The sequence below is a fragment of the Pteronotus mesoamericanus genome, unplaced genomic scaffold (genome assembly GCF_021234165.1).
Source record: "Pteronotus mesoamericanus isolate MK-2021 breed Mesoamerican mustached bat unplaced genomic scaffold, CSHL_Meso_final scaffold_85, whole genome shotgun sequence".
NCBI classification, from domain to species: domain Eukaryota; kingdom Metazoa; phylum Chordata; class Mammalia; order Chiroptera; family Mormoopidae; genus Pteronotus; species Pteronotus mesoamericanus.
In genome coordinates, this window is record NW_026555329.1 from 21774538 (window position 1) to 22870000 (window position 1095463).

General features: G+C 39.1%; 3 protein-coding genes and 3 pseudogenes across 4 annotated transcripts; 1 reads left to right on the forward strand and 5 right to left on the reverse strand.

Annotated features, from left to right (window-relative positions):
- Window positions 1-4130: 4130 nt before the first annotated feature.
- On the reverse strand, window positions 4131-5793 carry LOC129063516 (60 kDa heat shock protein, mitochondrial-like; annotated as a pseudogene).
- Window positions 5794-321756: 315963 nt separating this feature from the next.
- On the forward strand, window positions 321757-322593 carry LOC129063143 (magnesium transporter NIPA2-like; annotated as a pseudogene).
- A 2077-nt stretch (window positions 322594-324670) lies between these two features.
- LOC129063068 (60S ribosomal protein L10a-like) lies at window positions 324671-325306 on the reverse strand (annotated as a pseudogene).
- A 65196-nt stretch (window positions 325307-390502) lies between these two features.
- Window positions 390503-394593, reverse strand: FZD1 (frizzled class receptor 1). The gene has a single exon (XM_054564055.1). The coding sequence runs from the start codon at window positions 394149-394151 to the stop codon at window positions 392208-392210; it is 1944 nt and encodes a 647-aa protein (XP_054420030.1). The 5' UTR covers window positions 394152-394593; the 3' UTR covers window positions 390503-392207.
- Window positions 394594-435722: 41129 nt separating this feature from the next.
- CDK14 (cyclin dependent kinase 14) lies at window positions 435723-973104 on the reverse strand. 2 transcript variants are annotated; one of them, XM_054564177.1, is made up of 15 exons: window positions 972831-973104; window positions 966071-966102; window positions 844892-845137; window positions 834298-834392; window positions 805016-805095; window positions 748446-748540; window positions 714942-715004; window positions 700111-700234; window positions 663645-663765; window positions 641713-641806; window positions 583713-583776; window positions 561336-561384; window positions 526766-526905; window positions 520387-520530; window positions 435723-439058 (listed from the first exon to the last, which is right to left on the reverse strand). In XM_054564177.1, the coding sequence occupies exons 1-14, from the start codon at window positions 972919-972921 to the stop codon at window positions 520415-520417; spliced, it is 1410 nt and encodes a 469-aa protein (XP_054420152.1). In that variant the 5' UTR covers window positions 972922-973104; the 3' UTR covers window positions 435723-439058; window positions 520387-520414. The 2 variants fall into 2 exon arrangements, with proteins under 2 accessions (XP_054420152.1, XP_054420153.1); XM_054564178.1 differs by lacking the exons at window positions 966071-966102; window positions 972831-973104 and adding an exon at window positions 864859-864948.
- A 40263-nt stretch (window positions 973105-1013367) lies between these two features.
- PTTG1IP2 (PTTG1IP family member 2) lies at window positions 1013368-1065143 on the reverse strand. The gene is made up of 5 exons (XM_054564192.1): window positions 1064993-1065143; window positions 1062873-1062919; window positions 1058128-1058221; window positions 1056768-1056861; window positions 1013368-1013515 (listed from the first exon to the last, which is right to left on the reverse strand). Exons 1-5 carry the CDS (start codon window positions 1065141-1065143, stop codon window positions 1013368-1013370), a joined length of 534 nt encoding a protein of 177 aa, XP_054420167.1.
- Between the last annotated feature and the right edge of the window lie 30320 nt (window positions 1065144-1095463).

Genomic DNA, 1095463 nt, shown 5'->3' on the forward strand with positions numbered 1-1095463 from the left:
TTTGGTTAATTTTTATGATGGGAAAAAAAGACACAAGTTGAATAACAAAGAGAAGCTTGTATTTGAATTTAGCTCCAGGGAGTTAATAGTAATCCCCCAAGTGCCTTCCTGGATAGCAGTGCTAAATTCTGTAGTGTTTTCCAGCTTCTCCCGCCTCCATTTCCCTCCTTTGGGGTCATGAGTGATTAATTTTATTCACTTAATCTTAAACTGATATTTTTACAGTAAAATTTTTCAAACATTTAGAGACAGATTTCATTTTAATGGTTTAAATTTGAGGAGTTTTTCAGTGCTTTGCTGGGTTGCTGTTCTGAGTGCTGAGATGGAAGAGGGAACTTAAAGAATGATTTATAAAGCAGGTAATATATGTGACATTCCTATTGCTTACTAAAGTCTGCAAGAGGAAAATTGATCTTGCTTTTTTTTTCCTTAAAAAAGTTCCCAAACCATTACTCAAATAAAACTTCTAACCCAACACCCCAGATTGTAATGTATTAATGATATAGGCCTACATAATTTAATGCTGTATTTAAAAATAAATATAAGAAAACACTTTAAATGATTTACAGTACAATAAAATTTGGTTATATTTATGTATTGATAATATATCTTATTAATATGTTTTTTGCATTTATGACATGCCATTAACTTTGACTAACATGAAAGCAACCTTTGGTTACTTAAAAGAGCTTTTGTAGTGAGGTAAGTTGTATTGGTTAATGTCAGTGGGACTTATGCAAATTTCATGGGCCTAATATAAGTTTTGTGAGTCTTACGATTTTCTAAAAAGAGAGAAAGGAGCTTTGAGTTACAAGCCATTATTTGTGAGATACAGCAGCTCCGTTTTTCTGGGTAGAGGAAACTGCTCACAGATGCTTTTGCTAGGCACAGCTTGGTCTCAGCTGCTCTACCCTGGCAGGCTAAGGTTATTTTTGTGATTCTCCAACTTCTCCTTTCTGCCCATCAGATATAAATGTATATGTATTTAAGTGTCATTTGTTAATGATTAGAGAGGCAACAACCTGACATAGACTAGAAAGTCCATATGTAAGGCTTAGACACACTTCCTTTAATAAAGATTTTTCATTCATTCATTCATTCATTCATTCATTCATTCCTCCAGCAAATATTTGTTAAGCAATCACTATGTATCAGGTACTGTTCTAGGTGCTGAGATTTCAATAGTGGACAAAACATGTCACTATCTTGCTCCATAGGCTCAAGCTTACATTCTAGTGGGTAGATATAGACAATAAACAAAAGAATAAATAAGACATTTAATATGCAGATGGTGATAAATGCTATGGAGAAAAACAAAGCAGGAAAGGAGTAGAGAGAGTTCCAAGATGAAGGAGGGGATTCAAATTTAAATACAATGGTCAGAGAAGACCTCACTGAGAAAACAGACAAATGAAGTTAAGGAGTGAGCCATGTAAACCTACCTGGGGGAAGAGTTTTCTAGGTGAAGGAAACAGCAGTGCCACGGCCCCCAGGTAGGAGAGTGTTGGATGTGTTAACTGAACAGCAAGGAGCAAGGCAGGAGCAGTAATGGAGAGGAACACAGAAGCCGAGGTCAGAGAGTTAATGGGGTCAGATCAGGTAGGGCTTTGTGGGTCATCGTAAGGACTTTGTATTTGCTCTGGGGGAGGAGGAGAGCCACTGGAGAGTTTTGAGAAGAGAAATAACACTAGGGCTTCTTGATTAAAATGGGAAGCAAGGTCATCAGCTGAGAAAGAGGATAAAGGAGAGGGTACTGGAAGAGATTATGATGCAGTAGCCTGGAAGGGTGGGACAATGATTTGCTTAGGGAAATATAGTGTGATTACCAGGCAGCATAGAAGGCCCACCTGGGGTTACTGGTCATGAATTTAAAGTGAGATCAGTCAGCCACATGGAGCAGGCAGAATAAGATTTAATGAGGGTTGAGGTTTTGCCAAGTGACTAAGAGAAGAAAGGGTGGAGAAAGGGAGCTGAGGGCCTCACAAGGGAGAGATTTAGTGATTGACTCTGGAATTTAGGCTGGGTAAGGAGAGAAGTGAGTACACAAGGGGCAGGGACAGTGAAAGTGTGGCAGGCTCCGTGGACTGAAGGCGTCATGCGGCAGGATTGTTGGCTATGGGACAGTGAGCTTGAATCATGCCATTCTTTCTAGACTTTTTTGTTCCCCAGTATTTGAGCTTCTAGAACACTAGCAGAGGATATACACAATGGCTGATTTAGAAGTTTAGGTACTCAGTTTATAGATTGAATTAAGAAAATAAGAATTTTCTTATTACAACCTAGCAGAAGTACAACCTAGCAGAATTCAGCTTCCCAAGATTATTTGCTTTATCTTAACTAAAAAACAAACAAACAAAAACTAAACAAAAAACAAAAGCAGGACTGAGGTCAAGGGGACAAAATATCCCCCGTTCGGTTGGAAATAGTCAATGAACATGTGAAAATCACATTATGTTTTCCAGTGTCCCAGGCATTGGATGTGTAGTAGGAAAACGCTGTGGATGACAGCACAGTACTGGTCACAGTAAAACAAATACACAAGATTAACCAGTGATACTTGCCATTGGAATACACATCTCATTTACAAAGTCATGCTGTTTCTCTGTTGCTTTTGAAGAGAGACTATTAGATTCTAAGCACATAAAACTTGAAAGAAGTGTAACCATAAATTATTTAGTGCTTTTTCTTAAATACAGATTAAAATGCCAGCATTTGGAATTTCATAACTTACAAATGGTAGTTAAGCTGCTTGAGTCAAAATCGCATCAGAATGTGTAAGGACCCCTTAAGTTAAATTGGAAGGAGAATTTGAAAACATCTGCTTTTATTCCTCCCCCATAAGCCTTTTTAGGTAGATAATGTAAAACAACAAAAAAAAATGACACTCAAGCTCTGCAGGTGGTTGAATATCAAGGATAATTAGCTATTCCATTATCTTCAAAAAAAATTGAGTGACTTAAATACAAACAGTTTTTAAAAGGGCAAGGCCATAAAAATATAAATTGTTTTATAGTTTTCAAATTTCAAACAGAATCTTTTTTGTTTTGCTATAGGATGAAAGTAGTTAGAAACATATAGATATTTTAAACTAAGAATGTGAGAAAATAAAATAAACTGGCTTAAACAACTTCTGTAAAATCTGCATAGTTTCACACTGAGTACAGATTTTTCCATTTTTCTATGGCTTAATTGAGAAATTAAACAAGGACACATTTCAGGAATCTTTATGGCCTGTTGCTTCGCCACAATGCAGCGTCAAGTATTACCATCAGTACTGTAACTATATTATTTTTTAAGATAAATTAAGGTCATATAAAAACACATTTGTTTGGATTTTCTCAATATTACAAATCACAGTGTTCTGGTCCCCTGACTCCTTGTTCAAACGCTGGAGGAATTTACATGATTTTCATTCTTTATATATGAATCTTTGGGGCTAGAGCTTTATCAACTTAAGAAGGCGAGATTCTTTATAAAGAGCTGAAGTAGCTAACCTGTTAGTTTCAACCTAGTAGTTGAAAATATTTCTGTAAGCAAAAGCCATAAAGAAGATTTGTTGCTAAAAAGCCAATTTTAGCTACATTTTGTAAGGGACACACTAACCTAATCAACCACTTGCATATAAGCCCCCTCGATATGTAAAAGCCCCAAAGATTTCTTAACCGTTGAACAAATTTTTATTACACAAATGTCACATAACTGGATATTTCTCTACTTTGTATACAATTATTCTTATACTCCACAGAAAGGCTGCTTAACTTCTCATCGGGTGATGGCAAACACTAAAATCCTGATTTTCACAGAATAGTAGTAAAAATGTCTCAGTGATTTAAATTGAAAACAGTACACTGGTTCATGGCTATTGCACTTAATTATCAGGAATGTACAAATGTATTTTTACTCAAAAATACAAAATAAGTTATCTGTAACCATGGACAATGACAGTGGTAAACCACTGTATGTTGTCAACGGAAACGAGTAACTGATGGTTATAGTGATTTCCTTAAACATCAGCCAGCCTTTTCTTCCATCCTCTCCTTCTGCTGACTTCTCTGAAGTTATAGGTGAGGAGCACTGCCTTGAGCTTCCTCTCACAGTCCTCACTAATATGGGAAAGCACTATTCCAGGGTTAGAACATGCCACCTCCCACACCCGCTCCCATCCCAGGGCCTTTCTCTTCTTTAGGAATTTCTGTGACTACAGCTTCTGCTGTTGGTAACAGAGAGGCCACTCCAGCAGCTCTTACAGCCTTAGTTGGATCAATGATTCCTTTTTCCACCATATTCACAGAATCTCCAAGCATAGTGTCATAACCAACTTCTGAGGAACTTTGCATAATTTTCTCAACTATCAACAAATCCTCAACACTTGCATTCTTAGCAATGGTGATTGCAGGAATTTTGAGTGCTTTAAAATAATTTTTATACCCATTTTTTGATCTTCCTTAGCTGGAGTTAGTGAGTCCAAGGCTGGAAGGCACCGAAGCAGGACACAACCCCCTCCCAGAGCAGTGCCCTCTCAACAGCAGCTTGTGTAGCATTGAGGGCATCGGTTGCTCTATCCTCCTTTTCATTCACTTTGACATCACTTGTCCCATCAACATTCAGCACAGCTACTCCTTCTGGGAGTTTTGCCAGATGTTCATTTAGTTTTTCCTTTTCATATTGACTAGTTGTGATATCTAAGTGCTATATGATTTCTTAAATGGATTTTCAATTTGAGTCTTGTCGCCTTTTTCTTCCAAGAACACGGCACCATCTTTGGTCACAGTGACATCTACAACTTCTAAGTCATGAGGGTGAACATCTTCAGGATTTAGAGTCAATCTGTCACCAGTAGCAGTGGCCGTGTCTTTAAGCTGGTTCTTTCTAATGTTACCAAAACCTGGAGCTTTGACTGCTACAACATGAAGACCAACTGTTAGTCCATTCAGAACAAGTGTACTTAGAACTTCTCCATCAACATCTTCAACAATTATGACCAAGGGCTTATGGTGACAACTGGCAATTTCAAGAACAGGTACAATGGACTGAACACTAGAAATTTTCTTTTTGCTCAGTAGAACATCGGCATCTTGGAATTCACATTTCTGACCTTTTGGTATATTACTGAAGTATGGGGAAGTATAATCTTGATCAAACCTCATGCCTTCAACATTTCTAATTCATCATTTAGTGTTTTTCCATCCTTTACTGTAATGACACCCTGTTTTTAAACTATTTTTTTAATCACATTGGAAGTAATATTGCCTATTTCATTGTCTCCATTTGCAGAAATTGTAGCAACTTGACCTATGTCTTCGGGGCTTGTCACAGGTTTGGACTGCTTTTTAAGTACAGAAATTATAGCAGCAACAGCTAATACCACACATCTTCTGATTTTCACTGAATTAGCACCTTTGCTAATCTTCTTAGAGCCCTCCTGGACCATAGAGGCCAGCACAACGGCAGTGGTGGTGCCATCCCAGCTCTTCATTTGTATTACTGGCAACATCTTGGACAAGTTTAGTGCCAGTGCTTTTATATTTATCTTTTAAGTCAATAGACTTTACAATGATCACATCTTTTGTTTCTTTGGGACTTTCCCAGCTCTGTTCAATCATCACTTTTCTTCCCTTTGGACCCATAGTAATAGCTACAGTGCTGGCTAAAAAGAAGGTCTAGACCTAGAAGCATTGAGGCTCAGGTGACTGCACCAAATTTTACATCTTTGGCATAAGCCTGAGTGAGATGAAGAGCCAGTGCCCTGGACACTGGTGTCATCCAGTGAAGAACTTCATGTAATCAAAGCATTTCTGTGGGGTAGCAGCAGGGCATGTGAGCGTGAGGCAGGCTGTCATTGGTGGGAGAGGGCCAAGGGTTTTCAATTAATATGAAATAAAAAAGTTGGATGAAAGATAATCTTAAATTTATAGTAATAAAACTTACAGAGGTGGTGAAGGTGCATGACATAACAATTAGTTAAATCAGTTACTGACCATTTGACACTGTTAGAGTTGGTTGAGGCCTGCAAAAGTAGATCTAAAGGAGTTCATAATCTCATCTCAAGGGGCTTATAATTTCTTGTAGGAGTTAAGACTAATATATAAAAGTTAGCAAAATACAACATGTGATGAATGATCTTAGGGAAGGGGCAGTATTAATGATTTTACTTTTAAAAAACATTTTTCTCCCAGGAGAATTAATTACTTTTGCACCTGGCACACTCTTAACTGCCTTAGTAAATGTTTATCAATTTCTTGGGCTGCCTAGAATCTGAGTTATCATCCTGGATTTGGAGAATTCTTATCATATGAGTTTTGGTAGGAGGAAGACCAAAAAAGCCAGATAGTCACTTCACTGCTAGGGTGTAGTCACATGACTAAGGCTCAACAGTTGATTTTAAAAATACAACAGCTTTATTGAGCTATAATTCACATGCCATTCAAATCACCCAGTTCAAATGTACAATTCAGTTTTTCTTAGTGTATTTACAGTTGTATAACAATCAACTTTAAAACATTCTCATCACCGAAAAAGGAAACCTCATGCTCATTGGCAGCCACTCCCCATATCCCCTAATCTCCTCAACCCTAGCAACGCTAATCTACTTCTAATCTTTGTGAATTTTCCTATTCTGGGCATTTAATTTAAATGGAATCATATAATAATTCTTTCAAAATTGCCTTCTTTCACTTTGCATAGTGCTTTCAAGGTTCATCTCTATTGTAGCATGCATCAGAACTTTATTCCTTTATATTGCTGAGTAATATTCTATTGTATGGATATACCATATTTTATATATCTCTTCATCAGTTGATGGACATTTGGGCTATTTCCAATGTTTAGTTATTACAACTAATGCTGATATGAACATTCGTGTACCAGTTTTCCTGTGGACATATGTTTTAATTTCTCTTGGTTATATAGTGAGTAGTAGAATTGCTGGGTCATGTGATAACTAAGTTTAACATTTTTAGGAGTGGGTCTCTCCTAAACAGCAGATACAGGTAAAAGTAGATTTATAGTTCATATGAAAAATAATACAATAATTAATTAAAAATTTTGTGTTTTGTATACTCACAACTGTAAACCTACTTTTGTCCCATCCTGTATTATTTCCAAAGTGGCTGCACCATTTTACATTTTACCATTCATGTATGACAGTTCCAACTTCTTCATATCTTTGCCAACACTTGTTATTATCTGTGTTTTTGAGTATAGCCATCCTAATAGGTGTAAAGTGATATCTCATTGTGGTTTTGATTTGCATTTTCATGATGGCTTATGATACTGAATATCTTTTCATGTTTTATTTGAATATTTTTATGTTTTCTTTGGGAATATGTCTATTTAAATCTTTTGCCCCTCCTTTTTTTTTAACTTGGGTTATTTGCCTTTTTATTATTGAGCTGTAAGTGTTCTTCATATATTCTAGCTACAAGTCCCTAATCAGATCTGTGATTTGCAAAAATTTTATCCTATGAGTTTTCATTTGCCTAATGATGCCCTTTAAAGCATTAAAATCTTTTAATCTTTTTGAAGTCTAATATATCTAATTTTTTTTGTCATATCTGAGAAATCGTTGTCTGATTCAAAGTCATGAAAGTTTCCTTCTATGTTTTCTTCTAAGAGTCTTACAGTTTTAGCTCTTACATTTAGGTATTTGATACATATTGAGTTAATTTTTGTATATTATGTGGGGTGGGGTTCCAACTTTATTCTTTTGCATGTTGATCTCCAGTTGCCCCTCCCAGCACCATTTGTTGAAAGCTTTTTATTTCTACATTAAATTGTCTTGGCACCTTTGCCAAAAATCAATTGACTGTAAATGTGAGGATTTATTTCTTGACTCTCAATTCTATTCCATTGATCTGTATGTCTATCCTTATGCCATTACCGTAACTGTCTTAATTACTGTAGCTTTGAAGTAAACTTTGAAATTGAGAAGTGTAAGTCCTTCAATGTTGTTCTTCTTTTTCTAATTTTGTTTTGGCTATTCTGGGTTCTTTTAGTTTCCATATGAATTTTAGTATAAGCTTGTAAATTTCTGCACAAAGGCCAGCCAGGATTTAGTTAGAGATTTTGTTGAATCTGTAGATCACCGTGGGTACTAAAGCCATCTTAACAATATCAAGTGTTCCAATCCATGACCATTGACGTAGTTCCATTTATTTAGGTCTTTAATTACTTTTAACAATATTTTGTAGTTTTTAGAGTAAAAGTTTTGCATTCTGTTTTAAAAATTTATTCAATATTTTATTTTATTTTTTGCTAATACTATATATGGAGTTTTTTCCTTAATTTAATTTTTGGTTTGCTCATTACTACTCCATAGAAATACAATTGAGTTCTGCATATTTATCTTGCATTATGCAACCTTACTAAACTTGCTTATTAGTTCTAACAATTTTTTTAGTGGATACCTTTGGATTTTCTATACAAGATTATGACATTTGCAAATAGAAATATTAATAGTTTTACTTTTTACTATCTAATCTGATGCTTTTTATTTAATTTTGTTCTCTTACTGCCATGGCCAGAACCTCCAGTACGATGCTGAATAGAAATAGTGAGAATCAACATCCTTGTCTTGTTCCTGATTATAGGGGTAAAAACCTTTTAATCATTCACCATTAAGTTGAACTCATCAAATTTAGGATGCAAATAAGTAGGGATCACTAGAGAACCCATTCTAACACTTCCTCTTCCCCTTTCCTGCTTTATTTTTTGCATTTATCACATTAGGATGTACTGTATGTTTTTAAGTATTTGTTTTATAGTCTGTCCCCACCTCCTCCTGACCTCCCCTCTGCTCCTCTCCCCCCACATTATGTAAGTGCCATTAGGGCAAGCACTTTTGTTTGTTTTAGTCACTGTTCCATCCATGCCTAGAATTCTACTGGGCACATAGTAGTACTCAATACATATTTGTTGATTAAAAGAATGATACCATAGTGTGTTTTCAGTTGCTGGTTTGCAAACTTTTTGTAAAGGGAGGCATAGTTTTGGATTTTTAAAAATCTTTGTTTTATCTATACCAACTAGCATTATGTATCAAATATAGTAAGGCTCAGTAAATATTTGTGAAATAGATTCAAATATTATACTGAAGACGAAAGTCTTCATTGAAATGAGAGTTGAGCTAGGGCTGAAGAATGGGTAAGAATGATATGGACAGAAGCAGGGAAATACTAGCGGTATGAAATGTAAATTTTAGTACCTTTAAAAAAATCAAGTATGCAAGAATTATTCTCTCACAGTTTTGGGGGCCAAAACCTTGAAATAAAGTTGTTGGGGGGCCATGTTCCCTTCAAAACTTGTAGGGGAGAATCCTTCCCAGCCCTCTCTAACTTCTTGTAACCTCAGGAATTCTTTGGTTTGCAGCTCTGGTGCTTTGTCTCTGATTCCATTGTCGCTTGATATTCTCCCTGTGTGTCTATGTCTTCACATGCCATTTTCCTCTTCCTATAAGAACACCAACCATCTTGGATTTGGGCTCATCTTAAAGACCTTAAATTAACTTTATTACATTTGCAAAGACCATATTTCCAAATAAGGTCATACATACAGGTACCAGGGGTTAGGACTTCAGTGTATCTGTTTGGAGGACACAATTCAACCCATAACACACCATGGCATTTATGTTTAATGTGGTCCATTTCTACTTTTCTAGTCTCATCACTTGCTTGTGACTCCCTGTTCTCACGCTTCAGCTCTGCTGAACCACTTGCTGTCATCCAGTCTAGAATGCTCCAGTCTGATAGGTTAACACCATGTGATACTTCACAACTCAGTTCAAGTGTCACTTTCTTTGGGAAGGCTTCTTTGAGTCCAAGTCAGGTTAAGAGCCTCTCTTTTAGGCTCATTGTAATATTTATCCTGCTCTGCTGTAATTATTGGTTTACCTGCCTTTTTCTTCCACTAACTCTGAAGTTGTTGAAGGCATAGACTTTGTGTCCTGTTTACCATTGTATTTTCCTTGCTAAGCACAGTGCTTAGCATTTGGTAGACATCCAGTAAATGCTTACTATTGAATATGAAGAATATTATGAAGGAAATTTGATAGAACCTAGAAACCAATAGGATTAATGGAAGAAGAAGAATTAAAGGATTACTTTAGAACTTTGAGTATGAGTAGAAGGCCAAGAGAGGTATATGTGAATAGAAAGGGTGAAATTCAAAGGGGAGATGGTTTGGGGGAGAATGTTATACTTCTAATTATGGAACAAATATGTGGTAGAGGGGGAAACTCTTTGAGGACAAGGTCTGTGCCTTATCTTTGTGTTCCTAGTACTTAGTATTTTGCCTGGCATAAAAGAGGCAATCAATTCATATTCACTATATAAATTGTAAAGTGAATGTTTCCAGTCTCTGTGATAGGGGAGGGGGTTTCTACTGACCAAATACAGAAGTTGTGGGCAATAACTGGATTGAGGGCTGGGAAGATGAAGCCTTCAGCTCTGGGTATGTTGATTTGAAAGTTAGGAAAGAATGATTATGGGTGAAATTCCCAGTAAACAAATCTATGGAGCCATGAGAGCTCAAAGCTATGGACTTGAAAGGCACAGGTATCTATTTCGAAGCTATTAATACAGAGATGATAATTAAAGACATGGAATTAGATGAGGCTTTATAGGGATGGTATATAGAGTAAAAGGTTGGAGAACAGATTTCAGAGCCTTGGGAAAACACACATTTGCCTACTAGGAGGTGCAAGTTAGGCCAGAGAAGGAGGTGAAGAAGGAGCAGGTGTTCTGTAACAGAATACCTGGATAGGATAGTGTCACAGACCCCCAAGGGAGAAAATAAATTCAAAAACAGTAGGTCATTAACTGTGCCAAATGTTGAAAAAAGACCAAGAATAGTGAGGACTAAGAAAAGTTAATCAGTGGTAGCTTTAGATTTAGTCATTTGTGACTTTCAAGAGAAATATTTCAGTGGAGTGTTGGCAGTTAAACCTAATCTCAGATGTTTAAAAAGGGATTGGTGACAATTTGGTGACAGTAAGAGAGGTGGTGTTGTGTAAACAATATAATTAAATTTGGCAAGAAGAGGAGAGAAACTGAAGGGTAGTTTTGGAAGTTGAGCAGGATCATCAAAGACTTACTACTGTGCTTTTGGAATGAGAGGCATTTTTGACAAATTCAATGTTCTATAGCTTGTATGTGTGGCTCCCAACTCAGGCTAGAGTGAATTACAAAGGCAGAGAAATCATACAGCTGTTGGCTCAATAAACCCGAAAGGTATCCTCCTGGGTACTAGTGCTTGGTTCTGCAGCCAACACTGGAAAAGAGAAATGGGATGGAAGGGATATGAGGAGTGTTTACAGTGAAACAAGTTATTAGGTCAGGGAGCACAGTCTTAGCATGTTGGAAGAGGAGGGACTGAACGAACCTCTCTGTTTATAGATGAGACAGCTGAGGTGCAGAAAGAAACCTGGGACTTCTGAGTATTAATGAAACAATATCTGAATTTTTTGATAGGGCAATGGATTTGTTTTCTCTTCTCCTCAGACTGAGTGGAATTCCATGGCACCATTGCTGCTTCCTAAGAGGGATTGTAGGCAAGCTGAGAATTGCGGCCTGCCCTTTTACCGCGGATGTTGCTGATCAGGGTCTAGCATTAGCCTCTCTGGGGAAAGAGTCTCCTCCTCAGAAAACTCCTAGAACCGCTTTGGCTGTGCTTTGCAAATCGGGATGGGGAAATGGAAACCCACGTGGTTGCCCCCCCAGGGTCATCATTAACCAAACCGGCTGGCGGAGAAGCCTGTGGCTATGGAAACCAACCCTAGGAGGAAAGATGGGTTATAAAAATAAGCCTCTTTTCTTTTCAACTTGATTTACTGGAATGACACCTTGGCTCTTTGAATTGGATCTTGCAGAAATATCAGACTGGATTATTTAATCTACTTAGTCAATACCTTATCATCATTTTCTTAAATGTGCCCTCCTATGGGGCCCTTTTGGTTCTGTTGAAGACAATGATCAATGCTGCATTTTCCTATACACACGGGTTTTCATATTATGAACCTATGATATTCTTTGCTTTTCACATGTGGAAACTCAGATTTCTGAGATGGAGAAGAACAGTCTGGTGCTGGACATACCTTTGTGGCAGGGACTCAGAATGATGAAAGGAATAGAGCTGGGAGTTTGATGTATTGGTATCCACTTACATGCATATAACAGTTTTCTTCCCCAGTATGTTTTTTCTTCTTCATTGAGGTTTGGAGGAGATATGTATGTTCTATATATTTGTACATGTTACACACATATACACACACATACGCACAGATGCCAGAATTCCTTAATCACATTTGGAAACTCCGTATTCAAAGATAGCATACTAAGGTTAAATGGCAGGGGGAGAGTATGTGTGACAGATACATAGAAGAGTTTATTAAAAAATTATTTGGGTTATTCAAGTTATTGTCCTCTAACCTTATCTTTTGCCTCCAACACTGTTGTTCAGTTTTTACATCATTATTCCAGAGCACTGAAAAGCCTGAGGCAGCCTATTTAGAAACCTCTAACATATTAAATTGAATAGCAGGTAAATAATTTCAATCATGTGTAGCCAATAACAACCTTCCAGAAACTGGCAGAATTTCAAAACCTTTGAAGCTTTCTTCTCCAACTACAAAATCCTATGGGATGTTAAAACCAATTGAGAAAACATCTCAAGGCCTTTCAAATTATTAATCTAGGCATAGTGTTATGTTTCAGTTATGGATGGAGAATTTGTCTTCACTTCTTGTTCTAAACTGAGACTGCGCCTGCAGCTAAACAGAAACTGCCTTGCACAGGATGTTGAGAGACAGGAGAGACCTAAGATAAAAAAAAAGAAAGGAGATTAGAGCAAAGGGCACCAATAAGAGACCTACAGAAACTACACTGGGAAAATCAACAATGGCCATACATGCAAAAGATTCGCAGTGTATTAAAGAGGTCACACCCTGCTGTAGAGCAAGACTTCTGCTAAACTGTTTTAAAAAGAGGCACTTTTCTATTTTTAAAAATAACTTCAAAGAAGGACCGTGGCCTCCATTGGTAACCCATTAAATTATTTAATAACTTTCTGCCAAGATTTAGTTTCATCTGTTCTGTTATAGCCAAGTCAAACTGGTTAGGAGTTTAGATGAACTAACCTGACACACACCCGTGGGGTGTAGACATTCTTATCTGTGAGGATTACAGTTAGGTGTTTATTTTTAGGAGGGCGTAATTTCTTTATCTTTAATTTTTATACTCCTTAATCATCTTGATTGCTTTCCTTAAACCCTTGGAAGTTTCCTGAATACTGAAAATATGAGCTTGGTTCTTGTCTATGATTATCTCAGGGTCATACCTCTCATTTTGGACACTGTAGGAAATGTGAAAGCATTAAGGTAGTGTTCAACTTTTTTCCCTTGCAAGTTATGTGATCGTGATGTTCACATGTGTAACATAATATTAAAATTGACATTTCTGCCAAGACCCAAATATACAATTAATGCCGCATTCTAAGGGAATTCCTATGCAGAATTTCCAAAGAAGTAGACTGAGAACTGGTTAAATGATTCTTAACTCTCTTGTCCACATAAAGGTCATATAAAGATTGAAAGAGTGGAGGTAATTTCTGGCTTTGTAAGGATTTCTTCGGAGAGAATTGTGCTGAGTCCCATTTCCAAGGAAGTGATTTGGGAGGGTGCTTTCTTCATCTACGTCAAGAGAAAGGAGATTTTACAGATGTCACGAAGAACTTGATGTGTGTCCCCTGTGGTTAAGGGAACATAATGGACCAGCGTCTGATGATAACAAGGTAAATCTAAAAGACAGAGACCAGCCTCCTAGATGCTCTGACCACAGGAGTGTAGAAGAGGTGGCTGTGTTGGTTGACCTTTTTTCCCAGTGTATGTTAGGCAAAGAATACGGAGAGAATTTGCTATGCACGAGATGTGGATTATGCAGGAGAAAACTGGCCTGGAGTTTGGGCCTCAAACTGTAATCAAGGTCTATTTCTCCGTACTGCATCTCTTAGTATAGCTTTTTGTATATTCAATCCAAACAGACAAGCCCTCTTTTTTACAAGATGGCTGTCAGGAGTTCCTGGAAGCTAATCCTTCCAGTTTCAAAACCAGTGAAATAGAGCAAGAGTCTTTCTCTCATTATTCTTGCACAAGGCCTAAAATGTGCTTTTGTTGGACTGGTTTACGTCACCTACTCGGCCCTGAACATTGGCCAGGTTGACTTAGGACTGAGTTTTGTACTTCACCAATGAAGCTGGGGAAGGGTGTCTTACCCAGCACACCAGACCAAGAGTGGGGAAGGGGTAGATCTGCAAATTAATATCACATTCATGCCAGGGAACGGTGGTACAGATTTCAGGTAGCTATGAATGTTCTACACACCTAGCATTTTTGTTATGCTAGGTTTTGTTATGCTAGCTGTTATGCCTCTTCCTTCTTCTGTGTGTGTGTGTGTGTGTGTGTGTGTGTGTGCGTGTGCGCGCGCGCACATGTGTGTATAGCGAAAAAAGAAAGGATTAAGGTCTGTGGTGGGCAGTGAAATCTTTTCAAAGATTAAACGTGAGGCTAGCTCTAGAAAAAGTGAGATGTGAATGTTTCTGTTGAGAATTTGGAGCATTTATTGGACTTTTGGGAGGCTAAGAAGTTAAGGAAATGATGGCTCTGTACTTGGAAGACCTACAGCAAGACTTTAAATCTTTGTGAATGAGATGAATGTACTTAAGGCTCACACTGTCTCCAACATTTTCATGTTAAAAAACAGCTCACAAAGATAGTGCTTGATATGTGCTATATCCTTGAGCAAAAATGGTTCTCCATATAAACTAAATCCTTTAATAGTATTTTTTTATATTATTTCCTTTCATAGTAGGAACATAATTTTCTACTGTATATATTGATGGGGTTATTTATCTCTCTCATTAGACTGTAAATTCCATAAGAGCAAGAGATATGATGTCCACTCGGCTCACCATTGGTCATCAGCATTTTGCAGAGAGCCTGGCACCTAGTTCAGTAAATATTTACTGGATGAATGATTGAATAAAGGTTGTCCTCTTAAACCCACAGCATGACTTGGAAAAGAAGCACGTGTTTCTATGGGGGAAGAGGGCCTCCTTGCCTCACCAGCCAGTTTGCCTGCCAGCTGACCTTCAAATCTGATGTGGGTCAGGCTGTGCTGTCATTCAAAGTATTTACATAATTCTGTGTCAGGAGTCTGCCTTCAAGATATGGTACATGGAATAAAGAATACTGCCTGGTGTGTGATAAATATTTGCAAATGAGAGACATTCTAAAGGAGGGAGAGTTATTTATAAGATTAATTATCTGGATCCTTTGGGCAGTCACAGACAAAGGTTACATTTACATATTATGTACATTTTTATGTTTTGATTTAAAAACACTCACTTTATATCATTAGTATGATACCATAAACTTTCTCCCTCATGTAGCATTATATTCATAATCATCACTTAATGGCTATATCGTATTTCCGTGAGTAGATTTTCTATAAGACAATTAATCACACTTCTATTGGAACACTTAGTTGTTTCTAATTTTCCCAATGTTGTAAATAATATAGGGAGCAACAGCTCTGGACATATAGCTTTTACCATCCCTTGGATATTTTTTTGGGAAGGTTTCCCTGGGGTATTATTCCAGGCTGCTGGCTGAGGAAATGAGGAGTTAAACTAATGTGACATGCGGTGTGTTCCAGATAGTTGTTCAGTCTGTACTCTGTCCATTAAGGGTCCTGCTGCAGGTGAGGTCCCAGAGCAGGAAGCCCTCTGGTATCAAGCCCCAGCCTGGGCACCTTCTCCAAAGCAATGAAGAATCTTTGCCATTATCAGGAAAGGAAATTATAGAGTCTGAGTTGTCTATTTTTTTTTTCATTTTTATTAACATGTTTATTATGTGAGTTGTGCTTTTTAATATAAACATTATTTTTAGAACAATTTAAGATTTATAGGAAAATTACAAAGATACCACGGAAAGTTTCCACGTATCCCACACCCAGTTTGCATGATAATTAACATCTTACATTAGTATGGTACATTTGTTATGACTAATGAACCAATGTTGATATATTATTGTTCGATTTGTTTACTTTTATTTGTTTTTAAAAATTAAAATTATCAGGCTTTTAGGTCAATAAAGCAACTTTCAAATAATCCTAAAGTTAAAAAAAATGAAAAGAGAAAAGAAAAAAAGGAAGAACGTGTTTACAGTCACAGATGCTTCCTGAGAAGACCAGGAAAGAGGTCCTTCTTGCCCTTATTTATACTTAAAAAAAAAAATCAATATATAGGATAATATACAGGGTGGGGGAAAAGTAGGTTTACAGTTATGAGTATGTGAAACACAGAGTTTATTCTTTTATTATTATTTATATTGCTGAGAACTGACTAATGTGTTTTCCAAAATATTATTGTTCTTTTCTTCTTGTATTTTTTGTTCTAAGTCTTAACTAGTAAATTAATTTTTACTTTAAAATATTTAAAAATCACTTGTTTTGGTCTTCCCTCCCCCCGTTATAATTTTTAGAAGTAATGCCAAACTGACTTGCAGTCCTTCTTGGGTTGTCCTTTTCTACCTCGTAACTAGTTTTCTAATCACCACCCCCGGGAGCAATCTACTGGCTGAGGGACACTGTTTAGGATTGCGGTCCTAAAAATGCTGAGATGAAGGTTGCCTTTCTCACTTTTACTTTCTACTTTCACTTTTACTGTTTTTCTCCTTTGGTTTCTTTCAGTTCCCAGGAGTGGTCTGTAGTCTCTGTGATGGCCCCTAATGATCCTAGACGCCAGGTATTCATGGTCTTGTGTCATTGTCTCCCCTTAAGTAACTTGCTTCTAACTGAGAGGATTCGGCAATGTTCGTGAGATGTCATTTCTGTGATTATGTTAGAAAAGACTGAACTCTTGAATTTTCCTCTACCATCGGTTACATTCTCAGCCTTTTTTATTTTATGAAAGGCATACCTGGCACTCAGCTGATAAGCCTCAAAGACCAGGAAGTGTGTAGTCCCTCTTGCCCATACAATCCCACCCCTCCATCCATACAATCAAGCACCACCGAGCCTATTACTGGTGATTCTTTCTCCAAAATGTGCCTTAAATCTGTTTACCTTTTTCTGTTGACACCATGCTGGCCGAATTTGCCTCATTTCTCACTTGGAATTTCTACCACGGATTTTTGTAGCAGGCAGAGTAATGCTTCCCCTCCTTTTCCCACTAAAGGTGTGCATACTTTAGTCCTCGGAATCTGTGAATATGTTACGTTACATGTCAAAATGGACTTTGCCAATGTGATTCAGGGCATGGACCTTCAAATGTTGAGATTATCCTGGATTATCTGTGTGGGCCCAATTTAATCACATGGGTCCTTAAGAGCAAAGACTATTTTGTGACTGAGTCAGAGAGATGAAATGGCCTCTGGAAGCTAGGAACAGCCTGAGTTTATAGCCAGCAAGATTGTATTTATTTATTTTTAGAGAGAGGGGAAGGGAGGGAGAAAGAGAGGGAGAGAAACATCAGTGTGAGAGAGAAGCATCCATTGGTTGCCTCTCCAACATGCCCTGACCGGTGGCCGAACCCACAACCCAGGCATGTGCCCTGACCAGGAACTGAACCAGCAACCTTTTGCTTTGTGGGACAATCCCCAACCAACAGAGCCACACTGGTCAGGATTATAGCCAGCAAGAAAACAGAAACCTCAGCTCTGCAACCATAGGTAACTGAATTCTTCCAACAACCAGAATGAACAAGAAATTGATTCTCCCCTTGAGCTGCCAGAAAAGAATGCAGCCCTGCTGATTTTAGCTCAGTGAGACCTCTGTGAGATAGCACAGAGCTATGTGGTAATAAATTTGTATCATTTCAGCCACTAAGTTTGTGGTAATTTATTATAACAGCAATTAAAAACTAATACAGGTTCTTACTTTCTTTCTTAAGTATTCTCTTGGCTCTCCAAAGGGTTCTTCACAGGATAGCAAGAATGACCTTTTAAAGAAATTCTATCAGGTCATTTTCTGGTTTAAATTCCTTTCCAATACACTGAGGGTGAAACCCAAGCTCTTTTTCTGAGGCCCAGAGCCCTGCATGATCGGGCCCTGCCAGTCTCTCCAGTTCCTTCTGAAGTCACTCCTCTTCCACCTCATCGGCCTTTCCATTCTCTCAGCTTGTTAGGAAGTTTCGCACCCTGGGGTTTTCACACATGCGGGCTGGTATTTTGCTAGGAATGAGTTGCTCTACTCTTCACATGCAGTCCCCTCTCATTCTTTGAATATCATCTTAAATGACAGTAATTATATGAATATCTTGTAAATTGTATTAGTATTGTTTAAGATACTGTGATATCTTGATATTTTATGATATTAGAGAGGCCTTTTCTCCCTATCCTATCTAAATAAACTCTTCTTGTCATTATTTTAAATTAAAACACTTATTTTCTTTATAGCACTTTTATCAACTTAGAATCATATATTTGTTGATTTGTTGCTTATTTAATGTCTGTCTTCCCAACTAAAACTCTAGACTCTGGAGAACAGTTATGATGTTTATCCTTCTATCTGCAATACCCAGTGTACTGCCTGACATATCATAATGTTCAATAAATAGTTTTTCTAGGGAATGAACGCATACTTCTTCCATGGGATGTTCATAAGCATTTTTCCAGGGAAACAATTTTTTGGTGAAGTAAGTTTTGGAAATTTGAAATTAAAGTTAAACAGATTTCTTTCCTGCAGGACTTTTCTGAGCTTTAATTTGGTAACATTATCCAGAACTAATGGATCATGAGTCTGTAAGTGGGACTATTGCTTGTAGCTTTTCTCCGGCTTATTTGACTTGGAACAACTCCTCCTCCTCATCCTCCTTCTTCTTCCCAGTCCTCACCTGAAGACATTTTTTCATTGCTCTTTAGAGAGAGAGAAACATGAATTGGTTGTCTCCTCTATGCACCCAGATTGAGGATCGTCCATGTCCCAATTGGGAATTGACCGTGCAATGTAGGCATGTGCCCTGACCAGGAATCGAACACACGATGCTTTGGTTATGGGTCTATACTCCAACCAATTGAACCACACCAGCCAGGGCTGGAACTTCTTTTTTGAGGACAGTATCTCTTAGGACTGGTGTTCTGTGATAAGTAATTTGGTGAATACCAATGTAGTTCAAGGCCTTCAACTTTTCCAGATAGGGAAACTGTGACCCAGGAAAATTCACTGACTTGTCTAGGGTTATACTCTGCATTTTTATAACCATCAGGTCTTTGATGAAAGTCTGCACATTTAAGAATCTCTATAGCATCTTTAAATGATTAGCCAAACCAATAGGGAAAGTTGTGTTTACAATAACATTATAGATGAGAGTTTAGAGAAAACGATATCAAGGAATTTGGACTTCTTTGGAAATTGCCATTTTTTTGATAAAAATACCACAACAGAGACAAAGTTATTCAGACCCTACAATTTAAAAATGCTACTACCTCCTCCCCTCTTCATCCATGCCCAGATCAAAACAAAAATTCATATAATTTAGTTTGCTCCAGCTGCCTGGGATAGAAAGGAATCAGGCAAGAAGCATAAAGGAAAGTCTGGGTTTTATTTACTTACCTGATTGCTATGTTTTTGCGGAATTTTTGTGTGGGAATTGAGAGTGTCTGAGAGTAGGATCCATATGTTTATTCTCAACATAGGGAATCAGTTGAGTGTATGATTAAGTGTCTGGCTTTGGAATCCTATAGATGTGGGCTAGAGACCTTCCCCCATCCCTTACCACCTGTGTGACATTTAGCCTCTCTAAGCCTCTTTTTTCTCATGTGCAAACAGGAGTACAGGCATATCTTGGAGATACTGCGGGTTCAGTTCCAGACCATCGTAATAAAGCAATTTTCACAATAGGGCAACTTGTAATGTTTTTGCTGGTGGAGGGCCTTTCCTCTAACACCTGTGAAGTGCAGTAAAGTGAATTACAATAAAAGGAGAAGTGCCTGTAATATTAATCACATCTCATAGGTTGTGGAGATGGGATGATGCATTCAAAGAGCTCAGCACATTGCCTGGCACCAGCAGACACTTGTGTTAGTCACAATTTTTAGGAGAAAGGAGTTTAGGTGTGCCATTGATGAGTATTTGAGAGATTGATGAAAATGCTGAGATAAGTTTCAAGGTTGTTCAATGATATCTATTGATGACCTAGGATCTCCTTGTTGACTTTGTAAACCATGTCCCTACCCGCGTTTTAAAAATTACCAAATAAGGAATAAAGAGAGTCCACATATAATAATTTTCATGTAATTCACTTCTTGATCACTTAGGATTTCGCTCGCAGATCTGTAGTAAGATTGTCTGACCTGATGCAGCATAAACACACACTGGCCATATTTTAATGACAAGTAGCACAGTTAACACTGTGTATTACTAAGGGGTTTACATGGTAGGCTTGGCAAAATAGCCATTAGTTTTCTCTTTTAAGGATTGTTTTTCAGCATTATTAGGGTAGGGCTAGAGTACTTTTACCAGAGCTAGAATAGCTCTGTAGTTCTTTCCCTGGCTTTGTGGAGTCTTGTTCTGCGCATCTATTACCTAAGATCTAGACAAAGACTCAAGGAATCCCCTGTACAGATTCCTGGACTCCAATTTACTCCTTTTAGCACTTTTCTCAACTTGAAATTATGTTTTGTACAAACAAATTACACAGCCTCTTTCTCTCCGGTACCATGCCCCATGAATTCTAGCTGCCTCAGTGGCTCTGAATTCTGATGGTTCCTCAGCACCCTACACTGGGATCTGTAAAGTACTTCAAGGCTCACTTTTTTTCTCCTCCTCTCAGGGATCAGATTTTGCCTGTTGTCTAACATCTGGAAACAGTTATTTCATATGTCTTGTCAATTTTTATAGTTGTTTAAGAGGAAAGTTTCTCTGTTGTGGCCAGAAGTGGAAGTCCTTTCCCACTTTTAGTCCTCATTACTTTCCCATAGAGCCTTGAAGAATCCCCCCTCTCAATACTGTAGTGGTGAGGGATTTACTCTCACTTCATACACTCTTGCCAAGTTTCTTTTGTGACTGAGGGTCTGAGTAGGACAGATGGTGGGTGTAGACTAGAGAATCAGTCTATTATCAGAGAACAGAACAAAATTAACTCATCAGTAACTGAAACAGTACTTGCAGCTTTGTGCTTCATATATTTGATTCTAGACCATACAGGTGCTAGGTTGGTATGAGACTTATTGGGGAAATCACTTCATATATTACATAAATATCTAACATACTCCTGAAATAATATAATATTGATGATCAACTGTAATTTAAAAAAATAAAAGTTAAAGAAAAGATTCTGGACCATACAAATGATAGCATGATGGGTTCATTTCTGAACTCATTTCTAATCTATCTTGATTTTAAACAACGTATTTGTTGATTACATTGATTATAATTGAAATAATTGGAATCTATGTTCATTTCCATGTTTGTAAGCTAGAAAGACCAGAAAAGGATGTGGCTTTTCTATGTGCAAAGAATCTTTCCAGACACAAGTCATGCAAGGAACTGTATTTTCTTTAGTCTTCATAAGTACATTAAGATGAAACAAACTCATAATTGATTACTATGACAATTTCTTCAACATCGTTTGAGGTGAGCAGTAATCACATATTGATATCTTTTATAAATGTTGGAAAGAATGGGCTCTTTCTTCCTACAATATGAGTAGGTGAAGAAAAATGCAATAAAATATGATTTAAGAGGTTCAGAGGCTTTTGGTCATCTTTTTGTTTAATATACCTATAAAATTAAGTATAAAAATTGAAAAAATTTAAAGAAAAATAATTAGTTATTTTTTCTTGGTGGGTGGTTGGGACCCACCGGTGAGAATACATTCATTAGTAAGTTTTTGCTACAAAGTATATTTGCTGGCATCAGTAAAAAATGTTTATCTGCTTGCAAATGATATTGTCTGTATCATGAGTAACCATGAGGGGAACATAAAAGGAAAATCCTCAAATTTAAATTTTTACATTTCTTGCAGCTTCATGTTTCAAGTGTCTAATGCCTATTAATTCAGATGCCATGATTTTTTTTCTTCTCCATGATCATTTTGACTTGGTAACTTTGGAAAAGCATTTGAAAGAACATAAAACATCTTTGTTTTATGACTGGTCTGTGGATTAGTGACTCTAGCCTTCTTTAGAACCTTGAACTTTGAGAATTTCCTATCCATTTGTAACTTCAAATTATCCTTAAAAAACAAACTTCTTTGATATTTCCTTTTCATTTTTTTGAGTGTGTAACTTTATTACGCTAATTGTCTATATAATAATATTGTACAGTCATCTTATAAAGAAATGGAGTTATTTATATTATCCTGCTTTTACAGAGGAGAAGTCAGAGGTATGGAGAATTTTGTGATTTGCCCAGTGTCCCTTATGGACAACTAAATGTCATGGTGATGGTACTCTTCTGTATCTTGACTCTGGTGCTAGATACACAAGCCTACATGGGTCATAAAATTCCATAGAACTAAATACATACATGGCTATGCACACATACACATAAAACTGGTGAAATTGTAATCACAGAGTGGATTGCATCAATGTTAATTTCTTCCTTGTGACACAATACTGTATAGTTTTGTACCCAGTTAGGGGAAACTGGTTAAGGGGTACTGGGATGACTCTGAATTTTTTCTCACAACTGTGGGAATCTGCAATTATCTCAAAGTAAAATGTTAAAAAAAAGACCTGGGACTAAAGATTAGTATCTTGTAGGATGACCATTGGTTGAATACGTGCAGGGGACTTAAATGTGATTCCAACCCTGTCCTCAGTGTAGACTAATTCCTTATGTGGGCCTCATTTTCCTTATTTGTAAAATGTTAGGGTAGAATACATCAGCTCTCAGGCCCTTCCAGCTCCGAATTTTTTTTTTTAAGGATTTTATTTATTTTATTATTTAGAGAGGGTAAAGGAGAGAGAAAGAGAAGGAGAGAAACATCAATGTGTGATTGCTTCTCGAGCGCCCTCCACTGAAGATGTGGCCCGCAACCCAGGCATGTGCCCTGACAGGGAATTGAACCAGTGACCCTTTGGTTCACAGGTCAGCACTCAATCTACTGAGCCACACCAGCCAGGGCAACAGCTCAGAAATTTTAGAGTTATTTGATTCCCTTTGGTGTTTCTGCCAGAGTGCATTGCTTCCTTTAGCTTTCTTTCTGGGTATACCTAGATTATATTTGATTTGCGTTTCTCCGCTTCTGCTTGTGCCCTGATGCATAATATTTTGCCTTTAAGTGCTTCTAAAGATAAAGAAAAAAAAAAGAATCACCTAGAATACATTAACTCTGTAATTTAGAAATACTATGCTTGACTTTCTCTTTGTCCTTTTAATATTTTATTATTGTATTATATGGTACTTTTATTTAAATTTGCCTATGCTTATGTAGTTCCACTAAAGTGTAGAAAAAGCCATTACTGTATTTTCAAATAAGGTAGCCTTCAAGTCCCCAAATACTCACCATTGTGTGGCTTTATTACTAATCACATATGTGATCTTGGATCTCATACTAGCCTTATTATAATGTAATGAGGGAGGGTTATCAATAACTTAGGTCTTCACAAAGATATGGTGATAAAACAGAAAACTAAATAATAGTTATTCCCATGATTGTTTTACACTTCTGAATGTAAGGACATTAAAGTTAAAGCATTGCAAGATAAAATATGTGTTTCAAGTTTTAAAAATAATTTTAATATAGAATTTCAAAATAGTGGAAAAATGCAAAGACTATTGGACTTTTCAAGGGTTATGAAATGCATACCAAAGTTTGGACTTTTGGGATCCCACTTCTGAACTTTTCCATGACTGATAAGTCTATAATTTGCTATTAAAATGTTGTGATTTTAGTTTCAGACAGTCGAGCTATAAATTGCTGAGCTCTGGGATAAAAGGCCAATTATATTAGAACAAATGTCTATTGTTTTATTCCAGGAGGGGGAAAATTCACTCTACTACTTACTTATAGTGATTATTTCAAATTTTCCTCTAGAAGAAAAAGCCCATGCCACATTTGTGGCAATGGCTAAGTGACCGCAGGAATGACGAATTCAGGGATGATTTAGTGCAGACCATCACGTAGGCTTCCCGGCATGTGCATTTTAAACAGTACTGTGTTTTCTCCAGGTTTGCCAAAGTGTAATCTGTGAGCAATTGAGGCAAAATCAAAATCAGAATCCTGGGAGAGTAATATTATTTTGGAATTGTCAAGCAAAAGACCATGGTTTGGGTTGTTACGTCTGGAACCAAAATGTCACATGTGGCATACATCATTTGAAGTTTATTATTTTAACCTTAGACCTCCTTGTTGAAAATGTATGCTATTCAGTGCCTTGCATCCCAGGATAAGCATTTCTATTCCATCATACATGAGTCTGTGCCAGCTGCATGGTGAGCATGGTGAAACCATAGTTCGGGTGGCTGGAAGGCCCCCTGCATGGTTTCACTCTTTTGCTGGAACTGCCAAACCCAATAGGTTTGGGGGCGGGGGACTCAAAAATTAAGGCATGGCACCAGGTAATTGAAACCATTCCCTACACATCTGGAAAAAAATCCAATCTAGTCACACTCTCTGCTGAAAAAGGAGCCATCCCATGCTATAGTCTGGAGTTGCCAGGGGAATGGTGTCATTTTATGTTTACAGAAGTATTTAGCATTTTCATGGACAGATTAAAAAGCTTGTGGTTACAAAGTGTGAAATTCTTACTAAAATTTTTCATGAAGTCAACAGAACACATATCTAGTGATTGTTCCAAGGCCTTCTTTCATTCCATTTGTACATTATAGCAACGGTCCTACTGATCTGCTCTATTCTCTGTAACAAACCAACCTATCCTACTTTCCCATTTGTTGGTTGACTTGTCCTAGCCAGGAAAATTTTAATTATTTGTCATTCAAGGTAAGTTCACCCTGAGTGTTATGGCCTCCTTCATGCTGGCATGAGGCAAATTGTCCTCTGGGATGAAGATGCAGTGAACTTGGGCTGGCTATGGCACCAGTAGAGGAAATAGGGTGATGACAGTGGCTGTGTATTTTTACTTTTAAATCTAAACAAAGATTTTTAGATTGAGAATTTGAGATTATTCCTTGTGTACAATTTGGACCTTCCACATGTAAGTCAACATTTACGTGTCAGAAATGAATTTATATGTCTCCCAAAGTTGCATGTTACTTTCAGTGATAATTATAATGCAACATTCTATTATTTCTGAGCTGCTTTTATTATCATATTTATTCTCGCAGTGTTAGCTTATGGGGCACATGAGTTTTTCTTCATTATTTTCTTCACTTTGAAAATGAGGATCCTGAGGCTCGGAGATGTTAATGGTTTGCCTGAGGTCAGCAGAATAGGACTAGCTCTCAGAAAGGTGTTCTGACGCCAAGTCCTGAGTTCTTTCCATTAGCATGTGGTGCTTATGTTTCTTATGTCTTCTTCTCACCGAGGAAAATTTTATTCTGGACAAGGTTTCAAACTAGTCTTGATGGAGGACATTCAAATGCTGTTCATGCAGAGCTGACAGTGTGGAAATGTGACTCAATCAGACAGCCTTGGTTATTTTGGAATCCTGGGACTGACAAAGAAAAGTGTGAAATGGGCCCTGGCTGGGTGGCTCAGTTGGTTGGACAGTTGCCCTGTACACCTAAGTGTCATCGGTTCAATTGCCAGTCAGGGCACATACCTAGGTTGTAGGCTCGATCGCTGGTCAGGGCATGTATGGGAAGCAAATGGTCTATGTTTCTCTCTCACATTGATGTAGCTCTCTCTCTATCTCTCTTTCTCCCCGCACTTTCTAGCTCTCTAAAATCAATATGGGGTAGCCAAAGAACTGGGGGTGCATGATCCATGGACATGACAATGGTGTGGGGATTGCCTGAGGGAATGAGAAGTGCTGGGTGAGGGGTAGCAAAGGGGGGAAAATCGGGACAACTATAATAGCATAATCAATAAAATACAATTAAAAAAGAGGATGTGAAAAAAATAAAATCAATGAATGTGTCCGCAGGCAAGGGTTAAAAAAAAAAAGGAAAGAAAAGTAAAGTATAAAATGGCTTTATTCTTCTTGTCGAAGTAAAGTAGTTTCCTAGTTCCTCTGTTATAGTACATATTTCTGTCTATAATATAGGTAGTTATTTACACATATATCTCTAAATTGCAAATATAAACTCCCATTATGCAGTTACCATTATTTTCATCTTTGTATGCTCCACTGTACCATGTGCAATATTTTACATGAAATAAATGGTCAATGAATGTTTATTGAATGGCATTAAAGATGATGTAGCAGAGTTTGAAGGGTCCAAATGTACTTCTGTGCACCATCTATATCAGTGTTGCCCAATAGAACTTTCTGCAGTGATGGAGATACTTCATATTTGGGCTGTCCAACACAATAACCCCTAGTGGCTAGTGTGACTGGGGAATGGAATTTTCAGTTTTATGTAATTTAAAGTGATTTAAATGTAAATAGCTGCATGTGGCTGATGGCTACCATATTAGCACAGCTCTAAATTTTCATATATTTGTACTTGGTCAGATCCCTGGAATCTGTTTGTATTTAGTTCCTTCCATACGCTGATGGTTCTCACTGTGTTTTTGATAAGGTTGCAGAGCCAGCCTTGGGCAAGATGGTGAAGAGCTGGGTGGAGACTTTTTCTTGAACACAAGGTAGATTGCCCTTGTTGCTCCTCAAGTCCCTGAGGAGGAGCTGGTGTCTGTCCCTGGGTGCTTTTCTGGAAAGCATGAGAGACTTGGCCCTTGGAGTTGAGAAAGATTGGGAGGTGCTCTGCAAGGTGACACAGTGGGGACTTCTCACTTCTCTGGACTCAGTGATATTTAGTCTGGCCTGTAGGAAAGAAAACATCTATTGTTTCCTAATAAAAGCAAATCTCCAGTCAAAAGAAAGAGGAGGGCAGGCAGTTAACATTTGTTAAACAGATTTTCTCCTACACTGTCTGGGTGGTGTTGCACTTGGAGGAAGAATCTTTAGATTCTGCCTTTCTCTGTAACAAATAAGGTTGTATATATCACCCCTAGCTACTGAGTTATGCATTTCTTCTAACTGTAATACTTCTAAATTCTTACTCTGAGGTTGTCAGCTTGGAATTAATAAAAAAAATTCCTCTCTCTCCTCCTTTACCTGCCTCACCCCCTTCCCCTCCCCAGATAGCAGTAGCAGAAACTGCCCAGGAAGAGAGAAATGCTGTTCATGCCGGGTGGACCCCTTTGATCTCAGTGGCTTCTAAGAACCCCATTCCTCATACTGTGGCTTCTGCTAACAGCTCTGGAGGAGGCAAAAGGTTAAACAGGCAGAGAGGCAGGAGTGAAATGGCAGCCAAATGGGAGAGCCCAAGTGGGCCCTTGAATAGATGACTATGTGTTGTTAAGTGATTCCGGCACAAGTTCTTTCTTGGGATGTAAACAGGGTTATAAAGGCAGATTGCTACTATTAGAAGTAAAACAAATATGTGGGAAACAAACGTGTGCAGTTAGCTTCAAAAACTGTGAATGAATATTGAATTTCAGAATTAAAACTTTGGAGCTAAGGATTGACATCATTATTTGCAACAGGACTCACTCAAGAGTATCTGTCGTGATTCAAAGGGCAGGATCTGCCCTAAGGCCGACAAAATAGTAGATGTTAATATTCTTTATTGTATATGAAACTGACTCTCAGAAATGTGTTCTTCCTCTTTACAAAATATGTTTAGATTAACGTTTTAACTTTTTATCCTTTTCTGATAGCAATGGGAGGAAAGAACGATCTGCCTCTTTAGGCAAAACACGAAAGCAAAGCACAGAGAGAGAAGTGAAATAGCGAAGCTCACAGAGCAGTCATGTCTATCTGCACTGGCATTTGAGCAGGGAACTTCAAACCAGGTCTGCCAAACAGCCCTTTCTCCCCAGGAGCAGAAGGGCAGCTCCAAATCCCTTAGCCCACGTAAGGGAACTTGTGTATGTAGAGAACATAAATACATGAGCGAAGGAGGAGAAGAAACCTCAGGCCAGCAAAGCCCTTAGTACAAAGACCAATGACCTATGACTTTGGTTCTGATTCTCTGAACTGATTTTATTAAAAAATAGACTTTTGTTTTGAAATAATTTAAAATGTATTGAAAAGTTGCAAAGATAATATGGGTAGTTACCTCATAATCTTTATCCGGTTTCCCCTAATATTAACATTTTACATTATATTTCTTAAATTTTGTGGTAATTTTATATGCATGAGAGCCCCTTAAAAAGAACCTTGTCTATTAAGGGGTTTGTTTCTATCACTTTCCTATAACATTTTCCAAAAGTGAAGTGCTAAGATGGAATAACTTACATATCTGATTAGGATTCAATGGCTGCACACTGACAATTTCTATTTTAAAGTCACTGGAGAGTTTTAACCACACCTATCATTGCTGGAGAAAGGGGAAGGAAGAAGATTATTAGATAGTGGACAAGAGAAATGACTTTTGAACTTTTGAATAAGGGACAGCCTTTTTAGATGGCTATCAGGCTGGAAGGTGCTATTTCCTCTCAGGAACCATTGAGTCTTTATGGCAATATTGAGATGATGGAGAATTTTGGAAACAAAGCATTTTATAGACTAAACATTGAAAGAGATCTTCATTTTCCAAAATTCTTGGATTTGCTCACTAGTAAATGGAATCAAAATGAATTAGGACTACAGAAATTTGGTGGATAATGACACTTGATTTTAAAGCTGGAACTTTGAGCAATGGCAGGCTGAGTGACTTGCAGATTGGTGGAGGCTCGCAAGTACTTGGCCCCCAGAGATCCTGTGCCATCGGGGTGTGCCGCTGACCATGAGCAGTGGGGAGGGACCCAGCCAGGCTTCTTCAGTCATTCAGTAAGAAGCAATGGACACTTGAGACTGGACTAATACTGCAGTTACACTTACTTATTTTTTGAGTTTGTTAAATTTGCATTTATGTTTAAGGTTACTGTAGAAGAAACCTTATGAAATTTTCAGTAATTGACCATTATTGTTCCACAAAAATGTCACTTTATATCATTCAACCTAATAATTGGTAAACTAAGTGTGGCTAATTCCAAAGACGTTCACTTGCTGTTGTTGTTATTTTAATTTGGAAGTAAAGAACACTATTTGAACTAGGAGCACCCAACTGACATTTGCTATATAAATATCTGGAGTGGGCAGACAGATCAGCAGACCCTTTGACAAAATACGCTCTTCCAGTGTGCCAGATACTGCACGTTTTCATTCTTATCATGTATATTTTCTTCCCAGGATGAAATTAGTTCTGCGTATTTAGATTTGTGAATTTTACAGATTTATTAGCACTCACCATTTTTCCCTCTAGGGATCTAAGCAAGTATATCTGAAAATAATGGTTTATCATTATGTTTAGTTTTTAACCATAAGGTGGCATCATATCACATTTTATGCCAAGAAAGCAGACTACTTTTCTGTTTGCTAAAGTGACTAGTGCTCTGCATATGTCTCTAAGTTGTGGGTATAACCTATTATTGAACTTTGAAGTTTATAAGCAAATATCAGAAGCTGGTATCTTCATATAGGGGCTTAATTTTTTTTCTTATATTTGATATTTTTATAATATGGCTGAGAAGTTAGTAATAGAATAAACAATTATTATATCAACTAATACTATGTTTTACCTCATTAAAATGTGTAAGGCTGTTTCTTGCATACATAGAAGCTTCTCAAAAATATTCATTGCATGATTAGATTAAATTATTCCTTTAATAGCCCTTTCCCTCAGGAATTCATTTTCTCATTTGTCAAGTTGAATTTACAGCACACTTTTATTGCTCTGACCCATTTCTTACCAGAATGAGCAGCTTATTTTCCTGAAGAAGTTAAACCCAACCAAACACATTTAATTTCCCTACTACTCTGTAAAATACTTTTTTTTTTTGGGTAACACACCACTTTTTTTTTGCTAATTAGAAATGTCCAGGACTTGCAAATTACATAAATGTGCTGGCTTACTTTCTCTAGTTGATTGAAAATTATGGTTTAGTTTTGAAAAGATGAATAAAAATTTTGCTTCATTTTTCTCTGTAGAGAAACATTTTGTGCCTTTGTAGAAAGCATTGTAAACGCTTCCCATATAAAACCTCCATTTCTGCAGATGAAGTGGTTTTGTTCTTGGAACTCTGTTTATAGTTTTGTGGGAAGTTGGTGCCACTTGGCCTGCAGGGAACACTCCCACGAGGTGTGTTACAGAGCACCTTAGAAGTCTAATTAGGAATTTGGAGGTTGCGATAACAGGACTTTGGTCTCAACATTTCCCTATTGTGGACCACTTGGAGTCTTTAATTCTCGTAGTGACTGGGTATGATGCCAAGTAACAGACTGAAGAGTGAAAAATTGTTAACCATTAAAAAAACACTCTATATTGCATAATCAGCTAGAATGATGTTTCTATTAAGTTGATTTCATGAATTGAGGTTTGACTGTAACCTACATATTAAATCTCCTCCCCTTGTGCCCAGTATTGGTGGAACTCTGCTTTAAAAATGACCAAATTATATTTCTCTCTGCTATCAATAATGTAGGTATTTATCCTTCATATTCTCCTCTCAGAGCTAAAGTGAAGAGTCAAGGTGAAATACAGTGAAAAGTCAAAGTGAAACAGTCAGGGTGGTATGAAATAAAGAGGTATTCCAAGAAAGAAGGTTAAAGAAGGCATGTATGAAAAGATGGTGTCAGTTTAAGCTAAAGGATGAGTCAGAGGCAGCTCTGTAAATTTGGCCATGATTTGAGTGGGTAGAAGATAGGATGGTGGCTTTGGAGAACATTCCAGAAAGTAACTAGCCTATCTCTTTTGGGTAAGGGCTGAGCATACAATGAAGAGAAGAAATAGAAGAAAGGCCAGTGTGGCTGGAGCATGGGACCAGGAGAGGGTGCTGGGAGCGGGGTAAAGTGGATTGGAAAAGTGGGCTCGCACTATGGTCAAGACTTTGGATCTTTTAAATGCCAACGTGAAGCAAGTGAAGAGAAATTAGGGAAATTACTTGATCTTATTTACATTAAAAAATCACTCTGATTTATCAACAGTGAAATAGATAAATTAGTTGTGACATTCATTCAATGAAATGTTATATAGCAAAGAGAATGAACAATTTGTTGCTCTACACAATAGCAGGAAACAACATGCCAACTTAAATGTAATGTTGAGTGAAAAAAGCCAAGTGTAAAAATGAACACATTGTATGAGTCCATTAATGTGATGATTCTATTTCTTGACCAGGGCACTGGTTACGAGAGTGTGTTCAGTTTGTAAAAATTCATCAAGTTGTACATTCAAGATTTGTGTACTTATATGTATATATGTTAAACTTAAATAAAAAGTTTTAAAAAAGATCACTGAGGCTGCAGAAGGGAGGGTAAATTATAGAAGGGAGCGGAAGCAAGGGGGACCAGTTAGGAGGCTGTTGAAACTTTCCGAATGAAAGATGCTGGCTTCCACTGGGGTGGTGGTGGAAATGGGGAGACGTGGGTAGGTTCTAGATCTGATTTGTACCTCATACAGTTTTAAGTTTTATATGGGATCATATGGAATTGTTGATATTTGACCACTTTTGGCCTTCAAAAATAACAATTTCATATGATTTAACCTGCTAGGAATGGGCTGTAATGGCATCCTTGACTCATTCTTATTTGTCAATTAAGAATGTTAACTCTTGGTTTTATATATCTTTTCTTTGTGATATTATGAATAAAAACTCTGGGTTGTATATAAGAGCAGATCCTGAATTTTAGTGATTTCCTTCTATTTGAATAACTGTTATTACTTTCTCTATGACAAGTTATGTTATAGTTTTTTTTTCTATTTTACCTATGCTAGGATTCATGTATCAAAACTAGGAGTTCTTAATGTAACTGATAATTTAACTAACATACTAGTTTTATGTCCTACTTTGTTGTAAAGATTATGAAAACAAATAAAAACCTGTTTGTTTTCAAAGTTAGGCTTTAAGTGTTTGTGCTATCATATAAAGTAAGCATTTGGATGTTAAACACCAGTTTTCTCAGCTTCCTTCTCCCTCCTACCCCCCAGAACTAGGGTAGTTTTTCCATCTGTTTAGGAAGCCTTGTGTGGGTTGTCAGATTTCTGAAGAGGAGCATGGGATCAAGAGGCCCCTGACTGGTACAGTGGGGGATCTTTAAGTTGTGAGCACTGAGGTGTCTTAGCTGGGCTGCTGAGCTGCACAAAGAAGGCTGCACAGTGAATTCTGACCCTGTAGCCCTTTCTATTGTAACTGAATCTTCTGATTCATATTCATCAAATTGACATGTGATAGTCTAAGGAGAAAACAACCTTGAAAATGGTCTATTGAAAGTAATTTACTCTCTCATTTATCACATTCTCAAATGGTGTACATTTGAGCAAAGCAGTGGGAGTATAATACCCATATGCTGAAAGTTTAGAGGGCCTAGGGAAAGGTATTTTAATTTTATTCTTTTTTCTCAACATATATATTTTTCATACAAACATATATAAAGTAAAAGTGGAAGAGGCAGATGATATTTTATATATATATACATTAAATATATATTATATATTATATGTATATATATATATAATTTTACCAGCATTGAACTCATTTCCTTATATCAGAAGAGCATGCTTCCTGGTTAGTATTAGATTTTCAGAATGTATAGATGGAAAACAGTTAACAGAAATCACACCAACAGATTTATTTTGCATTGTGCTTCACTGACTACAGAAGTCATCTAAAAGGTCCCCCCCCCCCCGGGGCCAGTACAAGGGCAGCCTCCAAAGACGGCTGGGGTGGATGGGGGAAACAATCTGCAAATGTTTGCTTGAAAAATGCCCTTTCCTGCCTAGTTATAGAATGAAATCGATACTGACCTCCAGGTTTGTTGACCTGTTCGTGAGATGGAAACTAAAATGTGAAAAAAAAAATGAAAGTTTTCCTTGATGATAGATTTTTCCTTCTTTCAGTTGCAGCTCGTGTGAACAATCTAATGACTAGAAAGATCTTCAGACCTCTATGTAGTGCTGAAGAATGTCACGTTGAGAAAGGGCAAGCTTGCCCTATCATTGTATCTTAATCTTCTTAGATTTTCTACAAAGAAATCATATTAATCAAATCTCTTTTCTGCTACAAGAAAGGTGCAGCCTGACTAATGCCTGACTCTGGGTGAAATTGGATATGGAAGAAAATTCTGATTTGAAATAATACCAGACTTTGCATAATCCTGGGTTGCTTGAGTTCTTACTCAGGACTGTAGTTTTCGGCTTAGGTTCTGTGAACTCCCAGAGCGCTGCCAGTGAGCCCAAGAGGTACTACACACTTTTTAGAGGCAAAACAAAGCAAAGCAAAGCAAAACAAAACAAAAACAAGCCCTCCAAACAAAAAAACAGAATAAAACTAAAACAAAACACCAATTTAAATGTATTTAACATAAAAAGAAGTATTTGCTTTAAAAATGCCTAGGGGTAGGTTTTATGTATGTATCTTCCAATCATATAAAGAGCAACAATTGTATGTTGTAAGCCCAGTAAGGCCAAAACTGCTATTCATCTGGTTCATAAATTTTGCTGGCTATCTGATTTCTTAAAAAAACTTAGAGTCTATTTATTTAAAATATGGTTGTCTTTTCAAAGTGCTTTTTGGGAAGCTATCTACTTATTTCAACAATTCATATATTAAAGTATTTTTGGAACCCCTTGCAACTTTTTTTTTGTAGTCTGTAAGTGTATCTCTTTAAATATCTTTTGTGGGGCGAGAGTGAACTTTTGGAAAAGTATGAAGTTGTTAAGAATAGCGAGCCCAGTTATAATCCATGCATATATGGTCAATGGATTTAGACAAGGGTGATAAGACTACACAATAGGGAAAGGATAGTTCTTCAATAAATGGTGTCAGGAAAACCATATATTCATGTGCAAAATAATAAAATTGGATCCTTATTTTACACAATACACACAAATTAACTCAACATGGATTAAAGACTCAAATGTAACACTGAAAACTGTAAAACTCCCAGAAGAAAGCATGGGGGAAAGGCTTCTTGACATTGGCCTTGGCAATGATTTCTTGGCATCACACCAACAGCACAAGCAACAAAAGCAAAAATAAAGTGGGACTACATCAAACTGAAAAGGTTCCACACAGCAAAGGAAACAAGGAACAATGCAAAAAGATAACCTTTTGAATGGGAGACAATATTTGCAAACCATCTATCTGATAGAGGTTAACATCTAAAAACTTAAAGAAACTCATACAACTTCAAGTAACCCATTCAAAAATTGGGCATAGGAACTGAATAGAGATTTTTTCCAAATAAGATACACAAATAGCCAACAGGTACATGAAAAAGAATACATTGTTAATCATTAGGGAAATGCAAATCAAAACCACAATGAAATATCACCTCATACTTGTTAGGATGGCTATCATCAAAAAGACAAGAGATGAGCGTTGGTGAGGATGTGAAGAGAACCCTTATACATTGCTGGTGGGAATGGAAATTGGTGGAACCACTATGGAAAATAATATGGATGCACCTCCAAAAAATTAAAAGTAGAACTACCATATTACCCAGCAATTCTACTTTTGGGTATATATCTAAATGAATCGAAATCAGGATCTTGAAGTGATGTCTGCACCCCCATGTTCACTGCAGCATTACTCACAGTAGCCAAGACATGGAAGCAGCTTGAATGGTCATTGATGAGTGAAGATGTGAATACACACACACGCTCACTCACACACAGTATTATTCAGCCACGAGAGAGAAGGAAATCTGTCATTTACCATAACATGGATAAACCTGGATAACATTGTGCTAAGTGAAGTAAGCTAGACATGGATAACTACTACAGAATGCCACTTATATGAGGAATCTAAAATGGTCATACTCACAGAAGCATTTAACTGTAGTGTCTCCTTAGTCTCCTCCAAGCTAGGAAGTTCCTCATACTTTTTTTTTTTTTTAGTTTTGGCCTTTCATGATCATGACACTTTTAAAGTATTTTAAAGTATTAACCAATTAGTTCATTGAATGTCTTTCAATGTGGGTTTGTCTAATATTTCTGCATAATTCAATTCAGGCTTTTCTTTTTTTTTTTTCTTTGCCAAAATACCATAAATGTGATGTATTCTCCTTTGGGCATTGTATCAGAGGCACATACTTTTTATTTGTTCATTACCAGTGATGTTAACTTTTATTATTTGATTAACGTGGTATCTGCCAGGTTTCTCTATTGCAAGTATAGTATTTTTGCCTTCGACATTTGAAAATGTAGTTAAAAAAATGTACTGAACAAGAGTAACTATATAAAGTCATTCAAGACAGTGTTGCAGGACCACTTACTGGATGTAGAGTTTTATTTGTTAAAAAAGCCTCATTCATTGGCTGTCAGATGACATTTTGAGACAATATCAATTTCTTGTTTCCCTTTATAATTTTGGCCTGAATTTTAGCATCTACTGATTCTTACCTGAAAATGGTTATAATGGTGGTATTTGCTGTGGAGTGATTTTTTGTTTTCATCATTGCTTCTCTAATTATTATAGGAATTCCCCTGCCAGGAAGAACTGTCATTATTTATGCCAGTAGAAACTGCATGCATCTTTATTTTATTCTATAGATTATAGCCTATTACTATAATTATTTATTTTGTTGCTCAGATATGCCCCAAGTCGACCATTGGGAGACCTTTTAAGTTCAGAGACACATTCTTAACCACTGCATCAAACTCCTTCTCTCTAGTTGTATACTTTTATTTCAGCAAGTTGCCATGCAATCCTGCTTTACTAGGTTCTCATTCACATAGGTAATAGGTGGTTTATCTTGGCTTCTGAATTGGACACTATGTCTTTCTTAAAAAAAAAAAGAAACAGTTCCTAATCTGTTGTACCCCAGGTTCATTTGCCACTCTCTCGCACTTTTTGCTGCATGCGCCTCACATATGGACGTTTTTCAGCTCCAAAGACTATGTGATAAATATCCTATACAGGCAGTAGGGATTCAGCTGTTTTCAGTGTATTGGAGAGAAAAAAGTAGAATAACACCTATTATCTGATGTCAGCTAACCTGCTATCCAGTGAGGGAGACCAAACATATAGAATTATGATATAGTAGTAGTGGGACATGATAAGTATTTGAACAAAATGTTATGGAAACACAAAGAAGGATGAATTTTATTTCAACTTAGGGGAGGGGTAGAGTGATGGAGAGGGATAGGTCAGGGAAGGGGGGCATGTGAGATCTTTCTTCTTTGAGGTTTACCAAACAAAAAGAACAAAGATATGAATGTTAATCTGAAGATGTCTGCCAGATGACTCATTTCTTTTGCCAATTGGTCTATATCGTCATTCTTTAAAAACTAGGTTTCCTTTTAGTTTCAAAAGTCCTGAAAACCAAAGGTCAGAGGGGTTTATATTTTTACACTGAATTGCTGAGACATGGGCCTCGAGGCGACTTGGCGGTAATAGCCCAGGAGTGTAATGAGAATGGGCTAAGTGTATATCACTTTGCACTGCACTGTCGTCCAATCATGAGAATGGTGAATCAGAGCCAGCCTGGCTTGGGAATGTCTTATATAATCCCCTGTTGGCTTTGCTTTTCATTCCTCTTGGCAAAAGTAGATCTAACTCCTCGTGTTATCTAACTGGGTTCAGAAAGAGCTCCTGTCACGATGTCCCCTTAGGAGTTATCTAAGCAGGAAAAAGGATGATGAATTCCAGGACAGTGATTGCATTTTTGAGCAATAAGCAAATATCAAGAGACAGTATTTGGAAGGTGGTGCTTGTCCTAGTGGGGGCTCTCACTGAGCTCCATGAAAATAGTCACTCTTTTTTGAAGTGGCTTTTCTCTTTTCGCTTGCAATGAGATGGTGGCTGCCACCCCCTTTTCGCTGCTGCTTTTGGTACCCAAGGCATTTGTAGCTTCTGAGCACTAGGAACGAAACTATTTGGCTCCTAGAGGTTCTCTGCTACAGTTTTTGAGGCCTTGACATTCTTCAGGCCTGAGGCCTGCCAGAGAGGAGGGCACGGAACAGTCCAGATGAATGAATACTCATGTGAGCTTCAGAAAGGGAAAACTGCCGATCCCAATCCGGTGGAGATTAAAACAGAAAATTCTGTGTGCTGTTGTGCATATAGCACCACTGAGAACTTTTCTCGATATGGGTATAAGTTTCCTTGTTTATAACTGAATGAAAAGTGATAACTAATGCCTGTGAATATTAGGAAAAGGATTGGTTCTGAAAAACTCCTGAAACATTCTTATCTATTACTAAGTGATTTGAATGCTGCTGGCACCTAGAGATAAAGTAATTGTCCCCTCATATATATGAGGAACATAAACACCCAGAAATATGCATATGAGTATATAATGATCTTTCTATGTATAATTTATGTTCACAGGTATAATTTATGCTCCATTAAAGAGTGTTTGTTTGGCTTATTTCTGATTTGATATGTGTGAAAATTCTTAAAAATATTTTTCAGATGATTTATTTTCATCCTCTACTATTTGTCCTCTTCATCTTATTGTAGTCAATAAACACAGAGAATTAAATATATACTTGATTTGTGGAACAAAATAAATCAAAGACAGAAGTTCTCTCAAATTTTCCATCAAGTAATTTAAAAATCATTATTGATTTAAGTCCTGAGTTCAAGTTCTTTTGTTATACATATATGGATATATGTGTACATACATACACATAAAAATACACACTAATTCAAAAGATGAGATGGAAATGAGCCTACAAGAAAATAACAACTCAGAAGTAATAACATGATGACCATCAAAAATAGTGTTGCATCTGTGGAGTAGCTTTACATTTTATTTGTAACACAGTTAACCATCTTTGGGAAGCCCTTTTTACTTGGGAGATATATCAAGAGCAAGAGATTGCTTGACTCTTAGTTCCTTAGAGAATTGGAGTGTTTGGCCAGAGTTATGGAAAAGGGATTGTGTCACAAGTGAAGTTATGGTTTCAGGACTGCTTCCAAATAGTCTTGCTTTGGTTATAGGGCAAAGAGCTGAGGATTCTTGAAGCAGTCTTTTTGGTCAAACAGTTTAATAGGCAGTGGGTCTGGTGCCAGTGATTCCATTTCTAAAGGATTTTCCTTTGAAGTGTTTGTTCCTCAATATGTTTTTTCAGGCCAAACATATGCCTGTGATTTGAAATCAGCTTAAGAATTTTCTTTCACACTTTAGTGTTCATGTTCAGTTTGCTGGCATTAAAAGATGCAAAATAAACTTGTCTGGCTTCTCAAATCCCTAAATAATTTTGCCACTAAAGGTAATTCTCAGGAGTAGAGTTTAGTTATCTCTCACTCTAGGTAAGCCCTCAAAAGTTATTTGTTTCAATAAACTTATTTCTGAAAAAGGGTTAGAAGAAAATGTGCTCAAACTTCCATATACCTTGCATCTTCTCTTCTAGAGTTTCTTAGAAAATTATTTTTTAACCACTGTCTTAGTAGTTTTAAAGTTTTTATTCTGCCAGGGATATAGGTATTATTCTTGACAGCATTATGTCAGGCTTTTGGCTTGAAACTGCTTATTGGATTAGTTCCCCTTGAAAATTCATTGAACATGTGGGAACAAAAGATTGAAAACATCGAAATCTACATGTTTCCTGCGTTGTCCTGGAGAGATGAGACCAGTGTTTGATAAGACATTGTGCTCAGAGTGGGTAAATTGTCTACAGTTCTGTTGGTTTTGTGAATGGTTATTGGGGTTCAAATTTTGGAGGCCAAAGTGGGAACGTTAGCTCATTGGAATAACTCTGATGGGATCTCTTGGGTAGGAAACGGGACGGGGGGAGGGCAGGGTATGTGCTACACCTTTGGCTTCAAAAGTAGGACTTAGGTTTTCTCTTCTAGGAAACTAGTTTTCAGATCCTTAAGGACCAATTCTGACCAGTAGAGACCTTTCTGAAGCCCTTCTCTCTTAACAACTAAGTATGGAATAGCCTTTAATTTAGTTACACATTGCAATGGACTGAATGCTTGTGTCTCCCTAGAATTCAAATGTTGAAGCCCTAATCCTCAATGATGTTATTTGGAGGTGGGGCTTTGGTATGTAATTAGGTCCTGGGGGTAAAGCCCAATGATAGGATCAGTGCCTTTTAAAGAAGAGAAGGCAGAGAGATGCTCTCCCTCCATCATGTGAGGGTTCAGCATGAAGACAGCCATTTGCAAACCAGGAAACCAGAAAACGAAGCTGTTGGCACCTTGATCTTCAATTTCCTAGCCTCCAGAACCATAAGAAATAAGTATTAACTTTTACGTCACCTAGTCTATGGTATTTTGTTACAGCAACCTGAACTAAGACACACAAATTTCAGGCGAATTCAATCCTCAAATAACAAAAACACGAATCAGTCAGAGTTTACAGATAAAAAGAAGGTTATGCGTTTTTGGGGTAATACATATCTTAAAATCCAGGCTTTGCTGTTGTAATCAATGCTCTTTCTTAGATTAAGGGGACTTCTTAGAACACCCCCTGTCCGGGCCCTCTTTCTAAACTCACCTAAATGAGGTTATTCTGATGCCTTGTGGATTCTATGTCAGGTGACACCTTGTTTCTTTCCTGCCATGAAATCACTATTGGTCTTGTGAGTGGTCATTTTGCTCCATTGGCTAGAGGTTGGAGAAAGAGGCCAAAGTAGGAGCAGGTAATTCTCATCCAGGAGACTGACTTATCTTGAGAAATCTACCAGTGGATCCTCCTTATTCTGGATGAGCTCATTGGTATATGAAACCAAAATGACAGAAGGACTATTATGGATTCTCCTAGTTCATTAGTCCTGTTGGCTCAAGTTAGTATCTCTGTCCACTCCTCTAAGCTCAAACTTTGGAAGGCCAGGACTCTCAGAGTTACTGCATTCATGATGGGTACTTTTAAACATACTGCACATGTGTACACATATGACATATTAGGTCATAGAGCTGATATTTCAGAAAAAAATTGGATTTGTTTTCTCCATTTTTGTCTTTTTTGATTTCATATTATCTCAACTTTCTTTTCAGCTAAATCAGACCTCCATTATACCTAACTTTCTTTAAAAGACAACCAGTTGTCCTGATTGTCAAATTTTGTGTAGAGAAGTTGTCTTCATTTATGACATTCACTCATCCAATCCACATTTTTGGTAGCTTCTATGTGCCAAGCTTTGTGGAAAGAGGTACTGAGATAATGATAGATACGTTATGGATTTTGCCCTCAGCTCATAATTTAAGGAGGGGACATGGAATATTAATAATTAACTCTAACATAAAATATAAAATGATATATTATTGGCACAAATAAAGTGCTATAGGACACTGAGAAACTTTTTTCTGCTAGGATAATGGGACTGGGCAAGACTACCCAAAGGAGACAACATACAAAACATATGTAGACTATGGAATGTTGCTGCAGTAATTATAGTCCCAGCTTTGAAAGATTGAGGGTAGTCCAATCATGCTGACCTATCCTGGTGAGCATATTTTTGTTCTCTATCTACTAATTGCAACATTAGAGTCATAATGTGACATCATAATATAATAGTAATGGAAATATTGATTGTGGGGAGGTCTAAGAGGGCTAAATAGTAATAGAAAAAATGCAATAAAAATTTAAAAAATAAAAAAAGAAATATTGTATTATGTCATTGTATTGTATTGTATTGTATTGTATTGTATTGCATCACATCCTAAGAAAAAAAGAGACAGGAAAGTAGATGTTAATTGAGGTTTAGAAATATGACCACTAAACAAATTAAACTAAAAGTTTTCTTTCTCTATTGATGTCCACCTCTTTACAGTACAGATTTCAAAGGAAACTAATTATAGTTTTGTATTTGGAATGAAAAAGTTTTAAGAAAGATGGAGATCAGAGAGGAAAGAAAGAAGAAGAAAAAAGAGGACATTTTAGTTCCAGAAGCTCCACATAGTACATATGACAGCTTGAGGGAGCTGTCAGGAAAGGAGAACAGGGGAATTTCCTGTAGTATTTGAGTAACCAACTCAGTGGTTTTTATTTAGGATTGGATGTTTATTTGGGATGGCTCAGAGGGGCTATTGGACATTGTAGGGAGGAAGCTCTCAAGTCATTCTCTGGTGTGTCCATGGGTGGTAAAGTGCTCAGGAAAAAAATGCACATATTTTTATTGGAAGATAACTTATTAAAAAGCACTTTCATACAAAAAAATACCTTTTCCCAATTTTAGAGTTGAAGCCTGGGATAGAACTTTAGAAGGTCCTGACATGAAAATTTGTGAAAAGGAAATTTACTTGACTCCAAAAGAATGCAATATCTTATCCTTGATATAATTTAAAAGGATGAGTTCATGTAGTCCAAGGAAACAATTTCTCCAATCTCAGGGGAACAGAATAAGGTAGTGCTCAAATAACATCACAATTACCCCCTTGTCTTAAAGCACTAGCTCACTCCCTGCTCCGTGCTTTTTTGTCTCAGTGCCTGCAGAGCTGGGAGAAAAAAATAAACCTGTTCAAGTATGCCAAGGGCCGGTGCCTTCAGAACCCTTCTGAAAGCCCACTAGTTCGATGAATCACTAAATGTCTCTCCACTCAGTCTGCTTACTGCTACATTGCCCTGGATCATATCCACATTCCTACCTTTGACTCTAAGCCGAAGTTAGGACTTGCTTGTTCCTCTTGGCACATTTTCATATCGTGAGCACATTTTGTGATATGTTCATCTGCACGGCTATCTAAATAAGAGCAGACTTATGGGGAGTGTGGCTGAGAGTTCACTTAAGATCCTTCACAGGCTCTTGCCTGCCTCTTCCAGATTGGCAGCCACAAATGAGGTTAGTCAGACTGTAATAAACATGGAGTAGTCTGGTCATACATTACACCTGGGAGTGTTGAGTCCTGCTCTGAATCGAATGCCTGGTACTGTTTTGGTGACTTGGGCTTTGAGCTGTGTTGACTTGTCAGAGGAACAAGTCAACAAATCTTAGCTAAATTGTTTGTGGTATATTATTAGGAATGTTAGATAAGGAGTTCCATGTAACTCCTATCATTGTGCATACTTGGATTGAAAATAAGCCAGTCTCTCAACAGTTGGGAAAGAAAGCCTTAGAACTGGCCCTTTGAACACCAAGAGAAATGAAAATGATATGTGGAGGCACTTTGAAGAGGACCTCTGTATCCCCTGACTTGCTAATGTAAAAAATATGAAGGATCTAGATGTTTGCTATGGAAATACAATTGGGAACTAAACTACCACTTCTAATAGCTGAAGATCTTTCTGCTGTTTCCCAGATGCTTACCTAAGTAATTGAGATTGTAACTGCTTAATTTGATGTGTTACTTTGTAAGCCATTACAGAACCTGTGGCATTCCCAGTCTGCAATCAACAGCAATATTAAGAAAGGACAAAAAACAATTAATTGTTAGCATTGATAAACATTTACTTAATGCCCATGAAAAAGCAAATGCTTGCATAGACAGGATTCATTATCAGATTTTAGAGGGCAAATCTCCAGAGAACCACATGTCAGTTATAAATTAAACTTAGAAGGTTTTCCAAGGACTAGTCATATATTATATATCTTGCATAAAAGCAATGGTGATTTCATCGGAACTATTGGAAAACATAAATGATGTGTTCTAAGTAATCTTTTGAAAAAAGATGTATTTATTTATTTATTTTTAGAGAGAGGGGAAGGGAGGGAGAAAGAGAGGGAGAGAAACATCAATGTGTGTTTGCCTCTTGCATGCCCCCAGCTGGGGACCTGGCCCGCAACCCAGGCATGTGCCCTGACTGGGAATCGAACCAGTGACCTTTTGGTTTGCAGGCTGGTGCTCAATTCACTGAGCCTCGCCAGCCAGGGCTATCTTAATCCTTAATTAATAATGAAAGAGTAACAGTCAAATGATTTTGCTCTTATTTAACTGTTATGAGATAGCTAGTTAATTGCAACTTACAAACAGAGATAGAATTTCTGGATAAATTATGTAGGGCATTGAAATGTGGCTTCATTATTTAATGCTGGGTCACTGTTACACTTTGTCAGCAGCAGAGGTACGCTCTGGGTTTCCAAGGAAGAGAAAACATATCCATTAGGCAGTGCCACTTTGGATGGAGGGTTTTTTTTTGTTATTTGTTTTTTGTTTTTACAAATTCTATTCTTAAGTTTTCAAGTGATGGCTGAGGTGTCTACTTATGTAGTAAGGATTAGTTGCTTGGCTTCATGGAAATGGGATTTGATTATCAAGTATATCCTTATGGTTTATAATTTTATTCTACAAAAGAAAGAGATGGATAGGCAGCTTGTGCATTTCATTTGATATGCAATTTCCCTTTGGAGTTAGTTCTAGTCATAGGAGAGAGTAACTTCAGTTTAGTTGTAAAAAGCAAATGGCCTTCTTTCAAGTAACTAGATAATTAGCAATAGCTGGATAACCCAAAGGACTGTTCATTTTTATATTTTGCTTCTTTATGAGAATTTGGACACCTCTAGGTTGAATCTTGTAATAAGACATTCCTACCATGTTTCTAAGTCAAGCCTCATCAGAAGTTAGGAGCACATGATACTATTTGGAAGTAGTTTTACCTTCTCAGCAAGATGACCGTGGGGACATTAATGGGACTTTGGACTTAACTCAAAGTGTTTCTCCTCTCCCTACTCCTAGAGAATCTATTTTGCAATCAAATACATGATATAAAACCACCCTGGCTAGGTGGCTTAAATGGTTAGAGCATTGTCCCATACACCAAAAGGTTGCAGGTTCTATACCCAGCCAGGGCATGTATGGGAGGCAACCAATTGATGTCTCTTTCTCTCTTTTTCCCATCCTCTTTAAAAATCAATAAACATATCTTTGGGTGAGAATAAAAAAGCATATATATGCTATATAATTCATCACTATCATAACCTCAGAACATTGGAATGAGTTGTCAAGGGAGGTTGTGGGGAAATTCAAGAGCTTGGACAACTTTTGGTCCTAGATGACTTAGATGTTCAGTTGCTTAAAAGCAGATGACCCCTAGAGATTCTTTCTTGTGCTACAATGTTAACATTATACATGAAGCTGTTATTCAGAGATAAGAAAAGTTAACATAATTAACTAAAATACGATTTTATTGCTCAATAACACTCAGGTTCTCCCTAGCCCTATAATGTTTTATCCACTTTCCTGATTATTTTGTTTCTGGATTGTGTTAAGCAGAACTGCTATTCTCATTGCTGAATTCCCTTCCGGTACCCTGGTTTCAGGCAATGACATACACCAGAGCATTCTATCTAATATATATATTTTTTTAAACACAACTTTTTGGAAGTGTAGTTCAGAGTGGGAAGGGAAGTAATAAAAAATGTAAGTTTTTCTAATTGAAAATGTAATGCATTTTTATTATGTAGACTTCAAAAAAAATAAAAAAGTATGAATAAGAAAATTCTCACTTCTAAGACTTATGTGTAACTAGATTTCTGTTAGACAAAATTATTTGAAATATATGGACAATCTCTCAGCTCAAATTATGAATGTTGCATTCCCGTATATATTTTAACATGGATATGACCATGCCAATTTAGTGGCCATTGGGACATACTTTTTCCTCTTCTAACACTAGGTCACCCGCCTTTCTGTTATCTTCTTCCTTTACTTTCTACTTAAAGTCACAGACTTAATTATTGCAATTATCCCTTCCCAAGCCTGCTCCTGTCTGGCATGGCAAGTAGGGACTGTTAGCTAGTGCATTGGGGCTGAGTCTGTGGAAGCAGAATTGGTGGGGTGGAGAGGCATCTGACTTTATAAAAAATATGATGATCACATGGGCCATGAGGAATCTAGATTTCCTAAAGCAACTGGTATGTAGTTTTCCAGTTGATGCAGAGACACTCATGCCATAGGATATAGTATATGGTGGCGCATCCTTTTTAATATAAATCACATCCTGTCACTCCTCTGCTGAAAAGTCCTCTTAATTGCATTCAGGTAAAATGCAGCCTCCTTATCATGGTCAACAGGCTTGCATTCTCTGACCTCTGCCCTGGTGCTTAACCTTACCTACTTCCCTTTCCTCACTATGCTGTAGGTACTAACCCTCACAGAGTCTTCGCACTGGTCATTTCCTTTAGCTGAAATGGTGTTCCTCAGCTCCTTAAGTGGAAAATTTCTTTTCTTTATTCTTTTCTTTTTTTTTTTTGTAAAGAGTTAGCTTAAGCACTAAATACCATTCCAGAGAGGATCTGCCTGACTGCCTATGTGTAGTTAGATTCCCTCTACCCTGTGTACTTCTTTGCCGCAGCATCTGTTGATTTCCTTCATAAACTGTCTCAAGGTATGCAATTATTCATGTGTCTACTTGTACTTTGTTTCACCCATTAGCTGTTATCTTCATGAGGTTGAGGTCCTTGCCTATGTTGTTCAGAATGCAACGGTAGAGTCCGATATAGTGACTGGTGCATAGTAGGTATTCAAAATATTTGTTGAATAAATGACTGAATCTGTTAGGGTTGCTGTCTTGAGGAGGAGGTTGTATTAAGTGACATCTGCTGTCGTATTTCTACTCTAAGACTCTGAATATATGCAGTGGCTATGCTTGTCCTAAGTTGCTTGTCCTAGGCAGAAAAGTAGTAAACTCCAGGAAGAACTAGGCAAGTTCTTCCACATGGGTGAATTTGTGATGTCATAGGGCCCCCTTGCTCCTGGAGCTGTGGGATAAGTAATATGTGATCATGTTCCATTTACTGTGATTCTTTGCTATGTAGGTGTTGACTCCTTTCCCCGGCTCCTTGTTTTGACTCTACCTAATGCTACAATAAAGGATTTTTAGCAGGCCCAAGATAAAAACAATACATTAACTAAAGTGATGTTCTTTTTCTTAAATTTTAAATTTGACAAATAACAGTTTTCTGATTGTCGCTGATCATCACTGTCAGCACTAAATTAGCTGTGTGTTACAGTTGCTCAGGCAAGTTGTTCCATTGATTTTAGCTGGCTTTCCTGCTACAGAAGATATACATCATCACTGAGAAAGACAGTGTTTCTTTTATGAGTCCTCCTTTTTATCAGCCTCAGGCTATGAGATGTGGACAGAGACGTGCTCTTCAGCAGAGATGTTTTCCTCCTGTTGTGCCTCAATTTTTCACCCCTCACCAGCCATGTCATTCTCATCAAGCACAGACACTTTGGGATAAGCTCCCACATATATATAATGTGGTACCTGACTCTTACTTTGATGATTCAATCTGCTTGCTTTTTTTTTTTTATAACCTAAGACTCCATATAACTCATGAGAGCTGGGTAGTTGTTTTAATATCCATGGAAACATGTAGTTTGCTAATTACAGGGCATTCTTTTAAATTTTTTTTAAAGAATAATATTACTTGCAGGAGTCATTTATGATGACTAATTTAAAACACACATGTATTCACCCAGGACAGATTTAGATACTATTGAAATCTGGTTAGTATTAGGTGTGATACTTATTAATCAGGTTGAGCGAATGAAAGAAAATGAAGGAAACTTTTTGAGGGGCACAAAAATAGTGTGCCTTATGCATTTGGATAAGTGAAAGTCAACACTGGTTTAAAATTAGGCAAACTACTTAATTTATTTCTGGGTTCCTGGCTCGCCAGTCCCCTCGCTATGTTGATCTGGTATTTGAAGGTAAATGATCCTGACACTTCTGGAAAAGGATGTCTTGCTTATATTGTGCAGTGTGCGCCAGGGCCTTCCCACCTTACTCTAGCAAGGGGAGCGCTCCCTCTGGTTCCTTCCTTCTGCTGAGGGGAGCTTTAGACTAGAGGGGTTGAAAATATGATCAGCTCAGAACTGGAAAAGCTCTATGATTTTTAGATTACCCTTAATTATTAAATAAGCATAAAGCTAAATTCCATATTTGAAGAAAGTACTTTTATCCCATACACTGAGCTCCAAATATAGGAGAAACAAACTTAAAAGGAAATCATAACTTTTGCTTGAAAGCAATCCATATGGATCTGCTTGTGAACCCATTGAAACCGTGAATCTCATTTCTGAAAGGGGACTATCCCTTTCACATGTCATTCAGGATGGGATTGCCTATCAGCTCTTACATGTGCACTTGCTCATGTTTCTGATACTAATTGTACTCGCAATTCATCAAATAACCTTAAAAAACCTTCCCAACGGAAATTCCCTCTTTGTGATTGCTTTCCTTCTTTAATAGGTGATGTAATTCTGAGGAAAGATCTGTAGGGAAGATCTACAGAGAGATGTCCATGCATGATCCTCGCAATTGTGTGAGAGGGAATGAAGACCATAAGGCCTTGTCCTTCGAAAATAAGGGGAAATAATCCTGCACTGTGGTTCTCTCCTCGAAGGTGCTTGGCTGTACTGAAACTACAGCAAGTCAGCTGGGTTTGCAGCCAGTACTTATTCGAGTCCTGACTGTGCGGTTGACCAGCTCTGTGACTTGGGTCAAATCGCCAAGTTGTCCTAAGTGTCAGTGTCATTACTGTTAATATATATATATTTTTTACTATTAACCATCTCATAGTTGTGAAAATTAGATGACACCATGCATAAAAGGGAGATGCAAATAAAGTGATTATTATTATTACTACAAGCTCTTTATAACTTTAGTTGATTTTTTACTTTAAGTTCAATGTTGTTGGATATTTGTTGTCTTCCCTTATTTTCCTAGTGGTAGCAGAAATAGTGAACGGATAAGCAGGACTTCAATTACAGTCTTTTCTTGGGACTAACCCAAACCTAAATCCCTGCTATATATCTCTACACTACAGGCATTAGAAAAGATAGAAAAAATGCTATCAGTAAACTGCAGTGTCCCTGGCATGCATAACCCTTGGTCTGCCAAATCTGGACTTAGGACTCTGAATAGCATTTCTTTTAGACTTAAAGAATGGATGATTCTAAAAGAAAAAATAGAATCCTTTCAGTTGGAGCCTATGTGATGAATGATTTTATTTTATTATTTTCTTTTTCAAGTTATTTCTAAAAAGAAGCAAGTGGTACTTAATAAAGCTTCCCACTTTTGCTCAATAAAAGCTACAGGTCCAGTCTGTAACTATAATCTTTAATTGATGGATGCTTGGTTTCCATCTATCAGTAGCTTGTCTAAGGGAAATTATATTTAGGAACAATTATCTAAGAGACATGCTCTCTGCCTACCCACTTCGGTATTTTATCTTTAGATTCAGTTAGATGACTAAAGGCATATGCTACTTTAGCTTCTAAAGAAGGAATGCCCTTCCCTGAACAGTACTAATACATTATGTCCTCAGCTACTTTTTTAAGTTGCTGCAAGAAAAAGCATATGAAATCAGCTTTTTATTTTAGTTAAAATGCTCTTGAGGACATTGTTCAGGTTAGTGTCCCCAGTATGGTCTAAAGTCACACATAAGAGATTTCAAAATCCCAAGAAAAGCTTTGCCTTCCCCAAGGTACCCTTTTCAATAATGAGACCTATGTAATTGCTTGGTGTGCTTGCTTGTCATTCCAGCTTCTGGGAAGCTTGGAGCCAAATTTGAAGCTCAATTATGGCATTAATATTTACTTTAATAGCTAGCTTATTTACATATTTTTAACCTTGCTCGATTGTTGCTCATATCTTTTGTTGTAAGTGATATCAAATGATTTTTATAAAGAAGCATGATAGAAAGAGAAAAAGAAGAGTAGCTATTAATAATGATAGGATTTATAGAAGAAGAGGAAAAGGAAAAAACTATTATCATCATTATTATAGAAGGAGGCTATAATTATTAATGCAGGAAAATAAGCTAATAGTTATTTTTACTTGTATTAAGATACTTTTTTAACAGTATGAAACATTTTAGCCCTGGCTGGGTGGCTCAGTTTGTTGGAATGCCCTCCTAGACACCAAAAGTTTGCAGGTTTGATTCCTGTTTGGGGCACACACCTAGGTTGTGGGTTCCATCATTGGTTGGGGTATTTACAGAGGCAACTTGATTGATGTTTCTCTCTTACATCTATGTTTCTCTCTCTCTCTCTTTCTTCTTCTTTCTCTAAAATCAGTAAATATATTCTTGGGTAAAAATTAAAAAATATGTTAATCGTCAGAGAAATACAAAGAAAAATATAACATGCACCAATGTGCCTGCTACCCAAATTTCATAAATATTAGTATTTGGCATATTTTCTTCAGCTAAAGCATTTTTAAGTAATAAAATTTACAGATAGAACCAAAACTCCTCTTTCAGCCTTCCTATTCCTTCCATTTCCTTTTCTATCTGGACATCTGTACATTACTGCATGCATCCATCTGCAATTCATTTTTTTTCTTCCAGCAAAATTTTTTATTTTTATCTGTGTAAATCAATTTAATTTGTGCTAATTGCTAAATTCCCTTGTATGATCACACCACAATGCATTTCTTTCCTTTACTGAGGACATTTAGGGTTTTTTCAATTTTCCTTCTATGGCAAACAATACTGCCTTGCTCATTCTTCTTCTGGTACACAAAGGAGAAAGTTTCTCTAGGGTGTTGTGCCTAGGAGATAAATTGCTGGATCATTTGTATTGGCGTTTTGGTGTTCTCAGGGTATAGTCCCAGCAGGGGAATCGCTGGATCAAAAGGCAGTTCCATTTTCAGCTTTCTGAGGAAATTCCAATACAAAAGAACCTATGCACCCCAATGTTCATAGCAGCACAATTTACAATAGCCAAGTGTTGGAAGCAACCTAAATGCCCATCAGTAGATGACTGGATCAAAAAATTATGGTACATATACACAATGGAATACTATGCAGCAGAAAGAAAAAAAGAAGTACTAAACTTTGCGACAGCATGGATGGAACTGGAGAGCATCATGCTAAGCGAAATAAGCCAGGGGGCGAAAGACAAATACCATATGATCTCACCTATAAGCGGAACCTAACCAACAATGCAAAGAAGCAAGGAAAATATGACCAGCAACAATGAAAGGAAAAGAAATCAACAGAGACAAGAGGGAAGGAGGGTCAGGGAAAGGGAAGGGAAGGGGAAAGTCAAGGAACATATAGCAAGGACTCATGGACAAAACCAAAGGGGAAGAGCTGAGGGAGGGAAGGTGGGAGGGGGCAAGGGAAAGAGGTGGGGGGAAGGCAGAGACAAATGTATTTAAAAAGTAAATAAATTAATTAAAAAAAAGAAAGAAAATAAAAAAAATTGCTGGATTATGATCAATTGATTAATTGGTCTTCATCAATTAATTGATTTATTCAGCAAATAATCCAGCACCTATAATGTCCCACATATTACTCAAGGCAATTGAAGATGAAAATTTGAATAAGACAGTCAAAATTCTTGTTTTCACGAAGCTTATATTCTGAGGGTGAAGTGGTAGAAAAGATAGACAATAAATACAAGTAAACAAAATACAAGTATGCGAGACAGTGGCAAATGCTCTGGAGAAGAACAAGCAAAGCAAGTGATAGGAAATATATATGTGAAGAGGTTTGCAACTTTATATAAGATGGCAAAGATTATCTCATTATGGTTTTAATTTTTCTTGGGAAATGCCCTGTCTAGTTTCAGGGACAGTAGCCCCACCAACAGGCGAGAGTGTCCCAAGGCTAGAAATAATCAAGGAGGGCTTGGGAAAACAGGTCACTGAGAGACAAAACCTGTCTGTCCCCCAGGTAGGGGCTGTGCCCCTGCCCCCCTCACATCACCCTGCTTGGCCCTGTGATGGTCAGTTAGGCAAAGATGGGTAAGAGTCCTCATGAGGAAGGACAGCCTAAGATGGACACAGCTGGTATGGGCAGCAGACAAGGACTTGGGAGACATGGAGAAAGTGCAAAAAGACCTGTACCCCTCAGCTCAGCTTAGACATGGCTGGGATCCTCATTCTATCTAAAAGAAGTCTCCCGATCTCTTTGTGGCTCTGCCCCACCCTCCTGGCTCAGGTTTGAAACAATACTAAAGGCAGGTACAGCCTGAAACCTGATCGGGCAGTTCCAGGGGGAACTCAGGCCTAGAAGTTAATTTCTTGAAGCATGCTTTGTTCCTCCTTCAAAAGCTATGATAACCAGCTCATACTGGGAAGGAGATTTACATTATTTACAGACCCTGACCTGAAGCAGAACTCTTGTGTTGCTCCAATTGTTATCTATGATCTCTATTTGTTTTCTGTAAACATAGCCTTTTGACACTGATTGATGAGTTTTGCATCCATACCCCTGTGCATATGGTTCTCAATAAAAGCCTTTGGACATGGGGGCTTGGGCCTTCTCCACTAGAGGGAAGAGTCATGTCTCCTCTCCTGGCAAACAGAGAAGTGTTTGCGACAACTTGTGTTTATTCCTCCCATCAGTGACAACCCCGGGACATGCTCTGTGGGACTCAGAGCCCCGCTCCCTCCGTAGCTGGCTCCAGAGAGTGACTCTCAAACCCAGGGGCACCCCACGCGACGCTCCCCATGACAAATTTTCATATCTCATATTATGAGTGATGAAGAGCATCTTTTCATATGTTTAAAACTGTTCATATTTTATGTATCCTTTAAAAATTCCTGTATTACCCATTGTTGATATAAAACCTTTACATTTAAAGGGTCCTTAAATATATACAAACTAAAACTAGGCATAAACTTATGTTTAGCCCTTACAGCTTACAGTTTTTATCAAAACAAATATACCAATTACCTACAGTCCTCTCCTCTGCAAAACCAAACAACTTTAAATTAACGTAAGTAATTTAATGTGGTACACAGTGTTAGTGACTATGGCATAGGTTGTCTTGGATTTGGTCTGCCTTTCCCACTGGGTGCCATGAGGCAATGCAATTCTCTCACCACTCTTCTTTCCGAAGCACTGAAACACCTTTATTCCTCCAGCATACTGTGACGTTGTCTGGCCCACCTTGGTGCAAAAGCTTCATTTACTTGTGAAGTCTCCCTCTGTTCATTGCCAATTAGCTGGAGACAAAGTAGAACTACTTGGCACCAGTGTGATTGCAAACACAGAGACAAACAGGGTCTGTGGGGCTGGCATTTGGTTTTCAGGTGGTCACCCAGATAATTCAGAATATGCTTACTTTATATTACCCATTAAATAAATACCCCAAATTGATAAATTATCCATAATACATGCCAACTGAGAATATACAGATTTCCCCAAATGGGTCAGCCAACTCCAGTTGAAAGACTCTGCCCTAATATAGAACACTAGCATGAAATACACTGTTTTTTAAAAAAATTATATTGAATTGATTGTGCTATTACAGTTGCCCTGATTTTTCCCCCTTTGCCCCCCTCCACCCAGTAGCCCCCACTCACTCAGGCAATCCACACATGCTTGTTCATGTCCATGGGTCTTGCGTATAAGTTCTTTGGCTACTCCATTTCCTATACTGTACTTTATTTTACATCCCCATGGCTATTCTGTAACTACCTATTTGTACTTCTTAATCCCCTCACCTCTTCACCCATTCCCCCCCCCCATCTGTCAACCATCAAAACTCTCTCTGTATCCATGATCCTGTCTCTGTTCTTGTTTGCTTAGTTTCTTTTTTAGATTCAGTTGTTGATAGATAGTATTTATTGCCATTGTTCATAGTTTTGATATTTTTTTTAAGTGAGTCCCTTTAACATTTCATATAATAATGGTCTGGTGATGAGGAACTTTAGTTTTTTCTTGTCTGGGAAGCTCTTTATCTGCCCTTCAATTCTAAATGACAGCTTTGCTGGGTAGAATACTCTTGGCTGTAGGTCCTTGCTTTCCATGGCTTTGAATATTTCTTGTCAATCCCTTCTAGCCTGCAAAGTTTCTTCTGAGAAATTAGGTGACAGTCTAATGGGAACTCCCCGGTAGGTAACTAACCACTTTTCTCTTGCTGCTTTTAAGATTCTCTCTTTATCTTTAACCTTTGCATTTTAATTACAATGTGTCTTGGAATGGGCCTCTTTGCATCCATCTTGTTTGGACACCTTTGTGTTTCCTGGGCTTGCATGTCTATTTCCTTCACCAAATTGGGGAAGTTTTCTTTCATTATTTTTTCAAATAGATTTTCAGTTTTTTTGCTCTTTTTCTTCTCCTTCTGGCACCCCTATGATGTGAATTTTGTAATGCTTGAAGTTGTCCCAGAGACTACTTTTACTATCCTCGTTTTTTTGGATTCTTCTTTCTTCTTGCTGTTCTGATTGCTTGTTTTTTTCTTCCTTATGTTCCAAATCATTGATTTAGTTCTCAGCTTTATTCACTCCCCATTGAATGTTTGTTGTTGTTATTGTTGTTTCCCTGTAAATTGTTCTTTATTTCAACTAGTGAATTCTTCATTTCTGACTGGATCTTTTTTATGCTGTTGGGGTCCTCACTAAGTTCTGTGAGCATACTTATAACCAGTGTCTTGAACTCTGCATCTGAAAGAATGCTTATCTCACTTTTGTTTAGTTCTTTTTTTTTTAAAGGTTTTATTTATTTATTTTCAGAGAGAGGAGAAAGGAGAGAGAATGAGAGGGAGAGAAACATTAGTTGGTTGCCTTTTGCATGCCCCCAACCGGAGAACTGGCCTGCAACCCGGGCATGTGTCCTGACAGGGAAACAACCGGCGACCTTTTGGTTCACAGGCTGGCACTCAATCCACTGAACCACACCAGCCAGGGCTGTTTAGTTCTTTTTCTAGAGTTTTGATCTGTTCTTTCATTTGGGCCATATTTCTTTGTCTCCTCATTTTGGCAGCCTCCCTGTGTTTGTTTCTATGTATTAGGTAGAGCTTCTTTGACTCCCTATTGTGGTAGCATGGCTCAATGTAGTAGGTGTCCTGTCAGGTTCAGTGGTGCATCCTCCCCTATCTACTAAGCTGGGTACTCAAGGTGAGCTCTTTTTGTGGGCTGAGTAATTGAGCCTTGATTTCTGTTGGCAGGTGGAGAGGGATTTACCCAGACCAGTCAGCTGCAAGGATTGGCTGTGACCACTGACCACCAACTTCTGCCCTCCATGGAGAATCAGCTGTGCATGGGCAGGGTGGTGGTGCTCTGACATGGTCTGTAGCTGTCCCCTGGAGTTTCCTGGGTAGTTCAGGCCAAGGTCATCCCCTACCTGTGTTTTGCCTGGGGCAACCCTGCTTGGGCTATGAAGCAACCTGAAACGGCTGCTACTTATGCTGGGCTTGGAGATTCTCAGGCAAAGCCAAGATGTGAATCTAGGCTGGCTGCTGCTAGTGCTGGACCTGGGGCTACTTAGCAAGAGGTATGGGGGCTAGGGGCTCACTGAGGCTGACTGCTGCTTGTTTGAGAGGAATTAGGAAATTGTGAAGCATGAGTGAAGACCAGTCATTCATATGGAAAAGTCTCTGTTAACAGTTTGGGTGGGCCTGTTAAGTTGGTGGGATGGAGTCTCAGGGGATCTCCAGGGTAGGACAAACAGTGTTAGCCAGGTTAATGGAGTCTCATATATAGCACCCACCTGCTGGCTCTGTGGCTCTGTGGTGGGGAGTATTCAGAAAAGGGACAATGGCCTCTGCCCACCTTTCTGTCTGGGTGAAATCTGTACCCCAGCTCTCACCTTGATGCCAGACATTTCAGTTCCTCCCTGTGTGCCACTGGTGCCTTTCAAGCTGCTACCCTGGTGCGGGAGCTCAGAGGGAGTGAGTCTGAGTAAGTCCATGTGTGGGTTTTTTAAGAACTGCTTGGGATTCCAGAGTTTCTTCCACTGATTCAGGAACCCCTGGTTTTTGCTGTCAGAAGTTGCGAGGGCTTATTTCCCTGGCACTGGAACCCAGGGCTTGGGGTCCTGGTGTGAAGCTGGGACACCTCGCTCCCAAGATATCCCTCCTGAATTTTTATACACCATACATGGATGTGGGGCCAGCTCTGGATGGATGTGGTTTCTTTAATTCTGTAGTTGTCATACTTCAATTCAATTTCTGATGGTTCTTAATAATTGATGTTTTATAATTTAGTTGTAATTTTCATGCAGTTGTGCAAGGAGGCAGACCAAATTTACCTGTGCTGCCATCTTGACTAGAAGTCCTGATTTTTTTTTTTTTTTTTTTTTAGGGTATATAAGCCACACGTACAGAAGTTGGCAAAAGTAGGTTTACTGTTGTAATACAAGTTAACAATACAATAATTAATAAATAACAATAAAGGAATAAATTCCATCTTTCATATACCCACAACTGTAAACCTACTTTTGCCAACACCTGTATTAGAAATCTTTGGAGTCTTTTCCCTTGGTTTGTCTAGTTTGGAATTGTACCCTGGGCGGAGCTCAGAATGGGCTCCCCTTTGTTATAGAGGAGACCAGGCAAAATTTGCTGTGCCGTTTTTCATTTTATGATACGTTCCTCATTCCTAGACTTTCTCGTGTTTCCCTTCCCTCCAGGGTCCAGATGTGTAACAATGGTCTGTTTCATTTTATTTTATTTATGTTCATGAGGTGAAACTCTCATAACTGTTTGTGCTTTTGTCATGTAGTTGACATATTCGGTGGAGAGATGACTCAAGACCTCTAATTTCTTTTATTCTTGGTTGCTGGTAGATTTGGGTGTGGATTCCTAGGGGTGAAGGGCTAATGCAACTGCCCATCTGAACGTGAATCAAATTTTGTTTCATTATTCACAACTTGAGGCATCAAATATTCTTTTTGCTAAGTCAGGTTCATTTATATAGACACTGAGAGCAGACTTTATAGTATTACATATTAATAGCGTTGATAGAAGTGGCTTTATTGAGGATTTCTTACTTGCCTGTTAAATGATACTGCAACCTAAAATTAGCGCAGTTAGGGAATTTTGTTCGAATAAAGATGAGAAATTTTACATTGAATGTGCGTGTGGGCTCATGCACATGAGCATGTGTTTGGCTGAATCATAGGAAGTTGCAGGTTTTATAGGTCAAAAACAGACAAACATAAGCAATATTGTATGGTTCATATACATATTTATATATATTTCATATTTCAGAAGCCTCACCAAAACAGTAATAAAGATTGTAATGTCTAATTTTCTTTGCTTAAAAAAAACAAGATTTTCTTTACATAATATATTCTAATCTTGGGGGTTGAGGTAGGCAAAACACAGCAATCAGAATGTCCTATCTTATGGAAAACCTGGAATGCCTTTGTTCTTCATGTAGCTAAACTCTTTCAGGGCCCAGGGCTAATTTACCCATTAAGGGGGCAGTCACCATTCCAGCCCATAATGAGGGTACTTTCCTCTGCATAGCCTTTTTCCTTTGCTACATTATATCAGTGAATATTTCTGTATAACCTTCTTCCTAAATAAGTTGTTAACTCCTTGGGAACAGACACCATGCCTTGACTCTCTGTCCACACAGTAGTTGTTGATTTGTCCAAGTATTTGAATTGAAGAGCATTCTGAACAGGTTTTAATAATTTAAGATGGTGGAATAACAAGGAAATACTTTCAGAGGACTAGGAATGTTGCATCTTGGGAAATCAATCAAAGATCGACCTGCTTTCAAGGAATTTACAGTCTCCTTTGGGAGACAATACAGAAACTCATGAAGGGTTTAGTGAGGCAAAATCATGTGTTTTAGATTCTCTCAGCTGCTCTATTCCAAGTGGAATGGTAAAAGGACCCTCAGTCCACCAGGCTGGGTCTGTGTTGGCTAAACTGAACACAGGGATTTTCACCTATGATTTAATATGGCAATGATATACATTTAGTTGATAAGTAATTAAAGTCATTCAGTAATCTGGTTTGTAAAATTATATTGATAATAGGGTGGCATTTTCCTCAAAGGGCTAATAAGTGTACAAATAGGTTTTTAATATGTCCTAATGTTCACCAACACCATCTTCAATAAAAATGCCCCCTTATCTCAAAAGTCAATGACAATTTTTATTACAGCTCAGACAAGACCTTCAGGTAATTAATGACAGCACTTCAGGCAACGATTTTTGCCTTTTGTCTTTTCTATTTTTGTAAGAGAAGTCAGTGCCCTAAAGGAGAAACAAAATAATGGTTCACAATCAATGCTCATGGACGAGACAAGTAATCTGAACTTAACCAAAAAGTCAATATTTAGCCGTGCCTTATCAGTGTGGAAATGTCAAGCATAGGAAGAGACACAGACAAATTTCCCACTGATTTCTCATCCTGATGCTCTGGTAGTCAAAGCTGTGTGGCAGAGTTTCAGCATCAGATAAGACAAAATGGCTTTTGGGGGGAAAAAGAAAGACAACAAATGACAACACTTGCAGCTGCCAAGACCACAGTTTATGAAAGGCAAATAGATGCAGGAGATATGTTCTAATCTTTCTGAGCACGTTCCCGTGGTCACCTTCCCTCCTGTGCGGTGCTAGCACTTGATTATTACTCACAGCAGGAAGCCTTTGAGAGACAGCAACTTGCTGAGGAAAGTCATAATTTGTGGCCACCCAAGGCAATTGACACAAACTGTTCGCATCCTGAATTTGCCGTGGCTGGGAGTAGTAGACACATCAAGCATGAGTAGGTGGCCCATGGGTCTGAAAACAGGAGTTCCACATGGACCTCCCTGAGACTATGGCCAGTTAATGCATAGAACAGAGGTTTCTGTTGTTTAGGAACTTCAGAACCCTTTCAGAATTCCATCTCACTCCATGGGACTCCACCCACGTCATTGCTGTTGAAAGTTGTATTTTGTGGAAAAAACCAAGGTTACACTGAAAAAACCTGTAATGACACTCATGTGTAATGAGATGGTTGGACTGTCATCACTGAGACATTTGGTTATACAACAAAGAAAATAGTGTAAGAAAGAAAGATGGTGACTTAAATGCTCTATATGCATTTTTACTAACAGACTTTTAAGGGAATTGTGGGTGGGCTTGGCATTTCATGGAACATGGAGAGCTGGAAATTGCTGATAGTGATAACATTGTTCCATCTAGGAATCCACCTGGAAGGGACCCGTGTGAACTAGATTCACAGAACAATGAGGCTTAAGCGTTGGACAAGGCAGAGGGACCAACCATTGCAAACTAACTGCTCATACAATACGGTGCTTGTTAAAAGTACAGATTCCCATTACGTTCCCCTGAAGATTCTGATTCAGGGAGAGTGTAGTGGGACCTGGGAACCAGTGTTTTTAAAAAAAGTGCAGGAAGATTTTATCATTAGATTTGGAAACATTGCTCTGCAGCATCCTCCAAAATGCAGGTTACAGAGAAGGTATTCTTAAGGCAATGAACGAATGAAAGAAAGAAACTTAGTGAGTATGCCAGAAAGGCAGGCTCAGACACTAATTTTGCTGCATGCTTGGTGGGCTGGGGCTCCTGGCCTCGCACAGCTAACTCCCCATCACGAGAGGAATGACCTTCAGCTGATAGAGGTTAGGGTATTGAATGGCACATGAAATAATGCTCCTCCCCCTTGTCCTTTGTTGGGCTGTCATAGTGACATATACACACAAAAAAAACTAGGTTCTAAAAAAGGAATGAATGAAGGCTAAGTGTTATAAACAGAAATAAAGTTTTTTGAATCTCCATTAGGAAGAATTCTTTTTTGTGAGCATTTCCTGCCATAGTAGGTCCAACCCGGCATAAACCACCCTCACCCTTTAACCTGTCCATAAAAGCACAAAGGAGAAGGGGTGCTGAGAACAGTATTCCAATATTCATGTAGATACTGCAGCTAATAATTTCTGTACTAACCCAAAGCAACCTAGCTCTCTCCCTATTCTGAAGGGGTATGTGTGCTATGGTCTCCAGGGGAATCATTTTGTAAGCTCCATGGCTAATAGGGAGGATCTCCCTTCACACAATTTATAACACTTGTTACAGTAAAAGCCCCAGAGATACAGGAGCTGAGGGAATGGACTGGAAGTGAGAGAAGGAAGGTGAGACCTGTGCTTTTAATCCACCGTAAGGTTCTCTGGCGCATGGCAGGTTATGGGTCTGGACTAAAAAAGATCCAATTGTCCCTTTTGTTCAATTTCTATGGCTCCTGTCATCATTATAGGGCTAATTTAGGGTCATCTGATTTTTGCTGGGGAGAGGATAGACAACACAGGACAAAAGGAGCCCCAGAGCGAATTTGTTGAAACTTGTCATAGTCTATCTTTGTGACTTCCTGGAGGATTTAGTGAGTATTGTTGGGAGAAAAGGCAACAAGGCAGAAATAAGGAAGCTTACAGGGTGGTCCCGTAGTTGTTCTTAAACTTTGCTATATATTAGATCACCTGGGCAAGTTTAAAAAATTCAAGTACCAGGCCTTTTCCCATACCAATTCAGTCTCTGGGGATGTAACCCAAGCCTTACTTAAAAAAATTTTTTTTTTTTCCTAGATAATTCCAATGTGCAGCCCAATCTGAGAGCTTGTGATTTCTGGACTGATTGTATATTATAGATCTTTTCCAGTTATATGTTATTTCCTCTGCCTGGAACAGCCCTTCATCCCTTCTTTTGGGGAAGACCTGCTCATTTGTTTTAATTTTTATTTTTTAAAAATATTTTATTTATTTATTTTTAGAGAGAGGGGAAGGGAGGGAGAAAGAGAGGGGGAGAAACATCAATGTACGAGAGAAACATTGATTGGTTGCCCCTTGCACGCCCCAGCTGGGGACCTTACCTGCAACCCAGGCATGTGCCCTGACTGGGCATCAAACCGTCAACCTTTTGGTTTCTGGATGATGCCCAACCCACTGAGGCACACTAATCAGGGCAAGACCTGCTCATTTAAAAAAGTTTGCGAAGAATATACATTCCGTTGACAGAGTTTATTCATTCTTTACTCAATGAATATTTACTGAAATGCTTCCCCCCTCCATAGCAATAGCACTCAGCGATGACAATACATTTTGATTATTTTAATTATTACTTATTATTGTTTTTCCTCTGCAGATGGAGTTCCTTGAAGCCAGGGACTATGCCTCCATGAAACAGAGGATGAAATGAGAAATGAAGGGAGATTCTTCCTCCTTTCCCTTTATCTTCCCTGACAATCTTAAGCTTGTCTTAAGGGGATCTTGCCTGGAAGCTTCTCTCTCTCTGTGAGCTTCAGACGCAGGTCACTTCCAAAGTGGCACAGCTGAGTAAAGGAAAGGTCCTCAAGCCTCTGGACTTCATACTGTTTTCCTTGAAAACTCCTTACTTTCTTGGGCATACATATAGTGAGTTAATTGGTATTTTAGAGAATTCTTACCTGAAAGAAGTGATCTTAGTTTGGGTTTTTTCCCCACATCAGATCCTGAGACAGGGATTTGGGGGTAGGTAGTTTACTTTGGAAGTGGTTCCAGGAAGCACATTGAGAGAGCAGGGCTATGAGACAGAGATGGGAGGAAAGTAAACAGTTATTTCAGGAGCGGGTCCCTGTGGGCACCTGGGACTCAATCCTGTCAGCACGCCCTAAAGCTGTGTAGCTCCAGCAAGGGGCAAGGAAGCTGGGGCGTTTATCCACAGTCCTGTGCAGTTCATGGGTGCAGTTTAGCCCCGGCCGAATGAACTCCCCACTACTTCTGGCTTTCCCTGGGAGTGGGAAGAGCATGCTCCTCAGGCAGAGGAGGTTCCTAGGCAAAGAGACACAGATGCTTGCAGGGGGAACCCATTGGTTCATGAAGGGAACTGTCCACTAATGATGCAGGCAGCCAAGGCTTTGAAATGGGTTGAGAGGATGTCAGTGGGGCACCAACTGTCTGTTGCTGAAGATGTAGTTTTCAGTTTTGAGGAGTCTGGACTTAAGTTCTCTGAATTTATAAATCACTCTGTTAGGTGCCATAAAAACAGATCTTTAGTGCTTTGGGCTTTTTGTTGCTAATTCCTGCTTATCCTCTAAATTCCCATCTTAGAGCCATCCTGCCAGATCTTTATTTTTATAATACTACAGCAGCTGTTCTTGGATGACCCTTATCGTCATCTCCTGCTGGTCTGTTAGTGTACCTGAAAGTATGCTCTATCTTTCTTTCCCCTGCCCAAATCTCCCAATAAGCCATATCAGAACACAGGGACAATTTAGCTCCATCTTTTGCATCCTTGCCCCTACCCCAAGGTACTTATTTTCTATCTGTGGCTCAGGGGAGGGCGGGTGTTTGAACATGGCCATGAGGCTATATGGTGGCTTTCCTTGAGGTCCAGCCATGTTCTGGGTATGTTATAATTATGGTGAGCAGGGCATGTCTGAAACCTTTTTGTGAAAGGGCTGAAGAGCATGCTGGGAGGTTATTATAAGGGTTGAGGAAGCCAAGGGTGATGGCTTGCTCTAGTAAAAAGCCTCAGTCATCAGAGGAGAGAGGCCATTCTGAGAATGGTGTGGTGTCTATGACTCAAATTTGTTACTAGCCCTGGCCACCCTTTAGATCATGTCTCAGTCCTTCAGAGGCTGTGGGTGAAAGCTATAAATGAAAATGAAAAGAGTTGTTTTGCTAAAACTCTGTTGGACACTGGAGTAAACTTGTTGGACAACAAGATTACTTAGGGACCTCTCTAACAGAAGGTAATGTAATCGGGGGTGGGGGGATGTGGGGGGGGGGGAGAGAGAGAGAGAGAGCGAGAGAGAGAGAGAGAGTGTTTCTCTTCCAGCTCCAACAGAGTCCATGGAGGGCTTGGAAAAATACAAGAGGAATTAGAAGCCTTGTGGTATCTGAAAAGGCTTGCTCCTTACCACAGGCGAGATGTCCCCAGGGATTTACTAGAGCTGTCTGGGCAGTCCTTGATTGATGGGTGTGTCCTGAGAGGTGAGGGGGAAGCTATGCAACCTGGGTTAGCTGATAAATGCCACCTCATTTGTTGCCATAGCCCTGTGAAGATGGAGCAAATTCTAGTTGTAGGAGAAACATTGTGCTTGATACTGGTAAATTCATTTCTTTCCACAATCAAATTTAGGATAGTTATATACTACCTGGTCCATAGTTGGAGCTCAATAATTTCCATTGAATGAAATAACTTTACTCACATTTGACAAACATCAAGAATGAGCAAGAATTGGAGAACTGATTCATGGTGAATTCCAAATCCCCTGAGGGCAAGAAAGGCATTGATAATTTATTTGATATGTCATACATAAATAAATGCATGTGATAAGAAAACATTGTAGATATCTAAATGATTTTATCACTATGAAAACTTCAGGGAAATCAAATGACTGCTGAAAAGTGCTTTAACCAATTATTCTTAGTTTTGCATCATTTGCTAGCAGTGTCTCTTAGGCAAACTAGCCGCTCTGAGCCTTGATTATTCCATGACATTGAGACAATGTTACCTACCTGCTGATGCTCTTGAGAGAACTGAAGAAGATAACTTACATGAAGTACTTAGCACAGTACCTGGGCTATGGCAAGCATTTAATAATTTAATAACAACAATAGGTTATCTCAAATATTATAATGATAGCAATAATAACATAGGTAATCTATGACTATGTTAAATAAGATCTGTCTAGGAAATTGCGTCACTTTGTTTTTTGTTTTTTCATTGGGTTTCTAAGAATAAGCCTTTAATGTAACTTTCAAAACTTTTTTTAAAAAAAATACCTTTGATATAGACTCTTGTAAAAAGCTTCAGTATGTTTAGATATATTTTCTATGTCCAGTAGTTTTGTCTTATCTATTTTTGACTCCCTTAAGGAGATCGACAGATGAGTGAGGCCTCAGTTCCCCTTCTCTCATTCCCCCTTCTCTCAATTGGGATGTCTTTTCTGCTCTTTGGTATCATCTTTTGCTAGTTTGTGTCTCTTTCAGCTAAACCAGTACCTCCAACTAGGGCCTACTGTGTACTTCTCTTGGTGTCTCTTGTAAGCTGCTTGAAGAACTTACTGGAGCTGTGTGAAAGTGCATGTTTTCTAGAAGACAGAACTATTTTTAGCTTGAAGGTAGAGCTGTGTTTTTCCTTCTTGGCAAACTCCTTTTCTTTTGATGAAAGCCAAAACTTGAAGCTAGTGGTGACAGGTCAGGGTTCTAATTGCTGTGCTGTTAGAAATAAGGAGAGATGTTTATTGTTAATCAAGTAAAGGGCAAACCAAATTTCATCGGTGTAGTAAGATGAGCCCACTCAGTGCACTGGTCTTATAAAATGCTTTTCTAGCGAGCCTGGGAAAACTTGTGAAGTGGTAATAATAAAAACAGCATATGGTCTTTGCAGGAACTTTGTCATACATGAGCAATGTGCTGTGGGTGTGGTAATGAACATCAGGTGTATTTGGCGCAAGACTTCTAAACTTGGAGAAGAGGCATTTTTCTTTTCTTTTTTTTGCACATATTGGAATGTGTTTTTACATTTCTGGTATTTAAAAAAATAACTTAAGAACGACGTTATTTTTTTATTCCTTATTTGGAAGCTATACTGGTCAGCATAAGAAAATACTTAACTTAGATCTTCAAAGGAATGCTGTGGAGGTTTGGAAAGCATTTGGTTTGGCTTGAAGCGAGTTTGGCTAGTGAAGTGACAGGCACACAAGAAAGAACAACAGGTGAAAAAATGTGGAGTTTCTTTCATCTTTCAAAGGATTTTCTTGATGAATTGAAACAGCCATGAAAATAAGCACTGGCCTTCGTGCCCAGTGGCCTACAAGTGCTTAGCGTGGGCCAAATCAGAATCAGGCAGGGGCCTAATGGAAATCAGGCAGCAAGCCTAGGCCTAATTAAATGTGTGCTGCCTGCCCCTACTTTTAAAAAATTCCCTTTGGCTCATTTTTTAACAAAAAATCTGGTTTTGTGGTAGAGAGATATTTGTCTTCTTTGACTCAGATAGAGTTAGTAATGACTAGCAAAGACAAACAGTGGCATTACTTATTCAGTAGAACCAATGAAAATTTTGGTTGGCTAAATAGATTTTCTTTCTGGCCTATTTCTTTTTAAAACTGCTTCTAAAAACTAATATATTTCTGGACTAAGGTAAATAATATCTCTTGAAGTGGTTGAATGCAAGTCAGAGACAAAAGTTTTCATTTTGTTTGGGAAAAATATTGCATTTGATTATAACCATGCTTTAGAATAGCTTTTAAAGATGTTGAATGAAGGAGGGGTGGGGGTATGAGTAAAAGAAGGTGAAGGAATTAGCTGAAGAACATACATGCATAGCCCATGGACACAGACAACAGTGTGGTGAAGGTCAGGGGAGGGGAGCGGGGGCTGGGTGGGGGTGGACAAAAGTGGGAAAAATGGGGGACATCTGTAATAGTGTCAACAATAAAAAAATTTTAAAAATGTTGAATGAGCTTCAGCAGTTTCCCAAACTGCTTTAAAGGAGTCTTTGGGATCTGAGTCATGAATAATTTTCTGGTTAAGATCACAAGATAGATGTCTTCATAGAGTTCTGCACAACTTTAAAACATGTTTGAATAATGTGAAATTGATATAAGATTAGGACATTTTCTCCAATGTCCTAGTTTATAGAGCGGGTACAGAGGCCCTGGGACTGGATCACAGACTCCTAGGCCCTTAATTGGGAACTTCTTTTCTGCCAGTACCTCCCATGAAGAAGTTGCTGCTTAGTTTATTATTTGAATACAAATAAAACTTTCATGTAACTCAGGGAGATAACATAATTTATTACAGCACATTTATGAAGTCCTAGGAGATGCCTGAATTATAATAATTGGTGAGTCTGTTTTGTGTCTTTCTCCAAAGCCTCTGCTTAGGGAGCGACTTTTGAAGTCAATGACAATGCCAGATTCGGAACAATTCTAGAGGCATCTGTGAGGGGAGCAGCATGGACGAGAATCAGATCTGCAGACGGTAGGACATTACATATATGTATGTAAAATGACAACAAAGCAGTTGAATCCTGTGACAGTTCACTTCTTTTTAAGAGAAATATAAATGGCAGGTTTGCCCTCATGGGTTAGCTACCATTAAAGGATAGTCATAAACAACAACAACAACAACAACAACAACAAACCCTGCAGATTTTAAGAAGGCTGGTACCCTGTTTTCCTTTTGAAATGATTAATGAAAAGCTGCACCAAAAAAACTCTGTGGATTTGAGGGTTTTGGAATAAGCAACAGGCAGGAACAGAAGCCCACGTGCTCTGTCTTTACTGGCTTTAATTGTTTTGGTTTCAAGCTTAGCAGCAACATGTTCCTGCCAAACGAATGTCCATGTGCATGGGATATTTTCTGCTTTGCTTCACTCAGGCGTTTGAAGAAAGGCCCTGGTTTGTATCAGTCAGACATCATTTTAGTGTAAGAGAAAACATGCCCCTTGAAACAATGAAGGTATCGTAACTTATCATTAAAGTGATGCATAGGTTGCAATGGCTCTTTAGTATAGGGTTTTAGAAATTAATTACTGGGATAGGTCACAAATGCTTTGCTGTTTTCTAATGATTAAAAACTGCAATTCAGCAATTAGATGGTGAAAAGTTTGTCAGGGCAATACATTTATTATTCCTCATTTTAGAAAAGAGTCAGCAAACTCTTTTTGTAAAGAGCCAGCTAGTAAATATTTTAGGCTTTGTGCCTTTATAGTGTGAAGGCAGCCATAGACAATAAGTAAATGAATGAGCATGTCTGTGTCCCAACAAAACTTCATGTATTCTGTATTATATTGGATAAAATTGTAGCATGTCTTAATACCTTATTCTTCCTTTGACTTTTTTAACCTTTGAAAAATGGAAAAAGAAAAATTTCTAACTCTGGGTTGTATAAAAACAAGCAACAAGCCCGCTTTGGCCTATGGGCTGTAGTTAGCTGATTCCTGCTTTAGAAGAGAAGACCCTGTTATTATTTGCACTAAGCATTACTTTAAAGAGTAGTGCATTTTTTCAACTCATAATTATTTTATAATTTTGTTTCAATGTTTTTTTGGATGATTATTATTTTTAAAATACATTGTTTGGGCTGATTGAGGACTGCAGTCTGAGGGCGAGCTGAGCAGCACAAGGTTTGACAAATTCAATTCCAACTGTGCTCCTCTCGTTATGTTCCACTTCCGTTCATCAGTAAAAGGACCTTGTGCCATTGCTTCACTTGTGGCAGTGAATAAATCTGTATAATTTTACAAAAGACTAACTGCGTGGCTTCTTTTGCTGCCTGAAGACTTGAGTGTTGAACTCCTCTTTATAAAAGTTTCCATGACAATCTGGCTTGAGAGAATGACAAGTTTGCCCTCATGGGGAATTTCTCATTAAGGAAGCCTTTCTTTGACCAGGAAGCTTTATGGGGGCTTAATAGTGGGTCAAACAGAAAGGACCAAATAGGACCCTTTCATAAACCATACCTTACATCCACTCTGGCCTGAAAGAGAGCTTGTTCCCTCCTGTGTGTGGTGATGGGGTGATGTTCAGAAGCTGAGAGGTTAGAGAGGACCACCATGCTACCCTGGGGTGCTTGCTTCCTAGTGGTAACCAAGAGACCCAGACACAAGCATGTGCTATTAATATACAGGCTAAGCCAAGAATTATTGGCTCCTAGCTTTCTCTATTGAAAAGCAGTATGTGGAATGGAGAAGCAAGTGGGCTATGAGATTGACTATCTAAGTCTTTATCCCAGTTCAGGCATTTACTAGCTGTGTGATGTTCACCTCTCTGTGCCTCAGTTTCTTCCCCTGAAAAAAGGGCATGATAATAATATCTCATAGGGTTGTGGGGATTATAATTAAGTAAATTAAAAAAATATATATATATAATGCATTTTTAAACAGCACCTGGCACATGGTAGTGAATAATAAATGATAGCTGTTGTGGTGATTTTCCTTTTTATCTTTGAAAGCAATGCAGACTTTTTTTTTTTTAATGGGAGTTTCCTTCCCTCAGTTATAATCACTCGACAATATCCTTTAGCCTCTTATTTTTCTTTCTCATTCATATCGCTCCTTCATTCTACTCATTTACACCTTTCAGCCACCTCAGTTACTCTGTCCTAATGCCCATATTGGATTTTGGCCTTTCTCTTCCCACCCACTGCACATGGTTATAAAGTCAGTAATCTCCTGGGCCTGAACTGAGAAACACTTGGCTCATACGTAAGAGGGAAGCATAGTTCATCAGGTGTAACCTAATGTATTGCCATGTAGTTGTGGCACAGCCTTGTCTGGATTTAGTTGGAAGTCTACAGGCTTTTAGGGGAGGTTTATAGTAAGCTGCTAAATGTGTGCCCGGAGTTGAGAAGTTGAAGGCGTGGAGCCCGAAGTTAGGAAACTGGTAGTGTTCTGAACTTGGGTTTTATGTCTCATCATTCTTCCATAGGGTCCCCAGAGACCTAGTAGAATGTTTTGCATTCTAAGGACCTTCAATAAATACTTTGTGCTTGACTATATTTATTGGGTTTGGGTTCACTTTCCTATCAGCTGCTTTCTGTGTTGGCAGGAGAAGAAGCCTTAACTGTTACAGTTCACCATTTTAATTCTGGCTTAAGCTTTGCTATCTTTCCTCTTAGACCTGTTCTACCTGTGCTCTGGAGCAGAGCATGTGTGACAGTTGAAGGAGGCTCTTATTCTGGTTAATTACTGTTCTGGATTTTTTTGTTCCTGTATTCTTGGATTAAAAATGATATGCTATTTTTTTGGACTACTTGATATACAGAAAGTAGGATTTTTTTTTTCCTAGAGTGGATGCAATATACAGGTTATGGACAAAAGCAATCCTGAAACATTTCAATATGCTTGCATAGAAAAGGCCATGTTGTATTAGGGTTACATGGGTTCTTCTCTTTTGAAAGACTCAAAAAGCATTTCTCAGTTCTATAAGAAAAAAACATCAGCATTAAATACCTGCTTATTCCTTAAAAAACACAACACAGGCCTAGTTCCCCTCCCATCGCCTCCTTCTCCCCACCTGTATTTCTTTACTCCCTAGGTATCTCATCCATATGAGACACTCTCCTTGACTTCAAAGGTACTTTGTATATTCAAGAAATACCCAGAGAGTAGCAGGGAATGAGACTCTGCCCCAAATATACTTTTATTTGATTGAAACCATTCATCTGAATGACATTCACTATTGTGTTAATCGCTTATGCTGTAGGCTCACATAGAGTTTACATTCATTTATTGCTGCTTCTTCCTCCAGCATACCAGGTTCCTACTGTGTGCAAAGGGCAAATCCAGGCCACATATTTGGACAACAAGGCATGCAAATGTCTGTTTCTGTCATTCAATTCAAAGGTAAAATATTCTCTGCAACATTTTTAGTGTAGATTTTCTGGAGTACAGCAGTGGTGTTCATGATGATTCTGTTTATTTTTTGTAAGGAAAAGAAAAAGAAAAAAGGTAGCATTTTTAGTGCTTAATGCATGCTAAGCATTTTACAAAGAGTAAAGTGGGAATTGAATTTGTCAAACCTTGTGCCTCTCAGCTCACCCTCAGACTGCAGTCCTCAATCAGCCCAAACAATGTATTTTAAAAATAATAATCATCAAAAAACAGTAATCATTGGAATAAAATTGTAAACTAATTATGAGTTGAAAAAATGCACTACTCTTTAAAGTAATGCTCGGACATCTTAGTGTAACAGGGTCTTCTCTTTTAAAGCAGGAATCAGCAAACTACAGCCCGTAGGCCAAAGCGGGCTTGTTGCTTGTTTTTATACAACCCAGAGTTAGAAATTTTTCTTTTTCCATTTTTCAAAGGTTAAAAAAGTCAAAGGAAGAATAAGATATTAAGACATGCTACAATTTTATCCGATATAATACAGAATACATGAAGTTTTGTTGGGACACAGACATGCTCATTCATTTACTTATTGTCTATGGCTGCCTTCACACTATAAAGGCACAAAGCCTAAAATATTTACTAGCTGGCTCTTTACAAAAAAGAAGAAAAGTAGCATTTTTAGTGCTTACTACTGCTAGGATCTCTACAAAAGGTTATGATCGTTGAATCTTTGCATTAACCCTTCAGCATAAGTACTATTATTATTCCTCACTATTAGTGAGAAAAACTGAGGTTTGGAGATTAAGTCACGTGCCTAACGTCACACAGCGGGCAGGCTATAGAAAGCTGGGATTCGTAACCAGGTCTGTCTCTGTTCACTAACCCAAACTGCCTCCCTTCAAGCAGAGATGGTCTTTGTTAACCAGCTGGCAGAAAATGCTCACTTGGGATATAGAAAAGTGTCCTCCAAATGTATTTAACTTAAAATTGTTACAGAAATAGGTGGAAAAATATGTTGCTTTCCCAGAAAAAAAGTACAATTACATGATTGCAATTGATTACATGATTAAACTACAATTAGACGATTAAAATAAACTGTGTATATAGGTATCTATAATCAGAGAATTAGACATTTAAAATGATTATTCCACAAAATGAATCAAATCTGCAATCTTTGTTAGAGTAAGGTATAATTTAATAAGTACAATATAGACTGAAAAAATAAACAGCTGCCTGTTTGGTTCTAAGTATAACAGTGATGATCATATTTTAGAATATTTTTTTAATTATAGAAAAATTGCCAACAGAGGAATAAGAACTCAGACGTTCTTGCAGATGCTTAAGAGCAACCATAAGTTCTTGCTGCAAAGCAGAGACAAAGCAGTCCTCATTTTTGTGCCAGATTTCCCTTTTGGCTCAGATGACCAGGTCTACAAAAGAGAAAATGGGGAGATTTGCTATTCTAAAAAGGTTTCCTAATATACTTGGGGGAAAACTTGTAAAAGACATGTGAATTCTTCTAAAATAGGTTATCTGTGGGTTGTCTATCTTATTACTGCACAAAATTCTTTCACTTTTCTCAGGCTTGGTTTCTATTTTTGTCTCCAAATGGTAACAACTACTCTATCTAGGTTCTTGAGAAGGTCAAATGATATGCAAAAGTACTTTGGAATGGTTAAAGTGTTATTCATGAAAGAGTAAGTACATGCAGACAATATTTTTTCAAGAATTTCCAATATACTTTCCCCTGTAGCAATACAGTTTCTCTCCCTGTCTCCTTCCCCCCACGTTGCCCCAGGGAAGAGCAGGGAGAATGTCACCTGGGGAAAGGGAGAACAAGAAAGGGAGCTACGTTCCGTCAGTCAAAAGGGAGAAGTTGAAGACACTTCACATCTAGGAGGCAGAGGAAGAAGAGAGGAAGGAAGGAAGGGAGAGAAAGAGGGAGGGGTAAAGAACAAGAACTCAGCACTGTGTACTGACTCCATGCATGAAAACTCCCATAGGCTGAATAGAAACATCCCGGAAGTTCTTAGGAGGACTTGGAATTCCCTTCTCTTGAGAGAATGGAATCTTCCTAGAGAAGTTCAGAGGCCAGCATGACCTTCCATGATGTACAAAGAGTAGAGCAGGATTGTGAGGGAAGAGTCTACCTAGGTGGTCCTGAGCTCGTATTTCTAGTGGTTCAGAGCCTGTGAAAGGTATGTACAGGATTCAGAAGTCCTTATGAACCAAAGGGAGAAGGTCCAAACATTTGAGAGAACTGGCAGACTAGAATAGGTCCAAAACTCTACACTCATTAGATGAATATCAGAAAGTCAGATAATACCAACGATTGGTGAGGACATTGGGAAACCCTCTTGTACAGTTAGTGGAAGTCTAAACTGGTACAACTATTCTGGAGAGTTATCTGGCAGTGCCTAGTGAGATCTGGTCATATACCTAAGATTCCACTCCTGTGTATACGCACTAGAGCCACTCTCACACAGGGCTATAAGGGAACAAGTATGAGTGTATTTGCTGATGCTCTATATGAGAAGGCAGCAAGTTGGAGAGGACTGAGGTGTCTATTCCTAGGAGAATGAATTTGTCACTTATGGGACAGACATATGTAGTAGAATTATTTGCACTGCTTAGAATTAATTATCTAGATGCACACAGAACAACATGGATAGATCTTAAGAATATATGTTGAATGTAAAAATAAAATGTTTTACAGCAAAATTACATGTGTATAAAATAAAAACATATGGCAACACAAATAACTTTACACATTTCTCAAAGATAAGAAACATACCTAAATACATTTATGTTTTATAACCATTAGCGTGGATGCCTCTAGCAAAAAGGACAATGAAAGTTAGGATGAGAAGTTAAGGGGAAAGCAATAAAATTAATAAACAAGCCCTGGCTGGCGTGGCTCAGTGGATTGAGTGCTGGCCTGCAAACCAAAGGGTTGCTAGTTCAATTCCCAATCAGGACATATGACTGGGTTGTGGGCCAGGTCCCCAATAGGGGATGCTCAAGAGGCAACCACATGCTGATGTTTCTCTCCCTCTCTTTCTCCCTCCCTTCCCCTCTAAAAATAAATAAAATCTTTAACCAAAAAAATTAATAAAACATAATATAGGTCTTGTGAGGTTTGATGATAGTGTAACATGAGTAAGATATGTGATTAATTCCACTCTGAACCTTAGGTTAAGAAGAGGCTGCAGTTAGTATTTCTGAATCATGGTGAACACATTTGGTGGTGGTATATCATGATGAATCTCTTCAGGAGAGGTGGTCCTGCAGGGAGTGACCCGCCTCTATGAGTAAGCTGCTAACCCATCTCACATAAACAGATGATTTTAGGACTAGGATGAAGTTTAGAAGACTGCTTGTTATTTAGTTTTCTGATGCCCTGGAAGATGAAACATTTACCCCTTGAGATTAATTTTTCACTGACTGATCAAACTCAATGTACTGTTTATGTTCTCTATAACAGGAATTTTAAAGTACATAAATTTTTAAGCAAGAGTCTGATATCCAAAAAGATACATTACTTTCATCTAAAATAATTTGAAGTTCAACCAAGTGAAATACAGCTACTATTTAAGTTCCTTATTTATAAAATATGGATCCAGTTAATCAGATTTATGGTGTGAAGTCAGAACTCTCTCTGATGACTAGAGAACGCAGTCCACTGTTCTTAAAATATTGCCCTCTGTGGTCTTCATTTTTTACTAGCTGCGTGTTGGCTATCAGATTACCTTTCTAGATCTCAGTTTCCTCATCTGGAAAATGATTGGGCTAGTTCATTGCTCCCTAAAAGTGCTATGATTTCACAAAAACAAAACCAAAAAAGATAATTAAAATTCTACTGCATAGGAAGCCATCCCGCTGTATTACTAATCACCTATCAAGGGTTGCCTTAGGGCCAGGAGAAGATGACAAGTACTAATTTGAAAGGTAAGGGTGAGTCAAATTCTGTATTTACACTGTTATCTCTGAGTCATGCAGTGTTTTTCAGAATCAGGCATTTCTAAAATTCTAGTGAATTATTCTTAAGAATAGAATTGTATGCTGGTGCCTCAGTATAATCTCATTATCAGAGCCCATGATTCTAGATGGTATTAGAAGTACAATTATCACTACAAGTTTCTTTGGGTACTTCCAGTATAAAAATAATTTGGATGATGTGCAGGATGGTTCTGTAGTATGATAATAATAATAGTAATAATAATACTTAATACTTTATAACATTTGCACAGACACTATGCTAAGTACTTTCAAATATTAATTCAGTTCATTTTCACAAGAACTCTGTGAGGTAGGTACTTTTATAATATCCTTTTACGGAGGAAGAAAATGAGGCATGGAGAAGTTAAGTAAATTGCCTAGTTTCACAGCTAGAAAGTGGGAGAGATGAAATTTGAACCCAGACGGTTTAACCCAAAAGTCCATGCTTTTGACCAGAGGCTTACTCTCTCTCTAATATTCAGTATAGTGAAGTTTCAGTTTACACCAAATTTTAATATTATGCTAGAGGTTTTTTAAGACTGTATGTTTTAAATAGTGTTTCCATTACTCCACCAAGAGTCAATTTTTGGAGAAAGATAATCAGAAGAAAAACCACTGACTTGCCCCCTTTACTCTGATTCTTCCATCAGTGCTGCCTCTTACAATAGTGTGTCTAATATTTATTTAGTTCCTCCTCTGTACCACACCATGTTCTTTGTGTTTATTACCTTGTTTATTCCTCATGATCCTTGTGAGGTTTGCGTGATTATTAGCCCCATCAAACTGAAGCTTACTGGGGTTATGTTGTTCGCATGTGTCATATATCTAACGAGTACCCAAAGGAGCAGCCTCTGGCACCAGTGCAAAGCCCCTTGCAGGATTGCTTTTAAGGATGCTTAACATTCATGGGCTTGGGTTTCTTCATTCCTAAAGTAAGACAGTGGCTCAGATGTCTTCTAATGTAATAGCCAGTGTTAATTCTTTATAATAATCAGTCTGTTATTCATAACGGTCTTGGTTCTCCACTTAGTACTGGCTAAATAAAGCAGAATTTCAAACCAGGCTCAAAAGTTTTGTCTCTTGTCGGCTTTGGCAAATCACAAATCTTGAACATATTCAGCAACAAAACAAAATAATAGAAAACTGTATTTTTATTCCTTTTCTCAGAAACAATTTAAAATCAAGCATTGTTATTATTTATACTATGAAGGCTTTCATTAATAAAGCATTTTTTTACATAGTAAAATTTTCTTTAAAAATGATAGTATTTTACATTAGGGGAGGAATTTTTGTGTTAAACCAGATGAAGTTCTGCTGGTATTCACATCTTTAAAAAATATCTTTCAAAAGTTGGCCCTGAGTTTGTAAAGCCCTTGAAGCAAACTATCTCAGTAAAAACTAGCAGCGGAGAGACTGAGGTAGAAAAGGGGGCGTGACAAATTGCCTGGGAACATTTCTTTATCCTTGAAAAGAAGTGGAAGAGTGGGGTGAGGAAGTGGGGCTGTGTGACCTTGTGATGCCTTGTTTATATTTCCTTATCATGAATCTTCTTGCTAAAAGTAAAGTGTTGGTAAAGTGGCTTTAGTCTGCCAGAGAGGCTCTTGGCCTTGGTCCAAACCTCACTGAAATATTATCAGAAATACATTCTTTACCATGTATAGCACTTGCACGTTCTTCTAATGAGGTCCACACATGGTAGCCAATTAGGCAGGACGCTCCAGAGCCTTGGTCAGGGGAGAGCACGCCCTCTCTCTATCTGCCGTGTAGGGGTTATCCACCAAATGTGGCTTTGGGTGGCATGTCCAAGGGACTGAGGCCCAACTTGTTTTGTGGGAGAGAAATTAGCATTACGTATTTATGAGCCTCAAAAAAAAAAATCTTCTAATTTTTGGATTCTTATTTGAGGAAAAAGAAAGAGAATTGAAGCTTGTTTTACTCTGGGACAAAACTATCATCTATTTCAAATTATGATCTAAATTACTTAAAAATATCCTCCCTACCATGTGGCACTTCATGGTAAGGTATTTCAAGTACTTTCCATCTGGGTTCCTTCCTTCTGGAAGGCCAGGCCTTTCAGGATGGCACAACTCTCAAGGAGCAGGGTTTACAGTTTACTTCATGTCATCCAAACCCTGGCCCAGGTTGGAGGTAGGTGGCCCCCACTGGAATCACTAAATTCCTTCTGATTCACAGAGTTCTATGGGATCCACTCCAGAGGGGCCCCCAGAAGTAATACACGTTTGTGTGTTATTCTCTGACAGAATTACTCTGCTGTCCTACCTGCCTTTTGGTTTAGTTGTGAAAAAACATGGAGCTCACCCATGATGGGCCAATTTCTATTCTTTCTTCTTGGTCACAACTTAGCAGTTCACTTAAATTTTTCTCCATCTAAGATGTCTCAATTCTTTATGGAAAAGAACAAGATATGAAGAGTTAAGTCCCACCCCTGTTTTTCTTCCTTTGATTTTTAGGTCGAATGTTTCCTTTTCTTCTCTCACTGAATAAAAATTATATTTCCTTTTGCCTTCTTCTAAAGTCTTGAGAAAATCATTAAGCACAATCTGTTTTCCTTTCTCTGGCCTGTATGTGAATATATTATGTGCTACTACAGTAATGGCTTCCTCCTTAGTTCTATCCAGCAGAGCCAGCCCTTGGCTTACACCCTGGGCAGGGCTATTAGACCAGCTTTCTGGTGTTTGAAGTTGGCTGGGCCTGGTCAGTGGGTGAACCCAGAGACAAGAAGGCAGGATATTAGGTGGGTTTAACTGACTCAATTAATTGTATGTATTAGAAAGCTTTGCTCAATAACTTTTCCTAGTACAATCCTTATTATTTGAATTTGAAGATCTGCTTCAATAAAAGTCATTTTGTTGTCAGTATTAAAGTTTTCTGCATAAAAATATGGCCCAATGATGGCCATTGACAGTTTAGTAAGATTCAGATTGCATACAAAGCATCTGAAAGACGTAACATTCTTAGACATTCAATAAACATCTCCCAATCCTGGCACAAAATATCAGCAAACTCCAGATTCACATTTTGCTTTTAGTAGATGCTTTGATGTACAGACACATTAAAATTACATAGGAAATATAAATATCCAAAGTAAAAGGCATGTGACAGAGACTATTTTACCTGTCCAAGAATATTTTATACTTTGATGGTAAGAAGATGTGGCAGTCTGGCACATTTGGCATTCCAGAAGGGAAAGCAAGCCAGACAGCCCTTAAGGAAAGAAACATCGAATAGAATCGTCTCCAATGACTAATGAATGCGGTTAATACAGTGTATCAGGAAACAGAATGCTCTCGTTTCTTTTTCTGGGAGTACAAAGTTTGTAGAAATCTAAGGTCCTTTGTAAAAATATTTCTGTATTTATGGGTTATTCTCCCTAATGGCTAGTCTCTCAAAAGACAAACATAGTTGGAGTCCCAGAATTTGGATTTAGTCTCAGAGTTTCTCTAAATACCACTTGTGTGATGTTTCTTTAACATGGAGATTAAATGCAAACCTGAAATTAGCTTCCTTGAAACATTCCCTTTGAACTTTGCTTTTCTGCTACCAAGGAGATGATCTTTTGAACGAACGCCATGCCACACTGACAGCGCACTCGGAGCTTGGATATGGGCCAGCCTTGCTTTGCCATTTTCCTTATTTAGCTTGCTCAATATTATTGGCAGGTTGCTTCCACCAAAACCCCTATTTTCTAAGGGATTTTTGACAACTTCAAATAGGCTCAATATCTTTCATGGGAAGTTCTGCTAGCTAAGCAGAAAGACTGAAGTGCCAATTATAGCAGCAGCAGAAGCAGAGTTGCTTTTGTTTTATTGGGAATATCAGGGAATCCTGTGCAGGCAACAGATAGAGTCTATAATGTCACTTTAAAATACAAATGAGAAATGGTTGAAATTACATTGTATTCCTTTTCTGAATGATCTTGGAGAACCTTTTTAGATAAATTCAAAATTCTCTAATTACTTTTACATCTTGGTGATCGTCATCACCATCCTCCCTTGAAAAAGGAAAATTTAGTTTTATGATGAGGATGGCTCTTCCTCTATTTTGGCAATATGTGAAAGTGATTGAGTCTATACTGTTTTTTTCTTAACTTTGGAGAACTCAGACTAATTGATGTGATAGCCCTTTAAGTTAAACTAGCTATTTGATGCATTCTCTAAACTGTAAAGCCTGAAAAATCTGCAGCTCTTAACTTGTCATTTTGGTAGCATCATTCACTGATGAATAAAGAATTATTTGCTAATGAGAAACATTGGCTCTTGTGTGTGTCTGTGTTTAATGCAGGAAATTATTTTTAAAAACAGCCTGGCAGAGGTTGGGCACACCACTGACTAGACAGATAGTAAATGTCCTTCCATTCACATCTCACAAATGCATTTTACGATGCCTGGCTGTGTAAGGAAAGCTTCACGAATTTAATAAGGGCCTTTATACAACATTTTTGCATGTTACATGTAGTATGAGTAGTCCTCTTTTAAAGAAAATGCAGCACACAATGCTCTAAGGCTGATAAAAAAGCAGGGAAATACTTTATTTTATTTACTCTTCGTCCTCAAAATTAAAGTCCCATTCATTAAACTGCGAGGAGTGAAAATACTGTCTAGCCTCATTAGGCAATGAAGAAGGTCCAAGCCACAAAGACAGAAGCAGTGGGTGTAAAGTTGGGGATTATGGGAAATTCTATGATTCAGGAAGGAAAATGGGTAGCCAATAGTAAACAAAATATGCTCGGTTTTCTGCTGTGTAGGGGACACGCACTGTGATGCAGCGATGGGAATCATCATTTAGCGTTCAGTTGTTCCATTTCAATGATCAGCATTTTAATGGCCTTAGACAAAAAAATTGTTAGGCTGGCATAGTTTTATATTTCTCCCACTTGTCATTATTTGTAATAGAGAACAATGGGCAATTAGAAAATAATTTTAGAGATCGCTTTATTAAAAATTAATTTTTCCATAAAGTGAGATACACATGCACAGGCTTTGGAAATACCCATTTAAGTATCTGATTTTATTTGAATTCATGTACTATGTTCTGTGGTTTAGAAATTTTTTATATTTTATTAATTTACTTGATTAAATGCTTAATCAGTGTCAAAAGACTGACCGAGCATTTAAAGATTGGGCAAAATAAACAACAATAATGGTAACAGCAAGTCCTCATTGGCAAAGATGTAATTTCAAGATTTGTGGGCAGCTGTCTTCCAAGTCATTGTTTTATACTGATCTCCTCATTGGTAGCTATCATTTGTTAAGTGTTTGCTAGGTCTAGATGTACTAGAAACATTATTTTATTAAAGCCTTAAAACTGGCAGAGGCTCCCAGAACTTAGGCCAAATATCAGAGGTCACACAGTGAGTAAGAGGAGGAGCTGCGTTTGCGTCCAGGTCTGCCCGGCTGTGTTCTGTGCATGCCGCCATTGTAGTATTCCCTGGCTAGCAATTTTCATTGCAGGCTTATTATTTTTTTTTTTTTTAAATTTTCTACTGCTTTTCCTTATAAGGCCTTTGCTACAGGATAGGTACTGATACTAAAACAAACAATGCATTTCCTTCTTGCCTATCTTGGCTATGTCAGATAGGACCAACTCTTCCTGGTGTCCCTACGGAGGCAGTCATAATGAGAAGTCTGCCTAAAAGCTCTCAGGTATATTCTTAGCGTCTGCCTTCTGCCTTGGTGACAGTGACCAGAATCAATGCCTACGAGAGGGACTCTGGCCAGAATAGACATGTGGAGCCTTCCATTCCATGCTCTTTTCCTTGCTAGTCAGCACAGTCTTTTCTGAGGTCTGGAGACGCTAGACCGATCTTGTTTAGCTGACACCCAGAGCATTCCAGAGGAAGGAGTGAGCAGGCGCTCCAATTTCACAGTGGGATGGGGAAGGAGGGAATTCCTGCTCTGCCCTTGAGCCATGGGACTGACACAAACTGTAAGGACTGTCCGTAGGGAAAAAGAACATAAAAAACTCTTCGTTAGTTCTGCTGCTTGCTGGAAGTGTACCCCCTCAACCACTTTTTTTGTTTTATAAAGAGACATTAAATAGGGGTAGAAAAGTTTGTAAAAAACACTTTTGACAATGTGGCTAGCATATGCTTTTGGAATATGGAGAAATCTTGCATAACAAAGTTAATTTTTATGGCACAGTGAGTTTTCTATTGGTTTAGATAGAAGCATTCTGACAGTGGGTATCAGCAAAACGGAAATGCTTCATGCAATACATTAGCGCTAGTGCTTGACATATTCCCTCCCCCCATCCTTTCCTTTCTTCCCTCCCTCCTTTAAAAAATGAGCATCTAGTATATATGAGTCTATGCTGGTCACTGGGGATGTAAAGACAGATCATTTATGGATCTTACCCCCCTGAGTAATATAGTATATTACTATAACATATGTAAATAATGTACCATAATTAATGTAATATGGGAAATGGAACATAGAGTAAGTGCAGTAAGATGCTGGAAGAGTCTCACTTTTATTTATGTATTTCTATAACGGACAGTTAAGGACATGGAGACCAGGCATTGGGCCAGGGTTGGGTTACAGCTGTAGTTGCCCTCAGAGAGTTTAAAGGTCAGTGGCGCACACAGACCTATAATCAGGCATTGATGACGAGGAATGGCCAACGCTAAATCCCATTCTTTCAACAAGTAATTTTCGTTGCCTACGAAATGCTGAGCATTACTTAAGAGAGGTTGAGATGAATTCATGGACAAGGTCTCCTTTGAGCTGGATCTGGAAGGGCGGGTTTGAACACAGGTGAGATTTTAGGGGGAAAAGATTAATAGTAATCATAATAATAGCTAATCTTATGCAGTGCCAAGTACTGTTCTAAATGCTTGGCACATCCTTTCTTAAGTGGTCCTCCTAACATCCCTGTAATTTGGATACTGTTGTCATTTCACACATGAGGAAATTGAGGCAGAGAGATGACTTGCTCAAAACCACACAGCTAGTAAGAGGTCAGTCTGGATCTCAAACTTAGGCAGTCCAGCTTGCTATATAGAAATTTGCTATAAACAAAGTCGAGGAAGGGAAATCTCATGAGGTGGAAAATTGCAAGGCGCTCAGGTTGACCTGAGATTAAGGTTGGTGTGGAGGAAAGTGTGGGAAGTAAATTGGCAAGGTAATTGGGAGCATTTTATAAAAGGCCCAGAGTCCGGTTGTGAGTGTGAATATCCTTTTGCAGATAAAGAGGGGCCACTGAAGGTTTGTGAGCAGGGAGTGCTGTGATCTGAGCTGTGCTTCAGAAGATCCAGCCTGAACCACTGTGTGAAATGAGGGGCAACAGGCAGGAAGAGAAGTTAGGGACTGATTGTGGTGATGGGAAGGAAGGAGGCTCAGTAACAGTAATGAGAGAGTTATCAACAGGGGTAGGGGTTACAAGGCCTGGGAACTTACTAGAACTGCGAGGTGTCATGTTAACCTTTGGCCTATGACAGGCAGTGTTCGTGAAGGGTTAAATGAATATGCCTGCAATGGAAATTTCTTGGGCATTAACATTTTCCACTTTTCTTCAGTTGTATCAAATGCCCTTGTAATGGGAGAAAAAGAACAAACATCAAAAGTACCTTTTAACTTCACAATTCTTTCTAAATTTCTTTAAACTTATAGGCTATACTGCTGATTTGCAGACTTCAAAGTACATGGAAGGATCGGGGTCAGATTGAAAAATTATTTCTTACAGTTTGATAAAATATGCATGTGAATCCTATGACCTGCCAGTGAAATTATTTATGTGTTAATGTAACTTTGTAACACTAATTGCACTGTTTAGCGGCCCTTTTTTCTCCCCCACATAGCTTTTTCACTGTTAGTTCCAATTTTTGCTTATTACTTATGCTGTACTGTACAGATTTCATGTGTTGTTTATGGATTAAAAATCAAGTGTGTTTTTTTTTTAATTATAACAAGAACACTAACTAGAGTGTGTTCCTATGGGCAGTGGTTGGGAGTTTTGTATTCAATTTGTTGTGAGTTTTTAAATGTTTTACTTTTTATTACTTAATGAGAGCATCATCTTAGTATATTTGTGATAATTTTTCTCAGAAATAACACTTTATCATTTTTCAATTCTTTTTCAAATGGGAGTTGCTCTTCTCCTTTGCACAGAGTGGAGGGAGGAAACCAAGACAGAAAATTGAGAATTGAGGCTTTTCCACATAAATTCACTAAGTTTTCCTGATTTTTATGTATTTGTGGGACTCCCATTAATAATAGTATCAGAATATGTATGCTTTTGCAGATTAAAGTTTTTGTTTTGTAGATTCAATTTTTGTTGGAATTGATGGAAATATACCTTTTGATGGTACTGAACATTGTTCTACAGTTTTTGTCCGTTCTTTGCAGTTTTGCTGTTAGATTTAAATGTTAACTCTTGGTTATGTGATGTCTACACGATTATTTATAATAGTCTCTGTGACTTTTTCAGAGGTTTGAGGCAGTATTGTGGAATGGCTAAGAGAATAGGCTTTGGGTTTTACTATCGTTTCTCAAACTTATGTGTGTGTATGAATCACTGGAGGATCTTTTAAAAGTGCAAAGCATGATCAATGAGTCTGAGGACTAAAATTTTGCATTTCTAATAGGTTAGTCTGTGGACTACACTTTGAGGAGATTCCAGTCCATATGTATATTACTTCCCAATTGTATGACTTTCAGCAAGTCACTTAATTGCTTTTTAGTTCATTTCCCTCATTTAACACATACCATCGGGAGGCTGTTAGGATTAAGTGAGATAATGTATGCAAAGAGTCTGGCATGTGGAAAGTATATAAATATAAATGGTAGCTGCTGATACTTACTATTGCCTTTATAGATAGAATGTCATTTTAAGAGCCTGCTGGGAAGTCAAAATTGTTGTATGGTGACTAAGTCTGGTTTTGGAGCAGAAGTCCTTGGTTGAACTTCTGTCTCTTCATCTAGTTCTGTGGTATCACAGGTCATTTCTTCTCATTTTCATGGGTTTTATTTGTAAAATAAGAGAGGGTTGAGTTAGAGATTTATGAGGTTTCTTTCAATTTGAACCTGTGACTCTATAACCATTCAGTGAACTATACTATTCTGATTTTCAAAATGTTGACACACAATAGAATGAGTTGTGGTTGTGTTTGCATTTGTTTCTTCATTCAACTTAAATTTGATTTGAATGGCCCCTAATAATTCCTCTTCTTGCCCCTCATATATTGGCTATTGTTTGGAAAGGGTTCTGGAGCTCTGCTGGGGCTGTGAATTGAAGCTATAGGTAGATATGATGTATCCAAAGAAAGCTCAATCAGGATATCAGAGAAAACGGTGTAGCTGAAGAAAAAAATTGCCTTTGGCTGTTTTGTAAATTATTGTCTCTTAACCACTATGATACCTTATAAAATCATTCAGAATACTCCCCTGGCTGCTTGGGTAACTGTCCAGAGATTGCCTCTGAATTTCAATCTTAGAGAAAAGGCACCCCCCAAATATTCTAATCTGAACTACCAGTGCATTTTGGAAATTACCTTAGGTTATTTTTAATGTTCCAAAGGTATCGAGTGTAATTGGTATCACCAAAGGGAAAAGATCTTTATTAAAAAAATAAATTGCTGGTGGGCGGTAGGCAGAGACAAATGTATTTGAAAAAATAAATTAAAATTAAAAGAAAAGAAAAAAATAAATTGCTACATGGACAGGCATTTGGGAAAACATCTATTATACAAGATTTGGCAGTCATCGAAATTTTCTTTAGCTTCATTATTAACTATAGGGTTTAAATGTGACTTTGTAGTAATGAATAAATAGAAATTTGAAAATAAGAGATAAGAAAATTGATTTTTTTTTTAATGTGGAAAAATTTCTGTCCATTTCCAAAAAGATTTTGAAGTAGCTGGAAGCTTTGTTAAAAATGCAGTATTGACAAAGAAATGGTGAGTGGGCTCCTTGCACACGCTGCCAACCAGGGTGCACGTCTGTGCAGCCTCTCGGGGGAGCACCTTGTCAGTATTTCTTGAGACTCTTAAAAATATTAATATTCTTTGACCCACTAATTCTACTTTTATGGTTCTGTCATAGTAATTAATGTAAAATGAGAATACAGATATTTTGAGGATTTTAATCCTATTTCTTACAACAGTAATATATTAGACTGTAAGTTCCACAGAAGTAGTGGTTATGCTTATTTGTGCTCATTGTTACATCATTAGTACCCAGTACCATTGGCACATACTAGGCATTTAGTAACTACTTACCACATAGAAGAACCTAATGCTCCGCATTGGGAAAAGGGTTAAATAAAAGATGGTGTATTACATATGATGGAATATATGCAGTCATTAAAAATATGCTTATGGGGAGTTTTAATAACATGAAATACTTATTAAAAAACAAGATAAAACACTATATGTACTTATTTAAAAAGAGGATAAAACACTGTATATACAGTATGACATAAACTATGTAAAATACATCTGTATAAAATTGAGACTGGACAAAAAGTCATAAAATGTCAAGTGATCATGTCTGAATAGTGGTTTGATAGGTGCCATGTTTATTTCTCAAAATTTCTCCAATGTACATGTTATTTTATAATAAAAATTACTTTTCTTTAAAGTGCACCATTTTCCTCAAGCTATTGAGAAGACTAAATATTTTTTTCTAAGTCTAAACAAGAAGGATCTTTTTCTCTTGACTATTTGTTGAGTTCTTTGTTTTCTCTGCTTTAAAATGAGTTGAAGAGAACTAAAACCATAAATTCACCTGAAGACTTGCACACAAATGTTCAAAATAGTATTATTTATTGAGTTGTATACAAGTATTCACAGTACCATTATTGTTAATAAAGACTTGCATGTGAATGTTCATAGCAGTATTATTCATAATAGCCCCAAAGTGGAAACAGCCCAAGTATTTATCAGTCAGTAAATGCATTAAACAAAATGTGGCCTATCTGTAAAATGGAATACTCTGCAGAAATAAAAAGAAAAGAGGTACTGATACATGTTACAACATAGATGAACCCCAAAAACATTACACTGAGTGAAAGAAGTCAGAGGCATAAGACAACATATTACACGATTTCACTTACATGAAATATCCAGAAAAGACAAGTCTTTGGGGGCAGAAAGTCGATTAGTGTTTGCCAGAGCCTGGGAATGGGAATGGGAATGGGAAGTAACCAAAAATGAATATGAGGGATTTCACTGAAGTGACGGAAATGTTCTAAAACTGAGTAATTGTGATGGTCACGCAACTTGGCAAACTTACTAAAAAATCATTCAGATGTACACTTAAAATAGGTGAATTTTATGATGTATAGTTTAATGCTGCTTTAAAAAACCATAAGGGCATTACATCAGGAAAAATCCACATAGTGTGAGAATGTAAAAGTAATATATAAAAAGACTATATACAAAAAGCAGGTGTTGTATGTGTGACAGCAAAACCATATATTTTCTTGTTTTATAATGAGAAAACTTGCTTTTTCCTTTAGATACATTACACAATTCTTTAAGAAAAAAATAAAACTAAGATAGTTCCAAATGTAACTTGTTACAGAACAATGGTTTGAGGTTTCATTTAATGTGAAATTCCTGTGTTGCCACCGGTGTGCTGTGAATTTCAGTCTGTAATTATGACCCCTGTTGTAAGTTTTCTGCTCTGGTTCAAACGCAGCCCTGGGTTCATGCTGGGGAAGGAGCTTCCTTTGATTAAGATTGCGTTCCCCAGCGCTCCCCAGCCTGTGAGACTCTGCCAATGGAGAGTTCCCCTTGGAAAGTCGTTTGCGTCAAGCCTGAAAATTCTATGCTTGATAGTTCTTTAGTTCAATGTACAATGAAGTTAGTAGTTAAAAAAAAAAGCCCTTTGAGTTAGCTTGTTTATCGATAGGACAAGTCATCCTGGCCTCTGCTGGTGAAACTGAGAAAAGGACCAACAGCCGAGGGCCATGGCAGGGCAGATGGCATGCACACACCAGACCAGCCCCTCTTCCTCGGAGGCACTGCGGGAGGCTGGAGTTACCCAAAGAGGAGGCCTGCCCCCGCCGCCCCCCACCTATGGCTTCCCAGTTACAATTTGCCCAACTATTGGATTTCCTCTGCTCTACAAACATTGGCTTTTCCCCCACTGTGGCTTTGAGTGCGGCACTGTAGTGTAATAGGAGACCCCAAACTGAACAGCAGAGATTGATTTTGCTGTTGTTGCAAAAGGACGGGAGGTAAGTGATCCCCTAATTCCTGGACCCCTTAATGAGTTGGCATCTCAACTTTCTGGAGGGTGTCAACTGCCACCTGGAAAACACAGAATAAAGGGAGGACTTGCCTTTCATTGACCAGTTAGCTGTTATTTTAAACCAAAGTTTATTCTTACTGTAGGCTTGTGTTCCTAATTATAGAGGCCAATTTCCTTACCTCAACCTCACGTGAGAGCAATGCAGGCCAGGAGAGATCTAGACCCAGACACACAGCGAATGTCAGACAGGCTGGTGGAGTAGATCTGCAGAGAGACCTTCAGATTTCTCAGTTTAGTTCTGAGAGATTTTTGTTTTGGAATGGGTGGGCGGAGTCACTTCTCCTGGTCATCAATGTCATGACTGTACAATAAGGGCACGATTTTCTTTCTCCTGCTCTCTAGTGTTTGTGACGACTTCTGACAGCTGTCATTCTGTGCCTGAGGACTTTCTTCGTCTAGAACCAAGGATGAAAAGTTAGAGAAATCAACATGTTTCCCCACCCCACTGTGCCAGCCTTCTAATAATGACTCTCAGGAGTTACATGTAAATTCCATAATTTAGAAGCATACATTTTACCCCATTTTCAGTTTCCCCAAAGGATTAAATTTCAGCTGGTTGCTCTCCATGGTAGCTGGTTTAATAGCACCCCTTATGTGGGCTGGTTTTCCTCCCTGTGTTACTTTCCACATCTCTACCTGCATTCCCCATACCAAATACACTGCTAGCACTAAAAGCCTTTTCTCAGGACCTGCTTCTGGGAGAACCTAAATTAAGACACCCTAAAATTACTTTGAAGGATGCAATTGGGTGGGGGACAAAATTGGAGCTCTGAGTTCTCCAGAGAACTGCCATCATTCTGCATGGGGTAGGACCTATTATATTCTAAGAATCTGAGTTTAATTAAATTATGAATTATAGTTCTTTTGTGGCCTGGTTAGATACCCAACTACCACATATAAAATATTTTTATGGAAAATATGTTCCAAATATCTTACTTCCAGGTTAATCTAATGCCAATACTTAGCTACCTGTTTTATTTCAATAATGTTTTTGGAAAAATATTTACTTTTTCAAAAGCATCAGAATTAATGTAGATTATGGACAATACTAGAAATCAGTCATATTGAAACAGGTAAAAAAATTAAATAAAATTATTGCTTTCACGAAAATGCAAAAAAGAAAAAAAGGAGTAATGTGCCAATTTCCAGATTAACTGGAACAGAACTCTCATTAGAATTTCCAGATAGTTTCTGCTCTTCTCATATTTTAGTTCTTCATTCCACAATCACTTATTGAGAGCCCACTATCAACCATGTACTACCTGAGTTCTGTGAGCCTAACAATGAAAGACATAGTCCCTGCCATTATGAACCCATGGTCTGGCAGGAAAGCTGGCAAGTGGGCATTTATAACAATTAGAGTGGGGTAAGTACTGGAGCAGAGAGAAGCACAGATGCCCCAGGAATGTAGCAAGGCTTTGTGTCCCAGAGAAGGTGACGTTGGAGCTAAGGCCTAGGGCCAGGGGAATTATCCAGGCAAGGGTGTTCTGACTAAGGTGTGCAAAGACACGGAGGTGGGAGACAACGCAGACATTTAATCACCTCCCATCAGCTGTACCCCCTTCTTTCACTGCAAAACTAAACCTTCCACATTTTAGAATAGCACACAGACAGCTAGAGACCATGGGTCCCAGTCTAGGGTTAGGACTAGTTCTGGTTTATGAGGTATGAGCAGCAATGTGGATTGCCAGTCTCTTTCTGGAATTGAGATAAGAGAGAAACATCTGTCTGCTATGAATCACTGTGTTTTTGTTTGTTTGTTTTATGGTGGCTTAACTGTAACTAATGTGGTAAGTTCAAGGAAGTATGGCTGGAGTGCAGTGTGAGAGGAGAGTGGTGATGTATGCGTGGCTACAGCAATGAAACCGGGGCCAGATCACGAAAGGTCCTGCGTGGCACGCTAGGCCACTTGGATTGTAACCCAGAAGCCAGTGGGAACCCTCTGAAAAGCCTTGATCTTGCTTGAGCTCTCAGCTGACTGTGATTTTTTGTTTTCTGAGATAAGGATTACAAAGGATTGACAAATCTTGGATAGGTTTTTAGTGCTGCTTGCCTTGCTGTTTTAAGTTTGGTCTCCCTCAGAACCCCTCTGGTTGCTTTGGTTGTTTGGTGGCCTATGAGGAGCACGTCGTTTTCTGAAGTGAGAATATTGGAAAAGGTAAGAAAGGAGGGGGAATGGGGAGACCAGCTGCGATGGCTCTTGAGTAACTTCCCTTCTGTTGCTAACATTTTCCTCTGAGTGTTTCCAACTTCCAAAAAGTCCCAATGCTAGCAACTCGGCCCAGTGTTTGGGGAAGATGGGAACATGCGTGTTGTGCTGGACTAGTCTAATTTAACCCTGTGTGGGAAAGGGCCAGCAACCGCTTGAGGCCTCGGGCACTTCCTCACTGTTCCTGCTCTGTCAGGGTTTCCCAGGGCTCCATGGAGTTTCAGTGGCTACTGCCACCGCAAATGGACCATATCATATTTCCTTTGTCAATCCAAACTGGAGATGCTCCGAAGGTACTTCATTTTTTTTAAAAAAGCCAAGGAAAAAACAAATACTCTCTCTCTCTCCCGGCAGCCCTGCCCCTGAACCTAGGAATAGGTGAACTTAGAAGGCATGTATTTCTTATCTTAAAATAATTAAAATATTTTTACACAGATGTTTTGGCTGGCACAATTTTAAATCACCATGCCTCAGCTAAAGGAAAAGTGTAATTGTTTGTACTTCAGCGCGGTCGATCTGGTCAGGCCTGGAGGGGCTCAGTGCTGTGAGTGGAGTGAACCCTCCAGAAAGCTGAAGCTGGGGGAAGTCACCATTAATGCTCCTTTTGCTTAGGGTTGTCCCTTATCAGAGTTGACCAATAGAGGGACTTGAATGTCCCACCAGGAAATAATGTAAAAATCAGTAAAAGCTGAGTCACATTTCAGTGTCCTAAGTTTCAGGAATGGTGGACTTTGAACATGTTAAAAAAATACAAATATTGTATTTTTAATTTTCATAAAATATACACAACATAAAATTTGCCATCCTAATTATGTTTAAGTGTATAGTTGAATAGTATTAAGGAAATTCATGTTGTTGTGTAACCAATCCAATCTCATCTTGCAAAACCAGAACTCTATGTCCATTAAACAACAATCCCCCATGAAATAATAATAATCATGATAACCATACATGTGTGTACATATGTAATTTTTTTAACCTGAAATATTTTTTCTACCTCCTCATGGCTAACTCATTTTTCAAGCCTTAATTTAGATGTCCCTTTTCCCAGAAAGGCCCTCATTACTCTTTGGTTATATTGGATTATCATGGTATGTTTAATTTAGACTATATGTTCCTTACTGGCTGGCTAGTGGTTGGTCTTATTTACTGTTGTCTCCTCACAGCTTAGTATAGTGCCTGGATAATTAGGTGCTCTACAAGTATTTGCAGGATTGGAAACCATCTTTAACATGACTAAAACTAACCTAGATCAAAGTGAAACCAGTTGGGATGCAATTCAGATGGGCCACCTGTGCATGCAAGCTGTGCTACTGATGTCTGAATGAACTCCCCAAACCTTTTCTGGTCTGCTAATACCTGGGGTGGAGAGGAAGCACCAGCAAAATACAGACTTCTGAGAACAACCCTGCTTCTGGGACAGGAATTGTAGGAACACCCACACTTGTGGGGGAAGGAAAATAGAATTGGGATTAGGAGGCCTGGGGCCTTGTCTTCTCTACTGATTATTTTTATATCTTAGACAAGTCATACAGTCTCTCTGAATGAAAGTTTCCTCATTTATAAAATGGAGATAAAACAAAATCTGCCTACCCTCTGTCCTACAGCTCTTATGAAGGTATGAACAAAGTTTATGAATTACAATATACTGTATAAGCATTAATTATGAGAACTATAATTTTATAGTGAGAGTTGTTAGTTAGGGAGAGGCAAGCGAGTTCCCTGTGGCAGACTCAAGAAGCCCCACGGTTAAGTTCTCAGAATTTTTCATGGGGCCTGAGTTGGGGCTTTAGAACCCGATTCCCTCAAAGAGAATGGTCAGCTTCCTTTTTCTAGACCTTATTGCCTAGCCTTCGGGGAGGGAGCAGTAAAGGCCAAGTATTTAGACACAATTAAAAAAAAAAAAAGGTTCCTATGGAGAATCAAGATTTAGGGAAAGTAAGACTGGGAGCGAGGAGAAAAATCCTGAAGTGAGGGCTAGGGACATGTCTCAGACTATTTTCCATGCAAATAGAACCCAGGCATGTTTGCTTCTTAGTGTCTTGCTCTAACCGAGTCCCTGTTTAAAGTATAGTTGTAACTTGAGACAGTTTCAAAAAGTCTGAAAAGAGAAGTAAAAAATTTTTTAAAAAAAGCACAAAACAGTTTGGCTTTTCTGCAGTTTCCAGACTGCTTCTCCCTTGTTACGAGAGCTATCCACTTAAGGGGTACCATGAAGTGGCTCTAACTTTAAATTTAGACTTGCAAAAGTTAAAAGCTGTGCAACCTGATCTGAATAGAAATGTGGTCACAAAGCGTAAAGGAAGTCAATGAAAACAGGATTTTAATATTTTAGAAGCCATTTCCTCTGCTGCATTGGAAATTCAAATAGAACAGCACGGGGGCACGGGAAGCCTCCCAGGATGGAGAAGCGAAACAGATACGCCTGCATTCACTGTCCGTCATAAATAAAGGGTCGTTAATAAACAGATCAAATGTGGAAAACCCTCCTTTTCCATTTGAATCTCAAGGAATAAAAAGCAAACTTGCTCAAGAATGCAGGTGAAGTTTTGAAATTGGGCAATTTTGGCCTAGCTATTGTGCTGTTAAATGTTTATATATTAAAGCATATTCTTGGAAGATGTCTGGAAGCCTTTGGTAATTTCAAATCACTTTCCCGTCCACATCTGTTTCCCATTATAAATCTCCTCAGATTTAATTACTTTTTTCCTATTGCTCACTTTCTCATTGAAAAACACTTAATATATTTATTTAATTGTACTTCCTCCATCCTTCCTTGCCACCTTCTTTTAGATGTGTAGGAAACATGGCTACTACTCAGAAACCCCCAAATGCAAAGGAGTGATTTTTAACGCTAAAAGATCAGTAAAATCACTTTTCCTTTGATTCAGAAAATAGGGCTGTCAGTTTGGTAGGTGAAAATGTACACTTGAAATCTGACAAAATGCCAACGTATGACATCAAATCGTAGCCCAGGAACACTCCCGCCGCGTGGACCCTCCAGTGACATGTTAGGAATGTGTTTGCTGGGGAAGCATTCCACCCAACACGGATCCCTCACGTTGATTAATTACCTGATGTGTCTGCTTTGTGCTTTGAACTTGAAAAGCCCAGTGTAAATACAAAGTATATCATGATGGAGATGGCGCTGAGGATGCTAATGACAGGATGATAGATAAGAACCTTAGCAAAATGTGACTTTAAGCACTTTACCAGAATTCAGTATTTTTTTCCTTCTTTTGACACAAGGAAATAGTGTTTGAATCCGCACAGGAATTCACTAGATTTGCTTCCAGGATGGCATATTGTTCTACTCCCATTCATAATGATTTTCAGCTTTTCACACACAGTGTACAAGTTTTTGTTTCCCAGCACTACATCTGTTTCTCCATCTCCTCAGCTGCCATTAACAACTAGAGAAAAGAATCTATAAAATGAGGTAGCCTATAGTTGTCTTTAAACAGAATTAATTGGCCACACCTTAAAAGTTCCTTCTGTTGACTATATTGTGCAACCAAATGCTTTGTCCCTCTCCCTCAGCCTCCTAATCAATTTGGGGCCTAAGGCTGGTATAATCCATTGTTGACAGATATGTTTAATGAGCCTGGCTTTGAGCATTCAAAGCTGAGGGACTGTGGATTAGGTTTTATCTAATTTCACATCTTGATGAATAATCTGGGAGGAGGCTTCAACATGCTAATGGAACGTGTGAAAGAAGATGCGAGACATTGTGAAGAGAGAGGGTGGTTTGAAAGACCTGTGTGGGGCGCAGAGGCATAGGTGGGGAGGCCTTGGTGAGCTGGCCTGTGGGCACTGCTCTGCAGAGAGGCTGCGTGGAGGGCGGGAGCCCAGGGAGCTGGGGTGCAGGACCCTTTCCTGGGGTTGCCGCGAGGGTTCTGAAGGGCCACAGCTGCATAGCTGCCTGACACAGAGCTATATTGCAATGTGTTACTCTTCATGCCAAATTTAGGGAAATAATCAGAAACATAGCTTTTCCACATGAAGGAGGGAACCAGAATGTAGCGCTGCTCAAATTGACCTGGAGGCAGCACTTCCTCAAACGGTGGGCTGCTGGGAAGTGTTTCAGGAACAGGCTTCTCTGTCCACACACTGGAAACCCCTTGCTCTGGACGCCTGAGAATCCTAACTTGTTCTCTCTGGTTCATGAACCCATTTTTATGGAATTAGTAGAGGGTGTAAGCCTGTAAGTGCCTCAAGGCTATGAAATCAAAATGCTAAGGACTACCAATTACAGTCAGGCAACTAGGCTTTAAGCTGTAGCCCATCAAAAATTTCCTTTATTTGCTTCCGGACGTTCTCTGTGTTTTTCTTCTGGCTCCTGTCGGTAGAATACCCCTGACTACTTCAGGGTTAGCACTGCTCAATTCCAATAGATTTTTTTGCTCAAGTAAACTCTTAACAATTTTAATATGCCTCAGTTTATCTTTTAACACCCACAAGATGTGAGTTTCCCTATTGCCTTGATTTGTTTGAGGAGGACTGGTGGGTTCATATGAAGGGAAATGGGACTTGATCGCACATGGGGAGGGCTCATCTATCCTGTCGTTTGCCTGTTGCTTCCAAGAGGTGACTTCCAAAAAATGAATAAAGTATAATTTTAGAGCAGAAAAAGAAGGTAGAGGTGGAGTCAGAGTTCTTTTATAAATAGGGAATGAGAGATTTGATTTTGATCGAAGTGACTGGGATCCAAGTGAGTGGAGCTAGAACATGAATGGGCCAGGAGGCCCAGGCTAGCTTCCCTCCCATGCGTGGAACCCCTGAGCTGCCCAATACTTAACGAGATTGTAGAGCAAGTAGAAATCTGATCGAGATGTCCTAGGAAGAGTCACTAGGTAGCATATGGCTTTTGATTTATTGGCCATCAGTTTAGGGGTTTTGAAGATTTAGGAATAGTTTTATTATAAAGAAATGCCCCAGAGGTGAAGAACAAGTTACCTTTTGAGAACTTTGTGTATGTGAAAAGTTTCCCCTGGAATTCTCAGAGGTTCAGAAGATATGAGCAAACCTATGAGCGTGGGGAAAGATTTAGAGAAGGAACATTTTCACTGTTATCCCATGATTCTATTCTTATAAAGTATTTCATAATTACCTGCCAATGTCAAAGCCAGTATTTTTGGTTGGTGAATACAGAAACTTTCATAAAATTTGTAAAGATGAAAATAACAAGCAAACTATACTTACCAATGAAACGATTTTGTTGTAAGCTTTTAACACATTGGTTAACAATCTCTGTGCTTAGTCATCAAAATTATTTGAAGAGCCTTTTGTGTCACAATTAGCCACTTCAGAGCAAATTGGAAGATGGGGCGGGGGCTGTTAGAAGCAGTAAGAGGGAAAGTATAATAGAAGTAGACATTTTCATTTTAGTGTTTTTAAAATTTTATTTCAGTTTTAGCACAGCTTTTACTGTGTATCTGGCAGATTAACATACTCTTGCTGCTACTTACTCATAATAATATTTATCTGTGAGAAAAAGTGGTTGTAGAATTTAATTTGTCTGAGTTGTTTTTATATCTTGGAATGAAAAGTATTGAACAAGTATTAATATAAGCATAATTATTTTTGTTATCCTTCATTTAGATTCCTAACTTCAAAGGGCATTGATGAAGGAGGGGTTCCTAACACTTAGGAGTTCATGACAGGCCTCTGAAGTGCAACTTTTGATAGACCCTAAGTAGGAAAAACATTCCTTGCCCAGGAAAATAGATTTGACCTTTAAAAATTTTTTATTTTCTATTAAAATAATGCTAGGACATGGCCTTTTATTCTTAAAATATAGCTCTAATTATATGAGTTTTGTAAGTTTGAAAGCACATGACCAAGATTGGGTGGAATGCATAGGGTGGAAGGAAAAGGCCTGCCTAAAAAAGAAAGTGAAATTGTGGAAAGGGAAGAAAAGGGAAAATAAAATCAAAGGAGGGGTAAAAATGTCAATGGGAAAATAGGAGAGCCCCAATCTTCTTGAATATTTTATAGCCAGCTTTAGAGTAAGCTTGATCACCCAAAGGACACACCACAGGGATTATTGTTCAAAAATGAACAACAGATGTTGGATGTCAACAGATAATATCCCAGTGGTAGGGTGAAAGCAAGTAAAGCACATTGTCAGGTGGTCTGTGATGCTTTGGGTAAATCTTTGATGAAGAATAAGTTTCTTTTGCAGCTATCTGAGAGTCATTGGAGCAACACATTTTTTTTCTAGTTAACAGGCTTATAAGAGGAAAATTAATTAGGCAACAGTCACTTATAGAACATCTATATGTCACTATGCTTTGACATAAACCTTTCCCTGAGGGGGATTATAACCAAGAATGATTATTAGATTAACAAGTGTCTTTGAATGAATTGGCTTAGGTGGGAGGAATCATTGGAGCTTCATGAAAAACATCTCCCCTGGCCTAAAGTAGCTGAATTTTACTTTCTGGTGACTCTTTATACCATCACTGTGTTTTATAGTGTTCATCTGAACTTTAGAGCATGTAATTGTTTTCTTGCTCATTATCTGTCTCATCCACCAAAATATAAACTCCATGAAATTAGGGATGACCTTTGTTTTCTTCACAATAGTATATCCAGTGCCAAATTAGTGCTTGGCACATAGTTGGAACTTCAAAATGCATCCAGTGATATTTCAGATACAATATTTAATTTTAGAACTTGAATGAAGAATAAATAGATTAACTCACTATGATAAAGAGAGAATGTAGAAGTCAGGGAGAAGAGAAGACAGAAGAGAGAGACAATTCTAATTTGCATTATCCTTCATCTTTCTTGATTTATGGATTGAGAAAGTACCAGCTCTGGGCAGCTGAGTGCAGACTGCCTCTGCTCAACTTAGATGTCTTTGAGAAACCTGCACAGAAGAGCAAGACAGGCTGAAAGTGCTATCTTTATTTCAGGTGAGGCCACCAGATATATCCATCAGCTCAAAAAGAGGATGGTGAGGTCTAAGCCAGGGATGTCTACCTTTTTGAGAAAAAGAGCTGCTTTAAATCTCTCCCGAGTCTTGAGTTCACTGAGATGTGAGGGACGAAGGCATCACTCTGGTAGGGTAGGTGGCAGGGCCAGTCGGCACTGGAGAGTTTGTGAATTGGTTTCAAGTTTAATTCTAAATCCAAGTATTGAGGTTGTGAAGGCCACAGTGCTTTAGCATTGACAATTCATTGGGACATGAGTGTAGCCTATGTTTTTCATGTAGGCAAACCTATTCCATTTCAAGAAACACCCCTTAAACTAAGAGTCTGCCTAGTTTGGTGTTCAAAATATATTTTTTTCCACATGATAATGATGAAAGTTATTCTTCTAATGCCTTTATTTGGAAGAGGTACACGAAGGAACCAAAGATCTGAAAAGGGGATCAGCAGACAAGGCATTTGGAGTTGGGAGTTCCTGGCAAAGTGAAAAGGCAATTACAGAGGAAGGAGAGCAGCAGCTATAGTAATAGTGTTTTCACTCTGTGTTCCAGAAGGGAGATGGGTGGTGAGAAGACAAGAGGGCCTGGAGAGCCAGTAATCAGCTAGGGGATGTCTTACAATGTCTTATATTCGTCCTTTACAAGCCCTTCTAAGGAGCTGCTGCTTTACTCTGCCATCAAAAAAGCATGAGTTTGAGTTCTTTTCTTAGCTTTCATAGGGATGTGATAAGAATTTAATAGTGATAATCCATGTGATGAGCACTTAACAGAGTATTGGGAACATAGCAAATTTTTAAAAAATATGAAGGGAGACCAAGGAAAAACCAGAATTATCTTTGGAAGGCAGGCCTCTTGTAGTACAAGTCTCCCTTGCTAGGTAAGTGTTCTAGCAACCCATCTGTATCAGTGTACCAGCTGGCGTTGTTGTGAGAGGCTGCGTTCGGCTTTAGTGAATTTTTTTTGAAGACTCTTTCAATGCGTTTGCCCATTTCATGACGGGTGATTTACAAGTGTCCCTGCTCACACCAGCCTGAGTGTTCAGCAATTTTGACCAAAAATGGCATGACTCCCATGTCCCACCTGATCTCACCCCAAGCAACATATTTTTTAAAAAATTTCCCTAGATGAAAAAGTCCTCAAAGGAAAATGTTTTGCCTATGTGAAAGAGGTGAAACAAAAAATGGCAGAAGCACTAAAAGGCATCAAAATCGATGAGTTAACAAACTGTTTTGAGCAGTGGAAAAAACATCTCAATAGATGTTTTGAATCAAATGGAGAGTCCTTTGAAGGTGACTGAAGTTTAAACATGTAAGAATCAGTACATATTTTTTAAATAAATAAATTCTATTTTGGGGGGTTCCCTCCTCATACTACTATTATTAATGCTGTTATTAGTAAGTAGTCTCATTAGCACTAAACCACCACTACCAACCCCAAAGCAGGACCCATCACTTGGCTTGGGAGCAAGATGAGAAGCAGGACCTAAGTGCTGGGGGACAGAGGCGTCCCAGGAAGCTCTGGTATTTGCAGCAGAGGGGAAAATGCAACCCCAGGTTTCAAACAGAGAGGGAAAGGGAGCCCTGCAGCTGCTCAGCTGAGGGTGTGGGTAAATTGGACTTAAGTTATTCAGGGAGGAAGAAAAGAAGAAAAAAGTTGATTCTATAGGAAAGTCACTGGAAAGATAAAAGTAACTAGAATGATAGAAATATTTTGAAAAATCAATGTATTCATTTATATTGCCAGTTTACAAACAGAATCTGTGTGTCAAACCATTTTATGTTATGACTGTGACCCTCCCTTTGAGATGAAGACACCACTGCCAGTTCTGGAAGGGCCAGCATACCTTGGATTTGAATTAAATGTATAAATCTCTTTCTTCAGTCTGGATTAACTAGTTTTTAAAGTAGCTTCTTTGCCTTGCAGTTTTAAAAATAGCACAGAGATATTAGTAACGGACAATAATATGTAATTATGTTACTTTCTTAATTTGATTGAAGAACAGGGCCAGTGGAGAAGATAATGAGTCTTCCATCAACGCAGAGGTGGTTAAGGCAGGCTGGAACTGGGTGTATGTCTGTGGTCCCGGAATTCCAATAAATCATTCACTCACTTATCAAATATGGGGTGCGCTCTGGGAAATGCAGCTAAGAAGGAGTCTCTAAACCCCTGCCTGTAAAGAGTTTACAGTCTGGTGAGTAATGAAGCATATAAAAACAATTACAATATGATCTAGGAAATGGAGGCTCAAATAACACGCTATGGGAACCCAGAAAAAAATGCCTAGCCCGCATCGTGTGGTCACTGAAGACTTCCAGAGGAAGAACGAAGGCCAAATCACCTGAACAGGAGTTTTTGGGGTAGATTTAGAAGTTGAGGGTTGGAGGGGTGAGCGGAGGATTTTTTAGGGTAGAAAGCTATCTATAGAGAGCATATTAATCTTTTGAGATCAAGTAGTTCAGTGTGGCTGGAGGATAGGCTACTTATGGGGAAATCGAAGAAGATGTGGCTAGACAGGGGCTAGACCAGGAGTGGATTGCCTCAGAACAGGTTTGGATTTGTCCTGTAGGTGGGGAAGCAGTTTGACCAGATGGTGTTTTAGAAAGATACCCTGGCACTGATGTGGAGACTAGCTTGAAGGGTGTTGAGGCTGAAGACAGAGACTCATGTTAGGAGGCTACTTCGTGGTTACTGCTGTGACTAGTAAGTAGTCTCATTAGTGCTAAACCACCACTACCAGCCCCAAAGCAGGACCCATCACTTGGCTTAGGAGCAAGATAAGAAGCATGACTTCGGTGCTGGGAGACAGGAGTCCCAGAAGCTATGGTATTTGCAGACTTCATGGTGTAGGTGGGGATTCACAGACCTTAAACTGAGGCCGTGGTAGTGGGAATGGAGAGGAGGGGGAGGGAGAGAGCTTGGGATGCATGTGGCTAGTGACGGAGGGTGATGGGGACGGGAAAGGGAATCTTAGATTGTGTTCTGCATTCTCTTAGTGCAGATGTCTCATTAGGTAGATGGGAATGCCAATCACCAATTTAGAGGATACAGGGCAGGTAGGAATGGGGGGACCTTCTTCGAAATATTCTCTGAATAAAGGTCAATAAAAGAATTTTGGTTAAAATGCTTGCCCTGTGCTTCACAATTTCCCAACTCCCAGGCTTTGTGCTATTTTCGTCACTGGGAACGTCCCCTGCCTGCCTTCCTGCTCCCCGCCCGCCCGCCGGCGATTCTGTAAGTTCAGAGCTCTGTATTCTTCTAGGTCTGACAAAATTTCCAAAATTTTCAGACAGCCTTCTCAGATTCTCCACAAGCCAAAGGTAAATCTATATTGCTAGATTACAAACAGATCTGTTCAGTGGTTGATTCATGTAGTTCTTTTCTTCTGAGAAGTAGCAGAGGATCATTTTAAGAATGTGAGTTGTGGAGCCATACTGGGTGGGGTTCACTTTGCCTCAATCACATCTGAGTTGTGTGATCTGACCACTCTTGCTTCCATTTTCTCATCAGTAAAGAGAAGCTGGTATAAGCACCTACCTTCCAAACTTATTTGTGTATTAAATGAGTTCACTCAGATAGAGCAATTTGAATAATGCCAGGCATATAGTAAGTGCTCAATAAATGTTGGCTGTTTCTGTCATCTTTCTTCTGGTACTAGACCCTTTCCATATTGTATTGCAGTATACTTATGTAAATGTCCCTGATGAGATGGTGATCTTCTTGAGGGTAGGCATCATCTCTTGAATTCCTTTCAGTACCAACCATAAGGCCTTACACAAAAAATATTTATTGATCTAGTGATCTATTCTGTACTGTTGTTTCTGAACACAGAGTTTTCTTGTTTAGGACATGCCATACATTTCAGCCTTTTTTCCCCCAGGGGGTTGAAGCATAAACTTAGAGTTTTAAAGAATTTGAGAATTTATAGTTGATGGTTAAGACATGTTATCATTCGTATTTATGGTTTCCTTGTTTCTGAATATTTGGTCAGGAATGCAACTGCCAATTATCTAATTTTTCTAGTGGGAAACATTATCATCTTTTTGACTTGGTTTCCAGGAACGGTAAAAATTTAGCACTATTTGCGCTTTTCCCAAAAACAAATATACCTTATCTCAGACCTCTTAATGTTTTAGTTTTTCTCCCTACCTCACCGACAGTAGGCCAAGAGAGGGACTTGCTATACAATTGTCCGCCCACACAGTAATTGTGTGGTCTAATAATTCTAGACCATATTTTCCCAATTTGATAGTAAGTATATGTATATCTGAGTTTGTATATGCAGCCTGTAATTTTCTTCTTTTGTAGTGTTCTTATCTGGCTTCAGTAGCAGGGTAAGGCTAGTCTCAAAAGATGAGTTTGGGAGCATTTCTTCCTTTTTAATTTCTTGGAAGAGTTTGAGAAGGCTTGTTAGCAATTCTTTCAATGTTTGATAGAGTTTACCAGTGAAGCCATCTGGTCCTGAACTTTTATTTTTTGGGAAAATTTTCATTATGGATGCAATTGCCTTGTTCATTATTGGTCTGTTCAGGCTTTCTATTACTTCATGATTCGGTCTTGATAAGTCGTATGTTTCTAGGAGTTTATTTTTTCTAAGTTGTCTAATTTGCTGGTAGATAATTTTTTATAGTAGTTTCTTATGCTCCTTTGCATTTCTGTGGTATCAGATGTAATATTTCCTCTTTTTTAAATAATTTTATTAATTTGAGTCAACTCTTTTTTTAGTTTAGCTATAAGTTTGTCAATTTTATTTCTTCAGAAAACCAACTTAGTTTTATTAATCTTTTCTATTAACTTTCTAATTTTATTTGTTTTTGCTCTAATCTTTATTTTCTTTCTTCTGCTAACTCTGGGCTCAGTTTGTTCTTTTTTTCTAGTTCTTTGAGGTATAAGTTTAGGTTGTTTATTTGATATTTTTAAAAAATAAATATGTTTTTTGTGGGTAGGGATAAACTTCCCTCTTAGAACTGCTTTGCAGCATCCCATAAGTTTTTGTATGTTGTGTTTCCATTTCCATTTGTCTGGAGATTATTTTTTTATTTCCTTTTGATTTTTTCTTTTACCTATTTATTGTTCAGAAGTGTGTTAATATCCACATATTTGTGAAATTTTAAAAATTTCCTTCTTTTATTGATTTCTAGTTCCACACTATTGTGGTCAGCAAAGATACTTGATATTATTTTAATCTTCTTAAATTTATAAAAACATGTTTTATGATCAAACATGTGATCTGTCCTGGAGAATGTTCCATATGTGCTTGAGAATAATGTGTATTTTTCTGCTATTGGAAGGAATGTTGTAAAGGTGTCTGTTTGGTCCATTTGATCTAAAGTGTAGTTCAAATCTATTATTTCTTTATTGATTTTTTTGTCTGGATGATCTGGCTATCCATTATTGAGAATGAGGTTCTGAAGTCCCCTACTGTTATTGCATTCTGTTTATTCTTGCCTCAGATCTCTTAATAATTATTATTTAATATATTTAACTGCTCCACTATTGGGTGTGTTTATATTTTAAATTGTTATATTCTTTTAATAAATTGAGCCTTCATTATTATATAATGGCTTTCTTTGTTTCTTATTACAGCTTTTGACTTACAGTCTGTTTTGGTTTATAAAAGCAAAGCTACCCCAGCTCTCTTTTGGTTTCATTTGCATGGAATATCTTTTTCCATTCACTGACTTATCGCCTATGAGTATCATTAAAGCTTAAGTGGGTCTCTTGTAAGCAGCATATAGTTGGGTCTCCTTCTCCTTCTCCTTCTCTTTCTTCTTCTTCTTCTTCTTCTTCTAAAAAATCATTTAGTTGCTCTATGTCTTTTAATTGAAGAATTTAACCATTTACATTTAGGATAATAATTGCTAGGCAAGGATTTATTATCACCATTTCATTAATTGCTTTTTGACTGTTTTGTAGTTACTTTCTTCCTCTCTTGTTTTACTGGGTGAATTGATGTTTTTCTTTTTTTTTTTTGTAGTGGTATTCTTTGCTGATTTTCTTTTTATAACTTGTGTTTTGATTATATTTATTTACTTTCTGATTAACATGAGGCTTTCATAATACATTATATAGTTATAACAGACTATTTAAGCTGATAACAACTTCAATTGCATAAAAAGTTCACTCTTCCATTTTATGTTGTTGAGTTTATATCTTTTTACATTGTCTATCATCAATAAGATATTGTAGCTATAGTTATTTTATCACTTTTATCTTTTAACGTATATGCAAGAGTTCAAAGTGATTTATATACTACCATTGCAGTATTAGAGTATTTTGAGTTTGACTAAATATTTACTTTTACCAGTGAATTTTATACTTTCATGTTTTCATCTTAGCAATTATAGCTTCCTTTTTTTTTCAGCATGAAGAAGTCCCTTTAGCATTTCTTGTAAATTAGGCCAAGTGGTGAAAAATTCCCTCAGCTTTTGTTTGTTTTGGAAACTTTTTACCTCTTCTTTATTTCTGAAGGACAACTTGGCCATGTAAAGTATTCCTGGTTTACAGTGTTTTTTTTTTTTGAACACTTTGAATATATTATTCCATTCCTTTCTTGTTGCAATATTTCTGCTGAGAAATCTGCTGGTAGCCTTATTGGGGTTCCCTTGTATGTGATGAATCTTTTTTCTCTTGTTGCTTTCAATAGTCACTCTTTTTGATTTTTGAGAGTTTGATTATACTGTACCTCAGTGAAAACTTTTGGTTTTAATCTGTTTAGGGATCTTTGAACTTAATGTACCTGGATGACCCTGAATGTTTCTAACTGCTTTGCCATTTTAGGTTTTCAGGTATGCTTTTCTGAGTTTTTCTAGCTTCTCCTCTGTTCTGTTGTATCAGCCACCAAAGTGTGCCAGCTAACTATGGTCTCAGACCTCCATCCAGAACCCTGATTGTATGCCTAGTTATATTATCACAAGAATCCAGGAGGCTGAATATGGTTGTAGAGGGACAGAATTCCTCTGAGGGTCCCAGGAAGACCACCCAGCAGCAGGGGAAACTGAGGCTGAACTCTATATACATCAAACTTTGAAGAACATGAGGACACATGGGACCCGCAGAAAAGTGGGATTCCTAAGTTGGAGCTGCATAGTGAATTTTTTAGCTGTGGTTAGCGTCCCTAGATTTCAGGGAGCTTCCTTTCCATGATCTCATCTTTTACAGGAGGCAGTGTCTTTGGAGATAAACCTCTGAAGGTGGGGCTGAGGCAATGATCACAGGCGTCCAGTGTTAGCCATTATTCCCTGATGCTCTGTGCATTCTTCAGAAACTCTTCTTTATACTTTCTAAAGCTGCCAGGTTTGCCTGTGAGTTGGAAAATATTTTCTACCTATTCTTGAAAGAAATATGTAGGAAGGGAGGGTAAATAGATTCTAACCCTGGATTTATTTGTAAAATACATGAACCTCAGTCTGATGACCTGATAGGTTTTTGTTTTGTTTTGTTTTGTTTTTGGATGACCTTTCTCTTTAGCTTGGTCCTTGATTATCTGGTGGGGGGGGGGGGCGGATAGTTGAGGTCACCAAATAAATGACTTTCAGGTAAATGAATTATGTCTCTGGAACTGCTATAAAAGTGATTTTTGCCAGTATTCTAAGAATATACATCAAGTCATTACGCTTTTATTTTAAGGATATCTTGTTCTTAAAAAATATATATTATTTAACACTGTCAACAACTTTATTTTCCTCCACTTTTTAAGGAGTTTTTAACAATAGAGGTTAGTGACACTGATATAGTTTTAAAAACTTTAAAATGTAGCTCATTAGAGCATGTAGCTTAATTATATTTATCTTAATAAAATGTATTGTTTAAATTTACTCTTCTTCCTGTCCCTTTTTCCTTATTCCTTCTCCTTCCATTTCCCTTCTGTTAGCACTTAGTCTCATTAGACTCAACTCCTTCCCTCCTTTCTTCTCTTCATCCAGTATTTAGTTAGCACTTACTACATTCTAGGTACTCCTTGCAGTAACTTACCCGTTAGCAGGGAGGGCAAAATGTACACAAGTTCCATAATGAGATGCAGTATGTGTTTAAATGTCACCAGAGTCACCAATGGTGTTACACCTTTATGAAGGAGAGATTATTCCTGGTTGAACAATGAAAATAGAGATTGTCTTGTAGACCAACTTTCTTAAAAACACAGTTGGGAAATATTAGAATGACCATGAACTAAGTTGGAGAGGTAGGATGGAGAGTCTTAAAGGTCAGAATGAAGGCTGGATACCATCAGCACATCCATTCTGTGCTTAGGATGAGCCTAATATTGTGTAGGGAGATGGTTAGCACTGGGAATGAGGAGCCGTTGTGTTAGCTGGATCTGAGTGGGGAAGGGGCAGAGTCTGGACTGAGGCCTCAGCAGAGCAGCAGCTGCTCTCGCTTTCTACCAGTCAGCCCCTAACTACAGGACCCAATAGGCAGCACAGATACAATTGGTTAAGGCCCTCACCAACAGCGGGAAGAAGACCTTTACGGGGCAGGAGGCCAGAAGAGAGATTCAGGTGGGTTCAGATAAGCTCGGAAGCCAGGCATGTCTTTATATTTTTTGGCTTTCCTTCCATTTCTTCCCTCAGTGTTCACTGTCAATTTTGTTTCTTTCCTGCTCTTTCTCTCATCTTTTTCTCCACTCTTCTTGCTTTTGCTTTTTCCATGTTATTTGGCCCTGCCCCCTTTCCTCTTCAGACACACTCTTCCCCAACAGGCAAGGCCTTTGTCCTTCCTGGCATCATCATCCCTTTGACCAGCTCTATCCTGGGTACTTTTATTTCTTTTCCTATGGTCCCTGGAATGGGGAAGCATTTCCCATTATTAGGCGGATATATGCCTGCAGTTTTGAAAACTCGTCTAAGCTACCTTCCTCTCTGTCCCAAATCCTGCTCTAAAATTTCTGTTGACAGCTTTGGCCTCCTTCTTTACTTTAGTGGCTGATATTAGCTTTCAGGCTTAGTTAATAAATGCATTGTATAAATTGTGATAGGTTCTTGGAGTGTACCCAATTGTTTCACTAAGTTGTTCTTGCTGTTCTCCACTTAACAATATATGCAACAAGTGACAATACCAGCTTGATTAACTCCAAAGCAATGGCTCTCTTTTGGATGATTTTGTCTACTAGGAAACATTTAACACTATCTGGAGACATTTTTGGTTGTTACAGTTGGGTAGGGGGAGGCATGCTGGCATCTAATGGATAGAGGTCAAGGATTCTATAAAACATCCTACAATGCACAGTACATTCCCCACCCCCACCAAAATTATTCAGCTCGATATGCTGAAAATTACTGAGATTAAGAAACCCTGATCCAAAGGTATTTATCTGGGAGCTTACAGCTAGGTCAAAAATGTAGAAAATAACAGGGTTAATCAAAACCAAATTAAATTGCAATCAATTAGGAAAAACAGTGGGGACATCATGAGATGGCAAATAGTAAATGTGCTACCTTAATAACAACAAAATTAACTCTTTGTGCTCTACCTGCCTGCTGGTTTTTACTTATAAAAATTATATTCATTAGCTCTCCCCACCCATCCCCCCAATCCTGTGGAAGATATTTTGAATATAAAGAAACTGAGGATAGAGAATAAGTTGACTCTCCTTAGGATTTTTATCATAGACAAAAAACACAGGGCTGTTCATACAGTTTAACTGGAGCTATCATGGCAGAAAATAAGGGCAGGAACCAAAGCTGCTGTCACAAAGAAAGGACTCTCCCAGTTCTCTATTTGGTATTTAAAAATAGGAGAGAAAACGGCATAGCTTGAATCTGAGCTAATGCTTGCTGCTTTGTGAATGCTCTTACAGTCATCGCCTTCGAAACAAATTGGCCCTCATCTACAAAGGTTTCTTTTTTTACTCTCACAAACTCATTTTTAATGGCTGTGTGGCATCAGCCGTGCCCCTGAGCGGTAATGAAGCACTCTGCAAGTCACCACACGCGAGGCAGAAATGAATCTCACGGAGAGGAAAACGCTGGAACGTTAATAGGTTTTAATCCAAGGTAAGCAAACCTATTGAGGCACTACCATGTGCTTTTAAAATCTAAATGTCATAAAATTTTCAGCAGTTTTCTCTTGCCTGAAAGTAAGTTTTGGTCCAGAGACAACCAAGCTGGGGTCAGAAAGGAAAAATCTCAAATGCACATAGCTGCTCAGTAGCGCACCTTGAGGAGTTTACAAGCACCATCCAGGCAAAACAAAGAAATAATTGATGGAGCACAAGGAAAACTGGCTTCGAAAGGCAGGCATCTGAAAAGCCTGTAAGTGCAGCAGACATCTTGCAATATATTTGATCCTATCTTCAATATCTTGGGTGGAGAAGGGGTGTTGAAATCTGAGAGTCTCTGTTATACGGGTTTTCCCCTCAGGTTTTTATTTAAGTGGAAAAGCAGTATTTGTACATTGCACTTTATTGCACCGATACTAGCTGATTTACAGAGTGAGACTTAATTGCTAAACATCTGATTTTAAACTTCATTTTGCACAGTACCTCGGCAGCTTTTCGTAGATGCTTACCCGTTCAGAAAACAGCAATTTCTGAATAGTAAAGTAAGACAAATTTGTTTCACACTGGTGAGACTTTCTGCAGATATAGGAGTCTGGAGACATATTCTGAATTTTCTTCCTCTAGCTGGTGGGTGACCATGAACTACAGAGATAGACTCGGGGGGGCTTCACCTTCAGGCCCTTTGGAGGCCATGGGTTCTGACTCCACCTTCATCATGCTTCTCGGTGCTTGATGTGTTAATTGCTGTAGTCACTATGGGGATGTTCCTCTTCTCACTCTGGAATGAAAAATGTGTACCCAGTATACCACAACAGACTCAGTTAAGCTAAATTAGAGAATGTTGAAGATTTGCAAAAGAAATTTAAACATTTAGCCATATTTTTAAGTTTGTATTTAGACATTTTTGCAAAGCTTCCTACGCACAAAGCATGGTTCAAAAAGCTATTACTTTAGTTAATTCTTATAAAACTTCATGTAAGTACTGTTATCATACCTGTTTTAAATGAGGAAACTGAGGCACAGAGAGGTTAAGTAATTTGCCCAAGGTTACACAGCTTATTGGAGGCATAAGCAGAATTTGAATCCAGACTGTCTCTGGAGCCTTTGTGTGCTCCAAACCATTCTACTTCACTGCTTCTCAGAGCAAGTAGCATGGATATTTAATGGTGGATTGTAGTAATTTTAGAGCTCCTCTCTTGCATTTTCTAATTATTAATAATTTGAAGCTACTCACAGAGAGAGCCCAATGGGTCACAAAAGTGTTGGCCCCACTCAAGTGTCCTCTATGACTCCCTACAGATGTCCCCTTCTTCCTATTTTGCAGCCTTCATATAATTTATCTGTTGGTCCTACCAATATTTTGTGGAAACCAAAGCTACAAATGAGTCTTGGACCATGCCAGAAGTTCTGCTCTCCTGAGTCATAGTTGGGAGAGTCAAGATAGAGAACAAAACACAGTTCAATGTGTCCTTCCTAAGGCCTACCGTATTATATGAACTGGGGGCGGTGGCCAGCACGCCCAATGAATGAGTCCTGACTTCTGACTTTGGGAAGCAGATGGAACAGAAGGAGGAAGATAATAATGCAGAAGGTCAAGGACAATGCTTCTCATACTTTAATGTGCTTGTGAATATCCCAGAGATCCTGTTAAAATGCAGATTCCTTTTTGTAGATCTAGGTGTGTCTAGAAATTCTGAATTTCTATTAAACGCGCAGGGGTATCCAACCTTTTGGCATCTCTGGGCAATGATGGAAGAAGAAAAATTGTCTTGCACCACACATTAAATACACAGACACTAATGAAACTGATGAGGAAAAAAAAGGTCTATGAACAATTTTCATGATATTTGTCACCACAGATAAGCAAAAAAGTCCTTGCATGTGGCCTGCGGGCCACAGGTTGAACACCCGTGATAGGGAGTGCTGATGCTACCGATCCATGGACCATATCTTGAGGCAAGAATCTAGAATTAACTAGTATATCACCATCACCTGAAAGCCTGTTAGGAATGCAGATGCTTAGTTTCTATTCCAGGCCCACTGAATCAGAATCCATGTTTTGACAAAATCTCCAGGTGATTTACATGTACTTTGTTTGAGAAACAGTTGTCTAGTGTATTCTTCAAACAGTGAAGATGGATATAAATCATTAAGCACCCTTTCCAATGAATTGTTTATGGTGGGAAGGAAGGCAGAGATAATATAAAGTTCTCATTAGAAGTTCCATTCAAGTATTTCAAATATATCTCTTTTCTTTGTGATCATGTCAGTGCCGCATTCAAAGCTTGTTTGCAAAAGTTTGTAAAATCTTTAACTTAATAGGAATTATTCAACTTACGTTGTTTCCCCATTAGGATCAAGCTGTAACTCAAGCACTTGAACATTTAGAATTTAGAAGAATGTTGGGAGGAGTCTTTTCCACCAACATCTCCATTTCTGATGGCAGAGTCCTAAGCTCTGAGCGTCCTGCAGAATACGCTGTGGCGCTGTCAGCCTGTATCAGGATGGCTGCCTCGTTGCCTCATCCAGAGATGCCAGCAAGCTTGCACCCAACACCAACCCCTCTTGTCTCAGCTCCCAAGCCCCTCTGGGGGCAGAGGATGCCCCAGGTGGCAGCTGCCTTGGGGCAGGTTTGGGAAGGGCATCCTGAGGCTCGCCGGAGGCTGGGGAACAGTGGGGAATGAGAACCCCTCCCAGGGAGGTGGAAAGGTGGTAGGAGATGGGGCCATGCCAAGGCTTTGGGTCCCCAAAACATACTTCCTTGTCCCATTAAACTTCACTTACAAAACACAAATCTCAAAGATTAAATCATTGTAAGAATTTTACAGCAGTGACTGCAGAGCATTAAACCCAAAGTACATGACCTTCTGAGCCTGGATGGGGTCGTGTGACCCTGCACTGGCTGAACGCCTGCGACACAGGCCCTGACTCTGTAAATTGCCTGGTATTTTTGTGTTTGGGGAATTTACTCAGACTTGCTTGTGTTGGGTCTATCCAAAAGTCTACATAAATGTTTATGCTAATCAGATAGTCTAATGCAGTGGTTCTCGAAGTGGAGGCCTGGTTCAGCAGCATCTGCATCACATAAGAACGTGTTAAAATGCATATTCTCAGGCCTTGCTTCAGAATAAGGGAAGGGAATTTCCGGGGCGAGGAGCAGCATCCTGTGTGTTTAACAAACCCCCCTGGTTTAACAAGTTTGATCTAATGGTTCTGATCTAATAGTTCTGAAGCTTTCTGCTGAGGAAGAAGTTATTTTAATCATAAATTATTGTTGCAGAATTCTCAACAGTTATTTAGAGGTGGTGGTGGAAATGAATTGTAGGTCACATGGGTATTCCACACTCTTGCATATTTTTTTCCAGTAGTAAATCTGTCACAGTGGCTGAGAGTTGCCAGGCTCCTACTATTTGTCTGAAGGTGCACCTTGAGTTGCCGGGTTTCTAAAAGCCATTTGGAGGTGGCAGGAAAGCCCATGTATTGAAGTAAATCAGAGTATGGGTAAGAATGACAGAGAACCTTTAGAATGGTGGTTTTGTGTTTGGTTCAGCTCCAGAGAGACATCATTTCGAATCCCAGTTCTCCCTCTAATCAACTGGCAAGACCTCAAAACAAGATCTCATTTCTTTGAGCCCAGGTATCGTCAGCTATAAAATGGAGATAATAGTGATACCTACTTTCTTGTGAAGTTTGACTGAGTTAATGAGTAGAAGAACTTATTGTCGTGCCTGACGTATAGTTAGCACTCAACAGATGGTCAACAGATGTTAGCTGTTATTCAGGGACTAAAACAATTGTGTACCGATGTAATCATATACTATAGTTACATATTTATTAATTTGGTAGTGATGATTATTTGATATAAATTGAAACATCCTATTCCCATAAAGGTCTATGGAGTATATATCCATGTGTGACTCATAACAATTCTGTTGTTAGGCTCTCTTTTCCTTCATAGTTTCCAGGAATCCACCTGGCCCACTGGAGGGTTCAGGCTTCTTCTTTCCCGAAGGACTAGCAGCTCCATTCTTTCCCAGCATTAGCTTGCTTTTGTGCTGAGCATATGTAATTGAAATTTCACAAGCTTTCTTCTCCTTAGCACCCATATATTTTCTAAATCAATGATTTACAAAGTTAAAAGGATTCCCTTAAGTAAATATTTGCTAGGCAGGTCCATCTTGCCCTGCTTTCTGAGCAGGGCAAAGCCTGCCTTTAAGCCTGGTGTTGAGGAGGATGGTGGTATATTGATTTGCTGCCTGCTCCTTGCTCCAGCATCACATCAGTTACAGGGAGAGTGGAATTATCCCTGCTCAGATTTATGTGGGCCTTTCTTTGTGTTTGGGTCTGAAAACCAACTCCAGGCTAATTGTATCCTTCTTATTGAATAATAAATGAAGATCAAGGTCTGTTCGGCTCTGAATACAAGCCAACTTGAGCGTGAGTTAAATTTCAAGGCAAACAGGCTTTTTCTGCAAATAAACACTGATTTTTAGATTAGTTAAAAACCAAACAAAAAAAGCAACAAAAAAATAACCTGAACCCCAAATGATTCAATAGTAAAAGCTTATTCTCTTGAGGGACTTTGAGTCCCAGCTGGCATGCATCTGGATGCCTTTAGTGCTGCAGGACTTTTAATGCTAAGGGCTGAGAACGGTACACCCAGCTCTCCCTGCTATCGATTTCCCTCACACTGACTTAGTTGGGGGAGGGGGCTCTCAGCATCTCGCTGCTACTACTGGCAGCTGAGCCTTGACCCCAGAGGGCTTTTTTTAATGAAAACTTGGGGTTTAGCCTGTGAGAAAGCAGCCTCAGGAGCTGAAGTTGTAGACACCCCAACAGAAAAACCATGAAGACAAGAGACATGTACTGGGTCCAACCAGGGGATGGGATGATGATATGAAATCTCCACTCAAGTATTTGTTTTAAAGGGAAGACAGAGCAGCAGCCCTCAAATGACTGTTGAAAGTTAACAGAAGCTCTTGCCCCTGGAAGACAAAGTGCTTACATGAAATATGTAAAAATGTTGCACTGGGAGAGGGAATCAGATGATAGGGGAGCCACATATTAGAATTTTGGAGAAGATTGTCTGACTGTGTATTAGAGTCTGGTTACAGACAGCAATGGCCTTTGGGGAGAATGAAACAGGAACATTTATTAAAAATAAACTTCGTTTTAGAACAATTTTGCCTTTACAGAAAAATTGTGATGATAGTACAGAGAGTTCCCCTCTGTCCTACATCCAGTTTCCCCTATTAGTAACATCTTATATTACTTTGGTACATTTGTTACAATTAATAAACTAATATTGAAAAATTAATTTTAGGTGAAATCCATACTTTATTGAGATTTCCTCCCTCCCCTCCCCTCCCTCCCTCCCTCCCTCCTTCCTTCCTTCCTTCCTCCCTTCCTTCCTTCCTTCCTTCCTTCCTTCCTTCCTTCCTTCCTTCCTTCCTTCCTTCCTTCCCTCCTTCCTTCCTAATGTCCTTTTTCTGTTCTTAGATCTCCTAAGACTCCTCTAGGCTATGATTAGTTTCCCAAACTTTCCAAACTTTCCTTGTTTTTGATGACATTGGCAATTTTGAGGAGCACTGGTCAGGTATTTAACCAAATGCCCCTCAGTTGGGAACATGAGATTTGTCATGTGCTTTTCTTATGATTAGAATGGGGTTATGTGTTTCAGGGAGGAAGGCCATAGAGGGGAAGTGCCATTTTCGTCACATCATTTCAAGGGTCTTTGCTGTTCACATGACTTGTCCCTGTTGATGTAACAGGAGCATTTTGTTTTTTAATGGAAGACATTGAAATGGAGCAGGTATCAAGTGTGGGAATTAAGATTTTACCCTCTGGCCTTAGCTGGTGTGGCTCAGTAGACTGAGCGCCAGCCTGAGAACCAAAGGGCTGCCAGCTGGATTCCCAGTCAGGGCACACGCCTGGGTTGCAGGCCAGGTCCCCAGCAGGGGGTGCATGAGATGCAACCACACATCGATGTTTCTCTCCCTCTCTTTCTCTTTTCCCGTCTCTAAAAATAAATAAATAAAATATTAAAAACATTTTTTACCCTCTGAATGTGGTATATTTCAGTGGAAAGTAAAAGAGACATATTAACAAGCCATCAATACTAACGGACCACATCAACACTCACCTAATAATGATTTTACAAAGGAAATATATGTTAATCTTGGTTCCCCCCAAAAATGGTAAACACAAGTGAATGAGGGAAAGAATGAAACACATTTGGCTCCAGTTTTGGTTGCAGACTAAAAGGGTTCCAGTTTCTCAAACTGGTTTTTGCTGAGAGAGCCTGAAAAAATAACTGAATCTTGTGTGCGAGCAGCTCTTGAAACTGTGAGTCAGGAACTGAGACTCTACCATTCTAAAATAAATAATTAAATCATAAGAGAGACTTAGGAGTTTCTAAGATAAGTTCTGATTATTCCAGGGTATATTATCTTCAGGAACTAGCTGGACAGTGAGTGGTCTCTTCGTGGCTTACCTGGCCAGCAGGGTATTGATTTTTTAAAATACAAATTACAATAAAAAATGTTTGCACTTTTGGTATTTAAGTTCTCCGCCTTGTCTGTGTCAAGGAATTTGTACAGTTTGTAAAGATGAACACGGTCAGGCCCCTGTGCTTCAGAAACTATGTCTTTGGTTAACTTAGCGAGGCTAGACAATGCCTGTCGTGGCTGGGGCTGCAAAGTCAGCCACTTGAGTGACTGGAGTGAAAACAGCATGAAGGTCTAAAATGCATTCCTGTTGATGGCAGTGGACAAGCTTTCAGGTTGTTGAAGGTCACAGATAGGCATCTTCTGTTTGGATTGCTTGGGGGGATGATCTGGAAGGACGTGAATTAGTCTTCTAGGGCTGCCATAACAAAGAACCACAGACTGGGTGGCTTAAACAACAGAGATTTATTTTCTCACAGCCCTGGAGACTAAAAGTCTGAGATCGAGGTTTCATCAGGGTAGTTTCTGCTCAGGCCTCTCTCCTTGGCTGGCAGATGGCCGTCTTCTCCCTCTGTCTTCACATGGTCTTTCCTCTGTGCCTGTCTGTGTTCTAATCTCCTCTTTTTGTAAGGAGCCCAGTCATATTGGATCACGGCCCACCCTAATGACCTCATTCAGCTTTAATTACCTCTTTAAATAAAGGCCCTATTTCCAAATACAGCCACATTCTGAGGGACTGGGGTTAGGGCTTCAACACAAATTTTAGAGAGACACAATTCAGCCCACGGAAGGGTAAAGGGTTTGAGAAAGTGCATGCATCCTATACTCTGGCCTGGGTTTCCAGAAGTCTGAATGACTGACATTTGATGCCTTCTTATGGCTGGGCTGTTTGAGGGGATTATAACAATGCAGGAAAATGTGAGAGGGAGCACTTCACGTGGGGAGAAAACGCACTGTGTAATATGGCTTTGTCGGCAGCCCATTTCCGGAAGTCACCTGTGGTGTTTGCACAGCTATTCTGTCATTGTCCACATCGTCAGCCTGAAGGCTGATTTCCTGGTGAATTTGCACCTAATTCCCTTTGCACCTGCCTTATAAGTGATAGTTTTATTCCTGCACTTTAAAAAATGCAATAGCCAGAATGCTGATTTATTAATTTACAGTGAGAAATGTAATCATCTGGTGGACTGGATACCCCAGCTCCTTGGCCAGCATGCGCTCTCCCTGCAGGCAAGTCTGAGTGGGGAGCCGCATTATCATCAGAGGGCAGCTTGGGGAGCATGGAATCAGGCCAGGAGAGGCAGTCAGGAGATTGGCGTTCCTGTGCTTTTTCTTTTTTAGGCCAAGCAGCACAGAGCAGCACAGACTCGCTGCGTGAGGCTGCCTGCCTCCACCCTTGCTATTCCTTCTGCCTTTCCCTTGTCCCCTCTGGTGAACTCCTCATCAAGCGGGACCCAGCTCAATCACCTCCTCCTCTGAAAAGCCTTAATTTCCCCAGGCAGAGGGGATGCCTTTTCTTCCTTACCCCTGTAGCACTTTATGCCAAGTGTGTATTTTGCAGCCTCTGCGGTGGTTATTTATTTACTCACATGTCTCCTCACTGAGCTTTGAGAAGCTGGAGTGAAGGGGCTTTTTATTGTGCATGGTAAGTGGTCGGTGTTCAATGAATACTCCACTGATTAATAGAAGTAGTAATTATTATAATTTATGTTATTCAGGGGGGTTTATTTCTTTGCTTTATAATTTTAAAACGCTTTCCAATAAGTTCTTCATAAATCATCATCTTTACGCTAATAGCTGTGATGTGACACAGGCAGATGAAAACATGCTTAGAGGTTAATTGATTTATCTAACCCAATAAATACACTTTCCACTAAGCCTATTTGTCGTTGGGGTTGAATCTTGTCTCCCTTCTGCCTTCCCCATCCTTGCCCAAGGGGCAAGGATGCTCATGCTCAGGCCTTCCTCCTGCTTCCTTAGTTTGCTTCTTCCTCTTCCCCCAAAATTCCAGGGCCTTCTGAATGCATGGTGCTCTCCTTCTGAGGGGACCTTCCCGCCCTGTCGTACTGGGCAGAGCTCTGTACTCCAAAAGCCTCCGCTCCCCTCTCCAGGGCATGTACCCCCTCCTCACACAGCCCCCTCCAGTTTCCGGTCAAACTCTCATTCCCTCAGAAATCTAGTCTTAAGAAGAAAGCAATGTGATTAAATTTAATTTACACTAAGATGCTAATAACCTCCTAGGGGTATTTGCATTTTAAGATTTTAAGAGTGAATTCCTTACAGCACAGTAGTTCTGGAAGCTCGCTACATTTTGCCATGTTTCTTTCTCTCTCTTTCTCTTTCACTCCCCGCCAACATGCACACATGCACACACACACACACACTCATTTATATATATTTATATATATAAATAACATGAGTATATATACAGACACATATCTGTATATATACTTGTGTGTATGTGTGTGTTTAATTGTATTAATTATATTTCGTGAAATTTCCTGGACCTTTAGAAGCTATTTATTTCTTTATTTTTAAAAGAAATTTCTATACCTTGCCATCCAGATGCTACTACGAATGAGCTCTTCAGATGATCCACAACTAGTCATTATAACATTTGGGGAGACACAGCACTTCATGGATGAGTCATTAGTTCTGGGCCCAGAGAACAAATAGGAAGGACCTTTTCATATCTTATAATTAAATACATTCTGCAGCTTGAAGATAAACATGCTGATCTGACAGCGAGTTAAGAAGGTTTATCAGCATTTGTGCACCTGCAGCGTTGCACTAAAAGACATGACTTCATTAAAACTCACTGTGCTTGTGAGAAAAATGAGGAATGGCCGTAGGTGTGAAAAAGGAAGACACTACTAGATGGCAGTTTTAAGCTCATCTTTGAAGGGACGAACTCATTCTATCCGACATGTCCAGCTGTGCAAAAAGCAGCACTGAGTGAGCTGCAGTTAGCTGTACTAATACATAGGATTGGAACAGACGCCGGGCAACATATAAATGATGCGAATGCTTAATATACTTGAACACTATGAATGCTGCACAGAGGGGGAATGAGAGCCCCAGAAGTGACAGAAGATATTTTGCTAACTGTCATGAAAGGAGATTGTATTTTCAGGACCTTCTAGGAACATTTCTCTTGCCAGAGACTGCCTTTTGAGGCCAATAAGATGAAAAAACAATCCAAAACACCAATCTCTCAAAAAACTCCCCAGGGAGATAACAAGGGTTGCCACAGTTACCATTGTTCTTGCATAAAATCTCAGAAGGAGGAAACTCTGTGTGCGTGTGTGTGCATGTCTGTGTGTGTCGGGGGGGAGTTCACCTGCAGTGACATCTCAGACTACAGAAGACGCAGGTAGGGGGGTTGGGGGAATGGGTTCAAGGAAGCATCAGCAGTGAGAGACTGAGAGTTGAGGCAACAGGGACCTAAGGCTTAGGTTAGAAGACCCAGTCATGAAAGGTACTGGAAAGTGGATTGAAGGAAGCAGAATTCAGGTTCTAGAAGTCTGGCAATAATAGAAAGGTCCAAGAGCAAGGTGGACCTTAACTTTGTGCCTACCTCATCTGTGCACGTGTTTGTTGGTGAGAAGGGATTCTTTACGTGCTCCCTGCCCTTGGTGGGAGCTGTGGGTAGTCTGAGCTGAGCCCCTTCATGGAGCAGATGGAAGGGAGAGCGCAGTGGATGGAACCCAGTGAGTCCCAAACACCTGTAGACTCATCCCCCAGCCCCCGCCACTTCCACAGAAAGAAGAATCAAGGATTCCCTACCATCTCCTTTTTTATTTCCCTAAGACCTAAAAAATTAGTTATCTTCGAAACTTTTTTGAGTAGTTTAGAATAAATATAAGTTGATTGCTCTACTAGTCCTAGGAGCTGAATATTGCTGTCCGCGTTTCAGGACCTTAACTAATTGAATCTCTTTGAGAGGTGGTCTGAAACAACACTCTTCCACATTTCATTTGCACAGTAGAAAACCTTTAATGCAGCATATATAAATGACCCAAGAAGAGCGTGAATGCTTCTGAAAATTTCACTGCAGCCTATAATTGCACTTTTCCTTATTTTAGTCATGTTTTACAAAACTTACATAATCTCTTTGTCCTTCTTGGCAGAATGTATGGCAAGAGCTAAAACAGTCTGTTTTTAAAGAAACTTTACGTAGATAAAATGTGAGTGTGAGATAGAGTCAGAGATAAAGTAAAAGATGCAACTCCCTGTTGCAAATAATCCCGGTAGTCTTTTTAGAAGTATGGGTAAATTCTCTTGAGTAGCATCATATATGCATAGTTGATATCTCTAGATAAACCATAAATTCCTTAAAGAATGTTATTTGCTTCTTTTATATCCCATATCAACCTAACATGATACTCAGCATGGCATAAAATTGTGAAACACACATAACCAGCATGATACTTTCTCTAAATCACACCACACTTCGTCAGCTCCCTTGGCAATATATTAAGCTTATCCATTTCACGCATCCCAGGCTACATAGCTCAGGCTTTATTGGCATGTTGGTCAATAAGTTACTGAAGTTTATCTTTATTTAATGAATCATCAGCAAGGGAGATTATAGAGACAAGTGTTCAATTTTCAGAAATCTCTTGCCCAATCTATCTCTCTTCCTTCTGTCTTCCTAATTATTGATTTAACTTACGGGCTCCTCCTCCCAATTCTTCAGCCAGCTCCCTTGGGAGTTTAGCCTTTTAAGAATGTTCTCATTAGAGTCAATAATTCACCATGGCATATTATAGAGTGCCCTGAATATCTATAAAGCTGTTCTTTCATGTTTACATCCTGGGGTGCTCAAATAATTAATTTGACTAGCTATGAAGAACAATACCTTCCATTGTGAATGCTATTAATGCACTACCCACAGAGGCACATGTATAGACGTGGCTGGGAGACAAGCCCTGCAGAAGAGGTTCTCAAGGGGATTTTAACGTTGGAGTCAGGTAGTTCTGTTCTTGGACCTATTTGGAAATGAGAAGTGTAATAGTAATTTGGAATTAGTCAAATTGGCCTAAATACTTTCTGTGGGTGTTTTTTCTTTCTTACGTGAATTAAGAGGAAAAGAACTCTTGAAATAGTTTAGTAGGTGTCTTAAAAAGGCTTGCTTGAAATAAAGCACTCATTCCAAATGCACAATACTGAGACCCAGAAGAAATCCCAGTGTTCTGTCTCTCATAGTGACTCAGAACTGATCCAGTTTTAAAATAGGTATTTGTATGAAAATTCAAGGTTTTTAATTAATTTATATTAATGAAGACTATCCATATCCCAATTTGGCTACCTAAAAAAAGTAATAACAATATGCACATTAACATTTTAACTATTGCTAAGTGAAAAACCAGATTCCAATTTAGTTTGTAGCAAATCAGTAATAATTAAGATTTAATTTAGATAAATAAAAAAGTATCTTTTAAACTTATGTGGTATAATTAAGAGTCGGGGCTCCCAGATTCAAGTTCCAGTTCTGCCAATAACCATTGTAACTAGGTGGCTTTGAGTCAGTCACTTAAGGTAACCTAGCCTTAGTTTCCTCAGGTCTTTAAAGCGGAGATTAGCCCTTTCCTGTGTTAGTATTCTGTATTTATATTTATGATCATCACTTAGACCTCCAATGAATGAATCACTCAGTTGGAATAGAAAGATTCAATAGTCATCATTTTCTTTTTTTGAATAAATCCTTAAGGCAGGAGATATTTATGGAACCAACAGATGAATGAGTTATTGTCAAAATATGTATATTCCCTTACATTAGACAGTTCCCAGGCTGAAATTTTTGCTGTATTGGAAACTTGCATAGGAAACCCAAGACAGAATGTAGATCTATTCATTTCTAGGTCACAGAGTAAAACTTCTATTGGAAAGGTGGGAGAAATTATTTTCTATATTTTCTAGCTTTATTGAGATATAGTTGACATATAACATTGTATAAATTTATAGTATATAAGCTATTGATTTGATGCACTTAAATATTGCAAAATGATTATCACCATAGCATTAATTAATACCCCATCACCTCACATAACTACCCTTTCTTTTTTGTGGTAAGAACATTTAAGATTTACTTTCGTAGCAACTTTCAAGTATACAATACAGTGTTATTAACTATAATCACCATGCTGTACATTATATCCCCAGAATTTATTCATCTTATAAGTGAAAGTTTGTACCCTTTGACCAGCACCTCCCCATTTCCCCCACCCTCAGCGTTGGGTAACCGCTTTTCTACTCTCATGAGTTGATTTTTTTAGATTTCACATACAATTGATATTATACAGTATTTGTCTTTGATTTATTTCAGTTAGCATAATGCTCTTAAGTTTCATACATGTTGTCACAAATGACAGGAATAACAGGATTTCCTTCTTTCTCGTGGCTGAGTATTATTTCATCATATATATATATCTCCATATATATATCTCTCCATCTCTCTATCTATATCTCTATCTATATCTATATTTATATATCTCCATCTTTATCCACTCATCCATCGATGGTCATGTAGGTTTTTTACACTTTGGCTAGTGTGAAACATTTTGCCGTGAACGTGGCAGTGCAGATCTTTTAGAGATCTTATTTTCATTTCCTTTCGAAATATACTTAGAAGAAGGGTTGATGGATTAGATAATAGTTCTATTTTTAATTTTTTGAGAGGAATCTCAGTAGTGGCTCTGCCAATTTGCATTCTCACCAGCAGTTCACAAGAGTTCATGGGAGCTGTTCTTAAGTCAAAAGAGCAGACCTGGAATCACAGGAGCCACAGACTTCAGCAACACACGGCAGCAGGGCAGGCAGTAAGCTGGGGGACAAAAAAGTGTCGTCCCAGAAACCAGAGGCACCAAAGTACCCTACACCTAACTAGCTGAGGACACCTCCGCGAGGTACCTCAAACCACGCCCATTTGCTATCCTTCGATGCCATCTTGATTGAAAGCAAAGATCTAAACAAAGTGAGAAATCTGAGACTGAGCTTTTTTTCTTCTGGAGAAACTAAGTGCTACTTCAACCAAATTGGGCATGCATTTATTTTTCTTTTTTTTTTTAATCACCCAGCAGGTGGCAAAGACAAAATAAAAGAGGTTGCATTTCTAAATTTTGTGCACATCCAAGCATATTAAGTTTTTGTCCATGGTATACACAGTTGCCTACTGTGGCACAATATGTCATGTAATAACTGTATGTTATAGACTAAAACAGTCCTCCAAATTTAACACTGGAATCTTAAGAGAAGAAACACGGTATTTCTCACAGGTTTTATCAGATTTGTCACTCAAAGTCCTTTTTCTCCAGGCACATCAATCTGGGGACTATTCCTGAGAACCCAATTGGCACAACTTTTTTGGAGTTAATAAAATTCTGTTCCCACTGGTTTCCATTGCTGTTTTGTGCACAATTCCCCACTGGGTCTTTGATGAATTTCTACTCCTTGGGGGCCCCGATTGTTTTGTGAGTATGCTGAGGATCCACACGTCTTGTCACAGGGAGGGAGATGATTTCTTCTGATAACGTTCCCCTGGCACCTGAGGAGCTTATCACAGTCCTTTATTTGACTGTCTCTGTTATGTTGGCAAGAGTCCACAGCACAGGGAGAGAAAAGATTGTGATTTACAAGGAACATTTTATTCCCTCTTGGGAAAAGTGAACATGACTCAATGTCAGGATGGGAAATTCTTCATATAGATAAAGAGAATAAACATCCGCCTACCCCTTTCAATAGTTAAAGCACGTTTAGTGGCCCTTCTGTATTGTTTTCGTGCGGCACTGAATTTTAGAAGATTTGATTTCTTGAAACCAGATCTGCCCAGCCTTCTTTTTTTCTTTTTAGTATTGTTTTGTATTGGTTTCAGGTAGGCAGCATAGGGATCAGTGCCCCAGTTTGTTTTGTTTAGAGATACTGTTTTTTCCCCCCAGAAGACCTATGTGGTGGGGAAGGCCAGAATGGTGAGGTCTGGTTGTACATTGGTAGTAGGAAGAGTTCTGAAATAAAGGTCTTGACTTGGGGTGCAAGCTTAACTTTCTCCCTGTTGAGAAGCTTAAAGGGAGATAACAGGATGTTAAATATTGAGATCAGGTAAGGTGCCTGGATTTATTAATATGTTAATAATTTATTAATTTATTAATATATTATCAGGTAAGGTGCCTGGATTTATTAATTTATTAATATATTATCAACCTGTTGGATGGGAACCTTGTTATTAAATAGGCACAAAAACCATATCCTGATCTGGAAGGTGATGGTATGGTGCTGGGAGGGATTGGGGCAAATCCAATATTCTTTTTATTTCTGCCTTGTCATTCTTCATCTGAAAATCTTAATTCTTTAATAGAATTGTAAATCTAGAGGGTAGGGAATGTATTTTACTTTTTAAAATGATTTTTAATTCCTTTTTTTTATTCTTAAGAATATTAAGCTTGACACTGGGTATGTGCTCAATAACATTGTAGATGCTCCATAAATTTTATATATATATATATTATATATATTATATATATATAGAATTGACTGGTTTGTGGCTTAAAAGTAGAGACTCATTGACTTTGATTCAGCAGTTCGTATGCTCTCTAAGGACACCTATACATGCACCAAATTAGGGGCAGTAGCATATTTTGCCTTAACTTCTCTTCTGTAATGAAAGCACATGTTTCCCAATGACCAAGCTAGAGAAAATTTGTTTGTTCCTTGTTTTCTCTAGACTCTAATTTATGCTTAAGTCCAGAGTGAAGGATGCTTCATTTTGTCGACTGCTACTTGTTTCCAGAATTCTTTTCCATATCTACCTTCCTTTGTTATTGAATTCCTAATATTTTTTGCAGGGTCCGTGCCATCCCAGAGTATATATTATAACCCCTGACTCTATTATGCTTAGATGTGGCCATATTAGCTCTGGCCAATGGAATGTACCCAGATGTGCAATTTTTAGCCATTATCCTTAATGGGAGGGGGAAAAACCTTACTGCCTTTATTTCCTCCTTTTGCTGCCTAGAATGTGGATGTAATGGGTGGAGCTCCAGCAACTGTCATGGGTCATGATCTTGGGAATGGAAGCCATGCATACAGAACAACAAAGTAGAGGAGGCTGTACACCCTGGCACCATGGAGCTCCTGTATCATCTTTAGATCACCCACCTATGGACTTTTATATGACAGAGAAATAAATAAACATATCATTTAATCCCATGTTTTAAATTTTAATCTTAGTTATAACCCAATTGTAACTGATATGGTACTTTGAGCCAGCTGCCTTTATTCAGTTATCAGTCACAATCCTATTGTATAAAATAAGACATGCTTTCTTTATATAACATGTAAGTTCTGAAGCCATGTTTTTGATAAATTTGAAGATATTAAAATATAATAATAGAGGTTTCAGTCTTTAAAGGTTTTATTTTTATTTGTTTTTGGAGAAAGGGGAAGGGAGAAAGAGAGAGAGAAACATCCATTGATTGCCTCTCATACATGCCCCAACCAGGGACCCAGGCACGTGCCCTCACGGGAAATTGAACCAGTGACCTTTTGCTTTGCAGACGATGCCCAACCAACTGAGTCACACCTGTCTGGGCAGGTGTTTTTGCTTTTAAGAAACCAAATTGCAGATTCTTTTATAAAGGATTTCCATGATTTTGTTGTTTTTACAGAAAGTTTTTATAACTCTAAATCTTGGAACATAAAAACAAAAAAGGAGAACACCAGTGGAACTACTGGTATGAGTAAAGGCTATAGTTTCATTAATAGTATTATTCCAATGTTCTTTTCTTAGTTTTGATAATTGTATTATTATTATGGAAAATATTAACAATAAGAAAGATAGTTAATGGTCATATAGAGCCCTGGCTGGTGTGGCTCAGTGGATTGAACACCAACCTACGAACCAAAGGGGCGCCAGTTCAATTCCCAGTCAGGGCAAATGCCTGGGTTGCAGGCCACGCCCCCAGTAGGGGGTGTGCAAGAGGCAAGCACACATTGATGTTTCTCTCCCTCTCTTCCCTTCTCTCTAAAAATAAATAAGTTAAATCTTAAAAAAAAAAAAGCCATATAGAAACTCAATACTATCCCATTTTTTTGGTGGTAAAAATATAATAACATCAGTTTATCATTTAAACAATTTTTAAGAGGACAGTTCTGTGGCATTAAGCACACTCATATCACTCTGCAGCCATCACCCTCATCCATCTCCAGAACTTTTTTTATCTTCCCAAATTGAAACTCTGTGCTGATTAAACACTAACTCCCCATTCCCTACCTTTCCTCAGCCCCTGGCAACTGCATTTCTACTTTTCATATCTATGACTTTAACTCATCTTGATACCTCATATAAGTAGAAACATAGAGTATTTGTGACTGGCTTACTTCATGTAGCATAATGTCTTTAAGATTCATCCACATTGTAGCACATATCAAATTTTGTTCCCCCCAAGGCAGAATAATAATCCATTGTTTTCATGTTTTGGGGAAAGTTGTGATCAAATTGTATATAATTACATAAAAACACATGCTATTTTTCACATACCAGAATCTTTCCCCAGATTGTTGTGTCAGCCATTTCCCATATTTTATTTTTTTTTATTTAGATCATTTCCCATTTCTCATTCTATAACAAACACCATGTAGAACATTTTTGCACTTAATAATTTTGGGTCCATTCTGGATTATTTGTCAACTCTTTGTTTCACATTCTTTACCCATTTATCTCTTGAGGGTCTTAGTATTTTTCTTCCTAATCTATGGAATAAACATATAAACACTTTAATATAACAAAACAGATTTTCTTCACCTGTGCTTACATAATTGTAGATACACTTGCATTCTGAACCAAAAAGACAATTATAATAAATTTGATTCCTTTATCATCTCAATGGAAAAGTATTTTGGGCTTATGTGTGCAGGATAAACCCTATCAGTAAGTGGACTGAGTTTTTTACTTAGAAACAAGTAGTTGATAATATTGAGCATTACAACTTCAGTGTTTTAGAAAATTTGTGTACATTATCTGACCATATTACCCATTATAATCACCCTTCTTAGCCAAGACCAATTTCTTTTATCAAGGCCAAGTTTTAGGGAAAGTTAGAAATGGAAGCTGTCACTCTCTGGAGGCAGTTGTTTTGAAATCTTAAGTATTACTGCATTTCAAAATGATGCTATTTTTGGTTAAAAAGAGACACCTAAAAGGGAGAGAAAAAAAGGATAAAAATTTTGCTGTTGAGTCTTTGAAACTGAGTTTCTATTGATTTCTTTTTTTAAATTAGTGTGCACAACAAATAAAACAAGGCATTTTTGAGTGGAATTGGATTTTGCAAAGGCAATGAAGTATTCAAGAGTTAAGGCAACTGTTAGACATTTCTACAGACGGATGCCAAGGAGGATGATTGTGGAACTAATAATCTACATGTGAGGGTAGAAGGAAGAGGGACTACTTGGAGGCTTCTTGGGAAGAGCAGGTTGCAACTGCAGGTCCAGTTGAGCGCATCCAGAGGGGACTCTGACTTCTGCCACTCAAAGACGCTTATCTCGATGAGACACTTCATTTCATCATAGTGGTTTTTTAATTGTGTTTATGTATTCAAGCTTTAATTGTGTGTACTGCTTTAAGAATCTTTTATTGATATAATGTGTATTATTTTTTTCTCTCCTTTTCAAAGTAAAAATTTCTAGGGAGAATTCCCCACCCCCCCCATCTTAAAATTTTAATCCTAGATAAGCCCCTGGAATAATATCTGAATTTAAGTATGCCATTTTGGAATTTCAGAAATGTGTTATAAACAATCATAAAATATAGTAATAAAGTTGATGAATGTATAATGAACAGTTTTGTAAACTGAGGACACTAGTGGTAGTTTAGAAGAGACACATGAAGAAAAATTTCTTTAATGCAATAGACTTTTCAGCAAAAGAGTTTTAGGACACAAGAGGTGGCTATCAACCTAAAATATTATTAATAAAGCCCCTTTAGAAGTAGATGAGTTAGCTAGATGTTTCAGCAAATCCTTTATATAACATAGTTAGAAATTAGAAATTTTCAAAATATATTGAGGTGACTTTCCCAGAAATATGTATGTGTTCATTTATCTCTTAAAAGAACACATAAAACTATTACTTAAGGCTAATTTCAGAAATATAGAATAAAGTTACCTAAAATGATAAAGAATATATTTTTAAAACTTAGAATTCCTTGAGTAAATATAATTCATAATAATTCAGTTCTTAACACATTCTTTGGGCATTTATTAAATAAAATTTATTGAACTTCTCTATGTGACATTTAATGCTGTGCATAAGGAACACTAACTAGTGGGGGAAACAGACACTAGCAGAGATATTTAAAAATAATATGGTAAATGCAATTCATTCATTCATTCATTCATTCTGTACTGCCTGTGGTGGGTCGTAGATGCAGATGTTAGAAACAAAACAAAACAAAACCCGTGCCTGAATCTGTTCCTCATGGAGCTTAGAGTGTGATAAGAGAGGCACTAAACAAATAAACATGTAGTTAAGAACTGTGATCATTTTTATGAATGAACACCGCTGGTACTATGAGTGAGATTAGGAGAATCTAAGTGAGACTGGGGACAAGAAAAGCCTTCCTGTGAAAATGATGTATCGGCGGAAGCCTGACAGATGAGTTGGATTTTGACACACAGAGTCAGGGGACAAATGTCTAGGCAAAGGGAGCAGCTCGTCCCTTAGACCCTAGGCAAGAATGAGCTTGTCTGGTTTGAGAGTCCTGAAGCCAGAGCTTGGTGAGTGGGGGTGAGCATAATAGGAACTGAGGCTGGAGAGCGGGGCAGGCCCAGAGCGTTCAGAACATGGGAGGCCTTATTGTTGTCAGTGTAGAAGAGTATCGTCAGCATAGATCATACTTATAAGACTTATAAATACGACTTAAAAAATTTCTTCTGGCTGCTACTGAGCAGAAGAGGGGCCAATGGAATTGGGAAGATCAATGGAAAGAGTGCCACAGGGGTCAGGTGGGGATGGCACTCAAACTAGGTAAGAGCAGAAAGACCGGATGGAATAGAGATGTGTTTTAGAGCTCGAACTGACAGCACTAGGTAGTGGGGTGGAGTGAGGGCAGGGGTGTCAGGTGTCAGGAATAACACGGTGATGGACACATGCGTAGGGCATTTTTGGACCACAGATGACATATACCCAACCCAGTCTGATCTGGAGCAGAGAGAGGCTCAGAAAGAACTTGCCTGAGTTCAGACTTAGAGAACCAAAGTAAGACAGGCAGGGAGAGGAGGTGATATTGAGGCGGTAAAGATTCCAGCAAGAAGGGGACCCGGGCGAAGGCAGGGAGCAGGGGAGCGTTTGTGTGGGGGAGAGGGGGGGTGTGAGTGTGCCGTAAGCGGTGTGGCTTTGTTGAATTATACACTGTGAAACAGGGAGAAGTGTGAAGTGAGTCAAGAGGGTGGGCCAAAGACAGATCTCATAGGGCCTCACAGGACACTTCAGGAACTTATGTGTTATGGGAAGGCACTGAATAGTTTTAAGCAGGAGAGTGACATCCAATTTGTAACTCAGAGAGAATGGTAGCCATTTCAGAGGAGGTTACAGTAACTGGGCTTGAACTGAGGGAATGACACCAAAGGTGGCCTGGAGCAGATGCTCAAAAAATATGAAGATAAAAGGTAAAATTGGCAGACTTTGGTGACTCATCGGATATGGCAGATGGGAAAGAAAAAGGAGTCAAAGCTGAAGTTTCTAGCTTGACATGCTGGCTGGAGGACGCAGGTCTGGGAGCAGGCTTTGGGTGTGTGCGTGGGGTAAGGAGCATGACGAGTTCAGTATCTGTGTCCAGGAAAGTGCTGCAAACCACACTGGATGCAAAAGGTCGGGAAGCAACCAGGCAGTCCTTAAGTATCTGATTTGTGCAAGGTACTGTGAGTACTGAGAGCAGGATGAGTAGGAATTTCAAATCTCATTTACAGATGAAGCATCGAGGTGCATATAGACTTAGACTCTCTACGTTGAAGGTCACTATATTCATAAAGGAGTAGAAGTAAAGGTCACTGAGCTTACGAAGGAGACTGTGGTGAGGGAGAAGTTAAAATGCACACGTGAACACAACATAATAGGATTAAATCTAAGTTATGTGGTTATAACAATGGGTGGTGAAGATATGCAAAAGCATAAGAACAGAGTGAATGGGAACACTGGGGAATCCCTATGGGAAGTGTGGTTGCACTGCTTTAGGGACATTGCAAACAGCGAAGGTGGGGTTTCTTGCTTACATGTCAGGGCTACATTGGGTTTTAATTCCCTTCAGATATGTTATATCCATGAAGATGAGTGAACAAAATTGGGGGGGTTGTTGGTTATTTTTAGTCCTTTTGTATATGTTCCAGGCAAATAGTTCATTGTGCATTTTCATTTGGGAGAAAACCCCATTCCTTTAGTATGCCCACTCTGATTCTTTTAACAGTTTCCGTCATTCTTAGGAGGCTAACTTTCTTTTTTTTTTTTTTAATGGAAACTGATCAGAATATGGCTACTTAGGAGAAAGCACAGCAGAGTTGAGCAATACAGTTTCCTGGGCTGAAAAAATTCATATAGTCAGTAATGTTAAAGCTTAGCAGTAATTTGTACACAATGGCTCAACACCAATGGCTATGGGAAATGTTCCTGCAAAACTACTCTTTTGATGGCACCTAACCCAAAAAATGAGGAGAGAGCCAACCTACTGGACCAGCATTTATACCAAATCCCACCAGTAGATTCACTGCAGTTGACAGTAGCCTGAAGTCCTCAAATGCCAAAGATCTTGTGAGATGGTATATCTTGGCACCATAAGGCCATTCAGCATCCAAACTAAGGATTTTAACGCTTCATTTTCAACATACTTTATCAGTTCTGGAATGATTGGTTGCCAGAATACTGGTAATCCTGGCTTTTAAACACCAAGAGTTTAATTTAGGCAAGAATCTTTTGTAAGCTTTCAATTCTGACCTTAAATAAATCTGTTCCATCCTATACATTCAATAGAGATAGAGGAAAACTAAAGGCTAAAATGAAGACAAAATGTCCTCTAGGGCTAAGCCTACCTGCTTACTTCCATGTGTTAAATTAATCTCATGAATTTGCTGTTTTTATAGGTAAAAATAGTTTGAATGTCAGCATTTTTATCTGGTTCAACCAAATAGTACTGAAGTCATTGCAGAAAACCAGCAGCCTGCACTTTTCTTAAGAGCTTCACAAAAAGCTCTTCCTAACTTCCTTTGGCAGTCCCTTCTATTGTCTTGGAATTTGTTCATTCAGGAAATTCTTACTATTGACCTAAATCCCTCTTGAATTAATTAAAGCCATTTTACTTCTCTTGTCCAGAAAGAGAATTGAAAAGGACAGCTTGTCATTGCTTATTTGAACCCCCTTCATCATTTTGCAGACTGTAATGAAGTGACCAGTCAGTCTTCTTTCTCCAACTTAAATAAAGTTACACTAGTTTTCCCTCAAGGACCTATTCCATTTCAATTTTTGCATACTGTTAGCAAGGAGAGACCAGGTACATGAACTTGGACAAGCATTTAATGTTTTTAGGACCCAGCTTCTTTGTTTGCAAAATGAGAATTTGGAAAAAAAATCAAATTTTTTCCAACTGCTCTGAAAATCTTTCATAAAGGATTCTCGGAAGGGGCAAGGTTTTGTGTGTGTGGGTGAGTGAGAGAAGGCTGAGTTCTGGTCTACTCTGTACTTAAAAATACTTAAAATTTTAAGTTTTAATTAAATGTATTGGGGTAACATTGGTTAATAACATTACATAAATTTCAGTTGAATAATACAACATCTGTATACTCCACTGTGTGCTCACCAGGCAATTTTTTAACTTACACATGCTAAGGTCTCCTTTTGTTTCCTATCCCTCTCCCTTCTCACCTTCACTTGAATACACACATACACAATCACACACACACACACAAATACAGATCAATCTGTTATACATTGCATTAAAAATCTTAAACTATCAAGCAAAATCCAAGAGCATATTTAAAGAATAATATACTATGATCATTTTAAATATAAAAAATCGTCTACGTATAATTCATTAATATAGTATTGTTAACCCAAAAATAAAAAGCCAAAGTGAGAGGAAACAAGCATTTATTTGAGCTCCAAGAATTGTAATTCAAGGGCATAGATTCAGGCAGAAACTCAAATTATGCCCAAATTACAGGGTAAAGGCAATGAGTTTTTATGAGAAAGAAAGGAAATGATTACATAAATAGAGGAAAGAAATTTCAATTGGTGCTAACAAATTGAATTATTCTTTAGCAGTACATGGCTGATTACTGATCCTATCTTCAGAAAGAGTGTCCATAATCAATAGCCTTGTGGTCATGAGGTCATTAGAAACCATTGTTAGTTACAGAAACAATTGTTTGTGAGACAATGTTGGTTTGGCCCAGTTCAAAGGTCATTTGGCCCAGTTCAAATGTTCCAAAAGTTCAAGCAGTGAGACACATACACAGTTCCTCTGGAATGGCTGGGTGTCCTGGCTACATTTTAAAATGGCTACACTTTTGTCAACTTTTCACTGTATGATGTCTCTTGATGAAAGGGAAAACTCTTACGATAATCTCCAAAGATGCCAAAACTGAATTGAATAATTTTAATATTCATTCTGAATTTTAAAAAAATCTCAATTAAATAGTACTAGATAGACATTTACTTAGCCTGATATATATTTATATATCTCAACCAAGAAGCCTGCCATATGGCTAATGAGGAATTCCTAGATGCAATCCCAATAAAGTCTAACAAAGAAAAAATGTCTGATTTTACTCGTATTATCTAACATAGTTCTGGAAGTACTTGCTGACAATTCTGAAGTAACAGACTGGGGGACTTGAGCGGCATGGCAATTCATGGCAAAGGATACTTGTAATACAAAAGAAGACGACTTATGCTCTCAGTTCTCTGTGGTACACTTCTGTGCCATGACACTGGCTTATTAGAGGGGCGGTTGTACTCAGTGGAGGCCTTCTGGAAAGCTTGGTTGTGTTAAACCTCTACAGGCCTGGCCCATGTGGAATTGAGTGCAAGAGACTAATGTGTTTTTAAGTTCCATTCTCTTAGAACTTAGAAAAATGTGCATGATTCCTTGTTCTTGGAGGTTGTGATTTAAGTCTGGGTTAATGGGGGAAGGTGAAGCCGTGAGTATATTTTTAAATTTCCCCAACTATTTCTTATGAGTTTCCTACTCTTTGACAAGTGAAACTCATGAGAGGAAATTATTCCCCTCATCCATTTGACAAGTACTTCTTACTTACAGTCTTCAAAGACATTGTCATGACTTCCTTTATAACTTTGCTGTTGAGGAGTTACCATTTTCCTTTCCCTGTGCTCCAGATCCATTATTACCAAATATCTTGTAGACATTCTGGTTTGAATATATTGTAATCACTTAAAATGTACAAAATTCAAATCATCATGTAAAGGATAGTTAACGTGAGTTTTCTATGAGCACAATTAGGATTCCATGCTGTTTTAGTTATTTATTACTTTAAAAAATTCCTCCGATACTTAGTTTAAAACACAGTTTTGGAGGGTTAGGAATCTGGATGTAACTTAGTTATGTGCCTCAAGGTATCCCACAAGCTGCAAAGTGTTGACTGGAGCTCAGATCTCATCTGAAGGCTTGACTGGAGGAAGTTCTGCCTGCAAGTTCACTCATGCAGTTGTTGGCAGAATTATGATCCTCATGGATTGTAGGACTTAGAATTCCCCAGTCCTTTGCCACGTGGGCCTCTCCATAAGGCAGTTTGCAATATTGTAGCTTGCATTCTCCAGAATAAATAAGAGAGTAAGAAAGGGTATGAGATGGAAGCCACAGTATTTTTGTTACCTAATATCGGAAGAATTTATATCCTATCACTTCAGCTTATTCTATTGGTTAGAAGTGAATCACTGAGGTCCCACTCACCCTTAAGGGAGGGGATTACACAGGACATTGATACTGGGGGGTAGGGATCATTGAGGGACCATTTTAGGGGCTGCCCACCACAGATGCTGAGTATCCAGGTGAACTGGTGACAGCATGATTTGGAGTCCAAGTGGATGGACTGAGCTGGACAATTCAAGGTTCTGGGCCATTGGTTAGAACAAGGTCAGAAGTAGAAGCTCGTGGTCAAGTGTGGCAGAAGCTGAAATTTAGGATTCAAAGCCGCTATGAGAAAATAGGTAGGTGTGGAGTTCATACCACCATCCTGAGAATCATGACTTAGGCAAGCAAAACCATACACAGCACAGTTGGGGTCTGACTTTGATTCCAGGACACTTAGGACCAGATCATGAGCCTGTGGGCCAAGAGATACAAGCAGTTCTGATGGCAAATTCTGCAGGTGCTAGTGATTATCACTGAGAGCCTCATTCCTCACAGGAGGGATCTTTCAGAGCTTCTATATTTATCATCTTTCCTCTTGAACTAAGTCTTCCTTCTTGGTCTCCCCAACTCTGTCAGCGGAATCCTAATTTTCCTATGGCTTCCTTCCAAACTCTTTGGTTTCTTTCTTTCTCTTTCCCCTATCTAATTAATTTTAAATAATTGTTCAGTGGGAAAAAAAAAATGAAAGGAGCAGCCAGTAATCTGTGAAACACAGTCAAGTTATACAATCATTCATTCAATTTACATTAGTTGTGCACCTGTGCTCAATGTCAGCTTGGACACGTGCTGTCTAATAGGGTAGCCAATGGTAGCGATTGAGATTTGAAATGTGGATAATATGATCAAGGAACTAAAATTTTAAGTATTTTAAATTTAAACAGAAGCAGTGTAACATTTTTTTGTTGTTGTTTAACACAATTTATTATTTTGGCTTTACATTTCACTTTAGCCATTGAAAATTCAGCCTCCATACTGAGATATAATGTAAGTGTAAAACATACCCTGGGTTTTGAAGACCTGGCATGAGAAAATACTTCATTAATAATTTTTATACTGATTATATGTTGAAATGGTACATGTTTTGGATATATTGGATTAAATAAAATGTGTTATTAGGATTGATTTTGCCTGTTTCTTTTTGCTTTTTCAATATGGCCACTAGAAAAATTTAGATTACATATGTGGCTTGTATTATATTTCTGTTGGACAGGGCTGGGTTGGGACTACATAACTTCTTCTGTTGTCATCTTTCATTAAAATTCTTGGATAATAATCAGTCCTTACAGTTTTTCCTCTAAAAATGTTTTTATAACCTTTCCCACCCCATATATGTTGTGTTTCCTGGACCATTGATCTAAATTATCTCCAAGATGAAGAAACTTGTAGAACACTGAAAATAATTTGTAAATAAAAATCTTTGTTTTAGATTTCTGTACACTTCTCTAGAAACTCTGAATTCCCAGCTGGATACCAACAGGAATTTGGAGTAATATTGAGAAATTTTATGTTCTTTGTCACAATGTATAAATTGCATTTGACACTTTCTTCTTAAATTGTCAGCAGATTCAAGAACCATGTGCCTGAAATTTGAACAAATTACCGGTAGATGGTAGCCTTGCAACTTGGCAGCAGCTAGGACTTCTGGTCTATTTTCTCTTTTCTAGGACCATAAATTCCGTGCTACCAAATACAGAATAACTATATGTTAAATAGTTACAAAATTAAATGCACTCTGCTCTCAGATATGAATATTGCAAATGCCTTTCAGGTACCCACTGTGGAATCTGTGGCTTATAAAAGCATACATGCCAAGTAGCCCCACTCTTCTGCTTTGGCCCCCCGCAGGCTCTCCATGAGAAGGTTCTTGCTGAGCACCTTGCACATATAGTTTCTGGTCCCGGGTAGTTGACTCTGTCAGTTCTGTGTAAGGTCCCTTCACCTCTTATCACGGTAGGTACCATGACAGGTTTTCTGGATTTCAATCTATCATCCATTTACCATCTGTCCTCTATGGGAGCATGTGGAATCTTCTGGGTTGTCTACCTCAGAGATAGGGAGGTGGTTCTTTCCTTTGGCCAGGCTCCTTCACTCTCTTTAAAGACACCACTATGCCTGTATGTCCCATGTTGGCATGGGAAACCCTGTGCAGGGATTCCCCCAGGGAACCAGACAGGAAGCAGGGCAGGCACACCTCTCTTTCAGCCTCTCCTCCCAACTTATCTCATATCCCTTCCCCACCAGCCTTCAGGTCAAACGGTGGAGAAGGGACACTAAGACTCATGCGTCCCACCTCCTCTTGCCTCTCTTGATTGACTCCCTATAACTCTCCCTCAACCCCAAATCACTCTCCTTGCCCTCTTCCTCTGACTGCATGGTCAGGGCTTCTGTTTCCTGCCATGTTCACCCTGGATTTTATTTTCTTCCTGTCATGTGATCCTCCTTCACAACCCCAGCATCATACCTGAGCCCTAAGAGATTGTAGGAAGATCAACTTACACCTAGGAGTAGCTAATGCAGTAAAGACTTTTTAAAATAACTATACATGAAACAAATGTATTTTTTAATTTGTAAAATGTCACCGAACATATTTGGGGAGAAGAAGAGGTAAGAATTTATATCCAAAGCAAGATTAAAGAGACATATGATAACATACAAAAATCGCTTCCCTTAGTCAGTAGTATGTTCTAGCCTCTCCACTGCATGAGGTCACAGCTTGCCCAAAATATCAAAACTGTTCTGTCCAGTGTAGAAAACTAGATATTCAGCTTGTCTAAATGAGCTGTCTCTATCCCCAACATAGCCTCTGCTTTTCCGAACTTAAAACCAAAATCACAGGCCAAATATATATCTACCTCTCCCTTATTCTTTGTTCTCAGAACTGTCCATTTCTAATGAAAAGGACTCTGGACAGGGATGAGATGCACATGACAGCTCATGATCTGGGCCATGCTCTCCTCTGTTAGATCTTATTCTCTCTGATTCCAGTTTATGAACATATGTGAGCATGTCTGTCTGAATATGACAAAAATCTTTTAGCAAAAAAAGTTAATTTTATCCCATAGCATCTACTAACGATGTCAGGGAATTTTTTTTTTTTTGAAAATCATTCTTGTGTCTTATTCAAATTTGTTTTAATTGAACAATTGTTTTTGTATGGTTAAAATCAGCCCAATACCAATATCATAGATTGAAACGAAGCAATAAAGAATTAGCAGTCAGTATCTAGAATCTGGTATAATGGAAAGTGCTCCTGACTGGAAATCAGGAACAACAACAACAACAACAACAACAACAAATGACAGCTCAGCCATCGTTCCATATGCATCGTTGAGTAGCCCCTTTCGTTTTGCCTCACCCTAAATTCCTTGTGCTATAAAACAGGGAGTTACAGTCCCTTTTTTTCTTAAGTCTTCACTTTGATAACAATTTGTGATTCTAATATCTAGAGGGGGAGAGTGGCCACATAGACTGAGAAAACAGACAAGGAAACATTTTAAGAAGCTACCCCCACTTCTAACTATGCCCTTATATGTTTCCTGCCAAACCAACAAGGGATATAGACTCTCTGTTAAAGTTACCAGGACAAAGGATTAAAGGAAGAAAAAAGGATCCAGATGTTTCCATTTGGGGTAATTGAATTTTCAGACACATCTAATTCAGATGAGCTGTATCCATGGACAATTGAGCCAAAGACATAAAAGTGAATCTTACACTTCAACTGGGTTTTTGTGATACCATTTCCCATTCAGCACTCTAATCAATATTATACCTTCACAAGTCTGTGATGACATGATAGGAGTCAAGAGGAAGAACACCCTTAATCAAAAAGCAAATTAAAACCTCCAGGCCCCCAGTGGTTTCACAGCAGAATTTATTGCATGCCCACTGAGTACAGAGAACTGTTTTAAGTGCTATGATGAAGGGGTACGAAAGTAAGAATAATGGTGCTCCAGAAAGCTCTCAGTTTAGTTGGAGAAAATATGACACAATAAAAAACACTTTATGACCTTTAAAAAACCCTCATACAAATGGTAAGTGTTTTATCTGCACATGGATGTTTTCTTTAATCCTTCCAGGTTAGGCTGTCATATACATTTAATTAATTAAACCAAGAAAGAGGGGCCCAAATTTATATCCTCCTTGAAAAATTTGATCTTCACCTACCAAATCTTTTAATTTTTGTGGTAGACTTCCAGCTAAGGAAATAAATGAGAAACAAGAGCCATAAATGGATAGGGTGAGCATTTAATTTATTCTCCAAAACTCTGAGAAGAGAAAAGGGGGGACATTTAAGAATTACACAAGTAGAACAGGCATAAACTGGGAGGTTTGGGGTGAAATGGTATAAAGATGCTTCTCAACTTACAATGGGGTTATGTCCCAATAAACCCACACTAAGTTGAAAATATCATTCAGTGGAAAATGCATTTAATACACCTAACTTATCAAACATCATAGCTTAGGCTAAACCTACTTTAAATGTGCTCAGAACACTTACATTGGCCTATAGTGGGCAATTACTCTTGAGTTTCATCTCAAGAGTAATTGCCCTTCTCTTCTTCTCACCAGAAGGAGACCCAGATGGACATTTTGCAGACATTATGGGATGCAAAAACACAACATCCAAATGTTGGCAACACCATCCACTGTAGAGTTGTATGCTTGGCAGGGACCAACTGCTTTCTGGAGTCACAGGACACCACATAGCATTGGCTGGAGAGAAGATCAAAGTTCAAAATTTGAAGTATGGTTTTCTGCTAGATGTATATCCCTTTTGCACCACTGTAAAGTTGAAAAATTGTAATTTGAATTATAAATTGGGGACCATCTGTATATGGGTGATCTTGTGATAAAGAAAACAGGTATGTCTCAGGGGTTGACATGATTACAATTAACTTTACCTTACATCAGAATTTTGAAGCAAGAAGTACAATAGAGCCTCGTAGTCTGTCTGGCTGAATGTCCAGTCAAGTCTCTCCTCAAGCCTGAAAAATTCAAAGTGACCTCTGTTACTTACTTTCTCCCCTGTTCATTGCTTAAAGAAGCCTTTATTCTTTATTGAGCACCTGCTTTGAAAGCATGGAGTGAATACTTAACTTGTTAAGGAGTTGGTCATCTCAAGAGTTGGTTGCTGGCTTGGACAAATAAGACTCGAGTGTGATTTAAAATACTTAGATGTGTCACCAGGCACTATGGAATAAATTGCTGAATAAGTTATACAGACAATGAGTTGAAAGTTAAGCAGTAGGAGAGATCATGTAGGATGGGGAAGGAGATAAAGCTTTTATTTGGGTCTTGAGGGATAAAAGAGAAATTATAACTTATAGTGTGAGTGACATATTGTGCTTTTCATTTTATTTCCCAATCAGCAAATGACAAACTATTAAATATAGAAACTGATAACCAATAACATAACAAAAAACCTTCCAACTTGTGTGGCAAAGTATCACTGGTTCTACTATATACAGGGTCTTATAAATCATTGAGAAGAATAAACATTCCTGTAGAAAAATGAACTGAGGATATGAAAGGTCAATTAATAAAGAAAGACATGTGAATAACCATTATACATTTGAATATTTATTCACTTATTAGTATAAAAAAGTGAAAAAAAAACTTGACAAAATTGTAGGAATAGGTAGAGGGAATGATCACTTTAGGACTGTTGGTAGGAGGGGGTACATTGGGCATTTCATCTTCCCTGTCAATATGCTTCCCTTTTTCCAGAATCAGGTTGTGTGATTTCAGCCATATCATTTTTAGAAGTCCATTCTAAGGAGATCCTCAGATAACTGCACAAAGGCATGCAAGGATGTTCAACATGGTGCCATTTATATTAACACAAAAAATTAAAACCAAGCAGTAAATACAATTAGATTTTCATAATTTTAGTAACTATAGTGGTAGCTGATAGTGTTTTGGGGAGTTTGTTTTTTTTAATAATTTATATTATATTTTTGAATATTACCCAGTGAGTCTGTGTTGTCTTTATAAATGTTATACTATTAAAACAATGAAAAGTACTTTGAGAAAAAATGTTTTGCTAATTTGATAAACAATGTCCACATAATAGATACATAAACACATTTCCAAGGTTGTTCCTTATAGAGATTCTCAATACAAACTACTGGTGTTCCCCTAAGGCATGATTTAGTGCAAAAAATTCTGAAAAGGTCCATGTCTCTGCATGTCTAACTTGATCCAAGGACCTATTTTGAATGTCTAGATGTGGCATTTAAGCCATTTCATCCAAATATGGTTTTTCTAACTGAACTTTTGAAAAAAAAAACAAACACTACTGTTAATTTGAGATTATTTAGGTTGGGGCAAAAATAGGTTTACAGTAGTATGTGAAACAGAGTTTATTTCTGTATTATTACGTATTAATTATTGTATTATTTTCCATACAAACAATAGTAAACTTGTATTTTACCCCACCCTGTATTTTATGTCAACTTCCTGGAGTACATCTATGTAGCTGGTTTTCCATGAAGTGTCTTAGACATCAATTCTAAGGATAGGATTAGTATCCTTTTGTTGAAGCTAAGGAACCTATTAATGTTAGGAAACTATGCTAAGATAGAAGACCATCCTTCCTCCTCTCTTAAGAGTCCTTAGCAAGAATGAGTTTTTCTGAAGAGAAGAATCTTAAATCCTCTTCAGGGTACAATCAGGGTTCTACTGTTTCACTTATGTAGCATGATCAAACTAGTTTTGGCTCAAAAGTTTCTAAGGCTCTTATAAACAGAGGCTCATTTTGGCCAGACCATCGTAAACTCTCTGAAATGAATGCCTCCAGATGCACAGTGCTAATTCTTTATTTATCCTCCCAAACACACTATATGTCAAGGTAGCTAAATGAGGAAATGTGTTGTATGGTGTAGTTGTTGTAAAGCAGAAGAAAAAATCTTTCCAAAATAACTGCATTTTAGAATAATCAATTTGTAGTCCTACTTTCTGGCTATAAATACCTACAGGAAAAAGTTATGTGCTAAACTCATACTTAATTTAAGATAGTGAAATATATTATTTGTATAAAAAAAGTCTTGTCTATTGTAGCTGGAGTTACAATCTAGTTGGGCCAAGTAAAGTTGTACAAATAGAGTAAGTCAAGTCATACAAAATAGGGCTATGAAAAAAATCAAGACCTAAGTTATGTAGTACATTAGAACTTTAGAAAAATTACAAATGACAATGAGTTTGAGAAAACACACACACACACACACCCCGCCCCCCCCAAACTCCCAAATTCTGCATCTACTCAAAATCTACAGAAAAAAGAATCTCTGAGAATCTCTGGGTGGCTACACTTGAGAATGTGTATTTTCAAAGCACCACAGGCAACTCTAATGGGCAGCCAGGTTATGAACCACTTCTCCGAGGGGCAAGCCATCTGGCCCCACTTAGTGCTGCTGGCAAATGAAAGGTGGGCCTTCCATTGCAGGACTTACAAACTAATAAGCAGTTAAAATAGTATTGGGTTTGGAACCAACTAACTCTTGGAGCAAACTGCCCAAAAGACCTCCAAGGTTGAGGCCAGTCATTTTTGTTTTTTTGGTAAAGAATTTTTTCCTGGAAAATTTCTTGCTCTTTTTTTTTATTACAAAAGTAGCTTGTTTACTATAGAAATTTTGAAAATAAATTATAAAAGAGCACAGAGCACATAGTATGATCACCTGTAATTCTATCAATCAGATATAATCACAATATTTTCTATATCCTGTAAGATTCATTTTCTATATAAGTAGAAATATGTTGTACATAGATTTTGTAACATGCTTTTTAAAATTAGCAATGTAACAGGCCCATTTTATTAATATTCTTCTATGAAATGGTGTTCAATGGCTACAGAAAATTTTATCTCATGTTATTGCTTTTCTATTTTGAGGAAAGTTACTGATTTTCCATTTTGGGAAATGTTAGCTTTTCAATTACGATTCATAAATAATCTTGAAATGATCCTGCTTAAACATAAATCTCTATGCATTCTGAATATTTCCTTAGGATTCCTATATGCAGGATTATTGGGTTAAAAATGACTATTCATAAGGAATTTCATACATATTATGGACTACCCTTAGGAAAAGGTATACTAATTTTACATTTTGACCAGAATTTGCAATTCTTGAATCATTACCAAAATTGAATATTTAACTGTCTTTACCTTATCATGTTTTTTATTTATTTCTTAATCAGGGGGTTTGCCTTTTCCTGTAGATGCAAACTCTGTGTTTCAGGTGGTGTAGTTTAGAGAACACTTTTCCTACTTTATTTACTCAGTTTTTTTCTTATGGTGTTTTTAGATGTATAAAAGTTGATAACTACTTTTTGAGAATAATTCCTAATTCAAATATGTACCTACAAAACAGCCAACATTGGAAAGATCATCTATATGGCAAGAATGAAGCAGTCTTGTCTTATATTGAACTATTCCAATCTCAAAGCTTAGTGATCTCCCTTGCCTAATAATAACTAGTTTAGGAAAAGGTCACTTAATCATGATATAAATTTGTCAATGTTTTACATTTCAGGAGGTACTTAGATTTTAAACCTTGCCTCTAGTTAAGCACTGTGTTTTGTTAAAGAAATTTTAGGCATTGAGGAATAGGATGAAACAGGTAAAATCAGTTCTGCAACTATTTATTGAACACATAATATGAAAGTTACTGAATTAATCAAGCATCAGTTACCTATGTATAAGGACATCTGTGTGAACATGCTACATTGAAAATAATTTTAAAATAACTTTAAAAAATATATCGATGACATGTATACCTTATTTTATTTATTTAATAGTAGGAGTTTAAAACAAGATTTTGATCCTGTAAAGCTAAGACTTAGGGATCAAATAACTGCCTCAGATTCTTTAGCGGTTGTTTAGTGTGATTGATTTTTAAAATATAGAATGATCCACTACAAATTCAGTGCTTAGTGAAGGAATTGGTATTTTTAAAAAGTTTCTGAACATTAAGAAAAGACATAGATGCCAAACACAGTTAAAAGAAATAAGCCAGAGAATTTTCCAAAATCTAACTGAAGCGTGGGTGTGGTTGAGTATGAATGTAGCTGCAGATTTAATGGAATTCTTGTTTTTTTTTATTTTCTATGTTTCAGAGACTGCATATTTGTTTGTGCTATTTTATTACTGCATGAGGATTTTATTTCATGTGGTTAGAGCCTGTTTTTCTTTTCTCAATTTCTATGCTGAAAATCTTCACATGTAATCAAAGTTACACATACAAACACACAAACATACACATGTACATATACTTTATTTTAGTTTGGCCTTTTAGTCAGTATGGCTTGATTTATACTTGGGTTCCATAGCTAATGTTTCCTGCATGCTAAACAAATTTGCTAAACACAGAAATCTGAAGTTACAGATTTGCTTCCCTCCACCGAGGGCACCATGGAATGTATATATTCATTTCACTGCTTGTCTCTTTCTCTGAACTCCTGGCTTTTATTTTAAGTCACTTGTCTTTGTCAGAGGACTCAAAGACCTGACCAAGAAGTTGGAAATCAAAATATGTAGAAGCTGAAATGAGAATTTGGAGAGAAAGGAAAAATAAACAAGACAAAATTGAATACTATAGAAAACCCACTTTGTCTTAGGAAGACCATGGAGGAGGAGGGGCCCTAGAATGCAGAGGAATAATCAGAAGATGAAGGTGTCAAGGACAATATCTACCTTTCCACAGGCATTCACAGAGCATGGCTACTGAAGAGCATGACTTTGACATTTAAGCACAGACACTGAGATGGCTTCTTGGAGGTTTGGGTAGGAATTGGGCAAAGCACCCTGCATTATTGGAAGATATTCATTTATAGAAATTGGACCTGAGAGCGGAACAAGGCAAAGAATGAAAGTTGAGAGAGAGACAGGGAGAGAGGGAGAAAAATAGAGATAGAGAAAGAGATAGAGAGAGAGATGATAGAGACAGAGAGATACAGAGAGAGAGGGGCAGAGGGAGAGAAAGAATATTGGAAATGCCATTACATCCAGCCAAGATTAATGAGTGTTATGGGTGATTTGATTTCCCGATATAGACCCCCCCCTAAAAAAAAGTGTAGGTACATGATTTAGTAGATAAAAGAAAGTCAGAGTCAAATATATACCTGTGGATTATTTGGTAATCATATTCATTGTTTTTTTGTTATGTTTTTAACCAAAAATCCCCTTAATGCTCCCTTACAAACACCCTTCATGTCCTCACCCTTTTTGTTTGTATGTGCTTGGGTAAGCACATAGCTGCATAGACTGGAATCCACTAAAAATCCATGACCACAGTGTAGAAGGGGCATTTCATCCTCACTGTCAATACTCTCTTTCCAAAATCAAGAAGTACGAGTTCGTCCCCCAATTTTGCTCTTAATTTTTAAGGTTGTTTAACATATTCTGGGACTCTTGCATTTCAATATCAATTTTAGGATCAGACACCATTTGGGATTTTGATTGGGATTATATGAAACCTGCAGGTCAGTTTGGAGAATATTGCCATTTTTACAATATTAAGACTTCTAATCCATGAATTTGAGTTGTCTGTTTATTTAGTTGTTCTTTCATTTCTTTTGACAAAATTTTAGAATTTCCAAACTAAGTTTTACACTTTTTTTGTTATATTTATTCCTAAATATTTAATCTTTTTTATATTATTGTAAATGGAATTGTTTGTTTCTTTAGTTTTATTTTTGATGTTCATTGCAAGTAAATAAAAATACTAATGTTTTTGTATATTGATCTTATATCCTGCAACATGGCTGAACTTGTTCATTGGTTCCAGTAGCTTTTTTTTTAAAAATGGTTTCCTTAGGACTCTATATGCAAGATTGTGTCATCTGCAAATATAGTTTTACTTCTTGCTTTTCAGTCTGTATCCTTTATTCCATTTTTCTTTCCTAATTTCCCTGGCTAGTATCTCCAGTACAATGCTGAAGTGGTAAGAGTAGATATTCTTGTTTTGTTCTGGATCTAAACATTTAAGTTTGATCAAATTCTAGTTCTTTGTTCTTTCAGGTGATCCAACCACACTTCATAAAATGCTTATTTGAGCCAGAAGCAGTGATAATCTACAATAGATAAAGGGTTCTTACCCTGAGAGCTAGAACCAGAATCCTCAGTACCAATGGTTGAACACAGCACCATTAATGTATCAATTTACATTCTCAGGCCTTAGTCACAAGAGTACAGGCTACAATAGGTACTAGATGGTTATATTCTGTTGATGGAAGTCAAAGAGTGTCTCTAGAACATTTGAACCAGTGCACATACCTTTATTTTCACTGATGTTATCAATTTTCAGTAATTTCACTAATGAAGACCCATTTATAACATTTATTATACTAATTAGCTAGAATTGGGGTTGGTTAGGAATAATGGCAGCTGAAGCACTTGTGGTAGTGGCATCTGGAGAGTAGATATTCTAATATAATGTTGTCCAAACACCCTGAAAATTTTAATTCTGAATTAGGACAATTAACTGTCCCGAGAGTATAGCTTAAATTAATGTATGAGTGAGTGTAGGCATGATTTAGAGGGGCTGACATAGAACCCCTGATTCCTTATTAAAGATGCTTCACTGTGGAACTTCTCATTTCATTAAATTATGCCATCCATTCATGTGCTTAAGCCAAAACTCTAGGTGTTAGCCTTGATTTTTGGATTTATCACTCTTTATATCCTATTCAATAGCAAGGCATTCTTAGTGTACTTCTAATTTATAGCTTAGAGCCATCATCTTCTCTTCTCTGCTGTGACCACCTTAGTCTAAAACAACAGATTTATGTCTATTAAAAAAATAATGAAGTGGAGAATCAAGATGGTGGAGGAGTGACTGGAAGTCACATTGACCTCCTCCCAGGACGAATCTGGAATTACAACTAAATTGTGGGGAAATCACCTGGAACAAACAACTGAACAATAGTGAGAGAGGAGCCTTATAACCTCAGACAGAGAGACAGAATCAGCTTTAGCACAACCTAACTGGTAAGGGGTGCTGTAGAGACTTGAGAAGGTGGGTGGGGCACCCATGGGCAGCAGCACCAGAAGGATATTAAAATGATCAGTTAGAGCCCTCTGATAAGAGTGGGGTCTAAACCATAAGCGGGGATCTCCAGCCTACAGCAACAGAGCCCAAAAAATACACAGATATCAGCCAGCTGCAAAAAGTGGCAGGGTTGGTCTCTGCCAGAGACAGGTGGCTGGAGATGCAAAGAGCCATTTAAAAGGCAATGTATAAATTTTTATTTGCAGCCATTTACCCTGGGCTTTGGCAAAGTGGGGGGCAGAGTGGGCTAGAGATGCCTGAGGAGAGATGGGGAAGGATGCTTTGGGGACAGAACTTAGAGAAGTAGCCAGCAGGATCCTGGTACTGACACATCACTCATGTGACAGCAGCCATCTTGCTCAGGCAGACCTTTCCCCTGAGTGGCAGCAGTGGGAGAGGACACAATAACCCCGCCCCCAGGAAGGACTCAACCCTGGCATGGTAGTGCTAAAGCCTAATGGCTGAGTACAGAGTGGCAGCCACAGATAGTAGATCCCTGGCTAAAGGGGGTGCAGAGTGGTCTAGAGACACTTGAGAAAAGACTGGAAATGGAGGCTTTGGGGAGAGAATGGAGAGTAGCTGGCAGAATCCTGGTGCTGCCTCCTCCCCCATATGGCAGCAGCCATCTGGCTCAGGCAGACCACTCCCTTGAGTGGCAGCAGCATGAGAGGACCCAATAACCTAGTCCCTGGGAGGCACTATGCCCCATCCTGCGGTATCTAGGCCAGCTGGCTAAATGCAGAGTGACTAGATTAACAGTTTAGGGAGACAGCCGCAGACAGTAGTTTCCTGGAAGTCTCGAACACACTGTCTAAGGTCACACAGAGTCAACATCTGACATCATCAGAGGCAGATCCAGAAAGAAAAAAACAGTGGTCTCCTACCATAGAAGTTCACACCACAAAATCAGGAAATCAAGACAGATCAACTTAAGAAGCAGAAGTAAGAAAGAAGAGTCTCACAAATAATGGGAAGACAAAGAAACACCCCCCAGTCAAAGGGAAAGGAGGAATCCCTACAAAGAGAACAAAATGAAATAGAGGCAAGTAAACAATCAGATATTGAGTTCAAAACAATGGTTATAAGGAAGCTCAGTGAACTCAGTGAGCTCAGAGAGAATTACAAAAAACTACAGGGAAACTACAAGGAACTTACTGCAAACTATATCATCATGAAAAAGGACATAGAAGCTATCAATAACACACAAGAGGAAATGAAGAATACTATTTCTGAATTGAAGAACACAGCAGAAGGAATCAAAAGCAGGCTAGAAGAACCAGAGGAACAAATCAGCAAGCCAGAGGACAAGGTAGTAAAAAAGCTCCCAGAAAGAGCAAAAAATGAAAAAGACTCAAAAAGAATGAAGAAGCATTGAGGGAAATGCAGGACAACCTGAAATGTAATAATATCCATATAATAGGAACATGCATGAATGACCCATGGACACGGACAACAGAGTGGGAATTGACTGCGGGAGAGGGGGCAGGGGATGGCATGGATGGAGGAAGGCAAAAGAGGAAAAGTTGAGACAACTGTAATAGAATAAATGCGATTAAAAAATAAAAAATAAAAAAAATAATGAAGTGATGTGGCATGGAGTTGAATACTGGCTCCTAGTGGTCACTGCTCATCTTCTTTGAATGTCTGAGCTGGCCCCCTAACAGGTGTTCTGGCTTTTCCACCAGACATCCCTTCTTCCCACCCCACCTGACTCTGCTTTTAGAAAAACAGCAGAGGGATCTTTTAAAAATATAAATTAGATTATGTCACTTCCCTTATTGAAACCATCCAATGACTTCCAATTATGCTTTGGATGAATTCCAGACTCCTTATTCTGGAATGATATCTCTGTGGTTGAGCTCCAGATGAATTCTTGTCCTCGTTTCAAAGAACTTCCACCCTGCCTACCATGTTCCAGCCCCGCTAGCCAGCCTTTTGGTTCCTGAAAATGACAAACTCCCTCTTGCCTCGGGGCCTGTGCACTGGCTGTCTGGCTCCCTGCTCTGTCTAGACAGCTCTTCCCCTGGTCTTAGCACAGCTGTTCTTGTCACTCAGATTGCTGCCTAAATGTTAATTTTTTAGAGGAGCCTCCTGACCATGCATTCAGATTTGCATCCACCCTGTCATGCTCTCCTACATCTGCCTATTTGTCTGCACTACACATTTAGATGCGTATGTCACCTTCTCCTGGCCATGATGTAAGTCCTGTTGACAGCAGAAATCTTGTTTATGTTGTTCACCTTTGTATCTCTATCATGGAGAGTGGTGCCTGGTACCTAGAGGTGTTCAAATGTTTTTTGAATAAATGGAGATGTGGAAATTTCAGAACAGAGTTTGATATTTTGACAAAAGGGCCATCAAAATTATTCTGCTTGGCTGGAATTTTTGGTATCAAATACTGTTTAAATAAACAAATTATAATTAGGGGGCTCAATGCTCCTGTGGGCATAGGAATTAATTGTATGGTATTTGTTGTAGAAGATACAATCAGGATTCACTTTAAAAATGTTGTGTGCATTATTTGTTTAATTTCTGCATCGCTAAATGATTTACATCCTAATTGTCCTGGGTAGTCCTGGAACTTGTCTATTTAGCTTTCCTGCAGTGTCTGATCCATTAATTAAACACCTTCTGCACATAAAGCTCTTGGCCAGGATTTTAACAGAATAGAAATCCCTTGTGATACTCTTAGTAAAGAAACTTGTGTTCCTGATTTTTAAAAAAAGAAAAAAAGTCACATTGTCTTAGACAAGAAGTCTCAGGTGCTAGACTCTTTCCCCATCTTCTTTGCTTCCTTGTCAAATATCAGTTGACTACATATGTGAGGATTTATTTTTGGGTCCCTCTTTTATCTTAAATATTATTTATTTGAATTTTCTTTTTCTTAGACTAGTAAGGGTTTGTCAATTCTCTTTATCTTTTCAAAAGACCAACCTTAGTTAGACTGATTTTTTTTTCCTATACTTTTTCTGGTCTCTATGTCATTTATTTCTGCTCTGATCTTTGTTATTTCCTTCCTTCTGCTAACTTTGGCCTTAGTTTGTTTTTCTTTTTCTTGTTCCTGGAGGAGTAAGCTTAGGTTGTTTATTTGAGATATTTTTTGTTTCTTAATGTAGACCTTTATTACTATAGACTTTCCACTTAGAAGTGCTTTTGCTGCATCCCATAAATTTTTGATATGTTTTATTTCCATTTTTGTTTGTTTTCAAGATCTTTTTTATTTCTTCTTTGATCAGTTGGTTGTTTAGGAGCATGTTGTTTAATTTCCATATATTTGTAAATTTTCCTGCTTTCTTACTGTTACTGATTTTTAATTTCATACCATTGTGGATATAAAAAAATTTGGTATCTTTTTTGACACCAAATAAATTAAACTTAATTTTCTTAAATTTGCTAAGACTATTGTGACCTAACATATGATCTGACTTGGAGAATGTCCCATGTGCACTTGAGAAGAATGTGTATTCTGTGATTCTTGGATGAAATGATCTGTATTTTTCTATTAGGTACATTTGGTCTAAAGTATAGTTCAAGTCCAATGTTTCCTCACCGATAATCTGTCTGGATGATCAGATCACTTTCATTGTTGAAAGTGGGGTATTGAAGTCTTCTACTATAATTGAATTGTTGTCTATTTCTCTCTTCAGATTTATTAGTATTTGCTTAATATAGTTAGGTGTTCCAATGTTGGGTACATACATAGTTATAATTGTTATATTCTTTTGATGAACTGGGCTCTTTATCATTATATAGGACTTCCTTTGCTTCTTGTTACAGTTTTTGATTTCAAGTATTTTTGTCTGATGTAAATATAGCTACTACTTTTCTCTTTCGGTTTTTATTTGCATAAAAATATCTTTTTTCAGTCCTTAACTTTTAGCCTATGTGTGTTCTTAAAGCTGAAGTGAATCTCTTGCAGGCTTCATATAGTTGGATTTTTTTGTTAATCCATTCAGCTACTGTCAGCCTTTCAAATGGAGAATTTACTGTATTCACATTTAAATAATTACTGGTAGGTAAAGACTTGCTAATGCCATCTTATTGTTTTGTGGCTGCTTTATAGTCCTCTGATCCTTTTCTTTTTTAGTGTCTTCCTTTGTGCATTGATGACTTTATTTCTTTTTTTATGTTTATTGATTTTAGAGGATAAGGGAGAGAGAGAGAGAGAGAAACATCGATTGGTTGCCTCCCATACCACCCTTACCAGGGGAATCAAACCTGCAACCTAGGCAGGTGCCCTGATTGGGAATTGAACTGCAAAATTTTGGTGTACAGGGTGATGCTCCAACCAACTGAGCCCCATCAGCCAGGGTGTAAATCGATGATTTTCCATAGTGGTATGCTTTGATTCAATTCTGTTTATCACTTGTGTATCTACTGTGGGTTTTTGCTTTATGATTATCATGAGGCTTACATAAAACATCTTATAAATATAACTGAGTTTTTAAAGCTGACATCAGCATTTTAGGCTGATAACTTTGCATACAAAGAACTCTTCCAATTTCCCCCCCTCCCCACTCTGCCAGAGAAGTTATATTCTCTAACAGTAAGAGTCGGAGAGGGTGAGATGGAAGATATAAAAGTTGGGGATGCTGGAGTAGATAAACCTGTGTCCCTCCCAGGAACAGGACACTAATCAAAGCAAAGTTTTCTGCAAGAGCAAGAGGCTTTGGGTCCTATTGGTCTCACCTGGAACTCTGGGGGCAGGCAGCCTTGCCAATGTTCCTCTTGGCATATGGGCAGAAGAACTGATGGCACTAGCACCTGTGAAGGGCGTTAGAGCAGGCAGAAAAGCTGCTTGGAGCTCCTATCTTTCCTGAAGCCTTATAAGGTGCTACCCTTCCCTTTACTCTTGATCTTCCCTGAGCCCACAAGAAGGAGAGGGAAGATCTGGATGGGGGTGAAAAGATGATAATTCTGGGGCTTACAATGAGAAGGCTTCAGAGGGCACAACTGTATAGACCAGGCAGTTTTCCCAGGTTTGCAGCATCTCTTTCACATACATAAGAAAGGTGGTGAAGGAGATAGAGCCAAAGGCACCTAGGAACGATGGGTGGGTCCCACCTGGAGTAGGGGGCCTGTAGGGGGTTGAGACCACAGAGGCTAACCTGAGTCACTTCTTGCCCAAAAGATTCATCATGGCAGTTGCTCATACCATTGGGGATTTAAAGTCAGCACCAGGAAGGGAGTGAAAGAACTTGGAGAGGGAGAAAATACCTGAATGGGCTGTGTTTTAAACTTGTAATTAAAATTTCCCAGTGGAGTGAGGAAATCTCAACTGGAAATGAGAGCTCTGAATTTAAAATCAAAATGGTTAGACTGGGTTCAGATAGGGTGACTTTGCCTTAGGATGTGGGAATTTGCTACAACCAAAAAAATCTTGGGCAAACCTGGATGACTGGTCATCCTAGTTGCAGATATAAGGAAATGAAATTTTTGCATGCTCACATTTGTGACTATGAAATTCATACTCATTGACATTTAAACAGGCCAATCCTGAACTCTCCATTCTGGAGGATTCCCACATGCACACTGGAGTGGACCACAATGCCACCATCGAATCTGTTTTTTAAAAAGGCCTTATTGTTCCAGCAGCTGGGAGTGCTGTTGGCGGACAGCCTCAGCTCTCAGTCCCTATAGGGTTTGCCTCAGCAGTGAAGCCAACTCACCCCTTTCTGTGGCTGCCCGCAACCAGTGACTGACTGATCCACACAGGAGTATAAAAGCTGGCCATCCCCTCCCAGCTCAGGACACAGTGAAGGCCCTTCGAGCTCTCTGACTCTCCGATGTGTAGGCTGCGACTGTTGCTGCACTGCAGCCCACCTTCTCCCTCTGCCCAACCGTGCTTCCTTCCTTTCCCTTCCCCAGGTGTTAATGCCAAGGGCATTCACTAATAAACATCGTGCATATTAAGCTCTGTCTCAGAGGTTGCTTCCTGGGGAATCCAACCTCAACCCAAACCAATGCCATTCTTTCAAATTGCTTTCAGTCTGTTGCCTGAGACCACCCCACAAAGACATGTAAGTCACAGGAAACTCACTGGCTGAGCCTGAGGAAACTGGTTTGCCTTAAGGGCTGTCTAAGGGACTATCTTCTTTTATTCTTCAAGGCTTTAAAAAATATTATTGAACTTATTGGTGTGACATTGGTTGACAAACAGGTTTCAAGTGCACAGTTCTATAATACATCATCTGTATATTGTGTGTTCACCATCCAAAGCAAAGTCTCCTTCTGTCACCATTTATGCCCCCTAAAACATCTTTTACCTACCCCCACCCCCTTTTCCTCTGGCAATCACCAAACTGTTGTCTGTGTCTGGGGTGTTGTCTTTTCTTTCTTTCTTTCTTTCTTTCTTTCTTTCTTTCTTTCTTTCTTTCTTTCTTTCTTTCTTTCTTTCTTTCTTTCTTTCTTTCTTTCTTCCTTCCTTCCTTCCTTCCTTCCTTTCTTTCTTCCTTTCTTCCTTCCTTTCTTCCTTCCTTCCTTCCTTCCTTCCTTTCTTTCTTTCCTTTTTTTTTGGCTTAATCCTGTCACATCTTCTTTTTCTTTTTTTTAAGTTTTATTTTTAATTGTGGTAAAACGCATTTAATATAAAATTTATCATCTTAATTATTTTGTAAGCGTATAACTCCGTACTGTTATGTACATTCACATTGTTATGTAACCAATGCCCAGAACTCTTTTTATCTGCAGTTGAAGGTAGTATAAACAACCTCTGGGACAACTTTGAGAGGTCCAACATTTGCATCATAGAGGTGCCAGAAGGAGAAGAGAAAGAGCAAGAAATTGGAAATCTATTTGAAAAAATAATGAAAGAAAACTTCCCTAATTTGGTGAAGGAAATAGGCATACAAGTCCATGAAACACAGAGAGTCCCAATCAAATTGGATCCAAAGAAGCACACACCAAGACACATCATAATTAAAATTCCAAGGATTAAAGATGAGAGAATCATAAAATCAGCAAAAGAAAAGCAGAGAGTTACCTACAAAGGAGCTTCCATAAGACTGTCAACTGATTTCTCAAAAGAAACTTTGCAGGCAAGAAGGGACTGGTAAGAAGTATTCAAAATGATGAAAAGCAAGGACCTACAACTAAGATTGCTCTATCCAGCAAAGCTATAATTTACAATGGAAGGACAGATAAAGTCCTTCCAGACAAAGCTAAAGGTAAAGCTAAAGGAGTTCATCATCACCAAACCATTATTACATGAAATGTTAAAAGGACTTATTTAAGAAAAAGAAGTTCATAACTATGAACATTAAAATGACAACAAACTTACAACTATCAACAACTGAACCTAAAAAATAAAAAATAAAAAACAAAAACAAACTAAGCAAACAGCCAAAGCTGGAACAGAATCAAGGGTATGGGGATTTTTTAGAGGATTATGAGCTGGGAGGGGAAAAGGGGAGAAAGCGCGAAATGGTGTAGGGGTTGGGAAGCATAATTGGTAGGAACAGAGTGGACAGGGGGATGCTGAGAACAGCATGAGAGGGGGAGAAGCCAGGGAGCTTACCTATATGGGACGTGAACTTCCATGACAGGGATGTGAACTAAGGAGGGGATTGCTGGAGTGGAGGAGGGGGTGCCAGGCAGAGGGGGGCAAAGGGAAGAACATTGGGAAAACTGCAACAGCATAATCAATGAAATATAGTTTTATAAAAAGCCATTCCCTATTCTCTGATCCTCCCACACGCTCTCAGTCACCATGTACTTTCTGTGTCTATAAATTTGACTATTCTAGGTATCTCATAATACCTAGACTTATACAACATTTATATTTTTGTGACTGGCTTATTTCATTTAGTATAATGTCCTCTAGCTTCATCCATGTTGTGGCATGTACCAGAATTTTCTTTTTTAAGGTTGAATAATATTGTATAGATACAACACATTTAGTTTATCCATTCATCTATTGATGGGCACTTGGGTGGTTTCCACCTTTTAGCATTTTGAATAATGCTGCTATGAACATAAGTGTGTGATTATTTCTCTTTTTATTGAATTTATTGGAGGTGATATTGGTTAATAAATTATATAGGTTTTAGATGTATAGGTCTATAATATATCATCTGTATGTTGTATTGTGCATTCACTCTCCAGAGCCAAGTCTCCAGCACCATTTATCCCCTCTCTTTCCTCTCCTACCTTCCCCTACCCCTCTCTCCCTCTGGTAATCACCATGCTGTTTTCTTTGCCTGAGGGTTTTTTTGTTCTGTTAATCCCTTCAACTTTTTCACCCAGACCCACAACACCCCTCCCCTCTGATAACTGTCATGCTGTTCTCTGTATCTATGAGTCTGTTTCTACTTTGTTTATTAGTTAGAAAATCCAGTCCTGTTTCCGGTCATCCCTGCTTCAGCCTTGATTGCACTTCTGTGCTGAACCCCAGGTCCCTTTTAGAACAACCAAATAACTAGAATAACTAGACCACTAGACCCTCGAATAACTTTGGTGCTCTTTTTAGAAAAACTCAGAGAAAACAGGTATGCACTCAGTGCGAGGCAGAGGAGAGCCAGGTTTTCCTGGGCTTCCATGTTTCACGTGAACAAGGGAGACTGGCAGCTTGTCAAGAGCCCGGGGGCTGTTCCTGTCCACTCTGTTGCTGAGTTAATAGTGAGCAGCCCTCCACAGCCACCTATGCAGTTGCCCCAGCTTCCTTCCTGGGTGCCATCCATCTCTGACGGAGGCTGAGTTTGGGAGCCTTTCCTACCTTAATGGCTGAGGGCGAGTCTGGAGATTAGAAGGAGAAAGTCTGCAGAATACATAGTGATTTAAGAAACTCCAAGCCAGGTCTATGGGATAGAGAGCTGGGGCCGGTGGGAGGAGGAGGCTAAACTGAGGGGCACAGTTTTCTTCTGTTTCCTCGAAGACCCTCTGCAGTGCTTCAGACTCTGCCCTGCTCTGAGGATCTGCCAAGGCCGACCCCTGCCCTTTGCAGATCTCCTTTATTTTCATTCCTTTTTTTTTTTTCCAAAATGGCCTTGTTCTGGATTAATGAAGATATGCTGGACAGCTTTCTATCTCTGCCTGGAATTACGCTTTCATAATAATACTACCCTAAATTTTAATCAAAAAAGTGGAGAGGAAATGAAAAAAAATTACAAAGAAAAAGGAAACCACCATAAACAAGAGACAGAGTTAGAGGCAGAAGGAAGTACAGGGAGAGACACCTGGTTAAAAATGGTAGCATTTAATCAGGGTTTAGACAGGAAGTGGGTGAGGCAATTCCAGAATGACAGAAACCAAACTGAACCCTTTGCCAAGGTTTTCAAATACTCCAGTGGGCTTTAAAAACCATTTCCCCCTCTGCCCTTAAGTTTTTGTCCAGGCCTAGAAGTGAAAGTGAAATAATCGGAAGAGAAATGCAGGCTCAACTGACTTTTTTTGAAAGGGAAAACAGGCCACAAGTTTCATAAGAAATCCTCTTGGTGAGTGTTTGGCCTTTGAGAACAAGACTGGCTACGTAATTTGCGTAGGTTACTCTAAAATAAAAATGTGGGTTCCCTTGTAGAAACTATCAAAAATTTCAAGATGACAGGAGAGCATGACACCAAATGTGGGCCTTTCTGAGCCTGGGGTCCCTGGCGGACTGCACAGGGCGCCCTTGCAGTAGCTGTCCCTGTATAGGAGTCTCTGAAGGTTTTCACTCTTTTCATTTTCTGACTTAAGGCTTCTTCTGCCACTTTAAAAGCATCAGGAATATGATGATTGTGTGTCTGTGTGTGTGTGTATGTATTCTAATACTATTTTTAGGCACTTAATTTGATTTTTAAAATGGCTCTTTAAAACTTCAAACCTTTCCAAAACGCAATTGCTGATGTCAGTACTACTCTTAGCTCTCCATCTGAGCAAGAGGGACTGCTGTCCAGGGCCCTACACTGTAGAGAACTCAGCTCTGACTCTTTTCCAGGTCAACTGAAATCTGAGGGGCCAAGAAGACAGGCCCTCCCAGGCAAATGCCCAAGTAGCTAAGGCTCCAGAATTCCTTGCCCAGGTGGCTCTGACCCGCTACCAGGGATGGACAGGCGCCTTCCCCAGGTACTTGCTTCCGGGGTGGACTTCACTACCAATTAAAGACACCCCATGGCCTAAGATTTGGTGAAACTGTTTGTGGGGGAAGGGCACTAGTGACAGAGCTTGGTCACTGGTGAGTCCGGTACATTCCCCCGGCCCTGCTGTTTGGATGAGGCTGTTTGCTGTGCCAGAGGGAGGAGCTGGAGGGAGGAGTAGCTGGGGGCTGGTGCTCGCCCCAGACTGCCAGTTCCACGCAAGAGTTCCAAGGAGTCTGGGGATTTAAATTATACGCTGGCTTTTCAGGCCATTATTGACGGTACGAGTATATTTGTCATGGTAGAATCAAACATTTTATTTAAGTTTCTAGTTTGATTTACAATTTATGAAGCTTTAGATTTTGAGTATATGGGTTTCCATTTCTTTTCTTGCCATGGGTTCTGCAACATTAGGAACAGATCTGGATGGTGGGGAGCAGAGAACGTGTATATTTCCATAATAAAGTTGAACACTAGCTTCCTTATAAACCATTTTATAGGTCAATTACTCTAACTTTGTGTGCGAGTGTGTGTATACTATTTATACATTTTGACAAAGTTTTTATTTTGATTAGTGGAATACAGGAGCTTTTGGAGATGCAATTATCAATTATATAAGTATATTTCTGATCCAAAAGTTTCTTAATTTAGTAAAAATATTATTTTTTTACACACTGTACTTCACTAAAATTTGTATTCACTTACCAAAAAACAAATAATTTTATCTTTAATGCTGAAATTTTTACCTGTCTCTAATAATATTAACAATAATATCAGATATTTCTCTTTGACAGATTATCTGAAAGAAGTATTTTAATTCATGAACTGAATAAAGAAAAAGAACCTTTCTTGGAACTAACTGATTTTCTCGTTGCTGTATCCAGGACACTGTACCAAGTTGGCCTCCTTCAACTGTTTATGCAGTTCTTCTGCCAATGGGGCCAACACATGAACAGTGATTGCTTCTCTTTCATATGTCCAAAAGGAAGCTTGGAATTCAAATGGTGTTGGGTGAAGTTACTGAAGAAGAACAATCATTTGAGGTAAGTGAAAGGTCATGCATCGTGGATGATGTGTAAATGCACTTTCTGCAGACACACATGTTCAACAGTCACTTTTGGATGTAGGTCTTAAAGTAACTTCTAAGTTTTGGAATAGATGACAGTGCTTCATCAGAAGATTCAGGTCCTCTAGTTTTCATGTGGTCAGTGGTATCACTTAGCCCTGATGGTTGAAGGCCCACTAGGTTGATCAACTTTCTTTGCAAGTTCCACACTCACCAACAACTTGGTTGTGAAATTGAAATTCAGAATTTAGTGTTTTGCTAAACATGTGCTTTTTGGTTTTTTGAGTTTCTTGTTCCTGAAAGAGTTTATGGCAAATAAAAACAGCATCACCAAGTAATAATTGCTACTGATATATGCATATAAACCATACAATAAATAATGAGACTGTGTAATGAGTATATTCAGGCCACTCTCTATAAACTCTACGAAAGATGGCCCAGCCTCTGGCTCCCATTCGTATTTTCCACCAAACTAACGAAGACCCACATTTCTACTGATCTTGCCAGCTGATGGTTAGTGGAGTCATGCCTTTGGAAGGGTGTGGGTGTGGTAAGACCTCACAGTTGGCTGGCCCAACAATGGCCAGTAGGGGCAGTGGTGTCGAGTCTTTCTCCCAACATCACCCGAATGGTAAGAAATTAGCTTCCTGAGCTCTCTTGCCTGAGGGCACTGCTTTTACCAGCAGTGCCATATCTACTGTCTTGGAAAAGGAGGTGCTTGTTATGCTCAGTCTGGAAAAAATAGGGAGAAGAGAAATGGATTTTTGTTGGGCATCTTTTAGATTTGATCACATGTTAAAAAGTAAAAAGAAGAAACTGTTGATTTCACATAAAACTCTCACACTACTAGGCAGGACCATGTCAGAAGCTGAAAATACAAAGTAGGGATCTGCCAATGCAGCCACAGAAATAATTCTTCCTTAAAAAATTAAACATCTGAGGGAAATGTGAGACCATTTGGGACACTGAGACAATAGGTGTAAACTGGGATTGTACCACTTTGGGTCCCCATAGTCACAGGAAAATAAAGAAGCTTCATTTTCTTTGCCCCCTTGGGAATGGTGTTTGTCATTTTGCTACCTGGTATATGGGTGTACCTGAGTTTTCTAAAGGTGTGGTTTCCTATATAAGCCCAGGATGCCTCCTTGCTATCTGTGGCTGTGAGACCATTTGTCTATCTTTTCACTGTTGAAAGTAATTTAAAAGCTGCCTGATTGACTGAGCTGTCTTGGCCATTAGTTAAACAATAGAGCTGAACAGGCCAGGGGACAAAAGACTCAGCACATGGTATGTACTTGATAAATATTTCAATAAGAGAATCTATTGTTGGAGATGTTACTGAAAGCCACCAACTTTAGGCTCTTTACCTTGTAACAGCGCTCATTTCAAAAGTAGCTTCTGTGCCCTGGCTGAGTGGTTCAGTTGGTTGGAGCATCATCTGGTACAGCAAAAGGCTGGGAGTTTGATTCCTGGTCAGGGCACATACCTAGGTTGCAGGTTCTATCCCCTGTTGGAGTACATATGGGAGGCAGCTGACTGATGTTTCTCTCTCACAGCAATGTTTCTGTTTTTCTCTTTCTCTTTCCCTCCCTTCCTCTCTCTCTGGAATCAGTGAACATATCCCTGTGTGAGGATTTTTAAAAAAGGCGGCTTCCATGATCATGTGTGTATGACTCATATGAACATATAGATATTTAATGGATGTCTAAATAAAGAATCAAAAAGTAATATCCCTCTGATATTTTCAGTGCCCAGCTGTATGATCATCTAGACACTATGCTGTACACCGGAAACTAATACAAAATAATATTGAATGTAAAGTGTAATTGAAAAAATTTTTTAAATTTTTAAAAACTCAAGAAATGTCAGTAGTTTCTTGAAAGTCATTATAAGACAGTTTCTTGAAAGTCATTATAAGATGACCTTACCTCATTCAAAATGTCAATAAACAACTGCCCTTTTAAGGCATCAGAATCACAATATCTTGCAAGGAGGTTTACTGCAAAAAAAAAGTGAGAGAGACTCCTTTTCTCTGAATCACTGGCAAATTCGGGGTGAAGACCTGCCTGTCACATTCTACTGCTTCTGGAATGCTGACTGCAGTTTTTGCCTCTGCTCGACATGTCAAGCTAAGTAGCTAAATGCTGATATTCAATATTATTTGATCTCCTAATCAGATGCCCATTCAATAGCAGTCACTGCTGAATTTTGCAGACTTGCAGAAATTAAAATTCTGGTTGCTTATGTTATTCTTAGTTTGCTGCTTTGGTTCCAGGCTTTAAGCTGATTTCCCCCCCTCCCCCTAGGCTTTTAATTAAGCAGATTAACAAGAATGTGATGAGACAGTGATTAACATTAGGATTAGTGTTATGTTCTCTCATCACCACATCCTGCTTCAAAATCTTTTTTATTTTTATTTCCTCAGCACTGAGGAGAGCTGATATTATCATATATATTTAGTCTATCCCAAGAATGTTATAAGGAGACCAGATATATTTTCTCAAAGAGCATAGAGACCTGCATTAGACACAAGGAGAATTTTCTTGTTAGTCCCTAAGAGTTAGTGATGGTGTTATGTGTTCTGGAATTGAGTCACTTAATCTCTGACATAACATAACTTGTGTTGCTACAAAAATGATACAGATAGCATAGGCTTTGCCATGTTAGCATAGGCTTTACCAAGGCCTGTTCTGTGGGATATGAGTTGGTCCATGAAAGGAGGGTTCTGTGGCCAAGGCCCTTCCACTGTGCTTTCTTCTTAGAGGTTCCCAACATGTGTTAACATGATGAAGACTTTGATTGGTCCTGTGATGAAGAAACCATTTAAATTTCTTTAACCTGGAGTTTTTTAAAGCCTTCTAGAGTTTATCATGAAACTCTCACTCTGTGTGACTTCCCATGGAAACACTGTAGTGGTATATCATCATTTCTTGAAGTCTGTTTTTCTTTTTCCATTCATTGGGCTAATGACTTATAGTCATTACAGGCTCCAGTCCTAAGACATTATTTCCTATTTGTTTTATCTACACTAAATCTAGATTTTTTTTTTTTTTTGGTTCTTTTCTGCCAACAGACTGTGATAACCCCTCCAAATGCTCCTAGTATCATGTGATCTTATAAAATCAGTGACTCTCACTCTAGAGCTCACGGATGTCTGTTACCTAATCTCATTTCTTACCTTTCCTTGCTTCTTGACTTTCAAAGCTTTATTATCTTCTATCCCGTAGCAGAACCATTGCAATTTAGCTGGCATTTAGTCAGTTTTTTTTTCATTACCATTTCTCTTACTGCTAAATATCACTTTGCTCTCAGATTTGATCAGTACAATAAACACTGGTCTATTTTATTTGTGTCTGTCATTCTGATAAAACAAAAACATTCCAGAATGTGGATATAATCTCTTAACAGACCAATATTGACCTTATTCACATTCCCCCCCACCTCACCCCAAATAGTAGCTATTCTAACTTTTTTTCCCCCTAAAGTGCAAACTTCAGTGCCTACTGCAAGTGCAGAATCCAGGCCAGCATCCTCAGTGGGCCACCTTTGTAGGAGTGAAAATCTGGATTCAGTTAATTTACTTAAGAAAATGCAAGTGCCTTCCACATGTTAGGCATTGGGTTACAACTGGGCATTGGGGTGCAGTGACAAAAAGAATGGTACAGGCTTTCATGAAACATAGATGAGGGTGTTGTGAATGACTTCTATTATAGCATGTAACATAGTTCTTTTAAAAATGTTGTGTTGATCAAATTTAGTGGTTCTGACTGTAGGTTGGTCAGTTCTCCTTTTGAGTAGCTGATGGAGTTCGCAAATCCAAGGATTTTCCTTATGGAATGCTCACATTTCTGGTGTCTGTGTGATAGGGGAACTCAAGAGCTAAAGATTTTAGCCTTAGTTGATAGGCTTAAGTGATTGAAACTTCAACTTAAGAGTTAAATATTTTAGCCTTAGTTGATAGACTTTAGTGACTAAGCCACGTGGAAAACTGTTATTCCAGGAAATGGAATGCCTGACCACGTGACTCCAGGAGGTCGACAAGCAATTCAGCCTTTGAAACCCAGAGGGTTTGCAAGCCTTGGAGACAGTATCTGAGCTTTTGTGTTCCAGGGAGGGAATGCATGTGATGCAGATAAAGAATTGTTGACCAACAGATACAGAGGTACTAGGAAAATCACCACTGGACTGCAACTCTTTTCCAATTAATGTTTTAAAAAAACTCTTATCTACCCTTCTGTCCAATTAACCTTTTCCTAAACCTCTTACCCACCCTTCTCCTTGTAAAAAGGTCAGCTTAAAAAGAGATGTTAAGATGGTTTTTGAGGGTACATAGCCCACCATCCTCTCAGATCACTGGCCATCTGAATAAAGCTCCCATAAAGATTCAGTCCTTGTCTCTACTTATTGGTTCTGGTAGTGACAGGCAGCATGAAACACCAACCTTTCTGATTTCATATGCACCAGTCCTAGTCACCCAAGGGCCAGCCACCAGAGAACTCAAAATAGTTCCTAAACCCTGGGCCCTGTGAAATTACTCAAATCAGCCAATGCACAGGGAACTTGCTAAATCTGGTTAACCCCACCCTGTTTGTCATAGGTAAACTGCCCCAGCCCTGGGTGTAGCCCTCTGTGTGGCCTGGCTTGGCAGCCTTCTCTGGTTTGGCAAGTAACGAAAAGTTCCGCTTTTCATCTATCTAAGCGACAGTGTGTTGTGTCCTACCATCAAAGAACCTTTAAATCCAATAAAACATAGCTGGAAGCAAAACTTTGGTTTTTCTTTCTTATTGTTATGAAAATTTCAAAGGACTTAGAGGTACTAATTGGTGGTGAAAAAGGGGTGGGATGAGGATTTTAAGGGAAGAATTCCTTTTTAAAAAAATTAAGTTTAGTAACTTAATTCCACCACCAAGGACTTTAGCAGATTAATCTGCCCCATATAATCACTGATTTATTACAAGCTTGTTAACTACTTGCTGTCACCCTTGTGTTATAATACTCCAGGAGGTATGCAAGAATAGAAAATGTGTATTTTCCTTTGATAAACCAACAGACTAATTAAGAAGACATGGTATGTACCTAAAATGATTATACAAAATCAAATGTGTAGCAATATAACTAAATCGTCTCCAAGTCCAGAAAAATGACAAAAATAATAAAGAATCAGAGAAATAAATTTGTTTGCAGTTTTCAGTGACAGCTAACTTTAAAATCATTTTTAACTTTCCTAGTTATTTTGCCGGAGAAATGTTTGTGTTGTTGTTCATTTCCTCAGTTCATTTTTCCCAGCTCTGAAACCCTTCCTCTGAGGAAGACAGGACCTGGCTTTTTCTAGTCCTGCTATGAAAAGCTTAGATACTTTGGAGTCATTGTGGGTTTTGACTTGAAACAGGTAAAAAGTTATCTTAAGGGATGGATTTTGGAGCCCTATGCTTGCAGTTCAGATCAGATGAAGCTATTTATTTTAAAACTTGGGTGTGTTTCAAAAAGGAAAGTAGTTTCAGCTCAAATCCATTTGCAATGCCAGCCTTCTTAGCTGGGGGTCCTGGTTGGGGAACTGAATGCTTAGCTAATTTATTTTTGATGAGCAGGCTTCTGTGTGTTATAAATAATGGTTGACAGGCCTGAAAGTTGGGGTGGTCTAGAAGGCATTTGGTGTTGATCCATGATCTTCAAGGGAACCCACACTTTTCCGGGAGGAGAAGCAGGAAGCTGTAGTTGATCAAGCCTCTGCCCTTTCTCTAGACTCACTACCCAGGGACTTCCACTTAGTCTTCCTATTAATACTTCCTTTTTGAATGTCTACCCTGTGTAAAGGACTATAGTGGCTTCTGCAGGGAATGTCCAGCCTGCCACATGCATGAACTCTATGAGGCATGAACTCTGCTCAAGGCAGCATGTGGGTATGGCCATAAAAGGGCCCTGAAGGGTCATGTGCATGGAGTGAAGAGGAGTCTCTTCAAACTGGGTGGATCAAGGAGAGCTTTACGGAGAGTAACACTTGAGCTGGTACTTGGAGAACAGGTTTGGTTTGGCAGCGAGAGAAGGGATCAGCAAACTACAGCCTGTAGGCCAAATCCATCCTCCCTCCCTGTTTTAGAAATGAAGTTGTATTGGAGCTCAGCCGCGCCCGCTCATTGATGTATTGTCTGTGGCTGTGTTCATGCAAAAACGGCAGAGCTGAGTAATTGTGACAGAGACTGTATAGCCCTCAAAGCTTAAAAAATTTCCTATCTGGCTCTACAGAAAAAGTTTGTGACCCTGGTTTAAAGTCAGTTGCTTGAGAGACTTAATATATGGCTTTGATATTTAGATTTGATGTAAGCCAAAATCTAAGACTTCATTCAGCAGACATTCTGGCAACAGTAAGACTCTGAGCCTTGGCAATATTGGAGTGTTCATAATGGTACTGCACTTCAGGACAGGGAGTGTGGTAGGTGGGCTGCACGGGAGAGGTGCTACAGACAGGAAGAAAAATTCTGAAATTCGTTCTGTCACTAAGTGAAATATAATGAATCTGGATCTGGAAGACAGCTGTGATGAGAGGGAGAGGAGGCAAAAGACGTTGTGAGTAAAGCTCTGGGAGGGCGGACCAAAGGGAAGACAGAATTGAGGGTGGCTCGAGGGTCTTGAGCCCGGATACCTGAGTATGTCAATGATCCCTTCTCTGAAAATACATCCACTTGAACAGGATAAATTGAACACTCCTCCCACCCAGCCCTAATTAGGAGGAAGAATAAAGCTGAAGTAGCCCCATCCCACTAGGGTAGGGTAGGGTAGCTGGTATTGGAAGGAGAGGTGGTTATAAGCTATTATTACAGAGGAAGTAAGACCAAAGCCTTGCTTAGGGAAAAATATCTGTCACTAGATAGAAAATCAGCCTATGCTGTCTCCGAGAAAAGAAAATACTGCAGGAGCTGGAGGGGTACTTGTATTGTAGGCTACCTTTCAGGACTGCCAGATAAAGTGCCCAGTTAAACTGGAATCTCAGATCAACAAGACATACTAATATGTCCAAAATATTATATGAGACATATTTTTACTAAAAATTGTTTGTTCTTGAACTGAAATTCAAATTTAACTGGATAACAATTTTAAATCAACAGTGAATAATTTTTTTAGTGTATGTCCTAGTTATGGGATATATTTATACCAGAAAATTATCTGCTGCTTATCTAAAATTCAAATGTACTTGGGCTTTTTTTTTTTTTTTTTTTTTTTAATCTGACATCCCTACTTGTAAGGTAAGCAGACAAATCTTTCACTTCATGGGGGACTGAACAAAAATGGAGGCACCTGTATTTGCTTCATATCATAGGAGTAGAGCCGACCTCCTCAGCCCCTCTGGAGCCCACAGCTGAGCAGAGGGTAGCTCAGTGAACAGTAGGCCTGACTATGAGGCACCGTTTCAGACTGCAAACATAGGAAGGACCAAGGGCCATGAGGGGTGACGTTTCCAGTGGGGGTAGTTTGGGCATCTAACGGAGGGACTTGAACGAAAGGATGTGCGGAGTAAAGAGGGTCTGGATTAGAAAGCGGGTGTGAGTTCAGGGCAGGGATAGATTCCTTAGAGGAGCCCTCTTTCAAAGACTTAATTCTCGAAGGAATTTTCTTGGGGCAGAACACTTCTATAACACTGGCTTCTAAATCTTTGACATGTTGGCTTAGTGAAGGGGTTGGCATTATTCACCCTGGTTGTCTTACACAGCTGTGTATCGATCGGTTCATTTTATGTGTCAACCTGGCCAGGCCACGGCACCCAGTTGTTTGGTCAGACAGCAGTCTAGATGTTGTAGATTTTGGACTTGCCAGCCCCCATAATAACGTGAGCCAATTCCTCAAAATAAACCACCCCCTTTCCTTTCCTCCCCCATGTCACTCTCTCTGTCTGCATGTTTCTCTCTGGTGTGATTTTCCACATTAGCCACTTTCCATTTGTTTGATCCTCTCTTGGCCACAAGAGTTACAGCCCTGTTATGCAGCAAGAGGTCTGGCTTCCCAGCTACCTTAAAATAATGATGTTTCATGGTGACAAATATAGGTATAGTTAACAATGAGAGTAAAATGCTGAGCAGGCAGGAGCGCGACCCGGTCAGATTTCTCTGCCTGGCAAAAACAGAGAGAGGCCTGAGCATCTCCAAAGGAAGGAATATGTGTCTGGGGGTGGCTGCTGATGTTTTATCCTTAATCTAGTTTCTGTGAACCTCAAGAGTAAGTTTGTAAAGGAAAAACAATAGTTATTCTTAATTTACAAAGGTTTTGTCATTGCCCTAAGAAACTTTGAAAATGTTAGCAGATTTTAAAATCTGCTTTTACTTTTGCTAGTTTTCTTTGACAAAAAAATTAAGAACAAAAATAAGACAATTTGAATTAATGAAGGCATATGATTCTCTTTGTGCCTTAATGGCTGACATTTCTACACTGTGTCAGAAAAAGCCCAACTAGAGTTTTAAAAAAAGAGAGAAGGAAAGAAAAAAAAGGAAGGAAGGAAGGAAGGAAGGAAGGAAGGGAGAAATGACTTTTCTAGAGCCCTTTCCCTCTCTACCACTAAGAGGAGAAAAGAAAACTAATATCCAAGAAACCTTCTAACCAAACGCTGTTTGCACACACGTGTGCACGTGTGTTTTGTACATGCATGTGTGCCTCCCCCGGGCGCAGACGGCTACTCCAGGAGCAGCACCTGTGGACGTGTGTGTCTGAAAGCTGGCTTGGCTGTGCACATGGAAAGAAGAAAACAAGAGAGTGAGGTAGAAGCCACACAAGCTGAAATCAAAAGCAACTGTTTTACCATGAGGAAATCAGGCAGACCTTGCTTTGTGCACACGCCACTCTTTCTTTGCCGCCCAGACTGATCTTTGAAATAAAATAAAGAAGCGTGGCAAACTAACTGAAACATAGGTAGAAATAATATATTTGGGTTTCAGAAAGGGAAAAAAAAATAACTTGGCATGGCTTGAAAGGCACCCATTTCATAACAACACATGTGCAAAGAATTACAATAATTGCAGTGCACACATCGGTAACAGACAGAGTGAACAATGAATATTAAAAACACATTCCTAGAGCTGGCTCCGCGGCTTGGCAGCCATGCACAGCGTGGAGACCTGCGCGGGAGTCAGAGGGAGGCTCTCGCTTCCAGAGCTGTCAGGGCTTGGCAGGAGGAGAAAAAGAGGAGGGAGGAAGGTGGCAGTGACTGTCCCCAGCACTGTGACGCCTGTCTTCCACGGCAGAGCCCTAGGATAGCTTCAGGAGGGTTTCATAGAGGAAGTCTCCCTCAGCCCTTTGAGGCTCCGGTTCAGAGCTGAATTTGAGCCAGATCGAGAAGGGGGAGGGATGGGGATAGAAAAACAAAGTAAAGAACAAACAGGCGGAAGGTAACGCTGGGAACACCCAGACAGTGGGCCGAACAGCGTTCCAGTCTTCCGCTTAAGGCCCGCCTATAGCGTGACCCAGCAAGGTGGACCTCACCACTGCACAGGCGAAACTGGGAAGTGTTTATCCTCCGTGGCCTCAACGTATTGATCTGCCTTTTCCCTTCAATATTTGCTGTGCGGTGCCATTAAAGTCTGCAGGGGGATGGATTCTCCTGGTAGTATGGTCCAGAGCCTTCAAAGGCACTTTAACCAAACATCCAAGGTACACAATGATCTTTTCACTGTGAATCCCTTCCATTGTCAGTAAAGACAAAGGTCCTTCTCTTAAGTACAGCTTTGGCTTTGAATGCTCAGATTTTACCTCTTGCCATTGGCAAGGAATTGGTTCACACACTGAGAGTTGAGGCCTGAGGATTCTTAAGCTATGGCCCTGGACATCCAAGCGGCTAGTGAGGCAGAATTCAGGGAGACTCATAAACTTGGATGGGAAGAAACTGACATTTTTTATATTTGCTCATCTCTGAAATACAACATTCCTTTAATTATAAATGTAGGAAACAAACAACAATAGTATCAACAGTATTAGTAATAATTATGCTTTTGTTACCAGTAAAAATCATGGAATTTTCATGTCATTTCACTGTTGTTTCAGATAAACCCAATTTATTATTTATATTATATAATATTTATGCTCATCGCTACTTGGAATTATGATTATTGTTAGACCTGCTACAAGGTCTTGTTATTTTATGCATTAGTGAAGAAGCATGTAGCATAATAAAATACTTTGATAACTGTATTTCAACATATTGGTTTCCCTTGACATAGTATGTATTATGTTTTATTCTTTTCCAAACAGACCCCATGGCTGCACGGCCTGTAGATTCTGTGGCGCAGATTCTGTGGCGCGCACCACACTCCACAGTCACTAGAGCCACGAGGAGCCGGGCCCTCCCCACAGTGAATCCCATACTTGGCTGGACTCACGTGTCTCTCCACATGCGGAGAGAAGGGAAAGGCAAACATGTCTCCAGACACAACACTGAGGATTTAACAAAGGAACTTCTTGCTTGTCCACTCTTCAGATATGCTCAACAAATGTTAGCATTTGCAAGGCAAAAATTTGCATTTTCTCTTCAATGATTTCTGGCAGAGTTCCAAAAAGATTTCATTAAAAAGAAAAGAAAAGAAAAGAAACCCTTCAAACAACTTCCCCAGTTTCACCAGATGCTGGCTGAGAGGGTTTGTCATTGAATCACGGTTGATAAGGTAGAGAAAGGCTGATGACGAACTAACTGCAGTTGCCAGTTTCTACCCCAAGGATGGAAGGACAGAGAACAGCTATGAGTAGTGGTGAAGACAACATAGCAGTGACATCTCTTAAATCAAGGTGTCAGCTAAGAGAACTGACGACACCCATAAATATCACAGAGGCAACTTGAAAGTGCTTTTATTTCTACTTGTCTTCATGCTAAAAGAGAGGAATAGTTCACAATTGGAAGCAATGATTCATTTGATTTAGGAAAACCTGAAATCCCGTTGAACTCTTGGAGCAGTGCAGAACCTAGAAGGGGTGCTGGGAGAAACCACTTTCAAAAATATGAACCTTGTCCTGACCAGTGTGGCTCAGCTGGTTGGCGCATCATCCCGTAACCGAAGGGTTGCAGGTTTGGTTCCTCATTGGGGCACACACATAGGTTGCAGGTTCAGTCCCAGGTCCAGGCACATGTAGTCTCCGGTCGGGGTGCATATGGGAGGCAACTTATCAATGTTTCTCTCTCACAAAGATGTTTCTCTCCCTTCTTCTCTCTCTAAAAAGTGATGAAAAATAGGTCATTGGGTGAGGATTAAAAAAAATGTACATCAACCTTAACTTCTGGTTTACAAGAGCCAAAAACATTGTTGTGAAGGAAGATGTGTAAAATATTAGAAATCTTTATAGAGACCTTTTTTTTTTTAAACTCAGAGAGAAATAGTGAGATGATATAAGGAGACAGATAAATAGATAGAGGGATAGATACATAATTTGGTGAGTTGTAGATCTATTATATACCAGACACTATAATAGCTTTTAAAATATATTCTTCTATTTCATTTAATCATTTTAGCATTTCTATGAAATATTATTAGCCCAAGTTTTTCAGGTGGGGGAAAGCTTAGAAAATGAACTAACTTGACTAAGGTCACAGGGCTAGCCAGTGGGATTTAAACTCAGGTTTGTCTGACCCCCCAAAGCCACTATTCCATTATTTCAAGTGGTTCCAATTATTTAAAAAAAAAAATCACTGTGACTGAATCTTTAAAACCCAAGAAGTTGTTATAAAGGTGGAAGGATCAAATTTCAAGTTAGGAACATAAATGGCAATATGATAACAGATTACATATTGGTAAAAGAAGCTTTATGATATCAAACAAAATTGTTTCTCAGGCTTGTCCACCTATTTTAATCTTTAACTTAAATAAATATCAAAGGAGGTACCTGGAAATAGGAACTCCTCAATGATTTCACTTGCCAGCAGAGTAGTGCCCTTGTAGCTATCGTCAGAATTGTCAGAATGTGGACCTGTCATCCCCTTTCCCTGTTCATAGGAAATAGGAGAACATGCCTGGTGCACGAGACTGCATTTCATCGTGTTAAAAATGTGCTCCTGTGCCAATTGCCCTCTCTCACCTACGGGATCTGCAGAGCACAGGGGCTAGAGTTAAGACCATGATCACAGCTATCAAAAATCAGGAATAAGGTAACAAAATCTCAAGATCATGACAGAATATCCAGCAGGGAGGTACTGCTCTTCATCATCTATTTGCCTCCTCCCATTTTAAGTAAAGCCATAACGAGAGCGTGCATGTATTTTAGTCCTCTTAAAATAATTTCTTTCCAAATCACCGCGAGATATTGTAGCCTATGAGCTACAGACATTAAATGGTCCTTCGGGATGATCTCCAAGGCCTGTCCAGCCCGAACTCTCTCTGATTTCAGGAAGTTAACAATTGCTAAGATAGAAAAGCCTGCAAGAGGGTCTTCAGAAGGTCTTGTAGACATCAGAACTTAAAGGGTCCTTGACTTGAGCTCTTTCATGCTGCAGGAGTTATTCATTCAATATGACTAAGTGGGGCAAGTTAGAAGATTTCAAAGGCTAAGTAAATAACCTATGATCAGAAAATTCAATTTGTTCGTGAGGTGGAGAAAGGCATCCTGCCATTAAGTAGTCAGATGGAAAGCATGCAAACCGCAGTTTGTGGAAGAGAAAAGAACATTAAAAGAGCTTGCCCAAAAGCACAGGCGAGTTCAGGAAACGTACTCAGCAACATCAACATGTCTATTGTAAATGTGGAAAGTGGAAGCCACAGTACTGATTGAAATTCCAAACTGCGAAATAACCAGAGACATGGCTTGCAGGCCGATCCCTCCAACGGTGACCACTGGGGAACCTATGAGATTCGCTCATGAGATGGGTTTGGAAAGAAGACTCTGTTCAAATGTTCTGCGGAACAGGCACAGCCAGGAGACAAATGCCAGTGATAGGCAGCAGTGGCAGAAGGCACAGTTTGACAGGGCCACCTCTCACTGCTTGGCAAAAAGTTAAAACCTCTTTTGGGAATAGCAAAAAAACCCAAAAACCCCTCTTGATAAAGCACACAGTTATTGCTGCAAAGGATCTCAGACAATTGCTGTAAGTGGGGTGGTAGCAAAAATTATATTTGCATTAAGAATCACCTGTATATCTAGAAATGGATATTACCTAGTGCTGAACCTGGCTGCTTTCTACTGCCCCATTATTCTAGTGCACCCTCTTTCGCACATCAAGAAACCTATGATGTGTAAAATCAGACCCTGTGATGCTGATATAGCTGCAGATTTGGTGTCTGTTGTGATATTAAGGTAGTGCTTGTTATTAGGGCCACTGCTAGCCCACTTGGCACTTTGGAACAAATTTGAAAAAGAACTCCCCTCTTCCAGGTGTATGCAGCTCCATGCCAGAGCATATGGCTGGGTAGCAGAATGTGGGCTGGGTTTCAGTCCCACTCTCTCTTGGCTGGATGCCCTTGTGCAGCCCAGGGACAACATTCTCCCAGCTTCTAGAGGGTGGGTCCTGCTAGGCATTAGGTTTCATTACATATCAGATGCTGTATGTGCCTGGCTCTATTCTCTGTCACCCTGGAGGTCTCTGGTAGTGCCAGTGTTCAGCTTTCTGTATAAGCTAAGACTTCTTACCTTAAGCTCTGGTTTCTTTCTGCCTGAGCACACTTTCTAGCTTTCGGAGCATGCTGGACGAGACAAGAATTAATGTCCAGACAGTCTTCAGGTAAAAATGGTGGAATGGAAGTGGTGGGTACATTCCCAGCCCCTTTGTGCCAGGTGGTATGTACAGAGTCTCGTGGAGTTCTCAGCAAGATGGGCCCTAGTTGCCCAGAGTGGCCTCCTGCTCATCAACTTACACTTTGGTGACTTTCTGACCTTCTTTGTTTCATTTCCTCACTCCTTCTCATATTTCCTGGGATCACCTTCCAAATCCTCATGCCCAAATCCTTGTTTCTGAGCCTGCTTTTGGGGGAACCCAAATGAAGACTCTGGGCTTTCTTACTATAATTCTAACTCTTGGCTCCATGCAACTGCCAATGTTTGGAGCTTTAAATCTGATTTGACCAGCATGTGATATTCTTTATGAATGGGAGTACTCTTTCCCAAATCAGATAACATTAAAAAAGGAACAAACCACATCATAAAGAGAGAAAGAAGTAAAATGGTCACCCAGAGAACTTACAATGAGAAAAGATTTCTACAACTGTCTTAAACAAAATGTACTTCAAGGAAAAACAACCGCATGCCCTTGGGGTCAGCAGAGACAGGGAGCGGGGAGAAAGTGGAATGACTGTGCTTACAAGTATCTATGCAGTGGAGCACGGGCTTCAGATTTAGTGCAATCATCTTAGTTGTGAGCTTAGGAAGACTGAGTGAGTCAAGGGGCAAGAGCCCAGTTCCTTGACCCTCATTGCAGAAGCTGGCAGAAGATGGCCAGAAAAAGAAGCCAATGGGTGTGGGGAAAGACAGCACGTGGAGCAGGTGCTACTCACCCATCCCTCAAGTTTTGACATTAGTTCCAAAGTTTGGGGACTCAATTACAGCATTTATGGAGCTGTTGCTGTACTGATCAATTGGTATATGCTGGACATAGCCTCATGGGGGACCAAGAGGGAACTGGACACAAACTATGTCCATGAGGATCCCACAGTCTAGTAGAGGGTATAAGACATCCCAAGCCATTTGACAAAATAACCATTCACAAAAATAACTGCCTGCTATACTCTAAGAATCTTAAGAGCAAGACTGTATTTTCTACATCTTTAAATGGCCTGCAAGATAGTGCCTTGATTACAGCAGGTGCTCGTAGATGGATGGTGTTTGAATAACCCAAGACAGAATCTCATTCTATAACACAAAGTTGCATGAAAAAGCAGAGAAAGCGGAAACCCATTTTGCCTGGGGATTATGGGAAGGCTTAAAGCTGATTGACAGTTCCAAAGTAAAACATGCCCAAGAAAAAAGAACTCTGTCGAATTTTCCTTTGCTTGTCAGCCGAGATCTGGGCCCAAGTTGGGAGGTATATTCATTCTTCCATTATTTCTTGGTGTCTCATGGATACCTATTCAACTTTGGCCTTTAATATTTTTTTTAAGTGGTTAGCTGTCAAAACATCCAAAGTCAGAAGCTTTTCTTCTCTTAATATCAATGGAAGGATATTATTTCACTGCTTTCACTACAGCTAAAAGGCCATTGTTAGTTTATTCTTCATTGTTGCTCAGAGATATACTTACAGACATGAGGATACATTTGAAGACAGGAAACAAACAGATGAGAAAATGCACCCTATACAGGGAAGCCAAGCGTCCCAAAGAAAAATCCAGAAGCTGCCACGCAATTTGTGTTTTAACTTGTGATCCTTCCTGCTCCCAGCTTGTAGCCCCCTAACCCCTTCATACCCTCTCTCACTTTTCCTCTACCAGGAATTACAACAGTGCCCTCAGTAGATGCTTTGTCGATGACAGGGGAACAGCGAGGGGCTTATGTGGAGGATCTTTACTCAGGGAAGCCCTTTGACAGGCAGAGGTCCCTGCAGATCCAGCAGGATCAGCCTCTGTCAGGTGACTAGGCTACCTTTTCATTAATTGGTAAACAACACAACATTGTCATTTCTGAGGTTCAACACATGGTTGAATAGCAGTGTTTGTACATGGTTCTAGCTAATAGTCTTGTAGGACAACTGTCCCAACAACAAAGGCATTAAAAGTAAATAGATCTTGAGGTTTTTCTTTTCTGATTTCAACTCTGGCATTGAAATTTTTCCATGTAGCAGAGATAGGCTGCATGAGAATTCTTACTAAGTCTAACGAGGTCACCACAGGAAGAGTAGATGTGAATCTCAGCCCATGAACAGAGATGGGCAGGAAACGTCAGAGGATGTGCCTATTCTTAGATCAATCTAATGGTCATGCATCTCTGCATGCTTCCTGGTGGTACTGCCAGAAAGCTGATCCCAGTTCCTGTCCCTCTGGGATTAGCCAACATCTCTGTCTCCTGTTCTCTTACTTCTGGATGTGGAGAAATTCTTTTATTGTGGTCTCTTCTTCTGTCTCCACCCACAACTCCCTTCTCTTCCCTGTACCTCTTACTTATCGCTTTCTAAACATTTAGGCTTTTGGAAAGCAAAAGCCAGAAAGCCTTGGAGACTTGCTACTTTAACATGAACTTCCACCAGGGGCCAGGTAAAGCAGAGCCCACTTAAATGGGAGGAAAAAGCAGAGAAAAAAAAGTAATAAATAATCACAAAATATTTAGTTACAAGGAAAAGTTATGGTAGAGTAGTTAGGAGTAGAAATGTAGTCAGAACATCATCTCCTTAATGATTTTACCCAGGTCAGACTTTAAGTCTCTTGAAGCCTTCGAGTACTTTAAGACCCAACCAAAGAAAAAGGTCCGGCAATCCTTTGCCCAGGTGCTCAGTCTCAAGGGAAGTAACTTAGCTAAGGCCAGGATGCTTAGCTTCAGGAAGGATGCAAGGCTGGTGTGGGCTTGTGAGATGTATTTGGGTTGGCTCTTACCTTGTCTGAGCTGGTTCATGACAAACAATCCCAATAAAAGCACAGGAATCATTACCAGACATTCAGGATCAGAGCAGGACAGGCCAAAGGAACTTCGTTTCTGAGCCCTAAGGTATGTCTTCCTCTTTGCGTTTCTTTTGACTCTTAGAACCACTGAAAATTTTTGTCTCAAGGCTGCTTCAGGCTCTTTGAGGCCCCACTAAACATGTTTATGTTTGTGTTTAGATATATCTATATTTTTTACTTGACTTTCTATTTGCCCAGTTCCCCAGGTGATGGATTCGGCTGTTTTAATAGCTACCTTCAGAAGCCTTGGCTTTTCCATGCACCACTCACAGCAAAATATTTCAAGCCTGAGTCAGACAGCCACTGCCTTTGCGGAGGGCGCCGTGACACAGACTTGTCTTCATTGGTGTTCTCTCCTGTGTGCGATCCTGCCAAGGAAGCTCTAAAGTGATGAGGTGGAGAATCAGGCATGCACTGAAAGTTGGAGTTTCAGCCAAGTGTTCTGACAGTCGGTACAAAGGTGCACTTGGGATGCTACGGAGAAGACAGTGAGTGACAGAAACGAGAGGCTTCACTGACATACCACTGCTTGGAGTCTTCTGTTAAACGATGTTGTTTTCTGACAACTTTGAAAAATAGATACAAGGGCCACACAAGAGGCATGTGTAACAATGAGAAAACTTTTGTGCCAGATAAGAAATGAGATATGGTAAAAATGGACTAAAGTATCCTGTGGAGTTAGGAAGCAATAAAATGTTTATGGATAAATCTTCATTTGAGGCCGAGAGTTGGAATGCCAAGAAAAAAACAAACCAAACCTGTGGCTCACTCAGTTGGGACATGTTCTTCCCTTAGTTTTTCAGTGTGTAAGAGGGGGTGAGGAGTTTCCTGGCTCTTTGTGATGAAAAAGCTACAGAGGGAAAGGAAGGAGGCAGGCCTAGGCTTGTTGGGGCTGAGCTGTGAGCAGATGAAAAACTAAAACAACAGTTGCAATGATGAAATGCTTCTAAACGGCCTCCAAAGGACTTGGAATGCGGCCCTGTATGCACTATCTGACCATTTAATCTCTCTGAGTGAAAGAAGAACCTAACATGAATTTTCATCTTCCCTTCTGTGCAAAAGGTGGTAGAGGTTGAAAGACGGCAGTGAATGGTACCTTCACCCCATGAGTATGGAACTGAAAGGTGTTGAAAATGAGATGAAAATCTTTTTTTTCTGGTCATCTGTTCATTAGCACAGTTATACAATTGTCGACCTTGAGGTCAGAAGATTTAGCAAGCTTTTCTGCTCACAGAAAAAGAAAAGTTATTTGGGCGGGGGGAGGTGGAATTTAGCCTTTTGTTTTATTTTTCCAAGAGCTCTTAGGCAAATAATTTTTCATGGCCCTCAGAGTTCTGGGTTATATTAGAAAACCTGCGCTCACTTGCTGACCAAAGATGGTGTGGTCCTGCATCTCGGTTCTCCTCACTGGCCACCTCAGGAGGATGTCATTCCTAGGACAGCCTCACAGCGGAAGGGTTTGAGGGGCCCTTCCCTGGGCTTGGGAGGGGACTATGAGGCCTGAGACCCACAACCCAGAACAGAACACAGGGCACTGCTTCAGGCCTGGTCTTTCACCCCTAGAGTTCGGACAGCCTGACAGGCCGAAATTTTCCTGGAGAACATCAGCTTCAGATACTGATGAGACATCAAGGGAATGAAGTTGCTTATTATGGAAAGAGCATGACCTATGAAGAAAGGAAATGAATAACCGTAAAAGGGATATTTTTATAAGTGATATAAAACTAGATAGTCGGGGGAGGCATTATTTCCTCTTGTGTAAATGTGACAACTGGGAACATGAATCAGAGTTCTGGCTGGACTACAAGTGTATGCCTCAGACATGGCCATAGAAGGGTCAGTCGACCCCTCGTGTTCATGGCTAACCTCTTCCCCCACCCTTCATTTGGAGCCCTGGCACCTCAGGGGACAGTGTGGCAGCATGGGAAGAGCTGGAATTTTGTAACCGGGGCATATAGACGAAATACTCAGTGTTTCATCACTAAGTAGTTTCGTTCCCTTGGACAAATTGCTTAACCTTGCCTGAACCCCAATTACCTTATCAATGAAATGAGGGTACTCACGCTGGCCCTGTACCAAAGGTTGCTCCGAGTATCCACTACCTTAGGGAACTGAAGAGTGCTGTATGCAGCGTGAGTTCGAAAAAATCGAGCTGTAAGGTTGTCATTCTGTAGAACACTGCCTCCTGCATAGAGAATCCGATTAACGATAAAATGTAGAAGGCTAAGTGATGACACTTATAAGAGCTGTTGAAAGTGTCTGTGGGCTTCTACTTTTTGAGAGGCATTCTTATGAACATAGATGCTTTTAGCTTTCTTGATGCGACGCCATGTTGCCCAGTGCTGCCAATTTTCCCTATAAGAGTTTCCAGACCCTCTTCTTTTTTCCAATGTGCTTTGTTTTTTTTTTAAATTGAGATATAATTGACATATATTAATTTCAGGTGTACAGCATAATTATTCAATGTGTGTTATATTGTAAAATGATCACCACAATAAATCTAGTTAACATCCATCACCACATATAGTCACAAATATTTTTCTGTGATGAGAACTTTGAAGATCTACTCTTCCAGCAACTTTCAAATATACAAGATATTATTATTAACTTCAGATTCTCCTCTTTATGCATCACTCGGTGCCCATTTCCCATGAAAGAAAGTAAGGGTTTTTGTTTTGTTTTTTACGTAATTACCAGTGTCCCTTAATCTTCCCAACAATTAAGATTTTATAATTCCTTTCATCAAAGGTATGTTTTTAGGACCATGCAGGAAAAAGTGGTTGTTTCCCATTAAGAACTGGAAAATTTTCATAAATTCAAATTCAGATTTCAGACTCCATAGGTCAATATCATTGAAACAAAGAGGCCGAAGGGAAAGCACCGCCTCACCCGGGAACCGTTTCGTCTCCCACTGAAGGCGGTGAGGGGAGTTCTCCCCACTGCCCTGTCTCACCACCTCAGGTTAACGTGCCTTTGCCCTGGGCCAGATTTGGGGCAGGATTGGGGGATGGAGTAGATGCCAGAAGAAACATACATTTTATTTAACATTCACACAAATCTCTTCTTCAACTTTTATTGCAGGCCTAGGAGCTACTTAGGCGGGAGGAAATTTTGAATGAACTCAGCATTTAGTGACCGAGTGGAGACATTAAAAGCTATTCAGCCTCTCTGGCTACAGAGATAAGTACAAAGGGTAACTGGCATTAAGTCGGTAGTAATAGCAGCAATAGGTTCTGACCATGATTTGAATCTCCCGATAACTGATTCTGGGGAGGCTGGAATATTTATCAAGCCATTAGGGGAAGCTGTTTCTTGCTGATAAGGGGCCTACAACTGATGGGGTTCACCTGAAGATGAGGACGAGGCTGGGCTGGATTTATAGCCATTTGTAGCAAGAGCAAAAAAGCGTTCCCCTTAAGAACAGCATGAGACATTCATCAGCAAAATTATCAATCCGTCCCCTGGGGCCAGCCTGTGGAATCTTCACAAAACAGAGTGGTTAACGCCCTAATGTTTGGGGTGTTTGGCAACCCCACTCAGACTTGGCCAGCAAGTCAGAATTTCACTGATTGGGGGACAGAAGAAATATGGGTGGGATACATGAGATGGAAGAGTTATTGATCTGTGAATCTCAGTTTTCAGAAAACTCTCACACTGAATGATAAGGTGCCAGATATGTGATTACCCCCAGCTTTAAAAAAATGAAATCACCAATTTTACACAACTCCAGGGACTTCTTCTGGTTTATTACTGCAGTGGGAGAAGTTGCAGTATAGGTAATATTGAAATTAAACACAAACCACAATAAAGGAGTCACCTGCACTTTATTTTCCACTGCTGTGACCCTTTGCAGCCATGGGTCACCTCAGTGCCAGCTTTTACATTTTGAAAAAATTGCCTATCTCACACTTAAAATTTATGACTCTAGTGACTTTTGAAATGTGAACCTGTGTTTCCAGATTAAGTATATTTTTAAAAAATAAACTCTAGGATGAGAGGCAGGTATGTTGACCCATTGTGGCTGTTGGGGGGCTTCTTCCGCAAACCATGGAGCCGTGTCCCTTAATGTCTTCAGTGGAACCCCCTTCCTAGCTCCCTTTAGTTGATTTTTCAAAAGCATATAGACTTGCTTTTAATTAACAACACAAAATCGTCTTATATCTAGATCAAACTATTTGCTGCCCAACATTTACCTACATTTGCTTATGAGAAATGATATTTATGGAGAATTGCCTGGAGGATATGTAGTTATTTTATTCTCCTTGATAGCCAAGATTTTAATCTCAGGATCAAACAGGATCATTAGAGAAATGGCTATTTGCACCTTCCTGGATTTCCCCTGCCCTTAAAGAACCATTTTGAGAATTTGGATTCGTATTATAGCCTTGGCCCGCTTGGAAGAGTTCTCTAACAAATAGCCCTGTGGTAGAAGAAGGCATCGGTTTTCTCCCACCCTCCTCTCTGTCCCACCCAAACCCCTGCTCCAGGGAAGGAGGGCTCAGCTTTCCCAGATGGGCAAAGTGTGCGTGTGTGCCTGCTTGTGTGCATGTATGTGTGTCCCGGGCCCCTCACACTTTCTCCTTTCATGAGCGCCTGTGGCTTATCTGGCTTCTTCATGGCTTGGGTTATGAAGACGGACAGCCACCCTGGGGTAACCGCCTATTACTGTCACAGGTGTCTCTTCCATTTCTTTTTGCTCTTCCCACGGGCAGTGTAATGTGGCTACTAGGGACCTAAACTCTGAAGCCACGCAACCTGGGCTTGAATTCTGTTCCATCAGCTGTGGCTTAACCAAATATTAGGCTATTAGGAATAATAGTAGGAATAATCCGATACGCAGTTGCCACTCCTAGAGCAATTTTCTCTCCTCTCTTATTGTGAATGTTACTCAGGTGCCTTTCATGTCTTCAAAATGTTGGAGGGGTTCATGACAAAAGTACTTTAAGTTCAAACCCCAGTTCTTGCGCCTCTGCCACCGCCTTGGCTGCCCGTGAACAAAGGACCACGGGTTGGGATGAGGAACCTGCCTCTGACGAGCTGCTGCTGCGTGGACAGCCTGAACCCCCTCTTTGGAGGCTCCACTCCCAGTGCCCGCAGGGTGGCTGTGCTCAGAAGGTATGGGCTTTGCTTCAGAAGCAGCAGGAACACAAGAGAAAAACTATTCTTCCTTCCCAATGTGCCGTGCTCCTGACCAGTTCAGTGTCTTCTAGAGCAGAAATTTCAGACACTAGATTCTCAGTTTGGGGTTTGCTTGAGGTGTAGCTCTTGCGTTGGTGCTAAACAGATAAAATATTAAGCACCAGTGTGCTCCCCAAATCATTAGCAGCGAGTCCGCAGGTAATTAATTCAGCCCTAGGCGATTTTGGGGCCTGTTGTTTTTATTTCCCACCCACAGCACACAATTTTCAGTAATGAACTCTCTCTGTACAAGATGAGAGACATACACCGTGTCCCCAGAAGGCTTGGAATGTCTCATTTCTGCCAGAAACTCTGGCCCTGAGGGCTCCAAACTCTGTCAGGAGCAGAGAGGAAGAAAAGACAATCCCATAGCTATATAGCTTTACTGACTGGCTGGATGAGAAAACTATTTCGTAAATCAGATTACTGATTTGAAACAATTGGAGGATTTACAAAATCTATAAAAAGAAACCAAAGTTAAATGATACATCTTTTTCTTTTTTTCATAATTATTTTAAATTACTTCATTAGTTGACCAACGTTATCTTTAATTCTTACACTAGCCCTGGGAGGCTGGTGGCTTTGACTCCCACCGTTTCTGATCTCCAGATGGAGAAACGAAGTCTCAGGAGAAGTTAAGTGTGTTTCCAGGGGACTCCTGATAAGTGAGTGCAGATAGAATTTGAAGGTGGTCACAGCTGCTGGTCTGGTAATGAAACTTCCATCATTCTCGTAGTCTAACCTTAATAGTCCCCTGAGAAAAGATTAAGTAGGGAATAGCAATTCACTTTACACAGGGCAGTCCAAATATTTTTAGCAGAAGGGAGACGCACATTTCCAATTTAGACAAGGTATCAGCTAGATGGATAAATTATGTAGCCCAAAGTGCATTGCTGAGTTGCAAGACTTTGGAATGGAGTAAATTCCATTCATTAAACTGTCAAAGGAACTTTGTTTCATGTACATCTGTAATCACCAGTGTGTGTGCGGGAGGGTGTTGTAATATCAGAATTTTGCTGATTGCCCTTTGGAATATAAATATCAACAGTTTAAATACAAGGTATTATGTGAAACTTGTTTCTCTGTACTAGACTCATGAAGTCAGCTACTAGTTATTTCCTGCCTGGCCTTTACAAAGGCTGTATTGATTTTTTTTATTTCAATGTTCTGAATCATGGTGAGGGTTGTAGTAATTGTATTTAAGGAATTATCTTCATATATACAAAACAGTAAGTTAGCGTGGAGTGAACCTGGCTAGTTGATCTTTAAATCCAGAAGAATACTGAAAAACCAAACCAAACCAAAACAAAACAAAACAAAAAAAATGAGCCCTAGCTGGTGTGGCTCAGTGGCTTGAGTGCCGGCCTGTGAACTGAAAGGTTGCCAGTTCGATTCCCCATCAGGGCACAGGCCTGAGTTGTAGGCCAGGTCCCCACTTGGGTATGTGCGTGAGGCAACCAATTGATGTTCCTTTCATATATCAATGTTTCTCTCCTTCTCTTTCTACCCTCACCTTCCCCTCTCTCTGAAAATGAATAAATAAGATATATAAAAAAAGAAATAGAATGAGGGGTGAGAATGGGGAGAAAAAACTCTTTACTCTCAATATACTCAAATTAAGGTCCGTAAGTTTCCCTAAGAATTTCATGACGTCTCACATCTCCGATGCCTTCTCGTGAGCCGATCACTGTAGCCCCAGAACCTGGTGCTCTGATTGGTTGGGATTAGGTCACATGACCTCTATGGACTTGGGCTGTTTTACTACTTTGGATGGAGCGGCGAGGAAAGTGGGTGCTCAAAACAGAATGAGACGCTGATAAAGAAACGAGGGCAAATGGATGCCAGAGGGCCAAAACCCTGTCATTAGTGGTAGTAATAAAGGAAAGAATATACTGATACAAACATTTTTCAATAGCATTAAAAATAAAATAGCACCCCAATGAATATTAGTCCTCTGTGTTCAAGACCTCCATGTATCTTCTTGTATCACATACATACTTCAGAGAAGACATATCAGCTGGAGACCATCACATATAATTGTGGTGGAAGACCTAGTGTTTTTAGAAGTTGCTACCAACTGGTGCAGAGGGCATTGCACTGCACGTTTAGATGCGCTTCTTTACTCTTAACTTTCCTGCCTTGAGCCGGGGTATTTGCAGCGAGAAAAAGACCGGGAGCGGATTCAGGGAGTCGCGCGGTAGCGCTTGGGCTGGGGCCTGATCACCGTCCCCTCTGGCGCCCTTGGAGGACATTGAGGGAGCCGCCTGAGTGGGCCACCGTCCCTGGGTGCCTGTCTTAGCTGGATGTGTGCCCGGACGGTGGGACAGTAGTAACACCAACATGAACGGGCGGACTGACTCTGAACACGGAGGCGGGAGTTGAGCACTGCCAAACGGAGGGAGAAGTGGACTTCGGATTTAGTTTTTCAGCCTTGTGACCAGGGGTGGCCGGTCTAGCAGGAACCAGCATGGGTTTTGCAGCCTTGGTGCATCTGCGTTTGCTTTTTCCTCTGCCTGTTTCCCACACCCTTTTCTGTGTTTGGTACGTACTCATTCTTCAGACCTCAACTTTTCAGCGTTTGCTGATCCTCCCACTCTGCCCCATTTACATAATGTTCTGTGTATTTCCTTTGCAGGACTTTCTTCCGTTTGAGATTACGGGGTTTATTTATTTGTCTATTGCTTGTATCTTGCCGTAACAATAAGGGTATGCTCCTCCAATTCAAAGGCCTTTCCTATAGTATTTAATTCTGAATCCTCAGCATCTAGGATAGTGCCTGACACACACACAGAGGATCTACAAATAGTTGTTGAATAAAGTTTGGGACACAAAAAGAACAAACTGTGCTGGAGATAAAGCAGCCGACTTTGCCAAATAAACTGGACAATATGAATGATTACTACTTCTGACAGGAGTTATCGCCTTTTTGTGTGCAATGGACCCTTCTGGCAGCCTGATTAAACCGACTAACCCCTTCTAAGAATATTTTTTAACACGTCACAAAATACATAGGGTTTGCAGTTGAAATCAATTATTTAGGAGCAGAGTTACAAAAATATTTAAAAATTTATGAAATAGTAACGTGTGCTTTTTTATTAAGGTAGAAAATAATAAACTTAGTGGTAGATCACATAACTAACAGGATTTCAAAGTAATGATGGGAATGAATATTTGAGATATTTATAGCACGTATAATGTGTTATGGAAATATGTGTGATTTCAACCATATCAGTGACAAAGTCACAGGTATGCTAATAACACTGTAGCTGTTGACTGTTGTCATAATTGAAGGAAATGCTGAATTTCATTAGAAGTTAATGAAAATGATGTAATTTTTTTCCCCATCTAGTTTATGGATCTCCTAAATTCTATTTATAGACTTCCTAGGGGAACTGTGGACAAAAAGGTACAAACTTCTAGTTATAAAATAAATAAGTTATGTGAATATAATATACAGAATAGTAATTATAATTAATAATTTTGTGTTGTAGATTTAAAAGTTTTTAAGAGTGTAGATCTTAAAAGTTCTCATCACAAGAAAAAATTACAGTTATGCATGGTGATGAATGTTAACTAGACTTACTATGGTGGTCATTTCACCATACACACAAATATATCATTATGTTGTATAACCGAAACTAATACAATGTTATGTGTCAATATGTCAGTTAAAAAAAAAAAAAAAAGAAAAAGAACTCCTGGTCTAAGGACTTTATCATTCTATAAATGTGGCAAGATTAAGAATTAATATTAAAGCAATAGGTAGTTATTACTATCTCTTCTCTTTAATCTCCTGTTTGTGAGAATATTATACACACACACACTTTTTCTAACCATTAGCAAACTGTATATAGCTTATCCATAGAAATTGTTTAGTTCCTATTTAAACAAACCTGTACTCATGTACTCATGGAGTACTGACTTAAAGGCCTCCTTAAGCGCTGCTGGGGAAAATAACCTGCCCCGGGGACCCCACACTATTGCTGTTACTGTGCTTGTTCTGAGATTGGAGGAGTGAAAGAACAAAAATTTATAGAACAGATGCTCCTACAGGGATAAACAGTTCAGCTCAGGTGGGCCAAGACCCTTAATATGTGCAGAGAAGAGTTTAGGACATGAGGCAGTTATCGTCTATAACATGCTCATACATCACATCTTCCTTTTGCATGAGAAAAGAATCCATTTAATGTGAGTTTTCTCTTTTCTGGTAAATAAAATATAAATCCCAGTGGCTGCGATGAAATGCATTTACCTTCCTGACGTTATGTTTTACGATAATTTCTTTATGTCTATCTCTGTAACTTGTACTAAATTTTACAGGGGAAAAGATTCACTCTTATTGCTAGTTTGGAAAGTTGTCAAGGGCTGAGCATCACAGATTTTATTCTCACTCTTGATCAGAAAAACGTCATCCAACATAGGAAGGGCCCGAAGGAGAAACAAGAACTCAGAAGACCTGCAGAAAACCGCCTGTGATGCTCCTCAGGAAGATGAGCTTCTGTGAGCGAGTGCATCCATCTCAACTGGGTCTTAAGGAGCTATTTAAGAATTTCCTTTCCACTCTGACTCCAGGAGAAACTGAGATCCTCATGCAAATTTTTTCTTGATTCTTCTTGGGTATCATTAAGAATTTAACAACATGGTTATAACTTCAATACTTTTCACCCATTGTGAAGTATAGTCATTTTAATTTGAGTTTCTCAGGTTTTGTTTTTTTTTTAACAATACCTATTCCACCAAGGGCCAGAATTTTCTAATTCATTTTAAAATCAGTTATTATATAGTAGGTTTTGTCACAGTAAGACATAATCCCAAAATCTCTGTATCTTCAACCAAGAAAAGTTTATCTCACACATTTTTTCTGTCATCCAATATAGGGGTTTCTGCTCATCACAGTCACATGGCACCCAACCTGACGATGGATTCATCTTGGCATGTTTCCATGATTGTCATGCTAAAGGGAAGGGAATATGGCAATAATGAATGGGCCCATAGAACCACTCGTCTCTTCTTCTCGTGTTTTATTTTATAAAGAAACTATCATAGCTACATCTAACTTTAAAGAGTAGGGGAAGTGCAAGTTGACCACATGTCTGGGAGGAGGAGAGCTTGACATGTTTATGAAAGGCCTTATGACTACCATAGCCCACCTTCTGGTCACCATGTGTTCCGTTTACTTCCTGTGATGCAGGGAGACAACCCAAAAGTCCCATTCACTGAGAACATCAAGCTCAGAGCTTAGGATCTCTCAGGGATGTTCAGTAGTCTCTGTGACATGTTTGGGTGCGGCTCTTATTCAGCTGGGGATCTGTGAATTGAAAGATGTGTTATATTCCTTCTATGTACTCTCTACATAAACTTCAATAAATATTAACATCTAGAAAGGAAAGTATAGGGTACACATAAGAATTCTAAATCTCTGTGGGCAAAAGTGGCAGGAGACTCTTCCCCTGACTGTAGGTGGAGGATGTTCTTTCGTTAGATTCTGCTCTTGTTTCTCCCTCTGTGGTGCTCCCTCTTCCCCATTATCTTCTTGGTTACATCTGAAGTGAGCATCAGAGATTAAGCCTTCCTTGGGCACCAGCAGCTTGTTCGGCCTTCCTGTCCTCTTCTCTTCTTTATCTTCCTCCTTTACTAAGTTGTCTGTCATCCAGCTTTCCATTCTCCCACACAAATGTTCTTTTTGTTCTGACTGATTTTCCTCTTAAGTAGGTTCCTTTTTAAATTTGTTGGTTATTTTGGACTCAGATTGAGTACCTTAAGTGCAGCAGCTCCTAAGGCAGAGAAAGATGACATAGTTTCTCCCTACTGGGTCATTGGTGAAGAAGCAGGCAGGCTGCAAGCATCCTCACGATCAACTGGAGGAAGCCTCCCTAGTCTCCTAAGACTCTCCCTAGCTCAGGCTTAGGGAAGCCACAGCCTGCCTGTTCAGTCAGCTCCCTTAGCCTCGCAGAGAGAGAGGAAGAACCAGACGTTTACAGAAGACCACACCTGATCTTCCTCTCTGGGGTCCAGATATGTTTCTAAGCCAAGTTCTTCCAGGATCCACTGCTCTGGGGCAGGTGGGAGAGTGATCTTCAATCACTTGTGCTGCCTGCAGGCGAAAATTCTAAGAAGATTCCCACAAAGCCTGAAGCTCTCTTGCCCATGGACTACAGCAGGCTTTTCCCCGAGGAGAAGGATGAAGAAATGAGAAATGAGGTGGGTATAGCTTTCCATAAATCCCTAAAAAATCTTGATGTATTTTAGGAAATAACCCGAAATGGCAAAATATAATTTCTGTAATGGTTGTGCTTGCGGTGATAAAAGATCAATGTTTCATGACCACCGGAGCAGTATCACATTTAAAAAAAAATTAATATGAAACACTATCTGTTTTGTATTATCTTGTTCTGAAACTTTTTATACAGTTTTTTTTTCTTGGTCCCAAGGTAGGCAACAATATCAGTTCCTGGCTTGATGACATCTCTTTAGCACATTATTAATTATGAAAAGATAATTCAGCAGGTGGTTGCTGAAAATACAGAAATCATGTAAAGTGTCATATCATTTTAGCCATGAGTGAGTAGTCAGATTAAAGCTTTTATCCGTATTGTAGTAGAGGTCCGGGAAACACTCTTAAGCCCTACAATGAATAAACTGTCCTTGAACTCAAATATCAATAAAATATTTTTCATTTTAAAAATGCACTGAAAACATGAGTAGTTGAAAACAACAGAGAACTTTTTCAATATAATTCTATTTATGATGTATGCAAGTAGAATGACAGATCATTATATATTAACAACTTCAAAAGTTACTGATGAAGCCATTGGATTTAGTAAACAATTTGGTCTTTAAATATTTTAGAAATAATTTTTAAGTATGTACAGTATCTTGGCTCTTCAAAAAATAGTTTCTAGTTAGAAACCATTGGAGGGAACCTTATATCTTGTTTTTGAAAAAAATTCTTAATTTTAATTTGTAGGTAGTAGAATCTATTTTTAAACAATTAATAGATTCAAATCCTCCAAAGTTTTCTTTACAACAATATAACATTCTATAAAAATCTTGGTTAGTTCATGAGTTAAATTTATAAACACATTTTTAAAAAATCACAAGTTGTTGCTGTGTTGTCAACACGCAAGTCTTTAATTGTTGCAAAACCTAACTTCATCTTACAACCATTGCAGAACGTCTTTAGAGAACTGGAAAGAACCCAAAATAATGAGACTAAGGCGCAGCTCTCCAGGCATATAAAATACTTGCTCAGCTGTCTACACCTTTAGTTAACCTGATATTTAATTGTGCAAGGGGCATCCTTTTGTGGAATTTCAGTGTTAGATTTATAGGAGCAGGGTCTAGGTCACCAGGTATGCTATGGCCTGAAAAGAGCTTGTTTCTTTCCTTCGTGTCTCTTATGAGTCGTGAGAAACATGTAACAAAAACACCAGTACAGTGCCAACTAGGTAGTTTATGAATTACCTAACATATGCAGATGCAGTAGAAGTGTTTAGAAAAAAAGTCATAATATATTTTCTCATAGTAATTGTAATAAAAACACCATGCATAAAGCCATAAAATAATTAAGGTAGTGCTTGCTTGCTAGGCTCTCTGGAGATGTTTCTATGTTTTTTCACTGTTCAGTCATCTGTGATTGATTGATTGATTGATTGATCGAGTGATTTGGCAACACCACTTTTGATTCTCTGCATGCTTATGTTTTAGGACACAGGGCCAGAGTACCAACTGCTGACTTGGTAGGCTCATTGTTTCTTTTCTCTTTCTGGTTCTAGCAGGGACAGAATGGAATAGAGTCACTGCATTCATAGCAAACACTCTCTAAGCACCTTTCATATGCTTGACCTCTGGCTTGCTGCTTTGGATGAGAGAAGGATAAAGCGTGGTCCTTGTGCTCAGGGAGCTTGCAGCCAAGGGACGGGGCCAATACCTAAACCTTGGGCTAGGAAGATAGGGCCTGGTCATTTTGCTCTTGAAAAGCTCTAGAGTTGAATGTGGTTCATGCCAAAATTTAATAATCCTGATTTCAGGATGAGTTTATAAACTTCACAAAGTTTTACCTTACTGATAACTCTTCTGGTATGCAACGTTGGCTTTGAGATCATTTCTTTGTTTAGATGCTTGAAAGTTCCTTCACTTCCTTCCCATAAAAGAAAATAAAAATTTTCAGCTTTAAAATGACATGATATAATCTCTCCCTTTTATAGGCTTGTAATTCCTCATTGCATAAAACAAACAATTTGAGTATTTCTACTAAGAAAAAAATGCTTAGAGCACTCATTTCTATTGGTCTCATTCAACTAGTTCTTAAAGAGACAATGGAGACATTGCATTATGTGGAATGGGAAGCTCAAACAGTAAGGAGTTTATTCTTGCAACTTTGGTCCTCATGATTTTCTCAGGAATCTTTAAGAATATATCATGGCCTTAACAACTTGGGCAATGTGCTCTGAAAAAAATTACTGTAGATGCTTCTTCTTGACTGAATTATCCAAACACTACAAAGAGAGTACAAATTCCATTTTTTACTCACTGCCATAGATGGGCAGTGTTGTAAATACATACATATTTTGCCCTAACATCTAGGGCTTCGATCAGTCGTTCTCAGCCCTGGCTTAAACCAGCGTCTGGGGCAGGTAGAGGGGCAAGACACCGGCGTTTGATTCTGATGTGCAGCCAGGTTGAAACCCATAGTCTTAGGCCACCTGAATGGGACACTATTTTGTGAGTGCCATTGACTGTAATCAAAGTAGGAAGCCCGGCGATGCTATGGAATTTCTTGGTTTTCTTTGTGATAGCTTTTCAATGGCTTACTCTCTTGCAGTGTTACTTCATTTAGCAGAAGACTTTGTCTTCTTGAATGTGTAGGCTGAGAAGGATAATCTACATCTTGAGCTGTGGTAAGCATATAAAATGATTTGCAGGTGCTATGAAGCAGAAACTCCCTGGAACTGCTGATTGTTGAGTCAACAGAGACTTCTGCTTGCATTTTATAACTGGTTTTGATGGTAAAGGGGCTTTTCCTTTTGTCAAAATAATGATCAAAATTTCATTATTCATCTGCTTTTATTATGGGTTTAGTTATGTCTTGTAAAAACATATGTTGGAATCTTAACCTTAGAATGACCTTATTTGGAGATAGGGTCTTTTGAGAGGTAATCATATTAAAATGAGGTGTAGAATGTACCCCAGAAACAGAAGTTTATTTGGCATGCACATGTAAATGCAGAGGAACAATGAGAGAAATTACTGTTGAATTAGTTTATCACATTGACAAGGGCCTTAAATACCAGTCAGAGGATTTTTGTTTCCAAACTGGCATTAAGCAGGGAGATGACGGTTCTAGAGTGAGGGCGTTTGAAGGGGCACCTCTACCAGCATTTATGGGATGGATTAGCCTTGGGAAAGACTGAAAGCAGAGACTTAGTTGAGAGGCGATTGCAATAACCCAGGCAAGTGGCGGTGGGGGTGATGACAGAGGGGATAGAAAGGATGAGGCAGGTTTAAGAGGCGTTACCACAAAGGAAGAAAGACATGCAGGAACTCCAGGCATGTGGCAGAAAGATGTGGAAATGTTTTAGGCATGTGGGGTTTTCTTGCCAGTTACATCGTACCTCTATGTGCATGGGCATAAATAAGACTGATCTGCAGAAGCTCTGCAGTTAGATAAGAATCAGGATTCTAACCCACCAGGATCCATGTGGGAACCCCCACAAGGGTTCTTGTAACCTGGAACACTCAGGATATGTGACAAAGGACATGGCAGTGTGACACCAGTCACACAGCTGTGGTTAACACATCTATATCATGGGCCATGTAGACACATGAGCAAGAGCATCGAGAATATTTCGGTTCTACCCAAAGGCATCTGCTACATTGCATTATGTTGCATAAACCCCTAATGTAGTCGAATCATCTGACGCATGCCTGAAGTATAACCTAAGTTATTTTCCTTCTACACAAAGCAGCTATTTGTTAGTTTTCACACTTCAATCATCTTTTTACTACTTTCTCCTGCAGCCAAAAATAAACCCCCAGCAAAGCAGGGAAACTCCCTTTGGAAGTACAGAAAAGTCACAAATCCCTGGAAGACGGGAGTTCCCTCAGCCACAGCGCTTGACGGCTGCCTAATCTGCTTAGGCAGCTCAGCACTCACAGGTAAGTTAGATATGACAGTGCCAACTGGGTGGATTATAATGTTCAAATTCAGGTCACTCTTTCACTTGTAATTCTTTGTGAATATGGACAAGTCTGGAGCCACAGAAGCAGGGTAATTCTCCACCTCGGGCTCTGCAGGCGGAGCCAGCTCTGCAGCTGCCTGGCTCCCTCCTCTAGGTATTGGACACCATTCTCCATGGCCGTAGTCCTGTCCTGAGGATGGAGTAGTTTTTCGCCTGTTGCTAGAACAGTCTAAGTGTATTAGGGAATGCTGTATTAGGGAGCCTGTATTAGGGGATGCTGGGGGCTGTGAGCTGCTCTTCCTTATTTACACACACACACGCGCGCGCGCGCACACACACACACGTGACAGTGCCAGTTGGATGGACTACAATATATACTCATATATTTTATTGTTGTCACTGTTACAGCTGTCCCCTCTTTCTCCCCACCTTTGGCCCCTGCACCCACCCCTCCCCTCTCCTGCCCTGGGCCATCACATCGTTGTCTGTGTCTGAGTTACCATCCCTGAGGGGAGGGCAGCAGCTCCCTCTAGGTGCCCTGGAAGGCAGCCCTCAGTCCGAGTTGCTAACAGAGCTGAACTCTGTATCTGATCAGTAACTTCTCAGCAAATGCCTAAGAACAGGACTTGAGCTTATTCCCGCTGCCACTTTCATAACCTAAAACACACACTGCTGAAGCATTTGTAAATAAAAGCTCTTTGCATAAAGGATTAAGGCTTTCATGATCATGAAGAAGATGATATCTATTCTCTCCTGTTTCTCAGAGGCCCAATCAAGGGTAGTCTCGAAGTAGAGTTCAGTAAATAGCTGAAGATGTGAGTACAGTGAGCCAGGCCTATACATTTCCCCTGGTAATGTTCCCCTGGTAGTGAACAACAGAGTCTCCCTCTGGTAACCTCGGGAGGTGCAAAATTCCCCATGTACTATTGCTGTATGGACAGAGAGGATGGACAGATGGAGAGGCAAGAGAACTATTGGGAAAGTAGTGTGTGTGTGTGTGTGTGTGTGTGTGTGTGTTTGGGTGTGTGTGCACATGCGTGCGCATGTGTGTGTGTGAGAAAGAGAGAGCAAGAGAGAGAGAAATCAGACAGAGGAAAACAGAAGTAACATAGAAGGATTCCTTTTGGCTTTGCAGTTTTTGGTTCCAACAATTTGTGGATTTTTTTTTTAACTCTGACCTTGTGACCTTGTATTCCAAAATGTACTCTTATATCCTTATAGTAATTTCTCCCTTTTTTGTTTAGACTAGTTCAAGTAGGTTTTAGTTGTTTACTGTCCAAGGGTCTTAACAAATTATGGGTGTTTCTTATGGTGGACCAAGCTAATTTTCACAAAAATACAATTATAGCAGTCTTCTTCCAATTCTCAGAAAAAAAATGTAAGTTAATGAATGATTTCATGTTTTGCTCTCATAAATTATTTCTCAAATCATTGGCACTTGTGATGTCTTGCCTGGTTGTGAACACTAGCAGATGACAAAATGAACAAACCTAGAAATGTTAATATGAAAATGGAGAAAGAGACCCTTGTGTTTAGTGCACAGCTTGTTTTGCTAGACAGATGGTAATAATAATTTTGTATTGTGTATATGTACTTATACACATATATGTTTATGTGTTTGAATAAAGTGCATATCTATAGTTACCTTTTCTGCTAGTAGAACAGATCCTAGTTTATACATTAGAATAAAGCAGATCAATAGGGGTTTTGGCGCCTGCACAAATTTGGGAACCAAACCTACGATTAACCTAAACCTCCCATTTTCTTCATTCGCACCTTCCCCAGGCACTGCAGAGCCATATGGGGCCTAATCTGCCTCTCCCACCATGGTTTTCTCCTGCCGGCCCAGTTTCTAGTCTTTCACAACGGGAGCATCCTCTAGCCCTGCACGCGCCTGGGGCTTCTGTTGTGGACAGCACAGAGGCCGGAGCCTCGGTGCATATTTAATTGGGAGAGGAGCTATCCCTCCCAGCGCTGTTGTGGGGCTGGGGTGAGGGCTGGAGGCCAGACCATGAGAGCTGCAGTGTGGACTTCTTAGCAGTGTGCTCAACCCTGGGTCAGTCCCTATGGAGAGCACCTACTCATTAGATGGCTTCTTTGTCTGGCTTGAAGATTTCCAGTATTTTTTAAGTTAGACCTGTAAATGAGGTTTGGAGACCTTTATTAAATATAACAAAACTTTTCACATCAATTAAACAGAGGGTTCACTTGTTAGATGCTTTTCCTAAAATATTTATTAAACCTCTCATAAATGGTGTTCTGAAAATAAAAGAATTTTTATGTTTGTAGGCTTCAGGACTAAGTTGATTTTTTTTTTTTTTTGTTGCTGTTCATGTGTTTTAATCAAGAGCTAAATGCTAATTATTGAATCTCCCTTTCATGAAGATCTCTGTTACTCATGTAGATAACTGGCAAGTTCAATATTAATGAAGCTTAGTTTTCCATAAATAAGGAAATCTGGCATTTATAACTCTATTTGCTAAAATTTCAAAGGAATCAGTTTTCCCTTGGGAAGGTCATTTATTTATTCATTCTAATTTGGCATTTAAAACACTGATGATTATTGGCTCTTCCACATAGTTCTTGTGGTTTAGAAAAACACATTGCTTCAAATGAAGTCCCTCTTTTTTATTTGGTATTTTTAGATAGATAAAGCTTTGTCTTTTTTTTTTTAAGTTTCTATTTATTTATTTTTAGAGAGAAGGGAAGGGAGGGAGAGACAGAGATATTGATGTGTAAGAGAAACAGTTACCAGTTGCCTCTCCTATGTGCCCCGAGTGGGACCCAACCAACAACCCAGGCAGGTGCCCTGACCAAGAATCAAACTGGTGACCTTTGCATTTGCGTGGACAATGCCCAACCCGCTGAGTCACACTGGTCAGGGCAATCTTTGCCTTTAAAACTACTTTAATATACTGGGTTAGCAAAAAGTCCGTATGGTTTTTTTCCATAAAATAAAAGACATTTTTCATTTTCAAAAATAACTTCATTGATTTGGATATTTTGAGTATGTCAGCTATCTCTCATGTGGTATACTGTTGATTGTTTTCAATTAATGTCTCATTTTGATTGCTATCAGCTTCAACTGGTCTACCAGACCATGGGGCATCGTCCGGCAAGAAATCTCCAGCACAAAACTTCACAAATCACTTTTGATACATCAGATCAGTTACAGCACCTTCTCCATACACTGCTCAAATCTTTTTTCTTTTTTTTGCATTTCAGTTGTGTTTCTACCTTTCTTGAAATAATAAAGCATAATATGCCAAAACTGTTGCTTAATTTCTTCCATCTTCAATATTAAAATGGCTACACAAAATTCACCAATTTTGATGTTTTTTGAATGCATGCTGATATGACAGCTGTCACAATACAGTCTAACAAAATTGTTTTGAATGAAGTTAAAGACAACTAAACACTCCTAGAGCCATCTTATGGAAAAAAACCAAACAAACTTTTTGGCCAACCCCAATAGTTCTCTGCTGCACCAATATAGTTTAGAAGTTTACATTTTTAGAGCTAATATGTTAGACACACATGAAACATTTCAATAAGCTCTTTCTATTAAATGTTAATTTCTAGATATTAATTACAGTGTATATTATTTTATAGTATTTGATATGACATGCTTTTGTTTTTTCCTCTCTGACTCACCACACTTTCACCTCTAATTCTTCAGGGCCTTTCTGCTGGTGAACCTGCTCTTCTCTCTAGAAGCTCTCTCAAGTCCAAAAGCTCTCATTGGTGACGGGAGGATGAGGGACAAAAATAGAGTTAATGGGCACCATTCAGGAGGTCATTTTTAAATAGCCATGCCTGGACCAGCCTCAGATATATGATTCACTTGGTCTGGGTGATACCCAGCATGTATATTTTTAAAAAAGCTTTCCAGGAGATTCTTTTATACTTTTGGTTTAGAATCACTGCTTTAGTACCTGCCTCTGTCCTTGGTATATCCATCTGGTATCTTTTTTCCTCCAATTTCTACAATTACTATTTATAGAACTCCATACTCAGGCGTTATATAATTTGTATTCACTATCTCTTAATTGCAATCTACTTTGTCACTGCATTCATGTTAATTTTCCAAAAAATTTTTATTTTATTCTGATTGCAAAGTGGTATCTGTCATAAAAATTTCAAAAACCAGAAGTATAAATACGATACATAAAGTGGAAGTTACTACTTATAATCATATCCCCAGATCTAAGCAGATCTAATTGGGAAAACAGAAACCTCTACGGCTATTTAAAACACACAGAAGTTAATGGTGGTACTCCTTACAGCAGCAATAAAAGAGGATGAGGAGTTTGCCAGCACTCAGTGAGGCACCTCAGTGATTGGTGACATTAGGAAGCTGTTAAGGTCCCAAACTATGAGAGAAAGGGAAAAGCAGCATCACCAGAACTCAGGGGCAAGAGTCACCTAGGGGAAGGAAAGAAAAGATGCTAAAGCAGTGATACAATTGTTGTTGGAGGAGTCTAAGGAAAAGAAATAGGGTAGGAATACTCTAGCTTTCTTTTCTACCCGCTCTTTAGCCTTACATGCCAAATTCAGCTACTGGGAATAGCTCCACTATGACGCAGAGCAGGAAAAGGCAAAATAGAGATCTGAGAGCAAATAGGCATTGCCACTGTTTACAGTTTGATGTAAGATCAATTATTTCAGAGTTGGCTCTGATTACATGGCTACCACATTAATACTTGGCCTTGGGCTTTGAATTAATGCCCATGTAAAACAAAATTCCTAGACCCTCCATATTGGAAAATATGATTTTTTCCAAACATTGTAATTTTTTCTCATCTTCTTAAATATGTACCATGTTTTATCCATGGCATTTTCTCTCTCAAAAAGGCCTCCTTGTCCCTGTCTCATTTACCTTACATTTTCTTTTAGACTAATTTAAAATCTTGTCTTGCTCATGAAGTCTTTTCTGAACACCAGAGTTCATGCTGAATACTTCTTTCATAGAGCTCTATTTATTTCTGGTCTCAGTCATTTGGCATATTGCAAAATCTATTTTACCCTATTATTTGGGTTTTTAGATATCTGTCTTATTTTCCAACTAGATTTTAATGCCCTAGAAGTCAAGGAATGTCCATATAGCTTTTTGTGTTCCCAGAACATAGTTCAGTGTCCATAACATAGTGGATATTCAGTGTGTTTACATTGTAGTCAGTGCTCCTGTTCTGACTGAAAGCTGTGATCAGAAGAATGTTTGGAACTATTTGCTTTACAAGGAGATAAAAATGGTTATTTTATATCTTTTAATAAAATTGGAATACAGAAATATCCATATGGAAATTATAAACTTAAATCAATTTTGGGGAGATATGTTAATCACAGATAACATCAATATAAAGCTGTGACCCAACCTTTCCTAAAGTTGACTCTAGGAGAAATCTACACTATCAATACTTTTCCTTTCTGTAACTATCAATACAGCTACCATACAGAGGAAAGAAAAATAAACAAAATAAAATAATTTTCTATTTGTTCTCCAAATCTTTTTAATGTGATGTTCAGAATACAATAAAAAGCTTAACAAGATATATGATGAGGAAATTGTGACCAAAAATCAAGAGAAAACAGCCAATTGAAGCAAATACAAAGATGACTAAGTTTTAAGAATTAGTCAACAAGGACTTAAAATTTTTATAAATATATTAAAGAATTCGCATGGAATATAAACATCAAGGATGATAGGAATATAAACATAAATGATGAATTTCATTGAGTATGCTAATAGCAATTTGGACACTACATAAGAAAAATTAGTAAGCTTTAAGACAGATCAGTAATAATTACTCAAACTGAAACAGAGAGTAACAAGATTTAATAAAAGAAGAAAACATCAGTAACTCGTGAGAAAATATCAAGCAGTCTCATATATATATATATATATAACTATATATATAACTATATATATAACTATAACTATAAATATATATAACTATAAATATATATATATATAAAACTGGAGTCCTGAAAGGTGAGGAAAGAATGGGACAGAAATATATTTGAATAAATACTTGCTGAAAATTTTCCAAATAAGTAAATATCATAGTCTGGGTGGTTTAAACAATAGGAATTTATTTCTAACAGTTCTGGAGGTTGGGAAGTCCAAGATCAAGGTGCTGACCAATTCAGTTTCTGGTGAAACTCTCTTCCCGGCTTGCAGACCACTGCCTTCACATTTCACCCTCACATGACCTTTCCCCAGTTAGTGCATGCAGAGAACGTTCTTGTTCTTCCTTTTCTTGTAAGGGCACCAGTTCTGTCAGATTCAGAGCTTACCCTTATGAACTTGTTTAGCCTTAATTACCCCCTTAACACTCTGTCTCTTAATAATATCACATGAGGTGTCAGAGATTCAACACATAATTTTGGGAGACACAATTTCAGTCCATAGCAGGTATATTCAGCCAATGGAATACCACTAACAATAAAAAGGAAAGAATTACTGACTTTCATAGACATAATGAATGAAAAAAGCCAGATAATAAGAAGTAAATACTTTTTATTCTATTTAGATAATTACAGAAATTAAAGAATGGTTATCTGAGAGGGGATGTGGCTAACTGGGAAGGGGGCATAGGGAATTTTGATGTGATGTTGGCAATGCTATGTCTTGATTGGGATGATATTTACAAGGGGTTGTATTTGTCAAAATACATTGATTATAGAATTAAGATCTGTGTATGTTATTGCCTGCAAGCTATATCATGAAGAAAGGACAACTAAAGACGAAAACCCTATTAAGTTGTATCTTAACAAAGAAAGGCAGCCTTTCTTGGTGAAGGTAATCTCTCCTGGTTGTTTCAATGTACTTCTAGGTCAGGGAGCACTATTCTGTAGAAAGTTTTCCATTTTAAATGTTCTTACAAATGAAGAAGGCGTTAGGGGATTTCAGATCAACACATTTATTCTCTGCGTTCAAATAATAGACTCTCCAATTCACAGATGCAAATGAGAAGAAGGAACTTGTTCCAGATCACATTACTAACCAATTAATTATGGAATGGGAACCATATTACTAAGCCTTCAAGTTTACACTATTTGATATTAAAGAAAAAAAAAAGTACAACACACCAAGTAGGTGTAAAGGAGTTCAGGTTGTTAGTGTTTTTGGTCTCCCCGGATGTAATCCTCAACCCACGTTTGCGTTGTGAGGAGCAGTTTAGGAGCAGGCAGATTTTTGGTGGTGCTGAAAAAGGCTTGTGCTGACCACACAGAGGCAGGGAATGTGCTCCCAGCAGGAAGCGTCTCCAGCCTGTAGCACACCTCTCGGTCCTGTAACTCTGCCCAGCTATTTCCCTGAGACTTTCAAGTCTTTCCTTCCAGGGATGGGTTTTTCAAGCTTAACCTCTGCGGAACTGGGTCCACCATTGGTATTTTCCTGTCTAAGGCATTCTCAGTGGATGTTTTACCACACATCTTTGAGTTCTCCGGGGGCAGGAATCACGGCTCACACATCTAACACGATAGTGGGGGCTAAATGTTTGTGGAATCACTGTAAGTATTTAACAACAAAGAGGAAGCTATCCACATTTCCATGAGCAACAGCTTGCAGTGTTACTTACGCAAGCACTTTGACGCAGCTTCATGAACTGCAGAATTAAATCTGCAACCACAAAAGAAAGAAGCTGATTTCTTACGGCCCTTCTGTAACTTCAGAAAGGTTTTGGGAAGTCTCTAAATTGAATTTAACTGTTGAGCACAGGCTGAACTTAAAACCCTCATCTGTTTTAAGTCATCCCCTACCTCCCGTACCCTGTAGGCTCATACAAGGGTCTGAATCCTAAGTGCTTTGGCTAAGGACATGTGCCCTGTGTAAAAGGCCAAGGAACCCAAGGGGCTGAGATTACATTACTGCCGGCATCACCACATTCCTTCTGTTTGAGTTCACTCCCATGAAAACCACTAAGTGGTTGTAGAATGTCCCGCTCGGAGCACTGGGGTCCCATCAGGCCGCAAAGGTGGGCAGGAAGACGACAGCCCCGCAAAGGACAGTGGAGTTATTCAGGAAGATGGCAAGAAAAACAGATTATTTTGCAACAAAAGGATGCCAAAAATTTCCTGCTTCAAAATAAGGGTGTAATTGGCTTCTACCTTGAAGCCAAACACCATGTAATTAATTTTATTGTGTCCTGGCACCGGCCGTGCCAATTATCTCATTGATGCTCAGTGAACCTTTCTGAATACAAGGGAAGTACATTTATTAATCAGGATCACTGCTGTAACATGCCACTGATATTTGGGGGGATGCTTGAGACAAGGAGAGTCCAATGAGGATGAGGAGGGAAGGGGTGGTGGACACAGAAGGCTCAGGGGCCAGATGCAGCACATCACTTCTGCCCACGTTATATTGGCCATAATTTAGTTATATGGTTTCAGCCAAGGTCATTGGAAGCTGGAAAATGCAGCCTAGGTTTAGGCCTAGAAGGAAAAAGAAAAGAGGTTTCATGAACATATAGCATTGTTTCTGCCACAGTGTGTAACTGTAGGTGGCAACAACATAAAATCTATCCTTTCAGAGATATTTAAATATCTACTGAAAAGTGGGGAACAGTATATTCCATTCTAATCTTCCCAGGTAGTGTTGGTGCTGTTTCTGGGGATGTTAATTGCAGACAGAGGCCCAGTCACCCCTGAACCATCTTTATGACCAACGACTATTCCTGAACTTACAATTCGATGATTAGCATTGATTATATAATGGTCACACACAACAGATTTTTGCTGCAGTACTAAAATCATACCTATATTGAGGGGTATTCAAAGCCTTTAGAGGACATAAGACTCTATTATAGGACTTCTAAATTGTTGTTTTATTCCTCTGCTTTCTAATATTATACCACCGAGCAGAGTTATTAGGCAATATCCCATTGTAAGTAAAATAGAAGATGGAAAAAATCAGTCAGAAAAGAATGCCTTCGAATCTCCATGTCACTAGTTAGATGGTAACAGTTCCAAAACTAAGTCAGAAGCACGCGTTAGTAGTGAGGCCCTAAAAGAGATGATAGGAGCCTGAGAGGAGAGCAGGTCCAGATCCGGCACTGTGGGAAGGGAAGGAAGACATGGCTGGGAGCCCTTAGCAGCAAGGAGGGAGCTTGAGGGTGTAGGGGTCCCTGCAAAAGTTGGAAGTCGGGAGGAAATTCCAGAAGCAGAGTTGATAGGTGCTGTTTCTGTTTTCTCGGGGCATGTACCATACACATTTCCAACTGGACGCACTTCCCTTATTCTCAACTCAATGTCTGGATTAAGGATTGGTGAACTCCTTAACATCCTTTCCTCAACTGGGTTCTCATGAATGATCAGGTGGCATCTGTTTTAGGCACTCTTTTAGGCCATACCTCACTCAAACCATATTCAAGTTTCTTTTGTTTTGTTGTTGTTTGTTTTTTAGGTTTTTTAATTGAAGATCTGACATTGAGCTGGTGAATTAGAATAGTTACTCTGGTGATAACTAAAAATCCAGGCCATAATCTTTTCCTGCCATAGCTGTCACTCCCAGAAAAGTCACAATGTCATTTCCTAATGAGATACAGCATTCTCTTCCTAGGGCATTTTAAGTTCTTACCGCTCTCAACATGCTCTGCATGTTGTAGTATGGCAATGATTGAATAACTGCGCAGGGTCCTGGCCTGCACATTCCCATGTGGTTAATTGCAACAGCATGTGGCAGAAGTCCTAACTGAAGATGTAATCTGATGCCAGTAATCTGTGATGGTGTCAGGTGCATTAAATGCTCCAGATAGTTGAAACTTTCCTCCCCCACCTCATTGGGAGTTTGGAAACTTGCCCAATAGTTTTTGAGGGCAGGGAAAAGTTTGCCATTCATGGCAGTAGGAGGAAGAGAAGGATGGAAGGAAAGGCGTCTAGAAACCCTACACGTGGGGGTGATGAGGATAGAGGTGTGACTGGGAGGAGGGAGCCAGGAAATGGCAGGCCTCTCAGGAGGAGAGAGGAGAGAGACTTTGTGGATAAAGGGCTAAGTGTGTTTCATTCACTCGAAATAAATGCAATAAATCAAAAACTCATCCCATTAATGTGAGGCCCCAAGTCAGAAAAGTGATTCTCTATCAGATAGTTTAGGTTAGAAAAAAAAAAAAGGATATCATCATTACCAGTGGACAACTGATTGTAAGTTCTCCCAGACTCAGTTTTCTCATACGCAAATTGGAAACACTAAGAGCATCTACCTAATAAACGTGTGAAATTTCTAAGAGATGATGCAGGCAAAGTACCTGGCATGGAACCTGTCATAGAGTGAGAGTCCAATACAGTTGAGTGAGGGAGATGACGCTGATGAAGCTGATAGAAGACATCAAGAGGATGCCAAAAGAATCAAGCCAATGAATCTTATTTCAAACCAAGGACATGCACTTAAATAAACATTTAATCAAATTTAAAAATTACTGGGACATTTCCAGCCCTACAAGAGAGCTATATGGTAGCTCCAGGTTTATTTGCAGATTTTCCACCTCCCTTTCATTTCCTCAGTTCCCAGATACATGGACAAAGGAGGAGGTAAAAGCTCCAAGAAATGCCAGTGCCTGCATATTTGAGATATATAGTTACAGTGTTGGAGGAAACATCAAGAATTCATCTTTTATGGAAAATCATATTTAAATAGCCATGACAGGTGAATGTCTATTGTGTTTTTAAAGACTTTTAAAGGTGTGGCTTTTCTTAATAGTTGGGTTTAGGCTCTAATTATGTAGATGTTTAACTTAAACAGCATTTCAATCTGGTTCTGATCTCCTGGCAATGTACAACAGCTGGAGTTCTATAAAATAACCCATGACCCATCGGGTTGGAAGATAGGAATAACATCCATACTATAACCTAGCTGTGCTAAACCAGGCTTAATACAGATTCCTAAAGGTGAGCTTAAGGTCAGGTGTCATCTGCCTTCAATCAGGGATGTTTGTGGGGAAAATGAGAAGCATATCATGCTGCAATGCAGTCCAGATGTCTGAAGAACCTCCAGGGAAGAGAATCAAGAGGCAATAATGCAAAGCAGGTGGAGTTCAAGGTGACGCATGTGGGCAGCTCTGGATCGGCCCATTCTGACATCAAAATAGCCAAAAAAAAAAAAGAGTAGAAGTCCCATAGTGGAGGTTCAGTTTGGGCAGTCCCTGTGGGGACTCTTTTGGGCAACATGCTTTGATTCATGGCAGAGCTGACTGCGAATACAGCTCTGATGGGGGCCTACTGGGGTTTCCACCATCTCCTCCAGGGCCCTCTTTTGCAGGCTTCATCAGCGCTGCGCATCTTCACTAGTCTCTCCCTCGGGCCCCTCCCACCTCTTAAATGGAGGAGAACAAATCTGTACTCTGAGCTGTAATTAGAATCTGACTCATGACGCACACAACCCAAGGATGTCTCTTCAGGTGTTATATGTCGCATGTCATATAACATATGATTCCTGCTAATTCATCTGAGCACAACCCTCCCCCTAAACAAACAGATAAACAAGTAAAACAAGAGCATGCTTTTTCTGCCTCATATGCATCACACGTTCCAACAAGTGGGTCTTCCCATTTAATTAGTTGAATCTCCCATTCTTTATATTTTAGTTGCATAGCTTGTTTGGGGTCCCTAAGCATATAACGTGTGCCTGGCTAGGGAAAGAGACCATATGTCTTTTATTTTTATTCCTCCATCGTTTTAAACAGTGCTAACACCATAGGTGAATGGCAAATGCTTTTTGGGCACATGAATGAATGAGGCATGAACAAAAAGCATCCATCATTTTGCTTACACTGATTTTTATTTCAGATCCCGGACCAGGGGCTTTAATTCACCAATATGCTTACACACAGCTGGATGCAATACCTTTAGTTTTTCTGGTACCATCTGCCAGCTAAGTCATCCCCTAAAGGCCAAGAAACACAGAACAAAAGGAGCATTGGAAAAAGAGGAAGGAGGTGTGGAAAGTGGACAGGAAGAGGTGTTTAATGGAAATGGTGTACATTAGCAAATGTCACAGAGATTTATTTCTTTTTCTATGGGGATTTACTCTAGTGACCAAATTCCGCTTTCAGGAGTTTTTCCAAAAGGCACTTGAAGCATTTATCATTTGCTATGGGGACTTGCTCTGTTGGCAAAACTTTCCTTCTCAGATTTTGGATTCAGGTTTTAGACTTGAAATATTAAGAGGAGCAGCACCTTGACACTGTTGGGAGAAATAAAGGAGAAGGCGCAGGGTTGGGGAGGGAGTTGTCAGAATAATTTCTCTGGGTGTCATTCTCAAAAGCATAACATTTCTCCCACTCCTCACTCTTGGAGCAAACACTTCAAAGAAATGTAAGGAGTGAGGGCCTCAGCCTGTCTGTGTGGCGGGGAAACGTGAGCATTTGAGTTTTTGGCACGTGTGTGGGGCCCATGTTGAGACCAGTGTGCAGACAGCAGGTCCTGTGTGTTCTGAGGGAGCATCCTCATAGCTGAGGCTTGAGGGCCGCCAACCAGTCGGGAAGCCCAGGGAGGAGCTATACTAAGAAGAGGTAATAAATTTCCACCAACTGATTCCAGGACACCACTGCTTTCCCAGTCAAAGATGTAAATTTTGTTCAAAATATGTTTTTGAAGACAAGACGGGTTTCAAGAGGGAAGTCTTTAAAATTATTTTTTGGTCAGGTTTCTATTTATTTTACAAGTAACTATGCCATAAGGGTGCTTTTATGACACTTTTGTTTGGGTACCATAAATAAAATATAGGAAAGAAATTATCATTAACCTTAAGTTAGTGGAAAATCAAGGAACAGAAAGGGGAGTCACTGGTAAATGACTCTCCAGGGTCATTTCCATTTACCAAATTAAAGTCAGTGAGTCAGTAAATAAGTATTTATAGAGATTTGACAGAAATATGAATTCTATTATTCAATAAAAAACACATTTTAGATAGGGTACTGCTAGCTGCTATAATGGACAAGTACCCCAATTTCATTGGCTTTCACAAGAAATTTTTTTTAAAGGTTTTATTTATTTATTTTTAGAGATGGGGGAAGGGAGGGAGAAAGGGAGGGAGAGAAACAGCGTTGTGTGAGAGAAATGCTTGCCTCTTGCACGCCCCCAACTGGGGACATAGCCTGCAACCCAGGCACATGCTCTGACTGGGAATGGAACCGGTGACCTTTCAGTTCACAGGCCAGCTCTCAATCCACTGAGCCACACCAGCTAGGATGAGTCTTCTTCCTTTTTTTTTTTTTTTTGCTCCTCTAATAGTCCATTGTGGACAGTGCTGGTTAACAAAGCAGAGGGGTGGAGGCACAAGTGCTCTGTTGTTTTTCAGGGACCCAGGCTCAGCAGCTCTACCAGCTCCTTCAGGGGCCTTCCAAGGACACTCAGGGAGCAACACAAGCCAGAGGATGGGGAGAGACCAGAGAAGGCACATCTGCTTCCAACACAGAACTCTTCTGCTGCTGAGTGCTTATCACAGGGCCCCAACCGAAAGGGCATTGGCTGAAAACGCATTTCCAGGTCCGGCGGCCACCACCTGGTGAAAACCCTCTACTGTGGAGTGGGAGAGCTTGAACCCATTGGGAGACAGTTAGGCAATTCTTCTAGAAGAATTAGGAAATGTATTGAAATGGAAGTAGCAATGAAATCAAGTTTATAAAGCCACATTAGACTTCTGGTTCTGCCACCCACCAGCTGGATAACTTAGTTTCTTGGATCTACACTTTCCTCAACTATAAAGTCACGGACACAATCACAGCTCCCAGGATTGCACCAAGGACTAAATATAACATTCAATGAGATGTCTTCGTAAACAAGAAAGGCCTATTTAGTGCCCTTGCAGCCATGGATAAGAGGGGATTTTTTAAAATTGGATTTACTACAAATTATTGAAGGCTTACTATTCAAGTTGATGGCAAATTAATGACTGAACACAAATACTGGTACTTAAGCTTATATTTTTAATTATTACGTGAGGAAAGGGTAGTACATTTTCAAAAGTATAATTTAAAAAATTGGGCCTGCGGTCATAGAAAGCAAGCTTTTCTAACTGCAGCTGTGACACCGGCCAGCTGACTGACCACAGTCTGGTCACTTTATCTGCCTGGGCTCCAGTTTCCTCAGAGGCAAAAAGGGTGGGGTTAGCTAAATGGTCCTTTCCTGATTGTGAATGAGACATGCTGAAGAGAAAACTCATCTAAATGACTAATCCACATTACTAGATTATGATCATGAGGAGATCAATGGAGAAATAAGACCCAATTTATATAAATTTATGGGTAACATTTTCACAAATTGAGAGAAAAACCAATTTATTTTCTAGCCTTTTAATGTAACAACCTAATTACTGCATTTAAACAGGTCAAGTATTTCAATGTTTAATCTTATCATTTGTCCCCACATTTTCTGTCTGGACTTGCTTTTACACTTTTCTTCTTGAGCTAATATGGTGGCAACTAGTGTGTAAAATACAGGTGTGACTTGGTAGGACATGATTTCAATACAAGTGTGCATGAAACTTACACAAAAAAATTATCCTTCATAAGTCAGATATAATGATTTAAAAGAAAGATTGAGACCAGAAAGAGATCTTATGTGACTGAACTGATTGATGTTGATTACCAGAGGGAAAGGGGTGGGGGAGGGAGGAGAGAGCATGGGGGATAAATGGTGGTGGAAGGAGACTTGACTTTGGGTGGTGAACACTCAGTACAATATACAGATGATGCATTATAGAATTGCATATCTGAAACTTATGTAATTTTATTAACCACTGTCACCCTGATAAATTTAATAAAAATTACCAAAAATAAGAAATGACCATTCACACATGTTTAATTTCTTTTCTACACACTGATGCAAAGCTTTGGGTTGCGAGGTTAAGTAACACCCAAGGCAGATCCCTGATACTAGGAGACACTAAATAAATAGTTGATGAGGACAGTGAATGTGTCAGCAGTTAAGTTATTAGTGATACTTTAACTTAGTTCCTGCTTTTCAAATCTGTCAACCATGACCATCTAATGACTTAAAACATATTTTATTCATTACCGTGCATAATCATTTTTATTAAACTAGCAGTATAGCCTCAGCTTAGTCTGACAGTTTCTCTGACCCTCAGTTTCTTGATCTGTAAAATGGTGATTTTTAAAAAAATTTTGGAGTCATTGTTCAATTGTACAAATTAGAGATGGTGCTTGTAAAATGGCTGGTACAGGGTCTGATACATGGAAGGGGATCAATAAATGGCAGCTATTAGCTTTACCTTTATGATATAATCAATGATCACCTACCTTGTGCTTTCCATGCTATACTAAATAATGAAGTTTAAAAAAGAAGTTAAGAAATTTGTAAAGATGCACAGACTAGCTGGAGAGACAGGGCAGGCTAATAAATATACAAGCTGGCATTTTCCAAGTGCCAAATCACTGTTAGTGGTGATACCATCATTGTAGAGACAGCTGATGTGACTAGCAGATGTTTCATAATGTATACAGCATACTTAAATAACAGCCATTACCCACATTTTTATTTCTAGGGTGGTTCTTTTATTTGCAGAAAGTTTTGTTGGTGCTTTGTGATATGTACTATGGTGATAACAGGGGACCAGTCAATTATTGTCCATTTTACAGAGTGAGACCTGAGATGACAAGAGTCCAAGCTTTTGTTAAGTCACACACGAGGGGCTTTGCAGAGGGAAGATCAGGATGCAGACGTGCTGATACCTATGCTTGTGTTCATCTCTCTATGTCCCATTAGAGTTCAGAAGACTAAGATTATAAACCAAGTCTTATTTTTCTGTCTTTTAAAATTAATCACATTTATTCTAAAAAGATTGATGGCTCAGACAAACCTTGGAAACTGCCTCTGCCTTTCATCTCCTTGAAATCCTGCCAGCGAAAGCCTCCAGCATGCTCAACTCTAGTTTACCTCTGCGAAAGTTTCTTCCTCCCTGGATGACGGCAATGAGAATCATCACTTGTTAACACACAGAGGACTCCAGAAATTTCTGCACTTCAAAGTGAATCCTTTATTCACCTGAGTGCTTAACTGTGTCAACGAGCTCTCATTATCAGGTTTAATTGAATAATTCAACAAGGAAATGTGCCCTGTGCACACATTATATAGAGGTGTTTGCCAGAGTTGCCTTGGCTTGTGGAGAGAACCACCCTCCGATGGTCTGAGTTACTTAGAAGGCCATCACAGATGTCAGGATAGGATGGAGAAGAGACATACCCATGGTAATATGTAAATAACAAAATTCATCACTGGTTTATTCTCCTATCACACTGATAAGATGTTGCCCTTGGGCTGGAGGTGTATAAGTGAACACCTGGTCATGAGGAAGTTGTACTTATTCTCCCACTGGGTGGTATGTTATTCTCAGCCAACATAAAACCTGTCAAGAGAGGTTGTGCTCTAAGGTGAAATAGGAAGCCCTGCATGTGTCAGGACCTTGCTGGGTTCCTGACCTGGTAGTACAAGCCAGATGTATTTCTACTGAATTCGCTCTAGTGTGGTTACAAAAACTATACAGTACAAGCTACTTTCTTTGCCAATTCATATGGAGTCTTGGTTAAACCAGACAATCAGGTATATAATTTGAATTAAACTTATTATGTACCAGGTAAAATATAGAGTATGCAAGAATAATTTACTACAGTACTGCTTTATTAGTCAACTTTTTGGTGCAAGAATGACATATAACAAACAATCCCCCCCAAGTCTCACTTGACTTATAACAACAAGCATTGGTTTCTTGCTCATGGGTCTGTGGATAGGGTGCAGCTCAGCTGGACTTGGTGGGGCTGGGTTTGACTGGATTTGGCACCAGGCTGTAGGCTGGATTCAGGTCTGTTCTTATGTCTTCTCATTCTGGGACTCAGAATGAAGACACTGTGGCTCTGTGGAACAATATCACTTTGTGGTAGAGGGCAAGAATGCAAGGTGGCAAACCAAACAATACATACGCATTTAAAGTGTGGTTGAATGTAGTGCACATTATATCTTCTCACATTTCATTGGCCAAAGAAGTCACCTGGCCAGGTTCCAAGCTAGTGACATTGGGAAGTGTCTCTGTTAAAAATATGTCTGGGCTGATGAGGGAAGAAATAATGGTAATGAAACAGTATAATTTACCACAGCTGATTATTGTAAGCTGCTAAATGAAGTTCACACCAATTGGAACTCAAGGGAATTTTAATCAATCAGAATTAATTGGGTATTTTTAAAAATATTAAGTCAAGCTATTTTTTAATTACCTTTAAGTCATTATGCCATGTGATTTCCCTTCCACCTAATCAATGGGTTTCAGTGGTTTAGGACCAGAATATGTGTCGTTATTCAGCCTCAAGTTAGGCTTTTTGAGTTTCTAGTAAGACAATACTTTTGAAGGTCGAGATTTTGTGGGAAAGAAAACAGATTTCCAAATTCTGATTTCACGTATCAGAAACAGAATTCAGGAATCAGAATAATTGTTTTTATTATAAGATACAATTAGAAAGAGCTCACTGTAAGACATAAAGGAAGTTCCTAACTGCCTTAGAGGAAGTGACACACTCTGGGTCTTATAGACGGGAGGAGATCAAAGAAGAAGGGCCAACCGTCACACAGGTAGGGTCTGGCACCTCCTGGGTAGAGGGTCAGAATGAGCATTTTCAGATATGCAGGGAAATTTTGAAAATAGTTAAGCTTGCCCCTGACGCACAACAGTATTATTTTAAAACCTTTTGAGAAGCTTCATGTTCAGCCTAATTCTAGAGCAACTTGTTTCAAAGGTAGGTCAGTCTATCAGTCAGGATTATCAAGAGAAACAAATCAGTAAAATAAATTGTGTGTGTGTGTGTGTGCATGCACACGCACGCATGCGCATGTGTGTGTATTAACAGATTTAGTTAAAAGGACTGGTTTATGTGATTTGGGTGACTGGCAAGCCCAAAACCTATAGGACAGATTGGAATGCTCAAAATCCTCAGGTAGGAGCTGATGCTGCAGTCTTGAGGCAGATTTTTTTTCTTTCTCAGGAAAATCTCAGTGTTGGTTTTAAAGTCTTTCAGTTTATCAGATGAGGCCCATCCACATTATGAAGGATAATTCCCTTTACTTAAAGTCAAGGGATTGTAGATGTTAACCACATCTACAAAATACCTTCACAGTAACGCCAAGATTAGTGTTAGATTGAATAACTTGGTACTGTTGCCTTGCCAATTTGACACATAAAACTAACCATCACAGTTTGCAACAGCGAAGGAAAATTTTTAATGTCTAGGCAGGGATTCCTAACACTACCACTTTCACATGCTCTGTATTTGGTGTGTAAAGAATCCAGAAATTCCTGTGTGGCTCACAGAAAGATGAGAGATAGATAGATAGATAGATAGATAGATAGATAGATAGATAGATAGATAGAAAGAATAGGAGAGAACATGACAAGGACAGAATATTTTGAATCTGGAAATGTAAGGAGTCAGCTTTCAAAGACTGCTTGTCTATGTTTAACTCTGGGGTCTCTCTAGCACCTGAGATGCCTCTATTGCCACCGTAGTCTTGGAAGCAAGGAGAGACTCCTCTTCTCCTGGTGGAGAAGCAAAACCTTTGTAAAAATGAGACTAATCTTTGGTCAAAGAAAACACTTCTGAATTCTAGACTTTACATTTTAGGCAAATGGACACTATTATTAGCAAGTGTTTTGAGCCACATGCATTTGGCCTACCATTCTGGGCTAGGTTGGATCACAAGTGAACCTCAAAGCTTCCTTTCATCTAAATTAATTATTAATCCTTTTTTTTTCCTAAGGATCCTGCCTTGGCCTGGTGCTATATCCTACTACTCTGACTGAAAAAGAGACATAGAAGCAGATGTTCTCATTAGGTCTGGATCAGAGCTAGTTTAAACATATATTTCATGCTTTCTTTCCCCAGCTTCTTACCTTGGTGGCCACTGGGACTTGAAGCCCTATCCTAATCACATAATTATAGCAGAAGAATGAAAGAGAAGAGATTGTATCAAGAACAAGAGGACTATTCTATTAGATAAAAGACGAAGACATGAAGTCCCATTTAAACCCTCTGAGCATCATGGCTCACCTGAACACCTTTGCACTTGCTCATCTTTCTTAGGAGTAGTGTGGACAATAGAAAAAGAAAGACTTGAGCTTTCCTAGAGGTTCAAGTGTGTGATCAGGACCACATTAATTCTATCTCTGGACTATCAGGCATCTGCAGGGTCAAGATGTTTTAGGGTGAGTTTTGTTGATGAATCAACCAACGAAACTCACCTTAAAACAAAATTGAATAAAAATTTCAATTTTGAACTTTCTTCTATGAGTAGTTGATCAATTATATGCTTTAATATATGGTGTTTTTTATTTTGCTTGGATTTTATAGTCAAGGAGATATAATTAATATGGAATATTGTCTGTAATTTTATTTGTTAACACTAATAAGTACTGACACCATAATCACAATTTTTGTATCTGACACATATTGAAGTGATTGCACCATGTGATTTTAGCATATACCACATTTAACATTGATTATATAAGTTTGTGAATATAATTTTGAAATGAGTAGGCATTGTTTCCATCAGTTTCACTAATAAAATTATTATCAGTATTTAAAGAAAATAATGTAGAAATGTATGCATATATTTGTATGTATTTATATATATAAATGTGTATGTATATAGAGAGTCAAACATCATTGTATATAGAATTGATGGAGAAAGGCATTAAAAGAATGAAAAGAACATTTCAAGTTGATTTTTTTTAAAAAGCAAACTATGACTAAAATATAATAGCTATAGAGATTTTATACTTAATTAAAAAATTGAAACATACAGCAAAAATTAGCAGAACTTGGTGGACTAGATGTCATCAAAATGAAAAAAAAATTGTGTTTCAAAAGACACTCTCAAGGAAGTGAAAAGACAATGCACATAGTGGTAGAAAATATTTGCAAATTGTATGTCTGATAAGGGACTGGTATCCAGAATATACAAATATCTCTAAAATTTCAACAATAAAAAAAGACAAATAACCTAATTTAGAAAACAGGCAAATTATTTGAGTAGCCATTTCTCCAAAGATATACAAATGGTCAATAAACCACATGAAAAGTTGATCCATATTATTAGTCTTCAGGAAAATATAAATTAAAACCACAATGAGATACCACTTTTTACCCACTAGAATGGGTATAATAAAAAATACAGAAAATAACAATTGTTGCTGAGGATGTAAAGAAGTTGGAATGCTCACTTATTGTTGATGGGAAGGTAAAATGGTGCAGTCACTTTGGCAAACAGTTTGGTACCTTCCTCAAAATGTTAAACGGAGCTACCATGTGACCCAGTAATTCCACTCTTAAATGTATACTCAAAAAGAATGAAAACACATATCCATATCAAAACAAACACATGAAGATTCATAAAAGCTTATTCATAATAGCCAAAAAGTAGGAACAACACAAATGTCCATCAACTGATGAATGCAATATATCCATACAACAAAATATTATTTGGCGATAAAAAAGAATGAAGTACCAATACATGCTACAAGGTAGATGAACTTTGGAAACATGCTGGGTGAAAGAAACCAGACACAAAACTCTATATGACTTCACTTATAAAAATAGAGGGTTAATCAGTGATTGCCAGAGTCTGGGGAGAGGGGAGGGAATAGGCAGTTACTACTAATGGGCATGGTATTTCTTTTTGGATGAAATTACTCAGGAATTAGAATTGTGCAACTGTCTAAATATTCTAAAACTCTCTGAATGAGAATTATATGCAAAAATACCCCCAAAACCAAAAAACAAACAAGTAGAACTATAAGGATAAATTGACAAACACAGAATTCTAAAGGGAAACTCTATCTCCCTTTCTAGCAGTCAAGCAGACAAATAATAAGAAAGAAGAGAATTGCAATGGTATAATTAATAAGCTTAAGCTGGTTTATTTCTATTTAAATTTGTGCCCCTCAAAACAGAAAATATGCATTATTTTAAAACACATACAGAATCACTCACAATGACTTACTAATACAAGATGAACCATGTGCTAGTATAAATAAGAAATACAAATTCTAATAGTTTTTCATATATAGCCAAATTCACTGAAGAAAATATAATAAAATTAGAAGTTAACTAATTAATTGGTATGCAAGAAAGTTTTTTGTACCCTGGAAAAACACTTCTACATAACTTTTGGATTTTTGGAAATAAAAATTAAGGCTACAAAATATTTTGTAACTGAACAGTAGCAAAAATATTTTATATAAAATTTTATGGTATGTAGTCAAAAAGAGAGTCAAAGGAAAATTCAGTCTTGAATATGATTTTATTTTAGGATATAAGAAATAATAAAAAGAAGTTGGCTAAGTTTTAAACTTAAAACAAGAAAAGAGAAGGAAGAAGTTAACGAAGGTAAGAAAAGATGTTACAGAAACAGAAAGCAAATACACAATAAAAATAATTACAAAAATAAAACCTTATTATTTGAAAATACTCACAGACAAACACCAAAAGATAGACATTTACAGGTAACAAAGAAAAAAAGATACCCCCCAAATAGCAAGATTAGGGACAAAATGGAACCGTTTATGGGGGAATAAAGTATTATAAAAAGGAACACCAATAAATGTAAATATCAAATGAAATGGACATTTTTTAGGTATGTAAATTACTAAAATTAGTACAGTAGGATACTTGAATACCAAGATCAGAAATCAAAATGATAGTTATCAATTTGTCTCTACTAGGGTGACTGCTGTCAACTCTTCAAACAATAGGTACGGTTGATTCTCATTATTTGTGATAGTTAACGCATGATAAAGTCACGGCTATCACCGAGTTAGTGAATACTGAATCATTGCTCCCAGGGAAAATGCAGGGTTAGTTCTGTGACTCCTTGGCCACAGTATTTTCATCAACTGATCAATATATAACTTTGTTTTATGTATGTTTCTTTTTAAAGATACTTTAATATACAGTGTGTTGTTGATGCATTAACATTGAATTCATGGCTAACAGCACAAACACTTATGCCTGAAGAAAAGTTACTTAACACACAGATTTCCTCCATGAGGCACAACATATCTTCTTGTCCTTAGGAACACGAGACAACATGACATTATTATGCATGAGGGCTATTTTAAACTGCATAATCACCGACGAAAAGCACACAAATGCAAAAAACACAGTATTTGAGTAGAACACACACAGGCACAAAAGACATTTGATCACAGTATGAGAGCTGAAACAGGACAGAGCATACTCCTGTTTGAGCTCAGCTAGGAATGAGCATGTAGGCTGGTTCAATTTTTCACCTCTCATTGTTTATTTGCAAATGACCGCAAGAATGCTGCAAGTATTGATTTTGAGGTTAAAAATCAATGTTAGCTAGTAGGCAAATTGACAAAAACAGAATGCATGAATAATGGCATCAACTATCATTTCTAATGTATCAAGTTGCTCTAAACATAAGAAAAATATGAGAAATTATGTCACTCAGCTTAAGCCTGGTGCCAAATTAAGCTGAGGACCATACAAGGAACAAAAATTATTGGCACATTTTGTTATAAACAAAAATCCAAAATATTACATAAAACATTAACAAATTGAATCCAGCTGGAGATTAAAAGAACAAAATATTAGGAATATGCTCATCTGAGGAATTCAAGGAGAGTTCAAAACTAGAAAATATATTGGTTAACGAACTAACAGGGGAATTAAGAAAACAATCTCATTGACAATTGTTTCAAAAGGAATAAAATACCCTGGAATAAACCTAACCAAGGATGTAAATGACCTATATTCAGAATATTATAAGATACTGAAGAAAGAAACTGAAGAAGATACAAATAAGTGGAAGTACGTACTATGTTCATGGATAGGATGAGTTAACATTAAAATGTCCATACTACCCAAAGTAATCTATAGATTCAATGCAATTCCTGTCAAGATTCTAATGACGTATTGCACAGAAAAAGAACAAATATTTCAAAAATTTCTATGGAACCACAGAAGGCCCCGCATAGCAACAGCAATTCTGAGAAAGAAAAAGTTGGAGGAATCACACTACCTAATATGAAATGATATTATAAGGCCATAATCATTAAAACAGCATTGTACTGTCATACAAACAGACACATAGATCAATGGAACAGAATAGCCCAGAAATAAACCCACACCTTTATAGACAATTAATATTCAAAAGAGTAAGCAAGCACATACAATGGGCTGAAGATAGTTTATTCAATAAATGGTGTTGCGAAAATTGGACAGATACATGCAGAAAAATGAAACTAGACCACCTTTTTACACCACAAACAAGAATAAAATCAAAATGGATCAAAGACTTAAATGTTAGACCCAAAACCATAAAAATCCTAGAAGAAAGCAAAATCTTAGACATTGCTCATACCAATTATTTTATCGGATATATCTCCTCAGACAAGAGAAACTAAAAAAATAAAATGGGATTACATCAAACTAAAAAGTTTTTGTACAGCAAAGGAAAAAACAACAAAATAAAAAGACAACCCAAAACATCAAAATAAAAAGATATGAGAGAACATATCCGCCGATACACCTGATAAAGAGATAATATCCAAAATCTGTAAAGAATGTACAAAACTCAACACCAGAAAGACAAACAACCCAATTAAAAAATGGGCAAAAAACCTTCCTAGACACTTCTCCAAAGAGGACATACAGATGGCCAACAGATATATGAAAAGATGCTCAACGTCACTAATCATCAGAGAAATGAAAACTAAAGACCCAATGAGATGTCACCTCACACCTGTCAGAATGGCTATCATCAATAATCAACAAACAAGTGGTGGTGAGGATATGGAGAAAGGGGGACCCTTTTGTACTGTTGGTAGAAATGCAGATTAGTGCAGCCACTGTGGAAAGCAGTATGGAAATACCTCAAAAAATTAAAAATGGATCTGCCTTTTGACCCAGTGAGCCCACTTCTGGGAATATATCTGAAGGATTCTAAAACACTAATTCAAAAGAACATAAGCACCCCTATGTTTATTGCAGCATTATTTACAATTGCCAAGACATGGCAACATGTGTCCAACTGTCCATCAGTAAATGAGTGGATAAAACAACTATGGGCTATTTACACAATGGAATACTACTTGGCTGTAAAAAAGAAAATTTTACCCTTTGAAATAGCATGAATGGGCCTGGAGAGCATTATGCTAAGTGAATTAAGCCAGTCAGAGAAAGACAAATACCATATGATTTCGCTTATATGTGGAATCTAATAAACAAACTGAACGAGCAAAATGGAGAACAGGATAGCAGCTAAGGGGGTGGGAAGTTAGAGGGTGGAGGGATTGAGCAAAAAGGAGAAAGGACTCATGGACAAGGACAACAGTGTGGTGATTGCTGGTGGGAAGCAGGTACAAATGGACTAAATGGTAATGAGAAAAAAATACAATAAAGATTAAATCAAAAAGAAAAAATACACTGGTATATTAATCAACACTTTATTTTTTTTAAATTTTTATTTATTTATTTATTTATTTTAATTAATTAATTTACTTTTTTAAATACATTTGTCTCTGCCTTCCCCCCACCTCTTTCCCTTGCCCCCTCCCACCTTCCCTCCCTCAGCTCTTCCCCTTTGGTTTTGTCCATGAGTCCTTGCTATATGTTCCTTGACTTTCCCCTTCCCTTCACTTTCCCTGCCCCCCCTTCCCTCTTGTCTCTGTTGATTTCTTTTCCTTTCAGTGTTGCTGAAATGGTAATGAGAAAAAAATACAATAAAGATTAAATCAAAAAGAAAAAATACACTGGTATATTAATCAACACTTTAATGGAATAAAATAGTATTAACTCAATAGATGTAGAAAAAGTATTTGATGACATTTAACATTCAATTATGGTTAAAAATTTCTTACAAATTTTTAGCAAACCAAGACTTGCTCTTATGCTTGGCCAATAGCCTGAGAACGAAGTCAACACAGTATAACAAAGCAAAGAGACTTTCATAAAAGCAGAGCTGGAGCTTGACATGCTGTACCTGCAGCCACTTGATCTTGGGATTTCCTGGTATGTAAAATAATATAGTCTTGTATTATTTCAGCTAATTTTAGTAATGTGTTTCAGTTTCTTCCTGACTAATATGAAAAAGCAAGACCTCAAACAGTCAATAATATCAGATGATATTATCACCCACCTAAAAAGAAAAGAAAAAAATGGATCTCATAACTATTGGAACAAATAAATTTAAATAAAGGACCAGACATAGGATGAAAGAAGCCAGCTATAAAAGAATTCATAATACATTAGTTCCTTTATACGAAATTCAAAACCAGGCAAAATTATTACATCTCATTCAAAATAAGAATATATTATACAATGCACCTAGGAGCAAACCTATAAGAAATGTTATAGACACCTTTGGAAACAATAAGACTTTTTATTAAATTAAGATATATACTATGTTCATGGATGAGGAAACTCCCTGTAGTTCAATTGCTCAGTCATGCCTGCAGAAACTGAGCTGCATTGTAAACGACCCTGCTTTCGTCCACCACACATGTGAAGCTTTGAGATGGATGAGAGATTAGTGCCAGCTGTGAGCCTCAGAAGAGTTCAGGCTGTTGAAAACTTCAGGTAATTGGAAGGTTTGGAAGAAGAGCAGGAAATATATGGGTATTATGTGGCATTCTATTTGAGTAGAAATAAAGGGAAATTGAAATTTTTGGCTAGTGTAAGTGTTACGGTGATGTGTAATTTCCATCTTACTCCATCTATAAAAATGGATCAAAATGTAGTTCAGAAAGAAGAAATAGCTCTAATTTTGGCATCTTTCAAAGATATGACAAAATCCATATTGTGCTAGATATCAAGGTACAATATAAAACTCTAGAAATTAAAACAGTGTGGAACTGTTACAGGGGTAGACACATTAACCAATGAAATAGAATGCAGTTAAGAAACAGACTCATGAAATAAAAGCAAAAAAAACCCCCAAACCAAAAAACCTCAAACACTTGCTTTATCTCTAAATTCTAGTTTTAGAACAATAGATTTAACAGAAGGAAAAATATACTGAATAATACTCAGTCATTAATGTTCAATTGGTAGAAAATAATTATTATTGTCCCTGAACACTATTTTTTATATTCCAATTATTTTTATTGTTTTATGTTACTTAAAAATGAAAGACAAAAATAAGTCATATGATTTCTAAGAAAGATAATAAAAGTCAATCTTATTTCAAAAACTGCCTGTGGTAGAAACCATAAACCAGGAAGAGCAAATACTAATGGGTTGAGTATTAAAGGGCTGTGGGTCTGTAGGGGATGAAACACCAACATCAGCCCGTAGAGAGGGCCCTCTGATTTTGCTACTGACTTTGTCATCTGCCACCATACTGGCAATCAGAGAGGAGCCTGCACTGGCCTCCTGGCTGGATTCTGCCCCCGCTGCCTATTTGAATTCCCCACTCTGCAGGGAATCATTAGAAACAAGAATTCACAAAATTCATTGAGTCTAATACATATGGGGAACTAGGATATGTCTGAGGAAATGTTTCTGACTGTGAAACTCTGCAGTATAATGAAAAGGGATAAAGACAGGCGAAAAAAAATTGCAGTTGGGTTGCTCTTCCTCCAGCAGTGTAAGTCAGAAGTATCTTCTGGAATTTGGAGAAAGACAGATCACTTATGTCTGGATTTTCAGGGCCCCGTCTTTGGGAGGAAGTCAGATTTGTCTCTCTAGGTAGCCCTGAGACATTACAAATTGGCATTTTTGTCCTCCCCCGAATTTAATATGCAATGTCATGTTACTGTCATAAAAATAGATCTCAATTACAGTTAAGACACATAAGTGCGGTCAAAGAGGAAAGCATACTTCACACACAAAAATGGGAAAAGTCCATCGTTTAGCTAAGTGCTGTGGAAAACGAGAAAAGGCAGCATGGTGGGTAAGGGACTTGGAGAAAAATGAGGTCCTAATTCTCTGAGCAGGGCTTAGAAATTGTCAGGGATCATATAGAACTGATTTTTTTTTCTGAGAAACGGAAAGTGTTTACAAACATAGATTAATTTTTATGTTCTTCTTGTATTTTTTACTTTAGAATTTTTTTTTACCTTGCCCATCAAGTAGCACCTTATATTACAGAAAATAATGGAAAGGGTGCTGCCACTTCCCCTGTTCTCTGATGTTTGATGGGGCACAATGATTCTCAAGTTTAATTCTTTCATAAAGATGATCCATATTTGGTACTAAGCTCAGAAATAAAAGAACAAAAGAAACCTTCCTTCCTTTTGCCAGTTAAGTCGATTCTTTATGATTTGATTTGTATTTTATGACTTGAGGTTTTCGTTACCAAATTTACAATGACTTTGAGATGATAAAAGTTTCCTGATATTAGAATAAAGACAAGGCTCCAGAGAGAAAAATGTATTTGGATGTTTTATTTCCATAAAATTTTTTATCCTTGAAACTAATCTAATGTAAAACTGGATTTCCAACAATGTGAAACAAAGCAAGCACTGCTGACAGTCTTAAAGAGCCCCACGTTGTCAAAGAAGGGAAATTCCTTTCTTTTCCCCAGAGGATCAATCATCCTGAAATGCCTGTTCCAAATACTGGTAGCAGTGAAATAATCCATTACCTGAAAGAGTGCTTTTTAATGCTTGGGCTTACTTTCTCCCTGAAGCCTGAGTTATCTAACTGTAAATCATATCAAGGAGAAATCAGGTCAGTAGCTAAATATTCTGATTGAAAATTTTTTCAAAAGCCTGTATTATATGATAATTTTGTTGAAATTTGCCTGTTATATGCATGCAGTATTTTGCTACTTTTAAATAATGTGTATTTCCTTTTCTTTGTCTGCTTGTTTCAGTGATTTTATGCTTTAAAAACTCGTAACTGAAGAAATAATTCTGTCCAAAACCACATGTCCAATAAATAAGTGCTTATAATAGCACATCCTACCCCACCCACCTCTCCCACAGTCAATTCCCACTCTGTTGTCCATGTCCATGGATCATTCATACATGTTCTTTGTTTAGTCCCTTCTCTTCCTTTTCACTATTGTCCTCCTTCCTCATCCCCTCTGGTCACTTTCAGTCTGCTCCATGTTTCTCTGCCTGTGGTTTATTTTGTTCATTAGTTTAATTTGTTGAATAGATTCCACTTATAGGTGAGATCATATAGTATTTGTCTTTCACTGACTGGCTTCTTTCGCTTAGCATAATATTCTCCAGTTCTATCCATGTTGTTGCAAAAGATAGGAGTTTCTTCTTTCTTTTTTTAAAAATGCAGATTGATTTTATTTGTTTATTTTTTAAATGTCAAGATCCATTATAAAATATTAAAAACTTTAAATCCATTATGAAATCTCAGCAATTAAAGCAACATGACACCAGCACAGAAATAATAAAGTAGATCAATGAAATAAAATGAGCATTCTAGAAAGAAAACGTATATATCTAACAATATATGATTAAATTGATATTTCAAGTCAATGGGGAAAATAAGGCTTTTTCAAAAATAAGGTGCATGGACCCCGATTACTTGAAATAAAACATATATACAGCCCTATTTCACACATTATTACAAAAAAATTACAGGTGAGTTAAAAATCAATATGTAAAAATCTAAGGAGTTTTTGGAGAAAATATAAAATAATATTTTTCTTACCTTGAAGTAACATATTCAAACCCAGAAGCCATAAAGTAAAATATTGACAATATGACTATATTAAACATTTTAGACTACACAGTATATACATATAAAAAAGTTAAAGGACAAGTAATAGAACAGAAAGTATTGGCAACACATCTGAAAAAGGGTTAATTTTTTTGTTGTTTTGTTTTTAGGGAAAAAATTCTACAAATATTTAATCAAAAAATGGATAAAGAATACCAAAAAGTCATTTAAAGCTTTTTAAAAATAATAGAAATAGGCAAGAAATATACAAAAACAGGTTTAGTTTCAACAAATAATAAAGGAACAATTAAAATAACACACCATTGTCGCAATCAGATTAATAAATATTAAAAATACTGGTAGTATCAAGTATTGGTAACTGTGAAAGGAACTGGGTATTCATAGACTTTTTCTCTTCATCTTCTTAAAGCAGTCCCTTTAGCAATGCTGGTTTGGTGGAGGTGTATTCTTTTAGCCTTCTCTTGTCTGGGAAACTTCTTATTTTGCTTTCCATTTTAATGGAGAGCCTTGCTGGATAGAGCAGTCTCAGTTGCAGGCCTTTGATTTTCATGACTTGGAATATTTCTTGCCATTCCTTTCTGGCTTGTAGTGTTTGTGTTGAGAAGTCAGTTGCTAGCTGTACCAGGGCTCCCTTATATGATACTACCTCTTTGTCTGTTGCTGACTTTAGGATTCTCTGTTTGCCTTTGATGTTTGCCATTTTAATGATGATGTGTCTTGGAGTGGGCCTCATTAGGTTCCACTTGAATGGGACCCTCTGTGCTTCCTGGACTTGGGTGACTTTTTCTCTCTTCCAATGAGGGAAGTTTTCCATCATTACTTTTTCAGACAGGTTCTCTATTCCTTCCTCCTCTTCTTCTCCATCTGGTATCCCTATTATATGGATTATTACATTTCAGGTTGTCCTGCATTTCCCTAAATGCTGCTTCATTCCTTTAGAGTCTTTTTCATTTTCTTGCTCTTTCTGGGAACTTTTTTCTACCTTATCCTCCAGCTCACTGATTTGATCTTCTGCTTCATCTAGCCTGCTTTTGATTCCTTCTGCTGTGTTCTTCAGTTCAGAAATTGTATTTTTCATTTCCTCTTGCTTCTTATTAGTTTCATAGAGAATTTCTATGTCTTTTTTCATGCTGATATAGTTTGCAGTAAGTTCCTTGCAGTTTCCCTGTAGTTTTCAATAATTCTCACTCAGGTCACTGAACTCATTGAGATTCCTTAGACCTGTTGTTTGGAACTCAGTATCTGATAGTTTACTTTCATTTAGTTCTCTTTCTGGGGATTTTTCCTTTCCCTTCAACTGGGGGATATTTCTTTGTCTTTCCATTATTTGTGAGGCTCTTCTTTGCTTCTTCTTAAATTGATCTGTCTTGATTTTCTGACATTGTGATATGAACTTCTATGATAAGAGCCTGCTGTTTTGTTTTTTTTTCTGGATCCTTCTTTTTGGATCTGCCTCTGATGATGTCAGATGTTGACCCTGTTTGACCTTAGGCAGTCTGTTCGAGACTTCCAGGAATCTACAGTTTGTGCCTGTCTCCCTCAGCTGTTAATCTAGTCACTCTGCACTCCTCAGGCTGGCTTAGACACCACAGGCAGGGCTATTGGGTCCTCTCATGCTGCTTCCGCTCAGGGGAGTGGTCTGCCTGAGCCAGATGGCTGCTGCCATATGGGGGAGGAGTCAGCACCAGGATCCCGCTGGCTACTCTCTTCGTTCTCTCCCCAAAACCTCCGTCTCCAGTCTCTACTCAAGTGTCTCCACTCTGTGTCCCCTTTAGCCAGGGATCTACTATCTGTGGCTGCCACTCTGTACTCAGCCATGAGGCATAACACTACCAGGTGAGAACTGAGTCCTTCCTGGGGGCAGGGCTATTGGGTCCTCTCACGCTGATGCTGCTCAGGGGAATGGTATGCATGAGCAAAATGGCTGCTGCCCTGTGGGGGATGAGTCAGCACCAGGTTCCTGCTGGCTACTCTCTCAGTTCCCCAAAACTTCCTTCCCCAGTCTCTCCTCCAGGGTCTCTAGCCCACTCTGCCCCCGCCTTTGTCAGAGACCAAGGTAAGTGGCTGCAAATAAAAATTTATGCATTGGCCCTTTAAATGGCTCTTTGCATCTCCAGCCTCTTGTCTCTGGCAGAGAGCAACCCTGCCACTTTTCGCAGCTGGTTGTTAACTGTGTACTTTTGGGATCTGGTTCTGTAGGCTGGAGATCCCCGCTTATGGTCTAGACCCCGTTCTTCTCAGAGTAATCCAACTGGTTGTTTCAATATCCTTCTGGTGCTGCCACCTATGGGTGCCCTGCCTGCCTCTTCAAGTTTCCACCACACTCCTTATCAGTTAGGTTGTGCTAAAGCTGATTATTCTGTCTGCCTGAGGTAATAAGGCTCCTCTCTTACTATTCTTCAGTTGTTTGTTCCAGATGATTTCTCCGCAATTTAGTTGCAATTCCAGATGGGACCTGGGAGGAGATCAGTGTGACTTCCACTCACTCCTCCACCATCTTGATTCCACCTGGGGAATTTTCTAAGTGCACTTATGAAGAATGTGTTCCACTCTTATTGGGGGGAATGTTCTGTATATGTCTGTTAGATCCAGTTGACTTAAGATATTGTTCCAGCCCGCTATTTCCTTGTTAATCTTCTGTCTAGTTGTTTTGTCTATTATTGAAAGTGAGGTATGTAAGTCTTCGGCTATTAGTATAGAACTTTATTTCTTCCTTCAGTCCTATCAGTTTTTACTTCACATGTCTTGGGCTCTCTTGCTAGGTGTGCATATGTGCATAATTTTTATATCTTCTTGATATATTTTCAATCTGTGTCTTTGGATCTAAAGTGAGTCTCTTATAATCAGTGTATGGTTAGATCATTTTTTAAAAAGTCATTCTGCCAATCTATTGGATGGAGAATTTTTAAATTGGAGCATTTAATCCATTTACCTTTAAGGTAATCAGTTCTTTGGAATAAAGTCCTCTTTGTTCCCACAAGCACTAGGAATCCACACCAGTTTGTGGGCTTCTGTCCTCAAGAGACTGAATTTGTTCCAGGGGGTATGGGGTGGGGGAAACATAAGTAAGACAGCACAAAGCTCTCTTACTTGGTTTCAGTTACCCCTTTCTTGATTAGGCATTTATTTGGCTGATATAAGTGTTTGATTATTTTCTGTCGTTCCAAAAATTTAATTCTGATAGTTCTAGCCAGCTCTTTCAGGGTTTCTGTTGAGGGATGGGCCCTTAGAGTTTCCTACTGACATCTCTTCATTCTCTTAAAATATCATTTCCAATTATATCTTGTCTTAACCTTAATTTAGTCAATGGCTGTCACATTTGTGGACATTTATGATGCTTTATTTTGGGGGCTATTATAAATAACACTCCAGTGAACACTTTTATAATCAGGATTTATATAGATAATTTCCTTAGGCTAATTCCTATATAAGAGATGCTGCATTTTAGGAATAAAAGGATAAAAATTTAAACTTATATTAGATAGATGACAATTAACATTAACAAAGAGGAAAGAAATCCCAGAGTCCTGATACTATATCAGGAGTCAAATTTTACACCTGTTAGGGTTTTATGATGAGGCACTTGAATGAATTAATATTTATTTAGTTGAAACTTGTTTGACTCTTTCCCTAAAATAGGCAGTTTTCAAATGTGAGTTAGTGGGCCTGAGTCAGGCCTTCAGAGCTCTAGTGTAAGTGGAAAAGATACACTAACCACCAAAGGCCGTGTAGTGCACTAAAGAAAAGACAGGGTATACAATCCAATCCCTTTGACCTGGGGGCTATTTCCATTAACTCAAGATAATTTCGAATTAAAGGAGATTCCCAGACATACAGAGGCAAGTGGCTGGTATAACCTGGTTCATACATCTGCAGAGCACCAACAGCATGAGCTATTAAAAAAACTAAAGTATCATAAATCTTAAGATAAACTGTGTCTATAAACAATTATACCTCTGAATAATTTGCAAGAAGTAATATAGTATGTATAGTAGACCCATTGTAGGTATTCAAGAAATCCTTCTTTCTCTTCTCCTTTGCGTTTCTCCAACCTCTCCTTCCTATTGGCAAGGACAAGCTCCATACCTAATGCTATATACAAAGCAAAGCCATTTTTGTCACTCATATATTACTTTATAATTAGTAACTGTAGTCATATAGTGTCTATCACTTTTTATTATATTGCAGCCATTTGTATTTTATGCCTCTCTTTGTCCTCATCTGATAAAATCCAACATAAACATAGTTTTGATGATTGGAAGGCTCTTTTCTACTGCTGACTGTGCTTGAATTTTGACAATCAAGATCCATCAGTTTTTTACATTTTCTTATTTTAACATGATATGATTTATCTTTTAATTGATTTCAATAAGATGGGGGAATATTGTTAATAGAAAGTCAAAGTGGAAGAGAAGGGTATTTCTTTAAAGTGGGACTTGGGATTTCACATCTACTTCTAGTCAAAATTCACTTGAAACCAACAGCATATGGGAGAGTCAGGTATGCTGGACGAATGTTACCCCAGAGGGACTTTAGCTATTTGTGACATAGAAACCTTTGGTAAACCTGCAAAAGTCTTCCTTCTCCAGGATGGGGTACGGTGCTGCTTCAACTCCAAAATGCTATGGTCCAAAGTGTTTCAAGACCAGTTTTCAAATTACAGAGAAAGGTTATAATATGAGTTTTGGGTTTCTGTCTTTAATCGGGACTGTAAAGCATTCATCTTTTCCATTAATTTCTTGTTTTCCTTGACTAATATAGAGACAAATTCTGAGGTAGATATAGGAAATGATTACCAGTTTAGTTAAATTCTGATAGCACTTGTTTGAATTCTTCTCTCTGCTTCTCTTAACTTGCACTTTGAACATGAGTGTCAAGATCTTTTTTCCCCCCCATGGGTACTCTGTGTGAGAACGAGTGGCTGTGTCTCCCAAGAGAAGGAAGCCAAACAGCCAGCACTCTATGCTTATTTATTCATTCATTCATTATTTATGAACTGCCCTGTATACACCAGGAAGTGGGCTACACAGTGATGGAAGACGTGTGTTGCTTTCAATGAGTGGATGTCATATCAGAAATTCAGGGTCAGCTGTTGTTTCTGCCAGAGACCATGGAAATATCCAAGGTTATGCTTAACCTTACAAGCTGTTACAAGTCAACTGAATAAAACTAAAAATGCACAAATCTTTAATTCATTCAGATTGTGCCCTGCATGACTGTTAAAACTTGTTTTAATTTTCACTTTTCACCCAGTTATTTGGAAAATAGTTTTACTTGAGCTTCAGTCTAAAACGTGGAAGCAGAGTGGTTTAGATGTGCAGATTGAATGTAAAAGCATCTTATTCATGTGTAAAAATCTCTCTTCTGTCGATCCTGTGTTCCAGCAAATACTTACTCAATGAAATATGTACTTACTGATAATTTTTTGGATAACAATGTAGAAAGGCTTACAGTTTCTTCCCTTTATTCTCCAATTTTTGGCAGGGGTACCAAAATGTTCGAGGAGGATTTGTAGAATCCCAGTTCAACCAGAAAAAGGAAGTGTTACAAGGCCTCCCAGGAAAGGGTGTTCTTGCTGATCCAGGAAACTTCAAAATTTGGCTCTTTGCATTTGTACCAACACATTACAGAGATTTTTGGAATCAAGTCGCTAAAAACCTTGGGTGGCTCATTCATCTTCAATAATAACATTAAGATTTACTGAATGGGCTACAGCCAGAAGTGGCGGGAAGAAGTTGCCCACAATTCTGCTCAGCATTTTTGGAACGGATAAAGTGTCAAATTAGAAAAATTGCTGGTTATGAAGTTTCAGCATGCTTTTCCTCCACAAATATAGTCCGGTGTGACATTTTATATAAATTGCATTTCAGAAAATAAGAAAATGGCATCTTTTATCTCTAACTAGGTTCTGGAATTAATTTGCTCTTTTTTACTTGCATCACTATATTTGTCCTCCAATGGCATATGTTTCATCAGGGCAACCATGTGGAAAACTCAGACACAAAGAAGTATTTGTTTTTTGCAAGAGCAGTGAATAGGGCATTAATGTAATTTTGATGCCAGATAAAGTACTTTGTTATAGCAGAGAGCATAATAATAAAGAGACCTATAGAGGACCTGGGTTTGTTGGCCTTTGTATTTCTTCAATGGTAAAGTGGTAAAGTTGGTTTAACTATTTCAAGCAGCTGAGTGAAGTGTTATTCTTATTATTTCCCCCTTCTGAATGGGGTAGCTTAGAGTAATTTACAGAAAGTTTTAAGTTTTTACTTCAGAAAGTTTAAGTTTCAGCAGACTTGGTCCAATAGGGTAACAATAATAGCATGCGGTTTTGTTGTTGTTTTTTTAAGTCTTGAATGGTTTTTAAGTGCAGGATAGATGCACCCCACAAGGAAGGTCATCAGCCTTGGGGGTATAGCATAAATATTTTGAACAATTTATAGCAATTCGAAAGAGAATTTACACCGAGAAATGGGGATTTATGTGGAGACTTACAGGAAAATAAAGATGAAGATTGTAACAATACTTTAATAGGAATATATTAGATTAAAAGATCTAATCCACACACATTTCAGGATTATAAGAAAATAACAATGGTGGCGAGTAAAGATAAATGGATGAAAAATCAGGAGACTGGACTCTATGACCAATTCAGCAGCTGAGCCCAGCTAGAACAAGTAACAATGGTGGGGATAATGATGCTTGCTCAAGTTATTTCACATGGCTGTTGTGAGATGAACAGTCATTGTACTAGGTAATAATAAAGTTTTTTGAAAATTAGAAATCACTCATCAGTTGTTATTTCAGAGCACGATTAACAATCAGAGATGGACAGATCTTGCCCAAACTAAAAAATAATGCCCCCATAGTACATAGGATTTGGCATTCCACTAAATGTAAGCGGTACCACCTACTAAATCTAGGCTTGTTTCCTGTGGTATCTTGGGTTTCCATATTAAGCTTCAGCTTTAATGTATCCTTTTAAGCAGTTTATGACATAACTCCAGTGTAGGTCCCTGGCAAGGATTATTGAGAGTTATTGATGGGCGGCTCAAAATATAAACTAGATGAAATCTGCACATTCCTCTGTACTCTCTTTGTGAACTCAGCTTCAGGGAAATGTGGGGATGTTTTAGTAAGATCTTCACTAACAAGCTGCTTTCTGAGAGTTGACTGGCTATATGCTACACAGAATCAGGCCCCTGGCTAACACAGACCTAAGTGGAGGGATACACAAAGGAATGAGTTAAATAGAACTATTTTTTAATACAATACTACTTTCTAAGATATTTTAACAAAAAGCCTTTATGGATCAAGACAGAGTAATCACCAATCAACCAACAATGGATTAATCAAAATGTTGCCAGGTTGAGACCCTGGCAAAACTTCATTATAAAATTATTAATTTACAATTAGCATATTAAATTTCATTTGTGTTCAAAGAGTTTGTCGTCTGTTAAATATAATGACATGAAATCTTAATTTCACTATGAATTTCCTTAAACTTCTACCTAGCTTCTGCTGACTTATCCTAAGTCCTAAATAGTGGAATTCAAAGCTCTCTTCATAATCTGCTAAACCTCAGAGTATTAGAAATTTAATTAATCATCATTTTTTATTCTTCCAAAATTTGATTCCATTATTTCCTCTTTTAAAAAGAGAATTACTTAACAACAAAGAGAAAATCCGTTTTGACAATACTTTAGTCTAACAGGAAGCTCTGTAAATATCCAAAGAAACCTCACTCCTCACATATTGCCAAATTTTTTGGCAGACCCAAGATATTGAGATAGTCAGATCTGATTAGTTTTCCCATTCTTTGACATTCAGCACTCCCTCTGTCATAAACAAAATGTAACACAAATTTAAAAATTAAAAATAATTTTACAAGGCAGGAAAACAGAAATAATGAGTCACCAGTTAGAGCTGGAAAAACTTAGTTGTTTATCCTGCTGAAACTTCTGTAACTTTTTATTTTTCTTGAATGGTTAGGCAGGAACAATAGATTGAAAGACCAGTATGAGTCAAGATTCTGGGTTCTATTTTTATTTCCGTATTCTTGCATCTAGTTGAATTTCCCCGTCAACCAAATACTGAAATGTTGCATGTATTGTTGGGCAAATGTTTATATAGGCTTAAGATTCTTGGATTAAAGGTGCTATAAAGGAAAAGAATATTATTGTTATTACTCATGAGAAATAGTTTTAGTGCTGACTTTGGCAGGGTCTGGCTACCTTCATGTTGGATAGCAAAGAAAAGTCAACACACATTCATCAAGCACATTTCTCTGTACTAGTTTCTGACAGCATAAGAGCTATCTGATTGGAAATTAAGAAGACTTCCTTTAGAAATGGATAATTGAGCATAAACAATCTTTCTCATGAAAGAGTGGCACCAGTACATATTCAATAAAGACTTGTTGATTGATCCTCCCCTTCAACCACCATTATATCTGGTAGTTTTATCTTCTATGTAGCCCACCTGAAGCAAGTGGAATAGATTATCCAGGAAGAGCCATTAGAAATATTATTATTTCTCTTTTCTGAGATTCATGTTTGCTTCCAGAGAAACTTACAGGGAATGGTCATGGATCAGCAAGCTACTTGTTTCACAGCATTCTCACAGAGATGAGGTGCAAGGGTGGGTTATCAATTATTAAGTTTAAATTTTATCATCCAAATATTCAATTAGGATTCCTTTCAACTATCAGTTAACAGGAAACCTCTATTAAACAGTTTAAAATAATTTATTATTTCCCAGAGACACAGTTCCTGAGAGCTCTGCCTCTACCTCCTTAGCTCTGCAATGCTTACATGTGGGATTCATTCTCAGATGGACATGGAGGTGGCTGCAGCAGTTTTGGGAATCAGATGCAAACATAACTATGTCCACAGGAAGCAAAGGAACCACACCTTCCTGCGATTTTTTTTTAGGAGCAAGGAAATATTTCCCAGAAACCCCAGCTCCTCCTAGTAGACCTTCCCTCATAGAATCAGGTCACATGTCTTTCCTAAACCACCCACATACTGGCAAGGTGAATGGGATTACATGGTTGGTAGACTAATCAGATAGGGAAGAATTTATATTGGGAGACTGCCACCATGATACCTTTACCTGAGGAATATTTAGTTCAAATTTCTATAACATAAAGCTCCTTAAATACATATTTCATAATTTATCAATCCAGAATATACTCTGACTGTTGTTGAATATATTGCAGTTGCTATTTTTTTAAAAACCAAGATGTTAAAAGCATCTAGTATTAGGGGTTTCTCTTCATAGAACCTGTGTTTTATGGATTCTGTAAGAATGAAACTGAAGGACAGAACCGAAAAGCTACAAAAGGTCATAGCCTTGCATACATTCACTATAGGCTCTGAGACTTCTCAGTCAGTGCCAAAGTAAAGCCGAGGACAAGAAGGGTTGGGGAAATGATTATCCCTGTTTTAGCTAGGCCTTTCACCTCTCTATGCCAAAAGCATTTTTAATCCATCCAATTAATTATGCTATAGTAATGAAGCCAGCACTGTCCAGGGACCTGCGGAACACCCAGCTTTGCTATAGGCAGATGTCATCTTTCATGACCTTCTGTTTAGGTAGCAGGAAGGTCTGGGCTGGGGTCTTTAATGCCTTTTTAACTCTAAGAATATATGATAATGTTCTTTAATTTCTGCTCTCTCTTTTTGGAAAGATGTGCTAATAAGGAAATAAGTTGCTTTGAAGCATATAAACAAGAGAGATCAAACCCACCTGAACAGGACTGGGCCTGGTCATCTCTGGAATAAGTGAGTACAACCTCTCTGAATGAACTCATGACTGAAAGCATTGCTATTTATAAGACCTGGAAGAGATGCAGTGTCTGGATCTCAAACACATTTATTGGTATGTATGTGAGAGAGGAACAGAGGAAAAGACCATTTTTAAAATGGAAAAACATAAATAAGATAATATAGAAAACTGCATTTTTCAATTATTTTTTAGTTTATTTGCTCATTTGATCTTCAAATCAACCTGGTGATGAGGAAAATATATATATTCTTAAGGCCCTCATATACCTCAGATAAGAAATATAAGACTCAGGGAACCAGAGCTATAAAGTAATACTGGCAAAGCCAGCAACAGAATTGGCTCTTTTCAATAAAAAGCATCTTTGTGGGATTCTACCTATTTATTTAAACTATTGAGATGCTCATGTTTGTAAGATGCATTTAAGCTCTAGAAACTGTTAAACAGCTTCTAATAAAGTTTTGGTTGGTTAGGATTCTTAGTTACTCATTCAATACATATTTATTGGGACATTAATTATGTCTCCACATTGAAGCATGTTAATTCATATCTCCTGGATCTTCCCTCTATTCTGAAAAGGCTTCTGGTTGTCGGAGATATTCTGATGATAAGTTTAACTCTCTTCTTGGGATTTAGAGTTAAATGATTACTCTAACCTTTCTACTCTGTACCTTTAAAACAGGAAATAGAATGACTGAAGAGCTCAGACGAAGGCATTTGCCCCATTCCATACTTAATGCCTTCTTGGCAGGATACCCAGTGGAGCTTTTCACAAAACTACCTGTGTAGTCAGAGACAGAAACAGTTTATGTTGCTCCAAGGTCTTCCAAGTTGCTACAGCTATTTAGCTATAAAACTTCCAGGGCAGATGAACACTGCTTTTTCTAGTTACCTTAAATGTCACTATTCTTAATCTTTTAATGTGTTAGTTTGGCTAAGCAAATTCACCAATTTGTTCCATTGTTATGAATCCATGCTCATGCCAGGCACTTTGGTAGCAAAGGACCTTTTAAGAACAGTGATTTAACCCCTCTTGGTCCAAGAAAAAAATGCCCTGGTGGAGGATGGAAACAAGTCCTGGCAGGTAATAGTAAAACCAGTGTTTTCTCCACAGACCATGATGATACTTGTAATTAGTGTCACCTAAATCAAAATGATTAAAGAAAACTCATGTCATTCCAGATGCTCAGTATACACTTCCTCACTGTAAACTAAAGTGACCATTAAGCATCTGAAATGCCTATAATTTGAACCACAGCTGCAAGAAAAGTCACTCAGTTGTGAATTTGTTAGACCATATGTTATTGTACCAGCGTGGGTTTTCTTTCTCAAGGCCCCTATTGCACCCATTGGGATAATTTTTAAAAGAATGACATTAACTTGTGTTCATAGCTACTCCATGAGTAAGAAGGAGCAAGTTAAATAGGAAAAAAAAGTTGGCAAATAACAGCTTTTAAAGATCGAATTAGTCCCATGTTTCAGGTTTGAGCTGTTCAAAGAGTATACTGTTTATCATAACTATATCTCTCACCCCCCATCCCAATATACACACATACACCACATCAATAGCATCAAATGTGGAGAGCTTGTAATAAATGATTTTAGGATAATTTGAAAACCACTATTTAAAAGACAGTTTTCATATCTTCCCACAAATGGAGCTATTTTCCAAGTAAACAGATATATTTAACTATGACCTGGTTTTTCTCAAGTGCCCAAGCCTCTCTTTCAATAGAGAAACAGACAAATGGTGGTCAAACAACCAAAGAAATAAGGGAGACAGGACATCTGGATAATCCACAAAGAGAGTAATTGCTCTTTGGATTACCAAATTGGATTGCACTTTTGACTAGCTTTAACATGCTAAAGAAACTCATGGGTCTTTCTGGTGAATCACTGAGAACTAGCACAGAAGTTTTTTACATAGATGCAGCAATTGTTTTAAAAGCTTAGAAATTAAACTGCCTCTTGGACAGGTCATCAAGAAGGAAACATCTTCCTAACCAGCTAGATCTATTATATAAAAAAGGAAATTTGAACTACAACAAATTCAAAATAAGTTTAAATTTTATAAATTCAAGAATACTATGATTTTTTATCTTAGAAAGTAGTTTCTATCAATCAGATAATATATCTTTTATATCCATTCAGTCTGGGATAATGATGGAGGAACCTGGCACTGGCTATTGAGTATTTATTCCTCATAGAAAATGACTCTCCATTTGGTATTTTGGAAAAATGTATGTCACTTATTATATCTTTCTAAGCCTCTCTTCCAACATTTTCACAATTTCTAAGACATAGTCCAATACTCTATAATGCTATTCTTGGAGACCAGAGGCCAATTTCCATGGAGACAAAACTGCGGACTTCTCCTTGACTAAACTTTCTAAAGCTGAGTCCCATATCAAATACTTATTATTATCAGTTAAGAAACTTCTGAAAAAAACACCAGTTCTTGAGCCCAGCATCAGAGACAATTAAAATGAGAGTCTTTGAGCATGTAACATCGGTACTTTTTAAAAGCTTCCCAAGTAATTGTAATGTGCAGACAGGGTTGAGGACCTCTGATTGGGTCTAACCCATTACTTTACAAATAAGAATATGATGGGAGTTCAGAGAGGTTAAGTGTTTTGTTCCAGGTAACATAGCCTAGTTAATGTCAGAGTTAGAATTAACATATATGTCTGTCTGCCTATGGGCAGCCAAGATTTTATGTCATGTACAATGTCACCTTGCTCATTTAACTTTATTATCATTTCTTCTAGGTATAGTTTACATACAATTTTAATATATAGTTTGATGAGTTTTTAAAAAATTTTATTATTGGTTGATTGGCGGTGGTGGAGAGAAAGAGAGAGAGTAACATCAGTTTGTTTTTCTACTTAATTATTCATTTATTGGTTAATTCTCTTATGTGCCCTGACTGGGGATTGAACCCTCAACCTTGGAATACTGGGACAATGCTCTAACAACTGAGTTACCCAGCCAGAGATGGATGAGTTTTGTTTTATGGTATATAACCATGTAACTACTTCCCCAACCAATATACAGAACCCCCAAAAGTTTCCTCATGCATCTTTATAGTCAATCCCACTCTACCTCCTGCCCCAAACAACCATTAACCTGATCTCTATTCCTACTGCTTAGTTTCATTTGTTCTTTATCTTCATATAAATGGGAAAAAGAATACCTCAGTATGTAATCTTTGTCTAGCTTTTTTTCCCCCCTCAGCAAAATGTTTCTGAGATTCTTCTGTGTTGTTGCTTGTAAGAGTAGTTCTTCCTTTTTCTTATTAAATAATATTCCACTGTATGTGTATACAAAACTGTATAAATACCCATTTATATGTTGATAGATAGTCAACATGTTTTAGTTTAGGGTTATTATGAATAAAACTGCTATGACTATTCATGTAAAAGTCTTTCTGTGGACATATATTCTTTTTTCTGGGTAAATGCAGAAAAGGAGATTTGCTGAGTCACATGGTAAGTTTATATTTAACTACATTAAAAAAAAAACACCTGTTTTCTAAAGTGATGGTACCATTTTATACTCCCACCAGAATCTATGAGACTTCCGGTGGCTGCACATTCTCACCAATATTTAGTATTAGTTTTCTACTGGACTACCACAAATTTAGAGGTTAAAACAATGCAAATGTATTGTCTACTAGTGGTATAAGCCTGGACTCTGACATGGATCTCACTGCTGGAATCTCATTCCTCCTCACTGGAGTTTCTTTCTCTGTGTTCTTCCTGGTGTCATGAACTCAAGCTTCTCAGGCTTTGCAGACTCCAAAGGGAAAGGGGGTCTGGATATGCATTAAAGAGATAGAAAGTGCCTTGATTCAATTTCCCTACCAGCAGGAATTGCTGCCGATTTCCTCTGGCCCTAAGAAGTAAGCTTATTCATCAAAGCAGCATTCAGTTTCACTCACCACACCCCCTCCTTCTGCCCCCACCCCAAAACCTCACAGTCTAGTCTCTTAGAAAGAAAGTGTATTTCATGGGAAAACCATAATGTTGACATCATCATGCTAAGGAGCATCTGGCCCCCTGCATTATGAGAATCACAACTTGAGTGTGAATGACTCCACTTACTGTGAATGGCTCCATCTGCAACAGGTGGCTCTAACCCCAATTAGTTTTTTCTCTCATGAAGGGAATAGACAAGCATGCATATGTTAGGTCTCAGTCCATTTTACAACAATAGCTGCCATATATTGATATATAATTCACTTTGCACACATAATCCTATGTAATCCTCACAGTGACCCAGCATGGTTCATATTATTAAACATTTCACAAAGAAACTGAGGCTCAGGGAGTTAGAAAATTGCCCAAGCTCTCATAGATGGTGAACAATAGAGCTGGCATTTGAGCCCAGATCTATCTGTCTCTAAAGTTTATGATTTTATCACTGTATTGTGCTACCTCTAAGCATGAGGTGAGCAGAGATGAAACCAAAGGAAATATCACAGGATTTTGGAGTTTTAAACTAGATGCCCATGTGCTTATCAGCTTGTTAGAGCAAAAACTAAAGCAGATTTTAAAAAATCTTTCCCTCCCTTTTCCCCTTTCACCTTCCTCCCTCCCTCACCCCTTCATTCTTCCCTCCTTCCCTCTTTTCCTTTCTTTCTTTCCTCCCTTTCTTCCTTCCTCTCTTTCTTTCTTTCATTATGAAACACCAATAGTAATCACAGAAGAATCAGAAATAATAGGCTATAAAACTGCTTCGACCCGATGTCTGAGTAAAAAGCCATGAGAATATTCTATTGTTTTATGATCCCATTTAGAGTGAACATTATATTTATGGCTTTTTCCCTGAATACACATTAAGGTAATATTGAACTTTTGGTAAAAATTATACCATACATCTGTGCTGACAGCTTGTTTCCTGAACACAAATCTTTATCTACTACTTTCAGCTTTCAATATTTTCTCCAAACTAGTAAGTTAGGACATTAAAGGTCCAGGAAAGAAACGTAAAACAGATGGGACTAGATTTTTGTGGGAGTTACAGCCATATTGAATTTAATGGAAACCTAGCTAGAGGGAGACCCAAGAGGAAAACCCATTAAGCATGCATAAAGAATCTCAAGAGTGTACAACATCTGGCTTACAACTGTAGGTTGTCCTTGAAGTCGGGGGTTCTTTAAGATGGAGTAAGAGATCGGTCATAAGCCCTTCCTATAATATGGGGCAAATATTTTCAGCCATTGAACAGTACTAATATCTTGTGAGTCTAGTGTTTATTCTTTTCACTTCCCATCTTGGGCAAGTGAAAAGTTTGGGGTTCTGACCAAAGGTGAGTTTCCAAGATCTGTGGCTTAAGCACTGGTGGTGTTGTGACTATAGTCTTGGAGCAAAAGGGAAGTAAATTTGGAGGGCTGGACTGGATTGGTCTCAGGGAACCAGAGCCCACTAAAATCTGAAGAATCAACAAGAGGCTTGGCCAAAGAGGAGTTTGTTGATTCAAGAAGCTGAACATGGAGTCAACGTTTTGAAGACAGAGGGGCTCTTTTTTTGTAGGGCCTGCCGATAGGCAAGAAGAAAGCTACAGGGAGAGTCTGCAGTTCAGCACAGGGCGACACCAGCAACAGCGCGCATCCTTAGACAACATAACCAGTGAACACTTTTCTTTCCTGTTTATTAAGCCTCTCTGTCTCACCTGGACTATTGTCATTGATATATAAATATCCTCCGGCCTCTCCTGTTTAAAAATAGGTTAAAAAGCCCGTTCTGTGTTGCTTTTCTTTCATCTTCCAACACTCCCTTTTCTCTTCACAATGAAATTTGTCAAAACTCTATATCCACTTTCTCCACTTCCTCACATTCCACTAAGTCTTCTAAAGATCCGTTTCATTTTGGCCTTTGTTCCTTCAGCTAACAAAATGGCTCTTCCTAGAGTTACCCATGACTATACTGCTAAATCCAGCAAATAATTTCCAGTTCTTGTCTTATTCACAGCTAAGCAGCATTAACCCTGTCCCGCTGCCATCCATCACCCCCTCCATCTTGAAACACCTTCTTCCCTTGGCTTCTGTTCCCCTCCTCCCCTCTCCCATACTTCATGTGTCCTTCTAACTCTCTGACTGCTCTTAGCCTCTTTGCCTAACTACTAAATGTTAGAATTTGCTAGAGCTCAGATCCAGGGCCTCTTTTTTCACTTTGTTCCCTCTTACTAGGCCGTCTCATCTATTCCCATGACCTGAATTACCAGCGCTGATGGCAGACCTCTCCTCGGCCCTCTGCCTGTATCTGACTGCTTATGCTGCATCTTCTCTTGGGCACAAGGACCCTGTCCGACTCCATTTGTGGAAGCCTGAAGTCATCCTCTTCTCTTTCACATGCAGTTTTCTCCAATGTCATCTCTTAGTGAATGGCATTACTATTCACCCAGTTGCTGAAAAGTTACATAGAATTCATTCTTGGACCTTTCTTCCTCTTCACACTACATGCCCAATTCATTAGCAAATAATACAGATTTTTATGCCTTAAATGTGGCCTAAGTCCTTTCATTTCCATTCTTCTTTATCTACACAGTTAACATCACAATCCAAATGACTGTGATTTCTCATCCTGGATCACTGCAATAGCATTCCAGCCTCGCTTTTACTAATCACCCCGTTAAGTCTATGTGTTTTCTCAAAAACAAAATCTGATCATATTCCTACTTTCCTACTTTCATGCATGGTAGAAGACATTCAAAGGTGCTTCCTTTGCCTTTGGGTTAAAAAGCAACATCCTTAAAACACCCTATGAAGCCGTGCATACTCTGGCCTCTACCTACCCTTTCTCTATCCTAACGCTACTCTTCCCTCTGTACTCTAGTCTTCAGCACATGGCATTCTTTTAATTTCTGAATCCCCCCATGTTCTCTCATCTCCAAGACTGGACACATTTATTTTCCCTTGTCTTGGAACATTCTTCAGTCACTCTCCACTTGTCCACAGCAGACTCTTGAGAAGGCCAGTATACCCTTGCGCTTTGTGCTTTGAAGAACTAAAATGCTGGCCCACTCCCTGAGCTAAGTCTACTGTGCTGAGTGAACCACAAGCAGACACACATGCCTTTAATAACTCTGAGGCCATTTTCATTCCTCAGATAAGTTACCAAACCAAACTTTAAAAAAACAAAGCAACCCAAAACAATAAAACTTCCTAGGATTTTCATTAAAATCTCTATATTTCACAGACTATTGCAGATTAATATTGAAACTGTGTCATTCTTAACTAGATAACTAGGAAGTTTCAAATAAGAACTGGTTGCTCAAAGGTATGAAACAATTCTATATTCCATAACAACATTTACAATAAGTGTTATTGTTATTGCTTTTCCTTAGCATGCACTTTAAAATGATACTGACCAGAAGTAGGGAAAACAAAACTCTCAGCCTCTGGTCCTCTTGATTCCTGACAAGTTGAAATAATAGTCTTGGTCCTAACAAAAGGCTTGAAGCAGGCAAGAAGAGTGAGTTAATGAGATCCCTGTAATCTGATCCATAGCAGTCATGGACAGCTGTTCTCAGAGCCCTAATGAACCCTCCACCTTTACAAATCACGAACTGGCAGAATCTGACCCTAGTGGGTGCAGGCAAGTCCTGACACTGTGGAAATGGCTTTGCTGGTGTAAATAACAGGCGTCTGTTATCATGAGATTACCTGTCTGCAAAATGCCCATTTATCTTCATTACTTTGCTTTTGGGGGGAGGAAGAAGGGGGTGAGTGTTAGCATGTAAGATGGTGGCATTAGGAGAGGAGAAAGTCATCTCTTACAAAAGGTGATACCTACTTTAACTAAGTCGGTTTTTTCAATGGCCAAATGGAGTCCATAATGCTGATTCTTAGTGCTGAGCTCCCTTTAGTACTATGAGCAAGTTTCTAGCAAAATAATGCAAAGAAGAATTCATACCTGGGATTACAATGTCATAATTTGTTTAAGAGGATAATATGGCAGTTTTCATCTGGTAGTTTCAATCTAGTAATTTTCTTTCATCCATCCATCCATCCATTCATCCATACATCCATCCATCAATCTATCCACCAAATATCCAAGTAACTACAGTCTGTACTATGTGAGGCATGGGCTATGAGTGCTGAATAAAACAGATGCTATAGCTACCCTGATGGAGGTTTCAGTCAATGGGGCCGACAGATAACAAAATAAATAATCAAATAAACATGAGATTTAAAATGTGATACATGCTACAAAGTGGAAGAAAAAGTTACGATGGGAGAGAATAACAGGAAGAACCTACTTCAGAGAGAGAGATGGTTTTTAAACTGGCAGAGAAGAATCAAATGAAGCCCATCATGAACAGAAGGAGATGCAATGGGGATAAGGTGATCAATTTCATTTTTTAACCTTGATTTTAACATGAAATTTAAATAGGAAGTGAAATACAATTATGAAATACTCTTTTAATAAAAATCAAACAATCAAAATGTATACAGAAGAAAATGACTGCTTTTTGCCTTTCCCTCAATAAATTACCATTCTCTGGAAGGAAGGGTAGTTAACCAGTTGGGTGTGTTTGAATAAAATTCTTACCTGATCATTTTCCATGTGTGGAAGAATACAAACTTTAAGTCTCTTCCTTTGGAAAGAATGAGCAGGCTGACCCTGAACTAACAAAGGCAGCATAGTACTAATGTCAGAACATCTTTGCAGTATCTTAATATGCTTCCAATTGCATGATAATTTTCATCTGTGAATAATCAAGGGACATAAAGTTCTGTACAATCTACATTCTGATAACCACATTTCCAGATCTTTCAGAAACTTACTTGAAATAAAGTTTATAACTCTTATCTTTCTGACAATCACTAGAGCTAGTAAAAATTGTTTTACTACTTGTTTTGGCAGCTCAAATATCAGTTCTGGGTCATTTAAGTTGCCTTTGCTTTTGCTCACATCTGATTGATTTTGCAATAGTGGTGAATACAGAAATAAAAAAAGCCCCCAAAGTGAACATACAAGGCATATCACATTACTAAATGATAACAAACAGATGACATTCAGAATATCTAATCGATAGCACTCTGTATTTCACTAGATCAAAAATACACTTCAAAACAGCCTGGATTCATTTTAAAAGTATAGTAAAAAAAAAAAAGTCAATTACAGGCTCATGATATATCCCTTAAGGAGAAATAAATCCGAATTTCTAAAATAGAGAATGCTGAGCTAGCTCAGTTGCATGAGAAGTATCTCAGGACCAAGCGTTATTTATTCCCTCACACAGGGTGCTACATGCAGTAAACCTGAATTACGAGGCGCCCTGGGTCTCAGGGGAAACCCAACCACAGGGAAAGGAAAGTCATGGTCCAGAGACATATGTCCTTGGGCCCCCAAGAAAAAGTACCCAAAATGTTTCACTAATTTTAATGAAAGGATTGGGAAATAAAGCACATATGTAGAAAAGTGATAACATGTAAAGTAATAAGGAAAGTGTCCCCTCTGTGACTATGAACCAGATCAAGAAACCAACCATTTCCAATACTCTAGAAACTCCCATGGGTTCCTTCTCAGACTCAATCCCTTTCATCCCCTGAAAGGTTACACTTTCCTGATTTTTTTTGGTTGTCACCCCTTCGTTTTTCTTAATATCTTTGCCACCTAATTACATGTCTCTAAACACTAGAGGGTGATAATGCCTGTTTTGGAGTCTTATATAAATGGACTCATACTGTACATGTTCTTTTGTATCTGGCTTCTATCATTTGACACCATGAAGTTGTACATGGCTGAGATTCATTTATTTTCATGGCTGTATGATATTCCATTATATGCTATACTTCAGTTTCTTTATCCTTTCTGCTGTTAATGGGGATGTAGGTTGTTTGTGCATTTTGGAGATAACATTGCTATGGACAGTCTTATACATGTTTCCTGGTGCACCTATGCAAAAGCGTGTATATATACTTAGGGGTGGGATTGCTGCATCATGGGTTAGACATACATTTAATGTAACTAGATAATGTCAAATGAATTGCATCAATTTGCCAATTTGATGAGAGTACAATGTTAAGTTTAACTTCTACTCTTTTTCTTAGGAATTATATGTAATTTTAGTTAAGTCTGGTTTTTAGAACTAAAACAAACCAATAGAAAAAGAGAAAAGAAAAATATACATGTTTTATTGATACCAGAGTAAACATTAGATTAAATAAGGTGGTAGCAATCAGTGTATTTCTCTTTCAACTGAACCCATTATTCCGACCCTATAATTTGGGGATAAATCAAGAATAGAAATAGTATGCCTGACACCTTATAATTTGTGCTTATCTTAGAAAATGTAGTTAAATTGATGATTAAAATAAATAAATAAATGGTCTTCCAAGACAAGTGTTAGATGCGATCTCCTCATTTATGTGGATTAGTTTAACTCTTTATTGTTTTCCATTGATTTAGTTCTGTGATGATTCCACACTGTTTTAACCAATTGAGTTTTATTGTTGTCTTGCTATCTAGTAGGGCATGATGTTTATCATAGGTTCTTCTAAAATTAGAAACATTTTCCCTTCCTGGACAATACTGTACTTTAGTTCTTTTTAAAAACGTAATGAGGTAGAAATTATGCAACATTAAGACACAGACAGTGATCAGAGACTTTCCGCTTTCCGTTTATGTTTCATCGAATGGAATGCCAGATGATTCTCCCATTTTACCACTTCTGCCTCCAGCTCGCTGCTGAGCGTGAGATTCATTTACAGTCTGAGTCTTGCTAGTCTGAGCTCTGGAGCTGGCATTGCTCTCCTATGATGGGAGGTTCACACTTTCAGCCAAGTTTCTGCAAGAAAGGCTTTGTTGTTGAACCACAGAGAGTTTTCTCATCTATGGACATTGCATATATCTTCATTTACTCAAAAATTCTTGTTTCCAAATATGTCTTGAAAATTTCTTGTAGGTATGTTCTTAGTTAGTTTGCATTTTTTGATGATATGTAAGCAAGATCTTTTCTTCTGTTACATATTTATTATTTCTACTCTATAGGAAGGTTATTGATTTTTATTGCATCAATCTTTTGGAAGGGAGTTCATTGAAGGAAAACATACTTCTATAGACTGAACCTTTGTGTCCTCCCCCAAATTCATATGTTGAAACCTAGTCCCCAGAGAGATGGTATTTGGAGGTGGGACGTTTGGGAGGTGATTAGGTCACCTTTGAGAATGGTGCCCAGAGAGTTACGTTGTCCCCTCTGCCATGTGAGGACACAGTGAAAAGATGGTTGTTAGGAACCAGAAAGCAGGCTCTCTTTGGCCATGAAGTCTGCTGGTGCCTTGATTGTGGACTTGCCACCCTCCAGACTAGCAGAACTAAATGCTGCTGATAAGCTCCCTAGTTTATGGTATTTTGTTATAGCAGCCCAAATGGACTAAAACACCCCCCCCCCCACACACACACACATATATATATATATATATATATATATATATATATATATATATATATATAAATGCTTAAAACATAAGTGTATAGATCTGTACATTTTTGCAAACTCAACTTACCCCTTTAATCAATACCTAGATCAGAGACAGAAGCCTGTGTTTTGTCACTTACACCCCTAAAAGTAACCACTGTCCTGACTTCTTACATCATAAAATAACTTGTCCTGTTTAGAACTTAAATAAATGGACTCATTCAGTATTTTGTATTTGCCATTTTGCGTTCAACATGGTGTTGGAGATTCATTTATGTTGTTGCAAGTAGCCGTTGAACTAACTGCTGAATAGTAGTCTCTTTTGTGAATTTACCTTAATTTGTTCACTTTGCTGTTGATAGGCATTTGAGTAGTCTACAGTTGAGACTATTTTAAATAGTGCTATTATGAACATTTTTGTACATGTGAACATATGTAGACATTTCTGTTGGGCATATTCCTAGGCATGAAATGTTTGGGTCATGTGGTGTACATATATTCAGTATCACATTGGTAACTACTGCCAAACAGATTTCCAAAATGGTTGAGCCAATTGACATTCCCACCAGCAGTATGTATGTATCGACTTTTTTTTCTAAATCCTCACCTGAGGACATGTTCATTGATTTCAGAGAGAGAGAAAGGGAAACAGAGAGAGGGAGAGAGAAACATCAGTGTGAGACAGAAACATTGATCGGTTGCCTCCTGTACGGGCCCTGATCGAGGATCGAACCTGCGATCTACGTATGTGCCCTGACTGGGAATCAAACCCACAGCCTTTTGGTATATGAGATGATGTTCCAACCAACTGACCCACTGGCCAAGGCTGTGTATTGACTTTTAATTCCGATAGTACATGGATCACATCAAAAACACCAGCTCTTGTTAGTCTAATTAGGGCACTGCTGGAAGCACTCATGGGTGCTGGGTTTCGGTGGTATGGCTCTCCTCTCATATCCCAGGAAGTTGGGCAGCGCTCTGCTCGCTTTCCAAGAATCCAGCATTTCCCCCATTGATACATCTGGGGAAAAAAGTAGTCAGTGACTCCCTGGGGAAGCATTCTGTTCTCATAGTTAAAATCTACTGTCCTAATCGTGTCCCTCTCCTGCATATCCCTCTTATACTGTTTCAGTGTTTTGAACAAAAGCTGGTCTGTATCCAAACACTATTATGAAAATCTTTACAAATCTAGCAGAATTTGGGCAAAATTCTTCCAAATCTCTAGTAATCACAGTAAGGCAACATGCCTATGGTTCTTCACTTGATTTTCAATAGCTCTTCTGCATCTCTCGGGTTAGTATTAGAAATTTTTCTTTTTAAAGTAACAGTATCTTTGTTAAGGAAAGCTTTTCATTAAAGGCACACAGTTATTAAAGACTTTTGAAGGAATAATGGCTGATGGAATGAAGCTATGCATAAAAACCCTATACATTTTCTTTATATAAAGGATTTCTCTCTTCAGTTTCCAAACTATGCATTTATATTGCCTTTATGAACAAGTGCCATTAAGTTGGTTTCTACCTGCAGTACCATTGAAAATAAACCATTGTAGTGTTTCTATGGTGAAATCATTAGAATCCTATTCATTTCTAAGTCTTACATTATTTGTCACATTTTCAAGCTCCCAGAGAGGTACTCAAAACCTATTTTTATGTGAACATACTCTATTACTCTCCCTTTGTCATAGATTTTATTCCTTACTGTGATGTTTCTGTTTCTTTTCAGGGAAACTCAATATAGGGAACCCAAATGTGTGAGTCCTATTATAGACTACATTACCCAGTTGCAACTATGCCTTGCTTTTCTTATCTGTAAAATAAAGGAAAACAAAGACAGACTCTTGTACTAAGAGATTTAAATATCTGTTCCATCATCTTGTGATCTTGGATTTCCTCTCAACTAAGTTTCCAGGCAAGAGGCAGATAAGCCAATCAAACACATGGTGAATATTAGAATCCAAGAGCTGAATGATGATAAAGAGAGGAGTCAGCCTATTTGAGTCATACAGGGCTGTCTCATGAAGCTGATAGATCACAGAATAATCAATAGAAGTAACCACAGGGAAAGACAGTGGAAATGGACATTGTCTTAACATTCTGCATTCTGCCCAAGGTTCACACATAGCTTTTCCTATAAGCAGTCAGTCATTGTGACATTTGAGAGACATGTTGTTGGCATTTGGGCCATGATAAAAATCAGGCACTTTGATTGTTGGTTGGCCAAATAAAATTGCAATACTCTGCAGTGATTTTATTCCAAGCCTGTTCACATGGGACAGATGTTAGCCTTATCCTCTTGAGCAGCACAAACATAGGGGAGCCAGGCAGCATCTGAAATCTCACACAATGCTTGGCACATAGTGGAAACTCAACAAAAATTTATTGAATGAACGACACAGTGAGTTTTGTTCTCCCTGAAAGATTTTCTAGTCCTCAGTTTGCTCTTGAAGGATTGACCTCTTGCATGGGGATAGGAAGCTGAATTCAGAGTTCTCTGAGAACTTTCCACTCTACTCCCCTAAGTGTTCAGTGCAAGACAGAAACCCTCAACTCCCTTTTTGTCCAGATGGGATCAGTGCCAGTAGGATCCCATCAGGCTGGTCTGATGGAGAGAGCTCTGTTCAGAGCTGTAGGAATTCCAGTCAGGGAAGTGGGTCAAACTCAGAGTTGGGGAAGAGGGAGCCTGTGGATTACTTTATAGTAACCCAGAAAGAGTAATCAGAATAGATGCCCCAAACCCAAGGTCAAGAGAGAATGTGGGAGGTCAAGGAAAAGATCAAGAAAAGACAGGAGTCAGGAAACCAGAGTCAGGACAGGGGAATAGCTTGGTGAGTAAGTGGAGGTCATGTACCATTACCTAGGCTCTTTGTTTGCTGTGTGCAGTGTGGTGTGGGAGGGACTTCCAGTCCTGGAGGCTAAAGACAGGGCAGTCAGGTGACATGTCCTGAGACCCTGTATATTCAGCACCTTGTTCTTGGTAACTTGAATGGTGATCCTGGGCTCTGTCTATAGCTTCACTGGCATGGATGTGGTGGGCTTCTAGGTCTAGGACCAAGACATGGAAAACAACTTGCTGCTCATTTGTTTATGAAGGTTGAGGGGAAAGCACATGGGGTGAGTGTAAGTGAAGAGAAGAGTGAAATGAGCTATTGGTGCTTAAGATGACTCAGTTTAATAACAAAACAGATCTTTTGCGCTAAGCTTCAAAAATAAACATTTTAAAAAATTTCTCAAGAGGAAAAGACAATGGAAACAACATATCCAGTGGTTTTCCTAAATTAATTCACTACTTGGAAACCAGTGACTCTGTGTCTGATTAACTCTTCTGACTAATTCTCTATGGCTCAATTTCTTCCATGCATATCTGCCCATCAAGATGCTATGAAGCCCAACTGGAATATAACGTAACATAACATAACATCACAACATAACATAACAAACATAACATAACATAACATAACATAATCAAATTGGGGGGAGAATTCCAATTACTATTTAGTGGAAGTGCTAATTAGAAAATAATCAAGAACGTTCATAAGGAATCATCTGGTGGAAAAAGGAAAATCCCTCAAGAATTAGCAAGAAATAAGCTGTTCTTTCATCTTTTTGTGGAGAAAAATCCTGTCATGTAACATCCAAGGACTGAAGTGAAGGCATTCTATCCTCTTGGGCGCTTTGGGTTCTCTCCCTTCAGCCCAGTGCTGGGGTCGCACTCCCAGCACTGACAGTATCTCTAGCACCTCCAGGTGGCACCCTCCTTGGGGACCCTGAAATTTTGTGAGCCATATGGTAGGACTCAGTATCTGTTTACCAGATCTCTCTAGGGGTAGAATAGCTTCCAATTTCCATCTTCCCTCTTGATCCTCATGGCACCAGAGCCAAGCAAGTAAATGAAACTGCCTAACTATGTTTGACTCTGAAGTTCTCTATATTTCTTTAAATGTATGAACAGAATGAGAAACTCCACTTGTTTAATTAACACCCTCGACTACATTGTGCCTTGTTAATTTCCCAGTTCATAATGTTACACCTGGCAGACATGCTTTTTTTCCTAGACCTGTTCTTTTTCTTCTTTTCTTTGTGTAAAGGGTATGTACTGGCTTTGTGAAATCCCTGTAGCAAGTTGTGAATGATGTATGAAGTGAAAAGTCTTTACTCGGGGCACAGTAGGAAGACAGAAAGTGCTGTGCAGTCACTGCTGGGCTGAGTTTTTGACTGCGTGCCGGAGTCAGACATCCCGCATTCATCCTATACTGCCTCGAAATCCCGGGAGCTCTTGACCAAGTAGCAAGGGGTACAGTCCTACAGAAAGAGAGATGAATTTATTGACCTCCAAAAGTCCTTCTTGGCACTGTGTTTCTGCATTCACTACAGGTAGGGTTTTTTTCCCCCCTGTAATTTTAACAAAGGAACAAGAATAGGAATCCAAAGTCTGGGTCCAGAGTGTAGAAAATTAACCCATTCTCTGGCCTATGATTATGGAAAGATGGGGAGGAAGTCGGTAGTTGACAATGCTCTCCAGCAGCTTGAGAGAGAATATTGCTATGCCCTGAGGAGCCAGAAAGAGAGCTAGCCTTGTGATTTATGCAATAATTTTCTTTCAAGGAATCAGAGCTCTTTGAGAATTGTCACAGTTTTCCTGTGAGTTGAGTGTCACACTGGTGCATGATCTCAAATTCTCCCATGTTTCAAAACTAGATGCCTAACATCCAACGCATATGTAATCAATTTGACATTATTCAGTGTTGATTTATGGATTCATGGACTCATGGATTCATGGATTAGCCGTGGTTCAGGTGCAGCCGGGGTACGGAGCACACACACATAGGAAGGGGGAGCTGAATAATTAGGTACTGGCTAATTATTGCTAATTGAAATTTCCTTGGAAACAAGCAGAGGGGGTGAACAGAGCAGCTTTGGTTGCAAGGAATGGAAGCAGGAAAAACAATCTCCTACTCAGCCTGCTACTTATTTCTTTTGCCCAACAGGAAGCCCAGAAACTCCAAGTGTTGACTCTCTTTTGGGTGGGGGTAGGAGAAGAACTAAGAACTATTTCTGAAGTGTTAAGCAATCTTCATGGGTGATCACGTTGTAGATTGTGCTGCTCCTTCATGACATTTACGGTGATGCTGAATAATTGACCAATAACTTGTTTCATTTTTATGCCTGGTGTTTTTTGTTTTCTGTGACTACTTTCCCACTCCTACCCCAGACTCACATACCCAGTTCAAGAAGAGTTGACTATTGACCTCTCTTGTCTTATTGGGAACAATTGTTATCCAAGCTGATACACCAAAATTCCAACAGAATCACTGACTTTCCAAATTTCCCAGACTCCTCAGTCCTAGGATTGACTCCTCAATCATCTGTGACTAGGTTTTAGACATTCCATTGAAAGTCAGACTATCTTTAGGCACATTACTGAAGAAAGAGCAAACCCATGGCCTGCTATAGCCTTGCCTTCTGCTTGAATTACCACATCCTGTGCCCTCATTCACAACATGGAGTGTAGTACCCAGGGGAGACCCATGAGGAAGCAAGAGGACCTACATAAAGCTAGATCAAGAAACAACGTGTCCTTTAATCCTGAAGAGTAGAAAGCAGAGGCATAACAATGGTTTTCAAGGATAAGGAATAATATTCCAGAGACTATGAGAAGAAGCTGTGTTGAAATCATTCTGGAAAGATTTGTGTAAGAGTCAGTATAAATCATTTGCTCTTACCAGTGCTTGCTTTTGATATGGAGAAGTTTCATTTTTATTCCTCGGACCAGTTATTTCGGGGCACTTAAAATAGAAAATTCTCAAAAGGAGAATACATGGTAGAATAGTAGGGATGGAATCTTTTGAGGACTGTGAGGAATAATACTGCTCCTTGTTGGTTGTGGGTTAGCACAGAGAACAGATATTACTTATAGCTCCAAATGTGACTCTATTTTGGGGAAATAGGTACTCTATTCATGTGTGATTTTCTGGGTTGGGTATAATGATATTATGACATTTCAGGATCTCATCTTATAATTTTTCTTGCCCTGGGCATTTTGCCCATGTCTCCTTTGCAAATGAAACTCGATGCCTGCAGGCTTCTTGCCTATGTGTCTGTATTTCTATTTCATTTTTTTTCTTCTATTTCTCTTGATGGCTATTAGGTGCTCATTTATCCATCCACTGTCTACCAACATTCTGGCCATCAAATTCATAAACCAGAATGGTGACACAAGTAGGGGTGGCAGTAGAGGGATCTGGCATTTAAGTTAAAACAATCCATTTTATCACCAAGGGGAAGAGCCAACCTTAGGTCTCCTGTATGCCTAGGAATATATTTTCCTACTGAGACTTTTCTCTTATTTTAAGTAGCCTGAAAATAACTGGTGCAAGGAATATAATGAAACGTCTCTGCAGCAAAAGCAAGAACCTTAAACAAACCCTGAGACACTTTGGTATTTGTCTGAACTCAAAATTCAGCAGGGTTCTATCACTCAGCATGTCATGAAGATCTGAACTGGATTTAACAACAACAGCAACAAAAAGTGACTTTGGGCTCTGTTCCATTAGGAACATATTAAACTGTTGAGATACAACATATTCTTCTTTCTTGTGGTAAAGATCAAACAGAATCCCAAATGCAAATTTACCCCATCTCTTCCCCAATAGATCATTTCCAACAATGAAACAAACGCCAGAGGAAGCAGGTGAAAGCACCCCAGCATTAGGAGGAGGCCCTTCTTGATGGTGGGCGTAGGCCTGCCATAAATGCCACTGCTTGGGCTCCTCAGTGGCAGCACAGGCAAAAAATTTCGTATTTTAATTTCCAGCATCATTCTCAAAACATTCAACGGAGAACCCGGATCCTCAAATAGCGCTCCTTGACAACCTGTTCCCACCCTCAGCAGCGAGAGATTGCGCCAGTCCGTGACACCGGGGATGGCAGAGTGCTCCTCCGAGCTTCGCACCAGCCCTCAGTGATTTCTTACAGATATTTACTTTCACACATGGCATATAGAACATTAAAAGGGTTTTGAAAAATCCCTCAGTTTTTTAACTTCTGAAGGATTATTAACTTCAAAGTCTGAAGAAATGTCGCCCTTCTATCTTTGGAAATGCCAGGAGCCTTTGCATATCCCTACCACAGTCCCAAGCAACCCCCAGCAGAGAAGAACGATTACTGCCTCGGTGGCGAGAGGATGGCTTTTGATCTCTTAACATATTGGAAATTACTTAAAGGTAAGCCATCTGCTAGCTGAGGAACAAAAACAGATTACATCACACCCTGCTAGAAAGATTGTGTTAAATCCTGTATATCAAGGCTTTTAATAATTCTATATTAAGTCAGCTAATAGGATTAGGTACACATTTTCTTTAGGCTTATTTCCTCAACTATTAAAGAAAAAACTTTTTGTGTGTGTTTGACAATCTGCAAAATTCAAGAGTATTCCACTGTGCATAAAAAGGGTTCTTTCAAGAGGAAGCATTGCTTCAGATCACCACTGCTCTCCAAAGAGATGTACCGTGGAAGTGCCTTTCCAGAGCGGCTTGTAGGGGGAGGGGAAACCGGTGCACTTCTGTTATCGCTAATATGATTTATTGCCTGTGAGTTGCAAACCTGCTCCCAAGAGCTTCATGCTTTCATTGTTCTTCTCCAACCGGTCAGAGGTGGGATCCAGGCAGGTGGGGGAAGTGAGAATGCCTCATCCCCTCAAAAGTTGCATTTAATGGTAACCATGGTGACGGTTCTCCATGAAGTAGACGTGGTGCCAGTATTGGGGAGTGATAAAGGAATAAATCTGATTAATAAGAGCTTAAAACGTCTGCAAGACCAGAGAGTCCCAGCCTTGAGAAAGCTTTCATCCTAAAATTACACCATGCCCAAACTACGTGGACCGTCCTCCCTGTCTGTGGTCAACTCCAGGTCATGGGAATATTAGAATTTACTCACTTGATTACATAAAGGGAATAAAAAGGAGGGGTTCTTTGCCTCTTCTTTCACTAATTTGTTTACTGTTATTCTACAATTGTTATTCTACAATTCCAGAGCATTAAATACACACATGATAGAAATTAACCTCCACTCATTGCTTCTCAGTCTTTTATAAGAGGTTCATTTACTCATTCTAAGATACTGACTATTGAATAAAGTTTTAGCAATAATAGCAACACTTTTATGTATCAATGGTCCTGAGATAAAATAATTCATATCCTGGTGACAAGAGAGGTTTACAATAATCATTGAGCCAAATAAAATGCAAGATGCAATGTATTTAGAAACCAACACTGTGTTCCATGATAAAGGCACTTGAAAAGTTTGTTGAATTGTATCTCCAAGAGATTACTAGAAATGAGTGCCATGGTTTTGCCTTAATCATTGAATAATACAGAATAAAGTGAACTTAATTTTGCTATTGTACAAATTAGAAAAGAAACCATAAAATCGGTACCCAAACATGTAGTTGTTACATGTTACATCTCGATGCAAATGGTCCAAGCTTTCTTTGTATGCTTCTTACAAACATAAAAGCAATTAATAATAAATCTGATGTCCACCATATATTGTTACTTTATTTGTTAGCACTGTAAAATCACTGCTAACAAATAAAGTAACTTAATATATGCCTCTAAAAATCATAGCATTTTTAAAAAATTAAATCATAGTTGACACACAATATTATATTAGTTTCAGGTGTACACCATAGTGATTTGACAATAAAATGATCACCACACCAATTCTAGTAACCTTCAGTCATTGTACAGTCATGATTATCTTACTGCATTTTTGAGGGATGGATATTATCGTTTTCTGTTCACAGAGTAAAACTGAAGTTCAAGCAGTTTAAAAGCACCTGAGGCAAGTAGAAGAGCGTGGATTCACACTAGTGTTTGACACCGAAGTCTGTGTCATTTTTGTCACAGCTGGCCGCCCCCAGAGTGGGGGCCGAGAGCTCAGGTATAGTCTTGCTCTTCACTCAGTGGCTTGGCTCAGCTCACTTTTTGTCAAATCGTTGAATTAATGGAGAAGATAATGTCATTTCCTATAAGGTGCCAGGATTCAGGCAGGGGATCTCACATTTTGCCCCTTCGGGCCAGCCCCTACCATGCTTCGCCAGGACAGTGACGGTCCTTTCATGGGCTTTATTGAGGCAGCCTACATAAAAGACTGGAAGCTTTTCCTCAAGACACAGAATGGCACTAGCCATCAACTTGAAGTTCTCAACTTCATATTTTTCTCCGTCATTTAAAAAAATGATCAGCTTACTTGTTTGAAAGAAAACCCCAATGTAGGACAAAACATTGGTCCAAATGAAAAGTAAAACTCAGGAATCATGACCTGCAAACTATTGAAAAAGGAAAACCTATATATAATATAATAATGCAATCATATTTTCTGCTCATTGAATTATTCCTAGGGTCCCAAGGAAGAAAGAATTAGATACATAATTAGATATTTACTAAAATTCTATCTTTTGAATACATATGTTAGCTTTTGTATTAAAGTAGTGCTAGTTGTTATAATAAACAGCCCCCCAAATTTTAGTGTCTAAACTTTATTTCTTGCTCATATAATAGTACAAGGAGGAATTCCTGGCAGTAGCCTTCAATGTAGTCTTTCAAGATCACAGATTCTCTCTTATGTTATGGCTCTGCTATCTGGAACATGTGGCTTCAGGATCACTAGGCTCATCTGCAATAAAATGGAGAAAAGGAAAAAAGCATAGAGAAAAGGTCACGGGAACTTCCCGTCAAGATGGCAGTGTAGGCAGACAAGCCTCGCCTCTTTGCATGATGATTTAAAATTACAGCTAAAATATAGAACAACCATCACTCGGAACCATCAGATATCAGGTTGAGTGGAAGTCTGACAACTGTGCAATTAAAGAAACCACATCCATCCAGACTGGTAACAGGGGCGCAGACACAGAACAGGCTGGTCCCACACCCATCTGTGGTGGATAAAAATTCGGGAGGGATATCTCAGGAGTGAGGAGTCGCACCCCCACACCAGGCCCTCCAGCTCACAGTTCCTGTGCCGGGAAGATAAGTCCCCACAACTTCTGGCTGCAAAAACCAGCCAGGATTGAGGCAATAGAAGAAATTTCTGGAGACCCAGGCAGTTCCTCTTCAAGAACCCACTCCCTCTGAGCTCCAGCTTGAAAGGGTAGCAGCTTGAAAGGCACCAGCGGCATGTAGGGAGAAACTGAAGCGTCTGGCATCAAGGCGAGCAGAGGCCTTTGTCCCTTTTCTAAACCCTCCCCCCACAGAGCCACACAGCCGGAAAGCTGGTGTCATATCTGCAACTCCATCAACCTCGCTAACACTGTTTGACCAGCCTTGGAGATCCCCAGAGACTCCGCCCACCCAACTTATGGCCCACCCACGCTGCTTTTCCATATGAATGGCTTGTCTTGGCTCATGCTTCACAGCTTCCTAAATCCCATCAAACAGGCAACAGCTGGCCTCCGTGAGCCCCAGGCCCAGCACCAGCAACAGCCACCCTAGATTCACAGCTTGGCTTCCACTGGAAATCTCCGAGCCCAGCACAAGTAGCAGCCATCTCAGATTGCTCTATAGCTCAGGGAGGGTTCCCTGGGCAAAACACAGGTGGGGGCTGACCTTGCACTGCACCACCCAGGAAACACCAGGGCCAGCACACCCATGGACAGCTACAGACCACATCGTAGTACCACCACCCTGCCCCTGTGCAGCTGATTCTCCGTGGAGGGCAGAGGTCGGTGGTCAGTGGTCACAGCCAGAACTTGCAGGTGACTGGCCTGGATAAATCCCTCCCATTCCTCTGCCAACAACAACCAGGCTCAACTACAAGCGGAGGGTATACTCAACCCACACACAGGGTGCACCTCGAGTACTCAGCCTGGAGGATAGGGGAGGCTGTGCCACTGGACCCTAGGACACCTACTACATGAGGCAGCACTACCAAGACACGGAGTCAAAGCAGCTCTACCTAATACATAGAAACAAACACAGGGAGGCTGCCAAAGTGAGCAGGCAAAGGAACATGGCCCAAGTGAAAGGACAGATCAAAACTCCAGAAAAAGAGCTAAGTGAAATGGCGATGAGTGATCTATCAGACGCAGAGTTCAAAACCCTGGTTATAAGGATGCTTAAGGAACTTAGTGAGGACCTCAACAACATAAAAATGATCCAGCCATGAAACAAAGGATACACTGAGTGAAATGAAGAACAATTTACAAGGAAACAACAGTAGAGTGGATGAAGCTGAGAATCAAATCAATGAGTTGGAACATAAGGCAGGGAAAAAACAACCATTCAGTACAGAAAGAAGAAAAAAGAATCCCCCCCAAAAATGAGGACAGTATAAGCAGCCTCTGGGATAACTTCACGAGGTCCAACACTTGCCTCATAGGGGTGCCAGAAGGAGGAGAGAAAGAGCAAGACATTGGAACTCTGCTTGGATAAACAGTGGTTATCAAAATAATATAAGAGAAGATTGCCTTCTTTGTGAGTGTGCATTATTATTATCACTGATCTAGGCAGTAAAATGTAGAGAAAAGAGCTTGAGCTTTAGAATGAGACACTTCCTGGGCCACAGCCTGGCTCAGCAACTTATAAACTATATGTCCTTTGGCAAGATCCTTGACTTATCTGAACCTGTCTCCTTATGTGGAAAATAGAAATAATTATTCTACGTCCCAAGATCATCATGACGATTAAGTAAAGTGCTGGCATATACATTTAGTCCCAGCAGGTAAGTACATTTGAATCTACCAGTGGGACAGCTGCCTGAATGGGTTCTCCTGAAAGGAGAGCCTAAGGCAAAGGCTTTAGCACTGTTACTTTCCCAGCTCCTGGGGAGCTGAAGAGAGGGGCAGGGAGTGAGGCAGGGAAGGAGGGAGAGCATACATAATCAACAGAGCTGCCACTAAGTTAGCCTTTTTTAAAAAAAATTATCTTTTACTGCTTATGCTATTACAGCTGTCCTCATTTTTCTCCCTTTGCCGCACTCCACACAGCACCCCCCACTCACAAAGGCAATGCCCCCACCATTGTTCATGTCCATGGGTCATGTCTATTAGTGCTTTGGCTACTCCATCTCCTATGCTGTACTTTACATCCCCATGGCTATTCTGTAACTACCTGTTTGTATTTCTTAATCCCCTTGCCTCTTCATCCATTTTCTCCACCCACATCCCATCTGGCAAGCATCAAAATGCCCTCTTTATCCGTGATTCTGTATCTTTTCTTGTTTGCTGAGTTCCTTTTTTAGATTCGGTTGCTGCTAGATATGTATTTTTGCCATTTTATTGTTCATAGTTTTGATCCTCTTTCTCGTAAGTCCCTTTAACGTTTCATATAATAGTGGTTTGGTGATGATGAACTCCTTCAGTTTTTCCTTGCCCACAAAGCTCTTTATCTGCCCTTCGATTCTCAATGATAGCTTTGCTGGGTAGAGCAATCTTGGCTGTAGGTCCCTGCTTTCCATGACTTTGAATATTTCTTGCCAGTCCCTTCAGGCCTGCAGAGCTTCTTCTGAGATAGCAGCTGGCGGTCTCATGGGACTTCCCTGTAGGTAACTAATTTCTTTTCTCTTGCTGCTTTTAAGATTCCCCCCTTATCTTTAACCTTTGCATTTTAATTATGATGTGTCTTGGAGTGGGCCTGTTTGCATCCATCTTGTTCGGGCCTCTCTCTGCTTCCTGGACTTGCATGTCTATTTCCTTCACCAAATTAGGGAAGCTTTCTTTCACCGTTTATCCACAGAGTTCCAATGTCTTGCTCTTTCTCTCCTCCTTCTGGCACCCCTATGAGGCAAGTGTTGGACCTCGTGAAGTTATCCCAGAGGCTGCTTATACTGTCCTCATTTTTGGGGGGGATTCTTTTTTCTTCTTTCTGTACTGAATGGTTGTTTTTTCCCTGCCTTATGTTCCAACTCATTGATTTGATTCTCAGCTTCATCCACTCTACTGTTGTTTCCTTGTAAATTGTTCTTCATTTCACTCAGTGTATCCTTTGTTTCATGGCTGGATCATTTTTATGTTGTTGAGGTCCTCACTAAGTTCCTTAAGCATCCTTATAACCAGGGTTTTGAACTCTGCGTCTGATAGATCACTCATCGCCATTTCACTTAGCTCTTTTTCTGGAGTTTTGATCTGTCCTTTCACTTGGGCCATGTTCCTTTGCCTGCTCACTTTGGCAGCCTCCCTGTGTTTGTTTCTATGTATTAGGTAGAGCTGCTTTGACTCCGTGTCTTGGTAGTGCTGCCTCATGTAGTAGGTGTACTGTAGGGTCCAGTGGCACAGCCTCCCCTATCCTCCAGGCTGAGTACTCGAGGTGCACCCTGTGTGTGGGTTGAGTATACCCTCCGCTTGTAGTTGAGCCTGGTTGTTGTTGGCAGAGGAATGGGAGGGATTTATCCAGGCCAGTCACCTGCAAGTTCTGGCTGTGACCACTGACCACCGACCTCTGCCCTCCACGGAGAATCAGCTGCACAGGGGCAGGGTGGTGGTACTACGATGTGGTCTGTAGCTGTCCGTGGGTGTGCTGGCCCTGGTGTTTCCTGGGTGGTGCAGTGCAAGGTCAGCCCCCACCTGTGTTTTGCCCAGGGAACCCTCCCTGAGCTATAGAGCAATCTGAGATGGCTGCTACTTGTGCTGGGCTCGGAGATTTCCAGTGGAAGCCAAGCTGTGAATCTAGGGTGGCTGTTGCTGGTGCTGGGCCTGGGGCTCACGGAGGCCAGCTGTTGCCTGTTTGATGGGATTTAGGAAGCTGTGAAGCATGAGCCAAGACAAGCCATTCATATGGAAAAGCAGCGTGGGTGGGCCATAAGTTGGGTGGGCGGAGTCTCTGGGGATCTCCAAGGCTGGTCAAACAGTGTTAGCGAGGTTGATGGAGTTGCAGATATGACACCAGCTTTCCGGCTGTGTGGCTCTGTGGGGGGAGGGTTTAGAAAAGGGACAAAGGCCTCTGCTCGCCTTGATGCCAGACGCTTCAGTTTCTCCCTACATGCCGCTGGTGCCTTTCAAGCTGCTACCCTTTCAAGCTGGAGCTCAGAGGGAGTGGGTTCTTGAAGAGGAACTGCCTGGGTCTCCAGAAATTTCTTCTATTGCCTCAATCCTGGCTGGTTTTTGCAGCCAGAAGTTGTGGGGACTTATCTTCCCGGCACAGGAACTGTGAGCTGGAGGGCCTGGTGTGGGGGTGCAACTCCTCACTCCCGAGATATCCCTCCCGAATTTTTATCCACCACAGATGGGTGTGGGACCAGCCTGTTCTGTGTCTGCGCCCCTGTTACCAGTCTGGATGGATGTGGTTTCTTTAATTGCACAGTTGTCAGACTTCCACTCAACCTGATATCTGATGGTTCCGAGTGATGGTTGTTCTATATTTTAGCTGTGATTTGATATGGTTTTTGGAATAGGTAAGCCATGTCTGCCTATGTTGCCTTTTGATCAAAAAGTCTAACGTTGTGCTCCTGATACAGGACATCTTCTTCCCTGGCTGTCTTCTATAACAGCAGCTCTCGCTCCATGTAGTAATCAGAGTTGATTACAGTGGCTTATACAATGACTCCCCTCTTTTCCTGCTGATCCACTAGCATGAAGAATCCACAGTACAGTAGTTAAGGATTCAAGTTCAGTGGAACCCTTTCTGTATATCTGGTAGAAGTGCTCCTCCTCCTTCAGCACTGCAAAGAGGAAACATAGACTTTACATTTGTGTGGACAGAAAGTACAAATTTCACGAGTGAGTTGCTGTCCCTACAATGTGAATGTAAGCTGCCTTAGGCCATTCCTCCTTATGGGCATTGAGAAGGCCCTTTTAATCCACTCGCAGTAAAGATAACACATCTTGCATAGCAGGTGAGATTTGGGTTACTAGTTAAATACATCACATATCATATCCCTCAGGAATTTTTAGAGTCAGACATGTAAATTGAACCAGAAATATGATGGAGATCAATCACAACTGTGTCCTTAAAATCTGATAGTGGCACCAAGCTCTGCAATTCCTGCTGGAATGCAGTATTGCTTCTGATTTAGTCTTGGCCATGGACAGAGTAGTCTGTTTCAGAAGCCTTTACTTAGACCTTCCTACTATAATAGCCCTTTCAGTACAGATCTGGGAACCAGTGTGAGGGTTTTATCAGCTCAAAAATATATTTATACCAAAGATAACATGCAGAATGTGACAAATAACCTCAAGATGGGCCTGAGAATACATTGGACCCACTGTCAGACAACCTAGGTCTAAAACTCCATTATCACAGTGCTCAGATGAGCTTCCACTCTAACTGGAGCACCTTGATGGTACTTAAGGACCCTTGGTATTATTTCATCCAAGACTCTTTCTAAAAGACTTTAAAAGGCCTGGGATTTTCCTATTCCAACAATATATAGCTAAACTAATAAAGGGCCATAGGTATATTTAGGTGAAGAATCAGAAGAATATTTCCTTAATATACTTGTGGTGACATCAAAGGGTCCTTCCTCAAGGGATCCTGGCTTCACAATCAGTCACTGAACCCATTTAGATCTGAAAACCTGGTGATGAGCTGTGATTTTCTACCATGGTAGTTGGCGTTACTCTTCCTTTCACTAAGCTTCAAGGCACATCTGAACAGACTATTAGGGCTGGCCCCAGGGGTTCTTTGTAGGATGTTAAATCCCAATCAGGGATGGGTGCCCAATGTCAGTAAATTTTCCTCTATCCAATTTCATATTCTGACCTCCTCACTTTAGTTCAAGACCCTCAAGCTCCATTGTCACACATATGACCTCTGTTCTCACCAGGTCATATTAGAAAATTTCTGCGATTCTTTTGGTAAGCTACTCTAGGAGCAGTACTTGAATTGGGCTGAAAATTCACCTTGGTCAATCGTTTAGAGGCAATGACGGATGCTGGGTCCTATCTCAAGGAGAAAAATTACCATTTTATGAGGGACCTGCCTTAGAGAAAGTCCCTGAACTGTCTCCAGGCAGGTAGCCACTTCAGTCCTCTAAGGGTCCTGGAAGGTTTAGTAGGAGCTCAAGATTCTCAGTCTGGTCCATCTAGATATTCCCATCTACTCTTTTTCTGCCAAGGTCTTGATTTTAACATAGATTTGTTGAAGCTGCATATTTACTCTCCTTTGTGGTTCTGCCACCTTTACAATTAGATTTTCAGCATGGTCTTCCCAGTGTCTAGGGGATGATGATTTTCAGTGAAGCTGCTATAGAGGTTTCTGGCTTTAAAAGTTTAGCTTGCGTTTACAGTTGGCTTCTCTGAGTCTTTCATTTTCTGAGGTTTCCAGGGCAATTGACAGCAATCATTTCTATATCCCAATTTCTATTCTTATCGTTTTGGTCATGCCTTTAACCATCATGGCTCCACAGTTAACACCTATATCTCAGACAAATTACACACAGGTTAAAGCCTTAGTTATTACAATGCCACTACATGCCAGGAGTTATCATCACCATAGCTTCTGCCAGCAAGAAGTTCTTTCCAACACAGACACAAAATACCCGCCCCCCCCACCCCCTGCAGAAGAGCTTTCTGGAGCCACACTGGTATCAGTTGTCTTAACCTTGATTCTCCAGAAAGCAGACCTTGAACCAAAGTCTTCCATCCTACTACATTATTAGAGAGTATAATCCGGAATGAGAAATATGAAGAGTGAGGCAGATAAGGATGGAGGAAAATATAAGAACACTGATCAAGCTGGTAGTGCCTAAGTTCAAGTTATTGCTTGATTTTGCAATACCATCCTCTGAGAAGACATAACTGCTTCTCATGACAGTCTCTCTAGATGGAGAAAGAAAAAAATAAAACAATTCATGGGCTTCTGTCACTCACTGGTCAAATTTTCATTCCATGTGGGTGCTAACACCATTGAATTTCCAGATTATTTTTGCATAGGTGCCTAGCAGGTCCTGTGGCATTTAAACTTTTGTGTTAATATTGAGACCCTTTGAGAGAAGGTGAAAAGTCAGGGCATAGAGCACACCACTGTCAGAGTGAGTGTGGGTGAATTTTATTAGAAACCATATAGAACTAGTCACCACAGCAGTGGCTAGAGTTAGAGACAAGGAGGACAGAAAGTGTTAGAAAGGTGCACGTCAGGTGTCTGATACAATGGTATCTACAGCTTCATGAGGTAAGAAATCACTTAGCATTACAGAAATACTCTGTGTTTTCATATCACCTCAAACAAACAAATAACATAGTTAAAAAAAAAAGTAACTGAAAGTTTAAAGTCCTGTGTGGTCACTCACTTTTCCCTCCAAAAAGAATCTGGTTAGGGGGTATGTTGTAGTGATATCTTACTTTATTTTCATGTGAGAGCAGTAACTGTTAGTCATATTATATATAATAAAACTAAAGCTCAGAGAGGCTCTGCATTACACAGTTAATATAACAAGTAAGTAGCACACCTGCAGTCATAATCGAATTTATTTACCCATACAGTGTTTTTTTCCATGCACCACATAGCTGCTTCACCTTTTCTTTCCCTCTAGAAATTCTCATAGCTTTTACCTCTGTAAGCATGAGGCTGTATGACATTCATATGTTGAAATGAGCCTAGGAGCCAGAGAGCTAAGATAATTTGGACTTTCAAACACTTTCTGTGGGGTTCTGCCTTAACTTTTATCTTCCTAGTGTGTCTTTGCTCATTGTTTTCAAGGTAGAAGAGACTTGAGTGCGGAAGTAACACAGGAGAATGATTTAGACATCAATCACATCCTATTCCGCGATCCATGTTCAGCTCTTCCCTTCCAAGCGCTTGAGATGTCACTCCAAGTCTTCTTCAAGAAGGGACCACGCCATCTCTCCCTCTATTTTCCTCAACCTCTAGGTAGCTACCCAGACATAGCAACTGCTTATAACTTTGTGGAAGGAACATATAAAAAGTCCCTTTTTAAGCCCATGAACCAGCAATTCCTTTCCCTGCCTTAGGGGTGAGGCTAGCTTTTCAGACCATATATTTTATAATATGTTCCTTGCTAGATGAAGTGATTTTCGAATGAATGGAGTCTCCTCAGACATTAGGAAGACAATTAGGAAGGACTATGTACAAGAAGATGATTATAAAAGTGGGTTTCAGGACACCTCAAGACTCCTTTTAAAATTTGGAGTCCACATATGATGGTACTACCCAGCTAAGGAATAGAAAGATTCAACTGTCTTTTTTTCTAATGTCCCTAACAGTTTCGTGGCAGCACTAAAAGTGACCTCTGAAGAGAACGTGTAATTCCCCTTTGGGCTTGGGAACGTGAGACAAGCATCTTGGGCCAGCTCTTTCTGGGGTAACTTGTACCACTTCCATGACATCCATCTCCTCAGTGGTTAATGAAGCCCAGCAGTTGCCCTCCCCTTGCCTCCTGCCTCTACTGCAGTGACCAGTGCCAAGCAGGTGAAAACAGGAGTCTTGACTTGTTCCTAAGGGTTGAGTCATTATGGTTTCCCCAGAACCTCTGCTCTGTTGTTGTTTCCATTTTCTTGGTAGTTATTTTCCAAGGCTTCCCATCAGCAAAGGAGAACACTCAAAATGGGGGTGGGGGGCAATCTAATTTTCCTAATTTCTTCTTAGTCTTTGAAACTTTCCACACCAGTTCCAACCCAATGCAAACATCAGTTCCAACCCAATGCAAGGTGTACTGGAACAGGCTGGGGGTGAAAGTGATGGGATCTGGACCTGACTGCCTGGGTTCAAGCTCAGTTTCTGCCGCTGACTGGTTGCGCGATGCTGCCCTCATTACCGAACCCCTCCACGCTGTTATATCCTGACCTACAACATGCAGTTAGAAGCATGAATAAATAGATGAACACAGGTTAAAATGTTGACCTCATGTGAAAAGAGAGGTCAACACTTCTTTAAGACCTTTAGGTACTGTTTAGCACAAATCCCAGGGGGGATTTAACTGAATATTCCTTTCTTCATATTTTCACAAAGAATCAGTCCTTCCTTTGGGTAAGTACCAGACTCCAGCTCAGATACCTTACTCAGATTGTCTCACCGTCTCTCCACTTAGAATTGGCACTGTGTGCAATCCAATCACACTGTAGGCTCTCACAACAGTGTGAATTATTTTCAAAGGAAAAAGAGGCAAGAGGACCATGGCTCAGCAGAGTAGTCTTTACTAATAGTCCTTAGTAGGGCCAACTATTTCTAAAGCAGCCTGTGTAAAAGACTTCACCTTTTGAACCCACCAAACCATATCTTTCTTTGGGTCACATCTCTCCTGTTGTCAACATGTATGACCACTGAATCAGATTCATGACAATCTGGTTTGCCTAAAACATATGCAAGTATAAATTTATACATAAACACTCAACTAAAATGCTTCTAGATATGTATATACATGTGTGTCACATATGCATATATAATATATATGCATTTTTATGTAGAGAGAGGCTTGGTCTTATATTTTACTTGTAGCCAGTTCTTATCTACTTTTTGGTCTTGTAATTAAATGATTAACTGTCATTTCTGATAATTACACATTACAACAAAATGGTAAGCTAGGCATTAACTCACCTGAGAAATATGTTCTATTTTAGAGCCAGCACAACAGAGTAGCCAAAGTCCGGAGCATTAGTGCTTGGCGCATGGCTTGGTTAGCATCCTTGCAGACAGATGACACACTACTCCACTCCCCAGTTACTGCACCAGAAATGGAAAAGGCCCCACAATCAACCCGAGTCACCAGGGCACAGTAGCGCCCTCTGGAATGTCATCACCACTCTGCTAGCTTCACTTATAAGTAGTTCAGGAAATGCCAATTTCTGTACCACTCTTGAGAACTGGGGGTGGGGGCGCATGCATTTGCCCAGTCTTCCACATACATCAAAAAGGATTCTTTATGTATCTTAAATCCTGTATGTAGATTATTAAGCTTGCCAGGCTTCAATTAGAGGAAGGAAAAATGCTTGTCTTAACTGCACATCCTACACTAAACTTAAAGATACTTCATGAATCTCAGCTTTGGAATGTGAGAAGTTCAGGGCTGCACTCCCATATAGCTCCCAAGAGGAGAGGAAATGAGGAGACTTGAAGTGGCAACAACACTCTACCCCACCCTACATGGCCAGTTCTTTCTTTGCCACGTGCTGCCCTAGCCGTCCCTGCATCTGTGGCTGCTCAGGGCTGGATGCCTTCAGCGCGGACAGGAGAAGGTTTAGAAGGACTGAAAACATCACAGCAAGCCCATGCTGCAATTGGCCAGCTGGAAGACAGAGAAATTTTCACATTGCGTATTTTAATGTGTAAGGTCATACAAAACCTGTAGAAAATTATAACATCTGACAGGTGGATGATCATCATACCATTACTTGTTGTTGCCGCTGCTGATGAATAACAACACAATAATAATAGCTCTCCTTATTTGGGCCTTTATTTCCACTACAATGTTATAGTTATTGTGGTTTGACTTTAAGTCACATACTCTTAAGGGCTACACTATGTTGTCCATGTAACCTAATCATGTGTTGGCGTATTAAATCTCTTACTGGTTATCTACAAGATCTTGATGAAAAGGTACACAGGACACTTAAGTTTCGATAACATTTGGCAGGAGTTTTAGTAAAGGGGATCAGGTGACATTATTGAGACAACTCAATGGGTTTAGATGGGTCTGACACTGATTGGATGCTACCATAAGGTTACTATTGGTCATTCAGGGGTAAATCACAAGGGAGTACCCAAGAAATAGGATGTAAAGATGGAAAATCTCCAGAGACAAAAATCACCTGGGTTGCAACTTTGTCTTCTACAAGTATTGGGGTTCAGTTTGAAGACTCAGCCCAAGGCTGGCTGGAAAGGAGAAGGGCACTGAGATAATAAATCTGTCTATAAATTCTAGTAGTTTGGGTAATAGCAGAGAGGACTGTTTTATAAAACAGTTACTAAATTAAGGAAAATATTCTAAGGGTACAAAATATCCTTTAAGGGGATCTGCAAAGTTGGTGTCACAGAGAGCCATAGTTATGGGGAACTTGTGTTATATCTCTGTTGTAGTTAGGCTGGAAAAAATGATTGAGGGAAAACTTGGGAGAAGTTTTGAAGATGAAGAATTCTTAAACATGGGTTTTATTCTCTAAAAACCATTATGTTTTCTACATTATTGTTTCTACTCAGAATCAAAATGACTGTGGGTGCCCTGCTTCCATAATCCTGGGACCTTGGCTATGACCACCGCACCAGCTGACAGGAGTTGAAGCGTCAAACATGGCTGGCCACAGGCTGGTTGCCAATTAAATACTGTAAAACTCAGGGTCTTTGCACTTCCCTGCCAACAATAATAGAACCCAGACCACAAAGATGTCTGTCTTTCTCTGGTGTAAAATTGGAATTTTGGAGGAAAGATCTCTTTCATCTGCCTCTCTGGAAAGATATCAGAAATATGGCTGTGGTGGAAATAGGTAAGAAACGGAGCAGAGGTGTTGGGGTCTGGAGAATGCATGGAAATTCCTACTTGACTTGTTGTCTACAGACAAAGGCAATTTGGTTTGAGACAACCAGGATTTTAAAACTACATTTCTGGAGCCAAAGCATGTCACATATCACATATGAAATCACAAGATTGGATTTCTCTCTCTCTCTCTCTCTCTCTCTCATACTTGTGTTACGCAAACAATATAGCTAGAGCTCTTGTTTTTCAACAAGCAATTCCCACCAACGTTCAGAAAAATATTTAAAGCTGACCAGTTGGACAAGGAAAAAGGAAAAGGGGAAATTGATGACGGTTTAGAGAAATGTAAAGGGAGACAACCATAGTCCACAGTCTAGAGCCCCAGGTTAATGGACTCATTAGGTCCAACCTCTTTTGAATCAAGTCAGACCAAGAGACTACTCAGTTGCTTTATTTTCAGTTTAAATCCAAAGAAATGAAGCCAGGTATTTGAAAATCCTTTTTTTAAGCACTGATTTTTAATGTCCAGCTGACATTTTTATTGTGATATCACATTCCATGCTTCAAAATGGCTTTGGGAAATGGTTTTGCCTACTTGGTAGATTGCCAATTTGGGGCAGAGCCAAAGGACGGTGGCCACTGTGTTTCCCTTTAATTCTATCCAGCACCAAAGATATCATATGGAGGCAGTTATTTAATATGATTCTAGTCCCAACCATGGTGCAAGATTTTCCTCAGCAGGTTCAAGTGTAAAGGTCATAGGGTAAATCACTAGGAGTCCTGGGCTCATCGCTTTTTCCAGATGGATCTTAGTTTCCATAAAATGAGACAGGATTAGCTTCCCTGCAGTCCCTTTATAACTCTGATTTTCTAACCCAGGTAATATTTTTTTTAAACATAAATTGCTTAAAAATTATTGTAGTATATTCCCTTAAAACACTATCACACCATTTCTTAAGACACTCAAAACATAGTGTTCTATTAGTTTCTGCCAGGTGAAAAGACAGGTGAGCCTAACCACAGAACCCCATTTCCAAGAGTGAAAATGAGAATCAGAAAATCTTTCCATGTGACAGAAAAATCAGAGAAAGAAACAAGACCAAAGTGCTAAGTAACTCAGTGTTAGTCCCAGGCAAATCCCAACTTGGGAAAGTCTGTCTTTGGCTTCTACTCCAGTCCCACTTCCTGATTGTTCTTTGTTTCTACAAAAAGGTTATTGTTCTCTGTTATAGTAGTGATTTTAGGAAAAACAACAACAAACACCTCCCAGGATCATTGTATTCAAGTAGGCTCTAGAAAGTGGAAAAATCTTCCTACTTTAAAGGTGGAATCTGAGGAAAGGAAGGTCCTTTGAGCAGAGAGTCTGGCCTACTAGCAACTGCATAGTCTACCACACTCTGCCCTCATGTCTCGATTTGTCTTCATGAAAAAATTTTAAAGACATTGATTAGAAAGAAACAAAATGCACAACTCTCCCTTCCCTGCCTGTAACAGTCTCCTGAGTTGGAAACTCCCTTTTTTCAGAAACTACCATGATAAGGAAATGCGTACAATGGTCAGGCTTCTCTAGCTCCTCACAGGCTTTGTGAAATCCTCTCACGGTTTTTGGATTCTCTTTAACTTACTGCTTCTACAAGGAAATGCTATGCCCAAGGGTTACTCAAGATACATCTGACCAGTATAAATATTAATCTACCTCTTTTAAAATTGGTTTTTAGAGAGAAGAAGGGAGAGAGAGGGAAAGAAACATTGTTCCACTTATTTATGCATCCACTGGTTGCTTCTTGTATGTGCCCTGACCAGGGATCAAACCTGCAACCTTGGCATATTGGGACAATACTCTAACCAACCGAGCTACCTGACCAGAAGTTTCATTAATCTACTTCTAACTGCCTTTTCTGTTTATAGGGAGCATCAAAGCTCCAAGAAATAAACTACAAATAGCTCCACAATAGTAGCAGGATGGCACTTCAAAAGAAGGCATTAAAGAAAGCTCACTAACAGTGATAATTTTTCCTAATGGTTCTGGGAGGATAATTAAGTTGTTTATCACCTTTGATGCTTATAACTCTAACACAGGTGTTCCCTGGAAACCAATTAAAAATACTTACAGCTGATAAAGAGTATCTCTTAGCTCAACAAATTTACTTATAATTCCAATCCCATTTGGAAAAGAATCTTGTCAGGTCTTTTGACACCAAAAGGCAACTTTCACACTCATTTACACTCAGTGATAAGGTACACAGGGTATTTGCTCGGCCTCCCTTGATCTCATCAGTAGTGTCCTCCAGGAAGCTTTCCTTGCCTATTGAATGAAAAATTTGGTTTCAAAGTATCAAACGTACTCAGTAGTTCGGGATTTCCTTTGAAAGGAAATGGACTAGGATCTCTCAGATGATACCTTTGCCTAATTGTCAGGAAATAGTGATGCCTTGAATCTCTTGCCCTCAGCTTGTAACTTGCAGTGAAGATCAAGTTGATGGTTTTTAGTTTCTTCAAAGACTCACAGAAGAAGGAAAGTGATCCTTGTGAAAATCCCAGGTGGTAACAGGTGTTTTATGTGGCAAACTCATGAAGGTGAGCTGTCAACTAATAGTTTGGTCAAGACCTACTCATTTCCTTATGTACTGAGTTGGTACCGCAAGACCCCAGCCCTGGCCCCATCTCTATCTATTGACTATTATGCTAGAATCTGTCTATGTCAGGCCTTTTCAACATGGCTGAAAGTTCATTGACAAAGTTCCTGATTCTTGTGTCTGAAGGCTCGTGAGTTCTCTTGTGAGAATGTTTGCTTGCTGATTGATGGATTGGTTTTTGCTTCTTTCATCTGCCTCAGCCTCATTCTGATCTACTCCTTCATGCCTTTAGAATTATGCTAATTCTCAGGTTACTTTATTTCTCATTAGTTATTACCTCTTTAGCTGGGGCAAAAAGTATGACTTTGGATCCAGGCACTCCTTGCTCTGCCATTAAGTAGCTAAGTGGCATCGGTTGTTTCCTTCTTTTCTCTGTATGCTTATTTCCTCATTTCCTTATTCGGAGGGAGAGAATTAGACCAGGTGATGTATGAAGGACTTTTCAGCCCTAAAATTTATAGGATGTTTTTGGCAGATGGCTGATTTTCACATGAAACATTATTCCTTACTACACTCTTTCAAACTAGTTATTTTGTAATCAGTTTCTCATTTAGCCCCCCCTTTTTTTTCTTTTATCTTCACCCAAGGACATGCTTATTGGTTTTAGAGAGAGGGGAAGGGAGGGAGGAAGAGAGGAAAAGAAACACTGATATGAGAGAGAAACGTCAATTGGTTGCCTCTTGCACTCACACTTGACCAGGGACTAAACTGCAACCTAGGCATGTGCCCTGACTGGGAATCAAACCCGTGACCTTTCGGGGCATGGGACAATGTTCCAACCAACTGCGCCACACCGGCCAGGGCTCATTTAATCTTTTTGAATGTATAGTATGCAATTAAGAAACTGATTCCTGGGCAGTTTGCTGCAGTTGAGAGAATAAAGAAGAGAATGGCATGAGATAAAGCTGGAAAGAGAGCTTGGAATAGTCACTTTGACTGTTAATGTGGAAAACAGATTAGGAGTTCTGAGTCAGTGAATTTAGCTCCTTTGATTTAAGAGGTGACTGCAGTGATCCAGAAAGAGGTAATAATACTCCTTTGTAGTAGGTGACGATGGAGATAAAGAGAAATGAATTTTTTAAAAGCTATTGGGTAGTGAACACACAGTGCCAACCATATTATAGAATTGTTCACTTGAAAGCTATATAATTTTATTAACCAATGTTACTCTAATACATTTATTAAAAATTGTTTAAAACATAAATAAAGGAATGTAATAGAAAGCATCTGAAGGGAGGAGAACTGTTTTATACAGTGGGTGGTCTAGAATGACCTTTGGCATATGGTCTCCAGGTTTGGCAAATAAAGATACAGGCGATGCCCAGTTAAATCTGAACTTCAGATAAAGAACAAATACCTTTCAGTATAAGAATGTATCCCATGCAATATTTGGGACATATTTGTACTAAAACCTTATTTGTTGTTTATCCTGTATTTAATTTGGCACAGCCCCTCCGGTGAGATGACATTTTTGATGTTTCATGTCAGTGGGAACCCTCTAATTAAAGGGACTTAATTGGATATAAAGGAGAGAAGGGAGGCTGCACCTGAGACTGGAATAAAGCACCTGAGAAATATGAGGGATGGGATGCAGAGCCCAGGTGGACGGGTCTACTGTAGAAAAGAGAAGGAAGGGGGCAGCATGTGGATGGGCAGTGGTTTGTACGCATGGTATGGGTGAAGGGTCCTGCACAATACCTTTGATGTTTGTCAGTAGGTTGGAAAAACAGGGGAGGAAAGGGAGAGGTGTGTGGATAGCAGGATGGGTTAAAGGTTGAAGAGAATGGAGATATGTAAAAAGGAGGAGCATGAGTTGGCCTGACAGGTTGAGGGCTCTAAGGTCATGAATGAACTTGATTATTCATAGTCTCCATGACCATTACTGAACAACCCACCCATGGCCCTTGTACTGACAGGGCTTGCTAAATACTTACTCCTAGGTCTTTGCCTTGGGGGCCCATGAAGCATTTTAGCTATTTTCCTTTCGTTGGAAAGATTGCTGCCACTGTAGAAGCTACTTTAATAGCCCTATTTAGGAAAGGAGATGAATCTGAAGATAACATCAAAAGAGCCATTAATGAAGCATCTAATTTCAACACAAACACCATCTACACAGCCTGAAGTAAACTGGAGATTTGGCAATTAACCCACTAATTTGAACAATATCGACAGTCAGTCTGCATAGATAACACAGAACTCGACTTTTTGGTTTTTGTTTTTTGTCTCTGTGGTGTTTAAGTTTCTGCCTTTTCCACATTCCTTCAGTGAGGCATCTTTCCTTGTTTTAGTTGCACGTATTGCATTTAAAAAAGAAGCATATCATGTTAAACAAGTTAAAACATATTTCATTCATTAACACTTGACATTTCATAATCATATTAGTTCATTCTTAACAAGCACAATAATTGCTTTGCATTATTTTATTTACATGCAGAACGTTTTTGTGACGTGTGTCTTCATGTTTCATCAACATGGGCTAAGCGCAGAGCTCCTTTCCAGGTGAGAGCATGCACTGTTCCCCTTGGGTTTGTACAGCGAGGGTGCAGGAGATCACTGTGCGGCAGGAGAGGTGCAAATGTTCCCCAGTCATGAAAAGGTGTATTTGGGGCGGGAGAGTGCACTGCAAAGGGCTCCTCTCTACCCTCTCTCAGGGTGGGGGCAGCACTGAGAACTTTCAAAGGCATCCTTTTAGCACTGTCTCAGGGTGAATTTAAATAGAAGAGGTTATCTGTGAAAAACCTGTAATCAGTGACTCAGAACCCAAAAAGCGGGGGGGGGCAGGGATGGGGAAATTTGATATTTAACTATTTTCTATTTGGCCTTTTTGGCTTCCTTGGATCCTGTCCTCTGGGGACCTTCCCCTGTATTACATGGTGTAGAACAAGGTTTTCATTCATTGTCTGTAACCATCTCATAAAAAATGCAGCTGTAGGCAAAAATAAGTCTTTTGGAGTTTGTTGAGGGCGTGGGGGAGCAGAGGGAAATTTCTTCCTGGCCATGTGTTGTCTCTTACACGTGAGAGAGAAAGCCTGGTTCTGAGCCAGGCTTCTGGAATTTTCTATGCAAAATCAATATGGTCGATCAAAATCCTATCAAGAATTGCTACCTGTTGTGATTGGGGTCGTTGCATCTTTTAGAGTTAAAGAACTCAGATATGAAAGAGCTAAATAGTTAACCTTGCCCAGTGGTCTTGAGACATTATATTGGCCATGCGGTAGAACAAAGTGTCAAAGTTATGCACATCATAACTTTTTAAAGATTATCCTTATATTAATGTCACTTTCTCTCCCTTGCATTCTGATGTATTTTCTTGACTGGGAGACAAAGTGAATGTGCCACTTCCTATAGCCTGTATATATATCTGCAAGCAATATCCACCATTAACGATATGGGGGAATAAAGGCTGAGAATGACGACCACCATTAACAGAAGCCTGCCTCGCTGTCCCCAGGCCCACGAGTAGGGGTCTAGGCTGTGCTGTGCTGGTGTTAGCCACTCCCGTTCTGCTTGGGGGTCTGACACCAGGGATCTAACAGGCAGCCCGTGGTTTTTTACTTTTATCAGAGTAGTGGGTAGTAGCTGAAGCCACCTACCATAGAACCTCTGACTTCCAGCCATTGGACAAGAAAAAGGATCACACTGTTTTTTGGGGAATTGCAAACCAATATCCAAACCCTGTCTTTAGGAGAGGGTCCCACTAGTTATCACCACCTTCCATAAATCACAGGAGTCAGGCCAATTTTGTTGTGTACCACCTCTTTTGTTTGCACAAACAAATGAAGTGGAAAATGGTCCAATTATTCAATGTTCATTAACGTATATGAGGAACTTGGAAAATTAAAACCACAGCCCACATAGTCCCCTTTAAGCAAGCTTGCTGGCCCTAGTACACAGGTGAGAACTTTATTGCTCCATTTTATTTTACAGTTGCAAAGAGCATATCAGAGATAGAAAATTCAGCTTCTGTTTTCTTAGCAAAAATTCCAATTCTGTCCCCTGACAAATAGATCTGTTAATGTTCCACTTCTGATTCAGGGGCAATTTAAAATAAAATTAAACAAACACAACACAGGCACATACTGAAAACAAACAAATAAAAAGCTTGTCTTTATTCTACATATCAGATGAAATCAATACATCTTCCTTTTAACACACTTCACTTTATAGTTTCTAAACCTTCAATTTTGTTTTACAATTCAAGAGCAAGATGTTGGATTGAAAATTTGTTTGAGAATATTAACAGCTGAATAAATAGAGGTTACTCACTGGGAAAAAAAAAGATTTCCCCTTTTGAGAGAACCCATTAGGCTTGGCATTGTACATTCAATTATTAACAGTTCTTTCTGGCTCCATGCAGTAAATCAATTTCCAAATCATGATGGTGACTCTGCATCATAGCAGGACATCTCTTCTCTGTTCATCTACAACATGTTAAATACATTTAGAGCTTACAAACTAAAGCCAGTATAGTATGTCACATATATTTGGTCAATAATCAAAATAATGCACTATATTTAAACCATGCCTTAAAGTTTACAAAGCACTTTATCTGTGTTATCTTCTTTGAACATTACAAAAGACCATCAAAAAAAGAAATTGCTAAACAAATTATGTGAGATCCATACAGTGCAATATTTTGCATCCATTAAAACAAGATGAGTGTGAAGTGAAATGATCTCATATTGTTAGTAAAAGAAGTTGCAGAATAACATGTACACACCATTCCGTTTTTATTGAAGAGTCATAGGATATGAATGTTACATATACATGTAAATATATATACAATGTATTTGTATGAATCTATAGAAATATACTCCAAGTTCTGGGATGGTCTTGAAGGGGCAGAGAAGGGACATTACTACTACTTCTTTCCATAGGTACTTTCAAAAGTACAGTTAGGTTATGGATGATATAACTGTTTCATGATTTTCTGCATTTTTCCAAAGAAAACTTTCAAAAATCTTGTCTTCATTTTGAGGATGAAAAAGCAAAGCTCAGAGAGTTTCACTGACTTTTGCAAAATCATGCAGCTTATCCCTAAAAGCCAGGGCCCTCCTTCTCCAGCACCTGCTTTGGCTACCGTATCCCCAGAATGGAGCATTTGAACTGTAGACAAGGCTGGGGGAGACTCACAAGCATCACTGTCTGCCCCAAGGTGTGCTATCACCTTAAGGCTCTAGAGCAGCTGATGTTTTAGCCTAGTTAGCATATAAACCTATAAAAGTTACTAAATGCCTGTATTTGTATCTTCTCTTTCTGGAAAGAAGGCAGACTAGCTAACAGTGTCTGGATGGAATCCCGGAAGTCTGTGTCCCTTTCTGAGTCGTAGCTGTTGGGTGAGCCACTGAACACTGTATCTCAGTTTCTTCACCTGTGAAAATACTAGGCTGACCTACTTTCTCGGGATAGCTGGGTGGGCTGCTCCATGATTTAAAACTGCTTTGGAAATACAAAGCTCCATTGAAGTTGTTTGTCAAGAGTTCCTCCTGGCTTACACCTTCCTTCCTTCTCATGCCCTCCTCTGCCATAGGAGCCCTGACAACTTGGTATTTTTCTCTCTGATCTAAAAGTCTACAAAATTCAGCAGTAATTTTCAAATTGGAAAGATGTCTTTTGGTATTTGGTTTAAATGAGAATGGAGTCACTGTTTCTTCTAAACCTGAATGACAAGTGTGTGTGTGTGTGTGTGTGTATGTGTGTGTGTGTGTGTGTGTGTCTGTGTGTGTGTGTGTGTTAAGACAATCAGGCCTGGACGCAGCTCCGGATGTGAGCACCAGGTAAACACTTCCCAGCTTTCTCTGGCACAGAGAGGCTTAATGTCACCTGGACAGCAAGAGTTAGTGGTATAGTCTTTAGGATGAAGGGAACTACTGTTCTCTCTTCTTCCTCCCATCATTCACTTTTCCTGCCTGTGCCATGGTTGTTCTCTCTGCTGCGCTGGAGGGGAAGTAGAGGCAATGTACCAATTAAGCACTGTGGAAATAAAGAGGAAAAAAAGATCAGGAAAAGTAAGCCAAGAGTTTGCCTGAGCTCTTCTCACCAACTGAAACATTGTTGAGTGAAAAGAAAAGCCTGCATCGAGGGCGGAGTTCCTCCTCCTCCTACCCCACCTCAGACCACCCCGGGCTGAGGGCTGCTGAGGAGGGGAGGTGGGAGGCCACCCTGCAGGCCCACGCCCATGGGACACTGCAGCGCAGGTGTGACGTAGTTTGGGGGAGCGCTAGCCTTCTGTGTTGCAGCTGGGACTCTCTTCCGTTTCTCTCTCTTCTTTCATATTTGAGTATTTCCAAAATTTTCTCAATGTTGATTTGAGTTTTTGGTTAGTAAAAATGCCTTTCTCTATGTCTATTACCCTTTTCTTGGACCAAAAACATCTTGTAATTCTCTCAATACCGACAGCAGTGCTTTGTGAATAGCAGGCAATTCAGAATGACTAATAAAAATACTTCTAGATGCTGTCCAGGGGGTGTCAACTGCTCCGTGACTCTGGGATCGCATCTCCAGACTCCTGCCAGCTTACTCTGGTATTGGGAATGTATATTTTTTTTTTGTTTAGGTGCCTTTCTTTGGTTAGTGATCATCCTCAAGGACACTTGTGAAGACCCCACAAAATCTATTCTAGGCAAAAAAGAATTAATCCTTCTTCCTCTGTGACATGCTCTTAAATTCATTTACATTGTGTTTTCTTAGATTTTTTTTTTTTTTTGAGAAAGAAAGGAACCTTCATGGTGTTCTAGCCCAGTTACTGATGGGCTTCCAAAGTCTCTCCCTAGTCTCCTCCTGAGGTGGGCTCCTGGTATGTGGCCAATGTCCTTTAGGGACAGAGCTCCTGAGGTGGCCCGTGCCCTTATTGAACAGCTCTGTCTGAAAGAAAGGTCGCTACCACCGTGAGTGGAAATATGTCCACCATCTAATTCTGTCTTGTGTGAGAATACACCTAACCTTCCCTAAGACAACTCTCAAGTGTCTCCTCTACTTCATAAGCCACCCCACATCTCTCCTCCTAGCTAAACAGTCTTGCTTGCTCCCAGCAAACAGCTGCCTGGCTGCCCTAGGTGTCATATCTTGTGGGACAGAGATGAATTTTTTTTGATTCATCAGGCCCTTTTGTGGAAGAAATGTGAGCATTCTACACCTTCTCTCCTTTGCACTTGAGGAGTCCATGCCCAGTACTTCTGCTGAGGACGGGCACCGAGGACGTGTGCCCCGGCAGGGACCCCTTCTTTCCCACCATCCAAGAGTGCCCTGGGAGGCAGGCCAGTGCTCACTCCACTCCTGCTTCCTGTCTGAGGCAGGAGCAAGAGTGAGGCTTGGCCTGATGGCTGACAATAATAACACTAGTGCCCGGCATCTTCCTTCACCACAGCCACTACCCTAGGCGCTCATCGTTCTAAGTACAGGGAGAGGCGTGGTTTTCTCTAATGTAAGACCTAAGTTTAATTTAGCTGGTAAGAATGATTACAAGTCATCTGCTTCTTTCTGGGTCTGGTGCACATCAAGGAGAGGGATCATCATGTTCTTTACCCATGGAGATGCTCATAAAGACGGCGGAGGAAACAAAGCAGGGCTGCATAAAGCCAGGCTGATGGAGCTTTGGGTTCTCATTTTATTTTAAAGTGAGTCGTAGAACTATGGCCTATGGAGATTACAGCACTTAACATATCACCAACTCCAGTCCTGAACCAATGAAGAATAAATAAATAGGTAGTATGTTCTCTTTGGGCTCATGCAGCAAATATTTTGGTTTAGGATGATTTGTGTGGGACTACACTAGGCATATCCAAGTATACTTTGTGTGAACTATCCAGTAATCTTTGATCCTGGAGGAAACATGTTGAGAATTATCTAGGGCTGGAGCTACCTAGAGCAGGAAATTAGAGTGCTGGCCTGTAATATTTAGTCAATCTGATTCCCCCAATGCCTTCTCTTCAGCCTCTTAGGTTGGGCCACTCTCTGCGTCCCAGCTGTGCTCCTTGGCAGCAAAGCCAGGTAAGTGAATTGTGAAGTTTCCACCTTTCCCATTCTGAATTATTTGCATAAATTGGGTCTCCACCTGTAACAACTAATGCCAACAAATGACCTCCAACATACACACACAACAAATAAAACTCAAACATGGAGTATAGGGTCTTTTTCCTTTTGTACTTTTTCCTTTTTCCTCCCCTCTCTGCCTCCCTCCCTCCCTCCGTCCCTTTCTTCATTCCTTCCTCAAATGTTTTATGAATGCCTACTTTGTGCCAGGCACTGTGCTGGGCACTGGGGATACACAGTGGAGATGGGGTGAAGAATCAGCTATGAACAGCCAGTGTGCTGGCTGCCGGAGCAGAGGGCGCTATGGCACACTGGGGAGAGGGCTGGGGTGATGAGGGTGGGGTGGACAGCATTGGGGTAGACCTGACCCTTCAACTGAATCTTGAAAGATGAAAAGGAGTCAACCTGATAATTAAAGTAAAGGAGGGCACAAGGGCAGAGGGGGCAGCCATGCAAAGGCACTGCCAGGGAGGCAGGAGGAACATCAGGAAAGAGGGCAGGCACAGGAAAATGAGGAAGAAGAGATGACGATTAACAGTGTTAAATGGCACAAGATCAGGTAAGAGCAGGACTGAAAAGCATTCCCTGGTGACTAGCAGACCCCGAGGTTCCTGTCCCTGAACACAAACCTATGGCAGTTAGAGCATCAATTGCATTGAATTGCATAGAGTTGGGGGAGATCTTGATGACCCTCAAATCCAGTTCTTCCTAATGTGAAAACCTTTCTATGACCTTCATATCGGAGCTTTCAGTCTTAGTGTCATCACTTTCAGAGTCATGAAGTCCCAGCAAACCCCTTCTTGCATGCCCCCAACTGGGGATCTGGCCCACAACCCAGGCATGTGCCCCCACCGGGAATTGAACAGGCAACCTTTTGGTTCGCAGGCTGATGCTCAATCTGCTAAGCCACATGAGCCAGGGCAAAACAGCTACCATTTATTGAACCCCTAATTATGTACCAGATACTGGGAGAGTGTCAGGGGTTTTATGCATATTTTTCATTCAGTCATCTTAGAAACCCTATTAAGGTACACGTACAGATACAGCTCTTTCTTTTAACAAACCACAAAACCTTATTCAGCTAACTTATGCACAAACACAATTTATTGGAAGAACACGGGATAGCTCATAGAACTAAAGAAGAAGCTGAACAACCAGGTCCCAAGAAGGACAACACAGCAACCTGGTGGCTCAGAAAATGCAGGCAGCAAGAACTAAAGGACAGCCGTTTTCATGGTTTCATCCTTAGAAGAAATCAGCTCCGTTTTCTCTTCTTTTTTAAAAATTATTTATTTATTTATAAAGTTTATTTTTCAATTATAGTTGACATAATCCAGTCATTCTCAATCCTGGAGTCACTGTACTTGGGATTAAAAATCCACAGAGGCAAAGTTGGATTGTCCCATTGTAGGCAGGCCACCTGGATTGACACCCACTTACCCTGTGGGAAATCAAGGTTTCCTAACGCAGCGAGAGAGAACACTGAGCGGACCTGAAGAAGAGCTGTCCGCCAGCACAGCTGATGTTTCCCTGTGTGCAGATCAGGAAGCTGCAACTTAGAAGCCAAGCAACTCTCCCAAAGTAACACAGACAATGCACGGCAAGACCATGTTCAACCTATACCTTCTGACTTCAAAGTCTGGGTGCCTTTTGTTCCTCTTCATTGCCCGCTTGCCTGAACTGCACATGGATATTGCATTTGGAGTCAAGCCATATCTGGTAGGCTGAAACATTGCTGTTAGTCCCAGAGCTGGGTCAGTCTCCTCAGTTCCTATCCCGATTTCTAGGGAATATCTCCAGAAATAGCTTCCTGTTCCTTTACAGGAGCCTATCTTGCTGTGAGGAAACAACCATGCTCTGCTTTCCTAGTGGGAGACAAGAGAATATTAAACCACAGCCTGTCTCTCCAATGTCTACCCGTTAATTCTGTTTTGCCCTGAGAGCAACACACAATACTCCCTTCTCACATGCTGACCTTCCCAGTATTTTAAAAGAGCTATTGTCCCATCCAGACCCTCTCTTTACAAAGCCGAATATCCTTGTGCCCTTAATGATTCCTCATACTGCTATCCCATGTGACCACATGGGGATAATTTCCACATGTCGGCTAATTCTCCAAGACTTACATCAGATGAGAAACTGGCCCTGTATAAAAAGAAACCATTTCCCCTTGCTTTCTTTTTCTGATCCATTAGATTTCATATAAACCCCTCTGATGACTACCTGCTGTTTTCAAACTCAGCTGCAACCCAATATGACTCACTAGGTAAAATTCTCTTTCTTTAGTCTTTGTTTATTGTTTCCCACAACCCATGGCCCCCCAAAACACCCTTCAGGAGCCATAGCCAATGGGCAATATATGTTCACAAAAAATGCCAAGTTTTGGTTTCTTGCCATGTTTTAGTTTATATATAATCATATGACTTTTTTAAATCAAGGCTTTTTTGTTCAATGTAAATAATTTTAAGTTTAAAGAGCTATAATCATATCCTCCAAAGAAAATATCATGAAAGGTGGTTGAAAGTGGTGTATGCCAGACCCTCCCCCTACAATCTCTTTAATTGTTCTTTCCATTTTTTTAAAAAAATAAGAAAGTAGAGATTTGAAAACTGGTTTGAGGTTTTGAGCATTTGCAGGGAATTTCCTCACAAAAACATTAGTTGTCCTGTGTCTGAAACAAAGTGTCTGATTATATAAACAGTCGTGGAACCTCAAAGTTTGATTTGGAAGAAACAGAAAAGAAGGAGAATTGCGAACATAGGGAATGAAGTTGAGGATTTTTCTGGTCAGAATCATAGCTCTGGGCAACTCTTGAACACTGGAGCTGGCACATTATAAAATTAAGTAAATACTGGAAGAGTTAGACTGAGTGAATCTACGTCCTAGGCTCAGCATGTGATCAGCCACAGTCCAATATTCCCATCCTCCTGCTCTTCAGAGCATGAATCAAAATCAACCACTTACAATCTGCATGTTATGGAAAATGAACTGAACTCAAACAGTGGAGTTTATTGCCTGGGCTCTGCCATCAACGAACAATATATCTTTGAACAAATTACTACATGATTTTGAAAGCCCCTGCCATAAAACAATTGGTCAGTGACCAACACTCCAAGGAGATCATCTTTAAGGCTTAGTTTGTGATTAAGAGGAAAGAGCAGTTTCTATTACCATATTGTGTTGTTTCTCTGAAATGGAGAAAAAGAGTCTCTCCCAGATCTCCGCTTAATGGACTTAATACATGCAGGCTGAAGAATGAATTGCCAAATGGAGCCGGTGGCTTCATCAGATTTATGAAATAGAGAACTTCAGAAATGGAAGGCTCACTAGAAGTCACTTGGTGCAAACCTCTGCCTAATGCAAAAATGCCTCCCCAAGACCACTGAGCAGTGGTGTCTGAGATGGTGGCTACCTCAGCACATGGGGGTGGGGCTCCTGCCACGTTCCAAAGCAGCTTATTCTATTCTGAGACGGTTCTAAATGTTATACCCTTCCTATATGGAACTGAAACTCACTACTTGTTGGTCTAGTGTATACCTTCTAGAACTACAGAGAATAATACTTACAACATCCCTAAACTTTCCAATTTCTTTCAACTGTTCTTCACAGCACATAATTCCCAGACCCTTTACTTTGTTGGTCCCTCTTTGAGTGCACACCCCATTTTGCTGCAATCCTTTGTGCATAATTTGAATATAATCCTTCCCTTGGGTGTACATTGCAGATGTGTGGAAGCCTAGACCATAAACTTTAGGAGTGCCAGAGCAGTATTTGTTTCAGCAGCAACTAGTAATGCCTGAAATGTTGTAGATTCTCAAAAAATATTTTCTAAATGAAAACGACTCTGACTTTTTCTTTAGTTGCTGGGGGTATAAGTCCAAGGAATGTCAAAAGAGCAGCTCCTCCTAATAGATTGGAAACCTGGTCTTTTGTGTTTTAACTTGAATAAAGGGAATAGTTCTTTCTCTTGTTGGAAGAGCCATATTAGAATTACTGGGAGGCTGGAAGGCTGGTAACTTATGCTTTAAAACGTTAAACTATGTGAAAACATCATTGCCAGAGAATAATTCAGACATTGGACAACTTTGGCTCAACATATGTTGTATTGATGTTTTTCAGTGTGTCTTTGTGATTCATACAACTTTCTAGGATCTTTTGACTAATAAAAGAAAAATTCATAAGTCAACAAAAGAGGAACTGTGGAATTTTGCCTTACTTCATATGTAATCACCTGAAATCTGCAGAAGACCACCTCTGGCCCCTGGCTTCAGAGCTGAAGTGGATAACTCACTAATTATTTTGCCATGTACTCCTTTCAGTGACATTGGGATGAGTGTGTGTTTGGGGGCCTCCAAAGGAGGAGTGAAACACAGCTGTTGAATTATTTGTGTTCACCTGAAAAGCACAGAAAACAACATATGATTTCACTGTGCCATTTCCAGCCCCTATGAGCAGACTCTGGCTCGTCCTTGACCAGCAAGGGATCCAGGTCTTGCTCTACCACACCCAAATATCAATAGGATTTCTGACTTAACTCTCTGAGAAGTGCTGTCCATCGGCGGGAACTTCACTTTGAGGGCATGAAAACAATCTACTAATGGGATTTATTATCCCTCTTACCATTTCCAGCTTTAGTGGAATAAACTTAATGTCAACATATTTTCTGGTGGTGCTGTCTCACACTGGGCGCTGTGTGTGCATGTAGACATGTGCACTTTGTCACATTTCGTACTTTTGCAAATAGCCAGGAGACGGCAAAAGTCATGGCCAGTCAGTCCTCCAGTTCCTGGCAAGAAACAAACTGAAGGAAATCAACTTTAAAAGCTTTTTTGGCCCCTCACATTATTATTAAGCTAAACTTAACAAAGATATGAGAGGCAAAAGGAAGCAGTATACTTTCCAAAGAAACTAGCCTAAAACTGTTTAGAGACATGGTATCTACTATTTCCATTAAAAAAAAAAAAAAAGGAGTTCTCAATACCTTCTCTTCCAAAGATTTAAAATAACCCTTAAAGCCAATATAATTACAGCACTTATTTCCAGTCAACATCTTTTTTGTTAGCCTTCTCTAACCTCAGTCTTATATATTTCCCACCACTGGAAAACACCTCATTTAAACTAAAACCAAACCAAAACCAAAACCAACAAAAAACCCTTTAAAACAGAAAAGCAAAGACTCACAATCTTATATGGTTCTAATTCTTAGAAAAGATCGACAGTCTGATTGTTACAGAAAAATATAAATTAAATGACTAACAACAAAATCTGTTCTTTACTCAGTAACCCTGGGCTGGCCTTTCCCGAAGATGCCTTCTGTTGTTGACACAGGGAAGCAATTCCTATTGGGGGACAGGATTCTGTCTGTAAAGAAATGATTGTAATTCAAAGAGAAGATGAAATGTTCGCCAACAAGCTTTCCATTTTTCTTAAATTCCCTCGACCAAAACCTCACTAGACCCCACTTCTCCAACTCCTGCAGAGGGATTTCACTAAGTGCTTGGGCTCTCTTCCCTTCGGGTCCTGCTACTCCTATTGCTGCTGGTTGGAATTCTCCGAGTGTCGAGTGTCGTTAGTCTGACTCACTCTAGGGACTGACAAAAGGGGCCTCCACATTGTGATGTTCAAGGCTTCTGTTCAAGAAGATCAGACACTATAACCACAAGTGGTTAAATAAGGTTCAGGGTAAAAGACAAAATAATTCTGGGGAAAACTCCCAGGTTTTACTGAGGACTTTTTGATTTTAGTTTTCCTTTTTGCTTTTATTCAAATAAAAGGTTTAGTGTAAGGTGTTTATATGTGGCTTCTTGACCTTCCAAGTGATTATTGAAAAGTATGTAGTGGGAAGACATTAAGCCCAAACTTTCTCTCTCTACAGCATCAGATCATTGCAATTTTTTGGTGCACAGAGGACAAGGCAGAGAGAAAAACACTCCATTGTAATGTTATTTGCTTGTTTATAGGTCTGTCTCTACTACTCAGCTGGAAGCTTTATCAAAGGCAAGTACTGTGCCCTTTGCATCTTTTTATCCCCAAAGACTTGTTTAATGCCTGGTACAAAGCCAATAAATATTTGTTGAATTAATCTATGAAGGTAAATTGAAAGTATGCCATTAGTGTTTAATTGTTATTACTGGCAAGACCTTCTGTAGGCAAGTAACGGGCCCACGATGGCTCTGGTAACCACAGGGCCTTTTGAGGCCCAACGTTAAGCCCTTTTTCATTTGCCTTGCCAAGCATGGAGCCTAAGAAGGCCTCAGTTTGATTTCCATATTTGGATCATGCTGCGTGCAGACCCCAATTCTATAATCTATTCCTTTGTGAGGCTGTTGGCATCTCTGGAGTCAGGAAGTAACATCTGCTTCAGTGAGCTGATTACCAATGAGAAAAAAAGAGGTAAAGGCCAGCTTTAGGTGGGGTCTGGCTTAGCTTCAAAGCAGGCATATGGCTTGTATCTTAATGAGAGAGTTTACATATTCAGGGAAGATACATTTGAAGGGCAAATTAACTGGTTCGAGACTGAGTGCATAAATAAAATGTTACTGATTGGACTTCTTTAAGTCAATGGCACGTTGTCTTGTAAAAACCCTGAGATCTAGGTTCCTACTGCAGCGCTGTTGTTGGGGTTTTGGTTGTTGAATTCTAGATTATACAGTGATGCCTCTTGTGATCTACCTTTGCTAGATGCCTCTGCACCAAATCCTGCTCCACAAAATAGAATGTTAATCTCTTTAAAACACTATTTTCATTTGCTCAAATACCTTCAAGCTTTCCCTCTAACCCTGGAAGTTAAGTATTTCAATGAGGGTCAGGTCTTAATCCACATTTTCATTCTACCTCACAACAGAGTTTCAATCCAAATCTCCATCCCACCAGCCTGGTGCACTGACCTACATGTAGTCTCCTGTCTCCTTTCTGCTGTGTCTGTCATATTTGCCTACAAATTTCTACTGACATTGCTTCATTTTTCCAATTTATACCCATCCTTCCAGGTTCAATTCCAGCTTCATACACCAAGTCTTCTGTCCTCATTCTAGTCCTCGACAACACTTTGTTCTCTGAGCAGTTATAGAACTATTGGACACTGGGAAGGGACTAATGTGTATCTGTATTTTTAAATATCCTTTGATCCAAACATTATTTGTGGGACAAAAGCATAAGTTCTTTAGAAATCTCTATGTCAGCTTACACGCTGTTCAACATGGAGACATCCTGTGATGCAGAGAACAGAGACTCAATCTAATGAGATAAAACCAGTGTGGCAGGATGGGTGTTCTATCCACTTCATCTCGTTTGTCCCTTCCCATCATTGTTTCTTTCCATCATAACAACACATTAGAGTTATGATGTGAGGAGTGAGTGCTATCGGCCAGAGAGAGGTTTTAGTGGTAAGAGGACTCTGCTCTTAAGAGTGGAAAGATATAGGTGGATTTGGATTTGAGTGATGACAGCTTGAAGTGGGACTTTTTGGTTTGAGTATTAAGAATGGTGGTAGAATGAAGCTGAGCTCCCCAAGAAGAAATGGGTAGAGAAGAACGGAAGAGGGAATCCCAAGGGAGAGGCACCCAGGCAAGGCAGGGCAACACAGCTGGAGGGGACTTGAGGAGGAGAACAACAATGACAAAAATTTGCCACATCCTTAGGGCTCTGTATAGATTTCTGAGCAGCTATAAGACCAAGTTATTTCTGGTGGTGGCCTGCTCATGTACCCATTTTCAGGATGCAAAGAATAACAGCAGGAGTACTCCACCCTGTAAGGAACCAGATCTGGGGGCCCTGTCAAAGAAACTCCTTATGGAAATATGAAGAGGAGGAGTGGGTGGTGGTAGAGACTAATATGACATCAAGGGAATGTCTAGATGATTGGTTCATAGAGCTGCAAAAGAAGGGAAGACTATTTCTCTAATGGCAGCTACATTTATTTTAATGGAAATGCCTAGGAAAAAAATAACCTCTGAAGTATTAGACTTAAACCTAAAGTCTAACCCTTGCCACTTATTCCATGAGTATTCTTGGCACTTATACGTAAGGGTTTGTTTTTTAGAACATGTTTTAAATACATTTTTGATGGCCACCCATTCTAAAAATTACTTTTCAGACTAATGTTTCATGGGAGAAAAATCCTTACTAAGGATAAATATGATGCATTTTGAGATTTCTAATCCAGTATTGTCTTTTTAATTTAAAAAATGCTGGCCAACACTTACTACACTGACTTCACAACCTATTAATGAGAAAACTATGTTAGAGCAATCAGGCATGGCTGATTTCTAAGACCAGAAGACAGATGCTGAGAGAAACTCAGCAAACCTAACTCTAAGTATTTTCTGAAGGATCACCAGGGGTATATTGGTGGGAGATTTTTAAAGGCTTCTCATGAGTTTTAAACCGTATACTTTATTGTTTTGACCCTGCAGGTGCAGGCCAACTCCTTAAGAAACCACACAAGGATAGAGGGACTACTTAGAGACAGGGGCATAATCTAGAATTTGAGAGTCTGCATCCCATTCCACAGTGGTCTTTGGAAGAAGAACAGACATTCAAAGCAGACCAAAGCTCACTCTCTGACCCTGAGACCATGTCTTCATGGTAGACTTCCATAAAGAAAGGGCACAATAAAATTTTCATCACACATTTTGAGATTGGTAAATTCTAGAATAGTGGCTTTCAATTTTAAAAGGTACTTTTCCTTTTTTATTTTTTTAAAGATTTTATTTATTTATTTTTAGACAGAGGGGAAGGGAGGGAGAAAGAGAGGGAGAGAAACATCAGTGTGTGTTTGCTTCTTGCATGTCCACTACTGGGGACCTGGTCTGCAAGCCAGGCATGTGCATTGACTGGGAATTGAACCAGTGGCCCTTTGGTTCACAGGCCAGTGCTCAATCCACTGAGCCACACCAGCCAAGGCAGGTACTTTTCCTTTTGATAAACACATGCCACATTTCTAATCATAACCTCAGATTCCAATCTTAGATCTTTCTCTCATCTACCACTCCATTGGTGGTTACCTGTTCTAGAAGATGAATATAAAAGGAAATGAGCATTTGTTAAAAACCATTAAGCTTCAAGTGCATAGTATAATTTAGCTCATTTAAATTGTGTGGCCATTTATGAAATAGGTAGATGAAGAAACTGGATCTCTATGAGGTTAGGTTTATCAGAGTCCCAGAACTAGCACATTCAAGACCCAGGATTTCATCCTACATCTGGATGATTCAGAAGTCTACATTCTTTCCATGCCTTCAGAATAGGTCACAGACAGAAGTCAGGCCTCTCAGGTCTTGGTAAAATAGACACTAATCTGAGTACAAGTGTTAGCTCTTCCGAAACTCCTGGTGATATTGGTCAAACTCTTGGAGTCTCAGCTTCTCCAGTTCTAGAATGGGGACCATGCCCCCCTCACAACAGGACCATTATGAACACCAAATCAGGTAATTCATATGAATTATAAGCTACAGACTGTTTTATTAATGTGAGATACCACTTAATGCTTTGGCTTCCTGTAACAGGTGATGGCTTTTATAAATTACCTGGCTCAATAAATTTACCTTTTCATTCTCCTTCTTTAAATTGTTATGTGAGAAATCCACTCTGTAGCAACCCAGTAAAAACATGCAGATAAGTGTGAGACTGGCAAGATCCAGGGCAAATATGTCAGGTGTACCAGGAGGACAGGGTACAGAGCTTGAAAGTTCCATGTTTGCTGATGTATTTCTCTGCCTTGGAGTCCTGTCTATAGATCACATGAGTGGCATCCAATGGTGAAGGTTTAAATTCAGGTTGCTTAGCAGTAATTTTAGAAAGGACCTCTTAGCCTTTGGAGAATTAATGGGACACTGGCTCAAGTAGCATTTCCACCTCTGTCTGTCCTGGAAACCAGAGATATGCAGGAGCTGAGGATGGGTCAAGGGGGTAGGAAACATGAAGTTCCTATTCAAATTAACTTTCCCTACCCAGTATCAGTAGGTGTTGTCATCTTCTTCAAATGCTCTTCCAGTACTCCAGGTGCCTCAATTCCACTTCACTACCAGAATATACTATAGTTTAATACAGATATCAGAAGTAGACCCTCCTGGTTGCCTGGAAGTCAGAGGACCATAGGAATGAAGACTTGCTCTTTCAAATCCTCTTTCTTATCCAGCATTTCTGCCACAGCTGCTGCATTTCCAACCCAATCACTTACAAGTCACAGTCCCCTCTCCTGTCACTTCTTCTCAAATACATTTCATATGCATCTTCTTTTACTTATGCAACTTTGTCCCTCAATTCATAGAGAAGGTCTGTTTGAGTATTGCTGAGGAGAATTCCCAGCCCAAGCTCATAGGAACAGGGCAGAAGAACTCTTGTTCAAGTCACTGCCAAGGGCCAACTTCAGGGTAGGACAGAGAGAACATTTTCTTGGTGTCAGAAAATCTGAGTCCTTTGCCACTGAAAAGATCATGGGCAGGAGTAGGAAGATCTTGATGTATCTCTCAGCATTGTGAGGATCAAGTGAGATATCAAAAGTAAACATGACCTGTAAATTATAAAATGCTTCACAAATGCGAGAGAGTTTTTGTGTCAGAGGCTGGAGAGCCCAAGACTCACCTCTTCTCTTTTCTATGTTCTCACTGATAGAGAATAGGTATAAAGATAACAAGCCAAAGGGAACCAGGTATGGCCTTTGCAACCAGCAAACACCCAACATTCCTCAAAAGTCAGGGGTTGGTAATATCTGGATTAGAGAATACATCTTGGCCTGGAGACCAACATGGAATCTTTCTAACACACTCCTGAAAACAAGTCATAGGATTTACCTGATTGACTCAGTCTGTGCAGCAGGCTCCAAATCCACTTTTCCAAACAGCTGTGGACCTGGGAGCAGAAAGAAGCTCTTGCGCTGCAGTATGGAGAGACTCTGCCCACTGCTAAAACCATGGCTCCTGAGTGACATGGGCTTTAGCCAATCAGCTTATTCTTCCTCCAATGGGCAGGAGAGTATTAGCTAAGTGAAGAAAAGTCTCCAACAATCCTCAAGGGATAAGAGGGCAGAATTTCAATGGAAATACAGTTCTCCTTTTTTCAAAATTTCCTATAGGGACCAAAGACATAACAACTCATATTTCCACATACAAAGCAAAAAGACTCATAATTAATTTATATAACTGAGTTCTCTGTTGCATCCTGGTTTTTCAATTACCCTCCTTAGATTTAGTTTATTGTGATTAGCTGGGAACTGCATTGTATGTAAAAGTGCAAGTTCAGGATCAAGGGTGATAAAGATCAAGAAGCCCCAAATGGGTGGTTTAAAGGAAAGTGAAGAAGCATTAGGTCCATTTAATGAGTTACACTTACCCAGTTATCCACTCACAGTAACAAAATACACTTAGAGCTATTAAAAAGTCTTATTCTTAAAATTCATGTAGGAAAAATAATTTTATGACCTTAAATTTAACAGCCACCTGCCCCCCCCCCCATGTCCCATTAAAACAATGTTTTTATAACACAAGTTTCTCAGGGAGACAATAATCATACATTATAGAAAGCAAACCATATTTTATTCATCACATATCTACTATGTATCTGGCATATGATAGATGTCATGAGGGATTCAGAATTGAACAAGACATGATTTATGCTCTCTAAATAGTTAATATAAGAGACAATGGAAGGCCAAAAATAAAATAACATGAGCTAAATGTATAGAGCTATAACTCGAGTTGGAATGGAGTAAATTCTCAGAGTGGGGCGCATGGATATATTAACTAATGGACTGCTTACTAGTTTGAGGATGGGGAGGACTTTGTAATGGTCAGAGAGACTCACAAAGGACTTCAGGGAGGAGGTAGCATTTGAGCTCAGTCTTTGAAAGGTGGGTATTATTTAGATGTATAAAGAGGATAGATAAAAAATGATAAGCAAAGGGAGTAATGAGAGAAAGGCACTGGAGGGGGCACAAACCACAAAGAGAGAGTAGCTCCCATTGACTAGATTGTGTGGTTCACCAAGAAAAGCATGACAAATAGGAAATTCAATAGACCACATAGAAGAGAACTCTTCATGCCAGGTAAGGGACCTTGGACTCTGCTCTCCATGGCAGTGTGGCTTTGTAACAAAGCCTGGGGCAAATTGTAGGATGTCTTGCCTGTTTGGTATGTATAAACCTTGGCTTTCCCCTCAGAGGACTGAAGGTGGAGGGAGGCTATTCGGGAGGCTGTCCTAATTGTCCAGGAAGGAGTTGTGTTTGCCTGAGCTAGGATGGAAACTCTGAGAACATCAAGGAGAGAATGAATGAAAAATGTAGGTGTTGCTCAGAAAGAACTGATGGGACTTGATACACTTGTCAGCCCTGTGAGTCATGACCCATTTACTTTAACAGAGATTTCCCTCAGCCATGTAAGTTATAAATCTTTTTTTGTTAAGATTTTATTTATTTATTTTTAGACAGAAGATAAGGGAGGGAGAAAAAGAGGAAGAGAAACATCAATGTGTGGTTGCCTTTCGCATGCCCACTACTGGGGACCTGGCCTACGAGCCAGGCATGTGCCCTGACTGGGAATTGAACCAGCAACCCTTTGGTTTGCAGGCCAGTGCTCAATCCACTGAACCACACCAGCCAGGGCAAACTCTTTTTTTTTTTTAATTTAAAAAAAAAGTTTTAAACTTTATTCAAGGATATATTTACTGATTTTAGAGAGAGAGGAAGAGAAAAAGGCGAAAGGGGGGTGGAGAGAGAGAGAGAGAGAGAGAGAGAGAGACATAGATGTGAGAGAAACATCAATCGGTTGTCTCCTGTATGTGCCCCTCAAAGGGGGAGTGAATCTGCAACCCAGGTATATGCCCTGATGGGGGAATCATCCTGCAACCTTTTGGTGCATGGGATGATGTTCGATCAACTAAACCACCCAGCCAGGGCATAAACCCTTTTTTAAATCAAGAATAAGTATTAAAATTATTCAGGCAAATACAAGTTGGCTTTAACCCACTAATTTTCAAGGATGGCTTGTTGTGCCTGCAGCCCCATCTGCAGATCCAGGCAACATGTTTGGAGCCTGATAGTTTCAAATCTGGCTCTCACCCCAGCTTTCCCTTGGTACAGAGGGTTCCATAGCTACAAACTAGTTTGAAAATCATGAACTAATCCAAACTTTATAGAAGAAGGAAGTGAAAGACACCACAACTTCTGGACTACAGGTCAGATCACAAAAGAAGGAGATAATAAAACCCCTTTCAATATGCTAAATTTTCCATTTCTCTTTCAATCTTGGGACCCCTGCTTCGTTTTATTATCCTGTTTTTCATCTTGATACAATAATAACATCAGAGCTGGTTATAGATTAATCAGTATTCAGATGTGGAAAAATCAGTCATTTGCAAAAAGAATGCCAGCATCCTGATAGAGAGCCACGGAGCCAGTACTGTGGAGAAGAAGCAGAGATTCTTGCCTGGGTGTTTGCTATCTTGTTTAATTTGTGTGCAGTACCTTTTTACTCAAACAGCTAGTATTTCATTTACAACTCACATTATAGAGTCCAGTAATTATGAGTTTCTGTTTATGGCTAGAAATTTTTTTAAACAAAATAATTATTATTCAATAATCCTCATTGGAAGTTGTTGGAACAATCAAAACATAATTTAGAAATTCAAAAATGGGTCTGAAGGGTCAAAAAGAGAAGAGATAAGTAAACTGTATTATCCTTTAAAAAAAATCTTTCACCCAAGGATATGTTTATTGATTTTAGAGACAGAGGAAGAGGAGTGGGGGGGGGCGGGGGGGGAGAGAGAGAGAGAGAGAAACAGTGATGTGAAACAGAAACATAGATTGGTTGCCTCCCATACATGCCATGACCAGGGATCAAACCTGCAACCTATGTACCTGCCCTGACCTGGGACTGAACCCACAACCTTCTCGTGTATGGGATGATGCTCCAACCAACTGAGCCACCTGTCCAGGGCAAAACTTATTATCTTTTTAATAAACTCATACTCCCTAAAGAAATCTGAAAAATGCTAATACTATTACATAAGCAATTAAATTTATAAAGAGGATTAATGGAATGAAGCTTTGGCAAAATTTAGTTGAGTTCTTCTGGTATGCCTCATGTTCTGTGATGACTCTTGTGTGCTTTCTTCCCCTCTCCAAACACTGCACTAGGGTTTCTTAAACTCTAGTGGGATCACAGATCAGCAGGGTATCATGTCAAAATACAGATTCTCATTCAGTAGGTCTGCACGAGGCTGGTGATTCAGATAATGCTGCTGGACCCAGCACTGCACTTGGAGTAGCAAGCGTGTACATACTTTTCTGCTCTGACCCCATGGAACCTGGCCACCTTCCCAGGATTTCTACAACCACAATGCAATTTTTTCTTGGTGTTTCCTGAAATTCTAGGGCATAGTGAGTATTGTCGAAGGGATAGGGTGGGGCCCAGAAATAGACTGAACAAGTAGGGCTGGATAATGAACCACTCTGCTATAGCAGTCCTATTTTTTATGGGTTTAACATCCAGACTGTTGTTTGATGAAAGAATTTCAATGCTTAAGAAGAAAAATGAATCTGGAAATGATGGCTCTAGACTTTCCATCTTCTCTTCAAGGAAAGCTAATACTTGCTGATAACTTACAGGCCTATGCAAAGGGATTGATCAAAGTCAGACATCTGAGAAGTGTGGAGAACATAGGATGAGATCCCAGAGCTACCTCCTTTTACCTAAGCCTGGGTTCTTCCACAGCACCATACTTCCTTCCTGTCCTGCTTCTATGCTGTGTCTTAGCCTCAAGGGGTCTAGTTCTGCTTTCTCTGGTGAGGGCTAAATATGAGAAACTGTTCAGCATTGGCTGATGAACTCCGTAAACAAACAGTGGGGATGAAACTTCAACACAAATATCAGTTGTATTTTACATATAAACAATGAAAAGTTGGAAAGTAAAAATTTTAAAATATATACCCTTTACAATAGTTCTAAAAGTTGAAATACTTAATTATAAGTCTACCAATTATAACTATGTAACAACTATAACTAACATATTTAGTCATCATATATTCAACTATAAGATGCTAACAAAAGAAATCAAAGGAGAGCCGAATAAATGAAAAGACATACTCTGTTCATGGTTTAGAAGACTCAGCATAGTAAAGATGTCAATTCTCCCAAAGTGAGCTGTAGATTTAAGCATTATCAATTAAAATCCCAGCAGAATTTTTTGTATAGGTTATACATGCTATATAGCTATGCGCAAGCTGATTCTAAAATTTATATGGAAGATAAAAGGAATTAGAAGAGCTAAAATAATTTTGAAAAATGAGAATAAAGTTGGAACTCTTGGGTAAAGCCACAGTAATCAAAACAGTTTGGAATTGGCGAGGAGATAGACACATGGATCAATGGAATAAAATAGAGTCCAGAAATAGATGTATGCAAATATGGCTATTTCATCTCTGACAAAAGCAATTGCCAAAAGTGATTCCAAGGAGAAAGGATAGTCTTTTCAACAAATGGTTTTGGAACTGGCCTTTCATATGTAAAAACATGAACTTGACCTAAACCTCACACGTTATGCAAATATTAACTAAAAGTGGATTATAGATCAAAATGTGAATCATAAATATACAAAACTTTAAGAAGAAAATATAAGAGCAAATCTTCATGACCTGGAGTTAGATGATGAGTTCTTAGAAATCACAACAAAAATTACCATTCATAAAATAAAAATTTAATAAATTAGTCTTTATCAAAATTAAGGACTTTTGTTGTGTCAAAGACACTGTCAAAAGAAGAAAAGATTTGGAAAAAAACTGAAAATTATAAATCTGACAAAGGACCCATATCCAACATATATAAAAAAACCCTCAAAACTCAAAAAGACAACAACAAAAAAATCAAATTAAAAATGAGTAAAAGACTTGAACTGCTGTTTCACCAAAGCGTAAATAAAAATGATAAATGGGCACATAAAGAGATGTTCAGTATTGTTATCCATTAGGGAAATGCAAATTTAAACCATGACTCATACTGTTGCATATCTATTAGATGGAGAAAATATGCATACTGATGACACCCAAGTGCTGACAAGAGTATGGAGCAACTGGGATTCTCATACGTTGCTGGTGGGAATACAAAATGATACAACCACTCTGGGTAGTGTTTTGGCAGTTTCTTATAAAGTTAACATATGACCCAGCTCTTTTACTCTTGGGTGCTTATCCTAGAGAATAAAAACTTGTGTCCAAAAAAAAGTCTGCATGCAAAAACTCATAGCAGCTTTACTAGTAATGGCCAAGGCCTGAAAACCACCCAAATGTTCTGTCTTTCAGCAGATGGATGCTTAAGCAAAGAGTGATAAATTCATACAATGAAATGTTATTCAGCAATAAAAAGGAATACACTATTGATACATGTAAGAAATTGGATAAACCTCAAAAACAGCATGCTTAGAAGAAGAAATTATCTCAAAAGGTTACATACTGTATGATTTCACTTATGTGGCATTTTAAAAAAAACAAAACAACAGTGATGGGGAACAGATCTGTGGTTAAGAGTAGGGGAAAGTGTTACAATAAAGGGCTAGCATGGGAAGCTGGCAGGATAGGGTGGAACCCCTCTCTTCTGTATGCTGTTTACGGTGTTGGTTACATAAATCTATACATATGTAAAATTCATAGAACTGTACACCAAAAGGAAAGAAAGCCAAATTTCCTATATTGTAATTTCAAAAATAATACTAATAAAAAAGACACAGTAATGTAAAACTACATTTTAAAAACTTTCTTGTTTTGGTGAGAATATTTTCAGAGGTAGTTCTGCTCAAAATATTTTTTTTGAAAATATGAAAACATAGGAGAAATTGTAAATTTTATGTTTAGTGGGATTTTTATCTTCTAATTGTACAGGAAATGGATCTAGAGAATTCTTCTGTGGGAAACACAATAGATAGAAAAAATAAGAGTCCAAGAGGTCTCAGATGACCCTAAACTTTCTTTAGTTGGTTTGTGAGTACAAATGAGTGTTGTAACATTCAGAGTTTCAAGTGTAAAGGGGCTGAAAGACTTGCTTGTGTTAGTGGCTGTTCATCTAGACCAATAGTGAACAAAATGTGTTACTCTTTAATGACTAGAAACTTTGTGAATGAACAAAAGATGAAGACATTCTAATTTTCAATTACTTATTATAATATTATATCTTTTTTTCATTAGTCTCATTGTTAGTGAACCAAAGTGGGATTCAGCAGCCTGCCACCCACAATAGGCAAATTCCAGAGGCAGAGGTTGTTGAGAAAGGAAAGAGGTCTTTATTCAAATGTTCAATAATCTGGGAGGATGAGGAACTCCCTGTCTCCAGGCTCATGAAGCTCTTCTCTTCCGTAAAACACAGGCAAAATCCAGCCATCCCCGGCAAGACCAAAACCAAAGGCAGTGTCCAGAATTCCCACTCCATCTTTAAAGTTCAGTCCTTTGGAGCCCAAGGAGGCTAAGCAGGTGGCTGTCTGGCTGAGTCTCCCTTCTGTATGCTGTGTGTGTTGCTGGCTCTGCCACTGGCCACATGGCTTTCAGGGCCAGAAGGCACGAGCCAATACATTTGCAAGGTGGACAAAGAGTGCTGTCCCTTCCTTCCCCTGGGTTTATATCAGTTTTCCCATGTGGGTCAGACCAGGTGCTTTACTCAGCCTAAACTTCTTTGCTCTCTGGGTGGGTCTACCTCCCCCTCAATCCCTTCTTTTCCCCAGGCTAGACTGACAGGTTTCTCTTGTACAGCACCTCCCTCTGCTACCATTCTGACTTCTATGGTGCCTGTGCCTGCCTTTCTCTGGTCCCAGTCCCAGTCAGGGACTGGAAGGGGGTAGGAGGGCTTTTCCTCAATCCAAGAGTCTCAATAACCTTGTAGTGTTCAGTGCAATGTTTCCTCCTGCTGCCATCTTGCCCGGGGATACAGGGGGTCTACTGCCAGGAGCAGGATGTGCCTCTCTGAGGCAGAGTTCACGGGCCCTAGCTTGGTTACCTGGGCACAGTCTTGCTCAGTGCCTCAGGCAGTTCCCCATCTCTTCTTGCAGACTCTCCTAGTCCCCATGGCTCTGGCCAGGCTTCTGATATCATTATCTCTCAAGACTATTAAGTCGGTATAGGGAAACAAAAATTACTACCACTTCGTGGCAAGACTTAATAAAAAGTAATGTATTTAAAAACTAAAATTAGGTTGTCAATTCATTTCATTTCTCTGGTACCAGGAAACTCGGGATGAGGAGGTTTGGCAATTTAATACCACTGTTCCCTAGTGTGAGTTTCAGAATTGCAGGCATAACAAACTTCTAGATCAGGTATCAGCAAACTATGATCCATGGCCCACAAGCTGTTTTTTTAAAATATATTTTTAAGGGTTAAAAAAAAAGAATATGTGACAGAGACAATATATATTCCAGAAAGTCTAAAATATTTATTGTTTTTTCTTTATTGAAAAAGAATATTGATTCCTGCTACATTCCTGATTTGAACAAAATAAAACAAAAATCTCAACAAGTAGAACTAGATGGGAACTTCCTCAACCTTATACTATGTGTCTACAAAGAACCTATAATTAACATCATACCTAGTGGTGAAAATCTGAAACTTTTTCTTCCAAGATTAGAAAAAGGGCTTGGATGTCCATTTTATTTCTATTCAGCACTGTAACAGAAGTCCCTGTAGTTTAATAAGGCATGGAAAAATTAAAGGCAGCCCGATCAGAAAGAAAGAAGTAAAACTGTCTTTATTCACAAATGACTTTATAACCTAAATAGGAAATCTTGTGGAGTCTGCTGAAAAACTACAATAAATGAGTTTGGCACAGTTCCAAGATATAATATATAAGCATTAATTGTATGTTAATGTATTAGCACCAAATAATAGGACCTTTACGTTTAACATTTTCAATAACATCAAAATGTGAAATACTTAGGGATCAAGCTCACAAAACACAAAATATGGTGGAAATAAATTGAAGAAGACTTAAATAAATGAAGAAATATACTGTGTTCATTAATTGTAAGAATGAATTTTGTTAAAATGTCAATTTTACCTAGATTTGTGTATAGATTCAATGTAATACAAATTGAAATTCAGCAGGATCTTTTAGACAACCTGAGAAGCTAATTATAAATTCATATGGAAATACAAAGGGCCTAGAATAAGACAAAACATCTTTTTAAAAGGACAATATTGGATGAATTATACTACCTGTTAGTGATTTTTAAAAAACAACAACCTAAAAAATGCCTATGAAAATAAACTAGGGGAGGTACTGACGTTCATTGCACTTTGCAATTGTGAGGATAGACCAAAATGTTTTTCAGCTCTGATATTGCATTTTAAGACACATACTGCAAAATAAAGATGGGTGAAAAGTCTAAATAGCATACTATTTTAGAAACTGTTGAAATAACTGGTAGTATTTAATCTAGAAGAGCAAAGGGTTTCTGAAGGCGATCCAGCGGCTATATTGAGAAATATAATGGGCTATCATAATATTATTCTGTGTAGCTTCAGAAGAAAGAGATTGAAAATATGAAGCAGAGACAGACAAGGGACCACTTGCTAAAATGGAATGGGCTGCTTTGTGAGGTGGTGAGTTCTCCATAGGTGGAGAAATTCAAGCAGACGCTGGAAGCCATTTGTCATGAAACAAATCAGTATTTCTCCAAGTGTGGTCTGAGGTTCACTTGCACAGGGAAGTTGTTAAAAGTTTAGGTTCTTGAGTCACATCCCAGACCATAAATTTGCATCTCTGTGGATAGGACCTGAGAATTTGCACTTTAACAATGTGTGCAGGTGATGTTTATGTTCGTTAAATTTGGAAATCACTGGTTGAGATGACTGACAGAGATCCTTTTAAATTAAAAAAATCTCTGATTTTCCTTCTTTTCCCAAAGGTTTCTTATCATTCATTCTGTTGGGTCAATATGAGAGTGTTTCCATAATACAATTAATTCTGCATCCCAAACAGCTCCATGGAAAATGGACCTTTGGAAAATGTTGAATAGTGGGATGGCTCGATGTGTTGTCATGCATGTGATTACTATCTTGATGGAGCATCACGCCCGCAGACTGATTGTTATTGCCACTTCAATGTCAGGATTTCAGCAATGGGTGGAACCAACTGTAGCCTGACATCCAGAAAGAAACACCGAAAGAGTGGCCTTACCACGGGGTACGTTATGGCCGTGACATACACTACCTTGGACTGTTGACCCATCTTATTGTCCAAGTCACAACTCTTGACTGAAAAATTCTTCAAAGGACATCCCTAAATATAGTTCATGAACTTGAGATTACATCCATAAAAAGAGTAACATTTTTACTTTCAAGTTAAAAGAAGAAACAAAGAATTACCACCTGAAATCTAAATATAATTTCATGGCAGGAGGACACATACCATTCAGATGAATTGTGTACACAATTACACTCCCTATAAACATCATTTAAGTCATCTCTATACTCACAGCATTCCTAGCTATTTGAGTACAACGACCACAGAGAGGATGGGAGCTCTAAAAAAAAAATAGGAAGCTACTTTGTCACTCAACTCAATTTTATATGCAGTTTAATAAATAGATACGTGTACACTTACCATTGTTGGATCTCTGGATGCACTGGTTCTTTTTATCATCATGATATGGTCTTCTTTATTTCTTGTAGTAATCTGCCTTGAAATCAACTTTGTTAAATATTAATATGGCTATCTCACCTTTCTTACAATATGTGTACATAATGTATCTTTTTTCCATCTTTTAACTTTCAATGTGTGTCTTTGTATTGAAAGTATCTCTCCTGTAAACAGCATACAGTTGTTTTTTCCCCCAATCTGACAACCTCTGTCTCTTAATTGGAGTGTTTAATCAATTCACATTTCATTTAATTATTGATATCGTTGGGTTTAAGTCTACCATCTTTCTATTTATTTTTACTTACTCCCACTCTTATTTTATTTCTCCTTTCCTGTGGTTTTGTGTGTGTGTGTGTGTGTGTGGTAATCAAGAAAAATTTAATATTTTATTCCACTATCTCCTCTCTTGGTTTTTAATCTATACCTCTTTATGTCTACAATATGCATGCATAACGTACCACAGTCTATGTTGAATTCATATTCTAATATTGGGTTGGCCAAAATATTCATTTGTTTTTTTCCATAAGATGGCTCTAGTAATGCTAGGTTGTCTTTAACTTCATTCAAAACAATTTTGTTAGATTCTATTGTGACAGCTGTCATATCAGTGTGCATTTTGAAGAAAAACATCAAAATTGGTGAAAATTTGTACAGCCATCTTAATATTGCAGAGGGAAGAAAATATACATTTTCAGCATATTATGCTTTATTATCTCAAGAAAAGTAAAACACAGATGAAACACAAAAAAAGATGTGTAGTGTATGGGGAAGGTGCTATAACTGATCCAACAGGTCAAAAGTGGTTTGTGAAGTTTCGTGCTGGAGATTTCTCACTGGACAATGCTCCTCAGTTGAGTATACCAGCTGAAGGTGATAGTGATCAAATTGAGACATCAACTGAGAACAACCAACATTATACCACATGGGAGATAGATAACACATTCAAAAAATCTAAATCAAGCATTGAAAATAATTTGCACCAGGTTGGTTATGTTAATTGCTTTGATGTTAGGATTCCACATAAGTTAAGCAAAAAACCCTTCTTGACTGTATTTACATATGCGATTCTCTACTTAAATGTAATGAAAACATTTTTAAAACAAATTGTGATGGGCAATGAGAAGTGAATACTTTACAGTAATGTGGAACAGAAGAGATCGTGGGACAAATGAAATAAACCACCACCAACCATGCCAAAGGCTGGTCTTCATCCAAAGAAGGTGATGTTATATATGTGGTGGGATTGGAAGGGAGTCCTGTATTATGAGCTCCTTCCAGAAACCAAACAATTAATTCCAACAAGTACTGCTCCCAATTAGACCAAGTGAAAGCAGCACTTGACAAAAAGTGTCCAGAATTAATCAACAGAAAACACATAATCTTCCATCAGTATCACACAAGACCATGTTTCTTTGATGACCAGGCAAAAACTGTTACAATTTGGCTGGGAAGTTCTGGTTCATCCACTGTATTCATCAGACATTGCACCTGCAGATTTCCATTTATTTTAGTCTTTACAAACTCTCTTAGTGGAAAAAATTTTCAATTCCCTGAAAGACTGCAAAAGGCACCTGGAACAGTTCTTTGCTCAAAAAGATAAAAAGTTTTGGAAAGATTGAATTATGAAGTTGCCTGAAATATGGCAGAAGGTAGTGGAACAAAATAGTGAATATGTTGTTCAATAAAATTATTGGTGAAAATGAAAAATGTGTCTTTTTTTTCTTTAAAAGTGAGCAAAATTTTTGGCTAACCCAATACTTCATGGATAATTTAAGTACCTTGCAAAAGTACAATTCCATTTATATTCTGGCTCTTTTTTTTCAGTTATTTTTGTCATATGTTTTACCACGACATATGTTATAACTCTCCACAATAAATTGTTTGTTGTAACTATCAGTTGACTTATAAAGAGGTTTTTAAAGGAAAAGTAGTATTTTATAATTACCCACATATTAACCATTACTAATACTCCTCCTTTATTCCCATGGACATGGATTTCCAACCTTGTATCATGTTCCCTTTGAAGAACTTCAGCATTTTTAGATTTTAAAATTAAAAAATATTTTTAGACATTCAGAACCTTTAACACTGTTTGTAGTCAGTTCTGCTGGTACAAGTGTTCTCAGCTTTTATCTGACTAAAAATGTCTGTATTTCATTTAAATTTTTAAAGGTATTCCTTAGGTATAAAATTCTAGATGATGAGTTTGAAAAGATGTCATTCCATTGTGTTCTGGCTTCCATTGCTTCTAAAGTCAGTGGATACTGTAATCATTGTCCCCTATATTTAAAGTATTTTTTTCTGGCTGTCTTAACACATTTTCCTTTATCACTGGTTTTCGGCTGTCTGTCTATGATGTTCCTAAATGGGGTTATCTTAATATTTATCCTGTTGGGGTTCTTAAGATTTACCTACTGGAGTTTATTCAACATCCTTGATCCACTGGATGCTGGGTATATTTTTAAATTAACTTTAAAAATATTGCACCCTTATTTCTTAAACTATTTTTTCATCTTCTATCCTTTCTCTCTTCCCCTTCTGGAAATCAATTTACACCTATATGAGGTCACCTGATACTGACCCACATATCACTGAGACTGTTCATTTTTGTCCCACTTTTTTTCTCTCTGCATTTCAGTTTGGATGATTTTTATTGATCTGCCTTTAAGTTGCCTGATTTTTGTTTTGTTTTGTTTTCTGTTTATGCTGTTAATTCCATTTAATTATTTTTTAAAATGTCAGACTATGTATTTTTCAGTTCAGAATTTACACTCCATTCCTTTTCAATCTTTAAATATTTTTTGAAATTCCTATCTTAAATTCCAATATTTAGGTCACTTGCCAGTCTGTTTGTACTCCAAGTTTTTCTTGATTGTGCATCACAATAAACATTTCTTTGTATGTCTAGTAATTTTTAATTATTGAAACGACAATTGTAGAGACTCTGTCTTCTGTGATCTTATTCTGAAGAGTGTCAAATTTGTTTAAGCAAGCAGTCAAATTACTAACAGATCACCTTTCACTTCTGGAGGCTTGGTTTTATGCTTTACTGGACCTATTTTCATTTTCTCTTAGTTTCAGTGTGAACTCATTAGTTCTGTTACATGGTGTTTCCTCTTAAGGACTCTCTGCTGTTTCAATGGAAATCCCAAAGAGTTCATCAAACTCTTCTACCTTGTCAGAACTTCAACTACACAGCTTCCTCTGGGCTTCCAACTGTTGCAATCTTTCCTCACCTCTTTCAGCTGGTCTGGATGTCACTTTCTCCTTGGGATATTTGGAATTCCACTCATGCTTGTATTGCTCAGAAGTCAATTAAGGATTTGAAGGGAGCTCATATGCAGAATTTACCCTCTTTGTCACCATGGCTTCCTTCTTTTTGGGATCCCCACCCTCAGTTACCAGCCATTCTGTCTATTCCACTCTGGGTTCCCTGTCCTTTCACACCAAAGACTGTGTGAGGTGTTTTCTTCTCCTTCTCCTTCTTCGCCTTCTTCTTCTAGCACCCCATGTAGCACACAGCGTGTGGTTCTCCTCTGGGGACAAACTCCCTTCTTTCATGGGTCATATGCTTCCCTGTTTCTACCTACTCTGGTCACTGTCTAGTGCCTTCAAACAAGGTGATAAATATGTAATAGTGCAATAAAAGGTGTTCTTCCCTTGCAGGAACTGGGACCCTAATATGCACTTTTGGTATTAATTATCTTAATTCCTTCACAGTGTCTTTTTCTAAGAACCATTTTCTGCCCCTGGTTCAGGGATGACCAGATAATGGTGTATGAAACTGTTCCAAAATCCTTATAACTGTCAAATCAATTATTTAGTGCTATAAATTGCCAGTCCAATTATAGGTTTATCGCTTTGTTTTCTCTTTTATTAATTTATTTTTTAAATTTTATTTATAAACCATATTTATTCTATTACAATTGTCTCAATTTTTCCCGCTTTGCCCTCCTCCACCCATCCCACCCCGCCCACCTCTCCCACAGTCAATTCCCACTCTGTTGTCCATGTCCATGGGTCATTCATACATGTTCTTTGTTTAGTCCCTTCTCCTTCTTTCCACCATTGCCCTCCTTCCACCTTCTCTCTGGTCACTTTCAGTCTGCCCCATGTTTCCATGCCTGAGGTTTATTTTGCTCCTTAGTTTATTTTGGTGAATAGATTCCACTTATACGTGAGATCATATGGTATTTGTCTTTCACCGACTGGCTTATTTCACTTAGCATAATGTTCTCCATTCCATTCATGTGGTCACAAAAGGTAGGAGTCCCTTCTTTCTTTCTTTTCTTTTTTTATATGCAGATTGATTTTATTTATTTATTTTTTAAGTGTCAAAATCCATTATAAAATATTTAAAATTTAAATACATTATGAAGTCTCAGCAATTAAAACAACATGACACCAGCACAGAAATAATCAAGTAGGTCAATGAAATAAAATGAGCATTCTGGAAATAAATGTATATATCTGCCTAACAATGTAATATATGATTAAATTGATATTTCAAATCAATGGGGAAAATAAGGCTTATTAAAAAAGGTGAAAGACTTATACGACCTGAAGAGAAACCAGAGTATGGGCTTATTAAAAAATAAGGTGTGTGGGCCCCGATTACTTGAAATAAAACAAATATAGAGCCCTATTTCACACATTATCAAAAAAAATCCAGTTGAGTTAAAAATCATATGTAAAATCTAAGGAGTTTTTGGAGAAAATACAAAATAATATTTTCTTACCCTGAAGTAACATAGTCAAACCCAGAAGCTATAAAACAAAATAGTGACAATATTACTATATTAAACATTTAAGACTATACAGTAATATACATATAAAAAAAGTTAAAGGACAAGTAATAGAATACAAAAGTATTTGCAACACATCTAAAAAAGGGTTAATAGTTCTTTGGGTTTTTGTTTTTAGGGAAAAAATTCTACAAACATTTAATCAAAAAATGGATAAAGAATACCAAAAAGTCAGTTAAAGCTTTTTAAAAATAATAGACATAGGCAAAAAGTATACAAATAAGGTCTAGTTTCACCAAATAATAAAGTAACAATTAAAAATAGCACATCATTGTCACAATCAGATTAGTAAGTATTAAAAATATTGGTAATATCAAGTGTTGGTGACTGTGAAAGGAACTGGGTATTCCTAGACTCTTTTTCTTCATCTTCTAAAAGCAGACCCTTTAGCATATCTTGCCAAGTTGGTTTGGCAGAAGTGTATTCTTTTAGCCTTCTTTTGTCTGGGAAACTTCTTATTTTGCTTTCCGTTTTAATTGAAGCCTTGTTGGGTAGAACAGTGTTGGTTGTAGGCCTTTGCTTTTCATTACTTGGAATATTTCTTGCCATTCCCTTCTGGCTTGTAGTGCTTCTGTTGAGAAGTCAGCTGCTAGCTGTACTAGGGCTCCCTTATATGATACTAGTTCTTTCTCTGTTGCTGCCTTTAGGATTCTGTTTGTCTTTGATGTTTGCCATTTTAATGATGATGTGTCTTGGAGTGGGCCTCATTGGGTTCCACTTAAATGGGACCCTCTGAGCTTCCTGGACTTCTGAGACTTTCTCTCCTCCAATTAGGGAAGTTTTCCATCATTACTTTTTCAAACAGGTTCTCTATTTTTCCTCCTCTTCTTCTCTGTCTGGTACCCTTATATGGATATTATTACATTTCAGGTTGTCCTGCATTTTCCTCAAAGCCTCATTCCTCTGCTTCCTCTAGCCTGCTTTTGATTCCTTCTACTGTGTTCTTCAATTCAGAAGTTGTATTCTTCATTTCCTCTTGTCTCTTATTGATAGTTTCTATGTCCTTTTTCGTGCTGATATAGTTTGCAGTAAGTTCCTTGTAGCTTCCCTGTAGTGTTTTGTAATTCTCTCTAAGCTGACTGAGCTCATTGAGCTTCCTTAGAACCATTGTTTTGAACTCAATATCTGATAGTTTATTTGCATCTATATCATTTAGTTCTCTTTGTGGGGATTCCTCCTTTCCCTTCAACTGGGGGATGTTTCTTTGTCTTCCCATTATTTGTGAGACTCTTTTTTTGTTTGTTTGTTTGTTTCTGCTTTTTAAGTTGATCTGTCTTGATTTCCTGACTTTGTGGTGTGAACTTCTATGGTAGGAGACCACTGTTTTTTTCTTTCTGGATCTGCCTCTGTTGATGTCAGATGTTGACCCTGTGTGACCTTAGGCAGTCTGTTTGAGACTTCCAGGAGTCTACTCTTTGTGGCTGTCTCCTTCAGCTGTTAATCTTGTCACTCTGCGCTCAGCAGGCTGGCTTAGATACCACAGGTGGGGCAGAGTCCCTCCTGGGGGCGGGGTTATTGGGTCATCTCATACTGTTGCTGCTCAGGGGGGTGGTCTGCCTGAGCCAGAGGGCTGCTGCCATATGGGGGAGGAGTCAGCACCTGGATCCTGCTGGCCACTCTCTCCGTTCTCTCCCCAAAGCCTCCATCTCCAATCTCTCCTCAAGCGTCTCCTGATCACTCTGCATGCCACCTCCCCCACTTAGCCAGGGATCTACTACCTGTGGTTGCCACTCTACACTCAGCACTCAGGCTTTAGCACTACTGGGCCAGGACTGAGTCCCTCCTGGGGGCGGGGCTATTGTGTCCTCTCAAGCAATAGCTGCTCAGGGGAGTGGTCTGCCTGAGCAAAATGGCTGCTGCACTCTGGGAGATGAGTCAGCACCAAGATCCTGCTGGCTACTCTCTCAGTTTTGTCCCCAAAGCCTCTTTCCCCAGTCTCTCCTCAGGCATCTCCAGCCCACTCTGCTCCCACCTCTGCTGAGGCCAGGAGTAAGTGGCTGCAAATAAATATTTATACATTGGCCCTTTAAATGGTTCTTTGTGTCTCCAGCCACCTGTCTCTGGTAGAGAGCAACCCTGCAACTTTTCTCAGCTGGCTGTTTTCTGTGTACCTTTTGGGCTCTGGTGTGGCAGACTGGAGATTCCCCACTTATGGTTTAGACCCCGCTCTTCTCAGGGGGATCCAACTGGCCATTTCAATATCCTTCTGGTGCTGCTGCCTGAGGGTGCCCCACCCACCTTCTCAGGTCTGTACCGTACTCCTTACCAGTTAGATTGCGCTGAAGTCCATTCTTCTGTCTCTGAGGTTACAAGGCTCCTCTCTTCGCTATTGTTCAGTTGTTTGTTCTAAGTGATTTCTCCATAATTTAGTTGAAATTCCAGATTGGTCCTGGGAGGAGGTCAGTGTGATTTCCACTCACTGATCCACCATCTTGATTCTCCCGTTTTCTCTCTTTGTTTTAAAGGAATATGTTGTTTAACTAAACTCAGATTGTGTGTCCAGAGTTCCCACAAACCCAGTGCAACTGTCTTTAGCCACAATGGCTCCTTCTTAGTATAATTTACCACTGAATTTTTTTCAAGAATGTTCTCCAGGTTCTTCCTCTACCTCTTTTTCTTTCCTATTAAGATAGATTTTCAGATTTACTGTGTAGGTTAGGAACCTGTTTTATTCAGAATATGCAGGTTCGTCATTGCTGTCACTTCCTGGTGAATTGGGCTTCAACACTGAATCACGACTGTCTTTATTCAAAATGTCTTTATTCAATAATGTTTTACTGCCTAAATAATGATTCTCCAGCCATATTAATGTTTTCCTGTTTTATATTTTCCCATGTCTTTTAATCTTTAAGCATCATCATGTTTTAAGTCTGTCTCTTGAAAATAGCACATACATGAATTATGTTTCTTAAAAACTGATCTCTACCATTGAACAAACCATTTTAAAATGTCTACATTTACTGAGAGTACTAATATATCTGGATTTTCTACAATATTTTGTGTTTTTATTTCTATTTGTTATGGTTTCTTTTTTTTTCTCTCCTGAGATCACTCTTGTATTTTTTGATCCTTTCTTTTATATGCACTTGTTTAGAAATTATATATCTTCATTTTTCTATTCTTTGAGCATTACTCTTAAACTTTAAAAGAGTGAAAGTCCTGCTTAAAGTATAAAATGAACCCATTCCTCTTACTTCTGAATAATACAAAGAACTTAGAGTTATAATTTCAGCCTCTCCCACTCCTTTTGCCAATGCCTAGCATTTTTGTTTCTTGTTATTTGAACAATTGCCTAATTAATCTTGTTTTAAAAAATAAAAAAACAATGCTTCTTTAGATTTACAAACATGTTTATTGTGTTTTTCCCCCTCATGATCCTTCCTTGCTTTTTTACTTTGGGCTTAAAATTCCTGTTTCCTGAGGTATATTCATTACCAGCTATTTTGGTAGGGGTCTAAAGTTGGTGAACTCTCAATCTTTGTTTCTCTGAAAATGCCTTCTTTATTTCACCCCACAATTGAATAATAATAATCAAGCTTCATATATTATTCCAAGTATTTATTTATTTTCCTTCAGCATTTTGAAGGCATTCTGTTATCCTTTGGCATCTATTTTTGCTACTGGGGATCTGCTGTTAGTTTAATTTTTGCAAATCCTGTTAGATAACTGCATATAATTTTCAAAAGTGTTCATACTTCTTTGTTCCACACATCTCTAAAACAGTGTTTTTTAGTATATATTTTTTGGGGGGGAGGTTTACAGAGTTCTGGAAGAGTCTCATGGCAGATGTCACCCTCACATTCCCCTTTATACAAAATCAGGAGGTTCAAAGACCCCTTGAAGTCTATCTTTGAATCCTGCTGTGAATCTGCTTAGAACCTGCCCTCAAACAAAAAGAATACTCAATAAATATATGTTTGTTAAACTAATTAATTAATAGATGTAAGTCTGGATGGAGGTCTGGATGAGTGAAGCAATGAATCCTGGGTAATCCTGGGCAGATACTATTATTTCAGACATTCTTGTCTGTTACTCTTGCTAACATTACTGAGAAGAGATTATTTCTTAGACTGTTAATGTAAATGTTATTTGAACAAAAACTGAACAAAGTCACTTCTTCAAAGTACATTTCTATTTTAAAGTGAATTTGACCATTATTAATAATACACTATAAAAAAGATAGCAAATGTTTGCTTTTTAAAAAAGCTTCCAAAGCATTTGACTTATTCTTTTAATTCATTTGATCATCAGATACACCTAGTGAGTTAAGAATAGTTGCCTTGACTTTTTTCAGCTGAGAAAACCAAAGCCCTGAGAGTATTTGAGCGATTTGCTTCAAGTTACACATCCAGATACCTGGACCCCACTCAGATTTTTACTCTGTGCTCTCTGAATTCTCCTTGGCTTCTCTTCACTGCTCATCTATCCTTCCACTTGCCTCAGAGGGCCAGGCACCAGTGCTAAATACATGCCCACCCCAGCAAGGGCAGCCAGATAAAGAGGGAGGGCATGTCCAAGCCTCCAGAATGAATTTCAGACCTCAGTGGCCCTTGAGCATGCACCACGTGGACGGAAGCAAAAATGGAGAAAGGCCTGGGTTGATTTCCTAGGACCATGATATGTTACAGAAGAAGACAGAGTGGATGATAAACAACCAAGGAGACCTCTCCTACCCACTAAATGACCTTGAATGTGATCGCTTCCTCCGTCAGTCTGCTTCCTCTGACTCCATCCTTTCCTATCAAGATCATGTTGCTGGAGTCCTTTCTATTAGGCTTACTGTTTATGCTTCTTCCTTACCCTGCACTGCCCTTTTACATTTAGCATGTACCAGTTAAAATTCTTCAAAACCTTCATCCTAACTTTCAACTAGTGCTGGTTGGAGTGCAAACTGGTACAACTGTTCAAGGAAACTGGCAGTATCTACTAAAACTAAAGATACACATACCCTACAACCCAGCAATTCTACTCCTACATCCTCTAGACCTAAGTGAAATGTGTGCATCTGTTTACCGGGAGATGTTCACAGTATATACAGCAGCTTTAATCATAATATCCTCAAACTAGAAACTATCCAAACACTTATTAACAGTAGAATGATAAATTTTGTAATGTAGTCACACAATGGGATACCATACAGCAATGAGGGCTAACAAATTATAACGATGTAGATGAATTTTACAAACATGGCATGAAATGAAGGCAGCCAGGCACAAAGGGACACACACTGTGTGATTTCATTTAAATTTAGTATAAAACAGGTATAACTGATCTCTGTTGACAGAAGTCAGGACGAGAGCTTCCCTTGGAGGGAGTAGAAATTAGAAGGGGGACAAAGGAGGCTCTGGGGCCTTGGTAGTGCCCCGTTTCTCATTTTGGGTGCTGGTTGCCTATTCATCTGTAAACTGTATAGTTATGATATGTATACCTTTATATACGTAAATTATATATTTAATACATTAAAATAGTTATCATCACCCACACTGGACAATTTGAACTCCCATATGCAAGACTTAGATTTACCATACAAATGTGCATACAATTCTTGTGCTTATTACCCATCCATTATGGATGAATTTGAAGGCCCTAATCTACTGTCTTAAGAAAATAATCAAAGTGAATCACCAGAGCTGTAACTTTAACTTGTTCATTTCATGAGATAGTGTATCAGTGGCCTCCCACCACACCACACCGAGATCAGTAAAGGAATTATGTAAATACAATAACCAGCGCTGGTGAAACAGCAATTATATATCTTAGCAGCTGTGTGCTTCTGTTCATGTTAGATAATTAGCCAGAAAATTGTTTGCATAATTATTTAACTCTGAAGGCTTATCCAAAAGTCATTAAACTGTTTAAAGTGGTAGAGATCACAGTTGGTGCTGCTTCAGCACACATAACAAAACCCAAATGGCCTCAGAATTCCATGGATTTCTTCTGTGTAACCAATCATTGCAGCTGGCAGGTCTGAGCTAGCTTTTGCTTTTTAAGTTTTATTATTTTCTCTCTAAAGGACATGTGCGTCGACTCTTTTAAAATGATATACAACCAAAATGAGTTCTTGGGGCTGCCACTGCTATTTCTGATTAGATGAAAGCATACATGAATCATTGCCTTGGTTATTAAATCCATGTGCTTCATTCTCTGTTTATGAATAGGAAACATTGAGAAAGAGAAATCAGGAGAGGTTGCAAAGGGAAGCAAAAATAAAGAAGGGAAAGGGAAAAACGACCTTGGAGATTGGTTTGAAAGTACTTCTGATTCACCAAAAGTATAGCTAATGTTATATTTTGGTAGCATTTCTGTATACTATTAATGTCATAATAACAATATATTTGATAATAAGAAGCTTCAATAGGAAATATTTTCTATTCCCTCTTTTGGGAGTGGGGTTAGCCAAAGAATTTCATTCTGTGTACCTGGCAAGATATTGAACTGAGTGTGAGTCATTGAGGGATGCCTGTTGCCTTGTTATAGCACCGTGGGCTTGGGGTACAAATATTTGAATTCAAGTCCTGACGAGTTCCTTTCATAATGTGTAACTTCTCAAAGCCTCAGTCCTTGCTTCTAAAATGGGAGCACTGCAGAAAGTTAGAGTGGTGCTTAGAGTTCAGATTAGAATCAAACTCCATATGCTCACATCTCAGCTCTGCCCTTACTAGCTCTATGACCTTGGGCTCATCAACCATTTAACCTTCTGCACTTCTGGCTAATTTTACAAGCCCTGTCTCATCGGATGCTTGAGGATTAGATAAGTTAATGCGTGTAAGGGAACTATTTAGAACTGCCAAACACAGAATAAACATACTATAAGAGAATTCTATTGTTATTTTTACTTTAACTGTTGTTTGAGAGAATAAAATAACATCGTGTACATGAAAGTGCTACTAAAGTTGTAAATCCTAGAAAAGATGATTCCTATAATCCTGTCATTTCCTAAGGATACCCCATTCATAGTTCTCCAGGGAACAAGTTAGAAGAAATTCTAAGTCAAAATTTACTAAGCACAAGTTCAGGTTAGTGCTCCCTAGGGAAGGAAACCCAATTGCATATGGGCCATCGGTTAGTTCTGTCCCCTCAGAGAGCCCACTGCAGACACGGCTTGTCTGGAAGATAGCGACTGAATGCTCAAGTAGAGGAAAAGGACAAAAGATGGGCAACTGTTGCTCAGGCAACGGTGTCTGCCATTTTTTAAACACCCCTTGGGAGTCACTGTTAATGGGTACGGGTTTTCTTTCAGGGGCAATATATATGTTCTAAAATTGATTGTGGTGATGGTTGCACAACTCTGTGAATCTACTAATACCCTCAAATGGTACACTTTACATGGGCAAATAGTATGGTTGTGAGAACTAAATCTCAATAAAACCATTATTTGAAAAAGCAAACAACTTCTTGTATTTCAATTTGTATCATGGGCTGAAAGAGAGAGGGAGAGAGAAAGAGAGAGACAGAGAGATTGAGAGAAGAGGGAAAAGAAAAGGCATTTGGATTCTTCTAGAGCAGAGTGTGGCTACCGGCACTGGGACTGAGCTCAGCAGTTCTGACACGGGCCACTAAGTGACTGTGGCAGGTACTGCAGACAATAGCAGCCTAAAATCCCACTGGACCCTGGGAAGACAGAAAAGAATGCCAATTCTTTCTTTTTAAATCCCCCTCTCATTTGTTTCCATACAAGAAAGCAGAATTTGAAAAGCAAAGGCCAACCCTAAGAGTGAATTCTGTCAGACACAATGGTGGGCTCTTTTAGCAGGTGGGAATAGGAGGGGAAGGCAAAGGTGTGAGTACCCACAGGACTGCGGCAGGAAGATGCGCAAAAGGGGCAACGATTGTCTACAGTGCTTAACACACAGCTGCCAAGCTGTTGGCATTGTATAGGGTCTTCTGAGGAACAAAGAGACTGAGCTTTCACATGGTAGTGGGTGGCTTTCTCCTTGGCCTGATGGCCCAGCAACTGGTCGTCACTCTAGTCTACCAGGTCAGCCAGGGCTCAGAGCCCAGGGCCCTGCCAGATGCGAGAGTTAACAATTTCCAATGTAAACAGTAAGAAGCCATCATAAAGAGATCCACAGACATGAAAATACTAGAGCTCTGCAAAAATCCTCCAAAATAAACCACCAGACTGCAGTCTCAGGGATGGAAGGCTCTCTGGAGACCGGCAGGCAGGGGGCCAGTTTGTCCCAACGCCAGTTTGGGGGACAGATTGAAAGAGTTCTCTCCCAAGGGGAGTGGAAGGAAGTGTGAAAGACAGAGTGAGCTTTGGAGACACCCAGAGCGAACAAGTCTGGTCTTCAGGCATCTGGGCTCCGTCATGGGGCTGCCTTGTATGTCTTAAAGTGCACCTTTCCTATACATGGCTTTCTGGGGAGATGGACTTTAAATAGTAAACCTTTGTTAGTTTTAACCAAAGGTAACAAAGAAGGAGCAAGTTCTAAAGTATTTTAAAAGATAAACCTAATAGAACCTAATAGATAAAAGTTTTTGGAGAAGCACAATGTTTAAGTAGTCTCAAAGTATTTATCTCCCTACCAGATTTTTATTAATTACAAAGAGAAAGATAACATCGAAGTTAGGATGGTGTAATAGGACTAATCAACATCAGGTGCTTCCTCATGTGATACCTTGAGAAAGAGCCCACATGTCTTGCATGATATTTATGCCAAATTTGCATAACTTGAAAATGGCTATGAGGAAACATCAGACAAATCCAAATTAAGGGGCATTCTAAAAAATCAATGGCCAATACTCTTCAAAAATGCCAAGGTCTTAAAAGACCAAGAAAGACAGAGGAAGAGTTCAAGATTAAAAGAGGCTAAAGAGACCAAACACAATGTCTGATCCTGGGTTGGATCCTTTTGTCATAAAGTCTATTGTCAAGACAATGAGAAAATTTGAGTAAGGACTGAAGATTAATAATAGTGTCATAGCCATGTTAATTTAGTGATTATAATAATTTTATTGTGTTTATGTAAAAAAATGCCTTTGTTTTTAGGAAATACACTGAAATAGTTAGGGGCAAAGAGGCATCATATCTGCAACTTGTTCTCAGGTGGTTTTAGAAAATAGTAACTATAATAGTTGTATATAATCAGAGAAAATAGTTAAAGCAACTGTGCTGCAATGTTAACATTTGAGGAATTTACATGAAGAGCATATAAGATTCTTTTGTACCGTTATTGCAACTCCTTTGTAAGTTTGAAATTTTTTTTTAAAAAACGGTTTTTTAAAAAACATTAAATTTCCCTGGAGGAAAAATAAAACAAAACCTCCAAAAGGTGGGTGCAGATGTGGGTGGACCCTCTTTATGGAGGTTCCACATACTGCATCGTATTCCTGGCAGAGCCTTGGAATTCCAGAGAAGCCTCCTTCAGGAGTTCTGCGCTGTGGGTTGCTAAACTCATCTCTTCCCCAAGCTGTTTCATGGTTAGGAGAATGTGAAACATGCCCCTAAAACTCAACATTTGGAAATAATATCTAATGTGATAGAGAGGCTGGGCACCCTGTCCAGGGAAATTATTTCCTATCCTCCTCCCGTGTGAGGCATCTAAGGACTGTTGTTTGGGGTTATTAATGAGATGCAGATGAAAACTTAAATTACAATATGTAGGCTCTTGAAATGTTTTCTTAGTATATCTCAGCTACCTCCTCCTTCTTGTCCAATTTTCTTTTTATCTGTTTTATGTTTATCAGTTCATTAGCTGCTATCCCCAAGACACTGTAAGAAGAACATTAGGACTTTGTAATTCATCGTTTGCCAAATGCTTTTAGGAACTTCACTATAACGTTGTGCCCTCCCAACTGTGTCCGCCCCCTGCAAGCTGGTGAAAGGAATGAAAAGGAAAGGAAGGGAAGAGATTTAACAAGTGATTTACAGCAACATCTCATTTAATCCTCACACAATCTTGGAAGGTAAGTGGAAACATCCATTGACAGATGGAAACCGGTTCAGAGAGGTTAAGAAGAGGCTAAAACCACACAAATCATAAAGAATAGAGAGCTGAGATTCATTGGCCAGATTTGTTTAACTCTGGGGCCTACACTGCTTGCACTTTACATTTAATACTAATGAAATCTGATTTGTTCATTTCTCTTTAAAAATAGCACTTTCTAAGTGTGGGACAATTATATTTTTAAAAAAACCAACTTAGAAAACATGGAAAACCATAGTAAAAAAAAATTCATTCATCCTACCACCCACAGTTAACCTGCATGGTTTGGAAGTCAAGCCTAATTAAAAATAGCACCACATTTATCATTATTAACGATCCAAATCTGATATTGGGTATCTTTGCTCTTTTAAGTAAATCCAATCTCTTACAGATAAATCAAAAACACAGAGTAGAGGCCATTCACGAGCTCCATTCCTGGGAAATCTGAGCAGCTCCCCCCAGGGGAAGGCTCTTTGAGAACGGAGAATGGCCGGGGGTCCACACACTCTTAGGTACAGAGGAAACTGGCCTGCAATGTTTGCAAATATTGCATAGCTTGGCACCTCTGAATTCCCCATGGGATGCCAGCTTAGCCTCCCTCAGTGCTCACAGACCAGAATGTGATACCCAGGAGGGGGCGTTGGGCTTGACCAGGCCGGCAAAACCCAGCCCCCTTAGGTGTTTCTGCACGCTGTTCACTAGCCACCCAAGGGGGATATTTTTTTAGCATCAATGAAACTGTTGCCTCTGGTTTTGTGCTTCCACCTCTCATCCCCCCTTTCTCCCCAGCCCACATCACCATCATCATCATCATCATCATCATCATCATTCATTGCCTTTATTAAGGGCCCACCTGTGGGCCTTTGGGTGTTTTTGTACAACAGTGGACGGGCGCCACTCCTCCTCTAATGTCATAGGAAAGTGCACCTCACTCTTCTCAGCTCCCAAGTGTCTTCACCACTGGCTTTACTCACACACACACATACACACACACACACACGCACACACACACATGCACACACGCACACACATGCTCACACAGCACTTACAAGTCAGTATTTTCAGCCAAGGGGTAGAGAGCTAGTTAATGTGCAAATGTGACTAGGGATTGGGAGCACATTAAAGCCCTTTCAGTCCATATTCTCCTGCCAATTCCTTGGGATTGGGGGATTCAGAAACAGGTATTTGGACTGTGTTTATGCCTGGGGAGGGGTGGCTTTGGAAGGGGGAAGGCTGAGACAAAGATCGCAACCAGGAGCAGGCCTGGAAGACACTGCTCCGAGGGGACCTGGGGAGGGGAGCATCTTCAAGGTCATGTGTCTTTTCCCCAGAGCCAGCCTGCTGCTGCTTTCCAAATATTTGTAGTAGGATGCAGAGAGTCATCCCCAAAATTGAGCTCAAATAGAAAAAGTATCGGAAATAAGTCAATGTGGGTGACAGCATTCCTTGAGGCAAAATCTCCCACACCAGATGGGAGAATATGGGCGCTCATTAGCCAAGCCTACACGGTTCTCAAGACTGCATGGAATCAAGGGTCGGCTGCAGCTGTGGAAGGTCCGTTCTCAAGGTCTGGGCCCAGGGGTTCGTCCGCACTTCCCAGTCTACTTGGAGACAGCCACGGAGGCAGCACCGTCCAACCGGGCGCCCCCTGCTGACTGGACTTCACACTCCCAACACCATGCACTCAGAGTTTTCCAGGACTTAGAAAAATTAAGAAAACTGATGAGGAAAAAATAACTTTCCCCTTGTAAGAAAAAAGATTTGCTGTTGAACTGCTCTTAGGGTGTTGGGAATCTCATAATTAATTTCCTGCGGCAAAGCCTTGAGTCCCACTGCTTTTATTTCTAACTCAGCCACCTTCATCTGGGTGGATAGCAATGCCATCTTAACCCTGATTTCCTAGTGGCATTTTTCTTGTACTTGTTCTTGTGTGAAATGACAGTATTCTTTTCCGCTGGGTTTCCAAGAAGCCGGAAATACTGCCGTCTGACTTTTTGAACTAATGAGTTCACTCTTGGGGCAGCAGAAATAAAGACTGGTGCTTGGGACCTTTTGGCTCACTTCGGAAGGTGGTTGTTTATGAGAGCGCAGTCAGCGATGATCAGAGCAAGACAGCAGAGAGTTATAAAAAGAACTATGTATTGTTATTTGGGGTGAAGCAATGGGATAATCCTATTGAGGAGTCCCTAAACAACATTATTAAAGCTTCGAATGTACAAAGATACTTAAATGAGCTGATGTTTTAAAGTCCAGGGAATACCAAACACAAACTAATACGGGAAAGTGTGTGAATGAGGAGGTGCTCTATTTGCCTTGCAGAAATGACTTTCAAGATCCCCAAGATGGGGAGAGTGGGAATTGCTCTTTTTAAGACTTTTGAAATTTTCATCTTGCCATTCTTGTAAAAGGAAAGCAACTCTGTCCTTGAGAGAACTTGTAAGACAGCCTTCTCCTTAAAAAAAAAAAAAACAACAAAAACTCAAAAAACAGATTAAGTGCCACAAAACTTTGAAAGAACTAAGATCAACTTGGTGTTTGACAAAGCTAATATAAGAATGGTAATCAATCCCATGGCGATGAAAATTTTAAATTTAAAATAAGCTTCAACAAAGCCTTTGAACCTTCAAACACTCTATCCTTAAGAAATTAATGGGTCCCTGAAGAAGTCACATGTCCTTTTCTGTTTCTGTAATATATACTTCAATTACATTAATCAACAATGCAGCAAAATAACTGACACCAACCAACTTCCAAACCGAATGCTCCTTTTCTTCAACAGAGACTTAGCACTGAAAGATAGCTCGCTGAGGTTTATATGAGCATGAATAAATATTTGGTGAAGCTGGATTGTCCCATCCTGTTGTCACCCTTTGCTCACCCCAGAATGGTTTCCCATCCTTTTCTTCCTTCTGCTGTCATTGCTGTTGACTGTGATAAACTGTCTTGCTAAAGGATATATTACTTTAAACTGTCCTTCTGCAGTGTCCAGGAAGATGCTGAAACACCCTTCAGGTGGGTCTCTCTTTAGAGTTCACTGGGATTTGTAAGACATTTTGTGTTTCCCCATTGAAAACTCAGCTGAGTTTTCTCTGGTTCCCTGTGCTCTCCTCGGCTCCAGACAAAACAAGACAAAACAAAAGAAAATCAGGTTTTGTGACATTCATCTTTTTAGATGTGATTTTCTTTTAAATTGGATTTTGCTTTTGTTGTACATACCCTCAAGTCTATCCCAAAGACAGTTTTGGTTTCACTTAACTTTTCTCAGGAAAAGTAACTCCAAGGGCCTTGTTTTTCCATTTGGGTTCTCTCTCTCTCTCAAAAATAAAAAAACTTTAAAAATATAAAGCTCCAAATATGAATTTTTCTAGTGTAGTATTATACATACACACACGTGCATACCCAGAACTTTGATTTTCTATTTGGGTATTTCCCTGTCTATTTGGGAGTGATCGCTATCTGTCCAGTGGGCGATCCCTTTTTTTTTTTTTTTTTTGCTAATGGCTTATAAGAGGACACTCCTGACACGCCGAGCGCCGCTGCGATGGCCAGCCTCGCTGTGGGGCTCTTTCAGCCCCTGGCAGACATTTCCACATGCCATCTCCTCTCCACAAGGCATAGCTACTAAGTCCATTTCACAAAGGCCCTTGCTTTACCCACTATCTTAGGAAACAGTCTGATAAATTTACACTTCCTAAGATGAGTTACCTCTTTCAGGGACTTTTAAATTTTAATGGGGAACTTCCTGAAGAGAAAAAACCAAATTATTATTGTTTCTAAGGGGGAATTACCTGCACAGGGCAGTGTAAGAGATTTTTCATAGGTTGTAGAATAAGGTAGACTTTTAAGTCATATCAACTCAACAGCTTCAACCCATACATTTACAAGGCTTATTCTTTGTAAAAATAATTATGGACTATCAACTATTTCAGAAGTTCCATTACTTATAGTTCAATATACTGCAGGAGAATTCCATGTAATGAGAGACATGTCCCATGGCTGACACTTCTCTGGATACTCACCTCGTTTTCAGATCCGCTAGTCACCAAAATAGAAATCAGGACATTTGGTACCTACCACACAAGCAGTTCATCTGGACACATGGATTTTTCACATGGGCATTTCAATCACATAGCTAAGATGTAGAAATTCACGATTCAGTTGACCAGGCTGACAACCACCTCCAGTCTTACCTAGTGGAATCAAGAGACTTGAATTCCTTTCCTCTAGCTCCTGGGAAAAGAGGCTTTATATGCTCTTTTCTTCCATGACTTGAATATCACTTTTGTTGGTGCATACACGTGTTTTGGTTACTTTCTTCTACAGGCATTCCTTGTTTTACTGCACTTCACTTGATTGCACTTCACAAATGTTGTGTTCATTTGTTTATTATTCTTACAAATTGAAGGCACAACTCTCCACCAGCAAAAAGACTATGACTCGCTTTATTGTGATACTTGAGTGCCATAGACTGGTACTAGTCCCACAGTATTTCCGAGGTATGCCTGCATTTAATGAGTGGTGATATATGTAAACAGACCAAGCTGGATGAGACTATCTGCCCACAGAATCACACCCAAAGAGAAACTGTTTGGGACCAGATCTTCACTAGAATTTGAAACTAAAATTCAATAAAAGGACTCTACGAACAGAAGTAGGTTCAGACCATGCCCAGAATTTGCACATCAAGGAAGGAAGTGCTGCACATTCAGCTTCTCAACTTGGCCACAAGCAAAGCTCAATCTTCCACAGTCTCTGGGAAAATGAGATGTTACATGTTCTTAGCAGGAGCTGACAATTAAGCCAAGCGAACAATCATGCGAGGCAGGGGAGTCGGGGTTCACGCTGCTTAGCCACAGGCCTCAGGTGTTCTGTGAGCGTGAGGCCTGGGGCCAGATGCTTTCAACCACCCAAGAAGCCGGGAATCCTGAAATCTACACCCCTATGGCATGTTATTCTGTTTATTATCACGGAGTCTGCCCTGTTCCTTCCAACTATTTCCTTTGGCACGATAAGGATTTTGTGAGGTGCCAGGGGAGATATAATTTATTAGAATCAAGTAATGATTTGTAATATTTAAACTATTCCATTAAACCAGGAAGCGGGTCAGAAACTAACCTTTAAATACAGCCAAGGGAGAAAGTCAGCCCAGCAGCTTAAAATATATATCTTTTACAGGAAACATGGAGCATATAATTAGCTGTAATTTCTGTAACTACTGTCAGGAAGCTCTAGTTTTTGGCTGATAGGCAGTGTTATCTCCTGATGGCCTGGGAAATCAAATCCTGGGGTTACATTCCTGGCTCCCACATGGACCCTCGTGGGTGGCTTTGGGGAGAAAATGGTCAGAGGAGCAAAGAAAAGGAATGGGCAGGATGGGGCTGGGAGCTGAGGAAGTTACAGGGAGGGATCTGGGGGAAGCATCTTTGATTCTTGTGTAAGGAGACTCTGGATGCGAATTACATTTCAACATATTCTGATTACTAGTGTGACCACTTCCTCAAGGCATTTTCAAGGTTTAATATATTGGGCAAAAGCTGGACTCCTTGGCTCCTGCTGGTAGTTGTGGAGGAAGTTAAATGTGCTACTGTTAGAGGATCACTTTTATTTGTGGCTGTTTCAACAAACACAGATTTTTAATTTTTTTTATTATTATAACTTTTTTCATTGGGCAACTCTCAGTCTCGTAGAGGCATTAAAAATTAGTAAAGGTGGACATGCTTTGAAACATTTGATCTTTTCTCAAGGAAGCTGAACAGAGGGGAGGGGAGTCCCTCAGGAAGCCTTGCTGTGTGGACGCACATACACCAACAATGAGATTTTCTTCAGTACCTCCTATGGCCTTGAATTCTCCCCTCTAGTTAGGCACCAAAGGGGTGAAAATCCAGCTCTCCTTTCTGACATTTGATCTGAAACTACCAGTCTCAGGGGAGGCCAGGGAGGCTCAGATGGGGAGCAATAGAGCAAAAACAGCAACTTGGCTGTAAATAAATCTAATTTCTGTCCATTGCAACCAGGGCTGGTTTGGTTTGCTGGGAAATGAGTGCTCTTACTTTTGTTTTTCTTCAGACTGTCAAATCCTGCCTCACCTTGCCCTCTGAACTACATAACCAGCCAATTATCCAACAAAGAGTTGCACTAACAGAAATGTACCCTGTCCTTAACAAGATAGACAGTAATTGGCATTTTAAAAAAATTATGTCTCCCAGTTATTTATCAGGATTCTGCAGTGTATTAACCTCTTTCCTAATTATTTATAAAAAAAATTCTGCAGCCTATTTGGGAAAGAAGAGATATGATTTTAAAGGATTTAATCTGTAAAAATACTGTAATCTTGGCCTAGCACCAGAAAAGCCCAAATACCATTTCTCTCTTCTGCTTCCTGGAATGAGTTGTCTTTGATGAGGATCACGTTCACATGTGTATTATACTGATATCCCCCAGATAACCCATCTTGAATTACAAACTCGGGCATCTTACAAACTGAGGAGGAGAGGATAAAGCAGGAAGGTGAACAAACACTCATTAGAGAAGAAATGGAAAAGCAAGGGAGCATCTTTGCAGGGACCTCCATTGCCAGTATTTACCCGGCATTCACAGTATACACATAATTGCCTCCCAGCCCTGCCTTGGTCAGATAAACCTGCTCACTGCCTAATAGAAACAGCCCGAGACCATTTCTCGGAAGGCTCCCATCTCTTCCACAGCAGCTGCTCATCTCTAATGTAACGGTTCTGTGCTGTCTTCCGGAGCGGAGCCGCATTGTCCCAGCTATGAATAAATCATTAACCCTATTTTATTAATAAGGCGAAGCTAACAATACTCCTAACCTAGCCCTGCTCTTCCTTCCAGCAGGGCTTCAGAAACAAGAGCCACAGATCTTCCTGCGGGGAGAAAGGCTGTAAGCCTGAGGGATGCGCAGGCGGGACCGCGGGCGCGAGGCGCCAGCCAGGCGTGGGCAGAGGAGACTGCGACGTAGCTCCGAAGCCTCCGAGGTGCGCAGCCGATGAGCGTCTGTTCTCCAGGGAGGCAGCTTCCCTGGGAGGGCGCTGCTTCCGTGGGACCACGGAGAGGCGGCGCGGCGCTGCGCAGCGCCTCGCAGGGAGGGTGTGGGTAGGAAGGAGCGGAGAAACAGCTTACCTTGGTCTCATTTTTAAAATAAAGAAATGACAGGTTTTAGCCCTGGCTGGGTGACTCAGTTGGCTGGAGCGTTCTCTCATACACCAAAAGGTTGCAGGTTAGATTCCCAGTCAAAGTGCATACCTAGGTTGCCGGTTCAATTCCCCAGTGGGGCGCATTTGGGAGGCAACTGACGGGAGGCAACCGATGGATGTTTCTCTTTCATATCCCCCACCCCCCGCCCCATCTCTCTCGCTCTCTCAAATCAATAAACATACTCGGGGGGGGGGTGATTTCTTACAAAAAGGAAAAAGTTTTTAAAAAATTGTTCCTTAAGAAATAATATTTTTATGTTGTCTCACCTCTTGTAAGATCTCAAATTGCACCTCCCTCCTTGGAAAGAGGTGGAAACATAAATTTTATTTTAAGAAACTTTATTATACTTCCTATATCAGTTCTGTTATACTATTGGCTGAGTCATCAGTTCTGTTATACTATTGCCTGAGATATTTCTTATTGTACTGGAGGCAAATGAGAGAAACCCAACTTACATAAATTTAAACAGCCAAAAAAAAAGAGGCGGGGAGTAGTTGTTCACTCTACTAAAGAATACTTAAAGAGGGGGGACGGACTTTAGGCATGGGTGGAATACAGGAGTTCAAAGAATGAATCATGCTGTTCTGTTTCTCTACTGGTTCATTTTCAGGGAGACTTTTTCCCACGGGGACTCCCAAAGGGAGGCTGTTGAGGTTTCAGACACCCCGCTGTCCTCTGGAATACCTGAAGAAAGGACTTGACATTCCCATAGGAACTCTGATGAGGAAAGTCTCGAGCATCTCTGACCTACTCTTCTCTGAGTCTCGCCACTGAACAAATGGTAGCCAGCATCCACCAGGGCTCCACCAGAAACCTCAGAGCCTTTCTTGGTTCCTCCCTTTCCTTTACCCTCTGCTCAAATCCACCAGCAAGTCCTATAAGCTCTATCTGCAAAATGTATTCCACCCACTTGTCACCACCACCCTCGTCTGAGCCACCAGCACCTCTTGCCTGGACCACGGAAAGAGTCACCAGGGAGTGGCTTGTTTCCCTACCAACGGTCTTGCTCTCCCCAAATCATTTTTCCATGCTTAGCTATAGAGATCATTTTCAAATGATCATAAGTGGGACTGAGTCTTTATCTGCTTAAAATCTTTTAAATGTATTTTCTCACTGTTCTAAAGGCTGAAATTCTAAAATCAAGGTGTTGGCAGAGCTGGTTCCTTCTGGAAACCCTGAAGGAGTATCTATTTCATCTCTTTCTCCTTGCTTCTGGAGGAGGCTAGTAATCCCTGGTGCCCTTGGCTTGTCGCCCCATGACTCCAGTCTCTGCCTCCTTCATCCTATGGTGTGTCTCTGGGTCCAGATCTCCCTCTTATAAGGATACCAGCCATTGGGTTAGGTACCACCTTAAGCCAGCATGACCTCAACTTGATTACACTTACAAAAACTTGCCTATTTTCAAATAAGATCACAATCACAGGTACGAGGCGATAAGACCTGAATATCTCTTTTAAGGAGACACAATTCAACTCAATACACTATACCTCTGGCCTTCCCAAAATTCACATGGGCAAAATACATTCACTTCCTCCCCAAATCTGTAAAAGTCTCAACCCATTCCGAGATCAACTCAAGACTAGAATTTCATCTGAATATTAAGCCCTAATCTTACTCCTACATCATCTAAGTCAGCTATAGGTGAGACTCTGAGCAGGATTCATACCAGAGAAAAATTCTTCTCCCTCTGCGGACCTGCGAAACTTAGAAAACAAACTATCTTTCCAAAATACAATGGTGGGGCAGGCAGGTGAGAGCCATTTCCACTCTAAAAGTGGAAATTGGGAAGAAAATGGGGGTTGCAGGTCCCAAACAAGCCTGAGACCCAGCTCAGCAAATTCCATTAGGTTTCAAGGGCCCAGAATAGCCCTCTGTGGCTCTATGCTCTGTCTGCTGGGCCAGCTGGCAGAGGGACCCCACCCCTCAGGAAATTGTAGGAGGGCCTGTCTCCCTTGGACATGGGACCAAAGGGAGGGTAGCATGCATTGAAAGGATAAAATGGAAAGTATATGAAAATAAAACTCCTCATTTTTATATGTTGCTGAAGATGAAACCTGAGGAGGGTCCCTTGGACTGGCTTTAGCCACATCTGCAGCTGCAAACAGTCTGGCAGCCCCTGAGCTGCCCTTGAGGCTCGGAGAAGGGAAGGGAGGAGACAGTCGTGCAGCTGGTAAATTGTTTATGCTGGAGGTTAGGGGACAAGCGGGGTGACTTCATGGGTTTGCAACCTGTACAAGGCCCCACATTTAGAAGGGCCCCAGAGTTGGTTTAAAGCTCTTCTATCACCATCTTGAAATTCTTAATATTAGAATAAGGAACTCCACATTTTAAATTTACACTGGCCCCCATAAATAATGTAGCTAGTCCTGAGGGTAATCACTACCCTACACTGACTCACTCATGACAACTGTTTTTAGGCATAAGGAGAAAAAAAAAACAAACCCTGGAATTGGTACCAAATCATTGACATGGTTATTTTTGCAATGTGGGATTGAGGCCATTTGTAGTTTCCTTTTTGGTCTTTTTGCTCATATATATTTTCTAATTTTCTATAAAGAATATATATTACCGATCTAGGGAAAATATTTTTAAAATAAGCTTTGTAAATGATAGATAAAATGAATTTCTCATAAAGTATCTTTTCCATCTTGAACTTGACCAGATGAGTCCTATAGGCTTTATTTTGCATGTAGAGGTTACTGGGAAGGAGTCACCTATGGGGAGGAAGCTGTGTCAGACAGGAAAGCCCCCCTTGAAGGCAGCCGATGAATGGAGGGTCATGAAAGGTGGTACCTACGAGATCCCCCAGCTGTCTCCACAGAGACTTCCCTGAAGAAAGGAGAGAGAAACATACCGCCAACTCTCAGACCCATTCTTTTATGAAGACCTAACTACCGATTTGTTTCTGTCCCTGTTGTCCACATGTTATAGGAAAAACCCATACAGCTCTGCCCATGGGCAATGCTGCACGTTTATGAGTCCAACCTCAGCTGGGCCCAGTGCTTGTCAGCAAACCATGTCCCTTTACTTGGAACCGTTTCCCATTTTCCACAGCAGATGCCAAACTTAACTCTGCCCTTCTCAACCCTGAGTAAACAATCATTCTCCTAACTACCTCAAGAAAATGAAGGGCATTCAGTCAGAACTTGCACAGCCTCTCTTTCCAGCTTTTCTTTAAAATGTCTCCCTCACCTCTGACTTCCACCCTTTAACTTCCAAATGAATAACGTCCTGTTTCTCTTTTCGTATGATAGCATAATGCCGTCCTCCCCGGAGTACATCTCCAGGCTGAGAAACACAAGGTCATCGTCATCCAATTCTTTGTCATGCAATACGTATTTCAGGATTTAAAAAAAAAATCCCTATTCATGTATGGTATAATTTTCTGTACTTTGGGAATATCTATGCTTATATGGTAGTTAACATGCTTTAATCTATGAATGAATGAGCTCTTTTTGTCTGTCTAAGCTCAAAGCTTGCCTTCTCTCTCTTTTTGTCACGGGTATTACCTATGGTAGCCAGTATCCGAAGGTGGTCCCCAGAAAACTGCACCTCTCAGAGTACATGGCTTTGGGTAGGCCCCGTCTTTTGAATTTGGGCTGGCCCTGTGACTCACTTTACCCAACAGAATACAATGAGAGTGACATTGTGCACATAGGCAGTCTACACTTTGAAAGAAATTCCAAGTGGATGAAATTGTAAAATGTATCTTTACTTAAGCAGTTTGAATTTCTTTTGGGAAGTTCCTTCCTAATCTTTTAAGGCGTAGCCCTGGGCTGCCATTCAACATTGCCTATGATCTTAAAAGTTTAACAGTTGTATTTTGCCTGACATTTTTGTAGACCTCATTTATATTTAAACTACTTCAATATGGATATAGTAGTTACGGTCAAAAACACAGACTGTCTTTTAAAATTAATGTGTTTTGATTGCTGTGAATGCCCTGTCTGGTACTAAGGTAATTCATAAATGACATGAGACCATTCTTCCAGGGTTTCAGGCTGTTCTATAAGTATATTATTTCTAGCAATGTTTTGCAAGCTTTTGAAAGTAGTAGTCTACAATGCATGCCAGGGGGAAATGCCAATTTGACGGATTGAAAAGAAAAATATAACAAACCGCCATATTTGTTAGCATTTTGAAGTACCAAAATCTTTGTGAAATTGCAGACACCATCCATTTCCTCGGGCCTGCATGTTTCCAAGTAGCAACATTACAAATCAGAATTCATAGGCCTGGAGAAATATTTCCAAAGAAGGCCTCGTGAGTCCCCAGGGAGGCTCTCATGTCCACTCGAGTGGGTGCTCCCTCTTCTCTGCTGTCTTTCTCCAGGAATCTGATGGAACCGCCATAACCTCCTGGAGCAGATGTTTTCCCCTCAGCTGAGGCACCGGAACCGTCCACATGCCAAACTGTTCAGTGCTCTGTTTCATTTCACATCCTGTTAGGTAAACATAGCTGTGCTCCTTGGACAAAATTTTTGTAAGGTTTTCCTAAAACAGATCTTTCAGATTTACTCACTGCTCCACTGCTTACCACAGGACGCACATATAAACTCACTGGGCTCTGAGAGGACTCATCTTCATGGACATGGAATGACAGACACAGTTCTGTTCTCAAAGCTACTCTCCATCCCTAGAACCCCAAAGTTTTAGGATTAGATCACACTTTCTGAGCTTTGTCTCCCCTTTACAAGAGGCTTTTTTTTTCTTCTGGTAGGATCTTTTAGCCAGCCTGCTCCACCAACTCAGAAATATGTAGCCAGTCTAAATTGTAATCATGTTCCAACTGAGGTTCAAAGTGGGTTCCCCACCACAAAGATGCAGTATATAATCGCATGAGACTCCGAAGACTGGAAATGTAGGAATGGTTCACTACATTCCCTGCATGGGGAATGCAAAGAAAATGGAAGTGAGAGACCAGAAACTAGGTGTATTCCAAACTCACTGACTCACTTGCTGGATAACTCAGGTAAGTCAGCAAACTTCTCTCAGCCTCAGTTTCTAGATTTCTGTGATGTCAACCCATAATTCCGCCCGATGACCAAGCAAACATGATTTTCCTTTTTTACATGCTGAGAACACCCATCCCAGAGAGGAATGTATATGTGGATGAAGTCATAACAGGCTCCCTCTTCACTAAACATAACACATGGCGTGGTGATGCAGGGGGGAACAGGTGGACAGCCTAGTCCTCAGAAGGTGGGCATGGAAACTGTGAAACATGGAAAGTAGGCCTGGAAAATGCAAGGGCAAGACAAAAAACCTTGACTTTCTTTTCTGAAGTAAGATGTAGAAGAAAAAGATGAGAAAGAGACATTCAAATGAGACAAAGATAATTGCTCAGGAGCTTTCTAGTGGACTAAGATAGGATAGTCTTTTCAGGATTAAAATGAAGGAAAATGATTCTCTTGGATCCGAACTGAAGGTATCTTCTCAAGACTAAGGAGAAGCCCCACCTGTGTCCCTGAAGCTAGAAGGGCTCCATATAATAAAATAGCAGCTAGCATATGGAGCACCTACTTGCCAGACATTGAGCTAAGCATTTTATGTATATTAATACATTCAATCATAACATCAACCCCATGACATATTACTGCTGTCATCCCATTTTAAAGGTAAGAAAACTGAAACATAAAGAAGTTAAGCAAGTTACCAAGGATCCATAGCTTGTAAGTTGTAGAAACAGGATTGGAATTTAGGCAATTGGGACAAGAGCACTTAAATCACGTGGCACCAGGGTTTCTCCAGCTTCGTGCTAGTGACACTTTCACTGGATAGCTCTTTGTTGTGGAAGATTGACCTGTGCATTGTAGGATGTTTAGCAGCATCTTTTACCTCTACACACTAGACGCCAGTAGCAACCCCCGCAGTTGAGACAATCAAAAATGTGTCCAGACATTTTCAAAAGTCTCCCTTGTTGAGAACCATCATTTAGTACTGACAATCCTCACAGCCTGACTCTGTCATAGCTCTGACCACAGTTCCTGTCACCAGATTCCTTGAGGTTATAAATAGATTGGTGTAGGCATTAAGCAAGTTAATATGTTATAATGCTCAGGAAAGTTTCATGCACATAGCAAGCACTAATAATATAAGTACTAGCTATTATTGGTCCAGCCATCAGCCATGGCTAGCAGTAGGGGCTTTGTAAACAGTCAAAACATGAGTCTTGTCCAAGCAGAAATGTAAATCATCAGGAAAAAAAAATTTCTTTTAGTGAGTTTTTATTAAAAAGTCATTCTGAGTATGTGATAACTTTCCCATTCTTGCAATTAAGGCTTTTGATTTGAATCTTGGGTATCCCCTGCCTTGATGTAATCAAGCCACTGGGCTCATTGAGGAACGTATCTCATGTCAAACAGGCAACGGGTGAGGAAGAGAAAGGGCAGGCTTGCACAGGGGCAAAAAAGGAGGCCAGGTTGATGCGTGAAGAGGCGAAACAGTAAAGGGAATCATCATATTTTGTTGCCCTATTGCTCATAATGAGTCTACAAGTAGGTGGCCGTCTTTAGCTGGTGACTGAACAGGAAACCAGAAGTAAGTGAGGCTGGAGTATTAACACACCTACGTAAAGTAAGCACTGGGGCTCATTCCAGAAACAGGCACAAAGGGCTTTCAAGACACCCAGTGACTCTGAGACACGAAGGCACCCCCGAGATGGCTTGTGAACTGTTAGGTAAAGTCCACCCTAAGCCTTCACCACTAAAACTAAGACTGACAGACAGGGATCAATGAAGTCAGCTACTTGAAAGCAAAAAAACATTTAAAAAATTTAGGGAACATGAGAATACAGGACATGTGAAAGGATTTTGCCATTTTCATTAAAAGCATTGTGTCAGCTTGGTAATGTTTATAGACACAGGAAAGCCACAGAGCTGTGAAGAAATCTATTCACTGCAGTGAAACGGCCACTTTTCTATACACCCATTTAACTTTTCTAAGTCTCAGTCTCTTTACCTGAAACCACAGCCATGTCATACAATACCTGGTTTTACCTTTTTCACATATAATATTTAATTTAGTTCTCTTTATACTTTGAGAGATGGGTACTATTGTCCTTAATTGAGGCTCTGAGAGGGTAAGTTCCTTATTCAAAATCCCATAAACTGCCCTGGGTATGCCAGGCTGTTTCCTTCTGCATATGAAACAAGACAGAATGAGAGACAGGGAAATTATTCTTCTGGGATGCAGTTCAAAAAGGACCATCAACCTAGGGAGAAGAGCCAAAACGGGCTGTGGGGTTATTTTAGAACAGGACACGGGTTCTCAATTCGGGGGGAAAAGTGAATTTTTAAAAGCTGTGTAGCCTATCTTGAGGCACATTTTTTTTGGATTTGCAAACATTTTAAAAATTTGCTTTTACATGAAAAGCCAAGTTTAAACTCTTTGCAGAGCACACTGTTGGTTCCCTGAGTTATGGAAGGGTCTGTGCTTAGTCTATGGGCTCCATAAATATTAATGAAGGCCCAGATAACAGATGACAGCGGCTGGGGTTCTGGGCTAGTTCTCATGCCTTATGTTTCCACCCAGGAGGGTTGGCTATGATTTCACATTGAAAGAACTGAGCTTCACAATACAATATATAAGTCTCAGTGATGTATGTCTTCCTGCTACTGAACAATGAACTCTATGCAAACTCCTAGCTAAACACACACGCATGCACACATGCACATTGAAATCAGTAAAAACCAAACTTGTTGAATTTATGCAACTGTTTATTTTGTGTCTGAATTTCATTTTTGCCCCTGGGACTACATTTTTGCATTAATCTGATTATTTTATTGATGTCTAAAAAGTCTAGATTTGGTGCTTTCTGGGAAAAGTAGCTACTGTCCCTAATTTTCTCCACCCTGCCCCAAAGTGTCCCATACTTTTTTTGTCTCAGTGACTCCTTCACCTCCCCCCATCCACATAGTTCACCTCTTAGTTCACCTGTCTTCTGTTTATTCACCAGACTACGGATGTGCTTTTGGCAACGGTCCTCTGTGTCTGCATGTGCCTTCCCGGCAGGTCCGAATACATATGCTGCTACTGCTGGTTAAAGGCTGGGGCGCCATTTTCAGACTGAATGGAAATGAGTTGCCCCAGGCTTCTGTCTTGCATTCACATTGCATTGTCCATAGGAATCATCTAGCTGTTTGGGAATGTAAACAACAAAGCAAATCCAACATATCGTATGCCTGTCTATGAACTATCCTAGTCACTGTGCCCACACAGCATAATTAGCTTGGAGTCACAAAATTATACTGAAAATTATGAAGATACTTAAAACAATGACCATTCACAATTTTACTTTTAACAGGAAATAATAACTAATATCCAGGAACTGTAAAAGACAATTAATTTGGCAAAATAATTATCTGACTATAACATGCCTTTTCCTTCTCGAAGCATCTTTGCATTGTATTTAGATATTTTTTTCCTGTACCTTGGAAAGGCAGGCAATAAATATCTAAATATTCTTTTTTAAACAATGATATATACATGATACTTCTCATTAATGACTTTCTACAAGAAAATATGAGAACATGTTTCAAACACTCTTAATCTTCAAATCAACAAGTCTACTTCAAGAAATTTACCCTTAACATGCTATAAATCTGTGCAAATAAATGTGTTCAAAGTGTTTTATAATAATGAAGAAAGAAACTGTACAACTAACACTAAGAAGCCATTTGAGAGAATGGTGTAGAACATAGTTATGGGCATAGAAATTTGGGCATAATGTGTTGCTAAGAGAAAAAAAGAGGTTTTTAAAAGAAAATGTGTATTTCTGTTTGTGCATGCACATACACAGGAAAAAAATACCCAGAGAGATATTTATCAAAGTATTCAAAGGGTTATCACTATGTGTTAAGATTAAAGATTATTTTTACTTACTTCTTTATACCTCTTTTTATGGTATAAGCTGCTTTGCAAGAGAATAAAAGTAAAACTAGTTAAATTTGGGAGGGCGAACACATAACAATGGGGGATGTGCAAATATTAAGGCCAAATTGAAATATGTTAAAACCAACCATGAGAATCTATATACCACAGAATCTCAGAGGCCCGGTGTAGTGATTAAAAATCCCCTCTGTGCTTACCCAAGCCCACCAGCTCGGCAGGCATTAGGGGAAATCATGACTGGAGAAGGGACTTGGAGCTTTTTCAATGGTGTCACTCCACACACAGGCTTGTCTCATTAGTGATTTAATATTTGCCACCTCCCCCTGCCTTCCCTAATACTCATGGGTAGGCTGCTGGTGACTGATGGTCTCTACTGCCAGAAAGATGAGCCGAGCTGTCAGGGGAGTGGAGGTGAAGATGAAGAGGGGTGTGTTCCTCCAGGCCGATGAAATCCGGGAGAGCGTGCCCACGCACCACGTGCCTACCGCATCCAGACATGCATTCACTCATTAGGACACAACCAGGTGAAACGTTCAAGGCAGCCATTTAGCCTTCCACTGCAAAGAACAAAACAGGCACAGAAAGTAAAACCAACCTTTACTTTTTTCTCTCTTTCTTTGGCTCTTTTTTTTCTTTTCTCTCTCTCTTTCTCTCTGGCAAATTTCAAACATTTCTTATAACCTGCCATATGGGCCAAGCTGTCCCTGGAGAGAGATGCTAAGCCTTTCTGAGTGGCATGTGGTCATATTTAAATATGAAAGCTCCCCTTTCCCCTGCATCCTGGTTCCAGAAATGGAGTAAGTCCACTTTGCACATTCTTGGCCACAGGCATGACCAGCATCCAGTTCGTGCCTCCCAACACGTCTGCAAGCATCTCCAACCTGATTGCTCCCTCATTTCTTATCTCTCTTGGGCTCAGACACTCCACCAGGCATGTGATGGGCCAGTTAAAGCTGCAAGCCAAGGAGAGACAGAGCATGTAGATTTTATTAAAAGGACACATGACTCCATTGAAGAGGAAATGTTGTCATCCTGGTCAGGCCTGGATCCAATCTGTGTTGGAGAACATGAAAGGACCCCTGGCTACAACAAGGAATCACCACATGCTCATATAACCTAGTCAGGTACACGGCTATTTCTTGCCATTTTCTTTTTTCTTGTATGAAGGTTGCCATCATTTCACACACATTTGGCATTGATAAAGGTAGTCCTGTTACTACCTGTCTCAGAGGGATAAAGGAGCAAGGAGTTTATAATTGGGTTTCGATAACTTTGAAGTTACTTCTGCAAACCTCTCTCCACCCTCACTCTATCCTCTTTATGTGACACTTTTCTCTTTAAATATAAATATTATGTTTTTCTCTGTGACACACAAACATACAAAGTCTGGACAAATAGCCAAGGGGCTGAGACCTCTGCTCCATTTTTGAGTGCTGAAAACAGAATTAGGAAACTCAAACTGTGACCCAAAGCAATTTGGAGGTGAGCCATCACCAGGTTATGAGATGCAGGTGAAGCAACAACCCACTCAACGTGTTAGAAACCAGGAGTCGGGGACAGACCCTGCAGCCCCAAGTCGGGAATCCCACTACTCACTGATCCCAGGAAGCCCAGCCCCCTCGCCTCCACACCCAGGCGGTGATGGCCTGTGAATGGAGACAACGAAAACCTGGCTCGCAGTGCCATTGTTTATTGCTGCTGTTGCTTATATGTTTTCAACAACAAGCTACAAATGAGGTTATTTCGTGAAAGGTTCATTTCCCTCTCTGTGTTGTTGTCATGACACTCAGTGGAGAAAAGGAAACAGTTGGAGACGCAGTAACTACATATGCTGTTGGATTTTACAGATTGTCTCCCTCCTGCCAGAAGGGAATTCTGTGACTTTCACCTCTCAGGTATGTTACAATGTGTTTGAGAAATACAAAGCGGATAGAACAAACAGTGTTCACCATCCAACTAATAGACTAACGGAGCACTAGTAGTTGGCAATGACATTCACAGATGTAAACCTGCAGTGCGGAGCCAACACAGAAACAGAGAGATTAGTTCCATTTCAGTTACAATAACAACAGGCACCGGGCCCACGCGTTTGTATCTTAGTGGTGGCAGGGGACGGATCGCAAAGCAAGTCTAGAGTCAGTGATCAGACAGGAATGAAGCCCTCCTCCCAAAAATCAAAATGAAATAATTGCCAGTGGCGGCTTGCCCTAGGTTCTAAGACTTAAGAGGCAAATATTATTATTATTTATTTATTTTTTTTGCAAACGGAGCCACGAGGAAGCAAAATGAAAATAAATTGCTCCAATTCTAGGCTTTCTTTGTGCCTGGGTGCTGGCTCTATTTTACACAATCCTCAGAAGAGTGGATGGTTCAAAAACAAAACAAAATTGAACGTGTTAAAGGGCCATATTTTTATTGCCCCGAATAAAACAAGCCAGGTCTCCCAAACAGGTGTCCAGAGTGTAATAAAGGCCTTGAGACTCCACCTTGTAACATTTCTAGTATTTCCTCTCTACAGTTAAGTCAAAACACAAAGACCCCAAGTTGCAATAGAATTTTCTAAATTAACACTACACCCAAAAAATAGAAATCAAAATTGAAAACTTTAAAAAAAATGAATATGTATTTAGCTTTTATGCCAGCCTGAAAACAAGCGACCCTGAAGAGGTCTGTTCACTTGGAGTTGATGTGATAGTTTGAAATCCACCTCTTCCTACCTCTGCCAAGTTAACCCCACCCGTCCCTTCCACTCCCACTCATGGGCCCTTTATAATTTCCTTCCTCCTTTACACCCAGATGCCGAAGTGAAGTGTGAAAAACTGTTTAAGTACTCTTAACTTACTTGGAAAGGAAACTATCTGGCCATTTTTTATATTCTATGATATTAAAGTAATTCATCAGAGTTTGTGTTAATGACAGTAAATCTCTCCTGCTGACAAGCTGTGGTCAATTATCCTTTCTACAGCCTTTTAAAGTCGAAGCACTAGGAAGTGCGTCAGCGTTGGAAACTTGTGGCTTGCTAATTCAAATGAAACAGTCAACCAACTGGAGAAGCTCTTTCAAGGCTTCAGCACCGTGCTCCTCCCACAATCGGCTCTCCTGGGGCCTGCAAACGCTGGGGCCCTTCCGCTGGAATTTACATGAGCTCCATGAATGGAGGAAATAGTTTAAATAAAATGGTGTGTTATTTATCCCTATAATGAGTAGTTTGACGGGGACAATTAGGAAGGAAATTCTACAAGCCTGAACTCCAGTTACTTATTACTGCCACTGAAAGTCAATTAAAGTATCTAGGTAATTACAGGGATTGGGATCATCTGTCATCTGGCAAATCATATGAGAGGGAAGAGGCACTCAGTTTGTTTTGAAGGTGTGTGATCTCATCTTCGTTGTGCTGGTTGACTTTTGTACAAGGGAGTGTGTGAGGGAGCTTGCCCCACACCGCGGAAGACCTGTTCACCCGGGAGTGCAACAGAAATGTTTGCTGGATTTCCATCCAACCTCAGCTGCTCGGCAAGGAGCAAGAGTCGGCCAGGTGGTGGGTGAGGAGGGGCCTGCCCTGCCAGATCCATCCCCCAGGACATCTCTCCTCAACTCCAGAGCAGCGGCACCTTGCTCCTCCTTGGCTCCTGCTATGCCAAGACCTGTTCCCTTGCCTACTTCACAGTGCTCTCTACCACTCTCCAGCACCTTCCTCAGGCATCTTGGTCACCTCACTGTCTCACAGATGTTCTCACCACAATTTAAACCACTGCTGTGTTTTTTTTCATCCTGTTACTTCAGATGTATCATGTCCCTCTCTTCTGCCAAGCCAAACCCTCTTCACCCTTCAAGGCCCAGCCAGAGTCCTGACTCCTCCTTCATGTGGAATCCAACACGAGACTGCTCCTCTGTGACTTGCCTGTGAAGTCCCATGTTTACTGCACAGTGGTCCTCAGACTGTGAATACCTAGCAGGGGCTACAGCTTAAGTGGGGACTTTGCATCTGGGAAGCGATAGCCTCCTGATCTTTGGTTTCTGTGGTTGCTGTAGTTTAGGCTCAGGTTTGGTGAAATGTCTTCATCAGGCCTAGCTGGCATTCCTTTAACTGTCCACTCCTTCATTTATTCCTCAGCATGTTTTGAATGGCTTCTTAGAGCAGGACACGAGACCTATGGCCTCTACATTTGAATTCAGTGCTTCCTCTCCTACCACGTCGCCTCGATGGGAAACTGCATTAGCTCACACCGCCCTGCACAAATTGAGGAGTCTCTCAACACTCATCATTCCTTCTTTGGCTCATGTTGCAGGGAAATAGTCATAAAAACACACACAAAATTAAAAATGAGCTCTTTCCCCCATGGTTCCACATGGCTCTCCTCAGAGCACTCTCAGTCCAAATGAGAAGACAAAGAGAGGAAAATATTTTCAAATGATCTCCAAATGACTTGTTTTACATAAGGTTCAAGTTTAGTTCAAGGGATGGGCAAAACTTGGGTCAGCCAGCTATGTTAGGGTCAGCCAGCCATGTTTGGGTTGAAGCAAGAACACTTGCTGTTCTTCACATCCCAAGACAGATATTGGAATTTTAACTTTCCTTCTTGCAGCCTCTTTATATTCTGAAAGTTCATTTCATCTTAGAGTGAGGCTTCCCTGAGGACCTATTATCTCATTCTCCCTTTTCATGGCATGTCCATTTGTAGCTCCTGTTCCGCACCTGTGGTGTTTAGATTTCATTTTTCCACTTGCATTTGCCACCAACATATTGTTTGTGTAAAAATGAACATGCTGCATGTGTCCAAGGAAACTGATCAGGAAGAAACAGGAAGTCTGACTGATGGGAAAATCCACCAAATGTTTTCATGAAAGCTTCTCACTGTTTTCTGAAGGAAATATTGCCTGTAAGAACGCATTGAACATAGAATATTCTCAGGCATCAAACATACAGGCAAGACTGACAATTTCAACAACATCAGATCAGATCAAAAGGTGCTTGAAACCCTTCAATGGCTCAAGCTCTCTTACCACAGTCAGCACATTGCATTGAATCTTGTGCCTGTATTGTAACACCCACACGACCAACAATTAGAGGTGCGTTCTGTGATGGTTCTTTACTGTCTCCTGGTTGGGGTTTTCAGGCCTAAGCATCTAAAATCAGACCTCACTGGACCCACCACATTATACGCACACATACGCAAAGTCAGACCACTTTTTAAGTCATCAGATTGCAAGGCTACATGCTTGATGAGACTCCTTCTCCTTTAAACTGAGCTTCACGGCCAATGATACATTAATTTCGACCACAAAAAATACATTTCCTGACATCTGTTATTACATGGCCCAGAACTAGGTGCCACTAGAACACAATGTCCTCCTCACAGTAGCAGCAAAGATGGTCAGGGGTCATCCTGGGCACTTCCCCGTGGAGAGGAGCCCAGCTGAGCCCAGGCCGTGCCTGCTTTCCCCTGGATGTTGGTGAAGGCAGTGGATGAGGGTGCTGTGGTAGCCCCTGAGGCCTGAATGGAGATGCAAAAGTCTGAGATTAGAAGACTGAATCATACTCTCTCTAATACCAATAGTTCCTCCCCCTCTGTTAACGGTGCGACTCACAGGAACTTTTCCAGAAGCAAATGCTATAGCCAGAAGCGTGGGTTATATGGCTTTTATGCTAGTCTTGGATTCTCTAGGAGCTCCAGTATTTTTATTGGGGAAAATTACATTTTGAAACGAAACCAACAAAAATAAGGTTTTCTATTCTAACACTTAACCAGAATAGGGTCCATGAGAGCAGGTCAAGGTGGTCCTGCGAATCCTGAAGAATGGTTGTAGTAGACTGGATCACTCTCAATGGGTGCTGGCGAGGCTGCCAAATTTGCTGCTTCTGCGTTTGGACCCGTCGTCCTCGGCCTCCATTAGGAGCTCTCATTGCCCTTGTTAAGATCTACAGTTACAGCCATTCATGCTCCAAATGAAGAGGACATAGAGGCATTAAATGAAATGTCTTGCAAGCGAGGTGATCCACATTTCGTGATTTTCTGCAATACTTGTGGTCATTGCAGGCCTGATATTAATCTTTTGTTAGGCCTCACAATGAAAACAAACGTTCTTGTTGCATAACCATCTGCTCCATAAGTGGAGTGCTTTTAGCTGGCTCTGTGAAAGGCCTGGGCATTACTTTAAAGAACTTCCTGCTGGAAAGCCTCAGCTGAGACACCCGTTGGCTTGGATGCTGCTGCTAATCCTCATAGCCTGTGTAAGCACACAGATTAATTATCCAAACAGGCCCTGGACATATTGAACTCATATATAGAAACACCAATGGATTATGTATTCTTTATAGTGTCAGTTTTAATTTGCTCTTCTTCTTAAGAAGGTGCAAGATGTACCTTTTGATGACATCATTGATACTTGGAGTGGCTTCCTTAAAATTAGGTGGGGGTGTCATAATAGCATGCCTTTAAAGATATTCATATAGTCTGACAAAACTGCCCATGTCTTTTTGATAAGCAGAAAAGACGATGGATGTGACTCTCTAACAGCCTTAATTTTGCTAACACGGTCAAACCTCGGTTCTTGAACATCTTGGTTCTCGAACAATTCGGTTCACAACCAAGTTGTTCATGGAAAAAAGGTCTCAGTTGTCTAACAAAACTTTGGGTCTCGATTCTCTACATGAAAGCTCTCTCATGATGACATCTGCATGATCAGTCACTTGTCTCTCAGGCAACAAACCAAGGAGATTTGGTTTTGCAACAAATTGCTTCTTGAACATTTTTCTGGAACAAATAAAGTTCAAGAACCGAAGTTCCACTGTACTCTTAACAGCAAAGATAAAGTTTAACCTGGGAAATTGAACAACTAACTAATGAAAGTATCTCCCAAAGAAATGAAGATCTGACAGGTTTTTTGAGAAATGAATTCATGGTAATTAAAACATGCTGTAATTCTGCTGCAAAATGAGTTTCAATTTCAGAATGTGTCTAAAAATGACATTGTCCTCTTAAATGACATTCTCTAGAAAATCTTTTTGAAGATTTCACTCATTTGGATCCAGAAAAGTTAATTTTCTTATATTTAAATTATAGCAGTTAACTAAAATGACCTATGTGGTGCTTTCTATTTTTATTAACATTGCATTATTGTATGCATATCTTAAGTCTTCATGCCTCCATGAAGAACGAATGTATCAATGCCAGTTTTCACATGTAAAAATTATATGTCCAATTTCTTTATTTTCAAAAATAAAAACATGTCTCCGCACCACAGTATTGGTCAAACAACCCACTAGTCAAATAAAGGTAGAATTTTTTTTTCAAACTATTGTTGCAAATTTTTGTTTGTTAGAGGAAATTAATTTTAGAGGATTTTTGAAAATACCCTGAAATGATGTGGAGCCAGGTCTGGTAGATAAAGTGGGTTATTAACTTTGTAATAACATTTTTGGTGATTTGTAACTAATGAAGAGACCAGTTTTCCTTTTGGCTCAGAGATGACTCTACCAATGAGCAATTCTGAGAATGTTTGGAGAAGGGGCAGTACCAGAAGAAGACATGGGACGTGTGGCCTCACGCGTGACTGCCTTGAGCGACTCTCATGTGAAGATCAAGATTATAAGATGTTTACTTGCATTAGTTCAGGAACAGGGTGGGATAGGTCATGTTTTAAGTGCCTGAGTATCAAAGGTGAGAAGATTTATTTCCTTAAGAAATAATATTGCAAACAATATTAGAGTGAAATTATTGTAAGATCACATATTAGAGAATCTTAAGTACTTTTTATTTTCTAGGTTAAAGAAAAGAAAACCCACACACCCAACATTCCTCTCTATGCCCGAGAGATTAATTTCTCACCACATTGGGTGATATTAGCAAAGTCATTCTGTGGTTAATCAAAAATTTTAACGCAAAGGATATATGATATGGGAACACTGGTATATACGTGCCGTCATTAACTAAGAAGTGTTTTCTTTATGCATAAGTAACAGTAGTAACTGAGCAGTTCATTAAAAATAAGGGGGAAAAAAAGCCTGGAAACTTGGCAAAGTCTTTGACTTAAAAATGCTGATGTTAGTTACATTGGTATTAGTGCATTTATCTGTTAAGATACATCAAAAGAAAATCTGTCTGAATCTATCTGTTTTATAAGTTTATTGATGGTAAAATGGACCTAAAATAAGCTGAATATATCTAATTGTACAATTTAATAACTTTTGTCATATGTAAATATCCATAAAACTAACAGTACAATGAACACATTCGTCACCTTAAAAAGTTTCCTCATGCCCTTTCTAACTCCTCCCTCACAAGACAACCAGCAATTTGCTTTCTATCACTACACATTCTCACACTATAAGATTTCATGTAAATGGACTCATAGAATCTACTCTCTTTTGTTTTGCTTCTTTTACTCAGCATAACTATTTTGAAATTCATCCATGTTGTGTATATCAATATTTTCTTTCTTTTCATTACAGATAATCCTATTTATTCCAGATATTCCGATTATTTATTTAATTTATTTTTTTAAATGGTAACAGTATGTCTCATTAAGCTGTACCTTAGTACAGGCGCTGGGGCTTGCCCATGCTCTTGATGTACAAAGCCCAGTTCTTTTTGAGCAATGACACCAGGAAATTGACAGCTAAGTGGATGCTGTAGACACGCTCATCATCTGTCATCTTCATGTGGCCAACAGCCACTGCCAGACACAACATCTTCTTCCCCTGGAATTTGATTGTGGATTTCACTCCGTCAACTTTGCCACCACATTCTTACTCTGAGACAGCAAAAGGGAACTTGCCAGCCTTACGCAGGCCTGGGCCCAGGATTCATGGGATCTGCTTGATCAGAGATTATGAAGCCAAAAAAGGCATATTTCTTGGCCAGTTTCTTGACCAGTTTCTTATTCTTGTCGAGTTTCTTCAACACCTTGATGTCCATGGTGGGCAGTAGTGGGTATTCACAGCCAGGGCCTTGTCCCAGTGCTGCTGGTTCCCCAGAACACAGATGGAGAGCTTGGGGCGGGGAGTGGATTTAAGCCTGACAGTTCCTGAGAGCATTTGTCCTGATGGTCACAGTTCTCCAAGCTGATCTGTAGCTCCACTGTCTCCAAAAACTTTCAGTGCTTGTGCTGGTTCCCGTGCAGGACTTCCTGCCACCTTGTAGAGGGTGTCATGAGAGACTTTGCTGCTCATGATGCCATGTGCCACAAAAAACGGTTATTTAATTTCATTATACAGACATACCACAATTCCTTATTCATTCATCAGTTGATGGCCGCTTGAGATGTTTCCAGTTTTTTATTATTATTCATGAAGCTGTTATGAACATTTATGTACAAATATTTCTATAAACATACATGTTTTCTTTTCTCTCTTGGGCTATACATAGATAGGTTGTATTTAACTTTTTAAAAAACTGCTAGTTTTCCAAAGAAGTTGTACCATTTTACATTCCCATAAGTGATATATGAGATTTCTGGTTCCTTCATCTCCTTGCCAACACTTGCTACAGTCAACTTTTTTCAATTTTAACCATTCTAATGGGTATAAAGTGGTATCTCATTGTGGTTTTAATTTGCATTTCCTTAATGGTTAATAATGGTGAGCATCTTTTCATGTTTTATTTGGCATCCATATTTCTTTAGTGATGTGCCTGCTCAAATCCTACCAATTTTTATTAAGTTATACAATGTCTGTCCACAAGGTAACCAGCTATGCAATATGAAAAATGGAGACATTTATTGAAGAAGATACAAGATACAAGAAACACTGTTCATAAAACAATGACACCTCAGTTCCTTTCAAAGTAGGCACCTTGAGACCTCACTCAGTTCTCCCAGTGACTCATCCACTGTTCAAAACACTGCAAAATCCTTTGTTGGAATAGCCATCAGCTGCCTTATTGAATTTTCTTGAATCTCATGGGCAGTCTTTCAAAGGTGATTTTAGTTTTGGGAATGGTCAAAAAATTCAGGGTGCCTAATATGGACTTTAGGGGGGCTGAGTCACTGGGCGATTTGATGTTTTACCAAAAAACTCTGCATGAGATGTGATGCATGAGTGGATGTGCTGCTGTGATGAAGCTGCCAATCACCAGTTGCTCATAGCTACAGCTGTTTGGTTGTACTGCATTACTTGGCTGACAAAGAACACTGAGGTAGTGCTCCTTATTAATTGTCCTGGAGGGGTGTACTCATTATGGACAACACCTTCCCAATGAAAAAACACAATTGACATGATCTTGACCTTGCTGCGACTTTGCCGTGCTTCTTTGGGTGTGGCGAACCAGGTGACTTCCACTGGGATGACTAGGCCTTCATTTCCAGATCACAGCTGTAGACCCATAATTCATCGCTAGTAATAAGCCTCTTGAGGAAATCTGCTTCATTGGTAGTGGTTTGAATCAAAACATTAGTAACTGCAACATGATGTTCCTTCTGCTTTGGTAGCTGAAGCTGTGGAATTAATTTTGCCACAACATGTTTCATGCCAAGATCCTGCATCAAAATCTCCGACACAATAGTTTTTGGAATCCACAGATCAGCTTCCAGTTCTTGCATTGTCAGTCAGCGGTCTTTGCTGATTGCGGCCCATACACATTCGACATTCTCCGATGTTCTGCTTGTTGCAGGTCTTCCAGAATGTGGATCTCTTTCAACAGATTCTTGACCACCTTTAAAGCATTTATGTCACACTTTTATTTGCACTGCACTCATTGCATCATCCCTGAAACATTCTGAATCATCTGAATAGTTTTCATGGGGGAATGTTCAAGCTTAATGCAAAATTTGATGCAGATTTGTTGCTCTACTCACACGCTCAGTCATTTTGAATGTGACAGCCACCTAGTACACATGCTCACCCAACAGCGTCTACCACCACCAATGACTAATACAGTGAAGCTATCATTGTTTACACATGTACATTCCAGTCCACTCTCCTTGGCTGCCAGGTTACATCGATGTCACACAAACCGTTTGTGCTATATTAACAATAGCTGGGCTTTTTCTGGACTGGAGAGTGGACTAGAATGTGCATGTGTGAACAATGATGACTTCACTGTACTAGTCAGTGGGGTGGTAGATGCCGCTGAGTGAGCATGTGTACTGTGTGGCTGTCCCATTCAAAATGACTGAGAAAATAAAGCAATGAATCTGCAGCAAATTTTGTGTTAAGCTTGAACATTCCTCCACAGAAACTATTTGGATGATTCAGAAGGCCACAGCTATGGGCAGCTGATAACTGGCAGCTTCATCATGACAATGTGCCTACTCATGAATCATGTCTGGTGCAGAGTTTTTTGGTGAAACATCAAGGCACCCAGGTGACTCAGCCCCCCTATAGCCCAGATTTGGTGCCCTGACACTTCTGCCTCTTCCCAAAACTAAAATCACCTTTGAAAGGGAAGAGATTTCAGAGTGGCGATGAGATTCAGTAAAATACAAGGGAGCAACTGATTGTAATTGGGAGAACTGTGTGAGGTCCCAAGGTGCCTACTCGGAAAGGGACTAAAGCGTCATTGTTCTATGTACAATGTTTCTTGTATCTTGTATCTTCTTCAGTAAATGTCCCTATTTTCCATATTACATGGTGGGATACATTCTGGACAGACCTCATATGCAGAAAATCCTACAAAATCTCTAACTTAGTATAGGAAGGATGGGTGATTTATTAAGTTATATTGGAATAATTGGTTAATAAGGAAGAAGTACAAATAGCTCCTTATCTCAAACTATATGCAAAAAGCAATTTCAAATAGAGTAACATTTAAAGAAGAAAAGCACATTTCTAAACCTTTAGGAAAAATATAGTTTTTTATGACCATGGGATAGGGAATGACTTCTTAAATAAGACACAAAAACTGTAAACAATAACAATAATTTTTTTAAAAAACTGACAAATGTGACTAGATTAAAATAAAAATCTTTTGTATGACAAAATACACCACAAATTAAATAAAAATATAAGCCACAGATTTACACAGTTACATGCAACACATACATTTGCACCAAATATATTTTAAAAATGCCTATATATCAATTTAAAAAGACAAATGACTCAATAGAAAATGAACAAAGGATATAAATTTGCATTCAGAGAAGAATAAAAATGTTCAGTTAGTATCTTAAAAGATGCCCAATCTCAATTGTAATTATAAAAAATCAAATTAAAATAATAGCATCATACTTCTCAGCTATCAAATCAGCAAAAATTCAAGAGCTTAATCAGCCTAGTGTACTTGACCTGTCACCTCTAGGAATTTAAGTCCACATGTTACAAAGAGAAAATATCATTTTTGCCAACATAGTGCAAAACAGTAATATAAATATTCCACAACTGGACACATTGAGATAGTCTACTGTAGGTGAAAGAACAGTCTGTCGTTCATTGAGCAAGAGCTTTTGGTACCTCTGTTTTTCGACTTATAAATTCATTCACTGATTTCTAAAGAAGATACACAGGTTTCTATCCCCTTAATTCTGGGTCTTCATTCTCCTCAGTTTTTTGTAAATTCTCCCATTGATTCCTCTAGAAAGCAAAGCAAGCAAGCAAACCACATACCTCCTTCATATGTTTCATTTCCCCAGTCTCTAGTAAGTTGTACATTTTACTATGGATAGCATTTATTAAGCATGAATATATGGGTTCTCCCGTACATAAATTGAGATGCTCTGCTTTTTACCCTCATGTTTGATGTAATAACCCTGCCAGACACATGGCAAACAAAAGTACACTTTGGGCCCTGGCCAGTGTGGCTCAGTTGGTGGGAGCGTCCTCCTGTAGCCTAGAGGTTGTGAGTTTGGTTCTCAGTCCAGTCATATGTTTGGGTTGCGGGTCTGATCCCCAGTCTGGGCAAGTACAGGGGCAGGGGTTGATGCTTCTCTCTCGTATCTATGTTTCTCTCTCTTTCCCTCTCCCTTGTGCTGTGTAATTCCCACTTGATCTCTCTCCTGATAGCTTAAGGTTTCTCTAACCTTCTTCCCAACTCCTGTTTCCCCTGATCTCCATCTCTGGTATCAATATGTATGACCCAAGGACAATCCTTCTCCCTTCATCCTTTCCAATCTCTCATCCCTCCTTAAGTCTATTCTCCACTTCCTGGCCTCTTCAGACACAGATGGAGACAACTTCCCCTTCAGTGAGAGGCATAGAACATTGGACAAGAGACAATGTAGTGCAGTAGTTTTAAGGCACAGACGTGGCTCTATCACTATGTGTCATTGGACAAACCTTAAGCATTTTGTGCTTCAGTTTTCTCATCTGAAAATAAGAATAAGAGCAGTACCTACTTCATAGGATTGTGGCAAGAATCAAATGAGTTAATGTATGCGAAATCCTTAGAATGATATCTGGCACCTGGTGCTATTTTTTTGTTCTTTCTCAAGTGCCTTCAGAACCCTCGTTTTAGGATGACTCAATCAACAAATGCAGGTGAGGAGAGAAGATGGCGGAGGAGTGAATGGGAGTCACGCTGACCTCCTCCCAAGACCAAACTGGAATTGCGACTAAATAGTGGAGTAATCACCTGGAAAACAATGGAACGATAGTGGGAGAGGAGCCTTGGTGCTGCGGAGAGCGGATTCGACTCTCACACATCCCAATGGGTGAGAAGTGCGGTGGAGGCTCGAGAGGGTGGGCTGGGTGCACTGGCACCAGAGGGACATTGAAACAGCCAGTTAGCTTCCCCCGAGAAGAACGGGGTCTGAACCACAAACAGGGACCCCAAAACTACAGCAGCTAAAACCAAGAAAATACAGATAAAACGCAACCCTGAAAAGCTTAGGGGCACTCTCTGCCAGAGACAGGTGGCTGGGGATGCAAAGAGACATTTAAAGGGCCAATGCAAAAATTGCAGTGGCAGCCACCCTCCTTGATCTCTGGGTAGAGGCGACAGCAGGGTGGGCTGCTGCCTGGGAAAAGACTGGTGATGAAAACTTTGTGAAGAGAACTGAGATGGCGGCCCGTGGAGCCCCGGAGATAACGCACCTCCCACTCTGCAGCTACCATCTCGCTCAGGCATAAGGGAATCAATTAACCTGCCTTTTGTGCGCTCTGCACACAGCTTGTACACGTGTGAGCTGCGGGGCTGAGTGCAGACTGGCTGGGAGAGCCTTGAGGAGAGACTGGAGATGGAGGCATTGGGGAAAGAACGGGAGGAGGAACCGGGGAGCCCCGACTCCCTCCCCGTTCAGTAGTCTCCATTGTGGGCTGGAAAGGCGCGCCCCCAAAGAGGCAGAAGAGGGGCGCGCAGGAACCAGACTGCCTGTGATTGAAATGCAGGCCGCACAGGTGGTGGATCCTTGGCCGAAGGGGTCACAGAACTGCCCAGAGACCCCTGAGGAGAGACTAGAAACTGAGGCATTGGGGAAAGAACGGGAGGAGGAACCGGGGAGTCCCGACTCCTTCTCCTTGCCGTAGTCTCCATTGCGCGGGAAGAGGCGACACCCCCAAAGAGCCAAAAGCCGAAAAGCACACATAGACACCCCAAAAACACCCAGTGCAGGCGTGCACACTTGGGCCGAGTGACCGGCGAGGGTTGGCGAGCGTGTGTGTGACCCGCGCGGGCTGGTGAAAGCTTGCACCAGCCCTCAAGGCCTCCCACAGATTGGCACCAATAAGGCCTGCGAGGGAGTGCACAGAGCAGCAAAGGCAGGCGTCAATTGACCTGCCCGCCGCGATTGCGGAGCGGCCTACAAAATTAGTAGAGCTGCCCAGAATCCCTGGAGGAGAGACCGGAGACAGGATAAACTGGAGAGTCCTGGAGCTGACTTCCTCCCATTTCCGTAGTCCCCATTTGGCGAGGGCAAGCAACGCACCCAAAGAGCCAAAAGCGGGGAAAACACACAATAGAAGTCCCTAAACTGACCAGAACCGGGGAGCTTGCCGGCCAGGGAGGCCAGATGAGTACTCGAGGTCGCGAATAAGCCCCCTGGTCTGGGGCAAGCACATGCAAGCCCAGGCAGGCGGGGGATCCTGCTGCGCCGGCAGCGCGCTCAAGGAGCCAACGTGAGAGTGCAGAGCGATCCCAAAAAATAGCCCAGCCCTGACCGAAGGGGTCACAGAGCTGCCCCAAGCAGGAGTCAGACAGTAGACTCCTGGAAGGCTCAAACAAACAACCCAAGGTCCTATAGGGTCAACAACTGACATCATCAGAGGCAGGCCCAGAAAGAAAAGTAAAGGACAAAAATACTTAACAGACTCTCGCAAAAATGGGAAGAAAAAGAAGTTCCCCCCAAATGAGTGGAAAAGGGGACTCCCCACAGAGAGAGCTAAATGAAATAGAGGCAAGGGAACTACCTGATACTGAAATCAAAACAATGGTTCTAAGGAAGCTCAATGAGCTCAGCCAGCTCAAAGAGAACTATGAGAAACTGCAGAGAAACTATCAGGATCTTACAGCAAACTATATCAGCCTGGAAAAGGACATAGAAACTATCAAGAAGACACAAGAGGATATGAAGAATACCATTTCTGAATTGAAGAACACAGTAGAAGGAATCCAAAGCAGGCTGGATGAAGCTAAGGATTGAATCAGTGAGATGGAGGATAAGGTAGAAAGAAGCTCCCAGAAAGAACAAGAAATGGGAAAATGACTCAAAAAGAATGAAGAGGCATTTAGGGAAATGCAGGACAACCTGAAACATAATAATATCCGTATAATAGGGATACCGGAAGGAGAAGAAGAGGAGCAAGGGACAGAGGACCTCCTTGAAAAAGTAATGATGGAAAATTTCCCTAATTTGAGGAGAGAAAGGCTCTCATGGATCCAGGAGGCACAGAGGACCTCACTCAAGAGGGACTCAAAGAGGTCCACTCCAAGACACATCATCATTAAAATGGCAAATGTCAAAGACAAAGAGAGAATCCTCAAGGCAGCAAGGGAGAAGGAGAAAGTAACATACAAGGGGGCCCCGATACGGCTAGGAGCTGGCTTCTCAACAGAAACACTACAAGCCAGAAGAGAATGGCAACAAATATTCCAAGTCATGAAAAGCAAGGGCCTACAGCCAAGGCTGCTCTACCCAGCTAGGCTCTCCATTAAAATAGAAGGGGAAATACGGAGTTTCCCAGACAAAAGAAGACTAAAAGAATACATCTCTACCAAACCAGCACTCCAAGATATGCTAAGGGGACTGGTTTAAGCAGATGAAGGAAAAGAATGAGAGAGAGAGGAACACAGGTACAAAGAGAAAAGATGAGTAAGTTTCTATCAGTAATATCTCTCAATGTGAAGGGACTAAATGTCCCAATCAAAAGACACAGGGTAGCTGATGGATAAGAAAACATGACCCACACATATGCTGTCTACAAGAGACCCACCTCAGAGCAAGAGACCTACACAGATTGAAAGTAAAGGGATGGGAAAAATATTCCAAGCAAATGGGCATGAGAAAAAAGCCGGGGTTGCCATACTTGTATCAGACAAAGTAGATTTCAAAACAAAGGCCATAAAGAGAGACCCAGAGGGGCACTTTATCATACTTAAAGGAAGAATCTATCAGGAAGACATCAACATTGTAAACTTATATGCTCCCAATATAGGAGCCCCCAAGTTTATAAAGAAATTGTTGGATGACTTCAAAAAAGATATAGACAGCAACACACTGATAGTAGGGGATTTCCACACCCCACTGTCAAAAATGGACAGATCTTCCAAACAAAACATTAATAAACATATCGTGGCGCTGAATGACACACTGAATCAAAGAGACTTAACTGACATATATAGAACCTTACATCCCAAAGAAGAAAAATACACATTCTTTTCAAATGCTCATGGCAGTTTTTCAAAGATAGACCACATGATAGGACACAAAGCAAACCTCAGCAAATTCAGGAAAATTGAAATAATACCAAACTTTTTCTTGGACCACAAGGCCTTGAAACTCGAAATCAACCTCAAAGAGAAACTTCAAAAACTTGCAAACTCGTGGAGACTGAACAGTAGACTATTAAACAATGAATGGGTCAATAATGAGATAAGAGAAGAAATCAAAAAATTTCAGGAAACAAATGAAAATGAACAGACAACAGTCCAAAACCTATGGGACACAGCAAAGGCGGTCCTGAGAGGGAAGTTCATAGCATTACATGCTTCCCTAAAAAAGATAGAAACATTTCAAATAAAATACCTAACACTGCAACTTCAAGAACTGGAGAAACAACAACAAATAAATCCCAGAGCAAGTAGAAGGAAGGAAATAGTCAAGATGAGAGCAGAACTGAATGACATAGAGACAAAAAGAACAATTCAGAGGATCAACCAATCCAGAAGCTGGTTCTTTGAAAAGATAAATAAAATTGACAAGCCTTTAAACAGACTCATCAAGAAAAAAAGGGAGAGGACCCAAATTAATAATATCAGAAATGAAAGAGGAGAGATAACAACTGATACCACAGAAATACAAAGGATCGTCAGGAACTACTATGGACAATTATATGCCAAGAAATTTGAAAATCTTGATGAAATGGACAAATTTTTAGAAAAGCATAATCTTCCAACACTAAAGGAGGAAGAAACAGAAAGCTTGAACAGACCAATAACAGCTGGGGAAATTGAAGCAGTCATCAAGAAACTCCCGGCACACAAAAGCCCAGGGCCAGACGGTTTCACAGGAGAATTTTACAAAACGTTTAAGGAAGAGCTAACCCCTGTCCTTTTCAAACTATTCCAAAAAATCCAAGAGGAGGGAAGACTCCCAGACTCTTTCTATGAGGCCAGCATCACCCTGATCCCAAAACCAGATAAAGACCCTACAAAGAAAGAAAACTACAGGCCAATTTCACTGATGAACATAGATGCTAAAATCCTCAACAAAATATTGGCAAACCGCATCCAGCAATACATTCAAAAGATTATCCACCATGATCAAGTGGGATTCATCCCAGGCATGCAGGGATGGTTCAATATACGCAAATCAGTAAACGTGATACATCACATAAATAAAAGAAAAGACAAAAACCACATGATCATCTTGATAGATGCAGAAAAAGCATTTGATAAAGTACAGCACCCATTTATGGTCAAAACACTCAGCAAAATGGGAATAAATGGGGCATTCCTCAATGCAATAAAGGCCATATATGAAAAACCTACAGCCAATATCATACTCAATGGGCAAAAACTGAAAGCTTTCCCACTAAGATCGGGAACACGGCAAGGATGTCCGCTCTCACCACTTCTTTTCAACATCATATTGGAAGTCCTAGCCACAGTGGTCAGACAAGAGAAAGAGATAAAAGGCATCCAAATAGGAAAGGAGGAAGTAAAGCTATCGTTGTTTGCAGATGACATGATAGTGTACATAGAGAACCCTGTAGACTCTACCAAAAAACTCCTCAACCTAATAAGTGAATTTGGCAAAACAGCAGGATACAAAGTCAACATTCAGAAATCAAAGGCATTTTTGTACACCAGCAATGCAATAGAAGAAGAAGAAATCAGAAAAAAAATACCATTCGATATAGCAAGAAGAAAAATAAAGTACCTAGGCATAAATTTAACCAAAGATGTAAAAGACCTGTACACAGAAAACTATACAACATTGAAAAAAGAAATTAAGGAAGACACAAATAAATGGAAGCATATACCGTGCTCATGGATTGGAAGAATTAATATCCTCAAAATGTCCATACTACCCAAAGCAATTTATAGATTCAACGCAATCCCTATTAAGATACCAATGACATATTTCACAGAAATAGAACAGACATTTCAAAAATGTATATGGAACCATAAATGACCCCGAATAGCCTCAGCAATTTTGAGAAAGAAACACAAAGTAGGAGGGATCACAATACCGGACATCAAACTCTACTACAAAGCCACTATACTCAAAACAATCTGGTACTGGCACAAGAACAGGCCCATAGACCAGTGGAACAGAATAGAAATCCCAGAAATAAGCCCAGGTCTCTGTGGGCATCTAATATTTGACAAAGGGGGCAGAAGCATAAAATGGAGCAATAATAGCCTCTTCAACAAATGGTGTTGGGAGAGCTGGATGGCTACATGCAAAAAATTGAAATTGGATCATCAGCTGACACCATACACAAAAATAAACTCAAGATGGATAAAAGACTTAAATATAAGTTGCAACACCATCAAAGTCCTAGAGGAGAACATCAGCAGGAAACTCTCAGATATCCAATGCAGCAATTTTTTCACTGATATGTCTCCTAAAGCAAGGGACATAAAGGAAAGAATAAACAAGTGGGACCTCATCAAAATAAGAAGCTTCTGCACGACAAAAGAAAACATCAGCAAAATGAAAAGGGAGCCAACCATATGGGAAAATATATTCGCTAATGATACATCAGATAGAGGTTTGATCTCTAAGATATATAAAGAACTCACTCGACTCCACTCCAAGAAGACAAATGATCCAATCCAAAAATGGGCAAAGGACCTGGGCAGACGCTTTTCCAAGCAGGAGATACTGAGGGCCCAGAGGCATTTGAAAGGATGCTCAGCATCACTAGCCATCAGAGAAATGCAGATTAAAACCACCATGAGGTACCACCTCACACTGGTCAGAATGGCCATCATAAACAGATCAACAAACAACAGGTGCTGGCGAAGCTGTGGAGAAAAGGGAACCCTAGTACACTGTTGGTGGGAATGCAGACTGGTGCAGCCACTGTGGAAAGCAGTGTGGAATTTCCTCAGAAAGCTGAAAATGGAACTGCCTTTTGATCCAGAGATTCCCCTGCTGGGACTATACCCTAAGGACACCAAAATGCTGATACAAAAGAACCTATGCACCCCAATGTTCATAGCAGCACAATTTACAATAGCCAAGTGTTGGAAGCAACCTAAATGCCCATCAGTAGATGATTGGATCAAAAAATAATGGTACATATACACAATGGGATACTATGCAGCAGAAAGAAAAAAAGAACTACTAAACTTTGCAACAGCATTGATGGAACTGGAGAGCATCATGCTAAGCGAAATAAGCCAGGGGACGAAAGACAAATACCATATGATCTCACCTATAAGAGGAACCTAACCAACAATACAAAGATGCAAGGAAAATAAGACCAGCAACACTGAAAGGAAAAGAAATCAACAGAGACAAGAGGGAAGGAGGGAGGGGTGGCAGGGAAAAGGAAGGGAAGGGGAAAGTCAAGGAACATATAGCAAGGACTCATGGACAAAACCAAAGGGGAAGAGCTGAGGGAGGGAAGGAGGAAGGGGGCACGGGAAAGTGGTAGGAGGTAGGTAGAGACAAATGTATTTGAAAAAATAAATTAAAATAAAATTTAAAAAAAAAACCCAAAAAACAAATGCATAGTGAGTGCCTACTCTCTGCCAGTCATTGGAACAAATTGCTCAAACTTTTGCAAAGTCCTTCCACCACTTTACATTACTGAAACCTGGCCTTCACTGACATCAGGCCCCTTAAAACCTTCTGCAGCAGGAGTTTCACCTCCTAAGTTAATGGTAACAATTAGCAGTGTTTGTGGCTGCCTCCAGACCCTTGCATTCCCCTGTCTCCCACAAACTCCCTTGTCTGAGGATATGTTATTTCTAAATGGTGACATCTTCCCTTCATTTTCACAGGAGCTACCAACTCCCAGAATAGTGCCCTTGTTCGTAGGGGATGCCATTGCCAAGATGCTCAGGCTCTCCCCATTTCCCATTGTGTCAGTGGTCTTAATGCATTTTTTTAAATCCTCACCTAAGTACATGTTTTTTTCCCTTGGATTTAGAAAGAGAGGAAGGGAGAGAGGAATGGAGAGAGAGATGCGTTGATGCAGCAGAGAAACATCAGTCGGTTGCCTCCCCTACACTTCCTGACTGGGCATCAAACCCATAACCTAGGTAAGTGCCCTGACCGGGAATCAAACCTGCAACCTTCCGGTTAAGGGATGACACCCAACTAGGTGAACCATTCTGGCCAGGGCTTAATGCATTTATGGTGATGATCTTTCTGACACCCTGACCTCACAGTTCTTTAATTTTTTTTGAGAAAAATGACTTCTACCTCACTCCACTTTAAATGAAGCTATACTCTAGACCATATCACATGATCATTTGAAACTTCCACTCCTGATTTCTAAAATTCTGAAAACTATCCTTCTGATGGTAGCCTGTTGTCCATCCAAACTGCATCACTTAGGATTGGATCTTCTGCTTGTGACAGAAATGCTAAACTAACAACGACTTAATCAAGATAGATGTTAATTTCTCTTGCCTGTCAATGAAGTCTGAAGGTAGGTAACCCAAGAACCCCTTTGCATACATCTTATTTTGTCAGAATTTAGCCATAAGGCAAGGGAATTTGGGGAATGTAGCATTTTTCTCCCAGTAGTCCCAATCCCTGGTTAGGACTGGAAGTTCTGTTACTAAGAACAAAGTGGAAAATGGATAATGGAGAGGCACCCAGCAGCCTTTCCAACACACATTCATCCATCCCGACTTTTGGATGTTTTGTTGATTCTAATTATACCAAATTCCCACAGTTCTGCCATCTATCATCTCCCTGCTGGCTTCGTTTCGCCCCTACCCAGCCCTGTAGGGTCAAAACCATGACAAGCAAAATCAAAATGCAAATAAAAAATAGGGAACAAATACTCATAGTTTAAAATGTTAATCACTTTGTTCATGTTTTTATTCATTTAAACCTCATACTAAGCTTTTTTGTGGAATATAAACAGCCTTAGAAACACTAAGAAAAAGGTCGATAGCCTAACAGAAAAATGGACAAAGGCTATGGATAGGCCACAGAAAATGAAATGCAAATGGCACCTAAAAATAATGAAATGATTCTCAGCCTCACTCACAGTTAGAGAAATACAAGTTATAACCATCCTGAAAATCCATTTTTCACATATGGGTTTGGTAAAAATTAAAAATTATGATAGCAAACTTGGTTGGCAAGGCTATGGAGAAGCAAACACCACTGTGCATTGCTGATAAAAAATATAAATTGGCACAAACCCTATAGAAGCAATTTGGCAACATCCATATTGTCAAGTGGAAATTCTGAGAGTTCATGCTTCAGATACACCTAGGCAGATGTGATATGATATAGCTATAAGGTTTTTCATTGCAGCATTGTTTGTACAAACCAAAATTTTGAAATACTGTAAATGTCAACCAATAGAGAACTAATAAAATGAGTTAGGGTATACCCACATAATGGAATACTATGGCCCTGTTAAAAGAACAAAGAAATTCTTGCCACCATAATCTGGAAAACTCTCCAAAATGTAATATTAAACTTAAAAAAATAATGTACTCAGGTAATGTGTAAAATATTCTACCTTTAGAGGAAGAAAAAGAAATATGTTTGCTGCATATGCATGGAAAATTTGTGGAAGAATACAGAAGAAACTAACAGCAATGGTTAACTAAGGATGGAGTACAGGGTTAGGAAGAGATTTTCCACTAGATATCTTTTTATAAATCTTAATTTTTAAAGCATAGAAATAATTTTGCTACTCAAAATAAATTCAAGAAACCAATAATAAATTTAGTTTATCAAGAGCAATAACTAAAGAAGACAGTAATACCTACATCAAACAATCATGAAGATGAGACGATCTACCTCATTCTGGTTATGTGACCCCCGATATGTCACTTACCCTCAGTAAGCTGTCATTTCCACATCTGTAAAATGGGGTTTTATTTTTTCACCTCAAACATGTGTTGTAGAAACTAAATAAAATAATGCATGTACTATTCCTGGGCAGCAATTAATGAATATAATTCCCTTTCTATACTCCCCCTTTAGGGAGTATAGAAAGAGTTCTTAAACTCTTTGAAAAAACTATGATATATTATTTACTGTGTATTAGAAACCGATTTATTACTTAGTACAAGATTTAAATCAAAATATGAGCAAAGAATTCATAGACTGTTGAAATTTTGGCACTAGAAAGGTTTTCAGGGTTTATAACATCCACCTCTCTTTTCCCGACAGAGGGAGGCAGGCCCAGGGTGCTGATGAGATGCGCCCAGCATCACTCACCAAGATAAGGAGAGGCGGGATGGAGACCAGCCCAGCCCTTAACCCGCATCTTAATTCTTGCCGATCATTACTTAATTGAAGGGTGGTCTACAAACAACTTTTTCAGAGTCAAAATCACCATGTGCATTGAAAAAGAACTGTTTTAAAAGAGACACATAGCAATTTTCTCACATAATTATTACTAATTACATCTCCTAAAAGTGTTAGCACACAATCTTCCAGCCAATAAAATTGAATTCTTTATAGGTGGCTATTAAAATATCTGAAAGTAAATGTTAGGGGTAGATTTATAACATTGTTGAGTTTTTTAATAAAAAGAGGGAAATATTTCTATATTTGGCTATGTGAAAATTAAAATTTCAGACTGGCAGAAGAAGACATAAATAAGAATTTTTCAAAATGAGACAATTTAGGGAAAAATGGCAGACTATACAACAGGGAGTAGATTGACACACTTAACATAGAACAGGCTGTTACATATCACCAGGGAAAACATGAAGACCCCAGTAGGAGCAGGCAAAGGGTATATACGAGCTTGTCTCAGATAAAGGAACACATATAACCATTAAGCAGAAGGAAAGAGTCTCAACCCACTCGTATTTAAAGAATCACATTTTAAAACAACGAGATCTACAGTTACCTCAGAGATCACCAAAGATTAAAAAAAGGAATAACATCCCATGCTTTGGATCCAGTGTGGGAAAAGGGACCTTTTCATACATGCTGTTGCTGTGAGCCTAGTATTGACATAACATTCCCGGAGGGCAATTTGGCAATTTCTATGAAATTTCTGTGAAAAATGCTATGAAATTGTTGACCCAAAAATGCCATTGCCATGAACTTATCTTATAAAAATACACTTACCCAAGTGCCTAAAGATATTTTTACAAAGACATACATTGCAGGCTGGGTTATAATACCAAAACTAGGAAGCCAACAAAACATCTACTCATCGATGAATGGTCTAAAAATAAACAGAAGAACGATGCGTTCACATGACACGCTCTGCTGTTTTAAAAGAATGAAGTTGCTCTAAATGTACTAACTGGAAAAGTGCCAGTGAAACATTAAATGAAAAAGCAAGTTGCAAAGCAATATATACAGAATGATCCTATTTCGTAGAAGTGGGGGAGGGGTCAATAGGTGGTTGACTGTACGTAGTTTACTCAGAATCCTTCGTTCAAAGCGACGGAACTGAGCAGAACTAGCGTTAAACCGAATGAGATGGTTTGGCTCACGTCACTGGGAGCCCACGAGTGGAGCTGGCTGAAGAGTTAGCTAGACCGGGGCTCAGGCAATGTCCTCAGAGTGTCTCCCCACTGCTTCTGCCTCTCTCTGTGTTTTGTCCTCATTATTTATTTCATTCCAGACAACCTCCTCCCTCATGGAGCCCCAAAATAGAGCCACTGTTAAGCTAACTTTACATCTTCCTAATGAAATGACCTGCAAGTGCAAAATATAGAATTTCCTGCTGGCTCTGGCAGGAACCCCAGGCAGGACTCTGAAAGAACGATTCCGACCCAGTGAGGGATCAAATCCTCCTAGAAGCAGTGACTGGGGCCCCGACAGCGGCCAAAGCCAGGGCTAGAGCTCATTCTCAGTGGCAGGCGAGGCTCCAGATTCCATCCCTGGGAGCAGTGGGGCCACAGGCTGGGGCTGATGGTTCCCCAACAAAGGAATTCTGGTAAACGACCTGTCTACTCCACCCTGCACATCTTTAGTCACAATTACTTAAGAGAGTGCACTGCTATTGTAATTGAAAAATGCAAGGGTTAAGATTGCAGAAAATGGGATTAAAAAAAAAAAAAAAGAACAGCAAATTGGGAATCCTGCATCACTCCTGATGTTATTTTGTATAACGACTGAGTCTAAAACACAAAATGAACAAGCAGAATAGAAACAGACTCATGAGTAAAGAGAACACTTTGGCAGTTGCTAAATGAGAGAAAGGTTGGGGGATTGGATGAAAAAGGTGAATGGATTAAGTACCAATTTTTTGTTACATAATAGTCATGGGGATGTAAAGTACAGCAGAGAGAATATAGTCAATAATATTCTAATAACTACATGTGGTGTCAGATGGGTGCGAGATTTATTGGGACGAACACTTAATAAGTTATGTAATGTCCAGTCACTAGAGTGTACACTTGAAACTAATATAATAATGTCTGTCAGCTCTAATTGAAAAATAAAAATTATTAAAAATGAAAAAATAAAGCTGGGTTTTAAAAATATTTTAAAAGATAAATTCATGGCAATAGCATTTCTGGGTCTGGGGGCTCAGGCAGTGTCTTCAGAGGGTGCCCCTTCGAGATTTAAAAGAACAAAGAACACACACACACACACACACACACACATTTTTCCATTATTTGGTCAAATTGTGACCTAGTTCTTTCTTGGCAACAAATTGGTTAATTTCTTCTGGAAAGATACCAGGAGAGGAATTCTTATTGAAGAAGCTAATTTCCACCTTTTTTTGTGAGCAGAGACTCGGATTTGGTGACACAGGTGAAGAGAGGGTAGAGGCCTGGGGTAAGAGCTGAGGTGGTTCTGCTGAGCGTGTCCTGGAGCCCCCCTCAGGGTAGGAGGCTGGGGGGCAGGGCCAGCCCCACGCTCCGCGGCAGCCCCCAAGGCCTCTGACAGCTTCTGAACAGGCTGTAAACATCCCCAGGATAGATTTTTCTCTCTAGAGAGCAGGCAGCGCACTGGCTGTCACACTTGCAGCTGACTGCCTTCTTTTTCCCGTATAGGCATGTCAAAGGGAAACAGGAATGCAAGACCTAACAGTTAAACTCATTAGTTTGGATTCCACAAATCCAGCATTTGAGATAATCAGATAGGAGCTATAATGAAGTTCCTGTATTTCTTACCTCTCAATAAAAGATTTATTTTGCAAATGACAGGGTAAATAAGATTGCAGAGGAATGGGGAAAGCATCCATCAACAGGTAATCAGCAGATAAACCAATGACTAATTATAAATCACTGCTGTCTATTCCATCAAGTATTTTTTAAAAATACTCTTCTACTGGACACATTGTAGCCTGGTTTCTAGTTATTCTATATGTCCTCAAATGTAATTAAACAAGGTATAATTCAGAATATTTTGCTCGTCAGGTTACTGGAGAGTACTTATTATAGGGCAGAGAAGACTAGTTTTCTAATGTGGTATCTGGCATAGCTATAGTGATGGAAACTTGTGAGTCAGGCAGGTCTAGTTCAAGCTCAGGTCCTATCATTTAATGCTACCTTGGGCGAATTGCTTGCCCTTCTGAGCTTTTTTTCTCATCTGTTTAATGGGATAACGGTACCCACCTTATGGAAGTGCTGTGAGGAATGAGAAACTTAGCACATAGTAATTTGTCAACAAATATTAGCTTTTAATCTTTTTAGCCACATACTGTGGTTTTAATGTTCTTGACTCTCCTAGGTCCCCAGGACATTTTCTTTTTAAAAGTTTGGTCGAATGAGAAAAGAGTAGAGTTGGTCCTAAATGCACTTCAGCCAAGCGCTCAACTGGATACTCCTTTGTTTGGTATAATAGGTCATGCAGTATCTCAGGGGGAAAAAAATGTCTATCACTCAGTTCACTGATTTTGCAGGATCTGTGGATTTTTAAGAAACCAACCATCCCTACTATCTTTCCATTAACAAACAAACAAACAAAACTCTTTCCTTTCATAGAGTTAGGCAGTATTTTGATCTATTCAACCTTGGAGGAGTCCACCAACAAGATTATTCCATTTCAGCAATATCCTAGTGTATGGCACACACAAGCAGTGTTTACCCGCAAGGCTATAAAGTACTAATATCAAGAATGTAAAAATATAAAAGACTCTACAAATCGATCAGAAATGCCAAACAACCCAACAGAAAAATGTACCTAGGGTATTCGCTGCCAAGTCACAAAAGAAATCCAAAAGGTCAGGAATGTATAAAAAGAACCTGAGCCTCATCAGGAATCAGGGAAATTCAAATAAAAGCAATAGTGGCTCACCATCTTTTACTATCAAATCTGCAAAACTTAAAAAGACTGCTAACTCTCTAATGTTAAGAACTTCAAGAAATGGATATTCTCCTAAATGAATTATGTTTATTTTCTATTGTTCCAATAGCAAATTGCCAAAAACTTAGTTGCCTAAAGCAACACCAATTTATTATCTTATAGTTCTGTAGTTCAAAAGTCCAACATGGGTCACACTTGGATAAGACCAAGGAGTTGGATTGGGCTGCATGCCTCTATGGGGTTTCCCTGGAGGAAACCCATTTCTTTGCCTGTTCCAGCTTCTAGAGGGCAGCAGCATACCTGGCATCCTTCATCCATCTTTAAAGCCAACAGTGTTGCAACTCTTTGATCATTCACTTGTAGTCACATCTCCCTCTCTGACCACAGCTAGGAAAGATTCTCTGATTTTAAGATTCTCTGATTTTAAGGATTCATGTGATTAGATTGGGCCCAATCAAATAATCCAGGACAATCTCACCATTTCAAGGTTCTTAACCTTAGTCACATTTACGAAGTCCCTTTTGCCAAGTAAGGTAACATATTCACAGACTTAGGACGTGGTCATCTTGGGAGGAAGCATATGCTGCCTCACAGAAATGGGATAATACAGTCTATTTAGAGGGCAGGTTGGCAGTACATGCGTACCCATTGTCATTGGAGTATCTATCCTACAGAAACACTTGCACATTTGTATAAAAATGTATGTCCAAGGATGTTTGTTGCCACATCGTTTGTGAAAGAAGAGATAAAAAAAAATTAAATACCCTGCACAAAGTTTATTTAGGTAAATTATGGAATGTCCATATTGTGTTACTAGGTAGCAGTTTAAATTACAGGGAGATCTCCATGTGCTGATATAAAAGGATCCCCAGAACATATGGTCATATGGTTACATGAAAAAGGGAAGGGAAAAAAAATGTCTGCAGGGATTCCCACCAAATACTTGCAGAATACTTGAGTATTTCATTATACTTTGAGAAGTATAATGAAATTGAAAGTGGGGGTAGAGGGGATATTCATTTTTTCCCCCTAGACAGATAGATGATAGAGATAGAGAGATACAGATATCTATATATGTCTGTAAACATGTAATGTTTGAATTTTCACAGGAGTATATTCAAATAGTTACATAATACCTTTAAAATATTAAATTTCTTAGGAAACACAGTACAGTGAGTTCTATGTCATGAGCACAGCTATGTGACTTGGGCTACTCTATCTCTTAGTCTGTAAATGCAAGGGAATGGATGAAAGGACTCGAAATTCCAACTCTAGATTTTTACGAGTAGGTGTAGCAGAGAAAATTTTAACCCAGTCTGGAAATATTTTGGTCATCTGTGAAAAGAAAAATAGTACTTTCTATATTGATTTTTAATATCACACCCTAAATTTTCTGGAATGGTCATGAGTTTAAACAAAATTTTTGATCCTGTAAATATATTAGTACTTGTCAAATTGTTTGACTCAATTTGGATTTAGAAAACATTATCTCCACAGGCATTCTAATACACTGCTGGGTGGGAATGTAAATCTCTCCATCTTTTCTGAAAAGCAAATCTCCACAGGCGGAAGCTTTAAAGCAATTTTAATCTTTAACTGTTTAACCTAGTAACCCCACACCTATAACTTTATTCTAAAAAAAAAAATCAAAGCAATCTAAATGTTCAAAAAGTAGGGAAGTGACTCAATAAATTAGGCTGTTTGTTTAGGGGACATTATTATACAACCATTGGAAATATCTCAAAGGAATGTTAATACACATGAAAATTTACAATCAAATATTGAGTTAAAAAATACTTAGAGAGCTATGTATATATTTTCTGTCCTCTATATAAGTTTTATGCATATGAACCTAAAATAAAGATTAGAAAAGAATGTACCAAAATGTTAATGATGGTTAACTCTAGGTTGTGATATTTACAATACTTTCAGGGAATTTTCAATTTAGAGTCACTTTTGTAATCATAAAATAAAATTTTAAATGATCTCTGTACTTAAAAATTATAGTAAGCTCTTCAAATAAAAATATCACTGAGTCTATAAAGACATCACCAATTCTCTAACATTTGGAAAATCATCTCTTTTTCTTTTTTCCTTCTGCTTGCTTTGGGTTTATTCTTGATTTTTTAGTTGGTAAAGGTGGAAGGCAAATTTTTGATTTGAGATCTTTCTTTTAAAATATAGGTCTTTACCCCTGGCTGGTGTGGCTCAGTGGATTGAGCGCAAGCCTGTGAATCAAAGAGTCACTGGTTCGATTCCCAGTCTAGGGAACATGCTTGGGTTGCAGGCCAGGTTCCCAATAGGGGGTACATGAAAGGCAACTACACATTGATGTTTCTTGCCCTCTCTTTCTCCCTTCATTACCCTCTCTAATATAAATAAATTCTTTTCTATTTAAAAAAGTCATCTTTAAAAAAATAAAATAAAATGTAGGTCTTTATTCATTAGATTCCACATATAAGTGAGATCATATGGTATTTGTATTTTTCTGACTGGCTTATTTTGCTTAGCATAATAATCTTCAGGTCCATCCATGCTGTTGCAAAACACTAGGGGGGGTTGGATGAAAGAAGGTGAAGGGATTAAAAAAATATGTGTATATAAATATATATCACATAAAAAATAAAATATAAATTTCCTTCTAAGCACTAATTTAGCTGCATCCAAATATTTTGATATGATGTATACTTTATCAAAGTACTTTCTACTTCCTCTTGTGATTTCTTCTTTGATCCACTGGTTATTTAGGAGTTTTCTTTTTTTTAAATTTCCATATAATTGTGAATTTTTCAAAGTTCTTTCTATTATAAAAGTATTTAATTTACCCTGACTATTGTGGCTCAGTGGGTTGGCCATTGTCTTGAGGACCAAAAAATCAACAGTTCGATTCCCAGTTAGGGCACATGCCTGTGCTGCAGGCCAGGTCCTCAGTTGGTGGCACACAAGAGCCAATGCTTTCTCTCACATATTGATATTCCTCTCTCTCTTTCTCCTTTGTTTCCCTTCTCTCTAAAAATAAATAAATAAATAAATAAATAGTCTTTGAAAAATTTTTATTTTAATTCCATTGTAGTCAGAGAACATACTTTGTATGTTTTCAGTCCTCTTAATATAGAGACTTGTTTTATGGCTAGCATATGGTTTAACCTGGAGACTGTTTCATGTGAATATGAGAAGAATGTGTATTTTGCTATTGTTGATTGGAGTGTCCTGTAGATATCTGTTTGGTCTAATGGGTTTACAGTGTTAACCATTACATAGCAAAATCGAGTCTTCCATTTACATATTGATAGTCTGCCTATTCTATTCATTTTTGGGAGTGAGATATTGAAGTTCCCACTGTGATTGCTGAATTGTTTATTTCTCCTGTCAGTTTTGCCAGTTTCTGCTTTATGTACATTTGGGCTCTGTTATCAGATGCATATATGTTTATAATTGCTATGTTGTCCTCATAGACTGACCATAAATTGACCCATTTATCATTATAAGATGATCTTTTTTTATCTCTAATAACAAATTTTGTCCTAAAGTCCATTTTTTTCTAATATTAGTATAGCCACTGCTCCTCTCTATTAGTTATTCTTTGCATGGTCTATTTTTTCTGTCCTTTTCTCTTTCAACCTATTTGTATCTTTGAATATAAAGTGTCTTTTGTAACCAGCAAGGAGTTGGAGCATTTTTTACATCTTCTGTGTCAATCTCTGGATTTTAATTGGAGTGTTTAATCCATTTACATTTAATGTAATTACTGACAAAGTGGGATTTACAGCTACCATTTTATATTTGTTTTTTGTGTCTTATCTTTTTTTATTTTTTGATTCATTTATTACTGCCTTATTTGTGTTTAATAGCTATTTCCTTGTATACCACTGTTGTTTATTTTACTATGCTTAGGGAGTTATTTTTTTAGTGATTGTCCTGGAGATTACAATTAGCATCTTAATTTTAAAATAACCTAGTTTAGGGTAATGCCAACTTAATTATAATTGCATACAAAAATTTTGCTTCAACACAGCTCCATTTCAGCTATCACTCTTTCCTGTGGAAGAAGAGCTGTTGAAGGTAATGTTCACTGTCTCACTTCTACTAGTGAGCACTGGTTATGTTTCACCGTAACTGATGAGCATGTCCAAAAGAATTTCTAATTTCCAGTTAGGCATGAAATGAAGAGATTGAGTAAGCAGTCTGGCTATTTAAGCAAGGAACACAGAAGCTCCATCCTACACGGAAGTTTGCGAAGGAAGTATCCCCATTCACAGGGCTTTCATTGGTAGCTCATAGAGTGATTTTATGTGAAACTTAAAAAAAGACAAAATGTAAAACTGTTTCCCACAGTTTTTTAAACAAGGTAGAATGCATTTTCAGACCCAAAAGGCTATGGGGAGATTTCTTGGAAAGTTTAAACAAAGGTGGGAATTTCAACTTGTTTATGAGATTCTTTAAGCGCTGACTTTAATGTGGCAGCAACAGGCTCACTCTTGCTAGTTATGAGCATGTTGTAACCCCCAAGACCAAGAGTGGTAAACAAGCATTCCAGGATATGCAAAATGAAAAAGTATATGTGCAATTTGTGTGTCACAGACACAATTATTCTTCAGGTTTTATCATCAGGAAATCAGAAAGGTAGATCATGCTCTATACACACATTTACACACACAAATTTATACAATGTATAATGCATCACTGTACGGCATTTATATTTGGCCATGACTGAAATAAAATATATGGTTGACATAGAGTAGTTTCTGCATTGTCTTCTAAACCATGTATTTCATTTTGATTCAAAATAGCTTAGTGTTGGCTTTAGGCATATCTGAACTTGAGTCATGGTGCTGCTACCTACTCCCAGTATGATTTGGTGCTTCATCTCTTAATCTTTTAATCTCCATGTGCGTCAGTTTCCTCAAGTGAAAGATAGACTTAAATTTGGTACGCACCTCAAAGAGCAATTGAGATAAGAAATCAATGTGATTAGCTGTTGCTAATAATGTAGGTATTAATAACAACAACTATATTTGCATACTTGTTACATGCAAACCAATGTGCTAGGGCCTGAAGGCAAATCATAGATGGCATTTATTGAATCCATTCAATTCAAATATTCTTCAAGATAAGTGTGAGAAATGAGGAATAATGACACAGAGAATGCTAATGCAGATCAAAACAAATCACACTGGAACTTTTAGGGGAATTAGAGGCAATAGGATAAAAGTAGAAATAGAATTGGAGTTGGAATATGTCTATTTACCAGTTTTCAACATACTAAGGAAAATAAAATAACTTCAATGTATTTATACTTTCTTTAATACCCTAAGGAAAGTCTATTAGTATTGATTGGAATTTGAGGTCAATAATAGATTACCTTCATTTTTTTCACAACAAAAGTTTCTTTAAAATTATACCTAAAAATATTTGTAAGGTGAACTGTTCTAAATGGTTCTGAATGAGCCCTGTACTTTCTAGTCATTGCAAGTTTTTCATTTCACTCCCTACTTAAAATGATTTCCCATTTCTTCTCTGTCAATTCAAATCCTATCCAATCACTTTTTTCTTTTTTAATTTTTTTCTTTTTTTAAATTTTATTTTTAAATCATGTTTATTCTATTACAATTGTCTCAATTTTTCCCCCTTTGACCTCCTCCACCCATCCCACCCTGCCTACCTCTCCCACAGTCAATTCCCACTCTGTTGTCCATGTCCATGGGTCATTCATACATGTTCTTTATTTAGTTCCTTCTCCTTCTTTCCACCATTGCCCTCCCTCTCCATCCCCTCTGGTCACTTTCAGTCTGCTCCATGTTTCCTTGCCTGAGGTTTATTTTGCGTGTTAGTTTATTTTGTTGAACAGATTCCACTTATAGGTGAGATCATATGGTATTTGTCTTTCACCAACTGGCTTATTTCACTTAGCATAATATTCTCCAATTCCATCCATGTTTTCACAAAAGGTAGGAGTTCTTTCTCTCTTTTTTTTAAATGCAGATTGATTTTATTTATTTATTTTTTTAAGTGTCAAAATCCATTATAAAATATTAAAAAATTTAAATCCATTATAAAGTCTCAGTAATCATGACACCTGCACAGAAATAATCAAGTAGATCAATGAAATAAAATGAGAATTCTAGAAACAAATGTATATATCTGCCTAACAATGTAATATGTGATTAAATTGATACTTCACATCAATGGGGAAAATAAGGCTTATTCAACATATAAGGTGCATGGATCAATATTACTTGAAATAAAAACAAATTTAGAGCCCTATTTCACACATTATACAACAAATATTCAGGTGAGTTAAAAATCAATATGTAAAATCTAAGGAGTTTTTGGAGAAAATACAAAATATTATTTTTCTTACCCTGAAGTAACATATTCAAACCCAGAAGCTATAAAGCAAAATATTGACAATATGACTATATTAAACATTTAAGACTACATAGTAATATTCATGTAAAAAAGATTAAAGAACAAGTAATAGACTAGGAAAGCATTTGCAATACATCTATAAAAGGGTTAATAGTTTGTTTGTTTTTAGGGAAAAAATTCTACAAACATTTAATCAAAAAATGGATAAAGAATGCCAAAAAGTCATTTACAGCTTCTTAAAAAATAATAGAACTAGGCAAGAAATATACAAAAACAGTTTTAGTTTCAACAAGTAATAAAGTAACAACTATAATAACATATCATTGTCATAATTAGATTAATAAGTATTACAAATATTGGTAATATCAAGTATTGGTGACTGAGGAAGGAACTGGGTATTCATAGACTCTTTTTCTTCATCTTCTTAAAGCAATCCATTTAGCATATTTTGCAATGCTGGTTTGGTGTAGGTGTATTCTTTTAGCCTTTTGTCTAAGAAGCTCCTCCTTACTTTGTGTTCCATTTTAATGGAGAGCCTTACTGGGTAGAGCAGTCTTGGTTGCAGTCCTTTCCTTTTCATGACTTGGAATATTTCTTGCCATTCCCTTCTGGCTTGTAGTGTTTCTGTTGAGAAATCAGCTGATAGCTGTATCAGGGATCCTTTATATGTTACTACCTCTTTCTCTCTTGCTGCCTTTAGGATTCTCTCTTTGTCTTTGATATTTGCCATTTTAATTATGATGTATCTTGGAGTGGGACTCATTGGGTTCCTCTTAAATGGGACACTCTGTGCTTCCTGGGCTTGTGTGACTTTTTATCTCCTCCAATTATGGAAGTTTTCCATCATTACTTTTTCAAACAGGTTCTCTATCCCTTCTTCCTCTTCTCCTCCTTCTGGTATCCCTATTATATGAATATTATTATGTTTCAGGTTGTCCTGCATTTCCCTAAATGCCTCTTCATTCTTTTTTAGTCTGTTTTCATTTTCTTGCTCTTTCTGGGAGCTTTTTACCTTTTCCTCCAGCTGGCTGATTCGATCCTCTGCTTCATCTAGCCTGCTTTTGATTCCTTCTACTGTGTTCTTCAATTCAGAAATTTTAGTCTTCATTTCCTTTTGCCTCTTATTGATAGTTTCTACGTCTTTTTCCATGCTGATGTAGTTCGCAGTAAATTCCTTGTAGTTTCCCTGTAGTGTTTTGTAATTCTCTCTGAGCTTACTAAGTTCATTGAGCTTCCTCAGAATGGTTGTTTGGAACTCAATATCTGATCATTTACTTGCCTCTATTTCATTTATTTCTCTTTGTAGGGATTCCTCCTTTCCCTTCGACTAGGGGGTGTTTCTTGTCTTCCCATTATTTGTGAGACTCTTCTTTTTTTACTTCTGCTTCTTAAATTGATCTGTCCTGATTTTCTGACTCTGTGGTGTGAACTTCTATGGTAGGAGACAGCTAGGTTTTTTTTCTTTCTGGATCTGCCTCTGATGATGTTAGATGTTGACTCTGTCTGACCTTAGGCAGTATGTTTGACACTTCCAGGAATCTATTGTCTGTGGCTGTCTCCTTCAGCTGTTAATCTAGTCACTGTGCGCTCAGCAGGCTGGCTTAGAGACACCATAGGTCAGGGCAGAGTCCCTCTTGGGGGCAGGGTAATTGGGTCCTTTCTTATGCTGTTGCCACTCAGGGGAGTGGTCTGCCTGAGATAGATGGCTGCTGCCATATGGGGGAGGAGTCAGTACTGGGATCCCACCAGCTACTCTCTCCATTCTCTTCCCAAAGCATCTGTCTCCAGACTCTCCTCAAGAGTCTCTAAATCACTCTGTGGACCTTTTAGCCAGGGATCTACTAACTGTGGCTGCCACTCTGTACTCAGCCATCAGGTTTTAGCACTACTGGGCCTAGGCAGAGCCTCCAGGGGGTGGGGCTATTGGGTTCTCTCAGGTTGTTCCTGCTCAGGGGAGTGATCTGCCTGAGCAAGATGGCTGCTTCCAACTTGGGGATGAGTCAGCATCAGGATCCCATCAGCCACTCTCTCAGTTCTCTCCCCAAAGTCTACCCCCCAGTCTCTCCTCAGGCATCTCTAGCTCACTCTGCCCCCGCCTTGCTGGAGACCAGGGTAAGTGGCTGCAAATAAAAATGTATGCATTATCGCTTTAAACAGCTCTTTGCATCTCCAGCCACCTATCTGTGGCAGAAAGCACAGCCTATCTGCTTTTCTCAGCTGGCTGTTTTCTGTGTACTTTTTGGGCTCTGGTGCTATAGGCTGGAAATCCCCGCTTATGGTTTTGACCCCTCTCATCTCCAGGGGGATCCAACTGGCCGTTTCAATATCCTTCTGGCACTGTCACCTGTGGGTGCCCTGCCCGCCTTCTCGAGTCTTTACCGCACGCCTTACCAGTTAGATTGTGCTAAAGCTGATTCTTCTGTCCATCTGAGGTTATAAGGCTCCTCTCTCGCTGTTGTTCAGTTGTGCATTCCAGGCGATTTTTTCCATAATTTAGTTGTAATTCCATTTTGGTCCTGGGATGAAGTCAGTGTGACTTCAACTCACTCCTCTGCACTCTTGGTTCTCCCTATCCAAATCCTATCCAATCTTTCAAGCTCACCTCTAACACCACTTCTCTGACCTTTCTCTAAGGTCATTCCAGTCCTCATGTGAATTACTTTGTCCATTCATGTGAATTACTATAGGATCTGCATTTACTTATAAAGAAATTCGACAAGCAAGTGTTTACCAATTATAATGAGACAGCCTGGAATTGGTGCTGGAGACACAGAAATGAGCAGACATTCCTTATCTTCCTCTTAGAGGATGTAGAGTCCAGTGGCAGGAAACAGACATACTAAAAAGTCATTATTTCAAGAAATATTTTTATAAAGTGAAGGGCACATTTATAAAGAAATACTTCCTCAGAAAGAAAACCAATCACCCATTCATTTGTCTTTTTTGATAAATCTGTGTTTTCATCTATAGCATAGTATTCAGCCAAGATTTTAATTCTTTTTCCCAGGAGTGGAAAAGTGGTCATTTCAAAGTAGTTTTTGATTTTCTGTCTCTATAATTAGAGGAAAAATTCAGCTTTATAAGAAGACTTCTCTTTTTATTATAAGAAAGCATTTGAACATGCATTTGATTATGCAAAGATCAAGCCAAAATGCTACTCTGGAATAGGGACACTCAAGGCAGTAAGTCATCAATCTACTTTGCATAAGATGTAAATATTTGACTTTACCATGGAAAGCGCTATATCTTGTATATATTAGCTTTTGCCACAATAATGATACATAACATACAACCTCAAAACGCAGTGGCTGAAAAAAAAATTGTTATAGTGTCACACATATGGGAATTAGCTGGGCTGGTTTTGCTTCACATTGCAGTCTGCAGACCCAGGTCTTCTCAACATGGCTTTCATCTCCTTGGTCTCAATGAGCTATTGAGGACACATTCTTTCAGTGATAACACAGGCACATCAAGGGTCAAGTCCAATGACATAAGCACATTTTAAGCTGACTTTTGCATCACAGCTGCTAACATCTTACTAACCAAAGCAAAAACATGTCGCTAAGCCCTGGACAGTGTGGTTCAGTTGGTTGGAGTATCATCTGTAACCAAAAGGTTGTGGGTTCAATTCCTGGTCTCGGCACATACCTAGGTTGCGGGCAGATCCCGATCCTTGGTCTGGGCACATAGGATCCCTAGTCCGGGTCTGCAAAATCCAGTCCAGGTATGCCAGGAGGCAACCAGTTCATGCTTCTCTCCTGCATCGATGTTTCTCTCTCTCCCTTCCTCTCTCCCTTTCTCTTTCTCTAAAAGCAATGTAAAAAGGTTCTTGGGTGAAGATAAAAAATAAATTAAAACACATGGCTCAACCCGAAGTCAAGAGGCAGGGAAGTATACTCCATCTTTAATAGGACAGAAGGAAAAATTGTAAGGCAAAAGATATGTAGGAAATGAGGAAGAGCTGGGTCCAATAATTCACTCTACCAGACACCTCCATAAAGATATTGATTGAAATGGGTTTGAAAATTGAGAAAAAGACTTAGAGTGTGGAATCCCTCTTCGTGGGTTAGAGAAAGGAGCAATTTGAAAGATGTAGCCCTGGCTGGTGTGGCTCAGTGGATTGAGTGCTGGCCTGCAAACCAAAAGGTTGCTGGTTTGATTCCAGTCAGTGCACATGCCTGGGTTGCAGGCCACGTCACCAGTAGAGGGCACATGAGAGGCAACCACACATTGAAAGATGTAGAAAAAACATGCTTGCAGTAGAACATAAACAATCCTCACAATGTAGGAACAGGTAGGAACCAATGAAACACTGGCTGAGGTTTTCATTATGTCCAGTTTCCTTGGTAGAGTTTGTTAAATGCTCCTGCTAGATGCTGGGTTGGGGAACTTAAGATAGGCCCATGAGCAAAACAAAGTCAGGAACATTGGATAGACAAGCTGTTTTTTGGAATGATTGTAATATTTATCTACAATAAGATGCTTGGTCAAGAAAACAACCAACAATGAGAATGGATCTTAGAAAACATGAGTTTTGCCTCCAGAAGTTTTAAAAATATTCAGGGTGGACAACACTATAGAACACTAGACTTTGTGCTAATAGGGCATGTACAGTCTTCTTTTTGAGATATCACAGTTGCATAATAATTAGGGTTTGCTTAATTCAAGCAGCTTCACTAGTGATGCTATTAATTATAACTCATCTGTTTTATATTAGACCAAGTTTTAGTCACTTCCTGGACCTCTGAGCCCAAACACATCTATTTGGATACAACGGCAACATTTCCCTGTAGGCTTAAGTCACACATCTCATGATCACTTGTATCTCTTATCATTTACTCATTTTCTAAATATGAAACACAAGCTATACACAAGATAAACAGTTATGAAAGACAAAGTTTCTAATTTCAAATTATCAGTCCAAATAACATGAGAACACTATAAGATAAAAGATGCAAAGCCTATAAATGTTTTGAAGAGACAGAGTTACTATCCAATGAAAATCTTGACCTATAAAAGTCTAAAACAAACCTGATCATAGTAACAAATCCCTTAATATTTCCAAATGGACCGTGACAATCAGAAAGTAACTGGCTTAGCATTCAGAATGTTAAGTAAATAAGTCAAGCATATATCATCTAAATGTTGGAATCCATCATAAGACTCCAGATGAAGAATATATCACAGAAACCCAAGACTATATAAAGCTAACCATAAGGTACACAAAAGCTCCATCATCCTTTTAGTTGGCTGAGGGAGGAGACATACAAATTACCAAACAAACACATAAAATGAAAAAATACACTTTAGAAAAACCTAATTACTACAAAGAAATTAAAACAGGATGCTAACGATCAGCATAATGTGGAGAGCTACTTTCTGTCAGGTTATCAGGGAAGGCCTCTCTGAAGAGGCACCCTTTGAATTGTGACCTAATTGGGGTCAATTGTGCAAAGATGGTCTGGGACAAGAGCACTACAAGCAGGGGAAAGAGCAACTGCAAAGGCTCTTAAGTGGGTATGACAGCAAGGAAAATTATTAGCTTTTGACATTTCTTTCTCATACTTCTTGCTTAGATTAATAAAATTAGTTTTTAATTACTCATAATAATGGAGAGAGTCAATGACTCTTTTAGTCCAAGGCTCATTATATTTATTAGTATTTGTTGATTTGTAGTCAATTTTGTAGACACTAGAAAAAGACTATGTTTGACATTTTGGGAATTTAATACTTCTTTTTCTTTTCTTTCTTTCTTTTTTTTTTTTTGGTTAAGAATGAAACAGTAGTAGCATGAGGTGTCAACTCTGAAATAAATGAAGACGCTGTCCAACTGTCCCATCTAGTTTACCCTCTTTCTTCATAGGTTTCTTTTTTTTTCATACTTGGGCTGGACAAAATCATCTCTTCACCCAGAAAAGAACAGTCCCAGCATCAACCTTCCCTCTTTCGCTATTTTTTCTCTAAACTTGCTGTACAGTGCACTTTCCAAAAGACTCCTCAGGACTGGGAGGAAGCAGGTAGTAGAAGAGGAAGATTAAAAGAAAAAATAAGTCTTGGGAAATGCTAACTTATCCCAGTGGTAATGAAACCAGAAAAGTCAGGTTCATTCTACCTGTCACTACCAGAACCGGTAAGTAGAGGCAAGGATTTAATCTTTGTGGGCACTTTATTCAGATGCCAGTGATCTGAGAAGATGAAGGGTAATGTACTCTCAAAAACTGTCTTAGCCTCTCATCTCAAGCTGACTTTTTTATAAGGAGAAGAAAGGGTAGGTAAAGGTTTTGGGGAAAAAGGTTAATCGGATGAAAGTTGCAGTCCTGCAGGTGATTTTTTCCTAGTACTTCTTTATCTGTTGATCATAAACGATTCTGGTGTCACTGATGTTCCCTCCCTGGAAGACAATTGGCTCAGATACCATCTCCATAATTTGCAGACCCCCTGCAGCACAAAGGTTGCTTTGCTTGTCAACCTCCTGGAGTTACGTAGGTCATGCAATCCAGTTCTTGGAACACCAGCTTTACCCATACATTAATCACTTAAGCCCATCAACTATGACAGAAGCTAAAATCTTTAACTCATGAGTTCCCTTATCAGTAAGGATGAATACCATATCTTCTCTTCAATCAGGAGTGGAGGTGTTCATCTGTTTTCTTAATTTTTTTTTATCCATTTTTAGTAGAACATGGTCCACAGCTTGAGTAAATTTTTGCCCTTACCCAGTTGGTTAAAGCTGAAAGATCTGCACTATGGAGCAACAATATATATTGCTTCTAGTGTGAAAGGATTTCCACCTAAAATGGAACTGAGAGATATGAAAGGGAGAATCTCACATAAGAGGCCTCAGGAAAATGCAACATAAGAATCAAGAGACTGATATCCTATAAATACCTGACTTAGAGAAAACCGAAACTTATCTCCTGACCAATGAACATGCACCAAGAATCTCTTTCCCCATCTTCAAGACAATCAACATACTGCTTGGACTCTGGCTGGACTCTTCCTCTCTTTGTCCTTCTTGCTCCCAGGTACAGCCCAGCCCAAGCCTACTAGCCTGTAGCTTGCTAAAATTTGAATTTCCACAGTTGCAATTCTGCTATTCCAAAATAAACTCAATTTCTGGGAACTAGAGCTTGGCTCAATTTACTGCTTTATTTAGGTTAACACTAGATAACTGATTTTAACTGTTTTTGTATCAATAACACAGTACCTTGTACAAAGTAGGCATTCTACAGATATATGTTGAAGTAATGAATGAGTAGTTAAGTGATTCCATGAATCTATAGGTGAGTGAAGAAATACTCAAACAAAACAGAGGACAATAAGAAGTGACCCCAATGTTTTCATTATTGAATATTCAGTTTTACAACCTGAAGGTATGGCCATCCTACTGTCTTATACCAAATTTTCCTGTTCCAATCCATTCTTTTTAAGGCCAACTCCATTAAGATAAAACAGGAAGTTTAAACTAAAACATGTTCAAAGAAAATCCAAAACATTTTCTTTAAATTTTATTTTTCAATTACAGTTAGAAAATTCACAGCACTTAAAAGAAAAGAAAAAAAAATTCTTCCAGCAAACAAATATATTAAGAATGTAATTGGAACAAATTTTATATTGCAGTCTTCTGTTACACTGTAAAATAGTTGCCAACCAGTTACAGAGATTCTGTTGCTGATAAGGCATTGTTGTTGGTAAAATTTATTGACTTTTGCATATGTAAAAAGATAACAGCTTCTAAAAAATGTTATGTACACTTTAAAACTCAGATATTTCCAAACTAAAGTTGGCAAAATGGTAGTCTAAAGGGTTACTCAATTTATAATTTACCATTCTTGTTGATAAATTAATTGTCTACGTAAAGGAAATACATACTCTTAATGTGTTAAATTTTAGTAAGTTTTGAAGAGTTGATTTTACATAAGATTCTCTGGTTACTATTCAATTACATTGGAATTCTATAATCAGTTTCCTCCCAATCTCAAGAAAATTGTTCAATTTTCAGGAATTTTGTGGAAGTGTTGTAAAAACATTCATTATTACAAATAAAAGTATGTAAACTTACAATTAAATTAAAAATAAAACAGAGGTAATAAGTACTCAAAACTCATAATTTCCTAGTGATTTTACTATATCTTACTATTATTCATGTTCTCAAGCTTATTTACATCAATCTATCTGTATGGAGGAAATATATAAAATAATGGGATGCTATTGAGAAGCTTTTCCCAACTTCATGTTCAGTGATGTCACACCGAAATTGGCCATGGTAGGCATATTTATTCCATAAAAATTAGAGAACACTAACATTGGGCCTTGATATATTGCTTTCTTGATTGTCCAAAGAAAGTGATGGAGAAAATAATAATAATAATATTAAATAAACTTAAAAGTGTGTCCAATAAATACATTGGAGAGCACTTGCTGGACATTTATCAGAACAGCACTGTAACTAAAGATTTGAGGCTTTCAGGTGCATTAACTGGAAGCCCTATCACGTGTTAGGGTCCATTCTCTAATGACAAAGATCCTGATGCTGGGATAGAAAACCACCCTTGGTTGAGAGTTTAATATTCTTTGGAGTTTGTCTTCTCCTATAATTAAGTCATAGGCCCTTGGTATATCTCCTTGGGCACAGGAAACAAAGGAAAAAATAAACAATGGGACTACATGAAACTAAAAAACTTTTACATGGCAAAGAAAATCATCAACAAAATGAAAAGGGAACCCACTGAATGGGAGAACATATTTGCTAAAGATACATCTGATAAGGGGTTAATTTCTAAAACATATAAAGAACATATACAACTCAACACCAGGGAGACAACCCAATTAAAAAATGAACAAAGGACCTGCATAGGCACTTTTCCAAAGAGAACATACAGATGGCCCATAGATACATGAAAAAATGCTCAAATCACTAATTATCAGAAAGATGCAAATTAAAACCACAATGAGATATCACCTCACATCTGTCAGAATGGCCATCATTAATAAAGCAACAAACAACAGGTGCTGGCGAAGATGTGGAGAAGGGGAAGCATAGTGTACTGTTGGTGGGAATGCAGTCTACAGCAACAACTGTAGTAAACAGTGTGGAGTTTCCTCAAAAAATTAAACATGGAACTGTCTATCCTATTTATGGGGATATATCCAAAGAAACCTGACTCACTCATTTGAAAGAATATAGCAGCCCTATGTTCATAGCAGTATTTACAATAGCCAAGGTCAGAAACAGCCCAAGTGTCCATCAGTAGATGAGTGGATAAAAAAGCTGTTGTACATTTACACAATGGAATACTACTTGAATATAAAAAAAGAAGAAAATTTTATGGACCTGGAGATTATTATGCTAAGTGAAGTATATCAATAAGAAAAAGATAGATACCATATGATGTCACTTACATGTGGAATCTAGTGAACAAAATAAACTGATAAACAAAATAGAAACAGAGGCATAGATACCTGGAACAGACTGGGAGCTGTCAGAGGGGTGGGGTGTTGGGGGACTGTATAAAAGGAGGTGAAGTGATTAAGCAAAAATCATATATACGAATACATAACACATAGATGCAGACAACTGAGCGGTGATAGCCAGAGGGAAAGGAGGGGGAGGTGGAAGTGGGCAAAGCAGGGATAAATGGGGATGAAAAGAGGCTTTGCTTAGGGTGATGGGCACATGATGCACTGTGCAGATGATGTTTTGTTGAGCTGTACACTCAAAACTTGTATGCTTTTGTGAACCAAGTTCACCCCAATAAATTCAATTTTTTAAAAAGGTCTTAGGCCTGTTCCTCAGTTTTTTATCTTTTCCCACTGCAGGAAATGGGAAGCTTTTAATATGTTGTCAAGGAGACCTCTTGGCTTTCAAACTTGATTTTTAATTGCTGAGTAATCACAAATTAAAAAATATTTTCCCAGAGTTTAAGAATAAAGTTAAGCTTAAGAATAGTCACCACCTAATTCCAAAGTCCTTATAGAATTGATTTGTCCCATACTTCTCAAATGCCTATTCAATATACCAATTAATGCGTTTATTTTCACTAGTATGAGGTCTGCTCAAAAAGTATCCAGCCATGTTATATGAAAAATAAGACACTCATTGAAGAAAATGCAAGATTCAAGAAACATACATAGGACAATGATGCCTCAGTCCCCTTCAAAGTAGGCTCCTTGGGACCTCACACAGTTCTCCCAGTCGCCATCAGCTCTCCCATTGTATTTCCTGAATCTGATCAACAATCTGAAATTTCTTCCCTTTCAAAGGTGATTTTAGTTTTGGGAAGAGGCAGAAGTTGCAGGGCACCAAATCGAAGCGGTAGAGGGGCTGAGTCACCTGGGTGATTTGATGTTTCACCAGAAACTCTGCACAAGATGGGATGCATGAGTGGGGGCATTGTCGTGATGAAGCTGCCAATCACCAGTGGCCCATAGCTGCGGCCCTCTGAATCATCCAAATAATATCCAAGGAGGAATGTTCAAGCTTAACACAAAATCTGATGCAGATTCATTGCTCTACTTGCTCAGTCATTTTGAATTCAATGACCACACAGTACACATGCTCACTCAATGGCCTCTACCACCCCCACTGACTAGTACAGAGAAATTGTCATTGTTCATGCATGTACATTCCAGTCCACTCTCCTTGGCTGCCAGGTTACATCAATGTTGCACAAACCACTCTCATTATTATAACAATGGCTGGACTTCTTCTGGACAGACCTCGTATACCATCCTGATTTACCACCAATAAAAGTTTTAACAGTTGCTTTGCTCCCTGCCACATGCCACCAGTGTTGGTGTCCCTCACTGCCTGTCAGCTGGCAGGTGGTTCTCCAAAATCTCATTTGAGCATCTTTAAATCAACACATGTGGAAAAGAGGGAATGGAGGCAGAAATGGACAGGCAACAAAAAGTTGAGTTCTGGAATACTCTCAAGGAAAGCTTCAAAAAACCATATCAGAAGTTCTGGAACTTGAGTGGCCATTCAGGTTGTCCTGGTTTGGGGCATGATACCCCTGAATTGATCAATCTTTGCAAATGGGAAGGAGGGGGTGATCTTGTGTGATTTTCTTGGCTCTAGGCAATCTTTAACAAGGACTGATGGCTGAGAGCTGCCTTTCTTCAATACTCCCAGTAGTCTCCGAAGGGTGGATCTGGGTGGCAAAGAGCCTCCTAGGTGCCAAGCACTATTCTAGATTCTGGGGCTATGAACAATAAACAAATTAATAAGAAACTATGAATGTCAGAAGGTGATGAGTGTTATAGAGAAAAACAAAGCAGGTCACTCAGCTCCAACCACACAACATCCATGATGTCCTTCCAACCTGTCTGCATGTTTCCATTCCGGGGTCTTTACTCTTCTCTGTCGGGAATGCGCTCCTTCCCACAACTTAGGGCCTCACTCCCTTTAGATCTTGGCTCAAATTTTATCTTCTCAATAAAGCATTGTCTGACCATTCTATAAAAAAGGCAGTGTTTCTCCAATACGCACCCATCCTAGCATTCTTTACCTCCCCTTCCTCACCTGGCAGAGGTTTTTCTCTTCTGAAAAACCTGTACTCTGCTCCCCTAACTACCTACAGCCCTGAGCATCCTTGCTGGGACCTTGGTAAAATACTTCATTTATTTTCCTTTTATTCCCTCAAACAAATCAAACATAGCAGCATCACAAAATGAGAGACCTTACTCTGCTCAGTTCGCCCATCCCCACTCCCACCCCATCCTACCCTGCCCTCACCATTAAACGATAAAGTAATTTTTCTCAACACAGGAAATCAACTGGGAAAGAAACTAATAGGGAACTGATTAAAGCAGATCAGGAGGAAACAATTTTAAACGGCCGCAGAGCAGTGTGCGCACACATGGTGGGTTTCCTGTGAGGCAGCTTTGCTTCCCCCTTCTGCAGGAACCCACTTTCCTTAGCAAAATCCTCCCGGGCTAGGTCAAGCCTTATTTCTGAGTGCCTCTTGACTAAAGCAGGTGTTTGCTTAGTGCTTGCCCCTCCTGTCTCCTTGGCTGGATTCAAATGCTTTCACACTTGAAAAGGATCTCTTTAAATCCCTTTCAATCTGCTTTCCCCCAACAGATTAGTAGTAGCCTGAGCTCAAGCTCTGGGGCGTGGGGTGGTGGAGAAGTTTAAGCACACCCTTACAGTTCGATTCTCAGTGTAAGTTAAAAACAAAGAAAATATTTCAGATGTGAAGAAAAGAGGGATGCTCTCCTTCCTCTGTTGTGCAGTAAGCGTCCATCAGTTTTCTCAGTCAGGGAAACGCAGGCATCTCCAACAGGTAACTATAGCCTGGTCATTTACAAGGGTTAGGTAGTGGATGCCCTTTCTAGCACATCTATTCTCCTTCTATTTCACTTTCCACTTCCTTTTCCCCGCCAGCCCCCTACCAGGCCCATTCCAACCCACCACCCTCCATGCTCCAATTCACAAATTAAAGCGTTTCTGCTGGGAGCTATATATCCCGCCGGATGACAGGGGTTCACTGCAGGAGTTCACGTAGCTGAATGTCCAGATGGTTGTCATAATTCTTCATTTTACTTTGCAGCATGTCTGGCTATCTTTTCTCATTTTATCCATCATCAAAACATTCTGAGTCATCCTCTCCAAAGAATGGAAAGGCAAACCTTCAAGTAAGGTGTTCCAAACCAAAGTTAGGAATTACACTTGAACTCAGAAAGCAAGCTTTCAAAACAAATGTTGACTGAAGTAAGAAGATTAACATGCCTTTAAAATGTTTGCTTTTTCTATATGAATTCTTATTTATTAAAGTTTTTGAGCAGATATTTATTGAACACCTACTATACGCCAGACATTTTTCTCAGCTCTTGGTATATCTCAGTGAAGAAAAAAATGAAGATCTCAACATCATAGCAGCTTACATTTTAGATAAGAATGCTGATAATAAACACAAACATAATAAATAGGTAAATTACATAACTTGCTAGAAAATTTCCATGTGAAACAGGCAGCATTTCCATACAACATAGGGATAAAAAGAGAACAGCAAGAAGGAGGAGAACAGGAGGTGTTGGCCACTAAGGGTTCATTGAGTTTGTGCTTATGAATTTAGAGTAAGAACAATCAGCACAGTTGTGTTGTTCTGGGCCACGATAAGCTACCCAGGTGTAGGTACAGGTTAGATTAGATTTAAGCAACATTGTGGTTTTGCCAAACAAACATGACAGCAAAATAAGGGCAAGGTGAGAGCAATTGAGAGTGATTGTTGTGGATGGAATTCAGCTGGGTAAAGGGGACACAGGGCAGGGACGGAGGAAAGAGATAGGGAAAAGGTGGTAGAATTGGAGATCCAGATGGGTCAAAGGATCTTGGTCAGAATACTAGAATGACCCACCAGGTCAGGGAGATGCTGGCCAGAGTGAGATACATGACATTTAGAGAGTGGGAATGACATGATTTATCAGGTCTGACCTTGGAGTGCGTGACTGTAGAAGATGAGAACAGGGCCACTAGGGAGGTAAGAACCCAAGTCATTGGGAGGATCATTCGTTACATATTGAAATCATCTAGGAATCTAAAGTCCCAAATGACAAGTTAAGGTAGACAAAGTTATGGTACAATGAAATATTATTCAGGTATTAAAACAGAATTTAGGAACAATATCTAAAGACATGAAGAAGTGATGAAAGAATGCTAAGGGGTAAAAAATCCAAGATATATAATTTTACATGTAGTATAATCTTATTACTTATAAATATATCTTTATGCATAAAGAAAAGACTAGAAGAAGACAAAACAAAATGTTCATGGGATTTATCTTTATAGGAAATTTATGCTTTTCTCTTATATATTATGATTTTTCTAAGTTTCCTACAAAAAACCAAAATATTAACAAGAAACAACAGATGAGAGTACACATTATATCAAATGCATTAAATTCCCTAAGAGCATTTTTCAAAATAAAAAAATTAGTCACAGCTCTCAGATTTCCCACTGTCTTCTAGATGATAGTTTTACATAGGTTATGTGAAATATGACACAATTTTGTGACTAAAGTTTGCATTTTTTTCATCTTCAGAGGATTTTTTTACACAATAGATTTTTTTTCAGTCAATTGGGACTCTAGGAATTTGCTTTTCTGTCCAAAAGTTTTATAAATGGACGTCCAAATTGGAAATGATCTTTCCTCCTGGAGAGGACAAATGTCTTTTACAGAAGATATGGGAACACAGTAGCTATATTTCTAAAGCTTTAAGCATCTAGATCTGGCATGGAGAACCAGAGTGGTTATAAGTTAGATTACTTCTGTAGAGCTGCTGACACTCAAAGCTCAGTCAGGAGAACGAGGCTTCTCTTGGGGAGCTGGGGGTTCTTTGTCCCTTAGTAAGGCATATTGCGGCTGGGCATTTTTAAAGTAAATGCAGCTAATTTTAAATTCATTTAAGTCTGGCTTAAAGTAAAAGTAAATACACACACACACTTTTTTTTCTCTCCAGAAACAAATAAATGTCTATTTGTGAACCCAGTGGATGCCGTAGGTTGTTTTACGTTTACTTACAGCTTTCCCCAAAGAATTTTTTCCTGCCCAATTAAGAGAAACTACAGGGGGAAAGAAAAAGGTTTCTTTTGACTCCCAGTAGAATAGCTTTCTACCAGTCCTTGTCTCTAACGCTCTAGGTAGTCTCATGTTAAATATAGTGGAATAGGTTAGGGGAGATATTTAAGAAAAGATTTAGGGTGGAACCATATTACATTTTGGAAAATATTAATCTCATACTGATCCAGCCTGAGAAACAAATCCCATTTACCATTTTAAAGATTTATTTTTATTTTTAATATATAAGTTTAAAGAACAAAACTTTTTATTTTACTTTAAAGGCATTTGCAATACAGTTTACAAAAGGAAACTTAAAAAAGGTGATTGAACTTTAGTCATCAAAAGTTTGTATACTCTTCTCTGCAGAAAAGTCTCTGGGGGTAATTTTGAGAGGGGAAAAATATTTTCTAAAAGCTGAAAAATACCAGTTTTATACATAAAATTTTGTAAGTCTTGAAGGTCTAAAATCACGTTGCTGTTTCCTTGTAAAAGTTTTGGTGCCCTTATCCAAACACCTAGTGGCCACAGCCTGCCCAGGGTAGGCGCTGAGGATGGTCAACTGCAAAAGATCACATTTTGTCATTGTCTCCATCCTAATCACAAAGCCAAGGCAAGAGGGGGGAAAAACCCCCTATTTCTCTACATTCGTTTTGATTTAGATCTTCCATTGAAAAATATAACTGAAGTGTCAAGGCAACTTACAGCCTTTCTCATGATAATTTCACTTTTTTCATTCTACTCTTATGGTGGTATAAGCAGCCTGAAAGAAGGAGTAAAGACCTAAGAGATAATCTGGAGCCCAATAGACTCGGAAGGCATGAGGCTTACCCAAGGTCATTAGACTGAGTAGCAACTCCTAAATGAAGACCCCAGATTGGATTCTCTTGTGTGTGTGGAGCTACAGTATAGATTCTCTCCACCTCACACACGCACGCATGGCTTCAAAATCTTCAAATAGCTCTATATTAAAAATTAAAAGAAACAAAAACTAAAAACGTGGTTCTAGTGACTGGTTCAACCACTTACCTACTATAAACTAGAGTTTCTTCCTATTTCAATATAACATTTCCATTGCATGAGTTCAGACACTTTTTGTTCTGAACAATCCTAAATGTAAAAATGCTTCAAAATCATGTGTTAGGTAGAAAAACTTGTCTTTGGTATATGAACATTGACTTTTTCATTTTCTCCTATGCAAGTTCATGAAATCTTAGTGACCCTAAATGGAATAAGAACTTGGCTGTGCAATACAAACAGCCAAGAAATTCTGGCCTGCATGTTCTAAGATAAATGGAAGTTTGTACAACAAATGCAATTTTGGCAAAAAATATTATTTTTCAATTAAAATAACTATATAATTATATAAAGAAGAATATTTAGGTGGAAACTAAAGTCAATAACAATAATAACAAATATTCACTAAGTGATTATTATGTGCCAGACACTGTGCCTAGTATTTTACACACATTGTCTCATTTAGAGCTTCCAACAATCCATGGGGAAGGCTACTGCTCCTATGCCTATTTTATAGATGGGGGGACTGAAAAACTATGGAACTTGCCAAGTTAACAACCTACCAAGTAGCAGAACTGAGATTGGAACCAGGCAGTCTTAACTAGTCCTTCAACCAGATAGAATAGAACAGTTCTGAGTAATTAGAAAAGTATGCTTTTGTGCGAATTCAGTCCTCAGTAAAATGGGCTGTGTTTAACTGATGGCTGATACTATGATTAACACCATACATGCTCTGGAAATGTTGTTTGTCAAGCATGGAAAAGTAAAATATCTGTGCTTGCTCCTTTGTACTCAAGCCTAATTTTCAAAAATTCCACTAACTTGTTAAGATAGCAATAATGAAAAAATTAATTAAACGATCAAACCATTAGGTTAAGAGTCTACACAAGCATGACCTACCAATTTTCCAAACTGATGGTAGAGATTAACGGGTTGATGGACTTTTAACCATTGCATAAAAACAACCCAACATGCCCTTGTAAATCATTGTTGAACTCATTACTCATTACAGATTGTAGTTCTCATTATCATGCTACATGCAAAATCTTGACAAGATTTGCCTGACATCCAAACCAACTCTTACAACTCAAACAGCGCATTTCTCTTGTGTGTCAGCCCACTGCAGGTGTTTCTCTATCACAATGAATAATTACATCAAACAAAGACAAGAAATATTCTAAAGATGACAAAACCACACATCTGAAATCTGTATTTTCTACCTCTTGGGAAATTAAAATCTACAAGTATACGGGCTTCGGCGCCCATGTCTTGGGGCCGTTCCAGGTTTATAAAGAAAGATCTTTTTGCAAGCCCAAAGATTGCAATAATACAGGAAATTAAACTATATTTATAAACTGGACACCAGCACACCAGCGTGCTTTCTCAGCTCTCTGAATCTTGCAGCAAAAACAAAAACACTAGCAATCAAACACACGAGCAAGAAATGACAAGTGTTTTGACAGCTCTAGAATACTTTGAGGTATTTTTAGCATATTTCTGAGTTGTATTAGCTTAACCTGTAATAGAATATAAATGAGCCCATATGGCCACAGATGTAATTATGTTCCATGGGAGGAATCCCTGTGGTAGGTTGGGGAGGGGGGCCAGGGAGAAGAATACGCGGACGCCATGCCCCCCCACTCCCCCTCACCACGTGTGCCTTCTGCAGGGCATGATTTACACATCATTTGCATTGAGAAGAATACGAAGAAACACAATGCTAACAACACAGTACTGAAAAGGGAAATGGAAAGATTGAGGGTCCCTAGGGGTGCCGCTCTCTGTGACTGACATCCAGTCAGGAGCAGAGGCAGCTTCCCCTCGGGATCACGTGTGATGAAGCGATCTTTGATTATGTGGGCACAGCAATCATAAGGCGTAATTATTATTACTGCAAGAGAATGGGCAACACATCTCTGGGGAGAGCCTCTGTCGCAGACACTTTGCTGGCGCACGCTGGAAGCAAATGCTCTCCCAAGGATCATTTTCATTCCAACCTGATATTTAGCTGAAGCTTCTTTGACTACCAGTCATGAAACATTAAATATAGATTAGAGCCAGAGAGATGTTGAAAGTTGAAATTCACCGGAGGTGCACGCCTGTGTCCTTGAGAAACAACCCCGAATGCTGTCCAGATGTTACAGCAGCAAGGCAGAAGGTCCCAAGCTGCAAGGAGGCCACAACACAGGAGAGAGGGGGATGTTTAGCATTCCATGGGCCTTCTGTTTGGTTTATTTGTACTATATTGATTTAGCAGAGGATCCTAACAGGCTGTACGTGGTAGATGTTGCAAAATGTTCACTATTCCGAAAGAATGAAGAAATGCTTTTGTGCCAGGGAAGGGAGTAATTCAAAGCACGTAATTGATTTTCTACAGTTTCAAATTGTGATAAGACTAAGGCGTAGCAACAGAAACATATGTTAGCAGTTTTGTCTGCGTCTCTCAATGAATCCACAATAAAGAGCACTCCCATAACTCGTGGATGGTTAACTTGCTTTGAACATCTCAGTAGATATTAACAGACACTTGTGCTGGAATTTGGAATAAATTGGCCTGCTCTGGAACAGTTTGCAGAAGGGCAGCTGTGCTGTGCAAACTCATCCTCCAGGTGTGTGATGGGAACACCTCTTCTGTTTCCACAATGAAATTCGAGTGCTATGTTCTCCCTGCTCCCCCAATCCCCCTCCCCGCCACACCCCCTCCCAGCTCACCCACTTTTGCAGACCGAGAATAGATGTAGGCTCTTCTGGTATAAGTTAAAAACATGTAACTTGCATTATTCAGGGAAGATTCTTGCACCCTAGAAATCCCAGTAAACCAGCAATATTATACCAGTCACCTTAGAGGCAGGAAACGGAGTTAGAAGAGATAAGATGTGCAGTGGGTGAATAGGAAGTGAGACTCAGGCAGTCCTTTCAGTGGAGGGCTGACAATCTGGCTTGGGTAACAAAGAATATTTCATTCCCACAGACCTTCAGAAATAGGAGGGACTGGTTAGTTCCTTAGGTCTTTCTGGAAACAGAGTTGAATTAGATGACATGCTGATCCTCCTCATTCTAACTCCAAGATTTTACCTTTCTATCAAACTAGCTCCCAGGATTTCTGACTCTCTCTCCCACCAAAAAAGCAGGGGACCAAAAGCTTTGTCTGAAGTTGCAAGAGTCACTGGAAGTCTCTCCTGATTGTGCTTCAGGGCCTAAGGTGATCATTAACAGTCAGCAAGGCAAGCGCCCCTGGCATTAGACTCTTACTTTTAAACATTCCTCCTCTAGCTCAAGATTCAGGGCCCTCCTGCAATGGCAGTTCTTGAGCTTATACTGATGGTGAAAATAGATTTGTACTGAATAACTTTGAGTAGCTGTGGATGGAGAATAAAGAATGGATAAGAGAGAAGTTAAGGTGGTGGAATCTACTGGACATAGTGGCTTTTAGAATGTGAGGAATGAGGGAAAGGAGAAGTCTAGGATGATCTGCAGGTAGAGTGAGTAAATAATCTCCAGTTCATTTAAACTTCATCTTCAAAGAGATTAGCGGGTTACTCAAACAGCATTTTGTGTTCTTGCGTTCTCAACAACCAGTAAAAAGGAGGCGCATGGAGGAAGGGGTAGGAAAAGGGCACCTGGGCTGGGAGGCTCTGGATTGCGGACAGAGGAGGAAAGGTGTGTATAGTCACCGATAGAGCCTTTTGGGAAGGTAATATGACAAAAAGGATTAAAGTCTTTAAGGTTATACCTTTTGAGCCAACAATTTATATGTATAGGAATCTATCCTAAGGAAATGACCCAAACTGCTTAAACTCTGTGCAAATGCTAACTGCAGCATTATTATAGTGGGAAAAAAACTCTAAATGATCAATAACCAAAATATAGTTATATAATTGTTCTAGAAGTAGTGCTTGATATAGTTACATTAGAGAACAATATATGAAACATAAAAATTGGAAAGGAGGAGACAAAATATTCATTATTCACAAAGGAGATGGATGTCTTTGTGGAAAATCCCAAGAGAATCAACTAAAAAACTACTATAAATAATAAGAAAGTGCAATAAAATGACATTAGAAGATTTGTAAAAAAAAAAAAGTTTCACAGCTTGAGTTAGAAAATAAAATAGAATGAAAAAAAATCTCATTTGCCAGGGGGACATAAAATGATTGAACAAAATAAAAAGATATATTCTTATTGAAAAACATTAAATAGGCTATTTGGGGAAAAATGCTCCAACAGTAGCAAATGTCAATCTTCCCTAAGCCAACCCAGAAATTTTATGAGTTTCTCAAAAAGACACTAGTAGGTTTTTTTGTTGGTGATAGTGGTTTTGGGGTGGTTCATTTTATTTTGCTTTAAAATAGGCAAAATGATTGCAAATTTCATGGGAGGGAGTATGACATTTGGTAATAGTCTGGATGTTTTTTATAAAATTAAAAAGTAATAAACAGAGGCGAATCTTATCTGTCAAAATAGTTCAGTAAATTAAACCCCACACACTGGTAATTAAGAACACCACTGATCAGTGAGAGAGATTGAGAGTCTAGAAATAGAACCAAACCCTGGAATTTAGCTTATTGTAGTAGTCCAGCATTAGTCTGGTCTTACACTGCAAGGAGGTGATGGTCCCTTCAGAAGCGGTCTTACAGTATTTCAAAGTTCAGCAGATTTTCAGTAATTATTTGCCTGTTGGAAATATTATAATTTGGTTCCAGTCTTCACAAAAGTCAAGAGCGGGGAGTATACTGGTTTCAATACCATTGTTTTTGACAGTTGATGAATCTAATATCCGTATGTACTCACCACATTTGTATTTCTGTCTAACCTCAAACCCAGTGAGCAGTGTGTGTGTGTGACATTTTTCCTCAATGCATGCATCTTAGGCGCCCAGAGAAACAAAGCCATTGCATTACCATCTTTAGCAAAGGGTTTGGTAAGTGAGGCATTGAAAACTTCTGGCTGAAATAAGGTTTGAGGATTATTAACGGATTTAATTTCTGCAAGCCAGCCTCATGACACATTACCGTGGCTAGCTAAGCATTAACTGGATTTTCTATCCATTTCCCTTATTGTTGGGCTCAACCTTAACTTGTCAGCTTGGGAAAAATCCCTTAACCCCTGTGAGTCTGTTTCTTCCTCTGTCAAATGAAGGGGTTAAGCGAATTGATCCCTCAGGCCCTGCTCCCTCAAAGCTTCTGTTATTATGGGCACAGCTGCCCTGCCACACTCCCTGCACCAAGCCCCAAGTGAAACAATGGAGAGGTGTGCTTAGCTAAAAACAGTGCACACGTTTTAGGGAAAGTGCTTACCAGTTAAGAACGATGGGATTTCCAAGCTTTTCTGAGCCTGCAATTCTGATTTCTTTTTTTAAAAGAGCATGCATCCCAGTATTTGTAACCACACATAAATTTTACACATTTATTGCTATACATATATGTACATATATATGTATTAAGGTATACTGTAATGCTATAGTATGTCCATTTAAACACATCTAAGAATATAAAACTAAACCACTCTAATATTTTCTTCCCATACCCATGCAAAATGGATCATCTTTTTCTATCCTCTAGAACTACTGGTCTAGAGAAGAGAACTAGTTTGCTCTTCAGTTAGTACATTTAATAAGGAACAAACTGGTGGATGGAACACAGAATGTTTTCTATTAAATGGCAAAAAGAAAAAAATACTGTTTTTCAGCTTGCCAGATGCCACCGATTAATTTGTGGTTGAGAGGCAGCCAAATACAGTTAAAGAAAAAATCCTTAAGTCTAAAATCAGAAAACCACGGCCTGAGTGCCCATCCCCAGAGGCTTCTACCCCATTCTTACATCTTAATTGTTTGTTACTTTGGTTCTTCATGTGTTAGAGTTAATATTACAAGCAATACAGAGCTATTGTGATAGATTACATACATTATATTAGATTATATAAATGGATTATATTATATATATTATTTATATTGCATATTCAAATACAAAGTATAAAAATTATTATTGCCAAATAAAATGCACTGAAAGTATAAGTTTCCATCTGACTTAACCTTCCCAAACTGACCTGATTTACAATTTAATGGAAGAGTACCATGTACTGTACCCTAAGTTAATAAAGCTTCTATTAGGAAAAGGAACAGAGCAATTAAATTGAAACCTGAGAATGATCTTGAGCTTCTCTTTGTAACATGATGAAGTCCCAGCTAGACAATAGGTAGTTGGTAACAGAGCCCTCCTACCCGTTCTATTCACATCCTGCTCTCTCCACCCCTCAACCTCAGCCACTAGCAGCTATCCACGGACTGCTCTCCTTCCTGACAGGATGGGGCCACCCCTTCTTGGGCACTGTCCCATCCTCTGATGACCTCTGTGTCCTATTATCAAATTTGCCTGCCCTGTGGCCCATTCTCCCAGAACTTTGCCATCCCCTCCCCAAGAGAACAGTATGCCTGGGCAAATGATATATAAATGCCTTTTACTGAGAAGGGGTTAATGTAGGACCTCCAGCCCCCAGGCATTTGCATGTCAACAAAGAATAGATACTGAATACACAATGCATTAAATCAAAAGAATAGGGAACTAATTGTTGAATCATAAACAAGCTCCTGGAGGGTGGGGACATGAGAGTGCATTTGACTCTCAGCTCTGCCCTTGCCTCTACTCTAACCAGTTTCCCCAGAACCACTCCCGCCCCCCACCCCCATCCCCCAGACATTAATCTCTTATCCTCTAGCAAAGTTCAAGCCTGGGCGAGTGAGGCAAGGACTGCAGCATTCTAAGCAATTGGCCTTCCCCACAATCAGGTTGGACTCAGCAGGAGCCACTGTTACTGCTTCTCAGACCCAGGGGTGCCCATTACTGGGCTCCTGCATTGTTCCCCAATCTTCCTGGATGCCAATCTCCCTGTCTTCCAACTGATGACCACTTGCTATGTGTCAAGTTTCGTTTTAAATGCTGTACATGTTTTAACTCATGCAATCCATAAAACAACCTCCTGACATTGAAATTATATGTTAGAATGAAAGCCAGCTGAATATCCATCCTGGCTGCAGACACTATTACTATGCCTGTTTTAAAGATGAAAAAATAGCAGTAATATTTTCACCAATATGTCTCCTAGAGCAAGGGACATAAAGGAAAGAATAAACAAATGGGACCTCATCAAAATAAGAAGCTTCTGCATGGCTAAAGAAAACATCAGCAAAATGAAAAGGGGACCAACCGCATGGGAAAATATATTTGCCAATGATACCTTGGACAAGGGTTTGATCTCTAAAACATATAAGGAACTCACATAACACTCCAAGAAGACAAACAATCCAATAAAAAAATGGGCAAAAGACCTGAACAGATACATCTCCAAAGAGGACATAAACAGGGCCCAGAGATATAAGAAAGGATGCTCATCATCACTAGCCATCAGAGAAATGCAAATTAAAACCACAATGAGATACCACTTCACACGGATCAGAATCGCCATCATAAACAAATCAACAAATAACGGGTGCTGGCGAGGCTGTGGAGAAAAGGGAACCCTAGTGCACTGTTGGTGGGAATGCAGACTGGTGCAGCCACTGTGGAAAACAGTTTGGAATTTCCTCAGAAAACTGAAAATGGAACTGCCTTTTGACCCAGTGATTCCACTGCTGGGATTATACCCTAAGAATCCCAAAACAGCAATTCGAAAGAACCTATGCCCCTCAATGTTCATAGCAACACAATTTACAATATCCAAGTGCTGGAAGCAACCTAAGTGCCAATCAGTAAATGAGTGGATCAGAAAACTATGGTACAGTTACACAATGAAATACTACGCAGCAGAAAGAAAGAAAGACCTCCTACCCTTCACGACAGCATGGACAGAACTGGAGAGCATTATGATAAGTGAAATAAGCCAGCAGGTAAAAGACAAATACCATGTGCTCTCACCTATAAGTGGAACCTAATCAACAGAACAAACAAGCAAGAAAAATATAACCAGCAACACTGAAAGAAAAAAGAAACTGACAGTAACAAGAGAAAAGAGGGAAGGGGGTAACAGGGAGAAGAAGGGAAAAGTCAAATCAAGGAACATGTATAAAGGACCCAGTGACAAAGCCAAAGAGGGGAAAAATTGGTGGGGGGAGCAGGGGAAAGTAGTGGTGGGAAAATGGAGACAAATATATTTGAACAATAAAAAAAATTAAAAGAATAAAGATGAAAAAACATTATTTTATTAAACAGGTATTCTTGAGCTTCTACTATATGCCAGGCACTGCTACAGAGATACTCCTGTAGACAAAACAAGAAAATCTGTGCCCTCATAGTTCTTAGATTATTGGAAGGTTAATAAAGAGAATTTTTAGAAAAACTCTTGGCAGAGATCTTAAATCAAATCAAATAGTTAGCTACCCACCTTCTAGGCCTTGCCTTTTGGAGTTATAGCTGTTTCTCAACTTTCGTAGAGCGAGCAGACGTCGAGTCAGTGGACTAGCAGCCCATCTGCTGTGAGATATCACATCAACTCCAGCATTACTGGCACTTGCGTGGGCACTGGGGAGCTGAGTCGCCAAATGTCATCTCTCTCACCAAGGTTGTTGGTTGCTTAAGGAAGTGAGCTGGGATAAGGACAGAAGACTGCATAGTTTGTCTGTAAGAGGGAGAGTTCAACTTCGGATGCTGAAACTTTATAAAAGTTATAAAGTCACTTGGAAAAAAACAAGTCAGTTTGCAATGGAAACTTCAAGCTACATGTTAGAACTCATTCAAGATAAAACCTCAACATAGTTTTGAAAAAAGAAGTCAACTTCTCTTTGTGAATTAGGAACAAAGTAAATGAGGATCTTGATCTCATGGGGACTATATTTGTAAAAAAATTTTCTACCATTAGTATCTTGACAGAACTGATGGATATGGCCAGCTGTGATGAGAGGCATTGTGTTTCTAAACTTGACGCCCAGGATTTTAATATAAAAACATCCCTTTGGGCCTTCAGAGGTTACTATCCCAAAGGGATCACAGGCAGAGAGTAAAATCAAATAACGAAAGTGGGTCATACCACAACTACGGAGACAGCGTGACCATAATAAGCAAGATAGGACCCTTAGGGGTTGCCAGTGAGTGATGAATAATTGAAAGACGTAATAATTTTACAGACGTAATTTTTAAGACTATAGCGTGGGGTCAGGAAGGAGGTTACTAGGGTCAGCATAACAATGCAAATATTATGCTTCTATCTTTGTCTTGTCATTCTTGTGAGACCTCATTCTCCTTACTTCACTTAGATGTGTAAATTTACTTATTTTTCCAATTAAAAAAATATATGCTTAGGCTAAAACATCAAACCTTACTAAACTAAGAGAGTTGAAAGTGACAGTCCTCATGGCGTGAGTATACGTTCCAGTTTGTGCAGGACAGTCTCTTTGCACCTGCTATCTCAGCGTAGCACACACCCATCATCCTGAAGATCATCCCTGATTGGATGACAAATTTCATGTTACCCTATTCATAACCCACACCCTAGACTTAACCATGGTTAACTCTTTCAGTCCATTTTCAAAATTCACCCTCACCCAGTAATTTCAAGAGCCCTGAAAATTGTCTCATGTGTTCAAGAACATGAGCCCCGCACCTATGGCCTGATGCCATCATTTTCTTCCTCCGTGGAGGTGCTCCTGGAGCGTCTGTGAAGGCGCTCCACAGAAGGGTCTGTAACCGCCCTGCTGCCCCCATTGGCACTGGGCCACTTCCCTTTACTGTCAAAGCCAGTCCTTTTCTCCTGCACTGATGATGCCGCAGGGTGACAGCTCTAAACAAACCAGATGCACCCAAAGAGCCGAAGCTGCCAATGAGCCAATGTTCTCTGCTCTACAAAGTCACAATGAACTCTCTAATGATGTAAGGTGCCTCTCTCATGGTGCATTTTGTCAGGGCTACAGTCTTTTACAGCTTTTAATGAAAGTACATTTTTAGTGTTCCTTCTCAGGCTACCTTCTTGGTGGGCTTTAGGTACGATTTCATGGGGATCATCCAAGAGCAGTACTTGTAAACCTCACTCCCGACACTTTGTCACTAATCCTCCATCAAGTTGGGGACATCTGACTCACCCTGAGCTGAGTTGTTTCCCAGGAGGTCCCTCGGTCCTCATGAAGACAAAATTTCACCACTTCTCTAGTTACTCAGGCATGTTTGAATCGTAGTGTAATCTCATTCGCGATTTGCAATAATTTTTTAATCTATTGATATTCGTGGTCTCATTTTTCTTTACCTTTTCCCTAATTTGTTTTCTTCCCTCTTCCACATTTTCTTGACAGTTTTCCAAACCCTGAGGTTTTTTTTTATTATTAATGTAGCATTTGCTCATTTTCTTAATTCTTGTACTCGTTTTTTAACTTATTTTTTATGGTGGTGGACAATAGTTCATGGGGTGTCTTTCTTGTTGAATGGCATCTTTTCAACTATAAATTTGTAGAGAACAGGACCATGTCATATCCAGACTCAATGCCATGTGAATGTGAATCCACACTGATTGCTGTTCTGATTCAGAAAATAAAACTCAGGACTTATAATAAATCCTTCTTATTTTTAACTTTTAGGCAGAACATAAACATAGCTGCCAAGATATTAAAAATATTGAGTGGTTTCAGGAAATATAGATATATTTTCTTTTTCATGGCATCCAATAGCTAACTAAAGAGGAAGAAAGCAGACAGGAAGAGTATTCCTGTCTCTTCGACATCTGCTAACAGAAATCCTACTTTTTAATAGGGCTGCTTATGTGAATGTGTGTTAGGAAGCAAATCATATTTGAAAAACTTCAGTTTTCAGTAGTTTTCCACTTCATATATTTTTCTGTCTTGATGTTCCAGAAGTTTCTCTTGTCAGTTAGCCAGTAGCAGGCTACTGCATCCTGATGATATATTCAAACCTAAGAATTTAGTGTAAGGTCAACAAAAAGGCTCTCTCAGATCTGGAGGGAGCTCACACAGCCTGTCTGCATTCCTGCAGGCAGCAGCTCTGCATTTCGGAAGGCCCTGGCTTGGTTTGCCAAGGGGACAAATTAAGATAATTTTAAGCAGCCTTAGATGGCACTGCAGCATTTTGTATGAAGGAACTGAAAGTCTGTGCTAATTAGGAATATTTATATCACAGGGATGTCTTACAGAGTGGAAATTTTAAAAACCAAATTATACTGAGTTCTCACCACAACACCTTCCTTCGACTTACCGCTGTGGGGCCTCCTCTGGGGTGTGAGTGGCTTCTCCTAAGATCCTTTTACTGCTTCAGGAACCAAACCCCTTGAACAGTGCGGAAGACCCCCAATTGATTCAGCATCGCAGCCTAGGGTTATATGGAAGTTTCAGGGCAACAAATAAAAATAAACCTTGAAGTAATTAAATTCCAAATTACTGTTTTACTTATTGATACATGTTATATTCCATATTTTAGGAGGCTTTACATTTTGCTGGATGTAAGTCCTTGTTTGATTAGTTTATAATAAACCTGAAATGGTGTTATCAGAGAAATCATTTGGTTTTGCTGACTGCCTTAACCATCCCTCAAATCATGTCTGGCTTGCTATTTTGAGATAGCATACCTCCTCTTTTTAGTTACTGATCCAGTGGTGGAACCACATGAAAGAATATAGTGTTCATTCATATTATATAATTGATCTAACGTCGATTTGACACAAATAAAATTTCAGACAGGCAATGTGCTAAGCTATTGAGATACTGAGTGAAGCAGAGATTGTTCTCACAGAACTGTGGCAAGTCCTATGATAATGAATGCGCAGGGTGCCACAGAGTGCAGAGCGGGGACACATCAGTGGGTCTGTGGAAGTCAGGGAGACACAGGGAGAGGATGCATATTAAATGATGACATATTTTTTCACAACTATGTAAAAAATACATAGTTGTATTTTTTGATGGGAGACAGAGGGAGAGAGAAATGTGGTGTTTTAAAATCATAAGTCACGAAAATAACAAAAGTTTCCCAATAAATAATTAAACGGCCTAGATATTTTTCCCCTTTGGCATTAAATACATAATTACATTAAAAAGGCAAATAAATGCACATATTCCACACTGTTCTCCCATACACAGATGACATCAAATAGCAGATATGACATATGACAGAATTAAAAGTGAAGTTGATCATTTTAGTGTGGCAAGATGAAGTTATCTTCTCCTGCAGGAAACAAGATTACATTTATCAGGCACACAAATAATAGCTTCCATTTAGATCAGAAAGTAGAAGCTGAGGAAAACCTGGTTTCCAGAGCAGATGGTGGGCTAAAATCTGAAAAAGGTTTTTTCATCCTGGGGGTCACTTTTAAAGAAGGACAATAACAAAGCCATGTGCATTCAGAGCATGCATTCACGACTTCATTCGCTGGGTGGGAAGTCAGAAGTGATTGAGGAAATCAATTTGACACAACCGGCCTCTGTTGAGTACCCGCTTTGTGCCAGGCGCTGGGAGTGCGAAGATGAAGACACTTCACTCCTGTGAAAGCCATTGCCATCCACTGGGGAAGACTGACTCATAAACAAATCACGATGAGAAATTCTATGCAATGGATGCTTACAAAGTGCTGTGGGAACACAGAGAAAGGAAAATTAATTCTGTCTGGCAGTGTTAAGAACTAATAATGAAAAATAACATGGTAGTTTGAATTTCCTCAGGGGTAAAGGAGGCAGAGCAGAGAGAAAGAGTGCAGATAAGGACTAGCACAGCAGAAGGAAGTTAGAGGCCGAGTTGAGCCATCTACCACCTGGAATAGCCAGTAATGGGAAGGCCCGCAACAAGATTAAGAGTCTCCTTAATATTGCAGGAAACATGTAAAAAATGAATGACTCTAGATGGTAAAGAATTCTAACTTGTTTTTAATAATATGAGCATTATGGATTTCCCAGTTTGTCTCTTTATCTTGGCTCCCGGGAAGCTCAGAGGCAAAATTTTAACCCACCTCTAGTGAGTGTACAAAATTTCATAATATGACCGTTGCATATTACAAATGACCTCACCTGTTTTCTATTCAACCAATACCGTGAGTTCTATGACTCCGTAACAGCAATTTTCAATCGGTGTGCCACAGAAGTTTTAAAACATGCAACACCTGACTATTTAGTCAGGGGCACTGATCTCTTTCCCCTTAGACTGTCAAATAAAAAAAATGACAACAGCCAACACAACAATAGCTGCCTGGTGTGAATAAATCAAAATTATACCTATTTTTTGTGAGATATGCAAAAAATATATTTTTTGGTGTACTACAGAATTTCAGTAATTAGTTTACGTGTGCCATGAGACGAAAAAGATTGAAAATCACTGCTATTTGGTAATATTTCCTATATTCCTACATTTGCTATACTATACATTTTGATCAGCCATGTACATTCTTTTTGTTAATAGTGACATATAAGTAAATAGGTAAGATATACACTAATTTTTGAGTCACTTTCTTTTTACAATTTATTCAGAGGTATGACAACCATCATGTACTTCCTTCTTTTTTTCACCATTGAATTAATTTCAAAATATTGAAAGAAGCAAAATACAAATGAAAACCACAGTGAGATACCATTTTATGCTCATGAAAATGGCTATAAGAAAAAGACAATAACAATTGTTGGAGATGATGTGGAGAAATTGGAACCCTCATGCATTTGTTGGTGGGGCTGAAAAATTGTGTAAATGCTTTGGAAAACAGTTTAGTAGCTTCTCAAAAAAAATAAACATAGAATTGCCACATGACCCAGCAACCACTCTGGAGTGAAAACATATTTTCACCCAAACACTGGTACACAAATGTTCATAGCAGCATTACTCATAATAGTATAAAATGGAGACAACCCAAGTTGAGTAATAGATAAGCAAAATGTGGTAAATCCATACAGTGGCATATTATTCAGCCATAAGAAAGAATGAAATGAATGAACTTAGAAATCATTGCACTAGCTGAAAAAAAGCCAGACACAAAAGCCACAAGTATGATTTCATTTATATGAAGTATCCAGACAGAAAATAGATTAGTATTTGCCAGGGGAGTGGGGGTAGGAAGGCATACAGAGTGTCTGCTTATGGGTCAGAGCTTCTTTTTGACCAGATAAAACATTCTGAAATTAGGTAGTTGTGAGGTTGTATGACTTTGTGAAATTTCAAAAACACGCTGACCTTTCACTTTTTAAAGGGATGAAGTTTATGGTATGTGAATTATATCTCAATTTTTAAAAAGGAAGTTCGAAAAATTAATTGGGACAAGTAGGATGTGTGGGAGATAGATCAATTTTATTTTCCTACAAAGGACTTTGATTATCATTTCAACCATCTTTCCTTAATTCAAGTACTTTCTGTTGTAACTTTCTTTTAAAACGTTATAAAAATTTTGGATTTTTTAGCCTTGAAGTTTATACAATTCGTTATTTGGAAGGACTAACTGCTAAATGACGAAATCTTTTGTTTTCTTTTTAGTCATGGCCTGCATGTTTCTTGCATTTGGTATTCAGACGATGTAACAGTAATTAATTAGATCTGAAGAATGTTTATTTTTGAATTCAGTACCTGTATTTACTTAGACCATAAAAATATTTCAATAACTTAAAAAATTACCAACAGTTGTTCTCCGTATCCCCTAGCTAGACACTCCATGGCATTCATTATACCTGGAGGAGCTATTTCTTCCCAGTGTATTTCCAGCACAAAGAAAGAGGCCGCTTGAAACTTTCCAAGCGCCACTAAGTTCTATGGAATAAAATTACTTCATTCTAAAAAGAAAGGACAGTCCTCTTCTTTGTACTCTGATTATTCTTTCCTATGAAGCAAGTTCTCAACATGCTTAAGACAACATGAGTTTAGATATCTTAGGTTTACGATTTTTTTTTTTCTTTAAATCTTGTAAAATCAGCTGGGATATACTTTAGTCCTGCCTCACATTTTCCAGGAACCTGGATTAATTGATGTGAAGAACGACAATGGTGCTTTGAAGCACCCGGTCCAACAGTGGAAATGATCACATTTCTTAGTTAATGAAGGAACTGCTCTTTCATAGGCTTTGTTTATGGAACTAAGTAGAGTGTTACCTTGATCAGTGAATTGATTCCCTGGGAAGGAAAGGCCTTCTAAGAAGTCAGTTGTATGAAAAACCGAAACAAACAAAATCAGAAAGGATGGGAAACTGAGCCGCCTGAGAAGCCTCCACGCTCAGCTTCCACCCAAGGCTTCCCCACTGAAAGCAAATAGGCCCGCCCTGGGGAGACCAGCGGCTTCTTAAAGTCCCTTCTCTGCCTGCCCATCAAGCCTCCCCCTGCTGTACTGTCCCCCTACTGTGTCACTGTCAGAAGTTACATCTAAGCAAGAGAGAGCCAGATCCTTCTTCTCTACCTACTGTTTAGTGAACTGATTTTACTCTGAATGTCTTCTAAGGGATAACTATAAGTTATACCTCTATTTATACAAAGTTAAGGTAGAAGTGAAAAGAATTTTAGACCTGGACAGACCACTCCGTGGCCTGGGAGAGAGGCTTGTTGGGCACGCCAGGCTGTTACCAATTTAAATCTTCAGGGACAAAGACAGTGCAGGCAGGACACATCTGGTCCACATTGAGTTCTAAAAAGCTAGTTCTTGTAGTTTTCAGGCCCTCAGTTCAGTGAAGTTTGCACAACAAGCCTGTTAGAGGAGGCTTGCTGGTGGGAGGAATGGTGAGGGGCTTGTCTTGAAGTTGTGTTTGCTAAACACTTCACACAAGCTTGGGAAACATCAGCTGTCCCTGTCAAAAGCTGGAGGACAGGCCAGCACTGCCACCCTTGGGCATCAATTTTATCACCAGTTCCATCCGAGATCACCCTGCCCCACCTGGGTCTGCTAGCGTGTTCCTTCTCTAAACTATTTTTCTCTTCCTATCGATCCTGTCCCCATTTCCTTAACTTGACCTAAACCAGAGTTTCGAAGACCATCTCAAGAGCCTCCAGCATCAGAAGCATCAGAATGGGAGTTCCTGAATCTTTCCCCTGGCCCATAAAATCAACGTCTCTGAAAACGATGTCAGAAATCCTCATATTTAATGAGCTCCTTGAATGACTTACATACAATCAATTTTAAGAATTCTGAGTAACCCTTTGCCACCTCCGATAAATACTGTATCTTTTGAGGATCATCTGGTTTTATTTTAGTTACATCGAATGAGGTTTCATTATAACTTGCCCTATCTGAGATCTTTAACATGCCCTACACCTCCTACATTAATTTAACTTGGTCTTAATGAAGCTCTATATTATTAAAATATATCTTTTTTATTTATAGAGCCATTACTGCATTCAGGTGACCTCTGGTCTGTCACCGAATTATTCCTGCTTAGGAAAAAAGCTATAGAAAGTATAAATGATGTAAAATTTTAAAAGAAGATAAATGATAGTAGCATTAAATACTTCATATATGTTAACTCATTACTGATTTCTAGAAATACTACTATATTTCTATGTAATCCCTGCAAATCCATATGGTTACAAATAATGTATACTTGGGGATAGCTATAAAGATTTGAAATCCTTTCTCTTAAATAGTTGCTGAAAAAGGCATATATTTTTCAGACAGATTTATATGCTTATGGGAAGAAAATGTAATTTTAGCTATAATGGTCTACATAGGAAAAAAATCTTGCCATTGGTTTCTAGTGTAGACTAAAAATTTCATTTTAAAGAACATTTTTAAAGATGCATTTGTAATGCTGGAAAATTTTCTTCTCCAAAAGTGTCAACATAATATTTTAAACCAGGGCACATGTATTCATTACCTGAATTTGTATAAAATGCAACTCAGACAATCAGTATTTCTTTTTTTCAAACAAAAAATTTAAATTAAAGATCACAAGAAAAAAAATTTTCTCTATAAACATCATGGTAACTTCATGAAGAATTCAAATCTATAATCACAGCCAGAAACACAGAAAGCATTTACAGAGGTGAGAACTGTGTCCACCGTCTCTCATATCCAGCCCCTCACCAAAGGTCAAAAATGCAATAATTTGACAGATATGTTCCTGAGAAAAACCATGTGGTTATATCACCTTTAGTTAAAAAATAAAAGTTGGGTTGTATGTGCTCACTTGGGAGAAGAGGGTTGACAGTAGTCAATCACCACCTGTTTCTAACCTATTTCTGAGATAGGCACAAAATATGAACCTAGAGAGAGGTGTACTGAAACCACACATTAGCAAATGAGAGTCTATGTATCAAGGAAGAGGAAGAAAGATGGCTTCTGGAATATTAAAAAAATCCAGTAGATTTAGAGGATTAGAACTGATTTGCAGACTGCTTACCAGGAAAGAGGGTAAAGGGAGAGGGAAAATCAATGAGGAATTGACCTTTAATAAAAACATACTTTGAGAGAATGAAATAGAGAACAGAAGAAATTTAGGAAGCCAGTTTTTAAAATAAGGAATTGTAAAGAATAAGAATGTGGTGGGAATACTTCTAAGAAGAAAGATCACCAAACTATATCCAACAGCTAAACAGAGATGTGGCAGGTAGAATAACGGTTCTCCAAAGATGCGCACACTCTAATCCTTGGAACTTCATTCTGTATTGATCTAATCATTTGAATTCTTAAAAGCAGGACACCATTCCCAGCTGGAGAGAATTAGACAGTGAGAGAAAAGACTTGACCCAAAGCTGCTGGCTTTTAAGATGCGGAAGGTGCCATGACATAGGGGACAACCTCTAGAAGCTGGAAAAACCTCCAGAGAGGAACACAGCCCTGCAACACCTTGTTTGTAGCCCAGTGAAACCAATGTTAGACTTCCAACCTATAGGACTGTAAGGCCATAACTGTGTGTTTTTCAGGTATGTAGTAATTTGTTATAGCAGCAATAGAAAATCAATACACCAGACCACGGGAGTGACCGAGGCACCAAATGGCCAGCTGCTCCTCCTATATAAGAAAATAATAAAATGACCCATCAACTGCTTTGAGATAAGGCCTCAACCCTGCTCAACTTCACATGTTAAAACATATTCAGTAAGTTTCAGTAGCATCAAAGGAATATTTTCATAATGCTATTGAATAGGCTCCCTTTGGCAATATAGCCAACAAGGACAAACAAAGGGCTCCTTCAGGTCTTCAATTAGCTATCATTGCAGTGAGGAGCATATTTCTATGAGGAGATGATGATTCCTTTCCTGATCATGAATTGGAGTGGCCTCAAAGGGCTATTGCTATGTTATCCAAGTGCACAACCTTCCAGTTATGTCAGAGTTGTTAGCAGCTGTAAAGTAATTGAATTTGAAGTGGTGTATCCAACATGGGCATGACTGCACAGAAATGCACTCATGCTTTAAAAGCAATATCACTAGTTAGTATACAAAATGTTACTTGTGTTATTTAACCTTTAGGCTGCCCACTAACTTAATCTTTTATCTGAATAAGTCTTGTAAAACATGCTCAGTCTGAAAAGAAGATGCAGGAAAAATACATTAGTTTGCATTATTTCAATTTCTGTCAGCCATAATGGTGAGTAGAAGAAGGAGGAGAAGGGAGAGCAAATTCTGGGAGGTGAGAGAGGAGGGAAGGAGGAGGAAAGAATAGGTGGAAGAGGAACAGGGAAAAGACATGTACAGTGGGGAGAGAAGGACTAAGATTTGTAGATGGCTCTCTAATGCTAAAATATCACTAAATGCTTTATTTCTTTGATCCTCCCAACAGCCAAGTTAGTAAAATATTGTTATTATTACCATTTTAGGTGAATGGATCTGAGGCTAAGAGCTAACTGGGATTCAAGCCAGGTTTCACCAGCCCAATATTCTTTCCAAGATGACATTCAACTTTTCTGTTTCCAGTCCCCTATTATCTTGAAATTGATTTTTTTTCTTTAAAGGAGAATGAGGAAAGAAGGTGATATTTCCAATCCAGGGTTACAGCCCTATTCAAGAGATGTTTCCATTCAGCTACTCTACTCACCTCCATGACGGCTGGCCCTGGGAGAGAATAGTTGACTTTGGTTTTCATTATACCTCTCTCTTTTTTAATCCCTTACAAGACAAGTAATCTCAATGTATCTGCCTTCAAGTCATAAAGACCACCCCCCTCCCCCGTTGCTTCTTTCATCTACCCCAACTCATCCGTGAGCAGGGACAAACAGAGCCTAGGAGAGCTGTGCCACTCTGTGGGAGCTCTCGGTCCGAAGTGTCTGCTTGGGAATTGGCCACATTTGGACCTAGTACATCTTCTTCACCCTCCCACTTCTTAGATTTAACCAGAGTCTTGTAAAAACTGGGAAAATCCTAAGTGTGTTCAAGACAACCCAAGTGCCCTGACAAAGACAGAGGACGGGTGGCCAGGAAAACTGCAGAAAGGCCCCCCTCACCTTGGGCCCCTTCGGGGACTAGGAGTCTTTTTCTAAAAGTTGGCAGAAGTGCAGCCGTCAAAGCTGAGGCGGAGCCTCTCAGGTGTTTCAGTCTCCTCCTTACTTAGCTCAATGTGAATGATAATGAAAACCCCTCACATTTGTACAGAGCTTCACTGTTTCTAAAGGGCTTCTCATCTACTCATCATTAGCGTCTCCCTTAGACTCATGAAATCCTGTGGGTCAGGCTCACCCAAGTACCTTGACCTGCTTTCCCTAGCCAACACTGGGACCCAGGCTTTCCGGCTGCCAAGGCAGAGTAATTCTTCTGCACTGTAACCCCTTCAGTGATGCAGGGCAATGTGTAAAAGAAAATGAAAATATGGACTATGAAGTATAATACCATAATACTAAGACACCTTTAAGAAAATTTTCAGTAAGTTTATTTACAGATTTTTTTTCCACTGAAATTGTGGTATTCTACATCCCTGTCTAGATTTAAATAATAAAAGTACATTTATATTATTAACTGTTAAGGGCTGAATGTTTGTTTTCCCCTCAAATTCATATGTTGAAGTCCTAATCTCCAATGTGATAGTATTTGGAGGTGAGGTCTTGGGGAAATAATGAGGCTTAGACTCAGTCATGAGTATGGGACCCTCAGGAGGGAATCGAAGACCTGTCTCTCTCTCCCTGTCTCTTTCCCCACCCCGACGGGAGCCTACCATGAAAATGTGGCTGCTATAAACCTGGAAGCAGGATTAGAAACTGTCTCTGCTGACACCTTGATCCTGGACTTCCCAGGTGTCTGAACTGTGAGGAATAAATGTCTGCTGTTTAAACTACCCAGTCTATGATACATTGTTATAGCAGCCCAGGGAGAGGGAGATATCGACAGGTCTGCAGTATCATCAGCCATTCATCAATTTAAAATGAAATTTGCAGGTCAAAAGTAAAGCCCATGCTATATGCACAGCAAGTCCATATTTTCCCTCATTTCTATTTTATAAATTTAAGATATTTCATTATTCAAGTATGTGTTTTTCAAAATTTTAAGTATTTCTCTAGAGCAGGGTTTTTCAACGTTGGCTCTTTGGACCAGATAATTCTTTGTTGTCAGGCGCTGTCCTGTGTGTTGTAGCTTCTCTGGTCTCCACTGACTACATGGACCTAGTAGCCCCACCCCTCAGCCATGGTGATCAAAAATTTGTTTGGATATTGCCCAAGGAGAATCACAGTTCTACAGTTTAATGTATAGGTACTCCCTGAAATAATTACATTATCTGTGCATCTTTTTTATTTCTTTACAGTGAGTTTAATTAAAAGATAGCAAGAATAGTGTTTGTTTCAGTTAAGAAGGCAGTGAAATTTTATGTGCATTTCCAAGAAGGATGACAGGAATGGATAGATGAGAAGAATGATAAGAAGGATGAACTTAGTATAGAAAGGGGTGGGCAATTCTGACTGAAGAGTTTGATGCAATAGAAACGTGAAGGCCCTGGAGCCCATGGTCCACATGCTACTTTTGACAATGACCAGTAATCACAGAATTCTACTTACCTACTTCTTTCTTTCCTGTACATAGACTTTTCATTTTGGGAAACGTATGGGTGCTAAACTTAACTCATCTCTGAGAAAAAGTGTACGTTGATAAATAGCCATTTGGAGTAAGTCCTTGCTTGGATTTGTAATCCCATTCTAGTGGGTTGCATTATTATGCAGGAAAATAAATATAAACATATGAAAAACCCTAACAGTTCCTCACAATTTGATAAACTAACATCAATTTAAAAAACCTCTATGCATTCCAAAGGAATACTTTTGAGAGTCTTTTATAAAAATACCTCCTTAACTTGATTTCATAAGTAGCCAGAACAAGGCTCAGATTCATTTACCTACACCCCATTTCTTCAGGAGGAAGAAGGCTCAAGATAGAACGGCCAAGACATCAATGTGGTTTGTTCCATTACACCGTCACGTTCTACTCAGCTTCTGTTGATTGGTTCTGTGAAGATCAGCTACAAAGGGCTGGGTTCATTGGCTTTTTAACTGGTAATGAAAAAGGTTAACACTACAATGAAACACTTTTAATGCTGAACCAGTCACCAGCCTCCAAGTTTTTACTCTTATCTTGGAAGCACAAGTTAATCATTAGGGTGATCCACCATCCCAGTCTGCCCAGGACTTCCCCTGTTTTGCTACGGAATGTTCCACACCCTAAGAAACCCCTTGGCCCCAGGGGCAAATGTGAATAGGGGGTCCCCCTCTGTGAGTTCTGAGTTTTTGACAGAGTATTAATTAAAGTTAACTTTTAAAGAACGTTTTCCAAGAGTTGGAAATAGAAGGTCAAGAATAGTCTCCAAATCTACCTTTTAAAGAAAAAAAAATCCGTGTAACAATAAAGTAGCACTTGGCATTTGGAATAGGCATTTAACTAGCTGGTATGACTTCCAGGTATTTGCTGCTAGTTTGTAAAGATGAGCATTTCCAAGGGCAAGAGAACAATCTGTCTCAGAGCACTTCATTTAAGCAAGGACACACTGCCAACTTGAAAAGAAATAAAGGCCACATTTTCTCTTTGGGGGGATCCTGCAGTTATTCCCCTGCAAATTTAATTCAAACAGGTATTGAGATCTGAAACATGGAGATATCCACAAATTAGAGGATACTTGGTTTTTAAAAAAGAAAAAAAAAAAAAAGAAATCCAGGCCAAAGAGAACTACCTCAAAGCAGCTATAGTGGTTTCTTTTCATATTAATCACTGGATTCCTATGAACATGTTTTGAAAGTCAATACTGTGAATGAAATTTCTTGAGATATTCTTTGCATGAAATGTGCATATTATACATTTTAAAACTTAAAATTGTCTTCAAGTAAGCCAATTTTATTTTAGAAAACAGAATGCATATGTAAAATGTTCAAATCAATGGTATTCCGATACTTTGCTTTTAGAGTTATTAGTTATACAAATATGTCATTCTACTAGTGTATTAATGATCCCTTTAGAAAATGTAGTATTACTTGATTTTATCACCCCAAAATATACCTCTTTAGAATATCACCATCTTTAAATGATTTAGAGAAAATCTCCATTGGAAAATGCTCATTTTTTTTAAGCAATCTAAGAATCTACTTGACATAAAACTGATGATAACCTTTAGGACGTTTATTATATGTGCATTATAGGATGTACTTAATAGATTGTACTTGAGCCTATCTATTACATGAGAAAGATTTCTGTGAGAAGCCCTTTGACTTGGTCTGATATTAGGGTCCCAAACCAACTTGTAAGCAAAAATACCCAAAGGAAGTGTAATTATATTTAAACAGAAACTTGATTTTGTAATGGAACAGAGACACCTGTCACCACAAATCATGATCAACGTTAATAAAATTAGTCTAGAATCTATCTGTCTTCTAATCTCCAGGTTCCAAATAAGCTTGTCACTATAATTGTTATGATTTAACATATCCATTGTCAAAAGGTATGACCAAAGTGAACACAAATATTTAAGCCTCAAAAGCTTAAGAGAATTATGAGTTATTATTGAAGCTCAAGTACTGTTTTTCAAATTCTACTGGTATCTGCCAAAAGTTCAAAATATAGATGTAACTTAGGAGTCACCAAAATAAACTGTACTTTGTTTGGCCCTTCCCTTTTAAGACCCCCATTTCAAATGTAAGGGCTTTAAGATAAAAGCATTGAATTTCAGGCAGTATTGCAATTTCTTTTTAGTAATGTAACTGTAGAGTTCTTATATGTAACCCACATCTTATTTTGGCTCCTACAGGCTAATCTTGCAAGATTTTGAAATTAGTATATTCTGTGAAGTATTCAATAACGATATGACTAGTGTCCACCTCAAGACATAGGTAATGACCACATTTTGATTCTTATCTCTCAGACCCCAGTTACACAGATTATAATCACAAGTGTATCAGAGATACCCAGTGTCATACCACTGGTTTCAATTAACTGCATGTACATTACATAAAATGTGGCCTACAGCCAATAGATGGATTAGAAAGCAATAAAAGCTAGAGTAGCTGAAGTTGAACCCAAACACACACACTAAAAATATGGCATCTTTTAAAAAAATCATAAGTATACCAAGAGTGAAACTTGATATCAGGAAAAGTGATTGGAAGCCATCCAGGTCCTGAAATGGTTTGTGGTTTAGGCAATTTTTTCTCTTAATTGGCCACCATCTCTTCACTGTGGTCTCCTTTCCTAGTTAAATGCTGGACTTCAGAAATGATGCAACTATAGCAGAAGGCTTCAGTGCTCACTAGAGACAAAAGAACCAGGTCTGTAAATTCAGGCTGACAAGTGACTACCCCAGACAAACCGAAAAATCTGGTCCAGCTGTTTTGCTATGTTTGACACTAGCTGGCTTTGAGATTAAAAATATAACTTCCTGCCCCTACAAAGTTTAAGTTAAAAATGGCTGTTTTTTTTTTTTAAGAGCATCAGAAGGCTTTTATACATAGTATCAAATTGAGCATTGAATCAAGCACATCGTGACAGAGAAAATTGACTCCCATTGATAGCTGGTTTAAAAAAATAAACTAAGCAAACCGTATCATCTGAAAATAGGTTTATCATGGAAACAGCATGTTAATGGAACCATATTCCCAGTAGCTTTACAATTTTCCAGGAAAGTCTTACTTTGCCACCAGTATTCAAAGAAACAAAATAATACACTGGCTTTCTATATTCTATATAATTTAAAATTAGTTATTTTCTAAACACAAAGCCTGGTGTCGATTTAAGTATGTATTTTAAAGGTTTTTAAGCCCTGCATTATAAAACCTTTCTGCATCAAATTTATAGTTACATCTCTTTAAGGACACCCACAATAAGAGTGCTTTATATTTATTCCTTGGATAGAGAAGAATAATTTTAAATTTTCCCCCCAGAAAATATCCAATTGAATTGTCTTGTGAGGAGACATGTTTTAATTTGTTTTAAGAATTTCTAGTTTTTGTGTGTGTATATATGATAAAACCTTCTTATATATTTACATTAGGTTAATGTAACAAAGAAAAAAAAATATAAAATTGCATCCTGGTACTTAAAACTGAATGTTGTATTTTCAATTAGATTTACCTTTTGTATTTGCCTTAAAATAATGATGACTTTTAAGACAATTGCCTTATAACCATGAAAGTAACTCTATTGTATCAATGGCCTTCATTTTAGCCCCTTGTCATTTTATCACAAAGTGTCTTCATGGAAAATTTAATAAAGATATTTTTAGACTGTAAAGGAATAAGAGACTTGTTTTTCAAATGTACTTGAGGTTTTCCATCTGGCATTTTCCATTTCTCATAATCTTATTTCTATATTGTAAAGTGTGTAAGTAAACTTTGCATCTCTATTTTATAAAAGGTAATGTGTATATACTTATGTGTATATGTATATATACACTATATATATACACTATATATATTATATATATATATATATTTATATATAAATTCTGACTAAGAGTAGACCAACTAGAGAATGCCTCTGGAAAAGGTTCCTTGAACAATATAAAAATGGAGTCTTCAGAAGCAAACAACAAAACAGCCTTATACATCCAACTGCTGTTTAAAATGCTTATAAACACAGTCAGTTAACCATTTATTTGAATACCTATGAAATGTTTTGAATGTCCAAGATTATGGAAAATATAATACTTCATAAAAATTGTGATAAAGGTGACGGTTGCTGATTTAAAAATAAACCTCCATATTATAAAAAGTCATGTAAATTTACTCCTTGAAAGAAAAAAAGCTTTACTATTAAGAGTTCTCTCTTTAACACTCTTCTTTGAGTAAAGAAATAATTTTTAAACTTCTATTTTATATTGTTACTGTCATGAATGCGTATCTTTTCTGCAGACTTCACAACGTTAATCACAATGCAAAGAGGATAACTGCTTGGAAGAATGGGCGCGAAGGCTTAAAGACAGCCTTTTTCATTGAATTCCTGAATTTATATACTGTGGGACTGGCCACTAGACACTATAAAATATAAAGATTCATAGTTTAGGCAGTTTCAACTCTATTATTTTCAGGCACAAGAACCATATAATTTTGTACAAAACTTTGATATTTTTATTTGCGAAATTAAAAATATGGTATTATATATATATATATAAACTTCTATTCCTCTATAAATATAGATGACTTTGTGATAGTGAACAGAATAAATGCATACCAAAATCAAAGACCATTGTCATTTTAGGGTATGACAGACATAGGTAAATTTAGGTCCTAAGTACCGGCATTTTGATAAACTCTTAAAGTTTACAATACAATCAGGAGGGTTGCTTTTCTCATCTTTTCCACAGAGAACTAAAGTGAATATTTTAAAATGGCTTTGAAAGATTTACATTTGATACATTTCTGTAAATCCAAGAAGGAGTGCACAGGATTTAATGCAGCCGACCTGCAGACAGTCTGAGCATGCATGCCCATATTTTGTTTATTTCAGGAGCTAATCCTTATCAATTATTCCACCTCCTTTACTTCCTTTACCAGGTTGTTAATAATGATGTGGATTATTCCTCCCTCAGACTGTGTTGCTGAGTAAGAATCGTAATAATATGTTGAAAGTACAACTTTTACATTTTAAAGTTTTTGATATATGTCTAATTATTGTTTGACTAAAAAATCAGAAAGTAGCACTGCATTTTGAGGAAGTCCATTACACTGAAATCTCCTTCAAGTTTTCATATTTAGTTTACATCTGCTGTCCCGTTAAGGAGAGTAAAGATCAACGCAAAGATCAACTCCTTGACAAAGCTTTCCAGGTGACCTCAACGTTTCCATTTTACAGAGCGCTAAAAATCTAAACGCGAACTGTCTCCGTCCCAGAGGCAGGTTGCCAGGCATCGGTATACAATTAGAATGAACATTTTATAACCCCCATCTTCAGTCTCTCCCAACCCACACAAAGCTTCATGCCTCTTCCCAAATCTCAGTAACTACATCTTTCCATGACGCTGGCCAAACTCATACCAGGTTTTAGACACTAGAGAATGAAATGAGCTCATCCACCAAAAATTAGACTTTAAAAAGTTTGGCATTGCTTATCCCACTCACCCTCTAACCGACTTAGGTGGAAGGAGGGAGTGTCTGGGCATTGGAGGCCAGTGCGGAGGGAGGGAGTCTGGGACTGCCGGTAACCACAAACCACGGGCCTCCTTGAAGCTAGGAGAAAGGTTCTCGACAGTGAAAAATTCAGCTTCGGGAAGTCAGGGATAAATCTGGCCCTGAACAAGGGCCGACTTGAAAGCTTTAAAGTTCAGGACCTTATGATCTACAAACTCAAACTAAGGAGGGGAGGGGAGGGAGCAGAAAAAAGAGGTGGGAAGTGACCCGAACAGCGCTATCCCAGACGTACCCATCCCAGAGCTGCAGGGAGGGGCGCGCGCGAACCTGCGAGAGCACCCGGCGGGTGCGCTCCGGATTTATCTCGGCGGTACTCCGAAAAGGGAAAGAAGGGAAAGCCTCGACTGGTTAAACCGCCCTAGATAATTCAAATTTAAACCAAAAAGGGAAGGAAAGAAAACGCATGATCAGTCATTTAAATACAAATATACTTACAAAAATCTTACACAGGCTATTTACAATCATAAAAGCGTACAGTGCTGGTACCAGCGAGAGGTCGGTCCATCCCCCCTCAAGAAATTGGGCCCTCGAGTCCGTTTGCCCCCAGGGACGGAAGCTTTTTGCAGGAGCTATGTTGTTAAAAGAAGCCTGCGAAAGTGTCTAGTGAGGAAGCCTGTAGTAGCCAGGCTTGGTCAGAATTCCATGGGGGAAGGTTATGGGGGTGGCTGAGGGCTGGGAATGGGCTGAGCACGCCCCCAGGTCTCAGACGGTGGTCTCCCCCTGTTTGCTGTTGGTGAGTCTGGTGTAGAACTTTCTCCAGGAGTTGAGGGTCTTGCCGGACCAGATCCAGAAGCCGGACGTGATGCCCACGATCAGCGTCATAAGATACTTGATCATGAAGACTGTGAAGTCAGGGCTCATGGGAGGATGCGGCGGGGCCCCTCCACCGGCTTGGAGGTGGGGGCAGGGGATGGCATAGGTCTTGCAGCTCTGGGCCACCCAGCTGCGCTCCCACTGGTCCCGGAAGGCCTGCTCGTAGAAGTAGCAGGCAATGACTATGGTGGCTGGCACCGTGTAAAGCACGCTGAAGACGCCGATGCGCACCATGAGTTTCTCCAGCTTCTCGGTCTTGGTGCCATCGTGTTTCATAATGGTGCGAATGCGGAAGAGCGACACAAAGCCGGCCAGCAGAAAGGATGTGCCGATGAACAGGTACACGAAGAGAGGAGCCAGGACGAAGCCACGCAGCGCGTCCACGTTGTTAAGCCCCACGAAGCACACCCCGCTGAGCACATCGCCATCCACCTGGCCCAGCGCCAGGATGGTGATGGTCTTTATGGCCGGCACGGCCCAGGCGGCCAGGTGAAAATACTGCGAGTTTGCCTCGATGGCTTCGTGGCCCCACTTCATGCCGGCCGCCAGGAACCAGGTAAGGGACAGGATCACCCACCAGATGGAGCTGGCCATGCTGAAGAAGTAAAGCATCATAAAGAGGATGGTGCAGCCCTCTTTCTTGGTGCCCTGCGCCACTGTGCGCGCCCCGTCCTCGGAGAACTTGTCGTTACACACCACCCGGTCCTCCAGCAGGAAGCCAGCGATGTAGGCCACGGCCACGGCGGTGTAGCAGCCCGAGAGGAAGATGATGGGCCGCTCCGGGTAGCTGAAGCGCCGCATGTCCACCAAGTACGTGAGCACCGTGAAAAGCGTGGAGGCGCAGCACAGCACTGACCAGATACCGATCCAGGTGCGCGAGAAGCGCAGCTCCTCGGGCCCAAAGTACATGAGCCCGTACACCTTGGTCGGCTCACACGGCGCCCCGCAGTCCTTCTCCCCCAGGAAGTGGTAATTGAGGTAGGAGGGCACCTTGAGGGCGCGCGGGCATGAGAACTTGCCTCTCTCTGACGCTCCGGCGCCCCCAGGAAAGCCGCCGCCTCGGTGCCCCCCGCCGCCGTGCTGAGGGTTGCTGGTCCAGAATTCCGGCAGCAGAGAGGGGGTCGGGGTGCCCTTGTCCGACGTGTTCTGGCCCACGCACAGCTCGCCGGCTCCGTGCACCGGGAACTTCTCGCACTTGAGCGTGTCGGGCCACTGAAAGCCAAACTTGTTCATGAGCGCCTCGCAGCCCTGGCGCGCGCGCTCGCAGAGGGAGCGGCAGGGCGGCAGAGCCTGCTCCAGCACGGTGCACACCGGCGCGTACATAGAGCACAAGAAGAACTTGAGTTCGGCTGAGCACTGCACCTTTACCAGCGGGTAGAACTGGTGCACCTCGAGGCCCGCATCCTCCTGGTTCGTGTGGCCCAGCAGGTTGGGCATAATGGTCTGGTTGTAAGCGATGTCCGTGCACAGCGGGATAGAGATGGGCTGGCAGTAGCCGTGGTCCGGGATGGAGATGCCCCGCTCGCCGTTGTACTGTTGCCCGCTCTGTTGCTGCTGAGGTGGAGGTGGCGGGGGCTGCTGACCTGGCCCGGGCCCTTGGCCCGCTGCCTGCGCGCCGACCCCAAGCAGCAGCGGAGCCTCCAGTAGCCAAAGCAGCAGCAGTAGCCAGCGCGCCAAGCGCCAGGAGTCAGCTGGGGGGAGGCGGCGGCGGTGGCCAGCGTCCCAACTCCCCTCTGCCACCAGCCCAGCCGGGAGAGCCCCGGCACAAAGTTCCCAGCACCCGCCGGCAGCGGCGGCGGCCCGGGACTTTTTAGGCGCCTCCTCCTCAGCCATACTTTCTCGGCTCCTTTCTTTGCGCCGCTCGGCTGAGGCTGGAGGTGGCGCGGCGGGCGGCGGCTCCCCCTGTAGCCGGGAATATCTCCTCTGCGCCGGTGCCCTCCGTCGAGCCCGTGCCGCGCTCGACCCGCTCCTCCGGCTCCCGCTCCGCGTCCCGCAGCCTCCGCTGCCGCGGAAACTTGCGATTCATGAAGCGCGGGCGGCGGGGATAGCCCGGGTGGCTCGGGCGCGCCGGGGTCGCGTCCCGCCTTCCTGGCCCTCGGCTTGCTGTCTCCCGGCTGGCGGCGCCGCGCTAGTGGCCGCGGCGAGAGAGAGCGCGCAACTCTCGGCAGCCCAGCGGCCTCGGCTCCCCCCTACGCCTCCGCCTCCTTCTCCGCCGCCGCCGCCTGACCATTTGTGTCAATCCCTCAACTCGCTAGCTCTCCGCTCCCTTGCGCGCCCTCGGACCGGTTTCCAGGCGCCCCGCAGTCTGTCTTTCACCAGAAGGGAGGAGCCTTGAAACCGACGCGAAACTGGAGGCTCAGGGACCGTCGCCCAATCGCGGCTCTGGCTTCCCCGCGCAAAAGGGCGCCCGCCGCCGCCAGCGTCCCTGAGCGAAAGTCCGCAGCGGGCGGGAGGAGGAGGAGGCAGGAGGCGGAGGAAGTAGTAGTGGTGGCAGAGGCACTGCTCAGGCACAAAGACTGGGTTTGCTACCAAGCGGGACAGGCTTGGTTGCTTTTGCTTTTGAGGAAGAAAGGGAGAGGACAAGTAGGAGAATGGTCCCATATGCTGCTGGAGATAATGAATAGAAGTCGGCTGACCGCGGGACTTAGCTTTGCTTTGCTTTTATCCATTTTCATGTTTAAAAATCCTGCTTTTTAACGCTGGTTACACAGGGTAAACCGAGCGAGGCGATCAGATGTCTTTGACTTAAGGAGCAAGCGCACGGCTTCTTTTGAGTTTATGTCTGTCGAGGTTTTGTTTAAAATATTACTCTAATAAACCCTAGAGCTCTCAGGCTGGGCTTGGCGGGCTTTGGATGCGCCATTTCCCCCAAGGAGAAGTTCACGGGATGGCTGTAAACTAAAAACAAACAAAAACAAGGACAACAACAAAAACTTTGATGGAATTTTAAAATTCAAGCCAGATGCGCAGTCTGCTACTATTCTCGTCGTCAATTCCTTTTCCTCCTCTTTAATTAAGACAGAAACAGAAGCAAAGGGAAACCACCCATTAAATATTTAGAGAGAAAAACTGAAGAAACCCGCCCCCCCTCCCCAGTCCGGGCCCCCAACAGCCCTGCTACCTAAGACCCCCGAGGTGGCTCCGAGCTGCACTGGCCCGGGGCCTGGGCCCTGGGTAGCTACCAGGAGCTTCCCAAAGCCCAGTACGCCCATGGCTGTAAGGGAACTTCTGGGAGGGTCAGATCTGGGCCGCTTAAGTAAAGAGGCTGGGCTGCAGCGTGGTCTTTCGCCCGTCTGCCGGGCTAAGGATTCCAGTTTAGAAAACAAAACAACGACGTCTGAAAGCTAAAAGCAGACTCTGCATCTTCTTGCTAATTTCAAGCAGCACAATCAATCGCAGCTGGCTTACATTCTTCTTGTTTTCTGTGTAAGATTTTTTTCCCAAATGGTGGTTTAACTACATGACTCAGTTTTATCAATAAAAGTGCCATTGTGTTATTAATTCTGCCTAGGATTTGTTGGCCTATGATTAGACTCTCTCGAGATACTTTTCTACAATTATTTTCTTTCTTCCTTCCTTTTCTTTCTCCTTCCTTCCTTCCTTCCTTCCTTCCTTCCTTCCTTCCTTCCTTCCTTCCTTCCTTCCTTCCTTCCTTCCTTCCTTCCTCCTCAGATGAGGACTTTTTTTGTCATCATTGTTTTCATTGCTTTCTTAGGGAGGGAGAGAGAGAACCATTGATTGGAGAGAAGCATCTATTGATTACCTCCCCTATGTACACCGCTGGGATCAGAGCCCACCACCCAGGCACTTGCCCTGGCTGGGAATCTAACCCACAACCCTTCAGTTACTGGATGATGCTCCAACCAACTGAGCCACACTGGCCAGGGCTAGAATTATTTTCTGTCTTTTTTTTTTTTATCCCTTTATTTGTCTAATAACTTCTTACAAAGCACCTATTATGCTATAAGCAGTGTTAGGTAGAAGAGTACAAAGATAAAACATGGCCCGGCCCTACAGGAAGGCAGAATACTATGGTGGCACAAGCTGGTAGATGAGTTATCTTAAGGCCCAGCTCAAGCTGAAGGATCACAAGGGAACCAGCCAGCCTGTGGAAGGGGTGAGGAGGGTTCTGATGGAGAGGTGGGTGGAAGGGGCAAAAGACAGGAGGAGCTCTGAAATGCTTAAATTGCTCAAAGGTATGGCGGGGGGGCGGGAGTGTGGCTGAGATATTTTGGGGAAAGCAGGAGAAAGTTTTAGTCCATGCTAAAAACGTTTGGGCTTAATTATACAGACAATAGGGAGCTACTAAAGGCCACCTTTCCCCCGTATAAGCAGGGGATGGCTTTACGGTGACTGAAGGAAGAGAACCTGGGGCACATTGTCACTGAAATGCTCTAAGATTAGTCTACACATGAAGGTCACTACTTAAGATGGGTATAATTGTTAAATAGGACAAGTGTCTCAAGGTCTGGGCTGTTCTTACTAAAGGCTATTCTTGCTAAATGTACAATATATCACAGTATTTTACAGATGCAGCTGTAACTGGATGAGCTTGACCGGAACCCAACCATAAGTTTAGCCAACTGTAAAGAGGGAATCAAAATGTAATTGACTAAATAGTGTATATGAGCAACGGCTAAGCCTTCCTTGGGAGAGACAGAGCTTTGGAAGTGAATCTCCTGTCTTCTTTACTTGCTGCAAGTAAATAAAACTATCTAAAGACAACCATATTTCATTCTTGAATAGAATACCCCAAGTGGCAAACACCTTAAGTTCGGCAGCGTTGTTTGTACTACATACTAACAGGGCACTGAATTTCATCACCATGCATGCTGGTGTCTCTAAAGAATATGTACTCATATTTTTATCTGTTAAAACAATATGACACTGTTTTAGAAACATATATTATTGTTCTTTAAATATCCGTGGGTTCAGTAAATTCATAAAATACATATTTGTTTTAAAGTGTTTCTGTTCTGGCCAAGTAGGGTGGTTGGAGTGTCATCTCAGTACACCAAGGTTTTGGGTTCGATTCCTGGTCACATACAGGAGTCGACCAATGGATGCATGAATGAGTGGAACGACAAATAGATGTTTCTTTCTCTCTCCTCTCCTCTCTCTTTCTCTAAAATCAATAAATTTAAAAAATGTTTAAGTGTTTCTGAAGCCCTTTGAGCATTTGTAGTATGTAACTGGTGACTTTATCCTCCCGCATCCTGATTTACAGTCTGCTGGAACCCTTCGATAGCCTTCTTCCCTGATGCTCATTCCTTCGCTAATAGTACCCCGCGCTTAGAAACTTCATCAAGCCATTTTCCTTGTACCATTCCTCTCTTGTGGAGCCTTATCTGCCCTGTGTTCCATTCTCTCAAGGTCATTCTAGGAGACTGGGCCACTATCACTCCAAACCCTTCTTTCCCAACGGGGTATGGCCTAGGGGCTATGGCAGGCCTCTCAGTTATGTTCCTCAGAGTAACTGACGCTCCCCTGCTTCCAAAGTTGTTCTGTTGAAATTCTTGAGCTTATTTTATCTTCCACCCAACAGTAAAGTTTATTAGGGAGAAGCTTAGAAGTACAGTGGTTGGAATTACAAAGAAAGAAAAAGTCATTTTTACCAGATTGTGGAACTGGAAGGAACTAACACCATCATATAGGAACTAGTTAATTTTCTCCAGTTTACAATTAAGAATACAAGGCCCAGAAATGTTAGGGGATATACTACAAGTTAAGTGGCCTCATTTGGCTTGATTTCATTAGATGCTGGTTTTAATCTTTTTTTATGTTTTTTCGAGTAACTGTCCTTTTTGGTTGTTCTTAATTGGTTTTTTGAGGAAGTTTTCAATGGTTTGTGTAAAATTAAAAAATATATATTTCCTGAAAGTTATCTTCCAAAGTTAGATTATTTTAAATGTCAATATAGTATTTTATTGATCAACCCTATATGATAAAGAGGAAGCTATCAAAATCAGGAATGGTTCAGAGTTGTAACTAATAACAATTAGTGTTATGTTTCAGGGAGGTTTGGAAGTAGTGGGTAACAAAAAATTTGAAGAAAAATATGAGCAGCATGTTTTAGTTTAATCTAAAATATATTATTTTTTCAGGATGAGGAAAGGTTTAAGATCCACAGATAAAAATTACTAAATAAGTATGAACTATTATGAACTTCTTCATAAAAATATTTCGGTTAGGTAAAAACTATAAACATAACCCAATTTCTTTTTGATACTGGTTTTTTAAGTATTAGGTTCAGTCAAGGTTTTTTATATCAAGATTTTGTTTTATCAGGCCCTTCTCAAATCTTCTGAAGTTTCTCCAGACTACTTATGTCAGGCTGAATGTCAGTAATGACCAGGGCTAGAAATCCAGTTCCAATTTCATACAGTTGAGTGCACGTGCACACACAAACCATGAAGTGACTGCTCCAAGTTCCCCTGGCAGACCTTGAGTTTGTAGGGAAGTTGTTTGTTGCTAGCTTGTGGGTGGGAGGTTTGAATCATCTTTGTCAAAAAACAGAGTTTATATGTAACGGTGGTTAAGACCCGATTTCTGAGCACCTACCATATGCATGTAGCATTGCTTTTCTTTTTATTATTTTATTTTATTTTTAGGGAAGAAAACCATTACATTTATGGCATCATAAACTTGGTAATAAAAATCATGAAAATTCCCTTTGGAAAAAGTTATCCCCACTCTGCCTCCCAATCTATCCTGCATACCTTTTGACAATTTTGACCTATTTTTCCCCCTAAACATTTACTTATTTATTTATTTGCAGGTTTTGTATTATATTTTTTCCATTGCTGTTTAGTCCCCTTGTACCCCTCTCCCCCCAGCAATCACCACGCTGTTGTCCCTGTCCATAGGCATTGCTTTTCTTAATGTACACTCTATGTACGTACGTTGTGTCACTTCAACTTTACCGCTCTTTGAGGCAGCTGCTAATTATAATGTTCTTTTAATAGATGAAGAATCTGAGACCCATGGCACTTAAATAATTTGTCCAAGGTCCTACAGCCAGTAAGTGTCAGAGTAGGCCTTATGTCTGACCAAAGTCCATAGACTTCCATTGAGTGAACATGTCCACTCCGAAAAATTATAGGAGCAAATGTGGTTTCTGGGTGTAGATCGTGGCAATTCCTCGGTATTTGACAGAGTTTTCTACACTAGGATAGAGACGGTGGGAGTGTCAATGCTGGGACTCACTGATGAGTTAGACAGCACTTTCTGGGTTGTATTCTGTGAAATACAGTAGCTTCCCCTAAGGGTGTTCTGGGAAATAAATTTGTTCAAGTAAGTTTGGAAAAAGGCCGTACTCTTTGTCCTCATTGGAGACTCATGTTAACTTAATAGAATCTCCGAGGAGTAGTAAGGTATCAAGAACTGTTTTGAAATTTTATCTTACCTAGTATTTCCTACTTCTGGAGTATACTTATGTACCTATGCACTTAGAATACACACACATACATTATATAAATAGTATTCTGCTTGACACTCATGTACTCTGGAATATATTGCAGTTTGAGAATTGTTGGACTAGACCTAACATATTTTGAAGTTAAACTATAAGTTTGGACTCCCACTTCTGTATCACTTTTGTGTGTCCAGAATGGAGAGTGAGAACTTGGCTTACTCTGCTTTGAGTTCCTCTCTTTCTAGTGAAGGGCACTATTTGGTTAGGGAGCTGACAGTGATTGAGAAAGCTGACTCTGTGATTCCCTCCCCACTGGGAGGCATCACCTAAGAGCTTATTAGATTGTTTTTGTAGCGATGCTTTAGGTGTAGCTCCATCGAAGCTTTCAGCAGAGGTCTCTACCTTATTTTTTCTTGAATTTCCAACCCAAGAATTTCTACATTAGCTCATTCTTATCTTCTAAAACATCTGTATTCTTTTGCTACAATTCTAAAGCTAGATGTCTTTTCTTTCTTTTTTGTTACACAAATCTATTCTTGACATTGGTGAGAGAGTTCTTGGATTCATTTATACACAGAGCCTCAATTGATAGACTCTCTTTAAAAGGTCCATCTTTTAAAAATATACATTGCTCTCCTTAAAGCAACTTATCAAAAGAGGTTGTAAGTTTGATTATCTTGACTTTTTTCTTGAATCTCATAGGGCACTTCTGGCTGATTCATATTAAGATCCTAAGCAAACTTATCTTTTGAGAGTCAGTCGTAATTTATTAGAATTTACATATTAAACATGATAAGACTCAAAGATTTCATATAGATGGATATGTTAAGTAGGTCTTAATATGAATCATGGATTACTTGTACACAAATCTCAGAAAGTACATTGAAAAAATAGAAGTATGAAAGGAAAAAAATAATACCATCATCACTAAATTATCATCAATAAGGTAGGATAATAATTATCCAAAGTTTTCTTATAATTTAAAGGTTAAACTATAAAAGAAGGTTTTGCTAAAGCAAATGTCAGTGTCTCAAATAGGCCAGAAGTAAAGAACTACCTCATGACTCTGCTTTAATTAGTTTTGTTGTTACTATGCAATTGGAAATAATATATACTATCTGGGAAAACTTTTGCAAAGCAAACAGGCATTTGTATTAGATTTAAAATGTAGTCTTTCTGTGAGGCCCTGGAAAAGAAATATAGATGATCCCTTGTAAATGAAAACCTTATGTTTCATGAACTTAAAGAGGCCCCTCTGATTGGCTAAGATGTGGGGAACTGAGTTTGGAATCATTTTGGTGCAGAAAGAAGCTTTTAGGAGAACAAGTAAAACTTGTACTTCTATAAGTGAGCATTTCTGCTCTACCTTCTGCATGACTTCACATTTCTGTGTGCGTATGTGTGGGTGTGCACTGAGGAAATAATGTTATATACATCTTTTAAAATCAGAGTCTGACCAAGTTGGGGTTTTTTCTTTGTTTCTTGCTTTAACCTGAAGTCCTCGGGCTGAAGGTGACATGGAAGTCAATCCACAGCTTCTAAAGTACGGTACAAATTCTTCCTAAAATAACATCTTTGGAATTAAGATTAAGAACAAATGGAACATGCAACCAGGTAGTCATTTTGGATCTGACAACACTTTTTTGGCCAAGGTATGGAAAAACACCGGGTTATTTATACTTTATTAGACCTCTAAGGCTGAAAAGATCCTAGCACTTGAAAAAAATTTAAAAAGAAAAAATTTCACCCACGGCAGTTGTCATCATACCCGAGTGTGACTTAATCTTCACAACAATACTGATGAAGGCAACAAGATGACAACCCTGTAGTTAAGGTGCAGAAATGGAGGTTTGAGAAGTTGACTTGCTCACACAGCTGGTCAGTTCGGGGGACTAGAATTCAAATGTAGTTACCACATGCCTTAACACAGCAGCACACCAAAGGAAACAAGTTAAATTCTGCAGGTTTTGTAATGTAAAGAAAGTATAAAATTCTGCCTTGCTTTAAGACAGTTACTTGGATGGGTTAGTATAAATGAGATCAAACATCAAAGGGCATTGTCAGATGACCATTTCTTATACTTGCTCACGATAAAAACTGAGATATAGTGATGCATCTTAGATGGAGGAGGTGTTTCTGTAAGGAGACAAAAAAAAAAAAAAAAGACTCAAAGTATAGCTTTCCTGTGATCTGATTCTGTCCAGGGGTAGGCCTTTTGGGGATATATTTGACATTCTTACATTTACCCTGCATCAGAAGAAAGGCCTGATCATGGGCAGAGACTGGGTTAAAGCCGCCATTGTTTCTTCTATTGTGGCCAGTTTTCTTGCTTTCTTGAGTCTCAGTTTCTTCACTTATCAAATTAGTATGATAATCTAATGGGCATTGTTTATGTATCTTGATGACTTTGCTATACTGTAACTCTGATCACAACAAGGAGATACACCTACTTACATTTAAAAGTCAGAATGTTAATCAGTAGGCAAGGGCATTTGATAAAATTGCCTCAACATATTGATTTTAGGAGTCTCTGCAATATTGATCTGATAGGTTGAAGTGCAATTGGGGTCTGTTTAAACCAAGGGCTTTTCTTTTCAGTGTTCATTTCTCCTCAGTTCTCCAAAGAACAGAAGGGAAGCCTCTGTCCCACAGGCTAGTGTGCTTCCCCTCGGGGTCTCGCTGTCTGTGGTGTTTATATGGCATTCTGTTTGCTGCAGGCCCTTCAGATTAACACGTGACTTGGAGCTTAGAAAGGGGAAAGTAAACTTTGCCTTCATTAAAAACTGGTATGTATTTGAAAAATATGCACCTAGATCAAGATTGGATCTGCTGATTTTGATACAGTTAATATTCCTTTTATCTCATCATTAGTCCCAGATCCATGATTTTATAAATGTTCGATATACCTATGGTTATGTAACAACCCCCTCCCCAGATTTAGTGATAAAATAATAGCTATTCTATTATGCTCGGAATTCGCGGATTCGGGAGTTTGGGCAGGGACAGCGGGAATGACCTGAAACTCAGCCGGGCGGATGCCAGCAGCTAGCGGGTGACACGGGCTGTTGAGAGCTGGGACGGTTGGTACTGGAGGATCCACGTCCGAAAAGCCTCCTCCGAGGCAGGAATGGCTGCACTCTCATGGGACTGTCACCCAGAGTTCTTACAAGTGGCCTCTCCAGACAGACTTTGTCCATGGCAGCTCAGTGTTCCAGCAAACAAGGCAGAAAATGCATGTTCTTACGTGACCTCGCTTTGGAAGTCACAGAGTGTTATTTCCAAAATAGTCTACGGTCAAAACAGTCAGGAGCCTGATCAGATTCAAGTGATGAAGACATAAGATGCCACTTCAGCGGGAGCAGCGTCAAAGAATTCTGGCAATTTTTAAAAAAACTGCCACACTAAAATATCTGAATTTACAAAGTGATATTACAGGGTTAAAGATGGCTATAATAATAACATTTACTGAGTGCTTGCTATGTGCTTGTGATTCTCACATTGATTCCATGAGGAATGCTCTATTTTATTTCCATTTCACAGAGAGGAGAGTAAGGCTGAGAGAGAGTGAGAAACTGGCCACACCCAAATGAAGAGGAGAATGGAGATTTGAATTGAATCAAGGTTGCCTGGCTGTAGACTTTAAGAGCTTAACCACTGGGTTATAATTTCTCCTTAGCTAACTACACTAAAGCTGTTTCAGAACTGTTAAGCAAAACTTTAAAGCTATAGGTATTTACCAAATATTTAGAAATATTTTAGATAAAATTGTTACTAAAACAAATTTGGTGGTCTCAGACACACAGCAATTGAACAAAATGTCTCATCTCTACATAGACACCTGTGTGTTGGAAGAGTATTTTCCTAACAGTATTGGACAGGCTTGAACTTGTAGCATTGGAACCTTCCCCAAGAAGAATGAGGTGAGTCATGAGGCTTGAGGGTTACTGTATTGTGAATGCTGGGAAATCAGGCTGTCGCCTTTGACTTAGTTGAATATCATTCGAAAGTTCAGGGATGGTTTTGCAGCCAGAATTGGGCTATTATCAAGACATATTCCAATGCAAATTTGTTTCATCTTTCAGGGCACTTGGAAAGTAGATAGCTAAAGCACAGAAATGCAAAGGTCCTATCTTTTTTAACTCTATTTTCATACATCTGACCAAGTTGTCTAGCAGGTTCTCGTCCTACAAAAAATACAAAATTGCAAAGAGACACACCTCTGTGGTGAATTAAAAACCTGGGTCTTGCTGGTTCCCTGCCTCTCACTACAAGACCTCGGCATGCAGCTAAGGCAGTGTAACCCTTGTGACACCAGCCTGGATCTGCTCAGGGCTTGGGGGCAACCCCAGGACTCTGTGGCTGTAGCACCGTGTGGATACTGAAATTTCACCTCTGCCAGCGCTGTTCCCAGAGAGTTGCAGTAGATAAAAAATGGGACTTCCTCTAGCCCCTCACTTCCAACCACCCCCGGCTACTCTCCCTTCTGCAAGTGGCTGTCACAGCTGCTCTGTCCTCCACACAGGACCACCAGAGGCTGCCAGCATTGTTCCTGCTGCACACCTGCCCTCTCACCAGTCAGGCGGCGACGGGCCACACAGCCCTGTAGGGTCCGTGCGCTGCTTCACAGGGCCCACCATTCGCCTCTCCTGCACTGTACACGTTTAGAGAGTTTTTTTCAATCCATGGTGAGAAAACTATTTCAGCTAGTCTTGGCATCCGAAGGTAAACAGGGAATTTGTACTTCACTCTTTTTGCCATCGGCTAATATAAGATGTTGTCCAAAGGTTGAACAATGTGACCACCAGAGCAATTCAATCGAGGGTTTGTTCTTGAAGCGTTGCTTACAAATTTATAACCCAAACCCATGATGGTCCTTTAACCCTCCTGCCCAGCCATAATGAAGTCTCATTCTTTCCCAGGTACTTTGAAAAGAGCTGTATCAGTCTTGTACTTTCAGTACCGGTTTGGGGCCCCGGGGCTTGGGGAGCCCTGTAATAGAGGACCCATGAGAAGTTCAGATTTTGGTCAACAGCATACCTTAATTCTGATGGACTGGAAGTCTTATTTCCAGACCCATGTCCTTTTCATTAGCCCTGCTAGGAAGCCACTGAGACTCCTGGTGTCCAGTAAGGTCACTGCCAAGTCCCTGGGCGGGGTGTCCAGGGCAGGCTCTTCTCTATTGTTGGTAATAGAGCTAGTTGACACCTCTGATTTATGATTGTTTTTGCCTTCCAGAAATACTCATCTTCTTTATGGAAATAAATTGGCTTCTCTCTTTTTTTTTTAAAAGGTTGATTAAAATTGACGTCACCTACTTTCTCTAGATTTATTAATATGCCATCTGATCTTTGTATCTATAAAACAGACCTATATCAATTCTAGCATAATTTTAAATGGTTTTTAAAGAAGCTCTTGAATTTTAAGAAACTACAAAATCACTTTTTCTAAGACCAGAAGTTGAGCTATTTTGTTTGGAGAAGGAGTACCTATTAGGAGTTGCATATGATGATCTGACCCAGATTTATTAACACTTTAAGGAATAGTTCCAAATACCTATTGTGATAATCATGATGATGTGAGCTGAGCAAATGTGGAGGTCTGTGCTAGGTTAAAGATGACCACAAATTCCTTGTCATTCCTCCCATTAAGAGATGGAGTCTATTTTTCCTCCCTTTGAGTCTGGATTGGCCTCCAGATTTGCTGCGTAACCAGTAGTACAACGAAGAGAAAATGACAGTATGCTAGTTGCAGGCCTAAGCCTTCAAAAGACAGGCGGTTTCTGTTTTTGTGCTCTTGGAAGCCAGCTGCCATGCTATCAAGAAGCTCTGGGACTGCTGAATGAGGAGAGGGGACACAGAAAGGTCCTGGAGGTTGAGGTTCCACCCTGTGCATTCCAGTGCCAGCCATGCTCCCAACTGAGTGTAGCTGCTGAGCGATCTCAGTTTATACTTTGTGAACAGGAGACGTGCCCAGCGGAGCCCAGGCAACCCACAGAATTGTAAGACATAATACATTTTTATTGTTTTAAGTTATTAAGCTTTGGGTGGTTTTTTACATAGTCACTGAAAAGTTCCATGTGAATATTTCTTTTCCATTTCTTTAGGAGGCAGTGAATTTTTTGTTATTCTTGGGATTTTTTTAAAGCATGTTTGTTTTGCTAATACTTTTTAATTGGTTTACTAACAATTAATTACCAAAAATCATGTAGCAAAAAACCAATTTTTTCCTCTCACTCTTTTCTTTGAGTCACTCAGGTTCCAGAGGCAGCCAATGTCCCAGTTCCTTCAATATTTAAATATAGGCACAAAAAGAAATAATGCCCTTTTTTTCCCCGTTTCTCTTCTTTATAGACATGGTTTTACACCTTCCTCTCATCGCTTACTCATATATGTTGGAGCTAGTTCCATACTCAACACACACAAAGCTGCCTCATTCCTCCTTCCCTCCCTCCCCTCCTTCCTTCTTCCCTCTCTCTCTTTCTTTCTTTCTAAATCCTCCCTCAACCTGTACACACCTGGACTGGGGATTGAATCTGCAACCTGGGTATGTGCACTGACTAGGAATTGAACCCACAACCTTTTGGTGTCCGGATAATGCTCCACCCAGCTGAGCCACCTGGCCCAGGCAAAGCTGCCTCATTCTTTTTAATTACTCTAAAGTTTTCTGCTGCATAATGTAACATTTATTTAATCAGTCCTTTATTCATGGGTGTTTGTCTCTAATCATTTATTACAGATAAAGCTGCAATAAATATTCTGTATTTATGTCATTTGTATATGTACAAGAATATATTCTTAGAAATCAAATTATTAGATCAAAGGTTATGCATATTTTCATTCTGATAACTGTTACCAAAGTATTCTCTGTATAAGTTCTATCACTAATAAAAGGTGAGACACATTGTCTAACACAACTAGACCAAATTTCTTAATTACGTCAAAATTTTTGATTTTCTAAGATTTCTGATAACCATAATTTTACCTCTTTCTTTCTCTTTTCTATTTTTTATTTCATTTCTTTCTCTTATCTACTTGTGTTAGCAAGTACTTTTAGAATAATGTTAAATAATACTAGGGATAATTGTCTTATTCTGATCTAATGAGACTGTTTTCCCAGTGATGATAAAGTAAGACATTTGAGATGAGAGACATTTATTCTATTATGTTAAAGAAACGATATCCATCTATTCCTAATATTGAGAGTTGTTGTTAGAGAGGATGTTAAATTTTAGCAACTGTCAAGGTCTGTGGAGTAATTATGTGAATTTTGTTTCCTTTAATCTGTGAATATGGTGAATTTATGGTAATAAATTTCCTGATACTGAGCCTTAGAGTAAGTCCCGTACACTTGGTCATGATATATTAGTCTCTTGATATTTTTCTGCTTCCTATTTGCCAAAAATTTTATTTAGGGCATTGAATTTTTATTTATAAATGAAACCAATCTGATGTTTCAAAGTAAACTTGACAAAGAAAATATTACATCAGACACAAGTGTAATAACAATGTGATGGATAAACCACCAAATGAGAAATTCTAGAACACAGAGAAAATGCTGAGGACCAAATTTTGGAGCATAACTATGTTTTGGGGTAGAAAAAGAAATGAAACTTCACAGAGATGAAAGTCAAATTTTAATGTCACAAAAGCCAGCTAAGACAGTGCCCCATGAAGAATGAAAGGGAAACAGATTAAACCTCGTGGTGGGTAAAGGCAAATATTCCAGTAAAGAGAGAAAGGCTGAGCACACAGCGGGATGTGAATGTCAGGGAGGGATGTTCGTGATGGATGAAGTGAAGTTCTCGAGGAGATGGATGGTAAGGGAGGGGTCTCTAGCAGAAGGAGAAGTTGGATGGATGCCATCTCTTCCCAAGAAAAAGGGCCTGGGGGAGAAACCGTGGGTTGGCAGATAGAAAAACCGAGGAAAAATTTGATCCCGGTTAAGTGGAGGTAGCGGTCTTATGCAGAGGAGGGAAGCCACGATTGCTTGCAATACTGACATGTTTCAAAGGATATCAATAATAAAAATAATAATAAATAAGCAGACTAAGTATAAAAAAATCTTAAATTATAAGTGGTAGATTCACTGTAATTGTTTCAGCAACTGGAAATGGAAAAAAAAAAACCCACTTTTTTTATAGAAGACACTTAATAGGAAAAGTAAAAGTTGTCAGAGTTGACCTCCAGGGGCAAATGACCAGCCCATACATTACTCATCCAAGTGAATTGCCTTTTCATTCCTTCTCTAGTGGAACTAATTTTCCATCACAGTGTCTATAACCAGGGAGAAGGGACACAGCCTGAAACAAGGCTCTTCTTTAGACCACTCGACGGTGGGCAGCCTCTGGTCAAGCAAGCAAGTCCAGTCCCAGGTTTCATAGAAGTGGCCACATGGGAGCTCTTCTCTTTTTGATGACCCTGGAAAGTCAATTTCACGTTCTCTCAAACAGGAGGAGGGAACTGAACCTGGAAATCATTAAATATTCTCAATGTTCTGTTTGCGACTCGAAGGAGGAATCACTGACTTTTCTTTAAATGTCTGGTTTTAGCAATGATATCACCAGAAGCTATTAAACTTAATAGGAGATGAGATAATTTATAGGGTTTATTAACATGTGACACTGGACATACTCTGTTCCTGTAGCTCATTAGCTGGTGGTTTTGGACAAGTTTATTAAACAACGCTGAGCCTCAGTTTTCTCATCTGTAAAATGACTTATAAAAACAGCTTCCCTGATTATCTCATTGGGCAGTTGTGTAAGGATCAAATGAGATAATGAACATATATAACACTTTGAAAACACTCTCTAAACATAAGGTGTATTGCATAACTCACTTGTTAAAAATATCTTTGCTTACTATGAGAACTCATCCCTATCTGCGGGCAAACTGGTAGGAGAATTTCCCTCATCTTCCTTTTCCAAAGTATAAATGAAGAAAGGATTTATCATTCTTTTCTCTTTTTGGGAGGTGTCTTCTTGAACTCCGCATGGAATGGACTGATGATTTTCTTGTTGAAGTCTGAATGGAACGGATTGATTGACTAAAATGGATTGCTGAGTTTCTGAAAGCCCCTTTTGCAGCCACTGCTAGCATACCAGCTAGTCATCATCTGTCTAGACTGCAAGCACAGTTTGAGAAGCCAGGATCATTGGCCAAATGGGAAGTTCTGCCTGGAATAAGATTAAGAGGATCACCACTGACAGAAAAAAGAAAAGGAAAGAAAAGAAAAACCCCTTGGCATGAGAAAGAGAGAAATAGTACATTTTCAAACAAACAGCTACTAAAAACTTGATGGATGCAGAATGTTCTGACTTAAAGATGTGAACTCAGGAACCAGATTGTGTGGATTTGAATCCCAGCTCTGTTCTTTACCAGCTGTGGGAATTTAGGCAAATTGTCCAGCCTCTTTAGTTTTCTTCCCTATGCAATGAGTAATGTAATGGTACCTTCTTCATAGGGTCATTATGAGGTTTCAATGAGTTAATATTTATAAAGCACTTGGAACAGTGCCTGGCACATGGAAATGCTACATAAGTTATCTGGAAGGTATTTAGTGTGTCAGACTCTGGCATTAGACCTCTATACTTGTTTGCTAATTAGAGAAGGCACATACCATTGATTCCACTCTGTGAGGTTTAAAGAGTTTATGAATTTACAGACCTATTGTAAATATTTTCAGAGACATTTCCCATGCTTAGTGTGAAATGAATACACAAACACATTACAGATACTTTCTTTAGGCAACATCAAACCAGGTTACAGATCTAGGATCTCAGATCTTGTGGCAGATTGGGCAACGCAGGTAACCTCTTGACGCCTTAGCTGCTTGCGCTGTAGTAATGCAATAAAAACCGCTGGTTTCACAAGGGCATCATGAAGACGAAAATGAGATAACGTTTGTAAAACTCTCAGTGCTTACTGGGAGAGGCGCCACCTAAACCCAGATTAAAAATATTAACATCATTTCATATCCTAATGGAGACTGGTTTGAATGCCATTATCTTATTAAATGACTAAAGCCGATCTTAGAAATTATAATGGCTGAGGGGTTGGATAGTTAGGAGCATAGCACCAGACAGTTTCCTGTGGGAAAGCTGTTGAGAAGGCGACACCAGACTTTACTGTGTGACAACTCACTAATAGCACTACCTCGGTTCCCCTGGGGCAACTCTAAGAGCAGAGCTCCAGCACTTTGCAAATCTGGCTCTCTCGGGCTTACTCTCTGTGGTTCCCGAACATTACCAAGTACACAGGAATCTGGAGCCAGGAGATTTGGAGCGTGGGTTTCCTACTGGAAATTCATTAACCATATGGGCTTGCAAAGCTTTTGAGAGTGGCTGAAGATTTTTGTGGAACCAATGATACTAATCTTTTGCCTGTTCCAGCTTCATCTGAGATAGACTGCAGGTGGCAAATGCTCGATGAGTAAATTAATAAACTGAGAGATACAGAAAATCTTCCTTTGAAATTCTTTTCCTGGAAAGAATATTCCAAAATCATGGGGCACATGTAATTGCTGATAAGCAAGGTGATTTCAGGTGGTACACAGATGAATATTATATGCATCTATATGCATTTATGTATATGTATATACATGAGGTCTGTCCAGGGATATCCAGCCATGTAATATGAAGAATAGAGACATTTATTGAAGAAGATACAAGATACAAGAAACATTATACATAGGACAATGACACCTCAGTCCCCTTCAAAGTAGGCGCCTTGGTATCTCACACAGTTTTCCCAGTCGCCATCAGCTGCCCCGTAGTATTTTCCCGAATCTCACTGATGGTCTGAAATCTCTTCTCTTTCAAAGGTGATTTTAATTTTGGGAAAAGCGAGAAGTTTCAGGGCACCAAATCTGGGCTGTAGTGGGGCCAAGTCACCTGGTCGATTTGATGTTTCACCATAAAACTCTGCATGAGACATGATGCATGAGCAGTCATGTTGTCTTGATGAAGCTGCCAATCACCAGTTGCCCATAGCTGCAGCCTTTGAATCATCAGAATAGTTTCTGCAGAGAAATGTCAAGCTTAATGCAAAGTTTGATACAGATTCATTACTCTACTGGCTCAGTCCTTTTGAATGCGACTGGCCTCACAGTAGACGTGCTTACTTAATGGCATCTACCACCCTCACTGACTAGTACAGTGAAGTCATCATTGTTCACATGCACATTCCAGCCCACTCTCCTTCCCTGCCAGGTTGCATCAATGTTGTGCAAACCATTCTCATTATATTAACAATGCCTGGACTTTTTCTGGACAGACCTCCTTGTGTGTACACACACACACACACACACACACACACACACACACACGCACACAGATATGTATGCATCTGTATAAAAGTTAAATATTAGGACCTGGAACCTGTGCATTCATGGACATTATTGCTTAGGACAAAAATAAACTTGATGGTTGGAAACGATAGTTGGTAGTAAGAAAAAAATGTTATTTGACTTAAAGAAAAAGATTAGGTAGTTAATAAAAAATAATAATGCAGTTTTTATGGCAAAAATCATGACTAAAGTTAAGGAAACTCCACACCTTAGAAGAAAGATAAGAGAGCCTTTGTTCCTTGGTTTCAAATTTAGATTCCAGGGAAGAATTTAGAGAACAGTGTTGTTGGTTTTTTTTTATATATATCTGGATTGATTGCCACTGTTTGTAAAGCATTTTTATAAGCTTTCACTTATTTTCAGGTCAGTCATAACTATTTCTACTTAATAGATGAGGAAACAGACTAAGTGTCCTTGAAAAGTTGTGCAATAACAAGCTGGCAAGTGAATAAAATTTGCATATGTTGAAATACCGTTTGGGGAAAAGAACCATATGCACAGTGGGTTTTACACAATAGAGAATTATTTACTAAAACTAGGGGTCAGTCTTTTAACTCCTTGGAAGCCCGCAATGCTCATGGTGGTCCTGTTTGTCCAGCATCTTTCATCTACCACAGGCCGAGCGCTGTGTGGGCCGCTGAGGCCTGGAGGGGGATCACTGGGTCTGTTATTTTAGAGGACTAAATCTGGGCCTACATAACACACTGCTAGCCCAATTGGGTCTTCTCTCATATTTTGCTTGAATAGTAGGGTGTTCAAGGTTTTTTTAAAGTGTGTTGTTAGAATCTAAGAATCTGGAGATTTCATATAAAAACCTGGTGCCCAGCTTGGCTTACAAGCATGTGAAGATCTGGCAAGGCCAGGCCTTGGGCTCCTGCTTGGTCAGTCTTTGGTGGGGGCTGGGCCCTCTCCAGGCTGACACAGTCCTTTGCTGGACTCACATCTCCTTCACTGTGGCTCTTTACAAAATTTTATAGGAAGATTTTCTCCCTCTATCAGTTAATTTTTACTCGCTTTTTTATCCACCATCTTTCACTTGAAGAGCCCAAGTGCAGAGCATGATGTGGACAAGTCAGCTTTCACTAGAAAAAGATAAAGTTAGTATTGCAGACATTAGCATAATGTATACAAAACACACGGGTGAAATCAACCATATTTTCATAGAACGGAAGATTAAATATTAAATTAATATATCATATTGCCTGCAAAATATTTTTACTGCTTTGGCTGTTCACAGAAATTTTCCCACATAATTTGCCATTCACACCACAACTTTGAGATATAAACTAGGCAGGAATTATTATCCACATTTTATTAATTAGGAAATTGAGGGCCTAAAGTCGAAAAACATTTCCTAGAAACAGAGCCCGAGGCAGGGGTTTGGGTGCAGGCAACTGCTTTTCAGGGGAACCCTGGGAGGGAAGGAGTGAAGCAGGAAGGGGAAAGGGAGGGATGTGGTCTCTCTTGGAGAAAGTCTGCCCTGGCCCGGGCTGTTGGGGCGGCGGGGGCTGCGGTGGAGGGGGAGGGCGCGGCAGGTTGGGGCGGGACTCTGGAGCATTAACACTTCACAGAATTGCTCCCTCTTGGGGTCAGGATGCCACTCTTTTTTTACCCCGTATCAATCAGTCACTGGGTGTGGCCTCCCCCCACTAACTCCCTTGGTGAGGGGGCTCTTCACTTAGCCCTGGGCAACTTCCCCAGCAGTGGGGGCATCTGTGAGCAGCCAGCACTCAGGGCAGCTGGGGCGCTTCACCGGCCAGGAAACAGACCTGGGAGGGGAGCCACAGTGGCATCTTCCAAAATACAGAACACACACACAGCTCCTCACACTGAGATTCAGCTAATAGCCCTCCCTGCTCAGGCAGCGCCTTCACACACACAAATACACCATACATAGTGGGTTTCAGGAGGTGGAAATTTCAAAAAATGCACCAGAGTTACTTCCAAAACCAGAAGTTCTCAGTCTACATTTTGAGACATTGAGAGGAAATGGTCTCACTTTTATAAAATAAAATCCAGTTTCATAGCTTATCCTGTGAAAATTATCGAAAGAGTTGAAATTTAAAGTCTAAGATTTTACAAATTGATAAAGATATATGTGTATATAAATGTATACAGAATGTATATGTGCATATACTACATACATAAAAAATATATATGGATATGTAGTATATGTATAGAAGTAAATATAGATATATCATTGTTAATGTTTGTCTGGAAAAAGTATCTTCCACAGAAAATGGAAAAAGCTTTGTGTTCAAAGGATTTAGAAAATAAATTCGTCTTCAACAGAGGCTAGCCCCTTGGGATTTGTCATAGGAAGGAAAAAAGAATTTTCAAGAAATATCAGGTTGTCCTCTGGCATATTCCTACTTTGTTGTGAAACAATTTGAGCTCAGAAGCACATTTCATCAAGTATAGAAGTTATAATTTTTTTTCTAAGTGTGGAGAGAAAAATATAAGATGCAGGATTATATTTTAACCTTAAAAATTTAGATAGAGATTTCACAGAATGCTCCTCATTGAAGGATGCTAATTAGGTGTCTGTTCTTCATGATAGGACATTGTCAATATCAGCAATTGTAGCACATTTGGGAGAAAGTAAACGGACAAAAATTCAAGGTAAAATACAGTTGATTTTGTTTTATTTTTTTCCTGATTTCTTTCCATAACACCTTCAAGATACCATCCCAAAGCTATTATCATAACTGAATATTTTACTTAATGGAAAGCACAGGCACCTCAGATCTTCTTTTGCATGACAAATGCTTAATTAGAAAAATAATAGGATGGAAATGAAATTGGTATTTACTATGACTGGAACAGAGGCTTTTCCTGGAGAAGAAAATTCAGTTCTAATTCACCAAAGGCAAAAAAGAAAAAGGAAAAATAAGCAAGCAAGAAAGCAAAGACTCTTACATGATGAATTACTAGAAACAAACCACCAGAGACAAAAGCATATGGCTTGTGCCTATAATTGGGATGGAACTCTCCTCTCTCTCCCCTGCCTCCACCACATACACAGAGCCCAACACAATAACAAAAAAATGTGATATTAAATTTCTTAAATTGAAGAAGTCTTATTTAATTGCTTATAAAAAAAGTCAGGTCCTCTAAATGTTGCATTTACATCAGATTAGATAAAGTGTATACTAAATTAGTGTATTGTCCAATTCTGCACTGTATGAGCAACCTAATTATAGCTGTGAAATAATTCAGTGTGGAACCACATGCTAAAATATGGTAATTGCTATGGTACGGTTTTTGAAGCAGTAGTTGTATTTTCTTGTGTCTTTTTGAGTCAGTGGTGGTGATTTGTTGCCTTTGGCTGATGATTCAGAGGCCATACGGCTCTTCCTTACCACAGCATCTGAGAACTGCATTAGTCCTCCTCTGTAGTTCTTTGTAGATTTTCATTTCTTTAGCAGGAGTACACCTTGTCTTAGAAAAGCAGATAGGGTTTCACACAAGTTGGGTCCCTGTATCCTTCTATCTATCTCAGTCCTGCTCTTCCAAAGTTATCGAAAAATGTGCATGGGATGTACATAGTTTGTTGAAATTCTTCTTTTATTCTGGGGGTGGGTGGGTGAGGATATGGACAAAAAGTCAGCCTTGAGTTATTTGTTCAAATGCTGGGCCATAGAATAGAATAGTATGTGCACGTCACTCTATCACAGCTGATGTCATAGAGTTAATTCCACAGTTGTTTGCTCTGATTTTGTGTTTTCTTGCCTTAAAAGAAGACAATTTTTTTAGAGAAGTTTCAGGCTAACAGTAAAATTGAGGGGGAAATTCAGAGATTTCACATATACCTCCTGCTCCCACTCATGCATAGTCTCCCTTATTATCAGCATGACTCAGCAGAATGGTACATTTTTTTAATGAGGATGAACCTACATTGGACCAAAAGTCCATAGTTTACATTACAGTTCATTCTATGGGTTGGACAAATGTATAATGACTTACATCTATCGCTATAACATTGAAATATTTTTACTGCCCTAAAAAATCCCCTGGGCTCTGCCTATTCATCCCCCCACCCTCCCTGGCAACCACTGATCTTTTTAGTCTCTATAGCTTTGCCTTTTCCAGTTGGAATCATACAGTATGTAGCCTTTTCAGATTGGCTTCTTTTACTTAGTAATATGCATTTAAATTCCTCCATGTATTTTCATGGCTTGGTAGCGCACTCTTTTTGAGTGCTAAATAATGTTTCATTGCCTGGAGGTACCCTAGCTTACTTATCCAATCACCCACTGAAGGACATCTTGGTTGCTTCCAAGTTTGGGCAATTATGAGTAAAACTGCTATAAACATCTGCATGGAGGCTGTATTTACTTTTTGAAATTTTTACTTCTAGATCAAGGACAAATTAAGACCACCAGATGGGAGAAGCTATTCAAATTATCAGCTATGAATTGTGTTGCTTCAAAATGCCACACAGTAGGTCTTCAACCGATAGGAATGACCCAGCTATATGTGTGTTTGCCCAATTCAAGTTGTCACTGTCCCACCAGATTTGACTCAATTAAAAAAAAATCTTTTTTATTGATTTGAGAGAGAAGGGGAGAGAGAGACAGAGATAGAAAAAGAAACATTGATTTGGCACAGTTTTTAACTGGGAAAATTATAAAGAGAGCCCATCCCTGCCTCTAAGGAAATAGGAAAATTGCACAGAATTAATCTCCTGAATTCCACTTCTTTCTCTTCTAGCTAAGGGGTCTGAGGTACGTAATGTTTGACATTTATCACTTAGTGTCAGATTTAAGACAGAGAAAATGCTACTGCATATCAATCAAACATCCTCTGCATTGTGAGAGCCAGGCTGCTGCGATCTCATGCTTGCTCAAAACATCCACCCAGCTTTCATCGCGCCCTTGAGCGAGGAAAGCAGGAGGACTTCAGTGGTCAGGACAACAGGTTTTATTAAATGGGATTAAAACTGGAAACCATTTCAGTTCATTTGTTCTTTCATTCCATATTTATTTAGTTATTCATTTATTTATTATTTGCTAAGTGCCTACCTGCTATACTAGGCTCTGGGAACCAGAAGCAAAATGAGGTGCAGTGGAGGGTGTGGGAGGGTAAGGTGACCCCAGATAGATTTAAAGATACAGGATTAAAAGGACTTGTCCTGACCGGTATGGCTCAGGGGGTTGGGCATCCTCCCGCAAAATGAAAGGTTGCCGGTTCTTCCTGGTCTGGTGCGCACCTGGGCTGTGGGCCAAGTCCCTGGCTGGGGGTGCGCAAGGGGCAACCAATCACTGTTTCTCTTGCACATTGACGTTTCTCTCCCTCTCTTTCTCCCTCCCTTCCTCTCTCTCTAACAATAAATGAAAAATGGATTAAAAAAAGATTAAAAGGCGCCCTGGACCCTGAGCTGTAGGTACAATGCAGGAAGGAGGTGTCCAGTAGATGGAGCTACAAGGAAAAGGCGTGGGACGTCCCTTCCTTTTTGCCCCCATTGTCGGATGTCCAAATTCAGGCCAATGTCACTTCATACCAGGACTACTGACTGCAAAGGACTTCTAACTGATCTCCCTGTCCCCAGTTCTAACTTCTCAAATTCATCCTCCTCATAGTTGCCAGAATGGTCTTTACGAAATGCAAATCAGACCATTTCGCAGCCTGCCTTCACCTGGGGGCCGCGGCCAAGCTTATGGGCAGGGCCTCTGTGATCTGGCCCTGCCTGCCACACTCCATGCTTCGCCCACACGCATGTCCTGGCAAAAGCAACAGAAGAGCCTGGGGATTCCCCCCTTCCACTCAGCCTATGCTTGTGATCCCAGACTTTGCAGTCATGCAGCCCTGGGTTTGACCGCAGGCTCTGCCACTTGCCAGCTCTGTAACCGTGTGAAAGGAATTTTGACTCCTGAGCCTCAGTTTGAAATGTGGGCAGGATACTGGAGTCTGCTTCCTAGGACACTGTTGTGGGAATTAAATTCAATAATGAGTGAATAGTAAGTCCTCCCTTGATGTTGTCAGTGGGGTCTGTAAATTCAGCAAAATGACATATAATGAAACCAATTTTACTGTAGGCTACTAGACCTAAACAGGAGTTAAGTTCCTGTGGTATCTCATCAAGGTTGTAACAAAACAAAGGTGAATGAAACGGCATTATTCGAGAACCTACTGTCTAACACGTGTGAAGTCCCTTGCATACAATAAGTGTTCTATACATTTTACCTATTCCTACTGTCTTTCTTTTTTTTTTTAAGACTTAACTTAAGCTTAATCTTCTCCAGGGACAAGTTTCCCTGTGTGCCTCCAGCTTCACAGGCTGTATTAGACTTTTCTCTCAAGTTATCTTCATTCCCTTGGGTATAGTTTCTGTTGTAGTGTTCTCATCGTTTTGCCTTGCACCCAAATTATTGTTTCAGATTGTAAGCGTCATGAGGGCAGGGACTATTGTCATTGTGACATCCTCAGACTCACAGTGTCTGCCTTGTGACTGGGAAAATTAATTCCATTATATGTCATTTTGTTTAAAGTTGCAGACCCCATTGACGATGTTGCGAGAACCTCCAGTATATTCATTATTGAATTTAATTCCCACAACAGTACCCTGTGAAGCAGATTCAGGTATCCTGCCCATATTCCAAACTGAAGCCCAGAGCTCACAGCTCCTCACGCACTGTCACAGAGCTGGGCAGTGGTGGAGCCTGCAGCCAAAGCCAGAGCCTTGTGACAGCAGAGTCCAGGCGGCGCTCTGTTTGTGCTTGTACACCGAGTGGATGCAGCCCTGAGAAGACAGCTGAGGCCTGAAGGAGGCTGCAAGTGACTTGCATGCAGAGGGATGCTTCTGTAGCCGCAGCCAGGACCCAGGCTGGGAGGTGGGGTCCCGGAGGGCAGGCACCCCAGCATGTGCCCAGGAGATAAGCTGGCAAAATTCATCAAAAGAGGCTCAGGAACCAGAGGCAAGATGGTGAGCCCAAGGCTTCCCGAGACACAGCTGCCTCTGCTCCCTTTGGGGAGGGAGGCTCCTGGGGCTCATCCTGACAGAGCTGGGACCTGGGGCAGGGAGCAGGGCAATTTCTCACAACAAACAGACCCTGAAAACAACAAAGCCCTGGAAAAACATTGGAGCTTTCTTGACTTGATTAACATTTTCTTTTTATAATGAGAAATAGCGAGGAAAGAAAGGATGTCTTCATTTTGGAAAGTGCCACATCAGAGCAAAGGTCATTTCAGTTATGTGTCCTGCATCCTGGCTTTATAGTTCCAGATTTTGACTCGAAGGCAAAAAGGAGGTCTGAGATGGCTGTGGGCCTTTGTCGGTGCCCAGGCTCAGCCCTACGTACTCAGACAGGGCAGCAGGTTGAGAAAAGAAATGTGACATCAGCAGGGACAAGCCTCCCTTTTGCTTATGGGTCACAAAATGTATGTGTGTACTTTATGGGTAGTCCTGATTTGGGTGTCCTTTTCCATGTGACCAAGACTAAACAAAGTCAGACAGACAGAAAGGCAGGAAGTTCTGAGGGCCGTTTCATGGTTATTGTTACTAAGGAAACCAGTTCTTTAGTATTCATGTGTTCAGCACAAGGCCCGGCTGAATCTCTGAGGCTGAGGCGATATCACAGAATGGCATCGGAAAGCAGAAGGGATGAAAACAGCCAAACAGATAAATATGGGAGCTGTTTAAGAATATGTTGGCCATTTGGCCATTGTCTGTGGATTCCAGTGGCTTTAAAAAGGAGATTGTTGTCAACATCAAATAATTTAAAGAGTGATCAGGAGCCTGTTGTCCCGCTGCATTTATACAATCACATCCACACACTATCCACGCATGGGGGAGAAAAGGCTCTCTGGAGTGGATGAAGATCCTTGAAATCTTGGGTCCATTTTGAGAAAATCGTTATTGAGAAAAGAGCCCCTGTAATTTATCTCTATCTGTTGTCCCTATTCCAAAAAGCCTTTCCCTCAGTATCTAAAGACAGAGGTGGCAAATGTATTGTTAAGGACTCCAAAGGCAACGGTTTCCCTAGCAGAGAGTGGAAGCATTTACCATCGTTGCTGAGCATCCGTCCCAAAATACGAGAAGCCGCAATTCCAAAAGGACACCTGCAATCCTGCTGACCAGCCTGCATGGGGGCAGGGCCTCCAGGATAGAGGGAGCGAAGTCAGGGAAAATGGAACCTGAGTTGCTGCCCAGGCTCTGAGTGAAAGAGCAGAGCTGAGGAGGAGCCAGGGAGAGCGCGCCCACCCCACAGCCAGTCGCCCCTAATCATCAGCGTGATGCTCAGGGAGTCCTGCCATTGGGACTGTGGCCAACTAGCAACTCTCCTAATGAGAATCAGGACAAGGGGACAGCTAAGAACTCTTTCCCTCATAGAGAAGTAATATAAACGGAAACTATTTATCAAGTGAAAAACAAGCCTATGCCCCTTCATCTCTCATCTGCATGGCTGAGGGGAAACCGCTGGGGATTCTAGCATCTCGTTTTGGAGATACAAGTATCCACTGACGTAGACCATTGTTCAAATCCCAGTGCATGATCCCATCACTAACATCCTTTCCCGTGTTCAGTCCGCATTAATTCATCCGCACCTGCCTTCAAAGCCCTCTGCTGGACGTGGTCAGAGGTGTAAAAGTGAGTAGGATGCAGCCTCCTAAGTCAAAGAACCCACTATGTCGTTGCTGGTCAACAGAATGAAAAATGTAAATCTGAGTAGATCATATTCTTCACTGACATCCTTAAAAAGTAGTAATGTGGCCCGAATTTCCCTGGACTCTGTCCGAGCCTTGTCCTTCATCGTCATGGGCCCACATGCAGGTCACGCCCCACGTCGGCGTCTCCGGGCCTCCTGCCCCTGCCTCCTCGCGTCAGCGCTCGTCCCTGCCTCCAGAACCACTTCCCTCAGGACGCTTTTCCTGATTCCCAGGCCCCCGGCCCCTCCCCGCTATGGCTTCTCATTGCACCCTCTTTTTCCTTTGCTACAGTAATTGTAGTTTGATTATATATTTATGTGACTGTTTGATATTGTCTGTCATTCCCCCATTAGACCCCAAGTTTAATGGAAGCAGAGGCCAAGGCAGCTTTCCTCATTGCTGAGTCCTAAGTGCCCATCACCAGGCTCTTGGAAAATATTTCTTAAATAAATGAATAAATGTACACAATGAAATAATTTAGAAGATAAAAGAAAAATGATCCTGAAGCAGAGGACTATTAAACAGTGTAGCTGTTCTTCTAAACATTTGCTATATACACAGTGTCCTGTGTATAGAATCCTTATGGAATGTATAAAATGAATGAATAAATAAATGACTTGTGAACTGGATGAAGTCATCTCTCATTTTCTCCTCTGTTTGTTTGCTTACCTGATTTTACTTAAACAGTAATATTCAAAAACCCCCTTTTTTGAGTCTCAGCCTCGTGAAAAGATAGTGAAGAATAAATGATAATCAGTCAAACACCCAGGATCTAGCTGAGTGACATTTCTTTGCCATTTCCATTAAAAATAGATTCTGGCCCGGAAACCTTTGTCGTAAAACACTGGGCATCTTCAGTTTTCTAAGAAAGAACTCCTGGCTGCATTGGCTGTGAACACTGACCTGAGAAGCTTCAGTCCCGTAGATCCACAGAACTGGAGCTACAGTTCATTTACTGGGCGATTAGTTAACTTGTGCATTGAATCACTCAACACACATTTATTGAGCATCTACCAATTCCAGTCACTGAACGATCATATCTGCTATATAACAGGGAAAAAGAAAGTCAAGACCTCTGGCAGTTTACTTGGGACACTGGATCTGCAGAGATGATTCCGTGCTAGCATGAGAGCTGGACGCAGATGCCGTTAGCGTGCAGCACTTTCCTCATCTGTAGCATTTGTCAGGCTGATTTTTACACTTCCTGTGTCTGTGATCTCCATGAAGGTGAGCCTGCTTTTATCTGATCCACCTTTGTACCTCCAACAACTGGCAATATTTCTCTATTGACTAAGTATCGTACTGTAGCTAACATTTATCATATAAGCTAAGTCCTGTGTTTTGCATGTTAATGTGCAGTGGGTGTCATTTAGTCCTCATTTCACCATTATGATGTAATCGTTATGATTATCGCCGTTTTACACACGAGTCCCGCAGTAGTTAAGGAGCTTGACAAGGACACACAGCAAGTGAACTGACAGAGCCAGTATTTGACCTAGGTCTGTCTGATGTATACCCACTATGTGTTCCTGCTTTTCTATTAGGTTGAACCATGTGACATTGTTGATGTTTGGCCCTTTTGACCTATAGAAATAGCAAATGTGTAAGTGTATAAGTAATAATATAAGAACTTATAACCTAATATAAGGAGATGAAATAAAATAAGTGAAATGTTATATGAGGGGGAACCAAAAAAACAAATTATCTTCTGGAGGGTGGGCCTTGTAGTACAGGCTTCCTCCACTAGGTGGGTGTTCTAGGAACCCATCTGTATCAGTGTGCCAGTTGGTGTTGTTGTGAGAGGCTGCGTTCAGTTTCAGTGAATTTTTCTGAAGACTCTTTCAAGATGTTTTGCCCATTTCATGATGGGTGATTTATGAGCATAGCTGCCCACACCTGCTGAGTGTTCAGCAGTTTTTGACCAAAAATGGCATGACCTCTGTGCTCCTACCCTTCCTATTCATCTGACCTCACCCTGAGTGACGTTTTGTTTGTTTCCCCAGATGAAAAAAGTCCTCAAAAGGAATCACTTTGCTGATGTGGAAGAAGTGAAACAAAAAATATCAGAAGCCCTAAAAGGCATCAAAATCAACAAGTTCAAAAACTGTTTTGAGCAGTGGAAAGAATGTCTCCATAGATGTATTGCATCAAGTGGAGAGAACTTTGAAGGTGACTGAAGTTTAAACATGTAAGAATAAATACACAGTTTTTTACAAATAAATTCCATTTTTTCATTTTTTGGGTTTTTTTGGATCCCCCCTCTTACATGGGGCGCTGGGGCAGCAGAGCAGGGCGGGCAGGGGTGGCTCCCCGGGGCGGCTCCCCGGGGCGGCCTGCGGGGGGCCGGGGACCAGCTGGCATTTCAGGTGGAAGAAGAGCAGTGTAGGCACTTACCTACTCCCGCACTCAGTGCGATTTTGCTATGGTCCTACTGTGTGCCAGACCCTGTGCTCACGTAGAGAGGCAGCAGTGCTTGGAGTCACACAGAGAAGACAATCATCTAAAAAAGTGTTAATTGTGTAAAGCACTTAGTGAAGATCTATCAATCAGAGGTTGTCACAGAACAACAAAAAAAATAGAACATTAAAAAAATTAAGACAGTTCAACAAAAGGCCATATTCTGGTTAAGTTCATGATTATAAATTTACACATGTTCTTTGAGATTCTCTGATCAAAACCAGGGCTTGACCATTGAGCTTTCCCTGGGTACAATCAAGGCAATCTGTTAGCCAAGGTACTCTGCATGGTTATGAACAAACTTTTTGGATAGAGGTGACCAGATGTAACAACCTCATCTGTTATCCTGGGAGGCTGAGCGGACAGGAAGTTGTAGAGTTGCTAATTGGTTAACTTTCATCCCAGCATTAGCTTTCTATTGCTGTTGTAATTCCCACAATCTTTGCCAACAAAATTCCTGTAAAACAATGCAGCATCTTAACTTCCTGAAGGTAAATCTAAAAAGTGCCTTTGTGGGAAAGAGTCACCGCTAATGTCCCATTCACCGCAGACAGCAGCAGCAGCTCTGGGAATCCTCTAAAGAAGGAACAATGGAGATTTATGTTGCCATCTGTCTCTGGTAGATTTAAATGTTGATGTCACCCGTAGCTGAAGGGTTTTGGCAGCAATATTGTTGATATCCAGGGAGGAAAGAAGTGACTGAAATGAACAGACTACGAGCTGGAAGTTGAACTGATTCAGTATGATATTTTGTCATCACAGTCTGCTCTCTCTCTCTCTCTCTCCCCCTCTCCTTCTGCCTTCCCTACTGACTTTTTTGTTTCTTTCATTCATCCAATCTGTACTAGTTTAATGATCTCTGAGGTTTACCTTTGCTGCATCTTTATCAAAACTTCCTAGACAACACATGTTCACAGTGAAGAAGAGAAAATGAACAAGGTGGCATGGACCAGTTCCGTGGAACAATGGGAAGAACCTCAGCATTCAAAACAACGCTGACATCATGAAGAAATCTGTTAATGAAAAATCTGTTAATGAAAATTCCCCTTGCTGCTTTCCCCCGAACTTTGGGATTTCAATCATTTTTTTATCTGGTCTCCAAAACAGTAGTCTTTGGATTACTCAAAGAATCTGTCATGTTTTCTGCGCAGTTTATTTTAATATAAATTAAATCTTTATTCACCAAACAAAGAATGTTCACACAAAGTCTACGCCCCATCCTCTGCCCACCCCCGGAGTAACTCACACTCCCCAAGGATGTGAACAATGGGATTTGTGTTTGAGCAAGTTGTTAAAAATAAGCCTTAAGCTTTAGGAATGAATCACATGTGACTTAGTTATTTTTAAAAATAAATAAATAAAGCCTGAGGAGGGGTCGGGGCAGAGGGAGCATAGTTTAAGGGGGAAAGAACAAGCAATTCATTTTCATGAATTGCAAAATGTTGTCTAAATATAGAAAAGAAGCCTCCAGTCAGTCGTGTCTGAGGGTGGAACATCACTCCTTTGCACCCCCCACACACCCGTAAACATACTTTTGTGGGTCAGCCTGCAAAGGCAAATCTCTGCACTGCTAGAATTTCTTTGCTCTTGAAAAATTGATTGCACACTATCCTAGCAATGGCCACAAAACTTGCATTCCACAGAATAAAAAGCCTTGCAGAGGAGAGATTGTGTTGCCTTGAGCGAGGTGGGGTTGAAAACTGGCTTGTCTGTCCCAAAAGTTGTTATTTTAGTCCCCTGTGAGGCATTTAAAGCTAGACAATGGCTTATTTAATGCTTTGGCACAGCAGGATCTCTAAAAATTAGTATTACAAAGCTACTTACCCAGACTAAGTCAAGTCCAAGCATTAGGAAGTCTTAGAGACTGGAAATGGAGAGAATGCTGCTTGTTGGCTACTTGAGGAGGATTCTTTTCCCTTTGAGACAGTGGCTGCCTGGCTTTGGGAAGTAGGAAGCTAATGAGGGACAGAGAACAAAACTCCATTGTATAATACGTGGTTTCCTGCGAGGCAAGTTATCACCTCCAGATTCAAAAGCAACAGAGTAGGCAAAGGATTCCCAAGTGCTTATGGGGGATAATATTCACTTGCAGATAATTTTAAAAACAGAGAACTTAACTCCCAGAATTCCAAGAAAATCACAGTCTTGGATTTTCTCCCAGTCTACAAAACTCTTCCTGATCAGCTGACAGCTGACGAATGCATGCTAAGACAGCGCTTCTATGTTGGTCAACTCCAGAGATACGGTGGTTTTAACACAAGAGTGCAAATGATTTGAAATACATCCCTATCAAGAGGTGGAATCTAATCCCCCTCCCTTAAAGTGTCAGGCTGGCCTTAGTGACTTTCTCCTTTTTTAAAAATTTATTGGGGTGACACTGGTTAACAAAATTATACAGGTTTCAGGTGCACAATTCTACAACACATTCTGCACACTGTATTGTGTGCTCACCACCCTAATCAAGTCTCTGTCCATCACCATTTATCCCTCCATACTCTCCTTCACTTCCCTCCACCCTCACCACCCCCTCCCCCGCCAGGCACTGTTGTCTGGATCCTGAGTTTCTTTCTTTCTTTCCTTCCTTCTTTCCTTCCTTCCTTCCTTCCTTCCTTCCTTCCTTCCTTCCTTCCTTCCTTCCTTCCTTCCTTCCTTCCTTCCCTTCCTTCCCTTCCTTCCCTTCCTTCCTTCCTTCCTTCCTTCCTTCCTTCCTTCCTTCCTTCCTTCCCTTCCTTTCCTTTCCTTTCCTTTCCTTTCCTTTCCTTTCCTTCCTTTCCTTCCTTTCCTTCCTTTCCTTCCTTCCTTCCTTCCTCTCTTTCCTTCCTTCCTCTCTTTCCTTCTTTCTTTCTTTCCTCAATCTCTCTCCCCCCTGAGGCCCCTCCCCCCACAGCTATCAGCCTGCTCTGTATCTCTGGGTCTATGAGTGACTGGTTTCTAATTAAGAGTAAGTAGCAGAAGTGATTCTTAAGGTGCATTCCTTTGGGGCGTGGAAACCACTGCACTGGAGAAGCTACAGTGAGAGGCCACACAGGCAAACAGAAAGACACCTGAAGAGAGACAGCAGTCCTAGCCCCCGCCTTTCAAGCCTTCCCAGGCCACGTGCCACATATCTGAGTAATGAAGCTTTTCAATTGGCCACAGCCCCAGCAACATCTGACTGTAAGAGATCTTGAGTTAAAACTACTCAAACCAGCTGATCCATGATGTTGGATTCACAAAAACCATGAAAGACAACACTAATGAATGCTGTTTGTAGACCACCAATATTGGGGGAGGTTTGTGTCACAACAAGAGGTAACTGGAATTTGGGGGCACCTAGAAGTGAAGCATCGCCATAACAGAACATAAAACTTGTGGCAGTGGTTCAGGGCCTGGCTGGAGGCTGGAGACTGAGAGAGCTTTGAAGAGGCTGTCTGTGCGGGGTTAGAGGGAGTGAGGAAAGGGCATCAGAGGCTGGAAGAAAGGAGGCCGTAGTTACAGAGTGATGGAAAGTGGAGCAATATTTTCACCAATGGTAAAATGAAAAATAGAAAACGTACCTTAGGAACTCATGATCTAGTATAAGTATTAAAGGTGTCACCTGATTCGTCTCGCTGCCCATAGTAAAATATGAGAGCGATGACCTCAAGAAAGAATTGTTAAGTATAAAAGAGCCAGAACTTTTGGAGTACAAAAAATAAAACTATTTCTCAGATTCATCCTCTCCAGATGGATAATGAGGCTAACATTAAAATATGTCATTTCCATCTGAAGATGAAGACACTGGTGTGGCTCTGGGACCCTTTGTTAAGATCTCAGACAGACGTGAGGTGGTACTTCATAGATTCTCTCAGTCAAAAGGTTTTCTAAAGATCTTAAGGGCATGCCTTTCAAATGTCTCCATTATACAGAAATGCTTCTAAGAATCTTAAGGGCCTTTGAAGAAGTCTAAGGAAGAGAAAAACTTACCTCACTGAGATCTGTGGGTGTGGTTTATCTAATGGAGTGAATCCCAGAAAGACTGATGGGAAACACGTAAAGTGTTAAAGAGATTTGTACTAATGAAAGCATTGCCTGCTCAGAGTAAAAGGGACAGGGGAGGTATAGAATAAAAGATGCTTTTGGACTCCCCAAATTCTATGGGAAAGAAGCAGGTTGAGAAAACTACTTAGCTATAAAATGGGGGTACACACGATAGGACAGGAAGGATAATTCAGAGGGAGGAACTAAGAGCTCAGAGAGTAAAGCCAGGAGTCATGGAGAATCATTCCTAGGAAGCGATATTGACCTCCAATCAAGGAGCGATTTGCTCCAGACTGCTGATTACCTGATTGCCACAGGCCACTGAAATATCCGTAGCAGTAACTTATGCTTATACCACACAAGTGTATTGGGTGAAGGGAGCAAAAAACTCATTACTTGAGCTCACAGATCTTCCAGTTAAGAGCAGTACTGAGAAGCTGTCACTGAGGCCCTGCACTTAAGGAGGCTTATCTGCAGCCCCTGGGCCTGGTTTGGATGATGGGATACTGGACATTGAGCCCCAGGTGGATGCCATCTACAGGACATGCTCGGGGGGTTTAGGAGGCTGAGTGTATGCTGCGTGTGGGATCAATATAAATAACTCATGGCTGGAGGGCAGACTGTTCTGGTTTTTAAACATGCCCATAATTCTTTGACATCCTTTCCATCAAAAGGTACAGTCTAATTCTCCTTCTCTTGAATATAGGCTGGCCACAGTGACTCACTTCGAACAAACAAAATGCTAGGTCATAAAAAGCAGTACAGCTTCCACCTGGTTCTTTTGTTCTCTTGGCACATGCACTTTGGAGTCCTTAGCCACCCTATAAAATGCCCAGCTAACCCAAGCATCATGCTTTGGAGACCTCGTGAAGAAACCGTAATAAGTTAGAGGTGCTCTGCTCCAGCTGTTTCAGCCCCCAGCTTTGAGTGTTCCTAACTCTGGCACAGGTATGAGTGAAGAGCTTTGAAGATGACCCCAGGCCCAGCCTGGATAGCTCAGCTAGAGCATCGTCCTGATATGCCAAGGTTGTGGGTTCGATCCCCAGGTAAGGCACAAACAAGAATCAACCAATGAATGCATAAATAAGTGGAACAATAAATTGATGTTCCTTTCTCTCTAAAATCAATCAATAAAAAAATTTGAAAAGATGACTGCAGCTAAGCCACCATCCAACCACAGCCTCATGAGAAATCACAAGCCAGAACCACCAGGCCAAACTTCTCCTGACCAATGAAATTATGAGATAATAAATGATTGTTGTTTTACGATATTAAATTTTTGGAGTTTTTTTATACAGCAATAGGTAACTAGAACAAAGGGACTCCAGCCACATTTTATTCTGTATGACTAGAAATCCTTGCAATTCTTCAGCAAGCAATCCTCGGAGTCTATGCAAACCTGATTGCCAGTGTTGGTTGACATCTCCAGGCCTTGCCCAGGCTCCTTTGTTTATCACTTTTTCTCTCCACTTCCCTGTTTTGTTTTGTTTTTTAAAATGTCCATTTGATTCCATTTAACTTCGTTTGATACTAAGCTTCAAGGCTAGCACCTAATAAATGGGCAGCCTGGCGTTGCTAATCTCTCCTGGGCATTCCAGTCTAGTTCACCCTTGGCTTTCCCCCAAATACTGCCCTGCTCCCCACTTCAGCACACCTGTACCTGACAAAACAGCAAACGGCAGCCCCTTCTCTTCCAATCCCACTCTTCTCTGAACGGAGGGGGATCTGGGAGACGCACACATTCAAGTCCTGTTTCCACCCCACTCGCACAGCTGCCTCTTGTCTATTCCCCAGCATGGGCTTAGAAGGTAGGGTGAGGCTCCGGGCTTCACAATGAGCCCTCAACTCAACCAGCTGCTAGTGGTAGTCAGGACCTCAACCAGTAACCGATGGATGACCTCCATGGAAAGGTGGTAACATTTTAGTTAAGCTTCACCTCTACTCTCAGGTTCTGTTTCCTGGCCCATGAAATGAGATGACCCCAAATACCATGAGTCTGATGATAAACTTATGAATGGACTTGAGCTTGGAATGACATAGGATGAGCAGTAATGGGGATTTTAAATGACATTACAAAGAGCACCATATTGGTTTCCCAATTTTGGTAAAAACTGAAAGCATGTACTCTTACCTGGACATTCGTGACCAGCAGCAGAAAAAAATATTGTCTTCTTCAGCCTACAGTTGGCAGATAATTGACAGAGAGATTGAAGAGTCACTCAGCCTTCTTCCCTGGGGTAGGACTCATTCCTGGGGTCAAGTAAGACAAGCATGTCAGAACACATGTTATAACTCTGGCATCCATATCAGAGGAATATACATTCAATAGTGTACCCACTACTTCACAGAGCATGGGAAAGAATGAGATTTTATTCTGTTGTTTCACTTTGTCAAGACACCGGAAATAACTTGCCAACATGCTCTTCCCTATGGGCTTACCTTTTGCGCCTTGGAAACCCTGGAGCACCTGAATTGTGCTGGACACAGCTATAGAAATCAGGAAGACTAGGTGTCCACTCTTAGGACGCTCAGGTTCCCAGGGGGATCAGACAAGTATGGCCCATGGTGGGAAGGCGGGAGGGAGGGGGTAGTCCTCTGAGGAAGGACTGTGCAGAATTCCCTGGGGGTATTTATTATTTTATAAGGTTAAGAGGCACCTGGAATTATACCACCTAGCCTTGATAGACAGAATTGGGGAACCCTGGTGTTTTTACTACAGAATCTTTAAATTGGGGTGATTTAACATGAGGCAGGTGCCTGCTGTTCCATCCCTCTGTGCATTTGTATTTGCTCAGGAAAGCCTGTCCAGGTCCCCTGAAAAACTCCGTGTGCCCTTCCCTCCTCAGTCACCTCCCTGCCACTCCCATCTCCTGCCCTGGCATCAAAGCAAAATATCATACCTTCTCTGTACTACTTCTGTAACTCTCACAACTTTTGCTGCATTAAAATAATGTCTGTGCCGCTGTCTGCTTCAATTAGATGGAGGGAAGGACAGTGTCTTCCTGGCTCATGTGCCCTCAGTGCCCAGCACAGTGTCTGGTACACGTCAGCATTAAGAAGATGTTTGGTGAAATGAAAAATGGTGAGCAACCTGTGCAAAGTGGTTGTTCCCAAAGTAGAATCCAGATTATGCCATTTCTTTGCATGATACTTTGGAATAAAGGTAAAACTTCTTGGACCCTGGCACTCCACATTCTCCATGGCCCACTTTCATTCCTCACTCTTCCTTCCCACACACCTATGCTGCAGGATAAGCAGAGCCCCTCGAGATTCCCCCAAGCACCCTGCGTTTCTCTCATGTCTTTGTTCGCCCTTTTTCCCAGTGTGACTTTCTGCCCTATGTCAGTTTATGTGTGCTGAAGCGGTAGTCTATTTTTAAAGCTCAGCTCAAGTGTCACCTCCTCCATGAAGCCTTTCCAGTCACTTTCATCTAGAAGAGACACCCTCCTTTTAATGTTTTCTGCCCTTACGCTGTGCTTCGTGGCCCCTGTCACATTACACCTCGTAAGTTCATTTGTTTAACCAACATTTATTGACAACTTACACAGGAACAAGCTCTGTCCTAAGAATTGGATATAGAAAGATAAAAAATATCCAGTACTTGCTCTCAAAGAAGTAGACACAGAAAAAGGCAGTTCTCATAAAAGGTGACAATTGATGTTTTAGGAACTGAGAGTAAAATGATGACTAAGACCAAGAAAAAGTGGTTATTTATGGGGAAAAATGCAATGGTAGAGATGTTCAGAGGTTTTCTTCATGGCACTTACCATGACAAAATTGTGTTCTGTATTTTTAAAATTCTCTCTCTCACTATGAGAGAAGGGTTATTCACCACCATATCTTCAGCACCCAGAATACTCCTGACACATGGTAATCACTCAATAATTATTTGTTGAATAAACTGGAGTAGGACAAGTTTTGATTTTATAGTTAATTCACAATAGAAGTTTATGTCTTGCTGATGTAAAATCCCAAAAGGACCATCTTGACCATCATGTGGCTCCATGCCAAGTAGCAATTCTTCCATACTGCGGTCCTATCTTCTAAAACATGTGACTTCCAATTGGCCATGTTCATCTGCATGAAGATGGAGAAAAAGAAAAATACACAGGAACTGTATACAAAATGCTTTAATGAGTCAGGCCTGCAAGGGGTGTGACCACTTCTGTTGGAATTCCATTGGTCAGTCCTTGGAAGTGGGGCTGTGAAATGTGATCTAGCTGGTCTAGCCCAGGCAAACACTCAGCCAGCCTCTGCCACACTGTGTAAGTGGAAGGAGGGAGTCATGAAGAGAAATATGTCAACTAACCAGAAAAAGGCATCTGGTCAATGAAGGCTTCATGGAGGAGGGTGAGCCAGAGATAAGTCTTAAAGGAGAAATAGATGCAGCTACCTGAGGAGGAGGGAAAAAGAATCCCAGGTAGAGGGAGGAAAAACAGGGGACACAAGCCAGCATTCCTTGAGGCTAGAAGACAGGTGAGAGGTGAGGGGAGGAGAAGACTACAAAGAGGAAGTAAAGGGAGATCATAGGGCATGGGCGGGGTGGCGCTTGATGCCATGCTACAGAGCTTGGGCTCCACTTTGGAGGTCAGGGGGAGCCACTGAAAAGGCTGAAGCAGGAGTGCCCTCAAATGATTTGCAACTTGAACAGAGGCTCCAGGTGTTCAGGTGGAGAGGGCAGAGAAGGGATTTGAGAGGAAGGCAAACAGACTGGTCAGGACACTTCCCTACAGGGTGGTTCATGGTCATGGTTGACCATTGGAATCGCTTGAGGAGATTTAAAAATGTACACACACCTAAGCTGCTACCCGGGAGACTGAGATTCAGTAGGAATATTTAGAAAATTCCCCAGATGATTCAGCCAGGAGTAGGAATCACTGCTTCCCTGAGCTCCTTGAGGACAAGCAGAGATCTCTCTCCTCTGGTTTCTATTTCTCCCGGAGATCCAGGCAGTACCTTGCATACAACTGCATGTTGTAACATATACAATAGTATACATGTAGTATATTCACATTGTTTGCAGGTTTCTGAATCCTTTTTTAGGAAGGTAAACTAAATTCTATTATACTCGTGTTTAATCTGTATTATCCTTTAATAATTGATTCATAAAAAAACCCCATTAAACATCTATGGTGACTTGGTTGCCATTTTTGAATTTGAGGATATAGAGAGTGAAAAAAAGACCTGTGTTACTATTTTCAAAGTGATGAGGGGATGTGAAAGAAGGACACACCATTTTGAGGAAAGTTCTAAAATGTTTCATAACAGAAATAGTTTGAAACAGGGTCCTAAAAGGATTAACAGGAACTTGTCTGCTAGAAAAATGGCAAGAGCATGTCAATCAGAAGGAACAGAATGTGCAAAAGAACAGGGCGCGAGGAGGCCGGGAGTGTGCCATGTCCCGGCATCAGTGTCAAGCTTAGCGTGGTGCATGTGGCGGACGGGCACGTGGCGAGATGAGAGAGAAGCCTGGAAAGAAAGGGGTCAGGAGGCAGTGGTGTGTTGGGAAACTGGCTCTCAAACAAACAAAAAACAAACAAACAAACAAACAAACAAACAAACAGTAAAGACCTACTTTGTAGAGTTTGCCGATTTCTGTGGTGTAAGTATTCTCATCCGATTTCAAGTTATGAATGATTTAAGAACTGCATCACAAAATTCCTAAATTTTTAGCAATTAGTTTTTGTGAACTGGTACCAGCAAGTTCCATTATATGACTGACTGGGGACCACACCCTATAATTCTGAGCAATGGTGCCTGCTTTGGTTCCCTTATTCAAAGGGCCTAGCTCTGATACTCCACTGGCATAGCCTCCCTAAACAACAAGGAATCCACACAGCCATGGCCAACAGGAGTCTACGTCCCCCATCCTTCTCCACATATTCCAGATGTCCAGGACCCTGAATTCTCTGCAAATGGTGTCTTCTCTGAAACTGCCCTCCCTGAGAATGTGTACCTGACCCCCAAGGACGGGCGAAGGAAGGCTGCTTGAGGGGACGGACAGACTGTGGATGTGGGGGCTGGGTGGCTCCTCATACTGAAGAGACATCCCTAGAGGTAGGAGTGGAAAGTGAAGAATAAGGCATAGTATTGAAGTGGGGCAACTTTCTGCACACTGCCATGTTTTGGTGAATCCCGAGGAGTCCAAGACTTCTAAGCGAAACCCTGGTCCTGTAGGTCATTATGAAGACACATTTTTCCAGGTAGGGGAATTAAACATATTTAACATTTTGTTAGTCACATTTGTATTACTAAATATTCAGATATATGGTATGTGAGCCTCGATTTGATTCTTCCCTGGGCCTGGCAAATGGTGGGGCCTCCCTCCCCTTTACCAGGGCTGCATGCTATGCCAAGGTAAGCAAGCTACAGCCCCAGGCAAATTCCTGTCTGCTGCATGTTTTTATATAGGCTGTGAGCTAAGAATAGGTTTTACACTCTTAAATTGTTCTTAAGAATCAAAAGACAAATATTTCATGATATGTGAAAACGATACAAAATTCAAACTTCAGTGCCCATGTGTTGTTTGACTGGAACCCAGCCATGCTCATTCATGTGTGTTGTGCGTGGCAGCTTTGAAACCCCAATAGCAGAGTGAGCAGTTGCGACAGACTGTCCAGCCTGGAAGGCCTAATATACTAACTATTCGGCTCTTCCAGAAGAGGTTTGCCTACCTCCCTGCAGACAGTCAGGAGGAAGGGAAGAGGCTAGCAGTTCCCGTGCAGGCTGTGCAATAGAGTCACCTGTTGAGCTCCCACAATGGACCAAAGCCAGGGCCCCACCCTCAATATTTCTAGAATGAATCTGTCTGGGGTGAGGGTATTTTTAAAACATCATGATTCTAATGAGAGCCAAGGTTGTGAGCCACTAGGCTAATGAAGGATGCATGAGGGTATGGATTCCCCACATATTAGGCACCATAGGTTGCAGGGCTTGTGACTGCTTTCCTCTAGGGTATGAGTGGCTTACAGACTTCCTTTGACGATGCAAGGTACCCAGCTACCTGGTTTGGCTGGAGAAGGAGAGAGGAAAACAGTCATTGATTGCTTCACATTGTATTATGATGCATAAATCTAAGTTTCAATTGAACCTCTCCAAATCCTTGAACCCCTGGTTCAAACACGTGTCCCTCGACGTCCTCAGCATTGTCTGCATCTGTGAGGCCGGCACACCTTGGGCTGTTGTAGCCCAGACCTCTGCCGGGACCCCTGCTGGGTCACTTCTCTGAATACACTCCAACAGGGAACCCTCACCCCATCTCTGCCGAGCGAGCGTGCCCTCCGTAATTATTGGCGGTTTGCAGGGAAGGAGAAAAAAGACAACTCTATCAGAATCCCAATTCTCCACCGGCACAGTCGGCACCGTTGGCGGAGGCTGGCTCCAGGGCTGCGAGGCTGCTCCCCGCTATTATTGTGCCGGGCTGGCTCTCAGCAGGACTCAGCGCAGACAATATAGCACACCGAGAGCGTGGGGGACGGACAGTAAATACGAGGCCTTGGATTTTTTAAATCTTGTCAGTTTTTCCCCTGATTTGTGTCCTTTATCCTAGACCCCTCTGCTGTGTAAGCTCCTCAAAGCTAATGTCCATAACGCCACCACCCACTGGTAGCAGCAGGCTGCTGGGCCACTGTGGGGTTCCCATTGCGGAGATTTACAATCCTGCCATTATCCATTATGAGGCCACGGTACATGTCAGCCTGGCGGCCCGGGGCTGCTCTCACACCTTCCCCTCTGGTCTCTCTTCGCTCAGGGGCCCACGGCGAGTCTCCGAGCGCCCAGCTCCTGCGGCTCTGCGTCAGCAGCACACCCCGCAGCCTCCCGCCTGGCAGAGGGGCCGCGCTGCAAAAGAGGGGGCGGCGGGCCGCTCTGGCCGGGGGGATGGTTGTCCCCTCTACTACCGCATTTAAAGAGTTAAACATTTTTTTTTCCAAAGCTCGTTCTTTGCCCTCTTGTAGATACTAGGCCTCTGCCTTTGTCTTTCTTTTAAGGGCTCCTGGGATAAATCAACCCTGGCACACAGCCAGGCTCTAAAACATGAGCCCACGACTGAGGCTGCCGGATGACCTTGGCGCGGGGTGGTGGGGGGCGTGGGAGGCGCGATGGGGACAGTGGCATGCCCTTTGCTCCCGTGAAACAACTCCGAGGAACAAGTTCTGTTGACACTTTTTTAATTCTAATCAGTTTCCAGGGTCATATTTCTTTCCCATTTAACTAAGGCGTGTGTCTATTATCTCTACCTTAAGTACCATGAAGTCTTCACCGTTTCACGTCTCGGAATCCACAGGTGGTGGCAGGCCTGTGTGACAACACTGCGCCTTGGGCACAGGTGAGCCACCGCTTTAGGGGAGGTGGCAGGGGCAGTCGGGGGCCTGATGCATGAGTCGGCTCTCGTGAGCTTTGCTGGAACGGAACACGCATCAGCTGAGGACGCTTTTGTTGGGTTTTGCGAGATCGGGAGTTTGTGAAGGGCTTGCACGCGACGAAGTCACAGAAGTTCTGGGCGAGGAGCGAGGGGAGGGACGCCTGAGGTAGGTTAGGGTCTGCCCAGGGGAAAGCCAGGATTTCTGGGTCCATTTCTTTTTCTCTCTTTATTGTTGACACTAATACAAATGTCCCTACTCCACCCCCGCTCTTAGCCCACCCTCTGGGTCCTTGTAACAAGAGACTGGAACTTTGATTTTCACCTCCAAGGGTAATTCTTTTTAAACTGGCAAATACCATAGCTATACATTGATGACTGCATCTGACATGAAGTTTATTAGCAATTTATCAATTCATGGGGATTCGTTTGGGTTTATGAAGCTGACAGATCTGACAGGAAGGATGTGATGGGCAGAAGTGACACCAGCTTCCCAAGGCGACACTGTCAACCCCAGTGAGAGCTCCCTGCCCACTCAGGTGCAGGCCCCACTGAACTGGCGCTCAGGTGTGCTCAGCGCGGAGGACAAAATGCTTCTGGCACAATGTCTGTGGGCTGAAGCTTTGATTTGTATTCAGTGGAGAGTAACCTACACACCTCATCTTAGGATATGTGCAAAAAAAAAAAAGAAAGAAAGAAAAAGAAGAAAGAAGAAAGAAAGAGAGAAAGAAAGAAAAAGAAAGAAAGAAAGAAAGAAAAGGAAAAAGAGGTAATAAAAGATAAATAGGGTTGTCATTAAACAAAACCAGATTGGCTCCAGATGGTGCTGATAGAATGCATGGTGAACATCAACAATGAGCTGGGGGAATATCTTGAAGATCTTCCAGCTCACAAGATCTGATTTGCAAGAGCCTCTAGCACTTTACCTAGATTTGGTCTAGCAAATCAAGGACAGGGAGGGTTTCAAAGACTCCTGGAATGTTCCAGCTCACTCCATCCTTCCCACATCCAAGAGCATTGTGTGTTTGGTCTCTTATTTCCCACTTTGAGAATGGTTGTGTCTAAGAGTTTTCAAGACAATATTTCTTTGACAAAGTATATGGTGTTTTGGGTACCCACCAAGAAGCTGTACCAAGACAGTTTACAGAGACTCTGCTATATTTTATTCTGTATCATGTTACAAGAAAACAACAGCAACAGTTGACAAACCATTACATCTTTCATAATACAGACAAATTACAATTGGTAACAAATGCAACATGTATTATTCCATTCTCCTTGCTATGTGTCATTTTGAAGTATAATAGTTTTCTGAATGATGCTAGCACATTTCTTAGGTACCAACCCCATTAGAAAGTACATCTCAGTGTATCATACAGAAAAAAAAATAAAAGAAAAATAAAAAAAAATCCACTCCCACCTAGAGAATGTAGATTTTATATGTGCCTCTAAAATATGCTGCTGTAGGAAGGGAATGAGAATAGAAGATTGTTGATTTTTTTTTTTTGCCTTTTTTCTTTTTGTATGTGTGTGTATATGAAAACTGCAAGGCAGTGACGTATGTGATTTCCCCTGCCTACAAGCCAGTAAGGGAGATGGAAGTTATGCACAATTATGCAGCATATTCCTATGTATAGGGGGCAGGCAATAATCTACCCCGGTATGTACAGCCTAAACTTCCTCTTATATAACAAAGATTACAAAACCAGTAATATTCACAGATGAGTATCTTATATAGACGCATAACCTAGGGTATTGATTACACTGGCCGTCAGGTACACACTGAGGAAAGGACACCCCGAGGCTCGCTTTCTCTGCGAGCCTGGAGGTGCCCCTGGAAACTTTTCTCATCGCTCTTACGAGGTAGAAATAGCTTCTCACCCTTGTATCAGTGGATGGACAGCCACCCCTGTTTTATGCCCCCGTTTCTTCTGAGCACTGCAAACAATTTTTTTCATGTCCTACATATCTTGTGTTTTTAAGTCAACCATACCATTCCTTTAAGAACATGGAAATGAAGTCCCACATTTCCTTTCAGGATACTGTGTGTGCAGTGATGCTGCATTGATACAATCCTCATGCTAATGCATTCTTACTAGTCCAGCTGTTTGAATTCAAACTACTCCTTCATATAAAAATAGTCTCACAAAACATTCCAGTGCTTTCTCAACAGAATAATACATCTGCTAATGAACACATTCTGTCACGATTTTCATGGCTGTCCTCAGCTCCAGAAGGTGGGAAAAGAAGGGGAGGGAGAACGTGATGGCAAGTGGGAGAGGAAAGGAGAGAGACAAGCCAAGCTTTGGATGTTCAGTACTGATGGCAGGGACGGGGAACTGGAAGTTCCTAAGGAGGATCTTCTGAGTGGTTTGTTTCTGTAATAAAACAGGACCCCTCCCCCACTGAGTGCTGTTATGTTTCATTTCCCCAGAGAAGCTGCCTATGACTGGGGCACAGATCTCTGAATGACTCTAACATTCCTAATTGAAGTCTTTTAACACTAAATATTTATTAAATAGCAAGATTGAATCATCAGTTGCTCTTGGTTTAAACTTAGTAAAATACAAAAGTTATGCTCGCTCCCAAATGAATAATTCAAGACAAATCACAGGCAAGCCTGTTTTCAATTGCGTGTAACATTTTCTTCTCCACATTTACTGTAAGAAAATCCTAACTTAAATACATGTTAAATCAAAATACCTCTAAAGACTTCCAATGAGTTGGAATGTATGAAAGGAGAATGGGAAACACTTCCAGGTAGCAAACAGGAAACACTCTAGCTTTGGGTAACTTTTGCTCTCTTTTAACATCCATCAGTAAATAATTCACCACTTAACATGTAGAAGTTTACAAAGAATGCTACTTCTGGATAGGATGGATTGGGACCTTGAATGTATTATATACTCACACCCCACTCCAGGGAAGGTACCTTTTGAATGTTTAGGAATTCTGGGTCCAATTCTTTAGGTTTACTGGGTTCAGCTACAGAAAAGCTCTTCCCTTGGCTGACTCTGAGAAAGCCTTTGTCAAACTGGCTCACAGTTCCTAGACTTGATCCCCCAAAGTGTGATGCGTTTCAAGTTCTTGGTCTCGCCTTCTTTCTGACTAATAGGAACATGTAAAACAATGTACATGTAGTATTTCCGTAGGAATTTGTGTCCTGAGGAGCTGGGTTTCATGCTTTAGATAAATTTCCTCACTACCCCCGTGGCCTCGGTATTGTCTGGGGTTCTGCAGCGAGGCCCGTCCCCTGGGGAGACAGGCTGCATCAGACAGCCTTCCCTCCGGATTGAAGCTCAGCAAATGCCCAGCCCATTTTTCCCTCCATGTCGCATACTTGCCTTCCTCCTCCAAGGTCTCTCAACTCTTTAAACAAGGGAAGCCAGGCCCTTCTTTTTCTCCTTCCCATCTTTAATGCAAGACTCCTGTATTGCTTCTAAAACCTGCATTCAAACAGTCTTTCCAGGAGATGGTTTAAAGTTAGCGTACCCAATGATGGCTTCCAGTCAGCTTGGAATGTTTAAAAAAATGTAATTGAAAGGTGCTTTGGTGTAAATGAGCCAATTTTTAACTCTGGATCACTTTGTAGTTTGCTTTTTAAATGTTAACTGGCAAAGACGGCTTTCCGAGCTTATCCAACGGATCCAATTCTTGTGCACCCAACTTTTAAACATTCTGTTCTCCACTAAGAAAACGCAAAGTGTAAAAGAGTGGATGGAAAAAATAAGATGTTGACAAGACCCAGAAAACATGTAAAAAGTTACCTTGATCTCCAGAGGTTGAAAAGTAAGTAATTTATCCCTGTCTTTGTTCTTAATGCTTGAGAGTTGTTTCTTCACTTCCAACCTACTTGGAAAACAAGTCATGCTACGTGGCTCGAAAATGCTAAGCAGAATCTGATACCCTATATAAATGTGTGGTGTATCCGAGGAAGAAAAAAAACACACTCGCAAATGTTCTCCAAAGGTAGGCGACAAGCGGGGCCCCATGGCCCGCGACCAAGTTGTCAAGTCACTCAGAGAACATGGGTTTGCTTTTTAGCTGAACATTTCCTTCCTAGTGGTTGCGAAATGTGCACTGTTCTCAAGGAAAGCACACATTGTTTTATGCCACCATGTGGCTTTCAAGTACAGATATTACTGAAGAAGTGTGAACTCCAAATGTGTTGTCTTAATGTATTTAAGACATGGTTGGTAAAAGCATAAAACCTTCACGGAGACGCTGTGCTGCAGAGGGAAATCAAACAAAATCATACACAAAAGACTGAAAAATACATGCCATGTGTCAGTAAGCAAAGCTTAATCTTCGCATAGTTCTTGGAAATCACAAGGTATCCAAATGCGTGCAAGGTTTTAAATAAATTGCAGAGAAAACAGGGTCTTGCCAGCTTCAATTTCCTTGTAAGTGAAATCCACCACAGGGAGAGAAAGGAAACTGATCCATGATTCCTTTCCTATTATTGGCCACTTCATTAATGTTTTTCTTTTTTTCTTCCCAGAATGATGACAACTTAATCCTGGAAGGAGGAAAAGAGCAAATTATTATACAGGAAAAAAAAAAAAAAAAGAAAGAAAAAAGAAAGAAAGAAAGAAAGAAATCTTACATCATTCATTTTTCCTAAATTACATGAGACTTCAAGATTGGTCTGGCCAAAAAGAGCCCATCCATTTTCTCCACAGCAATCCCAAGCATGTGTGTCTGAGGCAAAGATGTCTCCTTCACCAAACCAGTTCTTATAATACAATAAACAAATGTTCTGACGGCATTTACTTTCCTTCAAAGAATTTAAATCCATGACTTGAAATGATCTAACCTCCTCTTGGATTAACATAGAGGACTCAGCAAATTTCCTTCCCCAAATCATCAGTGGTAATACTGGTCTTAATTAAGTGCGTATAGCATCATAACAGACCACTAAAGGGACATATTATTGTGTTCATTTTTATGAACAAGAAACAGAAAAATGGATCACATACATGCTTTTTTAAAAAATCCAGCTGTCTATAATTCCTCTATTGTCTATCATCAGACCTAGTTTCAGTAGAAAGAAAATTGGCCAGCAGGACCTGAACTGCCAGCCTCTTGCCAACTTCCTGCAATGACTGTGTTTTCAGTGATGCCTGCTTAAACTCAGTAACTACTTCCACGTGAATGGTTTGAGAAGAGAAAAGGATTGCTTGCTCTGCTCCTGTCCAATTTTCTTTTTGGTCCTTAAGCATATTCACTGAGTCTCTAGGATGGGAATAAAAAAATGTCTTGCCGGGAAAGGTAAAAAAACAAAAGCAAAACGCACTCCTAGGTTCACATCACATAACCCAGGGATGCGATCTATCAGTCCACTGAAGCCCAGAATCAACTCATGATCTGCATTTCGAAGCTTGAGGTCACAAGACTGGATCAAGCCTGCCTGTCCCCTTCTGCAATGGCACACTGCCATCCTGCCGGGCAGAGAAGAAGCCTTGGCCTTCCGTGAAGTCACAGTGCGGTTATCCCTGCTGCCCACGTGGGCTGTGGTGCCGAGGACTACCCCCTGCCTGGCACTCCCTTGACAAGAGAGCAAAAAGCTCCAGGCTCACAGCTGACAGCGGCCCCTGCTCTACCCTCCACTCATTATTCCTACTTACTCTGATGATTTTTTGGAAGCTGAACCTTTCATCCTTTTCTTAAATTGTGCTGAAATTCATATAACAAAATTAACCATTTTAAAGCATATATTTACAATGTTGTGCAACCATCACCTCTATCTTGTTCCAAAACATTCTGTCATCCCCCAAAGAGACCCCCTATCCTTTAAACAGTCACACCTTTTCTCCCTTGACCCCAGCTCCTGAGAACCACTAATCTGCTTTTGTTCTATGTATTTACCTATTCTGGTTATTCCATATAAATGGAATTATACAATATGTAGCCTATTGTGCCTGGTTCTTCCACCTAACATGTTTTTAAAATTTATCTATGTTGTAGCATGTATCGGTACTTCATTCTTTTTTATGATAAATAATACTCCATTTTATGGATAGACCACATATAATTGATCTATGTATGAGCTGGTGCACATCTGGGTTGTTTTCAAATTCTGGCTATTGGGAATAGTGGTGAGATGAATATTCATGTACAAGTATTTATTTGAATACCCGTTTTCAATTCGTTTGGGTAAATAATTCTTAGGAGTGAAACTGTTGGGTCATATGGCAATTCTGTATTTAACTTTTTGAGAAACTGGCAACCTGTTTTCCACAGTGGCTGCACCATTTTATATTCCTATTAGCACTATGCAAATATTCCAATTTCTCCACATCCTTGCCAACTTTTGTTATTCTATTTTCTGCTTGGTTTTGATTATAGACAGACATCCTAGTGGGTGTGAACTACCATCCCACTGTAGTTTTGATTTGCATTTCCCCAATTACTAGTGATGTTGAGCACCTTTTCACATGCTTCTTGGCCACTTGTCTATTTTTGGAGAAATATCTATTCTAGCCCCTTGCTCATTTTTAAATCAGGTTGTTTATCTTCTTGTTGCTGAGTTGTAGGAGTTCTTTACATATTTGTATCTTTTTTTTAATCCTCACCTGAGGGCAGTTTTTCCCCATTTCTTTTAGAGAGAGAGGAAAGGAGAGAGGAAGAAAGAGAAACATTGATGTGAGCAACAGAGAACAATTGACTGGTTGCCTCCTGTATGCACTCACACGGGCCAGTACGGACTCGAACCTGCAATCTAGGTATGTTTCCTGACTGGGAATCAAACCCACAACCTTTTGGTTATGAGCAGCACTCCAACCAACTGAGCCATAGTGGCCGGGGCTATGTATTATATCTTGATTTGGAAATATTTACTGCCTTTCTGTGGATTGCCCATTTCACTATGTTGATCGTGTTCTTTGATGCGCAAAAAAATTTTAATTTGGATGAAGTCCAATTTACCCATTTTTTATTTTATTGCTTGTGGTTTTGGTGTCATATTTGAAAATCCCCTGCCAAATTTATATTTATAAAGATTTACTCCTATGTTTTCTTCTAAGAGTTTAGTACTTAGATGTAGATCTTTAGTTCATCTTGAGTTCATTTTGGTGTGTAGTGTGAGGAAGGGGTAACATTCCATTCTTAAGAGTTCTCTGTCCTCAGTGACTGAGCCAAATGTAAACAAAAGTCCTTTCCTTGAGTTTCTGGGAGAGGTGTGGGGCTGGATGGAGATGCCTGGGGGTAGATGGATACCACACATATGCCCTTTGCCATCACTCAGTTTAAACTCCTCAGTTTTTACCTCAAATACCTGCTACTTGTGGAATACTTCTCTGCGGCTCACTTGGCTGCCTCTCACCCCTGCCAGGCTATGAAGGTAATGCCTTTATCAAACTTCTTCTTAAAAAGTCACTGCCCTAGCAGAAATAATTACATGGAAACTATTGCCTTAGCACCCATCCCACACCTTGCTCCTCCAGGGAAATGAAGAAAAGCTACCTTTTGCTTTGCCTGTTGCTCCCATGTAATCATGCATTCTGATTTAGGCATATGACACTTTTTCTGAGGTCCAGAACATCAAGGTGAGAGACAGCACTTGTCCCTGTGACACTTAACCACACCTGTCTACAGGCATCTTCAGCCAGTCCCCAACCCCACCGCCAACCTTGATATTTTTATTAAGCAGATGACAGAAATGCCCTGTCTGTTCATGTCGCTTAAGACAGAAGCTGAGGTTGAAGATCTTCCAGAATACCTTCCCACCTTGGCCAAACAGGAGTGTGCGTTTGTCCCAACACCTGCTTTGCCTAAGCATGGAGGTCCTACAGCCACATCCAAATGACATAGTTTTTGCCTGGCTCTCCTCCACTCCACCATTTTAATCACCAGAATGCAGACCTGGTCTTCAAGCTGACCTCCTGAACTAGTGACTCCATTTAGTCCCTCTTCAGGTGTGAGGACACTGCCCACGAGGAATCAAGTAAGGGGGCAGGTTGCATCATTGTGTTCTTGATTAAGCTTGGTTTTGTTGACCATCGTGCCCTTAGAGCACAGCCCAGACCCAGCTCAGGCACTTGGTACACACTTGTTGAGTGGATAGAAAGGGAAAAGGTAGGATCTGAAAACCTGGGAGTGCAAGCGGTTCTCAGATGCGGAGTCTCCTGGTGGCACGTTGACTGAGGGCGAACGCTGTGCCTGTGCTCCTGCCGGAGGGGCTCACTGCCGGGGTCAGAGCAGGCCACCCACAACGGACAGGCGGACGAGAAAGGTGGGCTGGATTAACACCTTCCTGTGGGGCAACTTTTTAAAAAATCAAGATATTCTATCTGAAAAGAATGCTTTGCTTTTCAGAATATGTGATTTTCAGGTAACAATAACCTTTGTTGTCACCGCAGTCCATGGCATGTTACTGTCCTGTTGGGTTGATATGAGATCTTTTTTTCCAAGCATTGGTGGTGTTTGTCCTTGCCTCTGTTCTCATTCTTTAAGTGTAATCGCTAGAAGAATCGCATGTACTTAACACAGGGCATAAGCAGAATTGGGTAATAAAGGATAATATACAATAATAGTAATTAGATAAAAAATAATGAACACAGTGATTACGGGTAAGTCCGTTTAGTTAGGTCTGAGGTCAGACATTTACTGAAAGATCCAATAATTAAAGAAAAAAGAAGAGAGGTGCCAACAAGAGCTAGATTCCTTCCCATCTCTGGGAGCTGACTCTCCAGCCCAAATTGTGCCAAGGGCCCTGACTGACACTGGTCACCAGAGGCATGCACTGTCCTTTCTCCCTCCTTGGGCAACATCAGTATCAGTTTCGGTTTTCAAGGACTACATATAAGGTGGGTGAGTTTACTGCTGGAAAAATTCTTTAAAATTGAAACATAATCTTACATGTGATGGGTAGAGATGTAGGTGGGAGGAGAGAGGGTATGTGACGTTCACGGGGAAGCAAAATATAATAGCAATGTAAATCCTTCCCTTACATTTAATAGATTATTCAAATAGACTGTACACACAATACAAATCAACAGTGAATATAAATTATAAGCTCAACTATGTGCATATCAACTCATAGGTATATAAATCATTAGATTAATGGATGCCATTTTTTATCTTGCTTTCTGCTTTTACAGTGTTCTTTCTCTAGAAATGAATGTTTTAAACAAGAAATTGGATTTTATTGATAAAATCCTTATTCAGAAATATCTACATAGAGCTTCTCAGCTATAAATATTAATTAATTGGATAGCTGGTACCCATAATGCAACTTTGTTATGACCCATGTGCCCTATGAACTAGATATTTTTTGGATTCAATTTTCTTAAAACCAACTGTCAGCATCATGTGATGGAGGAGATGAAAAATGAAAATGAGCAGTCCCGCTGTGCAGGTGGGTGACCTGTGGGAGAGAGTCTGCCTGGTAGGATTGTTTCAGGAACCATCAGACACAGACCAATTGATTAGATCATCTCATACCCGCCACCAACTAGGCTCAAGAGACTAATTAGAGAGAGTACTGCCTGCGCAGGCACCCCATTGACACCTAATTTGCTCAGCCAAAGCCTTTGGGGAAAATGTATTATCTCTGCAGCTGCACTTCATGCATTTCTGATTTGAGGCATAAGCAAGGCGTGCTTCATCACTCTTTTGACCAAACTGAATGTAGAGCCCTTAAGTGCTTAAAGCAAGCAAACAGACCCAAATTAAAAATGGGCCAGGCTCTTTCTAATTCCCTCAGTGCTCCCCGTTAAATCTCCTTGTGTACATACACACGCACACCCCTACGCACACGTGAAAGTTTACTCGCCAGTGGGCTGACACTAGCCGAGGGTGTCCAGCTCAGGATGCTTCCGTGGGATCAGATGGTCTCTCTTTCGTTAGCCCATTTCCCCACTCTAAGGTATTGTGTTTGTTTTATTGTTTTTCTTAAACAATTAATTTTTTTTTTTCCTGTTGCATTCCCTCTCCACAAAGTATTGGTTTTTCTACAGGCAGACTCTGGCCCATTTTTTTTTTCTCCCCTCTAAGCCTTCACTGGAGAGAAGTCATTGTTTTGGTTCCAAATTAAAACAACTGTAGGTTTTCCTTTCATCGCCTACATTGTTAACAGGATATTCGCCAGGATGTATGAGGAGCTGCAGGGTAATCCGCTCATTTCTATTTGAGACACTTCTTTGTAAAGATGCCTAACAGAGAGGGTAGAATTACTAAATTTGATGGAAAGAAAGCTACATCACAATAATAAAGACAATATAGAATTATAAAGTAATTAAGTTCTCTTCAAGAAAAACAGTATACATCATTTGACCAAGTTTAGCTTTTATCTGTTTCTAACATAGAATAGAACTAATTCCAACCTTCTTTTCTAATGTAGAATCCAAGTCACTGGTATATCAGGAGGCATTTAAAGGCAGGTATGTAATTAATTACATGCTTTAAAAAAGGAAATAAAGATTAAAAATCCAGAGAGTGTGAAAAAATTAGGGCACCTTTGTGCCAATTCGGTGGTTATAGCAAATGAAGCCCCATGATGCTGGAATAAAAAACAAAAACAAAAATAGCAGTCAGGACCGGTTACAATGATGTGCTAGAGTAGACTTACTGACCCCATGCCTTTCCAATCACATGTTGGAGGAATTACTGTACTCATGTGTCCTGGTAAGTTATAGCTCTGCTTTGTAATTTTCTCATTTACCTTATTCTTAACAATTCAGTGAAGACTTCGGGAGATAATTTTCACTGTCTACTTTTTAAAGCACATTCAAAATTGGCCTAAGTTGGGCATCCAGGTAGTCAGAGGATTCTAGTAGCCATCGGAGTGAAAATTTTTTTGGAGTGAAAGTTTTTTTGAAGGTATATGGAGAGTGATTGATTGCAGGGGAGATGTTTGAAAACAGTCAGAAAATTTTGGCCTTAACTAACACACAGAACCATCTATAGAATTTATTCTGTTTTCATGGAAAACAGAGTTCAGAAAGCTTCTTTTCCCCAAGTACCACATTAATAAGAGTTCACATGAAAAATAAGCAGGAAAAATAAAACCTACCCGGCTGTGCCACTCTGGGTTCAATTTTGCTTAATACACTAAGAAAAATGACCAAACTAATATTTTGTACCTAATTCATCTTCATGCAGAGTTGGCAACTACAGAAAATTAAGTCCACAAATAAGATTGTTAAACACTAAAAGCACCTAGGCAAGTCCAAATCTCTCCAAAGTAAAAAATCCTGTTATACACAAACACACACACATGTGACCTATATTGATGTGTACCTATACAATGCATATACTCAAATGTTATACTATACTATTTATATGCAGGTTGGACTCAAAATGACAAATTTTAAACTTCATATTGATTTCAAAAAACATGGGACAGCTTACTTTCTTCATTTTTTTGATTGAGTTTAATTATGTTATGATTTAGCTAAAATACAGTTTTTCTTTAAGAACACCTGAAATCAGTGTTTTCCAGTTACTTTGACATTGCACTGAAGCTCTTTGGGGGGTGGGAAGAAATGGGATGAAACAGAAGGGAGTAGAAAATTAGTCAAATCTACTTCTGTAACTTATTTCTGATTTATGATAATCATGCTTCTTCCCCACCTAGATGAGAGCACATCTTTGAGACCAGCCAGAGAATATTAATTAAAATGAATGCAGAGATAGGCGGGCTTTTGTTTTAAGCTTAACAGAAGGTCCATCATTCAAAATAGCCTAAATCCTTTAAATTGAAAGCTGTTTGGTAACATCCATATGGATGCACAATGCACTAATTGCAGCGACTTTGCACATTTTAAGCTTCATGCCAAAGTGGTGATCTTAATTAATATTTTTTAGGCAAAGCTATAAGTCTAACATTTCAAAACAAAGCATTTCTCACATGAGGAGACTGACTTAACATATCATTTCAATAATAATCATTATCAATGGACATGAACTGAAATCCCCATTAAAGACCACGCATTATATGATGTGTAATTAGCTGTGGTTGAAAAGAATGCTCTATTTTAATGGCATGACTATTTATTAAATCAAATTTATGTAAATATAAAACACTGGTCATACTTTAGACATAAGTGGACTAAAAGGATTCTGGGAGTATGTCCTATCTCAGAGAGGCCAAAAAAGAAAAAAAAAGCACAGGGAAAGTACTGATCTAGGTCTTGTAAGAACTACCAAAATGCAGTTCATCTTTTTAAAAGATCATATATATGTATATATGTATTCATATATAAAATCATACACACCTAAATATACTGTAAGTTTCGAAATGGCTCATTGAAAGAGTTTTAATGGAACAGTTAAGAATAGAAAAGCCTTCATCAAATGTGGCTTATTCTTTTCAAGGATTTCATATTTGAAGCTTTATTTGTTCAGCATACCTTTACAATTGACTGGCTCCCAAGTGGGAATAAGTTAATTAAATAGGATTCTGACACTTTAACCTTCCTTATATATTACAGTCCTACTAAACTATATTTAAATAAACCAAATACAAAGTCATGTAACCCAGCAGCGTGTGCATTTTAAAAAACTTAAAACACAAATCTCATAAACACTTCTTAAGTATTTAGCAGGCAGAGAAACACAAGGGTTCAGGTCTGACTAATTAAAAGATCTGAGAGATGTGACTTCATTTTTGGGTGGGTTTTTTTTCATATTAATACTTGTGTAGTATTATTAGCTAAAATGTTGAGGTGCAGAAAGCTTTCATGCTAAAGATTTTGAATTAAACATATGTGATGACCTACAATCTGAATCAGTCTCATGAACCATCTTATTCAGCAGAAATTTGCAAAGCTAAAACACTTGTTTCTGTGGTGACCCAAGATTGGTAAACAGAGAATGGTGTCAGCATAAACTAAAAGCCATGTTGGTTCGCAGGAGAGATTTCTTTACAATGTGAAGGTTTGAGCCACCAACCGGCATTAGCCGTGTACAGGGGACCAACACATTTGCATGCAAGCTGAGGAGGTGTATGGAACTGCACATGCTGTCCAATTACCCCACAGGCTTCCTCTGGCACGGTTGGGCCACATGCTCTGTCTTGGAATTAGCTGTTTATTGTACAGTTCTCCAATATCTTGGCACATTTTGCCCTTTCATCCAAAGTTCGACATCCTCAACCCTTCCACCCAGCTTCTTTCACCTGTAAGTTGTGCTAGTATTTTTATTAGTGTTTTTTTTTTTTTTTTAATGGCTTGTGTGAGTACTACGTGCTGGAGACTAAATGCTGGTGTGCCCCTAGATTCATAAATTGAAATCTAATCTGTATTGTGATTGTATTTGGAGGTGGAGCTTTTGGGAGGAAATGAGATCATGAGAGCAGAGGCCACATGAATGGGATTAGTGCCTTTATACAAGAGACCCCAGCAAGAAGGGGAAGAGAGTCCTCACCAGACACAATCTGCCAGTGCCTTGATCTTGGACTTCCAGCCTCCAGACTGTGAGAGAGAAATTCTGCTGTTTACATGCTGCCCAGTCTATAGTATTCTGTTAAAGCAGCATGAACTGACCAAGATGAATACATTTTAATTTGTTTGCCCCTTATTTTATTTTTTCCCATAAGCCATAAATTTCTATTGTGGTATTTTGCTGAACACGGGTAGGAGCACAGATATCATACTATAGCAGAAATGTCTATTCTTGTGGGGCACCTTTTAATACTGTCACATGGTGACACATTGTGGACACTCCCATAGCACATCATTTCCACCAGGACATGTCTGCTGTCAGCCAGGAGGGTCCAGCAAGCCCACGCTGAGGGCAGCCAGCACCAGAGAGACAGCTAAGCTCCCCCCAGCTCTTTTCCATGTAGCTACAATGGGAAGAGTGCCAATGAACAACTCTTGATGAACAATAAATCACCGAGTACTGACTCATGGAAACTAAGACTTTATGTAGATGTAAAGTCATCTGATATGTACTCTCCACAAACTTATGATTGGGTATAATTGGTTAAAGTATTTTGATACTGGTTATTTTACTACAACAAGTTGCTATATTTCAATAATACCCAAGATGAGTTCTAATAGATATAATCAGGGAACATGAATATCATCAGGAGAAATAAATACCAGCACTGCATGCTTATGCAGCATTTTCTCCTATCCAAAGCGCCCTTCCATTTACTCTTTCAGTGACAGTGCCTGAAAAAATAGAACCATGACCTTAAGAAGAGAAGAGGTTTCATAAACCACTTAAAAAAAATGTTCTAATCCTGTCAGTCACTGGTTCAATGTCTTCGGGCACAGTGGCAGCAAGGGGTCCACCGCAGGTCTAACTACCCATGGCACTCGCTGCAGGAACCACGGCCTTTACAGGAACCAAGGTGACTGTCTGTCCTGGTTTTTGGGATGAAGGGGATTTCCAGGATGCAGAATTTTCAGTTTTGAGACTGGGGAAAAACCAGAATGAGTTGGTCACCCTAACAGAAACAAAAGGATTGATATGGTGTAATTTCCAAGTTTATTATAAAAACAGAGCCAGCAAGCTTGGCACTTTACTGCACAAACTAAAACACATTCACATTCCAATCTCAAAATGTGCGTCACCAAAGCATTACAGATGCTGAACACCAAGAATGGCAAAAGATTTGTTGATGAGAAGTGGGAACTGAGCCCGCAGCCTTCTCTCCTCTCAACCCTTTCAAGGGAATTTTCACTTCTGTCCTTGACTCTGTGTTTCAGACTTTCCTCTGCAAGTTTCCCATTGAAACTGTGGTGCATCCTATTCTGCTCTAACAAGGCTGCTGAATTGAAGGCCATCAGCTGCTTTTTCACCACAATTCTCAGTTGTACTGTCAATAAATCCATCGACTTAAATACACCCATGTGGCATGGAGGAGGAGATGGCTAAAGCCACCACCCTCAAGTGACAAGATGTGTAAATACTGCCTGAATCTCTGTGGTAAATGACCCCCCACTCAGTGCGCAGTGGCAGAGCCTATTTCCATGCAGAAAACATTTACTGAGCATCTATTTTTCAGCAAAGCCAGCATTTGGAGTGAAAGGGGAGAATGATACAAGGACTAGTAAAGCAAAATGCCAGTGGTGGTCTGGAGCTGGCTTGAACTGGCTCACAAGTGTCAAATGTTAAAATTTTCAGGAATTTTGCAAGCTGGTTGTTAAACACAGTCACCCTTGAAATTGGCAATGGAAGGAGGGATTACACCATGAGCTACAAGACAAGCATGACCAATTAGGGCTTTTCTGCTTTCTTTCTGGAGAGCTGGCTGTTAAATATTTACCAACACCCCACTGCTGTCCTTAGGAGCTGCAGGAGTTTCGAAGGGGATGCTGGCCGAGAGGGACTATAAGTCGAAATGGAAAATGGAGGGGTCATCCTAGAGGTATCAACACAGTGAGGAAGAACCAGGCATTGAAAGATAAACAAAAGTTTAATGTGTAGAAGGGGAGGAAGAAGGACATCCCCGAATGTCAAGGGTTTGAAGAGAGGTAAATGGCTAATGAATGGGACAGGCACATAATTGGATATTAAGAAACAGAGGCAGAGGAAGCTGAGAGGGTAGGTCCGGGTGGTGGGGCAGAGGGCCTCCTGTGCCCTGATTACCAGTTTGGGCTTTATCTGTGTGTAGCGAGGAGATCTTAGAGGCCGTTGGGCAGGGAGTCCCCAGGTTCTAACCAAGGGCAGCCGCGCACTCTTCATATGGATGAAGGCTCAGCTGCTTCTGTGAAGTGTGCAGGTGAAGAATTAGATAATGCATTCGGTTCTTCAAATAACTATTGCGACTGCTCACAGTGCACCAGGTTTGTAACACTTCATGGTGAAAGGTCTTATTCTGTCTGTGAGAAATGCCCAGCGTGTCATGGACTAAAGATGACAGAGAAACTCAACTTCTTCCCAAGGACTGCATTTTTCAAAATGCAGCCCATGGAAATAGTTTGGACATTTTCATGCACCAGAAAGATTCTTTAGCTAATAAATAGTTTGTTCATGTATGTCTTTATTTTTTTCCTCAATGCATTTAAAAGAGAAGGAAAAAACATGCACTAACTCCTAGCTATAATACTCTGCTGTCCTTTATAACTCAAACATGATTTACTGTTTTTGATTAGCACACAACCTCAGACAGACTTTAAATTGCAGCCTTTGGAGTTATGAAACACTGTCAAATCTTTTAAAAAGCAACTGCAATGAATTAGAAAACGTCATCACTACAGTCTTGTCTTGCTTCACTGTGGTTGCACGATGTGGACTAGGAGTTTCAGCTCATTAAAAATGTGAAGCCTGTAATGTCTGATGAATAAGACATTCACATCACCATAATTGGTTTCCTCCTGGTATAAAACAATTAAAGTGCCAACAGCTCAGCGGTTTAGTGGCAGAGCAAAGAACAGTGGTTGCAGGCCTGAGGTCAAACACTTCCATTGGCAACAGAGCTGGAGAATGCAGCGACAGTAGCCAGCATACACCAGGCTCATGAGATTCAGCAATGTTTCATGCTTTTTTAGTGTCCATTTGTGACAGACTGAAACAAAAGCACCAATGGAGCGAAGTGCATTGAACTCTTATTGTTAGAAGCAATGCAGTAAAAACCCTTTTGCCTGGCCCCAAAGCAGGATCCCACACACACTGTGGTAAGTCAGGAATGTGACATCACCTGTGAATGGGGAGCACATCCCAGAAAGCTCTTATTTCCTCTTTGCACAGATGCTAAAGAACAAAGTCATCTCTTGTCTGGGTTATGTTGTTTGTTTTCCAGTCTGTTGGCATTAAAATTGTACCCTAAGCACCTATCATGTCTCATGATGCTCTGTTAAGTTCTTTTCAAAACTTGTGATTTTGAACACTGGGGTCATTTGGAAGGAAAAAAACAACAAACAGATTTAGTGACTTTGAACACTGGGGTCACTTGTAAGAATGAAAAAAAAAAAAGAACAGATTTAGTGCTTCACGTTATCATGGGGGAAAAAATCACCAGCGTTCCATTTGAAACATAACAATGAAATAAAATGTATATTATATGAAGCATACAAGTGTAAAGCAAATAAACAAAACAAAATAGCCCAATCAGCTCCAATAAGCTGTTTTGGTTTTGTTCCTTTTGCAATTCTTAGATTTAATGGCTCTGCAGGAGATGTTACAAACAATAAGCCAGGGCCTGAGATGCTGAAATGAAAAGGCTCTTTGTTTTCTAATTACTAACCTCCTGAGTTTTAGGGTTAGGGTTTATAACATTCTCATAATCAATTATTGAGCACCTTGGCCCAGTCAGGATATAAAACTCCTCATGCTTGGATTAACGTGGTAAAGTTAAATCTCATGTCTCTCAGTCCTTCCTTATTAGGAAAAATTCTAACAGGTTGATTTTTAGGGACTGACGTATGCCTGGTAGAATGTAAAGGAGAACAGAACAAGTCTTTTTTTAGCTCCACGGGATGTAGTACGGTTAAGACTGTCTGCATACTAGAGATGGGTGATTCAGATAAGATAAGACATATCTGAAGCAGATAGGGTAGAAGGGAATTGCTAAGATTAATGGTGTGAAATCAAGCAAAGAAATATTTAGAGGGACTAAAAAACAAGTAATGGCAAGAAGAGCTTTATGGTAGAACAAGCTCCAAAGAAAACTGTGCAAAAACTACCCAACCTGGAAAATACATGCAATCATGGTCACTGTCTGGAGGTCACTGTTTGGAACACAACATATATATTACAGTAATCCCTCTTGACCATAAGTTCTTTGCACTTGAAATTTGAATACAGTCCCTGACTTTCAAGTCGAAACTGAACTTTGAGTTTTGATCTTTTCCCGGCTAGCACTCTTCGGCACAATTACTCTCTTGTGATGCTGGGCGGTAGTAGTGGCAAGATGATTTTGCCCAAGTGAAGGCCAGTGTCTGTGTTCTAAGCATGTTTATGGTAGGGTAGGCTAGGCTAGGCTGTGATATTCAGCCGGTTAGATATACTAAATGCATTTTCGACTTTTCATATTTTCTACTTACGGTGGGTTGATTAAAATGTAACCCCATCACAAGCCGAGGAGCATCTGTATATGTAGATTTCTCTTTATGCACTAAAGAACGGCTTCCGAATTAACTCAATAAACACTAAGTTACAAAAACAACTTTCATTCACTTCTTCTGACACTTGTTCTGTCTGCTGGGACATATACTGTTGTAAGTACTCGAAATGTTATGGCCCTGTATTTCCCCAACATTTTATTAAAATTTTCAAACATATAGAAAAATGAAAGAATTAATACAGTAAACATGCATATACCCACTACATAGATTCTTCAATTAACATTTTGAAATGTTGGCTTTGTAACATACCTGTTCATCTGCCTTTCCTTCTGTCCATCCATTAATTCATCTTATGTCTTTTGATGCATTTCAAAGTTACAGAAATCAGCATAATTCACCCTTAAACATATGTATCACTAATTAGAGCCTAATGTAGAATCTAATATAGATTTATGTTTCTTAGGTAAATTTTACTTATACTAAAATGCACAAATTTTAAGTGCATCATTTGATGAGTTTTTAATATTATTATATATAACATGTTACATCGCCATGTAATAGGAGAGATGAGTTTTTACTATTTATTTATTTAGAGGGGAAAGGAGGGGAACAGAGAAGTAGAGAAACATCAATGTGAGAGAAACGTCAATCGGTTGCCTCTCACACACATCCCGAGAGGGGACAGAACCTACAATCCAGGCATGTGCCCTGACTGGGAATCAAACATACAATGTTTTGTTTAGGGGATGATGCTCTAACCCATTGAGCCACACCAGGCAGGGATCCCCCCAAATTTATTTAATGCTACTCTTCTTTCCCACTCTCACCAACTCCTCAGTGGGTATAACACTGATAAATACAACTGCCAATTAAAAAAATAACACAGGCCCAGAGCACTCAGATTGTGGTAACTTTTAACCATTTTTGAGTAACTGCTAATTGAGAATCAGAGGAACACCAAGGATTCTCTCCAGAAGACTGTATCCATGTAATTACATGCATATTTTTTTCATACTGTTTCAATTGGTTAACAGACCTTCTCAATTCCATTAACAAACCCATTGGTCCAGGTCAAGAACCTCAGGATTAGCATGTGAGAATGCTGAATCATCAAGCAGTATTTCCACCATCTAGCCATAATTTCAGAACATATTGCAGAGAAAATACCTTCCATGAAAGTCAAGTACTTCAAGGTAGTTCCTTTCAAACGAGCAGCACAGTCTAGGGACACTCCTGTTAAGGAGGGAGGAGGCCTACGTGCTTTCCTATACCACTTCTCAAGGATAAACATTCAACTGACCGGCCAAAACAAAACACAAAACCCCCCAAATCTCATCCAGTCATACGTATCATGTTTCCCTCAGGAGGGGTGGGGCCTGGACCACTCTATTTGATGAAGGGCCTGTCAACAGGAGAAGCATAAATGGACTTTGGGAATCCCTATATAGGGATCTAAGTTGATGATCCTCAGAGCATGAGGAGCTGATTCACAAATTGTTTTTCCCCAAACACAATCCTTCACTCTTCCCTCCTTTATCTTCTCTATTATAGCCATCAGTGATGTACCCACATTGTTGCAGGATGAAAGACAAATGGAACTAATTCCACAGTACCCATTCTTACTAATTACATTAAATATCATTACTAAGCAATTAATTTCATGTGCTTTTTATTGTTGTGAACATAAAAATTGTTATGAGGGCTTTTCATAGTTTTGTCAATGACCCTGAACTCTTATTTTCCCTTTTAAGGTAAAAAGTATGCAATATACAGATCATGTATCATAGTAATGTACATTTGGAACCTATGAACCAATGTTACCTCAAAAATAAAAAAAAAAAGTATCAACCAAGAGTTTGCAATTGTTTTTCACATGGCTGACCCTGTTTACCCTGTTAGAAAAGGTCACAGATAATTCAACTGAGCAGTTGGAGAGGGTTTACTTGGCCTCTGGTGCCCACAGCAAACTTTAAGGCAGGCATTTTATTTTATAGTTGAGAAAGCTGAGGCTATTAGTGAAGTACATCCCATTTCTACTCTCTGGACCAAGCTTTGTTTTCCTTATCATTAATAGTGTTTCTTCCTATCACCAGAAGACCAAGTCATGGTCTTCTGTATCCTCTCTCCACAGACTGATCTGGCTTCTGTGGCCTTATTTTGGTTCTGTCATTTCAGAGTTGCGGTGTACCAGGACTTGGCTTGTAAACTGGGCATTCTAATGATTCTTGCTAATCTTCATCTCCTTGGTTAAATTTGATTTACATGTGTACCCTGTTCATTCCAGGCACACACATTGCTTGTGCCTTCCTTGCTAGGAGACAGCTACACCTGGTTACATTGTGTTTCTCTGTGACCTGGCTCGATAGCACTGAGACCCCAAGGACTGCAAATCTTCAGGAGCCATTTAAGAAGGGAAAAAGAGAATGTGAAGTCAGAGATGAATCATGATTCCTCAGCCTTATTCCAATCAGACAAGGTTGTCATAGCAACCACACTGAACTGTCCCTCTACCTTGTTCCTCCCACTGATCTATCTGCTCGCTGCTTTGGGTGCTGAAGGGAATTTGCACTGAATTGCTGCCATTCTCTGATTCACATAATTTTACTTTTCTATAACTTAATCTTACACCATTTCTTCCCTTGAGCATTAAATAAAGACTAAGAATTCTAAAATCAAAATATACGTTTTTTTGACCCCAGTTTCCATCTGATCAAATGCAACAAGACAATTCCTCATTTGCCCTTCTCGAAGCTTCATGTTTCCTCCCCCCTGATTTGCCCTTCCCTCAACACTTGCACACACATATACACACCCACGGCATCTGGGTGCCAGTTGTTGATATTTTTGAAGGAATATGCGGTCTGCCTGGAAAAATTCCAGCCATTGTTAATATAATGAGAATGGCTTGTGTAACATTGTGTGGACTAGAATGTGCATGTGTGAACTGAACTGGAGAGTCAATTGGAATGCGCATGTGCAAACAATGACGACTTCATTGTATTAGTCAGTGGGGGTGGTAGACGCCATTGAGTGAGTATGTGTACTGTGTGGCCATCGCATTAAAAATGACTGAGCAATTAAAACAATGAATCTGCATCAAATTTTGCATTGTTTGAACATTCATCTGTGGAAACTATTCAGATGATTCAGAAGGCCATAGCTTTAGGCAACTAGTGATTAGCAGCTTCATTGAGACAATGTGCCTGCTCATGCATCACATCTCGTGCAGAGTTTTTTGATGAAACATCAAATCAACCAGTTGACTCAGCCCCCTCAAGTCCAGATTTGGCGCCCTTTGACTTCTGGCTTTTCCCAAAACTAAAACCACCTTTGAAAGGGAAGCAATTTCAGGCCATCAGTGAGGTTCAGGAAAATACGGTGGTTGGGAGAACTGTGTGAAGTCCCTAGGTGCCTACTTTGAAGGGGACTGAGGCATCGTTGTCCTATGCACAGTATCTTGTTTCTTGTATCTTGTATCTTGTTGAATAAATGTCTCTCTTTTTCATATTACATGGCTGGATACCTTCATGAAAGACCTTGTATTCTAAAGAGAAATTTTAAACATACTGACATAAGGATCTTAAGCATCTTGTAGACTTATAATGCTTCTACAATTAAACCAAAGTACAGAAAGTTTAAGGAAAAACTGGACTTGGCATAATGAAATCTAAACTCTTTTCATTTGACATCTCTTCCTTTTCACAGGCTCATTTCTTTAAATTTTAAGCACCAAGGCAACAGGCTGCTCTTTAGAGGTTCTGAGGGACTAGAGGGACAGAAAACCTTGATTGTTTTAGTGGCTTGTGGGGCCTGATGGCCACAGTGTTGCCAAGCCTGGACCTGTAAGTAATGTTCCACAACAAAGAAGCACCAGGCTGAGCAAAGGGCGAAAACAAAATGCAATGCTGACAGAGAGACCAGGCACCAGAGGCACTGCCAGGGACTGAGCACAAAGATGGAGCCAAGCAGCTTCGAGGTGCTTTGTGTGGGCAAACGCGCCACATCTGATGGTGTGCCGAGGAGAAGGAGGACGAGTTCACCTAAGCTACAGGTGGCAACCATCTTCAGATCTAGGAGTGTGGGGCTTGATCCCTAGTTGCATGTGGGACCCAGCTGTCTCACTTTGACGCCATCTTTTCCCTCACTTTCTTTTCTTATTGAAGTCCTCAATCTATGTTCCTTTCCATGCCTGACACCCACATAAGCCTCTGCTTTTGTCCCCAGACTTATTTTCTTCCTTTGGAAACCTTTCTTGAATATCTCTGGGATCAAAGAAAACTAGGAATGACTTTTCACCCTGCCCTAGAAATCTCTAGTGTTTGCTAACATTCCTATGGTGGTCATTAGTACTATTCACTAATTTTCAGCTCTCTGCTCTCTGGACTTTGGGTGGGATGCCCTTCCCAGTCCCCTTGGAAATTAGGCATGCCATTTGACCTGCTCTGACCAATGAGATGTGCACATTCATGGGACTGCTTAAGCGCCAGTACTCATCTTGCGGTGTTCCTTCTCTCTGCCAAGGTGACTGAGGAAGCATGTGTGGAGATGCAGCCTCTGTTAACCTGTGTCACTGCACAGAGTCCCCTAGTGACTCATATTGGACATAAAGTGTTAGCAACCAATAAACATCCATTATATAAAGCCATAGCAAATCCCAGCCCATCCTGAGTGATAAATGTTAACCATGTGTAAGATAAATCACAGGTCCTTGGCCAAAAACTATAGCTTATCTACTCTTGAAAATAATCCTAGTGAGGCAGTTGGTTTTGTCATTCTTTATTGCAATAAGGAAAATGAAGGGTGGAGAGTACACATAAGTAAAGTTCAAGTAATAGTATTCTTTGAAATATAAACATGAAAAGTCAGGTATATCAAAAATAATCTGGAAAGATATATACCAACTGTTAATAGTGGCTACCTTTGGGAAAGAGATCAAGATTTACTGCAGGGTGGGAACTTTAAGGTTTTATTAGTTAATCTCATATGTTATCTGGATACTTTCCAATAAGATGTTAATTATTTGTGTAATTCACACACACAATGTGATGGCTAACTGCTGACTCCATAACTGTGGCTTGGTGAGATGATAATATTTGATAATTGCAATGAAAAACTAGGCCTGTTTGGTGTTTGGCTTAATCAGCATTGTTTAAGCTTTGCTAAATATCTGTTTAAGAGGAAATTGTTCAGAAGAAGGAGAAAATAGTAAAATATGTTTCATGCTGTACACTGCATATCCAAATTCAATTATTTGTGATTTTTTGGTAATGAGGTTTATTCAAGACACTGATGATAAACTAAAATGGTAAAGAGGAAGGAGAGAGAGATGATACCCGGTTAGAAAGTAATTATAAATATCACATGTTGCTTAGTCTCTTTATAACTACAAAAGCAGAAGACAAGTAAAACGAAAGCAAATCAAATCAAATAACTACATATTTTTAGGCACTTGGTAATTACTAAAATAAAGATAAACCTTTCAAATTTAACATGCTTTTATCTTATTCTTTTCTTTACAGAATGAAAACTAGGTTTGAATCTTTTACTTCTAAATTGACCAATAATTATACAACATATTGATAAACAGTTGTTCCACAGTCATACTTTATTTTGAGGTATGATGTAATGTTGGCAATAAGGCAATGAAATTATCTTTTTCATCCAACAACTAATTTCTCTGTAGCCCTATTCTATAATGAGCACCAAGACAAAAGATTTGGATGTGGTGGTTTTTATTTAAAACTTTACAGATTCTGTAATTCTTACTGTAAACATAATAATGCCATGCTTCTTATGATTATCTATCATCTATCTATCATTTATCTTTCCAAGCTATATCTAAGCTACCTATCTATCTATATACACACTGCGCCTTGGTCCTGAGCCTCTAGCTCTTAGCTTATGAGCTCAGAACCCTGGGGAAGAAATTGATGACTAAGTACAGCTAGGGAATTCCACTGATATTGGGATTTGGTTTTGTCTGACATTGCTTTCAGCTGCTTAATTTGGGTGAAATAAACACTAGATTCTTACTACTTCTCTCCTCTCAATTCCATCAAGGGTTAACGCTTGCATCTTGTGACACTCTTCATCATCAGTGATAAAGAGCATGAATTAAAATACATGAAGAACGTGTAAGGGAGACTTCTTAAAATCTTCATTTAATTAGAGGAAACAAAAAATTCTTTAAAAAGTTACAATGGATCACACAGTAAGGGATCTCAGCACTCAGGGGTCACTCAATAGACATTGGCTCCCTTACTTGTCCTCATCTGAAATTATTATAATTCTTGACAAATAAAGATAATATTCATAACGAAAAGGAGAATTATGGGTTAACGGTGAATGGAACATTACTGTATTCAGAAATATTTTTGGAAGAAGATGCTGACCATCTGTCCTAAGAGATTTCCATGTACTCCCTGTGACATTTGCCTCTGCTAAAGTTTGGATTTAAGGCTAACACTGAAGTAGCTATTTATTGATTCTCATGTGTCTTGACTGTAAACTGAGAAAGAGAGGAATGCCTTAACTGTGGCAGGTGGCAAAGAGCTACCAGAGAATTACTTGATGGTACTTAATTCTATATTTTTAATAAAATAGAATAATTTATTACAAGGGCAAAGAGTAATTATTATGTTTAAGTGGATTACAGATAATTTTAAAGAGTTGTGATGATATAGATATAATTGTATACTGTTTTAAATAATTTAACTGTTCTCTATCCCTGTTTTATTTCATCCTGATCCTATTGTCATGCTTTGATTGAGCTAGTATTTCACCTTTAACCTGTTTTTGAAGGTATTTCTATCCTGCAGATTATAGTCTGTTATTTTCACAAGTATTCCCACATATGAAATCTCATGTGCATGTTTTTCCATTCAAGGTTATAGCTAACCCTCCAAGAGAACATTTTAATGATCACAGATTCTATAGGGTTAGCAATAGCCCAGAACTGCTGATATCTAAATTCAAGCTCTTTCTTCTTTTCAGAATCAAGGAAAAACAAACAAAAAAACAGCAAACCACCTTTTGGATTCATTTGATTGCTGAAAGAGAAAGACTATGGTCCAATGTGTCTGTTGAAGAACATTAACCCATACAAATATTTTTTTTTTCCCTCAAAGAGAAAGATTCACTCAAAAGCAGCTTTCCAGACTTCACCTTGGCAGACAAAGCATTGGTAATCTGTACACATACAATGGATGGATATTAGCAGCCATCCCGCCGACCTCGGAGCCTTCTATGCCAGTGTGGAGGCAGCTCCTTCTTTCAAAGGAGCACAATGAGAATGTGGAGAAACCGGTACCGTCCTGCACTGCTGGTGGAATGTAAAATGATGCAGATGCTTTCATGTCCACACTAGCATTATTTGTAGTGGCCAAAAAGAAACAACTCAAAGATCTGTTAGCTGAAGAATGGATAAATAAATGGGTATATCCAAAGAATGGAATATTACTTGGAAAAAGAAAAGAAAGAAATATAATACTGGTGCATGTTATGACGTGGATGAACCTTGGAAACATTATGGTAAGTGGAAGAAGACAGTCACCAATCATACTGGATGATTTCATTTATGTGAAATTCTCAGAAATGGCAAAGTCACAGAAACAAAAATGCAACAGTGGTTGTCCGGGGTTGCGAGGGATGAAGGGAAATGGGACTGGGGAGTGACTGTTAATGGGATTGTGGTTTCTTTTTAGGGTGATGAAAATATTCTAAAAACATTAGATTGTGAGGATGTTTGCACAACTCTATGAATATACTAAAAACAACTGAACTATACACTTTAAGTAAGTGAATTTTATGATGCATGAAATATATTTCAATAAAGTTGTAAAAATTAAAGAATTCTATGTTCTCTCCAGGCATAAAGTCTAAAACCATAATATTGGAAGTAATATGCCCATTTTATGATGATGATAAAAATGAAGATGATTATGACAATGATATATTGGGGCTGTAGGGAAATAAAATATTAAAGGACTATGTACTAATGGAAAGTGGTTGTATTTAGTGAATGAGCTATAAATATATTCTCTTTATATCATGTACTTGTGTTTGAATTTGTGTATTGAACATGTTATTTCTATAATCAGAAAATTTTAAGTATCAGGATTCTAAAAAAATGTTTTAAAAGTAGAAGCTCACGATGGACATCAGTTGGAGCTGGGGAAGGTGGTTGGCACTGAGCTGCAGGATGGGTAGAATTGGATAGAGAAAGGCCAAAGGAAGGGCAACAGCCTTCTAAACAGTTATTTTATTTCAAGCACTATTGCTTATTTTCACTGGGCTCTGAGTGTGGAGATGTATTTCTCTTATTTAGCACTGAGTCCCCAAGGTCTAGTATGCTCCCTGTGACAAAAGAAGGGCCCAATAAACATTAACTGAATCCATAAAAGAATATTTGCTGCTTGAATCCTTTTCCTAAAATACAGATGAGAACTAGGGTTACTACCTGCAACACATGTGTGCTTTCATGGAAATCAGAAACCTCTGTCCCCATTTCTTAGGTTGATGCAGCTCCTCTCTAAGACTTGTGGCTGCGAGAGTCAATCATCTGCTCACCTGTGACCTGTCCCGACCTTGCTGCCTGGCCAACCTCTTTTCTAATAGCCACACCCCCAAATGCATGCAGAATAAAGTCCATGCTCCTGGCGCTGGCACTCAAAGCTCTTCTCAACCTGACCCCCACTTTCCTGTCCTCTCACACCATTTCCAACACGTATTCTGTGCTTAAGCCTTAGTAACACTATGCTTCCACGTATGTGCTGGCTCCCACTACTACCTCCATCCCACCAATCCAATGCTTTAAAGCCAAATAGCTACTACTTACTAACGATGAGCCCTCCACATTGTAACACTGCTCTCAGTGACTGTCCAGGGCCCACCCTCTTGTCCCATTCTGACTCCCCTTCCAACTGACTCTTGATTCCTTCTTCATCTGAAGTTCTAGCTCCGTTTAGGGGATTTAGATCTGAACGTTAGTACTGGGGAGGCACAGTAGTTTTTGGCTCTCAGCTTTCCCCCTCCTTTGGTTTGGTCTTGGCCCCCTCTCGACATCCCTCTGGATAAAATCATCAGCCTGCTCCTCAGGCCTCCTCAGGCGGCCTCAGGAGTCACTTTCTTCTCTGAACTTACCCAGTGCATTGTGCAAACTTCTACAAAGCCTTGATCATATCATATTACGCTGTCTCCTTAAACCATTTCCATTTTTAGACTTTTGGAGCTTCTACTGGAAGGAAGCATATCTTATTCTTAGGTGTTTAGCACTGTGCCTGACATACAGCAGGCGTTCAATGAATTAGTATGCAGAAAAGGAATAAATGAAATGCAAGCACATGTTCTGGCTGTGTAGAAAAAGTGGAACTTCAGGGCAAATTCTAGTAGGGTGAAATCAGAGCATAAAAGGCCTTAACATCCAAACAGAAGAGGATAGACCTGCAGTGGGAAAATAATAAGGGGGTCACTCAGATCTCTGAGAAGGGCAATGAGATGATGTAAAACAGCATTTTGGAAGACTTGTTATGTGTCACCGCTCTGGGCAGAGGGGAACAAGCGAGAGCCTGTGGTCGTAGCAAGCAAGCAGTAAATGTTTGTTGTTTGATAGGCTGAGCCAGAGAAATCTCTTACAGAAACACAGATATGAGGTGAGGGAATGAAGGAGAGCGTGTGCACTCAAGAGACTGTTCAGAGCAAAGATGGGCAGGTCTTGGCAGCTGATAGGCCATGCAGGAGAATGGAGACTCAGAACCAACATCCTCAGAGTGGGACCAAGACGCAGAGAAAAGCCGAGAGGCATAGCTGGCTTGTAAGGGGAGAAGAACCCAGCTGTGACTATACTGAGGCACGGTGGCTGGTCTGTGTGCACACATGTGCTTATGTGACTGTGTAGTGAGGCACGTCTGTGACATAAACCCTGTGCTGTTCCAAGAAGTCCTCCCTCCCACTGTGCGCCACTCCTGCCCCGGCTTTAGTTTTCAGCCAACAAAAACAAAATTACTCATAAAATTAATGGAAACAATCTGCTTTTGAATCATATATCCTGTAGCTTGATTAAATCCCTTACAGTCAACTAAGCATTAGAGGTTTGCAGTGTGAATCTCAGAGCTGATGTTTACTTGTCACATGTAAACAGATCTGCCCTGGAAAGCTGCGATTCAGCTGGGGTAAGGAACACAAGCTTTCCCTCTCTGGGGCAAAATTTATTTCTCAACGCTTTCAAAGATCTATGATTTGGTAAAATGTTAATAAAAATCGAGTCTCTGGATAATCTCTGAATGTAGAGTTAGGTTTTCTAGTACAAATTTTTTTACCCTCACCCGAGGACATTTATTCATTGCTTTTAAAGAGAGAGGAAGGTGTGTGTGTGCATGTGTGTGCATACATGTGTGTGTGTTCATGTGTGTGTGTAAGAGAGAGACAGCGAGAAAAATATCAATTGGCTGATTGGTTACCCAAGCGGGAATTGAACCTGCAACCTTTCAGTGAATGGGATGAGCCTCCAACGAACTGAGCCATACTGGCCAGGGTTCTAATGCCAATTTTTAAACATTTGTATAGGTCTTTTCTTTAAATGTGCTTTTTTTCCCTCTCAAATTGTCCTACAAGGAGACATAGCAGGTGGTACAATTCCCATTTTAAAGATATTTCCTGATATAAACTGGGACATTAAAGAACTATCCAGATGATCTAGTTTGTAAGAGCTGGAGTCAGGTTTCAACTACAAGACAAAGTTCTCTCCATTCTACCAAGCTCCCTTTCCTAAATACCTGAGGGCAAAAGCATCAAAATATTTTTTAGCAATGGAAAAAGTTGAAAGCAATCTGGGCCAGAGGCCATAGATAATGGGACACAAGGAAAATATGCATAGACCTTAACTGGACTCAGTCCTGTAGACTACGGATGGCTAAGGCCACATGAGAGCTTCGTGGCAGATGGTTTGCCTCTGTCTCCAATCCTTCTTCGCTTTCTAGCAAGAATGAAATTTGTTGCCCAAGAACAGAGACCTGAATCTGGTGGATATGAATGAGTAAGCAATAGATGCTTGATCTTCTTTATGGGTAAGATTACCTATGCTCTGCCTGCCAAAAATGATCTTAAGAGAAGCAAGTTCTGTTTTTCTCCATAATCTATTTTCTTATCTACAGTGCACAGCCTCATTCTCACAACCAAGAGTCATTCCCAGGCCAATGACAACAACTTGATTACCAAAGGGACCCTGTCATTGTAGAAGTTACAAATGAACAAAAGAGCAGTTAAACTCACCCATAATTCTACTTGGTCAAGAGAGGAACAGTGTTAATATTTAACTTCCATTTTTCTGTCTTCTTTCTATGCATAGATGATTATATTTCAGTTAGTGAAATGCGGTTGTATTATACATAACTGTTTTGCAACCTGTTTTTTCATTTAGTGATAAGCATAGAGCATATTTCAGTATATCATTAGACATTGCTTTAATGACTATTTAATAGCTGTAGCATAAACTGCATTATTATTTAAATTTTTCATCAAAACAAAAAGTAAACTCCTTGAAGGCAGGAGTTATGTGAATTTGTAACGCATTTAGCATCCCAAGCATCTAGCAAAGCACCTTTCACGATTAATGCTGATGAGGTTTACTCTAGGGGGCACTTGATGGAGTTAATCATATGGTTGTGCTTTGGCAGCTCAGCTGACGAGGACTCTGAAGACTGTGGATCTTATTACACATTTAACCCAACATCCATTAGCTCCTGGTATGTGAGTGCAATAAAAAATTCAAGGCTAGAAAGTTGTATGTTTAATGGCAATGTTGGATGTCATTGATTTTTCAGCTCTGTAGTTCTAACCTCAAATAAGAACACTGAACTCTTGCCCCAGCGTCTTTCATGCTAGGTCAGCAGTTAGAACAGGAATTAATAAAGTTAGAAAGAGTAGTCATGTGCTTACATAAGAAATCCAGTAAGTTCTGTACCCACTGGAGATTAGTGAGGGCCATTGGCTTAGGCTCAACTCCAGAGCTCTGCAGAAGTCCTGTGTCCTGTGTGACCACTGATAGCCTTTGGATAATACAAGTTGTTTGCACAATTGGGAGGAAAGCAATGTTGCCTACCTATCCATTTATAACACTAATGTTAAAAATGACTCTTTCTAAGGTATAAACATTGTGTATATTTACTCAGCATTTCTGGGATTGGAATCCGATCATTTTAATGATCGTCAACATTTTTCGCTTGATTACCTCACAGATTTTTTAGTTAAACTATGTACTCTGTGAATTTTAAGGTTGAAATAGCATACTTTTATTATAAATTTGAATAGTAGCAAAGAGTGTAATGTTTGATTGCTGAAAATATTGACATTTTATTTTACTTTATCTTTTGAATTGTTCTATTACAGTTGTCCCAATTTTCCCCTATTGCTCTCCCCTGCCCCGCCCCCCGCCCCCACTCCCACAGTCAGTCCCCACCCTATTGTCCAAGTCCATGGGTCATTTATACTTTGCATCATTCTTTAAAATGGGCTCAATGGAATGTAAGCATATTTGATCTACCATCCTCCTTTTTAAAAAGTACATGAATAAATTATTCTTTAACAGTGGAATATTTTACATCGTACACTTTTCTCCTTTTACTAATATTTCCACCATAGTTCCCTAATAGAATTTTATCCTAATATAATAGGTTCTTATCCTGGAATGTCTTTATCACTCTGTAATACTTCATAGAATAAATATACATAGGAATTTAAGTTTAATTTTAAAAATTTCCCAAGACAAATTGATCAAAGTGACAAAATATTACAAAATTTAAAGTAATTATTAAACATAAAACTAAACTTCTCTTGAAAATGCTTCTCTTACTGAGGCAGCTAAGGGTGGCCTCTCTTCTTTCCAAGTTAGTTGATCTCTGGAAGACAAGTGTTTATTACTAGAATGAGTCTGGGTGCTTGGATTAGAGCTTTCTGGGCACCTATAAGGGGATATGGGCCTTTGTTAAGTGGAGCTCAAGACAATTCCACATGGTAAGGCCGGGATGGACGCAAAGATGCTTTCTCTGGTAAAAAGTAAGAAGACCCATTGGGAAAGGAGAAGCAGCAGGTGCGGGTTTAGAGGGGTATGTTCAGCCTAGTTTAAAAACTGCAGAAGTGGGATCTAATCTGTGCTTTACAGGCATTCATAATTTGATGGGAGAGACATATAAATGAACAAAAATAAAATTTAATGTGAGTGTAGTGAGTGTAGGTCACAAAGAAAGAACAATGATCAACTCATGGAGAAGTAAAACAAAGGTTCTTAGAAAGGTAAGTCTAGATGAATAAGGAAGGAGGCTTCACCATGCATAGGAGACCAGGCTTAGGGAATGGGAGTGGGAGGTGTGTATAGCACCTTGAGCACCTCCATGGCTGGAGCACTAACTGGGTTTGGAGGAACAGGTGGAGGTTTAGGTGGGAAGATCAATTAGGCCAGATTATGCAAAGCTCAGTATGTTTTTACTCCACCCTCTCATCAGTGGGATCCACTGGAACAGTTTTAAGCAAGGAGCAACGGACCAGATTGGTGTTTTGGAAAGTAAACTGGCTTAGCATTAAGGAAAACTCTTGATGGTAAGGGACAGGGGCAGGAGCAATTAGGGGCAGAGAAACAATTTAGGAAGCAGATGGGGGGTAAAGAGGAGGACCTCAACAAGGCTAGAAGACAATGGAGGCTGTAGAAGAGAAAATGGATTTTGAGACAATATTGGAAGTGACTGACAAGTCTTGGTGACTCACTCAATGTCTGGTTAAGAGACTGGCAAGTCCTGGGGGATGCTTGGGGGGTGCTGGGCCTTCTAGGTTAGGCAACTGTGTTGAAGATGACATAATTAATAGATAGGAAAGGGAATGCAAAATCTTCTACTAATGGTAGCTCTTACTGTCTCATGTTTGTTTGTACACCACCTAACAGATATTACTGAATAAATGAATAAATTTATCGTTGTATTTGACCTCATTGACTCCAAGTTCAATAACAAGATGGTACCTCAAGACAGAATTTAAGTATTGCTTTATGAAAAAATTGGTGGACTGCACATAACTGACCCTTAATAAAACAACAATCTAAAATCTAGTCCAACCATTGAAAATAATACTACACCTTTTTTTAAAAACTAAATATATTTTTAAGGCAAAATATATCATCTAAGCAGAAATGGAATAGTCAAAGATTAAAATTGAGCAGTTTGGCCTAAAATTATTTAGTACATAGCAAGGAGGTTAATTTCATGTGTCATTATGTTTACATGTTAAAAGAGATTGTAAATTGGCATTTTTAAAAAGATTTGTTAAAAAATTTATTCCCTTTGCTCAAAAAAAAAAAAGCACCTTTTAGCTCATATAACAACACTAGATATAGTAGATATGAAGATAAAGCTTGCTGCAGCTGGAAAATTACATTTATAAAAAAGAGCTCTGGAGTTGGATGGTGCTAATGGCTGTATAACATAGTGAATACATCATTGAACTGTCCACTTAAAATTAGTTAAGAAGATAAATATTACGTTACATGTATTTTAGCACAATAAAAAATACTGGGTTGAAAACCCAGAAATTGAAAAACAAGGTTTTATAGGAGTTATTTGGTTGTAATATAATCACTTGAAAAATCATTTTTCCTTTTTAGTTGGTATATTCTTCAATAAACAAATTTGTCAATAATTAAAAAAGAGTACAGAGAGAAAACAAGAAATACAAACTAAAGTTATTGTTAATTAACAAATCAATTTCCATCAAAGTGATGATTTGATTGTATGTCTCCACTTCAAAACTGTCTTCCTGTGTGGACAGTACCAAGGGTCTAGTATTGCTACCTTTAAACAACTCTGAATATCATTTTAATAATAGAAAACCTGCAAATTTAGAATGCACATTATCTATCACACACACACAGACACATATTTCTTTCTACTGTCATCAGAACTAAAGGGTAGATTCTGACACACTTAGTGGAATCTTTCATGATACTGAAACAATAAAATACTCAAAATCAAAAATTTTTCTCTGGCCCTGACTGGTGTGGCTCAATTGCTTGCAGTGACATCCCACAAAGCAAAGTGAAGCCATTTCAATTCCTGGTTAGGACACATGCCTGGGTTGCGAGTTCGGTCCCCAGTGGGGGCGCCTACAGGAGGCACCCAATTGATGATTCTCACATCAATGTTTCTCTTCCTCTCTTTCTCCTTCCCTTCCCCTCTCTCTAAAAATAAAAAATAAAATCTTAAAAAAAATAAATAAAATCTTAATTTTTTTCTATGTGTATAAAACTAATACCTAAGTACATATTGTACAGAGCCTTAAATCCAGTGTTTTGGGGAGCAGGAAGCTGGAATGAGCATTTATCACTATTGTTAGGCCTATGATGGAGTTTGAACTCTGTGAACACACAGGGAACAACTTATCACAGAATCACTATTTGACCTCTGAGGAACAGCTCATGTCATCACAGAGCAAAAGTGCTGGTGAAACATTTCTCTAGATGAAAGACCTCAAGCAGTTAACCTGCTCAGCAGAGGCAATGCAACTAGGCAACAGGATAATGACCTCTATCCAAATGTGGAAGGTACATCAATTTAATACCCTGACAGCTTGACAAAAGATGATGGCAGCTCAGCAGGAAAACATTAGCCATGATAACGCAGGGTACTGTATGTGAAAAGAATGAATTATAAAGCACAATGCTATTTGGGCCGAGTAGGGATTCTTTTTTTTTTCAAACCAACTTTATATGTAGGACAGTAGTCATGCCTAAAGCCTCCTTCCATTCTTTTTCTACCTGAAGAATACCCTGATAAAAGTAAAGAGGCAGTGTGGATGAAAGCGATAACTTAAACACACATCGTTTCCTAACTAACCCAGGAGATGCTGTGCAGGATTTCTTGCAGGCGTGGTACTATTTCCAAGAAGAAAAATCTGGGTGTTGGTGAATGGGTTACTCCATTTGAAAAAGACAGGTAACTCAAATCAGTGTGGACAAAGCCAGGCTTCTTGTGTGTGTTATTTTATTTTGAAAGGGAGAAGGCACACATTGGGATGCTTTGGATTTTCAGCTGTAAAACTTCCCCACTATAAATTCAGTTAAAAAATTAATTTTAGAGCACTAGCATGATCATGCTTGTATGTTTATTCAAGGACCTTTACTCTGGGACAGGGTTTCAGCCTGTGAGGTTTTCTCTACACATGGCAGGCAGCTGTCAGAACCAGTGTGAGGGGTGAAAGGGCAGCCCGGCTGCTCTGTTAAATCACGGGGTTCCATCAACATCTCAGAATTCCTGCCGAGTGGGAGCTGGGAGACCACAGATTAGAGTACACTGGAGTGTGTATATCAGGTCACTCAGTGTCTATCAAAGCGATATCACGCCGGTGAGCTGTACAATAGATTTTACTGTGTTCTGTTCAAAGAAAATGTAAGAGAAATGGACATGTGTGTAGCAGACCACAGCTGAACGTTGAATTCTTCTTGTCTTTAAATGGATGGATTTATTACCCACAAGATGAACGAAGAATAGGCGCACAATCAATAGCTTGGGAAATCATGCGAAGCTGGTGGTTTTCTTCGGTTCTTGGAAATGACTGTTCCGCAGATGCAGGATGAAGCAGAAAGTCCACAGCCCAGCACCGTTAGGGGTTGAAGTCGAGGGCCTATACGATCGAGGGCCGGACTGTGGCTGTGGCCCTGGACCATGAACTTGTTTGATGATCTTGAATGGTCAACTCACCTTGGTTTCATAAAACTTCAGTGTCCTCATTTAAAAATTGGAAATAATAATGTCTTATTATTCCTGATTAATCTACCTCCTCAAATGGGTAAAGAAAAAAATGAACCCCTAAATGAGAAAGGACTTCTAAAAAGCTGAAAAGAATGCAGCATGATGGTATAATGTGTGAAATTTAAGAAATATTTAAGGAATGAAATGTAAATCGTATCAAAGGATATTTGGTCTACCTATAAAAATACAAAATATCTATTGCTTCTACATTTAATTCTTTTTAACAGAGTAAAATATATGTTTCTCAAGGAATCATGTAGTCTTTAATAAGATAAGGGATATAAGGTGACTAGCAACATGCCTGACAAGTATAATTTTGAAAAGGTCAATTTGCTTTATATTTTTTTCTCAATTATAAGTTCTGCAAGGGGCTTCTTGACTGTGATAAGTACTCACCTGAATTTATTAACAATACCTAACATTAGTAAAATGTTGATTATGTGTCAGGTACTGTTCTAACCACTTTACAAAGTTAATTTATCCAATTCACATAACCATATAAAAAGTGGCTGCAGCTGTCAAATTTTAGGTTTGATCACCATCTTACATAAAAAAAAAAATCAGGTTTTGCATTATGATTTCCCTTTGTGTTAAATACATTTTCTAATCTCGTAAAATTTCAGATCATATGAAGTACATACTACTCTTGGCACATTTTTTAAGATGAGAATTTATGCCCCCCAAAGTTGAGAGATTTTTCAAAGCAACCAAGTAGCAGACCCTGGATTCACACACGCGCACACGCACACAGGCAGGCGGGCCCACACCGCGCAGCACTACCTCTCTGTATCAGAGGTCCCAGCCCCACTGTCCAGGAGCCACGTCACGGTGTTCACCTGGCTGCTCTGGAATCCAAAACTGTGACACCAGGTTGAGATCCAGTAAGTCACTTAGAAAATAGCTCAAATACAACATGGTGTTGAGGTTGGGTTCACGCTGGAGCCTTGGCCCTGTCTGCATTGTAACAATCAGCTGGGCAGTTACTGGAAGAGATACCTATGGCCATATGTCTACATTCAACCAGGAGAACTGCACCTTGAAATGTACTTCTAGCATCCGCCACAATGAATGCAGAAAAATTATATAAGGCAAATGCAGGGACCTTTGTTTTTTTCTTTTGTTTTAATTAGAAATATTTTTTATCATTGTTTGGAAATACGTTCTTGAAAAAAAAATCTTTAAAAGACAGTAAAGAAATTCTTAGATTGAATTCCATTTTATCTGTTACTGTTAGTGGGTGACAAAAGAGAGTGTGAAATACAAATAGGCATACATAGAGCTGCGTGTAATGGCTTTGTAGTGTTCCCTTCAATAAATTCAGAGGCTGTCATTGTAGCTAGTGACCTTTTGGGGGTAATTTAAAATAAGAAATCAAGAGACACAGTATAATTTGCCTATACCAAAGACCCAATTATAATTCTCAGCCTCAGCTTTTATGGTTACTTCTCAAAATTCAGCGTAGGTGAGAAGGGCTGAAAAATATTCCTCTTTCCCAGATAACATTCTGAAGTGAAGTAGGGATCTGGGGGCTTCCTTTCCAAGCCCTTGTGAATGGATGCCCTCATTGGTGATTGATTCTTTAATGAGTTTCACCAGCGTCAGGGAGCAGAGGCTGCCAGCACCCTAAACTGTAATAAGCAATCAATTCAGATGCATATTGAGCTGAGTTGTTGGGACAGGTCAGTGAAACCAGTGAGTATACCGTATGAATAACAAAGACTGAAATTCAGATGCATGCACAAACATAGTACCCATACTCAGAGACCTTATAAATAAACAGGGAAAATGTCACTTTACTTGGATGGTAACACCAGCCCTAACTTTCAGCTCTCAGGCTGGATCAGCAACTTACCCCAAAACATAAGGCTCTGTTATTATGATCCTATTCTGGGTTAAATTCATTTCCTAATGTTGCAAAATGGGAACAACTCAACTGCTTTCTACAAAACAACTTCATTTCACAGATTTTGCCATCAGTAGGGCACATATAGGTTGCTGCATTGCTTTAAAAAACTAATTAAGAGGCACTTCAAGTGTAGCCCCTTTGCAAGGCCATCCTATTTATTTATAAATTTGATTAATTCTGAAGCCAGTTGCTCCTCAATAGTGTATTTATGTTCAACTAGGCCAGGCCCGCTGGGATGGTGTTTGGTCTTTCACAGCAGACACACAGAGCCTGTACAGGCAGCAGGCTCAAGCTCCCAAACACACTTCCTTCCCTAAGACTTGACTACATGAATTTGTTAAGACTTTTATGAAACAAATCTATATAGAAATCCAGATATGCATTTCATAAGTTTCTCTGCATGAGGCCTTCTACACATAAGGCTGTCATTTAACATGTTGCCTCCTTATGAGAAAAACAGGCACTTGGCAAATAGTCCATTTGTGATTTGTGGGGCTTGGGAGAGTTAACAGTGAAGGGCACCCACAAATACAAGTGAGGGAAACACTAAAAAGTACTCTTTCACATTCCATTGGTTTGCTCAAAAAGTATGCACTTGCTGACATAATCTATAAACCACAAATTTTCAAGCATGCCGTAATAGAATGAAGTTTAGTATAGTAAAGGCTTAGGTGAGATACAAAAAATTTCATGTTTTTATTTCCCAGTAATGTAGTGACTGACTAACTTTGGTAATGAAAATGCTGTAGAGAGAATTTCAAAAATAAAAATAAAGGCAGAGGCATTTGACATTTAAAACACTAATTTGAAAGAATCTTTGCACCCTTATGTTCATTGCAGGACTATTTACAATAGCAAAGATATGGAAGCAACCCAAGGGTTCATCAATAGACGAGTGGATGAAAAAGTTGGGGTACATATATACAATGGAATATTATTCAGCCATTAAGAAGAATGAAACCTTACCATTTGCAATAGCATGGATGAACTTAAGAGGGCATCATGCTAGTGAAATGAGTCATAGAGAGGAAGACAAACACCACATGATTTCACTTACATGTGGAATCTAAAGAACAACATAAATGAACAAAAAAGAAACAGGCTCATAGACACAGAGAACAGACTGATGGTTTCCAGAGGGGACAGGGATTGGGAGACTGGGTGAAAATAGTGAAGGGATTAAGAAGTAAAGATTTGTGTTACAAACTAAGGTACAGGGATGGAGAGTACAGGAAAGGAGTCAATAATATTGTGATAGCTATGTATGGCGCCAGGTGGGCACCTGAAATGTCGGGGGATCGCTTTGTAAAGTATATGACTGTCCAACTGCCATGCTGTACACCTGAAACTAACACAAAATAATATTGACTGTAATTGAAAAATAAAATAAAAAATAAAATGTTCAAATGCACACCAACACCCTTGCTTCTCCTTTTAGAAAAGGGATATGTGACTTACTTTGGGAACTATTTGAGCCATCCCCAGTGGACGGATAAACATGACAAGCATCTGGGATGTCCAATTTCTCAGTCTTCCCACTCTCTCACTTTACTCTGTGGAATGTGAACAGTATTTATTCCCCTTTGAACTTGTTTTGAGCCAGAACTCACAGATAACCTCACACAGAATATTAGAGTTGAAAGGGTGTCTGGAGACCCAAAACTCTATCCTTATTTTATAGACAGGGAACCAGAGGCCTCTTAGAGATTGTGACATACTCCAGGTCACAGCTAGTTGGTGACAAGGTTAGATTTAGTCCCAAACCCGTGACTTGAGACTCCTAATATGGCACTCATTCACTCTATCACCCTAAAGGTGATGAAACACAGTTAAACGACACCAATTCCTTAGAGTTTCTACGTCAGCACATGATTATTAGATGTACACTGTTGACTGTGAGTCCTCTGAGGTTAGAAGCAATGTGCAGCAATCTAAATGTCACAGGCCTGGAAGTAATCAAAAGGAAGCTGAATGTTAGATACTACTGTGCATAATGCTTGCAACATATCTGTGGTCGGTTGCAATGTATTATTAGAGCTTGGGTTTTTGTTGTGACTGTATGAACCAAGCCGCATAGGGAATGCTGAAGAGTGATCACAAAAATACCTTCCTTCCCTACTGTCCCTCAAGCAGCAGGGATCAAATAACTCTTTCTCAGCTGTCTGTCTTTTAAATAAAAATATCTCCTTCACTCTACATATATCTGTGGTAAGTTGGTGTGTGCTTCCTCTTCTCAGAGATGTTCTATTTTTTAGGCCCCAATCTTGGATCACCCGGGGGACAGTAGGACTAGAAAGGGCCTGATATGGTGTTTTACAAATTTATCTTGTATTTCTTCAGTACATCACAGTTTGTGTTCAATAAAGGCAGGCAGTGTTGAGCCGGCAGGCAGGCAGAAAATGGTCTGCAACTGGATACTGGGCTTGCAGAATCACTGGCCACCGATCTTGACACTTGAAGGGCTTTCTACTCTGAATACAGCACTTTCCATCTGTATTTTGGGCCAACTGCTGTAATGCCAACACTGCAATAATAGTGCATTTTACGCAGCAACCCACCCAAGTCTACATTTGTCTAGAAAACCACGGAGCTAGATGAGACTCGGGGGAGCCATCTTCAGTCCACTCTGCTTCCTAACTGCATACAAAGTCCCCAGTCCCTCTACCCTGACTCTGGCCTGGCCACTTCCTGGCTGGACATGTTTCAGAATCTTACTTCGCCCCGCTAGCCTCATGTGTTAAGTGGGTATAGATAATAATATTCTCTATCTCAGGATTGTTCGGGGGATCGAATGAGTAGGACCTGGCATATAAGCACTATATAAGTACTAGTCACTATAATTTTTATTTTCACTCCTCAAAGTTAAGACTTCCTCATGGTTTTGAAACTCAGCTGACGCAACTACCTTCACATCAGTGTAGGAACATCATGTGGCTATCCCACGACTGATTCAACCACTTGCCTATTATTGGACTTTCAGTGCTCCCAATGTTCTGCTATGCAGATAATGCTGTATGCTGCCTGCCCCTAATAGTATTCTATCCTTATAGCTTCCTTATGAGGTGGATGTTCTTAATATTGTCATTTTCCGAGTGAGGAAACTAAGACTTACACAATAAATATATAATATGATCACACAACTAGGTAAGCATTATATGTAAGATTCAAGCCCATGCTTTGGATCCCAACGCCTTAATCACTTCTCTAAAAATCTCCCTTTCTAAAGTGGTTATAACAACAACTAGGCCATGCACCTAAGTAGCAAGCTCCTTCTATCTAAAATTTTTCTTATATGGGCCACCTCATTCCTCAATAATTCAGAATAACCACAATGTCATTTTCCCTTGGGCCCAAACTCCTCAATTCAAAACCTTTGGCCTATTATTGAAACCCTTGACTAATGAATGCTTACACTGCAAAATCACCAGCAACTTCACAGAACCTTACACTGGCTCCTAAAGGACCCAGGCGCTTCCTTGCACCAATTCATTCCAGGCTGCTTTGACCAGCAAGACACAGAATGCGCATGAACAGCCTGAAGAGGAATTCTGGCTGTTCTTCCATTCTGGCAAGAAGACCTTTCTTGCTGCTTTCATCTGCTGTAGGCTCGTACAACACATTCAACATCTGACTAAATATCTAGTCGGTCAGGAAGGAAGTTCCTGTCCTCAGCAGTGGGAATGAATCACACAGGTGCAATTTTAAAACCATACAAAAAAAAAAAAAAAGGAACATACAGATATGTTTGGTGTTTTGAAGATAGAGATAATACTTGAGGAACAATTATGTAAGCACACTAAATGTACAGTTTGTATTATTGCATACGCACCATTTCCCAGGGAAAGGTGTCTGGAGCGGCTTTGACACCACCACGCACCCAAGCTAAGGCTGTCCTCCCTGACTACCTGTCCCTTCTCTAAGGGGACCTATAACTATAATAAAATGGCTAAAATTTATTGTTCATTTACTATGTGCCTGACATTATTCTAACTACTTTATATGTACTAATTCCATCTAATCCTCACAAGAACCCTATGAGATAGATACAATTTTTATTATTTCTATTATTTCCCCTACTTTATGCACATCGGGCTGGAGCTGGAGAAGGATAAGTAACTTCTTCAGATTGCAGTCAGCAAAGGGCAAGGCCAGGAGCTGACCCTGACAGTCGGGTCCTCGGGCCTTTGCTCTTGGTCACCGCCCTGGGCCTATATGCGCCTTTGATCCGTGACTCCCTTGCCGTCTACCCTCCCAGCCCGGGGGTCCTGGGCCCCTTAGCCGGCTACTGCCTACCCACCCCCTTCCCTTGTGTTTGTACCTGTTTCATGAAGTCTTTCCCCGTGAGTGAAAGGAAAAAAAATCATTTCCCCTAAACACAAAGCTTAAATGATCACCAGCAATACATGGAGAAGAAACGCTTAATATAAAAAATGAAAAAGTTCTCAATAATATAAACAAATATTTCTAGAGATATTGGTGCTTAAAGAGACCATTGCAACTATATATACAAGGGGCAATAAATAAATCTTGGAACTATGGAATTTGAAGTTGGATGTTTTTGCTGGATTGCTTTAAGATACTCTTCTGAAAGAAAGGCCATTTTATTTGAATATATATAATCTAATGTTTCCACATGTTATAAAGTCCTCCGTGGAGGGTTTTCCAATAAGTCTGCCCATGCAAATGCCACTTGCACATCTGTCAAAGAAGGCTGTGACTGTTCTCTTTTCTGTGCCTCTCTTTTACCAGGTTTTAAGAAATAACACACATTCGAGACACCAAGAGAAAAGTTAATCTTTTTAAAGTATCAAGCTTGGAGGGAGCAAAATAGCTAATTTGCTTTCTCAACTTTTGTGGAGATTTTATTACTTTAGTGTTATATAAAAAATGTACTTATATTTCATGTTGACACGCCATTTTATGAACTGCTAATAGAAATTACTGACTCACAAATTGAGGGGAAAAAACTAAGACTAATATTTTATTTATTATGTCCCAGCCATATGCTGAATGCCAAGAGGAATTTAGCAGTGTCTATGGCTTTGTTGTTTTAATATTCAGTTTATTTTGCAATCATATCTTAGATTTTAAAAGTCATTTAACGCTCATTGGTTTTATTAATTAAATACAAGTTGTTGCCTCAAACTGTTTTGAAACCATAAAGGCAAAGGTTTATTAAAAAGAAGGTCATAGTTAAAATAACGAAGTTGATGACCTCATTGTAAAAACATGATTTTGGTACCTTTGCTCCACAGCTGTTTTAGGATTAACCTGCCACAGAAATAGCTTGTGCTGTTACCTAAAATCAGTGAGCATCCAGTCCTCAACATGGTTGATAGGTTCCATGACTTTCAGCATGGCAATGGTATAAAGGAAGCAATTTTACCGTAGGTTAATTGATATAAACAAGAGTTAAGTCAGTGTGACATCTCATCAACATTATAACGAAATGACATTGAACAAAAAACAGTGTTATTCAAAGACCTGCAGCATAAAGTTAATTCTCACTCTGCTCTGGTATTATAGGAAAATGAGCAGTTTTGGGAACCTCACCAGTCAGATTTTTCTTGGGACATACTACTTACACACATACATATAAATTATCCAGAGACCATCTTGATTTATAGAAGAAGTGAAGTCAGTACTTGAGCTTTACCTCCCACTCTAAGAAACATACTTTCTAGCCATCCCCCTGCGCAGCCTGGTCATACTTGCCTGTTTCACCCCTGATTCTGTGCTGGGGCAGGCTCCTTCCTGAATCTTCTGTCCCCCCACCTATTTCTAACCCACAGTGCGCACATTCCTACCGAACTGTCCACATCCAGATCAAATTTCACCTCCACTGAGTCTTCCAAGCCAGAAGCAGTGTCCCCACATTCAAGACACCGACCCTGACTGTCTGCATCTCTTCACATTGTCTTTTCACGGTTGATGTGGTCTCCCCATCTCCCTCTCAACTAGACAGGGAACTCCTGGAGATCAGGACTCTGCAGACAGCTAATAATTTATCTTTTGTATTTTATATAAATTTGTGAGCTGCCATCAATCACACAACAAATAACCTGTGGCATAAATACCTAATGCTTGTGATAGGATTATAAAATAAAAAAGTGTGGACGGGTTACATATGGCCTGTAGGAGCACTTGTATTATTATGTAGTGATATCTTGTACTCTGTCAAACTTGTAGCACCCTTGTACATAAGTGGAGCTGATAAATACATTATAATGAAGGACACTAAAAATAAGGAAATTGCCATATAGAATACAGTAAAAGAAGTTTGAAATAGACAAGGAAAATCTTTAAAAATACATACAGTGTAGAGTGAGCATTTGATCGCCTGTAAACCTGGACAAGTGAAATCAATAGATAACTACAAACTAAATTTTAGCTATAAGGTTCTATCATCTGTTGAAATGAACATTTCTGTATAAGTTATCTATAGGCCACAAGTTGCTTATTTGACTTTATTTCTCCTCCCTGCCATAATCCAATCTTTATATTACTCAGATGGTAGCCGGGGACTTTTCTGCCTTTAAGTCTGGGTAAAGAGGGCAGGGGACGTGCCAATTCCTTGGCCCCCGGAGCCCGCAGTCTCCAAAATTTTTCTAAATTGCAAGGATAGGGGTGCTGCTTATCTCTCAGGTCTCTGGCGCTCCCCCCACCCACTGGGACATGCACACTGACATTCAGTTCGCAGTTAGATGCTCAGTGAAATTGGTTGAAGATCTGGGGAAGGCAGAGCCAAGAGCACGTGGTCTGTCACCGCCTGGATGGCTCCTTTCTCCCCATCATCTTCTGGATTTCCCCCCTCCCCATTCTCTCCATCCTGGATAAAGTGATTCAGACTTTCTAGAGGAGAGCTTGGCACCATCGCACTTTCCCCGCCTAGGTGGATCTCATTTTTAAATGGAATTTCTAATCAATATTTCTCAGACAAATGTAGTGGCCCTTGGGGCTAATTTTGATTCTAGCTGTTCAACATTGTAAAAATGTCGCCCCATTACATGAAAGTATTAAGAAGGCAGTATATGGTCAAAGAGCCGGAAACCGGGGGCAAACTAGGAGCCCACCTGCCCTGCTGCCTCCACCCGCCTTCGCCCCCCATGACTGAAGCTCAGGTGTCCTGTAAACCCCCCCATCGTGGGCAGGTGCTAGACTCCACGATTCAGCTGCATTGGAAACCTCCTATCCTCGGCTGGAACCCCAATTTTGGCCTCATTCTATATCTTCTGGAGTCTTCCTCTTTTTTTTCCCTAGACTCTTGGTTGTGATGCACAACTCAGACTTACGTCCCGCTTTGTCTCCTGGCCTCCCTCCCTGAGACCCGTGGGGCAGTTTCACTTCGCCTTGCTCCCCGCACAGCCTCTACTCACATATGTCCAGACAGCAAGCTTGGGACAGTGCTTTAGAGGATATGGTTCTACTTTAGATTTCAGGTATCACTTTCAAATATCCAAGTGTTCATGATTTGTGTAATGGTAAGCCATTCATCTTTACAGGATGCTCTCTTTTTCACCACTGAGGCATTAGGCAGAATGGAGGGTCAGTGACAATACCTTCGAAAACAACAGCAACCGCGTCACCACGCTGAGCCCCTTGGTTAGCAAAGCAGTCTACGGCCGCAGGGTTGTTAGGTATGAGCCTCAGAAGTACTCCATTCCATACCTTCTAACCACCTTCACTGTTCTTGGCAAACCTGTCCCCACAATTTGTTTTTAGTTAGAAAACACAATATCCCGTAGTCATGACACCAGGCCAGCATTTTCTCTGCTTCCAGTTAAAGGAAATATAAAGATGCCAGAAAATATTGCCCAAGCAGCACTGTTTTTCATTAGAAGGGTAGTTTTAGAGCCTAGTTACTGCGCTATCAACTCTGTATTGTTCTGTTACCATGAAGCACAAGACTGAAATAGGCACTCTTCCTCCTCCTATCTGCAGCATATAATATTTATTGGGTATTAAAGAATGTGTTCACAGATATTAAAACGTTTTCTCCTCCTGAGAAAGGCACATCATTGAAAATGTAATATAATTTCCATTCTCTTTTGCAGCTCTTAAGTTTAAGGATGTAATTTTTCTGAGTTGCTTCAAAAGAGCCAGGACATTAAATACCTGCTCCCCACTTGACCCTATGACCTGACTCTATATATCTAAGCTGGAGAAAGACATCAACGCTTTTCTCATCAGTTTTTTACCTCAGGGCAGAAGGGTCACTCACTCATACACCTGTTTTGGAATGGCCTCTCAACAGTCCTCCTTTTCTACAGCAGTTTGCAATATAATATAACTTATCTTGGAAAGGACACACTACTTTTCATAGAAAACTGCTCAGGAATTAGAGACCATTTCATAGTCTATTATTAAGTTGTGACCAAGTCCACGTCTCCGACGTAACACGTCTCGAAGAGCCATGGCCTAACCAGGTGTCAGAAATGTCTGTGTTTGGAAAACGGCTATCATGAGAGAAAAAGAAAGTTTCTCAGGAGCCGTGGGACTCGTCATGGCCTTGGAGAAGGACAGCAGCATCACTGATGGCAGGTGGCAGAACGGATGCTTCAGCGGCCGTGATGGACTCCAGAGTGACAGCCAGGAGTGTCTAATCCGAGTGCTCACTGTGAGATGGAGCCCTGCAGGGGACTGCTTTCAGATGACAGGGAGAGAAGCTGCCATTTATTGCTTGTTCCTGATGCGACAGGAACCATAGACCCATGTGGCCCACCATCCTATGGGAGCACTGAGCACTTTCCATGCACCAGGTAACTGCTGGTCTAAGTGCCCACAAGGACCATCGCACTCACTCCTCATCACAACGAGCCAGGAAGATGATTACTATCGGTGTGGAGATGAGGAAATGGGGGCTCTGCTCCCAAGGCCACAGAGCTGGACTCTGGAAACAGAATTCTTGACGGCCATGCTACAATGCCTTGATGCCTCTCAGGTAAGGAGGAGGCACCTGACACCTCTCTTCTCTTAGTTAATTCTCGGACAGCTTTGTAAGGTAAGTGTTACTACCCATACTTGGAACTGAAGAAAACAAGCCTCTGAGAGATTTAGGGGCTTGCCCACAGACACCCAATTAGCAGAAACACATTGCTGGGATCTGAGCCCGGGTCTGTGAGAATCTGAAGTACTGTCTGTGTGGCTTCTGCAGGACAAGCCACAGCGAGCCCCTGGCGTGTCATGGATCAAAGCTGATTGTGGCCAGAGTTCAGGTGCTCATATGCCCAAATCTCGGGGGATGTGAAATCATTTTGGTTAGACATTGCCTTTCACACTTACACACATCTCTTCTTCTTACAGAGAAAACATGAAACGTGTGATTCAGCAACTTCTCTGACGAACCTTACCCTCCCCTCCTAATCTGGACCCAAGTTCAAAACTCTCTTTCCACATAGTTCTCTGTTTGAAATGTTTTTGAGCACTTAAGATCCCTAAGTCACAAGGGTAGAAATTAATCACTGGAGATATGTCATGCACAAAATATGGAAATGATAGCTGCTTATAATAAAATGTAGGTTGTCTCATCCAAATGAAGGCCGATCCAAAAATGGCAAGTTAAACGGCTAACATTTCCTTAAGTGCTATTTGCATGTTCTTTACTTTTGTCTCCTGTGTTTGCATGAGTCTGCTCATGCTCCAAGTGCAGAGTATGCCAAGAGGCTCAGTGTTAGTGCTTTCAAACGCACAGAATGTGATGGGAATCTCATTGGAAGCCATATGGTTTTTCACAAATGCTCCAAATGGCCACTACTCAAAGGTACAAGATTTAAAAAACCATCCTGCCACCATTAAAAATATATGAATAAATAAATGACGGCAATGACTTCCTTTTCCCTACTGAATTCATGGACGGGTTGAGGAGTATGAATTGCTTCTGTTCTGTGGCTGATTTTCAGTTCAGATAACTCATCTTTATTCATTTCCTTTCAGTCATGATGAGCCATATTGAGAGCAGCTGTAGGCAAGAGAAAAAAAAAAAAAAAAAGGATCTCCTCACTCCCTCCTTCAAGTTGTTGTCAAACAGCCCTTATAAAAGAATCCATCTGGGATCAGCGCTGTGCTGGGCACCCAAGAAATAATAGAAAACAGGAGAAAAAAAACAGTTTAAGCTGAATATAACAAAGGGATTTAACAATTATCCAACCACATGTTTTGGGGAAAAATCAACCTCAGGATGATTTAATACAAAGTCAGATATACCAGACCTAAAGGAAAATTACATTTCGAATTAAATTCAGAACTAAGACAAAGCGAAGTGTACTTTGAAGGTGATAGGAAACCCCAATAGGCAGGTAACCAGTAACAAGAAGTCTGGTAGCCAGTTCTAGTAAGAGTTACATATAAGTTAGAAGGTGATAAGTGAGTGCCAATAAGCTAAGTCTTAAAATGCAAGAGTGAAAATGATCATGGGAAAACTACTCGCACACAGTGGAATAAAATAAGAGATGATTTACATTAGTGATTGAGTTTTTATATCTGAAAAAGTCTTTCCAGGTTTACACAGCAAATGAATTGGGGATCAAAAAACACTCAGTTTTGTTTTGTCTTTTTAAAATTTTGGATACATGATGGGTATTTTTTGGATCAAGCTTGGTCTGAATTAGGAACTAAATGCTTTTAACATTTTACTTAAAATGATTTCATCTGTTTTATTATATAAACGCAACAGAAATCTTGTTTATGGATCATTCTACTATACTTAATGACACAAAAATGGCTTCAGTTTCAAAGGGGAGACTTGGCAAGTGATTACTGCATAAAATATTGCAGTCTTGTTTATTTTACAGCATTTTTGTTCATGCGTTTTTAATGGTTACATGAACCAAATGCTTAAGCAACTGTGCCGAACATGATATGATGGAGAAATAAAGGTTTGTTAGAAGGCGACTTGGATGACTAACTGCTTTGCAAGTTTCCTTATAACTTACATAGTAAAAGAGAATTCTAAGTAGTGTTTGAAAGTGACCAAGAAAACCTGATGACTAAAGTTCACAGAGAACGTTTTAAAAAGCTAGAAGGAAAAGCCACAAAAAAGAGCCATCATAGAATACACAAAGGGAGCTCAAACTCTCTTGCCTTCAACTGATTAACTACAATTAGCAACAGTTTTTTATTTCCTATCGTGTCTGAACTCTCTGCCATTTGGCACTGCTGGGGCCCCTCTGCTCTGCGACATTTATCCCTCCCTGGAAGCCACAATTCCATCCTCTGTGTGCCTGTGCAACGGCGTCTTCGCAGTCTCCACGGCTGGCTTCTCTTCCTCCCTGCCACACCCGTTCTGCGCTCCCCTCCAGCAGTCCGGGAGCCTAAGCCTTGCTCTCTCAACCCTCGCTTTTCCTGGAGTCCATCCACTTCTGTCTCAACAGGTCGCTCCCACATGGATATGTCCTTCCTCAATCTCCGCCCTGTAACCTACAGTCACCAAGCAGTCTGTGTCCCTCTCCCACAGTGTCACATTCAGTATAGTCAGAGCCACCTCCGCCACTGAGAGGTGCACTCGTCTGGATCGCTGAGGTTTAAAACCTCTGACTCATTTTTCACTCTTTTCCCCTCCTTTGACCGAGACCGCCCATTGGTCCCTGAGTCCTACTGATTTATCAAAGATTTCTCTCTGTATGTTTCCTCTCAGTCACTGAACATAGGTTCTCATCACTTCAAACTTTGTTGCCATAATAATACTAACCACAACTCAGGGATGTCAGTTATTCTGCGCCAAGCACTGCTCGAATTGTTTCATGTTAATTATCTCATTACCCAGGAAGAAACCAAGGAACAGAAAGGAATTTATCATACACCTAAGAGAGCCAGGATTTGAACCAAAGCCATCTAATCCTGGAATTCTTCAGCCCTAGATTGCATTGCTTCCCACACTTCCATCCACACCCTGTGGCCGACTATATCCACTTTATTTTTCTAAACTAGTGCTTTCAGTGTGGCAGTGTATACATGTAACTACAATTATCCTTACCTGTTGGCTTAAAATCTGAGTTAAAATTTCTGAAAATGTATCCTAAATAATTAGTAATGTACAGAAAGATTTACATACAGGAATCTTCACTACAACATGATTTACAATGGTTCAAAATTGTAAACAACTTTAATGTTCAACGGTTGGTTAAATAGAACTGTGGCACATTCATATGAGGGAATACACATCCTTAAGAATGGCATTGCAAAAAAAAAAAAAGAATGACATTGCAGAGGCATATATGATCAAGTGAAAATGATCAAGATTTACTAGATGAGAAATTTATAAAAATAATATTGTGATAACTATGATATACAGCACCAAGTGGGTACTAAAAATACTGGGGGGAACATTTTGTAAAATACGTAATTGTCTAACCACTATGCTGCACACCTGAAACCAATACAATACTGAATGTAAACTGTACTTTAAAAATAAAATTAAAAAATAAGTTATACAGAGTAATATAAAGTATGAATACAATTTTTTTTAAAAAGCAGAAACAATCTCTCAAACCCCTAAATATACAAAATATCAACCAAAATTGTTTTTGTGGTATTAGGACCCTAAGGTACTTATTTTCATGTTTTTCCAATATTTTACTATGAATATATAATACATCGTAATCAGAGCCTCTTCCTATGATAAATGTTATTTTAAAAATAACATTCTAATCCCACTATTTTTATGGTGTCATTTCCCTATTCAATGACAGGATAATAAACGCTTACTGTCTATTATGTTGGGTTGAAAGTCTCTCTGCCTCCAGTTCAGGCCCCTTGGTGTAGGCATCTTGTTGGTTCTTCAGTCCCAACCTTTGCATTTTGCCAGGAGCACGTCTGATCCCGGCCAGACTGGCCCCTTCATTATGCTCCCCTCCCCCACCCCTCCCAGCTCTGCAGCTGGTTGAGGCCCTGCCAGAGCCCCGTTCCATCACTCACTGCTCACGGGCACAGACGCACTGATTTCTCCATTGGATTCTTAGAGGATAACTTGGATTGACTTATAAATGTTTGGAACCTCTTTCTAAGTTTACTGTGTATACTCAACCTGTGGGCTGTGCAGTTCTTACAAAAAGTCACCATAACCATATACAAGCCAGGCAAGGGGTACTAATAATGATTCCCACATTTATGTGCTCTTTTATTATTTACGTGCTGGTCTTAGCTGCTATTTTGTCTCCTACATCACATTTTTCACATTTGGGCTACAGCACTTCCCACTTAAATTAAGCTGACATATTTACATGTATGTCTCTCTTGCTCAATTGTCAGCTCCTTTAGTTCAGCAATAACATTAACTAATTAAGTTTTACAGCCCCAGCACATAGTAGTTAGTAAATATCTGTTGAATGAATTATAGAATTAGAGGAAATGGGTGAACCTGTATCTAAAATAAATATGTTACTGGAGGAAAATCCTGGAAGCAACTTTCACATGACTTATGATTAGAATACAACACCAACACCAGAAATGACTAAAATCTTCAAAAGTGAAACTATTAAAGCTAAAAAATATATATATGTCCTATGTCTACTTAGCTTGACCAGATACCTAAGAGATGAATGAAAGTTAACCTTAAATACAGTATAGGTTTACCCATCCTAATGATTCCTTATATTACAAGGTTGTCCTATCTAGAGATTTAGCGATAAAATGGGTGAGTGGAGGGAGGGAGAAAGAAAAACTGCTGGTTGTGAACATTCCCAAATGGTAATTCCAGTTGCTACTTTTGCCCACTATATTCTAATTACTCTGTAGTTCCTATGTATCTGTGGAGACCAAAAGATCACACCACAATTCACAAGACACAACACTGTATGAATAAGCGGTCTATATGGGAAGCTATAATTTTTCTGTGGTGTTTTGGAGAAGTTGTAACCACACGAGGAAAGTCTGACTGGTTAATATACCCATTGAGCCATTGGTTGCATTTAAGAATACCATAATCCCAAACACACAGGTTTAGTTTTATATAATGTATGGGTATAACTCCAACTGAGTCTGCAAGGATTTTTCCATTTCATGTTGACTTTATTTTCCATTTCTTTAGACTACTTTACGTCTTTGAGTTCTATGGGCCATAACATTACATCATAATTGGGCAAAGTAGGCTCCTCTTTCTACCTTGGTGACCATGAAATGTAGATATTTAGCTACCAGTGGATTCTGCCATCCATCTAAGCATGAACCTGGATCAAAGGGAGAATTCTCCCTGGATGCAGAGAGAAAAGGGAAGCATTTTTCCTCTTCTTCAACTATGGGATAAGGAACATAAGCACCCTTTTGGAACCAAACGGGGAACTCCAAGGAGGAAGCCATTCCAAACCTGTTTTTATCTAGACTGCTGTGAAATCATGGCAAACATTATTTAAAATAGAACTGCTAAGTAATCAGAGAGATAAACATCAGGAAATAAAAGAGGTTTAGTTTTAAAGGAAATCTCATCATCATTCTAGAGTTATGGAAACTCAGGTTCTGCTCCCCACTTCAGAGTCTAAGGATTGATATAGTCCCTCAGGCTTTTAACAGGTGAAGTTGTTTTGCATGAATGACAGTATGATGAGATCTATAGTATCTGGATTTGAATAACAACGAGCCACTTTGAACAGGGCCATTTTGTGTCAAGGGTATGGACTTGGATGAGAATCCTCCCACTGGACCTGTAACTGTTAGCAAATCAGACTTACTTTAGAACTGAGAGTCCGAATGCTCTGTCCCACACTAGCGCACAGTCTGAAGAGGGGGGTATAGACAAGAGGGGGGTGAGAAGACAGCTGAACACTGACCAGAAGCAGATGCAGTAGTCCCCACAAGAGAACTCCAGTTTTAAGAACAAATGATGCCTGCTTCATCAGATATACAATCCTTGGAACAAGGCAGGCATTAAATAGCCAACATTAATGACATCTGTGTCCTTTGGTGACGAGCTCCCCACATAAAATAACAAAATACTTTATGCATTAATGAAGCAAATGATGAAGCAAATAATAAAGAACATGAGTCTTGTGTTTATTATAGGAAAATCTAATTTGGATTCATGGCCTAAAAGACATAGCTAAATCACAAGCTAAATTCTAACACTCTTTAAAGAGTTACAATTGTATTCAGTACACACAGAAACTAGATGATAAAATTTTTATTAATTTTGTCAAGTGGAGGTCCTTTACAGCCTCACGTGGGCTTAGCACATTAACAGTAATTTTAACATGCTTGGAAACAGTTTTCTCAGTAGGATAAACATTCTCCCATGTGTTCCCCTTCAAAACCTTTATGGACTTAGCAAACTACCTTTCGTAGATGGGGGAAAGGCCAAATTCAGCAGGCCGTTTGACTTGACAAAAATCATTATATACTAAAGTTTAAATGTTTAAAAAGTTGAAAAAATTTCCTGGTGGCCCCATGTACCCACAGAGACACAGGTGCGCACCTGTGCGCACACACAACCACACAGAAACATTAGGCTTTTCTAGTTCTTTTAGACCGATATGTAAAAAAAAAATCACCAACTGTCTGAAAAAGAATGTAAATATATTACATTTCCTTGCTACAGAGCAACTGAAGTGAATGACTTCACCTTCATAGATAAATAATTAGTTGGTCTCATATATTTTAATTTAAAAGAAGACTTAGAAAGAGAAACTACATTTTAAAAAATGCTTTGAACACAAAATACCCTCTTATAAAAAAACCAGCAAACAGGAGGTCTTACACCCATGGCATTAAAAGGGTTAAGTGCACCACTAAATATCTCTTCTACTTTCTCCCACCTGGAGGATGTTGTAATTTTTCAGATTTATGAATTGGCCAGGCCAGTCAGCATCTTGAACATGACAGACTTTGTCTAGATCTATCCCTTACCTGCTGGGAAGAGACAATTCCCTTCACGCTTGGAACCCTGAAGCCCTTTAAGCTGCTTGCTCTGTGACCGTGGCAGCTGGGCCTTACACAATCCTTCATCTCCTGCCACCGGGCCTCACTAAATAAAAACTATGGTGCCTTGTTAGCCAACAACTGAGCGTGAAATCACTACATTGCAATCCCCTACTCTCTGAGTCAATCAATTTTTTTTTCCATTATAGATCTGGATGCATTGGGTCAATAAAGAGAGAGGAGGAAAGTGGAGTAGAATAAAACAAATGTATCAGGCCAACCGAAGCACCACCCAAAAGGCATATTTAATTCCATACGGTGAAATTAGTGCATTCATATAAAACAGTTTAGAGCTAGCTAACAAAACCAAGACATGTGCTATTTAATGTCATCATCATGCTTTGAACTTGCACAGGATGCACAATGGAGACAGATACGTGGCCAAGAACAAGCTTTTGTCAGGTCTAAAATTGCTAACAGATTAGAGTGTGTTTGACAAGGCATGGAGATTGAAACATATGTTCTTTTTAAGGAGTATTAACATTTTATGCATTAGCTACAAGCTAACTGAGAGAGCCTGAACTGCTAAAAACTATTAGACTATCATTTGCTGTACGTCGCAGCTCTCCAGGTTTGGGATCCTGTGGGTCCATGCACAGAGGGCAGAGGGTACAAGGAAGGTGGCAGGAAGGGAGTCAAAAAGGAAAGAACACGAAGAAGCAGGTAGTAACATGTGCTGGACATGGGGCTAACTTTGTTCTTAAAGAAGCTCCCAGTGTGGAGGGCTCCTTCAGAAAAGGGAAGGAATATTCTGAAATAAAGCTCTTTTTGACATTTCATCCCTCTGGGTAATATCTCCTATCGTACTCCTTCCCTAGTTGCAGGGCTATTTACTCAGTAACCTGAAATGGCCCTTTCACTTCTATTTTTGAGATGATTCCTTTTCAAGACGACAAAAATCAGAGTGTTAAATGGATATTATTATTAAAAAGGAGCTAGAACTATTGGTCCATGCAGATCGCTCAAAAATCACTCGGCCTCCAATACACAGTAATAATAATCTCCCTAATTGTAAATGTTTCCATATGGCATGTTATGTTTTTATATAAAATTTCAACAACTTTTGCTGTTACAAACAGCAGCTATCGATATATAACTTGTCTCCTGCGATGCCTGGCAGATAGCAAAAATTGAACAGTCATTTGTTGACTTGTATTGATATGAAGGCAATGGAAGACATAAAATAATACTTCTCAGCAAGGAGTCCCCCGCAGTCTTACTGACATGGCCCTCTTCAGTGCTCCCATGGGGCTCCGGGGCCTGCCCGACCGCAGTCCCCACTGTGCGGCATGGCTCACTGCCTGCTGTCTGCCTGCCCCGCAAGACTGCGCTTTCCCTAAAGGTGGCCACGCAGACTTATTTGAATTTGTAGCTTAAACATCCAGAACAGAGAGGTGCTTATAGGGGTCACTCCGTTTTCTGCCCTAAGGCACAAAGTTAATTATTACCTCACAAACGCCATACCCACCCAAGAAGCTACTGTCCTATATGTACTAAAGGAACTAGCAGTGGAACATTTTTATACAAGGAAAATGAAATTATGTGCCCATCGTTATCAGGTTTACAAATTCTTTTAAAATAAATTTTTATTTTGCATTGTACAGCTTTTTATTATTTACATGTTATTCAGAATCCTCAGGTGGTATTGGTTATATATGTACATGTGAATATACATGTATGTATGTGTAGATAGATACAGAAAAATATACATAAACTTTTAACCCTAGTCTTTTTTTAATTCTGAACGGATTCCCTGATAGTGATTTTAATGTTAAACATTCTCATTTTAAGATTAGACATAATTAAAAACACAAGTTGGAAGAATAAAAGCTATGAAGTATTATCCCATCAAAAGAGGAATAATTTCTGAGGTAGTAGTTATCCTGGATAATTTAAGCACCTATCCAAATTTTTATGAACAAAAACGCTGTACACAATATGTACAAATTTAATTGCTATGTCCTGCAAGATACTTGATTGAAAAAGTCCAGTGAAATCGGGGAAATAAAATATTGTATTACTTTTAAAAGATGGAGGTAAAAAAAAAACCCCAAACCTCATTGATATATGTGTGTGTGTGTGTGTGTGTGTGTGTGTGTGTGTGTGTACACATGATCAAAAAAAAATCGGAGGCAGACAGAAGAAGATAAAAAATAAAGGTTGTTCGGCATGGGAAAACAGAAGCTGAGGGTAGCATCTGGAAAAGTTTATAAAATCACAAAGGACACAAGCGGGGTTGTCCATTATACACATTGTCTGAACAGCAAAGCCAGGTAAACCCCTTTGAAGTTTAAAAGGCTCTTTTCGGACACCTGATAGGATGGGTGAGTGTAGATTTACCCAACAGGTGTCTCTTTAAGAGAAAGTGTCTAGTGAGAAATGGGAATAGGCTTAAGATGTTTGGGACATTCAGGGAAGTCAATAACGGAAATGAGGAGCTTTCCGTTGCATCCCCACCTTTTGAACTTCCCCTGCCCTCCCACCCTCCTGGGGAGGGGTGTTGGGGGGCGCTGGCCCAGTGCACGGCTGCCATTCCCCTCCATGAATGCAGAAAATTGAGCCTGGATTATGAATGTTGCATTAGCCACTGATGTTGTCAACACTAGTCACTAATGACCCAATTTGGAAGAAAGAGGGGTAGAGGGGAGAAGCTTCCAGTCAAACAACAGCACTGTCTAAAGATATAAAAAATCTTTTTTGAGGTAATTAAAAAAAATGTTGGCGACTTTAAAGACTGGCTTTCTCAGGTGCAGCGCGGCCTAGAACAGCTTGTAGGCTGCAGATCAATAAATTCCAGTTAACTTTCAAGTCATGTCGGCATGCAGCCCTGGCTGGTTTATTAATTTCAATTTCAGCCCTCTAAAAAGGTATGTCTAAAGAAATAAGCCACGATAGGGATCGCAGTGAGACTGTTCAATCAGAACAGTCTTCGCCTATCTTGACGATCAGCATCAACAGGAAATCTTACAACGCTGAAGAGAATCGGTCATTCCTCCTTCTGTCTCATTCAGTTCACGTTTTTCTTAGGAGACTGGAGTACCATTCCTTTTTGCTTTTACGAGTACTTGATACCTGTGCAGCAAATACCTTTGTCTATGCTCATGAAAGCTTCAGCAATTGGTTAAGGAAGAATTAAAAGAAAGTTAAGAATTAATTAAAAGTTAAGGTAAAAACAAGAGAAGAAAACAGTATCTCAATAGTCAAGTCTCCATGTAGGAAGGGGTGTCTGCGATAGTCTCCCTTCTTTTGTTCCTTGTCCTCATTACATCCCTAGCACTATAGGGACAGAACCTAAAAGTCTGATAGTAAAAATGAAAAGGGAGCAACAGCTTATGTTTCTCCTTTCAATCATCTCCCCCTTGCATGTTTTCTTCTCTTTGATTTTTTACTTTATTTCCTTTAATATGCATTTTTTTTCAATGCCCTCAAATATCTGTCAGTGGATTACCCCTTTCCTGGACTTGCTCTAGGCCTCAGGACATTCTACAATTCTTGCTCCAAAATGGTTAGTATTTTAAGAGACACAAATTAAGCCCTGGCTGGGTAGCTCAGTTGGTTAGAGAATCTCCCGATATGCCAATGCTGCAGGTTTGCTCTCTGGTTAGGGTACATACAAGAATCAACCAATATATATGTCTCTCTCAATCAATCGAACAAACGGTCAATCAATGAAATTTTTAAAAATGCTTAAAAAACACAAACTAACTTTACCATGAGGCTATGCCAAAAATCACTATGATAGTACAGCTGCAGTTCAAACAGTGCACCCTCCAATGCAATGATTTCTGAATTCTCTGTCACTTCCCGCCTGCATTGACAGAAACAAGGGGAAGCTGCCTGACTCTGCGGAGACCGGTCAGGGATGACAGCTGCAGCTGAATTCTATAGCACCTCCAACATTTTTAATCCTGAAAGAAATATTTATAAAATGACGATACTATCTGAATATGACCCATAATAATAGTATCTTAAGAATATGTTGTAAAACATCAGTGCTGATGTAGAAATCTCAGATGGTTTCAGACCCATTGTACCTTCATGAAATTTATATGGAACATGGTCACTTTGTTAATAATTGTGACAGGTATTTTAAGAGCCAACTGAAACAGTATGAGACACCACATTTTCGTGTTGAGAATTTTAGATTAAAGACAGATTTATACATTTTACCTCTGACTGCTTTCAGTTTTAATCAAGGTTCCTGGAGCTTCTCACTAAAAGTGAAATTGTATTTAAATGGGGCCTTTAGGGTGTTGGTGTTACGGATTAATTAACTCAATTTGGACAGGGTTTTGGGGGCTCCGTAGCTCTTGCATTTCTAATTTTATCTCCAGAGGTAGTCAAAGCTCCTCCAGACATGAGCAACTAAATAACTGCATTGGCTTAGACTGGTTACAATTGAAACATCCACAGGGAAGCAGGCCTGTCAGAGCCAGAATCAGACCAGAGACGTTCGCAGCCCGATGACACACCGCCCCCTACACCTCGAGCGCTCAGCTGCGGGAGGCTGGGGGTGTGAACGGACAGCTCCTGTCTCAGTCTCCTTCTCTGCGAAATGGAGATGAGAAAGAACACCAACCCTCGAGGGCTGGTGTGGGGACACAGTGAGGGCATTCGTGTAAAGTGCTCAACGTGATGCCTGGCACACAGTAAGCCTCACAAAGTGAGACGCTGTCACTGTCATTATTATTAACCTGATTATTGTGCTTTATTGTAGAATTCTCTAGAACGACAAGCATAGCAAAAAGATTAAGAAAAAGAGTAGGTGGCACTTGTTTGGACATCATAGTAAATGGTCTTCAGTCAGGTTTTCTTTCCAGACCTCCCCCGGGCACCCATGCACCCGCGCGCACACTCTCCTGTCAGAGACATTACTTTTCCGGTCTAGCTTCAAACACACCCACATACGTAACAGATTTGCACTGTTTAAACTCGATTGACTGAGAACCAGAAGGACTGTGGACTGAAACTAGAAGTATTCGGGAAGAATGGGAAAAGACAAAGCTGGAAGTAAAAAGGAAAGAAAAATCAATCTTTCAGAAGGAACACTAAAAATTGTTAGAGACCGGCAGGAGGTGCATGTAAAAGGTGAAAACAGCAAGGTTAGAAGCCAGAATGCAGTTTTTTAATGACTATCACAGAGATAGAGAACTATTGCAATAGTAAGGTGATAGAAAAGAATAACAAGAATGGAGAAATAAGAGATCTCCACCAAGAGAGTCAAGAAATAAAAGGGAAATCCAAACTTAAACTGGAAATGCTGAATGATCAACAAGGAATGACACTGTGTAACCGGGAGAAAATAAAGGGAAGGTGGAAACAATCTACTGAAAATCTACACAGAAGAGACAAAAGGATGACAGATACCTTAGAAAAAGATTCTTATGAGGAAAAACCTCTAATTCTAGAAAGTGAAGTGAAAGCTGCCGTGAAAATATTTAGAAGAAATAAATAAGCAGGGTTAGATGGGATATGATAGAATTATTTCAAGCCACAGAGACTGACAAGAACATGTCAACAAAAATGGAAAACAAGACAATGGCCTACAGACTGGAAATGTTCAATATACATCCAACCTTCAAGAAAAGAGATGCCAAGGAATGTAGTAACAGTATGACCATTGTTCTAATTTCCCACACAAGGAAAGTGATGCTTAAGGTGATGCAATGAAGACTTCTGCCTTATATAAAGCAAGAAATGCCGGATGTTTAAGCTGGATTCAGAAGAGGAAGAAACACTTGAGATCTAATTGCAAGCATCTGTTGTATGCTGGAGGGCTCCAAAGAATTTCAGAAGATTAGTCTATGTTTCATAGACTACAGTAAAGCCTTTGACTGTGAGGATCATGATAAGCTATGGGTTGCCCTGAAAGAAATGGGCATAACTTAGCACTCGATTGTCCTGATGCATAACCTGTATTGTGGACAGGAAATCACTGTCAAGAGAGAATATGGAGCAACAGAATAGTTGCCTATAGGCAAGGGTGTCAGACAAAGGTGCACTGTTTCTCCCCATTTGTTTAATCTGTAGGCAGAACATATATGAAAAACCAGGCGAGGCTCAAAGGAAGGAGTAAAAATTGGCGGAAGAAATCTTAAGATATGCAGACAGCATTGTCTTACTGGCAGAAAGCAGCAATGATTTGAAGTGACTTTTGATGAAAGTGAAAGAAGAAGATGCCAAAGCAGGGCTGCACTGCAACTCAAAAAGACAAAAATTATGACTAGAGAAGAAATACACAATCTTAACAATGAAGATATTGAAACTGTAAAAGATTTTGCTTACCTTGGTTCAGTCATCAATTCAAATGGAGGCTTGAGCCAAGAAATCAAGTGAAGGCTGAGACTCGGAAGGGCAACAATGGAAAAATTAGGGAAGATCATCAAGGACAAGGATGTGTTACTAGAGAACAAGGATAAGATTATTTATACACTCATATCCCCAATTATGATGTATGGATGTGAAATTTAGACAGTAAAGAAGGCTGAGAGGAAAAAAAATTAATTCATTTGAAATATGGGGTCGGAGGAGAGCTCTACAGATAGTCTGGACCACCAGAAAGGCGAACTAGCAGGTCCTGGCGCAAACTCAGCTTGAAACATCTCTGAAGGCAAAAACGACAAAACTGAAGCTGTCCTACTTTAGGCACATCATGAGAATGCAGGGTTCTTTGGAAAAGACAATAATGCTGGGAAAATAAAAGGGAGAAGGAAAAGAGAAAGACCAAATATGAGATGAACTGACTCCATAAGAGAAGCCACAGGCCTGAGTCTCCAGGAGCTGAGTGGGGCTGCGGAGGACAGGACACTGTGGATGTCACTCATTCACAGGGTCTCCCGGCGTTGGGGCTGACTCAGCAGCACATAACACACAAAGAATGTCTAGATTTTTTGTTTTCCTTTTCAGATAAAGGAAATGGAAAGACAAGTGAGAAAGTTAACATAAAAGAGTTCAAACAAATCTTTCATTTCTCATGAACTTCATGAAATACAGGATCCATTAACAATCATTAAACATTTGTTATGAGCCAAGCAAGCACTGTACTAAATATTTTACATTTATCATCCCATTTAATATTCACAACAAGCTAATAAGATAGGCACTGTTCCTAGTCCTCATTTATAGATGAGGAAACTGGGGCTTAGAAAGGGTCAGACTTGGACAAGGTCACAAAAATAATAAGTATTGAGGTGAAGTATCAAAATGCAGGCTGCTGGTCCAAGCCAAAGATCTTAATCCCTACCCTACAAAGCTTCTGGAGAACTTGCTATACTGAGTGGAATCTACTGCTAAAAGGACTGAAGTTAATGAAATGAGTGACTAATAATAATAAAAGGCTCACTAACATAATGGCCAAATAAAGGAAGCCCATAACTGCTTCACATGTTTTTTGCAAATAGTCACAACAGAACTCAAAACTAAACCAAGGAGCTCAACCTCAGATTTCAGCTTTCAAGACAGTCTGTGTCACTTATATCCCCCAATAATGCCAAGGGCAGAGAAAGCAATTACTAAACCTATTTCAACTTTCCAAAGGAAGTCACATAAAGAGCACTTTCAAAAGAAGTCAGCTTGTTTTTCTCATTTAGTCTTTGTTCTCCTACTATTTATTTCTATTAGAGAGACTGCTTTTCTCCATGGTCCTCAGTTCCAAGGACCTTATTCGGGTGTGTGAGGAGGCTGCCCAGATCCTTCCCACTCATATCACCACTGCTCACTGCTGCTTTTCATTCCTCCCTAAAGAAACGAACAGGAAAAAGTGCAGGGAGGACTCCCTGCCTTCCCTCTTTTTAAAATGTAAGCTGTTTAAAGGCCATTCAGATTTAGTGTTGTCCTGGTTATATGCTAAGTCTCAGAGCTTTTTTTCATGGGATTAAGTAGGGAAACTGCACGTCAACTTCAGAAAGAAAGAAAGAAAGAAAGGAAAAAAAAACCCCAAATAACTGAGGGCTGGATGGTTTCCCAAGCCCTCCCTAGTACAGAAAACCAAAATAATGCTGATCTGGTTCCTGTGGCTACTGTACTTAGCTCTACAAATCCCAGGAAGGGACCTGAGAGATCATGTATTCAAACTTCTGGCCACTGCATCCTTTCTTTAAAAGATATCTTAGGTGGAAACATGAAGTATAAAGCAGATTAAAGTAGAGCTGCTTTGATGGGGAGAGTGATGGGCTTGGAGCCCTGCCCAGCATTGCCTTCCCTTCCCCCGTCTCCCAGGAGAAACCTTGAAAGGGATCTGAAGCGCAGTCACTGGCTTGCAAACTTGTTTTGGCCACAACCGACTATAAAAACACATTTTATTAAGTGACCCAGTACAGGTACACACACACACAGCTGAAACAAAAATTTCTTGAATCAATACTCATTCTTATTACACATATGATCTCTGAGATTTCCCTTTCTCACTTAGTCCATTCCATTTAAGAAACACTATTTCCAATCCACTAGATTGGTATCACTACCCATTAGGGGAGCTGAAAAACCCCACATTCAGTGACTTCACACTCACAACAATTCTACAGAAAAACTTTTGCTAATGTCTCATTCCCTCCCTCTCTAAGGAACTGAAGAGGAAAAAGTGCTGTAAGAAGTGATAAGTAGTACTTCTGTCAAGGTGGAAGCAGAGGTAGGTACGCTTTACCTCCTCACAGAACCGTAAGAAGGACCAACGCACCTCTACCCAATATACAGAAGCAAACACAGGGAGGCTACCAAATTGAGGAGACAAAGAAATATAGCCCAAATGAAAGTACAGGTCAAAATGCCAGAAATAGAACTAAGTGAAATGGAGATAGCCAACCTATCAGATGCAGAGTTCAAAACACTGGTGATAAGGATGCTTAGAGATCTCACTGAGTACAGAAGATGCATAAGGGAAGAAATGAAGGCTACCCTGGGTGAAATAAAGAAAAATCCACAGGAAACCAACAGTGAAGGGAAGGGAGCCATGGCTCAAATCAATGATTTGGAACATAAGGAAGAAATAAACAATCAACCAGTACAGAGTGAAGAACAAGAATTCAAAAAAATGAGGAGAGAATAAAAACACTCTGGGACATCTCCAAACATGCCAACATCCAAATCACAGGGATGCCAGGAGGAGAAGAGGAAGAGCAAGGAATTGAAAACTTATTTGAAAAAATAATGAAAGAAAACTTCCCTAATTCGGTGAGGGAAATAGATATACAAGTCCAGGAAGCACAGAGAGCCCCAAACAAGTTGGACCCAAAAAGGGAAACACTAAGACACATCATAATTTAAATGCCAAAGATTAAAGAGAGAATATTAAAATCAGCAAGAGAGAAGAAGAGAGTTATCTGCAAAGGAGTTCCCATAAGAGTATCATCAGCTGATTTCTCAAAAGAAACCTAAATGCCCATCAGTAGATGATTGGATCAAAAAACTATGGTACATTTACACAATGGAATACTACGCAGCAGAAAGAAAAAAAGAACTACTAAACGTCGCGACAGCATGGATGGAACTCAAGAGCATTATGCTAAGTGAAATAAGCCAGGAGGTGAAAGAAAAACACCATATGATCTCACCTATAAAGTGGAACCTAACCAACAATACAAAGATGCAAGGAAAATAAGACCAGCAACACTGAAAGAAAAAGAAACCAACAGAGACAAGAGGGAAGGGGGGGTGGGGGAAAAGGAAGGGAAGGGGAAAGTCAAGGAACATATAGCAAGGACTCATGGACAAAACCAAAGGGGAAGAGTTGGGGGAGGGAGGGAGGGAGAGAGGGAGGGAAGGAGGGGGTAAGAGAAAGTGGTGGGGGGTAGGCAGAGACAAATATATTTGAAAAAATTAATTAATTAATTAAAAAAAGAGTTTACAGAAAAAAAACTACTAGAACTGATAAGTGGATTCAGTAAAGTAGCAGGATACAAAATAAATATCCAGGAATCAGTTGCATTTTTATACACCAATAATGAGCTAACAGAAGGGGAAAGTAAGAGAATAATGCCATTTCCAATTGATTCAAAAACAATAAAATACCTAGGAATAAATTTAACCAAGGATGTAAAAGACCTGTACTCAGAAATTTATAAGACACTGGAGAAAGAAATTGAAGAAGACACAAATAAGTGGAAGCATATACCATGTTCATGGATAGGAAGAAATAACATCATTAAAATGTTCATTATATCCAAAGCAATCTACAGATTCAAAACAATGCCTATCAAGATACTAATGGTAATAGTCAATTAATATTTGATAAAGGAGGAAAAACACACAATGGGGTAAAGACAGTCTCTTCAATAGATGCTGTTGGGAATACTATGTACATTAAAAAAAGAAACTAGACCACCTTCTTACACTGTATACAAGAATAAACTCAAAATGGATTAATGACTTAAACAGTAGACTCAAAACCAAAAAATCCTAGAAGAAAGTTTAGGCAGTAATATCTTGGACATTTCTTGTGGCAAATATTTTCTTATCTACACCCTTGGGCAAGTGAAACAAAAGAAAAAATAAACAAATGGGACATCAAACTAAAAAGTTTTTGCACAGCAAATAAACCCATCACCAAAATGAAAATATAACCCATTGAATTGGAGAACACGTTTGCCAATGATACATCTGATAATGAATATCCAAAATTTATAAACAACTTATAAAATTCAACACCAAAGAAAACAATCTAATTAAAAATGGGAAGACGACCTGAAGAGACACTTTTCCAAAGAGGATATACAGGTGGCCACAGACATATAAAGAGATGCTCACCATCACTATCAGAGAAAATCATCAAAGAAATACAAATTAAAACTACAATGAGATTTTACCTCACACTGTGTCAGAGTGGGTATCATCAATAAATCAACTAACAATAAGTGCTGGCAAGGATGTGGACAAAAAAAAAAGAAAGAAACTTTGCAGGCAAGAAGGTACTGGCAAGAAGCATTCAACATGATGAAAAGCAAGGACCTACAACCTCGATTACTCTATCCAACAAAGCTATCATTTAGAATGGAAGGGCAGATAAAGTGCTTCCCAGACAAAGTAAAGCTAAAAGAGTTCATCATTACCAAGCCTTATATGAAATGTTAAAGGACTTATTTAAGAAAACTATGAACAGTAAAATGACAACAAACTCACAACTATCAACAACTGAATCTAAAAAAACAAAAACAAACTAAGCAAACAACTAGAAAAGGAACAGAATCATAGAAATGGAGAGCACATGGTGGGTTATCAGTGGGGAGGGGGAAGGTGGAGAATGGGGGAAAAGGTACAGAGATTAAGAAGCACAATTGGTAGGTACAAAATAGACAGGGAGATGTTAAGAATAATATGGGAAATGGAGAAGCCAAAAAACTTACATGCATGACCATGGACATGAACTGGAGGGAAGGGGGTACTGGGTGGAGGGGGGCTAAGGGGAAAGAAATTGGGACAGCTGTTAATAGCATAATCAATAAAATAATACTTAGAAAAAAAAGAAGTGATAAGTAGAGACACCTAAAACTTAGGTGTCAGACTGATTCACTTGATCTAAGAGGGGGAAATTCCCTTTGGAGGGATTTGGGATGCTGACCTAGAGTGATGTCTGGCCTTTTATGACAAATTGTGGGACAAGTCAACTTGGTTCCCACCACATGGACCAGAGAGGCAGGAACGTCAGAATCATAGCAATAAGAAAAGATGGACAAGGAGAGAAAGCCTGTCTGTGCTTAAGTTCCTGCTTCCAGTTTATGCTCAAGGCCTATTTTTATTTTTGTCCTTGGCTTCATAAAATATCCTGTATACTTCTAAGCTCCGACCGATTAAAAACAAAAGAAGGAGAAAGGAAAAGAAATCACGGGACAGCTGTTACAATAAGTTCCAAAATAAATTGTCATTAATATATATAAACTCTATTCAGGTTACAAAGTTATCACCAACATACGGGGGAAAAAACAACCCCCTTTCAAAGAACAATCCAAAAGATATTTCTGGTGGACTTAAGGAAAGTGAAAGGAACAAAAATATATATTTGTGGGAAAACTGCAAATGTCTACTGTTTTTCCACCCTCAGGGTTGTCCACTCATATGTCAATCCAGTGGAAACGACCGAATTTAAAGATTTCATTGATCTTTCTTCACTAACTTAAAAGATCATCTCAAATGCCAACTATTTAAATGTATGTCCCGTTTCACCTTTCATTTTAGCAAGAGGCTATAAAAAATACACCTTAAAAAAGTCTAGCCATGTTAAATCTATAACAAGGCTGCAAACATATGTACTTCTTACACCAAGTCACAAAATGTGTTTTTACAAATTTCTTTCTACAAAAATAAATCAGAGAAAGTAATAAAAAAAGATAAAGCCTTCATACAGAATTGCAGCAATTATATCCCCACAGCTACACTATAACCCAAAACTTTGCATAGGCTTTGATTATTGAACCATGGCTGAAGTGAATAATTTGCTTTTCACTAAGAAAACAAGCACATTCATTCTCACCACAATGGAGAGAGGCAGTTTTAATTAAACCTTATCAAAAGATGAATAAAGAATAAGCTCAATACCCATTCCACAGAACTCTATTTTCGTCTGTTTAGTTTAAGCTTGCCATGTTCATGCAATAATTATCCACTATCCAAGGAATGCTGGAGTTGTGTTAATGTTGGTAAAGATTTAATTAGCTCAATTATCTGGAGAGTATTGAAGTGAGGCTCAGCACAGTACAAATTTCTTCAGGCTTTATACATACCCCTGATCAAAATACATGAAACTGAAATCTAAGTGAACAAAGACTCTTACTTCTACAATTCTACTATTGAAACAGTTCCATACTTCATAATTTTATTACTCCAATGAAAGAAACTCCACAACATAAGTCTTTAGAAGTAGAACTCACAGCTGAAGTCTTATCTTGGTGTGTGTGTGCATGCGCGTGTGGTGTACACAGTGCATATAGTTAACTTCCTGAATCTGTAAATATGTTCTTAGAAAGTTAATTAAATGTGCCTTTTGGATAAATATTAACATCCAAAGTCCAGGCCCTTCTAAATTTTATCTTTTCCATGTAGCCTATATCTAGTACCATTTCCCTGGAAAACGAGGCATTTAATAAGCATTGAAAGCTCAGTAACACACACAACTGTTTCAATCTGTCAGGACACCAGGGACAGACAGTAGGGTTCATTTCAGAAAACAGATTGGCCCCCAGCGGCCTGACCTTCCTGGTGGGAAAGAGAACACAGTGCTGTGCTTGACAAGCTCAGCAACAAAGAGATATATTCAGGTCCCCCCAATTCAGACACGCTTCTCACAGGGAAAAATGCAAAGCAGGAAAGAGAAACACACCATTTCCAGCAAAGCAGAGTTTACTTAGATCAGAGACAAGCAGCTCAACCATGACAAAAAAATAACGCATTTAGGAAAGTAGCAGGCACCGTTTCATCCACTCATTTATCACTTCAGAAAGTTCTTATCTGGCCATTGCCAATGTCTTAGCTTCCAACCTTACCCGTGATCCCCGTCAATGGCATCGGAACATCAGGGGAAAGCCAGAAATATGATTACCATGATAAAAAGTTTTCCGCATTACTCTGCCAAGGAAGAGGGTATAACTTTTCTTACAGAAGCTGGCTCATGCTAATTTCAAAGTAAGCTTTCTCTTTCTTTTTACACATTACAGGTTTTGCCTTTATTTTGAAACTCAGATGGATACTTCCTTGTCTTTTAGACCCATAGACAGACAGATTTTTCATTATTTATTTTTATTTTGAATCTGTATAGGATCCCCCATGAAGATCTCCAAATGAGACAGAAATCCAGGAAAAGGATCAACAATAATAAAAAAAAATTGATAAAGCAAATCCTTTAAAAAAATCTAAAGCTAAGTCAGTTGCTATGTATAAATACATGTATTTTTTTTCTAACCTCCAAAGTCAAGTTTTATTATATGTCCTGCTTGATCAGCTACAAGCAATGTTTAGTTTGTATGTTTTCAATTATATACATAATGTGTTAAGATACCCTATTTCTTTTTGAAGCATAAAACTCCCTCCATGTGAAATATCATAAATTTAAAAGGCACTCACAACTGCCCACATTATCCTCATACACATTATATTTGAAACTGTTTCTGTGTTTTTAGTACATACTTTTCTGAAGTATAAGGATTATGGGTACTTAGGCTCAAACCAACTAGTTAGGTCGAAACAAGTCCTGATTTCTGACGATTCACTATGTAAGTAGGTATTGCAGATCTACATCTTCATTATAAATGTGTAGATTATTAGAAAAGCTTATGACGAATAGCGAACTGTCATTGATTAGAAAAAAAGGCATAGTTTTCAAAATTAGATACAGACCACAAGCATAAGCTCATGTTACCAGATAAAGCCTAAAAGGTTGGTGGTGTGGTCAGAAAACTTGCATTGCTTAGTGATCCAAATAATCTCCCTCCACTTTATCTAGTTTTCAATCTCAAACATTCTGTAAGGAAATAGAGCAAAAATGATCCAAGCCAATCAAAACTTGTTATCTGCCATATTTTTTTGAGCCCTCTTATTTTTGGGGAATTACATTAGGGCCTTCCTGGAGCTGGCAAAGAAGATATTAAGTGTGGGTTGGTTTTTCCTTGTTTTCTAGCCCGCAAACACTTTTATGCTGCGACTCCCTCAGTCTGGCTCAAAAAGACATCCTTGGAACTTCAGAGTATTTTGTGCAAGAACAAAAGGTGCTTGGGTTCAGTTTGCAACACGAGTCATTTTTACCACACAAATTCCCTTCTTTTGTGCTGGCAAAGGGGGTTACTTTGAGCCCTTTGGGTTTAGAAGATCTTCAAACAGACAATAGTGTGCAAACACCCCTCAAGAACATAACTTTACTAGAACAACCTCAAGGCTGAGACCAAGGCTTTGAGAAAGGCCCCTTCAGCAGATTTCCTTCTGCTCTTCACCCTGAACAAAGCCTGCCTGACAATACTGAAATCTCCTTCTTTCTTTGGATTAAACCTCCTTTGCAGGAAAAGTATGCAAATGATATACGTGGCTCCCTCATCGGAGGCTCCTCTCGCCCAGCTATCTTTTCTCTGGCTCTCAGCAGACCTTCCACCAACCGACACAGAGCCCAGCCTCCCAATTCAACATCCTTCACAGCTCTGACAGTCAGCTCCCTGGGCCTAAAAAGGGGGCTCATTTAGTCGTAATTAACTATTCCCCCGCATAATTCCTAAGGTATGGTAATTGTGCTAAAAGCCAACAAGTGAAGCATTCATTCTATTTCTCATTTAAATCTTTTTTCCCCCAGCAGTCTTCCTCCCTCTGCCTTGTTTTCACCTCCCAACAAATACACACTCTTTTCTTTTCTTTTTGATCCTCCCTGGTAACATTTCAAGTCAAGAAACAGAATGAAGGTGGAAATTAGAAACTGTAAGAAAAGAAGGTTCAAAAAGCAAAGCTTATTGAATGGTGAAGTACCACAAAAAGTCACAAAAGAAGTGAAAGAGGAGTAAAAATGAAGCAAATGGTTTTTGCTGACACAAATACAGAAATACAAGTTTATATATTAAAAAATTACTTATGTAAAATGACCACACACTATACTGGTTTCAGGTCTCAAATATATTTGTGAAAACATACAATATAAAATATTTTGCAAATTCATTTTCTTCACATATATCTTCTTTTCAAAATGTATTTTCACCCTGCATTACAAAAATAAAAGCTACAAATACACGGAAATGACTTTTGACTCACCAGCCTCTCTCCCTTATCCTTAAACTGCAGACAAGACAGAGATTAAGGTCCAGGATCTTAATTTCTGACCTCTTGCAAACCTTGCAGGTCCTGGCAGGTGGGTAGCGGGCCACTGAGGGTTCTATTAAGTTCTCGCAGGCAGACTAACTCCTACCAAGATGAGGAGATATTTTGGGGATGAGGTGAAGTAATAAATGGAGAGCCTTACCTTGAAGGCTCTCCAACAGCCATGAGCTGTAGAACTATAGTTACATGGATCAAACTGGGAAACAGTCACGGCTTTCTTGCAATCCCCTCAGCCATCCTCTCAACCCACAAAACAACACTGAGCAGTTAGTCTTGGCATAGGGAAGAAGGTGATGTTCCAAAGAAAAAAAAAAGAAAAAGACTCAAACAGTGGTCTTTGGGAAAAATGTATTGAGATACGCAGTAGAAAAAGGAAGAATCTGGAGTCTCAAATTCTTATTCTGATGTGCTTACTTTAGCTCTTCTATTTGCTTTTGGCTAAATTATGGTTTCATGTTGTTCCTTAATCATTTGGACATTGCTATTTCCAGTGTTAATTTACCAGCATTTTTTAGCACTAAGACAAATACTTCAAATGTTAAGTTATGAAATGCTCTATGGTTGTAAATAAGTTTGTTGGCTTGGTATTTGGTTCTTCATAACATACTACTATCTACAGAGGAAAGTCTGGTAATGAGGCAGCATCAGAAAACTTGGATTCACTCTGGCCAGTGTGGCTCAGTTGGTTGGAGGGTCATCCCCTGCACCAAAAAGCTGGTGGTTCGATTCTCGATCAGGGCACATCCCTGGGTTGGAAGTTCCATCCCTAGTCGGGGTGCATATGGGAGGCAACCAATCGATGTTTCTCTCTCACATTGATGTTTCTCTCTCTCTCCCCTAGCTTCCCCTCTTTCTAAAACCAATAAACATATTAAGAAAAACAAATTCGAACGCATCCAAGGGGAGTCTGAGGTTGGAATTATAGTGAGAAACTACTCTGGCTATAAAACTGTAAAATAACTGAATTTATTAAATGTACAATAAAATTTGTAAAAGCCATTTTTTCTCTGCTAAACCAGGTATAAACCAGTTTCAAGTATTTCCTTTGTCCTTTTTCTTTACATACACATTTTATATGTATAAGCAGAATATTATACTTTTTTCACATTATCACATGTATTTCTCCTTGTTATTTGCTTTATGACTACAACTTTTAGGCTGCATAATATTCTAACTAGTTTGGTATACTTTAATGTACTTAAAAATCCCTTTTAAAAATATTTACATCATCAATTCTAAATAATTTATACTTAATCTGTCTTATGTTAGTTATTTCAACATTTTGTCTTTATCAGCACAGTCATCCAAAAAGTTATTGAGTTACTAAAGATTAGGTGGTTTTAAAAAAATTGGTTAGGCACATTTTAAAATATTCAAATACTTAAAAGTTTATTTGTATTTAGGCAAAATGGGGATAAAAACTGGAGTTAACTCTTATAGATACTTAAAGTACATAAACATCAGTTTGAATGTCTTCATGAAAAAAACTTTTGCACACCTACTGAGTGCTAAGCACATTACAAACAAGACACTGAGGATACTAATCTAGCATTTCTTTCAACTTCAAAAACTGTCTTATATTTTTATCCCTGAAAAATCAGTTATCTCACTTTTTAGTTTTGCATTTCTCCTAAATGTTGTCAATATATCTTAATATGTGAAATTCTACATAATCACAAAAGTTAAATTAAATGAGTCATTATTCATTTTATAAGTAGGTATATGAACAAAGAAAACATACTCTTTTAACTACAATAAATACTTTATGCATAACTTTTCAAGAAACACATTATATGCATGTTGAAAAATGCATACCAGAGGAACCATTTCCAAGATAGATTAAAAAAATTTTAGGGCTGGAGGATGAATATGTTTCAGCTAAAGAGAAGGGTGCTGGTTTCCCTTCTAATATTCTAATATTACGTTAGATACAAGTGTGAGTAAAATTTTACGCATTTTCTTTACTTTCAAGACATGATCTACCATAATCAGAAGTTCCAAAAATAAAAAAATACCGCATCTTCTTTCAAGGTTGTTATATGATCCTTAAAGAGTCTTCCAACTTTACGATGTTTTGATCGCCTGTGTCTGAGCAGGAGGCCATGCATGTTTCCCCATAGGCAATCACATTAAAATTCGACCTCTTTAGCATGTCGTTCTACACCCCACAATGTAGCTTCAGTCGCTTGCTCAGTCCTGTCTTCTCATTTCCCATCCCCGCGCTCTGTCGCTTTACAGATATTCTCTAAGATGCTGCACTTGGTGACATGGCTTCGCTCCCGATGTTGCCTGTGCTTGAAAATACCCCCTTTTTCCTCGTTCATGCCCATGGAAAACTGAATTCCTTCTTTTGAGAAACGTTTTCAAGAATATCTGGCAGAATTAATTTTTACCTCATTTGTCCTTCCACGTAGATTCATGTGAACTTCTGCTGTGGCCTATCCTGAAATGAAATGTTTATATCTGTCTCTCTAAATTGTGTCTTCCAAAAACAAAAAAAACAAAAAACAAACAATCCCCTCCCCAAACAATCCAATTATAGAATGGTTAAAAAAACCCAAACAGATATTTCTTCAAAGAGGACATACAGGTGGTCAATAGACATGTGAAAAGATGTTTAATGTCACTAATCATGGGAGAAATGCAAATTAAAACCACAATGAGATATCACATCATACCTATCAGAATGGCTATCATCAGTAAATAAACAAATAACAAGTGTTGGCAAGGATGTGGAGAAAAGAGGCGCACTGTTGGTGGGAATGCAGACTGGTGCAGCACTGTAGAAAACGTATGGACGTTCATCACAAAGTTAAAATATGAAATTGCCTTATGACACAGCAATCCCACATCTGGGTATAGAGCCAAAGAAAGCAAAGACACTAACTTGAAAGACTATATACACCTTTATGTTTATTGCAGTATTATTTACAATAGCCAAGCTATGGAAGCAACTCAAGTGCACGTCAACTGACAAGTGTGTATAAATATATATATACTGGAACATTATTCAACCATAAAAAAGAACAAAACCTTACCATCTGAGACAACATGGATGAACCTAGAGAGTATTATGCTAAGTAAAATGTCAGTCAGAGAAAGACAAATATTGTATGACTTGACTTATATGTGGAATCTGAAGTACAATATAAACAAGCAAGCAAACAAACAAAACAGATTCACAGATAGAGAAAATAGGCTGAGGGTTGCCACAGAGGTGGGGGGTTGGAGGACAGGGTGAAAAATGTGAAGGGATTGAGAAGTACATATTGGTAGTTACAAAACAGTCATGGGGGTATAAAGTAAAGCATAGAAAATATAGTCAATGATATTGTAATAACTATGCAATGTGCTAGGTAGGTACTTGAAATATGGGGGGAACATTTTGTAAAGCATATGATTGTCTAACCACTATGCTGTATACCTGAAACTAATATAATATTGAATATAAGTTGCAATTGAAAAAAAATTTAAAAGTTAAATAAATTGTGTGAAGCTAGAAACTTTCTCACTATTGCCTAAAACAACACTCATAAAATGGCTACTCAAAAACTACTTGCTGAAAGTACAGTGAGTTTGTTGGATATTCACTAATTCAGTCAACATCTAAAAAATATTTAATGGGCATAAATTATGTTCCATACTAGGATATAGAGATATAATAGTGAAATGAGGGTAAATAAATTCCTGTATTCTGAGATCGGGTTCTGGTAAGGAAGACAGACGCATGACAGGGGACTTCAATACACAGAAGCAGAAGCTCTGGCTTTGTTCCCAACATGTGTAAAATGGCCACATGTCTATTCATGTTCACAAAATATATTTCACACTTTGTCAGATATCTTGCTAAATTCCACCGCTAATCCTGAGTCAGAGGCTGGGACATCTCAGGATTCTTAATTCAGTCACTGTCCTTTCTGTGTGTGACTCCTCTCCTCTATTTCTATCAATTTTCAGCCAGAGCCTTGAGGGTAATTTCTCTGTCTCCATTCTGAAACTGACATCAAGTAGCCTCATCCTCAGTTCAGTAACTCATCTTGAATTTCTTCCATTTGACTGAGAACCTAGCCCAGACTTTCTGTCTCCCTGATTTACTTTCTGGATGTCATGTGGTCTTTAAAACCTCAACTAGTGATCAAGGCCAACATGATCAGTGGTAAGTCATGTGGATATCATGTGATGATTTCCTGACATGATGTGATGAGAAGAGCATTTCATCTTGGTGGTATTCTTCTCCAAAACCCATAACCCCAGTCTTACCAGGAGAAAACATCATAAAGAACATTCTATAAAATATCTGAACAGTACTCTTCAAAAACTTCAAGGTCATGCAGAACAAGGGAAGATTGAGAAAATACCACAGACTGGAAGAGCCTAAGGAGACATTATAATAAATGCAATGTGGTGCCCTGGATGGGGTCCTGGGACAGAAGAAGGACATGAGTGTGAAAATAGGTGAATTACAAATAAGGTTGCAGTTTAATTAATTAATAGTAGGGGACCTACATTAATTTCTTAAGTTGATAAATGTACCATGGTTATAAAGGCTGTGAATACAAGAAGTTGGTGAAGTATATAGCTCTCTACAAATATTTCAAAATAAAGAGTTAAATAACCCACAACCCTAATGTGATTGCTATTCATGCTGAGTAGGAACTGCCAATTTGGAGTCCCAAAATGTACCCAGATTTCCACGAGCTACTGTCCATGGAAAGAGAAAAACCTGGTGGGCAGAGAAAAACCTGGTGGGCAGAGAAAAACCTGAGTCCCTTCTGAAAGAAACAGAATTTACACTAAGTCTGATCAAGACACTGCATTGAAAGTCCTCCTGAGTCCCAAAAAGAAGCTATGAAAATGGCCTGATGATTTAGTGTTTTACAATTAGAGCCTCTCCATGCAAGGTCAAATCTAATGCACATAAAAAAGGAAAAGTTGCAGCCCAAACAACTAATATATAGCAAAAGTCTTTTAAGACTTGGTCAATTAATTATCAAGGGCATAGTAAATGGCATTCTACTGTAATTTTCTGATGGTCTCCATGTGAACAAAAGGAGAGGGATTTTACCCTCTGGTTCCCCAGAAAAAAATTAGATATTCAATCAGATGGATAGAACTGGAATAATTTTATACAGCAAAAAAAAAAAAAAACAAAAAACTTCAGTGAATAGTTATTTATTCATGAAGAAAAAAATCTTACCAACATAAGTAGCATGCTAGAGTTAATGCTTAGCACCAGTAATATAGGGTGGTGGTTCTCACACTTTTTGGTCTTAAGGACCCTTGATAGTTTTAAAAATTATAGAAGATCTCCAAAGACCTTTTGTTTATATGGATTATACCTATTGATATTTACCATATTTGTAATTAAAATCGATAATTTAAAAATATTTAATTCATTTAAAAATAAATCCATTACATGTTAATATAAAAACTTTATTTGAATAAAAAGAACTATATTTTCCAAACACAATTAGTGAGAGGGGTGGCCCTGCCTTATTATGGAAATCTTTTTAATGTCTGGCTGAATAGAGGACAGCTGGATTCCCAGATCTGCTTCTGCATTCAATCAGTTCTATGATATTTTGTTTTGGTTGAAGCAACTCAAGAAAATATGGCCTCTCACAGATATGTAGTAGGAAAATAAAGAAGTATTTTATTAGCCCTTTCAAATAATTGTAGATATATAGTCTTCTTTTATATTACAACAACACTCAACTAGTGGTAGCTTCTTTAGGGTTAGTTGTACTGAGAAATCTGAAACCGTATCAATGAATTCTCGGTGTTCTGTTACTTTAAAACCTATTGGTTAATTTCACAATTTTAGTGAAGTATTTTATTTATGCAATGATTTTCTAAATCATGCATTGGTCATTTGAAAACACTGGTTCAATGAGTTATGTGGATCTTTCGAGTGTTGACACATTTCACTATATAACATCAAAAAATCCCACTTTGCTTATATTACCATCCATCTCACTTGAAAGGTGTTTGGAAAACTGTCAAGCTCATAGTGGCAAATACAGTTTTCTAGTTTCCTCATACTCAAATTTTCTATTGAAAGCTTTAATTTTATCATTGGCAGCAAATACCATGAGCCATTTTCCTCAGGTGACAGGCTCAATTTTTATTATTTTTAAGAAAATGCCTGCCAAATGTACCAGTTTAAATAACCACAATTTCTCTGTCAGTTAGTCATTCTTTCAAGTTGAAAACCATGTTTCAGGAAATAAAACAGCTTGTTCACCTTGCAACTCAAATACCTGCACCTGAGCTTTTTCCGAGGCAGCCTAAGTGATTAGCGGAGATGGCTTATGCAAACTCCCCATTGAATCTCACCAAATACTAAAAAGACAGTTACTCAAAGGGAGAGAGCTAACAAAATTAACACTTTCTACCTCTTCATCAAGAACATTACTACGTGAAACTGGCTTTTAAAAACAATTAGCACTGGGAAGGGGTCAAGGAAACCGTGCCTAGGAATACAGTTTGACGCCACTGCCTTGACTCAAGCTGCGGGCCCGTGGGTTCCCTTACCGAGCTTTTGCACCCTCAGGGCAAATGGCAACACAGCGCAGAGGCAAAGGACATCTAAGTATTACTATGAAAGAGGTTTTGACCCCATGGAGTCTCTGAGAATCTCCAGGGTATATGAGCCACCAACGGAGAACTGATGTAGAGGACAATTATACGGATGTCATTTCTTTGGAACCTAGAAGCCTTAACTAGGGGAACCCACAAATCTGAAGGTGAACAATTTTAACAGCAGGGTCACTCAGTTCATATCGTGGAAATATTCAACCCAGGGAGTGATAAATAGCTAATGCCAATATGTACCAGATACTACTTTAGCGAGCGGAGAGGGGGTTAACTGAGAAGAACGGAAGACTAGAGGAGAGGAAGGCCAGGCTGAGGGCCTGGACCGGAGGAAGCGGCGGGCAGTGCGAGGAGGCACACACGGACACCGCTGTCCACCTCTGGCTCCGACTGCCGGCCTCCTGGGGCTTGCTGCCCATCCTGGGAGGTAGGGACATCTTACTTAAAGCTAGTCTAAAACTGGGAAATCCACTTGGACGCAACTTAGACCTCATTCTCTTATATTTTTTTTCACAATGTTTTCTCTTAAAATAGTTGATTTATTCATTTTTCTAATAAATCTCTCAGTTACTAACAAATTGAGTTACTGTGGAAAAATTAAAAAAAAAATCTTAACTGTAGATGAACCATTTCAAGCAATATTTCATAATTTTTTTTCCAAAGGTCAGCTTTTGGACCACACAATAAAACTCCCAAATGAGGGGATGAGTGGATTCACACTGATGTTTAAGTTTTTAGATCTGACAAAACTGACACAGTACATCTTGACAGCTATATTCAGTAGCTTACTGCTAAGCTTTATATGCTGAATACAGGACAGAATGAATTTTCCACCAGTGTTTTGACTAGGAGGTTTTAAGATTTCTATTCACTTAAGGCAGCAGTCTGAGGCTGCTTGATAAAACAAGCTTTGGCTATTTTATAACTGCCTCATAAACTGTCTCAACGTTTAAGAGAAACTCAGGGCAAAGACATTTTGAAAATGTGTCTTCACCAAAATCTGGATGCTAAGTAAACATCCTTCAGTGCTCAGCCAGAAAGACTCGCAGCTGTGGCATTTGCAGCCCAACAAATGAAGACCTCCAAGTGAGAGATAAATGATATCATAAAAGTTTCTTATCAAAAGAAAAAACATTTTCTGTTGGAATATATGTAGAAAAAGGCTTTACAGTAAAGCCCATTTAACATATTGCAAAAATACTGGAACCTTTACATTTGGAGTTTAGTTTGAGTACATATTAGGCATATTATTTTTTGTTTTGCCACTACATTCTCCTTTTACAAAGTGCAGATCAATTTTTCCTGTTAGGACATCTTTGTAGCTTCCTTTTGTTTGTAAATATGGCTACCATAATTTGCTGAGTTTATGATAAACTATCAAAGTCTAGATGGACTGACAACTAGGAAGTCATGAAATTGGAGATCTTCTCCCCTCTAAAAAAACCAGGTTAAAATTGTAACGTACCAAAATATGATACAGTCATATTCTAAAATATACAAATATATTTTAACATGGGTTAGATCTAAATCTCCCACAGGGTTTGCGTAAGAATCAGGAAGCCCAGGTTTGATTTGTGCAGCCTAGCTAAGCACCCTTTCGTAATTTAGTATGCAACTGAGCTAGTCTTCCACACCAGCAGAGAAAAAGAAAAAAAAAAATCCCTCTTATTTTCTAAAGTTGCCCATCTCCGTTTCTCTTGAATTGCCACATTGCCCAGATAAAACATTTGAGAGTATGTCAGCTTTAATTAATGTAACATGACCTGATCATTTCCACAGTTAAGAATAAAGAAGTTTGCATTCTTTAAATCCAAAGCTCAACCTGGAGATTATGCTAAGTGGCTTCATTCATAGTCCACACTTCTCTGCTCATGTCAGAAGGACAGCATTTGTCCCCTCTAGTGATAAACAAATTATACATGAAATCAATTCCACTTCACAATCATTTTTCCTATTGGGTATTATCTCTCCTTCTCTGCTCCCTCCGGTTAAGCCTGCATCCTGTAACTTGCTAATGAGCTGGGGGCCTTCTGTTCCAGGTGGCACCCCCTGCCTCGAAGTCATGACATTTCCCATTTCGAATGCTGCTGGCATTTTTCGACAGCTCCTGCTAACTAGCCTTTTTGACCTGCACTAAGAGGAACTCATCTGATCGAATCCTCTAACCTGCCAATCATTCCAGCAAATGATCTTCACAGTCACTCCCAAGGCAGGAATGGAAAAAAAAAAAAAAAAGGAAATTCGAGTGAGAGAATGAGGGAGTAGGCAAGCGGCTGCCTCGGCAGCTACCTAATGAGAATACTTTAAGTCTCTGAGGCGGCTGAAACACTGAAAAACTGGTGGGAAAATTAGGACACAACTGAATGCCTGGCTCTGTAATTACTGATTTCTTTCCATCCTGAGATCATTTTGAGAGCAACACCTCTGAGATGTGCCAGTTTCTGAAGAACACAAGAACACCCTACCTGACGTAGAGAAAATAGATTTATTTCTCCTGCCACTATCAGTATGCAATTCTCATAATCCCACTCTGTCAAAAAGCATCCTTTGCAGAATTAATTATGTGCTATAAGCTTGTTAAGTGTGCATTTGTAAACTAGGGGTGATTATCATGTTTGCCACAATGAAGGAAAGGCCTCCTTCCCCCACCCCCAACCTCAGGCGTGTTTTAAATGTTACCATCATTTAGGGGTGTTGATTTTTGCTCATTTACATAAAAACAAACAGGTATGGTAGAACTTGGCATGGGGCTCAAGAAGAATTTAACACTGAAACTATAGGATAATCTGGGCATTGTTAATTAATGGAGGTAAAATATATTTTTTTTCTTCAGATTTTTTTTTTTTTTTGTCTGTGCACAATCAGACCAACTCAATTACCTTAGGAAGAAAGATCTGGTACATGGGTCTTTGACAATGGATCACAATTCTAGGTATCTTAATATAAAGTAGATTTGTTGACCAAGAAATGATACAATATAATTAATCATTACACCATTGTATGTAATAATGTAAAATAAATATTGTACATGATTTAATTGCACATGATAATCACACATCTTTCCTCATTTATAGTAATTAGGCCAGTAGCCCCATTTACAGTAATAATTATATGTAACTGAGGGCCTTTTACTAATTGCATTGAAAATGATAATCCAGAGCAATTAAAAATCCAAGGGCACTGTACATGGTGCAAACTACATTAAAAGAATGGTAATAATTTAAAGGGAAAAAAATTCACCCAAGTATGGAAGTTAACAGTCATAGTATTTGATTTCATGCTGGGCATACATGGTGGTATATATGATGAGTTAAATTTCCATCAATTTCTCCAACGTTTGTATTGTTTTCTGTTTGAGACCTTGTGTATCATTTCCTTAGGTGGAAAAGCAACGCTTTGATTAATCTATGATGTTATTCTAGCAACTCTAGGACTGTTGAAAAATTACTCCATTTGGCTGTGTGAGTGTATAGAGTTTGTGTTTGTGGGTACATATGTGTTATGTGTGTGTTGGTAGAGGAAACAGCTATCCTAAATTCCAAAAGAGACTTGGTAAATTATTTATTTGCACAACTGATTTGATGTTCTTAAAAGCCTTACTGATAGAAGCATCTCCAAGTATTGCAAACATTTTGTTAAAAATACTTGTAATAATTTAGCTAAAATGTTTAATTTTGTTAGACTTGAAATACATTTGGGTTGTGCTTTTCATTATATCTGCTATCTGTCTAGAATTTTAATGTGTCTAAGAACCTGAATCCCTGGCTTTTGTCCCAAAGCTCCAGTGTGTATCGTCCCTGATCCTACTCCCTATTTCTACCCAGACAAAGCTCCCACATGAGGAGTATCTCAGGAGGAGTGATGAGCATCGCAGAACAATGGGAATAGTTTCAAGCTTCTTTTTGCCTTTCCTTCTTGACACTATCATTGAGACATTGTCCTCCATGCATTCAAATGTCATCCCAGACCATCAGCTCACTTCAACTCAAACAGCCTCCTTTTATGCTCAGACATTTCTTAGGGTATCTGCAGACCACAAAGACTGTCTAGTGGGACTCAGCTGCTATCCTGGTATTAATAATACAATACAGTGCACTTAGGGCATAGACGATTCCCTCTGTATCCCAAATGCATAAGAATCAACATTGAATAAAAAAGAAAAATAGAGCACCTGAACTGATTATAACTACCTGTTATAATATATGTGACTGCTAACTTCATCACAGTGTGGCCAAGCATTGTAATAGACATCTTGCTTACTAGCCACGTCACATCCCGTGCCCACCATTTTTATAAGAAAGCTTCGCTCATATTATGCTGCTGGCTAAATAGTCCCTAAGAAATTAATTTGGATTTTAAAAAGACAGAGATACAAGTTGTAGTGCTGTCCCCACCCCCATTTTGAAAGCTCATCTGACTCAGAACACTGAATCACAAAAATATAGCCAATTTTTGAGCATCTTTGGGCTGATGAACCAATTTGTGAAGCATCAAACGTTTCTTCTCTTTTAGCCAGTTTGCTTTTAAAGACTCTCAGAGAAGGGAAAACAGAAAGCAAGGGCAAAAACTATTATTATTCTTAATTAAAAATATCATTCTGAATTCCTAAGAAATACACACTGAACTATTTAAAGGTAATGGAATGTCATGTGAGTTAAAACAATGGTTTAGCAAAACAATGTGTATGTGCACACGTGTGTGTGCATGAGAGAGAATGAATATAATACAGCAAATGTCATAAAATGCAAACATTTGGGGAAAGTGGGTAAAGGGTATCAGGAATTCTTTGTACTACTCTTGCAACTTTTCTGTAAATCAGAAATTGTGTCAACATCAAAAGATGGAATAAATACTTAAAAATGCCCTCTGAATGGAGCACGATACCTATATTCAATTTTAGTTTCATTCTGCTTTGTCACAATCCCAGGACATGATTAAGCAGATTAGATGGCAAAGGCCTTAGAGTCCTTTGTGAACCTCTCCACAGGGCTGGCAGTGGAGGTGCAGAGCACAGCTTCGAGGTGACTTGCGGAAAGGGAGAAGTGGAGAGGCAGAGAAGGGGGCAGGTTGGGGGCGGTGCGGGGGGGAGAAGAGGCAAACTTTGCAGCCTGCTAACTTGCATCAGAGTTTAGGGGCGATAACAGGCTTTCCAGGGTAGAGGGGAAACTAAAGGAAGCGGGTAGAGATGGGGTGGAGAAACCAAACAACATTCCAGCCTCTTTTCTGTCAGAGGTTCATATGCATTATGGGTTTGTGGTTGAAGCACCGTCAATTTCTGAGTCAGACATATTTTTTAATCTGCAGCAATGTAGGGGTAATGACACAAACCAGGGATTCTTTCAGATAAAACCTTTGAGGAACACTAAGGTTTGTTTCCCTCTCTCCCTGTTATTTCCCAACCTAGTCTTTCAACTATGTAAGACAACAGAGAATAAAAATGTAGTTGTTCGATAGGAAAATAAATTTGCAGGATTATGTGGAAAATAATAGTTCTTGCAGGGGGAAAAAAAACTCAGAAGACTTCCTGCTACTGAGAGAAAGCTAGATCCAACCTTTGAATTTCTTAGTGGGATAAATACTAGCAGGTATTATCCCCTTTTGTGTCTACAGTTGAGAAAATGCAACATGGCCTTAAAAAGACCTTTAGACAAAAATATCACACAATGAGGATGTTGTTACTTCATGAACACTGGACTGTCCTTTTCTACTGGTCTGATTTTTTTCCTTGGTAGTAGCTAGGCAAGGTACCTTCAGACTATACTGCTTGCTTCATAGAAGCTTCAGAGACTACTAAGCCTAGAGTCCTCTTTTGAGGGGTTCCTTAGGAAAAGGTCGGCCACCCAGTTCACAGCTCATCTGACTGAATCAGGGCTCTGCACTTGACCCAGGGTGGTCTACAGTCAGCCAGCAGCTTTTGGGGGTGACTCACAAAACAGCCTTGCTTGATGCCTTGCTCTCTCTACTTCAAGATGATGACCACACCAATCAGAACTGCTTTTGAGGACCAACCGAATCTGAGGGAAGGAGCTCAGCAACAGACTGCCCCAGAATAAGAGAGACAAGAGAGGAACCACAATAGGCAGGATTCATGAACAAGCAGAGGAGACAAGTCAGCAGAAGCTATGAGACGAGAAGATGAAAGCAATGTTAGTGGATGCAGCGACAGGAAAATTGAGCTGCATAAAGGATACAACAGGTGGGTGTCTCTCCAGGAACAGGTAGCAGATGTGAGGTGATAGTTGAGCTGGCAGACAAACTAAAGCCTCTGTTGGATTCTGAGGGACATTTAGCTTCTGTGCACCTACGTACACTGTCAACCTGTTCCTCCTTACTTCCCAGAGCAATCTAAACAAAGACCACCATCAACTGAGGAAATGTGACCATGTTTCCTTCTCCTAAAGATCCCCAAACCCCCTCTCTTGTGGTCTGTCCTGTTCCTGTGGCAAAGCCTTTTTTGTCATTCTCAGTCATCTGTCTCTGTTCTTTACACTTTGCTACCTGCCTCTTACCTCATTTGAGAGTTTCTCTTCCTCAGACATTTTGAGCTTCTCTTAAGTGGCTGTCATCTAGAACTGACACATGTTTTTACTGATTGGATCAGTTTGATTTTCCTGATTCCTCCATGAACACGCAGGCAGGAGGATGCTCTTCACCAGTTGTCCACCAGACTGTTCTGTGGTGTTGGGACGGTTCTATATTCACCCTGGCTCATAAGGTGGCTGCTAGCCATGTGTGGCTACCAAACACTTGAAATGTGGTATTGCTACTGAGGAAACAAAACTGTAATTTAACTTACTTTTAATTAATTAAAAATTAAATTTAAAAAGCCATATATGGCTAGTGGTTACCTTATTAGCACAAGTGTACACTACTCTTCCTTAAAAAAAAGGGTTACGGTGGATTTTCCTAGTTTGTCTATATCCAGTCCTGACTCAAATAGTTGATTATTTTACTTTATAAATATACAATTCTCGATATTTACTAAATATTTCATTATATGTAGTTCAGATACCTGTATCAGTATCCTTTGGGGTTCTTTAAAATGCAGTTTCATGGACTGCAGGATCCTGGTTTTTTAAACAACCCCAGGGTTTGGCACCCTAAGGTGTCAAGGCGCAGATCCACTGAACGTTCAGCACCAATGCAGTGTATTCTTTTTGGAGTTTTCTTTTTAAAAAATCTTTACCTTATTTAATTAAAATTCTTAAGCAATTTATGCATTCTACTCTGTGTACCTGGAAGCCTACTTTTAGTTATTTATCGCTTGATGACTAAGTCAAGCCAAGAGAGTCTAACCCTTTTTTTTTTATTGTCATACAATACTTAAATAATGTTGATTAGCAAAGATAAAATTCTATAAAGCAAGGGAAAGGTCACCAAAATATGCATGCAGTTAACTTCTTGCACTTGAACCAAATACAATTTTTTTCATGCACTAGACAGCTGCATATGTATTACAAATGTAATAGTCTGAAGGCCAGCTGATTCATTAAAAAGAGATGAACCAAAATGAGCACATATCATTTCAGAAAAAAATATAAAATGTCTGTTTAAAAGATTAGGAGCCATTCTTATTTCTTGTATTCAGCAAAAAGAGAAGTAGACAGAGTGACCGTGCACTTCCTGTCTGTTTAAAATAACTGGAAAATTAAGCTCACCATAGGGCTGTGTTTGCATATAAGTGATACTAATGGATGTGGTATTCAATATAGCGTCTAGTCTTTTCCCTGGGGAAAATTTCTATGCACATTTAAGGCATAATGTCCCTCAGACATTAAGAGGGTCTTACCCTCCAATGCTGATTAGAAGAGTGGGGACCATCTATGAAAGCTTGACGCCGTTAATATCTTTAGAGGATAACAAAATGTAGGAAGCACAGTACTTTGGCCATTCAGTGGCACCTATCCCATGTTTAACTTGGCTGCATGTAGTTTTTCTTTTTATTTCATTTGGTCACAGGACTCTGAAACTCAAATTGCTTTCTGCTGCAAAGGAAAATGCTTCTCATTATCCAGTTTATGCAAACCCAGCTCTCTTAACTAAATAATGAAGTGACCTTTGTATGCACGTATAGAAACAATTTGGCATTGAGATATCAGGAAAAAATTACGACCTGAAACACTCCTGCCCATCAGTCCTCCCTCATTTCAAAAGCAGAAGTGATACAATGCATTTCCCTCTGTCTTACCTCCCAAGAGAGGTGGTTGAAATGCTAGCCTTAGCCTAGTCATAGCTTATTTGGGCCCCCACCCTCTTCCCCTGCCCTCTCCTTCCCTGTCCTTCTGGGCTTTACAAAGAATTGGGACATCTGAGGAAAATTTAAGATGCCTCATCCTGCTCTAGACAGTTAATTAATTCATCAACAACAAAATTAAAATATAGGAAATTCCATGTTTTTCTCTATGAATACCCTTATTTGTGTAGACTTTTTGCTCTATATGTCTACAGTTTGATACTCAAGTATTGGTTAGAATAAGTTCTACTATACAAGATGCATTAGGACAATATAGAAGCTATATATTTTTATCCCAAAGATGGCTTCATTTGATTAAAATTCAAAATCCACACAGAGGAGAAATTAAAAAGATATCTTTTGCTTCTGACAGAAACCTCTTAGAATCCAGTCTCCTTGAAGCTTTTCTGAGAAAAAACAATTTAGATGTTTTCTCAATATAATGTTGAATTAAGCTGAGGTATTGAGATTTGGAAGAAAACAACAAAAAGCAATAATGACATTAAGCTTTACAAGTTGACGTGAAAAGACAAAACTCATAGAGAAAATATTTGTATCATTATCAAATAATTCTAGAGGAAGAGGTTCCACCATGCAGATAACTTTAAGTTAGTTTTAAAAAGATACTGCAAATACATTTTTAAAAGACTTTCAAATACTAATGACTGCGGTTCTGAGCACCTTTTAAAATCTTTTTTCAATTAATGTTTGAGTCCTTGCAGGCCATGCCTCCGTTCTGTGAGTTTGATCTGATTTTCCGAGAAGCTGACCCGACACACGGTCCAGCGGCTTTACTGGCTGGGCTCAGGCCACAGAGATCTCCAAACCGCAGAGGAGCACGAAGCTGCCTTGCCATTGAAATGCACGCTTGCTTGTGGGCATGTGTGTATGAAAGAACAGCCCAAATGAAGTCCACTTTTTGTTTTGTTCTACTGAATTGGCTGAAGGATTTAGAAAGCCAGGGGGCCTCATTATGGTAATGCAGGTTAAATACTTTAGAAAGCCTATGCTGCCACCCTCGTGAATTAAAACCATTCTCAGAACCAGGCGGTTACTGGTCAGAAACGCAGTCCCACTTGTCCTTTGTCTGACCAATTGAAATTCAGAATGGGAGTACAGATGCCATAGGGCAGTACAGTTGGGCTTCTAGGTGACTTTGTGTCCAGCAGGGACAAGTAACCTGAGGAATGAAGAATCTTACTCATACCAACAAAAGAGGTGGCAAGTTTACTAGTGCTGACTGGCATTTATACATCCCCTTTCACCTGGGAATCTTTTCTCTCCAGCTATTCAAAACTCATCACCATACTTCTGAGAAGCTAACACTGGCCCCCTCACCGAGCACATGCGAAAAGTAAGTCCAGAAATAGCTCACAGTACTGGCATTTCACCCACAAGGCAGGGTGGACAATTTTTCTTTATTATCTTCACCTAAGGATACATTTTTATTGATTTTAGAAAGAGGAGAAGAGAGAAAGAGAGAACACTGATCTGTTGCCTCCCATACCCACCCCAACTGGGGGTTGACTGGGGATCGAACCCACCACCTAAGCATATACCCTGACCAGGGGTTGAACCTGAAACTGTTGGGGTGTACAGGATGACACTCCAACCCACTGAGCTACACGGCCAGGGTAAGGTGGACAATTTAATTTGCTCTCTTTGCCAGGCTGACAAATCAGCCTGTTAAGCTCTCTTCTAAGAGACAGAGGAACAAGGAGGAGCTCCACCACTGCTCTATGCATCCTCCGATTTGCTCACCTGTTGAATTACTGGGCATCCATAGGAGCAAGGAACAAATATGGACTGGCAAAAGAAAGGCTTTCCCCACAAAAAAGGTGCTTCTCTATTTGCTTGAGAGGGTTAAGTGGCATTGAACAAGAAGGTATATGTACAGGGTCCTGCAATTCCAAAATCCCAGACCTCTCCACCCGGCAGTAAAGAGGGACACACAGCCTTTTCAGAAGCTGCTGTCTTAGCTTGTTTCTGTGAAGCGTGTGTGCCGCCCGGGGCAGGCTGCCAGGCCCGGGGAGTGCCTTGCCTAGGCGATGCTGCCTGTCTGCAGAGCGGTAGGGGTCACAGCGCCATATAGGAAAAAGAGAAAAGCTGCCCCTGATAAGGTCTGTGTTTGGGGCCTGGCGGGAATCAGAGATGGGTGAAGTGGTCACGTGGCACTGGAGCAACAGCAGGGAGCACACGTCTTTTCCCAGGGAGGCGGCCACCAGTCAGTCAGATGCACAGAATTCGGGCAGGACTGTGAGCATGGTATTATTGCAGAGTTGCTGACTTTTCAGGAAAAGCCAGAAATCCAGACTTTGTATAAAATCTCCCCATTGTAAAATGAGAGCAACTAATTAAAAAAAAATTGTGTGGGTCAAAGCTTAGATACAGCCCAAGGTTAAGCTTCTGCTCACCTCAATGAAGAATGTGTGAGTAGCTAAAATGACTTGCTTATGACTAAAAGGGTTGCTCCTAACTATACAGATGAAGTAAAATTATGGTTAGAACCTGAAGCGCTGGAAAACATGCAAATGACCAACTGTACTCTGCCTCCATAGAATCTGTGATGAATGCCATAGTGAACACAAGAGACTGATAAGAGGGGGAAAAATGAATCTGAAAAATTTCATTTAAAAGATGTCTTTGACATCTATGCAATATTACTTTCCAAGTAAAGTGGGTCATCTTACCTGTGCTCTCTTGAGAATGCTGTGCTCATCAGTGCTTGCTGTTTGATAGACTTTTGCCATAACTATTGTTTTTCCCAAAGGCCCTCATGCTTTCTCCAGACTCTGGTTGCAATCTTACATTTGGGACGGTAAAAATAGAAGACACTGTGGAGAAAATGAAAAGTTATCATTTACATATTTATTGATGTATTTATAATCTTCTCTTTTTTAAAATGGATACCTGGCCCAGGGAACACTATGGTGTATTTTGGCCTCTGAAAGTCAAGTAATCATAGCCACACACACATGTACACAGATTCATACACACAAATGACAGGACAGTCTGCCTTCCCTGCAGAATCACAGCTCAGGTGATGAAAACAATATACTGCCCTTCTTTCCTCCCTCCTTCTGTCTCTCTCTTTCTTAATCCTCTCCTGAAGATATTTTTTATTATTGATCCTAGAGAGAAAGAAAGGGGTCGGGGGAGGGGCGGGGGGGGAGAGGTATCAGCTGCCTCCTGTTTGCGCTCTGACCGGGGATTGAACCTGTAACTTAGGTATATGCCCTGACCAAGGATTCAAAACTGCAACCTTTTGGTATATGGGCCAGCACTCCAGCCAACTGAGCCACCTGGCCAGGGCTATTTTTTCTTTTCTTTGTGCCATACTTTCATTCAATCATTGAAGAAATATTTATTAAGCCCCACGCTGTTTTAGGACTTCAGAATCCTGTAGTGCATAAGTCAGAATGAAAAGAAATCCCTGTTCTTGTAGATTCCATTTAGGGGAGACAGATGAAGACAATCAAACAAATAGAAAATATCAACTAGTAGTAAATGTCGCGATGAAAAATAAGTCAAGGAAGAGAAACTGGACATGTAGATACATTTGAGCAGAAACCCAACGGTGGGGGGTGGGATGGAGGGCAAGCCACGCCTGTCTAGAGGAACAGGGAGTGCTAATGGAGGAAGACCAAACAGCAGAGCGGACTCCCGGGAAGCAAGAAGAAAAGCAGGCAAAACGGTTATCAGGCTATTGTAAAAATACAGGTGACAAGTGGATAAAAAAGCTGTGGTACATGTATACAATAATGGGGTACATTATACACTGTTAAAATAATGAGAATGGTTTGTGTGACATCGAAGTAACCTGGCAGCCAAGGAGAGCGGACAGGAATGCACATGTGTGAACAGTGACAACTTCACTGTACTAGTCAGTAACGGGCAGTAGACACCGTTGAGTGAGCCTGTGTACTGTGTGGCCGTCATTCCAAATCACTGAGCGAGTAAAGGAATGAATCTGCATCAAATGTTGTATTAAGCTTGAATATTCCTCTGTGGAAACTATTGGGATGACTCAGAGGCTGCAGCTCTGGGCAACTGGTGATGGGCTGTTTCATCACAACAACACGCCCACTCACGCGTCACATGTCGTGCAAAGTTTTTTGGAGAAACATCAAATCACCCAGGTGACTCAGCCCTGCTGCAGCCCAGATTTGGTGCCCTGGGACTTCTGGCTTCTCCCAAAACTAAAGTCACCTTTGAAAGGGAAGAGATTTCAGACAATGAAATTCAGGAAAATATAGTGAGGCAGCTGATGGGGACTGGGAGAACTGTGTGAGGGCCCAAAGGTGCCTACTTTGAAGGGGACTGATAAATCATTGTCCTGTGTACAATGTTTCATGTATCTTGTATCTTCTTCAATAAATGTCTCCATTTTTCATATTACATGGATGGATACCTTCTGTGCAGACCTCCCTTCTGTACAGACCTCATAATTTGAACTTAATACCAACTTGGACTGTGGAAGAAGCAAGTATGAGTGTGACAAAAAAGGTGTCAGAGATAACTTTCACTAACTGGATGAACAGTGTTGCCATTTATTGACAAGAGGAAGACTACAGAAGGAGCAAGTCCGGGGATAAAGATCAGGAGTTCAGTTCTGGTAATACTACTACATTTGAGATGCTTGGTAGATGGTCAAATGGAGAATCTTTGAGTAGTCAGCTGGATATGTGATCTGGAGTCAGGGAAGATGGGATTTGAGACAGAAATTTGGAAGCTGTCAAAGTATAAATGATATTTAAATCACGAGACTGGATGAGATCATCTGAGCTCTAAGGAGTGAATTATAGACAGAAAAATTTGAGGATTAAGCCACAGGGCACTCTAACAGTGAGAGGTCTGGCAGATTAGAAGAAATCCACCAGAACCCGAAAAGCAGAAGCAAAAGGAAAACCATGGGAGAGTCCTGTCCTAGAGTACAAGTGTAGGAATGTTACTAAGAGGAGAGAGTGGACAATTGTGTTAAATTCTGCTGATGGGTCAAGGTGAGGGCTGGGGAAGGCTCAATGGATAGAGACTTTGAACACAGTGGTTTTGGAGTCTTGGGGGCAAAAGCCTGGTTCAAAAGGATTCATGAGGGAATGGAAATCTAGGAATCGGGAGAGAGCAAATATATTTGAATTGGGTGTGCTTGTTTTATTTTTTTAAAAATGACATGGAGCTACCTTAATGGCAGAACATTGATTTAAGATAATATGGAGCACATATTTAGGAATAGGTAGGAAAACCTAAAAATGTTATAGCTGGAAAGGTCCTTAGAGAGCACTTGTTCTCTGAATGAGAAATTGGAAGTGCACGGAGAATAAGATATTTGGCAAAAGTTGCCTGGCTACTGAACGGCAGAGCTGACGCTAGAATCCAGGTGGTCTGATTCCCACTTTTTACACTGCTCCGATTTGTTAGCCTTCTTTTACTGCAGATCTGAGTTTTGTGAATTAACAAATGCATGTAATAAAATCAAGGACTCTATGCTATGAAGTGTATTTTGTTCATTTACTTTGACAAGGGTAGTTCAGCTTCAATAATTTATGTAGCTTGATAGTATACACAGGAGAATGCCCTATGGTGTATTTGGGAAAAGTAATGAATTTCTTCTAAATCAGCCTCCCATTTACTTCCCTGCAGTTAAATCTTTGTGAAAAAGTGGGGCAAGGCGGTTGGGGTTTCAGGACAGAGGGAGAATGACAACGTGCCATCAGAATTAGCCAGCTTTAACCGCGAGATTCCCAGGTAACTGTGCCATTATCCTTGCTTGATAAATTTGTAATTCTTGCCTCACTGGCACGCCAATACATTACTTCTAAATTTTGGCGTTATGTAAACTGTTGAGGTTTTGAAAATTAGTACAATAAAGAAAGGTGTTCTGTTTTCATATGTTTTCCCAAACCAAATAAGAGTCTGGCTTAAGTATACAACTTCAATTTTATATATAATCCATGAAATGATTGCAATATTCTAGGTAACCAAGATTCTGACCATACTTGACACTTTTATCTCAGGGTCTGATACACTAAAGTAGCGAAGGAGGCTTGAGCCCACTTTGAATTTATTTTTATTCCACTCTTCTTCCTTTTTTACTGGTTTCACTTTCTGTTTGCAGAAATGTTTTTTCTTTTTGTGGTCATTCTTTTTAAAAAAAAAGCCATGAGCTGTCTTTAAGAAATGTCAGTGCTCTGGACGGAAATATGTCCTACAAATTCATATGTTGAAGCCTTTACCCCACGACATGATGGGATTTGGGGGCGGGGCTTTGAGTAAGAATTACAGCTTGATGAGGTCATCAGGGTGGGGCTCTCATGAGATTAGTGGTTTTGTAACAAGAGGAAGAAAAAAGGCCAGTCTCTTTCTGCCACGGGAAGATACAAGTGAGGTAGTTGTCCACAGTCCGGGAGGAAATCTCACCAGGAACCCAATTTGCCAGCACTTCGATCTTAGACTTCCCAGACCCTAGAACTGTGAAAAGTGGTTTGTTGTTTAAGCACCACCCCCACTCCCCTCCCACCCCCATTATAGCAGCGTGGGCAGACAATGCAGTGAGGTTCCTGGAGTTGATGAATCTAAACCATGGCATGGTTGCTACAACAATCAGTTTATTGGTTCTGTGACACATCTTTCCAGGGGGACCGCCTACCAGATCTCGTTGAAAAGGAAGCACAGGAAGCACATGAAGGTATTGCCACCTCCAGGGCCATTTGCCAGGTGGTGAACTTCTACAAGACTCCACCCTAATGTAAAACGGAGTGTTGAGAATGTCTAAATATAGTCTGCAGAATATTAACCTTGATAACAGTCACCAAAACTAGTCCTGTCACTAAAAGGACTAGTTTCCAAAGCCTCTGAAGTCTTGGAATTCTTTGTTTTGTAAACATGTTTACAAGGACCACCACGTCGTTCAAAATGGAAATGACTGTAGTATTTAATGCTGGGATTGTCCTTTCTTGAGACTGGATTTATGCTTCATAATGATTATCTACTACGCACAGAAATAGCATTTCTGTAACTCAAAATTTTTACCAGAGGCATTTAGCAGAATCTTGCTTTAAAAATATAATGATTTTTCATCTTTATTCTCCCCCCTTCAAAAGGTTTCCCTGCTCCTGATGTTTAACGTTATGCAAAGACGTGTTTCTGCCAATGAATATCACCTTATGGTTATGCTTCTGCAAATAGCCTGCTGTGAGCTGATAAAGGGATTAATGCAGCCAAAATTCTTAATCTGTGAAATTACAAATTAAATTCTCATATTAAAAATACCACCCTGAGGTATTTTTTGTGGTTTTAATTCCCCTCTGGTGTTCTGCATACATTGTGCTTGTTAATGATGGGGACAAGGCCGTCTCCGCTGGCAGCCTGCTACCGAGTGATAATGTGTAGGCATTTCCTTACTGATGGAAACTGGATTTAACCGCTCGCTGATAAACTAAGTGGCAAGTGGGTAATAAGTCCATATTAACAGAAAAGTACGACTACAAAATTCAGAATTCGTAGACCATCAAAATCCTGGCTTAAACGCAATCATCAAGTCAGATGGGATTGAGATGTTACCAAGGAGGAGTGATATCAAGTTACAAGTTATTCTAAAAGGAAAACAAAACATATGTTTCAGTTTGATGAGCCATAAACTAATAAGCCCATTTGTATCATTTTTTTTTCAGTATAAAAGGATGTGTCACCAAAGCATTATTTTTCCATAGGGATCTTATCTTTATTTTTTTAAAATAGTGAGAGCTGTTGTAATGGTCAGTGGGTAGGCTTTTAGAAAGGAAGTAGGGCTGAATATAAAATATGTTAAAAAAGATTTACAAAGCTTAGGGGGAGTAGTGGATTATATATTCATAGTCACTTCAGGGTAACAAAAAGTAATTCACATTGATTGTAGGATTATAAAAAAAAAAAATTAGGAGAGATACCCAAGAGTAGTTGTTACTTATGACTGAGTTCCAAAATAAAAGGGTTACTATTGTGAAGGAGAATCTGGTACAATGGAGGGAAGTCCAAAGTCCAAAAGATTAAAGAAATAACTGTGTCTGTCCATGGTAAATGATGTATATCAAAGGATTAATAAGCATATTATAAATATCTATGCATATATTTTAATTTTAATTATATTAGATGTTATAAATATCTATGCAATATTTTAATTTTAAGGTAATCAGAATGAGAAGGAGAAGAAACATCTCTAACCAGCCCATGGAAAGAATAGATCACCACTGAACAAAAATGTTCTTACTGAAATAGTGTTTTGCAAAATTTCACAAGAATTCTGTTTCACACTTTGGAAGAAAGATGAGATCCTCCCAGCCATAAATCCTCCCCCAAATATTTAAAATGTAATTGAAAGAGGCTGTGTAAATACGAACGCTTTTGTAAAAACAAAACAAAAACCCACCCAGGAATGTGTTTTGTTTTAAGAGATCTAGAGAAGATCTGTCTGCATGAACACCAAGAGCATTTGTAGTTAAAATGAATTACGTCTTCGTTTCTTACATGTCAATTCAGTGCTTTAGCTAACTGCCAACTTTATTCGTCAGCTCACTGCATAGCAGCCCTTTTTAAGGTTATTGTTAAAACCAAGATGGTCTCTAAGAATCAAACAGAAATGAATCATTTCTCCTCTGTACTCCAGCCAGTTAAAAAGTACTGTATGCATAAATATATAAATCATATTTTCCTTTTCCTTTATGACTGCTCAGATCATTTTTTTGGACACACACATAATCAAATACAAAGACTTGTGGCTGCAAACTGCACAGCGGAGATAGCAAAAAAGGAATCCATTTTCGTCCAGTGTCTGGTAAGCTGGCGTTTGAATGGCAGGATTCCATTAAATGTACACACACACACAACACCTCCCCACCGTGTGTTCTCTCTCTCTCCACACACATACACATAAGTGTACCTATGTACGTATGTATACACGTACACAAACATATATGCAAGCACATAATCTTACACATGCACATGTAAACATCAATCTCTCCACATATATGTTACAAAGAGATGCTAAAATGATGTCCTTGCTTTGACTGGATGGTGTGGATTTGTCCTACTCACTATCGGTCAGTTCCCATAGCCGTGGGGGCAGGTCACTAAAATACTCATGGCTCAAGGCAGCCTGTGCCGATAGTCTGTTCTTTGGGGAACATTGTAGGAGCTTGGAGGCCAGATCCTCTGCATAATTCACATAGCTGAGCCTGAAAATGTAAGCACAAAGGAGAGAAATCAGACCAAACAGGAAAAGTCACTAAATAAGACATAAGTCTCACCCAAATGTTCTGGTCTTATTTATTCCTGACCAAGAAAACAAGTTAAATTACCTACTGAAAATAAACAGAAAGTAAATTCATGTTGGTTCTTAGGGTATATACATTACTCTAAGCTGGCTTTTACTCTTGTACTCTTAGTGTCATTGATTTAAAATATTCCTACTATAAGCAAAAGATTGATACTTTCAGGCTAGAACTAGGTCCAGAGGTAGGAGATTTCAGATGATAATTTATCAAATAGTTGCCAGAATTTGTTCATAGGATCCATGTAGTACATATACATCTGGATACATTTATAGGAAAATTAATATAAAATAACTAGGAGAATTAAAATAAAACTGCTATTAAATTCCTCAGTTACTAAAGTTACTTCTTCTCTAAGAATTCACATTTTCTTACATTGAAGATACAATTATTGGAATAGGTACACTGTCAAATGTCAACAATCAAAATATTAACATGCAGGTTAACAAAGGGAATATGCTTAAACCATATGGGGTTGAATCAATTCAAGATGACCTTTAAAACAACAGTAGATAGAAAATGTGTGTCTCAAGATTACCAAAATAAATAAATAAATAAATAAATAAAAAGGCAGAGAGGTAAAGTCCTCCATGTGGTACAGCTTTCAAATGGGTAGCAGACCACACAGGCCAGCCCAGCCTTGCTTTTTTCATGGAGTCTCTATTCCCCTGCTCAGTGCAATCAAAACCAGACAATTAACATAATAATAAAAGTATTCCTAAAAATGGCTACCGTTTGTGGATAGTTGAATATGTGTCAAGTACCTTCCTAGGTACTTTTTGCACTCTCTCATTTATGATAGTCGAACAAGGTCATTCTGTTCCCATCTAAAAACAGGAACAGGTAAGAGGGAATCAGAGAAGATAATCGGTTGCTCAATTAGCAGGTTGAGTGGATTCACGCCTATCCAAAATTAGAACTCTCAAATGGTAGGGGGATGCAAAGTGCAGCGTAGGGAATGCAGTCAATACTACTGAACCAACTACGTATGGTGCCAGGAGGGTACTAGACTTATCGGGGGCATCACTTCCCAAGTTATGTAAATGTCTAACCACCATGCTATACACCTGAAACTAATATAATACTGAATGCCAACTATAATTTAAAAATAAAACAATTTTAATAAATAAAGTGGTTTGCATTTGCCATGCTCTCAGATTGTTTCTAAAGGTTTTTATCCTGGGATTCCTGTATTTCTGCAATGAGGGGCAGTAAGTACAGACTCAGAGGCAGCCAGACAACTGCAAAGAAAGTTGCACCTGCCAGTGGGTATTTGTTCAAAAGCCCTAAAGCTCCTACACACACAATTAGCCAATAAACAACTTTCTTCAATGACCAACAACTCTTCCCATTCCCTTCTCAAGCAGCTTTTTAGTATTGATTTTAAATTGTTATGGGGGCAGGGAGGATTGAGCATAGGGAAGAGGAAAGGAAGCAATGAACTTCAGTAGAAAAATAAAAAGGGAAAAGAGCAAAGAAAAATATTACTACAAAGATCCAATCTAAGAGGCTTTCTAAGTCTTCACACATGAAGGTCTCAAAGGTGGGCTCAGTGTTCGGCAGCTGCGATGGCTATTTAAAAAAAAACAACACTGAGCAGTGGATTGGTTTTTAATGTCTCTGCCTGGCAAAGAGAACTTTGCCCACAGGAAAAGACGGCATTGCCAAGATTCTCTATAATTTTTTCCCCTTTCTTTTAAGAGGGGCCAGGTCCATCCAAATCGTTCCTTCCTCTTCCGAAGACACCCTCACTATTATAAACTATTCATTAATATTTAAAAAATATCAAATGTAAAGTTTGAGATAGGTAGACTTCATGGTAAAAACTGCACTTATATTGAATGTACAGTTTATATGAAATCATGGCGAAAAACACACTGGTATCCATTTTCTACAGCTTCGAGAGAACAGAACAAGGCCAGACTGAGATGAGATCTGAGTTTTAGTCCTGACTCCGTTACGAGAGGGATGAACTACAAGTGTGCGGCCCCTACAGCTCTAACCAGCCATGAATCATACTTGAAGCCATGGCTTCACTATTTCGAAGAATTATATTTGTAATCATAGCTTTGTTTTTGCAATAGATTGTTGGCCATATTTAAATTTTTAAAAAATTTTTATTTATAGACTTTAGAGAGAGAGAGGAAAGAAGAGCTGGGAGAAGGGGAGAGAGAAACACCAGTTTTATTGTTTCACTTACTTACGCATTCATTCATTGATTCCTATGTGTGCTCTGACTGGGGATCGAACCCGCAGCCTTGGCATATTGGGACAATGCTCCAATCAACTGAGCTACCTGGACAGGGCTGGCCACACTTAAATTATATATATAAATAAATATATAAGGAATTTACTAATATAAGACAATCTCATTTCTCATCTCTCAATCTGACTAAACTTTAATAATGTTGATGAAATAATCAAATGCTTATTTGTGACACTCAGTTTCTATACAAATATGTAAGTTATATATATATATATAAAATTTTAATTTTGAAAAGTTTGCTGTTTCCTCACTTGCATTTCAAGAACCACTTTTATTCCAACTCTCCATATGCATTTTCAACATCAGAGTCTTTGTCATTACCTGAACCACTTTTTGAGTTCATCTAAGAGGTCTGAGATTTGACAATTCCAGGATATCTTATTTGGAAGCTGTATCCCAAGCCATAGGTACACCTTATCAGAATGTTATAATGACTGCGGTTATTGTTTGCAATCTCCCATTGCGATGGTAGATTTTAAAAAATTTTCTTGTCATTCAATCAATTCTTGTTTTATATATTCTAAAACTGAGTAATTAAACGCATAATAATGTAGCACTGTTATCTCCTCCTGGTAAATTATGTCATCAATCCTTTTGTAATGACTTTTTATCTTCAATAAAGCTTTCTGGGCTAAAGTTCATTATTTTCTCATATTAATTTAATGGCCAGTTTCTTTTTAATTCAATATTTACCTGATATACCTTTTGTAACCTTGTTACTTTTAATTTTTCATATCTATAATTTTAAGGTTTCTCTTTCATAAATACTATATAGCTGGCTTTATACTTATTCAATTAAATAATCCCCATATTCTAAAAGAAAATTTTGTTCATTTACATTCTGTGATTATTAATATATTTATATATGTATTCATTTTTTGATGTAATCTTTATTGTATTTTTCCCATTACCATTTAGTCCCCTTATACCCTCCTTCCCCCAGCAAACACCACACTGTTGTCCATGTCCACGTGTCCTTTTTCCTTTTTGCCTAATCCCTCCACCCCATAATCTACGACCCCTCAACTAGTTCTCATCTTGCTCTCCATCTATGAGTCTGTCCCCATTTTTCTTGTTAGTTCAGTATGTTCATTAGATTCCATATATGAGCAAAATCATATGGTATTTGTCTTTCTTTTACTGGCTTATTTCACTTAGCATAATGTTCTCCAGGTCCATCCATACTGTCACAAAGGGTAAGATTTTCTTTTTTATGGCTGAGTAGTATTCCATTATGTAAACATCCCATAGTCGTTTTATCCACTTGTCTATTGATGGACACTTGGGCATTACTGATATATTTAAATTACTGCTACCATCTTACTCTTGCATTCTATTTTGACCTGCTTCCTTTTTCTAATCTTTTTCTGTCTTTTTTGGAATGAATTTTAAAATTCAAGATTTCCATCTTCTGTTTTAGAAGTTATACATTCTATTTCTATGTGTTTAGTAATTACACTCAACTTTTTATTTTTTTGCATTTCAATATTTACTTAGATATTTAAATTCTCACATTTAGTTTTTACAAGCTGATAGACACTAAGAAATTATTTCTCCCCAAGAATTATAATCATACATCCAGACAATATAAATATGTGATTGAATTAACAGCAATACCCAGCACCATTTTACCAATTACATAATAAGACAAATTGTTAAATATTCAAATATAAAATTACACAGTTTAACAGACATATAAAATGCTAGATATATGTTCAGTTCATTAGCAGAAACTAATTTCTTTTTCTGGGGGCATAGTCCATATGTCCTGCACAAGACAAGCAAACTATTTTGTTAAAAATCCTTTAATAGCTCACTCCCACTCTTTTTTTTAAGGCTCTCTCTTTCAAGTTGCACCCAAAGTGCAAACATTAAATCAGTTTTCAGACGTTTTGTCTGGAGACAGTAAAGATATGTGCTTCTGTACAATGTGGATTTTACATGAACTTTTCCACCAGAGGTTTGTGATTTTCAAAATGGAGGTTTTCATAACTGCACAAAATGAGATTTATAGAAAGACATTAAAAAATCATCATAAACTTGGTCAAAAGCCAACAAAATCAGTGGTTACACAAACCTGATGTCTACTGTTTTAAATATGGGAGCTATAAACATAAAATAGCAAGCAAATGGCCATAAAAGCCCCACTATCAATGTTTGAAATGAATGAAGGGATAAACCACAGGCAATCTACACTGGTTTTCATACTTCCTGAGATTTTAATTCTGTAGGATATTAAAAAACATGTCAGTATTGTGCCGGGTATTTCAGCACCCACTCTCTCTAAATTCCTAACATTTTGATAAGATTCTGGCATGGAACTAGATTTGAAGGAGACATAACTCAATACTGCGTGGTTTCAGGAAAGGTCAATTGATAAAAATGATAAGCATGTATTAAATGCTGAACAGCAAGAAATTTTTTGCTAAGTTTCCAACTAGGCTGTTCATAATCCAAACACAGAGGCTGAAATTCTGCCAAGCTTGAGGCCTGATAAAACTGCTTATCGATGCTCCCACGAAAGCTTCGTTAGACTTACCATTCGCCAAGCCTACATTTTGGCTCATAGTGATGATAAATTGGATCCTGTCTGAAGTTCCATTTCCAAGGCAATACTATCTGGCAGCCCAGTTTTATTGACTGCAACGATAATTTCTACGACTACTGGTATCTATGAAGTGCAGCAGGATTTTAGGACAATGCTTCTCCAATACAGAAGGTGCTTGCTTTTAAAAGCTCCACTCTACTTTTGTCTGATGAACTTTGCCCACATGTTCGTATTTTATTCTACCTTCAATTAACGCTAGGGCAACAAGCATTAGTGCTCTCCCAAGACCTACAACACAATGACAACAATACAACAACCAGGTTCTTCAAGAAAAAAGACATAACCAATCAATTGTCTGTCTGGATGGCAGTGCACCATCAGATGGCCAGCCCAGAACCTGACACCTTCTCTCTCTACAAGATCAGCATTGTAAGTTGCTTCACATGGTCTTATATTGTGTTAATGCCACACATTTTAAATGCTGCTATACATTTATTTAAGGTCACACTGGTCGGACTGTCTCACATGATGTCACAAGAGCTGGTTCGTCCATTTGAGCTATACTTGTTTAGTTAAGTAACACTTTATAGGATTATGAGAGAAGTGAAATAGTTGGATACAGAATACAGAAGTAAGTAAAGAATGATGTAGAGAAACTGAAGTCTGCTTCAATATATGACACTGGAAATTAATTCTCAGTGCTTTGAGTATGAGGTTGGGCATAATGGGAAGTGAAATGAACCTCCTGGCAAACAGCAGCGGCTTTTTAATTCAGTAATGAGGAGGTAGAAAGGACGTTCCCTCAGGTTTAGGCCACCTAGGTTACAACTCCTGTAAAACATTTTCCTCATTTTAATTCGGTCCTCTTGTGTCCCCGTTAAGCCCTCTTATGGAGCTCCTTGGTGGAATAGCAACGAATTTCTATCATTTCACCTGTCTGTATAGAAGTTATGCTGTGTTCCTGATAATAATCTCCACTGCCCACCAGAAAATAAGTATGTGAACAAGAACACCACAGAACCACCTAATCTGTGGCTAATGATGTTCTCTTTTGGGGTGAGATGGCTTAGAGCTTTGTTTTTTTTAACCACCAAACATATCAGAAGAAACTTCCACGCCTTTACCTTCACCCTCAGTTCTCCAAGCGAATGGCTCTTTAATTTTTTTTAACATTTAACTTTAACTGTTTAGAGTTGAACTTTATCTTTACCATCCTGCCAAACAATACAAGAACGCTGGAACACTTTGATTCTGATGACATGGGTCCCATCTCTCATGTTGTTATTGTCTAGTATTTTATTTCTATTTTCTATGCTTTCAAGGATGCAGATCAAAGTTATTGTTATTATTATTCAGATTTACCCATGTTTATCATTTATTTAATCACCTTAGTTCTCATGTTTCAGATATTCTTTCTTAGATTATTATTTTTGTATCTGAAATACAAACTTTAAAAGGTCTTTCCATGATGAAAGAACTTGGTGGCAAATTCTGTTTTGTTTTCATATAGGATAATAGTTAGCTGGGAATTAATTCTAGGTTCAAAGCATTTTCTCTTAACTCTGAATATATTATTTCACAGGCTTCTGTTGTCTCTGCCTGATAGCTCTCCTCTTCTTCCTTGGAGGACTGTTACTGCAATGTAAGATATTCTTTTGATTTAACCTGCTTGGTATTCATAGTGTTTCCTGAATTTGAAACTTCGTGTCTTTCACCAATTCAGGAAATAATCTCAGCCATTACTTTTAGACAATTGCTTTTCCCCAATTCTCTCTTTTCTCATTTTATAACACCAGTGTAATGCATCTTATTAAATTTTCCATGTCTTTATTCATTCTTTCATATTTTCCATCTGCCAGTCCCTCTGTTCTCCATTCTAATTATTTCAGAGCCCTCTCCCAGTTCAACTAATTCTCTAAGCAGTCGCATCTAATATGCTGTTTTCACTGTTTATTTTTGTTCTTACAAGTTCTTCTAACAAATTTACATGTTCAAGTTTGATAGCTTCTGGTTCAAGTTCTAAATTTGATCTTTTATTTCTTTATAACATTTTAAATGCAGTTATGCTCTATGTCCCATAATTCCCAACAGCTGAAGTTCTAGGTGAGGGAGGAGTCCAAGTTTGTTGCTCATGCTACCGACTCTCACTCACAATGACTTTTCCTCATTATGTTTTGTAATTCTGAATTGTGAGCTCATGCTTAGCTAATGTGAATCTTTGGGAATCCTGAGGAGCCTGGGTTGAGAATATCTTTCTCCATAGACACTTTCTTCTGCCAGGAGTCCTGGGGCTCTCTCAACCATTGGGCACTCCGAGTTCTTTCTGTTGGCTTCTGAGACCACGGCAGTGACACAGGCTCTAATTTAAACTTGAAGAATTCTCAGGGGAGAAGGTTTCATTTCCACACAGAACCTAGGCCAACACAATCAACTGGCCCTTGCAATCTCCTTTTGTGGAAGCAGGTTTTTGTTTTTCTTTTTTGAGCCAGCCCATTACTGAGCTAAGTGCTTTGAGGGTCTTGACTCTACCTGAGGAATCTTAATTCCTATGTTCCACCTGTGTGAGGCCCAAAGGCTGGTTTCCTGACCTCCACCCCCGTGGTTCCACTTGTTGTAGTATCACCACCACAAGGCAGCTGCAACTTTAGCACTTACTCATTACTCTGGTTTTCTTCATCCTTGGCCCCTGGAGATTTCATTTATCTTCTTCTTGGTTCAGCTATGCATATACATTTGAGCAGATGTGCTTGTGGTACTTTACCCAACATTTGAGGTGATCTTTAGTGGTGGTAGAAGATACCCCACCCCCAACAGGTGTATATTTATAATCTGCACCATCTAATTGTTACTATACAGTAATTTATACTTGTAATTTTTAGATCTTTCCCCTTGGAATAACCACTAAATCAGTGTTGTTCCTTTGCCTTTTGTAAAAGAAAACCACTATTTCTTTTAGGTCACCTCTAGTAAGCTTCGAAAACTAGCTAAATGAAGTTGTTTCAGGCTACTGTTCCTTTTCCACTCAATTTATAGATGACCCTCAAATACATCATCCCAAGTGAAAGGAGCCAAAGCCTACACAATGTATAATTCCATTTATGTGACATTCTGGGAAAGGCAAACTTACAGAAACAGAAAAGCGAGCAGTGGTTCCCCGAGGCTGGGGGTGGGAAGAGTTAACAAAGAGCCCAGAGGGTTTTCTCTGATGGCTCTGCATCTGGATCAAGAAGGCTGGGCATCGGGCCATGTAGAGATGTGAGAGGGCAGGGTCAGGGGGACCTGTCAAGGAGGTTCAGGGGAGGGAGCAGTTTAGAGAGATGGGGTGTGGCAGGTTTTCACACGGAGCATTCCTCCTCTCTGGGCGGGTGGAATGCCGAGCCTCTGGGAGTGGCTACACACGGGTGGGGAGGAGGGACCCTGATGCCTCAAGGGATGTTCTGGCAAATGGACAGTTCCTACTGCCGATGGAGAGGCTGTCCTTTTGATTTCAAGGCTCCAACCCAGGTCACTGAGAGGGGATCTGCCTCACGCTATCAGAACTGTGCCCATCATCTTGGAGGGGTAGTCAGTAAACTGTGATCATGAAGGGTCACATAATCCTGGCAGGGTGTGTGGGACAGGAGACTGTCATATTCATGCCATATTCATTTACTAAAAAGTAAAAAGATGTGTTTGTGGAAACTCTCTGGGAAAAAATCTAAGAAATTTTTAAATTATAAATCTTCATGACAACAAAGAGAAACAATCCCTACTGAATTCAAAGTGTGTGTGAAGAGAATCTTATGAGTAACTTTCAAACAAACGCTTTTAATACAGTTGAAAATAAAGGAACAGTGCTATTCTAACCATAATGAATTTTCATTTTCCTAGTCCTTATCCATGCAACATACACATACACACACTTTACCTGCACATACAAGGGGGGCCTGGAATTATCTTCTGGAGGGCGGACCCCTTGTAGTACAGGCTTCCCCTTCTAGGTGGGTGTTCTAGGATCCCGTCTGTATCAGTGCACCAGCTGGCATTGTTGTGAGAGGCTGCGTTCAGCTTCAGTGAATTTTTTTGAAGACTCTTTCAATGTGTTTGCCCATTTCATGACGGGTGATTTAGAGGCACATCTGCCCACATCATGATGAGTGTTCAGCAGTTTTTGACCAAAAAACAGCATGACTCCCAATCCCCACCTTCCCTATTCTTTTGATCTAACCCCTAGAGATGTTTTTGTTTCCCCAAATAAAAAAAGTCCTCAAATGGAAATGTTTTGCCGATGTGGAAGAGGTTAAACAAAAAATAGCAGAAGCACTAAAAGGCATCAGAATCAGTAGGTTCAAAAACTCTTTTGAGCAGTGGAAAAAAACATTTTAATAGGTGTCTTGCATCAAATGGAGTGTACTTTGAAGGTGACTGAAGTTTAAACATGTACGAAAAAATACACAACTTTCTACCAATAAACTACATTTTTGGGGTTCCCCCTCATATAGATACATACATATATATATGTGTGTGTATGTGAAGATACATAGATACATATGAAAGAAGATAATATGACTAGTGAAAAGCAGCCTTTAAAAGCTCACCCAGATTTCTAAGCCATCCTGAAAACAAAGAGCAAAGCAAACCGAGCATCTTTTGCCAGCCTAAAGAAGATTGTCGAAGTTGAGAAGAGGAAATTAAGAGTGGAGAATAAAAATGATGGTACAAAAAGAGGAAGACCTGTGTCACAGCAAGGCAAAAAGGGCTACTCCCTCCGAGGCACGGCTCCTGGGGCAGTGGGGGACACGGCATTTGTTGACTGACTTGAGTGTTTGGTTGAGGACTGAGGATACGAATTGTTCCACCTGCACAAGTGTTGCCTTACCTGAGAAACATAAATTTAAAAGTAAACAATCATTTTAAGCACACATATCTTAAGGTCATGCTGTTGTCCTTAAAGAACATCTTCAAAGTACATATTCCTCTGCAGAATGGCATTTTCTTCTTCTTCTTTTTTTTTTTGGGGGGGGGGGGGGGGGGGAATGGGAAGAAAATTGGTCTTTGTCTTTTTAAAGTTACTTTATAAACTGGGACTGCATGTATTTTGCTTTTTTTTTTTTTCTTACACTCTTCCAAAAGATTCCCTCTAAAATTGATGATATGTCTGCTTCTGGAACAACTAAGATAAGTTATTTTGTTCCCAAGAGCTGACTTGTAAATATGACTATAAACATCTTCACTGGGATTTTTTAGTGTTTTAGCTCATGAAAGCTGGACGTAAAGCATAGAGATGTGGTAGGTTCAACTTACTTTTTAGAGTATTCAATGGAGATACTAATTTCCATAGAAAAGCTTAAAAGGATATAAAAGGGAACAAAAAAGTTCTAGAATATTCCTCACTTGCATTCTATAATGGGATAGAACTAGATACACCGTGTTCCTGTGTCTGAAGCATAATAGCATGCTTTGTCTCTCAGAGTTGGAATAGACTGACCTGGAGTGAGTGATGTGGAGGGTGTCCTTCTTCATGATTTACTTACGGTCACGCTCTTCACAGAGCCAAAGTCAGGGTGGGAACCTTTCATTAGACAGTGGGCATACTGTCTCTGTGGCAAAGTTGCCAACATGGGCACTGGTCATTGGATTATACAACTGATCTATTGAAAATGATTTGTGAAGAAGTCAACCCACCCATAAAGATGCATCTGTTTCCTCAACTGTACTGCACGGACCTGTCAGACGCTGCACTCTTTCTGTCTGTACATCAAAAGCAAAATGGTCATTTAATCACCTTCTTATCAAAGCTTTTGACATAGAGGGAGGACTGTGGTCATAAAACTGCTCTGATTTTTCAAACAGTGACTTATTTTTACAAAATAGGCTCAAATCTATTCATTTTGCAAAGAGGGGTCAGTTATTGGTCAAGTAAAAGAGGAAGGGAATCCCTGACATCGGAATAAACTCTTGGGGAAAATAAAGACTAACATAAGGAAAGCCTTAGGTCTGTGCAGAGAACTCTATTCACGGCCTGTGCAATGAAATGACAGGCAAGGCTCTTAGTTACATTAACAATGAAAAGACATAGTTCTTTAATGCTGAGACTTTCTTTGTCAATGCAGTGCTGTAAAAAACAAAACAAAACAAAAAAAACCAACTTGAGATTCCTCCCCTCAAGGTAGAGATAATGTTTTTAATAGTTTCCATAAATAGGCTGTATTTTGTTGTGCTTAGAAAACAGTTCAGTTGTCATTCATTTACTCTGGTGAAACTGTTTAATGACACACTTTCCCTGGCAGACAGTCATTCCCATAATGGTCAGCTCACTTGACTGTCACATGAGTATAATGATAATGTCATTTGTAAGGACCTCTACAGTTTACAGAGTGCTTCCACATGTACTATTTTATTTGATCCAGATAATCAAAGGGCCACATTTACAAAATGGGGAGCATCTAGGTTCTGACTCTGAAATTTTAGTGTCCATTACATCCTATGCCAAAGATTTATTGCTAAAGTGTATATATACCAACAACTTGCTAAGTTCTCTCAAACAACAGCAGCAGGCCTCATTGAGCCCTCAACCCGCGCACCTCTTGCTAAGTGGTCCCAGGTCCGGCACTAGAGCAGCCAGCCTAGATTCACATCTTGGCTTCACCTGGGAATTTCCAAACCAAGCACAAGCAGCAGCCATCTCAAACTGCTTTACAGCCCAGGCAGTGTGGCCCTGGGCAAGACACAGGTGGGGGCTGATGTTGGTCTGCACCACCAGGGGAAATCCAGAGTCTGTGCACCCAGTGGACAACTACAGACCACATCAGAGCACCACCACCCTGTCCCTGAACAGCTGATCCTCCAGAGGGCAGAGGGTGGTGGTCAGTGGTCACAGTCAGTCTCTGAAGCTGACTGGCCTGGGTAAATCCCTCCCACTGACCTGCCAACAGCAATCAAGGCTCAACTACAAGAGGAGGGTGTACTCAGCCCACATGAAGGGTGCACCTCGAGTACCCAGCTTGGGTGATTGGGGAGGCTGTGCCACTGGATCCGACAGGACACCTACTACATTGGGCCATGATATCACAATAGGGAGTCATAGCAGCTCTACCTAACACATGGAAACAAACACAGGGAGGCTGCCAAAATGGGGAGACAAAGAAATATGGCCCAAATGAAAGAACAGATCAAACCTCCAGAAAAAGAGCTAAGTGAAATGGCGATAAGCGATCTATCAGATGCAGAGCTCAAAACACTGGTTATAAGGATGCTCAAGGAACTTAGTGAGGACCTCAATGGCATAAAAGAGATCCAGTCAGAAACAAAGGATTCATTAATTGAAATAAAGAACAATTTACAGGGAAACAACAGTAGAGTGGATAAAGCTGAGATTCAAATCAATGATTTGAAACAAAAAGAAGCAAAAACAACCAATCAGAACAACAAGAAGAAAAAAGAATACAGAAGAATGAGGATAGTGTAAGAAGCTTCTGTTATAACTTCAAGTGTTCCAACATTTGCATCACAGGGGTACCAGAAGAGAAAGAACAAGAAATTGGGAATCTATTTGAAAAAACAATGAAAGAAAACTTCCCTAATTTGGTCAAGGAAATACACATGCAAGTCCAGGAAACACAGAGAGTCCCGAACAAGATAGATGCAGAGGCCCACTTCAAGACACATCATAATTAAAATGCCAAAAGTTAAAGAGAGGCTCTTAAAATCAGCAAGAGAAAAGCAGTTGGTTACCTACAGGGGAGTTCCCATAAGACCGTAAGCTGATTTCTCAAAACAAACTTTGCAGGCTAGAAGGGACTGGCAAGAAATATTCAAAGTCACGGAAAGCAAGGACCTACAGCCAAGATTGCACTACCCAGCAAAGATATCATTTAGAATCAAAAGGCAGATAAAGAGCTTTGCAGACAAGAAAAAACTAAAGGAGTTCATCTTTACCAAACCATTATTACATGAAATGTTAAAGGGACTTATTTAAGAAAAAGCAGATCAAAACTATGAACAATGAGATGGCAATAAATACATATCTATCAACAACTGAATCTAAAGAAAAAGCTAAGCGAACAAGAAGAACAGACAGAATCACAGATCCAGAGAGCATTTTGACAGTTGCCAGATTGGAGGGTTGTGTGGGGGAAGGGGTGAAGAGGTCAGGGGATTAAGAAGTACAACTAGGTAGTTACAGAACAGCCATGGGGATGTACAGTACAGTGTAGGAAATGGAGGGGCCGAAGAATTTATACCATGAGCCTTGGACATGAACAATGGTGGGGGGATTCCCTGAGGGAGCGGGGAGTGGGGAGGTCTGTGTGGGCAGGGGGAGGGGGAGGAAAAATTGGGACAAGTGTAACAGCATGATCAATACAATACAATTTAAAAAATAAACTGTATATATACCAAGCTGTATGTCACCCTGGTGGTAAAAGGATTATTGGGCTATTTTGAAATTTTCCATAAGAACACCTTACGTATTTTGGCATTTCTCTCTCCCTTTAATTTTGTACTCCACTGCTGTGGAGAATATTCTTTCTATGTTCTTGTTAACACCCCAACTGCCCTATATTTAAAAAAAACAACAGGGAGCATATAGCATTACCAGAGACAAGACGAAAAGTTCCTGAAGTCCGTCATACTAACCTGCCCAGCTAGGTTAGGTCTCTCTTTCAGATCTAAGGCGCACTCAATACATAGTCGCCCTTGCAGTAAACTCGATCTGGTGGAAAAGTACAGAAAGTGCTAAAGAGTCCTCAGCAGGATGTTTGGAAAACGTTAGCACTGACACTCTTAAGCATATTATAAACTGCCAAAAAGCGGGCCAGTAAAATGAAAACATTAAACTCTTGCTTTGGATTTCAAAGCTCAGCTAGATATTTACCCCAAATTTTCTAGCTTTGATTTTTTTGTTCTTTTTCCTGGAAAAAGAAATGTCATTGCATATGTAAGTTCACCCTGACATCAAAAAAAAGGTGGTCTGGTTTAAAACACATTGGTTAACTTATGAAGTAATTATACTAGCCTTTCCTATGTACTAATATGAATCTGTAGATTTTCATATTTATACTTCATAAATCCGTGGAGGTATTATCATAAAATAATCAAAGCTAATGTAAGTGAACTGCATCTTATATTCTTCTCAACACAAGTCCTTGTGTATATATTTAAACTCATTTTTACTTAATAACCACAAAAGTAGATCACACTTCCACTCAATCTGCTTATGGGGGAGCATCGGTTAACTACTTCACAGCATTGTTTTTACAGAGATTCCACTTCAATGCCCTCTCAAATTCTTCTCCAGTGACTAGCAGCAGTGACTTTTGTGAGTTTTATTTTTTAATAGCTTATATAAAATACTATAACCCATATGCACTTAACCTATAATTCTACATGCTTAAATAATATAATTTAAAGAAAATCACTCTAAGATTTGTTAGAACTTGCCAAACTTTGACTTTTTTTCTCATAAAGGATAGTACAAACCTGTCAGGAATTATACTTGTACCTCAGTTCTGTTTTAGAAAAGATCCTTAGATTTAGCAAAGTAGTGATTATATGGTTCTATAATTTTTGTTCAGTGTTTTGCTTTAATAACATGGTTAACAGCAGAAAAAGCACAAGTAGTTACTTTTGAATCCTCTGACTGAACGGCATGATAGAAGGGGATATAGATATATTTTTTTTGTTGTTAAAAGAAATAACAATAACTAACTCTTCTAATCAGAAAGCTAAAACATATAGAATACTTAAAAGAAAATTCTAAATTCACAAGTCAATGTAGAATATCCTCAAAAGCAAAGGCTATGCAATCAACAGAACTGATTTCCAGCCTGCCAGTTCTCCTGCTTACAGTTACACCCAATCATAAACACTAGACCTTCATAACCACATGATCTTGCCCCATATGGAATTTCATTGTTACCAGAAGGACATCAGGTGACTTATAACCTTTCCAACTTCTGGATATAGATCAGGATAAAATTAATACCCTCTCCCACTTCACAGGACTGCTGTGAAGATTGACCTTTTCTTACTATGACTTGCTTAAATCTTATTATTTCACCTATTTCACAAGTTTTCAAAACATTATTAGGACATCAAGAGTGAAGCAAAGGAAACTGTCAGTGAATGTTCTACCCATGTGGTGGTATTGAAATTCATGCTATTTAGAGAATAAAGATTAGCCAATTTTTCTGAATTCACAGTAGTTGATGACAGCACTATTTCATGTGAAACAGATGACTCTCATTTTTGATGATAAAAGATGAATCAGGAGTTTAAATTCAAATCTTCATTTATCAAAAAAAAAAATGAATGCACATTAAACCTTGGCTATGGCTTATGTTTTACATTAGGAGGGATAGGTTATAAATATTTAGTTCTAATTGCATGGGCGGTGTGCAAAACATTTCACTGTAAAATGCTCCTGAAAAACTTATTGGTGCATCTGCATTACGGTAAATTAAGCTAATGGAAATGGTAACTCACAGCCTTTCGTTCCTCTAAAACCCTAGAGAAGTTACGACCCTGACCACCGAGGCGGGTCTGGGAGGCTGGTGTCTGCCTCCCAGGAATGGTCCCGATGTGCCCTCGACTGTAAACAGTGCTAAAAATAGCTCCTGAAAGGCATCGTTTTGCTGTGATATTATTTTGCCAAAAGAGAAGGGAAAAAAATATCTTTAATCCTGAACAAAACCTCTTCAAAGTTTATGTTCTCAATAAACCTTTCACTGAGAACTGAAAATATAACTTGGTAATGCAATAAATACCCTAACAAATATATCAGATTTTTCACTTAATGCTTTTTACAGGCTTAAACCAAATGGAGTAAAAGGAAATCACCTTTTACAGTCCAGCTCCTACAGGAAGAATGCCTTGCTGTTACGCTTTTTAAAGAAGGCATGGTGAATTTATATCAACTTTGGCGAATCTTGGGGCATGATAAAAGGAAGAAAAATACCAGTGCAGTTAACATTCCATAGAACTCTTTCTTCACATGTTTATTTCCTTAGAGAGTGGACACGATCCAAGATAATAAGAAAAATGTAAAAATCAAAGTATTTTTAAAGTCAAAAGATACAGAATTTAGCATCTTATGATGATAAAGGATAATGTTTCCCTATTCCTTAAAAAAAAATTGTCTCACAAAGCTATGAACTGGTGAGGATGGGAGGAATTCATCAATAACAGTTCTCTCATTTAAACCAATGTGAAAGAAAATTCAGTTAAGTCAGAGCTTATGGCTTATTGAAGTTTAGTTGAAGGCAAATGAGGAATCGATTTGCTGGGAACTAATTTCAGCTTCCTTTTCATATAACATTGCATCTGGGATTTGAAACCATATGAGTTCATTATGATGTAAAGAAGAAATGGCCTGTGTGTTTATGTCTGAAACAAGATGTGGATTAAGACTACTGAATGGTCAGGCATCCTCTATGAGGGTCTGACGCTCTAAGAAGAAAAGTCAAAATAACTTTTAGTGCTTATTGATACTACAGGGAGCCGCCGGCCTGCCTCTGTCCCCCAGTGTCTTCTGGGTTGCACACTGAACCAACTACCTGTTGAACTATCCGATCTCCTCTGATTCTCACAAAAGAAATGGCACACCAGCAAATGACATGCTTGATCTAAATACAACTGTGGGAAGGTACACAATGGAGATGAAGCATTAATACTGGGCTAGAGACCTTTCACATGTTCTCTCTCTTATTCTACATACCCAGCTGTAAGATTATTCTAATTATCCCTTAGTATAGACAGGGGAACTGAGACTCAGCAAGTGAAGGATGGGCATGTTAGGTGTCTCAAATGCTGATGCTGTCTTCTCTATGCCATTCTTTTGAAGACTTTATTTATATCTTACATTTTTCTCACTATAAGAGTAAGACATGATCATTCTAGAGAATTTTAAAAATCTTGAAACATATAAAAGAAAACAAAAACATGTTATAAATCTGTCTGTTATCCTGAGATTATGACTGCTTTTTTTTTTTATCAATTAGATTTACCCTTATGTGTATAGGTCTGAGCACAGACATAAATGTTTTTCTTTGTGATTTTTATCACTATGTACATTTTTTTCTCATGACAAAATTTCCTCTTAAAGCCTGAATTTTATAAGCTCTCTTCAGATTCCTGAAGGTAACACTTACAGCCATTTTGAGGTCATTTTAGCTTTTTGTTTATCCCCTGGTGATCAAAAACAATTTTTACAACCAAAAAAATCAGACATCCATAAATACTGTATTCTGTTGAGGGTGTGTGCTTCCTGCCTCCCACCCCCCAACTTTGAGTATTTACATTGATTCTCACTTTGCCAGTCAATATTCCCTTAGTAGTACAGTTTTACCAAAACTCCTTTCATATGCAAAAACATGACAACAGGCATTTTATATTAGACCGAGTCCTAAGGATGCTCTCAGCTTTGTGACTCTCATACTGTGGATGCCATGATGAAAATTTTTTTTAAATTTTACTCCACAGCTTTCTTAATACACTTGTACTCATAAAGTTGGCTGCACTAAGAACTTCCACTACAAGAGGAGAAAATAAGATTTCAAGGATAGGGAAAACAACAGTGGGTAATTATTGCATATCTGTGAGAACAGCCATCTTGGAAACTCTATGGAAATTTTTGCATTTTATTTCTTTTTTGTTTTTAAAAAAACAAGTATTTATTATTACAGGTCAGAAGTTCTGAGCAGCCTAACTGGGTACTTCTGGCTCAGGGTCTGTCACAAGGTAGCAGTCAAGTTGATGTGAGGCTACAGTCATTTGAATCTTGACTGGGCCCCGTGAATCCCTTCCCATGGTGGCTCACTCACATGGCTGTTGGCAGGAGGCGTTAGTTCCTCACCACCTGCGCTTCTCCATAGGACTATTCATGGGACATGGCAGCTGGCTTCCGAACAGCCAATGATCGGTGGGTGAAGGGTGGGAAGAGTCAGAGCTAAGACAGGAGCCTCAATCTTTTGTAACCTAACTCAGAAGTAACGTGCCATCCCTTCTGCAGTATGCTGTTGGTCACCAAGCCCAGATCTGGTGCAGCGTGGGAGGAACGCCCAAGGGCGAGCAGACAGAAAGATGGGGACCACTGAGCCATGTTGGAGGCTGCTGACCATACTGATGATTATAGAAGATACCTGTTTTTTTAAATTGTGGTAAAATATATATAACCTGATTTTGCCATTTTAACCATTTTTAAGTGTGCAATTCAGTGGCATTAATTATATTCACAATATCATTCAAACATCGCAAATATCTATTTCAAAACCCTTTCATCACCCCAAGCTGAAATTCTATACTAGTTAAACAACATATTTTATTAAAATAATGTGACAATAATATTAAAGATAACTTCTGGAAAGCAGAAAAATAATCACCCAAAATTCTACTACCTTAACTCCACTATTTTCATCTTATATATTACATTTTAGTCACAGTTCACAGATATAATTCTACAGATAATGTTAGTTTGGATATAATTTTTCATTTTCCTTTTTTTCAGAAAACATATGAGGCATTCTTTGTGCGTTCAGAATCTTCATTACACCACCGTAACACTGTCCTTAACATTCCACTGGGTTCGTGAATCACGATTTATTAAACCCTTCTCCATTCCCGTAATCTTGGTGAAGTTAATAATACCAAGTCTTTAAAAAAAAAAAACTAACATGCAGTTAGGTAATGAGAATCTTTGGGCAACTGGAATTATACTCTGTTGATTCACTTCTTGGGGAGAAACACCAAAGAGTGAAGGTACTAGGTCAAAAATATAATACTCCAGGCTTCCTGCTGGAAGACAGATGAAATCCCAGTTATAGTCTAGGAGGCCGCGCCTCACCTGACCTCTGCCTGCGGTCTGCGATCTCCTCGCCTCATCCTCTCCTTACTATTCTCTGACCACTGAGCACCTTCATTCTTCAACACCTAGGTCTAGAGTGCCTACTATGTGACAGACTCTGTCCTAGGTGCAAAGAAATAAGCAAAATGGTCAAAATTCCAACCTCATATGCCTTACAGCTCGCCAATGCTATTCCTTCTTCTCAGACTGTCCTCTCCTATTGTCTTTATGTGTGATCACTCTTTGAGAGTACTTTATTTTATTACTTGTTCATTGTCCTTGGTACTCTAGAAGGGAAGCTCTATGAGAACAAGAACCTCATCTGTGCATTCCCAAGCACCCAGAACATTCAGATGACATTCAATTAAATTTTTTCAATGTGTCACAAATGAATATGTTTATGGCTTATACACATTTCCATGATGTTTTCCACATTGTTTACCAGTTTACAGTGCTCCCAGCAGTAAATAAATGAGCCCATTTTTCTATGACTTCACCAGCTTTGGTGTTTAAGAAGGGGGAGGTTCTGGATGTGGGGGGGTGGTTGCTCATCAAGCATTGTTTAATGGAGAGCAAAGAAACACTGAAGCTATCTTTTGAGTTTTTAAAATATTGCCTTAAAATTTTTTTTAATCTCATTTACTCTTTTTTTCGGGGGGCACCACCATAAATTCTGAATCCAAAGTGAATGCCTTACCTGCCTCACCCTAGTCAGCCTTACTATGTATAAAATGACAAATGAGGCATCTATTTATAGATTTGCTCTTGAGGCTACAATATAATTGAAGACGGGTAAATCAACTTTCTAAAATAAGCTTAACTGTTCCTATCTGAAAAATATGGAAAACTATTGGACAGTTATTTTCAGGATTAAATTAGATAATGCAGACAAAGCATTTGGCATGCTGCCGGCACATCCATGTGCACCATGAACAAATGCAGCTGCTGGTATTAATAATAAACATTACTGCTACTTCTCCATCACTTCTATACATGTAAAAAATTATCCTTATCGTACTAAATGTAGTAAAACAAGTATTTTAAAAGGGGGAGGGAGTTGGGAGTTGGGAGTTGGGTGAAGGGATCAAGAAGTACAAATTGGTAGTTACAAAACAGTCATGGGATGTAAAGTACATCATAGGGAATACAGTCGATAATATTGTAAGAACTATGTATGGTTCCAGGTGGTATTGAAAATATTGGGGAAAATGCTTTGTAAAGTACACGATTGTTTAACCACTATGTTATACCCCTGAAACTAACACAAAAATATATTGGAAAAAAGTGATTAAAAACGACTAGTTTTTTTTTTTTCCAAATCAGAGTATATCCCTGAAAATCCTTTGGTAGAAAACACCTCATTGTGAGATTTATGACAAATGGAAAAAATAGGAGATTTGAGGTCATGAGTAAATTTATACAAAAAAGGTCTCATAAATTTTAAATCTTCATTAAAATAAAACAATGATAGATATACTTCAGGTCCTGCCTCTTAATTCTAAGAATATCTTGTCACTGTGCTTTGGTGTGTCACATACCCAGGCATACCCCTCTCTTTGCCAAGCTCCACTTTACTCCAGCTGTGTTTGCCCTCTTTCTAAATGCCCATTGTCTTCCTCATTTGATGGCTTCACCATGATTGGTTCCTGTTTCCCGGGCCTATCTCAAGTGTCTGGGTTTCCTCTTGCTTAGCAGGCACTGGGGTGCTGAGCTCAAGTCAGATGTATCAAGACAATAGTAAGAAAGCACGCCTTCTACTCAGCCATCCTCATTCCTTCTTGCCTAGCCCCAACCCTCCTGTTCCAATGGTCCCCAAAAGGAGTGACTTGCAAACATCTGACCCAGAGCCCTCAGAGCTGTGGAATATCAAACTGACATCCATGAGCATTCTAAGCACTGCAACCTGTGCTTGGAAGGGATTATTGTAATTTCACATGTAGCTGGGCTAATGCTAAAGATGGTGTGGAGAAAACATTTTTTTTTTGGTCTGTGTTTTAGTTTTGTGGTTCAAGGCCTGGAAAACAGTAATTAATTCTACTCTGTGATGTGATATTTGCTACCAATATGAGAAGCCATCAGAGAAGAGATTTTTAAACTTTTAGGGAAAGAAAGTCAGACATTTTTATCATAAAATATCATTTCCTCCTACATGAGAATGTGTAATATAAGGAGTGATTTTTAGCAACAAATCATCAGGGTGTATTTCAACTCGAAAAGAGAAAAGAACTGGTACCTTGCATTATTCTCCTAGTTCCAAGCCTTTGACCTTTCACCTTCTCTCTCTTGTTACCTGGAAGAACCTGCATGATTGCATCTCTATTAACAAACAGTCCTTCAAAGTGCTTCTGGAGTTTGCAAATGGCATTCCTAACACAGAAATAGTTGCTACATTATGGAGACCTCAGTCTATACCTGCAGATAAGTCACATGCCCATTAACAGAAAGCCACCAGCCTTAGAGTGGCAGGAACCTGGCTCTGCCCATGGGAGCCCAGTCCCACAGCCTGTTCCTAACAAAATTTTGATATTGACAAGAACTTCATGATCCCTCTCTATTTTGCTCTTTTGTGCCCTGTGGCGTAGAAATTCCTGTGCTCTCCCAAGAGGCTGGCCTCTTAAAGGACAATGTGACTACCAATCATCCCTGCTTTCTTTCCTCACCGTCTGGAGGAGGCTGTGGGTTTGGGGGGAATGGGTGCCACAAAGGGTGGTTTGATGGTGAGCATAGAATACTCTGAGGGTGTCTTTACTGAAAGCCAACACAGTCTTTGAGTTACACATTCCTTTATTCTTCCCTTTAACTCCACATCTGGCTCTTTCCAGAAAATGACATCTAACAGAAGGATGCTGATGTATATCCACAGTTTAAAGAAACCCCAAGTTGGCATAATTGCTAGAGCTGTTTATCACCTTGAGCACTAATTCTGTTTCCACAGCTGAAATAAAGATAAATGAATAGCATTAAAAGGCTGCACATTTATTATCTTTTGGAGGTCCAACTACTTATAACTGCTAGGAACATGTAGGGAGGAGTGTTTTCTAGCATGTCTGCAATATGAGGCAGAAGCTGGTGGCATGACACGAACCGTTACCCAAAACCAACAGTATCAGCATAATGCAGAAAATTGAAGATATGCATTTGCAGATCGTGTGCAAAGATATGGAAGCATATTTTAAAAAATGATTACTTGGGGACTTACAAGAACATTTTCAAAAGAATATTGAGGTTGTTTCAGAATGGATGGAACAAAAATAGGATTTCTTTTTAGTTGATGTAAATAGTTATTTCATCTATCTCTGTATCGGGGGAGGAGCACACACCCACTCCAATTTACAAAATATTATCATTTGTATCAAGCTTACATGTAGCTTGACAGATATTAGCCCATTTCCTAAATTTGTTTCTGCATTTAGAAAATAACTATATATAAAGAGGAGTCTGAGCATAGACCAAGAAACAGCCCATGCCCACAGAATCAGAGCTGCTGAAATGCCACGCTTTGAAACTCCATTCTGGATACCCAAGAGGGATATGTTCAATATTCAACAAAATCGAAGAATTTGAAAACTGAAAACCTCTCAGATGTTCTGAGAGAGGAAAAATCTTGGAGCCGAGTCAGAGGATTTGGATATAAGCCTACAGCTATATGAGAAAAAAAAAATAAGCAAGAGAATAAAAACCTGGGCAGCAGGCTTTTAGCTGCTGCAAAATCTAATCTACCTTACAATGTACTTTGTTAAAACATTTGTTATAAAGTGATCGGAAGTCATGCTCTCTTCTGCACTCCGCAATTTGGTAGCCACACGTCCCATGTGACCGTTTGAATTTAAATTAGTAAAAATTAAATATGATAAAAAATTGAGGTCCTCAGTTGCACTAACCTCATTTTAAGTTACCTGGGAGCCACATGTGGCGAGGAGCCGCCATAGCGGGCACAGCAGATACAGGACCTTTCCATCCGTGTGCGGGATCTGCTCAACAGTGCTGCTCTATTATCCTTAAGCGATCTGCTGCAGCTTCTAGAAATTTCTAAAATTTTTAAAAAGACTGTGTAGTTTATACACTGGGAGGATTTGGTTCTCTACATGAAGAGGGGAGATTGGATTGAGAGAATCTGTGAATGTAGCTATAGGGAAGAGAGCTGGGTCAGGGATCACTCCAAAGATATGCTGGCTGGTAAGAAAAGGAGCTTAAAATTAGGATGGATAGAAAATATCCTCATGGAAATGTTTTTCACCCTCTTGGGAAAAATAACAGACATTAGAATTCTTCCCATGAACACAACTAAAAAGTAAGGGATGCGAGATAGCCAGACTCTAAGGCAGGGGAGGAAAGCCTCATTAGACCATTGAATAAAATTAGAACTGTGGGTATAATTTGGCTCAAATTCTAAACTTCAGCCCAGGGTGACAAGAAATGAGAGACAAATGGAAAATCCCACTTGTATTTATCTTTACAGATAAAATGATGTGCTTAGCTCCATTTGGTGGCAAAGGCATGGAGCCTTGTGTAATCCTTAATTAAGTAGCCTCCAAGGTAGCGCAACCAGATCATAAAAATATTCGCCATCCCAGCAGATACCAAAAGTAGCAGAGAGGGGCAGACAATCAAAGCACGAAGCGGCTCAGGTTTTTCTACTGGAGATATGTGACCCATTTTACTAAAGGAAAAAAAAAATCAGTTGCTCATCTCATCTTGTGTGGTGATAAGTAGCTGTCCTCTAACCTTTTTCCCCCAGAACATGCTGCCCCCTGCAGGACACATGAATCTACACACGGTAAAGTTATGCATAAATCTGTGTTTAGCTACATCCAAACAAGTAGGATCAGGAGGAAGGTATGATAGAAAAGAGGGGAGGTGTTTGGTTTTATCTGTTGTCTGAAATGCTTTAGGATCAAGATGAGAAACAATCAACATTTCTATGTCTCTAATAAGTCTTACTTCTTGAGCCGACATACATATGAGAAACCATAAATAGTACTGGAGTCCTACTATGGCATTTTCTGTGAGAAATTTAGCAGTGTGTAGACAGTAATTTTTTTTTAACTAAAGAGAATAAAGTATAGAAGAAAGAGGAAAAAGAATTTGATATGGTTGATATGGTTTGACAGCTTTCACTAATATCTCCAAAGTACATCAGTTTTGATGGAAAACTCAATGTATTAAAACTAGGCTCTGAGTTAGGAAATAAAAGCCAATACACTTAAATGAATACAATATACATGATTTTATCCCTCCTAAGAGTTTAATCTTTTAAACCTTGGCTTCAGTAGAGTGGGCAAAATCTGGCTTCAGAAATGAGAACTACTCTTCATCTTTACTTCAAATCAATTCTTCCACAACAGTCGTGCCATAAACACACACACGCACACATGCACACACACAGCTGGTATGTTTATTGGTTTAGTCACTAAAGGATTTAGCTGGACAAACATCACAAAGATGATGGCTTATTTAACTGAATTTATGATCAAATGTTTTCTCCATTGCAGGAAGAGTGGGAAATCACTTATGGGGAGATTTGAATAATTTAAGGCAAGTTCTCTATTTGGCATTATGTTTGTATATTGAGTCTTGAGGGATTAAATACAACTGAGGACTAGCAGAGAATTCACTTGACATGCAGATACGCAAAGATATGCTGTATAACAATGCAATGAAGGCCAGAATACTGATCCCTTTGTGTTAGTATTTCTATTCATTTATGTCTCATTTGTAGTCTGAGTAATAACATCCACAAACATATATACTCACTGACTGTGAGACTTCAATTGTAAATCACCACTAGATTTTTCTGAAATCCTAAAAATGTCAAAATGGTCTAAAAATGTTCTTTTAGATAAGACAAAAAATTAATTTGGAGGTTGTAGATGTGTGTGTTTAAGGCATTTAAAAATCTTTGTTGTTGTTGTTAAAGACAATGAAAGTCACTCCCATAGATGGATATAATAAGGTAACACGGCATCCGTGCCTCAGGGTGTGAACTTGGCTCGGGGTCTGAAGGAAAGAGCCAGTTACCTTTGGAGTCCCCTCCCCATCCGCTCCCCAGCCATGACAGCTGTACCAAACTGAGGCCAGGCTCCCAGTCTTTATTCTGTGTTCCTAGAGATAAGTCATCTACCCTCCCTATTTAAAAGCTGTAAACACTATGGATAATTACTTTCATTCTCACTACTAAAACCCAGCGGTCAAGTGGACAACCTGGGGCTACACACCTGGTTTAGACTTAGCCCTCAGCTCAGGTATACAGGGCATCATGGAAAAGGTCTCACAGATACTTTGAATTTGGTAATAGTGTTTTTCTATGGGTTTCTTTCATTCTAATTAGAAAAACTGACCAATTAATGTGTTTCAAGACTTAGGATAAATCACAGTTTTACATTAGTTATATACAATGCTATTTGTCAACATACCAGTCTTCGGAAGGAACTGTTAGGGGAAGGGCAATCTTGTTTCTACACAAGAATTATTTTTAAAATGATTTGGTGACCGAGCTGTTTAGTACCTGCTCCTAGAAAGGTGGAAGGAATATTCCAGATGTCTGGGAACCTGTACAGCAGTGGTATTCATGTTCAAGGACAATACCTTATTTGAAATTGGGTGAAATGCTCTGACTGGCAGGGGGTCAAAGTGTCATAAAAAACAGAAAGGGGGAAGCTAACATTAGCTGAAGGTGCCCCATCGTTTACTCCCATACCCTATTCAATATCTGCAAAACCCTACCAAGGGTTTTGAAGACTGAAAAACTAGGGATCAGCCTGGTTAGTGAGCTTCCGGAATATTAGATGATTCAGAAGTGGATCTAGTATGGAAACTTCTCCCCTATGATACCAAAGATTACACTGTTTTCAAGTGTTTTCTTGCCATTTGTGCCAATGACGGGCTTTTGCAGTCTTCTTCTTTTCTACTCTTTGTTGGTTCCTAGCAACAATATTCCTTGACTGTGTATTCCCACCAGGTAGACAGTATGACCACTGTCTACACAGCAGATGTCAGATACACAGGTCAACATGAATAAGTCTATTGACTGTATCTTCACAATGAGTGGAATCTGAGCCTCCAAATGACGAGGGGGCCCCCTTGTCCCTATACGTGATTAGACTCCTTCTCCAATCCTAATTTTCATAATAAGCAATGAAAGTGGGTGACAATGGATACAAAAGATGATGTTGCTAAAATCATGTTTCTTCAGTGACTTCTTATATTAATCTTAATTTTGAGGTTGACAATTCATTAAATTCATAAACATTTTCTTGGCCTGGCTGTTGTGGCTCAGCGGATTGAGTGCCAGCCTACAAACCAACAGGTTGTTGGTTCGATTCCCGGTTAGGGCACACATCTGGGTTTTGGGCCAGGTCCCCGGCTGGGGGCGTGTGAGAAGCAACTGATCGAAGTTTCTCTCTTACACTGATGTTTCTCTCTTTCTCTCTACCTTCCCCTTTCTCTAAAAATAAACATACAAAATCTTTTTAAAAATTTTCTAAATCAAAAGAAAATTATATAAACAAGCGTTGAGGAAAAGGATCTCATATATGGTGTTTCTTATACATAAAGAGCAGTAAAAACTTCTGCATTTCTGTTCATACTTCTCTTTTTAAAATGTGGCAATTTTCAATGTTCTACAGCTGAAGAATTAACATACATACCCACAGAGGCCCATGGGCGAATTATTTAGGAAATGGAGCCCCTCTCAATAGTACCTCATAGGTAGTGAAGAGGGAGCCGAGTCTTTATGATATTTTTTGAGTGGAATTGGGGGAGACCAAGGGGACTGAAAACAACAGCACAGAGGTGAATTCTTAAGGGAGTTCAAAGAGGGGAGAGAGCTGTGTGTTTAACCCCTAGCAGTTCCCAACAGAAAAGAGAAGGAGAGAGAACAGGAGGAGAAAGGAATAGAGACACTTGCAACAAGCAGTGCCCCTCAGGAGGGACCAGGTGGCTTCCAGAGGGGAGGGGGAGGGGAAGGGATGTCTGCTTGATGTTTTTTGATACTTCCACTATTCCCTCTACAGATTTATTACACTTATTTGGTCCTCCAGAGCTATTATCTTCACAGAATGTTTACAAATAAAAGACAGGGGTGAGAAACAAAAACATAAAGTAAGATCTCTGGATACTTCAGTGTAAAATGCAAGGTCTCTTGAGTGTAGACGTCCCAAAGCATCAGACATCCACACGTGTCTGACACTGGTTAAACTAAAGGAATAGTTTACAGGTTGCTCTACAGCTGTGCTGCCCAACGTGGCAGCTAAGCATGTGGCTATTTACATTTAAGTTATTTACATTAACATAAAATTTAAAGCTCAGTTCCCAAGGCACACTTAGCCACAAGTCACGTGCTCAGTAGCCACAGAGGGCTAATGGCTGCTGCAGTGCAGAGAGATTGTCATCAACAAGAAGGTTCTGTTGGACAGCGCTAATCGAGAGGGGACAGAAATGCCAGGACAAACTTTTAGTTCTCTCAGTGACTACCAGCTTTCCTGAGAACAATCTCTTTTTTCTCCAGGCTGAGGGCGGAAGATAGTTTCTCCCTTATGTACAATTGTGAGGGTGTATAACATGAATCAGGCCACATGGAACCATCAGTCTGAGGCCTATCCTTGTCCCCAAATGGGCCAGAGATCAGGCAAAGCAGACGGTGACTGCCGCTGAGGGCTGGGTTTGCTGCTCTGCTCTGCCACCCTCCGTGACTCGTCACTGAATAGGAAACCCCAGCCCCAACACCTGGAAGGCAATGCCCCAAAGATGTCCACTCGCCAGTCCCTGAAGCCTGTGAATTTGTTACCCTTTATGGCAAAGACTTTCAAATGTAATGATGGTTACAGACCTTAAAACAAGAAGATTAACCTGGACTATACTTGTGGGCCTTTAAGGCAGAAAACTCTCGCTGGGGGCAGAAGTGGGAGCGGAAGGGGAAGTGAGGGAGTTGTAGCATGAGAACACCTCCCTGTGCCACTGCTGTTCTGAAGGAGGGGAGGCGTGATAAGGAAGACAGGTGGTCTTCGGGAGCTGGGTGAGGCTCCCAGCTGACACCCAGCAGGGACACGGGGCCTCAGCCTGATGACCACAAGAAACTTAATGCTGCCAACAGCCTGAATGAGCCAGGGAACAGATGCTCCCCTAGAGCCTCTAGACAGAGCCCAGGCCTAACAGCACCTTGACTTGGGCCTTGTGACACTCAGATCACAGACTCCGCCCAGCAGAGTTGTGAGGTAATACCTCTGTGGTGTTTTCCTCAATACATTTAAGGTAACTTGCTATGGCTGTCACAGCATACAAATACACTGTTTTAGATTTTGGAGAAGCAAAAGGGTTTTTTTAGTTCATACTTCCAGAATCTGTTTTGGGGAGCAGTTTGAAGAGGCCTAATTCTATGGGCCTCCTTTCCGGGAACCGTGTAGCCCAGCGGCTCCTGGAAGCTCTGTGCTGCCTCAGAAGCGTGGTTGGGTTTCATTCCTTAATGAGCTGGACACAGGAGGGAGGTATTAGCTGCACCAGGAGTGTACTTTTGGATGAGGAATCCAGCACATAATCTGAAAGGATGAAAAACAATGGCTGCTGCCAACTCCCAGGCCTGGCACGTACTGCCAATTAGTGAGCAAGAGGATGGATATTTTCTATCAGAAACTCGTGCCCGACAGCTAACAAACAGCATGGGGCCTGCCCTTGGCCATCACCAGGGGTTATTAATGACAGTGAATTCCTCGCTTCAAAAAGACAGACATGGACAAGAAAGCTGGCAATGACACAAAATGACAGAGGATGATCTCCTGGGTTCAGCAGAAGCCGTGTGGAATGGGCAACAAATCTCACTCCCAGGGTCTGAGTGGGTGGACGGCAGGCCTGTCGTCAGCGCTGAGATGTCACAAACCCACCTTTGTCCAAACGGTGCGCTACCCAGCAGGGGCCTGGAGAGGCATGAGGGGGTGGGGGTGGGGGTGGCTAGCCCGCTGCAAACACTATTTCCCCAGGACAGAGGAAGTCAAGCTTCTACTCCATCCCCACTGCCCAGATGCCTAAAACTAGACTGGGAATGAATGACGTCGGTTCCCAGAAGAGCTCCCTCTGCCCAAAGTGGTAGTGAAAACCAAATAAAATCAGATATTGATAGGCCCACTCAAACACTGGGGTTCTTAAGTTGGTAATGTTTCTTTCATAAGAGTCACAATGGGGTATAGATTCTGAGTTATAATTTCCAATAACATTGATCATGTAAACTCACTGAGCAAGGTTTTTAATTTCAAGCTATAAAATGTCAATGCATTTCCCCTGACTACCTCCCAAGAGTGTTATAATGATATGAGGATATGACAACATATCTGAAAGCAAATTCTCTATTGCCAAAGGCTGCCCCAATGTTAACAACCATACTATCCCCATCACAGCTATGACTATGGATTGATGAGTGCACGTTAGGCCTCTGACTAGGAACATTTCGTACATTATTGCATTTATGCTTTGCTGCTCTTAGTGATCAGGCCTAGGCTTTTGGCAAACTTGCCAGCTTTCTCTTGCAGAGCTTTCTCTCTCTGCTGCTGACACCTGTCCCCAGCCGACAACTTTGGATAGACTTTATACTGTCTACTTTGAGGCTCTCTGGTTGTGCCACCAGAGCCCAGAAAGTAGCTCCTACTTTAGAACTTCCTCTTTTCCCTTTCAAAAGTCCACTCTGCAATTTTCTAGAACTGTTCTCCATTAGGTGGCAGGGGGTTTAATGGATCTGATAAACATCTCTGAACTGTGACTTCCAAGGAGGCAGTGTGACTTGCTGGTGACAGTGTGAGATCTCCAAACATTACCATGTGTAGATATCCAAGATCAGGACAAGAGACTTGCTTTGATTTGATTGTCTAGGTTTTGAAAACAGTATTTTCATGGGTGTGGTGAGGAACTATACCCTACATAGCCATCTAAGCTGGAATCAGATCCACAGAGCTGGACAGTTGAAACTTGCAACTCCAGCTCATCCTTGAGTTAAGAGAATGGAATTCTAAAATGTCTGCTTAGCATCTGCTTTAGAGCTTGTGACCTGTCCCCCGCCCCCAAATAAAGCCATCCCCCCAAAAGTGCATTGATGATGTAAAGAATAATGTCTTTGAAAATATTGTGAGAAAAATTCCCCAGGCACTAAATAAATTAAAACTTTTACTTTTAAGTCAGTAGAGTTATAACAAAAATGATCAACAATGAAAAAAATGTGAAAGTGGAGAAAGATGATTTGGCTCAACTCAACTGCTCCCCCTAGTGTCAATAACTGTTGTTACCGTCCTCTAACTTAAAAATAACTGGTAAAGAAATTGAAAGCTTTATCTTACTTTGCAAGATACTACTTCACAAAATTTTAGATCAACTTAGAATAAGTTAGAGTAGAAAACAGTGACTTTTGGTTTCTTGGAAAGGCATTGATTTAAATCTTAATGATACGCAATTAAATATGACAAGAAAAATACCATAGAGAACATAAAAGAGTGAAATTTGTTATTCTGCTATACATTATTTTAAATACATTTTGTTTATGTGCATGTGATACAGCTGTCTAGCAAGTCATCTTTAAAATCCGTATTGGAAGTGAATCTGTAAATTAGATAAAATATTTTAATAAAAGTTCAAGAACACAACACGAAGGCTTTGTAGCTCCATCGATACATTCAAATACACATAGGTACATGTTTTCTTCTCTATTTTTGAATCTTCATAAAGGTAGCTTCACTGCAATTTCTCTGGGTTTATTATGCAAAGTTTCAATTTCTTTTTTTATTCTTAGGAGAAACCCAGCTGGATGGACTTAACCAACAGGAAGGATTAGAAGGAGAGCTAGAGCATGTGGGAGGGGCGAGCAGGCCCGGCCTGCGTACACCTCTGCAGGCCCGTGGACCCACCGCTCTGCTCCGTCAGCTACAAGCTGTGTTTTCAGGTCTTGTCTTCTGTGACTTTGGTGCTTTATCCTTAGTTCTCTTTTTGCTACTTTCAAACCTCCAAAAATTGTCCAGCTATTAAAAAGTTCCAAAACAAGCAAATGTGTTCCTGGAATCCTACTCTTAACTTTGCTGGAGAACATATACGAAGGCTTCTTCTAAAGCCAAAATAATAAAAGATCTTTTAAGTGGTTGAAATTCTTGGTTGATTGCACATACATGCCAATGTCAAACAACTATAAATAGAGAGATTTGGAAGAAAAATAGGGAGAGTCTTTATAACTCCAATGAAATAAAATGGAATGTTTTGAAGGCAGTCAGAAAACAGTACACGCATTTATAAAATTAAGATTTGTGTCCCCTCAGGCCCGAATCCCCTCTGAGCAGGGAGAGCCCACCCAGAGCAGGCACTTCCAGTATAAGGGAATAAAACAACTTTCTTTTCTTTATTAATGTATGTTTATTATTCTCAATCCAATAATTAAGATTTCTTCTTTATGGTATCCTTTTGAGTTTAGAGAGCGGGTAAATCTTTTGATATTTTCCTCCCATCAGTGCTTTGTTTGCCCAGAATACCAAAAAATCCTTCAAAGGATAACATTATGCCCAGGGTTACTGGGATAAATGAAGTCAGCAGGGAGTTGCATGGGTGTTACTAGTGCAGATTTGGCCCCCAAATAATCTGGGTCACATGGTATAGCCATTCAAAGAGACTCGAGGATTCATTTCTCAAGAAATTCTTACTCTGTTAGACAGGTTAACATATCCACTAGCTTGAATAACTGAGTTAATATATATTTTAAAAGGTATTGTTACTTAATTTTGAAGTGACTTACTTCTATACATTAACCTATCCATCTTTATTAACCCATCTAAATTGAATTCAAATTACTTCTTGTAAATGAGTTCACTCGATTTTGAGCCTATTATTGCTGTAAAAGAGAATTTACCAATTGCTACAGTTTTATAATTGTGCTATAGACAAGCAAATTAGTTAGCAGTGATTGAGAAAGTCAGCGCTTGCTTAATAGTGTTTAAATGCAGTCGTTCTGAATCTAGGCCTCACTCTGATGTGAGAAATGTTGAAATGTCAAATGATGGTTGCAGGGTCACAAGTCCATTTGGAGGAAGAATCAATAGCTAATTAATGTCTCTGAATTCTTAGTTCTCTCTAAATTGCATGGGGCTTGAATTGGCTAGAGGCTATAGCTTAGCGCTAAGGATTCAGTATGCAACACTGGAATACCAGAAAGTAATGTTTTTATAATATTTTTAGTGATGATTTTATTACTTAATGCTTTCTGAAATAAATCCTTAAGGCAATAAAAATAAGACTTACAGGGACTTACAAATTAGCATGGCTCTAAACAAGTCATGTTTATAATTTAAAAATTTTACCTCAAGCTCAGCTTTTAATATTTTACCTAAAATATTAAAAAGTAATCTAAAGTTGGGGCTCAGTGTATTAAATAACTGAATTAATTCTCAATTTTTAAAAAAGCATATGTGATGGCAGAGATTAAAAGAAAATCATTAACGACACTTCTATTAACTGATTTAAAAACTTTACATAAAAATGTCATACTTCCTTCAGTATTTTAAACTTTATTTTTGATAGAAAAAGTTTACATCCTATGTTCATGGAAAATGCAAATAATAAGGTAATCTCTTAAAGAGATACTGTGTTCTTATTTTGTGAATAATAATATTCCTAGGAATTCTTATTTGCCCTCAAAAGTAGAAGCATATTTACCGCTATCTCGCACCTTTTAAGAAAAATTTAAATATTGAGCACAACGCATATAGTTTTTAAAAATTTCTAAAGCAGCAGTACTAGAGGACTGTCACCCTGATTTTCATCAATTACATTAACTATTTTTGTGCTGACATAAATGATACCTCCCAGAGAAAGCATCAGGTTGTAGAGGGTGAGACCCAAACGAAACAATGCAAAGCTTGAATACTACTTTAATTTTCTTTTTCTCTTCTGAAGACATGAAATAACCTGGTTTCTGCTGGGACAGAGTAACGGAAATGGACAAAAATCTCTTGTCAGAGAGGCATCCCACTAGCCACTGCGCAATGACTGAACAAGAAAGGCCGTTCTCTGGGGCATATATGTCAGTGTGCCTACAGTGGCAAGTGCTGAATACAAGTTGCAACAATGAGAGACTGCAGTGGGCCAAGTGTAAACAGTGAGGGGTCATATCCACAGGAGGACGGTGGCAGAAATATCACAGCATCATCCACAGACCTCCCCCCGTTTTCTGTAGACTATTCTGAGTGGATAAGAATTGCCATATATTTTCCTGGGCAATTTCCAGGCCATTCTAGCTTTGTCCATCTGAAGAAAGGAAAAGCTGTTACCTAAATTGGAGGCAATTCTCCACAAGTGCTCTTAGGTGTAGATGTGCCAGATTTTCCCGTTGCTTTAAAGATCGGGTTAGAGATGCAACTGTCTTAACAAGAATTGTTTCATAAAGTGGTTACCTGGTTAAACAAAACTTTTTGAGCAATTATGAGAGAGGAATGTGTTTGGTCATCTTGTTAAGGTAGGAACTGTATACTGTATACAGTACCTGATGCATGAAAGTACGTTAGCCCACTGATCAGTAAAGTGGTGGTGGGGCCGGGGGAGGGGTCAGTAAAAGGGTGAGGGACACACACAGAATCCTCCCAGCAGAGGGCGTGCCTCCCTAGGTAGTAGGGAGGCTCCAGGTCTTAAGCATGGGCTCTTCAAACGGCAAATGCAAAGCCTTGTTTTGGACAATAATAATTATACTAGAGTGTTTTTCTAAGCATGAATTTAATAAAAATAAACTGCTATATCTTTCAAATAAACAACTTCAGAATTTGATGTATTCATTCCATGAGTTCCTCACAACAAGCTGTGCACTAGATCACCTGACAATATTGATGAAAGACATTTTTATTTAAAAAGGTTGTGTCTTACTACTTATTTTCATAACTCATGGCATCTGTAATTAAAATGTGGTAATAGTAAAAAGTGAAACAATAACACTGGGTTCCCCAGAGACAAAATGTTGTTATGACAAATTATAATATATTTTATTAATGCAGTTCTAGCTACTTTTCTCTAGCATAATGCTTGAAATGTGACACCCACAATAAAATGAATAACTCAGTTACTCTGCTTTCCAACTTTCAGTGATTTACTAACAGGTTGGCTTGCAATAAAAGGCCTCTGTATAACTTGAGAAACCCAGATCTACCGATTTTATCAAATTTCGAAACCAATATTTAAAACTATTTTAACAAGTCAGGGTCAGGTGACAGAAATTAAATAAATGGACTATATATACTTTGAGTGATGTATGTATTTAGTTTCCCAGTAAGGCTTAGGAGAAATATAGGTAAACTAAAAAAATTTGAAAGATCAATTTTTATCTAGCTCAAAAGTTGTCACCAGTTTTATTTAGATTATAAAGTCAATCATTATATTGTACTTACTAAATGCTATTTTGCTGACACTAAAATGTTTCTTGAAATCTAGTTTCAAGAAGATTGACCAAATAATTTTTAGGATGTACAGCTCTGAGGCAATGCCACACTGCTCTGGGCACATGAACTCATATGTGCAACAGTGTCCGCTCAGGCCCAACGCGGAGGCTGGCACCAGTCAGGGCTGCATAACTGGTTAATGGTTAAATGAATGGACGAATGAATAATGGGGTGAGCTAATGAAAAAATCTGATGACAACTTCACAGGAGAGTTTTAAAAATTAGAAGAGCGAGAGAATGAGCACAATCTGTAGGAAGACTTACTTATTCCACGCTTGTCTAAGGTGTTTAGAGCTGTATACGGTGAAGCGTTCTGAAACAGAAAGAAAAATGATAAGTGATCATTGTTTCAAATGTATATATTGTTTAAAAAGTATGTTTAAAAAACTCAACTTTTCAAAAGATGGTGTTCAATTCAGCCACCTTATGCTAGCCATAGAGGGTCTTCACCCCGAAAATTGGAAGACCTTAATATTTTAAACAACAAATCATTGTTTTCTTTTGTCTAAAACGATTTGTTTCATAATCTGGTTTTGTAGTGATTATTTATTAGAATAACTAAGTTTTAATTGGGTTGAAAAAAGAAATGCAAATTCCAAATTTCCAAACTGAAAGTACATTTATAGGAGAATATTGATTAGTCAAGTGAGGCCTGCTGTTTTCTTTATGATCAATACAGTAACACTGGCTTTCTTTTCTTTCTTTTTCTCCTTTTTTTCTTTTTGGTTTCCTGACCAGGGATCAAACCCCATGACCTTGGCACACCAGGAGATGTACCAATCAACTGAGCAACCAGCCTGGGAAGCTGTCCTTTCTTAATCTATGATATTTACACTTGCTCAAAGACAAACTCTCAATGTCCTATAATGTAGGTTTATATTTATCATTGAATAACCTTTATTGTATTTTTAAAATAAAACATAATGCTTATTTTACCAAGTTAAACAACAAAGTAGCATAGAAGAGATATTGATAATCTTTCCTGTTCCCATTGTTCACTCCCGATGATACAGCAACTGTCAATGGCTTCTTGTGTCTCTTTCCACATTATTTCTTATGTGGAATCCATTCATATATACAAATATATACACTATTTTAATTTTTTAGATATATTATACAATAAACCTTCTCCAAAACTCTTTACGCATTTAATAATATATAGAAGATGATCCTTCAAATCAAGAAAATGATGTAACAAGTTTTTTTAAAACTCTATGAATATTACATAGGAGTACCTGAAATAATTTGATCATTCTCGAGCTGATGAAAATCTAGGTGGTTTCCTTTCTCCTTAAAAACAATGCCTTAGTAAATAGCCTTGCACATCTATCTCTGTACACTGATGCTTTCATCTCTTTTGGATGGATACCCCAAATAGTGGAACTGCTTGGCAAATTGTATGCATATTTTATGTTTAAATAGATATTCACAGGTTACTTTTCATTTTCCCACAAGCAATGAAAAAAAGTCTCTTTAATGGTATGCATCCTGGGATGTAAAAATGGTTCAACATATGGAAGTAAAAAATGTAATATATCACATTAATAGAAATAAAAATCACATGATCCTCTCAATGCAGAATAAAATTTGACAAAATTCAATATCTATCCATTCATGATAACTCTCAACAAATTGGATAAAGAAGGAAAGTCCACAATAAACAAATAGTCCTCAACACAATAAAGTCCATGTATGACAAGCTCACAGCTAAAGTTATACTTAATGGTGAAAGGTAGAAAGCTTTTCCTCTGAGATTGGGAAAAACAAGGGCGCTACTCTTACCCCTCCAAGACATAGTACTGGAAGTGTGAGCTCGAGAAATTTGGCAAGAAAACAAACAAACAAACAAACAAACAGCATCTAAAATGGAAAGAAAGAAGTAAAATTGTTTCTGTTTTCAGATGACATGATTTTATATACAGGAAATCTTAAAGACACCACCAAAAAAGTAAGAACTAATAAATTCAGTACAGTTGCAGGACCCAAAATCAATATACAAAAATCAGTTGCATTTCCATATACTGACAACTTAACCAAGAAAGAAATAAAGAAAACAACCCATTTTTAATAGAAAAAAAAAAAAATACCTCAGAATAAATTTAACCATGGAGGTGAAAGATCTGTACAGTGAAATATATAAGACAGTAATGAAAGAAACTTAAGAAGATACAAATAAATGGAAAGATTTTCCATGCTCATAATTGAAAAAAATTAATATTGGTAAAGTGTTCATATTACCAAAAGTCACTTATAGATTTAATGCAATCCCTATCAAGATTCCAGTGGCTTGTTGTTTGTTTGCTTTTTACAGAAACAAAAAAACAAAAATCTTAAAATTTGTATGGAATCAGAAAAGACCCTCAATAGTCAAAGCAATCTTGAGAAAGAAGATCAAAGCTGGAGGTATTATACTTCCTGGTTTCAAATTGTATTACAAAGCTATAGCAATCAAAATGGTATGGTATTAGACACACAGACTAATGAAACAGAATAGAGAGCCCAGAAATAAATTCATGCAGATTAAAGTCACTAATATTTGACAAGAAGCCAAAGTACTCTTTTCAGTCTCTTCAATAAACGGTGCTGGGGAAACTGGATATTCACGGGCAAAAAATTAAAAAATAGACCTGGACACCTATCTTACATTGCCTATAAAAATTAACTCAAAACAAAAGCTAAAGAGTGAAATGTAAGACCTGAAATCATAGTAAAAAACAGGGAATCTTGGCAATGATAATATGGATATGATATACAAAGTACAAGCAACAAAAGCAAAATAAACAAATGGGTCTACAACAAACTAAAAGCTTCTGTACAACAAAAGAAACAATCAACAAAATAAAAGGCAACCTAAAAGGAGAAAGGGAGAAAATATTTGCAAACTTCATACCTGATAAGAGGTTAATCTCAAAATATATAAGAAACTCATATAACTCAATAGCAAACAAATCCCCAAGCAATCCAATTTTAAAAACAGGCAAAGTATCTGAACATTTTTTTCCACGGAAGATATTCAAATAGACAACAAGTACACGAAAAGTGCTCAACATCACTAATCATCATGGAAACGTACACCAAAACCATAATGAGATATCACCTTACTCCTGTTCAAATGATTATTATCAAGGAGACAAAAGATAAGTTCTGACTAGAATGTGGAGTAAACGGAACGCTTGTACACCCTTGGAGGGAATATAGATTAGTTTAGCCACTATGGAAAATGGTGTGGAAGGTCCTTAAAAAAAGTTAAAAATAGCCCTGGCCGGTGTGGCTCAGTAGATTGAGCTCTGGCTTGCGAACTCAAAGGCCGCTGGTTCAATTCCCAGTCAGGGCACATGGCTGGGTTGCAAGCCAGGTGCCAGGTCCCCGGTTGGGGGCGTGCAAGAAGCAACTGATAGATCTATCTCTTGCATAGCGATGTTTCTCTCCCTCTCTTTCTCCTTTTCTTTCCTCCTCTCTAGAAATCAATGAATAAAATCTTTAAAAAATTAAAAATAGAACAACCATATAATCCACTTGTGGGTATATATCTGAAGGAAACAAAATCACTATCCTGAAGAGATTTCTGCATTCCTATGTTCATTGCAGCATTATTTATAATAGCCAAGATATGGAAACAACCTAGGAGCCCACTGATAGATGCATAGATAAAGCAAACGTGGTGTATATATAAAATGGAATATTATTCAGCCACAAAAAAAAGAAAACCCTCCTATTTGCAACAACATAGATGGGCCCTGAGGGCATTATGCCAAGTGATGTCAGTCAGACAGAGGAAGATAAATATGGTATGTGATCTCACTTGCAAGTGAAATCTAAAACAAACAAAACAAAACTAATAACAGAAGCAGAGAACAGATTGATCGTTGCTTGGGGGTGAGTGGGTGAGTGGGAGGGATAGGTGAAAGTAGTCAAAGGATACAAACTTCCAGTTATAACATCAGTAAGTTCTGGAGATGTAATGTACAGTGTGCTGACTGTAGTTAACAGTGCCGCATGGTATATTTGAAAGTTGCTAAGAGATTTTAAAAGTTGCCACCACAACAAAAACAAAAAACAAAAAGAAAGGAAACTATGTAAAATGATGGGTGTGTTAACTGAACTTATTGTGGTTAATCATTTTGTAATATATACATATATAAAATCACTATGTTGTGCACCTTAAACTTACACAATGTTATATGCCAATCATATCTCAATAAAGCTGGGAAAAAAAACATAGCGTTCTAACAAAGTAAAACAAAGAGACATGTAAAGCAACCACTGTGGATGACAAGGAAAGGGGAATTTCAAACAAAAGAGATGACAACAAAATAAAGTTCCCATTGGAAACCTGGTGGGAGTTTCATTAAAATACATTTGTATCTGAAAAGGATAACATAAAATTTTTACTCATAACACTATAGTGTGTTTTTCCATTTAGACAGGATTTGTGTGCACATCCTCCAGTAAAATTAAATGGTTTCTTTTTTCATAGTGACCTCGGGTTTTTTTTTTTGTTGTTGTTGTTTTTAGATATTTTTTATTTATTTCTTAGAAAGAGGGGAAGGGAGGGAGAGAAACATCAATGTGTAATTGCCTCTCGGGCGCCCTCCGCTGAGGACAGGCATGTGCCCTGACTAGGAATTGAACTGGTGACCCTTTGCTTTGCAGGCTGGCACTCAATCCACTGAGCCACACCAGCCAGGGCATTTTTTTAAAGATTTTATTCATTTATTGACCTCATTTTTAAAAAATAATTTATCATTTGATAGGCTTGATATTTATTGGTGCTGTTTGTCAGTGTTGTCTGCTTTTAATTATAAGCTTTTGAAGGAGAGACTAAAAATTATATATTGTTTTTGTTACAATATGATTCATGAAGGATACCATTAGACAAGAGGAACAAAAAATTTAAGAATATACTCAGCTTCCTATCTCTAAACACAGAGTTTATTCAAAGGAATCACTGGAAATACTGTGCACCGATTCATTCATTCCATTACTGTTTATTGAGCCACTACTGTGCTTTCGGTATGCTTCTCGGGGCTGCAAATAGAGAAGGGCACCAGACAGAACACCTTCCTGCCTGCGTTCCGGCAGGGACTGCGGCTGGCTGGCACGGGCCTGCAGGCGGCGGCTGGGCGCAGGGAGCTCAGGAAGGACAAGTGGCAGCTGAGACAGAGACGGGCAGGAGACCAGCCCGCATAGGGCATTTGTGGCCTTTCAATATGATCAAGACTGTTTTTTAAGGATCACTCTGGCTTCTGTTTGAAGAATAAACTACCGGAGGCAAGGCTGGAAGCAGGAAGACCAATGAAAGGTTATTACGACTGTTCAGGAGACAGATGACATGGGCTGTGGCAACAGAGTGAACACAGGGAGAAGGGCTCAGTCTGAAACTCAGGTGGAGCCGGTAAAATTTCTTAGTGAATTGGACATGGGGTGTGACAGCAAAAAGTAGGGTTTAGAATGACTAATAGAACACTTGTTGATCTCCAATTTCCAGATTTCAAGGATTTGGAATTACAAATAGAATCCAAATATTCCCCCTCAGAAAACAGTAATCTCTCTGTGATGACTCCGAAGTTATTTCAAATTTTCATGAAGTCTCAGAATCATCGTGCAAGCAGGGGTAATTGTCAATGTGCTTAATAACCTTCAACGCGCAGGCATTGACCGGTCAGAAACTAGCCACTAGGCTATGATGATGTACATTATTAGCCCAAGGTCAGGCCTGATGACAAATGTCCACTGCTCGAAAGCTATAGGCAAAAGTGCTCCCCAACAATATATTTACTTGTTTCCAAAGAATGTCTAATGTCTGCCTTACTCTAGTAGATTGCACCATATAAGATGCATCATAATTCTGCCAGTTGGTGTAGAGTACCAATTTTCAACCTTTTTCATCTCGTGGCACATAAATTACTAAAATTCTGTGGCACACCCAAAAATATATCTTTCACCGATCTGACAAAAAAAATTTTTTTATTCATTCACATTGGACACCTATTGTTATGTTAGCTGTTGTCATCTTTTTTGATTTGACAATCTAAGGGAAAGGAGGTCAGTGCCCCTGACTAAGTAGTCTGGTATTGCATGTTTTAAAAATTCTTGCAGCACACCGGTTGAAAATCACTGGTGTAGAGCAGAAATGTAAAGGCATAGTCTAGGTTTGAGGATTAACTGACAAAGTAAGGAGAAATGGGAAGAGTAATTCTTTTTATAAAGTTACAGAAAATGATCTAAAACCTGGTATTAAAAAAGCATGATATATTTTAAAATGTCATTGCATCAAATGTCCTCAGAAAACAAATTTGATCTCCTTACCTTTGTACTCCCCACAAAGCAATTTTAATAATTTGCTATGATTTGGGGAGAAACAAGAATTCCATTACAGATAAACTTAATACAATCTTGCATTTACAAGTAAATTAGTATTCTTAGAAATTAATGAAATAAATATTAGTTCCAAGAATTGCTTCTATTTAGAGCTTGACAGGATTTGCTAATAGAAATTTTATCCAAAATACAGTATGTCAATTTTAGCTGTGCATAAAAGAGACAAAATTGATAGTGAAACATGCTATATGAAGGTAGACAAAATAAGGAAGAATGAAGTCTCCCCACCTTTCCCTTGTACTTCACATAAGCTCTTAATTCTTCTCGTGAATGTCACCTGGGCGCCTGCCTGTGTGCCAGGCGCTGCACTGGGCAATGGGCACACAAGAATGAGTAAGTCCTGGGTATACAGCTCAGTAGCACAGAAATATAAGTACAGAATTACAAACACAGGGTCAAAAGTGCTACAGTGTGGATATGGACATATTCCCCTGAGAGCCCAGAGGCATAGCGCTAACTGCACCTATTTCTTTTCCAAATGAAGAAAAATAAACTCAGACACCTGCAACTAGTTGGAGTGATACACAGGACCTGATGTCTTGCATTCAGCAGCATCTTTCAGATCTTACCTGCTGAAGTACACAACTTCAAATGGAGCCATTTCTAACATTTTCTGCATTAAGCATACATTACATTTGCATTGTATTTAAAAAAACTATTTCCATCATAACTAAAAGTAATGTTCCATTACAGTGAAAGCAACATAATTAGCCGTGTAAGTTTTGAAAACAAAAAGGGGTTTACATTAGTGCCCCAAATTAATAACAGCTGTGCCTAATAAAATATTCAACTGCCTATGAGTAAATTTATCACATTATTCGAGTATTGGCCTATGCGTGTTTTACACTGTTCTTCAGTTATATTTACTGTGTCACTTGGTACTTTAATGTCAGCCTTCTCTTTCCAATTATGTTTACACTAGAAGTTTAGAATGTTATGATTTAAAGCATTGGCTACCTCAAAGCATAACTGAGAAGTGCAATTAATTTCAGCCTGCAGGCTGAGTTTACCTTTTCTTCTTGCAGGGACACTGCAGAGGATGATCACACACAGTGGGAGACCAGGGAAGAAATCACTTGCTATGTGACAGGATGAGGATGGATGGGGGAGAGAAGGCTGGGAAGGTTTTCCCTCAGACTGCCAGCTATGCTTGTGCATTGCAATTCATTGAAATTCCACAGGAAAACAACTGAACGATGCTGTAGATTCTAAGTCTCCCAGCTTAAAAGAGCTATACCTGAAATGGCCCGAGGCACTATGAAAGCACACTTGAATTCACATGAAAATAAAACCTAATTTGAAAATTACTCATTTGCTTATTGGAATGGACTATATGGTACAGGAGAATTATTTTGTTAGTCTTCACATTCCCTTTCCATCAATTTTTTTTGGACATTGTAAGACACTGCTGTGTTTTTAACTTCAATAACAAGGAAACAAATAGTTAAATCAACCTGCAAATAAAAAACACGGGTATGTTCAAGGGAGTTGAAAGACTAAGCCAGAATTTGTAAACTAACATTTCCCCCGCCCTCCCATCCCTCCCTCCCTCCCTCCCTCCCTCCCTCCTTCCTTCCTTTTGTGGTGGGGGGGCTGGGAGGGAGGGAGGTGAAGGAGGACTAGTAATAGTGGCAAAATCATCAGAAGTCTCAAACTTTAGCATATCTTTTGCAAATGGATTTAATATCATCCACTTTAATATCATACCATGGAATAAATATAAGTCAATATAAAAATGAATTTGTACAAAACGCCAAAGAAAATATTAGATGTACGAGTTCTGTCCAGAAACAGTCCAACCACTGGTAATATAACAAGAGCAGTTTGTGTGGCATCAGTGTAGCCTGGCAGCCAAGGAGAGTGGACTGGAATGTGCATGCGCTAACAACGATGACTTCATGTCAGTAGGGGTGGTGGATGTTGAGTGTGTGTACTGTGTGGCCCTCACATTCAAAATGACTAAGCGAGTAATGTAACAAATCTGCATTGAATTTTGTGTTACGCTCGAACAGTCCTCTGCAGAAACTATTCGGATGATTCAGAAGGCCGCAGCTATGGGCGACTGGTGATGGGCAGCTTCATCGCTACAACCCGCCCACACGTGCATCACATATTGTGCAGAGTTTTCTGGCAAAACATCAAATTACCCAGGTGACTCAGCTCTCCTACAGCCCATATTTGGCGCCGTGTGACTTCTGGCTTTTCCCAAAACTAAAATCGCCTTTGAGAGCGAAGAAATTTCAGACTATTGATGACACTCAGGAAAATACCAAAAGGTGGCTGATGGCAATTGGGAGAACTGTGTGAGGTCCCAAGGTGCCTACTTTGAAAGGGACATCATTGGTGAGGCATCATTGTCCTATGTACAATGTTTCCTGTATCTTCGATTCTATCTTCTTCAATAAATGTTTCTATTTTTCATATTATGTGGTTGCATACTTTATGGACAGACCTTGTATTTTATAATTAACTCCTCTAAACCAGCGATTTTCAACCAGCGTGCCACAAGGATTTTTAAAACTTGCAATACTTGACTATTTAGTCAGGGATACTGACCTCTTTTCCTTTAGACTGTCAAATTAAAAAATGACAATAGCCAACACAATAATAGCCATGTGGTGTGAATGAATCAAACTTATACCTATTTTTTGTCAGATCAGCAAAAAATACATAATTTTTGGTGTGCCGCAGAATTTTAGTAATCAGCTTATGTGTGCCATGAGATGAAAAAGGTTGAAAATCACTGCTCTACAACATATATTCTACTATTCACAATTAAATTCCTTAGGATTCTTCTGCATTTAAATAATTGCACTTATTCTTTCTCATTGCCCTGTTACAAGCAGTAACAATGTAAGCAAAGAACTGTGGGCATCCTATTACCTGGCCGAGGTGTGGAACCTGAAGCCTTTCTCCAGGGTGCTTCAGCAGAAGAAAAAGGCTTCAGTTCTTTGTAAGGGTGAACCATGAACACAGTCACGAATCACTCTGGCCACATTTCAGACAACCACCCTAGTTAGTGGTTTATGCAGTAGGTAATGTCCCTCAATCCTTTGGGACAGAAGGCATGAGCATTCATTCATTCTCTTATTCATTCTACAAATATTTATCGTGTACCTGCTATTTGCCAGGCACTGTTCTAGGCACTATGGATAGAAGCATGCACAAAACATACATGGTCATAAGTAGCCTACAATAAATCATGGGAACCCATACTAAGGGACCATCAATAAAAGAAAACTATATTTATATTTATAGGCATTCACAAGATGTTATCTTTTAATATTTATTAGGAAAACCAAATCAACAGTATCAGTTGATATTCCCATCAGATACAAGAAAGCTGGATTGAAACCATTATAGTCCTTAGAACCAAAGTAAAGCAGAATTCATGTACAGCAGAAGGTTAACCCCAAATAGAGAAGGCTAAGCTTGTTCAAAAATATGCAGATTTTAGATCTCTCAGCTCCAAAACAGCATAGTGATCCAAACAGGGCATTTCAGAAATGGTACAGTTGCAAATCAGAGCTTTAAAATACTTGATATCCCCAGAACATATGACAGATATGACACAGCTCTAGTGTTATCAGTGAGAGGCTCTGCTGTGACATAGCAACATTGAACAGAACTGCACTGCCCTGTAGCTGTCACCCCGAGTGGCTTCCTCAAATGTCCAACAGCCACCTTCAGCCCTGAAAACGGGAGACTGCAGCGCCCCGCCCCGGCCCAGCTGCAGCAAATTGTTCTTCAATTACCAACGATGTGCACTGTAAAATGAGTCATCTTTGAGCAACTTTGAGAAACATCCTTCTATCTTCATTCAACTCTGACTTGGGACAGCATTTGGTTTTTCTACTATACATACAAATGTGGGTTTGTGAGTGTATATTCTCAGGTGAGGTCTTCAGATTATCCACAGTTTTCTCAATCTAAAAGTTAGGGAATAATTCTCTTTCCAAAGACATTTTTCTCTAGGGAGGTAAAGTTTAATCAGCTAGACACTTATTAAAGTCTAAACTGTACTATTGACAAATGAGAACGAATCTTTACAGGTCCCGGAAAAGAATGGAGAAAGGAGATTTTGTGTCTCACTCTTTGTGCATCCTCAATCACCCCTCCATCCAAATTCTGCAAAGGGGGAAAGAGACCAGATCAGAGACAGCACTCAGAACCTTCTTGGGGGAAGTGTGAGCTAGTCAGGACCCCAGCAATCGGGCACTCTAACCACTTCATGTTACAAGAAAGTAAACTGACGTTAGAAAGGTCGTTGCCTGAGGCCCTGATGAAGGGGCTGAACCGGGACTGTGCCTCCAGTCTACCGTTACCAAAGAGCTGGAACACATAAGGAGCACAAACAAATCAAAGCTGTAACCAGCAACAAAATACTCACTTGCAACTACATGACAGTCTGGAAAAGGCAAAGTATGGAGACAGTAAAAAAATCAGTGGTGGCTAGGGGCTAAGGGAGAGGGAAGGAGCAATAGCTAGAGCACAGAGGATATTTTTAGGGCAGTGAAATTACACGGTGTAATACTATAATGATGAATACGTGTCATCCCATATTTGACCAAGCCCACTGAATGTACAACACCAGTAGTGAACCCTAATGCAAACTATGGGCTCTGAGTTATAATGATGTCAATATAGGTTCATTGGTTATAACAAATGTGCCACTCTGGTGGGGGATGTTGATGTTGGGGGAGCCTGGGCATGTGGGGGGCTAAGGGGCATAGGGGAAATCTCTGTACCTTCTGCTCAGTTTTGCTGTGAACCTAAAACTTCTCTAATAAATAAAGTCTATTAAGAAAAAAAAAAAAGCACACAAACAACACTCTTCTTATTCCCAACACTTTCGACATTCTTCAAGTGTCTCATCCTTTTAAGTCTAGAACAAATCCTTCTCATGTACATAGGACATGCCAGACAAATGTCTTCCAAGTTCTAGTGACTTTAGATAGATTAGTTAACCTTTTTCCCCCCAAAATTTTTCAGTGCCTCAATTTTCCTATATTACATAGAGGGTCATAGCAGTACTTACCTCAAAGAGTTAACTATGAATGTTCAGTAAGAAAATGCATCTCAAGAGCTAGTAAGAGTGCCTGACACATAATAAACAATCAATACCTGTTAGCTATTATTACTACCACAACTGTATTAATAATATGCTTGAAAAACAGAGCATCTGGTACAGTTATGGCAGACATGCGAGATATAAAAAGCATTATTACCCCAGGGAGGGCAAATGCTTAGCTACCCTAAATATCCATCTTGAGGCAACAGTTAAAGAAACAAATAAAAATTACAGACATGCAGATGCTTTCCTAACTCCTTATATGTAATGCTGTGCTTCTAAAGCTCCGGCGGAGAGCGAGGGCTGGCATTCTGAGAGACCATCAACTGCCCTTTTTTACAGTCAAGAGATTATTAATTGGGTTTACAAAGCTGGCTTTAGAGGCAAAAGCATCTGTGTACATACATACTTATGTCCTTTTACAATAATCTCCTTTGCAGACATTATTGGCTGTTAGCTACAAAGGTGTCTGAAAGGGCTGTGTCAAGGACACGTGTAAGGGAAGAAAATTTCATCAGATTTTACAACTGAGCTAATTATTATGAGCCAGTTTATCACCCTATTGGTCTGACTTGAATATGGGGGGGAGGGGCAGCAGTTAAAACATTACTTGCCTCTTAAATAGCAGAAACCAAGATTGTTTTTTTCTTTCACCTATTAGCATAAGAATTATTATTCCACTGTCATGCATTTATCTTGCAGCAGAAGCCCAATGATAATGGCTTAAAAGGGTTTTAAAGTCAACCTCATTTTAAACAGAAATGAATTTGATTCATTTATTTTAGCCTGGAATAGCCAAGAAGCCCCCTAAGTAGAAGACCTCGTATGGGACATTTAAAGATTTCCTCTCTCCCCTTTTCTCACCGTCGCCAGTGGGGTATACTTCTCTCTGCCCCACGGATATTTTGTGTAAATGATGGGATCTTAGTGGTATTGCTACCAGCCAGGGCTTGAAATGTGCCTGTGGTGATGGGCCTGCCCCTTGTCACAAAAGAGCATTTTCTGCATCTGTTGTCCCAAGGACATTTGTGTGGAACGACCTGAACTGAACCTGCAGCTTTGAGGTGAGCCCCAGAGATCAGCCAACCAACTCACCACACAGGCATTAGCAATTCACAGATACTTAGGGGCATGTGGAGCTGGCTTTGTAGTGGTGTGTTATGAGCACTATCATGTAGAATTGACTACTCTGTCTGGTTCTGGCCCAGGGCTACCTTGAACCCTACTGTTGGTTTTTCCTCAATAGCCTTCAGCTTCATCCATCTTTCTGCCTACCTGCCCCAATGAGAACCTCCTGAGATAATGCATGCGAAAGCACTTGGCAAACAGCGAAAAACTGTACAATGCAAATACCATCACCAACCAGCACTTAAATTTGTTGTCATTATTCTGTGTTTTTAAGAATTTCTAAAGGCAAAAAACTTACACAAATTATCAAATTATAAACGCCATGCTTCCAGTGTCCCAGAGACAGAGGAGAGAAAATCCGTCTTTCCTCCTGCTGTTGGTTCACCTGCTCAGTCATAGTGGCATGGAATCACTGCTCTGGAGGGTCAATTGTACAAGGCTTTGAACTTGTGGAGTTCCTCTCCTTCATCGGGGACAGTTTCCTACTTGAGGTACTGTTGTCAAGATCCAACTTGAACAGAGGAATCAAGTTTTCTTGTTTTATATTTAAACGTCCAGTCCCCTGTCCTCCTTCCTGAGATCTTAATTTTTTATAAGTTTTTAGGAAGATATTTAAAAGTTCAGGGTCAGGAGAGAGGAGGGCTTTTTGCAATGCATAGTTTCTAACTATACATTTGCTGGCATGAATTGTGAGCAGTATAAATATAATACATCAGGTTACAAATTAAAGAAAGCAATAAGTGTATGGCTGGTTTATGGTAATGCCAAGGGTAACAACTTAAATGTTCTACTTTTAAGGAGAAGACAATTCTTTCAGTACCTTGAAAATTATCCATGTCTTCATTTAATTCTAATCTCCACCCTTAGACTAAAACTGTAATTCTTTTCTTAGATATGATACTAATCGAATTCCACGAATTGGACAGTATACAAGGACTTTAATCCTCTTTGGCGGGGTGGGGGGAGTAGGATTATTGAAGAGACAGAGGAGTCTTTATTTAGTGATTGGCATTCAATGTGAACTTTGGTGAGATGAACTTTGCATAACTACCAAACTGAATTTTACAAAACTCTAAGAGTAGGAATATGAAACCAGTCTTCCTATGATTTTTGTTGTTGTTGTTCAGGCTGAAATGAGAACTTCACTTCTCCCTGAAAATTTAATCTTACTGCTACATTTTCACTGGCATTTCCTACACACTCAGCTAGTCTCCATCATTACTGATGTCCCCTAGTGAAAATAAATGTAAAATTCTTTACGTAGATACAGAGAAAGTCCATACATAGAGTCTCTGCTTTGCACTGAAATGGATTCCTATAATCCTAAAGATAATTCCACACATAGGTCTATCTTTTGGGGAAGAATTGAATTGTTACACCTGTCCCTGTTATTCATTAGGGACATGTTCCAGGGTCTGGTGAATGCCTGAAATCATGGATAAGTACCAAATCCTCTATATACTGTTTTTTTTCCTATACATGCACACTTTGTCACTTAAAAGAAGCAGTTTCCAGCTTCTCTTTGGCAATTCTTAATTGCCAGAATCACTAGTCTTACACTTTGGGGCCATTATTAAGTAAAATAAGAGTTATTTGTACATAAGCATTGCATTACAGGACAGCTGAGCTGATAAACTACTAAGTGATTAATGGGCAGGGGAAATACACAGTGTGGATACATGGGACAAAGGGATGATTCATAGCCTGGGGAGGACAGCGCAGGACAGAGGGGACAAAGCATGAATTAACCATGCCACACAGAATTGCGCACAATTTAAAACTTATGAATTGTTTATTTCTGGAATTTTCCATTTAATGTTTTTGAGCCTCAGTTGACCACAGGTAACTGAAATGCAAAAAACCAAACTATGAACAAGAAAGGACTGCTGTCTTTTACATTTTTGAGTGACTATCAAGATTTTTGGCCATTTCTTATTTTCCTATTATGGCATTGGTCATATCTATGACTTCCCTCAAATCCTGCGTCAACTATGGACCTATGGGGGGGAGAAATGTCCTGATGTCTACGACATTACTGCTAACTGGAGTGAGAATAATTTCTCCCAAGCCAGGACCTGCCATTATAGACCTTTGTCAACTCAGAGCTGTAGGCAGGGACCCTAATCAAGAGGAGATGAAGCCTCTTCCATCTCCTCAATAGGTCCGTGACTTTTTGTAGCCACGAGGTCCTTTTGAAAACATAAAACATCAATCTCCTCCTCTTCTCAAAAACCCTCCAATGAATCTTTTCACACTTCAAATAAAATCTGAATTCCTCACGTCAGCCTTTCTGGACCAGACCCTCTGAATCTTCTCCTGCTCCCTCTGCGGTCACACTTCTTTGCAGCCTCACTAACGTGCAATTTGTCGCTGTCTCACCCGGCTGGCACACCGGCTCCGAAAGGCAAGGGCTTCTTCTACTCTGTGCACAACGGACCTTCAGCACCTGCGACGCTGCGGCACCCAGTGAGCCGGAAGCACCCCTACGGCTGCCTGAAGCGAGGCCTCCCGGTGTCCCGCTCCCTCCCCAGCCTGCAGCCACCCGTGATCTCCCAGCACAACTGTCCCAATCACAAAGCATGACAGTAATGACACCCTGCCCCTCCTGTCATGTTTACCTTTTTTATTTTTTTACTTCCTCTGCTCTATGAAGTTCACTTATTCCATGCGTATACTAACTACATGGCTTTTTCACAACGCGGCACAGTTGAAGAAGGGTGTGGCTGGTGGGGGCGGGGAGGGCGAAACGTCCTTCCTAAGCTTTGGGTCAAGCAGTCCCACAGGGTTTTTGGCAATAAAATCTGAGCTGAGTCAGATATTTACATAATTTTTGAAGTTCATTTTATAACCATCACATAGTTACACTCTTGTACATTCAGATGTAACCCATGACCATTATAGCTGCTATCAATCAATTTTAAAAAGACATAAAAAATAAAATAAAGACATAAAAATGACTCTTGAGGTAAAGCATAAAGGACAAGTGAGAAAGGATGTACCAGACAGAGAACACTGTGTAAATGGTACAAATTATTATTCTGTACTTAATGCCCTTAACAGCTTAAAAGCACTTTTATATCAATTATTTACCTAGCTCAAATCTTCTTAAAAAGAGTGTAAGTAAATAAAAATCAATAAAGAGAATGTAAAAATAGATGAGATCATTTAATTTCTGTAGGAATTCTGTGAGCTGTGTAGAGCAGATGTGATCCTTCTAGAAGTGTGAGGAAGATGTCTCTGCATGGCCCCAGGTGTCCCCTAACCACAGGTGTGGTCTGAGCCGGGCAACATCATGGCCCAAAGACACCCTGTTCTCACCCTGCCTGCACTGACCATCCCACCCAACGATTTCTGCGGCTTCCGCAGCTTTTCCCACTTTCTCAAACATTAGGGGAAAGCCCAGAGTGAGAGAGAGGCTAAGGGCTCAAATTTCCTCAGGTCTGCAAACCCTGAAACGGGGCATTTTCCACATGAGGTAGGAAGGGCTGCACTTGTGTAACTAAACGTCCCCAGAGGGCATTCTGGAGGCGACAATTTTTCTGAAGCACAGTTTTAAAGGCCTTAAGAAGATGCAGGTAGAGAGTGGGTTCCAGTGTCTACGAGAAGTCACAGACCTTTGTCAAGGCACCACCAGGCAGGGCTGAGAAGAGCCTGCCAGTCCCCCCTCGTGCTTCTCTATCCGCAGTCAGGGGAGCTGCTTAGAGAGAGGTGCAGGCAGCAGTGAGGACTCCAGGTTGGGGATGGAAAGGCCTGGTTTTGATTTTTGGCTCTGCCACATACTGGAGATGTAGCCTTGGGCAAGCCCCACAATCTCTCTGAGCCTCAGTTTCCTAGTCTGTACAATGGGATAATGATATTAGGGCAATACCATTATAAGGACTCAGAGTTATTTTAAATACCAATTGAGATAATGCATTAAATTGCCTTGTAAATAATAAAATACATCATAAAATGTGAGCCCTTATCACCACAGTATTCTACTTCTGAAATAGTTTTCATCTTCCCTCTGGAATTAAGGAGTCTGGATCTACTCAGTTCTGGGGCCTCAGCCAGGCCTGCGAACAGGTAGGCCTTGAGGAGAAGTTTCTCACCTTGTTACAAAGCCTGAGAACAACTAAGTCCACATTTAACTGCTGCCTTCAAGGTCAGTGTGTCTGTGGGCTTAGTTCGGGGCCTAGAAAGTGTAAAATACTACCATTCTGAATTTGCCTCCAATGGCAAATTCTTCTGTTTTTATCTCACTTCATTCATTGTAAGACAGTCTTCTTCATCCAACTTTCCTTAATCAAACAGCCTTTTGTATTAGATAACCTTCTCTTAGGAATAACATAATCACTTTTAAAATGTTCTGTTCTCTTGCTTGATTTGAGAAAATAGAATTATCTAAGTGTAAATTTCATTAGTTTTAATGCCTTCTGATCTAGGAGCATTTTTCCCCCCTGAATTTTCAGTGCCTTTCTTTTTTAAACTCCTGAATAATACTTTTTCATTAAATAGCTGTTGAATGCCCCTTTCTTGAAAGCATTTAAGAAATGATTAAAAGTATCAGACACAAAATCTACATGCTATTTCAACGACAAACTATTTTATACAAAGCGATAGTTGCAGTCTGATGTATTTTACTAAATACAGAGATCAGATCCTCTCTACTTTTCTGATATGTTCTTTATAAACTAATTGTCAATAAAGAACACATAGGGAATATAATCAATAATAATGTAATAACTATGTATGGTACCAGGTGGGTACTGGAAACATCAGGAAGAATACTTTGTAAAGTATATGACTGCCTGACCACTATGCTATACACCTGAAACTAATACAAAGTAATACTGAATGTAAACTGTAATAGAAAAAGAATTTATTTCCTTTATGGCACAACGCAAACACCACTCACTCGTTCCCAGCTCCCAAGTAATGCAGCCCTGGGGTTTTCCTTGACAGCAGGAAATCCCAAAGTTTTCTTCGAATCCTCAACCCCTGACTCTACCTGTCGGGACAACAGCAAATGTCTACCTATGTTCTGCCCTGATCTAGGGTTACTGCAGTGCCACAAAGCTCCAACAAGCCCTCTGACTTTCCATGTAGGAAAGATGTGTTTTGGAAAAAATTAATGTCAAGTCAGTCTTATAAAAATAATTTCAGGCATCGCTTCCCCAGAGGTATGGAAGCCAAGCTGCCTCTATCAGCATAAAGTAGTGATGGACGAAGCAGGCCGGGAAGGAACCCTATGACTCCCACGGGCCAACCCTGACTATTCCAGGAGGAAATTGAGGCACAAAGCATTATGTAAAAGCATCTCATTAATGAGTAACCATGACACAGTGAAAGGAAAATGTCTTAATTTAAAAATGGACTTTTACTTTCTGTTAGAAAATGGGGCTTGGCCTGAGACTAGTCACAGGTGACACAATTACTGGGTGCTAAGAGTACCACAGTGTAACCTACTGCCTACTGGTGACAGCAAGCATCCTGAAGACAGAGACAGAAAGAAGTGCTCCAGTACAAGAGTGGAGAGGGGCGCAGGAAGGGAGGAGAGAGTGGGGGACACCCCTACTTTTGAGACCATAAACCGCAGCACCCAGAAGGTGAAGGAAAAGAAATCAGGTTCAAGGATGGAAGAGACCCATATCCCGTTTCATTTAAGAGAAATTTAAGTGAAAATAACGAGGGACAAGCAGCAGCTCTCAAGTTCATGCTCATTATATGCAGTGCACATACACTTACACACACGCGTGTGCATTATTTACTTGTTTTAAGCAACCGTGCTCTGTCCCAGCTGCCTGGTTGCTGAGGGAATAAGCTGAGGTTAAGGAATTTACCATAAATGTAAGAACAGAAGAAGATATGTACAGGCTAAATACTAATGAATAAAGTACAGTTGTTATCTAATTGTTCTTTTAATATTTTAACAATTCCTACAATATTGCTCCAGTTTTGCTATGCTTTTCCAGGGGGAAATCATGTTAAGTTCCACGCTGAAGCAGAGAAGTTGAGAAGGTAGATGCTGAATCCATGGCACAGCCCCTCACCTCTGCCCTACATTCCTGGCTAGTCTCCTCACTGGTCTCCTGCCTCTGCCCTGCCCCCATTCCAGCACAAGAGCCACGGTGAGCTTACTAAAACGTCACCCAGATCATGCACTGTCTTGGTCAAAACCTTCCAGAGCTTTCTATCTCATTCAGAATAAATGACGAAGACTCCTAGTAGCCCTCAAGACCCTACATGACCTGCCCCAGCCCCTGTTGCCTCTGATTTCATTCTCTACCCTTTTCTTCCCACTTTAGGGCCTTTGTACTGGATCTGTCGGCAAAGCTCTTCCCTCAAATACCTTGATGACTCTTTCATACCCTTTGGTCAAATGTCATCTTTTCAACAGGGTCTTCCTTGCTCACATCCACAATTTAAAACTGCACATCACCCCTTCCCTGGCACTGCCTGAACCCATTTCTCGCTCTGTTCTCCTCCGCAGGCCTCTCCACCACCCAGCACTCTCACTGGTAACACCAGTGAGCCGACTGGTACCACCGCTTTGGACAACTTGCCAGAAGTGTTCAAAATTATAACCGTATATGCTCATTCACTCTTTAACCTTACTTACGGTAATTCATAATAGCAAAACACTAGGAACAACCCCGACCTCCGTAAGCAGGGAGCAGGTGAGATCCCCACGGCAGGAAGCACTGCGGCTGTAAGGGCAGAGGGAAGCCTCACTGGCCTCCTCTAGCAGTGATGTGAAAAGCCCCACGCGATGCCTGAGCAAGAACAGCAAGACCGAGAACTGTGTTTAACATGAGAAACACAAAAATATATACTTATAATTTCTTACACTTACATAAAAAGAAAAACATAAGGAACTAATAAAGTGGGGCCTGTGGTTGGGGCAGTGATTCTGGGGAAGTGGGTAGATGGGAGGCTTTGCACCACACTTCCTTTAACATTGTTTGATATCTTGAATTACTTAAATTTATTACCTACTCAGAAATTAAGCAAAACATGCCTGACCTATCAATCGCACTCCTTGGTATTTACCCAAATGAACGGAAAACTTACGTCCACACAAAAACCTGTGCATGGATGCGTATAGCAGCTTTAGTTATAACTGCCCAAACTTGGAACAATCAGCTTGTCCTTCGGTAGGTGAATGAACACATGAACATCCAGACAATGGAATATTCAGCTTTAAGAAGAAATCAGCTATCAAGCCATGAGGAAACATGAAGGAAACTGAAACGCATATTATTAAGTGAAAGAAGCCAGTCTGGATAGGCAACATCCTGTATGATTCTAATTGTATGACTGTTTGGAACGGGCAAAAGTATGGAGACAGTAAAAAGATCAGTGGCTGTCAGGGGGTAGGGGGAGGGAGGGATACCAAGGTGGAGCATGGAGGATTTTCAGGGCAGGGAAACTACTCTGTGTGATACGGTAATGGTGGATACATGTCATTTTACATTTGCCCAAACCCATAGAATATACAACACCAACAATGCATCTTAATGTAAACCATGGACTTTGGGTGACATTGACATGTCCATGAAGGCCCATCAGTGTGACAAACATACCACTCTGGTGGGGATGCCGATGACGGGGAGGCTGTCTGTGCATGTGGCGGGGCACTGGTGTGTGGGAAATCCCTGCACCTTCCGCTTAATTTCGCTATGAACCAAAACTGTTCCAAAAAAGAGTCTATTAAACAAAGTATGCCCTCATGGCTCAGACTTTTGGTTTTCCCTCAGATTTTGTAAGGCACTCCTTGGGGTTAAAAAAAGAAGGTGGAGAGTCAGGGTAGGACAGTAGGACAGACGGACCCTACCACTAATACTTTCTCCTCTGGGAATGTGCGTCTTCTTCCTCTGGGGTATGAGGTCCAGGCGGCAGAGACTAGAACCCCCAGATGATCTAGTTCCTGGGCTGCATGAAAGGACTCATAGATTGGCTTCCTTTGCCTCAGTCTATTAGCCTGTCTTCCCTTGATGTCTCTCAAGCCAACTCAGGAAGCATTCACCACATCTGTTCTCATCCTCAAGCCCCAGGCTTTGCCCATAAGGTCTTTTCTTGTCTGTCAGCTCCCATGCCTTACACCATCTAAACATGTCATTCTTCTGAATCCCCATTACCAATTATGTATTAGGCATTTGTAGTGACACTTATCCATAACATTAATAATTTAAACACATATTTATGTATGTCTATCAGAAGAATCACAGAACTGATGTCTGTTTTAATCAATATAATTCAGGACAATAAACATTTGTTGAACACCAAAATATGTATTATGCACAGTCTCTGATCTCATGAAGTTCCCAATCTGTTAGCTTATTTTCCACTACATCATATTACTTCCCAGGACACATTTAATAAATGCTTTTGCACGTTGCTAATGAAGATAAATTGTATTTGCACCAAAATAAACAAATTACTCGATGTTTTCTAGTGCAGAAACTTGGCAGAACAAATGGCTACCTCAATTGTTCCTTTCAGCAGATATCTTTACTGATTTAAATTTTTCTCATGTTCTCTTTTGTCTTATTACTTTTTTCAATGTTTTTATCTATTGATTTTGGAAAGAGAAAGTGAAAGAGAGAAGGGGAGGGGGAGAGAGAAAGAGAAACACTGATTTGTTGTTCCTCTTATTTATGCATTCATTGGTTGCTTCTTGTATGTGCCCTGACTGGAGATCGAACCCACGACCTTGGCATATTAGGACGATGCTCTAACCAACTACACGACATGGCCAGGCCCCCCGCTTTTTTTTTTTTTTTCATTTCTTTAGGGCTTAATATTTTAGATACTAACATGCAGTAGCTAACCTTTAAGAGCCACATTTGGAATATTTATAAAGAGCTTTGTTCTCACTCAGACTCCCGAGGGACAACTGGAGCAGTTAGAGGATGATTCTTGCTTGGTTTAAAAAAAAAGAAGGGAAAAATCCATCTAAATCGTTAAGTTGCTATAGTCTTTTAGAACATAGAAGTTATTTAAAAAATTTAGTGAAAGTACAAAGAGTCCTTGGGGCACTGAAGAAAATAAAAGAGTTCTTAGTACACTATACTTTCAGAAGAAAAATATTAAGAATAAAAATAGTTTCCTAACTCAGTCATTCTTTGGGATTGATAATTTATTCCTGATGGTCCCCCAAAAGAAGGGAAGAGGAGAAAACGAATATACTTGGCTCCCATAACAGTAATTATTCATAGCTCTTTTCCCTCATAAAATAATGAACTATTAGTTCTCCCATAAAATCCCTTTCAGTAATTTTATGGTGGGTCTGCATTTTATAATGCATGTTTTGTAACCAAGAACATTTTTTTAAAAAGCGAATCATTTTACAATAATTCATTCTACTGATTTTTATTAAATGTCCAATTTGAAACCTTTCATCCCTCCTCTAAGAGTTAAACAGACCAAGTCTTAGATTCTTCTGTTTAGTTTAATTATTAAAATTGAAAGTTTCTTGACTGCCACCTACTGGTGAGAAAAAAAGTGACAGCTTATTTTTTATAAATTCTGCATTTTTCTCTCAGATTTTCTGGTTTGGGTGTTTAAATATTTTACATTAAAAAAGACTGAAAGCTGTACTATAGGATATTCAGAACATTTCACATGTTTAAACTCAAATAAGCCGACCATAAAATTTCTAGTTTTTAAAAAAGAAATCAAAATGCGATGTTTTCCTTTTTTACAATTTAATACTTTTCTTAGTACTAGAACAAGAAGTCACACATTGTCACACCCCAATTTAAATTTTGTTTTTATAGACATGGATGCTAGTCTAAATGATGATAAAATAAAGGCTTACTTCAAGATTAGCCTGTCAAATCAAATGAAGTACTTCCCTCAGGATGAAAATCTCTCATCATGAGGGATGTCACTTATTTTTATCTTTACAGACAAATAATTTGTGAAAATAAAAGGACAAGTCCACTAGCAGGTGGAATACACAATGGCAAAAGTAACCAGAATTTTTCAAGGTAATATATTAGCTTGAGGGGTAACATTTATATCTTCAGCCTTCGCATATAGGAAGCATGTAGTCATTTGTAATTAACGAAACATACCTGGCTTAAAATGTGGTAAAGAATGAACTCCAGGCCAAGTGTCCTCATTTGGCGTTCCAAGAACCTGGTGGAGAGCAGGAAATTGTGGAAACAGACTTATTATTTCCAAAGCACTCGAAAATCTCCAGTGTAGAAAACAGTACACTGCATATGATGAAACTCTGAATTTTTTTTTTCCATTATCATGTGCCAGGAGTTTTATTTCAGGAAAAAACAAACCCGGCTAACAAGCCACCCAAGATGAATGTCTGTGCTTTAACAAATGCAGCCAAATGAGGTAAGACAAGTTATATCAGCTGCATTTTATCAACTCCAAACTTAATAAGTAAGTTTAGGACCCAAATGATAAGCTTGTCGTCATGGAACTGAATAAGGTATGTCCCTGTCCCTCATGATTCTTTCATGAGCTTTTGTCCTTCACGCCAGTATCGGATGTCTCGTCGTTGAACAGTTCTAAGGATTCTGTCGTTTCTCATGTCACATCCTCCGTCTGAGCATCGTTAAGTTTCCAAGAAGCAGGACAGACAGCTTGGGAGGCTCACATTCTTTACTGCCACATGCTCATTACAGTTACCATCTTTAATTACGGATTTATAGGTTCCTCGTCCCAAAATACTGTTCTCTCTAGGCGTTTTCCTTTCTTTGTCCACACTTCTACCTTCTTTCCCAATGTGCTTTTCTATCACCACAGTGCTCGATCTGGTTCAAGGGATTAAAGGGCAATTCCAGCTTACATATAACTGGGCACATTCCATTTGAATTTCCAACTCCACCATCTATGACTGTTACACTCAATGCCCACAGGAAGTCGCCGAATGAGAACAGTGGGGTTGAATGGTTCAGAGCCCAGTCCCTGGCATCTGTCTTGCACCCCTACTTACTTGTTATGGGACCTTGGGCAAGAAATAACTGCACGGAGCTTCAGCTTCCTCTTTCGTAAACTGGAGGTGAGAACACTATCTGGCATGCAGCAAGTACCATGTCCCTGTTAGGTATTATTCAAAGCACCCATAGAAAATGGGGTCAGGTGAGGGAGGTGCTGGTCACGTGGGAGAAACTCATCTGCCTACTTTTTCCACAGTGATTCCTGGTCAGGGAAGCCAGTGCCATGTGTTCTACCTCCAACTATCGTGAACCAACATGAATAGTTGGAGCCTAGAAAGGACAAGAGATAAAGCCAGAAGCAGAAACCTGCAAAACAAGCAGGTTTTGTGGGAGGAAGTAAGGCATATTCACTTCACCTCTGAGGATCAGCTGGTACTTCCAGGCAATAAGGAAATAGAGAGCTCTGATTATTTATGCGTTTATTTGCTAGGGGGACAGGGATGTCGAGTCAAAGGATGGCACATGTACAGTGAACATGTCTCTCACTGCTTCCCATCTGATGAGTCGGGGTCAAATACACACATTGTGCTCCTCATTGAAACACTGACTCTGAGTTCAGGGGATCTGATAATGCAATCTTTCTTAAAATTGTGATCAGTTAGTTTTGCAAGTACTAATTAATACTAACATTAATAGGCTGATCTACATAAACAAGGTCACGCTACTGATGGGCTGGGTGGGAGTGGGAAGGAAAACAGGCGTGAGGGCTAGGAGAGCCGTAAGACGGGAAAAGAGGCACAGGCATGGCATCTGCCATGAACAAGTGTGACAACAGGTCTCTGGCAAAGGCATTCCCCTCCTTCTTTTCACTAATTCTGACTGCAATTTCAAGAAAGGGAGACAATGAGGTGTGCAGACCAATCAGGGAAGCTCCATGTGGGGCTCACACTGAGTTCCAGCAATGAAGGACAAAGGGGTTCAATGGTATTAAACTTTAGCAACTAAAGAGAGGAACTTTCAGCTCAAAATCACAACCTGATCACAACTAATCCATCAACATGAAACAGACACTTTGAAGGTTTTATAACCAATGACAAGTCCAGCCGCCAGAACCCGAATCTCGTTCTCTCACTGCTAATAGAGGTGCGATCGCTATCCTGACCGTGTGTTTCTACAATGTTTGTATTAGCAAAACTTTTTTATAGGCACTGTCCTCATCCAGATCCAGGGTTCTGTTTCAAAGTGATTATCAAATATTATGGCCATCTCGTAAAATTTATTTGCAAAGAAAAAAATATATGACTTTTTAATGAGTTATTATAGCATTGACTGATGAGATTCCAGACCTCAAATTCTTCTGCTTACATCTCCTGGGCCATCAGCACAGGAAATACAAGCTGGACAGCTAGTGGGCAAAGGAAAAGAAGAATTAAAAGTCAATTCTGCTTCTTATAAAAGCCATTTTGGGAAAGACAATTTGGGTAAAATATATGGTTGGAGATGATAGGGTAGTTGTGCAATAGAGAAAGTGGGGGTGTGTTGTCTCTCTTGTCAGAATTTCATTTTTATTAATCAACAAAGACATTCCACTACCACAATACTTGCAAGTTAGAAAAAAAAGAGGTATTCTCTAAAAGCCAAAAACATTCTATTGCAAAAAAAGTAGTGCAAAAAAAGTTGCATCCAGTGTGCCACCAACATCTAAAATGTGGTTACCACATCTGTTAATGAGCATCTCAGGCCCAGTTTGATCCTTTTTTCAAATCCTCACCCAAGGAAATGTTTTTATTGCCGAGAGAGAGAGAGAGAGAGAGAGAGAGAGAGAGAGAGAGAGAGAAACATCAGTGTGAGAGAGAAACATCAACAGGTTGCCTCTCATACATGCCCCAGATGGGGATTAAACCCGCAACCTGATTGGGAATCGAACCCCCAACCTTTTGGTGTACAGGATGCCCCAACTAACTGAGCCAGCTGGCCAGAGCATGCCTGGTTTAATCTTAAAACAACATGCTTTGATATGCTAATAACTCTTCTACATATTCATTTAAGCACTTCACCATAAACCTGTGCTGTGGCTTACACATCTCCCTGTTCGTTTATTGGTTTATCTCTTCACTGGGCTGACATTTACTGTGTTTGTCCCAGAAGGCAGAGGGCAGGGCCTGGGGCTCTGCCTTGAGGTGCTCCTGCTCTGGTGGGGCAGGTGAGGTTAGGGGAAGGCCGCGATGAGCTGTCCTCAGTAAGTGTTCTCTCGGAGGGAGAGAGAGGTGCACACAAGGTGAGGAGTGCTTGAGTCTACCTGGGGGCGGAGAGAAAAGCTACATGGGAGGGATTGCCTGTTCAGTGGGAGAAAGAACATTAACGTTGGCCAAGTAAAGAAAGGGTGGGAGTGACACGACAATATTCTGATTAAAAGGAAAAAATTATGTCCAAATAATTTCTCCAAGTACCCATGCTGCTCATGCGCCTGTACCTTCTCACTGGTTTCCTCTTCTGGAATGTCCTGCCCCTAATGGGCTGGGTTAACTCCTAGCTCTGATTCTAACTTCAGCTCACAGTTCACCTTTTTCTGAAAGACTTCCTGGATTCTCCGGTCCGAGTTATATGTAGTGATCACTGTGAACTCTGAGGGGTCTTTGCAGACTTTTGTAAGACCTACCCGCTGCCTCACAATTGTTAGCTTACACGTCTGCCGTCTCACTGGACCAAGGGATGCTGAGTGGAGATCATAACGCTTGTCTTTGGATCCCTAGTGCCTACCATGTGCCATGCACTCAGTAAATGTTGGCTAAATGAATGAATGAATGAATGGTGTTTCTGGGTAACAGTGTGAAGGTGTAGATGAAATTATAGGATGGGAGGTTAGGGCCAGAATCAAATCCAAAGAAACTATACTTTATCTGTTTCAGATTTTCCCAAATTACAGATCCCATGACCCATTAGGGATTATAAATTTCATTCAGTGTAAGATCAGCATTTTTCAAAAGAGAAAATACCAGAGGGCAACATACATGGTGAAGATACATGGCGTTTTATAAAACTTCTGTTTCGGTTATATGTGTGCGTATGTGAGTGCGCATTGTGAGTCATGATGTAAAATGCATTTCTTACCATTTAGGAGCCATTCTATAGGGAACAAGAAGTTATTAGCTGAAATCAAGAATGCAGGTGACAAAGCAAGTTTGGGAGCTGAGGGCAATGAGTTTCGTTCTGGGCCTGCTACTTGTCAGGAATGCCTGCAGGTCAAGACAGGGATATGTAAGGGGCAGTCAGAAATACAGTATGGATCTGAAGAGAGGGGTTTAAGATCCAGAAGAACATTTGGTAGTTTTTAGCATATAGAGTATAGAAAGCAAGTGCCAAATTGCAGCAACAAAATGGTCTTACTTCCCTATAGTCACACATATACAGTTCCCAGACAACCGTCTCTGTGAATTCCTGGACTTTTAGTATCTGTTCAGAAAAACAAACTCACCTTATCAGTAAGGGTTGGCACTGCCTGAGCCTGATGAACTAGGATTTAATGCCCTCCAATTTAGTCTCCCAGACTTGTCTATGCGCTGACAGGTATGGCTTAAATCTCACCGGTCATGATGGCCTCTGTGAGGGGCACAGGGAGATGCTAAGAAAAAGGGCCTCTCTGCTAAAACATTTACTTGACAAATTCTGAACTCATAGAGCTCGGAGGTCAAGAACTACTGTTTGTCAGAAATATTTATTTACGCTTCTGATTTTTTAAAATCTTTATTGAGCTTTTTTCCATTACCAGTTAGTCCATTTCTACCCACTGCCCCCCAGCAATCACCACACTGTTGTCCGTGTCCACAAATAATTTTTCCCTTTTGCTCAATCCCTCCACCCCCTATCCCCTCCACAGTAGCTTTTCTGCTCTCTATCTATGAATCTGTCCGCATATTCCTTGTTAGTTAATTTTGTTCATTAGATTCCACATATGAGTGAAATCATGTAGTATTTGTCTCTCTCTGACTAGCTTATTTCACTTAGCATAGTGTTCTCCAGGTCCATCCGTACTGTCACAAAGCGTAAAATATTATTCTTTTTTATGGCCGAGTAGTATGCCACTGTGTAAATGTCCCATAGTTGTTTTATCCACTGATGTACTACTGGACACTTTGGCTGCTTCTAATCTTGGCAATTGTAAATAACGCTGCAATGAAAACCGGGGTGCTTATGTTCTTTGGAATTAGTGGTCTGGGTTCCTTCGGACATATTCCCAGAGGTGGGATTGCTGGGTTTACCCTTCTAAATTATTCCTCGTTCCATTAATTCTCACATTTGCTCTTCTTTGCCTTGGCCCAGGCCCCAGGGACTGCTAAAGTGAGTCCATGAGTTTCCCCTGAGCAATGCCCAAGGTTTAGGCAGAACAAGGGATGCTAATAGTTCTTCCTGGATCAACAGGTCAGAGAGTTTGCAACAGAGGGATTCTGACCAATCAAATACTGACAAAACTGGGTCACCCAAGTACGTCCTGATGAAGCGACATGGAACAAGCTGGGTTCCTTCTTTAGTTTTCCATTTGATAAGATGGGCACTCTACAGGAGTGCAGATGATTCCAGACCAATGTTGTAATGAATCTAAGGAAATGGAGTACAGCCAAATAACTTTTATAATTTCTAAACAGAGTCTCTGAAAGTCCACATATACTGTACATCTCTAAAATAACGATTGCTTCATTTGCTGTATTACTTTAGGTTCTGGAAGATGTTTCTCTGGATCCTCAGTGAGAAGTTCTAAGTGAAACTTGTGATGAGGCTCGGCACAACTCGACTTGGCCATTACTCACTCCGCTCTGGAACAGATGGTCTCAAATTCAAAGATGAGCCAGAGATAAACCAAAACTTCCTAACTCTTATCTGGCTATGTGCTCTTCAGAAAAAAAAGTTATCAAGTGGAGCTGGAATTCAAATCAGGTTGGGCCCTGGCTGGTGTGGCTCAGTGGATGGAGTGCTGGCCTGTGAATCAAAGGGTCGCTGGTTTGATTCCCAGTCAGGGCAAACATGCCTGGGTTGTGGACCAGGTCCCTAGTAGGGGGCGCTCGAGAGGCAACCACACATTGATGTTTCTCTCCCTCTCTTTCTCCCTCCCTTCCCCTCTCTAAAAATAAAATAAATAAAACTTAAAAAAACAAAAACAAAATCAAGTTGGATTGACTGGAAAGACTATTCCCTTAAGAGCTGCCCGGTACGCTCCCCGGAGAAGGAGATGGAGAAACGCCCCTCAGATGGTGTTAAGTGATTCATAGCCTCTGACCAGACTATACAGAGAGGTTTGGGGTATTAGAAACTAGGCTTTTTCATTCTCTCTCTTCCTCCAGTCCAACATGCACATGTACATACACACACACACCCTCTTCAGTGACTTAAGGACATAGAAAAATGTCTTAATTCTCTGGTGACACAAAATAGAAGGAATGTGTAATATTCTGATGGCTGAGTCAGGATTAAAAATAAATATTTAATCAGGTAGGAACAAGTGCCTGAACCTAACACAGGGAAACCTAATACCAATAAACATAAAGTCCAGTACTTAGGTTCTATTAATTAGCTATTCAGGATGGGGAGATCTGGCTGGCAGCAATTTGTGTGAAAAAAGGCTCAGCAGTTTGAGCTGAGTACACATTCTCTGAGACCACCCGGTGGAAATCAAAGGAGATTGGGGTGGGATGACTTTAGGGTGGCCTGTTGTCCCCACCTGCTGGTGTTCATACTCTTCCCCCTGAGTGTAGTTAGGACTAGGGACTAATCAACACAATATGAGAAATGTGACAAGATGTCACTTTTGTGATTATATTGGGTAAGATGGTAACTCCCATTTTGCTGGGAGACTCCCCCTTGTTGGCTTTGAGGAAGCAGGCTGTCATGCAGGAAGGTCACAAGACAAGGGAATGAAGGTGGTCTCAGCCAACAGCCATGAGGCCCTCCATCCAACAACCTACGAGAAAGTGAATGTTGCCAGTGACCAGAGGAGCCTGGAAATGGATCTTTCCCCAGGTGACCCTCATGCAAGAGTGCAGGCCCAGCCGACACCTTGATTACTGCCCTGGAAGGACCCTAGAGCAGATCACCCAGCTAAGCTAGGCCTGGACTCTTGACCCACAGAAATTGTGAGCTGATAAATGTGTGTTGTGTGTAGTACTATGGTTATGCAGCAAGAAACAACAAATACAGATTTAATTACAGAACCGTACCATACACCAGGTGCTGCCTGTAAAAAGGGACAAATATAAACAAGGCAGTCTTCTATAGGGTGTACCCAGAAAGGCCAGGGGATGGTGGACTGGAAATGTGTCCTCTCAATGAGCCTGGGATATCGCCTTGAATAAATCAAGTACTGCAAAGGCAAGGGGGGCTGACTGATGCTGTGCTGAGTCAGATGGAGAACAAGGGCGACGGGTGAAACATTAGTAAACAACAAAGAAGGACATTCTAATGACAAGAGCTGTACAAAAGGGAACAGACAGGCTTGTAAGTTTTAATCAGCGCTAAGGGTTGGGCTGCACCACGTTTTGAATTCAGATATAATAAGAATCAAATTCTGCCTCCATAGACACACAAAGGTCCTATGCGGTACATTTCAGATGTAACACTGCAGCAAACAGTTTGAGCAGTAAGAGGAGGTCATGCATTTACATCTATCTTTGTTTTCCTTTGTTCTAATTAGGATACGTAACAAGAAGTGAGTTGAAAAGGAAAAGGGTATGACTAAATGAAGCGGGGTAGAGAAGGTATGAATGAAAGCTTTCCTTCCCATTTTCTATCTGAAGTAAGTATAAATGTTCACTATTTTGCAGGGAAACAGCACAAACAATGGAAAATATCAAAATATTTTCTAGTAGCAAGATAAACAAAGTATATACATGTATATAGTGTGTGCACACATAAACACACATGTATAGTTCCTCTCTTCCATCATTCCCTAAAGCTTAAGCTAAAGTGCCAGTAGACAAGGGGTTAGACTTCATACTGTTCATGCTGGGCAACAGCCAACAGTGTACAGGCGGATGTAGGATTAGAAAAGCTGCTTTAAAATGCTGATTCGGGGTTATGTTTCACAGGGCAGCCGAACCTGTGAGCTTTACCTAAGAAGCGCCAGGAGGGGGAGCCACTGGACTGAGAAAATGCAAAGCTGCCCTGGCTTCAGAAATCCGCTTGAATGTTCAATCAGCTATTCAACTGAGGTGCTGGATTAAAGAATATGGTGTTTCCAAAATATTGGGCAGAGTTTTCAACATGGAAAAGCTTTAGATGAGGAGTAATCCAACTGAGTAAAGGATAGCTCTTCGAGTTTTATTTTAAGTGAGTTCAATTCACCTGCTAGAGTTAAAGGTTTGGCTTAGTGGTACTTGGATTCACATGGTAATCATCTGGAAAGTATTTTAAAAAACAAAACAAAACAGAACAGTCCTATAGATTAGGAAACACCCCAAAAGTTCTCATTTAATTGGCCAAGCTGCAGCCTAGTTAGGTGGAATTTTCTAAACCTCCCCAGTGATTCTAATGCCAGATAAGGCTGGGACCACTTGCTAGCCCAATGTATCCAGGCAATCTCACAGAGCCTCAGTTAAGTGGTTTATAGATTTTTTAAAAAAGTCTTTGGCCTGGACCCAGGGGGCCACAAGAGATTTTCAGTAGATGAATGAGCAAAACAAACAGTTGTCTATTACAGAAATTAGAAAATGCTCTAATTCCTGGAAAATTCTGCAGCCATTTAAAAAGTTTTCCTCCAACTAAATTTTCATTTCCCCCCCTCTCTTTTCTCCTACTGTTTCTATTCCCTCTTGTCCTAAACCCTAACCCCCTCATCGGTTTCACTCTCAACAGCTTCCCTTCTTTTCACTGAGTGATGCTACCGTGGCTTCAGAGGGTCAGTCTCTAAGTGTGTGCTGTGGGGGCCACGACAATGGAAACACACGTCGTTCGGGGAGCCAGAGGATGGAGGCTGCAGAGGCTGGAAGGGGAGGTGCTGCTGAGCAAACGCAGCAGAACCAGGCTGACTGGCTGAGGCAGCAGCACGAAAGCAGAAAAATAAAGCCAGGGAGAGGGACCTGGTGCACTAGGCACTCGAGCCTTGTTGGTCAAAATGTGGTCCAAACCAGCAGCAACAGCATCAACGAAGAAAGCAGCTCAGCTCCCACCCCTGACGGGAAGAATCAGAACCTAGAATTCAACATGAACCTCAGGTTATGCATAGGCACACAGACGTTTGAGAGGCACTGCTTCAAAAAACTCATTCTAACTGGAATTTTTAACCTAAAAATCACAAGCTGTACAAGGAGGTTAAGGTCACAGGTCCATCTTCATCTTCGTTTGTTCAAATAGCATTTGGAAAGGAGAGGTCGTGGGCAATTTCAGGTTCAGTGGTACAGGCAGCTACTACAGGTGACTGATCGCAGGACTGGCTCAGCAGTCTACCAACCGGAGCTCACCCCCTAGCTCCGGCCTTCCTGTCCTTGCTTCCACGGTCTTACACCCCCCAGGTGTCTCTTACGGCAAAGGGCTTCGGATCATTTCTGGAAACTCGCAGGATATAAATAGTGATAATTTAAAAAACAGTGAGTTCATCCACTGATACTGTTTACTTCAGCTGCAAACTGAATTGGAGGCCAATTAAAATTCTATGACACATATGTGCCATATATGACACATAACACATACCCGAATTGGTTTTTCTATGGATCATGTGCAATTGTGTTGATTATTCGGAGACATGAAACTGCAAAACTATAACTTTTTCCCTAAAAATGTAGTGCTGTAAATATTTTTATGACATTAAAATTTAAAAAGACAAAGCTATTGAACTAATTCATAACACTATGAAACTTCATGTTTTAGAAAACTGTTACCTTCAAAAACATATTAACAGGAATGTATTAGTTCCTTGTGGGTGCTGTAACAAATAACCACAAATTTCGTGGCTTAAAAGAACAGAAATCTCATTCTCTCAAAGAATTTCTGGGGTTAGAAGTTGGAGATCAGTTTCACTGGGTTGAAATCAAGATGTCAGCAGGGTCACCCTCTCTCCCAGGCTCTAGGGGGGAATCCGTTTCTTGCCTCTTCCAGTTTCTGGGGGTAAGAGCATTCCTTGGCTTGTGGCCACATCACTCCAATTTCTGCCTCTGTCTTCAAACTGTCTTTTCCTCATTTGCATCAAATCTCCTGCCTCTCTCTTATAAAGATGCTAATAACTGCATTTGGGGCCCAACTGGATAATCCAGAATTATCTCATTTCAGATCCTTAACCCTACCTGCAAAAAACCCATTTGCAAGTAAGGTAAAATGAGGTCCAGGAGTAAGGGTATATAATATCTTTGGGTGTTCTCTATTCAGCCTACTAAGAGTAAAATTCCCATTTACAACACGTTATTTCTAAATGATACTCACAATGGATTATTTATACATAGAAAACAGGAATTATCTGTATTTATGCGTTTGTTTTTGTTTTAATTTATTTTTTGTTTTTGTTTTTTAGATTCCACATATAAATGAAATAATATGGTATTTGTCTTTCTCTGACTGACTTATTTCACTTAATGTAATACTTCCTAGGTCCATCCATACTATCACAATGGTAAGATTTCCTTTTTTTTTTTTAATGGCTGAGTTATATTCCATTATATTTACATATCACCTCTTTTTTATTCAGTCACCTGTCAATGGACATTTTGGTTGCTTCCACATCTTGGCTACTGTAAATAATGTTGCAATTAGTATTTAGGATTTCTTTGGATGGATACCCAGAAGTGGGATTGCTGGGTCATATGGTAGTTCTATTTTTAATTTTTTGAGGAAACTCCATACTGTTTTCCATAGTGGCTGCACCAATTTGTAATCCCACCTACAGTGCACAAAGGTTCCCGTTTCTCCACATCCTGGCCAGTACTTGTTGTATGTTGATTTTTTTGATGATACCCATTCTGACAGGTGTGAGGTGATATCGCTGTGGTTTTAATTTGCATTTCTCTAATGATTAGTGATATTGGACATCTTTTCATATGTCTATTGTCCACCTCTATGTCCTCTTTGGAGAAGTGTTTATTCAGATTGTCTGCCCATTTTTAATTGAATTGTTTGTCTTTTGGTGTTAAGTTATATGAGTTCTTTATATAATTTAGATATTAACCTGTCTTCAGATGTATCATCGGCAAATATATTCTTCCATTCAGTAGGCTGTCTTTTCATTTTGCTGATGGTTTCCTTCATAGTGCAAAAGCTTTTTAGTTTGAGGCAGTCCTATTGTTAATTTTTCCTTTGTTTCTCTTGACCAAGAAGACATATCATGAAAAAAATATTGCTTAGAGCAATGTCAGAAAGCTTACTCGTCTGTGCTTTCTTCTAGGAGTTTTATAGTTTTGGGTCTTACATTTAAGTTCTTAATCCATTTTGAGCTTATTGTCTTACATGGTATAAAAAGTGGTCTAATTTCATTTTATGCAAGTATCTGGTATCTGTCCATTTTCCCAACACCATTATTGAAGAGACTGTCTTTACCCCACTGTATATTCCTTTCTCCTTTGTCATAGATTAATTGACCACATAGGTGTGGGTTTATTTCTGGGCTCTCTCTTCTGTTCTGTTGACCTATGGAACACAACGTGGATTCACGTCTGGTGCCCTCCCACCCCGTCACTCAGATGCTGGTGCAACATTATTAATAGGACTGTTAATTTGTCTGAGTTGACCCCTAAAGCAAGCTACACATGCAAGGCCAGCAGAGGCCGGAGGCTGAAGCCTGCTGAGCGGTCAGTCAGTCCAACGACCCCCCAGCAGAGTGACTGCGTTCCTCCTCCCAAGCGGGTGCAGCTGTGCTTCTGCTGATCTGCTGGACCTACTCGGATTGGCTTCAAAGTCAAGGAGTGATACTCCTATACTGCTTTTTACTAAGAAAACCAATTTTGTCATTCATTCGTATTTGATCCTGACAGTCATAGAAGTGTTTTTCTTTCTCCCTCAAAACAAAGAGAAAAGAATGAATTTATTATTTTTTCTTTCTGTGGCCCTAGTGCACAGAAGTTTGTTTTAATTAACATAATAAGCCCCCGTGAGCTCACCACCTCAGACAAGAGCTGGGTTACTTAACTTTCAACAACCACCAGTAAGCTCCATCCTGAATCATGTTCATTATTCTTTCCTTTTTATATAATTTGATTGTCCTTGTAAAGATTATAAAATATTTTTATTTTAAATTTTAAATATAAAATATAATGCTGTGGCTCATCCTTTTTTAAAAAAAGATTATAATTATGTATTTTTAAATAGAGAGAAGGGAGGAAGAAAGAGAGGGAGAGAAACATTGATGTGTGGTTGTCTCTAGCACAACCCCAACTGGGGACGTGGCCCACAACCAAGGCACGTGCTCTGACTGGGAATCGAACCGGCGATTCTTTGTTTCGGTACTCAATCCACTGAGCCACACCAGCCAGGGCTAATCTTTTGGGGTTGTTTTCTTTAAAATTTATATTGCTAAGAGTCATCCAAACTCTTTTGTAACTATTATGTGAATGGAATATTATTCACCTACTCTCTTATTGATGGGTATTTGTGTTGCTTATAAGTTTCTGCCCAGAATTCAGGAAGGAAAATTGCATTTTATAAAAAAGGCAACTTGAAAGCTCATCAGCCATCTCATTATCCCTTTACCACCACAAAATTCTGTAATGAAAAAAATAAAATAAAAAGATTGGCTCCTACAATGGGGCTGTGTTCCAACAGTTTGAGAGCTGTTTGGGGCTCACACTATATTTTCCCAAAGAAAAGATTTTGTGCATGGTGGTTAGTCTCCTGAGTGACACACAGAAGGCTGTTAAATTCACAAAAAACCCAGAAAGCACTGCAGAGCCAAACTGCCCTGCACAACAGCACTTCCGGTGAAAGTGCAGCCACCAGAAATCAGAAGACTTTCCATGGAGGCGGCTGGGGAGCAGGGCAGCGCTCCTGTCCCCAACACTCCACACCAGCCCAGAGCAGGAGCAGGCTGGCCTGAGGCTTCCAAGCTCATAGGGAGAGGGAGGCTGGCCAGGGACTGAGGTCAAGGCCCCAGAGGGAGCTGAGACTTGGGAGAAGTGACAAGAGCTCTCATGTAAAGGGTGAGTGGTGGTCAGGAAGTGCATCATTTTCTCCGTCTTTTTGGATTGGTTACCAGGGGTGATGCGACAGCAAGGTGGGGTCCAGAGGCTGCTCCCCGCAGGGGCACAGACTGAGTTTTCTTCCTCCTTTTCACAGCCTTTTCCGTTTTCTTTCACAGAAGCACCTACTTGCACTTAGGATGGGGTACTGGAGAGGCAGAAAAGGGGGCTCCTGGAAGAAGTGGAGCATATAAAAGGGGTGCCCCACCCCTGGGCTGCTGTGTCTGCAGTGGCAGAGCTGGGTGGGGGGAGGGAGAACAGGACAGACAGGGCTGCGCCTATGCTGGGAGTATGTAGGTCAGGGCCTGCCTAGAAAGGAAGTCCATACATTTACCTGTTCTAAAAAAAAAGATGCTGCTATTTTTAGAGCTTTGAATGGGGTATGCAGGAATGTGTGAATTACAACTAAACTTCTGGTAAGTTTACTAGCAGAAAGGCTGTTAAAAAATTTAGGTCAAGAAAGTTGTACAGTATGTGCTACATTAGCAATATTTTATTATAGTTTTTGCAACTTGTATATACTACTCGGATATATACAATTACAATTTTAACATATCTGTATATTACATATTTAATCATAAAAAATACTGTAAGCCTGTTATTGACAAGGTCTCTCTCTGGATGCTAGGATACAGCTATGGAAAAGATAGTCCTTGATGAAGGGACTCTCTTTCAAGATAAGAGACCTTCACGATAAGCTTTAGGTCCCCCCAGAGCCCCACTGTCTGTCCGGAACAGGCTCTCACTCTTCACACAACACTCTTGGCAACTGACACATGATACCACAGCCTCACCTACAAATGGGCTACTTATTTCTAACCAATTCGGTGGGTCAAGAAAGGGTATTTAGAGTACTAATGCTAAAATCTGGTATTTATCATCTAAAATGAGTATATCAGAGTTGAAAGTGAGGGATTCTCTCAGGAAGTATGGCTGCCACTCGGTCCTGACAGCCTTGGATGCTTCTGCGAACCACACACACACGAAGGGAGCTGGAGTTCAGCAGGTCTCTGGGGGGACACCGGACTATGGGCTCCTCATCAGAATCACCATGAATTGGGAGTAACTTTCAACTGCTTTTATTCTTTATTGTAAATGGCAAACTGGTGTTCATTTAGCCTCATCAGCACCGGCTTACATTATTGTGAGCTCTCTAGTTAACTTCACATTATGTATATATTTCTCACATATTTTAATGCATTTCCACATCAGTGGCATATTTGGCCAATTATTTTCCAATAACTAGTAAGTATTAGTTATGCATTGTAGGTTATATATGAATCAGCTGAGAGACTAATGCAAAAGCAGATATATACCTATATCTCCCTCACTCTTTCTGGTTTTTTAACACATTTCTATGGACTGAATATCTTGTGCTACCTCCCTGCTAACTCATTATGTTAAAACCCTAGCCCCCAATATAATGGTATTTGGAGATGGAGTCTTGGGAAGGTAGAACTAGATTACATCAGGAAGGGAGACCCTCATGATGGGGTTAAGATCCTTATTTTAAAAAAAGGAGACACGGAACCTCTCTGAGCACACCCTACCAGCAAAGCCATGTAAAGACACAATCAGGAAAAGGGGCCTCACCTAGAATTTGATCACACTGGCACCCTGATCATGGACTTGCAGCCTCCAGAACTGTGGGAAAAAAATGTCTGTTATATAAGCCACCCAGTCTATGATGTTCTGTTAGAGCGGCCAGTACTGACTGAGACACTATGCACTGTTATCTGTACAGTTAAATAGGAAACGGTGAGGTTGGCAGCCAAGAGACCTTTGCCTGCCTGGCTGTGCCAAGGAAAAGAAGGTGAGAGCCTGTCCTGGGGAGCACCAGGTGAGAAACACATGAACCCTAATTTATCCTGCGTCATGACAGTTGGGACAGAAAGTTTTATAATGTTCAGAGGGGCTGCAGGAAGGGGCCTCACTGAATACGAATATGAAATGTGATTCAATGAATAATAAACCCTAAATAGGGATCTCTGATTTATATGGAGACATACAAATGATGTCTGGAGCAGGCTGAGTGACTGGCAAGGGTCACACAGCCAGTGGTGATGGTGGGTGGAGGGGAGAAAGGGTGGTCTCCGGATTCCAAAGAACTCAGGTTCCTGTTGGGTTGGACAGTAAAAATAGTTTAAACACATATGTTGGCCTTTGACCATGAATTTTATCTTCATGTGAAGGACAAAGTTATGATTAAAAATACTCAAAAAATCGGGGGTTGGGCCAATAGGGAACATCTCTTCCTAGCCTCCATCATACTTCCCATAAGAGCGTCCTGCTTTATTTCTTGAGAAGCGGTTTTCATTCTGGATTATCAATACATCACAGAACATTGTCTGGATGGTTTAGTATTTCCAGTAAAGGATAAAGTTGCTCAAAAGTTAGGGATCTCAACGTTGACACAGCGTGGCCTCCTTACGCAGTTGGAGCTGTTGGCAGCAGCTGCTCTTCCTCTGATCTCTCAAGAAGGCAGCCTCTCATCATTCCCTCTCCACTGCCCCATTCTGCCACGGACCGGCTACCGGGGACAAAGGACAGCCTTACAAGACAGCCTATAAGCAAACAGGAGCAAAGGGCCTGTCCAACCAAGATGCAAAGCCATCGAATGGTCACATTCACTGAAAGGATGGGTAACAGTCCTTTCAAAGAGCTCGCCAAGCTTTTAAGATATTCAGCCACTTCTGTCTTACGGTTTCTTATGATGAAAACAGGCTCCAGAACAACAAGTTGAGGAATGGGGATTAGGGTGGGTAGGCATTTTTGAAAGATACAAAATTAGGACTTGGGCCAATGACACTGCGGCCTAAGAGGCCTGGGGACTCACTCTTTTAGTAGATGTGAAATTAAACTCAAAAGGAGGAGAACGCTCATCGCTGTTCTTATTTTCCTTACATTGCATTAGAGTTAGTGTACAAGCAGTTAGTTCTGAGTCTTACTTATACAAGATTGTCCTCCGAAGATACTTGTATAAGCTACACTGTAATTTATAAACAGAGCCATTGTGTCTTTCTTTCTCCTACTGGCCTTGTCAGCAGCAACTATATGATCAAGTCATGCACAGTCCCTTAAAGGATCAGACTTGAGGCCAAGAACAGTCACCGTAATTCTCAGCATTTTCTCATTCCAAGTATTGTACTACGCTTGCATGCATGCAATTTAATGAGGCTTAATTCATAAATTACTGTCCTCTACTAAATTATTCACTGAGTAAGCCTTAAACCACCTCCTACTTCAAGTGACAAGCTTAGTTTCCCCCAGATGCCTTTGAAAATGTACTCTTCTATTTTTGGTGCTGCTAGATGCTGCTAGAAACCCATCTCTTCCTTAATTAAGCCTCTTGCATCATTGACTTTAGAATTAAGAGATCTGAACAAAGTGGCAGGTACAACTATAGTACAGAACAAGGCAACTGAGTTTTGTTGTAGTGTGTTTTTGGCATAGTGCATCTATAAAGCAGAATTTGATTCTCTTTAGAATATGTGCTATGAAAAGTTCTGTCACTAGATCAGAAATAAACACTTTGAAAATACACAGACCGTCCCACCCTTGACCAAGAAAACCTCGTTTATTTTAGATGATGCCAATGGCAATGCAGGTGAGCCAACAGAACACCTCAAGACATAGATTCCCAGTTCTCAAGTTACTTTAGAACTGTTCAATGTCGTGTGCATTTCAGGCCAGTTCTGAGTGAGGGGAGGGCAGAAAACTCTTGGTTGGATACAAGAAATGTCTATGGTTATAAGCTTCAGAGGAGCATAACAAAGAGTACCTACCTCATTAGACTCTTGGTAAGAAGGTTAAACAAGGTAATACATGTAAAGCACTTAGAATACCACATGACACATCAAAGGCCTCCGTGAACGTTAGCTGCCATCGCTGCCATCAGCACCATCATCACTATCTTTCTGATCACTTCCTTAGCTTCTGTAAGACACACTTTTCTTTTATGGTTATGGGAAAATAACACGTAGGCAACAACATGGTGGAGTTAATGAGATAATGCATAAAAATGCTTAGTATGGCATTTTGTTAGCTAATAGTAGTAAGAATAAAAATAATTTATGTATCTATTTCCTCTTTGTTGGATTCTTCGAGTCAGAAATCTTTGTGTCCTTGTGACAATTTGACAACTCTGAGAAGGCTAGTTTCTAAGCCAAATGATATGAATGTTTTAGAATTTTTCTAATTTATTCTGTATAATCATTAACTCGGTTTATTATCTCATCAATAGTATGAGAGTACTTATTCTACCTTGCCAAGAGTAGGAATTGTCAATTTCAAAAATCTTCCCTGAATTATATACTACATATACAGTCAAAGATACATATTACATATTTTGCTGAAGCTGTGAAAATCAACTTAATGGGTAGGTCACCACCACCACTAACAGGACCAACAAAAATCAAACTTAAATTTCATGTTACTATAATACCGAAAACGGATTTATGAGGTAGCGGAAATAGCAATGCACTTGCTGTAAGAATGGAACATCACATGTACACTGACAAATGAACGAGCCTTGATAAGGACACATATTCCATTGTGTGAGAAGGTGGAGCTGTGCTGGGAAAACGACAGCCTCATGAGGTACAAAATGTCCTCAGTAGGACAAGGAAATCAATAAAAACCACAGTTCACATACTCCCCCCAAATCCCCAGCTGTTAGTACTTTTGAAGGATTCAGTTGTTTCATTAGATGAAAAATGTCTCCATCGAGTGTTTAACATATTGAGGCCCCAAAAGACTTCCTCCTTCCTGCCACATGGCCCTGGTCTTAAACAAGACCGCGGTGAGAGGCTCCGGTAAGGGGACGCAGCTTCTCACTGCGCAGGAAGTGATTCTTCTTGAGAGACTATCGGTCCAGAAAGAGCTGACAAACTTTTTCTAAAAAATATAATGGAAAGAAACTATAGGGGATTCATTCGAGTCACTTCCTTTTCATCTTGAATGTGAATGAAAAAAAAATTGCTAATAAAAACACACATGCCTGTATGTCTTATAATAACACCCAGATGTGCATTTATATAAATTTCAGTGCCATCTCCGGACACCTCTGGTAGCCTAAATAATGGTAACATGTTTGTTTCTGGAGGGAGAAACTTGGTGCTGGGGCAGTGGGGTAAGACACATATTTTTACTCTGTACCATTTTGTACTGTTTGAATTTTAATAAATCAAGCATGTTTTTAATTATTTCTTTAAAACACATGTTAACCATGTAAATAAATAAATATCTAAAATGTACTGGGACATTTGGCAAGATCTGCAGGCATTTCTGGTTGTCACAGTGGGGGCGGGGAGGCACGTAGTGGCTAGAGACCAAGTTTGCCGACAAGCATCCCGCAGTGCACAGGACAGGCCCCTAAGCTCCCAGCTCGCGAGGTCAGTGGCGCTGCTGCTCTAAATCACAGGCCTTTACAAAGAGAACATTAACACACAGAGTATGAATTATACAAACAACAACTACTGACGTTGCCTCTTGGCTTCTCACAGCTCCAGACAGAGTAGATCATCCAAAGAGACAGGAGTGGAGAGGCTGCACACCCCCCAGCCTCACACCCAAGGCGTTTCCTGTCTGGTTGGGGAGAAACAGCTTTCATCAGTGGCCCTTAGCAGGGGAAGCAGTAATAACAGCAAGATCTGGACCCGTCCTGTGGCCTCAGGAAGAGGTGTCCATAAGGCCCGCTCTTCGTGGGCCTACGTGGGTAGGAGCAGGCATTTAGGGGCCCTTTCCGAAAATAAGAACTGCATGTTTAAGCAGTTATTCATGCCTCGACATGAATAACTGAATGCACTGCTTTAGTTATTCATGTTTAAGCAAGTTTGGTTAAAAGTCCATCACACTTTTACCTCTCCAATGTAGCACTAGTGCCTGTATTCAAACTGCTACATCATATAATTCAGTGGCATCATCCAATGGTCTATTCGACATCCACAGGCCTCAGTTACTTTAGGGACAGTATGGTGACCAAAGGAAGAAACTCTTTTACAAAGCACTATTTGCTTAGAGAGCCTCTGGTCCCCCAGAAGATCTCTTGACAAGACAACCCACAAACCTCACGTCAGGAAGTTCTTGAAGAGGTTCCACTGATAGCAACGCAAAGGAGGGACAGCTCTTGCCTCCTTGAAATGCGGTCTATTTAGGTGAATTTAAACTTGTCCCTGCATTGTGCTTTCTCTCTCTCTCTCTTTTTAAATCAGATATCTTGCCCTTGTTCATTTTTGCATTATGGTATACATTCATTAAACTATTTAATGTTTGAGCTGAAAGGGATCTTAAAAATCATCTAACAAAATCCTCACATTTTACAGATAACAAAAGAGTTAACACATATAGGAATTTCTCTGTAGCCAGCATTGCTCTGAGTTACTTCAATTCATTCCTTTATCCTCAAAATCACTTCATGAGGTAGAGATTATTATTGTCACCTCCAGTTTACTGATAAGGAAACTGGACACAGAGAGGTTAATTCCCATGTTGTCGCAGAGAGAATTTTAAGTGACCTTCAGTTAGTTATGCTCTTGTATAAGTGCCTCCCACTGCATGTGGGCCAAAGCTGTGACTTGCTTCAAGTCAATCGTGTATAACAATAGTGATGGGGGAGTCACCCACACGATTGCATTCTATTATGTAAGACTTTATCGTAGCAGACTTAGTGAACTGAAGGAAGATTCTCCCTTGGTCTGTAGGAGCTGAGAGCTAACAGCAAGAAAATGAGGAAATCATTACTATAACCATGAGGAAATAAATTCTGCCAACCACAACACGAGATGAACAGAAGATCCCAAGTTCCAGAAAGGAATGCAGTCCAGCCAATACCTAGACCGTTGCCTTGTGAGACCCTGATCAAAGGACTCAGCTATGCCGTAGCCTGGACTCCTGACCCACACAAACTATAAGGTCATACATGCATGTTTCTCTAAGGCTTTAAGTTTGTGGGAATTGGTAATGCAGCAATGGAAAAATAATAGACCCAAGATCACAAAGCAAGTAAAACGGAAGAGCAGGATTAAAATCCCAGTGCTAAGACTCCACTAACCACAAATACTGAAGTGATAATAATGGTAATCTATGGGTCTTGGAGACGTGGATTATATTACTTCACCTATTTAATTTTTCTTCATTGCATTTTTTTACTCTCTCACATGTTATACACTCATGAACACATGAACACACATACACATTATTTATTTTCTCTCTAACTAGAGCATGGAATCTATGTGGGCAAGATTTCCCAAAACTTTGTTCACCACTGTATTCCCATCACTTAGAACAATGTCTGGCACCACGTAGATGGTAAAATTATTTGTTGAGTGCCGCGAATGAACACAATCACCAAGAAGCTTAAGCGTGGAGACTTGTTCAAAGTCCCTGGATGGTTAGTGGCAAAGCCAGATATGGTTGAGTGTATTACGGATCTTGCTTCCTCACCCCTTCCAATAACTGCACCCTCTGCCATGTGAATGTGTGGCTCTTGTACCAGTTTGGCCAAAGGCATGGCGCTGGATGTGAAAGGGGCAGTTACAGACTTAGAACTTAGGAGGTAACACCTGTTTCCATTCACCCTTCTTGCCATTCTGCAATCGCCAGAGAAAAGCATGCCCTCGTTAGCCCACTGGTCCAAAGAAGAAGAAAATACGTGGAGCAAACCTGGACTTAATCTGTAGGTGATGAGCTGAGTTTTAAGCAGCCAACCCCAACTAACCCATGAGCATCTGAACAAGAATAAATCATTATTTTTAAGCCACTGAATTTTGAAGTGAGGCAGCATTATTAAGGATTTGGAAGAGTTCTTTGCACTTCTAGCCCACCCAAAGTCTTATTAGCATGAAATTTCCCACAATGGCATTATGGGGAAGAAAGCCCTAAGCAGTAAAGGAAGATATGATTAATGCTTTAATAGTCCCTTTGTTGGCTATAGGAAGATTTGTAACCATTACACTAAAAGCAACTTTTAGAATAGGATATATCAAAGATCATAATTTGTTTCTTAACAAAACAAATACATAGATGCTCTCCTGAAATTAAGGCACTACAAAAAAAAAATTATACAGGATTAAAGGGAGAATGGAGGTGTGAATTGGAGGCAGGAGTTCAATAGCTAAGAAAGCCCAAGTCAATGTAGAGCTGACAATGGTTAATCATCTACTTTCAAGATCTGAAAAGACTAAAAGGGGCTTGAAATTTTGTAGCCTGGAACCTCCGGCTACACTTTAAAGTACAGTATTATTGTTCATAATTCAGTCAAAAATTGAAAATAGATCAAAGCTAGGTCTATTTGGTGTAATTTTCCCTGGATAAGGTGTAAAAGGAGCATCAGAGCTTAATACTACAGACATGAAAGAAGAAATGCCACAGAGCTGCTGGCTGGGATGGCACCGTCCATTCACAGCGCTGAGCCAGCCCCCTGGGGCTGATGCTGACAAGGCGAGCAGAAGCCGCTCTCTCTCTGTCAATAAGAATAGCAAAGTTATTCTTACTTACTGAGGACAGTATACGGCAGGCTCTTTCTGCTACAAACTCTCTGTGTATATTATCTTCAATCATCACAATAATTGCAACAGGTTAGGTACTCTTGTGTTGATGAGGCAGACAAGGCTGAGAAAGTGAAGTTTGTTCTATGAACGCAAGGACCTAAGTAAATGAAGAATGAGGAAAAACAATAGAGAGCTCTGACCCCAAAGCCCAGATTCTGTCTGCAACAAATCAACACTCCTGAGGTTTCTGAACAAGGATGGCTTCCTTTCTTTTCCCTTTCTTCTTGCTTCTTTTGCATTAAGGATTTCAGATTTACCCAGTGTGTCTACTCATGAGGAATGTTATGAATTATATCATAAATTCACTCAGAAATACCACTGTCCCTTTGTTTAGGAAACAACGTCACGATTATTTGTCTATTGTTTGCCAGCACAACCTCTGGCTGATGGAGGGACAATCTACTTTGGATGAAATTGGATGAAGCTGGTTAGCAGCACTGTTCTTTAGTTATGGAAATAACCTGGAAGGCTGGCTGGCTCCTGCACCCTGGCGGCCCTGTAATTCAAAATGCTCTGTTATCTCTATGCACAGATTCACCTACTTACAGAACAGGAGTAAGAACAGAATACAGTGGTGCTGGCCCTTCCTAACAGAGTTCTTTGACTGCAGACCCTTTCCAGAAGCTCTGACACTCATACATCAGAAAGCATTCCTCAGCTGCCCTGCTTATGTCGAGCACAAACACCTATTCAGGCAGCTGAAGTAATCGATGACAGCAACACAGCGAGCAAAGGTGCAGAATTCAAGTGACTACCACCAAGCATTCAGCCTGCTGCCCAGCTGAAAGTTCATATGAAAGCTGACCAGGAAATGTCTTGTTTTCAAAGGGCTCTCCTCCTATAAACTTTAAGTTTCACCTGTAAAATTTTTAATGAAAATATTATAATCAAACAGAATAACAATAATAATAATAAACAATATACAAAAGTATTTGATAAAAAGCAAGTCTGTTCGCACAGGCGCAGTCCTGATCCCTGCAGGAAACCTCCATCTGGAAATAGCTCTGTGCCCTGGCTGGGCATCACATTATACCCATCTGTTCAGCAGAACATTCTCTCTTCCTTCCACTAATGGGCACTTAGAGATATTTTACACTTTGCCTTTTTTCTTTTACATATCTTGAAAATCTTTCCATATTGTAGGAAACAGTGGGGAACAATCTCTTTCCAAAAGGTCAATCTCTTTTGAAAAGTAGAATGTATGTCACTAAGAAACATTAACTTCAGAGAAACTAGCCTTGTGTCCTTAAACCATTTTTGTTCATTACAAATGGATTCCAGCAGATAAAGTGAAGAAAGGGAACATCACTGGGCATGCAAGAACCGACAAACAAGAGCTCCACGCGGATTTAGACTGCTTTCTTCCTTGATATAAGGATTTGTTTCTTATTTCCTTTTCCTGTTTTTCTTAATGGGAACAATAGGCATATTGACGTCTGTGGAAGTCTTTTAACAAAGGTCCCTTCTAAGTCACTTTCTGTGCCTCCGTAGACACTCAGTATGTGCATCTGCAGCTACTACAGACAATGCTTTGTTGAGTTCTGTTCCATAGTTTAACAGATGAATAAAAGTCTCTCTCTCTCTCTCTCTCTCTCTCTCTCTCTCACACACACACCCACCCACCCACACACACACACACACCTCTCTCTCTCCCACTTCTGCAGAACTTGGTTTCCAAAACCTTCAAACCTGCCATACACGATGAATATAAAAGGCATCTTGCATATACTAGCGCTAGATTTATCACAGCAAGACCTGAGATAATATGTATTTAGATTTCAAACACACCTGCAATTCCGCTTATGATCTGATCGGAGGTAGGCAGGGCGGGCTCTGGAGGGGCGGCAGAAACGCACAACTGCCATTCTAACAGGGGCTGACAGGCTGGGGGGAGCCACGTGGCACACACTAAACAGAGTATAATCGATAAAGAATATGAATGAATACGGGTGAACATCTGCTTAGGGGACCGTACTGCCTCTGACAATGGTTTGAGGGACTGTCATCAGTCCTTGAGGGCATGTTTGGAGTAGTCTTCCCTAAAATTGACAGAATCACAAAATTCGGTCCCTGAGACCTGAAGGGCTGCCAGAAATCACGGTACAACGAGAAATACGTGTGAAGAGAGACTGGCAGAGACATGTAAGAGTGTTATGGTTTTGCTGGCAGAGAAGACACGCCAAATTTCAAATATTCCCCCATCGAACCTCCAAGGGCAGAGCTCTGCCCTGCAGGGAGAGAGCTGGCAGGTGGAGGCTGCCCAGAGGGCTGCTTCTCCCAAGGCCAGCTCTCTGTTACCCCACAGCTCCCTCCAGCATGACAGCAGGAGGGATCCATGTACTCAGCCATCGCTAGCATGGGCCTTGCTCTCTTTGGGTCAGTAATCCCTATCTGGAATGCCAAAGTTCTGCATTAAATGCTAACTGAAAGCCTATCTGCCGTTAATTTAAGTGGGAGAAATTTTGACATGCTACATGCCAACCCAACTGCCTCAACCCTGTGATCGAGTCCTCAAAATGTAATTAAAACACAATCATCTACTAATATATATAACCAACTATCATTTTTAGAATACTTCCTGTAAAGATAAAAGAATATTTTGTGGGATGTTCAAGTAAATTTTTTTTTTTTGCATATAAACAGAACTGGTCTTACCTGTATTCTAAGAAGTAGGGTACGAAAACCAAAGATGTATTTGACTGAAAAAAAAAAATGCTGTCTAATGGGAAGAGAAAGGTTGCTGGATACACCTGCAGGTGTTGAGAGCAAAGCTGGGTGCGGACGGCGCATTACATAAGCTCAACCTGTGTGATCTGAATCTTGAGCAAAGAGGACTTAGCAAAGGAAGAGCTTCCTGAGGCTGCAGGCACCACACTGGCAAAAATGGATGGAACATGAGTGAATGAATGAAATCAGGGAATGCCTTGAGGAGGGGGCAACGGCCTGAAAAAAGAACGAGAAATAAGCCCAGACCGGTGTGGCTCAGTTGGTTGGGCCTCTTTCCATAGAGCAAAGAGCTGCCAGTTGGATTCCCAGTCAGAGCACATCCTGGGTTGCGGGTTTGGTCCCAGGTCAGGCACTGACTGCTCTTTCTCTCCCTGTCCTTCTCCCTGCCTTCTCCTGTCACTAAAGATAAACAAACAAACAAACAAACAAAGGATGAGCTTGGTCAATTAAGGGAGTTCAGTAAAGAGACTGACTAGATTTGATAAAAAACGAACAACAGGCATGTGAGCTTGAGTCAGGTAAGAAGAGAGTAAGGGGTCTGGGCCTCACCTACGCAGCAAGACAGCAAGCGAAGGCACAGGAGACTAAAGCGGAGTCAAGGGACACAACACACAGGTTGCTCTCTGTTAGATGAAGATGACGTGCTACAAGAGAAATACACTACATATGTTAATAAATATTAGTGACAGTGGGCAGACTTTTCAAAACTTAGTTTCAAGAATGACGTGTTTTAATATGAATAAAGAACAAATCAAAGATCTGCGAGCTGAGAAGGGTCTTCACAGTCGCCGCCACATGCAACGGTGGAGCTTGATAAATGGTCGGTCCATACAGCCAGGCGAGGGGGCGCTCAGGCCTGGCAACCCAAGGCGGGCTGCCCCTTGCACTGCTGGGTGTGCGCTTATACCTCGAATGAAACAAGACTGTGTGTAACAATAATGACAAGTAAGCCTCGCTGGCAGGCGACTTAATTTAATGACAATCAACCTACGGTAAGTTTGTTTAAAATATTAGTTTGTTTAACGCACAAAAAAATCCCTCTGCTTTGTCAGTACTGTTGTCCCCTCTACATCTCAGTTAGCCTGGTGATACTATATGGTCTTCTAATAAAGATCTGAAAAAAAATAATTATTTGCAATGGCATATTTAATGCTGTAGTGTTGGTAACATTTATAAAAAAATCGAGGAAAGCGTGGCTGGTGTGGCTCAGTGGATTGAGCGTTGGCCTACCAACCGACAGGTCGCTGGTTCAATTCCCAGTCGGGACACACGCCTGGGTTACAAACCAGGCATGAAAAAGGTAACCAGTCGATGTTTTTCTCACATATCAATGTTTCTCTCCCTCTCTTTCTCCTTTCCTCCTTTCTATCTAAAATTGAATAACTTTTTTTAAATTAAGGAGAAAAGGATATAGGCTAGACCATCGTTCTAAGCATGATCTCATGTTTCGACTCCAAGAAAAGAACGAGAAGTTCACTAAGTAATCTCTATTTCTGTTCTGGACTGCCTTTGTGTTTAAGTTTTCCCATGTCTATAATAAAGCATTGAGTTACGAAATAGGAAAACAGAAAATCCCTGAAATAGAAACTAATTTGAGAAAGGAAGGGAAGGCAAATAGTAACAGCTTAATGTAAGCAAATGGAAGTCTTGCAACTAAATTACATTCCCTTCTTTCCCAACCCTCAACTTCCCTCTTATCAGGATTATAAATCTTAAAGCTTGGTAGACCTAATGTGTGACCTCAACAATCAGCATTGGCTTATGATAAACGGAAGGCAAAGTTTGGTGATGGGACCCGCAGAAAGACATGTCATTGAGGGTGATGTTTTAAGGTTATCCTATCTTGGCAATGAACAAAGATGTCATTAGCTTCGACACTAGAAGGGTTTATGTGGGATACTCTCAGCACATGTGTAACTATAAAAGAAAATAGAATTAGGTCACCTACTTTCCAGTGCAATTTTCTGAATGTGAATAGCTGTTTCACTATCACAGAGACTGAGCAGGGCTGGAAAGGCTCTCCAGCATTCTTGCCTGTGCAAAGCTAGCCCTCTTTAGACTGAGTCTTAGTTATATGTTACCTTAAAGTAATCCTGTTACATAAATTTGTGATTATTATAATCCAACACTAGGATTCTCCTAACTCAGAACTGCCTTTTCTTACCTCAAGGTAAATCAAGAAGAAAGGAAACAGAAGGAATAAAACACTGCAAGGATAATGAGACTGTGTGGTCTGTAGAAAGAAAGATCTTTCTTAAAAAGCACTGGAGAGTTAATAGGATAGGAACCTGGGTTGCAACCAAACTGGAGTTATTTATGAAGAACAGAAGCTCAAATATTCTCAGTGCTAGAGTGACATTTCAAGAGAAAAGAAAAAGAAAAAGGCCCCCTGTGGAAAATAACCTGGCAGTTTGCTTCAATGATTTCTAGAACGTCCTTCTTTAAAACTTGACTCAGTGTCTGGGCTTGTAAAATTTTGAGAGGCAGAGGGAATAAAATAAAATGCAATGTTCTAATAATTGGTAGAAGCAACTAGACATACACAAAGAACAATCAACTGCCAGAAAGCAGAACTCCAAGTAGGAAGGCAGTGAAAAATAGATTAGTTCAACATTGTGGATGTGGAGGCATCTGTCTCTCACTGAAGGACAAATCAGAAGCCTGGTAAGACCTCCCTCGGGGAAGCACTGGGTAGGAATATGGCAAGAAGAAAGGAAAGGAACAAAGGAAAGGGTGAGTTTGGCTTTTGTTTGCTATGTAAATATGAGCCTGTGTTTGGGGTTGTGATAACTTGATGTCTTTTCTGGTGGCTTAGATCAAATCAGGTTAGGTAATAAATTACCTAGTTTCATTTCCATGTGAATTCTACTATTTGGCAATACTGGTAGATGGTAAAATTCAGATGCACAGGTGCCCTAAAACTGGCCAGGGCATGGAGTAATCCAAAAAAGCCCTGCTCAGAAAGACTTTGTTTTCTGATATTTTTTATTTACTGCCACATCCTCTCAATAAGCTACATATTCTTCTTTCATGTGCACACCACCCAGTTATTTGTATGTGGGTCTTCACAGCCTCTCCTTGAGGAATAGTCACTATATACTTAGCAGCAAGCTGAATGCTAGAGGGCCTGACGAAACCATTGCAACTTCTAGCCATCATCAGACAATAGAGATCAAATTTCCCCTCCTTCCTGAAACAACTGAAACACCAGTGCAAATATATGACATGGTGGCTCTCTCAAGTATGTAAACATCAGGCCATAAAGGACAGTGATTGCTGAGAGACAGAAAACAAATAAGATAAGATCTATCTTACTGCTTGGAGAAAATTTCTAGGTCACAATGCAGAGAGGGGAAAACAAGGAGAATTTAGTAAACTCTCTCAGTTGCAAATATGTAGCTGGCAATCAAGGGAAGCAAGGGCTGCTAGAAGTTGTAGTGCAGACGATCAGAGAGGAGAAATCAGTACTGTAATAAAACGCTGATGATCCTAACTAATGATTCAGTTATGTACTACCCGATACTAGGGAAAGAACTACTCAAATGATTAAACAGTGCCCAGAGCTCACGCAGGGCTGAGAAGAGAACATATTCCCAAGAGTCAGAGTGGAAAACCTCTTAATTCACAAAGCATTGTTTAGAGTACTAAGAAGGATCTTGCTTCAGCAGTAGAGAAAAATTCCTTCTAGGCTAAACATAGCTTGGGGTCTGCCTTTCAAAGCCTTAAAGCAAGACCTGAAAGGGTAAAACTATTTCAAGTAACTTGACCATGTCACAGAACAAACTGAAGAATATTTTTATGGACTATAAAAATGCATAGCACCAGGAAAGAAAAAAATCATAATTCATGACCCTGAATTAAAAAAAAAAGTTACCAGAAGGCAAAGGATCAAGTCAAGGAACACGAAGAAAAGACCCACGGACAAAGACAGTGGCAGGGAGGGAGAGGACTCAACATGCGAGGTGGGCAGTGGGTAGGGCAGGGGAGAGTAATGGGGGAAAAATAGGGACAACTGTCATTGAACAATAATTAAAAAGAAAGTTACCAGTCATACAAAGAAGTATGGAAATACAACTTATAATGAGAAGAAAAATCAATCAAAAAAAGCAAACTGACCTAGAAATGACAAAGATGGCAGAATTTATAAAACGGGAAAGCTATGAAAGAGATAAAAAACAAACTCCTATACATACATCCTACAACACGTGAGATGAAAAAAAATGCACTGAATGAGATTTAATGACTACTCAGACATTAAGAAGAAAAGGTGAGTAAACTTGAAGACACAGCAACAGGAATGATCCAAACTGAAAAACATGAGGAAAAAAGAAAAATGTCAACAGAATTATCGGTGACAACCAGTGAATCAAGTGGCCAGACAGACATGTAATTCCTGAAGAAGACTGGTAGAAAAAAATATATTTTTTAAAAAGAAGCAAAAAATTTTCTAATTTGATGAAAATTTTAAACTAACATACAAGTTTGATGAACCCTAAGCACAAAAGTAAAGCAAAAACCACATTATCATCAAATTATTTAAAACTAGTGAGGAAGAGAATATTTAAAAGCAGCCAGAGACAAAAGACACAGTACTTACAGAACAACACAGATAAGAAAAACAGCGTATTTTTGCCCCAAATGATGCAAGATAATATGATAATCTCAATAGATGAGAGGAAAAAAAGACCATGTAACAATATCCAACATCCATTCCTAATAAAAACTCTCAACAAAGTAGAAATAGAAAGAAACTTCCTCAACCTGAAAAAGTACATCAGCAAAAACCTAATGCTAGCATCATCCTTAAATGTCAAAGATTGAATTCTTTCCCCTAAGATCAAAACCAAGACAAATATGTCCACTCTCACCACTTCTATTAAATATTATACTGCAGGTTACAGCCAGTTAAATAGAGCAAGAAAAAGAAACAAACAAACAAACAAAATACATGTTGGAAAGGAAGAAGAAAATTATTCTGAGATGGCATGATTGTTTACATAGAAAATCTATGGAATCTACAGAAAGAATGCTACTAGAACAGGTTGATTTTAACAAAGTTGCAAGATATAAGATCAATATGCAAAAATCAATTATATATTTATATTCTAGCAGTGAACTAGAAGTTTAAATAAAAATACCATTTACAAAAATATAAAAATATTAAATAATTATAAATCTGTGAAAAGATATGTAAGACCTATAAATTCCCAACTATGAACCTTTGGTGAGAGAAACTAAAGATGATCCAAATCATCTTTTAGGTAGACATTGACTGTATTTACAGGTCGGCAGATTTAAGATTACAAAAAATGCCAATTATCACCAAACTGATCCATAAAATCCCTAATCCCGTTAAAATACTTAGTAAGCTTTCAGTGGAAACTAATAGACAGATTCTAAACCTCATACTGAAATGCAAAGGATATATATAGACTAGCTAATCAACTTAAAAAAAATAAAGTTGAAATAGTTACAAAATCTGACTTCAAGAGTTATTATGAAATTACAGTCATCAAGACAGTGTAGTATTGGCATCAGGATGGAACAACATAGTAATGCACATACATGGTCAACTGATTTTCCTTAGGTTGCAAAGACAATTCAGTGGAGAAAGAATAATCTTTTCCTTTAGCCTTCTGTTTTCTACAAATGGTGTGGAAACCACTGGATAACTATAAGGAATTTTGGTTTATCCCTGGAACCACATACAAAAATTAACCAAAAGTGGATCAGAGACCTAAATATAAAACATAAATCTATAAAATTTCTAGAAGAAAATCTCTGTGACTGTGAGATAGACCCAAGATTTCTTTGGACTTCCTCAAAATTATTCACCTCTGCTCTTCAAAAGAATCTGTTAAGAGTGACAAAAAGACAAACCAAAGAATGAGAGAGAAAGAATGGTAAAGTCACATATCTGATAAAGTTCTCTACTCAGAATGTATTTTTAAAAACTCTCAAAACTCAATTTTCATAAAAAAATAAAAAGTGAACAAAAGGTTTGGACACTTTACCAAAGAAGACAGATGGATGGCAAATAAGTACATAAAAAGATGCTCAAAATTATTAATCATTAGAGAAATGCAATTAAAACCATTATGATATCAGTACACACCCATTAAACTGTATAAAATTAAAGATGTAGAGCTGGAACTCTCATATACAGCTGTTGGCAATGCAATACAGTACAGCAATTTTGGAAAACAGATTGGCAAGGATTTTTTTTAGTTAAACATACCCCTACCATGTGATTTAGCCTTTCCAGTTCTAGATATTTACCCAAGGGAAAAGGAAACACTGTCCATATTGGAATTTATTCACAACTTTATGGAAACAAACAAAATGTCAACAAGTGAATGGATAATCAAATGGTGACATATCCATACAATGGAATACATTTCAGCAATAAAAAATACTGAACCACTGCATTAACAACACCACAAATTAATCTACATAGTTACGAGCACTAAAACACACCAGGCTCCCCTCAACAAAAAAGGAAGTGCATACTCTATATTTACATCTATACAAAATTTGAGAAAATGCAAGCTCATCCATAGTGACAGAAAGCAGATCAGGGGTTTCCTGGGGATGAAAGGGAGAAAACGGAAAAGGGTGGAGGGAATACAAGGAGGTAGGCAGAGGCGCTCAGGGATGATGGATATGCTCGCTAGCTTGATTATAGCAATGGGTTCACGGCAAAATTTATCATATTGTATACTTTACACATAGCATATCAATCATACCTCAAAAGCAATTAAATTTTTTTAAGACAGTCATCTTCAAAAGGTGAAAATTTAGCATAAAATGCAACTAAAAGTATAAACTCTTGTTCTAGGGTACTGTTTCTAAAATTTAGTTAAGTCAATATCCCCCTTTAAATATACACTCCTCATGCCTTCCAAAAATGCTATGTAAAATTTCACAATTAAGGATTCTGACAGGAACAAAGACAAGGTAACCGAATATGCTTTTTCAAACTGCAAATTCTCCTTCAGTCACTTTGATACATACTAGTCCCACTGAGATTATGATTTTAAGGGTTTTTTTTATTGTTAGAGATTTTTATGTATTTATTTTCAGAGAGGAGAAGGGAGAAACATCCATGTGTGGTTGCCTCTTGCACACCCCCTACTGGGGACCTGGCCTGCAACCCAGCATGTGCCCTGACTGGGAACCGAACTAGGGACCTTTTCATCTGCAGGCCAGCGCTCAAAACACTGAGCCACACCAGCCAGGGTGGGTTTTTTTTTGTTTTTGTTCCTGGTTTTTTTTTTGTTTGTTTGTTTTTTAAATACTGCCAATTAGGAATTGGAGGATATAATGCAAATATAAAGGAGAAAGGAAGTAAAGAAGAAGCAAGATTAATAACTACCAACACACAAGAAAAACGTTAAAGAAAGACCTCAGATGCAGTCTGGATTTGAGAAGGTTAACTGTTGGCCTTTATTCTAAACTTGAATCAAAAACTGCAGTGCTTATTCTGTAGCTCTTTGTTCATTTTCCCTCACCTGCCTGTCTTCCTCTCCCCCTTGCTTAGTCTGATTATCCCTGCAGCCACACTAAATTCACAATTTCAGGCTGCTAGCTGGCTTCGCCTTGAGTCAGCAGACCTTTGTGACCTGTCAGACAAATTCCTGAGTTTAATTCCTGCCACTAATGCCACCACCACCATGGCTGTTTTCTGGCATTTTCCCTCCCCTGGCTCACATTCTCAGACTCTCTGTAAGGCTGTGGCGTGCCCTGAACGAGCAATTCTAGTCCAGTAGTAGCACTTTTAAAGTGGCGTACATATTTTCTGGGGAGGCCACCAACCATCCATACTCAGCTAACACACAATGACCGCAAAGGCTGCAACTATTACTTAAAATATCTAACAAAATGTCATGCTAGAGGAAAAAAAATCAGAATGTAAAATGATATTCATAAAAGAATTTTAACCACATAAAATTACTGACAGATGAGAAAAATTAGAAGGACATGTGTAAAATGAAAATGAAATAGTTGTTAGGTTTTTCCCCCTTTCCCTCCTGTTTTCACTATCTTTATTGGTGTTATATTGTCTTTATGTGGAAAAAGAGTTTATTGACAGATGCTAGCTTGAAGGCTTTTTCTTTCTATCCAGCTGAAATGAATCTGAGGGTTCCATTCATCTGGGAAAAAAAAAAACAAATTTATTTTGCTCCTGTGGTGGGTGGTTGTAACTGGTGGATTTGTCTGACTGCCAATTACTGGTTACAGTTATCTGATTGTTATACATTTTATAAATATGTCTAGCAGTATTCTGTCTGGAAAAATATATAGTTCAAGGAAAAAAAAAAACTATCGTAACTTCATCTCCCATCCAACAAGATAAAGAAAACCGACGCTAGTTAATTGACCGATATGACCCATGCTTTGCTTCAAGACAACTCCCAGGAAGGCCTGGTCTGAGTTAGTCTCCAGGGAACGATGCTATGGCGGCAAATCATCTGAGACACGAAACAAGCTTTTGTTGGGTTTATTCTCAAAGGTAGCAGGATATACCACCCCCAAATATGCCACTTTGTTATATTTATTATTTTGAGTTGGAAGTACCTGAAAAACAGCAAATGCAGGGGGAACTCCCCGTATCTGCCTCAAGACGCATCCTCTAAAAGAAGTTCAAAGGTCACCGATCCCCGCCACGGGGAAGTTTCATTAAGCAGCGAAGACTGACTCTAGTCACAGGACAGGAGTCTAGACGTTGACACCACACCCAGAAAAACTTTTTCACCGAATGTCATACCTCCTACCTGTTCATCTTTCCTAAAAATCATTTAACCTCCCCTAACACGTCTACATCTCCCCCTTCCCTTTCCTTATTAAGAAGGTACAATATTTAAGTCTGAATTCTAAGATACCTTAGGGAGTTATTAATTTTTCCCTGGGCATCTCCCATGTATACATGAGTATACATGTTAATGAACTTCTGTTATTCTCTTAATAATGTGTCTCTCATTACAAGGGCCTCAGCTAAGAGCTCAGAAGGGTAGAGAGAAAACTACTTTTCCCCCTTTACAATGCTGTCACAGGGAAGCAAGTCACGGGCTGAACAATGAGGCAGGCCTCAGTGCCGAGCAGTCTCGGCGGAAGGGAGGGCAGTTTTTAGGGGGAATCCGTATCATTGGCTTCAAAGTGGGCCAGGAGGGCACATGCAACATTGCTGATGGGAGTGTAAACCAGTTCAACATTTGTGGAGGATGATTTGTCAAAATCAATAAAAGTGTTTAAGGAGCGCCCAACACCCACCTAGGAATTGTGTCTGCTGAGATAATGCATGAGCACATAAAGCCCTGGTGGTAAACTCGGCTGTTGCCGCGGCAGCTCTCCGCCCGTGAAAGGAAAAACTTGGGATCAGCCTGAATTTTCAGGATGAGGTGGTATAAATATGTAACGGCCGCAGACTAGATTATCAGCAATGGTTAAAACAAACAGTAAAGCAAGTTGAAAACAATGCTTGTAACATTTTCTAGTGGAATACATATTACTCATGAACACACACTATTTATGCAAAGGCACAGAAGAAAGAATATGCATAAAATTTGTAATCCGAGTTACCAGGGAGGGGATTACTGTGATGCTGGAGAGAATTTATGTTTTACATTCCCATGCTTCCATAAGAGAGTGGAATTCTAAGTGCTTTTTAATTAAATAATTCAAAAAAGATAAGATTAAATAAATTTAAGATAATGGAACAGGATATTAATATGGAGAACAAATGATAAGAGCAATGGGACATGATCAAATTAAGAAAATGAACCTGGTAGTACTGGCATTAGTAGTGAGGAATTTCTATCAAGGAGAACGTGTAATTTTTGGGGGGAGAAAAATGAGCACATGTTAAATGACTTTCTCTCCCCTTCCCTGCCAACAGCTACAATCCAGGTATCTGGGTAAATGCAGCCCAGGTAGCAGAGAGAATGTTATAGTAAACAATGAAAAGAGGGAACCAGTGGGGAAGGGGAGTTTTGACATGAAGTTATACCTTTAAGAACTAAAAAGAGCTATGGTGAAAAAAATGTTCCTATTTCCTTTTCAGATTAAAATAGGCCTGGTTGCGCTAATTACGAACTCTGCCAGCAGGCTGAGCTCCCTGGCAATCTAGTCTGGGGCGCTACCAGCCTGCAGGTACAGCCGGTCCGCCTACAGGGATGGCTGGTACCATCTTGTAGCAGCGTCTCTGGGACCAGCCTGCAGCCATCACCGCCTCTAGGGTGGGACAGGACAAGACCGGGTGTCTTCACAAACCGCTTCAGATCTCAAACCACAGCCGCCCACATCTCCATCTGTTTTGTGCCATGTGGACCCTAAAAGAAAAATCCGGTTTGGTCCTAAAAATACTATTTTGCCTCACAAGGAATGTCTCCTCAGGCTCTGCCTCACAGTCCCCTGTTTTACATAACATTAATTAGAGATGCTAATTCTGTGTCAGAACAGTACAGCGGCCGCACCCTGGAATGGAAAACTGTAAACCTTAAAATTCTGCCAAAATGGGTCATTTTATCCAAGTGTAGCAGTTTTAAATTGCTTATGTTCCAAGCCTCCCTGACCAGAAGTTCTAACTGGACTGAAGTCGTAACCTTGGACTGGAGTCAACCTTGTTCTTCCTTTGACTCACAATATGTAAGATTTTCTTTCTCTTATTTAATAATAAAACTACCATTTAATAATGAAATGAGCCTATGTATTCACATTGGACTTTAAAGGAAATAAAGTCCCTCAACTTGTTAATGAGTACTCAGGGCAGAAGTTAAGAACTGTTTCCTTTATAAACGTAAGACTACACAGCTCCAAATGCACCTCCCACTGCCTACTTGGGATACTGGAACATTTCTTCCTGGCCAGCGGGCACAATTTTAAGTTTTGTCAGTAGATGGTGCTGGAGGGACCTTGGAGGAGGAAGGATCTTAGCTTGAACCAGTGGCACCTAACCCCAAACAGAGCACAGCCATGGCACCCAGGGGCCCTCCCCTTCCGGCTTGCCAGTCCTAGCCTAAAGTTCCCTGTCTGCCAGAACCAAGAGGGCATTTCCTGCTTGCAGCGCCCTGCCCACAGCCTAGGCCCGTTGGTCCCCCCCAGGGCAGGCTCCCAGCTAGCTCATCTTGACTGGAAGGTCCAAGCCACCAGCCTCTGCTTGGTAGCTGTGGACCAGCTCTGGCCCAGGGCGACCCAGACAGCTTCCCTGCCATCCAAAGGCTGAAGCCACACCTTTCCCAGGGAGATCTGAAACAGACTTGGGAATAGAGGTTCCGTCCAAGTTTGTTCTCTTCTGTCCCTTCAGCCTTATAGTCTTTAGAATTCTCTTTTATACCCTCTTAATAGTAAATCTCTTGCAAATAGTTAATAACTCTCTGTATTAAATCATCCCTGTTTAAATTACAGTGTGGTTTCTGATTCCAGACAGGGCTCTGATTGGTAGCCATCCGCTGAAGAAGGTAGCAGCTTTAAACCTCATGCTGACGCTCAATGCTGTTCATTAATTTCATCATTCATTTCGCACTGTCAGCCCAGCACATTGCTTACCAGGTTATTTCAGACCTTCTCTTGGATCCTTTAGGCTTCAATTCAACCAACTTAGTAACAACTAACTACCAGAAAATGACATCCACTGATACTCATTACGCAAAAGAGCGAGCTTCCTTCAAAATCCAGAATTTTAAATCCTTGCGATGCCCTCATATTGATCTTATTCACGTTCTTTTCAGGTTAAAAGAAAAAATCAATGGAACTCCGTCAAACTATAAAACTTCTGCACAGCAAAAGAAACCATCAAAAAAATGAAAAGGGAACCCACTGTGTGTGACGAATTGACATATTCGTCAATATATATCTGTTAAGGTGTTAATTTCCAAAATATATAAAGAACTTATATAACTCAATACCAGGAAGACAAACAACCCAGTTAAACAATGGGCAAAGGACCCAAATAGACACTTCTCCAAAGAAAACATACAAATGGCTAATAGACATATGAAAAGATGCTCAACATCACTAATCATCAGAGAGATGAAATTAAAATCACAAAGAGATGTTACCTCACACCTATCAGAATGGCTACCATCAATAAATCAACAAACAACAACTGCTGGAGAGGAGAGGACGTGGAGAAAAGGGAACCCTAGTGCACTGTTGGTGGGAATGCAGACTGGTGCAGCCACTGTGGAAAACAGTATGGAGTTCCCTCAAAAGATTAAAAATGGATCCGCCTTTTGATCCAGTAATCCCACTTCTGGGAATATTTTCTAAGAATCCCAAAACACCAATCAGAAAGAAATTAAGCACCCCTATGTTCATAGCAGTATTATTTACAATAGCCAAGATCTGGAAACAGCCTAAGCATCCATCAGTAGATGAGTAGATGAAAAAAGCTGTGGTACATTTACACAATGGAATACAATGCAGCTGTTAAAAAGAAGGAACTCTTACCTTTTGTGACAGCATGGATGGATCTGGAGATTATTGTGCTAAGCTAAATAAGCCAGTAAGAGAAAGACATATACCATAGGATCTCACTCATATGTGGAGTCTAAAGAACAGAATAAACTGAGGACCAGAGGCACAAATATATGGAACAGACTGACAGATCTCAGAAGGGAGGGGGATAGCAGGCACTGGGAGAGATTCGACAGAGAACATATATGCATATATGAATAACCCATGGACACAGACAATAATGTAGAGCAGGCTGGGGGGGGGGCTTGGTGTCGGGGAGTAAAGGGGCACCTCTATAATAGGGTCAACAATAAAAATAAAATAAAACAAAAAGAGAAAGAATTGCCCATCATCAAAGTACTCCCCCCTCCACCCCAACTTGATACAAACACAGTTGTTCTTTATTTTATATTTTAACAGTCAGGACCTTCTTTATAGTTGTTGCCTTAACTTTTCTTTCTTTCAACACATTAAAGCTGGATATCAATTGGGAGACTTCACAATAATCCTGAGTCTTCTAGTTGGTGAACATGATGTATCCTTCCATTTATGGTTCTCATGCCACATTTCTTGAAGTTTGTGCAAGCACATCCTGGGTATTGTGGGGGGTGAGGAGCGAGGTCAAGCAGGTGAGATTTAGGGTCTCAGGATTACAGGTGAAATTTATTTCAAAAAGAATTACATTACTGACTTCCCTGGGGGAAGCTATGGATGCTCTGCAGCCCGCTCCCTGACGGAGAAGGGTGTAGGGCCCCTCAGGTCCTAAGATGGGGGAGGAGAGGGCCAGACTCTCCAGGGGCGCTGTGGCTTCAGGTTCGTGCAGCTGAAACACAGCATCCCGAGCAAAAATAACATCCTGCCTTTATTGTGCTAAAATAACACGTCTGCTTCTGTGACTGCCAGCCTCCCCAGCGGCCCCAGGGATCCCTGCTTCCTGGCACTCCCACCCGTGCCGTGCCCTCCCGCAGTGCATAGGGCTGGTCCGTATGAAGAACTGAATATGGCAGAGTGATGCTATGTCACCTCCAAGGCTAGATTATAAAACTTATTTTGAATTTTCTGTACAATGTTGTACCTATAGTTAAAATACTGTATTATATACTTAAGATGTTTTTAAAAAGATCCCTGGGGCTCCGCCTTGCTCTGTCTTAGATTACTCTGGGGAAAGCCAGCTGCCATGTGAGGCGTCAGCCAAGTGTCCTATGAAGAGGGCAATGTGTTAAGGGACTGAGGCCTCCTGCTCACAACCTTATAGTGACCCCTCTCGGAAGCAGACCCTCCAGCCCTCGTCAGACCTTCAGGTGGATGAACCCTTGGCCAACACCTCAAACAAAGTCCTGTGAGAGGCCCTGAGCCAAAAACACTTGTCTAAGCTCTTCCGATTTCTTCAGAAAATGGGCAAAATACTATATCTGTTGTTTTAAAGTGCTCAGTGATTCATGACACAATAACAGATAGCAAACACATATTCTCAATCTTGAATTTCATTACAAAATGCCCCACATCCTAGCACTACAGCTTCAATTTTTGCCAAGCTGGCAAAAAAAAAAAAAAAAAAAAAAAGGAATGGGTGACCTGTGGCAGTAAAAGCCTGACCAGCCACAAAATGGTATGGCTCCACACAGTGTCAAAGGCCCTTGCATGCGAGACCTAAGCCCAGACACCACTGAGCACTCAGTACCAGGAGCCCACATCTCCGTGTCTGCCCACCTAGAAGTCTAAAGAGTGATGTTCAAAGATAGGCAGGTGTCCCCTTTCCTTCCTCTTTAAGGTAGAAATAAAGGCTCCCCGGTCTGCAATCCCCACCCTCATTGGGTCCTTACCCGTGTAAGACAGCTAGTAGCAGCACCAGCAGGAATTTCAAAAATAAAAGCAAAAAATAAAAGTCCAAATTCTGAAATTGTTTATGCATTTCCTACACTCAGGCCTCCCCACTTCCTCTGCTTTCTCTCCATCCTCCCCCACCCCTACATCACATCTTGGAAGACTTTCCCCTCTCCCTGCCTCTGCCCTTTGCCCCTTCTCAGTTAAAGAGAAACAAAATTCAAGGGCGGGGCTGAGCTGAGACAGTGGGACACCAGGTGTCTTCAGATGTAAGGTCTCCAGGGTTGAAAGGATCCTGCCTGGCCGAAGCTTAGATCCAAGGGCAAAAAGTTCTTCATTATTCACATGGGTTAAAGATGCTGCTGGAGACAAGGTCTAAGCCTCATCTTCAGGATCCATGACCTCATCCTTTTAATCTAGTCCGGGGTGTCCAACCTTTTGGCATCTTTGGGCCACACTGGAAGACCAAGAGTTATCTTGGGCCACACATTAAATATATCATGACACATAATCACAAGAAAATCTCATAATGTTTTAGTAAATTTACGATTTCGTGTTGGGCCACATTCGCAGCCATCCTGGGCCACATGTCTGCAGCCCATGGGTTGGACACCCCTGCCTCGCCTCACTCTATGGATGAAGACATGAATCCTGCTTAAGCTTGTCCAGTTACAAATAGAGACAGGACTCAAAGTCGAGTCTTCCAATAAGCAGTCCAGAGATCATGAGCATTCATTCTAGAATTTATCTAAAAAAAGTGTCTGACATATTTTCGCATTTACTATCTATCATGACATAGCATCACAACTTCCATACATTTATTACAGACGGTTACGTTACATCACTTACGCTGAGCTTAAACACAGCGTGATGCAAAGAGAAAGAGCTCTGAGGACAACGATTGGGTTTAAGCTGCGCTGGCCACAGTTACAGGGGAGATTTGTATGTGTTATTATAATGGAGGCAGCACAGAGCATCTAGGCCAATCAGCTTTGTTCTCCAAACACTCCTAAGGAGGTGAATACACAAATTACTGGAACATTTCCTAATTTTCCCCCAGGGATGCCAGTGGAATTAATTAGACACTGATCTTCTGATTAAAGTACAGAGTGATAGGGAAAAAAAGAAAACCTCTTTTTATGTTCACATTTTTAAAAAAGTATTGCTTTTTCCAAGAAAGAAGAAAATAAGAAGCAGAGCTACTACTGAAGGTAACTTCATGTTATGTTTTCATTATCACGATATTATTTCTACAACAGGCTATGCTGCAACACACTATGGATAAAAATCTCTTCATTTGCTTTCTTCTTTCTTTTCTGAGTGAATTTTTTATCTTTTCATCTGAAATGAAAGGCTGGTATTATCAAAGCCGTGTATCCCGCGAGTCAGTAGCAGGCCTGAATTTCCTTTCTTCATTATTTTTGGTAGAATATACAGACCTTAGGGGTGAGCCATCAGCACTGATATGTCTTCAAATTCTCACTAGGTTCCCTTATGGGAAACAAAGGTAATTAATCTGTCATCCTAGACAGTGTACTGTTCCTTCACAATATTTAAAACTTTTATTATAAAGAGATGAACTAGAACAAACGAAGAGGAAGCATTTTTAACCAAGAACTGCTGAAAAGCGCAAAGGTAAACATTGAGTTCTCAGAAATTCTAAGAGTAAAAACTGAAAACAAAGCAATAACAATAACAAAGAAAAAATAATACTTTTGCCTGCTGATTTGTACTTACTTTCACTCTTTACATATTTCTGAAAACTGATCTGCCATTTGACTACCTTGCTCTCACAAATGTTATTCTAATGAAGACCAAACAAATATTAATAAAAGATTTGATATTGCTCCTGGCTGGTGTGGCTCAGCGCATTGAGTGCCGGCCTGTGAACCAAATCATCACTGTCTCAATTCCCAGTCAGAGCACATGCCTGGGTTGCAGGCCAGGTCCCCAGTAGGGGGCGCTTGAGAGGCAACCACACCATTGATGTTTCTCTCCCTCTCTTTCTCTTTCCCTTCCCCTCTCTAAAAATAAATATAAAATTTAAAAAAAGAGAAAGATTTGGCATTGCTTTGGTTTTTAAAATGTGTCATCCTCTTGGTTAATATGTTGGTCTTGGTTAATATACTGAGTTTCCTGAAGCACAAGGAAGCATTCTGAATCATTCCCTTTACAAGCTGCTCTTCTGATGTCTCTAAATATGAAGACCTCACTTAGAATACCTGTATCTCCCTTTTTAAGGGTTTGAGAAAGACTCTCTTAAAATGAAATCTTCCCTGGCTGGGGAGCTCAGTTGATTGGAACGTCAGCTGGCCGGTATACCAAAAGGTTGTGGGTTTGATCCTTGGTCAGGGTGCATACAGGAGGCAGCTGATTGATGTTTGTCTCTTACTCTCTCCCTCTCCCTCTCTTCCTCCCACCCTCCTTCCCTCCCTTCCTAACTCTCTCTCCCTTCTTCTCTCAAATCTATAAATATATCCTACGGGTGGGTTAAAAGAAAAAGAAGTCTTATCTTTTTCTGCTTTCTCACACATGTCCTTAATATTGTCACAGGCAGCTCTGATGCATCAAAAATTATCAAAGAGCAGCCTGGGGTATATGGGAGGAAAAAGGTCAGAGTGCTCGTCTTTGTCATCAGAGAATACCTTGAAGAACGACTTACACCGATGGGAATCTCAGCATCTTTTTCTGTGCCTGCAGGAGAGGCCACGTCCTTCTAATACTTTCTTGGACTCTATCCCAATGTCATAAACATAAGGCTTAGCTCGTCAGGCCTGGCTGACATCAGTGGAAATAATCTAGAATAAGTGTGCACATCAGCGAAAATAAAGCACAGCTGTTTGGAGGGCAGGATCACATGAGAAGAGACAGTAAAATATTGAGCAGTGAAATGGAAGTAGCCAACAGTAGACATATCTGTAGTTCTTTTTACCTAAATGCGGGGTTTTGAACGCTAAATTCAAATTGTGGAAGGTAGGACAAAAGGCTAGAAGGAATGAGAGTTCTGTTGTGTTTCATTCAGCTCTCTAACATTCTGAGCAAAGGAACAGCCAGTATTAGTTGGTCTAAAAAAGAAAAAGCTTGCTTCTTGTAGCACTTTCATGAATAAAATCAATACTTTGGAAACTGAAGACAAAGAAACACATATATCAGTTAGAGAAAGTGAAATCATTTCATGGTATGCCTGAGTCATTTTTTTCAAAATGATATTAAAAAAATGCTAAGTGGTAGCTGAGACAGAATGGTTTGCTAGTCAATAATAATTCAATATTTTTTTTAGTTAGAAACTATCTGTTTTAGCACATAGACCACTCTTTATCTTAAAGCTCAAAAGTAAAAGGTTCATTGATTTCTGTTAAAGTTACTGAATTTACGTGATGGACAATATGGTATAGCATCTCTTACCTTTTTTGAAATAATGACATAGCTCTGTTCAAATAATTGAATGCTCCTATTTTAACCAATTCATACCAATGTAAATACACAGGAAGAAAGATCATCAGCAATGACCACCACCCCTCAACCCTGTTCCCTACTCCCAAAGTAATGATTATAGGTTTTCAATGCCTCAACTTGACCTTGTTACTTCACTGCTAGCCATTTTGCTTCAGGATGTTTGCACTGCCCTGCCCCATCCAGCACAGCTTTCATTCAATTGCCAGGCAATAAATATTTTTACTGCTTAAGTGTCCATTTCCTTGCACAAAGTGGCTCACTGATAGAAGTAAGGCATAATCCCTGAAAGGGGAAATCTTACTATCGACTCAGAAGAGGAAAATGGATTTTTTATTAATTTGGACAGTATTCTGCTCTGATTCATGTACAGCACCATTCCCCACCCCCACCCCCCAACAGACTTTATTTTATAGAGCAGTTTCAGGTTCACAGCAAAACTGGGTGGAAGGTACAGAGATTTCCCAGGTAGTATTATCTTTACTACTTACAAAAATTGAACTTAATATTTGAAAAGATGAGCAAACACTGTATTACATTTGTTTAATTTTTTTTTGACTAGCTGGAGGATTATAATTTCACTAAAGTTAATAGCTTTCCCATTTCATATCCAATTTGACATCATAATATATCAGGAAGCTCACAATTATGAGACAAGCCGCTCTATATACCACCTGGTTATTTATATCTAAACATATTTTTCATTATAAGGAAGAAAATTAATAAGGAATTGAAAATCATATTAAGTTCCCTTATAGTTTTAGTTTCTATATTTCCACCAGGTAGTATTCCTAGTACTAAGTACTAAAAAGAAACCTTAATAGAAATTTGCTAAACTTCTTCAAGTTAGAAATTCACTGAAGCCCACTGCTCGCTGTTATCATAGGCACTCACAACTGCTTTGCAAAATGAATCACATCCAAAGAGTCAATAATCAGATTAAAATGTGCATTCATCACTACCCTGTGTGAGAGAGAAACAGTATTTCAATTTATTGAGAATAAGATGGGATCTGAGAAATGAGCCCAATATTATTCTCCAAAAAAGGTTTTATTAACATTTTTCAGCTATTTACTTTTCACATGGCAAACATGAAACATTTTTAATACTGAGTTTTAATTAGAGTATACTGATAGTAATTTGTTCTACAGAGCTTCAATAAAAATGAACCATGGAGCTGAATGTTAAATGATAGTGACTTACATATTATTAGAACAAGAACTGCAAAAGGAGAAACTAAAGGAAAATAAGAACTCTATTTTTAAACAAACAAATGAGAGAAGGAAAATTTTCTTTACTTTTTAAAGTGGTTTTTAATGTTATCCCCACAGAGTCCCCTCCAAAAGGTTTATTTTAAAAGAACCCAGTGAAGAACGGTGGGAATACAGATCTATGCCACCACAGTGGAAAAGTGTGGAGGTTCCCAAAAACATTAAAAATGGAACTGTCTTATGACTCAGCAATTTCGCTTCTGGGTACATATCCAAAGAAGCCCAAAACACTAATTCAAAGTGATATATGCACCATTATGTTTATAGCAGTGTTATTTACAATAGCTAAGATGTGGAAGCAAGCGAAGTGCCCGTCAATAGACAAGTAGATTAAAAAGTTGTGGTACTTATATACAATGGAATTACCTGGCCACAAAAAGAAGGAAATCTTACCATTTGCAACAGCATGGATGGATGCCGTGTATTATGCTGGTGAAATAAGTCAGAGAAAGACAAATGCCATATATCACTTTATGTGGAATCTAAAGAACAAAATAAACAAACAAACAGAAACAGACTTACAGACACAGAGAAGAAACTGATGGAGGCCAGAGAGGAGAAGTGTTGGGGGATGGGGTAAAAAAGGTGATGGGATTAAGAAGTACTAGTTACAAAACAGGCATGGGGATGTAAGGTGCAGCACAGAGAAGACAGCTAACAATACTGTAATAACTCTCTATGGTGCCAGGCAAACACTTGCATTATCGGAGGAGACACTGCAACCTATATGAATGTCTAGCTGCTGTGCTGCATACCTGAAACTAATACAAAAGAAATGTTGAATGCAAACTGTAATAAAAAAATAAAATTAAAAAATGCAATAATTCTCCACAATAATTCTACTATTTTGAGTCTATTTCTGCAGCATCAGAGTGCATGCTAATGCCTGATTTGCACCAAATACTCCTTTCTCCCCCACTCCTACTCCCAAATCCTAAACGCTGCTAGGGGACTAATAGCAAAAATAACAGTACTACAAAGTCAAAATTGAAGGGAGAAAGCAGAGAGGTCTGGATAAAGAAACCAGGAGGTCTAGGAAAAGGAGAAAGAATTTGTAATTGGGTAATCAGAGAACAGTTCACTAGACACGGAAATATTCCTAATATTTAGAAAGATGGGTTATATTTCGACATTGGGAACAGAAGAGTGATTCCTGGCAGGTGTAAAGGCACAGGAGTTCGATAGCCCAGGATGCATCCCTAAACCGACTTCTGCATCTTTATCATGGATTGGCCAACATGAAAGCCAAAATATGACACCGATATTTTCTCTTGTCCTGGAAAAGAACACACTCCCAAGCAGAAGCTCAAGTTCACTGGCAATTTTAATATTTAGAATTATTCAAAAGTAACAGGAGCTAGAGTTTATATGAGACAGAGTACCAAGTAAAAATTAAAATAATGGTACATTTAAAATAGACAATTCTCAAGAAAATGTGGTATATATATACACATGTGTGTATATATAAATATTATTCAGCTATAAAAAAGAATGAAATCTTTCCACTTGCAACTACGTAGATAAACTTGAGGGCATTATGCTAAGTGAAATAAGTCAGACCGAGAAAGACAAATACCATACAACTTCACCTATATGTGGAATCCAAACAAAACAAAACACCAACCTCATAGACAACGGAGGACAGACTGGTAGTTGGTGGAGGTAGGAGATGAGGGGTGTAAACTTCCATTTATAAAATAAATAAGCTGGCGGATATAAATAAATACAAAAATACATAATACAATAAAAAAAGACAGTTCTCAACATTTTTCCAGTACAACTAAATTCACGGATAAAAGAGATTTTAGCTTGAATACAAAAATGCCACAGCCTCCCTGCTCCCTGGAAAACATGTGCCTGTCCTTTTCCAAAAGAAACGAATGAGTTGAGTGAGATAGAGGACAAATTCAGCTCCAAGGTGAGGTAATCAGTTAACTTGACTTAGGAAAAAACTGCTCTCTCGAGGACATGCTTCAATGACTCAGGCAGATTATTCTTATGATAAGTTTTAATCAAACAGCCATAGCTTTCTATAAAGATATATGATAATGAGACATGAGAGATCAATGTAGGATAGAATGATTTGAGGAGGCTTTTTTTCTTCCTTGCAGGGGGCTGGGCAGGAGATGATACAAGGTCAGATTTTAAATGAACTCATGCCTTGCAAAAGATTAACAGCCTGGACAGATTTATCCTTGAGAGTAAAGTCTTCTGAAGTATAAAAAAAGTAAGGGAACCAGAATGTTAATCAAATGATCAGAACAGATATGAAGTTATAGTGCTAGGATATGATGATTACAGATCTTCATTTGCTTGTACACAATTCTAATAATAATCACCTAATATTATTAACACAACGCCATGTGAAAGGAACCTTCAAATATACTTGTTATAAAGGCATGCCCCAGGAAGGTGACACCAAAAGTATCCCTGTAAAATCACAGGATTTAGGATGACTAAGTAATGATTTCTATATCCTAGAGAGTATGTCCATACTACCTAGGTTTTTAGGTTGCCACAAAAGGACAAAAAATTTAAAACATGCGTAACATTTCAGAGTGTGGTATGTATCTGTAAGAGTGGAGTTTCAGTTCAGGCTGGTGTGGCTCAGTGGATTGGGCGCCGGCCTGCAAACCACAGGGTTGCTGGTTCAATTCCCAGTAAAGGCACATGCCTGGGTTGCAGTCAGGTCCCCAATAGGGGGCATGTGAGAGACAACCACACACTGATGTTTCTCTCCCTCTCTTTCTCCCTCCCTTCCCTCTGTCTAAAAATAAAAATAAAATAAATCTTAAAAAAAAAAAAAAAAAAAAGAATAGAGTTCCTTAACCCGGAGGACTCATCAGGCGGGGCTTCCTGAGTACTTGACTGCACTGAGGCCTACGCCCTGAGACTCTGAGGCCCCATGTGAGGCCTGAGACATGGATTCAGAAAATGATTCCGAAGTCATTCTCATGCACACTCCCGGTTACAAATCGGAGCAAAAAGAGCCAACAAAAAACAGTATTTTAGTGGAAAGGTCAGCAGGTTTACGATTTAGTCTCAGTTCTGGCACTTACTAAACATGTCTCCTTAAGCAAATTCATATAATTTCTGAAGATAGTATCCTCAGCTATAAAACAACAGCAATAGTGCCTACCCTTTCTTGGTCATGGGATCAAAGGAAATGTATTTGTTACTAAAAGGAAATGTATTAGTTACCTACTGCTGTGGAACAAGTTACTCCAAAACTTAGTGGCTTTAAGTAACAAACATTTATTATGTCACAGTTTCTGTTGGTCAGGAATCCAAGTGCACCTGAGCTGTGCTGCTGCTGCGGGACTCTCACAAGGTAGCCATGGAAGTGTTAACTATGGCTGTGGGTTCCCAGGACTGCTCAGCGTGGGAAGCAGCCACTTCCAAGCTCCCTCACAGGGTTACTGCCGAGTCTTGGGTCTTCACTGGCTGTGGCTGGAAACTCAGCTCCTTCACATGCAGGTCCATCCACAGAGCAACTTACAATGTGGCGGGTGGCTCTCCTCAGAGTGAGCGTGAGAGGGTAAGAGAGGACAAGAGAGAAGGAAGGAGCAATCTTTTTATAATTTGGTCTCAGAAGTAATATCCCATCACTTTTGTCATAGCCTATCCACTACAAGAAAGTCTCTAGGTCCGGCTCCCACTCAGGGCAGGGACGACATAAGGGATGAATGCCAGGAGGTGGGGCTCGCTAGGAGCCACCTTCCACAAGAGAGAACACGTGATGTTCTGAGGAATGAAAGACTTATCTGTGGGAGCACACTGCAAGTGGGAAAAAAAACCTCTTAAGGCAGAATTTGAGTTATAAAAATCTATGTTATGGAGAACATTCTGAGAATTTTCTGTAAGTATCACCACCTCCTCACTTGCCTCAGATGTGCCGCGCTGGTGATATTTCACCATCCTCTTCAGTCTGACACATCTGTGACCTTGTTAGTCCAAAAAGCAAGAAAAGGAGGGTGAGCAAACGAGGGACCTCGTGACCCACCAAATAACACTCTGACAATTCACACTTTCATATTGTCATGGGAAGCAGTATTGTAACGGCTATCAGGAGTATGGGGAAAACAACAAAAAAGTTTAGCAGCTTGAAAAAATGGTTTCACAGATTTTTTTTTTCTCCTACAAAGCTGTTTATCAGCTCAACTTGGTGATATGACCTAATGAAAACTTACATAATTTCAGTTTTGGAGTTTTAAAACATGGCCGCGGCATTCTTGCCACTCTTCCCATCTAGAACTGGGGTCTGTGTCCCTTCCCCTTGACTCTAGGTGAGGATTTGTGACTGCTTTGATGGAGAGGAAGTCGTTCTATGGCTTCCGAGGCTAAGTTAAGAGAAACAGGGAAGGTTCCAGTTGGTCTTCTTAAGACACTCACTCTTGGAACCCCATCACCACATCAAACCAGCCCACGTGGAGTGAGCTCATTTAGGGCCTTAAGACTCTGCAAGGAGAGAGATGTTTGGCCAGTCCCTGACTGCTCCAGTTTCCCATTGTTTCCGCTGTACCCACTGTCTGTCTGAAACCGTATGAGAGATCCCAAATCCAGAACTGCCTGGCCCACTCCTCACTGAATTCCTGACTGAAACAATGACAAATAACTTTTTAAATGACTGTTATTGATTTAAGACAGAGTTCGGAGGTGGTTACGTGAAAAGAAGTGATTGCAAGAGCCAGTACTCTCATGTATTGACAACAAAGTCATGAATAAACAAAACAGTAGTATAAAACAAATATATTAGGTTAAAACACTTTCAGAACACTTAAGACTGTTAGATCAAGATGTGAGCTGCTGCCTCCAGAAATGTCTTTGGTAAAACCACTACAATTGGGAAATGCTTACAGGTAGGGCGGATAAGCCTAAAATCAATCCTATGTTAACAGTAACATAAACTATTAAGAATCATAGAAATGAGAAATAGAACATTCTTATTTCTGTAAAAATATATCAGATAAACAACTGATCTACAAAATATGGTCAGCAACCACCTTCTTCTCCGATCGCAGTTGCAAACCGCCTGGTACTACTCCAGCACTTGCAAGTACTACCCATCCCCCCAAAGCCTGCCCACCGTGTCAGCCACACACCCCCTTCCATTTAAGAGTCAGGTGGATCATTGATGCAGTTGATAAAATTTTTCTTCTTGAAATTCTACTTTTGACTTTACCCAAAAAAGTGCCCTCTGGCTCTCTTCATCCTCTGGATAGTTTTTCTCTGTTCTCTCCTCTAAACCAACATCCACTCAGCACAACAAAATCATTTCCCACTTTCTTCTACCTACACCAACATTTCCGGTGGAATGAATCAGGAAGCCCAAATCTCTAGCTGCAGCATAATTCTACCTTGAAACTTGCTCTCAAACTCCCTTTCTTGATTTTCCCAGTCAGCTTTCTGAAAAGTAAACAATAATGAGAATTCTAATGCTTCACAAAAAGCAAGGACTTCTTATATAAAAAAATGCTTTATATAAAGGAGGGCAACAAAACAAAAATATTAGAAATTACCTTCATGCACTAGGAAGAGTGATCCTTAATTCACCAAACCTGGACTTGAGAACTCTAATTTTAATATTATTATCATTAAGCACACACAAGTTGCTATTCCCTCCCCCTAAATACTCTGATCCCTGGCATTTGCATGTCTCCTGCCTTCACTAACTTCCCTCAATGCACAAGTTACTGCCTTCTAAGTGAGACCTCCCCCGAATGCCATATGTAAAGTAGCATCTCTCGGGCAACACTTATGAGTCGCATTATATATGCATTTGTTTATTGTCTATCTTCCTGCACAGGAACATAGGTTCCCTGAGAGCAGGGACTCTGTTTTGTGCACTGCTGTCTCCCCAGAATATGGAAGAATATTTAGTCTACAGTAACTACATAATAAATATTTATTGAAGATATAAATAACTTGATGAGAAAGTAAATAATTTATGAAAATGTTCTCATTTTCCATTCATGGAGAGTTTAAAATACTATAACATAAATGCAAGAACCAGGGTAAAAAATTTTTTTTATCATGTGACCTAATTCCAGTCTCCACATCACAGCCAGCTAGTCTTCAAATAGAAGTTTCTTTGCTGAAAGGAATGTGATCAGTAATTCTACGTGGGATATCCCACTGTCCTGTTTTTTTCTTAAGACCCTGCTGAAGTTTGTTACTAATAGTTCTACTGGCTTATTAGCACAGAACTTTATTAGAATATCTACCTAATGTCTCTATATATGAATTTCCCAATTTTTATTTCTCTAACATCTTCCTTTGCACAAGATCTCTCCTTATCATTTTTCTTCTGCATGGACTTTTTTTCCTCCCCCCCCACAGAAATTTTGACCTGGGAGGACCTTAAGTTATCATTAGTCTGGGGGCTTCCACCCTTTCTTTCAGCAGCAGGATCTGTTTCACTCTCAAAGCCTTAAAGGAAGCAGAGCCAGGAGTGGAGGGCCTGGAACAGCGCCTCCTTGAGGCCGCACCCACCCTCACTCCAGCAGCTCCCAGACACTGAAGAGGACTTTGAGCCTCCTTTGAAACCCAGCGACAGCCTTAGCTTTTCTAATGAAACCCAGATTGTTTTCTGTGTCAACCCTTCCATTCCTTCCCCAGAAAACCCTTCTCCTCTGAAATAAAAGCATCTAATGAACAAACACAATGTACCACACAGTTACTGCACAGGCAGCGAGAGGAATGTGCTGAGCTCCCCACCCATCAGCTAAACAGACCTCAGTTAATCTATAACTTCCCTCGAGGGAGTGATGTTTTCCCTCCTTTCTTTCCCTTCACTTGGACTTCATGTCACTCTACTGTCCTCTCCTGGTCTGGCTCCCACCCACACCCCACGTTGACAGGCGGTGAGCGTCTCTAAGGTTTGGGCAGAGCTCCATGGCATCGCCGCCTCCACCTTCTCCCTAGCCGAGAACTGGTATGGTTCAGTGAATGACCCTTTGATCCTCATCATTCACCTGCTTCTGCATGTTTTGTGTACTAGACATTTCCACCTGGGCTTCCCTGCTATCAGAGAAAGTTCAGGAACCTGAGCTGACTTCTTCAGGTCCCTCCTTTTCAATGTCCCCATTATTTCAATGACCTCACTAATCACTTAGTTCCATGAGCATGAAACTCCGCAGGTATATTTGACTCCTTCCTTTCTCTTCCATATCCTTTATATCTAGGACATAGCAAAAACAATTTTACAACAGCAGCCTTCTGATCTGATTTTCTGGAAGTTATTCAAATGCAGCCCAGCTGACAGTTCTTTTGCGGCGAGCAGGGTCTGTGTCTGTCGGTTTTCCATCATGTGCAGGCACAGTGCCTGGCACAGAATAGATGTATAATAATCCCGCCAAAAGAATAATGGGATGGGATAAAACCATGTGATACTCACTGTAGCATAAAAACCACAAGCAGATTACCTAATAATAGGGTGATGTGTTAGTACATATGGGCACATTTATAAGATATTATAGTATAATTAAAATAATATTTTCAAGTATATATTAATGGCTTGGAAATGGCTCCTTATTTAATGTGAAAATAAAGACAGGCTGGATACAAAAACCATACATTTATTATTAACCCAATTGTGAAAACCTAAAAAAGAAAATAACAAAAATGTGTAACACTGGTTACCTCTGAATGCAGATTTTTATTTATTTTCATACTGCTTTTAAATCTTTCCAACTGCTTTAATTTCTATAAGCTTAACACTCTGAAAAAGATCTGCCTCTGTGTCAAAAACTATGCCTACTGACAAGGCTTGAGAGAAGCATGCACAAGTTAAAAGAGGCATTTGTTCTTCTACTTTGTTTTGCTAAAATAGACTTTAAAATTTGTTCTTTAATATTTTCAATATCCTTCACCCTAATATGTACCGCTTAGGTCTCTAATTCTATCAGTCTTTATTACAGCTGAAATTATCATTATATCATACTAATTTTGCTAAAGCCATTTTAACATTATTATTCTCTTGTTAAAATATTATATCACCTCATTATTACTTTATAGATAAAATAAGATAAAAAATCCCTAATCTATCAAAGTCCAGACTTGACCACCCACTCACACCTTCTCCCCATACAGGATGGACTCCCGCTCTTGCTCTGCTGCCTGACGTCTCCTGTCTCCCTTAAGTCACTTCAAATCCTCACTTTAAAACTTTCTTCAATGCTTATCAAAAATTTACTTAGCAATTTAATCTTTAAACACCCACCAACCTTTACTCATAATTCTGTAATATGCATTTTAGAATTAAAAATGGTTAGAGTTGCAAAACATTATTGAAATCATTATTTCAATTCCTCCCTTTAAAGATGCAGAAACTATAATCCAATTAGAAAAGTTGACTTGTTCAGGGGGAAAAAAAACAACCTAGGATTAGAACCCAATATTTAACTCTTACAGTACAGCATTTTTAACTAATACAGGATCTATCACCACTACTGGGTCTTCCATTTGCTGATCAGTTGTTCAGCAATTATTTATGACTCTATTCTTAAAGATATGCTTGACTGTCCGCCTTGATTGTTGTTACTTTCACCTTGGCACACAATGTCTTCACATTTCTGCTGTACCTTGTGCTGCAAAGTGAGAGCTGAAGAAATACGGTGGAAATCACCTCAGGCAAATCCAATAATGGCAGCGATGAAACAAATATGTGATACCAATATTTCCTCTTAACAATGTAGATGCTCCATCCAATTGGATGGTAATACCATCTAAGGAGCCGGTGTCAGCTCTCGCATACATTCTACATGGCTGTGCTAGCCAATCCTGAAACCTCAGGGTTATGGTTCCAGCTAAGAAGCTGGACACAGAGCCAGGGTTGGGAAGCAGGATTGGAGCTGATTCTGCAGCCTGTATCTCTACAGTCAGTCCACTGCGAAGCAGAGGCTGGCTGCAGGAACGATCTGACTCACAGGCCAGTCTGGGTAACGGCTTTCAAGGCTGCAAGTGGGTCTTTTCACACAGTCTCACACACATATGCACTTTCAAATCCTAAATCAGACACATACACATACACGGGAGAAAAACATTTTAACAACTGTACCGATCAAATAATGTGCAGTAGGTTAACAAACAACTGGTGCAAGCCAGAAAACTCAGGAGCCAGGGAAAGGTGAGACCCTCAGAGTTAACAAAATCCAAAGGCGGAGAGAACAAGGATAGGCCCCCCACACAGAATCATGCCAGTCCCTCTGTCCTGGCTGCTGTGCACTGGGCCCCGAGCCACCCAAGCCCAGACCACCCGCCAAAGGCCTCAGACAGCTGGGCAAGCACTCTCTGCCATTCGCTCAGCCGTTGTGATGTGAGAGGGATACGTATCCCCAGGGCTCTGCCAAGCAGATTCTTTTTCAATTCAGAATAATGTGATTAGAATATAGTTTTTTTCATTAGTTCTGATGTTGTCACTCTGAGTATATATTTACCTGGATGAATTCATCTACTGTTTATTTGCAATTAATGGAGGTGAATAGAATATATTATGCCACATTAAAAAATGGGTAGAGCTGAAAAAAGAAAATAAATTACTGTTTCTGCCTAAGAGCAGAGTTATTGCTTAGAGACGTAGGTGCCCATCCACCTGGCAACGCAAAGAATATTAAATATAGTTTGTCAAAATTATATCCCTTTTTTCTTGGAAATGAGCATCACGATTTCAAGGAAAATGATTTAATGGTGAAATCTCAAATGACAGCATAGCCAGCTGAGTTTATATATATATATCTCAACAATTCTTATTTTGTGGAAATGAATTCATTGGACTTGTTAAAACTGTGAACTCTTTTCCACCAAATCAGAGAAAAATAAAAAAGAAACAAAGAGAAAACCATCAAGAGAAAACTATTAAGGCTTTACTGACTGATCTTTGTTGCTTTTCACATTTGTTATGAAGACTCAGTATGGGGGAGTTAATTATATTAGTTACCTTGGGTAACATGCTATTAATTTCGTACTTCAAAGTTATTAACCACCTTTCTATATACAGTTCACAGGTGAATAAACGGACTTAATCTTTGTATTAAAATACAAAATAAACCAAAATAATCCCATGTTTTGCTGCTTCTCAAAGTCGGTTATCTCCTTGGCAAAGTTTCACCAGAGACCTGACATATGGCTGCTGCTTAAAACACAGTCTCTGGCAGTTTATAGGATTTAGAGAAAGGATTGGATTTAGTATATAGGATATAGTGAAAGTGGATTTAATTACACTTTACTAGTCATTCCTCTTTAGACAAGATATAAAAGGTAGCCAAGGAAAAGCATTTTTCCTAGTGATCCAATCCTACTGGGTTAGTAGAATGTCTTTCTCCGGTGATCACATGACTCTGGAGAGAGTATGCTTGTAGGACAAGACACACAGCTGGCATTTGCAAATTTAAACAATTCAGTGGAGGAAATTAAATATGTAAGATAACATTTACTGTCAAAAGTCTGTAGATTTCCTTTTTTGATCATGTGTAATTCTTCAGGGTAAACATAACATTTTAACTCTACAGCATCAATTTTAGATGACGATATTTATCTCCTAATTACCAAAGGACATTTTACTTGTAGAAAGCACTACACGTATAATAAGTACAGTGAGAGAGAGTTATTACCATCAATCATGATGCTTATCTGCATTTAAGGGTCTCTGTGCTCTAACAAGAGCAAACAGTAGTTTAGGATATCAATATTGCCATGGGAAATTTATAATGATTTATTTCTTTGATTTATTAAAAGCCTAGTCATAAATCAAAGGCCTCTGAATACCCATAAAATTAGGAAACTATTGCCATAAAATTAAGAAATTATAGCAAAGTCTTCATACAGACAGTAACCCTACTTTCTGAAAGTATCATATCACTTTATGATATTACCTACTAGAAATTACTTATACTGTAAAAAGATATTTAAAACTAAAACTTTGACCAAGCAACATCAATAAACTATTATTTCATAGAACTCATTTTTTTCTATTGCTATAGAATATACTTCATTTCTGGTATAACCAGTTCCTTTTCTTTTGAATTCACTCTGAAATAATGTATAAGTGAAGATACATCTTTCTATATGATTCCCTCTTGAAATTTTCTGATTTCAAATATAGTAAATTCATGCTTTTAGCATACATATCAGTAATTTGATAAGGTTATATAAGTATTGTTCAAAGCTGTCAGAGTGTGAATAGTTAAGTAGAATCTAAAATTTTAAAAATTATTCTCAGAATATTAAGTGGTATGATTATCGAGAGCTTTAATTAAATTAAAAAGCTAAATATTTAAAGATATAGCATAATCTGTGATGCAAACATTAAAATTTCCTCTTCTATTATTTTTCAATGATACAGTATATGAATGAGTTTATTATATTTTTAAGAAAATAACTGGAGAAAAGTTTTTTTAAATAATTGAATGAAAATAGTGGAATAGAAAAAAGCAAAAGAAAGTATGTTTATAAAAACAGTACATTTATGCTAACAGCCATAAAATATGAATAAAGGAATATAATTTATTCTTTGATAGAAAAGCTCAATTTTGTATCATTTCTTCCTAATTTAATTTATAGGCTCAATACAATCTCAGTGAAATCAGTAAGAGATTTTCTTGAGAACAGGGAGAAGGAATTGTTCCTTGAGTTTAGATAAAAGGATGGATGTGTAAATAGATTTATGAAAATTAAATTTATTAAATTAAGAACTTTCAATTCTAATAATTCTTAAGAGGCAAAAGATTTATTCACTCTGAAGGGAAACGAGAGTGTTAATTCTTAAGTAATAGGATAACTGTACAAAGGATGTTTCTGGCAGCACCTTATAATTCTTTAAACAAATATGCAAATAATATCTCATCCATACAATAAAACACTCTCCTGTCATTAAGAATAATGCTTCTAGATTTATTTTTCAGTGAAAGATATTAAATACACATTGTTAAGAAAAATAAGTTACAAACCAGTACACAGGATATGATTCAATTTTCTTAGCATGTGTAGAAATGGATGATATACATCAAAGTACTAAATATGATTTCCTCTGGATAGTAGAACAAAAGGTAATTTTTCAATTTTTATACTTTTTAATATTGTGGGAATCTTCCATTATAAAGATGCATTATTCTTATAAACATAAAACATTATTTTATTATTCTGTGTGAGAATTTATGAATAATAAGTAGAATTGAGAAGAACTGGCTACAAACCAAGACCTGTATAGACACTGGGCAAAAGTAGGTTTACAGTTGTGAGTATGCAAAACACAGTTTATTCTTATATTATTATTCATTAATTATTGTATTATTTTCCATATGAACAACCGTAAACCTACTTTTGCCCCGTATGTGTTGGTTTGCCCCTCCACCATGCCTTATATGCTGTTTAGAAGAGACCCGCTTCAGATGAGAAGTCACACAGACAAAGTAAAGGGATGGAAAAAAGATATTTCATAAAAATGGAAAGAGAGAAAAAGCTGGAGTAGTATAACAGGGCACAGCCAGGGCCCCCCCAAAGGCTATGTGTGACGGGGTCCAGAGATTGGGGTGTCCAGGAAAAATATATTCTCCTCACTCCAGGGCGGGCTGCCCTGGGGGATAGGAGACTTAAGCAGGGCCATTGAGAGTCATTTTGCATGTCAATAACAGGATAGCTTCATTCCTCATATGCAAAGAGGGTTATTTTGCACATCACCAAATCTAATAAGGAAGATTTCAAAGACTTAATACAGGATGTAACTGGGAGAGGAAGAGAAGAGACTGGGGCCTGCAGGAGAGACTAAGGGACACAGACTCTGGGGAAGAGCGTGAAGACCATGCAGGAAGAAAGAGGGGAGAAAGGACTCTTGCTAGTGGGCCATGAGGAGGTGCCACATGGTTATGGATTAAGAGCTGGAGATCGCGGCGATGCAGTGGATGGTGCTGAGACCCGCGAGAGGCCTGACTAGCCGATCCCCGGACTTCTGTTCTTTTTCTTCTGAAGGACGGTACGCTGACTGGCCTGACTGGCCTAACTGGGCAAAGAGGGGGAAGGCAGGACAGTGTGTGTGACAGTGATTGTTTTAAAGGGATTCTGAGGTTTAAGGGGGACATTTAGCCATTAATCAAACCTGTATAACTTTTGAATAAATAGTTCCTTTCCTTTTCACCAAACCCTGTCATTCAGAGCCATAATTCCAAGGGCAGTGGGCAAAGGACCCACAACCGAGGGATCTCGGGGAAGGAGGGTGTCGTGGTTTCGGTAATAGCATCTGGGCATCCCTGTCACGGGTCCTTTGTTCAGTAACAGTAGCAATACTTATACCAGAAAAAATAGATTTTAAAACAAAGGCTATAATAAGGGTCAAAGAAAGATATTACATAATGATAAAGTGATCAATACAGCAAGAAGATATAATCCTTGTAAACATTTATACTCCAACATAGGAACACCCACGTATAAAAAGCAAATATTGATGGACAAAAAGGAAGAGAAGGACACAGTCACAAGAAAACAGTCACAACAGGGGACTTTAACACTCCATTGACATCAACGGTACATCTCCCAGACAGCTAATCAACAGGGTCTTTGTTGTGTCAGGCATAGTTCTAAAAGGACTGTATGTATATTATGTCAATTATTCCTTAAAACAACCTCTAAGATAGGTGTTACTATTATCCCTCATTTCCCCCATGGGAAAACTAAGGCTCAAAAAGCCACATCCCTTGCTCGAAGTGACAGAGCAGGTGATAAAACCAGATCTAGCTCTAGGACACATTTTACTTTTATTTTTTGCATATTTAAAATTTTTTAATATTTTAAGTTTTAGAATAGTTTTAGACAAGTTATAAAAAATAGTACAGGGAGTTCCTGTATACCCTCACTAGTTTCCCTTACTGTTAAAAATCTGACATTACATGGAACATTTGTCATAACCGAGAAACACACATTGGTATCCTGATATTAACTAAACTACACACTCTACTTGGATTTCACTAGTTTTTTTCCTAACGTTCTTTTTCTGTTCCAGGATTCCATCCAGGGTCCCGCATTACATTGAGTTGTCCTGTCTTTGGAGCCTCCTCTGGGCTATGACAGTTTCTCAGATTGTCTTTGTTTCTGATGACCTTGACAATTTTAGAGTACTAGTTCAGTATTGTGAAGACTGTCCTTCCGGTGGGGGGTGTGTGGTGGGTGTGGTGTGTTTTCCACGATTACACTGCAGCTATGGTTTTGAGAGAAAGATCACAGAAGTGAAGTATCACTCTCAATACACCGTATCAAGGGTATTGATGACGATCACCCTGAAGATATGGCTGAGGCGTTGTTTGCCTGGTTTGTCCATTTTAAAGTTACTGTCTTCTCCTACCACAGCGCCCCCACTCCGCCCTCTTTGGATGCTCTACTTTACGGGGGAAAAATGTTACTGATCAAAGCCCACATTTAAGTGGGTGGAGATGGGAGGGAGTTAAGCCACACCTATTTGAAGAAGGGATATCTATATAAATAATTCTGCAATTTTTCTTCTGACAGAGCTCTCATTTTTACCCACTATTCTATATTGCTTCTGACATCCTTTCTTACCATTTTGGCATATTATTAATGTGCAGTAGTTTAAAAACATAATAATCGTTAACTAATTTCTTGCTTTTTCAAAGGTCCAAAAATAAGTTAGAATTAAATGTGACAACCAATAAATTTGTTTAACATTATTTTCCACTACCACTGTGGAACGTGTCATGAAAGGAGAAATTAGAAACCAATTTTTATCAAAAGCATTCTGTAAAGAACTTACCAGAAATATCCGTTCTAGTTGATCCTGAATGTCTTTCATCCCTGGAAAAGCAGCAACTCCTTGGATCATTTCAACAAAGATGCAGCCAACTCCCCTAAAGAGAAAAAAAACATTGTTACAAAAACTTCAATATATTTTCCGTAGAAAAAGAAACCTGGAATTAGTACATCTGCTCTTACAGAGGAGAAGCAGTTAATAAATCCCATTCCCAATGAGCACAAGGGCTGCGACACACAGCTAATTCCCCTCCGTCCACTTCCCTGAAAGGAATCCGAACAGACACAACGACACTGGGCTCAGAAAAAGATGGAAACCAATAAAATGTACAACTTGGTGGCTCCTCCTTCCTTGCAGGATACAATCCAGACACTCCTTAGCCTGGCAGAGAAAGCTGCCACAGTCTTGTTCTAACGTTCTTTTCCAACCCTATTTCACAAATTCTAACTGTCCAGGGCTCAAACACCTCTGCATCAAAATTATTTGGGAAACTTTTCAAAACTGCTAAAGATCCCCAAGGATTGTTTCCATCCATCTGGGTTGGAGGCCAGGCATTGAGTGGGGTTGCTCAGGCGATTTAGGGTGACCACTCTGAGGATCTCTGAGCCAGACTGATCTGCCCACAGGCCAGGCGTAAACCTGCACAACTTGGCTCAAGCTGCTCCACTGGCCAGGACTCCCCTTCTTCATCTATTTGCTCTTGACATGTAAATCCCACCCAGCCTCTAAAATGTGATATAAATCCCATCCCTTCCATGAAAAGAACACACAGAACAGCTTCCTTTTATGAGTTTGTTTGTCAAGCGCTTATTCAATATACCAGTCACCTACTATGGCCAACTCCCTCTCCTAGCGAGGCGGTCCAGCAGCACATCAAGAGACCTGCATCAGACAGCTGCCTGCGTCTAACCCCACAGGAACAACCAATCCATAGCGTAGGCAGAGAGCCAATCAAATATTTCTTTGGGACTTTGGGGACCAAGTCACCTGGGAGCGGAATGGAAAGAAACTGGCATATGCAAATGGAATAAGTCACATTAGTGGCAGAGAACTAGCAAGAATGGCCACCTTCCTGCCGATGAAGCCCCTTTGAATCGACCTGGTTCCTGCCTTGCCTAGACCTGGATGTTCAGCTAATCCACTGTTTTTGCTAGACGCCTCTACCTTCCAGCAAGTCTCCAGGAGGCATTTTTTTTTCATGGCTCTACCTTAAATGAGTTTGTTTCTTGAAAGTATCCTAATAAAATTATGAACATATTGGGGTACTTCTTTAATTGGTACACTCATATTCAACTTAGAGTGAGCAAATCTTTGTGTCTAACTCCTTTCAGATCCTCTAAAGGTTAAGACACGGGGCCTGCTCCTCTATAGTTGCCCTGGTTGTCATCACATTTTTATGTGAATAGTGTTTTGAATTAAAGGAGTAATGCATTTACAGAACTCTCTTCTCTATTATATCACAGAATTTTTGTCCAGATTAAACACCAATAGTATAGAAAGCCAAAATGAATAAAAGCAAATGTTACTTTACATCAAAAAATTGAAGTCACAAAGAATTAAAGAATTCTAAAATCAATGTACAAGGCAGATGGTTTTAACATTTTTTTCATTTAAGATTTGAGAGATAACATAGATATCAAGAATTATTTTATTAGTATATTAAAATGCAGTGATATTCTTATAAATATTGGGGCTTCAGATGTCCAGTGAGGTATAAGATTTCAATATGGTGATTTTCCAAATTTTTATGCAACAAATTCATTTCTAATACTACATTTTTATTGTCTTCTTATTTGTTTGCATAAAATATCTTGGATCTTAAAAAGCTACCTGCACCTTCTTTTTTTTTAGTACTCAGAACATACCCTCTCTTCTGCACCGTTCGGCCTTACTCTCTCCCTGCAGGAGCCCCAGCGCTGACTGCAAGGACCCTGGGTGGCAGGCACAGCCACCCCCCGCCGGCCTCCCCTCCCCCGCCGCCCCCGCCTGCCCCGCGAAGCTGGCTGGTGCGGTAACCATCATGCTGTCAGGAGACTTACCGCAATTCCTTTACCACTGCTTGTGCTTAGCCTGTGTCCTCTCCATAACATGATGCTTAGAACAGTTAAAAGACAAATTTGTGGTGTATTTCTACTCAGTCGGAAGGTGCTGATACAGCGCACCTCTAGGCTCTCACCTGCTTAGCTGGCTAAGGGGCCTGAACCCTCATTTCTAATGGATGTTTCCTATGATACCATTTTTCAGAGACGCATTAGGGTACACAAAGGAAGCTGAGGGAACCCTATTTAAAGGATTTTTAAAAAGATACGGAGCTCAAGAAATTAAAAAGTAGAAGTATAAAATATATCAACATATTAACATAGCAGAATACTTTTATTACTGGAGATGTCTTACTGCCAAACAGCAATAAAAGCCCTTCAATTTCATAGGAAGGGACTATTACCTGATTTTTCTTCCCCTTCACACTACATTAGCCCTTTGCTCCCCCGATGGATTAGGCTGACTGCCCTTAGCATTCTACTTAGAATTCATCCACTTAAGTTCTATACTTACAATATATAAACTTATTCCAGGAACTGTCTCCTTTAATTTGTTGCTTCTATTGATAATTTGAATAATTATGTAATTATCACCCACTTAGTCCAAAATTTTCAAGAATAAAAACCAGTCACAAAAGCTTACAACAAGCTGTCATAGGATACAGTGTGTTTAAATTCTTATTTTAGATTAGTTACTTAGTGAGGTAACATATAAAACACCCACCCATGCTTACACATCTTTCAATTATTTTGAACTCAAAATTTCCAAATTTAACTTATGCCACAGATGTATCACTAGTTTTTTAAATAAAATTAGTAAAACTTTAAGCCAAATTGATCATTTATGTGATTATGAGCAGAGATGAACAATTTTTAGGCCTGAAGTTCACACAGTTTGGGAGTTCTTATTTTGACAAAGAATACAAAATCTTGAAAAAAAAACTGGGTACAAAAGTGAATTTAAAATGAGAATATAAATCAAAAGAAGTCATATTTTTTAAAAATATAACAAGTGTGATAAATAATATAAAACTTAGAAAAGCAATGTAACATTAACTGACATACCTTTCTACTACTTTTCTTTCTAAAAATTTGCCTGCATAATCTTTGCTTACCTCTTCTATAAAAATTCTACACTATTATCTGTAAAGAGAATACAGAGATAAAACTTAGTCTTTCCTTTAGCATAATAACCTTTTCTGGTAGTATAGAAAAAAAGTCTCTTTGTTTTCTTCCAGCTTCGCTTCCCATTATTGATATAGCCATGTAAACTTTTAGGATTGTTGTCAATTCGGGGAAAATGTCTGTTAAGTTCCTTACAAGCGTGTCTGTACACTGTAAACTGAGTAATCCCCAAACATTCTACACATTTCCCAGGATAAGGTACCAGAGGAACATGGGGGGATATGCTCAGCTCAATGCGGGGAGAGAGAAAGGGCTGTACTCCTGATCACTTAAAGGACAAGAAAAGTGGAATGTGGTGGGTTACAGGACCCGAGTGCCAGAGGTGGGAATGGGGCACTCGCGGGGAGAAGACAGGCTCTAGTCAGTGAGGAATCTTGAGAGAGCCATATGCTGTTGCTTTGGCTCTGTGTGGAAAATGGAAGGAAAAGTTTAAAAGAGAGAAGTCCATATTCTACCCTAAGAAGTCTGTGTTTTATTCCTAGGCTAGAAGGTCTGAATTTTTTTCTGCATTCCAATATGGTAGATAAAGCTCCCTGGACATATATGTGGACAACCCAGGTTGTAAATAGCTTTGAGGGCAGAAGCAATTACAACCAGGAGTTGTAAAGCTACTTTGTTCTTTCCCACTCATGGTAGCAAGTGAATAAGATCAACAATAATATGAGCCCTCCCTCAGCTGGGGGTAGGGTACGACACACAGTAATGCACAGGGGTCCACAAACTCTGGACCATGGGCCAAACCCAGCCGGGCGCCTGTTTTTATACAGCCAACAAGGTAAGAATGCCTTTTACATTTTTAAATGTTTCAAGAATCAAAAAAGAAGACCATTTGGTGATACATCCACATTATATGAAATTCATACTTCAGTGTCCATAAATAAGGTTGTATTGGAACACAGCCATAGTCATTCATTTGTGTTGTCTGTGCTGCTTTCTCATCATCATGGCAGAGCTGAATAGTTGTTATAGAGACTATATGCCCTAAAAAGCTGAAAATATTTACCATCTGGTCCTTTACAAGGTTGCCAAACCCTTATCCGTGTTATGCTCTACTTGCATAAAACTTACTTATAAATAGAAGAAAAATCACCCTTATCAGTTATATAAAAAAAATTAAAGCAATTATATATTATGACTATTTGTGAATAATTAATAGAAATGGGCTCTCAAATATGATCTGGTTTTTCATTATTTTCCTCAGCAGTTTTTCTGTGATAGCTATTCTTTAAAAGTTTCCATGCATTTTTGTCAAAAACTGGTAGATTTCTTAAAAGTTGACTTAACATGAATATTTTGATCTTTATAGTATTTTTAACTTAGAAATAAATTGGGTAAACATGGTGACTTTTAATAAGAGTGCTTCTACAACCAGCACTGTAAGAATTTCTTCTGAAAAGAGAGGAGTTGGTGAGTTGATTTGAGTAATGGGCTGAATGGAAGAAGGAGAGTTTACTTTTATGAACTTCTAAATTTGCATTTAGAAGATTGGGCAGCAAAATCTTATTATTAAAAGTACTACCTATTATTTTCATAAACAATAGGAAATTTTACTTAATAAATGAAATTTTATAAATTTAACATTGCTGTGTTCCAAAATGATTTCAAGTTATTTTTTATCCACATCCAGTATCAGTGTGTCTCTGTGTTGATAAAAAGAATCAGATTTTTAGAATGACATCTGAGCTTTGTTTATTCCTTAAAACAAGAGTGGAGACTGGAGAGAGTGAAGGCCCCACACACTCTCCAATTGCATGGTACACCTTTTATCCACGAGGCTTCCTTTCCTCCAGCCACGCTGCCCCGCGGCCTGTCCCTGTAACAGGCAGCACTCTCTTCCCTGTCAGGATCGGTGCTGCGGTTTTGATGTTCCCACTGCCAAGAATGTGTTTTCCCCGCACCGTGTGCACAGATAACTGCTTCTTGTTATTCAGGGGTCAGCTCACATGGCTCCTTTTAGAAATGCCTTTCTCAGCAACTCCATGTAAGGCAGGTTCCTCCTCACTGCCCGGACCCCATGTCTTACCCTCCTTTCCCTAGTTTGTTTCCTTCACGACCCTCAAAGGGTTAGCTTAGCTTATCTTTGCATGTCTCCTCTAGATGGGAGATCCAAAAGGCAAGAAATAAGGCTGCAGTCATCACCTTGTCCCCAACGCACAGAGAAGGGTCAGGCACTCAGGAAGGGCTCAAAAATATTTGTTGAATGGATGAATCCAAAGCAATGCAGCCCTCCCTCCACTCTCCCTTTCTCAGCCTCCAAGTGAGAGCTGAGCTTAGGGATTTGTTTCCAAAGAGCATTGTATATGGAAGTGAGGTAGGGGGTGGTTAATAACTTTACAATGGAAAAAACTGGCAAACAGTACTTGGCCATGTGAACAAGGTTAACATCATCAGTAGTAAGTCATGTAGATGGCATGTACCCTTGATATAGCGTGATGATAAAGTCACTTCAACACTGTAGTCTTCCCTCTCCAAACATAAGACAAGTCCAAATTGAGGAACATTCTACAAAATACCTGACTAGTCCTCTCAAAACTGCCAAGGTCATGAAAAACAAGCATAGTCTGAGACACTGCCAAAACCCAGACGCGGCTAAGGACACAGGACAGCTACAATAATGTGGTCTCTTGAATGGGATCTTTAGCCAGAAAAAGGAAATTAGGGAAACACCAGTAACATCAAAATCAAGTTGTTAATAGTAACGTATCATTGTGGTTACCTTAGTTGTGAAAATGTACAATAGGAGAAACCAGGTAAGAAGTACATGGAAACTCTCTATTGCCTTTGCAAGTTTTCTATAAGTCTAAAACTATTCTAAAATTTTTCAAAAGACAACCCACAGAACGGAAGGAAATATTTGCCAATATATCTGATAAGGAGTTAATATCCAAAATTCATTAAGTACTTACAAAACTCAACACCAAAAAAACCCCTAAACAACCCAATTAAAAAATGGGCAGAATATCTGAGTAGGCACTTCTTTAAAGAGGACATAAAGATGGTCAATAGTCATATGAAAAGATGCTCAACGTCACTAATCATCAGAGAAATGCACATTAAAACCAGAATGAGAAACCATTTCACACATGTCAGAATGGCTCTATCATCAATACATCAACAAACAAGTGCTGGTGAGGACGTGGAGAAAGGGAAACCCTTTTGCACTATTGGTAGGAATGCAGACTGGTGCAGCCACTGCGGAAAGCAGTATGGGGATACCTCAAAAAATTAAAAATGGATGTCTTTTGACCCAGCAATCCCACTTCTAGGAATATATCAAAGGATCCCAAAACACTAATTCAAAAGAACATAAGCACCCCTATGTTCACTGTAGTGTTATTATAATCACCAAGATAATGGAAGCAGCCCAAGTGTCCATCAATAGATGAATGGAAAAAACAACTATGGCACATTTACACAATGCAATATCATTCAGCTGTAAAAAGAAGAAAAATTTACCCTTTGCAACAGTATTGATCGACCTGGAGAACAATATGCTAAGTGAAATAAGCCAGTCAGAGAAAGACAAATACCATATGATTTCACTCATATGTGGAATCTAATGAACAAACTGAACTAACAAGCAAAACAGAGACAGACTCACAGATGGAGAACAGATGACAGCTGGTGGGGGAGGGGGATTGGGGGGAGGGATCGGGCAAAGAGGGAAAAGCCCTCATGGACACGGACAGCAGTGTGGCGATTGCTGGGAGAGGAGGGTACACAGGGATGAAATGGTAATGAAAAAATACAATAAAGATTAAATTTAAAAAAGAGAAATGACACATTTAAAGTATTCTCTACAAAAAATCTTCCTTTAAAAACAATGTTTCATCAATTCTTGTTGACATCTATAATGATGACAAAGTATCCTTACATATTTTCATGTTTTATTTTCTAAAAGGTATAATAAAAGCTGTCAGTTACCTCCCTGCAAAAAATTTAAAAAGTTTATTTTTTAAAAAGACAAAATGAAGAAGGACAGTATCTTTTTGGGAAAGTGTACAGGATTAGTCATTTTAGTAGAAGGCCCAGAGCATTTTGAGTTTCCCCACATGAGAAAAAAAGAGCCCCAGTGCATTTTGATGAACCTTTTCTTGAAAGCAACATGAGCCATCGAGAACTGCAGGCTAGAATGTAAATGTCAGTAAGAGTTCATCTCAAATAACTTGAGTAGCACACTAATTCAAGGTTAAGTTTGATGCGAAGTTATTTAAGAACTGATATACATACCCTATGGTAAAGGAATTCAAGATAAGAAACTGTATCTAAACTATTAAATTTTGGGCAATGGGGGAAGCATGGAATGCAGAGAAAAAATGGAATGAACAGGGAAGGGGCAAGAAACTTTCCTCCATCCCAGTAGGGAAGAGCAAGTTCAATGTCACATCTCTGGAAAGGCTGCCTGGTCTCTCAGGCTGGCTGGGTTAGGATATCTCCTAATTCCATGCTTTTCATGGCACTTCCTACAACTTTAGTTTAATAACTCATAAGTATATTAGCCACTACCATCTTTCTCAGAACATCAGTTTGGTCTTTTTGCTTTAAAGGCAAAGCTCAAGTGAGCCGAAGGGTTATGGCACCATAACAGCCCTCCCAGACCTGAATGAAATGGGGTTAGGTCACTACATCACCAGCTAACCTACTTACGCATTAACCACCTATGTATTAAAGTCCCGTGGGGATGTCATGGTGCAGGGCAACTTTATATCTTTCATCTACAGCAGGGATTAATTAAATCCATCAACTCTCTACTCAAATAATATCTGCATTTGGCATATGACATTTCAATTGTAGTGTACTCCATTTTCTCATAAGATATTGATGTTACAAGATGCTAATTAACCCAATAAGTAATTATTCCACATAAGGAAGTATATTATAGGACCCAGAGATTATTGTTTATCTAAACTACACTACTCTTATTTTGGTCATCAATATAAATAAAACACTGCTCTTCTCTAGTTCTAAAGGCACTTCTCAGGGCAAGAGCTTGGTTTGGTTCTATCTCAGACAATGTAGAAAGACTTTAATATTTTAAAACATGGTTTAATTAAAATCTAAAAAAAAACCCTCTTAGATATTAGCTTCTAATTTCATTCATTCGTTTCCAAAGGCTTGAGATTCCTTAGGGCAGAGAGCTTTAAGCAGAGAGTGATGGTTTCATTCGTCAGTGGCAGCATTGGACCACAGAGCCCGAGTCATGACAGGGTAGCCTGGGCATTTGAGTGTGTACAGAGAGGACAGCGACCCAGCCAGCTCACTCTCTCACCAGGCGGCAGATCTGCCCACCCCTTCTCACTCCAAGCTCCCTAACTGAAAGTTACGAAGCCTCTCCTCGAGTTCAGAGAATCAGAAAGAGGGCTGGAGATAAAGAGACTGTCAAGCTGCCTCTGACAGGAGGGCAGATGGACAGAACCGTTGCTCACTGCAGGTTCCGCCTTCCTCCCTTTCAACATTATGCTGCCACCAGAAATCCCCTCAAAGTCCGTGTGTCCATCGTGAAAACAAAAAAGCATCTGAAGCAGCTCTTTCAGCCTTTCATGTGGACGCCCATCGTGTGGGGACCTGGTTAGAGTGAGGGTTGTGACTGACTAGGTCTGGGTTCAGGCCTGCGATCCTGCAGCTCTAACGAGCCTCTAAGCAATGCCGATGCTGCTGGGTGCAACCAGAACCTGAGGAGCAGCAACTGAAAGGAATCTAGGTAATTCTGTTTTGAAAGTAGTTTTATAACTTGGATGAATTCTCTGAATATATAGATTCAGGCTCCAGTCAAAGGAACAACACAAAACAGCAGACTAGTGAAATAAATTAGATTAAATGCAAAACACAACTTGAACTTAACACACAGGAACGCAATACAAACCTAGAAAGTTTCCTCATTAATTAACCTAATAGGTAATTTTATTTAGCTATGGTTCACTGAAATAAACCATTATACAATTACGGCTAGTGCGAGTTGATGTAACAAGGCTGCCATTTGTTTATCTCATTTCTCTCTGTTGAAATGTATGTATTTGTAAAACAGACCGGGATTTTGTTCCCTAGGAGGTTACCTTCAAAAATAAAAAATTTAAAAAAAATTTAGTTTGCAATAATTTATAAGAAAATTCATTACACATAACAGATGTGATCTTTTCAAGTTGGTACTTGCAGTATTTGAAAAGTGAAAGATTAAAAAATTACATTCCACATGCCCTTGGTGACTACTGAAGGAAATGAATTGATTAAACTGTCACTCAGCATTTACTGTGGTTAGTGCTTCATTAGGCACAGATAGGCACAATATATCTTAGTCGAATACTTCCATGGCGTACTTAGTTCTCAAGGAATGAAAACCAAACCAAACCTAGATTGTGAGTAAAAGCCCATCTCAAAAAACATTCAATTCAAAAGAATACACTTTTTATATAATGGGAAACTCTTAAGATTTATTTTTCAAATGGTGAGACATTGTATCTTTAAGAAGGTACACTTACAAATTAAGCATATCAGAACAAAAACTAAATAAAAGCAAAGAATGAAGTCCAGGCAGCTAATACAGTTCAGTAAGGCCAAGGCCCAGGAAGGGCGGCAGCTGGTACCTGGGAAAAGGTACCAGACAGGTGAGTGGGAGCGCCCTTACCAGCGTCGACATCTGAAATAAGACTTCCAAGGAAGCTCGAGAACCTGACCACCTTAACATACCAACCAGCATTAACGCTTAAGTTACAGTTATAATTCTTGATCACACATATTAATGTACGTCTATCTATCGTAATATATATATTTCAGTATACACATATTTTAATATATATTTGTGTGTATCTGTAATAATTTTATATATATTAAAAATATACTTTTTAATCAAATGGCAAATCTGTACTTTTGCTTTCTGGTCCAGTTCCCTGTACCAGAAACACAGGAATCATCCAAAATCTTTGTCCTTCCCTTACCGCTCTCATTCAGCCATCAAGTTGTCATACCCTAACTATTCCTAAATAACCCTTCATCATGGTCTCCCACCATCATGGCCCCCGCCTCCAGACCTTCCTTTTTCTCTACCTGGTTCTTCAAACATGGCCTTTTCCTACCCACAAACATCAGCTGTCTCCCCTCTTGGTGGGATATTCTGTCAACAGCATGGTCTCCATGGCCTTCAACCCCAGCTTTGTGAACGTGGAAAGATGGCACTGACAAGTCAGCCCAAGGAATTACCACTTGGTGACACCATATCTGACCCCTCACCTCTCTTCTACAATCCACCAAGGATAACTTTATCACTGTCACCCTCTGAGCCACCACTGTACCAACTCTATGCCTGTGTTACGGTTCATCATAGTCTTTCCGTCTGACCTTGAGGGCATGAATGGATCTCTATCGTCTTTATAAGCCCCAGGACCTGACCCACTGCCTGCTGCAAAATAGGTGTTCAATAAATAACTTAAGAATAAATGAATGTAGTTCATAAACTACTCTGAGCAGTATACACAAGAAACTGCAATAGAGAACGAAACCTGTTGTAGAACTAATAGTATCCTATAAAATTAAACACTAGAGAAAAATCAGTTCAGTAATTCCATCAAAATATCTAAACCTTAACATGATGTATAAGTTACTCTGAAGGAATTCCAGCAATCTCCATGGAAACCGCTGGTTCAGCAGTACAATTCGCTCAAACGGTAAAATTTAGAGAGGAATTTTAGAGAATGCCTAGGACAATGTTTGGACTTTTACATCCAAGGAAACATGTTTCAATGTCTTAGCTTCAGTCACAGAACCTGAAGCCATGACTGACTCCTGGGCCAGTGGTCCCTTCATGATGCCATGTTGCCTCCCCAGTTAGAACAAAGGGGCTTTATTTGGATAGTCTGGTCAGAGTACAAAAGAAGAAACAGAAATAGCAAATTTGCTCTTGTTCCTGGTGGCATAAATGCTAAGAAGGATAAGGAAAATACCGAAGTCCTCAAAAATCATGTTCGAGCACACAATAAAACTATCCTTAAAAACTGAAGTCTATCGCCATTGCCAGTGTACCAAAAATAAGATGCTGTCTATGTTTAAAAATGCCTGAAAATTCAAGATAGACCCTGTAGATAAGGAAGATCCTATAGATGAAGTATTAAAATAACAGCCCCTGTTTTTATCGATAGCTGAGAACACTCAGACTAGGAATATCCAGAACCAGGCACAATTAATGCAAAAAAATGTAAACACGAAAGGTCCTTCCTAAAGACTACTGTAAGTAAACAATATAAAACTCAAAATATTGCATTCAATAGGAGAGAAATACTATGTCTTGTACTTTGGAACAATAAAGGAAGAGACAAGTCCCATTTGTAATCAAATTTTAGACATTTAAAATGCTACCAGTGAAAGCACTTCAAAAAGGAATACTGTAGACCAGTTAGGACAGGAAAAAAAACAAATTAATAGGACTTGCATATCTTTAGTTTCTGTTGATGTGACAGCTGAGTAGAACAAGGAAGTCATATTATAAGCTTTCTCCTTGCAAATGTATTAATCCTCCTGCATTAACATGGGGAATTAGGCAAAAAATTATTCATGGGTAATTATGTTAAAGATCTTTTTAGAGAAACCGTATCTACCATATCATGAAGAGAATAACTGCTGAGAGGGTATTTGACAGTAAAATATTTGACAACCATCTGATATCTTAGAGAATACATGTAAAACCTTTCCCTTGTAAACCCTCATTGTTCATTTTTTGGTCAAGTTTGTGGGCTTCTTGAAATATTCTCAAAGACTTGCCCTGGAATGTGGCTGTGTAGACTGCACATTGCACAGACTAGAACGTGAATGACGCCCCCTGGAGTTGTGTGGTGCACTGGTACTAGTGAGTAGTGATTGAAGACAGGTCTTTTCAATGTTGAACCTCTGAAAATTCTATAAGATTGTGCTGAATGAATGAATGAGTGAGTGAATGAAGATACTCACATTGTGTAAGAGAGATCTTTGTGGGAAGGGGGCTGCCCTAGGATTCCAGAAGATTTAAAAAAAAATTTTTTTTATTCTTTGCTACCACCAACTAGCTAGTGTGCAACATAAGCAAGCACTTTCAGAGTTTGGGGATGGGGGGTATAAAATAACCGTAAAACAACAATATAAAATATTAATTGATTTCATTGGATTACTAAAATTCTGAAATAGTTTTTAAATTGTATATGCTCAGATTAAATATATGAAAGAGGTGAGAATTTATATAGTTGGCAAATATTTTCAATTTGTTGAGTTTACATTAGGCCATAAATATATTGTTTTCAGAAGCAAACCTGGTAAAAGTTAGCAGTCAAGGAAGAACCATTAAAGTATTGATGAGAAAGAATAGAAAACCATTCCCAAGTTTCTATACAAAATGCAATTATATATAAACATCTCACTCTTGGAATCTGCTGTCTCACATGGGAATACAGAGAAATATAAAATGGCAGAGCAAAAGATAAACAATCCACATGTGTACAAGAAAAACAGGAAGCTACTCAGATTCTGTCTTTAGTAATTTACTAAGTGCCTATCAGACACTACGATTAAGTTTTATTTTTTAATGGAATTTAGCAGGCTATTTCTTGGTCACTGATAGGTTATTTTAGTTAAGTTTGACTTTAATTCTTTTTCAATTATTGTATTATTTACTTTTTCCCTTAATGGCATCTTTTACCAATAGGAATCTAAGGACAATACATTTGAAGAGCAAAACTAAAAAACAAAAAACAAAAACAAATATCTAAGTTTATCAATTATATAACATCTAAAATCAAGAAAGCTACTAGTACACTGAATTATATTAATTCATACGGCAGAAACCAGTAAGTAAAAATGTGATTCTTAATTAAAATACACTTCAGATAATGCAGTGTCCTGGGGAATTAATTCACAAATGTCACAACAGCATGGAAGTCCCCACTTCCATCCTTCAATGAATAGTATGGAGTAGACGCCCAAATCCCTTTGCTAACTACAGTTACACAGCAATGTATGCCAGAGCTCCTGGTTTCTCTCTCATCACATTCCCATCCCATTCAATCATATCTTTCCTGTGCACATAAGTTAACAGGCTACCTTTTCTTCTTCATTGGATGAGAAACTTTATATTGAGTGGAACATTTGTTGCAAGTTTCACTAATTACTTCTGCTGCTTTTAATAGCAACCTTATATTGGATTCACACATACCATTGATCCAACGGCCTACTTTCTACAATCAATTCTTTAAATACATGTAAAATTTTATCTTTTTAAGAACTTTCATTCACAGTTTATTCCCTTTCATAATTAGCTCATCAAAAAGCATATGCCTTTCTTTTCAAGTTTGTTTTTTTTTATAAATAAGATGTCACTATTTCACTAAACTTAAGGAATTAGGATTACAAATTTCCACCACCACACTAAGATGCCAGCAGTCAAAAGCACCTGCTGGCATCTTGCTGTTTGACTCCCACCCATGACTACCTGCAGTTCATATCTGTGTCTGAGCAAAATTACAAATTTCTACAGGGCAAAGGCCTTAGTAGTCAATCATCCATAGTTAAAGCCACAAATATTAAATTATCAACAAGAGCAGGACATGCATTAAAATGTGCATAGACTCCCTTTCCCTCCCCAAAGTGAGCCAAGTTGCAGTTAAGAAATAAAATTTTAAACAAGGATATAATAAACAGATGAGGAGACGAGTGAATGAGAGATAACCTTTTTTCAGAAGCTGTGGATGAAGTTGTAGCAATCTAGGCAGATCATAGGCAGTTTCATTAAAGATTGAAATTATTAAAAAAGAAATTGAAGGCCCTGGCCAGGTAGCTCAGGTGGTTAGAGCATCATCCCTATATGCCAAGGTGGCAGGTTCAATTCTCCATCAGGGCACTACAAGAAGCAACCAGTGAAAGCATAAATAAGTAGAACAACAAATTGATGTCTCTCCCCCGCCGCATAAAAAAAAATTCAAGAAACTTTCTAAGAACTGAAAAAGATATCATTGTATTTCATATTGCAGGAAACCTACCCAGCACCAACAGAAAAAGACACATCCAAAATAAATTATCATGAAATTTCAGAATACCAGGGATAGAGAAAAGGTCTAGCACTCTCCAGAGAGGAAGTATGAGAGGTACACGAATAGATGGAAATCAGATGGAGTCAGACTTCTCAGCAGCAATACTAGAAGCTCCAAAGAAATTGAGCAAAGCAAGCAAAATTTTGAAAGGAAAAGCCTAACTACATAATCAGTTTGAAACGTTATCAATCATGTGTGGGAAGTAGAATAAAGACATTTTTGGAAAACTAAGAATTTGAAAACTGTAACTCTAATGCATTCTTTCTTAGGAAACTAAAGGAGGAAGACACGGACTCCAGGAAAGGGGGACTCTGTAACCAGTAAAGGAGAAAGAATCCATTAAATCCAAGAAAGACTTGAATGAAGTGACCACCTCCAGAGGTGTGAGCGAACCAGTAAGACTTTGAAACACTAAGAGGCTAGCCACAGCAGGAAGCCATTACCTGTCCTAGACCTAAAGGCCACTATTGCCCCTGGAATTAAAAAGGTCCAGTGTTATTGAAATCTATTGACAGTGAGAGCCATGGAAGATGGACTTCCCCATAAAAGTTGTAGTCAGACATTTCCAGAAATATGGGCTAAACTAGGGAAGAATTAGAAAAGAATATTCCATCTTCCTCTCTTTCTACTTGTCCATCCTGAACTCAACTGGAATTATAGCCAAGAAAGCTTAGAGGATGGAGGACGTATTCTCTAGGGGTTGGCCATCCACAACACAGGGCAAGGCGGAAGAGGGAAGAGAACAGATTGGGACAGAAACAGAGAATAACCAATCGAGGACCTACAACAACAGGAGAGGGGCAAGTGGAAGTCGCAAGATGGCAGCTGTTCATCTGTGTTAAAGCAAGAAATTAGAGAGCTGAGAGAGCAAAATCCCAAGGAAAAGGTTGACAGAGATGTCAAGAAAATTAAATGGGATTGAGAGCTTGCAGATGTGTTTGAGCATTTGGAATTATTTTTCATACATAATTGACATCTCTCTTATATCTATAAATAATTAAGAATAAGAACATAGACAACTAAACTAATAAAAATCAGAGACAATGATAACGTCCAGGAAGAACACAAGGTTATACAAGAAAGTACACATATCATGAATACTAGTTGACTTAAGTAGGAATATTTATACATCAATGTTTCAAGGGGTGATATAGTCTATATATTGGGAGAATGAGGTGAAATGGAGGACAGTTGATGGAAGAAAATTAAACTACTCTTTATCATAACACCGACCTAGTAGATAACATCTAAAACAGCAAATCAATAAATAGCAATATAAACAATTATTTAAGACATATAGAAGTAGCCACTAAGAGAGCTGAAAATAGTTGCTTCTAGGAAATTAGAGGGTGAGTATGGGTGAGGCAGGAAATTACTATTTTGCTATTGCTACTGTTGTAGCAGCTATTAGTTATTAGTTATACTGGAATAGGTTTCATTGTCATAGTTATCTGATCAGGAAACTGAAGATGGTAGTTAATGGATTTGGTCAACCAAGGTCACATGGGGAAGGCACGGCAGGATAGAATCTAACAGACTTTCAGTGCGTTCTCTACTACAAGATTGACTCTCCTTTACACAGCAAACCACTGCCAGTTACATGACCAGAGAACCGATTTCTACATGAACAAATACACAACTTAAAACATAAAAGGTGCCATTATACACCCAATGTTCTCTAAACCTTGAGCACTCATTTAAGTATTTACAAATTAACCCCTTCCCCCATACACACACGATGAGAACATCTTGGGCCAAATAAGTCTCTAAACATAAATTGTATGCTAATTTCCCTAAAACCAAATATAGAAGCTTCATTTTTTTTTTTTGAAATATCCTATAGCACCCTTGGATGCTATACAGGCACACTTGGATTTCTTGTGCTTCACAGATGTTGCATTTTTTACAAATTGAGAGAAAGGCCCTCCACCAGCAAAAAGTTTACAACTCGCATTATTACTGCGATACTTGCTTTATCGTGGTGGCTTAGAAACAAACCTGCAATATCTCTGAGGTATGTCTGTACTCCAATAAAAATGTGATATATTTTCCTTGGCTGATATACTGAGAACAAATAAGAACACTATTCTCAATATTTGTGGAGTCTCATATTTCTTAAAGCACTTCACGTATAATCATCTTTTGCTACTTGCACCAACCAGTGAAGCTGGTAAGTATTCTAACAACTATCTCACTATCATGAAACTTATTAATTGTGATCAGCTATTTAAAGACCATCCAAAAACCCACTCATGGGTTCCAATTACTTTGACAAATTTGATAAATATATTTTAAAAAATAATTAGTAGTGAAGGCTACATACAATGTCTCATTTTATATATTGTTTTTCAGCTAACTTATCACTAATAAATGACCAACCATATCCATTGAAAACACACATACACTCTTCCTCTCACAAACACATTGATAAGCAACATGGATGTAAAAACCATAACCATGTTAAGCTTTTGAGAGAAGAACAGAACTGGTTCCCCTCAGCACTCCAAAGCCATTGCTATTATTCAGCACTTCAGCAGCCGCTCAATAACACCATAAAGAACTAATATTAGAGAATTGTACTTTTGGAGATTACTCATTATTAATCAATGTTACAGAAGTTTCCCACAAGAAATTTGACTTTGTAGCTGGAGGTGCTTCGGTGTGAATTAAAACACTCATATTCATTAAGTCTCTTCTGATTACCAGTCCTTAACAAATTACTACTGTAATGCTTTATGAGAAAGATGACCACATGTCAAAGTTAAGTCCCTGTTTCACATCTATTGTTCTGGAAGAATTACTATTCATTCTCAAAGGTATTCTGGAATGGATGATATACTATTCGGTCACCCCAATTTTATGAGACTTAAATAGCAGGAGTGGATTCAGAAGCCATGGCTGCCACGAGCTCAGCTTTCGACCACCCAGATGCCCTTTGACTGCCACCTGTTCTTGTGTTGTGTCCTCTGTGTGTCAGTGGCTACACTGACAAGTCACCTGGATCATGCATTATTTGAGCAGCTCTCCACAGCTCTTAAAGAGTCACTAATTCAAATCGTCTTTGGGTCTTATTACCTGATTAATTATAAATGTGTAAATAGTGCTGACAGTTAGATGACTTTATGTAGCCCATGGACTCAAATTCCCATTCTTACCAGCACTCTTTTTTAAATGGATTCATTCATTTTAGCAGAAGGGATAAAAGAGTAATGATTAGGAGTTGGGAAAATACATTCCAGCAAAGATACTGGTCCCATAAAATGTATTCGATCCAGTGACTCGTGGCTTAAACTTATTTTAAAGAAGCTCCTCCTTGAACACAATTGTATAATACAGAATATTAATGACCAGGGAGAAAGGCAGTCCTCAAGGCTGTGGAGAGACAGTGAAAGCCATATCCTTTATCTGAGGCACGCAAAGGATTTGACGTGACTCAGCGCACAATCTAAATTAAAAAACAGGACTTTTACTGTATTTGTGCTTTGGAATAACTTTGCTAATAAAAAAAAAAAACAATGTCTTACAAATCATCTTAAGAGATGACATAGTATGTTGTAAAAGAAAGGGCTTTGGAGTGAGTTAGCAGTAAATTCGAATGTTGGCTCTACTCACTGACTGTATGACCTTATTACTGTCTTAGTTGTCCTGGGTTTTGCTTTCTTCCACTGTATTATGGTACAATAGGTAAGTAATTAAAATGCATGAGAGCTTAGAATACAGTTTGTGTTCAATAAAAGTATCTACTATTGTTACTTTTATTATTAGTTATGTAAAACTCTATTATCATTACTACTATTACTCAGTTACTCAAGACAGGACTTCATATAGAACATACTTATATTCAGGATACGGGCTATAGTAGGATTTGTCTATGATTCTCTCTCTCAAAACACTGGTAAATAAACCTGAGTCTTCAAAAACCTTATTTTATTACATAAATTTCCTTCGTTCAAGAGAGATCATTGATAATGATGGCAATTCTGTATGTTGCAAATATGTATGGTAATTAGGCTTATTTAATAAAATGCAATGCTAAATGGCCTTATAATACTCAATGAATAAACAATTTCTTTTCTGATATATGCAAAATCAATTTTGATGCAGATGTATTTCTATATATCAAGACTGGTATGGAAATTTTTTTCTAACCACCCAGCTGCTACAATGTTAAATAAATTAATTTTAATCTTAAATCAGAGATGTAATAGAGAAAAGGGTGATTTAATATGCAATCTCATTACATTTGACAGGCTTATTTATAACTGATTTGCCCCACATTTTGACAAGCATAGTTAATATGTTAATTAGCTTTCAGACAGATGACGAAAGGAAAAGACTGACATGCTATCATGCTTCACACACCATGTTGGGGAGCACTGTACTTGATACCACAAGGTAGTGTTAATAAATACCGTGACCCCCAAAAAGCACTGTGATCTTGATGAAATAATTACGTATTAGCTACAGATAACTTAGTCACATTATGTTGAAAATTAATCCCTTAAAATAATCCCAAGTGACCTTCTGCTTTAGAAAACAAATGCCACTCTAAACATATTTATGAGCTTCTATACAGGAATATAAAGCTTATTTAGAGCAATGACCTCCACAGCTAGAACAGGACTTCATGACAAGTGAGGAACTAACTACATAGATAAGCTGCTTTTCACCTCTGCACTTCCCTTAATAGGGTTTATGGTTTTCAGCACTTAGTAAGCCTCTTTGGTTTAGAAGCTTAAAGATGATTTCCGACACGATGACTTTCAAAGAGTTATAGAATCCAAGAATTAAGAGAAGTTCTACACAAGACAATGTCCAATTTGATTACTCTGCCTCCTTCATGGAAGGAGACAAAGGTATCAGAGACTATGTTCTTTGATGAATGCTCACATTGCACAGTATGTTCACACCCACCATGGGGCTGTAGACCTTGGGCAGTAAATGACAATGCAGTGAGCTCTGATTTCCACCATTTGCCACCGATGTTAATGCATATGTGTCTTCAGTAATAGTTTTATTGCCTATGGCTATGTGAACAGAAAGCTGGAAACTGTAACACTGTGTAGGAATTGTTAGGTTTTAGTTACTACCCTTTTGCCCCAGGATAGTAAATGAACTGTAAAAATAGCCTGAAACCATTGCCACCTGCCTCCCTTCTATTGTCCATGGGTTAATATTTGCACTTCTCTTTCGTGCAGCTGAGCCATGACTCAATTATAGTCCCATTTCTAGGTCTTCATATAACCAGAATTGATGTCACTGGTTATGCAAAAATCAGTGCCCTGTGAATCTCTCTCTAACTGGAAAAACATGTACATTTTACCTGACATATAGGATAATAACATAATGGCTTTTAGAAAATAGCTTGGGATGAAATCAAATTCAGAATGACAGGCGCAGCATAGACAAAACTCAGATTTTAGGGCTTGGGAATGAAGAGCCAAGAAGCATAGGAAACAGCTCAAACAACACTTTTTATTACTTGCATTGGCCAATGAATAACCGTTGCACGCAGACAAAAAGGCATTTGGGGTCTACTATTTTGTATCTGTGTTCCTCATCAACTTAAATAGCAGTCTTCTTCTAATGCTTCACTATGTCTGTTTAAAGCAAATGGGCAGAAAGTACCCAAGCCTCCTTCCTTCAGAGAATGAACACACACATGCAAAAAAAAAAAAAAAAAAAAAAAAATTGGGAGCAAGGGATTGGGGGAGTGGGGGGAGGCAAAGACTGGAAATCAAATACTAATTCTCTGAAACAGACATATTAGCAAGTCACAATCCATGTGGCTCTTTGTACTATAAACAGCACTTATAAGGTTTGGGAAAAATTAGCCAATAGTGTATAAAAAACAGCTTCTCCCTATTATGAGGGTAGAGTCTTAACTGAATTGCCAAGCACAATGACAAACCTGGCTCCAAGCCACACATATTTCCAAACTATGTCCTATTAGCGGAGTCCTTAACTGACCTCACTGAAAGGAAACCCAGAATTTCCATACTAAAAAAATACAGAAAACCACTCCGTAACTCAAGAATATTAAGTAATGATTATTTGCATAACCTAGTATAAAGTATAAAGCGGAAGGGAGGAAGGGAATTAGAAAGTCAGTAACGAATACCTTGATGCATTAGAAAGTCAGTAACTAATACCTTGATGCATTCTTTGACCTTTATTTCCAATTTCTTCCTCCATTACAACTAATGATCAAAATGTCTTTTTTGCCCATCCCCATTTTGTGGGGGAAAAGAAAAATCCATGTAAAAAAAATTCTGAAGAAAACCAACAAAAAAGCCAGGAAGTGGGATGAAAAAATAGATTAGCTCAGCTCCTCAGTGAGAGGTGGTCATCCTTCTTTTCAGTGTTTTGGAATATGCATTGTGGTATTAGACTTACTAAAAGGCATCACAAAATTTATGGCAATGGATCTTAGGCTGTTTGATGACCCAGATTCTTTCATAGCTTTATCAAAAGCTAAACAGTCTACAACCCATAAAAATATTCATGTGTACACAAAAATTAAGTTGTATATAATTTCAGTGGTTTCAAAGATCCTGAAATCCCATTCCAAGGGGGTTTGCTGAAACCTAAATTAAGAAAATCTAAACTATGCCCTACCTCACAAGGAACTTGTTTTCCAACCATAAAATATCTGAACCACAAACATAAGAGAAGAAGCCAGACCTCATCACAGCCTCATTTACTAAAAGCCAAGATAACTGAGAGCAGAGCTGTGAAGTAAGCACATGGCAGTAAGGTAAACAAAATGTGCTGAAGTTTTATTGAGGTCATAAACGTTAATGAACATGTAGCTGAATCCTGTATACGGGGCACAGTCATTCATGGAAGATGATTCCTGCTAGAAAATAACCATGTGCTATGTAAACTATTTTGCTTTAAACACAATTGAGAGTCTAGAAAAGGATTTTTTTTTCCTATTAATAAAGGACATTTTCAGGAACCACTAGTAAGCCTTTCCTGGGTGCTAACAATTATTCCCTTATTTGATTATTTGATTCAGATTACACTGGACTGGGAACTCACTGGTACTGCATTATTAATAATAAGTATGCATTAAATCTCACCAGTCGTTGGGCCTCCTATGATTGGTTTTTAAGTTTTACTAAACCATCATGTGAAACTGAGACTCTACTGAAATTAAATTTACTGTGACCCTTTAAAAGAGTAGTTGTTTTATTTCATTTGGATAATTGGCACCAACAGTTTTCAGAAGTACACTGCACCAAATTAGGTGCCTGATAGTGACACCAAACTTTTCAGACCACTTATCTGAGCTTTATTGTGAACTTAAATGTGCTCACTACTCCTTCCAACCCATACTGTTGTTTGGAGATTTAAATATATGTCCTTGTTATAAAATAAAGCAATAAATTAAGACCCTTAGGGAAAACAAAATCACTGCACTGACAGTTAGAAAAATGTCTCTGCTCCTGTCCATCAAGAACCATTACCGGACCCCATCTGCAAGGCAGCCTCTGTTTAGAGAATAGTTGCAATCATGTTTTTTAAAAATCCAGCATCATTGCCACACACAGGCAAATGCTCCTCCACCATTAATCTTCATTCAAACTGTTAGAATGTTTGTCTAGGCTTGACCCAGACCAAGCACAAGAGATAGATTAGCTAGAGAAAAGCTTCTATTTCTCACCACATGTCAAGGCAGGTAGAATATTCAGTGGAGCCCAGGAGGACATCTGGAGGTCTGTACCATAAGGTAACCACTTCATTGGAGTATGTGTGGCTAGGGACCGATTTTGCTCTTGCAAGACCTGTGGGTTACATAAAACATAAAGAAGTTTAATAAGCATTAATGGAACAAGGGAATTTAAGTTTGAATGTTCACAGAGTTAAAGGTCAAACATGGCATTGTAATACAGAATCACGAATTCAATGTCAAGGTTACAAGAAAAGTCTACCTGTTTCAAGCACATGCTAATAAATGGTTTACATTCATAATAAAGCATGGTGAATTTAATAAAATCCCAGGAGAGTGAACAAATGATTCACCAATGGTTAGATATGACACAGAAGCACAGAAATCTTCTGGACTTTCCCAAGAATGTTTCACGGAACTCTAGTTCTGAGAGTTATAAATAATGTTATTAGAAAGGATTCTACACAGTGAGACTTCTCAGTGCCCTCAATTTTCCTAACATGTACTGTGAATCTGAAAGAAGACAGTATGACAGTTTTCTCAAGGGATATTCCCAAAACTTCTTTTGATTTCAGTGTTCTGTTAAACATTCACTAGGAAATGCTGAGTCAGGAAGCTCATTTGAAAACTAAATAAATAAATAATTATAAAGGAATAGTTAATTAAAATGTTTTCTAAGAATTTTTTAAAAACTGGGAAAATGGTACAATAATATGTTAGCCGATAATGTATGCATAGTGTGACCTCACAACCATACTTACGCATAGGAAAAAGAATGACAGAAAATACAGTTTTCCAAGTTTTCTGCGATGACTATGATTCTTTTTGAAGCACAAAATCTAAAGATGTTATTTTTTAAAAGAAAAAATCTGTGTGATAGCTTTGTATCTGGGTATGTTCATTAATGACAAGTGTAAAGTATTACTTATCACTGTGATGCTCAAAGCACATATAATATTTTTATAATATTTTACCATAAAAATTCTTTTTCATGTTCTGCTTATTTAAATTTTTTATGTAGTACTTAGAAACATGACTTTTTCCTGTTTATTAAACACTGGGTATTCCCTTTAGTATATTCTATGTAAATGTTAAAATTAATAGGACAGTTGGTGAGAAAAAATTTCTAATTAATTCAGCTATGTTCACAGTAATTCAATTTTTCTCCAATGAAGTTTCTATAATAATAGCATATTATAAGTTGGTTATTGTTTATAAGTATTCCATATTAAACTGTACAGATCATAAAGGCACATACATAAACATATGTGGTCCCCAATTTTTTTGCACATAAATAGAATAACTATGTTTGATAACAGATTTCTGAAACTTCTACTTCTTTTCTTTTTTAATTTATAGTAATAAGACATTTATATACCTTATGAAGTGATCACCCCGAAAAGTCTAATAACCATCGGACACCATACATAGTTATTAAAATATTATTGACTATATCCGCTATGCTGTGCTTTACATTCCTGTGACTATTTTTATAACTGGCAATTTGTACTTCTACATCTCTTTCACCTTTCCTCTGCAAGGTTTTTTCTACCTCAATTCAGGCAAAACTGAACAACAGACAGGACAATTAGAGTGGTTGTGTTTCCAGAATTTAGTATTCCCATCAAAAGGTTTAGTTCCTCAAATGAGCATGTTTCTACACAGAGACCAAAGAGCTCAGCACAAGTCCTGAAACAGGTTCTGACTAGTTCCATATGCTGTTGTCAAGTCAAAAGGGATGCCAACAACACTCCGGCTGGATTCCCTTGGCTTTCCTGAGGCCCTGTTGACAGAAAGCGAGGCCAGAGGGGTGGGAGAATGAAAACATCTGAGGTTTTCTTTGACAGCTCAGAAAACAAGGCTAGTGATAGAAAATTATGATATTCTCAGTTTTAAAGGGAGAACATGGCCTCGAAATAACTTAAAAATAGTGTACACCTGAATAATGGTATGTGATTTCAGGTCAATTATGTTCACTCTAAGTTTATAAAACTGGCTAAATATATCTGGAAAATATAAATAGAAAAGGCTTTGTCTACATTATTTTCCTCCTTCCCATATGTTTAGGTCAAGGACTGCCCAAGCTCCATTCATATAGGCCACACAACTTCCCGAATTGACAGTGAAAATGAGTTTTCCATTTCAAACTCTTCAATGTGCTAAGACAGTTTCTTCTTAAAATGATTTGCATTAAAGGTGCCATGTATTGAAGAATGTTATAATTTTAAGATACAGTCTTCTGCAATGTTTGAGAAAACACATCATCTTACTTTAATAAAATCAATTAAAACTGTTTCTGTGGAAAGTGTTCTGTGTATTGATAAATAATATTTCTATTCAGTTAAAAAGATAAATAAATCTCAAAACTTTTCAGAGAGGAGGAAAATATTAAAACAATGATTCAAAAAAAATAAAGTACACTTTGAAGTAGGAATATATAACTGTACTTTTTATAAATATTTTTGGTAAAGATATTGCTATGTATTTATACAGTTCATGCATCCAAACACACTTACTCATGCAAAATTTATTGAACTGCATCCTCCAGCTGAAGGAAAACTGTAGGACAGGATTAATTAGCACAGCATGTGTGAAAGCTTTCTTTCTCTGTTCCTTGTCAGTTGCTATGGTTACACTACAGGAAGAGAACTACACTACCTTTTAAAAAGGATGAAATTCATGGGTTATTATCAAAACTTCTTGCATTAATGTTTAGTGTGAATTAAAAGTCAAAAAGCAAAGTGAAATGCTAACCAGATGAGTCCAGGTTGCCTAAGTGGGTGCGCATATGAACAGGTGCACGTTGCTACAGGCACCTAAAATGGCTTGTGTAACAATTCAGAGAATCTGACTTTAAGATGTTACCATTTCTAACTAATCAAAGACTCTAAAGTACAATAAAAAAAAAATCCTCCTATTCAAGCCCTATTGCCAATTATTCAAAGATAGGCAACCTTGATACTAGCTAGCACAGCAGAATTCTAGACGAGTTCTGAAGATTTATAGTTAACCTTTTACCCAATGAAAGGATTCCTTTTCATACATCTTTAAGATGGTTAGCCAACATCTTCAGCTACCCTGAGCCTGGTTCTGCCCTCTACCAGGGACACAGAAGAAATCACATGGCTTCTAACATTTGCCCTAAGCTGACCAGTCACCCAGTATCAACCAATGGAGTCTCTCTAGACCTTAATACCTCTCTCAGCTGCAGTGGATGTTTTTGACCGCTCCTCTTCTTTTAAGTCTACTCCCTTGACTCCTCAGATATAAAAGAGTTGACAGGAATGACTTGGTTTCCTTCTGGGATCTTCTTCTATATGCCAGTTTTGTCTGGAGCTATATATTCAAACCAGGGCTTTCTCAAATGCATACACTCTGTAGGTTACTGTGGCTAGTGCCGTGTTTTGACGGTCATGGACAGGTGATTTCTCACAAGATTTCATCTCCAGCTTCTACTTGTCCATGGGCTTCAGATCTGGGTCTACCCTATTCCTCAGCAGACGCAGGACGAAGAATGTCCTGCAGGCACCCCACACAACCCCAACCCCAAGTCCCTACGGCCATCTCCACCATGAATATAGGGCACACCCCCTCCTGAGTCCAGGAGTAAATGCACATCCCTAGTACACTGCCATAGATTCCCCAAAACAATAAAAGTTTATTTTAGCCATACATGGATACACATTAGATTTTATATTCCATGGGCTTCTAATTATTCTTTCAAATTCCAATGCATCCTTTTTGCAGGTGGTAAAATTACTTGGAGACTTTGAGTAACCTCTCCAGTTCAATGGAGAAAAATCACTAAGCTCAGGATAGGGGTTCCACGATGATAATGCCCATGTCTTTACTTTGACTAAGGGATTGAAAAAGAACTGGTAACATCGACTTTTTTCTAATTAAATGGAATAATGGCAAAAGCTAGATGAATTTGCAAAAGTCAACTAAAATAAGATATAAAGGAGTATCTTTCACAACTTCGGTCTTTCCAGAGAATGGGCCACTTTTTGCTGCTTGTCACTGGTTTCTCTTTTTTGTTGTTGGTTTTGATCAGAGCAACTCCCACACCTCTCTCTCAATGTACCTTTTCCCCAAACTGAACAATCAGAAAATGAAGGTTATGTTCTTAGCTCATCACAAAATCAATCTCTCTGGGCCAGGGGCTTCTTTCTTCACAACTTGAATCCAAACAGACAAGAAGTATTTGGGTAACAGTTCACCCCCTGGCAGTTAGGCGAGAAAGAGGGAGACTCTCTGTTGCATGAATCAGTCCCTGGAGAAGAGCGCAGGGAGGCTTTTCTATTTCTTTTCCCATTCCACAGTCCTGGAGGAAGGGGGGTCAGGAATTTCTTTTTTCATACCAATTTATGCAGTCCTCTCCCTCCTAGAGAATCTACATTAAGTATCTTAGGAGGTATTAAAGCTATTTGAAAATCCTTTATTGCTACTATTAGAGTATATCAATAAACCACCAAATCAAAACAAAAAGTCATTTTTTTTCTGGTGTTTCCCCCCATTCTGGCTTTAACCTCTTTCTTCTCTGCTTGGCCAAGTTTCCTGGATGATCTTATTTCATCCTGTGGCTCTAGTACTATCTATATGTAGGTGATCTCAAATACATTATCTCTAAAATTAATCTTTCCCTAAATCTTTAGATTTCTCCATAAAAAATAGCCACTTAGATTTTCCACAGCTATCTTGAACATAACTCACCACTAATCATTGTCATCTATCCACACCAAAGCTAGGAGTCTTATTTCATTATAGGATATTTCCACTTAAAAAATTACAAAGTTCAATGGATTTTACTTTACAATTTCCCTCTTTGCTTCCTCATCCATAGGTATTCCTCATCATCTCTTACTGGATTGTTACACTAGCCTCGTGTCTGTCCATGACAAATAGATATCAACTTCAAAATATCTTTTAAATCTAGACAAAAAGAAATTATTTACACTTATTAAAATTATTTTATTGAAAATCAATTTAATTGAAACACTTAAAAATTTTTTTTAAATTGATTTTAGAGAGAGAGGAAGGGGAGAGAGGAAGTGAGAAACATTGACTGGTTGCCTCCCATATGCGCTCCAACCAAGGATCGAACCCACAGCCTAGGTATGTGTCCTGACTGGGAACTGAATCCCCAAACTTTTGGTGTATCGGACAAAGTTCCAACCAACCGAGACACATCGGCCAGGGTTGGAATGCTCTTTATTGTGAAAAATAATAAAAGACTTAAATACCCAATATTTTCCTACAAGCACTCTGAAAGTTGGACATCCTTCAATTCCTGCCCCATGTTTGCCATCATAGGAAGCAGAAATGAGGGCATTTTACGGACAGGTATATGCTTTTTTATACTGCTGATCACTGAACAACATGGTTGAACTGTGTGAGTCCACTTATACATGGATTTTTTTTCCCTTATAAGTTTCTGAATTACATTTTTTCTTTAGCTTACTTTATTGTAAGAATACAGTGTACATACATACACAGGGTGGGGCACAAGTAGGTTTATAGTTGTGAGAACATGAAACAGTTTATGCTTATATTATTACTTATTAAGTATTATATTTTCCATATGTACAAGTATAAACCTACTTTTGCCTACCCTGTATATATATAATCATACAAAATATGTGTTTTGATTGTTTGTTATGACTAAAACTTCTGGTCAACAGTAAGCTATTAGTAGTTAAGTTTTTGGGGAGTCAAAAGTTATACACAGGCTTTGGACTGTGTGGGGGTGTTGGTGCCCCCAAGCCCCACATTGTTCAAGAGTCAGCTGTACATTTAACAACATGGTGCTGTTGAAAGTGGAAAGAAGTTCTGAGAATAGAATTAGGTCTTTTTCTTTCCTTTGAATAAAACCTCTTTGGTTTGTTTGTGTCCAGACTTCTATTTTAACAGAACTACTCTTACAGGATAACAAAATCCCTTAAAAATGTTTTGATTGGCAAACTTCAGAGTCTTTCAGCTGAATAAGAGGAGTTTTTGAAAATCAATTCTAATAAAATAAAATTAAGTCCAGATGACATTTAAACATGTTAAGACAATATTTTATTTTGCTCTGACTTTATTTAATCATCTTTGAATTTTTTAGGCTAATAAATTATTACTAATTTCTTACTATCCTAAAGGGCATAGATTTTTCTAAATATCTTTCATCTTAAATAACAGAAATAATCACAACATTTTAATACAGACGTTCTCAATTAGAAAAAAATATTCAAGTAATTGAATTTCATATATAGAAAAACTTTATTTTTTCCTATTTTGTATAGAAGATAAAAACAATATACTTCTCTGGTAAATGCTGATTTAAATGAAATTAATAGGTGTGACAGAAAGACCAATTAGTCAAAATTCTTTGGCTGGAAACCATATAAGGAATTTTTTTTTTTTTTTTTTTTTTTTGTCAGAGCGTTAGGCTATATATTGGGAGACTTGTGATATAAAAAAACTGAATTCCTAATAGTGGTTTAGACACCAGTTCGTTAGGTCTTCTTGAGGAAGTCACTTAAGCTCTCCTGCTTATGTTATATGTAAAATAATGAAACTGAGATCAAAGTCAGCAAACTACAACCTGCAAGCCACCTACCAGTCTTTCTAAACAAATTTTGCTGAAACACAGCTATACCCATTCCCTCCCATATTGTCTATGGCTGCACTTGCACTAAACGGCAGAGCTGAGGAGTTGAGAGACCCATGAGGCTACAATAAACAGTACCTGGCCTTTTAAGAAAAAAGTGTGTTGACCCATGGGTCAGACAGGAAACTTCAGAGTCCATCCAAGTGCAAGCATACCTCATTTTATTGCACTTCACTTCATTACACTTCATGGATTTTTTTTTTTTTTTTAACAAATTGAAGGTTTGTGGCAGCTCTGCAAGGAGCACGTCTCTTTGCACAGTTTTTTCAACAGCATTTGCTCACTTCATGGCTCTGTGTCTGTCACATTTTGGTAATTCTCACAATACTTCAAACTTTTTCATTTTTATCTTTGTTATGGTGGTCTGTTGTCAGTTACTTATGATGTCACTTTTGTAATTGTTTGGGGGCACCAAGAACCTTACCCATATAAGATGGCAAAGTTAACCATTAATGTTTTGAGTGTTCTGACTGCTCTGCAGACCATCTATCCTTGATCTCCATCCCCTTGCTCAGGCCTCCCTATTTCCTGAGACACAACAATATTGAAATTAGGCTCTTAATAGCTCTTCGATGACCTCTAAGTATTCAAGGGAAAGGGAGAGTCACATATCTTTCACTTTAAATCAAAAGGCAGAAATTATTAAGTTTGGTGAGGAAGGCATGTCAAAAACTGAGACAGGCTGAAAGCTAGGCCTCTTGTTCCAAACAGTCAGCCAAATTGTGAATGGAAAGGAAAAGTTCTTGAAGAAAGTTAAAAGTGTTACTTTAGTGAACACATGAATAATAAGAAAGCAAAACATCCTTATTGGCAAAAGTTTTAGTGGTATGGATAGATCAAACCAGCCCCAACATTCCTTTAAGCCAAAGCCGAATGCACAGCAAGGCTCAAACTCTCTTCCAATCTATGAAGGTGGAGAGAAGTAAGAAAGTTGCAGAAGAAAAATCTGAAGCTAACAGAGCCTGGTTCATGAGGTTTAAGGGAAGAAACTGTGTCCATAACATAAGTGCAAGGTGAAATAGCAAGTGCTGATGTAAAAGCTGCAGTAAGTTATCCAGGAGATTTGATTAATTAAGTTGGCTACACTAAAGAACAGATTTTCAATGGAGACAAAATAGCTCTATATTGGAAGAAGATGCCATCTAGTACTTTCAAAGCTATAGAGAAGTTAAGGCCTGACTTCAAAGCTTCAAAGGACAGGCTGACTCTCTTGATAGGGGCTAACGCAACTCATGACTTGAATGTGAAACAAATGCTCATAAAACATTCCAAAAGTTGTAGGGTTCTTATGAATTATGCTAAATCTACTCTGCCTGTGCTCTGTAAATAGAACAACAAAGCCTGAATGACAGCACATCTCTTTACAATACGGTTTCCTGATGTTTTAAGCCCACAGTTTCCATCTACTTCTCAGAAAAAAAAAAGATTTCTTTCAAAATATTACTGCTCACTGGCAATTCCCCTGGCCACCTGAGAGCTCTGATGAAGATGTAAAACAAGATTAATGTCATTTTCATGTCTGTTAACACAACATCCATTTTGCAGTCTATGGGTTAGGAATAAATCGCCTTTCAGGTCTCCATTTATTTAAGAAATACATTTTGTAAGCAGCCATAGATAGTGATTCCTCTGATGGACTTGGGAAAAGTAAACTGAAAACCTTCTGAAAGGATTCATCCTTCTAGAGGTCAATAAGGACATTCATGATGCATGGGAAGAGGTCAAATATATGAACATTAATAGGAGTTTGGAAGAAGTTGATTTCAACCCTCATGAATGACTTTGAGGAGTTCAAGACTTCAGTGAAGAAAGTAACTTTAGATGTGGTGAAAATAGCAAGAGAATCAGAATTAGAAGTGAGCCTGAAGATGTAACTGAATTGCTGCAATCTCATGATAAAAATTGAATGAATGAAGAGTTGCTTCTTATGAATGAGCAAAAAAAGTAGTCTCTTAAGATGTAATCTACACCTGATGAAGATGCTGTGAAGATTGTTGAAATGAAAATAAAGGATTTAGAATATTATATAAACTTAGTTGATAAAGCTGTGGCAGAGTTTTATAGGATTGATTCCAATTTTGAAAGAAGTTGTACTGTGGGTAAAATGCTATCAAATAGCATTGCATAAAAGAGAGAAATTATTTGTGAAAGGAAGAGTCAACCAATACAGCAATCTCCATTGTTGTCTTAAGAAATTGCCACAGCCACCCCAATCTTCAGCAACCACCATTCTGATTGGTCAGCAGCCATTAACATTGAGGCAAGACCCTCCACCAGCAAAAAGATTACAACTCACTGAAGACTCAGATAATAGTATTCCATAGAAATGAAGTATTTTTTTAAGTAAGGCATGTTCATTGTGTTCTTATACATAGTACTATTATTGCACACATAGTAGACTACAGTATGGTGCAAACATAACTATTTTTTAAAACAGTTTGTGGATATAAATGTTTTATTGGTATATTGCAATAAATTGGATAAAAATAGAGATATGACTGGAATTTACAACCATAGCCCATAATATCAGTTTTACATATGCCAAAACAGCCTTATTATTCTCAATGGATGATATTTAATCATTTTAATGTGTTTTAACTCACAGCAGTACAGAATACAATGGTGCCTTTTTATATAGATGTAGTTAAAAAGATGCTATTTCAAATAAAAAGGATTCTTCTGCTATGTGAAATAAGTGAGACAGAGAAAGAAAAATTCTTCATGATTTTACTTATATGTAGAATCTAAAGAACAAAATAAAGGAACAAACCAAACAGAAACAGACTCATAGATACAGACTAACTGTTGCCAGAGGGGTGGGGGATTTGGGGGCTGGGTGGGAAAGGCAAATGTATTAAGAAACAAAAGGGTCACAGGGACATAAAGTATACCATAGATAATATAGTCAATAATATTGTAATAACCATGTATGGTGCCAGGTGGGTTCTAGAATTATTAGGGGGATCACTTCGTAAATTATGTAATTGTCTAACCACTATGCTATACACCTGAAACAAATATAAAATAATATTGAATATCAGACTGTAATTGAAAAATAAGAAAATAAATGAATTTTTTTTAAAAAAGAAAAGCAAAGGGAAAGGCACATTATAACATAAACATAACATCTGTATGCACTGGGAAATCAGAAAATTCATGTGACTTGCTTTATTGCAGTAGTCTGGAAGTGAACGCACAGTATCTCTGAGGTGTGCCTGTACTAAAACTCAGTGATCCTAAGAAACTATTACTAAAAATCTTGTTCATTAAATGTATGAAGATCATATATGCTTAAGTTCTTGAAGAGCCCTTACATAATTTCACCTCAATGATCCTATCACATCACATCTGCATACGCAGGGAATGCAAAATCATTTTCACATGGCTGTATGTGAATATGGCAGCATTGTCACAGTTCGCTGGTTTACATTTCATTTTGTAGTTTCTGTTTCTCAGTTTATGAAACTTGGTGTTATTATTCCATGACTGGATGACAATACAGAGAATGAATTGTATAACCTGAAAAAATCAGCAATTTTGATGAATTTCCATTATTCATGCTCATTTGTTTCCAATTTTTAAAAATCAAAAGTGAAACATGCTAAACTCATCATAAGAATCTAAGTTTCAAATCAAGATATAAGACTCAAAACTTTTAGGCCATTTGCTTATAGATTAATATATACCTCAAATATTATATAAGTATGGACCTGTATGTGTTAAAGAGATTATTAATTGAATGATTGCATATATAATTAAGTCAAACAACATAAGAATAATTATAATTTTATGCCAGAAGTATGCTTTGCACTTAACAGTAAGGGAGACGATCTACAAAGATTAAATTATCATGTACATGACATTTGAAATGCCAATATATCTTCTAATTTTTTTTTTTTAAGTTTTAAAGAGAAGAAATTAGAGTGAATGTTCCTCTGACTTAGGAGAAAGCATTCCCATTTCCTCCCTAAACCACTCAAGTAAAAAAAAAAGTGTGTGTGTGTGTGTGTTGGGGGCAACATCCTTACCTGGTCTTATTATGGGTAATACTAAAATATGAAAATCAGTGGATATGCTAGTACTTAGAGGCAACCTGATGAAAATTTATTGAGCGGTTTTGATCTGTTAGGTGCTGTAAGGGTTTTTAAATGTATGATATCATTTAATCATTGCAACAACCCAGATGGTAGGGTGGTTGTTAGTACCCCAATTTAACAGAAAGGAGACTAATTTACTCCAGGTCACACAGCAATAAGTGGCCGTGCCAGGATCTGAATGCAGGCAGTGCCACGCCTCCCCAGGAAGCCTGGGAATTAGGGAACAAATGTGTTCCTGGGCTCCGGGCAGGCAGGGGCGTAGACCCAGCGGGTCCGAGAATGGTGATGGGTCAGTCTGGTGAGAGAGGGAGAAGGATGGGGTAAGAACAGGGAGGCAGGGGAGAAAAGAAAGAAAAGTGATGAGAAAACACAAGATGGAAGGGTGTTCCCAAAATGTAAGTAAACTCAAGAGAAAATGACTGGTATTGCCCAGAATGCCTCACTGTTGTCAAGCAAAAAACTCTCAAGGAAAAGAGAAATTTGATAAGGAAGTACTCAGGAGAAACCTTCAGGAACCTTCAAGTAGGGTCTGGTTGCTGAAATGGAAACAGTTCTTATCTGCCGCTTTCTTTCTTTTAAAGTGAAAATTGGTAGAGGGTGGAGAAGGAGGCCTATTTATCTCACAGGACCCCGAGGGCCCTCTTTTCCCCCAGAAACCTCAAACCTGGGTGTGGTTAGAGCTAATCTCAAGTATATGTAATAATGACACATAAAAAAAAAGTTCTGAGATGTCTTTCTGAAGTGAATTTTTACAGTATTTCATGAGATGAAAATAGGTAATTACTTTCAAATTGAATTCAGAGGTTTTTATGTTTTTACAACAGTAACATCCAACTGAATCAGTTCAAATTAATGAGGCAATTTTGAGCAAATTCAAGGAAAAAGAGGTTTGAGTCATACTGAATCATTACATTTTTTATTTCATGGTTGCTGCCCAATTTTTCTGAATTATTTTCTCTCATGCTTTTAGTTTTGTCTTCTGCCATACTCTTTGAGCAGAGGTCAAGTTAAATTTTGGAGAGTCTCAACACTGTACTCAATACAGAATTCCACATATTATAGTGAAAAGAAAATGTCTTTTAACAGATATGCATGTTTATTTGATGGTTTGATGAAAAGTGACACTTGGTGACAATCTTGGTTATCCTGTAACTGGAAGTTGGGCATCAGTAATGTAATAAATAAATAAACTTCAAATCTTCTCATAAAGGAGGTATACTGGGCATTTAGGGAATAATTTCAAAGATACATTAATTGAAAAAAAATATATATATATCACAATCACCGCAGAGAAGAGTCACAGAGCTCTCATGCTAGAAAGGACCTCAGACAGTCACCCGTATCCTCTCTTATGAGAAGGACGCTGAGGTCCACTCTGCCTCTACTGTGTCAAATCCGTTCCCTTTTTTTCTGTCCTCACTGCCACTGCCACGTTAGGCCCAAACGTATTCTTCCTGGGGAAGAATTCTTTAACCCACGTGGTCTCCCAGCTGCTGTGTTTGCCTTTCTAGTCCTTTTCCACTGTCCCAGGAAGAGAGGGTTCTGTGCAGTGTGAGAGCTTCCCCTCACACTGTTTAAGGTGGGGCCACTAACAAGCTCTGTGATTTCTTGATTTCCGCCCCCCATACCCCCACCCCAAAGGCTGACCTTAATGAGCCTGTAATTAAGAGTCCTTGGACCCTGGCCTCAAGTTGGTTTTGGCCAGTGGGAGGCGCACTGACCAAAGATCATAGAGAAAGCAAAGAGTGAGGGTGGTGTGTTTGTTCCCTGGCTCCTTCCCAGCTGGACAGGGGAATGGCAGTGACTAAGTCCTCCCTTGGAAGGCTACTGCTCTTACTCAGTGGGTTGCAGAATCATATTCTCTCTTAATCCTGTAGTGGAAGGGTGGTAAACACTTTCCACTATTGCCAACCAAAGGGGCTTCATATCTTTAACCCTGTCCATTTTCATACATAGTCTCTCCATCAAATTTGCCTCGATCATCCCATTTGAGACAATAGGTCCCTGAGATTATGATCATACCTGAGTCATAAGGTATTTGTGTGAGTTAAATGAGAAATGCGTGGAAAATGCTTAATTGTGCACTTGACCTATAGAAACACCAGACACATACTGGTTGTTATCAATCTGATCAGGTCACTCTTCTGCTAACTAGCTAATGCATCCCCTGGGCTTTATCCTGAATGTTTAAACTCCAAGGAATAAACCCCTTGCAATTACTCCAGCCTTGTTTCTTCTTATCCCTTTCTATGTTCTAGACAACTGTTAGCAGCCCATCATATTACCTGTCATTATCTGCTTTAACATCCATTTCTTTGCACAGCATATTCTCCTATCTTGAAATGCCATACTCAGCTGTGGATTCCTACATGTCCTTCAAAACTATACTCTGGCCAACTCTTCCAGAAGCTTCCTTGACCTGTCCTCTGCTCGCTGGTCCAGGTAATGAGCCTGCCTTTGTTTTCTGGCTGACCTCAGCCTTGAGCTTGCAAGGACACCCTAAGTCACTCATTTACATGTCAGCCCCCACCTGCCCAACACGAGACTGCAGTTTCCCTTGAAAGTAGGATCATGGTTCATTCGCCTCTTTATCCCCAGTTCCTGGTACAGTGTGAGGCCCATAGCGAGTCTGTTGTTGGACCGACATACGTGGTTAGAACAGCCACTTATCATGAACCCCTGTGGCAGTGTTCCCATAGCCGGTGGCATGTGTGTGTTGTCCTGGACAACAGGGAGATGACCCCAATCCGACCTCATCCAGAGTACCTCTGCTTTTACCTCTTATACGCCTTGCGACTTTGTGTCAGATTTCAATAGAAAATCGGTCCCTGGATTTTAAATTGTTTAAAAACCTAATGTGAGTAAAACTGAATTACATAAAAGGTCATGACCCATATTTTTTTGGTAATAAGTACACACAAAACATACATAAAACACCTTCATCCTTTTATGATGCTCACATGTACATTAAATAAAAATACAAAAAGATGTCATACCATAACTATGAACATACAAACTACTGGTTCTTAACCTACTTTCCTAAGAAATCCCATAATTTCTAAACTGTATCTAATATGATACTTAAAATTTAGATAAATGAAACTTCAAGAATTAACCAATCTCTCCTCCAAATTTTTAGATTACATCTGGTTCTCTGTTCAGCTCATTTGGCAGTAGGCATGTAAAACTGTTTTTTATTCGTCTTTTTACTTCTACGTTTCTCTCTCCATCTCCGCCATGACCCCCATGAGCAAGCATCACTTCTCATGACGGCTGCATTCCTTACTGCCTCTCTCCACCCCTCCTGTAAACTGTCATGACACCAGGTCTTCCGTAAAGTGCAGCGCTGAGCCAAGGCCGAGTCTGTCTAAAGCACAGTCAGATACGGGATCAGTTTGCATCTGCTTCCCAGGATCCCACCTATGAACAGCAGTCCTCAGATGTGTTAAACCAGTGTAGATCCCAACTACCGCAGTGCTGCTGCTGTCTCTGAGGCTCATGGCACCGTAGCTGCCTCTCAGAGGGTTAACCCAAGCATAGGAGGAAGTGTGTCCAGACCAGAGAGGGTTTGTTTTTTTTTTTTAAACCTTGAGGAGAAGGAGTACAAAAACACTCATTTCAAAGCTTCCAGCTGTTCAGTTTTACTGAAGGGAGATACCTGAATTTACCTTTGGGGCTCAGTGTTCCTTTAATCTAAGAAAACCAACTCAATGGCAATTTCTGTTATATAAATGTAAAGCAAGTAAGTCCCTACGTACTGTTCTGGGTCAAACTGTGAAATTAACCGGGATCTTGATTTTCAAAAAGAGCAAAGCACTTAATGTAAACTGGGTGCATGTTTTGTCAGATCTAATAGGTTTCTGAGACTTTGGGTTTCTTTGAAGATGTTTGTTGCCTCAAGAAATACAGTACATGATACTTCCCCTAATTGTTGAGCAGAGGTTTTCGGGAACCCAGAGGACTGAAAAAAAAAGGTAGGTGATGAGCGCTATTCTCCACCTTACATAGGAGTGGACCAATGAAGCCCAGCTTGTAATAACATTTAAGTCTAAATTCTATGGAGCATACTGATACTGTATCATTGGTTGTGTCTTGGTATAAATATTAAGTGCTCTGAGTGTTTACTGGGGCTGCAGGCCAACGCCCCCAGGCCTGCGGCTAGGAGACAAAAGGGGAATGCCATGATCTGAACTTAGACCTTCCAGGGGCCTTAGATTCTTAGAAGGAGGGAACTGCCTCTTTTTGGAGTCTTGAGGCCTGAATTCCAGGTGCACCACTGAGGTACACTCACGTTGGGAGACAGAAGTCAGGCTGAGGCCGAGAGAGATAAGCAGGAGAGAAGCAGAGAACCCCTTTATTTCATGCTGAGGAGGGGCCTCTATGTGCTGAGCAGAACGCTTCAAACAGAAGCCAGTCCCATCCCTGAGCTGCAACGCCCCGCCCTTCATCAAATGCTCAACCTTCATTAAATCTGCTTCGAAATGACAGCCTGATGTCCACTGCAGCGTGGCAGCCAAAGGGAGGGCCTGCTTTGCCCTTGGGCAGATGGCAGAGGAGGCCGGAATGACCAGTGCCAATGTTCTGCAGTGGAGCAGGCCTGGCGCGTCACAGGCGTGGTGAGAGGCCCGTGAGGCGGAAGTCACTGCACCCAGCACAGCCACGCTTCCTGTCCCCTCCCCACATGCCCTTCTCTGCCACTTCCCACATCGAATTCGAATTCTAGCTCGTCCTCAAAGTCCTCCCATGCACTGCTCCAAAGCCAGAAGTCATTCTTGCTGTTGTGGACATCCACGAGATTCCACTGCACCTCAGATGTGTCACAAGGCACTTTCCCTTGAAGCACTGCAGCCACTGGAGAGTGATGCTAACCTATTTAAGGAGAGGCCTGTCTGATTCTTGCAAGTCCCCAGAGTCAGCACAGGTGTAGAATGGGTAATGTGTTCGCTGAGTTGACTGGCTGAACTGAACGGAAAAGTCACTGGGTATGTTTCAGAGGTTTCAGAGAGTGATCAATGGCACCTTTATATTCTATGTGCTTATCCTCTATTTATACCGACAAAGACTTATATGCATGGTTATTCATTGCGACATTGTTTATAGCAAAATACTAAAAATATCCTCAAATTCCAGGAAGAAAATAGCTAAATAAATTATGGTATAGCTACAAAATACAGCCAATGAGGCCAGTAATCTACTGTGCTAATATGGAACCAACTATTGTCAAGGGAAAAGGCAAAAGAAAGAACAAGGGGCATGTTGTGTACTATTTGCATTAAAAATAGCTTATATATGCATATTATATCTCTGGAGGACCTGCGTAGCCAGTAAAAGCAACTGGCTGTAGGGAAGGAAGCAAGGAAAAGAAGGGAGAAGGAAACTTAATTTTCACTTTACTTCCATTTTCTACTCTTTGAAATGTCTATTACTGTGTGTGCATGTTACCTACTGAAAAAATAAGAAGCTGTTTTTAAAAGAGAGAAAGAGAAAGAGTCACATAAGTCCCTCCCAGCTCCGTGCAGTCTTAGCACACCCACCCTGCCTCTAACCTAAGATTCCAGTGTGTTTCTTTATGTTTTATCATTTGAGTCCTGAAATAGTCATTGGTTTGAAATGCCAATGCTTTCCTGGTGTGGCAGGGAAACTCATGGCTGGCAGCACTAAGCTAATCACTGGGTCGAACAAGCCGAAATAAATTATTATTTAAATAGTCTCACCACTACAACCAAGTAGCCTTCTAAAGCTTAGGCTTTCTGCATAATTGCCAGTTTAGCTTCTGAGACCTAGGATAAACTGGCAGAAGCAATTTGAATCATTAGGCAATTTCCAAGTTAAAAAAAAAATTTTTTTCCTTGAAGGGAATCTTGGTTGCAAGTATAAAACTTGTAATAGATTTCCCTAAGATGAAAGTGTCAAAACTGCCCAAGCAGCTAAAATTTGTTACAAAATTTATAATTCATACAATGTAGCTTTCATTTCTACATCCAATCTAACCACATGAAGTCATGCCATCTAAATAATTAAGACCTAATGGATGTAAGAATATATTGTAGTTGGGAAGATTTTAAGAAGTTCGAACTCAGAATCAGGAACCTGACAATCTATTTATCCTTCCTTGTCAGCAAACATCACACATGCTAAGTTTTAAAGGTCCAAGAATGTTCCCAGAAGACTGCCATGGTTTTAAAAGAGCTGTCAGCTATAAAATGTAAATTCATCTATTGCTATAGGAGACAACTGTCTTATCCTTTCAGAATAAAAGAGAGAAACCTAACATCTGAAGCACATGTCCTTTTTAGAATCTGTTAAATATACTTTAAATATTCCCATCTTGTTAGTCCAAATAACTTGTCTTTCAAAGCATTCATCTTCACCAATAAAGCTTTGTTTAAAATCTTGCAATGTAGATGAAGCCATTTTAAAACTAGAGTCTTTCTTCACACCAAATTTGAGTTCCAGAATCAGAAAGGCACTTCTATTTTGCAACCCACTTGTTTATTGATCTCACTATTTCCATCATTGAAGATTTCATTGAAAGAGCACAAACGGGAAATTGTATTTAAAGTATATATCTGGAAGTTAAGTAAAAGTTATTACATGGGAATCGATTAATATTTGAACTCATCACTGTATATTAAAATCCAAAAGTACAAAATAATACCTCATGGGCACTAAATTGTTCTGAATCTATTAATGGCTTTAAAGATGATACTACATCAACTGTTGTAAACAAATGTAGTATACATTCCTAACAATAAATTTCAAGGATTTTAATCTTCAATGTAAAATGAAACACCCACAAATTTTTTTAAAAGATATCCTTTACGCTATCAACCATTTTCTATAAAACGTTTTTGTATTAAAAAATAGCAACTTTACACATTATTCACTTCTAAGTCAAAAGGCAAGTCATATAATAACTTTCCCTAAAAATATTTTTTCTATGCTAACATCTACATTTTGGGCAATATTTTTATTATGAAGTAACAAGTAACAGTTTTTTAGTGCACATGGTTGACTTTACCTAACTCCTACGATAAGCCCATTTTTTTGGTCAATGTGTGAGATAGTAAATGTGGTATGAATTTTTATGAGATTACTAGATTTCAACAAAAAATGGCCTGGCGAAGCTAGTATATCATTGTCAAGTTGGACTTCTGAGGCAGGAAAAGACGGGTATGATGCAGGCCACGTGTTCAGGCATTAAAAGCCCAGGAGCCCGGGCGCCCCAACCACAGCCCGGCCTGTAGGCGCGCCCGGTCAGCCCAGGGCCTGGCGCTCTGCGCCCACGACCAGCTCGCGGGCCCTCAGCACCTCCTGAGACTGTTCATCTGGTTATGCAACACTGACAAGCACAAAGATAAACTACTCATTTTCCAAAAACACCCTTTAGCGCAACATTACATGAAAAGGAAATACACTGTGACGTAAGTCAACAATTGGTGAAACATTTATGGGTTAGTGGTATGATTTAGGATTTACAATTTGCATTTTAGTTTCCAATTCAAATACAGACTCCAAACTATTTTTTCCATGATCTCTTTGCTACTACAAAAAAAAAAAAAAAAAAAAAAAAAAAAAAGGGCAACATTAACTTATTCTACTTGTATTTTGCAGGTTTTTGAAATACCACATATATTGGGCACTTCCAGAAATAATAACTTTCAAAAGACAAGTGTACTAAATTAAAATACTACCAATTATTCAATTATCTGATGCAGTCCCTGAAAACCTCACTGTGTTTTATATTTCAATCACTGGCTATTAGTAAGAAAAACTGAATTTCAAAGTCTAGAACAGAGGTTGGCAAATTACATCTCACAGACCAAAGCCAGCCACATCCATTTGTTGAGATAGTTAGTGCCTGTTGCTGCCTCTTCACCAAAACAACAGATTTGTGTAGTTGCTACAGAGACTTCATGCAGCTAAAAATTTTTATTATCTGGTCCTTTACAGAAAATGTTTGCCAACACCAGTGTAGAATATCTCATGAGACAGAGATTTGTTTTCCAAGCAGTGTGTTGTTATTTGGGGTTCCACTCTTCCAGACTGACTAAGGTCTGAAGAAAATTAAAAAAAAAATAATAGCAAGAAAAACAACATTTACTTGACTGCTCTAGGGAGCAAGGCATGTTTCTGAGGTGATGAAAGTGTTCTAAAACTTAACATGTGGAGGTGGTTTTACCTCCATATACATTCATCAAACTCATCAAATTGTAATGGGTAAGTTGCATTTTAGGTAAAATACAATAGTACAAAAATACTAAAAATTACCTTTCAGGACAAATTCACCTCATTGTTATAGTTGGATAATAAAATATTAAAACTGAATAGTACAGGAAGGACATAATGAGGAAAATCAGCTAGTGATTGGATCTATGTGATTTCTGATAGAAATGTTTCTAGTTCATAATATGAATTATAAAACATATAACAATGTAGAATATGAAAAACTATTCTTAACATTATTTATAATGCCCTGAACTTTGAGTTATTAAAAATAATGTTGGTTCTGGACTTAATCTGAGTATTCATCCATATACCAGGAGGGAGAAATCAGGGCGCAGTAATTATTTTGTGGTGAAAATTCTTCTCTTCCTGAGGGCACGTAAGGTGAAACTTCAGAATCCAGAATCGAAGGGTTTGAATAATTATTCAGCTTTAGATACACATTAAAATTAAAATAACATCCACTTAACAAGCTTGAACAAATCTATTATCTATGAAGAGACTCTAATAACTATAGTGAGTTCAGAGACATAGAGAAAGAGAAATAGTGTTAATATAGGAGACTATCCAGGTTTTCTGCATTAAAGTTTTCTCTTCATTAAAATCTGAGCAATATGTTTTATGTATATTGAAATAAAAGGAAGCAAAGGATGTATTTAAGTTGAAATACAATATTACTCGATTTAAATATAAAGTGTGTGAGCATTTAATGGAAAAACATTTGCCCATTTTCTACTGCATTTCCAAGCATGTCACATCCATCACCATTTTACTGTGAATGTTATTGGTGATTGCTTGGTGAGAAAACTCACCAAATTAATAAAATCATATAGCCTTAAAAGACAATGTATGTGCTGTAAACAATAAAGCAAGTTATCTTTCATTTAAAAAAAAGTCATTATGTAAGTACAGAAGGGCTGTGAGGTATGTTAACAAGGGCTATCTGAGCAAAGAAGGGGAATAGGCAATGCTTATTTTCTTCTTTACAGCTGCTTATAATGACTATTTTAAAGCAAAAAAAATCACTTATAACTGTAAAAGCCAATATATGCAAATAAAATATGGAAAATCTTGCCCTTACTAATAAAACAGAATCCATGTTACCAGTAATATAAGTGCTACTATGTGAAGATGTATATGCACATAATCAAGGAATTGAAGAAATTTTGTAAAACTGAATGAGTACTGTAAATAGGTTCACAAGATTATGAGCCAATGTGTTTAGATTTTTTCCCCCTCTGGCATTTTATTTTTGTTCTCCTACTCTTAGTGTTTAGAACAATACACATAGACAGAAAGAGAGAAAGGATTACACATTCTCTTTTGGTATAAAGATGCTTTGCCAGCTTTGCCTTGAATTTCCTTTTACAAATGACACTTTCTAAAAGCATTAAAAGTTCTTCACCATTCTTTTCCCCAATTATCTAGTAATAGTCATTGGAATGATTACACTCAGAGAGGTAATAAAATCTCCATTCCAGATAAGGCTGGCAGTCACAATTTTATATTTGTTGGGTCCCTTTACTTCTTCATGGGAAAACCAGAAGGTTACTGTGAAGTTGGTAAGGGTATTTTTAAGAAAATGACTATAAACTGTATAAACACAGTGTAGCAAATCGAGTAAACTCACTTAGGAGGAGTTTTTGAAAAAAATTTGAAAACATTTAAAAATAAAATTTAAAGATCATTAAATTTGATCTTATTTTAACATACAGAAAACAAAACTGCCCCTTTAATTAGCTAGTCCAGGGTCATATAGCTAATTAGGGAAAACACGAGAGCACGTGCTTGGACTTCTCACTCCTGCTACCATGTTCTTTTTACTACATGGCATCACTAAAGGAGCCTGCCTTTTCGCTGTTATCTCTGCCCAAGGGATTGGGCATGGGTTACCTAGTGTTTCACCCGCAGTCTTTGTTGTGAGCCTTGACTGACGTTCTTCTATTCCAGAGGATCCACAAACTGGACCGGGGCTTACTCTGGCAGCTTCGGCCCTCCCTGACCTGTCAACGGGCTCTGAGTGGCAAACTCTATGTTGCAGGTACCAGGCTCAGAGCCCTGCCAGTTCCCAGGGGACTACCTGTGAAGGAACTGGGCCTGACCCAGGTCCTGTCAGATTGGTGGAAGTTTCTAGATGATCGGAGGCGGGAGAAACGCGTGCTAAAACCCTCTGTGCTACAGCCTGTCAGCCCCAGGGACCTCCCACCGTTGGCACCCTGTGCCCTTCCAGATACAAATGACTGGAGGTGGAAGTTGGGAGACCAAAACTGGAGGGGGGTGCAGGGCAGGGCAAGTGGTGGATGGAAACAAGTCTGCCTAGAACAGCCTGCAGGCTAAATGAGGATAAAGCAAGTAGACCATTCGATCAGCAGCTGCTTCAGTGACATTTTGGAAGGAGGCCAGGGATAAATAAATAATAAAAAACATAACCAAATAGTCACCATCTGCTGCTATGGCCACCACCTAATTGACATTTAATCTACTCTCTGTCTTTGATGCCCATATGTCCACCAACATCTCCGCCCGTGGCTGGACTGAAAAGGCCCGGTTCTTTGTCCTGCAGCCTGTAGAGGGGCTGTTGATACTACCTCTACGCAAACCTACTGACCTTCCCTTACACTTGGCCTTATCCCTGCCCTTGTCTCAGAAACCTCATTAAACCCCACTCATCCCTTGAAAAGACTTCGATAGGTTGTCCCCTCTAAGCCTCTCAAGCAAGAAGTGTGGCACCCTTTTCTGGCCTCCCATTCTGTACAGAGAGGTCACCTGTTGGAAAACATAATTAGTGGCATAAACGGTCTCTGGTCTCAGTAAGCTGCTTGAGAACAACCTCCAGGCCTATTGTTTACTTAACTTCTTAAGCTTCTTTTTTGCTTTTGTTTTTTTTGAAAAGGAGGCTTAAGGAAGATACTTAAGCAGAGTGCTCAGGCTAGTATTTGCGCTGAGCACCAATCAACTAGGCCTACGTATCAGCGTTCACCATCGTCATCACCACCATTACCAATACCCTTTATACATGTCTACACCCTAGCTGAAGGCTTCATGTGTTCAGTTCATTGTTATTCTTTATGGAAAATTATATCACACGGCATCATCCCCATGAAACAACTGGATAGTGCTTTTTTATATCAACAGCAGCTGGCAGACTCAGAGGCGGTTTCCCTGAACCCCCTGACACCTGGTATTCATGCTTTTGTGGAATCTCCTTTCCTTGAGTGTGGGTGGGACCTGCTACTTGTTTCTAAAAAGTAGAATATGACAAAGGTGATGGGCTATCATCCCCACGATTAGTTTTACTTAAGACCATTAACTGGCTGCAGACTCTACACAGTGCCGTCCGGGTTTGTACGCTTTACTGACGCAGGCAGCCACGTGGGAGAGGCCTCATGGCAAAGAAACTAAGGGTGACGTCTGGCCAACAGCTAGCTTGGATCTAAGGCCCTCAGTCCAACAGACTACAAGGAACAGAATTCTGCAAACCACCATCTGAGCTTGGATTTACATCCTTTCCCAGCAGATCCTTCAGATGACACCGTGATTACAGCTCTGTGACAGACCTGGACAGAGGTAATGAGCTAAACCACACCTAGATTCCTAATCCCTAGAAACAGAGATGGTAAGAGAGTGTTTTTTTAAACAGCTTAGTTTGTGGTACTGGATTTTGCTGTGTATAATACGCGCTTTTTTGCCCAAATTTTTGAGGGAAAAATAAGAACGCACATTATACATGGGTAGTACTAATTCTGTATCTGTATAAATGTTTTTAATTTTTTTATTTATGCTTATGCATTAAAAAGTGTAACTCTAGAAAGCAATAATGATATACATATGCAAAATAATACCCAGGAATATGATAATTGGTTTTGTTGTATCAAATTTCTTGTACCTTGTATCTGTTTTTGTATTTTGGATTATTTGTTACATAAAATTTCCTGTACCATAATATGTCCAAAAATAAATGCTAAAATTCCTTTATAATACAAAAATACCCTATAAACGTATCTAAATATAAACAATTGAATTAAAACAAAAGATGTTCTTCCTCAAAGTTCAGGCCAAAAATGTGGGTGCACATTATACATGGGGAAATATGGGTAATTCATTATATAGCACAAGACAACTAATACACTGACATTTTTCCAACTTAAGTTCCACAGACTCAAAAATCTGTCCCTTAATTAAATACATCTGGGAGCTACAATGTTCAATTTTAACTGCAGAAAGATAAAAAAATATTTTTGTGTGTATTTTTAACTTGTGTTTTTTTTTCTTTGGTTTAATCTTTGCTGTATTTTTTGCCATTACCACTTAGTCCCCTTGTGCCTCCCCCTCCCCCACCCAGCAGTCACCATACTCTTGTCCATGTCCGTGGGTCCTTTTTCCTTTTTGCCTACTTTGTCCACCCTCTCCCCCTCCACTAGCTGTCATTCTACACTCCATCTATGAAAATCTCACTTCTAACACTTTTTATAAAAAACTTTATTGATTTTCAAAATATTTTATTTATGCTATCACAGTTGTCCCAATTTTTCCCCTTGTGCCCCCCGTCACCCAGCCTACCGCCTGCTCCCACAGTCACTCCGCACACTTGCCCACGTCCACGCTGGCCTTTCATGTGTGTTCTTTGACTAACCCCTTCACCTCGCTCAGATAGTACCGTCTCCTCCATCCCCTCTTACAGCTGTTAGTTTGTTCCATGATTCCATGCCTCTGGTTCTATTTTGCTATTAGTTTATTTTGTTCATTAAATTCCCCCTCTACATGAGATAATATGGCACTTTTCTTTCAAAAAGTGGCTTATTTCACGTAGCATAATAGCCTCTAGTTCCATTCATGCTATCGCAAAAGGTAAGAATTCCTTCTTTTTTTACTTCAAGTATCCCTACAGTCTTGTCTTATCTTTTACCTCTCTAAATATACCAAGTATGATATTTTTCGGAGCAAAACAAAGCAACTTGTATTTCTCAATAAAACGATTTACTGCTATGAAGAAGATAAACAGTAGTTCTCATTCTTTCTTGCCTCTTCATTTCCTCACAGACCAGTGAGATACCTTCCTCTATAACCCGCACCAACAGTGACTGTCAGGGGGCTAGGGCAGGGGGTGGGCGGCCGGAGGGATGGCGCAGCCCAGAGAAAGAAGTGGAGAGCAGTTTAATGAGCACCTTGTTTGATGTCTCACATGTCACATATGTTTTAAAAAGGATTTATGTTTTGTTTTCATTTTTTAATGCCTTCTTGATTTCCAGAAATTTTATCTTTGGCAATGAAAGGAATACACTGGAATGTTTTACTGCCTTCAATGTTTGTGCTTTCAATTTCGAGATAACCTTTTCCATCTAGTGGGTACAAATGCTATGTTTATTTCGCATTCACTTAGTGATTAAAGGACAATTTCAAATTTGCACCAAAATTTCTCTACTTATCAGAGGGAGATCAAAGAGCTCATTTATAGCTATTCCCACTGATAAAGTGCTGGATAGCAAAATGTATTTATCTATAATTTTCATATTTAAAAGATCACTGGTCAGGATAATAATGAGAACTCCTTGGACACTCTAACAGTCTTTAGGTTGTTATATAAAAGAAGTCATATGATCTTATAAAATGATTTCAAGATGAATTATTTTTAAGTAGACAGACTCAACAGAAATGGTAATGTTAAAATGCCAGTCAATCTGATGCCCACACTGAGCTAAAGTTGCAAACATAAATCAATCTTCCCATATTAAAAAGTGGGTAATAAGAGCTGTACTGTCTACCTCACAGAGTCATAGGGATAAATAAAATAACAGCTATGAAATCACTTCATGAACTATAAATATAAAGGGCTGCTATTGTTATTAGCAGCAGAAATGACAGGTTTGAATCAATTTCATTTCCTAAAAGCAATCTAATGTCAAGTGCGTCAAATAACATGTTTCAGTGATTCAACTACTAGAATGCTTTCAAATGTTGGCTTCAACATCCAAAACTAAAAATGCGTCAGGCACTGGAGTCTGGACAAGATGCTCATCCTTTGTTTCAACGTTGTAGAGCACAGATGCCCATATCCAAAGTCGATCACAGACACGTCACTCACAAAGAAGGTAAAATAAGCCTTTCTTAAAATTTAAGAAGTGACTAAGTTTGCTGTCACAGCCACACTGACAAAAGGTAGGGCACTGATATTTTTATTGGAATGAAGGCTGCATGCTACAAAAGTGTTAAATTTATAAACTTGCTAAAAAAAAATCTACAATCTACCGTTATCTTAAATCATTCATTTTAACAATCTATACATCCTCCCTCGCCTTTTTTTTAAGATTACAAGTGTATTCCTTACCGTATACATATTTATACTTGCATGTTTTTCCTCTTGAGATTTTAAAGAATGGTCAAATGAACTTTGACATCAAATCTAATTTTTAAAACAACTGCCACATAAATCTTTGAAAAACAAGCTATACATGTCCTACATTGTTTTCTTATAAACTAATTTCACTGTTTTACAAAGCATCAAGCCTCTGAAGACTTTTAAAAATCAATATGCCATTTTTCATTTAGATTTCCGCATTACCTGACAAGGTGAAAATAATTTCTGCTGCAAGGTCTATGCCTAAGAGACTACAAGCATTGACACCAGACAAAACTAGTGTTCCTTTTTGTAGTGTTCAATGGTTTACTTATTTTTTTTATTAAAGTGTACACTAAGGTGTAATTATATTTTCAACTAAGACTGGTTTTTCTTGTGGTTCACAAAATTTTCTTATCTCATAGGTCTCTCCAAATGAAACATTTGGCAGAAGTATTCAGTTGTTTACGAATAGAAAATGTGTAATACCAGTAGATTCTTGGTCAGTTAATAAAGTGTTCTGCCACTTAAAAAATTAACATAAGTATGCTTTTCTTCTCAAAGAACAACACTAGTGCTACATATCTGTCGTAAAAAGTCTTATCACAAGAACATTTCCTTTTTATTTAATTATCCTTAGTCCCTTTACGAGGGAAGCTAAACTGAATGGCTCTACGATAGAGACATTTTTTAAATCTGAACTACAAACCACAGAAAGATTTTAACATTGATTTGTAGATAATTACTTTTAAAATCTTACCCTGCCTGACAGTTATATTTTAAAATAGACAAATGACAATTTTCATAAAATGTATAGGACAATGATTTAAAAATCATATCATTTTAAAAAGTTCATCAGTTTCTAGGGCATCTCTGTGTAACACAATAACTGATATTCAAAATGGAGACCACAAAACTGCAAGGAAAACTTACGGCAGGACTACAAGAACCCTGCTACCTAGGCTTATGCCTGTGCACTCAGCTAAAGTGCAGTGCTGGGTATATAGCAGGCACTCAGTACAAATCTGTGCAATGAACTACTGAAAAATATTCCGTATTATATCCTTGTTCAAGAAAACAAAAAAGTACAGTAAATGTTTTAGCAAGAAAGTCACATTAAAAATAAATAATTTTTTTTATCCCTACCTGAGGATATGTTTATGGTGGCAGGGAGAAAGAGAGCGAGAGAGAATGGTTGCCTCAAGGATGGAACCCGCAACCTAGGCCTGTGCCCTGATTGGGGATCAAACCCACCAACTTTTTGGTGTATGGGATGATGCTCCAGCCAACTGAGGCACCTGGCCCAGGGCAAAAATAAGTAACATTTTGAACACTTAAACACTAAATCATAAACGGTTAGTAATAAACATGGTATTAATGTGGACTATCCAGAAGCCAGGCACTGTCCTTAAATGGTTTATATGCATTGAATTATTTAATTCCTTAAACAATTTTTGAGGTGCCCAGTATTACTATCATCATCCCCATTTTCAAACAAGTAAATTAAGACACTGAGAATTTCAATAACTCACCCAAGGACATGAGATTTGTAAACAGCAGAGGCAGGATTCCAACTTGGGTAGCTGGCTCCAGAATGTGTACCCTGAACTTTCTGGGATATTGTACTTCATCCTGTCTTTTCACACGGGTATATTTGCTTCCATGTAAAAAGTTTCCTCCCTTAGACTTAAATGTTTTTAGTTAGTACTTCTGGTACCGCTCACCTTCCTGGAGTTGTGTACTGTTTATTTCTAACCCGTGGAAAAGGTCACATTTGAACAGAGGACCCTTCCCAGCAGGGGGCCTGAGGAGCATTCTTCAGCTACTGCCCAGCACTGTGGAGTCCTCAGGGGAACACTGTTAAAGCCAATTCAGCTTTCGTATGCCCAGAGGGCCTCTCAATGCTTTAATTTATACCAGGAATATAATTAGAGAGGGAGTTCTTTCTAATTCTTAAATTACTGAGGCTCCATTCCAGCTTATACTTCCGACCAGCCTTCCTACACGTCTGCTGTGAAAATCGTTCTTCATATTGTTTCCTGTGGTTATCTCAGGACACATGTTCTATGGAGTTCCATGGTTTAGGAATGAGCGATAGCTAGCATTTGGGATCTCACCTTCCTGAAAGGGATCTCACTGTTTAGCTGATAGAAGTCATCAGACCAGCAGCAGTTACTTTGAGCAGGACATCTGGTTAGCACTTTTACCCTCTCAAATGTTTGGGAAACTACACATGTGCTAAATAAGGTGTCAATAGTCTAATGGGTACTACATTAGGGCTCCAAAAATGTCAGTAATAAAAATAATTCGACACATCACTTACTAAATAACAGGCATGATATTAACTTATTTTCCATCCTCTGGGCCAAAGTAGGTACATTTTTAAGAAGGAAGTTTGAACTATATAATCTCAAAATTTCCTTCAAAGTCCAGAAAAAATCTAAAATAAAAAATTCTGAAAATGTGTATGTAATAGGTTTTCCTTTTTCTCTCATACAATTATCACACTTATTTCAATTTTCCCATCATAGATCTGCTGCCTTTATTCTGAAAGAAAAAAATCACACAAGCCTTTACCCATGATATGGTTCTATCAATAAGTGAATGGTGACTTTAACAATAATATCACATTCTGCTGCTAACTCTTTGGGCAAATGTGTGCATATCGTACTTCCTTTGTATTGCTCTAGTAATGTTAATACTAGTGATTATTAGATGCTTCCAATGTATTTTAAGTAGGGTGAGAGCTTACTGGTAGTTTTTCAGAAACCATCACAAACATATAAGCCTGAAATCTTCCAACTTTCCTTATGCCTTACGCTTCTGTTGTCACCCACTGCTCCCTATTCTATGACTTTCCGGTGGTTCTAAGCACACTTTCCACCTCTACCATCAGCTGGTCATTATTTCACACAACAGATTTCTTTAGCTGACAGCTCAGCTCCAAAACTAAAATAAACACTCCAATCTGCATTTTAAAATATAGCAGTACCCATCCAGATTAAAAATTGAAACGTCAACTAACTTGGCAGATATTTAATAGAGAGATGTTTACTTTTAAAGTATGGATTTTTGCAAAAAAAAAAAAAAAAGTTGTATTATTTTAGATTTGTAAGCTTGATTATGCAGATTAAAGTTTTTTTATAGTATGTGATGAAATAAACATAGATTGTTTTTCAGACTTGTATCTAAAATTCCTAAAGTGGCCCACCCAGGCCGCTGTGGCTGGGGTTGGTTGGAGCACTGCCCCATAAACCAAAGGGTCACAGGTTCCATTCCCAATCAGGACACACACCTAGGTTACGATCGGCCCCCAGGCAGGGTGTGTCCCCAGTCAGCACTCGTACAAGAGTCAATTGAACAATGTTTCTCTCTGACATCGATGTTTCCCTTCCTCTCTCCCCACCCCTTCCCCTCTCTCTAAAATCAATAAACATGTCCTTGGGCGAAGATAAAAAAAATAATAATAAAATTCCTAAAGCAGCACAGATCATGTTCTTGTTTTTTTTTTTATTTTCCATTCATTGAAATGAAAAAAGTCCTAGCTTCCTATGTTCATCTATTACAAAAGGAAGAAAAATTCTTAAATATTACCGTAAGTGCACACTGCTTCAGAAGTAAACCAACATGCATGGCATTTAAACGCCTACAGAACAAACAGGAAAGCAAACTAATATTAAACTGAGAGCACTAAAATGAGAAAATAAAAGGATCAAAATTACAAATTTTTCCAGTATGTCTAACCTTCAGAATTTATAGCTTGTCTCAGATTTCCCATACTCACTGGTCAGTTTTTCTTGTGTCCAATAAAAATTTAAGAAAACCTGTGCTTTAGACTACAATGACTCACTGCCTCCAAGATTTTAGTATAAATCAGGCATACTTCACTGACGTATGGATCAGGGAAGTCTGGTTTTGGCTGCATTTTAACATGTGCCTTCTTGGAAGGTAAGGAGCAGGAGATGAAAGAAGATCCATAAATAAGGGACATCAATGAATTGCTAAACTCTAAGTAACCTTTTACACTTACCCATTGGTTAACAAAACTCGTGTTCAAGTATGATCATGGTAGTGTTGAATAGCATGTGAGTGTTACATAATTCTTAGGTTCATTTCAGTGCTATTCTTGCAAACATCACCTATATCGTTTCCTATCTGGTCACCACTGAGGGTTCCAGTTGTCCCCTGTATAGATTTTTTTTAAAGGATATATTGGTATATTTCAACACATATCCTGCATCACCTATCTGATTTACTGCCAACAATTTTGCCCTCATATTGTATAATGAAACAATATTTTTGCATATTGAAATCCTTTGCCCAGAAGGTTTCCATTGACAGTGGAGAATAAGACAATCAGCTGTATTTGTGGCAGTCTGTTCTGCATTTAAAATGTTTCACTATGCATGATATGGCTAAAAATGAACGAACACTGTTTTGAATTTCCTCATTTCCATGGAGTATGAAGCTGCCATTCTAAGCAATCAACCCTATCCACATTGCTTCAGTCTGTTCATTGGTGACGGAACAGAGATAGAATATGTATATTAGTTGCAGTTCATATATTTCCTTCTTATTCCCATTTACAGCTTTTAAAAAAAATTCATGTAGATGAGTTTTTTAGGATATTTTTAGGGCAGGGAAACTCTTCTCTATGACACTATAATGCCAAATAAATTACATGTCATTATAAATTATCAAAACCCATAGAATGTACAACACCAAGAGTGAACCCTAATGTAAACTAAGGACTTTGGCTAATACTGACATGTCAATATAGATTCATCAATTATAACAAATATACCACTTTAGTGGGGGGTGCTGATAATGGGGAAGGCTACCCAGGTGTGGGTGCAAGAGATCTATGAGAATTCTCTGTACTTCTGGCTCAATTTTACTATGAACTTAAAATTATTCTTAAAAATAAAGTCTATTTAAAAGGAGAGCCCTGGTTGGTGTGGGCCAGTGGATTGGGTTCCAGCCTGGGAACCAAAAGGTCGCTGATTCGATTCCCAGTCAAAGCACATGCCTGGGTTGGGGGCCAGGCCCCCAGTAGGGGGCACACGAGAGGCAACCACACACTGATGTTTCTCCCCCTCTCTTTCTCTATCCCTTCCCCTCTCTCTAAAGATAAATAAATAAAATCTTTTAAGAAATAAAATAAAAGGAGAAAAGAAAAACCCTCATGTATGTAGCATGTTAGCATACCTGAGAAAAGTTACATTGTGATAACATGAAATAATACAATTGAATGTCCTCATCACCCCTCTTGAATGCAAGAAAACTTCTGAGGAGAGGAGTGGAATATTAAACAAGATTTAAATGATGAAGCTAAGTGACAATTTCATGACCAGAGAGAAGACAACTTCCTTTTCAGAAGGGTCACCACATCATTAATATAATGAGGTGGGGGAAATAACTGTGTCTAGTTCACAATCAAAACTATACCTAAGGTAATCTGGATAATCTGATAGATTTTAAGATATGTACATTTTGATTTGGAGTTCAATTAACTCTTGAAAAATTAGGGGAGGAATCTCTTTCTTTGGTTCATATTATAGCATCAATTAGTCTAAAAATATTCTCCAGTTTTCAGATCCATACAAAAGCATCTTCCTGAACTTTGCATTAAAATTGTTGATGCATCAAATTGTTGAAAGGGCCTTTTTAAAAGTAGAGTGGCACCTCACTGGATAATAAAGATATTTTTGCTAATAGAAAACATATTACAAAACAAAGATATAGTAAAATTGAACCCTACAGGCCATAACAAATGGACTAAGTGATACCTAACCCTGAATTCGTAACGATGGTTTCAATGGTGAATTTTACATGCTAATGATAACAAAGGAGTTAAAGGTCTGTATTTTGGGACGAACAGGCTTTTATTCAGAGACTTCATACTTATCCCCCTGACAGACTCTTCTCTTCGTCTGAAGGCCCTCGACGTCCTTGTATTCTACTATTCCCTACGTGAATTCTGAGAGGCACACTACAAACAAACCCCCACTCTCCATGGCCTCTGCATAGTTACCATTCTGGTGTGTTCTGCAAATTAAGCTAAAATGTGATTTACAATAATTTCCTTTCTCACATTAAGTCAAGGAACAGCCTGGAGGAGGAAACGAGCAACATTAGGATGGTAATATTTTAGACCTCTAGTGGGAAAGAGACCTGTGTAATTTTACTTGATTAAAACCACTGAGCTATTTAACTTGGTTCCTACATTGGGAAAGTCAGTGCAATAAGCCAAGACATTAAATGCTCCTATTACAGAACTGTCACTGTCTCTTTTTTTACCGGGGCGAATTTAACCCAGCTGTCCTTGCACCTAGCAAGGCCATGACCCTTAAAAATAGCGAAGGAATGGTTGGGGAATGTGAATGACACCGTCATCATCTTGCAAGAACTGCAGGGAGCTATAATTCTACAGACTCATCTATTTTGTTTTAAATCTCATTTACATGAAAAAATACCTTTCAGTTTTCATACTATCATACTGCGAATGAACATTAATTTCTCGGTGAATTTATTTATGTTTTTACTTGTCATACTTCAATAATTTTCTTTTAATGTGACCTCAATGCATATCACAAAAGTGGGGCTCTTATCTATTTGAACTTCCAGGAGCTAGAATAAAAAATCTGATTCTTGGGAAAGATGGTATAGCACTGATTCCAGAATCAATGGACTGATTTTTTATCCATCAGCGAATATCCGGTTATCAGGAAATAAGTTATTAATTTCAAAATGTACAACATAAAAAAACCAGCACTGAAAAGGGTCTTAGAAAGTGTTGGTTCAATGCTCTTATTTTTCAGTTGAGGAAGCTAAAGCTCAGAGGGTATAAATTATTTCTTTCTTCTTCTGTTCTTGTTTTTAAAGCCTCACAAATAATGACTATTTGAATGTCACAAGCTACTTATAGACAGAGCCAGGGCTCCTAATTCAATGCTCAACACACATTGTTCTCAGCAATAGCACACTTAGACAATCACTAAAGGTCTGCAGAGTAGGAGCTTCAAATCTTATATATCTTTTGTACACATTTACATTTACTCAGTGGCGTTTATTTCTGCAGCCTGAGCTTATAAACATAGTAAATACCAAACAGGAATGTAGAGCCTTTGTGTGAGACCCTCCAAAAGTGTGAAGCTCCAATGCTATCTAAAGTCATCAAATTCCATTTATGCTCCTGACTGTACCCAACCAGGACAGCTTGGATGAAGAGAAAATTAGTTTGTAAACTGCTGGTTTGCCAAAATAAATCAAGCAGCAATCAGTACATTCAGGTGGGTCTTAGTCTTTACACTAATAATCATTGAGTAATGCATTTTTTTAGTTCATTCAACCAATATTTACTGAGCAGCTACAATATGCTAAGTGTGGTTGTAGACATAGAACAGACAAGAGTGAGCAAAAAAGGCCAAGTCCCTGTCCTCAAAGAATTTACAAGTAGTTGAATTAAAAACAAAAACAAAACAAATAAACAAATGAACAAAATAATTTCAATGCACTTAAGTGCTAATGAAGAAGTTAAACTGGATGGTAGTAATGCGAAAGGTTGGATTTTTGGAAAGGTGGCTTCTTTGAACAGGTGGCACCTGACCTATGATCTGTATGATGAGAAGGTGACAGCCAGAGTGAGAAGTGGAGCAGGAGTATTCAAAGTAAAGAGGAAGGCTAAGTGGAAGGGTCTGACAGGGGAACAAACTTGGGCTTGATTGTACCACAGGAGGCAGAAAGCAGCAAGGTGGTGAAGACACAGGCTGCATATGAGCCTTGAAATGTTCTTTCCTCAAAGATAATGTAAAGATGAACTGCTCTTCAGAAATGAGTCTGAATGCCTCTACATAATTTTATTATTGTACACAGGCAGGGCACATTTCTGCATTAAGAAAGCCATAGTTACTCTAAGTCATGTGTAATTTACTGCATATAGAAAATAAGCCTCCACTAAGTGCTTGTACATGATTTTGCTTACAAGAAAAAAAAAACAACAAAAACCAGTTATAGCATTCCGGTATATACCTGGAATTCAGAACAGCCCTTTGTTTGTTTAAACCTGCACAGGTCCATAAATAGGTTATCATGTAGTTTACCTTGGCCAGCAAGTAAAATATCCGAAGTAACTTCATTACTATTGAATTAGTCAAATGATAAAATGTTCTTTCAAGCATGTGATACATTGTTTTTGGTAGTGCAATTTCTTTTCATATAATGGGTGTCATATTTGTTGCATATAGAAAATTGCACATATATTTGTAATGATTGATAATTTACTAGAAATTAGGCAGCTCTGTAAGGTAACACATCCATGTGTATAAATACAAAGGTCACCTTAGATTGAAGGATACAGATCAAGAATCTGAATTCCAGCTTTTCAACCACAGACCTGTCCGATCAAGCCCAGGTAACACCGTACCCCTCCCTGAATCGCATGTCTCTCTCAAAAATAGACATTACTGCACCTTACTAAGTTGAAGAGACAATGAAACAAAAATATCTAAGTGTCTGGCTCCTAGAATAAATTCAATAAAGTTTAGTGTTTTTTTCCCCCCAATATATTTTTCTAATAAAGGTAGTAGCATTTACCACATGCGAGCAATAATCATGCAGATTTCATTTGTCTCTTTTAATGAAAACTCTGTGGTATTTTTCACATACAAGAAGGATGTAGGACAAAGAAACTGTTTCTAAAGCTCTTCATACATCGAGTCTGAATTAAGACCTAATTTTCTAATTGTTCTGCTGCCTGGCATCACCCCATTCTTACTGTCTAGATTCTCTGCAGCTTCCACTGTGTTTTCTTCATCTCAGACACAAACACGTGCCCCAGTGCAGTAAATCATAGTTAATTGCATGTCTTAAATTAAAAGACAAAAATAATGCACAATTAATTGGGGGAAATTGTCAGTTGGTGAATGAATCTCGCTCATTACACTTTGGGCGCAGGACGCATGCCAAGCGTGTCCCCGGCGAGACGGTGCAGCCCCTGACGCCGAGGGGAGGGTGCCACACCCCCTCGCTGCAGAGCAGGCTGGTCTGAAGAATTACGTGCTCTAATACATTCAACATTGCAATGGCAGCATCTATAGCTTTCTCTGCAAGGGTGCTTCGTACAAGACTGCATCCTAGTGAACAATGAGAAAGAACTAGACTTTTAGTTGAGAAGGGATGGCATAAAGAGACTGGGTTTGGGCCATTAAGGGAAAAATCTAAGCTGTTACAAATGATTTTTTCATACCTGATAATATGCAAAAATGTTTATAACACATTCTTATGTGAAAATGACTCATAAACCAGTATGTTTGGTTTTTGAGGACTTACAATAGATGGAAAAAGCAAGAAAAGAAAGAGTGGAAGAAAAAGGTCCTTGGAAACTATACAATAAAAATGTCAGTATTTATTATTCCTGAGTTGTTTACACTTTCTAAATTTTCTTTAAAACTTTCTAAGTTGTTCAAAATTACATTTAAATTTATTTCTGAATCTGATAGAATGTCAGTTTTAAAGATCCATAAGAATCTTTTAAAATAAACTTAACTATTATAGTAAAAATGTCATCATAAAATTAAAAATAACCTCCACACAATTCTACTATACCCTTGGTTAAATAGACAAAATCAATTCTGTAAAAATGTATTTTGAAAATATTTAAGAAAACTTAGTTCAATAAAATCAAATGTTTAATACAATAATTTATTCCAAATATATACCTTATAGTATATTAATACTCCAGAAGAAAATCACTATAAATCCTTATAAATTTATTGATAATGACAAACTACAAATACATTCATAACAAATTCAATAACCTTGAAGGTAAGGAACTGCAAATCTCTCCTCTCGCCTACTCTCCCATTATTTTCTACCCTGTAACAGAAAGACCCAGCATTGTTCTGATACTGAAATCGGCAATAAGCAACACACACTCACACAGTGTCACATTTTTTACCAAACTACATGAGGACAAATGATAACATTTAGCAAAATACAAACGGTAACTTTTTTGCATTTCACATTTAAAAGAAAAGAATCTACAACACCCAACAGAGTAGATTCATCCTAAAGATATTGAACCGTCTACTAAGCTTGAAATAAGAAATAAACATTGCCTGCTTTCTTTTATTTATCAGGAGGGGTGGGAGTAGAGCAGGAAAAGCTAATCATACTTCAGCAAGAGCCCATAGCTCAACCTCAGGCGTCTTTATGTCCCAAGGGTAATATTTCCATTCCAGTCTTAATGGAACAAATTTCTAATCAGAATATGTATTCAAAAATAATTGAGGCAAGGCAATGTCAACATATCATGCTGCCATCAGCATTCTCTGGTGCTAGGAATCAACTCGGCGCACTCTCTGGTGTGACAGAGCCAGGGCTGCGCAGGAACGTCAGACTTGACGAAGGGAGGGGAGCTCGCCAGGGCGGTAGGAGCACTTGGCTCCTGTCTGGGTGCTTGAGACAGTGTTTGGGAGACAGCTTCTCTGCTGGAACAGGCCAACCTTAAAATGTTTCCTTCAACCTTAAAGCATTTCAAAGATGACTTCAAATGGATCCAGACCAGGAACTCAACTTTCAAATGAGAATCAAAGTCTGCTTTTATAAAATTAATGAGGATTCTTAAAACAACAGTCACTTCCAGAAAGGTTAACCTAGATTTTTAAATTATTAAAACCGTAGGGCACTGCATACTTTTAAATATATTTTGTGATGCCCTGAAAAAGTCCAGAGGCTTAAACTCAGGTTTCTTCAAGTGCGACAGTATATTAGTAATTGTTGTAGCTGGGTGATGAGTAATAGGAGCTCATCCTACTAAACCTTCTACTTTTAAATGTTTGACATTTTCTTCATAAAAAGTAAAAAAATAGATATCTTTTGATATATTTTATGTTCACAATTTTATACTCTTCTTTTGCAAATACATGAGATGTGATTTATGCTTACGATTACTTAAGCCTTTAACAAGCAGTCTGAAATTTTTTAAAAATCCACCAAGCATAATGTTGATTATAAAAAAAATTCCTTCATTCCTGAAACAACTGTTCCATGATCTCTAATGATAGAAGAAGTGCACCTAAACAAACGCAGTGCCACCATCTGCATTCTCACAGTGTGACAAAATAGACTGGTAATTAACTGCTTTCCTACCGAAATCTGCCAGCTTTAACTCCCCCGTGTCACTGATGAGAAGGTTCTGTGGTTTCAGGTCTCTGTGCAAAATATAACGCTGGTGGATGTAAGACAGCCCTCGCAGCAACTGAAATAAAAACAACTGAAAAAATAGGGAGACAAGAGTTAAAATCTGAACACAGATAAATGCCAGTTTCTACATACAGTCTGCCAAGTACTTGTATTTACTGAAAAGGGATACCCATTATTGAATTGCCTACCAAATTATTCAAACAGAATGTGCACAAAGGTATGGAAATCCCTCATTTATTAAGAAGTAAATCTGAAAATTTCTAACAAGCCATCATATCAACCCAGGGAGCAATACCTCCTCAGCCAGAGAGATCTACAATCCGATCTATAGTCTATAAATCAAATAAAAATATAAAGAATCAATTCTTTATAATATCTGATTTCCTCAGGCCTAAATTAATGTTTGAGGAAAAAAACTATCCATAACATTATAAAAAGTAAAATATTTTTACCAAGTTTATGTAAATGTGCACATATTTAACTCCATAGAAATGGCATAAACATGATAACCAAGGTTTGCCCATTAACATGTTTTAAGGAATGAAAAGATAAGATGACTTAAAATAATTAAAACAAGAACAGTCACATGGTCCAATTAATACTACATTGTAATTATACTGCTTTTGCAAATATGGCCACAGAGATTAGGCCGTTGCCTGAAGACAGACATGCCCCTTCACTAATTACAGAGCAGACCCTTCCGAAGGGAAAAGGAAACTCAGAAAACAGAAAAACCAAGAATTCAAGAGTAATACTTTTATAAGTAATCATTTTAAACTTCTTAAAAGTTTAAAGGACGGATGGCCTTCTCTGTTCAGTTTCATGTTGAATCATATCACATGTTTCTATTTTGATAACAAAAAAATGTGATTCACTAGCCTTTCCAATATTCTGTTTATGAAAGAAGGGAATATTTTTAAACAATTTACTGGCCAAAATAATCCTAATTGATATAGTTTTTAAAAATCAATCTCGCAAAGCAAAAATAAAAACAAATGCTTTGAATGCCCCCAGTGTTCCAGTCTATATAGTTAGCTGTAACAAAAGGCAGTTTCAGGAAAATTTTAAATGAGTTAGTAGTGGTCAAAGATTGATGGTGTCAGGATTCCAGAATATTCAAATGGAAAAAGACTGGCAACTCCTTGAGGGGTTTGGAAGCTAGCATTTGTGGAATATTTTCCTACTAATGAGGGGCTGTAAAAGCCAAGTAAATTGTTTTCAGGGCAGATACCTTGAAATAACAGTAAGATGAATTCATTTCAAAATCTTTGTATGTAGTAATACGCTGTGGAAAAGTCAAGACCAAGGATCATTATTTCCAGAATCTAAGCGCCAGGAAGCAGAAGTCCATTCTGTGTTCGACTACATTAAATTACTGGCTCAAGCACCTTAGGAAGCAAACATTTCTGAGAGTCCTCCTCTCAGTCCTTCCTGGGTGGCAGATGGAAAGACTTAAAACACCATCACCAGCAGCTCCTGGCCTCCTTCTTCACTTCTAATAGCCTCTGCATCCTGAAGCCTACAATTGAAGCTTACAATTTCTAAGAAAATCCATATTCTTTCAGTTCAGAAGGGAAAAAGAGTGAGCAAATAAAGCCACTTTGTTTCTTCAAAAGCTTTAAAAAATAAAAACAAAAACCAAAACCAGACAATAAACACAAAGGCAGACCACATAAATTTAATTGGTGAGCACACAATGCAGTAATATACAGATGATATATTATAGAATTGTACACCTCACTTACATAATGTTATTAATGAATGCTCCCCCAATAAATTAAATTAAAATTTTTAAAATTTCAAAATAATAGTCTGATTTTGAAAAGAAAGTTTAGCATTTGACCAGGTGCTAACTAATTTTGGGGGCGTAGCAGAGGCTTCTCAGAATGTGATTGTCTATCTAGCCGTGACAATGCATTTTAGTGTAACGAACACACACAGAGCCAGCTGCCATTCTATGCATCATAGAATATGAGCTCATTTAATCTCTGTAACGATTTTAATGAAGAAGGTACTTCAATCGTCTCTGCATTAGGGAGGAGGAAACTGCGCAGTTCCTCAAAGTCACACAGCAATTAAGGGGCAGAGCCCGGGCTCAAACCAGTCAGTCTGGCACCAAAGGCCATGCCCTTAACCACCATCCTACAGGAACATTGGCCAGAAATCAAATCAAGGAGGCAAAGTATTGACATAGAAGCTGCTTTACAGGATAAAGCCTGGGTATTTGGTACCCTGGCCTTCAAGGCCACTGAGCTGAGCCCTGATGCCTCCGAGGGCTCAGGCGACATCACCCGACATTCCCTGGCACCAGGCAACCCCACTAACCCCACGCTCAGAGGACACTGCTCCTCAGCCTTTACCTCTGTCCCTAACTCTTCTCTGCCAGATATGCCCTCTCTCCCCTTTGCCTGCTAATCTCCCCATGAATCTTAGTTCTCCCGGAAGCCCCCTGCCCACCGCCCCAGGCCTTCACTCTCCCAGCAGGTGCACGGACACGAGGCGCGCCTCCTCTGGGCTCTGACGGCAGCCTCTGCACATGTCTAGGGCAGTGTGGCACTGGCCTACCCACCACGGACCCTGTGCCTTCACCGTCTTCCTAACCTAGTACACAGTGGACGCTCATGCCGGTAATGCAAATTCTGAACCGAACCTAGAGACTTCTGGACTGAGCAGGTACAAAAATAACAGGTAGGAAATGATGGGATAGAATTCTGTAGAAGTGGGCACATCAAACCATCACAAAGGGCTCTTCTTTTCATGTCTTTACTAATTAGTGAAAATATATAATCCTCAGGCTAATACAGAAGCTCTCCAAGTAGGACGTCATATTAGAGGAGATCACAAAAATCAGTGTTAAGAAAGGACACAACCACACACTCCAATAACAATTGGACAAACTAAGCTCCAAACATGACAAACAGAGCCCCAGACATTGAATACAGACCCATACAAATGTTTAGATCTCTGCGCAATACACAAAGTAAGAATGAATCCTCGTAGAGTACATTCACTCAGGATTTATTAAGTGCCAATCATGTGCCTTGGTGCTGTTATGTAGGAGGGATGCAAAGATGAATAGAATATCAGATGTATTCCCTGGACTCAGGAATGCACAACCACCAGGGCATGAGGGGCAGGTGAACAGACAATCGCCATATAAGGAGACCTGCACTGTACTAGCCACAGCCACACAATCTGAGTGCAATGAAGACACAGAGGGGAGAGGATCTAGCAGCAACAACAAAAATGTAGAACTGACCCTGCCATTATACAAAGAGTAGCCCTATGTAAGGGGTGAATGATAGGAAACTTGTCACTCGAAAAGCAGAATTAATTACACATACAACTTTAATAGAAAACCAAATGGATCGTTCACTAGATGCGCAAGTTGAAATGATGTGTTATATGATAAAAACCCTTGCTTTTTTGAGGGAAAATGTTGAGGAAACTAAGCAAGTATATCACTAAATTAAGAAGAAAAACATAGGTAAATGAAAAGATAACACCACTGGCCAGGTAGCTCAGCTGGCTAGAGCTCTGATGCTACACCAAGTTTGCGAGTTCATTCTCCGGTCAGGGCACAGACAAGAAGCAATCAATGAATGCATGAATGAGTGGAACAACAAATTAATGTTTCTCTCTCTCTTTCTCTCTTTCCCCCACCTTCTCTCTCTCTAAAATCAATAAGTAAAAATTTTAAAAATGTAATCTATGAAACTGCAAAGCTACCAATTCACCATCATAAAAGTAAGGGCGACTAAAGGATTCCAGCATAAATGGAAAACATTAGGAAGTACATTTGAATGTGCTGAACCAAATATGCACTGCTAGCTAAGGGTGGGAAGCCTGTAAGGACTCAGAGGCCATCATGAGTTAAATAGGATGCCTTTGAAAATGTCCTGGGCATTTCTTCCTTCAGACAAGCAGGCAAGTACCTAACTTTCCCATGTAAATTTCTGAGAAAGCCACTTGACTTGCTTAAATCACCACACAAGATACACTTAATCTTTGTGAAAACCAGAGGACAAATGAGAATAAGAGGAACCACCAAAAGGGGGTCACATGAAAAGAAAGAATAAAAAATCATCTTTGGTATTTGCTAATAAAACTTGGTAGCCATCGAAGGAATCTCAGTTCCTGAAAAGAAAAGAAGGGGGACTAATAGTAACTGAAGGCTTACTCTAGTTCAAAGGCTGTTCTGACTACTTTTACATATGTCATTGAATCCTTTCCATCTACAATCCTGTATTTCTCCATTTCATTGAAACAAATGAGAAAACTAAAGCTCTAAATGCACAAGACACTTACTCAAATTCATCCAACCATCACACAGTGCTTGTGAACTTTCCACTACCCCTCATATCTTAAACGAGGTTGATGCTTAATAAATGCATGGATTAATAGGTATACAGCCTATATAAGCAAAATAGTTTTATTAAGTGAACCCAAGTTTGTAAACGTCTCAGTTAGCATGTTACGTAAAGGACATACGATTCTTGGAACATAAGACTCTTAAACTTGTTTTTGCTGTGACAAATCCTCTTAGAAATGAATAACATGGTGGAAGACAGCTACTGTACTGAAGCTGATAAATTAACATATTTGAAACTTTCTACCTTTTTACTGTGGTAGCCACGAGCTCTTCCTAAGAATGTCCTGTCACCTCAGGATATTATATACTCAATTTTCTGAAAGGAGATCCCTCCAAATTCTTCACTATGATCACTTAAGATTTATATTGTAGTTCGAGTATGTTCACTTTATCTGCAATAAAAACCCCGATGGGAAAAATGCCTTAAATAGCAATGTCATGAGGAGCAGGGACACTTGCCAGCAGCAGATCTATCTGCAGCCCAGCTGTCTTGCCATCCCCAGCAGGAAGCAGCTCCCAGTCTCAGTGACATGGCACAGGCTTCTTGGGAATAACCTTTAATACTTCGTCTGCTCCCTCCCAAAGCTCTTTAGACTTCAAGTAGGTTAAAAATATCAAGATAAGGCCTTTGGTCAAAACTTTTAGAATAAGTTGTTAAAGAGTACACACACAGTATATTGTGTTTAGTACTGGGAAAATTTTGTGCCACTTGCATTAAGCAACAAGTTTTATACTTCCCTCTCCTTCAAAGTCTCAAGGTATACGATCAGATGCCCTTCGTCTAGGTGTTTAGTCACTGAGTTTCAAGAATGACCTGAAATGCATGCATTACTTAATAAATATGGTTCCACTTATATAAAGGGTCCACTTCCTTTAAGTGATATCCAGGTTCTCTTAGGGCTTACAGAAGGCTTATTAGAGCCATTAGCAATGAAACCCCCTGCCTTACAGCACACAACCAATTATTACAAAACAGTTAGTTAAGCTACTTTTCTGCCACCTGGGGACCAAGCTTATTAACACCTCTGTATTTTAGGTTTCTCATCTTGAAATTGATTGATTGAGTCTTAGATACTTTTAATCGTTAATCATGCTATAATGTTGTATTATTCATTATTTTTTGAATAACAGAAATGGCAGGCACTCTACAAATCAACAACTATAATAAAGGCCATTTGTTAAATGCTTACTATGATAGACATTGTGCTGTTTTATATTCATGTAGATACTTAATCCTCCCAACACCTCTGCCAGACAGATCTTATTTTTCCTAAGATTCAGAGAAATTAAATGAATTGGCCAAAGGGACACATTGCAAGTTAAGAGCTAGTACTGGTAATTTGAACCAATTTTTGTCTGGCTCTGACATCCACAATTAAGAGTATGGCTTCTGTACTATTTGACTTTTTTAAAAAAAGTCTGTATACTATTTAATTGAAGTACAGAGTATGTGAACCCAAGGCTAGAAAATGTGACACTAGCAAATAAAGCAAAGTTACTGATAGATAATAAATACTTCAAGTATTAGGCTCCATGTTTAACACTGCCTTATTTAAAAACCCATAAATCACACAAACATTAAATTGTCCACACATCAAATTTCACAAAAATAATTAGAAATTTGGAGATCCCAAAGTACCTAATGAATGCCAAAATATTTCATAATATGCATCAGATAATGGTTTCATTATATAAGATCTTCAGTTTTTAAAAGCTGCAGGATAATTCATCACAATTCATTCCATTTAGCTGAGTTTCAAATCTGCAAATGCCTAATGTGAACATCCAATCCTAATTCGTAATACAATGTACACAATTCATACTCAGTTTCTATTTTTGAAAGCATCATTACAATTCCATGTGCTGAATTTTTTTAAAAGAATACTTAGGTTACGCAAAGATATAAAGGAGACAGAAATAAAATCCTACATATTGAACATTACAGTATAATTTATGTGTCACTTTGGACACATTAACGATATTAAGGGCTCCGCTAGGCTGGTGTAAGGCGCCAGTGCCATCAGGCTGACTTCCATTCCCGGTTCCTCATGTTTGTCTTAGAAAACATGTAAACCAAGGGGTCGAGTGCAGAATCCATTTTAAAAGGATGAGAGGCAAGGTGAATGGCTTGAAGCTTGAAACCCAGGGGGTATGTTATTTCCACTGGGTACTCCCCCAAATGGGTATTTCCATCTTAGAATTAAAATAGCACATGGCATACTTCTGACGATTGTATCTCATAAATCTTTGGGGTGATTTCTTTTCAGTCTGGATTTTAAAGCAGCTCCAGGATCAGCAGATGATGCCAAAAATACAAAAGCCATGTTCAGAACATTGACTGCAGGTGCCACATCTTAGCCAGAAATTCACCACTTTGATCCCCACTCTGAATGTCCAACAAAATATAAATTGACATATGAAATTTTACTTTGTTTATTATTAATCCTTTACTTTCTAGATAGGAAAGATTACTTTTTATAACAAAAAGAGGATCTAAAGGCTCAAAAGAAATTTAGACAAGTGCTGAGACTTGGTGTCAATTTTTTAAAACAATCTTTAATGGCATCATAAAAGTCATATTTCTCAAAATATAGAATGAGGAAAGGCACTATAATATTCACAGTAATGCACATGAGGAAATCATTACCAGCTAAATGAAAGCTCTAATTCAGAATATGGAGAAAATCAGGTGTTATCTGATTTTCTGTTTGAACATTAGAGAGTCTCATTTAGGAATCAATTCTCAGTGCCATCTGTATAAGACAATCTTAATTTGGCATAACATTATTTTGTCTGTTATACACCTGCTTGTTCTCTGGACTATGAAAGAAAAACAGCAATTTTTCAACTATAATGATTCTCATCTTTTTAATTAATATAGATATTGAAATAAAAAATAAAACACAGCTTTAACAATAGGATTTCAGATACTTCAGAGAATAAGGCAGAGAATTTTGAATTATTTTGGTTATTTTGAATTATTCCAAAAACCATTCTGTAAAAAAAAAAAAAAAAAAAAGAACAAGAACAAGAAGAAAGAAAAAAAGAAAGATCCAATGTCATAATAAGATTTAGGCATCCATATTTCTGGATATCAACTGGAGACAGCATCAATTAATCTCTTTTTTAATGAACCTTAATTTTCATTCTCTCATGCTTATCAATTTTTAAAGAATACATGAAAAACTGAATAAATGACAAAATTTAGACTATTAGGTCATGTTTTAACTCAATGGTCAATATGGAGTGTCACGCACCTAAGAATTGAGTAGGTTGTTATTTAGTGTGATTACGGTAGAATTGTGACTCTGGACATCACTGAGAATTATAAAATGAAGAACTAACACAAGTTCGGCATTCAACTCAACTATGAGAACCAAAACCTTCTAAAGTTCATAATGAAGTTTGTGAAAAGGGGAAAAAATGAACTAGCCTACCAAAAAAAATTTAACAAGTTTCTTACGTACCAATCATCACATTCCAGCAATCAGTTGCTATACCTTTAATCATCATAAATATTTATAACAAGGCCAGTGTCCTCAAGCTCTTGATTTTAAATTGCCCTTTAAGTAATTAACTGCTAAAATTACCCATTTGTCTAAAATTGATATTATACTAAGAAACAAACCATTAGTTAACAGTGAATATGTATTTCACACTGCCATATTGAGAAGACACATTTTGTAGGCAATTAAAGTAGCAAAGTGATTCTAGAAATTTAGTTAAATTGGCAATTTTTCTTATGAGTTCTTTCCAGTACATGCAAGAAATACATACCAAGAAAGACAAAACTTTAACAGATGTTTTCTGGGAATTGGTACAAAATTTCCATAGACTATTCCATGCTTTATTACAAAATCACAAATTACGTGCTGTTCCAATTGTTCTTTTTTCCCCCCTCCATTCTTCAATGATACATGACCTTTGTAATGCCTGGAATTCTACCGGAGTCACACTGAAGAACAATCTTCTCAATTCTTAGGTGCGTGACACTCCATATTTTTACAATAAACAAAGATATATGAAACATAAACAAAGATATGTACATTTGTAGAATCCAAGATAAATATTCCGAATGTTTCTCTATATTGCCATGCTGCATAGTGATGAAACTGAAAGTCGAAATTGCCGAATTCCGAAGTAAATGGATTTGGCCACTGTGTTTTCCTTCTGTTCATCATAATAAATATTTAGTATTTATTACAAGCCAATCATTTAGTGATCTATGAATAATTTATCAAAATACAAAGCTTTGAAGTTATTAAAAGGACATCTTTTAAAGATAATAGCTTGTCTCACCTGGTTTTCACATCTCCTTAAATTTACAGAGAACCATTACACGGTCTTATTTTAGCTCAACTTTTTTTTTTTTTAATTAACATCTGGCCCGCCATTATGAACAGCAATCAACTTAGTAAATATTATTCTCTTATTCTTCATTTTGCATTCATAGATTTAAGTGACAATAAATATCACCACATGAAAAAAATATGCTAACACATCAAACAGAAATACCCATGGGACATCTGTCACTATGTCATAGTCAAACTTCTTTGAGAATAATTTCACCTGCCGTGCAGATCCTAAATGTAACCCCGGAGGAGGGAATTGTCTCTAAGCAGACAAACAGTGAAGAAAAGTCAGCGCATAATTAGGTGAGTGGCCTCCCATGGAAACCAACATGTAACAAGGGCTGTCTGCTTCTGTGCACTTCAATTCAGATGCCAAAACGCAGGCATTACCAAGCTGCTTTCTATTTTTTAACTTCCCATACGCTCAGAGAAGGTGCAACTATTATCTCCAATAGGAAAATGATGTTAAACCTAGGTGACTGAGTGCATATAAAGTCACAAATAAAAAGCTAATTACAGTAATTGAGTGTATTAATCATGCTGTGCAGAGAAAAGAATGTTGGACCGAATCAAAAAGTCCTTTTAATTTCAACGATCCCGATCTTTATTTTATATAAAATGTGGCAGCTGAAATGGATGACAATTCTAGGACACTAACCCTGAGCGGGCGTGGCTACAGCATGATGACTTAAAGAGTGGTTTTTCTTTTTAAATTATGTCAACATTCAATGTTTAAATTACGAGGACTGTGGAAATGTTATTTTCAGCGGAAGTATCGTTTAGTGTGAATACTTCCCGCTTTCCCTGCACAATAATTTGTTTTGTTCTGGCATTGGCAATGAACTAATTCTTTTGCTCATGGGTTTTTCTTTGTTTAGTTTTCTTGTAGTTAACACCAATCCAGCACCAACCTCTTCTCTCATCCTGTAAATCTGCTTAAACACATTACGTGTTCTATCTAACAATTTCATCTTCTTGGAAATCTCTCCTGGAGACTTCTGATTTGCTCCACCTGGACTGGTGGGTTACCTGCCCAGCCTGACACGGAGCTGGCATCCTGGGATTCCCTCCATCACTGTCCTCAGGGTTCCCTTCACCTCTCTCCTGGGGTGGCCTCTGGTGCCTGGTTTCTTTATTTTCTCTGCCTTGGTTTATGCTGAATTCTAGTCGAGTACATGCTTAAGTGGCGGCCTGAGAAAAAATGCAAGGTAGGCAAATTTTCCAACTCCTGAACATCTGAAAATATTTATTTTACCCTCACTCTCCACTGACAGTTTGTATAGAACATGAGGTTAGAAGTAATTTACATTAGAATTTTCAAGCCATTGTCTGCCGTCTCCCAGAGCTGCTGTTGCAAAGTTTACTGCCACTGTAATTCTTGATCCTTTGTAGTAAATGTGTATCCTGTATGTACGACTTTTCTTTGAAAACAGTGTTCTAAATTTTGCAGTAATGAACATTATTGCCAGTCTATTCTATTAAATATTCTGGGCATTTAGTGGACTCTCTTAATCTTGAAATTCACATCCTTCACATCTTAAAAAAATGTATTTTAATGACTTTAACTTAAATGATTCCCTCTTGTCTATTTTCTCCAACTGTTCAGATGTTAGATTTCCTGGACTGGACTTTGGGATTTACTGATTCTCTCTCATTTTCCAGATTTGTATTTTATGCTCTATTTTCTGGCAAACTTCTTCAAACTTCATCTTTCATCCTTTTTTATTTTTGTCATTTTAATTTCTATCATCCTATTGGATTGGCCAAAAAGTCTGTTTAGTTTTTTCCATAAAATAAAAGACACATTTTTCATTTTCACCAATAACTTTATTGATTTGGATACTTTGAGTATGTCGTCTACCTCCCTATTAGAGGCTAGGGGTGCTGCTGAATATCTTCCAAGACGGCCCCACAGCAAAGAAAATTACTTGGCAAGAATGTCAATAGTACCAAGAAACTTCTGGTACTATTGATTGAGCACTTTTGACATGCTCAATCAGTCATAGCACCTTGCCATATACTACATAAATCCTTTTCTGCATTTCAGTTGTGTTTTTATCTTTCTTGAAATAAAGCATAATACACTGAAAATGTTGCACATTTTCTTCCATCTCCAATATTAAAATGGCTGCAAAAAAATTCATCCATTTTGATAAGATTTTTAAAAAATGCAAGCCGATATGACAGCTGCCACAATAACAATCTAACAAAATTGTTTTGACTGAATTTAAAGACAACTAAGCACTATTCGAGTCATTGTATGAAAAAAACTAAATGAACTTTTTGGTCAACCCAATATCCAAAGCTACTTTTGTTCACTAAGTTCTTTTTTAAAAATAACATATTCTTATTTTATATGTATTCTTTTCTTTTGACCTCTTTGGGAATATTCATTATAATTTCTTTCAAAGTGTTCTCTCCTCTCCTTATCTACCTAATCAATGCAAGAAACTTTCCTTTGCCCAAATTACTCATTTGCCAACTGGGATCTTCACTGTAGTTTCCTAAATTCTGCAGGTCTGTTCTCTTGGACTGATCTGATTCTCCACAAAAGATGCTTATAATTTTCTGCCTTGTGGCATGGGTCTGACACCTGTTTTTTGAAGTGCTACATGCTGTTCCTGTCTCTCGTGCTCTCGCCTAACCCCTCCCACCTGCCCAGCCTTGCCATACTCCGGGCCACCCTGCTACCACCACCTGGCTGCAGAGTGAGGAGCAGTGGAGGCCGGCAGGCTGTGAGGCTGTGAGGGAGCAACAGGCCGCAACTGCCAGCAAGCACACAAGAACTCTAGGCTGAGGGCAGAGCCGGGCAGGGCCACAGGGAAGTGGGGGGAGCCTGTGCGTCCTGGGAGGAACCCTGGGCTCTCAGGCGGGAGTCTGAGCAAATGCCTATGCCTACCTTTGCCTACTTCAGTGACTTTTTAAAAAATTTGATTCTGATTTTGGGAAATGAGTGTGTGTGTGTATTAAAGCTTTGCAGGCGACTGCTGTAAAGCCAAATTTGAAGACCTCTTGGACAGCTACTGAGGCTTCTTTCATGTACCCAAGAACTGAGGCTGTCCAGTGCATTTTGGCAAATCCTCAAGGCACCAGGATTTCCATAGCTACGAGGAAAGGAATACCCATATATCAACATATTTTGCTGTCTTTCAGTTATTCAAAACAATGTAAGAAGTAAATCACATCATGCTCTTTCAGAAGCAAAACATGTGTAGGACATCAATCTGTGACCACATTAAACAACTTCTGCATGGGAACAAGGAATACTTCCTGCTCTGTATGACTAATATAGACCCACTGTTGGTGTTGCATTTAACTTTTGTGACATTATTTTTCTGCTGACTGCACATCTCATTCACCATTTCGTTTTTTCACCACGCCCTAAAGGGCACCAAACTTTGCAATAGTAAATCTTACTTACTGCCAAAGTACAACCTGTACTTGGACTAAGTAGCAAACATGAAGCACTTAAACTATGACAAACAACCGTGGGGTGAAAGAAAAGCTTACAAAGCTTGAAAAGAGCCATTGAAATACAATTTCAAGGCGCGCGCTTACAAATGCTACAAAAATCACCAGTGACCGTGGCCTGAGGAGAGTGAACATGGAAATTCTATGTGGAATGGACTTTCTTTCTTTGTTTCCCCAAGAAATGTTCTGTTAACACTTGTCCAAAACTAATGACGCACAAATAGTGGGAGAGAAAATCAGGCAAGAATAGTAACAATCCAGTGATGCTACTGTTCTTTGAAAAGATTCATTCAGCTCTTTAATCTCAATCCTGTCACTGACTTTGGAAGTCAGGAAGTCAAAATTAATTTAGAGTAGATGTTGCTTTCCACTGAGGCTGTTAGTCCCCTGGGCTCCCCAGAGCAAAAGGGCTCACTGAGGGGGCTCTCTATATATTCTCAGGTTTAAAGTGGGAAACAGGACTACAGATGTTACCGTACTGTTGATTTTGAACCCAATCAACTCGAGGAAGAAGACATTTAATGTATAAACGAGACAATGTAAAATGTTTAATTGTAAAAAATAAAATTCTGCTCATATTATGACATTAATGTTTATTAAACATGGGCAAGATTAATAAAAAAGAGTCTCTTCATCTGATAAATTTTCTTTCCTAATCTTACTAAAAAAACTATGTCAATGGACACAAATTTTGAATAAAAATGAATAGTCAAAAAATTTAAAAGAAATCTTTCAATAAAACAAAACTTAAAAAAAGGAAGTATATGAAAGAAGCCAACAAACTTTAAGTGCCATATCAATTCTATTATTTACTTAAAAAACAAGGTATTTCAGAGGTCCCGTGTTTTAAAATTATATAACTTAACTGACCACCATATACACACTCATTATCAATGTCACACATATTATTAAGCACTTGTAACTTATTAAGAAAAAGGGAAACCCAATAAAAATGGACAATATATGAAAACAGCACCTTATAAAAAGAGAATTACAAATGGCCAAGAAACTTAATTAAAAATGCTCATGGTCACTAGCAGAAAACACCAATATAGTAGTCATTCCATTTTTGCTCATCAGAATGGCAAAAATTAAAATGATTGGTTAAAAGTCAATGCTAGTGAGAGTAGAGAAAAACAATTCTCCTTTAATTTATAACCCTGTGGAAAATAGTCCAGTCAAATTCATTAAAACTGAAATCATGTCCTTTATGTAGTTGAGAACCCATTAACTAGATATCCAAAATAACTAAGAATTTAAAGGTGTTATTATACTAGTATTTACTCTAAAATCATTCACACCACTAACATTTTAGAAACAACCCAAAGATCTGTTTATAAGAAACAACTGAAAATTATCCATACTGTGGACTAATATGCAGTTATTAGAAAGACTGAACTACACAGTCACATACTGATTTTAAAGGATATGCATGATATATTTTAAATTAAAAATAACATACATAATAATACATACATAGTTTTTATGAAGCAAAAAATAAATACAGAAAACTCATATCAGCATATACACCTCTACAAGCAAAGGGAAAAGTGCAATACAAAAGAGAAAACTATGCCTTGTTATAAAGAGGGGTGCAGATAATGAATGAGAGGAAACTGAGACAATTTTACTTCAGATACACCTATAGTACTCAGCTGATTCTCAGGGTCATGAAATGTAGTCAACAGAATTACAACATGTGAGCATATCATTAGACGTTCGGATATAACCCTTCTAACTCCCTAACATAAGCCAAAAAAGACTCTTCTATTTTCAGCCTGAAATTTTGGGACAATTTCCCAAGTTAATTGAGGTCAAATCATTAAAACTTAGTTCTTTGGACATAGTAATCCAATTTGTAGTAGAAGAAGTGAAAGAGAGCAGTTGGAAATAGAACAATTTTTATCTGTTTATACATACAAATGAGAAGTATGCTCTATAAACTCACCATGACACTGTTTGGGGTCATAATGGTACTTTATATTGAAGCCAACTGGTAGACATTATGGGGTTCCAGGGCAGAGCTACCTGAGATTCCCCTCTACTAAAAATAGTGGTACAGTAGGATTCCAGTGGATCTCACTCATTATTGGTGAATGTTTCTCCATGAAGAAAAAACATATGATCTAAACTATAATGTTCCAGTGAAAACATCTGATTGTTAAAGCATAGTTTTCAACTACAAATAATGGCTATGGTTCACTTCAATATTCTCCTTACACAAACATTTTTTAAAAAGGGAAAGTTATCTTAGAGAGATTAGACTTTAGCTCAGAAAATATACATGTAGAATGCTAACAAACAAAATAAACCACAGGCAAGGAAACATGGAGCAGACTAAAAGTGACCAAAGGGGAAGGGGAAGGAGGACAACGGTGGAAAGAAGGAACTAAACAAAGAACATGTATGGATGACCCGTGGGCATGGACAACAGAGTGGGAATTGACTGAGGGTGAGGGGGACAGGGTGGGATGGGGGGAGGGGGGCAAAGGGGAAAAACTGAGACAACTGTAATAGAATAAACATGATTTAAAAAAACAAAAAAGAATGCTAACACTTGGCTTTAAAAGATCTTTTCCTACCTTCACATTATCTGGATGTAGCCCCCCAGGGTGCTTGTCCATGTACTGACATAAATCAGTGTGCTAGAAGAAAAAAGGGAAAATGTATTAACATCCCTCTGGCTATAACATAATGAATGAATATTTTTCTTCTTCAAAGTCACCATTACCTTCTGAACAAAGCAAATAGAAGACAAGTGGGTGGATTTTTTCCTTTACACAATCACATGCTCCTCCAACCCCTTTTTTAATCAAACTGAATCATTACCTTTACCTTGAGGCTCTGTTTTATGTTAAACATATTGGTGTATTAGGAGGAATTCATGTCTATAATTGAAATGCCTAATTTCCTCCTCATTGAATATAAATCTTTTAACTAACCTCCCCCAAAAAATGAAAAAGAAATACCTTAACTAAAAAAACTGAAACACACAACCAATTCATTAATAATTTCAATTATTTTCTATTTTTGAAGTGCAAATGCAGGTTATGACTGTTTTGTGTGAAGTGAAAAAATTACATTTAGAACATTATAGTAAAATTACTTACTGGATTTATTTAAATTTCCCTTAGATGTATTCGTTAAAAATAATTTTCAGGTTTCTAAAACTTCTGAACATATTTCAAAAAACATACTTTATGAAAAAGAAATACTTTCACCCTGGCTTGTGTGGCTCAGTGGATTGAGCACCAGCCAGCAAAACAAAGGGTCGCCGGTTTAATTCCCAGTCAGGGCATGTGTCTGGGTTGTGGGCCAGGTCCCCAGTAGGGGACACGTGAGAGGTAACCACACATTGATGTTTCTCTCCCTCTCTTTCTCTGTCCCTTTCTCTAAAAATAAATAAATAAATAAAAAAATTTTTTTAAAAAAAGAGAAATACACTCAAAATTATAAATTAAGACAAAAAAGTGCATCCAGATATAACAAAAAAAAATCCCTAAGAAATGTGTTATTATTCTTTTAAATATCCCAGGCTTGATATGCCCAGAATTATATATTTTCTTCTTAATGCTTTTTCTGTTTATAAATTATGAAGAATTTTGCAAAAAAGAAAAAAAAGTAAAGTTCTTATTCCAATTTTTCTTGTCTTATCGGAAGATACCATAAAATTTATAACATTTAATCATCTTGTAAAAGCCAATTAACATGAGTTTTTGAGTCCCAATATCAGGAGTCAATTACTGAGAAATCATGAGCTTTATGATATAATCAAGAACCTTGTTGGAGCTGTGGTAACTGATGAGGCTATAGAGCAGAACTTGGCATTCATTCACTATCCATCAGGCATTTCTTGAGCCCTTATAATGTTCCAGGTACTACACTTATCACTAAAGACACATAAGTTGGCCAACTGAAGGGCAGAGGGAACGAAACGGGACAGAAGAAATGCTCAGATGTGTTCTGAGACAATTTTGCCTTTATTTTGAACTACTCTCACAGTGTTTAACTTCTACATCAAAGGCGAACTCCATGATCACAGAAACTATGTTTAATTTGAAAATTACGGTCTCTGCTCCAGGGAAAATGTCAGACAGAGAAAACTGAGTATATATATATATACACACACACACAAGGGGGAATTGTTTTACATATAGTAAAGCTCATTAAAAGTGACTGTAGAATATAATTATAATGTGTTTCATGGAGTTTTTCCTGAGCAACTATATAAAAGTTGTATACCACACATTTAATAAACTGAGAACGAATTCTCTACTCTAAACACCCACTTTGTAACTCCATATTATTGATTTCTCTGTCCTTTCAAGGACATCGCCCTTGAGAAGATTTTTGAAGAACAAATAAATAGTACATAAAAAGTACTTTTTACCTGTAACATGATATACAAAAATAAGTGTTAATTAAGATACTGGCCATTACACAAGATCCATGAGGGAAATAATTGTATCTAATTAGTTTACTGCTTCTCATACAACAAATAAAATGGTAAATAGAAAGTACGTCAAATCATATCAATTATTATATATCCATGACATGCTAAAATTCTTATTAAAAATGTAAAAACTCAGTTTACAAAACAAAGAAAATCATATTCACACTGTTCCAAGATACAAACCAAGAATAATAAACAACAGAAAATAAAGAAATATTTTCTATTATACATTTATATTTCATGTTAGTTATACTAGTAGTAAAAATGAATCAACATATCAACATAAATATCAAATAAATAGAATTCAAGAAAAATCTGATAAACAGTAATACATTTAACAGCATGATGTGTCCATATAAAACAATATAAAAATCTAAAATGATTAAAAATCTAAATATAGAAATAAACAAAAATTCACAAAATCACGAATGGTTTAGTGTACTTCCTTCAAAAATTGACAGTGGAATAAAAAAGAAAGAAAGATTATAAAGGACATAAATACCACAATTAAATGGCCTATTTACTTTTGTGCCCAATAAACTTGTGCTACACATGTTTTTTAAAATAAATGGCATATTCACAAAAATAGACCATGTATTAGACATAGAGGAGGTCTCAAAAGTTAGCAGAACACAGAAGTCATATTTTATCTTCCCACAACGAAATAAAATAAGCATCAATGTATACTATTTCATAAATTCTAAAATATGCATTTTTAAAAAATTTCTGATATTGCAATAATAGCATTAATTCCTATTACCTAGTTAGTAGTTGGAATATAGATGTCACTGCCTATGTTTGAGCAAACTTTTTATTTTACTTTATTTGCATAGTTATTACTCTGATCACATAAGACATCAACAACTTAGGAACCATTTGAGAAAGAAATATGGAAAGATGAGATATAATTATTATCTGAAGACCTTTCATTGAAAATTTTAGGAAAGGCCCTGGCCAGTGTGGCTCAGCTGGTTGGCGTTTTATCCTGTACACCCAAAGTTTGCTGGTTCAATGCCCAGTCAAGGCACATACCTAGGTTTCGAGTTTAATCCCTAGCCGGGCTGCCATTACAGACAACCAATCTATGTCTCTCTCTCTCTCTTTCTCTCTCTCTCTCTCTCTCTCTCCTGCCTCCTTCCCTCCCTCCTTTTCTCTCTTCTTCCCTTCCTCTCTCTTTATAAGCCATGAAAAAATGTCCTCAGGTGAGGATTAAAAAAAATAAAAAAAATTTTAAGTAAGAGTTTATAAAAAGCACCAGAATTAAAACCTGTAGGGCTCTTCCAATAAGCATAAACATTCTGAATGATAAGAAAGCACTCAATCATGGTTTGAATGTGTTTTCTTTCTTCCTTTTTAGTAATAAACAAAAGTTTTTTCTAGACAATGGGGTCTTAAGTTCAACAGCAGCAGGATTAAAATAAGAAAGAAAAGCAGTTAAAAGGAGGGCATGAGAAAAGGAGAAGCAAAGAAATAAAATTTATTTTCAAGAAAATTTATCTCTGTTGGTTTCTTTTTTTTTTCAGTGTTGCTGGTCATATTTTCCTTGCATCTTTGTTTTGTTGGTTAGGGAGGGTGGGGTGGGCGGGGGGAAAAGGAAGGGAAGGAGCAAGTCAAAGAACATATAGCAAGGACTCATGGACAAAGCCAAAGTGGGGAAAGATTGAGGGAGGGAGAGAGGGGAGGGGGGCAAGGGAAAGTGATGGGGGGAAGGTGGAGACAAATGTATTTGAAAAAATAAATTAATAAAATTTTTTAAAAAACTAAAAAGAAAATTTAAAAAGAAATTTGAACCCAAAAATGTTTAAATCATTTAAAAATAAATGACAGTAAGTTACTACATACAGTTAAAAAGCAATGGAAACTGGTTAGAGCATTACTGACAGAAAGATTTACACATTAAAATACATTTATTTTAACATAAGAATGACTGAAAATAAATAAAACAACTAATAAAGTCAAGGTAGAGAACACGAAATTAAAAAAAACCCAAAGTAAACAGAAGTGGTAAATGTAGTTAATAGCAGAAATTAAACAGAAAAACTAGAAAACAGCAAGCTTTATCATATTAAACAAAAACCCCCTTCTTTGAAAAGCATAATAAATAAACCAGTCTTTGGCCAGTTTGATATTTTCTTAAAGTGAGGGGTTTTGTCAAAGTTTAATTAATATTAAGAGTAAAAAAATGACACAACTAAAAATGTAGAGACTTAAAAATATACTATAAACATATACTAGAAACTGAACTAAACAATATTTTAAATATCTTTAAAGCAATACATTTGATATCTAGAGAAAACATATGTCTTCAAAAAAAAACCCAAAAAACCAGGAAGGACTAAATTTGATTCTATGAGAGAAGAATTGAAAAGTTATACCTAAAAAAAAAAAAATACCAAGTTCAGAGGGTTTTCATGAAAAATCTACCAAAGCTTCAAGTAACGGATATACATTATTCCAGAACAAAGAAAAAGATGCTTCCCACTTTAAGGTTACAATGTCAAGGCAGGCAAACACAAAGGAGAGCTGGAGAGAATTACACCAGCCTCTTCATGATCACACCTGTATAAAGTCTAACCACAGTAGGTATCAGAATTCAATAATGTGCATATGAAAAGACTAATATATCAATAACAAACAAGGTGAAACCTAAGAATGCAAAAATAGCTCCACATCAGAACACCTAGTAATGTGGTCCACTAAAACTTTTGTGGTTATTATATATTTGACATATATGTATTAAATGCTAATTTTGCATAAATAAATAAGACAAAAGTTTACATTCTGTGAATTTTACATAATTGCACAAGGTCTGTCCAGAAGGGATCCAGCCATGTAATATGAAAAATAGAGGCACTTATTAAAGAAGATACAAGAAACATTATACAAAGGACAATGACACCTCAACCCTTCTAAGTAGGCACCTTGGGACCTCACACAGGTCTCTCAATTGCCATCAGCTGCCCTGTCATAGTTTCCTGAATCTCACTGAAGTTCTCACATCTCTTCCCTTTCAAAGGTGATCTTAATTTTGGGAAAAGCCAGAATTCACAGGGTGCCAAATCTGGGTTGTAGGGGTACTGAGTCACCTGATGTTATGCCAAAATACTCTGCACAAGATGTGATGCATGAGAGGGCATGTTGTCATGATAAAGCTGCCAATCACCAGCTGCCCATAGCTGCAGTCTTCTGAATCATCTGAGTAGTTTCTGCAGAGGAAGGATCAAGCTAAATGCAAAATTTGATGCAGATTTGTTGCTCTGCTTGCTCTGTCATCTTGAAAGCGATGGTCACACAGTACACATGCTCACTCAGTGGCATCTACCGCCCCTGCCAACTACTACAGTGAAGTTGTCATTATTCATTCATATGCATTCCAGTCCACTCTCCTTGGCTGCCAAGTTACATGATGTGGTGCAGACCGTTCTCATTATATTAACAATGGCTGGACTTTTTCCGGACCGACCTCGTAAATTATTATAGTTTTTTACCAAGGATAAAGTATTCAAGCATTTTTCTTAAAATAAAAAAAAAAAACTATAAAGAAGGAAAGATAGCAGGAATGGGAGAGGGTGGGTTCTTGGCCCTCAGGGTACATGTTCTGTCCTTCTGAGTCTATGCCTAATGGCATTAGGATCAAGAATTGTGGCAAGGAAGCTTCTACAGAAATGAGATCTTGGGAATGTAATAAAGATTTCCCCAAACATTTTAAATTTTTAAATTCATATTTACGTAAATGCATGGCACAAAAGTGTGTATGTGTGCATACACACCACATGCATACATTCATGGCTGTGATTAACTTTGTAACCTTGGGCATATTATATCATCTCTGTATATCAGTATCGTCACCTAATGAAGATAATCATAACATGTCATAATATACCTTACTCATAGGCATAAGGTGAAAATCAATTAGTAAATATGCAGAATGTTTCCAGAACATTGCCCAACACATGGAAGACACTAGATGATGATCATGGTGATTATTTTAAGAATTATGTTTATTTATTTATTTATTTTAGAGATGTGGTGATGATTTTCTGTGGTGCATTTAGAACAGAGAGAAATATTTGGAAGGATAGCAATTAACAATTGACTGGTACAACACAGTCAGAAAACTGGAGCTCCTAGGGGTAGCATTGCATCCTTTTATATGTCTTCCCATCTGCTTATCCAGACATTTTCATTCACACTCCACTGCACTATGTACACAACCACTGAGGCTACAACTAGCAAATTTACTATTAACCTTCGACTGCTCTGTGTGATTAAGAGTAAGAATTTGGAGACTCTCAAACAGAGGAAGAGACATGAGACAGTACAAAGTCCCACTTGTACCTTACAAACTTCTGTTCCACTTGCATTAAAAATTGTTACCTTTCTCTCTGTTTTTAATGCATCGCCCTACATCTGGGACTGTATTAGATGTGCCAAAATTACAAATTTCTTTATATCTCCTTTGTTTCTCACTTCTCTTCTTAGTACAAATCATTAGATTATGTGCCCATTATGATTTGCACCAGTCCATAAACATGAACTAAATTTAATGATTACGCTAGAAGGTACTTTGTCATTCCATTTTTCAAAGTCATCCTGGGTAGTAAAATTCTGAACAGAAGGTCCTTAATACACATGAACAAAAGATCACTATCCTCCCATGACACATAAATAATCTCAGATCCACCTGGCTTTGATCTCTGGCTTTTTCTGTTGTTGTTCTAATAATAAAACGGGAACCTTCAGACTAGATGCCTGGTGACTGCAGATCACACTCAGCTGCTCTTCACCCTTCGATCTCTATCTTGGCCATTGGCCATTTCCTCTTTCCCACACTACGTTATATCTCACCTCACCTTCCAATCTTAGTCACTCCATCATGGTTGCTGTTCTTCAGGGTAATGTCTTTAGAATCTGAAGGGCTTTTGTCTGATAGGATTTTACCTGTATGCCTAAGAACACCTCATCAATCTTCCATGGAGTGGGAGGTTTTAAATGAAGCCATCAAGCATGGCTGGGCTTACAGATGAAACAGAAAACAGACTGAGAACAGAAAAGGGCTCCAAAGGCTCAAACCCCACAACAGCATATATTTCTTTTCTTTTTTTAAATCATCACTTGAGGACATGCTCATGGATTTGAGAGGGGGGAGGAGAGAGAGAGAGAGAGAAAGACATTGATGTGAGAGAGAAATATCAATGAGTTGCCACCAGTATAAGCCCTGACCAGGGATCAAACCCAGGACCTAGTTATGTGCCCCAACCAGGGATCAAATTCATGACTTTTCAGTGCACAGGACAACACTCCAACCAACTGAGCCACCCAGCCAGAGCACTAGCATATACAAGATCTGTCCAGAATGTATCCAGTCATGTAATATGAAAAATAGAGACATTAATTAAAGAAGACATAAGATACAAGAAACACTGTACACAGGACAATGATGCCTCAGTCCCCTTCAAAGTTGGCATTTTGGGACCTCACACAGTTCTCCCAATTACCATCAGCTGCCCCGTCATATTTTCCTGAATTTCATCAATGGTCTGAAATCTCTTCCCTTTCAAAGGTGGTTTTAGTTTTGGGAAAAGCAAGAAGTTGCAGGGCATGAAATCTGGGCTGTAGCGGGGCTGAGTTACCTGGGTGATTTGATGTTTTGCCAAAAAATCTCTGCATGAGACATGATGCATGAGCAGGTGTGTTGTTATGATAAAGCTGTCAATCACCAGTTGCCCATAGCTGCGACCTTCTGAATCATCCAAATAGTTTCCACGGAGGAATGTTCAGGCTTAATGCAAGATTTGATGCTGATTCATTGCTCTACCCACTCAGTCATTTTGAATGCGAGGATCACATAGTACACATGTTCACTCAATAGCATCTACAGCCCCCCACAGACTAGTACAGTGAAGTCGTCATTGTCCACGCATGCACATTCTAAGGCACTCTCCTTGGCTGTCAAGTACATCGATGTCAAGCAAACTGTTCTTGTTATATTAACAATGGCTAGACTTTTTCCAGATCGACCTCGAATTTCTTTCAAAATTAGGTTCCTCCTTCCTTACTGTTAACTACCCATCAGGTAGCATGTATTTGGTTATTTACATAGGTGCAGGAATGTTTCTAGGGGAAGGAATTTGATGAACATATCTGAAATCGTAACAGCCTGAACAGAAATGTTCTCTGTAAAGACATTTGCTACATTTACAATATGGGTTTCCCCATATTGATTTGATTACTCTGTGGTTAGAAGGAAGGAGAGAAATCTTCCTTTGTCTCCCTTTGTAAAAAGGCAGGATACAGAAAGACCACAGAAAATCGAACAGACATTTTACTCATAAGCACTGTCATACAGTAGAGTCTCAGTTAATTTTGATCATGTGTATAGCTGAGGGCCCCGTAACTAATAGTACACAGCCATTGGACTTAGAAGAGAAGACATGAAAGCAAACTACAAAGATAAATTATGAATATAATGACAATTTCAAAACACGCCTGAGTGGAGAACAGCCCTTTAAAAGAGAACTGGGAAAGAGAGGCCAAAGGAAAACAAGGGGAACAGGCTGAACTGGGACATTCACTTCGTCACGTTTGCCCACTCTCTATCCCTTACTCTTTCTGAAATTCACTTTGCCAAGGGAAAGAAGCATATCCACCTCGACTGGTGTGGTTCGTTGTCTGGGTGTCAGCCCACAAAGCTAAAGGTCCCTGGTTCCATTCCCATTCAAGGCTCATGCCTGGGATGTGGCTTGGGTCCCTGGTCAGGGTGCGTGCTAGAGGCAACTGATTGATATTTCTCTCTCACATCCATCTCTCTCTCCCTCCCTTCCTTATGCTCTAAAAATAAATAAAAAAAAATCCTAAAAAAAAAAAAAAAAGTGGAAGCAACATCATTCTACTGAAAAGCACTGGTAAAAAGGCTCTCTGAACACCACAGACTCAGACAACCCCTTGGAAATGAGAGTTACCCCTATGTATTGCAGGGCAGAAACAGCTATAAGTCAATTGTTAAGTCAGCTTAGCCATTCAGTATGTGCTTATGTTTCTTATTAATCAGTGTGGTATCCATGAAATGAGGTTGTTCAATTGTTGGTTCTTCAAATGACCAAATCCCCTATTCAAAAAACACTGAGATCCTGAGAGAAATTATGCTTTTGCATCAGCACTGGCTTCCAGACTGGACTTGTCTCATTAAGCAGCAATCCAAATAAAGCCCCTTCCCCCAAACATGCACTTGTTTCCGTTCTCCTATAACGTTAATTAAGCATGGTGTCCACAATATTCGTCAGCTAATTTTGAGGCTCTTCAGAAGCATTGCCAAAATATAACATTGAAAATAGCACAGCCCTATTTTTAGTATCTAGGCTAAAAATAAGAAAGTCTTTCTGGGGATAACCAACAGAAATCCTCACTTTGAAGTTATGTTTAACATAGCCTCACATCCTTTACTTCTGTTTTATTTAGTTTTCCATTTTGACAGCAAAGGAGTATAAGTATATTCAAGCTTGGTGTAATTTATACAACATTTTAAAAAAAAAAAGCTGTTTCACCAAAGTAAGACTATGGAAAGATTCCAGAAAATAAAACTAATTCTGAATTTCTTAATTCTTAAAGGATAGGTTTATGTTATGTTTAAATACTAAGGTTCGGTTTTACTTTCATTTTGAAATAAATGAAAGCTTGTTTTTATAAAACAAAAGAATTAAGCAGAACCATGTGATAAGAACTAGGTGATAACATATACACACTGGAAGCATAAAAATATCGAGCCCCCCTTTTAACTGATTTCTGATTATTTAAGAAGCTCCCTAGTCCTCATCCCACTTTGACTGTAGATACTCCAATCTCCTCCAGGCAAGTGGCTCCATGATAGGGAAACTTTAAATAGTACTCTGACTGGTAAAAGATCATACCAAGAAATATGCAAATTTCTAAAGAACAAGACGAACTACTGCAGCCCTTCCGTGGTACTGTATGTGGTTCCAAAAGTAGTGGCAACAATGCTGACTGTTGCTGTGACCGTGAAAACGTGTAGCAGCTGCTTCCTTGTGACGCTCACTCCACCACTGGCTATGGTCACCTTCATTACCATTGTCCCAGGTCTGGGACACACCACACACATTCTAAAAAGAACCATACTTGATGGGTAGCTATGAACTTTGGTAGAACTATCATTTTAGTTTTTAATCTACTTTACCTGTAGCTCATTAAAGTCACGCAGTTCACTGGGGAATAGTTGCTGCTAGAGGCAATTGAAGAAAACTTATAAAAGTTGAGCCCTTTCTTCTTCTATACTGTAATCAATGCCATTTTCCTCTAGCTCTAATCTCTGCTTGAATCAGCCTGCACTGCTGTAAGAATTAATACATCAAATTACTGAGCAGTTAGTTTCAAACTGCTCTTATATAAAGTCTGCAGGTTTAAATTGACTTTGAAATTGCATTTTTTTATTAAGCTTTATAGTGCTCATCTATTTCATTCCCAAATTATAACTAATGAAATTTAATGTTATAAGTTCTAACATGTAAGCATCATTCATTAGTAAGAAAAAGATGAAAAGAAACATTAATCAACCTTCCTTTAAAACAAAATCACAGCCACTCAAGATGCTTTGTAGAGGAAGTTTGTATCCACCATATATCAAAGGGGTCCATTTTTAAAACAGTGGTTAAAAAAATAAAACTTTGTAAGTACTCTATCAAATGTTATTTAGGTTTTATGCCAATGCATTGAAATCCCTCATTTTTAATGCCAAAAAAAAAAAGACATTCATGAACAAGTACAAAATTGCTCTCTCTGCTTTCTGAAGTAGAATGTCCAATTACAACTAGATTATTTTGTCTCAAGTTGCATCACAGGACATGGTATGACAATAGAGAAAATAAGGTCTTCCAATTCATACCATCATCCCCCAAAATATGTTCTCAAGTGAAATATTCTCAAATATTCCACTGTTCCTGAGCAGGTTTATTTTACATATTACAGAGCCTTTTTTTGGGTTGTTTTATTTTTACCTGGTTTTCCGCCACTTAGGAAATGCTTAAAATTCTACCAGTAAACCATACGTGTCCCCCAGGGAGGGCAAGAGTAAATAATACACACAAAAAATCCTGCCATAGTAATCACGGTGTTGTGGTTTACTCCTAATTAAATTAGTTGTTGTTTTTTAAAAAGTATAATGTACTCTCCTTCTTTCTGGTCATAATAAACCTATATGTGACTTAGCTATGCCATAATTCTGCCTAATTGGTTTCAGCTGCCATTTCGGAATCTGAAATACATGGGCAGCCTGAGGCTGGTGACTGGACAGGGAGCATTTCCCACCACATTCCCATCATGTAAAACCAGCAACCTGAAAGATCTTTTCGATTAAAACAAAAAACCTTACTATCTGGCTTCTGGCACTGGGATCAGGGGTAGACAGATTGCGTAGCTGTACCCAAGCAGTAAGACTGTCATAAGCCACGCTTCTCTAATCAAAAGAATGCAGACATTCAAGCTCCAACAGCTCAAGTGTCTGAAGTAGTTCAATATCACAGGAGCCAGTTCATAAACCTAATATAGAGCTATATCCAAATCTCTATATCTATATCGATGTAATTTATATCCACATCTCTATACTCAAGTCCCTATTTCTATATCTATGTGATTTATTTACTTTACACAATACAACTTCTAGGAGATATAAATGATTTTCCTTTATGAAATTAAATAAATTCAAAGCATAGATTTAGAAAGTTTCAAGAAATTTAGGGAACTCTCTAGAGGTAGAACGTTGTGTTCTTCAGAACCATATGCTATTTCCTGCACTTAAAAGAATGTGTAAAATGTGCTCTCTTGAAACAGCGAAGGAAGGAGCTACCCAGTATAGCTTCTATGCCCTTTGGCAAACCATTCACAAGCCTAAACCATATAATAAATTTAATAGAGTCAAATAGCCACTTTAAAAAGATGTTCATGCTATTTTGAAGCCAGGTGGATTTTTAAAAGGAAAAATAAAAAGTCAATGGGTATAAAGAATGGAATGCTCTGATCATCCAACATCCTCAATAATTTGAAAAAAAAAAAAAGAAGGAGGTTAACAAAGTAAGCCATGTAAAATTTTTTGGAGTAAAAGGATGTGATGGAAGAGAAATAAAGGAACTGGAATAGTTCTCAGGAATACTTTAACTCCAAAAATATTTTCTGGACTTGCGCTGCAAGAACTATGGAAGATCCTGAAATTACAAGGCAGAAGCAACATAAGCAAAACGAAAAACCTCAAAAGCAGAGAAGCAAAGTGGAAAAGAGGTGAGAAAGAGGGGAAAGGAATGTAGGGAAATCAAAGGTGGCCATTCTGGAATAATTTTGTGGATTACAAAGTAGACTAAAGGGGACTTTTCCATAATCTTGGTTCTAAATGATCAGAGTAAGACTCATGTAGAGACAATCATACACTAGATGTATGATTACACCTATAAGTACACTAAGACTAGTGTATAATTCATACACTAGGATTTTATGAATTATACTATAATGAGGTCCAGGTAAATGTTTTTCTCATTTTAAAAATAGTAACTCTGGAGCACTATCACAACAATAAAAGTAAACAATTATAGTTTGCTAAATTGTCACCCATCTTTTTTTTTTTTTTGAATACCAACTAAAAATCAAAATATAGTTTCAACTCTTATAAAGGGTGAAGAATTTAAAAATATATAAAGATGAATAATAATGTATATAATATTTAGGAGCTTACTGATGGCTCTAAGGAAAATAAGAATGACAATCAAATAAATGTGAATATTCTTCGTCTTCTTACCTAAAATGACACATTTATAGCTTTTTATTCCTCTGTAATCATTTTAGGAGGCTTTTGTCCCCCCGAAGGAAACACAGAGGGATGTATTAGAAGTAATGTTATACAATTTTACAATCCAAAGCACTTTTTAATTTCTTAAACATAGTCATGATTATCTGATTATCTATGGTGTGAGGGTTGTAGGCTATAGACTACAAAATGGGATAAATAAAAAATGCATTGATTGGAACAATAGCTTGAAAAATAAATTTATAGCACAAATGCAGTGTTCATTTCATCTTCCTGGCTGTTAGGAATACATAGAGTACAGAATAACAAAGCTTTCAGAGAAAATCCTGGCAAAACACCAAAATATGTGAACGGTCTCTTTGTTAAATTAAATGATTAAATGATTAAAGAGACCATTTATATTGTTATTCTTGTGACATACCCAAAAACATAAGCAAATTTATGTAAGCTCTCAGCTTCAAAAAAATATTTTGCCATTATTTTAATATAGTACAAAAAGAGGCCAAAATAATTTATATTTCTCAAACTCAGTGAGTGCAGGGATCACACCAACATTACTTTTAAAACCTCACTCAAGGAAATATTTATTGATTTCAGAGGGGATGGAGAGGGGAGAGAGAAACAACGACGCGAGACAGAAACGTCGATCAATTGCCAACCATCGGTGCCCCGGCCAGGGATGGAACCCACAACCTTTTCGTGTATAGGATGAGGCTCCAACCACCTGAGCCACCCAACCAGGGCAACATTATTTTTTTAAATGCAAGTTTTCACCTGCAGAGTGTGATGCTCTGAAGCACAAAAAATTGAGGAATAATGAAACATGTTAAGAATCCACAAAAAATTGTACAAGTTTTGTTTCAAGTAGCTTTCTTAAGAGCAAAGAATAAAAAGTCCTCAGATCACAAAGGGGAAAAAACAAAATTCATGAATTTTTTTTATTCTGAGTATTACCAAAAGTTAAAATGGAGTAGAAATTCCAAAGTATTCATTTTCAGGATCTGTGGCCAAATGTCAAATTGCTATCATAAAAAATTTTTTTTGCCAGAAATCAAACCATCATTCTTTTTCTTTTTGTCTTTTTTTGCTACTATCTTTGCTGAATTCATGGATTTAAAAAAATGCACTTAATTCCTTGCTAGGCATGAGTATAAAATTTAAAATATGTTTGGAAAACACTCTTTTATTTTTTTCCCTCAATCATTAGACACTTGCAAACTTGCCAAGATAATAACTTTCATAGGAACTTGACATATTTGGCAGATATGGTTGATATTTTGAATATGAATCCTGAAACTTCAAGAAGCAAAGACCTACATTATTGCTCCTCATATGTTTTAAGCTTTTATGCCAGAATCTAGTTATGTGTTCAGTGATACAGAGCTAAAAATATCTTTTCATCCTCTTGAATTAGTACCATTTGCCATAAAAAGGTTACTGAAAAAATTTTTTAAGAGAAAGAATAAAATTTTACCAAGTCTGTTGAGGATGAATACAGGTAATACTTTTCTCAAGCTGTGGTGGAAAATACCATTTGAAAGTCAGTCTTAGCAATATTAACAAGTTCTAGGTGCTTAAATTGGAAACAATTACATTTTTTTTTCCAGAAAATCATACTGGAGACTTTTATACAAAATATGTGAATATTTCCTTCAAAATAAATTATTAGGCCTGGCATGTAATTATCACAATCAACATACAAAGCTAGTTGTAGTGATTTCTATTGAGAAGAGCATAGCAGAAACCACACTTGACGCGGAAGGGGGCCACTCTAGGGCCTGGCCCTTGACACTGTGATACCAAAGCTTGGGGTGAGCAAGCTGACTTAGTGCCTGTATTTATGAAACCTGTGGATTTCAATGTTAAAAAGCCAGAATTAAGTACCTAATAAAATCTTTTTAAATCATCATTATTTGAATGTATTTTATTAAGAATTTTAAATTTACCCAAGATTTAAAATGATATCAAAGCATGGGATTTTATCAATACAAAAGGTGCATGCCTTTTAAAATGTGGATATAAACATTGATGCCTAACTACATTTATTGATTTGAAACAACAGTAGCATTAACTTCTGTGAGTACAGAAGGTTAAGAAAACAGCTATAAGGTTAAGAAAATAGAGTATGCAGTATATGAATATAGCATACATATAAATAACTATACATAAACACAACAAGCATGTGAGTATGAGTTATAAAAGAAAATAACACTGGTAATACTGGCTTCCTCTGGGGTGGTTGGATAGCATATAATTTGGGACCTATCAGTAGGATTAGGCCAGGCTATGCTGAGATAACAGATAATATTTGTTCACAATTTATTAGTCAGGGCAAGTCACATGGCCACATCTATATTCAAGAAGATAAATATAAACTCCTGCAGGTATTGGGATCCAAATGCTAGAGAATAGTAATCATTTTCTACAGTAAGTAAATCATACTCAATTTTTCACTGATAATATATAGTAAGAATATTAGATATGCATATGCATATATTTGCATTAAAGTTTAATAGGACATTTTGTCAAGAATTTAGTAACTTCAAAGAATGCTACAATTTTACAAATTAAATTACTGCTTATCAAGGTTAACTTTTCTAGAAATTCTTGCTAAGCCATGTTATTTTTTTCCACTCAGAACTCTAAAAATCTTTTTCATTTTCTGGTATGATATCTGGTACACTTGGATATAAGTCAGAACCCCATATACTAACAGTAACTTCCTTGAAAGATAACAAATCCTTGTTAAATTAATGGGCTAGACTGCATTTTTTAATTAATCTTTATGACCCTGTGTCATAAGTTGGGTTCTCCACATAGAGTCTGGGGGTACAATATGCTTATTATGTAAAAAGAATACGATATGTTTATTAGGTGAAGGAAAGGAGAAGGGAGCAGGACTGAACATAGGATGTTAAACTGCCTCAGCCAACCTAGGCCAGAGTCGCCTGCATTGGGCAGAAATGACCAGGCCTTTATATCCCTACTTTATGTAGTCACCAGATACAGGATATCTGAGGGAAGGCTTGAACTCATTCAAAATCAGTCTCTGCAGTTGAGACAGACCCTGGAATTGCTAACAACTGAAAGCATTCTGGTAACCATATTTCACGGAACTAGGTAGCAAGTCCCCTATCTTGGTTTGCCACAATATGTAAGGATGTTTTAATAAAAAAGTCTTGAAAAATGACTACATTTGTGATACACACACACACACACACACACACACGGATACAGAGAATATGTCTGGTGCATCTATTCTATGGAAATATCCACATCAATTTGGCAAAGATTCACGGACTTCCCACTGTGATAGTGCTATGAGGAATACCAAAAGAGAAACCCAGCCCCCGCCCTCAGCAGAGGAGGGGCCCACTCATCTTACACGGTGTCTTGATGACAGAAAGAATGATCATCTTGCCCTTTAACCCTTTACAAGATACCACTCAGTCCATGGTATTTTTACTCTGGTGAAATCTGATTACACAACAAAAATCCTTAAGTCCTTCCTTTTCTTCTAGTAAGTATTTTGTTACTAATCATCTTTCCGTTTCCTCTTTCCCCCAGCATTGTTACTTTCTAGCTCATTGTTAGAATTAGATCTTTTTCCTCAACATATTTCCCCAAATTCTAGCTAATATACTCAAGATTTTGGTTTTACTTGCTGTTTCTAATTTCCTTATCAAGAAAAAAGGGTAGAGAAATAGGAGGAAAAACAGAGAACCAATTCTATCTTCCAAATGTCCCTGACAATGGCTGAAATGAAAGCTACTGAGATCCAAAGCTTTAAAAGGAAATCACATATTCAAGAAAAAAAGGGAAAACACAAAGATGGAAAATTCTTACTTGGCAAATAACTGCCATGACAAATTAGTTTTTCCGTTCCTGAATTATACAATAGAAATGAGGCATAAGCATCTGTTGGGAATTTGTAACTGGACTTGTATCTGCCAGTGAGAAAGGAGCAAGTTATTCACTTGAACTTGAATGTTAATGTAAAACAACTATAGCTTGCTTTCTAAAAAAGAGGTTTCTAATGATATATAGCACTCAAAAACACAATGAACCTGCAAAATGGGCAATTTATACATTCATAATAATTAAGATTTAAAATCAGAACTCTTCAGTGTTGCTTATTTCCTTATATATACACTTACATTGAGAAAATGTTCTTGTTGGCTTTAAAACACTATCAAATGTATGGGCGTGCCTCTATGTACCAACATCCCATAGCCATCATAACAAATTAAAGCAAAAAAAAGACCCCACAAAAAACTACAAGGCCATAACAACAGTAAGTATTTTCCATCAAGACAGGACGCTATAATAAAGACACCTTCACATTTTAGACACTGCTGGTGTGACTAAAATTTAACTGATGGAACCATAATCTAATAATAGTTCAAACATTTTGAGTTCCAATAGCCTTGTCATATTTAATAAATTCTGACAATTGACAAATAGCCAAGATTTATATACTTCGCAACCATTAATGTGGAAGAATATTTAATCACATACTGGTATACACAATGACAAGCTCAAGCATTTGTTCATATTTAAACTTACTTAGAATGGATGAGATTCCAAGGTAAATATGGCAGAACGAACACATGCACCTACTTTGTACTCTCTTTAATCCGCACTCACCAAAATTTAGAAGTTTCAAAAGAGATAGCAAGTTTGGCATCATAAAACACACACAAAATGAACAAATGGATTATTAAGCTGGCCATGGGAGAAGCTTAGACACAGTCCTATCCGCACAACAGGGCAACCAAAAGGCCCATGGGATGGTGGCACCAGGATGTGGGAATGAGTATATGGTCTCCATGTGAGGGTATAAAATATGACAGATTGTTGAAAGTCTTCTGTCGCTATTTAACCCTTAGATCCCTTCCCTATCTGTTTACATAGATAACTGCCTCTCCAAAACGCAGAGTGTAAAACATAGACTGCCTCAACTAGACAATCCACCAGATAGAGAGGATTATCCTCCTAAAGCCAGAGGATTATGTGGGGTCCTGTCCCCCATTCTACTGCTAAAGACTGGCAGCTAGGCCTCCGTCCTCCAGGTTGGAATTTAGAATAAACTACAGTGGTAGTCTCATAGCACTGCAGGAAAGATGGATACTCATATCAAGGGTGTCTCAACAACATGGTTTAGTCAGTTTCTGTGGTGAAATACATGGTGAACCAGCCACCCCACACACAAGGAGCTACCAATCAGATTGTTACTGTACCACTTTCAAGTACGACTAGACAGCCAAGAACCACAGCTATCAAAAACCTGTCTGTAATATTAAAGACAGAGAACAAAGCAAACTGAAAGATAAAACAATAACTTGGCTGAAACAGAGAATACACTGTTAGAAAAGCTTCAAAAAGACTATTATTAATATTTCCAGTGAGGTAAGGAAAAGTACTGCAACCTTGAAACAAGAAAAGGGTATTATAAAATGGAATATGTTGAGAACAAAAAAGATATCTTGAAATTAATAACAATAAAACTTAAAAATTCAATTGAATAGATGAAACACAAAGTTGAGAAAATGTCCCTTAACATTCAGCTAAAGGAAAAATAATTAGAAAGTAAAAGAGAAAACACAGGAAAATTAGAAGAGCAATATAGGAGCTCTAAATTTTACATAAAATAAAAAATCTAAAGAGAAAAGAGATAATGAAGTGAGGAAATCATAACAAAACAATTTAAGGCAAATTTTTAGAACAGAAGAAATGCAGGCTGGTGCAGCCACTGTGGAAAGCAGTATGGAGATACCTCAAAAAATTAAAAATGGAACTGCCTTTTGACCTAGCAATCCCACCTCTGGGACTGTAACTGAAGGAATCCAAAACATTAATTTGAAAGAACATAAGCACCCCTATGTTCATTGCAGTGTCATTTATAATTGCCATGATATGGAAACAGCCCAAGTGTCCATCAGTAGATGAGTAGATAAAACAACTATGGGACATTTACACAATGGAATTCTACCTGGTCACGAAAAAAGAAGAAAACTTTACCCTTTACAACAGCATGGATCGACCTAGAGAACATTAAGCTAAGTGAAATAAGCCATTCAGAAAAAGACAAACACCATATGATTTCACTCATATATGGAATCTAAAGAACAATCTGAACTAACAAGGAAAATGGGGAGAGACTCATAGATGGAGAGCAAGACGACAGCTAGTTGGTGGGGGCAGGGAAGTTAGGGGGTGAAGGCTTTGAGCAAAAAGGAAAAAAGACTCATGGACATGGACAACAGTGTGGCGATAGCTGGGGCGAGGGAGGCATAGGGAGGCTAAATGGTAATGGAAAAAGAATACAATAAAGATTACAGTTAAAAAGAAAAAGATGTTGAACATCGTTAGTCATCGGGGAAATGCAAAACAAATGACCATGACAAACCACTAAACACTCACTGTAATAAAAAAGACAGACAATAACAAGTATTGGCAAGGGTGTGAAAAATGTGAAACTCCCACACACTGCTGGTTAGATTGTAAAATGGTGCATACACTTTAGAAAGCACAAAACCTTCAAGATAGTGTCATCTGATGACTCAGCACTTCCACTCCTGGGCATACACTCAAAAGAATGGAAGACGGGTACCCAAACAAATGCTTTTCCACAAATGTTCACAGCTGAACTATTTGGAACAGCCAAAAGGTGAAAACAACCCAAATGTCTATCAACTGATGAACTGACAAATAAATGTGATATAGCGGTATATCCATATCATGGAATAGTATTCAGCCATAAAAAAGAATAAACTACTAATACATGCTACAACATTGATAAACTTCAAAAACATTATGCTATGTGAAAGAAGACTATCAGAAAAATAACATATTAATAATTCATTTATATTAAATATCCAGGCAAATCTATAGAGACAAAAGCTAGTGATTGGAAAGGTAGAGAATCTGAAGTGACTGCTAATGGATATTGGGCTTCTGTTTAGGATAATGAAATTTTCTAAAATGAGGTGGTAGTGATGGTTCCAAAACTCTGTGAATATACTAAACCCACTGAATTATACACTTTAAAAGAGTAAACTTTGCTTTGTGAATTGCATCTCAATAAAATGGTTTTATTTTTTTACAGAGGAGAAAGACGTGAGTTTCCAGATTGAAAAGATGCACCTAATGAAAATAAAGCTGCACACTGACCTATTTCTTGCTTTGACATAAAATTTCAGAAGTCTGGAAATAGAAGTATTTTAATAGGAACATAAAAGCTAGACAACAATGGAGCAATGTCATTATAATTCTAATGGAATTATTTCTAACCAAGAATTCTATAACTAGCCAAAATGTCAATCAAGTATCAGTGCAGAATAAAGATATTTTCAGAAATTCAATGTCTCAAAACAACAAATCATCCACACACTCTTTCCCAGGAAGCTATTCTCTCAAAACAAAATAACTTGAAATGGAGGAAAAAGAGAGCTCCGGCCCAGGAAGGAGAATGAGGGCACCCCAGGAAACTAGTGAAGAGAGGTGAATGAAACAGAGGCTTGGAGAGGCCTTGAATTACTAACATAAATAAAAAATGGGAAATTGTTATAAATATCAGGGAAACCTAGAGTTGAACTGAAAGGGGAAAGCAATCACAATATACTACAGACGTCAGCCACAAACAAGATTTATATTAACACTGCAAGTACTGAATTTCTGATTTTATCAAAAGTATGCCAATATTAAGAGGATGGGAGGCTGGAAGGATGACAGGATAGGATGGGTTCCCTTTTTTGAAAGTAGAAGAATGAAAAAAAAGAGTCCATTAAATTCCCAGTTTTCAATGGATGATAACAAACTGTGAATAATCAAAAAGTGGCAATAAAAGGAAGTCTTCCTAGATATTCAGAGGAAATCCTAAAGAATTAGCTAAAAGAGTTGAAAGTTGGAGGGAAAAACTGTTGTTTTTCACAACAAACCACAGAACTGAATCTACACTCCTATGATGCAAACTTACACAAAACCATCCGTCACATCAACAAAAATGAATGATGAGGTGAGTTTAATATCCCTTTACCAAGGCATAAAATGCATACTAAACTAAAACATGTTAACCAAATATTCCTGAATTGTAAAAAAAAAAATAATAATAATAACAAGAAGAAGAAGAAGAAGAAGAAGAAGAAGGAGAAGGAGAAGGAGAAGGAGAAGGAGAAGGAGAAGGAGAAGGAGAAGAAGAAGAAAGAAAATCTGAAATGGTCATTATAAAGATATGAATTCATCAAATTACTAATTCTGAAATATGGTGAAGTTGCAGACACCCTGTTTCATATGATATATCATAATGTAAACTTTCTCACTTAGAGATAAAGTTGCTCATAATTTTTTACTCCAATTACTTAATGGCTTAGTCAAATATCATGTAAAGGTAATTGGAATTATTGATCACTTTCATCCTGATCGCAGGTACTTTCATCAAACGGCAACTTTAGTACCTTCACTGGACTGTTTCTATGATTCCTCCAAACTTACCATTATTGTCCGTTTTATTACATTTAATGCATCACTCTCCTGCTTCCATCTGCCCCCTGAAACATGAGCAATTTTTAAAAGATTATTGTTTTCTTAAGAAATATGGAGCTAATTGTATGAGGAAAAAAACCCAACTAATTAATATGTGGCATACATTCTTTCTTTTCTAAAGAAATTCTTCCTATTACTGTTCTTATGTTCCCTGTGATTTTCCTGTCCGTAATCTTTTTTTGGGGGGGAGTGGGCAGGTCTATTCTCTGCAAATAACACATACCACAGCTTCCCCCCAATTAAATGTCTGTAAGTTCAAATAATAAAATTCTAAATTAAAGAAAGAAAATTAATAAAAATTTTAAAAGCCCATAAAGGCATAGTGTATTCTCATAAAAAGGTCTCATCTATAGTGAAATGTAGTCATAAAACTGTGTTTTTGTAGGTGATCCAACACTTACTACAGCTAAGTTAGAGAGCTGACATGCTTCTATCATAAATCATGTGAATTAAACTAATACTGAACTATGATTGAGACTTTCTAATAACCATCCTTATAACTAGTGTTTTGAACTCTGCCTCTGATAGACTGCTTATCTCCATTTTGTTTAGTTCTTTTTCTGGAATTTTGATCTGTTCTTTCATTTGGACCATGTTTATTTGTCTCTGGGTACTCTAATGTGCCCTTCCTGTGGGCTAAGCATACCCTCCTCTTGTAGTTGAGCCTTGATTGCTGTTGACAGGTCAGTGGGAGGGATTTACCCAGGCCAGTTGCTGCAAGGCCTGGCTGTGATCCCTGAACACCAACCTCCACCCTCCATGGAGGATCACCTGTGCAGGGGTAGGTGGTGGTGCCCTGACATGGTCTGTAGCTGTCCACTGGGTGTGCAGGCTCTGGGGTTTCTCAGGTGGTGAAGGCCAAGGTCAGCCCCGACCTGTGCTTTGTCCAGGGCCACCCTGCATGAGCTATAAAGCAATCTGAGATGGCTGCTATTTGTGCTGGGCTTAGAGATTCCCCAGCGAAACCAAGCTGTGAACCTAGGATGACTGCTGTTAGTGTCGAGCCTGGAGCCCCTTAGGAAGAGGTACGGGGGCTGGGGGCTTACTAAGGCCAACTGTTGCTTATTTGGTAGGATTCAGGAAGGTGTGAAGCATGACCAAGTCAAACCATTCATATAAAAAAAGTCATGGTTAGCAGTTTGGGTGGGCCCATAAGTTGAGTGAGACGGAGTCTCAGGGGATCTTCAGGGCAGGGCCAACAGTGTTAGCCAGGCTGATGGAGTCTCAGATATGGCACCCAGCTGTTGACTCTGTGGCTCTGTTGGGGGGAGGGCTCAGAAAAGGGACAATGGCCTCTGTCCACCTTTCTATCTAGGAGAAAGCTGTGCCCCAGCTCTTGCCTTGATGCCAGACATTTCAGTTCCTTCCTGCATGCCATCAGTGCCTTTCAAACTACTACCCAGGTGCTGGAGCTCAGAAGGAATGAGTCTGAGTAAATCTATGTATGGATTCTTTAAGGGGAATTGCTTGGGACTCCAAGAGTTTCTTCCACTGACTCAATCCCTGCTGTTTTTTACTGCCAGAAGTATAGGGACTTATTTTCTTGATATTGGAAACCTGAGCTGGGGGACACAGTGTGGGTCTAGGACTCCTCGCTTCCCAGATATCCCTCCTGAATTTTTATCCAGGAGGATAAAACCACCCCATTCCACATATACACCCCTCCTACCATTCTGGATGGATATGGTTTCTTTAATTCCATAGTTGTCAGACTTCCATTCAACTCAAATTCTGACAGTTCTGAGTGACGAGTGTTCTATATTTTAGTTGTGATGTGGTGTGCAAGGAGGTGAGGTGTGTTTACCTATGCTGCCATCTAGACCATAAGTCCTCTAATGAGGATCTCAACAGCATAAAAAAGACCCAGGCAGAAACAAAGAATTCACTAATTGAAATAAAGAACAATTTACAGGGAAGTACCAGTAGAGTGGATGAAGCCAAGAATCAAATCAATGATTTGGAACATAAAGAAGCAAAAAACAACCAATCAGAACAACAAGAAATGAAAGGAATCCAAAAAACAAGAATAGTGTAAGCAGCCTCTAGGACAACTTCAAGCATTCCCACATTTGCATCATAGAGGTGCCAGAAGGAGAAGAGAAAGCAAGAAATTGGAAATCTATTTTTAAAAATTAATGAAAGAAAACTTCCCTAATTTGATGAAGGAAAAAGACGTGCAAGCCCAGGAAGCACAGAGAGTCCCAAACAAGTTGGACCCAAAGAGGCCCACTCCAAGGCACATCATAATTAAAATGCCACAGGTTAAAGATAAAGAGAAATCTTAAATGCAGCAAGAGAAAAGAAGTTAGTTACCTGCAGGGGAGTTCCTATAAGACTGTCAGCTGATTTCTCAAAAGAAACTTTGCAGGCTAGAAGGGATTGGCAAGAAATATTAAAGGTCATGAAAAGCAGGATTGCTCTACCTAGCAAAGATACCATTTAGAATAGAAGGGCAGATAAAGAGCTTCCCAGACAAAAAAATAAAGGAGTTCATCATCACCAAACCACTATTATGTGAAATGTTAAAGGAAGTTATTTAAGAAAAAGAAGATCAAAACTGTGAACAATAAAATGGTAATAAATACTTATTTATCAACAATTGAGTCTAAAAAACAAACTAAGCAACCAAGAAGAACAGAATCATAGATATAGAGTGTTTTGATAGTTGCCAGGTTGGAGGGGGTTATAGGAGAGCAGGTTAGAGGTGAGGGGATTGAGAAGCACAAATAGTTAGTTACAGAATAGCCATGGGGATGTAAAGTACAGCATAGGAAATGGAGTAGCCAAAGACCTTCTACGCATGACCCATGGACATGAACAATGGTGGGGGGACTGCCTGAGGGAGTGGAGAAGGTCTGGTAAGAGGGGGTCCAAGGGGGAAAAATTGGGACAACTGTGATAGCACAATCAATAAAATATAAATAAACTACAAAGAAGACTTCCTAATAAGGATGGCAACCATATGAAATAAAACTAGAACATAGAGAAAATGGGTATGATGTAAAGAGGAAAAAAACTAAAATCTCATCCAACATGATAGTGATCACACACATCTGAAAATGAGTGAAAGACTATGATTCTTCATTAGATGAGGAAAAGCCAGCCATTAGGGAAAAGGACAGAAAAGAAGTTAATTGACTTCATCCCACCAATTAGAGAAAATGACAAGTTCAGAACAGAGCATGATTGAAAGCTAGCTGGTTTCCTTTTTATTTCTTTAGTTTCTCCTTATGGTTCAGAATTCTTCTATCTTATGCTGCCCACACATTCAGCTATCTACAACATTTACATCTGTTCACATTTGGCACTTGGTTTTGAATGACAACCCACCCCTTCAGAATACAGAATCATAGTATTATACTGTATAACCAGTTCTCCATATATGAAACTAAAACATCTTTGAAATTCTTCCAGAAAGAGAAGTCCATGAGTCAAATCCAGTTTTCCTATTGTTTTCACTAAAACATAAATACATTGTAGTTCCATGACATATAAAATCTGTGACACCAATTTATAACCTAAATGACACATACAGCTCATCTAGTCTAACACTGCTGTCCTCCATAGAATTTCAACTTCTTTAAATACATGTGCTGTATATTTGTATCTCTAAAGTTTAAGGATAAACTCTGGCAAGAGAAGACAGTCCATATACGTTGGAGGAAAAAAAAATGAATGAATGAATGAATGAGCGATTGAATTATTAAGTTAATGAACATAATTAAGTCATTTTTCTGTTTCCAAAAATTGTGCCAAATGGGACGAATTTAGATAACAGTTGCAAAAGCTTGGCAGCCCATTACCATGGATACTTGGAGTTACCTGGCTTCCCACTTGACACAGGAAATGATGGGATGCAGCCACTGAAAAGGCTGTGATGGACTGCAGGAGACCCCCGAACAGCATGGGGCTTAGGGGTGCCAATCCCCTGCCCAGCTGAAACTCCCCATAGAACTTTGACTCCCTCAAAACTTAACTAATAGCCTACTGTTGACAGAAAGCTTTACTGATAGTAGTCTATTAACACATATCTTATATGTTATATGTATTATATCCTTTATTTTTACAACAAAGCTATAGAAAAGAAAATGGTATTTTAAAAATTCTAAGGAAAATATATTTACAGTACTGTATGTATTTATTGAAAAAATCTGCATATAAGTGGCCTCATGAAGTTCAAACCTATGTTGTTCAAGAGTCAACTGTATTTGAAATCTTTGCCTGAATTTCCTCATCTGCAAAAATAGAGGGAACTATACCCATTCCATGGTTTCAGTTTGGACTACACAAAACGGCATAGCTAAATTAAATATTTCAACCCCCTGCATGCAGTGTAGGTTAGGAACCTGGCTCCTGTATTTCTGAGGTGGATCCATTTGTTCTCTACCTGAGTACTTTTAGTTACAAGGTGCTCATTCCATTCAAGGCATTGAATTTAATTTACCAGGAACACCAAACATCTGAACATTCTTCCCAGGATTAAGGCCAAACTAGCTCCCCAGGACCCTCACACTTGGGTTTCTTGTTCTGTCTGGAAGAGATACGTTACCTTTTCTCTACTCTACAGTATGTCTTTAATTCTCCTGAAAGTCTTCCTGGAACTTTTACTGGTTTCATGTTGTATACCAGTGATTTTCAACCTTATTCATTTCACGGCACACATAAATTATTACTAAAATCCTGTGTCACACCAAACAATTTTTTTTTTGGCCAATCTGACAAAAAAAGGAGGTATAATTTTGATTCATTCACACTGGATGGCTATTGTTGTGTTTGCTGTTGTCATTTTTCAATTTGACAATCTAAAAGAAAAGAGATCAGTGCCCCTGACTAAATATTACATTACAGTCAGGTATTACACGTTCTAAAAATTCTTGTAGGGAGACTGGATGAAAGAAGGTGAAGGGATTAACCAAAGACAACAACGTGGTGATGGTCAGAGGGAAGGGAAGGTGGGGGCTGGAAGTGGGCAAAGGTGGGGGTGCGAAGTAGGCAAAGTGGGGACATCTGCAATAGTGTCAACAATAAAAGTAAAGTTAAAAAAACTCTTGCAGCACACTGGTTGAAAATTGCTGTTGTACAAGGTTCACAGACCTCTTGCCATCGTATTGGCCCTCCTCGGTACATACTCCTGTTTGCTGCAGTTCTTTGAGCCAAAGAAATAGTCTTTTTCAAATGAATCATTCTTTTTTCCTTTTTTTATTGACTATATTGGGGTGACACTGGTTGACAAAATTAGACAAGTTTCAGGGGCACAATTCTACAACACATCGTCTGTGCACTGTATTGTGCTCACCACCCCAAGTCACGTGTCTGTCCATCAACACCAAATGCATTGTTCTTAGGTTCACGTTCCTCCACTCTGTTTTTCTGTATTAGGTTGGGCTCCTTTTTCCTTTTTTTAAACCAAGTAGGCTATTTTATTTATCGCCACAGCAATTTATCTTGTAGTTTCAGCTCATCATTTATTTCATCAGAGTCTGTTTTGACCCCTCATTCCATCAATCCAAGTATTAATTATAGCCCCCAGTTACAAGACCCACACAAATAGATCAAGCGCATCATCACCATGTCTTTATCTGAGTTATTAATAAAAACATCAAATAGGACAAGGTCAAGGACAATGCCCTCCAGCATACCCTGATAGACTTTTCTCCATCCTGAAGTCAATTCATTAATTAATAGGCTTTTGGTGAAGTTGTTTAACCAGAAATAAACTGAAAGAATTATAATCTTATAAAAACTGAATTTCAATTTTATTCTAAGAATTTCATGAGAGTCCCTGTCATAAGCTCTGCTGAAATCAAGAAATACCACTGTTTTTTACCAGAAGAAAATGAAGATTATTAGACTTCAATGTCTGAAAATATAGTTTTAAATTTCACTTTGTTCTACAGTAAAGTTATATGTCTATTAATTCAGAAGTTTGTTCCCTGCCACCCTTTAAAAATCATCATTACTTTGCTCACTTTCATTCTTAATGATTTCTCAAAGATTATAAACAATCATTTTATGAATATACCATCCACAATTCTTTCCACATTCTAAATGTAATTTACTTGAGACTACTTGATGAATTTATGGATGTTCATGAGGTGGGTTGTGGGGAGCAAGGAGGGTGGGAAGAGCAGAGACCTGAGGGAAGCGCAGTCCCATATCTGAGCTTATTCCTTATGCCGGGAAAATCCCCCGCGTTATGAGCTTGGGTGAGGCAAGACCCACCTGCCATTTCAAAAGCCTGAAGGTCAGACTCTTTCTCAGGGGCCTGTGCAGTCAAAGCATGGGCATGTGACCTAGTGTGAGCTAACCAAACACAGGCAACCCTCACCTAGTCTTAGGAGCTACCAACCCAAAGAGACACAGAGAATGTAGATGCTATTCTGACATCACCAGCAGAGGTCGTAACACCTAGTTGCCCAGGGCAGCCGGGCCAGGGAAGGAGAGGCACTGTCTGTGACTCACAGTCCTGTTGGCAGCAGGGTGCTCAGGGCACAGTTCCACAGCTGATTTTGGCTCTCCAGCCTCACACTGTTTCTGTCCAGTTTTTAAAGTCTTCCCAGCAGGTCTGTCAGCCATATGATATCCTCTCAATAATCTTTTCTGATTAATCCAACCAAAGAGAATTTCTTTTGCTTGCAGTAGAGAACTCTGACTGGTAAATTTACTCAGAGCGGCCAGACACTTTAATTCCTCTGACACAACTAGGTGGCATTGTCTAAGGCCTGCTCTAACTGCTATAAAGTCGTATTTGTTCTAAATCTTCTGCCTGGGAGAGTATTTGCTTTGAGAGAAAAAATAGAGACTATTCACAGAAACTAAACATGGAATGTAGATAAGAAGAAAAATTAAAAAAGACTTCAAAATATGAATTAAGTAGTTCTGCTTTCATTGGTGGCTTCCTTTAAGTAGTGAAACTATCACAGTCTCTTGCTCTTCCTGAGAAAAATGTCAATACGTTGCCTCCTGTATGCATCACGACCAGGGATTGAACCTGCAACCTTCTGGTGCACAGGACAACCCTCCAACCAACTGAGGCACCCAGCCAGGGCCCTTCAGTCTATTCTTAATAAAGCAGCCAGAGAGATCCAATTAAAACATAAGTCAGATCAAATCATTTCTCTGTTGAGCACCCTTTGATGGCTTCCCAACTCATTCTTGAGTTAAAGCAAAATTCTTTGAAGCAAAACCTTACAAGGCCTGACGCAATCCAGACCCCACTGTGTCTCGGACCCTGTCTTGCCCTCGCCTGCTCCACTCCAGCCACAGGCGCCCTGCTAGTCCTCACACAGCCTTCTCTTCGGAAGGCTCTTGCCTAGAACATGTGTCTTCCCCCTCCGCCCCCGGAACACCTCTCACTTTTTCAGCAAGGCCTTCCCTGATCGTCCCTGTTTAATAACTGTATGTGCATGAGCATGTGCACGTATACGTGTTGTTTTTTTTTTCTCATAGAAAAGCAGAGAAATGTTCAATTGCTCCAGGATAGTTTAATCTGGAAACCAGAATACTGATGGAGAGTTGCAGTTTTTGAGAACAGATGTGTCATAAAATCATGCAAATTAAAGCATTCTTCATAGATTTAGGAATCAAGATGTATGGGGGAGAGAAGCCAAACAATTAGGTAGATTGTGTGATGGAGTTAAAAGGCAGGATATAACTTTCAGCTGAGAGTTCCAGATCCTAAAATCACACATACCTCAGACCCTCACATCGAGCTATGCAGATGGCTAACGCCAGCAGACCGCAGGGCGAAATGCAACAATCTTCAGGCACGGAAGACATAGCCAGAAGTCTTATCTGTACCCTGTTAACTTATCTGAGTGATTTTAGTAAATCTGTTTTGAATTCTCTCTAAGCATTATTTTTCTTCATCAATAAAAACCTGGATAACAGTATCACATGCCTTCCATACTTAAAAGGGCTAAAAAGGGAATCTAATGGAATAACATTTATGAGAAAGTGCTTTGCAGAATGTAAAGCAACATAAAAATAAATTATGTGATTTTTTTGTAATATGTAAATCACTTTATATGACTTTTGGTGACAGTTTTTTTTAATGTGGAATACAGATTTTTGTTTGACTTAATGTTGCACATTAACTTGGGATGTTTCATGAGTTTATATAGCACAGTAGAAGAAATGAAATGATTGCTCCAATGAATATCATGATTAGCTATAAGTTTGTCATTTTCTTCTAATACATAATTATTAAATATGTAATGAAAATTGTGGCTACAAATACTTTGCTCTCATTTCATTTAAAATAAAGCTGAATAGTTATGCACTTTAGCTAATTATAATATATATTTATATAATCATGTTTACTATTAATATTCTTATTTCCACTTATGGAATCTGTTTCAAATTTTTCAGCATGGTGTTAAATAGGGTAATGTGGCACTTATTTTTCTCTGGCAAAAAATAAAAACTAAATTGCTTAGCTTTCTGGTTAAGTAGGAAAGGAAATGTGTTAGCACTTTCACTATTTTTTTATATTTCTTTTTCATGTCCCAAACCTATGCAGAAAAAAGACAGAAAGAACCATATTTCAGAGTTTTATGAAACCAGTTGCCTTTTCAAGCTAATTGAGCCGTGCCTCCATCGATGATGCTCCTTCATCGATGCTCCTGGGCCCCCGTGCAACACAACAGGGACGTGAGCGGCCGGGGTGGCGCCCTGCCCAGTGTGTGCCCGCCCTTCAGCTTGCAGGCCGTTAGAGCTACACATTTTGAAAACATATAAGAATCTATATTTCAGATGTTTAAGGAGCTCTTCACAGTATTTAAGAGACGTTAACAACAGCCTAGCTAAATCACTTTAATCATGGCCTTCAAAGTCATTTCCTCGAGTATTCTTCCGTGCCATGACCTTTTCATCGCCTCTTTCCTGACTCGGGCCCTCAGAAGGCTTTCCTGTAGCCTAACACGTCACTGCTGGGGATAATATAAAGCAGCTAGGCTTAGAAGTCTCTTTTAAAGCAAAGAAAAGAAATACGTTATGCAGTGTGTAAAATATCGTAAATAAGCATCTTCTACCTTGTGGAACTAAAATTAAATAGGTCCCTCAAAAAACCCTTGAATACTGAACTAATTCTAATCCAAAGAAAAGGTCCAATTATGCCTAATGAACTTTAAATTATTTTACTTTTCTTTCATATTTAGGGTTTTAATGAGTATGATGTACTGATTTTTCTTACATTGTTTAACTTATTCATTTCCCTCCCTCAAAAAAAAAAACAAACAAACCAGGTACTATTAATTAATGGAACTGCAAAATCAACATTTTTTTGATGTTAACAATTTGAAACAATATCAAGTTTAGGGAATTAAAATGTTTGATACTAATTTTAGGGCTTGCTATTTAACAAGATTTCTGTGTGTATTGTGTGTGTGCAAATATGGATGTGTGTGTGTGTGTGTGTGGTTAAGTAGATTCCGGTGAAATGCATGGGACAATACTGTAACTTACAAGTTTGCTTTATGGAAACTTAAACACTTCATAATTCAAATAAAATTTTAAATGGCCAGGTTTGTGCTCAGTCTATAAAACTTACTAGGTTATGAAGCAGTTCAACCGTGCTTAGGGTTTGCTGCACTCCAGACCTCCTTCAATACAGACGGCTGTGCAAAGGGGGTTGTGAAGGGAGAGAAGGCTTCTTTTCCCTCTCCAACCAAAGGCTCAACCTCAGTGAAGTTGTAAAAATGAAGAGAAGGTATAATACTGTAGTTAGGATTCAGAGTACAATGGCTCTGAGTCTACCTTAACCTACAAGACCTAGAGAATCACTTCATCTCTTTAATCTTTGGGTTTTTCCTTCATAAAGCGGTGATTTTCATAGTTCCACAAGGCTGCTGAGAACATCAAAGTAATAATAACTGTAAACCACAGTGCTCAGCAGAAAACAATAAATTTTAGTTGTTGGTCTTTAGTGTTGTAGTCATACTTGTCTTAAACATTTTTTTCATTTCCCTTTCTGATCCTTCACCATTATCCCGAGCTCACGGCACACTTCCGTTTCCTACCCTACGTTCTTCACCTGGATCTGCGCTAACAGCTAAGGCATTTCGTGCTTTGAAATTACTACTACCTTTCCACTGCCATAAAGCATGTAAGAAAAAGAGCAGAATTTATTTCTGCTACTTCTTGTGAGGAAAGCCACCTGATTAAATTAACCCATTAAAGTATGTAATAACATTAATATTCCTCAAGCTATTGGTATAAATACATGCCACAAGCACTGAAAAAGCAATGCACTATACAAAAATGCCAACTTCAGGAAATATTCAGCCAAGTTATTTTTGTACTGGGAAGTCACACCTTTGCCACTCTACCTGGGAAGACTCCCGCACCAACTCTGATTTCAGATATTCACTGAATTGTTGTATTTAAAATAAAAACCAGACAAACTTCAGTTGTAGCAGCAAAAAAAATGCTTCAACAGAAAGAGCAACAGGACTGATAAATTAAAAAAAGAGACAAAGAAAGGTGGAAAGGAGAACGGACAAGAAAAATGGGCAAGTAAAGAAATAAAGTGGAGGGGAGAACTGAAGAGGCAAGGCAAGGCAATCATAAACCATGAGTGATACAAGCTTGCCTCATTCTGTAAAAGAAAACAGGTTCATCTATGTCTTACCTCCCGCAGAGAAGTTAGGAATGAAACCTTGCATGTTGGGACTGCACACGTGGATGCTATTATGTGGTTGATTTAAGAGAGCCTGGGATGTATCCAGAAAAATTGGGACCACAGAAAATTTCACTCACAAAAAAGAATGACTGTTTAAAAGTCAGTCTTAATCAGTTAGCAAATCTCACAGCACAGTGAATTTCTTTCCTTTTATGTGACAACTTCCACAGAAAATCATCAAGTAACATCTGATCTGTTATGTACATTTTTAGCCTCACAAATATATTTAATTTTATTTTAAGATTTGGTAGACATATTTTCCCATTATTTGTGTTAGTTTATCATTGTTACTAATTTTAGGGGCCAAACTAATTTTCTTCCTTTTAATTTAATTATCAAATTCTGGGACAGGGGACAAGTACACTTTTGAAATATCTTTTCTACAAAACATTACAAAAGTTAGTTGTATACTAAGGAAAAAGAAATCTAGATTTAATAGAAATGTTGCAACTAGACATACAGGAAAAAGATGAAACAAAAATTCCAGTTCTAAATCAGCTGAATACATTATTGATTCCAACATCATCAATTAAACAAAAGAAATTATATTTGCATTGACGTGTGAATCTGCATCCATTCTTGGAAGAATGTAATATATTCAACTGCTCAGCTCTGGCTGTCCTTGTAGCGACATTACCATATTATTCAAATCTATCTATCATTTATATGTAAATAGACAATATGAATGGCTTCTTCATAAGACAACAATTTTCAAATGACACATAGACTCAGGCAGACATTATTAGCAAGATGAAAATGTTGCAAATATTCATTCTATTGTGTATTTTTAAGGAAAAATAAAAACTACTTCAAGTTTTTAAAAAAGCAGCATGGTAATTATAAATGGAATCTTAATATATTCACGATACCAACAGCTCTTCTTCTCAATAGAAGTCTCCACCAATGTCATTTGTGTCTTATAAATTACATGTTCTCAGATCCATCTGTGAAAATTGAGATGCTAATTATCATGGTTACATTTCATGATTCCACAGTCAAATGCTGAAGTGGTGCTACACAAATACCATATGTTTTTCTAAGGGAAATGGAGAAAGATTAATTATGAGTTCAAGTCCAAGTCTTGTAGCAGTAATACTCTCAACACAATAAGATCATTACATTGTGTTATGCAAATTGCAAGTTTTAATTAATAGCTGAAATACCAAGTGAGGGAAAAAAACCTATGAAGCCTAAATTGTAAGCATCAGGCATTCCTACACACACACCTCCACACACACACAACCCTAATAATGATGCCTTTGAAAAACAAAGTTAAAAATTCCATCCCCCAAAAAACATTTTTTTGTCTGTTCCATTGAGGGAGTGATCACTGTCATGCTGTTTAATCTTATTGGATAAACTTGAAAATTATAGTGTATCCTAGTAACAAACAGGCTATACATAGATAATTGATGAAAACTCAAATTAACATTTTTAAGGATTTTTCTTTACGATACATATCATCCCAAATTATGCAAAATTACAAGTCTCATGTTGTCAGATAAAATACTTATTTCAGTATAGCAACCTAAAAAATCAAACTTTCTGATAATACTCTAAGATTTGTATGCGTATTATAAAATCTGAATTCTTATTTTACTCACCACATATTCAAACACAAGTGTCAGTGTCTCCTTGGTGTGGATGATATCATGAAGCAACACTATGTTAGCATGCTTTAGTCCTTTTAACAAAGAAGCTGTAAAAAAAAGTGGACAGAGAGTCAATTTATCATTGGTAACAATCAAATGATATGTTTCATTATTATTTTGGGACATTGTCAGATGAAATGCACCTATTTTCTGATTTCCCAAGCCAATAACAATTCAGGATCAAGGGCAGAGGAACTAGGTCTTCATTCAGATGAACCTCCCCATCCCCCAACACCCTCCCACAGTTATTCCACCTGTTATTTGTTATTAATCTCTCGTTAGATTCCACTGCAGTCAGAGAACATACTTGGTGTGATTTCAATTCTTTTAAATTTATTAAGCTTTGTTTTATCGGCCAGGATGTGGTTTATCCAGGTATATGTGACAAATGTATGCAATGTACAGGATGGGGCAAAAGTAGGTTTACCACTGTGAGTACACAAATGCAGTTTATTCCCGTTATTATTTATTAATTATTGTATTATTTTCCACACAAACAACTGTATATTTTGCTGATGTTGAATGGAGAGTTCTAGAACTGTCCATTAGGTCCTGCTGGTTGACAGGTTCTGTCAATGGCTAAGAGAGGAGTGTTGACATCCCCAACTGTGACTGGGGATTTGTCCATTTCTCATTTAAGTTCTACCAGTTTTTGCTCTATGTATTTTGAAGTTCTGTTGTTTACTCTACATACATTTAGGATTGCTACGTTTTCTTTGTGATTTGGCCCCTTTATCAAAAATATAATGTCTCTCTGTCTCTGATAATTTTCTTTGCTTTGAAATCTGTTTGGTGTGATATTAATATAGCTACTCCAGCTTGCTTTTGATTAGTGTTTATATAGTGTACCATTAAGTCTACCGATATTGTTATATATGAAATGAGTTTCTTATAGACAGCGTGTTGTTGGGTCATGTGGTTTTTTGAAACCATTCTGCCAATCTCTAACTTTTAACTGATATTAGACCATTTAAATTTAATGTTAATATTAATATATTGGGTCACCTGTCATTTGAATATATTTTCTCTTGGACACCACATAATTTAGCCTTTGTTTCTGATTTGATTTTGTCTTTTCTTCTATATTTCCCAGGAGTTCAATTAACTCTGATTTCACTTCACTTTGGTTTTTGTTCATTTCTATTGTTAGAATTTATATTTTCAATTCAAGGTGGTTTTTAAAATTTGTTTCATGTAGCGCCTGAATTAAAATTTAATTTTGACTACAGTGTGTGTTCTGTTTTCTTTAATTTCATGGCTGCTTTTTAAAAAGCATTTTTATCAGCATAAATACACTGATGTATATTTTCTGATCTTTTACAGCAGTTTTGCAGTGATGTGGGCCATTTTGTTTTATCCCTATTCACTCACTGGACTGGGTTCTTAGCTTGAGGGGCATTTTCCATCAGTTCTTCCCTCTTCTATGCAGTTTTTATTTCTGGTGCTAGTGGAAGAAAGGGGAGGGTTTACTGTGTCGTGTTTCTTGTTTCTACTGAATCCTTAATTTTTCCCTTTTCTTTCCTTTTCTACTTTCACTGCCATGTCTTCAAGGGGTAGCATCCCTTCTCTATAGTATTGATATATCGGAATCTCTCCCAGAAGCGATGCTGCCCAATGGTTGCCAGTTTCAGTCCCGCTCACTTTTGATCTCCTTTCTTGTAGTCAGTGCTGGGAACTATATGGAGGCCCAGCTTTTTCTTTCTGCGGTGATTTTCTCTGTGCTTTGTCTTCCGTCCCCCTCTAGTTTTTTTAACAGTCTCTTAAACCTCTTTTAAGCTTCCCCTGCACCACTTTCTGTAACCACCGGCGAACTGCTGTTTCCTGATGCTCCTGAGAGTGTGGATCACACGTGCTTTTATTTGCTCTCTCTGTTGCATTTACGACTTTTGGAGGCGTGTGAGCAGAAAGGTTCAAGACCAGGCTGTCACCATTCACTGTCCTCCAAACCCCTTGAACTAGATCAAGGCCTGATTAATAATAACAAATCAATAAACTTACTGAACACCATTCATTTAAAGCCCCCAGTGGGAAATACATATAAAAAGACTGACTCCCCTGCCCACTGTGACGAGAAAAGGGCCTGCTGCCGTCTGGCGGGCCCTCCCCAGTTTGATTTCCTTCCTTGTACACTACGAGGCCGGCGCTAGCCCCAGATCTCAGTTCAATGACAGGTAACACTCGTTTTTCAATACAAGGCTCCTTGATATCTATGCCTCCAAAAACCCAAAGAGGACCCGCTAACAATATTGGCAATTTCAAGATCTGAGCAGGGAATACTTGGTGCTGCCTCTTAAATTTCCTTTCTTCCCCATACGAGCATCCTTTCCTCTGATTAAAAAGGGGAATGAGACGGCAGCAACCTCGCACCCCTCTCCCCCGTCAGACTCACTGTGACACTGCTCATCTCCGAAATAAAAAAGGATTATATTGTTTAAGAGTTCAGTTTTTATAAATACTGCCAGAAAGGACATACTGGGCTTTGAAAGAATATTTTTTAGGATTATTTCCCTATAATGAATTATGAAAAATGGAGTTCCAGGGTAAAAAGATGAACATATTTGTAAGACATTACTTATAATTAAATGATAAGTGGATTTGGTCTTACATCTGTCTCTGTAGAAGAATAAAAGAACCATGAAAGATGGGGAAAGTATGTAAAGACTACTGAGCCATGCAAGTAATCCATTTTACCAAATAATCAAATCCAAAATCCTTATTAATTAATTTATGAGCATTTTAGATACTAAAAGCACAAGTATTAATTTAGGAATAAATTCTTATTCATCCCTCAGTAAGACTAGAAATAAACAGAATTATCTCCCTTTAATCAATGACCATTCAGGTAAAATACTCGAAGAACAGAGGCTTCCTCTATCATCATTACTTATTTTAGTAACACTATACTTTCAATTTTGGTTTCTGGTATACAACCTGGAGAGGAAAAAAAATGTTTCGTACATGTTCTGTCAAACTTGTAATCGCTCATATTCCAAGTTTTTATTCAGAACCTAGTTAGCAGTGTTGGTGGCTCTGGACAAACCTTGAACCCTTGATACTCAATACTGCAAAACTACATCTTTAACAAGAGGTTTATAACATCAAGCATGGACCCTAATGTAAACTATGAACTTTGGACAACACTGATGTGTCAATGCAGGTTCATCAATTGTAACAAACGTACCACTCTGGTGAGAGCTGCTGACAGTACGGATGTCTTGGGTGGGTGGGGAGGGGTGCACAAGGAGTATATGAGAATTCTCTGTCCTTTCCACCCAATTTTGGTGTGTGAACCTCTAAAACTGCTTTAAAAATATATTTAAAAAAATAAAGAGCTATACTCATGTTTCAACATACTAAAAGAAAAAGAGAATCTAAATTATTTAATATTTTACTCAAATGAAATGGCATTTTAGACATAAATCACCATGCAAAGGAGGCTGTACTGGGCAGTCCTCACAGAAGACAGAGAGAGAAAGCATGTAGACTACTGAGCTCTGGTAGGATCTCAATAAATGTGAGCTCCTGTTCTTAGAGTTATTGTAATTGCTATGAATTTTCTTTGTCTTCCCCAGGCAAATCTGTTTCAGGAAAATACACTATCTCCTTAATCCCAAGGTAAACCTTAATAAACAGAGTTGGTCCAAAGAAGGCTATTCGGATTGAAAATTATTTGGTGTGGACGGTTCCAACACTCGAAGACAAGAAACGTGTTCCTTGTGAAACCAAATCAGAAGCACCATTACATAGTCCAAGGCCAAGAAGTCCAAGCTACCAGCAACTATCGTGGGGAAGCCAGAGGCCTTCTCATTTGTCTCATGTATATATCCCACGAGGAAGTTAGTTTTACACACTAAAAATCTTAGAGTTAAAATACCTACAAATTAATTGTATCTCAGCTTTTTAAATTAGCATGCATGAGAAAATAATTACAAAAATTATAATTAAATCACAGCACATGAACTTTGAAGAAACAATCACTACACAGACTTAAAATAGTTTAATATTGTTAATTCCAATAATTTATTAACTCCCTTCTACTTCTTCAACAGCCTATCAGCCTAAAAAAATTAAGACTTTATTAAATAGTTACGTTTTTCAATATTAATCTGGGGACTAACTTCACATTTGCTCATTTTTAAAATGGACATTTGAAACATTAAATGGCATTTGAAAAGGGACAATTGCCCCTGCACTAGTCTTCTGAGGCAGCTTAGCCCCAGAGATCAATATTTCAGACCACAACTGGACAGCTGAAAAGGATGGCAAAGTACGGCGCTTCACACCTAGTCTGCGCAGGAACGTGCAGAGGTGAAATGAGTTAAGGACCCATGAGTCTCATGTCGTATGGAAGGAGTCTGGCTTTGTGAAGCAACTTTTGGACATGTATTATATCATATCATTTGTAATCTTCTCCAATTTCATTTTTCAGGTTATCCCTCAGCTTGCCAAAGTAACTGGTGATCCATCCTTAGCCCCAACAACTCCAAAATGGAACTACAGCTTAGACTTCATTGAGAATCCCATCACCTGACGATCCTTTGCTTTGGATTTTTAAACATTTATTTATATTGATTTATTTATTTACTCCCTCCCTCAACTTTCTTCTCTCACCACTTACATCTAAATTCCTTCTCATTTCTCGAAGTAATGACTTCATACCCAGCACTCCCCATTGTGTTTTTCCTACAGTTTCAGTGAAATCAAATTCCTGCCACCACTCCTCTTGGGGAAAAATACTTTTCCTTGACGGTGACTAATACAAAAAAAAGGTATAGCATTTTTATATGGTAGTTTTGACCGTGGCTACAAGAAGACTGAAAGCTTCGATATTTAATTCTAATAAGTTCCATTTACTACAGAGTATAGCTTTCTAAATACATTTATCTATACTTTAAAAAGATACAGTCAGTTAACTAAGTATTTATATCTGTATTTGAAAGCAAGCCTTGCAAGCCCTCTTTTTTTTTTTTTTTGAGATTAATATAATGAATTCACATCTGAAAAAGAATAGAACCACTAATGCAAAGCTAATGGCAGAAAAATGGCCAGGAAGGGCAGAAAACCTGCCAAGATATCCCCCGCCATCAGGGTAGGTGGCAGACCTGGCTAATTTGGAGGCTCCCAGTAAGGGCCAGACACTGTAATCTTTGCTGTCTCCAGGACGTGCCAAATCAGTCTAGTGATTAACACCTATAACTCCTAACACCAGCATGTCTCCCTTTTCAAGATATACACTGTCAAAATAATATTCCATGTAATCCCAATAATACCACAAATATACCACATGTTATTTTCTTACCATGTATACACAAAACAAATCCTGTAACACTAGCATTAGTAATTGCAGCATGCCTGGCTTCCTCACAAACTTTGAATAAACATATGGCAGCATTTAAAATTCATTTCACCAGCAAGGTTTGAAAAGGTGTAATTGTACATGATATAAAAGACCTGTAATTAGGGTTGAGGGTGAAAATTCTAACAGTAGTTCGGGGTTTGTAATGTCAAAATGATACAAAAACAGACAAACACTCCTGCTCATCAAGATAACCGTGCCTCTAACAAAGTCCCAGTGGCAAGTAAGGACACAGGGGCGGACTCCTGTGTCTGGTGGCAGGATTCGGATACCCACCCATCAGCCACGCTAAAATGCTGACTTCCCATTGGAGCGTAAACATCTCAAGTTTTCACTCCAGTTGGAAGAGATACATTCCACCTAGACTACGATCTCATCATAACGAAAATAAATTTCGAGTTAACAGAAAAATTCAGAGTACACTGCATTTCTTTTTATTAGGTTCACAATGCAGTGGTTATTTTATTTTTATTATTATTTTTTAAAATCCTCACACATAGACATTTTTACTGATTTGAGAGAGGGAGAGAGAGAGAGAAAACATTGATGTGATAGAGAAAAACCAATGAGTTGCCTCCCATACACGCCCCAACCAGGGACTGAACTTGCAACCTAGGTATATGTCCTGACCGGGAATCAAACCTGCAACCTTTTAGTGTATGGGACAATGCTCCAATCAACTGAACCACCCACCAGGGCTGTAGTGGCTACTTTTAAAAAACAATGTCAATAAAGAAAAAACAAAACCTCTCTTTAAAATTCCAGATAGTTTTCTTGGTCATTATTTAACATCCTACTACGAAAGGGGAGATCACAAATAAATACAACCCATCCTTGCTCACTTCCCCTTTGGCCTCTGGAAAGAATACATTCACATTTTCCTCTCATCTCTTTTCTGTGCTCTTTTTCAGTGGGGTAGACTGGAGGGGCTGCTACCTGACTTCTCTCAAAGTCAAAAATTACTACCCAAGGGGTTAATCATGTCTCAAGCATGTTACAACCACAATGGACAGGAACTTTTCTTCAAGCTCACAGCTAGACAGCTCTAAGGCTGTAAAATTCAATGCCTACTAGAAATAGTAAAACTATATATAAGTATAGACTGAACGCCCCCTCACCCCATATGGAACAGGGGCTTAATCTAATCCTTGAATGAGCGAAGGGCCTGCCGTCATCTGGCAGGTCTTCCCCAGTTTGATCTATTGTTCTTTTACTATAAGACCAATTCTAGCCCCGGATCTCAGTCTGATGACAGACGACACTCATTTTCAACAAAAGGCCCTTTGTTAGCTACACCTCTAAAAACACGGAGACAACCAACTAACAATATTGGCGAGGAGCAGCTGGTCCTGCCTTTTAAATTCCATTCCGTCCCCATACACGCTTCCTTTTCTCTGATTAAAAACAGGAATGAGACAACTTCATCCCACCCCATCCCCCACCCCCAATAATCAGACTCACTGTGACACTGCCCATCTCAAAGAAAATTAAGATTGATTAAGATTTCAGTTTTTATAAATAATATCACAAAGGACATGACCGAGCTTTGAAAAAATATTCCTTTCTAATTATTTCCATATAAAGAATTTGGAAAAATGAAATTGCAGGGCAAAAAGACATGAACATAGTTACAAGATATTACTTATTAATTAAATAGTAAGTGGATTTAGTCTTCTATCTTTCTAATTCTGTATGAGAATAAAAGAACCATGAGAGATGGGAAAAATGTAATAAATAATGAAGAACTACTTACTAGCAATGAGAAGTTCTGTCTCACTTGCCATTTTCATAAGTAAAATATTCTGATGGGAAAACCTTCAGGGCAAATACAACAAAAAAGAATACATGCAGAGACTAGAGAAGACTGTTTAACTGTGCCTGTGATGAAGAGATGGTCTAGACAGAGAAAAGCACGTACATTTGCATAGCCTGCAAACTGGTACACAGCTCCAGGTTAATTTGTGTGTAGTGCTGTGTGGTGTGCTGCCTACTTCAGCTACGTACCAGGAGAAATGCTGTGGTTCTATTCCCCTTAATGATCTATTTTGTGATACCCTTCCCCCTCACACACACACAACACACACGCACACATGCATACACCATAAACCACTAAATGAAAAAGTGAAATAATGAGGTTAAAAAATGGCATTGTATTCCCCTGGCAGGGTGGTTAGGTCAGTTGGAGCTCATCCCATACACCAAAAGGTTGTAGGTCCAATCCTCGGTGAGGGCACATACTTTGGTTGCAGGTTCAATCCACAGCTGGGGCAAATACAGGAAGCAACCGATCGATGTTTTTTTTCCCATCAATGTTATTTTTTTTGCTCGCTCTCTCTCTGTCTCTCTCTCATGCTCAAATCAATAACCATATCCTCCAGTGAGGATTTTTTTTAAATGGAATTGTATCTTTGACACAACTTTTGCTTTTTATACTTTATACACTCACACATCCAAAGAATGAACTCTGTTATGGGGGAAAGAGGTCACAGCAAACCCAAAACAAAGTTAAAACAAATGTGGTCATATAAACTTAAGTTAGCTAAAATCACATTCAGGACTTAGAGACGTGTTTTTTGTTCACCAGATGTTGTCCAAATGTGGAAAGATAATATTGTACAATCAGTTGGGAGTACCTTATAAGTATCATACATTGTTTTATAGCCATCAAAAAGTGCACTGTTTTTATTTGCTCCTTCGCTGAGGTTTTCTATTTTGAAATGGACAAAACTTCAATCCCACGGCATATTCCTCCGCTCCGCTCCCTGCCCTGAGCGCCCCAATGTCTCAGACTTGAAATGCGGTGTTGGAAGTTACAGCCTCACCCATTCCCCCAGCCGTCAACACCTGTTTACCCACCGTTGACTACTGGCAAAGAGCAGTCACTTGCGGGCTATTTCCACATGGCAGCTTCACATGACCACATCGACTGCTCACTAAATCACCTCAAAGGACAAATTCCCTTAATGGTATCGCACGTGAAATTGCCAGTATCTGATTGACATTTTTGACCTACTAACACAGCAACCTTGCATGGGGCAACCTAACAGAGTTTACTTGGTGCAAAGCAATATTAACTTTTTTATAAATGCATTGTTACTTTTACCACTGTTAATATTTAAACCAATTAATCTGCCACCAAATGACCAAGGATTAACTCTGCATGGAACAAAAAAGTTAGGAAAAATCTATTCATCAAACAGTGGTTTTTGGCTGAGTGGAGGGATACAGAAAAAATTGAATTTTCTGCATGTACCTTTCTATATAATTGGAATTTTTTGTGATACAGAAAAAAAAGGTTATATTCCTTTTTAAAATAAAAAAGTATCTTGTGAAGTTCTTGATAACAGGCTAATTGGTTAAAGAGACTGAAATAACACTACAGAAGGCATACAGATGCTTAACTGAGCAATTAATATGCAAGCACCATGCAATGACAATAATGAATCATTATAACTATAGTGTAAGTCTTCACCACTAACCCATCCGCACTGGGGTACTGGTACAGGTCCTTGCATTATTAGAGTCTCTTTTCCTATCCTGGAATACAGCAGGTCCTGTATCCATCTCTAATTTGCTCCATCACATGTTAATCCAAAATGCAGAAACTATTTCTTGTCTAAACAGTTACGTCCCTGCATTAGGATTAATTTTCTCAGTGCCAAAGGCTCCTAGTTTCATTGTCTCTGATTACCCCCAGTTGAACTTGTAAATGACCCAGGTGCCATTCCATACTCTAACTACTCTTGGTCCTATTTGCCACTGGGAAGATCCTCACATATGTGAATGATACCCGTGTGCTTCTTCTCGAATGTCAACATTCTGCTAGTAGGTTCTGTAGAGACAAATCTTGCTAAGCAATGGGGTTGTATATAACGCTGGTTATACTCCAAGTACTGCCTTTAGGCAGAAAAGCAACCACTTAGGAGCTAAGGGTTACTAGAAGACTTGATAACAGAAGAGTTGTTTTTTGTCTGGCAAAAAAATCTCCCACAAAACTAGGTTTAGAAGCTGTTAGGTGGTTTGCTTTACTTGAATTACAATATACATATGTACACGTATACTATATACATGTGGGTTACATGTACAGTTAGTAAGATGATTACAAAGTATGCAATAAAAAAGATATATAGTTTGGCACCAAGCTGCTTATGTCTTCTAGTTAAGAAAAATAAATTTATATCATAGTAGCTATTACTGTTTCGCTATACTTAAATCAGCCTCTCCTTACACAAAAGTATGAGACTAGCTACTCTTGTATTCCTTTACAAATATAAAGAGAAGCTGAAAGTCAGAAAATATTTTCTTTGCCAGGGCTGTAAGTCCTTGTGCCTAAGGACCTGTATGTGGGACATGCGATTTGTAAGATACCGGTCAAGGGTGGAGCTCTGTCAGAATCCTGCATAAAGACAGAGCAATTTGGCAGATTTCCAGACATTGGGACCTCTATTCCCCCTGCCCTTCATGAGGAGGGAGGCTGTTCACCCCACCCCACCACAGCCACAGCCACAGCCACAGGTCCATAACCAGGTGCTTCTCAAAGGGTGGCTCTCCAACCACCCACATCAAAGTCAACTGGTGCGCCTCCTAACAAGGCGAATTCATTAGGTCCTATTCCTGACCTACCAGACTGCAATGGATGGGGATGGGACCCAAACACCATCCAATAAATATTCAGTTAATATCTACTATGTGTCAATCGCTATTCAATGCTTATGCTCCCTAATGTTTAAAAGTCACTGTGTATGGTCTTGACATGGAGGAATGGGTAGCATGTTTATGGGGTATGCAGAAAGGTGGGTGAATGTGTGTGTGTGTGTGTGTGTGTGTGTGTGTGTGTTTATGCATTTAGTTACACTCAGTCTACTTAGTGTTCCCCAAGCAAATCAATAAAAACAGCAAGTAAATCAATCAGGTCATTTACCTACCCAACCCTGCTCACTTTTGCGCGTGCTGAGACACACACACACACACACACACACACACAGCCATTGAAGCAGATTCCATGAAAGGAGACTCTTGAGCTAGAAGGTAGACAAAAATCTTCATTCTGAAAATTTGATGGTATTTTGATGTGTATGGGGTTTTTTCCTGTTCAGTTAAAAAACAAAAAATGTCAGCTGTCAACAGCTTCAATATGAATAAAATGTTGATTAGGTCATGAGTATATGGCCTTTTCAATCCCTCAACAATTTCTAAAATCTATGAAAGAGTAAGGTTTTATGAAAAAAGCTGTAATAAGTACTATATCAGAACCAGCGCTTTGAGAAACATACAATTAGAAGGTCTGAGACACTGTAAACAGATTATAAGCACAAAAGAAAGAGAAGTGAAAACTATTAAAAAATGAATATAAATTTTTGGGGGTTTATTCTTACCCTTGAATATCCCCTGAACTGAAATTCCAGATACACCACTACTTCATTTGACTGAATAACAAGGTCAAAGCTATAAAAATCACAAATCACAGTATAATTCAGTGGAAAGTGCACAGTCCCTGAGCCCTATGTTTCTCACAGCAACAGTTAACCTCCAAACAGTCACGTTGCCTTCAACCCTACAACCCCTAGGACGAAACTCAGGAAGCCATCCATAGGCCTGGATGCGGCCCTGAAACACTTCCTGCTGCCTCTAATCAGCAGGGAGCCTGGCAGGAGCCTGAGTGCCTTTCAGCTGAGTAAGCTCTGCCACTGTGGGCAGGTTGCTAATACAGGGGGTCCCATTTCGCTCGCCCAACCAGAGCTTCCTCCGGCTCAGTGTCCAGTGGCAGCCAGCTGCTCACGACACAACATGTGGCCCATTCTAGCACCACTGAAATAGTCAGAAGCTTTACAAGATATTTACAAGATATTCAGGATTTAAGAGAAGCAATTAAGGATCCAGGCCAGGATTGTCTTCCCATCACCTGCTGGCAGGCCTGGCAAAGCCCAGTCTCTGGCTGCTCTCGTTTCTCTCTCTCCACATTCTCCCAGCTGCTGTAGTGTATGAAGGAGACTTGTCTAAATTTGGAAACACACAAAAGCAAGAAAGAAAAACAAATATCCTATATGAAGGGTAGAGAGACATCTCAAGTGTTCAGTACTCAGAAGCCCGTGGTGATAAAAATAAAATTGTTCATGCAAAGTTACATGGGCAACATGTTATTTGATAAGTTTGGGGAAATGCTCCTCCCAACATTGCTAAATCTCTCCTATACTAGAGAAGCCACTTTGGTACAAAAATAATAACGGTAGCTTTTAAAATTTTTATTAGAGTCTCATCATCTTTTCTGAAGTCACTATCTACTTGTCAGAAACTGATAACACCTTAGCAGTGCTGTATTTCATGAAGGGTATTATAGAAATGCTTAAGATAAAATATTTATCTACTATGGTAACTATATAAATAAAGTAAAAGAAAGTTGTACATTATATATTTTATGTTTCTAAATTAGCAAGCTAACATCAGATTTTCATGGTTGTTAAAAAAAACCAACCTAACAAAAAACAACCGTTGAAGAAAAGATCGAAAGGGAAGAAAGGTTTCTCTAGCATAGCGTCAAATTTTCTAGAAATTGTGCACCTATGTCTCCACCACTGCCAACCAGGGAATTGGATGAAGGGATAATTTGATCACACATTCACATAGCAAGGAAACTGTCTGACTCTTGACACTTTGAGCCTAACATGTTGTGACAATGAAGGGGCTTTTCTTAGTGTCTCTGTCCCTACACTTGTGACTGGTACTGACAATAGCTCCTGCTCAAGTATCCTGCCTCTCCGTACAGGAAGGCAGCTCCTGAAAACGGCGGTGAACTGCCACCTGTGACTGGCATCTTCCTTATGCCAGTCACAGACGGCAGTCCACCATCTTCTCAAATGTATTCTACGTCCTCTAGGCATACATTTCCTTTTCTAATAGAACGTCATTGTTTCCTATACAGTGCACACCCCCCCCCTCCATATGGAAAACATTTAGGGCATTGACTAAATCTGTGATTTGACTTGCACACAGGGTGACTACTCATCACGCATAAGTGAAACCATCCTCACAGAACTGTAAACCTCAGTGTCACCTTCAAGAGTATCTAATCCAAAGTTTCATTAGACAATTGGGAAAATAAAATATACAGGAAGTTGGCCAGCAGTCTCAAACCCGGACTCCCTGACACCTAACACAGTACAATTCTGTTTCTATAATCAAAATAAGCACCCTCTGCTTCTTTCATTGTCTTAGTTTTCTTGTCTTTCTTCCTAGTGTTTTGCTGAGACCGTGGTTTCCCTTTATCTTCACACATGTTGAGGGAAGAAAAACCTGAAGCTAAGAAGACTAGAAGAACGTCAGATACATCAGATATATATATATACACGCGCGCAACTGCTCACTTGCAGCATCACCACCAGGACTAAAGAGGTTTAAAAAGACATTAGTAATAAGTATAGAAGAGAGCCAGAGGGAATTTGCTGTTCAAATTGGTTTTCTAAAATTGCATTTATCACCCTGGTCGGGTGGCTCCGTTAGTTGGGGCATTGTCCCATACACCAGAAGGTTTCGGGTTCAATTCCCTCAGGGGACATGCCTACGTTGCAAGTTTGATCCCTGGTCAGGGTACCTGTGAGAGACAGCGCCCATAGATGTTTCTCACACTGATCTCTTCTCTTTCTCTCTCCCCCTTCTTTCCTCTCTCTCTCAAATCAATGAAAACATAGCCTCAGATGAGGATTGAAATTGCCTTTATCTGACCAAAACACTTCTCTTCTTAAACCCCCCCATTAGCTGCTTAACAGGAATTACAAGGACCTGCACAATGGGACCCCTGATGGAGCTCAGCCCTCAGCCCTGACTCCCTGTCCAGCTCTGTACTCAGCCATACGGTGCTTCTTGCAGACCTCCAATTCCTGTGTCCCCTCAGACCTCCAGAGGGCTGGCTCTTCTGTTCCCTCTTGTCACAGCTTCTGACCATCTCTTCAGATCTTAACTGAGCTATCACTTCCTTTGGAAACCTCTGCTGACCCCCAAGGCTCAGGGTAGGAGCATTTGTTACCAATCCCTCAGCACAAATTTTCCTGTGTTATAATTACCTGATGACCTATTCCACCAGTCTGCATCCCCCCACTCATTATTTGCTCTTACTCCTGCTGTGCTCATTGCACTCAGTTCAGCGCTGAGTTTATAGAAGATGCCTATTAAGTAAGTGAAGGTTGAATAATGCATGCACAAATGAGAAAAATAAAATCCTTAAATGATCTTCCACAAATTGCCATAAGCGGCACAATTCCTAGCATCACACGCTGCTGTAGCTCAGTTATCTCGTCACACTGTGTTTAGTTCAGCCCAGATGTTGATCAAAATAGGTCCATTCTCATTTCTGTAATAACTGACAAATGCACTGAGGCTATATATTTCACTCAGTTTTAAAAAGAAACAAAGAAACATCATATAGGATATCATTAAGAGTTCTCCTTTCATAAGGAAGTGAAATGTTGTCTACTAATGCTATAGCTAAAAAGGCACTATTTTATGTCCACTCATTTCAGACTGTGAAAAGATGGTAAAATGTTTGTTTGAAACTACAACTTATTCTTTCTAAAAGCTCATGTTAGAAACTAAAATTACATCCTAACATTTTACCCAGCATGCAATAAGCTTATAAATAATAAGGCATTATCAATGACAGAAAGAAGAAGATGTTCTAAGCCATACATGGGTTTACAGCAGAGTCAAATCCAACTCTCAGACTTGGTGTGATTGGCCTATGCAACGTTTTAAAACTTTACTAAGCATTTTAAAATTGGAGGATTTCATGCAAAATGCACAACCTTGGCTTTTTTAGAGAAACGAGATGTGCGTAAAAGTTGGGTGTCTGGAGCTACACAACTGGCCCCTCATAGAAGACATCCCAGCTATGGTCCCCTCTGCCCCTCCTCCCCCCAGAGTGACAGAGGCTCTTACAGCCTGTTATTTGATGCCCCTCAAAGTTTGTGATCTCTGAATTAATATTTGAGTGTCCTGTGCAGAAGTCTAATAGCACCTAGATTGTCTAAACTAAGGTAACTATTGTGACTAAACTGAAAGCAACCAGTTCAAAGGGGGTTTTATGAATCCCACAAACCAGGAGAGTAAGAAAGAGGGCAGAAGAAGAAAGAAGTGTCTGTTATAGGAAGATCACAATCTCTCCCAGAGAAGGACAGGCAGAAATGAAATGACAGCCCTTTCAGATTGTTCATCTCAAAGTCCCAATGAGACCCACCTGGTAGAACAGGAACCCCCAGGATTACTAAAACAAGACTTTATTCCACGATGTTTTGAATAGAGATTCATTGACAGATCTAAACTAACCCTAGAGGGTATTTAGTTTAAAGAATGCAGACAAGAACACAGGGGAGGGCAAAAGTAGGTTCACAGTTTATCATATTAATAATACAAAAATAAATAATAATACAAGAATAAACTCTGTGTTCTGTGTATTCACAACTGTAAACCCACTTTTTTGCCCACCCCTGTGTTGTGGCCCTGAGAGATTGTCAAAAATCAAGTAATTTGGTATGTCGCATCCCCTTTCTAGCTGTCTCTCTGTAATTCATTCTCCGAAACTTAGAAAAAATATCAGGGAGGCATTAAACGCTTGATATTTACATCCTAGGAAAATGATAAACAGAGAAACAAAATGGAGTTATCTGAGGTGGCACCAGTGCGTTTATGGCCCAAACCCCTGCGCCAGGCTCCGACCTGTGGCACTACAGAGTCAGGCCTGAGGGCGACTCCGCCCCCTGCTGGCGAACAGAAGGGCAAGTGGGGAGGAGGGCAGCTCTGGGGGGGGGTGGTGCCTGAAGCATGAAACTCAGAGGGGATTTATCCACATAATATTCAGTGATGACAAGGATGTAGGAAATAAATATACTCATCCACTCTATGAGGCCAGATGTTCTCGAAATGGGGAGATGGTTCAACATCTCTCAAAAATTAAAATATTTCTTATGGCCCTTGAACCAGCATTTCTCCTAGGGATTTACAGACAGATGAGAAAATAAGCAAAGAGGCCTTAATAAGAATATTCTCTACAATGTTTTAATAAACAGTGAAAAATTTGAAATAATCTAAGCTGCCCAATTCATGGTATTCTGGCTAAATAAAATGACACGTTCATGTGATGAAAAATTTGTGTAGCCCTTAAAAATGCAATAGTTATAGTAAAAGTACTATTATCTAAATATGCCTGAGATTTATTTAGGAGGGAAAGAAAACATCATGTTGAATGTAATATGTGTTTAAAAGGGACGCGAGGAGGGTGGACGGACTCCAGAAGCTGTGAACAGAGGCTTCCTGTGCTGAATGGCACTGGGCTCGGGACAGTGTAAGTGGAGTGGTAGCTTACTTTTCCTCTTAGACTCATTATTTAGTTTAACGCTTTTTACCTAGATCATCTATTATTTTGTATTATAAATGTATCTAATAAAAGTTAGTGAAAAAGTAATTTCAAAATTCTCTTGCTTCTTACTCTCTTCTTAGGCAGGTATCTATTTACAAAGTGCTTATTCAATTGTTCCATATTTAGAACACCTATGATCTGTATGTAATTCTCTAACCTTGGAAGGTGTGGAAAAGCAACGTAACTATTGGCAGACTTTGAAGATTTCACTCCTCTGGCAATGCAAGCCAAATTCATACTGTAGGTAGGTTAACTATGGAGTAGACAAGCATCCAAAACACACTCCATATTGTTTGGTATGACCTGCTTGGAGAAATACTCTAAGAACAATTATCAGCCCTGCTTTCCTAAGTAAGCTAAAACAATTGGTTTCCTTGTTGCATGCTACTCGCTCCCACATCTGACGGAGTCTTGGAAGGAAAGATGGTGATGGCGCCCTGCTTGCCCCTCCCCCACTCATATGTGACAGCTCTGGGGAAGGGACCAGACAGAAAGCAAACTGCTCCTGAGGAAGGGAAGGGGAGGGCAGAGCAGGATAGAAGCTGAGCTCCAACATGAGACTGTCAGTGCCATTTTGTTTTCTCAGATGACGATCATTTATTTCTCAACAAATCACCTCATAAAACCAAGGCAAATGATGGCCCACAGCAAGTGATGATGGATCATACCCCCAGCTGGCCACACCTACCCTCCATGCAGATCACAGGCCTACCTACCCTGTTGTAGCGAACTAGGAACTGTTCCATCTGTATCTTTTTCCTCTTTTCCTGCTTCCTCAATAAACAGATTTCTTCTCTCCATGCCTGAGGGGCAGCTCAGTTGGATGGACAGGTAGTGGTAAACCGAGACAGCCTCCTGCAAATGGGCCCGGAGCTTGAGCACAGAATGTTCGGCACCAGGGCAGACTGTGGCACCTCAGAGACCACCTTAGTTAGACCCTCACTTTATGCAAAACCTCTACACTCAAGTGGGAGAGAAGAGGCACACAGATAACTTTCCTGCCCCAGCCGTGTGTAAGTGCCAAGAGACAGTAACAATGGAACACCTAGAATACCAAGGCGAGGAAGAGGAAGGAGAGAGAACTCCAAATGAAGCAAAATGTGGAAATCTTATAAAGCAGGTGTTATAGGGGTTTTCCTAGAACTTACGGATGTGCTATAAGGAGGTGGAACATTCTAAGCTCAAGGCACATGGCTGTGGGGAAAGAACAAGAGTCATAAAGGGGAAGATCTTATGTATCTTAGTTTATTTTGGCTAAGAAATAACATGTCTGAAGGGAAGTAATGAGGACAAGGTTTGAGACAAAGGTTTGCATTCCCATTTCTCAGGTTCTTATGGAGCTTAATTATTTTTGTATACAAAACAAGAAGAAGAAGAAAGGAAGGTTAAACAGGACCTGAACTTCCAGAAAGTTCACCCAACAGGAACAGACAGCATGGACTGCTGTCTGAAAGGAAGAGGCCTTGTCAAATAAAGGTAACCACCGGAATGTACTATTCCAGTCACAACCTGACAGAACAGCAGATCACGCACAGAAATCAGATTACTGCCATCCTAGCTCAGTGTCATAACAGTGTCACCAAGGGGGAAAACAATTCTCAGTGCATTTTTCAGAAAAATTCATATAGGTATTATATTAACTGAAATTCAGAAAATGTACATGTCTAATAAAAGGTTAGCATTGAGTGACGCCTGTTACTTGCCATTTAAATAATATGATTTACTACAAGTCTTATGAGAAGGTTTGTTGGGAACACATTCAAACCAATGGCACTAGAAAAGAGAGTGAGCAAAACTAATCTCTGCCTGCCTGCACACTGTACATTTGAAATTAGGCATTTTATTTCCTGTTAGTTTTTCATTACTACTTGATTTTGAAGAAAAAAATAGATCACAAAAGAAATTCAAGTAAGGAACTTATTCAATTTTCTGGTGGAAATTTCCCCCAGAAAATACTTCCCATTTAATGACTTTATTTTATTTTTATTTATTTTTAAATATTTTTTTATTTTTCAATTACAGTTGACATACAATGTTATATTAATTCCAGGTGTACAATGCAGTGTTTAGACATTTATATAACTTACAAAATGATCACCCCAATAGATCTAGTACTCACCTGGTACCATACATAGTCATTACAATATTTATTGACTATATTCCCTATGCTGTACTTACATCCTTGTGACTGTTTTTATAACTGGCAATTTGCATATCTTAATCCCTTCATCTCATTTCATGATTTTAAAAGATGAAGAATAAAATGAAACCTTTAAAATAAGTGGAATAAAAACACGCATATCCAAAAATGTTTAACCAGATTTATATAATTTGTACCATTTAAATACCTTGAAAATTTAGAATATATAGTTTCAAAGCTCAAAGATATATGTAATGAAATACTTTCTTATAAAATGTTAAGAGAACTCATTCATTCATTCATTCAACAGAAATTGACTGAATAGGTACTATGTGGGAGGCCCTGGAGACACATAAGTGGACAAGACAAAAAGAGCAAGAATCCTGCTCTCATGATGCTTATTTTCTGCTGTTGAAGGACAAATAAAATAAATAGAAAAATATAGATTTAAGTATGTAGTTTGTTAGAGTGCAATAAGCGCCAAGAAGAAAAATAAAAGACCTTGTACTTGGGGTTTCTCTCTCTTTCCTTGCTGGACGGGACAAGGGAGCATTCAGCCACAGTCGGCCATCAAGGAACGGAGTCAGGCTTGCCGTTTCAGGTCAGGAAAAAGTACACTTCGTTAGCTGAGGCAGAAGTAATATAAGAGCCATCTAGATTAGTTCTGGCTATTGAGTCTTCCTTTACAAGGATCTTCCTCCCCCTCATCAGAAAGTAAACTTTGGCTTCCAGACCAGAAAATTCTCAAGAGACTGCTCCTGGCTCTCTTAAACACGGGGGAAGTTTCTTCATTTCCAGGGAACTGGGCTCCTGCTCAGGCAGCCTCACCACAGGTCTGAGTCCAAAAGTGCCACCATCCTAGCTCTCAGGAGGCCAGAGCCACAGTGGCTTTCACACCCACGATGCGTTTCCTTCAACAATACGATCAGGTAGGTTGATTCTTTCTAACCAACATTATGCTGCAAATTCAGAGCTGTACAAATATCTCCCATCCATACAAGGTCAACCTCCTGACATGGTTAATTCCCAGTGGTTTAAGAATATCACCAACAATTAACTTTAATGAATAGAATAATCAAGTCACTAATCAATTTTCTGATAAAATTGCAAAACGAAAATAAAAATGTCAAAATAAAGCACTACTTTTATATTTGAAACTTGCATCTCACTGTGCATGACAAGTATAGATGACTTACTTTGAACTAGAAATACATACTTTTTTGAAGGACAAAAAAGGCTGAAACTGATGACTAGCAAGCCAAATTAGAGCTGAAGGAGAAACAGCATTATTTTATGTCAATTTTTGGATCATTTCAAATTCATATGACCCCTAACCAAACATCAGTAGCTCTTGTTGTTATTGAAGATATGAATTTAAGGAGCAATTACAATTTCTGTCATCTACTTAAAACAAGCAAACTAAAAAATTAAAACAGTAAAATAATAATGCCTTGATCCCCAAAAGAAAAACTGGGAAAATTACCATCACTGTGCAAATCTCTCTAATAAAATCAACATTAGAAATAAGGCCACTTGGTATTCCTGTGCAAGGTACCTACACTTACACCTCAGCAAATGCCATAATGCTTCTGCTGTCAGACTCTCATCCAACTCAGACCCTAACAGGAGGATTAAGGAGTTTTACAAAGCAGGATTCCGGGCCCTAACCTTTATTTCCAGTTAGAAGAGTGCCCAGTGCTCAACCATGCCCTTTTTAACTGTGATACCAACTGTTGCCACAAAGAGTGTCAATTGTGTGTAAGTGTATGTGTATGCATGATTACATGCACACAGATGTGGGTATTTAACTGGCAGACTGTCTAACACACCCTGGTACTTCTGAGGGAAAGACATGTTTATTGTTTGTAAAGTTTTTTCTAGCAGCTGCTGCTATCTCCAGCCCGAGCCACCGGTTTCTAACTCCTTCCTACCTGCCTTCCTTTTCCTAAGCTGTGCTACCGAGTTGTTCTCTGGCATACACTCTCACTGCCCTCTTTTGCACAGTTCACTATTAAGTAAACATTTCCGCCTTATGCTGGCTTCTTTCAAGCTGTTCTCAAGGTCTTCACGTGAAGATCATTAGACAAGAACAAAGAAAATGAATTAGATGCCTAACATTATTGCCAAAGTATCAAATAACAGTTTATAGGACCAAAAATGGCATCTTGTGGGAAAACGCATAAAGTCGGGTACTAAATTTCTGGCTACTGCATAACAGAATTAGCACTATAGGAAATCGAAAAGACATAGGGGACTGGATACACCTGACTTTTAAGCTCTGGCCTCTGCTCGCCTGTGACCTTGCTCAGATTCTTTCTCATCTATAACATGAGGAGAATAATACCTATATCACAAGGATGCTGCACAGGGGAGCTAAGGACATGAGAAGTACCGAGGAGACTGTCGCGCGCAGAGGGGGACGTAACTGTGCTCCATCACATTCAGTTTCCTCCTTTGCATAAGCATGTGTCTGGAACTACTTGGGATTTAAGAGGTACCCTCCGTTTACCACAATCCATTTTCTAATCCTCCCAAGTATTCGTTGTGCCCCTGGGGAAAGCTGAGAGCTGGGTATCTACAATGAAAACACATTACTCCACCAGAAACAGAAGTGCTATTTCAGGTGAAGTTTTATAAGAGAGGCGACCAAGCAACACAATCAGTTACCATCAAAAATTTAACAATACTCTATTACTTTTATTTTGAAATAATACAATTTATTTTTAGAGCAGCTTTTAGGTTTATAAAAAATTGATCAGAAAGTTCAAAGGGTTCCCATACACTATATACCCTTTCTTTTCCTCTCCATTTCCCACAGTTTCTCCTATTATTAACATCTTTCATTAGTGTGCTACATTGGTTACAGTAGATGAACTACTGCAGGTCATCGTTTTTGTTAAAGCCCATAGGTCATGCTTTGTGTTGCATATTCTATGGCTTTTGACATATGTGTCCACCATTATAGCATCACACAGAAGTTTCACTACCCTAAAAAGCCCCTGTGGCTTTTATTTTTAAACAGAAATAATATATTAACTTCAAAAAAATTTTTTAACAATTTCAAAAGGTGAAAAGAAGAAAGATCCATCATAATCTCAGCTGGTAGAAAACTGTACTTTGGGGCCATTCTTCTTTTATTTCTCCTATACATATAATATATATGTATGTACTGTGTGTGCGGGGGTAGTCTCTTATATCTTCTTTTTATTCACTTTCATTTTCATTTAAATAGACATAATATCAATGAAAATGTAAAGAGAAATCCCTTAAAATTTCTACGAGTGCAGTATTCATTAAACTTCTCAACGGAGACGAGTGGTATACTTTTCAGTATATGAGAATCCATTTATTAAGTGGGTCTTACTCAGTTTGACTTTATACAACTCTTCTTTTTTAACTTTTATTTATTTATTTATTTTTAGGAGTGCATGACAGGTGACAAAATTATACTAAATATTGTCAATTAACATCATTTAACTTCACTGTCTTTTTTAACCCTTATAATTAAATAAGTTATTTTACTTTCAAAGAACTTCAGTTACAAAGCAAAAAAGAAAGCATTATATATGTGAAAAATTTAGAAGTTGATGAAGCTCTTTCCTTGTCACTAATCATTTCCTTTGTAATAAATTTAAAAACTTCTAAAGCTTCATTATCTTTTAATTTAATTCATCAACAACTTACTGTATTCCTACCAGGTGTAAAAAATACCAGGCTCTTTAAAATTATTAATATGTAATACAGTAGTAGCTGATGAAGAATAACTGACATGGGAAAAGAATAAATACATGTAATGGTATTTATTCTTTTCCTTACAACTATTCTTATAAAACTATTTATTGGTGACATCTATCTAATGCATTGATCTCAGTTAGGTTGAATGCACTTTTTCTTTTTCTTTTTTAAAAAATTTTTTTAGTATATTTATTTCCACTACCAGGTAGTCCCCTTGTTCTACCTTAAACTCAGGCCACAATTTCACCTTTGTTTTTAACTCCCCATCAAGCAGACCAGCCCAAGCAAAGCAAGGGATGGGAAAGACGGCAGTTAAAAGACAATTACTCTAATTTCTGTTCTCCTGCCTACCTAAGTCTTAACATATCTAAAAGAGTTTATAATTGCTTTTAGGAGAATGTACTGTTCTAGTTGTTCTGTTCGTTGCTTCTGGTAAATCCCTAAGGCTTTAAAGAAAACTAAAAGCCTTCAGATATTGTGTATGTGCGTGTGTGTGTGTGTGTGTGTGTGTGTGTGTGTGTGTGTGAGAGAGAGAGAGAGATGAACTTTCCAAACTTTATTGTTCAAATGACAAGTAGAAGTTGAGCCCTGGTCATCCACTCGTTCTTGAAAATCACTGTGACAATCTCCCCAATGGGGATAACCATGCAGCTATCTTTTTTACTCATTTAAAATAAATCGGAGCTTTGGAAGGAAAATAGGGATTTTTCTAGGCTAGAAAAGAATATCTTGGTTTGAAGGTGACAGCGTCTGGTGACAGTGACAAGGTAATAAGACTGCTGGTCCCTTCTTAGATGGAAAGTAGATGTCGCCTGTCCTAAGAAGCAGTTTATTTCCAGCCTCTCATCTATCCATCTCTAAGTTTAAACGACAGCTTAACTCTCACCCTTCATTCGTTAACACCTTCCCAGATGCCCACACAGTAGGCATACCATACGTGTTGGTTGCACTGAACTGAACGTCCCAGCAAGCAATCCTGTGTTCAGTCCAGAAAGGAGGGATGAAGAATTACCACAATGCTAAGAAACAATTTCAAAAAGGGAAAAAATTCGCTATTCACAGGCATTCATTAACACGTTCTACTTTGATTCTGAGTGAAAACCATGTATAAAACTATAACAAATTATATTTCATTAAAACCAGTGGTTTATACTAGATTAGTGAAAACAAGCATAGCATTCAGTGAGGCCATTTGGAAGAGGTCTGAAAGGTGACCAGAAAATCCAGGGATTTGTTTCTTATGGGTAATATGTGATTCCTACAAGACCTTTCTAAACTCCTGAGGCACAAATGTGCCATTTCTGAATTTTGAGACACACATCACAGCAGGTAGAAATCATTACGGTATATATTCTGGGGAAAAGGACAGATGGGGTGGGAGGTGATAAGCAAATGGGCTTCCCTGCTTACAACCTGTACTGCTAGGAAGCTGGCTTGCTGTGGATTCTACCACACTGAACAGCGGGACTGTTCATTACAGCTAATGAACTTCATCGGGAGCCAAGGGCATAAGCACACAGGGAAAAGGCAGAGGGTCGGAACTCTGGAGACCAAGCTATAGTTGCAATCCTACACTATTAGCTATGCAACCTTGGCTAAGTCAATTCACCCCTGGGACTTGCCTGATTCCTTTCCTTACCTCTTAAATGAATAGATGGGACCAGACCTCAACATTTTTTCATTCTAGTTTTCTAGAAAACTTTCTCACTGCACCACCAGCACATCTGCTGTAGCCTGAAGGATAGTGGTGAGTGTATGTCCTATAATTTCTATTATGGAAACAAGAGACATACTATATATGTTTTATTATTATTATTAAAGACTTTATTTATTCTAAGAGAGACAGGAAGAGGGGAACAGAAGAGGGAGAGAAACGTTAATCAGTTGCCTCTAGCACATGCCCCCTTACTGGTGCCCTCACCAGGAATCGACCCAGTGACCTTTTGCTTTGCAGGACAATGCCCTACTAACTGAGCTACACTGGTCAGGGATGTGTTTTTAAACAACACAAGCTTTCCTTTCCTCAACTCTTACATGCAACCAACCCTGGGCTTGAAAACCACTGCATTAAAAGATGTTTAACATGACTTCTGACACTGTTTTCAGATCTATAAGTCTAAGGTTCATACTACTAAACCCAGGTACATATTCAGGCCAGACATGGTGCCCACGCATCCCTCTGAATCTGTCTGTCCACCTGCCCTGCCAGAGGCAAGCCAGAACCTGAAAGGCAGAGTCTAGTAAAAAATAATAATAACAATAATAAGGTAAAGAAGGGTGGCTCTTTGGGTTTCTAAGTCCATATCCGATCCTCTGGCCATGCTCCTCTGGGCCCAGCATGCCTTTCTCCCTCACAGAAATGACACATCCAGCCTTCAATGGAAGGCAACAAAAAGGACTGAGGCATTGATGGGAGAGTGGCTGTTGACTGTCTCTAGTACCCTCTGTGTAATCTGTTGTGACTCCGCTATCGTGTTCTAATATACTAAGCCGATCATTCTACATTCTAGAATTTTACTTCATTTGTACATATTATTCAAAAACACTTTCCAGAAGTGTACCACATCTAAAAACAAACTCTCCACGGCATAGGAACCTTCTCTCACATAAATCTGGCACTCAATCACAGTGCCCAGGAATAATCATTGCTCTACAGACCATAGGACTGAGGGAAATGGATCTGTTATTTCATTAAACTTAAGAACTGATTCTTAACTTGGGGACCATAGGAAAGCATCAGGTGTTCAAGAAACCCCTGAAGTATGTGCTAATTTTTGTAACTCTGTCTTTTCCTGATAGGGTAGGGTTGATTGCTTACATCAGATTTCAATAGTCTATAATCCAAAAGAGGTGATCCAATAAAATTAATAAAATAAATAAATAAATTTTTAAAAAACCTTGCTATCCCAGTCAGTTTATCTGGTACATTTCTACCCAAGCTCTCTAACCCAAGAATAAATCAAGGACGCCCAACCTCATGTTGTCTTATCTAGACTCCTCCTTGCTCCCATCAACCAAATAAACCAAAAAATCAAATTAATCATTTTGTCTAATTGTGTCATTCATTTTTTTTAATTTTTCTAACTAGACAGAAGCATTTTTTCTAAAAAAATTAAATATATTGGGGTGACATTGGTTAATAAAATTATAGAGGCTTCAAGTGTACAATTCTATGATACATCATCTGTATATTGCACTGTATACTTAGGTGTTCACCACCCAAAGTCAAACGTTCTGTCACCATATATTTGACCCCCTTTATCTTTTATTATCTCCACCCCTCTTCCCTCTGGTACCATACCGTTGTCTGGGTCTATGAGCTTTTATTTGTTCTTCTTGTTTATTCATTGTTGTTGTCAGCTTTTATATTCCAAACATGAGTGAGATCACATGGTTCTTGACTTTTTAAGTCTGATATTTCTCTTAGCATGACACAAGTATGTTGAAGACAGACACTATGCCCTGTAATTCTCATTGTGTCCCCAGAACAGTAGTTAAATGTCAAAACTTAAGAATGAGATCCATATACCTCAGCCCCATAGACTCTGACTTAGCCTAGCTGGGTGCACGCTAGACTCTGTGGAATCATGTACGCACTGTTCCCCAAAGGGTTCTGATATGCAGAATGTTTCAGAGCCACAGCCCCAAAGCCCTTTGAGGGCATTCAAATCATAGTCATTATTTGTTTAATGGCTTCACAAATCTTAAAAATGAGGTTGTTTCCGATAACAATCTACAAAATGCTGGAAGGATGGGTTTCTATAGAATGTAAATAAGATTTGAAGTGAAATAAGCCTATGAAACAGTAAGTAGCAACAGCTGAAGCTGTACTCAGGCCCAGTGATTGTGAGCCCCACAATCACACTATTCTGCTACTTCTCCAGAGAAAAGACAAGGGCAGAGTCAAGAGCTAAGCGCTGATATGGTGGATGGCCAAGTGAGGGCTGAAGGTACAGGAAGCATGTAGCTACGAGGATGACAAGAGACAGGCAGGCTGCCATGAACAACTCTCGAATGTCCACTGAGTCCTCACCCATGTGGTCTTCCCATCTCCACCGCACCACCCTGGGGTTAGGAGCCAGAACTCTAAGTGCCTTTCTGTAAAAGACCTTCTCCAGAGCCTTTTATAGAAGATCCTCCTGATGACCTGCATTCTAAGCTAAAGAATTTTTATCAACTCTCATCTCAGGCCCACATCTGCTTACGACACAGTAAGGGGAAGTGCTTCATGCACTATATGGCTCTGCTCAAACATAAGGGTTTGTTTTATCCTAACAATATGTCAATACTTAGCAACATGTCCTTTTTTTTCATCTTGGATAATATTTTAAAAATTCAAACTTGAAGGAATTTTCAAGTTTTTAAAAACACTTTTAAATAGTAGCTATTTTACTGTAAACTACTCTGTGCATGTAAAGTGGCTTTTAAAAAAACTGTACATGACAACGTCTGATGTAAATTCCATGCTGAAGATGATGAATTACTTTAGCAACCTTAAGTCTTCAATAATTTCAAATTTTCCATTTTATTCTCATCTTTATGCTTACATCACTAATTTTACTTCTGGTTTAACATAACATAAAGATACAGGACTCAAAGAAAATGAAATCAATCGGCTCAGGGCCCAATGATAAGTGTTTTAATCAGACTCTCTTGTGGGTAACTCCCAGAAGACTCCCTTCAGCCACGTCCTCATTGGGGAGGGGTGCAAGCAGCAAAAGAGGTAGGGGAAAGGGTTACTATAAGTAAGACAAAGTCAAAGGGGATCTAAGACCAGGAATTGAAATGCCTCACAAACACCTGAACCCAAATCCATCCATCATTCATTAAGTAAATATTTACTGAGTGACTGCTCAGTAAATCACTCAGGTAGGCAAAATCCCTGCTTCTGTTAGACTTTCATATATAATAAGGAAGTCATTCATTCACTCATTCATTCAGCAAGTATGTTGCGTTACAAGTGTTACTTACTAGAGCCAGGAGCTATGGTAGGGTCTGGGGATATAGTAATGAGCTAAAAACAATAAACAAATAAACACACAAGGAAATGCTTGTTAATTGTAAAAATTATAAACAAAAATTAATCAGTAAGAGACCACAGAGTGATGGAGACTAAGGTAGAAAGTGTGTGGGTTTCAGGGAAGGGGTTAAAATGGAATGGCGATTAGGTGTATCCTGAATACATCCCTAAGGAGGTAATCTGTGGTGTGAGAGGCATGCTAACATGCCAGGGCAGAGAGCTGCAGGAAGAGGCACAGTAAGCCCAAAGGCCTTACTGTGAGAACCTCACGTGGTCCAAGAACAACAAGGAGGTCAGTCTGGTTAAGGACACTGATTGGACATGAGGTTGGAGGGAGGCCAGGATCTAGAACATATAGGTAAAGAATCTGGATTCCAGTCTATTACGATAAAGCCATTGGGCTGATAGTGGAAGAAAAACTACCTTATCTATGTTTTAAAAAATCATGCCAACTGCTGTGTATAAGGTAGACTGTGGACAGAAGGGGGTAACTATGGAAACAAACAAGCATAAAGCCATCAAGAGACCATTTAACAGTAGAGCCCAAGAGATAATGGCAGCCAAGGATGTGGTGAGAAGTTACTAGTTTCCAGAAATTTCTGCAGGTGAAGCCAACAGAATTTACCAATGGACTACATGTCGGGACTGAAAGAAAGAGGCAAGTAATCCTAATAACCAAATCTATAATTTTACTTCATAATGAATCTTCTGAGAAAAACTTTTAGTTCCATTTGACACTCACTCTACCACTTGTAGATATATATAATACAAATGTCACATAAGACCTCAATATCTGAATTCTAAAAGGACACTACTTCTTTATTTTCCTTAGTAAGTATGATTCATGCCTCCTCTTTTGTCAGTGAGTCATTCAACAAGCAAACGAATATCTGTCAGACAAAGCTGGAGACTCAACAGCACAGCTGCCATGAGCAAGACTTGAGTGTAGTGGCTGGAGACAGACAGAGGTGTGAGAGAATTAAGGAGCACTGCATTCGATTAAAATAGCTTTCAGAGCTCTGACCCAATGAGACAGGTAAAGTATCAAAAGAATGCAGAATTTCATGAGAAGGTGAAGAGATTAGTTGAACATCAAGTGGCTCCTGCTTTGGAGAACTGCAAATCCAAGTGAAATAAAAGAGTTATTTAAGAGTAGAGACCTCAAGTTCTCTGGCTGTCATACTGACCACACGAAACAGTACAGCGCGTCCTTCAGCAGTGTGGGAAGAATGCCCCAGGGCACCCGCGGCGCCTCTGCACTGGGCCTCACGTCTCCACCGGTAAGTCGCCCAATTCACATTACAGAGCAAGACTGCTCTTCCTGGGATGTTAACTCCAAATCACGCTAGGAGACAAGAACTCTGGGAATATTTAGTTTTAAACAGAGACATAAGGATCAAATCAAACCCACAGCGTTAAAACCTCTGGGGTTAAGTTTAGAAATCAATGCGTAATCATTTGGACATAGTTCGGTATTTACTTGATATAGCATTTATTAGGCTTAAGACAGTGAGATATATTGACAGATGAGGCTTGTAGTTCCAACATCATTTATTTTAAAATTGTGATTTTAAATGGATATGTGTAAGAGAGTTTTACTAGGTTCACACCAGCAATGGAATTCTTAAGAGGAACAAAATATATATTTATAAATTTTTGTTTTATTGGATTTACAAGAATAGTTTAAGTACTTGGAGAAGTTGTGGTTGTCAGATCAAGGCATCTGAATGCTTAAAAGAACCAAATATATTAAATTTATAAATGCAGTTTAAAAGTGTTTATGGGACTCTAATTAACTAGGACTCTAATTGGGACTGATTAAGCCTGTTTATTGGTACTCCTCTCAATTGTTCTAAACTGTAACCATGCAGGGAAAAACATCCTTCCAGCTTCTCCACCTTCACCCCCACCCCACGAGCCCACAGGCAGGAGACAATCTGGTGGTTGCAAACTTTTGCTGGACCCATACTTTAAATTTGAACAGTCAGTCTTCCCGCCCTCCCAACCCACAGGAATGGTCTATCTTGATCCTCCTCTATATACTGCGTACTCATTCTCTAGGTAAAAATAAACTAAGTACCCAAAAGGGCTGAAAATATGTCCACACAAAATCCTGCACAAGAATGTATATAGCAACTTCATTCATAGTTGCCAAAATTGGAAGCAACCAAGATATCCTTCAGTAGGTGAATGGAAAACGAAACAGTGTTACATCCATACAATGCAATATCATTCGGTGCTAACAGGGCAAAGGAGAAAGCTTAAATGCATATTAAGTGAAAAAAAGCCAATCTGAAAAGGCTACATACTCTATGGTTCCAATTATATAACCTTCTGGAGAAGGCACATTATTGAGAGAGTAAAAGATCAGTTGTGTCAGGTGGAACACAAGGAATTTTTAAGGCAGTAAAACTATTCTGTGTGAGACTATAATGGTGGGTACATGTTATTAAGCATTTGTCAAAACCCGTAGAACTGCACAACACAGAGTGAACCCTAATGTGAGATATGGACTTTCACTAATAATAATGTATCAATATTTATTCATCAATATGTTCATTCCATGCCAGAAAAAAAGGGGTATGTGGAAAGTGTCTATGTTTCCTGCTCAATTTTTCTATGGTCCTAACACTATTCTTAAAAAAAAAAAAAAAAAAGTGTATTTTTTTTTTTAAACCACACATATGCAATTGGGCATTCAAGTTTAGAGAAAAAACTTTTAAAAATAAATATAAAAATTAGAAATCAAGACTTTTTTTTCACCTCCCTCAACATTACCTTCCTATCAGAACTGGCCTCTCCACAGAGAAAACCAACAAACAGCAGCCAGAAGTACTGAGCTCATGGAAAAGGAAATAAGAGAAATCAATGCTCAGTCGAATGAGGGGACAAATGGCCTGCAAAGTTTTTTGGTTGCTAAATTATAGCATTTAAGAGCTTCTCCCTAAGTTATTGGAGGTTAAACTCAGACATTTACATACAATTCACTCCAACAGCTGGAATTAATTGGCATTCTTGCTCAGTTTCTCTAGAAAGAATTCTTCCAAGATAGCTATAATTGCAGAAGCAATTTCTCAAAATTTCTATCCAGATGACCAATCAAGACTTCAACTTAAAAAAACAGAACTGCTGGGAGTTTTGACTAACAAAAGCATAACTACCACATTCTGAATGGTCATTTTTATATTAATCTGCTGTCAAAGGATCCTTTCCAAAATATGAGTAATAATTTTTTAAACAATGATAAATTCATGATGCAAGAATTCTGTCAGACAGAGTAAGTCCTACTATCAAGAGTTCATTTTTAAAAATTCATATTTTCCCCAAGTCTTTAATATTAAAGTCCAAACAATCTGAAAAAATTCTGTAAGAACTATTCTCACTATAATTGCTTATTGAGCAATCTTTTTAAAAAAATTATCCAAAAAAACTTGATCTAAGAACAATCATGTCTCCACTACCTACATCACAGCAAGAGGGCTTCCAAATATTCTTGTGAATACAGTTTTGCCAAAATGCAGACATGCATGCACACACACGTGCACATACTTGCACATATTTAAAAAACAAAACAAAACAGGAAACCACACAAAGGAGGAAGAAGCATACTCTTTGACAAGACATGAAGCCTTGCTTTCTTCTAGCCTCTTAAAAGCACCAACGTAGTTTCAAGATATGGGATTAAGACAGGGTTCACCCAAAATGAGGGCCATTTTTTTTCCTGGAGTTTTGAAATACATGGGCTAACTGGCAAATATTTAAAGTTTGGAAAAGTGGCTAAAATGACATGTGTGAGACACAGAACTAATCCGTTTTTAAGGAATTATTTATTTTTGAGAGAGAAAGACAGGAAGAGAGGGAGAGGAACATCAATGTGAGAGAGAAACACTGATTGGTTGCCTCTCATATGCACCCCGACAAAGGACGGAACCTGCAACCCAGGCGTGTGCCCTGACCAGGAACTGAACCAGAGACATTTTCACTTTGTGGGATGATGCTCAACAACTGAGCCACATTGGTCCAGGTGAGACACGAGATTAATTCTTCAGGGATTTTTATGATCATCCATTTCCTCTCCTAATGGCACCTTATTCATCACTTCCATTTGGGCAGGTCTGGGCACTCCTGAGCAGTACCCAGGAAAATCTCCAGTCAAATGTCAGCTTGGGTTCTGTCCCTCAAGTCTCAGTTAGAGTAAATGTAAAACCCTGTTAGTACAATTCATTAAAATAAAATTGGTCTAAAATACCTAAAATAAAATAAAAACCAAATTAAATTTTTAAAAAATCATTTCCAAGGTATCAGTTAGTATACACATCTTCACTATTTATACCGCAGCAAGAAAGGCCAGAACAATGATGACTGAATGCCGGAAATTAATGTTTTCCAGCTCTGAAGAAGTTCCTCTAAGAGCACTTGAAGTTAATTTTTACTCATAATTATGCTATGGTTTTAGTGGTTTTCATAAGGCATTTTACTTAAAGAGATAAATTGCAAATGACTAAAATATTGCCATTATCTCTCCTCTATACAAAAATTTTCCTGGAGTGCCCTAGAGGGCCTTTACAAATCTCATTGCTAAATGAGAGGCAGGCTCCGCTAGTTAGCAAGCTCCGGCCCAAGTCAGATGCTCGTTTACATGTAAACACAATCAGACCCACAGATGGCTACATTTCTGTTTGTGAATGAGAGCACAGAGTATGGAATACAGTCTCTATCTCCGGGCAACACTGCGAAACTCACGTTGCTTTAGCTGAAGACATAAACTTTAGTTATGTCCATAATCCTATTCTTTATGAATAGGCCTCAAGTGATTCAGACGTTAATTTGGCCATGAATCTTGAACTGAAGCCAAAATTTCAGCAGTGTCGGCTGTACACTAAAGGTAACCTTTCATGATTTCCTGAGGAGAATTTAATTGCTTGTTTGAGCCAAGAAGGGCATAAACTGCAAATCTACCAAAACAACTTAATCAGCAAATATTTGAAATATTGCCAGCAAAGGGTAGTTCAATCCTTGTGGCCATCTGATGCAAAGCCTTACTATTTTTTACTACTATTTAAAATTATTATTGTTGTCATATCATCATCACCATGTCTACTACTTACACTATTAACACAAATAACTATTTTGTAGTATTTGACCATCTTATAAATCCAGGAGATACTTACAATAAACCTATGGAGCAAAATGACAAAGTACATTATTTCTGCACCCTTCCTTAAATTTTTTTATTGTTGACACTATTACAGATGTCCCTCATTCCCCCTTTCTTTTTCCTCCTCCGCCAAGCCCCTTTCCCCCGCCTTTACCACACTGCTGTCTTTGTCTATGGCATATATGCATATATGTTCTTTGACTAATCTCTTCCAGTCTCCCCCAATTATCCACCCCCCCACCCCCACCCCATGAGGTCTGTCCATCTGTACCATGTGTCCCTGCCTCTGGTTTTATTTTGTTCATCATTTTATTTTTTTCATTCCCACTATGAGGGAGATCATATGGTATTTGTCTTTCTCTGACTTGACATCGCATAATATTCTCTACCCAGGCTGTTGCAAAAGGTAAGAGAGCTCCTTCTTTTTTACAGCCCTGTAGAATTCCATTGTGTAAGTGCACCACAACTTTTTTATCCACTCATCTACTGATCGGCACTTGGGCTGTTTCCCTATGTTGGCTACTGTAAATAACATTGTTATGAACACAGGGATACATATTCTTTCTGACTAGTGTTTTAGGATTCTTGGGATATATTCCCAAAAGTGGGATCACTGGGTCAAAAGGCAGTTCCATTCTTAATTTTTTGAGAAAACTCCATACTATTTTCCACAGTGGGTTTTTGAAGATATGGACACTCAGCTTCGTGGAGCAACTAGTCCGTGGACACACAGCAGCTAAGAAGTGGCAAGAGCTTGAAACCTGTTCTGTTCACTCAACATCCACATTCCTTCTGCTACACCAGGCTACCTTTTATTAGTTACTACTCTGTTGGAATTTATGAGAACAAAGGTAGAGTTACTAATTACCCAATTGACTCACAGTTCCCCTGACAGCAATTGTTTCCCAAACAATTTTAATGATGATATCCCTTACAAACACAGTGGTCACTCTTAGAACACCGCAGCAAGCGGCAAGGGTTTGGACATCTGCCACACTCACTAAAGCTACGGTTTCCCTCACCCATAAAATGAAGACAATTCCAGGAGCTACACTCACAGATAGCTCTACGGAGTAGATGCTACACCTCACAAGATAGTTCTGTGGATCAGATGCAATAACACATGTAAAGCAGGAACTCAAGTGTTCATCTCAGAGTTCATAAAGAATCAACATCATCTGTCATCATTATAATTAGTTTTCCAAAACTCCACTCTAGGCACACCTACTTCTGTTAACAGCAGCCTTGCCTGACAAACCCCATCTCATAAGAATCTTCACTTACTTTGAATCCCTTTTGTATTAATAAGGATTTTGTACTTGTTGCTGATACAAAGGGGAATCCCCCCAAAAACAGAATTTATTTATAAAAAATTATGTATTTATTCCTACATGTTTAAACTTCAGTGATCTTCAAAGTACTCACCATTTAATGCAATATAACTATCAAGGCATTTTTTTCCCACTGTTCAGAACAGTTCTTGAACTTGTCAATTTTGATGCCTTTCAGTGTATCTGATGTTTTTTTGTTTCACCTCTTCGACACTGGCAAAACGTTTCCCTTTAAGGACTTTTTTCATCCAGGGAAACAAAAACAGTCACCCAGAGATCACTCAGGTAGGGTGGGGCAGGGGGTCGTGCCATTTTTAGTCACAAAATGCTGAACACTCAGCACGATGTGAGTAGGTGCACTTGTAAATCACCCATCATGAAATGGACAAAACCCTTGAAAGAGTCATCAAAAAAATTCACTGAAGCTAAATGCAACCTCTCACAACAATGCCCGCTGGCACACCAATACAGATGGGTTCCTAGAATACTCACCTAGCAGGAGAAGCCTGTACTATAAGGGGCCCACTCTCCAAAGGGATCCATCCACTCTCCAGAAGATAATTCCAGGTTTTTTGGATCCCCCTCGTATGTGGCCATAAAACTGTTGTCTAGTTCTTTCACAAGATTCTGTGTTACTAAAGGCCAGAATCCAGATTAGAGACTAGGTTTGGGTGACCCAAACCCACTCTTTCTCAAGAGGGCTTGCTACCCACACTTTTCCTGCCTCTGCCTTTCCAATCTGATTACATTAATTTATACCACCCAAGTGAAAGGGAAAAAGTCCAGCAGGGTCTCTTCTTTCTGTTGTTGGAAACCTTTGTACCACAGACTCTACTGGAAGAAAAACTGAAGACCTTGAACAAGGGCTTTTTACTATTAATGTACAATGAGGGTCAGTAGCCAATGGATGACTTTGATGACCTCTCACTCTTACCCAGAACCACCATGATGAGGGTGAACAAAGAGGGCGAACAAAGAGGGCCAAGGTCATGACTCCTTTCTTCCTATTATCTCTAACTCAGTCCTTCTGAGAAGAGCAACATGTGCTCCTGGTCACAGGAGGGCTCATAAAGTGATTGGCCCGCCAGGCAGAAAGATAATTTTTAAAAAGTCATTATCATAGTATAACATACATGTAAGGAAATGACAATCCTAAGTATACAGCTCGCATCCACATAATCAGCACTAGATCAAGAAATAAAGACTTCCTAGCCTCCCAGAAACCCTCGCACGTGCCCTTCTAAATACTCTCTCCCCTAAGAGTTACTGCTCCACTGATTATAATAGATCAAAACACCATAGATTGGCTTTGTCTACTTTTGTAACAATTATTATGTGCTCTTTTGTGTCTGGCTTCTTTCAGTCAACATTATGTTTTTCACATGTAAATGTACTTTGTTCACTGACACACGTCAATTTTGAAGAGGAGTTGGCCAGCAGCATGTTCGGGAGCAACGCCAGGGAAGGATGCTCTGTGGGTAGAGGGGGTTACTGGACAATGCTACTGGGTGCAGAGACAGGAAGAGCATTCCCAAGGGGGGACTGGAATCCCAGGCAGGGAACTGAGGCTGCCATTAGCCCCGGGACAGTGTGAGAAAGCGAACTGGGACAGGAGGGTAGGGAAACTGCTATTAACTCATCATTTTACTTCTGAAGCCACACGAACCATCAGATACTTATATCTCTGAAATTCTTTAAGAAAATATCATCCTTGAGCTTCATCTTATATTATCTCACCAATCTGAGTATTTGGCAGCGGGGGGGGGGGGAGGGGGGCTGTAAAAAAAAAAAAACAATCAGGAAATAAAACAGCAACTTATTGATCTTCTATTAAGGGACTAGCCATTTTGCTAGATTCTATCGAGAATACCAGAGAAATTAAATGTCTCACCTACCAAAATAATATTTTAAAGATAAGCACCCACAAAACTAATGATAATTATGAAGAAATAGACAATGAAGTGCGGAACTGTAAAGTACTCACAGACTGGGTGTGAAGCAGAACAGAAGACGTAGAGGGGAGCGAATACTGCAGGAGGGACGGCGGCAGATGCATAGGCCCGAAGGCCCACAGGAAGGTGCAGAGGAGACGGTGGGCGGGCAGGGATCGCAAGGAGGCTCAGGCCAAACCTCCCCAGTGGGGAAGCCCCGAGGATAACCCTTACTGGGTTGGAGGGCAGGCAGGGAAGATGGTAGGAAACTGAAGTTCAAAAACAGGTAAGGCGAGGCCCAGTAATGGAGGGACCCTCAAAGTCAGGCAGAGACGTTCACCTTAGTGAAGCAGGCAGAGGCGTCCCACACAGGGACGTGAAATGTCAAGTGTGATTGTGGTGGAGCCTGCGGGGCTCAGCTCGCCACCAGCACACCCGTCCCTTGGCTGCTGCTCCACAGCCGTGGCTTGTTTTGGAAAGAGCCCTCGGCTGTAGGGACAGCGTCCCCCCAAGTTCATGCCTCTTCCCGGGGGGGACTTGCTCAGAGGCAGAGAAGAGATTAAATGAGAGGATCTTTGAAATGGATCACATCGCAAGGAGAGCTAAGTGGGTATAAGGGTCTGGCCCTTTGCCTTGATTTGCAACTGTGAAAGCCCATTCCAGCTCCAGGACACTGAAGGATTAGCTGAGGCTTCAGATACAACTTCCCTGCAGGTCAACTTCTCTTTCTGTCCAATCCTGCCTTCCTCGCCTTCTTGAAGGTTTATCTCCAGGAATACTCCTCAATAAACCTGCATGCAACTCTGCCTCCAGGTCCGTTTCCAGCGAGCCCCACCTAACACCGGGCTTGAAGGGGACTATTCTAGCAGTACAACGTAGGAGAAACTGAAAGGAGGAAGGCCTGAATCAGAAGGACTCAGAAAGGAGATTATTCAAGGACCTTCACTGCTTTATACCTGGACAGGAAAACAGCAATGAAGGGGGAAAGGAAAGGGACAAAAGTGGTAGCCTTTCTGATGAAAACTCTACAATGGTGACAGATTACTTACAAAGAAAGAGCGGAGTCTAACATTACATGACCCCAGCCCAGAAAACCTCATTTCTTTCAGTCAGTGAAACTACTGGTGACCTTGAATGCCATAGGATCATTGGTCCAGGGCATTCAAAAGAGTATTTAGTTTGGTCATGGTGAGTTGGAGATAATAGCAATACATTCAATAAGAGTTATATTGAGGTATCTGAATTTGGGGGCTAAAATAGTCAAGGCTAGAGATGTGGATGGGGAAGTCAGCACAGAGAGGTGACAGCTAACTCCGCAGAGTAGAGAGCTCTGGGGAGGAAGCAGAGAGCCAAGTCCCTGAGCCTGCAGGTTGCTCAAGGGAAGCACAAAGAGGAGGAAGACTCCACAGAGAAGAGAGGGGAGTTCAAGATGCCAGATTTAACAAACAAAAAGACAATACAGGAAGGCCAGTTAAGTACTGCAAGGACTATACATTTCCTCAGCGGCACCAGCACAGTGTCAGCTAACGAAATGCAGGTTAAGGATGACCAAAAATGTGAGAAGTTCATGAGTTTTTGCTATGTCGAAGAAACTAGTTATCTTTAAGGGAAAACATTCCAGTTTTTATTTGAAAAATTCTATAAAATATTAATTGAGTCCTATGTTTGAATTACTGTGTGTGCTTTCTTAATTTGATTTCTAATCAAATTATTCATTTACCAAAATTATCTCAAAGGGGAGGAATTTCACTGCCCCTTCAAGAGAAAGGGCAAATGTTCAGCATTAAAGTCCTCCTTTTCCTACTGAGGGAGGTTAATATTTCTCCAAAAGCCAAAAACTCTCAGAAGACTAGCTGTCTACATTAATTTCATAAATGACTATGTAAAACCTAAAAGAAATGTCTTCTCTTTCTTCTCTAAGGGCCACAAATTGCTTAGAGTGATTTCCCAAACTCCAGGGGGGCCCGTGGCAATTAAAAAGAAGACAGTTTCCTACATGTTTATTTCTATGAAATTTAAAAAAAAAAATCACATGCAACAGGGAAATGAATTGAATCGCACTTATTAGACATGAGTTATCTAAAATAAGCTTTGAGTGTGCAGGGGTGTATCAATGGATGTGTTTACATGCACGCATGCAGAAAGGGCTGTCTCCTGGAAAGAGCGGCACTAAAGAAAGCTTGCCAGATATCCACTGGGTTGCATATGCATAGCAAATCACTTCAGTTTCTTCCTTGTAAACAAAGAAAAATAAACATTTCATAAGAAAAGTCTATAGGCATCAAAATCTCAGCTCTTGACTGTCATCTCAAATTTGCTTTTGCATTATAATTCATCTGTGATATATAAAGGGCCATGCACTCCCCTCCGGTGACACATAAAGCTTCCAAAACAACTCCATGCACACACCAAAGCAATATATCACGATACTTAAGGATTTGCTTACATGCTTTATGAAGCCCAAAAGCAATACACAGATTAATCAGATCACTGAAATAATTTACCCACGTATTTCTTCAGTCATATTTTTGCTCCAAGTATCATAATATATAGAGTAAAATAACAGCAGATAAAAGGTTTGAGTCACAAATTATAGACATACAAAATATTGGTCATATGCCCTTTATAGGTCTTAAAATTTTGTTGTACTCAAACCTTTTAGATTGATGAATGTTTTACTAAAGCAGTAAGGCGGGACTTCCTGTTAAACACTGAAGATTTAATGCCAGTAATTTTTCCATCTCACGCATAAAATTCAGAGTTGAGGAAAAATATTCCTAACAAATCAAATTCACTATTAATTCATTTGCTTAGAATATTTTATTACTTTATTTTTAATCATTTAGGTAAACCTGAAATTATAATAGAATCAGCTTAATGGCAATATTTGCAATAATCTACTACTGAGGTCAAAGCCCTCTGGAAATATATATGTCTATAAGTGTACATTTTCAAGCTGTAGCTAAGCTACCAGAGTTCCCCAACTTTGAAAATTTTCAAGCATGCCTTTGAAAACAAAATTGTGTAATATGTAGCTGTACTTTCATGTTTTTCCATTTTCAGTTTGATTTAGTTCCCCTGATAGAGCAACAATTCAAAAATATTTTCTTTTGCAATAACTCTTCTACTATGTGTGATATCAATAAGTGCTCTATAGTAACCAGCTTATGAAATAGCAGGGCCTAGTATTTGGTTAGTCTATGTTCCCCAAATTTAATTGATTATAGGTGAATCCCTGCCTGACAAGTTTTGACTCTTTCCTATTACACTCGTGATTCTGCTAGAGAAGGCTGCATGTGTTAGGCTGAGAAAGGAAATTGGGAACTGGAGTTGAGTACTGGTCTGCGGCTCTGGGCCAATCAAGCAGCGAAGCACTTAGAGGTCAAGTCTTAACCTCTATGATCCTGCCTCTGGGAAGCAGCATGTAGTTGTGGTCAGTAAGAGCTGTGCTACAGTCAGCTGGACTGGGTTTGAATCTACCTGGTCATCAATCCCATGCGTTTATGATCTGTTGGCTAGAATGGGTAGGCAGGGGGAGTTACTGGTTCCCTTTACCGTCATCAACAATCTGCAACATTCCAAATGTATGAACGTAAGAGGGGCAGGTCCAAATCAGCCCTGGAAGTCCCCAAGAGAGTAGAAATGTATCTCTTCCCACAAAGCTTACAATCATTGTAGTATTGGGTCGGCCAAACAGTTCGTTTGGTTTTCTCCATAAGATGGCTCTAGTAGGGCTTAATTGTCTTGAACTTCATTCAGAACAATTTTGTTAGACTGTATTGTGACAGCTGTCATATCACTCTGTTAAAAAAAAACACCAAAATTGGTGAATTTTTGTGTAGCCATTTTAATATTGAAAATGGAAGAAAATATACAACATTTTTAGCATATAATGTTCTATTATTTCAAGAAAGGTAAAATGCAACTGAAACTCAAAAAAAGATTTGTGCAGTGTATGGAGAAGGTGCTGTGACTGATTGAACATGTCAAAAGTGGTTTGTGAAGTTTTGTGCTGGAGATTTCTCTCTGGATGACACTCTAGGTAGGGTAGATCAGTTAAAGTTGATAACAATCAAATAGAGACATTAATTGAGAACAGTCAATGTCATACCATGCAGGAGATAGCCAACATGCTCAAAATATCCAAATCAATAATGTTATTGGTAAAAATGAAAAATGTGTCTTTTATTTTACAGAAAAAAATCACATGGACTTTTTGATCAACCCCGTAGAAGGCATCAGAAATTAACAGTACAGGCAACTAGTTATGAAAAGACTATTATGCACTTAGAACTTTTAAAAAATGTTTCCCAGATCATCTTAAATAAACAAACACAACCAATTTGCTGCTCACGATGGAAACTACCTCAAATCTGGCACCCAAGAAACAATGATGCCCCTACAGAAAAATGAATACTGGTCTTCATCAAGGAAACTTGATAATCACAAGTATTTCTATGAAGCCAAGTTGTCATTATTGAAACTGACCCCTGCAGCTGGTTCCTACACACACTTGCCCTAAACTCCAGGACAGAAGGAAGGAGTGTCAGCTCACAGACAACAGAACCGCTGCCAAGTTCTTGCTTATTATTTCCTTTAATTCTTTTTCTTGGGCCCTGTTCAAATTGTTAGGGCTTTTGTGTGTGTGTGTGTGTGTGCTGTTATCAATTCAATTCTTATGAGTATACTACTCAGGGACTTGACTCATATGGCATGTGTCCAAAAAATATAAATGTCCTACACTAACTTTCTACTTCTAAGCTTTTCCCGTGATAAACTATATGGTACATTTTTCTTCACATATGGTATTAATCTGCTTTTTAAAAAATTAAAATGAGATTACTTGATGGTCTTTTGAAGAGTTCCACCACATTCCAAAATGTCAGAGGAAGATGAGAAATATAGAGAAACCCCAATGACATATCTTTTTGGCACGTCCCACCAAGATCAGATACATCCTGCGGTGAGAGCTGCATTTTAAAGATGTGATTCACGCAGATCTCTGGCCATCTTCTCTTCTGTAATGGCCCCCGTGACTTTCACTCTGTGCCTGAACTCTTCTGATCTTGGCCATTCAAACAACTTACTAAACTCTCTAGGTCTCAGTGTGTTCTTTTGTAAAATGCAGGAACCAGATCACATAATCATTACAGTTCTTCTCAGCTCAAAGCTATTTGAACACTGACCCTAAAACTAGGGCCAGTCCTGGCTCCTTGTTTCTGTAAATGGTTCTATCAACCTCAAAATCACCGTTGTTTAAGACACAAGTATTCTCAGCTCCTCGCTAATCCCACTCCACCAGATCATTCTTTCTTTTTCAGCATCTTGTTCTATCTCCTCTTTCCCAGTCTTCATAACATTGGCTTACAGGTCTGTGGTCTCTTGCTTTTTCCCTCACCAATTACCCCAGGTCCCCAGGCCGTATTAACGACCAGCATCAACAATGAAGCCTGTGCCATAGTAACAAATGTGAGAGTAATAAAAAACAAAAGAACAGAACCCCTAGAAACTAAGATTTTTCATAAAACAATACCAAGATTATCTTTTTAAGTATAACAACAGTGAACACAAGAACAGCTAGCGTATTCATCAGAAAACATTTACAAGTAACCCAAACATCCTACCGGGATCTTTAACTTCCTTTATGTCAGTCAAACTGGTGATGGAGTTGGGGGAAGAGGCTATACTTCCCACCTTAGCCTGCTACCCTAGTAGGCATGCCTTTCTCTGTTCACTTCCGCTTGTATGAATCCTATCTGCTAAAGTCTGAATAGTTGTGCAACCCCTCTGCCCCTCTCCCAATTCAAATGTTGTAATGCTAATCCCCAAAGGCATGGTACTAGTAGGTGGGGCCTTTGGAAGCTATTAGGTCCTGAGGGTATTACCCTCAAGAATGGGATTGATGCTCTTAAAAAAGATCTCACAGAGCTCTCTAGCCTCTTACACCACAGGAAGATACAAGGAGAAGTCTGCGACCTGGAAGAGGGACTTCACTCAACCATCCAGACACCCTGGTCTCGGACTTCCAGTTTCCAAAAATGTGAGCAATAAATTTCTGCTGTATATAAGCTAATGAGTCTACAATATTTTGTTATAGCAGCCTGAACCAACTAAGACATTATCTAAGCTCGGCCCAAACCCCATCTCTTCCATGACCATACCAGAGGTCTTTGTCCCTTTAATCCAAAACTACTGTGGTCCTTTTCATTACTGCTTCAATTCCATGAAAACAAACTGGACTCTGGGTTAGTTCCATTTTGGCCTACACAGGGAAAGAGCTGGGGTGTTACTAGCCAAAGCTTGATTCCCACTAGAGCCCTCGGAAGATAAAGGCTGTCAGTAGTTTATGATCAAACACAACTGACCATATCAAAAAGTATAATGTAAATGGTAAAAGGTTAGTACATAAACAAAAAACAACAAGCAAGCAAGCAAAAAGAACACAAAAAGAGAAATATTATTCTGTGAAAGCCAGAAAGTTTCCAGGGGGAAAAAAAACCTGCAGCGCTTTAACAAGGTCTTAAAAAATGGTGATAGCCGAGACAGGGCGAGGGTGGAAGGACCCAGGCTTGAGAAGGACGAGGGACATTCATTTCTCCAAGATGTAGTTTCTCTGGCTGATTCTCCACGATGGAGTCATAAAGTTCAACCTGTCATTTACAATCATAAAGCCTAGTTGCCATCTACAATCAGCTTCTCGATTGTGTAAGTGATATAGTGATTTTTGGCTCGGATTGGGTTATTTTATCTCCCTGAACAAGTAGTATGCTGTGATTAAAGCTGTTTGTCAGAAACTGACAGCAATGACGTACAGCTTCAAAAGCGCAGCTGCCTGGGTTGTCTCTTTTCCCTCCTCGAGTAGCAAGGGCGGGTCAGTGCAGTGCACCGGGCCGTGCAGCTCCTGTTCTCTCCCCGCAGGAACGCTGCGGGCTGCAAGCGCACTGACGCCAGCGCTGTCAACCAGGGGACTTCATTTCTCACTCAGGACAGGAATGACCATTATTTTTTTAAGTTCCGATGTAAAATGTGACCCATGTGTCTTGTAAAGCCAGGACAGACAGGGCAGCACCAACGGCAGACCCTCAAAACCCTCCTTTTGACCGGCTACAGTACTGCTCAGGTGTCACCTCTCCCACCGTCACTTTGAAGGCTCTCTGACCAACCAACAGTTTCCCCCTCTTTCTTTCCCTCAATAGACTTTTGTAACCACAGTCCTATAATTCATATAAAAATTTTCTATTTTTAGCTAAGCATATAAATACATTTTTAATAAAATCGGGTGAAAATTTACTTGAGGTATAATTCCTAAACCATAAAAATATGCCTGCTATAAGTATAAAATTTGAGGATTTTTAGTAAATCTATAGAGTTCTGCAGCCAATAGCATAGTTCAGATGTGTCCAACCAAAGAACAATCCAGCAATGGAACAATTTCATTTTATCAGAGAGTGGTCAAAATTTATAGTCAATCCCCACTCTCAACTCCAAATGCAGGCAACCACCAATCTGTTTTTTGTCTTTCCAGGTCTGCCTTTATTGGAAATTTTATGTACATATACAAAGCTTATATATCTAAGCATAATGTTTTTAAGGTTCAAACATGTTGATGCATGTTATCAGTTAGATCCTTTTTATTTCTGTATAAATATTCAATTTGTTTAAGAATTCAAGTTGATGGGCACTCAGATTGTTTCCTGATTTGAGCTATTCTGCATAGTAAAGTTAGGACCATTCACATACTTATGTTTTTTTCTTTTTCCTGGGTAGGCAATACCAGAAGTGGAGATGCTGGGTTGTATGATAATTTAATATCATATTGTTTAAAAAAACTTTCAACATGTTTTCCAAAGTGGCTGTAACATTTGACATTCCTATTAAGCAATGTATGTGGGTTCCAGTTATTCTACATCCTTGGCAACATGGTATAGTCAGTCATTTCAATTACAGCCATGGGTGTATAGCTATTTCTCACAGTGGTTTTAATTTTCATTTCCTTTATGCCAACAAGTTTAAGCATCACTTACAAGGGCTCATTAGCCATTTGCGTATCTTTTTGGGGAAGTATTTATTCAAATAGTTTGGCCATTAAAAAGTTTGGGGGGGGTCTTCTAATTACTGAGTTTTGAACCTCTTTAAACATTTTATATATTTTAGATATAAATCCTTTATCAGATATATTAATTTGAAATATTTTCTCTCATTTTGTAGCTGATTTAAAAAGTCTTTAGCCCTTATTTCTGAAGGATGGCTTTGTTGGATGTGGAGGTTTTGGTGAATAAGTTGTTTGTTTTGTTTTGAGTATGTCTTTACATTGCTTTCTTGCCTCCAGTGGTTTAGATGAGAGGTTAGATCTTAAACTGTTCTTTTTCTCTTGCATGTAATGAGTTGCTTTACTCCTATTTCTTTCAAGATTTTCTATTTGTCTTTCAACAGTAAGGCTACAATGGTTGTAAGTTAGGGCCTCATTTATCTTCTTGCATTAATAGGTAAATCATATTTGCCAATAAATTTAGTAATTTTTTAGCAATTATTTCTTCAAATATGTTTTTGCCCCTTCTCCCTCCCTCCTCTCTTTCCAGGACTGTCAAATTCTTTTCCATAAAGTTTGTTCCAAAATACATGACATACCTTTTTTAAATGAAGATTAAAAATCTCCTTGCTTACTACTGTCCTAAAGCGTCCCTAAAACATTCAAGGAAATTTACGTTAATCTAGAACTTGAAACTGTATGATGATAAATCCTATCAGCAGCGATAACAATGATCATGAATTAATTGCTGTTCATAGTTTGTCATCCTTTGATTTTTTTCTGTGTCCCTAAATAGTACATAGTTTAGGCAGCAAATATTGAGAAATACAAAGGTATGTCAATGGACTGCATTTTTATAAAGCAACTTGTAGTAGCTATAACAATATCATGACAAGAAATTTATACACAGATTATGAATTCCCAACACTTTTCTAAATTAGTCAAGAAATTTTGAAGGGAAGTGGTATCATCTTTGGAACAAACACCTCAGTTAAAAAAAGACCTCAGTTAAAACCCTAACTTAGCTGTTTGCTAGCAAATGGTTTGAAACAAGACAATTTATTTATCTCTAGGCCTCAAATCCTCATCTGTAATTCTGAGATGGCAATACCAATCTACACCATAGGATTACTGTAGGAATTAAATGAGGGAACATTTTCAAAAGATTAGCACAGTAGGTATCAAAAAAAGCCCATGAAGATTTTTAGCCAGTTATAAATGCCTTCAGATTAAAGCTAGTTATATTTAATCTTTCTTAATAGGTTTTAAATATAAATGTATCATATAGTTTAACTTATATTTCCAAGAAAATACTTATATTTCCAAGTATAATTTGAAATCTATATTTCCAAAGAAGACAAAACGCAATAGAAATTTTTTAGAAATTTAAAAGACAAGAAATAAGTTACTTGATTAAAAAAAAAAAGTTTACCCTTTAAATTTAGACCTAAAAGTAATACCTATGACTTTCATAGTTTTTGAAGTCATATGATAGAACAGCTTGCAAATTTTTGGTTGATATCAATTGGCAGACATTCATCAAATTACTCATACTTACAAAGAATAACAATTTTGTCAATTTACATACACTCAGAATCAAAAATCTAGACTCATGGATTTTTTATCTTCCATTTACAAAATTTTTGTCTGTCAATAGTCAAATGCTCTGAAGTACTTCATGTTCATTTCTTCAATAACAGATATAGAGGGTTATTAGAAGATTTACAAGAAATATTTTAAACACAGCAAATGTGCATCACATTGCAACATGTGTATGAAGAATGCTGATGATAGAACTATAGATCTTTCATCAAGGCAAAAATTCATGCTAGTACTAGTCAGATAGTCTAACCCCTTCGTTTCAAAGAAAAATATGTTAAGTGACTCACAATCACACAGTGAGTGGTGCAGTGTCTATCAAGACTCAAAATCCTTTGAGTTGCTTTATGGTGCTTTTTCAACCTCGCTTCTCTGCTTCTTAGCATCCTGAAAAAATCTATGCACAACTCTCAGCCCATAGGTCTCTGTGTCCACTGTAATGCAATGTAGTAGAATAAAAAGAAATGATTTGGAGATTACCGAATGACTTAATTCATTCACTCATTCTTCAGCATGTACTGAGTGGCTATCATGTGTCAGGCAACTCTTCTGGGCACTTGGTAGAAGACTCAAATTGACTCCACATCTGCCACATAATTATTTGCATAATTTTGGACAAAAATTTCTTTAGATCCCAGCTTCTTAATCACTAAAATTAAGATAATAACATCAACCTTCCTCATAATGTTGAAAGATTAAATGAGATCATGTACTTGAAAGTGCCAAGTGAGGTCCCCAACATAGGTAACAACTGACCTGTTATATAAATTGCACTGCCATATAAACAATTGCCACATGAGTACCAGGCCTCAAATTTAACACGTTAAGACTGTGCTATTATCTTTCCCTCCTGATACCTGCCACCGCCCTGTAGTCCCTTTCCTGCCCTTGGCTCCACTATCTACCCAATTACTCAAGCCAGAATCCAGGAAGTCATTTTGCATACCTCCATCTCTATCAAGCTCCATGCCCAGTCAAACACCAAGCCCTACCAGATTTACCCCTTAAGTCCCTCCCAATCACATTCATCTCTCTCTCTCTACTGCCAAGGCCTCTTATAATAAGGCATCATTTTTTGCCTTAAGTACTTCAATACCTCTTAGTCCCTCTACACTAACAGCATGGCCTGAACTGAAAATAAGGAGATTCAATAAAACTCTTTAAGTTGAAGAGTGAGAATCCCTCACAACCCCTGTCCCTTCCTCAATCACCATGCCTTGGGCAGCAAACTTATATCCTCTAGGCAGGAGATTAAATAATCCCTTCTGCAGAAAATTAAGCCTCTTCCCAAGAAAAGACCCTCACATACTGACATCGGAGAGGGCTGTGAGGGAATACAAACTGGTTAACCCACCCCCATCACCCTACAATTAACAGCATTCCCTACCTAAGAACAAAGAGTTTCTGGTCAGCATATTAGTAGTGTCTCAATCTATAAGTTGATAATCAAGATCTCCAGGCAGCTGAAGGATGCTTCCAATAAGAAAGAACAAAACAAACAAACAGAAAAAAAAATTAAACAGAGACAATACAGAAGAAAATTAAAAGGAAATGTATCACTTATCCTCAAAGAGATAAGAGACGATAGCTTCTTGTTCTTCTTTTGGGAGTTTTCCTAGAGATCACCATCCAGATCTTCTGAATTTTTAATTTCTGTTAATGAAATTTTTTATTATGAAGAAACTGTCATTATTTCTTGATCATTTCTATTTTATGGCCTCACCTTTGTACTGAATGACTGCAATATTCCAACAATCCTAAGAGGTTAGTAGTATTTGTATCCTTCTTTTACAGATGAGGAATCTGAGGCACAAAAGTTTAACAGACTTGCTCCAAGTCACACATTTAGGTGGGAATTTGAATCCAGGCAGTTAGACTTTAAGAGCCCAGGCTCTTAATGACAAGTGAAACTAACTCCTGCTGGCTGGTCATTCATCCAACTTGTTAAAATCCACTGCAAGAGCCAAACCTGCAGTCTGAGCACCACCAGTATGCAATTGAGAGACTGCTACACAAGATATCTCTAAAGTCTGACTTAGCTTCCAAATTGGCTCGTATAAGAATTAATGTATCTCTAACAACAGTGGTACAATGAGTGCCTTAAAAAACATTTGCCAATAAAACAGCTGATTTCAGAAATGCCTAAACTGAGCATAGAAATTACCAAACCCTAAGAGTTATTAAGACCCTTCCTTGAAAGATACCTAATTTAACCTGCCACCCAATGCATAGATAGGGTCAGATGCTGCATTAGCACAGGGGAGAGCCTCGCTAAAAATTGTGCTTATAACCTACTTGTTAATGTAGAAATCATTACAAGATGATGAACAAGTCACAATACTGCTATTGATGAAACGCCATCAGGGGGACAGATGGCCGCCCTCTGCTCCTGCCCCAGCACGGTGGCCTGCCTCCACCACAGAAGGAGCTTATGTTCCCGGAGTCCCACTTCCCATCTGTGCCCACCTTCTCAATTCAGCTTCCAGGAGCCTGGAAGAGAGATTCCAGGTCCGGGGAAAAAGGAGCGAATGAAAGATCTGACTTCTCTGGCAGATTCCCTCTCCCACCAGGAGGGTGTCCAGACATTTGAAATTCAGAAATCATCTTGTCAAAGAAAAGCTACTACAAAGGATATTTAGGCTTATTTGCTCATGAGAGCTCTATAATTGTTAGGACTGCGTACCTGGATTAAAAAAGGTTCTTGTAGAACAGCATAGGACCCAATCAAAATTTATATTTTGTCTCTGAATAAACGTGTTTAGAGTCCCAACAATCAATATACAGAATTGTGGAAGGAGACTTTGTCAACATTTCACGTCTACTTAGTAGCCTTGGAGATCTCTTTTGTATCAGTTCTCTCTGCTTCCAACCTAACTACCAATATCTCAATCATATTCAATACTCTGCCCGACATACTCTCTCTCCACACAAGCTGTAGTTCATCAGTTCTTCAATCATCCAGGAAAATGACAGTTTTTAAAACACAAAAATTCAAAGCAACTACAAAAGAGTCTATGTAGAAAGACCAAAGAACAAATCGCCTTGGAAGAAAATTAAGGCATCCATTCGTTCGAGATATGTACACTTAGTATAAAGAAAGCAATGAAGAATATGATGAAAGCCACTGTATGGTACATTTTTTTTAAAAAATCTTATTTATTTGTTAGAGAGAAGGGAAAAGAGGGAGAAGGAGAGGGAGAGAAACACCAATACGTGAGAGAAACATCAATCCCCCAACTGGGGGTCTGGCCCACAACCCAGGCATGTGCCCTGACCAGGAATCCAACTGGTGACCTTTTGGTTCACAGACCAGCACTCAACCCACTGAGGCACACCAGCCAGGGCTCTATGATCCATTTTTCTCCTAAGCTTTCCAAGGTGCAATGCATGTCCCAGTCCACTATTACCTACAAATCTCTATGAAACAGAAAGGAATGAACACATGTAGTAGGTTGAATTAGTGTCTCCCCAAAATTCATGTCCACTCAGAATCTCAGAATGTAAACTTATCTGCAAATACTGTCTTTGAAGCTGTAATTAGCTAAGATGAAGATACACAGTATTAAGGTAGGCCAAAGTCCAGCAACCGGTGTTCTTACAAGAACAGGAGTCGGCACAAGGAAGAAGGACAACACGAGGACAGAGACAGAGATTGTAATGATGCAGAAACAAGCCAAGGAACACCGAGGATCGCTGGGAGCCAATGCAAGTCAGGAAGAGACAAGAAAGGATTCTCCCCTAGGTCCCTCAAAGGAAGCACATGCTGCCAACACCTTGATTTTGGACTCTGGCCTCCAGAACTGTGAGAGAATAAACTTCTGTTCTTTGAAGCCACCAAGTCTGTGGTAATTTGTTAATGACGGCCCTAGGAAAGTAATACAATACCCCAAACATGAAACGCAAAACATGAAACTCACAGTGGTTAATCACCAATTGAAAAATAACTCAGATATCAAACATTCAATCTTCATAAGCAGTTATATGAGACAGCTACAAGAAAGAGAAATTGTGTGGTTTTTAAAAAAAAAAAGAAATAAAGCAGCTGAGACATAAGATCAATGTGATCGCAAATATCAAATAGCAAACATTGAAATTTTTAATGCTCAATTAAAATCAGCCTCATTTTCTATTTAATAACTTTACAAAATATATAAAAATAATACCAATATCTTAGGTAATTTATATACCACAGTTACTGCACTATTAAAATATTTAATTATATAATTAAAATACAATTACACATTTAAGTAACAATTAAGAGATCAATTATTCATTTTACCAGCAGTTTAACTATTTCCACATTTAAAAATGTCTTTCTTCCTTAACTTCCTCCCGAATTTCTATCTATCTCTGCCTTCCTGAGTAGTTCCATTTTTATTAGCAACCTAAAATGTTTCCCCAGAATTCTAACAGAATAAACAGTGGGGGTAGGGACCAACTGAGGAATAAATAAACAAAAGACTCAGTTTCTGAAAAAGGGTGGAGAGGAGAAGAGAGAGAAAAGCTGAGTGAAACATATGGGACTATTCAAACAGGTATTAAAAAACTCTATATTCAAATAATGAGTTCCATACCATACAGTTTAGCATTACAGGGCTCTTGTTTGCTACACGCCTAGACTGTCTCATGGCTACACTGCTGATCCTGTTTCCTATTCATCTGCCCTGCACGGACGCTGCCCCACTGTACTTACTGAATACTGTGCCTGCGCGTTCACAAACAAGCTTTCCCCTGATGTTCCCCCCACAAAATCTATCCTTTCTGCTTACCTTAATTTAATTTAATGGCCATAATGTAACCCTCTGCATGAAACAAAAATGCAATATAAATTCAAATTTTTTACTTAAAATCCCTGTATCACAGTATAATGTTTAAGTGGGGGCTCTGGAGTCTGACTGGTTAGATTCAACCTTGAACTCTGCCACACACTAGCCGTGACCGTGGGTGGGTGACTTAAGCTGTCTGTGTCCTACTTTCTTTACCTTAAACTGGAAATAAAGGGACTGGACACCTGAAAGGTTTAGTCAGAATTAGGAGAGACCCGGCCTTGGCTGTGTATGGACGGTGTGTAAGCACACACTAAGTATCGTTCCTTGATATTGCCACTATTACAATTTTAAACTGTTCTCTATTAGAATATCTATATTCTTCTTTAAGCCTAACCCCCACCTAAGAAAACCAATAGATATTCAAGAATTCACAAAAGGAGACAACTGGTCCCCTCACTTTCATTCCTTGTCTGGGAAAATCCTAACCAAAAAAAATGTTCAGACATCGAAAATATAACATCACAGGGTAAGAACATACACATATACACATTTTAAGTGAACTTAAAGCTGGCATATCCTAAGAAATTCCATCTACTTCCTTTCAAGCCTATCTTCTGATTCTTTATCAGTACCATTAAAAACCATGACAATATCACATAAAGATTTTTAAATTAAAAGAGAAAAGCTGGCCCTCAGCACTGCTACTTAATTCTCTAAGCTGCCATCAAAGATGAAATGAGTTTCAAAGCACCTGACCCTGAATTAAGACATTAAGCTCTCCAGCACTATGAGATAAAATTCAAAGTCCACCTTTGGACATAAATCTAGTAAGATTACGGTTGCTTACACGTATTTCCACTTCAGGTGAAAATTATGTGTTAAAATCTAAATTCCCAGGTAAGCTTGTAAGTGGCAAGCAGCCACTTGAAAACTACCTTACTGTGCATGGTGCTTTCCTACTTTGAAATCTTCTTGCTGTTGACATTTGTAAATAAGGAAGTTGACCATAACAGCAGAAAAGAAGCAAACTAAAATTAAAGGGTTTCATCGCAACTGAACAAGCCATGCTACTCCCTCATCGATGTAAAAATGTAAAAATGAACACATCCCAAGCATCCTGCACCTTTGTTCTAAATATTTCAAGCTCCAACACTCGCCACACAGAGGATTTACTGTGCAGAGATTTCTAGAAGTATTAAAAGCGAAAGATTTGAGTACTGGTGATAACTTTCATTTCCACACGTAAATAGCAGACAAGTAAGACTATGTAAGGCAAAAATAGAAAGGCAAAAGAGGAACAAATAACCAAAATTGGTTCAGAGTTTAATAATTCTTTTTACTACAGGGTCATTTATTTCCATTAAAATATAACTCAGAAGTAAGGTTTCATTAGGGAGAGCTCACAATATTTTTATTAAAAAGAAATACAGTGTCATTTTGTGATCCGTTCCTCCAAGCTCCAACAATTTCTGTATTATTCTCTGATCTCCAGAGCAGTTGAACTCTGAGTTTAAAGAGTACTTAGGGTCCTGGCCAAGTGGCTCAGTTGATTGGAATGTCATTCTATACACAAAAGGTTGCAGGTTCAATTCCTGGTCAGGGCACATACCTATGTTGTGGATTCGATCCCTAGTTGGGGCATGTGTGGAAGATAATCGATGTATGTGTGTCTCTCAGTCTCTCTCTCTCTCTCTCTCTCTCTCTCTCTCTCAATAAATATAGCCTTGAGTAAGGATTAATAAAAAGTAAAAACTAAAATTAAAAAAAGCCTTCTTGGGAAATGAAAACCACAATGCAGAGGTAGACTGTTTCTAAGAGATGCCATAAACAAACCCTTGTGTCCCACAAGCAGGGTTACTGGGGTCCAAAGCCATTACGTGGTGTTATAGACTGAATTGTGCCCCCTATAATCCATTTGTTAAAGTGCTAATCCCAGCACCTCAAAAGGTGACTGTATTTGAAGACAAGAATGTTTCAGAAGTAATTAAGTTAACAAGAGATCATTAGATTGGACCCTAATCCAGTAGGACTGGTGTCCTTAAAACAAAAGGAAATTTGGACACAGACAGGTGTGGAGGGAAGATGATGTGAAGACCTGGGAGAGAACGGCCACCTATAGGCCAAGGAGAGAGGCTTCAAACAGATCCTTCCCTTGTGGCTCCCAGTAAGAGGGCCTTGACTCTGAACCTATAGACTCCAGAACCATGAGATGATAAATTTCTGTTGTTTAAGCCTCCCAATCTGTGGCACTTTGTCACAGCCCTAGCAAACTAATATGGGTGACTTGCCTTTTATTGTGCAGCAATGAAGAACAAAATCAGAATCAAAACCCAGTTTTCCAGACTCCAATACCCATGGGACTTTCTGCACTGCCTTGCAACTCACTCTCTGTTTTCACTCAAAGTTCTCTCCCACAAAAATATGATACTTGCTCAACTTCTTAAAAACTATGCTAAATATATACTATTTAAACTGAATGTTTGTGAGCTATACTCCCACACTGCCAATGAGACATTGTCAAATAGATGTCTCATGAACTCAAAATGACTGAAGCCCAAATCAACTGCCCCTCAAAGCTAGCATGACACTGTTTTGATCTAAGAACATCAAGGTACAAAATGCAACCCCTTGGACAAGACATCCAACTCTCTGAGCCTCCATTCCATATTTATAATACAACTTCTATAAATAATATAAATTCTATTAAAAAGAAAACCTTCAAAGGACTAAGGTGAAGATCACATTGGAGAACAGCCCTTTAAAACTGTGAAGTGTTCAGAGCAATTCTCCAGCAGTCGCAGCCTATTTCTCCCTTTAGCATCATCTTTTTTACTCATTCAAAACCATTGATATTTCCCTCTCAAATCATTTATAACCAATAATTCATCTAGCTCTGACAATTTTTTCCCCACTTGTCATTTTTTTGTCACTGCCTTCTGATCCACTTGGTCCTCATAATTTCAAATCTATACTACTCTAAATGACTGATTTATCAGCTTTCAAGCTCCTTCTTATCTAATCTATATCATATCCCAATACCAGCTTTATCTTTCTAATATACTTAGTTCAAAAGCCTTCAGAGGCTCTCCGACCCACAAAAAAAAAGGTCCCAGCTATAGAGCCATCCTTGCATTCTATAGCAGAACTGAATCCCAGAGCCAGTTCCTAAGCTTATCTCAAAACTTACATGTGCCCAAGGGCCTTGCCTTATATCCAGCAATATAAACAGGTAGCTCACCAACAACCTCAGTAGACCCGACCTTCTTCTTTCCTTGACTTTCCCATTGATTGACCTAACTGTCACAACTGGATACAGTAATGTCATTATGAAATGTCTCTTGACAGACAGCACCAAACAGCAAGGTTTTTTCCAAGGTTAATTCCAGCACACACCGCTCCTGTTAGAGAGCATGCTTGCTACTCAGGTTCATTTTCCTCCTGCTTCTCTCCTGGCCCAGCATCTCTTTCCCACTCTCCCACTCCCTGACACGCAGGGTGTGCCTTAAGCAAATTCAACGGCACTCTTAACCTTGCCTCCTGCCATAGCTCAACTGGAACTCACGGCTCCCTCTCAGCCAGCAGTTTCCAATCTCATCAGACCCGATATCCTCTCTATATAACAAACACTTTATAAGGATGCTGTACTAGAATGAAGTGAAATTTATAGATCATAGGGTCTGTGTGCACACATAATTTCAAATATTTATACATAGAATTTCAAGTATACATCTATACATCAATGAAATGTAAAAGAGAAACAAAAAAATAATTTATAATAAAATGATGTATTTAAAAGCATAAATAGTCAGGCGCTGGAAATCATAATAAAGAGGGGTGCTCCCATCTGTACAGAGAACCAGCATGAACACAACCACTCCAAATTCAGACTGTTTGAGAGTGTTGCATTAGTGACTTAAATAGTGCAAGAAGCACTGCCATTAACTAAGTAATTTTTCAAAATGGTAAACAAATTTTAGTGAAGTTTTAAATAAAATAAAATACAATTTTCCTTTGATTTACACTGCAGTTGTACCCCTAGAAAATTTGGTATATATTAGATGTGTGCAGAGTACATTTTGGATTTATAATAGTTGGCTAGGAGCCTAAGGCAAATATAAACAGGTTTTCACTTGAATGACTCCTCAGTAGGACATTCAAAAGGCTTATGGGACATAAAACAGTTGTTCACTGTATCCAGGCAGGGGCTGAGAAACTTTGTAAAGGGCCAGACAGTACATAGCTTAGGTTTCTGTGGACCATGCGCTCTGTCGCAACCACCTGATTCTAAGAAAGCAGCCACTGACAATACATAAATGAATAGGTTTCAAAGAAAAGTTTATTTTTAAAAACTGGCTGAGGGGCTCAGATTGTGGTTTCCCTACTTCCGTATTAGAGCGTCCTGCATATTGCTGAAGGTCCAGCTCCTACACACTAAATGCCAGTTGCACCATCCAATTATTGTGACGGTATCTTCCTTGGAGCAAGAGCCATCCCATCCTCCCATACCCAGCAAACGAGAACTCCTGACTATTCGCTGTACCTGAGCTTTCTGGTCTCAGCTCCTTCTACACCTCTCTGCAATGCAACGTTTTCTCAACCTACCCTTCACTGCTTATCTCTGTTTTGCTTAATTCAAGACCCAGCTGACACCTTACCTCTCCTGACTAATGGAGGAATTTCTTTAAAACTTACATTTTTTAGAAATGATTTGGCATTGAAATGTCCCCTAATACTATTTCTCAAATTATTTTCTATATGTTGTGTCTCCCACCTGGAAGGCAGGTTCCTTGAGGGCAGAATCTCTGTCTAACACTGGGTCATATGTACATAGGCTGTAGCTGAATGATTTTGCTTAAGTCACACAATAAATATTATGATTGTCATGCTAGATGTTGGGAATATAGCAGTGAATGATCAGACAAGGTCCCTGATCTCACTGAGATTATATACTAGTAGAGAGGAGTGAAAGTAATTATCTTCAGATGCCAATAAGAACTATAAAGAAAATAAGGTGGTGACATGGTGAGTAAAAAAAGAGTAAGATGATGGTCAGCTGATATTTTAGATGCAACAATCAAAGGAAATCTGTGTGAAAAGAAAACAGTTGACACCTGGCCAATGAGAAGAGCTGGAGGAGAGCATTCCAACCTTGAGGAAGAGCATGCGTACAATCCCTGACGCAGGAAATCCTGCAGCATGTTTGGGGAAAAACAGGTCATATAATGCTTGAAACTGAGGCTTTCAAGGAAGAAGTGATATAACATGATTTTGGTTTTTAAAAACATTGCATTGACTGCAGAGTAGAGAAGGGACAATAGGAAGGAAAAGGTGACACGGAGAGCACAATCAGAAGCTAGTACAGAAGTCCAAGCAGGAACTGAGCATCTGCGGAACTGGAGGGGGCAGCGGAGACAGACAGAGTAGGCAGACTTGAGCTGTGCCTTAGTGACGTGACGCACAGGACTCCTTCATGGGCCAGACCTGTGGGGGCGGGGGGGACACGGGGTGCTGCTATGACTCGTATTGGACAAAAGTGATGTGAGTGATAGTAGGCAGAGGGACCATGAGTTCCGTTTGAATGTGTTAAGTATGAGATAACTGTTACACATTGATTGATTTTTCAAAGTTGAACCAGCTTTGAATTCCTGGAATAAACCTCATTGGGTAGGGAAATATTATCCTTTTTATGCATTACTGGATTCAAGAGGAAAGGCCAGGTAATGGATGTATGAGAATGTAGACAAAGACAAGGTCTTAGCTAAAGAGAGGCATGTATAGGTCATCAGTGTATAGTTGCTATTTAAACTCATGAAATAATAAAATCATATTGAAAATGGTGCTGATTAGAGAAAAGAAGGCCCCTTCCCTGTCCCAAAATTCCCTAATATTTAGAAAAGAAACCAGCACAAGAAAAAGAGAAAAAGCTGCCTATATGGAAAATCTGGTATCACAGAGGATGATGATTCAACCATTTATGAACTGCTAGAAACTTTGCTAAATTAAGGAGAAGCATCTCTTTGATCTGGTAATACAGAGGCCACTGATTCACTTTAGAATATCCTCAACTAAATAGGAATTACAGAAACTGAAGTGGTATGAAAAAGAGAATGAAAGGTAAAAAAGTGAAAACAGACTTTCAAAAATAATGTAACTCATAAAAATAATTGTGGAAAACAATCAGACCAGTAATAGGCTACATTTAGTTTATCTATGCCTTAGTAACACTACTGCAGTAAATCACTGATATTTATACCTCACTGTAGATCAGCAGAACAAGTGGCTATGTTCCTTCGGTGCAAAAAAAAAAACCCTGAAGTTTTATGTCAAGATAATTGGTACTGTTAAAGATGTAATAGAGGGAAAGCTCCTAGTGCTAAAAGTTCTAAAACTAAGCTTCAAAGTTCCTGCTAATAAAAGAATATATGTTATTATCTTGGAGTAGAGCTACTATGCAGGAAGCAATAAAGCAAAATCTAGAACAATTGTACTTAATAAAAATTTAAAAACATATATGTAACAACAACATTGTAAAAGGAATTTTTAGAAAAATGTCAGAATAGAAGAAACTATGACATAAATGATCCTAATATAGAAAGAGTATCTCTAAATCAACAAGAAAAATCCATATAAAATATAGTGAAGGATAAAACGAAGAAATCAAGAAAGAATAAAATGAATAATAAGATAGTATGATCCATTTTTAAGGACTTTCCTTGAAAGTCATGCATGTAGAGTAATGCTAGATTAATATGCGCTTTAGGAGTTCTACAAGTAAAATCAGACAAATGAAGTTCCTCAGAGAGTGATCATGTCATCAGTAACACACAGCAGTCTGTGTCTTTTTCACACCTGAGTATGCAGCAGGGTGGTCTTACTTTATTTAGCATGACTTGATACGATTGTAACAGGTACTGATCCTTAAATTCCAGTGTACACATTCCAATAAGAGACAGAACCATATAATTTAGAAACTCAGCATATTCAGAGGTGCAATGGTATTTAAATCGTGATGGTCAACACACAAATAACAGAGAAGAGAAAATGCCTACCTTCCCTGATCGCTGTAAAAGGTGTACCTTCTTCTTCCTGCAGCCTGATCACTTTCAGGGCCACCAACTTCCCGTTAACCCTGGAAGAAACAAAAGAGAAAGTGAGAAGCAAATCCATGAAAATCTGTTCCTGTTACGGTTCTAATTTTCTTCATTACAATTTATATTTTTGCACTGCAAATGTCAGTGACTCAATTATGCCGCCACGAAAGATTAACTTCAGTAAGTCTGGGAATTCTGCATCATCCCCATAAATATTCACACTTTAAATACTCACATTTTAAATACTCCCTTGCATAGTCCAAAATTTAACTGAAGTTTTTCTGTGATTCACTCAATGTTCCTTCCAGAATGAAACCAGTACTTAACAAAATCACCATGCTCTGTCAGTTACTCTTAGATTAATTAAAAATCAAGTAGTCAAAATAATGTTGTTTCTCCAACAGCACTTTTGTTTCTTTGGTTGAAATGTCTTCATCTTAAATCCTAAACTGAGATCATTCAACCCCCAAAGACAGAAACCTGGCACTCAGCCTTCCCCTCTTCCATCTTCTCTTCCTTCCTCCCTCCCTCTCTCTCCCCTCTTTCCTCCCTCTCTTTCCTCCCTTTTTCACAATTATTTTCTTAATAGGGCATCCTGAAATTATATTTGGTCTGACTGTGTTTTATAATACAGTGTATCATCAAAATAAAAGTTATGAATAGTTCACTGTTGCAAGGTTACACAAGACCTATCCAAAGCAGATGGCTCTTCCAGATGCATCCTGTGTGTGTATCAGCTCCAATTAAAAGTAAGAATGCGCTAGGCAGACAGCTTTCTATCCAGTCAATTCCATTAACAAAGACATGTCTACCTATATGAGTCCTCTAGGTGAATGCTCTACTTTCTACCTTTAAGGGGCCTAGAAGAATCTCTTGTTAATTAAATTAGGTAAAACATGCACACATTAAAAGTTCTATAAAAGATACAAGAAGGCATTTGATGCGAAGTTTATCTCCCTGCCACACCCTCTCTCAGCCACCCAGCTCCCATCCTCTAGGCCACCAGTTGCCATTGTTCATAAACACACACACACACACACACACACACACACACACACACACACACTGAGGGGTGGGCAAAAGTAGGTTTACAGTTGTTCCTATGGAAAATAATACAATAATAAATAATACAAGAATAAACTCTGTTTTGCATACTTACAACTAAAAACCTACTTTTGGCCACCCATATACATATACACACACAAAAAAACACACATACACATAGAATACATACACACACATATATAAATGGTAGCATGCCATACAGAATACACTGCATATAGTTTTTATCATTTAATACATATTTTGGCAACTTCCTCCTAAATTCATAGGCACATTCCCAATTTTTTGTTACTAAAACAATGAAGCAATAAATATTCCTGGACATGTAATTTCATCTATGTAAAAATACATCTGTAAATTCCTAAAAGTGAAATTGCAAGATCAAAATGTATGTGCATTTTTAAATTCTAATTCTGATGAATACTGGAAAATGATCCTGCGCAGCCTGTACCAATTTACGCTTCCTACGGCAAACGACAAGCACCTCCGTTCCCCCTTCACCTGCACTATGCCAATTTGATAGATGAGAAATGGTTTTTCATTGCTATTTAAATTGCAACCAAAGTGAGGTCATGAAACTAGCAGAGGAAAACTGAGTCTGAAATAAAGAATTTGAACGTCTCTTTTTTAAGAACTGAATCCACATGGTCTGTTTTTGCTCAAAAAACGGCCGCAGACACGAAACTCGCAAGGCCAAGGAATGTATCACAGCCCAGCCATCCGAGCGGCATTCCTCATTAAACTGATTGCTGAAATGCATTACTGGTTACAGTAATCAAATAAGGATATCTGATTATAAGGCTCCACAATGTGCCGTCTACAATGTGTTTATTTTTCCTTGTGTTTCAGCTGGAAGGTCAGACCAGCTGCTTTTCTGCCCTGCAGTTCTCCACTCTGAATACATTACTTCAACATTCTAATCCTGATAGGTGCCCAGGTGCAGGCAGAACATTACTATGCACATGAGGTTCCACTGGAGACTGTACCTGTGCTCCTCACTTCGTCCTTTAGGACTAAGGAGACCTTCGGTGGGGCCTGAGGCTGGGATGCAGTCAGTGTTGACATCTGCACCGGTTTTTCTTAGCCTAGTTGAGCTCATCACTCGCTCCCTGAGGAAGCAGTAACTGATTCCAGGAACTGCTTGGAATTTTCCCCTCATTTACTGATATTTTCCCCTCACCCATAAACACGCACGCACACACATAACCTTCTCCCCACAAAGCTTTCCCTCTTCCCTTGAGACCCTTAACTTATATGCAGCATGAACTGAATCCCGGGATACAAGGAAGTCATGTTTTTGAAGGTTATATACTTAAAGCACACTCCAGACCATGAAGCTATGATGGTCCTGGAACATACCGAAAGGAGATAAACCTTCCCAAAACTCACTTTTTACACACAACTAGAAATGGAACACCTTCAAGTAATCTCATAGACTAAAGGGCGTTATTTTTGTTGTGGAAAAAAATTTGGAACATACTTACCATGATAATTGTAAAAGAACAAGATGCAGGCCAATGGGATTCTGATTCTGAGGCGTAATTCTCCATGAATTAAACCTTCAAGTATTAATTTCTTGGTTACAATAATCATAACAGTTAGAGACACTGAGACTTTGCTTACATCATAGGAAACTAACATTTCCTTAGGATTTATACTAGACTATTAGCTCCAGGGGCAAAGGAAGTTTTCCTGTTTTGTTAACTGTTATGTGCCCAGTGCCTAAAACTGCCTGGTATAGAGTAGACTCTCAAAACATTTTATTGAAAGAATATTAATAATAACATACTGAAATCTCCTTCCTTATATCTGCAAGATAACTCAAGAATGAAGAATATCGCTCAACATCACTAATCATCAGGGAAATACAAATCAAAACCACATGACATATCACCTCATACCTGAGAGAATGGCTGTTACTAAGGAGACAAGAGACAAAGGGTGCTAGGGAGGACATGGTGAAAAAGGAACCTTTAGACATTGTTAGTGGGAAAATTGGTCCAACCACTATGGAAAACAATATGGAAGTTCCTCAAAAAATTCAAAATAGATCTATGATATGATTTAGCAATCTTCACTTCAGGGTACATTTCCAAAGGAAATGAAAGGATTTTGAAAAGATATATGCACTCTCACATTTCTTATAGCATTACTCACAGTAGCCAAGATATAGAAACAACCCAAATACCCATCAACAAATGAATGGATAAAAAAAGAAGTGGCACACATACGCATAGGATATTATTCAGCCGTGAGAAAGGAAGATACCCTCCTGTACGCAAAAACACGGATGGACCTTGAACATAATACGCTAAGTGAGATAAGTCAGAGAAACACAAGCACTGTATAATTTCACTTATGTAAAATCTAAAAAATTTAAACATATTTAAAAAAAGAAAGTAAAATGGTAGTGAGCAGGATATGGGGGGGGAGGGGTGGTGACAGAGAACAGGGATGGTTTTTATGGGCACACACTTGTAATGAGTAGTATACAAGCCATAGAGGTCTATTGCACAGTATAGTGAACATAGACAATGACATTGTACTGTAAATATATAATGTAATAAATATCACTACATCAGCAATCATATTGCAATAGATAAATGTATCAGAGTAACATGTTCTACATCCTAAAATTGTGCAAAGTTACATGTCAAATTTCTTCAATTAAAAAAATCATTGCTTTCAAAAATTTCAGAAATCTCGAATATTTATGAAGCGTTCACATCTTTCATGTTTGGTTTAAATGCTCATTTTATTTTTTCAAATTAAAGACACAGTTTCTCTGTTTTTGATGCATGCAGGTATGGAAATTTTTCATTTCCTTAAAGTTTTATTATTTAGAATGCCTTGTTAATTATCTTTTTGCATCTAACAGACTTGTTTCAAAATTCTCACTATCATTTAACTGTATAAGCCCAGATCACTGTATCTTCCCTTTTCTCTTAACTACTTCAATGGTTTCCCATTAAGAATCATATTGATTATCGAGTTGCTCTTTAACCTAAAAGTCACTGTGACTTTCTCTTTTCTTAATCGGTTTTCTCTACATGTCTAGACACTCACCAACTACTGAATCACTCAGCTCTAAAATCACTGGCTCCACTTTTGGAAAAGATACCTTTGAAAAAACATTACGAATTTTCTAACATTCACTCTTTGGTGCGTATATTTTTTAAAACTTTAGTATAGGCTGAAATAATTGAAATTCTAAGTTACTACTCTAACAAAATGTCAGTTCTTGAAGATATCTAAGGGTGACAGCTGTCATTCTGTGAAAAACAAACTAAACATTGTATCTAATAATTACCTGTGGGTTTAAACTATTTTATTAACGATTCAAAACATATGCTTCAAACACTGATTTAAGTCTTTAGAATAATTACAAAATTCAAATTGAATCAATAAATTAGAGCTGTTTACAGGAAAACATTGTCAACTCCTCTTTAACAAATCTTATTAATTAAATCAAAAGCTAATGAACAGAAGGCAATCAAGACTTGATTGGCAATGGATACATAAATCAGGTAAATAACGTGGTTAAAAATAAACTCTTTAAATTGTGCTAATATTACCACAGAATATTCTGTTGGAGATAATTGTCAGGTTAGTGTCTGGTTGCTCTAAACTATATAGGGGGCCATTTTAATTTCAAAGATCCTTCTCTATTCTCTAGTTGCTCCAACAACTACCATTCCCAGTCTGGTCTCACTGTGAAGCTCATTTCAGTCCCAAGGATGAGTGACTCACTGTTCTAGTCTGCCCATCAAATCGGACAAGCTGTCGAGTGCAGCAGGAGGCAGAGCTGGGGGAACGCCCACGCCTGCATGGAGCTATCCACGCACAAAGGCACGGGGACATTGGGTGGCCCAGCAGAGCCATGCTGGAGTGGAGCCAGCTTTCTAATCACAAACGCAGATTCCTGCCAACTTCAGATCTCTAGCCACAGGTCTATGTGCCCTAAGTCTGTAAATAAGACAACAGTCTTGTGAAAGCAACGCTTTGAATATGAACCGCCTACTCATTTTTTCATGCATTTCTTCATTTGTTCAGACATTTTGTGAAACATATAAAGGAAAATGCCTCAGTTAGTTCAGGGTACATTTTCCAGGTTCAAAAGGTGATGCACAAAGAGAATTTCGTTACAGGCAAGCAATTCTCACACGAAAGACTGAAGAGTTTCCATTTTATTAGTTACCTGAAATTAATAGGATAACTTAGTATAATAAAACAAAATTACAAATGCTATCCAGGTCATCTTTGAAAATAGTGTCCGTGTGCTAACACCTAGAACAAATTATGTCTAGAGGATATAAAGGAAATTAAGGCAATATACCTGAAAGAAATTTAATATACTCTGGGAAATTTAATATATTCTCCCTCACGCTTCCATTATGATTTTGCCTCAAGAGAAACTGCTAAGGAAAATAATACTGAGTTCAGGCAAATACAATGCTTTTGTTTCCTTACTGTACTGGCTTAGAAGAAAATGTAGATTATTATTAGGGGAGTTACAATGACGAGAAGGAGTATATCAAGGACAATATTTTGGGCCGTATTTGTAAGTTTTTAGCAAAGTCATAAAATATTTGAAATGTCTTACTAATAGTACCTCTTTGAATAATTCCCTGTTAAGACACAAGTTAAAATGCTAACAATATTGTATCACCTACATACTTCAAAAAATTAAAAACTAAGTATTCATGGCCTTGCTCTCGCTGTCTAAATTCAATTTTAATTCACATGTAATGAGAAATTATTTCAGTACTACTTAACCTTTGCTATTCTGAAATATTCTAATGGTGCTATTATACTTTATTCTCAAAAAATAAATAAGAATTTCAAGGTAAGTTGTCAGTAATTAACCTCATCCTAATCGTTATCAAAATACTATAGAGACAAGTAGAAGAAGACTAATATTCTTTCTGTTAAATTTTTTGACAAAACCCAAAGATTAATAAGAGAAAAGTGTAATGCCTCTTTATTAGGAGGTAAACAACAGGACAAAAAGTCTGAGGATTTAACACAATGAAAAAAGGGTGTGTTCAAACTACTATTACATATAAAAGAAATGATGACTACTAAATCATCATCATTATCAATGTCTTAAGTGTACAAACTCATAATACTTTGAAAAATAACATTAGAGGGACATTATAATGATCATAGGAAAAAACAGAATTATGTACATTTCAACAATTTTAAACCAGCCATGTTTGCACCTTTCCAAAAATCTGTCAAGAGAGAATTTGAGAGTCATTACCATGCAAACAAAAAGATCCTTTCTGGCCTGTTTGTCTCTCTTGGCCCTCTCACTGCCTGGAAATAAGTAGCCCCTCAAAAGTCCCTGACAGGATTTCTGTCATTCACACTTCCCTAAAATACCCCCCAAATGATTTAGTTCTTCATTATACGGAGCCAAAAATTGCTTCCTGCAACTTCTACTCTCTGATTCAAGGTCTGACTCCACAAAAACTAAACTAAATGTTCTTCCACAAGACAGACTTTCCCTTAATTAAATGTTAATATCCTGCCTCTCATTCAACAAATATTTGTTCAGAGATGATGATTCTGTGCTTGGAGTTAAGAATGAACAACACAGACACGGTCCCTGCCCGTACATCTCACCAAGGAGACAGACATATGGCTCATAACTACAAAAATGGCAGAAACACATGGAAGTGGGGCAGGAGGCTCCCGCTCATCAAAGATGGGACAATTTGAGCATCACTAAAATAAAAGCAGTGATAGACAGGTATCAGGTGTGCTTAAGTCCATAAGTTTATAATGAGACTTAAAAAAATCATCAGTTATACTTGGAGGGTATTATGGAATCATCTCATTAGTTTAAAAACTGTTAAATCTACAAAATATGTTAAGCATTTACCTTTCCTTTCATACATTTTCATATCTCAGTGTAACCAGGTTGTTGACATGTGGAAGTTTCTCTTTATAGATGCATTGCATGTAACAAATGAAGAAGAGATGATAGAATTTGAATAACACTATTTTGATAACCATAATGATTTAATGGATTAGTAAAAATTGCTAAAATCACACACACACAAAAAACCCTATCAGATATCATGTGCCTCTTGATGGAAGCACGCATCACCCCCAGAATAAATCCAAATTGAATCTGACCAAGTCTATATCTAACTATTTATTTTAAAGAGATAGGGCAAATGTTAAATAACATTATTGGGATACATCAGAAAAATCCAAACAGCAGGTAATTCTTCATTTGGGAGAAATTAATATGTCTCAATAAATAAATTTCATGAAAAATGGAGGGGAACTCATAAATTAAAAGAGAGAAATCAACTAATTGCAATGTATAAATACATTTATATCTTTACTCCAACAGTATATTTTGACAGTAGCTATGTGTATAATTGATGATATAAAGAAACTGTTAAATTTTTTAGATGTGATAATGGTATTGCAGTTATGTGTTTTAAAATAGAGTTCTTATCTTTTAAAAAATAAATGTACCATGAAATAACATAATGTTTGGGGTTTGTTTCAAAATAATTGGGGGAACAAATATAGATAAAACTACCATTTATGGGGTATCAATGTTTGAAATCGTATGATGGGTTCATGGGAATTTATTATAGCTATGTTCTCTACTAATTTTCCATAACAAGTTCTATAAATTTTTAAAAATACCTATTATGACTTGGGATAAAACTATAATGTGCTATTAAAAATATAAAGAACCTATTTTAGATCAAACAGTTAACAAAGAGTTCTATGAAAATATAACGTTTAAGCTGAGAGAAGACATAAGAGTAAGCAAAGAACATTCCAGGCAGAAGAAACAACCTGTACAAAAGCCCAGAAGCAGAGAACACGATGTGTTAAACCCAAATATAAAAAGGAAAGAGTGGCTGGACTCGGTGGCCAGGAGCAGGTTAGGGGGTGCAAACAGAGAGAGGGACAGGAGAGCCTGATCACACAGATCCTGAAGGGCCACGGAAAGGACTGATAAAACCCGCGGGGGCATCTTAAGAAAGGCAATGGCATGATCATACTAAGCATCTGCAGTTCACTCGCCATGGCATAAAGAATGGCCTGGAGGACAGAGCAGTGGGAGGAGGGGGAGGCCAGGGAGCTGTCCCAGGGGCCTCAGAGACAGACGGTGGCCACCACGAACCAGGGTGCTGGAGAGAGAGCAATGGGGAAGAGGAGAAGGACATTCTGCAGGCAGAAAGCAACGTGCTGTGAGAATACATCGGACTGGTGTAAAGAAAGGTGGAAAGGATGACTCCTCACTTCAGGATCTGGATGGATGCAGGTACCATTTATCATTTAATATTTGAGAGTTGAGAAAAACTAAAGAAGAAGAGATTTAGACCAAGGGCACCAAGAGTCCTGGGTGGGAGGATCCAAGTCTGAGAACATCCAAATGGAGATGTAAAGGGAGCATTGGTATTTATGGCTTTGGCTCACAGTACAAAAATCTAGGCCAGGTATAAAAATTTGAGTCCCTTGGAAGCCTTCAAGGGAAGTAATAACCTCAAAAGAGAGCCAGTTTTCTGTTAAGGCAAGAGTAAAATAAACAATCAGAAAGAGGTAGAGAATGTATAATTTGTCGATCAGAGAATACTGTTCTAGATTCAGAAAATAAGGAAAGAGTCTGAAGGAGAGGGAAAAAGTTCAGGAGGCATAGTGAGAAATATGGGGGTGAGGTCTGAGACACATGGCTGATCACGCAGCTTTATACCTTGGGTAGTACTGGGGTGAAGAGCGATGTGAGGCGGACCATGCTGCCAGCCTCTCAGAAGCAGGTGGAATAGAGGCTGCTGTGTGGCTGCTGCTCAGTGCAGCTGCCCTTGTGTGAATTAGGCAAGACGTGAAGAGAGATGGCGTCGTGCAACGGCGTACCTCTCCCTTACCAATCAGAACATAACCAGGAACGTTAACTGGTCGTAGGCAGTTAGACAGGAGCAGAGCAAGGAAGATGAGCCAGGTACAGACAACCATCAGGGAAGAAAGCCTCGGGTGGCTGGCAAAGGGCAAAACTGGGAAAACAAGGACCTGGACCGCAGGGTAACCTTCCTTCCCCTAGTATGTGACTGGTTGTGGGGTTTAGACCCCTTGACCTTTTGTATGGCTGATCATGCAGTTTGGACCCTCCCCTGACCTTTCTTCCTCTGGCAAATTGTGAGTCATGTGGTAAGACACCCTTAGAGGGACCCCTTAAGCATTAAGCCCCCAGAAAAATGAGGTTCTGACCCAAATCAAATACATATAGTGTCAGTTCTGTTTCAGCTCCAGGCTCAGAAAGGCAACAAAATCAGACAAAGGGACACCACAGCTGACATCAGGACCAGCTGCATTGACTAATGGCCCTGCCCTGGCACCAATCAATCAGTGGAGACCACGACCCTGAAAGGACGCACCTTGAAAGCTGATGAATAGTCTATTGAGATTGTCCCCTGGGACCTCTCCTAAAATCCCCACCCTGAAAAGCCCTTAGGACAGAGGACCCCGCTTGCTCTCCCTCTCAGGAGCTTGCCCACACCTTTTCTGTTTCCCTCTCTTCCCCACAAGGAACGTTCTCTTTCCCCTTCTCTCTCCTGGGCTCCAAGAGTTCCTTCTTTTGCCACTGTAACTTCTTTCCTGAGCCCATTTCTTCCACAGCTCACTTCTTCTACCTCTGTGACTTTCTAAATAAACTTTCTCTTATAGTTTGAGTCTGGGTTCTGAATTCTTTCTTAGCCAGAATTCAAATACCAAGGTTGTTGAACCAAGGTCTGGTCTGACTCCACTGGTCTAACACCTGGTGCTGTTCTCACCACCAACAAATGTACATTTGATCAACAAGCAGATACACAATATCTACAGTGTTCTGCTAGTCTACTACCTTAACAATCTGACCAGAAAAAGGAATTAAGGTTATTTAGGCATGAGGTAATTTTTTATGAACTCCTAGGGACACTCATTTGCTTTCTAACGACACAGAAATCATCAGAATGACAATCTGTCCTGAAATTTTCCACTGAACGAGGGGGAATAAGAAGCGCATGCAGAGGAAAGGTCAGACCATTTCCCCTGGCTCTGGTTCACAGAATCTATTTTCTTCTGTGAATATTCGGACATCTCAAGGCTGCAAATGCCTCTCCCATTTTTCACAGCTCCTCAAAGACTGAGAGTGATAGGACAACAACAAATCCCAATTTCTTTAAAATCCTGTGAAATGGTCTTCTCAGGTCTTAAATGAGAACTCCTTAGAGGACCATGTGCTATTAAACGTCCTAAGACAGCTGATAATTTAATTCACTCCTGTATTTGTTCTGTAATTCAGTACCAGAAGCTATGTCTCCTTAGTAGCAACGATGTAAGCAAAACAGAAGGCAAGTAATTGCACTTGTTCTCTATCACCTTTCTACCCAATTAACATCTTTTGTGTGTAAACCTCAAATCTGAGGTTTTCCTGGATTTCCAGTGCTTCCTCTCTTTCCATCACTGAGCTGAATTGTACTGCAGTTATCTAGTCTAATGTTTGGTTTTAAGAGACTTTTATTATCCATTTTGATACATTAGCCTTCCAGAGTTTTAGGGCAATGGATTATATGCTTCTTGATATCCTTCTGGAATACCTCCAGATGCAAGGAACCATTCTGGGTAGAGCAAATGGTCACATGCATACAGACTCCAAGGAAATTACTTGCCAAAGAAGAAATAAAACAGGATCAAACTAAAAGGTATGAATAACATAGGTAATTTTATTTTTAAAAATAAGACAAAGTTACCCAAGACAAAGAATATTAACATATCAAGAGAAGGCACAAAACATGGAAAAGATGCCAGGATATAACATATCAAGAGAAGGCACAAAACATGGAAAAGATGCCAATTAGATTAATGGGTGTGCTCCTGGAATTACTAGAGAAGGGCCATGTTTATTTCATGAAATGCAAGGGTTTCATACAAAATAAATAGAATATCTATTATGAGTTTTCACAGATTGATATTGCACATGGAGGCATTTGAAACTTACTGTGTTAATTAGTTCTAAAAGCTTATCTATAACATACAACAGTTTATATCCTTAAATACACAACACCCTAAATATACAAGCCCTCATATGCACTGAAAACTTAAGAATGAAAGGATGGTGTAAAGATAAAGAAAAACAGAAGTTGGGGTTGGGTTGTTTTGGGGGTTTTTTTCCATTTTTCCCTAGTCTCACTTTCAAGCACACTTGTTTGGAGAAACATATTGCTGTGGTCCCTGAAAAGGCTGCTTTACATTTCCAGGGAAATCACGTTTTCTCCTTCTGAGGTCAAGTTGCCACTTCAGATAGATTTTTATCTTCAGTAGCTTTTTTCCCTGTAGAAAATGCCTCACAAAAGCAAAAAGAAAGGAATGGATGTATTTCTGGATGATATTATTTTTTCCCTATCTTAGGTTACTTATTACAATCCCCAACTTAACAATGGTTCAACTTACAATTTTTTTACTTTATGATACTGCAAATATATGCATTCAGTACAACTCATACTTCAAATTTTGAATTTTGATCTTTTCCCAAGCTAGTTATTTGTGATACAATAGCTCTTTTCTGATGCTGGGAAGCACCAACAAGATGATTTTGCCCAACTATAGGCTAATATAAGTGTTCTCAGCACATTTAAAGTACACTAGGCTAAGCAGTGATGTTTGCAGGTTAGGTGTATTAAATGCATTTTCAACTTTCCATATATTCTACCTATGATGAGTTTATCAGGATGTAATACCATCAAAAGTTGAGAAGCATCAAGATTTTTCTGCCAAATTCTTAAATACACTATCTCAAACTGGATCTAAAAATAAAAATCAAATATACTCATTCATAGTTTTCTTTTTAAAACACCTAACTACAGCATCACAATCAGAGTGAGTCAAACATGAGCTGGGATTAAAGAAAAGACAATAAAGTCTGATGTTCAACCTTAGAGCATTTCAAGCTTCCCAGTCAAAGATAAGTTTAAATGATGATGGTCCCATTCCTCTCAGAGTCATAAATGATCCCCTTTTTCTAGTAGAGGCACACATGTTCAGTGTCATAAGAGAGAAGTCAAGCTTCTACTCAGGAAAAAAACATCTCCAAGAAGTTAAATGAGATGCACCAGAAAGCACATCACTGATTGACCACGAGGCTTTGCGCAGTCCCCAAATACTCATTGCCAAGTGCTGTTAACCACAGAGATCTTGCATTTGCCATTCAAACATAGGCTTACAAAATTAAATGAAGTTTGGAACAGCAGGACAAAACAATTAAAGCAGCCCTGGAGAGCCATTAAGTCAGGGGTATTCAGAGTTCAGACTGTTCTCAACCCAATTCTAATAAAGATACACATGCACGCACACACTTCAGGTTTATATTATAATCGGGATAGAAAGCTAGTATTTTCTTTTTTGGGGTTTGGCTGCAAAGGCCCATGAAGAACCAAAAATAAAATTATTATAAATGCACAGTACCTTGATTAAAGGACCAGGAGACATATCAAGTAATGAGTATTATGAGGATTTTTCACTTTCTCCAATAAAAATATATTACTTTCATAATTATAGAAAATGTCATTATTAAATACCTTTAAAATGAAATTAAAAAAATAAAGCAAGGCCAAATTTATCTAGTTTCATTTGTCTTTTATGACAAAAAGGATTGGAGAACAATGCTAGGGGATCATGAATTACCTACATCTAAAAGATCAAACACTAAAATAAACCGCTTTATAGACAAGCATTAAAGGAGTCAATTAAATATAAAGTTGGAAACAAGCTACCAACACATGTTGAAGATCAGGTTTTATATTAATCAGCTCTTTACTAATATGTAAATTAATTTAAAGTATAAAGAAAGATCTTCATAAAAACTATATATAACTGGTATGATAAAAACTGTACTAGTATTACTATTTCTAAAATGTAGCAATAGAGCCAGAGTACATACGAATTAGCCTAATTCGGAATGAAATGGTTTTATACACAGCCAATAATTTAGAATCAAAGTAGCTGTCCTTCAGTCAGTAAGTCAAAAGTAGCACTTAGTAAGGTGTGTTGAACACCCCTATTGTTAAAGTACCTACAGTATGGCAGGCCCTGGGCCACAGCGTTATTTTCAGTCTCATTTAATCCCTGTAAATCCTCTATGTGATCGATACTATTATGATCTCCACTTTATTAAGAAATAGAGGCACACATCTAATGACTAGAAGTGGTAAGTCCACAGTTTGGACCTAGGAAGTCTGACTCATAAATTCTCTGTGTGGCAGCAATAATTACAATGTAAAACACAGAGAAAGGTCTATGGTCCACATGAGCATACGGGTCCTTCCTTCAACAGAGGAGCTCTGCTTACACTTATGATCAAATTAATTACTCTCAAAGCAGTGCCATTGTTTCTTAATAATGTTTTAGAAATTTCAAAGTAAATCAATATATTTTAGAATGGATTAATAAGTCTTATCCTAATTATAAAAGAATATATATACTTATCGAAGAATAGTTGAAAAATACAGAAAGTTTTTTAAATTTTATTTTAATTTATTTTTTCAAATACATTTGTCTCTGCCTACCCCACACCACTTTCCCAGAAAGTTTTTATATCAGTAATGATCCCACTATTCAGAGGGAAATTCCTTCAACATGTATGTTTCTTCTAGAGTTTTTTATGTGTAGATTTTTCTTAATGGTATCCTACTTTAATACTTGGTTATTTACTTTTTCCTTCTGGCTTAACAATATGCGTATACTCACTAGATGGGCTGAAATAAGAACCCAGGGAAGCATCAAGTTGAAACAACCTCATACTTCCCTTCTAAGGAAAGTGGCCCCGGTATATATTTCTTTCTAAAAATGTTGTGACTCCTGCACTTTAATTTATTGGTGAAAGCAACCCTATGAGCCAAATAATAGAAGCCTGTATGGACCTGGCAGTCACACGGGGGACAGGAGCTACGGGGCAGCTCCTCTGAGGTGCCCTGGCCAGAATTAGATTAATGGGTGTGCTCCATACCCAGAGATGGAGGACAACCAGTCAAACAGTCTCCAGGACAGGCACACTATAAACTGAGATACGTGACTTTAGACTTGGAAGAAGTGAAACCCACGCGATCCAAATGTCAGTGGAAGAACAAACTTCCTATATTCCATTCCGAATCTCTATTCCCAGGGACCATCTGTCAAAGTCTCTTCTCCTCACACTTAAAGAGCCTAATCAAAGTGTTTCTAAACATTTCCCCCAGTTAACTCTTAGTTAACATTTATTCGTTAAGCATCTATTAACAGTACTGTGACAGGTACTGAAGAAAAATATATATAAGGCTGACCATTGAACAACATGAGTTTGAACTACATAGTCTTAAAAAAAATTCGGTAACATTAAAATCTAGCTTAATAAGAAATCTAATTCCCATTCAGTGAGAAGACAACATGTAGCCACTTTGAGGAGGAACCATGTTGTATGGCTTTTCCTTGTAAGGAATGGCTTCGGGGAGTCTGGCTTCAATAAACACTGCATGCTGTAGCTGTTTACTGGTGTAGGCAAACATGGACTAAACCAGTAAACAGCCACAGAAAGGGGAGATTACATCAGCTTTCCCTGTTAGAACAATTTCTGTAATTAAGAAATCACAAAAGTCAGCTTTCCTAAATGTTTCTCCTTTGTGTGTGTCAATCACGCCCATCATTAACAGAAAGCCGCCTAATACGATTTTCATTTAAGTTCAAAAGGAGTGTTGGAGGAGTAAAGTCACTGACTTCGGGGCCAACATTTACTGAAGAGCATCTAGGTAGTTGCTCAGTTTTCACCTAAAAAGAGGAATGAAGACAACTGCCATCGCGCTTCTCCAGTGGAGCAGATGGGAAATTGTCAGCAGCCATCCCACTGAGGAATTCTTCCATAACAGCACCGTAAATATGAATCCAGGTCCAGAAAATAACTGAGACTTCAGCTGTATAATAGCTATGTTATAACGAGTTTTTTATAAATGAGTAGCATATCTGTAAATCAGATAAACTGAATACCAATATCTAAACTTTCTATGTCAAATATCTATAGATAGGATATTTAGTTACTTAGTAACTATCATTTTTCTTTTTTCTAAGATTTTATTTATACTCTTTTCTTATTAAAAATTGAATGTATATAAATACAAAATTACTATAAATCTAATATCCTGTGTCCATGGTAGATAAACACCTTTGTCTGGTTATTACACATAGGATTACTTTTCCTTTTTCTGTTTTGTTTTTAAATACACAAATTTTTAAAGAAAAGGCATTCCTTATTTTCTTATTTTTACCACAATCTTAAAAATCCAGACCACTAATTAGTCAGGTAAAATTCAGATTATGAATTTCAGAAAGGGAGAAAAACAAGATTAATCATGGGTCAGATAAGCATGTGCTACAAAACTCATTCATTTTCAGTGACTAAGGAGAAAGTACGGCTGAATTATAGAGGATATTTTTCAAAAACAGGGAGATCTACTTATCTCAATAAATGGAATGGCTCCAATTCTAAAGCACAGTAGAAAATTACAGATGAGAGGTAGAGACGCCCAAGTTTTCATTGCTGCTCCGTTACTACTCAGGTGTATAAACTTAGCCCATCGTTCAACCTGTCAACTCTGTGTTTTCTTTTTTGTATATATATGTGGGAATGCGTATGTTCATGCATTGCATAAATACACACAACACGAGAGTTTTTGAAAAGTAGCAAGGGAAATATATATATCTGTACAGGCTGACCATTAAGTGGTTCCTAATATTTTTTGTATTTAGAGATCTGACCATGTCAGCTTCAACAGTTGCATTTTTGATGAAGAATAATCCACATAACCATTTTTATTAGACAAAATAAGCTTAAATACATTTGTTCTCCCCACGTCTTATTAATTAAACAAGCCCTTTTTCTTAAACATGTATGTCAGTGGTAAATTAGCTCAGGTCACATTAACCATCAGAAAAATGATTTATAAATTAATTAAGTCATCTAAAAGTTTGTGTGAATATGTACAAATAACATAAATGTACCTGCTTAACTACAAATACCTAAGGAAATGGCTAAAAATAAGAACAAAGACTGTGAAAATTTGGCAAGACTTTCTAACAGCTGATCAGGTAGAGACAATCACTTAATTTAAATTCGAAGGCTTAAAAACATTCACAGTCAGTGGTGGGCATATGCTTTGCGTGGGGAGCTGACTTACTCAAAAACCTATTTCAAAGAATTTTATTTTTTAACATACTGTTCTTGCTGTAATATTAGATATCAGTCCCTCCATTAATTATGAGAAGGATAAAAGGGTTGTAATTGCGCTGGAAGATCAGGAGTTATGTTTGCCATATGAGTGGAATAAAAAGGTAGGAAGAGAAATGGGTGCCACCAAATCTTGGGCTGAGGTGCACAATGAAAAGGCAGCCATGGAATGAAACCTTGTCCAAAACCAACGCACGCGACAGAAGGGAAAGGGGGACAACGTGTGTTCTAGTTCATTCAGGCACCTACCACAGGGAAAGGCACAAATCCCCTGGGTGAAACAGAGGGGAAACAGCTATGATGTCACTGTGTGGTGGCCTAGAACAGCAGAGAATATGAATGATAAACAACTAAAGAGAAGTTATGGTACTGGTACGGTAAAGGAAATAGGAGAATCATGGGAGCAACTAGTTATGTACCCTCAGAGTCGATTGTTAACAAAAGGGTAGACAATAGATTTTCATTTCAAATTTCAATTTTTTTCCAAAAAAAAAAGAGAAAGGAAATAAAAATTATAAGTCAGCTCTCTAGTTGGAATTGACTGGGCCTGAACCTTGTCTCTGTCCCTTAGCTGTGTGATCATAGACAAGCTACTCAAACTTTATGGGCCTGTTTCTCAATCTGTAAAATGGGAAACAGTCTTCTTTCAAAGATTTTTCTAGGATTGTTATTAGAAATAAATAAAAAAGTAATAGCTGATATTCATTGACCATGTACTATATGCAAGGCAATGTTCTAAACCCTCTAAAAATATTCATTTGTGTATATTCCTCATGACTATATGAAATCAATCTATTACTAACCCTATTTTTATAGGTGAAAGAAATGAAGCTTAACCCCATGTTCAATGAATTTCAACTTTATTTCATAACCCTAAATTGCAAAGAGAAAGGTAGCACCAAGAAAAGAAAAGATTCACAAAAATTGATACTGTTATTTAAAAAATCACAACTAGTATCAATGGAGTAAAGGGAGCCAAGAAGAGAAATCAATGTTCTACACAGAGATAAGGGAGGAACTGAATTTTTAAAGAACACAAATAAAGAGAGAAGAAAGATTTCAGAAGGAAAATATTCTTATAGGTCTAAGTCCTAAATGAGATGAAGCTGGCAATAAAGGCAGCTACTTTAGATCTATACATTATCAGAACAAGAAAAGGGGAGACCAATTATTTGCCACATATGAAATAAGTTCAAGTGACAGAGGAAACAGCCCCTTAGACTTCTACATCAAGGTCGCATACTCCAAGTGTTTCCCTCAGTCATTTTCTCTCTCTCTTTTTATTGACTCCTTTGTTATAATTTATGCCATGCTCACTTCTTTCCCATTTAGTTTAAAAGTAAAACAAACAAACAAAAAAATCTCTGCCCTTTCTTCTTGTTCTTTCCATCCCTGCCTCACTTCTCAAAGTAATAGCTCGCATTTCAGCCTCCACTTTCAACCTCCCTTTTTCTCTCTTCAAGCCAAAGCAAGTAGGTTGCTTTCCCCACCGATCCTGTACACATGCTCTTAGGAAAAACCTTCCTAATTGCAAATTTAATGGATTCTTTTGGGGCGCGTCTGATCTGACCTTGCTGAACACGATCTCATCACCCACACTCCTCTGCAGCTCTCCCCTCCTTGGTATGTGCCTGGCTTTCTTGGTATCTCTCCAGCAGTCCGTCCCATCTTTGGTTCTTTGTCCAATTTGAAGTACTTGTGTTGTTATTTCATCTCTTCTATTTCACCCCGAGATAAGATATATTCTATTTTAATTTAAAAATCCTCTGTGCTTTCCTTTGGGCACAGTCCCAGGTGCCCTCAACCCTCCAGAGCTTAATGCTGAAACTTTCCCAGAAACATGAAGTCAAACCTAGTTAAACCTAGTCCATCGCCTTCCCATTAGGAATTCAGCTTCCTCTGGGATGCCCAATAGGGCTCCTTTGTTAGATTTATTTGGTTTCTTAGCATCTCCACTTTTCTGTTCTTTCCCCTAAGAGGTTTCATCAGAAGCACAACAAAAGCCTTTCGTTCCTTTTCTGCTTCCTTGGGGGCTTTTTCCTCTGTCTACCTGTGCTGGCTGCTAAGCTGCTTCCGAATTCACTCTTGTCTCACCCATCAAGCCAATTAGGAATGACTTCTATCTTCTCTGTTGAGTTAAAACAGGGCTTTCAACTGTTAACCAAAGTACCTAGTGTTTACAATTTTCTACTCAGGCAATGCTGGTAGATCTGCAGGACCATTGATTTAAATCCCTTAAAACAGAGATAATTGAAAACACAGCAATCCCAAAGAGACCATTTTGAACTAGAGGCAGAATTATCTTTTAAATTTTCAAAGAATTTGTTTATACAGGGAAAAAGATGTCTGATCAACTACTGAGCATGAAAAATGTGTCATGCCTTAAATGTTTAAAATGATTTCTTTTCTGAGATTTTTTAAAATTCAGATATTTTTCTGGCTGGAAGGCAGTGTTTGTTTTATCTCCTCCATTTTCAGATTTTACTGACATGACTACTTATCACTCTTGAGCCCAATGATGAGAAAAGCAAGAGCCTAAAGTTGAACTTCCTGAGGAACTCAAGGGTACCTAGGGAAAGAATCAGATCAAACCCAATTCCTTTTCTTGTCTGACCCTGCCCTACCAGGGTCTCGTATTCCTCAAAAGTGTCCCAGTTCACAAGGTCTACAATCCAATCTAGTACTTGATTACTCTATGCAATTGGTAGCCCTAGATTTTTCAGCAACATGCCGTCTCCCCATTGTGACAATTGTTCCTACTGGCATAGTACACTTCCTTTGCATGCATCAATGCTAAACAGGCTCCAAGAATTTGACTAAAACTCACTGACGCTGTAACCTATCAGATTGGAGCTCTAATAGCACCTGATTTCACCCAAGTCCCAGTTTATTCATTAATTCCTGCTTCAAATTTCCAGCATTTACACCACCTTAAATGACTCTATCATTTATGTTATGAAAAGCAAGGGATCTAAGTCGGTCAGTATATTAACATCTATCCTGTTTGTATCTTTTCTATTCATTGTATTTGTCCTTTTCTGCCCTCTTTTTCTGCCTCCACAGATTTATTTCTAACTGATCTAAGTCCCCTCTCAAATAACACTACATTGCTTCATGTGTAGCACAGATACCTTATTACAGAGTATTCTAAATTCCAATCACCCATCCCTTGTGACAATGCTGTCATTGATTCCACTTATCAATATACTGTAATAACCCAATACATTGTCACTATTATTGTTTTAAATAAAGTTTGCTTTTAGATCAGCTAAGAAAAAGAAAAGATTTTCTTTTATTTGCATTTATTCCTTCTTTGACATTCTTCTTTCTTTATGTCGATCCAAGTTTCTAAACTATATAATCTTCCTTTTGCCTGAAGAACTCTTCTTTGTATTTCTTACAGGGCAAGTCTACCAGCAATGAGTTCACTTGGTTGGAGGTTTTTTTTTTCCCCCTGAGAAAGTTTTTATTCCTTCTTTACTTTTGAAGGATATTTATTGATATAGAGTTCTAGATTCATGATTTTTAAAAAGTATTTAAGTATTCCACTCCACTCTTTTCTGGCTTGCTTGGATTCTGATGAGAAGTCTGAATTCTTTTTTTTGGTGGGGGGCAGTGACACTGTTTAACAAAATTGTACAGGTTTCTGGCGTATGATTGCACAACACATCATCGGTACATTGTATTGTGTGTTTACCACCCCAAGTCACGTGTCCTTCACCATCTATCCCCCATTAACCCGTGTCTACCTCCTCCTACCTCCCTCTCATGGAGAATCACCACTGTTGTCCGTGTTCATCCGGTGTAATTCTTATCCTCGTTCCTTTACAGGTAAAGTATTTTTTCTTCTAGTTTCATTCAAGATTTTCTGTTTTTCTGCAGTGGGAATACCATATGCCTAGGTGTAGACATTCATATGTATATGTGTGTGCTTATATATGTATTTATATATAGCCTAAATGGTGTACTCTGAGCTTCGTGAGTCTGTGGTTTGGTGTCATGAATTTTAAAGAGCTTTCTGCAATTATTACTTCAAACACTTCCGCTCCATTTTCTCTTCTGCAGGTGTTCCAATTATGATACGCCCTTTTTCCTTTCAACCCCTACTTCCTTCCCTGACTGCAATGTTCCCAATCTATTTCCTTGAGGCCCTGACCATTATCGACCATGGTTTCTCCCACTTCGGTGAGACAGAAAGGAGGCTGGAGGGAGGCTGAGGGGAAGGAAACCTCTTCCACAAGGTGGGGTTTTACAACCATCTCTTCCCAAGTTTGTGGGAAGGTTCTGCAAAGACTTTCCCCTGCAGAGTCGGCTTTGGTGAGGGGGAACGCTCTCGGTGTATTTTACAAAGACTCCTCTCCGCCTCCCACTGCCAGAGCCACAAAATGATCTTCTTTCCAGGATCTTCACTGTGAGAACTTTGTCAGGTTCCTGGAGGCAAAAGCTGAGAACATGTGAGGCCTTTCTACAGCTGCAGCCCCCAGGAGCATTCACTCCCATATTAGTCCACACTCAGTCTCCAGCAATGCATCAAAATTACTCTGCAGGCATTCCTACCAGTTCATGGCGCCAGTAGCTTGTGCTCCAGGTTAGGAGACTACGGCCATGTCTGTCCTGACATGCCTGTCTCTGCAGAGTTTAGTACAGTGGTTTTCCCTGTGACACCTGTTCTTGGAGCAACTGAAGAAAACTTGATTTTCAGTTTGCCCATCTTTATCTCTTTATCAGGATGAGGGCAACAACCCTTTATGTGTTGGAGCTGAAGCCAGACACCTTACTTCCTATGTCATGGGATGTTCCCTCTGAGACAGGAGGCTATTAGAAAGCCCGAACCACGTGGAGAGCCAGCTGCAGCTTTCCAGCCCTGTGAGGGAACCACGTGACCATGATCCCTCATACCCCAGTGAAGGTTCGCAAAATGAGACCACAGGGAACAGACAAAAATCTTTCCCACCCAGCCCTTCCCCAGCTGCAGCAAATTAAATGACGGTGTTGTTTTAAGTCTCTAAGTGTGAGGATAGTTCATTCTGCAGCGATGTATAAGCATAGAATTCCCAAGATGATCCTCAAGACCTTGCCAACTTCTCCAAACTCAAATCACACAAATTTCCCTGAACACACCCAATGCCCCTGGTCACATGGGGCTCTCCGAGGCTGCAGAGCCTACCAAACTCTGCTCGGGGTCTGGACTGAGCATTCTTGCCCCTACTCTTTACCTGGTCGGTCCATCTCCGGCTTCATATCTAAGCATAACTGTCCCCTTCCCCTCATGGCTTCCATTATCCATCCACCAACATTATACCTTTGGCCCACCCCTCCTCATGAGAATAGATACAACCCACCGTCCTCTATCTTGATTCTTTCTCATGGATCTTTTCTCCTTTATGCAATTTAAAATTACAAATATGTCTGCTAACTTGATTGATTCCTGCCACCCCAGCTAGATGATGGCTCCATGAGAAGAGAAACTCAGTTTTGCTCACCACTACATAGCATTTGCCTGGCCTAGCACGCACACCACCAGCGGGCCTTAGGAAATGCCTCGGGCCGAAGGAGATCTTTTAAATAAACACTGCCTCCACGCGGTCCCTGTTGAGACAAACGTTCCTCAACCTCGGTACTATGACACTTGGGATAAATTAATTCTCTGTTGCAGAAGATTGTCCTGCTCATTTGGTGGGTCATTCAACAGCATCCCTGGCCTCTACTCTCCAGGTGCTGGTAATACAAACACCTCTCCCCCAAGCTGTGAAAACCAAAAATGTTTCCAGATATCATCAAATGTACCCTGAGGAGAAAGATCAAGAACCAGTTGAGAACCACTGGCTTAGACTAGAAAGATGCTACTTCCCTAGCATCCTGGTTTAAACTAAAGAGGATGACAATGATAAAGGAACAACTCAGAAATGTAGGTATGCTTTAAACTGAAACCAATCTCATCATCATATCTTTCCTCTAGTCTTCCTCAAAAACTATTTAAACTGGACTATGAGAGAGAGATGCTAGGAGCCCTATCATTATAATAATTGGAAATTTCCACACCACTTCTTTCAAAAAAATTCTCCCACTATCCAAAGAATGCCTCCATTTACACCAGCAGGGCATAGGTGATATATGACCTCACCTTTGAAGACAGCAAATATCACTGATTGTTTTGAGGGGCTCCTAATCAAATGATCAAAGAACCCTAATAACAAAATGACCAATAGAGGCCAATACATTTAAACATTGTCTAATAGCAAAGTTATCCCTGTACAGTTTAGTTTAATAATTGAAATCATGCCTCTTGCCTAAACAATATCCTCATTGTCACTTTTGTCTAAAAGATTAGGCATTGTTTGTTTATCTGCTGCAAGCTAAGTGAAACCAGCTGCACCAATGCACCAGCCTCCCATGCCTTGCATTCCTCCTCTAAAGGAAGTCAGGGTTGAATCTGCAATTTGAATAGACTTTCTGGTGTTTCAAAAATAACATCAGCAGATGGAGAGTGGGCTATTGTCCTCCTTGGCCTAAGTAAAGACAAGAACTCTACTTTTTCAAATTTTACCTATACACGAGGAGCACCAGGTCTGAAAATCATATGGAGTAAAATCCATTTACTCCATTAGCTTCTTTTAAAAATCCAATTATCTTGTATGTTGTCAGGTACTGCGTGCATTAAATTATAAAACTAACACTGATTGTGTTATCATAGCACATGGCCATTTTCAGATGCTGTGACTAATAGTGTGGATACAGGCTTGATCTTAGAAGTGAGCTGTGATACAAGCTTTACCCATGGACCCAAGGTCTAAAAGAAATCAAAGCAGCGCTAATGAGAAACAGAGAGAGGGCCTCCGGAGCAGCCGGCAGCAGAGCTCATACGGAGTCATCCAGATTTGCCGCTCTCCTGAGCAGAGTTCCCATTTGTGGGGAGAAACCTCTCAGGACACTGGAAGCCAGTATGACACTGCAGGTGTCAACACTTAAGATTGAAATTTCAGTGAACCAGGAGTCCAGTGTTTTCTGCCAGAGCATTTCAGACTTTTAGAGTTCTTCAAACTCCTCCTGATAGTGTTGCAATGGAGTTGACCTCCACGGCAAGCAGTAAAGGCCACCTTTTTAATCTCACATATTCTGAAAGGGTGGTTAACTGTCACTGTCTTTTTTCTGACTGCTGCTTGTTTTAATTAACAGCATGTCTTCCCGCTATTTCTCCCAGGGTTTTGAGGAGCTCTTTGAAATGTATTTAGTATATTTCAGTCTCGGTTTGGGATAGTCTCTCAATTTATGAGGTGTTTTCAGTCAAGTTCAATATTTCGGCACCAACCGGCAGGATGAAATGCTAAAAGAAGATTAGCACCTTCGATCACGTAAGTGTCGTGTTACATAAAGTGAGCAAATCCCTCCATTGTTCTTATTCACCTCTGAGATAACAATGTAGGGCTGGCACAAACCAGCATGGGCAAGTTTCCCTGCTTAGCAGGCTCCCGCAGGAGGAAAGCTTTACATCTTCACCTCAACCGAAACTGCAGATAAGCAGGACAAAAAGGACCAGAAATCAGGATCATCTGTGGAATGGTTTTGTCAGAGCAAGTCCAATACTCTAATTCAAGAGATGGAACCAAGAGCAAGGTTTTTCTTTATCTAAATGACATAAAGTATGAGGAAATCAAAAGCAAGCAGCGACAGCCTCACACCCCCTAGATAAAGTAGGACGGAAAAGAGAGGACTCTGTCGCGGGCAGGCGTAAAGGTTCACGGCGTCTCACCACTTGTGGCAGGGTTCAGGGACCTGGGGGACTTGGAAGGATTTGGACGTGCTCCACCAACAGATCCTGGGGTGCTGAGGAGCATGGCTCCAATGCATCTCAGTTTGGCAGTTGAAGTGGCCAGTGATTTTCGCTTTTATATACCATAGACATACATCCATGGGTGCTCCCATGATAACAACCCACCAAACCTCTTCCAAATTATATAGCTTAAAGCCAATTCCACTTGAACACTGAAACATAACACCCTTGCTTAAACAAAATTTGCGTAACAATCAAAACGATTCACTTTGCTTTTACTTTAAGGTCCTCAGGCTTTAACACATTTAGTGGACAGCCCAGTACCAAGGAGTGAAAATCTTATGATAAAATCTTATATTTGCTTGGAGAACCAGTCCCCAAAAGGGAACTGTCACAAGATGCCCTATGAATGCACATAGTGATGAGCGAGGCTTGATTTTAAAGCAAATGACCTAAGTGTCTGCGTTTATGCTAGTGCCGTGCTGTTTTGATTACTATAGCCTTGTAGCATTGTTTGATATCAGGTAGTGTGACACCTCCAACTTTGTTCTTCTTTTTCAAGATTGCTGTCACTATTTGGGGTCTTGTGTTCCCATACAAATTTTTGGATTATTTGTTCTAGTTCTGTAAGAAATGTCATTGGCATTTTGATAAAAGTTATGTTAAATCCACAGGTTGCTTCTACTTCTGGGTATATATCTGAAGAAACTGAAAACACTCGTTCAAAAGACTATATGCACCCCTCTGTTTGCTGCAGCATATTTACAACAGGCAAGCTATGGAAGCATCCCAAGTACCTATCATAGACAAGTGGATAAAAAAAGCTGTGCAACACACATCCAATGGAATATTAGCCATAAAAAAGGATGAAATCTTACCATTTGTGACAGCATGGATGGACCTAGAGAATAATATTATGCTAAGTGAAACAAGATGGTCAGAAAAAGACAAATATCATATAAATTCATTTATATGTGGAACCTAAAGAATGAAAGAAACACACAAACAAAATAGAAGTAGACTTGTACATACAGAGAACAGACTGAGAGATGTGAGAGTAAAGGGGTCAGGAGGGGTTGGGTGAAAGGGAGGAAGGAATTAGAAGTACTGATCGGTAGTTACAGAATGCACAGGGATGTAAAGTACAGCACAGGGAATACAGTCAATAATATTGTAATAGCTCTGCACAGTGCCAGGTGGGTACTGGAAATATTAGGGGGAGCACTTTACAAAGTATGTAACTGTCTAACTGCTATGCTGTATACCTCAAACTAACACAAAATAATGTTGAATGCAAACTGTAAATGAAAAATAAAATGTTTTAAAAAAGCAAATGAATCTGTGAATTCAAACACTCACCACTAGAGAGAACATATTTAAAACAGTTTAGTCAATACCATCCTTTCTTCTTTCCTTTTGTATCCGCACACCATTTCACCTGAACTTGTCTACTACATTCTAACTTATACAGACTATATTACTTTCTAACTTTATAGACTTAGTTATGTATTTGGACCATCTCCCTTCAAGACTGTTAAGTTTCCTGGAATCAGAATCCACCTCTAAGTTACCTATTTTCCTCCCCAAAGCATAGAAAAGGCATAAAAACAACATAATAAAGACTCATCACCCATTGAATAAGCTCAGAAAATGTTAACAAGTGTCTTAATATACAAATGTCCCTGGAAAACTGAGAGGTAAAAAGATGACTTCAAGGTGTTGAATTAAAGAGCTTTTAAAATGCCACGTTTCGAAAAGCAAAGTATTACACAATGCATAATTTTTAAAAATCTTATATTAAGTGCTAAATGAATTTAGAAGAAAGAATATAATCATGAAACCAAACCAGGACAGAGATTTGTAGTGAGAGTGATGATAAATTGCTTCCCTCTGCAAGCAAACACACACATGCACAAAGAAATAATTATGAAGCTGGGGAACACTTGTTTAAAAAAAAAATCTCTACTCAAATATGAAAAGTTTAAAGCTTTTTTAAAAAACATTTATTTTTGAGTGTTGCATACTGGTATGGTTGCAGTTAATTAGCTACAGTCTTTAGAACCAAATTCATTACCAAAGGGGTTACACCGTATGAGCATCTCGGTCAACTCCCCAACCTATGTGTTCCTACAGGAACAAGAAACTCAAGAGAATTCAAGAGTATAAAAAGTCTTTCTAGTCCTTCTCAAATGTCTAACTTTTGGCTAACAGCAACTATTATACCAAAATCAACAACAACACAAACCTCTTGCGGGGGGGGTGGGATATCCTTTGGTTATATTATAATAAAGAAGAACCACAGAATAAAAGAATGGCTTACGTATACCATAAGTAGAAAAATAAAAACACTGTCATGAACACAATGCCAAATTAGTGAAGTCTGAAATTTGTAAGTGTTATGGACTGAATTGTGTCCTTCAAAAGAAGTATGTCGACTTGCAAACACCTAGTACCTCAAAATTTGGCCATATGTAGACATAGGGTATTCACAGAGGTTATCATGTTACAAGGAGGTCATGCAGTATGATTAGAGTCCTTATAAAAAGGGGAATCTGGACATCGAGGCAGACACACACAGGGAGCACACCATGTGAACGTGAAGGCAAAGGTCAGGGTGATAGACCTACAAGCCAGGAAAGCCAACGATTGATGGCACATGGCGGGTCTCCCTTACAGAACCAACCCGCAGAAAGAACCAACTCCACCAGCACCTCGATCTGAGACTCTGGCCTCCAGAGCTGTAAGAGGATCCATTTCTTGTTTAAGCCACCCAGTCTGTGGTACTTTGTTTCAGCAGCCCTGGCAGACTAATGCAATGAGGTTCATGGCAAATTCCAAACTTGACACGTGTAAATCAACATACATAAAATGTTCTCAAACCAAAACTCAGTGAGATCTCTCCAAACTCCAGGCAGCTTTAGTGCAACGTAGCAATAGCTGCTCTTGGAGAAGGTGCTAAAGGCAATGTTTAAAGACGGAGGCAGGGTTGCAGACATTTACGGGAGGGTGGTGAGGAATACTGCAATAGGGATCCCAACATTCAGTCGGCTCTAATTTATGCAGCTCTTTAGGGGATACACCAACCAAACGCAGCTCTCAAGTCTTGCTGGATGGCACGTAACTATTGTTCTTTGGTCTGACCTTGCACCTTAAAGCAAGCAGGCACAGCAGCCTGTCATCTCTTAAAGGAAATAAGTGGCCGATGGCTTTCATCTCCAGCTGGAGGAAATTAAACACTACGTGTGACCAGCAGCTTGAAACTGTTTGAGAAATGCTGACAAGATACATTTAGACCCACTGGAGTGAAAAGTATTAACTGTCCAGAACCATCCTTCTCAAAGACTGCAAGTACTTAGAAGGCAGCCTTCCTTTGATTCAGGCATAATAAATGGAGGATTTTTTCAACCATCAGGATTATGATATAAATCTTAAAGTTAAACATTTAATAGAGTTATTAACATACATTTGGAAATCAGCTGAGCACATCTTTTGTGGGAAGGCACTTCAAAGTGATTGGTTTGTTTCCTTATAATGAAAATGTATGTTTGCTTCTGTTTGATTCATGATTAAGCCAAGTCAGAGCATATGTGAGAACCATCTGGAATATTCAACAAGGTTCAACTCTTTCCAAGGATGGCCTTACACTGAGGAAGTGGTATAGTGTAATGGTTAGGGAAATCATGGCTTCAAACCAGATAGATATGAGCCAAAAATAAGTGTTGCCATTAACCACCTGTTTGGACTTGGCCAAGGGGCTAACACTCTCTAAGCACAAAGTTTCCTGGCCAAATGGAGATAAAAATAGGACCTGAGAGCACTGTGAGGAGTAAACAAGACAATGCATATACCATATTATACTTAACCTAACTGCTCAATATAATGTAGTTACCTTCATGTTATTAACATTAAATGTACAAGTACATTTTATACAGTAGAGTACTGTTTTTCTTCAGGAAAAATGTAAAACCTGGGACACAACCTCTACCATTACCATGACATTCTATGACGCTCAAGCAACAGAGTGAAGTCATAAACAGCCCTCGTGATTTTGTTTTGTTTTTCATTCCCCACAATGTTTTTCATTCAAATAAAAAGACCATTTTTTCAAATATCTGAGATCTCAAAATTTATACTAGCATTTTTGACTTACAGCACTTTTGCACTTCCTTACTTACATATCTTCCTTCCTTACATATCTTTTTAACTCAAAAAACATTAACAAAGGTATAAGAATACATTCCATAAAAGCCAAAAACCACCAAAATCAGCATACAGTCAAAATTTCCAGTTATGCCTTTAAAATGATACTTCAGAGAATTTTATTTCCTATCTCTCTTTATTTAATTACTTAGCTTAAAATTTCCTAATTTTTATTACTGAAAAGGAGACAAAAACAGGAATAATTTAGAAAATTATTTTCCAACATTATTTGGTAATATGACTAAGGTAAAACAAGGCTTGTGTCTCCTGCAGTTATTTCCAAATAGCATTAAGTTTTCTATGAGCTACATGCCACCTAATACAGTAACACTGTGCTTTTAATCATTTGGGGAGAGAGGGGAAGCCAATCAGAAACGTGGGGGTGAGTTTGTTAAAGATCCAAATATGTGCCCTGACCCAGGATAGAATGAGGAAAGAGGGCAAATGGGGAAAGGGTGGTTTCTCTTTATGAAAATAGATGCAGTATAATGTCAAAGCAGACAGGTAGGAAAAAAGAAAGAGTATGCAGTATTTTAAATTAATCTCTGAAAGTTGTAGTAAAAGATCATTTGAAAAGAAGTCAAGAATAGCCAATACGTTTGGCTTTATCAAACCAGTCCTCTTACTCAAACGCTAAACCTCCATGAGAAATTAATCATATCCTTCACCTAGAAATGAATTCTCATCCTGGGGTTCCAACTTCAAGAAAGAAAGAGAGAACAAATGGAGGAAGGAATAGGACAAAAAAGATAAATTGGACAAGTCTGCAAAATGTTTGCTAGCCGAAAAAAATTCTACTGACTTTTACACTTTTTAAAAGAACAAAAAAAACTTGGGGGCGGGGGCAGTTTATTATACAATAAATGAAAATTATTTAAATATACTGTGACTTAGTATTGAGATTAGGTAGATGGCACATGTGAAATATTCAAAAACTAATGAACTTACTTGCTTTTTCCTTTGTATACTGTAGCATAAGATCCTTCCCCTAGCTTTTCCAGTTTTTCGTATGAGTCAGCTTTTCCAAATTTGGGACTTGTTGGCTAAAAATGGAGCAAGGGTAAACAAAACAGATTTTATCAAACTAATTAACAATAAATGAGCCAGTTTTGCTAAAAATATACAGATCCTCTGTCACTTTTTAAATAACATTTTTCTGGTATACGAATGCTCATTTTAAAAAACAACATACATATTCAGGGTACAAAATTCCAAATATACAAATGAACAATATAGAAGTTTAAATTAACCCATAATCTAACTACCAAGAGGGAATCACCATTAATATTTTGACACCTCTTCTTCCAATGCTATCTCTATACTGATCACTGCTTTTTTATTACATAAATGGGATTACATTATGCATACTATCTCATAACCTGCTTTTTTCACTCAAAATATTATGAATATTTTCCATGTCATTATACAGTCTTCTAAAGTGGGGCCTGGCAAACCCTGCCCACCACCTCTTTCTGTATATCCCGTAAGCTTAGAAAGGTTTTTACATTTTTTTTTAAATGAGGGAGGATCAAACAAAAAATAAAAGTTCATAGCACATTAAAATTATATGAAAATCAAACTTTGGGGTCTATAAAGTTTATTGGAACCCAGTCACTCATTCATTTACCTATTGTTGTAGGACTTTCAAGCTACAACAGAGTTGTATTGCAACAGAGATCATGTGGCCAACAGAGCTGAAAGCAGTTACTATCTGAACCCTGTTGCAACTCATGACTGTGTAAAATCCAGGCATATAATGGTATTCATTCCTCCAATCCCTCTCCATGATAATGCAACAGATAATTAAAGACGTATTACCAGTTAAAGACGTATTACCCAAATATCACTAATTGATACAAAAGGAACTCTCTCATGTCTACATAAACCAATCCCTAAGACTTAGCTGCAACAAAATAACGCTTCCTTAAGAAATGGTATACCCCATCATGACCACAAAAGTGCCAAGAGTGTGGTCTCATCACTCTGGCTGTGCTCGACTGCCACCCCGGCTTCACCAGAGCATGGTCCTCCAGGGAAGCAAAGTATCTATTATTTTAATGTCACTATAAAAGGGGAAAACCAAACAATATTAGAAAATGATAATGATATAAGGAATTAAAAGCATCTTAAAGGGATTATCTGACAACAGTTTTAAGTACTTATATAACTGATGAAAAGTTGCAAATGATGGTGGTACTTTGTAAGTAACCAACTGTAGATGCTTAGGGAAATAAATTCTTGCAAAAAGTTTACAGAACACTATTCTTGAGCATACGGTCTTGTACCACTTACGAAACAACATAACATACTGTCAAGGATTCTGTGTAGCAAGTTGAGCACATGCTTCTTACCTTCTCCCATCTAAAATGCCATGCAGTGACTTGACTGAAAAGATACATTTTAAAATAATAAATCAGAAACAGGAATGGGAAACAAGAAAGAGTTACCAATACTTAATCATAAATTTTGAGGAATTCTGAAAGACAGAAGTAATCGGGATCAAAACTTTGGAGAAGTAACTAGGGGAACTTAAAGCCCCAGCATGGAAGCAAAGACTATTGCAGAGTCGCTAGGTAAATACGAGACTAATCAACACAGCTGAGCACGTGGTGCCCTCCCAAGCAAACTGCAGGGACGTTGGCACAGAGGAGACAGCTGAGAATGTGGGTAGTCGGCCTGGAGGGGCAGAGTGAGGACCTACAAAAAACATGACAGGCCTGCACACCCAAGCTGTAAGCCCTGCCTCTCTCATGCAATCACTAGAAAGAGTTTAAAAACAAAACAAAAGGAACCCCCCCCCCCACCAAAAAAAAACCCAGAATATGCTGACAGCATTTCACAAACACAAAAATGAGTATACAACTAAAATTCACAAATCATTTCGGGAAAATCAATAAGAGAAGCATAAAATTTAAGGGGCAGTTAAACTAAAAACCCTAGTAAGAGGGTTGCTATTGCAAAGGTAAAAATAACTTTGTAAAAAAGTAAGAGTATCTTCAGTGAGATTTGAGAACATAGCATATCCTTTTGAAGGAAACAATTAGAGATTTAGAGATTAAGTATTTAGTTGGTGAAATAAAGCACTTAATGGGCAGCGGACAAAAGGATGGACCTAGGTGGAAAAGTAACAAATTCAATGTTTGAACAGAATTCTCTCAGAAAATTTTGGGGTGAGGAAGCATCTAAACAGAAACATGATCCAACAAGCATAATATTTTTATAGACAATACTGGCTGAAGAAAGACAATTCAGCAATATTTTCAAAATAAAAAGGGAAATGATTTTGAATCATGAATACTATACTCAAGACAGTTCCTCAAGTGGGATGGAAGAACCACAATCTTACCACCAACTGGAAAAAAACTAGATATAAAATTCCATATTATCTCACTATAAGATGGAGCGATGGGAGAATTGCAGGAAGGCAAGAAACAGGAGGACAGGAGAACTAAAGCCTGTTGAGAGTCACTGGATTGAATGCAGAGGATGATTAACTACAAATGTGTAAGTTTTAGTACAACAATGAAAAAATGGGCCAAAGATGTGAATAGACATTTCTCCAAAAAGGGCATAGAGATGGCCGACAGATGTATGAAAAGATGCTCAATATCACAAATCATCAGAGAAATGCAAATTAAAACCACAATGAGAAATCATCTCATACCTATCAGAATGGCCATCATTAATAAATCAACAAACAACAAATGCTGGTGAGGCTGTGGAGAAAAGGGAACCTTTCCACATTGTTGGTGGGAAGGCAGACCGGTGCAGCCACTGTGGAAAGCAGTACGGAGGCACCTCAAAAAATTAAAAATGGGTCTGCCTTTTGACCCAGCAATCCCACTTCTGGGAATATATCCAAAGAAACCCAAAATACTAATTCAAAAGAACACAAGCACCCCTGTGTATGTTCATTGCCACATCATTTACAATTGCCAGGACATAGAAGCGGCCCAAGTGTCCATCAATAGATGCGTGGATAAAACAACTATGGGACATTTACACAATGGAATACTACTCGGGTGTGAAAAGGAAAATTTTACCCTTTGCAACAGCATGGATGGAAATGAAGAACTTTATGCTAAGTAAAGTAAGCCAGTCAGAGAAAGACAAATACCACATAATTTCACTCATATGTAGAATCTAATGAACAAACTGAACTAACAAGCAAAATAGAGACAGACTTATAGAGACAGAGCAGGATGGCAGCTGGTGGGGGAAGGTCAGGAGGAGGAGGGATGGAGCAAAAAGGAGAAAGGACTCATGGACACGGACAACAGAGTGGTGACTGCGGGGGGATGGGCATATAAGGGTGTTAATGGTGATGGAAAAAAAGGCAATGAAAAAAATTTTAGTAAGTTTTTTAACATTCAACAGGTAATCCCTAAAATAACATAAATAATATTTACAAATTCCAAACAAATTTTTAAGGAAAAGGAATAAAGGAAACAATTGCCAAGGAAAAAGGGGGAAGAGGGTAAAAAGTGAAAGGCTTGAGGAGGCGGGGTAATCATTAGGAAAGCATGTTAAGTGCAGGGTCGTAAATAAGAAGGAAGTTAAGTTCAAACATATCAATAATTACAAAGCAAACATAAATTTCCCCTATTTGCAGAAAGTTCTCAGATTGAAAAAAGCAAAGATATCTGGCCCCATACTGTTGAGAAGAGACAAAATTAAAGGAAATGAGTAGATCTGAAAATAAAGTACAGAAAAAAATATAGCAAAAATAAGTATTTTTGCAAAATCATGCACTATAGCAATATTGATGGCAGACAAGACAGAATATACAAAACAAATGGATTAAATTAGTATATCTCATTAAAATTAAAATCCACCAAGAAATTTAATAAGCATAGGCTACTTTGAGCTAAATAACAAAGTTTTAAAATGTATGAAACTGCTGATTACCAATAAAATGAGAAGTCGTCAAGTCCATGGTGATAATGGCAGACATACGTCACTCAGACGTCAACCAAGCAAGCAGACAACTAACAAGTAAGGGATATGTGGGCTTGCATATTAGAATTAACATTTTAAACTAATATACATATTAATATGTATTTTTTTCAAGTACACATTTAACATTCACAAAAAAATGACCACAGATTAGGCCACAAAGAAAATCTCAGTATTCACAACCACAGAAACACTCCAAGTTACTTTTTCTGAACACAATGCAATAAATTAGAAATAAAGAATAAAAGGAAAACTAAGTAGTTTAGCCATGCAAGTTAATAAGAAAATCAAAAATGAAAATTTATAAATGAATATGTGGCACTGAAGACTTGACATTTTAAGACCCATGGGATCCAGTCAAATCAATACATGAATGAAAATGTAAATACACATGCATAAAAAGAAAAAAGCTTCAAAGTAACACGAGTCAGACATTTAATTGCAGCTAGAAAAGGATCACAAAGTACAGAGTAGGAAGGGATCGGTAAAGACAATGGACCACCTATTCTTTTCTTCAAGAAACTTGCAATGTACAAACCATGTGTTGAGTTGAATCAAGTAAAACTTAATGGAAAATTACATTCAAAATCACCTGACAAGTCCCGTGTGGGTTATGTTCTCATGCATTTTTCATCACCGGGAACAGCTTGCGAATGTCACACTTTACCATCATCCTCCTGAGCCCAAGTTTTAAATAGAAATTTTAAAACCTATATTAAACTTCAGTATAAAATGTTCTTCAATGGGGAAAATATTGTGTTCACAGTTCCAGTCTAAATTATTTAAAATCAGAATGAGAAGTCTGTATGTTTGCTTTCGTGCTCCTTTAAGAATAAATCCAGTCTAAGTTGAAGTAAAAAGCAGCAACAGAAAATCACCTCTTCATTCATATTGCAATAAACTGCTAATATATATTTACAGCAAGTACAAGACACAGTCATGCAAAACTTGTAAAAGAATATTTTCTCTGCCGGGAAAGCACAAATAATTTTCTAAAAATTATTCACTCTTCGTAAACTACCTTACATCATAGAGTTGATGGGATTATTTTGAGACACAGACCATACTACACTTACAACTTAAAGAAATTGAACTGAGGAAATTAGAAAAACAAGGGTAATATTTTAAAAAACATACCCTATTTATCCATAAGAAAAAATCAGGAGAAAATGCTAATGTCACAAAATAGTCTATTTATGTAATTAAATGGATTTGTATGCACTAACTGCCATGGTTAAAATATATTCTATAAACATTGTGATGGCAGAAAAACTAATATTTCCGCACCTTTCATGGTCATACAATCAATATTAATTGCTCTGTGAAATTGATATGTAGACAATATGGAAGTACACTGTGACTTACAGATCAATCATGCTAGCTCCATCCTAAGAACTACATACATATAATCCTTCTCTAAAAGTTGTTCCATTCTACAAAAGAATGGGCTTATGGAATAGGCCAGGTCTATGAGGTAGTCTGAGCTTTGAGTTAAGATTCTTATAAAGTCAGTCTCCTATTTTAAGAAAGCAAAAAGGTTCTGATCTGTTATCACCATGTAAATAAATAAGGAGGCCAAATGCCAAGCCTTTACAGAGGCCAATAATAAACCCTTCCTATCAAATGAGCAAAACTAAGAATAATTCAGAAGGAGAGATCCTCTCTTGTTCAATAATTAAAGTTCAAGTCTTTGGTTTGCCTTTTTTTCCCTTGCAACTTCATTAAATCATGACATTAAATAAAGATGCTAGATCAAACCAGTGTGTTGTCAATCCTAAATATCATCTTTGACTCTGATGTCAGGTGCTTGCATGGATGGGAAACAGCTTTATGAAGCATCGACTCCCTGTTTATCACTTCCCTGCTTACACTTGAGACAGTGCTATAGAGAATTGGAAATACAGGGGCTAATCAACAATTACTAATGGACACTAACTGCACAGAGATGTGGAATTTAATGAAATAATGTTAATACTTTTTTTTTTAACAGAATAAAGGTGCAGAGAATTGTCAATTGTCTGGACCAGTGGAGGGGAACATTGGCATGGATAATAAAAAAGCGAAGATAGTATTCCAGCTGAACAGTGTCTGCTACCTGACCTTACTAGCCCTAGTTCATTGTTTGTGTAATCAACAAAAACTAGCTAATATCAAATGTTTACTACGTGCCAGACATTGAACTAATCACTTTAAACACATTATCTAAATTTAATCCCTATAAACCATGAGGTTCGTTCTATTACTGTCCCAATTTGAACATGAAGAAATTAAAGACTGGAGAAATAAAGTAAGTCACCCAAGATCCACAGCTCATGGCAGAGCTAGAAGTCAAACCAAGTTGCCTGGAATCAAAAACAACTTTTTTTCCTACCACTACTACATTGGTGGAATCTTCATGAACACTTAACTCCCACCTAAAAGGAGGAAATACTAAGTTATGATTAATTCTGTCACCTACTGAAAACTTATTCCTAAAAGCAGGGATGAGTTTTGAACTGTATATTTAGAAGTTGCACGAGTATACCTATTTATTCATTGTAATGATACCTAGATATGGCCACAAGAACATCCACAGTTTCATACTGAACTCACTGAAACAGATTTTAACCTTTGTACATAACCCCTTCATTAAGCTTGTTGATGACCCCTGGAATTGCAGGAAAACCGCAAGTAAGAATCCCCACTCCATTACATTACACTAAAATTGTGAAAGTGGGTATGGAGGTAAGGGAGAAAGGATTCCATCAGAACTCCATGACCTCATTAAACAACCAGGATTGGGAGTGAAAGTTTCCTTGGCTAAATTTCTCTTCTGTCTTTGATCTCCAGAACAGGCTCTATCCTGCATTTCTTAATTTCTAGCCCTATTAAACACAGCCACACTAAGGTCATCCATACTTGAAGGGTAACTTGGTCACAAAATAGATCTAGACGCTAGATAGAGGGACAAACCCAAGTGCTGTGCATGGTGACAACTTGAGGAGGGGGCTTGGTTCTATCTGGGAATGATCTAGTCCCCACAAAGAGAAGGCAATGCCAAGATGAGACCCCCTAAGGATAACCATCTGAGAATGGAAGAGGAACTCCCATTGTCAAGTTTACACCTTCATCCCGTCTCTCTAAATTGGGCTTGCCTATCATGGGATGGAAGGGTTTTTAGTTTTGGGTGTGGGGAGGGGTTGGTGATGGAAGGAAGTAAATCTTGAGGAATTTCTGGAATGTACAGAGGAAGGTAACCTGAATATGAGTATTTGAACATATGTTCTCTTTAAGCTCAGATTATGACAGAACAGCTCAATAAAATCCCTTCTCAGTTGGGCCAAGACAGGCAGGCAGTCTCCTACAGCAACTCCTAGTAGTGCCAGCTATTGAAGGGCACAGCTGGTTGGAGGAGGTGGCGGGGAGGGGGGAGGGAAAGTCTGTCCTGTCAGTGACAATATTAACACTGCCCAGGGGCCACGCCCAGTAAGAGGAGGCACTCAAAAAAAGTCTGAAACAAATAAACAAACTGTCAAACACCTCTTGAAGTATACCAACTTAGATAAAAGTCACATTCTTTACATTTTGTCTGCATTTTAAAGTGCCACTCTCTGGGCAAAATCAAGATGTACAGATGAATGTTATGGTCACCAAAGTCAGGCACTCTTGGTTCCATGATTTTAGTCACGACTCCTAACATAGATAATGGGCAAGTCTGTGAACAACGTAGAGAGAGGTACACAGTTGGGAAGACGTGGTGTGTATACCAATTTCTACAACAGTTTTTATAAATGTTAGTATTAGGTTTCATATGTTAATTTCATGACTTGCTATTGGGTAACTCTCATTTTTTGTAGTAGTTCCATTGATTCTTTTGGATTTTCCAGATATACCATTAAAAATCCGCTCGCTTGCCTTCAACACCTATAAAGATGTTATTCAGCTCCTTATTCCTTTTTTTTCATAGTTCTGTATGGGATTCAACCAATAACTTTTCTATTGGTTGTTTTTAAGTAACCTGAGTTTTTCTGTAGTTTAAGAATAGAAGAATATCTTTGCCGAGATAGTGGCACTTTAAAATTCAGATTGCTTTTCTGGCTTTATGGAATAAATTTCTTTATTTCCATGAAGTTAAGGGGTGGGGGAGAAAAAAAAGACCATCTAGCACACACTATCTTCCTCCATCTGCTTCTCTCAAACACTTCTTTCTGGGCTTTCTATTTCCTTTGTCCCTGTTGAACCTACCCTGCATGGAAATCTCCAGCACTTTCTATTCAGTGCAGGGCTTTGTCCTGGAAAGGTGCAGCAACTGGACAGTTTAGAGAAGTCACAGGACAAGGACCAGCAGATGACTCATGCCACGGTCTCCTTGAGCTCATCCACTCAGAGGAGCCACCTAAGTCCCTTCCCAGTGGTTGTCACTGTCCTAAGAATGGCCCAACGAGCTGCCAGTGTGCCACACCGATGGCAATGTGGAAGCTTCCTGGCTCTGAGAACAGTCACAAGCCCCCTGCTGTCCCTGACTTTCCTCCCTCACACTTTCAGGTACCACACAGTTCCTAAAACTGTTCATGGTTTGTTCCCCTCACCTCTATTTTAAGGTTCGTGGAGATGCCTTGTCTGCTATACAGGGTGGGGCCAAAGTAGGTTTATAGTTGTGAGTATGGGGAAACACAGCATTTATTCTTGTATTATTATTTATTAGTTATTGTATTGTTTCTCATATGAACAATGGTACACCTTCTTTTGCCCCTCGCTGTATTTGCCGTCGCTGTTATCCATTGTTTTGGATTTACTATACTGGTTATTCAAATTATATGAGGAGTTTCAAACCCTATGCTATTATCATCCTCCCAGAATCCTCTCCCATTTGATTTTTCAAACTATGTCCAAGCATTACTTTAATAAAAATAAATTTTAACTTTAAAGAGAGAAATACAGAGAACATCAGACAAGTCTCAATTTTTCTTGATAAGGATTTTAATTCTTTATTAAAAATTAAAAATAAATATTGAAATCCCACTGTCATTTATACTATGATGTACACTGACTTTTAAAACTACATAACCCCCAGTAGCAACAAGCATACCTATGGCCCACATCCTGGTTTCTAAATACAGTTTTTCAATAAGTAGAACCAGAGCTCTTTAGAGAAATAACTGATTCTAGGTGTGGGGCTTGGAAAGTACAATATAAGCCACGACTGTCCCGTAGGGCCAGAACGCAAGGAAGTGCTCAAAAAACAAAGGGATAAAGACATCTCAGATGGACACACAGCTCCCAATGGCCAAAGCAGAAATAGTCTGAGCAACGAAATAAATAGCACAGCAGTAGATTGTAACTAGTATTACAGATAAAATACAGGACTAGTTAAATTTAAATTTCATTTAAACAGTGAATAATTTTTTAGTATAAGTATGCCTCACTGCAATACTTGGAAATGCCATTTTCTCTATATCATTTATAGGTTGACATAATAATATTAAGATAAATATATAGTAAAAACATGTAATTCTCTTTCCATAAAATAGGCTTAATTATTCACAACAGAATAGAAGAAGAGAAATAGTGATATACCTAAGACCTGGATGGATGCTATCTTGTTATCACAGACAAGATTATGGGGCCAGTTTGGTGAAAACCAGATAATCAATTCTCTTCGCAGATGTTTTACATTACTAATATTTCAGCTTAATTAACACAAAATGTGACACAAAATTTGTACAGTGTCATACAGTTTAATTAAATTAAATTGTCAAGCAATGACATTTCTTGCCCTGTTTTGGCTCTCATGGAAATCAATATTTAAAATTTGTGAAATGGCATGATTTTCTTAGGAAGATAACAGAGTTAAAATTCTCTCAGCATACTCCTCTTACCTTTTAAAAGCATCTGTTCAAAAGGTCCTTAAGTATAAATTCAACCTGAAAATTACTTAATTGAAAAGATCATGAGGATTTTTTACAACGTTAAATGCAGGCTGGTCTTGGAAATACGAGTTTCAGTAAAAATTTTACAGTCAAAAGCAGCCATCACCTCAGATCTTTATACCTCCTTAGGTCAAAAGGCAAGACTTGATATAGATTGAACTTAGAAAAGTCTACTATCATAAAAAAGGATTTCTCTTTTTAAGAGGATTCAATGTCTAGCTCTTACATTTTAAAATACACTGGAAACAAACTGGAATAAGACAAGTGAGCACATTTTAATATTTATCCTGAAATGACATTCTTTGTGAACTTGCCAAATTCAAAACTACCCTTACTGTCTGCACGGCAAAGGTCAATATCCTCTCCAAGGTTTTAAGATACCAAAGGATTTTTAATTATAAATTCCTCTAACTGAAAACAACTAGAAAAAAATGATTTTTCCAAAAATAAGTTGAACCATGTCTCCTTTGCTTGCTGGGTGCTTATGAATAAAGAGTCTGTATATAGTTTGCTCAAGTACGCGCTCCTTCTCTCCCCTAAGACATCACACCACCCTGCGAGAGGATGCATCACAACATGCTGGTAACACCGCCTGCCCTCTTCCTGCACAATGTGCTAGTCTTTGAAGTCTTTTACTCCTCCTGTTCACCCACTGAGAAGGGACAGCCCGCACTTACCGAGCTGGGGCTGGAGTGCCGCCTAACTTTAGGAGACTCCTTGCCGGTAGAGGACGTCTTAAAGTTGATGCAGGCATTGTTCTCCGAGTGCACCCTCTTTACTTGATTAGTCGGTTTCTCAAATGGGTCAAAAGTGCTCTGCGTCCTCTGAACCCTGACTTTTTTATCCTCAGGAATTGTGTCCAGGGGTTTGATCACTGAGTCCATTCCCTGGCAGTTCCGTGTAGACATCTTTGTGACACATATCTGGAAAAAAAAGAAAGAAAGCAATTAAACTCAGAACTCTCCCCTGAGACTTTAATATCGAAAACATGCTGATTTGTTATTCTCTTAATTTTAGGGAACACCCAAAAAGGCCACATTGTAAAAGCTACACCACATTAAATCACAGAGGGACTGAGACATTCGGCAGGCTGGCAGCTGTCGGGGGAAGGCGGGGGGCTGGACGAAAGAAGGTGAAGGGATTAACCAAAAAGCATATACACACAACTCCTACACACAATGACGGTGCGGCGATGGCCACAGGGAAAGGGGGGAAGGGCTGGGTGGATGCAGGCAAAGGGGGAAGATGCGAACAAAAACAAAGTTTTAAAAAATTCTTCATAATCATTTTGCTTATACTCGCTTAGGGCTGACACTAAAAATGTATCCCTAAAACGGGAAACTTAAGGCCTAGACTGCTAGGGCCCCAAGGCGGTTCTTGAACTCTGTCACATGTGTTACCATCTGACTACAAATGAGATTATTTCTGAATCATTAAGAAGTTGGATAGCTTGCCTTAATAGAAAAAAATCAGTTGAGCTAAATCAGATCATCATTTTAACTCATGGGTCACCATGGAAGCAGCTAACACAAGCTACAGAAAAAGATCATTATGTTCTTTGAAAGCGTTATGCTTCAATATGTGTGTTTCCAATCTGTCCCCATCTTGATTTCATCTCCAAACTGGAATGGGACATATTAAAAGGTTAATATGGTTAGAGATGTTGAAATTTTTAAAATGATGGGTTTTTTTTAAATATCAAAACTAATGAATAAAAAGGAATAATACTGTAAAAGAAAAACATAAACTAACACATTTCAAGATTTTGATTACATTAATCCGCTAAACTCCCATTCCCTTCCCTTCACTCATTCCCATCCTGCACAACCTACCCCACTCTCTCATCTTAGTCTCTCTGACTTTTGCTCCTTGTTTTCTATTTAAGTTCTAACTCTTTCATTCTCTCTATACTCTGGAGACTTTGTTGTTCTTATTAAATAACTTCATGGCCTCTAGCTTGTCTGTAAAGCTAGGTAGCTTTATTATACCCTCTAGAGAAAAGAGAACTCTGAAATTGCTTTTGAAGGTTTTTTTTTTTCTTGTGAAGTTTCCACATCCCTATTTAAAAAGGCAGGAAAACAAGATATTTCAGATATGTTTGTTAGTAAAACTATAGAGTGCCTGATACACACACACACATACACACACACACACACACACACACACACACACACACGATTCCATAAGGGAATTAATGTATCCATATGTATGAATAGATATTGATAGATACACACATACCTGCAGACAGATACAGACATTGATACAGACATCTGTAAATATATGTATGAGCTCAGTGAAAAGTATAGAAGGAAACACACCAAATTCTGTGTGTTACTCAGCATTAACTCTGCCCTAAGAGGGTGTCTCAACTAAGCACAGGTTAGATTCTAATTAAGTCAAATGAAAAGGATATCATCATTCTTTTTTTATGAGAGCAGAAAATAGCTGAAGATGTCTTTAAAAGACAAAGTCCTCTGCTCATGATCAAAAATTCACAATTTATCACAAGGAGATTAGATGCACTCAATATTTTTAAGGGTTTATGTGCCCTTAAGGAAGTGAAAGTAACACTGAATATAGGTAATGTGGATGTGAAACCACCCACACAACTGAAGCAACTGAATTATAATTATAAAATATAAACACATGGGCCTCGGAAGTTGATGAACCCAAGCACAAGAAATACAAATAAAATGACACAAAGGCATATCAATATCATATTGCTTAAAACCAATGATAAAGAAAATATCTAAAAAACCCAAGGGTAGGGAGGAAAGCACTTTAAAAGAAGTATGACAGCAAATATTTGGAAACTAAACAATGCAAAAGGAGAACTAGAAAGTATCTTGACTAAATGAAGATAATACAAAATATCAAAATGGCAGGATATTAAGTAGTACTTTAATACTACTTTTAAAGTATTAAAGTACTTTAATACTTTAGCTGTAGAAAAATTATAGTACTAAGTGCATATAGTAGAAAATATGAAAGGTCTCAAAGCAGAGAATATACCTTAAAAATACTGGAGAAAGAATAGCAATTGAGACCCCAAATAAGCAGAAGAATGAAAATAATGAATAAATATCAAAGTGGAAATAAATGAAATAGAAAATAATGAAGAATATCAATGAAACTAAAAGCTAGTTTTCAAAGAAGATTTAAAAAAATACAGCTCTAGACAGATTGATAAACATGCATTGCCAATATTATAAATGAAAGCAATGATATACTACAGATTCTACAGATACTGTGAACAACTTTATGCCAATAAAGTCAACAACTTAAATGAAACAAATTCCTTAAAAGACAAAAACTACCAAAGCTCACTCAAAACAATATTTTCAAAAAAGCCAGAATAGGGCAGTGCCTACTAATAAAATTAAATTTGTAACCAAAAACCTTATGAAAAAGGAAATTCCAGGAGCCAGACAGCATTACTGGTGAAGTAAACCAAATATTTAACGATGAAATAATACCAATTCTACAGAAACTCTTCCAAAAAACTGAAGAGGAAGGACTACTTCCCAACTCATGATAGGAAACCAGCATCATTCCAACACCAAAACCAGACAAAAACATTTCAGGAAAACTACAGATCAATTTCTCATAAATACAGATGCAAAAATTATTGGCACATTTTTAATAAATTGAATTCAATAATATATAAAAAGGATAATAAATCATGAAAAAGTAGTATTAATCCCAGGAAGGCAATGTTGACACTCAAAAATGGGCAATTCATCATTTTAATATAGACTGGTAGAAAGTCTCACAAATGGCTCGCAGTGTTGGCCACTTTCCAAGTACTTATACTCTTATTTAGTCCCCACATCTTTAGTGCAGGCTGCATTTGTTGACTTGTATCCAATAAATCACATACGGCAGAAGTCCTGGGACCACTTCTGAGAAAAGATTATAAAAGACTACGACTTTGACATGTACTCTCCTCCTCTCAGGCCTTCCCCCTCAGATCACCAGGTCTGGGGAGAGCCAGCCGCCGCAGGAGATGGCAGCCCCGTGGAGCGGCACGTGTGCACCAGGACTGGGGCCCCCAGCAACCACGGGAGACGAGCCTGCAATTGCCACCACAGGCCTGGCCTTTGCTTGACGAGAATCTCCTGAGAGCCCCTGAGCCAGAGGCACCCAGCTCAGAAGCACCTGGATTCTAATCCCACAGATATGTGAGGTAAAATAAATATTTGTTGTTTTAAGATGCTAACTTTTGGGGTATTTTTTTATGCAGCAGTAGATAACTAATACGCAGATCTTTTCAAAATCATACAATCATCTCAGCAGACTCAGAAAAAGCATGTGACGAAATCTAGCAGCCATTCATGATAAAGACTCAACAAATTAAAAATGAAAGGAACTTCCTCAGCCTGATAAGGTGCATCTACAAAAAAAACTACAGCTAACATATAAGTTAATGGTGAAAAATGCAATGTCTTTTACCTAAGAAGAGGAACACATCAAAGATGTCCACTCTCATCACTTTGATTCAACGTCGTATTATAAGTTTGAGACAATGCCAGAAGGCAAGAGAAAGGAAATAAAAAGCATTCACATTTGAAAGGAAAAAATTAAAACCAACTTTATTCACGGAAGATCAGTATAGTCTACGCAGAAAATCTAATGAAATCTATGCCGCCCCCAAAAAAGACCATAGAATTAAGGCAGAAGTTTATCAAGGGTGCAAAATACAAAATCAATATGCAAAAATCATTTGTATTTCTAGATACTAACAATAATCAGAAAAACATAATTTACAACTTCAAACAGTATAAAATATTTAGTAATAAATCTGACAAAATATGCGTAAGATCTACATACAGACACTACAAAACAAGACTGAAAAGAAGCAAAAATTAAAGGGTAAGAAACAAAACACAGAAACCAAATCATGGATCTTTCAGTTTGTTAAGACACTTTCAGAAAGAAGCTAATCTCTATGTTTCAGCCATAAATATTGTTTCTTACTTAACCTGAAGGAAGATTTACATATCCATATATAAATCAAATGAGGTGATAAATGGTTATAGAATGATAATATAAAGGAATATAAATGGCAGTTGAATTGATACATAAGTAATGGGAAAGTGGTGACTATGTTTTGACTTTAACTCCATCTTTAAGAGTAGCACCAGGAGGCCCAAATCCCACAGAAACAGCTCTTAGTTTTGCCAAGAAAAATGTGGTACATTCTTTTCGTTTGATTGTTTTATTTTTTATTTATTTTCCTTTTTATTAAATTTATTGGGGTGACACTGGTTAACAAAATTATATAGGTTTCATGTGCACAATTCTACAACACATCATCTGTATACTGTATTGTGAATATGGCACATTCTATTTGGCACTACATTCTTTTTTTTTATATGAGGTCTCTGAGCTAGCTTAGTAACATGGGCTGTTTTTTAGATAGAACACTCTTTTTTCTAATATTTATAGGGAAATATATGGTGAAAATTTTTTCTAGATATATGGGGGAAATTTTTACTATAAAGCATAAATTTTCAGCACATGTACACCAACACAGCCACAGCACAAAATATTAGCAAGGGCTAAATGACAAATGTCACCACATGTCTACAGAGCAAAGAAAAGCTGGAAGGACATCATCAAAGCTAAAAGAATGAACTTAATTCTTTTTTTAAAGATTTTATTTATTTAGTTTTAGAGAAGAGGAAAGGGAAGGAGAAAGAAAGGGAGGGAAACATTGTTGTTGGCTGCTCCTCACATATGCCCTACTGGGAACCTGGCCCACAACCTAGGCATGTGCCCTGACTGGGAATCGAACCAGCGACCCTTTGGTTCTCAGGCCAGCACTCAATCGACTGAGCCACACCAGCCATGGCAAATGAACTTAATCTTTAACCATTTTGTGAAATCATATAAACTCAAATAAGCCTTTCATTTGCTGCCCTTCATGTTCCCAATTCTGACAAAACTGAGACTCACAAGGATGTTTAACTTTAGGAGACAGAGATACTCCAATTGAAAACTGTGATAACTCTCTGAGTCTAACGATTTAAGCAAGAGAAATTGTTACAAAACCTACTCCAAGTGAACCCTCATCTCCTTCCTCATGCCTTACATTAAGGGTCATATATTAACATTTTTTTCAGTCAGGTAGCCTCTAATTTAACGGACCTGATGCTGGCATGCTTGATAATTCTAAAAATTCAATAAAAACTATGCAACAGTGGGAAACTGGCATCTCTAAGAGGAAAAAGCATTTCAACAAAATTTTCTGAATTTAAAATATTTCCCACATTCTTAAGCATTTCACATTTATCAGTTTTATCATCTACTAGCAGGTGATGACAAAATACAAGTTGAAAACAACCATTAACATAAAATGAACTTAGAAACAGTATATTTATGTGGAAACATGCCTGTGGTTGTGATTTTACTACATTCACAAACACATATCTTGCTGGTTAGTTTCTAGTTCATATAAAAATTTTAAAATATATTAATATCGCACAGTGGTTTCCCGGTACCATGTTTTCCAGGCAACCCCTCAGCAGAACGCACGTGCAGTGTCTTCCTGCCTGGCCCCACGCAAGCAAAGATGCTCTCCCCGGCACTGCACCCTTTTCCTGCAGTGTCTTGCTCGGTGCCTGGCCCACATGAAAAATCAATAAGGTTCTTTGAATTCATAAACCCGATTTAAGAAGTTTCGTTCAAATTAGTAGTTTTCATGCTCTCTTGTTCAAAAGGGCAAAAACTTGGAATCATTACCCAAAAGCTATTGTCCCAAAAACAGCAGATTTGACACAAAAACAATAAGCATATATATACATGCATAAAATGCTAGCAACAGAAGTTTTTAAACTACAAAATGACTGTGATCAGCAGAAGGCTAACATGACACTCAGTGTTCCCCTCCTTGGAATAACCCTCTCCCCGTTTTTGCTGAATATGATGAGAAGCTTTAACTCCCATGATTACATTATGCGATAGAGCAAATGAGATTGCCCGGGGTGGGCTTGACCTACTCCAAAGAGCCCTTTAAAAGCAGGGAGTTTGTCCAGCTAGTCACAGAAAAGAGAAAGATGTGACCTGGCTGGCCTGCAAGAAAGGAGCACTTCATGGCACAGCCTGTGGGGCAGCCTCCAAGGCCTGAGAGTGGTCACTGGCTGACAACCAGCAGGAAAATGCGGACCAGAGTTCTATAACCACAAGAAAATAAGTTCTGCCGACAACTAGTGAGCTTGTAAAAAAATCCTGAGCTCCAGGTCAGAACCACAACCACACCCGATACCTTGAGTTCAGCCCAAAGAGACCTGGCGCAGAGAAGGCAGCTATGCACTGCCTGGACTTCTAACCTACAGAAACTGAGACAGTAAGCTGGTTAAGTTTGCAGTGACGTGTCACACGGCAGTAGAAAACTAATACACTCACTTTACTGAAATTGCTTGAAGCGCTCTGATATTTGAGCAGAATGTTCTTAGGAACATGTTGCAGATACCACTTTCTGAATTTGATACACTGTATCAGATCCAGGAGAAAACAAGTGATGACTCTATGACCATTGTCAATAAATGCCCACACACTGAGACTTTTCTACCTGGTGCAACTCCATCAGCATTATAAAGCCCGTGAGTAAACTCTGCACATAATTAAGTTTATACACAATTTATGCTTGTCTCCACTTCAGGGTTTATATGCATAATACCTGTGCCAGCATCTGCTTTGTGTATGCATCTTCATCCAGGAAAGTAATCTATACTTGAGTTTTCCACATAGGGCAAAGTGACTGTTCTGGAAAAGTTTCAAGTTTCCCATCTTTGGGACAAACAACTTAAACGTGACCTGGTCATCTCTGTTAACCAGAAGCACAAGAGAAAGCAGAATCCAGGCCGTTCATAAAGGTGCAAGAAAGGAATCAGCCATGTGTCTGACCTCATGAGCTTGTCAGGCAAACCACCCTGCAGACCCCAAATTGGATAAAGGAAGGTTTGGCCTACAGCAGAATACAGGCAAGATAAAAAGTTAGAATTATACTCATTCCCTCAGAAAGCTGCAATTTCTGGCAGCTCGTACAATAAAATCATTGAAGTGTCCAAGGTACATGAAGAAAAGAGTGAACAGACTGCAGTGCAGGCAATGAGAGACAGTTCTAGACACCAGATTACACTGGTGCTATGCCTTTGCGCTTAATCTTCACTTGAATCCTTCCTTCAACCTGTCAGCAACCTAAATAAATTTTTACCCTCCCCAAATAGAATTTTTCTTCCCACAACAAAATGCTTTTTATGGTTGGTGCAGTAGAAGTCTTGATGACACATAAAACCTCATACTATAAGAAAGTAGAGGGTAGAAGCATGGTGTGTCCAGTTGGAAATAATTAATGGGAACCCATAACCTCAAAGCGGCAGATTTTTTCCAACCACCAAATAGTAGCCCTTTGATCCACTTGCTGACTTTCATGTACACCCTGGTGCCCAGATTCTGGTCTATGTTCCAATTCTCCACAATGAAAACAGAGGAACCCAGAGAGATCCAAGATGGCAGAGGGATAAGTGAAAGCTACACTGACCTCCTCCTAGGACCAATCTGGAATTACAACTAAATTGTAGAGAAATCATCCTGAATAATCAACTGAACACTAGCTGGAGAGAAGCCTTATAACCAAGGAGAGACAGAAGAAGAACCCTTGGGAAGTGATCTGATTCCAGTTCACAGGGCAGGAAGCGCAAAACAGCTGTGAAATAACCAGCTGTTACCAGAAAACTAGGATCCCTTCCAAAATACAGGGACAACGCTAGAAGGACAAAGGAATCTGCCTATCAGGACTCTTAGCAGGCTAAACCGTGATTATATATTTAAGCATCAAAAGGAAGATAAAATTATAGTTAAATGGAACACGTTGAATTATTGAAAAACTATGAGTTTGTTACTATTTCAAGAGAGAAAAGTTAATATAAAGGGCAAATGGCACTTATAAAAGAAGGATGAATACTACAGGATATGGTTGGTTTTTTAACACCATGGAACTGTGAGCCAAGGATCAAAAGTAGAAACAGCACCAACAATAAGAATGATTGATCCGAGCCTGGAGAGAGGGTCCAAGCAGCACAAGTGTAGCAAGATCAGCAGCACAGGATGTTCCAGTGATGACTGACCAGGTCAATACAGCTCAATAAGAGACTAAAGGGTATGCAATGTCACCTAAGCAATGTTTTACAGTGAATACATATACCAGGTGGACAGACACCAGAATAACTGCAAAGAGAACTTACACGCAACCATGTAAGCATTTCCAAAAGCATTGCTTTGAAAATAAGTTAAATTTTAATAACTATGGGAAATTTAACCCTTAGAAACTCAACTTCACTGCTAACCAGTGACTCAGATATGAATCACTTTGGAAAAAAGCAGCCAAGTCCCCAACAGTCCTCAACTCAGACCCTATAACCCTGGCTGTTCTGAGAAGGCACTGTGTTACTTGTAGATCTGTAAACATTACACAACACCGAGACAACTCAAAAATATTATCACTGAAGCCCCTGGAAGGTATCTAAATAAGTAAAGCTACAATCCTAGGAAGGCATACAAAGAAATATACAAATGATATTGAAATTAATTAAGTCAACTGAGTTGGTATTTAAAATAGAGTAAGAATAGTTTAGTGACCTAACTTGCAATAATCATATTTGTGCATGTTTTCTTTGTTGAAGGTGTCTGAAATAGGTTAACACAATCAGTTACATTAAATTCGTATTTGAAATTAAAGAAATTTAATTGTCAATAATCAATGTTGAAACAATTGAAAAAATGGTTTTCAAAATTATTAACTAGCTGTATATATTTTTAAGGATGTGGGCACTATGCCAAGCACAAAAGTCACTATCTGTGGATTTTCCAGACACAGAAGACCCTTGAACGTTTCATACACCATCAGCTTTCACTATCCTTTACACATTCTTTGCACCCTCAGCATAAGGCACACCAACACCAAGCCATGGACCAACAACCACGTTATTCAAGGCTCTTCTCAAAAATTACCCTTGTTGATTAAACCCCGCACACTCAGACAAATCCCTCATTAAGAATTCACCTCAGTGACTGTGCATGTATTCCACTCCAATATTTTGCATACCCTGGGTTGTAATTATTCTTCGGGGGATACTTTAATCTCAACAACATGACTGTCTCCTCCAAAGGGCAAAGGCTGTTTTTTTAACTATTTTATAGCTCCCAAGAGCATCCCTTCCTTCATATCTCTGCTTGAAGGGTCTGGTCAATGTTTTTTTATTAACTTATAAGGGGTTTCCATAGGTTAAAGTGGAAATCATAGGTTCAGAAGGACACCTTTGGTTCCTCTGCCCAAAGCCACAGTAAGCGCCTATCCTACCAGGACTGCCCGAGATCAACGGGCATTCCCACAGTGATAGGAGTTAAGGATATAAATAGTTTCTCTGTGGCTGCATTTTTTCACACTTCCTTGTTCCATTTAGAAACTGAAGTGACAAAATTTGCATAAGCAACGATGTCTCCTGGTATTTGGAAACAGATAAAGAAAGGAGATCATCACGAATACCAAAATAAATCCCCGAACTTCTTTTTTCCAGTAAACGCAATAAATAGAAGCTAGAATTTTAAGCAAGGTTAGAGATGGACACATTCGGGAGTTCATCTGAATCAATTATTCTGGTTCAATCATTATTAACAGGGGTCTGTACACAAGCTGGCAGACTCAAAATTCAGTAAAAATTGTTACAAATTCAAACAGTGTTGCAGGCTCCAAAAGTCACAGTTTGACCTACAATTTTAGCTTGAAGCTATGTAAAATCCAGACAACTGTCTACCATACTCACAGCAGTGGATTTGAAAGAGCACGACTTAATTAAGTTACACTTGGCATTCATTTCAAATGAATTCATTTGGGCTGAAAATTGTCCCTTTGAATCGCCCATTTTCTGTTGATTGGCATTTTACTGAGTCAGAACGTGATCTTCTTCTCTACCTCCTCACACTCTTCATGAACGCAGACCCCAGAGAAAGAACTCGTTGAAAGGACTCCAAGTGGATCCACAGAAAATATACATCACACATTAAGCTAAATCATGGTCTTTTGACATTCGTAACAGAAGTATTCATCGCAAGTCCAATGCAAAACTGAAACAAGCAAAAACCTTGCCATTCCAACAACCTCTTACACTAGTTTTTCCCTTCACCCATTAACCAGTGAGGGCCTGATGGTTTTCTCCTGCTCTGTAACTTCTCCAAAAACCTGTCCCCAGTAAAAAACCACCATCAGTCATTTATAAATTTTTGAACACGTATTAAATGAAAGTATTATTTCTCCAAGAATTATTTGAACTTTAAGCAATATAAAAATAAAAAGCTTCATCCCTTGCAAAAGAAATGTCAGCTATTAGGGGATAGATGGACAAGGTATTTGGGGTGGGAGCAGGGTTTTCTAATGCCAATGGCATCATAACCCACAACAGTTACCTTCACCTCTAACCTAAGCCTGTAAGATCTAAAAGTATGCTGCCCTACCCTGACCAGTGTAGCTCAGTCGGTTGGTTGTCATCCCACAAAGCAAAAGGTCACCCGTTCAATTCCTGGTCAGGGCACATGCCTGGGTTGCAGGTTCGGTCCCTGGTCAGGGCATGTGAGGCAACTGAACAATGTTTCCCTCTCGCATCGATTTTTTCCTTCCCTGTCTCCCTCCCTTGCCCTCTCCCAAAAAATAAACAAACAAAATCTTTTTAAAAAATTTTTTTTAAATAAAAATATGCTGTCCTCTCTTTGTTTATAGTCTTTCCTTTTTTCTTTTCTTGTGTGTATGTGTGTAGAGGTGTGAGTGTGACTGACTAAATGGGACAAAGACACAGGGTGTGTTAGCTATATGTATACACAGGGCTATATACATGAGCGTACTTTTGCTTATAGCTTTGTTTTATCAGACCAAGATCTTACCGCAAATCACCTTCAGAACATTAGCTAATACACAGGCAAGCCTGCTGCTCACCTAAGTCAGAACTATGTGACTTAAAAATAAGTCACTTAAACCCTCCAGGTCTCAGTTTTCTCATCTGTAAAAGAGGCAGCTGGATTAAGAAGCTCTTAAGATCTTTTACATCTTGACCGTTCTACTATAAACTCCAGGCAGTGGTTTGCAGCTGGTAAATGATTTTAAACAGGTCAACTAGATAAAGGCAGACACGTAAATTCACTTTGTGCTTCCTTGTATATTCCAGTTCCTTTAGGATCTCAGGGTTCAGAAAGGAAGCAGACAGGTTCGCGCCATGAACACCCCTGAGCGCCCAATCTCTGCGAGTCTTCCTCAGCTCTGAGATCCCAGCACTGCTTCTCAGGGCCGGAGGCCTAGGCCTCTGGGCCGAGGAGTTATTTGTGAGCAGCAGGGTCCAGCAGTCACATCGTAGGTCATTTGGCATCCTTGGTCCTGCCCACTAAATATTAGTCATGCCTCTATGTCACTGTTATTGTTACAAACAAAAATGCCCTCGCTGAGAATACATCATTTTTAGATGGTACCTCAAAATTTATCACTTAAATATATGCTGTTATATACTTTCATAAGAAACTGTGAAATTTTCTTTCAGGCTTTTGGTTAATTTTGCTGGGGCAGAAGGAGGTCTTTATTTTGCTCTGTTTCTCACATGTTCATCATATTTCTAGGACCAGACTGTAAACAATAATCATACCTTCCATTTCTTTAATGTCCCCAAAGCCAAAAGACAGCATGAAATGCGTGTTCTGTTAATATTTACTCAAAAACAGATTCTTTAACTTATTATAAGCCTTCCCCTTTAACTAAACACAGGCCATTTTTAAAAGAATCAGCCCTAAGAAAACTACATAACAATGAGGTAACTCCTGAGCCTAGATCTTTTCCAGTCAATGAAAAGGCTTTCACCAGCTGTTCCCACTCACCAGAATTCAATGTCTATTATTGTGATTTAATTTAAACATGCTTATTTTTCTACTGACCGGTTTCTTTGGGGTCTGACCTAATTTTATTGAAATCCTGAATCCACGGCTAATGGACACAGCTGAATGGAGAACCCTTGAGGACATTACATTCCTTTATGCTGCCACCTCAGTGACTGTAGTTTGTTACAACCCTGACTGGGCTTCAGTGCTTACTTACCACCCAGAGGCTGGACAACTGTTTTGCTAACTCTATTATGATATATTTAGGTGGTATTCCCAGCTGCTTATATTTTTAATGTATATTGTCAAAATAATTTTATTTAGTTGCTTTCTCTTCTGTTATAATTATACATTTGATTTAGACATAAAAGATACAGTATTAATCATAGGCTCCCAGAGATAGATGCATATATTCATTGACCTTTAGGTTCTTTATTTCATCCAAGCCATAGTGATAAATTTAACATTAAGTTCCATGGTCACACATAGTAAAAGTAGAAATATCATCTCTATTGTTAGTTGTGGCCTAAATAGTTGTTTCAGAGTGTAGTTATCTTTGGGGATCAAAATTTTATCTGGAATATTCTCTAACTCCTTACTGGTCGCAGACCAGCAAACACTGGCATCACCTGGGATTTCAGGCTCCTCCCCTGACCTTCCCACCGTTCCACGGAGTCAAAACCCAAATTTTAACAAGATCCCCAGAGGATGTGTGTGCACGTTCAAGTTTGAGGCACAGTGCTCCAAACTGTGTAATGACAGATTCTGCTACTATGGTCAAATAAGGAACTGAGATTATGAGAAAGGTCAAGTCTTTCGGAGGCAAAATTTGCTTCAGTCTCGGGTACAATATGGCTGATAATCATTTCAATATTCCTTGGGTAAATATTTCACTCAAATGACCCACAGAAAAATCATGGCAACTTCAAATAATCCTTTAACATAATTTTGAACCTGAAATAAAGCTTGTGATAAGGTACAAATATATTTATAGTGGGTACACCCAATATATTTATAAATTTTAAAAACCAGTAAGATTCGAGTGAGTGAGGAACAAAAACAGAAGAATATACATGGGTTATAACATCATATATAACATTACTTCCTGCATGAAAATTTGTGGATTTAGGGGGGAGATGGAAGGGATAAAGGGGATCAATGGTGATGGAGGGAAACTCGATTTGGGGTGGTGAACACACAATACAACATAAAGATTATAGTATTATAAAGTATTAAAGTATTATAGATTTGTACACCTGAAACTTACATAATTTGATTAACCAATGTTGCCTCAATAAATTCGATAAAAGAAAAAGAAATTTATGGATTTATATGTTTTAGTACAGAAACATTGTTTTGCCATTGGTCACCATATCTATAAAAAAAATTACATGTTCAAAATTATTCTAAAGAGAATTGAACCCAGAATCTTGCTTTGCTCTCTATTTACCAGAGTTTATTTAGCAGCTTTGAAAAGGAATAGAAGGAAGTCACTTCATGATCCAGAAACAACATTTTAAAAGGATTCACATCTGTGAAGAGTATAGTGTATCCTAAAACAGCTCCTCCTCTGGGTGGGGCTTGGAGGGAAAGTCTTCTGTCTGCAAGGCATAACTGAACATTCGCCACCCCATACTGGACAAAGGATATGAACCCCTAACAAAACAGAAGGACATGGCAACTCTGTGGAAGTCCAGATCACTATTTCCACTAAAAATTTACTGAATATCCCAGAAAGGTTGAGCGGGGAAAAAAAAGAAGAAAATATGTGAACTTTTCTGACTCCCACTTGACATGCATAATTGCGTGCCGGTTAAAATCTGATCACGAAAAAGAGCCAGGAGTGTAGCATTCACATCCTATGGCCAAATGAACATATACTGCCGGGGAGTAAAACAGAGTGGACATCTATTATTGTCTCTCCTACCTATTTATAGCCAGAGGGCCCTAACGTGGGGAGCATGCAGTGAGAATCCCCTCACACAACAAGGGAGTGGCTTTGTTGCCATTCCACAAAGCACAGCCTATTCTAACCCACAAAATTCCCAGAGCTGTAGTGGAAAGTGGAGTACCCATTCTTGACACAACAGAAGAATCGAGCTACAAAGTGGCTCACGCTGCATGGCCAATTAGTTTCTTCATCAAGACACGCTATTCCCTTAAAGCTCTCATTCTAGAAAAAAAAATTCTGTGCCTGCAAATAGGGACTCCTGCCTCCCCCGCTGTAGACTTTCAGGTTTAAATATAGATTTTCTTTTCATTAGATTTTTATCTTGGGCCCTCCTTGAGAAGGGGAAACCGATGCGTGTTTTCACCGTGCAGAGGTGTGAAATAGCCTGGCAAGGGGGACTGGCCAATATGAACTACAGCAATTTAAAAACATAGACTATGTCAGAAACACTAATAACGAATAACCAGATCAGGCTGAACTCAGATTCACAGACATTTGAAATTAATTACATGGTCCAGCATGCTTTCTACCTGTACACATATGCTTAGTGTTTGAGGGTTTTGTTTTTTTTTTAACACTGCGAGAGCCAGAGAAGCTGTCATTTGTCTCAAAAGCTGTGCAATCAACAGTCTCAGGTGTCTTCTGAAATCTGTTTTGTTTATCTTCTGAATTTTACTGCACCACCCACAGCTTCTTTGTACAAAGCCAAGTTAGTTGTTCCTTCATGTTATACCTTTCAAATATCTGTAGCTCACTATTCTGTCCCTCAAGTAAGATAAAGCATCCAGAAGGCACAATCACATTAAAAATGGAAACTGAAAAGACACTGCTGGAGATACTGACTGATCCATCAGGACCTGGATTTCTTTCCCCTGGTAACCATATGAACAGCATTTAAAAATAAATATTACAAATATTTTTAAATCCCTTTCCTGAAGGAGAAATAAAATTGTGTACTATCTTTTTACTCTGAAACAGATGGCTATATAAAGACAACTCACATCTCCTCACCTATAATAACCATCTTTTAATAAAGTTCAGATGCATTATTAATGCTTAGGTAATAATTTAGTAATTAATGTCATGAGTGATGTTACAAAAGTTTAAAAGTTTAATATTTTTATTCTCATAAAATAAATCTAGATGCAAACTCCACCATAGAATTCAGAAAAAAGTAGAGGGCATCATTCAATGCACGACTGACTTTTGAAGCTCTTAAATTTTTCAGAGAATCATATATGGGTCACTAACCACACAGAGCTTATGAAGAGGGAAGAATGAACCATGGGGAGAAAACAGAACGCAGCCTTCGATGCAGCTTTAACAACTGGTCTATCTATTGTAAAGAGCTGAAATTTCAGCAATAATAGATTTGGCAGCCATCCATTAATAATAAAGTCCTAACTGATTTCATGAGGACTGGTTCTATAAACCTTTCCTGTGACAGAGGCAAGTCAATAGTGAATCCTAACTGAGATATCCAAGGTGAATAGAGCAGAGCAGTGGGACACACACACCCTGCTGCTTGTCTGCCACCTGAAAGCAGCCCCCAGTGCTCCAGCAGCCTGTCACTGTCATCTTTGTATTTTTAGCGAGATCTCATTTAGCTGAGGGATAAACAGCAGGGGCAAACTTGTAGCTGGGCAGGAGAGGAAGTCTATAGAGTATCTCCCCTTCCGAAACCTGTCAGGCAATAAAGAAAACGCTGGAGCATTCTTTCACATCCTCCTCTTATACACTCAAACCCAATAACATTAAGAAATTGTCACGTACTTTCAATAATCAAGCAAACTGGAGAAGGAGCTTAGGCAAGATACGATGCAAGTTGATAGAAAAGACAGGTGGAAGTTCAAGATTACTATACGACAATGACAATGATGAGGATGGCTATTATTGAGCTCTTACATAACAGTTACTGTGAAAAAAATGCTTTATATGTAGTTTCTCAATTAATCTCTACAACAAGCCCGTGAGGTACTATTATTATCCTGATTTTACAGATGATTACATTGAGGCATATACGAAATAAGTAACATGCCCAAGGCTACACAGAGACTGAACAGAGGAAACAAGATTTATCCTGGGGCCCAAGCTGTTGACCATCAGGCTGTCTTCCTTAGAACTTCTAGCCTGAGAGAAATATGCAAATGACAGACCTGAGCTGCAACACTTCTCTCATTTCTTCTGGCAAAAAAAAAAAGTACTTTTAAAGCTCAGCAAAGTAACTGGTTGAAGGTTTTCTGATCCATCTTTTCCCTCTGCTCAATTTCCATCACCCAAATTTTGCCTATCAAAAGTCAGAAATGAAAAGCTAAGTAGTGGTGGTGGAGGAGAGAAAGCATACGATTCATTATATAGGACAGGTTGATCAGGAAATGGGATATGAGACATTGCCAGTTGATTCTTCCTCCTCCATACAGGTTTGTATCTCCTGACTCCTTTATGAAATGTTAAGAAACAGCAAATCAGCCAATGGCAGATAAATGATCGGCTCTGGGAACATTACCTGGGCTTTCTAAAAAGGAACCTCTATCAGAAAAACCAGAAATCTGAGAAAGAGAATGCTATATGATGAAGTCAGGCTTACCTCATCTAATGGAAAACTTCTTAATATGACATTCAAGCTTACACCCTCTCTCATTCCTCTCTGTCTAACTCAGAGGATAACTGGAGTTTTCAGATTGAGTGTCCACAGAGAACAGCCACAGGGCGTGAAAGAAGGCTTGCAGTGGGCATCAGGAGACTCTCCCATTGGCTGAACGGGTGATGATGAGAGCCAATGAGATCATGAAATTGCTGAAATACCTGCCAGTTCTAGGAGTCTCTGATTCTGTAAGAGAACCTCAGTAAGATCAGTCTTTGCTTATAAAGTTAGATAGAGTAAGGTACTAGAAGCAGAGTGGGTGCAATTCAATGTTAGTGACAAAAGCCAAAGGCCAGCCTTCTGCTTAATATTTTAAAGAGTTGTTGCTCTCCATCAGCAAAGAACTGACACGATAGTATAAGTAGCCCAATTACCATGCTCAGTTACTGGGCCACGTAAAGAATCCACATGTAATATATTCATAGTTCATCTCCTCAGAGCATTTCTACCCCTCATACCTTGCCCCTACCAACAAGGCTTTTGTTTTTAGTGTCTCCAAATTACCTATTATGGTGTTCATATGGAAACTTGATTTAGTGAAGTCACATAAAGGTGGGGAGGCAGGGATCGCTGTCTTTTCCATGTAAAAATCAAAGCATGCATTAAAAAGGAATAAAATTCCATTATGTACCACAACATGGATGAACCTCAAAACCAAGCTAAGTGAAATAAACCAAGCACAAAAGGACAAATACTGTATGATTCCACTTCATATGATTAAAGGTACCTTGACTAGGCTAATTCACAGACACAGAAAGGAGACTGGAGATCACCAGAGCCTGGGGGGAGGGGTAATGGGGAGTCATTATTCAATGGGCAGGGTTTCTGCTTGAGATGATGAAAAAGTTCTAGACATGGATAGCAATGATGGTAGCAAAACACTGTGATATACTTATTGTCAATAAATTGTACTCTTAAAAATGATCCATTTTGTTATATATACTTTATACTACAATTTTTTAAAATGATAAAAATCAAAGCATATACTATCTGTTTCACAAGTGCCCAAAATGAAAAAAAAAAGCATATCCCAAAATTTTTCCTCGAAATATTTTAAAAGGAAGCAGACTGTAAGCTCCTTGAGGGCAGGGGCCAGATCTGTTTTACTTACTGATACACAGTAGTTACACTACTACAGAGTAGACTCTCATAAATGTTTGTAAGTAAGTGATTAAACAAAAATAGACAAAGAGCTCCCCTAAACGGGAAACAGAATATTCAAAAAGTATTAAATTTATTTATTCATTAGAAAGTTTAATGGAGCAAAATCCAGAGAAAATACCAATGTTACTATATCTAACATGAAGGAACTATATCTAAGTTCCTTCAGTTCAAGGAAGGGAGTGTAGCTATTTCATCTGTACTTTCTCCAATTTCTTACACATGGCAGATGGCTAATAAATGTTTGTACCAAGAGGAATAAAAAAATGCATGATTGTAAACTCAATGTTATATTACTGTTCTTCTATTTATTCCCCTTTAAAAAATTGCTTACTTTTTGCCAATGTACAACTCCTTCTGTCACAGGGCAAAAGAATAAACCTCACAGCTTAAACAGAGTGAAGGTAAAAATATAAATAGCTAGAATATATCACTCTCAGAAAAAGAAACAGCAAATGTGGGCACATAACCTTCTGATGAGAAAAAGAGTTCATTTAAAAAAAAAAAACAACTTAAAAGAAAAACTGAAGTATGGGAAATAAAAAATAATTTAAAATGTCAAAATAGAAGGAAAACCTGAACTCTCTTTGAAGAAAATTCAAATATTCATTTCCAAAAATCAATGTCCAACCATTACAATAAACAATTGAGTATATACAGAAACAATATTGAAGGTTCTTCCCCCCCCCCCAAAAAAAAATTCTAGTTAACCCTAATATATTGTCAATATTTCTCTCAATTAGCCTATCAGGTAATCAGGTGTTCTTCCTTAAAAATGCCTGTGTCACAAAATTATATACAACTGGCTTATGGCCAGCATGCTACAGCAAGTTCTGATGATGTTTTCACTTAATATTCACTACCTACACCACTTATATTTTACAGGAATTACTGAGTTAAATATACATAAGGAGAATATTTTAAAAGCAAAAAATCAAATGCTGACATCCTTAACATTCAGCAGCAATATAACAGATGCATCCTAATAAATTCACCAGGACCATGTAATGTAGTAGCCTCACTTTGAACAATATTAAAACATGCCCTTCAACTTCAACCAACCCTGCCCACTATACCCCGTGCCAATTAACAAAGGAAATAGGAATGCAACCTCTGTAGGTATACCAAGGTTTACATTTCTCTCTCTCGATTGTTATCTTCTGCACGGGCTGGTAAGCATCGTTCTGGAGTAGCCTGCCTGCTGCCCCAGTCCTTCGTGCATGCAGGGGTTCTCCATTTGCATCCAAAATGCTAATGGTCCACTACTGGAGCCAGCACTTCAGCAGAGCTGCATGAAGGATCATCACTTCCATACATGAAAGCATAACCACTACAGGTGTAACGATGCAAAACACCAGCCCACTGACCTCTGCCAGGCAGCACACACTTAAAGCAGGTGCGTTTCTGTGCTCCAGGAGGGGGCAGGGAGTGGGATGAGCAGGGAGGAAGCCCCAGGTCCTTAACATATCAGAGATGTTTATCCCACTCGGATCCAACCCAGCTCATTCATAGACATCAGTTTACCCAAATGAGAAAAGTGGTCTCCCGTCCTTCACTAGCTTGACTCAGAGGGCATGCAGCCAAGCCTAGCCAGGCAAAACAATCTGTAAGACCCCTTTAAGCTATAATAAATAAGACAAGTTTCAGAAGAAATAAGACTCAGCTATGGCAAGGAAACACAGTCACGAAAGCTTTTCCTCGTCTTATCACTGCTACTGGTGTTTACAAACTACAAGCAGTAGCCTCCGGAGCCTCGAGACTCTCCCATGAGTAACCTCCTGTCAGATCCCTAATTTAAATACCCCCTTGATCAATCTGTTGACGGTTCTGGCAGTTAAATGGAAGGGAATGAGTAAAATGACATGCATAAAATGAATCCTTTTCAAGTTGTAAATGAGTGAGTCAGGATTCAGACTTGCCGAGATGTTCCAAATTAAAAACCTTGCTCTAATTTTAAGCATGCTCCCTCTTACCGTTTCGCTGTTGTCTCCCTCAGGCTCGATTCACCTGGAACTCTTTTAACATGTCTCTAGCAATGTGTTTGCACCAGGCCAGGCGCATCCAGTAACTGAATTCACATCTTTCTGCACTAGCAAGCTGAAATGGTACGGCCGTACTACAACCAAGACAGGGGGAAGCAGAAGGAAAAAAAAAAAAAAACCCACACACACACACAGAGCCCAGAAATCACCCCAGAGAAGCTCCTCTTAATGCAATAAGACAAAAAATGGTTCAGAAGAACACAAAGGACATGGTAACATTCAGTATCAATAGCTTTAACAGTTCATTTTCTTTCCCCCAAAAAATCTAATTTTTTTTCCTCCAAACACGATGGACTTGCCTGTGGAGTTCCCAGGAAGGCAGAGTAACCGGGCTCTGCAGCAGCATTGCAGCCAAAGTAACTGTGCATATGCTGTCCAGGCAATTCACAGCACACTGTCTCTTCAGAAAGATATTGATTTGCAATGCAGGGCTGCTTCAAAAGAATACAGAATTGGAGCCAAACGGCTAATGGTGATTGCATAGAAGGAAAAACATTTAATCAAGGGGATGCACCTCATCATGTTCAATTCAATTTTTTAAAAGCACTGGAGGAAGCCAGTAAGTATCTTGAGTGACAACCCCATTAAACAATAATCTGAGGTCCTATAGAAGGCCAAGTTCAGGCTACCATCATTCACGCTGCAAAAGCGACTACAATGGTTTAATGGGTCTATGTGCATATATTTGTCATACGCAAATGGGGCATAATGAGAACTCTGATAATGCACCAAATACGTGAGGTTAAAAAAAAACGCACAGGTAGCATTTATGAATTAAAATGATAAAATACAGTTATCAGCCTGCAGAATTCTGGGTGGATTAGGCTCATAACACTCTCAAAAGTAAAATACCAACACCAACCAGATCTCACCGTCCTTAAGCTAATTGTGTCAAGTCATGCCACATGGTGCTGGGTGGCAAGGAAGAGTGCCAAACTGCTACTCTCATAGCGACCCCTACAGGAGAGTGGTTGATGAACAATTTATCCTTGTTTTAAAGTATCTCCTGTCCTCAGAAAACAGAACTGCAAAAGGATATAAATTAGATTAAGACACAAGGAAACAACTGAGGAATAGGCAGGAAATTTTTTTTAAAAAGGCATAAAATGTGACCTCATACATATTCAGTTAATTAAGAAATTAAGGTACAAGAGGAGGTAACTATTGTGTCAGTGATGAGTGGCCAAAATTCCCATAGCTCCCAGGACTGAGTGCACACTTACAAATTAGAAAGCTCAGGGAAAAGCATTTTCCCTTCACATCCTAATTGGTTTAAAAGAATTATCTCCCCCATCCCCCATTTGCAAACCATCTTTACTTCACCTTCATCCTTCTGAGTGACACTGTGCACACACACACAAAAAGCTCACTATAAAATCTTACAAAAAGTTCTTCAAACACACATATTATGTACACCCTTCTTCACCAAAGCCAAGAGAGAGTTATCTCCTTAATATCTGGAAACTATTAAGTTATATGAACTCATTTCTGTGTAGGAAACTTCGTTTCAATAATTCTTTCAAAAATCTGAGGTTTTGTTTATGATTGCTCAACCCTCCAGCCTTCAAAGACTCCTTTCCCAGAACCAACAGCCTTCTTATTTGAATCACTTAGGATTTAGTCACATTCCACCTCATAAAACTCTCCTATGTTATTGGCATTTTCCCCATTTTGAGGCCCTTAAGGAACAAACAGTATCAATTCCATCTTTTATTTCCCCAAAGCACATGACACAATGCTAGATATCTAGCAAATATTAAGTAATATTTAACAAATTAATGAATTTCACAACTATGTATTTTAGGGCTTTGATAATCTCCCCTCCCCAATCATTCAATGTTCCCTGGGGAAAATCTACATTAGAAGTGTTATCTTCAGTCACTTAATTTAAGTAGTTTCTATTTTCTACAGAGTTGGTGGATAAGAGTATGTACAGCACTAGTATCCATTAAGCTATCCTGAATAAAAGCCAAAAAACTTAACACTAAGTTTCTCTTTTATTCTTTCATTTATTCATTCTAAAAGCACGTACTGCTGTGCCCAGCAATGTGAACAACCATGTTCTCTACATTCCAAAAACCCCAATCAGTGCTTAAAAATAAAGCAAGTGACCTGACCAGCATGGCTCAGTTGGTTGGGTGTTGGCTTGCAAACCAAAAGGTGGCCGGTTTGATTCCTGGTCAGAGCACATGCCTGGGTTACGGTTCAAGTCCTCAATTCGTGGGCATGCAAGAGGCAACAGATCAATGTTTCTCTCTTACATCAAGTTTTCTCTCCCTCTCTTTCTTCTTCCCTTCCCCTCTAGAATCAATAAAAGAAAAAAATATTTTAATTTATAAAAGAAATAATAAAACAAGTAATCACAATACACTGAAATGAGTGTTTTCAGAGCACTTTCGTTAGATACAAATAACGTTCTTTGGGTGGCTCACAGAAGGCTTCATGGAGGAGGCAGCACAAGCTGAGGCTTCCAGGCACTGCCCAGGAGGGGACAGGCAGCTGAGGAACAGCAGGACAGCCCTCAGGTCGGAGGCCTGACACTGGAAGCTGTCTGAGGAACCACCGAGCAGTGCACACACAGTAGCAGCTGTGAAGGCTGGGGGAGAGGTGGCCATGCCAGAGCGTAACGGGCACTGGGAGCCCTGCCAGGATATTAGGCATTTTTTCCTTCAGGAAGCTGCCATTTAATCCAATAGAAAGGCACTAACGGACTGACAGTAGAAGAGTGGTTGGATGGGACTTTTCATTTTATAATGGGGTAACTTAGAAATGGGTTGGAGAAGAGAGCAAGGGGAGGTGAGGGGGCCACTTGGGAGACTACGACAATAGTTCAGTCAAGGCCCTGAGTTAAAGGAGTAAAAGTGGAGATGGAGAGACAAAGGAGGGGAGAGACATTCAAGAGGAATGACTTGTTGAGTGACTGGACATGAGGTCGAATGGAAAGGGGAAATCCAAGCTCCACTCTGAATTCTTGGCATAATTAGGTGAAAGGTGGGATCACAAACTAAAGGAGCGGGTACAGGAAGAACCAAAGTTTGAGGAGGAGGGGGAATTATCTTGAATTCCATTTTTATACATGCGGTGTTTTAGGTATCTATGGAACATTCAAGTGCACATATAAGGCAGGCACCTATCTAAGGATCTGGAGCCCAGAGGAAAAAAGGTCAGAAAGTTCACTTATGTGTCGTAGGTCAGGGTTTCCTACGTTGAGCTGTGCTGGGACTCTTGTTCTCCTAATCTGTTGAGGACATGCTCTCAGAGAAAAGGGACGAGAAGGATCGGGAAAAGCCAAAGGAAAACATGGCCTCCGGTAAAACAAAGGCACCTGCCATTAGTCCCACCGAAGCAAGAGGGCCAGCTTTGTGTTCATCTGGCGGACGTCACCAACGGAGGCCCAGAGAGGAAGGGCTGCCATTTATCCTGGGCACCCCCTGAGCAGGGAACCCACAGCATTCACCACACTAAGCTTCGGGCACAAGGGACAAGTTTCCTTTTCCACAAAGCTGATTTCTGCCTCAGGAATGTTTGCCTTTGCTGCTCTGTCTGCCTAGAATGTTCTTCCCCAGCCAACTCCTTCTCATTGCTCAGTTGGATCTCAGGAATCCCTGCCTCAAGGTCCTGCTTGGGCCCCCTCTTCTGTTGTTGCTCCTCCCTCCCCCAAGACATTGCACTGGTTTGGCTTCCCTACAGACTTGGCTTTATTGATTTGTTTGTCTTCCTCCCCCACTAGGATGTAAACTGCCCAAGAGCATGAACTTCTTTGCATTCATTCTGTGTTTGTTTCCCCAGCCCCCAGAATGGCAGTCAGTACTTGTTGTGTAAATAAATATTAGAAGGAGATGCTGACAACAGTGGCTCAAACTAATTCTTTGAACTCCTGTAGAGTGGATATGGACAGGGAGCTTGAGAAATGTGTGGAGCAAAAAAAAAAACCGTGTCAACAAATGTATACAACTATGCAAGAAGTTTGGCCGCAGAGCAGAAGTATGGGCCCTAGAGGGCAAAGCTGCAAGAAATTGCTCATTGTGCTCACATCACATGGGACTCACAGTCTGCTCCTCTGAAGAATATCTTCATTAGGGGACACTGACACGCATGTGGAAGCACACCACAAAAGAGCAATAGGAGAGGTTCAAAGAAAGCCTTCATCTTTAAAGAGAAGAGATAAAAAGTATTCTGTGAAAATAGCATCACAGTGGACATAAAAGGAAAAGCAGGAAAGAAAACTACTGACAAAAATGCTAGAATCTGACATCTGCTTAGGTCATTTTTGCAGAAAAATTAAAATTAATTTCTTGAATTGCCTGCCTTTATATGTGATGTTCAATAATTCTAAAGAGTGTTATGCACCTCCCTCACTTTTTAAATGGATTATAATAAACACAATCTGATCTTCAACTGAGGATGGGGTCAATGAGGAACGTTACTGACAGCCATCGGGGTTCAACGGAGAGCACACAGCGCCACTGGGTGCCGCTCTCCGTCACTGGCGTTTCTCTGCTTCGTTTTTTTATTGCTCTCTCTTCACCATTAGGCTTTCCTTCCTGTGAGTCTAAATGTGCCTCCTCCTTCTAACACCACCACACTCTTCTCAGTCCTGCCACAAACTTCTTCAACTGTCCTTGTATGCGCAGCTAGATAAGGAGACTTATTAGAAAACTATGTGAATAGGAGTTTGAGTTAATAGATGGGTCCAAAGCAGAGCTAGGAACTTTCTCCTGAGTGGAGAGATACTAGCCTAGACATCCACCCACCATAGGCTATGCACTATAGACCCTGTGGTTCTTCTCATTTGTGCAAAAACTCTTGTGACACATCAATCTATCTGGAGCTATCTCAGACTGACGAGGCTAGATGGGCCATACCGCCCCACCTCAGGAAAAAAAAAAAACCCCCAAACCCCCCCCCCACACACACACACACAAACAAAAAAAACAAACCTGGAAAGAAAGAAGTAGAGAAAGGCTGACTGAAAAAGGAAAAAGAAACATTAAATAAGAAAAGTTCAGAAAATAGGAAAGAGGTAAGCATAAAGACTATTTTATGCATGTAAATCTGATATGTCACCTACTTTATTAATTTCATTAAAACTTTAAGCTTTTAAATAGAGAAAATATTTTACTTTGAAAAGTGATAGAGAAAACATAAAACTCTCCCAAAAATAGTTTGAATTTGAAATTATTGTAATTCCATGTAACCCTAGCAATTTCTTTCTATTGTGAACTTTTACAGTGAAGTGTTCAGGATATGACTGATTAAAATGTTCATGATATTTTAGAAAAGCTAGACTCTAATTTTTTTTAATAAACCCTAAAAATTACAGGACTTAACTCTTCTCTATAGATGCCAGTCATTACTTACAGTCCTATAAATTTCAAAGAAATCTCAGATACTTAAAATACTCTCTCAAAACACTCTGAAGGAGTTAGAATTAAATGTTTAAAAGCCGTTATTTAACCACAATACCAAAAATATCCATATGTCATTCATGGCGTTTCATATTTTATCAATAAACACATGTAATTCTGTCACAGCCTGATAAATTTGTTCCTGAAAAAGACTACATTCTGTTACATTGTACCTTAAAAACAAGAGGGCTTAGAGGGAAAATAAGATTGGGAGCAGATCATTCAAAATCCTAACATACCCAGAACACTAATTAAAAACAAGACACTCTTATCAAACACCCAAATGGGCCACATGGTCTTCATCTCTTCCATCCCCACAGTGCCAACACTAGGACTGACACAGGACAGATGTTCTATTTTTATTTCTTGGCTAGAGATATATCCTGGGTTGGGGAACTGCAGAAAATATGTCCAGGTGAAAAAAGTTCAGTTACAAACTTCCTATAGGTTGGAAATGAAAAGTCCAAAGACAGAGCTATAACCAGAAAACTTTAAATTATGTTAGTAAAAAGCCTCATAGAAGGTTAACATTTATGAACCTAATAATAGAAACAAGTAGATGCAGATTACAATAAAAGGACAGGCTGTGCCCTGGCCAGTGTTTGGAGTGTCATCCAGTACACCAAAAAAGGTTGCAGGTTCAATCCTCAGTCAGGCCACACACTTAGGTTGCAGGTTCGAACCCTGCTCAGGCACATATAGGAAACAAACGATCAGTGTTTCCCTCTCACATCGATGTTTCTCTCTCTCTCTCTCTCTCTCTCTCTCTCTCTCTCTCTCTCTCTCATCAATAATATCCATGGTTGAGAACTAAAACAAAAAAAAAAGACAGGCCTCATTTTTTGCCTACATTTCAAAAGCCTGAAGTATGACACTTCTATCCAAGGTTTCAGCCCACTCCTCTTTAGAGAACAACTTTCCTCCTCCCTGTATGTTGTGTTTCCTGGTTGTCTGCCCTCAATGACCCCAGGTAAACAATGTATCTACACCTCAGTCTTTGCTTTCCTCAGTTTAATTTCTAATCCTTTACGCAGAAGACTTGTATTTGCATTAAAACATACATTACATGGTTTCTACATACATATGCATAGACATTTATGTAGTTATTTATTCAGGTGATAGGTAAAACGCGTGGGCATTTCCATAGCCCAGTGCAGTTTTTCCTATTCACGCCCCTGCAAAAACACAACTGGATTTTTGATGCAGTGCCATGTCCCATGTGTGAAACGAAGCAGAAGGCCGAGATGTACAAGGGATTTTACAATAACCACATTCACAAAAGAGCAGTATCAGAGAGTTCCCAATGTGCAGTGCTCATGTGATCTGAGAAATGTGCATTAGGTCATAAGGCTTCAGTGGCAGACACAAAATCCTTGGTAGCCGCAAGAAGGTAGAGAAGACTCCGAGAACAGGTGTGAGGACTTCCCCTCCTCCTGATGTTGGATGCCACTGAGCGGAGAGCAGACAAACCCAGGACCATCGCAAAGCTTCTTCAGGAGCTAAGGCTCGTTTTTTAAAAACTTACCTGTTTTTGAGTTAACTATGAAAAGGGAAGACAAGGTTTTCTAGTTCAGGGGTATAAGTCAGCATTATTGCTTTTAGGCACTTTATGCCAGCTTTGTGAAATTTCACTTAGAAAACCAGGGGAAAAAAACCCAAAAGGAAGAGCACTTCCCACCAAACAGACAAATAAGAAATAATTATGAATTTACATTTGACATTTCTATATCTAGGAATTCCCTGACACTGATCTAGTATGTACTTTAAAATAGTAAAGTAAAAAGTATTCATTCAATAATTTGCTTCCTTTATCTTACTCTATACACCTAAGAAATAAAATAAAACAGGAAGCAGGACCACGGGAAAGAATGAATTACCAATACTGGACAATCAACGATGAACACTCACAATCATGAAAAGATAACTCACAACTGAAATTAAAATATGTGCTTCTGTGTCATTTAATTAACTTTCCTGTGGCTAGTGTCTTAGTATTTGCCTTTTCAAGCTAATACTGGTATTAATTTAGGTCATTCTAAAACTACCTTCTCAAAGAAGAGAAAGCACCCTGAAGTTGTCACTTCTCTAAGGGGGAATGGCCAGATGACCGTATCACCCAGTCCAGTCTCACTGGCATAACAGAGAGTGAGGTTCACTGTTTTAACTTCTTCCTGCACTCCTTTTGTAACCAGTAAAACAGTGACAACAGCAGCACACAAATATGGGCTGAATCCTTTCTGCCCCTCCTTGTGGAATGTTTTTCCTGAGTGGTCATTAAAATAAGACAAGCTCCCGGAATGGCCCCTCCCCCAGCAGCACCCCCTGCAGCCCAGGGAGGGCTGCACCGTGTCCAGGACCGGGCAGTCATTCCTGGCGCTTTTCCAACCTGAAGTGAGCTGCATCCCATCCCTCGTCCCCTATGTGGCAAAGCAGAGAAAGTATTGGATTAGCCCAGCAGTGTTAGTGTCTCTAGCCCTGAAGAGAAGCTGGACTGACATCCTGAAACCACCAAGAATAAGAGTCTAGAGATGAAGGCAAGAGACGATGATGGCGCTGGACACAGGGGATCCCTGGTCCCGGCCGCTGGGGTCCTCCTTAGCACTGCCTGGTTACCTGCCTTTCTAAAGTGCAGTTGCTTAGCCCTTGTTTCTATTCTGCCGCACCATCCTCCCAATAAATCCCTTTTTTTCTTTAGCTACTTCAGGTTGATTTTCAGTTCCTTGTAACCAACAGAGCTAGTACTCATGGAAAGACATGTTAAAAGGGATACAGAGGTACTGTGAGGCACTAATGCCAGAAGTAGAGCTATATAACTAATAGGTGTGTTGCTTTAAATCCTCAGGAAAAGAACCCTTGCTGGTGTGGCTCTGCGGATTTGGCTCTCACCTGTGAACCAAAGGGTCACTGGTTCGATTCCCAGTCAGGGATCATGCTTGGCTTGTGGCCCCAGGCCCCCTGTAGGGGACGCTCTAGAGGCAACCACACATCAATGTTTCTCTTTCTCCTTTCCCCTCCCAAAATATAAATAAATAAAACCTTTAAAAAAATAAATTCTAGGAAAAAGAGATGTAAGATTGATGTTGACTTATATGATGGAAGGAAAGGATGGATTTAATAGCAACCAAAGGTTTTTACAAAGCTACTTCACACACCCACAATATATAATAGCATTTATATAAATTTATACTAAATTATCATATATATTAAAATTTTTTAATTTACTGTTATAACTTACAGGGGAATTATATAACTGCCATAAGTCATGGAGCATTATCTATTAATCAGTTATCTGCACCTTTAGGAAGCCTGACTCCTTGGACCAATTAATTTAACCAGGCACCCAAGTTGCTGTGGTAACAGGCATTCAAATTCTAGACACATTATCTAAAGGGAAATAAACTGACTTCGCCTTATAAACTCCATTTATAAAGTATTGGTAAATATCACCACCTATAAGTAGTTAAGAAATGTCATGGGAATTATGAAAGGGAAATCAGTTCGGTTGCACCAACTCTGAGCTTTAAAGGCTTCTGGTTATGAAGGAGAGAGAGTTATTAAAAATTAAAGAAGTGGATTTTGGAAAAGGTCACAAAGGTACACTAGGGAATTACGGAACATGTAAAGAAAGCCCTAAGAAGACATTATAAAGTAAACTACATTTTTTGTACTTCATTACTAAAGGTTTTTTGTCATGCTCTATTCATTTGCCAACCATTTATTAACCTTTGTGTTAAGTACTACAGGGGGTATAAAGACGAATGAGACACAACTGCTGCTCTCACGGATAGTCACACAAATAAATATATAATACAAAGGAACAGAAGAATTGCCACAGAAGAACTAAAGAAAACAGCATAGGAGTTCAGAAGGAGGGAGGCCTCAGAATGATGGATCAAGCAAAACTGGCAGATTTTTCACTTTTGGGAATCAAATTCTGAATACCAGGGTCACAAAGAGCTCAACAGGTAAGATGTTGGAGGGTGGAGGAATGTATATCCAAAGACTAGCAATGATTACACTTAGCACAAGAATTGTTATCTGTATCTGGATGCAATTTGATAATTTAACAAAGAACCTTTGTCATATGATAGGAGCACAGCCTAGAAGAGTTGAACAATTTCCGTGATCTGAACCCTCATGAACAATGGTTCTTTTCTCCCCTCTGGTGGAAGATTATTTGGATGGACTCCAGGGACTCCAAGTCCACTTCTGCCCATATGGTTCAAAGATGTTTTTTTTTCCTAGTAATCATGGATGCAGATGACCAAACTCCTTTCCCATATTCCTTAAGGAAAACTGAGCTTTGGGAATTGCTGCAACAGCTAGTCACGGGGAACTGGGAGGCCCTCTTTCCCTCTCCTTCCTCTCCCCAATATTCATTTTAATTTAGGGAAGATGGAGTTTTACTATCACAAAACAAAGGCCAATTGAATAGCTTAGTTTTATGAACCTTCTCCTCCCCCCACCCCGCCCCGACCCAGCATCCTCAATAGTCATTGTTTCTCTTAATTATTCAAGGAAGATTCGGTTCGGATAGAGTTCACATCCAAAACAAGTCACACTTCCTGACGGAGCCCGTCATGACCAGTGGGCTCTCAGGCTCATTTTCTCAGTCACCGGTTAAGTCCATCAGTTCCTATTGATTTGATTCTTCTTCAGCATCTATATTTCTATTTCTATGGCCATTGCACTTTGTTTTTGCACCATTCCATGAAATTCAACTACTTTTTTAACAGCTACAGGTGCTACCTTATTGTAACCTTTCTCCTTGATATTTCCTTTGGTTAAAGGTAGAAGGAACTATTTATAATTCTCTATGACTTTTAATGAAAAAATTTAGCTTGCTCTCATTCTCTCTTCTCTCCCCCTCACTTAACTTTCTTACTTTTCTATCAATCATATTTCTTCATTGTAACTACAAACCTGCAGCTTAAAGATAGGTTTGTTTGAGAGTTTAGAATGATAAGAACTTTTACCACCATCAGGACACACACAGGAAATTTCAGGAGGTAAATGCTCGAAGAGGTGAGCTGTACATTTACCAGGAGGAAAATCCGCCATGTAATGTATTCTTACCTGGATGCTACTTGTAACTTGGGACGAAGATTATTTTTTTAAAAAATCAAGAATCAATTTTGCCAGAAGCAACAGAGTAATTTTTCAAATAAATAGTTCTAAATTGGCAGGCACACATTTCTAAAAAATTCAGGGGTGTTTTAAGAAAATTGGTGCCAATCAGCAGGCAGGACTCCATCTTCTGAGATCAAACCAAACAAAATGTTCCCTCTGATCAAATAAGGAATAAAATTCAGAGATATTAGCTTTCAAAACATACACAAATAATTGGCTCCTTGTTAAAACTTGGTGACTCATCCATGATGATAGCTATGCAGAAGTGGAGTCTACCCACATGTGCTAAATCTCAGTCACAAGAAGCCACCACCGTCCTGTTCTCTCATTTACAAAGTGTTTTACCACAGCGTACACACAGGATAAGGTAGTACAACCAACATATTGCATTTTAAAAGTTGGTACTATAATTAATCAATAGGATTCATTATTGTGCTATTATTGCAATTAGCATAAAATTAGAGCAAGAATATACACACTAAAATAATTACTGTTAAAAAAAAGTGTATAAAAGCACAGGTGAAAATACCACGCCCACAGGACTCTGAAGATGACCCCTTCTCCTCCAAAATACTTTCCACATGCACTGAAAATGTAAGGTAAACATCTATTTGTGTGGGTGATTCATTTTAAGCAAAATTAACCCAACAGAGCAAACAGCAAGTAGCATGTAGCTGCCACTTTTCTTCAAGTATTTAAGTACTTTTAAAACAATTTTAACAATTCACATGTCCATACCACACTTCTTTTTATCGGGAAAATGTTTAATTCTTTGAATTCCATTCAGGTATTCTAAAAGAATTAGAATACTATAACTATCCCCAATTTTGCTTCAGACACAGAAGCCCCTTCTCGGATTTTTATCCTGAAATTACTTCTACGTTTATAGAAAATCTCACACAGGGCAGTTCAGCCTCCTTTCAGTTCAAAGACACCATCTAACATCTGAGAAGTTAAAAGGAAAAAGCACATTATAAAATGCTCTAAAATCTGGTACTTCTTAAAAAGATTTTTAACACCACCATAGAGAATATTAAAAGCTCTATGGCTTTTGATGACAATTTTCTCATGTTTATAGAGACTGTAAATATAAGAGCTAAGGATTGTTTCAGCTCGATACGCCTTCTTGTTTAACAATAAGAGAATAGGGAATGACGCTGTCACTGGTCCCAAAGTTCTCGTCCACCGTGAATCTCCCTTGATCCCTCAACCCTCCCAACCATAGCTTCATTGCTATGGTTCCCTTCAGGTTGTCTCACCTTTTGGCGTCTCTGGGCCACCCTGGAGGAAGAAGGGTTGTCTTGGGCCACACATTAAATACACAAACACTAATGAAAACTGATGAGCGAAGAAAAGGCTTTAAGTAAATTTACGATTTTGTGTTGTGCCGCATTCCTAGCCCTGGGCCACATGTAACCAGAGGGCCGCGGGTTGGACGTCCTCAAAAAGGAATCTATCCAGACCGGCTCCCCTGCCTCTTCTCATTTTCATTTTTCTTTTGGGAGGGTGGTATTGAGACATAATTGACAGGCGACACTGTACCAGTTTTGGATTTACAACATAATCATGTGATATATGTATATATTGTGAAATGATTACCACACATAGCTCTTAGCAATGATACTGAGACCAAAAGCAAAGGCAGCAAAAGCAAAAACTGCCTCTCATTCTTCAGCTCATTTTAATCAGGCTTCTCTCCTCTCCACGCCACCACAGCAGCCATGCCCTCGCAATGCCAAGCCCAGCGTGCAGCTCCCAGACCTGCCTGGGCCGCTCAGCAGCAACAGCCCACCTCATCGCCTCCTCCATTCTGCAACTCTCGTCCTTCCTACCTACTATCTCTCTCTCCTCAGGTCTCTTTTGCTGGAGGTTTCTCTTCTTCCAAATTCTAAAAATGGAGGTGTCCCAGGACTGGGACCTTGGACTTCTTTTCATTTCTCCTTAGGTGATCTTAAATGTAATGGTTTAAATGTCCTCAATACACTGAGGGTCCCCAAATTTATATCTCCAGGCCCTACCTTTCCCTTATCCCCAAAGTCATATATCCAACTACTTTTGTGACGATTCCTTTCATACATAGACTATGAGTCTCAAATTTAATAAGTCCAAAACCAAATTCCTAATTCCATACCCTCCCAATACTGCCCTCCTCCCACCCACCCCCAAATATTCTACATCTCAATAAATGGCCCCACTGTTAATACATTTGATTTCTCTAGTCAAAAACTTGAGGATCCTTGATTGTTCTGACATCCTACGTGCAATCCCACAGCTGTTCTCTTGACTCTACTTTGAGAACATATTTCAAATCCAACCACTTCTTAGACCTCCACAGCTTCCATTCCAGTCCAAGTCTCCATGATGATCAAAATGGCCTCCTAACTTGTCTTTCTGATGCTACTTTCATATTCCTCCCCCTGCCCTAGTCTACAGACAGCAGCCAGGATTTAAAAAATGATCAATGTCCCACTCAAAATCTGAAAGTGTCTGACTTAAAATGCAATGCTACAGTCTAAGCATGACCTTCTCACAAGTGCCCTTGTCCTTGTTCACTGCCCTCCAGCCATCCTGAGCACCTTCCTGGTTCTTAAGAGTATTAAGCCCCTCTAGTTCAGTGATTTTTATTTTAATTTTTTTTAATTTACTAATGGGTTTGAGAGAGAGAGAGAGAGAGAGAGGAGGGAGAGAGAGAGAGGAATCGATATGTTGGTCTACTTATTTTTCATTGGTTGATTCTTGTATGTTCCCTGACTGGGGATCGAACCCACAACCTTGGCATATGGAGACCATGTTCTAACCAAATGAGCTATCAGGCCAGGGTGTAAAACCCTCTATATCTCAAGGCCATTGCACTCTCTTCCTCCGGATATTCCCTCAGTTTGCTCCCTCCCTTCTCTGAGATCTATACTCAAACATTACCTTCTCAGAAGTAGTTGCCCTAACCATTCTATCAACACTCCCCCTCATGTCTCTCTTTCCCATTTCCTTCCTTTGGTTTATATTCCTTGCACTTCTTCTGGACCATTATATTATATTTCTATTTACTACCTATTTAGTGGGTATTTAGTGTCATACCCACTAAAGTAAAAGTTCTATGGTGACAGAAATTTCTCTATCATGCTCACTCTTAAATATCCAGGGCCAAGAATAGTGCCTGGCAAATAGTAGGTACTCAGTAAATAGTTGTTGAATAAATAAATGAATGAATCATGTCTATACTGTTACTCTTTGCTAACTGGAATAGAAAGTAGGTATTTCGATTGTTACTTTAATGTATAAGGTATAATGCCAAAAGGAACCATTGAAGATTTTTCAAGTTATATTTTAGAGCCTCATAATGCTAGCCAGGGGAGTTTTAGACAGAAAAGAGCAGCATGGGTTCAATAAAGAGGTAGGAAATAGCAGAATATCTTTTGGGGAGTATAGGAAGTTCCTACAGAGGATCTGGGGGAAATTGGAGGAGCCGGAAGCTGGAGAGGTGAAAGGCGAAGCCTCGAATAAGGCTGGATTCAGACAACGGGCAACCGTGAAGGGTTTTGTGTGTCACCTAAATGTTGGGTTTATCTTGTAGCAAAGGAATCATACACAAGGAAACAGCAATAAGACTTCCATTTGGGAAAAACTGCTCTTGTCACATAAGATTACATAACCCACGTAATCGTGTCTGTTCTTAGTTAAGTAGCAACTCAGCCGCTCAAGTTCTGCACAGAAATAAGACATGCCACGTACGTCTTAACTGATTATTTCACCCCTTACCGTTCATACCTAAAAGGTATCCACAGTTTCTTGCTTACAAATCTTTAGCTAATTTTCCAAATGAAACATTTTCTCAGCAGGTTTCTATTTGAATATTTTCAACTTCTGATCAATTAGGTCTTTAATTCAAGAACATTTACATGATAGTCTTTAAATAATGCACACATCTTCCAGTGTATGCACAATCAGTTAACTCACTTATAATACTAAATATTAATACCACATTGGATAGGGAAATATTCAACAAGATTTTTCAGTAATTTTTTTAATTAGTAAAAAACTGGCATCTGATCATTCAGATACTGAAAGAGTCTAGAGTTTATCCAATATAAGCTTCCAATAAAAATTAAAGAGAGTTCAGTTAGTCAAAACAAGAGGCATATAAAAAGTCCTGTAATTTTATGGTTAAAACAGTAGGTCTGATTTTAATATTTAGTATTTACTTATGTAAAGAAGTTTAATGTAGAATGCATAAGTTTCCTAATATTCTAAAGAATATGAAGTTTCTTTTTTAATTAAAGGCCTTTCAATTAATGTTAAATTGTTTATTTTCAGAGAGAGAGAGAGAGAGAGAGAGAGTGTGTGTGTGTGTGTGTGTGTGTGTGTTTAAGGCGGAGAAAGTACCGTTTTTATCCGCTCTCCAAGAAAGGAGAGGGGCATGGTGTGGAGAAATACACAAGCCTCGTTGTTTGGTGTTTTTTTTTTTTAAATCATTGTTTGCCTTCTATTCTTCTTGGCTTTGTATCCTTAGTACTTAGAATATAATCATTACTTTCCCTCTCACCTTAGAGCTTCCTCTCAACATCTCATTTGACAGTTACTCCATCTTTGACTGCTTCGAAAGACATATACCAAATCCCTATTACATGTCCAAGCAGTGAGGTACAAAAATGATGATAACAGCTCCACCCTGAAGCAAATCCTGATGACAACGATCCATTCTTGCTTCCTTTCCACCCCTTAGGTATCATCCACCTGGGTGTGGGCTATCCCTTTAATTTATAAGACCCACCTCCACCTGCTTTTATATCCTTATGCAAATCACTTAATTCCAATAACACACTGATCTTCGTCCAAGATTTTTCTTACATTAGCATCCTTATAAGTCCATTTTTATTTTTTTAAAGATTTTATTGATTTTTTTAGAGAGTGGCAAGACAGGGAGAAAGAAAGAAAGACAAATATCTATGTGAGAGAGCAACATCAATTGATTGCATCTTGTATGTGCCCCTGCTGGGGACCAAACCTGCATCCCAGGCATGTGTTCTGACCAGCAATCAAACCAGCGACCCTTCACTTCTCAGGATGACGCCCAACCAACTGAGCCACACCAGTCAGAGCTATAAATCCAAATTTTAAAGGAAGCAAAATAACCCTGATAAATGAACAATGGTATGGTGTCAGAGCCAGCTAAACAACTCCCCTCTGCTCAGTAACTAGCTTTATGATTAATACCAAGTCAGAGAGGATCTCAAAATGGAATAATTAAGAAGAATGAAAAAAGCAGCCCTGGCTGGCATGGCTCAGTTGGTTGGGCATCGTCCCACAAAGTGAAAGGTTGTCAGTTCAATTCCTGATCAGGGCACATGCCTGGGTTGCAGGCTCGGTCTCCGCTGGGGCGCATGCAAGACAAACTGATCAATGTTTCTCTCGCATGTCGATGTTCCTCTCCTTCTCTTTCTCCCTCCCTCTGCTTCTCTCTAAAGAATAATCTTTAAAAAAAAAAAAAAGAATGAAAAAAGCAGAGGATCTGAAGTGGATGCTCTCTCACTGGCACTTCTTCACATGCAACTGAGACAGCCATTGAACTGACTCTAGGGACACAGGAGCCACACGGCACTGTTATGTTGCAGCACAAACCAGTTCAGTTTCTGCTCTCCTGATCCACTTCCCTTACGAGCCTTTCCTGATAGTTCCCAGCAATACAACCATGAGTATATGGTGTTACAGGGAAAGCAAAAGGAAAGGTATCTGCACAAGTTATTCATCACACAGACTGCAGTTACAGGAGAAGGGGAACCCTCTGGAGATGCAGTCCTGGGGGAACACGTACACAGTGGGGATAATCCTGGCCCATTTTCCCCAGGTCAGCATAGGCATCACAGACTAGGGTCTGTCCCAGGACTTACCACCCGCTCCCACAGCTTTACAATTTCTGTTCAATAAATATTTAAGTATGAAGGAGTGAAGGTGTTTAAAATTTTAAAAACGACCTTTAGACATCAACCTTAATATTCCACGGAAGTCATCACATTTTTTAATACCTTTGGGAAGAATACATTGAGCAACCATTTCAAAATGGAAAAAAAGCAAATATGTACAAAACCTAAAATATTTCTTATAAGAGCCTGAAAAAGAATTCTGGAATTTCACACACAGGCTAAATGAACTATTCTCTCATTCACGTGCTTCACAATTTGATGCACCTTTTCCGAATACACCCCACAAGCTACAGAACCCTGCTGGCAAAATGTTTGTCTCTGGGGGGAACTTTTTCTAACTTGACAGAAGCAATGCCTTGAATTTAAAGTAGTTTTTCCTTCTCATCATAACAGTGCAGTGACCTCCATGCAAAATATATTGAAAAATGCAAGACAATGCTATAAGGTAGAAAATGAAACCTGGGTTTTTGCCCACAAAGATGTCAGACCTTCAACTTTAGAGTTCACACAACTGGAACAAAGAAAATATAAAGTAATCCTGTTCATGTAGGGACCCCTCCTGATGGTGGTTCTCCCAAGGGAGACCCCAATACTGCTGGGAAGCCAATTCTGACTCCAAGTCTTCTTCACAAATTTCCTCTATTGTCAAAACAGATATACAGAAATGCTGGTGGAGTCTAAATAAGATAAAAATTACTGATACATAAACTCTACTTGCTAATACATTCCAATACAATTTATAACCCACAGTAAATTCAGAAATTATTTACATGAAAAGAGCATCAGCCTGAGATTCAGAAAGAATAAGTCCAGTCTCATTTGTTAAATTCATGCACAGTATCCTATAAATACTTAGTGACTTGACTAAAGAGCTCTATGATCATGCATAGAGGTCTCAAGATCATTATTTCTTCTCCATAGGCAAGCCAAGGTGGCAACAAGCTTAAGGAGTGCTAAGTGGCCAGCCTTATAATCTAAGACATAGCAAGGAAGCACGACCTTCGTTCCTTTCTCCAAGGCTGGGAATGATGGCCTGTAAGAGCTAAAAATAACCACCTGGGGCTTACCCCTCAGGAGAGAATCCATGCAATTATGAGAAGGATCATCTTTATCCTGAAGGCTATGAGGATTATCGAAGGGATGTAGCGTGAGGAGCACGGTCACATTTGAGTTTTAAAAAGATCACTAGCAAGAATTTTGAGGATGGACTGTACAGGTATTAAATGAGCCACAGAAGCCAAACAGGACACTACTGTAGTCATAGCATGAGGGAAAGATGAAAAGTAAAACCAAGGTGGCAGGAGTAGAATAGAAATTTGGGAAACAGCACATGAAATCAATAGTATGAGTATGTGAAGGAGAGAGAGATGCTGCAACAGGTGATGATAATGAAGCTGCAACTAATATTACTATCATTAAAATGTACTGGGTGTTTCAACATGCCAGTCATTGTACTACATGCTTGTCCGTTTTATCTAAATTAATCCTATTGATTATCCTAGGAGGTGGGTACTATTATTCTCATTGTACATATGAGAAAAATGAAGCTCAGAGAACTCGAACAGCATGAACATGATCATGTACGTGGTGGGGCCCGGATTCAAGCTGATCATACGATGCCAAAGCTACACTGTAGGCCAAGTTACTCCTTCTACCCCAAACGTCCCAGGAGTCTAAATTCATGAGAACTAGAAAGCATTATTCACCTAAAAGTACTTAGAGTGTTTATTGTAAGAAACTTTAATTTCCTACTATTCCTCATATTCTGGTTTTTATAAGTAGCATAATGGCACTATCTGTCACAATTACATTAGTCTCTCCTTGACACAACACATGGTGAATGCCATGTTGGCTTCAGACACAAACAGGGATGGATATACTCTGCTTCCAATGAGCTTTGGGGACTGGCAGCTCTAGCAGCTCTGGGACTAAATTGTGAGAGTCCTCCATCCAGCACAGTCTTATCTTCTAACACAGGAACCAGACCATAACACTCCCTCCTTGCCTAGAAGACTTCTCCATTTTTCCCCAAATTTATATAATAATCTGGGTAATTCTGATATTTATCTGCTGACCTAAAAATAGGGGAAGAACCCCAACATCATGCTATCAAAGCCTACTGCATATGTGCACCTTCTAGGTCCTCATAAAGACAAAACACAGATATTCCAAGTTGAAGGCCTACAGATTTATTTCACCACTTCTGCAAATGTATCCTCCAATCTATCCTTTGCCAATCGTACAATGTGGGTGGTTACAGAGAGAGGAAGGCTGTAACCCTGTGCTGGAGGAATCTACTGGGTTTTGGTCAATAATCTATATCTCTAAGGCACCTTTATATACCTTCTTCCAACACTGTAGTTAATTGTCTATGAAAGGATAACAAAGTCTCCCAGATTACTATCAAACCAAATTGGTCTTTGTCTGCTTTTAAGATAGCCAAAGGGCCTCAATACTGAGACAGGGAGCTTTTTCTCCCTGAGTGCTACCTGAAATCACAGAACTGCCCTGTGTTGCCTGCTCTATAGCCCTACCTTCGCAGAGGTACATATGTATAAACAGTTTAGATAGATTCATGTTTTCCTCTTTTTAGGATTACTTAATGTAAAGTTTCACAAGGTTTTTAACTGGCCACTCTTGCTGTACCAACATCAAGAAGGTCAACAGTTTTTTGGTTTTGTTCTGTTTTGTAGACTTTTACTTTATTTGGAATCTTAGGGTTACTCCAACAAGCCCTTTGATGTCTGTCATGGTTTAGATAAAGACTGAAGAAGCTGTAACAGCTTTAGGCTGACACAGAGTGATCATTCTGGTATGAGTAACTACTTTGGGTCATACTAGTCGAGATCATGAACTCAGAAGCTAGACTACCTGTGTTCATTCACATCATGACTCTACTATTTACCAGCTATTCCAGCAAGTCCCTCCTCCGAGAAAATCATAATAACAGTGCCAACATCAGATGATTACTGAGAATTAATCTAGTTGATCTTTGTAAAGGACTCGGAACAAAGCCTTGCCCATAGTAAACCCTATGTAAGTGCTCAATACAAAAAACTTTCTAAATTAAAAACGAAAATAATTCTGGCCAAACACTGAGCTTTTGCTAATGCACTAAGCAGTGAGAAGGAAAAACCAATTATGATGTGCTCAAAAACTAATTATCCTTCAAATCAAGTTTTTTATATCTATATAGCAATGTAATAAATATACCCCCTGGGTGGAAGGGGGAAGGGGGAAAATGGAGGCAACTGTAATAGAATAAACATGATTTAAAAATTAAAAAAAGAAAAAAAAAGAAAAAAAGGAAATATACTCAAGCAAGGAAACTGCTTTTATATAAATGCATTAATCCCTGTTTTGAAGATGTGTACAAAATGTGCTAAATCTATACAATGTAGAGAAAACATATATGAAGAGGGGCTGGTCTATTTTTTTTTTAATTAAGTGTAATTGTCCTATAATATTATGTTCGTTTTGGGTGTATGACATAGTGATTTGAAATTTATATGCCTCACGATGTAAAGTTTATTCTTAATTAGACTCCAAATACGTAGAAAACCTCAGTTATCAAATTAGAGCAAACACAAATATAAAATGGTTATAGTACATTTTCACGTACCTGTCTGAAGTTGTCAGATGACCGCTAAAGATTAAACATGTTTGAAAACTGGCAGGGTAGTTACTTGGTATTTACCCTTGTGAACCTTCATAAACTAATCCAGTCAGAAAAATACATACAGATCAAACCCAGAAACTATAAAATTTGAACTATTTTGCTTTTTAAATCTATTTTAGTAATGTAATCTATATTATTATATATAATCTATAATCCATATTGTTTCATTACGGTGGCCATCAAGAATCACATAGCTTTTTTTTTTTTTTTTTTCCAGTAAGCCCACACCTCTAACATACTCACAAAGCATTGAAAAAGAGGCAGAAAATGTGCCTGAGGGCATACTCTATTATTCTTTGGGATTTTCCCTTTCCTTTTGAGAGCAAAGGATAATCTGGGTAGAAGGAACGGTGATTATATATGTCAGATATCTAAAAACGCAAAGGTTGTCTTTAATCACACTGAATTCTGTTCACTCTACAACTATATTAAGATTTCCTTAACTTTCCACTGTGCTCCACTCCATATTATATTTTTATGCCCACACACTGCACCATCCTTCAAAGAGAGCTTTTAGAATATTTTATACCCAGCCTTATTTCAGAAATGATTTTTAAGGTGGATAGTAAAATACAGCTAGCAAGATAAAATAAAAATTCAAATAGTTGGAGAGGACATTTATTAAACATGGCACATTAACCTCTCAGATTTTTCTCTTCCCTCGCTCTCAAAACACATGTTAGTAAGAGAATAAAAAGGATGTAAACACACAAGGACAAAGGGAAAGTTAGACACAGCAGACAAAGCTGCTGGCCAAGTGCCTGTCGGGGAGATGCCAATGAGATGGAAACCAATTCACGCACAAAACTCAGACAGGCCAGGAAAACCAAGGACAGAGAGAGACAATGTGGAGCAGAACAGAAAACAGAAAGCTGGGGGAAGTCCCCCCAGGCCTCCACCCCTCCCCAGTGCAGCCAGGTTATTCTCTGGAGGAACTGGCCTGTAGCAGGGGTGTCCGAGCTGCGGCGTGAAGCTCAGGATGGCTGTGAATGCAGCCCAACACAAAATCGTAAATTTACCTAAAACATTGAGATTTTTTGTGATTATTTGTTGCAATGTATTAATGCATGGCCCAAGACAACTCTTTTTCTTCCCGTGTGGCCCAGAGATGCCAAAGGTTGGGTACCTCCATGAGAGGCATGAGGAGCAGTTATCAACAGTAGACACAGAATCAGGAATGAACACAGAGGGACTGAGTGAAAATTTACAAACTGAGAAACACTGAGAACCCTGTATCTACCCCTTCAACCTGCTCCCACATACAGGGCCTAATTTCTCCACACAAGAGGTTAGAAGGGATTTCTCTGGAACAATTAAACCTAAGAAAAAAGGTTTCACATTCTCACATTTGTGAGACCCCTGATGAAGAGCTTGCTTGCCATTTCATCAACATAGAGACAAAACAATCTTCCAATAAACCTTATACACAGAGGGTGTTCATTAGTATGTCAGGACTCACTCTTGGGAAAGATAACAATATATTTAAGAACAGCCTCCTACATATAAGAGCAACATAAAAATTTAGACAGGGAAAAACGGTCTTAATATAACACAGATGCAACACAGAAAAATAAAGAGAAACTTTTATTTAAAAATATATGTATTTAATATTCCCTAGAGAATAATTTAAACACAGACAAAACAAATAGAACCTATAATGAATATTGTCAGAGGAAAAAGGTATCACATACGTAAAATGAGAACGGGGACTATGTAAAAAAATAATATTATTAATAATCTATGACCAAGCAAGAGGTCTCTGACATTAAAACTATAATTAGCAAATAAAAATTTAAAGCAAGGAGTTGAAAAACTAAGTCAAAGAAATCTCATAGAAAATAAAAACAAAAGATTAAAGGGTAAAAACTCAAGTGAACAAATAAAAAATTCAGAGTACCAATTGCATAAACTAGTAGATCCAAAGTCTGACTAACAGGAATTCCAGAAACTATAGGGAAAATTGAGGAGAGGTGATTAGCAAAGTAATAAAACCAGAAAATTTCCCAGACAAAACACAAGTCTCCAGATTCATCCCATAAGCCATTAAATGGCAAAAAGTTCTTGAAAGTAAAAATGGAATCTAGAGGACAATATAGAGCAATGATTTTTTAATTCTACAGGAAAAAAAAATTATTCCCAACATAAAATTCTATACCCAGCCAAGCTATCATTAGAGTGTGAGAACTGAAAAACTGTCAGCTGCAGCCATGAAAGGAACAAAAATTAGCCTCCAATATTCCCTTCCTTAGGAAGCTCCTGACGAGTGTTCCACAAAGCAAGAAAGCCCAAGCCATGCAATTCAACATGATGAAGCACTGAAGGAAGTCCCAGGATAATGGAGACTCTCCAGGCCTGAGAAATAAGCCATCTAGCGTGGAGCTGGAAAAGTGGGAGCTGTGAGGACCCCAAATCATTTCATCATTTAAAATATCGTCAGCACATTTGGAGGGGGGAAAAGGGATAGAGACCTTAGAAAAGTAAACAAACCGGTAACAAATGTTCATTATTAACTCAAGTTGAAACCAAAAATCATATAAGAACGGCAACTTAGCATAGACCATTTTACTAGATAGTGAATACTGATTACGCAGTCTTCATAACGAATATATACACTACTGACTTAAATAAGAATCATGATATAACTTTGCTGAGGAATAGCAAAAAAGAAAAAAAGAGTTGAACGTCACTGTCTACATAGATTAAGATGAGCAGAGGAAGATACAAGGGAAACACAAAACTGCTGTTTTATCATATTCATCTATTAGTATAATTTGACACTGTAATGCTCTGTGTATGTGTTAAGAGTTTTAAAAGTAATTTTTAAAAATAAATTGATGAGAGGGTGGAAAAAGTGGGAAGTTATTGTTCAATAGAGAGTTTCCATTTTGCAAGATGGAAAAGTTCTAGAAATCTGTTGCACAACAATATGAATATAGTTAACACAACTGTACTGTACATTTAGAAATAGTTAAGCTGATAAATTGTATGTTATATGCTTTTTACCACAATTTAAAAATAAAATAAGTGCAGGAGAAAATTAAGTCAAAGGAAAAGCATTTTACTTTGCTAGACAACAAATTTAACTAAGCTTTTTAGTAGCCATGATAAGTGTCATAATTCAATGTCCATAAAGATTTTTAAAAATAAAGCCATAACCCAAAATCCCCAAGAGAACTGTAACTAATTCTGATGTGGAAAATAAGGAAATGTTGTGGCAAAGAGTCTCCTAAGATGGCACTATATAATTACAGAATATCCCTTCTTAGCGAATACAGCAAATATTTCACTTACATTGGGAATAAATAGGTTTTTAACATATAATATCTATTTTCAGAGAAGTCAAAAGGTATCAAATTCTTAGTAACAGTTTATGCAAACCCTGGCCTCCCTTGGCTTGAGAAGCGAAAAGAGTTGCAGTGTCAGGCAGCCCTGGGGCAGGAGGCAGAGGACAGTGAGGGTCCAGTCTCTTCCCCCAGCACAGTCTCCATCCAGGGGCAGCCCTCACACACTCTCCTTAGTCCACACCATTAGTCTACTGGCGGGTAAAAGGCTAAATTTGGCCCCTGAAAAGCTGTTGGCTCGTTAGGAGTATCGATGTACAATGTGCCAAGGCAGAGGGTGAATGGAAGTCAGTGTCCAAAAATTGAAAACTGCATTCAAGACTAATTTTCCTGTGTGGCTTATAAGTTAGTTTTTAAAGCAGAATTCCAAATATGTTTGAGCAATGGTGGCATCATTTTGTAGTAAACATACAGCTACTCAATATAGATTATACTTGAAATATAAATATCTGAAAGACAGATATGTCATGGAAGGTTTGAGTATATTTGTCTACAAACCAAACCTACAAAATAAAATACACTCTTTAATTATAGAAAAGGGAATATTACATGGAACATTGATATAAGGAAGCAAGCCAGTCCTAAATATTTGCAACCATGTATTCCTTATAACAACTTTATATGTAAAATGCATATGTTTCTCAAATTGAAGCACACCATATCTAATTTTCCTTTTTTTTTAATAGCTTTAAGCGTAACACACATGTTTTATGGGATTATATATAGAAACCTGCACCTTTCCACGCAAACTCAACACATCTGAAACGGCTGACCTCCTGCCCCACGATGACCCTGAAATAGATTGCTCCGTCAGTCTTCCCACAAGTCCATTCATGGCAATTCCATCATTCAAGCTATTCATACTCACAGACCTGGTGACCGTAATTTGATATCCAGGCTGTGCAGCAAACCCTGATGACTCTACCTTCAAAGTAAATCAGGACTGCAACCACCTGTCAGCATCTCCAGAGCAGCCCCCCTAGTCGGAGGGAGACCTGATCCACCATCAGCCCAGACTGCAGGAGCCTCTCGCCTGGTCTGCGGCTGCTCCCTACTGTCTTGTGTCAGGACAGCTGCTGGAGCAATTCTTAAAATGGAAGCCAAATAGTCCTTCTCGCCTCAAAAACGTCCAATGGTTTTCCATTTCATTAAGACTGAGTCAATTTTACAGCAGCCTACAAGGCCCTATAAAATGTTGCTTATGTTTCTGACCTCTTTTCTACCGCCTCCGCCTCCCCCTTTTCACCCTGTTCCGCCCGCAACAACAGCCCTTGTGCCCCCACCTAAAATACCCTTTCCCGGCGCGGCCACAGGGCCGCTCCCTCATGGCTTCCAAGTCTATGCTCAAAGTCACATTTTCTGTGCAGTCTTCTCTGAACATCCGATTTAAAATAACAAGCTTTCCCATATACTCCCTTGTTTTATTTTTCCCAGTGTACTTGCCACCACCTGACAACCAAAGTTTACCTAAGTGTTTACCACCTGCCTTCCCTCCCAATTAAGTCCCATAATGCCCAGACTGGTGTGGCTCAGTTGGTTCGACGTCATCCCGCACAGTGAAAGGTCACCAGTTTGCCGGTCAGGACACGTGCCCAGATGGTGGGTTCGGTCCCCCGTCAGGGCATGTGCAGGAGGCAACTGGTCGATGTTTCTTTCTCACATCAATGTTTCTCTCCCTCTCTTTCTCCCTCTCTTCCCCTCTCTTTCTCCCTCTCTTCCCCACTTTCCTAAAAATAAGGAAGTAAAAATCTTTTTTAAAAAAGGTCCGTGATGGCATGGATTTTTGTGTAAGTTTCGTTCACCGCTATTTCTCATGGATCAATAAATACTGTGAACAACGTGATTTCTCTCTGCAAATCACTTTGCATGTGACCCACTAGTAAGTACATTTAGAATTTTTTAAAAATATTTACAAGTAATTATTATCATGAATAAAATAAAAAATCACAATACAGACTACACTGAAGATTTCCTAAGGGAGCATCGAGAGAATGATGGACATATTTATAATTAAATTTACAGGTTTTTTCCTGTTTTTGCTTTTATTTGCTTACTTTCTAAAATAATCTGTTAAAATAAGCCCTTCCAAATACTTACTGCAATGCATCTTTTTTAATGCTCTTAAAAATACCTAGATGGAAACATGATTCTCTTACAACCTAGTAAAAACTCTATACACTCGCCATATACCAATTTTTTAAATTCCTCATTAATTTCACTGTGAATTAATGTCTGTGAGAGCTACCAAAACAACACACAGCTAAAGGATTCTCTATTCTGTAGCTAGAGAACGCCATCTGGCTCAATGTGAGAGAAACCACACTATCATATTGAATAGTTATAAATGAAGTATTTAGTGTTCCAAAGGAATTTCCTTCTAAGATGAAATAAATTAAGGTGTGTTAATTCACTTTCTAAAAAGAATTACATGCACGTAGCAAAAGATGTCAATAATAACATAAATAATAAGAACACTAGGTAGTTCTGAGTGTTTTACATGAATTGCCATATTTCATCTGTACAAGCCTTTGAGATAGGTATGTCCTATTATTATTTCCATTTTACAGATGAGGGAACTAGAGCACTATAAAAGTAAGCCACTTAATAGGAATCCCAGTAGAGCTAGAGTTTAAATGGGAACACACCTATCTGGAGACGGGGCTCTGGCTCCACAGCCCACGCACTTACATGTTACACTATCTGCTTCTTCTAAGACATCAAATGCCAAGCAAATCCACCTTGCATGCCTTTTACAGCATTAAATACAGGGTAAGATGTGTCTTAGAGGGTTTACAGTCTACAGATATGGGCCTTCAATTTTGGACATACATCATTTTATTAAAAATTAAGATTCTCAGAAAAAATGATCAGATTCTTTTAATGTAGCTTTATATGTATCCGGAAAAAAGTACATTATGTTTTGAAATTTCAAATAAAAACTAAAAATATAGGTTTGAACATCAATAAAGCAGTCAGACTACCTAAATCTCATATCAATCACAAATTCTACAAAATTTTCTCAAAAAAATAAGACCGAAAGTTTCTGTTCTTGCTGGATCATCAAAGAATGGTTTCCAAGTAATTTTCAATTTACTGGGAACTTTCAAATTCTTCCATCCATTCAGTAATGACTAAGTGCCTAGAACCCACCTAGGGAGGGATCCAAACATGGTAAAGATGTACTTCGTGTCTTCAAAGTAATGGGAGTAAATTCCGTAAGTTTTCAAATGCTACTTTCAGGCAGAAATTCCCTAGGTTATAAAAAGTCAATTTATGGACACTGAATATACATAAGCAGTCTGGTCCCAACAACTATGAACTTGGTAGTCTTCCCAGTGGCCCGTATGGGAACATCTGAATTGGGAAAATGCCTTCAGTATTTCTCTAACTCAAAAGAGACCAAGCTTCACTGGCCACAGCTCATTTAAACATGTATTTTCAACCCTGCATACCCTTCCACTTTAATCCTTTCCTTGCATTCTCTGCCATTCCTGCTCAACAACTTAAAGAGATTCTCTACCCACACCCCACCTCCCTAAACACCCCTTCAGTCCACAGACAAAACAAATGATCCCAAGGATAATACGAATAAAGGCAGTATTCAATCTGTACCAGCACAAATTTTTATGAACCGTAAATTTGTGTTTAAATTAATCATTAAAACTGGCACCATCATCATCTTTGGCTCCTGAAAATAGCCACAAGTCCCTTTAAGAACTCCATATTCTTTTCTACATTTTCAACCACAATCTAGCCATATTTGCTTCTCCTGAAGACCAAGATAATTACATAAATGACACCAATATTCACACTAGCACTGTACTGTAACTGCATGCTTAGCTTGTCTGAAAACTGGGGGCACTGAAGACAGAAGAATGTGAGAGCAGAATGCAAGCTCCACAAAGGTGAACAGCATGAGAGGGCACGACCCCTCTTGTCTTGTTCAGTTACAGCAGTAATACAATGTCTGGTAGGTTTTTAGGAGCACAGTCATTTTGGTGAGTGGGATGGAATAAAGGAGATCGGGATGAAAGGAGGGAAAGAGGGAAGGACTCTGCAAATTCATTCTGGCATATGGGTTGGTGGCATAATGTCATCACACTGCAAGCATTGCTTCTGCACATGAATGCTGTTCAAAACTGCCTCTGAACTCAGCACTGATTTCATCAATGCTGATTTTAAAGCCTGCTATCTCAGAAAGCCCCTGTCTCGGGACACCATCTCACTGGTTTTTATTACAATAACACATTTTCAATATATCATGTTTACTTACATCATACTGTGTTTTCTGGTTCACTTTTGCAATAATCTGTTAGCCATAAGGGTTTTGTTAATAGCTGTTACTGTCATTGCTCATGAATTATTGACTTGGTGCTTTAACATGCATGGCTACTATGTCATTTCCACATGCTACGTAAACAATGAAAAACAATTTTTTTCTAAAATTGATAAACAGATTTTTAATCAAGCAGTTTAATAGTACTGACATATAGGGAAAGGTAATTATGACTTAAGTGAAAAAGATTAAGTCTTCAGGTTGTTAGATTTTTGTAATATGATCACAAAATGACATGCTATTTCAAGTTATATTTCCATTCCTTATTTATCTTCATACATGTCATTACTGACTTCGATTAGAAATCTGTATTCACTGCTCTATGATCCCAGACATCTAAAGCAGACATTGGACAGCCACAGGAAGTCTGTCAAGCAATACTTTTCTTCAGTTCATTTTAGATGCAGGAAAGCGTAATAGGAATGTATTGGGCATGTCCATTCCAACTGCTCTGTGATTACCACAATCCAACCTGGATTTCTTGAACTTCCTTCCTAATACTTTCCTCATAGCCTGAGCTTTTTAACTTTATACTTTGTCATTCTAATACTGTTGGCATTGATTTAGGTGACATTGAGAAAAAAGAAACCATAAGTCTAAATCACATTTCTCGGTTGTCAGATGTGGTGACTTAAATCAAGTATTTATTGGCTGTCTTTTCTGTCCTTTGGCAGTTACTGCTTTCGGCTATAGCAACTGTTCCTGTTTGCTTTAGGCCATCAGCAAAAGGTGCCACCATTTTGCAATTTCATCACTGTCTCAGAAATTGCTTTTGTAATTCAAGTTTCCTCATAACTAATAATGCCTTTCTCTGTCCTTTAGAATTCCTTTGCAAAAAGCTAATTGTGTTTCAAAGGTAAAATGCTATGTTTTAAATAATGGCCTCAATCCTTCTTTGAGGAGTGAGTGGGAGTGTTACCCAAAGTAGCACAGGTGAAAAATCAGCCTGGTTATCAAGACACCCAAAACCCAGCACATCGCTTCCCCATCCTATTACACGTTTAGTCATGTATGTCCCTCTACATCTGTTCTTGCACTCATTTCTCACTATTATTTCTACTTTCTGTCTCCAATCCTATCGTTTACCCTTGCCCTAAAAGCCTCACTTTTCCACCTTCTACCCAAACCCTGCTTACCCTACAGAACTCAATTTAAATCTTACTTCTAAGTAAAGCCTTTCTTCTCACAATTCTTATTTTAGAAGAGGCTACCTCAACCCAAAAGTCCAAAAGCCCAGAGCTACTTCTTACCCAGCCTGACTTTCAGACCGGCTTAAATAAATCCTTAATACTGGCAGACTGATGTAACAGACCCATGTTCAAAATGATTTTTCAGGTCCAAGGGAAAAAAAAAAAAAACACACTTCACTACTCTTGATATCCCTTAAATCTTCCTACTTCTTATATTTACGGGGGGTTTGCAGCCCACCCAGATTATAAATTAAGAAATAGAGAAATCCCTTTTTGAATAAATTATCCTGTGTGTCCTGATGGGGATGGTGTGATCTACTTGCAAGTTCACATTTCCAAATTGCGTAAGTCACAGCTGCTGCATTGAAAAAAATTCACTCCCGATTAGATCATACATTCACTCACTAGAGGCAGCCATGATGAATGGGTTTTTGAGTCTTTCTTCCTCCTAGGTCTTCAGTTCAGGAACAATTCAGTAACTGGTTAGAGTTTTTCATTTTCTCTTGCTCATACAATGTAATGGAACTACATTAATCACTTAAAGTACACTTTAAGCATGACAGAATGATTAACACATGGAAAATTCTAATTGGAGACAACAATATTCCACTGACTCCCTCAACAAACCTCTATCTCAAGATCAATGGCCACGGGCAGCAATTTCAATTTGTCATATTCCCCACAACATCTTACTTTTAGGAAATAATAACAAATGCTTTAATATCATCTATGCACTCCATATAATAATTTTTGGTTAATCCATTTCATTGACATTATTTACCAGTACTTAGGGCGACGGGATACAATGAGGAACAAAACAGCCCTTCTCTTTTAATAAGATAAGGTTGGCTTCGGTTTTTAACAAGGCCATTGTGAACAACACACCTGTGTTGTTCTTACAGAACAGGTCTTCCAGAAGCTTCTCAAGAAATAAACAAAACCATATAATATAATGTTTTTCACAATTCCTCAAATTCATTCACTAGGAAATGGTTGACATTTTGACCCATCAGTTAAAGGGCCTAAAGGCAGATTTCTGGAAGCCATGAACATACCTATCCAGAATTTAACTTCTAACACCAGTCCCCACTCAAAGTCATCAGAGCTCCTTGGGGAAAGGCTGGAGCGGAAGTCCCAAGATAAACCTTAACATGTAGTTATGCCATAAAGTTAACAAGTGCTAAAATGAAATGATTTGGCATGTCACAAAAACACAGGAGCCAGCTTGAAGAGGCTCCCACTGCTGATTCACACAATTTGAGCACCAAAATAATTTTAAAAACAGGAATATTTATAAACCATTGGGGAAAACGGGAATCTATGAGTTCACATCAATAATAAATGGGTAAAGAAATAAAAAAGGAAAGAGGAAGGTCAATGTGAAGGGAAACAATATTATTTTGCAACCACCACAAAGAATGACTGATGGATGCTGAACCTAGGAGTGGGGATATTGTGATGAGGAGCAACATAACTGTATGGACATAAAATATCTCCTATATATTGCTTATTAATTGGATGGAAAAAAACAGTATACAGAAATCAGCTAACACCTTGACTGGATGATCAAAATTAACATCAAAACTAATGAGCAGATGGACACAATGTGCTTCCAGATGTGTGACCCCCAGGGACACAACATCAGTTATGAAATATTCTGGCAGTAAACAACTGAATTTAAACAGGAGGAAACATCACACAGATACAATGTGATGGGCAGTCCATTAAAAAAACTGTATTTAAAAATGTCAATATCATAAAATATAGAAGTCTTAAGAACCGTGTCAGATTAAAAACGTCTAAAAAGACATTACAACTAAATGGAATTTGTAGTCCTATGTTTGGTTTTTCAAAGGAGGGAGGAAAAGTACCATAAAAATATATAATCAGATCAACTGAAAAAATTGGAAAACATACCATAGATAAGATCAGCAATTTTCTACTTTTTTCATCCCATGGCACACATAATTACTAAAATTCCACAGCACATCCAAAAATATACTTTTTGCCCATCTGACAACAAAATAGGTAGAATTTTTATTTATTCATACCATATGGCTATTGTTGTGTTGGCTGTTATCATTTTTTGATTAGACAATCTAAGGGAAAAGAAGTCAGTGGCCCTGACTAAATAGTCAGGTATTGCATGTTTTAAAAATTCTTGCAGAGAACTGGTTTGAGTTGGTTGGGATTAAATGAAGAAGTGGGAGGACTTCCAGCCAAGATGGAAGCATAGGTAGACAAGCTTTGCATCCTTGCACGACTATAAGAAGGATCACAACTAACCTCCTAACAAGAAACAACCAGAACTGCCATAAAATTGAACTGTATGGAAGTCCGACAACTAAGGATTTAAAGAAGAAACATTCACCCAAACGGGTAGAAGGGGCAGAGGTGGGGAGCAGTGATGGAGAAAATGTAGTGTGGTGGCAGCGAGGCAGCAGCAGCCACTGGAATGGGCAGTCCCACAATCATATGTGGCAGAAAGAAACTGGGAAGGGCACCCAGGGAGCAGGTGATCCCAGCCCCAGGCCAGACTCCACAGCCCAGGGTTCCAGCACCTGGAAATAAAGCCTCATAACTTCTGGCTGTAAAAACCAGTGGGGGGTTGGTGAGCAAAAGAAACTGTCATTCTCTTAGGAAAGTCCATTTAAAGTGATCCATGGTCCTAGAACTTACACAAACCCACACATTCTGGGAACCACCATCAGGACAACAGCTGGAGGGGTGCCAGTCACCTATGGGAAGAGGGTCAAGTGACTGGAAATGGGGCGAGTGCCAAGCAAGCAGTACTGTCCCCTCTCTGACCCCTCCCCAACATACAGTGCCACAAAATGTGAAGTGGGTTGCCCCACCCAAATACCTAAGGCTCTACCCCTTACAATGTAACAAGTGTGCCAAGACAAGGAATCAAAGCAGCTCTACCTAATACACAGAAACAAACACAGGGAGGCTGCCAAATTGAGGAGACAAAGAAATATGGTGCAAATGAAAGAACAGATCAAAACTGCAGAAAAAGAACTAAGCAAAATGAGACAACCAACCTATCAGATGCAGAGTTCAAAACTCTGGCAATAAGGATGCTCAGAGAACTCACTGAGTGCAGCAAATGCATAGGGGAAGAAATAAAGGCTACACTAAGTGAAATAAAGAAAAATCTACAAGGAACCAACAGTGATGGGAAGGAAGCCAGGGTTCAAATCAATGATTTGGAACATAAGGAAGAAATAAACAGTCAACCAGTACAGAATGAAGAAACAAGAATTCAAAAAAAATGAGGAGAGAATAAAAAAAACTCTGGGGCATCTCCAAACGTGCCAACATCCAAATCATAGGGATACCAGAAGGAAAAGAGGAAGAGCAAGAAATTGAAAACTTATTTGAAAAAAATAATGAAAGAATACTTCCTCAATTTGATGAAGGAAGTAGACATACAAGGCCAGGAAGCACAGAGAGTCCCAAACAAAATGGACCCAAAGAGGGAACACTAAGACACATCATAATTAAAATGCCAAATAAGGATAAAGAGAGAATCTTAAAAGCAGCAAGAGAAAAGAGTTACCTACAAGGGTGTTCCTATAAGACTACCAGCTGATTTCTCAAAAGAAACTTTGCAGGCAAGAAGGAACTAGCAAGAAGTGTTCAAAGTGATGAAAAGCAAGGACCTACAACCAATATTACTCTACCCACCAAACCTACCATTTAGAATGGAAGAGCAGATGAAGTGCCTCCCAGACAAGATAAAGCTAAAGGAGTTCATCATCACCAAGCCCTTATTATATGAAATGTTAAAGGGACTTATCTAAGAAAAAGAAGAAGCTCAAAAACTATGAACAGTAAAATGACAACAAACTCACAACTATCAACAACTGAATCTAAAAAACAAACTAAGCAAACAACTAGAACAGGAACAGAATCATAGAAATGGGGATCATACGGAGGGTTATCAATGGAGGGGGGAAGGGCAAGAATGGGGGAAAAGGTACAGGGATTAAGAAGCATAATTGGTAGGTACAAAATAGACAGAGGGATGTTACGAACAGTATAGGAAATGGAGAAGCCAAAAAAACATATGCATGACCATGGACATGAACCAAGTGGGGGACATTGCCAGAGTGAAGGGGGGTTCCAGGCAGAGGGGAGTAAAGGGGAAAAGAAACAGAGACAACTGTAATAGCATAATCAATAAAATGTACTTAAAAAAATTCTTGCAGCACACCACTTGAAAAGCACGAGATTAAATAAAAAGCATTATATCAATACAAAATACACTGAAGTTAATAACTACACTGGGGAAATGTAACAATATATTATTCTTAAGAAATATATACTATATTATATGTAACTTATTCCCAAATAGTTCAGAAAAACACTGTGCTTGTGCGTGTGAGAGCGATTGTGTGTACAGACATACATCTACACACATTAGATTGATGACAAATCTAGAACAAATAACAATGGAAATGGTAAGAGATATTTTAATGTTCTTTGTACTATTCTTACAACTTTTCTGTAAGTTTAAATTGTTTGCAAATAAAAGGTTTTAAAATATATTTAGCTTGCTTCTACCAAAACAACCTTCTTTTAGATCATTATATATTCTCCCTAAAGGTTTCTTTTTTGGTTATTACCATTTTCTAGATATTTTCTTACTAGATAGTGAAAATGTAAACTTTAGTAAGAGCAAAAAATAAATAAGGTTCAAATATAACCTTAGTGCACGAACAGATACAGGTAAATGAATATCAAACATAAAGTAATAATTGACCACTAATTGTTGTCACTACTAAATGGACAAAGCAAAAGGTTAAAGTAGTGATTGATCAAAATATATACATGCCTTAAACATTTTATTTAATTCTTATAAATGGACATTTACTCAAGTATCTTTTTAAATAAAGGATTTTTCTTTGAAGATGATCCTTCAAAGTTCAAAATTCAGTCCTTTTCCCCCACATTAATCATAACCATAAAGCATCATCTACAAACGCCAGCACTAAGTTTCATAAGCAGAAGAGTTAAAGACACTTGGCTAAAGTCTTCTATATTTGTACAGTCTTTAGAGCTGTCTCATCTACATCCAAATCAACAGCAGAAAAAAAGTGTTTAGGACGTGCTTATATCTTGCCAATGCATTTAACTTACTTTTCATAGAAGCAACCATTCTTTCTTCATGCACTTATATTTTTTGCCATTTATTGTTAATTATATTATATTATTAGAAACACAAGTACAAACAGCAAAAATATGCTATTCAACCAATGAGAGCAGCAGTGCAGGGGTCTCCTGGAAAGTAGCTGAGCACTGCCAGTCCATATGTTCTCAGGACATGTGGGGAATACATACCTGTTAATCCCACAAGTCTATTAAGTGGAGATCAGTATGAAAGTGTCTGGTAGCTGTCCAAATGGAGCCACCTCTAGCAAGTATGCAATGAAAATATTTGTCTCCAACAAGTGAACTAAGCATTTCATGAATAGCTCTCAGTTTGCCAGAAGTGCACAGGGATTAAAGTGACATTTGATCAAGTTTACAGGCAAGTAGGTTCAATTTAAGAGTCTCATTGTTTTCTTAGAGACCAGCAATAGAGAGCAGAAATGTCTGGTGCTGGATAATAAACAATAGCTTAAAATCTGTGCCCCAAGACAGACTCATAGGTGGAGAGCAGGATAATAAACTGGGGGTGGGGGGAGGAAGGGGCGAGGAGGTTAGGGGGTAAAGGGATTGAGCAAAAATGAAAAAAGACAGGGACAACAGGCGGTAATTGCTGAAGGGAAGGGAGAATAAGGAGACTAAATGGCAATGGTAAAAAACACAATAAAGTGTAAATTTTAAAATAATAAATAAAAAATATAAATAAATAAAATTTGCGCCTCAAGTAGTCAATTCTTAAAGTATGCCCCCAAAAAACCCAAACATACAAATGAAAAAGGAGTAACAAGAACATAGGACAAGACAAGAATAAAAACTCTGACTCTGACACTCTCTTATAAAATAAAACTAAGCATCCGCACTTTCAAACATGTATACAGCCCAAATGCAGGAATTTGTCTCTTTGTAGAATCCATAAAAGAGCATTTAAGTATCTGGCAGAATTTTGGGGGAAAATGTGTTAACTGTGTACATAGTCACATTATAAAGTATGCCCATGCATGGCTGGAATCTGTTTTGCCACACAAAGTTTTAAACCATTAAAAATGTGTCATTTAGTCATCTAATTTGTGATCCCAATTGTGTGCCCATTAGAAATACGTACCAATAAAAAAAAAAATGCTAACTGTCAGGGTACCTGGTGCGAACTTCTATCACTCCCATCTCCTCTCCACCCTCAAGGACTCAAAGAAACAAAAGTGTCCAAACACCCCAGCATCTCATCTGAATCACTATATATGACGCACATCTGATATGTGATGATGAGACATGCAACTTAATGCGCTGTCTTGTTATAAGAAGCCTAGAGAGGAAATTTGATTAATTTGCCCAATAGATTTCCAAACAAAGAACAGTGTTTGAGAGCTGGACAAATAGCAACTCATTCCACCTGACCCCAGGGTCTCATCTGGCTTCTTCTAAACTATGATTTCGAATTTATTACTCATTCTAAATTCTACTTCTACAATCAATGAAGAATGGGTGCTCTTCTAACCACATGATTTCATAGACAAAGATATTTAATTATATTAAATAATATCTGACAATCTAATAAAACAAATAAACTATTTTTTAATCAGACATTAAAAAATATGTCTAATGATGCAAGAAAATTCAAATTTACCTCAAAGACGTTGCCTTAAAATCCAAGGAAGCTAAAAACTGATATGCTTCTAATGTCATTAGCCAAGTGAATATTTCACAACATAAATAAATTCAGATTCTACATGAAATGGCATTTTCTTATTTAGTCCTCAAATGATCATATATATTCATATACATATAGTGTATATATGTATACACTATACATATACATACAAAATATGTATATGTATCTATACATACATAAAATATGTATAAAATATATAAATGAATATGTATACTGATATATATAAACTAAATATGTATAAATAAAATTTATGCACACTCACAAAGGGGACACTAATACTACAATCCCCTCATACCTGACCACAGAGAATCATTTTTAATCACATTTGAAGCACGAGGAGTAAGATAGTGAAGGCAGGGCCTCTGAGCACTACAGCATGTTTCGGAGTTAGAAACATCCATCCATTACGCTCGGAGGCAGCTTCTGCAATAACCTACAGTGACTATGAATCCATGGAGCAAAAGATCATTTTAAAAATTCATTCTTACAAATCAGAGGTTCAATGATTTACATAGCAAATCTCATAACATACCTGTACTATGTCAACAAAAGTGGATTGACTAAAAAAGAAAACTGTCTCCTCTTATTCAATAAATCTACTGGGGCATTTCTTGCCCATTCACAATGTGCAGAGTATCTTAAGACATTAAAAACTATACCAATTGGATCTTTCTCTGTTCTTAGCAATTTTACCTATAATTCTCTTTTAAAATAAACTGTCTTGAGAACTGGTGTTTCTAGAAGTCCTTGGAAAGAACAAACAAGTTGACAAAACATACATTTATTCAGTTTGAGGTAACATCCATTAGAGGCCTTTAATGAGACAATATATTACCTACCCTAATAAGTCATTAGAATTACTGTGGGTAAATTATCAGAAAAATTCATCTTAAGTAACAAGCTTTAGAATGTTATATCTGAACATGTAACTGAATTCATTTGGTCAATTCAAGTTACTATCAGTTAATACATTCTAAGCTGATCACACAATATTATAACCAAGCTCAGTTTCTTAAGAACTGTTCCCAACTCTCTTTGGAACTCTTCCTTACACAAATCCTTTGGAAATAATTTTAGTGGATGGTAGAAGATTATTCTCTCTTGTTCTTTTTATTTCAAATACAGAAGTCTGTAAGTTCCTTCTGAAGCCAGATTGTGTTGTTTTGCATCCCAAACACCTGGCACATAATAGGTAGTGCATGCCTTATAAATGAATGAACAAACGAGTGAACAAACATTGAAGGTGACCCTGCCCTCTGGTCTCGTGTAACCCTTCATTAAGTTCCATTCATCTGAAAGGAAGAAAAGTGATGTTACATACTGTGGGCTTTTTATAATATATGTGAATAACAAGTTACCCTCAAACTGAACAGATTTTAAAAAATGATATTAAAAAGAGAGATCCATCCTACCCTTTAGTGCATTTCAGTATACAGTAGTGATATAAAATGAGTAAGCATGAAGACCACCCTCAGGGTGTCCACAGTCTAATGGAGGAGACATAAATATAAGCAAGTAATCATACAGGTGGTAAGTCTTCCCTTGGTTCTTGCTATTACTCTCTTCCTCTAAAGCTTTGGGTCACATTTAATTCATTCATGTGCCAATTAATGGGACTGTGAAAGATCTCAGCAAACAGCTTGCTTTTACCTCAAGCACTGGCCAACGGTGCCAGGCAAACCACTTCCACTCTGTCACCTCCGCTGTCCCTCTGCTCAGCTTTAGAGAACTCTCCAAGCACCTGCCCGCCAATGCCATGGCTTCATCTGAAATTCTGAATGTAAGTGGCTTGCCTTAAAGTACCTACATGACATACTTCTAACCTCACTGTTCTCCTACAAAGGCTGCAGCTTCCCTCCCCTTCATGTTTATAATCAGTTAGTAACCAGGGACCAGACGCTCTGCTCCTGATCACTCAAACTAAACAAATGTTTACATTCATCACTGAGTCACCGCCTTTCTGGCCCAACTGTTGACTCTGTCAAAAAGGCACCCACGTGGTCCAGCTGTTTGCCAGCCACACAGCTGGCACTGGTGGGCATCGGCCTAAGCCATTCCCCTGACAGCCTAATGAAACAACACACCCTGGAGTGAGGCATCAATCCATCAACCACAGACACTTGACATTCATAACACTTGTTCCCATCTCTCCCTTCCATAAACAAAGGGACAAAAATCACAAATGGCACTAAAATGGAAAAATCAGGTTGTCTTAGGCACCAGTCATCAACTTCAGAGGAAACAGGCTTAATTATACATGCATCAGGGTGCAGATGGTAGACTTCCTCCTCCTATTCACAAGAAGAAAATACATTATGTATTCTTCCCCATCACCTCGAAAATGCGTAGTGAGCTGGTGTTTTCCCCTTTAGGAAATACACAGAAGAGACCTCAATAAAATGACGACCAGGCTAGATTTCTGGAACAGAACTGAAACTGTGATTTTATAAACATCATTCTATTTTCTTTAAATAAGCAGCCAACAACACAATAAGACAGTGTGAAAATGACTACAGAACTTCAGGGACATAATTTTAAGACAACTTTGTCTGGAAAGTGTATAAAATTAGTCTGAAATTGACTATTACAAGCATCTTGAGTTTCACAGTAAGTTTTCCAGGAACCCATAAATTTAAGGGGAAATTGGCAGGTAGGTGAATGACAGGAAATTATATTTCAGGGATCATTATTTGCAACTCTGACTGTTTAAACAAGATTACAAACGACAGGGTTTACCAGCTTTTAGTACAATACTCTCTTAGTGGGTATTTTTCTAAGTATTCATAATGCCAACTGGATCGACAGGTATTTTCCCTATTTGTTTCCAAAATAAACAGTGATGTACTAAATTTAGAAGTACATCCTAAAAGGTGTGCTAAAATTTCAAAATGGCCTCCGTCAAAGTAAATAGGAAAAAAGAAAACCTGGAAGCTTGTACCGGGATACACCATTACTTCTCATTGTTCAAGGCGTTGATAACTCTGAGAACATAAATAACCTGATATACAACCGAATAAAAATTAGACACTGTGGTGAGGCCGGTTTCTTTGCCCTTTCCCATCTGAAGAGCCTTGAAACATCTGGGATGGTCCTGGAATTGCGGGCGCCTCCTCCTACCACTCTCACTTCACTCCGTCCCCCCAGCCTAGTTCTAAATAGTCTAACATTCATTTGGGAGGGAGGGAGCTTTACTCAGACCTCAAAAGCAAAGCATTCAAACAGATGGAAATAGTTAAAAGAAATTTGGAAACAATGAACTAAAGGTCAGACTAACCATACCAGGTATTAGAATGTGGTATATGCTTACAATAAATAAAACAGCACAGTTCAGGCACAAGACGGTACTTGCAGGGCCTTTGCACAAGCTGCCCCTTGGCCAGTTCCTCTCTTCCCCTGACATTCCTACCATCCTTTATGGCTTTCTAGCCATTTTTCCAAAGTCAGTTTGTCAAGCAGGCCCTTCCTGACCACTTCACCAAAACTGTAGGCCTCTCCCCAGTACTTCCTATCGCCCTTCCATGCTTTATTTCCTTTTCTCTGTAGCAATCATTGTTACCTCACATGCCACATAGACTGGATATTCCGTTTACTGGTGCTCCTTTACTAAAATGTAAGCTCTGGGAGGGCAAGGATTGGTGTCTGACTTGCTCACTATTGTATTTCCAGTGCCCAAAAGAGCACCAGGCATATAGTAGCTGTTCAATAATCATTTCTTGACTAACTGAACAAGTCAGCACAAAGACTGTTCTTAGACTGGTCTACCAGTTGGCCTTCCTGATGAGCTGTAAAGTTGGCTAACTCCACCTCACAGGATTTTTGCACAGCCAAAAAATTCTTGACATAGAGCCTCACCTTCAATCCTCTCCTCTCCTAGTTATCTTCTTCCTTCCCGTACTCATTTTTTTAACTCTCATTAAAAATGGCATTTTTATTGTAAGCAACCTGAAATTATTTGTGAAAGTAAGCAAGATACAAAAAAACCAGTAAGTAGAAGCAAGACTGTGGTGGCTGTGAAAGGTTTTCTCTCTCAGGTTTATATGCTTCTGCAACCTCTGAATCATATTACAAGCTTAAGGGGAGGGGGTTGATACCTAACTGATGTAGAAAACAGCTAACTTATTTATCTGTTTGCATACACAGAAAAGAATAAATTACACTGGTGAACTGAATCGATTCTATTTCTGAGTGCAATTCGAGAAGGTGCTGTTTATAAGTTAAGCATATAAACCCTTTAACAGAGTTACAGTTGGCTGGATATTTCATAAAGCACCTTCAATCAATTTCATGATACCCAAAATTAACTATTGATATTTTGCTAGCAATGGCCAAATTTATATTTCAGGGAAAAAGTTATAAATAGTCTATGCCAACATTCATTTGAGGGTGGGATAACTTTATTCACACCTTAAAAGCAAAGCTTTCGAACAGAAGAAAATAGATAAAAGAAATTTGAAAAGAATGAATTAAAGGTCAGGCTAGCTGTTCCAGGTATTAGAATTGCTGTATGTCTAAAATAAATAAAATAGCACAGTTTGGACACAAGAAGATATAAGCAGATAAATGGAAAATGATACCTTAAGAAAAAAAATCCTACTATAAAACAAAGGTTAATATATGGAAAGAAAGGTTGAATGGGCAAGATTTCAGGCTTTCTGATCTTCAAAACCAACCCCAACCCAAAACCATCTCAGCACTAATGAGATTCATATCGTTGATAAGCCAGTGCAAATCCCCCTATCATGGCCAAATACCACATAATAAGAATGAACTATGCTCAGTAAATGGGGCCCCTAAAATTGACTGTTTCAGGGGAGGGATTTTTAAACCTCCTACATCATAGGTGAAAATAAGTCCCAGGTGGGACAGGGCTGGGCCCTGCCATTGGAGAAGGGTGGGGTGCCCCCTGCCGGTGGGGGAGGAGAGGTCAAAGGAGAGCCTGGCTGGGTGGCACAGCCCAACTGGGATTGCTGGGAGAGGCCTCAGCCAGAGCTGCCAGTGTGCAGAGCGGAGGGAAGGGGAGGGGCGGGGCGGGGGGGGGGGGGGGGGGCGGGTGGGGGGTTGCTTCCTGAGAGGAGGCAAGGGTGTCTGTGGTTTCTACTCATCATTCATAAAACTGCCTAGACAAAACGCTTTGGAAAAACATGCTTGCACAAACCATAATTATGCATTTTATGATATTTTTTAGCCCTCTGAGAATCATCCCTAAAATATCTAAATCTAAGTTTAATTTTTTTTACCTTCCCATTTAGAAGTATAATTATGGAAGCAAATTAAGCTGTCGAGGTTACTCTGTAACTCTCTTCGCACCTTGAACATGTCCACATCTGCAGGAATTCACCTTTCATATTCTTCCATGGGAATTTGTGGCCCCACTTTTCCCAACAGATGGTCTCTCTCTAGCTATGGCTATGCCATCTCTAGATTGCTAAATTCTATTTGGACTACACCTTCCAATACAAACTCTGACATCCCAGCAAGGGATCCCCAGCCATCTCTCTGCTAGCCAAAGACCCAACTCTACAGATTCTCTCTCATGATGCTACCCTGGAGGACCCATAGCCCAATAATTAACACACAGCTTTATCTGAAAGGCTTTATTTTTCTTTTTGCTATAAATAAACATATTCTTAAATATACTGTTCCATCTTCGGAAGCAGCCCTTTTGTAAGACTCATTCAAAATTTCTGTGCCATTTTATATCCCCCTTCATTATGAACAATAGACCCTCTCACTATCAAACTAGGGCTCAAGACAGCCAACTCAGTTAAATGCCCAAATGTCAAAGAGCATTTCCATGACAAAACATTCATCCCAAAGCAATCAGCACGACTGAACACTCTATAAAAGCAGTAAGTGGTGGTATGTGAAGTGACAAACAAGTTTTTAATTCAGTTTATTAGATCCTGATAGCTATATAAAAATACAGTTTAACCTTGACATAAATTCAGTGGATGTCAGAATATTTAAAAATGCATCAATCATAGTATTCCATTATTGTATTATACAGTAGTAATGAAAGCAAAGTAAGACTGTATTGAAAAATAAATCAAGCCTGATATTTACAGTTTTGTGATTCATGAAAGATGGATTTGTGGTTATTCACATCTAAATTTTTCTCAGTGTAATGATATGAATAATTGTCATACTTAAGTCAGAAGACTTCTAGAGAAAATCTTATTAATAAGAATAATCTACTGTGTCTCTAAGGAATGAATTAACCAATTTTAAGAGTTTCTTCCAAATTCTATAGCTTTTAATATAATGAAGTAAGCAATTCTCATAGCATCTATAAATAAGACAATAATTAATGTTTAGCTTTAAACACTTAGAATTTAAAATGTCATTTTTGTAGCAAAAATACTCTGAGAAAACTTATGAAAAATAAGGGTATTCATTGTAATACCAGAACTGACATTTTAAACTCTAGTAAGATATAAGCTTTTAACACTAAGAACTTCATCTGCCCAAATAAAGCTCCACATATTACACTCGATTAATCTCTGTGCAGTAGTTGGATAAAAGAATGAAAATACTAGCCCAAATATAAATATAAAGCTCAAAAGTATCACAATAATACAAGTTCCTGCTTTTTTAATTTTGTGAAACTGACAGGGTTTGACAGTTTGACATGATTTATTTAATTTTGTTTCCCTAATAAAAAGGGAAAAGCCTGGTTTTAGAAAAAGAAAACATATTGAGTGCGTAAAAATAGTGATTATAATGGTAACAAAAAAAAATCAGTGAGAAAAAAATTTAAACTATTTTATATTGTGACAAAAAAAATGTAGGTTCACATTTAAATTTGAAATTTAAAAATTCAAATTTCGATGTGACCACATCTGTGAAGTAAAGCCTTCCCTGACCCTTCCAGGGTGCGGCATCACTCCATCTTCTTTCTCCATCACGGGTACCCAGGAGAGTACCTAACACACTGAAGCACATCTGTATGTCTGTCTCCTCACTTACTGCTCCTCCCTGTTCCTTGAGGAGAAGGTCCTTTGCCTTAGACAAAGTGAAATAAGAGTGTGAGGATCACAGTCTCAGAGAGTGATGGGTCTGAGGGAAGAAAGTTAGTAACTCCTGAGACTGGAACCAGCTGAAAATTTCTAGCTCTATAACTTGAACTAAAATCAGTCTTCTGAATTTTTTATCTACTCCTTAGAAGTAAATAGAGTTTTTCTGTTCTAAAAGGCCAACCAGCATTTAAACAATGGCAAACTACAATGTTTCTGACGCATCGACTCCAATTTATTTATGCAAAGAAACTCAAAACACTAAATCAAAAAGAAATATATAACCATATGTTCATTGCAGCATTATTTACAATAGTCAAGATATGGAAGCAACCAAAGTGTCCAACAACATATGAATGGATAAAGAAGAAGTGGTACATATATACAATGGAGTATGATTGAGCTGTAAAAAAGAAGGAAATCTTGCTATCTGCAACAACATAGCTGGATCCAGAGGGTATTGCACTAAATGAAATAAGGCAGACAGAAAAAAAAAAAAAACTAATGCTAGATGATTTCACTTATAGGTAGAATCTAAATAACAAAGGGACAAACAAAACAGAAACAGACTCATAGATACAGAGAACATTTTGAAAGTTGCCAGAGGGGAAGGAGGTTGGGGGGATGGATTAAAAAGGTAAAGGTATTAAGAAATACAGACTGGTTGTTAAGGATAGTCATGGGCATGTAAAGTACAGCACAGGGATCAATAATATTGTAATAACTATGTATGGTGTCAGATGGGTATGAGATTTCTCAGGGTGATCACTTCATAAGTATATAAATGTCTAATCACAGGGTTGTACACCTGAAACTAATACAATACAGTATGTCAACAGTTAATTGAAAAATGAAAGATAAATTAATTTTTAAAAAAGGAAAAAAGAAAATGCTTCTGACATTTTAGAGTAACTTCCCTCAGACCTCTGTATTACATCTGTGTAAGAGTGAAACTTATATGCAAATGCTTTTAGCAACATTATTCCTAATAGCCAAAAGGTGAAAACAATACTAATTTGCATCAACAGATAAATTGGTAAACAAAATATATAATGAAATATTAGTCAACCATAAAAAGAAATGCAGTACTGATGCATTCTACAACATGGAAGAATCTTGTAAACATGCTAAGTGAAAGAAGCCAGACACAAAAGGCCACATACTTTAATTGCATGATCCCTTTTGTGTGAAAATATTCAGAATGGGCAAATCCACAGAGGCAGAAAAAACATTAGTGACTGTTTAGGGCTGGGGGGATGAGGCAGAAGGAAAGAGAGGTGACAGGAAAAGCATCTAAGGTTTCTTTTTGGGTGATGCAATGTTCTCAAACTGACTGGGGCAGTGGCTGCACAACTCTGTGAATATAAAAACCACTGAATTGTATACTTTAAATAGGTGGATTGCATGATATGTGAATAATGCCTCAGTAATACTATTAGTAAAAAAAGTACGTATGAACTTCTATATTCACATACACTTCTATATTCATCTATCTCAGCTTTACTCAGATTTCACCTCTCCCAGTCACCTTTCCATACTAAGTCTGAGTAATTCTGGCAGTTGATTTTCCTCCCACCTCACTTATCCCCCCGCAAAGTAAACGACATTCAAAGTGACGAGAACTGACAATCTGGTCTATTTCCAAAGCTCTGGCAAATGGCTCCTGGACACCAAAGGGAACAGGACAATTTTCAGCAGAGCATAAACACAGTTGTCTTTTTGCGTCATCCTCAGTTGCACACTGAAGACAGCAAACTTTCAGTGAGTGTATGTTGTGTTGATTTAGTTTTTGCTTTTACATAACAACAGTAAAGATGCTAAAGGAAATTCTTATTTCTTAGGTGAGTTTCTTAACTACAACAGTGGCAAATTCATTAGAAACAACTCTATTTTTAGCATCAGAAAAGATACAAGAACTAGCCAGGGTGGTATATAATACCAATACCAACATTTGTTGGGGTGGGGTGGGGGCGTGAGGGGTGGAGCATTACCCTTCCTTCCCACAATGCCAGCAACTGCCCCCCATTCAGCCACCCCAAATAACATACAAAATTTTATTTTTAAATATTGGCTTTCCATCCAAATGAAACTTCTAAACAAGTCATCTTGATTGCCACAAACAGACTTCCCGTTCTGAGCCTCTTCTGAGTGCCCACCACTGGAAAGGATCAAATATTGGCATCAATTTTTCCTTAAGAAAAAAATTTTAACTTTATTTCATTTGCTTACACCATAACATTTTCATAATTACTTCTGATAATCGTATTCAAAGCTACGGTGAGTCTGTATATCCTTATAATGGAGTTGGCAAAAGGGAGAAGATGGTGACTTAGTAAAGATTTTAAAAAATAATAATTTCCTGAGTATTAGGGGGAACAAATCTGTGACTTCTGATAATTGCTTGATCTCACATTCAGAATGCTGGCCATTCCAAACGCCGGAAGTAGGGGTGCTGACAGCCCCCGTGAGGACCGCAGCTTCCCGCTGGGTTCAACAGGCCCAGGGAGCACCCTCTGGACAAGCGTGGCAGCCATCCAGCCATTCCAATGGAGCCTGGGTACCAAACCCAGAATGAGAAAAACATCCAGCTGGCAATTCCCTAGACAAAAGGCTCATCCAGATAAAAAACCATCCTTATTCTTTATTTTTTTCCACAAGAATTCTACTAAGGATCAAGCAAAAAGGAAAAAGGACTTATGGACATGGACAACAGTGTGGTGATAGTTTGGGGGGGGGGGAGGCGGGGCAGGTATAAGGGGAATAAATGATAATGAAAAAATACAATTAAAAAATCTTGCAAAAATATAATTTTACTGCAAGCCTCACCAGCTTTTCTTCTTAAGAAGGAGGTTCTTTCTTAAAATAAGCCTCAACAGCCTTGTTTGGAGAATAAAGTAGCAGAAAGACTGCTCCAAGACTAAGGAAACCGAGATTATAGTTCAAGCCCTGCTGTGTGAGTTTGAGTACATTCTACACCCTATGTGGATCGGAATGTTTTCTCTGAAATGAACGAGTTGGAGGAAATGACCCCAAGTCCACAGGGTTAGAGTAACCTGAAGCACAATACTACACTGGGCCTTTATCTAAAAAATACACTACATAAAATAAAGTAAGGTTCTGAAAACCTTAATGCTACTTCTCAAATTAATAATTTTCTGACAACCTGCTACCTTTCTCGCCTTCTCTTCATGGCTATTAGAAAAGTGCCATGGTATAGCCCACTCCATGTTCAGCGCCATACCACTTGTAAAATGTAATAACACATCCATCTTTGATAAAATAATAGAAATGACTTCTGCAGGCTGCAGAAGGAAAATCAGTTTTGTGGTTTATAGAAAGTCTTACTGAATGCCAATCCATATTTCAATTTAAGACTAATCTTTTTGAGGACCCTCCTCAATAGCTGTGTTATCCATCTATTTCATAGGTATATCTACTCTTGCATTTGCCATTCATTCATTCATTCATTCATGTCTGTCTCCCTGCTGGGTTGTCAAGTCCCTGAAGGCAGAAAGTATCTTTTATATCTTATCTTCAGCTTCTAGCACTCTATCTTTGTAATAACTACAACTCTTTCAGCTATGGCTAGAAAGAGGAATATATAGACTCATGTATCTAATGGGTATAGAAATAGGCTAATCTTCAGGCAAAGCTAGGTTTGCTGTTCAAAGGATAGTTAAGAACCCATCTCTCAGCTCACCTTCCCTCCTGCTGGGTTTATAGACAGACAGACATCCCTTCCTGGTGGTAGGACAGCAGTATTTGCAGGCTATGCCAGTTTTCTTTCTCACTAATTACAGGTATCACTCATGACCCTTTTTGGGTCTGTGTCCATCTCTGAACCAATCACTATGGCTCTAGAGATGCAATCCTCATTGGCCAAGTCAGCACACTTTGCCCACTCCCCACTCCTTGAGGAAGAGTATGTGTTGTAAGATCTGCCTAGTGTCAGAGAGACTGTGCAAAGGGGACTCCGCAAAGAACAAACAAGTCCCATTTCCAGAAAAATAGAAAAAGTAGAGAACAAGAAGAAAAGCAAATATAGCAGATGTCCACACAACTTGGCTGTTTGCTTAATTAAATGTAATCACATTTGTAACAGAGACTTTGTCCTGCCATAAACTCTGATGTACTCCCTACTACACAAATAGATTTTAATCAATTATGTCATGATTAGTTAAGGATGGAGGAGTGGAGATGGGGGGAGGGGTACACAAATGGATATGGACAAAGAAAAAATAGGTATCTTTCTAGGTCACCCTGAAAGCTAAAGCTAAAATTTTACATTTATGACTGTGGCCCCTTCCTAACATTATATGTGAAAATTAACTCAAAATGTATCAAAGACCTAAATGTTTGAGCTAAAACTATAAAACTATCAGGAAAAAATAGGCATAAATCTACATGACCTTGGATTAGAATAATTTCCTGGGTATGACACTAAAATCACAAGCAATGAAAGATAAAAATAGATTAATTTGACTTAATCAAAATTTAACATATTTGTGCTTCAAAGGACACCATCAAGAAAGTAAAAAGACAACCCAAAGAATGAAATAAAATATTTGCAACTAATACAAGGTCAGTCCACAAGGTATCCAGCCATGTAATATGAAAAATAGAGACATTTATTGAAGAAGATACAAAATACAAGAAACACTGTCCATAGAACAACGACGCCTCAGTCCCGTCAAAGTAGGTATCTTGGGACCTCACACAATTCTCTAAATTGCCATCCGCTGCCCCATCGTATTTTCCTGAATTTCATCGACAGTCTGAAATCTCTTTCCTTTCAAAGGTGATTTTAGTTTTGGGGAAAGGCAGAAGTCACAGGGTGACAAATCTGGGCTATAGAGGGGCTGAGTCACCTGGGTGATTTGAGGTTTTGCCAAAAAATTCTGCACAAGGTGTGATGTATGAGTGGGCACATTGTTGTGATGAAGCTGCCAACCACCAGCTGCCCATAGCTGGGACCTTCTGCATCATCCAAATAGTTTCCATGGAGGAATGTTCGAGCTTCATGCAAAATCTGATGCAGACGCACTGCTCTTCTCTCTGTTACTTTGAATACCGTACTCTGTACTCTGTACTGTACTTTGAACTGTACTCTGTTACAAGGATAGTGGGCATTCCAGTCCACTCTACTTGGCTGCCAAGTTACATCAGTGTCATACAAACCATTCTCATTATATTAACCTCCGGACAGACCTCGTATATCTTGTAAGGGAATAGTATTTAGAACATATAGAGAACTCTTGCAACTCAATAATAAAGATACAAATAACTTACTTAAAAACTAGGCAAGTATTTAAATAGATATTTCTCCAAAGAAGACTGTAATGTGACACAAATGGTCAATAGCTAAATGAAAAGGTGCTTAACATCCTTAGTCATTGGGGAAATACAAACCAAAACCACCATGATATACCACTTTACATCCACTAAGATGGCAAAAACACAACAGACAGAAAATAACAAGTGTTGGTGAGAATGTGGAGAAATTGGAACCATCATAAACTGTTCATGGGAATGTAAAATATTGCCATCGCTTTGGTAGTCCTTCAAAAAATTAAACATAGAGTTACCATATGACCCATCAATTCCACTCTTAGGGATATACACAAGATAAATGAAAAACATGTTAACACAAAAATTTGTCCATGAATGTTTGTTACAGATATTTCATAATAACCAAAAAGTAGAAACATAGCAAATGCCCACCAACTGATGAATGGATAAACAGACTGCAATATATCCATACCACGGGTTATTACTCAGTTATTAAAAGGAATAAAGTACCAATACATGCTATAATGTGGATAAACTTTTAAAACATTAAGCTAAATGAAAGAAATCAGTCATGAAAAACCATATAATGCCCAGAATAAGCCAAACCCAATGAGAATATTTAGGTTAAGGGGGAGAGGAAAATGAGTGACTGCTAATACATGTGGATTTCTTTTGGGGTAATAAAAATTTTCTGGAATTAGATAATGGTAGTTGTATTAACTCTGTAAATATCTTAAAAACCACTAAATTATACATGAAAACAGAGAATTTTATGGTATGTGACCTATCAGTATTTTTCAAAGTTTTAATGTGGATTGGGTATTTGACATTACCAAGCAGTTATTTCAATTGTGATAAATGCAACAATATTATTGAAGTCATATAAGGCAATGTCCCCTTTTGTAGAGATGCAAACTGAAGGGTGTAGAAGTGAAATCACAGAATGAAAATTTCAGCAAAAGAGGGTACATGATAAAGAAAAAATATAGCAAAACTTTAACTGTTCAATCTGGGTAGTAAGTATTTGTGGGTTCAATATATCCTCTTCTCTACTTTTGTGTGTTTGAGATTTTTCAAATAAAAAAATCATTAAAAGAGATTATGATATAAATTTGTATTTCTTGTGGTTGGACTATGTGGCAATTAGGCCAGTCAAGGCTTCGAAGGTTCTCCACTAATAATGAGTAAATAGCAAAATACAGAAAACCAGGTTGTGAAGTCCATTCAAAAAACGAACAAAATACGTCTGCTGTTTCCTCTCCTTCTAAGACCTTCCTTCCTAAGCTATTTCCTCTTATTAACCAAACCATATTTAAAGGCAATATTTTCCCAAACTATATTCCCAAACCAGACATTCCTCAATACATTAACAGATGCACTCCAAGAGAAGGGTTCCTTTGTCAAATAAGTTTGAGAAACACCAAGTCAAACAAAGTTAATGTGCTGGTTACACTATTTTTTGGAGTCATTAATATGCTCACACGTACTATGAGTCATCCAAAGGAGCTATAACGTCCCTAATTAGGGAAGCTCATGGAAATCAACTTATTTATACAGTGTACTTATGAAGCTCATGAAATATTTCTCTTGCAGCCCTGGCAGAAAATCAAATCACTTCTAGAGCCTGACATAAATGCCATTTTTTGTCTATTTTTTAAGATCCACCCACACCAGAGTTTATGAAGTAGTGGTTTAGAGATAAGAAAATATCGTTTCTTTGTTTAAGAAAAGATATTTCAGCTGAATCTGGAAATCAGAGAAGAAGCTAACAAGGCAACACTGTATTTATGGCAAAGGGAATTACAGGTGCAGGGATGAAAAGCAAAAGGACCCATGAATCGTCTGGGAACTGAGAGTAGCCCCCTGTTACTGGAAAATGGGAATATATGGGGGGAGAAGGGCTGACAGAAGATGAGGCGGGAGGGGCAGGCAGGGGAAGGCTTTGCAGGGCTACTGAGTTTGCCATGTGAGCAGTGGAAAGCCACGGAAGTACTAAGCAGAGGGGTGACGTGGTCAAACCTGCGATTCTCTTTGGTGTCCCCAAACAGATATGCCATACCTTCATCTACCTGGTAGCATGACGGTTTGCTCTGGGTAAGTCACATGCCCATATTAGAACTGATATGGTAAATAAAGCGACTTCCCAGTCCACATTTATAATTATTCAAACTGCAGCCCAGGTATAATTCAGTGATGCAATATTACTACTGTTCGAACTCCTACTATTGACTGCACATGCTGAAATTCTTCAAAGTTTGATTCTCCTGTATTGCATACATGGAAAATGCCTCTCCAAAATTGCTTTTTTCTCTCTGATGCTTGGCTTTCTAGAAAGAGGAGAAAGCTTCCAGGACATGCTACCAGTTAAAAGAATTTCCCCTCATTACTTAAAAGCTACTCTACAGTTATTTCCTGTGTTGCACTTTCAATTATCGGCCCTGACTGTAGCTGAGGTTAAAAACTGTCCCTTTGCTGCCTGGATGGGAATTTGCTTTTTAACTGGTCTGTAGGCCATCCATTATGCTGTTAAAAAAAAAGAAAAGAAAAGAAAAAAGAAATGAATTAGCTGAAAACATTTGAAGATCTACTGATTTACTCTAAAGTCTGGATTTCTTGAGTCTCTTGATATTTTCGAAGATCTGTCAGTCCTGAGCTTGGATTTTTGCAGGATGCAATCAGCTAGAGATGAAATAACAGCACTTCCCTCCTTAGATGAGCCTTTCAAATACACCAAGCACCCCATCCACCCTGCACTTTGGCCGTTTACATTCATGCAATGTGGATTGCAATGCCTGGTTTTATTTTTATTAAATAGAATTATACTGATCTAAATTTCCTCCAGAAATTCAAGCAGTTTATCAAATTAAATACATAAAATAATTAACAATAAAACAATACCCACCAATTAAAAGGAACAAGCAAATGGATTTTCCATGCATCTGGTGGATATAAGTACATAAAATACAATAAGTAATTATTGCAGTTGAATCATGACCTTGCCAAAGTAAAATATGACTTCAAATTCTTTGCCCCTGAATAAAAATGTTAGGGTTCCAAGATAGGGGTGAGCTCATCATCAACTTGAGATTTATCAAAATTTCTCCCCAAAAGGGGAGCTGCTTCCACAGCTTTTCAATTCCTCAAACACAGCAGATTTCAGATTGCTATGACCTTGCTGCCGGTTATCAATCCATGTAGATAATGTCTAACAAGAGATAAAGTCCTAAATCATTTATGATTGACAAGCTTTATCAAATGTATTAAGTTCTGTTGGTGCTTCCTTTAGCTATTGAAGTCTTTAAAGATCAATCCTTCTTACCTCTTTCAAAAAGGGAAAACATTTTACACTGGATTTAAGTATAGTTTTCATAATCTCATTAAACTGTAGAGAAACACGGAGGACTTGAAGGGATTATTTTCTCATGCTTTTTTGCCTACAGGAGGGTGCCCGTAATAATTCAACGGTATAATTATCAGATGAATATCTAGCATAGAGTAAAGGCATCCAATATTTCATCTAAATGTGGGTGGTCTGTCTTCTGGTGGAAACGGAAGAATCACTTGTCTCTACTTGCGGTCGTTAAGTTTCAAAGAGGCTCTTTCCTTTGCCCTGATCGCTGCACCCTGAAGCTCAAACAGTGCCTAAGATCCTTGAGTTCTCTGCCAAGTAAAGTATGGAGAAACAAATTATTACCATCCTTGTACTAGGAAACAATCATGGAGAAAAAAATACATTCACCTTGACCTAGTTCATCACGCCTTGAACAGTTTTTTTAATATTCATTAGTTTCAGTACTAGTGCAGTTTAGCCACTTGGGCTGACTTTAACCTTTCCCTTATGCTTTACTTCACTTGAAGGCTAGTTTTTTCCTACTTTCCTCTACACTGTAAATTCCACAAGGACTAATAAACCAAGTTTTTGTCATTCACCACTATATTCCTACAACCTAGCATGCCAACTACCATAGAGGGTACATTAAATATTGAACAAATGAATGAATGCTCCTTACTCATTATTAGCACCAACATAATTTTAAGCAACATTCAGACAAATAAAAAATCCATTGAGAAAATGTTTAAGCAAAATGTAAAATGCACGATGTAAAAATCTGTTACAAAAAAATATTAAAAGATATATTTAAAACCCCTTCAGATTGATAATGTAAATAATTTCCAGGGGCTTCAGACTCTATAACTGTAAAAACCCAATATTTTTTAGAAAACCATTTCTATTCTGCAGAGGAAAGTTACTATAAAACATAAGCATTGCCAAGAAGCTGCTGAACCATGAAAATAGTGGAAATTTATTTTTGTTTTATTAAAGGTGACTAAAGGTTGCAATGAATTTTTAGGTTAACATTCTGAAGAAAGAAATACGGCCAAAAATCTTAGGCAGAAATTTTTTGCTAATAAATATTCAATGACTGGGAATATCTCTAGTTTCCTCACTAGAACAACAGAGACAAAGGAACAATGGCTTCTCCACAGAGCTCAGAAGCAGAAAGCACCAACGCAGAAATAATGAGGTTAAAAACAGTGATGGAGAAAAAGGAAACTGCGGAGAATAGGTCCTGAACAATCTGGCAGGAGAAGACCCCTCCTCGGCTACTTCGCTGGACTGTTCCATCAACATCAACAGTTCCTTCCTGAGCACTGATCACACCCTCAGGAGAGAGCGATCCAAAATAAGTACAAATCTTAACACTTTTTCTCAAGAAGGCCTCAGTTTCACAGAGATCAAGCAAATGCACAGCAAGCTATTTTAAATATCCAAGACATTACATATGAAGTGTAGGAAAGTGATATAGATGTGTTATAATCTACATGGGGAGATTCATGAAAGAGAGCAATGGGGGAAGGTAGCTTCGTGGAAAAAAATAGAAATGTGTATGTGTATGTGTGTGTGTGTGTGTGTGTGTGTGTGTGGACATTCCATTCGTTCCGCTCAACAAAACACACCTCCCACTTGTGTGCTGAGGCTGGGTTTCACATCCACTTCCTCTAACCTTCACAACCTAATGAATATATAGATGTGCATTCATGTCTCCATTTGACAGAAGTAAACCGAACACGCGGCATTAGCTGAATCAGGTCACACAGCTAGAAAGTGGAGGAGCTTCATACAATTATCTTGTAGCCAAGTCTTGCCCCTTTTTAAAATTCTTAGGAGCCAGGTCATAAGATGATGACTCTATAAATCTCTCTGAAGACACTTCTTCCGTTATACAGAAAGTTAGAAGCCATCTTTCAACACATAATCCTAACAGCTCGTGGCTGCGCTGTACCTACCCTGGGCCCAACACTGCTGTACTTTACAAGTACTAGTTCGGAGCATCCTTGCATTTGTATAAGGATGTATATATGATTTTACAGATTAAGACACCAAAGCACAGAGAGGTTAACTACTCAAGTCACTCTTCTAGGAGGTAATAGGGACTTTTATAAGCATTATTCCACACCACCCCAATAAAGCATTCAAGTGAAAATCGGCCCCGCTGCACAGAGGGGTTCTCCAAACGCCCCCGGCAGGGCCGTCTTCTCCAAGGGCACCTGACCCCAGCGGAGAACTGAACGGCACCTGCATTCCACTGGCACGGCATGGCCTGGGTGCTGGCCCAGATTCTACCACCCCTAGGCTGTCACCGCACACAAGTTACGTGGCTTCTCCGGGTCTCAGCTTTGATACCTATACAATGAGTTTTTCATAATGATAACAGAATTTCTTCCAGTTCTAAACGTCTGTGGCTTAAATCAACAGGCTTGCTTTATACCACTACTCCTAACTACTAAATGTGAAGAAAAAGAAATCTGAGCATGAACAACAATCTAACAACCTACAGGCACAAAATAAATCATCTTGGTTCCAATCACCACAAAATTACTGTTCCAAGTATTCCCCGGAGCACCTACAAAATGGGTTAAAATAAAGAGCACACAAACTTTTTGTCCCAAGTGAAGTGACCTCACGGAGATAAGTGCCAACTCCTCTTACTCCTTGGTTGAAATACAATTTTGTTTTTCTTTCCTGGAAGCGTTCTAAGACTCTTGCCAGACACAGCTCTAGCAAAGAGCATGCTTAATCCTCTTGTAATGCAGGCGAGGGCCTTGGCCACTCCCGGGGCAGCTGGTGCGGTTGCTTGAGACCCCCCCACCCCCCCACCCCCTGCCTGGAGCAGCTGGAAGCCCAGCCGCCTTGCTGCAGAAAGTAGAAGCAGCCTCTTGTACATAAGCACCAATACATTTATAACCTCCCAGCCCTTCAAGTGACAACAGAAGGATCGACCCGAGCAACAGCGGCTATAGTAACAAATTGGGCTTAAACGTGAAGAATGCTTAGTGAAGTCCCAGCACACAAGGGTTAGAAATCCTTCAAACCAGCCGCCAGACACATGGCACTGATAAGGTATCTGATCATAACCTGGGTGATAACAATGACAGTTTGGGCTAATGCCACCAGGCATAGAAGGCATATGGTTAAATAAAGGGTTATCTGAGTCTTTGGAGCTGGAGGCCTTGTCTAGAGAAAGACCCAATTTCACCCATAATACCAGATCACATTCCAAAGAACTTTTAACCACAGGCTCTAAAACAAGATGAAGAGCCTAATTTAGCACAAGGGCCTCCACGTGCACCTGTGCAGGCCGAATACTACACACTCCATTCTAGGGGTTACACTTTACATAAACTGTCTATGAGGATTGTTCCCTAGAGCTGTGCACTTTAGGGCCTTATTCAGCACATCTCTGAAATGGCAATGAAGCTAGAAAAAGGGCACCAGTAGCCACAGGTACCTTCTGCTAACAGAAAGGTTGCAAAATGTAGTCATTTCTCATTTCAGCTTGCGTAGACTGCAGTAGGCAAACCTCAGACTCTCAAAAGGTTTCGCAGGAATCTTAAAACAGACAGAGAATTCAATTCACTTGTGTCTCAACATTTTTTCAGGAAAGATTTCAGAGTCACTATGAAATGACCCAAGGACCAACGTCTGTCCTGTCTTTAGGGGCCAAGTGGTACAGCTGAGGGCCCCTCCGGTGGTGGCTTCATGCCATGGTTTTGCCAGTTGCCACTTTTTAGACTCAGGAGCCACGTTGTTGCAGCTAGGCTGTATGAGAATATTCAAGAAACCTTTACACTCACCTGCAATGCAGGAGTAAAGGTTGGTGTGCATTTCCCCAGCGGGCCAAATAGGCAAATTTCACTAAATCAATCCAACGAGGGGAAGGTCATTCAGAACTCATGGAAAAGTCTAAACCACAGAACACGTCAGATGAAAAGCTACTACTTTTCTGTTATCTGAAGGGATTCAAACTAGGTTTTGAAAGTCCATTAAACTGATTATCATTTTTAAATTGCAAACTAGAAAGAAAGTATGCACCTAGCTGTACTATATTATACTATACTAAAGCTGCAGGTATATTGTATAGCAATGCATGTTCTTTTACCTGCTAGCCTGTAGGATTTTTATTGCCAGAAATTCTTATATCTCTCCTCTGCACTTAGCACAGTGCTAGGAACACATTAATAACAGTTGTAATAACACAGTAATTACACTTTATGAGTGTTTATCAGGTATCAAGCAAGGATCTAAGTAGATATGTGTATTAATACATTCAATCCTCATGGCAATGCTATGAGGTAAGCATGATTATTATCATCATTTTACAGAAAGAAGAAACTTAGGCTCAGAGAAGTTTAGTAATTTGCCGAAGCCAAAGAGCCAGTTAACAGAAGAGCCAATATTTAAATCCAGGGAGTCTGATGCCAGAATCTATGTTCTTAGCCCTCACGCTCTTCTTTCTCAAATTCTACATACTCAATAAATGTTACCGGAATGTTTTTCCATGGACCTTTCATTACAGAAGTTCTTTAAACCATCATCTTCTAAATAGGTCAAATGTTTACTTGATCTCACTGACATCATTAATTTAAGTTAATCCTTAACCATTTCACACAAAAAAAATAATAAAATCCTAAGTAGTGGAGTCCAAATTAATAAGGTAGTACTTTTACTACAGAGAGTCAATCTGAAACAATAAAAATATAAAAAATAAATAAATAAATAAATAAATAAATAAATAAATAAAGTGGGAGGGGAGTCAATCCAAGATTTATCCCTGATTTTTAAAAATGTACCATTCTGGGAGTGTTGTTGACAATAGGAGAGACTATGCATGTGTAGAGATAGGAGATATATGGGAAATCTCTGCACCTTCTCCTCAATTTTAGCATAAAGTTAAAGCTGCTCTAAAAAAAAAGGTCTTAAATAAAAAGTCAACCAAAAGACTTACACACACACACACACACACACACACACTCTCTCTCTCTCTCTCTCTCTCTCCCCCCACTCAGCTCCAGGATTCCATCCCCTCCCAGGACTCCAGACTGTTGAGTTCTCTCTGAATTACTGGAAACTTTCCCACAGCCCTTGGTTATCATTCTTGGAGCTTTTCCTTCATTTTTGTCTTGTATAATTTTCATAAACTCCCTAAAGACAAGAAAAACATAAAGTTTTGTGATCTCCTTAGCACCTAGTAGAAAATAAATAGAAAATATTTGGATAAAACAGGGAAAATCGGGAAATATCACAAGTGTCATGGTCTTTTTATCCTATGACTTTTTTCCCCTTTTTAAACCAACTATACTATAATCCAGGGCAGTATTCTTGCAGGCCCAAGCACATTATAACTTTATTATTTAATAAGGTCATCTCTGGCCACATTCACAGAATTAAACTACATGTAGTTTTTTAAAAGTTGTTTCAGACTTCTGTTGTCTCAGCAAGAAATGTCTATTTATTGAATAAAGAGAAGCTATAGTGGCTTAAAATTCTGCTGTTTCTCGCAGGCAGTTCAACAGGAAGGCATGTAGTCCAACCCTTTAGGGTCTACACATAAAAAGGACAAGAAAAATGCCACAAACCAACAGAGATGGTTGTACTGCTTTAGATTCATAAATCTCCCCTCCCAACTATCTTTAAAACTTATTCAAAAGAATAGATTCTTATTTCAATTGATATTCCACCAACAATCTGTAGATGCCTGCTGTCCACATTATATTGGGAATGCCATTTAGAAAAACCAGCTTATATATATATTTTATAAAACAAAAGTATAAAGAAAGACCTAAGAAGCAATATTATCAGGCACTTTTTTAAATACCAATTGTGTGTGCAGAAATCTTTTTTTTTTTAAGTATTGATTATTTTTTAAAATGTCTTACCTGGCACTAAAGGAGAGTATCACATACACGACTATTGCTGTCTTGAATCTACACTCCACTGTAACCCTAATTCACTAACAGACAGAAACCACAAGAAGGAATGAAGAACGAATTACATTTATCAAAAAGAAACTGCCCCTGCTTCAGAAATACTAAACAGAGTTACCATCTGACGTAGCAATTCCATTCCCAGCCATACACTCAAGCAAAATGAAACCACATATCCCCACAAAAACTTGTACATGAATATTTATAGAAGCATTATTCATAATAACCAAAAAGCAATATAGCTACAACCCAAATTTCTACCAACTGATGAATGAATTGTGGCATGTCCATGTGATGGAATATTAATTCAACCATAAAAAGGAACAAAGTACTGATTCGCATTTCAAGGATGAACCTTGAAAACCTTATGTCAATTGGAAGAAGCCAGGCACAATGACTAGAGAATATAATTTCATTTAAATAAACTCTCCAGAATAGGGAAATCTAGAAAGACAGACTCGTGGTTCCTAGTGGCTGAGAGAAAAGAGGGGTGGGCAGTAACTGCTGATGGGTATGGGGCCTTACGCCAGGGTGATAAAAATATAAAACTTCAATTGAATCATTAGAAACCCAAATTGAATTCCACAAAACAACTAACCCAAGAGTTCGACCTGAAATTAGATGCTGTGACAGAGCAGAAAGAGCAAACACTGGACCAGCTCTACGACCCTGGTCGCGTTACCTGGGCCTTGGTTTCCTCCCAGTAAAACAGAAGTTCACAGGATTGTTGCAAACCATAAAAATTAAATATCCAGTGTCATCTCTAGCACAAAGTAAAGAGATGCTCAATAAATTTTTATTTTTGTTGTTGTTAAGTCTGCCAGGACATTAAGATAAAATTTAAGACAAACCTTAGTAACAAAATGACTCATCTGACCTGTGCTATCCAATACAGTAGCCACTTAGCCACATGCAGTGATTTAAATTTAAATTAATTAAAATTAAAAATTCAGTTCCGCAGCCCCAGGAACCACATTTCACATACGTAGTAGTCACATGTGCCTAATGGTTACAGTATTGGACAGGACAGACAGAGAAAAAAATATCAGAAGATGAATTTCTGTAGATCTAGGACATTTTTACCATCACTGCACTAGAGACCTATAGGCACTCAAATGAACTATTGTTAAACTTTATATCCAGCTTTAAACTTCTACTTCTGGCTTAAGAAACTGATGGTATCGACTATTTAAAGTCTGTCCAGACAGTGTTAAGATTGTCTGCCCATTACATAAGCACTTCCAAAATGTAAAACTATGAAAGCTTCCTATTACCGCAAAATGAAAAGGGGGAGGAATTAAGTACCATATTTTGCCATATACGATGTACACTTTTTTGCCCAAATTTTTGAGTGAAAAATAAGGATACGCATTATACATGGGTAGTACCTGAAATACCTTGTTTCTGTTCTTGTGCTTTGTAATTGTTTGTTACATAAAATTTCTTGTACCATAATATGTTTAGGAATAAATGCTAAAATTCCTTTATAATACAAAAAAAAAGTATCTAAATACAAATAAGTAAATACTTGAATTAAAAAAATTAAAACAAAAGATTTTTTTCTGAAAGTTTGGACCAAAAACATGGGTGCACGTTATACACAGGAACGCATTATACACAGCAAAATACGGTAAATGAACAACAGTGATCTCCAAAATCAACCAAAGAGCTGTGACGCCAATTTCTCATCCATAAACCATATTTTTTAGAAAATATTTTTAAATCTCTATTTCTCTGCAACTATTTCCAGTTTACACTCTATCTGTTGATGTCAAGAGAAAGATGATCAAACTGTGACTGTTGTGTCATTATTTTAGCCAGTCATTTTCTATGAAACAGAAAAAAATGGCATAGATATAAAATACTTCCTTGTCATTTCTGATTTTCTTTTAATAACTGTAAGAAATGAGAAAATCATTCTCCAATGTTCACACCACAGGCTTCGGGCTACGTGGAAAACACTGCAGATGGGAATGGTCCCCTCAAACCGGCCAGACTGGATGGCGAAGCTCTGCTCAGGGGCTCGGCAGAACCAAGCAGGAGCACCTGTCCGCCCTTGTTCAGGTTAAGGAAGATTCTGGACCACTGCGTATGACGTCTTTAGGTTCCGATACCGAAATGATAATGAGTCCAGATTTATGATGGAATATTGAATTGTAAATCAAAACATCCCCCTCTGCAACTCAAATGCTTTCACATTCAAGATCTATTACCCCCATGAAGGAGCTAAGTGGCGTCCTCGGAAGAAAAGGGTGAGAGCATTTGGCTTTCAAGGGAGAGCCCTTTGCTGGCCTTATTCCAGCTGGAAAATACCCAGTAATGATGCCTGGAAGTTGCTAGGCCCCTTTTCCCAGAGGAGTTTTAAGTGCTTTAAAAAACCTGGGCTAATCCACCTTCGTAATGTCCCCAGGCAGCAGAGGGAGCTTGGTACTCTCTAAACACAAAACAGTGAAAGTGATTTTCCTGAAGTTACACCACTCAGAGTTAGATGATTCAAGATGGGAATTTATATGTTCTGGCTCAACACCCACCTACATGGATCCAGAAGATTACACAGACCACTAGAAACTCTACGGGCGTTTGAGCATGAGTCAATGTCTCTGAAGAAAGGCTGGCAAATTCCCAGGGCATCAGACCCCTTGGCAGAAATATTGTGGCCACAGGAAGTCTTGAAAGAATGGCTCTTTGCTTACTCAAAAGCAAGAGAGAGTCACATTAACATTCCAAAGATGTGTTCATACACTAGATATGCATTTGTAATGTGTTTACTTTCCTCGATCTGAAATAAGTCATCGAGTAAATTGCTCATATAAAATTATAAAGGTAAGTATTTTGCCCTTGATTTGTTAAAGTCAGATATTCAGTATGTGATTAAGTGATTAAGCAAGCTTCAGTGTGTCTGGCAATATCTGTACTCTGCTCTGACTAGTTCAAAGAAACTTCTCGTCTGGATTAGAGACTGGACTTCACATCTGAGAATGAGTAATTCACTCCAGAAACACTTCCTTTTCCTGTGTTATCTTTTGATGTTGGGTCCTTGGCCTTAGTGATTATCTAATCAAGCAAGCCATTGTAACAGGGTGAGAGCTGAACACTGACAGGGACAAAAGCTACATTTTTTCTGGGCTGTTAAAAAAAAAAATTGATAGACCTTCCCAAATTCCAGTTGTATCTTAAATCTTGGGAGGCCAGTCCAAAACTTGTGTCCACCCAAAAATCTACACACAAACGTTTATAGCAGCTTTATTCACAGTTGCCAAAAACTGGAAGCAACCAAAATGTCCTTCAATGGGTAAACGGATAAACAAACTGTGGTACACTCATACAGCGGAATAGAAATCAGCCATTAAAAGAAATGAGCCATCAAGCCACAAAAATACATGGAGGAACCTTAAATGTTAAAAGTGAAAGAAGCCAAACTGGAAAGGCTACATGCTATGAGAATCCTGTATAAGATTCCGGAAAAGGCAAAAATATGGAGACAATAAAAAGATCAATGTTGCCAAGGTTGAGGGGAAGGGAGAAGGTGTGAAATGGTGGAGCAGAGAGGATTTTTAGGGCGATGAAACTATTCTGTATGATGCTGTAAGAGTGGATACATGTCACTAGAGTACATTTGTAAAAACCCACAGAACTGTATAACAGAAACAGTGAGCCCCAGTGTAAGCTATGGATTTCTGTTAATAATAATGGCTCATCAATTGTAACCAATATACCACACCAATGTAAGATGTTAATAAGAGGGGAAATTGGCGAGGGCGGGGGAGTGGTAAGAGGTGATATAAAAACTATTTTCTGTTCAATTTTTGTTAAATATAAGTACGAAACAAAACCTTATAGACTTTATCAAACTTCATACGCATCTTAAATCCAGGGGTGCAAGCATATAAGTTTATTAGATTGACGACTCTTACGGTGAACGTACCTTTTCAGTGAATATGATGAGTTTTAAAAAACCACACTTCCAGTTACTCGCTTTTTCAAAAAGACACCATCCTTAATGTTGTTTTATTAAATTAAATAAAGATAAGCTTTTTCTAAATTCTGTCCAGGGAACAAAGCTAATGTACAGGTAGAAATAATAAGCAACCAATGTGTGAACTGCTGGCTACATTTCCCATTGCGCAGTCAACTCATTTCCTGTGCTAGAGTAACACTCCACTTCTCAAATACATCAGTAGTTTTCATTTCTGTTATTCTTAATCAAATATTATTATTTTCACCTTCAATTTCCCTGCATGCAGGGACCACATCTTAGCTATTTCTTACCCTCTGTGCAGGACATACTGAGAACGGACAGAAGGAAGAAAGGAAGGAATGCCTTACAAGTACTTCCTCATACCAGTCTCAGTAGGAAACATATGATACACTCAAATGGGGAATAAGACATTCAAACTGTGTTCGATCAAGAGACAACTTTTAAAGTCAGGGCAGGGTTAATGCTACTAACAACAAGGAATCATTACCCGCTCTGTGCTGGAAGGGTCAAAGGGTGAGAGTAGTTCCTGGAATTCAGAGACAGAGACACAGAGAAAAGTCAGGGGGAAGAGAGCCAGGGGGCCAACAGGCTGGGAGTAAACGCCCGCCGTCATTCTCCACCTGCCCGCTCACCTCCTGAGTCCTTCCCATGGTGGAATTTGTCTGGAAACTGAAGGGCAAGGGCATTCACTGATGTAACCCACATGGGTCTGCCACTCAGGGCACAGAGCAGGATGGAGAAGGATGAAGAATGGACCCAGGGATGTAAATAGGAGGTACCCAGCACATCTTAAAACATGTGTGCATACAAGCTCAACACAAGTGCATGCAACCTGCACTTCTACCTGTCATAGCCTTCAGACACAGATCCACCTAGTATTCAAACTCTAAACTGTGTCACTTTGTAGATGCATATCCTCAGACAAATGATTTAACCTCTAAGCCTCAGATTTACCAGTTATAAAACAGAACTAACTAGAGGAACTGTGTGAGAGTTGTATGGATTAAATGAGATGACATAAAGTACTTAGTGCCTTTACACAGGAAGCAACCAGTTTATATGCCCCTCAACAAACAATTCCGTATGGTTTCTATCACATCATCTTACACTTATTTTGGTCCTGTAGCTGTTTAATGCATGTGTTACGTCTCCCCAGGAACACAGTATAGTCTCTCAAGGGGCAAGAGCTGGGTCATTTTACTCCTTTATTATCCCTCAATGCTCCTACTTTATATGCGCTATGAAACAGGGCAACAAGATAACTGTTTACTAAAGAAACATATAACCCCTCTAGTAAAAGTAAAAAGGCTTAACTAATTTATTAATCTGCAGAACAGAGATATCATGAATGAAATCACTAGCTATTTTCCTCTGGTCTATAAAATGCTCACTTGATTCAATAAGTTAATATAATTATGCTTCCTCATGCAGAAGTTCTTATGTAAAATTCTAGTAATTCAGCAGCTATAACATCTCAGCAAGTGCTTTGAATTTTAATAAATACAAACTACAAATAATTCCAGTTGGGGATAATAAAAAAAAAAGGGACCTCGAGTTGGCCATAGAAAATGGAAGGAGCCCTGGCCAGTTGATTCAGTAGGCTGAAGCATAAGCCTGTAGACCAAAATGTTGCAGGTTTGACTCCCAGTCAGGGCACATACCCAGGTTACGGGTTCGATCCCAGGTTGGGACGCATATGAGAAGGCAAGTAATCAATGTTTCTGTCTCACATTGATGTCTCTCTCTCTCTCCCCACTCCCTTCCTCTCTCTCTAAAGCAATGAAAAAAGAAAGGGAGGGAGGGAGGAAGAAAGGAAAGGGAAATAAAGCAGATGGCAGAACAGGAGTGAAGTTTTTGGAGAGATAGGGGAAGATGAAGGATAGTAAGGGAAGGTCCAGGAGCTGCCCACTCTTGGGCAGGATCTGTAAGGATGGAGGCCACGTCTTAGTGTAGAAGAGGCTCAAACAGTGGGTTCTCAGGCAAGACCAGGTAGACCCAAGTACACGTAGACTCCTTTGTATTGAGAATGAATGAAAAAAGTACTGGGGTTAAATACATTAAAGGAAACTACTTAGGCATCCTAGCTAATCTGCATCTCTAATACCAGCACAGAAAAAGGAAGTAGGATCCCAAAGGCCTGCTCTTGAGAACACATCCATAAAATGAAGTCAACCACTAGGAGCACTAAAAATCAGAAACATACTAAACATCTGGACAAAGAACCAGATAAAGAACAGTGGTGTCTTGCTATGACCCTGCAAGAAAGAAAACTATGAACAGGTCCCTGTAATTGTGAGGATGATGTATTTAGAAATCTTAGTAATTATTTCAATCAGTGGCAATGCAGAAACCTCAGACATTAGGTATTTTAAATGGTAGGGACTAAACGAAGGAAACTGATGGCACAGGTGTTGGAAGTCTGAAAAAGTAAAAAGGGGATAGAGAGATAACCTAATATTAGTTAAGTACCAGAAGAAGCTGCAACCCTAGGGCTGAAGAAACAAAGGAGATTATGGGGTTAAGAGAACCTACACTGTTGTCCACGTCCAAGAGTCCTTTTTCCTTTTTGCTCAATCCCTCCACCTCCTAACCTCCCCCTACCAGCTGTCATCCTGCTTTCTATCTATGAGACTGTCTCTATTTTGCTTGTTAGTTCAGTTTGTTCATTATATTCCACATGTAAGTGAAATCATATGGTGTTTGTCTTTCTCTGACTGGCTTGTTTCACTTAGCATAATGTTCTCCAGGTCCATCCATACTGTCACAAAGGGTAAAATTTTCCTCTTTTTTTTACACCCGAGTAATATTCCATTGTATAAATGTCCCATAGGTGTTTTATCCACTCATCTACTGATGGACACATGGGCTGCTTCCATATCTGGGCAACTGTAAATAACACTGCAATGAACAGAAGGATGCTTATGTTCTTGCAAATTGTTTTGGGTTCCTTTGGGTATATTTCCAGAAGTGAGATTGCTGGGTTAAAAGGATGCCAAAAATCTTAAAGAGCCTGACTGGTGTAGCTTAATTGATTGGGTATCATCCTGCAAAGCAAAAGGTCACCAGCTCAATTCCTGGTGAGAACTGACCAGAGCACATGCCTGGTTTGCACGTTCAGTCCCTGGTTGGGGCATATCCAAGAGACAAGCAGACAATGTTTCTCACTTAGATCAATGTTTCTATCCCTCTGTTTCTCCCCCCTCACCCCCCGACCCTCTCCCTAAAAATAAATAACTAGGTAAATAAAATCTTTTTTTTTTTTTAAATCTTAAGCTATAGACTTAAAGTTCTAGCTGGCCACAGGAAAAATGCTGACAGGAACTGAAAACAGCAAAATCCCTTCTCCCCCTCCCTCCATTTCACTGTTCCACCAGTGTCTCCTCCTGCCAGAAACCTACAGGGATCTAGCTGGCAAGGGAGCCTGGGAAATGCATTTCCCAGAGCTCCAGCCCCAGCCTCACAAAACAAAATATAAAACGGTGGGCTTGAGGCTGAACCACGAGCAAACAGCCAGCAGTTTAATGTCCTTATTTTCCCTATTAGGTTTCAAGTTCCTCGACTGAGAACTCTCCAATATGGGATTTCCAGGAACCTAACCTTCATTTTCGAGAACTAGAGAATGTCATAAAGCTTTCCTGACTAAAAATAAGTTGGAATATTTCACTAGAACTCCTTCCCTCTGTCAGGATTATAAATCTATTTCCTATTTATTTGGGCCAGAAATTTTACAGGATAGAGCCTAAAAAAATACTACCCAACTGCAACAATTTCTTCCAACAAAGGAAAATTCTTAATAGAGTCCTAGCATTTCCAAAACACATCAAAATATCTCCTAATGCTCCTACACAAACTGTTGGCCTCTGTACTGGGATCAGATCTGGGGACCCTAAGAGGGATGAATGTATCTTGTTTTTCAGGTAAGTGCGATGTGAGTCCTCAGGCAGTCATTCCCCTAGAGTGCCCCCAATGACCGCTGCTCCCAGCAATCAGACCCCTGCGTTGTCACCTCCTACTGACCTTTGTAACCAAAAGGGTATTACAGAAATGACTGCATGGGACTTTTGAGGTCACAGAACACACTATAGTGTCCACCTTGTTTTCTCTTGTACTACTCACTCTGAAAGAAGCCACCAGAATCTAAGGAGTCTCTGTAGCTCTACAGACATCTGTTCATGTGCAAGGACCTGGGGCCATCTGCCAACAGCCATGTGCATGCGCCACAGTGTGAGCACACCCTCCAGGCCCTGGCAAGGCTTCAGGGCACTGCAGCCCCAAACAGCCCGTGACTACAACCTACAAGAGGCCCAGAGCCGGAACCTCCCAGGTAGGCTGCACTCGCAACTTCCTGACCCACAGAACCTCTGTGAGATATGAGATATTTATTGTTTGTTTTCAGGCAATAAGTTCAGGGGTAACTTATTATGGAGCAATAGGTAATTAACTAACAATCCCCAAAGAGCTCTCTTTGGTTCTGTCTCATTGTATAGACAAACGAACAACGTTCACTAAGCATACACTGCTCTGGTCTCCAGGTTGGGCCTGAGAGAATCTTCTAGCTTCATTACTGTGGTTTATTTAAAGAGTTCACGTGCTCCCAGCCTCTCTATAAATTCAACTACTCTTTTAACATATTTTGAATTTTCTGTCATTTAAAGCCAACAGAAGAAGTAGATGCCCATTAAGTTTTAAGCCCCCTAACATTAGAGGCATTCACGCAGATGGTGAAAGGTTATGAATATTCCTTACACCAATTGGAAAGGCGGGATGAGATAAGACACAAGTTTCTAGGTGTCACCAAAAAAACTACACAGTAATTCTCATCAGTACTGAAAGGAGTCTGGAGTTCACTGGGAAAAAAGCATTAAAATGATTTATAAACTTAAAAAGAAAAGCTGCTCTGCCCAGGCTGGGTGGCTCAGTTGTTTGGACTGTCATCCTGTGTACCAAAACAGTTGAGGGTTAGGTCCCCGGGCAAAGTGAGGCGAGTACAGGAAGCAACCGATCAGTGTTTCTACTCTCCTCTCTCTTCTCTTTTTCCTCTTTCCTCTCTCCTTTCTTTTCCCTCTCTCTCTCTCATCAATAAACATATCCTCAAGTGAAGATTAAAACAAATATAGAAAACATGCTCAACCTAATAACTAAAGTATGCAAATTCAAAACAACTAGTAAAGCATTAATTTGCATGTGCCAGACTGGAAAAATCTGCAAGTTTCAGAAAAGGCATCAGAGCACAGGGTGGGAGGGGGTGTGAATCCGTGTGCTCCTCGAAAGGCAGGGTTGGCAACGTATATTAAAATCGGACCTCGACATGGCCTGTGCAGCTCGGCATTTGTGAGCCAAACTATCCATTCACCTGTTTGTAAGGACAAAATCCTATGAGAGACCTAAATGTTCACCAATTTAAAAAAATGGATAAACAAACTGTCATGCAACCATACAATAAATAGCATGCAACTTGTAAATAGAATGAATTGGATTGATATATGAGCTGATATGAAACACCCACAAGATATATCATTAAGAAGAAACACAAGATATGTCCCATTAGTATAAAAACGGGGGAGGGGAGGATGTATAGGCATAGCCAATGCATGAAGGCAGTTTTAAAAATGCTGTTTATCGCTAACTCTAGGGAAGGATACTAGAAACTTGGGAGGAAGAAAACTTTACTATGCTCTTTTTGTACTGCATGGATGTATTATATCCTTAATTTTTTTTTAAAGCAGTGGAAAGAGTTTAATGTAGGAAAAAGAAAAAATAAAGGCAGAAGTTATATTTTTCAACTAATTTGTAATCCAGTCTATCAAAGCAGCCAGACTTTGGGCTTAAGACACTCACATGCACATTCAATCATTAAAAATCATCTCTGTGAGAAAGATGGTCCTTCATACTGTCCGTATCCTCTCACTAATTAGGGAATGAGAACTGTCTTGCCATCTTAATGCAAACCTCTAACTCAGCAACTGAAGGCATCCGCAAGATGAACATCTCCCGGTCCTAAACCTTGTGAATCATAAAAAGTGCCAGAATTGCATTTTTTTTTTTTTTTTTTAATGTTTGGGCAAAGAGTGACAAGGTTAAAGAAATAAAACAAAGTCAACACTCATGTTACTAGCTGCGGGGGGAGTCATCGCTGGCGCATACAACTGCCGTGAGAAGTCTGGCTGCTCCTGCCCACTGCCTCTACCTGTAAATGTCAGCAAGATCTCCTTCTCTGTTAACCGAACCCTTTCTGAGACTAAGTGAGCACTTGCCAGATCAGTGATCTGCTTAAAAGATGTCTAGAAAGTGACTGTTAATTATTCTCGGTGTGTGTATGACTGGAAGGGAAATTAAATGAACACAACATGTTTTCAAAGAACCTTCTTTTTCTATTTTGGCCAACATGTTAAAGACAAGACCTCTATGTCTTGAAAGGAGCTTATATTTGCTAACAGGTAAGGGCACAATTGTTCGCGTAACTATAAATAAATGTAACTGTATAAAAACATTCATTTAAGTACTATCAAACATGTGTTATAACCTACTTAAAAAGGAGGAAAATATCCAGAGTTTTCTTTAGAAATTATTTAAGCAATGCTGTCATGAGACTAGATAGAAAACCTACCAAAGAGCTCTACCAACACCTTTATCCAGATGTTCAGATTCTTTTTCAATGCAAACCCGGCAAATGTCTAGAATTTTAAAAATCCTTTTCAGTTACAGAAAAAGGGGGAAAAATATAGAACCAGTTTTAATCAGTTTCTTTAGTGATCTTAAAGGATATTGGGTTGTTTAAAGGAAAATCATCATTTGTTTAATTTGAAACAAGATTCACTATATTTGTAGACTGACACATTGTAAAGCAAACATAGATCCAAACACTGAATACTTATTTATCAAGAAAACACCAAGTGCCTGAAGTCATAATTTATAGGGATATACAGGGCGCCGCTAAAGTAGGTGTACAGTTGTTCATATGGAAAATAATACAATTAAGAAGTAATAATACAAAGAATAAACTCAGTGTCTCATGTACTCACAACTGTAAACCTACTTTTGCCCACCCCATGTGTGCATGTATATATATTATATATAAAAGCATGTTGAAAAGGACACCAGTTACCCCCAATTTCCACATCTCTGTACAATGGAAACTCCATAAGGCGAAGCCCCTCATCATTTCCTACAAAAAGCCTGACACTTGGCAGATGCTCAATAAAGTCAAAGGAGCTCACTTTTATAAGGCCATCTACTTTCTTTTCTCAGAGGTAATATGTTTAAAGTTTGTAACTATCTACCTTGTGATTTTTGCCTAATGTTTACACAAAAATGAAAGCTAAATTCTACTGAATTTTTTGAAGCAACGTAAGTCTATAGTCTCATTCCATTTTTTAGTTCAATAAATTCTAGTAAGTGTCCATGCTCAAACACGAAGGCACACTGTAAGTTAAATAGGCCTTTGGTGGCCCAGTACAGGAATCTGATGACCCTCCGGGCTGTGCTACCCAAACGGGTGTCCATGAAAGGCTCTCCACAGCGACTCACAGCGGTGGGGGGGGCAGGGGAGGGGATGTCCCTGGTAAGCGGTCTAAAAAACATGAGGGTAAAGTTCAGCAGGTTTCTTCACTGAAGAATTTCTCTTGAATATTAAATGGTCACCCCAAGCTTATCTGAGAAGGAAACACATTGTAATTTATCTGTGGTTGGTTATTGTTGGGGTTTTCCCCCTTGAAAATATGTAAATGAACCACACAAAGCTGTTTCCTCAAACTGGACATGAGCTCAACAGGGATTCACAGAATCACTTCCCAGCATCAAGACCTGAGACAAGTTCCTTAATCATCAGACTCCCGGCCTGTAAACTGGAGATAAAGACATGGCTTAACTCATACATTGCTGTGAGGAAATCCAAAATTAATGTATATTAAGGAATCAATAATTGTTTCAATTATCATTATTCCTGTTTTTGACCACTCAGCTGCCATACAAAATACCATAAACCAGGTGGCTTAACAACAGAAATTGATTGTCTCAGTTCTGGAAGCTGGAAAATCGAAGACCAGAATCTGGCAGCATTTAGTTTCTGGTAAGGGCTCCCTCCTGGCTTGCAGGTGACCGCCTTCTCACTGTGTCCTCACTTGGTGGAGAGAGAGAGCAAGCTCTCTGTTCTGGGGCCTCTTCTTAGAAGGACATTATTCCTATCAAATCAAGGCCTATGCACTCATTCAACTTTACTTCCACACAGGCTCTGTCTCCAAATACAGTCCCACTAAGGGTTAAGGCTTCAGCAGAGGAATCTGAGGGGGACACAATTCAATCCATAGCGATTCCCTTTCCATTTGAGGCCTACTGTCACTCCTTAGAATCTACTGTATTGCTGAAACACTAAACAAATCTCAGGCTGTTGAGATGTAAACAAGTTTTTTCCTTGACTGCTGCCACAAACCCATGGATTGTAGGTTGTTGGTTTGGTTCTTTAGGTAAATAAATTAAGCCACCCTACCTGCAGAAGATGGGCAACAAAATAGAAACTGTCCTCGGGCTTCCTGACTCAGCCATCAGGCTAATATCTGGCTTCATTATCATAAAGGAGTCAGACACAGAAAGAGCTTGGCTGTGGGAAATGAGGGCTCCACATACATTTTACAACCCTTCTCATCACTGAGTGGGGAAAGCACTTTCAGAAATGAGGCTTTGCGACTGCTGGATCAGCCAAACTTGTAGTTTTATGAATTATGAAATTTCTATATGGTGCACATCAAAACAAATAATCATAATCCTACATGATGAGAATGTAAAAGATGAGAAATGACTAAAATAAAAAAGTAAAGGAAGATACTAAAACAAAAGGTCTTAACCGTGACAAAAATTAACATTAATATCTGAATGGATTACAAGGAATGGGAGCATATCAAGAACAACAAAAACTGCGCGTGCTAATGAATAAATAGGAAACATAAAGGCTGAGGGGACCTCTGAGAACCCCAGGCCCAGATCCCAGTGCTTGCTGGTGCGCCTGTGACTCGCACCCTACACAGAATGCCCTCTCTTTGCCCCTCATCTTTCCAGCCACAGCTCTACGTCACATCCCCCAGTTTCCTCCTCAAATACCTTTTATCGCTTTGATTTAAGCCCTCATTGGACCTACTATAATTAATTATTTCCCTGTGAAATGTGGGGTGTTTTTGAGTACACGGGCTAAATAAGTCTTTTTCATCTTTATATCTCTAGTATCTGACACAGTCTTGACACAGAGCTGGAATTCAATAAATGCCTGTTGAATGAATAAAAATGCTCATCATTCGTGAGGTAATAATGGGAAATAAGCACAGGCTTAATAACGGTTTACTTAGAGAAATAGAATTTACGTCGACTTTTACTGTGGTACAGAATACTACGTACTTAACAAAAGAGTAAAATTTTATATATTAAAAACTGGTTCAGCCTTGAGAAAAGAAACATTAAAAATCTCAGCAATCTAGTCACTCATGAATGTCAGCCAGAATTTCATCCAAAGGGAATAGTCAAAAGAAAAAAATGTCAGTATACAAAAATTTTCTTTATTTAAAATATCAAAATATGAGAAAGTCCTCATACAGGAGAATGAGCAAAGTATCATGCATCAACTCAATGAAACACTATGCACACAAAAAGCTCGTGATTTAAGACTGCAGAAATATGGTGTTTTCTAAAATTCTTACGGCTATATCTGGAACACTTTATCCTAAGTTTATTCAGAAGATGCAAAGTATGTCATTTCTGGCACATTTTAAACAATGAAATTTTAAAAATAGAACAATTAACATTGTTTTTTAAAGAGCTCTATTGAGGTATAATTCACAACCCATACAATTTACCCACTGAAAGATTACAATTCAATGGCTTTTACTATATTCACCAAGTTGTGCAAACACCAACACAATTTTAGGGCAATTCCATTACTTCAGAAAGAAACCCCACACTCCTGAGCTGCCTGTCCCCAATCCTTTCCCCGCCCTCCCACCCAGGCGTCGGCAACCTTTGATCTACTTTCTGTCTCTACAGATTTACTTCTTTTGGACACTCAATGACTGGCTTCTTTCTTTTAGCATAATGTTATCAAAGTTCATTCATATGTTTGCATCTATCAACACTACATTTCTCTTTATTAACTAATAATATTCTGTTGGATAGATATATCATGTTTTCTACTTATTCATTCATCAGTTGATAGACATTTGGATTGTTCTCACTTAGGTCCTATTAGGAACAATGCTGCTATTAACATTTGGATAAAAGTGTTTGTGTGGACCTGTATTCATTTCTCTTGGGCATATACCTAGGAGTGGAATTACTGGACCATACTGTAACTCTGTGTTAACCATTTAAGAAACTACAGACCATTTTCCAAAGGAGCTGAACCACACAGATTCTCGTCAGCACTTGTAATTATCTTTTCCATTCTAGTCATCATAGTAGGTGTCAGGTGGTGTCTCACCGTGGTTTTGGTTTTGGCTTGCAATTCTCTGATGGCTAGTCATGTTGAGCATCTTTGAATACGTTTATTGGTGATTTGTGTATCTTTTTTAAGAAAATGTCTCTTTAGATCCTTTGCCAATTTTTAATTAGATTATTTGTCTTTTTTATTTTTGAGTTGTAATACTTCTTCATATGTTATTGATACTAGCCCATTATCAGACATATAATGTACAAATATTTTCTCCCATTCTCTGGGCTGTCTCTTAACTTTCTTAACATTATTCTTTTAAATGTGTCTAGAGAAGCCTAAATACCATGGAGATTTCATTCCCAACATAATCCATGTTTTATATGAATGAGGAGTAGGAAAATTTGTATTACATCCTTTTCTCCTTGAAATCAGATTTCATTCCCATTTTCCCTCAGAACTTCATCCTCATATATTTATACTTGAAAACCCTTTGCTCACTTAGGAATAATCTATTGCACCTCTCTGGAGCAACAAGTTTCATACATACTTTAAAATGTTTCATGGCCTTGGCTGGTGTGGCTCAGTGGATTGAGTGCTGGCCTGCAAACCAAAACATCACCAGTTCAATTCCCAGTCAGGGCACATGCCTGGGTTGTGGGCCAGGTCCCCAGTTGGGGGTGTGTAAGAGGCAACCACACATCGATGTTTCTCTCCTCTCTTTCTCCCTCCCTTCTCCTCTCTCTAAAAATAGATAAATTAAATCTTTAAAAAAAGTTTAAATGCCTTTGATTTTCTATGACCATGAAACAAAGCTTCAGTATTTGCCTTCTGGATCAGTTATTATTATTATTTTCCTATCTTCCATTTTTTAATTTTTATTTTAATTACATATAATTACTAATATGCACAATAAACATAATATTGACTTGATAATTATTAAACATAAGAAATACATTGTATGAGTAATGCATTGCTTACTAAGATGGATGGGGTGGGGAACAGCTGAGAGGCCTTCAGATCTGCCTGACATCAAAACTGTGACCCGGTCCTTCGCGGGATGAGCAGGCCTTCGAAGCCCTTGAGGTGGTACGCCAACGTAAGATAATGGGTGGAGGAGAGTGTGTTTTTATGTACAGCAGGAGAAGGCCGTGGAAGAAGAACAGCCGGGAAAGAAGATTCTGCATGATGGCCTGACCATGGGTGTTTTCAGAGAGGTCAATTTTCAGAAGATACATCAGACGTTACAGAGCTGGAAAGAGATTCTCTTAGAACTTCCCAGGCCTACTGCCCCTTGGAGAGTCTTTTCCCACTCCCCTAAGCGTCCTGTTCCCCGATCGGGAGGCAGCCGCTCACGGGGCTTATGCTACCTTGGATGACTAGGTATAACGAAGACTTGACAGTTTACACAAAGCCTCTCTTTGCTTACACCTCTATCATACAGGACAGACGTCGTACCACAGGTGGAGAAAGCAGCTTACTATCTCCAATATTCCATAATAAAATAGGATGGGTCAAAGCACTAAAGATAATTCAAATAATCAAGGTTTGCCTTTAGCAACTGGTAAGGAGATATCCAAATACTGATCAATCACACACAATTTTCTATCTTTTACCCTAGAAGTTTGATGGCTTCAAATCACTTGCTGCACTAGACAGGGATATACAAATAAACCTAAAATAGCTACTTTTAAAATTAGACTTAAGCTTGACAACAGCGATGACTGGATTAATATTGCTTACAGTCGTCTAAATGTCACTTTGACAAACGACGTGTTTGTCTTGATGACATCTCCCCCCCAGGCATATGGCGCTGCCATTAGCTCCGGTGTTATCTTTGCAGCAGGAGAATATGCCTCATTGTTTTCAGAATATTCATAATTTACAAGACCTTTCTTTGGTCATGTTTCATAATTGCTCATAATGTTGAGGGGAAAGTTCTCTGCACAGATGCTATTTAATGTGTGTGTGTTTTTGTGGTTTCTTTTAATTATTATTAATTTCAAAGAACAAAGCATTCTCTTTGAAGCAAACATTTAACAGTCATGATCCAAATTTTAGATGAAAACATTACCTTATAAAGTGTAACATAAAAACGATGCGAGGTTTAGTTTTATCATGTCCACCTTGAGCAATGCAGAGAAACTACAATTACGGAATCATGGAAGAACATAAATTGATGAGATTCAACAATTCAATCAACAAGCATTTATTAAAAACTTACTTTGCATAATATTCTGTGACAGAGGTATGAAGGATAAGCACACATCAGCCCTTGATTCTATCTCCAAACTGGCATTACAAAATACAACAAAGAATCAAAGGATATAAAGGAATTAGTGTTTTAAACACTTCGTTCCAGATGTAGTTTATCGTAATTCAAAAATATTCTCTGGAGAACTAGTGAATTATAAAATCAGTTCCACACTCAAATACTCCTCCCTGTTTGCTCTTCTCACCAGTGGCATGAAAATGCAAACAAATCAACTACAAATCTGCAAGATAGACATTTCATGAGATTAATGAAAGTGATTTTGGAAAACTGCTTGCCATATAACACCACAGAAAATTAGAGTCTCTGGATCCTTCTTATAATAAACAATTAAAGATGGAAAAAAAAATCTACAATTTTATAGATGCTTTAAAAGAATGAAATGATCACCCAAATTTTTATTAATTCTTTAGAAGAACAAAAAAATGAATAAATAGGAGCCTTCTATATAATTATGCCTAAATTTGGGCAGTATGTTACTGTATAATTGTTAGAAATTATTATTTTAAAAAACTTAATTCATTTCTTTTTTCTAAGAATTAGCACACAGTCGCACATAAAAATTAGAACAAATTTTACTTTCATGATTATCAGATTATTTTCTAAAATATCGAATCCCAAGCAAACCTTAAATGCATACTGACCATGAAATGTTGATCTCCATTTTAAATGGATTCACCTTCAGTGACCTTCTTCCAATGCCAGTTACCCTTGAGCCTCCTCTATCTTTCTAGTTCCAATTAATGAGCAACATTCCAGCCAGATCTAAGCTTACTTGAATTATTTGTGCTCAAGGGGCTTTCTGTGGGACTCACTGCCATCCGTCCTCAACTCAGTCCCAGAAGCCTCTCCTGGCACCACTGTGGACTCCCCCCTTGGCCTGCGAGCCCATCGCCCAACCATGTCAACTGCTAAGCAAGATATACAAGCCTCCCCCAGTCCATGAGTCTTAGTGGGTTTTGTTGTTAACAGCTCTGAAACATACAAACCTAACTGTAAAAAACTTCTTACAATAGGAGATCTTGTTCTGAAGACCTTAAATTTTTCCTGAAAGACTAAAACATACTATACTTTTATTCACTTGACACACTTAAACCTTAACTCAGAAAAACTGCCCTTCCACCATCACCAGCGCTCCTCACGCCGCTTCATACCTCAGCCCTTGGCAAATCCCTTCCTCCAAAATGGCCTGTCTTCCCAAACTGAAAACACAAGGAAGCAGCCCTGTGGGTCTCAAGCGGACGGTCTGCCTTTCCACGGAGCTCTGAGCAGACAGTCACCAAAGTAAGCTAGGGCATCTTACTATAGTTGTGGCCTTCTTGAGTCATCTGAATAATTTCACTGGAGGGATGGTCAAGCTTAACACACAATTTCATGCAGATTCACCACTCTACTCCCTCAGTCATTTTGAATGTGACAGCCACATAGTACACATGCTCACTCAACAGCACCTACCGCCCCCACTGACTAGTACAGTGAAGTCTTCATTGTTTATGCACGAGCATTCCAGTCCATTCTCCTAGATGCCAGGTTACATTGATGTGGCACAAACCATTCTTGTTATATTAACAGTGGCTGGACTTTCTCCAGACAGACCTCACATATATATTTTTTAAGAAGTAAACAGGCATGACTACACTAAATGATTTAATGATGTGGTATGATGTCTGCAATCATTTTTAATGAGTAAATGTGAATGTAAAAGAAGTAAAGACATTCACCTGAATATACGCAACACTTTTTACAGGATATTTTTTTACCTTATCCAAGGACAATTTTACATTGCTTTTAAAAAGAGAGGAAGGGGAAGGGGCAGGAGAGAGAGAGAGAAACATCAATTCACTACCTCCCATATGTGCCCCAACCAAGGTCAAACCAAAACGTAGGTATGAGCCCATGACTGGGGATCATACTCAAAACCTTTCGGTTTATGGGATGACACTCCAACCAACTAAGCCACATGGTCCAGGAGATGATTTTTTTATTTTTTTATCCTCACCTGGGGACATTTTTTCATTGCTTTTAGAGAAAAAAAAGGAGAGAGAAACATTAATGCAAGGTAAAAACATTGATTAGTTGCCTTCTTGTTTGCACCCCAACCAAGGATTAAACCCACAACCCACACATGTGTGGTGACCAGGAATTGAGCCCACGACCCTTTGGTGTAAGGGTGGGTGCTCCAACTAAGCCACACCAGCCAGGGCAGCCATGCACTATTTTTAAATAAAGGCAGGGGTGAGGGTGGAGAGAAAACAGACATATATTCATAAGTGTCATATTGCCCACAAATGTGTACTGGTACAATTCAAATACCACAAACGGCACTGCTACTGGTGATGGGATTTGCTAAAATGTCTTTGTTACCAATAGTTACCAATAGATCAAAGCACAATAACTGAAAATTTCATACATTAACATGAGCCAAAAAAACTGTTTGTCTTTATATGCTAAATGGGCTAGTTTTTGGCACAGGTAATTAATTACCTGTAGTTTTTTCAGCAACAGAATCTCCAATAAGGACATTCTAAGGTTTTGCAGAATGCACAGTACAAGCTGTTCTGTATCCTACAGAATGTTACCATCACTACTTCCCCACCCACCAAACCCCAGTACACACTCCCTTCTTTTGGGTTATTGTTTTTTTTTTTTAAGTAAAAATAGCCTCTTCAACAAATGGTTCTGGAAGATCTGAAGTAGCACACACACACAAAAAAAGATGAAACTGGACCACCAACTTACACCATACACCAGAATAAACTCAAAATGGATATAAGTCTTAACCATAAGCTGCAACACCAAAAAAATCCTAGAGGAAAAAATAAGCAGTAAAATTTCAGATGTTTTTACTGAAAAATATTGCCCACGCAGCAATATTTTTGCCAATACATCCTCTAGGGCAAAAGAAATAAAGGAAAGAATAAACAAATGGGACTACATCGAATTAAAAAGCTTCTGCACAGCTAAAGAAAAACATCAGCAAAATGAAAAGGGAACCAACCATATGGGAGAATATATTTGCCACCAATACCTTGGACAAGGGTTTGATCTCCAAAATATATAAAGAACTCACACAACTCCACGCCAGAAAGACAAACAAGCCAATTAAAAAATGGGCAAAGGACCTGAACAGACACTTCTCCAAGAAGGACATACACAGGGCTCAGAAACATACGAGAAGATGTTCAGCATCACTAGCCATCAGAGAGATGCAAATTAAAACCACAATGAGATACCACTTCACGCTGGTCAGAATGGCCATCATAAACAAATCAACAAACAACAGGTGCTAGCAAGGCTGTGGAGAAAAGGGAACCCTAGTACACTGCTGGTGGGAATGCAGACTGGTGTAGCCACCATGGAAAGCAGTGTGGAATTTCCTCAAAAAGCTAAAAAGGGAACTGCCTTTTGATCCAGCGATTCCACTGCTGGGATTATACCCTAAGAATCCTGAAACACCAATTCAAAAGAACCTATGCACCCCAGTGTTCATAGCAGAGTTATTTACAATAGCCAAGTGCTGGAAATAGCTTAAGTGCCCATCGGTAAATGACTGGATCAAAAAATGTGGCACATTTACACAATGGAATACTACACAGCAGAAAGAAAGAAAGACCTCCTACCCTTTCAGGCAGCACAGATGGAACTGGAGAGTGTTATGCTAAGTGAAATAAGCCAGGAGATGAAAGACAAATACCATATGATGTCACCTATAAGTAGAACCGAATGAACAAAACAAACAAATCAGCAAAATAGAACCAGAGGCATGGAAACAAGGAACAGACTGACAGGGAATAGGGGGAGGGGTGTGGGGCCTAGTTATAGAACAAGTATAAATGACCCGTAGACATAGACAAAAGGATGGGAATTGACTGGGGTGGGAGGGGACAGGGGAGAGCAACGGGGTGTAGGGGGATTGAGACAACTGTACTAGAACAATAAAAAGAAAAAAAAATTTATATATTTATTCTTAGAGTGAGGGGAAGGGAGGGAGAGAATCATCGACTGGTTCTCTCTAGCACACGCCTTGACCGGGGACCAGGTCCACAACACAGGCACGTGCCCTGACCAGGAATTGAACCAGCGACCTTTTGCTTTGTGGGACGACATTCATCCAACTGAGCCACGCTGGTCCAGGCCACACTTCATGCTTTTGGACAACCAGTTAGCTTCTCCCAAATTTCCAAAAATTCCCTGGGGAAGCAGTACCAGTCCCACTGAGACTCAGTGCATAAAGCTCTCCTAAAGGCATTGATTGGAAACCAACAGACACCCAACTCAATGCTGGACACTAGGAACAAAGTGGTGAGGGAAAAAAAAAAATAGAGCTTAGAGCACAGTGGAGAAAGTGACACCAAACAACTACCCACATAATTATAGCAATACAAAATCCTGTAAGTGCTTTGAAAGAAAATTATAAATCACTAGATTAGACAGTGCGGGAGTCTCAGATTTAAGGAATTTGTAGATCAGTAAAATTATTTTCTTTTATTAACTTGGAGCTGTAAATAGGGTTGTCAGCTTCTTAGTTTTGCCATGGAAGGTCATTTAAAAAAAAATAACTACCATGGTACCAAATAGGCAGGATAGAAATTATTTCTGAATTTTAAGAAATTGATAAAACAAAAGAGTACTTTTAGCACGGTGGAAAACCTCACTGACTTACATTATAGTTTTCTCTTTTTTGCTGCAGGCTGATAAAAACTTAACAAAGATTGGCATTTTCTTACCATAGCACAAGATCCTTATTTCTCCAAGTATAGCCTGTGGACTAGCACCATCAGCATCACATGAAAACTTTCCAGAAATGCAAAATCTCAGGCCCCACCTCCTACCTCCTGCATGAAAATCTCACTGTAACAAGAGCCCCAGGAGATTCACATCCACACTGAAGTTTGCGAAACAGCATCCTGGAATAGACTATAATGACCCTCCAATGGCTGAAATGTAATGATCCTTAACATGCACTAACCATTTTTTCAAAGAAGGTAATTGAGGGGTCCTGGAAAAATGAGGGCAAAAAATGAAACATAAAGCAGATGAGCTAGCATCCTAAAGATCAATCCTATTTCATTTTTTGAAACTCAGGACCTTGAGAAGTACTTGCGGGAAGAGAAACAATAAAGCGCCGATCACAAACAACATTAACAGCGTTGCAGCAGACTTCAGTAGCATAGAAGTGAGTTCTGCAAGTCTCTGTGTGAGTGCATCCAGGGTCTGTGCTAAACGCTGAATCTTGTCCTGACTACAAAGTCTGGCCATAAGACAAAGTAATTTAATTACTGACAGTCAACTGTTTAGGTGACTTGACACCTGCTACGTTGGAATCCATGTTTTAGGATATTTTATCCCACAATTAGTTTTTCTAACAAAGGAAATCTCTCTAGGTATGTGTTAATAATTATGGGCAAAAAGATACCGACTTTGCCTCTTTTCTAAGCCACTTCTATCAGAAAATAGTTGCCAGTATACTGTAATGCCTTCTTGAAACAGAAGAAAAGTGACAGTGTAGACTTGTGCTGACCGATGAGGAGGCCATTCGCCACATACAACTACTGACCTCCTGAAGTGTGTCTAGTCAAAAATGAAACACAGTGTAAGTAAAAAATATACAAGCATATTTTGAAACAATACAAAAAATGGTGAAAATCTCAATAATCATTTTTACATTGATTACATGTGCAAATTATACTATTTTGATAAATAGTCCCCCTTATCTGAGGTTTCACTGTCCACAGTCTCACCATGGTCCCAAATATTACATAGAAACTTCCAGAAATAAACAATTCATAAGTTTTAAATTACAGGCCGTTCAGAGTAACATGAAGAAATTTCACACTGTCCCCTTCTGTCCCACCCGGGACACATTTGTCCAGTGTCTCTGCTCTGTGCAGCTCCCTGCCTATGAGTCACTCAGTAGCTATCTCAGTTACCAAACTGACTGTTGCGATATTGAGGTGCTTGTGTTCAAATCACCTTTATTTTGCATAATGCCACATTTGTATAACTTTTATTACAGGATATTATTATAATTCTTAGTAATAATTATATTGTTAGTTATTATTAATCTCTCACTGTGCTTAGTGCATAAATTAAACTTTATCAGAGGTGTGTATGTAAAGGAAAAAACAGAGAGAGAGAGGAAAAATAGAGAGAGAGTTTGGCACTTTCTGGTTTCAGGCATCCAGTGGGGATCTTGGAACACACCCCCGTCAAATAAGGAAGACTATTATATGTTGGGTAAAAAAAACACATACTAAAATTAAAGTAATCTATTTCTCTTTTTTAATATGACTACTAGAAAAAGTGTTAATTATGTGCAGCTTGCATTATAGCTCTGTTGGGCAGTGCTAGTCTAGAAGCTCACTCTATGCATCAACCTCAAATTTAAAAAAAAATATGTAGGTAGACAAATGCCAGCTCCTCACTCCTAGCGAATACCTGCAGAAAATATGTATTTAGGAGGTAGGCAAATAAAAAAGAGAACAGGAGGTGTTCGGCAGTAAATATTTTTGTTTTAACAAACGCTGAGCAAGAGAGCCCTTTCTGAAATGTCTCCACAGGGGTCCCTGAATTTACACCCAAAGAGAAAGATATCAAGCATTTAATAAAAATAGAGCCAGGGAGGAGCTGACACCAACTTAAGTGCAGTCACAGTGATGATGAGTTCTCTCAGAGGCGAGGAATGCAGAGGAGCGAAAAAGATAAACAAATTCCATTGACAACAGCCAATAATTTCCTGGCCTGAGCCATTCAAATAACTAAACTTTCCCAGCGCTAAGTAAATGGGGAAAGTGCAACCACACTCTCAGCCCGTGAGTCAGATCAAGAAAGGTGCTACACGTGAAAAACACAGCCAGAGGCTGGCCGTACGCATTTGTAGAGATGTAACTATAAATTGAAAGGAACTCACAGATCTTCTTCCAGAGTACAAAGGAAAAAGGAGAAACTTCAAGAGACTAAAGAGTGGATTCGAAGGTCATTTTTTTACTAACAAGACCTCCACGCACATCGATGTTAAAATAGCGTTGCGAACGATGGAAAATGGTGCCAGGCCAGTTAGTCTGGCAACGATGAGACTACGAATGCGAAGCAGGCAAAGTGGCTGAAGCCGTCTCCAATCCTCCAATCCGGGCAGATTCCTCTCATTCCTGGCCCCGGGAACAATCCCATCACTTAGGAAATCTGGACCTCTGCCAACAGGCTGCTCCTGCAGTCTGCTGGGGGATGGGTGAGGGGGGTGCAAATGTCTGGGCAGCTGGCTTTTATCACAAAGCCTTCTCTCTCAAAGGCTTATAATGAATTTCCTAGACACGATAGAACACAATATTTTAAGTGATTAATAGTACAAAAGTATCACATTTCAAAAAATGAACATTCAAGGTGTAACAGGCCAATAGCTACATGGATCAAATCTGATGCAAATACTACAAAACATATATTCTAGTGGATTTAAATTTCTTTCACTAGGCTTAACCTCAACAAACCTACAGAGGAGAGAAAAAAACTAAAACAGAGTGAGTCTGCTAGAGGCGTCAGGCATTTCCCTACATCGTCATCACCACCATCATCCCCCCATTTCAAGAGGCACAGAGAGGTTAAGCATCACACAGCCAAGAGGAGGCAGAGCCTGGGCAGGACTGCCGTTGATGACACCAGGTGGCAGGCACCCGGACTTCTCACGCCGTCCAGAAAGCTGCCTCGCGGCCTTCGTTCTCCGATGAGGACGCTGAGGCTCAGGCGAATGAAGAGACTTTCTGTCCGCTGTCACTAAGCTACTAAATGGTGGAGCAAAAATTCGAATCCATACCCAACACTGAATTCTTCTCACAAGCACCTTCCTGATTTCACCGAACCTTTGCCCCAGTTTGTAACACTGTCAAACTGTCTTATTCGCTCCCTGTTCTCCAGAGGATGGCTGCTAGCCACTTCGCCCTTCTTTCTTCCTGGCCAAACTGCCAATATTCGTAGCTCGATTTGAGCTGTTGCTCTTGAGACATCTGAAGAATACAAAATAGGATTTATGCTCTTCATGGCTACAGAAAATTAAGTATTCAGGTCTATGAATCTGCCACGAAATGTGGAAAATAAAATGCATTTGTCTGAATGGGCACATTAGTGGGTGACTCATATTCTTTATCATTAATGTTATAAGACTGAAGGAATGACTGTCATTTTGAAATCCACACTGCTAGGGCTTTTAGGTAACACGCCTCCCCCGATTTGATCCTGAATGCAATGTCCTCAAACCCTGGCTCTCCCGGGGGAAGCAGAATAGGAGAGTAAGGGTAGACAGGTAGGAAGCCTGCGTTCCAGACCCAGCATCACTGGGATGACACAAAACTGGGGCTGGAGGCACAGACCCACCTTCTCAGGGTGCCATTTCCTCCTCTCCAAAACAGGGGTTAAAATATTTGTCCACGACTTCACAGGACGGCTGCAAGAATGTACTGAAATCACATGAGAAATTATTTTGTAAACTCTGAAGCCCTGTAAAAATCTGCTATGAATATGCAGTGACATTGTTGCTGATATGAACCAGCCTGCAAAGGGGCTGCAGGATCTCTCATGACAAAGAGGGAGACAGTGGTCTGCCCCTCTAATCCCACACCCCGAGCTGAAATCATCGCCGGACTGTAAGGTTCGGAACTGTGTTCTCAAGCGACAGTGAGGGATGATAAGCACTGATTTAAATAAAAGGCTTGGAAACTCCAGGAAGGCACAGAGTCGCCACCGTAACTGCCATCCTAACCAAGTCTCCAAGGGGTGGCGGAGGCTGCTTTAGGAGAGCTTTCATTGCTAGACTTTCTCATCAAGCGTGAGATGGATGGAAATTTTTCCTTGAAAGCACACAAGAATGAATTGACATGAACAACACTTAGGTACCTGTTTTACTTTTTTTTAATAAACCGGGAAAATAACTTAAGAAAACAAACCCAATACCTTAAAATCTAATGTTCAGAACACTTCCGATATTTCTTTTCAGATTTTTATCCCCTCCTTGTTTCACATCATCAACATGCCAGTCTCTGCTATCAGCCCTGCCAACAAGAGGCATACACGGACAATGGCTCTTTAAAGAGAGGAGCAAAGCAACTAAAGATCTTCAAATTCAACTATAGCAACAGCTGCCCCTCTCTTAAAATAAAAGATGTCTAATTATTGGTATTCATGTGGTCAGACTGTGTCCTCAGAAGGCATGGATCCACTCTTTTCAGTCCATGACAGAAATCCTGTTAAGTCATTTGATGTCCTGCGCTGCATAGTTTTAGACCTGCACATATGTCTCACTTAGAGGCACAAAACTCACAGGATTACAGACTCTAGAGTCTAGAAGGGAAAAATTCAAAGAAGACAAAGAAAGATGACAAAATCTTTAAGATAACTAAATAAATCATAATTTTTTAAATTATAGTACCAGGAAACCAGTGAGCTGACAAATGGTATGCTACTACAATAATGGAAACTATGAATATTCATTACATAATAGTCATAAATAAAAGGACGAAAAGCCAGAGAGTACAGATGGGGCAAAAATTCAGAAAGCTTTATAAAGGGGAAAAAAAAGAAGAAAGAAAGAAAGAAAACACACAAGGCCTCAGGCAACACTACTTAGGCAAAGGTCCCTGGGTGGAAACTTCGATCTAAGATAAGTTGGGCTAGTAGAGAAGGAATTTCCTTACATAAAAGTAAATAAATAAACAATATAAATTATCCTGATGACTGGAAGAGCTTTCAGTAAAACTGGTCAGGGTAGCCTTGCTAGATATTTAGGATCAGAATACTACATCTTGCAAATCACTAATAAAGATAGTAGGTATTGCCCTACCCTCCCACACCCTCACTCTCCACTTAGAGAAAAAACAACCTTAGATAAAAATCCAATGCACCAATGTGTAATCTCTAATGTTTAACTTTTTTATATACCTTGGAAACAAGGAAGAAAAAAACAAAGAGGCCTGGCTGGTGTGGCTCAGTGGATTGAGGGCAGGCCTGCAAACCAAAGGGTTGCTGGTTCAATTCCCAGTCAGGGCACATGCCTGGGTTGTGGGCCAGGTCCCCAGTAGGGGGCGTGCAATGTGTAGAGGCAACCACACACCAATATATCTCTCCCTCTCTTTCTCCCTCCCTTCCCCTCTCCCTAAAAATAAATAAATAAAATCTTTTTAAAAAGAAAAAGAAAAAACAAAGATATAAAACAGAATTAACCCAAAACAACACGCTCATGGATCACAGCTTGTTCTCCCCTCTATTACAAGCTAAAGACTTCTGGAAAAGGTCACCACACTGGATCCTCCATTTTTCTACAAGATCAGTTCAAGGTAAGCACAAAAAAAACCCCATAAACTCTACCTGAACAAAAACACTACCACACAAACGAACAGTCACTTCACAGTTTTTTAAAAATGAAAACCGTGATTGTTCTAAATTGTTCCCACACTAACACCAGGAGCAAAAGAGGTGGGTACTAAATTATTGACAATGCACAACATCTGGCCTGTACTTCTTAATTAGATAAGAAAGAATCCTGAAGGCAAATGCCAGAGGTTCGTCAGAAGAGGAGCAAGCACCTACTCTAAGTAGGAAAATCAGTTTGTTTGCAGCACTGTCATTTTGTTTTCTCAATTAGTCCCACAGCCAAGGACTACCCTAATACACACTTAGTGGTAATTTGCAACTTAGAAGTCACACAGTTCAACAATGAATGCAACTCAGTATCATTTAAATGCAAGGAACTTTCAAGTTGCTTTTACCAGGCCAACTATCCAGCAGATACCTCGCAGTTGCTACTTTAGCTGCTGGCAAGGGGGCTCCGTCACCTCCCAGTTCCACCACATCACTAGCCCTGCGCTACCTGCCTAAATCAGCTAAACCTCAGCTTCCCCATCTACAAAAGGAGCAATAATAATGCCAACATTATTGCAAAGATTAAATAATGTGCCTAAAGAAAAAACATTTAAGGACAAAGGGGGTCACATGTGGACGGAAAACTAGGCTTTTGGTGGTGAGCACAAAACGCAATATACAGAGGAGGCATTATAGAATTTTACACTTGAACCTTACAAAATGTTATTAAGCAATGTTACCCCAATAAATTTTATTTAAAAAAAAAAAAACGTTTTAGGGTTTTTTTGTCTCACCATTAATAAACAAATGAATTCTAATGGCATTCTAAAAAAGAGAGAAAAAGAAATAATGTCATGCCTGGATTGTGGAAATAAACTCACCAAAAAGATCCCCATAAGTGTTGTCTGTTTATTCTTTCAAGCAAAACTCATTCGGCACATACTTAGTGCCAACACCGTGCTGAACAACCAAGATAACCTAAGCCCACCTCGCAGACACACCCTACCAGTGGTCATTGCTTCCACACCTGGTTATGGCAGGGCCACTGTGATGGGGGGCGGCGGGGGTGAGGGGTGGGGAGCAGTGGCAGGAGGAAGCCTAAGTTTGGAACTTCACAGCCTCAGTTTCCCCATCTTTAAAATGAGGAGGTTCCTAAGATGAGATCCCTGGTGCCCCATGACAAGCTTAACAGGCACCACGTGACCCTGGCTTGCTCCCCACAGATGTGAGGGTTCCCGTGGAGAGAAGGATGACACAGACGTCACTGGTGGATGCGGGTGCTGGGGCACGATCAAGCCCTGTGAAGGAGGCTGCCTTCTGTGCGCTGACCTGTTAAAGGATTTACAAGCATTATCTGATTAGTCTTCACAATACGTTTGCCAGGTAGAGATTATGATCACTGTTTGGACAGGTAAGATAAAGGAGGCTCCCAAAGGGTGTCAGGGTAGGGAAGGGATCCCAGCCGGAATCCCAGGAGAAGAGAGATCCCAAAGCTTACCACCCTCCAGCAGAGGGAGCTCAGGGTGGAAGGTCCTGGAGAGCAAGCAGAGTCACAGGCAAAGAGAGCCAGCGCCAATCACTCAGAAACAAGGAAATCTCAAAGGAAAGGACCCAGCCCCTCAACCACCGAATCAGTAATTCCTGTGACTCGCCCCCAAATCCACGTTGCTCACCTATTCCCGAAATGGCGGTGAATGTCCCACCAAAAGTTCGTGAACATTTTACGGGTTTCTGACTGGACAAAAATATCATGTGCCAATTGCAAAATCTCACAGGGCATACTTGTGGCTTTCCTTACACAAACATTTAAATATAACTCGTAAGTGAAAAGGGACATCAAGAAGATATTCAGTAAAAGAAGTATATACCTCTTTTTTTAAATAATTTAAAAATTCCTCAACACAGCTTTCAAATAATTAAACTTAATCAGTAGTTCTCTTATACAGGATGCTTTAAAAACTCACAAACAAAACTTATGATAAAATGTACCTAAGGCCTTTTGTTTACTGAATACCTAGAAATGGAAATAATCAACATTTTATATTCATTACAATTGCTTATACTGGGAAAGTACTCACCAGAGATCTAAAGAAAATAAGAGCTTTAATTTAGAAAGTTACAAGCATCAAGAGAAGAAAATAACTGATAAAAACAGGAAAAGAAGAAAGAAAAATATTGTTTGCAGATGATATGTTATATACCTAGAAAACCCAAAGGAAACCTCTGAAAAAATACTGAAACCAACAGAGTTCAGTAAAATAGCAATATACAAAATAAGTATATAAAAATCTATGGAAGAGAAACAACAAAAACTGAGTCTCACTCTTAATTAACATTATTTTTTAAAAAGATGTCTCAAAACAACATGAGGGACAAAGGAAAAAGGCAAGTCACAAAGTTAAGAAAACTGCAATACTTCATAAAAAGGACTTGAATATATCATGAGATATACTATGTTCATGCATTAAAAAAACACTGTAAACTGAAAAGAATATTCTTTTAAGGGTTATGAAAGAAACTTTTTATTAAATATAAAATATTTCCATAAACTAATTCTTCTATAGCATCTGTATATTTTATGTTTTCATTAATATCTGGTGTTATTTTTTTACCTTGTAAAAATATAGTAGTGTTTTATAATAACAACAAATAAGACTATACTTTCAGGGATCATTTCCATAGTTCGTTACTAGAATAACAATAAATAAACATAAAAATTCTCAAATGCAATCTGTTCTGAGGCTGTACTGTACCCAAACTTCCAGTTTTCTTGAACAGCTGAGTATGCATTAACTGAGTTATTCAAAATAGGTTTAACAAGACTGAGCAGCAGACACAGAGAAACAGAAAAAAAGTGACTAGCTCCATTTCTGTCCCTTCCTTCACTCTCAAGATAAATGTGATTTGAAGTAAAATAACACTACTAATAATAGGCACTATAATCATGATCAGCACATCACACTGGCCACTGGCCTTGGAGGGAAATGCCCAAATGGGAGTGGAAACCAGTCAGAGGCTCTCACATGTAAGTTAAATGTTCCCCAAATAAACAGCAGGAAGGGCTGGCAAATACATTCATTTTCAAAGTAAATATTAACTTAATGAGCTTAGTGACCAGAAAGCTGATTCTGCTCTCTTGAGATTTCCATTTCCCTGATCCTTGTCATCAAAAAGAAAAAGAAAAAAAAACACTAAGCAGGCACAAGTTCTCTTACATCCGAGCCCAACTGGTACCAGAAATGAATCTAAAAATAACTCCTTAGGTCCTCAAATCTTCCCAACTCTAAGTAAACCAAATGGCACACAGGACAGAACTAGTCCCTGAAATGCAATGGGGAACCCAGGATGCTCAGGTCTCTTTTCAGGGGTCATAATTCTGCTAATTGCAGAACAAGGGCCCATCGTTACAAAGCATCAGCATGTCCTGCCTGCTACTCCGCCCTCCTCCTTCCCTGGCCTGCTCCAGTCCCCAGGACAGAGAGATGTCTGTCGGAGCAGAAGGATGGGGCACAAACAGCCAAAAGGTCCAGACACTGACTGGACCTCTGCCAGGGGTGTGGAAGGGCTCAGGCGGAAGGAAGCACGGTGGCTGGTGGCTGAACGCGGTCCCTACCAAGACCAAGCAGTTTCAGGAAAAAAAGAAAAGGACACCCAATGACACTAGACGCACTGGGGAGAAGAGAAAGAAAGAAAAACTGGGTCTGTTTCACTTAGCACCCACTTACCAATAAAAAGGAATACAAAGCATTCGCTGTCTGTCTCCGTGCCCACCTAAAATCCTTCCTTTTTCTAAGGTGTAAATATTTAAAAGATCGGCCAGTTTCCTCTGTATTTTTAACCTTCGCAAAGGTTTCAGGTGTCACAATATGAAATAAAAATGAAGCTAGGATCAGTTTAAATGCACAGGCTAATAGTCAGGATTTGAAGAGAAAGAATAAATATATTATCTCATGTATTCTGTTCAATAGTAACTATTTGCCTTGCTCAAGGAAGGCAATCTACACCCATCGATAGATCCTCTGCCAGTTTTCTGAGCACACCAGTTAAAACACCTACCATTATCACTCCTGTGACGTCTCCCAGCAGGCCGGTGATCCATGATACCTCATCCATCCGTTGACCTTCTGTAACCTTCATTGTCTGCTGAATCCTCACGTCTCACCGGAAATTTGTATTCAACTATTACTACTAGAAGAAGGAAGCTTATATCTCCAACCACCCCACCCGATCCCCACCCAGATAACAGATAAAAACAGCAATACAAGCAACGTAAAGAGTAATTTAAAAAAGAGACCTGCTTGATCTTACGCTAACCAACCACATTCTCTTTGGTAATTTATTTAATCTCCCCGGACCCCAGTCTCCCCTCCGTAAAATGAGTGGAACTTGGCTCAAAAATGACATAGGAATCTACTGCAGGAGTCTTTTCAGTTCACGTGCCCTTCCATCTCACTGGGAAATCCATTCATCTCTTGCAACTACTACCAAACATCAGTTGCGTCTTTGTGTGAACTTCAGGTCCTTGCCCGGTCTAGGCACCGAGCAGCACTGCTGCAGTGCCCGTGCGCTGTCCTCCCTTCTCCTGGGACCCAGCCCAGCACAGTGCTCAGCACACACTGGAATCAGAGAGGCTGCGCTGGACTCTCTGATTAATCCACTTCCTAGCTGAAGGGGCTGTGAGCAAGTCGCAACTTCAGTGAACCTCAATTTCCATATTATCCTTTTGTGTTTCCTTTTTTTCAGATGTTTCCCTCATGCAGGAAACACATATGTTTTAAAAAGCTGAGATTACACTCCTCCATAAACAATGGTGTTTTCACTTAACATTGTCACTTTTATTTTATGCTTTTTACTAATTTGTAAATTTTCTGCAATGAGCATTACTTTTTTTAGTAGCAAATATTAAAATTATCCAGTGAAAAATATGTAACTGTGAAAAAAAAGGAAAAATTCAGAACCTGACAAAGTCCAGGGTGAGTTCAATATGCCTACGTTGCCCGAAAAATTTTTTTTCAAATTGAGGGAAATGTACATATAAAATAATATAATAAGGGAAATGAAGGGACTACTGTAGATACTAAAAGTATCTGAAATTGTTGTCATCCAATTATTGTCATTCATACATGCTTTAAAACTTTTATCTTTTAACAACTGTAGAGAAATTAATGTAAAGCTGACCAGTATATCTTGCAAAGTACATATTTATTTATATTTTCCTTTTATGACTAAAGCACCTTTTTCTTGCACATGTAACACATCATTTAGGCAAAGTAATGCAAACCTCTTGGGGGAAGTTCTGAGCTCAATTAAGGCCGCTGGGGACAGGCCATATGTTACCGAGCATTGTGCACACCTGAACCCCAATATCTAACGACCCAAGGATGCTCATTTATAAAATTAAATAGTCTGCCTTTTAAGAGAAGAGAAGCAAGCACTGCAGAAATTCTACATCATATTCACTTAAAACAATATAAAGAAGCTATACAGCTGACTTAAAATAAATGAGCACGTATAACACAAAAGAAGTTGTAATTCATGCCTTGAGTGACACTAACATACAACTTTACCTCATCAATCTTATCTTTTCTTTATCTCTAATTTTTTAATTAATAAAATTTTCCTTAAAATTTTAAAAATAACCATGTTATCTTTATGCATTTTTATCTGTTGTGGAATAATGTCTACTTAGCCCTTCTTTGTTTAAAATTTATCATTGTCTTAGTTTTCTTTTGGCTAATATATCTGGAAAATTAATATGATATCAAGCAATATACAACTGTAGAACTAGGACTATAATTTCTGAACCAAATATCAGGATGCGTGATCCAAAATCAAGAGGTATTCAAAAATATTCAGACTGTGTGTGACTGTACCAATAGGCATCTGCAACCCCTTTCTAATAGTTCAGTAACAGATATTTTAGAAGAGTGGCTATCAATCTTTTCATCATCTGAACACACTTGCAGGCTATTGACACACTCAAAAAATAACTCTGGTAACTGCAGCAGCAGTATTTTCAAGGTGTGATTTGGAGCAGGAGGAAGTGGAGAAGCCCACAGCAGTATCTCAGGGAGCTTTTAGAAACTCGCATGCTCCATGCCCACCCCTGTTTTGCAACACTGGTGCAATCTCTGTTTGTTCGTTTTTTTCTTTTTTGGAAAATCCTTTAAAGTAGAAGAAATAATGCTCTTAAGGTAAAGAACAGACTAGAACAAATCTCAGTTTGTTGACACCAACACATATGTCATAGGTGATAATTTCCTACTTGGCACATTCCTATTGGCAAACTCTGAAATATGCCAAATTCCTGGTACTCCAACTGCAACATAAGCCTTACTTTCCCACATAAGCAAATACATCAAAATACAACTGAGAGACTGACATCAATCTGCTCTATGATATTTTAAGGAAATTATTTGTATACTTGAATATGTCATCTGATCAAAACACAGAATTAGGACAATGTGTTTGAGGTCAGCTAGACTAGAACGGTAAATTCCCTGAATATAAAGATCCCTTCTCAAATCACACTTTACAGACCTCTCACAGGGGGGTGTCCATAAGTTGAGAACACAGATAAGAACATGGAATTGGTGACTCTACAACTCCCCAGGTTCTCTGTCCAATTTCAGGTCTCTTTCAATACTTACAAGTCAGATTTGCCAGGGTGGGGAAAAAAAAAAAGTCTCAGTGAAAAGTCAAATAAGTACTCTGTGACACAGTTTCAGCTGAGTATACAATTACATGTTGAAACAATTTTTTTCTAATTTATTTTAGCTGGTCATGAGAGCCTCAAAAATCTTTTTTCCACACATTCCTTGCCCATGTATATAAGATTTAATATCATGGAATTAAGGATTTAATGAGTAGCTATTTAAAAGGACATATATATAAAAACTATTCATCTCATTTTTTAAAAAAAATAAGCACATAATATTGCATTATAAGACACTGTAGTAAAAAGTATTACTATATATATATTTTAATTTTTAATAAAATCTCCAGGCTCATATTTTAAAACAAAAGAAAAGAAAAAGGAAAGGGGAGAGAAGGGAAAAGGGAGGGGAGAGGAAAGGAAAGCTTCAGACCATGTCTGACGCACCACCCAGCCACCTCCACAAGCAACACACTCAAGGGGCAGACTCAGTGGGCATCAGAGCTCCACTGAAGTAAGTCTTGCTCCATGGAATGGGCCCCTGCGCAGCTGATCTCCACAGTGGTCGCCGCCCGGGAGACGTAGCAGCTCTACCTAATACATAGAAACAAGCACAGGGAGGCTGCCCAAATGAGGAGACAATGTCACAAAGGAAAGCACAGAACAAAACTCCAGGAAAAAGGAACTAAAGAAAATGGAGATAAGCAATCTTATTAGATGTGAATTCAAACTACTGGTTATAAGGATGCTCCATGGATTTAGGGGATAAGCAAAGGAACTGAGAACTTCAACAGCATAAAAAAGGGCATGGAAACCATAAAAAAGAACCAGTCAGAAAGGAAGGATGCACTAGCTGAAATGAAGAACAATTCACAGGGAATCAACAGTAGAGTGGATAAAGCTGAGAATCAAATCAACGATGTGGAATATAAGGAAGCAAAAAACACCCAATCAGAACAGCAAGAAAAAGAATCCAAAAAATTAGGATAGTGTCAGGAGCCTGTGAGACAACTTTAAGTGTACCAACATTTGCATCATGGGGGTGCCAGAAGGAGATGAGAGAGAGCAAGAAATTGAAAACCTATTTGAAAAAATAATGACAGGAAACTTCCCTTATGTGGTGAAAGAATTAGACATGCAAGTCCAGGAAATGCAGAGTCCCACACAAGATGAACCCAAAGAAGACCACACCAAGACACATCATAATTAAAACAGTAAAGGTTAAAGACAAAGAGAGAATCTTAAAAGCGAAAAGAGAAAAGCAGTTAGCTACCTAGAAGGGAGCTCCCATAAGACTGTCAGCTAATTTCTCAACAGAAACTTTGAAGGCTAGAAGGGACTGCAAGAAATATTCAAAGATATGAAAAGCAAGGACCTACCACCAAGATTACTCTATCCAGCAAAGGCATCATTTAGATTTGAAGGAAAGACAAACAGCTTCCCAGGCAAGAAAAAGCTGAAGAAGCTCATCACCACCAAGACAACTAGTATTACATAAAATGTTAAAGGGAGAAGGAGAAGGAGGAGGAGAGGGGGAAGGGAAGGGAGAGAAGGAAAACGAAAAGGCAGAGGGAGGAAGAAGGGGAAAATAGATAAAAAATTTGAATAATAAAATGGCAGTAGAAACATATCTATCAATAACTGAATCTAAAAACAAAATAAACTAACAGAACAGAAACCAAGTCACAGATACAGAGACTGTGTTGATGGTTGCCAGATGGGAGGGGGATTGGGAGGCTGGGTGAAAAATGTGAAGGGATTAAGAAGTACAAATTGGTAGTTACAGAATAGTCATGGGGAGGTAAAGTACAGCAGAAGGAATATAGTTAACAATATTGTAATAACTATGTATGGCATCAGATGGGTACAAGACATATCAGAATGGTCACTTAGTTATATAATGTCTAATCATTGGAGTATACACCTGAAACTAATAAATATTGTATGTCAACTGTAACTGAAAAGTAAAAAATGATTTAAAAGAAAAAACACCTGACTCCCCTGACTTAGCTGATTTCAATGATCATTATGGCTCCTAGCATAAGAGCCATCTCAAATACGACCAAGCAATTTAAGGATTTGTGGATTATAAATTAGTGGCTCAAGTTTCAGTCAGAAGGAAGATGGGTATAATGTACTCTCTGTAGGTGGACCCATTTTGTACTTGAAGGAAACCATAAGTACCTAGACTGTATGGAGACTTTCTACACCAAAAGTCAGCTTCCTGCACAGGAATTAAAAAAAGAACATCAAAACACTGCTTGTTTTTGTGCTTCAATTTGGGAACACCAAATCAAAAGGGAGCACCAAATCAAAAGGGAGCACCAAATCAAAAGGGAGCACCAAATCAAAAGGGAGCACCAACCACCCTTACAGGACAGACTTTCTACAGGCTAATGGCCAGTCATCGGGATGCACAGTGCTCAGGAAGAGAAAAGAGACAGTACCCATGCTTCCAGCTTCTGTAACATTCTGTCTATTGGGAATTAAGAATATGAAAGTGACTAATTCTCCTCTAAATGTCTACATTTTGCATTTTGTGACATGAACTTGCCCTTTGAATCTTTACAACACTTCCCAGACATTCTAGCCACTGTCTGGGACTAGCCGTCGTTAACGTAATTATGCTGCCATAATTAGGGAGATGGTAAACGTGATCGAACTGAAAGGAAAAGGAAAAACTGAAGCATGGAAAGCTTCAAGCATCCAAAAATTCCACCTAAATTTCCAATGAGAGAACTGAGGAAGAAGTAAAGTTCTTTTTCCAGTCATCTGAAATGTTGAACTTGCAATATAATGACTTAATGGCATAATCAGAAAAGTCTATAAATTTCTAGACATCTTGCATGGAATAGGTTCATATCTTCCAAGGTTGGCAGACACAACCATGATAAAAAAACAAAGTAGGGTATAAAGTTACATAAAAACTGTCTCTCAAGGATGACATTGCATCTGTGCCCAAGCCCCGCACTGCTACATGATAGGAGCTGGTCAACCTATGTCATGGGAGTAAATTCTTCAAGACTGGCTAGACTGAGAGGCAGGTTCAGCGCACATCCAGAGCCTCACATAAAATAGACATCAATAAATACTTGATGTACTAATCTTTGAATTGAAGGAAAGTGTCTTGACAAGAAAGACGTTTTGGGAATGTGAGAGTAGAAAAGCGACAGATGGAATAGTGAGATCAAATAAGAGGCCTGAACTGAGGTCATGGCAGCTGGAATGACAATGACGACATTCAAATAGGAGATGACTGTTTGATAACGTGGAAAGGGAGGCAAAAGATAGATCGTGAAAGGCCTTGAAAGTCAAGCTAGGAGTTTGGACATGAATCTACAGCTGACGGGAAGCTGGGTTTGTACTTCAGATCTGTAATTCAGTTGGAATGGGAGGCAAGCTCTAGGCAGGACGGCCAGTTAGACCACTGCAGGTCCAGGCAGGACAAGATGAGGCTGAATGTGCACGTCAGCAGTGGGAATGGAGATGGCAGGAGCGGACGAGAGCCAATGTCTGGACTTAGGGCCCAGAGAGAAATTTAGAATGGTTTTTGCTTTGGAAAATCATGTGGCTGTTAAGGCTAATCACTGGAATAGGACAGAAGATAGGTGCAGGTTTAGGGGCTATAAGAATGAGTAACATTTTGTAAGTGCTGAGATCAAGATGCTGAGGCAAAAACCTCTATTGGGCAGCTGGAGTTCAGAACAGAGAGCTGAGTCAGCCACACTGATGTGAGTATAACCTATGGGGTAGCCAAAAATGCAAGGGACAGACAAACCACTTGAGGAGAGCACGAAAGAACAACTACAGAGAACATAGGGTTTCCGTTGTGATGAAAGAGGTGGGGGAGACTTAACCACGCTCAAGGCCTATGGTGAAATATGTACACACAAAGAAAGAGACAGAAAATGTAGATAAGAAAGGCTCGATTGCACAAGTTTCGGGCATGGAAAGGAATCAAGAGGAGAGAAGGAGAAACTAGCCTAGAACAGAAGACAATCCTGAGACAGGGGGTCGGGGGGGGAGTAAGACAGGAGTCAATGAAGGTACATGCGTGGGCAGGGTGCTGATGCCTAACAGTGTTCCATGCTGTAAAAAGTTTAAGCCACCCAGTTTGTAGTAATTTTCTATGGCAACTCTAGCAAACTAATATCAAGGGAAAGTCATCTACTTAAAGGAAGGAGGGTTGCTAAAGGTGTAAGGGGAGTGGAAAGATTTCAGAAGGAAACAGGCCAGCCACACAGTGTAAGTCTTTGCACAGCTGCCTCAGGTTCCACCTAAGGCTGGAGACGATAAATTTATTTATAGTGATTCCCTCAAGCAGATCGTGGCAGTCACTGGGTAGAAAAGGAAAAGATGCTAGGTCAAAATAAAGAGCTGGCAGAGTAGATTACAAGGAAAGTACAAGAGGCAAGGCCATGAAGTATACGGGCAAGAGAGTGATGTACCATGAGTGAACAGAGAGCGGGGGAGGGTTGTGGGCTGGAAGAATGGGACAGGGCAGGTAAAGGAGGGGTTATCTGGAACTGGAGGCCAGCAAAGAAGAAGAGATAGAGGGAGTGCAGCATGAATGAGAGAGTTACGAAAGAGAGACTGTTATCGGGATGCATTAATTTAGATGAGGAAGTCAGGGAAGTCTGAAGCTACTCCATTGCACGCAATGTCTACATCATTCACATAGACACTGAAGCCTCGAATGCTGATGACAGTGGGTGAGAACAGACTGCAACAGCTTCCACCCCCCTCCGTGTATGGAAAAGAATGACCACGAATACCTCCAAATCATATTTGTATCTAACCTCTCGACTCTAGTTCTCATCAAAATCACTGCCACATTTATCATCACAGGTATTAAAGTTACATCTTTCTATGAAATAACGAAGAGGAACATGGACTAGAAGCTGAAATCAATGAACACTTTCCCCTTATACAAGGTCTGTCCAGAAGGTATCAAGCCATGTTATAAGAAAAATTTGTTGAAGAAGATAACAAGATACAAGAAACACTGTACTGTAGGACAATAACGTCTCGGTCCCCTTCAAAGTAGGCACCTTGGGACCTCACACGGTTCTCCCAATCGCCATCAGCTGCCCTGACATATTTCCTGAATCTCATTGGCAGTCTGAAATCTCTTCCCTTTCAAAGGTTATTTTAGTTTTGGAAAAAAGCCAGAAGTCACAGGGTGCCAAATCTGGGCTGTTGGGGGCTGAATCACCTGGGTGTTTTGACGCTTTGCCAAAAAACTCTGCAAGAGAGGTGATGCATGAGCAGGCTCATTGTCATGATGAAGGTGCTAATCACCAGCTGCCCATAGCTGTGGCCTTTTGAATCATCCAAGTAGTTTCCATGAAGGAGTTCAAGCTTAACACAAATTTTGATGCAGATTTGTTCCTCTACTCACTCAGTCATTTTGAATGTGACAGCCACACAGTACACATGCTCACTCAACGACATCTACCACCCCCACTGACTAGTACAGTGAAGCTGTCATTGTTCATGCATGCGCATTCCAGTCCACTCTCCTTGGCTGCTGGGTTACATTGATATGGCGCAAACCATTCTCGCTATATTAACAATGACTGCAGATTTTCTGGACATACCTTACCATATTTCACAAAATAATTACATTGAGCAGATAGGAAGGTAGTTAACCTATAAGAAGGTACTTGAAGTTAGAGATTGGATGTAAAAGAATGAAGCGATTGGATAGGCTCTGTACATACACAAAAGATAAAACAGCGGGAAAATGCCAAAATGTGTTGGCAGTCCCTGATATTTTGCAAAGATGAAGTCACTGAGCAGAGCAAATAATTAAACTCATAAATGACCACCCATTTTTTTTCCAACAAATAAGGACTTAACTATCTGGATTAAATACCATAAACAAATAAAACTCTTCGCATTTTAAAGGTTTATTTCAAGCACTAAACTTTCTGTATTTCTCCCCAAAGAGCCAAGCATGGTCAACACTTTGTTCTGACTGGGCTAAAATAACAGAAGCATGAAGCAGAACTAAAACTACACCATTTAATCTCTTAATTTATGCACAAGAATCATTCATGAATTGCTGTGGCTTTAGACTTTTCCAAGTTTTTCTATACACATTTATTTACATTTAATTGGAGCTTTTTGCTTCCAAAGTTCAAACCGTTTTAATGCGGTAATTTTACATTGGGGCCAACTAACTGTATTTCTGACCTTTTACATTTTAGGTATCTGACCTTTTACATTTTAGGTATCATTACTATTTTAAAACAAATGAAATAAAAAATAAGATTCAAAAATTTACCAGAAGTCATAGTGTAGCTATTGTTCATTCCTCCTGGGAAGAATGGAGCTACTCAGGGGACATGCCATGGCCATTCATTGGGGAACCAAAGGTGAGAAAGAAATTTGGAAAGTTCTACAATAGTATCACAGATATACAGCTGACACATCACAATATCACCAAAAACCCTGTGTCCCCTCTAAGTAGCACTCTTCTTTCATCCTTCAACCTGGCATAAGCATTTGTTTCCCCAGCAACTATTTACTCAGCCCCTTCGCTTTAGCCATGTACTGTGTCAAATCCTAAGGCTCAAAAAAACAACAAACTAAAACCAGTAACATTCTATTTGGAATATCCTTATGACTAGTTGGTCCACATCAAACATGTAGGTTAAACCCACAGGACATAAAATGCTTCATATTTTAATCAGGACCCAAATACACATTGAATTAAAGGCAAAATGATCATTCTTAGAACGTCCTCTCTCCAAATACAATGACTTCGACAAAATTCCCTATTCTAACAAAATTGCCTATCAGTGTAACAGTCTGAGACCCACAGTACTTAACTTCCAATGTGCCTCATTTCCTCTCTACAACAAGCATTAGTACGCTGTTCCTGAATATAATTCCAGGCTGGCTATGAAAATTAACAGTCATGGTATTTCAGCCTATTTAAGAACAAGTAAATGAATATATTTCTCAAACAGATACATATATTTTTCTCCTCAAAGTCAAACATGTATACACATCCTAGGAAAATCCTCTACATAGCTGAGCAAGCAGACAATAAATTCAGCTCCAGGCGCCCAGGAGGGAGCCCCACTCCTGGAGACTGGGAGCTCTCCAGCTCACAAAGACTGGAAGGGAGAAAGGAGCCACCCTTCTCTGCCTGTCTAAGAAGCTGACCCAGGCCCCAGTGTTAAGACTCAACTCCTGATTGAATTCCAACACACTGTAGAGTTCCCCCAACTTTGAGAGGAAGACCACAAAACAAGTTCAAGAAAGCTTCTATCACCATAATCTGAACGTGATCTTAAAAGAAATCAGTGAGTTCCCATTTATATAATCTCAGGTCTGGTACTCTTTTCTGATCTTAGTAAAATCATAATTTTACGTTGATTGTTACATAGGATTCTATCATACACCGAAGCATAGAAAGCAACCTGAAGATCACAGTCTTAACTGATTGGTTTTACAAAGTAGAATTGAGCTCTGGTGAAACTGAATGATTTCCCCCAACAGGTAGGAACTGGCAAACGAGAATTCACTTTGTCTGACGTTCAGTTCAACACTCTTCTTACTGGCAAGAGTTATTTACTCTTATTCAACAGTGATTGAATGTTAGCCACATTCCAGACACCCAAGGGACATTACAAAGCTGAATGCAGTCATCCTCTGAAGGAACCTGAAACATGGTAGGTTTCAGACAATATTTTCACAGTTTTAATTACTGTGCAAATCACCCAAAAAAAAAGCCTGAGGTGGAATTTTAGAGGAATATTTGAAAGTAACTCTCCTGATAGCCCTATTGCCCTATTTCTTAATTTTAGACTGAATCCTTCATCCTCCTGGTAGCCCTTCCAACTCGAAAAGGTGGACATCATGCTGAGAGCATCACTGTGGAGGAGGAGGAAGACAAGGACAATGACAATATCAATTCAGAGACATTTCCTATGCACCCATCACTATTCTGGAACCTTTGTTAACCGAGTTTATTTAATCCTCACAGCAATTTTATACCAGGTTTGGAAAGAGTCAGTCAGTTGCTCTTGAGAGGGAGACGGAGCTAGGGTTCGTTTCTACGCAGGCATGCTCTTACTGCCGCAGCCTCCAGGGTCCAGCACCTGGGTCTTCCCCTGAGGAGCTGGAAACTACCTGGCTCCTCGGGACCTCAATCTCTTCATCTGTGAAATGATGAAATGGGCCACGCGACCTCCAATGTCTCTTCCAGGGGGAGCATTTTGAGATCTACTGATTTGAGGTATTTAACCAGTCTCTTGTGGTACAGAGGGAGGAAAACACTTTGTAAAAGCTAACGATAATTTCTCCTCAAAATTACAAAAACCAGACGTCAAGTGTGCAGCGGTTCCAGGGTAACGGAGGGTGGGTGGGTAGTTAGGGGTTTGAAGTATACATCGTTGACTGTCATCTAGGCGCCAGCCTCATGTTATTTTGAAAGCCACATGTCACAGCCACAGGACAGCAATGACGTACAATCATACACAATGATATTTACACAAGACAAGAGGTTTTTTTACTTTCCTAATGATGATTAGGAGTCATCTGTAAAAACAGAGGAACATAACGTTTGTTACAGGTTAGGAGGAAAAAAGCAGGATATAATATATGGACTGTGGCTTTTTTGCTTGCTTTTTAACATGAGGAAAGAAGCAAGAACTTTCAACAGTGGTTGTGATGGGATAATAGGATTTGGACAAATTTTTCTTTCTCCTTTTGTTTATTTTTCTTTTTTATGTGAGCTTAAGTTACCTCCATAATTAGAAGGGAGACTTTTCTTTATAAAGAGAGAAAAGGTGCCCAGTATTCTCACATTGGTTTTCTTCTGAGGAGAAAGAAAATACTCTCCTAACAACATCTCCATAACACCATCAAAATTCCAGAAATACAGGTTTAGAGAAAAACATTATTACCTGCTACAGATGGGCAAGAAAAGGTTCCCCTATCACTTCAGGTCTAAAGTAACTAAGTTTCATAGGATGTTTCAGGAATGCTGGCAGGGGCAGTTGCTTTGAAGTCCAGGGACACACAGCTTTGCAGAGCTGGGCCCGGAAAAATGAACAGGTGCAGCCCACAAAGCAGCAGAGCGTGAGAGCCAAATGACGCTGGCCCCATCCAGAAATCCCGGTCTGAGCGGGTTCTCCCTGAATGGTCCTGCCCTGCACACAGCCAGCCACACAGGCAAGGGGACTTTCCATGAGCACAAATGCCCTTTCCCCTCTGAAGCACTACAGCAAAGGGATGACAGGTAGCATAGTTCATGGATTCCACAGCTGTTAAACGACCACACCAAACTAATCTCTGCTTTCATTAGGCTTCAGGATAAGCACACTGCATAGATACATCTGTGTTCGTATATAAACACGCCATATATATGTATACATGTGTGGCCCAGTTTACAACACAGATCAATTACTGTGGCTTTGGATGGCCACAGAGAAACACCACTTTATCGCACTCTTGAGAGGGTTCTGTAAACACGTTATTTCTCTGGTGACTCCCACTGATACAGAAGAAACTCAGGAAAGAGCACAATTGAAAAAATCACATTCACAATGCTATTAATTACCTCTGCCTGACTTGAACAGGTTTTTTGGCTACTTTGTAGCAGGTAGATAAAGACAGATCTGATATACAAAGAATAGGAAAACTAGAACAGGAAAAGTCAGCTCCTCCTTTGGGAGTCTGACAGACAATCCGTGGCGTCAACACCGCATCACACCCTGGGCCAGAGGGAGGGCCTGCAAGGGAGCCGTGGAGTCCTGCTCCCCCAGGCTCCAGGCCGGTCCTAAGCGTGCACATCACCGTGGGCCGGGTGGCCCTGCCTCCGTGGAGAACGCAACACCACCAAGGCCTGCAGTGTCCTTTGTGTGTTTGTTAATTTAAAAGGACATTCTTTCTGTTCATTCACTTGACTAATTATTTAAAATCGGAAAATAATATAATGTAACTAAAGAGACATCATCCCTTGTGGGGTTTTTTTAAGGTTGTTTTTTTTTCTGTTTCTAAGTGCGAAGTTGGCACCTATTAACTTTACCTCACAGTAATTAAATACATCTAACATTAGATAAAGAAATTGAACCTACCTCATCAAAGGTGGTGTCGTCTTTCTTCAAAGCTATAAAATAAAAAGGGAAAGGAAACAGTTATTGTGAAACATCTCAAGGAGGCCAAGTATCTAAGTTTTAGAAAACAGAAAGAATACCAAAGCAAAAGTGTTTTCATTTCAGAAAGTAAAAGTGTACCCCAACCTGAATAACAATGTTATGATACAAGGATGAAAACTGCAAATGAGAGAATTGCCCAGCATGCATCTTTGTGAAACACTCTCATAAATATGTAAAAGATACTGTCCTCCCAAGTAGGGAAAAGAAGTATGCATATCGTTCCCCATCTCTAATTTAGTAGGAAAATGTTAAAATGAAAGAATCAAAAAGTAATATTAAAGAAATTCCCCTTGAACTTCTGGTTGTTGAGCATATACTATTATGCATGGTATATGGTCCTCTCAAACCGATTGATTGATAGGATGATACCCACTCTGCACAGCGCCCTAAATGAAATTTTCATATGAGAAAAGTTTAAGTGCAGTAATGAAAGACCAAGCGTACAATAAGCATTGCAGAGACATAATTCAAACATTTTAACTTGAGAAATTTTGTAACAAAGTATGAACACAGGAAACAATACATTCAGAATATCGATAGGAACTAGTGAATACTTAAAATTTATTTTAAATATACATGGCTTCAGAACTGAAAAAGAGAAAGAGAAGTATTTCACAAATAGCTGGCAAACACCTAGTTCCTTAAATCCTACAATTACTCAGAATGTTTCATACTAAGGTAATACACAAAGTAGCTAATTTAGCTGAAACCACTAATTGGAAAAATGTTTCAAATTTATGGAATTGTGCTTAGGTGTTTACTGGTCTACACACTGGCTGGTTTCATTCGACATAGTAGTACCTGGGTGTCTCTTACTTGGAAAGCCATGTTCCGACAAAAGCAATGGAAAGCAAATTATTTTGGCAATTAAGCTCTGAGAGAAGTCATGTGCCTAAACTGAAGTTACCATATCAAAGTTTATATTATATAGTCTAACAGTCTTAAGAAGGTAACTTTTTTCTGTTTCGTACTATAAATTTGTTGTTGTTTTTTTAACATCAGTAAGTATGTGGTTGTGGTGAGGGCAGGTTGAGAGAGATAAAACGTTTCTGTAAGTTTAATTCTTAGCCTTTTCCTTTTGCCTAAGAAACTGACCTGTAATAGATTTCTCTACTCTCTTTATTTGAGAACAATTTATTCTGAATGGAATATTAAAAGATAGCCTTTTCTCACATTCAATTATACATTTTATTATGTACTTTACTAAATTTACATTAAATCTAAAATAAGCTATTTTGATAGAAATACAGGATGGGGTAAATGTAGGTTTATGTTGTGAATACATGAAACAATTTATTCTTATATTATTATTTATTAATTATTGTATTATTTTTTGTACAACTGTAAACCTACTTTTGCCATACCCAGTATATAAGATCCTAGAGGTTCTTGATGGTTAGTGTTAATTCTTAAGCATTAAATTTTAATTCAGAATGTAAAACTTCTAATCTCAAAGGCTTTCTTTAAATACCAGTCAACACTAGTTACCGGACTATACCCCTCACTTCAAACCAAGGCATCCTTTAATTAACATATTTGACTAATGATTCCTTTATAAAATATTAATGACCTATGTAAACATAGACAAGTGGGGGTCCATCTTTTAAAAAAAAAAAACATTTTTTTCTGGAATTAGAAATGATTATTGGAGCTCATTGACTCCAAATACAAAGTCAATTATTGTACCAAACATATTAACAAAGATTGGTACAATATGTTTGGTAGCTTCATACCAAACATATTAACAAAGATTAATGGAAAACATTATGTGGCTACCATATAAGATACAAACTGCAGCAAGTTTGTAATTCACAATACAAACTCTTAACTATATTTATTTGGGGCATGATAAAAGTTCTGGAAATTTAGCCATGGTTTTTCTTAAGCAAAGCATCCAATAAGAACCACAGCTGATACTACCCCTTAGAGAACTGCAAATACAGAATGAAGACCCTGAAGTTGAGAGATGAATAAAGCAGAAAATGAGAATGTCTTCGACACCCAGAGTGGACTATTTTCCTCTTGCCTCTTAAGACCTGCCAATTCCTCCAACATTCTGGATAAAGGAGTGGGGTCTGTAAGTAGAAAGAAAATGAGGAAACAGAAGAGGGGGATGCAGAAAGCCAGGTTCTCTCTCCCCTGCACACTATGCTCTCCCCAAGCCCTGGATACTACAGTGGGAAATGTTTTAAGACCAAGAAGTCTATCACTTCATTGAAACTCTTCATTGCTAGACTGACACCTTACACAGTTTCTTCTAAATACTGAATCCTTGCTCTGAATAACAATTCATAGTAACAACAAAGGCGAATTAAAGATGTCATTTCAGTGACATTTAGGTCACTAATGACCTAAACAAACACAAAACATCTCACTATTGATTACATTCCATGACTGTCATTAATCTTTCACGTAAATGTAAGCCCACAATTGCCTTCAAGGACACCATGGAATAATACACACATTACATGTTTCTGGGTTCACAAGGAGGCATGTATTAAGCCATTTAAGATAGTCAGATATTCTAGTCAGTCCTCTGCTCAGACATTGCTTCCTCTGAAAAGCTTTCCCCGATCTCACCAAGACTAAAGTGGTGTTTATGTTCTCCTATGTTCTCCAGTTGCAAAGTATGCTCATCTTCAAGGCAGCGTTCTTCACTCTACACATATTGCCAATGCCCATTCATTGGCCTGTCTTGTCTCAAGGTCCTGAGGACAAGGACCAGTAAGAACGGTCACTGAATTTGAAAGCTAGAGCAATATCTAGAACATAGGAGATACTCAATATTTGTTGAATTAATGAGTTATACGAGTATATCTCAATGGCAAAAAGATAACACCTTACATTTTGAGGCACTCAAAAGTTTTGACATACGAAAACCATACACTATTCTCTCTTATGAAAGGATACTAGATATGAATTCCATTTCATAGTTTTCAAATTAAAATCTTTTGAAACTACATTGGGAGAGGTACAACAGTTAAATTTTATCTGACCCTTTAACCTTACATTCCTCTTTTCTGACAGAATGGACTTATCAAATGACAACTGGACGCTAGAATTACACACAGCACTAGGTAACAAACCCAAAAATTCATTGTAACCACAGACTCTTCCTTTTACTCAGTTCTCGCAAAAACTCTTTTAAAGAAATAGTATACCTGGGTTTCATCTCAAATATCACAGAGTATAAACTACCTTCCTCTCGGAGAAAATCCAAATAAGGGTGAAGAAATGCATTCACATGAATATGAAGAAATGTCAGTTTGACCTTAATCTTACACCAGCTATTACAGAAAGATTTTCTCCTCCTAGGCTGATATTCAAAAATAAAAAAGAAAGAAAAGAGGAAATAGGTTTTAATATAAACTTTTTGAGCAATTAATTAACAAATTCCCTTTTGTCTTTGTTTATGTTAACTTAAATTTTTTAAAAGTGAGGCAACTATAGTAATTCCTAAATAAGTCAACACACTGACATTATATTTAACAGGAAATCATAACTACTACTGGAATCAGTGGATGACTTTGAAATTCAATTACCCCCACCTGGTAAAAGAACCACAGCTGTATAATGGTCATTCCTTGGCAGAGGTCATAAATTACAGCGCTCTGGCTTGAAAGCCTATGTGTTTTATTGGACCCTCTATAATACAGTAATCTCAGATCAGCTGCATTTGAAGTGGGCAGTGATCAAGTTGGCATGAGCTTTCGTGTAGGAATAAATTACACATTAGCACTGTCACTTTTATACAGTCAGAATTAATAAACGTCAATTAGGTATCGCATACTTTCAAAAATTGTCTTTATTTTCTTTAGATGAACAATTACTACTTTCTTATAGCTCAACCATAATACTGTACATTTTTTTCATACTCGTACAACAAGCTACACTTTTGAGTCACACTAAAAAAGGGAAATAAAGTCAGTATGTTTATTTTCAAACACATCACATATTCGTTAAACGGAATGAATATGTTGTAATGTTAGATTATTCAGCAGGAACAAGTATTTACTCTTTGATCTCCTCATGAAGAACCAATGAAGAAAGGAGGAAGATGGGGATAAACATTAAAAAATTGGACAGAATCATAAGCCTCCAGTAATGATTTCCACCATGTGAAAAATATTACACTAGATATTTTATGTATTATATCTGATTTATTCTTCATGACAACCTTAAAAAATTTTACAACTGAGACCTCTGTGGTTTAGGGAAATTCTGCTAGATCCCCATGGTGCACAGCAAGCAGAGAAAAATGGGTTACATCCAGACCAGCTCAACTCTAAAACCTCTCCTGTTTTCAGCCTGGCTGCACTGTAAGGTCAGCGACCACTTCTTCCCTTACTTATCTTGCTTTCCACTTAGAAGATAATTATGTCGGTGTGATGAAATATGCAATCACTAATAATGATAACATCTTATGATCATCTATTGAGTCTTTATTACATACCACACAAAATCTTATGTGTCTTATTTCACTAAATGCCAACAACAAAATTGGTTTGTACATTAAAAAAACAAAAACAAAAACTGAAGCTCAGAAGTTGAGGGACCTGTCCAAGGTCACTCACCTCCAAGTGGAAACTCCAGAAATCCCCAGTCTGTCTGACACATGGTCCACAACACCCTTATCTATGCACTATATAATCTCATTGTAAAACCTCAATTCAACAGCCTCCAGGACCCTAAAAACCCTTAAATAGGCACATTTATTTCATTGATTTTTTTATTTTGCAAACAAAACATCAACAAAATACATAGATAACAAAGATTAATTTTTCTGTAATGCTACTTCTAATAAATGCCTTGAGCTTAGTATTCAATCATAATCACTTTAAATATCTTTATCTCCTTTTCACAGTATTCCAGAATGAGATTTGCTATTCAGAATGAAGATCCTCATCCACACAATAATCAGTTACATTTACTGTACTGTTTCTAGGAGGAAGTAAAATCTAATAGATCTTAGAAGACATTTTAACAAGAGTCAAAATCAAAAGGAGTTCCACAGCACTAACTCTCAGGAAGCTAGTACGTCCAATTAACTATAACACCCCATTTGACAGTGCTGTAGTTAATCCAAATTTTACTGATTGCCGATCAGATTCTTGAAATTATTTAAACATAAGGATTTTTTATATTAATGTTCTTGGTTTCTTACTGAGATTCAAGTGCAATGAATTATTTAACACAAAACTGGAAGTGCTCCAGCAGAGTCATTAGCATTAGTAAATATACAGTAAATGTGTTTCAGGACAGGGCTTAATGGACTCCAGAACCGCCTCTGCGATGGGTGGGGTGAGGGGGCCTGAAACATCCTCCTTAGTAATAAACACCAACTCAACACCTTTCTCTTTCACTCTTCTTGGTTTAAAACTTCATTTGAATGTACAGATTATTAATATGCATTTCTAACCTGTAAAAGTGACTAAATATTGGTTTCATTCCATAACTTTACAATCATCTTGGGTAAGATTTTGTACCCCAATACAAAATTTTAAGTTAAAAGACAACAAAGAAAACTAAACGTTGATCCATGTTTCCTTTTACTTGAAGAAAGTTTGCATATTTTCCAATGCACTTATATAACGATTTTTAAATAAATGGATAGAAGGATGACTACAATTCACATAAGCACGTCAGGGTTTTATTTTAAAGAATTGGGCACCTTTTACTTAATTTCCATTAACACCCTCATTAACGATGATGACAGGTTAAACAAATGAAACAAAAGGTAGAAGCCTTCTTAGGGGCTCTAAGAGGTTATTTTTAGTGCTAGCATGATTTTCTGGCTGAGAGCAGTTATCTGTGTAAATCAAAGTTATGTTAAAGGTGGTAGCCACTGTCTTAAGGTTTAAAAGGGTTTTCTAAAGCCAACCCTAGAAATATAGCAAACCTACCCCACGTGACACTGTTGTCACCCTGCTATAATCTGTCACATGGATTTATTCTTAAACGTCCTAAACATTTCTCGGACGTTTTTTGTTGGTCAGTTGGTTGGTTGGTTGATTTAAAGACAATAGCCTCGGAGCTCTAATAAACGGAAGAAGTTTGGAAGATATTCCTAAATGTCCCGACAAGTTCACAGCGCGCATTTCTCTGCAGCAAATGGAAAAATTCAGAGACCTCGGGACTGAACACCCAAATCTCGCTTTCGAGGACCTGAAGTACCGAACAAAAGGTCCCAAGGTATCTGTCCCACTTCTCTTTAGGTTAGCTGTGTTAAACAATACGAAGGCACAACTCAACGTTTCGCCAACTGCCAAAGCTAAATTATTGACTAAACACCCAATACCAAAGACCGAGCGGAAAAAAATAACAATTGGCCCACGCGGGCGCAGAGTCCCGTGTGCGGCTGGAGCCGGGGCGTCCCTTCGCCTGTCCCCCGCGGGAGCGAAAGCCCGAGCGGTAGTGGCGAGGACCGAAAACCCAAATTGTAGGCTTAAGATCATCCACAAATGAAACCTCACATCCTGAAGGAAGGGGGTGTCTCTCCTTTCCGTCTTCACCCCCCACCCCCAGGTCCCGGGCACTGTTCCCTCCACCGTCCGCGCGCAGCTCAGCGCACCCCACGGGAGCCCCGGGTGGCCGCTGCATTGCTGGTGCCAGAAGCGCGGGGCCGAACGAGCGGACGCGGGGGCGCGGGGTTAGCTGTCCCGGGCAGCGCGCCACTCACCGATGCGACTGAAACTCTCCGACAAAGTTCTCCGCAACTTCTTCATCTTGCCGATCTTCTCGGCCGGTTGCGGTTCAATGAGGTCGCACATCTGGGCGACAAGGAGCCACGGCAACTTCCCCAAACTGGTCCAGAGCGGAGCGCAGACAACGGCGAGAGCGCGGCGCGGGGAAGGCGGTGCCTCCTCCTCCTCCACCTCCTCCTCCGGCCGGGAGGCGAAGCGCAGGGCTCGGGAGACGAGCGGCGAGCTGCAGGCTCGGCTCAGGCCTGTGCCACCGCTGGGCGGGCGGGGGCGTTCTACGTGGTGCCGGGGGCGGCCACGATCGCCGCGGCCGTGGTGGCTCCGCGCCGCACCGCCGCCGCCGCCCGGCTCATTTTTCCCTCCTTTGTAACGCAGAGCAGCGCAGCCGGCAGTGGGGGGCGGTGCGGCCGGAGGCGGAGCGGAGCGGGGGCGGGCCACGGACGGGCCGGGGACCAGGTGCGGGAGCCTGGGGTAGCCGAGGGCGCGGGGTTAGGACCGGGAGAAGTTCCCAGCCCCGAGTTTCGGGAGCTCGAGAGAAAGAGCCGCGGCGTAGAACTGCTGCCCGCCCCGCCTTCACCGCCCCTCCCGCCGCCGCCGCTGCCGCCGCCGCCGCCGCCCTCACCCCCCTTCCCTTCGGCGACGGACCCAGGCTCAACCTCGACTCCCAGCTAGGAGCCCGCGTCCTCTGCGGCCCTCCCTGGCCCGCTGGCGCCCCTGCGGCGCCCCCTCCAGGCCACCCCCGCGCTCCTCCCCCGGCCCTGCAGCCCCGCCCTCGCTGAAGGGCTCGGACCCCGGCCCGCGGAGGGCCGAGAACCCACAGGGCTATGAGCGGGCCGCGACTGGGGACCCCGTCTCGGGCTGTGGAGAGGCCACTGAAAGGAAGGGGACGAAGTGTAGATCGCTTATCTGAGCGGTTTTCTCCCTGCCACGAACGCGTGTGAAAAGAGCGCGGACTCGGGGGGTAAGGGAAGTGGCTGCCACCGCTGCCTCCCAGCCGGGGGAATGGAAAGGCCTCGAGGACACTCTCAGGCTAACAGTGACTTTTTTTTCCCCCTTAATTTTGCCAAGGAAGCTGGGAAGTGGAAGATGCAAAGGGAAAGGTGAGAGCATTTAGAGTCAAGGGCAAAAGCGGAGGCCTCAACTGTAACCCCGCAAGGCAGGGCTATGGCTGTTTCCTTCATCGCCAGTCACATTGAGCCACAGCCATTGGAATGTGGATGTAAGTGATTTCTGACATGAATACCCAGTTCTACAGTAAGCAGCAAACAGAAGTCCTTAGTCTATTTCCCATGTTCGGAATATGTTTCTAAACTAGAAGACTTAGAGGCCAAAAAGATTCTGACCTCCTCTTCCCCCACCTCAAAAAAAGAAAGTGAACTTTAAAAGGGGGGCAGGAGGTGCTTCTTAAAATCCCGGAACAAACAGTTCAGACAGCAAACACACATCATCTTCATTCTACTAAAAGGAGGGCTCCAAATGTCAGTCTCCCAGGGGAGAGAGAAGGAAGATGGGGGAGGGCCTGAATGTGTTGATTTGGGGCCAGCAAACTCCTTATGAATAGAAATTTAGTAATCTTGAGTCATCTGGCTGTGCAATAAGAGCTTGTGAACATGTGACAATGCAGTTTGGTTTAAAGGAAGTTTCGGGGAGTTTGTGTTTTGTTAATAGATCTTTATCTTAAAACAAAAACTAGCCCCCCGCCTTCCTTATATTGTGAGGTAGAACACAGATTTGTTCTCAGCACTGAGCGTATTATAGGGTCTTGATAGATTGCAACTCATAAAAAGACGGGAAGTCAAGCCAAGTGGGAGCCCTGGAGGGTGGGGAATTGTCAGGAAGTCGATAGGAGTTCAAATGCAGGGATGTTGGTTACTGGCGACCATATCTAGATATTACAGACAACACTAAGTGTGGCCTCGGACAGAAGCTTCACTTTTACCACTTCCTCAGGTTAGGGAGAAAGTTATCAGCAGCTAATAATGAAGATGAAAGCAACCAATCAAATTAGTGATGGGTTCTAAGAGTCGACAAAGATAAAGAAATAGTCATTCATTTAATAACCCCTGACTAGTATATGTCTGTGGCTGTTTTATTATTTACTCTGAAAATAGCTGTGTGTGTGAATATATATGTGTGTGTGTATATGTACACACACACATATATATTTTCCCTCTGTTTAACCTCCTCAGTATTTAGTATTTACAACTTTTTAAAAGGTCAACTTCTTCTTAAATAAATTATGGTATATGCATACAAAGGTATAATCAAACATTTGTAAAAATGAGGTAGGTCAATATATATCAATGTATAAATATATCTAGGGTAAGTGAAAAAACATTTATCATAAGCACCTTTTTGTGGGAACAAAAATATATATGTTTCTGTATGCATAGGGAATTTCTGGGGGGGAAAAGCCAGAAAACTGTTAAGTATACATACCCAAAATAGAAAGAACATTTTCTCTGGACTTTCTTTATGCCTTTAAGTATAATTTGAATGTTTTACCCAGAGAATACATTGCTTTCATAATAATAGAAATACTAATTTTAAACATAAAAAAATATTTATTTTTACCTACCCCAGTCCAAATTTCTGCTCTCTCACCTCCAAAAATACTTCACCAAATTACAATGGTGTCCCTAACAGGAGAAGCAGTTGGTAATAAGGGACCATGTAAACCTTGGCAATTTTGAATAACCAACTTTCCATAATATGCCTATCTGCTTCCTGTGTTGATTATATATTAAAATGCCTAATTTTGCAAGGAAGCATGATAACAAAAGAGAAAATCATTAAGTGGATGTTTTTTAAAATATGTACACTTGTTTATAATGTTATACAACTCAATTCTTTATATAGTTATTTTACTTGCCTTCATATTAAATTGTAAGGTTCCTGAAGGCAGGGACCCTATGTATGATAAAAAAAAGATCCAATACCCAGGTCTCATAGCAGCTGTATATTAAATGGTTATCAAATGAATGTGGAATGTAGCGCTGCCACTGAGAAGCGATGTGCTGTCCTCAGAGACCAGGATGACTGTCAGCATCGGTGCAGCACGCATATCTTCGGTAGGAGGATGAATCAGTGCCGAGTCTCCATGTGAACTGTGAACTTCTGGTTCACAGGGTTAGAGTTTTGTCTGGCCTGAATTAAAGGTGCTGTGTCTGGACACAGATAAGCTTACCTCAGGGCTTACTCGGCATGGGTTGACCTCAATCAAATTCATCAATTAAAGCATGCACTTGTATTAATTAGGCCTGGAGTAGTAGGAACAGTAGCTGGAGACCCAGGTTCATGAGTGCTTGTCCCTACTCTATTGCTAAGTGTGCTGTGGCCTTAAATGAGTAAGTGACTTACCTACTTTCTTATCTTTAAAATGAGGGACTTGAACTATAGGACCAGTCATAGCTGCAAAATTCTGATTCTAAGTTGAATGGTTAAGTTGCTCCTCTTTTAGCTCATGTACTAAAAGGTAGATACATTAATAAAGAGTAATACACAAATGAGGAAGACAAAAAATTATGTGAAATGTAATATATAAATTGTGTTTTTTTAATAAACGGACTTTGTCCATATAAGAAAAATTGCAGGCTAATATGTTGGCAGTAAATTTCAAGGGAATGAATCCTAATCTAAATAAGATAAAATACAGAGAGGGGGTTTGATTAGAATCTAAAGTACCAGCAAATGTAGAGACAGATTTACTGACCTGACACAATATAAAAAGATATTATCAGGAAAAAAAAAATCCGTGAAACAAGGATGACAAGAATGTGGAGAACAGATTTGGAAAATGAAGTTAAAGAGAGAAACATTTGTTTATTAATGTAAATTTTTAGAACTTATCCAAAGCATAGATAGTTAAAGATTAAGACATGTAGTTCGGGTATCATTATTAGAGTGGTGGAAATCTACATAATTAAATATCCTCTTAGAACTCTAATCACCCTAGGTAATGATTTTTACGATCAAATGGTGTCCTCCTGTTTTGAACACATCCAGGAACTGAAGTAGCACAGGGTTAAGCGACCTACACCAAGTTCCCAGTGCGTGACACGGAATCCAAAACGCCTGTCACCAGCTTTTATGTTCCAGCTGTTGGATAATGTCCAGTGTTAAGTGTTCTTCCTCCTCCTTCTTATTTTTTGACAAGGAGAAAATTAAAATCAAATGGGAAGTTGCAGAAAATGTTCTAAACCATTGTATTCACACTTAGAAGAATGCAGCCTCCCCTCATCTCTCCCCCACCCTCTTCTACCAGCCATCCTTTCATTGTCTGCTCATTCCTATTTCGAATCCTTTTCAACATTTACAGAAATCACTCCCTGCTGACACACACCTCTAGGCTTGTTCAAGAATAAGACCTAGATTTGTCTTATAGGTCATTCTATTTTTTATTTTATATTCCAAGAGACCTATGAACTAAGTAAATTGATGTACTTGCAAATGACTGTAGGAAAAACAAAGTTGCTGAAATATCCATATGATGTCAATCATAAATTAGCTCAGAATAGTTTAAAGAAAAACAGCCAGGGTCAAAGTTTACACTGAAATACTCATAAATTCTCCTCTCCTATTAAGCATGGATAAATATTATAATGGCATCTCGTTCCTGTTATGCATTGTTATATAATTTGTATAATAGAAGTTTGTATGAGAAAACATCTACCCCAATTTCTACCTAACTTACACTATATTACACAAGGAAATGTGCCTAGAGATGCCACCAGGCTGTCCCTAAGATCTCCCCAGAGTTTCCAGTTTTAGATTGAGACACGTTTTGGTTACCAAAATCTTTTCTTTTATAAAACATTTTTTTGTAGCATGATGTGTGGATTTTTTTTCTTTTGCCATACTTTGAGTGAAATTATGGTTTTCCTTATGGTATAGATAGAAACTATTCTGACGAAGACAGAGTTCTAGAAATTGGCCAAATTCAAACAGGTTAATAAGTGGATCAAAACTACTAAATTCCAGCACTGAATTTTGCTTTTTCCTACATTACAAAAAGAAATTGAAAGTGGTATTGCAAATGAACAACTGACTCTGAAAAAGAGACTCATTTCTACTCCAGTGTAAATGAACTAAACATTTTAAAACTATCGCTTGTTGAACCATTGTAGCATACATCAGTAATGTATTAATAAAATGCAGTTTGGCCATAACTGCTATTTAATACAATATTCCTCATCTATGAGGATGAGTCACATCAAAATTACTTTGTGTTTTAGTCTGTTTGGGTTGCTATAACTGAACACCATAGACTGAGTGGCTTGTAAACAACAGACATTTATTTCTCACAGCTCTGGAGGCTGGAAGTCCCAGATCAGGGTGCCAGCACAGCTGAGTTCTTATGAGAACCCTCTTCAGAGTTGTGGATTGTCAACTTCTCCCCAAGTCCTGACACGGCAGAAGGGGTGAGGAGGCGCTGTGCGGCCTTCTTCATAAGGGCATTGATCCCGTTCATGGCAGCTTCACCCTCCTAACCTAATCGTTTTCCAAACACCCTCCAAATGCGGGTTAGGTTTCAATGTATGAATGGTTTTGGGTACAAATACTCATTGTATAACACTTTGGGAGCATTTCCAAAGGACTACTCTAGAACTTCCTAGTCAGGAACTGGTGAGGCAGAAGGAGAAAGAGGCACGTATAAATTGAAGAAGCTTCTGGGATAATTCTTGTACAACCCCACCAAGAAAGAATTGCTGATTTACTTCCTAAAATAGCAATATAATGGTAGGTTTTGACAAAAGGCAGATATAGAGAACAACATAAAAATACCCATGGAGTAAAAAAGACAGTGAGGTTGGAAACCTCCTAGGTCGGTAACATCCTAGGTGTGTTTCAAACAGTAAAACTAAATAAATGAATAAAAATAGGGTTAGGAGCCTGAAAATATTAGTTCTCATTTCTAGAACCTTCTCTCATGAACTATATAGCATCACCAATTCTCTGCTTCCTCCTATATAAACTAGAGAGAGACGATTATCCTGGTTCTACCCACCTACAAATTTAAAGGATCATTTTCTTCTTCTTTGTTTTTTTATTAAGATTTTATTTATTTATTTTTAGAGAGAGGAAAAGAAAGGGAGACAGGGAGAGAAATATCAATGTGCGAGAGACACATTGACCAGGGACGAAGCCTGCAACCCAGGCATGTGCCCTGACTGGGAATCAAAGCAGTGACCTTTCAGTTCGCAGGCCGGCACTCAATCCACTGAGCCACATCAGCCAGGGCATTCTCTCCTTTTCTTAATCAAGTATGTTTGATGTCTTCTAATTACAAACCAAGAAAACAGGGATAGGCCAATATAGTTGAACAGAAAGAATTGAGAGGATCAGTTTCCAGTACTACCTCTACTTTCTTATCATAAGCCAGTAACTTCACTGTCCCCATTTGTTCATTCACCAAATGCACTTTGAGCACCAGCTGTGTCCTAGGCACTGTGCTACGAGCTGGGTTTGCTGCAGTGAACAAGGCGGAGCACAGTCGCCGCACCTGCCTACATGGAGCTGACAGGCTAGTGATTGTCAAATGAGGGAAGGAGTGAGTCCTTCAGAAGCCCTACAGAAACGGGAATTCGCCCTCATCTGAGGGTAAGAGACATTCTCCCCAAGCAATCACACCTCAGCTGAAGCCTGAAAGATCCATAGAGGTTGCCGGACAGCAGTAGGAGCTCCCCTCAGAGGGATCAGTACCTATGGGGGCCAGATGGCAAAGGGAGAACGTGGTGCTTTCGAGAAACTGAGAAGTGGTCTGAGTTTAGGATTAATGTCAAATAAGGCTGGTGAATTCAGTAAGGGCCAAAGGTAGATACAGTGCAGGCTGGGTGTGCTTTAATTCCTGTTAGAAAAGTCAGACAACACTTATGATTGTTTCTGTTCCTCCTGAAAACCCACTTACCCGAGAGTGAATGGATTTTTTAAGTATAGTTTCACAAATGCATAAATAATGAAAGAAGAAATATCACCAACCTAATTTTTAGAAGTTGAAAAATTATAGTTGAGGAGTAACTGACTTGTCAGTCCCAAGAAAGCTGAATCCTAAGCCAACGGTTGGCAAGGCTGAGAGGCAGCCTACTGGAAGTTTACAATTGAAAGTCAAGACACCTTGCCTTCTTCCCTCACTGTCCTCTCAGAGTTCTGCCCCACAGGCCACCCTACAGTGACACCCACAGTGGACAGGCTCATCCATGTAAATTGAGCTCGTCCTAAACTTTTTAGTGTCTCTCTCCTAAATATGGGCAGACAGCCAAAGGTATCCAGACAATTGATAAAATATTCTACTAAGAAAGATAGAAACAAAAGCCAACTAACGAGAAAAGCAATGGGAAAAAAAAACCATGCAGGAGAAAAAAGAAAAACCTATTATGAATATTTTCAAAGATAGAGAAGATATTACACTTATTACACAAAAATAGGACCGTATAAATGTTTTTAAAAGTAGCAGTCAGAGGGCAAAAATGAACTCTTGGATATTATAATAATCATAGTATAAAAGCAAATTTCCAGTGAAGATTTAAAATAAACTGATAAAGCTGGCAAAATCTCAGGAAGTAAAACAAAAAGGTGCAAAGAGAAGAGATGAAAAGATGAGGGAGGTACAGACTAGTCCAGAAAGTCCAATATCTGAATAATGGAAGTTCCAGAAAAAGAGAACAGAGAAAATGGAGGGAAAAAAATAACCAAAGAAAATAATTCAAGAAATTTCCCAGGAATGAAAAGATGTGACTTTCCAAATTGCCTACTGAGCTCCCAAGGCAATGGCTGAAAATAAATCTGTGCTGACACATCTTATTGTTTATTTATTAATTATTGTATTAGTTGTATTACAACTGTACACCTACTTTTGTCCACCCCGTATTCTAAAAACTTTCAGAAAAGAAAAACAGGATTCTAAAAAGAATCACGTATAGATAGCCTCAGACTTCTTGACAGCCACACTGGATGCTAGAAAATAGCAGAAGGAAATGATTTCCAATGTTGTACTTCCCAGCCAAAGTCTTAATTAAGTGGGAGGGTAGACTATAGATTTTTCAGATGTGAAAGGTCAAAAACATTACCTCACAGGTCCATGTTTCAGGAAGCTCTCAGAGGATTTGTTCAACCAAAATAAGAAAAGAGAAAATGGAATCCAGGAAATAGGGTTCTCATACATGCGAAAGGCAGGTTGATGGTGAAAGGGAAAGCTCAGCCCACAGCTCTGAAGGAGGCCTCAAAATCAACCAGTCAGTGGAATGGAGCAGGGCAGGGGCACTGGGAGAAAGATCATAAAGAAAATGACATGGATAAAATGACTGGTATTTAAAGCATGTTGAGGGAAGATTTACGAAGCTGGAGGTGGGCCACTTTGGGGATGTATTAATGACAGGTACATAGAGACTTCATAGATCAGTCTGCCCAGCAGTGGGCATGGTTGTCCACTCACAGATTTATTTGGGTGTCTAGAAACATGATACAGTGCATCCACAGGGGAACATAAATAAAGTATATTTAGTACTAGCACTAAGCTGGGGTTCCCAGAAGAGAAAAAGCTCAACAAGAGTCAGATGAGAAAATGAGCAAAGGGCTGGGGTGGTTTGGGGCTTTCATTGTAGTTAAAGGATAGAGTCAGAATATTGAGGAATTCCCCTAGCATGGGCTAGAGTCTGCGCTATTCGAGATTCTCATCAGCTATTGGAGGTGAATGCCTACACAGGTCTTCTTATCTTCTTTGCCCTGATGTGGAGTAGGTAGGAAAAAGAGGGGTGGAAATTGAAAGCTGTCAAACATCAGAAATGGAGTCAAGCCTCTTTGTTACAAAATACAAGTTAAATGGGAGAGTTATTAATTCAAAACAAACAAAAAGGATGTACATGAAAAGAAAAAAGTTAATAGGATAATATAGTCTATGGCTCACTTGCAAGTAACATTTATAGTCATATCAGTGCAAATACTGAATTCAATATATAATTAAGTCATGGGCATGCTGAGAAGATGAGGAAGGGAAGTTCATATATGTGGTGGGCATCATAGGATTTGGTGAAAATAAGCTAAATCTTCCTCTTCTAGAGTTGGAGGTCACAGAATTAAAAAAAAAAAAAAAGGCAATGCAGCCCTGGCCAGGTGGCTCAGTTGGTTGGAGCGTCATCCCATTCACCGAAAGGTAGCTTGTTCAATCCCCAGACAGGGCACATACCTGGGTTGCAGGTTTGATCCCCAGTCAGGGCACATGCGAGAGGCAACCAATCGATGTTTCTCTCACTTCGATATTTCTCTCTCTCTCTCTCTCTCTCTCTCTAAAATCAATTAATGTATTCTCATGTGAGAATTTAAAAAAAGTAAAAATAGCAATGCAAACATCTCCTTTAGAGATATGGAGATAATTCCAAAGGAGTCAAGTGAAATAGGTGATAGTGGTTCCCTCTTGGGAGTCAAAGCATAAGAAATTGTGGGCAGTGATGTGGAAGAGGGTCTGTTAGAGGGGGAGGACTGCTGTTCTGTTGGTTTGTAACAAAGTACACAAAATTTGACTTTATCCTAAAAGCAATGGGTAATTACCCATCACCTTGGAGCTCTAAGCAGTTAGGCTCCAAGCATGATAGGATAGTGAGATCAGATTTGCATTTTATTAAGATTACTCTACTTTATAGAGAAGAATTAGAGGAGCAAAGAATGGATACAGGGGGATCTATTAGGAAATTTAGCTAATCTAGCCTGGAATCCAGACAGAAAATGATTTTGGCCTGGATTCAAGTATGGTGACAGACGTAGGTAAAAGTGGACAGTTTTGTGAGTATGTTCTAATTGACTGTATTGTGGAATAGAAGAGGAGAGACTCAAGGTTGACTTTGCATTTCCTGGTTTGGAAAATGAGCGGGTGGGTGAGTGAGAGATCCCATCAGATCATAGGGGTAGGCGTGGGGAGGGGCCCGCAGGAGGAGACTGCCTGAGGCAATGGTAAACAGCCTCAGCATTTACCTGTGTAAATGTGGCTCAGCGGATTGAGTGCCGGCCTGCGAACTGAAAGGTCACTGGTTTGATTCCCAGTCAGGGCACATGCCTGGGTTGTAGTCCAGGTCCCCAGTTTGGAGCAAGTGAGAGGCAACCGATCAATGTATCTCTGGCACACCAATGTTTCCCTCTCATGCTCTGTCCCTCCCCCTCTATAAATAAATAAAGGCATATAAATAAATAAAACCATGTTTTAAAAAAAAATAGAAAATAAGAGGAGGGCAGAGACTGGCTCTCTGGTTCTCTTCCTCGAGGATGTCTTCATGACTGTGCTGCAGCTGCTTGCATTTCCCGAAGGGCAGTATTTTGGATGGGAAGGAACTTGGGACACGGCCTAGGGTCGGGCTGGCCTGGCAGAGGCTGGTAGGGTTATTCTTTGGGTGTTCTAGAGGGGACGGGCTCCGAGGCAGAAGCCTGCCATTCTTCCAAAATTGTGTAGCTTTTTTATCTTAGGTTGTTTTAGTTTGTAAACTAATCCTATAGAGATAAGATAATTAAAAACTAGCAGGGAGGATGGAATGATAGGGGAACACAAAAATTAGAGATTAGCCTTAATTGATAGGCTTAAGTGATTGAAGCTGTAACTAAAGAGTTAAAGGTTTCAGCCTTAGTTGATAGGCTTAAGTGACATACACGTGGAAAGTTGTTATTCCAAAATTGTGTAGCTTTTGAATAAAGACTCCTTTCCTTTTTTCACCAAACCTCTCTTCTGGAATTTTGTCTAGAAGGTGGCAGCTGGCAGCAGGACCCCACTCGCTGTTCCAGTAACATGACGTGCCATTCATTAATACAGAGTGTGTTTGGAGGAAATGGGTTAATTTCAGGTTGGAATATCCGAGTGGAATGGCTACGAGGCCATTGCAGATACAGGCCTGGAGCTCAGGACAGGAATGTCGGGCTGGAGATGTAGATTTGGAATCAGCAGCATAAAAAATGGCAACCGAAGTCTTGGGAGTGGATGAGATTGCTCAGAAAGTGGGCAAAGAGTAACCAGCCAGCATCAAAGGCAGAGCCTGAAGGAATGTAAACAAGGGAAAAGGAAGAGGAGTCAGCCAAGGGGGATGAGAGGGAGCCCGCAGAGGCCAATGTGCTGCGGAAGTCAGGGAAGGGAGTGCTCAACAGTATTCAATGGAGCTGAAAGGGTGCCTGAGAAGGCACCGTTTTCACTGGAGAGGCAGAGAGGCAGAGAGGCAGTAACCTCGAGAAAAGCTATGTCTCTGGAGTGGGGTAAGGGGGTAGGTTGAGGAGTACCTCTGAGCCGCAGCACCCATTTTAATCTCTGTCTAACCAAAAGTAATAAGAGGACATTTTCTTGAGTGCTTATTATGAGCCAAATACTACATGAGGTACTTTACCTACTTTCTCATTTAATCCCCAAAGCAATATAATTTCTGTGAAATAGATGCTATAATTAACACCCTGATTTTCTAGATGAGGAAGCTGAAGTTTTAAAGAAGTTAAGCAATTACTCAAAGGAATAAAGAGAGAAAGCAGATAGGCTGAAATTTGACCTCAAAGAGTCTGACTCCAGAGGGTATGCTCTTAAACACTGCACTGGTACGCTCTAAACAATCTGCCAAAGATAACACCCTTCAGCCATCCATGCATCAAATCTGCTGTGTGCCAGGTCCTATTCCCAGTGCTGGTGATCCAACAATGCATGAAGCAATGCCCCTGACCTCACAGAACTTACTTGCTAGTGCAGAAGATAGACAGTAAACAAATTTACAAATGCATGTGCATTTTCAATGCCTAGTGTAGTGATCACTAAGAAAGCAGGCAAATAGCTGGGGACTGGTAAGGCAGGAATGCTATTTCAGGTCAAAGGCCTTCCTGAGATGACATTTCAGCAAACACTTGGATGGATGCAGAGATTGAGCCATGAGAAAATGCATTCCAGATTGGACGAGGAGGAAGTGCCAGGGTACTAAGGCAAGGGTGAGCGTGGCGGTGGACGCAGAATGAGGAAGGGAAATTGGTAGACCATAAAGTTGGCAACGGAGGCATAGTGATATGTTCAGTCTCGGAGGTAAGAGCTTAACTGTTGTTCTAGGAATCATGGGAAGTCGTGGGAGGATCTTGAGCAGGAAAATGACAAATTGTGACTCATATTATATTACCTTGCAATACAGCCTGGACTTTGGCTTCTGGGACCATCCATCTCCATTACTAGTATTCTCTAAAACTTAGACGCCATGTGGCTTCTGAGCACTTGAAATGCAGCTGGTCCAAACTGAGATTGCTCTAAGTGTTCAGTGCACCCTGGATTTCAACAACATGGTACCAAAAAGGCATGTAATATATCTCATGAACCAATTTTTAATATTTACTATATGTTGACATAATCCTTTAGAGATATTGTGTTAAATCAATACAAGATTCAAATTAGTTTCACCTATTTCTTTTTACTTTTTTAATGTAGGTACTAGAAATTTTTTTTAATTTTTTTTTATTTATTGGTTTTGAAAGAGAGGGGGAGAGAGAGAAACATTGATTTGTTATTCCATTTATTTATGCATTCATTGGTTGATTCTGGCATGTGCCCTCGCTAGGGATAGAACGTGCAAACGTGGCATATTGGGACAACACTCTAATAAACTGAGATACCTGGCCAGAGAAGTACTAGAAAATTTTATATTACAGATGTGGTGGTGTCATATTCCTGCTGAACAGCCCTGACCTAAACAACTGCTCTCAGCTTCAGAACATTATGAAGACAAATGAGACAACTTGTATGAGGCTCTCTGAGTTTTCTTAAGGAAACACATTATGTAACAGCAAGATAAATTATTGAGGATATTAGTCAGCCCAAAAAATGTACTATTCTTTATAGGCCAAAGATAATGTTACCAACTTGGTTGTGGTTTTGTGTTGTTTTTCCAACAGTGGTGATGAGATTGCATAGAGCCATGTGTAATGTTTCCCTCCCCACCCATTCCATCCCCACTGAGTCCTCGCTTATGACCAAAACAGCATATTTATGAAATACCTGGCCCAGGTTAACAATGTAGCTCTCTAGCCACGAAATTTTTTCTCTGTGCCAAGTATTCAGTCTTGTATAGGTTTGAACCCCAGCCTATTTAACAAATTCTAATTATCTGATTTACTCAACCAAGCAGATTTCAAATGTCAGTAATTATATCTATAATTATAGAATACTCTTGGTTCTTTTTTATTTAATTCTAAATATAGTCGATTAGAATGTACTTATAGTGAAAAATTGTGCACACATGTTCTGACCAAGAAAGTTGTTTTTCTTTGTGAATTTATATCTATGAAAAGTCCCACAATGTTATAAATTAAATCATATTTTGACTTACAAATGACAGCACTAAAATATTATTTTAAGATTTTGGTATTATCGGGGATGATATACCTATATTACTCTACCCTAGGTCTTGAATAACAGTGAGAAAACAGAAGCGTCCTCAGCTTTTTTGCCTACTCACTTATGCTCTCATCTCTTTTCTCTCCTGTTAGGGAGATGACAGGCCTTTACTCCTGATTTTCAGTCTCAACCCTTGTGTCCTGATGTGGAATTGTCTCCAGGAGCTCATTCCTTTGTCAAACCCTTTTCTGCTGCATATCACTATTGACTATCTTACTAGGTCATCTCTAACAGCAAACAAACAGCTTTAAAAGTCTCCCATCTTCAAACACACACACACACACACACACACACACACACACACACACACACGCACCCCTCCCTCCCTTGGCCCCCCCATTTTCTTCCTTCTCTAATTTCTCTACTCCCCTTCACAGCAAAATCTTTCAGAAAAGTTGCCTAAAACTGTTTCCATTTCTTCACCCCCCAGTCATCCTTCAAAGTATTGCAATTAGGTTTCCTCCTCCCAGTGAAATTGCTCTTATCGAGGGCGGGTGAGGCCTCCACGGGACCGCATGCAGAAGCCTGTCTGTCCCCATCTTACAGAGCTCTGGGAGTCCCTGCAGTACAGTTGGCGCCTCCCTCTGAAATACTCTTCCCTTGACTTCCATGATGCTATGCTCTGGTCCCCACCAGTCCAACGGGCTACCTATTCTGTCTTCTCTCTCGCATATTTGTAACTATCAAGTCTAGATGTTGGTCCATCTGATTCCTCAGCGTCTCCTCTTTATCTGCTCTCTCCTTAGGGGCCCTCGATCATTCCCTTGGCTTTAAGTGCCATCTATTGCTGATAGTTTCCAAGTGTATGCCCCAACTGTAAATTCCACATTCACATATCCATATAGTTGAATCTAAACTATATATTTCAAACTTAACCTATCTACCAATATATAAAATATTGATGTATTCTTTCCATACTAAGAGGAATAAGAATAAGAAGGCAAAGGAGAAGGAGAAGAAGGGGAAAGAAGGAAGGAAGGAAGGAAGGAAGGGAATATTATGTTTTTGCTCTAACCAAAAATCAAGATGTTCCTTACTTCCCATATTTAATCGATCAGCAAGCTGTCTAGCCCTCTGTTTATCTCCACTGCTGCTGCTCTAGGTCGGGACAGTGCTCTCTCTCACCTGGACCACTGCTATATATTCCCTATTGACCTCTCTGTCCCAGCTCTTGTACCTGCATAGTTCATTTTTAAAACAGGGGTCTTTTTATATCATAAACCAGTTCATGTCACTCTCCTATTTAAACTTGTCAATGGTTTGGCAACTTCCCATTGTACTTGGAATGAAATCCAAACACCTGACCCATGCTCACAGCTCTGCATGGCTCAGTCATTCTCTAATTCTCCACCTACATCTGGTGCCACCTGCCCTCCATTCCCACTCATCCCCACCCTGGTACATCTGTACTTGCTCACCTTTCTTGCTTGAATGCTGCTGGACTCCAAGCTCATCCCTTCATTTGAATAACAGACTTCTATTCATCCTTCAAGTCTCAATGTAAATGTCATCTCCCAGTGCCTTTCTAGATTACCTCTTTTAAAACAACCCCACCCACTTTTTTTTTTTAATAGAGAGAGTGTCAGGGAGGGGGAGACAGAGAGAAAAATCAATGAGGGGGGAAAACATCTGAGCGGCTGCCTCTCTGCTCACCCACAACAGGGGACCTTGCCCATAACCCAGGCATGCACTGTGACTGGAAATAGAACCGGCGACCTTCCATCTTGCTGGATGATGCCTAACCCACTAAGCCACACCAGTTAGGGCTCACCCACTTACTCTTTTACAAGGCCTTGTTTGTTTCTTTCCTAGTATGTGCCACAATTCTGATTTGTTTATTTGCTTTCCTGACTTTCAGCCTCTGCCCCTCACTCCTCTCATTCCAGATAAGAGGATTGACATGCTGGTTGGGATTAGACACTCAGTACCCTTGCCCTGCGCCTCCTGTCAGCCTGCTCTGGAAGCGAGCCTGCGTGCTGAGTGTGTACCTGTCTGCACTCTCTTATAATGACTTTCATGAGAACAAGCCTGTGCCGGTTTAGCACTGCCTGTGGCTGAGTGTGAAGTCCAGTTCAGGACTGAAGTATCAGGAAAACCACTGTGATGATACAGCTAAGTCATGACCACAGCAGACGCAGCAGTAAAGAACGCTGACATTTTAAACTGGATCAGGTGGAGGAAAAAGAAGTGCTACATACTGACCCTTATGAACAATATCTCTTCTCTGAAATTAATGAAAATCTAGGTGTCTGCCTTTTCAACCTTCTTAAGCAATGATATCCTTTCTTTAAACAATGTGTATGTTAGCCCCAATGTGTGAAAAGAATAACTAACAAAGTAAATGCAGAGATGTTCTGATTACAATAGTGATTATAGTAATTATCACTTTTTCTGTAGTAAGTAACGGGAAACTCATTCAGATTAACAAACAATAAGAGAAATTTATTAGTTCATATGACAGAGTATTTGGGAATTTATCTGTCAGAAGTTGATGCTAGGTCAACTATAACTAGTTCTCAGTTTCTTTCTCTGCATATCTTGGCTTTGCCAAGAGCTCCGAGAAACTCAAACTGGGAAAAGAAATTGTACCACAAACTGTGTTGGATCTTTTTTAAAGAGATCTCTGCTCTCGTGGTTGCAAAATGGCTGCCAGAGGCTCCCAAGGCTACTTCTTCTCAATCATATTGACAGCAAAGAAAGCATCTCTGCCAGAAGCATCTTCCAAAACATACATAAAAATTTAAAAAATTTTTGGCTCTGGCTATATAGGTCACTTGGTTAGAGCATAATCTTGATACACCAAGATTGCAGGTTCTATCCCCAGTCAGGGCACATGTAGGAATCAACCAATGAAAGCATGAGTAAATGGAACAACAAACTAATGTTTCTCTATCTCTCCCTCTTCCTCTAAAGATCAACAACAACATTTTTTCTTTTAATTTTATATGCTTTCTCTTCTCCTAGAGGCATGGCAGAATCTCTTGGCTTGAATTGTGTACTATCTTGAACCAATAAATTCCTACAGTTAGGAATATGGGATATACTGACTAGGTCAAAAACCAGGTCTTACTCACAGTGTCCTAGAACGTACACAAGCCCACCCACCTGGGAATCAGCACAATTTGCTTGTGGGTAGCAGGGTGAAATGACAGAAAGCGGGCCTAGAGCTGGGCAAGCAGCATTGTTCCCTCTCTGACCCCTCCCCCACATACAGTACCACAATGCAGCAAAGTGGGTTGCCCGCTCTGGTGAATACCTACGGCTCCATCCATTACAATGCAACAGGTGTACCAAGACAAAGCAATATGACCCAAATGAAAGAAAGATCAAAACTCCAGAAAAAGAACTAAGCAACAAGGAGATAGCCAACCTACCAGATGCACAGTTCAAAGCACTGGTAATCAGGATTCTCACAGTCATGACTGAGTACAGTTGCAAATTCAAGGAAGAAGAAAAATATACAGGGAACCAACTGTAAAGGGAAGGAAACCAGGATTCAAATCAATGATTTGGAACAAAAGGAAGAAATAAACATCCAACCAGAACAGAATGAAGAAACAAGAATTCAAAAAAATAAGGAGAGGCTTAGGAACCTCTGGGACAACTTTAAATGTTCCAACATCTGAATCATAGGGGTGTCCGAAGGAGAAGAAGAAGAGCGAGAAATTGAAAACTTATTTAAAAAAAAAAATGAAGGAAAACTTCCCCAATCTGGCAAATGAAATAGACTTCTAGGAAGTCCAGGAAGCTCAGAGAGTCCCAAAGAAATTGGACTCAAGGAAGCATACACCCAAGCACATTATAATTAAATTACCCAGGATTAAAGATAAGGAGAGAATCTTAAAAGCAGCAAGAGAAAAGGAGAGAGTTATCTACAAAGGAGTTCCCATAAGACTATCAGCTGATTTCTCAAAAGAAAACTTGCAAGCAAGAAGGGGCTGGAAAGAAGTATTCAGTCATGAAAGACAAGGACCTATATCCAAGATTATTCTATTCAGCAAAGCTATCATTTAGAATGGAAGGGCAGATCAAGTGCTTCCCAGTTAAGGAAAACTTAAAGAAGTTCATCATCACCAAGCCCTTATTATATGAAATGTTAAAGGGACTTATCTAAGAAAAAGAAGAAGATCGAAAACTATGAACAGTAAAATGACAATAAAAATCACAACTATCAACAAATGAACCTAAAAAAAACTAAGCAAACAAGTAGAACAGGAACAGAATCACAGAAATGGAGATCACATGGAGGGTTATTGGTGGGGAGGGGGATGGGAGAGAATGGGAGGAAAGGTACAGGGAATAAGAAACATAATTGGTTGGTACAAAATAGGCAGGGAGAGGTTAAGAATAGTATAGGAAATGGAGAAGCCAAAGAACATATTTACAACCCATGGACATGAACTAATGGGGGGGGATGCTGGGTAGAAGAGGGGTACAGGGCAGAGGGGAGTAAAGGGGAAAATAAATGGGACAACCATAATAGCATAATCAATAAAATATACTTAAAGAAAAACCAGGTCTTACTGATAGAGAGAGATCTGATCAGATCACTGGGGAGCAGTAGGGAGGGTCTGTAGGAGGAGTTTGCCCGAGGCAATGGTAAACTACCTAACCTGGGATTGACTGAGAAGCCTCCAGAACACATGGAATTATGGGCCAGAAAATTTAAAATAAGAGGAGAGCAGAGATTGGCTCTCTGGCTCTCTTCCTTGAGGATGCCTGGATGCCTGTGCCGCAGCTGCCTGCATTTCCCAAAGGGCAGTACTTTGGAGGGGAAGGAACTCCGGGCACTGCCTAGGACTGGGCTGGCCTGGCAGAGGGTGGCAGGGTTCCAAGGGGAGGGGCTCTGGGGCAGAAGCCTGCCATTCTTCCAAAATTGTGTAGCTTTTGTATCCTATGTTTTTTTGTTTGTAAACTAATCCTATAGAAATAAGATACCAATTATGTTGTTTTAATAAGTAATTAAAAACTAGCAGGGAAGAGGGAATGATAGATGAACTCAATAATTAAAGATTTAAGCTTTAATTCATAGGCTTAAGTGACTCATGCATGTGGAAAGCTGTTATTCCAAAACTGTGTAGCTTTTGAGTAAAGACTCCTTTCCTTTCACCAAACCTCTGCTTCAGGAGTTTTGCCTAGAGGGTGGCGGCAGGCAGCAGGACCCCACTTGCTGTTCGGTAACGTTACCTCCAGAATGGAGATGGAGTCAGTCACCAAAGCCAAGTGGCTGAGAGTGAGCTGGGCGTTATAGTGGTGTTGGAGGTGAAATGTGACCTCGGTTCTTGAGTTTGGTAAAGAAAGAATTCAGAGACAAGGCCCTGGCTGGGTTGCTCAGTTGGTTGGAGCATCATCCTGATATGCCAAGGTTGGGGGTTTGATCCCCGGTCAGGGCACATATAAAAATCAACCAATGAATGCATCAATAAGTGGAACAACAAACTGATGTTTTTTCCTCTCTCTTTTCCTCTCTCTCTCTAAAAAATAATCAATAAATTAAAAAATTTAAAAAAGGAATTCAGAGCCAAGAACTCAAATTATAAGAGAACATTTATTTAGAAAGTTAGAGAGGTAGCAGAAGTGAGCCAGCTGGGTTTTTGAAACAAGTTACAGAAGCAAAAGAAGAGTCCTTGGAGTTTGTGAGGGAGAAAGGCAAAGGTAACGCACCTGGGGGAAAGAGGAGGGGGAAGGGAAAGGTGTGGGAGGCTGTTTCCCAAGAGGGAGAGCACACTGGGTCCTTTGTCTTGAGGGTTTTAACGGCTGGGAGTTTAAGGGATGTCTTAGGGGAGGATCTCAATAGAATAATCATCAGCTTTATGCTGATGTGCCAAAACAAGATTTTTTTCCCCCTGACTTTATCTGTCCTTGGGTGTGGTTGGCACAAATGGCACTAATTGGATTTTTGTTTTCTGCCTCCCTGAGCAGGGTGATTTAAGCTATTTACCCTCTGGTTGGGGAGGAGAAGTGTGAACCATTTACTCTTAAGTGTTCTTGGTTTATGGAAGATAGATTTTTGTGATTTACTAGATGGCTATAACCTGCTTGGCCTGTCAACTGTCTGTCTCAGTTTCCCTATTCTACTTGTCATGGCCAAGTTAAGAATAGATGTTGAATGGAAGCAACCCATCAATGTCTGTGTAAGCCTAAGAGGCCTGAATACCTGCAACTTGATATATGGCCGCTTTGTACAGAATCAACCTCTTAAAATTTAAAACCCCTTCTCCATCTTCAAGAGTATTCTGTGATCTTTCTTCCTCCCTCCTTTTCTATTTTCTTTCTTTCTTTCTTTCTTTCTTTCTTTCTTTCTTTCTTTCTTTCTTTCTTTCTTTCTTTCCTTCCTTCCTTCCTTCCTTCCTTCCTTCCTTCCTTCCTTCCTTCCTTCCTTCCTTCCATCCATTTGGATTGGTTAGGATACTTTAATACCTGTGCCCATATGAAACCATAAAAGTCAGCATTCATGCTGCCTGTCAACACCAAAACCAATAGGTAGAGACAAAGGTTGAATCTGTATGGGCACTTCATTCAGATGCCAGCAATCTGAGAAAACGGCCAGTTATGTACCCTCAACAACCATCTTAACATCTCATCTCAAGCTAACCTTTTTATAAGGAGAAGAAAGGGTAGATAAGGGATTTGAAATAAAGGTTAATTAGGTAAGAGTGGCAGGGTAGGGGTGATTTTCCTAGTACTTCTTCATCTGTTGGTCATCAACTCAGAGGCACTGGGGCACAAAGTTTGAATTGCTTGTGGACCTCCTGGAGTCATGCGTTCCAGTTCCTACACGCAGCTTTCTACATGCAGTAATCACTTAGGTCTGCCAACTAAGGCGGAAATCTTTCATTCTTAAGTTCTCTTATGTCATATGATTGTCCTAAGGGAGATTTTGGACGATCTTAAAGTTTAAGAACTAAATATGGGGAGAAAAAGGGCCCACTTCACAAAACAAATATTAAAGACTGGCCACGGCATTTACCAGCAGTGCTAGGGTGCTAAAGTGTCAAATGAGCTCTAGGTTGGAAAAACAAATGCTAGAGAGAATGAGTCTTGAACTAGGGGGTAGAGAGGAGAGCGGGATGAAGTCTTAACAAGGGGCATGAATTAATTCAAAGGATTCCTTTTCCACATAAACTTTCCTCAACTGGATAGAGCCCAGAAAGCTCCCCTGATCAAAGCATCAGGCTATTTCTCCCTTCCTATCTCCTTTGAGCAATCATCGTTTATCCCTTGATGATAGAAAGGCATACCTCACACTCATCCCAAACCTCCTAATGTATTGCCTGGGGTGTAAAAACCTTTAGTGTGCTCAAGAAAGAGGAAATGAGTGACTCTAATGATAGGGTAATTAATTCTTTTGCAAATCTGATGGACTTCAGTTCTCTGCTTTCCACATAAGAAAAGGACACCCAATCAAGTCATCAGAAGAGAGGTTACTAAAAATAATCTTTATGATAGATTACCAAGGAATTTTGGGTCTATAACTAAGAAGAATTCAAAGAATTGAGTCCTGTTGCTATAATAAGACTCCATCTTGTTTTTATTTACTAACTTGTTTAAGTTTATATCTGCCAAATCATACACCCAACACTGATGTTTAACACCCAACACTGATGTTTAACCCTGTTATATTTATTCCTGAATATATGAAGGAAAAAAAGGAATTACCCATCTCATTAAGAACTACAATTCCAATACAATTTTACATTTTATGTTTAGTAATTATTCACCAGTACTTGTAACATATTTATGCTGTTTTAAAGACTTGTGTGGAATTTTCTAACACTTTGAACCAATGGTCACAGAAAAGTTAAAATTATTCCTATTTATTTATATATTTTTGTTGCATAAAAGTATGTTCATGAGATAAGTACTTTAAAAAATAAAATATATTAAGAAGTGGAATGGAAATATTATTTCAAGAAGGAAAATGAGCAAAATAAATTTCTTAAAAGATGGAAGAATTGAATAATGTATAGTTTAAAAGTATGATGGTATTGAATTACTATATTATTTAGGTTCTACTGCATAGACATCAAATAGTGATGTGACTATTTTCAAATGTCATTATAATATGTTAGAATTTATATATGTGTGTCTGTATATACACACATACATACATACACACATACAACTTCTTTAACATGATAAAAATTTTAGGCATCAACTTAAAAATGTGGTGAGAAATGTATTGCTTCTTAAAATATTTTAGGCATACTTAAGTGCAAATGTCTGGAGACAATGAAAGGAGAAAATTATGTTAGACAAGAAAATGATCTAGGTAAGAACAAGTCCACCTTTGAGACTGATTATGCAATGAAATATGATCACAAAGGACCTGTCTACTCACATTTGCTTCTGTGTTTCATATCAAAGAAAAAGATCTAAGAATGACTGAATGGAGATTGATAAAGGGAAAGAGAACTCAAGATGGAAGAAGAAATTGTAACCGTGTACCCATCTCCCTGGCGAGCAAACAGAGGGTTGTGAGAATAGCGAGGATTTGAGTCAGCCAGAATTGACTCAGAATTCTGACTCTGTTAGTTATTATCTATGTGACCACGGGCAAAATGCTTAACCCACCTCATCTGTGTTATGGGAATATTGCAGTTTACCACATGGGGTTAAATTTCACAGTGGATATAAAGTGCTCTGTGCAGAGTCAAGCAAAGCAATACAATAATAGGTGGTTATTGTGATTCTTATGTAGCTGTGGGCCTTGGAGCAACTAATCTTCTTTAAGCGTCACTTTCCTTTTATATAACACAGGAATAACTACATCTACCTCCTAGGATTACTACGAGGATTAAATTGATAATAAACCTGAGAGCACTTATAACACAAAGAAGACATTCAATAAATATTAGTTCTTCCCCCCACCTCTTCCTTCCTTGGGTTCTTATTGATTTAGACAGTTGTATGGCACTCCTCTTGGGATGTGACAAAAAAACAGTCTAATTCCAAATGCCCATGTACAGAATAGTCTGTTACTTTTATTGTGTCTACTAGTAAAAAAAAAAAAAACTAAATCTGAAATGATTATTCTTCTTGCTGAGAAGAGTCCAGGGTCTCACAGTACAGATGACTCTGTCCTTGTAGATATGACCTTTTTCTGCTTTACTAGAAAATCTCATTAATAACAAAATTATTTTCATGAAATTGTGGAAGACAAGTATGTTGCTGACCTTGACCATGTAATCAATCCTCTCGCAAAAAGGACCTACTCACATACACACATACACACACACAAATCTTCCTAAGCATTTCCTTTCCTCTTATGAGTGACAAGATAAAGCATTTATTTTCTGTGGGAATAAAGGCTATTGATTGATGTGATTCACTTATTCTAGATGACAGCAAGTATGCCCTCTCTTTGCAATTTGGTGTACAAAACAAAGGCTGGTGTAAAATGAGCTAGGATGCAGGGAGGGACTTAGGGATCTGAGTTTCATTGAGCAGGCAGGGAATGTGTCTAAAGCCACTTGATTCATTTTAATTTGCGGGATGATGTCCCTTCGGTTCTTTTCAAAACCGGGCTACCACATTGTTGTCCCCTGTTGAGGAGCGGAGTGTGGTGACCCTGAATAGACCAAACGCATAGGAAGGCCCCAGATCAGCCAGGATCCTGGCAAGAAAGAAAGGGCACGCTCCAAGGGAGTGAAAGAAGCGTTGCTGAAGTTGGATAATGGGTATGCGGGCATCTGTTATACGAGTCTCTGTGTTTGAAATTGTCTATAATAAAATAGATAAAAACAAAGGGAGGACTATAAAAAAGAGAGACGAAAGTAATTTACAAAGGTGGACAGAGGAAAACAAGAGAAAGCGAAGTCTCCCTCTTCTCCCTCCGCATCCACCCATACCCTGCACCGGCGGCAGTGGGAAGAGCCCTCAGCAGCAGCCTGGAGGCCGGACCCCGGGGGACCCACAGCGGTAGCCAAGGCCCGCCCGCCAGGGGCGGCGGCTTTGAGGGGAGGAATGCGGCCACTGGCAGGCAAGGCCCCGTCCATGATTTGTGAAGTGCAGTGCAAATTTTAAAAAGCAAGGAAAAATGTGGTTAAAGGCCTTAAAATAAAAAACTTTCGCTTTTTTTTCCCACAACCTCTTTCTCCCTCTCTTGACTGTTCTTTTAATGTTTCTATCTAATGCCATTCTCAACTTTAAAAAATTAAAAGTTTACATCAGTAGTCTGAGTTTTGCCATTTATGCAGTAATGTATGGGCATTTAACAGCAGAGTCACCAAAATTATACAATCTGTATTTCATCGTTTCTTTATACATATGTATTTTTTTTTCTTACTGGAGCAGTGGAAATGCTACACAAAACTAACTCGACTGTTCTATTTCATTTCTTTATACACACACATTATGCCAACACTCTCGGCCCTTGGCTTACTAATGAGTAAAGAGCGACTGAAAGAAAAAGGAACTATGACTTGCCCTTTCTCTTTCCTTCTATGGCGTCATTCTTAGCGCCAGCGGCCAGCGAACGTAGGGAAGTAGCACCGGTAAAAAAGAGCACAGCACCGTTCCTTGGTTGTTTGTGTTTCTTAAAATGCCATTGCCCTGTTTTATTTTTCCTGAATTTGAAGGAAGTTTTTCCATATGGTTACCATCAATAAGTCAACAAAAAACAAGTGCTGGAAAGGATATGGAGAAAAGGGAACTCTAGTGCACTGTTGGTGGGAATGCAGACTGGTGCAGCCACTGTGGAAAACAGTATGGAGCCTCATCAAAACATTAAAAATGGATCTGCCTTTTGACCCAGCAAAACCACTTCTGGGAATATATCCTGAGAATCCAGAAACACCGAAGCAAAAAATATATATATATATATGCACCCCTATGTTCCTAACAGCATTATTTACAACAGCCAAGATCTGGAAACAGCCCAAGTGCCAGGAGTAGATGAATGGTTTAAAACAAACAAACAAACAACTGCAGTACCTCTACACTATGGAATACTATGCAGCAGTAAAAAAAAAAAAAAAAGAAAGAAAGAAGAAGAACTCTCATCTTTTGTGACAGCATGGATGGACATGGAGACTTATGCTAAGTGAAATAAGCCAGTCAGTGTAAGACAAATACCATATGGCCTCACTTACATGTGGAAACTAATGAACGAAATAAACTAATGAACAAAATAGAAACAAAAGCACGGATACATGGAGCAGACTGACAGCTGTTGGGGGGCAGGGGATGAAAGACAGCGAAGGGATTAGCTAAAGACCGTACTTGCATGGCCCATGGACACAGACACAGTGCGGGGATTGCTTGAGGGAAAGGGGGAACGGAGGCTGGGGGGAGACAGGCAAGGAGAAAAAAGAGGGGACAACTGTAATAGCATAAAAAATGGAGGACAATTTAAAAAAAATGAAAGCAAGTTTTAATTCAAATGGAAAAAGAGGTATTTCAGGGCTTAATCAACTGTAGATGTGACACATTTACCTTGTCCTTGTTTTGAGTCTCACTGGACCCCCGAGCATCACAAATGCACAGGAATCCCATGCTTGCGAGGCCCTGGAAATGCTAATGGGGAGCCGGAAGTGGCAGTTACATACTGTGCATATCTGCTCCATTTGCATATCAAACTTCACTCACTAAACTCATGTTCAAAGATAAAATTCAGAATATCAGGATGGTGGCAGGAAAGCACTAAGCCAAACGTGGGGCCCTTCTGAGCGCGGGGCCTGTTGACGGCACAGGTCATACTCCTGCTGCCAATACATGACCAGCCCAGGAGCCAAAGGAGCCAGCGCTCCTGGAGGGGCAAACGGAAGACTCAGCATGGGCTGCTAGCTCCCAAATCTCTTTCCAACAAATCTGGTTTCTATTTAACTCAGCTAAGATCACGAGGATCAGGCAGGCAGAGCCCAGGTATGGCTCCAGATTTTTGTGGGGCCTGATGCTCATGCAATTCTGTGAACCCTCTTTCAAAAGGAGAAAAGGAAGATTCCCTGGCACCTATGCCAGGGAACACTCAGGAAAAACAGGAAAACTAAAAAACTCACATTCATTATATCTCACTTGTGATTTCTGAATTGTTTTGAGAACTTCTAGAAATATTTATAAAGAAGGGGGAAGGAAGGAAGGAAGGAAGGAAGGAAGGAAGGAAGGAAGGAAGGAAGGAAGGAAGGAAGGAAGGAAAGAGGGAGCACCTATGCCAGGGAACACTCAGGAAAAACAAGAAAACTATAAAACTCACATCCATTACATCTCACTTGTGATTTCTGAATTCTTTTGAGAACTTCTAGAACTATTTATAAAGAAAACATATTTATAAAGAAGTGGGAGGGAAGGAAGGAAGGGAGGAAGGAAGGACAAATATAAATTAAATATGAAACTGGCTATTTATTTAGAAGGGAAAGAATATCACAGTAAAATAGTGGAACTTGGGAGATTCAGTTCCCTTTCTTTTGCAAGGGTCTCTAAGAAATAGACCGGAAATGCCTGTACACACATGCTTCCTGATTGCACCTTGGCTTTTCCTCCCCACCTAAGACACTTGAACAACTGCAGGCAACTCCCACCATACACATGGGCCTGGGAACTTATGGGAAATTCCTCTGTAGGCCCAGAAACTTAGGACATAGAATTAAGTGACTGTGGAGCAGCAAGCATTTCCTGGCAAAGCAAAAAGGGTGGGCCCTTGAGTCGTGATGTGACCCCTCCTCTTACTATGTGAGCCAGAGGCAGCAACACGAACGGCACGATGGGCTCCCCTGACATAGAGCTTTCTTGCTGTCATGAGAAAATTCATTGAACTTTAGGGACACTGCATAGGGAACGGAGGATGCAGTGGACAGTCATGGCCACTCCTTTGCATCCTTGATTTCTTGTCTATCCCTTGTTCTGCTTGTTGGCTAAGTTGAAATCAGCCAAAGGGAGAATGACCTCGTCATCTTCAAATCCTGGCCAGACTTTGTGCTCTGACCTAAGCAACAGAGTCCTCTGCAGACATAAAATACTACTGAGCTTTTCTCATAGCAGCTGAAGCAAGAATGGAGGCAGCTTATATTCAGAAGAAAGGAGGAATAGGTTAGTCAGATGGAAGGGCTGCCCTGGATGCGGTGCTGGGTCAGGGTTTAGGAGCCCCAGAGGCTGAGCAGGGAGCCCATGAAAGGAGGGTATGGGGTAGATAAGGACCAAAAAAGAAAAAAAAGGGGGGGGAGGAATCACAGGCATATGTAGGGAAATGGAAAAATGCTCAAGAAAGATTTCAAACTTTGTTAAACCCCTGGTGTCATGAGCTCACTATATGCTTTTGGTAAGTATGGGGGCAGCTACTGATACCTAAACTAAGAACCTGTGCTTAATATGAGACTGCTGCATCTAAACAAGAGAGTGCTTAGGCGCCTACATTCAAATATTGCCCCCATTTCTTAAAAGCTATGAAACTCATTCTCCCTGTGTCTTAGTTTCCTCATTGATAAGATGAGGGTGTGTTATGTTATATCACATCATGTTATGTCATATCACACCATGTTGAGTCATATCATGTTATGTCATTACATTATGTTATTTGCAGCTCACCTCGTGTATGAGAATTAGATAAGTTAATACTTAAAAATGACTTATAACAGTTCTCAGTACACGTGAGAAAATAGAAAAAATGTGTATTGGTCTCTGCCCCCAGCACCAGGAGTATTTTCTGTCCTGAGATTTAGTGTTTGACCCAAGTTCCTGACACACAGCTCCTAAATTCTTTGGTATTACCTCGGTGATAGCAGTGTCTTTTGTTCCAATAAGCTGCCTCCTGGCGGGTTCCTGAATGGCCCCTGAATGGGGGCCAGTCACTGGAAAGACCAAGCCCTACCTAGAATTTTCAGCTCACCTCCCATTCTTTAGAGAGGGGAGAGGGACTAGAAAAGGAGTTAATTATCAAATAGTCCTATAATGAAGGCTTCTTAAAAATCCCCCAAGTAAAGGGTTTGGAAAGATTCTCGGCTAGTGAACTCTGCAGGCGCTGGGAGGGGAGCGCTGGCAAGAAGGCGCAGAGGCTCATGCCCCTTCCACACACTTTGCCCCACGTGTCTCTTCCATCTGAATGTTCATCTGTGGTTTATCATCTCTTTCGTAAACTGGCAAATGTAAGTGAGGGGGTTTCCCTGAATTCTGTGAGCTGTTCTCGTAAGTAATTGAATCCAAGGGTGAGAAGGCCACGGGAACCCCTGCTTTGTTGCGAAGGTGGACAGAAATTGTGGACAACTTGCAGACCTCCTACTTCTGATTGCATCCAGGTTGGGGGGGAAGTCTTGCGGGCCTGATCCTTCAACCTGCTGGATATGTTGTTATGTCCACATAGATACTGTTAGAATTGAGTTAAATTGTAGGACACTTGGCTGATGTTCCAGAATTGCTTGGTTTGGGAACAGAACCCACACACCTGGTGTCAGAAGTGGTGTGAGTGCGGTAGTAGTGCGAGAGGGGCAGAGGCACACGGGAGGAGGAGGAGAGGTTTTTCCTACAGCACACAACCAGTGCTTGGTAAAAATGAGAAATTGTTATGAAAATGAATAGCACTTATACACACCTGGGCAATATTTAAAGTTGTAAAATTTCTGCAACAGAAGAAGGATCTGATTCATTTGTTTTTTTCTATGTGTAATTTTATAAGATTTTGAATGGGTGGAATTTTTTATGCTCCATCTCTAGCCAAAGATAAGTATTGTGAGATTTTCATGAGCAAAACACAGTCATTTTGTACTTTTCTTACCAAAAGGCAGATGTACACTTTACTTTTTTATACTGTGAAGATAAATTGTCCGGACATTGAGGAAAGATTTTGTTTTCTTTTTAACCTCGGTCAATTTATATAGACATATGGAGATTGGCTGGGATATTGGGTCACTTGGAGGAAACAGTTGGATGGGGCTCTTTCCTCATTAAACACAACTTTAGATTAGAATCAAGTTTGAGTAAAATAGACAGTTCAGAAAATGTTAGAAAGTCTTGGTCATTTATGTTTGCCTCTAGAGGTTAAGTTGAAATAAAGTAATAAGGAGTCAACTTTCTAGGTTCCTATACCCTTCCTATATGAAAGCTCATATAGGTTCATATATGAAGCTCATCATATAACCCCCTTGACTTCTATGTCCTCACCCACAGAAGAATCATGGGAAAAGCATTGCCCAGCCTCACTCACAAAGTTCTTACGAGGACTTTTTTTTAAATGTTAAAAAAAAACCCTGAAAAATAAAAGCACTTACTAATGTAAAAATAATTTACTCCAATAATTATCTTTTTACCTAATTTCTTTTTTGGATGTCATTCTCAAGCAGAGGGGCTGACATATCTGTCAGGAAGAACAGGCCTGAATTAGTCCCATTCACATCTTTGAAGTGCTCTTGCCAATATCTGTAAAAGAAAAATCATGCTTGATTAATCAACCCTAGTTCTTTAATGATCATTACAAATAAATGGTGCCTGGCCATAATAGGTACTCAATAAATGTTTGTTGAATGAATTTGGAAGTGCTATAATTTAAAACATTTGACAAGATTCCACTCCCCAGGCTATTGAAAGTCAAAACAATGGCTCAAACAACCTAGTTACCAGGGAGACATAATTTTCACAGAGAGAGAGTTGAATAATAAGAACCAAAGCCTAATATTAAATGATTTTCTTCCGGCAGAATCAACCGTTGCGGTGCCAGTCTGGCATGAATGCATACTACCACCATCACTCAGCATTTCTAGGTTTTTAAAAAAGAGTGCAAGGTAAAAGCAAAAATTTGGCATTAAACTTTATTGTAATACAGCATAATATTGTGCAAAAAAACACATGTGGATTTCATAAACTGTGTGAGTAAGCAGGATATTTGCAATGCGCACAAGCATAGAAGAGTCAATCATGAATCCATGAGGGGACAAAGGATGGAGAAATAACCCTAATCTACTGAAGATCTAGAATAGGGTTGAAGGAGTCAGTATAGGTTCAGGATATTGGTAAATGCTGGCTATATGTCATGAGAGACTTGGGAAAGGGAAAGAATTTTTTTTTTAAACATTGTATTAGCAGAGACTATCATCTTTCTTCAACATTTCAAAACTATTTGTTAGCATTTTTCTTTCTTAAAAAGCTTTATTGAGATACAATTTTCACATACCACATAATTCACTCATTTAAAGTATTCAATTCAATGGTTTTTAGTATATTCACCAGATTGTGTAAACATTATCACCATGTAATTCTGGAACATTTTCATCACTCCTGAAAGAGAAGCGCCTACTATTAGCAGCCACTCCCCATTTTCTCTCCTCCCTCCAGGACAACCTTTAATTTACTTTCTACTTCTATAATTTTGTCTATTCTGGACATTTCATGTAAATGGAATTATACAACATGTGGTCTTTTGTGACTGGCTTTGTTCACCTAGCACAGTGTTTGCAAGGTTCATCCTGTTGCAACCTGTCAGTATTTTGTTTCTCTTTATTGCTGAGTAATATTCCCTTGTATGGATATATCACATTTTATTTGTCCTTTTATCAGTGGATAGACATTTGGGTTGTTTTCACTGTTATGAATCGTGCTGCCATGACCATTTGTTAAAATTTTGTGTGGACACATTTCCATTTATCTTGGGAGTAAAAGGGCTGGGTCATGTAGTAACTCTGGGCCAACTTTAAAACAAACTAAAAATTGAGATATAATTTACATACCATAACATTCACCATTTTAATTTTTTTAATTCTCACCCAAGGACATTTTTTCATTGCTTTAAGAGAGAGTGAAAGGGAGAAAAGGAAATATTGATTGGTTGCCTCCTGCACGAACCCAGATCAGGGATCGACCTGCAAACTTTCTGTTATGGGACAACGCTCCGGCCAACTGAGCCTCACCAGCCAGGGCTAAAATCCACCATTTTAAAGTGTAGACTGTACTGGGTTTTAGTATATTCACAAGGCTATGGAACCATCATGACATCTAATTTTAGAAAAGTCTCACCACCCCAAATAGGAAAGCTGTACCTGTTATCCTTGAATTAATGTTGGATCAATAAGCCTAGAGTCCCCTGACCTTTCTTTTGTTTGGGAAAATTCCTTTTTATTTGAATGGAAATATCATCTGTATATTTGAAAAATAATTACACTGACTTTTTAAAATACTGGGTTCATTGAGATTTAATTCATATACCATAAAATCCATCCATTTAAAGTGTACAATTTAGTGGTTTTTGGTCAGTTCACAAAGCTGTGCAATTATTACCACTAATTCGGAACATTTTTATCATGCCAAAAAGAAACTCTGTACCATTAGCAATCACTCCCCATTCTCCCATCCCCCTGGCCTCTGGCAACCACTAATTTACTCTCTGTCTCAAAGGATTTTTCTACTCTGGACTATGTTTTACTTATTGAAAAGGAAAAGAGGATTCTTATATCATTGCCCCATAACAATTTCTTTGGAGCAGAAATAATTGGATACATACACGCATGCGCGCACACACACACCTATTGCTTTTGTTATTACTGACATTTTACACCAGGCCACTTTCCTGTATTCACAGGTAAGCTTAGTATCTGTTAAAACACTGAAATGGGAAAAATGCTGGCAGCATGTAGCAAATCACTGGTATCCTCAACAGAGATATGTATCCATCCATAAGAACTGTACCATCTCCCTAGTGATCTTATAATTACAAACTAAAACAAGATATTTTTTCAACCAGAAGTATTTTTTCAAAAGAGATTTTCAATACTTTAATACCCAGTGTTGCCAGAGAAATAAAGAAAGAGGCATTCCATACACCGTCAGTTGGAATTTAAAGTTGCATAACATTGCTCAAGGACAATTTGATTATATGTATCAAAAACATTTAAAATATGCATACTTTTTGATCTAGAAATTTTACATAAAGGAGTTTGTTCTAAATAAATTATCTTAGGAACACTTTAAGATATATGTATAGGATTTTACATTATCAGTATTTTAAATAGCAACAAACAGAAAACGATCTAAATATTGTTTCAAAGAAAGAGGTTAGTTAAATTATTAAATAGCCAGTTGGTCAATTACTATGCTGCTGTTAAAAAATATGTGGAGGACCATCAATGGACAGTGGAATTTGAAATTTAAAAAAACAGTACCACTCTAATTAGCATCCCCCAAAATGAAGTACTTAGGTATAAATCTGACAAAATATATACAAGATCTATATTAGGGAAATCTACAAAAGTCCAATGAATGAAATCAAGGAAGAACTAAATAAGAGGGGAGATATTTTGTGTTCACCCATAAAAAGACTCACTATTGCCGAGATGTTAGTTCTTTCCAATTTGATCTACAGATGCAATCCCAATCAAAATTTCACCATGTTATTTTGGGATATTAACCAACTGATTCTAAAGTTTATAAGCAGAGGGAAGAGACCCAGGACAGACAACATAATATTGAAGACCAAAGTTGCAGGACTAACACTATCCAACTTCAGAACTTACTATAAAACTTCAGTAATTAAGTCAGTGTGATATTTACAAAAGACAGAATATAGAGTTCAGAAATAGATTCAGAGGACTTCCAGCCAAGATTGAGGCATAGGTAGACACATTTTGCATCCTTGCACAACCAAAAGAAGGAGAACAAATTTAAAAACAAAGAATAACCAGAACTGCCAGAAAATTAAACTGTATGGAAGTTCAACAACTAAGGCGCTAAAGAAGAAACATTCATCCAGACGGGGGGCGGGGGGGGGGGGGCGGGCGGGGGGCGGGGGCGGAGATGGGCAGCCGGGGCAGAGAGGCCGCGCGGCAAGGCTGCAGCTGGCAGACCAGGTAGTCCAACATTTGCATGCAGATAAACTGGAGAAACAGCTGGGGAGCGAAACAGACCATGCAATCCAGGGTTCCAATGCAGGGAAAGTCTGGCTGTAAAAAACTGTGAGGATTGCAGCTGCAGGAGAAACTCCTAGAATCACAGGAGAGTCTGTTGGAGAGACCCACAGGATCCTAGAACATACACAAACCCACCCACCCACCCAGGAATCAGCACCAGAAGGCGGGTAGCAGGGAAAGTGACTGCAAGCTGGCTGAGAGCCTCTTGGACCCCTCCCCCACACACAGCATCACAGCACAGCAACCTGGGTTGCCCCACCCTGGTGAATACCTAAGGCTCTGCCCCTTCTAACATAATAGGTATACTGAGATAAAGAAATATGGCCCAAATGAAAAGATCAAAGCTCCAAAAATAGAGCTAAGTGATGAACAGATAGCCAAACTATCAGATGCACAGTTCAAAGCACTGGTAATCTGGATGCTCACTGGATCGGTTGAGTATGGTCACAAAATGGAGGAAAAAGCAAAGGCTATGCAAAGTGAAATAAAGAAAAATATACACGGAACCAACAGTAAAGGGAAGGAAACAGGGACTCAAATCAACATTTTGGAGCAGAGGGAAAGAGACACATTCAACCAGAACAGAATGAAGAAAAAGAATTCAAAAAAATGAGGAAAGGCTTAGGAACTTCTGGGACAACTTTAAATGATCCAGTAACCAAATCATAGGGGTGCCAGAAACACAAGAAGAAGAGCAAGAAATTGAAAACTTATTTGAACAAAGAATGAAGGAGAACTTCTCCAATCTGGCAAATGAAATAGACTTCCAGGAAGTCCAGGAAACTCGGAGAGTCCTAAAGAAATTGGACTCAAGGAAGCACACACCAAAGCACATCATAATTAAGTTACCCAGGATTAAAGATATGGAGAGAATCTTAAAAGCAGCAAGAGAAAAGGAGAGAGTTATCTACAAAAGCGTTCCCATAAGGCTATCAGCTGATTTCTCAAAAGAAAACTTGTGGACAAGAAGAGGCTGGAAAGAAGTTTTCAAAGTCCTGAAAGGCAAGGACCTACATCCAAGATTACTTTCCAGCAAAGCTATCACTTAGAATGGAAGGGCAGATAAAGTGCTTCCCGGACAAGGTCAAGTTAAAGGAGTTCATCCTCACCAAGCCCTTTTTATATGAAATGTTAAAGGGGCTTATCTAAGAAAAAGAAGATCAAAAGCTACGAACAGTAAAACAGAAGGGTAGGGGAAGGGGAAGAATGAGGGAATAGATACAGGGAATAAGCAGCATAAATAGTAGGTACAAAATAGGCAGGAGGAGGTTAAGAACAGTATAGGAGGAAATGGAGAGGCCAAAGAACCTACATGTACAACCATGGACATGAACTAAGGATGGGGGGCAGGAAGATGCTGGGGGGTGGGATGGTAGAGGGTGCAGGGGAATAAAGGGGAAAGAAAAATGGGACAACTGTAATAACATAATCAATAAAATATTTTTAAAAAAAGAAATAGATTCACATCAATATAGTCAACTGATCTTTGACAAAGGAGTTCAGGCAATACAGTGGGGCAGAGAGTCTTTTCAACAAATGGTGCTGAAACAACTAGACATCTACATGCAAAAACATGAATCAAGAGAGTCATTTTTGGCCCTTGCTGGTGTGGCTCAGTGTATCGAGTGCTGGTCTATGAACTGAAAGGTTACCCGTTTGATTCCCAGTCAGGTTTCATGCCTGGGTTTCAGGCCAGGTCCCCAGGTGGGTGTGTGAGAGAGGCAACTGATCGATGTATCTCTCACACATTGATGTTTCCCTCTCTTTCTCCCTCCTTTCCCCTCTCTCTAAAAAATATAAACAAAATCTTTTTAAAGAAACAATGATTTTGCATCCTTCACAGAATTTTAAAATAAATCATAGAGCTAAACATATGATGCAAAATTATAAAACTCCCAGAAGATAACATAGAAAAAAATCTGTATGACTTTCGATATGGCAATGAGTTTTTAGATACAACACCAAAAGCATACTCCATGAAAGTAATAATCGATAAGCTGAATTTCATTAAAATTAAAACTTCTGATCTGCAAAAGGTGATGGCAAGAGAATAAAAGACAAGCTACGGACTGGGAGAAAATATTTACAAAAGACACACCTGAGCCTTGGTTGCATAGTTCAGTTGGTTGGAGCGTTGTCCTGATGCGCCAAGATTGTGGGTTCGATCTCCAGTCAGGGCATATACAAGAAGAACCAATAAATGCATAAATAAGTGGAACAACAAATTGATATCTCTCTCTCTCTCAAATCAATACATTTTTAAAAAGACACATCTGATAAAGGACTCTTATCCAAAATATACAAAGAAATCTTAAAACACAACAGTAAGAAAACAAAAACCACAGTTTAAAAATGAGCCAAAGAATTTAACAGATACTTCACCAAAGAAATATACAGATGACAAAAAAAAAAAAAGCAGATGAAACAAAGCTCCATAACATATGTCATCAGGGAAACGCAAATTAAAGCAACAATGAGATACCACTACACATCCATTAACGTGGCCAAAATCCAGAGCACTGATAGCACCGACTGCTAGAGAGGGTGTGAAGCAACAGAAATTATCATTCTTTGCTTGTGGGAATGCAAAATGGTACAGCCACTTTGAAGGACAGCTTGGTGGTTTCTCACAGAACTAAATATACTCTTATCATACCATCCACCAATTGTTCTCCTTGGTATTTACCCAAAGGAGTGGAAAACATAAGTCCATACAAAAACCTGCACGTGGATGTTTATAACAGCTTTATTCATAAGCACCAAAACTTGGAGGCAACCAAGATGTCCTTTAGTAGATGAATGGGTAAGTAAACTGTGGTACATTCAGACAGTGGAATATTATTCAGCACGAAAAAGAAATGAGCCATCGAGCCACAAAAAGTCATGGAAGAAACTTAAATGCATATTGCCAAGTTAAAGAAGCCAATCTGAAAAGGCTACATACATACTGTATAATTCCAATGACGTGACATTCTGGAGAAGGCAAAACTGTGGAGAGAGTAAAAAGATCAGTGGTTGTCAGAGGTTCAGCTGGGGTGAAGGGGTGGCGGTGGTGAATAAGTGTAGTACAGAAAATTTTTAGGGCATTGAAAATGGTCTGTATGATGCTATGATGGATGCAGGTCATTACACTCTTGTTCAGACTCACAGAATGCACACCACCAAGAGTGAGCCCTAAGATAAACTACGGACTCAGAGTGAGTATGAGGTGTCAATGTAGGTTCATCAGTTTTAACAAATGCACCACTCTCGTGCTACATGACCACATTGAAGGCAGGACTCTGACAGCTGGTCCTTCCTTACTGGCTCTCACCGACCACAGGTGAGCGGTGTCTTGCTGGCCCGTCTTCATTGCATGTGCTCATTGAGTGCCTGGACAGTGTGACTTCTGATCTCTGCTCTTGGCAAACACTGTTAAGGGTCTGTGGTTGTCCTTTCTACCCCAAATCCCTGACCCAGCTTCCCTACCCCATCACTCCACCATGCCCTTGGCTTGCCTCACCTCAGCCCTCTTGGAGAGGTTGATACCCCTCTGCCACGTAGCCCCCAGCTCTAGGTGACCCCTCACAGTGACTCCTGGCAAGTCATTGGCTCAATCCTCAGCATCCTCAAACCTCAGCAAATGGAACTTTTATACCCTTTTCCTGCGTCAAGCGAGCTCTGAGGAACCTGGGGTAGGGGTGTTGTCTCCAGCCTCTTTCTGCCTAAAAATGACCCATTGACATCTCTCCTCCCCCTGGCTGCCTCACACTGCTAAGGAGAAGGTGTGGAAGGTAAGCTCTCCAAAAACATCCAGCTCTCTAGCCTCTCTTCTTTCTTCTCCCTTCTCTCCCCTTCCCACTCTGGATGGAAGGTGGCTGTGGGTCATCCAGGTGGGTACAAAAGCCTGAAGTTCGGAAAGCAGTCAGGGCTCAAAGTACAGATTTGGAGGGCATCTGCACAGAGGTGGCGGAGAAAGCTGTGCATTATAGGTGCAGAAAAATCATGGTCCAGGGCAGAATCCTAGTGCTCCTTTTTTTTTTTTTTTTTTTTTTTTTTTTTTTTTTTTAATTAAGAAGCCACAAGCATGGCAATAAATTTTCTTCTAAAGCTCTGGAGCATTACAAAATAAATAATATAAATCCTGTGAAAGAAGAAAGGCTCCATCTTTCAGTTTGTCAAAAAGTAGTTTCTAACCAGTGACCAGGGCTTTAGGGGGGGACACAGAGCATAATGAACACTTACACACTCTTTCCCCACGACACAGGCCCGCAGGGAGAGTTGAGGGAGGCTGTCAGACTTTCAAATGAGGCTGCCTCTATTGGAAGGACTACTCAAGCAAGTTTATGTATTTTAGAAGGAAGGTCTTTAAAAATGGGAATTCATCACTGAGAAAGTTTCTTCTCTTTAATTTTCAAAGAGAAAGCAACCTATTGTGAAGATTGCCTTTGAGGGTTAGATGTCTGTGGGGATGGGTGGGTGCCTGGGTAGGTGGGTGTATGGGTGGATGGTAGGCATGGAAATGAAAACACGGAACAGTCCAGACGTGTTAGTCCCTGAAGAATTTATAATAATTTACTTAAGACAACAAAAAATTATTGAAAATCAACTGCTAGCCACTGTGTTTGGTAAGGTCTCTGAAGTGCATAGCTTTGACCTCATGGAGCATTCAGACTAGAGGAAGAAACAAAATACAAAGAAATTAATACACCAATTATTTTAAAAGTATGAAAACTACTTCAAATAAAAGTATCATTATCATCTTCATTTTCATTTTTAATTCCATTAAATTAGAAACAACTAAGTGGTAGGAAGTGGCCACTATAGAGAGGAGAGAACCTAAAATCGCATTTTAAAAAATTTAACGTTTTTTAATATTAAAAAATAGCATTCTGGACAATTTTGCCACTGCCAAAAACAAGAAAGGGGGCAGATAATTTTACTTCACATTTGTATTTGAAGATCAACTTTAAAAGTGCACTAAATATAAACTATAATGGATATATGCTACACTCAGATACATTTATTATAAATGAAATTTTAAAATATTTAATGTGTCTGTTTTCATTCTCTTTTTTCTATATCTATAGTATTTAACATATTGGAATTACTTTTAAAATACTACCATACTTTAAATATTCCGTCACTATTGTATTAAGCTGCCCTCTGGTGGTTTTTAATTTAGTAAATATCTTTAACTACCTTAATATCTGATATGTAGTATAATTTAGGTACTGTCATTTGTTTAATACCATATTAATTCCTACATCCTATATATACTTATTTGGCAAGGCCTTTGAAATATTCATTTAATAAGAAGGGACACTGGCTAATGTCCTGAACTGGGAAAACAATTAGTGAAGTCATGAAGCAGATTCCAGGCGCCCAGTATAGTGAGTCACGACTTATTAGTATTGCTCCTCTTATTGCCATTATAGTACCAGACTGACTGATTTGAGCCTCAGTCATAAAGTAAAGAGTATAGAGAAAAAAAGAAAACACCCTGAAAACTAAAATATATTTATTTAGTGATGATCCTTAATACATACCAAAGGCTCCCACACAACACAATATAACTAACTTTTGCAACGAAAGTATGACATATTCTCATTAATGAATTGACTAAATATTTGCCACTGCCACAAATAATTTGAAACATAGAGCTGTCTTCATATACAGCTGTCATAAATATATGATGTGCCTATTTAAAACAGATGCTTCTAGTCTAACCAGTCTCTTATCTTTGGATAAAATGGAAATTGTCAATCCCTTTTGTTTTATTTTGTTGAACTTCCTCCAGTATAATGACTATAACGTATAAAATGACCTTGGGCATCAGAACAATGTACTTTAACCATAAGAGTTTAAAAGTTAGACTATCATTCAACTTTTCCTATTATTAATTCTTCCCAGATAAGTCAAGATCCATTAGGACACACTTAAATTATTTATCTTTTTATATGTATGCTCTGGGTTTGGGGGAGGGAGATCCATAATATATGAGATTAAGGGTTTTTTTACTATAACATTTATTTAGGCATTTGAGTACCTTATGTGGCTTCACCCTGTGTGGCCTGCACTCTAGAAAAGGAGGCCATTCCAGAACAGAAGTTGCAAATATATTTTAGGCTGTTGTACCATCATGGGAGCTAGTATTTGAGAGAAAATTGCTTTAGGAGTCCAGGACAGAATTGAGAGCTATGTCAGCTGCAGGGGGGAATAATAGCTTCACAGCAGAAATGGCACTCAAACTGGGCTGTGAGAGGCTGATGGGATTTAGGTGGCAAGGCAGAAACTGCTGAAGACATTTCAGATCAGAAAATAAAGATGAACAAAAACATATAAGAGGGTCATATGTTGGTGAAAAGCATTGAGGGAATTAAGGTGAAAAATCAGTCATTTTTCTATAGCAAATCCATAGTATGTTATAGTTGAAAACAGAAGTTAAAATAAATCTGCAGCTATGTTTAGCAAAATTCAGAAGATTCATAGCAACAATAATTTTAGCTCATTAGACAACACATATGAACTGCTATTCACCACCACCATTGGGTGGTTGGTCATTATTAGTAGAGTTAGTGGGCTCAATGGACCAATGCAACAGAGGCTAAATGAGATGATTATATTATTTTAAGCTGCTCAAGTTCTTAAAAATTGAAGTAGCACTTAAATAGAGGGAAATGTATAGCTCTCATGAGTACATTTGATCAATCTGGACACACAGGTTTCAGTTTGACACCTGGGCAATGCACACTCCTATCAAGAGGTAGAAGGTTCTATCAAAGCAGAAAGTTCTCTTGGCCTGTTCTCAGTCATTCCCCACTACCTCCACCCCCAAGCAACTTATGTTCCGATTTCTGCAACTGTAGATGAGTTTTGCCTGTTCTTGAGCTTCATGTAAGTGGAATCATACAGTATGTAATCTTTTTTTGAAGCTGGCTTCTTCTACTCAACATGTTCCTAAGATTCATCCTTGTTATTGTATTTGTAGTTAGTTCCTTTGTATTTCTGAGTTGTATTCTACTGTATGACTGCAGCACAGTTTGTTCATCCATTCTCTTGTTTATGGATACCTGGGCTAGTTCAAATTTAGGGGCTACTAGGAATAAAGTTGCTATAAACATTTGCATATAAGTCTTTGTGTAGTCATCTTTCCATCCCCTGGGTACGCATTTACGAGTGTGATTGCCGAATTGTATGGTACGTGTGTGTTTAGCTTTACAAGAAACTGCTGAACCGCTCTGCAGAGTAGTTCTATCACTTTACACTACCCCTAGCAATATCTGAGAGTTTGGAGTTCTTATCCTCTTTCATTTAAGCCATTCTAATGGGTGTGTAGTATCTTGTTTACAATTGTATTTTTATGAAAACTTAATGATGAGCATTTTCAAGTGTCTATTGGCCATTCATTACCTTTTTTTGTGAAGTGCCTATTCAAATCTTTTTGCCTATTTTGAAGATTGAATTTTTAAAATTATTAAGTTGTATGTGTACTTTGAATATTTTGGGTGCATGTGTTAGGTCAGAGGTATGTGTTACAAACATATTCTCCCATTCTGTGGCTTCTCTATTCATTCTCTTAACAGTGTCTTTTGAAATATTTAACTTTGATGAAGTCCAATTTACCATTTCTTTCCCTTTTGTAGTTAGCACTTTCTGCCTTTTCCTCAGGAATCATTGCCTATCCCAACATTGCAAAGATACTTTTCCATGATTTCTTTTGGAAGCTTTATAGTTTTAGATTCTATGTTTAGGTATATAATCCATCTCAAGTTAATTTTTGTGCATGCTACAAGGTATGAGTTGAGGTTCATTTTCCTCCTCCATGAATGTCTAGCTGTTCCAGCACTGTCTGATGAAATGACTTTGTTCAAGTTTAATTTCACTGAAATTACGTCAAGACACAGGAAGCTTTACTAAGATTACTGAAAAAAAAGAAAAGAATGAGTAAGAAAGGGGCACTTGACTCATGCTTGAGTCATTTTTTTGTACTTATACAGCAAGCAGGCACAAATGACCAGTAGTATTTTTTAAACGAATTTCTGATGGCTCGATCTGTTCCCTGAATAAACTAACAAAAACTATTTGACATGGAAAGGTACTCTATCTGCAGCAGAATTTTAACTTTTTCGAAAACTCCTAGTATCTTTCTGTTTCACTAAGTGCCTATGAAGGCAGGTAAGTATTTCAAGGGTGTGGGGGAGGGATGGGAAACTTTCAGTGGACCTTTTGACTGAACAAAGATAAAGCCAATCCCTTCTGGGTTGGAGAGGTCCAAGGACCCCAAGGCGCTGGACGGCAGATGATGGCTCACGCTGGGCTGCACCGGCTTTACACCAGGACATGAGGAGAAACAGATTTTTCTCTGTCGTTGGTCTCAGACGAGATGCAGGTTTGTGCTGTGGGTAGGCTGTAGTTTGGAGGAGGCACAAACACCTGGTAGGAGGCAGGTATCAAGGCTGGGGCAGGTGAACTGTGTCTTAACAACACATCAAGAAGTAAAGTCAAAGGTCAGAATACGCCTTTGGAAAGGCGTGGGTATGAACTCTGGAGTCATTTCTTTCTGCATATGTTTCTGCCCCGTAGACCCTCAAGTCTTTGGTAAAGTTATAGCAACATCTTGCTTTGCAAACTTAAGAGAGGGGCTGAAAGAGTAGAAAAAACAACCTGTAAAAAACCTAGAGATAAACGGAAAAGCTTTGCAAGCAGAATGCAAATCACAGAGACAATATCACGTGTTTGGTTTAACTGTAACATATTGTGATTTACATGAAGAACTGTGTATTTACTGTTAGGATTTCTATGTTTTCAAGAAGCAATTTTAGATCTAGAGAATGATTAATTAATGAGACAAAGAGTAGGGTGACACACATGATTTGACTCTTTTTTTAAAAAAAACAGTTTGAAAGGCAAAGGCTAAATGAAGGTATGACTAATTTCAGAGCACAAAAGCTGTAGTCATGGGGGAGCTTGGAACTGTCTGACTTATACAAGATCATCCCAATGGGTGCTTCTCAAGCTTCAATGTTCATCCTGAAACTAATGTGGTTACATGTCAATTATACCTCAATAAAAGACTCTAATGTTCATATAAATCATCTGAGCATTTTGTTTAAATGTAGATTCGGATTTTGTAGAAGTAGGAAGGGACATAAGAGGCTGTTTTCAACAAGTTGGAAGTGCCCGGGTCACCATCATCAGTACACCTGGGGCCTGGCCAGAAGGCAAATTCTCAGGCCCCACTTCAGAACTACATAGAGTATTGGAGACGCTAGAGGTGGGGCCCAGCAATCTGTGGCTTCTCAAGCCCCCTGGGTGACTCTGGAGCACACTCATTGGAGAGCCCCTTTCTGGAGCTACCCTGTCGATATCACCTAGTCACATGTATACATTTAAAATGTGTAAAATTAAATAAAAGTAAAAATTCACTTCTTTCATGGCACTAGTCACATTACAAATACCCAAAACCACATGGGGTTAATGGCTACCCAATGGATAAAGAAGACAGAACATTTCCATCATTTTAAGAATTTCCATTGGACAGCGCTCCTCTAAGACTACTACTTGCAATCCTGGTTTCATGTCAGGATCATACAGCGAGATTTTTTAAGTATTAATCAACTGAGTAAGACTCTCTGAGGGTAAGATCTTAATCTTCAAAAATTCCTACTGTGCTTAATTTTCACCCAAGGCTATGAAAATTACCAGCCAGCAGAAGTAGGAATGGGAGGTTGGGAAGATAATCCCATCTGTTGCGGCATCAAAGGATGGGAGATTTTTAAAAAATCCCACACAGGTACTTTGAGTGCTTTACCTCCATAAATGGCTTCCTTCTTGTGATACAGGGATGAGCAAAACAGACACAATATCTTCCTTCAAAGATCGTACAGTCTAGCTGGGAAGTCAGTTCTCAAGTAAGTAATTATAGATAATAAGAGAAGCAAGAAGTAAAATCTGAGGTGTTCTATGTGCTTTAGGAACCCACAGCACAGGATTCTGAGAGTCAGGAAAGATGTCCCTGGGCAAGGGACATTTATGTCAAGGCCAGAAAGATGAATAGAAGTTTTTCAAGAGAATAGGAGGGGTGAGAAATTTCCCAGGCAAAAAGAATAATATATCCAAAAGCTCAAAGCAAGAGTGAGCATGATGTATTCAAGGAACTGAGTGAAGTTCAGACAACTGGGGTGTAGGGTGACACAGGAGATGGGCTGCTGTTGGGGACCAAATCCCATAAGGCTCATATAATAATTATTAACGGCCCTTCTTTTTACTCTCCACTGTGCCCCACATGGATGATAAATTAAATGGTCACGCTACCTCTGTACTCTGACATAAAACCTTGCCTTTATCCTAGGGGCAGTGGAAAAATACTGAAGAACCTTAGCAGGGAACTGACATTTTTAAAGGGTTGTAAAACAATCCCATAGGCTGCAGAGAGAACAATGAATGCAGGACCAGTAATCAATAAAATATAATTTTAAAAAATGAAGGTTGTTACAGTTATCTAGGTAAGAGATAATAGTGTCTTGGACCATGGCTGTAGCATTGTGAATGGAGGGAAGTGGTCAGAATTGTCAAGTATTAAGAAAAGAGAAAGGTAACAATTTAGTGTATGGACAGATAGGAGTCAGGCAGAATAATTTTTGAGCTTGGGCAAAAATGGCCAGGTAGTAATGTCACTTGCTAGGACAGAAGAAAGAAGAAAAGGAGGATGGGGTGGGGCAGTAGTAAATGATGAATATAGTTCTATATTTGCCGAGTGTCTGGAGCTCAGGAAGGAGCTGGAATATCGATGCGGGATTCATTAGAAGTGGGTTTGCCCAGGTAGAGTATACAGAGTGAGAAGTGAAAACACCCTTGGGCTGAGCCCTGAGGGGCACAAACTTTTAGAACAGAGTAAAAAGACCCTGCAAAAGATGCTGAAATGGAAGGTTCCAAAAGAGAGAAGGAAAGCAAGGGAATCTGGTATAATTGATATCAAGGGAGGAAAACACTTTGAGAGGAATGAGGTGTACTGAATGATACAAAAAAGTCAAGAGAAACAAGGTCTGAAAATTCCCTTTGGATTCGTTGGAGACTTTGGTGAGAGAAGTTTCTGTGGAGTTCATGGAGCTAAAGACTACACTGCAGTGGAAAGAATAGGAGGTGACTGAAATGGAAGGGAAACAAAGGGAAAGGGAGTTGAGTAAGTGTAGATACCTCAAGAAGTTTAGCTCTGAAGAGGAGGGGAGAAATGTAGCTGTAGCTGAAAGAGGAATTAAAACAAATTAAAGGTTTTCTTTCTTTTAAATAGTTTTTTCCATGTTTTGTAGTTAATGAGAAGGAATGGTTAGAGATAGAAGATTGGGAGATGTGGGGAAGAGAAGCAGGAGAGAAGGATCAAAAGCACAGGTGAAATTAGTGTTGGTTATCTATTACTGCATAATAAATTACCCCAAACTGAGCAACATAAAACAGCAAATGTTTATCATACAGTCCCTGTGGGTCCAAAGTCAGGGAAGAGCTTAACTGGGTGTATCTGGCTTAAGGCATCCCATGAAGAGGCTGTCAGGATATTTGCTTGGGCTGTGGTCTCATCTGATGACTCAACAGTGTGGGGAGGGGAGAGGACATGCTCCTAAACTTGCTCATGTGGCTGTCAGCATTCAGTTCCTAACAGGCTGTTGGTCTAAGAACCTCAATTCCTTGCTGGCTGGCAGCCAGAGGCCTCCTTTCACAACCCCTCTGTAGGGAAGTTTGCAACGCAGCAGCTGACTTCCTTCAGGATCAGTAAGTGAGAGACAAAGAGAGAGCAAGAGGCTACCCAAGACAGAAGTCACAATCTCTTTGTTAACCTAACCCCAGAAGTAACGTGCTATTTTACACTTGGCTGTACTCTATTTGTTAGGAGCAAGTCTATGCTCAACAGTGATTCAAGGGAAGGGGCTTACACAAGGGTATGAATATCAATAGGTGGAGATCACTGGGAGCCGTTTATAGGCTGCCTGCTGCAGAGTGACCATTTTAAACAGAAGGAGATCTCTTCTATGGTAGTAGAAAGGAAGGAGGAAGAGTTTTGTATAATTATAGTGAGAATAGAGAGAGCATTTTTTAGATGGTTTCTATTTTCTGAGAATGAACTGGAGTTTTGATAGTAGAGAAGGGAGAATAAGAGGAAGAAGTGAGTTGGGAAACAGAGGGTTCACTGGGAATGTTGGGGGCCCAGCTGGAATGAGTGTGCATAAATTTGCAGTGGAATCATCTGACCCATAGGGTGATGATTTTTCTCCAGCAACACTGAGTAATAGGCAAGAGGAAGTTCTCCATGGCTGCTTTCTGATAATTGTCCACTTTCCCTTAGGGGAACGTGGGAAGAATGAAGAATTGCTGAGGCTGATACCAAAATTTATATAACCATAAAACTGAACAAATTGGCTTCCAGTTTCAGAGTCTAAAAAAGGAGGCATTTGCCACAAAATTCACAGAGTCAGGTGATCACGAAATAGACCAGGCTCTTCAGTTACATGCTAATTGCCCATTGACCTGCCTTTGCTGGAACTCACCTGTGCCAAAGATAGTTATACCATCAACCAGAGGAGAGTGTTAGACGTTTTTCACTGACTATTTTGGCAAAGATTATCTTGTGAAATATCCCCAAGAAGATTTTTTGAGAAATAGATTTACCTGTTTACTCCAGCTTCTAAATAAAACCTAATTAAAGCTCCATGCTGCAGACTTTCCTTCCTTATATATAAACCTTAGCCCTTTCCCCAAAAGAAGGAGGCAACTTCCCCAGGCTGGAGGCCTGATACAGGGAGTAGGTATCACCCTTCTGCTGTTGGCTTTCTGCCAAGTGAGCTGATATGTGTCGGCTGCCTGGATGACACTTGGCCACTGCAGTGGAAGGAAGGTGCTGACAAAAACTAGCGTGTACAGCGCTGTCTCCCACCCTTGTGTGTGTGTGTTGTTGGAAGGGGAAAGTATTCAGGCTCCACAGCCTGGATGCACTTGGCCTTGCCTCACCTCTTTCTTTCTATTCAAGAAGCTAGTGAACAAGGCACAGCCTGAGACTGGAACATCAAAAGGCAACCTAAGACAAAAGGTGATAAAAGTTTACTACTCCAGAGACAGCTGAAAGCCAAGACCCAAACATGGAGAAGACAGACATGGGATTTCTCTATAGTTGAGATTTCCTCAGACAGCAAGTTATGAAGGTCAGAGAAACAAGGAAGTTTAGGGTTCACTGGAAGAGTGGTTGACACATTCATCAGGACAGGCTAGGACGTGGAACAGGAGGGGCTGAGAGATGTGAAGAGAGTTGCTGGGAGGGTGGGGTTGCTAAGACAAACCAGAGGTGTTGAACGTGACTAAACCAGTGAGCTAGAAAGGGAGGCCAGTGTAGCCCTAAAATAGCCTTTGGATTCATGATCTCCTCAAGTCTTACAGAGTGCGATCATGGTAAAGTAGGTTTTGTATATGACATGACTTACATGAGAGAGTTATTTCCAGATTCCTGTGCTTTTACAGACATTTGGTTCACATCCCTCTGTAGAGTGGAGACTCCTACCTAGATCTTGTAAGAAGAATAGAACAGCCTAAACAGGCCTGGCTAAGTAGTAGATGTGACAACTGAGAGGGCTTAAGTTATATAATAGGTGAACATCAGTCCTGACACAAGATTGCCCTTTGAGCAACATATTCCTCCAAAATATCTTTTCCTCACTACAAAAGGGGAAATGCTCACTGTAGGAAACTCAGAAAACTGATTCTTCCATTTGGTGGAAACAAAGCCTCGATGGCTTTGTTGGAGTCACAGGGGTACAACAACAAATACGACAGATAAGACCCCTGTTGCCATGGGCTCTGCTGGCTAGTGAGGAGGACTGCTGAGTAAAAAGTGTAATAATTTTCATTCAGGAAAAAAATAAGCAGGGCAATGAAATGGGGGAGGAGTGCTGGGTGTGGTGAGGAAGGAGACGCACAAGATGAGGTGCTCAGAGAAAGGTCTCTTAGAGGAGGTGACATTTGAGCTGAGACTTGAAGATGAGAAGGGTTCGGCCAGGATCTGGGGCAAGGACGTGTGAAGTGAGAGTAGTAACTGGCAAGCTCTTAAGGTAGGAGGTGAGCTGTTAGCCTAGGGTAGGAACTGGCCAAAGATCCGTGTGGCTGGGGCTGAATGAGCAATGAGGGGTCGAAGATGCAGCTACAGCCATCGACAAAGACAGGATCAAGAGCGGCGCTGCAGACAATGGGAAGGGTTTGCATTTGGTTCATGGTGCAGTGGGATTTTAGGCAAGGGAGACACATGACTTGGTGCACATTTTAAAAAATCGACTTTGGCTGCTTTGTGAAGAATAGGAAGGGTATGCAGAGGTATAACAAGAAAATTAAATCTATGAATATGTTTCCAAACTCATAATTCTAATGTAGGTATAGTTTTGTGTCTATTTGTTTCATTCTATACCATAAGGACACAATCATGTCATTCAAAGTCATTTGCAATAACTTTTTAAATGAGTTCATGAAAGTCTTGTCTGACTTGCCTTTATCTATAGGGTCTGGCACAAATAATACCTCTTTTTTATTATAAAACCTTTTGTTACAAAATCATAAGCATGTAATTCTGTAACATAACAATATCACACTCAAGCGCACCATATGACATTTTAGGTGAAATGTTCCAATTAAAACCATAAATTATATCCAACACACACTCAAGCAGGCCTTACTTCTGCTGGACCCTGTATCTTGCCATTCTCCTATTGTTGGACAATTAACTCATTTCTAATTTTGTCTGTTTTAACTATGGCAGCTGTAGTTATACTTTTATTTCATCTTTGGTTACATTATCCACTTCATTAGGATTTATTTCTAAGTGTGGAATGAGACTACAGGATCAAAAGGTATGAGTGCTGGATTGCGCTATGATTGAGCTGGTTAATCTGACAACTATGATACCCAGAATTCCCTCCCCTGCACAATTAGTGGTAAAGTTGGCTGAAAGAGGATCTCGTTTGAAAAGGGCAGCAGAAGAGAGGCAGCACCTCGCTTACTCTTTGAAGGTCTTTGTTGTCAGGAACCGAGCTGCTCAGTGGGTTCCAAGTGGTCCTCACCCTGCCCTCGGCACTCGGCCCTGCTTCCCATCCTCCGGCCCTGCGGACCGACAGTGGCCCCAGATCAGTCAGCCCACGTCTGGCCAGGGGTCCCCCGAGGCAACGGCCTCCCAGAGACCTCCCAACAAATCTGAATCTCCCTTTGCATGTCCACATCAACGTCTTAGATTTTCTCTGCGTTGTCCACCCACCCCGGGGCTTCAGAACTGGTTAGTGACTCTGATTCTTACCATCTGTCTGGCTTTCACTTCCCCAGCTTTCCCCACAGTGGTGTAAGGTCTATCTACATAGTAATAAATCCCATATTCTGTAGCCCCCATACTTGCCTGACCAGGACAATATATAAATATTTGGATGGTTCTTGTTACACGTTGCCAGACTGCTTTCCTGAAAACTCATAATCACTTATCCACCCACCAGAAGTTTATGAAAATGCTCATCTCACCTCCCTCTCAATGGTATTGATGTTTGTATCACTTTCAACTTTATGGGAAAACATTGGTGTCTAATTTTAATTTATTTATCTTTGATTACTGATGACATTGACTATTTTTTTCCTTTGATACATTTCCTTCCTTTTTTTCATTAGGGACACTCACCGATCTTTGTAATCTTTAAAAGGTTTGAGAAATTTTGCAGCAACTTCCGTTTTTTCTGTCTTTTCAATTGTTGGTGTTTGCAAAGTTTCTCCATAGGTTATAGGGTTGTTGTTGTTCTGTGTGTTATTTTGGCTTTTTTCCCAGTCTTGTTATAATAGTTCAATATGGTCAATTTATAAATCAGTAGACAGAAGGTGAATCAGGTAGGGCCTTTGAATTGAAAACAACATAAATCAAATCTGCTCGATTTAAAGGCAATGGAATTGTATAGGAACTCATGGAATGTATGCATATCTTTGGAGACCTAGGTCTAGGTTCAATAAGCAGAGTGCCGGTGCAGGAATGAGTAAATCCGACCAATGGCAGTTTCATTTTCACTCTATTCACAATTTAAATTCCCAGCAGTGAGGTTCAGCTTGACCCAGCTCACATCAAGTGCCCACCCCCAGCCCCACCTGGTTGTTGAATGAAAGGCTGGGAGGGGGAAAAACCTAAAAGGCCCCTTTCTCATACATAACGGGAAGAAAGGGACCTGGATTGATCATTTTACCAATAGTATTTTCAAAGCAGAAGGAGTCATTTCCCAAAGGATACTGGGGTGATGTTCAGCGGCTGTAGAGTAAGTAGAGGCAGTCTGGCTTCCTCACCCAGGTGCCTGGGTAACTAAGGGAAGCAGCTTCTCACAGCCTTGAAGGGGTCTGATAAAGTGGTGTTCTCAGAGCTTTCAGACTGGGTCTCACAGCCTTGGTCTGGGTCCGATAAACAGTTCCCATAAGGTGAAGTTGGCGCACATGCGCAGCTCATGCTGTGTTACCTAACCATCTGGCCTGTAGCCAGCTTTGTTTCTTCTGGTACTTAAGAAGGTAGGGGCTTCTTAGTGTGTGCGCAGACATAGACACGGGCTTGTGGCCTGTGTGGCTCCCTCAAATAAAGGCATGTCAGACATCCCAACAGCTCCGAATATTCTTCCGTATGCACGAATCCCATGAAGCTGTCTGGCCCTGAACGGTCGCAATGCAGTGGCCAAAGTCCAAATACCCATAAGCAAATTTTGGAACCTCAGGTTTCTTTTTAAATACAAGTATTTTATGAACCACCATTTAGAAATCTATCTAGAAAATAGATGAAGGAAATTTATTTCCCTTTTAAACATTTATGAGATCATCTGCATTTATGAGCTGTATGGTTTTCAGCAACCGCCAGTAGGTCAAGACTTGTGATTAGGATATTTTGCATATATTAATCATACCATACAGAAAAACCTTATTTTAAAAAAACTATACAATCTTGTGCTAGCAATTTCTAATATGTACAGAACCTTTTGTAATGAGGACTATTTCTTTAAGAGGACATTTTACTAAAAAATATTTCAGAAGGGTTTAACAGATTTGGCAAACCCTACCAATAACTTTCAGCCCTTTTTTTTTTTTAACATACTTTCTTTTTTATACATACTTTCTTCTGTGATTGTGTAGTTAAACTATCAATGTATATTATAATATTAAGAGACTGTGGAGCTGATGTCTTTCCCACTTGCTATTACTGCAGTTTTTGTACAGTAAGAATAAGCAATAAGACCTAGTTCTCTGAGTTGTTTGTTGAAAGCAAGTACTTGTTTGGCAGATTAATTGGGAACTGTAAATAAGGAAGTCACTTAAAAAAACCCCTAAAACCTGAATTCATAAGCAATTAAGAATTATGAAATAAGGAATAAGAAAGCCCTGGGAACCCAGGCAGCTTCTTTCTCATTTGCCCTCTCTCTGACCTTGAGTCTCTGGTTTCCACTTCCTTTCCATCTCTTTCTTTACTCTAGCCTTTGCTGTTTCTGTACCTAGTGTCCCTTTCTTCCTTATTACACCACATAAAGCCATTGCCTGTTTATGGTCTCTGTCCCGATTAACTGTCCCCTCATACCCATCTGCCCTTTTATCCGTAGTAAATGGTGTTGGGCCCATGACCACTTCGATACATATCACATTATTTCAATCTTTCTTATATCCACCAGAAATAATAAGTGCAACTTCCTGGTCATTCCCTTAAAAGGAGTGTGCATCTCCCATCTTCCTTCCTGCCGGTGGCGACGTGGGGAGCTGGTGACAGCCAGAGCACTGCCCTGTGTCTGGGGAGGAAGCCGGTGAGGGGATGGCCCAGCTGTGCTGCGGGCCTGGGCTGTCCACCTGGGGCTCTCACATGCGAGAGAAATGGCCACCTCCTTTACTCTGTGGCCTCTGTCGGAGGCTTAAACAGCATCGCAAGTAAAACACGCCCTTCAAGACTTGGACCTCTAGAAGTGTGGTCGAGAGGACTTTTCTTTTACGTAGTTGTCTCCAATTTTAAAACAGCTCCTATTAGACACTCAAAAAAATATTGGTTAAATGTTATTATGGACTGAATTGTCTCTCCCTTGACCAAAAAAAATTAGTACGTTGAAGTCCTAAGCCTCAAGTACTTCAGAACGTGACTATATTTGGAAATAGAATCTTTAAGATTAAATGATGTCATTAGGGTGGTGGCCCTAATCTATTATGACTGGTGTCCTTAAAAGAAGAAGAAATTTGGACACAGATACACACTGAGAAAAAAGCATGTGAAGACACAGGAGGAAAAGAGCCATCTACAAACCAAGAAGAGAGGCCTCAGAAGAAACTAACCCTATTGACACCCTGATTTCTGACGTTTATCCTTCAGAATCGTGGAAAAATAAATTTCCATTGTTTAAGCCACCCAGTCGTATTTTGTTATGACACCCCTAGCAAGCCAATACAAATGTTTAAATTATGGTGGGGGGCAGTTATGGAAGTTTTGTTTTGTCTCTCAAAAAAGAAGGGTTGGGGTATTAATCAAGGTTAGAAAATAACAGGTCGATAGAATATGTTTCTTTTCTTTTACTCAGGGACAGCTTCAACATGTGCTAGAATCACTTAAATATAGAGTACATAAAGACCATTAAAACCAAGAGGAAAAGTTCAATATTTTCAAGTTTGCCAATGATTTGAGTCACTGTGGATGTTAGCAATTGATTAGACATCTAATTATTGCTAAGAAATTCAGGAGAGAGGTCTTTATTTTAAAATCCCAAGAACACTGCAAATTGTACCACTCACAGTAAAAATGACCGCTTTAAGTAGACCTTTCTTATGTATTGGGAGCAAATTCTTGTTCAAGTGATAGTAATTGCAGAATTTCAGGATGTGCTCAGACCAAAAACAAAACAAAACAAAACAAAACAAAACACCTCTCTTAAGCTTTTCTTTAAAGATTAATGAGCTGAAAATCCATGACTGCATACAAGTTAAAAGACAAAATTTTTAAAAGCATATGTTTGTTAAGAATTTCCATTTAAAATAGCAAAAACCTACTAGAGCTAGCCTAAAGAGGAAAAAAAGCCCCAGACCTTATTGGAAAGCTATGGAGGAGTGTCTTTTAGAACGAACAGGAAAGGAGTGAAGGCAGCCTCAGGTGAGAGTGGAACAAGGAGCCAGGAGCTGGAAAGCTGCCAAGACCTTTGGCCATCGCACTTGCTTTGTGTGTGCAGGGCTCGCTCTGTGCCCTCTTGGTCTCTCTTCTCTGTTTCTTTGATCATCGACTTTATTTCTTTTCATACCACCTTCCTCTCTGCAGCCAAAGATGAGAGGGCTGGTGGTGTGGCATGTTGCATAAAGAGAACAGGAACAGACCCTGCATCTATAGGAGCAGGGGAAGTTGTTTCTTAGACAACTAGGGAGGAGTTATGGTTGGAATAATACCTCAAAAAGTTTGTTGCAATATTCACTTTTGAAAATCCACATGTATGACTTCTCACCCTCAACATTTTTCTTTTTATTAAAAAAAAAAGTGATACACTTCATCAGGGCATGATTTCATAGAGAATATGGTTATACATTAAATAAAATTGACAAAGTATTATATAGTTATTCATTCATTCATTCACTCATTCATTCTCTTTATTCTCACACAGTGTCCATATGACCTCAAGAAGTTAATTTCTAGGGTTTAGAGTCCCTTCTAGGGGGCCAGAATTCTCAGCTAAACTTTTATTATCTGGTACTAAAATCAGATAAGCCATTAGAGAGGGGGGAGAGAAAACATATGTCTATACACAAATATACATCTTCTTAAATGTTGAACACAACTTGTCAATAAAAAGAAGACCCATTTTTCCAAACAGCATTTTTTTTCATTCCCACATGTTTGGACGCCCTTACATAAGAAGCTGATAATGAAGAATTAATGCTTTCCAGATTATAGCCTTCATAGTTGTTTGAGTCTTCTCTTTGGTGTTTATCAACTGGATCAGCTGCTGGGTGTTATAATTTTAGCAAAACTTTAATGAACTGATTATTGTTTGGTAGTTTATAGCTCCTTCCCCTTGTAAACTAGAAGGATTAGGTAAGAGGCAGGCTGGTGCTTAGGCTTAGGCCTAACAGGGATGACAAAGTAGTGACTTAACACTGGACATAGAACTGCCTCCCCACCCGTGTGTGTGTGTGTGTGTGTGTGTGTGTAGGGGCCGGGGGGACTCTATCATTTGCAGAGATTGGCTAGATCAAGGTTAATCCCACAGTTTTAGGAAGCAGAGCATCCCAGATATGAGTCATTCACGCATCATCATCAAGCAGCCTATCAGACGATTCCTTAAATCATCAAGGGACAGAAACCTCACCCCACATTGCTTTGAGCCAAGTCCAAATGAATTAACTCAAAACCGGACAGTCCCAGGGGAGGGTTGACTGCAGGTGCGGCTTGTGTGGGGACTCACATGATATAACCATAACCCAGATCTCAGTCTTTTGGTTTGGCTCGTTCTTCTCTAGGATGTTAGATTTTTTTCCTAAGACAACTACCCACATGGTTGTGAGATGGTGGCCTGCAGCTAAGTGACACCTTCGGATCCTGGCAAAAGGGCCCCTCCCCTGGACCCGCACTACAGACAGCTCTTCTCTGGCTCTCTTCCAGCCGAGTTCCACCCCATGGGGCAAAGAGCCTCTGGAGCCCAAGGACATCCTCCCCTGGAACTTCCTCACTTCCTTCTAGATCACACTCTGGGTGCGACGGAGCCAAGAATTCCCTGCCAAAAATCTCCAAGTTGGGTCTCAGCCCTGTGAGGGCCTCTTCCTTGAGCCCATCTACCCGACGGTGAACTAAACTGCCGATTTGTACACCTTTAGGACCAAGAGGTAGCTGTTTGCAGAGGGTGTGTATGGAATTCAGATGAACAGGCTAGGATGGTTATACACGGCTTATGAGTCCTCTTGTGATACAGAATTGAGGCAGGAGTGAGAAGAGGAGAGGGGCCAAAGTGTGCGTGAGATTTTCATCCAGCCATGTTCCCAAGTAGAAATCTGAGTCTGTGAATTTGAAGCTGGACTTCAGGGTCATTATGAACGTATATTTGTCCAGATAGGGAAAAATAACAACTTGTATTTAACGATGTGTGCGATTTTATAATTTTTATATATTTAGGCACATGGTTCTGTTTAGAACATAGGCCTCCATTTGTTCTCTGGCTCTGTGACCTACAAATGTTAGTGTCAAACTTGCTTCAGTTACAACCTTTCAGGTTTAAATTTAACCAAAGAAGTGGGAACAACCATCCTGCTGCTTCCAGGGGAAGTTTGATATTTTTCTCTGCTTGGGTCATTTTAGGTCATATCCCCGCCTCTGAACCAATCACCGAGGGAGTAGCCTATCTTGGGTTTCAAACCCCATCCCTGAGCACTCAGAACAGAGGCTCACTAGGACTAACACGGGGAAAAGGTGGATTCCAAGCAAAAGCTGGAACTTCTGCTGAAAGAAGGAGAAGTGGGTGTTCAGGCTAGGCCAGCCACAATACTGGAAAATTGTGTCTCATGCTCGGTTCCAAGATACTGATGGATTATTTTACAGGACGGCCTGGCAGGACTTGGTTGATCCTAGGAGGAGGGTAAGGGAGGCAAGAAGGCAGACAGGGCAGCAGAGGCAGATGCTGTATCCGCGGACAAGCCGACCGGGGAGAAGGGGGAGAGGGGAAAGGATGCTCTAGCTCAGTAGTGCCCGGCATCCAGCGCGACTGGACACTCCAGGCTTGTGGGAAACGTGCCTGAGGGCAGAGCCCACGGATTCAGGTCTGGTATGAGGAGTTAATTCTGAAAAGCTTGCAGTTTGCATCATTTATGATTAGACAAAAACGGGTGGAACTGTGCCTTTGAGCAGGAGGCATCCTGGAAAAGACAAAGGAGAAGAGATAAGGCAGGGCAGTGAGAACAGCCTGGCTTTTCCGACCACTGTTCCCAAAGAGAAGACTCTCTGCTCGGAGAAAAACTGGTTTCCTGACAGTGATGTTTGCAATGCTAGAAACATCATGACCAAGAGAGAGTTTGTACACTTTTAAAAAAGCATGAGGCGAAGTTACTATTAGTTTTAAGAGTCCCAAATCACGTTTATATTCGCTCTGCCATAATTCACGAAATTCTAAGTCCACTATAACGAGGTGGCTTTTATGAACAGTCAAGAGCATTCGATATACTACCATTATAGAGATAGGAAACTAAGGTATAACTTAATTTAGGTCACGCATTGCAAGATATACTCCCTTCCCACTTCCATCTCTATCACTTGCTTTTTTTGTCCGGGGCTTCTAAGGTGATGTTTACATTTCAGTTGGATTAATTTTCTGGCTGTAACATTTTCATTTTTGCATGAAATAAAAGCATACTATCTTGTGTATTATAGGGACTCACCAAATATTTGAATTACATGGAGGAAAGTATAACAGCCTTTTCTAATTTCCTAATTCATATCATATTGATTCATAGAAATTTGAACCGGGAAAAACATGTGGAGAGCACGCTGGTCCGTCTTTTCTTGGCAGAGAGGAACTGTCAGGTGGTGGTTCCCTGATTTATGCAGGCCTTCCCAGCACAGGCGCTGCACTACCGGGCACAGCCCAGGACACTGGAAAATAATTGCCTCTTGGCCTATACATGAGGCTGACTTTAGATAGATTTAGGCTAAAAAATCTCCTTTCCTAGAATAACTTAGACATATTAATAGTTGTTTTTGAAAATAGGAAAAATTCCATCAGGGAAAATGTTTACTTCTCAGGGATTCTCAAGAGTTCAAAAAAGGTCATGGAAATCATTTAGCTTAAAATCCCATTTGATGTAAGAATCCCTTTTTTTCTTTTTGCTTTGAAAATATTTAACAGGAAACAATTGAACGGTCAGACACTTCTTTTTTAATTGCATTTATTTGGGTGACGTTGGTTCACAAAACCATACCAGTTTCAAGTATACAATTCAATAAAACCCCTCTGCACACTTCAGCATGAGCCCATTGCCCCAGGCATAGTCTTTTTTCATCTCTATTTCCTCCCCTCTGCCCACCGCCACCTCCCCCTACCCACCTTTCCCTCTGGCTATCACCACACGGTTGTCTGCGTCTGTGTGTTACAAATATTTTGGGGTGTGGGGGAGGGAAAGGGGTTAATCCCTTAACTGCTTTCATTCAGTCTTTCAACCCCTCTCTCCTCTGTCAGCTGTTAGTCTGTGTGCATGTATCCATGCCTCTGTTTCTATATTGTTTATCAGTTTATTTTGTTCATTAGATTCCACATATAAGTGACATCATATGGTATAGTTCTTTCTCTGACTGGCTTATTTCATTTAGTGTAATACTCTCCAGGTCCATCCACATTGTCCCAAAAGATAAAATTCCCTTTTTTTTTTTTTTTTTTAATGTTCAAGTAGTATTCCATTTTGTAAATGTACCACAGCTTTTTTATCCACTCATCTACTGATGGGCACTTAGGCTCTTTCCAGGTCTTTGCCATTGCAAATAACATTGCAGTGAACATAGGGGTGCATATATTCCTTCAAATTAGTGTTTCTTAATCATCATTAGCAAACCCAGACCTAGAGAAAATGGCTTTGAAACACTGGATGTAAGTGAGCAGGCAGTGGCGACAACACTGCAGAAGGCGAAGAGATAGAAGAGTCCCTGCAACCTCCTGGAGCAAAAGACAATTCTATTTCATCGAACTGAAGCTGAAATGTCAAAGCTGTAAAGTCAGAGTAGTGAGAAAACTCCAGTTACAAATACATTAATATGAAGGTGTAAGGGCCCAAAGACAACTGGGTGAGGTGGGATTGTCTGGCATAGACCATCTCTTCTATTACACTGTGATCAATAAGAATGTGGGAGTTCCAGCCCAGGCTCTTCTACTCAGCACTTACTTGAGCTTCTTACCAATTGTTTCTCACATTGTATCTACATGGGGCACATATCAGCTTTTGATATTTAAAATGCTTGAAAATCTTGTTCTTTCTTTTCTTTCTTCCTTTCTTTCTTTTCTTCCTTTCTTTCTTTTCTTCCTTCCTTTCTTCCTTCCTTTCTTTCTTTCTTTCTTTCTTCCTTCCTTTCTTTCTTTCTTTCTTTCTTTTCTTCTTTCTTTCTTTCTCTCTTTCTTTCTTTCCTTCTCCTCCCTTCCTCCCTCCCTCCCTCCCACCTTTCCTTCTTTCCTCCCTCTCTTTCTTTCCTTCTTTCTTTTCTAAAGATCTTTTAATCGCTTGACACTAGGCAACTTTTCAAATTTGTGTTCTTAAAATTACACTGAAAAATTATGTCAGAGCTCACTGATGTTTGCATTTTCTGTGTTATATACTTTTACCCATAAGAAGTGTTTAGTGCCCTGGCTGGCATGGCTCAGTTGGTTGGAGCGTCCCATAGCTGAAAGGTTGCAGGATTGATTCCCAGTGAGGGCACATACCTAGGTTGAGTGTTCGCTCCCCAGCCCAGGCACGTACAGACAATTGGTGTTTCTCTCTCTATTCAATGTTTCTCTCTCTGCCTTCCTCTGTCTCTAAAAAACCAACCAAAAAAAATGAACTCAGGTGAGGATTTTAAAAAAAAAAGTGTTCAGTAACTTCAGTGAATTGTTTATGGATTATAAGAACCATGGATTGATTGTACATCTGAAGAGTCCCAGATGGATCAAGTAAAAAGTTCATCTTCCTCATTTTATAGCTGAGGAAGCTGAGGCCCAGGTCAGTCTTCAAGGTCACCACTTGGCTGGTTAGTAGCAACCCCAGGGCTGGAAAATTTAGTGGCTCAATGACATCATCAGGACCGAGATTTTTTCCAATGATCAGTCCTCTTCCTCACAAGGTATCACATTTCACACATTCACTTATTTCATGGTAAGAAAGTAGCTGAATCGAGTCTGGAAATCACATTTAGATACAAAATTGCCCAACTGACGAAGAGGAAGGTGTCCTCTTTGCATCTCATTTAAGAGCGAGAAAGCCTGTCCCAGAAGCTTCCAGATTTCTTATTTCTGATTGGTCAAAACTGGGTCCTGTGTCCTTTCTAAAGCAATTACTGGCAAGTGAATGACAATGTCAGAGACCAATTAGGATGTAGCCTCTGGGGCTGGGAATCAGGCCAGCCTACCTCAAATACATAGCCTTATGGAGAAGGATGGCTATTCGAACAAAATCAAGGTCATTTTAGCACATGCATATATGGAAATAGATACTGAGTAGGCAACCAATAGAATCTTCTACCCTCTGAAAGCCTCAAATCATAGCTGAAGAAGATCACAGGAAATGATTTATTTTAGGAACCTACAGAGCATGTCTGCCCTTTCTTGCTCTGCTGTGCCTTTTTCTTCTTCCGCGCCTGCCTTCCCTTCTCCCTCCCTCCCCTTCCCCTAAGCTTGCTATGAACCGAACTGAACTGAAATTGGTCTATACCACTTTGAAGGCCTATTATATGCAAAACATCATACTAATAACTTACTCCTTGGGGAGTGTTTATTAAAATGCAATTAATAAAATGAATACTTGATAACTACTTGGGTTTCCAGTTTGGAGTTATTACAAATAAAACTGCTATGAACATTCATATAAAAGTCTTGGTATAGACATATAAATTTTTTTTTCTTATACATAAATATCTGGGTGTAGAATAGTTGAGTATTATGATAAGTGCAGTTAAGTTTTTAAGAAACTGTCAAAAAATTTTCTAAAGTGATTTTGCCATTTTATATTATTTTACAGCAATGTATTAAAAATATAGTTTCTCCACATCCTCACTAACAATTGGCATAAGCAGTGTTTGGATTTAAAACCATTCTAGTGAGTGTATAGTAGTATTTCATTTTGGTTTTAATTTGCATTTTTCTAATGACTAATGATGGCAAACATGTTTCATGTGTTTATTTGAGGGGGTTCTATTTTTTTTAAGATTTTTTAATTTTATTTATTTTTAGGCAGAGGGGAAAGGAGAGAGGAAGAGAGGGAGAGAAACATCAATGTGTGGTTGCCTCTCACATGCCCCGCCCTCCCAGGTCCTGGCTCACAACCCAGGCATGTGCTCTGACTGGGAATTGAACCAGTGACCCTTTGGTTCGCAGGCCAGTGCTCAATCCACTGAGTCACACCAGCCAAGGCAAGGGGGTTCTATTTTTAATTACACCAAGACATCAAGCATACGGTAGGACTGTCCTGGACAAATTGGAACATATGGTGACCTAAACAAAGATAAGTGAAGGATTGATTTGCAAATCCACCTGATCATGGTATATGTGATACACCACATTAACAAAAATGTAGAAAAAGCATTTGACAAAATTCAACATCCATTCATGAAAAAAACTCATAACAATCTGGGGATAGAAGGAGCATTCCTCAATATAATAAAGGCCACATATGACAAGGACACAGCTAGCATTATGTTCACTGGTAAAAAATTAAAACCTTTTCTTCTAAGATCAGGAATAAGACAAGGATGTCCACTTTTACCACTTTCATTCAACATTGTGCTAAAAGTCCTAGCCAAAGCAATCAGGCAAGAAAAAGGTTTAAAGGCATCCAAACTGAAAAAGAAGAAATAAACTGCCTATATGTAGATAACATGATAAATGAATTCACTAAAGTTGCATGATACAAAATCAATATACAAAAATCACTTGTGTTTTTATACACTAATAACAAGCTATCAGAAAGAAAAATTAAGAAAACAGACCCATTTACAATTACATCAGAAAGAATAAAATACCTAGGAATAAATTTAATCAAGGAAGTGAAAGACCTATACACTGAAAACTATAAGACACTGGTGAAAGAAATTGAAGAAGGCACAAATAAATGAAAAGATAATTTAGGCCCATAGATTGGAAGATTTAAAATCACAAAATCTTGACACTACCGAAAGCAATCTACAGATTCAAAGAAATTCTTGTCAAAATTCCAATAACCTTTTTTACAGAAATAGAACAAACAATCCTAAAATTTGTATGGAACCACAAAAGACGCACTAGACAAAGCAGTCTTGAGAGATAACAGAGCTGGAGGCATTACACTTTCTAATTTCAAATATACTATAAAGCTACAGTAATCAAAGCAGCATAATATTGACCCCCCCCCCAATAACAATACCCAGACACATTGATCAGTGGAACAGAATAGAGAGCCCTAAAATAAATGCATGCAGAGATGTTCAATTAATGTATAAGTAAAGCGCCAAAAATATACAATGAGGAAAGAATAGTCTCTTCAATAAATGATGTTGGAAAAAATGAACAGCCACATGCAAAAGAATAAAACTGGACCACTATCTTATACCATATACTAAATTCAATGCAAAATGGATTAAAAATTTGAATATAAGACCTGAAACCACAAAATCTTACACGGAAGCATGGGGGTAGGTTCCTTGACATTGGTCTTTGCAATATTTTTTGGATTTGGCACCAGAAGCAAAAGCAACAAAAGAAAAAATAAACAAGTGGGACTACATCAAACTAAGAAGCTTCTGCACAGCAAAGCAAACCATCAACAAAATGAAAAGGCAGGCTACTGAATGGGATAATATTTGCAAATCATGTATATGATAAGGAAATAATATCCCAAATGTATAAATAACTCATACATACAACTCAACAGCAAAAAAAAAAAAAAAGTTTAATTAGGCCCTAGACAGGTAGCTCAGTTGGTTAGAGCATTATCCCAGTAAGCCAAGGCTGCAGGTGGATCCCGTCAAGGTACATACAAGACTCAACCAATGAATGTATAAATAAGTGGAACAACAAATCAATGTCTCTCCCCAGTACCCCCACCGTGTCTCGCCCTCCTCTCTCTCTAAAATCAATTAAAATTTTCTTATTTAATTAAAAATAGAAACTGAATAGACATTTTTCCAAAGAAAACTGGCCAACAGGTACATGAAAAGATGCTTAACATAACTAATCATCAGAGAATACAAATCAAAACCACCATGACATATCACTTCACACTTGTTAGAATAGCTATTTTTTTAAAAAAATAAAGACGAGATAACATGTGTTGACAAGGATGTAGAGAAAAGGGAACCATCTGCACAGTTGGTAGAAATGCAAATTGGTGCAGCCACCATGGAAAACAGTTCGGAGATTTGTCAAAAAAGTTAAAAATAGAACTACCATATGATTTAGCAATTCCAACTCTGGGCATTTATTTGAACTAAACACAATCACTATCTCAAAAAGATACCTGCACCCAAACGGTCACTGCAGCATTATTTATAGTAGCCAAGACATGGAGCGGCCTAAGTGTTCATTGACTGATAAGTAGATAAAAAGAATGTGGTATATATTTATATACAATGGCATGTTTATTTAGTCATAAGAAAGGAATCCTGCCATTTGCAAAAGCATGAATGGACCTTGAGAGCATGATCCTAAGTGAAATAATTCAGACTAACACAAATACTGTATGCTCTCAGTTATATGTAAAATCTGAAAGCAAAATAAACTCACAGAGAGAGAGCGAGCAGATTGGCAGTTGCCAGAGGCATGGGGTAGGAGGTGGGTGAAATAGGTAAAAGGTTAACAGATACAAAATTCCAGTCATAAAAGGTATAAGTTCTGGTGATGTAATTAATGCACAGAGTGGTGAGAATAGTTAGCAATACTATACTGCATATTTGAAAGTTGCTCGAAGAGTAGATCTTAAAAGTTCTCATCACAAGAAAAAAAATTAACTCTGTGAGGTGACAGATGTTAACTAACTTAATGCAGTAATCATTTTGCAGTATATACATAGTATTTCAAATCATTATGTTGTTTACTAATATTAATACTAATACTAAATGTCAGGCAATGTTATATGTCAATTATATATTAATAAAACTGATAAAAAGATAAAGGAGACAAAGGGAGAGAAATATAGGGAAAGAAGAAAAAAGGATCTCATTGGGTTGTAAGTTCGTGACATGCTTTGTTAACATAAAGTCATATAAAATTTTATTCTTGTTATTATACGCTAATAAAAATAATAATTCAAATTGATGTTTTTCCCCCACAGGAAAAATATGGCATGAGTTATCTTCTTGAATAATAGCCAGTATTTTTATAAAATTCAGCAAAATGTATATCAAATTGTACATGCTATAACACTTCAAAGGGTATATACTAAATAGTACAAAAATATAACCATCTCATAACACTGTACTTAATATGGCTCAATTTCAATGACCATTGTAAATGTATTTTTCTCCTAAAGCAATTCTAGCCTTTCTTTTTCCCTTTGCAACCATTCAGAATGTGTGAGGTTATCAAATGCTGAGCGTTCTTTTGGAGAAATTTTGTCAGGCGTCTTTGAGGAGACAACCGGAGAGAAAGAGAGACATTTGATTAAGCATTTTGAACCATGGATGTTTTGTTCTTCTGCCCTCTTCTTATTTAAAAAAAAAAAGTGGCAATTGCAGATATTTATGAACACTCCATAGATTTTTTTCCGTTGTAATTATATTTTCAAATGAAATACCTCTGTCTATAAGCTACAGCAGTAAGTTTATGCAAGGAGACATGAAAATATCCTATTAATTAGAATCTGTAACTGAAGCGCATGATGTCCAGGGCATTATGTAATATTTTTATATGCAGTGTTTTTATTACAATTATTGTGAACAACCTGCCATGCTTTATACACAGTAGGGTTTCATATGTTGTTAGTTGGGATTAAACAGTGGATGTAAAACCATTCCTAAATATGAAATCTGATTCTCTAAGGTTTTAGTATTTGATTTCCAGACGAGCAGAAGACTTCCTTTAATATAACCTTACACTTTGAAATTTTCACAGTGATAAATGATGTAAACATTTGAGCTGGAAATCACTAAAAGTATTTGAACCAAATAAAAGGGTAATAAAAAGTAAACCTATCTTTAACTTTATAACCAAACATGGGTTTTTTTGGTTGACTGTTGTACAGTCAAGAGAAAGCCTTTTCCTCCAGAACTGCTCAGTTTCACTGACAGGGAGGTTTATTCTAGCACAGTAACCTCTTTCTTGCCTGATTTCAGGCAAATTCAAAGGAAATTTTTGAGCTGTAATCTTACGGAGAAGCAGCTTTTTATAAGACAATAGCTGTGTCCTTCCAAGCACAGCTCCACCTCTTAAAACCAAACGATCTTGGGCAATTTAATTTGCGGTGGCTGGCTTGTTTCTTAAATTCCTTATCTATACAATAGGGGCACTAGTATTTTCCTATCTCAAAGGATTCATTTAGAAAAAGAGAAAACCACAATTCTCTTGAAGTAATTTTCAAAGATCATAACTAATTTAGGGTTGAGCTGAATTAGAACTAGGTCTCCTAAATCCAAATTTTCATCTCTTCCCAGCATACCATTCAATCTCATACAGTAAGACACAAAAAAGCTTGGATAATTAGTATAAAATTTCAGCTAGCAACTGGTATTAAATTGATCATCTTTGCTTCCTTTCTGGATTGTAGTTTCCTAATGTGAAAATCTACCCAAAGTTCAAGTTGGAATGGTGTCTCTCTCTAAATCCGGGCATCTTCCCCTCTTTTCTACTTTGGCTTTGCTCCCTCTGTCCAAGGCCCACATTTCCTGGAGCTGTCAATGGGTGCTGTCTACGCAGCTCAAGAGCTTTCAGAAACTCTATGAAGAAGACGTCTCCCTGGTAGGAATCAAGCATGATGGTATAAGGGGGAGAGTAAAATTTTGGGCCAGACAGGTGCTAGGTGGGTAGAAGAGCCTAGAAAGAATTGATCAGATTCAGCTTGAATTTATATCACTTTAAATCCTAATATAGATGTCATGAGCTCGCTTCATGGGCTGCTGGTACTTCTAAATGATTGCATTCTCTAAAAATGGTCACCATGGAAAACTCAAAGCTTTTCAACCACGGCTGAAACCAGTTTGTATTTTTCTTTGTAAATTGCTGCTATACTCATCTTAGCCCCTCCTTTCCTCCTGCATTTTCATTTTTCCTCTCTCCTGCACACAATAAATCCTTCATAGCCGATCCCTGATTCTGACCAAAAATGAATTATCCAAAACAATCAGTTACCTGTTCATCATACATGGTCCTGAGTATCTTTCCACTACTTCAAAAACAAATCCTTTGTTCCATTTCTCAATCACCCTCAAAAAACGGGACCTGCCACCACTGAAACTATAGGTTAAATGTTTTGTGAACTTTTAAGGACATTTCAGAGGAAGAGATCCAAAGACATTTTAAGCAATAGCAGCAGCACTAAAATAACTGAAAAATTTCTAATAATGAATAATCTCAGGGGAAAAATTAATTTGGGTTCTTAATTTTAGTGTTTGTTACAAGATGAGTCAGATTAATCTTTGCCAAACTCTATGAATGCATAAACACTATGCATGTGAGTGTGTATTTACAATCTTAAAATCTCTTGAATATTTTAAAAAGGAAAGTTAAAATTGAAAGACAGCAGCATAAGAGAAATCAGCATGTAAAATGCCATGGGAGGAAACACCTGCTGGGCGAACATAAATGTCTGAGAGATCTGAGAGGCTCCCTTCATAATTTTACCCAGTAAAGCAGTAACAGGAATAAAAATGTTGTGGAAACAGCATAGCATTTCAGCATATTTTTAAAAACATTTAAAGGCTCTGGCTTCATAGTCAACCTGTCACGAATCTAAAAACTTCTGAGGACCTTGTGTTCTTCAATAATCAATTTCAATATGCACTTTATTCCATTCTAACATTTTATTTAGGGAAATTCTAGGAATACGTTTTAACTTCATCAACTTTAAATTTTATGTCTTACTGACATACTTGTAAAAACTGCATTTACATTTTATCTGGGTGTTTCATTTAGTTACGTGCCACTGAAAATTCAGTAACCATGAAGGCATAACCTTTCACTCATACAGCTCACACACAGGCCCTCTTTAATAATTCAAAGAGCTCTTTATAATGATGAAGTCATACTGATGAACTCAATAGGGAAATTCTAATAATATTAAATATAACTTAAATAATTCACTGTAGAAACCAGGCATAATGAAGCAGGAAAAATAAATCCCAAGTGTTCAAAATATTTTCCTTTTTCTTAGGCCAATGCATATTTTTAAAATCATAGTGACAGTTTTTCCTCTCTTTCGTTGGGGTACATGACAGCTATTCATATCCTGGAGCAGGTGCAGAAGATAAATGCTTTCCTATTAAAGTCAAGAAGGGCGGCATTCGGTGTGCAACGATGGGCAGACCTCCATCACTTTTGCATAAGATATCTCCTGGGAAAGCTACCACCAGGCCTTATTACTACACTATCAACTTACTCTCATCTCAAATTGTTATTCTTCAAAGACAACCAGCTGAGTTGCATTCTAGTTTTTTAGATGCCCTGATAGGTGACGAGACGATAAAAGTCAAACAGAGCACAGAAAACAAGGTTACTCATAATTTCATTTAACATCAAACAAGTCCAAAGTCACTAATCCTTTAAGTATAGTATTGTGCATTTTAGAATTCTGATAGATCAGTATTGATTCAATCTGACTGTATAAAATAAGTGATTATTTTAGAAAATAAGAAAAAATTTAAAAAGAACCAGTCAGTAAATTATTTTTATAATTATAGAACTATGGTAGATCCAGAAATGAATCAACTATGGTCAATAAAGAAACTGATTTAAAAATACATATCATGATTACAAAAAAATAAAATATGGCTTAATATTTTATTATTTCCTTTGGTGTCTTTTTATAGAAGCCCTTTTTCAGATGATTATAAATCAAGAGTCATATGGAGGTTGTGTAATTAAAGGATGATTTTATTGGAGGCGACATGACATTCTGTAGACGATAACACAGTCTGACCTGAATTATTTTGAACTAAGAAGATAAATTGGAAATTGTCATGGTGAAGGGAGAAAAAAATAAAACTTTCTCAAAGACATTAACTGAGATTTTTTAAAGATTTGTGAAAATGGCCATATAGAGAGAGAATTAACAAAGAAAGGATGCACTTTTAACATTCTAAAAGGTAGCATGCTTTTGAGATATAATTTTCTCTTATAAAAAATAAGGTGTATTTAAACCCAGCAATGGTAATTTCATAGTCAAACACATACTCCTTCTGCATTGCTTGTTTCATTTCTTTAACCCAAGTCAAATATTCTTTCTTGAGTAGAAATCAATCTTTACCCAGTGCAAGATCTGTCTTGCTGGACTTACAGTTACTTCAACTTAAGACAAATCTGTTTTTTTCTAATTCAATTAATTACAGCCTTGATATCTTGAGGGAAAACTCCTAAATATATATAGAATCGAACTTTCTTTACCCCCACTGTGACAATGGATTTTTTTTTACATCACACATCCCCTCACCAAGTCCTTCACAATTTTTGATAGCATACGCAGGCCTACCAAGCTCAACTGAAGCCATATTAGTTTCATGTAAAAGTACTGCAAGTAACAACAATACAAAATTTAAGTTCATGCTTCCTTTTTCCAAATTTTTGCCTAACAGGTAGAAGTTTTTTAAAAAAAGTTAGTGAAACACACTTGTTAATGAATATATCAGAACATGCCAAATTTTAATAAAGAAACTATTTGGTATTAAAACAAGTCTGGCATAATTTTGTTATATTAAAAAACCCTCTATATGTTCCTCAAATTGTTAAAAGACTTCACCTCTTTTATTTAAAAGTATCTACAACATTGAAAATATATTATCAGTGATCCACTCAAAAAACTGTGGTACATTTACACAATGGAATACTACGCAGCAGAAAGAAAGAAGGAGCTCCCACCCTTCTCAGCAGCATGGGTGGAACTGGAGAGCACTGTGCTAAATGAAATAAGCCAGGCTCTAAAAGACAGTACCATAGGACCTCACTTATTACAAGAAACTAATGAACAAAAGAAAGGAGCAAAATAGAACCAGAGTCATGGTAACAAGGAACAGACTGACAGTGACCAGCGGAGAGGAGGGGTAAGGGAGAAGGGGAGAAAGAAGGGAAAGAGCCTAGTCAAGGAAAATGTATTGCTGACCCATGGGGCATGGGCAACCGAGTGGGGATGACTGTGGGAGAAGGGGGAGGGAGGGGCAGGGGAGAACAACAGGGGTAAAATTCGGACAGCTCTAATAGAACAACAGTAAAATAAAAAGAAAAGATAAAACGTACTATCAGTGATCCACTCAAAAGTTCATCAACATGGATTCTAATATCAATCATTACCCCAAACTCACTATTTTGGGGAAGACTCTGAATAGAGGATCAATTTTTGTAATGATGAATGTAAACAAAATTAGAATTAGAGTATTTGTTGCCTGGTAACACTAATGATAATATAGCAAAGTCAGAGAGAATCAAAGGGTGTAGCCTTCAACCCTTATGCCATATGTAAATTTATATGTCAGGTGCTTGAACGTTCTATATTTACATCACTTTATGTTCAAAGGGATGAAAATTAATATTGCAAAACTAGCTAGGAAGGAGAATATTCAAAAGTTTTAAGAGTGTTTAAACCAACTGTAGAATCTTGTTTCAAGATCTTTTTCAACCCGTATGACCTTAAAATTACCACACAAGTTATAATGTAAAAGCAATAAAATACAAAAATGTTCGATAGAATTTAAAATTTTAACTGAAGGGGATTTGGAAGCTCAATCATTCTCAGAGAGGCTGTAAGGATAATTAAAATCCTGAAGGAAGCCTGAAAGAAAAAGGACACAGTCATTATTGGAAATGTAATACAATGTTAACTCTCAGGTTTCACGTTTACACTAGAAAGCTTCAGTTCAAGGCCATTACATCAATTTTTATAGAAATGCAATGTTTTCCAACTCATGGTCCATCCCTTGGAAAGCTGTTTGTGGTTAATAATGATTAGTAACTCAAATTAGTCACACATACACCGGGGTAAATTGGAAACGAAAAGCTTCAATTACCCAAACTAACATAAATGATTTATTTCCTTCTGCTGACATGAAAGGAAAAGAGTTGAATGTTCGTGAAGGATAGCATTGACCTACCATGCACTGAGGTCAGACAGCTCCCTCAGCAAAAATAGTCACAGAAAAGAACCGTCTATTCCAAAGGTCACCACATCAGCTCAGCTTTTCGTCTGCTATGAGAAAAATCCTGTCAAAGTTCATTACAGTAAGGCAGCAGCTGTTGTGTAGAAGGGGACCCTCCAAAAGAGAATAGTTTCTCACATTCCCCTATGCAACTCCTCCACTTCACAGGCTATTTCCTGTCTCCTTTGACACCATACTTAGTTACTACCCCGTGCCTTTGCTCTTACATCTCAATGCCTACTCCCAAACATTTCTCTGTATGTTACAGTCTTAAACACAGCTGAAAATCACAAGGTCTCAGTCAAGTCTAGTGCCACCCAAACCCCTTCTAATGGCCTATAAATCCCTACATAATCTGATTCCTGCCTATGTCTCCAGCTCAACCCCTTGCTCTCTCCAGCCACATTGAACTTAAGTTTCTCCAACACCCCAAACTCTGTCTCCCCTTGGAACCTCTCCTTGGTATGTTCCTTCCCCCAACTCTTCTCCTGGCTGACTCCTAATTATATTTTGGTCTTTACTTAAAGCCCACTTACTCAAAAAGGCCTTTCTTATGTATCTCCAGTAGGCTCCCAGCTTTATTATCCCCAATTTTGATTCCTCTTTTTCTTCTCAACAGTGCCACAATTTTTAATTATTTTTCTCTGCTCTTCACTTCTTTTAGTATCCACATTGTCCGTCTTTTTCCAGGTTCTTTGAAATATAATTGACATAACTTTGAGTAAGTTTAAGCTGTACAACATGTTGATTTGATAATTGTAAAATGATTACCACCGTAGTATTAGCCAACTCTATCACGTTACATAATTACCATTTCTTTTTTGTGATAAGAACATTTCAGATTCTCTTAGCAACTATCAAGTATATAATACAGAATTATTAGCTATAATCACTATGCTGTTTATTAGATTCTTAGAACATATTCATCTTTAAACCAGAAGTTTGTATCCTTTGACCAAAAACCTCACCCCTCTAATATTATGTCTTGCTCACATTGTATCCCCAATGCTGGCACAAAGCAAAAATACAATAAATGCTTATTCAAGTAAATCCATTCTACCCTAATATATCTTTTTCTACTCTCCTTTTTTTCTTATAGGAATCAGACTAAAATGCGCTCATCATTTATTCAATTTTTATCATTATTATTCAAGTCAACACATACACCTACCACATGCCAGAAACTGTAAGGTGCTGCCATAACAGCTATTATTGTATTTTGTCGTGTATAATCCATACCCATATTTTTGATCCAAATTTTTTGGGAAAAAAATCTTTCATTTTAATTTTTAATTCAATTATTTATTTATGTATATTTAGAAACAAAACCAATTATCGTATTCCAGGATATTATTTTGCACACAGATATCATTATTGTTTTCCAGGGCTACACATTTAATGCATAAGCCTAAATAAAAGAATTAAAAACATTTATACAGATACAGAATTAGTACTATCCTAGTATAATGCACATTCTTATTTTTCCCTCAGAAATTTGGGCAAAAAAGTGCACATTATACACAGCAAAATATATTCTGACAGAGAGATAAAATGATTGGTGTAAATTCCTACAATACAGTGAATATGTTAGCAGAAATACAAAGAACTATAGTTCTAGAATTCTGCAAAGCAAAATTGTTTTTAAATTAATTCCAGTAAGTATTTAAATTATAATATTTTTCAAAAGTGTTTATGCACAACTTTTTCAAGACTAAGAAGAGTAAATGTCTATAACAATGAGTAATTATATAGTAAAAGCTTTTTGCAAGTTATTTATATAGAAGAGTAGAGAGTCTCATCTAAAATTTCATCAATGTGGTTACCATGAATTCTCCTCAGTAAATAATTGAATTTGCCATTTGCTTTTATGTTCCCTACCTGTGGCTTTCTATAATCAAAGTGCTTGACTGGAGAAACTTTAACTTTTTTCCTCTTTCAGTAAAAAGCAATTACTTTGAGTTCCCTTCACATATTCCTACCGTACTCCCATTAGAATATTAGAAAGTCTCGAACTAAACATGCATGCGCTCGCACATGCATGCACACACACACACACATGCCTGTATTCAAAGGACTGAATGGAAGATGTGTGGTGATTCTTTGTTATTTATCATATTGGATACACTGTTTTTTTCATTCATTCACTCTTAGAGAGTCTGACATTTAGCTTCTTTGTAGGTGATATCTGACCCTTACCCCCGCTTTTGAGTTGATGTGTATAATACATTAGGTTCTGATAACCATAGAACTTTGTAGAGTTTCACCAATACCTCAGAAAGCATGTAATGAAAGGAAGGCCAATTAGACACAGTATCCCTTACTCCCTCCACAGAGGGTAGATATTGCTCATAGATGCCAGGGCTCTTTCCCACTGAGCCTGGGCATTGCTCAGATTCCTTCTCTACATGATGCACCAGGCAACCTTTGTCCTGTAAGCATCTATTTATTGCGCATGACCTTTTCCACAGGGCAGAAAATGCATCCTGAGATTCTAGACACTTTGGTAACCTGCAATCAATTTTCAGCTACCATGATACCTAATATTTAGCCAAGTGTTTCTTAGGATCCTGAAACACCCTAATAGTTTAAAAGCAGCACTGCAGTTTACAAAATAGCTGCGTGTATGAAGACCGTTTGCCTGTGCCATGCACTTAGTGCCCTTGACCACCCTCATCGTACATCTCAGCTCTGCTGTGTCCTGGCTCACTCTGCGAGTCACTCCTCCATCTTCTTAGAGGGGCGGGTACAGCAGAACTCCTTTCCGCACGGAGATTAAGGCCAAGCTGAAGGATTCTTTCTTGCTCTTCTTTACTTCTCTTGACACACTCCCCAGTGACTCTCACACACCCATATGGCTTCATGATGACTGTTTCCTCATTTAAGCCTCCAGCTCAAATTTCCTATCTCCAGACCCCAATCCCAACTCTTGATTGGAGTTCCTACATGCGTGCCTTACTATCACCACAAATTCAACATGAACACTCGATTCTTCTCACCAGAGCTTCCTGGCCCTTCCTCCTTTTTGTTGTCTTCATATCAACAGTATCATTATCTTCCAATGACTCGACTTGGAAACCTTGGGGTCTCCTTCAGCTCCTCCTATTCACTCTCTACTTCTAAATGGTCACTGGGGCTTGCCAGCTCTCATCTCAAATGTCATTCAGGCCTGTGCCCGCCTCCTTTTCCCAGTGCCATGGCCTACAGTTGGGCTTTCATCTGTTCCCACTTTAGTGCTGGGCACTCTCCTTCTAACTGGTCTTCCTGCCTCAATCTCCCCTCCCTGAGCCACCCACCCTCCCATCTCCTGTCCCCCTAAGAGCACCATCAAGGTCTGCTTCCTTACAAATGTGATTCTGTTATTCCCCACCTCTGCTAAAAAGTGTCTCTACATTCCATCAAAATAAAGTCAGTGTCTCCCAGAAACTTTAAAATAAAGCTCTGATTCCTAAGCGTGGATTTCAAAGTTCTCCACAAATAAAGACCAGGTGCCTTTCTCATCACATAATGCCTTGATTAAAGGCTCAGACTCTGGGGCCGGACTGCCCGGCTTTGTGACATTCAGCAGGTGGAAGGGTCCTGAGGGGCAAGAAGTGAGCCAGGGTAGAAGAGTAGCCCAGGCCCCACTTCCCACGCTGTGTCTCTGCACAGGGCTGCTATGGGCTCAGAGGAAGTGGCACCAGTTTCTACTTCGTGTACAGGCACTAGAAGGGCTCCATTTCTTTATCTATAAGCTGGGGCTAACACTAAGGCTTATTTCATGGGGTTGTGGTGAGGATTGAATGAATGAGTAAGTGTGAGGCCCTGAGAACAGTGCCAGGCATATAAGAGCCCAATAAGTATCAGCTGTTAATCCCACACAGACCCCATGTTTTTATTTATTTTTATTTTTATTTTTAGACGATTTTATTTATTTTTATTTTTATTTTTTTTATTTTTTAGATTTTATTTACTTTTTTGTTTTAAGAGAGAGAAGGGGAAAGGGAGAGGGAAAGAGAGGGAGAGAAACATCAATGTGTGAGAGATCCATGGTTGCCTCTAGCACGTCCCCAGCTGGGGACCCAGCCTGCAACCCAGGCATGTGCCCTGACTGGGAATTGAACTGGCGACCTTTCAATTCACAGGCTGGCGCTCAATCCACTGAGCCACACCAGCCAGTGCCCATTCCTTATATTTCAAATAAATAGTAGAATTTATTTACTACTTTATTCATGTATAATCTGTGCTTTTTCACCTTTGTGGCTTTCATTGCTCATTCTGCTTTCTCTTCCCAAAATCCCCTCAGTCAACCCCAACCTCTGCCTCTTGATGTCCTGTCCAGTCTTAAACTTTGCTGATGTGCTGTGAACTGCATCCATTAAGCTGTACTTGATCCCTGTCAACATGAGTTTTCTAGACTTTAATTCAACTCTCAGGGACCTATGGACCCCTACTGAGGAACTTCCTATAGTATATTTTGTACTATCTAAACTTACGCTTACCTCAACGCCTTATCTTCCTGGAAAGATTTTGAGTGTTTTCTGGTACCCTATATGGTTCCCCGTTCTATTCCCACAGTGACCACAGATCTACAGTGACTTAATAGGCTCATCACAGGCAATAACAGAACCATTTCATTGGCTACCAACTATGTACCAGGTACAATAAAAAGTATCTTACATAAAATATTTAAATTCTCATATAACTTTTATAGTGTTATTTTCCTTTTAGATAGAGAGACAGTATTTAAATAACTTGCTTAGTATTAAACAGCTAAAAGGTGGTAAATAGAGATTAGAACCCAGGATCTTGCTGGTTCAGGGACTGTGCTCTTTCTACTTTATGGTGGTTATCTTGTCTAGCCCCTTCTCCAGCTCCAGAGCTACCATTTATTGATTATATATTACATTACAGGAGTTTGTTTTACATTATTTCTCAGCTTCCTTGCAAAGTTCTTATTTACAGTAGTATTCCTATGTGCATGAGGAAAGCAAAGCTCACAGATGTTAAGCAATTTACCTTCGTTCTCACATGTAGTAAATTCCAGATGCCACCTTTAAACCTGACAACAGAACTTCCTCCTCCCCTCAAAAAAGCACTCGTCACATTTTAGAAGTCCAGTGAGAAATGTTACTACCTTCATTATTCTTATTCTTGTTTTACTATTATGCACGTGGTCTCTTGTATGGTTTTATTTCATTTAGACACCCTTTTGACAGAAATCTTCATTTTCTAACTTAGAGAAAAAATGTTATTCCTGCACTATAGTTTATCAGCTTTTATCTTTATATATTGACTACTTAATTGTACTTATTAAAAATAACTTGGCAAAAAATGTCCTTTCTACCTAGAATTTGATGGAGTTTCACATAAAAAATGATTCTGATATCAGAAAGATAAAAGTTATTGATATTAAATGATTGATTATATAAACACTAGGTCAGAAATATGTTGAGGGATCCATATTTAGTATTTGTGATTATTACTTTCACGAAATTGTTAGGTTTTGCCCAGTAATTCTATTGCATTTAAGTCACCTGGAAAGTTGTGATAAACTATTACACCTAAAGAAACAAGTAGACAGACACTGATATGAATACCAAAGTGAACCTTTAAATAAGTGCCATTGACAAAAGGAAGAGGAGGAAAAGGAAAGATGAAGATTCAGAATTAATTATTAGATTTTAAAAATAATATAGGACTATAATTTTGAAAACAAAGAATTGAGGGGGATGGTGACTTTACTGGAAATCAGTCTAATTTATTTAGGAGAAAATAATACCCAATACCAAATTAAAATGTATGCAGCAATTATCAAGGTAATTAGAAGTTACTTAAAATAGGTCTCGACCAGTAGCTCAGTTGGTTAGAGCATCGGCCTGATACCCCAATGTTGCAGGTTCTATCTCTAGTCAAAGCACACACAAGAAGCTACCAATGAAGGCTTGAATAAGTGGAACAACAAATCGATGTCTCTCTCTCTCTTCAAGTCAATTTAAAAAAAGAATCAACCAATGAACGACAAATCAAGGTCTTTCTCCCTTCTTTCCTTTCTAAAAATCAATCAATAAACTTTAAGAAAATGTTACTTAAAATACAGACATTATTTAAAGTAACAAGACTGCAACATCATTATTCAATTTTGCCAATTCTCATTATTTGGTTGGAAAACTCCTATTGATTTTGAACAAAAATGTGCAAGTAAAAATAAAAAAATTTAATAGAACCAAAATCTTCCCAAGCAGCGCTGGCTGTGTGGCTAAGTGGATTGAGTGCTGGCCTGCAAACCAAAAAGTCTCTGGTTCGATTCCCAGTCGAGGCACATGCCTGGGTCAAGGCCCAGGTCCTCAACTGGGGGCACGCAAGAGGCAACTGATTGATGTGTCTCTTGCACATTGATGTTTCTCTCCTTCTCTTTCTCCCTCCCTTCCCCTCTTTCTAAAAGTAAATAAAGAAAACCTTAAAAAAAATTCAACAAAGAATCTTCCCAAGCAAAGAAAAAACTCCAAAAGTATATCCTTCATTATGAAAGTACTAGTTTCTGGAGCCCCCAGAGGATTCTGACTAAAACCAGACACACTTGCAAGGCATTAAAAATGTGTAATTTACAAATGTGTAAAAAGCTGGTGAGTGGACTGAGAAAAGGGGGTTCCTTACGGGCAACCAGAAGCTGGCATGTAGGGCAATGGTCATCTAATCTACAGGGCCAGGTTAACAAAGCTGTTGTCACTCTGCCACTCACGCTAGGCCTGGTAACTATGGCTCTCCTCTGCCAGAATGAAACAGCAGGTTGTGGTTTTCGACAATTTTCAGTCACAACTTCCTCATTAGGCTCTGGCATGCTCAATATATAATTCAACAGCATGTGTTTACCAAAGACAGCTAAGCAACATAAAGGCTTCTCTTAAGTCTCCTTTTTTTATTATTTGGGCACCAAGATGATAAAAGTAAATGACATTTTGGAATAAATTTCTATTGTTTGTACACTTATGATGCTTAGGGTCATCTCATCTCACCTACAGCCCAACAAGGGCTTTCTTTAGTAACCTCCCTGTTGGCGGACTTGGTTGAGCCTCAACTCGAATGTGAAAACTTTTGCCTTTTTCTAAAAAAGATATTGAACGTCTTTTGCAAATGAGTTTAAAATTTGTCATATAGATTTCAAAACTCTGGAAACATATCAAATAGTTTTTCACTGGAGAGCTGTATAATGAAATATAGAGGGTAAAATATTGTCAAGAACCACACCAATTAAGTGGAAAGGCCCCATCCTCTGTCCCATGTGAATTTCAGAAGGCTGATCTATCCCTTTTGGGTTACTGCTACATTTCTTATCTTGAGTATCTTGAGATTAGCTACTTCTAATGGTGTGTTTGTCAAAACCCATTTGGATTTATCAAGGTGGCATATGCTGGTTGGATTAATCATTGTTTCTGTCTAAAAAAACTGAGTATTTCTGAAATAAGACTATAAATGCGAAGCATGAAAAATTTGTAAATCATGAAATGAAAGGCTGTGCATACATAATCAACCATGTGACAAAGTGTTGGCATTAGGAGTTACATATTAGCTACTTTATTCTAGTTCTCCCTTTCTTTTTTTTTAGCTTTTACTTGGTAGCTTTAAAAAAATTGTTATAGCCCTGGCCAGATTGCTCAGTTAGTTGGAGCATCTCCTGTACACAAAAATGTTTCGAGTTCAATTCCTGGTCAGGGCACAAACCTAGGTTGAGGGTTCAATCCCTGATTGCGGTGTGAATAGGAGGCTACCTATCGATGTTTCTCTTTCTTCTTTCTCTCTCTCTTTCTCTCTCTCTCTCTCTCTCTCTCTCTCAAATCGGTAGAACATAATATCCTCAGGCGAGGATTAAAAATAGATAGATAGATAGATAGATAGATAGATAGATAGATAGATAAAATTGTTATAAGTTAGCCTAACAATTTAGGCAAACAGTGGTTAACTATTCGGTGGTCTTTCCATCATCTGTACCATGGGTCCCCAAACTATGGCTGGCAGACCAAATCTGGCCCTCTGCATGACTTTGTATAAAATTATACCGGAGCACAGTCATATATGAGTATACTCATTTAAGTATTGTTTCTGGCTGATTTTGCACAACGACAGCAAAGTTGAGTAGACCACAAGGACTGAAAAGCCTAAAGTACTTACTCTCTGTCCCTTTACAGAAAATGTTTGCCAATCCCTGATATAAGTTATTCCATCTCTTAGTGTTCTGGACAGAAATCATAGTTTCTGGCCACAACCTTCTATGCCCCTACCCTCGGTCCTATTAGATCTGCTTTTTGTACTTTTCCAAGACACGCATTGTTAATTGCCTTCTTTTTCTAATAAATCTACCATCTTCTGTTTACATATCTTTCCCTTCTCACTCATCATCACAATTAATTCCATTCCAAAATTTATTTAACCTGAAAATAAAGCTAGTCAAATGTGGCCCAATCTCTGCACTGCGTCAATCAAAAAAAAAAAAAAATCGGTTAAATACCAATGGAAAGATAATTGAAAGAAATTTAAATACTTAGGATATGAAGAAAATGCTACCGTCGTGAGGACAGTGCTCTTGATGGTAGTAAAATATGTCAAAATCCTGTCTTCCCAGCATCGCCATTCTCAGCATTCCCCCAAACCGAGGGCAGCTGCTGTGGTGTGCCGCCCAGGCCTACGTTCAGGAGCACGGCACTGCTTCCTCAGGCCCCCGGGCACCCTTTGGGAACTGCCCTCAACCAGAGGGAGCCACCTCACTCCATGTGAAGCCTCCTTTTAGACAGCACTCCACATCTAATGATTGTGGATATGGAGATCTGGGCCTCTCTGCGTCAATTAGGGAGGCCATCCAAGCCTCAGAGCTCCCTAGAGGATTGATGGAGGCCCCTGTTGGGACAATAAGAATATTCAACTATTCCCTTTGCCCAAATCTGCTTCCCTTTCACCCTTATGTGTGTTTCTCTTAAGAGCATTCCCCAGTAAACTCCTGCAGGCAATTTCTGCCTTGCAGCCTATTTTCTGGAGAACCAATGTAAGACAGCTGCGCTCGTCAAACTTGCTCTCAACCCCTTCTCACCGCCCAAGCAGAAGCTTCCTCCACTCCGCCTTTCAGGCTCTTTACTTCCTTCTCCTCACAGTCCTGTTTCTTTACAGTCTGGGTTCAATTCCTTTTCACTAGCTTTAAGCTTACTAATTAGATATTTTTTTAAAAAAAATCCATACCTAGTTCTAAATTTTTGCCAGTATGTTTTAATGCCTTATTCTAAAATTTCAAAATATTGCCTTATAGAAGTAAGTTTTGGATTGGACTATCAGGTCTAATGTTTTAAATGTTTGACTGTTTTACTTTTAACAGGTATATAACCAAACACATTAAAATTGTGTTATTTACATTAAAATTCTTTATATGATTATTACGGTCAGCAGAATGGTGAACATGCTTCTGTAGAAACACTTCCCTCCTGCATTTGCCTTTTTATTCAAAATGAAGAGTCCTGGTACAAAAGCTGGTCAATAAAGCAGCTTGAAGACAAAGTTTTTAAAATTTTCTAATATTATCAAGTTCTTCTTTGGTAAGTCTGCTTCTGAAAAAAGGAAGGAAGAAAAGAAGGAAGGAAAGAAAGAAAGAGGAAGGAAGGAAGGAAGGAAGGAAGGAAGGAAGGAAGGAAGAGAAAATGAGAGGAAGAAAAAGAGAAAAAAGAAGAGAGAGGAGGAAAAGAGACAGGAAGGGAGGCGTGACACAAATCAGGAGGAAATCTTTGTAAATTCATGAGTTACTTTGCATGCAGTACCTCTGAAGTTCCAGAAAGACTATTTCAGAGAACAAATGTTTAATGGTCTGAAATTTCCAGCATTGCCACAAGTTAGAATTAACAGCTTATCTTCATTCTGCTTGAACTTAAATTTTTTAAAAACTGGAAACAAAAAGAGTAATGATTTAATATCATTTCCAGATGTTAATATAATTTATATATTCTCCATAATTAAATAATTATGGTATTAGGGAGTGATTAGCCAGACAAATCAATGGCAGTGAATAGAACATATAAAAATATCCTCAAACTTCCATAGATTAAATGGAAATTTAATCTATGAAAAAGATTCCATTTCATATAACTGGCATAAAGATGGGCTTTTAAAATAGATTGTGTTGGGACAACTGAACAACCATTTGGAAGAAGAAAAAATTGTAGCTTAATCTTACACTGTATATCACGACCAATTCTAAATGGTTCATAGAGCTAAATGTTAAAAATAAATAAATAAATAACACTATTCATCTTAGCCCCGGCTGGTGCGGTGGGCTGCAGGCCAGGTCCCCAGGAGGAAGCATGTGAGAGGCAACCACACATTCATGTTTCTCTCCCTCTCTCCCTTCCCTTCCCTAAAAATAAATAAATACTTTTTTTTAATTTAATTTGTTAAAAAACACACACACACAAAACTATTCATTTTATTTTTATAGGATAAATTCCTAAAAGTGACTTTATTGGGATAAAAAGTTAAGACCCTTGGTTCATATTAGCAAAATTATTTTTAGAATTCTTGTGCTAATTTACATCCCCCAATGTAGTATATAACAGTTTCATTCTTATTCAAGTCTAGTCAAGGGTGTTTGAGTAGAATTTTAAAAGTATTTCCTAGACTATGTATGTGCGTAGTGTAGCTCAAGCTTAGGAGCCCTCATTTGTCCTAGCCCTTTCAAGGCCCTGAAAATGTATATTATTAGAGTCAAATGTTTTTTGCAAAATAACAGAAGAAAGATTAAAAAATAAGTTTTTTGAGGGAAGGTTCCAAAATTCCATAAGCTTCAGATCCCACAAAACCTAAATCAACACCTGATCATTTTCTTAGTTTGAACCACATGAAATTGCCCCTTAGAGTATGTCATAAAGGGAAAAATCCAGGAATTTCATACGATTTAACCGTACACATAATTTTGGTGACTCATGGGGTGTTTTTATAAGGGATAGAAAGTCTCTAATAACAGACTTACCAGGTCAAAGAGTACCAAAAGAATAAAACAGTAATAGATATTGTCAGATGGCTTTCTAAAAAGTTTACATATAGCCAATCCCCCCAACAACAATGAATGAGTCCATTTCCCTCATGATGGCGGGCCTTAACCAGCATGACTCCACACTCTCGTTTGCCCAAGGGAGCCCTTGTTTACCCCGGCTTCACAGCTTGATTATTACAAGTATCCCCTTTCACTCTCTAAATAGTTCCAGAATGGATGACATAGGACCACCCTAGTGCCACTGATCTTTTATTTTATTTTTAAATTTTTTAATCCTCATCTGAGGATATGCTTACTGTGTTTTTTGTTTGTTTGTTTTTGTTTTTTCTTCTTTTGAGAAAGAAAAGAACAGAGAGATACATCCATGCCAGAGAGAAACATCAGTCGGTTGCCTCTCACATGCTCCCTGAGCAGGGATCGGACCCACAGGCTTTTGGTGCGGGGGACTACACTTCAACCAACCAAGGCACCCGGCCAGGGCGTCACTGGTCTTTTACACTGATGTGTATTATCTCTGCCCTGGAGATTATTTTAGCTTCTGGGGGCTATGTTTCTGGGAGGTAACTGCATAGTCCTTCCTCTCCCTGTCTGTTGACCTGCCCTGACTACTTCCAGAGCCATAGAATTACGGTGAGTGCCTCTATCTAGGGACTCCCTCTCTGTAGAGGTGGATGTAGGAGATGACAATAAAAATATTTCTTGTGTTTACCTTCTTGTAAGTCAAGCACATGTAAGCACGTGTACATACACACACAAAGCCAAATTAGTAACTGTTTTAATCCAAGTGACAGACAGTCCCTGGCTGCTCATCATCCAACATGACAGAGATCTTCATGGAGTTTCCTTGTACTGTCTTCTAGCAATACAGACTCAAGTTCTGTTCAAAATGATGGTAAATTTAGAATTAGTCAGGTTATGTTCATAATAGTTAAGGTTATAATTGGAATTATTCCAATTAGTTGACTACACTTATGTAACTTTTTATTACCATTGCTCTATTACATTAAGTTCTTTTATTTATGGTGGGTTGAGCAGGATAACCCTTATATGCCTTCAAATGCTGAGATTCTATGGCTAGAGTAGTAACAATGGAAACTTATTGAGGACTTCCTAAGTGTCAGAAACAATTCTAAATATTTTACCTGTAAAATCTCACTTCGTCTTCAGAGCTACCAAATGGTTTAGTCACTACTGTTTCATAATATTAACAATTGAGTAAAAGGATTCACAGACAGGTTAAGTGAGTTGTCCAATAAGATGCAGTACTCAGTAAACGAAGCCCAGATTTTAACTAAGGTAGCCTGACTGAGGAGCTGTTATATGTCCATTTTCTGCTGCCTCCTATTCCATGTTTTCAGGCATTGAAAACCTGGTTACATTTTACAGATTTTATTTCCACTTACTTTCTTAATAATATTTCCACTTACTTTCTTAATACACTCCTAAAAATTTGCTTAATGGCAGGGAGGGAAGGTCATATAGAAAATACATGCAATATAACTTGAAACCTTACCATTATAGAAACTCCTTCCTTGTGTCTCTGGAAGATCTATCTTTTTTCAGTTATCTATTCATCATATACTATAAGAAGAGAAAATCAATTTATCATTTCAAAGTCTTACTAAGAAAAGTCAAGGATGACTTATCTAACATTTTAAAATGTTAAACACAAAATATTTACAAATAATCATATGATTTCTATTCTGCGATGTTAATGTTACTGCTATTTTAATATTTAGAGCTCAAGTGACTTAAGGTATTACAGACTTGGGAATGAATTTGACAAAGAGGAAAAGGTCAAATATTTTGTGGTGACCACAAGACTAGTCTCCAGGGAGAGAAAACCTGTGAACGCTCAATGAATCCCTAACCAGCAAATCATCTGAAGTCTGTTCTAGAGAAGTATGGTCCAAGGACCAAGGACTAAGAGCGGGGATAACACTACCACTCCTGGATGCCAACACCGTGGGTGAGGAGAATAGTGGTCAAATAATACACCGTGTATAGCATTTCTCAGGTTCCCTCTTTTCCTATTCCCTAAGTCAGAAGTCGGCGTATTCTACATCCTGAATAATCACTCCTAAGTCAGGTTCCCAGTAGCCTCCCAATTTTAGTCCCAAGGACACTCATGAATCTCCCTCCAGCCATAGGCAGGCACTCTTCTCTTCATCCCTATGACAGCCCTACCTCCCACTTTTCCATCTTCCCAGTTCCTTTGGAAGAATCCTTTTCCTTAACTCAATCCTTTCATACAGACATTTCCCCTTGGGCTTGGAGATCATTCTCCTGGGCAGAAACTCATCCTGCCTTGGGAAATGTATTACATTTTATTCCCTACAATGAATGTAGTATAACTAATTATTCTCAATCAGTGAATACATACTCGTTTCTACCTAACATACATAAATACCCAACCTCATGCTCTTTTTAGAGCTTTTCTCCTGGTCTGGTTTGCTGTGGAATTTAAAATGAATGGAGGAAAATAGAAATGGAGGAGCGTTCTTGCAGTCCTCTGGTTTGATTTCAACCCCAGGAAGCACTTCGGCTCCTCTCCTTAGATAGCTTTGGAAACAGTTCCGCATCCTGTTACAACCAAAGCAATTTCGCCATGACAAGGTCTAGGAATTGACGATGGAGTGCGTATGCGCTGGACATTGCATCCTTGCCCCTGGGGGGTTTACCCTGCTTCTCATTCAGGTTTATTATTCTGTCCCAAAGGCCCAGAGCAGCACAATAACCCGGATGGTCCTCAAAGTTATTTTTAATGGTAATTATAAAGGACCTTGCAGTACCCTTTCTTGGTCATATTCTGATCTAAAACTTTTTGTGGTCCAAGTATCCAAGTGAAAAGGGGGGTCGTGGTTCTCACTTCAGTTGGGCTCTGGGATCCAGGCCTGGGCAGGTGAGTGGGAGGACCTGCCAGGAGCTGTGAGTGATAAGCTGAAGGAAGCCAAGATTTTGGTCCTGAATAAGAGAGTGCCTTATAACTAAGGCAAAGATTAAAGAATCGAGTTGAGAAGTGTAGATAGAGGATCAGCCAACTACGTAAGATGAAGTGCATTAATCGGGGAAAAGCCTACAAGGATTCCTTAAGGTAAAGGTAATCTTTTGTTGAGTTGCTTCTATGGAATGAGAGTTGGAGGGAACTGTGAAGACTATTAATACTCAATTTGGGTTGGAAATTTTAACTCTTCTCTATCAGTATTGTGGTTTTACCCATCCTAGACTATTGAAGTTACAAGAATGTGTCTTAGAAATGAGAACAATAAAATCTGCTGTCATATTTTCTACTCATACTTTAATTTTGATGCCTAGAATAAGTAAGGGAAAGGCTTCCATCTGTAAATTACCAGAAGAGTCTGGGGCATCCTGTAAAAATAAATTAAAACACTTGCCAGTAGTCCCATGGTGAAGAGCAAAACCATGTGGTCTTCTAGAAACACAGACTTGATTTCTGTTTAAAATGATGGTAAAGTTAGAATTAGTGAGGTATATTTCCAGAATAGTTAAGGTTATAATTGGAATTATTTTATTTCATTAGAAGACTACACTTATGCAATATTTTTTATTACCATTGCTCTATTAAAGTTCTCCTTTTATTTATCTAGCAGAAGAATTAAAATGTTTAAGTAAGAATAACACAATTAAAGTAGATGGAATATCATTTAAAATAGTAATAAGTTAACAACAGAATTAACAATTGCTTATTTCTTATCTGTGTCCCCATGATAGGATGTAAACTCTAAGAAGAAGGCAAGAACTTGATCTTTCCTGTTTGCAATTATGTTCCTAGTGACAACAACACTCCCTGGGACATGATACATATGCAATGAATATTTGCTGAAATAAATGAGAGTCAAGGAAGAACTGAGGAGATGAGCAGTTAAACATTTATATTCTCTAAAATTTGGAACTTTTAAAAGCGCTTTAACTTTTAAATCATTTCTGCTGAGTAACAAGAATATTAGAACAAATGTAATAATCAATATTTCGATGCTCCATTGGTAATTCAAGGGTATTTTTAAAAATGAAAGATGGATGTTTCTGGAACTCAGCCAAGATCTTTCAATCATGAAGTGAAATAAATCCTGAGTAAGAAATTCCTCTAACAGAATAGAGTGCTTATTGAATTAACTAGGTCTAGAAGGAGCTGAAAAAGAAGAGATGGTGGGTGAATAGCAGAGCTAAACCAGAACTGAGTATCTTACTGGTTCTTCCTTCTGAACAAAGTTATATTCTGGAGGTAAAGAATAAGAAGCTATCTTCCATTTTACCCTTTCTTTTATCCTTATATGTTAATAAAAAAAAGGATTTAAAGCCTCAAAGTCAGAAAAATATAAAATCCTATACAAAGTGAAGGTCTTAAGTAAGCAAATAGGCATATTTTACTTACGGATATGCCTATTAGCATGCATTTATCCTATCTGTGGATGTCTTTTGGAAAAGGTATACAATCTGAAGAAAGAAAATTACACCACACTGGGCTGAAAGATAATGGAGGAGAACAAATTTCTTGACATGTGTGACTATGAAAATACTTTACATACTTCTGTAAACCCTTTTTGAAAGAAATTACTTGAGGGTGTACTCCAGTAAAAGGAAAAAAAATCAATCCTAAAAGGAGGAACATAAGAGATTTTAAAAATTCTTCTAACTCAGTAGAACACTGAAAAGAAAATAAATTTTATAAATTAAAACAGAAAGTCAGGATTTTTAGAAGAATGTTAATAAGAAGGAAATTAATGTATATTTACCGAATAGTAAGATGAATAATTACAGTGATGGAAATAAAGATACATGTGTCCTTTTTGACAAGAAATAATGAAAGTAATTTAAAACTCTAGAAAATGCAAGAGCTGTATAGGAAAGTTACAATGTAAACATGAAACAAGCTGAAATGTAGCATGATGTGAGAAATGGAGAGTAAGTAAAGGGCATATATTTGATCTTGACACTAGATATTCCTTTTTCTAGAAATTTGGGTTAGTGGCAGAATTCCATTTTCTATTTCCATTTTGGTTTTTTATAAACAATATTTATACAATCATAATATGTTCTATTATTTTTATTCATTTAAAAATATTAGATTCAAACTATAGAATAAGTATTTCAAGATATAAATATAGTTACAGAATACAATGTAAATATACACTTGAAAAGGTCAAATGAGTGAGGAAGATTATAGAGTTTAGAAGATAGAGGAAGAGAGGTTCCAAATTTTCTTAAATAATGGGAGAAGTATAGAAACGAAGATTATGTTACTCGAAGTCAAAAAGACAACCAAGAAAAGAAGTATTAATAATCTTAAGAGTTAATAAATACAATTCAAAAATAAAATTATAATATCCACTAACATCAAAATAACAAAAAATAATATGGATAATGCAAGATCACTTTTTCAGTTTATAGATAACATCTAAAGTTCATATCATGAAAAGGAGATATAATCATATTGTTCAAATATATGGAAGTAACCAAAAGAACTACAAATAAAATCATACTAAAAAAATTACTTCTGAAAGTAGGTATCACAGGTGGAGTAGAGGGTGGGAAAATTCATTTTATAACATTCTGTACTTTTTGAACTTTTTCCCTTATCATATATTATTTTTATTATATAAAAAATGTAAAACACTTATGATAACTGGTTTAGTATTTTCTTCAGTGATATTATCCCAAAGTGCATTCTTACTAAGGATAAAATGAACATACCCCTGCAAGTACCAGTGAAAGACGCAGCAATGCCAAATGAATGCTATAATTAATATTGCAATGATCAGCAGCAGCAGAAATCCAAACATGTCAACTGAAATGTAAAGAAATATGTTTTAAGTTAAGAAAAGATTAATAATTTCTTGCATTTTCATCTTTTCTAGCATCACGCAGTCTGATTCTTAAATACAAATTCAGTTGTTACAGCTGATAATACCCTAATGTACATCTCATACTCCATGAACACAGCAGTCATTAACGTTTAAAAATAATCTGGGTTGCTAAAAGGAGGTAACATTATCTCCAAATTGGTAAACTATTAGGCCACTGGCTACTTTTTCCTTTATTTTATCGCTAAACTCCTTCCAGGCAATATCAGAACAGATAAAATAGCAGATTCCTCAGGTTGCCTTTAGGTTTGTATATAGATGCATGGGTTGCTTTGTTTTTCAAGTTTCAGCAGTTCCTTATCAAAGAGACAATAAACGCTTGTTTGTAAACTTCCCTTCTCCTCCCTCCCTCCGTGCTGTGTGAAACTACAAGGACCAAACATGGAATAGGAGACTAGAGTTCCCACTCACACTAAATATATAAAGTGTTACTGTTTATAAGCTGTTTGCTACAAACAATTAAGATTTAAATATCAGTCCCTCGAGAAAACAGGGACTTGAGGGCAAAATTTATGTTTTTTCGCTTCAGTTGAGAAAAAGACATAGACAACTGGTTGTTCTAGATAGGGTTTCCTTATATAGTCATGGCTCCCCTGAAAAACCTTTTACCTCTTTTTGAAAACTTCTTCAAAGGTTCTAATACATTTCCTTGCCTTGGCAGCTACCACATAACAAACCAATAATATAATATTATAGATATAATTTAAAGATTCTTTGATGCTTGAGATTTGCTCAGTCCTAGAGAGTCATTGTTCTGAATGGAAATCCTCAATACTATGTACATTAGCTGAGGAAATACAAGTTATAGTTACACTACTGGGCTCAAGACGTCCTCACCCCAGGACTAGCTTAAAAAAAACTCCTGGAATTCCTAAAACAACATAGTAACACAACCTGCCTTTCTCTGGGCTACGGTTATCAAACATCAGAGCACAGATGAAATTTAAAGCATTTAACCACTGGTATGGTAAGGCGCCCACCAATCAGAATGAATGCTGACCTAGTTGAACCAACAGAGGATGGAAAGAACCCATATCAGCCTATACTAGGGGAAACATCAATAAACAGACTTGCTATTATTTTAATAAAGAAAATATAATAATTTATAAGCCTTCAAATGCAGCAAATCACTAGTATTTGCAAGTCAATTTAAAATATATATTATACAAATTAAAATAGGGACAACTCACCTTTACAGTTTGACCAAAATACTGAACTTAACTGACACCCCAAACTTGAAAGACAAAACTTTTTGCAAGCCTGTTCTTCACTGCACCAAAAACACTGTATTTGGAAAGAAAAAAATAAAAGCAGTGTACAAGGATAACAATCACAATTCCAGTAGGTTTTTACTGCTAGTTCAATTAATATTCAATAAATAACAGCCATCATCACCATCATCATTTTTTTATTATTATTCATGCTGTTGGTGGTGTGCCCAGATCCCCCTTACCAGGTGCAGGCACCCAAACCCAGCTACACTGAGTGTTGGCTGCACGGGGCCCAAGCTGCCCTTTCTCTTGAGTCGTCCTCAGTGGATGGGGACTACCTCGCCCCTGAGGTAACTCTCCTACCTGGCGCCACCAGTAACTGACTAATACATAGGGCTCCAAACAGTGGGCTTGCCTGAAGACAGGAACAACTCTGCTCCGTGATGCCCCGCGCCCCCAGGGCTGCTCCTGGTTCAGGTCAATGTAGACTTTGCTGAGACCACATCTCTGCTTGGCTCATGTCCCTTACTTGCCAAGTCCCTTAGCTGAGAAGCAGTCACTCAAGAAATGATATGTGCCTGCATCTTTTCCTCAGGCTCTGTATTTAGGGAACTAAACCTGAGACAAGACTTCACAAAGGAACAATAAGGACGTCAGTAGACTGGATTTCATGTCTCGCTCTCCAACACTCTCTCCCATTCCCCTTGGCGGCAGCACCCACTCTTTCCTCTGTTATGTGTGGGCCGGTGGTGCTGTTAGTCAGCCTCACCTCTTCCCCCTCCCTCTTCCTGCTCATGGGGGGTTGGGTAATCATGTGGAAATAGGCAAAGGGAATTCTAAATCCCTTGTTGAAGTAAGCAAAAGCAAGGTCCATAGGTGGAAACCATTTTGGGAGATACTCCTAGAACCTGGGTAAGTCATAAAAATGAGGACAAAGTAGTAAAAATGGCTGTTACTTACATAGAACTTACCATGTGGCAGGCACCATTCTAAGTCCCTTTTATGTATTAACTCATTTAATCCTCACGGCAATCCTGTGAGCTAGGTACCACTGTGTCCACTTCATAGCACAGAGCAGTCAAATGACTTCCAGAAGCTCACACACCCAGTAAACAGGGGAGCTGGAGCTCTAACCTAATCAACATGGTTCTGCGCTGGAAACCAGTTCTATTACAACTGATTTCAGATGCCTCTCAGTCCCTCTGGCTGTACATCCTGAGACCAGCAGATGTAATGACTCAGTCCCCCTTAGACGTGGGCCTGAGAACAGAAGGTCTTCATTCACAGGCCAGTTTTTGTTTAATGTACACCAAGACCAAAGTTCAAACAAAGGCATTTCAGTCAGTCTGAGACTGAAGCCAGCAAGGCTGAGTGCGTCCTGTCCTTTTAAATTGTTGTAGCAAGTTGTTTTGCTTTAACAATAAAGATTCAGCTAAGTTATTTTGAGCTCATAAGTGACATAATGAAAGTGCTAATTGATGATAATGAACACAGTATCAAGAGAGACTGGACAGACTGAAGTCTAGGAAGCCTAGGATTGTCCCAGTTGAAGGAAAAAAATGGAAGGACTGATAGGACCTGGTGAACTACAGAGAGAGAAAAAGTCAGAGCTAGGAGCCAAAGATTTTGAAAATTATGTCTGGGCAAATGCTGCCAGAAATAAACAAGTAAATCAAATGAGCTTCTTTGGGGAAGAAAAAAGATAGTTTTAGTTATAGAACATTTGAACTTGAGATGAGGAAGAAATGTCAATCAAGAACTGTGTCACCCTAAGGTCCAGGGGCAATTAGGTCTAGGAACACCAGTTTGGGATCTCGTTACGTGCGGGCGCTAGCGGAGGTCGTGGCAGTGGGTGAGACAGCACAAGGGCGAGGATGTAGTATAAAGAATGCTTTGGAGTATGAGGAAAGATGAGGAAGAGCAGCTGGTGAAGGAAATGAAAAGGTGAGGAAAGAAGCAGGCCCGGGGAAGGCCTAAAGTCCAGAGCACCAAGTTTCCCTATGGAGCGACTAATTTGAAAGGTCATTGTATTAGGTTACTGAGAGTCTTTTGTGAGCTCTAGATCAGTTTGCTAAGGATTAAATCAAGGGGATAAGGAAGGAAAGATAGCATAAGAACTTTAGCTGCTAGAAAGAAACAAGATTTTTTTTTTTTTCATTTCATCTGAGCTGCTAAGAAAGGGGTGAATGCAGAGAACTAGACTGGATTTGTCATAGAACAAGGAAATGAAAGGTTCTGAGTTTGTGAATATGTTTATGAGTATGATGTGTGCGTAGGGGTTAACCTTAGAACTGAAGATCAATTTCCTAGGGAAAAATGAGTCTTAGAGAAAAAAACTGAATTGGCTCAGAAGGAAAATGAAGGAGCTTACTGACACATGGCCTTAAACTTCTCAAGGAAAATCAAGATCCAGAAGGACAGTCATGCCAAGAGCAATTAAGGTTTTGGGAATAGTTGCCTTGGAGAATAGTCCATGAAATGACCCCACATTTTTTTCAGCTGAGAGACTCTTGATAGGTGATAACGATATGGTCACTGGCATATCCAGATTGGAATCCAAGACACTCCAATCTCCCTTATTCTATGCCCTAACACACACACACACACACACACACACACACACACACTTTTCAGAAAAATAAGTATCAAAGTGGGCATCGTTGTAGGGTTTGAAGTATGGCATTTATAAATGCACTTTACAAGCATGTGAGTAATGGTCATTTCCAAAGAAGGCAGGCTATGGGAGATTGAAGAAAAAAACAAAACAACCCACTGGGCTTGCTGTAACTTCATTCCTTTCTGTCTCAACCAATAATCCATATCAAGATGCAATGAATGAGAAAGATGTGATCAATGGAGAAAACATACACTCTAATTCATTTTTTAAAGTCAGTTGCAAAATTCAGTCTTTTAACTGTCATCAGCAAAAAATAAAATTACTTACGACGTCTCATCATTGTGACATCGTAATTGAAATCTAGCAATTCCAAGGAATCGACAGTGACACGTAATGATTCTGAACAAAAGCAAAAGCCGAAAGTTCACTAAGTTTCTTAGCATCATTTTATTTCTAGTGGAAGAGAAAATATCATCAAAAATATAATGCTTTTCATATTCTGTGTTTATGAATTGTGCATTGGGGGTAGTACTGTAAGTTAGTTGCTTTTTATGGATTTGTTTTCGGTAAGAATGTTTTCTAACTCTAGGAAAGCCAGTCACATACTATTGAATAACTAGGAAATGTTTATGATAGAGTCTAAGGAAGATTCCCTTACAGTTAAGAAGGATAAGCATATTATCATTCAAACTGGAATATTTTGGGGAATGAAAAGAAGTTGGTATACTTTATATCTATCTATATATATCCATACACTCACACACACACAGTTGGGCAAAATAAGTTTACAGTTGTTTGTGAAACTGAATTTATTCTTGTATTATTAATTATTGTATTACTTTCTATACAGAGAGAAAGATTTGCAAATAAAATGATACAGTATCCATATCAGTGGATACAGTGGATACAGTATCCACATTATTTGCTTCAGAAGAATACATTTTGGAGGAGAGGGCATATATGATATAAGATTAGCTAAAATGGATCTGGAGGGGTATAAAGTTTTATTAGACTGTTTTCGAGTATGAAAATTTCCATTGTAATAAACAAAGGTGTCCAGTCAAGTGAACAGCCACAAGAAGTCAAGGAAAGGAAGGGAGTTCATACAAGAAGGCCATAAACTGAAGAAAAAACACAAGAGATTAAAGAGCTAGAGGATGGTCTTGTCTTGTTGAGGCCAGAAAGTATGTACAGTGTAAGTGGATGAGAATGCACAAGCCATCGTAGATCATGCAGAGTTCAAGGTGTGGCTGTGTAAGTGACTCCCTAAAGCACAGAGCTGAGGAAGTCGGGGCACAGCTGGACTGAGTGTGTTTGGGCCGTCGCCAAAGCACATAGTTTTATGGCAGGAATTGGGTGGAGAAGCCCAAGAGCCCAGAACCCAGGTCCTCGTTAAAGCAGAAGAATGTTCTAGATGAAGATAAGTAGCGTACAGAGTGGTCCATCCAGATCACTATGACAGACAGCAATGACTAGCATGTGCTCTTTTCTAATTAGTAATTTTGTGGCTCTCTGTCTTTGGGGTGAATTTTCAGTTCTACAACACTTGTGAGAGTAGAATGGTTTTGAGAGGGTTGCTGCCAAGCTCTCGGTAACACCATTTACCTCATTATTTATAGCATTTCTACTTTCTCCCAACTCTGAAGTGAAGAATAATGGTGCCAGACACCTAATCATCAGAGAAGGGATGTTAGCTATTGTACATTGTAGTTAAGGAACAGTATGCCATCCTTCCTAGTCTTTAGGGAATAGAGTAGCAAGGAAATTTTCAGTGTATCTCAAAAGGTTTATTTTTTTTCTTTGACATACAAAAAATTCTTCCCAAGGTTACTGTGATCTTTTCCATGCAAAAAAAATTGTTTTGTTTTTGAAGCATAATTTTCCAGAAGGGAGCAGTTGTTTGTACTAAATTATTTCTTATTTATTTCTAGACCCTTGAAGAATGGTTTGAAATGTAGAAATGCATCTTAATAATGGCTATTAGTCATTCATATCACAGAAATTGTGTAAAATGAAGTTTAGCATGTTTTTTGAACTGCAGCTATAAATTATGTGACTTTATAACATTTCCAAGACAGTTTCCTCATATTAAAGTTAATTAACTTACTTTTATATCTTCTGTGCACAATTGACATTTTTTCTTTAATGAACATCCTACAAGAAAAAATATTAAGTACAAAAATGTAAATATAAGCTTATTAATTGCTCAATAGTACATAAAAGTGCATTTCAGTTAGTCATTCCTGTTTCATAGCATGTTTATCCATACCCCAGCATTTTACTTCATTATTTTCATGTATCTAGAAATTTTTCCCATTGGTGCTATATAAACCTAAACTCTTTATTTTCTCCTGTTACTTGGAAAGTTAGGAAATGGCACTGTCCAGCTTTGATCAGCCAAGTAAGTTCTGAAAAATGATTTCTAAAAAACAATAAGAAAAAACATTCACAATATCACTGTATATTTAAAATGTCATACTTTAAAAGCCTCTTTTAATAATTCTTTTGTTATTCAGCATGGTTTTACTAAGACAGACCTGGATAACTATCTTTATGGAGTTATAAAAGTGATACATGTTCAATATAAGAAATAAATATATATATATATCAAAAATAAAAATCAACTGAAATTCCATCACCCAAAAATTTTGCTTCTTCACTTTACTTTAAGCAAATGATTTCTATGATCTAAAGTTGGATTTTGCCATCACCCCAGATGGCTCTAACCATGAACTCTTAAATTGCAATATTCTGTTCTCTGACTACATCTTCTTTACTCTCTCACATGCATTTTGACATCCCTAAGCTCTCAAATATAAATTAATTAAAGGCTGGGGCATCAAAGTAACCTGGCTGGGGGGACATCTCACTTGACCTGGGGTCTTTCACAAAGTCCTGCAGTTGCCTGTGTGAAAGGCCTGTCACTCAGCGCTCTACCAGGGATGGAGGTGGGGATCTCAGTCAGGGGTTAGAATCCCTTTCTCAGTTTTGGAAGTGAGGGAATCATGTCCAAAAAACCACATCCTCGTTAGACAGGAAAGCTGTACTCCAGCACAAAGGGGAAACTGCCCCAGGCTAGGGAGCAAGTGCTCAGGGGAGGCCTGGGACCGGTTGAGCCAGGCTTTGCCTCACAAAAGGAAGGTGTTTCCTCAGCAACACTGACCCGAGTTGGTCAGCCCTAGAATTTTCTCTGTTGTCTATGATTCTTGACTTGCTTTGTTTATTCCCTTTTTGTTCTTCCTTGAGCATTTTAATAAGATATTTTGAAAAAATTCTAGTATGACTCCAATTTGCTAGGGAACAAAGGGAAGGATGTGTTTCTACGTGTAGCCTGTGTTTTTTGGCGCTGCGCGTTGGTGGGGGCAGGGTGCGGGGCATACAGGAAAGTATGGTACTAGATCACTGTTCCTCTTAGAGTGTGTCCTGGGATGACCAAGAGAGAAACCCCCGGGGAAGGTGCCCCCTCCCCCAGGACACCAGCTACGCCTTCGAATTCAGTCTCTCCCCACTCTCATCCTCTCAAAGCTGGGGCCTTGTGTTTGGTTTCAGTGAGGAGGATGGATCCCCAACAGATGTTGACATGCTTTTAGACTCCAGAAATCAGACAGCAGTAATTAATCTGTCTCATAGGATTCGTAAAAATGGCAATCTTGGCTTTACAGGGCATTTTTTCCAAGTCATTCAAAATTTCTCCTTTTATCGATACAATTCCAATTTAGGATTCTAAAGACCTTACTTCCAAGTTCATGGATTCAATTCAGCACAATTTGGAACACTGCAAAATTTCTTCAGCTGGGGAGGAGAACCAAGGGAAGTCTCTAAACCAGAATAATTATTTCTTCAAATAAGACCCAAAGTAAGCAATTTGTTACCGGAGTTCTTAAAACACAGACCAGTTATGGCACTGAGTGAAGTCTGAGTAGGGCAAAAACTAACAGCATGTTCACAGCCTAAAGCTTATGTGCCGCACAGGTCATGCCAAAAGTGAGGAGACAGACTTACTTTCCCAAAATTAAAACTATTTTAACCCACTTTTTTTCATTTCAGGTAAGGCAAATTCATTCGAGCCCAATTTAACTGGATTTCACCCAAGTCGTCAGGAGCCTTTAAATATGCTTTCTCGCTGACACCAAACAGCAACTTTAGAGATGCCAGGGTGGCACTATTGAGAGGAAATAGCGCCGCGGTGGCGCTGGGGGCACCAGCCTCTGGCTCGGGATGGCTCACCGTTGTCATCCGCAGATTTGGGTCGCTGCTTGCCCCTGTGTCTGGAGATTTGGAAAAAACCATTCTCTGAAAAGCCGATAAGCAGTTGGATGAGAAAGAGGGAGAGGAAAATGGGCAAGAGGATTTGGCCCCACACCCGCAGCGAGCACATGCCTCCGCGGGGCTGGGTTCCACAAGGCCCTGGCCAGGGGGACCGTCGGGGCAACTGGCACCAGAATGGACCAGCGGACCCCGCTCAGGGACTGTGATCTATGGCAGCCCCCGGTCCTGAGGCAGCTCCTTCCGAGCCTTGGACCCCAAAACAATTCGCAGAATCTTAGAACTCCTGATGTTCCGGACAGAACGCAGAATGTTCGCGATGCAATCCCAGTGGCGCAGGGCTCGGGCTTCCAAGGGCCCTGGCCACAGGGTACAACCGGGAACAGTTCATCCACTGGACTTGATCGATCCTGGCTATACTGTTGTTCCTGGGAAAAGGCCTGGAATCTAATTTTCACCACTCAATAATGTGTAAAGCATGGCACCTTTCTGTGCAGCTTTCCTCAGATGTAAATGAACCTACCCTGTCCCCGACTTCCCCTCACCCGACACCCTGCTGGGATGTTGTGCCATTAAGTGGTGAGGTCCTGACACTCTGTATATCCTTGATCTTGTCCTTGACCAGTCTATGGCCCTGTGGTGTGCTCAAACCAGTTTCCCAAAATATGGTGTATTTTAAGTGGTATACAGATGAATTTTTTTATTTTCATAGCTATGAATATAATTAGTAGTTGTAATTAAATAATGGCAACAATATAAAGTTTCAGAATTATAAATAGTAGTACAGGATTTAAAGGCAATGGTAAAATAATGTAGATGGTTGCAGAATGACTAAAATTTGAGCAATATTGCCCCAAGGTGGGGCTGGGGGTGGGTGGGTCAGGGCATGAAAACTTGTCCTTGACTAGGGTCTGTCTTGTTTTGTTTTTCAAAAATGAAGAGGGCAGTTGTCTGGTGACATTCCTGGCATTTTGATAGACTGTAGCCTGAGGACTGTGGACCTAGCACTGATAGGAAGATGGAGAAAGGGAAGGAATGAAGAGTTCCAGACTGCTCGTCCCTTCCCGGTCTGCAATGCAGATGAGAATAACTCTAACGTGCAAAGTGCTCTTGTAAAATGGCAAGAAAAGGACAAAAAAAAAGGAAAATACAAAAGGGATGTGAAGAGCGTATCTACAGAGATGCAAATCCAAGTAGGCAATGAATGTGCTAAAAATGAGTAGCACTCTGTACCCATCTGGTCGGCAAAAACTTGAAACAAAGCTAGTACACACTGCTGGTGAAGATGTAGGGAAAAATGCCATTATAACTTTTGGTGGAACTGCGAACTGTTACAGTGTCCTCGGAAAACAAACTGGCAACAGCCATTAATATTAAAAATATACATTCTTTCTTTGGCTTTTTAAATTATATTTTATTGATTATGCTATTAATAGTGGCTCCAATTTTCCCTTCTTTGCCCCCCTACACCCAGCACCTCTCACTCCCTCAGGGAAGTCCCCACACTTTGTTCATGTCCATGGGTGTTGCATGTAAGTTCTTTGGCTACTCCATCTTCTATACTGTACTTTACATACCCCTGGTTATTCTGTGTCTACCAATTTGCACTTCTTAATCCTCTCACCTCTTCGCCCATTCCCCCAGACTCCCTCCCGTCTGGCAACCATCAAAATGTTCTCTGTATCCATGATTCTGTCTCTGTTCTTCTTGTTTGCTTAGTTTGTTGATAGCTTCAGTTGTTGATAGATATGTATTTATTGCCATTTTACTGTTCACAGTTTTGATTTTCTTCTTTTTCTTTTTTTTTATTTTTTATTTTTTAATTAATTTATTTACTTTTTAAATACATTTGTCTCTGCCTTCCCCCCACCTCTTTCCCTTGCCCCCTCCCACCTTCCCTCCCTCAGCTCTTCCCCTTTGGTTTTGTCCATGAGTCCTTGCTATATGTTCCTTGACTTTCCCCTTCCCTTCCCTTTCCCTGCCCCCCCCCCTTCCCTCTTGTCTCTGTTGATTTCTTTTCCTTTCAGTGTTGCTGGTCATATTTTCCTTGCTTCTTTGCATTGTTGATTTTCTTCTTTTTCTTAAATAAGTCTCTTTAATATTTCATATAATACTGGCTTGGTGAGGATGAACGCCTTTATTTATTTATTTACTTATTATTAGTTAATTAATTAATTAATTAATTGGTCTGGGAAGCTCTTCATCTGCCCTCTGATGCTAAATGATAACTTCCTGTATAGAGCAATCTTGACTGTAGTTCTCCACTTTTCATCACTTTGAATATTTCTTGCCAATCCCTTCTAGGATGAAAACTTTCTTTTGAGAAATCAGCTGACAGTCTTATGGGAACTCTCCTGTAAGTAATTAACTGCTTTTCTCTTGCTGCTTTTATGATTCTCTCTTTATCTTTAACCTTTGGCATTTGAATTATGATGTGTCTTGGAGTAGGCCTCTTTGCATCCATCTTGTTTGGGATTCTCTGTGCTTCCTGGACTTGCATGTCTATTTCTTTCACCAAGTTAGGGAAATTTCTTTCATTATTTTCTCAAATAGATTTCCAATTTCTTGCTCTTTCTCTTCTCCTTCTTATGTGAATGTTGGACCTTCAGACATTGTTCCAGAGGCTGCTTATATTTTCCTCATTTTGGGGGGTTCTTTTTCCTTCTTGTTGTTCTGATTGGTTGTTTTTTGCTTCCTTATATTCCAAATCATTGATTTGATTCTCGGTTTCATCCACTCTACCGTTCTTTCCTTGTAAATTGTTCTTTATTTCAATTAGTATATCCATCAAATTCTGCCTGGGTCTTTTGTATGCTATTGAGGTCCTCACTAAGTTTCTTGAGCATCCTCATAACCAGTGTTTTGAACTCTGCATCTGATAGATTGCTTATCTCCCTCTTGTTTAGGTTTTTTTTCTGGAGTTTTGATCTTTCATTTTGGCCATATTTCTTTGTCTCCTCATTTTGGCAGCCTTTCTCTGTTTGTTTCTATGTATTAGGTAGAGCTGCTATGACTCTCTGTCTTGGTAGTGTAGCCCAATGTAGTAGGTGTCCTATAGGATCCTGTGGCATGGCCTCCCATATCACCCGAAGCTGGGTACTTAAGGTTTGCCCTTCATGTGGGCTGAGTACAATCTCGTCTTGTAGTTGAGCCTTGGTTGCTGTTAGCAGGTCAATTGGAGGGGTTTACCCAGGCCAGTCAGTTGCAGGGACTGGCTGTGACCATTGACTACCAAACTCCACCCTACGTGGAGAATCAGCTGTGCAGGAGCAGGGTGGTGGTGTTCCAAATTGGCCTCTACCTCTCCACTGGGTGCACATGCTCTGGGGTTTCCCAGGTGGTGCAAGCTAAAATCAGCCCCCATCTGTGTTCTGCCCAGGGCCTCCCCGTATGAGCTACAAGGCAATCTGCAGATGGCTGCTACTTGTGCTGTGCTTGGAGGTTCCCAGGTAAAGCCAAGCTATGAGCCTAGTGCCAGGCCTGGGGCCGCTTAGCAAGAGGTATGGGGACTGGGGGCTTGCAGAGGCTGGCTGTGGCTTGTTTGAGAGAATTTAGGAAGTTGTGAAGCATGAGCCAAGGCCAGCCTATTCATATGGAAAAGCCACTGTTAACAGCTTGGGTGGGCCCTGTATGTTGGTTGGGGCAGGACCTCAGGAAAACTCAGAGTGGGGCAAACAGTATTAGCAAGGTTGATGGAGTCTCAGATATGGCCCCTGCCTGTGGCTCTTTGGCTCCATATGGGGAGGGTTCAGAAAAGGAACAATGGTCTCTACCTTCTTTTCTGCCTAGGAGGAAACTGTCCCCCAGCTCGCACCTTGATGCCAGACACTTCACTTGCTTCCCATATTCCACTGGTGCCTTTCAAGCTGCTACTCTGATGTTGGAGCTCAGAGGGAGTAAGTCTGGGTAAGTCCATGTGTGGATTAAGAGGAACTGCTTGGGACTCCAGAAGTCTCCTCCACCAACTCAATCCCCATTGGTTTTTGCACCTGCAAGTTATGGAGCCTTATCTTCCTGGCACCAGAACCCTGGGCTAGATGGCTTGGTATAGGACTGGGACTACTCACTTTCAAAAATATTCTTCCCGAATTTTTATCCACTATACCTGGGTGTGGGGCCAGCCTGTTCAGGAGTCTGGATGGATGTGGTTTCTTTAATTCCATAGTTGTCAGACTTCCATTCAACTAGATTTCTTGATGGTTTTGAGTGACGTTTGTTTTATAGTTTAATTGTAATTTTGGTGTGACTGTTCAAGGAAGCAAGCCATGTTTACCTAAGTCAGAACATGCCATTTACCTGATTATCATGATTGGGTCAGACATAGGTACACGATCTAAACTAGTACACTCCAAATCAATCTCAGTGCTTTTGCTAGGAATGCTGAGCCAAAGATGCTTCTCTTTCTCTGGATTTGAACTGGGAAAGATTGAACCTCCATAGCTGCCAAAGGCCATCCTGAGACCATGCAGAGTATGGCAGTGAAAATGCCCAGCGCAGAGCATAAGTGACTAATGGCCTCAGCTGTTGTCCCTCATGATTCTTCCGTCATATTAGTGCCAAGGCCATGCTTCCTATGGGCTGCTCCTGTCCAAGACTAAACCTGGCAGGAGTACTAATGCAGGGTGACTAATGGAAGACTTCAGCTGGAGGGTCCCCCGTCAATCAGCAGCTTTCTCTGAACTGGGCTGCATTCTGAAGTTCTACCAAACAAATCCTCCCTTTTTCCTCCTTTACAGGTTTCATACATTTACTGCTGTGTGAAGTTTCTCCTCACCTTCACTAGCTCCCTCCCCTTTATCTTTTCCAATTGTTTCCCCAATAAAACTCTTACATTTATAATCTCATCTTGGAAGCTGATTCTTGAAGGATGAAAACTAACACAATGCTACTAGAAGTATTTTCAGAAAACAGGAGGTTAGAGTAAGATTTGAGACTCCTTCATTTATTATCCAATGGGTAAAGAAGATGCCATCCTGAGCAGTATGTGAAGTATGGATAGTGAAATGAGATGACAATTGAATTTCTAAAAATTTCACTGGTGGTCAAATGTTTTCTATTTAGGAAGATGAACTAGTGGAAGAATGCCCTGGTAGGTATAATGATTCAATCACCTTAAAGAGTAGGGGAGCAGTGCCTATAAGAACAACAAAATTGGTTGGTTATAGAATTGTATTGATGTCCTGCACAGGGGTAATGGGAAAACAAGGACCACTAGCAGTCAAAGACGTCTTTGGTAGCCCTTATCTCCTGTAATGGAAGAGTGGACAAAGCTAAGCAGCAGACTGAGGATCTGATAGTTAGAGAGCTCCAGAGGCATTCACATGCCATCTGGACTGTGTTGGGAAGAAGCATAATGGTGTTACTAAGAAGTTCAGTGATGGCTCGCCAATGGAGGCCAAGACTGACAGTAGAAGCAGTCATGGATCTGAGCTTGATAATATTCAGTTGGAATGACAGAGCCCCCAAAATCATAATGGTCAAGTTGTGGTACTTAAATTCAAGAAGTCAGAAGGCCACAATTGCCATAACAGCTGCCAAAATCAGAAGGGCAGCCAGTAGGGATTTGACTCATGGCAGGGTATGGAGCAAAATAGAAGGGCAGGCAGGAAGGTGCTCTTCAACATCCATGAAAAAAGGACAAGAATGGATGAGCAGGAGGTTGAGGCAATAGCCCCTCAAAAAGTCATAATACCTTCCATGGTTCCCAAATTAGAGCCAATTTTCAAATCCAGAAACCATTAACCAAAGAGATGTCCACATTTTTAGAAGGGACTGCATACTACTGCCTCAAAAATATACTATAATGATTCCCCCAGTCCTTCCCCAAAGGGACTTACAACCATTTACTAGGGTGACTATACACTGGGAAAAGAGGACTACCCAAATTTTGAGGACTTTTGAACACTAGGCTTGAGTTGACACATCCTGTCTAATCCTGTCTTGGCATTTGCTTCTCAGAGAGCTACACCTCATGAGGGAATAGCCAGCATAAGAATTGCATCATTTCAGAAGAAACAGGTTCCTGCTCATCTTTCTGGCCACTGGATCAGACAATCCCTGGAGTCAAATTGTTTTACTCTCTAAGTCTATAATTTCCCCTTTGCTTAAGCCTGTGGGAGTCATGTTTTTCATCTCTTGAGCATTCCTTGACAACATATCAAGACTGCTTTTAGGAAGGAGATATGGTGGCAATGTTTGTGTTTATTGTTCGTAAGCAAGGTCCCTGTGCTCCTTCCTAGAGTTGATCTGAATATCTGCAATGAAGAAGGGGAATGTATAAGTTTGCAGATCCCATGTATAAAGTTCCTTTGTTCTTAAATCAAGCTTGTGCTCTTCTCTTTCTATCTATATACAATTTCCATATATTAGTCATATATTTATTACACATATAGACATGCACAAAATAAACAAAAGTTCTCTATTCAAATTAATAAATAATAAAGGGAAAGTTTTTAAATATTTTTCCAAATTAAATACAGTAGATTATGATAGTTGTCTGTTACAAAGAAGATCCTTAATTTCTGGAGCAGAATAGTAGAAAAGATCAGGACTCTCCCTCAGAGCATCACAGTAGTTAAAGAGAAAACCACAGGCCCAAATGGCGTCACTTGTGCTAAAGCCCATGATACCAAACCTAGATTTAATACCTGACCTAATTGCTCTTTTAACCTCTCCCAGAAATATAAGCTTAATTAACCAGTCTGGAATTTTCTGGTCAACACCAATGAGGTAATCTGCCTGATGGCCCTTTCCAACCCCCATAGTAAAAGGAGGCAACATGCATCATCAAAACCCTTGCAGTTCCCTCTGTGACCCTGTGTCCTGATCTAAAAATAATCCTTTATTTTCTTTTGTTAATAGCTCCCTTGCCTCATTCTTCTTCCTGTAAAAACATTCTGTTTTGTACACCTCTCGGAGCTCCCTTCTGGTTATTAGATGAGAATGCTGACTGATTCATGAATCGTTTAATAAAGCCAATTAGATCTTCAGATTTACCGGGTTGAATTTTGTTCTTAATGCTCTGCTGTGCCTACTGATTCCTGCCCTGGCCCAAATGTATATGTATACCTCACTAGTCCTAAATCTATTCAGGTTATGGCAACATCCCACCTCAGGCAGCAGGTTGGGAAAGTGATGTTACCACCTAGGAAACCTGAAAACCCTCAGACTGACCTCAGTCTCTTGGTGCCTCATGAGTGAGGTTTCACTGCTTCATCAAAAGTACCATTTTACCCTGGCCAAGTGGCTCAGTTGGTTAGAGGGTCATCCCATACACCAAAAGGCTGTGGGTTCAATTGCCGGTCAGGGCACATAGCTAGGTTGCAGGTTTGATCCCTGGTTGGAGTGCACATGGGAGGCAACTGATCAAGGTTTCTCTCTCAAATGGATGCCTCTCTCTTTTTCTCTTGCTCTCTCTTTCTCCGTCTTTCTGAAATAATAAACATATCCTCAGTGAGGATTTTTTTTTTTGAAGTACTATCTTGCCCAACTCTGGCTGTTTGGAACCAGCAATCTCACACACTTAATAATAATAGTTGCCACTAATTCATCAGCCTCCCAAACCACTCTTACGTGATGACCTTGTTTATTACAGTCAGGACACTGGGGTTGGACCCCAGCTCCACACTTAGCCCAACATCTGCACTCGCACTCTCTGCTTTCCTGCCTGTTATGATAGATGAGTTATTCATGCTTCTACTCAAAGTTAAACCCCACCCAAGATACAAGATCTCACCTTGCTCATCTTTTCAACAGCATTGGTCCAGCAACTCTCCTCTTACTCTTCTTCTGCATCATTTGTATTTTTAGCCTCTATTGGATCATTCTCAATAGCACATCAATATGCTGTTATTGGTCCTGTCTTTAAAAACACATACAAACCTTGTCCTAACCCCCACTTCCTTTACTAAATATCACCTTAATTTCCCCTTGGAAGAAAATTCCCCAAGAGTAGTCTATATTCATTGACTTTAACTCTTATCCAATTGTCTCGTAAACCCTCTCTCATTAGATTCACCCATGCCCACTCCACCGGAAGTCTCTTGTCAAGGACACTAATGACCTGCACTGCTAAATTTAATGATCAAATCTTGGCCCTCATCTTCCTTGACTTATTATCAACACTTGACACTGTTGATCACACCATCTTCTTCAATATTATTTTGCTCTTGGCTTCAAGTTCATCATGCTCCCTTGAGTGTCTTCCTACCTCTTACATTGTTTCTGTTTAATCTTCTTTTTGGGATGCTGCTTTTCTCTAAGACCTGTTAATATTGGAGTGGTCCACACTGAATCCTTGGTTTTCTTTTCTAGGTATATTTATTTACTTGGTTATCTCATCTAGTGATATGGCTTTAAATATCTACCATGTGTTTCAGACTCCTAAATTTATGTCTTCAGCTTGGACCCCTCCGCTAAACTCCAGTCAAATATATCAAAATGCCTATCCGACTTCTTCAAATGATGGCAAACAAACATTTCATCTCTACATGTTCAAAAATTAAGAACTTCCCTTCCATCCATTTTTCTATCCTACTTTGTCTGGTCCTGCAACCTTGGGATCATCCTTGACTCCTTTTATTCTCTGAAACTCTACATCCAATTCATTAGCAAATCATCTCCACCTTCAAATGAGCCAACCTCTACCTCCTCTTCTATTACTGTAATAGCCTCCTAACTGGTCTCTCTGACCCCACCCTTGTCTTGTGCTATATTCATGGCCTGGCTAGTAATTCTTTCAAAGGTCAGACCAGGTAAACATTTCTATCCAGAACCTTTCATCTCACTCAGAATCATGCCCAAACTCCTTGAAAAAAACTGACGTCTATGTGATCTGACACCTCCCCACCCTGCTTCTCTCTCATCATGTACTAACACTTCCCTCTGTGTGATTAGGCTACAGCCACGCCAGCATCTTTGCTGCCTCTCGAATACACCAGACAGGCTACGACCTCAGAGCCTTCACAGTGGCTGTTTCCTTGCCTGGAACATACTCCTTCAGCCCTTCAAATCTTTGCTTAAACATCATATTCTCAGTGAGGCTTAACCCAAACTATCGCAGAGAATATTGAACCACATCCCCTCATATCAGCACTCTCAATCCCCTTGGCTTGTTCTATTGTTCCCAGGTACTGTATTTCTTCTAAAGTACCATGTAATTTACTTGCTATGTTATTGCTTTTTTCCCTTCTCCTGTCCAGTAGAAATAAGCACCACTGAGGAGGGATTTTTGTCTCTCTTGTTTACTGATATAATCCAAGCCTAAGAAAAGTGCCTGGCACATAGTAGGTGGTCAATAAATATTTTTATTGAAATCTCTGCCCAAAAGTCATTTATCACCTTAGTTCCAGGCTCATATTTTAAGTTCTTTCCAGAAATCTCTATTTGAATTTTCTTCAGCCACCTTCAATTCCGTATGCCTGAAGTCAGGGTCATGTCCCCCATCAAACTGGTACTTCCTCCTGTCTTGCTAATTTCACTTATAACACCAATATCCATCCAGTCACCTAAGAGAGGCCTCAAAATCGTTCCTTATTTCAAGTTTTGGAACAAACTCCTAGACTTCTCCTATTCTAACAGGGATTTGATATTTATTATTATCCTTTAGCCACATACACAAATATTCTCTTACATTGTCTCAAGTCACTTGTCCTAGTGTCTTGTGGATTATTGTCCATTGGCTAGTGTGTATGTCTGCATGATAACATAATACCACAGGCTGGTGGCTGAAACAACAGAAGTTTACCTCTCACAGTTCTGGAGGCTAGAAGTCTGAGGCCAGGTGCCAGCAGGAGTGGTTTCTCCTGAGGCCCCTTCCCATTGACCTGCCTTTCCTCTGTGGTACATACTCCTGGTGTCCCTTCCTCTTCCAGTAAGGACACCAGTCTTACTGGATTAGGGTCCTACCCTTATGACCTCTTTAACCTAAATTACCCCCTCAAAGGCCCTATCTCCAAAACAGTCAAGGTGGGGTTTAAAGATTCAATGGAAGTCACCTCATTAACATAACAAAAGAAAACTTAAAGCTTTCAGAGACAATCAGGAAGACAAACTATACATTTCTTACTACAAATCACAATACAAGAGTCCAGCCTTATCCACGGAAAAGACCTTCCAAGGTCCCTGTGCATGCCTGAAATTACAGATGGTACTGAACCCTACAGTTACTATATTCTTCCTGTGCACATGAATAATTGAAACAGAGAAACCTGGGATAAGGGCAACTTATCACAACAGCCAACAGGCTCAAGAAAAGAACAATGCACAGCACTAAATGATTGACATGACTGCTGATGCCATCTGTTGGTGGCAGCAAAAATGACATGTTTTTAGTCTGGATAATAGCTTTGCTCTGATCTATCCAAGCATGTGTTGAATATTTGAGGGTAAAGGAAGCTCCGTATTACCTTTCTTTACCTTCTGCATTCCTCTGTCAGTTTAGGGCCCAGCAAGAGGGCTAATTGAAGAGACTAAACACAGAGGTGTGGGCTCGAGTAACAAGAACAAAGGATGGTAAAGCAAGGAACTACTAATAAAAAAGGGAAGCTATTAACAGCCCTGGACTGAATGGGGAAGCAGGAACAACAGGCTGAAATTCAGAGAACTGGAGAGTGACTGCCCTATAAAAGGAGCTATGGTCATAAGGTAGAGGGAAAATCGTGTGGCTGAGGGAGTAGGGGGAATAAATACCCTGACCTCTTCCTTCTCTTAATACCTGTCCTCCCAAAGCCAGAGAGGCAATGTGGCTCAGGTGACACAATCCGTACAGGTCCGGGTAGGGAAGAGAAGGGCAGAGAAGGAATCTGGAGGGTTAGCTGGTGAATAACCAGCATACTTTTCCTTCACAAATTGAATTTCCTCTCCTCGGATTTATAAATTTGTGTGTGTGTGTGTGTGCATATACAGACATATACACATACACATATATTTGTATATATGTATAAATACACATATAAAATTACCTTGTATTAGGGATATTTATTTATGTACTTGGCTCCTTATATTAATCCAAGATTGAGTTCTTACATGTCTCATTTGTGGTGGTAATTATTCCAGTACCCATTATAGGAGGAAATCATAAATAAATATTTTTAAATAAACAAATGAATGAGTGAATACTTGTTATCCATCCCCATGGCTTAAAATCTTTCTGGGGAAAGAGAAAAAATGTACCCTATTTTACGTTATGTCTTAATGCCCAGCAAATTTTATCTGGCTCCTGAATGCAATAAAGAAATCAATAAAGCAAACAGCATAATTTTTCCAGATTCCCAGCTATAAGTTTATTTGAAAAACAAATTCCAATAACAGATTCTAAGAGAGTTCCCCCTATGGCTTATCTATTTTTTTAAAGTTTTTATTTTATTTTTTATAATTATTGAATTTATTGGGGTGATATTGATTAATAAAATTATATGTTTCAGGGGTACAACTCTATGATACATTATCTGTACAACTGTGGTGTGTGTTCACGACTCCAAGTCAAGCCTCCTTCTGCCACCATTTACCCCCCGTACCCTCTTCTATGCCCCTCACCCCCCTTTCCCTTTGGTGATCACCATGCTGTTGCCTGTCTTTTTTTTTCTTAATCCCTTTACCTTTCTGGTTTAGCTTTTTAAAATAAAATTTGCAGTATATGTTAAAAATAAGACTAACTCACTTATCTTTGCTTCTGGCTTTAAAAGGTCACACTTTTATATGGAAGTGGAGAATTGAGTTTATCTCCAAAAGAAAAACTGAAGTCCACACTTAAAGCGTCCGATGTACTCTAACAGCTGAAGTTCAGCACATAAACAGCCTGTCGAAGGCAAGCAGATGAGAAGTCTCCAGGACGCCACAGACCCACTAGCGAGCACTGTCAGGGTCAATGCCCCGTGCCCCCACACACAGAGAGAAAGGACGTTTATGGTGACAGATATTCCTGTGCAGGGACCATTGTACCTGTCGATTTCTGAGCTATGGAAGTTGTTTGATATAACCCTGAAGACAAACACACAAGTTCACTCATCTGCCTAATTATTCCACTGGCTTAATGACTGGGCAGCATCAATTTTTCAGTAGTACTGCAGAAGCAGAGCGTATAGTTCTCCAAATGCATAGTCCCTTTTCTGTTCCCAACCCAGGAAAAGAGAGTACAGTGGAGACTGTTGTCTTCTATTTTGTTATAGAAAAAGGAATGTTTGTTATCTATTAGACATTTTTGAAGGTACATAAAACATGAAGAGGACAATTTCGCTGGAAAACGTACATTCTGGTTGGTTATTGTTGTTAAGTGCATTGTTCAGTAAAAGTTCCGCTATATTGAGTTTCAGGCATCAGTTGAATTATATTATGGTGAAATTTTTGATTAAGGTAAGCTAACTCAAAATGACAGCCAAGGGCTTTTAAAACTCACATTTCAATGAAATCTGTCAGCGCAAAAACAGCTGCTCTAAGTCCCCTCCTCTAACATTTCAAAGAAAGAATAGCAATGGATTTCTGATACCATATGTGCCAACTGCAGAAATCCTAGACCAGCCTGAGACACCCAGGGTGAAAGGTCACACTCTGCCTTACACAGATGGCACGTTTAATTATTAAAGAGCAATTTTAATCATTTAATCATTTCAGACCCTGAAATGAAAGGTCTTCTCGGGTATCTTGAAGCTTGTTGCAATCTAAACTCTGCTGTCAAACTTCTATGGAGTCAGTGAGTAGCATATGTGATTTCATACCCTAACTTGACTTACATTCTCATGTGAGTTGAATTTGTTTTCCAGGGTCTAAAAGACATTTCTTATTTAAAAAAAAAAAAGAAACTGAAGGTCATGTCTTTGACAGAGAATATACCAACCCCTAACAGGAAAATTAAATCTAAATCCTTGCTTCAGACTTAAACCAGGATCAAATTTTTCAGGAGGATGACGGAAGGGCTCCTTTTTCCAGCAAAATTGTTTGCAGTTCTGCTGGAAAATTTTGCAACTGGCCTTAAAAATTTCTCAGAAAAGTTCCCTTAGCTTAATGCACTTAAGAAAATAAACAGTCCCAGCAAAGTGTCTGGTATGTAACAGTCAGTAAATGTTAGGCCCTCCTCTTATCCTCACTTCAAATGGGTGCCTGCGCACACTCACACGAGGACACCCGAATTCACATTCAAGTGATTTGGCAAGAACTATGGGAAAAAATCAAGGATAATGCCACTAATCTTTAATGGCAAAATCAAATGCGAATCTGAGAATTAGTACGTTCATTAGATGAAGAAAGTTATACTATGACCGAGCCAATAATAATGGCAAATATTTATTGACAACTCATGGGTCAGGCACTGTGCTAAGGTCTTTACATGTTAATACTCATAACAGTTTAATGAAAAGGTGCTATAATTATCTTCATTTTACAAATGAGGACACTGAGACAGAGAAAGGTTTAGATACCTGCCAGGTCACACAGTGGTAAGCGGCGGAGCCAGGATGGCAAAGCAGGGCACTAGTATTTCAAACCCATGACTGTGTCAATACACTCCAGCGAAAGACCACCAGGAACACCTGCTGTTGAACAAACTGGGCTTATTACTCATTACCGGGAGGGAGAATTCACAGCATGAGGAAATATGTGTGTCTCAATAGAAAGGCGTTAGAAGGGATTTCGGAAGAATTTGGTTTTATGTTAGGTGATTTGGGGGAGGGCTTAAGGAAGCAGGACTTTTCTGTGGCTTAGATGCTATGAGGAAAAGGGGTAATACTATGACTGGGTATTTTAATAAATCTTACGAAGAAAGAGGAAGATTAGAGAGCTGTCAGTGGTAAAGCAGCAGCGGCCCCACCCAGGAAGCAGATAGAAGAGTCAAGATTTGAACTCAGGTGGTCCACTCTGGAATCTGCACATTTACCTGCTTTTCAAGCAAAGGCAACGGCAGCAAGGGCAGAAGCGAGACAGGTGATAGGAGAAATGTCTCAGAAGGAACTGTGGCTGTGGAGTCAATCAAGTTGTCAAAATGGGAGGCAAGCACCATAGAAGTCTCCTGGGGACCTCACTGCTCTACCAAGAGTCTGAAGTTAAAAATAAAAGTCCCAGTGCCTTTAGGGGACCTTTTGCTTTCCTGAAAGCCTTCTAGGCCAGCCTACCCTTAAGGGCTACCTGAACACTCCCCTGGGTTTTAAAAGCCTCAGTCTCCTTATTCCTGTGTGTGATCAGGCTACCTTCTCCCAGGGGACTCGGGTCTGTGCTGGCAGCCTGATGTCCCCAGTGGACTGGACTGAGGCTCCCCTCCCGGCATTCGCGGACCCACTTTCAACGGAGTCCCCTCCTTCCGGGGTCTCGGATCCCTCTGGTGCTACTGCCAGGCGACTGCTGCGTTAAGGTTTAATAGAAATCTCGCTGAGGAGGAGTGAAATGAGTATCTGCTGCGTCCTCCTGTACAGCAATTCTCCCCCTTCCTTGGATAAGAAAATACCGATTTCCCCCGGGAACTGCCCCTTCTCCAGCACAGAGTCCCGGATGGACATGGGATGCAGGTGCCCTCCCGGCCAGCCCCCTCCGGCCCACTGGGCTGACACACACGCCAGCAGGGGCCGCTCGGCGCCAGGGGGGGAGACAGTCTCTCTCTTGATCCTGAGCGGAGTGACACAGACAGGACTGCGCGGTAGAGCGACAAGTGGCAGCTCTCTGCAGAGACTGTCCAGACCCCAGGCCTGCCTCCACCCCTTTCCCTTCTGAGGCCTAATTGTTCAGCATTTCCTTTGACTCTGAGCTACCTAGAATACTTCCAATAATTTTTTTGCTTAAGTTTGCCAGTTCTTATTGTTTGCATCCAAAAAAACCCTAATTGACACATTGTTTATTGGATAATGTCTTCTACTGAGCAGAGTTTTGGAAAAATGTCCTTTAACAATGTCAATTCAAAATAATGAGGAAGGATATGCAGTTAAAGCTCTGGTTTCCAGTTCTCATGGAAACCAGACTATGCTCTTCCAGGAGGTTCTTGCTTTACTAAGACTATTAGTCTTTTTTGCCCAGCACCAATAGGTGGTCAGCATAAAAGGCCACAAAGATAATGCATCTTTGACTTTGATTTTCATTATGTGACTCTTTACCTTTCTTCTCAACAGGAACAGAAGATGTTGAATTCAGAACTCTTCTTCAACTTGTTTTATAGACAAAGAAAAATAGAAGAAATAGATTTCTATTAATCTATTTACAGAAAAATCTGATTAGGAGCTTCCTAAATCTAAAGACTACTTCTCCAAAAAGTCTTCTGTTCTACAAAATCACAAATGTCTTTAAGTGAAATAATATGCTCTTCTTGATGCAAAAATAACCCATTTGCTTCCAGTTCTTTAGCCTTGTGCTGCTCCATTTGAAGCACACCAAGCAATCCTCAGGGAATCAAGTCTTTTGTGACGGAGCAATAAAAGAACAGGGCTATACCGACACTTCCTGAAAAACATTCAGGATGGGGGACAGGAGGCACTTACCGAACCTCTGCATTGGAACATATGCTTATAGATACAGGAGAGTGACTTTATTTTAGAAATAAGATATCCTGGGAGCTTCTTATTCTGTAAAGTAGCAGGTTACACTGAGAAATAGGATCACTCTCAAAATACTTGCCTGTTCTTATTTTCAGATGATTTCCCACATGGAAAACTTAAAAAGACTCTACATGCTGTTAGAACTAATAAATGAGTTCAGAAAGTTTCCTTGATTCTAAAGCAATAGTGTTCTCATGTACCAGTCATAACAAATTAGAAAATGTAATGGCAACAAAGATCCTTCCACAATATCATAAAAAAACTAAAGGCATAAATCTATTAGCTTTTAATATCAACATAAATCAAAGGCTGTTTACTGTTATAGAAATGTTAGAGATTCTGTGTACACAATTCTCACTGTTATCCAGATTAAATTTCTTGAAAAGCCAAATATTGTTAAGATGTCAGAAATGGAAAGACAAACACTTTGGGGGTGGGGGGAGTAGATTCTGCCTAATATTGAAGGCTTGACATCAGGAAAATGATAATGTGAAAACCAGGACTTAATCCAAAGGATTCTCTTTAGAAGAAAGTATGCAAAGGTGTTATGTTAATACTTTTTCCTAAGTTGCCAGAGGATTTTACTTGAAGAATTTCATTATTTTTCTCATCATACTGGGATGTTGGATAGAATTTAAGATGCCTACAGTTATTTTTGTTGGGATAGGGCTATCCTCCCAGATTTACTTTAACTGGAAAGAAAATGCCAATTATTTTCTTATTTTTATCCACACATATAGAAAGGCAGTGGTTAAAAGCACAAATTCAGTAGTTCCACTACCTGGATTTGAACCCAGCTTTGCCATGTATAACTGTAAGCCAAGTAACTTAACCACTCTTAGAGTCAGTCTCTTACTTGGAAAAATGGGGATGATACTGGTACCTAACTTTAGGGTATTGGGGTTTTAGGGACAGCAAGCAAACCTGTCTCCAGGTGGAACTAGGTTTTGTGGAGCCTGAGGTTCATAATTTGTAGGAGTCTCTTCAGAAAAAAGAATATACGGTAAGTTATAAGGCTATAGGAGGGCCCAGTAGCTGAAGCTCTATTACCTTCAGGTACCTCTACCTCTGCCTGCCTCCATTCTCCAAGCCAGGAACCACCCGAGAAGGGAGATGCCAAAGTCAGACATTGAACAAATAAAATGCAAAAGGTTCGAAAAACCAAAAGTGGCTTTGTAACTCACTTGACATCAGAATCCAACAGCATCTGAATCATTTGACAGGAAAATCTGACCTGAATCGATGTGATATAGTCTTAATTTATCCCACTCTATGACTATGTATACCTTTTATTGCAGAAATAAAAATATGTTTGATGATGGGGAGTTGTCCCAAAACCTGCAGAAGAACCATATAACCTTTTTAAGATCTGAAACTTCCAAATTTTGAAATGCACAGGGCCTCAAGAGTTCTAGATAAGGGACTGTGGATGGTGTCGGTTTCCTGCCAACACAGCTGAGCTGGGGAAGCCCAGAAGCAGAGGGCAGAGGTCTCCAGAGCAAGCTTTGTGCCTGGAGGGGCGGAGAGCCTCCTGGACCGGAGAACAGGCCGCCCTGGGGAAGGAGCCGCAGCTGCTCCTTCCTTCTCTCAAACCCACCAACTCTCCCAAACTTCTCCTAAGGAGAGAGAAATTATGTAAGGGGCAGATTTGAGGAGCCCAAAGAGTGACTTCCAAAAGTTTTCCTCCTAGGGAATCCAGAAAAACATGGACATAAATATTCCCTACTAACAATGGGGTTATTGTGAAGTTTAAGTAAAACCACGATGTAGAGCCTTGTTCTGACCCATTGGAAGCCTCAGTAAATGCTGTTATTGTCACATAAACCTCATGCACTGGGGTCATTTCCCTCTGGCCTCAATCCCAGCACAGTTTGACCCTCTCCCATTCTGGTCTCTCTTGGTGGCTCGGAAGGCTGCTTAGAAGTTAGTATCACCCTCAAGAAGAGGGCTGGGCCTTAAGGAATAGGTTTTGTCTTATGATTTCGTTTTCTCTCTCCCTCTCTTTTATTTCCTTTGTCCTGATTTCTTCACCCACTTATTTTACATTTACTTTATGTGGCTACATTTTATTTAATTTTAAACTCAGTGTGTTTTTATTAAGTACTTTAAGTCCTTTCTGGAATAAGGATGACTGTAGTGATATAAATAAAAAGAATTCAAAGGTGTCAGGAGTATTTGCTACTTATTCCACATAAAACCTACACAAAGTCAGTCAAGCAGGGAGGAGAAATCCAGTGATCGTGCGGTCTTATGTGACGGAAGTGCGGTAAAAGAAAGAACCTTCCTGTCTGATATTTTTGTATCTCATTATCTTCTGGCTCCCTTTAAAGATACTAACGAAGTATATTGTCATATTTTATGAGACATGCCTGATGAATCAAACTTTTGAAGAATGAAATCAGTCACCAGAGTGTGAGGCTTTTCGGTAAGTAAAACATAATAAGCTACATGAAATTAGAACTAGGAATTAATCCATTCTGACATAGTTATTTTTACTATTTTATAACCACAAAATTAATATATGTCCACTGTAGAGTATTTAGAAAATAGAGACTCATACAAAAGAAAATAATAAAAATTACCCAAATCCTTCAACTCTGAGAGCATTGTTAACATTTTGATGTAGTATATCCAGCAAGTCTTTTATATTTGCACAGATATTCTTTTATTTTCCTAAAGTAGGATCATATTTTACTTATTGTTTTATTCCTTGCTTTTTCAGTTAACTACAGATCTTATTTTCCCATGCTATTAAATAATCCTTCAAAATAATTTTTGTAACATAAGTAATACATGCTCATAGTAATGTTTAAAAAATAGAGAATTGTACAGAGACAAAAGTAAAATTCTGCTTATCTCTCAAATATCCCATTTTAAATATGACATAAAACTAAATTATGAAGGAAAAAACTGACTTCATAAAAATTAAAAACTTTACAAAGCAAGACAATCACAAAACAAACAACAAATGACAAACTGGGAAAAATATTTTCAGTGGAAATGACACATAAATGACTACTTCCTTATTATGCAAAATTGCATAATAAACCTTTTACCAAAAAAAAGGTGTTCCAGAACCGGTATATTTTTAAAAATGGGATAAATATGTGGTTGGCACTTCACTGATAAAGAAATGCAAATGGCTAAACAAACAAAAGAAAATAAAAGTTTAAAAGCCATAGAAAATCAACTTCCCCTTTCATAAGAAAGTGAAAATTAAAACAAAAATTAATGCATTTGGTAATACTCATTGCTGGGGTGATGTGAGGACTCTTCCCAGTCACAGTGGAAGGGGAAGATGGTGCAACCTTCTCTGAAGGGCAAATTGGCAATATCGACATTCTAAATACACATACTTTGTCTTTATCCCACATAGTCATGTAAAGAGATATGTACAAGGATATTTGTTACACTAATGTTTGAATGTCAAGTTCTCATATTTAAATGAACTTGTCAGCAACATAGCATACAAAATCATGCCTTGGAATTACTTAGATTAACCACTAGATGTCCCAATTGTTCCACAAAAATATAGCTACAGCCTGCTAGATCAAATTTGAAAGCTAAAGGGAACTTTCTCATATATACTGTTTACATCTGTTCTTTTAGAATAATCAGTACTTAATACATGCCATCCAGTGCAACTCTAAAACAAGGACTATTTTCCATACCATGAAGTATTTTGCAAAAGAGCATTTCACAAAGTGGTCTTCAAATGATCTTCAAAAGATGGAGGCACAGATAAACGGTAGGTAAACATGGCTCACCTCCTCGCACAACCACAGAAAAATTACAGCTGGACTATAGAACAATTATCACTCGGAACCATCAGAAAATCAAGCTGTATGAAAGCCTGACAACTAGCGAATTAAAGAAACCAAATTCATTTATACGGGTAGGAGGGATGGAGGGGCAGAGATGCAGAGACGTGGAGATGTGTAAATGGCTGGTCCCAAACCCACGTGTGGGGGGTATTAAACAGAGGGATATCTCAGGAGTGAGGGGTCCCAGCCCAGGGTTCCAGTGCCAGAAAGATAAATTCCCCATAACTTCTGGCTGGAAAAACCAGTGGGGGATGGGTCGGCAAAAGAAACTGCAGTATTCTCAGGCCTCTCCTATTTAAGGACCTCATGCCACACACAGACTTACTGACACTCACTGCCCCTACGCTCCGGCACTAGGGCAGCACCTTGAAGGTCACCAGTGGCGAATGGGGAGAAACTGAAGTGTCTGGCATCAAAGTGACTGCTGGGGGACAGCTTCCTCCCAGACAGAACTGCAGACAGTGGCATTATACCTTTTCTGAGCCCTCATACAAACAGAGACACAGCGCAGTGGCACCATTTCTGAATCCCCTTCAGCCTGGCTCACATGGTAAGCCACACCTTGATGATTATCAAGGGAACTGCCCCAACTTACAAGCCCACCCAAGCTGGTAACAGTGGCTTTTCCATAAAGGGACTGGGCTAGGTGCAGGCTTCCTAAATCCCTTCAAATATCAGCTGAACCCAGCCCCCATACCTCTCACTAAGTGGTCCCAAGCCCAGCACTAGCAGCAGCCATCTGCAGGTCACTTTATTGCTTATGCCAAGGAGCCCCAGCCAGAGCACAGGTGGAGACTCAACTTGGCCCACACCACCTGGGAAAACCCAGGGCCTGCGCACCCAGCAGACAGTTACAGACCACATTGGAGCACCACACAACCACTTCCACAAGCCACGGAGGGTGGTAGTTGTTGGCCAGGAGTCACAACCCATCCTACCAGCTGTCTGAACTGGGTAAATCCCTCCCATTGACTTGCTGACAGCAATCAAGTCTCATCTACAAGAGGAGGGAGTACTCAGCCCACACAGAGTATTCCTCAAGTACACAGCTTGGGATATAGGGGAGGCTGTGCCACTGGACACTACAGGACATCTACTACAAAGGCCATGCTACCAAGACACGGAGTCAAAGCAGCTCTATCTGATACATAGAAACAAACACAGGGAGGCTGCCAAAATGAGGAGACAAAGAAATATGGCCCAAATGAAAGAACAGAACAAAACTCCAGAAAAAGAACTAAACAAAAGGGAGATAAGAAATTTATCAGATGCAGAGTTCAAAACACTGGTTATAAGGATGCTCAAGGAACTCAGCAGGTACTTCAACAGCATAAAAAAGACCCAAGTGGAAATGAAAGATATACTAATTGAAATAAAGAACAATTTACAAGGAATCAATAACAGAGTGGACAAAGCAAAGAATCAAATCAATGGTTTGGAACATAAGGAAGAAAAAGACATCCAGTCAGTACAGGAAGAAGAAAAGAGAACCCAAAATATCAAGGATAGTGTAAGGAGTCTCTGGGACAACTTGAAACATTCCAACATTCCCATCATAGGGGTTCCAGAAGGAGAAGAGAAAGAGCAAGACGTTGGAAACTTACTTTAAAAAAATAGTCAAAGAAAACTTCCCTACTTTGGTGAAGGAAATACATATGCAAGTCCAGAAAGCACAGAGAGTCCCAAACAAGATGGATGTAAAGAGGACCACACCAAGACATATCATAATTAAAATGCCTAAGGTTAAAAATAGAGAATCTTAAAAGCAGCAAGAGAAAAGCAAAATAGTTACCTATGAAGGAGTTCCCATAAGACTATCAGCTGATTTCTCAAAAGAAACTTTGCAGGCAAGAAGGGACTGGCAAGAAGTATTCAAAGTGATGAAAAGCAAGAACCTAGAGCCTAGATCACTCTATCCAGTAAAACTATCATTTAGAAGTGAAGGGCAGATAAAGTGCTTCCCAGACAAGATAAAGCTAAAGGAGTTTATCATCACAAAGCCATTATTTTATGATGTGTTAAAGGGAGTTAAGAAAAGGAAGATGAAAACATTAAAATGGCAATAAATACTTAACTGTCAACAACTGAATCTAAAAACAAACCAAGCAAACAAGCAGAACAGAAACAGAATCATAGATACAGATATGGAGAACATTGGGGTGGTAGCCAGTGGGGGGGGGGGTCTCGGGGACTGTGGGAAAAGAGACGGGGATTAAGAAGTACAAGTTGGTAGTTACAGAATGGGCAGGGGGGACTGTTAAGAGCAAGTATAGGAAATAGAGTTGCCAAAGAACTTACACGCATGACCCAGGGACATGAACAAAGGAGCAGGGATCACCTGAGCGAATGGGGGTTGCTGGGCAGAGGAAGGCTAAGGGGGAAAAATTGGGGCAACTGTAATAGCATAATCAACAAAAAATATTTTCTTATAAAGAAGTGTAAGTGGGTGTTTACCATTTTTTTACAAGACTTTAGCCTAAAATTCACTGAAATTGGATAGGCTCATCTGATACCATTTAGGAGTTCCCAGGAGGAACTCAGGCATCAAAGATTCTCACCTCTAGCACACATAATACCTAAAATTTCACTGTTGAAGATTAATTTTGAGGAATTTAATAGTTCCAATCTTTAGGAGTGGAATATTAAGTCTAAAAGACCTCTTCATGGAATGACTCTTCAAGCACTATTCCTGAATTGTTTCAAAGATTCATTGGCTTAAAAACGGGGTGTGGTAATACCACAGAAGGAAGAGATGGCTCTTAGCCTGGGCTCGGCAGGTCCACTTTATTGTCCTTTAAGCTAAATTACGCAGTTCAGTGTGATCTGACTGCTGAGAAGTCCGAATATATTGGGAAACCAAAGGACTGAGACAACATCCAGCTTCTCAGAATCCACACTGTCACAGGTATGTCCTAACGCTCTTCTGTCAAGCGACACACTTTGTTTCGTCTTCTCCTGCACACTTTATGTGCATTGAAAATAAATAGGCACAAACATATTAGGAAACAGACATCACTTGTTTCTATACTCATAAACTAATTACTAAGGCAAACATCGAAACCAAGTCCACATTTAGTTTTGAATAAGGAATCCCAAATATAAGAATGACATGTAGACATAGGGCTAAATAAATATTTGGTCTTAAAATAAGAATTTCTTCATCAAAAAAAGAAGCAGGAGATGCAAATTAAACAGAAAAGCAAATCAACAGTGTTAGGTGATAACTTTCAGAAATAGCTGCTCATTCATTTAATTTCATATTTCAAGTGTAAAATAAAATCATCATGATAAAAAGGGCTTATAAGACATCTTGGTAAAACAGGATGTGGAAATATCAAACCTAAAGGTGCAACTACTTTTTAAATATCTTTCATTTGAAAGGAATTATATTAAAGTGGTATTTGTAAGTATATTTAGCCATAGATACCTTTCAGTTCTTAATGCCTTCTGTTCATGGTATTGAATAGAACCATTTTCAAAGCAGATTTACATGCTTCTTTGAATTTATCCTAAAGAATTTTTTTTCCATTGATATAAAAAATATGGAAAGACTATTATCAATTTTCCCTAGTCTAATCGATAGGTTCAATAAAATTAAAATATCTTTAACTTTAGGCACTTCAAAAAGAGGAAAGTCAGTCAACCTGTTGAGTTCGTGGACGAACCTTTAAAAGCTAGAAATGACACCAGTGCCCAGTCCCCTGTCCCTTCCCTCCCTGCCTCAGAGATGCCACTCACAGCTCGGGCGCTCGGTGGTCAGGGCTTGTAACAGAGGCAACAGGAATGCGCTTCCAGACCATGTCAGGGTCCGTGTTTCCTGCCCTACAAGTAAAGGGTCAGTTAGGGCTGTGTCTTTATCCTAATAAGAGGAAGAACAGCGCAGTAGCTCTGAACTGGCTTCAGGCTGGGTCCTTTTTTTCCTTCTGTTTTTCTCTTTTCCATATTACTAGAGAACTATGCAAATACAGACCAGGAGTGTCCTAAGCGGACCATCACCCACGACGATCCACTATGGCAGGGGTCAGTAAATTACAGCTCAGCCAAGTCTACCACTGCTGTTTTGGTTTTTCTCTGATATTTTTTATTGTGGCAAAACAAACAGAACATACAGTTTACCATCTTAGCCATTTCTAAGTGTGCAGCTCGTTGTCAACTGAGCACATTCCTAATGTCGCGCAACCATCACCAGGGCCGGGTCCTCTTGCAGCGCCCCCCCACCTGCCCAAGTCCTGTCCCTACGAAAGGAGCCACCTTTTCACTGGGCCCTTTCCCCAAGGCTGTTACACCAGAAGTTAAGTGTGATTTCTCATTCCCATATTCCCCCCTAAAATCCTAGTAGAAGAGGGGTGGTAGTTTTGAAAACCATTGGCTCAATTACTTTATCTTATATAGGAAGGCCAGTTTACCCACAAAATGCTCACCGTTATACTTTGTTTCCTCGGATTCATAATGCATCTCACCTGGAAACAACACGCTTATCCAAATCCAAACATTTGCATGGACTTGGCTTTTGCTTTTTCTGGGCCCACAAACGACCCACAAAGGAAACTTCTGATACACAATATGACACCTGCTTCACCTTCTTCATTCTCTGTCCCAGCGTTAGTTAACAGTAAACAGAACTTAAAACCACTGCACCTTCCCAACCACACTTTGAAAAAAGCTAGGCAGATGTTACTGGTCTCAACATACAGATGTAGAAACTGAGAAACAGGAATGGGGACTTTCAGACACCTCCTCAAAGTTGCCCGACTGGTAAAACAACACCCAGGATGACCTAAGTTCTCTGACTCCACACCCACTGTGCTCTCTGCTGCTTCCTCCTCCAAAAGGAGATGAGAAAGATGGCTGGGTCTCACACCTGTGCTCATCTCTCAGTCAAAGCTCTGGATTTGTTTTCTCTTCAAGTCCACTAAGGTAAGGTAATTGCTCCATCTCAACTTCCATATACAATTGCTTTTCATTACTGGTGGAGTCTGTTATTTGTAAATTCACCTACTCACTACATTTTTTTTTTTTTACCCTAAAATCAATCCTCACAGGCTTTTATGTTCATTCGTGGACTCCCACAGAGCAGCAAAAATGTGAAGTGTTCAATCTGAGTGTTCCCAGCTGAGGTTCCAAGGCAATGCTCCGCCTTCTTGTTGCTGCCCTCATAATGGCAAGTGTTTTTTTGGTGACCTATTTAATGCCAGGTTTTTCACATTTTTTCACTTTTTCTTGGTGATGTTCCTGTTTAGAAGGACCTTAAAGCATAGTGCTAAAGTGCTGTACAGTGTTTTAAAGTGCAGGAAAGCTGTGATGTGTTTTATGTAGAAAACATGTGTTAGATAAGTTAGTTCAGGCATGAACACTGTTGGCCATGAGTTCAATGTTAATGAATTAAAAATAGATATCAAATAAAGTCTATCTAAACAGAAACACACATAAAACAAAGTTATAACTGATCGAATGATGGAAATGTTGTCAGCAGAGGCTTCCAGTAACCGAAGTCTCTATTTCTCCCGGGAGCAATAGTTCAGTATTCGCTAATTCAGTGCTCACAGTGACCTTACTCCTGGGAATAATGAGACTTGACTGTATTTAGATACAAACTACACATGTTGGTTTGAGGAACATCCTCTCAATCTTCTGTAAAGTCAGGACCTGTCTTGGCTCCCTGTCCTCTCCCCACAGTGTGGACCACTTAAGGACTGGTTTGGGTTTAGTCAGCTGGTGCTCCATTATCACCCCTTCCTGCAAAGTAATGAATAAGGAAGTACATTTCCCTTATGGTAGCTATTTTGAGGCTGGCTTAAAACATGAGGCTATTTGTTTGGTCGCCTCATAAGCTTTCAAATTCATATTCCCTCAAACAAGAGAAAAGGCTTGATGCTTTGATAGTGGAACAGTGGAAAAATCCTTTGTCCCAGGTTATCAGAAAGGGCACCGTAATATATATATATATATAATATTCTAGTTACCTTCATATCTCCTTGAAGAATCCAGGAAACTCAGTGACCTCCTTGTTTCTGGAACCATGAAGAACAGAACTACTCTACATGAAGTAGCTAATACTTAAGAGGATTGCTAATCTTCTTAGTCTCTCCTAATGGCTCCAACAGAAATAAGTCATGAGGATCCAGGCAAAAGTGATAGCAGCCGCAATATAAATCCACACATAGCTACCTGTAAAGCGGAAAGCAAAAGGAGAGGTCTGTTTTTATAAACTAATTTTTATGACCAGCAGTCATATCATTCGGGATCTCACATCTAGACTTATGAGTAATAATCATAGGGAGGCCAGGCATCCTGTACAAGGTGCTTTATCTGCCTTTCTTCAAAACACTTCTCCTTCTCACAGTAATAACCCTAGGGATAGATGGCACTGTTCTTGCTGCAGATGGAAATGTAAGTAATTTCCCCATTGCAGAGCTCTAAGAGGCAGTTTGGGTAAAATCGCAACTCTGCATGCCCCCAAAGCTGGTGTGTTGCCTTCCCGAGTTCCCTCACGCAGGACCAGCTACAAATTTGTGGAGTCCAGCACCAAACAAAAATGGTGGACCCCTAGTTCAAAAAGTCAGAATTTCAAGACGGTGACCACAGAATATTAAACCAAGAGCAGGACCCTCCTGAGCAAAGGCCTTGTGTGGCTGTACAGGTCTCATGACCGTGAAACCAGCCCTACTCTGATCTCACAGTTCCTTGAGAAAGCACAGAGCCAGTGGGAGCTGGGGAGGGGGTAGTGGCATGACGCTTCCTAGCTGCCCGTGGTGTAATTCAAGTCTGGGCCACTGTGGAAGCATTGCTAATTCTCTTGGCAGTCTGAGTGACTTTGCTTCTGACAAAACACTCAGAGGCATCTGTAGAAATAAAAACAAATATATAAACACAGACGGAGAGGCTGCCAGTCTCTTGATATGTTACTGACAATAATAGGATTTTAAAGTAAAATACAAGAATAAGAGGATTTTTTTTTCTTTGCTATTTTTCTCTTTTTGACATTGTAGAAGTCTAAATAAAGTAAATTTTTGTCTATCATTCTTTCACAATATCACTTCTAAGGACACAGAATTTCACTTGAGCTGAACTACAGATGCTTCCTTTACCACAAGGTGCTAGTACTCATTTCCTGCTCTGTTCCTTGTCCAAACTAGTGTAATTCCATGGCCGTTGTGGTTCTACCTGGGGAAGTTTAATAGTCTCTCCCTAGTCTACTTTAGCATTTATGGCTTTCTCCACCTTAGTGCCTGACAAGTCATACAGGCCAAGTGGTGAGAAAAGCAGCCCAAAACGAGTAGGGAGCCCAGACCAGTGTGGCTCAGTGGGTTGGGCCTCATCTTGCAAACTCATAAGTTGCTAGTTCAATTCCCAATCAGGGCACGTGCCTGGGTTGTGGGTTCAGTCCCTGGTCAGGGTGCATGGGGAAGGCAACTGATCAATGTTTCTTTCCCTCTCTTCCCCTCTAAAATCAAAAATAAAAATTTAAAAACATTTTTTTAAAAAGAGAAGGAAAAGTTGGCTTTTGTTGCTTTCCATTGTTGTGCCAGTTTCCACTTGAGTCACATATACTTCTATGAATCTCCTTTATCCTGCAACCAAGGAGCCCAGTGTCCTTCTCCCCGCCCCCCTCCCCGCCCCCCAGCCCTAAACCATCTTGTTTGGCCCCTTTCAGGCCAAGTGTTAGCAAAACAATCAGATTACATTCACTGCACTGAAATGTCAGTACAATTCAGCTTCCTTGTCCTGAACCTTTTTCCTTATTAGAGGAAGGTATTATTGCTTGTTAATGCAATGAGTCTTAGAATCAGCTATTAACTCTCCTACCTAGGAAATTATCAGTTTTATTTTCTTCCTTAAGACTGACCCCAGAAATAATCAAATGGATAAAAATAATGTATTTTTATAGTCATGGTTTATTTGTTCCTAGTAATCATATAACATAGCTATTATGAATATCATATTCATTTCCTTGAAAATGTATTTAATTCTTATCCAGAACTCCATGTATGTTTATCCTTCAGATTATTTCTCTGATAACATCAGCAGTCACTCACAATTTAACCAAAATTAGAGAGAACTCTGCTCCCAATCTAACCTCAGATATCTCTCACCTCAACCCCCAACACACACACCTACACACTTCAGATTAGTCTGTTTTATCACATGTTGGCAACAAACATTCAGCACTCCCCAAAAGAATCTGAGATTGTGAGAGAGATTTTTTATGATATGGAGCAAGGAAAGCTCACACAACCTCTTCATAGCATAAACACAAATATTCCTCAAAACTGATCCCCTGCATTTGCTTTAGCTTTTTGTATTAGTCACCTATTGATGTGTAACAAATCACCCCAAAACTTAGCCTCTCAAAACAACAATAAGCATCATTTCACACAGTTTGTCAGTTCGGGTCACGAAGTTGGGGGTAGCTCCCTGGGGACTCTGGCTTGGGGTCTTTCTCTCAAACAGGCAGCAATCACAGTGTCACCAGGCTGCAGTCACCTGCAGGCTTGCCTGGGGTGCAGGAACTCTGCTTCCAACCTGGCTCTCTAATATACAAGGCCAGCAGCGCAACATGGCTGTTGGCAGGAGACCTCAGTTCCTCCTACGATAACCATGGGGCTGTGCCTGTCCTCACAGCATGGCAGCTGGCTTTGCCCAACGCAAGTGATCCAAGAGAGAAAGGCAGAAGCTACAGTGTTTTATGACCAGTAACCTTAGAAGTCACGTACTACCAATTCTGCAAAATCTTATTGGTAACATAGGTAAGCCCTGCTCAGTGTTGGATGGAACCACACAAAGGTATGAATGCCAGGAGGCAGGGGCCATTGGGGGCATCTTAAAGGCTAGTTATCACGTTCCTTATGTCACTCTTTCCATTAGAAAGGAAATAGAAATTCCTTGAATAAGTAATGTGACCAATCTATGGACCCTGAGAAAGGATATTCCTTATTATTAAATTTGCATTCTTTGTTACATTCGACTTGTGAGATATTGTGTCAATAATCACTAAAAGTCTTATAAGCTATGGGCACAGTGAGAAAAAACCTCCTTCTAGATAATTCTTGTGTTGCTATGCTGTGCCAAGCACTTTGCTCTTCCTGGCTCTATATTCTTTAATGTAATCCTGTGTATACTACTGAACAAGACCTTCCACTCAGACCTAAAGGGCTCAGGCTCTGTTCTGACAAGTGACTGCTGAATTATTTTAGGAAGGGGATAGACTAGGTCATGTTCACATTTTTATTAGGTTCAGGATGGATCGGTGGTAAGGAGGGAGAGGGAGCAATACTGGAGATAGTCCCTTTATCACAAGCTTCACAGTTCTCAGCTCTCAATGATTCCTAATTTCCTCATCAATTAACCTGAAGCTCTGCAAATTAATTCTGCCTGAGCAATGGTGTGTGCTGGTAGAAGCTTAACAAACAGCTTTCAAAAATAAAGAAAGGAGGGAGGGAAGATAGGAAAGGATGGATGAAAGGAAGGGAGGGAGGGATGATTGGAGAGGGGAGAAAAAAAAGAAACAGATTCTACCTTGTACCATGTGCCAATGTCTGTGGCATAAATACTTCCACCATGGCCAACTTCAAGTTACTGATGTCACTGAACAAGGAGTTTGGAAAAGATGTGCACAACCGACAAGTACCACCTGGCTCCAGTGGCCGGGAACAGGTTAGCAGGTTGGGAACACAAGGGACCGGTTAAGCCAAAGCCCTGGCTTACACGGCCAGCACGGGGGAGGGTGGGCTTCCTGCCCGCCCGCCCGAGTGGGGCTGCAGGGACCTGCGCCTCCCCACTCCCTGCAGCAGTGTCCTGGTGCCGAAGTCCCCACCTGGACCTTCCAGACCAGAGGATTAGCCTGAGAGTGAAGGCAAGAAAAGAGATGTGGGGCTAGGGGATACATTATTTTAATATATAACTGAATTATCTTTTGGCGGGGGAGGAGTATCGCATGTGTTAAAACTTCTTGAGGCACCCCAGCTGGAAATCACTGATGCAGAAGCAGGTAGAGAGGAGGAGGGCCTGGTCCAGGATCCTCGGTCAGCGTTCTCACTCACCAGCTGCGTCATCTTAGGCGAGTCCACAAATTCACCCAAGCCTTCGTTTCCCATCTATGAAGTGGGGTTGAGAATAGCATCACCCTTGCGGCAACGTTGTAAGAGTTCAGTTAGAAACCGTATCCGGAAGTGCCAGCTAGCATGCAAGAGATACAATATTTGTAATAATGATGGGCACCCCGCATTGCTCTAACTGAATTATCTTGATTTACTGAAAGTATCCTTTCAAACTGATGAATGTGAATCTTGGATTGAAGCCACTAGATATAAAGTAGTTGAAGTATCAATAATGCCTTTTCTCTTAATGAAAAGTCACCTCTTTTCTATGAAGTAACCCCCTCCCAGAGACTTGAATACATACTCTTTCCACAGAGGAGTTCAGTGAACAAGGACTCCTCAGAATCACGATTACTAGCCTCTTGCTAACAGGACTCGGTCACACTGGGTTTTTCATACAAAATACAGTTTTCTTCTCCTCATTCACCGCCTCACTTTCTTCCTTACAATTTGAAGAATTTGTTTTATAGGACAGTGTGGAATTTGGCACATTTCCAAACAAACTACAACAAACAAGCTCCAACTTCCTGTTAATAGCAGACTAGATGTGAACCCCAGTGCTGTGGCACTGACGTGGAATGGTCCTGGGCTGGAGGACGGCAGTTACTGCAATAAACAGCTCTCCCTTCTTCTCCACTCATGTACATGAACACATGTTGGGAAATGCCTTGTCGGGTTTCAGGGACTGTAGCCCCGCCGACAGGCAAGAGGGCCCCAAGGCTGGAGCTAATTGAGGAGGCCTTGGGAAAACAGGCCACTGAGGAGGCAAAACCTGTCCCCCTGGCAGGGACGTAACCCCTGCCTCCCTCACATCGCCCTGCTTGGCCCTGTGACGGTTGGTAGTCAATGATGGGTAAGAGTCCTCAAGAAAAGGGACAACCTAAGGCAAACACAGCCAGTATGGGCAGCAAACAAGGACTTGGGAGACACGGACCAAGGGCAAACAGGCCCGACCCCTCGGCTTGGCTTGGACATGGCGGGGGGCCTCATTCCGTCTGAAAG

Bases quoted from the DNA above. Each gene is read 5' to 3' on its own strand.
- FZD1 (XM_054564055.1), bottom strand. From the start codon at position 394,151: ATGGCTGAGGAGGAGGCGCCTAAAAAGTCCCGGGCCGCCGCCGCTGCC.
- CDK14 (XM_054564177.1), bottom strand. From the start codon at position 972,921: ATGTGCGACCTCATTGAACCGCAACCGGCCGAGAAGATCGGCAAGATG. The intron at 700,235-714,941 runs GTAGGAAAAGAT...CTATTTTTTCAG, and splicing joins TACATCCAGATAATGTGAAG to TTGTTTTTATTTCAGTTGCT. The intron at 641,807-663,644 runs GTGAGAAATAGA...TTTTCTCTTTAG, and splicing joins TCTACCTGCCTTGACATGTG to GGGAGTTGGCTGCATCTTTG.
- PTTG1IP2 (XM_054564192.1), bottom strand. From the start codon at position 1,065,143: ATGTGCTCGCTGCGGGTGTGGGGCCAAATCCTCTTGCCCATTTTCCTC. The intron at 1,062,920-1,064,992 runs GTGAGCCATCCC...TTTTTCTTGTAG, and splicing joins CAAATCTGCGGATGACAACG to GATGTTCATTAAAGAAAAAA. The intron at 1,056,862-1,058,127 runs GTGAGTTGTCCC...TTTACATTTCAG, and splicing joins ATTTTGGTCAAACTGTAAAG to TTGACATGTTTGGATTTCTG.